Source organism: Hemitrygon akajei, chromosome 1, assembly GCF_048418815.1.
Source record: "Hemitrygon akajei chromosome 1, sHemAka1.3, whole genome shotgun sequence".
Lineage (NCBI taxonomy): Eukaryota > Metazoa > Chordata > Chondrichthyes > Myliobatiformes > Dasyatidae > Hemitrygon > Hemitrygon akajei.
This window is the reverse complement of record NC_133124.1, coordinates 123215488-124292188: the sequence shown is the minus strand read 5'-3', so window position 1 is coordinate 124292188 and position 1076701 is coordinate 123215488. Positions and strand designations below refer to the sequence as shown.

The following is a 1076701-nucleotide window of genomic DNA, read 5'->3' as shown; positions in this document are numbered from 1 at the left end:
AACAAGTTCCCCCTAAACCTTTCCACTTTCACCCTAAAGCCATGTCCTCTCGTATTTATCTCTACTAATCTAAGTGGAAAGAGCCTACTCGCATTTACTTTGTCTATACCCCTCATAATTTTGTAAACCTCTATCAAATCCCCCCCTCATTCTTCTATCCTCCAAGGAATAAAGTCCCAACCTGTTCAATCTTTCCCTGTAACTCAACTCCTGAAGACCCGGCAACATCCTAGTAAATCTTCTCTGCACTCTTTCAATCTTACTGATACCCGTCCTATAGTTAGATGACCAGAACTGCACACGATACTCCAAATTTGGCCTCACCAATGTCCTATACAACCTCACTATAACATCCCAACTCCTATACTCAATACTTTGATTTACGGATGCCATGGACAAGAGAAGTTCAGAATGTGGACTTGGAACATAGACTAGAGACACTCAGAACACGAATTTGGAATGTGGACTTGAGAAACTCGGAACTAGACTAGAAACACATGAAACGTAGACTCAGGACCTGGACTTGAGAAACTCAGAACATAGCCTAGAGACACGCAGAATGTAGACTTGGAACATGGACTTGAGAATAGATGACATTATCACCCAAAGCCGACCAATGTCAAAATGCCGCTGTTAAACTTCTACTGGGTCAATTACTTGGTAGTGGCCTTCTGTCTCGATGTATGCTGATGTGATGCGCTGTGAAGTTTCACTGCTAATGTAATGGTTTCTCTGTAGCAGCAATGTTTGGATTATGACCCGAGGTTACAGGGCTTTGGAATGTATGCTAGCCAATGAGAGGCATGTTGTTCTTTGTTGTGGACCTGGGAGCAGGGATTTTATGGTCTTTTGTCGGGGAGAGATAGGAGAGAAGATGCTAATGGAGAGAGTTGGTAGACCACCAGATGGAGTGGACTTGGAGCAAGGGTCCGAAGGTCGGCTATGCTCGGAGGAGGTTGACGGAAAACAAATGGACGTATCCATGAGCACCACCGTTGCACATTGGACTGTTTCATGAGAATGGGCCCTTCTCTTTTTTTTTTGTTTCTTTACTAACCAGATAGTCAAATTAAGCATTATAAAGCTCAATCGTTTAATTGCATATTGTGTCCTGTTTGTTATTTTGTGGTACTGATTTGTAACAGGGGAACACATCACGCGGAATCTACCCAAACAAGATTTCTTAAATTTGGCTGGGCTGGGGGCTGTTTCTCCCTAGGATAAGCTGCTAGCCGAACCGAGGGTTGCTATTGTGGGGGAATCATTTGGGATTGATTTCATTGGGCTGTGTGATTACTCTGAGCATTGAACCAGTGGGGCTGATATTTGTACTCTGGATGAATTGTTAATTCGCCTGTTAAGTACTGTTACAGTTGCGATTGCAGGGCAAAGGTTTGACAAAATGGCGAGTGCAGCTGTCGTTTTACTGCAGACTAGCGCTGATGAAGCAGTGGTGGAGTGGGCCGAATCACAAGTCAAGTTTCCCATAGCTGTGGCGGAGATTTCAAAGGCGGAGTTCTATCGTTTCTGAGGAGAGAGGTGAAGGAGTGTTTGGATTTGGAATGTCTAATTAGTCCCCATTCTCCTGTGAACAGTGAGAATTCTGAGTTAGTATCCGCCCTTACTTCTCTGGCGAATAAATGGAAAAATGCCCAGGTTCAAAGGCCCTGCTATGGTAGGCTCTGCCTATTCTCTGGAATAATGCCCATCCCTGAAGGGGAAGAGGAGTGTGAGACTTGGGCGGAGCAGACCTCTCAGTTGTTAGATGACTGGCAGTGCCCTGATGACGTAGAGCGACAGAGATTGGTGGAGAGTTTGAGTGGGCGGGCTGCTGACATTGTGAGAGTCATCAGGTTATGGTATCCCGTAGCGACAGCTGTCAATTACATGCGAGCACTGGACAATGCTTTTGGCCAGACAGGAAGTCCAATGGAACTCATGGTGGCGTTTCAGAAAATGTGTCAGGAGAAGGGGGAGAAGCTTTCTGCTTTTATTTTTTGGCTAGAGAGGCAGCTAAATTGCTTGCGGTGCACAGGGTTCATTCAGGAAGCTGAGGTGGATCAGTTAGGAGTGCACCAGATCACCAAGGGCGCTCAGTCCCAGGACCTGATTGCTTCGGATATCCGACAGTCTCGTAAGACGTGTCCCCTCCTTCTTTTGTTGAGCTGATTAGTGAGGTATGAGAAGAGGAGAACGTGTCGGTGGCGCGGGAGGCCTCTGCCAGCAGGGTACAGGCCTCGGTAGTGGTACCCTGCGGTGAAGTGACCACAGACAGCCTACCCCGGGGAGCGGTAGAGGAGATTGCAGCAGAATTGAGAATGGAGATACGTCGGCTGTTATCAGCAGGTCCTGCGACGACACTGGTGCCAAGCTGTATCGGCCTTTGCCCTTCCCTTGGACAAGATCGGTGGCATGGAGAGGGGAGACTTGCAGCATGGGCAACTGCCGGTCTCCCAGACAACCCTGCCCAGGCCCGCGCCCTGGAGAGGATACCCCAGCAGACTTTCCAGGTACAGATCCATGGTCTTGTGAGACTAACGGATGCCACCGCCACTATCAGCAGGTGTGACCCCCCCAGCTGATGGGGGGCAGATTCCCCAAGGGGACGATCAATGCGGAGGGCTGCTGGCAGCAGGTGTCATGCCAGAAGGAGAGTGAGTCCTTGGGCACCTCAACAGAGAGAGTCGTTGGGAAAACCTAGAGGAGGCCCAGTGAGGAAACAGCCTGATATCTCTGGGGGAACATGTTCCCAGCAATGTACCAAGGAACCCCTGAAAGCAAAAAACTCTATTCCTGAAGACTTAGTGGGACCACGCTCCAGTCTGTCACTATGAATAGAAGGTATTTATGCTAAGGCCATTCTCGACACCGGGTTGCAGGTCACGTTGTTTTACAACCAGTATCTGAAGCATTTACCATTGACCCTATTCGTCCTAGGCCCCCGAGGACTGAGTCGATGTAGTAGTAGTACCATTGACCCTATTCCTCCTAGGCCCCCGAGGACTGAGTCGATGTAGTAGTAGTACCATTGACCCTATTCGTCCTAGGCCCCCGAGGACTGAGTCGATGTAGTAGTAGTACCATTGACCCTATTCCTCCTAGGCCCCCGAGGACTGAGTCGATGTAGTAGTAGTACCATTGACCCTATTCCTCCTAGGCCCCCGAGGACTGAGTCGATGTAGTAGTAGTACCATTGACCCTATTCAGGGCACTGGAGATCTGGGGACTTAGTGCTAGTGATTATCCATATGACGGTTATTTGTCAGTAAAGTTGGAGTTCTCGGAGGCCGATGTGGGAGTGTCTGAGGTCCTTGATACATTAGTGCTGGTTTGTCCGGACCCCGTTGAGAAGGGCAGTGTTTCAATTATGGTGGGGACCAACACCCCTCTTGTGAGGAGGCTCTTGGGGGCCTGCAAAGAGAAGGCTGGTGAGAATTTTTTGGGAATATTGTCCAAACACCCGGTGTTTCGAGCCACTTTTGAGGAAGTGCGTGGCAGCATTGGGCCAGATACCAAATTTAGACGAGGAACTGTGTGGTTCACCCAGTCGAAGCCAATGGTGGTACAGCCTGAGGAAGTAGCAAGAGTGATGGGGACTCCCAAATTTCCCGGAGTTCCTGAGGACGAAGCCCTCTTAGTGGATGCTCTGGAAGACCATGAGGGGGAGTCGGGATTTCCTTCTGAGGCCCGATTTGCAGAAGCCCTCGGCTATACAGGCGAGCAGGATGGCAGTGATTGTTAAGAACACTACAAAGAGGGAGGTCACCTTCAAGCGGGGGTGCCCCTGGTGCATCTGTTCCCAACGACGGTAATGTCTAGTATCCCTGTGAGACACGCTGGGAAGAAGCTTGGAAAAAGGGGGAAAGTTGATGGCTGAGTCATTCAACTTTGTGGTCTGTCCAGTTCCTGCGGATTGGAAGAGGAGGCTGGTAGAGAAGATGTTGAAGCTGGAAGGGGTCTTTTCCTTTGACGAGTTTGATGTGGGTTGTTCCAAGAGCACTCGTCACACTATCCGGGTGACTGAGGACACCCCGTTTAGAGAGAGGTTGTGGCGACTGGACCCTGCAGAGGTGAAAGACATTTGGCAGCATTTGTGTAAGTTGAAGGAAGCTGGAATCATTACTGAGTCCCGAAGCCCTTATGCACCCACAACAGTAGTGGTCCGAAAGAAGAATGGGAAGGTATAGATGTGTGTGGACTATAGGACTCTGAACAGGCGCACCATCCCTGACCAGTATACGGTTCGGAGGATTGAAGATGTATTGGTTTGCCTGAGTGGTGTGAAGTGGTTTGGTGTGCTGGACTTGGAGGAGTGACTGAGACCAACAAAGAGAAGATGGCCTTTATATGTACCCTGGGATTTTTCCAGTTTGAGAGGATGCCCCAGGGCATATCAGGAGCCCCTGCAACCTTCCAGTGGGTCATGGAGAAGACGGTGAGGGATATGAACTTGCCTGAGGTATTGGTGTGTCTGGATGACCTCACAGTGTTTGGATCCACCTTGGAAGAACCTGAAGCGAGGCCACTGAAGGTGCTGGGCTGCCTGAAAGCTGAAGGGTTAAAATTTTCCCTGGACAAGTGCCAGTTCTGCCAAACGTCTGTTAGCTATGTTGGGCACATAGTCTCATGGCATGGAGTAGCCAATAATCCGGCTAAGATAGAGGCGGTGACCACTTGGCCGAGACCCCAGACTGTGAGCGCTTGTTCCTCGGGTTCTGTGGTTACTATCAGAGGTTCGTGAAAGGCTATGTGAAAGTGAGTCACCCGTTGAATCGGCTCCTGCGCGGTTACCCTCCTTTGGGGAAGAAAGGGAGGGGGACAAAAGGACAGGAGGGTGGAGAGTATCTTAACCCGTCAGAGCCCTTTGGACCGAAGTGGGATGCAAACTGTGAGGAGGCCTTTCAGTCCCTGAAGGAGCTGCTGACCCAGGCACCGGTGCTGGCTTTTGCGGACCCCTGATTGCCGTATGTACTGCACACGGATGCCAGCTGAGAGGGTTGAGGGGGCATCCTGTATCAGGATCAGGGCTTTGGGTTGAGGTCCGTGGCACTTGTCAGCCAGAGTGTGTCACCCTCCAAGAGAAACTATCCCATGCACAAGTTGGAATTTCTGGCATTGAAATGGATGGTGGTGGATAAGCTGAGTGGCTACCTCTATGGGGCCAAGCTTGAGGTGGGGACAGACAACAACCCCCTAACTTATATCCTGACCTTGGGGAAACTGGATGCCACAGGCCATCGGCGGTTGGCAGCGTTGTCTGCCTATGATTTCAGCCTGAAGTACCGGCCAGGGAGCCAGAACATTGATGCTGATGCTTTGTCCCAACAGGCGCAGAAGGGACTGGACAGGGATGAGGGGTGGGAGAGTGTTCCTTCCCCGGGGTGAAGGCCACGTGTCAGTTTGCCATCACCGTGAATGCAGAGGGAAAGGAGGGACAGGATTGAGCGGTGGATCAATTGGGGGCTTCTGATAATGCCATTCCTCCAGGACCAAAGTGCACACAGGATAGCACAAATGGTTACAATTTCAGGAAAACATACAGTCACAAAGGAAAAAAAACACGTAGCCCAAGTCCCTGAGTGGCATGACTCTAGATTGATGGTAAGCTGTCCTGGTCCATCTTGCATCTTCCACTCAGCGAACACCAGGGGCAGCACCGAGCAAGCACTGGAGAGCAGCACCGACAGGAGAGCCAGCCCCAACCTGGTATGGATTCCAGCATGCCCATAGAGGCTTGTTCTCTAACATGCACATCCTTTGACACGAAACATTTCGACCTGAGAAAAAGAAACCAACTATCTACTCTTCTCTATGCCACTCGTAAATTTACATACTTTACAGGGTTTCTTCTTGGCCTCCACTGCTCCAGTAAAAACAAAACTAGTTTGTCCAAGCTCTCTTTATACCAAAAATAAAAACACAAAATGCTGGCAGAACTCAGCAGGCCAGACAGCATCTATGGGAGGAGGTAGTGACGACGTTTCAGGCCGAAACCCGAAAGTTTTGCCAGCATTTTGTGTTTTTATTTATTTCCAGCATCTGCAGATTTACTCGTGCTGCTCTCTTTATACCACATGCCCTCTTATCCAGGTAGCATTCTAGAGAATCTCCTGCATCCTCTCCAAGCCTTCACACACACACCCTATAATAGGGTGACCGGAAATTAATCCAGAACTCCAGATGTGGCCTATCCAGGGTTTTATAAAGCTGCAGCATAACTAGCCAAAACGAGAGTTGCACTGGGAATGTCGGAACTCAAGTGCAGAGGAAAGACAGACTTCAATGTAGAGTAAATGACCACAGTTTATTCCTAAGGATTCTAGCATCAGTGGCTTGGCTGAATGACCCCACAAGGCGTAACATTCTCAAAACTAGGACTTTGTGGTTAGTGCTAATTGGGCGTCTGCTTAAATAATACAAGCAACATGGAGTCCCCAAGCCAATCAAAATAAACTTAACAAATTTAAACAGAAAGCACCAGGAGACCGCATTACAAAGAAAAACACAAAGAAATCAAAACCATTATTGACTCATTAAACAACAATTAAGCAATTCAGGTGCTCTAAAGAAACCTCATGCTATGTCCACACTAGACTGGATAAATCCATAACCGAAGCTTTTTCTCTTCGTTTTGACCCTCCATCCACACAAACAGCATTCTCCTCCCCTGAAAATGGAGCTTTTCTAAAATGCTCTCTAGAGTGTGTAAATTTGAAAACGCCGATTGGGCAGAGTAGTGAGGACGGGGTAACCGGAGATTTCTAGAAATGCTGTCATGACGTGCCAGAACAGATTGTGGCAGCAGCACGGCATTTCATTGTTTTCTTGAATGTAATCCTCACACAGCCTAACAATTTCAGAACAGACGGCAACAAGACTGAAGCCGGAAGAGTTAGAAATGTACTCACCAAATACTTTGACCCATAACTTACTGAATAAATAAGTATACTCACTTTGCTCTGTTTTCTGTCCTTGCTTGTATGAAGGTGATTTACCTATTTATGCAAGTCCTTCTCTGACAATAGATGTGTACAGGTGTCCCCATTTTTCAAATGTTCACTTTATGACAACTCGCTGTTACGAAAGACCTACATTAGTACCTGTTTTCGCTAACCAATGAAGATTTTTGCTTTTACGAAAAAAAGACGCCCACTTTATATGTGTGCTTACCCCGAGAAAGACTACAATGACTGTGAAACCTTGTGCGGGCAGTTGTTTGCGCATGCGTGTACGTGTGTACGTATGCATGTACATGCTGATTTTTTTCTCCAAATCGATTTTGGCTCGCTGTCTTCCCAATTTTGATAAGTGAATCTACACCATACATACAATATTTCTACTGTACATATAGGGTGTATATTTATCATATCATTCCTGCTTTTACTATATGTTAGTGTTATTTTAGGTTTTATGTGCTATTTGGTATGATTTGGTAGGTTATTTTTTGGGTCTGGGAATGCTTAAAAATTTTTCCCATATAAATTAATGGTAATTACTTCTTCGCTGTATGACATTTCAGTTTACAAATGGTTTCATAGGAACACTCTACCTTCAGGTTGCGGGGGAAACCTGTAACAGCCTGTAATAGCATTGTATGTAAATACAAGATAACACTGATGCAGACATGTTTTATACATTTAACAAGGGGCTTTATTAATGCAACCGAGTTAATCAGTTTTTCAATGTTTGTCATCAGCCGGGTCATACTGTCCGTGAACTCCCTGTCGGTTGCCTCCATACGCTCCAGTATTTGTTTCTTTTTAGTTTTAAGGCCTTCTGCGCAAGAGCCAACAGCTGTCTGTTGTTTGACAATTTCCTTTTAAGTTTTTCTAGTCTGTAACTGCACAAACGCACACTTTCACAGCGAGATTCGACACCAAACATGTTGCTTGTTTTCTGTAGATGTGTCCTGCACATGCCCAACAGGAGGAGATTCACCCAACTACCCGTTTTAATGTGGACGGAGGTATTTTCAAAAACGCTAGGTGTGGACGCCTATCATTTTTAGGCAAAACCAGCGTTTTCAAAATTATCCGGTCTAGTGTGGACGTAGCCTCAGAGCCCAACACTCTCTAGCTCCCTGCACAGGCCTGAAGAGCTCATTAAAGGTGCAGTTCTACACTGCCATCATGGAGAGCATCCTCACATCAGACATTACTGTCTGGTTTGGTGCAGCGTCCTCCCACAACATACGAAAAATACAGCAAACTGTCAAGTCAGCAGTATAGATCATTTGCTGCAGTCTACCATCGCTGCAGGAGTTGTACATGTCCAGGAACAAAAAGCAGTCAGGAAAAGTCATTGCAGACAATATCCGCCCTGCAAACTACCTTTTCCAAAAGTGTAAGAAAGAATATTTGCATTTCAAAAGCCACAGATGTGAACATATGCTTCCTGCATGAATTTACCCAAATTTGTCCAAATTATACTGTATATTGTAAGCACATTGGACCCCTAATGAAATTGCTTGAAGTCTTTTGTGAAACTGTAATCAAAAGAAAAAAACTCCCTTTGGTAACTATCATCCTAAGCAAAATTGTGGCCTTTTGTAGAACTAAGGAAAGTGAAGAGGACTAATGGGAAGAAAGATAATCTTTGCAGTAAAATATAAAAATTGCTATAGCTCCCATGTCTCACACACAAAATGCTGGAGGAACTCAGCAAGCCGGGCAGCAGCAATGGAAAAGAGCACAGAGGACGTTTCAGGCCGAGACCCCTCAGCAGGACCAGAGAAAAAAAGGTGAACAGTTTTAGAAGGTGGGGAAAGGGGAGAGGGAAACACAAGGTGATAGGTGAAACCACGAGGGGGAGGGGTAAAGCAAAGAGCCGGCAAGTTCAAAGAGATACAGGGCTGGAGAAGGGGGAAATCTAACAGGAGAGGACAGAAGGCCATGGAAAAAATAAAAGGGGATGGACAATGGTGCGGTGTGGGGGGGGGGGGTGAAGGGGGGAATTACCAGAAGTTTGAGAACTCAGTGTTCATGCCATCATATCGGAGGCTACCCAGACAGAATATAAGGTGTTGTTCCTTCAACCTGAATGCAGCTTCATCACAACATGGACTGACATATCAGAATGGGAATGGGAAGCGGAACCCAAAAGGATGGACATTTCCCATTCTGCTTCCTGTTCCCATTCCAATATGTTGGTCCATGGCCTCCTCTGCTGTTACAATGAGGCTGCATTCAGTTGGAGGACCAAGAAGTATTGCATTTTTATTCGCTGAGGCTTTGATTTCAAGTGCCAGGAAGTTATGTTGCAGCTTTATGGAACTCTGGATAGGCCACATCTGGTGTTCTGGATTAATTTCTGGTCACCCCATTATAGGATGTGTGTGAAGCTTGGAAAGGGTGCAGGAGATTCTCTAGAATGCTGCCTGGATAAGAGGGCATGTGGTATAAAGAGAGCTTGGACAAACTAGTTTTGTTTTTACTGGAGCAGTAGAGGCCAAGAAGAAACCCTGTAGGAGTATGTAAATTTATGAGAGACATAGAGAAGAGTAGATAGTTGGTTTCTTTTTCTCAGGTCGAAATGTTTCGTGCTGCTCTCCAGTGCTTGCTCAGTGCTGCCCCTGGTGTTCGCTGAGTGGAAGAGCAAGATGGACCAGGACAGCTTACCATCAATCTAGAGTCATGCCACTCAGGGACTTGGGCTACGTGTTTTTTTTCCTTTGTGACTGTATGTTTTCCTGAAATTGTAACCATTTGTGCTATCCTGTGTGCACTTTGGTCCTGGAGGAGCACTGTTTCCTTTGACTATATTCATATATGGTTGAATGATAATAAAACTTGATTGTGAACTTCAACTTGAACTTTGCCTTTGTTACTGAATTCCTGAATGTAGCATGTGTAGTTATTTATTATGTGTCAATGTAAACATTCTATTTATAAGTTTCTCTTTTCATTCTGCTTCTGAGATAACTCATGTTTCTTTTATAATGCTCAATGCTCTCATCTATCTTTTCTCAATCTAATCTGCAAATCTTGAATATCTCCAACCGTCTTTCCCTATCTCCAACAACCCATAATGCCTTGCACATCCTTTTCTGACTATATATCAGCTCATTCTAATTATCCTTGAATTACAAATGGCAGGAGATACCACAGGGAAATGTTCATTGCTTTGAAATAGAAAAACAGTTCTGACATAATGGGAAGAGGTATGTTAAACACAGCAAAACAGATTATTTAGCCTGCATCATGAACTCTTGCTGGGACAGTAATAAATGGCTAAAACTTAAAGCTGCAGATAATGAGCAAAGGAGGTGGAAAGGGAAGCAAACTGAGCAGGAATCCTGTACCATTTAATTTGCAGTCTGTCAGGCACAACCGTTGTGCTCTACCAACCCTACAACCATCAGGGACCATCGGGCTCCTGAGCCAGTGTGGATAATTTCAGTCACCACTACTCTGAACTGATTCTGCAACTTCGGACCCCACTTTCAGGGACTCTTTACAACTTTTTTTATTTACGCAGTCTGTCTTCTGCACGCTGGTTGTTTGTCAGTCTTTGTTCATGTATAGTTTCTCATAAGTTCTATTGCATTTCTTTCTGTCCCTGTAAGTACCTGCAAGAAAATGAATATTAAGGTAGTAAATTGTAACATTTACGTACTTAGATAATAAATTTACTTTGAATTTTGAACTACTGAGAATAGAATGCTCATAAGTTTAAACTTACAATACGCAATTGTGGTTATGATGGGGAAAAAATTGGACGTTCACAAAAAAATGTAACTGGTCTCAAAAACAGGATAGAGAATGCCCATTTGCATCCCTCTTTTGCTTTTGAACTTTAACTTCCTTGGTGTTATCATTTCCAAGAATCTGGCCTGGGTCTAGTATGTAACTGCCATTACGAAGAAGGTACAGCAGCATCTCCAATTCCTTAGAAGTTTGCGAAGGTTCAGCATGTCATCTAAAACTTTGAGAAACTACTATAGATGTACGGTGGAGAGTGTTCTGACTGGTTACATCACAGCCTGGTACAGAAACACCAATGCCTAAGATTAAGAAAAGCTTACAGAAAATAGTGGATATGGCCCACTCCTTCATGGATATAGCCTTCCCCACCATTGAGCACATCTATATGAAGTGCTGTCGCATGAAAGCGGCATCCATCATTAAGGACCCCCACCATCCAGGCCATGCTCTCTTCTTACTAATACTATTAGGCAGGAGGTGCAGGAGCCTTGGGTCTCACACCACCAGGTTTAGGAACAGTTATTACATCCTCAACCATATGACTCTTGAAACAGAAGGGATAACTTCATTCAAATATCACTCTCCCCAACACTGAACAAGTTCCGCAACCTATAGACATACTTTCATGGATTCTATTAACTCATGTTCTCACTATTTATTGCTATTTATTTATACTTACTATTATTTTTGTATTTGCGCAGTTTGTCTTTTGCACATTGCTTGTCTTCATTGTATATGTTTTTTCAGTGACTCTATTGTATTTAATTGTGTTTACTGTGAATGCCCACAAGAAAATGAATCTCAGGGTAGTGTATATGGTCACATGCTTATATAATAAATTTACTTTGAACTTTGAAGAACAATTCAATGATTTTTTTATGGATTACTTAATATATGTCAAAAAGAAAAACATTTTTATGCCAGGACTGTAATTAATATGATGACTAAGCTTACTATAAAAGAGATGCGTATTTTTAAATTGTACTTCCCCTGATTATTTCTTTTTACCTTTTAAGAAAAAATTAAGGATCCAATTTAGCAATATTTTTATAATGCGTTTAATGCTTTAACAAGGCTTTCTTTGGATACAAGTGAATATAATGGAAAGGCGTGCCAAACAGACGTCCTTGTTTTGGACAGTGTTTCAGTATATTTAATGTTTCTTGTTGAATCCTCAAAACTATCTTTCAAAAGATAATCTGATTTGAAGAACCAACCTTTTACATAGATGAAAGGGCCCAATACCAGCTGATATGGTTGCAGGTAAAAAAAACTGACACAACATGGACTAGAATCTCTTTCGTTCAATTACCAAGAATATTCAGAATAGGGAGAGAAGCCTTTTGGCCAAACAAAATAGTTCCTCCTTCAGAGATCAATCCACACCTATCCATCATAACTGAGAACTGAATCCAAAATATTAATTTAGCAATGTGCATTGTGTTCTTGTGAAATTTCTTTAAAACTTTTAAATTAGGAGCCGTAATGTGAGACTCCTGATGGATAAGCTTTTGGTGTCTTGCTTTTTGTAATGCATATCGATGTATTGTGCAGATGACATAAGAAAATGCCCAGATGGTTGACTGTGAAGTGAGAAACTTTGGACCACAAACAATGTATACTTGGTCTGGTCAAAATTAGGCAGAAAAATGGCATATGACATTTAATCCAAAAATAATTTGGTTCTGGGACTTGAAGACCTGAGTTATAAGAAAAGGATGAATAGTTTTGTAAAGATTAGGGCTTTATACCCTGGAGTGTAAGAGAATGAGGGAAGATTTCATAGAAGTATTGTTAGGGGAAATGGAAGCAGGCTCTTTTCATTGAGGTTGGGTGAGACTAGAACTAGAGGTCATAAGTTAAGGTGAAAGGTGAAATATTTAAGGGGGACCTGAGGGGGTACATCTTCATTTTGAGGCTGGTATGAGTGTGTAGTGAGCTGCCAGCAGAAGTGGTAGATGTGGGATCGATTTCACATGTAAGAGAAGTTTGGATAGGTACATAGATGGGTGGTGTATGGTAAATTGGACTAGTCAGGACAATATTTCAGCATGGACTAGATGGGCCAAAGGGCCTATTTCTGTACTGTAGTGCTCTTTGATTCTATTGTAAACAACTTATTTATCAATTTATTTTTCATATTTTACTCTATTTAGATTTAGAAAATTATATACAAAGAAGATCTGTAGAGAAAAAAGGCACAGTTACTTAATAATGAGTCATCATTATTACTTATGCCATTTCCAAGCAGTACAAACAAGCATTAATGTTTCTTGTTTATAGCTGGAAACTTGTTTGTGATATTCTTAGTCAGCCAATCAAATGCTGGCTGTAATAATGAAAATTGTTCAGGTTACCAAGCCAGAAATTGCCACTTTCACCTAAATAAATGATGAATATCACTGAAAAATGTTAGTGTTATTTTTGTGTGGCTGAGGTTGAATTTATTATTTAAAGTTTACAGCATCATGAAGATGCCTTTTGATACTGAGCCACTGTATATTTCAATAGTTAATGACCAAGCATCCATCATTAAGGACCCCCACCATCCAGGCCATGCTTCTTTCTTACCACTTCTTTCCTCTGCTGAAGAAATGGTCAGCCAAATTTTTGTCAATGAATCCTTAAAAAAAACCTTTAAATGCAAACTCTTCAAAGTTCACACTAAATTCATTATCGAAGTACATAAGCTTAATGTTATCATATACTATTTTGAGATTGATTTTCTTGCAGACATTTACAAGGAAATTATTTATTTATTTAATATTTAGCCCCTTCTGGGCTATCGAGCTGTGCCCCCTCCCAGCAACCCACCAATTTAACCCTAGCCTAATCACAAATTACAATAACCAATTAACCTACTAACTGGAATGTCTTTGGAAAGCAGAGCACCTAGAGGAAACCCATATGCATATGGGATGAATGTACCAACATTCTTACAGAGGACACTGGAATTGAACTTTGAACACTGATGCCCGAAGTTGTTTATATTGTTGTGCTAACCACTACACTACCATGGATGCCCTAGAATCACACTAGAATTCATGAAAAACTGTATGTAAACATCTGACAAGGCATCCAATGTGAAAAAGAAGACAAATTGTACAAATAAAAAATAATATTGAGAACATGAGTTGTAAAGAGTCCTTGAAAGTGAATCTGTAGGTCGTAGAATTCAATCAGAGCTATGGTGATTATAGTTATCCACGCCGGTTCAGGAACCTGATGACTGTAAGGCAATAACTGTTCCTGAACCTGGTACACTGGGACCTAAAGCTTCTGTAGCTCCCGTCCAATGGTAGTAGTGAGAGCTGAGCATGGCCTGGATAATGGGGCTCCTTGATGATGGATACTGCTTTTCCGTGACAGCAGTCAGAATCTTACCGGCATACTGTAAGCCCTGAAACTTGTTGTCCACGTAAATGCGCTCATTTGCAGAAAGGGTTTAGCTTGAGATGGACTGGGCTTTATCTTTCACTTTCTGTAGTCTTTATTTGTCCCTGGGCATTGGTGTTTCCATACCAGATTGTGATGCAACCAGTTGGGATACACTCCACTATAAAGGTTTGGTGACATGCCAAATCTACACAAATTTCTAAGATTGTAGAGGTACAAAAGAAATTAAAATTATTGACCTTCTCCTCCTCTGATCCCCAATGAGGACTCACTTGTGGACCTCCAGTTTCCTCTAGCTGTTGTCAATAATCAGCTCTTTGGTCTTACTGACATTGAATGAGAGGTTGTTGCTGTGGCACCATTCAACCAGATTTTCAGTCTCCCTTCTACGTATCAATTTATCACCACCTTTAACTTAGTCAACAACAGTGGTGTCATCAGCAAACTTAAATATGGCATTGAAGCTGCAAGACCTGTTCTCACAGTCATAGGAACATAGTGAGTAAGGCAGGGGCTAAGCACAAAGCTTTGTGAGTGTGGAGGAGATGTTGTTGCAAATCTGTAACGAATAGGGTCTACAAGTGAGGAAATGGAGGATCCAGTTGCACAGGGAGGTATTGAGGCCCAGGTCTTGCGACATGGTGATGAGTTTCCAGGGGATGATGGTGTTCAATGCTGAGCTGTAGTCAATGAAGAGCACCCGGATGTATGCATCTTCACTGTCCAGATGTTCCAGAGCTGAGTGGAGGGCCAATGAAATGGCATCTGATGTTGAGTTGTTGTGATGATAGGCAAATTGGAGTGGATCCAAGTCACTCCTCAGACAGGAGTTGATAGGCTTCATGACCAACCCCTCGATGCACTTCACCACAGTGGATGCAAGTGCTACTGGACAGTAGTCATTGAGACTGGTTACCACGTTCCTCTTGGGCACTGGTATGACTGAAGACTGCTTGAAGCAGCCTACTTCAGCAGGAAGCTGAAGGTGTCCATTAACACTCCAGCCAGTACGGCCTTCGGTGTTCAGTCAGGTACACTACCTGGGCCAGATTCACACTCCTGAGGGAGTCTGTCACATTGGCCACAAAGACCAAGATCACAGAGTGGCCTGGGGCTGTAAGAGTTTGTGAAGGACAGTCACGTTTTGTCAGTCAAAGCAAGTATAAACGGCATTGAATTCATCTGGGAGCAAAACCTTGTTACTTATGTTGCTTGGTTTTACTTTGCAGTACATGATGGCAGTCAAGCCCTTCTGCAGTTGTTGAGCATCCTTTTGTGATTCACGACTGGTCTGGAATTGCTACTTTGCATGTGATATGGCTTTCCAGAGACCACACCTGGACCGCTTATACTTTCTTGTAACACTATTCCTGGATACCCTCAACAGATTTTGTATCTCCGGGTTTATCCAGGGTTTCTGGTTTGGGAAGGCTCTAAATGACTTTGTGGGGACACACTTGTCCATGAGTGTCTTTATAAAGTCCATGACAATAGTGGCCTATTCACTCAGGTGTTCTGAGCCTATGAGCATGGCCCAGTCCACTGACTTGAAGCAATCCCATTGCCACTTGTCTGTCTGCTGTGAGCACCTCGTTGATGTCTTTACTTCAGCTGCCTTTTTCTTTAGTCTCTACCTTTGTTCAGATAAGAAGAGGACAGCCAGATGGCCAAATTTTCCAAAATGCAGCCGAGGAATGGAAAGGAAGGCATGCCTGATGGTAGTGCAGTAATGATTGATCCTCCGGTACTGTAGGTAATGTGCTGAAGGTTGTTAGGCAGATATTTCTTCAAGCTAATCTGATTGAAGTCTCCATCGAGGATGTGAAAGGTATCAGGGAGACCATTTCTTGTTTGTTAAACATGGCACTCAATGCATCAAATACTAGCTTGACCTCTGCCTTTGGCGGTCTGTAAACTGCAGTAATGATCATGGTGGAGACCTCACTCGGTAAGTAGAGTGGTCTGTACTTAATCATTGGATTGTTCCAGGTCAGGAGGACAAGAGTGAGACAAAACCACTATGTCTGAGCACCACGGTGAGTTTATCATGAAACAGATGTCATTGCATCTGCCCTTTCTTGATGCTGCCATCCAGTCTGTCCAGGGGATTCAGTGCTCTTTGGGGTGAAGTGCAGTGTCCGTAGTGTGGAGAGGGGTGAGCCATGTCTCAATGAAACAGTGAATGCAGCAGTTCCTCATTTCCCTATGATACAGCAATACCACCACCGAGGACACCTCCAAAAGACAATACCTCAAAAAACTGACATCCATCATTAAGGTCTCCCACCACCCGGGACATGTCCTCTCCTCATTACTGCCATCAGAGAGCAGGTACAGGAGCCTAAAGACACACAGTCTACATTTTAGGAACAGCTTCTTCCCCTCTGCTATCAGATTTATGAACAGACAATCAGTCAATTGATGAACACTACTTCATTATTTTCTCTTTCTGCACTGCTTATTTAATTTAATTTTTAATCTACATTTCTTATCGTAATTTACACTATTTTAGGTATATATCTGTGATAATAAATCTGATTCTGTTGTCTTCTAAAAGAACAGAGTTGGCTCTGGTTTTCCCAAGGTTAAGTAGCTTATTGATACCAATTGTTGCCACTTCCACAAGTGTAGCGGTTTAGAATTTGCACATGACTATTGCCCTGGACAAGATTGAATTGATTTTTCAACATCTTCAGGACTTGTGTGGGTTTTCTCCATGTAGAACAGCTGAAGTGAAAGATTTGATACTTACTTGTAATCTTAGGCAGTAGATCAATGGCATTACTCCCAGTGATTTAACATTATAAAACCCCTTGTCTGCTAGAACAACTACGAACATCACTGACGTACTTACATCCCTTCCATTCAGAAGTGGACGGAGCTGGTATTGTCCTGTAGTATGAAAGACATTTTTTCATCCTTGCTTAGTAAGCATTCAAATGATGCGGCAAGGATTGGAAAATGTCTTTGGGCAGACCCTCCCTTTTCTGGGGAAATGTCCAGGCAGAGGTAGCAACTCCTTGAGAATCAGTAGATCTGCTTCTCTGATTTTTCTGCTCCTATTCCCCATGAACCAAATCAGATCGATTGTCAGAACATGGCAAGTTAGTGCACATGTGGCCCATTGATTGCGCAGTGAATCGATTGGGTCTCCTACACACAAAAGGTACTCTCTCTTTTTGCGTGGAGTTTCCAGTGCAGATAGTACTAGTCTCGGTGGACCCAGTTTATGGCTCCCACGTTGTAAGCTGCCCAGTATCTGCCATTACTAACATATATCAGTAAAAATGTGTAATTGTACTGCTCCATTGTCGTTCTTGCTCTGTGCAACATTAAGCACCAGTCATGATTGAAATGAGTTACAGAATGGTTAGAACATAATGAATTGACACTTCAGATTATCAATGGAATTGCCACTAGATATAAATCAAAATCAAGGGGAGTGGACATGGTGAAATTCTCAATTGAGGATGCTGAGAACAAAGCCCAATGCTGTTTTGTAATGAGAACCAAGCTCGCACGGTGAGCAGTTGTGACAGGTTGATGGAGAATGAGCCAGGCGTATGACATTAAAAAACATACAGGGCCTGCATTTGTATAGCAGCCTTCACATTCCTTTCAAACCTACCAAAGTATTTTACAGCTAATTAAGTGCACCTGATGTGTCATTTCTGTTGTATTTAAGGTAACACAGTACCAGTTCAGATTCAAATTCAGTTTCAGATTTATTTATTAAATGTACATTGAAACATAAAGTGAAACGAGTCATTTGCATAACAGCACATACTAGGGGCAGCCCAAAAGTGTTGCCACGCATTCTGGCGCCAGCATAGCACACCCACAATGTTCAGCAAAACAACAGCAGCAGCAGAACAAGCCCCTTTCCCAACCTTCCCACCACCTACTCACACACCCAGACAGGACACCTCTGGGCCTCCAGCCCTTGTCAGACTCACAGACATTAGCCTCCCCCGGATGCTGATCATAGGTCTGACCACTGATCCTGATGGTTCGGGCCCTCATAGCGCATGCAGTTTTCAACCTTCAGCCCTGCCTTCCGAACTTCACCAGGTTTGACTTCTTCTTCTAGACTTGCATGGATGTCTGATCCCAGTGACTACCATCCGTATGGACATCCAACCTGGGACTGTTCTCTGACCTGAGGATTCACTGATCTCCTCAGCACCTGCCAACCATCTTTATGAACCTAGTATTTTGTGCACAAGAAGCACTCACAAAATGTAAGGCGATTATGACCAGATAATTCAGATCACCATCCTAAAGCATTAACTCAATTTCTACTTCCATAGGTGCTGCTTGATTTCCTGAGTTTTTCCAGAATTTTCTGTTATTATATCATGAGCTACAGGTGTTCTAACTTCCTTTCTGTTTCAGTAACAAGCTAAGATTAGGGACAAAAATATTCAAAATACCTGAACCGCTCAGCCTATCAAGCTGCCCCCTTCATCAAGATGGCATGAGCTATGGTCTTCGTTGAGACAGTGGCTCAGACTTTTTAAATTTGTAGGGATGGTTTTGGGGAGTTTGGGGTCAGGTTAGGGTTAGGATGTGCAGGAGTTAGAGGTCAGGTTTCCACTCCATGTTTGAAGTCCACTGACATCGATGGTTGACGAAGGACATCTGCAGACTAGGGTCCTGCTCCATGCTCGAAGACCAGCGACATGGACATTTGATGAAGGGTATTTGTTGATGTCGGGCTGACCCAGGTCGGTGGGTCCTGGGGTTTGAGCTCGGAGTTCAGAGACCCATCACTGGTCAGTTTGAAGATTGGAGCCGGTAGGTCGGTCAGACATCAGGAAAGTAGTGGACAGTCCATCACAGGAAAATCCCTCCTCATCATTGAGAAGATCTACAAGGAGTGCTACCATCATCCATCATCAAGGATCCCCACGATCCGGGCCACACTCTCCTCACTGCTGATGGTCGGGAGGAGGTATTCTTGGTAATATGCACTTTGTACATGTACATTGACTTGGTCTTGCCCTGCACTTTCTTCATAACTGTAATCCTTGATTCTGCATTGTTTTTGTTTTACCTTGTACTATATAGATGCTACGCAAGATGAGTTTTTTTGCTGTACCTCAGTATAACCAGTTTACCAATACAGATCATCCACTTTGTGATGAAGTTGTCCCTCAGGTTCCCTTTAAATCTTCTCCTTCTCACTTTAAACCTGTACCTTTCGATTTTCAATTCCCTTTCCCTGGAAAAAAGACGCTGTGTATTCACTTTATCTCCGACCTTATGATTTTATACTGTTATGAACCCCATAACTGGGTCACTTACCAGCAAAGATATTGAGGTCCGTTGAAGTCCGATGGTACTATTTTTAAATGTTTTTATTTTATAAAGGGGCACAAAAGTAAGGTTAATACAAACATTCAGATAATATACGTCGTCAGTGCTCAATCTAAAGCGCGGGTATAGTAATAATCAACAATAAGAAGTAGCTCTATTGTTTGTCTAGGGGTAAAAATATTGTCCGATGGAAATATCAAAGTCTCTGGAGTTCATGCAGGCTTTTAGCCTTTTGGGGACCGCTGGGTTTCACGTGTTGGAGAGAGAGAGATTTTTGGGTGAGAAAAATAAACTTGCCAGCCTTTTGGACTCAAATCGTTGAATCGGGAACGTGGGTTCGCCGTTGTCAGTTTGAAGTCCTTTTTGGTGTTATCAGCCACTCGTTCCCCAGGCTAGGGGAAACGAACCACACGTGGCTTCCGAATAGCTTCCCGTCATCACGGGAGCGATGAGCGATGGTGTCTCCTTCTGGTGCGTCGCTGGGGTACTGCCTCCTGCAGTCCCCTTTTTATCCTGACTTGCAGAGTTGTAGATGTCAATCAAGGTAGGGTGATACAATCCCCACCCCACATTGCCCGAGGGTGTCCATGTAGCCCTGATAGCTGGCACGTAGTATAGAGTTGCAATCCACAAGGGTGTCTTCAAGAAACAATGGTCAAAATCCATTGCATTGTCTCTCTGAGGATTCTCTCTCATTTCCTGGGTCCAAGACCTGAATTAATAGCGATCTTGCGATTCTCAGGAAGGAGGGGGCTGGTATCATAACAATACACATTGGTAAGATCACCCCTCAGTATTCTATGCTGTAAGGAATGAAGACCCCCAAATCCTGACAGCATCCTCATCAGTTAGAGTCATAGAGCACAGATACAGACCTTTTGGTCCAGTTCATGCCAAACTTTTATTGTTCTGCCTAGTTCCATTGACACACACTGGACCATAGCCCTCAATACCCCTCTTATCCAAATTTCTCCTAAATGTTGAAATAAAACAAACATCCACCACATCTGCTGGCAGCTCATTCCACACTCACACCACTCTCTTGAGCGAAAAATTTCCTCCATCATGCTCCCCTTAAACATTTCATCTTTCACCCTTAACTGTGACCTCTAGTTCTAGTCTCACCAGACCACAGTGGAAAAAGCCTGCTTGCATTCACCCTATCCATAATCTTCATTATTCTGTATACAATATCTTCTACACTTAATGCTGTCTTTCCTGTAATAAGGCAACCAAAACTGAAGACGATACTTCAAACATGGCCTCATTGGTGTCTTCTACAACTTCAACATAACGTCCAAAATCCCATACTCACTACCCTGACCAATGAAGGGCAGCATGTCAAACACCTTCAACATCACTCTGTCCACATGTGATGTCAGTTCAATGTGGCCTGACACAGCGCTGGCAATATATCAACCTTGGCAATGTCACAGAGTAACACAGGACAGAACCAACCCAATTACTTCAACCCAACTGGTCCATGCTCAAAGTGTATTGCTTTCTGCAGTGCAATATGAGCTCTATTTCCATCCTTGATGGCTTACCTACCTGCTTTGCATCTGTAGAACAGTCAGAATGCCATTGAATTTCTTGGTTGAGCTTTGTTCCTTTACAAACTTGGAGAGTATATTGACTGGTTGCATCGCAGCCTGGTATGGAAACACTGATGTTCTCGAATGGAAAATCCTATAAAAAGTAGTGGATCTGGTCCAGTCCATCACTGGGAAAGCCCTCCACACCACTGAGCACATCTACGTGGAGCGTTGTCACAGGATATCCCATCCATCACCAGAGAACTCCACCACCCAGGACATGCTCCTTTCTCTCTGCTGCTGTCAGGAAGAAGGTGCAGGAGCGTCAGGACTGACACTACCAGGTTCAGGAACAGCTATTACCCCTCTTGAATGAAAGCAGATAACTTCACTCACCTTCACTTGCCTCATCACTGAACTGTTTCCACTTCCTATGGACTCACTTTCAAGGACTCTTCATCTCATGTTCTTGAGATTTATTGCTTGCTTGTTTATTATTACTATATCTTTTTTGTATTTGCACTGCTTGTTGTCTTTTACACACTGGTTGAATACCCAAGTTGGTGTGTGATATCTATCCTACAAAGTTAATTAACATTAGCTCCATAGCTGTGAGCCAAAATGTGACTATTTTGTCATAGACAAGAGAAAGCCTGCAGATGCTGGAAATCTGAGCAAAACGCTGGAGGGACTCAGGAGGCCAGGCAGCATCCATGGAAAAGAGAACAGTGGACATTTCTACCCCTGTCCACTGCTGACCCCTCAATAAGGACGGGTGTGTCCTCAACTTCCTCTTAAAACTTCATGCTTCACCTCTCCAGAAGAATCTTTGTGCAACACCTCTTTAGTTTGGGAAGCTCATACCTGGGCTTTTAAAATCTCTCCATATCAGCTGCTTACGGACCTCTTGTATAATTTGGCTTCTGTTTGTGTTACATTTGTATGTCATTTTGTCAGGGTGCCTTGCTTGAGCAATATTGCCAGGAGGTGGCGCTCTTGCACTGGGAATCAAGGGTAAAATCTGCTGTTGAAAAATTCAAGTTGCATCTGTGTCATACCAAACTCTTTCTGTAGAAGCAATCTGACATGTACCACCCTGATGTTTAAGGTTCCACAGTACTGTAATGACAAGCAGCAATGTAAACATAAACGTTCTGTGCAACCAGTTAGCCAGCATTTGGATCTTTAAGTCCATACGGTAGCACAGTGGTTGGCAGTTAGTAACAATATTACTGTGCCAGTGACTGGAGTTCAATTCCTGCCACAGTCTATAAGGAGTTTATACGTTCTCCTCCAGGTGCTCCGGTTTCTTTCTACATTCCAAAGATGTACGGGTTAGTAGGTTAAATGATCAAATGGGTGTAATTGGGCAGCGCAGGCTCAATAAAACATTGTATCTCTCAATAAAAATTGAATGAGTTTTATAAAGTTATTACAGTGAAGACTTCAAGGTTCCCAGTTTAAAGTACAATCATTATCAAAGTACATACGTGTCACAATATACTGCCCTGAGATTTGTTTTCTTGCAGGCATTTACAGGAAAATGAAGAAATAAAATAGAATTGATGAAAAACCACAAATGACTGACGAGCAACCAATGTGTAAAAGAAGACAAATTGTACAAAAATATTTTTAAAAAGTTAATAAATGCTATTGAGTTGTGGAGTCCTTGAAAGTAAGTCTATAGGTTGTGGAATCAGCGTTGAGGTGAAAGAAGTTATCCTCACTGGTTCAGGAGCTTGATGGTTGTAGGATAATAAATAACTGTTCCTGAACCTGGTGGTGTGGGGCCTAAGGCTCTTCTACCTTCTGCTCGATGGTAGTAATGAGAAGAGAGCTTGGCTCATTGATGGTAGATGGTGCTTTCTTGTGGCAACACTCCTTGTAAATGTGGTGAATAGTGGGAAGGGCTTTGCCTGTGATGGACTGGGCTGTGTCCACCACTTTATTTGGACTTTTCCTTTCCATACCAGGCTGTGATGCAACCTGTTAGATCGCTAACGCAAGAGGCGGAGGAGAAAGATAGCAACTAGAAAAAAGAGAAGCTTAAGAAAATCACAAAAATGATTTAAGTAGTGAGAAAAAAATATGGCCTCTCAGAAGGCATTTAGAACTTTGTTTAACATGTTGCATAAATCTATAAATACTTTCAAAATAAATCATTAAAGAGTATGGGAAACAATGAAAAAGACTGGTTTAAACAATGTGAATGATGTGGAGGATCTGTAAGGTAAATCTGCACGTTCCTTTACTATAACATTCTGTGAACAGCATAGGACAGAGGGACAGTGACCAGCTGGTAAAATTTCTGCCTTGTAGTGGCAGGTTCTCACAGTCAATCCTAATCTTGGGCGCTGTTCATGTACAGAGTTTGCCGTGTTCACCCTGTACTTACTTACTTAAGCTTATCACCCCTACTGTGGTCGACAGTAGCTCACCAGAGACTTCTGTCCTGGACCAGTCTCCCCAGGTGTAGCCCATCTTTGAAGATCCTTCCTCTCCCAGGGACGAGTTCATTGGAGTTTCGGTTAGTGTTTCTGTAGCTCTGGGTTTTTAACCGGGATTGGGTTGTCAATCTCATGTCCAGCTGGGTTTGGGACTGTCCATGGCAGAGTAACGTTCTCCCTGTGACCACTTTGAATTCTTCTGTTGCTCTGGTTTCCTCCCACGTCCCAAAGAAGTGGAGACGGGAGGTTACTTGGCTACAGTAAATTGCCCCTAATGTGTAGCTATGTGGTGGAATTAGAAGGAAGTTGCTGGGGAAGTGGGGAGAATAAAAAAAATGAATTAATGTACGATTAGCGTAAATGGATGGTTGGTGCACAAGATTCAACATTATTTCTCCCTGTGCATTGAAACCTGCAGTGATATATGTCATTTGCTTTAAAAACCAACACACCCGTGGGTGTTCCGGGGGCAGCCCCCAAGTGTCACCACATATCCTGGCACTAATCTAGCGAGCCTACAATGCTCAGCAGAACACAACAACAGCAAAGCAAGCTCCGTTCCTCCTTTCCACCCACGTCCATACACAGTCCTCTAACCACAAGATGGTATTGTTTGATCTCCAGCCTGCAGCAGACTCGAATGTGGACGCAGGCACAGAGACACTGGATCTTTAACTACCCAAGCGGGCTTGCAGACTTTCACAGACCTGGGGCTCTGGCCAATGGGCCTCAACTTCCAGACTTCCATTTCAATCTTTGGCACCAAGTTTCTGTGGTGCATCTGGCTCTGGTTCTACCATTATTTTGGAGGGGGGGGCACAGTAATGATGCAATTAGTGCAGATGCCTCCCAGCTCCAATCCTGGCTTCTGGTGGAGTCCACGAGGAGTTGGTTCATTATCACTGTGACCATATGTTTCAGGTTTCTTCTGATTGATTGGATGTCTGTTGTATCCAATGATGACAGGAAGCCTGTGCGTGAGCTTTTAAGGCGGAAAAGTCGGTGCACTGGGGAAGTTTCCCTCTCTCAACCTTGGACGTCTGGTTCACTGGTTCTGGCATTTGCCACATCTGGGGTCTTCCTTGGCTGCGGTGGATGCCCATGATTTCTTCTGTGCCTTGTCATGTATTTCACTCTCCATGAAACGTTGCAGAACCGCCTTCCTTTTCTTTTGTAACTTATTTTTTTAAATTGAAGTTCATCATCAAACAAACCAGAACCGCCTTCCTGATCTCACTGTTGAACTCGTCTGCCCAGACCACCAGAGCTGACCTTGGACGCTAGGACAGGCATGTCCCAATCTCACTGTGGTATGAGGCCCACCTGGTTTAGCCCGCCGTGTACTGTGGTGCAGCAGCTGTCGCGTGCCAACCGCTACAAGTACGAGCTGAGTGTCTGATAGGAACTGAAGGTGAGTGACTGATTCAGAGTGCCCCTTCACCCTCCCTGGACACCGATACACCTCTGTAAGCCCTAGATTTCTACACCCCTTCTACACTCCAAATACATACAATCCTTGGGTTAATTGACTTTTGTAAATTGTGTAGGTGGGTGGTAAGAGAATTAGTGGTGTAGTGATGGAACGAGTGAGAGAACGAGTTTTAGGGGTTTGGGTGGGCAGATTGGTTAATGGGATTGCTGTAATCAAAATCAAGTTATTATCACTGTCTTATATGACATGAAATTCATTTTATAGCAGCAGCAGAGTACTAAGATGTAAAATTACTATGTTACAAAATAAAGGGAGAAAATAAAGGAAGGTAGTGTTCATACCGTTGAGAAATCCGATGGCTGAGGGGAAGAAGCTGTTTCTGAATGGCTGAATGTATCTCTTCAGACTTCTGTACCCTCTCTCTCATGGTAGTAACAAGTCAAGGGCATGTCCTGCTTGGTGAGATTTGAGGATTGGGCTAGGTAGCATCTGTCTGCAATATATAGAAAATAATAAATGAGAAAATTTGTTCAAAGTTAATTTATTATCAAAGTACATATATTTTATGTTATACAACATTGAGATTTATTGTCTTGTGGACCTACTCAATAAATTCACAATAGATTAATAACCATAACAGGATCAATGAAATAGCCCACCGATCTGAGCATTCAACCAGTGTGCAAAATACAACAAACTGTGCAAATAGAAAAAGAAATAATTAATAACAATAAATTAATAAGCAATAGGTATTGAGAACATGGAATGAAGAGCCGTTGAGTGGGAATATTTCAGTGATGGGCCAAGTGGAGCTGAGTGAAGTTATCCCTTTTAGTTCGAGAGCTTGATGGTTGAGGGGTAATAACTGTTCCTGAACCTGGTGGTGAGAGTCCTGAGGCTCCTGTACCTTCTTCCGAATGGCAGCAGTGAGAAGAGAGCATGACCTGGGTGGTGAGGTCCTTGATGATGGAAGCTGCTTTCCTCCGATAACGTTCCATGTACTTTGTAGATGTGCTCAATGGTGGGGAGGATTTTACCTGTCTTGGGGCTGGGCCATCTCCACTACTGTTTGTAGGATTTTCCATTCAAGAACATTGGTGTTTCCACACCAGGCTGTTATGCAGCCAGTCAACATACTCTCTATCACAGACCTATAGACATTTGCCAAATTTTTGCAATTTCCTGAGGAAGTAGAAGCTCTGCCATGCTTTCTTCATAATTGCAGTTAGGTGCTGGGTCCAGGACAGATCCTCCGAGATTATAACACTGAGGAATTTACAGTTGCTGATCCTCTCCACCCCTGATCTTCTGTTGAGGACTGGCTCATGGACCTTTGTTTTCTTCCTCCTGAATCAGCTCCTTGATCTTGCTGATGTTGAATAAGAGGTTGTTATTGAGGCACCACAGCCAGAATTTCAATATCCCTCCTAAATACTGATTCACCACCACCTTTGATTCAGCCTACAACAGTGGTGTTGTCAGCAACATTAATATGGCTTTGGAGCTGCGTTTAGCCGCACAGTCATAATTAATTGTAAAGCGAGTAGAGCACACAGACCTACGCTGATGGAACTTGTAGAGGAGTTGTTGCCAATCCAAACTGACTGGGGTCTGCAAGTGAGAAAATTGAGGATCCAGTTGCACAAGGAGATGTCGAGGCCAAGGCCTTGAAGCTTATTGATTAGTTTTGAGGGGATGATGGTAGTACTGACTGCGAGCTGTAGTTGATAAAGAGCATCCTGATGTCTGCATCTTTGCTGTCCAGATGTTCCAGTGTTGAGTGAAGAGCCAGGGAGATGGCATCTGCTGAGGGCCTGTTGCTCTGGTAGGCAAATTGATTAGTAAAATTAGTAAAATGAATAGTATCTCCTTGTAGAAAGACATCAGCCTGAGTTGATGTCAGGTTGGATAGTTCTCATCTGCTGCTTTCTGCTCGGCTTATCTCCGACTTCTATTATATTTGGCCTTATGCACTACCACACGGCCCCAGCACTGGCGTCCTGACATGTTCTGAGCCAATGGTGGCTGGACAGGAACTACTAAACTGCTCATTTAAATGAGGCTGTTAATCCTGTAAATACCTGTAAGGCAATCCAGGTGAGTGATTTACTTGCTTTTAAGGCTTTATATTTTATTGATGATAAAGTCATAGAGCACTACAGCACAGAAGCAGGCCCTTTGGCCCATCTAGTCCATACCAAACTACTATACTACCTAGTCCCATTGACCTACACTTAGATCCTTCCTGTTGACCGTTTATCAATGGAACTAGGTTAGGAAACTCACTATGCAACTTTTAATTAATTGAAGCTCACACTTTATTGTCTCTGCATGAACAACAACGTTGACCCCGGGCCAACAACTTAGAACATGAATTCTACTGTTCCCTCTGTACCAATACTCATTTGGACCACTTTCCAGTTTATAACACTGAAATAGGGATCTCCGTTGGCCGGGCGATCAATCCTTTCTGCTCCCAGCACCTAGCGTGGGGTTCTTCCTCATGATGGTGATTCTCCGGAGTTATCCTGACAGCGCGATTGAAGTGTCCACTTTTATATTCATTCCATATCAATTCACATGTAGCGATCCAGTGTCACCGGATAGATATCACTTGATTGACCCTTAATACTTTCTTATTGGCTCTGGTTCAGTGCTGCATCCAACATTGTTCCATGGTTCTGTCCCCCCAGCCTTGTGTCTTTGTTCCATTCAGTTGCTCTGATTAGATTATCCCAGAGCAAGAAGCAGTTCAGAGTCCACACAATGGTGGGGGGGGGGGGGGGTGGGGTGGTAGGGGTGAAAGTTCAAGGACAGCCTCACAAAATGTGCATCTCCATATCCTTCAAGCACATGGCAAGGACAAAGGGAATTGGTTAGTCTGCTTCCACTGTCCCTGACCCATTCAAATTTGATGTTTTAAATCCTTCGTGGACAACATCTCCTCCCTGTTGATCCACAGAAAATCCTGGGGTCACACTGCTGTGTCTAAGTGAATGTAGCTGATGCACCATCAATAACTCACTCTGAGACGTAAAAGCGAGGTATCGGCTTTTATTGACTGGAAGAAGGAACGAGCAGTGAGTGACCACCATACTACATCCTGGAGACTGAGAGGCTGGGCTCAGACCTCCATCACCTTTATACAGGGGTCTGTGGGAGGAGCCACAGGAGCAGTCATCAGGGGGCGTGTCCAGACAGGTATATGTAGTTCACCACAGTAGCACAAAGGGAACACCAGTATTCATGACTACATTAAATAATACTGATAAAGATAGGAACCATAGATAAAACAATATCAAACACTGGCATATTTAAAAATATTGTCAGTACAAAAGCATAAAGAAACCTGATTAAAAAATGTACCTTATTTCTTACCATATATCAAGGTGTTTAACAGCAATCAATAATACTTAAGCACAACATCACGGTATGAAGACAAACAAAACCACCAAAACGAGATTTAGAATGACACGGAGCACACAAACACTTAAGTCATTAAAGTTGCCCTAAAAAGACACTGGGGAAAATACATTGGATAATCATTAGAATGAAGAGCAAAACAATATTAACATGTGAAGTAATACACATTCAAGGATATTTAAACCCCATTTCAGACTTCACTCCAGAAGGGTGGATTCTTCAAAACATCACTAGCCCAACCCACATGATCTCCAATAGTCCTGGATAATTCATCCCGTTGTCTAATAATAGCTTCATTATGGTTAATAACTCTATCCCACTCTGCTGTAAAGTAAAAGATAGGTGAAAGACAGTAGGTACATATCTAAGTTAGCCCTCAGCAATATCATTGATATGATTATCTCCAGTTAGATAGGTGGTTTTGCAAAAGGTTTGGATAATACTTGTTTAGTCAAAACAAAGTCCCTCAAAACATTAAAAGCCATAAATCACAACTTAAAGATCCCTTCCTGTAAGGTATGCTTGGAGTAGCAAGGTAATAAATACATCTACCAAGCAAATTTTAAGAATATCCTGTTATTGACAGGTAAAATAGAGAATAATCATAAGAAACAAACCCACTATCTGTTAACCCACTCTTAATTAAATCCTCTGGACCAGAGTTTCTCAACCAGTATCCCTAGGGTTCCACGAGAGGTCACTAGGGGTTCCATGAGAGATCGTGATTTAATAAAAACATCATACTTTGAACAACACACACCAAATGCTGGTGGAACGCAGCAGGCCAGGTAGCATCTATAGGGAGAAGCACTGTCGACGTTTCGGCCCGAGACCCTTCGTCAGGACTATATTTTGAACTTCGCGTGATGTTGGCGGTTGCATTGACAGAGCAGGGACTGAGCAGCCCCATTAGCAATCTCGTTAGAGGTCTCTGAGCCCAGAATGGCAGTGCGCAGTAGGACCACATTTACTTGGCAGGACAGCATCAATGGAAAGGAGTAAACAGTCAATGTTTTGAGCCGAAACCCTTCATTGGGACCGGAAAAGAAGAGACGGAATAAGAAGGTGGGGGGAGAGGAAGGGGTAGAAGCTGGCAGGTAATAGGTGAGACCAGGTGAGGGGGAAGATAGATGGGTGGGGGAGGGGAGATGAAGTGAGAAGCTGTGAGGGGATCGGTGGAAGAGGTAAAGGTCTGATGAAGAAGTAATCTGATGGGAGAAGAGGCTGAACCATGGGAGAAAGAGAAGGAAAAGGGGCAACAAGAGGAGGTGATAGGCAGGTGATGAGAAGAGAAGGGGTTAGAGGAGTTAGAGTGAGGAATGGAAAAAGAGAGGATGAGGAATGAGGAGTTCCGGAAGTTAGAGAAATAGATGTTCACGCTGTCAGGTTGGAGACTACCCAGATAGAATGTGAGATGTTACCCCTCCAACCTGAGAATAGTCGCATCGTGGCAGACCATTGACTGATATGTTGGAATGGGAATGGGTGGCCACCAGGAAAACCTGGGTTTTGGGGCAAATAGAGCAAAGGTGCTCAACGAAGTGGTCGCACAGTCTCCATCTGGTCTTCTTTACCGTCCATAGATGCTGCCCAACCTGCTGGCTGCCATAGCTCTACGTCCATCACAACAGAACTCTCTTTGACAATATCCATGGCTCCTTACTCTCTTAAACTCCACTTCCTGCCACATCTTTCCCCCAATGGAATTCCCTTCTAACTATGTTCTGAAATTCCCAGAAGTGGCATCTTTGTTCACATCGAGCAGGAGGCATGAGGGGCAGTTCATCAGCATGTGCCCGAAGCTCGGACTCTCATCATTTCTCCCTCTTAATCGTTGTTCCTTTTCACGCCTTGTGGCACATTGGGTGGCATTTTTTGCCTTCCTTAGCATTTGTCTGATTTTTACGAGGTCAAGTTGCTAGCTTGAAGACCTCTTAATTACTGCACGATAAAGGGAACCATCTTTACGTTATAACCTGTGGCTCTCTTGGAAATTTCCCTATGAAAAGGTCTGAGGCGAACAACGTAGGTGCTGTGATGAAGTTTCTTCTTGGCTGGAGTGTCTAGAACTAGGAGTGACAGTTTCAAAATAGAGGAGTTGGTCTTTCATGATCAAAATGAGAAGAATTTTCTTCGGCCAGAGAGTAAAGACACTTTGAAATTCTCTTCCCCGCCATAGTTGATAAATAAGCAAAAAATAAATAACATAGGTGTCTTTATTGTTCAGATGCTCCAGAGATGAGAGAAGAGCCAGGGAGATGGCATTTACCATAGATCTGTTTCAGGGGAAGGAGAATACAGCGGGTCAAGTTTGTCTGGGAGGCTGAAGTTGATATGTGGCATGTCGTAGCTTGATCACTAGAATCATGTATGATATTCTCCTAAGGAATTAATTGACTAATGGAGAGTGCCTGTGCGTGACTTTGTTTAATGTGGGGTGGCTGATGCACAGACAGCATGGTCCTTGACGAATTGGGGTCAGGGTCCAGTGGCGTGAAATGCAAGATAACTGGAGACCCTTCTCTGGTCCAGCCTTCTTCCGCCTTCATTGTGATGTGTCATCATCTTCTGCCAGTCCCACGGTGGAGGTCTTGGTTGGATTGTGCTTTGTGTGGAACCTCCTCTTTGACACGACCGTCATGGGTGACCCTACCGGGAACTATTTTCCAGACGGCATTGCTCTTGAGATCTCGGGACCTCACAAGGCTCTTTACCACAACGAGGAGATGATCCTTGGAGAAGTGTGTGCCATGACCAGCCTCTCAAACACTTCATAATAGTGGATGGGTGGCGAGGTGGAGGTACGTCTCTATCAAAGGAGGTGTAAGGTGCTTCTTCCCACTGCTATCCTGCAGGTCACCCTCGGGCAAGGTGTAGTCTGTTTAACCCTACGATCAGGGTCCCGTGAAGCCATGGGAACAGGTGGTGGATGGTTGTATGAGCAGCTGGTGCATATCACAAGTTCTGATCATGCAATCATTAATGCCAAGCCAGACAATCTCTGAAGAGTATTGATAATGTTTGGTGTCACCCGTCTTGTAAAGGCACTGCCCAGAAGGAAGAAATCGCAAACCACTTTTGTAGAAAAGTTTGCCAAGAACAATCATAGTCACGGAAAGACCATGATGACCCATGTCATACGACACGGCGCATAACAAATGAACAATTAGCGGATGACAAGGCCACTGGGTGGTCGTCACTTAAGCACGTTACTTTATTGGTCTTAGGTACCGCCATTAGGTGAGAGTTGCAGCCTGAAGCAGGGAGGGGTTAAAAATGTCTGCAACTACCCTTCTAGCTAATCTGCACAGAATGAAAGGAAAAGTCCAGAGACACCACCCAAGTCAGATGTTTATCCTGGGTTCAGCCTCTGGAAGATTTACCTTGCGTCTGCGATGGTAACTGCGGGTTAAGGTGCATCAGAGACTCCAGGTTGGGTGGTGACATTCCAAATCAAATCAGCGAGGATTGTGCTGGGCTGCCCACAAATGCTGCCACGCTTCCAGTGCCAACATTGCATGTTGACAACTCACTAACCCTAACCCCTCCATCTTTGGAATTTGGGAAGAAATTGGAGCAGCCAGAGGAAACCCATTTGGTCATGGGGAGAATGAACAAACTCCTTATAGACAGCAGCAGGAATCAAACCCTGATCTTACTGAAATAGCGTTACACTAGCCACTTCACTACAGTGACGTACCTAATCCAAGAAAAACTGCATAAATATTCACAGCAAAGGCAGACTGTTTAATGTTGGAAAGGACTGTCTGCATAGTTTATTTTTAACCAAAACTGCAGCTTTATCTTTGGGCTTATTGGGGAATATGCAGAACGCTGGCAGTTCAATGTTTTCGTGCAACACCTTCATTGGATTGATGGCCAGCAATATCCATCCATGCTTTACCGTTTTTGGCAGATGCAGAACAATTACACAGAATATTGCCACATTAAGTAGAAGTTAACAATAAACCACATACCTGTGGCTTCTTTATAAGACTAATTTGCAATTTAAGCATTAGTCTCAGATTGTCAACAAATCACGACGGCAAATGCGCACAGTTTGACTCAAGATTCAAGTTTATTTATCACATGTACATTGAAACATACGTGAAGTGTGTTGTTTACATTAACAACCTTAAGTGCTCTTTGTGAGGACCAAACCACTCTCTCGTCACCCTAGCGAAATGCTGATGGAGCTAAATGGTGACTCCTTTGCTTGCATCTTCAGAAACAGCTCTATTTCTATCTTTGATATCCTTTTTTTACTTTTCAAGGTTCTTTTGAAGACCCTGACCTGGAGTTACACTCTGACTTTGGTTCTCTGTGGGAACAGGAGCTGCTGTCAGTCTTTGGTTTAGAGATAAAGCATTAGCTTTATTTGTTACAGATACATTGAAAGATAGAGTGAAATGTGTCTTTTGGGTCAAATCAAATCAGCAAGGATTGTGCTGGGCAGCCCACAAATGTGGCTACCCTTCTGGTGCCGACGTAGCATGTCCACAACTCCCCAATCTAACTGTACATCTTTGGAACGTGGGAGGGCCCCATGAGTTCACAGGAAGAACATACTAACTTCTTACAGACAGTGGAGGGAATCAAACCCTGATCTTACAGCTGGCACGCTATGAAGCATTGGTGCCAACTGCTACACTACTGCGATGCCCTAGGGTGACTAAAATGAATGAATAAATCTTGATTGGCTGAACAATGTGTGTCTTTAGATGACACAGGTTCAAGGGTGCAGACTGGTTACACCATCATCTGGTGTGGAGTGGCCACTGCACAGGATCGGAAAAAGTTTCACAGGGTTGTAGGCTCAGCCAGTTCCATCATGGGCACACAACTCCACTGCATCGAGGCCATCTTCAAAGGGTAATGCCTCAGAAAGTGGCATCCATCACTAAGGACCTCCATCACTCATTGCTACCATCAGAGAAGAAGTACAGGAACCTGAAGACACACGCTGAACATTTCAGGAACAGCTTCTTCCCCTCCGCTATCATTTCTGAATGGGCAATGAACCAACCCATGAACACTACCCCGTACATGGTGAGACCTGACATAGACTGGGAGGCCGTCTCGCTGAACGCCTACGCTCTGTCCACCAGAGAAAGCAGGATCTCCCAGTGGCCACACATTTTAATTCCACGTCCCATTCCCATTCTGATATGTCTATCCATGGCCTCCTCTACTGTCAAGATGAAGCCACATTCAGGTTGGAGGAACAATACCTTATATACCGGCTGGGTAGCCTCCAACCTGATGGCATGAATATTGACTTCTCTAACTTCAGTTAATGCCCCTCCTCCCCTTCTTACCCCATCCCTGACATATTCAGTTGTTTGATTTTTTTTCTCTCTCTCTGCCCATCACTCTGCCTGTTCTCCATCTCCCTCTGGTGCTCCCCTCCACCTTTCTTTCTCCCGAGGCCTCCTGTCCCATGATCCTTTCCCTTCTCCAGCTCTGTATCCCTTTTGCCAATCACCTTTCCAGCTCTTAGCTTCACCACACCCCCTCCGGTCTTCTCCTATCATTTCGCATTTTCCCCTCCCCCTCCTACTTTGAAATCTCTTACTATCTTTCCTTTCAGTTAGTCCTGACCAAGGGTCTCAGCCCGAAACGTTGACAGTGCTTCTCCTTATAGATGCTGCCTGGCCTGCTGTGTTCCACCAGCATTTTGTGTGCGTTGTTGTTTGAATTTCCGGCATCTGCAGATTTCCTCATGTTTGCTTTTTTAAAAACACTACCCCACGCTCTTTTTTTTGCGAAAAGTAATGCAAAATCTCAGTGAAGTGTGCGACCAATGAACCAGAGCTCTTTGGTGGGCTATAATCATGGCATGGAAACAAGGAAGGTGTGAAAACAATTGAGAAGCGGACCTAGAAGATCCAGTCTCTCTCTTGGCAATATATCACAGCATTGCGGACGGATGTGGAAGTTACACAGTTCTCTCATGTCTTCAGGAACCCCAGAACGGCACAGTGAATTAGTTGCTGATCTCGTGGTACACAGTTAGCTTCTGTGATTGCTGTTACCAAATGTACAGCTGATAGTAACGGAAATGATGAAGCGCCTAAAGGTAACGACTGGGCCAAGACAGCAGCAGTAGATTGTTCTGGGTGAAATGGTAGCGTAACACTATTACAGTACCAGTGATCTGGCTTTAATTCCCATCACTATCTGTAAGGAGTTTGTACGTTCTCCCCGTGACTGTGTGGGTTTCCTCTGGGTGCTCTGGTTTCCTCATGCAGTCCAAAGACGTACGTGTTAGTATGTTAATTGGTCACGTGCGTGTAATTGGGCAGCCTGGGCCGGTACAGGGCCTGTTTCCGACTGTATCCCTAAATAAGTAAATGTTCAGGCTGCCGAACCCTTCCCAAATTCTGTAGGTGAACTTGTACAGTTAAAGTGTGATGCACCAGAGGCCAAAAAGACTTTATGGACTGAAACACTGTGAGCAATGGTCTCAAGGTGTCTGGCATCAGCTTCATGGCTGCCTCATCACACCTTCTGCCCTCTATCCTTGCCCACAGGGTACACGATTTGAACATGTAGGAAAAGGGGTGTGGGGTGATTGAGTATAATCGAGGACATGTAGTATGCGCCAGGATTCCCAAACATAGTTGAAGGTTCAAAGAAAATTTATTATCAAAGTATGTATATGTCACCGTATACTACCCTGAGATTCCTTTTCTTTTGGGCATTCACGGTACAACAAAGAGATCAATAGAATGATAGATAACCAAAGACTCCCTCTCTCGCACACCCACCTCCTCCAGAGTTGCTGTATGACCTGCTGAGTAGCTCCTCGTCAGAAGATGAGGTGGGAGCACTGGGTTACAATCTGAAAGAGAGATATACTGTATGTTATCCATCAGCAAATAAGTACCATTTATCTGCATTAGTGCAACAGAACCATAGTTGAAGTTAAAGTCTATTCACTCTGCTGACCCACGACTGTGCTGCAACACACAGCTCGAACCATATCATCAAGTTCGCCAATGACACGACCGTGGTGGGTCTCATCAGCAAGAACAACGAGTCAGCTTACAGAGAGGAGGTGCAGCAGCTAACAGACTGGTGCAGAGCCAACAACCTGTCCCTGAATGTGAACAAAGCAAAAGAGATGGTTGTTGACTTCAGGAGGGCACGGAGCGACCACTCCCCGCTGAACATCGACGGCTCCTCGGTAGAGATCGTAAAGGGCACCAGATTTCTTGGTGTTCACCTGACAGAAAATCTCACCTGGTCCCTCAACACCAGCTCCATAGCAAAGAAAGCCCAGCAGTGTCTCTACTTTCTGTGAAGGCTGAGGAAAGTCCATCTCCTTCCCCCATCCTCATCACATTCTGCAGGGGTTGTATTGAGAGCATCCTGAGCAGCTGCATCACTGCCTGGTTCGGAAATTGCACCATCTCTGATCGCAGGACCCTGCAGCGGATAGTGAGGTCAGCTGAGAAGATCATCGGGGTCTCTCTTCCCGCCATCACAGACATGTACACTACACGCTGCATCCGCAAAGGAAACAGCATTATGAAGGACCCCATGCACCCCCATACAAACTCTTCTCCCTCCTGCCGTCTGGGAAAAGGCTCCGAAGCATTCGGGCTCTCACGACCAGACTATATAACAGTTTCTTCCCCCAAGCTATCAGACTCCTCAATACCTGAAGCCTGGACTGACACCTTGCCCTACTGTCCTGTTTATTATTTATTGTAATGCCTGCACTGTTCTGTGCACTTTATGCAGTCCTGTGTAGGTCTGTAGTCTAGTGTAGTTGTTGTGTGTTTTTTTTTCTCTGTGTTGTTTTTACAGTCTAGTTTTCGTACTGTGTCATGTAACACCATGGTCCTGAAAAATGTTGTCTCATTTTTACTATGCACTGTACCGGCAGTTATGGTCGAAATGACAATAAAAGTGACTTGACTTGACTGTCCTGAGCCTTATAGGCTCATCAGGCCAGTGCTTATGCCGGTTTCCGTGGCATGAAGCGACTGAGAGTACGAGACATTCCCCCCCCCCCCCCCCCCGGATAGGACGCAGGTCTATCGCGAGGTTAACCCCAGCATTTTGCCGGTACCCATTTTCAGCTGGGAGGACTGGAGCAGTGTGTGGTTAAGTGCCTTGCTCATGGACGCAACAGGTGGCCTAGGCTGGGGCTCGAACTCACGACCTTCAGATCGCTAGTCCAATGCCTTAACCACTTGGCCACGTGCTACGCAACAGAACTTTACCACCACCCTTATTGGCCCTTATGGACAAAGGAAAAAGAAGGAGTGTATCAGCCAGCGGGAAGTACAACCCTGACTGAGAGTAGTGTGTGTAGGTTTAATAATTCCCAGGTCACTGCGCTACCCTGATCTTTGGGTAGGGCGAGCTGGGTGTGTGGCTTGGAGGCATATCCAGGTTGCCTAGAGAGTCAAACAATGGTTGTTACTTGCCCTATGTGATACCACCCACAGTTGATCTCTCTACATCCAGACATCAAAGGGTCTTTATAGAGACAGCGTCTTTCTGCATAATAGTGGCCGGATTCTGGAAGCCTCATTCCAGAGGAGATCAACGTAGCCTCAGCAATGGAAAAGTTAGCTAATGAGACAGCTCAGACGACAAGCCAGCCCTTTAAGGATATTACAGCTGAGATAGTAGCAATTCATACCATGGCATTCAAGAATCAGCTGGTGTTAGATTTCTTGTTGGCCAAGGGAAGTGTACCTGTGCTGTTCTTTGTCGGAGTTGTACTTATATTCCTGAAGTGTCTGAAAGCATCCTTGAACTGGTCACCCATATCCAGAAAGAGGTGACGAGGTTGAGAAGATTGGACAGGAATTACATAGATGTCCTCCTTCTCCTGAGGGTCTTTAGGCTGGCTTCATTCCTTGCTAGGAAGCTGGGCATTGTTCATCATGCAGAGGCCATTGTGGGCCCTGTTTATTCTGCTTGCGATACTTGTCTTGGTTTTATGCTTCAGATCTCTCTGCAGAGCAACAAAGTAACCCCTGATGGTGTCACCACAGACATCTTGTGCTATTGAACCGTAGTGTAACCCTAGTGCTGTTCCTTACAGGACAAAAGCAGCAAGTGTGGAAACTGCAGAATGGCAAGTAATGTGTGGCTGTACAGCACAACGTCCTTGGAAAAGTAAATTCCCACGAGGACATTGTGAAATACCAAGGAAGTGACTGGACACATTGTTTGGTCATACCACTATCCTTATACACATGGAAAATAAAGCATGATTGAAAAATATCAGACTCTAGTTGATTTTCAAAGTTTTAAAAAGTTAAATAATATGATCCATCTACCTTATACACACAGTGGTCACTTTATTAGTTACTTTCTGTACCGAGTAAAGCGGCCTCTGTTCGAGGTCTTCTGCTGCTGCAGCCAATCCACTTCAAGGTTTGATGTGTTGTGTGTTCAGAGATGCTCTCTGCACACCACTGTTGTAACGCCTGGTTATTTGAGTTACTGTTGCCTTCCTGTCAGTTTGAACCAGTCTGATCATTCTCCTCTGACCTCTCTCATCAAAAAGGTGCTTTCGCCCACAGAACTGCTGCTCGCTGGATGTTTTTCTTTGTTTTTCACACTGTTTTTTGTAAACTCCGGAGACTGTTGTGCGTGAAAATGCCAGGAGATTAGCATTTCTGAAATACCCAAACCACCCTGTCTGGCACAATTATTCCATGGTCAGAGCCACATAGATCCATTTGGATGTTTGTTCTGAACAACAACTGAACCTCTTGACCGTGTCTGCATGTTTTTATGCACTGAGTTGCTGCCATAGGATTGGCTGATTAGATATTTGTATGAGCTACTTTATTAGAGGTGTACCTAATAAAGTGGCCACTGAGTGTCGATATTCTGTTTGCGTGAAGGGTGGATTATACAATTCTAGCTTGTATTCTGATTAAAATACACCACACAGCCAACCACCTAAATTTTGGCCCATTTGTCTCCATTTGTCACTTTTATTCACATGGCTGACGCCACACAAACCATTTCTGTGGCCAAATGGTCTCGCCCATTTTTTATTAATTACTTCATGAATCGGCCATTGTGAGCTGGGAAAAATATAAAAGGCGTTTGCATTAGGATTCCGGCACAGATTTCAAACAGCTTGTTTATAAAATGTAATTCATGGATTATCCACGGTTACAAACTAAGTTTAGCAGCTCCAGCATGTTTCAACATTTAATGATTTTGTAGTATTTCAGATAACTGTTGCTTGGAGTGGAGGGCATGTATTTTAAGGAAAGATTGAACAAACTTGGGTTATTTATTCTGGAGCGGTAGAAGCTGAAGGGAGACCAGATGGAAGTTTTTAAGATTATGAGAGGATTAGAGCAGAGTCATAGAGAAGTTCAGCACAGAAACTTCGCTATGAAAAAAGCCTTTCAGCCCATCTAGTCCATGCCAAAACTATTGAAACTGCCTACTCCCAATGACCTGCACCAGGACCATGCTGCTCCATATCCCTACTATCCAAACTTCTCTACCAGCCACCAGATAGCTGGGATCTTTCTCCCAGGGTCAAAATGGCTAATACTGGAGGGTATGCATTTAGGGTGATGTGGGAAATGTTCAAGGGGAATGTGTGGGACAAGTTTTATGGAGAGGCAGATGCCTGGAATGTGCTTCCATATGTGATTGTAGAGGCAAATATGACAGAGATATTTTAAAGCTTATTAGACACTGAATATCAGATTGAGATTCGATGAATATGGAAACATACAGTGAAATGCATCATTTGCATTAACAGCCAAAGCACTGGGGGCAGTCCACAAGTGTCAGCACACACTTTTGACCCAATATTGCATTGCCCACAATGCTCGGCAGAACAACACACACACACACACACACACACACACACACACACACACACACACACACACACACACACACACACACACACACACACACACACACACACACACACACACACACACACACACACACACACACACACACACACATCCAACCTCCAGAACAGGCCTCTAGACCTGAAGCCTCTATTGAGAAATATACCTGATATAATCATTATATATACCTGAACTATAATCACTATGTATTAGCTATTTACTATACTATGTAATCACTTCTAGGTACCGAATATTAATATGTATTATTTTACTAGGCACATTTTGTTATGTGTTGTTTTCACTAGATACTTTGTACTCTCTCAGCTGCATATTATGGTACTTACAGTACACCTGCTTGTTTTGCAGCACCATTAGCTGCGATGTATCCCATGTATTACACTCAGCCTTTGTTTAGTACGAGATAACGGTGGCGGACAGGATGCTGCGAGCAGGAATGTAATGTGAGGGAGGTTGTCTGAAAAACATAATCTTGGCCACGAATAAGGCCCCAATGCGAACGGGTGAAAAACAATGGTGACGTACCGCGGGCTAGGCAAGAGCGATTAATTAATTCATATATAGATGATATGCAATTAAAACTTGATTGGGTATGCTGATGAAACCGAAATGTAACTGAGATAAGAAATTACTATAAAGAATGCTGTACACCGGAGCTCGGGGGGCTTTCGGTGACAAGTTCATTGATTGCCTCAGCCTTTGTTTGCAAATAAAGGTTTAATTTTCTTGAAGAATTGTCTGTGTCTCCAAGTCATTTCAAGTAACCACGACACCTCCAGCCTTTGACTATCAGGCTTCAACATCTGGATTTCAGATTGACTTTTGGGCTCCGATCTCAGTATCATCCCCCAGACTAGCCGATGTTGGGACTCTCAACTCCGGGCTTGCCGACAGACCAGCCCTCATGCCTCTTGCTCATTCAGATATCCGATCCCAGGACCAACCGGGGACAGCACAGCAACCACAGATGTCTTTCATCACCCTTCATGTCACTGATATTCATATGCATAGAATGGAGGGATATGGATATTGAATGGAATTAGTTAGGTATTTAATTACTTGTTTAATTAGTTCAGCACAACATCGTGGGCCTAACGGCCTGTCCTATTGTGGTGAACTACATATACCTGTCTGGACACGCCCCCTGCTGACTGCTCCTGTGGCTCCTCCCACAGACCCCTGTATAAAGGTGATGGGGGTCTGAGCCTGGCCTCTCAGTCTCCAGGATGTAGTATGGTGGTGACTCACTGCTCGTTCATTCTTCCAGTCAATAAAAGCCGATACCTCGCTTTTACGTCTCAGAGTGAGTTATTGATGGTGCATCAATTTTATTGACTGGAAGTTTTAAAACATGGAAACCGTTTTACGCCCAGAAAGATTGGATTTGGACCCCCAAGACCCTGAAGCAGCTCTTGCCTTTGAACTCTGGCTTGCATGCTTCCAATCATACTTGGAGAAGGTTCGTGCAACTGACCCCGCTGTTATGCACCGAATTCTCCTCTCAAAGATCACCCCAAAAGTTTACTCATTTATCAGGGACCTGTCGACCTACGAAGGGGCACTGGACGCCCTCAAAAGACAGTACCTGCGGCCGGTGAACACCGTCTACGCAAGACATCGCTTAGCTACGCGATGACAGCAGCTTGCGGAGTTTCCATTTCGTTAAAGCCTGGAACCTGCCGTACTCCCTGGAGGACATCAGGACGATGACCAGGGACTGCCAAATCTGCGCTGAGTGCAAACCGCACTTCTACCGTCCTGAAACGGCGCAACTTGTCAAGGCCACCCGCCCTTTTGAGCGACTGAGTGTTGACTTTAAGGGCCCCCTTCCCTCCACTGACCGCAATGTCTATTTTCTCAATATTATCGACGAGTACTCGCGGTTCCCCTTTGCCATTCCCTGCCCCGACACTACTACCACGTCGGTCATAAAAGCCCTGCGCCAGCTCTTCACTCTGTTCGGATATCCCTGCTATATCCACAGTGATAGAGGGTCCTCCTTTATGAGTGATGAGCTGCACCAGTACCTGCTAGCTAGGGGCATTGCTACTAGTCGGACCACGAGTTATAATCCCCGGGGAAATGGACAGGTGGAGAGGGGGAATGCCACAGTGTGGAAGGCCACACTTTTAGCCCTTAAGTCAAAAGGGTTGCCGGTCTCTCGATGGCAGGAGGTCCTCCCTGAGGCACTCCACTCTATCCGCTCCCTGTTATGTACGTCCACCAATGCCACCCCTCACGAGCGCCTATTCTCTTTTCCCAGGAAGTCTGTCACTGGGACCACCCTACCAGTTTGGCTGACGTCCCCAGGGCCAGTGCTGCTCCGGAAACATGTGAGGAGTAATAAATACTCCCTGCTGGTCGAGAGGGTTCACCTTCTACATGCGAACCCCCAGTATGCCTACGTGGTCTTACCTGATGGGCGAGAGGACACGGTCTCCGTCCGCGACCTGGTGCCCGCAGGAGCAGCAGACCACTACCCTGAACACTCCATGGTAACTATGAACCCTGTACCCAAGGTGACACTGCGCACACCAAGCCCTACACAGACTCCTCACGACACTCCTATACCGGGCATCTCGTACACGCATATACCAGGCGCCTTGCACACGCGTGAGGGATCACTGACGCCTAGTGGGCTGACACCTCCAGTCAGGCCGGAACCAGCACAACCTCGGTCTCCGGTGCAAGCACCACCGGCACCTGTGCAATCACCACCGGTGCTACGTAGATCGCAGCAACAGATTCGACCACCTGATAAACTTAACCTGTAAATATACTTGTAAGAAACTTCGCCACATGGGGACTCTTTTTAAAACAAAGGGGGGGTGAATGTGGTGAACTACATATACCTGTCTGGACACGCCCCCTGCTGACTGCTCCTGTGGCTCCTCCCACAGACCCCGGTATAAAGGTGATGGAGGTCTGAGCCCGGCCTCTCAGTCTCCAGGATGTAGTATGGTGGTCACTCACTGCTTGTTCCTTCTTCCAGTCAATAAAAGCCGATACCTCGCTTTTACGTCTCAGAGTGAGTTATTGATGGTGCATCACCTATGCAGTATTTTTCTGTAAATTCTACAGAAAATGTTTGTTCATGGTCTAATGCTGCTGTAGCCCACTGATTTCAAGGTTTGATGTGTTGTCCATTTAGAGATGCTCTTCTGCACATCAGTCTTGTAATGTGTGCTTATTTGTGTTACTGTCAGCTTGAACCAGCCTAGCCATTCTCTTCTGACCTCTCTCATTTACAAAGCATTTTTGCCCACAGAACTGCTGCTCTCTGGATGATTTTTGTTTATCGCACCATTCTCTGTAAACTCTGGAGACTGCTAGTAAATTTTATTTATTGAGCTTTTAGCATTGTGAAATAATCAAGTCCCATCTCTGTGACCAACTTCTGTACTAATAGGTAATTAGATGGCAAGCGGGACACAGCAACTGCTCATTTCAACAGTGATTTTACATGGATTAGACAGAATGTCTCATGAGGACAGTTTGAGCGAGCTAGGGCTCTTTGAAGCGAAGGAAGATGAGAGCTGACTTAACAGATGTCTATAAGATGATAGAGCCATAGATCGAGTGGGCAGCCAGAGACTTTTTCCCAGAGTGGAAATAGCTAATACAAGGGGCATAATATTAAGGTGATTGGAAGAAACTATAGGGGAGAGGGGTTGTCTGAGGTTTATGCAGAGAATGACAGATGTATGGATCACGCTGCCAGAGATGCTGGTAGAGGCAGAGACATGGGGCACTTAAGAAACTCTTCGGCACATGGATGAAAGAAAAATAAAGGGCTATGTAGGAGGGAAGGGTTAGATTGATCTTGGGGTAGGTATTAAAACTGATTATGATGCTGCAAGAAATAAATATTTTCTTCACTCAAGAAGGTTGTGGACTATTGGAACTCTACAGTAGGGGGCAGTGGATACTAGGCCATCAATTCAATTCAGGACTATAGAGTTCAATAAATGTTCAAACACCAAGGTAGCATATACTACTACATGGGAAGTTGAAGGTCTGTTGTAATCACTTTGATTGGCAGAGTAGTCATTTAGCCTACTCCTGTTCTTGGACTCTTACCTTCTTCATCTCTATCAACATCCTCTTGCGTTTATTTACCACCACTCTGGCCCATCTCTTTGAAAACAAATGTAAATTAAGCTGACATACTGTACCTCCTTGATTCAAGTGCATCCATGTCTTTCATGGTTCTCCACATGCTCTTTCTGCTCGTGCCCAAAACTATTAGCACATCTTTCTCACTTCACATAATGCATCCTTTTGCATCATTATTTCTTCTGCTTTGCACGTAGTTGGTTGTGTCTAATCGGTCTTATAGAGCTTTTCAAGGAGATTTCGAGGAAACTTGATGAAGGAAAGGCAGTGGATGTTGCCCACATGGACAGCAAAGACTTTGAGAAGGACCCACATGGGAAGTTGGTCACAAATGTTCAGTCACCTGGCATTCAAGGTGAAGTAATAAATTGGATTAGACATTGGCTTTGTGGAAAAAGTCAGAGAGAGGTAGCAGATGAGCGCCTCTCTGACTGGAGGCCTGTGACTAGTGGACTGCCGCAGCGATCAGTACTGGGTCCATTGTTGTTTTTCATCTATATCAATGATCTGGATGATAATGTGGTAAAATGGATTGGCAAACTTGAGGTGTCCCCAACGTTGGGAGCATAGTTGACAGCAAAGAAGGCCATCAAAGCTTGCAGTGGGATCTGGACCAGCTGGAAAAATGGGCTGAGAAATGGCAGATGGAGTTTAATGAAGACAAGTGCGAGGACTTGTACTTTGGTAGGACCAACCAGGGTAAGTCTTACACAGTGAACAAAGCGATCATTCTGTTGTGGTTTTTTGTTCCTGGTTACACTAGTTTGCATCTGGTAATACCACATTCAAGGATCAGTTGTTTTTAAACAAAAGCAGCAGAATAATACCTCCTTAGATCAAGGATCAAGGATCGACTTTATCAGCCATATACATTTACTGTATATCTTTCAGGAAGCTTGCATGACATGCAACAAAAAACAGCTTTTAGCAATTATAAAGGCTTTAAAAATTATGTAAACATGAAGTTAGGGGAGTATGGATGGATATGGAATAAAATGTGCATAAATACATAAATATCAGCATAAATTTACAATGTAAACAGCATTATAAAATGTGGTTTAAAGTGTTTACAGTACAGTGACTGATGTAATAGATAGAGGGGGGGTTAACTAGAATGGTTGATCAGATTAACTGCCTGGGGGGAAGAAACTTTTAAGGTGGCATGAAGTTTTTGTTTTAATAGCCCTATAGCACTTTCCAGAAGGGAGTGTTTGGAAAAGGCAGTTTGCAGAGTGGGTTGTAATTGATTCGAGTGGAGAACCCTTCATTGTCTCCAGGAGTTTGAGGACAGCTAGAATCAAGTATACTTTCAAATATAATAGTGATTCAGTCACACAGTAATGCTATATTGTGGATTTCAGATCATGTTGCACTTACAGGGATGGGTTGAGAACACCCAGCTGGGCTAAGGTCCAGGTATAATCAAAATCTCCATTTGATTAATGAATGTCTGCAAACATTGCCAATTTCTCTCTGCTATGATAAGGTGTATTCATAAGACCTATCCCTCTCAGAGAAATGGTATCCTTTTTGCATTGGTAGTTACTTATAAAAAGCATGAGAACTGCTATTAATGTTCAGGAACTCTTATTATCCTTCAACCATCAGGCTCCTGAATCAATGTGGATAACTTCACTCACCTCAGCACACTGTACACAACCCATGGACTCACTTTCCCAAAGACTCCACAACTCATTTTCTCAGTATTAATTAATTCATTATTCAATCTTATATTTATTTATCTATTTATGTATTTATTTTGTCTCAATTTGTCTCATTTTGGACATTAGTTGCTTGTAAGTCTTTGTGTGTGATTTTTCACTGATTCTATTGTGCTTCTTTGTTCTATTGTGAATGCCTGAAAGAAAATTAATCTAAAGGTAGTATATAGTGACATTTATGTGCGTTCTTTGAAAATAAATTTACTTTGAAATTTGAACTTTGAACTTTAATATCATTTTGTAATTAGCATTTCAAATTCATAAACTATAGCTCTGTTTGTGAGCCCCTTGAGGTAGCAGACTGAGAATAAGCTTTTATAATTTTTAAAATTATGTTTCATTTGCTCTAGAGTTTTACTCAATCTTCAGTGGGTAGACTGAACATTTACAGACTACTAATATGGGAGAAACAATAACTCCTCGATATTTCAATGGTGGAAAATTTATCTCTTGCATACTTTCACCAGCTCTCTCAGCTTACTGAAAACCATCTCACAATATTAATGACACCTGGAGATCTTGCCTTTTGTGGCGGTCAGAGTGAAGGTGTTCCACAAAGTGGTCCCCCAATCTGTGTCGGGTCTTACTGATGTAGAGGCAGCCGCACTGGGAGCACTGGACACAATCAATTCTTGGAAAAGGAGGACATCTTAGTGGGACCGATGTGGATTGGGGAACTGTTTCATCAAACACCGTCACTCTGTTTGCTGCATAAGGCAAGATCTCCCAGTGGCTACTTATTTCAACTGGACTTCCTATTCTCGTTCTAACATGAATGACGCATTGAGGCCACTCCCAGGTTGGAGGAGCAACACCTCATATTCCATCTGTGTAGCCTCCAGCCTGATGGCATGGACATCTAATTTCCAACTTCTTTATGAGAGAAGCAAAATACATCCAGTGAGTGGCAGCTCTGTGGGTGAAAATACCTTGTTAATTAGAGAGATCAGAGGAGAATGACCAGACTGGTTCAATCTGACAGGAAGGTGACAGTAACTCCGATAACCACGTGTGGCAACAGTGGTTTGCAGAAGAGCAGCTCTGAATGGATAACACGTTGAACTTTGAAGTTGATGGGCTACAGCAGCAGAAGACGTACCTCATAAAGTGTCCTCGGAGTATATAATACATCCTCAAGGATATGACCAGCATTCATCCTTGCATCTTCCCAAACCAGTGACACTTTCTTTGCTTGGTAAGAAATAGAATGTTTGCCTTCTCTGCTTTTGAGATGAATATTGTGTTGGAAAGTATTTGTTTCCATGAGCTGCGAAGATTCCATCATGAAATACTGAGGTTACACCATGAAGATTGAAGGTGAGGTTGTTGATTCCTGATTTTATTTTGTAGTTAGAAGGCCAATAGGATCCCGGGATGTTAGTGAGAGGAAAATGAAAGCCTTCATCATCGATAAATATTGATTAACACCTCTGTTGAGTCATGGCTCAGATTTAGTTTTCTTTAATTAATTGTTTTTTAGGTTCGTAAGGATGTTTTGGGGATAGAGAAGGAAGTGGGGAGTCAGGTTAGGGTTTAGGAACAGGGATGTGGACGAATTAGAGGCCAGACTGGAGTCTAAGTTTCTGCTCCATCTTTGAAGGCCAGCAAAGTGGAGATAGGATATCTAAGGATGCATGGCAAATGTCAGACTGGCAGAGCGCGGATGAGGGATGCCCCTCTGCCCCAAGGTCAACGTGCGGACAGGAGGAGTTCCAACAACCTCCTGGGTTCGCCAATCAGTGAGTTTGAAGCTGGAAGCTGGGCATTGTGGATATGTTATGTTGCTGCCGGAATGCATGGCCACACTTGCGGGCTGCCCCCAGCACCTCCTCAGGTGCGTTGGTTGTTGATGCAAACAACACATCCCATTGTTCTGATGCACATGCAATAAATAAACTTGAATCTTGAACTTTGAAAATGCAGTCGATAATAGAAACGAGTGCTAACGATGTCTTGTTAAACAGTGATCCCTCCTTATGAGATGTCAGTTCTGAGAGATGAAGGGAAAGAGAAATCAGCTTTATTCGCCAGCTGTACATTGAAACATTCAGCGTTGTCGAGTCAAATCATATCAGCGAGGATTTGCTGAGGGCAGCCTGCAAGTGTGGCCATGATTCTGGTGCCAACAAAGCCTGCCCACAACTCCCTAACCCTGACCCGTACAACCTCAGAATGTGGGAGGAAACTGGAGCAACCGGAGGGAACTCGTGGTCATGGGGAGAGCACGCAAACTCCTTACAGGTCACAGCAGGAATTGAACCCTGATCAGTGATTGCTGGTGCTGTAAACCATTACACTACGGTGCCGTCACTGGATGTAACGCTGTGGAGCTGTGGATCCCAACTTCAGAAGTTAAGCACACTCTCAGTTTGGGACCCTTATGGCAGATCTTGTCTTTCTATATTCAGTCTTCTTATTAAGTCACCTACAAATTCGATTTAGTTTGATTTATCACATGTAAATTGAAACACACAGTGAAGTGTGATGTTTGTGCTTACAACAAGCACACCTGAAGGTGTGCTGGGGGCAGCCCACAAGTGTCACCACACATTACACCGCCAACACAGCAGCCCAGAATGCTCGGCAGAACAAAACAGAACACAACAAAACAACAGATTCAGTGACAAAGCAACAACAGCAAAACAAGCCCCATTCCTCCCTCCATCCAACCACCTATGTACACACACCACACTCTAATCCCAGGATAGGCCATCATCTTCAATTTCTAGCCTCCAGTGCACAGGTGGATTTGCAGACACTGGGCCTTCAACTTCCCCAGTGGATTTGCAGAGGTTTGCAGACTTGGTCTCTGGCCACTGCGACATGATTGCCGGACTTCAGGTTTTGATCTGGACTTCTGATCGATCGTTGTGTTTTGATCTTTGGTATTGACCCAGTACTCTCCAATGGCAATGAATGAGGAGCCTTGATGAGGACCCGAAATCTAAGCCTCCACCTCCGGACTTACCAATGACTGCACACCGAACACGAGGCCTCGAGCTCCAGTCTTGCGAGTCACACAACCAGGAGGTCACTGGCCCTCGTTCCCCCTGCTTTCCTGGAAGTTCAATCCTAGAAGGTGCCAACAACTCCAGTTCCCGACTTTGCTGACCTGCGGGCCTAACATCTGATCGCATCCACGTCTCTGACCTTCAAATGATGCACACAAAATGCTGTAGGAACTTAGCAGGTCAGGCAGAATTATGGAGAGGAATAAAGAACTGACGTTTCAGGCCGAGACTATTCATCCTGAAATATCAACTCTTTGTTCTCTTCATGGATGCTGCCTGATCTGCGGAGTTCCTCCAGCATTTTGTGTGTTACTCTGGATTTCTGTTATCTGCAGATTCTCTTGTGTTTACAATTTGCTGACCTTCGAACACAGTGTGGAAGCTTAGACTCTAGTCTGTCCTTTATTTCCCTCACATCTCTATCCTAACCTGACTCACCAAAATCTGAAAATGGTGCATCTGTCACCTCACTTTGGAATGATGCCAGCAAAAACACTTGAAGGGTTCCATCTATGATAATTGCTAGAGCAATCAGAGATGACTTAGACATTAATTATAATGCAACCACATAAAGAGATACTAGAGGAAAGAACCTGAATTGTATTAATATTCTTGCTAGAGTCACCTGGGTGTGGTACAGGTAGCAGTAACCTGAGTCAGCTCTGTCTACAGCAGTTAGCATCAGAACTTCGCAGCCTGGCAGCCTCTCCCAAGGAAACACAAACAAAATGCTGGAGGAACTCAGCAAGTCCGGCAGCATCTATGGAAGTGAATAAACTGTTGACATTTTGAGCCAAGTCCTTTCTTTAGGTCTGAAATAGGAGGGGAAAGATGCCAGAATAAAAAGGTGGGAGGAGGGGAAGTGTGTGGGAAAGGTCAAGGGCTGGAGAAGAAGGAATCTGATAGGAGAGGAGAGTGGACCATTGGAGAAAGGGAAAGAGGAGGACACCCAGAGGGAGGTGACAGGCAGGTGAGAAGAGGTAAAAAGCCAGAGTGGAGAAGAGGGGAGGAGGAAGGAGAAATCGATGCTCATGCCATCAGGTTGGAGGCTGCCCAGGTGGAACATAAGGTGTGGCTCCTCCACCCTGAAGGTGGCTTCATCTTGGTACAAGGGGGGCCCGTGGTCCAACATGTCAGAACAGGAATGGGAATCAGAATTAAAATATTTGCCCACCGGCAGGTTCCACTTTTGGCAGACGTAGGGGTGGTGCTCGACGAAGTGGTCCCTCAATTTACAACTGGTCTCACCAATGTTTGAAAAAGTGTCTTTAGTAGGCGGGCCACCAAATTATACCATTTGAGCTCAAGACTAACAATGTTGGAAAAAATAATAGTGACCATGGTAATTGAAAATGCTACTTTATGTACCACTTACCAAGTATTGTGGGTCACATGTTTCCCTCTGCTTCACTAAGAATTGCTGTAATTTATCTGCAAATAAATTAAACTGGAAATCCATGTGTTCTTTTTTCCTCATCCTCATTGCCTACAATTGCTTCACTGGGAAGTTGATGGGTTTTGGAGTGCTAGGCCTGATGTTCGGGATCTTCAGGGTTGGTGCTGAGCATTGAGGCCCAGGGGTCGAATCAGAAGACCGGAGTGGAAGCTCATTGTCTGGAGTCCTGGTACTGTGAACCTCTGTGTGTCCCCTGGGGTGGTCGAAGGCCTAATGTCTGCATTCCTGAGCCATATCTGAGTCTGGTGGATGACGAAGGTGACCTGTCTTTAGGTTAGAGGACTGTGGGTAGGAGGGAGGAAGGGGACCTGTTTTGCTGTTGGTTGTGTTACTGTTTTGTTGAGCCTTGTGGGCAGGCTATGTTGGCACTGGAACGTGTGGTGACACTTGTGGGTGTATTGGTCGCTCACGCAAACAATGCATTTCACTGTATGTTTCAATATACACATGATAAGTAAACCTGAATCTTGATCAGAATCAGGTTTATTATCACCAGCACGTGACGTGAAATTTGTTAACTTAGCAGCAGCAGTTCAATGAAATACATAATCTATCAGAGAGAAAAAAATAATGATAATAAATAAAATAAAACATAATAATAAATAAACAAGTAAATCAATTACGTATATTGAATAGATTTTTTAAAATGTGCGAAAACAGAAATATTGTATATTAAAAAACATGAGGTAGTGTCCAAAGCTTCAATGTCCATTTAGGAATCGGATGGCAGAGGGGAAGAAGCTGTTCCTGAATCACTGAGTGTGTGCCTTCAGGCTTCTGTACCTCCTACCTGATTGTAACAGTGAGAAAAGGGCATGCCCTGGGTGCTGGAGATCCTTAATAATGGACACTGCCTTTCTGAGACGCTGCCCCTTGAAGATGTGCTGGGTACTTTGTAGGCTAGTATCCAAGATGGAGCTGACTGGATTTAGAATCTTCTGCAGCTTCTTTTGGTCCCGTGCAGTAGCCCCTCCATACCAGACAGTGATGCAGCCTGTCAGAATGCTCTCCATGGTACAACTATAGAAGTTTTTGAATTGTGTTACAGTACTGTTTGCATCAGTGGAGACACAAAAAGGCTGCAGATACTGGAATCTGGAGCAAAAAACAATCGCTGGAAGAACTGAACAGGCCGAGTAGCATCTCTGGGGGAAAGGACATTGTTGATGTTTTGTGTTGGAACCCATTGCGTTGAGTTCTGAATGCAAGGCTTTGGCATAAATTATTAAATATTTCTTAGATGTTGAGTTCCTCCAGCAGATTACTTGCTGCTACCTGTATTGGATTTTTTTTGCCATCGTATTGGGCCTGACTGCATAGTAGCCTTTCTATCTCTTGGTCTTGGTTTAAGATTTAACCAGGGATTTGAACATGCACTATAGGTGTATAGTGGAGAGTATATTGACTGGTTGCATCACAGCCTGGTATAGAAACATCAATGCCCTTGAATGGAAAATCTTACAGAAAGTAGTGGATACAGTCCAGACCATCACAGTAAAACCGTTCCCACCACTGAATTACATCTACACGGAGAGTTGTCATAGGAAAGCAGCATCCGCCATCAGGGACTCCCACCACCAGGCCGAGCTCTCTTCTCACTGCTGCCATCAGGAAGAAGGTAGAGGAGCCTCAGGACTCGCACCACCAGGTTCAGGAACATCTATTACCCCTCAACCATCAGGCTCTCGAACCAAAGGGGATAACTTCACTCAACTTCTCTTGCCCCATCACTGAAATATTCCCACAACCCATGGACTCTCTTTCAAGAACTCTGCATCTCAGGTTCTCAATATTCATTGCTTATTCATTAACATCTGGTGTTGAAATGGTTGTGATGTGGCTAGTGTAGTGGGTGGTGCTTGTCACTCTCACTTCCAGCTTCTACAGCTGGACAGCAGTCTCGTGAAAAGGAGAGCTGAACGTGTGAGTCTCTCCCTGCTTCTGCAACAGCAAGCTTCGTGTAGTGCCTCCTCGCTGGCGACACACAGAAACTGAACTCCTTACAGAGGACGGGGACGAATTCTGACCCCTGCACACGTAGCACTCAGATCCAGCACACTGCCCTGGTGCTCGTGAACCAGGGCCCCAGCTATGGGTAAATAGTTCCACTGCCTTGTGGGCAGCCTCGGGAAAGACAAAGGCTATGGGAATAAACCCAGACAGCAAATCCAGAGTGGAGCCCCTAAGGTGGCTGGACGTCACTGAACGTCCTTCCGGCAGCTCCTGCAGCCAAGCTGGTGCCAAATGTACTGTTTCATCAGCTTTCCTTTGGACCACACTGGTGAGGCTGGGTGGTAGATCTTGATGACTGGGCATCTCAGGATCTCCATACCTTCTGCCCGGGCTTGTGATGATGACCATCATCACCCATTGTCTTTCAAGACAGATGGTTGCCTCCAACACATTATTGTCACCTTTTTCTTCTGTATTTGTTGTCTTTTGCACGTGGTTGAACGCCTGACTTGGTGTGGTCCTTCATTGATTCTATTATGCATTTATTAGGTACGCCCACAATAAAATGAGTGTCAGGGTTGAATTTGATGACATATGTGTACTTTGATAATAAACTTATTTTGAACTTTGATGTTTTCTGAGTTGAAATTTCAATACAATGAGGTACAATGTCAAAAATGCTGTTTCCCAGATGAGGTGTGGTCTTGTCTAGTCTCTGATGGGTGAGAAAAGAGTAAGTTGAAGAAGAGAAGAGTTCACTGGTGCCCTGACCAATACTTGCACTCCAATTAGCATCACTAAAGCTGATTGTGGGCATGCTATGTTGAAACCAGAATGTGTGACAATACTTTCAGGCTGCTCCCCAGGCCCAGTTAGTTCTTAATGCAAACTACGCTTTCCGCTGTATGTTTCAATGAACACGTGTTCAGCTAAAATACATTAAGCCTTTCATGTCAGTAATCAACCGAAAAGTCCATTATGTTGATTCTTGGGAGATCAACATGTGAAGAGTTATTGAGCCAATAGAAGAAGTGGTTTTACCAAAGGATGTAAGATACTGCAAGGCATTGACATGGAAGAGGCCAAGAGAATGTCTCATCTGTTGTAGATCTCTAGAACTGTGGGATGTAGTTTCAAAAATAAGGAATTTTGTATTTAAGACCAACATATAGAGGAATTTCTTCTCTGAGGGGTGGTGAATTTTTGGAATTCTCCTTTCCATGGAGTTGTGAAGACAGTCATTGGATATATTCAAATTGGAGACTGGTTGTCATTTGAACGTTTCAGTGCTGTACAGGCTGAAGGGGGTGAGTGACTGACTCTTAACCCTGTTATGATCTCATATTTCATACATATCTTCAGTGGCTATTTTATTAGGTACCTTGTACATGCGCTTGTTAAAGTAAATATCTAATCAGCCAATCATGTGGCAGCAACTCAATGCATAAAACCATGCAGACATGGTCAAGAGGTTCAGTTGTTGTTCAGATCATACACGAGAATGTTGAAGAAATGTGATCTGAGTGACTTTGACCATGGAATGATTGTTGGTGCCTGATGGAGTGTTTTGAGTATCTCAGAAACTGCTGATCTCCTGGGATTTTCACACACAGCAGTCCCCAGAGTTTACAGAGAATGGTGCGAGAAACAAATAAACATCCAGTGAGTTGCAGTTCTGTGGACAAAAATGACTTGTTAATGAGAGAGGTCAGAGGAGAATGGCCAGACTAGTTCGAGCTGACAGGAAGGCAACAGTAACTCAAATAACCACAGTGGCGTGCAGAACACACAACACATCAGACTTCGAAATGGATTGGCTACAGCAGCAGAAGACCACAAACATACAGAAATACGCTCAGTGGCCACTTTATTAGGGGCTTCCTGGAACTAATAAAGTGGCCACAGAGTGTAGTTCCAAAATAAGGAATTTTGTATTTACCGTAGGTAGATAAATACAGAGACTCTGAATCTGAATCAGTATTGATATTACTGACGTATGTCATGACATTTGTTATTTTGTGGCAGCAGTACATAAAAATATTATAAGTTTCAATAAGAAATATATGCTAAAAATTAAATGAAATAAGTGGCGCAAAACAGGAGCGAAACTCGTGGGAGAGGGTCTACAGGTTGGTTCATTTGTCTGTTAAGAAATCTGATGGTGAAGAAACTGCTCCTAAAACTGAGTCTGTGTCTTCGGGCTCTTGTACCTCCTTCCTGATGGTAGGAATAAGAAACAAGCAAGTCCCAGGTGATGGGGGTCCTTAATGACAAATGCCGCCTTTTTGAGGCATTGCCTTTTGAAGATGTCCTGACAGGAGATGATAAGGTGACAAAGGGACTCTTGGCAAGAGGAACTCTTCCAGCTAGAGCAGGGCATATGAAAGCACAGTAGGACAGTGACTGTGTCAGTGTAGGCAGGAGGCGTGGAGTGTAAGTGTAAAATGGCGGCCCATGGGGGGGGAGGGGGGGGTGAAGAGTATGCAATGTGTTGTCACTAGCAAGGTTGCGGGACTAACCCAGCAGACTAACCTGGCTATTGTGAATAGTAAAAGGAAAGCTAAGCCATAGTAAAAGCAGGCAGCAACGTCTACCCAAAACTTGTTGGTCTGGCAGCATATCAAGATGCCCATGGAGGAAATCTTCCCACTGGCACATTCCAGGCTTCAGGAGTACGTACTGAGAGATGCATTGAAGCTTGGTGAAGCTAGTGCAAGGGCTCAGCAGGCAAGGACCACAGTATAGGGTTCTTCAGCCACTGGACAATGAGGTCCGGGCTGGGTGAGGAAGCCCCTTGATCATTGTAGTAGTGTATCACCCCAGGGGGCTACGTGAGTGACAACAGCCCTATTGGTGTGTAGGAATGGAATAGAACAGCACTGACTATGAATGTGAGAATGAAAATGTATTGCACAGTTTATTCTTGTAAATATTCTTTATCATGAATAAAGTCTATTTTGATATATAAAAAACGGGTAGCAACAGCAAGCAAGTGTGAGTTACGTGAAGTCGGGGAACTTGATGTTGAGTCTGCACGGCTGTAGTGTGCCCAGAGGGAAGGTGATGTGTTCCTCAGACCTGCTCTGAGCCTTGGAACAGTGCAGGAGGGCACAGACAGGAGATCAGAGTGGCAGTCGGGTGGTGAGTTAAAGAGACATTTTTCGGGTTACGCCGCATTTGAGCAATTTTCTTTCATTCCTGTTATTCACTATCAGTTTCACAAATCCTAATGTTTCTGAAAAGTATCAGATTCTACACTAAGTCACAGTTATAAAGCACTACAGCACAGAAACAGGCCTTTTAGCCTATCCAGTCTGTGTCAAGCCATTAATCTGCCTAGTCCCATCGACCTGCAGCTGGACCATAGCCCATTCATGTGCCTTTCCAAATACTTCCAGGGTGCCTAGGCGCGACTCAAATAGCAGCAGTAATCTCAATGGATACTTCCAGCCTGATACAGCTAAAAAGCACAACTGCTTTCAAGGTCAGTACAGTCAACAAAGATGCCTTAATGTGTTTAAATGAAATATCGCTGCTTAAAACTGGCGGAAACAACACCGATTGTGGTCGTAAGTGCCCACGGAGGACTTCCCAGAGGAAGCTTGGGTATAGATTAGGATTACAAGTGCGTTTAAGGAAACAGGGTTTTAAACTTTCAATACTGACTATCTTGCTGGTGAACATGCAGTCTCTGATGAATAAAATGGATAATCTCAGAGCCAGGGTGCTGAATCAGAGGGATATTAGGACTGCCTGTGTCCTTTGTTTCATGGAATCCTGGTTAACCTCTTCTGTATCGGATGCAGCGATCCAGATTGACGGGTTTAGTATACACCGTCAGGATAGATCTATAGAGTCACTCAAAGACAGAGGTGGGGGAGTATGCCTCGTGATCAGCTTTTCTTGGTGCACAGATATATCCATGCTGTCCTAATTCTGCTCACCAGACCTGCAATATTTAGCATTAAAGTGCCATCCTTTTTACCTGCCACGGGAGTTCTCTGGGGTCATTTTGGTACCAGTTTACATTCCACCTCAGGCCAATGTCAAGCAGTTTTTAGATGATCTCAGTAATGGGATCAACATGCACAACACAGCGCACCCTAACGCCTTCACCATCGTTTTGGAAGAGTTTAACCAGGGCAGTCTGAAAAAAATCACTAAGCAACTACCATCAACAGATCACTTGCAATACCAGAGGAAACAACACACTGTATAATTGCTACACCACCATCAAGACTGCCTACTGTGCTATTCCATGCCCTCATTTTGGGAAGTCTGATCACCTAGCTGTATTTCTACTCTCTGAGTATAGGCAGAGACTGAAGACTGCAGCACCAGCAGTCAGGAACAAGAAGGTATGGACAAGGGAAGCACAGGAGTGCCTACAGCACTGTTTTGAATTGGTGGACTGGACTGTATTCAGGGATTCATCTCCGAACCTAGATGAGTATGCTGTAGTTGTTACTGACTTCATTAAAACCTGTGTGGATGAGTGTCTGCCCACAAAGATTTACTGTACATTCCCAAACCAAAAGCTGTGGATGAACCAGGAGGTATGTCTTCTGCTGAAGGCTAGATCTGTGGCATTCACGTCTGGCAACCCAGGCCTGTACCAGAAAACCAATGATTTGCAGAGGGCTTTTTCAAGGGCAAAGAGACAATTTTGAATGAGGTTGGAGGCGATATCAGATGCACAACAACTCTGGCAGGGACTGCAAAACATTACTTTCTACAAAGCGAAACCCATTAGCATGAATGGCAGTGATGCTTCACTACCAGATGAACTCAACACCTTCTCTGCACACTTTCAAAGGGAGAACACAACTAAGGCTGTGAAGATCCCTGCTGCGCCTGATGACCCTGTGATCTCTGTCTCAGAGGCCGATGTTAGACTGTCTTTAAAGAGAGTGAACCCTCGCAAGGCAGAAGGTCCCGATGAAGTACCTAGTAAGACTCTGAAAACCTGTGCCAACCATCTAGCAGGAGTATTCAAGGACATTTTCAACCTCTCACTGCTATGGGCAGAAGTTCTCATTTGCTTCAAAAAGGCAACAATTATACCAGTGCCTAAGAAGAATAATGTGAGCTGCCTTAATGACTATCGCCCAGTAGCACTCACATCGACAGTGATGAAATGCTTTGAGAGGTTGGTCATGACTAGACTGAACTCCTTCCTCAGCAAGGACCTGGACCCATTGCAATTTGCCTATTGCCACAATAGGTCAATAGCAGACACAATCTCAATGGCTCTTCACAGGGCTTTAGACCACCTGGACAACACAAACACCTACGTCAGGATGCTGTTCATCGACTATAGCTCAGCATTTAATACCATCATTCCCACAACCCTGATTGATAAGTTGCAGAACCTGGGCCTCTGTACCTCCCTCTGCAATTGGATCTTTGACTTCCTAACCAGAAGACCACAATCTGTGTGGATTGGTGATAACATATCCTCCTCACTGACAATCAACACTGCCGTACCTCAGGGGTGTGTGCTTAGCCCACTGCTCTACTCCCTATATACACATGACTGTGTGGCTAAGCATAGCTCAAATACCATCTATAAATTTGCTGATGATGCAACCACTGTTGATAAAATTTCAGGTGGAGATGAGAGGGTGTACAGGAGTGAGATATGCCAATTAGTGGAGTGGTGTTGCAGCAACAATCTGGCACTCAACGTAAGTAAGACAAAAGAGCTGATTGTGGACTTCAGGAAGGGTAAGACAAAGGAATACATACCAATCCTCATAGAGGGATCAGAAGTAGAGAGAGTGAGCAGATTCAAGTTCCTGGGTGACAAGATCTCTAAGGATCTAACCTGGTCCCAACATATCAATGTAATTATAAAGAAGGGAAGACAGCGGCTATACTTTATTAGGAGTTTGAAGAGATTTGGCATGTCAACAAATACACTCAAAAACTTCTATAGTTGTACCGTGGAGAGCATTCTGACAGGCTGCATCACTGTCTGGTATGGAGGGGCTACTGCACAGGAGTGAAAGAAGCTGCAGAAGGTTGTAAATCTAGTCAGCTCCATCTTGGGCACCAGCCTACAAAGCACCCAAGACATCTTTAGGGAGCGGTGTCTCAGAAAGGTAGCATCCATTATCAAGGACCTCCAGCACCCAGGGCATGTCCTTTTCTCACTGTTACCATCAGGTAGGAGGTACAGAAGCCTGAAGGCACACACTCAGTGATTCAGGAACAGCTTCTTCCCCTCCGCCATCCGATTCCTAAATGGACATTGAATCTTTGGACACTACCTCTTTTTTTAATGTACAGTATTTCTGTTTTTGCACTTTATAAAAATCTATTCAATATACGTAATTGATTTACTTGTTTATTTTTTATTATTATTATTATGTTTTGTTTTATTTATTATTTTTTTTTCTGTCTGCTAGATTATGCGTTGCATTGAACTGCTGCTGCTAAGTTAACAGATTTCACATCACATGCCGGTGATGATAAACCTGATTCTGATTCTAAATGTTGATATCAAACCCGTATCCCCCATTTGTGCTAACAGCTTGTTCCACACACTCAGCACCCTCGGATTGAAGAAGTCAGAATCAGGTTTATTATCACCAACATGTGATGTGAAACCTGTTAACTTAGCAGCAGCAGTTCCATGCGATAGATAATATAGAAGAAAAAATAATAATTATTATTATAAATAAATAAGTGAATCAATTACAGTATACGTATATTGGATAGTCCCCCCTCTTGTTCCCCCTAAAAATTTCACCTTTCACCCTTAACCCATGACTTCCAGTTGTAGTCTCACCCAACCTATACCCTCATAATTTTGTATACCTCTATCAAATCTCCACTCAATCTTCTAAATTCTAGAGAATAAAGTCCTAACCTATTCAACCATTCCCTCAAGGCCCTCAAGTCCCAGCAACATCCTTGTAAATTTTCTCCGCACTCTTTCAATCTTGTTTATATGTTTACTGCAGGTAGTTGCCCAAAACTGCACACAATGCTTCATATTAGGCCTCAGCAATGCCTCATACAATTTCAATATAACATCCCAACTCCTGCACTCATACATTGATTTATGAAGAGCAATGTGGCAAAAGCTTTCTTTACAATCCTAAGAAACTGCTTAAAATGATCAACATGTCTGTAAAATGTTCGTCTGAAACTAAGTGGTAGTCGGCACTTGCGTGGAAGAAACTAATAAAGAAAGTTTGAAGGTCAAAGTTCAAAGTAATTTTATTATCAAAGTACATATATGTCACCATATACTAACTTGAGATTCATTTTCTTGTAGAACAAAGAAATACAATAGAATCAATGAAAAACTACAGATTGAGAAGCAACCAATATGCAAAACAACAGAAACTGTGCATTACAATAAAACAAATGATAATAAAAAATAAACAATACTGAGATCTGATCTTTATCTTAATTGAGCTTTATTTGTCACATGTACATCGAACCATACAGTGAAATGCGTCAAATCAAATCAGCGAGGATTGTGACACTGCAGCCCACAGGTGTAGCCACCATTCTGGCACCGACGCAGCAATGCCACAGCTCACTAGCTCTAACTGTACGTCTTTGGAATGTGGAAGGAGATTGGAGCACCCAGGGGAAACCCACACAGTCGCAGGGAGAACATACAAGCTTCTAACAGACAGCTGTGGGAATTGTACCTCAATCCAGCAGTTAGTGTTGCTAGCCTTCCATAACGTAAAAGATTCTATTTAATTACAAAATCCTGTGAATTTTGAAGCAGAGAGAAATACTCGATTAGATTTGGAAGCATTGAATTAGCTTGTGAACCAAGCCAGTGTACATGCTTAAACACCACTTATCTGTAAATTGTACAAAGCCACCGGGCAAATCACATTACAATCTTGAATGAGTCTACTTCATTTTAAAAGTCTGAGAACATTGAACAGTAAAGGGCAGGCTTTTCATCCCATAATGCATGCTGACCTTTTAACTTACTCAAAGATCAATTTTAATGCTTCCCTCTCATGTAGTTCCCTGTGGAATGCCACTGCTCTCCAACCTCCAGGCAGGATGCATTCCATCTTTTACCACCCTCTGCCTTCCGTGGGCAACCCAATTCTGAATTCAGACAGCTAAGTTTCCCTTGCCTCTCTGACCTTCAGGAGATCTTTCCCTGAGTTGGAGGACAGTCTGTGCAGGTGGGTGGGTACAAGGAAGGAAAGAAACTTGTTTTGCGGTTGTTGTATTGGTGCTAGTTGTGTTCTATATTGTTTTGTCAAGCAATGTGTTTCTTCTTTGTATACATGTATATCTTTGTATATACGTGCCTAAGGCTTTTGCATCGTACTCTATGTATATAAGTAAATAATGCAAAAAAGGGAGCAAAAATTATGAGGTAACGTTCATGGGTTCGTTATCCATTCTGAAATCTGACGGTGGAGGGGAGGGGAAAAAAATGTTCCTAAGACATTGAATGTGCATCTTCAGGCTCCTTTACTTCCTCAGGGGTCCTATCACCTCCCCGCTCTCTCCATTTTCTGCAGGAATCACTTGCTCCGTGGTTCCTACACCTCCTCCCTCACCTCCATTCAGGGTCCCAAACAGTCCTACCAGGAAAGGCAACATTTCACCTGTGAATCTTCGGGAGGCATCTACTGTGACGCAGCTTCCCCTACACTGGTGAGACCCATTGTAAATTGAGAGACCGCTTGATTGAGCACATCTGCTCCGTCCACCAAAAGCAGAATTTCCATACCCATTCCCATTCTGACATGTTGGTCCATGGCCTCCTCTTTTGCCACAATGAGGCCACTCCCGGGGTGCTGGAGCAACACCCTATATTCTGTCCAGGTAGCCTCCAACCTGATGGCATGAATATCAACTGTCCTTCTGGTAAAAAAAATTCCCACCCCCTGCCCTCATCTTCTGTTCCCCTCTCAGGCCTCCTACCTCTTCCCACCTGCCTGTCACCTCCCCCTGGGTTCCCTCCTCCTTCCCTTTCTCCTTTGGTCCACTCTCCTCTCTTATTGTTGTTCTTGCTCTCCAGCCCTTTACTTTTCCTATCCACCTAGCTTCATCTACCACCTTTGATCTATCCTCCTTCCCCTCCCTCCAACTTCCCCCTTAACTTCCAGTCCTGGTGATGGGTCTGGACCCTGAAACGTCAACTGTTAATTCATTTTCATAGATGCTACCTGACCTGCTGAGGATAGATCTTCAGAGATGTTGATGCCCAGGACCAGAATAAGAATCAACAGATTCTTATACTTCTTAATCAGAAGTTTTGACCCTCTTTGATAGTGCCTGAACCTCAGCCCTCAAATGTCTCATGACCCTTAGGAAAAATACATAGATGTTATTGCTCAAGCATTACACCTGTATTAGGTACACCTGTACACCTGCTTGTGATAGGGGAAGGGAGAGGGAGGGAATTACCGGAAGTTGGAGAATTTGATGTTCATACCAAGGGGCTGGAGACTACCCAGACGGTATACGAGGTGTTGCTCCTCCAACCTGAGTTTGGCCTCATCATGGCAGTAGAGGAGGCCATGTGTGGACATATCTGAATGGGAATGTGAAGCAGAGTTGAAGTGAGTGGTAACCGGGAGATCCTGTCCGTTGTGGTGGACGGAGCAGAGGTGCTCGACGAAGCGGTCCCCCAATCTGCGTCAGGTCTCGCCGATGTAGAGTAGGCCACACCGGGAGCACCGAATGCAATAAATGACCCCAACAGACTCACAAGTGAAGTGTTGCCTCACCTGGAAGGACTGTTTGGGGCCCTGAATGGTGGTAAGAGGGGAGGTGTAGGGACAGGTGTAGCACTAATGCTTGCAGGGATAAGTGCCAGGTGGGAGATCTGTGGGGAGGGATGTGTGGAGCAGGCAGTCACGGAGGGAACAATCCTTGCGGAAAGTGGAGAGGGGTAGAGAGGGAAAGATGTGCTTAGTGGTGGGGTCCTGTTGAAGGTGGCGGAAGTTGCGAAGGATAATATGCTGGATCCGGTGGCCGGTGGAGTGGTAGGTGAGGACAAGGGGAACGCAGTCCCTGTTGTGGTGACGGGAGGATGGGGTGAGGGCCAATGTGCGGGAAATGGAGGAGATGGGGGTGAGGGCATCATTGATGACGGCAGAAGGGAGACCACAATTCTTAAAGAAAGAGGACATTTGAGATATCCTGGAATGGAAAGACTCATCCTGGGAGCAGATGCGGCAGAGACGGAGGAACTGGGAATAGGGAATAGCATTTTTACATTTGGCAGGATGGGAAGAGGTATAGTCGAGGTAGTTATGAGAGTCCGTCGGTTTATAGAAGAAGTCATTGGACAGTCTGTCTCCAGAGATGGAAACGGCGAGGTTGAGAAAGGGGAGAGAAGTGTCTGAGACTGACCAAGTGAATTTGAGGCTGGGTGAAAGTTAGAGGCAAAGTCAATGAAATTGACGAGCTCAGCATGGGTGCAGGAAGCAGCACCAATGTAGTCGTCAATGTAGTGAAGGAAAAGTTGGGGAGCAGTACCAGTATAGATTTGGAGCATAGACTGTTCCACATAACCAGGTGCTTCATGTCTTTCTGTCAATGCAGTTAATGTTATCAGACAAGATAATTCAAGATATGAATTTAGGTGGCCTTCACAATGTAAAAAAATGTTTTAATAGAACAATGCCAGTACTTGATGCAGCAAGGTGTTGTGCAATATGACCCATATGCATATTGGTATCCAGTGCACTTTCAAAGACCCAAGACAAGCTATTGTGAAAGTTAAAAGTGCCATCCACGTGGTTTACACAAAATCAGATAAAAGGACCTTCCCCCCCCCCCCCCCCCCCCCCCCACCTTCGGGAGATATAAAAGTGATCTGAATACAACCAAAACCAGCTTTCTGGTCCTTAGTCACAACTGTCATTTAATGATATATTGACTCAAGACAAATCTTTCTCTTGACTGGTTTTCATCACATTGTTAGTAGTTGTAAAAAGAAGCATTTTTTATTTTCTGAGATACCACGTAATACTGGCATCGATGTGTAACTGTGCACTCCTTTTTAGAAGGTACCTTTTGTTGTCTTTGAACAGACACTTTGAATAGTGCCCCATGCAAATTTGCCTCAAGGCAGCAAAAAGTACAGCCACCTGTATGTAAAATGTGGAAAACTACGAGAAGCATTTTGTTTGAGAACTCTTTACTGCATCTAGTCCTTATACAACTTCCAGCAATCCTATTGAATGAAAATTGTGAATGAAGAAAATAATCTATATTGCTTTTATCACATGACTTTAACATATTTTTTTCTCATCAAATTAGAATTTTTAAAACCATCTCCATACATATTTAGATTAACACACATAAAATGCTGGAGGAACTCAGCAGGGCAGGCAGCATCTATGGAATCGTTTCAGACTGAGATCCTTCATCAGATATCTCTGGGGTTCTGTTATGTTATGTATCCATACATATTTATATCTTGAAATATTTTTAACATTTTGAACCATGAAAAACAGCATTAATTTGGGAAGAAATAAGATTTTGCTCTTAATTCCTCCACCCTTTAGTATTCCTGCCTACAGAGATTTGTTTTGGGGCCGCTGACTGCAAGAATCACTGCACGTCTCTTCCCTCTGTGACTGCATGGGGCTGCAGTTTCCTCCCACATTCCAGAGACGTACGGGTTAGGGCTGGTAAGTTGTGGGCATGCTATGCTGGTGCTGGAAGCTTGACGACACTTGCCATAAGACCATAAGACAAGGGAGCAGAATTAGGCCATCTGGCCCATCAAGTCTGCTCCACCATTCAATCATGGCTGATCCTTTTTTTAAAGTCTCCTCCTCAACCCCAGTTCCTGGCCTTCTCCCCGTAACTTTTGATGCCATGTCCAATCAAGAACCTATCTATCTCTGCCTTAAATACACCCAACAACCTGGCCTCCACAGCTGCATGTGGCAAAAAAAACCACAAATCCACCACCCTGTGGCTATAGTCACCATCCTCACGGGTTCTCCCCAGCACATCCTTGGACTGTGTTGCTCATTAATGCAAATGATGCATTTCACTCCATGTTTCAGTGTACGTGTAATAATCAGATACGTTATTCTCTGTAACCTACCGTACTTCAACTTGCCACTATTGGAGGTTTATAGTTGTCGGGGTTGATCTAAACCCAAACTAGTTGAATATTGATTTTACTGTGATCAGCTCATGTTAAACACTGGGACAAGCTCTGTGTTCTGGTTCGTGTTGTGGAGTGGTCACTATTGGATACAAAGGAAAGTGGAGAAGTTTAAAGTATCGGCAGTCTCTAATTACAAAAAAACTTCCGGCCTCTAATGACTTGCAGATTCCATGCGAAACTGCCAATCCAATTGCTGAGCATTGCTTTAACTATCCCTCTTTTCTGGTGATTAATGTTTTCTGGGTATTGCACTCAAGTAAGAAAAGCTGGTTGTAAGTGTTTGGATTAATAATTCCCAGCACTGCTGAGTTTATAATCTTGGCAAATGCATGATGGGGCTTTGTCATTGTCTTCTAGTTTGAAAGCACGTTTGAAAAGTTTGAAAGCATCTAATGCCAGATTGCGTTGGAATTTGCTCTGTTGGAAAATGTAACTAACACGTAAACACAAGAAGTTCTGCTAGAAATCTTGAGCAACGTGCATGAAGTGCTGAAGCAGAAGGATAAGAGATAAAGGGTCACAAAAAAAAGTACAAAATGCAAGTGTGTAAAGGGAGTATGGTTTTGAAAATATAGGCACTAGGCAACTGAGCAAAACAAAATAAATAAACACGAGAAATTCTGCAGATGCTGGAAATCCAGAGCAACACACATAAAATGCTGAAGTCCAAGTCCTTCTGCAGGGCTCCTGCTTCCTCACCAATATCTACCCCTCATCCATCACAGTATCATCTGCAACCTTGGCCACAATGCCATCAATTCTGTAATCCAAATCATTGAAATATAATGTGAAAAGAAGCGGTCTCAACATCGACCCCTGCAGCACACCATTAGTCACCAGCAGCCAACCAGAAAAGGCCCCCTGCCAGTCAGCCAATCTTCTATCCACGTTAGTATCTTTCCTTAATACTACAGAATCTTATCTTGTTAAGCAGCCTCATGTGCGGCACCTTGTCAAAGGCCTTCTAAAAATCCAAGTAAACAACATCCACTGATTCTCCTTTCTCTATTCTGTCAGTTATTTCCATTGAGAATCTCAACAGATTTGTCAGGCGAGATTTCCCCTTAAGGAAACCATGCTGACTTTGTCCTATTTTATCATGTGTTTCCAAGTAACCAGAAAGCTCATCCTTAATAATGGAGTCCAACATCTTCCCAACCATTGAAGTCAGGTTAACAGTCTTATAATTTCCTGTCTTTTGCCTCCCTCTCTTCTTAACAAGTGGAGTGACATTTGCGATTTCCCAGTCCTCCAGAACCATTCTAGAATCTAGTGATTCTTGAAAGATCACTACTAATGCCTCCACAATCTCCTCAGCTACCTCTTTCAAAACCCTAGGGTATAGTCCATCTGGTCCAAAAAGTTCTTTCCACAGGAAGTTAATCTGATCACTCATTTTATTTATCCCAACCAATCCCCTCTATCTGTTACCTCAGGCACTTCATTGCACTGTAAAAACTCTTTTAAAACAATTTTTATTACAGTGTTTACACTGTAAATACAGGCTGGTGTTTATGTATTTATGTAGTTTTATTCCCTATCTGTACTTTAACCTCAAACTTTATTTTTATATAATTCTTCATTATACTGTATATTATCGACTTTGTTAGCTTTTTTTTTTTAAAAATGACATGATTATTTTTTGGATAATTCTTTATTCTTTATTATTGTTGAATGTTGTTTCTATTGCATGTCTCACCCAGAACACACCACAGCAAATTCCTAATATATGTAAATGTACTGTATATGGTGAATAAAGTTGATTCTTAATCCTAGAAAGTTGATCCTTTTTATAGCTTATTGTTTTAAGAACACATCAGCCATTCTCAACGGGGGCCATATGGCCCCCTTGGGGGCCCTGGCACATTTGAAGGGGGCCACTGACTGAAAACTGTGAGAAGGGGAGCTCCAAGTGAAGACGATCGCAGAGGCACTGAAGGACGACGACCTTTCTGTTTATGTGAAACATCTCAAGCAGATACACAAGGATATGCAAGAAAGATTTAATGACCTGTTAAACCTCGGTATCCTGGATTGGATTTTGAATCCATTTGAAGTACAACCCACCCAAGTTGAGGCAGAAATTCAAGAGAGTTTGTTTGATCTTCAGAGTGATATAACTGCACGTCGTCAGTGCAATCAGTTTCAAAAAGATTTTTGTATCAAGTGTGACATGCCGAATAAATTTACTACACTGTGGGAAAAAGCCTGAAGAATTTTTATTGCCTTTCCCTCAACATATTTGGTTGAGAGCAGATTCTGAAAGGCAGGTTCCTTGATAAAGACCCCGAACAGAATTGATATCACAACAAGACGTGACCTCCGACCGTCATTGTCTAATTTGGAGCCCGATACCATGAAACTTGCAGAAAAGCACCAAGCTCAAGAATCGCATTAGGCCTGATAGATGTTTTTTTCATAGTCTTTTTTTAAAAATTTTTCCAGTACGTCAGAATGTTCAAGTTTTCTTGGTGTTCAATAATAGATGATTTCCTGCCTGTCTGTTCGTGTTGTATCCCTGTTTGAAAGGGGGGCCCTGGAACCTGAGAAGAGCTCCTAATGGGGCTGTGACCAAAAAATGGTTGAGAATCACTGGAGCACATGATAACATTGCTAACATCTTTGAATATTTGGTATGGACATTAAAACCACAACTGCCTTACTTTCCTTTAATGAGTCAGATGTAAGGGAACGGGGAGGGTTATAATGTGATGAGCACATAATCCAGTCCAAGAACACCCTGCAATTCTTGCAGCTGTCACTGGGGTATCTGATTGACCCACTGATTGGTCATGGGGAGAACGTACAAACTTCTTACAGACAGCAGCAGGAATTGAACCCGGGTCACTAACACTGTAACAGTGTTACACTACCTGCTACACCTCCATGTCATATTTAAACCTGACTACCAGAGTGCAGATGGGAACCTGAAATAAAATTAATTGCAGCTGCACAGGGGTTGAGAATCTACAAGGGGTGCAACCACAAGAAAGTAGCATCCATCATCAAGGACACCCACCATCCAGGACGTGTCCACTTCTCGCTGTTACCATCAGGCACGTTCCACACCACTGGGTTCAGGAACAGTTAAAACCCTACATGCACCCGAACCAGTGTGGATAATGTTATGTTTTGTAACTGTAAAACATAAAAATTAATCCAAATAAAACACAGAGCCGGGAATAAGGTGTCTAACTTCACGTTTGCTTTAAATGAGGTGCATGCATTTGGCGTGGTGGTGGATGACGTATGCCATTCACATATTTCGTACATATAACCGTAATTAATTATTTAAGTAAAACAAGAATGCTTAATCAAATTGTATATTTACCATATTGCTCAAATAATAATGAAAATTAAATACAAAACACTCCTCCCTGCTGAGTTATAAATGCCAATTCAAATAGACAATGCATCTTAGCTATATACACAGTATACTATAAAATATAACTACTATAGAGACATCCACAGCATATTAAATCTTAAACTGACCCATTCAGGTTTAAAGATTTAATCGCTGTGGAGGTTTTATTATTCTTGTGAGATCTTTCCCAACAAGTGGGATCTTTCTGCTTGGCGGGTGAGACTTGCGGCTGTGAAACAATCTCGGGTCCTGGGGCCTCCTCCGTGGTGGTTGTAGCAGTTAACTCTGGGACTGTAGGAAGTGGTTCTGACAGCTCTGAATACCTTCCTTCTGGACATGTGTGAGTACAGAGTCTGATGCCACCATTTTCTTTCCCTTTGGAAAGACATCTCACTGCTTTGTCCATTGTCATTTCTTCCTGATCTATAGTAATGAGTTCAAGGGGCGGAGCACAGCAGCCAAGTTTGGCTGAAACCAGTCATAATAAATGACAAATCCTTAAAAAAAACTGCATTTGTGACACATCTTTTTATTTTTTCTCTTCCCTGTGCAAACCATTAGTTTTGCCTGCCTGACATGCCTTTTGTATGTGTCCTACTTCATTGCATTGTCTGCAAGTTTTTCCTTTAAATCTGCATTGGTCTGGTGTATGTGAACCCCTGCCACAATGGTAACACAATTTGTTCTGCCAGGCCAATTTCTGTTTTGGACGTTGCAATTTTGATCACGCTCACTTTCATTCCTGACTGCAACTGAATTGTATCTCTGTCTGCTGTTTCCATTGATACAGCTACTTCAACTGCTCTTTTAAATGTAAGTTGAGCTTCAGTTAAGAGCCATTTGGAATGCTTTCTTGTAAGATACTACAAATTGAACAATATTTCAGTACATTATTGAGCCCACCACTGAACTGATGTTGCTCAGACTATTTCCTTAATTCAGCCATGGACTCCCCTTCCTTTTGATTCTGCTAATGAAACTTAAAGTGGTTTAAACTTAAACTTAAACTTAAAGCAATCAACAGTGGTTTCAGTTCAAAATATTCCTGCATTACTTTCAAAATATCAGCAAAGGTCATTTTGGTTTGTTTGGTTGGAGCTGTCAAACTTCTAAGCAGACTGTATACCTTTAAGCCCAGTGTATTCAGCAAAACTGGCATTCACTTCTCAGTAGCTATTCCATTTACTTTAAAATACTTCTCAAAATGCTCAGTACACAAAATCCAGTTATTTCTTATGCAATCAAATGCATCTATCTTTCTGATTTAACCAGCCATTTCTGCTTTTTTAAATTCATGATTATTACTCATTATTACCCAGTACTCATTGTTTATGAACCTGTGAACTTGTCCATTTTCAGCCTTTCTTTTTTAACTCGAAAGTGTCTTCCCTTCAGAAAAACATGTGCTGTGATTTTTTTTTTAACTTAAAAGTCTTGCTGCACTTTTTTTTAACAGGAACATCTTGCTGTGCTTCAAAAGGTAGGTGGTCATCTTGGAGTCATTTAAAACTTTCTTGTTGTCACTGTTATGTTTCATAACTCCAAAACATAAAACATAAAAACTAATCGAAATATAAATGTGGAGCCAGGAATAGCATGTCTAATGTCAATTTTGCTTTAAGTGAGGTGTGCATATATGATGTGGTTGTACAATGATGTATACATTTGCCATGTCACTATGCTATACATTTACTGTAAGCCATTCATGTACCTCGTGCCTATAGCCATAATGAATTATTTAAACAAACAATATATTTACAATATTACTAAAACATTTACTGAAATATTAAATACACCATGGATAACTTCACTTACCTCAACACTGAACTGATTCCAAAACCTATGGACTCACTTTCACGTACTCTTTAACTCATCTTCTCAGTATGTCAGTATTTACACGGTTTGTCTTCTTTTGAACATTGGTTGGATGTCAGTCTTTGTTCTTGTGTAGTTTTTCATCAATTTTATTGTATTTCTTTCTTTTCTTGTGAATGCCAGCAAGAAAATGAATCTCAATGTAATACATGGTGACATATGTGCACTTTGATAATAAATTTACTTTAAAATTTAAGCAGTGTAACAGAGTCTCCCCAACACATACCTCAGGTAATACCTCCGGTGGGCTAGGGAGAACAGAAGTACAGTGCCTATAGACTTTGCGGAAGCCCTTTGTCTCCTCCCATTCAATCAGGATTTAATCTTCTGTCTTCCTTCCATTGCTGCCTTCCTCTAACACAGGCACCCCTGCACTCAAGATCATGGTTGATCCAATTAACCTCAATTCCTTATTTCCATCTACCCTTGATAACCTTTCATTGTCTTACATTCCAGGTATCTACAGAACATTGCCTTAAGATCCAAAGTCTCTGTTTCCATCATCCTGTGCAGAAGAGAGTTCCAGAGGCTCATTGTCACCTGTGAGAAAAGAACTATCTCAGTTCCAACTTGTCTGGAAAACCCTTTATTTTTATGTAAAGAACCTAGTTTGTGTTAGAGATATCACAAGGTATTCCAGCAATGAGCCCATACTGTCCAATTACATTCATATGACCAATGAACCTACTAACTTGTACATCTTTGGAATGTGGGAGGGAACTGGAGCACACAGAGGAAACTCGCGCGGTCACAGGGAGAACATACAGACTCCTTACAGACAACGGTGGGAGTTGAACCCCGATCATAGATTTCTATTTGGCAGTAACCGCTACACTACCATGCCACTCTTGTAGTATTTAATGAGTTGTTTTCATTTGACAGCTCCTTACAGACAGCAGCAGAATTGAACCTGGTTGCTGGTGCCATAGTGGCAATACACTAACCGTTACATTACCATGCATTCTTTCAACACCCATCCTATCAAAGGCCCCTCAGGATCAAGTCTCCTCTCACTTCGGTGAACTCCAGAGAGTATAAATCTTCACACGAGAGTACAAAAGGCTGCAGAGGATTGTAAACTCAGCTTGCTCCATCATGAGCACAACCCCCCTCACCATCGAGGACTGCTTCATGGGGTAGTGTCTCAATAAGGGAGCATCAATCAATAAGGTTCCCAGCATCTGAAACTTGCCCTCTTATTATTATTACCATCAGTGAGGAGGTATGGGAGACCGATGACCCACACTCAATGTTTTTGGAATAGTATTAGGAATTTACTGTGTTGTGTTTGCCTAACATGCAACAAAACCAACAACATTCAACAATTACAAAGAATAAAGAATTATATAAAAAATAAAGTTTAAGGTTCAGATCACAAGACATAGGAACAGAATCAGGCCATCCTTCTCCCTCGCTTCTCTCTATTGCTTTTCTTGGTAGTAGTTAGACATTATCCAGAGGCATACAAGTGTATCAGAGCTACGGTGCAGGGATAGCAATCAGACATGATAGAGCCCGGCGTCTGCGTCAGAGTCACGGTGCAGCAGTATAAACAGTGAACTCCAGCTCATAGCTCTCCCACAAACTGCAAAATCAATTGAAATTTCCCACAGAGCGATCCTCCTAGTCTGAGCACTGTTGGGCAAAAATCTCCATGAAGCAACGCGCCAGCCCATCCTAAACATTTGGGCAGTATTCATCCTAACATAACAGTGCATTTCCTGCTGCCTAACACAACATCGCTGATTCAACCACTTGACCAAGGCGTGATCCACATTCAGGGCATTTTTTTTTACGGTGAACTATCACTCAGATGCTGCAAGCAACAGACAATTTTGAAAATCCCGGGAGGTTACCAATGGTGAGGGATTGGTGGAAGTCGGAACACTTGGCATAAATGACGATGGACATGGACCCAAGTTTAGAACGGAGTCAGCATTTCAGTCATTCCCTGCCGTCAACCCTTCTTCCCTACAAGCAAATTTATGCTGAAAAACAAAATGCTGCCAAGCAAACAACCCTCACCACTTTCTTCAAACTGGAGTCATCTCCTGCTGCCAGCAGTTCTAAGAGTGCTGTGAGTCTTCCTTCATCCCTTGCTGTGCTTGATATGATCCTGACACCACAACCATCCACCTTATCCATGTAAAGCTGCCCGACACCACAACAACCACTCATCTCCCGGAGCGAACACACCTGCCACTGTTGGTGAGTACTGTACACCCTAGTATGTTAACTTTCTATGATTTATTACATTGAATATTACCTTAAATTGATGAAATTTAATACAAATGTTGCCTTGTGGTACTGCTTTTGTGTCGTATTGGTATGAAAACGTAAATAAATTACAGATAAAACATATTTAGGAAGCCCTCTGGAACACATCCCTATTTTCTCCATTTAAATAATTATTCACATTATGCGTCGACTGCGAGGAACGTATCCCCCGCATATAATGAGGACAGGATGTATATGACCAATTAACCTACAAACCTGTACGTCTTTGAAATGTGGAAAGAAACCAGAGTTCCTGGAGGAAACCCACGTTGTTGAGGGGAAAACGTACACACTCCTCACAGACAGTGGTGGGAATTGAATCCCTATTTTACAGTCGGCTCTGTACAGTATGACACTAACCGCTAAGCTATTGTCCCACTTCCAACCACTACGCTACCATGGGGAGTTGTTGGCAGGAGGCCAAGTGACAGTGACCCCTGAGGAGACCAGAGTTCGAAGCTGGGTGTTCAATGTCCTGTCGTTGGTGAATCCAGAGTTCGAGGATTGGTGTTCAGGGTCTTCATCCAATGTCAGTTGTCATCATCAGCGAGTCCTGAGGTCAATACTCAAGACTGAAGTCTGGTTGTCAAAGCCTGATGGCTGGAGCCCTGGATCTGCGAGTCCACTGGGAAAGTCAAAGGCCTAAGGCACATCTGTCAATAATCAAACCAATAGTTATCAGCTCCTCCCATCGTATGGGTGACGTGACATCGATGATCAAGGGTCAACTTTATAGATTTACATTAGGAATCTGCTGTTAGTGCAACAAGCATCAACGTTCAACAATTATAAAGAATAAGAATTAAACAAAAAATAAAGGTAGGCATTAAAATACGGAGATGTAATAAATATCAGCATGTATTTACAACGTAAACAGCATTATAAAAAGTGGTTTAAAGTGTTAACAAGGAGTGTTATAATAATAACATGGTAATAAAGAGGTAGTAGAAAGGGTGGGGAGATTTGCGAGAAAGGATGATCAGATTAACTGCATGGAGAAAACAGCTTTTAAGATGGTGTGAAGTTTTTTTTGTTTTAATAGCCCTATAGCGCTTTCCAGAAGGGAGCTTTTGGAAAAGGCAGTTTGCAGGGTGGGTAGTGTCCACAATGACTTTTCCTGCCCACTTTATCCTGGACACATACAAGTCCTGCGGTGATGGTAGACTGTAGGCAATGACCCTTTCTGTTCTCACAGTTCACTGTAGCTTTTGTAATTGTGTGAGAAGGCTGCACCAAACCAGACGGTAATGGCCGATGTGAGGATGCTCTCTGTAATGGCGGTGTAGAACTGCACCAGTATGCTCTGGGGATACCAACTATCACAAGAAGTATGTCCTCTGCTGAGCCCTTTTGTTACTGAAGGAGATATGGTTCTCCCACATGAGGTCCTGTGAAATAAAGATGCCCAGGAGTCTGAACGGTGCTGACTGGAGAGATGTTGATGATGAGTGGGTGGGAAGGAGACACATTTCATTGACATAGTCTAACAGATCAAGGTGCTGTCATTAGGGTGGAGTTAGCATTTTCTACCTCTTCCTGCTCTGGCATTCAAATTGAAATGGAGAGTCAGCTTGTCTTCGTTTGAGAAGGAGTCATAAGATTCTAATAGAGTTCCTCTTTGGCCACATCCATTGCTTCCAGAATCTGATCATATGTCGTGAAGACCATGGTGTGCTGGTTCTTTAATGGAATGAGTCAAAGAACCACTCCGGTTTATTTATCCTATGGGGAAATCACTAAGTGACCAGGCCAGTTCATCCTAATGCAGAATTCAACCCAAGGAAGATGGTATTAGGCTGTAAGACTATGTGACATCGGAGCAGAATTAGGCCTTACAGCTCATCAAGTCTGCTCTGCCAATTGATCATGGCTGATTTATTATCCTTCTCAACACCATTCTTCTGCCTCCTGTCTGTAACATTTGATGTCCTTACTAAACAAGAACCTATCAGCTTCTGCGTTAAATATACCCAATGAATTGGCCTTCACAGCCGTCTGTGGCAATGAATTCCATAAATTCACCACCTTCTGGCAAAAGAATTGCCACCGTATCTCTGATCTAAAGGGATGTCCTTGTATTCCGAGGCAGTGTCCTCAGGTACTAGACTCTCTCATTATAGGAAACTCCATGTCGCTCTATCTAAGCCTTTCAATATTCGATGAGATCCCCCTTCAGTTGTTCTTCTACCAATCTGCCTTACCAAGAAAGAATAACCTGCCACCTTGTTCAGAGATCTGACCATCACCCACCCACCACATCTCATTTTAGGCAGCATCGTCAATGTCAAATACTGATGGATGAAAATACTGCTGGAAAATTCAGACCTGCTGGAGTTTGGACTAAATATAAGATAAGTATTTTAAAATCTGAAGATAAAAAAAGTCAAGTTGCAGTTTCAGAAAGAGAACTAGTGTGCTTGATGCTGATGAAAAATCTGATAATGATGAGAGTGACGGAGGACTGAGTAGCCTTGAGATTTACAATGGGAAAACTAACAATTGACAAGCAACATGCCATTCACCAGAAGTGACCGGCAAATTAATTAAAATGGAATTGGACACTAGCTCGGCTGTTACAATCATTCTGAGTTTAAATGGCATTTCAAAGGTACTGAACTGAAGCCTGCAGCTGTCCAACTAAGAACAGGTACTGGAGGAATAAAATTTCCTGTGGGAATAATATTTGTAATGCTGAAATTCAACAAGCAACAAACCACATTGGCCTTGTATGTGGTAGAACAGGAGGGCCAGCATTGTGGGGGTATGATTGGCTGAGACAACTACATCTTGATTGGAGATCCCTCCACCATTTGCATGCTATATCCCCTGCAAGAGGGTCAACTGAAAGCAAATTAAGAAAAGTACTGGATGGTGTCACAGCAGTGTTCAAGGATGGCAATGAAAAACTCAAACATATCAAGGGTAAAATAGTGTTAAATAAAAATGCCACATCCAAGATTTGCATCATTTGTCTGCTTCCTTACTCCATCTATGATAAAGTAACCAGTGAGCTAGATCACGTGGAAGCTGAAGGAATTCTTTCCAAAGTTGAGCAGAGCTCGTGGGCAATGTCAATGGTCTCAGTAACCAAGAAGAATAGGTCATTCAGGGTCTGGGGTGATTTTAAGGTCACCATTAACCCAGTACTGTAAGTAGATCAATGCCTTCTGCCCAGGATAGAGGAAATCTTTGCAAATGTTTCTGGGGAAAAAAAGCACTTCAGCAAAGTGGACTTGGCTGAGGCCCATCTACAGATGGCAATGGAAGAAGAGTCCCAAGTGTTTCTCACCACAAACACTCACAAAGGACTTTATCGCTATAATAGGCTTACTTTTGGGGTAGCATTTGCACCTGTCTCTGGCAGAAAGCTATTGACCAGGTACTGTAAGACTGTCCAGCAACTCAGTGTTATCTGGATAACATCATTGTTATTGGCAAGGACGACAAGGAGTATATGCAAAATCTCAAGACAGTGTTAAAAAGATTAGAAGATTATAAACTCAGAGCATGATGCAACAAGTGTGAATTCTTTAAACCAAGCATCACTTAGCGTGGTCACACCATCGTCACACAAGGATTACACAAGTGTGCTGAGAAAATCCAAGCAGTGGTGAATGTCCCAAGGCCAAAGGACAAGTCACAGTTGTGGTCCTTTTTAAGATTTGTGAATTACTATAACAGGTTCCTGCTAAACCTGGCCACTGTGCTCTACCTCTTGAACTTATTACTACAGAGCGGGAAGAAATGGCAATGGGCAAAGCAGTGTAAGGTGGCTTTCAAGAAGGTAAAGGAAATGGTGATGTCAGACATTGTACTCACAGATTCTGATCCACATAATCCAGTGAAGTTTGCCATGTGCTGTTCAGGATGCTAACATGTCCAGAAGAAAAGTATCCAGAGCTGTCAGAACCACTTCCTGCAGGCCCAGAGTCGCTTCTACAACCACCATGAAGAGGCCCCAGAACCTGAGATTGTTTCACAGCTGCAAGTCTCATCTTCTAAGCAGAGTGATCCCCTTTGTCAGGAAAGACATTACTGCACAATAATAAATCTTTAGTGAATGGGACAATTTAAAATTTACTATGTTGTGGATGTCTGTATAATAGTAGTATTATACAGTGTACTGTGGATATAGTTGAGATGCATTCTATATTGAGTTGGAGTTTAGAGCTAAGCAAGGAAAAGTGTTGTATATTTAACATTTCAGTAATACTTGAGTAATATTTATATTGTTTGATTAAACCTTCTTGTTTGTTTAAATAATTAATTATGGGTTATATATAAAAATAAGTGAATTGGATATGTCATGATGCTACCATGTGATACATGTGTGTCTCTTTAAAATAAAGAACAAACTAAGACCTGTTCTCCTGGGCTCCCATCTTTTTTCTTACAATTAGTTTTTATGCTTTGGAGTTACAAAACATAACAAATGCACGAAGTGAAGAAAACAGATTATAATCCAAACGTCTCATCTGGTATAATTCCACCTTCCCAATCTTGTTTCAGAGTCTGAAAATTCCTCATAAATCCCTGGTGGTTGTTGGGTAATAACTGATCCTGAGCCTTGTGGTGCAGGACCTGAGTCTCCTGCACCTCCTGTCCAATGTTAGTAGTGAAAAGAGAGCATGGCCAGGATTGTGGGAGTCCTTAATGATGGATACTGCTTTCTTGGGGTAGCATTCCTTGTAAACGTGTGCAATGGTGGGAAGGCTTTGCCTGTGATGGACTAGGCTGCATTCACCTCTTTCCGTAGACTTATCCTTTCCTTGGCGTAGGTGTTTCCATACCAGGCCCTGATGCAATCAGTTAGGATACTTTCCACTGTGCATCTATAGAAGTTTGTCAAAGTTTTGGGTGACATGCCAAATGCAAGGAGGAACCAATTTTAACCAGACAATAAGCTTGATATTCCAGGCTGATAGCAGTTTGCAAGAAGGTCTTCTCCTCCTTCCTCTTAAATAGGACCTCTATGTATTCCTGATGCATGGACCTGAGGTACTCAACACCATCTCAGGCGTATCTGCTCTCTTACACACTCATGTGGGATCAGGTGCAGAACCTCTTGCTCTCTGCTTCCCTCTTGAGTAAGGACAGAAAGTGAAAGAAACCGTCGATATTATGTGATGTCAAGGTGTGGATGAAGACCTAAAAGAAGAAAAAGGCATTTGGCAACTATAGAGAAATGAAAACAAGGTAGTCCCTTCAGGACTATAGGAATTACAAAATATAATTGGCTCACAAAATTAAAGGCAATCTCAAAGCACATAACATGGTTAAGGAGAGAACATAGAAACTGCTGATAGACAGGAATTGAACCCTGATCTTATACTGGCACTGTAAAGCATTATGCCAACTGCTACACAACTGTACACAGATAGAGATATTAGATATCAGGGTAGATGAAAATTATTATATTTATATTTACCACTCAATGGGGTTTTCTTGAGTCAAACATGTTACTGATATTGTAAAAGCAAACTATTCAAAAAGAGACGGTGAGGCCTGTAACTTCTGAGGAGTCATGTGGTGAAGCAAATTGTTGGGCTGACCAGCAGAGGGAGAGGGAAGGCGCGGACAGTTTTACCATCCGGGCTTCATTAAGGTTATTATTTAATCAGGCTGAATTGGCGAACTACCTAAAGAGGAAGAATGTAACCAAAGCCTGCAGGTAAAGTTAGATGGGTTGCGCCAGTTCTAGTAAGATTATCTGCAGATTAATAGCATAGAATTTTCCAAAAACTTATAGATGATTGGGACTCAACACATTGTTAAGTTTAATGCACAAAGCACAAAAGTGAAATCAAATACATTTGTTTATCTTTTGCAGTGGAGAAAAAAGGATAAAGTTGAACTGTTAATCTAGTCAAGGAAGTTGGATAGCAATGGAATTTTTTTTTGTGCAAGTGTGATAACCAAGCGGTCTGCCAAATTTGTTGTGTATATTTTAGGTTTCACTAAGTCATATTCAGTTGTAAACACAAGAGACTCTGCAGTTGCTGGAAACACACACAAAATGCATCTGAACAGGGGTTCCCAACCTGGGGTTCACGGACCCCTTGCCTAATGGTATTGGTCCATGGCATGGAAAAGGTTGGTCCAAAGAGAGGAATAAACAGTCAACATTTTGGGCAGATACCCTTCATCAGGATTGGAAAGGAAGAGGGAAGAAGCCAGAATAAGTCGGGAGGAGATGAAGGATACAAGCTGACAGGTGATAGGTGAAAACCTGTGAGGGGGAAGGTAGGTGGTTTGGAAAGTGGGGGACTGAAGTGAGAAGCTGGGGGGCAGGTGATAGCTGGAAAAGGACTGAAGAAGGAATCTGATAAGAGAGGAGAGTTGACCATGGGAGAAAGGGGAGGAGGAGGGGTGCCAGAGGGAGGTAAAAGGCAGGTGAGGGGAAGAGGAAGGGTAAGAGGGGACCCAGAATAGGAAACAGCAAAAGAAAGAAGGGGAGAAATTGCCTGAAATTGAGAAATCAATATTTATGCCATCAGGTTGGAGGCTACCCAGAAAGGAATGTCAGATATTGCTCTTCCAACCTCATCGTGGCAGTAGAAGAGGCCATGGACTGACATGTCAGAATGGAAATGGGTGAGTGGATTTTATATTGAGCTATCACTCTTTGGCACTTTGAGAGTCAAATAACATCTATCAGTGCTCCAGTGAAGCACATTGAATGCAATTAAGAAGAAGACACGCCACTGGCTACAGTTTGAGGAGAATTGAGACATCACCAAAGACTAACAAATTTCTGCAGATGCACAGCAGAGAGAATTTTAACTGGTTGGATCACCGAGTGGTATGGAGGGACCACTGCAGAGGGTTACAAATTCAGCCGGCTCCATCATGGGCACTAGCGTCCCCAGAATCGATGACATCTCAATGGCAATGTAGGGATGACTTGCAGCGGACTGAAAAGCTTGAGCATGTAGATGTTAAGGAAGAGGATGTTTTTGCTTTTGGAAAGCATCAAGTTGGATAAGTCACCGGGACCAGACAGGATGTACCCCAGGCCATTATGGGAAGTGAGGGAGGAGATTGCTGAGCTTCTGGCGATGATCTTTGCATCATCAATGGGGACAGGAGAGGTTCTGGAGGATTGGAAGGTTGTGGATGTTGTTCCCTTATTCAAGAGAGGGAGTAGAGATAGCCCAGGAAATCATAGACCAGTGAGTCTTACTTCAGTGGTTGGTGTTGATGGAGAAGATCCTGAGAGGCAGGATTTATGAACATCTGGAGAGGCATAATATGATTAGGAATAGTCAGCATGGCTTTGTCAAAGGCAGGTCATGCTTTACAAGCCTGACTGAATTTTCTGAGGATGTGACTAAACATATTGATGAAGGTAGAGCTGTAGATGTAGTGTATATGGGATTTCAGTAAGGCATTTGACAAGGTACCCCATGCAAGGCTTACTGAGAAAGTAAGGAGGCATGAGATCCAAGGGGACAGTGCTTTGTGGATCCAGAACTGGCTTGCCCACAGAAGGCAAAGAGTGGTTGTAGATGGGTCATATTCTGCATGGAAGTTGATGATCAATGGTGTGCCTCAGGGATCAGTTCTGGGACCCCTACTCTTTGTGATTTTTATAAATGACCTGGATGAGGAAGTGGAGGGATGGGTTGGTTAATTTGCTGATGATACAAAGGTTGGGGGTGTTGTGGATTGTGTGGAGGGCTGTCAGAGGTTACAGCGGGACATTGATAGGATGCAAGACTGGGCTGAGAAATGGCAGATGGAGTTCAACCCAGCTAAGTGTGAGGTGGTTCATTTTGGTAGGTCAACTATAATGGCAGAATATAGTATTAATGGTAAGACTCTTGGCAGTGTGGAGGATCAGAGGGATCTTGGGGTCCGAGTCCATAAGATACTCAAATCTGCTGCGCAGGTTGACTCTGTGGTTAAGAAGGCATATGGTGCATTGGCGTTCATCAATTGTGGGATTGAGTTTAAGAGCCAAGAGGTAATGTTGCAGCTATGTAGGACCCTGGTCAGACCCCACTTGGAATACTGTGCTCAGTTCTGGTTGCCTCACTACAGGAAGGATGTGGAAGACATAGAAAGGGTGCAGAGGAGACTTACAAGGATGTTGCCTGGATTGGGGAGCATGCCCTATGAGAATAGGTTGAGTGAACTCGGCCTTTTCTCTTGGAGTAACGGAGGATGAGAGGTGACCTGATAGAGGTGTACAAGATGATGAGAGGCATTGAGTGTGTGGATAGTCAGAGGCTTTTTCCCAGGGCTGAAATGGCTAGCGTTAGAGGGCATAGTTTTCAGGTGCTTGGAAGTAGGTACAGAGGAGATGTCAGGGGTAAGTTTTTTACGTGGAGAGTGGTGAGTGCATGGAATGGGCTGCTGGTGGCGGTGGTGAAGGTGGAAATCATAGGGTCTTTTAAGAGACTCCTGGACAGGTACATGGAGCTTAGAAAAATAGAGGGCTATGAGTAAGCCTAGGTAATTGCAAAGGTAAGGACATGTTCAGCACAGCTTTGTGGACCGAAGTGCCTGTATTGTGCTGTAGGTTTTCTATGGTTCTATGTTTCTGTCTTCAAAAGGCGATGCCTCAAAAAGGCAGCATCCGTCACTAAGGATCCTCATCACCTAAGACTTGATTTCTTCTCAATACGACCTTCAAAGGTGAGCTACAGGATCCTGAACACACACACTCAACAGTTTAGGGGCGGTATCTTGCCCTCCTCCATTAGATTTCTAAAAAGGCAATGAACTAACCCATGAACACTTCCTCCTTATTTTTGCTCTCCTTTTGCAATACTTATTCAATGTAATTTTATATATATATTTCTTATTGTAATTTATAGTTTTTAATGTATTGCACTGTACTGCTGCCACAAAACAACAAATTTCATGACCTATGTCAGTGATAATAAACCTGATTCCAGATTACTACTTGAAAGATGCAATATAAATAAAAGTTGTTTATTTCAATTTAAATTGCTTAATTATATTTACAGACGAACAGTATCAGGTGCTAAAGAAAAATTACTGGGAGTGTTTGAGGTTTCATGCTTTATTGAGAATAAGTGGAAATGAACTTGTGCCCTGGCAAAGGAGGAAAGAGCAGCGACGAGGGTCTTGTGTTCTGGGGACGTCACAAGCAGTATGGTTGGTAGCAGCTACAAAGCACAAATGATGTTCATAAGTTGTGAAAAAATGATACGATAGAATGGATTGGCATGAATTTTTCCACCTATCCTTTCCCAGCTTCACACTTCATCCACCCTTCCCCAACCACCCGCCCAAAATAGTTGTTCCCAATTAACTCTCCCTCGTTTCTGCCTAAAGCTCTCACAACTTGCCCTGCTCCAGTTTAATACCCTCCCACAAGGTCCATGCTTAACCTTATCTTTTGCTACCGTATTTTAAATCTTAAAGAGTTGTGGTCATTATTCCCCAAGTGCTGACCCACTGAAATGTCGATCACCTGGCCAGGCTCATTACCCAATACCAGTTCCAGTACAGCCTCTTATCTTGTTGGACGATCTACATATTGATTTAAGAAACCCTCCTAGATGCACCTAACAAATTCTGCCCCATCTAGTCTGCTTCCACTATGAAAATCTAAGTTTATATTGGGGAAGTTGAAATCCACCATGACAACTTTCCTTAATCTGCCTGTGTATCTGTTCCTGGTGGTGGCTATTGGGGGGGGGGGGGGTGGTCTGTAGTACAGTCCCATCAGAGTGATATTGTCCATGATTAGTAGTGCAACTCCCTCTTTCCAGTCCTTTGCCTCCCTCTTTATCTTTTCTAAAACATCAAAACCCTGGGACATTAAACAACCATTCCTGTCCTTCTCTCAACCAAGTCTCTAATGACCACATGACCACAACATCATAATTCCATATATTGATCCATGTTCTAACTTCATCACCCTTACTCATAATACTCCAAGCATTAACATACACACACTTCAAACTCTCCAGCCTATCCTATCTATTACTTTGCTCCTGCCTGTTTTTACTGGCCCTGACATCTAACCTCCTCTTTCTCCCTCCACTTTCTGGCCTGGTGCTCTGATTCCCACCCCACTGCCAAACTAGTTTAAACCCTCCTGAGTAACACAAGTGAAACTCCCAGCCAGTTTATTGGTTCCCCTCCAGTTCAGGTGCGACTTATCCCTCTTGTACAGGTCACCTCTTCCGCAGAAGAGGTTCCAATGATCTAAGAACATGAACCCCTGTCTGTTGTACTAGTTCCTCGGCCACTCATTCATTTGTAGAATCATCCTATTACTACCCTGCCCAGCACGTGGCACCAGGAGTAATCCAGAGATCACTACCTTGGAGGTTCTGTTCTTCAGCCTCTTCCCAAACTCCCTATACTCACTGCACAGGACCTCTTCCCCCTCTCTACCGATGTCATTGGTGCCAATGTGCACCACAAGCTGCGGACACTCACCCTCCCCTCGAGGATATTTTGCAGCCACTCCGAGACAACCCGGACCCTAGCACCTGAGAGGAAACACACCACCCTGGCATCTCTTTCTCAGCCACATAATCTCCTGTCCATCCCTCTAATTACAACTCTGCCTGACTTTATCCTTCCCTGCTCAGCATCAGAGCTGGCTACAGTGCCATTGGCCTAGCAGCTGCTGCTGTGCTGATAGGCCAGTCCCCCCCGCATATCCAGCAGGGTGTAATTGTTGCTGAGGGGAATGACCACAGGGGAACCCTTCGCTTACCTCTCAGAATCACTCGAATCATTCTCGCTGTGGGCATTCAGTTTCACTCCATGATTCTCACTATATTCACATCTGCATGTACATAATAACTAGGAATATCCCTTTTCTCTGAACACTTTGTCCAAATGTTACATATATGAGGGGTGATTGATAAGTTCGTGGCCTAAGGTAGGCGTCAATTTTAGAAAACCTAGCACATTTATTTTTCAACATAGTGCCCTCCTACATTTACACACTTAGTCCAGCGGTCGTGGAGCATATGGATCTTGGACCTCCAGAAAGTGTCCACAGCAAAGGTGATTGATAAGTTTGTGGCCTAAGGTAGAAGGCGATGAGTTATTAACTTCAAACTTTCTGCATTTTCATTCAGAGTTGAACTGCATGTGCATGTAATGAGAGCTATATAACTCATCTCCACGAACTTATCAATCGCCCCCTGCTGTGGACACTTTCTGGAAGTCCAAGATCCGTATGCTCCATGACCGCTGGACTAAGTGTGTAAATGTAGGAGGGGACTATGTTGAAAAATAAATGTGCTAGGTTTTCTAAAATTGACTCCTTCTACCTTAGGCTACAAACTTATCGATCACCCGTTGTAAAATTGGTGTGTAGTTAAGGCAGGAAGCTGGGCCAACCAGTTCTAAACTGGAACATTGAAATCAATTTTTAATTTTCAAATTATTCTGGCCTTCACAAACATAATTTATATTTTAAATCTATATAAACTGTGCCTTTGTAATTATTCGTTGGATGGGAGATTTAAAACAAAGAACGCCTACTTATTGAATAATTTACCTCTTGGTCAGATTTGACTGCATTATTTTCTGACTAGAGCAAGAATTAACATTGTATGCTGATGAAGAGTTGCCATGGTAACCACATGTTTTCAGGTGGATGGTGTACTTTCCAAACAGATCTTCATTTGTCGAGAGCATCTACGGAGGCCAAAGGTGGAGTGAGGCCCTCAGCACCTTGTTATGGTGGGACGATGAGAACAGTGGTTCTCAACATGGGCCATACGGACCCCAGGGGGCCGCAGTGGATTTCGTAGGGGCCACAAGTTAAAAACAAGAAACTGGGGGCCAAGGAGATCCTGAATGGGCCATGATAAATTTACAGTTTAGCTGAAATATTACTAAAATATATAAATAAACATGAATATATGTAATTCTGTATATGTAATTCTTAATATATGTAATTGGAACCCTGAATGGGAAATGAACAGGAAAATATACTAGATGATTCAAACGTGGCAACAAAACAGCTTCGATTGCGTGTGTGTGTCTGTTGAGGGGGGGCTGAAGTGTGCGGCACGTCAGTTATTACCCCTGCTCCTGCTTGACTGCACAGGGTGGCCTGCTCCACATCTACCCAAAATCACAAACAGCAGATTGGGCAGAAGATATAACGGCTCATGCAACTGACGGTACTGCTTCAGTGGCAGAAAGATACAGAGGATTGATTGCGCATTTTAAAAATCCTGTGCCTGATGTTTCTTGCATAAACCGTGTCATCCACTGTCAACATTTGGTTGCTAAATGTGGGTGGGGGCCTCAGAGGTAAATGAAAGTCTGAAGTTGGCCAGGAGCAGAGAAAGGTTGGGAACCACTGGACTAGGACAAGGAGTTCTAACTCTGCAAGCATATTGTTTGCACATCCATAGAAAAATATTTGAAATTTCCATTAGGGTTTAGGTAGATAGGAGTCTTTTAATATTAGGACATATTAATCCTCAACTTACATTCTGGTGTATTCCACAGAAAGTGCAAATGTAATTATACACTCAGTAGGTACTTTAGTAGGTACTGCCCAAAGAGGCCATGTTCATGGTCTTCTACTTCTGTAGCCCGTCCACTTCAGGATCTCACGTGCTGTGCATTTAGAGATGTTCTTCTGCACGCCACTGTTGTTAATGCATGGTTATTTGAGTTATTGTTGCCTTCCTGTCAGCTTGAACCAGTCTGGCCATTCTCCTCTGACCTCTCTCATTAACAAGGCATTTTCACCCACAGAACTGCCACTCACTGGATGTTTTAACTTTGTTATTTGCACCATTCTCTGTAAACTCTAGAAACTGTGGTGGGTGAAAATCCCAGGTGATCAGCAGTTTCTGAGATACTCAATACCTCCTTGTGCAGTTGGATCAGTGACTTCCAAACTTGCAGAGCCCAGTCGGTTCGGATTGGCAACAACATCTCCTCCACAATCTCCATCAGCACAGGCGTACCACAGGCTGTGTGCCTAAGCCCCCTGTTCTACTCGCTTTATACTTATGACTGTGAAGCTAAGCACAGCTCCAATGCCATATTAAGTTTGTTGACAACGCCATTGTCATTGGCCAAATCAGAGGTGGTGATACATCAGCACATAGGAGGAAGACTGAAAATCTGGCTGAGTGGTGCCACAACAACAAGCAGCTGATTATTGACTTCAGGAGGAGGAAACCAGAGGTCCACGAGCCAGGCCTCATTGAGGGACCAGAGGTGAGGAGTATTAGCAACGTTAAATTCCTCTGTGTTATCATTTCATAGGATCTGTCTTGCACATAAATACAATTTTGAAGAAAACACGGCAACACATCTAACACTTTAGGAGATTGTGAAGATTCACTATGACATCTGAAACTTTGACAAACCCTCTATAGATGTGTGGTGCAGAGTATACTGACAGGTTGCATCATGGCCTGATATGGAAACATCAATGCTCTTGAATGGAAAATCCTCCAAAAAGTAGTGGATACAGTCCAGGCCATCACAGGTAAAGCCTTGCCCCACTGTTGGCCTCCTGGAGCATTGTTGCAGCAAAAGCAGCATTTATCCATCATCAGGAACCTCCCCCACCCAAGTCATGCTCTCCCCTTGCTGCTGTCATCAGGAGCAAGTACAGGAGCCACAGGATCCACCTGACCAGGTTCAGAAACAGTTATTACCCCTCAGCCATCAGGCTCTTGAACCAGAGAAGATAACTTCACTCAACTTCACTTGACACAGTGTGGACATGGTGGAAGGTTACAAATACCTGGGGATATGAATTGACAATAAACTGGACTGGTCAAAGAACACTGAGGCTGTCTACAAGAAGGGTCAGAGCGTCTCTATTTCCTGAGGAGACTGAGGTCCTTTAACATCTGCCGGATGATGCTGAGGATGTTCTACGAGTCTATGGTGGCCAGTGCTATCATGTTTGCTGTTGTGTGCTGGGGCAGCAGGCTGAGGGTAGCAGACACCAACAGAATCAACAAACTCATTCGTAAAGCCAGTGATGTTGTGGGGGTGGAACTGGACTCTCTGATGGTGGTGTCTGAAAAAAGGATGCTGTCCAAGTTGCATGCCATCTTGGACAATGACTCCCATTCCCTCCATAACGTACTGGTTAGGCACAGGAGTACATTCAGCCAGAGACTCATTTCACCGAGATGTAACACTGAGCGTCATAGGAAGTCATTCCTACCTGTGGCCATCAAACTTTACAACTCCTCCCTCAGATTGTCAGACACCCTGAGCCAATAGGCTGGTCCTGGACTTATTTCCACTTGGCATGATTAACATTATTTAATTATTTATGGTTTTATATTGCTATTTTTCTTCACTATTCTTGGTTGGTGCGGCTGTAACGAAACCCAATTTCCCTCGGGATCAATAAAGTATGTCTGTCTGTCTGACCCATCACTGAACTGTTCCTAAAACCTATGGACTCACTTTGAAGGACTGATCATCTTATGTTCTCAATATTCATTGCTTATTTATTGATTTTTTTTTGGTCTCTTTTGTATTTGCAGTTTGTTGCCTTGCACAATGGTTGTTTGTCTGTCTTGTTGGGTATGATCTTTCATTGAATCTATTGTGTTTCTATCTCCAAGAGGACCACAGTCGTATCATATGGTTTGGAGGCCTGAGCGCCTCAGTGACCCGGAGAAGAATGTTAGCTGGAATCAAGGCCTTGTGATTTGGCTCTTGGTAGGTTCACCTGTGCCAAATGGGTAAAAGGGTAGAGGACAGAATAAGAGTGGTTCACTGGTCCTCCGGGTTTGGGGGTTCAGTTCAGGGCTACCAACCCTGACTGTCAAAAAAAACTGTTACAGAAACAGCAATGAAGAATCCTTCTATATCCGTGTGCAACTGAAATGGAGGGCCTTCACTGCTGCCCTAAATGCAGCTGCATAACAGGTAATAATTATTGTGTTTCTTGGATTTACTCTGAATGCCTGCAAGAAAATGAATCTCAGGGTTGTATATGGTGATATATATCTATTTTGAGAATAAATTTACTTTGAGCTTTGAACCCTGTTTGGCAACAACATGGTCAAACTCACTTAGATCACATTTCTTCCTCACTCTGATGTTTAGTTTGAACAAAAACTGAACCTCTTGACCATGTCTGCATAATTCTATGCATTGAGCTGCTGACAGGTGATTGGCTGATTAGATATTTGCATTAATGAGCATGTACCTAATAATGTGCCCCTTATTAGTACATGTAGTTCTCATTGTTAATCAGGGACAGTATCACAGCTGCAGAAAGGGAGGCTATTGTGCATGTTGTGGGTGGAAGTCAGAAACAGGAAGGAAGCAATCATTCTAATGGGAGTATTCTATAGACTCCCTCATAGCCTCTAAGATGCTGAGGAGTGGATAAGTAAGCAGCTTTTGGAGAGTTACAAAAATAATAGGGTTGTTATCATAAATGACTTCAACTTCCAAAATATTGATTGGAACCTCCTTAGTGCAAAAAGTTTAGGTGGGGCAGAGTTTGGTAGCTGTGTCCAGGTAGGATTCCTACTACAATATCCGGACAGGCCAACCAGAGGAGAGGCCATACAGGATCTAGTATTAGACAATTGACCTAGTCAAGTGACAGACCTCTAATGGGTGAGCATTTTGGAGATAGTGACCACAACTCTTGACCTGGAGCAACTGGACAATAAAGACACTTACGTCAGACTATTGTTTATTGACTACAGTTCTGCCTTCAATGGTATAATTCCAAACAAAGTCATCACCAAACACTGGGCTCTGGGAGTTAGTGAGTCTCTCTGCATTGGATCCATGATTCCTGACCAATAGGCAGCAATCAGTAATGATACTAAGCAACATGCCTCCACCACGATTATTCTAAACAATGGTACTCCACAAGGTTTCATCCTCATTCTCCTACTTTGCTCTCTGTACATACGTGGCTGTGTGGCCATATTCTGCTCTAACTCCATCTACAAAATTGCATCTCAATGGTTCATATCTCAAATAACGATGGTAAGGAGCACAGGAAGGAGATAGGGAGCTTAGTGACATGGTGCCTGACAATAACTTTTCCCTCAGTATCATCGAAGCAATAGAGCTGGTCATTGACTTCAGAAAGGGTGGGGAGGTAGTATACACATTCCAGCCAATATCAACAGTGTTGAGGATGAGAACTTTAGGTTTTTCAGAAATAGCCTGTCTTGGTCCAACCACGTTGATACCACAGCCAAGAAAACTCCCTAACATCTCTACTTTCCGAAGGTGCTAAAAAAAAATTCGACATGTCCCCGTTGACTCTTACCAATTTTTATCAATGCACCATAGAAAGCATTTTGTCTGGATGCAGAACAGTTTGGCATGGCAACTGCTCTGAACGAGAGTGCAAGAAAGTCGTGAACATGCCTCAGCATGCCACGGAAACCATCCTCTCCTCTATAGACTCTGTCCGTACCTCTTGTTGCCTGTGATGGTTTCCCTCTAGACTGTGTCTAGATTTCAACTGCATCTTTGCAGTGTCTTTTCTTTTGCTAATATTGTGAGTTCTTCTTAGGACACAAAATGCTGAGAAACTCAGCAGATAAGGCAGCATATTCAAAGGCCCCACCTACTGAGAGCATTTTCTCTTCTCCCCTCTCCCACTGGGCAGGAGGTACAAAAGCCTGAAATCACATAGCACCAGGCACAAGATCAGCTTCCCACTGTCAGCAGGCACTTGAACAAATCTTTTGCATGATAAAATAGCCGCTTGGCCTCACAATGTACCTCGTAATCATCTTGCACTTTGTCACTCAGCTGCACTACACTTTTTTGGTAGTTTCCACACTTCTGTATTGTTACTGTTTTACCCTATTCTGGCTGGATGCAAAGTGTAATGATTTGATCTGTATGTACAGAATGCAAGACAAACTTTTCACTGTATCTTCATGGCAATATTTTATCAATATCAATACATTGGCATAGCCATGGACACGGATAGGGCCAGAGGATATGGGAAAGTACTTAAAGAAGGTCAGCTTTATTTGTCACTTGTGTTGTTTTGCATCAGATAAAATCAGTGGGGATTGTGCTGGGCAGCCCACAAGTGTCACCACAATGTCTGTACCAACATAGCACGCCCACAACTGATTAACCCTATCGCTGGAATGTGGGAGGAAACCCACTTGGTCAGGTGGAAAGCCTACAGACTCCTTACAGACAGCAGCAGAAATGAAACCCTGACCTTACAGCTGCTGATGTAAAGCAATGCACTAACGCTCCACTATCACGCCATTGGGAGAGGGCAAATTGCAATTAGTCAGGAATGTACGTGTGTAAGCCAATAAGACATAGGAACAGAATTAAGCCATTTGGCCCCTTGAGTCTGCTCTACCATTCAATCAGGGCTGATTTATTATCTCTCTCAATCCCATTCCCCTGCCTTCTTCCTCTAACCTTTGACCCCCTGACTAATCAAGGATCTATCAATCTCTGCTTTAATTGTACACAATGACTTGGCCTCCACAGCCCCTGTGGCAATGAATTTCACAGATTCACCACATCCTCCACATCTCTGTTCTAAAAAGGACGTCCTTCTATTCTGAGCAGTGCTACTCTATCTAGACCTGTCAGTATTCGATGAGGTTCCTCTCATTGGGAACGGATGTTCTCAGGGAAATGCTAGCAGAAATGTAGGGGTTGTTTAGGGCCACTCGCATGGGGTTCTGGATAATTTAGTCCCACTGAGACAGGGACAGTTTGGTAGAGTAAAGGAACTGAGGTTGACAAAAAGGTGGAGCATTTAGTCAAGGGGAAGGAAGTATATTGAAGATTTAGGAAGCGAAAGTCAGGCAGGGCTCTTGCGAATTATAAATTAGCCAGAAAGGAGCTTAAGAAGGGATTTTGGAGAGATAGAAGGGGATGTGCAAAGCCCTTGATAAGTTGGTGTTCTACATGTATGTGAAGATCAGAAGAGTGACTAGAGGATAGGACTGCTCATGAATAAAGGGGGAAACATGTGCCTAGAGGTGGAGGAGGTAGAAGTTCTGAATTAATATTTTGCTTTAGTGATCACCGGTCAGAGGAACTTTGACAAATGTGAGCTCAGTGTAGAACAGGCTGCTGTGTTGGAGCATCTTGAGAGAGGTAATGTTGAAGCTTCTGAAAAACATTAGGATAGGTAAGTGCCTGGGACTGAACGGGATATACAGGAATTGACAGAAAAGATTGCAGGACATTGACAATGATCTCTTTGTTCTCCCCAGCCACAGTGGTACTTGAGGATTAGATGACAGCAAATGGTGTTCAAGAAACATCACTAGGGAAAAGCCTGGTAATTATAGACCATTTTATGTCAGTGGTGTGCAAGCTATTGGAGAGGGTTCTTCAGTACATGATCTACGATCATTTAGAGAAACGTAGTCTGATTAGGGATAGTCAGCATGGCTGTTTTATTTTCCCTTTGAACTCTTCTTCCACCTCCTCCCCATAACATTTAATTTCTTTCTAATCAAGAAATTATTAACCTCTGCCTTAATATGCCCAATGACTGTGGCAATGACTTCCTCAGATTCATCACCTCTGGTTAAAGAGTTTTCTGCCTTTAGAACAGAGCTTTGAGAAGCGGGTTGTGCCTCATGAGCCTGAGTTTTTGGAACAGGTGACAAAACAAATTGGAGATTAATGGTTCTATCTGCCTTGCAGAATTGCTTGTTAATGCAGACCTCTAGGACAATTGATCACAGCTCCCATGGAGCCATAGAAATTAACCTCGAGGGTTTGGTGTTATAAAGCAATGGTGAGGATGAGAGGAGGAGCCCTAGTGTTTGGGGTTCTCACTTGTTGACATCAGCAAGTCCTGGGGTTGATGCCAAGGATTGTGGCCCAAAGGTCAACTGGAAGTATTCAAAAGCCTGGGTCTGTCTGTGAGCCACTGGGGAAGACAATGCCCAACGTCTGCAAATCCATGAGTCCACTGGATGTCTAAGATGAACTTCCCTGGGGTTGGAGAACTGCGAATGTAGGTGGGAGGGAGGAACTGGGCTTGTTTTGCTGTTGTTGTTTCATTGCTTGTGGTGTTCTGCTGAGCATGATGGGTATGCTGTTTTGGTGCCAGAATGTGGGGCAACACTTGCAGGCTGTCCTTATCAGATTGTTAGGTTGTGTTGGTTGCTAGCACAAAAGATGCATTTCATTGTATGTTTCATGTGAGAAAGCTGATGTGATCTGGGGTTGTTGAGGTTTGCAGTTTGACAAGCACAAGTCTGGCTCTTCATAACGATGCGTTTTGCCTTATAATCATGGTCATTCTAAACTTTAAAACCACAAGAGAATCTGCAGATGCTGGAGATCTTGAGCATCATATGCAAAATGCTGGAGGAACTCAGCAAGCCAGGCAGCATTTACGGAGGGGAATAAACAGCCTACGTTTCAGGCTGTTGGCTGTTTATTCCCCTGCGTAGATGTTACCTGACTTGTTGAGTTCCTCTAGCAATTTGCGAGTGTTTCTGAATTTCAGAGTGGTCAGAATTGGAGGTGGGACTGCCCACTTAGATCACAGTAGTCTGTTCTACAACAAACACAACCAATTTACTCAGCAAATATAATTTAAAGACTAAAGTAAACCAACTGCAGCAAACACTTAATTGGTTTGTCTGTAACCAGGAAACAAAACAAAATAATGTTAATCAGACTCCGCCATTGGACTTGGGAAACACCAGCTTTCACCGAAAGAGGCATTCATCATCAAGGTTCTCACCATCTAGGACATGCTCTCTTCTCGCTGCTGCCATCTTGAAGGATGTTGAGAGCCTTAGGTCCCACACCACCAAGTTCAGGAACAGTTATTACCCTTCAACCATCAGGCCCCTGAACCGACATGGAAAACTTCACTCCAAACTGATTCTGTAATCTATGACTCACTTTCAAGGACTCTACAATTCATGGTCTCAATATTATTCATTATTTATTAGTATTAATAGTTTTTCTTCGTATTTGCACAGTTTGTCTTCGTTTTCACATTGGTTGTGTGTTGATTTTTCATTGAATCTGAGTATTTCTTTGTTCTGTGATGGCCTACAGGAAAATGAATCTCAGGATAGTATGTGGTGAAATATACGGACTTTGATCATCAGTCTACTTTGAACCTTGAACTTTGAACTCTGAAAATAATCAGTCCACAGCAGACTCCAGGTTCCCATCTTGTTCCAAACTAAAATCTAACTAGTGAAAAGCCTCTCAGATGTTGGTAGGTATCTCCGTTTTAAGACTTTTTTTCCCAATCTGCCACAGCCGCTTACAGAAAGAACTACAACTACTATTCTTTACAGATTTTGAAAGCCAAGGCTAGTTAATATTTAGTGTTAAAATGGAATTTTAATGAACTTATTTCAAAAGCTCCTTGTTAGAGGCTTGAATATTCATTGAAGCTCTAATCCAATTTTGCCTTTTTTCCTTATGACTGTAATTGACACTACACAATGGCATTTCATACCTAAACAAATCAATTTTTTAATTTGCTTTGATCAGTCTGTCTATTTATTATTTATTTGCTTCTGTATGAGATGCTGATGACTTCAGGCACCTCGTTTTATTTGACTTCAGAGTGTGAATATAATTCCCTCAATTGCTTGTTGTCTACATCCAGCATTGCTTTAATTTTAACATCAGCTTTGCTGAAGTAGCTCATAGTTATACAGTCTCTGCCTTGCTTTTTGTAAATTAATAATTATTCTTTTTCTTGGTCCAATACTTTGTGATGTTTTGTTTCTTATCATGCAGTGGGTTCCCTCTACTGATTGCTGCTGCGTAGATTTCAACTGCATCAATGCAGCGTCTTTTTTTAAAAAAATTTTGGTAATATTGTGAGTTTTTTTTAGGATACAAATTACTGGAGGTACTCAGCAGATCAGACAGCATCTATGGAGAGGAATTCTCCAAGAGGACTACAACTATGTTGTAGGGTTTGGAGCCTCAATGACCCGGAGAGCTATGTTCGCAGGAGTCAGGGCCTTGTGATTTGGTTCTTGGTAGGATCACCTATGCCAAACAGGTCAAAGGGTAAAGGCAAAACTAAGAGTGGTCCGTTGGTCCTCCAGGTTCGGGCGGTTCACCTCAGGGCTACCAACCCCGACTAGTCAAAAAGCAATTGTTACGGAAACAACAATGAAGAATCCTTCTGTGCAGACAGAGATGGAGGACCTTCATTGGTGCTGTAGATGCCAGTGGTGTAACAGGCAGTAAGTAAGAATTGAGAGGAATGAACAGATGATGATTGCTGGATTTCCAACATCTGCAGAACCTCTTTTGTTTATAGTTCTTTCAAGGAAGGCCCTAAGGATCAATGATGACAAGATTAAAGTTTAGTTATCGTGTGTACATCAAAACATATAGTGAAATGCATCACTTGTGTTAACAATGAACACACTCGATGGTGTGCTGAGAGGCAGCTCACAAGTGTCACCTCTCATTCTGGCACCAACATAGCATGCCCACATTTCTCAGCAGAACAACACAGAACACAACAAAACAGAATGCATAAGCAACAATAAAACAATAGCAAAACAAGCCCCGCTCCTTCCTCCCACCCACAGTACACATACACAGTCTTCTAGCCCAAGACAGGCTGTCTTCTTTGGCCTCTAGCCTCCATCGGCTTGGATTTGCAAGCATTGGAACTTCGACCACTCCAGCAGTGTCTCAGAGATTGGTAGATTGAGAGCTCCAGCCAAAGGCCTTCAACTTCCGATTTGACCCTTGGGCCTCGGTGCCTGGCATCAACCACAGGAACCGCCAATCACTGAACAGGCCTCAAACTCTGGACTCACCAATGACGTGGCCCCAAACACTGGGCCTCAAACTCCAGTATCACCGATTCGCAACCAAGTGATTCCATCGGATCTTGTTTCTCCTGCCCGCATGGAACTCTGACAATTCCCTGACCCTGTTGGAGCCACTAGCCTTTGGCCATGTAGTTTTGTGACAAATGAGGCCAAAATGAGAACTTCCATTGATGGAATTCAAAGTGGCTGATGGAATGAGCGGACACACAGGCAGTTTGTGAAGTGCTACATTCATTCAGCCACTTACTCGGGGTCTTCTGTGGTTTTCAAAATGCATGGCCTTGAGGTACTCGGGACCATCTTGAAAATTACTTCTCCACTTTGAGTGGTCGCGTACCAGAGGGGCCCTGGAATCAGTAGCAGATATTACGTTCCCTCAAAGGAGCTTTGAACACATCCTTGAACATTTTTCTGTTTTGCAATCACCTACAGTGGAGCTCGGAACAGAGTGTTGGGTTTGCAAATGACATTGCCCAAGTGTAACTCAGTGCTGAAGATACCAGCTCAGGAAAACATGCATAATTGTCCCAAAGCTTTCCTCAGTCTTTCCCATCATAATGTTGCCCCTCACTTTCAACAAGGGTAGTAGAGGTAGGTAAAATGGTTGCGTACAGATAGAGCAGATAGCAGGAAATTTTGTTCTGCATCAAAGGTCAAAGTAGTGGATGTAGGTTTAGCATAAGGGGGAAGAGATATAGAGGCAACTTAACTGCAGGGGGAGTGAAATATTGGAATATTTTTAAGACAGAGGTTGATAGATTCTTGATAAACAAGAAGCTGAAAGGTTATTGTGGCCTTTACTCCCAGAGTACCTGGAATACACTACCCAAGTCACCAACAGCATTTCAGAAGTGTCTGGATGAGCACAAAGGACCATAGACCGAGTGCTGGGAGATGGGATTAAGACAGGTGAGCATGACTGGTCAGCACGTACGCGAGGCAGCGCAGTAGTGAGGCGGTTCACGTGGCAGATCAGTGCCAGCTCTGGGTTCAGTTCCTGCCAGCCTCTGTAAGGGGTTTGCACGTTCTCCCCTTTTCCCTCAGGTGCTCCGGTTTCTGACCACATTTAGAAGCCACACAGCATAATTCTCTATGATTTCAAAATCAGATTATTATCACAAGCATATGTTGTGAAGTTTGTTTCATTCAGAATTTGGTTAAAGTTCCAAACCTTGAATGTGACCAATTGACCTTAACTGGGATTATAAATATACCAAATAAACTTTGATATCTTCCGTGCTTAAGTGACATGATGAGAGTTACTAATAATTCTCACATGAATAATAGCATCGTTGTTATCCCTGATTATGTAACCAGAGCTCCAGGCCTCAGACAATGTTCTCAGAGTAGAAAGGCAGATGAAATTGATGTATAAATTAAATTACTATCATTCTACTTTTGTAATATTGCATCTGAATCCAGCTGGAGGGTGGAGGCTGAGGAAGATGGACCGTCTTGGGATCAGAGGACTGTGTATTTGTGTGGGTGGGAGGGGGGAATGGGGCTTGTTTTACTGCTGTTGCTCGTGTTGTTCTGCTGAGCATTGTGGTCAAGCGATGGTGGGGCCAGAATGTGGGCTCACACTTGCGGGCTGCCCCCAGCACACCCTCGGGTGTGTTGGTTGTTAACCCAAGTGACGCATTGCACTGTATGTTTCAATGTACCGTGTGATAAATAGACTTGAATCTTGAATCTTAATATTTAATTATAATAATTGTTGAACTAATACTTAGAGCAATCAGGGTAATGCAGAATGAAAACAGGCCCAACATGCTCATGCCAGCCATGATGCTCATCAAGCTTATTCTATTCATCTACACTTGGCCTATGTCCCTTCTAATCCCCTCCTGTCAATGTACTTCTCCAAATGCCTTTTCACTGTTGTTGTGCCTGCCTCAACTTGGAGTATAGGACTATGCTGATTACTGCCCAAATTAACCACAAACTACATTTATAGGACATCCAAGCACTAGTAATAGACAGAATAATAGTTCAGCATGGACTAGATAGGCTGAAATGTCTGTCTCTGTTGTAGTGCTCTACGACTCTAATAGATATAACTTTTTGACATCTTGACCTGTAACCTAGAAACCAATGCTACTTTTATCCAATACGATGGAGGTGTAAGAAACAGTAGATGCTGTAAATTAAGGCAGAAAATAAATAACTTTTGGAGAACCTCAGTAGGTTGAGCAGTTTTTCCAGGGGAAAAAAGAAACAGGGTCTTAACCTGAAACATCAACTTTCACTGAGTCTGCCTGACCCATTGAGTTCTGGCAACAATGGACTGAGTGCTGGGAGATGAGATTAAGACAGGTGAGCGTGACTGGTCAACACGAACGCGAGGCAGCGCAGTAGTGAGGCGGTTCATGTGGCAGCTCATTTAATCCAATGCAACAATGTCATTAACTTTTCTATAAATTTTACTGCATTACACGACTTTGCACTACGCTGGACTATTTTCATCCTAATTGTGTTGTTTATTTTAAAATTTGTGTATAATTTGTGTTTTGTTTGTGAACATTGTGGATGGAGTGCCACATACCTGTGATGCTGTTGCAAGCAAGTTTTTCATTCCCCTTGTATGTACATGTACTTGTGTATACGACTTTAAACCCTGCTACTACTTAGCGCTGGTGTTATACACTTTCCATGCTTTTAAAGCTTATTGTATAACAAGACTGGAGCCAGTGTGGATTGAAATTCCCTTTCCTAAGCACAGACATCTTCTCTGGTGAGTTCTGTGAAATGCTTCTCACTTACACCTTTTTTAAGCAGAATTTTAATTACTATTCTTGTTCGATTTAGGAAAACAGCTTACAGTTGCAAACTAAAAATAAATATCAGAAAATGGCAGCATCTGTGAAGCTGATGGCCTTTCAGCAGACAGTTTCATTAAGTTACACTGAAAATCTCCTTTTCAAAGCACGGCGTTGGCACAACACTTTACAGCACCCGCTGTAGGACTGGGTTCGAGTCCCGTTGCTGCCTGTAAGTAAATAAATAAATTTGTGTGTCTCCCCATCACCGTGTGGGTTTCCTCCGGGTGCTCGTGTTTCCTCCCACATTCCAAAGACAGACAGATTAGGGTTAGTAGGTGCCAGAAGCACGGCGACACTTTGATTTGGTGGAAAACAACACTTCTCACTCCATCTGTACTAATGAAGTGACCAGTGAGCGTACTTCTGTATGTTTGTGGTCTTCTGCTGCTGTAGCCATTCTACTTCAAGGTTTGATGTTTTGTGCATTCAGAGATGCTCTTCTACACATCACTTTTAACACGTGGTTATTTGAGTTACCGTCACCTTTCTGGCAGCCTGAATCAATCTGGCCATTCTCCTCTGACCTCTCTCATTAACAAAGCACTTTCACCCACAAAACTGCCGTTCACTGGATTTTTTCTGTTTGTTTGATTTTTGTACCATTCTCTGTAAGCTCTAGAGCAGAGGTTCTCAACCTTTCGGATGCCATGGACTCTTCCCATTAACTGAGAGGTACTGGACCCCGTGTTGGGAGTCACTGCTCTCCAGACTGTTGTGCCTGAGAATCAGAACCACCCCGTCTGGTACCAACAATCATTTCACAGTCAAAGTTAATTAGATCACATTCCTTCCCATCTGGTCTGAACAACAACTGAGGCTACGTCCACACTAGACCAGATAATTTTGAAAAAGCCAGTTTCACTTAAAAACAATAGGCGTCCACACTATGCGTTTTAAAAAATATCTCTGTCTTCATTAAAATGGATATTTCGGCGAATCTCCTCCTACTGCACATGTGCAGGAAACATCTACCGAAAACAAGTGACATGTTTGGTGTCAAATCTCACCATGAAAGTGCGCGTTTGTGCAGTTACAGACTAGAGAAACTTAAACGATGGACAGCTGTTGGCTCTCGCGCAGGAGGGCTTAAAACTAATAAAAACAAATATGGGAGCGTATGGAGGCAACCGAGAGGGAGTTCACGGACAGTATGACCCGGCTGACAACGAACATTGAAAAACTGACTAACTCTGTTGCATTAATAAAGCCCGTTATTAAATGTATAAAACATGTCTGCATCAGTATTATCTTGTATTTCCACACGATGTTACATTAGGCTGTTACACAACTATTGTCAGAGAAGTACTTGCATAAATAGATAAACCACCTTCACACGAGCAAGGACAGAAAACAGGGCAAAGTGAGTATACTTATTTATTCAGTAAGTTATGGTTCAAAGTATTTGGTGAGTACATTTCTAACTCTTCTGGCTTCAGTCTTGTTGCCGTCTGTTCTGAAATTGTTAGGTTGCATTCAAGAATACAATGAAATGGCGCGCTGCCGTCACCATCAGTTCCGACACGTCATGACAGTGTTTTTAGATTTCCCCGGTTACCCTGTCCACACTACTCCGGCCAATCCGGCCTTTTCAAAATTACACACCCTGGAGAGCGTTTCTGAAAAGCTCTGGTTTTGGGGGATGAAAACGCTGTTTTAGTATGGACGGAGGGTAAAAACGAAGAGAAAAAGCTTCGGTTACGGATTTATCCGGTGTAGTGTGGATGTAGCCTGAACCTCTTGACCATGTCTGCATGCTTTTATGCATTGAGTTACTGCCACCTGATTGGCTGATTAGGTATTTGCATTAGTGAGCAGGTGTGCCTAATAAAGTGGCCACCGAGTGTATGATTCAATGTACATATGACAAATAAAGCTCATCTCCAAGAAATGACAGGTCCAAAGCAGACAAATCTAATTATCACGCATAACACACTGGACGAACTCAGCAGGTCGGGCAGCATCCGTGGAAACGAACAGTCAACGTTTCGGGCCGAGACCCTTCGTCAGCATCTGCGGAGTATTTTGTGTTCCAGGAATGCTGCCCAACCTGCTGAGTTCCTCCAGCGTGTTGTGCGTGTTGCTTTGATCCCAGCATCTGCAGAGTATTTTGAGTTTATGAAGTCTAATCTCCACTTTTGGCAACAGAATCCAAGACCCCACTGAGTTTGAACGTTCTCTCCTCTCTCTCCTCCCATTGGGCAGAAGAAACAAAATCCTGAAAGTACTTACGCTAAGGCTCAAGGTTAGTTTATATCCCACTGTTGCAAGGATATTGAATAATCCTGTCATCTTCGCACTGTTGCTGTAAAAGAACAAAATTCACATCACAAGACGGTGATAACGTCTCATTTCTGATATCCTTAGAATAATGAGTTAGACTCTTGACTCCACAATCTGGTTCTTTTTGGCCTGTACTGCAGTTTCTCTGTAACTGTTACACTCCATTTTGCCTTCTACCTTGGATTACCTCAATGCACTGATGTGATGGAGTGATCTGTAAGGGTGGCATGCCGAGCTTTTCACCATACCTTGCTACATGTGACAATAATAAACCAATTTATCAGTTTCTCAAAGAAGTTAACATTGGCTGATTTTACTACATGCATGCACACCTCTGCTCATGAAGTCTAGTTCAGATGATCTGGAACATTCTAAACATAAGCTGTATCTGTCACATGTACATTGAAACATACGGTGAAATATGTCGCTTGCATCAAATCAAATCAGCGAAGATTGTGCTGGGGCAGCTCACAAGTGTCACCACAACTTACTGACCCTAACCTTAACCGTATGCCTTTGGAATGTGGGAGGACCCCAGTGGAAACTCACACGGTCACGGGGAGAATGTACAAACTCCTTACAGGTAGCGGCAGGAATTGAACCCCGATCGGTGACACAAGTGACTCATTTCACTGTATGTTTCAATGTACATGCCACAAATAAAGCTTATCTTTATAATGTTCCAGATCGTCTGAACTAAACTTCATGAGCATGTGGTAAGAAAATCAGCCCAGGTCAGTGTCTCTGGTGAGCTTCGGTGGTCGCTGCTACTGTAAAATGATTCACTGACCGCTACCCTACCGCGCCGCCCCACTAACACCGTTCCTCTGCACAAATGTTGCTTTACTTGTTGAGTGTTTTCCACTGTTATCACATATTTCCAGCATCTCAATGTTTCACTTCGGTTTAAATTCACAGTAACCTGTTCAAAGCTGAACCACAGTCTGCACATCCTTAATGCAAGACTTTCATTTCTTCACCAGCCTGTGTAGTTTCATGTCACAGACAAAACATTGCAGAAAGTAACAATCTTCTCCTTTCACAGTAACACACCAATAATTATTCTCTTCTGTGTCTGAACCATCTGTACCCCTATCTTTTATTTCTCTTTAATTGCCTTTTCCCTTTTCTTTTCATAGTCTACTGTGATGATTCAGTGATAACAACTTGGCTTTATATCACCATTAAACATCGTAAAACCTCTCAAAGCACTTCAGAGGAACATAATCAAACATAATTTGACCCTGAGTCACATAAAGAGATGTTACAAGGTCCAGTCCTGTGGCACCAGTTCCTGATGCTTCACTCATTTTTCAAGATGAAGATGTTGATGATCCTGACAACCCCACACTTGCAGACATGTAACTTTGCTTGAAGGTTTATTAAACATCTCACTTTAGAAGTGAAAGTGCTCAACTTCTCTGTATAAGTTAATTCCTGTAAACTTACTTGTACCCTTTATTTTATCTGTGCCTGTACGGTATATCACTCCATTAAAATTTCACTTGCTACTCACTTAATATTTCTGTTTCATTATTATCTAACTTGTACTGATATACATGATATTTTAAAGGTACGATGAGACGGTTAGCTATTGCTTAATGTGATCCTTCTGTAATTCGGCATTTTCACTAATCCGGCACTGCTCAGGTCCCAATGGTGCTGGATTATCGCAGGTCGACCTGTAATAAGATTAGAAGTAGGTTCAGGATCAGATTTGTTATCACTGATTTATGTCATCAAATTTGTGGCTTTGCAGCAGTAGTACAGTGCAAGACATAAAATGTTCTATAAATTAAAGGGGAACAAATGTAGTGAGGTGGTGTTCATGGATCTTTCATACATCTGATGGCAGAGGGGTAGAAGCTGTTCCTAAAATGTTCAGCGTGCGTCTTCAGACTCCTGTACCTCCTCCCTGATGGTAGCAATGAGAAGAGGGTATGTCTTGGATGGAGGGGGTCCTTAATGATGCGTATTGTTAAGTTAGTTAATTGAGTTGGGCCATGGATAGTATGGGTTAGGATAAGTTTAAATGTATGGATGTTGGGAAAATTATACCATAGATAAAATAATATGAGAAATAGAACGATGGGGGGTATCTGTTTGTCCAAGCTAATTAAAGGACTTAATAAAATAGATGGCCATAAACTGTGTCCTCCTGTGGGGAATCTGGAACAAGAGGATTAACCTTAAAACTAGTACTCATTAAATAAATCAATTAATGAGATTGATGCATTTTATTAGATGAAGAGGTTAAATACAGGGATTCCCACTCAAAATTCTGGAGGAACTCAGCCGGTCAGTCAGCACCTATTATGTACTTGGACCCTTAGCTCCCAGTGGAGCCTAAACCATCGATGTCCTCCGGCCTCCATTGTCCTCTGAAGTTGATGGCATGCTGGAGTTCATCAATGTTTCTGTAATCCATTGCGTCCACTGTACAGGGGATTGGCCTATACACCAGAGCCCTGTTGGCCATCTTTACCCATTCCACCTCTCACTACAGGGCCGTAGGGTTGAGAGCAGTGAGCATTTATGGGGTGGGGGGAATTAACAGTCGGCCTTCTTCGGGACCTTTAAAGAAAAAAGTTAAAAGTTGCTTACAGTTGAAGACCCAACTGAGTGTGGCTGACACTAAAGTAATAGATGGTGTTTGATCTAATTGAACAGGTGAACTCTGGTTTTGTTCACACATAATGTTGGATAGGAATGAATATATACATATCTGGAGTCATAGAGCATTACAGCACAGAAAAAGGCACTTCAGACCACCAAATCTGTGCTGAATTGTTATTATTACTGCACCTGGTCCATAGACTCCATACCCCTCACAGTCGCCTACTTAGCCAAACCTCCCTTAACTGCTGAAATCGAACCACTTCCCCTGGCAGCCGGCTCTGCTGCAGCACTTTCAGAAAGGGGAGATAAACTGGGTGGGAAAAGTTGGAGAATAAAGGAAGCTTAGCACATGCCTTTCCCTTGCCATGACCCTACACCTCAGCAAGTCTCCGTTGCACAATGAGCACGTATAAAGTTCAGTCTGAAAGCCTTTTGTTGTTATGTGCCTCAGTCGGCCCACTTTCTGTAAGCCACTCGTATCACCTTACAAAAGTAGAAGAAATGCGATAGTTTATTATAGGCACACACTGCAGAGTATCCAGGAAGCTGCTAACACCCTGGTAAAACTATAAAAAAATCCCCACTACCACCACTTAAGTCGGCAGCTTTTTATCCCATCAAAGGGTACCACTTTGCCCTGTGCTTGCAGTGTATGTGGCTTTCTCTACACAGTGCACGATTAGTGCCTTTTACACCCGCTGACGGTTTAGATAACAAGATTCTGATTTGGTGTTCCTATACAGACATCGCTCCTGATGAAGGGTTTCGGCCCTAAACGTCGTCACTACCTCCTCCCATAGATGCTGTCTGGCCTGCTGAGTTCTGCCAGCATTTTGTGTTTTTAAATAAAGAACTCAGCTGTTTAGAGAGCACCTACGGAGAGGAATAGGCAGTTGTTGTTTCAGGCCAAGATCTTTCATCGGGACCTTAAAATTAGCACTCATTAAAGAAAACTATTGATGAGATTGATGTATTTTTGTCGGGTAAAGTTGCTTACAATTGAGGCCCCAGGTGAGTGTGGCTGACATTAATAGATGGTGTGTGATCTAACTGAATGGACTCAAGGGAATGGATGGGAATCTAGCTTTGTTCACACGTAGTAATGGTAAGTTCTCTGAGGGTCATCACCTTACTGTGGAGGAGCAGCTAGTGAGTTCCTGAGATCCCTACAGCAATGCCATCACCTAGCTCACCCATGGCAGTAAGGGGGGGAGGGGGGGTGTTCAAGACAATAGACGATCCCTTATGAGAACATCAGACTCGACTCAAGTGATTGTACTGTACTATAAAGGCAAGTTGGGAAATAGTGAACATGTACCTGGTGCCCAAACGCCAACTGCATACTCCTCTCTATAGATGCTGCCTGACCTACTGAGTTCCTCCAGTATTTTCTGTTTGTTGCTTTGGATTTCCAGCATCTACAGAAGCTCTTTTGTGTTTAGGAAATAGTGAGTGCTGCTGTTTTACATTAAACATGCCTGCATCATTCTGGTTTCATGGAGGACGCCTGGAGGTCGAGCCTGTCCCCTGCTCCTCCACAGTGGAAATCACCCAGGCTATGTTTGTTTGCTTAGGAATCCAAGACAGAAAAGGTTTGACAGGCCACAGTGCACAAGTACCTGTTACCCGGGGACCTTCCCCATTATGATACTGTCTGACCCACACTGCAGCTCCAGGCTTGAATGACCAAAGTGGCTGCGATTGTGCACCTGACCACAGGCTCTCTTGAAGCTGCGACAACATTGCATCCACTGTGTGTGAGATTTTTTTTCCCAAAAGCGCTTCAGCTGGTGACTTCCCCAGAGCAACACACACAAAATGCTGGTGGAACGCTGCAGGCCGGGCAGCATCTATAGGGAGAATGGGAATGGGACGTGGAATTAAAATGTGTGGCCACTGGGAGATCCTTTCTCTGGCAGGCAGAGCGTAGGTGTTCAGCGAAACGGTCTCCCAGTCTGCGTCGGGTCTCACCAATATATAAAAGGCCACACCGGGAGCACCGGACGCAGTATACCACACCAGCCGACTCACAGGTGAAGTGTCGCCTCACCTGGAAGGACTGTCTGGGGCCCTGAATGGTGGTGAGGGAGGAAGTGTAAGGGCAGGTGTAGCACTTGTTCCGTTTACAAGGATAAGTGCCAGGAGGGAGATCGGTGGGAAGGGATGGGGGAGACGAGTGGACAAGGGAGTCGTGTAGGGAGTGATCCCTGTGAAAAGCAGAAAGAGGGAGGGAGGAAAAGATGTCTGCCAGAGAAAGCAGGATCTCCCAGTGGCCACACATTTTAATTCCACGTCCCATTCCCATTCTGATATGTCTATCCATGGCCTCCTATCATGTCACGATGAAGCCACACTCAGGTTGGAGGCTACCCAGCCGGTATATAAGCTGTTGTTCCTCCAACCTGATGGCATGAACATTGACTTCTCTAACGTCCGTTAATGCCCCTCCTCCCCTTCTTACCCCATCCCTGATTTATTTTGGGTTTTTCCCCCCTTCCTTTTTTCTCTCTCTCTCTGCCCATCACTCTGCCTGTTCTCCATCTCTCTCTGGTGCTCCCCTCCCCCTTTCTTTCTCCCTAGGCCTCCCGTCTCATGATCCTCTCCCTTCTCCAGCTCTGTATCCCTTTCGCCAATCACCTTTCCGGCTCTCAGCTTCACTCCGCCCCCTCCGGTCTTCTCCTATCATTTCACATTTTCCCCTCCCCCTCCTACTTTCAAATCTCTTACTATCTTTCCTTCCAGTTAGTCCTGACAAAGGGTCTCGGCCAGAAACGTCGACAGTGCTTCTCCCTGTAGATGCTGCCTGGCCTGCTGCGTTCCACCAGCATTTTGTGTGTGTTGCTTGAATTTCCAGCATCTGCAGATTTCCTCATGTTTACTTCCCCAGAGGCCTGGATGCAATGTAATTCAATATGTCAGCAGAAATGTGTTAAGCGTCACGGCAGATGCTCCTTCCTTCCCCTCTTGATTTCAGAAGCAACCATTTGAAGGCATCCACAAACCTCACCGCTTGGCTATTAGACTGTGGAGGATGTGGGGGAGAGCGGATGTGGACAATTCCACTGTTCTGGCAGAAGGCAGCAAACCGCTGTGAACTGAATTGAGTGCTGTTGTCAGAAACAAGCGTTTGCAGAATTATAAATCAGCTAAAGATCTACAGCAGCTGTTGAATGGTAGCCTCTGTCATTGTTGAATTCATAGATAATACTTCTGGCCATTTGGAATAGGCACCAAACAGGACAAGGCAGGTATCACACACAAAACGCTGGTGGAACGCAGCAGGCCAGGCAGCATCTATAGGAAGAAGCACAGTCAACGTATCAGGCCGAGAGCCTTCGTCAGGACTGACTGAAAGAAAAGATAGTAAGAGATTTGAAAGTAGGAGGGGGAGGGCAAAATCTGTACACACATTGTTTGGCCCGATGAAGTCAATAGGTTCTTGACTCCAAGATCCAGTAGCCTGAGACCTTGGTTGTAGACTGTCTACTTGAATTCTTTGCTGGCATGGAGCATTGAGCACATGACTTGCATACAGGTGTGATATCTTCGTCTATGCCCAGCCAGTACACAAAGTTTCTTGCCAGAACTTTCATTCAGTTGACGTTTGTGAGTCGAAGTGCTTGTGGAACTGCTCTGTCTCCAAACATTAGGCAGGCATCCACAGCTGAGAGCGATATGTATGACGTGGTAAAAGGGTATAAGTTTCCTCAACTTTGACTGGCCATCCGTCATTGGAGCTGTGCATAGCTACACTGTCGTAAGTGTAAAGTGGAGCGGGGGGCAAAGCACACAGCCTTGTGGCGCACCTGACGGAGATGTTGTTGCCAGTCCAAAATGACCGGGATCTGCAAAGGATTCAACTGTACAAGGAGGTATTGAGGCGAAGGTCTCGAAGTTTATTGATTAGTTTTGAAGGGATGATGCTATTGAATACTGAGCTGTAGTCAATGAAGAGCATCTTGATGTTTGCATCTTTGCAGTCTAAATGATCCAGGATTGAATGAAGAGCCAATAAGATGACAAAGGTTAGGTATTGAAAATGCTAGGGTTGGCAAGATGGGCAGGGCGATAATGGAATTATGGAACAAGACATTAGGATACCAATGAGAAAGGATCTCAGCTCTGAAAATCAGGATGAAGAATCAGTTTGAGTCGAGAAAATAAAGTAACAAGGGGGAGAAAATCTGGTGTGAACGCTCTGTTGGCCTTCAACCAACTGGATAGAGAATCAACATAAAAGCAATCCCCATTCTGAATGTTGGTCCATGGCCTCTCTCAGGTTGGAGGAGCAGCACCTCATATTCCATCTGTGTCACCTCCAATAGCATAAACTTCAATTTCTTCAGTATCGGGTAATTTCTGCCCCACCTTTCTCTCGCTTTCCATTTTCCATTCTCTCTCCCTTCTTACTCCTTATCTTCTCCTCACCTGCACATCACCTTCCTTTGGTGATCCACCTCATTCTCTTATTCCCATGGTTCACTCTCCTCTTCTTTCAGATTCATTCCTCTTCAGCCCTTTACCTTTACCACCTATCACCTCCCTGCTTTGCATTTCATCCTCACTCCCTCACCCACCTACCTTCCCCCTCACCTGGTTTCACCCATCATCTGAATGTTTGTACTCCTTCCCCTGCCCTCACCATCTTATTCTGACTTCTGACCATAAGACTTAGAAGCAGAATTAGGCCATTTGGTTCACAGAGTCTGCTCTGCCATTCCGTCGTGGCTGATTTATTATCCCTCTTAACCCCTTTCTCATGCCCTCTCCCATAACCTTCCTTTCCAGTCCTGATGAAGGATCTTGGCCTGAAATAGTGACTGCTTATTCCCCTCTATAGATGCTGCTGATCTGCTGAGTTCCTCTAGCATTGTGTGTGAATGTGTTACTCAGAAATAATGGGGGGGGGAGGGGGGTTTGTAACTCAGGAACGTGATTATCACAGCAGCCTTTAATATTCATGTAGCCCGGCAAATTGAATTGACAACGGTAGTCTTAAGGACAAGTATTTGGGACATTTTCCTGAAACAGTGCATCTTGGACCTAACTGAGGAGCAGGCTATTTTAGTTATGGTTATGTGTAATGAAATAGGATTAACTAGTAACCACGTTAGTAACAGTTTCACACACACAGGCATTCTCTGGGTTGAATTCTCCACTTTCCTATGCTTATGGATTGTTTGTCCCACTCCAGCAGGGAGGAGGCTATACAGACCACACTAGGACCACCAGACTCAGTAACATTCGCTTCCCCCAAGCCATCAGACTGATGAACACCTCCACTCATTAACCCACCCCACCATCCCCACCACCACCTCTTCTACGTCCCCTAGCGTCTCTTTAAGTCAAGTCAAGTCAAGTCAAGTCAAGCCAAGTCAACTTTTATTGTCATTTCGACCATAACTGCTGGTACAGTGCATAGTAAAAATGAGACAACGTTTTTCAGGACCATGGTGTTACATGACACAGTACGAAAAACTAGACCAAACTACATACATACAATCAGACTACATCTATATCAGTTACTCGTACATGTGTGTTATAGGATAGCTTTTATATTTATACTTGCTGTGTTTTTATTTTTGCTTTTTCATCATTTTTTTATGCTGCATCAGATCAGGAATAACAATAATTTCGCTCTCCTTTTCACTCGTGCACCAAAGAATGACAATAAGCTATCTTGATCTTCACCTTCCTGCAGCAGTGGTGCCCCCAGATGACCCTACAGCACTGCACCTCCAAACTGACCTGGGGTCACAACACCAGCAAACTAACCTAGGAGAATGATGCCAGTGCAGTTGGTGCCACAGTCTGTAGCTCTTGTCTATAATCATCTGTTGTCCGTCATATTGGGCGACAGAAGTCAGATTTGTGCAGTTCTTCTATTGTACATCAGATGATATCAACCGCATGAAGCAACCTTAAAGGGAGACTTTGCTGACATCAGGAGACCCTGATCAGATGGCTTCATCATTAATTAGAGTGTTCAAGCATGTTTCAACATTGTCCCTCATCTCCCCTTGCTGTTTCAGATCACCCCATCAGACCCTGGGGAATTATTCATATTTCAGCCCACAGAAACACCTAATATTTTATTTTTCTATTTAATGTTCTAGAATTTTAATGTTCTTCTCTTTGAATTTTCCAGCTACGATGACCGGCATTTTGGTGAATGCAGATGAAAAGATTTCATTTAAGGCCTCACCTCCACCCTGTGGTTCCACTCACACATTGCTCCTTTCATCTCCAATGGACCCTACTCTGTCCCCAATAGACTTACTTTGATTGATTGAATGATTGCTTGATTGACTGGTTGTCTGCCATTTCTGACAATGTCCGTGAATCCTGTGCAGGAGAGATTTTAAAGTGGAAAAGCCACTTTAAAAACTGGGGCAGTTCCACTCTCTTGACCCCAGAGGCCGGAGTCCATTGGTATGAATAGTCGTCACAACCGGGATCTTCTACCGCTGCAGTGTTTGACCGTGACATTTATGTCTCATCAAGCCCTGTGATCTCCATGGAAGTGTTGTAGCTTCCTGACTGTTGAACCTTACTGTCTATCTCATCTGCCCAGGCTCATGTTCGGTCAGACATGGCCCTCTCTCACCAGAGTACCAGGCCCGCTGGCTACCCTCACCTGGTTTAGTCCACCTGTTGAAATTGGTGTACTGGGGTGTGGCTGCTGTCACATGCGAACAGCTATTTGGAGTCACAGGTGAGAGCTGAGTGTCCGTTGGAGACCAAATGTTAGTGAGCTGCCCCAAAATGGACACAGCAAGCACCTTCACCAGAGATGCAAACCCTCCATGGATTCCCCATGCACCCCTGGCTATAAAAATACCCACTGTGGAAGCATATTACAAGTATCCGTTTACGTTTTGAGATCATTCAAGTGTTTAAGGTGCTCAGCTATCAGCTTGAAAATTTGTACTCAGTTATCAACATCCTACTATTCAATGGCTAGTCCGGTGGTCAACACTGAAGTTTGAAGCCCAACGGTCGATCAGCAGTCTGGAAGCTGAAGCTCGATGGCTGAAGCCTATAGACTGGAGGCTGGAGGTCTCTTCTGGAGCTGGAGGACTGTCCATGCGTGTGGGTGGGTGGGAGAGTGGTGAGACAAGTTTTCCTGTTGTTTTGTTGCTTGTATGTTCTGTTTAGTTGTCTACTCTGTAGTTCTGCAGGGCATTGTGGGTAAGCTATGCTGCCGCCAGAACGTGTGACAACACTTATGAGCTTCTCTCAGCATATCCTCAGCTTTACTGGTTGTTAATGCAAATTATGCATTTCACTGTATGTTTCAATGTGCATGTGATAAATAAATCATGATCAGGAGAATTTAATGCTGTCAGGATCTGTCTATTATCTCTTTTACGAGGATTCATTTTAGTTCGATGGAAGTTAATACTTCTACAATATGCACTCAATAGCCACTTTATTAGGTACACCAGTACTTCTGCTCATCAATGCAAATATCTAAATATCTAATCAGCCAATCATGCGGCAGCAACTGAATGCATAAAAGTGTGCAGACATGGTCAAGAGGTTCAGCTGTTTTTCAGACCAAACATTAGAATAGGGAAGAAATGTGATCTAAGTGACTTTGACCGTGGAATAGTTGTTGGTGCCAGATGGGGTGGTTTGAGTATTTCAGGAACTGCGACCTCCTGGGATTTTCATACACAACAGTCTCTAGAGTTTAACAGAGACTGGTGCAAAAAACCAAGAAACATCCAGCGAGTGGTAGTTCTGTGGGTGAAGACGCCTCGTTAATGAGAGAGGTCAGAGGAGAATGGGCAGACTGGTTCAAGTTGACAAGAAGGCAACAGTAACTCAAATAACCACGTGTTACAACAATGGTGTGCAGAGAGCATCTCTGAACACACAATACATCGAACACATTGAAGTGGATGGGGTAGCAGCAGAAGTTCACGAACTTACTCTTAAGTCGACACTTCATTAGGTACAGGAGGTACCTGATAAAGCAGCAACTGTGTATGGTTGAGCTCCAGAGTTGTCTAAATCCAAGCCTCTAGAGGTGTTTGCCAATAATCTTATAAGGGAATCTAAATGAGAGAATAAGTACCGTAGATTTTGCACTACAGAGCGCACCTGATTAAAAGCCGCTGGCTCTAATTTTAGAAAGAAAATCAATTTTGTACTTGTACAAGCCGCACCGGATTTTAGGCCGCACCGGATTTTCGGCCGCAGGTGTCCCACGTTGTAATATGAGATATTTACACAGAAAGATATTACACGTGAGGATTTTTAAACTTTTAATTAAATCCATATGGTAACATAAACAAATACATATTGCAAATGCTTTTTTTCGAACCGTGCCTGTAACGCGGCTACTTTTAAATATACGTTGCGTATACTTTTTTACTGAACAACATTCCAATATCTCCTAACGACTGGTAAAAAATATATATACTGCAGCCTACCAGGAAAAGTTATTGATCGCCTTTAACTTAAAAGCAGCGTTCGCTCAGATCTAATGCCGCTCGCGTAATGCGCTCGCCCCCTCCTTCCCGTTTATCGCAAACCGGTATTTCCCACAAGACGTGGCGAAACCGGGTGTGACGTCATAGCATCCCGCGATGTAGTACAGAAAACAAATATAGTTAAAACACTTCTAACTTTAACTAGAAATTACTAACAAATGAATTACTAAGCGAAAATATTATAAACTAAATAACTGCCATAAAGGCAGCACAATGCTTTTCTTCAAGTGTTTTCCATGTTGATGAGGGTGAGTACAAATGACTGATTTACAATAATTTAATTGTGAAAGTGCGCTTGATTTATCGTACAATTTCATTGGACCTCTGTGAACTACTCATCAATTTTATTGGTCTACTGTTATGAGGCAAAATGTTTTTGGCGGCATGAAAAAAAATCATGCATTAGCCACACCGTAGTAAAGGTCGCAGTGTTCAAAGCTGTTCAAAATGTGGGAAAAAAGTAGCGGCTTATAATCCAACATCTACGGTAACTAATTATTAAAAAGGCAGAAATCTAATTGTCCCAGTATGTCTGGAGGGGTGAGGAACAGCAGTAGCCATTGCAGTTGTTGTGAGGGGTTTAGAAAGACTATAAAGATTAGCTGAGTAGCTGGTAAAGGGATGAGTGAACCGTGACAATTTTACTGCAAGTACATAGTAAATGATTGCACTGAAAAGAACATAGTGAAAAGGGGGGTGAGGCAGGGATTTTCATTAGACTAACCTGCTGGGAAAGAAGAAGGAAGATTATTGAGTTGAGGAATGAGACAATTTGACTGAGGCTTAAGTTATCACCTGTTTATTGAAGCAAAGACTGAAATATCACTTAAAGCTGAAAAGGTATCTAGAACATAGAACTGAACGTTATAGCACACAGCCTTCGGACAATCATTTTGTGTCAGCCTTTTAACCTACTCTAACATCAATCTAACCCTTCCCTCCTACATAGCCCTCAGGTTTTCTTTCATCCATGTGTCCAAGAGTGTCTTAAATGCCCCTAATGTATTTGCCTTTACCACCACCTCGACAGGGTATTTCATGCACTCGCCATTCTCTGTGTAAATAACTTGCCTCTGACATAACCTCAAACTCTCCTCCAATCACCTTAAAATTATGTCCCCTCGTATTAGCTATGTATTTCTGCCCTGGGAAAAAATCTCTGACTATCCACTCATTCTGTGCCTCTTACCGTCTTGCACACCTCTATCACATTACCCAGAGCCATCAAACATTCCTCATACATTAACCCTTTCATTCCTAGGATCATTCCCGTGAGCCTCCTCTGAGACCTCTCCAATGCCAGCTCATCCTTTCTTACAGAAAGGGCCCAAAGTGACAAAGTGTACTTGCTGTAAAATTGTCACGGTTCACTCATCCCTTTACCAGCTACTCAGCTAATCTTTATAGTCTTTCTAAACCCCTCACAGCAACTGCTGTTGCTACTGCTGTTCCTCACCCCTCCAGACATACTGGGACAATTAGATTTCTGCCTTTTTAATAATTAGTTACTTATTCTCTCATTTAGATTCCCTTATAAGATTATTGGCAAACACCTCTAGAGGCTTGGATTTAGATAACTCTGGAGCTCAACCATACACAGTTGCTGCTTTATCAGGCCCCCATAGTGATGAAATGTTTTGAACGGTTTGTCAAGCCTCATATCACAGCCAGCCTCCCCTCATCGCTGGATCCTCTACAGTTTGCTTATTGTCCAAATCGCTCTACGGAGGATGCAATATCCACCACACTGCACACAGTTCTCTCTCACTTGGACAACAAAGACACTTATGCCAGAATCCTGTACATTGATTTCAGTTCAGCGTTCAATATCATCATCCCGCAGAGACTAGTGGGGAAACTGTCGCTGCTTGGCCTTAACACTGCCATGTGTCACTGGATTCTGGATTTCTTGACAGAGAGACCACAGTCAGTCCGTGTTGGCAGGAGCATCTCTGACTCCATCACACCAAGCACTGGATCCCCACAAGGCTGTGTGCTTAGCCCATTGCTGTTTACACTGCTAATACATGACTGTGCAGCCAGATTCAAGGAGAACCTGATCATTAAATTTGCTGATGATACCACAGTGGTGGGGCTCATCAGCAAAAATGATGAAACAATGTACAGGGAGGAGGTTAAACACCTAGAGAGCTGGTGCAGTGACAACAACTTGATGCTTAATGTCACCAAAACCAAGGAGATGATCGTCGATTTCAGACGGTCTCAGCCTGAGCACACACCCCTCAGTAACAGCGGCTCCACAGTGGAGAGAGTGGAAAACATCAAGTTCCTTGGGGTGCAGATCTCAGACAATCTCACCTCGTCCAGGAACACCACTGGGATTGTGAAACAGGCCCAGCAGAGATTGCACTTTCTGAGGAAGCTTAAACAAGCATCACTCCCCACTAACATCTTAACTACATTCTACAGAGGCGTGGTTGAGAGTGTGCTGACCTTTTGCATCACAACCTGGTACTCCAGCTGCAGTGCTGCCAACAAAAAAGCCTTGCAGAGGGTGGTTAGGGGAGCAGAGAAGGTTATTGGGGTCTCCCTACCTTCTGTTCAAGACCTCTTTCAGAGTCGATGCCTCCAGAAGACATGGTACATCATTAAAGACCCCTCACACCCTCTCCATGAACTGTTTGTTCTTCTGCCATCAGGTAAACGTTACAGGAGCATCAAAACTAAAACCACAAGGCTACTAAACAGCTTCCTCTCACAGGCAGTCAGACTGCTAAATAGCTGCTCTACCTGACTCTGCTTTGGACACTTTTAACTTGCACTGGGCACTTAGAACTTGTTTTTGACTGACATGTGGCTGTTTTGTTTTACTATTTATTGTTATGTTTATTATTTAATGTTGCGTTTGTTATGTTATGATTGCACTGCCCCTGGGGAACGCTGTCTCATTCTGCCCTGCAGAGCTGATGTACGGTTAGAATGACAATAAAGTTTTTGAATCTTTTTGAATCTTTTTTTTTGAATCAAAGCTGCTCACAATATCCAAGGTCTCTGGCTATCAACTTGATCTATGCCACTTATCATCTTGTACCTTCTATCAAGTCATCTCCCATCCTCCTTTGCTCCAAAGAGGAAAGTCCTGGCTTGCTCAAACTATCCTCCAGTCCAGGCTGCATCCTGTTAAATCTCCTCTGCACTCTCTCTAAAGCTTCCATATCCTTCCTATAATGAGTCAAACACAACTGAACACAATATTCCAGGTGCGGTCTAACCAGGGCTTTCTCGAGCTGCAACATTACCTCGTGGGTCTTGACCTCAACCCCCCAACAGATGAAGGCCAACACACTATTCACCTTCATAAAGGATCTTGAAAAGATTTAAGGATGCAGAGTTAAAGGATGGTTATACAAAAGCAACTTCGCAACCCAAGAAATAATCTACTTCCATTAGCTGAAGAAAGTTTTTTCATATTTAGTTAGACCCCAGGAAATGGTTTAGGTATGTTAATGCTGAGGTGAAGTTTAAGGTAACGTACCCTGTAAGAAGTAGGATCATAGGACAGTGTAGAAACTGGCCCTTTGGCCCACTTTGTCAATGCTGGCCCAGTACCAGTAGTAGGGAAGATTCTGGAAATAACTCAGAGGAAGAGGATTAATGATCGTTTGGAAGGGCAAGGACCAGAGAGAGCAAACGTCACCTTGTCCAGGGATAATACTGTCTTAACAATTTCATCAAATTCTTTGAAGTGGTTGGAAGTATTAAGTTCATGTCAAAGTCAATATATTATCGAAGTACATATATGTCACCATATACTACCCTGAGATTCATTTTCTTGTAGGCATTTACAGGAAAATAAATAAATACAATAAAATTTATGAAAAAACTATACATAAACAAAGACTGACAACCAATGTGCAAAAGAAGACCAATCATACAAATAATAAAAAATGTAAGTAAGTAATACTGAGAACATGAGTTGTAGATTCTTTGAAAGTGAGTCTGTAGGTTGTGGAGTCGGTTCAGAGTTGAGGTGAGTGAAGTTATCCACGCTGGTCCAGGAGCCTAATGGTTGCAGTGTAATAACTGTCCCTGAACCTGGTGGTGCGGGACGTAAGGTGCCTGTACCTCCTTCCCAATAATGACAGCATGTACCAACAGGCTCAAAGACGGCTTCTATCTTGCTGTTATAAGATGAATCAATGGTCCTCTAGTACAGGAAGATGGACTCTCGAGCTCACAATTCACCTTGCACATTGCACCTTAATGTCTGTAGCGGTAATACTTGATTCTTCATTCTGCTGTTGCACTGGTGTAATGAAATAATCGATACGGTCGGAAAGCAAAACAATGTTTTTCACTGTACCTCAGCACTGTACAATTCAATATTCTATGATTCAATAATGATAATCCCACTTTCCTGCAATAATTCTATACCCTTCTATGCTCATTCAAGTAGCTGTCCAATTATTACTGCTCTGGCCTCCATCACCTCTGACACTAACTCTACTCCTTTTGGTGCAGACATTCTCAGCTTGGTTTAGAATTTCCCATTTAAATTCTGCTTCCCATTCTCACACTGACATGTCTGTCCCAGCCTCCTCTACTGCCACGATGAGTTCGATGCAGGTAGGGAGAGCAATACCTACTCATCAATCTGGGTAGTTTCCAATCTAATGGCATAAATTTCTGGTAATTTCTCCCCCTTCCCCTTCCCCCCTTTTTTTCAGTCTCCATTCTGGTTCCCCTCTTACCCCTTCACTTCTCCTCGCTTGCCCATCACCTCCCTCTGGTGCTCCTCCTGCCTTCCTTACTCCCATGATCCACTCTCCTCTCCTATCAGACTCCTTCTTCTTCTTCAGCCCTTTACATTTTTCACCTGTCACCTTCCAGCTTCTCACTTCATCCCTTCCCCCACTCAACCACCCATATCCACCTCACCTGGTCTCACTTATCACCTGCCAGCTTGTACTCCTTCCCCTCCACCCCACCTTCATAATCTGCCTTCTTCCTCCTTCCTTTCCAGTTCTGATGAAAGCCTGAAATATTGACTGTTCATTTCCCTCCATAGATGCTGCCTGACCTGCAGAGTTCCTCCAGGTCTTGGCACGTTTGGCTCAAGATTTCCACCATCTGCAGAATCTCTTGAGTCTCTGAAATAGCTGTACATTACTAATGTTCTTCATATGCAAACACAATTTGCCTCAGGAATTTAACTGCAAACAAAGGTTAAAGTTATCCCATGGACTGTATTAATAGATATTGCAGATCACCACCACATTCCTTTGTCACCAAAAATAACGAGCAAAATTCATCACAGCCTACTGGTTCTCTGCCTAGGTGTTACGACTGATCAATATGGACCCACTGATTATGAAATGGCTCTTCCTGACCAATCCAGGCATAACGTTATAAAGAGTGAGCAGAAGATGGATATTAGCTTCTGGAATAGCACATAAATTTAGAATCTAATTCTAAACAAGTTTTACTTGCTGGCTGAAGATAAAGATTAGCTTTATTTGTCATATGGACGTCGAAACATACACTCATACATAGCACAATAAAGTGGCAACAACTTAAGGCTGATTTATACTTGTGCGTCGCATCGACGCCGTAGGTATCGCGTACCCTACGCCGTACCTATGCCGTACCCTGCACCGTAGGGTGACGTGCACCTCTCCAGAGAAGTTACTCACGCGTCACAATAGACAATAGACAGTAGGTGCAGGAGTAGGCCATTCAGCCCTTCTAGCCAGCACCACCATTCACTGTGATCATGGCTGATCATACACAATCAGTACCCCGTTCCTGCCCTCTCCCCATATCCCATGACCCCGCTATCTATAAGAGCTCTAGCTAACTCTCTCTAGAAAGCATCCGGAGACTTGGCCTCCACTGCCTTCTGGGGCAGAGCATTCCACATATCCACCACTCTCTGGGTGAAAAAGATTTTCCGCATCTCTGTTCTAAATGGCCTACCCCTTATTCTTAAACTGTAGCCTCTAGTTCTGGACTCACCCATCAGCGGGAACATGCTTCCTGCGTCCAGCGTGTCCAATCCCTTAATAATCTTATATGTTTCAATCAGATCCCCTCTCATCCTTCTAAATTCCAGTGTATACAAGCCCAGTTGCTCCAATCTTTCAACATATGACAGTCCCGCCATTCCGGGAATTAACCTTGTGAACCTACGCTGCACTCCCTCAATAGCAAGAATGTCCTTCCTCAAATTTGGAGACCAAAACTGCACACAATACTCCAGGTGGGGTCTCACCAGGGCCCTGTACAGCTCCAGAAGGACCTCTTTACTCCTATACTCAATTCCTCTTGTTATAAAGGCCAGCATGCCATTAGCTTTCTTCACTGCCTGCTGTACCTGCATGCTTGCTTTCATTGACTGATGTACAAGAACACCTAGATCTCGTTGTACTTCCCCTTTTCCTAACTTGACTCCATTTAGATAGTAATCTGCCTTCCTGTTCTTGCCACCAAAGTGGATAACCTCACATTTATCCACATTAAACTGCATCTGCCATACATTAGCCCACTCACCCAACCTGTCCAAGTCACCCTGCATTCTCATAACATCCTCCTGACATTTCACACTGCCACCCAGCTTTGTGTCATCAGCAAATTTGCTAATGTTACTTTTAATCCCTTCATCTAAATCATTAATGTATATTGTAAACAGCTGCGGTCCCAGCACCGAACCTTGCGGTACCCCACTGGTCACAGCCTGCCATTCCGAAAGGGACCTGTTAATCGCTACTCTTTGTTTCCTGGCGACGCAGACCACAACAACTGTGATTGGTCCACTTGGTAGCATCGCATTTCCTCCTACACATTTGCTTCTTCTCCACTATGTCTGTAGGCTGTGCGTACACCGATACGAAATAGATGAACCAAGTCATCAAATCTACCTGCCGACGTGCGAAAATGTTTGAAATGCGTTTCCTCGTCCATGTCTCTCACAAAGAAACTCAACACAGTGGCAAAGAAACCCACTGACAACTAGTGTTTTGGCGCACACCAGTGCATGCTCGCTACGGTGTAGAGTGACGCAGAAGTGAAAATCAGGGTTACGGCGTAGGCTGCGGCGTAGCCCGTACGCACAAGTATAAATCGGCCAGTGTATGGTGAAACGTGTCATGGACGTCAAATCACATCGGTGAGGATTATGCTGGGGGAGCACTCTTCCAGCATTAACATAGCATGCCCACATCTTTGGGAGGAAACTGGAGCACCTGGAGGAAACACGCACGGTCACGGGGAGAATGTAGAAACTACTTGCAGGCAGTTGCAGGAGTCAAACACAGATTGATGACAGCTGGTGCTGTAGATCATTGCACTATCCACTACGCTGCTGTACCACCCTGACTAGTAAATCATACCATACCGGTCTGACTCGTGAGTTCGCAGATGACATGAAAGTTGGCAGAGTTGTGGATAACAGGGGAAATTGTCAAAGGAGACTGCAGGATATCAGGTGGAATTTTAACCAGAGAAATGGTGGATAGAGTTTAATCCAGACAGTATGGTTTTGCATTTCTGAGCGGCCACATGCAAGAAGGAAGAATACAATAAAAGGCAAGACCCTCGCGCACACTGACGGACAAAGGATCTTATAGAGCACTAGAGCATGGAAGCCTTGCTCGTCATGCTAACCAAGATGCCCATCTGAGCTAGTCCTATTTGCCTGCATTTGGCCCGAATGCCCCTAAACCTTCCCTATCTGTGCACCTTCTTGGATTTGGATCTTGAGGCACAAGTCCACAGCTCCTTGAAAACAGCAAACACAGTGGATAGGGTGGTAAAGATGGTGTATGGCAGGGGTTCCCAACCTGGGCTCCATGGACCCCTTGCTTGATGTATTGGTCCATGGCATAAAAAAGATCGGGAACCCCTGGTGTACAGCAGGCTTGCTGTCATCAGTCAGGGTGAGTATAAAGGTTGTTGTATAAAAGAGACGTGTGGCTATGCTGCTATCAGAATCAGATTTAATATCACTGGCATACGTTGTGAAATTTGTTGCCATTGTGCCAGCAGTACATTACAATACATAATAATTGAGAGAAAAGCCGTGAATTACAGTATGTACATATAATTATATATATATTGTATAATATATATGTAATTTTATATTATATATAATAGTTAAATTAAATAAGTAGTGCAAAAATAAAAATTATTAAAAAGTAGTGAGGTGGTGTTTATGGGTTTAACATCCATTCAGAAATCAGATGTCAGAGGGAGAAGAAGCTGCTCCTGTACCTCCTCCTTGACGGTAGCAATGAGAAGAGGACATGTCCTGGGTGACGGGGTCTATAAGGATGGATGCCACCTTTTCGAGACATCGCTCCTTGAAGATGTCCTTGATGCTACAGAGCCTAGTGCCCATGATGGAGCTGATTAAGTTTGCAATAGTCTGGAGCTTATTTCGATCCTGTGCGGTAGCACTCCCACCCCCGCCCCCATACCAGATGCTGATGCAGCCAGGTCGAATACAGGTTACATACTGATGGTTTTATACAGCTGCATCCAATACATTTGGCATCCTGTTTAGCACAGACTGAAGGGCCTGTTCCTGTGCTGTACTTTCCTATCTTTCATATGTAAGAGAGAAATCTTTTCTAAGCATTGTTCTGCTAATTCCTTTAGATAAAAAATGTTTGAAATATTTCATTGATTAAATCAAACTCAGTCATAGTCCATTTCTAAACCCTATACAAGAACAGGAAGGCCTGTACATAATTTATCATGGTGCGATGATGTGGATGAAGTAATTATCCCTAACAAATCAGGGTGCTAACAAAGTACTTGAAATAAAAACAAAAGAAAATTTTGGAAACACTCAGCAAGTCAGACAGCATCTATAGAAAGAGTGAAAAATGTGAATGTTCGATCTAAAACATTTACACTGCTTCTCTTTCCATAGATGCTGCCTGACCTGCTGTGTGTTTCCATAACTTCCTTTCTTATTTCACACTTACATGGTAGCAAACTGGTTGTGCAGTCACCGATCGGGGTTCGATTCCCGCCGCAGTCTGTAAGGAGTTTGTACTTTCTCTCCATGACTATGTGGATTTCCTCCTGGTGCTCTGGTTTCCTCCCACATTCCAAAGACGCATGTGTTGGCATCCAACCTTGCTGCCAGAAGTGTGGCAGCACTTGCAGGCTGCCCAATACAATCCTTGATGATTTGATTTGACGCAGACAATGTACTCCACTGTATGTTTCAATGTACGTTGGACAAATAAACCTAATCTCTTTAACAACACGCACAAAATGCTGGAGCAACTCAACAGGTCAACCAGCATCTATGGAAATGAATAAACAGTTGGCGTTTCAGGCCGAGACCCTTCTTCAGGACTGAGGTTGATGTCTTTAATCTGTTAATGCACAGAAAGCTCCTGGAAGACAACTTTAAAAAAAGATTTAATTTTACGATAGAAACAATTCATTGAAATTTTTTTTTAATTCAGTTTTTGACACATTTTTATTACCAACAGAAAAGAAAGTAATAGAAATTCACAGTATTAAAGTAATTCTACTTCTTCAGTAAACACAAAATACTCTGCAGATTCCGGTGCTCCTGGTGCGGCCTCCTCTACATTGGCAAGACCCAACGCAGATTGGGGGACCACTTCGTCGAGCACCTCTGCTCCATCTGCCACAACAGACAGGATCTCCTGGTTGCTACCCACTTCAACTCTGCTTCATATTCCCATTCGGATATGTCCATACATGGCCTCCTCTACTGCCATGATGAGGCCAAACTCAGGTTGGAGGAACAACACCTCATATACCGTCTGGGTAGTCTCCAGCCCCTTGGTATGAACATCGAAACAACTTCCTGTAATTCCCTCCCCCTTCCTTCCCCCATCCGACTTTCACTCTGCCTCCTCCTCCAGCTGCCCATCACCTCCCTCATGATTCCACCTCCTTCTACTACCCATAGTGCTTTCCCCTTACATTCCTTCTTCACCTTTCCTGCCTATCCCCCCCCCCCCCCGCTTCCCCTCCCACCGCTTGATCTTTCCCCTTACTGATTTTTCACCTGGCACCTACCAGCCTTCTCCTTCCCACCCTCCCCCCACCTTCTTTATAGGACCCCTGCCCCCTCCCTCTTCAGTCCTGACGAAGGGTCTTGCCCCAAAACATTGACTGTATGTTTCCATGGATGCTGCCCGACCTGCTGAGTTCCTCCAGCATGTTGTGCGTGTCTACTTCTTCAGTGTTTTTCATCAATATTGCACTGAAGACCAGATTGCTGTGCATGGACTGTAATTCGCATCAAGATTCGTCAACGATTTTCAGCAATACAATAGTGTTCTCTTCAGTTATTATTCTTCCTTTCTTATAGCCAATCCTTTATGCTAGGACCAGAGTATATCATGTTAGGAACCCCTGAGGTGTGTTGCATGCGGGCATACAATCAACTCGCTCTCTTTATTTTTTGAGTAAGTATCTAGATACTCACGTGATGTTGCTGCAAATATGGAACAAGAGTATTTCTGTCTTCATTATTTTTAAAAACTGTAAATTATCATAAGTGTTTATATATATATATATATATATATATATATACACACACACATATATATACATATATATCAAAGTTAAATTAAATAAGTAGTGAGTTCCTCACTCTCAGCACGTTCTTTATAAAGGAATTTTAAATAGGTTCTTAATACGATATGTTAGTAACTAATTTCTAAGTTCATTTCCTTCCACCCCTGCAACTGATTCAGATTCATAGAACTCTGAACACAGAACAGTCCCTCTGGCCCACGATGTGTGCTGTCCTTTTAATCTACTCTGACATCAATTTAACACTTCCCTCTTACATAGCCCTCTATTTTTCTGTGTTCCAGATTCAATTTCGGGTTCAGATTTATTTATTACGTGTACGTTGAGACGTACAGTGACTTGCATTGTTTGCGTTGGCAGCCAACACACCCAACGATCTGCCGGGAGCAGCCCACAAGTGCTGACACATATTCCAGTGACACCATAGCATTGTCCACAACGATCACCAGGGCAGTAACAACAGCAACGCAACCAAAACAAGCCCCTTTCACACCCTCCCACTCACACAAACAGACAGGCTTCCAACCCCCAGGACAAGCCGCCTCCAGGCCTCAAGTACTTGGTCCCAGACTCTCAGACATTGGGCCTCCAACCAGACTTTTCTGATGTCTGGGCATCGACCCCAGGGCTCACTGATCACAGGATTGGGCTTTGGCTCTTAACTTCTGAACTCCAAACCTGGTGACCTGGGGAGTCACCGACCATCATGACTCCTACCCATATGGACCTCCGACCTGGAACTCACCAACCTGGGGAATGCTGGTCCCTTAACTTCTGCCGATCTGACCTCGGGGATTGCTGCTGCTGCCCTTTGAGCTGACCCGGACTCTGCTGAAAACAGACCACTGCCAAGATTTTCCATTTACTGCCCCTGATCTATAACTCCACCTTATCCCTGTCCTTAAACCCTAACGTGAACCCTAACTCCCTGTGCTCTCCCCAAAATCATCCCTACAAACCTAAAAAAAAACTAAATACGTGCCTTGATATTGATGGCGAACGCAGCTTGGCCATGTCTATCAAGTAGCCTTTGATTTTACATTAAGGAGTAACTTAGAATAACTAGTTAACCTACCCACACATCTCTTGGGTAAAAACTACAGGACCTAGACGAAGCATGATTTCTGAGGTGGTGCACTCCTACCATTTACTCTGGGTTTCCTAATGTGACTTCCCGTGCTCCCTGACCTTGACTGGGATTTCCTATGTCATGCCCATTGCCGGCCTTGCAATCTGTATTATTAGCTTCATTTCTAACGTACAATCATCTTTTGCGTCAGATCAGGTCAGCGAGGACCGTGCTGACGGCAAGAGTCGCCACTCTTTCTGCACCAGCGTAGCGTGCCGATAGCTCACCGACCCTGACGTCGCTTTGGAGTGTGGGAGGAAATAGAAGCACCCAGAGGAAACCCACGTGGTCAGAGGAAGAACGTACAAACTCCTATGGATAGTGGTGTGAATCGAACCCTGTGTTATAGCTGGGGCTGTAAAGCGATTGTGCTAACCACTGCGCTACTGTGCCACCTGCATATCTACTGCATTGGTCTTTAAGTTATAAAGTCATTGAGTCGTAGAGGCATAAAGGACAGTAAAGTTCAAGTTTATTGTCATTTGCCTGTACATATATACAACCAAATGAAACAATGTTCTTCTAGACCACAGTGCACCCAGTGTGAATATATCACATGCAGCACATCAAACAAAATATTACCACAAATAAGCTAATAAACTATAATTCAAAATGCAGGTGAAGTGTGCAACATAGGTAAAGAGTAAACAGCTCACTGTCTTAGTGCATGATCTCAGTGGTGGCAGGGTATTCATTAGTCTCACAGCCTCTGTTACACCATCCTAGTCCTGATACTTTTGTTCCTTCTTCCCGAAGGTAACAGGTCAACGAGATTGAGGGACTGATGGTGGGGATTCTCAACAATGCTTCGGTCCCTTTGTATAGAACGTTCCCGGTAAATGTCACAATTAGGGGCAGGGAGACCCTCTCAACGGTTTTTACTATCTTCTGTAGGGTCTTGTCTTGCAGCTTTGGTACGACACAGTGATGCAGCCAGACAGGACACTCTGGAGGCAGATCCTGTAGAAAGTTGTTAGAATGGGGTGGGGAGCCTTGCACACCTCCACCTCCTCAGAGCGTGTAGGTGCTGCTGTACCTTCTTGACTGATGAGGAGGTGCTGTGGGTCCAGTTTAGATCGTCCATTACGTGCACATCATGGAACTTTGTGCTCTTCACTCTTTCCACGGCACAACCATTGATGTGCGATGGACAATGGTCAAGCTGCACCTTTCTGAAATCTCCAATCATCACTTGTCTTATCCACAGTGAGACCCATGTTGTTGTTCTCAACCCATTTGACAAGCCTCTCCACCTGCTCTCCGTGTGCTGACTCACCATTGTTGCTGATGAGGCCAACCACTGTTGTATCATCGGGGAAGTTGAAGCGGTTTGAGCTGGATCTGGCAGTGAGTCAGCAACATGAACAGTAGAGAGCTGAGTACACAGCCCTGGGGGCACCAGTGCTCAGCGTGATGCAACTTGAGATGTTGCAGCTAACTTGGACTGACTGCATCTTTCCGTCAAGATGTCCAAGATGCAGTTGCAGAGAGGGGCTGAGTCCCAACTGAGCCTCTGAAGGATGTTCGTGTCAAACGTCAAGCTGAAGTCGATGAACAACATCTTGGCATATGACACATTGTTTTCTAGGTGTGACAAGACAGAGTGGAGGGCCGAGGCTGTTATATCATTTTGAACAGTAGGTGAACTGGAAAGGGTCTAACGTAGCTGGAAGGTGACATTTTATACAATCCATTATACAGGCTGCTCAAAGCTCTTCATGATTGTTGAGGTTAGCGCCAGTAGACAGTAATCATTTAGACCTGCTACCATCACTCTCTTGGGCACTGGAATGATGGTGGCTGGCTTGAAGTCCGTAGGGACAGTGGACCAATATTAAGGATGTCCATTAAGACCTCTGTCAGCTGGGCCACACAATCCATCAGCACTCAATCAGGTATGGTGTCTGGCCCCACAGCCTTGCATGGGTTTACTCTGATTAGGATCCTTTATAGCCAGACTGTGAGTACTCCTGCTTTGCCTTCCTGATGCCATGTAAGAACATGGCTCTTGTTAAACTTAGAGTCTTCTTATACCCCGATCTGAAGACGTCCCCAAGCCGTGTGCAAACCTCTGCAGTCAGCCATGGTTTCTGGTTTGCCCTAGCAGTGTAGAGTTTAATCATGGTAACATCCCCAATGAATTTCCCTGTGGAGCCAGTCACGTATCTCACATATTCATCAATGTTGACATAATGTTCATGGGTAATTGTCTCCCTGAATATGCTTCAGTCTGTGCTTTTGAAACAGTCCTGCGGCACTGAGGTGTCACCTTCAGGCCAGGTCCTGATCTCCCTGTTTTGACTTGTTTAACCAGTGGTCTGTATGCAGGGATTAGCTAAATGGATAAAGTGAGGGTGGCGAGGGGATGGGAGGGATAGGGCATCCTGGTAGGCTCCATGAACGTTGGGGTGGACCAGGTCTAATATACCCTCTCCTCTGGTAGAACTTTGGAAGGAGCGTTTTAGAGTCGGCATGATTGAAGTCACCAGCAACAATATCGCGGCGAGTGGCTTTGAGGTTGCAAATTGCCCCATAAGCTCCTGCAGCACTTCCTCGGCACTAGCGCTGGGGGGGATATGGTAGTGACCTCCCTCTGTATGTGAAAGGGCTTGCACTTCATTACTAAAACCTCCATCTGTGGTGAGCAGTGTGCCTTTGCTACCAAAGCATTCACACACCAGTTCTTATTGACGTAGACACGAAGACTTCCAGAGTTTGCAGCATGTCTGTCTGCCCAAAAGCAGATTAGGCCGTCTCGCTGGTTGGCCAAGTCTGGAGTGGTGTCCTGAAGCCATGTTCCTGTCAGGACGAGTGTGCAGCAGTCCCTCATCTCTCTCTGGTTTAAACGTAGATGCAGGTAATCCGGTTTATTTTCTAGCGATCGGACGTCAACGAGCAGAGTCATCGGGGCCTGCAGGGATCCACTTTACTTCTCGCTCGAATGCCAGCCCATTTACCGCGTTTCTGCATCCTTGTGCACGGCTCCTGACGCACGCTTCCCCAGGTTGTTGCAGTGGGCTGCAGCACAGCGTGAGGACCTGCTCCACGTGTTGGGCTGGACCAATGCAGCACCTCCATTACCCGGCCTGCTAGTGAGGTAGATGCACAGATCTTAGTGCTCTTTCTGATCGGCAGTGCTTCTCGATTACAGAAAAGATGAACAGGACAAGAAATGTCACCATTGACTGGAGCCAAAGAGGCCCTGCAACCGTACATGTCACTATCAAAGACCCTTCAGCCCATCAAATCCACACTATCCACATACACCCATTTACACTAATCCTACATTAATCTACTTTTTATTCTCCCCTAACTCTGTCACCCACACTGTGAGCATTTAACCTACCTATCAACTCCTGTTCTCGTCTACCACCCTATGAGTCTCTACAGCCAATATTTGGTATATCATTCTCTGCATCTTCTGCCATTTGCAACACAGGATCACCCCCACCGTTCCCTCCCCAAAGCTCTCGGCTTTCTACAGGGATCACTCTCTCCACAACCCCCTCGTCCGCTCATCTCTCCCCACCAATCCCCATTCAGCTGCTTACCCCTCAACCATGCCAAAGATAAAGATGATAGATTAGCTTTATTTGTCACATGAACATCAAAACATTGAAACATACCGTGAAATGTGTTATCTGCATCAAAACAAATCAGCGAGGATTGTGCTGGGTGGCCCACAGGTGTTGCCAGCTTCTGACAACAACATAGCGTGCCCACAGCTCACTAACCCTAACCTGTACGTCTTTAGAATGTTGGGGGGGGGGGGGGGGGGAATCAGAGCACCCAGAGGAGAATGTACAAGCTCCCGACAGATGGTGGTGGGAAATGAACTCCTATTACAGTGGGATTGGGGTTCAATTCCTGCCCCGTCTGTAAGGAGCTTGTTCATTCTCCTTGTAAGTATTTGTCAGTTCCTTCAGTTGAACTCTGTCTTTTTGTGTGTTTCCCCCTAGCTGTCAGTCTGTGGTTTTGTATTGCCGTGTGCTCCTGTCCCCGCTCCTGCTCTACTCCGGCCCCTGTATCACTGAGTACTCCGTCTCTCATTATTACCTGTATTGCTGCCACCTGTGTCTCACTGTGTTCCACTTATCATCTGCCATTTCAGTCCTGTGTTTTCACTTGTTTGTTGCCAGATTGTGCCAGTGAATTTTCCTGAACCTTTCCAGCCTTCGTATCTGTACTCTGTCTGTCTGAATATCAACTCCGCCTGAGTCTGGTTTTTGGATTTCTCTGGATGTTTTCATCTCTGCCTAAACTTTGACACTGACTTTGTTTGCACCTTGGGATTTGTTACTTAATTAAATCACTGTGTGCACAGTACTGGGTCTGCGATTGGATCTCTGCTCCAGCACCCCTCACAGTGTTACACCTTCCCCTACACCAACATTCAGAGTCCTAAGCCCCCTTTCTGATAAGGCAGGACTTCACATACGAGTTCATTGCATCTGGTGAGGTCTCTTCATTGGTGAGACCCGATACAGACTGAGGGCTCACGTTGTTAAGCACCTTCTCTCTCTCTCACCCAGCACCTCCCAGTGGCCACCCATTTTAATTCCATTTCCCATTCCCACACTGTCTATCCATGGCTTACTCTACTTACACAACGAGGCTAGACACAGATTAGAGGAGTAACACCACATCTTCTGTCCTGGTAGTAAGAGCATTAAAGGATGTCCCTTCAGAGCAGAGATGAGGAGATTGGCTATGAAGCCCAAGTCATTGGGTGTATTTAAAGCAGACGTTAAGAAGGCCTTGATTAGTAAGAATGTCAAAGGTTAATCAAAGGTTACTGGAAGAAGACAGGAGAATGGGGTTGAGAGAGAAAATAAATCAGCCATGATGGAATGAAGGAGAAGACTTGACGGGCCAAATGGCCTAATTCATCACATACACCTTCCTCCTCTTTCTCCCATGTTCTGCCATCCTCTCCTATCAGAATCCTTCTCCTTCAGTCCTTTGTCTCTTCCATCCATCACCTCCCAGCTTCCCAAATCATTCCCATTTCCACCCCCCACACCGTCCAACCCCCATCACCAGCCAGCTCATGCTCCTCCCCCTCCCCCCTCCCCACTCCCTTTTTATGCGGCTTCTGCTCTCTTCCTTTCTCAACCTGATGAAGGGTCTCGGCCTGAAATGCTGGCTGTTCATTCCTCTCCATAGATGCTGCCTGGCCTGCTGAGTTCCTCCAGTGTTTTTTGTGTGTGTGTGTGTGTGTGTGTGTGTGTGTGTGTGTGTGTGTGTGTGTGTGTGTGTGTGTGTGTGTGTGTGTGTGTGTGTGTGTGTGTGTGTGTGTGTGTGTGTGTGTGTGTGTGTGTCACTCCAGATCTCCAACATCTGCACAATCTGCTGTGTCTCTGACCGGCCGGCATGCTTTGGAGGTGTGAGGAACTCCAGGAGAACATGCAAACTCCATGATATACAATATACTACAGAGAATGCAATACCATTTATTAGATAGGAAACTTGCCATTAAGCCTGTACACTGACATTTTCTTTGTAGTACCCTCTATCTCTAGATGCTGTAAAACCGTACATTCCTTCTAAAAAGTTGTTGCTGAAAACAAATTTTACGTTATCTATTTGAACCAAAAATAAATTCCGGTGAAAAGGGAAATAAAGAAGTGTTCTGCCCAGAAACCTGATCAGAAGATTAAGAGAAAAATCAGGCAATTAACCTTTAACCACTGGTTGGGGAAGAAGCAGACACTGACTGCCCACTTATATGATTTTTGTTAGCTCTTTCCCAGTTGTGCTCATAGCTCATTTTTCATTTTGTGCATTGGAGCTTCCTCAAGAAGCATTCAATATGCTGAATATTTGCATGCAATCTGGTTTAGCTTCAGTAGTGAGTCTGACTGTTATGCAAAGCAGCCAATTTACAGCACACCTTATTTAGTAACTGAGACAGTGATCCAAACAAGTTTTTTTTATTGGAAAGCACAACCAAATAATTTAAGGACATATTCTTTACCAGCACAGCCTTTTAAACTAACCTTCATATCTTGGAAGATTTCCACTCGAGAGTTCATATGTAATTTTATGAAGAAGTTCAAAGTTCAAAATAAATTTATTAACAAAGTCCATACATACATGTCCCCGGAATACACCCTGAGGTTCATTTTCTTGCAGTAGAACAAAGAAATACAATAGAATGCATGAAGAGCTTTACACAAAACATGCATTTACGTAATACATATTACGAGCATTCACCTTGTTAAATCACTCTAGAGTTTAAAATTAAATTCTACCAATTCTTAATTCAGCCAATTCGTATTTACCCTGCAGCCATTCTTGTGCCTTGAACAGTAAATTGATTCTCTGGAATGCTGTGTGTGCATACTTCCCTAAAATGCACAGATTTCACCTGCAAACAGGTAAACCAGATCCCTCTGAGACTGGGCCACAAACACTCACATTCCTCTAAGACAAATGATTAGCCTGTAATTGTTACCTGTCAAACAAGAAACAAAAGGGCTAGATTTCCTGAACCAAGACCCAGTCGCACAGATTTTCCCATAGGAACTTTTAAAAGTTTATACCTTTATAAATGGAGGTAACCACTTATGCTAAAATCTTACCGTTAACATCTGTACGCTGTTAAATAAATAAGGAACTCCAGGTGAACAGCACTTGGTGTGCCCTGACCTCCATATACAGATGAAATGAACAACATTACACAAAGTTGTGCTAACTTTATAACTGAAGCTCATTCGGATAAAGTAGTGGACACAGCCCAGTGCATCACAGGAAAAGCCCTTCCCACCGTTGAGCATATCTACAAGGAGCGCTGCTACAAGGGAGAAGCTTCCATCATCAAGGGCGCCCATCATGTAGGCCATGCTCTCTTCTCACTATTACCATGGGGCAGGAGATACAGGAGCCTGAGGTCCCACACCACTAGGTTCAGGAGCGTTATTGTTATTACCTTCCGGTCATCAGGGCCCTGAACCAGCATGGATAACCTCGCTCAATAGTTCAATAGTTCCATTTAACATCCGAGAAATGTATACAATATACAACCTGAAATTCTTGTTCTTCACAGACACCCACGAAAAGAGAAAAGTGCCCCAAAGAACGAGTGACAATAAAAATGTTAGGACCCAAAAGCCCCTGACTCCCCCCTCCCATGCACAAGCAGCAGCAAGGCATCAACCCTCCCCCACCTGCTTCAGCAAAAAGAAAGCCTCAGCTCCCTCCACCCACCAAGCCCCCAGGAAAGGACATGACCTGCAGCAGAACAAAAACTAATCGTTCACCCGACATACCACAGTCTCTCTCTCTCCCCAGTAAAGGGACAGAGAGGTGTGCCCCTTTTTCACAGTGAGAGGGGGGAACAGAACAAAGCAACTCATTGCTTTGCAATGATAAAGTCTGCTGTGTTGCTTTTTTGCCCCAAGTTCTGTGACTCTAGAATCAGTAACAAACTCTCCCCCACCAACGAGAGAGAGAGAGAGAGAGAGGAGAGAGAGAGAGAGAGAGAGAGAGAGAGAGAGAGAGAGAGAGAGAGAGAGAGAGAGAGAGAGAGAGAGAGAGAGAGAGAGAGAGAGAGTGCAATTCGCCTAATACGGAGCTGCTAACTGCTCCCAATGTTCCATTTTCTCCTGTGACGTAACATTCGGAGGCACCAGCATAGAGTCAGCTCATCCACAGGGCCGCGAAGCCTCGGAACCCCGAAGGTGCGGTCGTCTCCTAGGCTGCGTCCTTTGAATATCCAAAAGCAGCTAGTCGTTAGCCCCCAGGAGTGGGTACAGCCACTGTAAGGGACCAAAGCCTGAGGTCTCTGACAGAACCCCATCCACCCTGAAAAGGAAAAAGAGAGACATTACAGCTGTTTCTGCAGTTGAGCTCGAAGAAGTCGCTGTTCAGCACCATCATAGCTCTGCCCCTCACTCACCTCAACACTGAGCAGTTTCCACAACCAATGACTCACTTTCAAGGACTCGACAGCTCATGTACTCACTATTACTTATTTACTGTTTATTTATTATTATTATTTTGTATTTGCATTTTTTGGTCTTTTGCATATTGCTTCTTTGTCAATCTTTGTGAGTAATTCTTCATTGATTCCATTGAATGTCTTTGTTCTACTGTAAATGCCTGCAAGAAAATGAATCTCAGGGTAGTATATGTATTTTGATAATAAATTTACTTTGAACTTTGAAGAAATTGTGTGCAGTTCTCGTCTTCTTTCCATTACATGATAACAGGAAACTCACTGGAATCAAGGGTCTGGCTGTATCAATGCTGCTGATTCTGATCACAAAGATTCACAAGGGCTGATTCAGGAATGTTTAGTCAGGACACAATTTTTCTTAGTTGTGGTTCCATCTGCCAGAAATCACTTAGCAATTAGTGAACACTGTGCTGTGGGTTAAATTAACCATTACTGACCCAACGAGAAGTATAAAGGGAATATTTAGGATGACAATTTTTATTCCATTCTTGAAAGGAATAGTCGATTATTGTGCAAGTATGCTGTTCCAAGTTAAAGGCCATTAACTTGAAAACATTACTATAAGCATACTAAGAAATATATAAAACAAACTAAGAGAACAAAATAGTGAGGTGGTGTTCACGGACTGCTTGGAGATCTGATGGTGGAGGGGAAGTAGCTGTTGCTAAGAGGTTAGGTGTGTGTCTTCAGTCTCCTGTTCCCCCCCTCCCCCCAATGGTAGTAATGAGGGCACTTCCTTGGTGAAGTGGGTCCTTAAATAACGGAAGCTGCCTTTCTGAGGCATCACCTTACAAAGATGTCCCCGATGGTGGGGAGGCTAGTGCTGGCTGTGTCTGTAACCCTCTGTGGCCCTTTATCATTCCCATCCTTCCTCCTCTCTGCAACTTAAAGAATATCCAATTTCTACTTCTGATGAAATTCTTCCTTCTCCACTGATGCTGCCTGACCTGTGAATTATTACCAGAATTTCCTATTTTTAAGTTTTGTCTGTCTTTGTTTATTTGTACTTTTTCATATATTCGATCATATTTGTTTTTCCTGTAACTGCCTGCAAGAAAATGAATCTAAAAGTAGTATATGCAGACATATTTGTGGTCTACTTCTGTAGCCCATCCACTTCAAGGTTCAATGTGCTGTGCATTTAGAGATGTTCTTCTGCACATCACTGCTGTATTGATTGGTTATTTGAGTTACTGTCGCCTCCCTGTCAACTTGAATCTGTCTGACCATTCTCCCTGACCTCTCTCATTTTCAAGTCCCTTTCAACACAGAACTGCCGCATATAGGATGTTTTTTTGTTTCTCGTACCATTCTCTGTAATCTCTAGAGACCACTGTGCATGGAAATCCCAGGAGATCAGTGGTTTCAGAGATACTCAATTTACCCCATCTGGCACCAACAATCATTTCACTGACAACGTAGATCACAAAGTAACAAATCTCACGACGCACACACAAAATGCTGGAGGAAGTTGAGAAGTCAGGCAGTACCTATGGAGAGGAATAAACAATCGATATTTCTGGGGACTCCTGATAAGAGTCTCGGACCAAAACATCATGCCTGATTGGGTGAGTACCTTCAGCATTTTGTGTGCATTGTGTGGATTTCGAGCAGCTGCAGAATCTCTTGTGTCTAAAGTGTCAGAGTTCAAACTTCAAAGTAAGTTTATTATGAAATTGTATAAACACCACCAAATACGATCCTGGGATCCTTTTCCTTGCAGGCATTCACAGTAAAGCAACAAAGTAGAATCAATGAAAAACTACACAAAAGCAAAGACTGACAAACTCTGCAAAAACAAAAAACACATAATAAGAATACTAAATAAGTGCATACTGTAAATAAAACTGAGGACACGAGTTGTAGAGTCCTTGAAAGTGAGTCTATCGGTTATGTTCAGTCATCAGTTCAGTGTTGAGGTGAGCGAAAATGTTCGTGCTGGTTGAGGGTAATAACTGTTCCTGAACCTGGTGGTATCTCCGAAGGCTGCTGCAGTGAGAAGAGAGCCCGGGTGGTGAAGGGCATTAATGATAGATGCTGCTTTCTTGTGTCAGCACACTTCATATAAGTGCTCAAAGTTGCGGAAGGTTTTTCCTGAGCCGTATCCACTGCTTCTCATAGGCGTTTCTGTTTGGGGGCATCGGTCTTCCTAAAGCAGGCCGTGGTGCAACCAGTCAGGATACTCTGCACCTACAGCAGCTTGTCAAAGTTTCAGCTGACATACCCAGCAAACGCCTGAGAAAGTAGAGGCATTGCTGTGCTTTCTTTGAAATGACGTTTACCTGCTGATCCCAGGACAGGTGCTCTGATAGGATAGCACCCAGGAATTTAAAATTACTGACCCTCTTCACCTCTGATCCCCTAATGAACACTGGCTCAAGGACCACCAATTTCTTCCTCCTGTAGTCTATAATCGGCTCTTTGGCTTTGCTGACATTGAGTGAGAGGTTGTTATACATCAGTAAACTCCCCATGTATATGAAGGATGTAAGTAATAAAGTCAATTCAGTGATAATAAACCTGATTCTGATTCTCATTCACTGAGGCACAAAGTACTAAGTAAGTGACACGTTCTGATAGTTTTCTGATGATTAGTGGCAGACTAAGTGGGTGGTACTTAACTGGGTTTGATTTGTCCTGCCTTTTGTGAACAGATCATATCTGGACAAACTTCTTTCTATAAGACATTGCAGTTAAAATTGTGCTTTGGCATTTTGTTCCAAGACCCAGACCAGCTTTGCTGGTTTCGCATCATGGGCTTTGCCAGTGCAGTGGTATTCCTATCTGAACTGTTTTAAAGATAGATACAGATTAGCTTTAATTGTCACATGAACAGTGAAACACGCAGTGAACTGAGTCATTTGCCTCAAATCAAATCAGCGAAGATGGTGCCACGCTCCCGGCACCAACATAGCACACCCACAACTTTTTAATGTAGTTGCTGGCTAAGGTACTTGAACACAGTTAACAGCTGGAAGAAAATAAACCGCAGAGATCTTGTACCCTGTCAACATCGACTGTTCTTTCTCCTCCATAGATGCTACCTGACTTGCTGAGTTTCTCCAGTATTTTCTGTGCATTACTCTGAATTTCCAAGATCTTCAGAATCCCTAGTGGTGGGAATTCTGAAGGACTGTTTCTGTGATGTGTGGTTCAGTCTGGCGCGTGTTTTTAAATGTGCATTCTGCAAATTCAAATCCTGCATGTTGGAGACAACAATGGTAATCTCATAGCTGAAAGTCAAATGGCATTAGAGCTTGTCAGTTCATCGAAGAGATACACTTTCAAAAGGCATTTAGTCTGTACATATTTACCCTCTCAACGACACCACAGAAGTCTTGGAATATTGAGGAAAGCTGCTGTTATTGTACCTAACGGCTATGTACAACATCAGAACATAGGAATGCACTGGATCAAAAAGAAACACTGTGGTTTGTGACGCTGATTCCAGTGTTGACAAAATATTGTATCCAATGATAGTATCAGTTATCAGTCCTTACTCCAGATGTTTATTGAATTTTCTCTTAATTTTACTGAAGTTATTAGCTGCCCTTGTCTCCCATGACAGTGTAAGCCAAAGTTGAATTTATTGTCATATGTACAGGTGGGATGGAAGCTTATTTTGCTGCAACCCCATGGGCATGTAGCAACCAGTATGCACTCATTCAGAGAGACACCCAATCAAGGAGATTGTTACAAGGAGGTCCAGGAATGACAAGCTTACATTGGAGTTGAAAGGGGATTGGAGATGGGTAATCCTGCATGGTAGAGGGTCAACGGTTGATGTTCAAAGAGAGTTGTGAAGTGGATAGAATTGTGGAAGGTTTTTTACCATGATCGTTAACAAGGTGGGTCCCGAAAGGAATGCTGTGTGCCCAGAGTTCAGGAGGGGGTAGCATTCTGAGAAAGATGGTCTCATGGAGGAGATGGGAGAGGGTGTAGCTTGCAAAGTTAGTGTCTAAGATCCATCTCAACTGTTCTTGGAAGTTGGCAGTCAGCTGCTTTCTTGATCCGCTGTGGTCCTCATGGTGAAGGTGCTGCTGAAAATTAATCTCATGGCTGTATTTGGTGACATATATGTACTTCAATAATAAAACTTACTTTGAGCTATGAGCTTTGGATGGGAAGCTCTGTGACTTTAACACCAGCCGTGATAAGGAAAGAGCATTGTACTTCCTCGTTGGTCTTGTCTATGCTTTAAAGAGGAACTGTCGGGTGGTAATGACCCTGATCCTGTGTGCCTGCTGCCCTTTTCCTTCTCAGTAACTGAAGTATGTATTTTGATGCCTTAGTCTCACCGATGATGGGACCCGGAACACTAGGTCTCGAACTCCGGTCTCATCCCCTTCAATGCCAAGGCAATTTAAGTGCTTATCTAGACACTTAAATCCCATCAGCAATTCTACTTCCACCACCCTCTCCTGTACTGCATTTCAGATACTCAGCATTCTCTGGGCAAGAAAGGATCATCTCAGATTCCCTCAAAACCTGTTGTCACTTACCCTAACTCTATGTCTTCTGGTTTTGACAATGGGAAAAGTTTCCTGCAGTCTACACTACCCCTTAAAGTTTCATATGCCTCATCAATGTTCCCTCTTTACAGGCCCTGAACCCATTGGATCAATGACCAAAAATGTGTTGATCCACTCTAAATAAAACACTAACACATCTCCATTGCTAGTCCGACCAGGAGCTGACATTTCTAAGTTTTGCACATTAGAACTCATTGGTGGAGCTGGCTTTCAACATCCCTGGATGCTTTCATAACTTGGGTAGCACAATTGTGTAAGAATTAGCGTAACACTGTCACAGCACCAATGACCAGGGTTCAGTTCCGCTGCTGCCTTTAAGGAGTTTGTACTTTCTTCCCATGACCATGTGGGTTTCCTCTGGGTCCTCCAGATTCTTCCCAGAGTCTAAAGATGTACGGGTTGGTAGGTTAATTGGTCACATGGGTGTAATTGGGTACTGCCGGCTCATTAGGCCAGAAGAGCCTGCTACAGCAATGTGACTCTTATTATTTAAAAACTAAATATTAATTAACCTTCTCCCCTCCAGGGAAAACAAATCCAGCCTCTCCGTATAAATACTCCATCTCAGGCAGCATATCTGGGAAGTACTTCCAAATTGGCCAAGTGACATTCTTTAGAAGGTCAGGAAGTTAACTCTGGATACCGAGGTGACAGGAATATGAGTCATAGTTCAAGATACAACTCATGTTCTCAGTATAATTTATTTATATGTACTTTTTCATTATTATTTGCACTTTTTATATTTGCCAGGTTTGTCTTCTTTTGCACATTAGTTGTTTGTCAGTCTTTGTGTGTAAATTTTTGTTGATTCGGTTTTTCTTTGTTCTGCTGTGAATGCCTGCAAGAAAATGGATCTCAGGGTAGTACTTTGACAGTAGATTTACCTGGAACTTTGAACTCTGAACTGTGTTTGTGTGGTCCAGTGAAAGCTCTACCTGTGACAACATCTGGTGGTTGCAATGTCCATTACATAACAGAGTGAGGATCAGAGCCCCTGTTGATAGAGAAGATTCTTGAGTTATATTCATTTAACAAAATGACATGATGGAGGTATACAAGATGATAAGAGGCATGGATCAAGTAGATAGCCAGAGACTTTTTCAGAGAGTGGAAATGGCTAGGGGACAAGCTGATTGGTGGAAAGTATTGGGGGGGGGGGTGTCAGCGGTAAGTTTTTTTTTTACATAGAGATTATTGAGTGCTTTGTACACGCTGCCAGGGGTGGTGATGGAGGCAGAAACTTTGGGGGCATTTAAGAAACTCTTAGATAGGCACATAGATGATTGAAAAATGGAGGGTGATGTAGGAGAGAACTGTTAGATTATTCTTAGAGTAGGCTAAAATGTCGGCACAATACCTTGAGCCAAAGGGGCTGTACTGTGCTGTTATGTTCTCTGTTCTAACACACACTTGCTACTTATTAGTCCGCAGTTGAATGTAATTTTGCTACATGTTTTGGGCCCCTTATCTAAGAAAGAATATTCTGGTGTTGGAGAAGGTCCAGAGGAGGTTCACGAGAATGATTCGGGAATGAAAGAGTTAATGTACGAGTAGTGCTTGATGGCTCTGAACCTGTACTCACTGGAGTTTAGAAGAATGAGGGGGATCTCAAATATTGAAAAGCCTAGAGTAGATGTGGAGAGGAGCAAAGGGCACTGCCTCAGAATAGAAGGATGTTCCTTTTGAACAGGGATGAGGAAGAATTGCTTTAGCCAGAGGGAGGGGGTGAATTTGTGGAATTCATCGCCACAGATGGCAATGGAGGCTAAGCCACTGGGTATATTTAAAGCAGTGGTGGATAGGTTCTTGATAAGTAAGGACGTCAAAGGTTATGGGGAGAAGCCAGGAGAATGGGATTGAGAGGGATGGAATGGCAAGGCAGACTTGATGGGCCAAATGGCCTAATTCTGCTGCTGTATCTTATGGTCTTAAGTTTGCAATATTTTGCAGTTAGTAGTTGTTAAACCAGCTCATCCAGCTGAGAGATATAAAACAGAGTTATACAACTCCGTGTGCCAACACAAAGGAACCTGCAGGCAGTTCATTCATGTAAAGATCTACTATCGTCTGCTTTTTTTTAAACATTCACTCCATTAAGACCATCACCCTCGCTGGGGCACAGGCCACTAACAGTAGCTCACCAGATTCCCCTGTCCTGGGCCATTCTTTTGAGTTGTCCCCAGGTGTAGTCCATCTTCTTGCTGTTTCCTTCCTCTGGCAGGGTTGACAACGGTCTTTGGAGCTTCTGTAGCTCTGGTGTTTTAGGGGATATGGTTACCAGCCCCACTCTGAACCCTCCTCCTTTTGCAACGGAGCAGTGATAGAGACAAATTTGTAAACTGAACAAAAGTAATCGCAGTTAAAGGGACAATTGCCCATTTATTGACATAACACTACTTAGCAGTGGAATATATATATAAAATGCACCCTTTAATAATTCCTCCAATACAGTGTCATATCTATATTAACATAAACATTCCTAGAATTAATCTCCTTCCCATTGATTCATGGTTTATACATAGAACATTACAGCTCAGTACAGGCTCTTTGGACCACAATACTGTTGTGAACTTTTAACATCTCTAACATCAATCTAACCCTTCCCTCCCAAGTAGCCCTTATTTTTCTATCATCCTTGTGCCTAAGTTTCTTAAATGCCCCTAATGTATCTGTCTCTTCTATCACCACTGTCAGAATGTTCCACACACCCACCACTGTGTTAAAAACTTACCTCTGATGTCCCCCTTGGACTTTCCTCCAAACACCTTAAAAACATGCCCCCTTGCATTCGCCATTTCCACTCTAAGAAAAAAAATCTCCATTCAGACAAGGCAGGCCAGGGGATCCCTGAGTCCCAGGCAGGGTGGGCCAGAGGATCCCTCAGGGCAGACCGCATGGATCCCAGGCAGGGCCATCTCCTAGGTGGAATCACAGAGGCCTGGGCAAGGCACATACACCTGGGCAGGTGCAGGGCTCAACCCATCAGAAATGAGGGGAGGAAAGGGTAGGAGTCCTCAGGGCAGACCACATGAATCCCGGGCAGGGCCGTCTCCCAGGTGGAAACACAGAGGCCTGGGCAAGGCACGGACACCTGGGCAGGTGCAGGGCACAACCCTTAGGGAGCAATGGGTAGGAAGGGGCAGACCCCCACTGGGCAGCAGCAGTCCAGCCAAATCTACCCAATGGAGGCAAGGGGTCAGAAGGAAGCCAGGTCCAGGGTGAGCAGCAGGACTACCATGATACACCAGTAAATTGGGAAAGGCAACCAACTGCATGGCAGCACAGGCAAGGCAAATAAGGCAGAACAGCAGGACCAGCACACATGAGAAAAGCAGGGGAACAAGACCAACCAGACAGAACAGATACAGAGCAAGCCAGCAATCAGAGCAGAACAGGATTCCAAGCAGGACAGCATCCAGGGTGGAATTGGATCCAGAGCAGGCAAAACAGATACAGACAAAATTCAGAGCAAGACAACCCCACAACTAGGCTCAGTCCCCAAGCCCCTTATAAACACCTGCCCCCTAATAGGCAACAGGTGTACCTCCTTAAGCCAAGATGATCCAATGGCTCCATGTGACAGGAGGGCTGGCTGCAAGGCCCAGAGTCCGGAGTCCGCGGACCGGAGCAAGGCCCGGAAGGCGCGCTCCGGACCGGACCCCAACAGGCTGTCTCAGTACATGTTGTAACTTTCTGCCTAGTGGGATGTGAGAAAACATTCGAGAGGGCTGGGCGGGATCAGTTCTTGGAATGATAGTAGCCTGGTTTGCGGTCTTGTAGCAGGAGCTGCGGAGAGGGGCACGAGGGAAGATGCCCGCTGAACACTGTTTGAAGGAGCCACCTCGTTGTAAGAAGTGCTTTGTGCAGGTGAATGGTTCAAAGGAGGAAGTGCCAATACTGTTGAGTTAACCAGTTCATTCGGGATCATCTTTGAGGGAAGTTCGAACTGTGACTGGTGTCTTTCATGCAGAATGTGGGTTCTGTGCGTTGGTACAACAATACACTTGACTAATGTTGGGCTTGAAATTCTGCCCTGTGTTCGTTTGGAAGAGAGACAACCAACATCGGAATATAGCAAAACGTGGCTTTATTGGCAGAATCGCAACTGGCACAGCGAGGAGACAAGACCCCCGCTGGAGAAGGCGCGTTCCGACCTCCCCTTACAATCTGCTCTTATTTATATCCCTTTTCCCCCCAGCACAACCCCCCGCTACATATTAGGTAATATCGGGCACTTGTGTCCATCTTATTGGCCCGCAGCCATATGCTCACGAGTTACCTGTTTCTTTTGTTTACTGTATCGCGTGACACTAATAGTATCGGTGTAGCGGGGTCCCCAGTTTCGCTCCCCCTCGCTCGCATTCCAGCTTCCTAACATGATGTGCGTTACGTGAGCCACTCCTGACCTGTAATGGCGGTCCCGAATTAACCCCAACACGAATTAACCCCGACACGAATTAACCCCAATACTAATTAACCCCAACACTACTTCAGGAATGAGCTCCAACATTTATGTGCACATTGGACTGGTTTAATTTTAATGGGCCCTTTTATTTTTCTGTTCTTTTTCTGTAACTCTTAGTTAAAGTTAAAAATTTGGTAACTACACTTCCTTTGTAATTTTATGCCGGTGATTTTTTTTTGGCAAACAATAACCTTGCATGGGGCAGTATTTACACAGCATTCACTACACTTCACATCCCTCTCCAGAACATTCCAATTTTTCTGTTTGATTGAACCCAAATTATGCCAACCCTAGACATGTGGTTGCTTATGACAGGTGGCCTTCTCACCTGGACGTGTTCCCCAAGGTCCCTCCATTCCTCCACACTGCTAGGAATGGCAACAAAGGAACTTTTAACCCTTCCATTGTTGACTTCCGCCAATACGTTATTTAGACCATAAGATACTAGAACAGAATTAGGCCATTTGGCCCATCGAGCCTGCTCTGCCATTTCACCATTGCTGATCTATTTTCCCTTTCAGCCCCAATCTCCTGCTTTCTCCCCTTGTACATCTGTGCCCTGAACAATCAAGAATCGATCATCCTCTGCCTTAAATATACATATAGACTTGGCTTCCACAGCTGCCTGTGGCAAAGAATTCCCCAGATTCACCACTCTCTATCTAAAGAAATTCCTCCTCACTTCTATTCTAAAAGGATGCCCCTCTATACTGAGGCTGTGTCCTCTGGTCTTAGACTCTCCCATCATAGGAAACATCCTCTCCACATCTGCTCTCTCAAGGCCTTTCATCATTCGGTAGGTTTTAATGAAGTCACCCCTCATTCTTCTGAATTCCAGTGAGTACAGGCCCACAGCCATCAAATGCTCTCCGTATGACAAGCCTTTCAATCCTGGAATCATTTTTGTGAATCTCCTTTGAATCCTCTCTAATGTCAGCACATCCTTTCCTAGATAAGGGGCACAAAACTGCTCACAATACTCTAAATGAGACATCACAATTGCCTTATACAGCCTCAACATTATACCCTTGCTTTTATATTCTAGTTCTCTTGAAATGAATGCTAACATCACATTTACCTCCCTCACCGCTGACTTAACCTGCAAATTAACCTTTAGGGAATCCTGCACAAGGACTCTTAAGTCCCTTTGCACCTCAGATTTTTGAATTTTCTCTCTATTTAGAAAATAGTCTACCCTTTTATTTCTTCTATCAAAGTGCATGACCATACACTTCCTGACACTGTATTCCATCTGCCACTGCTTTGACCATTCTGCTAATCTATCTCTTCCTCAAAACTATCTGCCCCTCCACCTATCTTTGTATCGTCTGCAAACTTGGCCACAAAGCTATCAATTCAGTTATCCAAGTCATTGACAATAAACGTAAAAAGAATTGGTCCCAACACAGACCCCTGTGGAAAACAATTAGTCACCAGCAGCCAAACAGAAAAGGCTCCCTTTATTCCCACTCTTTGCCTTCTGCCAATCAGCCACTGCTTTATCCATGCGATAATCTTTCTTGTCATACCATGGGCTCTTGGTAAGCAGCCTCATGTGTGGTACCTTGTCAAAGGGGCCTTCTGAAAATACAAGTACACAACATCCGCAGATTCTCTTTTGTCTATTCTGCTTGTTATTTCTTCAAAGAATTCCAACAGACTTTTTAGGGAAGATTTTCCCTTAAGGAAACCATGCTGACTACAGCCTATTTTATCATGTGCCTCCAAGTAGTCCAAAACCATATCTTAAAAAATCAACTCCAACATCTTCCCAACTGCTGAGGTCAGACTAACTGGCCTATAATTTCCTTTCTTCTGCCTTCTTGAAGAGTGGAGTAACATTTGCAATTTTCCATTCCTCTAGAACCATGCCAGAATCAATTGATTCATGAAAGATCATTACTAATGGCTCCACAATCTCTTCAGTTACCTCCTTCAGTACCCTGGTGTGTACACCATCTGGTCCAGGTGAATTATCTACCTTCTTTCCTTTCATTTCCCAAGAACCTTCTCCTTAGTAATGACACTTTCATACACTTCTGCCTCCTGACGCTCTTGAACTTCCAGGATATTGCTAGTCTCTTCCACAGTGAAGATTTATGCAAAATACTTATTCAGTTTGTCTGCCATTTCCTTGTCCCCCATTACTATCTCTCCAGCATCATTTTCCAGTGGTGTGATATACACTTTCACCTCTCTTTTACACTTTATGTATCTGAAGAAACTTCAGGTATCCTCTTTTAATATTATTGGCTATCTTACCTTCGTAATGCATCTTTTCCTTCTTAATGACTTTTGTTATTGTTGCTATTGTTGCTCTGCTATCATCCCTGCCAGTGTTCTTTTCCAATCAATTTTGGCCAGCTCCTCTCTCCTGCCTCTGTAATTCCCTTTATTCTGCTGTAATACTGACAGATCTGACTTTAGCTTCTCCTTCTCAAATTGCAGGGTGAATTCTTACATGTTATGATCACTTTCCACTAAGGGCTCCTTTACCTTAAGCTCTCTAATCAATTCTGGTTCATTTCACAACACCCAATCCAGAATAGCTGATCCCCTAGTCACTCAACCATTGCTGCTCTAAAACCCATCTCATAGGCATTCTAGTATTTACCCCTCTTGGAATCTATCACCTACCAGATTTTCCCAATCTACCTGCATATTGAAATCCCCCATGACCATTGTAACATTGCCCTTTGGGCATGCATTTTCTATCTCCTGTTGTAATTTGTAGACCACAGCCTCACTACTGTTTGGTGATCCGTATACAAATCTTTTTATCCTTGAAGTTCCTACCCACAATGACTCAACACCTTCCAACTCTACTGTATGTCACCTCTTCCTCATGATTTGATTTCACTTTTCACCAACAGAGCCATATCTCCCCCTCTGCCTTTCTGTCTGTCCTTTCAACACAATGTGTATCCTTAGATGTTAAGCTCCTAGCTGAAATCTTCTTTCATCCACAGTTGAATAATGCCCACAATGTTATACATGCCGATCTGTAACTGTGCTATGAGTTCATCTACCTTATTCCGTATACTGTGCACATTCAAATATTCAGTCCTGTATTCACCCTTTTTGATTTTGCCTGCCTTTTACATTGAAACTCATCCTGCTGACTGCAATTTTGCCCTGTTATCAGCTTGCTAGCAGTCTCACTAAGCATTGCCTCTGTTTGTAAACCAACAACCACACCCTCAGCACTATCACTCCGGTTCCCATCCCCCTGCTAAGTTAGTTTAAACCCTCCCGTATACTGTAACTGATTTACCTATTTATTTACTCTTTTATTTTATTTTGTTTTTTCTTCTTCTGTTGTGTATTTCATTGAACTGCTGCTGCTAAGTTAACAAATTTCACATCACATGCCGGTGATAATAAACCTGATTCAGATTCTGAACAGCCCTAGCAAACCTGCCCAGAAGGATATTGGACCCCCTTGGATTCAGGTGTAACCTGGCCATTTTGTACAGGTCATACCTTCCCCAAAAGACATCCCAATGATCCATAAATCTGAACCCCTGCCCCCATACCAGTTCCTCAGTCTCAAACTCACCTGTCAAATCAGCTTTGTTAACTCTCACTGGCGTGTGACATGGACAGCAATCCAGAGATTACTACCCTGGAGGTCTTGTTTTCCAGCTTCCTACCTAGCTCCCTAAAATCTCTCTTTAGGACCTCCTCACCTTATCTGCCCATGCCTTTGGTTCCAATATGTACCAAGACTTCTGGCTGGTCACCCTCGCTCTTGAGAATGCCATGGACCTGATCTGAGACAACCCTGACCCTGGCACCTGGGAGCAACATATCTTCCGCGTGTCTCGATCGCGGCCACAGAATCTCATCTCTGTTCCTCTGACTATGGAATCGCCCATCACCACTGCAGTGCTCTTTACCTCTCTCCTGAGCTACAGCACCAGACTCAGTCATTCCATTCTACCGCCCCCCTCGTTTAGGTCATCGCCCTCAACAGTATCGAAAGTGGTTTACTTATTATTGAGGGGAACGGCCACTGGGGTTCTCTGCACTGGCTGTGCATTTCCCTTCCTTCTCCTGACAGGTGCCCAGTTACCTGTCTCCTGCAATGCAGGGGTGTCTACCTCCCTGTAGCTCCTACCTATCACCTCCTCATTCTCCCATATGAGCCGAAGGTCAACAAGCTTATGGACAATGATTTTGATTTTAGCTTTGAGTGCACCACTAGGAGGGATTAGAAGGACATCTTCAAGAGGAGGTGCTTCAAGAAGGTGACATTCATTATTAAGGACCCTCCCTATTTGGGGCACGCCCTCTTCTCATTGTCAGGGAGGAGGTACAGGAGCCTGAAGACACACATTCAGTAATTTTGGAACAGCTCCATCCCTCCACCATCAGACTTCAGAATGGTCTATGAACACTATCTCACTATTCCTCTTTTTCTTGCACTTTTTACTCATTTTGTAGCTCAGAGTTATTTTTGACTTTGCATTGCACTGCTGCCGCAAAACAGCAGATTTTACGTTAATGTTAGACAGATGATAAATGTGATTCTGATTTTCATTTAATCCGTATCTGTACTTCTAATTTTATTTTCATATAATTCTTTATTTTGTATGAAACCCCCGGTTTCTTTGGCTCCGGAAGACACACTCAGGTCCCGCCAAACTTGGGAGATTGCGCGTTGTTGTTTTTTGTTGCACATAGCGCCAACATACCGCAGCAAACTCTTAATACATATAACGTACACTGTGTATTCCTATACGTTCATGGTCTACTATGGCTGTGGTCCATCCACTTCGAGGTTCAAAGTGTTGTGCATTCAGAGATGCTCATCTGCAAACCATTGTTGTAACGTGTGGTTATTTGAGTTTCTGTCACCTTCCAGTCAGCTTGAACAAGTCTGGCCATTCTCCTTTGTCCTCTCCCTTTAACAAGCCATATTTGTCCACAGAACTGCCGCTCTTTTGCTTTTTGCATCTTGCATCATCCGCTGTAAACCCTGGATACTGTTGTGTGTGAAAATCCCAGGAGATCAGCGGTTTCTGAGATACTCAAATCACCGCGTCTGGCATCAACAATCATTCACGGTCAAAGTCACTTAGATCACATTTCTTCCCCATTCTGATGCTTGGTCTGAACCACAGCTGAACCTCTTGACCAGTTGATTCTTTCCTTATTTCTTTCTGATTCAGAAAATGCAGGAAATACTCAACGGGTCAGGCAGCACCTGTGTGAACAGAAGTAAAATCAACATTTCCGTTCAGAGACCCCGCTAAAATATTGTTTGGCCTGCTGGAAATATGTCAAAGCCTAGCTAGCAGCAATGTAGTGCACAGACAAGAAGCATAATGTGGTTCTAAATGCCATACTAACTCATTTCAAAGTTCAAAGTAAATTTATTATCGAAGTACATATATGTCACTATATATTACTAAGATTCATTTTCTTGCAGACATTAACAGTAGAAAAAAGAAACACAATAGAATCTATTTAAAAAACTACTCACAAAGCCTGGTAAACAACCAATTTGCAAAAAAAAAATGAAGTGTACAAATATAAAAGTAAGCAATAAGTAAATAAATAAATAAATAATACTGAGATTTTGGTCTCATACTATCAGATATTGATTCAACCCAATCTTCTCCCACCTCTCTGCTCCTGAAAACTAAATTTTTAGTGATGAAGGCTTCTGGACCTGAGCCATAACTGTTTCTCTTTCCACAGATACTGCCTGTTGAGTGTTTCCAGCATTTTCACTTTTTGTTTCAGATTTCCAGCATCTGCAACATTGATTGATTTTCAACAATGTTTTCAAAAATGAAATCTTTACATTTCACTTCTTCTGCCTGTAGACGTGATTAATAATCAGAGGTCCTAAGGTGGATCCGCAACTTTTGAGTTTAAGGGGAGCATGAGCACTCATTTATTTCTGATTCACTGAACAAATACATATACAGTGTATTCCAGATAATTGAGGCAGCTGCTTATTTGGGACAACTCTTAAAGAAATAAACTAATTGAGGAAATAGATGGGACTCTGTTCATTTATTCGGAACACTATGCCAATTAATTGGGTCTGTTGCAGAACTGTTTCCATCTAGCATCAGTCCGGTGCATCTGTGTGGCCATTTGACAGTAACCATGCTGATGCACCATCAATAACTCACTCTGAGACGTAAGAAGCGAGATATCGGCTTTTATTGACTGGAAGAATGAACAACACTACATCCTGGAGAAATGAGGCCGGACCCAGGCCTCAATCGCCTTTATACAGGGGTCTGTGGGAGGAGCCACAGGAGCAGTCCAGACAGGTATATGTAGTTCACCACACATGCTTAAAAGTGAAAAGTTTTTAAATAGCCTCAGTTGTGTGTCTCTATGTTCAAAAAGCAGTGATTTTTGTCACGGGTAGTCGGCAAGAAATAAGCAGTAAGGCAATTTGGAATTGTTCTGCTCACTGCGGTTTCAAGCTTTCAGGCTTGGATACGCCAGAAACAGCCAGGAGTGAAAATGAAATGATTTCACTACTTCAAGTTGAGAATTATGAAGAATTTGAAGGTATCCACAATCATTTTGAATCTTACAATGAAAATGAAAATTTGGAGGCTGGACTTGTTGAAAGCCCATTATCTGTACAAGCTGTCTGCGTTGATTTTGTTCATTTACTGTCAAACAAAAGAACACGGCAACAAACAAGAGTTTTATCGCACTGTAGTAGTATGGATACAGTTCCAATTTGTTCTATATTTCATTTAAAGTACTTAATTTGTTACTCAGTTAAATGGTAGATTGTGTTTTTATACCTTTTTAATTATTTCCATGAAACTTCGACTAAATGGGCAGCCACTTACTCGGGCCAAAATGTACTGGTCATGTGTCATGTGGGAGGAAGCAGGAGCACCTGGTGGGTTCATTGTCCGTTCAGAAATCTGATGGTGGAGGGGAAGAACTTGTTCCTAAAATATTGAGTGTGTGTCTTTGGGTTCCTGGACCTCCTCTTTGATGGTAGCTCTCCCCTCATTTTTGGGTGAGATTAGAGCCCGAGGTGGCAGGTTTAGGGTTAAAGGTGAGATATTTAAGGAGAACTTGAGGGGGAATTTCTTCACTCAGAGGGTGGTGCAAGTGTGGAACAAGCTGCTGGCAGAAGTGGTCACTCATAACCTTTAAGATGAGTTTGGATAGATACATGGATGGGAGGGGTTTGGAGAGATGTTGTCTGGGTGTATGCAGATAGGTCTAGGCAGAAGATTAGGTCAGTATGGACTATTTGGACTGAATGGCCTGCTTCTTTGCTGTAGTACTCTGACTCTATGGCTCTTTAGCTGGTGTTGTGACCAAAAGCTAATGCCTACAACTGAGCAAACACGAGGAAAACTGCAGATGCTGGAAGTTCAAACAACAACACACACAAAATGCTGGTGGAACACAGCAGGCCAGGCAGCATCTATAAGGAGAAGCACTGTTGACGTTTCAGGCTGAGACCCTTCGTCAGGTCTAACTGAAAGGAGAGATACTAAGAGATTTGAAAGTAGTGTGGGGAGGGGGAAATGCGAAATGATAGGAGAAGACCGGAGGGGGTGGGATGAAGCTAAGAGCTGGAAAGGTGATTGGCGAAAGGGATACAGAGCTGGAGAAGGGAAAGGATCATACGACGGGAGGCCTAGGGAGAAAGAAAGGGAGGGGGGAGCACCAGAGGGAGATGGAGAACAGGCAGAGTGATGGGCAGAGAGAGAGAAAATAAACAAACAACTAAATATGTCAGGGATGGGGTAAGAAGGGGAGGAGGGGCATTAACGGAAGTTAGAGAAGTCAATGTTCATGCTATCAGGTTGGAGGCTATCCAGCCGGTATATAAGGTGTTGTTCCTCCAACCTGAGTGTGGCTTCATCTTGACAGTCGAGGAGGCCATGGATAGTCATATCAGAATGGGAATGGGACGAGCGTAGGTGTTCAGTGAAACAGTCTCCCAGTCTGTGTCGGGTCTCACCAATATATAAAAGGCCACACCGGGAGCACCGGACGCAGTATACCACACCAGCCGACTCACAGGTGAAGAGTCGCCTCACCTGGAAGGACTGTCTGGGGCCCTAAAAGCAGAAAGAGGGGGGGAGGGAAAGATGTCACATATTTCTCTCCCCCCCCCCTTCTGCTTTCCGCAGGGATCGCTCCCTACACGACTCCCTTGTCCACTTGTCTCCCCCATCCCTTCCCACCGATCTCCCTCCTGGCACTTATCCTTGTAAACGGAACAAGTGCTACACCTGCCCTTACACTTCCTCCCTCACCACCATTCAGGGCCCAGGACAGTCCTTCCAGGTGAGGTGACACTTCACCTGTGAGTCGGCTGGTGTGGTATACTGTGTCCGGTGCTCCCGGTGTGGCCTTTTATATATTGGTGAGACCCGACGCAGACTGGGAGACCGTTTCGCTGAGCACCTACGCTCGGTCCGCCAGAAAAAGCAGGATCTCCCAGTGGCCACACATTTTAATTCCACGTCCCATTCCCATTCTGATATGTCTATCCATGACCTCCTCTATTGTCAAAATGAATCCAAACTCAGGTTGGAGGAACAACACCTTATATACCGGCTGGGTAGCCTCAAACCTGATGGCATGAACATTGACTTCTCTAACTTCTGTTAATGCCCCTCCTCCCTTTCTTACCCCATCCCTGACATATTTAGTTGTTTGCCTGTTCTCCATCTCCCTCTGGTGCTTCCCCCCCTCCTTTCTTTCTCCTGAGGCCTCCTGTCCCATGATCCTTTCCCTTCTCCAGCTCGGTATCACTTTCGTCAATCACCTTTCCAGCTCTTAGCTTCATCCCACCCCCTCCGGTCTTCTCCTATCATTTCGCATTTGCCCCTCCCCCCACTACTTGCAAATCTCTTAGTATCTCTCCTTTCAGTTAGTCCTGACGAAGGGTCTCGGCCTGAAACGTCGAGCCTATAACTGAAACAGTGCAGCTCAGGTTACTTTAGTTACTGTCCTCTTCTTGTCAGCTTGAACCAACCAGGCCATGCTCTTCTTACTTCTCTCATTAACAAGGCATTTTTGTTGACAGAAATCCCACTCACTGGACGTTTTTCTTTTTCACACCATTCTCTGTAAACTCCAGAGACTGTTGTGGGTGGAAATCCCCGGAGATCAGCAGTTTCTGAGATACTCAAACCACCCCATCTGGCACCAACATTCATTCCACGGTCAAAGTCACTTCGATCACTTTCTTCACCATTCTGATGTTTGTTCTGAGCAACAACTGAACCTCTTGACCATGTCTGCATGCTCTCATGCACTGAGTACCTGCCACATGATTAGATATTTGCATTAATGAGCAGGTGTACACTGAGTGGGCACTGAGCATACGTACATCAAACTTTTGAATTTGTATGTACGAGTGTTCATAAGTTAACCTCAGGCAGCCTGTACATTCATGTTTGACAAGATTAGCACTGTATGTCTGATTCGAGCAGTCAATTTCATTCATTATCTATACAATATATTCAGGCATTGGCTTCCCGGGCTCTCTGAAATTCTAGTTCCTACAAAGACAAAGGACACCCAGAAAACAGGGGCTGTCACAGCCCTGTGTGGCCCTTGGCTCTCACAGACAACACAGGAACATTCCTGTTTCCACTGAGCCATATGGGTACAAGTGATCTCCCAATCAGGATCAGGCAGATGCTGTGAAACATGTCAGGAATTTGCAGAAAAGCATTTAGGCGCAAGTCCATACAAAATACCGACATTGTTACTGAGCTGAGGAAAGACACTGTTTATCCCTAAGGAAAGCTATTGCAAAACTGGTAACTGCAGCCTTTACTCTCCGTGATGGTAATTAGGACCGTTTCGAACAACTGTGCAACGTTTAACCACTATGACTACCTAAATAAAGATGAAGTGCTCTCAATTTAAATCCATTCACTCTAATTACAGACTCCCTGCCCTGAGAGGAACACTGTGACCCTTCAACTTATCTACGCCCCTCTTGATTTTAAGATTACAAATGCGAGCAAGTCTGCTGTTGCTGGAAATCCAGAGCAACACACACACAAAATGCTGGAGGAACTCAGCAGGTCAGGCTGCATCTATAGAAAAAAAATATATATATAGTCGACATTTTGGGCCAAGATTCTTCTTCAGGACCTATAAGGAAGAGGAAAGATCCCAGAATAAAAAGGTGGGGGGAGGGGACAAAGGTAGCTGGAAGGTTATAGATGAAGCCAGGTGGGTGGGAAAGGCCAAGGGCTGGAGAAGAAAGAATCTGACAGGAGAGGAGGGTGGATAATCGGATTACCATTCAATCTCCTTTGCTCCAGGAAAAATGGTCCCAGACTTTTCAGTCTCTCCTTATAACTCAAGGACTACTTTATTCATCATCTACATGTACGTGTATTAGGAATTTGCTGGGGTGTGTTGGTCAGGGTGTGACATTCAACAGAAAGCAACAGCATTCAACAATTATAAAGAATAAAGAATTATAACACGTCCAAGTGTTGCAAACTGATCCCTCTAACACATATATGTCAAACTCAAGGCCCGCGGGCCAAATTCGGCCCGCGGTGGAATTATCTTTGGCCCGTGAGATATTATCTAATTACTATTAAAGCTGGCCCCAGTAATCGAAGCGCCTATGGCGTATGATATGGTTAATGCTGAGTTTATTCAGGTACCAGGTTTTCAGGGTTTTTAGTGTTTATTCGGCAGTCTTGCTCGGCAGTCCTCTTCATAAGAAACGGAAATTGTAAAGTGAAACACTTTGTAGTTATAGCAGAGACTGAGACACATGAGAGCAGGCTGAAAAAATGGAGGCAACGAAAGCTGCGTTCGCACGCGTCCGACTGATCCGGCCCACATGAAGCTGCATTTTGCTCAATCCAGCCCGTGACCTAAAATGAGTTTGACACCCCTGCTCTAACAGGAGGCGGATCAAATGGCCTGCAGCGAACGTGACTTCACTGTGGAAGCAGTTTGATGAAGATGTAAACCAAATTCTGGAGGCAACGGCGAAGGGAGAGGTCAATAGGAAGTTCAAAGCCATGACAACAATCATTGTCAGCGTCGCAACTGAACGATTCGGAGAAGAGGAGAAGAAAGGCTCCAGAACACCTTACTTGAAGAACCAAAGAGCGTTGAGGATCCACAGTATCAGGCAGGAGATGAAAGTGCTATAGTCCCAGTACAAGAAGGCAGGAGAAGAGGAGCGTATTGGCTTGGACCAGTTGATATGCACGCGACGAAAGAAGATCAGGGTCCTCCACCGGGCAGAGTGACATCAGAGGCGGCGGCGTGAAAGGGCCTGAAAACGTGCTGCCTTTATCACCAACCCCTTCAAGTTCACCGAGGAGTTGCTAGGGCAGAAGCGCAGTGGGAAACTGGCCTCTTCGCAGGAAGACACAGACCAACATCTGAAGAATCTTTACAGTGATCCTGAAAGAGAGCTGGAGTTGGGAGAGTGCAACATCCTGGTAGGCTCCCCTGAACCAGATGTGCAGTTCAACATCTCAGAGCTGCAGCTAAAGGAAGACAGAGAGGTTGTCCTCAAAGCAAGGACAAGCTCGGCTCCTGGACCAAGCAGCACCTCATACAAAGTGTACAAGAACTGCCCCAAACTCCTGCTGCGTCTGTGGAAGATCCTGCGAGTCTTCTGGAGAAAGGGGAAGATCCCAGAACAGTGAAGAGCGGCTGAAGGGGTATGGATCCCGAAGGAGGAAAATGCCACCCAGATAGACCAGTTCCACATCATCTCCCTTCTGTGTGTCGAGGCAAAGATCTTCTTCAGTGCCATTTCCAATCGGCTGCGCACCTAGCTAGCAGAGAACACCTATATCGATACATCAGTCCAGAAGGGTGGTATTTCAGGGACGCTGGGCTGTCTGGTGCACATCGGTGTGGTGACACAGCTCATAAGGGAGGCCAGACAGAACAAGGGCAACCTGTCAGTGTTCTGGCTCGACCTGGCAAATGCATATGGCTCCATTCCGCACAAGCTGGTGCAGCTCACACTGACCAAACATCACGTCCCAGCAGAATCAGAGACCTTATCGCTGATTATTACAGCAACTTCAGGGTGAGGGTCTCTTCAGGAGCAATTACATCAAGCTGGCACAAGGTGGAGATTGGCATCATCACAGGGTGCACTAACTCAGTGACACTGTTCTCCCCAGCCATGAACATGCTCACCAAGTCTGCTGAACCAGAGTGCAGAGGGCCCAGAGTGAATTCCGCTCAACGGCAACCACCCATCAGGGCATTCATGGATGACCCCACAGTCACCCCAGAATCAGTCCCAGTGGATCTGCCGGTGGATTCTGCAGGGGCTCGAAAAGCTGGTGGAGTGGGTCTGGATGCGTTTCAAACCAGCCAAATCAAGATCTGTAGTGCTGAGGAAATGGAAGGTGGAGAACAAGTTCCGGTTCAGCATCGCAGGCACAGCCATCCCAACCATCACAGAAAAACCAGTCAAGAGCTTAGGTAAGGTTTTCGACAGCTTTCTGAGGGTCACAACATCCATTCAGGTAACCTGCACTAAGTTGGATGGCTGGCTGAAATCTGTGGACAAGTCTGGCCTACCTGGGAAGTTTAAAGCCTGGGTGTATCAGCATGGCATTCTTCCCAGAATCCTGTGGCCCCTCCTCGTCTATGCAGTTCCGATCTCGACAGTTGAAACCTTAGAGAGAAGGGTCAGTAAGCACCTCAGGAGATGACTGGGGCTGCCAAGGAGCCTGAGCAGCATCGCACTCTGTGGACACCACAACAATCTGCAACTGCCCTTCAAACCCCTGGAGGAGGAATTCAAGGTAACAAGAGCCAGTGAAGTGGTACAGTACAGGGACTCAAGTGATCCGAAGGTGGCTAGAGCAGGGATCCAAGAGAGGACTGACAGGAAGTGGAGGGCAGAGGAAGCACAGGAGGCTGGTGGGAGTGGTCACACGAGGCCGAGCTGGGCTAGGATCCTTTCCAACCCCCCAAGTGGACACCATCAGAGGGAAGGAAAGGTGCCGCCTAGTTCAGGAGGAGGTGAGAGCAGCAGTGGAGGAGACAAGAGACCGCAGGGTGGTGGGAATGGAGCTTAGACAAAATGGGAGAATGCGGTTGAGAGGAAAGTGATCTAGGCTGAGCTTTAGAAAGCCGAGCCTCACTGCATCCAATTTCTCATCCAGGCAGTGTACAATCCAGGCCCATCAAACCTGCACACATGGGGCAAGGCAGAGTCATCTGCGTGCCCACTGTGTTCCAAGCGAGGAACCCTGGAGCACATCCTCAGTGGCTGCACAAGGGCACTAGGTGAGGGACGGTACCGATGGAGCCATGATCAGGTCCTGAAGACCATCGCTGAAGCCATCAGCACAGGAGTGGAGTGGGCGAAGCAGTCCCGACCCTCCAAGCAGACCATTGCCTTTGTCAGAGCTGGGGAGCAGCCAATACCCACCAAAAGAACATCTGCAGGTATCCTGACCTCTGCAAGGGACTGGCAGCTGTTGGTGGACCTCGAACGGCAGCTGAAGTTTCCCAACCATATCGTAGCTACCACCCTGCGACCAGACATTGTCCTTGTGTCTGACTCTACCAAGCAAGTGGTGCTGCTGGAGCTGACACTCCCATGGGAAGATCGCTTGGAAGAGGCCTTTGAAAGGAAGCTCTCTAAGTAAGCAGGACTGGTCAACAAACTGCCAGCAGGCTGGATGGAGAGCGAGGTGTCTCCCAGTGGAGGTTGGATGTAGGGGATTCACAGCCCGTTCTTTAGCCAGAGCCTTCAGCAATTTGGGCATCGAGAGAGAGAGGAAGAGGAGAGCCATCCGTAGTACCACCAATGTGGCAGGGAGACCCTCAAGATGGCTGTGGCTCGAAAAAGGGGAGCCATGGAGTCATAAGTAGCTAGCCATCTGGACACAAGCTGGGGTCTGATCAGCCCTAGCTGGGTCACCTGGAGGAGGGTGTATGATGTTGAAAGACCCGAAACACCCGATGATTCCAGGAACATCACTGAAGATGTGTCCAGAGGCATCAGTAGATATAAAAGATAAAGTTAGAAGTTAAAGTACAGAGATGGAATAAAATATACATAAATATTTACATACCAACATGTATTTACTATGTAAGCATATTAAAAAAAAGTGTTTTAAACTGTTTATTTACAGTGCTGAGCAGTGACAATGTTAATAGATAGAGGGGGATGGGGGTTAACTGGAATGGTTGATCAGATGAATTGCATGGGGAAGTAACTTTTAAGATAGCATAAAGTTTTTGATTTAATCTCTGTAGTTTTTGTATATATTGAGAGAGGATGCTGCACCATACCAGACAGCAATGCCTCTAGCCCTCTAGTCCTACAACATCCTTGTAAATCTTTCCTGTATCCCTTCTGTAGTATCCTTCCAAAGCCTTCCACCATATTCCAGGTGTAGTCTTACCAACATCCTATACAGTTGTTCCGAGACACACCAACATGAAGCATCTGATGCAGGCAAGCACACTGTATGTGCTTTTTATGTCCTTAAAAAGATTGTAAACTCAGCCAGCTCCATCTTGGGAAATAGCCTCCCCACCATCAAGGACATCTTCAAAAGGTGATGTGTCAAGAAGGCAGCATCCCTCGCCCAGGACATGCCCTTGTCTCATTGCTACCATTAGAGAGGAGGTACAGGAGCCTGAAGACACACACTCAACTTTTCAAGAACAGCTTCTTCTCCTCCACCATCATATTTCTGAATAGACAATGAAACCATGAGCCCTACGTCTCTTATGTATCTTATTGTACAGGCAGTCCCCGGGTTACGAACGTCCGACTTACGGACAACTCATACTTACGAATGGACTGCATAAAACCTATTATATTAAACATTTGAGTTAAATACAATAGTTCAAAATAACAAACGCACGCACTACTTTGTGACGCTCATGAAAACATTGCGCGGGTTCAGCGGTTCGTCGGCTCAAGGAAGGAGAACACTGTCCGCCATTTTAAGTCGGATCATGTTGCCGTTAATACTGTGTTGAGTGTATAACTTTGTATTTGGCTTAAATTTTTCTCTTATTTACCCTTGTAACCATGCCTCCAAAGCGTAAATCCGATGCAAGTGCTGGTGATGCATCAGAGAAAAGGAAAACAATCACAATTGAAAATAAAGTGGAAATAATAAAGCGATCGGAAAGAAGTGAAATGCCATCGGTCATTGGAAAAGTGTTAGGCTACAGTCGGTCAACGATCGGAACAATTTTAAAGGATAAAGTGATGATAGAATTTGAGGAAGAAGACTGGGACCTAAAAACTCCAGAACCGAAAAAGTTTTTGACAAAAGAGTTAGCTGAAGCCTTTCGTCTCATTGAAGCAGGGATGGCAAAGTTAGAGGAGCAAGATCCTAATACAGAGAGGTTCACCAATGTTTACCGTACAGTTACCGAGGGCCTCAGCTGCTACAAGGCCATTTATGACGAGAAAAAGAAAAGCTCTGCATAGAAAGGTAACATATATACTACAAAGTTTGTATATACTAAGACAAACATTTGACTAACTGATGCTTAATAGGAACCGTATGTACCTGTTCTGACTTACCTACAAATTCAACTTAAAGGCAGACTTAGGAACAGATCTCGTTTGTAACCCGGGGACTGCCTGTAATTTCTAGTAAGGTGTATTTTATGTACTGCACTTTACGTACTGCTGCCAGAGAACAACAAATGTCACGAGATATGTCAGTGGTAATAAACCTGATTCTGATTCTGATCCAGATTTGGAGATTACAAAGATAAAGGTTAGCTTTATCTGTCACACGTACATCGAAACGTACAGTGAAATGCATCGTTTGCGTCAAATCAAATCAATGAGGATTGTGCTGGGCAGTCTGCTCGTGTCGCCATGCTTCTGATGCCAATATAACATAGCAACTTACTAAGCCTAACCATATACCTTTGGTCTGCAGAGGGAACTGGAGCACCCTGAGGAAACCTCACTGGGAGAACATACAAACACCTTACAGTCTGTGGCTGAAACTGAACCCCCATTTTACAGCTGGTGCTTTAAAAATTGCACCAAGTGCTATGCTATCACGCCGCATGGGATCTCATATTCCAGACTAATCCACCATGTGGGACCTTGTCAAAGGCCTTGCTGAAGTCCAGGTTGTCAATCCTCTTGGTCACTTCTTAAATAAATCTCTGTCAAATGCATGCGACATAACTTCCCGCACACACAAAGCCCTGCGGCCTATCCATAATCAGTCCTTGTCTTTCCAAGTGCTGATTGAAACTTTGTTTCCAGATCTCTTTCAGCAACTTCCACACCATTGATGCTAGGCTCACCAGCCTGCACTTCCCTGGCTTCTCTTTGCAACCTCCGCAACTTGCCCCAAATTCTATTGCTCACTTACGCCCCAGAGGCAACTTACAACAGTCGATCCACCTACCAACCTGCACAGCATTGAGATATGAAAGGCAGTCAGAGCACCCAGAGGAAAACATACCGTCACAGGGAGAACGTGCAAACTCCCCGCAGACAGTAAACAAAATCAAAGATAAAGGTTAACTTTATTTGTCATACGTACATTGAAATATACAGTGAAATTTATCATTTGCATCAAATCAGATCAGCGAGGATTGTGCTGGGGGCAGTCCACAAGTATTGCCATGTTTTCAACGTCAACATGGCTCGCCCACAACTCAACCTGACCCTATGTGTTTGGACTGTGGGAGGAAACTGGAGCACCCAGAGGAAACCACATGATCTTGGGGAGAACGTACAAACTCCTTACAGGCAGCAGCAGGAATTGAACCCCGACTGGTGAAAGTTGGCTCTGTAAAGCGATTGTGCTTACCGCTACACTACCACGTGACTAAAAGGTGGCAGAAAGATGACTAAAACTGAAGTCAGCTCTCTGGATTACGTGGGTGATGGATGAGATGAAATCATCAGATCTTCCAGCTTGTGGTTGACTACAAGTACGCGTGTGGATAATAGTACAGGGTTTATCTACGAAGCAGATTCTGGAATAAGCTGAGCGAGAGCCTAAAAAAAACATAAACTACTTAAAGCTGTCTTCTACATTATCTCCACACAGTTTTAATAATTAATACTGTCAAAGTCCAAGTAATTTTTTATCAAAGGATATATATAAGTCATCATATACTACCTTGAGATTCATTTTCTTTCAGGCATTTACAGGAACATAAAGAAACACAATAGAATTTGTGGAAAACTATACATAAACAAAGACTGACAAACAACCATTGTGCAAATAAGAATATCTATATAAAGAAATAATATCAAGAAAATGAGTTGTAGAGTCCTTGAAAGGGAGTCTGTAGGTTGTGAAATCAGTTCAGAGTTGATGTGAGTGAAGTTATCCATGGTGGTTTGGGGACCTAATAGTGTAATAATTGTTCTATACCTGGTGGTGTGGGACCTAAGGCTCCTGTAACTCCTGCCCAATGGTAGTAGTGAGGAGAGACAATGGCGTAGATTTTGGGGGTCCTTTATAGTGCTGTGCTGTGAGGATTACATTCCTTGACTTCTCTAGTGCCTTTAACACCATCCAGCCCAAGATCTTAAGGCACAAACTAATGGAGATGGGAGTAGACTCTCACATGGTGGATTGGATAGTGGACTACTTGACAGATAGACCTCAGTATGTGCGGTTGGGAGACTGTAGGTCTGACACGGTGGTCAGCAGCACAGGGGCGCCGCAGGGAACCGTACTCTCTCCGGTCCTGTTCACCCTGTACACATCAGACTTCCAATATAACTCGGAGTCCTGCCATGTGCAGAAGTTCGCTGATGACACGGCCATAGTGGGGTGTGTCAGGAATGGACAGGAGGAGGAGTATACGAAACTGATACAGGACTTTGTGATATGGTGCAACTCAAACTACCTGCGTCTCAATATCACCAAGACCAAGGAGATGGTGGTGGACTTTAGGAGATCTAGGCCTCATATGGAGCCAGTGATCATTAATGGAGAATGTGTGGAGCAGGTTAAGACCTACAAGTATCTGGGAGTAAAGTTAGACGAGAAGCTAGACTGGACTGCCAACACAGATGCCTTGTGCAGGAAGGCACAGAGTCGACTGTACTTCCTAAGAAGGTTGGAGTCATTCAATGTCTGTAGTGAGATGCTGAAGATGTTCTATAGGTCAGTTGTGGAGAGCGCCCTCTTTTTTGTGGTGGCGTGTTGGGGAGGAAGCATTAAGAAGAGGGACGCCTCACGTCTTAATAAGCTGGTAAGGAAGGCGGGCTCTGTCATGGGCAAAGTACTGGAGAGTTTAACATCGGTAGCTGAGCGAAGGGCGCTGAGTAGGTTACGGTCAATTATGGATAACTCTGAACATCCTCTACATAGCACCATCCAGAGACAGAGAAGCAGTTTCAGCGACAGGTTACTATCGATGCAATGCTCCTCAGACAGGATGAAGAGGTCAATACTCCCCAATGCCATTAGGCTTTACAATTCTACCGCCAGGACTTAAGAACTTTTTAAAAGCTATTATTAATGCTTTTTGAGATAGTGATTTAGATGCATATCATATTTTTTACTGAGTTAAGTATTGTATGTAATTAGTTTTGCTACAACAAGTGTATGGGACATTGGAAAAAAGTTGAATTTCTCCATGGGGATGAATAAAGTATCTATCTATCTATCTATCTATCTAGATGGATGCTGCTTTCTTCTGGTGGTGATCCTTGATGGGGAGGGATTTGCCTGTGATGGACTGGAATATATCCATCACCTCCTGTAGACTTTTCCATTCCTGGGCATTGGTGTTTCTATACCAGGCCATGATGCAACCAGTTAGTACATTCTCCACTGTGCTTCTTTCAAAGTTGCTCAAAGTTTTAGGTGACATGCTGAATCTGCGCGAATTTCTAAGTGAGTAGAGGCATTGTCGTACCTACCTTCTAATGGCACCCACATGCTGGTCCCAGGATAGATCCTCTGACCAAGGAATTTAAAGTTACTGACCCCTCCACCTATGATCTCCTAATGTGGACTGGTTTATGGATCTCGGGCTTCTTTTCCTGTAGTCAATAATCAGCTCATTGTTTTTTGCTGACACTAAACTTCTCTCCTTCTGAAATTAATTACAGATTGCAGAGACTTTTTTTTGACCACAAAGACAACATTAACTGAATTATTAGGTCAGAGACAAGTGCTGGATGATGAGATTGATAGTTATCATCTATTTATTGGACACATTGCCAGAGGCACGCACAAATCACTAGCCCAACTTGGAAACTCTGGCAAATCTGAACAGGGGCCTCAGAACACGTCGCATTAATTTAGATGAGTTGTCATTTCTTGTTGGGTATTTGCTGCTGCAAAAGAAAACTTAGTTTCAAGCCAATTAATCTGAAAGATTGTTTGTGATTGATGTCTAGACTTGAAACACCTGCATAATATTCATTTGCCTCCCAGTGACTAAATGGCTCCTGATTCAATTTCATTATCACTCAAAGAAGAGCTCAAATTAAAAAAGGTAGGCAATTTAAGAAATCTCATCCTAGAAAGAAGAAATATTTACTTGTGAAATCCAATATCATTCACCTGGAGTTGAGGCTCCAGCTGAAATCTGCTGGAAAGGCCTTTGAAAATCTGTAACTGTCATTGATAATAATCACCAGCTCTTTACAGATCTTCAGTGGAATGGTGGTCTTCACCATGCAAACTCTTCTAATTTTCTATTTTAAAAATTATTAAAGCTCATGTATACAGTTCTCTGCAAAGGTCTTAATCACACATGTATAGCTCTAATTTTATGCACTGCTGCAAAAATAAATACTAATTTCATGACATATGTGGGTGATGATCAACCTGATCCTGATATTGGTCTCTATTGTGGACTGAGCGTGGGAAGAGGGGCAGGGAAGATGAGAATCATGGTTAGGAAAAGAGGAAGGGAGAGGGGAGGGAGTGGGAACCACCAGAGCGACATTCTGTAATAATCAATTGATCAATAAACCAATAGTTTGGAATCTGTTGTCTATTATCAAATGACCTTGCCTGGAGTCTCAGGGTTTGGTGTGTTTGCACTCGTGCCACTACCCCCCATGTCCCTGGCACTCTTTCTCTGACACCAGTCCCACCCCGGCCTATGACACTCTGCCCTCACCATTCCCCACATCCTTTGCTCCCACCAGATTTACAAACTCACTCTCCAATCCATGTTGACAGTCCAGCAATATATATGTGCTTAGGACTTTTACACAGCACATGATGATGTCCTCTGCTGGTCCTGTGAGAAAAGATATTCTGAGGTTTAATGTGGTTGAATTAATAACCTACAACATACATAGAAGATTCAAAGTACATTTATTATCAAAGAGTTTATAAATTATACAATCTCGAGATTTGTTTGCTTACAGTTAGCCACAAAGCAAGAAACCAGAAAGAACCCAATTAAAGAAAATAAATAGATAAAAGGCCAACACCCGATGCGCACGAGGAAGAAAAGAAACACAGATCATGCAAACAATTGAAGCGAACAACAACATTTTAAAGCAAATTGAATCATCAGATCCGAACCCCGGAGTAGGCCCAAAGCCTAGCTTATCAGTTTATCATGTCAGCAGACACAGAGCGCGGCAGCTGTGGCAATCCTCATAGCCTCAGTGCCATGGAGAGAGGAGTGACCATTGTGGAGAGTGAGTGAAACCGTTTTAACCTCCTCCATAATCAATCTAACCCTTCACTCCTACATAGCCCTCCATTCTTCTATCATCCATGTGCCTATCTAAGAGGCTCTTAAGTGTTCCTGATGTATCTGCCTCTCCCACCATCCCTGGCAGGATGTTCCCTGCACTCACCACTCTCCATGTAAAAAACATGCCTATGTTCTATGTTCTAAATGATGTCCATTGGCTATAATACCAACCTCAGCAGCACTACAGCACTGCTACAAGCACCAGCAACCCAGATTTAATTCCCAGCACTATCTGTAGGTAGTGTACGTTCTCCCTGGGTTTCCTCTGGATGCTTCCGTTTCCAGCCACTTTTCAAAGATGTATGGGTTAGAATTAGTAAGTTGTGGGCCAGTTATGTTGGTGCTGGAAGTGCGTCAACACTTGTGGGCTGCCCCCAGCAGATCCTCAGACTGTGCTGGTCATTGACGCAAACAATACATTTCTCCGTATATTTCGATGTTCATATAAGAAATAAGGCTCATCTTTAATCCTTTAAACTACAGAAAATAAAAAATGTAAATTGACTGCAGAAAGAAATTCTGAAGGATGTAAACTACGAGATTACGTATGGGATTGTAAGTTTTATTAAAATGAGCACACAGGATACTAAAAGGAAAAAGTGAATGTAAAATAATACTAGTTATGAGGTAGGCGTAGCAATGAAGTTATTTCCTCCAGATCTTCGCAAGTGAAGAACTAGCCATTGTTATCATCACCATCAGTTAGGCGCAGGTAGTAATTAAATGGTCACATTTTAAATGATTCCTATTGGAAAGAATTACTAAGCCAGGAGAGAATAAGGATTTCCTGTAAAATGATACCAGGACCAAAGCATGTTAGTTATTGGATGAATCCAAAGGTCTCTGTTTTCTTAATGTAACTGAAGAAGCATATAGAACGTAGGCACCACTGTAGCGTAGCAGTTAGCATGATGCTATTGCAGTTCAGAGTTCAGAGTTCATTTTCCGGTATCCTCTGTAAGAAAATTTCTATGTTCTTCCCATGTGTGCATAGGCTCCCTCCGGGAGTTCCAGTTTCCTGCTACAGTCCAAAGACGTACTGGTTAGTAGGTTAATTGGTCATTCTAAATTGTCCTAGGCTAGGGTTAAATGGGTGGGTAGCACGGTTTGGTGGGCCGGGAGGACCTGTTCTGCACTGGTACTAGGGTATTTGCGTCCTGGACATTTGCATCCCGGTCATTTGCGTCCCACTGTATGTAACTATTACTGGGTAACAAACCCCGTGTTATATATGCTAAGCCTCTTATCTCAGCTCAAAAAGCAACCGTCTAATCAATGAGGGTAATTGTAGGCAGATGAGGGGTGCCTCGTTTGCGACTGAGCTACTTATAAACAAACCCCCACATATTTCCTGTTACAATTTGGCTTTAAATTCACTTTTTTTCAGAAACTAAGCTATGTCACTGTTCTTGAAATCAAGCAAAGGTGGAAACATACTTGTTGATGATGGAAATTATATCTATCACTATCATAAGAAAAATGCTGCGGGCACGAAAACTTACTGGAGATGTGTGGTACGATCCTGCAAATCAAGAGTTCATACCGAGAGCGATGTAATAACAAAACGAATTAATGAGCATTACCATGGTTCTTCTGTTGCTGCAATTAGAGCAAAAAAATCAATTTTAGAGTTGAAAGAAACTGTGATATCCTCACAAGAACCAACAAGACATCTCATTGGAACAACTTTGTCAAAACATGATGAATTTTCAATGGCAGAAATGCCCTCTGTCTCAGCCATGGGGAGAAATGTTCATCATTGGAGATAGAAAGCACAAAATGCTCCATCTATACCAAACCAAAGATGTAGTTATGTAATACCAGATATCTGATATGAGATATACATATATTGGGACACGAATGTCCCGGACGCCAAAAAAACAGACACAAATGTCTGGGACGCAAAAAAAAAAGGATGCAAATGTCCAGGGATGCCAATGACCAGGGGATGCATTTGACCAGGACACAGTTGTCCTGTCACCGTCAGTACTAGGGTATTTGCGTCCTGGACGATTGTGTCCCGTTCATTAGCGTCCCTTGTCCTGTCACCATTCCGCACTATATACTTAAATACAATAAAGCAACATTTAACATAACATTACAGTAGAATACAGGCTTCTCAGACCATGATGTTGTTTTTAACCTCCTCTAAAATCAATCTAACCCTTCCCTCCCTCCATTTTTTCGATTGTTACATGCCCAAGAGTTTCTTAGATGTCGCTAATGTATCAGACTCTACCACCACCCTGATAAGGCATTCCATACATCCACTACCTCCTGTGTAAAAAAGTTACCTCTGACATTCATCCACTACTCTCCTCCAATACCATTAGAATTAGGCCCCCTTGTATCAGCAATTTCCACCCTTAGAATGTGCGTCAAATCAACTCAGTCAGGATTTGATATTGCCAGGGGCAGATGTTGATATTGCCAACATCACATGCCCATAACTCACAAACCCTGAACCATATGTCATTGGAATCTGGGAGGACACTGGAGGTCCCGGAGGAGACCCATGTGGTTATGGGGAGAACATACAGGCAGCAGAGGGAAATAAATCCAGGTCAGTAATTACTGGCATTATTAATCAATGCAATAACCGCTATGCCACAATACCACTTTTTATAAGTAGAGTTTATAGAGGTTCAAGTTTCAAATGTCTTGATGATCAAACTAGACTAAATATTTAATATGACTCAGAATGCACAGGCAGTATGCAGCCACCTCTTTGTCATGGGTACATAAAAATAAAGAGAATTAGGTTAGTTTTGAATGGAGGGTGGGCAATGTTGGTGCTTGTGTCTCCTTTCATGAAGGGATGGAGTAGGGCAAATTGTTGGTGTGAAAGGACAGTCCTATCATGTGAAACCAATGAAGTCTGGAAGAATGAGAGGTAACCTTATTGAAATATACACTCAGAAGCCACTTTGTTGTGTACTTTCTGTACCTAATAACCAGTCTGGTCATTCTCTTCTGACTTCTCTCATTAACGAGGTGTTTTCACCCACAGAACTGCTGCTCACTGGATATATTTTTGTTTTTTGCATTATTCTCTGTAAACTCCAGAGGCTGCTGTGTGTGAAAATCCCAGGTAATAAGCATTTTCTGGGATACCATACTCAAAACAACCCATCTGACACCAACAAGTAATCCATGTTACTTAGATCATACTTCTTTCCCATTCTGATGTTTGGTCTGACCGTGGATTAACATCCCCTTGCTTGTCCTCTAATGCCGCTTTGGGAATTCATAACCACATGAGATTCTGCAGATAATGGAAATCCAGAGCAATACACACACAAAATGCTGGAGGAACTCAGTAGGTCAGGCAGCATCTATGGAAAAGAATAAACCGTCAACATTTTGGGCCAAGACCCTTCATCAGGTCTTGATACCCTGATAAAGGGCTTCAGCCCAAATTGCTGACTGTTTGTTCCTTTCCATGGGTGCTGCCTGACCTGCTGGGTTCCACCAGCATTTGTGTGTGTTGCGAACCCATGCTTCTTGGAGACCGGTCAGATGAGTGCAAGTCAATGATCAGATTGTTAGGAGTAGTCTCTAACTGTTCCAGATTCTGTTCTGTGCACATGGTGAACCTGTTTTGAAACTTATGGAGAAAGCCAAAATGCTTGCTCTTCCAGAGAGGCGCAAGTAGCTACAGATACTGGAATCTGGAGCATGAAACGAAACGCTAGAGGAATTCAGCAGTTTAGGCAGCATCTGTGGAACAACCTCGCGCTCAAAGTCAGCAAAACCAAAGAGCTGATCATTAAATACAGGAGGAAGAAGCTGGATGACTATGAACCAGTCTTCACTGGGGAGGGGGGAGGATCGGAGATGAAAAGGGCTAGCAACTTTAAATTCCTTTGCATTATCATATCGGAGGTTATGTCCGGGGACCAGCATGTAAGTGCCATCACGAAAAGGCCAATGGTGCCTCCACTGTCTTGGGAGTTTCTGTAGGTTCAGCGTGCCATCAAAAAAACTTTGACAAAGACGTATAGGGTCACAGTGGAACGTATCCGAGCTGGTTGCATCACAGCCTGGTATGGAAACACTAACGCTCTGGAATGAAGAAGTCTACAGAAAGTGATGGATACATCCCAGTCCATCACAGACAAAGATCCCCCCCCCCCCCCCACCATTACCACACTTACATGGAGTGCTGCCATGAAATTAGAAGTTTTAAAGTCAATTTATTATCAAAGTATATATATGTTACCATATACAGCCTCCAGATTCATTTTCTTGAGGACATACTCAGTAAATCCATAGAATAATAACCATAATAGAATCAGTGAAGACCTCACTAACTTAGGCATTCAACCGGTGTCTGTCTGTCTGTCTGCCAGTTACGCCACTGGTGTTTAGGGCAGCTGTTGAAGATCCTCCATCTCGGCAGGGTTTAGGGCTTCCTTCATCGTGTCAGTAGCTTCCTTATTTCAACCAGTTGCAAACGACAAAAAAGCAGCATCCTTCATCAAGGACCCCCACCATCCAGGCCATGCTCTCTTCTTGCTACTACCATCAGGCAGGAGGTGCAGGAGCCTTAGGTCCCACACCACCAGGTTCAGGGACAGTTATTACCCTACTACCATCAGGCTCCTGAACCAAGGTGGATAATTTCACTCACCTCAACGCTGAACTGACTCCAGAACCCACAGAGTCACTTTCAAGCACTCTACTATCTAATATCATATAAAGTATCTATCTATCTATCTACAACGCATGTTCTCAGTATTATTTATATTTTTTATTTGTACAATTTGTCTTCCTCTGTACATTGGTTGTTTGTCAGTTTTTGCTTATCTATAGTTTCTCATAAATTATATTGTACTTCTTTATTTTTCTGTAAATGCCAGCAAGGTCATATATAATAACATATGTGCACTTTGATAGTAAATGTATTTTGACTTTGGGAAATGGGCCGAGGTGAGACGCTTCACCTCGGCAGACGTCTCCATCTTGTTGAGCTTTTTCACTTCTCCCACTCTTTCATATTGTTATTCAAAGACTGTCACCTGAGTAGTTGTGGGGAGGCAAACTAGGGTTGGGGACAGAGGTGCTCAGTATCTTCAGGAGCCGTACGTGCCTGTACATTCTGATTGTTTAACATACCTCTCCAAAAGCAATCATATTACTGCATCCAGAACACCCTATTTAAAGCCATCACAGCAGTTTTACTTATCAATAACTGGACTTACCTGGGGTAAAAGGCAGATCCATGTCATAAAAAATGCAGAAGTCAACCTTTAACTACAACACCTGGCTTTTGAAGAGCCACCTGCAACGGTTCACATTTATTACATCAGCAGCGCAAGCTGCGATTGTCACCGACAGCAAAGTCGTCATATAAACATGCCCGAGTTCAGGGTTTGTAAATGGGAAGTCGGGAAGGACAGTGGGGTTTAAGCTGATTTTTTTTAGTAAGTAGTGAATGCACAGTTATAATTTTCTTAACATGTTGCATGGCAGGGGACAGAGTCAGAGTACAAGACCATCCCTTTGGAAGAGAGAGGAGGAGGAATTTCTTTAGCCAGAGGGTGGTGAATCTGTGGAATTTATTGTCACAGATGGCTGTGGAGCCCAGATGTTTGGGGTACATTTAAAGTGGAGATTGACAGGTTTTTGATTAGCAAGGGCCTCAAAGGTTAGGGGATTAAGGCAGGAGAATCAGGTTGAGAGCAAAAATAAAGTTCAACTTCAAGTTTATTGACATTCAATGGAATACACGTATACCGCCAAACAAAACAATGTTCCTCCAGGTGCACAACATATTGCAAATAACTCACACACAACACATAAAGTAACATTACCTCAAATAAGGTAACAAATAATAAAATATATTCCGGAAGATTGACATTCAGCATAAGGTGCATTTACAGGTTAAAAAGTAAGCAGTTTAATGCTACTGGCAATTTTAACTGATGAGACTGGGTGGTGACAGGGAGCTCAGTAGTCTCACAGCCTGGGGGAAGAAGCCGTTTCCCATCCTAACAGTCCTTGCATTGAAGCTACGGTACCTCCTGCCCGATGGTAGGGGTTCAAAGAGATTGTGGGATGGATGGGAGGGATCCAGGACAACGCCAAGGTCCCTAAGTATGCAGTGCTTCTGATAAACATCCTGGACGGGTGGAAGAGAGACCCTGATTCAATCAGTCTTGATTAAATGACAGAACAGACCTGATGGGCCAAATGGCCTAAATCAGCTCCTATGGTCTTATTGTCTTATTACGTACATCACTTGTCTCTTCAGAATAATGTTATCATTATTACAAGATAGTATTCGGTATTTACGTAACATTAACTCTTGCAGACCACTTCTGGTTTCTCCGTACACAATGTTTATATTACACACAGAACAGAGTTCAGACACGCCTGATGTTTCAGAACTGGAGACGTCAGCATTTTTGTGCAACGTGCGAAACTATGAACTGGATAGGCTTCTCCTCCTTTGACTCACGCTTCTGTGATGCAAAGTGCCAGTGCTAATTCACAGGGCGGGTGGAGAACTCATCATAATCGCAGGGCTGCTGGGTTTGCGCTAACTATCGTGGTGCAGCCAAGTGCAATGTTGAACACAGGTCATCAAACTCCTTCACAGTCAAAGGAAATTGCAGAAGGGGATGTGACAAAGAGGCCACACCCAAATTGTTCACCTCTTTCACTTTGGGAGTTGGTAAACACGACCAGAAAGAACTCACTGAAAGATTCTATTTCACCACTGGCAGTGAAATTCCAATATTAGCAAAAAAATGCAGCAATAATTGTTTCAATAAAGCTTACTTTGGAAAGTTAGTTAATCCCTATATATGATGTATTTATAAAATACACTCTGTCCACTTTATGAGGTACACCTATACCTCTGCTTGTTAATGTAAATATCTAACCAGCCAATCGTGTGGCAGCAACTGAAGGCATAAAAGCACACAGACATGGTCAAGAGATTCTGTTGTTCAGAATGGGGAAGAACAGTGATCTAAATGACTATGATTGTGGAATGATAGTTGGTGTTAGTTGGGGTGGTTTGACCATCTCAGGAACTGCTGATCTCCTGGGGATTTTCATACTCAGAATTTACAGAGAATGGTGCAAAAAAAAACAAAAAATAAAAAATCCCATGAGCGGCATTTCCATGGGCAAAAATGACTTGATGATGAGAGAGATCAGAGGAGAAAGGCCAGACTGGTTCAAACAGACGGGAAGGTGACAGTAACATAAATAACCACACATTATAACAGTGGTTTTCAGAAGAGCATCTCTGAGTGCACATCACGTTGACCCCTGAGGTGGAGGGTCACAGCAGCAGAAAACCACAATAGCCACTTTATTAGGTACCAGAAGTATCTAATAAAGTAGCCACTGAGGGTGAATTAGCTGCTCGAATTTTTATGGCGATACCAAGGTTCCGGATTCGCTTCATTTTCCAGATAGAAATGGAAGAACTTCCTACAAAATCTGATCTCTTTGTCTATCCAAAACAATTCTCTTTTACTTCCCCCAGATCAGCAGGCCTACTAACGGCTAATTCCAACTACCCAGTAGATCCCAGACTTCACTTGTTAACTTCAGGAAACCACAATTGCTGGGACATCCATAACCAGTTCCTGCACCCACATTTTCAGATTTCCATTATATTTGCTTCTTCCAGTAAGCCTCTGTCTCTGATCTCTTTAATATTTATAAATGTTGCATTCATTTGGTTTTCCCACTATATTCTATTTTCTTTAGAATGACACTATTCCATTACTACAAATGAACCAGCAGAATCCATGACTCAAATTAGTTATCTGGTTCAAAAATATAAATTTTTATGTTTATATTTTTTTGATATGAACCATTTAAAATCTTCCCAATAATGCTCATACCTTCGCTATAGTTCTGAAGACAGAACACCCTAAATTCGTAACATTGCAGTGTAGAAAACTGAGGCAATATTGCTGTCTCAAACAGATATATGACGAAAATATGTTTTGAGGTGGTTCATTCAATAAATTTTAAGGCTGATGTTTGATCTTAACTATCTTCAACGGAGGCTGAGATGAGATATGACAGCTTGGAATCTTTCTATTTCTATATCAGAATGGGAATGGGTGGTGACAGAGGAGGCCATGGATTGATATGTCAGAATGGGAATGGGTTGCGTTGATCCATGGCTTCTCCACTGCCATGATGAAGCTACTCTCAGCTTCGAGGGGCAACACCTCATATTCTGTCTGGGTAGTCTCCAAACTGACGGCATGAACATCAATTTCTCTAACTTCCCTCTCCCTTCTCTCTTTTTCTATTCCCCAGTCTGGCTCCCATCTTACCACTTCTCTTCTCCTCACCTGCCTATCACCTCCCTCTGGTGCCCCTCTCCTCCCTTTCTCCCATGGCCCGCTCTCCTCTCCTATTAGATTCCTTCTTCTTCTGCCCATTACTTTTTCCACTTAACTCCTCCCTGTTTCTCACTTCAGCCTTCCCCCCCATCTAGCTTTATCTATCACCTGCCGGTTTGTATTCCTACCCCACCATTCCCCCCCCCACTTTTATTCTGGCTTCTTACCCCTTCCTTTCTGGTCCTGATGAAGGTCCTCGGCCCAAAACGTTGACAGTTTATTCCTCTCCATAGATACTACCTGACCTGCTGAGTTCCTCCAGCATTTTGTGTGTGTAGCTCCAGAGTCATTCAGAAATAAATATGAAAACAGGCCCTTCGGCCCAACATTGACATACCTATCTAAGCTACTTCCACTTGCCTGCATTTTCTCCTTATCCTAGTGATCCTTCCTTTTCCATGTACCTGGTATAGGTGTCTTTTAAATGTTACTGTACTTGCCTGGACCACTTCCTCTGGCAGCTCTTCCACATACCTACTACCCTCTGCATGAAGGAACTCCCCCTTTTAAATCTTTTCCTGCTCACCCTTAAACCTGCGCTCTCTAGTCTTCCATGTCTTTTTCCTGATGAGGAAAAAATAACTATGTGCATTCACCTTATCTATGTCCCCCATGATTTAATATGCAGCTGTGATATCACTCCTCAGTTCTGTACACTCCAACCGCTGAGCCAAAATCCAGCATCATTCAGTCTGCTCCTTACACCCTCCCTCCACCACCAGTACACTAATAGCAGGATGTACCTTCTACTAAATGCACTATGCAGACTCAATAAAACTACTGTGATAGAGTCTGCCAAGCACAAGGACAGGCGTATGGGAACAACACCATTCTCTTCCGCTCCTTCTCCAAGTCACACACCATCTAAATATATCCATTATCTTTACCCAGCTAGTAAAGTTCATAATATATCAAAGTACATATATGTTACTATATACTACCTTGAGTTTCACTTTCTTGCAGGCATTAACAGGTAATTTTTTTAAAAATATGAAGAACTATATATAAATAAAGATTGATAAACAACCAATGTGCAAAAGAAGACAAATTGTGCATATAAAAAAGTTATAGAGTACAAGAAAGTGAGTCTGGAGGTTGTGGAATCAGTTCAGAGTTGAGGTGAGTGAAGTTTTCCATGTTGGTTCAGGAGCCTGATGGTTGAAGAGTAATAACTGTTTCTGTGCCTGTTGACATGAGATCTAAGGCCTCTGTAGCTCCTGCCCAGTGGTAGCAGTGAGAAGGAAGCATGGTGAGGCTCCTTGATGGATAAATTGAGTCACTAGTTTGTTGGTGCAACAGAGTCTCACCAATTAACTTCACTCATCCCAACACTGAACTGATGAACAACCCCTGGACTCACTTTCAAGGACTCTACAACTCATGTTCTCAGACTTACTTATTTAATTATGTATTATTTGTTTCACTTTCATATTTACACAGTTTATCTTATTTTGCGCATTGGTTGCTTGTCAATCTTTGGCGTTTTTCACTGATTCTGTTGCATTTGTCTGTTCTACTGTGAATGCCTGTAAGAAAAGGAACCTCAGGGTAGTATATGGTGACATACACGTACTTTGATAATAAACTTACTTTGGACTTTGAACAGTTGAGCTACATGCACTGAACCTACTGCTGTCTGTAGCAATGGATTCCATAGATTTGTCACCCTCTGGTGTTGAACTTTGAACTCAATTATCTCCAAAGTTAGCGTCCCCAAAAGGACTGATTCCTGAATGACACACAATCCCAATGGATCGATGTAACTTTATCCCAAATAGCCTGCTTCCTTTGTGAGCCGAACATAGCTGCCAGGGTATTTAGCTTAAGAAGTACTCTCGGGTGAAACCTGACCAAACTTCACATTTCATGAGGATTGTTTTGTTGCGAGGGACTTGGGTAAGTTTGTTCTCTAAGCTAGGCACACTGAACGATCACAAACCTTCTAGCTGATGCTGATTTATGTGCACTCCTTCTGAAATAAGCAGCTGTACTCAGTGTTCACAATGTGGGCTTTCCAGGGTAGAAAACCCCTGAGGCTTTCCTCAGACAAACAAATCTCCTCAACGGTACGGTGGCGTAGTGGTTAGCGTAACACTTTACAGCGCTGCCTCTGAAATTGGGGTTCGATTCCCACCACCGTCTGTAAGAGGTTTGTGTATTCTTCCCGTGACCATGTGGATTTCCTCCAGGTGCTCCAGTTTCCTCCCACAGTCCAAAAATGTATGTAAGTTGTGAGCATGTTGTGTTGGAGGCAGAAATGTGGTAACACATGCACAATCTTCACCAATTTGATTTGACACAAACAACACATTTCACTGTATGTTTCAGTGTATATGCAACAAATAAATCTCATTTTTATCTCATAACCTTTATCCTTAATTTACAACTCTGCTCTAAATGGTTAACTTTATCGTGAGATTATGACCACCCAGTAGACTGCTAGTCTACAAGCATTTATCTGTTAAGCCTTTTGAAAATGTTTTTATTTCTCTGAGATCACCTCATCCTTCACGAGCTCATGCAATATAAATGCATTAGAGACCAGTTTGCCTCAGAGGGCAGCCCTCTTATCTCAGCAATCAACTCTTGTGGACCAATGTGTGACATGCTGACGTTCGGCTGAGGAAGTCAGTGTTCTGGTGCCTAGTGCTTTTAGTCTTCATTTGATGGTTTACCAGGGTGTCCGAGCCCATTAGTTGATTCTTTTTCTATGTACTGACCAGATTTCTGGAAAACTCCTCACCATATATGGAGGAAGAGGAAGATTGGAATGGAGATGGAAGTACAATGAAGAATTAACTGGAAGGGCTGACTTTGCGGCTTATATCACAAGAAAAATAATTTAAAAGAACATTAATATAATATAAAAACTTGGTGGAAAACTTTACAACCAGCAACTGTTTGATATGGTGTGTGTGTGTGTGTGTGTGTGTGTGTGTGTGTGTGTGTGTGTGTGTGTGTGTGTGTGTGTGTGTGTGTGTGTGTGTGTGTGTGTGTGTGTGTGTGTGTGTGTGTGTGTGTGTGTGGGAACTATTTATTCATCTCCATAGGTGCTGCTTGACCTGCAGAATGCCTCCAGCATTTTGTGTGAATTGCTCTGTTTTCCAGTATCTGCAGAATTTCTTGTGTTTGCATCTTATGTCAATGACCTTTCACTATATTTATATCTTGTTATTTTACTTTATCCCTGTGTTAATTTTAAATGTGATTAAGATTAGCTTTGTTTGTCACATGTACATTAAAACATACAGTGAAATGTCTCATTTGCACCAAATCAGATCAGTGATGATTGTGCTGAGCAGCCCTTAAGTGTCACCACGCTCTGGCACCGTCACAGCATGCCCGCATTAACTCCTGGTTCTATAAGGTATTTTAAAGAAATTTTTAAATTGCATTTTAATTTCTTAAATCTCTCTGAATTTTTTTTTTAATTAACTGTGGTTACCATTCTTTCACCCTTCAAATTTCCCATTTCTTTCTGCCCATTACTCACACATCAACACCCCAATCCCCTCCCCCACCTGCCCACCATCCCTTCCTTATACAGTTCCATTAATCAGTCCCAAATCAGGGTCATGACCTGAAACACTGGCCCTCCCTTTGCCTCCATTAGTTTGATTTTTGCTCCGGATTCCAGCATCTGCGGTCAATTGCGTCTCCCCTTCTCACCTGGTCTGTTGCATTCAGATGTGACCTCTTCTCTGGAGAAGCCGAGTGTAGACTAGGTGATCATTTTGGGGGGCACCAGTGCCCTGCCGATAATGGCCATCTCAAGTTTCTGGTTGGATGGCATTTTTGCACCTTTCCCCACTCTCCCATTGATCATTACTACGAAGAGGCTGAACATAAAGTGGTAGCGCAACATCTTATATTCCACTTGGAAAGTTTACAATCCAAAGGGAGGAGCAGGAGTTTTCCCATTTCAGGTAATCCACCCACTGTTCTTCTCCCACACACACTCACGAATCAACCTCGTTTTCTTCTTCCTTTGTTCACCCATCCTATTCTCTTTGGGCCCCTTATCTAAGAAAAGATGCATTGACATTGGAGAAGACCAGAGGAGGTTTGCAAGAATGAATCCAAGAATGGAAGGGTTATTGTATGAGGAGTCCCTGTCCTCTACTCACTGGAGTTTAGAAGAAGGAGGGGAAACACAGTGAAACCTATTAAATATTGAAAAGTTTAGAATAGAGTTTACATGTAGACTATAAGGATATCCCTTTAGAATAAAGATGACGAGGAAGTTCTTTAGTCAGAGGATGATGAATCTTTGGAATTCATTACTGCATTCGGGTGTGAGGCCAACTCATAGGGTATGTTTAAAGCAGAGATTAATAGGTTCTTGATTAGTAGTGGTTTCAGAGGTTATGGAGAGAAGGCTAGAGAATGGAGTTGAGAGGGATAATAAGTCAGCCATGATGGAATGCTGGAACAGACTCGATGGGCAGAATGGCCTAATTCTGCTCCTATGTCTTATGGTCTTTCCCTATCACTTGGCACAATAGTGTAGAGTTTAGTGTAATGCTATACGGTGCCAGCTGTAAGACTGGGGTTGAATTCCACCACTGTAAGGAGGCTGTACGTTCTTTCCATTATCACGTGGGTTTCCTCTACGTGTTGCAGTTTCTTCCCACGATCCAAAGGGTTAGTAAGTTGTGGGCATGCTACATTGGCACTGAAAACAGCATGACACTTGTGGGCTGCCCCAGCACAACTTTGGACTGTGTTGGTTGTTGATGCAAATAACACACTTCACTGTGTGCTTTGATGTTTCGATGTACATGTTACAAGAAAAGCTAATTTTTATATCTCACTCCTGGGTTCCATCTGCCCACCTTCACGCCCCATTTTGAGTTTGTTGTCACATGCACAAATACAGTGAGTCATACTGAAGATACAACGAAAAGTCTGCTTGCAGCAGCATCAAGGGGACATGAATTCAGGCAACACACAGATGTAATTTATATGTAAAATGAAACAAGACAGTGAAGAAGAAGAGCTGGCAAAGCACAATCAGAGTCAGATTTAATATCATTGGCATATGTTGTGAAATTTGTTGCAAGACAGTGATACCAAAAAGCATTTTTTTTTTCATACAGCATGGAATAGGCCCTTCTGGCCCTTTGAACTGCACTGCCTAGCGATCTTTTGATTTAACCCAAGCCTAATCACAGGACAACTTACAATGGCCAAGTAACCTACCAACCAATGCGTGTTTGTATTGTGGGAGGAAACCAGAGAACCCAGAGGAAACCCACGCTGTCATGGGGAAAACATATAAAATCCTTACAGGCAGCAGTGGGAATTGAACCTGGGTCGCCTGTACTGAGTAGCGTTGCGCTAACTAGTACTCCATCCATTTCCTCCTGTAAGTTACCCTCCATTCCATCCTTAGTTCAATCTGCTCATCATCCCCTCCCCATCACCTAACAGTTTCTTCATACTCCTATATCCTAGCTATCATTCCCTTAAACACCCCACCCCACAGTCCTGAGGGTGAAACCTAGGTAGCCAGGGCTGTGAGGCAGCAACTTTATTAACTGCCTTGCCAAGCTGCTGTGCCCAACTTTATTTACATGTTCTAACGTCGAACTGGCTTTGTTAACCATTCTGTGGGTGTGTTGCCTTTAAGGCATTTGTTTAGTTTATTATATTTTCGCTTTAGTAATTCGTTTGTTATCGTTTTCTAGTTAAAGTTAAGGTTGTTTAAAGTAAATTCGTTGTCTGTGATATATCGCGGCATGCGATGACGTCACACCCGGTTTCGCCGCATCTTGTGGGAAAAAACCGGTTTGGAGAAACGGGAAGGAGGGGGCTTATATGTGCAGGATCAGCGCGAGACAAGTTTTCTTTCTACGCACTAGAAACATTAGAGAAGCAATGCCATAAGTTCATGAGATAATCGATATGTTGAATTAAAAATGTTAACGCTGATTCTGTTAAAAGTAATGACGGTTGATAAAGTTTATGTTTTTTGTTATTTAAAGAACCACGGATAGTCTGTGTTGAAGTGTATTTAAAGCCAGTCGATGGCGTAGGTAGATTCTGACTGTATGTTGCACTTTAATGTAAATGTGATGTCAAGAAGGAAACAAATACTGTATATATTTTGTATTGTTTTATCAACAGTTTTCACCATATGTTAATGTGGAAGAGTGAACAGTAAACGGTTAATCTTACTGGGACCGCCTCATTGACTGGTTTATGCTTGGTGTTTACTTCAGAGTTCTTTTACACCTGTGCGAGAACACTACAGTGGGCCCAGAGTGGATAGCATCAGTTGTCCATCAGCTGCGAGTGTTTGTGTTCAGAAACAGTGATTTTTGTAACTGATGTTTGACGAGACATAAGCAGTAAGACTACTCAGAACCATTTTGCTCACTGTGGTTTCAAGCATTCAGGTTTAATTGTCATTCGGCCATACACAAATACCTATAAATACAGCCAAACAAAACAGTGATGCTCCTGGAGCCAAGGTACAGGAGACAGGACCAACACTCAAATACAGCACAAGGGACATGTAGCAGATATAAGATAGCAGTTATCATACAGTTACTCAGAAAAATAGCAAATCTTCCAGTCAAGATGATGCCAGCGCACAATGCTCCCTCGGTTGACACCTTCCAGATAGATCACAAAAATGTCACTTTTACTTCTTTTACATCTATTTTTCACTTTAAATCTGTTTCTAGGATTGTTAGAGACAACGATTTACAGTTTGGAGATTATTCGAATGATCTGTCACTTTACTCTCTCCGAGAAGATTCTGGGAAGCAAGCGCGTACCCAGACAGCCTGGAAGCAAAGAAACTTTGGGACAGGCGCGAGCCAATGTTCGACCCCATTTTGCGGATTAAAGCATCGAGGAAAATTGAGAATGTGGAAGCCGAGCAAGTTTCAGCACCGACTGCCTGCCTTTTGATCGCTGCCAGAGACGGAGTCTGTGATCAGCCTATCACTGTGCGGCTTGCTGTTGCATGCGGGCAGGCCTCTCTGCCCCGTGTGATGTCCCTCCCTTTCAGTGAATGTAGGTGAGATGGTCAAATAGTATTGTAGTTCTGCGTTTGTGAATTGGACTATTGTGTCTATGGACTGTGGACTTTTTCACAGTTTTTATATTCCATGTGTTTTTCTCGCCTGCTCCTTTTCTGTTTTTTTTGTGTGAGGGGAGGCTGTTTGGGACTTGGTTTACTGTTAGTGCTTTTGTGCAGAAGAAGGGTTGTTTTTTGTGGGTTGATGTTCCTGTTCCTGTTTTGTGGGGCAGAAGTGGGGGTGGTTTGATGGTTGATGATCGGGATGCCATTTGGGGGTAGGGGGGTGGGGGTTGATGTTTCTCCCTGAATGATTTTCATGTTCTTTCTTTGTTTCGTGACTATCTGGAGAAGACAAATTTCAGAGATGTATACAGATACGTGCTTTGATAATAAATGAACCTTTGATATTCCAAGTCCTTGGATGTTACTAGCAAGAACAAGCCCACAGCAGTCTGCAGACAAGTACAATCCAGCTTGTCTTCCACCGAGCAGCCGCTGGACAGCAGTACCGACGCCAGCATGGACACCATGCCATGCCATCTTGAGCGTCAACTCTCCTGAGCGACACGGCAGCACGAGACCCAGTCTGCCCTACAACCGAGGCCATGCAGCACCCCCCCACCCCCGCTGATAAAAACCAATGAACCGGATTCTACATTACCAATGTCCACCAGAGTCTTGTGATTACAAGTCTTGTCAAATGACCAAGACAATCACTCGCTATTAGACTGCACACCACCACCGACTCCCTTGTCACCTCTCTCTGGCCTGCACCAGCTCCAGCTCCTGCAACAATGAGCAACTTGCTGATGGGAGTAGAGCTGCAGTACTTGAATCTCTTATTGTCTGTAGTGTCTTGCAATTGTAGAAATGACATTTCAAACAGACAGTAACACCCTTTGGTTGGCCCCGTAATGGCCACTGCGTCCAACCTTGCCACCATCTTACCTGCATCAGGCTTGGAGATCCCGGAGATGGCCAGAAGTGAAAATTAAATGATTGCACTACTTCAATAAGTTAGGAACTATGAAAAATTTGAAGGTATTGCCAATCATATTAAATGTTATAATGAAAGTGAAGATTTGAAGGATGCAAATGCTGAACGCATTGTATGAAGGAAGTCAATTATCTGCACTGATTCTGCTCATTTAGTCAATCTAAAGACATGGCTGTGTACACTGGATGAACAACTTTAGATAATTGGGCCAAATGTACTGGTCCTGATGTCCCCTAATTAACCAGAATCCACCGCACTATATATAACAGAGGCACAGAAAGAGTGTAAAAGGAAGGAATAACAAGGTAGTGGTCTTGAGTTCATGGGCCATTTGGAAATTTGATGGTGGGGGAGAAGAAACTGTTTTAAAATTGTTGAGTGAGGGTCTTCAGGCTCCTGTACCTCCAATGGTAGTAATAAGAAGAGGGCATTTTCTAGACGGCGAGGGTCCTTCGTGATGGATGCTGTCTTCTTCAATGACAATCTCTTGAAGTCGGTCTCAAAAGCAGGAAGGTTGTGCCCGTGAAGGAGGTGACTGAGTCTACAACCCTCAGCAGACTCTTGCGATCCTGTGCTTTGGAGCCTCCATACCAGATGATGATACAACCATTGCCTTTACACCATAAGGCCATAAGATATAGGAGCAGAATTAGGCCATTTGGCCCATCAACTCTACTCCACTATTTCATCATGGCTGATCCATTTTTCCTCTCAGCCCCAACCTCCTGACTTCTCCCCATATCCCTTCATGCCCTGACCAATCAAGAACCTACCATCTTCTGCCTTAAATATACGTAAACCTTCCAACAGAATGTGTGCACCTAACGTTTACCATTCTCTGTCTTATCACACTACAAATGCAAGCTGACCTGTGTGTACCTCCTGCATTAAAACATGTTCCTTCTCCAAAGATTGCCGCCCTGTCCTGATGGAGAGGCTTGTAAGTTCCTGAGATCCCGAGAGCCTTGTGGTTTTGATTCCTGATTGGTCTCCCATGGTGATAAGGTCAAGGGGGAGATTTGAGTCAAGAAGTGATCCAACCAACACCTCGACAGTGTTTCTGGTTCCTAATCACTCCTTGTTTTATTGCTGTTTTGTGCGATTTTGATTGGGATGGCTGCAGATAATGGTGCTAGATTGAACTAGAACTGAGCTGAAACTGAATATGCCCGGGCTCTTACGATGACTTTTGTGTTTTATATTCTGTGTTTTTTTTTAGCTGACCTTTTTTTTGCTTTTGCCCGAGGTGGTGGGGGGTGGGGTGTTAAGTTTCCTTTGAATGGGTTCCATGGTTTCCTTTGCCTTGTGACTGTCTGTGGGAAAAGTAGGCATGCATACTTTGATAATAAAAGTACTTTTAACAGTGGAGCCGGTAACCGGGAAGATGATGACACAGCACAACGGCAGTGAAGGTGCAGGAAGGCTGCAGCAGCGAGGGGTCCCCAGTCATCTTTCATTTCATACCACCGCACCCTGACCCTGATCTGTCAAGCTGCCCCAGCATCAGCCTCCCACATTCAGCAAAGTCACGCCCAGGCGTCCTCCATCAAGAAGAGTAACCCCTTGGGAGAACAGTGTAATCCACTCAAGTAACCACACTATACTAACACGTTTCCATCATCTGTGGATTTTCCTCCTTCCCTGTGACTGCCCCTTCATGAAAGGGGATTTCACATTCAGGATTGTTTGTTGTCCACGAGCATAAAGGAGAACAAAATGATCCTTACTCCAGATCCAATGAAGCGCAAAAACACGTTAAGCGTAAAAATATAATAACAAGCAAAAACACAATAAATATACTACTGTATATAAATATAGAAATACTTAAATATAAATATCAAAGCAATACTATAAACAGAATGTACATGACATAGGCATTCTATGTACATGAAGTGACACTAGGTGATGTGTATGTAGTGCTGGGATGAGTTAATGGGTGACGGTGTTGCGCAGCCTAACGGATTGGGGGAAGTAATTGTTTTTGAGTCTATTGATCCTGGTGGATGCTGTTTAGCCTCTCCCCTGTTGGGAGTGGGACAAGTAGTCCATGAGTAGGGTTGGTGGGATCCATAACACCTTAAGGCATAAGAGCAGAATTAGGCCATTCAGCCCATCAAGTCTGCTCCACCATTCAATCATGGGCTGATTCATTATCCCTCTCAATCCCATGCTCCTGTCTTCTGCCTGTAATCTCTGATGCCCTTGCTAATTAAGAACCTATTAGTCTCCACTTTAAATATAACTAATGACCTGGCTTCCACAGCTATCTGTGACAATGTAATCCACAAATTCACTCCTTTCTGGCTAAAGAAATTCCTCCTCATCTCTGTTCTAAGTGAGCATCCCTCTATTTTGAGGCTGTGCCCTCTGTAGGAAACATCCTCTCCACATCCACTCTATCCAGGCCTTTAAATATTCTTAGATTTCAATGAGATCCCCCCTCATTCTTCGAAACTCCAGCAAGTACAGACTCAGAGCCATCAAATGCTCCTTACATATTAACTCTTTTATTCCCAGGATTATTCTCATGAAACTCCTCTGGACACTCCCCAATGCCCGCACATCCTTTCTTAGATAAAGGACCCAAAACTGGTCACGTTACCCCAAATGCAGTCTGACCAATGCCTTATAAATCCTCAGTATAAAATCCTTGCTTTTATATTCTAGTCCACTTAAAAATGAATGCTAACATTGCATTTGCTTTCCTTACCACTGACTCAACCTACAAGTTAACCTTTAGGGAATCCTACACAAAAACTCCCAAGTCCCTTTGCACATCTGATTACTGAATTTTCTCCACATTTAGAAAATAGTCTACATCTTTATTCCTTCTACCAAAGTGCATAACCCCATTCTTCCCTACGCTACATTCCATCTGCTACTTCTTTGCCCATTCGCCTAATCTGTCTAAATCCTTCTACAGATGCCTTGCTCCTTCAGCACTACCTGCCCCTTCACCTATCTTCATATTGTCTGCAAATTTGGCCACAAAGTTTGGATGGCATGGCAACGTAGCAGTTAGCATAACACCGTTACAGCGCCAGCGACTTGGGTTCTATTCCCGCTGATGCCTGTAAGGAGTTTATTCATTCTCCCCATGACCGTATGGGTTTTCTCCAGAGGTTCTAGCTCCTCCCAAATCCCAAAGATGGACAAGTTAGTAGATTAATTGGTCAATGGGTCTAATTGGCCTCATTGGGCCATAAGAGCCTGTTATCTTGTTGTATTTCTAAAAAAAATGCCATCAATTCTGTCAACCAAATCTACATGAAATATATGACATATAATGTGCAAAGAAGCAGTCCCAACAGCAAGGCCTTTGGAACACCGCTAGTCACCAGCAGCCAATACCCCCTTTATTCCCACTCTTTGCCTCATGTCTGTCAATCAATCTTCTATCCATGCTAGTATCTTTCTTGTAATACCACGGTCTCTTTGTTGCTTAGCACCCATATGTGCAGAACCTTGTCAAAGGCCTTCTGAAAATCCAGGTAAAATCCTTCATAGTATTGCTTCTTGATATTTTGTCCAATTACTTCAAATTAAAGTGTGGTTTCCAGTTTAGAATCAGTGTGGGCTTGGAAGTGTTGCGATGTGTTTTCTCGGAACCCTGTACTTGCATGAAAACCTTACCAGTAAGCACTAGCAGGTTATTCAACTTTGACTAAGTATTGACAAAAGGTTTAAAGTAAATAAACTCAGCAGTTATTGAGCTGCCCACAATCGTATCGTACTTGAGGAAAGTAAAAGAAAGAAAGTAAAAGTTCAAATGAATCTTTGTGAAAAGGGCAATTTTAAGACTTAACACACACTAAATACTGAAGGATCCCAGCAGGTCAGGCAACGTCTGTGGAGAGGAATAAAGAGCATTCAGATCAATAAACATTTCTAGCATCCGCAGAATCTCTCGTGTTTATGTATTTATAACCTCATTCTATTTCACAATAGTCCAAGTACTTCAACTGCTGATTTATCTAGAGGCATTTTCAATTCCCATCCTGGCAACTGAGAAATTTAAATTCAAGTAACTAAATTAAAGACATGTAGAAGTGTTTTAGCAGTAATAACCAAGTAACTACTTGATTGTTTCAAAAACCCTTCAGACTCACCCCAACTCTGAACTGATTCCACAACCTATAGACTCACATTCAAGGACTCTTTCAATAACTCATGTTCTCAGTATTATATGTACATAGTGGCTGCTTTTAAGGTGCCAGAAAACCCACCTATGCTCCTGTCAGTAGAAATGGTTCCGCATATATGGATATAGATAGATGTTTGTTATTTGCACAATTTATCTTCACTTGCACATTGGTATGTATAGTGGATTTGGGTTAATTGGGACACATCGGGACCATTACATTTTGGCCCAATTAAGTAACTGCCCCAATAAGCCAACGTTTCATGGAAATAGCTAAAAAGGTATAACAAAAAAGAAAATAAGTAACAAATTATATATTTAAATCAAGTACAGAACAAATTAAAACACTACCAATATTACTACAGTACTATTAATCTGTATATACTTATTGATGGAGGAATTTATCCACGTCATGTTCTTTTGACTGTAAATGAACAAAATCAGCACAGACATCTCTTGCAGATAACAGACTGCCTTCAAACAATGCTGCCGAAGATTGCATCCTCCAAATCCTTATTTTCATTGTAACATTCAAGATGATTGTCGATGCCTTCAAATCCTTCATAGTTCCTAACTTGTTGAAGTAGTGAAATTGTTTCATTCTACTCCCAGCTGCTTCTGACATCTTCAAAACCTCAATGCTTTAAACTGCAGTGTGCAAAACAGTTCTGAATTGTCTTACTGCTTATTTCTCATCAACTATCAGCTGGTGGTTGAACTATAGATTTTGTACAACAATTCAAATTAAACTGCAGAAGAAAGAGATGGCACGCTCAAACCTGGTTGTCACACTGTCATCAGGAAATTTGTGTTTACACAGAGGGTGATCAGTTCTGGTTACCAAGTTTCTTGAGGAATGTAGATGTAACAGAGGGTGCAGAGGCAACTTAGCGTGATGGGTCCCGGGTTGAATGATTTCAGTTCCAAAGTTAGTCCAGAGAAGCTGAAATAGAGTAAAGAGGTTAAAAGGAGATTAGATCTGAATTAGAAGCAGAATCAGGTTTATTATCAACAAAGAAGAGAACAACAGGATCCCACCACTGTTCACATAACTTCCGCCTTCTCCAATGGGATTCCACCACCAACTCATCTTTCCCTCCCCTGCACTTTCCGCTTTCCACAGGGATTGCTCCCTATGCGACCCCCTTGTCTGTTCGTCTCTTCCCACAGATCTCCCTCCTGGTGCTTATCCTTGCAAATGGAACAAGTGCTACACCTCCTCCCTCACTACCATTCAGGACCCCAAACAGTCCTTCCTGGTGAGGTGACACTTCACTTGTGAGTCTATCAGAGTCGGCTACTGTATCCAGTGCTCCTGGATCCAGAGGCCTGCTGTATAGCACTGAGACCCGACGTAGGTTGGGAGTCCACCTAGCTGAGCACCTATGCTCCACCAGAAAAAGTGGGATCTCCCAATGGCCACACATTTCAATTCTACTGCCCATTCCTATTCTAACGTGTCAGTCCATGGCCTTCTCTGCTGCTGCGATGAATCCACACTCAGGTTGTAGAAGTAACATCTTATATTCCATCTGGGTAGCCTTCAACCTAATGGAATGAACAACGATTTTTTGAACTTCTGATAATTCTCCCCCACTCCCTTCACCATCTCTCTGTCTCACCTTACCTGCCCATCACCTCCCTCTGGTGCTCCTCCCCCTTCCCTTTCTTCCATGGCCTTCTGTCCTCTCCTATCACATTTCCCCTTCTCCAGCCCCTTATCTCTTTCACTGTCTTCCCAGCTCTTTATTTCACCCGCTCCTCCCGGTTTCACATATTACCTTCTACCTTGCATTTCTTCCTCCCCTCCCCCCACCTTCTTATTGTAACTTCTCATCTCTTCTTTCCAGTCCTGAAGAAGGTTCTTGGCCCAAAACGTCAACTGTTTACTCTTTTTCATAGATGCTGCCTGGCCTGCTGAGTTCCTCCAGCATTTTGTGTGTGTTGCTTATTATCAACAACACCAGAGATTTTGCGGATGCTAGAAATCCAGAGTAACACGTACAAAATACTGGAGGAATACAGTTGACATTTCATGTGGAGACCCTTCATCATGAGTCCTGATGAAGTGTCTTGACCTGAAACGTTGAATATCTGTTCATTTCATTAGACGCTGCCTGACCTGCTGAGTTCCTCCGGCATTTTGCGTGTGTTACACAGATTTATTATCACTGACATACTACAGGATCTCATGAAATGGATTGCTTTGCGGCAGCACTACAGTGCAATACATTAAAACATTACTGTAAGTATAATAAGAAATGTTTATAAAATAAATAGGTAGTGAAAAAGAGATCAAAATAGTGAGGTAGTGTCCATGGGTTCGTGTACTGGTTAAAAATCTGATGGTGGAGCAGGAAAAAAAATGTTTCTAAAACATTGAGTGTGTGTCTTTAGGCTCCTCTACCTCCTCTGTGATGGGAGTAATGGGAAGAGGACATGTTTTACGTGATGAGGATCCTTAATGATGGACACCACTTTCTTGAAGCATTGCCTTTTTAAAGATGTCCTCAGTGGTGGGGAGGCTTGTGTCTGTGAAGAGACTATGGCCGTCTGCAGCTGGTTCTAATCGTGTGCATTGGCACCTCCACACCAGACAGTGATGCAACTAGTCAAAAGGAGGTGAGAACAGGATGATTTTAGATAAAGTGATAGATTTCTTTTTAATAGATGGCCTGCAGTCCAGGGCTGAAGCCTAATAGTATGAATATTGAATTTTAACCACAAGAATGTCTGCAGATGCAGGAAATCCAAAGCATGTGTGTTGCTTTGAATATTGAATTTTCAGGTTTCAGATAACCTTCACCTTCTGTTTTCTGTTCTCTCTGCTTCTGAACCACCCAGCCTTGGTCCTGTTGAGTGTCTGGACACTGATGACACAACCCTTTTCCCCTCCCAGCATCCAGAAGATAGGGAACTTGGTGACGGCAGTGCCATTAAACATCAAAGGGAGATGGCTGATGTGAATATGCCCTCCATGAAAACATATTAGGTACACCTGTACACCTGCTCGTTAATGTAAATACCTGTTCAGTTAATCATGTGGCAGCAAGATAATGTGTAAAGGTATGCAGATATGGTTAAGTGTTCAGACCAAAAAGGGAAGAAATGGATCTAAGTGGCTTTGACTGTAAATGATTGTTGGTGCCAGATGGGGTGGTTTGAGTATCTCAGAAACTGCTGATCTCCTGGGATTTTCACGCATAGCAGTCTCCAGAGTTTACAGAGTATGGTTTTAGTTTCCCACACCATTCAGTGAGTTGCAATTCTGTGGGCGAAAATGTCTTGTTTAATGAGAGATGTCAGATTAGAATTGCCAGACTTGATTCAAGTTGACAGGAGGGCGAGAATAACTCAAATAACCATGCGTTACAACAGTGGTGTGCAGAAGAGCGTCTCTGAAAACACAGCATGTTGAACCTGGAACCTGCACCAGCAGAGTATCACAAGCATACACTCAGTGGTCAGGTTACACAAAGTACCTAATAAAGAGGCACTGAAAGGACATGGCTTGGCATTTGTTCAGTGCAAAGATTTTTTAAACCTGTCAACTTGTATGTCCAAGTCGTGTAGCGTGTGGTCCTGGATGGTTGTGATGGGCATAGAACAGGTACAATCATTGGTAAACATCACCACACCTGATCCTAAGCAACGTGAAGCATCCTTCAGGAGGGTGAACCCATGAGAAGCATCTGGCCCAGATGGGACACCTGGCCAAGTACTAAAGACCTGTGCTGATCAACTGGCTGTAGTGTTCATTTAAATTTGTAACCTCTCACTTCAGCAGTCTGAGGTATCCACCTGCTTCAAGCAGGCTTCAACTATATCGGTGTCAAAGAAGAACAAGGTAACCTGCCTCAATGCACTTACATCCACTGTGATGAAGTGCTTTAAGAGGTTGGTGGTGAAACATATAAATTCTTGCCTGAGAAATGACTTGAATCTATTCCAATTTGCCTACTGTCACAACAGGTTAAGAGTAAAGCCATTTCATTGGTTCTTCACTCAACCCTGAAATATTTGGGCAGTGAGGACGTATACAATAGGACGCTTTTCATTGACTATAGCTTGGCATACAGTGCTATCACCCCTCAGAACTAATCATTAAGCTTCAAGAGCGTGGCCTCACTACCTTCTTGTGCAACTGAATCCTCGATTTCCTCACTTGAAGACCCCAGATTGGCAACAACATCTCCTCCACAATCTCCATCAGCACAGGTGCACCACAAGGCTGTGTGCTTGGACCCTGCTCTACTCACTTTATAATGACTGCAAGGCTAAGTACAGCTCCAATGCCATGTTTAAGTTTGCTGATGTCACCACTGTATGTTGGCCAAATCAAAGGTGGTGTCAAATCAGCATATAGAAGCGAGATTGAAAACCTGGCTGCCGAGTGCCACAACAACATCTCACGCAATGCCAGCTAGACTAAAGAGTTGATCATTGACTTCAGGAGGAGAAAACTAGAGGTCGATGAGCCAGTCCTCATCAGGGGTTCAAAGGTGGAAAGGGTCAGCTACTTTAAGTTCCTTGGCATTATCATTTCAGAGGATCTGTCCTGGGCCCAACACGGAAGTGCAATTACGAAGAAAGCATGGCAGTACCACTACTTCCTTACAAATTTGTGAAGATTCAGCATGATACCTAAAACTTTGACAAACTTCTATAGATGTTGGTGGAGAGTATATTGACTGGTTGCATCACAACCTGGTATGGAAACACCGATGCCCTTGTCTGGAAAATCCTACAAAATGTAGTGGATATGGCCCAGTCTATCACAGCTAAAGACCTCCCCATCATTGAGCACTCTACATGGAACACTGTCACAGGAAGCATCAGGGACACACCACCTCGGTCATGCTCTCTTCTCATTGCTGCCGTCAAGAAGAAAGTACAGGAAACTCAGGACCCAGGACCCACAACACCATGCTTAGGAACAGTTATTACCTCTCAACTATCAGGCCCTTGAGCCAGAGGGGTAACTACACTCAACTTCACTGAACTATTCCCGCAACCTATGGACTAACTTTTAAGGGCTCTTCATCTCATGTTCTTGATATGTATTGCTTAGTTATTATATTTTTTTCTCTTTTGGAATTCCATAGTTTGTTGTATTTTGTATATTGGTTTTTTTGTTCATCCTGTTGGATACAGTGTCTCATTGATTCTATTGTGTTTCTTGGATTTACTCCATATGCCCACAAGAAGATGACTCTCAGGATTGTATAGGGGGACATATATGTATTTTGATAATAAATTTACTTAGTACTTTGTAATTTCTCCCCTTCCCCTTTCTCTCTTTGCTCCATTCCCCATTCTGGCCCTCTCTTGCCCTTGCTCTTCTCCTCTCCTGCCCATCCTCTCCCTCTGTTACCCTTCCAGCTTCCCTTTCTCCCTTGGGGTTAATTTTAAATTGTCTCTCTTATGGATTAATGGGCAGGTTCCTACCTCACACCGTCCAGATACTCCCCCAAGTGAGTCTGGAATCGAAATTGTCCTGACATTGGTTTTAGCAACACTCTGATTGAGAATCACTTCTATTATCACTGATATAGGTTGTGAAATCCATTGTTTTGCAGCAGTAGTACACTGCAATATGTAAAATACATGATATAACAAATTAAATCATTATCATTATGTGCCATGTGAAGAAATTAAATAACTAGTGCAAAAAGAGAGAAATAATGAGGTAGTGTCTGTGGACTGTTCAGCAATCTGATGAAGGAAGGGAAGAAGCTGTTTCTAAAACATTGAGTGTGTGTCTTCAGGCTCTGTCTCCTCCCCGATGTTAGCAACGAGAAGAGGAAATATCCTGAGTGGTGGAGGTCCTTAATAATAGATTCTGCCTTCTGGAGGCACTATCTTTTGAAGATATCCTCGATGGTGGGGAGGCTGGTGCCCATGGTGCAGCTGAACCTCAGCTTGCTTCTGCATGATGGACCTAATTTTACTTCATCGACTTAAAGTTAGAAGCTCAAAAGTTAGCATAGTCAAATCTGATGCACGGTGATCATGGAAATGATGGGGCAGCATGGAAATAAGAGAATGGATAAACAGAAAGGTGACCTTGCCGAGCAGTGACGGATGAAATTCAATTCACTCTCTACCTTAATGTAAAGCCCTGAATAAGGGAATACGAGCAGCAAAATATGGAGCTATGCAGCGTGTTAAACTGAGGATGAAGAAAGACAGCAAGGTTTTAGTACACTTTAGCTAGACTGACAAGGTCTAACTAAGGGCTGTACGGCAATCCAGACAGTTAATGGAGCGTAGTCTGAGTACACGTCAAAGGACGGAGTGATTGATCTGTGCTCTGCTTTGATCAGGCGCACCTTGAGTGCTGTGTCCGATCCTGGTTGCCGGACAACAAAGGGGCCATTTTAGCTCCAGACACAGACTAAGAGATTGACCCCTTGTCCCAGGGATCTAAATTATGAGAGGAAATTATGCAAAGGATAAACCTGGAACGTTTTCAAAAATCAGGAATGTTTTAAAATCCTGCTAAAGGATACGGCAGCAAAAGGGAATTAAGGAAGATTTTCTCCCTGTCAAGATCCAGGGTCCATTTACAATGTTTTTTATATATAGGGAGAGTGATTAAATTCTGACCTCAGACTACTAGACCCGGAATTCAAAGTCCCATGACTGGCGAGTCCTGGGGTCAACAGCGGAAGTCAAAGCCCGAAGGTCGAAGCCCCCAGGTTGACATGTCCTGAAGGTGGAGGCCCAACACTTGCGAGTCTTTGACTGCAAATTCAGGCACAATGTCTGCTGGTCTGAGAGTTGAGGGCGAAGGACTCTGGAGATAGCCTGGCCTGAGAAGTGGGTGTGAGTGGAAAGGAAGGCTATTTTGCTGTAGTTTTGTTTTGTTGCCATTGTTGTGTTATTGTTATTACTTGTCTTGTTCGGCTGAATGTGGTGGGCACACAATGTTGGTTCCAGAAGATTATGTCAGTTGTCGATGCAAACAGTGCATTCATTCCACTGTATGATTCAATGTATACATGATAAATAAATGAATCTGATTCGATAAATTTCATGGCTCTACAAGTATTTTTGAAGAAATTAATTGAGCTCACTCATAAGAATTTTGAGATCTGAAACTTTAGGACAATTAACAGATGATTGGTGGCAGGTTCCGTTTTCATACAAGAAGTTCCCTTACATTCATTGGTGAGCCAACAGTTCAAAGGTTCAAAGATACAATTTAAAGTCAGAGAGATGTATACAATATACATCCTGAAATGCTTTTTCTTCACAACCATCCATGAAAACAGAGGAGTGCCCCAAAGAATGAATGACAGTTAAATGTTAGAACCCCAAAGTCCTCCCCCAGCTTCCCCCTCCCTCCTGCGCATAAGCGGCCGCAAGCAACAATCCCCCCTCCCCCACCGGCAAAAATAAAGTGCACCCGCTACCAGCACTCAAGCATGAGCAAAGCAATAACAAAGACACAGACTTGCAGTTACCCCAAAGACTACATTGTTCACCCGATAAGCTAATGCTGTATTAATATGACGCCTGCTTCTTTGATGGCCTCCATGGGACTGAGGACAATTTGCTGCTACTCCAGTTCTCTGGATTCTGAGGTGGCTTAAGAGGCCAGTGGAGGACAGTCAGACGTGATTATAGATGGCACAGGAACTGCTTGCTGGGACAGGTGAGTGGGTCACTTCGGGAAAGAGGTATACATTCCCTTTGTTGTCTTTGGTGGTCGTATTCAAGTGCATCCAATGTATGGACTCAAGGGGTCCTTCTCCATTCTGAATGGTCACGAGCCAAAGATTCCCAGGAGCCAGTGGGAAAGAAAGGGTTAATGTGGAAGGGGCATTTAATGGGCTTTGGTATAGTACTGTCTGGAGTTTAGAAGAATGAGGGAGGATCTCATTGAAACCTATCGAATATTAAAAGGCCTGGATAGAGTGGACACGGAGAGGATATTTTCCATGGGGGTGCGGTGTCTATGACCAGAGGGCACAATCTCAGAATGGAAGGACATCCCTTTAAAGGAGCTATGAGGAGGAATCTTTTTAGCCAGAGGGAAGTGAATCTGTGGAATGTATTGTCACAGAGCAAGTCACTGGGTGTATTTAAAGCAGAGGCTGAGAGGTTCTTGATTAGTCAGGATGTCAAAGATTACAGGGAGAAGGCAGGAGAATGGAATTGAGAGGGATAATAAATCGGCCATGATGGAATGCCGGAGCAGACTCGATAGAGTAAATGGTCTAATTCTGCTCCTATGTTTTATGGTCTTATGGTTATTACATTATTTCAAGGAGGCTTTAAGAACTTCTGTGGGTCTTTTAGAACACAGATTATAGAACAGTACAGCACAGGCGAGCCTCCACCCCACTACACTGTGCAACCTTTTAACTTACTCCAAGATCAGTCTAACCCTTCTTTCACACATAACCCTCAAAAGAATGCTGCATCATCGAGAGCATTCTAAATGGCTGCATCACCATCTGGTATGGAGGCACCAACGTACAGGATCGGAAAAAGCTGCTGAGGGTTGTAAACTCAGCCAGCTCCATCATGGGTTCGAGCCTCCTCAACATCAAGGACATCTTCCAAAGAAGGTGGCATCCATCATTGAGGACCTCCATCACCAAGGACATGCCCTCTTCTCATTGCTACCATCAGGGAGGAGGTACAGGAACCTGAAGGCACACACTCAACTTTTTAGGAACAGCATTTCACCCTCTGCCATCAGATTTCTGAATGGTCCACGAACCCATAAATGCTACCTCACTTTGCCCTCTTCTTGCCTACTTACTTACTTTTTTATATTTCTTATTGTAACTTAGCAATTTTTAGTATTACATTGTAGTTATTTATTTAGTGATACTGTATGGAGTAGGCCCTCTGGCCCTTCACACCACACCACCCCAACAACCTCCAATACACTTGATTAACCCTAACCAAATCACAGGACATTTTACAATAACCAGCTAACCTGCCCGGTCCGTCTTTGGACTGTGGGAGGAAACCAGAGGACCCGGGGAAAACCCATGCGTATCGCAGGGCGGATGTACAGAGGCTGCTTACAGAACGGCACCGGAATTAAACTCCAAACCCCGGAATGCCCCGAGCTGTAATAGCATTGCACTCACTACTATCCCACCATGACACCCAAATCAAATACTGCTGCTGCATAAGAAATCAATGATAAAAAACCTGATCTGAAGTTTCTGTCATCCTTGTGCTGTTTAAGAGTCTCTTAAACACTACAGCACTTCAGCCCACGATGCTATGCCAACCTTTTAACCAACTCTATGATGAATCTAACTTCTCCTTCCTATATACCTCTCCATTTTTCTATCACCCTTGTGCCTATCTGAGGGTTTCTTAAATGCCCCTAATGTATCTGCCTCCACCACCACTTACCACTCTTTATGTTAAAAAAAACTACCTCTGACAATCCCTCTACTCTTTCTTCCAGTCACACTAAATGTATGCCCTCTTGCTTTGGCCATTGTCACCCTGGGGAATAAAAGACACTTGATAACATCTTGCCAGAATGGAGTTTCAAACTCCTTTTTCAAACTTTGCAACTCTGGTCAAGGGCACATGAAGAAAGTGACCTGCCCGTTAGCCTGGGCTAGGACATGAACATTGATTTGGTTATGTTGTCAGGGAAGTTGAAGAACTTAACAGAAACAACATATCAACAGGGCAAATGCAAGGAAGCCTCTTCCACTGAGGTTGTGTGAGACTAGGACTAGAGGTCATAGGTTAAGAGTGAAAAGTGAAATACTTAAGGGGAAGCTCCTTCACCCAGAGGTTGGTGAGAGTGGCAAAGAAGCTGCCAGTGGAAGTGATGGATGTGGGTTCGATTTCAACACTTAAGAGAAGTTTGGAGAGGTACCTGGATGGGAGGGGTATGGAGGGCTACAGTTTGGGTGCAGGTCAATGAGGTTAGGCAGATTAGTAGTTCGGCATGAACTGAATGTGCTGAAGGGGCTGATTCTGAGCGGTAGCGTTCTAGTGTTGGCGACACACATTGCCTTGTGGAGCTGTAGGTGTTACATGGGGGGGGGGGCAAGGGTGCCCAAGGAGGACCCAAAAGCAGGACACAACCACGTTTTTCTAAGGTTCAATAAAATAGAGTTTATTACTCTTTACAAGGAGAGCCGTGACACAAGGATAGAACAGGGAAATCAAGGAGGGCAAAGAGGAAATGGGAATAGGCGTAATGAACGAGGGCTCAGGCCCGGGACTAGGCTGGGACTCAGGGTCTGGGGGGCCAGGACTTGGAGATCGGGGATCAGAGTCAGGACTCGGAACACAGACCTTGGACTTGGAGACTTGGAACGCCGCAGCCAGGACTTGGACACTTGGAACTTGGATCACCACTGCCAGCACTTGGTACTTCGGACTTGGAACAGCAGGGCCAGGACTTGATACTCAAACACAGTACATGAAACACCGAGCCAGAACTATGCCTTAAGACACCAGGCATGGAGCCGGGACTCCTCTTCTTCAAGGGACAGACTTAAACACAGGACATGAAACACCGAGCCAGGACTCCACTTTCAGACACCAGGCATGGAGCCAGGATTCTTTAACACAGGGTCAGGACCGTTCTAGGGTACAGGGCCGGGACCCCTCTTTAGACAGGACATGGATACGGATACCACACAACGACAGTCCATTCGAGTAGCGGCAAATGGCCTGCCTACTGAACTGGATACAAGATGACAAGACAACGGACGGTACTATCACTGGACCCAAGTTTGTTCCAAGCTGTGGGAGCTCTTAACTCACCCCTGTTGGGTTAACCTTTCCCGGACCCACTCTGTCAAGGGAAGGCAAATTGCTGGCACTTGCTACGGGAGGAGTCTTGGCTTGCTCCAGCAAGAAACTTAGTTGGCTCCGGCTAGATGACTTTCGCTCGCGGTAGCTACGGTGACTTCGCTAATGCTCCATAACACTCTCGCACCCAACAGCTGAAGCCAGGGGCTTATAAGCTGCCGGTTCAGTTGAGAGTAGATTGCCTTAATCACCAAGCTCGAGGGACACGGGAAACAGAGAATTAAAATGGAACAAGGAGTCAACGGTCCAGATCATAACACAACCTAGATAAATTTAAAGGGAACCTGATCCAGACCATGACAGTAGGTTGTCCATATGGGAAGGTAGAGATCAGTATTCCCTATGGGGCCACGACTGTTCTGATCTTAAAACACCATTTTCATCAATCAGCCAAGTCTGCAGTAGTTCTGTAAAGGAATTGATGAATTTCATCATTGTTGTGTATCTTCACTTAGCGATGACTCTTCAGATATTGGAAACTGTCCACGTTTTCTAGGTCCAGCCACAAATCTTATTGTCAGATGGTGGTTTGTACCATCTACAGTGGATCTTTATTTTGTGGACATTCGATGCGAGGCTGACCTGGATCTTTCCAGTAGTTCACTAACTCTGTCCGAGATCAGTTTACCCATGTTGTTAACTCTCGGTGGAGTGGGGTCTTGGGTATTAAGTAATGTAGTATTAGGGTAATCGCTGAGTCAAGTATGATGTTCTCCTAAGGCAGGTGTTCCCAACCTGGGGTCCACAGACCCCCTGCGTAATGGTGTTGGTTTCTGCCGTAGAAAAAGTTTGAAACCTCTGTCCTAAGGGGTTGTCTATTGGTAGGGTTTTGAGTTGACTGTAGAGACTTCATCCGGGATGTTACAATGAATTCCCGTAACGGAGAATGCCTGTGCATTACTTTGTTTAACATGGGAGGCTACAGGAAGGGCAGCCACCACGTGGTCCTTGGCAGATCAGGGTCAGGGTCAGTTGGCATGGAACTAGGGAGCCTTCACCACTGCAACCTTCCTCCACCTTCACTGCCAAGTGATGTGTTATCATCTTCCGCCAGCTCTGCAGTGGGGGTCTTGGTTGGTTTTCTTCTTGTCTGGAACCTCCCTTTTGACCTTACCACCATGGGTGACCCTGCTGGGAGTTAGGCGTCAGGTGACTAAACTCCAGATGGCTTTGCTCTCAGGATCTCACGAGCCTCTTGGCCACGATAAAGTGGCAACTCTTGGAGAATAGCTGATGACAACGGAGCCAGCCAATTAATGCAATATATACATACACATCATTTGCGTACTGCAGTTCAACTGCTGAGATTGGGTTGCCCAAAGTGGAGGCAACATAAATTGGACAGGTACATTGGTCCAATGATTTAATTATTGGACGGCAATACTTTAATCCAATAATTTAATTATTGTGTGGCATGGTAGCAATGCGGTTAGTGCAATGATTTACAGTGCCAGTGACCTGGGTTCAATTCCTACTGCTAACAGTAAGATGTTTGTACATTCTGCCCTGGGCATGCCAGCTTCCTCACACATTCCAAAGATGTAAGGGTTAGGGTTGTGGACGTGCTCCGTTGGTGCTGGAAGCATAGTGACACTTGCAGGCTCCCCCCAGCACATCCTCGGACCGTGTTGGTCGTTGACGCCAAGAAACTTTGGAGCTTACGTGGTAGTCCTGATGAAGGGTCTTTGAAGGGCCGATGTTCATGCCATCAGGTTGGACCAGATAGAATATGAAGTGTCCTCATATCTCATATCACCCTCTCTCACTATGGGACAAATAAATTTAATCTTATCTATTCCATAAGGAAGCATATTAGAGGTAAGGTGAAGCACTACGGAAAAGAAAAAGTTTGAAAAAGGCTTTGGTACAATGATTCAGTCTTTCTTGATTGGTTAGCCATGATTGGCTCTACTTTGAACCCTTAGGTTAGCAGTACAGCTTGCATGTCTTTGTGACGTTAACATGAGATGATGTGAAATGAACATTAGATGGAGATGAATGTTTATGGGCAGCTGAAATTGAGGAGGGTAAATGACCATTTCCTTCCATTCCACAGTGAAAGACTTAGTGAAATCGAAAAAAGGTCTGTAATTAGCGGTGGTCCCTGGAATTGACATTTAGTGACGATCATGTCCGCTTCATCTCTACGGGATAGACTCCACACTATGACTCAAGAAGCAGATCTTTGATTACTGGAAGGTGGCTTCTCAGTGGAAGATTGTGGTGGGGGTGGGGGGGGGGGTAGATCATTCACTCTGACCATAATCAAATCTGTCTACTTTCCTTTGGTTGGTATATCTCTCTTTCCATATGAGAAAAACTAGGTTTTGGGTCTGTGATAAAAATTTCAGTCAGGATCTATTTGCTCCCAAATACTTGTTTTTTTTTACAGTTGCGATATGGCCTTTCCACTAATTTTAGGTCAGAGTGGTGACAATTCTAGGCTGAATAGGTTGTTGGGGTCAAGCACAGTGATATCAAGGGTCAAGGACAGAGTCATGGTTGAGAAGATCTTCAAAGTGTGCCTTCTAGTGAACACTGATCCTCTCTGAATCCTTGATAAATTCACTCATCTTGGTGGAGTGGGTATTTAGGTTGCTGAAAACATTTTAATCTCATAGTTGTGAGTGAGTTACTGGGCCTTCTTCTTCTTCAATAATGCCAGTGTTTTACCCAGGATTCTTGTAGAGAGGGAGAGAGGGAGGGAGAGAGGGAGAGAGGGAGGGAGGAAGGGAGAGAGAGGGAAAGAGGGAGAGAGAGGGAGGGAGGGAGAGAGAGGGAGGGAGGGAGAGAGAGGGAGAGAGGGAGAGAGGGAGAGAGGGAAAGAGGGAGAGAGAGGGAGAGAGGGAGAGAGAGAAAGAAAAAATGTTAATATCCATATTAAAGCACAGGGACTCGAGGTTATAGGCTAAGGGTGAAAGCTGGTGTTTAAGGGGAACCTGAGGGGGAACGTCTTCACACAGAGGGCAGTGACAGTGTGAAATGAGCTGCAATATTTGGGTCGGTACCTGGATGGGAGAGGTGTGGAGGGCTGTGGTCCAGGTGAAGGTCGATGGGACTAGGCAGAATAACTGGATGGTCTGAAGGATCTGTTTCTGTACTGTGGTGTTCTATGACTCTATGATTCACCCTGTAGAGTTAATAAAGACTTCAATTAAACTTCTGGTTTAAGACGGCGCTACCGAAGACATGCGACAGCTTATTTGTGATTCAAGAGCAAAGAAATTTGATTTAAAGCATTATTAACAACACTTTTTTGAAGTAAATTGTGGTAAACTATCTCCACAAACAATGAAGAGGTGAGGGAGGGCAAAGGAACTGGAGAGATGTGCCCTGCTGGTGTGCTGCAAAACTGACGCACTTGGAGTTGGAGCCGTGCTGGTTGGAGTGGATGATTCAGAGGGGAGAAGACGGGATGGAGGAGTCCAACTTCACAAGGGATGAGGGTGGATTGTTCTAAGCGCTGAGCCGATTTGGTAAGGTCAAGAATGGCTTCTTCGGCAGTAAAATCCCGGTCTAAAGTGAATCGCTGGGTGGTGTGTTCTAGGCCCGGAGCAATCTGCCGTGGTGAGGCCAGGGTCCTAATGCGAAGTACAGTACGCTGTTTGGACAATCTAAACGTCGACTCAGCTAGACTGGAAAAGCAGGGTGTCGAGTGTCAGGCGAGGTTGGATCGTACTAAGTGTTGAGCCGATTTATAGAGGTTGAGAACGGCTTCTCTGCAGCAAAATCCAGGCCCAGAGTAATTCACCATGGTGGGGCCCGGTTCCTAGTGGGAGGTTCAGACAATTTAAAAACCTGCCCAGATGGTCTGGGGGCTCCTCTCTCCACGACGCTAAGGCTGTGAGCCAACCCCCGGCTGCTGTGCTTCGTCTCTGCGAGCTATGCAGCATCTTGCCCCGCTAATATAATGAACTAAGTACCAAGGCTTTGGGCCTACTGCCCTGAGCTGCTCAGGGGATTTGGATCCAAGAACGCAGTTTGGTTCAGAATGCTACTGTTGTTCCTAGCTTCTGTTGTTTACATGATTTGTTTTTTTCTCTCTTTCTCAGTGGGCACTGGGGGCTGGTCTTATTTTTTAAAATTTGGTTCTTTTGGGTTTCTTGCTTTGCAACTGCCTGTCAGCAAACAAATCTCAAGGTTGTATACACTTATACATTTTTGAATAAATGCACTTTGAATCTTTGAATTACCTGTTGCAGAAAGACTATTAAATGGTTCCCTAGTATGATAAAATGGATTTTTGACCTCACAATCTACCTTTTTATGACCTTGCATTTTATTGTTTACCTGCACTGCACTTTCTCTGCAGGTGTTACACTTTATTCTGCATTTGTGGCGACCCAATTACTAGCACACTCGAACCGGCGGACAATTAGCCAGAGCCAGAGACAAAGGTAGATAGCCTCAAGGAGTTTCAGTTACTTGCCTCTCGAAGTATCGAGTGGGGGAGACAGGCTTTAAAGCAAGACTGTGTTTTTGAAATAAAGAGATTCTGTGGCTGCTGTTTATCGACTCTGTGTCGTAATTTCAACGCTGCGCATAGCAGCCCACCACATTGGTGACCCCGACGGTCCAAACGTTTTTTTGGACCGGAGATGGCAGACGCTACGTTTGTTAACGCGGTTTCCTTGCAGCTGCCAAGCTTCTGGACGCTACAACCTCACCTATGGTTTCAGCAAGCAGAAGCCCAATTCCATGTTCGGCAAGTAACCTCAGAGGACACCCGTTACTACTACGTGGTGAGCTCCCTCGACCAGGACACAGCGGCCCAGGTCGCGGAGTTCGTACAGTCTCCCCCGGTGGACGGCAAGTACACGGAATTCAAAGCCCTGCTCATAGCGACTTTCGGGCTCTCCCGCCGTGAGCGAGCTGCCCGTTTACTGCACCTGGATGGCTTGGGAGACAGGCCTCCATCAGCTTTAATGAATGAGATGTTGTCTCTGGACGACGGACACACACCCTGCCTCATGTTTGAGCAGACATTCCTGGAGCAGCTGCCCGAGGACATACGCCTGCTGCTGTCCGACGCGGATTTCAGCGACCCCCGGAAGGTGGCAGCCCGGGCGGACTTGCTGTGGAACGCCAAGAAGGAGAGTGGGACGTCCGTCGCACAGATCACCCGGCCACGCTCCCAGCAGCAAACCAGTCCAGGCCCGGCCGCAGAGCCCGCTAAACCCAGAGGCCGGGGTGTGGAGCCCAACGAGCAATGGTGTTTCTACCACCAGCGGTGGGGCGCAGAAGCCCGCCGTTGTCGCCCGCCCTGCCAGTTCCCGGGAAACGCCAGGGCCAGCCGTCGCTGATGGCCACGGCGGCTGGCCATCGGGATAGCCTCCTGTATGTCTGGGACAAACAGTCGGGACGCCGGTTTTTGGTCGACACCGGTGCCGAGATCAGCGTTTTACCTCCGACGAGTTACGACACCCACATCAGGGCGCCGAGTCCCCCCCTACGGGCCGCGAACGGCAGCACCATAAGGACTTATGGCACCCGTCCGGTGCAGCTACGGCTCGACTCCAGCAAGTTTACATGGGACTTCACACTGGCCGCCGTAGCCCAACCGCTTCTGGGTGCGGATTTCTTGCGGGCTCACAGCCTACTGGTCGACCTGCCCAGGAAGAGACTGGTTCACGCCGAGACCTTTCAGACATTCCCCCTGGGTGCAGCCCGGTTGCCAGCCCCTCACCTCGGTTCCATCACGCTGTCCGACAACGACTTCACCAGGGTCCTGGCGGATTTCCCATCGGTTCTGGCACCACAGTTCACGGCAGCCATGCCCCGACACGGGGTACAGCACCACATCCTGACCCAGGGACCACCCCTCCATGCCCGCGCTCGGCGGCTTCCCCCGGACAAGCTCCGACTGGCGAAGGAGGAGTTCAAGAGGATGGAGGAACTGGGGATCATCCGGCGGTCCGACAGCCCATGGGCCTCCCCCCTGCACATGGTGCCCAAAGCATCAGGGGGCTGGAGACCATGCGGTGACTACCGCAGGCTGAACGAGGCTACAACACCGGACCGCTACCCGGTGCCGCACATTCAGGACTTTGCAGCAAACCTGCACGGCGCGCGGATCTTCTCCAAGGTAGACCTCGTCCGAGGATACCATCAAATCCCGATGCATCCTGACGACGTCCCCAAAACGGCTCTCATCACCCCCTTCGGCCTTTTTGAATTCCTCCGCATGCCGTTCGGCCTGAAGAATGCCGCACAGACGTTCCAGCGGTTAATGGACACGGTGGGACGCGACCTGGACTTCGCATTCATCTATTTGGACGACATCCTCATAGCCAGCAGCAGTCGTCAGGAGCATCTGTCCCACCTCCGACAACTCTTTGCCCGGCTGAGTGACTACGGTCTAACGGTCAACCTGGCCAAATGCCAGTTCGGGCTCGACACCATCGACTTCCTGGGCCACAGGATTACCACAGACGGGGCAACCCCTCTGCCCGCTAAGGTAGATGTGGTCCGCCATTTCCCCCGACCCACCACGGTCAAAGGCCTCCAGGAATTCGTAGGTATGGTCAATTTCTACCACCACTTCCTCCCTTCAGCTGCCCGGATCATGCGCCCCCTGTTCGCCTTGCTGTCCGGTCCGGGCAAGGACATTACCTGGGACGAGGTGTCCGCCGCCGCTTTCATTCAAACGAAGGATGCCTTGGCGAACGCCACGATGCTAGTGCACCCCAGAATGGACGTCCCTACCGCCCTCACGGTGGACGCATCTAACACGGCAGTCGGTGGGGTACTGGAGCAGCTCATCGCGGGCCGCTGGCAACCTCTGGCGTTTTTCAGCAGACACCTGCGGCCACCCGAGCTCAAATACAGTGCTTTCGACTGGGAGCTGTTGGCGCTATACCTGGCAATCCGGCATTTCAGGTACTTCTTAGAAGGTAGGCCATTCACCGCGTTCACGGACCACAAGCCGCTTACCTTTACATTCACAAAGGTGTCCGATCCCTGGTCGTCCCGCCAGCAGCGCCATCTGTCCTACATCTCTGAATACACGACGGACGTACGGCACGTCTCGGGTAAGGACAATGTCGTGGCGGATGCGCTCTCTCGCCCTAACATTCACGCCCTTTCCCAAGGGGTAGACTTTGAGGCGCTGGCTGAGGCACAGTTGGCAGATGAGGAGATCCCGTGTTACAGGACCGCAGTCTCCGGTTTACAGTTCCAGGACCTCCCCGTAGGCCCAGGTGAGAGGACCCTACTCTGTGACGTCGCCACTGGCCAGCCCCGTCCCGTCGTCCCACCACCTTGGCGGCGACGTGTTTTCGACTCCATTCATAACTTGGCGTACCCCTCCATCCGCACTACCGTCCAGATGGTCTCCAGCAGGTTCGTTTGGCACGGACTCCGCAAGCAGGTCAGTGAATGGGCCAAAACGTGCATGCACTGCCAGACAGCCAAGGTGCAGCGACACACCAAGGCCCCGCCGCAGCAGTTCCACCCCACCCACCGGCGTTTCGACCACATTCATGTGGATATCGTGGGCCCCCTGCCAGTGTCGCGCGGGGCGCGGCACCTCCTCACTATCGTGGACCGGTTCACCAGATGGCCAGAGGCGGTCCCACTCACCGACACCACCTCCGAATCTTGCGCCCAGGCGCTGATCACCACCTGGGTTTCCCGCTTTGGTGTCCCGGCCCACATTACCTCCGACAGAGGCGCCCAGTTCACCTCCAGCCTCTGGTCAGCGATGGCCAACCTGTTAGGGACTCAGCTGCACCACACCACTGCCTACCACCCGCAGTCGAACGGACTGGTGGAGCGTTTCCACCGCCACCTGAAGTCGGCTCTCATGGCGCGCCTGCGAGGAGCTAACTGGGCGGACGAGCTTCCCTGGGTCCTACTCGGCGTCCGCACGGCGCCCAAAGACGATCTGCACGCTTCGTCGGCCGAGTTGGTGTACGGCGCACCCCTGGTCATTCCCGGGGAGTTCATACCAGCCCCAAGGGGGCGAGAGGAAGAACCCGCAGCGGTCCTGGACAGACTACGCGAGAGACTCGGTGCCCTGGCCCCCATACCCACTTTGCAGCATGGGCAGCACCCGACCTGCGTACCCAAAGAGCTGCAGAACTGTAAGTTTGTGTTTGTACGAAGGGGCGGACATCGGCCACCGCTGCAACGGCCCTACGAGGGGCTGTTTAGGGTGATCAGAAACAACGGGTCCACATTCGTGCTGGACGTTGGGGGGAGAGAGGAGGTTTTCATGGTGGACCGACTCAAACCGGCCCATGTGGACCTGGCGCAACCGGTCGAGTTTCCGGCACCGCGGCGCAGAGGCCGACCTCCCATACAGGGCCCGGCCCAGACTGTGGACATTGGGGGGTGTACCGCCGGTTCTGGGGGGGGGTTATGTGGCGACCCAATTACTAGCACACTCGAACCGGCGGACAATTAGCCAGAGCCAGAGACAAAGGTAGATAGCCTCAAGGAGTTTCAGTTACTTGCCTCTCGAAGTATCGAGTGGGGGAGACAGGCTTTAAAGCAAGACTGTGTTTTTGAAATAAAGAGATTCTGTGGCTGCAGTTTATCGACTCCGTGTTGTAATTTCAGCGCTGCGCGTAGCAGCCCGCCACACATTGTTAATTTTTTTTAACCTTGCTGTACCTCAGTGCTCTGTGTAATGATTTGATGTACATGAAGAGCATGAAAAACAAGCTTTTCACTGTATCTCGATACATGTGACGACAATAAACCGATTCCAATTCCACATGCCCATTGTATATTCTTGCAATGAACTAATATATTAAACTCATCAGTGACAGAATCCGAACCCTGGACACTTCAAAATGAAGCCAAGGAGGAATTCTGTTCCATCTTTGTCCACAGTTCAGAGACAAACTGATCCTTCTGGGTAATACATGCAAGATGCAGACCCCAGTCAGTTTGGGTTGGTAACGTCTCCTCCACAATCTCCATCAGCACAGATGCACCACAAGGCTGTGTGCGTAGCCCCCTGCTCTACTCACTTTATACTCATGATTGTGAGGCTAAGTAAGCTCCAACACTATTTTTAAGTTTGTTGGCAACACCTCTATTGCAGTTTGAATCAAACACAGTGATGGATTGGCATGTAGGAGGGAGATTGGGAGGTTGAATGGTGCCACAACAACAACTCAACGGCAGCAAAACCAAATAGATGATTATTGGCTACAGGAGGAGGAAACTGGAGCCAGCTCTCTCTCGTTAGGGGATAGGAGGTGGAGAGGGTCAGTGACTTTAAATTTCATAGAACCTATGACAAAACTCTTGGTTTCTCAGAGAATGATCAGGACCCCTGGGAGCTAATTAGCTGTTAATGGAAGACATTATTGATTTGGAAGCTTCACCATGCCTCAGGGTAAAAACAGCTCCATAGGCAGCTAAATAATGTGGAACAGATAATTCTGCTTAACATGACAATGAATAAGGAAATAAAATTCTAAAAAGATCTTCATTATACTGTATAAGATTTACTCCGTTGTGTGCTTTTGTTAGCATTTGTAAAGATATTTTAATAGTATGTTCCTTGATGATAGTACCAATTAGAATAATTATCAGCCCATTCCAATGATTGTTCTGAGTCACAGAAGTGCCTGTGTTTCTGTGTGGGGCGTGGACTGTCATTGAGTGAACTGTGACATAACCTGCACTCTGACTTTATCACCTACAGGTCCTTTTACTGTGAGACTTAATCAATGATGCCAGAATTCAATGGAAATTTATTATCAAAGTACATATATGTCACCTTAGATACACCTTCTTGCAGGAATTCACAGTAAATACAAAGAAACAAAATGTAAAAAACTGCACACAGTAAAGACAGAAAATCAGCTAAAGTGCAAGGAGACAATAAATTTGCAAATACAAAACAGAAAATAATAATTATAATAAATCGATAAGTAGTAAATAATATTGTAAACTTGAGTTGTAGAGTCTTTTAAAGTAAGTCCCTAAGTTATGGACTCAGGTCGGAGTTGAGCTGAATGAGGTTATCCACATAATTTGGAAGGCAGGGCTTAGTCAAGATGGCGCTAGACAGCGACTCCTTTGCTTTGATCTTCGGAAACAGCTCTATTTCCATCTTTAATATCTCTATTTTTCCCTTTCAGGGTTCTTATGAATACCCTGAACTGGAGTTACACGCTGATTTTGGTTCTTTGCAGGAATGGGACCCGCTCCCGAGGTGTCATGACTGGCTGTTATCAGATATGCCAAGGGCTCAGCCTAAGATTTCGGTTTGCCTTTGGAGGCCTATAGGATCTCAGGGCTCTGGAGACAGGTGGATCGAAGGTCGGTGTCCCGGACTGGTGTGTCGCAGGGAGCTGTAAGATATTTGGCTGTGTGCCCAGAGACTTGAGATCTTTGGAAACAGAGCTTGGAAAAAGAGACGCAACAGACTTTTAACATCGTAAACGAGCGAGTTGTTTGTTATGTCTCCCCTCTCGCTGTGAAACAGAGACACCTCCTTCTCCCTTATTAGGGAGAGAGGGAGCCTGTGGTATGTTGAATACCGGGTAAACGTAGTCATTGGAGCACTGCAAGTCTGTGTCCTTGCTGTTGCTTTTGCTGCACCCTCGAGGGCTCGGTGGCGGGTGCTGATGCTGTTTCTTGCCGGTGGAGGGAGCTTACACGTGGGATGGAGGGGAGCTTTTGGGGGGGGGACTTTGGGGTTCTAACGTTTAACTACCATTCATTCTTTGGGGCATTCCTCTGGTTTCGTGGATGGTTGCGAAGAAAAAGCATTTCATGATGTATATACTGTATATATTTCTCTGACATTATATATACCTTTGAAACCTCTGGTTCAGGAGCCTGATAATTCAAGGGTAATAACCATTCCTGAACCTTGTGATGTGGGTCCTAAGGCTCCTGCACCTCCTTCCTGATGGCAGCAGTGAGAAGAGAGCATGGGAGGTGGGGCTTCTTTGGAGCAAGGTTCACTTTTCTTGTTAAATCAAAATAAACTTTATTCATAATTTAAACAATTAAGAATAAACCGTGCAACGCCTTTTCATTTTCTCCACCATTCCAAAGACTTACAGGTCAATGGGTTAATTGATCACATGGGTGTAAATGGGCGGTGTGGGCTCATTGGGCCGGAGGGGCCTGTTAACATGCTGTATCTCTGAATAAAATAATTAAATCGATAGATAACGGAGGCATGAAGGGCAGATGTAACCAGATGGGGGAGGGGATGGGTAGAAAGAACCCAGGTGGATGGGTGCATGGATGATGGCTGATCAAAATCAGAAAGGTGGGCCAAGGGAGAAAAGCTGGGTGGACTGGTTGGAATGGGAAAGTAATGTGGAAGAGGGTGTTACCCTAAGTAGAAAAGTTTAATATTCATTCTGTTGAGATGTAGGGAGTCAAGAACCCCCACCATCCAGGCCCCGCTCTCTTTTTGCTCCTACCATCGGGCAGAGTTACAGTAGCCCTAGGTCCCACACCAACAGGTTCAGGAACAGTTACTACCCTTCAGCCACCAGGCTCCTGAATCAGCATGAGAACTCATTTCACAACCTACAAGCTCACTTTCAAGGACTCTACAAATCACATTCTTAGGATTATTTTGTTTGCACTATTTGTCTTCTTTTGCACATTGGTTGTTTACCAGTCTTTGTTTATGTATAGTTCTTCATGAATTCTACGTATTTCTTTAATTTTTTAAATGCCTGCAAGGAAATGAATCTTGGCATAGTGTGTTCACTCAAGTCAAGAGTGATGTTCTCCAAAGGTATTGTCGATTGCTGAATCCTCAGGTGGCTATAGAGGCTGATGCAGGATCCACATAACCGAGACGTTAGGGTAGATTTCCTTAATACAGGATGCTTGTGCGTGACTTGGTTTACCGTGGGGTGGATGATACATGGGGCACCCGCCACATGATCAAGTCAGGATCCAGTGGCATGGAGTGCAAGACAACTGGGGACCCTTCACTGCTGTGGCCTTCCTCCGCCCTCACTGCCGTTGTGATGTGTCATCATCTTCCGCCAGCTCCACCGCTGAGGCCTTGATTGGATCGCTCTTTGTCTGGAACCTCACCACCATGGTGATCCCACCAAGAGCTAAACTCCAGACGGCATTGCTCTCATAATCTCAGGTGCTCACAGGAATCTCCACCATGATAAGGTGATGATCCTCAGTGAAGGACCTCAGGGTAATATACTGTGTGGTAACACATATGTACCTTGATAACAAACCTACTTTGACTTTGAAATATGGGGCACTGTTCTTTTAGTTTGCCTTTGGCCTCACCATGTCTGTGCAGGAATGGGAGAGCCATTAAAGCGATGAGTGCTGAAAGATAAAGAGAGAGCTCAAATGCTCTGCCAAATGGGCACCTCGTCTTCACTTGGATCTTGCTGACATGGAGGAGGCCATGTTGAGTGCACTTAGTGCAGAAGATGAGATGGATGAGGTGCTTGGGAATCTCTGCCTCATCTGAAATAACGGTTTACATCCCATGATGGTGATGACAGCAGACCGGTGGGGACAATGTTGCACCTACAATGGTTGTGGGGGAAGAGTACTCGAAGAGAGTGATCACCACAGAAAGCAGAAACATGGAGAGGAGTGTATAGTTGTTGTTCTTGTAGTTTAATTTGCCTATGTTTGCTTCTATTTTTAATATTATCACCTTTATATATGTAATTGTTCAATGAATTTTTCAGTAATTACAGTTGCTTCTGTACTTCCTTCTGGAAATTTCTTAAGTTTCAGTAGCAGTTGTCATGCTGCTTGAATCTGGCTATTTTATGTTAATTGTCATCACTGGAAATTTTTTAAAATCTCTGGTCCAAGTATGAGACGGACACAACTGTTTGATTCCTTGGTCTTTCTTTGTTCGTTCTTTGGTTTTGAAACAGTTACTGAAATTGATAGCAGTAAGTTTCATCACGTCTGGATTGCAGAAGCATCAGGATCCGACTGAGGGGAAGAATGGGAAAGATATGATTTGGTTGTGGGATCCTATAATGGCAAGGATTGATATGCTGGATGCAGAGGTTAGTGGTATGAAAGGCAAGGCCTTCTATCTCCTATTGAAGGGTCTTGACAGAAAATGTTAACTGTTTAATCCCCCTCCATGTCTGCCTGGCCTGCTGAGTTCATCCAGCACTTTGTGAATGTTGCTGAAGACTTTCAGCATCTGCAAAATCTCTTGTGCTTAAGCCCTTCTCTGTTCCATCTGAAGGGATGGGGTGGAGGATGGTGGGTGAGAGCAAATGTCCTGGAAGTGGTAGAAAGCAGGTGGAGGGGAAACCATGTTTTATGCAAAATAACACATCTGACGATCACTGAAATGGAAAGCCTGGAATGAAATTTGGGAATAGATGTGGACAAGTCAGAAAATGAGAAGATGGTAAGGGAGGCAAATGCAATGCTAGCATTCACTACAAGAGGACCAGAACATAAGAGCAAAAATATGATGCTGAGGCTTTATAAGGCATTGGTCAGCCTGTACTTGGAGTATTGTGAGCAGTTTTAGGCCTCTAACCTAAAAAACAGATGAGCTGGCATTGGAGGAGGTCCAGAGGAGTTTCACAAGAATGATCCAGGGAATGAAATTATTAACATATGAGGAGTTTGACTGTTCTGTGTCTGTACTGTTTAGAGTTTAGAATGACATGGGATCTCATTGAAATACTGGAAGGCCTAGATAGGGTGGATGTAGGGAGGATATTTCCTAAAGTGGGTGAGTTTAGGATCAGAGGGCACAGCCTCAGAATAGGACACCCTTTTAGAACAGAGATGAGAAAGAATTTCTTTAGCCACAGGGTGGTGAATCTGTGGAATTTATTGCCATGGACGGCTTTGGAGGCAAAGTCATTGAGTGTATTTAAAGCAGAGATTGATAGGTTCTTGGTTAATCAATGTATCAAAGGTTACAGAGAGAAGGCAGGAGAATGGGATTGAGAGGGATAATAAATCATCCATGATGGAACGGTGGAGCAAACTCAATGGGCCATGTGGCCTAATTCTGCTCCTATGTCTAATGATCTTAAAATGAAAGTGATATCGTCCTTACAAAGACACGGTGGGAGTTGGTGTGCTCACAGAAGGCACAGGTGGATAACTTGTCCCCTGAGATTGAAACGGTAAGATCCAGAAAACTGACAGAAGTGTCAGAAATGGCCCAACCGAGTTTGAAGGCATGGTGGAGGTCACAGCAAGGATGATAAAATTGATGGGTTGCACATCAGAGGGTAGCACCAATGTAGCCATGGAATCTGTGGAGGAAGAGCTGTGGAGGGTGTCAGGGCAGAACTAGAACTGTTCCAAGCCGCTAACAACAAGGACATTTGTAGCCGGAACCAATGCAAAGTTTAGAGTTCATAGTTCAAAACAAGCTTATTTTCAAAGTACTTGTATGTCATAATATACTCCCCTGAGATTCAATTTCTTGCAGGCATTTACAGGAAAATAAAGAAACACTAACAGAATTTATTAAAAACTATATATAACAAAGACTGACAAATAGCCAATTTGCAAAAGTAGATGAACTACAAATACCAAAGAAACAAATAATAATATTAACAATAATTATAAATAATAGATAAGTAGGAAAAGTAAATAAATAAATAAAATTGAAAACTTGAGTTGTAGATTCCTTGAACAGGAGTCCATAGGTTGTGTTCAGTGATCAGTTCAGTGCTGAGGTGAGTGAAGTTATCCTCGTTGGTTTAGAAATTTGCTGGTTGTAGGGTAAGTGCTCACAGCTACACCTTTGTAGAAAATGGGAGGAGTTGCAAGAGACATTATTGAAGGTAAGAACAAATCCTGCCGGGGTTCGTGGAGGAGAATTGTTTGGTTCTTTATTCCAGAAAGAAGCAGAGACCCGAAGATCCTCCTGGTGGGAGGTGGCCACAGCAAAGACGAAAGACAATTAGAGCCAGGAAATTGGAAGTTGACAAATGGTGGAAGGTAATGATAACATTGAACACTAGAGCACAGTACAGGCCCTTGGGCCCACAGTGTTGTGCTGACCTTTTAACCTACTGTAAGATCAATCTAACTCTTCCCTCCTACACAGCCCTCCATTTGTCTATCATCCACGTGCCTATCTAAGAGTTTATGAAATACCCCCAATGTATCCGCCTCTACCATCACCCTTGGAAGTGCATTCCATGCACTCACCACTCTCCATGTAAAAAAAAATACCTCTGACATTCCCCCTTGTACTTTCTCCCAGTCACCTTAATATTATGCCCCCTTGTATTATCTATTTCTGCCCTGGGGAAAAAAGTCTCTGGCTGTCCACTTGATCCATGTCTCTTATCAGTTTGTACACCTCTATCAAACCACCTCTCATCCTTGTTCGTTCCTGAGCTCACTCAACCTATCCTCACAAGATATGCTCTCCAAACCTGGCAGAATCCAGGCAAACCTCCTCTCACCTTTTCTAAAGCTTCCCCGTCCTTCCTATAATGAGATGACCGGAATTAATACTTCCTGCATTTGCCTTCTCATTGTCTGTGTGAAGGTGCTGCTCTTTTTTGCAAAATTCAGACACAAGAAAGCATCCCGGAAGTCGGGGGAAAGGGAATGAACAACAGCAGGCACGACGGAGTTGAGGTACCAAGAGATAGCTTCCGTAGGGAAAGAACAGGCAGAAATAACGGATCTACGAGGACAGTCTTGTTTGTGGAACTTATGTAAAAAAGTAGAAACGTGAAGCGTGGGACTGATTGGAGGCCATGAAGGGAAGATCTGCTGGAACCTAACCCGCTGTGGATTCCTGACAAGTGTTAATGATTGGAGCAAATCACATTTAATCTAATTATGGAATTTCATTTTAAACATCTGTGTAGCTATTCTCACTTGCTGACCACATAAGGCACCTTAGGTTCCACACCACCAGGTTCAACCATCAAGCTCCTGGACCAGTGTGGATAACTTCACAACACTGAACACAACCTCCTACCACCAAACACATCTCCAATGGGATTCTACCATCAAACATATCTTGACGTCTGCTTTCTGCAGGGATCACTCACTCTGTGATTCCCTTGTCCCCACTAATCTCCCTCCCGGTGCTTCACCCTGCAAACAACCTAAATGTTACACCTGCCCATTCACCTCCTGCCTCACCTCCATTCCCCTCCTGCCTCACCTCCATTCCAGGCCCCAAACCATCCTTCCAAGTGAGGCAACACCTCACTTGTGAATATGCCAGGGTCATCTATTGCATCTGGTGTTCCAGAAGCGTCCTCCTCGACATTGGTGGGACCTGTCATAAATTGGGGTCTGCTCCATGGGCACCTTCGCTCCATTCGCCAAAAGCAGAACTTCCCAATGGCTGAATATTATAATTCCCATTCCCGTTCCAAAATGTAAGTCTATGTTCTCCACTTCTGGCACTAAACCATTGTCAGGGTGGAGGAGCAAGACCTTATACTCCATCTGGGTAGCCTGCAACCTGATGGGATGAATATTAATTTCCCTGCCACACCCCTCTACGTCTATCTGCCACTCTTACCCCTTCTCACCTGCCTATCATTTTCCCCTGGGTCCCCTCCTCCTTGCCTTTCTCCTGCAGTTCTCTCTCCTCTTCCAACATTCCTTCATCTCCAGTCCTTTTCCCTTCCCATCCACCTGGCTTCACCTATCACCTTCTAGCTAGTCCTCCTTCTTCTCCTACCTTTGCATTTTGGCATCTACCTCCTCCCTTCCCAGTCCTGAAAAAGGGTCTTGGCCCAAAACATCGGCTGTTTATTCCTCTCCATAGATGCTGCCTGACCTGCTGAACTCTTGCAGCATTTTGTGTGTCACGTCCTCAGTATTATTTATTTATTACTATTTGTTTCTCTTTTGTATTTGCACAGTTTGTCTTCTTTTGCACATTGGTTATTGTCCGTCATAATGCATAGTTTTTCATTGAGTCTATTGTATTTCCTTCTATCTACTGTGAATGCCTGCAAGAAAATGAATCTCGGGGTAGTATATGGTGACCTATACATACTTTGATAATAAATGTACTTTAAACATGAGCGTGTTTGCGATTTCAGTGCCAATTTAATGAAAATATATCCCCCAAATAACACGTTAGATTAATTTCAACTATAAATCACAAATTTTCCTGAGGTTTCAGTAAAGTGAATGTAAATGTGCTATTGTCTGACACTTGTGTATGGTTTAAATTTCTATTGTTGATCACTGGACCTAACTGGCTCTGAAACAGGAAACTCGTGTCAAATATAACAGCATATTTACATAACATATATTAAATAGAGTAAATAGATCAAAATACTCCACATAATAGAACAAAGAATTAGGAACAGGTGTGGTCGAGTACCTTTTTTTAAAACTAGAGTCTTTGAGAATGGAAGGATTTGGAAAGCAGTTAAGAGATTCATGGGATATATGTATATTCCTTTTGTACAGTAAACTTTCGTAGCTGATCTTTTGGAAAGCTACATTACTGAAATATTTGAGTAACACACACAAAATGCTGGAGGAATTCAGCAGTTCAGGTAGCATCTATGGAGAGGAATAAACAGTCGATATTTTGGGCCGAGACTCTTCAACAAGACCAGAAAGGAGGAGGAGGAGTACAAGCTGGCAAGTGATTGGTGAAACTAGCTGAGGGGGAAAGTGGGTGGGTGGGGGAGACGGGATAAAGTGAGAAGCTGAGAGGTGATAGGGCTGAAGGAGAAGGGATCTCACAGGAGAGGAGAGTGGACCATGGGAGCAAGGGAAAGAGGATAGGCAAGTGAGGAGAAGGGATAAGTAGGAAGATAGAATGGGGAATGGAGAGGGAGAAAAGTGGGAAGGGGGAGAAATTTCTAGAAGTTAGAAATATCAGTGTTCATGCTGCCAGGTTGAGGCCACACCGACGGAATGAGGTGTGTTTCTCCAACCTAAGGGTGGTCTCAAAAAGGCCACGGACCGACATGTAGGATTGGAAATAGGAAATAGAATTCAAGCAGGTGGCCAGGAGAATCATAAACACACATTTGTTTGTGGCTTACTGGAATATTGTGTTGATACATGTGAATGGCTTTGCCCATGTTAACAGACATTAGTGTTTTCAATATGGTAAAGACAGTAAGTATCTTTTAAGTCTTCTATCTATTTTGCATTTATTTGACTATGGATAACGGAACTACATATTTTATTGGTAGATTTATAATCAAGCTACAGAGAATATGAACTGTTCTTGCTTGTATTTCCATATTTCTTTAGTTACCGCCCTGCTCTTAAGAACAAGTTCAACGTAATGCAAACTATATGAAAACATCAGCACACCTGTTCAATCTACTATATACACTCATGGGCCATTTTATTCAGTACACCTGCTCATTAATGCAAATATCTAATCAGCCAACAATGTGGCAGCCATTCAATAAGTAAAAACATGCAGACGTGGTCAAGAGGTTCAGTTGTTGTTCAGACCAAATATCAGAATGTGGAAGAAATGCGATCTAAGTGACTTAGAATGTGGAATGGTTGTTGACGCCAGACAAGGCGGTTTGAGTACCTCAGAAATCTCCTGGGATTTTCACATTCAAACAGTCTCTAGAGTTTACAGAGAATGGTGTGAGAACAAAAGGAATCTAGTGAGCAGCAGTTCTGTGGGCGAAAATACCTTGTTAATGAGAGAGGTCAGAGGAGAATTGGGCAACAGTAACTCAAATAACCATGCATTGCAACAGTGGTGTGATGAAAAGCATTTCTGAATGCAAACCACGTCCAACTTTGAAATGGATGAGCTGCAGCAACAGAAGACCATGAACATACACTCAGTGGCCACTTTATTAGGTAAACGAGTTGGCCACTGAATATATATGACCTCGTAAAATGATATGCGGGATCAGTGACTGGCTACATAGGGAAGCTTCATTGAGAACATTAGCATGATTAAACACTACACTGCCAGGGCAAACCGGAAACCATGGCTGACTGTAGAGGTCCGTGCACTACTTAGCGATTGGGATGCTGTCTCCAGGTCGGGTATAGGACAACTCTAAGTTTAGCAAGAACTGCTCCCTCCTGTGCCACCTGGATGGCAAAGTGTGAGTATGCACAGGAAATCTACGGGCACCTCTGTGACACTCCGGCGACACGCGGCATTTGTATACAAACTGTAACCAATTACAAGTCCACGCTGTGCGTCAACGACAGTGACACTTCCCTTCCTTTTAGGCTGAATGCTATTGACGATTTGACCAATTGAATGATGTGATATCGAGGACAGCCCCCTCTCTTCCAGAGGGACAGACACCCTGACTGGCCTCAGGTGCAGGGCCGGACGACATAGCTGTTCAAGTGCAGACTGTGCAGTCCAGCTTACAGAGGTCTCAGTTGACATCTTTAATATCTCTCTGAAACAGTCCACTGTCCCTGCAGGCTTCAAGGTAGCGACCATCATTTTGGTGCACAAGAGAGCAATGATAATTAGCCGAAATGATTACCACCCAGTAGCACTGACTTCAACAATCATGAAGTACTTTGAGCAGCAAGTAACGGATCATATAAAATCCCACCTTCCAGCTACATTGGACCCTTTCCAGTTCACAAACTGCTCAAACCTGTCCACTGATGATGCCATAGCCCTGGCCCTCCGCTCTGTCCTGTCCCACCTAGAAAAGAAAGCCTCATTCACCAGGATGTTGTTCATTGACATAAGACCATAAGACATAGGAGCAGAATTAGGCCATTTGGCCCATTGATCCAGTTTTCCTCTCAGCCCCAATCTCTTGCCTTCTCCTCAAATCCCTTCATGACCTGACCAGTCAAGAATCTGTCAACTTCTGCCTTAAATATACATAAAGACTTTGCCTCAAGAGCTGCCCAGAGCAAAGAATTCCACAGTTTCACCACTCTCTAGCGGGAGGGTAAACTGTCTTTGTTGGAACCAAACAGCTCTCACTGCAGCTGGATCATGGAGTTCTTGACGGAAAGACTCCAGTCAGAGTTGGCAGCAACATTTCAAGCTCCATCACGCTGAGCCCTGGTGCCCACAGGGGCTGTGTGCTCGACTCACTGCTGTTTGGGTTGCTGACTCACGACTGCACTGTCAGATCCAGCTCAAACCGCATCATCAAGTTCGTTGATGATACAACAATGGTTGGCCTCAGCGGCAACAATGATGACTCGGCATACAGAGAGGAGGTCGAGGCTTGCTATGTGAGAACAGCAATCTGAGTTTCAATGTGGAAAAGGCAAGAGATGATTGTGGATTTCAGAAAGGTGCAGTTTGACCTCTGTCCATTGCACATCAATGGCTCTGCCACGGAGAGAGCGAAGAGCACAAAGTTCCATGCTGTGCACATAATGGACGATCTAACCTGGACCCACAACACCTCCTCATTAGTCAAACATGAGGAAACCTGCAGATGCTGGAAATTCAAGCAACACACACAAAATGCTGGTGGAACGCAGCAGGTCAGGCAGCATCTATGCTGCTCCATACGTATTGTGAGCGCACTTGGTCCATGGAATGTTGTTTCATTTGATTGCATATCTGTACAGTCAGATGACAATAAACTTGAACTTGATTGGTTGCTTTGGTGTTACAAAACAAATAATGGTCAATCTTTGCTGAATTCAAGGTGTTCCATTGCTTGTAACAAATATTAGTTGTTTTCTGCTTTTCCACCTCTGAGAAAGTGTGACCTGGGAAAAAAAAAAAGAGGAAATGCTATAGTCATCCAGATGGAACAACTTCTGAGAGGAACTGACAAGTTAACATTTTAGGTACAATCTCTCAGAAAAGCAGAACAAGTAGATGTTCTTCCTTTCAGATAAACAAGTCACACCCTCAGCATCGGTGCGTTCATGTTCATGCCCAGATTCATATTTAATTATCACATGTACATTGAAACATACGGTGAAAAGCGTTGCTTGCATTAACAACCAACACAACCTAAAGATGTGCTGGGGACAACCCGCAATTGTTGTCACATGTTCCAGTGCCAACGTAGCGTGCCTACCACGCTTGACAGAACAACACAGAACACAACAAAATAAAACTTACAAAATGACAATGCAACCAAAGCAAAACAAGTCCCGTTCTCCCTCCTACCACCCATGTAAAAACATGGTCCTCTAACCCCAGGCCAGGTCATCTTAGGCCACCAGCCTTCAGTGGATTCATGGGTTTGCAGACATTGACTTCCGCAGCAGAGTCGCAAAATCAAGGTTCCAGCCATTGGTTCTCAGCTCCTGGATCTCTGATTGACCTTCAGGCTTAGATCTAGGGTGCCAACGAATGAGGACCTGAGCATTGGACCTTGTACACCGGTCTTGCCCACCTGCGTACCTAGGAGGTCACCAGCCCTCATTCTTTTCCTCCTGCCTGCATAAACTCTGAACACGCTAATGACTTGGTGATCTGGGTGGGGGAGGCACCAGACCTCATCCTCGCTGGCCAGCTGGCTCGACATTGGACCATGGGTGTCCTTTGTCACATGTCCATGTCGCTGGCCTTCCAACACATATCAGTGGCTTATACTCCAGCCGGCCCTAACTGCTACTTACTACTCTATTAATTACACTTTTTCTGAAAAAAGATCACTGTAATCAATAGCCTGTAACTTATCTTTTGGCCGCCTGCATCACCTAGCATTTTAGCGGTGAGAACTGAAGTCTCAAAGGTTCAGGACAGTTGCAACGTGGTGTGTATGGGGCCTGGGCCTGAGAGTGAGGAACAAGTCAATGTATGGCTGTTGCTGGAGAGGACTTGGAGCCTATTCAAGGCAGCAGATCTGAGACGAGGCGGAGTCGAGTTGGTAGGGCACAGGTCCAAGAACTAGGAACAAGCCAATGTTTGACGATTTAAGTGCCAGGCCAGATTGGAAAGGTCAGGTGAGGGCCAAATCGAGGCAGTGGGGCCCGGGCCCAAGAGCATATCAAAGCAACAGGGCCCTGGTCTGAGAGCGATAAAATGACCTGATGTTCGGCTGATTTAAGCACCAGGCCAGATTGAAAAGGTCAGGGTGTCACGGCTGGAGGTGAGGGATGGGCCAGTGTTCAGCTCACTGCTTAGTGAGGTTTACTCGTCTCTGCACTGAACTGAGGCTGTGGCCTGTATCCAACAGGCTCCTGGACCAGATGCAAAGTTGACTGGCTTCATGGCTCTGAACTCTGTTTCGTTAACTTTAGTTCTGAGTGCTATTTGCTTGCTTTGTATTGTTTGGACGATTTGGGTTTTTTTTTTGCACATTAGGAGTTTGGCAGTCTTCTTTTTTAATGGGTTCCATTTGGTTTCTTTGTTTTGCAGCTGCCTGTAGGGAGACAAATCTCCGGCTGTATACCTATAATAAATGGAATTTGAACTCTGAACTTTGAGTTCCCCAACATTCCTATCCATAAACCCTAACCTGACCCCTAACTCCCCTCTCTGTCCTCAAAACATTTCTACTAATCTAAGAAAACTAAAAAAAAACAATGTTTCAATATGCTGGATATTTATTGTGGATTTCTACTATCTGTAGATATACTTAGACAATTATTTATAAATAATTGTCCAAAATCTATGTTGCAGAATCCTACTTTCCCTAGGCATATTCCAAATATTCCGATGGAATCTGTGCTTTTATTATCTTGATATCAGATTTTCCGATGATCACTTGCTGCTCTCTGTTCTCAAGGCAAGTTCCATCACACTGACTCCACAGAGCCCTGGCACAGGATTAACATTACAGAAGTCATCAGAAATTCTAAATTCTTGATGAGTCTGATACTTGATCCTCACTCCCCCAGTGATTTCCCCCAGCTCATGTATATGTCACTGTATACTATCCTGAGATTCATTTTCTTGCAGGCATCCGCTGTAGAAAAAAAAGGTGATGCAATAGGATCAATGAAAAGCTACACACAGAGACTGATAAAATAACCAACGTGCAAAAGACAAGCTGAGCAAATACAAAAAACCCCACAAATAATAGAAAAATAAGTGAGTTGTGGTGAGTAAAGTTATTCACACTGGTTCAGGATTCTAATGGTTGAAGGATGATAACTGTTTCTGAACCCGGCGGTAAGCTGTCCCAAACACATCCTCTCTCCCTCTCTTTCCTCCCAACAAAAATATTACAAATCCTGCCACTTTGTGGAATCTGTCTTTGCCCTCTTTGCGGGGCATAGTCCATGATCAAGAATGGTTTCTTCAGTAAGATGCAGTATAATGGGACCTCAGGCTATTTTCCATATTCAAGAATCGACAATGCATGCCGACAGCTTATACAACAGCACAGAGTATCCTAACTGGTTGCACAGTGATCTGGTCTGGAAACACCAAAATGTAGGGGATACAGCCCAGTCCATCACAGGGAAAACGGAGCACATCTACAAGAAAGCAGAAGCCATCATCAAGGACCGCACCATACAGACCATGCTCTCTCTATTCTCACTACTACCATCAGTCAGGAGGTATGGGAGCCTTAGGTCCCACACCACCAGGACCAGGAAGTTCTCACCCTACAACCACCAGGCTCCAGAACCAACGTGCACAACCTCACTCACCCCAACACTGAACACGCACTTCCAGGTCACTTCCTGACCTGAAGACAAGGTCAATTATTTCCTTTGCGGCACGGTAGAGTAGCGTTCAGTGTAAAACTACCACTGCCTCAGTGACCTGAGATCAATTTCCGATTGTCCCCATGACCGTGTGGATTTCCCCCAGGTGCTCCTGTTCCACAGACATACAGTTATGGTTAGGAAGTTGTGGCCATGCTACGTTGCTGCAGGAAGCCTGGTGACACATGAAGGTTGCCCCCAGCAGATCCTCGGACTGTGTTGGCTGTTGACGCAAATGGCATGTCTCACTGGATGTTTTGATGTACACGTGACAAATAAAGCTAATCTTTCGTTTTTTTCTCTGCATATTTAGATCTACAGTTGGACAAGTTTGTCATGTTTTGCACAGTGAACATGCCTGTATCTACCCACAGCTCTAATCCTGACCTAGGTATACCTGTATGTATGAATCAACAATCATCACATCCTGATTTAAATTTAATTTTTATATTTGCAGCTAATTTTACAATGAATTTGTAGAAAATGAAGTAATAAAATTCAATAGATAACCAGTCCCACATCTCAAGTCTCCCGGCAGCATCTCCACTAGTTTGTGTCAGAATGGTGAACAACAGGTAGCATTACTGGGAGTAATTGCTAACAGTAATCTAATCAAGTCATATTATAAAACACCAAAGCAAACTACAGTGGTTTATAACTTGTCATTTGATTCCTGAGATTAGATTACTCCCTTGAAACTACTCCAGACTGTTGTTTTCTGAAAGTATGTGCTACAAACTTCACGGAATAGTTTTGTTCACTTTTGTTTCCATTCCAGCGCCAACAACAGGTGTCAGAGCAGATGCTGATTGTCAGTGTATCTCAGGCTATTGACATATGGACTGAATAGTTAGGACTGCAATACTTCTAAACAAGAATTATTCTGAATGAAGGCTCCATAACTTTCCTATACGAAGATGGTCACATTTCCCTTCTACGTCGACTGTTGAGATCATCCGTTTCCTCCGTCAGTCAATACTTTCTTTCAAGAATCTGTTTGATTTTATTGCTTAAGAAACATTACTTTCACTCTCCACCGCTTGACTGCACCTTAATTTTATAGTTCATTCAGCTGTCCTCGGCCAATTTCCTTTATTTCACAGCTCCCCTCCGTCTTCCGGACGCGCATGAAGCGCAGGGTTCGCATCTGCCCGCGTTTCCCCTCCCTACGGTAGTTCCGCGCACTCGCTCAGGTGCAGTACCTGTGGCTCTCATTCTCTGTGTGTGTGTGTGTGTGAGAGAGAGAGAGTTAGATAGGCGGATCAACACACCTTTCGTCCACTCACTTACCTGCTTTCGACGGCGTGTGCCGCCCACTGGAACCTGTAAGCGCCCAGTTCGCAAAAACGCAACTCCCTCACCCTCCTGCGAGCGCCTCATCCAGTTGAAACCTGCATTTTCACACACACCTTAAAAAAAATCACTTTATTTCCCTTGGTTAACCCCCCCCCCCCCCCCAGTCTTTACTACTGTTCCCGCCTACTCACAGTCTGACCATTGTACACCTGAGGGCTGGGATGGTGGTGGGGGGGGGGGTGGTAGTGCTGATTTTTATCTCCCTCCCTGCCGTGCGGTCCCGCAAATCTCATGCAAGTCCAGGTAAATCGAGGGGCTGTCCTTAACGCACCGGTTCTGCAGAGAGCGCAAAAGAGGAATTACCTGTAGTCCGGGTTCTGTAGTTAGACCACACCGCACCGACTTGAAAGTCCAGTTCGGCAAGAAGAGAAGCCAGGATAAAGCTGAAGAGAAATATGTCACAGGAGACGGACAAGTAAGTGAACCTACTGGTTCTGACGGTCTTTATCCACTGCTCTATCTTTTAATGGTCTCTTTCTCTCTCTCCCCCACCCCCAACTCGACAAACCGGTGCCTTTATCCACATATCTCAGCCTGCCTACTTTTGCAAACCATAATTGTTCTTTATTAGTACAGATTTCTCTCTTTTTTTAAAGTTATTAGTGGGAACTATATGCTGGTGTGGAATTCTGTGTTTTTGGCACCACGACAACATAGCTCTTTAATCGGCCATTTTCTGAAAAGTTCCCGGGGGGGGGGCTTCAACTTCCAAAAACAAGTGAACTTTGTTTTGGATTGAAGACACCTCCCTTCCCCCCCGCCCTGCTGTTGGAGGTGGTCTGTGATCTAGCGCTGGGCTGGCCGGGGCCCCGGTGCGTTCGGATCTCACCTTCCTCAGGCGGGTCTGTCGCACCTAAAATCCCCCTCACTCGGCGCACACACGGGCCAGACCCACGGGCGACCAGTCGCACCCCCGCTGTCCGCTGCGATTGAAAGCCCGCCCGATTGGGCATATGTGGGCGGTTAGGGTGGGTGAGGGAGGAAATGGGGAACAGACATTTATTCTCTCATTCTCCTCCTCCCCTCTTCCTCCAATGTAAATTCTGGCAGCTTAACTCACTTAAGCATGAGAAGCAAAGGGCAACTCCTGTGGAAATAATCAAAAGCTCCCTATTTTTTTTCTAAATACGCAACTCCCACACACCACCTCAGACAAAAGAAAACCCTCTTCACGGTCCCTGGCGTCTTTCGACCTGACGGGACAATTACTATCCACCACAACCAGATCCTTCGGTGCTCAACATCAACATTCACGAAGAATTTACTGCAGACGCACCATCGATGGTTGACAATACCCACACTGTTTATTTCATTACTGTTTAGAAGAACACATTTTGGATTTCCACTTTAAAAAAAACTGGGCAAAATCCTTTTATGATTCCCAGCTCCTTAAAGCCACCAGTGGGTGGACAAACTTGTAAGAATCTGGCTGGAAGGCTTGTTCTTCTGAAGTGAAGCCCCGCTTCGGTCAAAACGCCGGCAGGAGCACTTCTTGTCACGTTTGAAGAGTTGTTTCTTCCTCTTGCAGAGACATTTGTTTTGGAGGGGGAGAGTGGGTGGTGCTTTTGTGAGTTATTATTTTGATTTGTTATCCACTTTTTAAAACCAATGATCGTAGAATCTACTTTGCGAGTTTGAAGGAGCGACAACAATTGCACCAATAATGGAGGATATGGATAAGAAAACAATCCCGTGTAAGGTTGACCGTTTTGACGCATCACCGCAACAATGTAGCAATATCTGGAAATGTAGCAGACTGCATTGGAAGTAGCCCTGATTAAAAGTCTGCTCTCCACAGAAGCTGTCTGACTTGATGACTATTTTCACCTCTCATTTTTTTAATGCCTCAGAAGTTGCATAATTTTAACAAGAATCCATAAAGTACTACTAATGCAGAAAATATTCAAGTTAAAAAAAATTACAATGGTGGATATGTTCAGCAGCCACCTCTGAAGTGAGAAATGGATTTAATTTTTCAGGAGAAGATTTGGAATGGATATTAAGATTCCTGAGAAGTATGTCCAAAACTTTATATTTGTTATTTGTTTTAGCGATGGTGAAAATAGAGATCCCAAATCCCCAAAAGAATTTGCTGATTATAAAATGACATAAACCTGAAACAAAAGCTCCCACCACAGATGCTGCCAAATCTTTGAGTATTTCCAGCATGACTTGTTTTTATAACACTGAATCAATTACAGATCAGACCTAAAGAATCGAGATTGAAACCTGTCAGATATCAAAAGGCCTAGATAGAGTGGACATGGAGATGGTTCCTTTAGCTGGGGAGTCCAGGACCAGGGGGCACAGCTTCAGAATAGAAGGGCAGCCCTCCTTTAGAACAGAGGTGAGGAGGAATATCTCTAGGGTGATGAATCTATGGAATTCATTGCAACAGATGGCTGTGGAGGCCAAGTCATTGCGTATATTTAAAGTGGTGGCTGATAGCTTCATGATTAGTAAGGGCATAAAAGGGATTGGGAGAAGGGGAATGGGGCTGAGAGGTATAATAAATCAGCCTTGACAGAATGGTGGAGAAGATTTGATGGGCAGAATGGCCTAATTCTACTCCTTTGTCTTATGGTTTCAAAGTCAGCACGTCTAACAATGGTTATATGGTTATATTCTAGTATGGTCTATAAATAATCACTTAACCTTTCTTTATAAAGAAATAATAATAATTACAAATATATTTTATCACTAAATAAAGGGACACCATGGGCCAGAAGGCAGATTAAAATTGGGAGGGGGGGAATCAATAAATTGGACCTTATTTAGATAGTCACTTAAACAAAGAGCATTTATGCAGGTCAGTAAGGTAGCTCTTATGAGCCTTAATGTCCATTCCAAACTTTTGACCAAAAGCATAATTGAAGCAATTGGATTGAAGTAGGATTTCCAATGCTTGTTTGCTGGGAATCCCTCCCTATAATTTTCTCCAATTACTGTAAAATTATGTCCCCTCATTGCTGTCCTGGGAAAGTATCTAACCATTCAATGTATGCCTCTTATCATCTTGTACACTTCTATCAAGTCACTTTTTATCCTCCTTTGATCCAAAGAGGAAAGTCCAAACTTGCTCAATCTAGCCTCATATGACATGCTGACAAAATCCAGGCAACATCCTGGTAAGTCTCATCTGCACCCTCTCTAAAGCTTCCGCATCTCTTCCATAATGAGGTGATTAGAACTGAACACAATATTCCAAGTGTGATCTAATCAGGGTTTTACAGAGTTGCATCATTACCTCGTGACTCTTGGACTCAGTCCTTCAACTAATGAAGGCCAAAGCACCTTACCAACTTTATCTACTTCTGCAGTAACTTTGAGGGAACTATGGATGTGATGGGGTTGGTACTTATGGGAGGGGATCAGTTGTGATAGACAGAGGATTTTCTTGATTGAATTATTGCAGTCATCTGTAACGTCGGCACAAAATTGAAAAGGGTGATGAATACAGGACTGAAAGTGTAATATTTTAATGCACACAGTATATGGAATAAGGTAGATGATCTTGTAGTTAGAGATTGACAGGTATGACATTGAGGCATGACTTAAAGAAGAAATTGGGAGTTTAACATCCAAGGATACACATTGCATAAAAAGGATAGGCAGGTAGCCAAACCAGTTGGGATGGATCAGTTGGTTTAAAAAAAATGAAATCAAATCCTTAGAAAGAAGTGACAAAGGATCAGCAGATGTAGAATTCTTGGGTTAGAGTTAAGAAATTGCAAGGGTAAAAAGATCCTGATGAGAGTTGTATACAGGGCCCTAAACAGTAGCCAGGATGTGGGATATAAATTTCAATGGGAGGTAGAAAGGGCATGTATAAAGGGCAATGTTACGATAGTCATAGGGGTTTTCAATCGTCAGGTAGGTTGGTAAAATCAGGTTGGTACTGGATCCCAAGAGAGGGAATTTGTAGAATGCCAATGAGATGGCTTTTTAGAGCAGCTTGTGGTGGAGCCCACTAAGGGAAAGGCAGTTCTGGATTAGGTGTTGTGCAAAGAACTAGATTTGATTATGGAGTTTAAGGTGAAGGAACCCTTAGGAGGTAGTGAACTTAATATGATACAATTCATCCTGCAGTTTGAGAGGGAGAAGATAAAGTCAGATGTATCAGTATTACAGTAGCATGAGAGAGGAGATGTCCAAAGCTGATTGGAAGTAGACACTAACAAGGATGATGGTAGATCAGCAATGGCTGGAGTTTCTGGGGGCAATTCAGAAGGCGCAGGATAGATACATCCCAAATATGAAGGAGTACTCCAAAAGGGAGAATGAGGCAATTGTGGGTGATAAGGAAGGTCAAAGATAGCATAAAAGCAAAGGAGTGGGCATATAAAATAGCAACATTTAGTGGGGAGATAGAGGATTGGGAAGCTTTTAAAAACCAACAGAAGGCAAGCAAAAAAACCATAAGAAGAGAAAAGATGAAATATGAAGGTAAGCTAGCCAATATATCAAAGAACATATGAAAAGTTTTTTTTAGATATATAAAGAGTAAAACAGAGATGAGAGTATATTGGACTGCTGGAAAATTGGACTACATGGGAGAGGTAGTAATGGGGGACAAAGAAATGGCAGATGAACTGAATATATATTTTGTGTCATTCTTCACTGTAGAAGACACTATCAGTATGCCAGAAGTTCAGGACTAATGGGGTAGAAGTGAGTATAGTTGCAATTAGTAAGGAGAAGATGCATGGGAAGCTGAAAGGTCTGAAGATGGATAAGTTTCCTGGACCAGATAGACTACACCTCAGGGTTCTGAAAGAGGTGGCTGAAGAGATTGTCAAGGGATTAGTGATGATCTTTCAAGAATCACTGGCTTCTGCAATAGTTGTGGAGGACTAGAAAATTGCAAGTGTCATTCCATTCTTTAAGAAGGGAGGTAGGCATAAGAAAGGAAATTATAGGCCAGTTAGCCTGACTTCAGTGGTTGGGAAGATGTTTGAGTCCATTATAAAGGATGAGGTTTTGGGGTATTTAGAGGCACATGATAAAATAGGCCAAGGTCAGCATGGTTTCCTTAAGGGGAAATCTTGTCTGACAAAACAGTTGGAATTCTTTGAGGAAATAACAGGCCGGACAGACAAAGGATAGTCAGTGGATGCACTGTACTCGTATTTTCAGAAGACCTTGACACGGTGTCACGCATGAGGCTGCTTAACAAGATAAGAACCCATGGTATTACAGGAAAGATGTTCTATGACCCAGAAATGGTCATCATCATCCATGAATGAAACTGAATTTTTCCTGTTGCCACCATTGTCCTTCCCCACATGGTCACTAGCCCAAATCCTCAGCTCCAATTAGTCTATATCTCAGTCCTCTATGAATAGGTTGCTTATCCAGAGTAGACAAAGATTATCAGTATTGAAATAGCAGATAATATACACAACAGTGGCCACTTCATTACATGCACCTGTACACCTTGTTAATGCAAATATCTAATTGGACTATCACACAGCAGCAACTCAATGCATTAATGTATGCAGATATAGTCAAAAGGTTTAGACCAAACATCAGAATGGGGAAGAAATGTGATATGCGTGACTTTGACCATGGAATAATTGTTGGTACCAGGTGCGGTGGTTTGAGTACTTCAGAAACTACTGATCTCCTGGGGTTTTCATGCAGAATGGTGCAAAAAACAAAAGCGTCCAGTGAGTGGCAGATCTGTGGGCAAAAATGCCGTGTTAAGGAGAGGGGTCGGAGGAGAATAGGCAGACTGGTTCAAGCTGACAGAAAAGCACCAGTAACACAAGCAACCACACATTGCCTCAGTGGTGTGCAGAAGAAAATCTCTGAATACACAGCACCTCAAACCTTAAAGTGCCGCAGGAGAAGACCACACCGGGTTCCACTCCTCTATCAAATAAAGTGACCGCCGAGTGTACGTTCAGAAGGGGAAGTTTGTGAATGATTATCCCTTTCCTTTTCAGAAGTAGATAATGGAAAATCCTAGAGATTGGAAAGAAAACTACTGCAATCGCTGGAAATCAGGAAAAAAGATAGGATACTCAGTTGCTCAGACAGCATCCTTGGGGAAGAGAGATAATGTTTTAGGTCTATCAAAGAACTGCAATTGTATTTATTATTTTTAATAGCAAGGTTGAATCCATTTGTACATACATTTCCAAAAATAATTTCATTTGATACATCAGCTCAAGGGCAGCAAGGTAGCGTAGTGGCTAGTGGAACACTATTGGAGTGTGAGCAACCTAGGTTCAATTCCTGCTGCCGCCTGTAAGGAGCTTGTATATTCTCCTCAGAGTTTCCTCCCATATTCCAAAGACGTACAGGTCAGTAGCTTAACTGCTCACATGGGTGTAATTGGGCGGCATAGGTTCATTGGGCTGTAAGCACCTGTTACTGTGATGTATCTCTAAATAAAAAGTAAAGACCACAGGTGATTCAGGGTTAAACTTGATCACTGATAGAAAATGAAGAAGTTCTGTTTGGCTGAAGAGGAATGGAAGACTTTAATTAATTCATTTAGAAATTCAATGAAAACAGGTCAAATTCTCAGATAAGTTGGGAGGGTCAATTATATCAAGGAAAGTAGTTCAGAACTACTGAATCAAAACTGGGAGAGGAGTGGTGAATGAATTTAATATAGTTAATTGTAACATACTGTATATGGGCACTTAATAATGATGTGTTAACATCTATGTATTAAGAGAATTAGGAACTTTAGTTGTCTGAGTATAGAAAATGCTCAGTTAGAGAGGAGTGCCAGTCAACAAAGCTTAAAAAAGTAACTTGATCTCTCTAACCAGAAGAGTTGAATACTTTATCATCTCTGAAGCAAATATGTCTTGAATGCAGTGTTTAAATTTGGTTCTAAAGACACAAAGTGTAGAAGGGCCACAAGGCCTGACCAATGAATAAAAAGGAAAACGTTGTCAGTAAATGTTACCATATACTACCCTATGGTTCATTTTCTCACGGGCATTCATTGTAGATATAGTAGAATCAATGAAAAGCGTACAAAGATGAACAAACAACCAGAGTGCAACAGACAACAAATTGTGCAAATGCAAAAAGAAAAAAAAAGAATAATAGTAATAAATAAGTAATATTGAGAACATGAGTTGTAGAGTCCTTGAAAGTAAGTCTGTAAGTTGTGGAATCAGTTCAGAGTTGAGATGAGTGAAATTATCCTGATGGTTGAAGAGTTGGGGAAACTCGTAGATGTGTATTTGATATTTCAATGATATTTGAGTAATATTATAAATATATTAAACACAAAAAGTACGCTGCAGATGCTGTGGTCAGAGCAACACGTACAAACATGCTGGAGGAACTCAGCAGGTGGGGCAGCATCCGTGGAAACGAGCAGTCAACGTTTCGGGCATGAAAACATTATAAATATATTGTTTGATTAAGCATTCTTTGTTTAAGTAATTCATTACAGGTTATATGTAATAGTACATGAATGGCATACATCATCATGCCACCATGTCATACGAGTGCACCTCACTTAAGGTAAAAATGAAACTAGACACATTATTCCTGGCTCTGTGTTTCTGCTTTTAATTAGCTTTTACATTTTGGAGTTAAAAACATAACAGCAGTGTAATGATGGAAGGATGTAAAGGGAGATCCTTGAGTTGATTTAATGGATGCAATCAGAGAAACTATAAATTTGCAGGGTTGGCTTATCCATTTGATTTTAAATTTCAATAAATGGAATGAAATATTGCTCTATTCTAGTACAAAAATAAAGTTGTCATTGACTTTAGGAGATCATGATAGTTTCATTGTGGATTACATTCTGAATTCAATATTGTAACTGAAATCCTTGGATTTGTTTACAAAACATTTGAGAGCTATAATGAACTTTGAGTGATTTCTCAATAGTTGAATTATGATTTTTTTTTATTATTGACCATCCTTATCATAATCATACTATGAAACAATATTCTTTGGTTGAGATCAGGACTTTAGCCAAATGTTCTTCGATCTCCAGGAGTCCTTTTCTGTTTGTAACAGAATGGCAACTGAGACATTTTTTCTACTTCCTGTCCAAGAGCTTTATTGAAGTATGTTCCCATGGGTGTTAGCTGCATGGAGTTAAGCCCTAGTCCGTAGAACTGAATCCGGCTAAGTTTGTCAGTCTGCTAGGGCCCTCTATTAAATAGCTAGTTTAAAGGTTTAGCACAAAACTAAACTGTACAGACCCAGAATGTGACCTGTGCCAATGTAGATGATCTCAATTGGAGTCTGGTCAAGGTGTTGCATCAAACTTCCATAAGTTAATGTGGAATTTGGCCTCAGATGCTTCTTATCTAATGATAGGGGAGTGCGTAGGAATTTAAATTAGATACTTTTGAAGAGGAATGTTAAATCTCTCTGCATGCACTTTGCACATTTATAATGTGGTCAGAGACTGTGGCAGGGTGGAATTGTATGCCCCAGGAGGATGGAAAAGGGGCTTGTTTTGCTGTCGTTGTTTTGTTTAAACATTTAAGTTTGCTGAGATCACCACTGTCGTCAGCCAAATCAAAGGTGGCGACAAATCAGCATATAGGAGGAAGACTGTGAGTTTGGCTGAATGGTGCCACAACAACTTAGCACTCAATGTTAGCAAAACCAAAAAGCAGGAGGAAACCAGAAATGCAAGATCCAGTCCTCATCAGGGGATCAGAGGTGGAGAGAGTTAGAAACATTAAAATCCTCAGTGTGGTGGAGAGTATACTGTCTGGTTGTATCATAGCCTGGTATGGAACAAAGAAGCCTGCAAAAAAAGTAGTGGATACGGCCCAGTCCATCTCAGGTAAAACCCTTCCTACCACTGAATCCCTTTGTAAGGAGTGCTGTTGCAAGAAAATAGCATGTAACATTATGGACTGCCACCATCCAGGCCATGCTCTCTTCTCATTGCTGCCATCAGGAAGGAGGTACTGGAGCTTCAAGTCCAACACCACCAGGTTCAGGAACAGTTAGTTCCCCTCAACCATCAGGTTCCTGAACCCAGAGGGAATAACTTCACTCGCTCCAAGAATGAGAACTGTTGAATCTATGGACTCACTTTCAAGGACTATACACAACGTGTGTATGTTCTCCATATTTATTGCTCATTTAATGTATTTTTCTTTTCTTTTTGTATTTGCACACTTTTGTATATTAATTGTTTGTCTCTGTCGTCTGTTGTTTTTCATTGATTCTATTGTATTTCTTTTTATTTACTTAAGAATGCCCACAAGAAAATGAATCTCAGGGTAGGGTATGGTGACATAATTGTACATTGTTAATGAATTTACTTTCAACTTTGAACTTTTGTTGTTAATACAACCAACAGAGTTCACTGTATGTACATGTGATAAATAAATGAATCTGAATCTTTGGCTCCACTCACTACTACCTGTGTATGCATCAACCTAGTCAATTCTAGAAAATGCAAGCATTGTTTGATGCTGACATTTGTCTTGATTGTTTTGTTCTGTGTGGGCATAACAACTACTGATGAGTTAAACTTTCAGGGAGTATTGTAGAGTGCTGCGATTTTAAAAACTGTATTTCAAGTCAAGTCAAATCGCTTTTATTGTCATTTCAACCATAACTGCTGGTACAGTACACAGCAAAAACGAAACAACGTTCCTCCAGGAAGGACTATGGCGTTATACGAAACAACACAAAATTACACTACACTACCTGAAACAACTCAAAACTACATTAGACTTCAGACATACACAGGACTACATAAGTGAACAAAACAGTGCAAGACAGTACAATAATTAATAAACAAGACAATAGGCACAGTAAAGGGCAAATTACAATATAATAATGATGTAAATGTAAACAATGTTTTAGCAGGAATTGAGAAAGAAATGAGCAAAAATTGCGAAGGGAGTGGAGTGGTGTTCCGGGGGGGGGGGGGGGAGGGGGCGGAATGTGGTTTTGTGTGTGTGTGTGTGAGAGTCAGTCAGTCAGTCAGTCACAGTCTAGACTATGGGAATTGAGGAGTCTAATGGCTTGGGGGAAGAAACTGTTACACGGTCTGGTCGTAACAGCCCGAATGCTTCGGTACCTTTTGCCTGATGGCAGGAGGGAGAAGAGTAATGATGTAAAACCTTTTGGAAATAAGGAAATGGTATAGGTGTAAATTGTGCAAAAATTATTGATTTCAAGATATGTTATTGGCGTCCAGCTGCAGAGTTTGGTATTTATATATGATCTAGGTACACTCAGTGGGCACTTTATTTGGTTCACTTGTACACCTACTCGTTAATGCAAATATCTAATCAGCCAATCATGTGGCAGTAACTCAGTGCATGAAAGCATGTAGACAAGGTCAAGAGGTTCAGTTGTTGTTTAGACCAAACAGCAGAATGGGGAAGAAATGTGATCTAAATGACTCTGACCATGGAATGATTGTTGGTGCTGGATGGGATGGCTTGAGTATCTCAGAAACTGCTGATCTCCTTGGATTTTCACACAAAATAGTCTCTAAGGTTTACAGAGACTGGGTGCATAACTCAAACGACCAGTGAGCAGCAGTTCTGTGGGTGAACTTGTTAATGAGAGAGTTGAGGAGATTGGCCAGACTGGTTCAAGTTGACAGGAAGGCAACAGTAACTCAAATAACCACACGTTACAACAGTGGTGTGCAGAAAAACATCTCCGAATGCATAACACTTCAAACCTTGAAGTGAATGGATTACAACAGCAGAAGACTACAAACATTATACTAAGTGAGTGTGTAAATAAATGAGCAAATAGTGATAAATTGGGTGACGGGGTGGAGATAAATGTCTCTACCAAAGGAGGTGCGAGGTGGCCCTTCCTTCTGCCAGTCTGCCAGTCACCCTTGGGCAAGGTATAGCACCTGCTTAGCCCCCCCTCAACCCCCCTCCAATCAGGGTCATGTGAAGCCATGGCTGCAGGTGGTTTGTGGTCGTGTGAGCAATTGGTGCATAACACTAGTCCTGGTTATGTGACCATGGATGCCAGGCAGACCATCTCTGAAGATATTGATAATGGCTGAGGTCACCTGTCTTGTAAAGACCCTGCTCAGAAGATGACAAAGGCAAACCACTTCTGTAGAAAAACTTGCCAAGAACAATCATAGTCACGGAAAGACATGATTGCCTGCATCATATGACACGGCACATAACGAACAAATGAGTAAATATGAGTATATGACTATACATTTACTTTGCACTTTGACATTTCCTCATGCCAGCATCGTTGAGGTGAAGATTTGATAGGTTATTTCCCACTGTAACCTGGGAGATACTTATTTGTAGAAGCTCAGCTACTGTCTTCCATTAAGACTAGTTGTGTCTATTGTTCTCATGTGACTTACAGAAGCAGTGGTTGAAGAAGTGTATGATCAAAGTGCCTACAGTACATTTCACCATGTATTACCCTGAGATTCATTTTCTTGCGGGCATTCAAAGTAGAGCAGAGGAATACAATAGAATTATTGAAAATCTACACACAAAGACTGACAAACAAGCAATGGGTAAAAGGAGACAAACTGTGCACATACAAAAAATAAATGAATAATACTGACTCTACATTGTAGAGTCCTTGGGTTGTGGAATCAGTTCAGAGCTAAGGAGAGTGAAGTTGTCCCTGCTGGTTCAGGAGCCAGATGGCTGATGGTTAGTAACTGTAAAGACAGGTAGGTAGCTTTAAAAGGTCTTCTACATTTTTTTTTACTTTAAAACTACTGTTTAAAAAAATGGAAAATGGGAGAGAAAATGACTGATTCAAAAATTACTTCATTTAGATAAAACTTTTAGATAGTTGTGGCCTGTTTCATTTAAAGTAATGGTTTTCACTTTATGGGATGAATCTGAGCATTTGTTGTGAGCACCATAATGTAGTGATTAGTGTAATGCTTTACAATGCCAGCTGTAAGAAATTAACTCCTTACTGTACGTTCTCCCCATAACCACATCGGTTTCCTCCAGGTGCTCCAATTCCCTCTTGCATTCCTAAGACGTTTGAGTTGGAGCTAATAAGTTGTGGGCCTGCTATGTTGTGTGGTGACACCGAACTGCCTCTAGCACATTCTTGGACTGTGTTGATCATTGACGCAAAAAATGCATTTCGCTGTAGGTTTCAAGGAATACATGACAAGTAAAACTAATCTAATCAAATCTGAACTGAAGTGAAATTAAGTTTGTGAAACTTGTAATTACTGTGACGATCCCCACTTGTGTTGTTTGCCTATTGCTGTGTGTGTGTATGTGTCTGGAAGAGAAATATCAGAATAGGTTTAGCCATATAGTGTGCATCTTCCTTGTCTTTTGTTGATTGGATTCAATTTGAGTTAATTTCAGTTAACAACCAACATACCTAAGAATATGTTGGGGGCATCCCTGCCCCTAAACCCTAATCTGACCTCTAGCTCCCCAAACCCCTGTCCTAAACCCTCACCTGATCCCTAACTTCCATCTCCGCCCCCAAAACCATCCCCACAAACTTTTAAAATAAACAAGTCTAAGCCACGATATCAATGGAGATTGCAGCTCAGTGCTATCGTGAAGGATGAACAATGATGAGGAATATATTGCAACCCTTTGCCGCTCAGGAGGTTGATTCTTTTGTCTAAAAGAAATTCAGGAGAGAAACTTACCCTTGATGAGCTGTCCCAAGATCCACTGTTAGGTGACATAGTGTGTGCAGCAGATACTAATGCCACAGATATCCAATTTCCAAGCTTCATCCTGATCTCTAGTCCCTTTTGCATGGAGCTTGCCCATTCTCCCTGTACCTGTGTAGCTTTCTTCCAGTTGTTCTTGTTTCTTCCTATGAGTAGACCGGTGAATTGACTTTGCTATATCACCTGTGATGTGGTGTGTGATAAGGAAATTGGTGTAGGCAGTAACAATGGAACTGTGCCAGTGTGAGTTAACTTCTTCAGAGAGTGGTGGTGAAGGTTGAAACCTTGTACCACAAAAACAACAGAAATTGAGTTTTTTGGTAGGTTCTGGATCCAACAATCTGGCAGTGCAAGGAGAGGGCAAGGCAACTGGAAAGGAACCTGTACTGAGTCAATGGTTTGCAATAAAATAACAACAATCCCATGCAGGGTCATTGAACCTGGAATTCCACATTATCAGAGTACTGAGTACAGGAGTTGGGATGCTATGTTGAGGTTGTATGAAATGTTGGTGCGTGATGTTATGTTGAAGTTGTATGAGATGGCGATACCAAATTTGGAATGTTGATGCAGTTCTGGTCACCTACCTACTGGAACGATATCAATAAAATTGAAAGAGTGCAGAGAAAATTTACAAGGGTGCTGTCAGGACTAGAGGACCTGAGTTATCGGGAAAAGTTGCATCGGTTAGGATTTTATTCCCTGGAGCGTAGGATGATGAGGGGAGATTTGATAGAGGCATAAACAATTATGAGTGGTGTAGATGGGTTAACACTGACAAGCTTATTTTCCACTGAGGCTGTTTTAGACTAGAACTAGAGATCATAAGTTAAGATTGAAAAGTGAAATATTTAAGGGGAACTGAGGGGTGAAACTACTTCACAGAGGGTGTTGAGAGTGGGAAATGGTGGATGCGGGTTCAATTTCAACATTTACGAGAAGTTTGGATAACTACGTGAATGGGAGGGATGTGGAAGGCTATGGTTTGGGTGCAGGTTGATGGAACTAGGCAAAATAATAGTCCGGCATGGACAAGATGGGCCGAAGGGTCTGTTTCTGTGCTGTAATGCACTATGACTCCAGTATTTCAAATCCTCTCTTGAAAATCCATGTGTAATATATCTGCTTCAATGTTTTCCAATTCAAGGATCACATTTTGGCTTTTGCTCTATCTTGAACCTGGCTCATCATTCATACCTTTGTCCAAAGCCATAGGCTCTAACTTTGGTCAAAATTCACTGAATATCTCTGCTATGAGATGTTGTCTCTTCGAGGCATCTCCTTTTGAAGATGTGTTTGATGCTGGGAGGCTGCTGTATGATGGAGCTGGTTGAGTTTACGACCCTCTGCAGCCATTTTTGATCCCAAACAGGAGAAAATCTGCAGATGCTGGAAATCCAAGCAACACGCATAATGCTGAAGGAACTCAGTAGGCCTGGGAGAGGCGGAAGGGAAAAGTAAAGAGCTGGGAAGTCAATTCTGATAGGAGAGGACAGAAGGCCATGGGAGAAAGGGAAGGTGGTGGAGCACCAGAGGGAGGTGACGGGCAGGTAAGGAGATAAGGTGAGAGAGGGAAATGGGGAATTAAGAATGGTGAAGGTGCAGGGGAATGGGGCTTTACCGGAAGTTCAAGAAATCAGGTTGGAGGCTACCCAGACAGAATTTAATGCGCTGCTCCTCCAACGTGAGTGTGGCCTCATTGCGGCAGTAGAGGAGGCCATGGACTGGCGTGTCAGAATGTGAATGGGAAATAGAATTGAATTGGGTGGCCACCGGGAGATCCTGCTTTTTCTGACAGGCAAAGCATAGGTACTCAGCAAAGTGGTCTCCAAATCTACGCCGGGTCTCACCGATATTCGGGAGGCCACCGGATACAGTTGATGACCCCTGTAGTCTCACCTGAAGAGTTGCTTCACCTGGAAGGACTGTTTGGGGCCCTGAATGGTAGTGAGGGAGGAGGTGTGGGGGCAGGTGTAGCAATTGTTCAGCTCCATCCTCCAGAAAAAGCAGTATCTCCTAGTGGCCACCCACTTTAATTCTACTCCCCATTCCCATCCACTACTGCTGCAATGAGGCCACTGTTGGGTTGGAGGTGCAATACCTTGTATTCCGTCTGGATAGGCTTCAAACAGGCCTCAATTGTACCGATGCTTAAGAATAATATGGTAACCTGCCTCAATATCTATTGTCCAGTTGCACTTGAACCTACTGTGATGAAGTGCTTAGAGATGTTAGTGATGAAAAATATCAACTACTGCCTGAAGAGGATTTGAATCCACTCCAATTTGCCTTCTGTCACAATAGATAAACAGCAGATGCCATTTCATTGGCTCTTCACTCAACCCAGGATAGTGAAGATGTATATAATAGGATGCTTTTCATTGACTAAGGCTCAGCATTCAATACAATTATCCCCTCAAAATTAATCAATAAGCTTCAAGACCTTGGCCTCAATACCTGCTTGAGCAATTGGATCCTCGATTTCCTCACTTACAGACCCCAGTCAGTTCAGATTGGCAAAAACGTCCTCTCCACAACCACCATCAGCACAGGCACACCTCAAGACTGTGTGCTTAGCCCCCTGCTCTACTCGCTTTATACTTAGGCTAAGCACAGCTCCAGGGCCACGTTCAAGTTTGCTGAAGACACCACGAATCAGTATTAAAGGCCTGGGTGGCAAAACAACATCTTCTCACTCAATGTCAGCAAGATGAAGGAGATGATTATTAACTTCAGGAAGAGGAAACTAGAGGTCTATGAGCCAGTCCTCATCGGGAAATCAGAGGTAGAGAGAGAGAGGGTCAGCAGCTTTAAATTCCTCAGTGTTATCTTTCCTGAGGATCGTCCTAGGTCCAGTAGATAAGTGCCATTACAAAGAAAGCACGGCAGTGCCTCTACTTCCTTAAAAGTTTTGAAAGATATGGCATGACAACTAAAACTTTGACAAACTTCTGTAGATGTGTGATGGAGAGTATATTGGCTTCGTATGGCAACAATAATGCCCTTTAACGGAGAAGCCTACTAAATGTAGTGGATACAGCCTGTTCCATCACGGATAAAGTGCTCCCCATCGTTGAGCACATCTACACAGAGTGCTGTTGCAGGAAAGCAGCATCCATCATCAAGGACCCCAACATCCGGGCTATGCTCTCTTCTCACTGCTGCCATGAGGAAGGAGGTACAGGAGGTACAGAAGCCTCATAAACCACACCACCAGGTTCAGGAACAGTTATTACCCCTCAACCATTAGGCTCTTGAACTAGAGAAGATAACTTCACTCACCCCATCACTGAACTGTTCCCACAACCTTTGGACTCACTTTCAAGAACTCTTAATCTCATGTTCTCGATATTCAATTTTTTTTAGTATTTGCACATCTGTTGTCTTTTGCACGTTGGTTGTTTGTCCATCCTGTTGGGTGCTGTCTTCCATTGATTCTGTTGTGTTGTATTTGCTGTGCATGCAGAGGGTGAGAACCATTCTCCAGAATTGCCAGGATTTTCCATAGGGTCCTTTGTTCTACCACAGCCTCCAGTGTGTCCAGTTTGACTCCTATAACAGAGACAGCCTTTCTAATCAGTTTATTGAGCCTGTTTTCATCACCCCTCTTGGTGTCATAGCCCCAGCACACCACCACATAGAAGAATAAGAAACTGGGGGTGGGGGTGGGGAAGCTGGCATGTGATAGCTGCAACCAGGTGAGGGGGAAGGTAGTTGGGTTGGCGGGTGGTGGGGGGAGGTGAAGTGATAGGGAATTAATGTGTATAAATAAACACCATCATATATTTGCAATGTAAACTGGATTACAAAAAGTAGTTTAATGTGTTTACAGTGCAGTGCAGAGATGGGGCTAATAGATAGAGGGGGTGGCGGTCTGACTAGAATAGTTGATCTGATTAGCTGCCTGGGGGAAGAAGCTTTTAAGATGACATGAAGATTTTGTTTTAATAGCCCGATTGTGCTTTCCAGAAGGGAGCTTTTGGAAAAGGCAGTTTGCTGGCTGGGTCGTGTCTGCAATGATTCTTCCTCTAGCAGATAAGTACCTTAGATAGCTACACTCATTTACCTGGACGTTGTGTTTATAGGACTGCTTTTATATTTATATTGTTTTATTTTCATTGTGTACTTTTCTGCTGCATTGGATCAGGAGTAACAATTATATTTGTTCTTTTGACTCGCATACTGAAGAATGGCAGTGAACAATCTTGAATCTCTAGCTGTTTTTGTCTCAGGTTGTAATATTTTTTGTCATTAACATTTTGGGATGCTGTAGAATCACCAGGGACAAAAGCCTTTGACTAGGTAGGAAGTTCAGGAAGGCCTAGTATGGTAGGAGTGCTTCTTTTAACCTACCTTTTATTAGTTATATACATGTTTCTATAGTTGTCGATTACTCTACCACCTCCATTCTCAGGTTCCTGGGCTGGGAATAATTTGGAAGTAACCGTCAGAGTTTCTGAAGTAACTCAGTGGGTGAAGCACTTTTTGTGATGCAAAAAGATGTAAGCTGATGTTTCATGTCAGGACTGTCCGTCTGGACAGTATTTAATTTGTTGTTCCGGATTTTAGAATCTGCAGTCCGTTTTGTCGTAAGGGTTACGATGACCATTCATGGTCTGGAACTGGAAGGCTCATCAATGTGATTGCCAGCTATCCTTTCTTCCAGACTGCAACCCTGCACCCAGCTCCCCCTCACTCCCAGGCTCCCAACAACCCTCTACAAGTAGTTTGGCAGTATTCACTGTCTAAATACAGAACTACATTGATGGAAGATGACTGCTTGGGAGCATCATATCAGTGCCTTTTTGAGGAAGGGTGGAAGAGTATTTTCCATTTAACAGTGGTCTTTCATGGTTGTTTGAGTGCAAATAAAATACAAAAATATAGATACTGAAAATCTAAAACACAAACAGATAATTCTAGAAATGCGCACAGGTCAGGCAAAATGCCTGTTAAACTAACTTCTGCTCAATAAACCTTGACTTTGCTCACTTCCTCTGGATCATTTGAAAGGTCCATAACAAGCAGGATTTCCTGGCGGTCAGCCATTTTAATTCCCCTTCCCATTCCGACATGTCGGTTTGTGGTCGCCTTTACTGCCATAATGAGGCCATTCTGAGGTTGGAGGAGTAACACCTCATATTCTGCCTGGATAGCCTCCAACCTGACAACATGAATTTTGATTTCACTAACTTCCCCACCCCCTCTCCTTTTCCATTCCCCATCCTGGGTCTCATTTTACCCCTTCCCTTCTCCTCTTCTGCCCATCAACTTCCTCTGGTATCCCTCCTTCCTCCTTATCCCCCATGGTTCACTATCCTTCTCCTATCCGAGTCCTCCTCCTTCAGCCCTTTACCACTTCCACCTATCACCTCACAGCTTCTCACTTCATCCACCTTCCCCCTCACTTGGTTTCACCTACCACCTGCCAGCCTGTACCCCTTCCCCCCGACCACCCAATCTTCTTATTCTGGCTTCTCCCCCCCCTTCATTTCCAGTTCTGATGAAGGATTTCAGCCCAAAACGTTGACTGTTTATTCCCCTCCATCGACGCTGTTGAGCTCCTCCAGCATTTCGTGCGTGTGTGTGTGTGTGTGTGTGTGTGTTAATTTGGGAGGTAATGTTTGATTCCGATGATCCATATATTTTCCCTGGCTGATTTTAAAGTAATCCCCAGGCATGGGCCATGGCAGCTTCTGTTTAATTATTGTGATTTTATCTCTGTGTGTCACAGTGCCTCCCTCTCACAGCAGAAATACAAGCTGCCATTTTATAGACTGGAAACTCCCACTAACAGCAGTGTGATAAGGACCATTTTATTAGCAGTAGGTATGCTAATGCAGAGATAAATGTTAGCTCAGACTCCAGAGAATACTTTCCTGTACTTTTCTATTGTTCCATGGGATACTCAACAGCTCTCCCATCCTACCTACGATTGAGCGCTGGCAAAAGAAAGCAGCACCCATCATAATGGACCCTCAGCTTCCAGGCCATGCTGACATCTGACTTTATCTTCTCCCTCTCAAACTGCAGGCCGAATTCTATCATATTATGATCACTGCCTCCTAAGGGTTCCCTTACGTTAAGCTCCCTAATCAAATCTGATTCTTTACACAAGCACCTGTCCAAAACTTCCTTTCCCTTAATGGGCTCAACTACAAGCTGCACTAAAAAGCCATCTCGTAGGCTTCATACAAACTCCCTCTCTTGGGATCCAGCACCAACCTGATTTTCCAAATCTACCTGCATGTTGAAATCCCTCGTCGCTATGGTAACATTGCCCTTTTTACTTCTGCCTTTTCCATCTCCTGTTGTAATTTGTATCCCATACCCTGACTACTGCTCGATGTCCTCTCTATAACACTCATATGATTTCTTTTTTTTTACCAACTGAGTCACCCCAACCCCTCTGCCTACCTGCCTGTCCTTTCGATGCAATGTGTCTCCTTGTCAGGCTTCCAGTTATGATCTTCTTTCAGCCACGACTCAGTGATGCCCACAATGTCACACCTGCCAATCTCTAACTATACTACAAGATCACCTACCTTATTTCATATACTGGGTGCATGCAAATATAACATCTCCAGTCTTGTATTCATCACCCTTTTTGATTTTGCTCCCATGTTACACTTCAACTCAACTCTCTGCCCGCAGTTTTGTCCTATCATCTGCCTGTTCTTCCTCACAGTCTCACTACACACTGCATCTAGTTGTATACCAACAGCCCAGCCCTATCACTTTGGTTTCTATCCCCTTGTCAAATTAGTTTAAGCCTTCCCCAGCAGCTCTAACAACCCTGCCCGCAAGGATATAGGACCCCTCAGGTTCAGGTAGAACTCATCCTTTTTGTACAGGTCTAGGCTTCTTCAGAAGAGATCCCAATGATGCAGAATTCTGAAACCCTGCCCCCCCCCCCCCGCACCAATTCTTCAGCCACACATTCGCCTGCCAAATCATCCTATTCCTACGCTCACTGGTGCGTGGCACAGGCAGCAATCCAGAGATTACTACCCTTTCAGCTTTCTAAGTCGCTGTATTCTCTCTTCAGGACCTCCTTCCTTTTGCTACCTATGTCGTTGGTACTAGTATTTACCAAGACTTCTGGGCTGCTCATCCTCCCCCCGAGAAAGTGGGGAACATCTCTGACATCTCGGCATCTCTGACCCTGGCATCTGGGAGGCAAAATACCATCTGGGTTTCTGTTCCATGTCCACAGAATCTTCTGTCTGCTCTTCTGACTACGGAATCCCCAATTTCTACTGCAGTCTTCTTCTCCCCCCTTCCCTTCGGAAGCACAGAGCCAGACTCAGTGCCAGAGATCTGCTCGCTGCAGTTTCTCCCCAGTTCATTGTGCCCCCCAAAAGTATCCAGAGCAGTATATTTACTGTTGAGGGGAACAGCCGCAGGAGTATTCTGCACTGGCAGCCCATTTCCTTTCCCTCTTCTGACAGTCTCTCAGATATCTGTCTCCTGCAACTTAGTGGTGACTACCTCCCTATACTTCCTATCTATCACCTCCTCACTCTCCTGTAAGAGCCAAAGGTCATCGAGCTGCAGCTCCAGTTCCTTAATATGGTCCCTGAGTGCACTTTGTGCAAATGCAGTTATCAGGGAGACTGAAGGTCTTCCAGAGTTCCCACATCTCAGGCAAAGGACATCCTACTAACTCTGGACTCATTCTCAGTGCACTAGCTATGTTTTAAATGGCAAAGAAAGAGGGGAAAAAAAACTTACTAGAAACTTACTTAGAACCGCCACCTGTGCTTGCTCAAGCCTGTTTTCACCAAAACCCCGCACTCTAACACTGGGCTGCTCCAATAATGGCTGCTCTGCTCGCACCTCCCTCCTTTTAATTGGCTCAAATAAAATACACTCCCAGCGTGACTTGCCTTGCGCAGTTCATTGTTTTTTTTGTATATTGGTTGTTTGGCAATCTTTGGAGTCTTTCATCAAATCCGTTCTGTATTTAAAAAAAATAACTGATCAAGGTGGCACTGGTGAACAATTCCTCGGGTGGGATCTTTCAGCTAGCAAATCCTGCTGATTATTTCACTTTTTCTATGCCTTCTGCTTGTTCTTTTTGTCTTGTTTGTGTTGCAAGAATTGTTGGAGTAGGCAATAAACTGAGAAATGTCTGAGGAATGTAAAGTCATGCGGGACTTAAACTTGCACATAGATTGAGTGAATCAAGTTGGTTGAGGCAGACTTGAGGAGAACTTCATAGAATGCATCCATGATGGCTTGAACAGCGTGTTACTGAACCTACAAGGGAATATGCTATCTTGGATCTGTCCTGTGCAATGAGGCGGGTAAAATTAGCGATCTTGTCATTAGGGATCCTCTTGGAAAGAGTGAACTTGGAAAAGTTTGATCCAGAACTATTACAGTCAGCCCTCCTTATCCGCGGAGGATTGGTTCCAGGACCCCCCGCAGATACCAAAATTCGTGGATGTTCAAGTCCCTTATTTAACATGTATCAGTGCAGTGGGCTTTAGGACCCAGTGGAACCCCGGACTTTATTTAACTTGTCTCCGTGCGGTGGACATTAGGACCTGGTGGTGTAGTTCTGAATCTGCTGTGTTTCTGTTCACAAAAATAATCACGATCGTGATTGAAAATAAGGTGGAAGTAATAAAGCGATCGGAAAGAGGTGAAACGCCATTGGTCATTGGAAAAACGTTAGGCTACAGTCGGTCAATGATCGGAACAATTTTAATGGAGAATGTGAAAGGCCCTTCCCTGATGAAAGCTACAATTATTACTAAGCAACGCAGTGGTTTAACTATTGAAATACGTATGTTTCTTAAGTGTTTTATATGCACAGAAAGGTAAAATATATAATATATACTAAGAAAAATGTTTGACTAACTGACGCTAAGTAATACTGGATGTACCTGTTCTGACTTCAAATCTGACTTAAAGACAGACTCAGGAACGGAACTCATTCATAACCCGGGGACTGCCTGTACTTTTAAGTCATTTCTAGATTACTTATAATACCTAATAGAATGTAAATGCTATGTAAATAGTTGTTATGCTGTATTGTTTAGGGAATAATGACAAGAAAAAATAGTCTGTACATGCTCAAGCAACGAGTGCTGGAGCGAGAATTTCCGGGTTTTCCCGATCCGCGGTTGGTTGAATCTGCGTATACGGAATCCGCGGATAAGGAGGGCCAACTGTATGCCTAAACAAGGAAGACTACAACGGGATGAGGGAGGAGTTGGATAGGGTAGACTGGGAACACCGGCTATATGGTGGGATGGTTGAGGAACAGTGGAAGAGTTTCAAAGAGATTTTTCATGGTACTCAACAAAAGTATATTCCAGTTAAAAGCCAGGACAATGAGGGTGGGGAGAGCCAACCTTGGAACATGAAGGAAATAAAGAAAGGCATCAAACTAAAAGCTCATGTACAAAGTCACCAAAAGTGAAAAACTGAAAGATTGGGAAAACGTTAAAAAGCAACAAAGAACCACTAAGACAGCAATAAAGTAAAGGAAAATAGGTTATGAAAATAAAATAGCACAAAATATAAAAACAGATGGTAAAAGTTTTTTATAATTATATAAAGCTGAAAAGAGTGGCTAAAGTGAACATAGGTCCCTTGGACAACGAGAAGGGGGAATTGATATTGGGTAATGAGGAAATGGCTGAGGCTTTGAATGACTATTTTGTGTCAGACTTCATGGTGGAGAACACATCTAACACTCTAAAGAGAGATTTTATGGATGTGATGGGAGCTGAGGACCTCAATACAATAGCCATCACTAAAGAGGTAGTACTTAGCAAACTTGTGGGCCTAAAGATAGACAAGTCATATGGTCCTGATAGAATGCATCCCAGGGTATTGAAAGAAATGGCAGAGGTTCTAGTAGAGGCTTTGGAGACAATTTACCAAAATTTTCTGGACTCTGGACAGGTCCTGGCAGATTGAAAGAAGGCAAGTGTCATGCCACTGTTCAAAAAAGGATGTAGGCAAAAAGCATGTAGCTATAGGCTAGTTAGTTCAACAGCTGTAATTGGGAAAATGTTTGAAGCTATCATTAAAGAAGAAGTAGCAAGACTTCTGGAAAAAAATGGATCCATCAGGCAGACACAGCATGGATTCAGCAAAGGCAGGTCCTGTTTGACAAACTTACTGGAGTTCTTTGAGGATATAACAAGCACAGTGGATAGAGGGGAACAGATGGACATCGGTTACTTGGATTTCTAGAGGACATTCAATGAACTGCCACACAAAGATTTATCCATAAGATAAGGATGCATAGAGTTGGGGGTGTGATGTATTAGGTGAATGAATGAGGATAGGTTAACTATTACAAAGCAGAGAGTTGGGATACATGGGTGTTACTCTGGTTGGCAGTCAGTGGTGAACAGTGTGCTGCAGGGGTCGGTGCTGGGCCCACATCTGTTCACGATATACATTAGCAATCTGGATGAGCGGACCGAGTGTAGTGTATCTAAGTTTGCTGATGATACTAAATTGAGTGGAAAAGCAAATTGTGCACAAGATACAGAGAGTCTGCAGAGAGATATAGTTAGATTAAGTGGGTGGGGCAGGGTGCTGGCAAATGGAGTACAATGTAGGTAAATGCAAGGTTATCCACTTTGGAAGGGAAAATGGAAGATCAGATTATTATTTAAATGGTAAAAGATGGCAGCATGCTGCTGTGCAGAGGGATGGGGGTACTTGTGCATGAATCACAAAAGGTTGGTTTGCAGGTGCAGCAGACTATCAAGAAGGCAAATGGAATGTTGGCCTTCATTGCTAGAGGGATTGAATTCAAGTGCAGGGAGGTCATGCTGCAACTATACAGGGTACTGGTGAGGTCGCACCTGGAGTACAGTGTGCTGTTCTGGTCTCCATACTTGAGAACGGATATACTGGCTTTGGAAGCAGTGCAGAGGAGGTTCACCAGATTGATTCCAGCAATGAGGGTTTTAGACTCTGAGGAGAGACTGAGTCGCCTAGGACCGTACTCGCTGGAATTCAGAAGAATGAGAGGAGATCTTATAGAAACATATAAAATTATGAAAGGGGTAGATAAGATAGAGGAGGGAAAGTTGTTTCCACTGGTAGGTGAAACTAGAGCTAGGAGCGTTGCCTCAAGATTCGGGGGAGTAAATTTAGGATGGAGATGAAGAGGAACTGCTTTTCCCAAAGAGTGGTGGATCTGTGGGATTTTCTGTCCAAAGAAGCAGTGACATTTCACAGCAGAAAAAGAAGATAGATTTATCTCTACAATGAGTAGAAGTTAAATAATGTGTGTTGCAATGTTGACTTGTCCATTTTACTTAAGGAAATGGTGAACTTCAGATAGATGTTCTGCATTCTGCTAAGTCGAGAAGAACACCAGGCAATGAAATACATTTCAATGTTATGGATAGAATATCTAATTGTACAGGTGAAGATGAGTCCATGATATTGAATGGCGGAGCAGGCTCGACGGGCCAGGTGGCCTACTCCTGCTCTTATTTCTTATGTTCTTGTTTTTGAATCTCAATCGAAGGATCCAGCGCTGTGCTGTGTCTGGAGAGCTACCTTGTGGAGATCAGGGACGGGTGTTGAAAAGGTCCAAAAACACAGAGTCGAGGCGCGGGGACTCCATCTTGAAACATCGAGGTGAATGCGGAGATGGTCAGCGATGGCTCCCAACGGACAGTCAGTAGCTGGACCGGCAGTGTTTGGACCCGGGCCAGTAGTCACTCTTTGCAGAAGGACTGAGTTCGTGCAGCTGCTCTCCTTGTATACAGACGAAGACGTTTCTCATATTCTGAGAGTTATGTCATTAATGGACTGTATATTGGTTTCCTTCAGTTTTTCGGTGTTTTCTTGTGGACAATTGTTGGGTGATCTGTTAATTTTTTGTGTGTGAGGTTGGGGTGAGGGGTTTGATGCTACTGTCGCTATTCTTTTCTGTGAGTGAGGGGGGGTCGGGGATCGTTATGTGTAGGCAGGGTGTTGATTGTTATTGTGGCTGTTTTTTGCTGCAGACGAGGGGGGTGATTTGGGGGTCTACAAGTTTTGTTTCTTTTCATTTTCATGCCGGTTGGGAGGGAGCTGATAACTTTTCTTTCATCGATGTCTATGGTCTTTCTGTATTTAATGGCTATTTGGAGAGGGCAAATGCCAGAGTTGTATTATACGTGCATACTTTGACAATAAAGTCAACCTTTGAACCTTTTATTTCTCTGTTCTACTTTGAATGACTTCAAATTATTATCAATGTACATGCGTATATGTCACCATATACCCTCCTGAGATTAGTATATGGTGACGTATATGTACCTTGATAATACATTTTCTTTGAACTTTGAACATGAGGGGCAGAACACAGTGGCCAGTTAATCTACCAACCAGCAGGCTTCTAGGATTTGATAGAAAACCATGACACCCAGAGGAACTTCTTGCAGTTGCAGAAAGAATACCTGTGTGGAGTTTGCACAACACCCAAGCTGGGTCTTTGACACTTTGAGGCAGTGGCTCTACTGGCTGCATCTCTGTGCCACCCAAACTTGAATGAAGTTCATTTCTGGTTCATTTTCAGACTTATTTATCACACGTACGTACATTGAGGTGTACAGTGAAAGGCATTGTTTTGCGTAAGCAACCAACACGGCCTAAGCAAGTGTTCCCACACATTCCAGCACTAACCTAGCACTATTGCCCATCGTGCTCGGCAGTACCACACTGAGGTGCAAGAAATGTCAACTTGCACACCTTTAGTCCTCTCAAACAGCAAATTACCTGTTCTATTAATGTTAATTTGGAGAGATGTAGTGACTGGATGCTGTAGGTAACGCTACTCATGTTCAAACATGTGTCGTGGAGCTCTCCTGGGAGACCAAAGTTTGCTTCGTTTGAATGCCTCTGGCTGGAGGAAGGCTGCATCCTACATCTAAAAGATTGCCCCCTGATAATGCAGCACTGCTTCATTTATTAAACTAGGTTTATGTTTTGTGAGCACATTAGGTTGGAAGGGAACAGTCAACAAATGGCTCTGAAGGTGCATATTAGGTTTATACTTTGGGTACATTGTTGGTACTTACTTTTAAGTAAAGCTCCAATAAAAATTCAGGGTCACATTCAATGAACGCAGTTTAGTCCTGACATAATTACACAAATAAATTAAAGTCAATTCAATTCAATATACATATATATTAAATAGTTAAATTAAAAATAGTGCAAAAGCAGAAAAAAAAGTGAGGTACTGTTCATGGGTTCAATGTCCATTTAGATGACAGAGGGGAAGAAGTCTAGCCATATGAACATTGCCCTCACTCTGTTGAATACAGAAATTCTTTTTTATATCTACTAAACAATGCCATTCAAGCTATGACCTTAATCAAAATGCATTGGAGGCTAGAGTCAAAAAGGTTACTTCAATGCCCCAGCACTTCCCTCAATCTTTTCCACTGTATTACTGCACATAACCTCCAGTGATCTTCCTTCTGTCACGGTGCTAACCTTTAAGATCAATGTAAAGCTGTTCAGCCAGTCACTTCCACAGTGAGACCAATGGTATTGAGAGGGGAAGTGTTTTTAATCAAAGTAATGATATTATTAAGTAACTGGCATCCAAGAGTATGCCAGTTTCAGTGAATTAAGCTGAACTTACGCTCAGTGGCCACCTTATTAGATATACTGTACCTGTACACCTCGTTAATGCAAATATCTAACCAGCCAAACATGTGGCAGCAACTCAATGCATAAAAGCATACAGACATTATCAAGAGATTTAGTTGTTCAGACCAAACATCAGAAATGAGAAGAAATATGACCTAAGTGTCTTTGACAGTAGAATGACTGTTGGTGCCAGACAGGGTGGTTTGAGTATCTCAGAAACTGCTGATCTCCTGGAATTTTCATGCACAGCCGTCTCTAGGGTTTATAGAGAATGGTGCGAGAAACAAAAAAAAATCCAGTGAGTGGCAGATCTGTGGCTGAAAACGTCTTGTTAATGGGAGAGGTGAGAAGCGAATGGCTTTACTGGTTCAAGGTGACAATAAATCAAATAACCACGTGTTACAACAGTGGTGCGCAGAAGTTCATCTCTGAATGTGCAGCAGAAGACAACACTGGGTTTCATTCCTGTACCTAATGAAGTGGCCATTGAGTGTATTTGACCAGTGTTTAATTTTGATATATTGTACAACAGATGATTTTACTTAATCTTATTTCTATAGCTTGCAATCGAGCATAATCTTATTAATTAGTGATGATGGATCTGAAACTACCAAGCTACAAGTATCTAACTCTTTCACGGAGTGGTCCTGTCGGAGACTTCATATCTTTAAAAAAAAAGTTCTAGGTTTGCACACACATTTCCAGGCTTCAGTCATTTTGAGAAATGATCGCAATTGTATTTATCTGGGTAGTTTGGCTCTTCATTTTGGAGTCATAAGTTTCCCCTGAAGAACTTTGATGAACTTGTGGATTTTTATGGCACCCAGGCAGCTTCCATGGTAACCTTTCTTCTTTTGATGCCAGCCTCTAAGTTACCAAGTTTATTGAATTTAGTTTCACACCTTTCTCTGATTGACCATTGATCCTGGTCTATTATTATGACCACTGCTCTGTCATTTTCCTTCTGATATCTGCTCAAGTCAGCACCAAACAGTAACCAGACTGATTCTCTTCCTTTGGCAGCAGCAAGCGCCTGGTGGTAGTCCTACAGAATGACTCAAACTTCCATCCCAGACGTGCCTATACCAGTGAAGACGAGGCCTGGAAGTCATATCTTGAAAACCCTTTGACAGCTGCCACAAAAGCGATGATGAGCATTAATGGTGATGAAGATAGTGCGGCTGCCTTAGGATTGCTTTATGACTACTACAAGGTTTGCCAGCTTCATACTAGACGGTGTTCTCCATCCAGTCTGCTCTTCTGAACCCAAGCAGCTGATATTGTTATATTTGGATTTTGTTGTATCTTTTAGGTCCCCAGGGAAAAAAGACTGATGCCACTTGGTAAAGTAGCTGATACACAAGATGATCAAGAGAAAAGGTACATTTGTTACTTTAGTAGTCTTTTAGTAAAATGCTAAACACGAGATTGCACAGATGCTGGAAATCCAGAGTGGCACACACAAAATGCACCTGGCCATCATCTCCCTCTGGCACCCCTCCTCCTCCTTTTCCTCCCATGGTCTTCTCTCCTATCAGATTCCTTCTTCAGTGTTTTACCTGTTGCATCTATCACCTCCCACCTTCTTACTTCATTTCCCCCCCTTCTCCCTTACCAGGTTTCACCTCCCACCTGTCAGCTTATTCTATTTCCGCTCCCCCCACTTTCTTATTGAGCTCCCTTCCACCTTCCTGTCCAGTCCTAATGAAGGGTCTCAGCCTCAAATCACCGACCGTTAATTCCTCTCCGTCGCTGCTGCCTGACCTGCCGAGTTCCTCCAGCACTTGGTGTGTGTTGTTTTGCTAAATGGTGACTGTGTGTATAGGGTGGATGACTAAAGTAGTTGTATTAGTGGAAGCTGTGGTGCTTACCATTATTGAAAGGGCTGATTTACCAGGTATGTAATTCCTACAAAGTTATCAGAATCTGTGCAAGAAAGGTTCCTTGCCCTCTGCCAAGAATTTAGCTTGGTCTCACCAGTGGATATGCTTCTGTTTTTGCCCCATGATCCTCTTCATCAAACAACAGCAATCTGTGGAACAGAAAAAGGCCACTTTTGAACTCTTTGGGAAGAGTTGTCCTTTAAACCCACCTGCCTACATTTTTATTTGGTAACCATGGAAGTAAATATATTCATGCAATAAAGATTACAGCAAGGGTTCTGGATGATCTCACATTTATGGAGTGTAGAAAATTGGACAACGGCCAACATTAGAGTTTGAATAGAGCATAACTTAGGAAAATTCAGTCAAAGCTGAGGGACAAGACAGATATAGAATGATGCAGTGTTTTAAATACATAATACTGTGAAATGAGATAGCAAGGTCATATCAGCACAGAAGCCAGTCCTTGGGCCCAACAGGTCCATGCTGACCATCATCTGATTTACCAGCATTTGGTCCATACATGGTGTTTCAATGGTCCATAGTTGGTGAATCAGTGTCGTGATCTTTCTTAAATGTTGTGAGGTTACCTGTTTTCATCACCTTCTTGGGCAGTGCAGTCCAAAATCACCCTCAAGGTGAAAAAAAAATTATCTTGTTCTTATGGGAAATGGCTAATGTAATGTCCAAATGATTAATGTACTGTAGATATGTTGTCAGGAGTCAGCACTTTCAGTCAACACTGAATGTTTTTAGCTTTCCTAGGACTGAAAAAAGAAATTTTCAATTGATTTGAGCTGAAATTGTTACCGGCAACAGTACTAGTAGTAGCCATAATAAGTGTGGGTAATGTAAAATAAAATGATTTCTGTAATTGATGTGTCATTTTTCAGACACATTGCTGGAAGAATTAACACAACTGCTCAGGTGATCAGATCTCCAGCATCTGCAGTTATTGTTTTTTTTCTTAACTGCTAACTATTTTTCGTTTAGATGAAGTGATTATATTCACTTTCTTCTAAGGTCCCTTTCCCCAGTGTCTCTGTGTGACACTGAACTGTTCAACTACAGAACCTGATGGAGGGGGTGGCAAGTGAGAAAGACATACGTTATGTTGTCCATCATTGCAAGGGGAATAAAGTGCAAGAGCAGAGATGTCTGAAATAAGAACAAAATGCTGGAAGTACTTAGCCAGCTAGCATCCCTGGGGAATAAAAAACAGTTAACATTTCAGTTAAAAGACTATTCATCGGATCCTGAACAGTGAAGGTGTGTTATTCTTTTAAGGAGGGCCTTGATGAGATTACACTTGGAGTGTTGTGTACAGTTGTTGTTTTCTCACCTAAAAAGGATGGACAGTAGGTCTGCAGCAGAGAGTCACCACATCAGTTACTGGTGTGTAGAATATTACAGCTCGGTATAGGCTCTCAGTCCACTTTGTTGTGCCAATCTATTATGTGTGGGAAATGGAGGAGATGCGGCTAAGGGCTGCATCAATGGTGGTTTGCCATCTTGTTGTGTAATTATCAGGGTGCTTGCTAAAATGTGTCAAACTCTTAGTGTTTTAATGGCTTTGAGCAAATGAAGCATCAGCATTAAGGCAAGGTAGGGAATTGCAGCAGCTGTTGTGTTTAGAGAATTCAATAAGCTCATTCACACCTGGATCTATAGGACGCTGAGACAGCAGTGCACAGATTAAGAGCTGATTGGGGCGTACTGTAGTTGTTTTGCGTTACAACATTACTGGAGTATTACTTTGTTGGAACTGACATTTAAAGTTGGGTGTCTGACAAAGCAATTTTTCATCTGAGTTGAAAAATTCAACTCAAAATTTGAGTTAATTTGAAAAATTTGAGTTAAAGCATTTGATGCTTTAAAGTTGGGAGTGGAATTCTGGGATGAAATATATGTGTACTGAGATTTGGGGTGGCAATCCTACTGATGGTCTAACAGAATTCTGAAGTTGTAGACTTGCATGATATTTCGTGCTTAAACACAAGAGATTCTGCAGATACTGGAAATCCAGAGTAACACACACAAAATGCTGGAGGAACTCTGCAGGTCAGGCAGCATCTACGGAAGGGAATAACCAGTCAATGTTTTGGTCTGAGACCTTTCATCAGGACTCCTGCATAATCTGCCTGAGAGAATATGTTGAGGAAGTATGCTTGCATCTGAGAGACACAAGGGACTGTAGATGCTGGAATCAGGAGCTACAAACAATCTGCTGGAGGAACAATATGGGTTAACAGCATCTGTGGGTCTGGGGAAGAAATAGTCAATGGTTCAGATTGAAACCCTGAATCAGGACCTCAAGCAAATTGTTTGAACCTTGCATCTAATCAAGGAGGCTAAACTGTTTACAATAGGTCCCAAAAAATGGGCCGTGAGTAAAGATTTTTTTTTAAAGATTAGCTTTAATTGCCACATGTATATCAAAACATACAGTGAAATGTGTTGTTTGCATCAAACCAAATCAGTGAGGATTATACTGGGTAGCCTGCGAGTGTCACCGTGCTTCCAGCACCAACATAGCATACTTGTAGCTCAGTAATCTTGACCGTGCCTCTTTGGAATGTGGGAGGAACCCGGATCCGGCACCCAGAGGAAATCCACATGATGATAGGAAGAACGTGCAAACTGCAGGCAGCAGTGGGATTCAAACCCCATCAGTGACCACTGTGTAATAAATACTGTTACATTACCGGCTATGATAAAAACACATTCTTGATTATCTGAGCACACCTGTCGGAACTGGTTTTGTTCAAGTTCAAGTTTATCGTCATTCAGCCATACACATTTATACAGCTAAATGAAACAATATTCCTTTGGGACCAAGGTGCAAAACACAGTATATATAATATTATATATTATACATCATATATATATATATAATAAATATATAATAATATACACATAAAATAATATTAATATAATAATATTAACAGATAATTTAAAAAAAATCTGTAGATATACAAGTTGGCATAAAGTTGTTTATACATTTAACATACAGTTGAATATGTAACAGTATCATGCTGCTGGAGCTGTCATATATAGTGTGCACTGGATGGTAACAGGGTGTTCAGAAGCTGTTAACCAGCCTAGCAGTCCGTGTTCTTACACTGTGGTATCCGCTGCCTGACAGTAGGAGGGTAAAGAGATTGTGGGATGGATGGGAGGGGTCTGTAAACACAGTGCTTCTGGTATGTGTCCTGGATTGGGGGGGAGGGAGAGGGAGAGAGATCCCGATGATTCCCTCAACAGCCCTCACAATCCATTGCAGCATCTTGCAGTCAGGTGCCTTGCAGCTCCCACATCAGACAGTGATGCTGCTGGTCAGGACACTCTCGCACCCGGTGCTCCGGTAGAGTCTGGTTAGAATGGGGACGGGGAGGCTCACTCTCCTCGATCTCCTTAGAAAGTGGAGATGCTGCTGTGCTTTCTTCACTAATGAGAAAGTGTTGAAGGACCAGATGAGATCATTGGTGATGTTCACCCTGAGAAACTAGGTGCTCCTGATTCTCGCCATGGAGGAGCCATTGATGTGCAGTAGGGTGTAATCAGCTTGCACCTTCCTGAAGTCCACAATATCTCTTCCGTCTTGTCCACATTAAGACTCAAGTTGTGTTGTGTTCGCTCCACAACACAAACTGGTGTTACCTGCGTGTATTGTCGCAGTGCAAAAGTTGCTGGAGAATTCGCTGACGAAGTGGAGACTTGACTTTTTAAAGCGCCATTTAGCAAGCAAATCGAATATGGATGGTGTGCGAATGCTCCGGCAAGAAAATCCTTCATTACCCGCTGCGGGCCTGCTACGTGTGTGCTTGTGAAAGTGCAGATGAATGAGAGTGAAAATGACCCAACCCAGAGGAGATCAAAGTTCTTATTGACCATGTTAAAATAAATATCTCTATGTATAAAATTCAGAGCACACAGGTTGTTGTCACCGGGCAAAAAATGGTGCAGCACAAGATTTTTGTGCACGCTGGTCATTAGAACTTAGAGGGAACATTGGAAGTAACTGTATTTGAGTCCGGTGGTCCTGGTATGGTTGTGGTATAATGTCCTCCCTGATGGCTCATGCTGTGTCACCCCGAGGAGAAATGATGCTGGTTATTACCGGGACAACTGTTGTGGAGTCCTGTACCCTGCGGTGGCTCTGAAGATATCAAAGACAATGATATCCCTGGAGCTATTCCTTTTTCTTGCATCTTGCAGGATCCACACTGTCTGATTTATAAGCCAAACTTGTAACATAGTCTCACCTTTGTCCACTTTTCATTTCTGATATTCAAGAGCTTTTTTTTAAATCAAGATAGTGCCATTATGCAGTCTCTGTCAAGATCGTGGCTCAGATTTAGTTTTCTTAAGTTCGTAGGGACGATTTTGGGAACAGAAAGAGGAGTTAGGGGGTCAGATTAGCATTTAAGGACGGGGCTGTGGAGGAGTTAGAGGTCATATTAAGGGTTAGCAACGGGGATGTTGAGGAGTTGGAGGTCAGGTCTTCACTCTGCATTCCACATTCGAAGTCCAGCGATGTAAACAGGTGACGAAGGACATCCGTGGACGTCAGGCTGTCCCAGTCAGTGTGTCCCGGGATCAGGATTCCATGCGAGCAGGTGACGCAAGGGACTGGAGTTTTTGAGGCATCAGCTAGTCCAGGTAATGGTTAGCACATTCGGAATCCTGCCAGAAACCATCTTCTCCAGGTATTCATAGGGATCCAGTACCAACTTGACAATACTTAGCTGGAGGTTTGGAGTGCAGATCCAAGAAGCCAACTATAAAGCAGCATCAGTTGGGTTATACCAAAGACATGGCTGTGGGCGCAGTATCGTGTGTGCCAGACTGCTGAACTCACTCCTACACAAAGGATTGGAGGGTGTTGCAACAATCTTGAAACCTTTCATCCAGCAGATATATAGCACAAGGTTGGCACGGTAGCACAGTGGTCAGCAAAACGCTTTTACAATGCCAGCGACCCGGGTTCCATTCCGCTGGTGTCCGTAAGGGATTTGTATGTTTCCCCTGTGACCGTCTGGCTTTCCTAGTTACTTAGGAAACTAATTGAATTCCTATTATTAAGTATTATGGTTAACCTCAGTTTCAGTTTCAGGTCATTATGTCTACAAATTCAGATTCAACCCCAAAAATGCATATGCAGCTTAACTCCTTTCATGACAAATCTCCAAAATCACAACTTTTAAACAAAGTAAATCTCATTCAGTAACTTATCAAAATCTTCGCAAAATAATCAGTTCTTCCAGAAAATCAAATTCAGATCCTTCGAATGAGAAATAAGATTATACATCCAACCATATTAGATTCTCTATATCTTGAAACATTTCGTTCCCACACTGGTTCTTCGATCTTGAGTGGTTCACCATCTTGTTTCCTGGTTCGTTGGGATGATGTAGTGGGTCAACCATGGAAAATCAATTCACAATACTTACACAAAAAAAAACCTGACCTGTATGCCACAGGATTACAAGCTGTAAGTTTGTCGACGCATTCTATTTTCTATTTCAAAATAACTCAGTATTACATTGTCATTTCCAGACATGCCTCAGTTTCAACACTACTGAACGTAGTTCGCACTCAAATTATACACTTGGAGTAATAAAAGTGTTTTAACTCACCAAATCCCTTGGTATGATTTAACAGAATTAATTCCCAATTACACGGTAGGGATCTTGGATACTACTCTCTGCCGATATCGTCTCACTATAGCTGGTGTTCTTTGTAGCCATAGCTTCAATAAATCTTATTGTTTCTCATCCAGGGGTTTCACCCTGAGGATTTCAAGTAAGTAGGGTAGAAATACTAACTACTAATTCTAATTTTAACAGATTTTACCTTTAGTTAGTTTCTACGGTTTTTGCCATGTTTCTGTCACTTGTCCACGACTCATCAGCCATGCTCATTCTCGCATCACTTTTTTTCCAAGTTCTCTTTTTTTTCTCCAGTAAACCTTGTTTTCACCCCTCCACAGGAGGAGCTTTCTAACCTTACGTCTTTGGGTTTAATTAATTACAAGTGGCTTCTATGGAGAGGAACAAACAGTTGATGTTTTAAGCTATGAAGGATCTCGGCCTGAAACATCAACTGTTTTATTGCCCTCCATAGATGTTGCCTGACCTGCTGAGCTCCTCCTACATTTTGTGAATAAGTACATTTATAGGAGAGGTATGGAGGACTATGGTTCAAGTGTGGGTCGATGGAATTAGGCAGAATAACAGTTAAGCACAGACTAGATGGGCCAAAGAGCATATTTCTGTGCTGTACTGCTTTATGATTCTATGATAGCTTTTAGACTCTTAAAGAATGGAGGATGGCAGTTCTAATGTAGAACTATTTGCCTATAGTGGAGATGAGGACTTCTCTCTCATGTCTGAGGTTCTGAAGAGAACAGAAGACCAGCATAAAGCTTGATGCTTGCTTGACTAAGCAAGATTAAATGTTCAAAGTTAGTTATCACTTGTCCATCAAAACATATGGTGAAATGCGGCATTCGTGTTAGCAACCAATACAAATGAGTGTGTTCTGGGGGCAGCCTGTAGGTGATGCCACACATTCTGGTGCCAACATAGCATGCCCACAATGCCCAGCAGAACAACAAAACAGAATACAGGAAAATTTTCACTCGGTTGTGCTTTTTGTCTGCCTTGCACACTCTCTCTATGTGACCTTGTCTGTGACACTTCCTGCAGACTTTTTTTTTGAACAAACAGTCATTTGCATCATGGGAGGATTTGCCACATCGATGACATCTTTGGCTTTTTGCACCATTCAGGGACATTTTGTGCATTTCACATTCTAACCTTTTCTGTAGTTCCACTGCATCCAATGGTCAATGCCTGTTCTAAGGTTAGGTCTCTTTTAGACAGTAGGCTCTTTTAAGTGCTTTGACAACCATGGCTAACATAAGTCATAAGAGAAGATTGAAACAGTGCTGCAGGCACCCAAACCAAAAAATGTGTCACAACTTAGGTCATGCTTGGGCCTTGTAAACAATAACCACTGGTTTCTCCCAAATAATGCTATGGTGCTGCATCCATTGAACACACTGTTACAGTCAGGAGAAAAGTAGGAATTGTCAGAAAGATGTGGAAAAAGTATTCAAGGAGAAAAAGAGACTATAACATCAGATGAACTGCTCACCCATTATGACCCATCTCTGCCCATCAGACTGGCATGCGATGTGTCCCCTTAAGGCATTGGAGCTGTTTTGTCACACATTGTGGAAGATGGATCTGAATGCCTGATTGCGATTTCTTCAAGATCACTGACGAGCACAGAATGCAACTGTGCACAGATTGACCGAGAGGCCCTTAGTCTAGTATGGGGAATAAAGTAGTTCCACCACTACCTCTACGGACAGAAGTTTACGCTAGTGACAGATCACCAGCCCCTAGGACTTTCAATCCTAGGAAGGGCATTCCAGTGATGACTGCCACCCAGTTACAATGTTGGGCATTTTTCCCAGGAGCCCACTCTTATGACATGGAGTTCAAGGGCACCAAACAACACAGCAATGCTGACGTCTTTCTCTATTAGCAATTGAAGGAGAAAAGTCTTCATACTGTGACCCAACAGAAGTGTTCCACTCCTGGTAGACCTGTAGCTGGTAACAAACTCTGAAATACAAAGGGAAACCAGGAGTGACTCAACATGGTTAAAAGTCTGTGAAATCACCAAGCAAGAATGGCCAGCTCATGGTAACCCTATGTCTCTGGAGTTCTGACAGGACAAGACCAACTGTCCGTATGTCAAAGAACGTTAATGTGTGGCTCTCATGTTGTTGTGGTTCCCTTTAAACGGCTCACCAGAGTGTTAGAAAATCTGCATGAAGAACACCTGGGTACAGTCAAGATGAAGCATCTGCCCAGAACTACATGTGGTGGCTGGCAGTAGATAAGCAGATTGAAAACTTGGCCAAAAGCTGTTCGGGATGCCAAAAAAGTTCAAAATACTACACCAGTGGGAGTGGCTGTCGTCACCATGGCAAAGAGTACATATTGAGTTTGCTGGGCCATTCATGGACTCCATGTTTCTGATTGCTGTGGATGCCCTTACGAAGTGGCCAGAAGTTATACCAATGAAGTCAACCTCCTCAGCAAAGACTGTCTCCACTCTGAGGACTATCTTCACCAGAAGTGGCTAACCTGAGCTTCCTTTTTGTGTATCGGAACCCTGTCCATGCAACAACAAATCAAACACCTGCAATGCCTTTCATGAACAGGAATCTGATATCTCACATAGTCCTCCTGAAACTAGATCTATGGAGGGAAGTGCAGAATAAACAGTTCAACCAGTTGCCAAGTAAAGCAGGAAGAAGATTTGAGATTGGACAGGAGGTTGGAGCGCATGATTACTGAGAAGACAAGTGGACATCCAGTAGGATAGCAACAAGAACTGGACCACTGATGTACACAGTGGATGTTGGAGATCAGACACATATGGGCCAGATACCGGATGCTCAACTGAAGAACACATCTGAGTCAACTGCATCCAACAAGACGGACACGTTATAGTCTCTGGACTTACCTCTCTGTGATGATGTCACTGACAGCAACGTGACACTGGAAACCGTGAAAGTTGTCTTGGACAAGATACCTGCCAAGCCTGATGCCACTCCACAGATCCAGAGCTGCTATCCTGAAAGAAACAGAGTGCCACCCAAAAGACTGGACCTTTAGAACCGTGAAGTTAGTTATGGACTGTGACAGCATGTTTATTTGGAATATGAAAGGGAAATTTAATGTTTTCCACATATACCGTTTTATGTTGCATTCATCTAAAGGGAGAGGAAGTGAATCTATTTCTTTTAGAGCAATGACCCCCCTTTAGCACTACATATTGATCTGTTGTCTATGGCATGTGCATTTTCTCCCACAGTCCAAAGACGTACCGGTTAGTAGGTTAATGGGCCATTGTAAATTGTCCTGTGATTAGGCCACTGTTAAATAGGTGGGTTGCTGAATGGTGCGGCTCATCGGGCTGGAAGGGCCTGCCCCACACTGTATCTCTAAAATAAATGAGAGTGAGAGGAGAAAGATTTTGAAGTGGAATGATGGGCAGGTTTGTCACACAGAAGGCGGTGGGTGGGTATATGGAATGAGCTGCCAGTGGAAGTCATAATCATACCTGCCTTTATGATGTTTAAAGATATTTGGATAGGTAACGTATAGGGGAAGTGTAAAGGATTATGAGCCAAATGCTAACTTAGATGGGCTTTTTGGATGGCATGGACAATCAGAATTAGAATCGGGTTTGATATCACCCGCATATGTCATGAAATTTGTTGTTTTTGTGGCAGCAGTACATTGCAATACATAATCAATTCTGTGAATTACAGTAAAAATAAGTAATAGTTAAATTAAATAAATAGTGCAAAACGGGTAGTGAGGTAGTGTTCGTGAGTTCAATGTCCATTCAGAAATCTGATGGTAGAGGGGAAGAAGCTGTTGCGGAATCACTGAATGTGTGCCTTCAGGCTCCTGTACTTCTTTCCTGATGGTAGCAATGAGAAGAGGTCACATCCTGGGTGATGGGGATCCTTAATGATGGATGCTGCCTTTTTGAGGCATCGCTCCTTGAAAATGTTCTGGATGCCGGAGAGGCTAGTGCCCATGTTGGAGCTGACTGAGTTCACAACTTTCTGCAGCTTATTTCGATCCTGTACGGTAGCCCCCCACACCAGACAGTAATACAGCCAGTTAGAATGCTTTCCACAGTATATATGTAGAAACTTGCATGTGTCTTTGGTGACATACCAAATCTTCTCAAATTCCTAATGAAATATCGCTGCCGTCGTGCCTGCTTTGTAACAGCATCAATATGTTGGGCCCAGGATAGATCCTCAGAAGTGTTGACACCCAGGAACTTGAAATTGCTCACCCTTTCCACTTCGGATCTCTCTGTGAGGACTAGTGTGTGTTCCCTTGTCTTACCCTTTCTGAAGTCCACAATCAGCTCTTTGGTCTTACTGAGGATGAGTGCAAGGTTGTTGCTGTGACACCACTCAACTCGTTGATATATCTCAGTCCTGTGTGCCTCCTCATCACCATATCATTGGGCCAGAGGGTCCGTTTCAGTGCTCTCTAACTCTATGCCATTGGAGAGGCTCTCTCTGAAGCTGAATCTGTATTCGGTATATGACATTAACCAAGAGAACTGCAGAAAATGCTCTGCTATTATAGATTAAACATTAGGTTACTTTCATTTGTCACATATATATCGAAACATACAATGAAATGTGTTGTTTGCATGAAATCAAATCAGTGAGGATTATGCTGGGCAGCCCACAAGTGTCAACACCCTTCCAGTGCCAACATAGCACGCCCACAACTCACTAACTTTAAGCATAAATTTTTGGGATGTGGGAGCAAACTGGAGCACCCAGAGGAAAGCCAGGCAGTCACAGGGAGAATTTACAGACTCCTTACAGACAGCAGCGGGAATTGAACCCCGATCGTTGATCACCGAATGGTGCTGAAAAACGACACGTTAACCATTACAAGAACTGATAGAGGTGTACAACAGTATGAGAGATGGTGGGGGTCCTTGATAATCTTTGTTTGATTTCATTGTGGCAATATGGTGGCACTGGCGTTTGGCTAATATTTTCTCTTGATAAGACGACATCAGGCCATGATTAAATGTAGCTGTTCTTTGTTGAGTAAGTTGGCTGACAGTAGTCAAAATGAAATTAGAAGAGATATGTAAAGGACCAGATCGTTAAAGGTACCATTGAGTGTAGCGTAACACCACAAAGGCTGGGAGCGTTCATTTTGATTACATGTCAGCTCTGATGTCATCTGGAACACTCCATGGACACTAATTTTAGGCTCTGTGTAGTTTCTTATTTTTTAACTTGTTGGCAATGGCAAAAACACTTTGAATTCCTAGGGTAACACACAAAATGCTGGAGGAACTCAGCAGGTCAGGCAGCAATAATGAAAGGGAATAAACCGTCAGCGTTGCAGGCTGAGACCCATCATCAGAACTGGAAAGGAAGGGGGAAGTGGCAGAAAAAGGTGTGTGGGGGGGGGGGGGGGGAGGAGTTCAAGGTGGCAGGTCATAGGTGAGACCAGATGAGGGGAAGGTGGATAGGAGGGAGAGGGGATGAAGTGAGAAGCTAAGAGGTGGGAGGAGTAAAGAATAAGAAACTGATAGGAGAGGAGAGTGGACCATGAGAGAAAGGGAAGGAGAAGTGGCACCAGAGGGAGGTGATAGGCAAGTGAGGAGAAGAGAAGGGGTAAGAGGAGAGCCAAAATAGGGAATTGAAAAAGGGAGAAGGGGAGGTAGGAGAAATTACCAGACGTTAGAGAAATTGATGTTCATGCATCAGGTTGGAGGCTACTCAGGCCATAAGTTACTAAGGATAGCCACTTGTGCAAAATACTACCAGTGAGCCCAGCATCCATCAAGGCATATCCAGTTAAGAGGCAACGCTGCTTTTGTTGAATTTTCTTTTTTCACACTGTATTTCATAACTGTGTTCATTCCTTGATGATGTTTAGTTTTGTCTGTTTCTCCTTGAATACCAATGTAATAAGCCATATTCATTTACTGTTCAATGGTTAAGATGGAAAGGGTGTCACTGCCAACCCTGTTTCTGACGGTGATCAATCACTTAGAAAGTCTTGTAGCAGGGGAACGCTGGAAAGGGGAACAATTTTTTAATGATTTTTGTATTGCTTCAAGATTGCCCAGAGCTACCATTTCAGCTAAGATGGTAGAGGATCTGAGACTGGGAAATTTCACAGCTACTGAGTAGATAAACTTACTGTACATAATCAGCAAGAGGAGGGGAATAACTCATTCATCTTAGAATAGTCTCTGTTTGGGGCAAAATTTGTCTTTACATGTTAGCATTAAACCTATGAGAAATGATCACTTCCACACAATTAGTTCCATTGATTTTGACGAGTGCATCCCATTGACAAACATAGAATATTACAACACAGTACAAGCCCTTTGGCCCACAATGTTGTGCTAGCCTGTTAATCCACTCTAAGATCAATCCAACCCCTCCTGTCTACAGTGACCTCTATTTTTCTATCATCCATGTGCCACAGGCAATCATACCGTGAAATGTGTTGTTTGTGCTAACAATCCACACAGTCCAAGGATTGTGTTAGGAGCTGCCTGCAAGTGTTGTCGTACTTCCAGCACCAACATAGCATGCCCACAACTCGCTAACCCTAACCCATGCGGCACTGGAACGTGGGAGGAAACCGGAGCACCCAGTGGAAACCTATGCAGATACAGGGAGAATGTACAAGCTCCTTACAGACAGTGGTTGGAATTGAACCCCAATCTTACAGCTGGTGCTGTAACGTGATTGTGCTAACCTAGTTGGGTCTAAGGAGTATGGCAAAAGTGAAAGAAATCACTGAGTTCAACTGCTTTTTATCATCACCACCACATTTTAATCAAGTAATTATAATTGAACATGGCCGTACACCGCCTCGTCACCATCTGAGATTCTATCAACTGATGTCACTTGCTAATTTATAGAAGACATTTGAGCTCTGCTTAGTCACACTGTCATACAAGTCATATGAACTCCGCTCTATATTCCTGATTCCTTGACTCCTGATGAAGGATCTTAGCCTGAAATGTCAACTGTTTATTCCCCTCCATAGATGCTGCCTGACCTGCTAAATTCCTTCAGCATTTTATATCCGTTGCTCTGGATTTCCTGCATCTGCAGAATCTCTTATGTTTTAGTGGTAATTGAAAGTAATTTACTTTGGATTAATTTTGGGAGTACGCTTTCTGATAGCTTGCTTTTGTCTCTCTCTTGTCTTATTAGAAATTGCCTCACGTCATCTGATAATCAGAGCAACCTGGAGGTTCAAGATAATCGGGTGCAGGTTCTGAAGTCCCTCCCAGTGAATCTGTCCTTGCACCCAGAACACGTGGACGTTTCAAAGAGGGAGAGTTATGGTGCGAGTCTGGCCGAGAACATGCCCGTGTCAGTGGCAGGAGTAGCTGTGGTCAGTATCAAGACAGAGGGTTATCCAACCAGCTACTCAGGGGCATCGAACCCCAACGTGCACTACAGCAGAGCTGAGAGTGACGAACAGAGAGGGGTGATTTTTGAACAGAGCCTCAGCGGTAACCAATATGAAGTGCTCACCGTTACGCACACCAACTACCTCAAGGATGACCAGCGAAGCACACCTGACAGCAGCTACAGCGAATCTTGCAAGGAAGGAACTGCTGAAGTGAGTTCTAATTTATTTATTTTTATTTAGAGATACAGGACCTTCCGGCCCAACGAGTCTGCAATACCGAATTACGCCAAGTCAGAATCAGATTCAGATGTATCGTCACAGACATACGGCATGAAATTTATTGTTTTGCAGCAGCAGTACAGGGCAATACATTATAATATGCTGTAACTTATGAGAAATATATATTGTATCATATATACTTTATATAAGTCACAGAATATTTTATGTATTTACACTCAGTGGCCACTCCATTTCGTACACCTCTACACCTGCTCGTTAATGCAAATATCTAATCAGCCAATCACGTGGCAGCAACTCATTGCATAAAAGCATGCAGACACGGTCAAGAGGTCCAGTTGTTGTTCAGACCAAACATCAGAATGGGGAAGAAATGTGATCTAAGTGGCTGACTGTGGAATAACTGTTGGGTGGTTTCAGTATCTCGGAAACTGCTGAACTCCTGGGATCTTCATGCACAATAGTCTCGAGTTTACAGAGAATGGTGTGAAAAACATAAAATATCCAGTTGAGCCGCAGTTCTGTGGGCAAAAAAGGCCGCCTTAATGAGAGAAGTTAGAGGGAAATGGCCAGACTGGTTCAAACTGACAGGAAAGTGGCAGCAACTCAAATAACCACGCCCTACAACTGAAGAGCATCCCCGAACACACAACACTTCGAGCCTTGAAGAGGATGGGTTACAGCAGCAGAAGATCACACCAGGTTCCACTCCTGTACCTAATAAAATGGCCACTGAGTTTACTGCAAGCAATTTCTTACAGCAGCAATACAGTGCCATATATGGAATATATTATAAATTATAAGAAAAATATCTACTGTATATATAAACTACATAGTACAGTTTGAGTACCCCTTATCCAAAATGCTTAAAACTAGAAATATTTCAGATTTCAGGTTTTTTCAGATTTTGGAATATATAATGAGATAGGTTGGGATCCCCATCATTTCTGACCCTGAATTTATATACCACCAGTAAGCAGTCTTTGTCTTCCACTTGTTCATCACACATACAGTGTGTACTGATGCAGCCGTTCAGCATGTTAGATTTTCACCAGCGACCGTCTTGGCAACCTCATCAATGAAATCCTTTGCTGCTTCATGTTCAGTAGGTGCTTTATCACCACAAGTCTTTAAAAATTGAATGCTCTGCCTTTTTAAAAATTTCTGCAACCAGCTTGCTGAATAGTCACAATTACCTTCAATTTTCAGTTCATAGAACCATAGAACATTACAGCACAGAATCAGGCCTTTTGGCCCTTCTTGGCTGTGCCGAACGATTTTTCTGCCTAGTCCCACTGACCTGCACCCGGCCCATATCCCTCCACACATCTCTCATCCATGTACCTGTCCAAGTTTTTCTTAAGTGTTAAAAGTGAGCCTGCATTCACCACTTCATCTGGCAGCTCATTCCACACTCCCACCACACTCTGTGTGTGAAGAAGCCCCCCCCCCCCAATGTTCCCTTTAAACTTTTCCCATCGTGATATACCTTTGTTTGTTTCGTGATTGGCATACCTTTAAGTGGCACATGTTCACCTGCTGTAGCTGAATCCACTCTTTCAATACAGGGTGGAGATCTTCATTTCTCGCTTCATGCAGCGTCACTTGTCAGAACTAACAGTCTGTGGCGCACAGAGACCTGCACGTTGCCTGGCAACCTTCCCAGTGCCTTTTAGAATTTTCCATTTGTGACATCACATCAGCGCACAAAAAAAATGTTAGATTTCGGAGGTTTCGATAAGGGGTACTCAATCGGTATATAAAAATTAAAAGTATTATTTTTGTGATCACTCAAGTCGAGTATGATTTTCTCCCAAGTCGTTGGTTGTCTATTGCTGGGTCCTCGGGTGGCTGTAGAGGCCGACCTGGGATCCACATCTTCTGTTGTAGTGTAGACAGGAGTAAATGGTGGCTATGGTTAGTGGTGGGCCTTTTGGTTGTTCAGTCTCTCCTTTTGCAGCTGCCACTTGTTCTCTGCTCACAGCGTGGGTCGCTCTCAGGTGGCACAGCTAGCTCCATCTTGAACAGATTTCCTCCGGGTGTATCTATTGACCAGGGTCAGTGGGGCAAAAGGAGAGCAAAATATCCAGGTGGTGTTGATGGACTGTTCAGACATCTGATGGCAGAGGACATGAAGATGTTCCTAAAACGTTGAGTGTTTGCCATGTGACCAATTAACCTACTGATCTGTAAGTCTTTGGAATGTAGGAGGAATTCAGAGGAAACCCGTATGGCAATGGAGAGAACATACAAACTCCTTACAGACAATGGCAATGTTTGAACCCGGATCGCTGCTGTAATAGTGTTACGCTAACTGCTATACTATTGTGCCACCACTGTAATACGCTTGTCTATTTTATATGTCTATCATGAAGATGTATGTTGTTGCAAATTATTTTTGGGTGGAAGAACAAATGTGTAGTTGATAGAGGCCATTCCTTTATCTTTGGTGAAGATAAATATTACAACTCAACATTGCAAACACTTTCAAACTCCCGTTTCAACATCATTAAACAAGTTGATTGATATGGGGTCTCCATGATTTATAATTTTCATGATTAATATTGATAGTTTTTTGGCTAAAGAGCTCAAATGATATGACTGAATGTTGAAATAGGAGTTTTCAGTTCTCTCTCTTAAGCCCTCTGAGTGAAGAAGTTCCACATAAATATTTCATGTTTTATCCTTAACCCATGACCTCTAGTTCTTGTCTCAAAGAGCCTGTTTGCATTCGCCCTATCAAAATTTCGTATACCTCTATTAAATTCTACACTCTAACCTAGTAAATCTGGCCCTACACTCAAGTCCATTAGCCGTGATTGAATGGCAAAGCAGACTCGATGGGTCGAATGGTCTTATTCCGCTCCAATGTCTTACGGTTGTGGTCTAAGCCAGGAAAGTTTTTGTCAGAAGGCCAGCTTCTGAATCAATTGAACAGTATATGGAATATAACTGTTTAGGTGAGGCAACACTTCACCTGTGAGTCTGTCAGGGTTGTCTAATGTATCTGGTACTCCTGCTGCAGCATGCTCTACCTGAACAAAACCCTATGCAGATTGGGTCCACTTCATTGAGCACCTTGGCTCCGTCTGCTACAAAAGGCTGACTCTACTAGTGGTCACTCATTTCAATACGACTTTACCTTTCCATTGCCACATATTATCACGATGAGGCCACTCTCTGATTGGAGGAGCAACACCTCTTATTATGTCCGGTTAGCCTCCAAGCTGAAGGCGTAAACATCAAATTCTCAAACTTCAACCCCCCCCCCCCCTCTCTTTTCCCCATTCTGGCTCCCCTCTTACCCCTTCTCTTCTCCCCACTTACCCCTCTCCTTCCGTTTTTCCAATGGTCCACTCTCTTCTCTTATCAGATCCCTTATTCTTCACCTTTTTACCTTTTCCACCTATCACCCATCTTCTTACTTTATTGCCCTCTTCCCCCCTTACCTGGTCTCACCTATCACCTGCCAGCTTGTACTTTTTCCCCTTCCCTCACCACCTTATTTTGGCTTCTTCCCCTTTCCTCTCCTGGTCTGACGAAGGATTTTGGCCCATTCCTCTGTATAGATGCTGCCTGAAGCTGCTGAGATCCCCCAGCGTTCTGTCTGTGTCCCCAAGTGTTCATTCTCCTAATGTCTGCCCATTATACAATCCCTTGGTCAATTGGACATTTACTGATTTAATGATTGCATTTCAAGTACTCATCAGTATTAATATTGAATAGGCCATTGGGTTTACTCTCAATTCTATGCTTGTTTGAAGTTTTGGCTCTGTGAACTGGGTAATTGTACAATGATTTTTGGAATTGTCCTTCACGTTCCCAGCAAGGAGACTTCCTGAGTAATGTGAATTATTACAAGCCCAGATGAAGACAACGAGCAAATGTTAATCTATAAAGAAAGCTGTTCATAGCTGTGTGGACATGTAAACATTTAGTTGTGTGCACCAGGTGATTCTGATTATTTGTAAGCTGAAGCTTTCCCTCTGTTTATCCACTCCCTGAAAAGCAGCCAGAGTCCGTAGGTTTGGAGGGCACATCTAGGAGGAACAGCTGAATCAGAATGGAAACTGTCCATGTTGGGGACAAATGGTTGCTGGCCCCTGTTTGTATAGGAGTATGCACTTAGCAGATTCATGGCCTCTTTGATACAAAGTGATTCTCAGTATAGTGTGTGAGAAAGACTTGTAACAGTTGACTGGGAAATCAAACTGAACTGGGAGGCTTGAAATTTGTCTAACAAAATGGAGCAATATGGTTAAAAATTGGTGTAGCCCAGGAGTTTTGTGTGCTTGTTGGGGTTCTTAAAGCCCTTCAAGAGATTTGACGCAAAGGAATCTTTGTTTGCTGGCATTCAATTCTCCTGAAAACTATGCCTTAATTCAGCCCATTTTGTCCATGCCAACCTGGTCAACTGCCTAGTCCCATTTATCTGCACCCAAACCATAGCCCTCCATAACTCTCTTAAAACCTGTACCAATCCAAACTTCTCAAGTGTCACAATCAAACCCACGTGCATCACTTACACTGGCAACTTGTTCCATTCTCTCATCACCTCTGAGTCAAAAAGTTCCCGCATATGTTTCCCTAAAACATTTCATCTTTCACCCTTGGCCCAAGACCTCGAGTTCCAGTCTCATCCAACCTCAGTTGAAAGAGTCTGCTTGTATTTTCTGCTAAACATACCTGTCACAATCTTGCATACCTCTATCAAATCTCCCCTCATTCTTCCACGGTCTAGGGATTAAAACCCTAACCTATTCAATCCTTTCATATAACTCAAGTCCTAAAGTCCTAGCAACATCCTTCTAAGTTTCCTGTGCACTCTTTCAATCTTATTTATATCTTTCCTGTAGGTAGGTGATCAAAACTGCACACAGTACTCCAAATTAGGCCTTACCAGCGTCTTGTACAACTTCAACATAATTGACTCATAATAACTCCTGTACTCAGAACTTGATTTATGAAAGTACTGTGCCAATGTGCCAAAAACTTTCTTTACTACCTGTGATGCCCCATTCAAGGAATTATGGTTCTGTATTCTCTGATACCCTCTATTCTATTGCACTCGTTAGTGCCCTAGCACTCACTGTGCAAGTACTACTCAGGTTTGTCTTCCCAAAGTGCAACACCTCACAGTTGTCTGCATTAAATTCCATCTACCATTTTTAGCCTATTTTTCCAACTGTTCTGGATCCTGCTGCAAGCTTTGATAGCCTTCCTCACTATCCACTATGCCCCCAATCTTGGTGTTGCCCACAAATTTGCTGATCCATTATCATCCAGATCATTGATCCAGTGGACCCAGCACTGATCCCTGCAGCACATGAATAGTCACAGGCTCCAGTCAGAGAGGCAACCATCTACTACCACTGACTGGCTTCCTCCACAAAGCTGATGTCCAATCCAATTCATTAATTTTGTCCATCACTATCCTTTTGCTCCGTAGAACTCCTTAGGATTCTCCTCTCCTTGTTTTCTAGAGCAACCTCTATCATCCTTTTAGCTCTCCTGATTTCCTCCTAAGGTGGTCTCTTGAATTTTTTAAAAACATTCCTCAAGTACCTCATTTGCTCCTTCCTGCCTGTACCTGCTATGCATCTCCTTCTTCTTAACTAGGGCCTCAATATCTCTTGAAAACCAAGGTGCCCTAGACCTGTTATCCTTGCCTTTTATTCTGACAGGAACATACAAGCTCTGTACTGTCAAAATTTCACTTCCAAAGGCCTCCCCCTTACCAAGTATACCTTTGCCAGAAAACAACCTGTCCCAATCCACACTTGCCAGATCCTTTCTGACACCATCAAAAGTGGTCTTTTTCCAATTTAGAATCTCAACCTGAGGACCAGGCCTATTCTTTGCCATAATTATCTTGAAACTATTGAGTGAGGGAAAGGGGTACAATCTGGAAGGTGAAGCCAGGTTAGGGGGAGGAAGGTGGGTGGGTGGGAGAAGGGGATGAAGGGAGAAACTGAAAGGTGATAGGTGGAGAAGGTAAAGGGCTGAAGAAGAAGAAATCAAATAGGCGAGGAGAGTGGACCATGGGAGAAAGGGAAGGAGGAGAGGCAGGTGAGGAGAAGGTAAGGACTCCTGATGAAGGGTCTTGACCCGTAATGTTGACTGTTTACACACTGTAGGTGCTGCTTTCCCTGCTGAGTTCCCATGTACAGGGGTTCCCAACCTGGGGCCCATGGATCTCTTGCTTAAATGTGTTGGTCCATGGCATAAAAAAAAGTTGGGCCCACTGCTCTACACAAACTTATGTCTCACTCCCTAACAGATCTAATGTAGGGAAAGGTATGGTCATACACTTTGGTAGAAGAAATAAAGGCAGAGACTGTTTTCTAAATGGGGAGAAATTCAGAAATCAGAGGTGCAAAGGAACTTGGGAGTCTTCATGCAAAATTCCCTAAAAATTAACTAGTGGGTTGAGTCGTTGGTAAGGAAGGCAAATGCAATGTTAGCATTCATTTCAAGAGGACTGTAAAAGCAAGGATGCAGCGCTGAGGCTTTATAAGGCATTAGTCAGACCACACTGGGAGTCTTGTGAGTAGTTTTGGACCCCTTATCTAAAAAAATGATGTGCAAGGATTGGAGAGGGTCCAGAAGAGGTTTGTGGGATTGATCCAGAAATGAAAGGGTTAATGTATGTGAAGTGTTTGATGGCTCACTGGAGTTTAGAAGAATGGGGGGGGGGGGATCTCATTGAACTCTTTCTAATATTGAAAGACCAAGATGTAGTTGATGTGGAGGAGATGTTGACTGTAGTAAGTGAGTGTAGGACCAGAGGGTAAAGCCTTAGAATGCAAGGACACCCCTTTAGAACAGGGATATGGAAAAATTTCTTTAGCTGGAGGGAGATGAATCTGTGGAATTCGTTGCCACAGCTGGATGTGAAGGCCAAGTCATTGGGTATATTTAAAGCGATGCTTGATAGTTTCTTGATTAGTAAGCAGGTCAATGGTTATGGAGAGAATGCAGGAGAATGGGTTTGAGAGGGAAAATAAATCAGCCATGATGGAATGGTGGAGCAGACTCAATGGGCCAAATGGCCTAATTCTGCTCCTATGCTCCACGGTCTAATGGTTTATGGCCTTTTTATAAGGACATTTATAGACCTATCTGCCCTTGGAAAAGAGCTTCTATTTTTTGCAGTCACTGATTTAACATGCACACAGTGCATCTTGTATTAAAGTTTAATCAGGAATCCAGGAAGCCAGAAGCCCAGCAGTGTTGATAGTTTCCAAAGCCACACAAAGTGCTGGATTAACTCAGCAGGTCTGGCAGCATCTATGGAGAGGAATAAATAACCAACATTTTGGCCTGGACCTTCCATCAGGAATGGAAAGGAAGAGGGAAGAAGCCAGAATCAGGTGTGGGGGGGGGGAGGGGGGGGAAGGAAAGTAATGCAAGCTAGAAGGTGATAGGTGAAGCCAGGTTAGGGGGAGGGTGGGTGGGTGAGGGAAGGGAATGAAGCAAGAAACTGGAAGGTGATAGGTGGGAAGATAAAGGGCTGAAGAAGAAGGAATCAAATAGGTGAGGAGAGTGGATCATGGGAGAAAGGGGAGGGACAGGTGAAGAGAAGGGAATGATCTTTGATGAAGGGTCTCGGCCTGAAATGTCAACTGTTTACTTAGATGCTGCTTGACCAGCGTTTTGTGTGCATTGCTCTGGATTACCAGCATCTGCAGAATCTCTTGTGTTCAAGTCTGTGACAGTCTTCAGCCAGTTTAGATCCAGAATTCTCACCTGCTAGTCACCAGGTGACAGCTGAAATGTAAACTCAGCTGTAGTTTGCTCGTGGGTTGTTTTAAGAGATCAGTGCAAAGGACTATTATTAAGTGAATTTACTTTAGAACACTGAGTAATTTTCCACTAGTGTACTAATTTGCTATCATTTTAGACATTTAGATAAATAAAGATGTATCTTACTCTATGCTTTAGCACATTTATAATCTGAAAAACCCTGTAAATTATAAAGTTTTATAATTGTAAAACACTTCTATATAACTATGGCATTTAATATTATATTATACATTGGATTTAAAGATGTGCATTCTTGCACTCTCCTCCTGAGGCTGGGCCTGGTAGATGTATATTGGGGCTCAGCATGTGAGTGTGAACTCTGGACAGCCTTCGGCATGTGGAAAGGGGTGTAGGAAAGAGCAGCTGCATTTGAATTAGGATTAGGGTTTGATTGTTGGTGGAGCAGGCTTCAACCCAAGGACTTGGATAGTGTTTCACTTATTTGCAAGGTGCCCCAAGTCAGAGGCATGTTGGATTAAGACCATTTTGTCCAGTATAGGTGAATCAAAGACAATGTGGATCAAAAGGAATGTTGCATAGGGGACGACATGATCTTCTGTATTTCCTCACATGGGAACTGCTTTTTGCAGTCGGTAAAATCCTGTCTTCCCCAGAACATACCCAGAATCATAATTAGATTTATTATCACTGACATATGTTGTGTAATGGATTGTTTTGTAGCAGCAGAACAGTCAATACATAATAATAAAAAGCTACAAATTACAATAAGAAATATATATAAAAAATTAAATTAAATAAGTAGAGCAAAAAGAGAAAAAGTACTGAGGTAGTGTATATATGCTTATTGTCCATTCAGAAATCTGAAGGTGGACTGTGTGTCTTTGGGCTCCTATACCTTCTCCCAATGGTAGCATTGAGAAGAGGGCATGTCCTGGGTGGTAGGGATTGTAAATGGTGGATGCATACTTTCTGAGGTGTTGCTCTTTGAAGGGGTCCTCAATGTAGGAGAGGCTAGTATCCATGATGGACCTGGCAGTGTTTTCAACTTCCTGCAGTTTTTTCTTCGATCCTGTGCAGTGGCCCCTCCACACCAGACAGTAATTCAACCAGTTAGAATGCTCTCCATAGTCCAACTGTAGAAATTTGTGAGAGACTTTGGTGACATACCAAATCTCCTCAAACTCCTAATGAAATATAGCCACTGTCATGTCTTCTTTGTAATTGCATAAATATGTTGGGCTCAGAATAGATCTTCAGAGATGTTGACACCCAGGAGCTTGAATCTTTGTACTGCTGATCCCTCGATGACTGCAAACTGGCGCAGTTCTACACTATCATAGAGAGATATTACTGTCCAGTTTGGTGCAGCATCCTCTCATAATGTATAAAAACTACAGCAAAATGTCAGGTCATTGTCTGCAGTCTGCCATCCCTGCAGGAATTATATGTGTCCAGACCAAAGAAGCAGGCAGGAAAAATCATTGCAGATGCTTCCCACCTTGCAAGCTGCCTTTTCCAAAAGCTCCCTACTAGAAAACGCTGTAGAGCTATTAAAACAAAAACTTCATGCCACGTTAAAAGTTTCTTTCCTCCGGCAGTTAATCTGATCAACCATTCTATTGAGCGCTCCCCCACCCCATCTATTACCTCTGTTACTACACTGTAAACAGTGTACACTGTACTTTTTATGATACTGTTTGCATTGTAACTACATGCTGTTATTTATGCATTAGTGCACATTTAATTCCACATCCTTTAGCCTCTAATTTTAAATAATTCTTTATAGTTTGTGGGTGTTTTTGTTGCATGTCATCACAGCAAATTCCTGATATATGTAAGTGCATATGGCAATTAAAACTGATCCTTGATAATGCCTCACACCATCAACGGTCTGTCAAGTTCCAGACTTGATATGATCGGACTTGGAAATGGCCGTGAATACAGTTTGGCTTCTGGGTAAGTCAGTGTTCATTCAGTTGGTGCTGAGGAAGCCAGTACGGTACAGTCCAATCTCAGTGCGTGCAGCCTGTCCCCGGGTTCTGACTGACTGGGTCATCAGCTGCTGTTGATGGGATTCATGAAGAAAAGCAGAAAGTCACTTTGGCGTAGAAACTCCCTCACACACCAATGTTAAATGGTGTCCTGCAGCTGAAAACCAGTTCAACATGCATTAGAGCAATCGGTTTTAGGTGTTTTTGAGCACAGCTGAAAATTTGACTCACAGCTCCTGGTCATTATAACAGAACACTACGGCACAGTAGAGGCCCTTCAGCCCACGGTGTGGTACTGACCTTTTAAACTACTCTAAGATCAATCTAACCCTTCTCTCCTCTATAGCTCTCCTTTTTTCTTTCATCTTTGTGCCTATCTAAGAGTTTCTTAAATGTATCTGCCTCTACCACCACCCCTGGCAGAGCATTCCACACACCCACTACTGTTTGTGTAACAAAAAAAGCTTATTTCTGACACAGCTCCTATACTTCCCTCCAATCACCTTAAAATTATGCCCTGTGAAGAAGTCTCTGCCTGTTCGGGTGATCTGTGCCTCTTATCATCTTGTACACCTCGATCAAGTCACACCTCATCCTCCTCCTCTCCAAAGAGCAAAGCACTGGCTCACTCACCCTATCGTCACTCTCCTGGCAAGAACCTCTCCCAGATGACGCAGTCGGCTCAATAGCATGTAGGGAGGCACCATGGCATAGTGGTTAGTGCAATCACGTTACATCTCCGCTGATCAACGATCTGGGTTTTGTTTCCTGCCGCTGCCCGTAAGGAGTTTGCACATCCTCCTTGTGTCTGTGTGGGTTACTTCCAGGTGCTTCGATTTCCTCCCACATTGCACAGGGTAAGGATTAGCGAGTTGTGGGCAAGCTATGTTGGTACTGGAAGGGTGGTGATACTTATGGGCTGCCTCGGACTGTGTTGGTCGTTGACACAAAATGGCACATTGCATTATATATTTCAATGTATATGTGACATGTAAAGCTAGGCTGCTCTAGACTGTGATGCAATGGTCAAAATTCATCTCCCACTTGTTTTTCAACTTCAATGAAATGCCATAAAAATGAACTTGTAGACCATCTAGATGTTGCAGGTACCATTCCGCTTAAGCTGTGCAGTCTAAAGAACTAACACGCGAACGACATCCTTCGCCGTCACTCAGTGCAGTCACTTCCTGCGAACTCAGACACCGGCTCTATCACATCTTCCCGTTCCCACTTCATTGCTTCATTCAGGAGTTCATCCGAAGTCCATAATGACAAGAGTGCACATCCACTTTTTCTCGTCAGCATTGATGAAGCAGGCACGGGTATTTAAGAATCATTGAGCAATACAGGCCCTTTGGCCCACCCAGTTCATGCTGTTCACTTTGCCTACCCAACTCGTCCATCTCTCTTGCTGGGCTATCCAAAATGCGGGCACTTATTGAGTGGGGCATTGCTTCTTTCCGAGATCTCCCTGCTGTCCTCAAGTTCTGACGGTATTCTTGGAGTTTGTAGATATCCGTACTTGCCTTTGGGATCACGGTCTGGCCTGATTCCCCGGAGAGGACACACCCACTTGGCTCCTGACTGAGCTGGCTGCCACTGTTTTAGGTGCTTCCTTTCTTGTTTATATTGTGTGATTAAATTTGAGCTTTCCATCAAACTCATGGATTACTTTTACTTGTGAAGTATTCATGAATATTAGAGGATTTATCACCAAAACTTCTGACTGAGAGCAATGATGCTGGCTGGAAAATGTGCATCTCCAGGAGATATAGATGTAAACACTCAGGCACTCTAGTATGCTGGAGATGCCGAGGCTTCCATACTTCTCTCCCGCAAATCTGCCTTCCAAATGTCCACCGTCTTATAGTTAAGATAGACAAGTTGGTGCTGCTCATCAGGACGAACAAGGATGATGCCCATATTCTGCTGTTTGTTTTGTTGAAACGTGGCTTAACTCAGACATACCAACTTTGTTCAAATGCCAGGATACCACCTAGTTCGAGTGGATTGTAAAAGAGCACTATAGGGCAAGTCATGTTCATAAATAACAGATGGTGCAAGGATATGTCCATCATTCCTTCCTTTTCCTCTGCTAACCTAGAGGCTCTTTTCATTCACTCTAAACCACTCTACCTACCCAAGGAATTTCACTCTGTTATCCTGGCTGTTATTTACAATCCCCCTCGTGCAAACATTCAATCTACACAACAGCTATTGGCTACTAACATTTATAACTTTGAAAATTAATTTCCCAATACTGTCATTTTCATTATGGAGGATTTCAACCATTGTAACAGGAAACATGATCTGCCCAAATACCACCAGATGATTCGCTGCCCCACTCATGAGGACGGAACTTTGGACCACTGCTATACCGCCATTCAAATTCTGCCATTTCCCCCGGGCAACCCTGACCATGCCGTGACCATACCTGTTCCCGGCCATAAACGAAAATTGGAGAGGACCACCAGACGGCATGGGACTCCTGAGTCTGCTGGAAGGCTGAGAGTCTGCTGAGGCGCCACAGATTGGAAGGCTGGTGTAGCAGTATAGATGAATGTGCTGACACTGTAACATCCTACATACCCTTCCGTAGAGGTGTATGTCTTTGTTGTGAGGTATAACAACAACAAACCATAGTTCACCAAGGAGTTGAGGACTCTCAGGTCTGCAAGGGATTATGCCTACAGATCTGGAAACGGAGTAGTATGTGTAGCTCTGCAAGATACCAGCTCAATAAAGCTCTGAAAGTAGCGATAAACACTTACAAGGATGGGCTAGGGAGACACTTCAGACTGCCCAGCAATTGTTGGAGTTCCCTGCAGAGTATTATGAACTTTGAACTAAAGTGCTCCCAAGTCTCTCCCCTCCCCTGTCTTGGCCAATCAGCTCAATTAATTTTATTGCTGGTTTGATAAGGACAATCAATATCCATCTCACTTCCTCTAACCCTGATATGCTGAACCCACCCCTTTCCTTTCACAATCACTGCAGTGTTACCATCCCCCTTTATCCCCGCCCCATTTACCTTCTTCAGCCTCCTCCTCCCTCCATCCCACCCTAAACTTTCTATGAAGCAAGAAGACATTTGCAAACTATTTGGAAAACAGAACGTTAGGAAAGCTGCAGGCCCTGCTGGTTCTACCTAGTTCTCTGTGTGGATCAGCTAGCCAAGGTAGACGCGATCCACCACTTTGCCCAGCCCAACGCGGTCAAAGGCCTGCAGGAGTTTGTTGGTATGGTGAACTTCTACCACCGTTTCCTCCCCTCAGCAGCCCGTATCATGCGCCCTTTGTACACCCTGATGTCGGGTAAAGGCAAGGACATTACTTGGGACGAGGAGGCTGCGGCCGCTTTCGTTAAAGCCAAGGAAGCCTCGGCAGATGCCGCGATGCTGGTGCACCCCAGAACGGACGTTCCGACCGCCCTCATGGTGGGCGCATCCGACACAGCAGTCGGTGGGGTGCTGGAGCAGCTCATCGAGGGGCGCTGGCAACCCCTGGCATTCTTCAGCAAGCACCTACGACCACCCAAACTCAAGTACAGTGCTTTCGACCGGGAGCTGTTGGCACTGTATCTGGCAATCCGGCATTTCAGGTACTTCTTAGAAGGCAGGTCGTTCACCGCGTTCACGGACCACAAACCGTTGACCTTCGCGTTCGCAAAGGTGTCCGATCCCTGGTCGGCTAGCCAGCAGCAACATCTGTCCTACATCTCCGAGTACACAACGGACATCCAGCATGTCTCGGGAAAGGACAACGTCATGGCGGACGCACTCTCCAGACCAGCTGCCCAGGCCCTGTCCCTGGGGGTGGACTATGCAGCACTAGCAGAGGCGCAGCAGGCAGACGACGAGATGCCCAGCTACAGGACCGCAGTCTCGGGTTTTCAGCTGCAGGACTTTCTCGTAGGCCCAGGTGAGAGGACCCTCCTGTGCGACGTGGCTACCGGCCAACCTCACCCCATCGTCCCGGCAGCCTGGAGGCGGCGAGTTTTCAACTCCATACACAGTATGTGGGGAGATTTGTGCACACAATGGAGCAGGCTGAGTTTACAATCCTCTGCAGCTTTTTTCTGACCCTCTGCACCCCTCCATATCAGATCTCTGTGTTTAGACTGGAAATATGAAAACTCTCTCCTCTGGTAGGAGATCTGTTTTTTTTTCTCCCTGTCTCCACCTACCCCTAAAGCCACTGACTCATTCTGGGCTACAGTATGTCATCATCTCTGAAAGCCAAGACGGCGCGTTTCAGCCGACTACTATGTGATGCAAGGCACGCCCTATCTCACTCCCATTTACGTCACATCCTGCACTCATTCAAGTTCTGCAGCAAGAGCACCAGATAGTGTTTGAACTTGGTGCTGTGGCTGATTTAGTTATCTTCTTTTGGTTCAGAATCTGAGCTAATTGCTCACTCTTTTTATATGTAGTTATAGAGAGATAAGCGTAAGGATAGGCCTGTCATCATGATCTGATTTCCCAGTTTAAAAAAAAGTGGGAACTATTCTCTGAGTAATTGGTGTAATCGTGCATTTTGAAAGCTAGTACAGCTCATCAAGAAGAGTAGGCTTGTGGCCGGAAAGAGCGATTCACTGCTTAGGCAATCAGTGAAAAAAAATTACAATATACACTCGGTGCCCATTTTATTAGGTAGAGGAGGTTCCTAATAAATGGGCCACTGAATGTATTTCTGTATGTTCGTAATCTTCTGCCGCTGTGGCCCGTCCTCTTCAAGGTGCGATCTGTTGCGCTTTCGGAGATGGTGTAACACGTGGTTATTTGAGTTACTGTCACTTTCCTGTCAGCTTGAACTAGTCTGACCATTCTCCTCTGACCTCTCTCATTAACAAGGCATTTTCGCCCACAGAACTGCAGTTTATTCGATGTTTTTTGCACCATGTAAACTCTACAGACTATTAAGAGATCAGCAGTTTCTGAGATACTCAACCTCCCCGTCTGGCACCAGTAATCATTCCACAGTCAAAATTACATAGATCTCATTTCTTCCCCATTCTGATATTTGGTCTGAATAACAACTGAATCTCTTGACCATGACTGCATGCTTTTATGCATTGAGCTGCTGCCACATGATTGGCTGATTTGACACTTGCATTAACAAGCAGGTGTGCAGATGTACCTAATAGAATGGCCACTGAGTGTAATGAAGGGTTTCTCCACAGTGACGCTGCACATCATCTGATGTTTGTGGTATTTGGGGGGGTGAATTATGTTAAAAAGGAGGGGAGGGTGGTTTGTGAGAGAGCTATCACAGTTGAAGATATTTGCCAGATGGGTTTGAGTTTCCCTTGAAAGCATGCTCACAAAGTCAGGAATCACTACTGGACAAAAGCATTTTGTTTTAAAGCAGTCTACCTTGAGATATTAACTAATCTCACCATTCTTACTTCTGCTGCAAAGAGCATTGTGTGTTTCTGACTTCCCGAGCGTAACTAAAGCTTTGTACTTCCTAAGTCTGCTTGCTTTACCCTCAGCAAAGTCTGATTCGACTGGACTGTTAGGAAAGGATGAAAGCTGTGTCTAGCTAATTGTGGAGCAGGAGTAAGAAATGTCACAAGAAGGAGATCGATTTTAAATAATTTGATCAGTTTTCTTGTTGGGCAGTTTGAAACTTTTAATTCAACTAATTGTATTGAAATGCCTTTTTCTCCCACCTACATCATGTAACTTTCCCTCTGATTGGAATTTTTGTCTGATCTTAGAGTTCCTTCCTGCTAGGTTGTTGACAGCCAAACCTGAATCTAACCTCAATGCATGAATGTACAATGTGTTAGATACTCCATAGTAAGAGTAAGAGTTTGCATTATATTACTGTGGCCAGATATACCTCTCGTTCAAACTAGATAGATAGATAGATAGATAGATACTTTATTCATCCCCAAGGGGAAATTCAATGTTCCTCCAGTATGATATCACATAAGCACAAGACAGACCAAGACTAACTGACCAAAAAAACCACATAATTATAACATACAGTTACAACAGTGCAAAGCAATACCATAATTTGATAAGAGCAGACCATGGGCACGGTAAAAAAAAAGTCTCAAAGTCCCAGATAGCCCATCATCTCACGCAGATGGCAGAAGGAAGAAACCTCCAACGTGGCAAAACTTCCCGATGCAGCCTCTGGAAGCACCCGAGCACAGCCCAACTGTGAGTCCGTCCGAAAACTTCCGACAACTTCGTGCCTCCGACCAGCCCTCCGACACCGAGCACCGAGCACCATCTCTGCCGAGTGCTTCAACCCCGGCTCCGGCCACCAAGCAACAGGCAAAGCCGAGGATTCGGGGCCTTCCTCTCTGGAGATCTCTCCGATCGCTCAGTAGCAGCGTCAGCAGCACAGGCATGTCAGAAGTTTCGCCAGATGTTCCTCCGTGCTTCACACATCCGTCTCAATCAAATCAGGATTGTGCACGGCCCCTACTTACAGATAACGGATATTCCTTACTGGAGTGGCCGCTGCGCCCTGCGTCGTCGCGCCGCCATCTTGATGTTGATGACATCAAACTAGATGACATCTGTTAACTGGGCACAGACCAGTGGCCAACATGTGGACTTTGAACTGTGTGCCACTTGGTGCCCTGCTCATTCTCCATTTGAGGCAGAGATTTTAAAGATTTAAAGATTAGCTTTATTTGCCCCATGTACAGCAAACCGTACAGTGAAATGTGTTGTTTTGTGTCGACGACCAACATGGTTTGCTGATATGCTGGGGGCAGCCCCCAAGTGTCGCCACACTTCCGGCGCCATCATAGCTTGCCCACCATAGGCCAGGAGTAGAAATTAGGCCATTCCATCATGGCTGATTTATTGCCCCTCTCAACACCATTTTCCTGCCTTATCCCCATAACCTTTGATGGCCTGTCTAATCAAGAACAGATTAACCCTGCTAATGAAATTCCTCCTCATACCTGTTCTAAAAGGACGACTGTGTATGTCTATCCACGGCCTCCTCTGCTGTTGTGATGGGGCCACACTCAGGTTGTTGGAGCAACACCTTATATTCTGTCTGGGTAGCCTCCAACCTGATGGCACAAACATCGATTTCTCAAACTTCCAGTAATGCCTCCCTCCCCCCCCCCCCCACCATCCCCCATCCCCTTTTCCCTCTCTCACCCGGTCTCCTTATCTGCCCATTGCCTCCCTCTGCTGCTCTCCCCCCTTTTTTCTTTCTTCCATGGCCTGCTGTCCTCTCCTATTATTCTCCCTTCACCAGCCCTGTATCTCCTTCACAAATCAACTTCCCAGCTCTTTACTTCACACCTCCCCCTTCCGGTTTCACCTGTCACCTTGTGTTTGTGTTTCTCCCTCCCCTCCCCCCACCTTTTTACTCTACTCATCTTCTTTTCCTTTGGCCTGAAACATTGACCGTACCGTTTACCATAGACGGCCTGTTGAGTTCCCCCAGCATTTTGTGTGGGTTGCTTAGATTTCCAGCACCTAAAAATATTCTCTTATCTATGTATTCTGAGGCTGTGCACGCTGATCCTAGACTCCTCCAATATAGGAAGAATCCTCTCTACACCCACTCTATCTAGGCCTTTCAATACTCGATAGGCTTCACTAACAGCTCATTATAATGTGGGAGGGAAACCAGAACACCTGGAGGAGAAACACAGGGAGACTGTCTAAACTCCTTATAGAGAGTGGCAGGAATCAAAACCTGAGTGGCAATTGCTGCCGCTGTTAAGCGATTGTGCTAACCACTACGATACCGTGCCGCTCTGTATTTCGATAAAATTTAGGAAAAAATATTCCAAAAAAAAAACAAGTGATAAATTGTACCTCTTGTGTTACCCTGTGGCTGCATTTGCCACTTCTGAGTGTTTAATGTTGTTTACACAGTTGTGTTGTTTGTAGCTGAAGCATTTGTCTACCTCCAGATGTTTGCATTGATAGAGGGAGAAAATGCTGAACTCTCTTCAGTTCAATGCTGGATTCAACTGAAGGAAAGGACATTCCAAAATCAATATTTTTGGTGCAATTGGGAATTGTAATTAATGCATCCTAAATTGAATTGATTAGATCACAACTCAAACTTTAACGCAACCATAAAGTAAAACCTTTTGTGAGTCAGTGTACGAATCAGTCTAATAAAATGCCATTACACTGTAACTTTTCTTCCATTTACAATGTGTTCCTATGATATATTTAATAATCCAGACCTACTGCACTTTTATTGGTGTAGCTGAGTATGTGCTTATCAACAAAAAAAGCGGATTTTCAGTTCTCCACCTGTGAAATATTTGATTTCAAAATCACTGAATAACATTACACATTCAGTATGGTTTTTCATAGTTTCACAAGTACACTCAAGTTAAATTTTTGGATAAGTTGATTAGTTGGGCGGGGTGCTAACATAGTGGTTAGCGCAATCATTTTACAGCACCAGTGATTACCAGTTGAATTTAGATTCCTGCTGCTGTCTGGAGGAAGTTTCTACATTTTTTTCTCCATGTGCTCTGGTTTCCTCCTACATTCCATGGATATACTGTTAGAGTTAGTCAGTTCTGGGCACGCTATGTTGGCGCCAGATGTGTGACAACACTTGCGGGTTGCCCCCGGCACAATCCTGGGACTGCGTTGGTCATTGGCACAAAATGACGCATATTATTATTTTGTGTCAATATTATTTTGTGAATGTATGTGCAGTCTGTTTCACACCTTTTGCTAATTGCAAAGTTTTGAGACAAACTCTGGGCCTTTTACCCTGCCAAACATATCTTGATAACATCTTGTTCCATTTATTGAATTGATTTTGATTAATCTCTATTGGTAGGGTCTGAAAGAGACATAACAGTCTGGGCAGAATATTCATTTTAATAGACACAATCCTTGAACTGAGACTGAAAAAAGGAATCAGGTTCCATCTTTCCATATCTTCCTTAATTTTTTTATATAAAGGCTGATAATTACATTCTGATAATTTTGCCAAATCTTTTGGCATAATGATGCCCAAATATTTGAAAGACTCTGTGTGCCATGCCCAGGGATATCTACTTTCAATTTCTCTTGGTGGACTATAGTAATATGAAAGTAATTGGGTTTTATCTATGTTGATCATGTATCCTGATAATTAACCATATTGTTCAAAGGATTGCATCAATTTAGGTAAAGAATATGTTGGTTGCCCTAGATAGATCAAAATGTCATCCGCATAACAAGCCAGTTTATGCTCTGTCCCTTTAATAGTAATTCCCCTGATATCTTAAATTTTGTCTGATGTATTGAGCTAATGGTTCCAGATATAACGCGAAGAGTAGCGGTGACCATGCACAACCCTGTCTCGTGCCTTTCCTGTCCTGATGAAGGATCTTCAATGTAGACACACAGCAAGAAAAGAATGTGGTTCATTAGAAGGTGCCCTTCCTCCTTCCCTTTCTCCCATGGCCTACTCTCCTCTCCTATTAGATTTCTTCATCAGCCCTTTACCTCTTCCGCCTATCACCTCCCAGCTTATCACTTCTTCCCCCCTCCCCCAAATGCTTACCTTTCAACACCGCTGCCCACCTCTCTTCACCTCTCTTCACATCTGGCTTGTACTCCTTCCCCTCCCTCCACCTTCTTACATTGGCTTCTTCTCCCTTCCCTTCCAGTCCTGATGAGTAGCCTCAGCCCGCAATGTCGACACTTCATTCCTCTCCGTGGATGCTGTCCGACCTGTTGAGTTACTCCAGTGTGTGTTGCTCAGGATTTCCAGCGCCTGCAGACTCTCATGTGTCTCTGGTTCAGCCAGTGATTCCTGCTGCATTTCCTTCGCATTTGCCGGCTCTCTGGTTCCCCCACACCCTCTGCATTCACCTGGTCCACCAGAATATTTATCACGGTACTGTTCAACATCAAAAAAGTGAATTAATAGTCTGTCTGGAAGATCTTCCAGTTCAGCCTGTTTTTAATATTTTGCTTTATTGGAATTGAATTGACTTTATTACTTACATCATTCACATACATGAGGAGTAAAAATCTTTACGTTACGTCACCGTCAAATGTGCAATTTATAGTAATTTATAATAAATAATATGTACAACAGGACAGTCAATATAGCATAGAAATACAACTGTTTCAGCATGAATTAATCAGTCTGATGGCCTGGTGGAAGAAGCTGTCCTGGAGCCTGTTGGTCCTGGCTTTTATGCTGCGGTACCATTTCCCGGATGGTAGCAGCTGGAACAGTTTGTGGTTGGAGTGACACGGGTCTCCAATGATCTTTCAGGCCCTTTTTACACATCTGTCTTTGTAAATGTCCTGAACAGTGGGAAGTTCACATCTACAGATACACTGGGCTGTCTGCACCACTCTCTGCAGAGTCCTGCGATTAAGGGTGGTACAGCTCCCATAACAGGCAGTGATGCAGTCAGTCAGGATGCTCTCAATTGTGCCCCTGTAGAAATTTCTCAGGATATGGGGACCTCATACCAAACTTTTTCAACCGTCTGAGGTAAAAGAGGCGCTGTTGTGCTTTTTTCACCACACAGCTGGTATGTACTGACCACGTGAGTTCCTCGATGATGTTTATGCCAAGGTACTTAAAGCTGTTCACCCTTTCAACCCCAGATCCATTGATGTCAATAGGGGCTAGCCCTTCTCCATTCCTCCTGTAGTCTACAACCTGCTCCTTCATTTTTGCAACACTGAGGGAGAGGTTGTTTTCTTGACACCACTGTGTCAAGGTGATGACTTCTTCTCTGTAGGCAGCTTCATTGTTATTTGAGATTAGGCCAATCAGTGTAGTGTTGTCAGCAAATTTATTTAGCAGATTGGAGCTGTGGGTGATGACACAGTCATGGGTATACAGAGAGTAAAGGAATGTTACTGAAAGACATTAGCAATTCTTTACATTCTCAGTGGCTTCTACAATATGGTTGGCACGTTTAAAAGAAGCTAATAGTCACCTCAAATTACTAGAGGGTAGGTTAGGCGTGAAAGGTGAAATATTTGAGAGAAACCTGAGGGAACAACTTCACTCAGAGGGTGGTGCAGATGTGGAAAGAACTGTCAGTGAAAGAGGTGGACAGGGGTTCGATATGAACATTTAAGAGAAGTTTGGATAAGTTGGTCTCCCCCCACACTGTGGATGGGATGACATCTCTCTCTCTCCCTGCAGGTGAGAGAAAGAGAGTCTGTTGGGTGAACAATGGTTTTTGTTGGACTGCAGATCATGGTCCTCCTTTGGGGGCTTTGCTGTGCTTGCTCAGTAGGTGGTGGGCGCTGATGCATCCTGCTGGAGCAAGTGGGGGGAGTGGGGCTTGGGGGTTCTAACGCTTTTCTGTCATTCATTCTTTGAGGGTTTTCTTCTGTTTTGTGGATGTCTGTGAAGAGTAAGAATTTCAGGTTGTATACTGTATATTAAATGGCACCATTGAAGCACATGGGTGGGAGGGGTATGGAGGGCTATGGTTCAGATGGAACTAGGCACAATATAGTTTGACATGGACTAGATGGGCCACGGAGCCTGTTTCTGTGCTGTAGTAATCTGTGACTCTAGGACTGATGCTGTGTTGTTTGTGTCTACATGGTTTACAACCATTTCAGGCCAGCACATCACTGACAAGAAGTTCTGGGTCTCCACATTAACTGCACCCCTTTGGGTGGCATAAACTCTTGTCAGTTTTTTTAATGGCTTTACGGGTTAACATCGATTGTCTTTTTTTTTCTGTTATTACAGCTACAATTTCAGGTTGTTATCATTTCAACTGATTACAATAATATTTGTTATTGTATTATCTATGTTTAGCAATTCCATTGATATATTTACTTTCATTATCTTTGAGCGAGAGCTGATGCTTGCTGAAAATTGGCTTCAGTACTGCAGCTTTTATTGTAGTGATGCAATATACAAATGTGAAAAACTCATTAACGTAAAGTCAAGTTAAATTTATTATCTGTTACGTACCCCATAACTGGGTCACTTACCAGCAAAGATAGAGAGGTCCGCTGAAGTCTGATGGTACTATTTTTCACAGTATTTATTGGTAAAAATACACAAAAATAATATCAATGCAAACATACAGATAATATACGTTGTCAATACTAACTCTAAAGGTGCGGGTATAATTATAATCAATAAGAAATAAGCTATATCGCTGTCTAGGGGATAAGGTATTGTCCGATGGAAATATAAAAAGTCATTCAGTTCATGCAGGCTGCAGCCTTTGGTTGGAGTCAAGAGAGGGATTTTTGAAACTTGCCAGCTTTTCCTTTTTATGATGTCGATCCTTCAAAATTTCGGTGGTGTCCACTCCTTTAGCTAAGCTGTTCTTCCGTGGTACGGCCGTCGATCCCAGGCAAGGGAAAGGACGCACGCGGGCCCCACCGGCTGTCACTCTTAAACGCTGTCACGGGATTTCTAGCGTTTCCCCTGCTGCGTCTAAAGGGGTTGTTCCCCAGACCCTCTTTTATCCTTACTCACGGGGTCTCAGATGTCAATCAGGTTGGGATGATGCAATCCCTCAACCAGACCACTCTGGTCGTCCCCTGAGGGCTTCAATGAATAATACAGTACTCAATACACAATTCCGTCTCCAAGAGACAATGGCCGTTATCCGTGGCTTTGTATCGCTGAGGGGCCAGGACACATTCCGAAAACCTTGAGGATTCTCTCTCATTTCCTGGGTCCCAGACCCAGATTAATAGCGATCTTGCGATTCTCAAGAAGAAGGGGGCTACTTTGTACCCTTCGGCCCCTCAGAGTTGTGGCACATTCATAACATATCAAAGTACGTATGTGCAACCGTGTTCTACCTTGACGTTCATTTTCTTGCAGACATAAACAGGAAAATAAAGAAATACAATAGAATTTATGAAAAAAAACATAAAAACGGACTGACAAACAGCCAATGTGCAAAAGAAGACAAACTGGGCAATTAGAAAATAAATAATACCGAGTGCGTGAGTTTCAGCATCCTTAAACGTGAGACTATAGGTTGTGGAATCAGGTCAGAGTTGTGAGTGAAGTTATCCACACTGGTTCAGGAGCCAGGTTCTTGAAGGTTAATAACTGTTCCTGAACGTAGTGATGGGACACCTGAGCCTGATGGTAGTATGAGAAGAGAGCATGGTCTGAATAAGGGGTGTCCTTGATGATGGATGCTGCTTTCTCGTGACAGTGCTCCTTGTAAATGTTTTCAGTGGTGTGGAGGGCTGTTCCTGTGATCGACTGGCCATATCCACCACTTTCTGTAGTTCTGCATCATTGCCATTGATACTATTTTGTTGGTTTGACTAAATGTCCATTGAATTTATTCTTTCACCAATTGTCTCTGTACATTAACTTAACATTTGTGCCTCTTGACAATGTTCATCAAATGGACACAGTAATATATTGAGTTTGCATCATATTAGATCTGTTACTGTATTTACACCGCTGGTCTGCAAGAGGCAACAAGATTTGAAGAATTATTGTGTGATTATAATTACTAACCACACTTGTTTGACTTAATGATAGAAGTAGCTGCAGAAACTCCCCAGTAAGTCACCACTATGCAAAGAAAGCTCTTTCAGCATGTGGTTTTGTGAAAGAAAAAGACAAAACGGTGGAGTTCTCACCACCATCCTGCTGTTGTGGAACTACTGAACACAATACAAACAACTATGACGCATGGGGAAATCACCATTTATAGAAACTGAAAAATATACAAAGTTCTTGTGCGCAGGGTCAGATTTAGAATCCAAACCTCTTCCGAGGGAAATTCAAAAGTTCATTTTTGCTTAAAGTGATGGAGCACTACAGCACAGAAGCAGGCCCTTTGTCCTTAGTCCATTCCAATCTGTTATTTCATAGTTCCGTTGACCTGCACTTGGACCAAATCCCTCCATACCCCTCCCATCCATGTACTAATCCAAAATACTCTTAAATATTGAAACTGAACCTGCGCTCAATTCGTTTGGAAGTTCGATCCACACTCATTCCACCCTCTGAGTGAAGAAGCTGCCCTCAGCTTCCTCTTAAGTATTTCACCTTTCATCCTTACCAATGATTTCTAGTTGTGGCCTCACCCAACCTCGGAAGAAAACCTGCTTACATTTACCCCATTGTGTGGCGCGTGGCCAAGTGGTTAAGGCATTGGATTAGTGACCTGAAGGTCGTGAGTTCAAGCCCCGGTCGAGGCAGCGTGTTGTGTCTTTGAGCAAAGGCACTTAACCACACATTGCTCCAGTCCACCCAGCTGAAAATGGGTACCGGCAAAATACTGGGGGTTAACCTCGTGATAGACTGGCGTCCTATCCGGTGGTGGGGGGGGGGGGGGTGGGTGTCTAGTACTCTCAGCTGCTTTACGCCACGGAAACCGGTATAAGCACCCGTCTGATGAGCCTATAAGGTTCAGGACAGACTTTAACCTTCAACCTTTAATTTACCCCATCAGTACCCCTCTTAATTTGTATACCTCTATCAAGTTCTCCTCATTCTCCTACACTACATACTCCTAACCTGTTGAACCTTTCCCCGTAACTCAGGTCCTTAAGTCCGAACAACATCCTTGTAAAATTTCTCTGAACTCTGTCAGACTTTTTGATATCTTTCCTGTTGGTAGGTGACCAGAACTGAACACAATGCTCCAAATTTGGCCTCCCAACGCTTATATAAATCTTAAAATAACATCCCAAATTAGCACTCTGATTATGAAAGCCAACGTGGCAAAAGCTCTCTTTATGACCCTATCTACCTGAGACACCACTTTCAAGGAATTATGGATCTGTATTCCCAGATCCCTTTGTTCTACTGCACTCCTCAGTGCCGTAGAGCTAACCATGTAAGTCCTACCCTAGTGTGTTCTCCTGAAGTACAACACCTCACAATTGTCTGCATTAAATTCTATGTTCCATTTTTCAGTCCATTTCTCCAGCTGGTCCAGACAGAAACATAGAAAACCTACCCCACAATACAGGCCCTTCAGCCCACAAAGCTGTGCCAAACATGTACTTACTTTAGCTATTACCTGGGGTTACCCATAGCCCTCTATAGCTCCATGTACCTATCCAGGAGTCTCTTAAAAGACCCTGTCGTATCTGCCTCCACCACCGTAGCTGGCAGCCCATTCCACGCACTCCCCACTCTCTGTATAAAAAAAAACTTACCCCTGACATCTCCTCTGTACCTGCTTCCAAGCACCTTAAAACTGTGCCCTCATGTGTTAGTCATAACACGATCCTGCTGCAAGCTTTGATAGCCTTCCTCACTATCTAGAATTTTAGAATTTTTTGAGGATGTAACTATGAAAATGGACAGGGGAGAGCCAGTGGATGTAGTGTACCTGGACTTCCAGAAAGCTTTTGATAAAGTCCCACATAGGAAATTAGTGGACAAAATTAGGGCACATGGTATTGGGGGCAGAGTACTGACATGGATTGAAAATTGGCTGGCTGACAGGAAACAAAGAGTAGTGATTAATGGGTCCCTTTCAGAATGGCAGTCTGTGACCAGTGGGGTACCGCAAGGTTCGGTGCTGGGACTGCAGCTGTTTACAATATACATTAATGATTTAGATGAAGGGATTAAAAGTAACATTAGCAAATTTGCTGATGACACAAAGCTGGGTGGCAGTGTGAAATGTCAGGAGGATGTTATGAGAATGCAGGGTGACTTGGACAGGTTGGGTGAGTGGGCAAATGTATGGCAGATGCAGTTTAATGTGGATAAATGTGAGGTTATCCACTTTGGTGGCAAGAACAGGAAGGCAGATTACTATCTAAATGGAGTCAAGTTAGGAAAAGGGGAAGTACAATGAGATCTAGGTGTTCTTGTACATCAGTCAATGAAAGCAAGCATGCAGGTACAGCAGGCAGTAAAGAAAGCTAATGGCATGCTGGCCTTTATAACAAGAGGAATTGAGTATAGGAGTAAAGAGGTCCTTCTGCAGCTGTACAGGGCCCTGGTGAGACCCCACCTGGAGTATTGTGTGCAGTTTTGGTCTCCAAATTTGAGGAAGGACATTCTTGCTATTGAGGGAGTGCAGCATAGGTTCACAGGGTTAATTCCCGGAATGGCGGGACAGTCATATGTTGAAAGATTGGAGCGACTGGGCTTGTATACACTGGAATTTAGAAGGATGAGAGGGTATCTGATTGAAGCATATAAGATTATTAAGGGATTGGACACACTGGACGCAGGAAGCATGTTCCCGCTGATGGGTGAATCCAGAACTAGAGGCCACAGTTTAAGAATAAGGGGTAGGCCATTTAGAACAGAGATGCGGAAAAACTTTTTCACCCGGAGAGTGGTGGATATGTGGAATGCTCTGCCCCAGAAGGCAGTGGAGGCCAAGTCTCTGGATGCATTCAAGAGAGAGTTAGAAAGAGCTCGCAGATAGTGGGGTCAAGGGATATGGGGAGAGGGCAGGAACGGGGTACTGATTGTGTATGATCAGCCATGATCACAGTGAATGGTGGTGCTGGCTAGAAGGGCCAAATGGCCTACTCCTGCACCTACTGTCTATTGTCTATCTATTATGCCCCCAGTCTTGGTGTCATCCAAAAATTTGTCATCTACAATTATCATCCAGATCTTTGATATAGGTGACAAACAACAGACCCTGAGGCACACCACTAGTCACATACCTTCAGTCAGAGAGACAACCATCTACTACCACTCTCTGGCTTCTCCCACTAAGCCAAAGTTGAATCCTGTTTACTCCCTCATCCTGTATACCAGACCAACCTCCTATGAGGGATTTTGTCAAAGGCCTTGCTAATATCCATGTGGACATGTCCACTGCCTTTTCTTCATCAGCTTTCCTGGTAACTATCTCAAAAGACTCTATAGGATTGGCTAGATGTGACCTACTACACACAAAGCATGCTGATTATCCCTAATCAGGCCCTGTCTATCCAAATGCTTATACATCCTGTCCTCTTGAATATCTTCCAATAATTTACCCACTATTGACGTTAGGATCACCAGTTTATTTTTAAACCTTTTCTTGAAAAGCGAAACATTAGCTTTCCACCAATCCTCCACCACCTCACCCATAGTTACAGAAATGTTTTAAATTCCTCTGCCAGAGCACCTACAATTCCTGCACTAATCTCTCCATAAGGTCCAAGGGGGCTCCTTCTCAGGCCTTGGAGACTTGTTCACCCTTATTTGCCAGAAGACAACAAACACTTCCATGACCTCACTACCGTTTGGTTTAACTGGAAACTGCAACTTTTGGTTGGGTTTAAAGACATAGATACTGGTCTCTTTGTTGCTCCACCTGCAGCTCCACATGTCAGAGCAGCTTAAGCATCAGTTTTAAGATGGAGGTTCAATTCCCCATAAGGAGCTTTTACGCTCGCCCTGTAACAGTGTGGATTTCCTCTGGGTGGTCCAGTTTCCAAAGATGTAGAGTTAGGGTTAGTGAGCTGTGGGTGTGTGTATGAGTTCCAAACCAGGGTGACACTTGTGGGCTGCCGAACATAATCCCTACTGACTTGATGTGATGCAAGTGACGTATTGTATTTTACTGTATGTTTTGACGTACAAGTGACAAATAAAGCTAATTGTTTAGCAACACACAAAGTACTGGAGGAGCTCAGCAGGTTAGGATAGAAAGGAACAAACAGGTGATGCTTCAGGGCGGGACCCTTCATCAGAAAGGTCCTGAAGGGTCTCGCCTGAAACGTCAACTGTTTATTCCACTCCATAGATGCCGAGTTCCTTCAGTATTTTGCGTGTCTTACACTGGATTTCCAGCATCTGCGGAATCTCTTGTGATTATAATCTTATCTCCTCACTCTGCTCTCTCTTTGTCTCATCGCTGTCCCATTCACTGCTTCACTTTTTTTCTCCATTTGCTCACCTCCTTGTCTTTCCCTCACTGTCCCACTGATCACATATCCCTTCCACCATTTGTATTAGTGTTTTACAGTGAAACACTTGCACCTGATAGTACTGCTCCTGTATTCAGAAGACCTATGCCCATCAGTTCCTATGCCTAAGTATTGAATTGGATATGGACCTGGGTTGAAGTGGGTAGATATGTTCCCAGGGCATTTGATCCTCAGCAACACACACGAAATGCTGAGGGGAGTCAGCAGGTCAATCAGCATCTATGGAAGAGAAAAACACTCAACGTTTCAGGCTGAGACCCTTCATCGGGACACAGATGTCATCATGTGCTTGCTCCCTGGCTGCAGGGCCCATTGTCCCTGGCAATCGATGTCCAGGGACCCCAACGGGGATTGGTGGGGGTGGTGGTGTGTTGAGTCCTAGTTAGAGTGTTCAGCTGGTCCAAGCCTCCTTGTACTTAAACATCAAATGATTTCTGAAGACTGTTGGCAAAGTCACAGAGGAGCAGTAGTGTGTTAAACAGCAGATGGTAGAGAAGGAGGGGGCTATGAGGAATGGTGAGGGCAGCAAGGAGGGGCTGTGCGAACTAATCCATCCTGGCTTTCAGTTATTAGATAAAAATTCTAAGCTACTGGTCTTTTTCTCAGTTCGCATAACACTATTACAGTGCCAGCTTCAATTCCCGTTGCTGTCTGTCAGAAGTGTGTGTATTCTCTCCACGAGCGTGTAGGTTTCCTCCCAACACTCCAAAGAATTATGGGTTAGTAGGCTAATTGATCACATGGGTGTAATCGGGCAGCACAAGATCATTGGGCCAGAAGGGTCTGTCGCTGTGCTGAATCACTAAATAAAATAAAAGACAGACAGTGCAGCTAGAGATGGAGGGAATCTTCTGTATAAGGTGCAGATTTGAGTAGTGTGTCAAAACTGGACCATTTGTTCGCGTGTTGGGGGTAAAGGTTGGGAAAACATTTCAGAACGCAAACCCCATGATTGTCTGAAAAAGGAAGAGTGGTCAGAGGTTCTATCACTTTGCAATTGGAAATTAGGGAGAGAAAGAAGGCTGAATAATTAAACACTCAGATTACAAGAAATGTGTGGCAGTGAAATCTCAGTCATCTTTTAAGTTCAGTTGATAAGACTTGCGTAACAGAAATGGGAAAAATAGCCCTCAAACTTTTCAGAATGTGCTTTTACTTTGATCTACTTTATATCATCATGAAATTCGTTGCTGAGTTCTAATGCATGTCTTTTTAATCCCTGATTTAACTGCAGAAATACCGCAGCCCTTCATTAGGAGAAGAGGAATTCATCTACGAACAGACAGGAGGGTAAGGCACTTGAAACCCTTGGGGAAGGTGAGGTGGGTGGGGGTGGGGGATTGAGGGAAGAAATGTTAACACACACAAAATGCTTGAGGACTCAACAGGTCAGGCAGCATCCATGGAGATGAATAAAGAGTCAACTTTTCAGGTTGAGACCCTTTTTCAGGAGTGGATTTCCAGCCTCTACAGACTATCTTGTATTTATGAATTCTAGCACTCTGTTATGGGAAAAATTCAGATGCCATAGTTACACAGAGAGTGCCTTGGATCCTGTTCATCCACTTTTTTGTCCCAGAGCTTTACAGTGGTCACTTTATGGATTCCTCCTGAACCTAATAAAGTGCACACTGAGTGTACAGTGTGTTCGAGGTCTTCTGCTGCTGTAACCCATCCACTTCAAGGTTCTACGTGTTGTGTGTTCAGAGATGCTCTTCTGCACACCACTGTTATACCACGTGGTTATTTGAGTTACTATCACCTTCCTGTCAGCTTGAACCAGTCTGGCCATTCTCCTCTGACCTCGCTCATTAACAGGACATTTTCACCCACAGAACTACCACACACTGGATATGTTTTTTGCTTTTCGCACTATTCGCTCTAAATTCTAGACACTGTTGTGCATGAAAATCCCACAAGATCAGCAGTTTCTGAGATACTCAAACGGCGACGGCTGGCACCAACAATCATCCCACACTCACACCAGTGCCCAAAAAGAGCAGGGTGAGCTGCCTCAGCCACTATCACCCAGTGGCACCCACATTTTCTGTGAAGAAGTGCTTTGAGAGATTGGTCATGGCCAGAATCATCTCCTGCCTAAGCAAGGACCAGGACCCGCTGCAATTTGCCGACTGCCACAACAGGTCTATGGCGGATGCAATCTCACTGGCTCCCACTCAGCCTTGGATCGCCTGGACAGTAGGAATACTTACATCAGGCTGCTGTTTACTGACCACAGCTCAGCATTCAACACAGTCATACTCTCAGTTCTGATCAAAAAGCTCCAAAACCTGGACCTCTACCTCCCTCTGCAACTGGATCCTTGACTTCCTCAGCGGGAGACCACATTCAGTGCGATTTGGAAACAGCATCTCCTCCTCGCTGCCAATCAACACAGGCATACCCCAAAGGATGTGTGCTTAGTGCACTGCTCTACTCTCTCTACATCCACAGCTGTGTGGCTAGGTACAACTCAAATACCATCTATAAATTTGCCAGTGTCACAACTATTGTTGGCAGAATTTCAGATGGTGATGAGGAAACATATAGGAGTGGGATATCAGCTGATCGAATGGTGTCGCAACAACAATCTTGCACTCGATGTCATTAAGACCAAGGAATTGGTTGTTGACTTCAGGATGATGAAGTTAGGGAGCACACACCAGTCCTCATCGAGGGGTCAGCGTGAGCAGTTTCTAGTTCCTGGGTGTCAGCATCTCTGAAGGTCTATCCTGAGCCCAGCATTTTGATGTAATTACAAAGAAGGCACAACAGTGGCTATATTTCATTAGGAATTTGAGGAGACTTGGTATGTCATCAAAGACTCTTGCAAATTTCTACAGATGTACCATGGAGAATATTCTAACTGACTATATCACCATCTAGTATAGAGAGGCCACTGCAGCAGATCAGAAAAAGCTGCAGAAAGTTGTAAATTCAGCCAGCTCCATCTTATGCACTAGCCTCCCCAGCATCAAGGACAGCTTCAAAAGACGATGGCACAAAAAGGTGGCATCCATCATTAAGGACCCCCACCTCCCAGGACATGCCCTCATCTCATTGCTTCCATCAAGGAAGAGGTATAGGAGCCTGAAGACACACACTCAACGTTTCAGGAACAGCTTCTTTCCTTCTGCTGTTATATTTCTGAATGGACAATGAACCCACGAGCACTACCTCACTATATATTTTTCTGCTCTTTTTGCTCTACTGATTTAATTAAAATTTTTTATATATACTTATTGTAATTTATAGGTTTTTAAATATTATCATTATGTATTACAATAAACTGCTGCTGCTAGCAACAATTTTCACGACTATGCTAATGATACCAAACCCAATCTCACAGGTATGTTACAAGTCATTGGATACATTTAAAGGGAGGTTGACAAGATCTTGATTAATAAAGGCACCGAAGGCTATCAGAGTGGACTCGACAGGTCAGGCAGCACCTATGGAAAGGAGTAATGAGTCAATGTTTATGGCTGAGGCCCTGCATTAGGACATTCTGTCGTCAGCAAGGAGTTAACTCTTGTCTCCCTGTACCCGTACCTTAGTGAGTTCTGCACTCACCACAGCGCCAGGCTCTTCTTCCGTCCTCTTTGTCTCCAAGCCAAGTTCTTTGGTGAGGATTCCCCACCCCTAACTGATGACCCCCTCTCCCATCTCCAACCCTTTTCCTCCTCTTGGACACCCCATTCTGGATCTTTTCATCTCTAATAGAAGAAGAGACATAAACTGTCTCAACTTCACTCCTCTTTCCTGGTCGAACCTTACCCCCTCTGTCCACCACTCTCTCTGCACCAATCCCTTCCTCAACAAACCCACAGTCAAAGGGCAAGCACAAACCACCTTGATGAAGCCAGGCAGCAAGTCTTAGACATCTCTCTTTTACCCCCATCAAGAGGACCCCACTCAGAACCATCAGCTATTGTCTCTCACACCTTCACTAACCTCATCAATTCTGAAGATCTCCCATCCACTGCCAAAATAAGGTCCTGATGAAGGGTCTCAGCCCGAAACGTTATTGTTTATTCCTTTCCATAGACACTTCCCGACCTGTTGAGCTCCTCCAGCATTTTGTGTGTGTTGCTCTGGATTTCCAGCATTGGCATAATCTCTTGTTTGAAAGGTTACAGGGAGGAGAATGGGGTTGAGAGGGGTAATAAATCAGCCACAGTCAAATGAGTGGCAAGGCAATCTCGATGAGCTGAATCACACAAATCTGCTCCTCCTCTGCCTTATGGTCTCGGTTTTACCTTTCTATTTCCTACACATACTCTCCACGTAGAATTGATGCTGTCGTGGTGAGGAGCTCTGAATAATGTAGCTGGCAGACAAATTGAGGAACTTAATCAGTTTTGTAAGAAATAAAAAGCAAAAGACTGCAAAATGCAGATTTAAAAAAAAATGCCGAATAACCTAGTAGCACAGCTGAGTTCCAAAAGCCCTTTGTCAGTGGGATTCTGCAGAAGCTCAAGCATCTGGAAGGTCAAATGACTCAAGTGGCTGGGTATCTGTGGGAGTCCCTTTTCTCTTCTCATCCTATTGCTTGATTCCAGTTCCAAGAGCAAATAAGAGGATGTCCTTTCTAATACTCTTGACTCTTGTAGGGTAAACATGGCTGTTACTGGTTGGGACATTAGTCTTGCATCGCCTTAGCCACCTGGCTGTAATTATGTACTTCACCAATTGTAATATATAGGTTAAATTTTATTATGTCACAAACTAGTTTGTTAACAGTTGTGATTTTAACTTAAATTGGGAGAAATCAAAGGTGTGCCTTTGTAATTCTGTATAGGAACTACACTACAAACTCTGACAATAATAAATAAATAATACTGAGTCCATGAGTTGTAGAGTCCTTGAAAGTGAGTCTATAGGAAGTGTTCAGTAATCAGTTCAGTGTTGTGGTGAATGAAGTTATCACTATTTCAGAGGGCTGATGGTTGAAGCGTAATAACTGTTCATGAACCTGGTGCGATGGAAGGTATGGTGAAGTGGTTAATGGGTGGAGGTATTGATCAGCCTGATGGCTCGCGGGAAGTAACTGCTTTTGTGTCTGGTGGTCCTGGCTAGGATCGTCCATAGTCTCTTCTCTGATAGGAGTGAAGAGACTCATGCTGTAACACCAAGAAGAAGATGGTGTTAGTTATTACTGGAACAGCTGTTGTGGAGGTTGTTGTGATTGCTGAACACTACCTATAGATTGATTTTCAATGACTATTATTATTTGTTTATTTTGTATCTGTACAGTATACATTTTGCATATTGGCTGCTTATCAGTCTTCATGTGTAGTTTTTCATTGTCTTAATTGTATTTCTTTGTTCTACTGTGAATTCCGGCAAGAAAATGAATCTCAGGGTTGTATATGATGACATATATGTGTTTTGATAATAAATTTACTTTGAACAATAACTTTAAGGATTGAATAAAAATTAAATGTGACATGTAATGAATCTACTTGCTGAGATAGTCTCTTGCTATGCCCTGTATCTGTTTTCTTGGACTGCTTATGGATGCATCATTAATTCTTTTGCTCTAGAGATTCATTCCATTACATGTTGGAAGCAACAAAGTCCTTGCGTCAGAAGCAAGGGGAGGGGCCGATGACGTACTTGAATAAAGGGCAGTTTTACGCCATAACCCTCAGGGAGACTGGAGCCAACAAGTGCCTTCGCCATCCAATCAGCAAAGTTAGGGTAAGCTGTTGTGTTTCCCTTCAACTTAAGTAGGCATTCAGAAAGTTTATACAAAATGGCTGGGACTTTTTAAGTAAAAATAACAGTGTATTTATAAAGAAGTTGTGATTATGTCCAAAGGAGATTGCTTTGGTGTTTTCACATTATAGATATAGAATTGGATTCCTATCTAATTGATAAGCTCTATGGAAATACTTCTAAAGCTTCAACTTTCTGTGTGGTTGGAGATCGTTTGGTGTTGGAGCAACTTTACAGTTTTTGGGTTGAGTGGCTATGGCTATGATAAAATTACCCAAACCCATATCTTGTGCATCTCTATCAAGGCACTTCTCATTCTCCTTTGCTCCAAGCAAAAAAGTCTGAGCTTGCTCAACCTATCCTCATAAGACATGATCTCTAATCCAGGCAGCATCTTATTAAATCTCCTCAGCACCCTCTTTAAAGCTTCAACATCCTTCCTATTTAATGTGGTAACTTGAACCGAAAACAATGTGGTCTATCCAGGGCTTTATTGAGCTGCAACATTACCTCGCGCCTCTTGAATTCAATCCCCCAGATAACAAAGGCCACACACCATAAGCTTTCTTAACACCCCTCGTCAACTTGCATGGCAACTTCGAGGGATCCATGGACGTGGACCCCAAGATGCCTCTATTCCTCCACACTGCTAAGAATCTTGTCATTAACCCTATATTCTGCCTTCAAATGCAACATTCCGATGTGTATCACTGCACAAGTTCCACGTGAAACTTCATCTGCCACTCCCCAGCCCTGCTCTGCATCCTGTCAATGTCCCAATGTAACCTTCTACACTGTCAACAACTCCACCTGCCTACATACAGAAAATATTTAAAAGGCTGCAATTTTGTTTTTGCTGTAGGATTAGAACTAGAAGCAATGAATACTTTGAACATTGATCAACAGCGTAAAGGAAATAAATGCTGATATGAAGTTGTATAATTCATCTTTAATTGTCCCATGATAATTTTTACTTTTTTTTGCTGGGCTGCGTCTACTAAGAGTAAGAGACTGTGGCTGGCTACAGAGTAACATTGATATCAATGTAGAAGTATAAAACATGCTCATATGCTAATCTTCAAATGACAATGTGAGCCAGATAAAGGTTCAAAACTTTTGAACTTATTTGGAAAATATAATCTTAACGAATCTGGATAATCCATTTCCCAGAGTGTAATAATGGTGGTGTTCAGTGAAGACAAGAACCGCGACGAGCAACTGAAATACTGGAAATATTGGCATTCTCGACAGCATACCGCCAAACAGAGGGTTCTTGATATCGGTAAGTGACTGTGTAAATGCAACTTCTCTGAAATGAGCTGCAATGAGAAATCAAGAATTTCCAATGGCAATGGCATTGATTTGGGGCAGCACAGCAGCTAGTGTAATGCTTTTGCAGTGCCAGAAACCCAGGTTCAATTCCCTCCACTACCTGTAGAGAGTTTGTATATTCTCCCCGTGACCACGTGGGCTTCCCCTGAGTTGCCTGGTTTCCTCCGGCACTCCAAAGACGTAAGGGTTGGGAGGTTAATTGGTCACATGGGTGTAATAGGGTGACACAGACTCATTAAGCTGGAAGGGCCTGTTACTGCGCTGTATCTCTAAGTGAATAAATAATTGCTATAAAAACAACATTAATTATTATAAATGTGTATTTTTCACTAGCTGGATCGACTAGAGGTTTATGCTGTTTTGTATAGAGTTTTAGGGTTTTATGTCTTGATATTTTTTGGGTTCTCATCCACCTTGGGCTGTTGCTCTGTGAACCAGAACAGTGTCACATGCCTGTACTTGAGAAAAGCTCAAGTGACGGCTTGGATTGTCAGCATCAAATCCAATTCGCCACTTCACAGAAATGATCAGTGGATTGAAATGAGTAGTAAAACTGTTCCCAGCTCCTGGCTGAATTTCTTCTCGAATCTCAAAAGCAATAGGCTGAGTGAGTTGCGGCTTTTCTCTCTGGAGCGAAGGAGGACGAGCGGTGACTTGATAGAGGTGTGCAAGATGATGGATACTCAGAGACTTTTTCCCAGGACAGAAATGGTTAATATGAGGGGGTATAATTTTCAAGGTGTTTGGACCAGAGTCTGGGGGGAATGTCAGATAAGCGCACAGAGAGTGGTGAGTGTGTGGAACGTCAACAGGAGTGGTAGAAGAGGCAGATTCATTAGGGCATTTAAGAAACTCTTAGATAGGCAGATGGATATTAGAGAAATAGAGTGCTATGTAGGAGAGAAAAGTTAGATTGATCTTAGAGCAGGTTCAAAGGTTGACATCATGGGCCAAAGGGCCTATATTGATTAAGGTCAAAATAAATTTATTATTGAAGTATGTACATATTACTATATATTACCCTGAGACTTATTTTCTTGCAGCATTTACAGAAAAATGAAGAAATGCAATAGAATTTATGAAAAACGTTATACATAAACAAAGATTGACAAACAACCAATGTGCAAAAGAAGATAAATTGTGCAAATAAAAAATAAATAATACCAAGAATGTGAGTTTTAGTGTTCTTGAACATGAGACTGTAGGTTGTGGAATCAATTCAGAGTGGTGGTGAATGAAGTTATCCACGCTGGTTCACGAGCTTGATGGTCGAAGGGTAGTAACCGTTCCTGAACCTGGTGGTGTGGAATCTAAGGCCGCAGTACTTCTTGCCTAGTGGTAGTAGTGAGAAGAGAGAAAGGCTTGGATGGTGGGGGGTGTCCTTGATGGGTGTTGCTTTCTTTTGACAGCAGTCCATGTAAATAAGCTGAATGGTGAGGAAAGCTTGTCTATGATGGAATGGGCTGTATCCACCACTTTCTGTAGACTCTTTTGTCACTGACCATGGTGTTTATGTACCAAGCTATTATGCAACCAATTATGATACTCTCCAGTATGCATCTCTAGAGGTTCGTCAAAGTTTCAGGTGACATTCTGAATCTACACAGATTTCTAAGAAAGTAGAAGTTTTGTTAGGAACTAATGCACAGTTTTGTAGTACTGTAATAGATTTGGTAGTGTTCTAATTTGTTCTGTAGTTTTTAAATACATCATTTATTACTCAGTTCATCGGTAGTTTGTCTTTTTTATACCTTTTTAACTATTTCCATGAAATTTTGGCTCATTGGGACAGCCAATTAATCGTGTCATAATGTACCAGTCCCAATGCATTCCAATTAACTGGAATCCTGTGTGTATGTGACAGAACAGGTTGGCAATGCTGTTTCTCCCGCTAACCTTGCCCCCTTTGCCTGGTTAGTCACTCCTCCTTCTTCTATCCCTGATCTAATTTCCCCAGTGGTTCACACATTTTGCCCTCCGGTTCTGCAGTTCTTGGGAGTTCACCGTTTACACACCCTGGCAATAAAACAATCGCCAGCTTGGTTAATCAAAACAATCCCTTCAGTTAACGTGCTCTGCTAGTTTATAGCTCATAAAAATAAGGATTCTAGACACAGGCATTCCAGTTTCATTTATTTTCACTCTCACCATTACATCAGTTTGTAGACAGAAGAACAGCTCCAAAGGACCCGAGGGACAGTTTGGGCATCCTAAAATAATGCCTGGGTTAGTGGGAGCAGGCACACTGCATCCTACACAAGCAACACCACCAGTGGGGTAGCATTATTCTTTTATATACATCTGAGTATGTGGAGACTGATCCATGGGTCTAACTAAGGTATTTGTTGTGGAATAAAACTGTAGGACATTAGAATCACTATTTAAATGTTCCATTTTTGCATCTGAAATAGTTATTGTGGTCTGATCATGTGATTTCCCATCTCTCTCTCTCTCTCTCTCTCTCTCACTCTCACACACACACACGCGCGCACACACACACACTCACTCACTCACTCACTCCCTCCTTCTAGACCAGGCACAGCCAGATGTAAATCGTCAGTCTGGCTTTCCTAGAGAGGTGTGGAGGTTGGATTTGACAGTTGGTGAATGGTTATATTGGAAAGCTAATGACAAAGTGTACGTTTGTTTTAATTTGTTTATTTGTAAATACTGTTCTTCTTCACAGCATTTGGCAGCTTTTGCATTTTTTTTCCACCTGGCACTAAATTAAACTCCTTTGCACTAATGTACTGTTGTAGCTTACCATCTGTATTATTTTCAACTGGTGACCTTTGTCAGGCATATTCCCCACACCTGATTGATAGCGAGGGGTGTGTGTGTGTATACATACATATATTCTTGTTGACTTCAATACATAAGTATCAAAGTGCCTTTTTCTAGGCTATACTGCTATATGTCTATATTTCTTCAGGGTTCAGCTGCTGTGGAGACAATTGTTTGGATAATGGGGTTGGATGGATACATTTTTTGTCAACAGCTGTTTTAAAATAATTGTCAAAGATTTGGGTTCCCATTACTGTACTCCTTTGATAATAAAAGTTCTTCCTCTGAATGTTGAAATAACTGTAGCGCTGGCCTGCAAGGTGCGATGTGTGCTACTGCAAGGGACCAGGGAAGCATCGCTTTCAGTTTACTGAGTCACGGAATGCTGTGTTCCAACATGTTGGAGTTTGAGCTTCACCATTTTCCACAGTACTGTATCAGATCACAGCAAAAATTTCTCTTTTTTTTTTGTAGTTAGTCCTGCTATGTGTCACCTTACAGTGTAGTAACCAAATGGAGGAAAGCCCATTTACTGCATTGCCTTGATCTTCTCATCCAAGAATTCAGTCAAACCTGATCGTTCACTCTGCATTTTATTTCTTTTGTTCATTCACCAATATTTCTCTATTACTTTTTCGTAAAGATTTCTTTATATTTTTAACCCTTTGTTTTTCAATAAATTGGAATGCTCAAGGACAACGGTCTTTTAAAAAATAATACAAAGAAATACCACATTTATCTTTAGATCAGTTTTTTGGTGAACTTTGACACATATGCAATAGTAAATCCATCTCTCCTACAATTTCAATTGGTGCTGATGCAGCGTCTCGAAATCAGGGATCATTTTTGTCCATATTTACCTTTTTGTAAAATCCACCCTTTTAGGTTCCCTGAGGACACACAAATCTACAGCACATTACAGGCCCTTCAGCCCACAGTGCCGTTCCAACCATGTAACCTACTGTAGAAACTGTCTAGAATTACCCTACAGCATAGCAAGCTATTTTTCTAAGCTCCACGTTCCTATCTAAGAGTCTCTTAAAAGACCTATTGTATCAGCCTCCACCATCATTGCCGACAGTGCATTCCACGCACCCACCACTCTCTGTGTGAAAAACTTACCCCTGACATCCCCCTTGTACCTACTTCTAAGCACCGTAAACCTGTGCCCCCTCATATTAGCCATTTCAGTCTTGGGAAAAAGCCTCTGACTATCCACACGATCAATGCCTCACATCATCTTATACACATCTATCAGGTCACCTCTCATCCTCCGTCACTCCAAGGAGAAAAGGCTGAGTTCACTCAACCTATTCTCATAAGGCATGCTCTCCAATCCAGGCAACATCCTTGTAAATCTCCTCCACAATCTTTCTATAGTACCCACATCCTGTAGTGAGGTGACCGGAACTGAACACGGTACTTCAAGTGGGGTCTGACCAAGAAATCCCCAGTTATTTTTCTCTGGGAGGTTCAATGGTGAATTTATTCATAGAACAGGGAGTTCCTCATGTTTTATAGTCTTGGAAAGAGCTATAGGGTGGCTCAGTGATGCAGCCAGTGGCATACATTCCGTCCTCACCTTTACTTACACATTCTTCCTGTGACCATGTGGGTTTCCTTCATTCATCCAGTACCTTCCCACATCCCAAAGATGTGCGGGTTGGTCAGTTAATTGGCACTGCAAATAGTCCCTAGTGTGCAAGTGAGTGGTAGAATCTTGGGAAAGGGGTTGTGGAGAGTGGTAATAAGATCTTGGGGAGAATAAAATGGGTTTAGTGTAAATGGGAGTGTGATTATTGTGGCCAGGAAGGCCTGTGCTGTATCACTCCATGTTTGTGCTGAATGACAGCACTCATGCATATTGTGGTTTTGAAAACTGAAGGTTTTTCTCAATATGTCGAACAATATATTTTTGTATGAATTTGACAAATTAATATCAGAGTAATAATTGTTATTTAAAGATTTGCACAGTAACAGGCCCTTCCAGCCCAACAAGCCCACGCCACCCAAGTACACTCATGAGACCAAGTAATCTACCATCCCGTGCATCTTTGGCATGTGGGAGCACACAAAGGACAGCCACGGGGAGAACATTCAAACTCCTTACGGATAGTGGCAGGAATTGAGCCCGGCTCACTGGCGCTGTAAAAGTGTTACGCTAACCACTATGCTGCTGTGTCACCCACAGTTCACAAAATCCATGTCCCCACCTACCCCTGATCAGCATCACATTAGTTTTAATTGCCTGCGAAAGATTTAGTGCCCTTTGACATTTGCATTTTAGTAGTTTTCTGTTTTGTAACTATCTTACTTGTTTTAAAGATTTAGTAGCATGAATCAGAGAAGTTTGGAGAGATTTTATCTCTAATGTTTTTTTCCCCATCTTTAGAGACATTTCAACATGAGCTCTTGTATAACGCAGAGATTATTTTGGATTAGATCTGGTTTTGGTGCCCTTTGCATTTGTCCCTGCCACTGACACGACTTGCACTGGATTAAATGTGAAGCTCATGACACTGCATCCCAAAAAGGAGAATATAGAAAGAAAGTTTGAAGTTGTTTGGGTGGGTGGTGGATAATGCTAAAAGGAACACTTTGTGTGGAACCCCATTCTGCTAAAACAGCATCTCCAGATTTTATTTTTAAGGGTTGGCTGTGTCTCTACATGTTGTAGATAAATACTTAACAGCAAGTTTCAACAAGTTATTGTCATTAGGAGATACCTTGGTCTGCTGTGGGTTCAACAATCAAAAATATTTGTACGTACATGTCATAAACATAAGGTTCTGCAGATGCTGGAAATACAGATTAACGCACACAAAATGTTGGAGGAATTCAGCAGGTCAGGCAGCATCTATGGAGGGAAATAAACAGTCTACATTTTGGGCTGAGATCTTTCATCAGGTCTGGAAATGAAGGGGGCAGAAGTCATAATGAGAAGGTTGGGGAGAAGGGGAAGAGTAAAAGGTGATAGGTGAAACCAGTTAAGGGTGGAGGGGGGCGATGAGGTAAGAAGTTGGTTGGTGATAGGTGGAAGAGGTAAAGGGCTGGAGAAGAAGGAATCTGATAGGAAAGGAGAGTAGACCATGGGAGAAAGGGAGGGAAGAGAGACACCAGAGGGAAGTGATGGGTAGTTGCAGGATATTTGAGGCCATTGAAGCTATCAACCTCTGCTTTAAATATACTCAATGACTTGGCCTTCACATCTGTGACTCCTCAATACCCGAAGCCTGGACTGACACCTTGCCCTACTGTCCTGTTTATTATTTATTGTAATACCTGCACTGTTTTTGTGCACGTTATGCAGTCCAGTGTAGGTCTGTAGTCTAGTGTAGCTTTCTCTGTGTTTTTTTTATTACGTAGTTCAGTCTAGTTTCTTGTACTGTGTTATGTAAACCATGGTCCTGAAAAACGTTGTCTCATTTTTACTATGCAATGTACCAGCAGTTATGGTCAAAATGACAATAAAAGTTGACTTGACTTGACTTGTCTGGCAATGAATTCCACAGATTTAGCTCCTTCTGGCTAAAGAAATTTCTCCTAATCCGTGTTCTAGATGGATGTCTCTCTGGCCCTAGACTCATTCACTAGAGGAAACATCTTCATATCCACTCCATCTAGGTCTTTCAATACTTGATAGGCTTCAATGAGATTCCCCGCACCCCCATCCCCATTCTCCTAAAGTATAGGCCCAGAGCCATCAAACTCTCCTCGCACATTAACCCTTTCATTCCCAGAATCATTCTCTTGTGTCTCATCTGGACCCTTTCCAATGTCAGCACATCTTTTCTTAGATAAGGTGCCCAAAACTGCTCACAATATTCCAGACCAATACCTTATAAAGCCTCAGTGTTACATCCTTGCTTTTATATTCTAGTCCTTAGAAATGAATGCTAACATTGCATTTGCCTTCCTGACCACCAAATGACTAAAACTGTAAGTTAATATTTAGGGAAAACTGCATAAGTACTCCCAAGTCCCTGTATACCTCTGATTTTTAAAAATTTCTCCCTATTTAGGAAACCTCCTTCCTTCTACCAAATGCATGACCATACACTTTGTTACACTGTATTCCATCTGCCTCTTATTTGTCCATTCTCCTAATCTGTCAGAGTCCTCTGCAGACTCACTGCTTCCTCAACACTACCTGCCCCTCCATCTACCTTCATATCATCTGCAAACATGGCCACAAAGCCATCAATACTGTCATCCAAATCATTGATATCTAATGTGAAAAGAAGCAGTCCCAATACCAACCCCTGTGGAACACCATTAGTTACCAGCGGTCAACCAGAAAAGACCCCCTTTATTCCTATTCTGTGCCTCCTGCCAGTCAGCCAATTTTCTATCCATGGTAGTATCTTTCCTTTAAAGCAGTCTGATGTGGAGCTTCTTGTCAAAGGCCTTCTGAAAATTGAAGTAGGCAACATCCACTGACTATCCTTTGTCTATCCTGCCTGTTACTTCCTCAAAGAATTCCAACAGATCCGTAAGGTGCAAGAATTCCCCTTAAGGAAACCATGCTGGCTTTGGCCTACTTAATCATGCATCTCCAAGTACCCTGGAATCTCATTGTTAATAGTGGACTCCAACATCATCCCAACCATTGAGGTCAGGCTAACTGGCCTATAATTTCCTTTCTTCTGCCTCCCTCCCTTCTTAAAGAGTGGAGTGATATTTGCAATTTTCCAGTCCTCCGGAACCATTCCAGAATCTAGTGATTCTTGAAAGATCATTACTAGTGCCTCCACAATTACCTCAGCGACCCCTTTCAGAACCCTGGGGTGTAGTCCATCTCATCCAGGTGGCTTGTCTATCTTCAGATCTTCCAGCTTCCCAAGCACTTTGTTCTTAGTAATAGCAACTACACTTACTTCTATCCCCTGATGCACTTGAACTTCTGGCATACTGCTAGTGTCTTCCACACTGAAGACTGATGCAAAATACTGACTAAGTTTGTCCACCATTTCTTTGTCTCACTGTAATACTTCTCCAGCATCTTTTTCCAGCGGTCTGATATCTACTCTAGCCTCTCTTTATGTATCTGAAAAAACCGTTGGTATCCACTTTTATATAATGGGCTAGCTTACCTTCATATTTCATCTTTTCTTTCAGAAAGCTTTTTTTTTGGTTGCCTTCTTTTGGTTGTTAAAAGCTCCCCAATCCTCTAACTTCCCACCATTTTTAAAATATTATGTACCCTCACTTTTGCTTTTATGCTGTCTTGGACTTTCCATGTCACCCACAGTGGCCTTACCCTCCCTTTAGAATACTTCTTCATCCTTGGGATGTATCTATCCTGTGCCTTCCGAATTGCCCCTAGAAACTCCAACCATTGCTGTTCTGCCGTCACCTCTCGAAGATGTCTCTGTTTCTCCACACTGCCTGTATTTTGCCTTCAAATTAACTTTCCAAAGTGATTCACTTCAATATTTTCTCAGCAGATTCACTTCTAAAGCAACTGCTGGCTTCTTCTCCAACTGCGATCCACCACTGTCATTTCTCCCACCCCTGTACGCCTCACTCAACCAGTGCAGACTTCTGTTTTGTAGGGATAGTGTAGCATAGCGGTTTGCGCAGAACTTTACAATGCATGAGCCTGGAGATCAGGGTTCGATTCCTGCCGCTGTCTGTACGGAGTTTTTATGTTTTCCCCATTGTGCCGTGGGTTTCCTCTGGGTGCTCTGGTTTCTTCCCACATTCCAAAGACGTACAGGTTAGGGTTAGTAAGTTGTGGGCAGGCTGTGTTGGCACAGAAAGCTTGCTGGAAGAACTCACAGGTCAGGCAGCATCCACGGAAACGAATAAAGAGCTGGTGTTTCAGGCCGAGATCCTTCAACACATCCTCGCTGATTTGATTTGATGCAAATGCCACATTTCACTTTATGTTTTGATGTTTCAGTGTACATGTGACAAATAAATGTACTAGTAGTGACAGCTTATTTTAACTCATAATGTCAGGGACCCCCTGACATGTTCAGCAAATCAATGGAGTGAATTTTCACTTAGAGCTGGCCGGTTACTCGAATGATCTAAATGAGGTAGAAGCAGGAAGCTGGTGTACAGTCTGGGTGGGAATGAATCATCCTGGGTCAAAACTACAGTTCTATTTTTGTACCCATTTCAAGAACTCCTAGGCCAAGTGGAGACTCTTAATGCAATTAATAAAAATTCTTGTCAGATCACTACTTCTCCACAGACAAGTGGGGCATTTTCAAACATCACACAAAAATTGCTGGAGGAACTCAGCAGGCCAGGCAGCATCTATGGAGAAAAGTATAGTCGACATTTCAGCCTGAAACATTGACTACTTTTTCCTCCAGCATTTTGTGTGTGTTGCTCTTTTCCATAGATGCTGCCTGGCCTGCTGAGTTCCTCCAGCATTTTGTGTGTGTTGCTCTTTTCCATAGATGCTGCCTGGCTTGCTGAGTTCCTCCAGCATTTTGTGTGTGTTGCTCTTTTCCATAGATGCTGCCTGGCCTGCTGAGTTCCTCCAGCATTTTGTGTGTGTTGCTCTTTTCCATGCTGCCTGGCTGACTGTACATCTGCAGATTTTCTCATTTGTTGATGGGGTGTTCTCTAAGAACAGGGAAAAACTATTGGTGACAGTCTGAGGGGTGATGAGAAAGAAAAAGATTGAATTTTAGTTTAAGGCTACATCCACACTACGCCGGATAAATCCGTAACCAAAGCTTTTTCTCTTCGTTTTTACCCTCCGTCCACATTAAAACGGCGTTTTCGCTCCCCCGAAAACGGAGATTTTCAGAAACACTTTCCAAGGTGGGTTATTTTTGAAAACACTGCTCAGGCAGATCAGTGTGGACAGTGTAACTGGAGACTTTTGAAAACGCTTTCAGACGGCAGTGCGCTATTTTATTGTTTTCTTGAACGCAACCTAACAATTTCAGAACAGACGGCAAAGAGACTGAAGCCAGAAGAGTTAGAAATGTACTCACCAAATACTTTGACCCATAACTTACTGAATAAATAAGTATACTGCACTCACTTTGCCATGTTTTCTGTCCTTGCTTGTATGAAGGTGGTTTACCTATTTATGCAAGTACTTCTCTGACAATAGATGTGTAACAGCCTAATGTAACATTGTATGGAAATACAAGATAGTAGTGTCGCAGACATGTTTTACACATTTAACAAGGTGCTTTATTAATGCAACAGAGTTGGTCAGTTTTTCAATGTTCGTTGTCAGCCGGGTCATACTGTCCGTGAACTCCCTGTCGGTTGCCTCCGTACGCTTCAGTATTTGTTTTTTTAAAAGTTTTAAGTTCTCCTGCGCGAGAGCCAACAGCTGTACATCCTTCTAAGATTTTCTAGTCTGTAACTACACAAACGCGCACTTTCACGACGAGATTCGACACCAAACATGTCGCTTGTTTTCGGTAGATGTGTCCTGCGCATGCGCAGGAGGAGGAGATTCACCAAAATCTCCGTTTCAGTGTGGATAGAGATATTTTTAAAAACGCATAGTGTGGACGCCTATCGTTCTTACTCGAAACCGGCGTTTTCAAAATTATCCGGTCTAGTGTGGATGTAGCCTGAGTCTTGCCACAAAGTGTCCTTTTATATTGAGCCTGCTCTTTTTTTTTGGATCAGTCTGAGGTTATCTGAAAGGGCTTAAAGTGCACTTAATTTGTTTACCAGTCTGTCCCTTTTATTATTCAGGAACCCTATTCAGTCCCGGTGATCAGAACTGTGCCAACTGTTTAACAGCCAATTAATTATATCTTTCTTTATTTACACAGCCACTAGCCAATCCATCATGTCCTTGCAGCTAGAGTCTCTGAGCCTTTCATTGGTTATATGCTTCCAAATGGTCATTGTGAAGCACAGTCAGATGCCGCTAATGCTTGATTAATGTTTATTCAGTACTCTTTTCGCTGAACCAGTTTTAATTAGTTAAAACAGATAAATATTTAATCCACACATCAAATCCCGATGAGCAGAAGTGCAGATTCTTATTATGTAAAATTTCTCAGTGAATATATAAACATCACGGACATACATTTCATAAAATTAGGATATTGTCCTTAATGAATTAGTTTTGGGAGAGAGAGGCCAACTTCACTCACCGCAACTCTGAAATGATTCCACAACCTATGGACTCACTTTTAAGGACTCTACAAATTATGTTATCAGTACTTCCTAAAATTTATTTTGCACAGTGTGTCTTGTGCACATTTGTTGTTTGTCAGTCTTTGTGTGTAGTTTTTCATTGATTCTATTGTATTTCTTTGTTCTACTATGAATGCCTGCAAGAAAATGAACCTCAGAGTAGTGTATGGTGACATATACAGACTGATAATCGATTTACTTTGACTCTGAGTGTTTGGTGTCAGAATAAGGTGACACCAATTAAGATTGAGATGAGAAAGAAGAGCTTCTCTCAGAGGATAATGAGTGGCACACCTTTCCACAGGTTGCTTATGCATATTTAAGGAAATGGATTGCAGGAAATGTCTGCAAGTAAATGAATCAAGGTAGTTTATGGTGATGTATATATACTTTGATAATAAAACACTTTGACTTTGACATTCAGGTGTTCACGGAGCACAGATAGCACAGAGGATGAGTTAAATGAACTAAAACACTATTCAATAGTGCTTTCCCTTGTGAGATGTTTGATTAGGATCCCACCCCTCTAGCAAGACCTTTGTGTTCCCAGGTTACTTCTTAAACATCATTAATACCCCGGATGAAAAACAATACATATTGGAGGTCTAAAAGTGTAAAAAAACACAAAACTGCTGGACGTAGACAGTAGATCGGACAGTGTGTATGGAATGATGAGGAAAGACTAAAAGCTTAGCTTCATTTGCCACCTGTACATCAAAGCATACAGTCATCTATGTCGTTTGCGTCGAGTTAAATCAGTGAGGATGGTGCTGGGCAGCCTGCAAGGGACACCATTCTTCCAGCGCCAACATAGCATGCCCACAATTTACTAACCCTAATCAGTATGTCTTCAGAATGCGTGAGGAAATCGGAACAGCCGGAGGAAGTCCTTTGTGATCATGGGTAGAACATGCAAACTCCAGACAGACAGCAGCTGGAATCGAGCCCTGATCTTGCTGTAAAGTGATGCGTTAACCACTGTGAATCATATTTAAACATTTTGGGTTTGATGAAGAGTCTTTGACAAAGAACATTAGCCCCCTTTCTCTTCCCACAGACATTACTTGTCCTGCTGACTGTTGCCAGCACTTTCTATTTACCAATATCGTAGAAGTCTGCAGAGCCTGTTGCCTTAGCTATCAGAATGCCAATTCAGACAGGCCTCGCTCTTTCCCATAGAACACTACAGCACGGAAACAGGACCTTCAGCCCATCTAATCCATGCCAAATTGTTATTCTGCATAGTCCATCAACCCGCACCTGGAACAAAGCTCTTCACATCCATCCTATACTCATCTAAACTTCTCTTAAATGCTGAAATTAAACTCGCAGTCACCACTTCTGCTGGCAGCTCGCTCCACACTCTCACCACCCTCTTGAGTGAAGAAGTTCCCCTTCAGGTTCCCATTAAGCATTTCACCTTTCACCTTTAACCTATCACCGCTAGTTCTAGCCTCACCCAACCTCAGTTGAAAAAGCCTGCTTGCTTTTACCCTACTTAGACCCCTCATAATTTTGCATATCTCTATCAAATCTTCTCTTTTCTCCTATGCTTCTGCAAATAAAAGCCCTAACCTATTCAACCTTTCCCTATAACTCAGGTCCTCAAGTTCTGGCAACATCTTTGTAAAATCGCTTCCATTTTTTAAGACTGGGCCTTTCCTGGTGCAGTTTCCAAACTTCTAGCTGCAGGTTTGTTCCCCTGCACTGACTGAGGACCAGGAGCTTTCCAGTGAAGTTTTTTTTTTCTGCTCCAAATATTCTAGAAAATGTAATCCCAGGCTGCGGGAGCCTGACCTGCTCCACCAAGTTGTTGCAAATTGGCATCAGCGGGTTTGTGCTTGACTGCATTATCTATAGTGTGAGACTGCAAACACTAAGAGGCTGAGCATGCAGACTGTCCTGCCTTTCCAGTACTCTTCACTGGAAGGGATAACATCTAATTACTAACTTGCAGCTCATCAGAGTCTTTTGATCAAAGTCAAAGTAAGTTTATTATAAAGTACGTATACACTCAGTTCCTCAAGTCCCGGAAATGTCCTTGTAAACTTTCTGTACATTTTTTAAATCTTATTGATAACTTTCCTGTAGGTAGGTGTGCAGAACTGCATACAATACCCCAAATATGGCCTCACCAATGTCTTATGGAAGTTCAACATTACATCCCAACTCCTATACTAAATATCCTGATGAATGAAGGCTAGAATTGTTTCGTACAGAAGTAAAATCATTTTCACTCCATATATTAGCTTGAGGCCCATGCCACAAGATAATTTTTTGTAAAGGTGATGACGAGTCTTAAGGTTTCCAGTTATATGCCAACCACTAAGAATTCTAAGTTGTTCTAAAATGTCAAGAGTTAACTCCACTGAGATGATGGTGGGCAGCATAGTAGTGTAGCAATTGTCAAACTTTACAACACCGACAACCCAGGTTCAATTCCCATCACTGTCTGTAAGGAGTTTCTATGTTCTCCCCATGACCATATGGATTTCCTCTGGGTGCTCCGGGTTCCTCCCACATCCCAAGGACATACCAGTTAGTGGGTAAATTGGTCACATGGGTGCAGTTGAGGAGTGTGGGCTCGTTGGTCAGGAAGGACCTATTATTGTGCCAAAATGAAATTCATACAACAATACAGTAAAAATATGAACCAGGGCATTACACTAATAAATAAAACCAAAAACTAATAAATAAAGTTATTTTACCCTAGAGAACTGCCGCTTACTGGATTTTATTTTGTTTCTCGCACCATTCTCTGTAAATTCTAGAGACTGTTGTGCATGAAAATCCCAGGAGATCAGCAGTTTCTGAGCTACTCAAACCACCCTGTCTGGCACCAACAATCATTCCCTGGTCAATTTCTTCCTTAGATCACATTTCTTCCCCATTCTGATGTTTGGTGGGAACAACTGAACCTCTTGACCATGTCTGCATGCTTCTATGCATTGACATGCTGCCACATGATTGGCTGATCAGATATTTGGATTAATGAGCAGGTGCACCTAACGAAGTGGTCACTGAGTGTATACATATTATAAGGAAGGTTGAATAGGTTGGGACTTTAAGAGCATAGAGGAATGAGAGAAGATTTGATAGCGGTGTGCAGAATTATGATGGGTATAGATATTGTGTTTACTGTATCTATTCTCATGGCATTTTCCATGAGCCTAGAACTAAAGGTCATAGTTTAAGGGTGAAAGATGAAATTTTTAAGGGGAACCTGAGGGGGTCCTTCTTCCCTCAGGGGGTGGTGCAAGATGTGGTGGATATGATTTCAATTGCAACAAGTTTGGCTAAGTACACGTATAGGAGGTATATGGATGGCTATGGTCCTCTAAGACTAGGCAGAATAACAGTTCAGCACAGTCAAGATGGGCCAAAGGGGCTGTTCTTGTGCTGTAGTGCAACATGACTTTGTCTACTTTGGAGTCTGGTTATCTGGGACACACCAGGACCAGTAAATTTTGGTTCAATTAACTGGCTGCTCCAATTAGCCAAAATTTCATGGAAATATTTCAAAAGGTATAAAAATGACAAACTACTATTTTGAGTAGAAAATTATGTACTTAAATTAAATAAAACCAAATTTGAACACTACCAGTACTACTGCAGTACTATAAAATCGTGTATTAGTTCAACAGAGGAGTTGATGCCGTGCACAAGCGCTGTGTTCCTTTGATTGACTGTAAATGAGCAAAATCAGCACAGACACCTAGTGCAGATAATGGACTGCCTTCATACAATGCTTCTGATGATTTCCTCCTCCCAATTTCCATTTTCATTGTAAATTTCAAGATGGTTATCAATACCTTCAAATCTTTCGTAGTTCCTAACTTGTTGAAGTAGTGAAATCATTTCATTTTCACTCCCGGCTGTTTCTGGCATCTTCAAGCCTGAAAGCTTCATACCACAGTGAGCAGAACAGTTCTGAATTGTCTTGCCGCTTATTTCTCATCAACTAGCAGCAACAAAATTAATTACTTTTTGAACACAAGCACACGCAAGTGATGCTGTTTAAAAACTATAAGCACGGTGTAGTGTCTAATGGTCATACAAGTGCTTGTGACTGGCATTAGTTAGAAACTGTCTGGCCATAGCCTCCTGTCCCAATTAACCAGCATAATGTCCCAAATAAAAGAAGGGAATCCCACCTATTTTCTTGAGTAATTTTCTTCTATAAGAATTGTTCCCAAATAGGTGGCGGCCCTGATTAACCAATGGCCAGGAACATTTATTACCCCTATAACCATCAGATTTCTGAACCAGCGTGGATAAATCCACTGGCCTCAACACAACTGATTTCACAATCTATGGACTCATTTTCAATGACTCAATAACTCACATTGTCAGTAATATTCATTTATCATTATTATCTGTTTCTTTGTATTTGCAGTTTGTCTTCTTTTGCATACTGGTTGTTTGTTAGACTTTGTAGTTTTCCATTGATTCTGTGGTATTTCTTTGTTCTACTGTGAATGCCTGCAAGAAAATACATCTCAGGGTAGTATATGGTGACATACAGACTTTGAAAATAAGTTACTTTGAACTTTCTCTGGTTTTCGCTTATCTGTTTTGCTAGTGGCATGTTCAAAATCTCATGGGGTGGGAGGTACAGGAGCCTTAGGTCCCACGCCACCAGGTTACAGCCCTTAGGCTCCTGACCCGGCGTGGGAAACTTCATTCGCCTCAACTCTGAAATGATTCTTCAAACCTACACTTTCAAGAACTTTTTACAGCTCAGGTTTTCAGTATTTTAAAACATTTATTTACACAGTAAGTCTTCTTTTGTACATTGGTTATTGTTCGATCTTTGTTCATGTTGTGAAGTTTTTCGTAAATTCTGTTTAAATTTTTCTGTAAATGCCTGCAAGAAAATGAACCTCAAGGAAGTATATGATAACGTACAGCATACTTTGTTAATAAATTTTACTTTAACCTTGTTACTTTCAAGAGCTCACCATTTCTTATTCTCCCCGGCACTCGAATGGGATTGCTTTCAGAGTCCGAGGACCTGTTTGCTTTGAATCTTGTTTTCTGTTCAGAACATCTGCCTAATTTGCATTGAATTAATAATTTTGCACAGACAATTACTGTTTTAAGGAAATGTTATTCACAACTTTCTCTGTTAGTAATTGGAGTTTGTAAATCATAAAATTTATGGCCTTGGCATTACTATTGCAATCCTCTATAGTCATTCCTGCCACCCTAAGTCTGTTCTCAGTCTTTTTCTGGTTCAGATTTACTACTCTCAGTCTCATGTATCGACTTCTCATGTTTCACAATATCGTCCTGATTTGTGGAAACCTCATAGAAACCTCCATGACCTTCACCCACATTTGGTGATCTGCTGCTCTATAGATTTGGGATTCCTACAAGGGTTAAGACTTTCCTTTCTAGATTAAAAGCTACCTCTCCAGCTAAGCTTCTGGTCATCATAGAATCTACCTTTTCAGTTTTCAAGTCTTTTAACCATTTCCTTACTATATAAATTACACAGATAATTTCTTAGACAAAAACACAAACTGATGTAGGATTTCAACCTGGAATGTCGGTTTATATTCCTTCCATAGTTGCTGCCTGAGTTCCTCCAGCATTTTACATTTGTTGCTCTGGATTTCCAGCATCTGCAGAATCTCTTGTGTTGCTGACAATTTCTTAGTATTAGCTTGCATCTACATATTGTCATGGATTCAGCCTATTGTCAACACAGAATAATTTATCTTTTTAGAGTATCAATAAGAATGTGTTTTATTTATTTTCTCCACTCCTGTAACTCCTGAAGGCATTGACTCCTTCCTGGGTATGTATTCCCCAATGCTTTATCCCAGTGGCGATGGATAGCCAGCAGGTGATAGATAGCAGGTAACAACCAAAATGAACCAATGTTAACTTCAGAATCAGGTTTATTGTGAGTGATGTAAGTCGTGAAAATTGATGTTTTGTGGCAGCAGTGCAAGGCAGACATAACTAAATAGCATAAGTTACAATAAAAAATAAATAGCGTAAAAGAGGAATAGAGAGGCAAGGTTCATTAGTTCATGGACTGTTCAGAAATCTGATGGCAGAGGGGAAGAAACTGCTCGTTAAGTATTGAGAGTGTGTCGTCAGGCTCCTGTACCTCCTCCCTGGTAGCAGCAATGAGTAGAGGGCATACTGCGGATGGTGAATACCACCTTCTTGAGGTACCGCCTATTGAAGTTGTTCTCAATGGTGGGGAAGCTTGTGCCCGTGGTGGAACTAAATGAGCCCACAACCATCTGAAGCCTCTAATGATACAGTCCATTGGTGGCTTCATACCAGACAGTGATTCAATGGGTCAGAATATTCCCCACAATACATCTGCAGAAGTTTGCTAGAATCTTCAGTGATGTACCAAGTCTCCTCAAACGTCTAATGAAGTACAGCCACTGGTGTGCCTTTGTTGTGTTTGCATCGATATGTTGGTTCCAGGATAGATCCTCTGAGATGTTGTTGCCCAGGAACTTGAAAGTGCTCACCCTTTCCACGGCTGCCCCTCAACTGAGGATAGGTGCATGTTTTCCAAACCTCCCCTTTCTGAAGTCCACAGTCAATTGTTGGATCTTGCTGATGTTGAGCGCTAGGTTGTTGTTGCGGCACCACTCAACCAGCCAATGTGCTTTGCTCTAATAGGCCTCCTCACCACCTCTTGATTCTGCCAACTACATCGGCAAATTTATACATGGCACTTGAGCTGTGGTTAGTCACACAGTCTTGAACGCATGAAGAGTAGAGCAGTGGGCTAAACGTGTATCGTTGAGGGGTCTGTACCTCAGTATTGTCTTCATGCCAACATGCTCTCAGTCACATAGTTCAGCCTCTGAGCAGGAGGGGCTGTGAAGAAAGCAGACTGGAGATGGGGGCTGGATGCTGGGTCATATCTAGGTAGGTAGTTTGTTTTCCACCCAAAACAAACAGGTGGCTTCAGATAAGCTTTATTTACCATGCACTGATTAAACACTAAAGAAAATGTACTCAGGAAGTTGTAGTCCATGGGAATTAGTAAGTAGCTTTGCCTTTTTCCAGGGTTAATGGAACCAGGTTCAGGAACAGTTATTACCCTGCAACTTCCTGAACCTGTGTGGATAACTTCACTCCACTTCAATGATGAATTGACTCCACAACCTATGGACTCAGTTTCAAGGACTCGACACTCATGTTCTCAGTATTTTTTATTTCTTGTTGTTTACGATGTGCACAATTTATCTTCCTTTGCACATTGTTTTTGTCAGTCTTTGTTTATGTATTGCTTTTAATAAGTTCTCTTGTATTTCTTTATTTTGCTATAAATGCCTGCCAGAAAATGCATCTCAAGATGACATGTAGTGACATATGCATACTTTGATGAATTTACTTTAAATGTTGACCTTTTCCTGGCCTAAAGTCAGCTGAAATTCTGTTATTCAGGGACAGGTTGTTTTGTTTGATCATTCAACCACTGCTAATTTGGTTCTGAATACTGCTGGAGGTTTCCATTTTTCTTATTTTAAATTGATTTTATGGTTACGCCTTCCTGATTGTATTTAGTCAGGTATTTTTGTAACTAGTTGACTTCAATTTTTGTTCAGTAGGTCTAGCTGTACAATATATCAGAGATTGGGTGTACATTACACTATCTTTTGTTTTCAGAATACAATTTTATTATGGGATGAGCAGAGCCATTTGGTTTAGGCATGAATAGGTATTCAACTTGTAACTCATTGCTTTAATTATTACTGATCCTTTAAAATCCATTACAGCTGGTGATCAGTAGCTGGCATCTAGAGTCATGGGACACTACAGCACAGAATCAAGCCCTTAAGCCAATCTAGTCCATGACAAACTATTATTTTGCCTAGCCCCGTCATAGCCCTCCATACCCGTCCCATCATGTAACTATCCAATCTTCTCTTAAATGTTGATATCAAACTACAGCACTTCTGCTGGCAGCTCATTTTACACGCACACCACCCTCTGAGTAAAGAAGTTCCTCCTCGGGCTCCCCTTAAATATTTAACCTTTCACCCTTAACCTATAAGCTCTAGCTCTTGTCTCACCCAACCTCAGTGGAAAAAAAGTCTGCTTGCATTTACCCTATCTACACCCCTCATAACTTTGCATCAAGTCTATCAGATCTCCCCTTATTCTCTTATGCTCCAGGGAATGAAGTCCTAACCTTCTCAATCTTTCCATATAATTTGGGCCCTCAAGATCTGACAACACCCTTGTAAATTTTTCTCTGTACTCTTTCGATTTTATTGGTACCTTCCCTGTAGTAGGTGACCAGAACTGCATCAATATTCCAGATTAAGCCTCACCAATGCAACACCCCAAATCCTATGCTCAATGCACTGACTAATGAAGGCCAATCTAGAACTGTTTCTTACAGAAATAAAGTCATATTCGCTACATACAAGGGGTGATTGATAAGTTTGTGGCCTAAGGTAGAAGGAGTCAATTTTAGAAAACCTAGCATATTTATTTTTCAACATAGCCCCCTCCTACATTTACACTCTTAGTCCAGCGGTCGTGGAGCATACGGATCTTGGACCTCCAGGAAGTGTCCACAGCAGGGATGATTGATAAGTTCGTGGACTAAGGTAGAAGGAGATGAGTTATTAACTTCAAACTTTCTGCATAATCACTCAAAGAGTTGACCTGCATGTGCATGTAAAGAGAGCTGGGTAACTCATCTCCTTCTACCTTAGTCCACGAACTTATCAATCACCTTTCGTATATTAGCTGATGCCTACGTTACTAGATGTTTTGTGTAAAGCAGATGACGTCATAATGTTTGCAGTTATATGGCCAATCACTTAGAGTTTTAAAGTGCCAGCAGCATTAATGCCACTGAGATTATGATGTGTGGCCTGTTAACGTAGTGGTTAGCATATTGCTTTACAGCACCAGTAACCTGGGTTCAATTACTGCCATTGTCTGTAATGAGTTTGTACATTCTCCCCATGACCATGTGTGTTTCCTCTGGGTGGTCTGGTTTCCTCCCACATTCATAGAAGTGCAGGTTACTAGGTTAATTGGTCATGTGGGCATCGCAGGTTCATTGGGCTGGAAGGGCCTGTTATTGTGCAACACTCATGGACCACTTTATCAGGTACACCCATACATTAATGCAAATATCTAATCAGCCAATCATGTGACAGCAGCTCAATGCATAAAAGCATGCAGACATGGTCAAGAGGTTCAGTTGTTGTTCAGACCAAACATCAGAGTGAAAAAGGAATATGATCTAAGTGACTTTGACCAGGGAATGATTATTGGTGCCAAATTGGTTGAAGTATCTCAGAAACTGTTAATTTCCTGGAATTTTCATGCACAACAGTCTCTAGAGTTTACAGGAAATGGTGTGAAAAACAAAGCAACATCCAGTGAGCGGCAGTTCTGTGTGTTGTGCATTCTCTTCATTAACAAAGCCTTGTTAATGAGGAGAATCCACAACACATAGAACCCTCTGCTACAGGAGCAAAAGACCATGAACGTAGACTCAATGGCCACTTTTTAGATACAGGAGGTAGCTAATAAAGTGGCCACTGAGTGTATATCTCTAGAAAGATTTCCAATTATTCCAGTGTGGTTTTGCAAGACAATATTAAAGGAATATTTAAGACAATATGTAAGGATAAACAATATGTAAGGAATAAAGTGTGTGCTTTTCAGCTAATGTTTCATTCAGCTCTGCATTACCAAGCAGCGATGAGGGGCTGCTGAAGTAGACCACAATATAACATCATTTTAGTAGTGTACCTCAGTGAGAAGCTCAGAGGTGCAACGTGCATTTCTTGACTTTTCAAGGCAGTGTAGGGAGCTGCCATTGACAGTGACAGTTTAAACAAACATATCAGGTCAAAGTAAAACTTTTATCTTGCTTTTGAAAAAGCACAAGGGTATTCCTGCATTGTCCTTGAAAGATTACCCTGTTGCTGTTTGTGAAAGTTTATAGCAGCAGCGAGTTGTAAGACTTAAACACATCATTAACGGTGAGTCTGGGTATGTCGGAAGATGTGAAAGTTGCTCTGCAGTTAGACATTTATCTTCAGTTTGGCTTGTAGGGTTGTTCACTGAGCCTATGGGTTAGGTCGCAAATGTTTCATCAACGGTCACTGTTGGGTCCTGGAGAGGACAAATGTAATATACCAAATCCAATATGGAGACTGCTCCAAACACTATGTTGGACACACGGGAAGAAAACTATCCATGAGACTACATAAACATCAGCTTAGCCATAAGAAGGCATGATCCTCTGTCACTCATCTCAGTACATGAAGACCAAGAAGGGCACAAGTTCATAGTGGAAACACAAAACTCCTGGCCGAAGAACAAAAGAAGAAATAAAGAGGATTCTTAGAAGCTTGGTTCTCAATGAAAGACTCTATTAGCAAGCATATTGACATGGATGCAATTTACAAACCTATGTTTCTGTGGAGTGAGCTGCGGACACCCGAGGAACCAACGCTCACAACAACCAAAATGGGCCCGACGAAGATCACTCAGCTGGGACCCAGTAGAGACTAGAGGCCAGCGTGACAGTCAACCAATCAGAACGACAAGTCAGACCAATACAAACGCGGGCACTTTGCAGAAACAGCATTCAACTACGTACAGGTAATGTCACCTCGACTGGTGATGAAATGCTTGTGACCTGATCTCCAGTCTCAGTGAACAACCCCACAAACAAGCAGCCAACACGAGCTACCAATCTTCTCTTTCATTTCATTTATCACCAGCTTCTAGAATCCAAAGTATTTTGCTCCTGGAGCATATGAGAAGCAGAACCAGCAGTAGGCCATTAAACCTCTTGGACCTGTTCGGAATCAGAGTCTGACATTCTGTATGTTGTGAAATTTTTGTTTACATACTGTATATACAGATATACATAGGCACTTGGTTAAGCAGCCTCTTATTTGGGACATTTCTTAAAGAACAAAAACTAATCAAGGAAAGAGCCGGGATTCCCTTTGTTTATTTGGGACATTCTGCCACTTAATTGCGACAGGACACTGTTGCCGAACATTTTCCAACTAGCATCAGTCATGGTTGTCAGACACTAAACTGCTTACAGCAAATAGTTTTTAAATTGTGTCAGTAGCATGTGTTTCTCTTCAAAAAGCAGTGATTTTTGTCACTGTTAGTTGGCAAGAAATAAGCAGCAAGACTGTTCTGCTCACTGCAGTTTCAAGTGTTCAGGCTGCGCTACCATATCTCTCTGATAGTCTAGGCTTCAGTAGAATGCTACTTGCTACTATAACGCCAAGGTACATTAGTCACAGAGATAGATGCAGCATGTTCAATGTTGGGTTTCCAAAATGAGTTGGGCTCAGGATTTAAGTCAGCACAGCAATAGCAGGTCATAGTTTACAAACATTAAACATGGACAATATAAATTGTCAATGAACAGTATTAAGGTGGCAAGAGTGAAGATAGGGGATGTTTGGTGTATTCATGTTGACAGTATCTTTCCATTATATAAGGGGCATCACAGTAGCCCTTATTACACCTATTACAGTGCCGGTGACCCAGGTTAAATTCCTGCTACTGTCTATAGGGAGTTTGTACGTTCTCCCCGTGACCACGTGGGTTTCCTCCCACATCCCAAAGACGTAGGGGTTAGTAGGTCAATTGGTCATGTGGGTGTAATTGGGCAGCACAGACTTGTTAGGCCAGCTGTATCTCTAAATAAAAATGAGAACGGGCAAGTTAGTGCATAAGAAGCATTTGGCCCTCAGAATAATACAGAGATGTTTTTAAAGTAGTGAGTAGCAAGGAGAAAGTTTTTTCAAGAAATTGCTTAAGTGGGATACAGTGACAAAGGTTAACATTACAAATTAGTACAGATTCAAGAATTTCTGAAGCCTCTGATCAACGCATACAATGTACTTTTGGATTGAAGTGGGGGGGGGGGGGGAGATGATCTAGCTCCTGTGATTTTGTAATGCATGTTGAGTTCAGTTTTGCGGCTCTGTGGGTTTACATGATGTTAAATAAACAGTGCTACTGTCGAAATGTATGATCTAATGACGGTGCAGAGGAAGTGTCATTAAAAAGTAACAAATCATTGTCTTGAGTTACTTGCACAATAAATTGGGATATTGCCAGGTAATCTGTAACATTTAGAATCAAAGTTCAAAGTAAATTTAGTATCAAAATGCCTATGTCACCGTTTACTACCTTGAGATTTATATTCTTGCAGACATTTACAGGAAAACAAAAAAATACAACACAATAGAATTTATGAAAAACTAGTGAGTCTGAAGAATGTAGAGTCAGTTGAAGTGAGTGAAGTTATCCATGCTGGTTCAGAAGCCTGATGGTTGAGGGGTAATAACTGTTCCTGAGCCTGGTGCTGTGGGACCTAAGGCTCCTGCACCTCCTTCCTGATGGCAACTGTGTGAAAGAGCAAGGCCTGGATGATGGGGGTCCTTGACGTTGGATGCTGTTTCCATGTGGCTGTGCTTCTTGTATAAGTGCTCAGTGATGGGAAGAGCTTTAATCAAGAATACTTTGTTCTTTAAAACCTGCTCCCTGCTCATCAATTTAACTATTCTGCAGTTTATTCTCAACTACTTAACTTTGTAACTTCTCTTCCTTTCTCTGCTAAGAATGTTGAATCTTCAATGTGATTAAGCAGTCACACATTGTCCGATGGTATTTTCTCAAATAACACATGACCAGAGACCAAGATTGCCAGCACGTGAACACAGAAAATACCAGAGGAATTCAGCAGGTCAGGCGGCATCAATGGAGTGGTGTAAACCTGCTGAGTTCCTCTAGCATTTTGTGTGTGTTACACTGGATGTCCTGCATCTATCTGCACAATCTCTTGTTTGCCATTCAGTTTCTTTTCTCCCCTTCGAACAGGTTAGATTCCAGAGTTTGGTATATTTATTTATTCATCCTGAATGATGAAATAAATTTTCCTACAGAATCACTTTTAAAATTCCCCTCCCCTCCATGAAAGTAACTATTTTCATCATTCTTTGGGATGTGGCATTGCTAATGAGGAAAATATCTATTGTCCGACTCTCAATTGAAACGGTGTTGGTGAGCTCCCCTCTTTAACAAGGGTGATCCCCACTGTACTGTTGGCCCAGGGAGTTCCAAGGTTTAGACCCAACAATGAAAAGAAAACCACAATATTTATTCAGCTGCTGTAGAAATGATCAGCAACTTCAAGCTCCTTGCTGAGTTCCTCCAGCAAGTTGTGTGTGTTGCTCAAGATTTCCAGCATCTTCAGAATCTCTTCTGTTTATAATAATCAGCACTTCTCTTTTGTTTTGTGTCACTGCAAAAATTCACGCTATATTCCTGATGTTGTTTCAGCACCCGAACCAACGTGATCAGATTATTCCCCATGTAATACTGCTTTAGGGGTTATGTGGAGTATCTTAGGCCACATTATCCCCGGGAGCCCGGACAGTGGGCAATTCTGGAAAAGGAATTCTTTCTTTAAATTAGCTTTAAACACGAGCTTTACTTGTAGCATGTATTTCGAAACATACAGTGAAATGCATCGATTTGCTTCAAATTAAATAAATGAAGATAGTGCTGGGCAGCTGAAGAACTGGGAGACCAGTGAGGTGTGTAAGCTTACTCACCTACACTCAGTATTAGGTATTATTAGGTACATTTGTACACCTGCTTGTTAATGCAGCTATCTAATCAGCCAATCATGTGGCAGCAACTCAATGTGTAAAGGCATGCAGACGTGGTCGAGAGGTTTGGTTGTTGTTCAGACCAAACATCAGAATGGGGAGGAAATGCGATCTAAATGACTTTGACCAGGAATGATTGTTGGAGTGGGTTGAGTATCTCAGAAACTGCTGATTTCCTGTGATTTTCATGCAGGGCAATCTCTAGAATTTACAGAGAATCGTGTCAAAAACAAACCAAAAAAAAAAATCTACAGAGTGGCAGTTCTGTGGGCAAAATACCTTGTTAATGAGAGAGGTCAGAGGAGAATGCCCAGACTGGTTCAAGCTGACAGGAAGTTCAACAATAACTCAAATAACCAAGTGTTATAACAGTGGTGTGCAGAAGAGCATTTCTGCATGCACAACACATCGAACATTGAGGTGAACGGGCTACAGCAGCAGACGGCATCTAAAATATACCCAGTGACCACTCTATTAGAGACAAGAAGTACCTAATAAAGTGGCCTCTGAGTACAGCTTAAACAGTTTCTCACCTGGCCCTACCATCTACCTGTACTCCAGCTGGGAATGGGTTGGAAATGAGGCATCGCACTGCAGGGAACGAGATAGAGAAAGGTGTTTTGGCAACATACATCTTGCCTGACACCCATCCACACAAAGATCAGCTCTGTTCTGAACCTTTTGGGTCATATCAGTGCTTCTGTACCATCATGAAACAAACATAAGCCAAAAATGGCCACACAAGTTAACTTTGACGTTCCTACAGAATGGCTATGAGGCAAAAGAGATCAATCGGGCCCTTCAGAGGCCAGATGGAAAAACCACTGCCTGTCTTCCCTATATTTCCACAGTTTCTGGGAGGCTCACCCAGGATCCTGAAGAAATACTGGATTTTTACCATCCACAAACTCATAAGAAAGCTCAAATCCCAGCTTATGCGAGTCAAAAGTGACCTGGGACTGAAGACGGCTGGCGTTTACAAGATTTTCTATGAATGCGGAGCAGCATATATCAGCCAAATGGAGTGCACAGTGGAAACCCGCATCAAGGAATGCAGGAGGTGTATCCATTTGGGTTACCCGGAGAAATCAGCCGTGGTAGAACATCGCAGTTGCAATGGCCAATGGATTGACTTCAACTGAACAGAACTACCACGCCGCTCAAATGGCTTTTGGGACTGCCTGTTGAAGGAAGTCGTTGAAATAAGACTAGAGAATAACAATTTTAACAAAGATGATGGTCTCACTCTAACTAAGAGCTGGAATTCGATTATAAAGAAGGTGGGACAGTGGAAACTTGATTGGATGAGGACTAACCAATCAGGAGGGACGGACGATGGGTGGATATATAGCACTGGACTAGACATACCCAGGCATCATCCCTGAGGAAGATGGCAGAGTTTGTCATAGGCATGTCAGTTAAAATTGACACCTGTACCCGGCTGGAGGCCCGAGAAGAGTTCATTCTTCAAATATAAGCTGTTGGAATGTCAATACATAAACGAGACTTTGGGTGCAGACTCTCTGTTGGGGGGTGGGAGGGATGCAAAAATCTGGGGCAAGGATTGGAACAGGCAGCTCATTTGGATGGTGGAAAAGAGGATGTCATCATGATTTGCAGAGGACAGGATAGAAATGCCATAGGGAGAGCTGGAGATGGGTTTGGAATTGGTGGGAGGGTGGCAGTGAATAGCCAGATTAAGAGTCAGAATCAGGTTTAACACATTTAACGTATGTCGTGGCAGTTATTGTTTTGCAGCACAGTGCAATATGTAAAAATACCGTAAATTACAATAAAGAATGTGTAGATAGATAGATAGATAGATAGATAGATAGATACTTTATTCATCCCCATGGGGAAATTCAACTTTTTTCCAATGTCCCATACACTTGTTGTAGCAAAACTAATTACATACAATACTTAACTCAGTAAAAAATATGATATGCATCTAAATCACCATCTCAAAAAGCATTAATAATAGCTTTAAAAAGTTCTTAAGTCCTGGCGGTAGAATTGTAAAGCCTAATGGCATTGGGGAGTATTGACCTCTTCATCCTGTCTGAGGAGCATTGCATCGATAGTAACCTGGCGCTGAAACTGCTTCTCTGTCTCTGGATGGTGCTATGTAGAGGATGTTCAGAGTTATCCATAATTGACCGTAGCCTACTCAGCACCCTTCGCTCAGCTACCGATGTTAAACTCTCCAGTACTTTGCCCACGACAGAGCCCGCCTTCCTTACCAGCTTATTAAGACGTGAGGCGTCCCTCTTCTTAATGCTTCCTCCCCAACACGCCACCACAAAGAAGAGGGCGCTCTCCACAACTGACCTATAGAACATCTTCAGCATCTCACTACAGACATTGAATGACGCCAACCTTCTTAGGAAGTACATTCGACTCTGTGCCTTCCTGCACAAGGCATCTGTGTTGGCAGTCCAGTCTAGCTTCTCGTCTAACTGTACTCCCAGATACTTGTAGGTCTTAACCTGCTCCACACATTCTCCATTAATGATCACTGGCTCCATATGAGGCCTAGATCTCCTAAAGTCCACCACCATCTCCTTGGTCTTGGTGATATTGAGATGCAGGTAGTTTGAGTTGCACCATATCACAAAGTCCTGTATCAGTTTCCTATACTCCTCCTCCTGTCCATTCCTGACACACCCCACTATGGCCGTGTCATCAGCGAACTTCTGCACATGGCAGGACTCTGAGTTATATTGGAAGTCTGATGTGTACAGGGTGAACAGGACCGGAGAGAGTACGGTTCCCTGCGGCGCCCCTGTGCTGCTGACCACCGTGTCAGACCTACAGTCTCCCAACCGCACATACTGAGGTCTATCTGTCAAGTAGTCCACTATCCAATCCACCATGTGAGAGTCTACTCCCATCTCCGTTAGTTTGTGCCTTAAGATCTTGGGCTGGATGGTGTTAAAGGCACTAGAGAAGTCAAGGAATGTAATCCTCACAGCACAACTGACCCCCTCTAAGTGAGAGAGTGATTTGTGCAGCAAATACGTGATAGCATCCTCCACTCCCACCTTCTCCTTATATGCAAACTGAAGAGGATCCTGGGCGTGCCTGGTTTGTGGCCTCAGATTCTGTATTATCAGCCGCTCCATGGTCTTCATCATGTGCGATGTCAAGGCAACAGGTCTGAAGTCATTCAACTCCTTTGGTTGTGGTTTCTTCGGTACCGGGACAATACAGGATGTTTTCCACTGTCTGGGTACTCTTCTCTGCTCCAGGCTCATGTTGAAGATGCGCTGTAGTGGTTCTCCCAGCTCAGTCGCACAGGCCCTCAGAAATCGTGGGGAAACTCCATCCGGTCCAGCCGCCTTGCTGGTACAGATCTTCCTCAGTTGACCTTCCACCTGTATTAAAAATTAAATTAATAAGCAGTGCAAAAACAGTGCGGTAGTGTTCACAGGTTGGTTCATTGTCTGTTCAGAATCTAATGGCGGTGAAGAAGTTGTTCCTAAAACGTTAAGTGTGTGTCTTAAGCTGAGAGTGAGAGGGCCCTAGGATATACTCTCAGTGGCCACTTTATTAGATACAGGAGTGGAACCTGGTGTGATCTTCTGCTGCTGTAGTCTAACCACTTCATGGTTCGATGCATTGTGCCATCAGCAATGCTCTTCTGCACACCACTGTTCTAACATGTGGTTACTTGAATTACTGTCACCTTCCTGTCAACTTGTACGAGTTTAGCCATTTTCCTCTGACCTCTCTCATTAACTATGTATTTTTTTGCCCACAGAACTGCTGCTCATTGGGTGTTTTCTCCATTCTTTGCCTCATTCTCTGTAAACTCTAGAGACTATTGTGTGTGTTAAAGTTTCTGAGATGCATAAAACACCCAATGCAGCACCAACAATCATTCCACGGTCAAAGACGTTTAGATCACATTTCTTCCCCATTCTGGTGTTTGATCTGAACAACAACTTGACCTCTTGACCATGTCTGCATGCTTTTATGCTCTGAGTTGCTGCCACATGATTGGCTGATTAGATATTTGCATTAATAAGCAGGTGTACCTGATAAAGTGGACACTGGGTGTAGATGGTTATATATAAACACAAACAAAGCAAGGATCCTTGTCCAGGTTTCCTCCCATCCATTCCACAATTTATTTGACCCCATCACTACAGTCAGACAGGAGGTACTGTTGCATTAGGACAAGGATTGTTAGGGCGGGAAACAGCTTCTTACCTCTCACTATGAGTCTACTGAGCTCTCTGCCACCGCCTAGGTCTCATCACTTACAAATCACCAGTAACATTATGCTGTTTACTTTTTAACTTGTGTCATAAATGCACCTTCTGCCTATGGTCAATCTTCTGAAATATATTTTATTATTTGTTAATTAATTAGTGGTAATATTACTTTATGTGTTGTGTGTGAGTTATATGTACTGTGTTGTGCGCCTTGGTCTGAACTAACATTGTTTCTTTTGGCAGTGTACATTTATGTGGTAGAGTGAAATTGAAGTTTAGGGAAGTTAAACTGCATGAAAATTAGCAATTCTACACTCGAAACCGACACTGTTTCCTTGTACCCAGTCCAGGTGGTGACTCTTTATCTATGAGCTGAACTGATCCTGCTGGCTTTTCACACCACATTGCTCTTTGTCTCTTTCTATCTCCACCATATTAGCTGATTACAAAGAGAGCTTCAACACCATTGGAAACATAGAAGAAATTGCCTACAATGCCATCTCTTTCACCTGGGACGTGAACGAGGAAGCTAAGGTGAGGAATTTCTTTTTACCAACGTAATGAATGGAGGATTGGATGCCTATCTCCTAGCAACTGCCAGTTCTACAAACCAGATTCCTTCTCCTTCAGTCCTTTACTTTTTCCACCTATCACCTCCTAGCATCTCTCCTCATCCCCTTCCCACCTGCTTGCTTTCCCCTCACCTGGCTTCACCCGTCACCTGCCAGCTTGTGTTCCTTTCACTCCCCTCATCTTTTTATTCAGGCTTGTACCCTGTTCCTTCCCAGTATTCATGAAGGGTCTCAAACCGAAATGTCGACTATTTATTCCTCTCCATAGATGCTGCCTGACCCACTGATTTTCTGCGACATTTTGTATACATTACTCTGGATTTCCAGCATCTGCAAAATTCATGTTTTTTTTCCCTACAAGCCATGTGTGTTACTTCTCCTTATTGACTCAACCCATGTCTTCACCTAGAACCAGTAATTAAATGTAATTATTTTTAAATTTAAAGATACAGCACGGTAACAGGCCCTTTCCAGCCCAACAAGCCCAATTACCCCCATGTGACCAATTAACCCACTAACCTGTACATCTTTGGAATGTGAGAGGAAACCAGAGCACCCAGAGGAAACCCACATGGTCACGGAGAGAACGTGCAAATTCCTTACAGACAGTGGCAGGAATTGAACCCAGGTTGCTGACACTGTAATAGCAGTACACTAACCACCATGCTACCATGCCACCCCTAAAAGGCATACAGAAGCAATTAATTGGTTATTAATCTAGCAACAAGACCCCAAATAAGAATACAAAATCCCTCTGAATGGGTACTTCCTTGGGCTGCCAAAGCTCTGCCTGAGAAATACTGTGTCTATGGACAAATTGTGCTTCAGTAGCATAATGGCAGTGCCTTGGGAGCTATTTGGAAGAAACTGTTGATGCAACTGGATAGGATTGTACAAGTATTTTGACCTACTTTGTGTATTTTGCCAGTATTAGCACGTTGCGATCCCTTTAGAATGTAACTGTAAGCTATCATTGAAGCAGTCAGCTGTAACATGTTCATTCATAAACGGGAAGGCAGTCTGAAACAAATAAAAGTTGAAGGAGAGGCTTGGGAAGGGACCTCCTTATCCTTATTCTTCTTTCAGTTTTAATTTTTGGCAAAAGACAGATAAGGTGTATTGGGAATGTGATTCCATGAAGAGAGTTAGAAGACTATGTATCAGAGAGAAAATAATCACAACCTGGGGTGTTGGCATTACAATATGTCTCTGCTGCTGCTGCCAGAAATATTTTTAAATGACATAACATGCTTTGGTCAGAATAGGCAATATTTTGTTTACAGCTGACACATAACATTTTAATGCTTAGGATTCAAAGTTCAAAGTAAATCTTATTATCAAAGTACATGTATATCATCATATACAACCCTTAGATTCGTTTTTCTGTGGACATACTCAGCAAATCTATAGAATAGTAACTAAAACAAGATCAAGGAAAGATCAACCAGAGTGCAGAAAACAACAGACTGTGCAAATATAAATGAACAGCAATAAATAATGAGAACATGAGATAAAGAGTCCTTAAAGTGAGATCTTTGGTTGTAGGAACATCTCAATGATGGGGTAAGTGAGTGTAGACTGATGGTTGAGGGGTAGTAACTGTTTTTGAACCTGGTGGTGCGAGTTCTGAGACTCTTATACTTTCTACCTGATGGCAACAGTGAGAAGAGAGCATGGCCTGGGTGGTGGGGATCTCTGATGATGGGTCCTGCTTTCCTATGACAGTATTTCATGTAGATATGCTCAATGGTTGGGAGGGCTTTACCCGTGATGTACTGGGATGAATCCACTACCTTTTGTAGGATTGTCTAGTTGGTGTTTCCATACCAGTCAATATGCTCGCCACTACACATCTATAGAAGTTTGTCAAAGTTTTAGACACTGACTCCTAAGGAAGTTTGTGTAGATAATTAGATAGTCTTAGAACATTACAGCACAGAAACAGGCCCTACAGCCCATCTAGTCTATGCCGAACTGTTATTTTGCCTAGTCCCATCAACCCACACCTGGACTATATAGCCCTCCATACCCTTCCCATCTATGTATATACTTATCCAAACCTCTGTAAAATGAGGCAATACAACCCATGTCCACCATTTCCACTGGCTGCTCACTCCACACTCACACCACCCTCTGAGTGAAAAACTTTCACCTCAGGTTCTCTTTAAGCATTTCACTTTTCACTCTTAATCTATGATCTCTAGTTCTAGTCTCACTCAACCTCAGTGGAAAAAGTTCTGCTTGCATTTACCCTTTCTATGCCCCTCATAATTTTGTATACCTCTGTCAAATCTCCCCTCATTCTCCTATTCTCCAGGAATAAAACCCAAACCTATTGAATGTTTCCCTGTAACTCAGGTCCTCAAGTCCCAGTAACATTCTTGTAAATTTTCTCTGTACAGTTTCAGTCTTGTTGATATCTGTAGGCAGGTGAATAGAAATGCACACAGTGCTCCAAATTAGGCCTGATCAAAATCTTATTCAACTTCAATGTAACAATCCAACCCAGTACTCTGATTTATAAAAGCTAATAAGCCAAAAGCTCTTTTTACCTGTGACACCACTTTCAAGGAATTAAGCATCTGTATTCCCAGATCCCTGTGTTATACCACACTCCGCAGTGCCCTGCTGTTCACTGTGTCAGTCCTGCCTTGGTTTGTCCTCCCAAAGTGCACACAGGTCTGTATTAAATTACATCTCAGCCCATTTTTCCAACTGTTCCAGATCCCACTGCAAGCTTCGGTAGCCTTCCTCACTGTCTATTATTCCCCCAATCTTGGTGTCATTTGCAAATTTGCTGATCTAGTTTACCACATTATCATCCAGATCATTGAAATAAATGACAAATAACCCACCGCCAATCCCTGCAGCACGCCTGCAGTCAGAGAGGCAACCATCTGCTACCACTCTCTGGCTTCTCCCAGAGTTAAATGCAGTTTACTACCTCATCCTGAATGCCAAGCAACTGAAACTTCTTGATCAGCCTTCCATGCAGCACTTTGTCAAAAGACCTGCTAAAATGTATGCTAAACATATGTTATTAAGCCTGCTTTTTGTTGCCATGTTCAGTGAACATTCGGACTTTTTGAGGTAGAGTATTGAGTGATCTGGATTACTTTGACCCCTTCCTCATGTACATGAATGCCTAGCCCGTACAAAACATAAATGCAGTCTGTATTTCCATAAAGAGCTAAGATCTGTAGAATCTGCTGGAGCCATGAAAGGAGAGCGTGATTATCTGGATTAGTGGGTTAAATCCTCCAGACTCTGCAGTAGGTCAGGATTTGAAGCTGAATTGGCTTGTAAAATCTCTAAAAGCCCTCAAGTGGCCATGTCCCACTTTGCAGTCATCCAGAGTTGTTGCCTTACTCGAAGAGTTCCCTATTGTCAAGAGCTGTTCTCTTGTGTTTTCTATTCTCGGTTCTCTTCCATTTAGCTCATTAAGGGAAGGGATTGTGTTTTTATAGCGTTGGATAAATGCCATTGACTTAGCATTCCCCTAGTAAATGGATAGGTAGTGGTCTCTCTCTGTTCATATTTAACTTTAGAAAGAAGCAAAAGTAGGTTGCAGCACAACTCCTGAATTTGGAAAACACAGTATATCTGTTCAAAATATGACAAAAAAATTATTTAAACATTTCTATCCAGTCCTTGACATAAGCTTAACTTTTAATCCTTTGCTCTATCTCTGCATACACTTGTTGTCTGCTTGACTGAGACCTACAATTAAATTTGCTATGACATTTCATGTTGCTAGGATACAGTCATAGTTGAACTGGCATGAAAGGTTACTGCAGGAAGAAACTTTGTCAGGTACATACAGTATTATTAGCAAATCTGGCTCTTTCAATCAGCCCTTTCAAATATAATAGTTTCTGACACAGGATGCTATTGCTCAGGCCTGCCAGAAACTGCAGGGATGACTTGCACACTTTAGTTTAGAAAAAGATGGTAGCTACAAAGAGTGTACTTTAGCTGGGGCAGTGCAGTGACCAAGTGACATTGTGACACATCAAAGATGGTTGAATGCTCAAGTCGTGGTCTTTCTTCATGGTTACTAGGATGAGTAACTGACCAGGAGATTGAGTTAATGATGTCCCCCTGCTGAAGGTATACCAAGTGTAGGCAGGATAGTTAAGGCAGTAGAATGCTCCTCCTGTGAGATGTGGGATTGGAGGATACCTAGCGGCCTCCCTGGTGACTACATCTGCAGGAAGTGCACACAACTTCGGCTCCTGATTGACAAGGTCAAGGAACTAGAGATAGAGCTGGATGTGCCTCAGGACCACCTGGGCAGTGAAAACCTCAAAGATGAGACTTTTACTAAGGTGGTCACACCCAGACTGCAGGCTTCAGATAGTAGATGAGTGACCACCAGGAGAAGTAAGGAGAATAAGCAGTTAGAGTAGAGTTCCCCTGTGTCCATTCACCTCAGCAACAAGTATGGCCCTTTGGATACTGCTGGGGGGGAATAACCTGTCAGGTCACAGCTGTAGCAGCACCAAGGCCAGTAGCAGGGAAGGGTAAATTCAGGTAGAGTGATAGTGATAGGTGAGTTGATAGTGAGAGAGAAGGGCAGGAGATTCGGCGGCTGTGAAAGAGATGCCAGGATGGTGTGTTGCCTCCCAGGTGCTAGAGTCAAGGATATCTCAAGAGTGGTTGCAGAGTATTCTCAAGGGGGAAGGTGAGCAGCCAGAGGACATGGTGCACATTGGCACCAATGACATAGGTAGAAAGGGGGAAGAGCTCTTGCACATGAGTTTAGGGAGTTGGGAAAAAGGTTGAAGAGCAGGTCCTCCAAGGTGGAAATCTCTGGATTATTCCCAGTGCCACATGGTAGTCAGGGCAGGAGTACGATGATAGTACAGATGAATGAGAGGCGAGGAACTGTATATAAAAATATATATAATTAAATTATAGTGCAAAAAGAGGAAAAAAAAGTATAGAATGAGGTTGTGTTCAAGGATTCATTGTCCATTCGTAAATCTGATGGCAGAGGGGAAGAAGCTGTTCCTGAAACAATGAATGTGTGTCTTCAGGCTCCTCTTTGATGGCAGCAATGAGAGGAGGACATGTCCTGAGTGATGGGGGTCTTAAGTAGCGGATGGTGCCTTTTTGAGGCATTGCCTTTTGCAAGTGTCCTGAATGCTGGGTAAGCTTGTACCCATGACGGAGATGTCTGAGATTACAACCTTTTGCAACTTTTCCTGAGATCCAATGCAATGGTCCCTCCATACCAGATGGTGATGTAACTAGTTAGAATGTTCTCCATGGTACCGCTGTAGAAATTTACGAGCGTCATTACTAATATACCAAGTCTCCTCAAACTCCTAATGAAGTATAGCCACCGTCGTGCCTTTTTGTAATCGCATCAATATGTTGGGCCCAGGTTAGATCGTCAGGGATGTTGACACCCAGGAACTTCTAACTGCTCACCCTTTCCACTGCTGATCCCTCGATAAGGATTAGTGTGTGTTCCCTCGACTTCCCCTTCCTGAAGTCCACAATCAATTCCTTGGTCTTACTGAAGATGAGTGCAAGGTTGAGTTTGCGATACCACTCAACCAGCTGATCCTGTATGTCTCCTCGTCACCATCTGAAATTCTTCAACCATAGTTGTGTCATCGGTAAATTTATAGATGGTGTTTGAGCTGTGCCTAGCCAAACAGTCATTTGTTTAGAAAGAGTAGAGCCCTGGGCTAAGCATACATCCTTGAGGTGCGCCAAAGTTGATTGTCAGGGAGGAGGTGTTATTTCCGACCTGCACTGACTGTGGTCTCCCAATGGTGGAACTAAAACATAGGAAGGTGCAATCACTCTGGGATTACACTACAGACACCCCCCTCACCCCACCCAATAGCCACCAGGACACTGAGGAACAGATATGCAGGCAGATTAAGGAAAGGTGTAAAAGCAATAGGGTTGTTGACATGGGAGACTTGAACTTTCCTGATACAAATTGGGACCTTCTGAGTGTAAGAGGTTTAGATGGGGCAGAATTTGTCAGGTGCATCCAATATGTACTAAGTCCAGCAAGAGGAGATGTTGTACTGGATTTGTTGTAATGAGCCTGACCAGGTGACCAATGATTCAGTGGGTGTACAGTTCACATCACCTTAAGTTTAAGATGAGGATAAGTATGGGTCTTGTGAGAGAGTATTAATTTGGAGCAGGGCAAATTAAGAGAGCATTAGGCAAGAACTAGGGAGAGTCAAGTAGGATTAGAGGGAACCCCAAGGCATTCTATGCATACATCAAGAGCAAGGGAGAGAGTAGGACCATTCAAGGCTAAAGAGGAGGACACTTGCTTGGGTGCAGAGGATGTGGGTGAGGTCCTTAGTGAGTGCTTTACATCAGTATTTACCAAAGAAAAGGATGCGGAGGACAGGGAGAGTAATGCTGAGGGTATTGATATGCTGGGATATTTTGAGGTAAAGGAGGAAGTATTTTTAGGTCTCTTAAATAGCATTAAGGGGGATAAGTTCCCAGGCCCTGATGGGATATATCCCAGGTTATTGAGAGGGGCAAGAAAAGAGATTGTTGGGGGCTTGATCAATATCTTTGTGTCCTTTCTAGCCACAGGCTGGTGAGTAGCTAATGTTGTTCCATTGTTCAAGAAGGGAACCAGGGATAATCCTGGAAAATATTGACTGCTAAGTCTCATATCAGTGCTAGGTAAGATACTGGAGAGATTTCTTAGTGATAGGATTTATGAGCATTTGGAAAACCATGGCCTAATTAGGGAGAGCCAGCTTGGCTTTATGCAGGGCAAGTCGTGTCTTACTAACTTGATTGAGTTTTTTGATAAGGTGATGAGAGTGATTGATGAAGGATGTTGAAGATGTCTACATGGATTTTAGTAAGGTGTCTGACAGGATCTGTCATGAGAGGCTCATCTAGAAGATTAAGATGTATTGGGTCCATGGGGAATTGGCCACGGCTTGCCCACAGACAGAGGGTGGTGGTGGAGGGGACTTAGTCTAGCTGGAAGTCTATGATAAGTGGTGTTCCACGAGATCTGTACTGAGACCTCTGCAGTTTGTGGTGTATATAAATGACTTGGATGGAAATATATATAAGTGGATTAGTAAATTTGCAAATGGTATGAAAATTGGTGGTGTTGTGGATAGCACAGAAGACTGGCAAAGAATACAGTGGGATTTAGATTGGTTGCAGATATGCGTGGAGAAATGGATGATAGAGTTTATGGACAAGACCCTTACCAGTGTTGTTGAGCAGATGGATCTTGGGTCCCTGTTTATAGCTCCCTGAAAGTGGCGACATGGGTTGATAGGGTGGTTAAGAAGGCACATGGCATGTTTGGCTATATTAGTCGAGTTCAAAAATCAGGAAGTTATCTTGCAGCTTTATAAAACTCTGGTTCTTCCGCATCTGGAGTATTGCATACATTTCTGGTCGCTCCATTATAGGAAGGATGTTGAGGATTTGGAAAGCATGCATAAGAGGTTTACCAGGATGCTGCCTGAACTAGAGGGCATGTGCTGGAACCAGAGGCTGGACAAACTTGAGTTGGTTGCTCTGGAGAGGCAGAGGCTGAGGGGAGATCTGATGGAGGTTTATAAGATTATGAGAGGCATAGATAGGGTAGACAGACAGTATCTTTTCCAGGGGTTGAAATGTCTAATACCAGAGGGCATGTATTTAAGGTGAAAGGGGATAATTTCAAAGGAAATATGAGGGGCCAGGTTTTTTACACAGAGTTGTGGGTGCCTGGAATGAATTGCCTGGGGTGTGGTAGAGGCAGAAACAATAGAGACTTTTCAGAGATTTACATAGGCACATGAATGTGTGGAAACTGGAAGGATATGGATGTGTAGGCAGAAGAGATTGATTTAGTTAATTACTTGATTACTAATTTAATTGGTTTAGCAAAACATTGTAGGGCAAGGGGCCTGTTCCTGTGCTGTTCTATGTTCAATGAAGATGATGAAAGATGATCAGGTCTTAGTCTGGAAAGAATTCTTGGCTTCAGATTAGTTTTATGAACCTAAGTTTCATGCAAGGTTATATAGAGCCTTGACATTTGAATTCTTCCCCTATCTGAATTGTTTTCCTGTTGGCTGAGAACATCCTTTCTACAATTAAGATTCCATACAGCAAGAGATGTACTTTATTCAGACTGCAGGTCAATGGGACTAGGCAGAATAATAGCTTGGCATGGACTAGACTGGCTGAAGGGTCTGTTTCTGTGCTGTAATGCTCTGTGACTCCAAGGAGCGTGTGCAATAAAACCAGTGATATCTGTGAATATTGTGGTATTTTACTGTACTTCTGATACATGTAACAATTATTTTGGGTATGTTTCTCTTGTATAACACAAAGTACCCACCTTTCATGCAAGCAAACTGAATAGAATGTTGCATTCAATTTGATTTAATCTTGATAAAATGTTCAATTCCTGTTTTCACATTTCATTGACAAATAGTTTAAGGATGATTGTTTGGATCGCAAAAAGGCTAAAACGAGGAAATTAGAAATTACTGAAACGGATGATATTAATCATGAGGGATTTAAATTCACGTGGACAAATCAACAGCGTATTCCTGGCATGTATAAAAGATGGATCTAGATCAGTATTTTGAGGATTCCACTTGAGAGCAGGCTAAGTTAGACTTCCTTCTTATTCTGGCTTCTTTTCCCTTCTTTCCCAGTCCTAATGAAGGATATTGGCCCGAAACATCGACTCTTTACTCCTTATTTTTCCTTAGATGCTGCCTCACCTGCTGAATTCCTCCAGCATTTTGTGTGTGTTATTTAGATTTAGTACTGTATTTTAAGGAAGAGTTAATTAATAACTACAAGAGTTTCTGCAGATGCTGGAAATCCAGAGTAGCACACCAAAATGCTGGAGGAACTAAGCAGGTCAGGCTGCATCAATGGAAAGGAATAAACAGTCGACATTTCAGCCGAGACACCTCATCAGGATTAAGTCCCAATGAAGGGTCTTGGCCTGAAACCTTAACTGTTAACCACAGATGCTGCCTGGCGTGCTGAGTTCCTCCAGAGTTAATTAATAAACATTGTGAAAGGGCCCCTTGGACAAAGTGACCATAATGTTGAATTTTACATTAATTTTGAGAACATGCTTCAATCTGAAATGAGGGTTTTCAGTCTACAGAAAAGAAACAATGAAGCAATATAGGGCAGGTTGGCTGATTTTCAGCAAACATAGTCTCCTTCAAGGCACAAAAATGTGACAGGAAAAGTGATGCAACCATGGATTATGGGAGAAAATAAAGAGACCTGAAAAGCTGACTGGAAAAACAGCAGGCCTGATCATTGGGAGTGTTATAAAATTCAACAAAAGTTGATCATGAATTAAATTTAAGCAGACTTGTAAAGCTGCCAGGAAAAACCTGTGTGGCTTGAAAATTGGGAGTGTTCTAGAATTCAACAATGTTTGGTCATGAATTAAATTGAGAGTCTTATAATTCTGCCAGGAAAGAAGAAACAAGAGGCCTGGAATTAGGGGTGTTCAAGAATTCAGCAAAGGTTGAGCAGGAAATAGAGTACGAGAGTAAACAAGAGAGACACATAAAAAGTGCCTCTATCAGAATGTAAAAAGCTAAGATTAGAAAGACAATCCTTTACAGGCAAGAGAATTTATAAAGGGGAATAAGGAAGTGGCAAAGGAATTAATGACATTGCATTTTTCTACATGGAAAACATCAGGTCCAAAAAAATGAGGAAATAAAATAAATAATATTAGTAAATAAATACTTGTTTGGTTGCCAGATGGAATATGATGTAGGGAAGTGTATGGTCATTCATTTCGGTAGAAAGAGTAAAGGGTTAAGCTATTTTCTAAATAGGGAGCAAATACAGAAATCAGAGGTACAAAAGGACTTCGGAGTCCTGAAGCTGGATTCCTTAAAGGTTAACTTGCAGCTTGAAACATAGAAACATAGAAAATAGGTGCAGGAGGAGGCCATTCGGCCCTTCGAGCCTGCACCGCCATTCAGTATGATCATGGCTGATCATCCAACTCAGAACCCTATACCTGCTTTCTCTCCATAACCCCCTGATCCCTTTAGCCACAAGGGCCATATCTAACTTCCTCTTAAATATAGCCAATGAACCGGACACAACTGTTTCCTGTGGCAGAGAATTCCACAGATTCACCACTCTCTCTGTGAAGAAGTTTTTCCTCATCTCGGTCCTAAAAGGCTTCCCCTTTATCCTTAAACTGTGACCCCTCGTTCTGGACTTCCCCAACATCGGAAGCAATCGTCCTGCATCTAGCCTGTCCAATCCCTTTAGAATTTTATACGTTTCAATAAGATCCCCCCTCAATCTTCTAAATTCCAGTGAGTATAAGCCTAGTCAATCCAGTCTTTCTTCATATGAAAGTCCTGCCATCCCAGGAATCAATCTGGTGAACCTTCTCTGTACTCCCTCTATGGCAAGAATGTCTTTCCTCAGATTAGGGGACCAAAACTGCACACAATATTCTAGGTGCGGTCTCACCAAGGCCTTGTACAACTGCAGTAGAACCTCCCTGCTCCTGTACTCAAATCCTTTTGCTATGAATGCCAACATACCATTTGCCTTTTTCACCACCTGCTGTACCTGCATGCCCACCTTCAATGACTGGTGTACAATGACACCCAGGTCTCGTTGCATCTCCCCTTTTCCTAATCGGCCACCGTTCAGATAATAATCTGTTTTCCTGTTCTTGCAACCAAAGTGGATAACCTCACACTTATCCACATTAAATTGCATCTGCCATGAATTTGCCCACTCACCTAACCTATCCAAGTCACCCTGCATTCTCTTAGCATCCTCCTCACAGCTAACACCACCGCCCAGCTTCGTGTCATCCGCAAACTTGGAGATGCTGCATTTAATTCCCTCTTCTAAATCATTAATATATATTGTAAACAACTGGGGTCCTAGCACTGAGCATTGCGGTACCCCATTAGTCACTGCCTGCCATTCTGAAAAGGTCCCGTTTACTCCCACTCTTTGCTTCCTGTCTGCCAACCAATTCTCTATCCACATCAATACCATACCCCCAATACCATGTGCTTTAAATTTGCACACTAATCTCCTGTGTGGGACCTTGTCAAAAGCCTTTTGAAAATCTAAATATACCACATCCACTGGCTCTCCCCTATCTACTCTACTAGTTACAACTTCAAAAAATTCTATAAGATTCGTCAGACATGATTTTCCTTTGAGTTGGTGGAAAGAAAGGCAAATGCAATGTTAACATTCATTTTGAGAGGACTAGAGTATAAAAACAAGAATGTAATGCTGAGGTTTTATAAGGCATTGGTCAAGCCGCACTTGGAGTATTATGAGCGGTTTTGGGTCCCTTATCTAAGAAAGGATGTGCCTGTACTCTCAGGAGTTTAGAAGAATGACGGAGGATCTCGTTGAATCCTATCGAATATCGAAAGGCCTGGATAGAGTGGACATTAAGAGGATATTTCCAATAGTTGGGGGAGACGTTGACCAGAGAGCACAGCCTTGGAATAGAAGGAAGACCCTCCCTCCCTCCATCCACACCCCCCGCCCCTTCTTCTGGCCTTTCAAGCCATGCCATTTAACTCTAGCTTAACCATGCGAGAATTACAATGACCAATTAACTTAATAACCAGTAAATTGTGGAGTATGGGAAGAAGCCCAGGTATTCCATGGGGAGGACATACAGATTTCTTACAGATGACGTCAAAATTGAACTCCAAACTCCAATCTCTTGAGCTATAAATAGCACTGCACTATCCACTACTCTACCACAGAGCCTTTAGAACAGAGGTGAGGAGGAATTTCTTTCACCAGAGAGTGGAGAATCTGTGAAATTCATTGCCACAGATGGGAGTAGAAGCCAAGTCATTGGGTGTATTTAAAGCAGAGGTTGATCGGTTCTTGATTAGTAAGGGCATCAAAGGTTATAGAGAGAAGGCAAGTTGAGAGGGATAATACGTCAGCCATAATTGAATGGCGGAACAGACAAAACAGAGATAGATGTAGTAAAATGTGAGGCTATGCACTTCCATAGAGGAGAGAGGGTTTTTTTTTAAACACAGGGATTTGGCCATGTTTTTAAAAAATCACTAACCTAAGAGATGAACAATCAGGCTTTTACAAGAGTAGATCATTAACTGATCAAATAGCCACACTATGCATCATAGTCGAGCAGTCACTTGAGTGGAATTCTCAGTACGTCAACTTTGTTGATTATGAAAAAGCGTTCGACAGTGTAGACAGAAAGACCCCATGGCACTGCAGAGTACCTGGGAAGATGGCCGGACTGAACAAAAATTCATATGAGGGAATGTAATTAACCATGGCATACAGCTGACCAGCAGCTTTCATGTGAAGGCCAGAGTCGGATAAAGGCGCCCGATGTTCCCTTTCCTGTTCATTCTGGCCACACACTGGATCATGAAAATATCTACATCACAGAAAAGGAATGGGATCCAGTGGACCCAATAGAAACAACTGTATGAGCTGGACTTCGTTCTTCTATCCTATACTCACGAACAGATGAGAGAGAAAAAAAGAACAGAGCTGGCAACCAAAATTGGCCGTAACATCCACAAAGGGAAAACTAAAGTTCTCAAGGTCAACTCCACCTGCGTCGAGCCAGTCACTCTCGATGAAAGTCCAGCTGAGGAGGTAGAAGCCTTCACCTACCTGGTCATCGACAGACAGGGCAACACCAAGCAGATGACAAGGCAAGAATCAGCAAAGCTAGGGCAGCCTTTATCCAGCTCAAGAACGTCTGGTGCTTCAAGGAGCTATCACAGTGCACCAAGATCAGGCTTTTCCACTCCGGCTTCAAGTCAGTTCTTCTGTATGGGGCAGAGTCTTGGACGACAGCAAAGACTATCATCAGGAAAGTTCAGACCTTTATTAATTGCTATCTGAGGAAAATCCTCCAGATCTACTGCCCAGACACCAATCTATAGCAGAGAACACAACATAACTATTCAGCCCCCCCTTTAAAATGACACACAAATTCATCACTGGCACAGTCAATTGGTTTTAGAAGTCACATAATTAGTTTAATGGAAATCTGTTTTTTGAGACCTGTGTACAGTCAAGGTGTTTCAATTGATTGTAGTAAAATACACCTGTATCTGCAAGGTCTGACTGCTGATGAGTCAATATCCTGGCAATATCCATGAAGACAAAAAGAACACTCCAAGCAACTCCACAAAGAGGTTATGAAAAGCACAAGTCAGGAGATGGATACAAGGAAATTTCCAAGTCACTGAATATCGCTTGGAGTGCAGTTAAGTCAATCATCAAGAAATGGAAAGAATATGGCACAGCTGTAAATCTGCCTAGAGCAGGCCATCCTCAAAAACTGAATGACCGTGTGAGAAGGGGACTAGTGAGGGAGGCCACCAAGAGACCTGTGACAACTCTGGAGGAGTTACAAGCTTCAGTGGCTGAGATGTAAAGACTGTGCATACAGCAACTGTTGCCTAGGTGATTCACCAGTCGCAGCTTTATAGGAGAGTGGCAAAGAGAAAGCCACTGTTGAGAAAAAAGTTCACATGAAATCTCAGCTAAAGTTTGCCAGAAGGCATGTGAGAGATTCTGAAGTCAGCTGGAAGAAGCTTCTATAGTCTGATGAAACCAAAATTGAGCTTTTTGGCTGTCAGACTTAACACTATGTTTGGCATAAGCCAAACACTGTACATGATCAAAAACACACCATCCCCACTGTGAAGCATGACGGTGACTGCATCATGCTGTGGGGATGCTTCACTGCAGCAGGTGCTGGAAGGCTTGTGAAGGTAGGGTGTAAAATGAATGCAGCAAAGTTCAGGGAAATCCTGGAGGAAAACCTGATGCAGTCTGCAAAAGAACTGCAACTTGGGAGACGATTTGTTTTCCAGCAAGACAATGACCCCAAGCATAAAGCCAAAGCTACACAGGAATGGCTTAAAAACAACAAAGTTAATGTCCTGAAATGGCCAAGTCAGTGTCCAGACCTCAATCCAATTGAGAATTTGAGGCTGGACTTGAAAAGGGCTGTTCACTCACAATCCCCATGCAATCTGACAGAGCTCGAGCAGTTTTGTAAAGAAGAATGGGGAAAAATTGCATTGCCCAGATGTGCAAAGCTGATAGAGACCTGTGCACACAGACTCTAGGCTATAATTGCTGTCAGAGGTGCTTCTACTAAATACTGACTTGAAGGGGGTGAATACTTATGATGCTATATTTATATATATGTGTATGTACATGTATGTATGTGTGTACATGTATATACACATACACACCCACTATACCATGTGCCCATGATGGATCTGACTGAGTTTGCAACTTTCTACAGCTCTTGCCAATCCTCTGCAATGGCCCCTCCATGCCAGATGATGATGCAACCAGTTAGAACATTCTCCACGGTATATCTGTAGGAATTTGCAAAAGTCTTTTGGTGACCTACCAAGTCTCCCCAAACTCCTAATGAAATATATTTGCTTTAGCCTTCTTTGTAATTGCATCAATATGTTGGGCCCAGGATACAGTAGATCTTCAAAGTTTTGAGTATTCCAAAAATGAAGAAATACTCAAATGGTAAAATAGTACGATCGTGGCTGACAAGGGAAGTCAAACCTAATGTAAAAACAATGGAGAGGGCATACGATAAAGCAAAAATAGTGGGAATGTAGAGGATTGGGAAGATTTTAAAACCTACAGAGAGCAACTAAAAGAATCACTAGAAGGGAAAAGATGAAATATGAAAGCAAACTAGCAAACAATATCAAAGTGGATGAGAGTGGATATAGGACTGCTAGAAAATGAGGCAGGAGAAATAATAATGGTGGACAAGGAAATGTCAGATGACTAAATGAGTGTTTTGCATCAGTCTTCAATGTGGAAGACTGTAGCAGTGTGCCAGATGTTGAAGGGTGCGAGGGAAGAGAAGTGAGTGCAGTTACTATTACAAGGGAGAAGGTGCTCAAAAACTTTGAAAGATCTAGGGGTACGTAAGTCACCGGACCAGATGAACTGCACCCTGAAAGAGGGAGTGGTAGAGAATGAGGCAGCATTAGCAATAATCTTTCAAAAATCATTAGACTCTGGCATGGTACCAAAGGACTGGAAAATTGCAACTGTCACTCCACTCTTTAAGAAAGGAGGAAGGCAGAAGAAAGGAAATTATAGACCAGTTAGCCTAACCTCAGTGGTTAGGGAAATGTTGGAGTCAATTGTTAAGGATGTGGTTATGGAGTACTTGGTGACACAGGACAAGATAGGGCATCAGCATGGTTTCCTTAAAGGAGAATCTTGCTTGACAAACCTGTTGAAATTCTTTGAGGAGATTACAACTATGATAGATAAAGGGGATGCAGTGGATGTTGTATATTTGGATTTTCAGAAGGCCTTTGATAAGGTGCCACTCGTGAGGCTGCTTACCAAGTAAAGAACCCATGGTATTACAGGAAATTTACTAACATGGTTAGAGCATTGGCTGATTGGTAGGAGGCAGCAAATGAGAATAAAAGGATCCTTGTCTGGTTGGCTGCCAGTGACTAGTGGTTTTTCACAGGGGTCGGTGTTGGAACCGCTTCTTTTTATGCTGTTTATCAGTGATTTAGATGAAGGAATAGATGGCTTTGTTGCCAAGTTTGCAGATGATACGAAGATTGGTGGAGGGGCAGGTAGTATTGAGGAAACATGTAGGCTCAAGAAGGACTTAGGCAGATTAGGACAATGGCAAATGAAATACAATGTTGGAAAATGCATGCTCATGCACTTTGATAGTAGAAATAAATGTACAAATTATTTTCTAAACAGGGAGAAAATCCGAAAGTCTGAGATGCAAAGGGACTTGTGAGTCCTTGTGCAGAACACCCCAAAGGTTAACTTGCAGGTTGAATCTATGGTAAGGAAGGCAAATGCAATGTTAGATTCATTTCAAGAGGTCTAGAGTAAAAGAGCAAGGATGTGATGCTGAGGCTTTATAAGGCACTGGTCAGGCCTCACCTTGACTATTGTGAACAGTTTTGGGCTCCTCATCTAAGAAACAATGTGCTGGCACTGGAGAGAGTCCAAAGGTGGTTCACAAGGATGATTCTGGGAATGAAAGGGTCATCATATAAGGAACGTTTGATGGCTCTGGGTTTGTACTCGCTGGAATTCAGAAGGATGAAGGGGGATCTCATTGAAACCTTTTGAATGTTGAAAGGCCTAGATGTAGTAGATGTGGAAAGAATGCTTCCCATGGTGGGGGAGTCTAGGACAAGAAGGCACAACCTGAGGAAAGGAGGATGTCCATTTAAAACAGAGGTGTGGAGAAATTTCTTTAGCCAGAGGGAGGTGAATTTGTGAAATTTATTACCACAGGCAGCTGTGGAGGCCAGGTTGTAGGGTATATTTAAGACAGAGATTGATAGGTTCTTGATTGGACGCAGCATCAAAAGTTATGGGGAGAAGGCCGGGGAGTAGGGTATAGGAGGGGATAAAAAGATCAGCCATGATTGAATGACGGAGCAGACTCGATGGGCCAAATTCTGCTCCTATGTTCTTTCGTTAACACCCAGGAACCTGACACTGCTCACACTTTCCACTGCTAATCCCTCAATGAAGCCTGATATGCGTTTCCTCAAATTCCCCTTCCTGAAATCCACAATCAATTCCTTAGACTTACCGACGTTGAATGCAAGGTTGTTGTTTCAACACCACTCAACCAATCTTACCCCTGTGTGTCTCCTTGACACTATATGAAATTCTGCCACTGGCATATTTATCAATGGTGTTGGAACTGGGCTAAGCACATATCCTTGAGGTGCACCAGTGTTGATTGTTAGCGAGGAAGAGATGTTATTCCCGATCCACACTGAGTGTGGTCTCTCAATGAGGAAATCAAGGATCCAGTTGCAGAGGGAGGTACAGTGGCCCAGATTTTGGAACTTATTGATTAGTACTGGGGGTATGATGGTGTTGAATGCTGAGCTGTAATCAATAAACAGCTTTTTATTTTGAAGGGTGAGAAATTGGGAACGATTCAATAGGATCAGAGTGTCTTCATATATAAATCACTGAAAACAAAATAAGGTGCAGCAAGAAATTGGGAAGGTAAATGGTATGTTGACCTTTCGAGCTGGAGGATTAAATACAAAAATAAAGCTGATTGTCTGTAATTATATACGGCTTTAGTGAGATTACACCTGGAGCATTGTCTGCAGTTTTGGTCTCTTTTCCAAAGGAAGGTTATGCTTGCTTTTAAGGAGTGCAGTACAAGCTCATCAGCTTGTTGTCTGGGATGGTGGAACCAGCGGCTTGTGGGACAAGACTGAGAAGCCTTGGCCTTGATTCTTGAGAAGTTGGAAGGATTGAACCAGCAAAGCAGCTTGGACAAAGGCTGGTGGCGCCTCACACCCCGAGTCAGTGAGTTGTTCTAGAATCAGAGTTCTGCGCGGGCAAGAGAAACAAGGTGTGATAACCTCCTGGCTTCAAGGATCAGTGAGATCAAAGTTTGAGGTGTTTGGTGATTGGCGCTTCCTGGGGTTGATGCCAAGGATCGAGGCCTGAGGGTCAAGTTGGAAGTCTGGAAGTTGTGTCCTGTTGGCTAGAGCACCAGGGGTACGAATCTCTGCAAATCCACCGGAGGCTGGAGTGTGAAGAAGTCAAGCCTGTCTTGGGGTTAGAGGACTGTGTACGTATGGGGGGGGGGGGGGGGGGTGGAAGGTGCTGATTCTGATTTTGATTCTTATCCAGGCAGACATTGGTGGAAAAAGGCACTTTGTATACTGACCTTCATCATTTAGGATATTGACTATTGGAGTTGGGACATTATGTTTAAGTTGTTGGTGAAGTTGCACTTTGAGTATTGTGAATAGCTTTGGTCACCCTGTTACAGGAGAGATGTGGTTAAACTGGAAAGAGTGCCAGGACTAAAGGGCTTGAGTTATAGGGAGAGATTGACCAGGCTGGGTCTTTATTCCTTGGAATGTAGGAGAATGAGGAAAGACTTATGGAAATGTTGAAAATTATGAGGCACAAAGGTAAGGTGGATAGTAATAGTCTTTTCCTCGGAGTAGAGGAGATGGAAACAAGGAGGCGTAGATTTAGGGGTGAAGGGAAGGATTTAAAGGGTCCTTTTCCCTGCAGAGGGTGGTGAGTATATGGAACGAGCTGCCAGAAAACGTTACTGAAAATTATAGGATTCAGAAATAGAGAGGTAAAAGAGGGCATGAGATCTTTGAGCAGATTTCTCACGGGCCTGTCTGACATGTTCCCACTCCTCTCACCTTTTCATCAGATCAGTGGATTGAAAATGCTGAAGATGGTCAGCAGGGCAGGGAGAAGGAGAAAGAGTTACTGGACTAGGTGATGCTTAGTCTCCCTCGCAGCCCGTACACGGCCCAAGTACCAATCCCATAATCACACTTGTTTATTACAGGGTCAGTAAAGGTCCCCTAGCCACCCCCATAACCCTCCTGTAAGGTAGAATAGACCGGGGCTGCAAAACCTTCAGCCCCAGCCTCCACACACTGGCCTGATAGCCTTTGACAACAACATGCTATTGGTTCTGCGCGCCTCATTATAGGAATGATGTGGAAGCTTTAGAGAGGGTGCAGAGGAGATTTCCCAGGATGCTGCCTGGTTTAGAAGGCATGTCTTATCAGGATCATTTGAGTGAGCTAGGGTTTTTCTCTCTGGAGCAAAGGAGAATGAGGTGACTTGATAGAAGTGTACAAGATGATAAGCTGCAGAGATTGAGTAGATAGCCAGAGACGGAAATGGTTTAATACAAGGGACATAATTTGAAGGTGATTGGAGGAAAGTATAGGGGATCTTAACGGTAATTTTTTTTCTTGCTTCACATGGGAAAATTCAATTCTCACTATATCAACAATATCTTTTTACATTATCATTTACTAGAGATGAAAGTCAAACACAACATCAGGTTTTGCCAGGTGCAATAACAGCTCTTTGCGATGTGTAAGATATACAGGTGATCTTAGTTCCACAACATTAAAACTCAGTGATAAGCTTCGCCCAATATCTGGCCACATCCTGCAAAAGTACACTGACAAGACACAGCTATTTCCCATTCAATAAAACAAGGTCATAAAATAACATCACAGTCAGTTGGCAAACACACAGGACTCCACTATTAAAACCAAACAGGACTGGCTTGGTTGGAGAAAACATAATGTTCTCTTTGTATTCCGCGTGTTCAAATGCTTTCATACAGGGGTCCTGGCAATTAAGCCACAGAACGATAGGACATTACAGGCCCTTTGGTCTGCAATATTGTGCTCCCCTTTTAACCTACTCTAAGATCAATCTAACCTTTTCTTCCTACATAGCCCCTCCATTTTTTATCATCCATGTGCCTGTTCAAGATTCTCTTAAGTGTCCCAAATGTTTCTGCCTCTACCATTACCCCTGGCAGTGCATTAAATGCACCTACCGCTCTGTTTATTCAAAAAACTACCTCTGACTTTACACCCCTATACTTACCAACAATCACCTTAATATTATGCCCTCTCATATTAGCCATTTCAGCCCTGAGAAATAATCCCTGGCTATCCACTCGATCTATGCCTGTTATCATCTTATTTATACATCTTTATTAAGTCACCTCTCATCCTCCTCTCCAAAGTGAAAAGCCCTAGCTCAATCAACATCCTGGTAAATCTCCTCTACCTTCTCTCTAAAGCTTCTAGGTCATTCCTTTAATGGGACGACCAGAACACAACACTCCAAGTGTGATCTAACCAGAGTTTTACAGAGCTGCAACTTTACTTCATGGTTCCTGAACTTAATTCCCTCGACTAATGAAAGCCATCACACCAATGCCTTCCTAACCATCCTATCAACGCGTGCGGCAACTTTGAGTGATCTATGGACGTGGTCCCCAAGATGTCTCTCATCCTCCACACTGCTAACACTCCCACCATTAACACTGTATTCTGCCTTCAAGTTGACCTTCCAAAGTGAATCACCACCGTTTTCTGGGGTGCTTACATTCACATTTTCCTGCATCGTTCTACTCTCTACCATTGGGTTTACTCACAAAGTAAAGGCTAAAATTAGATTTTTTATATTTCATAGCATAACAAAATATTGTTTTTAACCTTTTTTTTGGCTAAAATAGTTGAGAAGCCTCCTATTGCAAGCAGTCACAGGATGCCTTTTGTTCCTTAACAAGGAGATATGGAATTTAAAGCTTAAATCTGATCAGAGGAGATATCAGAAAACACTTTGTTGTACAAAAAAATTTAGAAATTTGTGTAAATTTTCTCAAAAAGCTAATGTCTCGGGGTGGGGGAGTGTTCAGTTGATAGATCCAAAACTATGATTTTTTTAAAGCTATGGATTATTAAGAGTATAGAGCAGGGGTTCCCAACCTTTTTGTTATGCAAGTAACTGAGTGAGGGGTCTGTGGACCCCAGACTGGGGACCCCTGGTATAGATTAAAGGTAGGTAGATCTCTTTAAGATGCAAGCAACTTACTTAAATGGTAAGCTGGGCTCAGTCATGGGCATGCTATTTCTTTTATGTCATCAAAGGGGAGAAATATCTATTATTCATTTAAATAAAAAGTTTGCACCTGCTACCATGAAAATGAACCTCAATGTTGTATATGGTGTCATACTGAATCTGTACTTTGATAATAAATTTACCTTGAACTTATAAAGTTATGAGTGTCCACCTGAACTGGAACTCACCCAATCTCCAAGTGAGATTGAGCATTGAACACTCTGCCCTCTGACCCCACATCACTGACCCTGTCTGCTGGAGTGAGTGGATGAATTCCCTGTGAAGGCTAATGTTCTGACTATGAGCGACATTCAAGCTCAATTGCAAAAGCTGCTCAGGAAAAGCCTGGCGGTTGCCAATTTCTTGCCAGCTAGTGATGAGAGCTTTTGCCTTGGTGGCCGCTTTATAAGGTACACCTGTACACCTGCCCATTAATATAAATATCTAACCAGCCAATCATATGGCAGCAACTCAGTGCATAAAAGCACACAGACATGGTCAAGGGGTTCAGTTGTCATTCATTCCAAGCATCAGAATGGGGAAGAAATGTGGTGTAAGTGACTTTGACTGTGGAATAATTGTTGGTGCCAGAGTATCTCAGGAACTTATCTCATGCACATCAGTCTCTAGAGTTTACAGAGACAGGGCAACAAAGAAAAATAATATCCAGCGAGCAGTAGTTCTGTGGGCAAAAATGCCTTGTAAATGAGAGAGGTCACAGGAGAATGGCTAGACTGGTCAAGCTAATGGGAAGGTGAAGTAACACAAATAATCACACATTACAACAGTGGCGTGCAGAAGTGCATCTCTGAACACACAACATGTCGAATCTCAGAGAGGGTGGGCTGTAGTAGCAGAAGGGTTCCACTCCTGTACCTAATAAAGTGGATACTGAGAGAAATCACCTTTAGTGAAACAGGAAAATGAGAGCCCCAGAGGGAGGTGGCAGAAAGAAATGCCTTTCCTTGTGACATTATGGTGACACTTTGGCTCACAGCTGTACTGAATCCTCATCATGGAACATAAAATCTCACGGTACTATTTACTAAACAAGCAACGATCATTTTGTGCTTCTGATTTCTAATCTGTGGCGAGTGGTGTTCATTTCCTAGGATGCTGTTGCATACATTGATGTTACTGTTTTGTCAACATTTACCCTTCGCTGATGATTAATGTTCACAGTTTTAATTCCTCCCCTAGATATTCATCACCGTGAACTGTCTGAGCACGGATTTCTCCTCACAGAAGGGGGTGAAAGGACTTCCCCTCATGATACAGATCGACACCTACAGTTACAACAATCGTAGCAACAAACCCATTCATCGTGCCTATTGCCAGATCAAAGTCTTCTGTGACAAGGTGTGGTGAACAATGCGTGTTGGAAGGAGCAGGGATTACTTTTGTGTTTCTTCAACTTCTCAAGTTTCCAAAGCTTTGTTTGTGAACAACATGTTTATTATCTTTTAAGATATTTTTTTGCCAATATATCACATCATTTATTTGACATTTCTAACAATGAGCTCAATACCAACAAGAGGACTGAATGTCTACATAAAGCAGATGAGTCAAGATCTCCGCGTAGTGGCAGAAACCCTCCTGCTTGCAGCAGCACTCCCAGGCTAATGCCTGGATAGCGAGAGAGTAAAGCAGTGTTGAACCAAATCCCAAAACCCAGCTCTAGAAGTGGTCATAAGGCCATAAGACATAGAAGCAGAGTTAAGCCATTTGGCCAACTGATCCCCCTTTTCATCATGACTGGTCCAACTTTCCTCTCAGCACCAATCTCCCACCTCCTCCCTGTATCAGTCCATGCCCTGACCAGTAAAGAATCTATCAACCTCTGCTCTAAATATACATACAGACTTGGCCTCTACAGCTGCCTGTGGCAAAGAATTCCCCAGATTCACCACTCTCTATCTAAAGAAATTCCTCCTCATCTCCATTCTAAAAGGACACCCCTCTATTCTGAGGCCATGTCCTCTGGTCTTAGACTCTCCCATCACAGGAAACAGCCTCTCCACACCCACTCTATCAAGGCCTTTCACCATTGGATAGGTTTCAATGAGGTCACCACTCATTCTTCTCAATTCTAGTGAGTACAGATCCAGAGCTATCAAATGCTGTTCACATGACAAGCTGTTCAATCCTGGAATCATTTTCATGAACCTCCTTTGAATCCTTTCCAGTTTCAGCATATCCTTTCTAAGATAATGGGCCCAAAACTGCTCACAATACTCCAAGTGAGGACTCAAAAGTGTTTTCTAAAGTCTCAACATTACATCCCTGCTTTTATATTGTTGTCATCTTGAAATAATTGATCACATTGCATTTGCCTTCCTCACCACAGACTCACCTGCAAATTAACCTATAGGAAATCCTGCACAATGACTCCCAAGTCCTTTTGTGCCTCAAATTTTTGTATTTTCTCTCTGTTTAGAAAATAGTCAACTCTTTAATTTCTTCTACGAAAGTGCATGACTGTACATTTCCCAACACAGTATTCCATCTGCTATTTCTTTGCCCATTCTCCTAATCTTCTATAGCCTCCCTACTTCCTCAGAACAGCCTGCCCCTACACCTATCTTCATATCATCTGCAAATCTTGCAACAAAACCATCAGTTCCATTAACCAAATCATTGTCATATAATGTAAAAAGTATCGGTCCCAACACAGACCCGTATGGAACAACACTAGTCACTGGCAGCCAACCAGAAAAGACTCCGTTTATTCCACTCTTTGCCTCTTGCCAATCAGCCACTGCTTTATCCATGCTAGAATCTTCCCTGTAAGACTGTGGGCCTGGGGCTTGTTAAGCAGCCTCAAGTGTAGCACCTTGTCAAAGGCCTTCTGAAAATTCATGTACACAACATCAACTGATCCTTCCCTGTCTCAGATTTGTCAGGCAAGAATTTCCCTTGAGGAAACCATGCTGACAACCACCTATTTTATCATGAGCTTCCAAGTACCGAGACCTCATCCTTAATAATCGACTCCAATATCTTCCTGAGGTCAGACTATTTGACCTATAGTTTCTTTTCTTCTGCCCCTCTCCCTTCTTGAAGAGTGAAGTGACATTTGCAAGTTTCCAGTCTTCTGGAACCATTTTAGAATCTATTACTAATGCCTTCATGATCACTTTAGCCACCTCTTTCAGAACTCTGGGGTGTACACCATCTGGTCCAGGTGACTTATCTATCTTCAGACCTTCTAGTAATGGTAACTTCACACATTTCATGACCCCTGACACCTGGAACAGCTATCTTACCGCTAGTGCCTTGCACAGATGCAAAATAAGTAAAGACTGATGTAAAATTCTTATTCAGTTTGTCTGTCATTTCCTTGTCCCTCATTACTACTTCCCCAGCATTGCTTTCCAGTGGTCCAATATGCATTCTCGCCTCTCTTTTACACTTTATGTAATCGAAGAAACTTTTGATATTCTCATTAATATTACTGGCTAGCTAATTTTCACATTCAACCTTTACCTTCTTAATGACTTTTTAGTTACCTTTTGATGGGTTTAGTTGGTTTATAAAAGCTTCCCAATCCTCTAACTTCCCACTAATTTTGCTCTATTATATGCCCTCTCTTTGGTTTTTATGTTGACTTTGATATCTCTTGTTAGCCATGATTGTGTCATCTTTCCTTTTGAATACTTCTTCCTCTTTGGGATGTATGAATCGTGTGCCTTCTAAGTTGCTTCCAGAAATTCCAACCATTGATGCTCTGCCATCAACCCTGCCAGTGTTCTTATCCAATCAATTCTGGCCAACTCCTTTCTCATACATCGCTTTATTTCACTGTAATACTGTACATCCAACTTTAACTCCTCCTTCTCAAATTTCAGGGTGAACTCGATCATATTATGACCACTTTCCTCTAAGGGTTCTTTTACCCTTAAGCTCTCCACTCAATTCTGGTTTATTGCACAACATCCGATCCAGAATAGTCCTGCCCATTCACCCTCAAATGGCAATTCTCACTTCAGTGTTGCTTTCTATAGAAATAGCAGCCTTCCGTTAGCTTTGCCTTTCAAAGGTGCAAAGGGACTTGGGAGTCCCTCTGCGGGATTCCCTGAAGGTTAACTTGCAGGTGGTAAGGAAGGCAGGTGTATTTTAGCATCCATTTTGAGAGGACCAGAAGGTAAGAGCAAGGATATGATGCAGAGGCTTTATAAGGCTTTGGTCGTTCTGCACTTGGGGTATTGTGAACAGATTTAGGCCCCTTATCTAAGAAAGGATGTGCTAGCATCGGAGAGGGTCCAGAGGAGGTTCACGTGAATGATCCCGGTATGAGAAGTGCTTCTGAGCCAGTCTCCCATTTACGATAAAACAATGTGTCGGCTCCACCTATTGTTATTTTTCAGAATTACACAAGCCAAAGTGCCCAATTCTCCTGTGTTAGTTGATGTCCTAAATTTTCCTCATTTCCATACTATAAGTTCTTTACAATGTGTGTTGACTAAGAAGACTCTTCCAGAAATCCGTGACAGCTAATGGACATTATTTTTAGGCTCGGCAATATCATGAGCGTTATTATCTGAGTCTATTTTGTGTCTATCTTACTTGCATATGACTTCTGCTGATGTTTAACACTGAGGTGGGTTTTTGGCTCAGTTAGTATAGAAATATCCTAAGTACCTTCTTAAAGATGAACTTGGTACATCAAAACACGCAGTGAAATGCATCATTTGCATCAAATCAAAACAAATCAGTGCGGATGTGCTGGGGACAGCCCGCCATGTTATCATGTTTCTGGCACCAAAATAGCATGTCCACAACTCCTTAACCCTAACCCTTACGTCTTTGCAATGTGGGAGGAAACCACTGCACCCGGAGGAAACCCACATGTCAACAAGGAGAAGGTACAAACTCCTTACAGCAGTGGGAATCAAACTCTGAACCTACAGCTAGCACTATAAAGCGATGTGCTAATCGTCGTGCTGTTTTTCTGTCCATTAAGTCCAAAATCAGCCATGATTTTGGTGAGCTGTCAATGCAGGGGTGGGGAGTTGGGGAGGGTGGAGGGAGGGATGGTGAAGAGAGAGGGTTGCAGGAAAGAGTGTTGCTTAGGAATACAGTTTCAGCAGCCAGCCAAGCTTGAGAAGTATTTTCCAGTCTTCCTTCATTGATGACATGAGAAACCACTCTGAGGTTGAAGTTGAAAGTCATGTCTAGTGCTGTCAAGATTTCTTTAGGAATCGGCAGTCGCCGGAAGATTACATTCTTCCATGTCGAGCAGCAGTGCGATCACTCTATTCGAGTTTGATTTTCTCCTAAGGGGTTAACTCTTGGTGGGTCTTCAGCTGGCTGTAGAGGCCGATCCAGGATTCACATGTTCTGCCAGACTTCACAATGCTCGCCCCTTTGCCAATTGCTGATCATCACTAGACTTAATCCGGAATGTTAGAGTGGATTTCCCTCAACGGTGCACGACTTTGTTTAACATGGGGAGTCTGATGCACAGGCAGCCACCCACAGTCCTTGACAGGCCGGGGTCTGGATTCAGCGGAATGGAGTGCAAATGAACTGGGCTGCAGCCTTGCTTCATCTTCACAGCCATTGTGACCTGTCGTCATCTTCTGCCATTGAGATCTTGGTGGAATCACTCTTTGCCTGGAACCCCACCCTCGTCCTCGCTGCCATAAATGACCCTACCAGGAGCTAGGTGCCAGATGGCTAAACTCCAGACAGCATCACTCTTGAGATCTCAGAGCTCACAAGCCTCTCCGTCACGACAAGGTGACAATTCTCGGAGAAGGGTCATCCACCTCTACATTTAGGTAGACAGTGTCCATGGTCAGTTTGGGGAGCAGCCCATCTGCCCCTGGAAGGAGGCAGTAGAGGAGGGCTCTGGTGATGTCTTCCCTCGGACTGACAGTGGAAAGATCTCTCTGTAGATTCCATAATTATATTTAGCTGAAGGTGGCCTTGATCATGGACACCTCTTGAGTGTCCCTCAGCATTTTCCCCTCTTCCCAAATGAGGGATAGGCCTGTGAATTTGCTGCTGCCATTTTTTGGAATTTGAACGGGGATAGAGTCTGCACCCAAGGCATTGTGTGCGTATTGTCATTTTGACGGCTTATGTTTGTTTCATGATGACACACAAGCATTGATATGAACCGGAACGTTCAGAACAGAGCTGATCTTTGTGTGGATGAGTGTCAGATAAGATGTATATTGCCAAAACACTTTTCTCTATCTCGCTCCCTGCAGTGCGATGCCTCATTTCCAACCCATTCCCAGCTGGAGTACAGGTAGTTGGTAGGGCCAGGTGAGAAGCTGTTTGACATACACCCAGTGACCACTTTATTGGGTACATATATAGCCTAAGCTATTTGCATAGTACAGTAGTAATTTTATGAATTGCATTGTACTGCTGCCGCAAAAAAAAAATCACGATATTCGTACAAGGTTGAAAGAGTGCAGGGAAAACTTACAATGTTGTTGCTGGGTCTGGAAGGCCCGAGTTATAAGGAAAGATTGAAAAGGTTAGGACTGCGTTCCTTAGAATGTGGAAGGTTGAGAGGAGATTTGATAGAGGTATACAAAATGACGAGGGGTATAGACAGGGTAAATGCAAATAGGCTTTTTCCACCGTGGGACTAAAACCAGAGGTCATGGGTTAAGGGTGAGAAGTTTGAGAGGAACATGAAGGAAAACTTCTTCACTCAGAGGGCTGTGAGTGTGGAACGAGCTGCCAGTGCAAGTGGTTCATGCAAGCTCGATTTCAATGTTTGAGAGAAGTTTGGATGTGCACATGTCTGTTAGGGATATAGAGGGCTCTGGTCCCTGTGCAGGTCGATGGGATTAGGCAGTTTAAATGGTTTCAGCATGGACTAGATGGGCCGAAGGACCTGTTTCTGTACTGTACTTCTCTATGACTCTATATGAGAGTGATGATAAAGCTGATTCTGATATCTGCCTCTGTTGTGAGTTGAAAGTGGGAAGGGGGCAGGGAGAGTGGAATCGTGGTTGGGGAAAAGGGGAAGGGAGTGGAAAGCACCAGAGAGAAATTCTGTAACGATCAATAAACAAATGAACTTACCTGCTGTTTCAAGGCTGAATGTGTCTGCACCCATGCCACCCCCAAGCCCTGGCATTCTTTCTCTGCCATCTGTCCCACACCCCTCCTGCGGCATTCCACCCTCTCCATTCCCACCATCGCCAGATTTACAAACTCACTGCTCGATTCACATTGACAAATACAGTACTGTGCAAACATCTTAGGCACCAAAGCTACATATATGTGCCTAATACTTTTGCACAGTCCTGTACCTCCTGTACCTAATTAAGTGACCACTGACTGTATAGTTGTCATCTTCTGTGGCCGTAGCCCGTCCACTTCAAGATTCGAAGTGGTGTGCGTTCAGAGATGCTCTTCAGAGATGATGTTACACATGGTTATTTCAGTTACTGTCACTTCCTGTCAGCTTGAACCAATATGGCTGTTCTCCTCTGACCTCTCTCATTAAAAAGAGAGGTTTTCACCAATGGATGTTTTTTTTTTGCTTTTCGCACCATTTTCTGTTAAACTCTGAGACTGTTGTACATGAAAATCCCACTTTTTGAGATACTCAAACCACCCCATCTGGCACCAACAATCATCCCATCGTCCCAATCGCTTAGATCACATTTCTTCCCCTTTCTGAAGTTTGGTCTGAAAAACAACTGAACCTCTTGACCATGTCTGCATGTTTTTATGCACTGAGCAGCTGCCATGTGATTGGCTGATTAGATATTTGCATTAATAAGCAGGTATACAGGTGTACCTGATAAAGTGCCACTGACAGTATCTCACCTCTGCTCCAGGTACAAAATCGGTCTACAGTATGCAAACAATGTCTGCTCATATATACAGTGCATTTGGAAGCCAAGATCTAGGTCATTACTGAGTTGTTCTCTGGAATATACATCCCTGCTTTCTTCTTAATATATGCAAAGCAAAGATCCTCTACTGACCTTCCTCCACCATACAACACTGCCAACAAAATTACAGCAACCCTTTGTTTCATTAGTTGATTTGGTATGTCACGAAAGCTGTACAGGTGTATAGTGGAGAGCATTCTGACTGGTTCCATCACCATCTGGCATGGAGGGGCCACTGCGCAGGATCAGACAATGCTGCAGAGCGTTGTAGACTCTGTCAGCCCTACCGTGACACCAGCGCCTCCAGCGATGCCCCAAGAGGACAGCATCCATCATCAAGGATCCCCACCACCCATGACATGTCCTCTTCTCATTACTGTCATCAGAGAGGAGGTACAGAGACATGAAGACATCCATTCATTGTTGCAGGAACAGCTTCTTCCCCTCTGCCATTCTATTTCCAAAAGGTCAATGAACCCATAAAGACTACTTCACTATTTTTGCTCTTTTTGTACTGCATATTTAATAATTTTAATAGTTACGACTTACACTGTAATGCAGCCACATTGCAACGTATTTCACGACCTCTGTCAGTGATAATAAATCTGATTCCGATTTAGATTTTCATTCTCATTCTATCTTCAGCCAATTCCGTCTCAGGCTGCACAGCACATTCTTTCCCTGGCAGAAGTTACTGAACAAAAGCTAGAATGGCAGCTTTTATGGTTTTCCTTTACAGTTTTTACTCCACAGGTGATCAAATCCGTTCACAACTTTTCACTGTGGGAGTCATAGTAAATGTCCTTGGGTTGATTTGTCCACTGTCACACCATCACACCACAGTTCAAAGTACAAAATAAATTTACTATCGAAGTACATATCAGCCTTGAGATTTTATTTTGTTGAAGGTATTTACAGGAAAACAGAAATGCAATAAAATTTATGAGAAACTACATGCAAAGATTGACAAAGAACCAATGTGCAAGAGAAAACAGACTGAGCAAATAAATAAATAAACAAATAATGCTGAGAACTCAAGTTGTAGAATCCCTGAAAGTGAACCTATAGGTTGAGGTGAGTGAAGTTATCCGCACTGGTTCAGGAGCCTGATGGTTGAGGTGAGTGAAGTTATCCACACTGGTTCAGGAGCCTGATGGTTGAGGTGAGTGAAGTTATCCACACTGGTTCAGGAGCCTGATAGTTGAGGTGAGTGAAGTTATCCACACTGGTTCAGGAGCCTGATGGTTGAGGTGACTGAAGTTATCCACACTGGTTCAGGAGCCTGATGGTTGAGGTGAATGAAGTTATCCACACTGGTTCAGGAGCCTGATGGTTGAGGTGAGTGAAGTTATCCACACTGGTTCAGGAGCCTGATGGTTGAGGTGACTGAAGTTATCCACACTGGTTCAGGAGCCTGATGGTTGAGGTGAGTGAAGTTATCCACACTGGTTCAGGAGCCTGATAGTTGAGGTGAGTGAAGTTATCCACACTGGTTCAGGAGCCTGATGGTTGAGGTGAGTGAAGTTATCCACACTGGTTCAGGAGCCTGATGGTTGAGGTGAGTGAAGTTACCCACACTGGTTCAGGAGCCTGATGGTTGAGGTGAGTGAAGTTATCCACACTGGTTCAGGAGCCTGATGGTTGAGGTGAGTGAAGTTACCCACACTGGTTCAGGAGCCTGATGGTTGAGGTGAGTGAAGTTATCCACACTGGTTCAGGAGCCTGATAGTTGAGAGGTAATAACTGCTCCTGAACTTGGTAGTGTGGTAAGGACCTGTACCTCCTGCCCGATGACAGCAGTGAGTCTGGGTGGTGGGGGTCCTCGATGATGGATGCTGCTTTCTTGTGGCAGCACTCTTTGTAGATGTGCTCAATGGTGAGGAGGTCTATGTGCCCCTTAATCCCTTGCCACTTTCTGTTTTCCCTGCACTCTCGTACTTCAGATGACCAGTTATTGACAGAACTACATGAACTTTCATTGATTTCCATGTAGAATGCACTTGTAAATCTGATAGTATGACTGCTGTAACCTAGGATATCATTTTTATTTTTATTCCTGTTCTTATCCAAAGGGAGCTGAGAGGAAAATCCGGGATGAAGAACGGAAACAGAACCGAAAGAAAGGAAAAGGTTCAGGGGCTTCAAATCAAGTAAATCCCAGTAAGCAGTCTCAGAAAACTCACAATTGTATGAAGTATTGATTTGAAAGGGAAGTGCTTTCTCCTGAGTGGACTTGCTGTCAGATACTAAATAATGCATATCTTCCCTGGTCTTCAGGTTCAGAAACCAAACTGAGCACTGCAGCCATGCAGAAGCGAAGTGACGCGACTTTCTTCAAAACCGTGACCGACCTAGATGCTCAGCCAGTCCTCTTTATTCCGGATATCCACTTTGGGAACCTCCAGAGGAGCGGACAGGTACAAACGCTGCTCCTGCCACGTCCCAGCAAGAACCCTTCAGTCAGTAGGGCAACATTAATATTTACACCTTGGCTTTGCAGGCTTTCCCTTGTCTGCTTGGGGTGTAGATGACTGGCTTGTAATGTAGAACAGATTTACGAAGATTAGCTTTGTAGTTAGCTTTCTATGATTAGATTTAAAGATCATCTTTGTTTGTCACATGCACATCAAAGCAGTGAAATGTGTCGTGGTGCCTTAACGACAGGCACTGTCTGGGCTGCAACCCACAAGTGTGGCCAAGCTTCTGGTACCTACATAGCTGCCCACGTCTCGCTAACTCTTTAGAACACGGAAGGAAACCGGAGCACCCAGGGGAAGCAGCTGCGGGTCACGGGGAGAACGTACAAACTGCTTACATGCAGCCGCGGCAATAGAATCCCGATCAGTGATCACTGGCGCTATAAATCGATCGCGCTAACAGTTACACTACTGCGCCATGACAGTGAATAGATTAGTTTATTGTCTGATACACCAGGGTGCAAAGAATTATTTACATGAAGCTGTCAGAGTAAACAGTGCACGTGGTACATCAAGGTCAAAGTAAGTTTAAATACAGGGATGAGCACGAAACAGCAAAACGGTACAACGATTGTGTGCAGTCTGAAATGGTGCAAAATGAAATGCTCAAGTGACAATAACAGGAAACTGTGAGAGTTCTAGTTAAGTGTATGAGGAAGTGGCAGTACCCCGCGAGGGGAGTGTGAAACGTTAATGGTTCAGTAGTGACAAAGGAGTCAATTCAGCCCATCGAGTTTATGCCAGCTTCCCATTCAGCTCTTACAATCTCCTAGCTTGTAAGTCACGTCCCTTATTTATATTTCCTTAAAAAAAAGGTAAGGAATACCTCTTATTTCTTTAACACAGGAGATTCTGCAAATGCTGGAAATTCAGAGCAACACATATAAAATGCTGAAAGAACTCAGCAGGTCAGGCAGCATCAATGAAGGGGAATAAACCGTCAACACTTCAGGCCGAGGCCCTTCATCGGGTCTGGAAAGGAAGGGGGACGAAGCCAGAATAAGAAGGTGGAAGAGGTGAATTGCTGAAGAAGAGAACTGATAGGAGAGAAGAGTGAACCATGTGAGAGGGAAAGATGAGGGGCATCAGAGGGGGGTAATAGGCAGGTGAGGAGAAGGGGTAAGAGGGAAGCCAGGATGGGGAATGGAAAAGGAGAGAAGGGGAAGGGAGAGAATTGCTGGAAGATAGAGAAAGCTTATTTCCTTGCAGTCGAGCAGCTTCTCTCTTACTACGTGCCTATCAGTTGTTTTGCCAGTTACTCACACTAGTTGCCAATTAATCTTCCAACTTGGGATGTGGGAGGAAACCATTGCATCTCGGAAACCCAAATATTCATGGGAAGAACGTGCACACTCCACACAGACAACACCTGAGGTCGGGATTAAACCTGTTCGTAAAGCTGTAAGACATCAGCACTGCCTACTGTGCCAGGGTATCAAAGCTTGAGTTAGGTGTTCAGCATGAGCTGGATGGGACGAAGGGCCATTTTGTGTGCTGTAATGCTCTATGATTAGTTCTCCAGAAATTGTGCAGGTACTGTAAATCCAGAGGACACGCACACACAATGCTGGAGGCGCTCAGCAGGTGAGGCAGCATCGATGCAAAGAATAAACAACCGATGTTTCGGGCTGAGACCCATCATCAAGACTCATGAATCATGTTGAAGGGTCTCGGCTGAAACACCAACTGTTCATCCCCCTCTATAGATGCTAAGTGACCTGCAGAGACCCTTCAGCATTCTGTGTGTGTTGTTCCAGGTGAGAGAACAGTTTGCAGAAATGATCCCCTCAAGTAGATCATAATCACAGACAAAGACAGAATTAGAAGTAATGAATGCTGAGGTTTCAAAACTGGTTTGAATTTTTTGGGTCTTCCTGTACCTTTCCCTATCTGAGCTGTTGTCAGTGGTACATATGGCACGGTAGCATGGCGGTTAACCCAACGCTTTACAGCACCAGCTGTAAGACTGGGGTTCAATTCCTCCAGCTGTCTGTAAAGAATTTGTATGTTCTCCCAGTGATTGCATGGGTTTCTTCCGGGTGTTCCAGTTGCCTCGCACTTTCCAAAGACGTACGGTTAGGGTTTACGGATTGTGGGCATGCTATGTTGGTGCCCAGCACAGTCCTCACTGATTCGATTTGACGCAGATGACACATTTCACAGTACATTTCAATGATTTGATGTTAGAAAGCTAATCTTGCATGTGACAAATACAAATGATCTTTAATTCATCTCCATGATTTAAAATGCGAAAGCCACAAATGTGTTTATTTAGACAAAAATGTACAAACATTCCTCGTAATTGACTGTGATCAATATCTGACAACTTGCTGTTTGGTTTTATAGATGTATAGTGTCAGCACAGACGACATGGAGAGGGAAGGGTAAGAATTCTATTTGTTTTTCTTCATTATGTTTTTTGGTCTGGGAGGAGGGTGACAGTGCTGAACGGCTGTATGTTCTTGGCTGGATTATTGCAATGGGGCTGACTGTTGCATCTTCAGGGTTCAAGGGCCAAGATATCTTAGCAGTGTGGAGGAACAGGGATATTGGTGTCTGCATCCACAGATCTCACAAACTAAGTTGATCGGGTTGTTAAGAACTCATTTGGTGTATTGGCCTTCATTAGTTGGAGTATTGAGTTCGAGACCCATGAGGTGGGTCTTTGAGATGCAGCTCTATAAACCCTGGCTGGACCACATGAGATATTATGTTCAGTTTTGGTTTCCTCATTATAGGAATGATGTGGAAGCTTTAGAGAGGGTGCACAAGAGATGAGCCAGGATGCTGCCTGGATCCTTAAGTAGACCTTAAGGTCCATCAAGTAGGCCTTATAACCTACTCTAAGATCCATCTAACCCTGCCTTACTACATATCCCTCCATTTTTCTATCGTCCACGAGCCTTTCTAAGAGTTTCTTAAATATTCCTAATGTATCGACCTCTCCCTCACCATGTGTTCCATGCATCCACCTCTCTGTGTAGAAAATGCTTACCTCTGATACAGTGTTCCCTCTAATTTGTAATGACCAGTGTGTGCAAAAATCTTGTGTTGTGAAATTTTTTGCCCAGTGACGACAACATGTGCACTCTGAATTTTATATATAGAGGCATTCATTTTAAAGCTAGCAAAACAATGTCAATGAGAACTTTGATGTCCTCTGGGTTTAATCGCTTTTGCTCTTGTTCATCTGCACTCTCATAAAACGTACGTAGCAGCCCTGTAGTGGGTAATGAAGGATTTTCTTGCTGGACCTTTTTCACACCATCCATATGCAATTTGCTTGCTAAATGATGCTTTAAAAAGGTAAGTTTCCAAATATCACTCCACTTCTTCACACTTACAAATTCTCCAGCAACTTTTGCATCGTGACAATACACGCAGGTAACACCAGTTTCTGTATTGTACATAAATATTTCTCATAGCTGCACATTCCTGACCTCATGAGCTTTTGGTGTAGGAGTTTCTGTTGTTTTATTAAGTCATTCCGTTTTAAATGAATTAGCAGTTCTTTTGCGCTTCACGCCCTTTGCTTCTTTGGAATTCAACACAGTGAATCAATAATTTCTTCAATAAAAACAGTATAAATAAGCCGGTTCTAAAATCTGCAGACAAACCATCACAAACTCCACATTGTCAACACCGTCGACAACAGAAACTGGAATAGGAAATGCGATTGTGTACAATTGTGAAATATACTTAACAAGCCGGCAAGTTAAAGGGTGACAACCTTTTGTACACAGTGCACTTGTAGCATATGCACACACCTTAGAAGGAACATTGCTCTGATATTCCTATTATACTTTCCTCCAATAACCTTAAACTTATGCCCCCTTTTATTAGCTATTTCCACACTGGGAAAAACTGTCTGGCTATCCCCTCACTATGTTATTATCTTGGCCATTTCTATCACACCTCTCACACTCCTCCATCATCAACATTATGTGCCGTGTTGTATGATGTGGGCAATCATGGTTTTAGGCCATGGTTGTCCTTGGCAAATTTCTTCTACAGAACTGGTTTGCCATTGTCATCTTCTGGACAGTGTCAGTACAAGATGGGTGGCCCCACCCATTATCAACACTCTTCATGAGATTATCTGCCTGACATAAGTGGTCACATAACCAGGGCTTGTGGTATGCACCAGCTGCTCATACGACCATCTACCACATGCTCCCATGGCTTCACGTAACCCTGATCGAGGGTTAAGCAGATGCTACACCTTGCCTGCAGAGGCAAGGAGCCCCTTACACCTCCTGTGGTAGAGACATATCTCCACTCTGCCACTCAGCATCCTCCTTCACTCTAAAGAAAAAGGCCCTTGCTCGCTCAACCTATCTTCATAAGACATGCTCTCTAATTCAGGCAGAATCATAGAAAGTCTCCTCTGCACCCTCTATAAAGTTCCCATATCCTTCTTATAATGAAGCAGCCACTCTGTGCAAGACACAATGATCTGTAATGCAGACTTGATGGGCCAAATTGGCCTAATTCTGCTCCTATATCTTATGGTCTTAAAAATAGAAATAAAGGTTCCCTTTTTGGCTTGAGGTTCTAACTAAGTTTCTTCTGCACAGTGTCCTTGTGAAAAGGATGCTCCGGTCACTAGAAGACGAATACCCCCCAACAGCCACCAAACAGATTAAAGAGGAAGTGCATAAAAAAGGTAATTTCCTAATCTCCTGCAGTGTCCTCTTTGATATTTAACCAATTGTGTTCTGTGGACCTTGAGTTAGAGGCTCCTTCTGTCATTGGCAGAGATGTCAATACAATCTTGTGGCACCCTGAACTGAATATTTATTTATTTATTTATTTATTTATTTATTGTTTATTTATAGTATATTTAAATATTACACAGTATTGCTGCTGCAAAACATAAAGTTTGATGATATATATCAGTGATAATGAATCTGAATATGTGTCTGAACTGTACTTGGAAGTAAGTTGGCAAAATGCAATGGATCCTTCTACAGACACAATCTACATCAACTGAATTCAGACTAACTTCTATTGAGTTTTATTCGTGACTACTTGAGAAATAGAAACTTTTAATTAAACTTTTGTTGGGATTTCCCATCATTCACAGCAGCCCTTGAATACCAGTAACATCACCAGTTGGCAAGAGCCTTGGAACATAGAACAGTAGAGCACAGGAGCAGACCCTTCAGCCCACAATGTTGTGCCACACCAGCTGAAAAGCAAATGAAAAACCCCCAAACACTAACCTACCTCCATTTCTCTTATGACCATCCACCAAACATCTTTTAAAAGCCTCTAATGTATTTGCCTCTACACCATACCAGGCATCTACCACTCTCTGAGTGAAAAAACTTACCCCTCACATCCCCTTTGAACCTACCCCCTCTCACCTTCAATGCATGCCCTCAGGTATTAGACATTTCAACCCTGGGAAATAGATATTCCCTGTCTACTCTATCTATGCCTCTCATAATCTTAGAAACCTCCATCAGATCTCCCCTCAGCCTTTGCCACTCCAGAGAAAACAAACCAAGTTTATCCAGCCTCTCACGACAGTACATGTTACATGCTCTCTAAACCAGGCAATGTCCTGGTAAGCCTCTTCTGCAGGTTCTCCAAAGCCTCAACATCCTTCCTATAGTGGGGCAACCAGAACTGTACGCAATACTCCAGATGTGGCCCACCAGAGTTTTATAAAGTTGCAACATAACCTGTTGATTTTTGAACTCAAAGCCTCGACTCATAAAAGCAAGCATTCCATAAGCTTCTTAGCCACCTTATCAACCTGTGTAGTCAGTATCAAGGAGCTATGAACCGGGACCCAAAGATCTCTCTGCTCAGCAACACTGTTAAGGATCTACCTTAACAAAGTGCAACACGTCCCATTTATCTGGGTTAAACTCCATCTGCCATTTCTCTGCCCATATCTGCAGCTGATCTATATCACGCTGTATTCTTTGCCAGTCTGCTACACTATCCACAACTACAGGTAGTCCCCGAGTTACGAACGTCTGACTTACGGACGATTCGTACTTACGAACCGAGGAAGGAGAATGTCGTCCGCCATTTTAAGTCAGATTGCAACGCCATCCGCCATTTTAAGTCATTGCAGTTGACACTGTATTGAATGTTTAACTTTGTAGTTGGCTTAAATTCTTCTTAGTAAGGTTCACCCTGACTCTGCCCTCCCCACCCCCCGTTCCGGCCGGGCTCGAGAACGGAGGTTTCCGAGTTCAATCTAGGGACTCCTGTACCATCCGTGCCAGGTTGATGTCGAGCTCGCAACTCGACCTCGTTAAAAAAAAAACACTGTCACCTCCAGTTTAAATTCCCATGTGGAATATTGTGGAAGATCAAATACCCAAACCCAGCACAGCCCCCACTTGTCCCATTTAACCTGTCTCAGAGCGGTGGTCCTTAGGACCCAGCAGACCTTGGGAGCCGGTGGAGCTCGGGGTCCGCCGCCCACAGAGTTTCTATTCCATTGACTGGAAGCGATCACGATTCAAAATAAAGTGGAAATATTAAAGCGTTTGGAAAGAGGTGAAACGCCATCGGTCATTGACAAAGCGTTAGGCCACAGTCAGTCAACGATCGGAACAATTTTAAAGGATAACGGATAAAGTGAGAATAATGGAGCATGTGAAAGGCCCTGCCCCGATGAAAGCTACAATTATTACTAAGCAACGCAGTGGTTTAATTATTGGAATACATACGTTTCTTAAGTGTTTTATATGCATAGAAAGGTAAAATATATACTATATACTAAGACAAACATTTGACTAACTGATGCTAAATAATACCTAATGTACTTGTTCTGACTTACGTACAAATCCGACTTAGGAACGGAACTTATACGTAATCCAGGGACTGCCTGTTCATCAATCGTGGTATCATTCGCAAACTCACTAACCCACCCACCTACATTTTCATCCAGGTCATTCACATACATCACAAACTGCAGAAGTCCCAGCACAGGTCCCTTTGGAATACTGTACCTCAAATTACAGACCTCCAGCTCAAATAAGTCCCTTCAACCATTACTGTCTGTCTTCACAAACAAAAGAAAATCTGCAGATGCTGGAAATCTAAGGAACACACACAAACTGCTGGAGGAACTCAGCAGGCCAGGCAGCATCTATGAAAAAGAGTAAAACAGCTGACGTTTCAGGCCAAAACCCTTCATCAGGACTGGAGAAAAATGAGGAGTCAGAGTAAGAAGGTGGAGGAAGGGGAGGAAGAAATACAAGCTAGTAGGTGATAGGTGAAACTGAGAGGAGGAGGGGTGCAGTAAAGAGCTGGGAAGTCGACTGGTGAAAGGTAAAAGGGAGAATCTGATAGGAGAGGACAGAAGGCCATGGAAGAAATGGAAGGAGGAGGAGCACCAGAGGGAGGTGATGGGCAGGTACGGAGACAAGGTGAGATATGGAAATGTGAATGGGAAATGGTGAAGGGGAGGGGCATTACTGAAAGTTTAAGGAATTGATGTTCATGCCATCAGGTCGGAGGCCACCCAGGTGGTCCTGATGAAGGATCTTGGCCCAAAACATCGACTGCTTACTCTTTTCCATAGATGCTGCCTGGACTGCTGAGTTCCTCCAGCATTTTGTCTGTGTTACCCTCTGTCTTCTATGCGCAAGCCAGTTCCAAATCCAAACAGCCAATTAGCTGCGAATCCCATGCTGTATCTCTAAATAATTGTTTTTTTAAATCTTCAAATCACCCATCTCACATACCATGCTCAAAAGACCATTGAGATCATAGCAGCTAATTATGGATGCAGGATCCTTTTAGAATTATATCTTGTGAAGACAATTTTAAGAATTAAGCTTCATTCCAAGCTGCAAATAATTGGTGGGTGTGCTTGCAGTCTCTTGTTTTTTTTAAACTTGTTACTAAATTCAAAATGTTTGATCACGAAACTTGGGCTCCAATATGCCAGTGAGAATTGGTCAATTTATGGTAAGCCTCATCGGACTGAGAGAACACCGTCTTCTTTAGGAAACAATTTAAAACCTTGAATAGGAAGATCATTATCATTTGGAAAGTTGATTATACACAAGCTTGTATATGTTATCCTGGATTCCCACAGCTGCAGGATCTCCTGAGTTTATAAAGTAACTAAGCCCATATTAATTTTGTTTTAGAATGCCGTGCATTGTTCCCTCTAGTTGTATGACAGGTCCTGACTAAATTGAGATTAAGCAGTCACTGAAATGATATTTTACAAATTTGAGAGCTTTTTTTTATTTGCCATCATAATAGATTTGCAGTTACAGCAGCTGTGTCATGCTGTTTAAACCCATTCTTCTCTTCAGCATTAAGTGATGAGTACACACCCGGGAACTGTTGATAGGTGGGTGCTTACCTAGCTGGCCTCCCCTGTGGGGCATGATTTCATAACATTACCTCTGTTATTAATCAAAACAGTGATGGAATCAAGCCCAGCAGCAGTTGTGTGATGTGTGTGTTTTTTTTTCCTCTGTGACATTGTGGTAAATCTATAAATATATTCTCATCGTTGAAATGTTTGTTCCTCTAGTCCTGCTGTACGTACGGAAAGAGTCTGATGAAGTGTTTGATGCATTAATGTTGAAGTCTCCAACCATCAAAGGGCTGATGGATGCAGTGAGTGTGACTATACGTTATTGTAATTTTGAAGCTTGAGAGGTACTCAAGTTTTAAGCACAGGGTAGGTAGTAAGCCAAGCAACAAGTAGTCTTATGCCAGCATAAGTTACACCATCCTCACAAGGAGAACCAACATGAAAGAAAACACGTATGTGGCTCCCTCCAGTGGTGGGAGGGATTATAATCAGACTTTACTGGTCTGAGGCCACTCCATGTCCACCTGACTATTTATTCTCCATATGCTTTCATTTGAGCAGTGCTTCAGTTACAAAGGCTGTGAACAATGCCAAAATTAATCACCCATAAAGTGAAAAAGACACAAGGTAGCACTATAGTCACCAATTAACTGGACTCCGAAAGCTCATACTTGTTCCTGAGTCACACTCACGTCCTCGTTTCCAACTATCACCAGCCACAATTCCTCCTCGCGTCTTCCTGGTGTGATCCTTCCTGGATGTTGGGCAGGAAGGAGTTCAGGAACTTTCATCTAAGTGAGCCTCTGCTGCCAAGGAAACAATTGGCTGCAGTGTTTGCTTAGGGTTTAAGCATTTCTTTCCTGTCTTTCTATTACCCCTGCTTACCACCCACTTCCCTCCAAACCCCTATTTGAAACTAACTCCAGTGTATATATAAAACTCCCGTCAGAAGGCTGCAGTCTATATATCCATTTATCTGCTCCTGAACTGACAAAGGGTCTGGAGAAATGAATGGAGGTGAAAGATGGCTATATGTTAAACATTGTCCAATAGAATGACTGCACATGAGTTTCCATTTTAATCCTGTTCAATCCTTGAGAGTTCCTTGGCATTTCTCAATCTCAGCTCTGATCAAGATTCACAGTAAATCAAAAATGGAAATATAAATGTGAGTTAGGGAAGCATATCAGTGCAGGGGAATTTCTATTCTTTGTTCTTTTGAAAGTACTATCTTGGAGCCCTTTAACTTACGAACTCAAAGAACTGATTGTACAAGAATGCGAATTCTACCTTTTCTCTCTTTATGCCAACAGTTATCTGACAAGTATGGCTTTCCAGCAGAAAAAATTGGAAAAATTTACAAGAAAAGCAAAAAAGGGTAAGGAACAAGTTGGCAAACTGGAGGAATCTTGCAGGGTTTTGGTGATTTGCAACTATTTAGATGCAGGCATTTTCTTAACTAATCACCTTGCTGGTCCACCACAATAATTTACTGGTTTGAGGAACTGGTATTTTTCATTGTGTGCGTTGTCAGTCTGTGTTAAAACAGTGTTGGGAAAGAATGGTCTACTGTGACAGAAACTGCAAAAATTTGGTGTCAACATCTGCAGCCCTCTCATCCTGCTCAACATTGTGGAACATAGTGTTCAGTTTTGGTTGTCTCATTATAGAAAGGATAGGGAAGCTTTAGAGAGGATGCAGAGGAGATTTACAAGGATGCTGCCTCGATAGGTGAGCATGCATTATGAGGTTGACTGAGCTAAGGCTTTTCTCTCTGGAAAGAAGAAGGATGAGAAGAGACTTGGATAGAGGTGCACAAGATGATGTGAAGCATGGATTGAGTGGATAGCTAGAGACTTTTACTCTGGGAGGAAATGGCTAATATGAGAGAGCGTAATTTTAAGGTGATTGGAGGGAATTATGAGGGAGATGTCAGAGGTAGGTTTTTTTTACACCAAGAGTGTTGGATGCATGAAGTGAGCTGCCAGCGGTGGTGGTAGAGGCAGATGCATTAGAGGCATTTAAGAGCCCCTTAGGCAAATGGATGACAGAAAAATGGAGGACTATGTTGGAGGGAAGGGTTAGATTGATCTTAGAACAGGTTGAAAGGTCAGTACCACATCGTGGGCCAGAGGGTCTGTATTGCACAACAACGTTCTATGTTGTATTAACCATGATTAATTGACACCTATATTAGGAACATTGCAATGGAATTTAGTTAAAACATGGGTGTGGCAAAAAAGTTGTGTACTGTCCTTCAGGCGAAGGTGCCACAAAAATATTGAAAGGTCTAGATCAGGAATTCCCATCCTGGGGTCCAGGGACTCCTTGCTTAATGATATTGGTCCCTGGCATACAAAAGGTTGGGAGGCCCTGGTCTACAAAGAGTGAATCTAGGATCAGAAGGCATAGCCTCAGAATACAAGGACGTCCTTTTACAGCAGAGATGAGGAGAAAATTCTTTAGCTTAGTGAATCTGTGGAATTCATTGCCACAAATGGCTTGGAGGCCAAGTCACTGGCTATATTTAAAATGGAGTATGATAGATTCTTGGGGTGTCAAAGGTTACTGGGGTCGAGAGGGATAATTAATCAGCTATGATCAAATGATGGAGCATGCTCAGTGGGTCAAGTGACCTCTTTCTACTTCTATATCCTAACATCTAATACTCTTTAAACAAAATGGGTAATACCATGGGCATAATTTTAAGGTAATTGGAGGAAAGAGTTCGGGGGTTGTCAGAGGCAGGTTTTGTGGTGGGGGTGTGGAACTCCTTGGCACGGGTGGTGGTAGAGACAGATACACTAGAGGCATTTAAGAAACTCTTAAATGAGCACATGGATGATAAAAATGGAGGGTCATGTGGGAGGGAAGGGTTAGATTGATCTCAGAGTCAGTTAAAAGCTCAACATAACATCGTTGGCTGAAGGCCCTGTACTCTGCTGTATTTTCTATGTTCTATTGTGGAAGACTCTAACTGATCATGAGGTAAGAATGTTCTAAGGATGATCCCTTTTCCTTTCTTAAACTAGAATTTTGGTAAACATGGATGACAACATCATAGAACACTACTCCAACGAAGATACCTTCATTCTCAATATTGAAAGTCTGGGTGAGAGCTTCAAGATCACTCTGACTGAAATTTAACAAGGGCTTTGAACAATATGTACTTCGCAGGGTTGGATCGGAGTTTGGCCAGCGTGCTGGTATCAGCCTGACTGCTGAATACCTGTTAATGACAATCGAGAAAGGGCTTCGCTCTCGTAAAGTGAACAAACTGTGTACAGTTAACAGAAATCAATGAAGCTGAACTGCTGTGTCTCTTTACTCCATAATTTTCCAATATTACATCTTTAGATACTGTTGTATTAATCATTCCAGCAACTTCAGAATGAACACTATGATGATGTTCTGGGAGGACAAGATTTTAGCTATAGGCGATTGAATTGGTAAGGGCATTGGATGCAGTCATGCCCGGTAACCATGGATAGCTCCATGGTATTTGCCATCAGTTTTGTCCTGTTCCAATGATCTGTTCCAATCACATACAGGATTTTCCGTAGTGGATGCATTCATCGATACCTCAGAGAACAAGCTTGTGAATGGGAAAGTAAATGTCACTCCAGTCGCTTCATCATTTGGAAAGCAACGTGTTTTATTAATTATGAGAGCTTCTACATCATCTGATTGCTTGTTAGTCAAATACATATGCAATTAAGATTGATAGACCTAATGCTCCCACAGGTTATACAGACTATCTGTGTCTGTCTATGTAGCAAGGGAGCCAATATCACCCTTAGTAGAATTTGACACTAATTGAAATAGAGAATAGCGTATATAATTGTAAAAACAATGTCTATAATGTGCAATATTAAATTTTACATAAGGCATGTTTACTGCCATTATGCTTTCTTTGGGTTGAGGGTTTTTGCGGTAGTGTGTATTTTTATTTTTTAATATAAAATCTGTCTCCTTTTGTCTATAAAGTTAGAAAGGCATCTCGAGATTTTACAAAGTGACTGTATAAACTGCAATCCAGGCTATTTAAAGGACTCGGGAAACTTGAACGTTTTTACACATTGAGTTAAAACTGTATACAAGGTAATATTTTTGGAAATGGGAGTTGGGATCTTTTCAGACTTTAAAAAGACAGTTGTATTTTATTTTTTGTACAATTTTTTAAGAGCAAAATAAACATCAGCGAACATGGACTTCTGTTGTACTTTTTAAGGATGTGGTACCAGGCCTGACCTGCCCTCCAGTTCCACACTGGAATTCAAGCGCTGGCTGTTAGTGGGCGGCATGGTAGCACCAGCTGTAAACCACACAGTGAAATGCATCATTTGTGTTAACAACCAACGATGTGCTGGGGCAGCCCATAGTGTTGCCACACATTCCAGCGCCAACATACAGCAGTATCCCCACAATTGATAAATGGATTGTGACTGGAAAAAACTGACAGGGCATGGCAATACACAAAAAAAAACACAACAAAGAGGTCTTCCTCTTTCCTTTCTAGCCCTGAAGAAAGGTCTTGGCCCGAAATGCCGACTTTCCATAGATGGTACCTGACCTGCTGAGTACCTCCACCATCTTGTGTGTGTGGTTTCTCTAGATTTCCAGCATCTGCAGAATCTCTTGCATATCCTGTAAGTCACCATATACGGCCCTGAGATTCTTTCTTTGTGGGCATTCTCAGTGGAACAAAGAAATATAATAGAACCAATGAAAAATTATACATAAGCTAAGATTGACAAACAACCAACATGTGCAAAAAAAAACAAACTGCAAATACAAAAAAACACAAATATAGATTCATAATTGTTCAATATCAATTCCAGTACACAAGTGTAAAGGAGAATGAAATAATTGTTACTCTGGATCTGCTGTAGCACAAAAAAAAAACACATAAGAAAAAGAATACAATAATATAAAATATATTATCTTCAGAATCTAATCTGCAGATTAGTTTATACACATTGATTGTAGGTGATGCTTGGCACAGGAATGTCTGTACGTAAGGTGACGCACAGGAAATGATAAAGTGGTGGTTGGTTAGTGGGTGGAGATGACGATCAGCCCCACTGCATGGGGAAAGTAACTGTTTTTGAGTCTGGTGGTCCTGGCATCGATCCTGTGCAGCCTCCTCCCTGATTGGAGTGGGACAACTGGCCTGTGAGCAGGGTGGGTGGGGTATCATTGGCCTTTTTCTGGCACCTTTCTGTATATATATCCTTGATATTATAATAGAAATAATGAATACATAATAAATGGATAATACTGAGAACATGAGTTCAAAGTAAATTTATTATCATAGTACATTTTTGACCAGAAAGAACTGCAGTCTACAAATCAGTGAATTCGAATGAATCGGGGACAGTGGAAGCAGACAAACCAATTGCCTTTGTTCTTGCTGTGAGTTTGGAGGACTGTGAAGCTGTTTTGCATACTGCATTTTGAGAACAGGTTTTGCTTGACTAAATCAGTGTTTTAAAGTAGAGGCAATGATGCTCCAGAAAATCTGCTGGACTAGAGATCATTCCAAACAAGAAGTTTTTGGTATGATAGAACTCGCAGGTTTGTGAATGATGGGGTCTGTGTCTGCTCTAAATTGATGTGAGCTGGTTACTGGTTTGGTAAGTGATTTAGAGCAAGGAGCCATAACTTATCGGTTGTGACTTGTGGAAGAGGGCAATAAATGGATGCTGGCTTGGACTAGAGCCATTAAGAAGGTGATATAGGCCACTGAGATGACCCACAGCCAATGAAAAGCAGAGACACCTCTCCAGAGACCAATTATTGCGGATGTGAAGGTTGGAGCGGGACCACAAGGAACACATGGCCAGTGTTGACTCCTTTTCCAGGTATCACCTTTTCTATTCTTTGACTGTTCATGGAGGGTCAGGAAAACATTAGTAGGTGTGCACACAGGTATTAGGTTGTGTTAATTCTTGTGAACTGAGCCAATGAAAGTACTTGTTGATAAATACAGATTCTCTTCGTGTCTCTCCAATCATTACTACTAAGGGGTAATAACATATGCCACCATACACAACCCTGAGATTCATTATCTTGTGGGCATACTCAATAAATCCATAATTCAATATTCATAATAGAACCAATGAAAATCAGCACCAACAGGGCTGACAACCACTAAACAAAAAATAATAAATGCAAAAATCCTAAAAGAAAGAAGAAAAAATAATATTAATAAAATAAATAAGCAAAAATGTCGAGACCTTGAGATGAAGAGTCCTTGAAAGTGAGTCCATCAGTTGTGGGAACAGTCCAATGATGGGACAAGTGAAGTTGAGTGAAGTTATCCCTTCTGGTTCAAGAGTCTGGTGGATGAAGGGTAATAACTTGTTCCTGAACCTGGTGGTATGAGTCCTAAGGTTCCTATACCACCTTTCTGATGGCAGCAGCAAGAAGAGAGCATGATCTGAGTGGTGGTGGACCCTCTTGTTGGATGATGCTCTCCTGCAACAACACTCCATATACTGTAGTTCGGCTCAATGGCAGGGAGAGCTTTACCCACGATGGGGTGCACCAAATCCACTACTTTTTTTTTGTAGGGTTTTCTGTTCAGGGCATTGATGTTTCAGTGATGCAGCCAATCAATATACTCTCCACCATATATCTATAGAAGTTTTTCAAAGTTTTATATATTTTGCCAAATCTTTGCAAACTTCTAAGGAAGTAGACTCACTGCCTTGCTTTCTTTGCAATTGCAGTTACATGCTGGGCCCAGGACATGAAATGATAACACCAAGGAAATTAATGTTGCTGACCCTCTCCACTTCTGATCCTCTGATGAAAACGGGCTCACGGACCTCTGGTTTCCTTCTCCTGAAGTGAATAATCAACTCCTTGGTCTTGCTGACACTGAGTAAGAGGCTGTTGTTGTGGCACCACTCAGCCAGATTTTCACTGCCCGTCCTGTGCTGACTCATCACCACCTTTAATTTGGCTTACGACAGCAAGCTTGAATATAGGATTGGAGCTGTACTTAACCTCACAGTCATAAGTATAAAGCGAGTAGGGTAGGGTCCAAGCACACGTCCTGTTGTGCACCATTTCTAGGTGAGGAAACCGAGAATCCAATTGCACAAGGAGGTATAGAGGCCAAGGTCTTGCAACTTGAGTCCATAGGTTGTGAAATGCAGTGATGAGGTGAGTGAAGTTACTCACACTGGTTCAGGAGCCTAATGTTTGAAGTGTGATTATTGTTCCTGATGCTGTTGCTGTGGGATCAAAAGCTCCTGCACCTCCTTCCTGATAGCAGGAGCGAGAAGAGAGCATGGTCTATTTTCTCTCTCCTCTCGTCGTTCTTTATTTTAACCTCTACCTCTTTCCATCATCTCATTCCTCCCTTTGCCCTTCCTGTACCCCTTCTCCTTTCCTGTCTCCTGGCTTTCAATTAACTATTTTGTTTGCTGTTTCTTCCACATGAAGCATATATCTTTTGTTTCCTTCCTCTCAGACTGCTTTACTGAAGTTGTCTAAATATTGCCTCTCACTACAGACTTTTAATGGCATGTTCATTTTTAATATGAGGTATTACAAAGCACCAACACATCCAACTGGTTTGGATATTTCAGTGAACTGGAATCAGAATCAGGTTTATTATCACTGATGTATGTTGTGAAAGTTGTTGCCTTTGCAGTATGGTACAATCCCTTAAAATATGGTGGATTCTGGTTAACTGGGCCATTAGTTAATCGAGGGAGCTGCTTTTTGGGGCAACTCTTAAAGAACAAAAGCTAATCAAGAAAATAGCCAGGATTCCATTTGTTTATTTAGGACATTATCTATGCTGCTAATTGGAACAGGAAACTGTTGCCGAAGTTTCTAACTAGTATCAGTGGCATGCACACTACACTGTGCTTAGAGAGAACAGTTTTTAAACTGCATCAGTTGCGTGTGTTTGTATTCAAAAAGCAGTGATTTTTGTCACTGATAGTTGGTGAGAAATAAGCAGTGAGACAATTCAGAACTGTTTTGCTCACTGTGTTTTCAAGCATACAGGCTTGGAGGTGCAAGAAACAGCCGGCAGTCGAAATGAAATGATTTTACTACTTCAACAAGTTAGGACCTATGAAGAATTTGAAGTTATCGACAATCATCTTGAATGTTACAATGAAAATGAAGATTTGGAGGATGCATTCATCAAAAGCATTGTATGAAGTCTGTTCATTATCTGCACTAGGTACTTGCGCCGATTTTGTTAATTTACAATCAATCAAAAGAACACAGCAGCATACACTGGATGAATGCCTCTATCAATAACTACAGTATTAGCATGTAATACAGTTTTATAATACTGTAGAAGTATTAGTGTGCTAATACACAATTTATTACTCAGTTGTCTTTTTTATACCTTCTTAACTATTTCCATAAAACTTCAGTTAAATGTGACATAATGCACTGGTCCTGATGTATCCCAATTAACTGGAATCCACTGTGTACTGTAAATTACAGTAAGAAATACACTCAGTGGCCACTTTATTAGATACACCTATACACCTGTCCCTTAAAGCAAACATTTAATCAGCCAATCATGCGGCAACAATTCAATTTATAAAAGCATGCAGACGTGGTTGAGAGGTTCAGTTGTTGTTCAGACCAAACATCAGAATGGGGAAGAAATGTGATCTAAGTGACTTTTACTGTGGAGTGATTGTTTGAGATGGGATGGTTTGAGTATCTCAGAAACCGCTGATCTCGAGGTTTCATGCACAACAGTCTCCAGAGTTTACCGAAAACGCTGTGAGAAATGAAAAACGTCCAGTGAGTGGCATTCACTGTAAATTTGAAACCGTTGTGTGTGGAAAATCCCAGGACATCAGCAGTTTCTGAGATATTCATTTTTCTGTGGGTTAACTTGTTAATGAGAGAGGTCAGAGGAGAGTGGCCAGAGTGGTTCAAGCTGACAGGAAGGCAACAGTAACTTAAATAATGAAAATATGGATAAGCGAGGTTTATAAGTTCGCAGATGATACATAGGTAGATGGTATAAGGAATAGTATAGAAGGTTACAGTGGGATATAAATCAATATATAGATGGGGAAATGGAAGATGGGATTCAATCTGGCCAACCAAGTATGAAATATTGCACATTCTGAGATCAAATGTAAAGAGGCAGTACAGTGCACAGTTAATGGCATGACATTAATAGAGTTGATTTACAGAGGGATCTTGACCTTCTTGAAAGTGACTGCAAAGGTTGATATGGCGGAAGGAAGGCGTATTGCATCATGCGTTTAAGGATGGAAAAGGTGTATGGGGCAAGTTTACTTCTTGTTTACACAGAGTGGTGGGGGCCTGGAATGTGTTGCTGGGGCAGCAGAGGGACCAAATTAAAACATAGATCCAAAAAGTCAACAAGCTTGCTGCCTGAGCCACATGCAAACTGGCACAGGGTCAATAAGGTTAGAGAGTTACACACACAAAATGCTGGAGGAACTCCGCAGGCCAGGCAGCTATGGAAAAGAGTACAGTCGGTGTTTTGGGCTCAAGGATTCATGTGGGAGAAGTGGGTTTGAATTTGTGGGATATTGGTGCCAGAATTGAGGAAGGAGAGGGAGCTGTTCTAATGGGAAAAGTATGGATATTGAAAAATGATGAGAGGGCAGGAGAGGTCACTGAATTCCCCAGAATAAAATACTAGCTTTTAACCTACCCTAAGATCAATCTAACCCTGTCTCAGTTTGGAAAAAATTAGAACTTTTGAACCCCGATTTGACTTTGAGAGAAGATGGGGTTCTTTTGCTAAATATTACCATTTAATTTGAATTATACTATATGGTTTCCTTCCAATTTTATTACTTAAAAAAACATGAATTGGCAGTTGATGACTCTTTTTCTTTATATATTTAGACGATGGTTAAACGTATTCCTTCCGGGGGTTGAGTCCCAATGATTTTTTTCCTTTTTTTTTGTAGTTAGTTTTTTTTTGGTTAGATGGGGTTCATTTTTTTCCTTCTTTTTCCTATATTAAAAAAATCCATTTTTATATATTATGATCAGCTTTTTTTTCTTCAGCTCTATTAATTGTATACATAATTATTTGTTGAAGTTTTGTATAATTCTATAGCTGTAGATTATGTACCAATAAAAAGATTTAAAAAATGAAAATGAAAACAATCTAACCCTTCCGTCCCACACAGACCTCCATTTGTCTATCATCCTATCTGAGCCTCTTAAATGCCCCTAGTGTATCTGCCTCTCCCACCACTGCTGACATGCACCCAGCACTCTGTGTAAACAATCTTACATCTGGCATCTCTCCTACACTTTCCTCCAACCCCTTTAAAATTATGCTCTCTTGTGGTAGCCATTTCTACCCTGGGAGAATGTACTTGGCTACTCACTCGATCTGTACCTCATACCATGGTGTACACCTATATCAAGTCACCCCTCACCCTTCTTCTATCCAAAGAGAAAAGCGCGAGCTCACTCAACCTATCTTCATAAGACATCCTCTCTAATCCGGGCAGCAACCTGATGAATCTCCTCTGTACCCTTTCTAAAGCCTCAATGTCCTTTCTATAATGAGGTCACCAATCCATTTATGGCTGCTTTGTTTATTTATTTAGCGATACAGCAGTGTATTCCCTTCGGGGCCTTTGAGCCACACCACCCCATCAACCTCCAACTGCCTTGATTAACTCTAACTTAATCACGGGACAAGTTACAATGAGCAATTAACCTACCTGGTACGTCTGTAGACTGTGGCAGGAAACTGGAGCACTTGGGAGAAACTCACACATTCCACTGGAAGGATGTACAGAGACTTCTTACGGACAGTGCTGGAATTGAACTCCAATCTCACCCCAGCTAACCGCTATGCTACTATGGGACCCTCTTAACCCTGTTCTCCTGCCTTCTCTTGCAACCTTTGATGCCCTTACTAGTCAAGAACTCTGCTTTAAGTACACTCAATGACTTGGACTCCACAGCCATCTGTGGCAATGAATTCCATAGATTCACCACCCTCAGGCTAAGGAAATTCTTTCCTTAGAATTACTGAAAGGGACATCCTTGTATTCTGAGGCTGTGCCTTCTGGTTCTAGACTCCCCCACTATAGGAAACAACCTCTCCACATCCACTCCATCTGAGTATTTCAATATTGAATAAGTTTCAATGAGATTCCACCTCCTCCACCCCCCACCCCCATTCTTCTAAACTTCAGTGAGTACAGGCCCAGAGCCATCAGACACTGCTTGTATGTGAACCTTTTTATTCCTGGGGTCAACCTCATGAACCTCCTCTGGACCCTCTCCATTGCCAGTGCATCATTTCTTAGATAAGGGGCCCAAAACTGCTCACCATATCAGGGATAAGCCTGGTACATAGAAAAGTATTGGTTCTTCATTTTTTTCAGTGAATGATCTGGCACCTTGCACTTGCTTTAGCCAAGCCACACACACAAAATGCTGGACGAACTCAGCAGGTCAGGCAGCGTCAATGGAAAAGAGTACGCAGTCGACATTTTGGATCGAGACCCTTTATCACGACTCTCTATCCACATATCTCAGTTTAACAAAGAATCACACCATATGCCATTAAATGTATTTTCTTCTCCAACATTTTAATCAAATAAAACATTTTTTTTCTTTTACAAATGCTTATTTTGTGAAGAGGTTTTTCTTTCAACAGTTTTCACAACATCAAAAAGTAGAATGCTTAACTGCGAAATGCACAAAAAATTAAATTAAAATGCATTAAAAAACAATAATCACAGTTTAAACACACTGGACACCATGAAGTATTACTAGTACCTATCTGCTAAAAATTATGGACTTAGTTATCACAAACTAAGCTGCCCTCCTTACAACATCCACGAGGGAACAATCAGATTTAAGTGGCAGAAGCATGCAACATACAGAGAATGACAACCAACCATGAACTGGAGTCCATATGTCTATTTGTAGAGGCAAAAAAACATTACAAAGGAAGAGAAGGCTCAGTTGCTAAACATGCTAATATTGGAAAAATAATCTTTGTGGCCTGTTAAACTTAAGACATTTCCAATTCTAAACTCGTTTCTCCTAAAACCATTTATTTGGCTTCAGACAATAAAGGGTTAAATGAGTGCTCCTATCAGTGTGTTTCTTCCTACCAGTGCACAGGAATAATTTTGTTGAATGTTTTTACCATGATATTACCTGGGTACACAGTGCAAATTGGATTAGTATCAATGTGAAAATTTCATTTCCTGAATTGACTGAGCCAATGAAACGTAAAGTTGAAATTCAAAGCTGGTTTAATTGAGCCAACTGAGAAACCAGTTTTTGAAGCAAGGCCAGGTTTCCAAATGGAAGCAAGTGGACCAACTAATGTGGGCACATCGGTCAGCACAGACGAATTGGGCTGAAGGATCTGTTTCCATGTTGTCTTCTTCTATGACCTGCACAAAGTTTTTTTAAATCTTAAATATGATCACTCAGAACTTCTTTTAGTTTGATTGCCACAAGCCTATTTACCAAATGGAAGAATTGTTATTAACAGGATCGTTAAGTTTGATTACTCAGAGTAGCATGCATAAAATGCAGGAGGAACTCAACAGGTAAGGCAGCGTCTATGGAGAGGAATAAACAGTCAACACGTGTGTGTGTTTCTCTAGTTCTGCAATTTTTTTTCCTTCTTTCACACTTCACTCATGCCTTTAATTGGAGATCTCCACAGACCTCAGGTCTAAAAGCAAAAAAAACCTAAGCTGCCAGAGGTACTCAGTGGGTCAGGCAGCATCTGTGCAGGCAAAGCGATAGTCAACGTTTCAGGTCAGCACCTTCTTGCATCATGATTCCAGCCCAGCCTTACTCCACCATTACCAGCTATATCCTCAGCTGACTGTTCCTCTCCATAGGTGCTGCCTGACCTCCTGAGTTCTGTCAGCATTTTGTGTGTGTTACTCTAGGTTTCCAGCATCTGCATTTATAGTGTGATTCCTCATTTTGTGTTTGCTTCTCTTGTTATGGTCTTGAGATTCATTTTAAGGAACCATGGTCTTCTAAACAAACAGCAAGTGGAATTTGTTCTCAGCCAGCCCTTAAAGAAAGTCCACTGGAATGAGGTCCGTCACTACAAGTACAGTAGTTTAAAAACAGTTAGAGTTGTTTCTGTAATGTCAGTATGATGTGCCTTTTAAAAAGAAGGCCATTCGGTAAATAGACTCAGTGTAACAGGAAAAGAATACAAGCAATATTAAAAGCATGAACACTAGTTGGAACATAGAACAGTACATGCCCTTTAAGACATTTTAACCTACTCTAAGCTCAATCTAATTCCCCACTCCTACATATCCTTACATTTTTCTATCATCCATGTGCCCGTCTAAGAATTTCTTAAATATCCCTAATGTATCCCTCTGCCATCACCATAAACTCACCACTCTCTGTGTTCAAAACGAAACTTACTTATGACATCCCCTACACCTTCAAAAAACCTTAAAATTATGCCCTGATATTAGCCATTTCCACCCTGGAAAAAAGTCTCTGCCTATCCTCTCACTCTACGTGTCTTCCTTTTTTTTTTAGCATTTTTGCAAGTTTTGTTGTATTGGGGTCATGGTGGCAACATGTGGTAAATTCCCGGTAATGACAGCTTGACAAGGGGAAAATATGATCATGAGAAATTGCATCCTTTTATCTACTGCAAGGAAGCTACTCTTAGACTAGCACATGGATAAAAGAACAACAGACAGCTACGTGGTAGGGAAGGGTTAGATTGATCTTCGAGGAAGTTAAAAGGTTGGCACACTATCTGGGCCAAAGGGCCTGTTTCCATGCTGTATTGTTCTATGACTCCCTAAGAATGGGTGGTAGAAAAGGATATTGTTCAGTGAGTAGAAATGATCCAAGAACTGAAACAACCTGCCATACAGACATGGATGCAGAAAGATCTACGAGTAAAACTAATTGAACGTTGTTGGGTATCTGAATAGGAGTTGCTTCTTAGTTACTAAAGTCATCCACGGTGAAAGTATATTGACATTTTTTTCAAAGCATGTATTTTAACATCTTCTTGTGCACACACACACACACACACACACACACACACACACACACACACACACACACACACACACACACACACACACACACACACACACACACACACACACACACACACACACACACACACACGATAATCATTCGGTTCAGAGAACATAATTAGCTCATTCAAACAAGCTTAAAAACATTAATACATTAATCCTATCTGGTTCACTTCATTGGAGAGATTTCAAAGCTAATTTTGATTTGGCCAAAATTTGAATCCAATATCTTAATTTGAAATGTCGCCAAAGTGATAATGAATTCAGCTTTAAATAATCTACTGTATTATTTTAGCTATGGTGGATAAAGGCTAAGTAAATAGCCTCATGTAATTGCCTGAAATGAGGTAGATTAGTGAAAGCAGTGGAAGCTGAAGATCTGAAATAAAAACAAAAATCTTCAAACACGTTCTGACTTGAACACCATTTTGTGTATAACATGTTTAAAATTATTTAAAATATCACATTTGGAAGAGTTGAGGACACTGACATATTCCCACAAAAACTAATCTCTAACCTTAATTTCAAATTCAGTTTCTTAAAATGTTTGATTGTATCATATAACAGAAGGAAGAGCTTTGATAAGTAACAAGTGGAGAGTAGAGTCATAGAGTGCAGATGTAGGCCTTTCAGCCCATCTAGTCCATGCCAAACTGTTATTCTGCTTAGTCCCATCAATCTGCACCTGGACCATATCCCTCCAAAACCCTCCTATCCATGTACTTATCCAAACTTCTCCTAAATGTTGCAATCAAACCTGAATGCTGGCATTCCACACTCACACAGTCATCTGAGTTAAGTAGATTCCTTTCAGGTTCTCCTTAAATATTTCACCTTTCACCCTTAACCTATGACCTTTAGTTCTAGTCTCACCCAACTCAATTGAAAAAGCCCGCTTGCTTTTACCCTATCTACATACCTCTTAACTTTGTATACCTCTATCAATCTCCCCTCATTCTCCTATGCCCCAGGGAATAAAGTTCTAAATTACTCAACCTTTCCCTGGAACTCTGATCCTCAAATCTGTACTCCTTCGATCTTATTGATGTATTTCCTGCGGATACTAGGTGACCAGAACTGCACACAATACTCCGAATTAAACCTCAGCAACATCTTCTACATTACATCCCAATACTTTATGATGACCAATGTGCTAAAAGCTCTCTCTTCAACCTTATCTACCTGTGATACAAGGAATTATAGATAGTTAAAGATTTCTTCAGAAAGTTGCATTTTCCATCGCTGCTTGGATGATTAAAAGCATAAAGAGCAACATGGGGAATAAAAGCCCGAACCCAGTCAAAATACAGCGGGCTGGGACGATCATCTGCCCTTTTGTCAATAGATCACAAGTTGGAACCATCAAACTATTTCCTCCTTACTACCTCCCACAGGGATTTCAAAAGGAACTTATTCAAGGTCAGTTAGAATTGGCCATTAAAGAGTTAAGTTGAACGGTAAAATGAACTCACCGTAGAACAAAAACAAAACAGAACAAGAAGAATGAATAAATGGGTTGATAGGATTAAATGAAGATTGCCAAGGGGAGACTTGGATGGAAATTAAACAGCAGTTTCTGTGCAAATGAAGTTCCAGGGCAAAATGCTTCAGAACTAGGTCGGCATGCGGCCTCAGTGATGCAATAACTACTGCAGCAGCAACAACGATCTCTAGTGTGCGTTTTTTAGATTAACTTGCTTTATTTGTCACATACATCGAAACATACAGTGAAGCGTGACAAATCAGATCAGTTAGGGTGCATCCAGCAAGTATCGCCAAGCTTCAGGCAAAAACATAGCATACCTACAACTCACTAATCCTAAACGGTGCGTCTTTGGAATGTGGAAGGAAACCAGGAGGAAATTAACACATTATCGGGGAGAACGTACAAACTCTTTACAGTGGCGGATATCGAACTCTGTAAACCAATTGCACTAACCGCTACGCCATTGTGCTGTTCTGTTTAGTTTATAATTAGACCTCATGATTAAAAAATTGTTTATTTAGTCCGCATGAGATGGTAAGAATGATCTGGATGAAGGGTCTCGGTCCGAAATGTTGACTGTACTCCTTTCCATAGACGCTGCCTGGCCTGCTGAGTTCTTCCAGCATTTTGTGTGTGTTGCTCGGATTTCCAGCATCTGCAGCGAGATTTTCTCTTGCTTATGATAAGAATTATTTTTTGTTTTAATTTTACATCTAACTTTCTTTCCCATCACGTGGCAGAAGGGGAAAATTAAAGCATTTTCAAGCTTTGCAGCTAAGCTTGTTCATTTCATGGAATGACGTTCAGGTATCGTACACTGATCCACAGTACAAGTCACGTCTCTGTGTGTTCCAATTGCTGCATTGACTCATCTTGGCAACCCCAGCAAGGACTGAGAACACACAGCACCAAAGATGCATTTCCTGCCCACTGTACCTTTTGTGGTGTCAAGTGAAAGGTGTCCGCTTAGATACAGCATTCCCCCCCCCCCCCCACTGCTTGATGGGAGAGAAAGTTAAAGATAAAATTTTAAAAAACCATTCTTATGGTCTCATGATAATTAAATAATTAGTCCCCTCCCTTCTATTCCCCACTCTCCATTCTTTTTGCTTCTTCTCACCTGCATATCACTTTCCCTTCAGTCTCCTCCTCCCTCCCTTTCTCCCATGGTCCACTCTCCTCTCCTATCAGATTCTTTCCTCTCCAGCCCTTTACACTTCCCACCCACCTGGCTTCACCTATCACCTTCCAGTTAGCCTCTTTCCTCTCCCTTCACCTTTTTATTCTGGCATCTTCCCCCCCTCCCCTTTCCTTCCCAATCCTAAAGAAGAGACTTGGCCCGAAATGTCAGCAGTTTATTCTCTGCCATGGGTGCTAGCTGACCTGCTGAGCAGTTTGTCTATGTTGCTCTGGATTTCCAGCAGCTGCAGACTTCCTCATGTTTGCACTTAGTTCCATTGGGGTGGCGTGTTCGTGGTTATCATAATGCACCTGCGCCCCAGGTTCAATGTCACCGCTGGCTGTAAGGAGTTTGTACGTTACCTCTGTGACCGTGTGGGTTTCCTCCCACATTCCAAAATGACATATACAGATTAGTAGGTTAACTGGCCACGTGGCTGTAAACAGTTCGTGCAGGCTCATTGGGCTGGATGGGTCTCTAAGTAAATAAAATAAAGATCAAATATATATCCTGTTAAGAATATATATTCCAGGCTGGCAGAAATTCAATATATCAAAGATACTGGTCAGTGAATGAATCAGTAGGACCTGAGTGGTAGATGACATTCTGTGAAGGAAGCACAAATTAAGCATCATAACTGGATATTGGTGCAGTTATGCAGGAAAGCATAAGAAGAATGGTTGTCTTTTTTTGAAAGAGCTGAAATTTATAGATGCTGCCAGGAAGCTAAGGATACCTAATACTATTTTTATCATGAAAACAGTGAAGCAGTAATCAATATCAGAATTAAATGCAAGGATAATTTGGGGTCATTCAGAGCAGCCAACATTAGAAAATCAGTTAAGTACTGTAATCTGGAAGAAGCAACATTTTTTTTTGCACATTTTTACCACAAGTTCTTGCATTCTTGTTAAGGTAGAAATCTGTTCTTTTTCAGACTTCAAATGTTAGAGAATTAAACAGATCTATGACTCAAGAGGCCACTGATCTGGGCCAGATGGAAAATGGCTACCCTTCCTAATTCCACCTTTCAGCATTTCAACAAGTTCACTTCCAAGTACTTTTGATGTGTGATGTAGATTTCTGTCTCTACCACCTCACCTAGGTGGAAACAAATTTTTATCTTCACTCCTCCAACCCTTCTATCAATTATTTAAAACCTATGGCATTTAGTTTTTGACTTTTCAAGTGAAAAAGTTCCAACTATTTACTATATTTAAATCTCTCAATGTTACATTTAATTAAGTCTCTCTTTGATGTCCTCTTATACAAGGGAAGTAATCCCAACCAATCTATTTAACCATAGTCAAATGTTTTCACTCCTAGCAACATCCTTATATGGGTGTGTAGTGGTCAGTATAATGTTATTACAGCGCCAGGTTCTGTTCCTGCCGCCGTTTGTACATTCTCCCCGTGACTGAATGGGTTTCCTCCAGTTCCCCCCACATCTCCAAGCCGTGGGATAACAGGTTAATTGGTCATATGAGTGTGATTGGTCAGTATGGGCTTATTAGGCCAGAAGGGCCTGTTATCATGCTATTTCCTTAAATAAAATTTTAAAAAATTAAAACACTCTGCTCTGTGCACCTTTCAAACTGTCATCTAGCTAGCACTGTATACATTTCTAGCAAAACCTATCTGTTCTTACGTTCTACACTAAGTTAATAAAGAAAAGCAGCCTATTTTCCTTTATAACACGTCAAGCTGGTTTGTTATCAGTACAGATGGACTCCAAAGTTCTTATGTTGCACCAGTATCTTCCCAGTTGTGCATTTCCCTGCCTTGTTGCACCTTCCCAAACATACTGCTGCACATTTTTCTGCATTAAATTCCATTCGCCACTTTCCTGCAGAACATGTTTTTCCAGCTTAAATCTTTCCACCTCCTGTCGACTACTCAGCCTATTTTTCTATCACCGTTCAGCACAAACTAGATGTCACTGTGCTCTAAGACTCTATATAATGGCTACTCATCACAGCTGGAATGGATCTTAAAGGATCAACAGCATAATGCACATCTTGCAATCCACATTACCAACTCTTCCAATACACTTAAAACTTGAGCATTACTGCTATTTGATGAAGGAGATAGTGAGCAGAAAAAATGTTAAAGTTTCCACTTTAGATATTATGTGAAGTTCTTCTCTATTGACATCATTTAAATTGTTCCCCCGTCCCATTAATGCGTATCTCAATCCCCACTCTGCTGACCCCAAAAAAAAATCTGCTTCCAATGAGGGTCCCATTAGAGTGGAGAGGTACTGTCGGTCCTCTCTTAGCAGGGAGCTCAGTAACCAGGGGAAAAGCTTATATAACAATTTGTAGAGATGAATGAGGAGAATGATCATAGGATGGTAGAGGCAGAAAGATCCTTAATCCAAAAGGCAGGAACTGATGTGGTGTTACAGAGGCTTGCCTCATATCTCCAGGGATCCTGACCTTAAACATGCTTGTGAAGTTTCTACAGTCTCCCCATGACCACGTGGGTTTCCCCAAGTGTGCTAGTTTCCTCTGACATCCCAAACACTTGCAGGTTGGAGGGCCAACCGGTAACCAGGAATTGTCCCTGGTGGTAGGAAAATCACGGGAAGTTGATAGACATGTGAGAGAAAACAGGTTACAGGGAAGTAAGTGGGAGAATGGGATTGATCAGAGTTGGCTGCGATCAAATGGTCTCCTTCGATGAGAGAATTGGGGAAGAAGGTGGGAGTGGCACGTGGCAGAGGTGACAGAAGCTCTCAGATAAGCATATGGATATGCAGCTATTACCAGGGTAGATCAGTGCCACAAACTGATTTTCGTTTGCTGCAGATAAATGATTCTTGAGAAACAGTGAGTAGACTGGCAATTAAACTTTTATACACATTGTGAACTGCTTAATTTCATCTGGCAAATGAGTCAGAAGATACAATAATAAAGATTTCTATAGAACGAAGATACACTTGTGATTATTTTACTACAATTTAAATTGTTATAATAAGGCCTGTAGACCTGCAAGTGCTCCAGAAAGTGTACTTTAAAAAAAAAATCAACATGCACTTCTTGTACACTCGTGTTGCTATTATCAATTCTTATGTCTATAATTGCAATGGACCCTGGATACATATGCTTGTCTCATTACAATTAGGCATCCCACAAATGGCAATGCTGTAGTGTCTCAGTTTTGATACGCTTAGCTCTTCAGTACGTACTGGTACTCTTATGCTCCAACTATTGTAACTCTACTTCCAAATTTGACTCACTTTGTTAATTATTTAAACTATAAATTACAAGGTAATTTAATAAGAGGACAGAATTTTCAAATGAATTGCTCCTAAGTGCCCTGTCCAATTATCTCTTGTTCCTTTCATCTGAAGTCATTCTCAACTCCCGGGCCATCATTTGCAATAAGTTGATGGGAAAAAAGGACACCAAGATATGTAAACCGTGGCTGCCACCGGCCCTGTTTCTTGTCTCTGCCAAAGTTGAAGATTTTGTTTCAAAGGCAGTGAATCTCTGACAACCTTGTGCGAGAGTGCTATAAAATAGGACGAGAAGCAACTCTGCTCGTTTTCCTTTATATCTCCTAAACTAAATATTTGTCAGCCTATGACTTTGCAACTTGTTTTGCAGAAGGCAATTCCAACACTAATTCATGGGGACTCCCATAATCAACTTTACACTCTATAGGAATCGAATCTCATATTTACGGTAGATCAGCTCTCAATTTTAACCACATTGGGTTTAACTAACACCAATATACAGAGAATATCAGCATCATTCATTTTCAAAGGGTACAAACATCCACCTGACTGACTTAACGCTTGTTTTCACATCATTGATAACTTTTCCATATAAAGAAAGAGAGATCACTGACTGATTGGTGAACATATATCCCCCACATACATAAATATTGGTTCTTGTTAAACTCTGCAACCAAGAGGCACAAGGCCTTCATGAACAGAAATAAAATTAAAGCCTTTTTCTATTTCCAATTTTAAAAAGAATCTTAAGGTTTTTTGATTAATATAGATATAAGTATAGTAACAATGCCTTCACACAGCCAAAAACGCTGTGTAATATATCTTCAGACAGCATTTAAATAAACAGCCAGTTACAAATTGAGAATTATAAAAAAAAACAAATAGGCTGAACAATATCAGATGCGGCCATGAAGATGTGACTGAGTCGCCAATGACACAATGGCAGGAAGCAGAAACACAGCCACACCCACTGTCGTTTTCTTCACTCTTGGATTAATATTGACCTGCAGTACTAGGATCACACTGAAGGAGGCGGACGATGGAAGGATCACTTTTTGCACCTCGGATGAACTCTTCAAGGGATAGCTTTCCTACAATAAAACAAAAAAAAATCTAAACATGAGCATTCTAAATCTGATCAAATGGACTAGAGGAGTGAGGATTATGGAAGAAAATCTGCAGATGCTGCAAATCCAATCAACAGACACAAAATGCTGGAGGGACTCAGCAGGCCGGGCAGCATCTGTGGAAAAGAGCACACACTGGAGAAAAAAAGATGAGAAGTCAGAGTAAGAAGGTGTGAGAAGGGGGAGGAAGAAATACAAGGTAGTGGGTGTTAGGTGAATCTGGGAGAGGGGGAAGGGGTGAAGTAAAGAGCTGGAAACTCGATTGGTGATAGAGATAAAGGTCTGGAGAAGGGGGAATCTGATAGAAGAGGACAGAAGGCCAGGGAAGAAAGAAAAGGGGAAGGAGCACCAGAGGGAGGTGATGGGCAGGTAAGGAGGTAAGGTGAGAGAGGGAACTGAGAATGGGGAATGGTGAAGTGGGGGGCATCGCTGGAAGTTGGAGAAATTGATGTTCATGCCATCAGGTTGGAGGGTAGTGTTGACGGTGGAGGAAGGGAAGCCCCTTTCTTTGAAGAAAGAGGACCTCTCCTTAGTTCTGGAATGAAAAGCCTCATCCTGAGAGCAAAAGGAATATTCCATGATTTGAAGAAATTGAAATGCTATCTGTGTTATTAGACGTTTGAAAAATGATGAACATAAAAAGATGCCTTAAAAGGCACATTACACACTGCTCCTTCAGGGTGAGGGTGAGGGTGACCCTGCCAGCTTTGCATGCAAATACCTATGAGCAAAACACCGACAGACAGGAGACCTGAGATCCTGTGCACAATACATCAGACCTTGAGCAGTTCTGTACATTGTGAGGGAAAACAATCTGATTAATGAGGAATCTGGGAGAAGCGGCTAAAAATATTAAGGGAGGGTACAGAATGGATGAAGGAATGAAGGGGATGAGGTGAAAATACGAGTCATTCAGACAAGGATAGTGTTAGCCGCAGGCTATTAGTGATCAGTTCAGAGAAGGGGTGGGAAGCAGAGTTTGGGGAAGGGAGTGGAAAATAAAGAGTTTAAATGAACACTAAGAAAACCTCTAAAATAAAGACTTCCCTGAAAGACTATGAAAACCTAAATCTCTGGTATCTTGCTCCTAGGCTCAAAAGAATTTATGTTCTGGTAAGTGATGTCAAAGTGTCTACCATACATTGAATGTCACTGTGTAAGCCAAGCCACGCTTTTAGTAGAGCATGACTTTTGCACTAAATACATTATGAAAGCCTTAGATCAACTAATAATATTTTATATATAGATTCTGAATCATCCCAGGCAGGCTTTTGTTGCAGAGAAAAGATAAATTTTGTAAATTTACAGGCAAGTATATTATTTAAAATTGCTGAATCAAAGATACCTTAGATCAGCGTTGATTGTTTAAAATAATTGTCTTGCAGAGTGGGTCACAGTAACAATCTAAATCATTACCAAGGTGAATGGATAGTTTGTGCAATCATCCCTCTTAAGGAAGGGGAAAACAAATGGAACAACCTGGCCAAACTGGGAATTGCACCAGAATGCTTAAAGGAGATGTAGCCGTGTGCTACACGCAGCGCTGAAATAACGACACGTAGTCGATGAGCTGCAGTTGCAAAAGAGATTTATTCGAACTTCGCGGCCTCGCTTTAAAGCCTTCCTGATCCCGCCCTCCCCGGGCGGGAATGCTGTAGTGGGCACGTATTCACAGTCCCGTCCCATGCGCGGGCTTTTCCCCTTGCTGGCGAAGCAGACTTGGCGCCCTATTTGGGACCGGCCTCAATGCCGGCACGCGCCAATTTGTGAGCCAGTTCGAGTGCGCAGGGAAGTGGGTCGCCACATAACCCCCCCCCCCCCAGAACTGGCGATACACCCCCCAATGTCCACAGTCTGGGTCGGACTCTGTTTGGGAGGTCTGCCTCTGCGCCGCGGTGCCGGAATCTCGATCGGCTGCGCCAAGTCCACATGGGCCGGTTTGAGTCGGTCCACCGTGAAAACCTCCTCTCTCCCCCCAATGTCCAGCACGAATGTGGACCCGTTGTTTCTGATCACCGTAAACAGCCCCTCGTAGGGCCGTTGCAGCGGTGCCCGATGTCCGCCCCGTCGTACAAAAACGAACTTACAGTTTTGCAGGTCTTTGGGTACGCAGGTCGGGTTCTGCCCATGCTGCGAAGTGGGTATGGGGGCCAGGTAACCGAGCCTCTCGTATAGTCTGCCCAGGACTGCTGCGGGTTCTTCCTCTTGCCCCCTTGGGGCTGGTATGAACTCCCCGGGGACGACCAGGGGTGCGCCGTACACCAACTCGGCCGACGAGGCGTGCAGATTGTCTTTGGGCGCCGTGCGGATGCCGAGTAGGACCCAGGGAAGGTCGTCCACCCAGTTAGCTCCTCGCAGGCGGGCCATGAGAGCCGACTTTAGGTGACGGTGGAAACGCTCCATCAGGCCGTTCGACTGTGGGTGGTAGGCAGTGGTGTGGTGCAGCTGTGTCCCCAAAAGGCTGGCCATAGCTGACCACAGGCTGGAGGTGAACTGGGCGCCTCTGTCGGAGGTAATGTGGGCCGGTACACCAAAGCGAGATACCCAGGTGGCGATCAGTGCCCGGGCGCAAGATTCGGAGGTGGTGTCGGTGAGCGGGATCGCCTCTGGCCATCTGGTGAACCGGTCCACGATAGTCAGGAGGTGCCGCGCTCCACGCGACACTGGCAGGGGGCCCACAATATCCACATGAATGTGGTCGAAACGCCGGTGGGTGGGGTGGAACTGCTACGGCAGAGCTTTGGTGTGCCGCTGCACCTTGGCCGTCTGGCAGTGCATGCACGTTCTGGCCCATTCACTGACCTGCTTGCGGAGTCCGTGCCAAACTAACCTGCTGGAGACCATCCAGACGGTTGTCCTGATGGAGGGGTGCGCTAAGTTGCGAATGGAGTTGAAAACGTGCCGCCACCAAGGTGCCGGGACGACGGGACGGGGCTGGCCGGTGGCGACGTCACAGAGTAGGGTCCTCTCACCTGGGCCTACGGGGAGGTCCTGGAGCTGCAAACCGGAGACTGCAGTTCTGTAACTTGGGATCTCCTCGTCTGCCTGCTGCGCCTCCGCCAAAGCTTCATTGTCTATCCCCTGGGACAGGGCTTGAATGGTAGGGCGAGAGAGAGCGTCTGCAACAACATTGTCCTTTCCCGAGACATGCCGGACATCCGTCGTGTATTCAGAGATGTCGCTGCTGGCGGGACGACCAGGGATCGGACACCTTTGTGAATGTAAAGGTAAGCGGCTTGTGGTCCGTGAACGCGGTGAAGGGCCTACCTTCCAAGAAGTACCTGAAATGCCGGATTGCCAGGTATAGCCCCAACAGTTCCCGGTCGAAAGCACTGTATTTGAGCTCGGGCGGTCGCAGGTGTTTGCTGAAAAACGCCAGGGGTTGCCAGTGACCCTTGATGAGTTGCTCCAGTACCCCACTGACTGCTGTGTTAGATGCATCCACTGTGAGGGTGGTAGGGACGTCCATTCTGTGGTGCACTAGCATCGCGGCGTTTGCCAAGGCTTCTTTCGTTTTAATGAAAGCGGCGGTGGACTCCTCGTCCCAAGTAATGTCCTTGCCCGGACCCGACATCAGGGCGAACAGGGGGCGCATGATTCGGGCAGCTGAAGGGAGGAAGTGGTGGTAGAAATTTACCATACCCACGAATTCCTGAAGGCCTTTGATTGTGGTGGGTCGGGGGAAATGGCGGACTGCGTCTACCTTAGCGGGCAGAGGGGTTGCCCCGTCTGTAGTGATCCTGTGGCCCAGGAAGTCGATGGTGTTGAGCCTGAACTGGCATTTGGCCGGGTTGATTGTCAGGCCATATTCACTCAGTTGGGCGTAGAGTTGATGGAGGTGGGACAGATGCTCCTGACGACTGCTGCTGGCTATGAGGATGTTGTCCAAATAGATGAATGCGAAGTCCAGGTCGCATCCCACTGCGTCCATTAACCGCTGAAACATCTGTGCGGCATTCCTCAGGCCGAATGGCATGCGGAGGAACTCGAAAAGGCCGAAAGGGGTGATGAGTGCCGTTTTGGGGACGTCGTCCGGATGCATCGGGATTTGATGGTATCCCCGGACGAGGTCCACGGAGAAGATCCGTGCGCCGTGCAGGTTTGCTGCTAAGTCCTGAATGTGCGGCACAGGGTAGCGGTCTGGTGTTGTAGCCTCGTTCAGCCTGCGGTAGTCGCTGCATGGTCTCCAGCCCCCTGATGCTTTGGGCACCATGTGCAGGGGGGAGGCCCATGGGCTGTCGGACCACCGTATGATCCCCAATTCCTCCATCCTCTTGAACTCCTCCTTCGCCAGTCGGAGCTCGTCCGGGGGGAAGCCTTTGAGCACGGGCGTGGAGGGGTGGTCCCTGTGTCGGGATGTGGTGCTGTACTCCGTGTCGGGGCATGGCTGCCATGAACTGCAGTGCCAGAACCGATGGGAAATCCGCCAGGACTCTGGTGAAGTCGGTGTCGGACAGCGTGATGGAGTCTAGGTGTGGGGCTGGCAACTGGGCTGCACCCAGGGAGAACGTTTGAAAGGTCTCGGTGTGGACCAGTCTCTTCCTTGGCAGGTCGACCAGTAGGCTGTGAGCCCGCAAAAAATCCGCGCCCAGGAGTGGTTGGGCTACGGCGGCCAGTGTGAAGTCCCACGTGAACTGGCTGGAGCCGAACTGTAGCTGCACCGTACGGGTGCCGTAGGTCCTTACTGTGCTGCCGTTCGCGGCCCTCAGGGTGGGACCCGGTGCCCTGTTGCGGGTGTCGTAACTCATCAGAGGTAAGACGCTGATCTCGGCTCCAGTGTTGACCAAAAAGCAGCATCCCGACCGCTTGTCCCACACATACAGGAGGCTATCCCGATGGCCAGCCGCTGTAGCCATCAGCGGCGGCTGGCCCTGGCGTTTCCCGGGAACTTGCAGGGCGGGCTACAGTGGCGGGCTTCTGCGCCCCACCGCTGGTGGTAGAAGCACCATTGTTCGTTGGTCTCCTCACTCCTACCTCTGGGGTTAGCGGGCTCTGCAGCTGGGCCTGGTCTGATTTGCTGCTGGGAGCGTGGCCTGGTGATCTGTGCGACGGACGCCCCACTCTCTTTCTTGGCTTTCCACAGCAAGTCCGCTCGGGCCGCCACCTTCCGGGGTCGCTGAAATCCGCGTTGGACAGCAGCAGGTATATGTCCTCGGGCAGCTGCTCCAGGAATGCCTGCTCAAACACGAGGCAGGGCTTGTGTCCTCCGGCCAGAGCATCTCGTTCATCAAAGCCGACGGTGGCCTGTCTCCCAAACCATCCAGGTGCAGTAAGCGGACAGCTCGCTCGCGCCGTGAGAGTCCGAAAGTCCTTATGAGCAGGGCTTTGAATTCTGTGTATTTGCCTTCCGCTGGGGGCGACTCTATGAACTCCTCAACCTGGGCCGGTGTTTCCTGGTCGAGGGAGCTCACCACGTAGTAGTAACGTGTGGCATCCAAGGTTATCTGCCGAATGTGGAATTGGGCTTCTGCTTGCTGGAACCATAGGTGAGGTCGCAGCGTCCAGAAGCTTGGCAGTTTTAACGAAACTGCATGAACAGATGCAGCATCGTTCATCTTCAGCTCAAATATGGTTTGGGCCGTCGGGGTCACCAATTGTAGCGGTGTGCTACACACAGCGCTGAAATAACGACACGTAGTCGATGAGCTACAGTTGCAAAAGAGATTTATTTGAACTTCGCGGCCTTGCTTTAAAGCCTTCCTGATCCCGCCCTCCCCGGGTGGGAATGCTGTAGGGGGCACGTATTCACAGTCCTGTCCCGCACGCGGGCTTTTCCCCTTGCTGGTGAAGCAGACTTAGCGCCCTTTTTGGGACTGGCCTCAATGCCGGCGCGCGCCGATTTGTGAGCCGGTTCGAGTGCGCTGGGAAGTGGGTCGCCACAGAGATATATTTTGGTGCTGAGATACATCATCAGTGACGTAATCTGGGGTCATTGGGTGTTTTGGGTCGTTCAAGATCAGACACCGTCACCCAGCCAACCCGGCCAAGATTGATCAGACCCTGTCTTGTGTCCCAGCAGCATTGATCCATGGGTCACATCTCTTGATCTATAGCCATCTGGAGGCTCCCTCGGCAGCCTTGTGTTGGTCCTGATGGCTCTTCTCTTTGCAGCCCCCGTAATGCCAAGGAGAGAGTAGGTTCTGTACGGTGAGCAGCCAGCAAAACCTCTACACCCCTGGCTTGCATCATGCCCCCCACCTGTCTCTGGCACTGCTCTACCAGCTCCTGGTATTTGGCTTTCTTCCATTCAAATTCAAACCAGTCTTCCCCAGGAACTGTCAGTTCTACCATTTGCAACTTAGTTTTTAAAACAAGGAAGAGAAAAAGAAAGGCTGAAACAAGAGTTGGGAACATGTTCAAGTTATATTAAACCTATGTTCAGCTCTCTGGTGTCTAATTCTGGAACCATAGTTTTGGAAGAATGTGATGCTTCTTTAAAGTAATGAAGTAATCATTAGAATGATTCCAGAGATAAAATATTGCAGTGAAATGGAAGTGAAGCGAACAGAGAAGAAAACACACAAAACACTTTCAGAAGAAAATTGGAGAACTCTCCTTAGATTTTCTCCATTCTGATTGTTTCTTCAGTTAGTAAGTTCCTTGAAAGAGTACAATGGAAGACTATATAGAAATATTTAACTTTCCCCCAGGACTGTCTAGCCTGCCATTCCTCAAAGATCTGTAAATGAAAACAGTTACAGTACTTAGTCTGCCACGGTAAGAGTTTTGCAGCACTGCCCTCTACAGAAACTGGAGGGAATAAGAAAATGATTTGGGTATTGGCTTATGCAGGAAGTATCAATGGGTAATCTACCTGCAATAAATGTCACAGAATGAGTCAGAGTCATCTGATAAAATTGGGATAAAAAGCATATATTTAACATGACATTCTTTCTACTCAGAGCAATATAAAAGGCCTTCACAGCACAGAAAGTTTTAATCTGTAATTTTAAGTTATCCATATGGAATTTAACTTCAACAAATTTGGAGTGATGCATTTTGGGAAGGAAGGCTCAGTTAATGTCAGGGCTGTGGGGAGTGTTGTAAAACAGACAGACCCCAGGGGTACAAGTTCACAGTACCACTGAAAGTGTCGACACAGGTAGACGGGGTGTGAAGGCAGGTTATGTCAAAATTAAAATGTGAGCTAACAATAAAATACAGAACAACTTGATCAATACCTATGAAAGAAAAAACTCAGTTAACACTGTATACTTACTGCTCTTGAACTGAACATGTTGGTAACAAAGCTGCCATTCAACATACGTTGCACTTTACTTAAATACAACTATCCTTCCAAGAAGCTTTTCATAAAATACTATTATAAGGTATAAACACCATGAGGAAAACAAGACCAGAGACAATGTGATATAGTTGTCAACTAGCAGTGCTTCTATTCAAATGCAGAATATAGCTGTATTACCCTCTATTAGTTACAATCTCCAGTATAAAGTTACAGTATTAAATATTCTGAAAGTTGGAACCTATACATTTTTGATTCAGTACTTGAGTGAATATTATAAATTGGCCATTACATGAAGTCAGTAAGGATGGAGGTGCTTAGCACTCAAAGGAATTTATTGACTCACCATCACGGTTGGTGTCCATCTGTCTGAAAATCTTTTCTGTCCTTTTCTCGGGTGTAGACTCATCCTCTGGCATCCTCATCACTGAAGAGACCATTTTATAGATTGCCTATATAAAAGGAAAGGTGTATCAAGTGGTTCTGCATCAAAATAACAAGTAGAGTTTTGAATACAGTCTTGATTTTTGTAAACTTAGGTTAAGGAAGCAAAAATTGGTCAAATACTTTTCTTTTTTTCCTCCCGAGGCTCACAAAACAATATAATCAATCTTCTACTACATATATGTCAAACTCAAGGCCCGCGGGCCAAATCCGGCCCGCGGTGGAATTATCTTTGGCCCGCGAGATAATATCTAATTACTATTAAAGCTGGCCCCAGTAATCGAAGAGCCTATGGCGTATGATATGGCTAATGCTGAGTTTATTCAGGTACTAGGTTTTCAGGGTTTTTAGTGTTTATTCGGCAGTCTTGCTCGGCAGTCTTCTTCATAAGAAACGGAATTTGTAAAGTGAAACACTTTGTAGTTATAGCAGAGACTGAGACACATGAGAGCAGGCTGAAAAAACGGAGGCAACGAAAGCTGCGTTCGCACGCGTCCGACTGATCTGGCCCGCATGAAGCTGCATTTTGCTCAATCCGGCCCGTGACCTAAAATGAGTTTGACACCCTTGTTCTACTACAATGTTATAGTTGTCTTAGACAGATGCAGTTCACAAGTCTTTAAATCATCTTACGTTCTTTTATTCTATTATAACAAAATCTACAGCTACCATAAACACACAATGAATTCTCATACGAATACACTACACTATCTCCAAGCTTGAAACACTCTAAGGCAAAGATCATTTATGAGTTACCAAGTTTACGGACAAACTGTCAATTGGCAGAGTAGCGGAAATAATTAAATATAATCTTCAACCCAGGCAGCTTCTGTAAAAAGGAGAGGTCCAGTTATACCATAAGACCATAAGACATAGGAACAGAATTAGGTCATTCAGCCTATCAAGCCTGCTCTACCATGGCTGATTTATCATCCCTCTCAACCACATTCTCTTGCCTTCTTCCTGTAACCTTCAACCCTGACGAATCAAGTACCTAACAGCTTTAAAAATGCCTAATAACGTAGCTCCACAGCCAAACATCGCAATGAATTCCACAGACTCATCCCCTCTGGATAAAGAAATTCATTCTCATCTCTGTTCTAAGTGTGTGTGTGCGTGTGCGCGCGCCCTTAACTCCTGGCAGAGCGACGTCATGACAAGCTTTTGCACTGATCTTTTTGGTGATTGCTCATCGTATGGCGTGTCTTGGGCATCTGAAACCTGGGGATCCCATCCCTCTCCATATTTTTTTTACGAGGTCGAGTTGCTAGCTTGACACTCAACCCAGCACGGATGGAGAGTGTGCAAGGGAGCTGGCCGGATTCAAACTCGGGACCTCTTGCCCCAAGGTCCAGCACTGATGCCACTATGCCACCAGCCAGTTCTAAATGGACGTCCCTCTATGGCTTCTGGACCTAGACTCACTCACTATAGAAAAAATCCTCTCCACATTCACTCTATCTAAGCCTTTCAAGATTCAGTAGATTTCAATGAGATATTCCCTCATTTTTCTAAACTCCAGCGAGTACAGGCACAAAGCCATCAAATGCTCCTCATATGCTAACCCTTTAGTTCCCAAAATCAATCTTCTCTAGACACTCACCAATGCCAGCACATTTTTTCTTAGATAAGGGGCCCAAAGTTGCTCACAATACTCCAAGTGCAGTCTGACCAATGCCTTATAAAGCCCAGCATCATATCCTTCCTCTTATATTCTAGTCCCCTCAAAACAAATGCTAACATTGCATTGGCCTTCTTCCCACCAACTCAATCTGCAATTTAACCTATAGGGAATCCTGCATGAAGACTCCCAAAACCCTTTGCACCTCTGGTTTTTGAATTTTCTCCCTGTTTTGAAAATAGTTTACACCATTATTCCTCCTACCAAAGTGAATGACCATACCCTTCCCTATACTACATTGAATGCATCTGCCAGTTCAGACGCCCTGCTTCCTCAATATTGCCTGCCCTTCCACTTATCTTTGTAGTGTCCGCAAACTTGGCCAGAAAGCCATCAAATCTGTCATCCAAATCATTGATATATAATGTGAAAAGCAGCGGCCCCAATTCCACCCTTGCAGAAAACCACAAAGTCAAAAGTAGCCAACCAGAACAGACCCCCTTTATTCCCACTTTTTGTCTCCTGCCAGTCAGCCTATTTTCTACCCATGTTATTCCAGCATTCTAATATCCACTCTCGCCCCTCTTTTACTCTTAATTCTGAATATCTGAAAAAACGCTTGGTATCCTCCTTTATATTATTAGTTAGCTTACTTTCATATTTCACCTTTTCTCTCCTTATGGCTTTTTTAGTTGCCTTCTATTGATCTTTGAATAATTTTCCACTAATTTTTGCTATATTATATGACCTCCCTTTTGTTCTTATGCTGCCTTTGACTTTCCTTGTCAACCACAGTTGCCTCATCCTCGCTTTAGAAAACTTTATCATCTCTGGGATACATCATCTTCCAAATTACCCCCAGAAACTCCAGCCAGCTCCTCTCTCATGCCCCTGTAATTCCCTTTATTCCACTGTAATATTAATATATCTGACTTTACTTTCGGCCTCTCAGACTGTAGGTGAATTCTATTATATTATGATCATTGCCTCCTATTTCTTTACTTTAAGCTCCTTAATCAAATCTGGTTCATTACACAACACCAATCCAAAGTTGCCTTTCCCCTAGTGGGCTCAACCACAAGCTGCTCTAAAAAGCCATCTTGTAGGCATTCTACAAACTCTCTCTCCTGGGATACAACACCAGCCTAGTTTTCCCAATCTACCTGCATATTATTATCCTCCATCACTATTGTTACATTGTCCTTATTTCATGGCTTTTCTATTCCCATTGTAATTTGTAGCCCATATCCTGGCTACTGTTCAGAGGCCTTAATATAACCCTCATCAGGGTCACTTTATCCTTGCAGTTTCTTAACTCTAAACACAAGAATTCTACATCTTCTGATCTTATGTACCTCTTTCTAAGGATTTGATTTCACTTTTTACCAACAAAGCTACCACGCCTTGTCTGGCTATCTGCCTGTCCTTTCAATACAAGGAGTATCCTTGGATGTTAAGCTCCCAACTAAGATCTTCTTTCAGTCATGACGCAGTGATGCTCTCAACGTTATAATGGACACAATGTCTTGTCCATTCTGGGGCAGCTCACTCATCTTTGGTCTCCACCAGACACTCAGCGCTCACCTCTGGTAGCTGTTTGCATGCAAAAACGGCAAATCCCGATACACCACTTCGACAGGCAGGCCAAACAGGTGAGGGTAGCCGCTGGACCTCATATCCCAGTGAGACAGGGACACGCCTGTCCTAGCATGCAAAGTCAGCTCCAGTGGTCTGGGCAGATAAGATCAACAGTGAGATCCAACAGCTGGAGCAGTGGTTCTGCAATGCTTCACGGAGAGTGAAGGGCATGAGAAGGCACAGAAGGAATCATGGTCATCCACTGTAACCCAAGGAAGACACCAGTTGTGATGACTATTTGTACCACTAGGCCAGGGGTCGGCAACCTTTACCACTGAAAGAGCCATTTGGACCCGTTTCCCACAGAAAAGAAAACACTGGGAGCCACAGAACCCGTTTGACATTTAAAATGAAATAACACTGCATACAATGTTTTTTTTTGCCTTTATGCTATGTATAAACAAACTATAATGTGTTGCATTTATGAAATCGATGAACTCCTGCAGAGAAAATGAAATTACATTTCTGCATGCAACAAAAACATTTTGAACTCCGAATAAAAGACATTGGGTTGAAGGTTACTTTTAAGTAAAATACTCAATGTCTATTTGAGTCCTTCTTGTATTTATGAAAAATGCCGAACTTAAATTGTCCGCCAGCAGCAAACCAAAAATAACGTCAGCCAGCTGTCAACCTGAAAAATAAAAGGACTATTTCACTGAACAATGAAAAAATATGAATATACGTAAAATAATAGGCAATTAAAATATTTATCATACTTGGTTAATGGGATTTCTGCTCCTGGACCTCAGCGCACAGCGTCTGCACATCAGGGCTGTATGACGTCACCTTCATCTTTACACAGGATCACAAGCTGTCATCTGTGAGGCGTGCACGATGTTTGTTTTTAATAAAGTTCATGTTGGAGAACACCTGCTCACATACATATGTGGATCCAAAAATCGACAGGACTCCAAGCGCATACTTTTTAATGTTTACATAAATGTCGGGGATAGCATTCCATGTTTCGAACACAAGTTTGTCCGGTTTGGGGAGGTTTTCAATATCACTCCATTTGTGATTCTGAGCAAGAACGGCCTTCTGACGGGCAACATCTTCAAGGTCTGCTGTCAAGCGTCTAAACTTGGACACCCATATGCCTTTGTCGGCTATGTCGGCCAGTTCCATCTCAAGATCAGGTTGACTCACACCTGCCAATGCAGTCGTATTCAGTAGGGATGGATCGATGCTTAGGGGAGTGACCGGGAAGGATAATGTGTTTTTTTTTCCTCTCTGAACTCACAGAAGCATTTCCCAAACGATGTTTGCATTGCGATGATTGCAGAATGTAAATACTCCGAATTTATCATGTCGTGAGCTTGTTTGAACTCTCTCAAATTGGGGAAGTGAGACAATGTGCCTTTCTGTAAATCTCTGGCAAGCACTGTCAACTTGCGCTCGAATGCCAAAACATCCTCCAACATGTGCAGGGCTGTGCGTCCTTTCCCCTGAAGAGCTGTGTTCAGGTGCGCTGTCATGTCTACCATGAAGTGTAGCTTTTCCAGCCACTCTGGCTGTTCCAGCTCAGGAAAGCTTAGCTCTTTGCTGCCCAGGAAAGTTTTCACTTCTTCCAGACACACGACAAAGCGTTTCAGCACCTCCCCTCTGGACAGCCACCGGACTTTGTTGTGCAGCAGGAGATCAGAATATGCGCTTTCCAGCTCGTCCAGTAACAAACGGAATTGATGGTGATTTAAACTTTTTGCCATTATTTTATTGACAATCTGAATGACAACATCCATTACTTCTGTGCATTCCGGAGGAAATGTTTGAGCGCACAGTGCCTCTTGGGGCAAGATGCAGTGAAAAGTCAGCAGCTTTCTGTCCAGCGACTTCTGCAGTAAAGCCACAAAACCCTTGTGCGCTCCTGTCATACTTGGTGCCCCATCAGTAGCTACTGACACCAGGTGGGTGGTCTTTATTCCTTTGGCTCTTAAACAATTCAAGACAGCCTCACAGATGTCCTCCCCCCGTGTTTGGCCTTTTAGAGGTATCAACTCAATCATTTCTTCCTGTGGCCCGGCAGAGTTTACATACCGGCAGAACAACGCTATTTGTTCAATATCACCTTTGTCTTTAGACTCGTCACAGGCAATCGAGTAGGCCACAGCTGAACTGATGTCTTTAATTTGCTGTCTTGTGATGTCTTCTGCCATTTTTATGGTTCTGTCTTTGACAGTCTTTGCAGAGAGGGGCATATCCCTGATTTTCTGCACAATTTCACTCTTGTTTTTAAAGTCCGTGAATAGATGTTCTGAAATCTTAATGAAAGATTCTTTTATATATTCACCATCTGTAAACTACTTCCCGTGCCTGAATATTTCCTGAGCGGCAACAAAACTAGCATATGTAGTTGATTTTCCAGACTTCATCCACTTCTTGAAATGATTTTTGCTCAGACCAACCTTCCGCATCAGTTCCGAAACGGCTTTTTTTCTCTCATCTCCATCCGGATATTTTTGAGCAAAGGCTGCGTGTTTATTCTGGAAATGTCTTGCGACATTTGACTTTTTGTTGTTTGCTAGTTTCTCATTGCATATTAAGCATACCGGTAAACCAGTCTCGTCCGCAGTGAAAGCAAATGAATCTGCCCATGTATCATTAAACGTTCTGTTTTCTTCAGTCACTTTTCTTTTTTTAGAATTCTCCATAGTCAGCCTACCTTGGATCGAAAAATTAAAGAAATCGCGCACTGGCGGGTGTCAGGCATTGGCAGTGGTGACGTATATTAATAGCGACAAAAAACACGTTTTATTTAGATTGTACAAGATCACCATAATCTTCAAATTTAGAATTACATTTCAAAAACTAACATAAAATACATTTTAATTAAATACTCATTATTTATTTTCCAAAGCCACAGGGAGCCGCAGCACAGAGATGAAAGAGCCACATGCAGCTCCGGAGCCGCGGGTTGCCGACCCCTGCACTAGACCCTGACTTCTGAGATCGAGAGAGTAAAACTGCCACAGAGCAGAAGCTTTTCCATTTTAATAGCTCTCCCGCACAGGATTTGAAACCATCATTCTTCGATACAACAGACAACCAACCATCCAGGTTCAAATGATAAACCTGAAATCTGGCTTGATGGCTTCTGGTCAAGGTGCCACCGGTGAACCTCGATTCCTTCCAGATTGTCAATCTTTTCGATTATTTCACTTTCTCTACATCTTCTGCTTGTTCTTTTTATCTTGATTGTGTTTTGGAAAGTGTTGGAGCTTGTGACATGCCATTTGGAATTCGATCGAATGATCTATCGTTCTGCCGTCCCTGGAGAGGACCAAGAGCATGAGTTGCCCCATGGAGAAGACCAGAGACGACAAACAGGGCCAATTCAAAACGTTAAGGAAAATCATTGCATCGAGGCAAATGCAGAGGAGATCGGTGCTGACTCTCCACGGAGGCCATGGGATCGATGGCGGTCGGTAGCTGGGTTGGCGTTGTTCAGACCAGGCATGGCGGTCGCTCTTCATGGAAGGACTGAGATGGTGCAGCCGCTCTCCTCGATGTTGAACTGAGGATGTCTTTGAAATTCTGAGATTATTGATTATTAGACATTGGTCTCCTTCAGTTTTTTGTGTTTTCTTTCTTGTTGCCAATTGGCGAGTGGGCGATATGTTACCTTTTGTGCGAGGGAGGGGTTGGGGATTTGGTGTCTGACGTTCTTGCTGGTTTTTTCTGTATGGGTAATCTGTTAGCTTTTGTGTGTGAGAGAGGGGGTTGGGGTTTAATGCTATTGTCGCTGTTTTTTTTTGCAGGGGAGGGCGATGGAGGTTTGGGGTTTGGTGTTCTAGCTGCCATTTCTGAAAGGGTGATCTTTTGGGTTATTGTGTGGAGGGGGGTGGGGTGGTTGAGGTTAGCAAGCTTTGTTTCTTTTTCTTTTCCCTGCAGGGAGGGGGGTATTAGTGTCCTTTTTCTTTCAACAACCCCTATACCTCCGTGGTTTTTCTGTTTTTCATGGTTACCTGGAGAAGAGGAATATTAGTGTTGTATTGCAGATCCATACTTTACCAATAAAATGAACCTTTGAATTTCAGATTTTTCTTGTAAATACATGCTGGCATTTTTGTATTAATGCACACTTTATTCCATATCTGTACATTAACCTCCATCTGCCTTTGTTTTTAATGTAATTCTTTATTCTTTATGATTGTTGAATGTTGTTTTCTGTCTGTTGTCATGCCAACACACCACAGCAAATACCTAATACGTTTAAATGTGTATGGCAAGTAAAGTTAATCCTAGGATCATTAAGCTACTTACACTTGATGATTCATAGCACAAAATGGATTCTGGGTATATTTAATCATCTTAACATTGAAATTCTGTGTACTGTATATGTGTTAATGAATTAATTGTAGTCATTGATGTATGGAGATTGGAGGTTGCCAGTAAACAAGTAGATTTAGTCAAGGTCGGCATCATATTTCCACTGGGTTGCACATAGCGTACCATTTAATTTAACTAAGGAAATAAAACATTTTCCCCTACACCGTCATTAAGTTTTCTTCTTCAATCAACACTTTACCATTTTTAAGGGAAAATCTGAAAGTAATTATGCATTATTACTTTCCTCATCAACTATGCAAAACTGTCAAGTGAAGATGGTATAACTTTGGCCAAAATCACTAAAGTGATTTCTTCAAATTGTTTATAGGCAGCAATTTTCATATAAACATTTTTATGTGTTTTCCTTTGAAGGCATTACAAACTGAAAGAAAAGACATGAGAAAGTCTGCAGATGCTGGAAATCTAAAGCAACACACACAAAGTACTGGAAGAACTTAGCAGGTCAAGGCAGCATCCATGGAAATGAATAAACAGTTGATGTTTCAGACCGAGACACTTCTTCAGGACTGAGAAGGAATGGGGAAGATGCCAAAATAAAAAGGTGGGAAGAAAGGATGGAGGATAGCTGGAAGGTGATAGGTGAAGCCAGGTGGGTTGGAAAGATAAAGGGCTGGAGAGGAAGGAATCTGATAGGGGAGGAGAGTGGACCATAGGAAAAAGGGAAGGGGGGGGGGGAATCCAGGGGGAAGTGATCAGCAGGTGAGGTAAACGCCTAAAGTAGGGAATAGAGGAAAAGGGTTTTTATTTTCCAGAAGAAGAAACCAATATTCATGCCCTCAGGTGAAGGCTACCCAGACAGAATATAAGGTGTTGTTCCTCCACCCTGAGGACGACCCATCTTGGCACAAGAGAAAGGCCATGGACTGACATGTCGGAACGGGAATGGGAATGGGAATGGGAATGGGAATGGGAATGGGAATTAAAATGTTTGGCCCCCGGAAGTTCCGCTTTTGGCAGATGGTGCGGAGGTGCTCAGGGAAACATACTATCATCCTTGATATTATCTGTCTCTCAATGTGCTCATGCAGATTTTAAGTTCCAGGTCCTCAAGAATTTGGCTGGTAACTTTGGACCCAGGAAGGGAGAGGAAATAGTGATCACGATACAGGAGTTAAGGGTGGCCTAATGATGGCAGTTTCAAAAAGATAAATTTGCCAAGTTAAGAAATCCATTTACAATATCAGCGTCAGAATCAAGTTTATAATCACTGACGTATATTGTGAAATATGTTATTTTGCAGCAGCATTGCAGTGCAACACATGAAATAAGCTATAAATTACAAGAAATATACACTCAGTAGCCTCTTTAATAGGTACACCTGTACACCTCATTAATGCAAATATCTAATCAGCCAATCATATAGCAGCAACTTAATACATAAAAGTAAGCAGACATGGTCAAAAGGTTCAGCTGTTGTTCAGACCAAACATCAGAATGGGGAAGAAATGTGATCTAAGTGACTTTGTGGAATGATCGTTGGTGCCAGATGGCGTAGTTTGAGTATATCAGAAATTGCTGATCACCTGGGATTTTCACAAACAACAGTGTTTAGAGAGAAAAAAAACAAAAAAAAACATCCAGCGAGCAGCAGTTCTGCTGGCATAAACGCCCCGTTAATGAGAGAGGTCAGAGGAGAATGGACAGACTGGTTCAAGCTGACAGGAAGGAACAGTAACTCAAATAACCATGTGTTACAACAGCATTGTGTAGAAGAGCATCTCTGAACACATAACACATCAAAGAACCTAACAAAGTGGCCCACCAAGTCCATATTTTTAAAAAAAACTAAATTAGGAGTGCAAAAAGGGAACAAAATTAGTAAGGTAGTCTTCACAGACGGTTCAGAGATCTGTTGGCAGAGGAGAAGAAGCTGTTCCTGAAACATTGAGTGTATGTCTCCTGTATGTCCTTCCTGATGGTAGTATTGGGAATGAACTTTGGCAACTGAGGAGATCAAGATTATCGCCACAGCTGTCATACTATAAAGAAGAACAGCAAGGAAACAGATGCATCCCAAGCAATGGCTTCTTTGGGAAAGAGTTGTTTATCTGAATCTCTACTTTGTGACAGCCAGTAGAGACTAAATGTACTGCAGGGAAATGTGAATCGGTGGCAGTGACAATAGTATGATAACTATGATAACCAATGATAAATATTTATTGATATAACACATCAGAAAACAAAGTAGAAGTATCAGGCCATCCTAAATCCTATACTTTCACACTTTGCTCATAGTCTTTACCCTGAATTTGGATAGACATCTGGTAAGAACGTGGCAACACACACAAAATGCTGGAGAAAATCAGCAGTTCAGGCACGAATATATAGTCAACATTTTGGGCCAGGACCCTCCTTCAGGACTACGTGTGTCTATGTTGCTTTGGATATCCAGCGTCTGCAGACTTTCTCGTGTTTATAGTAAGAACATAGATCCTTTTCAAATATACAAACCACTTCAGAACAGTATGCTGGTGAAATTTCTGCCTTGCTGTTATCGTCTCTGAGTAAACTAATAAATCAAGTGATAGTTTTAACTGTCTTCAGACAATTTATCCAAGACATTTATTACTTTATCTGAAGTACCCTTGGTAAAAGTTTGGCCATTATATTAAATAGACTTCTACTTGTAAAAAGATAGGCTTGGCATATTGCAAGACTCAAATTAAATGAGGAAAATAGATTACTTGCACAACTCTGTATCATTCATTAGAATCAGTATAGGGGATCTTTTCAATTAATTAAATATTAAACTAAAACTTGCAGCTAACAAAGGAGTTAACAAGAGATGAACTTTGTCATATGTGCATCGAAACATATCGTGAAATGCATAACTTGCATCAAATCAAATCAGTGAGGATTGTGGTGGGCAGCCCCCCCGTGTCACCAGGCTGCCAGCACCGACATAGCATGCCCACAACTCACTGTACGTCTTTGGGATGTGGGCGGAAACTGGAGCACCCAGAAGAAACCCACACAGTCACAGGGGGAGCATCCAAACTCCTTACAGACAGCAATGGAAAATGAACCCTGATCTCACAGCCGGTGCTGTGAAGTGCTCTGCTAACTGCCAAGTGCTTTATGTGGACACAAACTTAAATGATCTTTTCCTCACAGCTTGGGTTTGGAGAAAAGGAGGTCAAAACAGCAGTGAGTTGGAATATCAATCTGGAACATTGGAACGCCAGGACTAGTAGTTCACACAAATGGCTTGGACTGGGAGCATTTGGGAAAGCCAGGACACAGAAAGGCAAACGGGAAGAAAAAAATCATTATTTGCCCCAGTTAAATGATATCAGAAAAATATAAATGAAAACACTAAGTATTGATCCTTCATTGCTCTGCTGGGGAAATAGAATTTTAAAAAGCAGCACCATCTTGAATATGTTACACAGTGAACATGATCAAATAACATCTGAGTTTATCACTGACAAAGCTTTAAGGAGCAACTGGATATCGTTTTGTTATTGTCACGTGTATCAGTGAAAAACTTGTCTTCCATACTGTATATACAGGTCAAATCATTACAGCATTCAGCTAGAATAAGGTAAAACAATCACAATGCAGAATAAAGTGAAAAAGCTACTGAAAAAGTGCAGTGCAGATAAATGATAAAGTGCAAGATCACGAGTTAGATTGTGAAGCCAAGAGTCCATCTTATTGCGCAAGGGGAATGTTGAAGAGTCTGATGGCAACGGGATCGTAGCTGTCTTCTAGCCCAACAATACGTGCTTTCAGGCTTTTGTACCTTCTGCCTGATGGGAGAAGGGAGAAAAGAGCATGTCCTGGGGAGTGGAGGCTTTGATTATGCTGGACGTTTTAAGATTCAAAGGACATTTATTATCAAAGTATGCATGCAGTGTACAGCCCCAAGATTTGTCTTCCCACAGACAGCCATGAAACAAAAAAAGTATGAAACCTACACAAAGAAAGATATCAAACCCCCATTGCGCAAAAACAGCAAATTGTGCAAACGGTAAAGAAGAGTGAGAAACGCAGAATATAAAACTCCAAACCACACAGTTATCAAAAGAGGCAGCGAGAAATATAGAGAGAGTCCACAGAGGGGAGGCCAATTGCTGTGATGTACTGTGCTGTGGCCACAACATTCTGTAAGATCTTGAGGTCATGAGTAGAGCAGTTGCCATCCAGACCGAATACTTTCTATGGTGCACCAGTAAAAAGTGGTAATAGTCAATTGGGATATACTTCACAGGGGTGGTATCAACTGCAAACTTGTAGATGGAGTGAGAACAAAATCTGACCACACAGTCACGAGAGTACAGGGAGTAGTCCGGGGGCTGAGGATACAACGCTGTGTAGCACCAGAGTTTAGAATAAGCATGGCGGAAGTGTGGCTGCTTATCCCTACGGATTGTGGTCAGAAAGTCAGGGATCAAGTTGCAGATGGGTGCATTAACTCACGGTTCGGAGTTTATTGATACGTTTTAGTTACGTTTCAGATACGAATTATAGTTAATAAGCAACAGTCTGGCATATGTGCCTTTACTGTCCAAATGCTCCAGAGGTGAGCTTAGGGCCAGGGAAATGGCATCTGCCGCAGACCTGTTTTGGCAGTAGGTGGATTGCAGTGGGTCGAGGTTGTCTGGAAAGCAGGAATTGATGCGTTGCACGACCAGTCTCTCAAAGCACTCCGTGGTGGCAGATGCTAGACTCATTGGGCAGTACTCATTAAGGCACATTAAGTTGTTTTTCTTCGGTACTGGGATGATAGTGATCTTCTTAAATCAGGAGGGAACTGCAGCCTAGAGCAGAGACAGGGTTAAAAACTCACCGATACAACATGAGGCAATGAGGAATTGGCATTCCCTAGATTGCAATCTTCTGAGGCTGTAATTTCCAGTTTGGGAAGCCTGAAGAGAAGCCACAGCTTGATGATAAGAGGCATAGATTGAGTGGACAGCCAAAGTCTTTTCCCAGGGTGGAAATGACTAATGGAAGGGGACATAATTTTAATGTGACTGCAGGAAAGGATGGGGGTATGTCACGGGTAAGCTCTTTACAGAGTGGTGGGTGCATGTAATGCCTTTCCAGAGGTGGTGAAAGAGGCAAATACATTAGGGAGATAGATAGGCACATGGATGATAGAAAAATGGAAAGCTATGTAGGAGGGAAGGATTAGATTGAGTTTAGAGTAACTTAAAAGGTTGGCACAACATTATGGGCCGAAGGGCTTGTACTGTGCAGTATGTTCTATGTCACCTCCAATACAAATAAAATTCACAATGCAGGTTTTCTGGGCATCTCATGCCCAATACTGCTGTTTGATAATTAATAAAGGAAATGAAACCAGACAGTAAAAGTCTTCAGTGTGAGTGTCTTGTGTTTTGGTACAATAATCTATGTTAATAACAGTTGAGATAATCTCTCAGTCAGATGAACAGGACTGATCCAAATGCATCACTATGATATGCACAGTTAAATGACAATTTTGGAAAATGCTTCATCACATATAAAGCATGAATAAATCACGCCTTGTCATCTACCTCACTATCACCTCTTCCCCAGTGAAGTTAACGCAAATAATGGAAACATTCTCAATGTTAGTAAGACCAAAGAACTGATTGTGGACTTCAGAAGGGGTAAGACGAGGTTACACAAACCAATCTTCATAGGATCAGAAGTGGAAAGAGTGAGCAATCTCAAGTTCCTGGGTGTCAACATCTATAAGGATCTATCTTGGACCGAACATATTGATGCAGCTAAAAAGAAGGCACAGCAGTGGCAATATTTCATTAGCAGTTCAAACAGCATCCAGGACACCTTCAAGCAGCGATACCTCAGAAAGGCAGCGAACATCATTAAGGACCCCCATCACCAAGAACATGCCCTCTTCTCATTACCACAATCAGGGAGGAGGTACAGGAACTTGAAAGCACACTCTCAATGATTAAGGACCAGCTACTTCCCCTCCACCATCAGATTTCTGAATGGTCGTTGAACTCATGAACATTACCTCACAACTTTTTTTTGCATTACTTACTTAATTTAACTATTATATATATATACATACACATACAGTGGCATTCAAAAGTTTGGGCACCCCTTGTCAAAATTTCTGTTACTGTGAATAGTTAAATGAGTAGAAGATTAACTGATCTCCGAAAGTCATGAAGTTAAAGATGAAACATTCTTTTCAACATTTTTAGCAAGATTAGTGTATTATTTTTGTTTTGTACAATTTTAGAGTAAAAAAAGGAAAGGAGCACCATGCAAAAGTTTGGGCACCCCGAGAGATTTGAGCTCTCAGATAACTTTTAACAAGGTCTCAGACCTTTATTAGCTTGTTAGGGCTATGGTTTGTTCACAGTCATCATTAGGAAAGGCTAGGTCATGCAAATTTCAAAGCTTTATAAATACCTCAAACCTTGTCCCAACAATCAGCAGCCATGGGCTCCTCTAAGCAGCTGCCTAGCACTCTGAAAATTAAAATAAATGATACCCACAAAAAAGGAGAAGGCTATAAGAAGATAGCAAAGCGTTTTCAGGTAGCCGTTTCCTCAGTTCATAATGTAATTAAGAAATGGCAGTTAACAGGAATGGTGGGGGTCAAGTTGAGGTCTGGAAGACCAAGAAAACTTTCTGAGACAACTGCTCATAGGATTGCTAGAAAGGCAAATCAAAACACCCGTTTGACTGCAAAAGACCTTCAGGAAGATTTGGTGGACTCTGAAGTGGTGGTGCACTGTTCCACTGTGCAGCGACACCTGCACAAATATGACCTTCATGGAAGAGTTATCAGAAGAAAACCTTTCCTGCATCCTCACCACAAAATTCAACGTCAGAAGTTTGAAAAGGAACATCTAAACAAGCCTGATGCATTTTGGAAACATGTCCTGTGGACTGATGAAGTTAAAATAGAACTTCTTGGCCACAATGAGCAAAGGTATGTTTGGAGAAAAAAGGGTGCAGAATTTCATGAAAAGAACACCTCTCCAACTGTTAAGCATGGGGAACATTTCACTGGTAGAGGGAAGAATTAATTCAATTAACTACCAGCAAATTCTGGAAGCAAACATCACACCGTCTGTAAAAAAAGCTGAAGATGAAAAGAGGATGGCTTCTACAACAGGATAATGATCCTAAACACACCTCAAAATCCACAATGGACAACCTCAAGAGGCACAAGCTGAAGGTTTTGCCATGGCCATCACAGTCCCCCGACTTAAACATCATCAAAAATCTGTGGACAGACCTCAAAAGAGCAGTGCATGCAAGACGGCCCAAGAATCTCTCAGATCTAGAAGCCTTTTGCAAGGAAGAATGGGCGAAAATTCCCCAAACAAGAATTGAAAGACTCTTAGCTGGCTACAAAAAGCATTTACAAGCTGTGATACTTGCCAAAGGGGGTGTTACTAAGTACTGACCATGCAGGGTGCCCAAACCTTTGCTTCAGGCCCTTTTCCTTTTTTGTTATTTTGCAACTGTAAAAGATGGAAATAAAAAAGTAATCTTAAAATATTAAAGAAATGTGTCATCATTAACTTTCTGCCTTTTGGAAATCAGGTCATCTTTTACTCGCTTAGCTATTCACAGTAACAGAAATTTTGACCAGGGGTGCCCAAACTTTTGCATGCCACTGTATACACAGTTTTTATTATTATGTATTGCAATCTACTGCTGCTGCTTTAACAACAAATTTCATGACATATGCCAGTGATATTAAACTTGATTCTCATCCTAATTTTGATCTCCTTCAAGCTCACCAGCACTTTGGTTTGGATACATATGTTTGTGTTAATTTCCAAAAAAATAACCACCATCAGCATAAGGAATGCTACAATTCAAGTGATGTAGCCTTGTCAGCATTCAAATTGAGTCAGAACTCAAATTGCAAACAAAATTATAAATAAAGTCTTTCCCAAGTTAATGGTCAAGGTCCCACCACAATCAAGTAAACAACTCAAGTTGAAGTGATCTGTCGACAAAAGTCTAAATTGCTAGTAATATCATCAGGATTTCTCACCCAGTAACCTTAGTCATTTACACGAACTGCTGAGGAAATAGTTTGCAAACTACATTAGCAAGTCCCTGGAGAGATGCATGGTAACGGGACTGGATTGCATTAGAAGAGACAATGAGCCTGAAGCCTCCTGCAAGAATCTGCAAAAAGTGAAATTTCATCTCTTCCTTTTATCTTCAGAGTAGTCTTGATCATTTATTTTAACCAGTAAAGGGTTACTAAAGCGAAAGAAGGAAGAGCAGAATTAGGTCATTCAGTCCATCAAGTCTCCTCCATCATTCGAGTATGGCTGATTTATTTTCTCGCTCAACCCCATTCCCTGCGCCCTTACTAGTCAAGGGCTGAAATGGCTAACACGAGAAGGCAGTCTTAAGGTGCTTGGAAGAAGGTGCAGAGGAGAGGTCAGGGGTAAGTTTTTTTTTTAAATGCAGAGAGTGGTGAGTGCGTGGAATGGACTGCCAGCAATGGTGGTGGAGGCGGATACGATAGGGTGTTTTAAGAGACTCCTGGATAAGTACGTGGAGCTCAGAAAAATAGATGGCTGTGGGTAACCCTAAGTAATTTCTAAAGTAAGTACATGTTCGGCACAGCATTGTGAGCTGAAGGGCCTGATTTGTGCTGTAGGTTTTCTATGTTTCTATCCTATCAATTTCTGCTTTAAATATACACAATGTCTTGGCCTCGGCAGCCATATGAGGCAATGAATTTCAGAAAGTTATTACCAGCTGGTTCAAGAAATTCCTCCTCACCTCTGTATGAAATAGATGTCCTTATATTCTGAGGCTAAGCCTTCTGGTCCTGGACTTCCCCACTATTGAAAACATCCTCTCTCTAGCCCTGTCAATATATAACCATATAACAATTACAGCACGTAAACAGGCCATCTCGGCCCTTCTAGTCCATGCCGACGCTTACTCTCACCTAGTCCCACTGACCCGCACTCAGCCCATAACCCTCCATTCCTTTCCTGTCCATATACCTATCCAATTTTACTTTAAATGACAATACCGAACCTGCCTCTACCACTTCTGCTGGAAGCTCCTTCCACACAGCTACCATTCTCTGAGTAAAGAAATTCCCCCTCGTGTTACCCTTAAACTTTTGCCCCCTAACTCTCAAATCATGTTCTCTTGTTTGAATCTCCCTTACCCTCAATGGAAAAAGCCTATCCACGTTAACTCTATCTATCCCCCTCATTATTTTAAATACCTCTATCAAGTCCCCCCTCAACCTTCTACGCTCCAAAGAATAAAGACCTAACTTGTTCAACCTTTCCCTGTAACTTAGGTGCTGAAACCCAGGTAACATTCTAGTAAATCTTCTCTGTACTCTCTCTATTTTGTTGATATCTTTCCTATAATTCGGTGACCAGAACTGTATACAATACTCCAAATTCGGCCTTACCAATGCCTTGTACAATTTTAACATTACATCCCAACTCCTATATTCAATGTTCTGATTTATAAAGGCCAGCATACCAAAAGCTTTCTTCACCACCCTATCCACATGAGATTCCACCTTCAGGAAACTATGCACCATTATTCCTAGATCACTCTGTTCTACTGCATTCTTCAATGCCCTACCATTTATCATGTATGTCCTATTTGGATTATTCCTACCAAAATGTAGCACCTCACACTTATCAACATTAAACTCCATCTGCCATCGTTCAGCCCACTCTTCTAACTGGCCTAAATCTCTCTGAAAGCTTTGAAAACCTACTTCATTATCCACAACGCCACCTATCTTAGTATCACCTGCATACTTACTAATCCAATTTACCACCCCATCATCCAGATCATTAATGTATATGACAAACAACATTGGACCCAATACAGATCCCTGAGGCACACCACTAGTCACCGGCCTCCAACCTGACAAACAGTTATCCACCACTACTCTCTGGCATCTCCCATCCAGGTATTGTTGAATCCATTTTACTACTTCAATATTAATACCTAACCATTGAACCTTCCTAACTAACCTTCCGAGCGGAACCTTGCGAAAGGCCTTACTGAAGTCCATATAGACAACATCCACTGCTTTACCCTCGTCAACTTTCCTCGTAACCTCTTCAAAAAATTCAATAAGATTTGTCAATCATGACCTTCCATGCACAAATCCATGCTGACTATTCCTAATCAGACCCTGTCTATCTATCCAGATAATTATATATACCATATCTAAGAATAATTTCCATTAATTTACCCACCACTGACGTCAAACTGACAGGCCTATAATTGCTAGGTTTACTCTTCGAACCCTTTTTAAATAATGGAACCACATGAGCAATACGCCAATCCTCCAGCACCATCCCCGTTTCTAATGACTTTTGAAATATTTCTGTCAGAGCCCCTGCTATTTCTACATCAACTTCCCTCAAGGTCCTAGGGAATATCCTGTCAGGACCCGGAGATTTATCCACTTTTATATTCCTTAAAAGCATCAGTACTTCCTCCTCTTTAATTGTCATAGCTTCCATAACCTCCCTACTTGTTTCCCTTACCTTACACAATTCAATAGGTTCAATATTCAATAGGTTTTAAAGATATTCTGCACCATTCTTTTAAACTCCAGTGAGTACAGGCCCAGAGTCATCAAATGCTCCTCACATGTTAACCTTTTCATTCTCAGGATAATTCTCACGAACCTCCTCTGGACCCTAACCAATGCCAGCAAGTGGCAGGGCGCCAAGGTGGCATAGCAGTGAGCGTGACAGTTTTACAGCTTGCGGTGTTCCAGAGTTTGGAGTCTGTAAGGAGTTTATGTGTTCTCCCCTGAACCGTGTGGGTTTCCTCCGGGTAATCTAATTTCTTCCCAAAATCGTATTGGTTAGTAGGTTAACCTACTGGATGACCTACCAGGAACAAGTTGCAGTGGTCCTGTCTCTGGCACTGAGGTTGGACCCTCGACTAGGAAGGGGAGGAGGGAAGAGAAGACAGCGGTATTGATAGGGGATTCTATAGTCAGGGGGGCGGATAGGAGATTTTGTGGGGAAGATCAGGAGTCTCAGATGGTATGTTGCTTCCCTGGTGCCAGGGTCCGAGACATCTCAGATCGGGTGCAGGTTATTCTCGAGAGGGAGGGCAAGAATCCAGATGTTGTGGTCCATGTAGGGACCAATGACGTGGGTAGGATGAGTGAGGGGGTCCTGCATAGGGAGTTCAGGGAGTTAGGTGTGAAGCTGAAGAGCAGGACCTCCAGGGTAACAATCTCAGGATTGCTACCTGTGCCACGTGCGAGTGAGGCAAGGAACAGAAAGATTATAAAGATTAATACGTGGCTGAGAGGATGGTGCAGGAGGGAGGGCTTCAGGTTTGTAGATAATTAGGCTTTGTTCCAGGGAAGGTGGGATCTGTTCCAAAGGGATGGATTACACCTGAACTGGAGCGGTACTAACATTCTTGCAGGGAAGTTTGCTAGTGCTTCTTGGGGGGGGGGGGGGGGTTTAAACTAAATTTGCAGGGGGCGGGGATCCAGAATGTGAGAGAGGATAGCGAGAGGAAAAATAAAGGACAGGTGGGGACTACACGGTTCCGGAATATTAAGTGTGTAGTAGAGAAAGGTGAGGCGGAACAAGTGATAAGGGGGACACATGTACAGAGGGATGGTCTGACGGAACATGGAGTTAAATGTGTTGAAAGAATAAGTAAATTTAGGAAGGACAACAAAATTCTTGGGACGTATAGCCCGATGGGAGTTCGGGGAACTGGGTTAAGCACAATAGGCAGCGATTCAAACAGAGAGAGGAGAAATGGGCTAAAAATTCTATATCTGAATGCAAGAAGTGTCAGAAATAAGGCGAATGAGCTTGAAGCCCAGGTGCGAATGGGTAACTATGATGTTGTTGGGATAATGGAGACATGGCTGCAGGGAGATCAGACCTGGGAAATGAATGTACAAGGGTATACGTGCTATCGTAGAGACAGAAATGTGGGCAGAGGGAGTGGGGTGGCCCTGTTGGTGAGGAATGAGATTCAGTCCTTTGCAAGGGGGGGGGACATAGGGTCAGGAGAAGTAGAGTCTGTGTGGATAGAACTGAGTAACAGTAAGGGCAAAAGGACCCAAATGGGTGTTGTCTACAGGCCACCAAACAGTAGCATGGATATTGGGTGCAAGTTGAATAGGGAGTTAACATTGGCATGTCGCAGTAGTTATGGGGGATTTCAACATGCAGGTGAACTGGGAGAATCAGGTTGGTGTTGGACCACAGGATAGGGAGTTTGTAGAGTGCCTACAGGATGCATTCTTGGAACAGCTTGTACGAGAGCCGACCAGGGACAAGACTATTCTGGATTTAGTGTTATGTAATGAACAGGATTTGATAAGCGATCTTGCAGTAAAGGAGCCATTAGGAGGTAGTGATCATAATATGATAAGTTTTTACCTGCAATTTGAGAAGGATAAGGGCAGCTCAGAGGTGTCAGTGTTGCAGTTGAACAGGGGAAACTATGGAGCCATGAGGGAGGAGCTGGCCAAAGTTGACTGGACGGATAGCCTAGCAGAAAAGACAGTGGAACAGCAATGGCAGGTATTCTTGGGAATAATGCACAAGGTGCAAAATCAGTTCATCCCCCAGAGGAGGAAGGATTCAAAGGGGGGAAAGGGGCCACAGTGGTTGACAAAGAAAGTCAGAGATTGCATAGCATTAAAAAAAAGGAAGTATGACAGAGCTAAGGTGAGTGGGAGGACAGATGATTGGGGAAGTTTTTAAGGAACAACAGAACTTAACTAAAAAGGCAATACGGGGAGAAAAAATGAGGTACGAACGCAAGCTAGCCAGGAATATAAAGGAGGATAGCAAAAGCTTTTTTAGGTATGTGAAGAGAAAGAGGATAGTTAAGAACAATGTTGGGCCCTTGAAGAATGAATTGGGTGAAATTGTTATGGGAAACAGAGAAATGGCAGAAGAATTTAATGAGTACTTTAGATCTGTTTTCACTAAGGAAGACACAAGCAATCTCCCAGATGTATGGATGGGCCAAGGACATAGGGTAACAGAGGAAATGAAACAGATTGACATTAGGAAGGAAACGGTGATGAGTAGACTGATGGGACTGAAGGCTGACAAATCCCCAGGTCCAGATGGTCTGCATCCTAGGGTACTAAAGGAGGTGGCCCTGGAAATTGCGGATGCATTGGTAATCATTTTCCAATGTTCCTTAGATTCAGGATCAGTTCCTGAGGATTGGAGAATGGCTAATGTTATCCCACTTTTTAAGAAAGGAGGGAGGGAGAAAACAGAGAACTATCGACCTGTCAGCCTGACATCGGTGGTGGGGAAGATGCTAGAGTCCATTATTAAGGATGAAATAGTGGCATATCTAGATAGCAGTGATAGGATTGGGCCAAGCCAGCATGGATTTACCAAGGGTAAATCATGCTTGACTAATCCGTTGGAGTTTTTCGAGGATGTAACCAGGAAGTTAGACGGGGGAGATCCAGTGGATGTAGTGTACCTCGATTTTCAGGAGGCATTTGATAAGGTCCCACATAGGAGATTGGTGGGTAAAATCAAAGCTCAGAGCATCGGGGGCAAGACATTGACATGGAAAGAAAACTGGTTGGCAGATAGAAAGCAAAGGGTAGCGGTGAATGGGTGTTTCTTGGAATGGCAGGTGGTGACTAGTGGGGTGCCACAGGGCTCGGTATTGGGACCACAGCTGTTTACAATTTACGTCAACGATTTAGATGAAGGCATTGAGAATAACATCAGCAAATTTGCTGATGATACGAAGCTGGGTGGCAGTGTGACATGTGATGAGGATGTTAGGAGAATTCAGGGTGACTTGGATATGCTGGGTGAGTGGGCAGATACTTGGCAGATGATGTTTAATGTGAATAAGTGTGAGGTTATCCACTTTGGGAGTAAGAACAGGAAGGCAGATTATTATCTGAATGGTGTAGAGTTAGGTAAGGGAGAAATACAAAGAGATCTAGGAGTCCTTGTTCATCAGTCACTGAAGGTGAATGAGCAAGTGCAGCAGGCAGTGAAGAAGGCTAATGGAATGTTGGCCTTTATTACAAAGGGAATTGAGTACAAGAGCAAGGAAATCCTCTTGCATTTGTACAGAGCCCTGGTGAGACCACACCTGGAGTATTGTGTACAGTTTTGGTCTCCAGGGTTAAGGAAGGACATCCTGGCTGTAGAGGAAGTGCAGCGTAGATTCACGAGGTTAATTCCTGGGATGTCTGGACTGTCTTACGCAGAGAGGTTAGAGAGACTGGGCTTGTACACGCTGGAATTAAGGAGATGCAGAGGGGATCTGATTGCAACATATAAGATTATTAAGGGATTGGACAAGATAGAGGCAGGAAATATGTTCCAGATGCTGGGAGAGTCCAGTACCAGAGGGCATGGTTTGAGAATAAGGGGTAGGTCATTTAGGACAGAGTTAAGGAAAAACTTCTTCTCCCAGAGAGTTGTGGGGGTCTGGAATGCACTGCCTCGGAAAGTAGTGGAGGCCAATTCTCTGGATGCTTTCAAGAAGGGCTAGATAGGTATCTCATGGATAGGGGAATCAAGGGATATGGGGACAAGGCAGGAACCGGGTATTGATAGTAGATGATCAGCCATGATCTCAAAATGGCGGTGCAGGCTCGAAGGGCCGAATGGTCTACTTCTGCACCTATTGTCTATTGTCTATTGTTAACTGGTCATTGCAAATTGTCCTGTGACTTAGCCAGTGGGTTACTGGATAGTGCAGCTCATTAGGCTGGAAGGGCCTGATTTATATCTCTAAATAAATAAAAATAAATATAAAAATCCTTTCCTAGTGGTGTCATTAATGGGTTGCAGAAACCATGGAGAATGAAAAGGCAATTGTGCTCCTCAGATGCACCATGTCAGAAATCAGTAGAATTATAGATACAATAGATATGTAGTATAGGAAAGTAGTAGTAAAGTAAAGACCTTATCGACTGGTAGAGCAGGCAGAAGTGGCCACGTAGTCTACTCATGCCTCTCACAAACAAGAGAAAATCTGCAGATGCTGGAAATCCAAGCAACACACACAAAATGCTGGAGGAACTCAGCAGGCCAGGCAGCATCTATGGAAAAAAGTACAGTACCTGCCAAAGTGTCACGGTCCAAAACGTGAACTGTAATTCTTGGGGAAAAGGTTCAGGATACATCTAGCTTACAAGAGTGTTTGGGAAAATGATTTAATTTGGATATAACTACAGAAAGAGCTGAATAATATAAGCAATTATACCACCCTTGCAACATGGTAAATTCAGGAATAGAAAAAGGGAGAAATCAACCAATTTAATACCCCTCTTCCATCACCACTGTAGCTATCATGGGCTCCAAGACAAAGTCCTTTGTGTATTGCCTGTCTTGAATGCAATGGAATTACTAACTTCTTCCGAGATGAACCATGGCGACCTGTCGCAGGCTGTTTACAGAACTTCTAAATATACTTCTTCTGAATTACTCTCAATGCAATCTAAGCTTGCAAATTCCCTTTAAGCAATGTGCTTTTGAACCATCTTAATGAACTAGCGAATTCACAATCTTCTGAAGGACTTGTTGGATTATCAATCAAGAATGCAGGTATGGCACCTTTAAGTGGTACATCACCATGGCTGGAAGAGAGGGAGAATGGTAGGACTCCAAGGCAGACTGAAGTGCAGAAGAACGAGACTTCCACTTCCCATTGTCTTGCTAGCAAATTTACAGTTGCTGGAGAACAAGATTTGAGGACCTAGGGGCAAGATTTCTGTATGAGAAATGAGAAATTGCTGTGTTCTGTGTTTCATGGAGACATGGCTCACATCAGACATGCTGGATACACCAGTCAGACCCCAGGCTTCTTGATACACAGGATGGACCAGATTGCTGATTCAGAGAAGGCAAAAGGTGAGAGTTTTCCATGATAAACTCTTCGTGGTGCTTGAATGCAGTGGTCTTGTTGCACTCTTGTTCCCCGGCCTGGAACATCTCATCATTAAGTACCAACCATTCTACTTACCAAAAGAGTTCTCCGTGATCCTGACCGCAATTTACATACTGTCAAAGGCCGATGTTAACCAGGCACTCGTGATGTTGGATGTTGCCATCAGCAAATAAGAAACAGCCCACTCTGATAAATTTCAAATCATAGTCGGGGGCTTCAATCAGGCATGTTTGAAGAAATCTCTGCCCAATTATCATGAACATATAACTTACAACACCAGTGGCCCCAACATACACAACTATTGCTATACAACTGTTCCATGTCTAGACCGTATTTCGGTAAATAGAATCACTTGACAACAAAGAGGTGGTCGTGGGAGCAGAGGAGTGGCTACAGGATTGCTTTGAGTCAATGGAATGGGGCATGTTCAAGGACTCAAGAGGATCTGAGCAAATACACTACGTTTGTCACGGAATTTATAGAAACAGTCATAGATGAATGCGTCCCCACAAAATCATTCAGAGCTTTCCCAAAGCAGAAGTACTGGATGAAACATGAGATCCACAGTCTGCTGAGGGCCAGATCAGTGGCATTCAGGAACGGCAAAGCAAGAAAGATATAAGAAGTCCAGGTAAGAGCTCCAGAAAGCCATCTCACGTGTGAAGCTTGAATCACTGAAGGATACTCAATAGCTGTGGCAGGGCTTGAATGCTATTAGTTCTTACAAAGAGGAACCAAGCAAAAAACGTGACAATGAGGCTTTGCTCCCAGATGAACTCAGTGCCTTCTATGCTCACTTTGACCTTCAAAACATGGAGAAATCTTCATGAATTTTCACAGCCCCTGATGATCTTGTGACTTAAGACTCTGAGGCTAATGTGAGAGCATCCTTCAGAGGGTGAACCCAGGGGAAGCATCCATCCCAGATGGGGTATCTGGCCGAGTACTAAAGATCTGTGCTGATCAACAGGCTGGGTGTTCACCAACATCTTTAACCTCTCATTTCGGCAGTCTAAGGTACCCACTTGTTTCAAGCAGGCTTAATTATACTGGTGCGTAAGAAAGACGTGGTAACTGCCTCAATCATCCAGTAGCACTTACATTCACAGTGATGAAGTGCTTTGAGAGGTTGGTGATGAAACATATCAATTCCTCCCTGAGAGTGACTTGGATCCACTCCAATTTGCCTACCAGCACAGCAAGTCCGTACAGAAGCCTCAGGACCTACACCACTAGGTTCAGGAACAGGTATTACCCCTCAGCCATCAGGCTCTTGAACCAGAGGAGGTAACTTCACTCAACTTCATCTGCCCCACCACTCAACAGTTCCCACAACCTATGGACTCACTTTCAAGGACTCTACATCATAAGTTCTCAATATTTGTTTGTTTTACTTTTGTACTTTGGCTGTTTCTCTCCCATGCACATTGTTTGTTTGCCCCGTTGGGTGCGGTCTTCCATTGTGCTTCTTGGATTTACTTTGTGTGCCCACAAGAAACTGAATCTCAGGCTTGTATATGATATATATGTATTTTCAAAATAAATTTACTTTGAACTTTAATGGGACTCAGAAACATCTGACAATTTTTGAAATTATTGCCTTCTGTAATAATGCTCTCCTCCAGCCAAGACTATTTAACTTCACGTTCCCATGGCATTTATGATAAAAATATCACAATAATTATTTTATTGAAAACTATACAGCGAAAGAAGTGACAAAGCCTAAAGACTGAGGATATATTTGTGTTTGTGATGTCTCTGCAAAGACTTACCCCATCAAGGGCAAATGAATTATAAGTGAGATAGATTCTTAGCAAATCCTGTAACTTGGCAATAACATGCACCTTTCAATAACACTGGACAACAAACTTTTTTGGAAGTGTTGCTTTCTTGGAATTTTCTTTTGTTTATGAAGCAAACACAAGCACTTGAAGCTAAACGCAAATATATAATCAGACTGCTTGTATCACATAGGAAATTGGAGAAACAAGAAATTAACTTTTATTGAATATAATGCATTTCATTGCATAATGTGCTGATGCGTTACAATAGTTCAATTTAGCTAAAAATGGTTTGTTGATGATTATCATTTGTTTTCTGTCTGAGTGTTCTTGCTAAAGTGTCCAACAGTAATCAGTCAGCATTGATGGTTGCCCTGATATCGTCTCTCCATGACCACAACGCCCTGGTGAAACCTTTCACCATGTTCGTCACTGACAGCACCATGATTTGCAGGGAAGAAATCTTAATGGGAAAATGAATCTTTAATGACAAGTTGCACTTCAGGGATTTGAAAGCTCAAAGCTTGTTGTCAACCAGCTGCATGTAGTTTGGTGCTCTGTAGGTGCAAAGAAAATTTTCAACAACATCCTTGAATGCCTCCCATGCGATTTTCTCCAATCCCAGTAGAAGTTCTTCAAACTGCCTGTCATTAATGACCTGATTGATTTGTGGACCGACAAAAATGCCTCCCCTTCATCTTCGCATCAGTTATTCTGACTTGAATTATACATTAAAGTAACAAATAGGTGATTTTTAAAAAATGGTGCGTGATAGGGAAATTTCATGGTGACTTTAATGATCAGCAGCCCAAAATCCGTAAGATGTACCAAAAGTATTCAGGAAGTAAAATCTTTGGCATCCAGTGTGCTTCAACTCAGACCCAGTGAGGCTATAGATTCACAAATTCTAAACACAACTCACGATGAGAATATAAGAAAAAGCCAAGGAGTACCAGATTATCAAAACGTTTTAAGGTTATGCTACAACAGAGAATAAATTGCAATAATTGAGGGTACCTGAACAATTTCCAGCATTTCTGACTTGCTGATATATCCATTTCCATCTAGATCATACATACTGAACGCCCACTTTAGCTTCTGCTCCAGTTTGCCTCTCGATGTGACACTTAGCGCAATGATAAACTCCCGGAAGTCTATTGTTCCATCTCCATTGGCATCAAAGGTACGAAAAACATGCTCAGCAAATTTGGAAGCATCCCCATAGGGAAAGAAGTTCCCATAAATTTTCTTGAATTCATCCATTGATAAGTTCCCGCTAGGGCAATCCCTGAGGAAACCTTTATACCACTCCTGAATTTCGTGCTCCGTGAAGTCTGTGCTGTCCAGCAAATCCTGCATCACCTCAGGCCGTAGTTTGCTATTCTGCTTCCCCATCTTGAATTTAAAGGCCTCAAGCTGCAGAACAATTGCAAAAAGACATTGATTGGAACCACGTTACAGTGAATACAAGTCAACATGCTTGAATTAACAACATCATTTCAAAATATCAAACACATCAAAATTGTGCAGGACTTAGCAACAGAAAACTCGGTACGTATAATTGGAGATAACTCCAAATCCTGGTCAGAATCCATATTCAGAAGCTTATCTAAGAGCTTTCCATGTGTTACCATCATGATTACTATCACCTCAGAAAGGAGGGCTTTCTGGATATGAAATAGATCCTGAATCAATAAGGCTTTGTTGGTCAGACCACATTTGGAGTATTTTGGGCAGTGTTAGGCACATTATCTAAGAAAGGATGTGCTGATAATGGAGAGGCTCCAGAGGAAGTTCACAAGAACAGAGAGGATGTTTCCTATAGTTGGGGAGATTAGGAGCAGGGGCAGGGCTTCAGAATACAAATATGTCTCTTTAGAACAGAAATGAAGGGGAAGTTCTTTAGATAGTGGGTATTGATCTGTGGAATTTATTGCCACAGATGGAGTGTGGGCCAAGTCTTTGGGTATATTTAAAGAGGCAGTTAGTAGGTACTTCAATTAGTAAGGACATCAAAGGTTACAGGCAGAAGGCACAAGAATGGGATTGAGAGGGATAGTAAATCAGACATGATTGAAAGGTGGAGCTGACTCGATGGGCTGAATGGCCTAACTCTGCTCCCATGTCTTATGATCTTAATGAGAAATAAGTTGCCTTTCATTCTACGCTCAGTGGCCACTTTATTACGTACACCTGCACACCAGCTCATTAATGCAAATATCTAATCAGCCAATCATGTGGCAACAACTCCGTGCATAAAAGCATGTAGACACGATCAAGATGTTTAATTGTTTTTCAGACCAAATATCAGAATGGGGAAGAAATATGACCTAAGTGACTTTGACTGTGAAATGATTGTTGGTGCCAGATGGGGTGGTTTGAGTATCTTAGAAACTGCTGATCTCCTGGGATTTTCATGTACAACAGTCTCTAGAGTTTACAGAGAATGGTGCGAGAAACAAAAACATTCAGTGAGCAGCAGTTCTGTGGGCGAGAGTGCCTTGTTATTGAGAGAGGTCAGAGGAGAATGGCCAGACTGGTTCAAGCTGACAGGAAGGTGACAGTAACTCAAATAACCACACGTTATAACTGTGGTGAGAGAAGCATCTCTGAATACACAACATGTTGAACCTTGAAATGGATGGGCTACGGCAGCAGAAGACCACACCAGCTTCTACTCCTGTACCTAGTCAAGTGGCCACTGAGTGTATGTGCAGCACAAAACTGTTCTGAGAAAGGTCAGAGTGAAATCAAGTAAATATAATAGTGTATTTATAACAAAAAATAGAAAAAGTAAAACTTTTACTTCTGTTTAATGAGATATACTTACTAATAAATATGATTAACTATTTCAAGAATCCTGATGTCTGATGAATGATGGCTAACAGGAGAGGGCACAGCTGTAAGGTGCTTAGAGGTAGGTACAGAGGGTGGTGAGTGTGTGGAATGGGCTGCCAGTGACTATGGTGGAGGCAGATACAATAGGATCTTTTAAGAGACTCCTGGACAAGGTACATGGAGCTTAAAAAAATAGAGGGTTATGGGTAACCCTAGGTAATTTCTAAAGTAAGTAAGTATTTGGCACAGCATTGTGGGCCGAAGGGCCTGTATGGCGATAAAGGTTTTCTATATTTCTATGAATGCTGCAGAAACACTTATTACCAATCATCAATCTGCATGTTCTGATTTATGAATTTTCTCTACAATAATTTCTGACCCTTGAGTTACGCACTTTTGAGTTATAAAAGTATTTCTCACCATAAATTAATAGTGCACCATATTTGATGCATCAGAATAATAAACAAAAATAGCCACAAAGTGTTTTGTCAAGTTTTTTTCAATTGATGAAATGTTTTGCTTAAAATTCCCTTTTGTGAATCAACAAGTTACAATGGAGGTTCTTGGAATACAGCACTTGCTATTAATCTGTTACAATTCCCACCACTTCCATCATCCTGCTTCAACCTCCTCTAATCCGGCAAACAAATGTCATTGAATCTTTGTGTGCATGCTGTCCACCAAGCTCCAACTTTACAATAATCCTAAACTAACCTCATTTATTTCTCCCCACATTCCCATCAAATGCCCCCAGATCTAGCACTCACCCACACTAGGAACAAACACCAATCACATCTTTACCTCCCCCCCCCCCCGCCTCCACTTTCCACAAGGATCACTCTCTCTGTGATTCCCTTGTCCAGTCGCCCCTCCCCATTGATCTCCCTCCTAGAAGTTATCCCTGCCAGTGGAATTTCTACACCTACGCATTCACCTCCTTCCTCACCAGCATTCAGGGCCCCAGACAGTCCTTCCAGATGAGGCAACCCTTCACCTGCAAGTCTACTGTATCCAGTACTCCTGATGTGGCCTCCTCTACTCTGCTTTGAAGAGCATCTTAGCTCTGTCCGCAGGAAGCAGGATTTCTCAATTTTAGTTCTAATCCAGATACCCATTCTGACATGTCAGTCTATGGGCTCCTCTACTGCCACAATGAGGCCACTCTCAGGTTGGAGGAGCAACACCTCATATTCTCTCTGAGTAGCCTCCAACCTGAACATCCATCATTTCTCCCCTCTCCCACTTCTCTCCATTTCAATTCCCCAATCTGGCTGCCCTCTCATCCCTCTTCTCATCATCTCCCCCTCGTGTCCCTCCACCTTCTCTTTCTCCCATGGTCCATACTTCTCTCCCATCAAATTCCTTCTTCTTCAGCCATCTATCTTTTCCCCCCATCACCTCGCAGCTTCTCACTTCATCCCCCCCTCTTCTCTACCTTCCCCCACATCTGGCTTCACCTATCACCTTCTAGCTTGTACTCCTTCCCTTCCTCCCACCTTCTTATTCCGGCTTCTTCTCCCTTCCTCATGAAGAGGCTCGGCTCTATGTATTGACTTTTTATTCCTTGTCTGACCTGCTGAGTTCCTCCAGCACTTTGTGTGTGTTACTGGGACCAATCTGCATATTCCTGTAATGGGGAAGGCATCCCATGTGGTCACAGGGAAAATATGCCATTTTGTTGAGTTTTGAGGAAAACACAGACAAAGGTTCAGGAATACTGTGTGCCATTGACCTAACACCACTTCATCAACCCATCCGCCCTCATCTCAGCAGTACAGAAATCAATCCAGTGATTCCCTGTTGCACTCTCTTTATTATGAACATATCCTTCCTAGGCGGGGAGACCAGACCTGTAGTGGGCTCACCATGAAGCAACATGTATAGGCAACAGGGAGCAAATAAGGTAAGTGAGGAGTATAAAAAGAGGGAAAAAAAGTACTTAAGTAAGAAATCAGGAGGGCTAAAAGAAGACATGAGGTAGCTTTGGCAGTCAAGGTGAAGGATAATCCAAAGAGCTCCCTCAGGTATATTAAGAGCAAAAGGATAGTAAGGGATAAAATTGGTCCTTTTGAAGATCAGAGCGGTCGGCTATGCACATAACCAAAAGAAATCGGGGAGATCTTAAATGTTTTTTTTGTGTCTGAATTTACTAAGGAAACTGGCATAGATAGAGTCAATGGAAATAAGGCAAACAATTAGTGAGGTCATGGAACCTATACATATTGAAGAAGAGGAGGTGCTTGCTATCTTGAGGCAAATCAGAGTAGTTAAATCCCCCAGGACCTGACAGGGTATTCCCTCAGACCTTGAAGGAGACTAGTGTTGAAATTGCAGGGGCCCTGGCAGATATATTTAAAATGTCGGTATGTATGGGTGGGGCGCCAGAGGATTTGAGGATAGCTCATGTTGTTCCGTTGTTTAAAAAAGGCTCTAAAAGTAATCCAGGAAATTATAGGCCGGTAAGTTTGACGTCAGTAGTGGGTAAATTATTGGAAGGAGTACTAAGAGATAGGATCTACAAGTATTTAGATAGACAGGGACTTATTAGGGAGAGTCAACAAGGCTTTGTGCGTGGTAGGTCATGTTTAACAAATCTATTAGAGGTTTTCAAGGAGGTTACAAGGAAAGTGGATGAAGGGAAGACAGTGGATGTTGTCTACATGGACTTCAGTAAGGCCTTTGACAAGGTTTCGCATGGGAGGTTAGTTAGGAAGATTCAGTTGCTAGCTATACATGGTGAGGTAGTAAACTGGATTAGACATTGGCTCAATGGGAGAAGCCAGAGAGTGGTAGTGGAGGATTGTTTCTCTGAGTGGAGGCCTGTGACTAGTGGTGTGCCACAGGGATCAGTGCTGGGTCCATTGTTATTTGTCATCTATATCAATGATCTGGATGATAATGTGGTAAATTGGATCAGCAAATTTGCTGATGACACAAAGATTGGAGGTGTAGTGAACAGTGAGGAAGGTTTTCAAAGTTTGCAGAGGGACCTGGACCAGCTGGAAAAATGGGCTAAAAATGGTAGGTGGAGTTTAACACAGACAAGTGTGAGGTATTGCACTTTGGAAGGACAAACCAAGATAGAACATACAGGGTAAATGGTAGGACACTGAGGAGTGCAGTAGAACAGAGGGATCTGGGAGTACAGATACATATTTCCCTAAAAGTGGCGTCACAGGTAGATAGGGTAGTAAAGAGAGCTTTTGGTACATTGGCCTTTATAAATCAAAGTATTGAGTATGAGAGTTGGAATGTAATGGTGAGGTTGTATAAGGCATTGGTGAGGCCATATTTGGAGTATTGTGTGCAGTTTTGGTCACCAAGTTACAGGAAGGATATTAATAAGGTTGAAAGAGTGCAGAGAAGGTTACAAGGATGTTGCCAGGACTTGAGAAACTGAGTTACAGAGAACGGTTGAATAGGTTAGGACTTTGTTCCCTGGAGTGTAGAAGAATGAGGGGAGACTTGATAGAGGTATATAAAATTATGATGGGTATAGATAGAGTGAATGCAAGCAGGCTTTTTCCACTGAGGCTAGGGGAGAAAAAAACCAGAGGACATGGGTTAAAGGTGAAGGGGGAAAAGTTTAAAGGGAACATTGTGGGGGGGGGGGGGCTTCTTCACACAGAGAGTGGTGGGAGTGTGGAATGAGATGCCAGATGAAGTGGTGAATACAGGCTCACTTTTAACATTTAAGAAAAACTTGGGACAGGTATATGGATGAGAGGTGTATGGAGGGATATGGGCCAGGTGAAGGTCAGTGGGACTAAGCAGAAAAATGGTTCGGCACAGCGTTTCTGTGCTGTAATGTTCTATGGTTCTATGAAGGCTTCTTCACTCTTGTACTCAAAATGCTCTTGCAATCAAAGTCAACGAAACACCATTTATCCTCCTGAACTATTCTCTGATTCTGCATCAATATTTGGATTCAAGCCTAATTTGGAGTATTGTGATCACCTGTCTACAGGAAAGATATTGAGAAGATTAAAGGAGTAATGAGAAAATATACAAGGACTTGAGGACTCGAGAACCTGAATGGAGGGTTATGGGCTGAGTGTGGGTCGGTGGGACTAGGTGAGAGTAAGCATTCGGCACGGACTAGAAGGGCCGAGATGGCCTGTTTCCGTGCTGTAATTGTTATATGAAGTTGGTTGCTCTTCTGTCATTGAAGAAAGGGAGAAGAGAGAATTCAGGGAGTTGGGTAGGAAGCTGAAAAGCAGGACCTCCAGGGTAGCAATCTCAGGATTGCTGCCTGTGCCATGTGCTAACAAATGCAAGAATAGCATGATCATGCATTTTAATGCATGGTTGAGAGACTGTTGTAGGGGATGGGGCTTCGGGTTCCTGGATCATTGGTGCCTCTTCTGGGGGAGGTACGATCTGTACAAAAAGGACGGGTTACACCTGAACCCAAAGGGTCCAGTATTCTAGCAGACAGGTTTAATAGAGCTGTTCAAGAGGGTTTAAACTAATTTGGCAAGGGGGTGGGATCCAGAGTGATAGGGCTAAGGAAGGGGTAAACAGAAATAAATCAAAGATAGTGTGCAACAGAGATGATACAAAGGACAGGCAGGAGGTGAGGCATAATCACAGCCAGTGGCATGAGTTACAGGGCAGCAGAGGTGTGGTGTAGTTAAAACAGAAAGCAACAAATACTGGACTGAAAGTGTTGTATTTGAATGCACGCAGCATGAAAAATAAAATGGACGATCTTGAAATTCAGCTACAGATTGGCAAGTATGACGTTGTGGCCATCTCTGAAACATGGCTAAAGGGTTCAAAGATATACGGTGTATTGGAAAGACAGGTTAGTAGGTAGTGTGGCCCTGTGTATAAGAAATAATATCAAATCATTAGAAAGGGATGACAGGATCGGGAGATGTAGAGTCTCTCTGAGTTGAGTTAAGAAATGACAAGGGTAAAAGGACCCTAATGACAGTTGTATACAGGCCTCCAAACAGCATCCGGGATGTGGATTACAAATTACAGCAGGAGAAAGAGAAGGCAATGTCATGATAATCATTGGGGATTTTAACATGAAAGTGGATTGGGAAAACCAGACTAGAACCGGACCTCAAGAAAGAGAATTTGTAGAATTCTAAGGGATGGCTTTTTAGACCAGTTTGTTGTTGAGCCCGCTAGGGGATCGGCTGTGCTGGATTGGGTGTTGTGCAATGATCTGGAGGTGATAAGAGAGTTTAAGGTTAAGGAACCCTTAGGGAACAGTGATCTCAATATGATCAAGTTCACTTTGAAATTTGAGAAGGACAAACTAAATTACAATGTGTCAGTATTTCAGTGGAATAAAGGAAATTACAATAGCGTGAGAGGGGAACTGGCCAAGGTTGACTGGAAAGAGACTCTAGCAGGAAGGACAGCAGAGCAGCAATGGCTGGAGATTCTGCAAAAAATGAGGAAAGTGCTAGACAGAAATATTCCAAATAAGAAGAAATTTTTGAATGGAAGAAAGAGACAAGTGGCCAACAAGTGAAGTCAGAGCCAAAGTAAAAGCAAAAGAGAGGGCATACAAAGAAGCCAAAGCTTATGGGAAGATAGAGGATTGGGAAGCTTTTAAAAACTTGCAGAAGAAACTAAGGAAGGAAAGATGAATTATGAAAGGAAGCTGGAGATTAATATCAAAGAAGATACTAAAAGTTTTTTAAAGTATATAAAGGGTAAAAGAGAGTTGAGGGTTGATAGAGGACCAATAGAAAATGATGCTGGAGATATTGTAATGAGAGATGCAGAGATGGCAGAGGAACAGAATGTATATTTTGCATCAGTCTTCACAGTGGATGACATCTGCAGTATACTGGACATTCAAGAATGTCAGGGAAGTGAAATATGTGCAGTGAAAATTGCAACTGAGAAGGTGCTCAGGAAGCTTAACAGTCTGAGGGTGGATAAATCTCCTGGACCTGACAGAATGCACCCTTGGGTTCTGAAGGAAGTAGCTGGAGAGATTGCGGAGGCATTAACAATGATCTTTCAAGAATCGATAGATTCTGGCAGTGTACCAGATGACTGGAAAATTGCAAATGTTACTCCGCTATTTAAGAAAGGTGGGAGGCAGCAGAAAGTAAACTATAGACTTGTTAGCCTGGTATCAGTGGTTGGGAAGTTGTTGGAATTGATTGTTAGGGATGAGATTACGGAGTACCTGGAGGCACATGACAAGATAGACCAAAGCCAGCATGGTATCCTGAAAGGAAAATCCTGCCTGACTAACTTACTATAATTTTTTGAGGAAATTACAAGTAGGGTAGACAAAGGAGATCTAGTAGATGTGGTGTACTTGGAATTTCAGAAAACCTTTGACAAGGGGCCTCACATTAGGCTGCTTTCTACGATGTATATCAATGATTTGGACTATGGGATTAATGGATTTGCGGCTAAATTTGCCAATGATACAAAGACAGATGGAGGAGCGGGTAGTGTTGAGGAAACAAAGAGACTTAGATAGTTTAGGGGAATGGGCAAAGAAGTGGCAAATGAAATACAATGTTGGAAAGTGTATGGTCATGCACTTTGGTGGAAGAAATTAACAGGCAGACTATTATTTAGATGGGGAGAGAATCAAAATGCAGAGATGCAAAGAGACTTGGGAGTCCTTGTACAGGATACCCTAAAGGTTAATCTCCAGGTTGAGTCGGTGGTGAAGAAGGCAAATGTGATGTTGGCATTCATTTCTAGAGGTATACAATATAAGAGCAGGGATGTGATGTTGAGGCTCTATAAGGCACTCGTGAGACCATACTTGGGAGTATTGTGTGCAGATTTTGGCTCCTTATTTTAGAAAGGATATACTGATATTGCAGAGGGTTCAGAGAAGATTCATGCGAATGATTCCAGGAATGAAAGGGTTACTGTATGAGGAGCATCTAGCAGCTCTTGGGCTGTATTCCCTGCAGTTTAGGAGAATAAGGGGGGATCTCATAGAAACATTCCGAATGTTAAAAGGACTGAACAGATGAGATATGGCAACGTTATTTCCCATGGTAGGGGAGTCCAGGACAAGAGGGCATGACTTCAGGATTGAAGGACGTCCATTTAGAACAGATATGCAGAGAAATTACCTTAGTCAGAGGGTGGTAAATCTATGGAATTTGTTGCCACGAGTGGCTGTGGAGGCCAAGTCATTGGGTGTATTTAAGGCAGAGATAGATAGGTTCTTGATTAGCCAGGGTATCAAAGGGTATTGGGAGAAGGCAGGGGTGTGGGAATAACTGGAAGAATTGGATGTGGAAGACTAGAAGAACTGACTGAATAGCGAAACAGTCTCGATGGGCTGAATGGCCTACTTCTGCTCCTATATCTTATGGTCTTTGATTTTAAAAATCATATTACGTGGTTGTTATTTCTTGTGAGAAGTTAACCATGAGAACATAAGACATAGGAACAGAAACAGGCCATTCAACCCATCGAGTCTACTCCACCATTCCATCATAGCTGATTTGTTCTCTCTCTCAACCCCATTCTCCTGCCTTCCCCCATAACCTTTGAGGTCCTTATTAATCAAGAACATATCACATTCCACATAAAATATACCCAATCACGGGCTCCTCAGCTGTCTATGGCAATGAATTCCACAGATTCACCACCCTCTGGCTGAAGAAATTCCTTCTCATTTCTGTTCTAATGGGACATTCTTTATTCTGAGGTTGTGCCCTCTGATCCTAGACTCCCTCCATATAGGAAACATCCTCTCCATATCTACTCAATCTAGGCCTTTCAATATTTGATAAGTTTTAATGAGCTAACCCCTCATGCTTCTAAACTCCAGCGAGTACAGGCCCTGAGACATTAAATGCTCCTCATTTTGATTACTAGGATCATTCTCGTGAACTTCCTCTGGACCCTCTCCAGTGCCAGAACATCCTTTCTTAGATATGGGGCCTAAAACTGCTCACAATACCCCAAATGTAGTCTGACCAAAGCCTTATAAAGTCTCAGCATTACATCCTTGCTTTTAGATTCTGGGCCTTTCAAAATGAATGCTAACATTGAATTTACCTTCCTTACTACTGAGTCAACATGCAAGATAGAACATAGAACAATACAGCACAGTACAGGCCCTTTAGCCCACAATGTTGTGCTGACCCTTAAACCCTGCCTCCCATATAACCCCCCCCCCACCTTAAATTCCTCCATATACTTGTCTAGTAGTCTCTTAAATTTCACTAGTGTATCTGCCTCCACCACTGACTCAGGCAGTGCATTCCACACACCAACCACTCTCTGAGTGAAAAACCTTCCTCTAATATCCCCCTTGAACTTCCCAACCCTTACCTTAAAGCCAGGTCCTCTTGTATTGAGCAGTAGTGCCCTGGGGAAGAGGCGTTGGCTGTCCACTCTATCTATTCCTCTTAATATCTTGTATACCTCTATCATGTCTCCTCTCATCCTCCTCCTCTCCAGAGAGTAAAGCCCTAGCTCCCTTAATCTCTGATCATTAAGCATACTCTCTAAACCAGGCAGCATCCTGGTAAATCTCCTCTGTACCCTTTCCAATGCTTCCACATCCTTCCTATAGTGAGGCGACCGGAAATGGACACAGTACCCCAAGTGTGGACTAACCGGAGTTTTATAGAGCTGCATCATTACCCCGTGACTCTTAAACTCTATCTCTCGACTTATGAAAGCTAACACTCCATAAGCTTTCTTAACTATCCTATCTACCTGTGAGGCAACTTTCAGGGATCTGTGGACATGTATCTTCAGATCCCTCTGCGCCACCACACTCCCAAGTATCCTGCCATTTACTTTGTACTCTGCCTTGGAGTTTGTCCTTCCAAAGTGTACCACCTCACACTTCTCTGGGTTGAACTCCATCTGCCACTTCTCAGCCCACTTCTGCATCCTATCAATGTCTCTCTGCAATCTTCGACAATCCTCAACACTATCTACAACACCACCAACCTTTGTGTCGTCTGCAAACTTGCCAACCCACACTTCCACCCCCACATCCAGGTCGTTAATAAAGATCACGAAAAGTAGGGGTCCCAGAACCGATCCTTGTGGGACACCACTAGTCACAACTCTCCAATCCAAATGTACTCCCTCCACCACGACCCTCTGCCTTCTGCAGGCAAGCCAATTCTGAATCCACCTGGCCAAACTTCCCTGGATCCCATGCCTTCTGCCTTTCTGAATAAGCCTACCGTGTGGAACCTTGTCAAATGCCTTACTAAAATCCATGTAGATCACATCCACTGCACTACCCTCATCTATATGCCTGGTCACCTCCTCAAAGAACTCTATCAGACTTGTTAGACACAATCTGCCCTTCACAAAGCCATGCTGACTGTCCCTGATCAGACCATGATTCTCTAAATGCCCACAGGTCCTATCTCTAAGAATCTTTTCCAAGAGCTTTCCCACCACAGACATAAGGCTCACTGGTCTATAATTACCCAGACTATCCCTACTACCTTTTTTGAACAAGGGGACAACATTCGCCTCCCTCCAGTCCTCCGGTACCATTCCTGTGGACAACGAGGATATAAAGATCCTAGTCAGAGGCTCAGCAATCTTTTCCCTCACCTCATGGAGCAGCCTGGGGAATATTCCGTCAGGCCCCGGGGACTTATCCTTCCTAATGTATTTTAACAACTCCAACACCTCTTCTCCCTTAATATCAACATGCTCCAGAACATCAACCTCACTCATATTGTCCTCACCGTCATCAAGTTCCCTCTCATTGGTGAATACAGAAGAGAAGTATTCATTGAGGACCTCACTCACTTCCACAGTCTCCAGGCACATCTGCCCACTTTTATCTCTAATCGGTCCTACCTTCACTCCTGTCAACCTTCTGTTCTTCACATAATTGAAGAATACCTTGGGGTTTTCCTTTACCCTACTTGCCAAGGCCTTCTCATGTCCCCTTCTTGCTCTCCTCAGCCCCTTCTTAAGCTCCTTTCTTGCTACCCTATATTCCTCAATAGACCCATCTGATCCTTGCTTCCAAAACCTCACGTATGCTGCCTTCTTCCATCTGACTAGATTCTCCACCTCACTTGTCACCCATGGTTCCTTCACCCTACCATTCTTTATCTTCCTCACCAGGACAAATTTATCCCTAACATCCTGTAAGAGATCCCTAAACATCAACCACATGTCCATAGTACAATTCCCTGCAAAAACATCATCCCAATTCACACCCGCAAGTTCTAGCCTTATAGCCTCATAATTTGCCCTTCCCCAATTAAAAATTTTCCTGTCCTCTCTGATTCTATCCTTTTCCATGATAATGCTAAAGGCCAGGGAGCGGTGGTCACTGTCCCCCAGATGCTCACCCACTGACAGATCTGTGACCTGACCCGGTTCGTTATCTAATACTAGATCTAGTGTGGCATTCGCCCTAGTCGGCCTGTCAACATATTGTGACAGGAATCCGTCCTGGACACACTTAACAAATTCTGCCCTGTCTAAACCATTGGAACTAATCAGTTGCCAATCAATATCAGGGAAGTTAAAGTCACCCATGATAACAACCTTGTTATTTTTGCACCTTTCCAAAATCTGCCTCCCAATATGCTCCTCGGTATCTCTGCTGCTACCAGGGGGCCTATAGAATACCCCCAGTAGAGTAACTGCTCCCTTCCTGTTTCTGACTTCTACCCATACTGACTCAAAAGAGGATCCTGCTAAATTACCCACCCTTTCTGTAGCTGTAATAGTATCCCTGACCAGTAATGCCACCCCTCCTCCCCTCTTCTCCCCTGCGGGAACAGTGGAAGTGTACTGCAGTGAGAGAAGATCCGAGTGCACACTTTACAGAACATATTTGTAACTTGATTTAACCTGAAGGGTTTACTGAATGTTTAGCATCTGTCTTAAATAGTTAACTTATTTACTGGTAGTGAGCGTCTTGTGTCCCCACTCACCGAACCCATGAACCTAATTTTACACAATTGGCACTGCGAGCAGGGTTCGGTGATTGAACATAAGTGTTAGGAGCGCTGAGTCCCAGGGTGGACTGACGACTGTGCAGATTGGGGAGTCTCCCCAGCCTACAGGCAGGCTACAGTGCACCAGTAGACTGGTCAGGCCAGATGAACACCCACCGGTGAAAATGGGACAGCACATCGTGTCTGTGCTTAATGAGGTAGGGTTCCCTGACAGGAAGGGGAGCCAGGGAGGTGCTTTCTGGCTGCAGGGGTATTGGCATCAGTACATCCCCTCCTGCTGTGCCTCCAGTACTAAGTCTCCCAGAAACAGACCACCTTCCAATGGGGTCCTGAGCAGAAGGCAGACTTTGAAATTGCCACGTCTAACAATTCAACCCACAGAGAGGACTGTGCTCAGCGGTCTTCTATTTTCAAGAAGAAGTGGTACATTGCAGACAGGGACGAGAAGGGTCCCAAAAGGGTGAGCTGCCTCCATGAGCAGGTTATGTCTCTCCCTGGTAACGACCACTACACTCCGATGAAGTTCCCACCGTCAATTCCTCATCCATTAGAGTGGGGTAAACCCTAAAGCGCCCTGACTGCTGAGTAGAAACAGCAAGTCTGGTTTACTGATGGCTCCAGCTATTGGTGGAGTGGTAGGGACTGCTGGAAGACAGCTGCTCTCCACCCTGTGTCAGGGAGGGGGCATCCCAGAAGAGTGAGGGGGATCTAGCCAATTGGCTGAGCTGGTGGCCCCTCCAGGAGGCAACGAGGCCGTGAGAATCTACACTAATTCCTGGGCAATGACTAATGGCATGGCAGTGTAAACACCTCATTGGCTTGGGCAGAACTGAGACATGCACAGGCAGCCCCTCTGGGAGTATTCCTATTGGGAACGCACCTGAAAGGATGTGCATCAACGTCCAATCACAGTCTACCATGAGATGTGATGCACCATCAATAACTCTCTCTGAGACGTGAAGACGAGATATCGGCTTTTATTGACTGGAAGAAAGAACAAGCAGTAGTTGACCACCATACTACATCCTGGAGACTGAGGGCCGGGCTCAGACCTCAATCGCCTTTATACCGGGGTCTGTGGGAGGAGCCACAGGAGCAGTCAGCAGGGGGCGTGTCCAGACAGGTATATGTAGTTCACCACATTATGTCCACAGCACTCAGGACCCTGAGGCCATACATTATGCTGCTGTCGATCGAGCTCCACAGATTATGATGGCCGCTGTGTTTTCCAAGGAGAAGAACACTTGCCTCATGGTATGGGCACACCAGCAGAGGAGGCATCTATAGGAGAGTAAGCGGCAAGGAAATGGGCAAAAGCCCTAGGGGTGGTGTTGACCTTTTGATGAGGCCAGGGCAGCAGTTGCGAGCTGCCCTACCTGTCGGCAGGTTAAGCTCGGGGGTAGTCAGAGGGTCCCCACGGGGACCGGTCAGGTATGGCAAGTCAATATGTTGGGCCTCTGCCATCACAGAACAAGAAACGACATGTGCTCACAATGGTGGACACATATTCCAATGTCCTACTGGTGGTGCTGTGCAGCTATGCTGACCAGGAAAGCACACTAAAAGGCTTGCAGCACTTGTCATCCATGTATGGGATCCCCTGGGAGATCCAACCGGACAACGGCTCACGTTTTGCAGGAGCCAAAATCCAGGGGTGGGATGCGGAATCCGGCATTTTGTGGATGTTCCACATCCCATACTACCTACAGGGGCAGGGCTGATCGAGTGTATGAACAGGCTGTTGAAACAGCAGATTAAGTTGTGACCCCAATCCGCTCCTTTCAGGGGTGGCTATGTGTGCTGTAGCAGGCAGTGGACGACCAGCGCGACAAAACACACAAAATGCTGGAGGAATTCAGCAATTCAGGCAGCATTTATGGAGATGGAAAATTGGGTGGTGATGCACTTCCTCCCAGATTTGTTCCCAATAGCAGTACTCCCAGTCGAATGTTTATTCAGTCGAACATTCTTCCTGCTTCTTGTTCTGACTTCTCATCTTTCTTTTCTAGTCCTGATGAAGAGTCTCAGCCTGAAATACCAACTGTTTGTTCATTTCCATAGATGCTGCCTGGCCTGCTGAATTCCTCCAGCATTTTGTGTGTTTTGCCTTGAATTTCCAGCATCTGCAGATTTTTCTCATGTTTGTGACAACCAGTGAGCCCAGGAGGCTCCCCTCTTGCACTTGGCAGTGTCGGAGTGGAATTGGAGGAGGAACTGGGGATGGTTTGGGTACAACACTCACAGGGGCTACCAGGGCAAGGGGAGGTTATGGCGCATGGATCAGGGAATACGCGATGTGTGATTTTACCGGAGGAATAGGAGATGATCTGTCTAAATACCCAGCGACTAACCAGGTGGGAGTGAGTTTGTGTCTCCCTCCATTACAGAATGGAAAAGTGGTGGAAGCTGACGGCAGCGGTGATGTGTTGATCGGTGCGAGATCCTACAAAACATTCCCACGGATGACGTATGAATACGCAAACCACACCAAAGCTTTGGACTGCTGGATCTGCATGAGGGCGCCAACCCACGCTGTAGAAGGGGTGCCTCGCAACCCGATCCCCTTTACCACAGAAGAACAGCTCAGTTCCTCCGGTTTTGCGTTCTGTTTTTGGGGAAAGCCGAGAGCGAACAGTTGATTCTAAGGCAGTGGCCTTAAAGAACTGGAGTCACAGAAACTTCCCTGTTTTTGATTTGTCTAATCCCAAGGTCCCAACTCTGAGGGTAATCCCTCTGCCAAGAGAGAAGTGGAAGGAGTGTTGGTGATGAGCACGGGTCCAATCATTCAGTAGAGCACAGTGAGTTCGAGCAGGAGCAGTATCCTGGGTAACAGTGAAGATAGGTGCTCCCTGGATGCTGAATAGTTCCTACTGGATATGCAGCTCCCAGGCTCCACACAGCTGCTGCAATCCGGGCTACGTGGTACTATACATCTATCACCTTAATAGCCTGGACGAGCACCCTGCCCATGACGGTCAGCACGATAAGAGACAGAAAGGTTCTGGATGATAGCTTGGACCTTGTGATGGAGGCACTGCCCAACGAGACGGCCGCAGCGCTCAAGCAAACAGAGGATGCTCCGACCAGAGTGTCAGCTGAGATGGTGACCTCTCAAAATCAGAAGACCTTGGACCATCTGCGCGCAGAGAAAGGTGGCATCTGTGCTACGATTGATCAAGAGCGCTGCACCTACATCCCCGATGAGTCTGGGAACGTCACTCACCCGGCTGATCGTATCCCGTAATCAGTAAATGAGATCAGAAAAGCAGGGAGCCCTGGGCGTGGGGTGGTGGAGCTGATGACCTTTTGAGCTGTTGGGAGGTTGGTGGGCTACTGCAAAACACTGGGTAGCAACTAGAAGGTTAATAATTCTAGGTATCATCGTGTTACATTTTGTGTGTAGTATAGCGGGGCGTCCCTAGGCTTTTACTCGCCTGCAGGCCGAGTATCACGGCCTTGCATCTCTCGAGGGGTGAAATGTTGCGGTAACTATTAATCTTATCTGTTCACGGAAAGCCGCTCCCCCATGCTAGCTTGGGATTGGTCCGTTTAAGGAGCATTGCAGCCCTTCAACTGGCTGCTAGTTGGTGCCACGATGCCGGCTGATGATGTCACAGTGCAGCTGGAGTATGAATCTAGCATGGTGGAAGCACCAGGGCTCTGGAATGGTGGAAGTGTGCTGCAGCAAGAGAGGGCCAGAACGCAGACCAGCCAAGCATTTGTAATTGGGTGTAACTCGAAGGGTTTACTGAATATCTAGTTAAGTTTTTTACTGTAGTGTCTTTTGTCCACACACTGAGCCTGCAAACCTGATTTCACACAAAAAATGCTGCTCAACTGTAGACACATTGGGGTGAAATGTCAAAGTGCACTGCACACAAATTATGTAATGGTAAATACTAGTCAGCTTAGTGGCTTGTCATCATGTAATGAAAACAAAGGTGAAGGAAATTGTAATCATGAGCTCTCACATACCACGGTGAAAGCACCAGTTGATTAACAGAAGGCAATACTCTCAGTTTAAATTTCACTTCTGAACAATTGCTGGTGGCATTAAAACAAATGTGTTGCTTCTTATATTTTTGGCAGGAGACAAGGATGCTAGAACGACAGCAAAGGAATATGGGGAGATTTTATAACAAGGAGCTCTGCAGATCATAGTTTTTACTGAGCTCTCATTTTTCACACAACTGGCCTAACATCAGGATGGGCAACCATGCAAGGATTCAGATTACTTCTTGAATAGACAGAGCATCAATGGTTATAGGGAGAAGGCAGGAGAATGGGGTTGAGAGACAAAATAAAATGTAGCGGTTAGCACAACCCGTTACAGTACCAGCAACCTGGATTCAATTCCCTCACATTTGTCTGGATTGGAGTTCAGCTGCCATTTTTCACCAAATCACTGGATGAGCTTTATTTATCACACGTACATCGAAAGATACAGCGAAATGCATAACAAGCTAAAGATGTTGTAATGCCCTGCCGGAGGTGGTGCAGAGGCAAGTACATAAAAAACCATAGCGTAGCGATTAGCGTGATGCTATTACAGCTCGGGGTGTCAGAGCCTGTAAGGAGTTTGCACGTTCTCTCCGGGACTGAGTGGGTTTGCTCCGGTTTCCTCCCACGATCCATAGATGTACCGGTTGGTAGGTTAATTGGTCATTGTAAATTGTCCCGTGATTGGGCTAGGGTTAAATCGGGGATTGTGGACCAGCACGACTCAAAGGGCCGGGAGGGGGCCTACTCTGTGCTGTATCGCAATAAATAACATACAATCAGCCATTATGGAATGGTGGGCCAGACATGATGGATTGGATGGCCTAATTCTGCTCCTCCGTGCTATAGGCAAAGTAAAACAACAAATCGGTGTTCTTTACTGATTGCTGGGGTAACAGTTCAGCAGTGTAGATTCAGAAAGCCATAATAAAGTCAAGCTACTCGTCTACAACTCATTTCACACTGACTGTCACTAGACCCCTCACTTGGGCTTACACCTCCAGGTGAGAAAATTAGTTACCACATTTCTTCTCTGACTGATGTTACCAGAGGTGTTAATTCACTTCAAATCCACCAACCGCTTTTAAAATATAATGCAACCATTTCCCATACAAATGCATTATTACAATGTACAGCACATTTTTTCCCCCAGAAAGGTTACTTGTCTTAACAGTATATTTTTGTATGTGAAATGTTTTCAGAACCTGCTGTACGATTAAGGAAATTAATGATTTCTAATTAATCTAAAGCCTCACATCATATTAAACAGTTGGCTACTTAAGATTCAGTTAGCATGGCAACACATTTGTACTACTTTAAAATATATTCTTGAAACATGTATAAATATGTTCTTGGCTCAATAGGCAAGAATGCCACTTGGAAAGTTGGATCCAATGCAATATCTAGGTGTTCTGACCTTAAGCAATAAAACACACTGAACGTAGTATTTCACTGTCTAATCTCCCTTTGTGTTGCATATCCAGCACCACTTGTTCCTTGCTGACATTTATAATATTTATAAGCCGTTCCATTTTAAACAGTGCAACAGCCTTTCACACTGAAATATTTAGGTTTTAAATGCCAATCATAACAGTTAGCAGGACACAGTTTCCAACTTTGATTCCATTTTCCATCCAAGTTTGTGGAATAAACCTTAGCTTGCAAGTCATCAGGACTTGTAGATACATCACTTTTCAGTTCTACTAATTTATCCAATACTAAGTTTTCACTAACTTTTTTTTGGAGTTCCACAATCACATGAGACCTGTAGCCTCCTATAAAGATCCTGACCCAGACAGACTCCACCCGTATAGGCGAAGCAAGATTCATCCCCACTTCCCCATCTCTCTCACACACACACACACACACACACACACACACACACACACTCTCTCTCTCTCTCCCTCACTCAGTGGCCACTTTATTAGGTACAGCTGCTCATCATGCAAGTATCTAATCAGCCAATCATATGGCAGCAACTCAATGTATAAAAGCATGCAGACATGGTCAAGAGGTTCAGTTGTTCAGACCAAATATCAGAATGGGGAAGAAAGGTGATCTAAGTGACTTTGAACATGAATGATTGTTGGTGCTAAATGAGGTGGTTTGAGTATCTCAGAAACTGCTGATAGATTGGGATTTTCACACACAACAGTCTCTAGAGTTTATGGATAATGGTATAAAAAACCCAAAAAAAAACACCCAGTGAGTGGCAGTTCTGTGAGTGAAATGCCTTGTTAATGAGAGGAGAACGGCCAAGCTGGTTCAAGCTGACAGGAAGGTGACAGTAACTCAAATAACCACACGTTACAACAGTGGTGTGCAGAAGCCCATTTCTGAATGCACAACACTTCAAACCTTGAAGTGGCTGGGCTACTGCAGCACAAGACTTAGGAGGCAGTGATCATAATATGATTGAATTCATACTGCAATTTGAGAGGGAGAAGCATAAGTCACATGTATCAGTATCATAATAGAATAAAGGGAATTAGAGGCATGAGAGAGGAGCTTGCACAGGGGATTGGAGAAGGATAGTGGCGGGGATGACAGCAGAGCAGAGATGGCTGAAGTTTCTGGGAATAGTTCACAAGGGACAGGACAGATATGTCCCATAGAAGTAGTTCTCAAATGGCAGAAATAGGCAACAGTGGCTGACAAGGGAAGTTAAGGACTGCATAAAAGCCAAGGAAAGGGCATATAATATAGCAAAACTGGAGTGGGAAGTTGGATGATTGGGAAGCTTTTAAAATCCAACAAAAGGCAACTGAAAATAATTTTAAAAAGAAAAGATGAAATATGAGGGCAAACTAGCCAATAATATAAAGCAGGATACAAACATTTTTTTCTGTTATATAAAGAGTAAAAGGGAGATGAGAGTTGATATTGGACCACTGGAAAATAATGCTAATGAGGTAGTAATGGGGAACAAAGAAACGTCAGATAAACTTAATGAGCACTTTACATCAGTCTTCAATGTGGAAGACACCAGCACTGTCAGGGAGCAGGAGTGACTGACATTGCTATTACAAAGGAAAAAGTGCTGGGCAAACTCAAAGGTCTTAACGTGGATAAGTCACCTCAGCCAGATGGACTACATCCCAGAGTCCCGAGAGAGGTTGCTAAAGAGATACCGGATGTATTGGTTATGATCTTTCAAGAATCACTTGATTCTGGCATGATTCCTGGAGGACTTGGAAATTGCAAATGTCACTCCACTCTTTAAGAAGGGAGGAAAGCAAAAGAAAGGAAATTATAGGCCAGTTAGCCTAATCTCAGTGGCTGGGAAAGTGTTGGGGTCTATTAGTAAGGATGAAATTTCTGGGTACTTGGAGACTAATGATAAAATAAGTCAAAGTCAACATGGTTTCGTAAAGGAAAATCTTGCCTGACAAATCTGTTAGAGTTCTTTGAGGATATAACAAGCAGGGCGGACAAAGGGGTAGCAGTGGATGTCATTTACTTTGAATTTCAGAAGGCATTTGATAAGGTGCCACACACGAGTCTGCTTAACAAGAGAAAATCCTATGGTGTTACAGGAAAGATACTGGCAGGGATAGAGGAATGGCTGACAGGCAGGAGGCAGCAAGTGGGAATAAAGGGGGCCTTTTCTGGTTGGCTGCAAGTGACTAGTGATGTTCCTCAGGGGTCAGTATTGAGACCACTACTTTTCATAATGTTTGTCAATGATTTAAATAATGGAATTGATGGCTTTGTGGCAAAGTTTGTGGGTGATACGAAGATTGATAGAGGGGTTGCTGGTGCTGAGGAAGCAATGCGATTGAAGCAGGATTTAGACAAATTGGAAGAATGGGCAAAAATACGGCGGATGGAGTACAGTGTTGGGAAATATATGATAATACATTTTGGTAAAAGGAATAGTAGTGCAGACGGTTTCTAAATGGGGAGGAAATTCAAACATCAGAGGTGCAGAGTCCTTGTACAAGACTCTCAGAAGATTAATTTACAGGTTGAGTCTGTGGTAAAGGAGGCAAATGCAATATTGGCATTTATTACAAGGTGAATAGAATATCAAAACAAGGAGACAATGCTGAGGCTTTATAAGACACTGGTCAGTTCTCACTTGGATACTGTTATATCGCAGAAAGGATATGTTATCATTGGAGAGAGTATAGAGGAGGTTCACGAGAATGATTCTGGGAATGAAGGGGTTAACATATAAGGCGTGTTTGGCAGCTTTGGGCCTGTGGGGGGGGGGGGGTTCTCATTGAAACCTACCGTATATTGAAAGGACTAGATAGGGTGGATGTGGAGAGGATATTTCCTAAGGTGGGGGTATCCAGAACTAGAGGGCACATCCTTGAAATTGAGGGGCAACCTTTTAGAACAGGGGTAAGGAGGAATTTTCTTAGCCAGAGAGTGGTGAATCTGTGGAATACCCTGCCACAGACTGTGGTGGAGGCCAAGTCCGTGGGTATATTTAAAGCGGAAGTTGATAGTTTCCTGATCGCTCAGGGCGTCAAAGGATATGGTGAGAATGCAGGCATACAGGGTCGAGAGGAATCCGGGATCAGCCATGATGGAATGGCGGAGCAGGCGGAGTGACCTAATTCTGCTCCTATGTCTTATGGTCTAAAACCACACCAGATTCCACTCCTATATCTCATAAAGTGCTCACTGAGTGTATACTTCTATGTAGCTTCCTATTTATGAAGACAGACACAAATTCTTCCTTTAATTTTTCTGCCAGTTCCATATTTTCCAAAATAATTCCCCTGTTTCAATCTGTCTGGAACCTGCATTAATTTGAGGTCATCTTTTCCTTGTTACATATCTATAGAAGCTCAGTGGTGTCTCGCTTTGCTGCCAGGGTGAGGGGAGACAACAGCTTCCGTTGAAGACGGAGCCAGCGAACGACGTGACCAACGATGACATCCTTCAGACATTTCACAAAACTACTACTTCTTCCTTCAGATATGATTTTACTACTAAGCTGTGTGTGATTTACATTTTGGTGGCGTGCTGTTGGGCTGATTTAGCAGTCTGGCACTTTGCTTTCTCTGAGGGAGTTTGGTGAGGTTCAGGGAGGAGTGCACAGCCTCAAGGCCAAGAAACCTGAAGAGCCCATGATTGACTCCATTTCTTGCCAATTAAAGCACCGAGCAGGATTGAAATCGAGGATGAGCACGGAAGGCGAGCAGGTGGTCAGCACCATCTGCCTGTTTGTACTGGTTTCTCTCGCTCCCTCTTGCTCACTGCTGCCAGAGGAAGGTGCCTGCGTTTAACCAGTCTCTCTCTCTCTCTTGCCTGCTACTGCCAGAGGATCGTGCCGGAGTATTGTGTCCTGAGCGAGGTTTAATCGACACAGTTTGTGGATTGGATTCTATAGTTCATGTTATGATGTGCTTCTAATTTCTCGTTTCTCCTTTTTTGTTGTGATTTTGATTGGGGCAGACTAGCTCTGTGGCCTACGGTCAATGAAAAATTGAACTGAAATGAACTAAACTGAACAGTTCAACCTGAATATTTCAAGGACTCCATGGTTTGATGCTTTATGTTCTGTGTGTTTTTCACTCGTTTATTTGCTGTTTGCCTGACTTGTCCTTTTTGCTCATCGTGTGTTCGATGTTTCCTTTGAACGGGCTCCATGGTGTTTTGAGGCTGTCTGTGAGAATAATCCTCTCAGGGTTGTATACTGCATACATAGCAAATGTACTTTGAATCTTTGAACAGGAGATGATGGGAAAGATCTGCGGATCTGGGTGCTCTATCAACACCAAGTGATGCCCCCGGAAAGGCCTGCAATCTCCGTGCCAGCCCTGAGGAATGAGTTGTACACTGCATCACCCTCAACACCAGCCCTGCAAGCAGCCATTGAACAATTCCTTGGTGTTGCACCCCACACCACGCCCTATGGAAATGATTTCATTGTTGCAAGAACACCAGTGGAGGGCTGTGTCCTCAATGATCCATGCAGCAGATTCAGACTGCAATTTATTTATCAAAGTACATCGAAACATACAGTGAAATGCATCATTTCCACTGACAACCTAAGGGTGTGTCGGGAGCAGCCCACAAGCATCACTTCACATTCCAGCGCCAACATAGTGTGCCCATCATGCTCGGCAGAACAACTCAGAACACAACAAGCACGAAGGCAAAGCAAGCCCCCTTCCTCCCTCCCACTCACAAGTACAGTCCCCCAATCTCAGGGCTTGGGCCTCCGTCTTTCTGCGAACTCGTGAAATCACCCACAACTGGGTCTTCGGTTTCTCCGGTGTACACACAGAGTTTGCAGACTTGACATCTGGACTTCCAATTGACCTTTGAGCCCGATCTTTGGTATGGACACAGATCTCGCTGATGACAACGAACGAAGGACTCGAACTCTGGATTTGCCATTGGTGAGAGTAGCACCACAGCAGCTCGAATGGCTGTGGTTTATCTGGCAGGGTACCAGCTTGATGTACATATTTAATGCTACAATAACCCTTACTGTCAATTCAATTGGAGCTCTTGTTCTCTAAAATTAACCTGGAGCACTAAGCACATGAAAATATTCTGGGTTATTGCTACAATTGAGAACTGATTTTAAGCCGATTTCTCTCTAGGTCAAACATCCATTTTCAATAGTAAGCCATGTCACATCACTAGATGTAGACTTGCCATAGTTCAAAGTTCAAAGTAAATTTATTATCGAAGTACTTATATGCCACCATTAATCACCCTTGGATTAATTTTCTTGCAGGCATTCACAGAGAAGTACAATAAAGTTAATGGAATAATCTCCTGAACCCGGCGGTGTGGACTCAAGATTCCTGCACTTGGAGTAGTGAGAACAGAGGTAGATGGGTCAAACGTAGGTAGATGGGATGGGCTCGGAGTACTGGGGTTAAACACTGGTCGGTATCGTATTCCTCTCTCGGAGCACTGGAGTTAAACACTGGTCCGTATCGTATTCCACTCTCGGAGCACTGGGGTTAAACACTGGTCCGTATTCCCCTCTCGGAGCACTGGGGTTAAACACTGGTCCGTATTCCACTCTCGGAGTACTGGGGTTAAACACTGGTCCGTATCGTATTCCGCTCTCGGAGCACTGGGGTTAAACACTGGTCCGTATCATATTCTGCTCTCGGAGTACTGGGGTTAAACACTGGTCCGTATTCCACTCTCGGAGTACTGGAGTTAAACACTGGTCCGTATTCCATTCTCGGAGTACTGGGGTTAAACACTGGTCCGTATCGTATTCCGTTCTCGGAGTACTGGGGTTAAACACTGGTCCGTATTCCACTCTCGGAGTACTGGAGTTAAACACTGGTCCGTATTCCATTCTCGGAGTACTGGGGTTAAACACTGGTCCGTATCGTATTCCGTTCTCGGAGCACTGGGGTTAAACACTGGTCCGTATTCCGTTCTCGGAACACTGGGGTTAAACACCGGTCCATATTCCACTATCGGAGTACTGGGGTTAAACACTGGTCCGTATTCCGTTCTCGGAGCACTGGGGTTAAACACTGGTCCGTATTCCGTTCTCGGAGCACTGGGGTTAAACACTGGTCTGTACCGTATTCCGCTCTCAGAGCACTGGAGTTAAACACTGGTCCGTATTCCGCTCTCGGAGTACTGGGGTTAAACACTGGTCCATATTCCACTCTCAGAGTACTGGGGTTAAACACTCTTTCTGTATTCCACTCTCAGAGTACTGGGGTTAAACACTGGTCCATACCGTATTCCGCTCTTGGAGTACTGGGGTTAAACACTGGTCTGTATTCCACTCTTGGAGTACTGGGGTTAAACACTGGTCCGTATCGTATTCTGTTCTCGGAGTACTGGGGTTAAACACTGGTCCATATTCCACTCTCGGAGTACTGGGGTTAAACACTCTTTCCATATTCCACTCTTGGAGTACTGGAGTTAAACACTGGTCCGTATCATATTCTGCTCTCGGAGTACTGGGGTTAAACACTGGTCCGTATTCCTCTCTCGGAGCACTGGGGTTAAACACTGGTCCGTATTCCACTCTCGGAGCACTGGGGTTAAACACTGGTCTGTACCGTATTCCGCTCTCAGAGCACTGGGGTTAAACACTGGTCCGTATTCCGCTCTCGGAGTACTGGGGTTAAACACTGGTCCATATTCCACTCTCAGAGTACTGGGGTTAAACACTCTTTCCGTATTCCACTCTCAGAGTACTGGGGTTAAACACTGGTCTGTATTCCACTCTTGGAGTACTGGGGTTAAACACTGGTCCGTATCGTATTCCGTTCTCGGAGTACTGGGGTTAAACACTGGTCCATATTCCACTCTCGGAGTACTGGGGTTAAACACTCTTTCCATATTCCACTCTTGGAGTACTGGAGTTAAACACTGGTCCGTATCATATTCTGCTCTCGGAGTACTGGGGTTAAACACTGGTCCGTATTCCACTCTCGGAGTACTGGAGTTAAACACTGGTCCGTATTCCATTCTCGGAGTACTGGGGTTAAACACTGGTCCGTATCGTATTCCATTCTCGGAGCACTGGGGTTAAACACTGGTCCATATTCCGTTCTCGGAGCTCTGGGGTTAAACACCGGTCCATATTCCACTATCGGAGTACTGGGGTTAAACACTGGTCCGTATTCCGTTCTCGGAGCACTGGGGTTAAACACTGGTCCATATTCCGTTCTCGGAGCACTGGGGTTAAACACTGGTCTGTACCGTATTCCGCTCTCAGAGCACTGGAGTTAAACACTGGTCCGTATTCCGCTCTCAGAGCACTGGGGTTAAACACTGGTCCATATTCCACTCTCAGAGTACTGGGGTTAAACACTCTTTCCGTATTCCACTCTCAGAGTACTGGGGTTAAACACTGGTCCATACCGTATTCCGCTCTTGGAGTACTGGGGTTAAACACTGGTCTGTATTCCACTCTTGGAGTACTGGGGTTAAACACTGGTCCGAATCATATTCCGTTCTCGGAGTACTGGGGTTAAACACTGGTCCATATTCCACTCTCGGAGTACTGGGGTTAAACACTCTTTCCATATTCCACTCTTGGAGTACTGGGGTTAAACACTGGTCCCTATCGCATTCCGCTCTCGGACTACTGGGGTTAAACACTGGTCCGTATCGTATTACGCTCTCAGAGTACTGGGGTTAAACACTGGTCCGTATTCCACTCTTGGAGTACTGGGGTTAAACACTGGTCCGTATCGTCTTCCATTCTCAGAGTACTGGGGTTAAACACTCTTTCCATATTCCACTCTTGGAGTACTGGGGTTAAACACTGGTCCGTATCGCATTCCGCTCTCGGAGTACTGGGGTTAAACACTGGTCCGTACCATATTCCGCTCTCGGAGTACTGGGGTTAAACACTGGTCCGTATTCCGCTCTCGGAGTACTGGGGTTAAACACTGGTCCGTATTCCGCTCTCGGAGTACTGGGGTTAAACACTGGTCCGTATTCCGCTCTCGGAGTACTGGGGTTAAACACTGGTCCGTATTCCGCTCTCGGAGTACTGGGGTTAAACACTGGTCCGTATCGTATTACGCTCTCGGGCCTTGATGGCCGACTTCAAGGTGCCATACCTGCTTTCCTGACACTCAAGTTCGCCGAATCCTTCAGAGGACTCTAAGATCGTCAGTTCATTTAGATGTTTAAAAAGTATGCTTCTTAAAGGGAACTTCTACACTGCAGATTGCATCGATTGTAGTTCAGAAGAAGTATATCTGGTAAAATATTCAGTAGTTTTGTGAGGTGCCCGCAAACAGTCACTGTATATCGCTAGTGCCATTTTGTTGCACTAGCTACAATACTTGACTGACCGCTCTACAATACTTCAGGATGTGACTTTCTCCTGGAACAAAGTATCCAGTTTACTTTGACATATAGATAGGCAAGTAGATGATAGAAAAATGGAGGGCCGTGTGAGAGGGAAGGATTAGATTGACCTTTGAGCTGTTTAAAAACTGGCACAACATCGTAGGCCGAAAAGCTAGTAGTGTGCTGTAACATTCTATGTTCAATCTACTTCCAAACTGACTCCTGCCCAGCAACTCTAAAAGAAAACTTAAATATCCGACACATATTGTAGAACGCGTGGGGTGGCAGGTGGAGGGGAGGAGCATACAAGGAGTTTAGTGCAAACACGTCCCCAGTAAACGGATGGGCCACCAAATAGACACCTTCCAGGATGATGTAGAGCACTGAGAACATGATGAGACAAAATAAAGCTTATGTCTGACATCAGGGCTTGCAAATCCTGGAAGTGTCTGGAACTTTCCTCAAAATTCAAAGTAAATTTATTATCAAAGTACGTGTACTACCCTGAGATTCATTTCCTTGCAGGGATATACAGGAAAATACAGAAATAGAATAGAATTTATGAAAAGCTATCCATAAACAAAGCAGCTAATGTGCACAAGAAGACAAATTGTGCAAACCAAAAATAAATAAGTAATATCGAGAACTCCGTTTCCTCTGCTCCAAGGAATACCAATCCCAGACCATGTCGTCTTCCTCAGTAACTCAGGTGTTCCCATGCTGTCAATATCTTCACAAATTCTCTCTGCATAGCCTCCACTGCAATCACATTTTTCCTGTAATGTAGTGCTCAAAACTGTCCAGGTCCTCCCCATGTTACAGCAGGGTTCTTGTTGACTGCCCTCCATTTTTCTATCATCCATGTGCCCATTTAAGAATTTCTTAAATGCCCCTGGTGTATCTGCCTCTGCCACCACTCCTGGTGCACATTCCATGCACTCACAACTCTGTGTAAAAAAAAAAATGAAGCCCCTATACTTCCCTCCAATCACCGTATAATTATGCCTCCTCATATTTGCCATTTCCACCCTGGGAAAAATTCTCTGGCTATCCACTCGATCTATGCCGCTTATCACCTTTCACACCTCTGCCAAGACACCACTCATCCTTATAGCTTCCACCTTCTGCCACCTTTTTATACTGTTTGGAAACTTATTTTCTCAATCATCCTACATGTAAGTCTAAATCATTAATACAGGCTACAAAAGGCAAGGGACGGTGTAGACCCACACAGGTTCCAAATTGCTGCTTTCCTAATTTCCCTACACTTTGATTTATAGTGAAGATTAATAAAACAACCGGAATTTTTGAGAGAGTAAATAGCAAGTACATAGCTGGATGGGTGGAAACAAGGGAACTCACATTCAAAGTAACTGATGGAAGGATTCAAGTAGTAATGAAGATTCCACCCTTCCCTTCCTCCCCTCCCAACACCTTAAAATTATGCCCCCACATATTAGTTAGTTTCATGCTGGAAAAAAGTCTCTGGCTATCCACTCACTCTCTGCAACCTATCATCTTGTACATCTCTATCCAGTCACCTCTCATCCTCCTTCACTCCAAAATAGAAAAGATCTGGAAAGCTTCCTGAGTAATGAAGTAAAAATAATAGAATCTGTGCCTGCAGGATCTCCTGACCTCGTGCTGATGTCGGGATTAAAGTGGGAAACACTTTTTCAATGTGGACTGATATGACGGGGCAAAATGGCCTCCTTCTGAACTGTTTATTTTTAAGGACTTCCTTAGAACTCAAGAAACTCTCATTGTCAGTCTTGTATATATTCGACTGGAGCAACTACTGACAAAATCCAAATGTATTCATCATCCTCCAAATGGAGAACTGTTTAATTTCTTTTTGAAATCGACACTCATTGGTCACTTTATCAGGTACTTCTGCTTGTTAATGCAAATATCTAATCAGTCAATCATGTGACAGCAACTCCATGCATAAAAGCATGCAGACATGGTCAAGAGGTTCAGTTGTTGCTCAGACCGAACATCAGAATGGGGAAGAAATGTGATCTAAGTGACTCTGACCATGGAAAATTGTTGGTGCCAGATGGAGTGGTTTGAGTATCTTAGAAACTGCTGATCTCCTGGGATTTTAACACATAACAGTCCCTAGAGTTTACAAAGAATGGTGCAAAACATAAAAAGTATTTGGTGAGCGGCAGTTCTGTGAGCAAAAATGCCTTGTTACTGAGAGAGGTCAGAGGAGAATGGCCACGCTGGTTCAAGCTGACAGGAAGGTGACAGTAATTCAAACAGCCTCGCATTGCGACAGTGGTGTGCAGAGGAGCATCTCTGAATGCACAACACATCAAACCTTGAGGTGGATGGGCTACAGCAGCAGAAGACCACTCTGAGTTCCACTCCTGTACCTAATGAAGGGGCCACTGAGTGTATGTCTCCCTCCCCCTCCCCATAATGACATTAAAACTATTGACTACACAGGCAAAAAACCTCCTAGTATCCACCCTATAAAGATTTCAAAGAATTTTACATTTCAGTAAGGGCTCCAGTCATTCCCTTAATTCCAAACAATACAAGCCCATTCTCCCAAATCTTTCCTCAGAAGACAATATTTGTATTCTTAAAATGAAATTAAGTGAACATTTGTTGCAACTCTAACACTAATGTATATTTCCAGAGCCCGAGGGATCAAAACTGAACTCAGCATCCCAGATACACTGTCTCACCAAAGCAGCAAACTTCAAATGCAGTTGACACTCATTCAGATTTTGCTGACTACACTGTCACTAATTAAACCAAGCCACTGGCAGAAATGGGATGCCATTTGGTGCCAAGCAAACTTCCACTGGCATACAACCCAATGTCTTGTGGTTGGTGGTGGAAGCATAGCGTTTATTTCTGACCATTAAGAAAAGTGCCAATGAACGTCCATGGAAATGTCTATCCATTGGCAGGCAAATGTCCGTTCAAAAGGATCTCAGGAACCCAGTGGACACACTGTCATCAAGTTAGCGAAACAGTGAATCTGTTTTAAAAGTAGCAACTAGGCAGGAAAGAAAACAGTGTCTCGGAAAGCAAAGATAAAAACCGGAACACAAAGACCACTAAGAAAGACGAGCTCCATTTGTCACATATACATAGAAACGGACAGTAAACTGTGTCACTTGCGTTCACAACCACAGTCCGAATGCGCTGGGGGCAGCCTGCAAGTGCTGCCATGTTTCCACGCCGACATAGCATGCCCTCAACTTACTAACCACAACTGGTAGTCAGTCTTTTGGAATACTTGAAGAAATTGGAGTTTCCGGAGGAAACCCATGTGGTCAAGGGGAGAACATACTTACAGACAGCAGCAGTAATCGAACCCCAATTTTCCAATTGCCAATGCTGTAAAGTGAGATGCTACCATGACAAAAAATATTGTAATAAAATATTTTAAAGAAAGATTTATAAAGAAATGTCAATACACAAGTGGAAGAATATGGGAATTTTAGAATCAAAGATGCTACTGCGCAATAGCTATAGATTAGCACACCTAATCCATACTATGACTATATGCAATTAAGAATGAATATGTGACTGTGGACTCACGTTCAAGGACCCAAAATTCATGTTGTTAGTGTTATTTATTTATTTATTTGTTCATCCATCCATTTATTTATCTATCTATTTATTTATCTATTTTTGAGTTTGCAGAGTTTGCCTTCTTTTACACATGCTTGTTTGTCCATCTTTGTGTTGTAGTTTATCATTGATTTTATTGTATTTCTTTGTTTTATTGTGAATGCTTGCAAGAAAATGAATCACTAAGTAGTATATAGTGACATATACATACTTCAAAAACAAATCTACTTTGACTGAACCCCTTTGACTTTGAATCACACAGATGAGCCCGTAAAATATTTCCAGAATGCTTCATCATAACCTTGGTCCAAAAATACTTAAACTTTTCTTTAAATGACTGGTTTCTGATGATTATGCCAGAGCTAGCACATCCTATGAAGAGCTGAGGATCAGTGATAACATTGAAGGTACATGCACACATTGCTGGAAGCATCAGCTGCACAATGCCATTATGGTTGTCACAAATCATTGTGGACCTCTGTTTATCTGCTGCTGAAACATTTACCCATGCCCTTGCCACTTACAGCTTCAGAAAATCCACTTATCCAGAACTCCATACAAATAGTTCCTAGGCTGTACATTTATATATTTTACAGGAGATGGTCATGTGTAGGGAGTTCCATGATTTAGCTAGTGTCCTCTGTACAACAGGCATTCACAATATACAGCTTATGGTCCACAGCCAGTACAGAATGCAGATCGTTCTGGCATGTACCGGGGTCTCCTACACAATTGCAAGAACCAAGTAGATAGCTTGGCTCATTTACTAGTGGGGGGGGGGGGGGGTTATCATTGCTCAATTGAGGCAAGCAATTTGGTTTCAGTTAGGTAAACTCTAGAACTAATTCAATGCCTCTTGGTTGCCCTGACTCTTCGAATAAGCAACATCATGATGACAAGTCCAAAACAGGTGGAGAATTTACATGTACAATGTCAGGAAGACAGAAATTTTTCAAAATAAAATTCATTCTGCAGCAAGAACTGAACTTGCAAAGGTAATGGCTGTTCCTTTATGGCTAAACTTAACCAGAGTAAAACAAGCTAAAACCAACATTAAGATCAAGGGAACTTGTAAACTTTATACTCTTTGATACACCACTTTCTGTAAGAACCTTAGTGGAAAGTAGCAGGAAATACAGGGGGGGGGGGGGATGTCAGAGCTAAGTTTCTTTTATACACACTAAGTGGTGGGTACTTGGAATGCTTTGCCAGATGTGGTGGTAGAGACAGATACATTAAGGGCATTTGAGAAACTCTTAGATAGGCACATGAATGATAGAAAAATGGAGAGCTATGAGGAAGGGAAAGGTTAGATTGAACTTAGAAAACAGTAAAAGTTTGGCTCAATATCATGGGCTAAATGGGCCTGTGCTGTGCTGTAATGTTCGAAGCTGGCTCGTGATGAATGCAAGTCCCATTACATTGCACCCTCAGAATGAGCAGTGTCCTTTGACGAAAGCACAACCCACATGACAGATGATGGCCCTGTGAAAAAGAATAATTAGAAGTCTCCAGGCAAGAAGACTGTTATTACACACTTTAATTCATTCTTCACGCGATGGTGACTTCAAGCGCTGGTGCTGTATGCAATGTGGCTAGATAATTTCAAATTCTGACACTTGCCCTCCACCCATCAGTCTCTGGTGGCCTTACATCCAGAAACCTTTACATTTCAGATGTCCTCCTCTGCTTAGGGAGCCAGCCGTGATTCTGCTTTTCTCTGCAGCTTTGTGCACTCTTCATGAAGAAGGGTTACAGGAGATCAACCGGTCACGTCTACGACAAAGGATGTTTGTTGATAATGAGGGATAGATGTGGTGAATAATTGGTCAAATTTCAGTGGTGGCTGGACTAATGAAATGTAATCAAATACATCAATGCGAATGAATCCTACAGAGCGAGTTAGTACGTACGGTGATATGTGAGAGTAGGGTTAAGAAAGCAAATTGCTGGTGTTGAAGTGATACACATATCACAATCAACTACTTTTGACAATGAGTTCAGGTGCCTGGGATCATTTTCTGTGGCTATATATTGCAGCCTTTACTGGCAGGCTTCTGCAGGTCAGCTAGGAAGACCACGATCTCTGCAGATCTTTGAGGTCTCCATCATGACCATCTGTCAAACAGTCAAAACAAGGAGACAGCCTTCATTCACCTCCAATTCCTCTATTCTAGTTACAGTGCAGCCAACTCAAGGATGCATCAATAGAGCATTGTGAAACAAAGAAACTACACTTGTGCCATATAAGGTGGTATTAGACCAAAGAAGGTATTAACCAACACCCCCCCCCTATTTTTTAACGTTCTTATAACTTTCATAATGCAAGCAATTGATTATTTTTAAAAATTTTGACATGTGGATATCTGAGTAACACACACAAAATGCTGGTGGATCTCAGCATCTATGGAGAGGAACAAATGGTTGATGTCTCAGCCCGGAATGTCAACTGCTTATTCCCCTCCATAGATGCTGCCTGACCTGCTGAGTTCGTCCAGCATTGGGTGTGTGTGTTACCTTGGATTTCCAGCATCTGCAGAATCTCTTGTGTTTATGTGGATATCCGATCTAGACCGAGAATATTGGGGTTACACAAAGTCATTGCACCAGTATTACATCCATGTACTCCGGTTGAACATGAAACCCAGAACTAATCTGAAGATGCCATGGTTCAATTTTAAAGTCAGAGGAAGAAGTGTTCAGAAGCTCAAGTGTTTCCCTTGCACAGGTCCCTCTAGCCCCTCCTCAACGTGCACTCAAGCAGCCGAAACCACAGGCTTCACACAAACTTGGCAGGATCAGATAATGAAAAGAATTTCCACGGATCAAGGCAGTTAAATGAAAGAAGGAACATGCAGCATTTTTACTGTAAAACTCTGGTTCATTTTTTTTTACTGTTATGCTGTTCTGTATTTGATTTTTGTGCTGTTCTCTGCAAGCTGCTTGTTTGGGTTACTGCTGAAGATAAGAGATAGGAGAATTGTGAGCCATCCAAGTAGGATGGCTGGATTAAGGGGAGGTTTCTCTGGTGAGGGACACTAAGGCTGGGCTTGGGGCTTTTGTTAAGGAGATGAAGAGAGAAGACACCAGAGAGAAGAGGTTGTAGGATTTGACCTGGAGTGGGGCCGTGATTCGATGAAGCCCGGGGTGAGATCGAAGGAGGATTGGTGAAGGGGAAACCGTGAGCTCCAACTTGTGCACATTAGATTGTTTCATTAAAATCGGCCCTTTTCTTTTTCTGTTCTTTCTTTACTAACCCTTTAGTCAAATTAAGAATTATAAAACTAAAGCTTTTAATTGTATACAGTGTACTGTCTGTTACTTTGTGGCATTACTGTATTTGTAACAGGGTAATGAATCACATGGCATCCACACAAACGGGGGGTTCGGGTGGGCTCCTGCCTCAATCTCACACGTTTAGCGAAGCCGGAGATTGTCTTCACTAGACTTACGCAGCCGATGGAACCAGAGTTTCATTACCTTTTGTAAATAAACTACGCTACACAATCACCAATTTCCCTACCTGTATCTTGTTAACAGTTCCAATTTCAGCAAGGGATTCATTTGATATTAGCCTTAACATTAACCAGACCATTAAGCAAGAGCACTTGCATTTAACAAGCAGAACATCTGGAGTCCACTGGAATCCTTGCCCAGATTGAACTCTGTCCTGATGACATTGTGTCCTATTTGTAAGTAACTGCTGTGCACACTAAATATTAACTGGCTTAGTTGGCTGAACAATCTCTTAATGAATTACCAATGAATGACTGAAATCATTACCAAAATAATCTGATGGAAAGAGGGACAAGGGAGAAGTGTGATAAAATAGAGAAAATAAAGAATAAAGCAGATGACAGTGAAGGAAAGCAGGAAATTTGTTCAAAAGAATGAAGGGAGCATAACTGCGGAGCAGATGACGCGAAAGGATGGTTCAGTGGAAAAGAGGAAACACAAGATAGGACCAAGAGCATGTGGGGTAAACAGAAGGGACGGCAGTAGAAGAGGAAAAGATAACTGAAACTTCAGAATGCTTTCCATTTCTCTCTGCTTCCTGCCACTAAGGAAATTTTAGGTCCAATTCTCCGTGCTGGACTTGTTAAAATGCCTTGCTATAATGACTAAACAAGGAAAAAAATGCCTGAAGGAGAAAGAAGGCAACATTTCCAGTGATTAGATAAAACAACAAGTATTGGGGAAAAGAAACAGATTTATTTTCAAAGCACCAATTGCTAACTAAAAATGAACTCACTGTCTCCTCAGCATCCTAAGAAAGATCGCCTGAATAGCGAATACAATATTCTGAGGGTGCTCCAGCTGGTTTCACTTTATATCATGGTGTGATACTGTAATTCAGTACTTGAGCACGTTATCCATGATTTCAGAGCAGGGCACGATTGAGGAAACAGCACATTATGGGGTAATCGTTTGCATCTAACAATAGCCCAGTTTATCTGTTGAGCTGTAAATGCACATTCCCAAGATTATCCCAAAACAAACAATTTTTCGACTTTTGATGAACACAAAGTGCAAAGCAAAGATCTTGTTGATTAACTGTTTTGATTGTGGAACCTTGTCCATAACCGCATTTCAGAAGTCATCAGGCTAGAAATTACATTATAAACTTTAATAACATTAAAATAGCATGATGGAGTCGCCTAAGGAGTAGATGAAAATCATGAAGATTCCAAAGTTCACAAAACATCAGTGTCAGGTTTCCCAGTGTAACATTGCACTAAAACTCACATTACCATTTAAAAAAAATTATGCATTTTTGATTTTTTGGATGTTACTGAAAAGATAAATATTTATTAGCCATTCCTCAGAAAAAATTTGTGAAGATAATGAAGCACCATGAAGGTATTAGCACAATTATTGTTGGCAAAATTTCAGATGGCGACGAGGAGGCGTACAGGGGTGAGACAGATCAGCGGGTTGTGTGGTGTCGCTACAACAGCCTTGCACTCAATGTTAGTAAGACCAAGGAACTGACTCACCCAACATTTTAGGAACAGCTTCTTCCTCTCTGCCATCAAATTTCTGAATGGATAATGAACCCACTAATGCACTATTTTGTTTCCTGCACACTTTTTGCACTACTTATTTAATTTAACTATATATATATATATATTTATTTTTTATAGTAATTTATAGCTTTTTTCACTATTATGCATTGCAATGTACTGCAGCCACAAAACAATAAATTTTATGACATATGCCAGCAATATTAAACATAATTCTGATTCAGTGTTATTGGGGAAGGAATTACAGAATTTAAATCCCGACAAAAAAAGGGAATGACCATGTATTTCTGAGTGAGGAATTGTGCGTAGTGATGTTTCCATGCTCACTCTGTGCTTATTCTTCTTGATGGAAATGAGAGCAGGATGTTTGCCAGAAGGACTTGGTGAGATTGACTGGGCCAGAGTGATGTTGATGTACCTGAATTTCATGCAGAGATCAATGTCAGTTGCCTGCATTGTTTAATTTCTTCCATTCTAATGAAGCCCTTTGATACAACATGACAGAGGGCATTTAAGATTAGCTTTGTCACGAGTACGTCAAAACATACAGTGAAGTGTGTCATTTGCATCAAAGACCAGCACAGTCTGAGTGCGTGCTGGGGGCAGCCCACAAGTGTTGCCATGCTTCCGGCACCAACACAGCATGCCCACAACTTACTGACACTAACTGTACAGGTTTGGAATGTGGCAGCACCCGGACGAGACCCACATGGTCACGGGGAGAACATACAAACTCCTCCTAGGTAGCAGTGGGAATTGAACCCTGATCAGTTTTCGTGGTGCTGTAAAATGTTGTGTTAAGCATCATGATACGCTGCCACTCCACTTACCCACAGTAACGATCAACTTTACTGCGAGTCTGCAGAAACACAAATAGACCAGGTGGAGAGGGCAGACATTCCTGACATTAGTAAACCGGATATGAGTTTTACAGAATTTGGTCAATAATCTTGCAGCTGTCATTACCCAATCTGGTCTGAAATTTGGAATTTACTACTGCTGTAGAAGCTGTGGAAGACACAATTCTGCTCAGTTCTGTCAAAGGGTCTCCAAGATGAAACGTTAACTGTTTCTGTTACCCGACCTGCTGTTTTTTCCAGCCTTTTCTCTTTTGTTTCATATTTCCAGCACCCACTGTTCTTTTTTAAATTTGAACTTGCATCTCTGGATTGTTAGTACAGGTTCCTATTTTACTATGCAACACACAAAATGTTGGAGGAACTTAGCAGGTCAGGCAGCATCCATGGAGGCAAATAAACAGTTGATGTTTTGGGCCAAGATCTTTCCTCTCCACAGATGCATCCTGACTTGCTGAGTTCCTCCAGCATTGTGTGTTGTTCTGGATTTCCGGTACTGTAGAACCTCTTGTGGCTGGAAATTTACTGCAGCACCAATGCCATACGACTGTTCACAGAACCGCATTCACAGTTCACACACTTCAAGAGCTGCAGGGACGAGCATGTGCCTTTGAGAACATGCCGAGTCTTTCCAAACCAGAAGCCCCAGAAGAATTAGGGGCAGCATGGTAGCATAGCAGTTCGCATACTGCTTTACAGCACCAGCGACCCAGGTTCAATTCCTGCCATTGCCTGTAAGGAGACTGTAAATTCTCCCCTTAACCAGTTTTCTCCACATCTTAAAGATGTAGGTTAAGTGGTCAAGTTTGTAATTGGGCGGCACAGGCTCATTGGGCTTGCTGTATCTCTAAGTAAAATAAACAAACAAATAACCAGGAGATTCGCAGGGCACAGCCATTGTGAGTGAAATGTTAGAGACAGAATCAGGTGCACAACAGCTGTGGCAGGGTTTGCATGCCATTACTTCCTACAGGACATAACTTGACTCCCCAAAGAGCTCAATGTCTTTAATGCACACCTTAAAAGGGAAAATAACACTATGCCCGTGCAAATCCCCACAGTATCTGGAGATCCTGTGATCTTTGGCTTGGAGGCTAATGTCTGAATGCCCTTCAAGAGGGATGAATGTCAGGCCCTGATGGTGTACCTGGCAGGTATTCAAAATCCGTGCTGACCAACTCATTAGAGTGTTGAAGGTATGATCATCCATGAAACGATCCTTCTGAATTGTATTTACGTTAATTTAAACCAGATTATCTCAAAATGCCATCATCATTAGGCACTCCCAGAATACATTTATCTTCTCAATGGAGCACCAGGCGGGCACACCTGCAGTGCTCGTCAATGACTTTTTGTTCAACCTTTTGTAATGACTACCATTCTCTTTTCTTTTTCAATCTTTTTATTAAGTTTTTCACAAGTAAATACATAATAATCATAGTAGTATAAAGGGAGTGGGATTACATTGTTGGTGATTAACATAGGGGGAGAAAAAGCTATAAATAGCACCAATATAATTGACCTCCCAAACCCTTGATACCCAAAATAAAAAAAATGGAAAAAAAAACCCAAATTGAAATTAAAAAACAACCTAAAATAAACCAAACTAAGACAAAACTAAACAAAGCTGGGCTATTCAATTATATCAAATAAAATCTTTAATGTTGTTAACTCCGCTCCTCTACTCAAGCCAATGAATAAAATAAAGGAATCAGAAAACGTCAGATTGCATTCTATGAAAGTATTGAATAAAAGGCCTCCAAGTTCCTTCAAATTTAACCGAGGGGTCAAATGTACCACTTCTAATTTTTTCTAAATTTAAACAAGATATGGTTTGGGAGAACCATTGAGATGTGGTTGGAGGATTAATCTCTTTCCAGTTCAATAGAATAGATCTTCTAGCCATTAAGGTAGCAGATGCAATCATCCGCTGAGCTGGAGTGGGCAAATCAATCACTGGTAAGCCAAAAATTGCAGTAATTGGATGAAGTCATAAATCCATATGTAAAATTGTAGAGAATATATCAAAAATATCTTCCCAAAACTTTTCCAAAAGAGGGCAAGACCAAAACATATGAGTCAAAGAGGCTACCTCAGAATGACATCTATCACAGATCGGATTTACAGACCATTCTCAGCTCCTGAAAACTGGAAGAAACCATCCCAGTTACAGGGCTATGTAAATGCTGGCTGGCAGCCGCAAGAACATCCAATGAAACATCTTTGCGTGCCAACATAGCTCAGAGATACACCAGGAACCTCACTATTAAAGTCTCAGCTGCTTACTGGATGTTAAAACAATTTTTCAAAGGCATCTGTATTAAAATGAAGTAAACAACTTCTACACCACAAACAAGCGAAAATCTGCAGATGCTGGAAATCTGAGCAACACACACAAAATGCTGGAGGAACTCAGCAGGCCAGGCAGCATCTAGGAAAAGTGTACCTGAAACATTGGCTGTACGCTTTTCCACAGATGCTGCCTGGCTTGCTGAGTTCCTCCAGCATTTTGTGTGTGTTGCACAGAGTGAGGATCTCACAGCTTGCACTCTCTGATGTTTGAGGTCCTTTGTTTCAGCAGATTTGAGTAATAGAAGAGATTCAGGTGGTTTAGAAGTGCCTTCTGGTGTTTCACTACCTTTAGGATGTAGGTTGTTGATAATCATAAACTCAAGAGATTCTGCAGATGCTGGAAATCCTGAGGAACACACACGAAGTGCTGGTGTGTGACCTGCTGGTTTCCTCCAGCACTTTGTGGTTGTTGGTAATAGATGTGTTTGATGACTCTGGGTTTGTACTTACTGGAGTTTATTAGACTGAGGGGGAACCTCATTGAAACCTATTGAATATTGAAAGGGCTAGATAGAGTAGATGTGAAGAGGACGTTTCCTATAGTGGGGGAGTCAGAATACGAGAACATCCATTCCAATGCTGTCTGTAAGGAGTTTGTACGCCCTCCCTGTGAATGCTCGGGTTTCCTCCGGGTGCTCCAGTTTCCTCCCACATTCCAAAGGCACACCAGTTAATTGGTCATTGTAAATTGTCCTGCGATTAGGCTAGGGTTAAATAGGTGTGTTGCTGGGCAACCCAGTTCATTGGAGCTGAAAGACCTGTTCCACACTATACCTCTAAGTGAATAAGGTAGGCACACAGATGATAGAAAAATGGAGGCAGTATAGGTAGGAAAGGTTAGATCGATCTTAGAGTAGGTTAAAAAGTTCAGCCTAACGATGTGGGCCGAAGGACCTGTACTGTGCTGTAGTGTTCTATACTCAATGGTCACTTTATTAGGTACAGGACTGGAACCTGGTGTACTGCAGCCCATCCACTTCAAGGCTTGACATGTTGTGCATTCAGAGATGCTCTTCTGCACAAACCTGTTGTACAGAAGGTTATTTGAGTTACTGTTGCCTCCAGTAAGATTGTATCAGTCTGGCCATTCAACCTCTCCCATTAACAAGGCATGTTCAACCACAGAACTGTTGCTCACTGGATGTTTTGTTTGTCTGATTGGAGAGGACAGCAGGCCATGGAAGAAAGCAAAGAGGAGAGGAGCACCAGAGGAGGGCAATAGTCAGGCAAAAAGATAAGGTGAGAGAGTGAAAAGGGGTTTGGGGAATGGTGAAGGAGGGGCATTATCAGAAGTTAGAGAAATCGATGTTCATGCTATCAAGTTGGAGGCTACCCAGACGGAAAATAAGGTGTTGTCCTCCAACCTAATATGGCCTCATCGCAACAGTAGAGGGGGCCATGGATTGATACATTGGAATGGGAATGGGAAGTGGAATTAAAATGGGTGGCCACTGGGAGATCCAGCTTCTTCTGGCAAACAGAGCGTAGGTGTTCGGCGAAGCAGTCTCCCAATCTGCTTCAGGTCTCACAGATATAAAGGAGGCCACACTGGGAGCACCAAACACAGTAAGTGACCCCAGCAGACTCACAGGTGAACTGTCGTCTCACCTGGAAGAACTGTTTAGGGCCCTGAATGGTAGTGAGGGAGGTGGTGTAGAGGCAGTTGTAGCATTTGTTCCACTTGCAAGGGTAAGTGCCAGGAGGGAGATCAGTGGGGAGGGATGAATGGACAAGGGAGTACAGAGGGTATGATCCCTGCAGAAAGCAGAAACTGGGAGGTGTGGGAGGGAAAGATATGCTTGGGGGTGGATCCCCTTGGAAATGCACCACATCTTTTACCCATTATTGCTAACAGTGACATCCATCTTTACTCCCTCCTGCAGCTATTTGGAAATTGTTTTTCTGATTATAAATAGCACCGTACCAAAGAAGTTTAACAATGTTAAAATACACAAAAAACTTGATTTACATGAACAGGAATGCAAGCCTCAGGCAAGTGTTTTATGTGCAATTCTATTAGCAGCCTGAGGGTTTTATAATCTCGCTGATAACCAATGTCACAATTTGCATATTTATGTGCATCTTGACTTCTTCATTATGGGAGCGTTATGGGCTCAACCTATCTGGCTGTATAGCGAAAATATTGTAAAAACCTCCAACACAAAGGTATAAAGAAACCAAAGGCATGGAATAAAAGTGGGGACTTGATACAAATCACATCAATGTATTAGACTGTTGTAAAATCTAATATTTAGTAATTTTAGTAATAAGATTTAGCCATTTTGTTTACTTACCTTCTCTGACAATACCGCTTGTACTGATAAAAATGTTCTGAGAATCACAATTAATATACGTATTCACACAAAGAAATGTGCCCCTGCTCTCATAATGTTAACTGAAAGCCACCTGGAAGAAAGCTTTGGTCAGGAGCTGAACTAATTCTGTGCAATGCTGCACTACGTCAGTTTTAGCATGCCTTATCATTTTGATCTTTCACACAGAGAAATCTTGTTAAGGAAGCAAAATGTTTTTAGCAGCTGCATTTTATTCACTGAGTATTTCTTTTGGAAAAATACTCCACAATAAAATCAACAAAATTGATTCTTAGGATACCAGCTCATTTTAATTCCTTGTGTCTTAAGTCTTTGTGTAATAAACAAGGGAAGCATATAACCTGTGATGGATTCTGACAGGTTCCAGTCTGAAATTCCAATTGATCTGATTACTCCTGAAAAGCTTCACTCCCACCATTCAACCAGCTTGCGGTGTTCCGATGCTAACAGCATCTTCGCACTGACTCAATGTTTCATGACACAGACATTTTAAAAATCATCTTTGCTTAAAAGCCAAGCACCAGTTCAAGTCTGCAACACAAAATGGTCTGTACAGGTCAATGAAGGTTGGGAACAAAAACGTGTCCCAAATGTGAAAGCAGGAGCCGAAGGCTTGAGCTGTCTGCTGACCCAAGTACATCCTCAGCCCCAGATTCAAAGTTCAGAGTAAATTTATCATCAAACACGTATAAATCACCAACACACACAAAATGCTGGTGGAACACAGCAGGCCAGGCAGCATCTATAAGGAGAAGCACTGTCGACGTTTCAGGCCGAGACCCTTCGTCAGGACTAACCGAAGGGAAAGATACTAACTATATACTATCCCAAGATTCATTTTCTTGCAGGCATACAACAGAATCAATGAAGAAATACAAAGACTGAGGAAAAAAAACAATGTACAAAAGACAAACCATGCAAATACAAAAAAAACAATGAATAAATAATTCTGAGAACATGAGTTGTAGAGTCCTTAGGTTGGGGAATCAGTTCAGTGTGGAGGTGAGTGAAGTTATCCATGCAACCAGCTGATCCCACACTTGCCCCTTGACCAGATTTGACTATACCAATTATGCCAGTGGACCTGTGGTTCTGCTACATACACCAAAAAGTGTGTGCAGCCTTCACGGTGCCCACATTGTCCAAATTTAATGCAAACTGTTTTCTAGGCCGCTATCCTGGAATTTAACTCAGTGCTATCGGTCAATGCCACAACACAACAAGCAATACAGATTTCACTTTGGTTAGAAAACATCAGTAAGAAGATGAAAGCCACTGTACAATTGTAAGTTCCCTTTCCTCACTCCTGACTGACAATTCATATCTCCTTAATCAGAATCAGGTTTGATATCACCAGCATACGTCGTGAAATCTGTTGTTTTTTTGCAGCAGCACATAATAACAACAACTGTGAACTGTAGTAAACATATATATTAGTTAAATTAAATAATGAGTGCAAAAAGGTAGTGAGGTAGTTTTCACGGGTTCAATGTCCATTCAGAAATCAGATGGCTGAGGGGAAGAAGCTGTTTCTGAAATGTTCACTGTGTGCCTTCAGGCTTTTGCACATCCTCCATGATGGTATCAATGAGAAGAGGGCATGTCCTGGGTGATGGGGGTTCTCAATGACGGACGCCGGCTTTTCTGAGGTATCGCTCCTTGAGGATGTCTTGGATGCTACGGAGGCTAGTGCCCATGAAGGAGCTGACTGAGTTCACAACATTTTGATCCTGTGCAGTAGCCCTCCCCTCCACACAGACGGTGATGCAGTTAGAATGCTCTCCATGGCGTATCTGTAAAGATCTGCTAGGGACTTTGGTGACTACCAAATCTCCTCAAACTCCTAATGAAATATAGCTGCTGTTCTGCCTGGTTTGTAGTTGCATCGATTGAATAAAATATAAGTTGTAAATTTGCACTACAATCTTATCTCTAAGCTGTAGTCATTCACATCCTATCAAAAGGGAGCCACACTTTTTGGAGCAAGCATAAAAATCTTTGAAGCTTACCAGATGCCGACTTGTAAAGCAACAAAGTGGTACAATTACCAGCTGGAACAATCAGCTCGACATGGAAGAACTTTTCAAGATGACAGATAGCAAATTTATAGTATAAATGTTTATCCACTCAGCTCTCAAAATGTCTCTCTCCTCAAAGAGTTTAAATATTACTTCTGAAGAATGGACTGGAGTGCTAGGTGTGAACAGAAGACTTGTTGTGTTGCTATGATATACACTTAAATTGACCTGACTTCTGGAGGACTTGTTTGAGCACACAAAGGAACATAGAACATACACTCAGCGGCCACTTTATTAGGTACATCCTACACCTGTTCGTTAATCAAAATATCATGTGGCAGCAACTCAATGCATAAAAACATGCAGACACGGTCAAGAGGTTCAGATGTTGTTCAGACCAAACATCGGAATGGGGAAAAACTGTGATTGAAGTGACTTTAACTGTGGAATGATTGTTGGTGCCAGAAGGGGTGGTTTGAAATCCTAGGAGGTCAGCAAAAACTTCTGATCTCCCAGGGTTTTCACGCACGTCAGTCTCTAGAGTTTACAAAGAATGGCGTGGAAAACAAAACATCCAGTGAGCAACAGTTCTGTGGTTGAACATGCCTTGTTAATGGGAGAGGTCGAATGGCCAGACTGATACAATCTTACTGGAGGCAACAGTAACTCAAATAACCTTCTGTACAACAGGTTTGTGCAGAAGAGCATCTCTGAATGCACAACATGTCAAGCCTTGAAGTGGATGGGCTGCAGTACACCAGGTTCCAGTCCTGTACCTAATAAAGTGGCCATTGAGTATAGAACACTACAGCACAGTACAGGTCCTTCGGCCCACATCGTTAGGCTGACTTTTTTAACCTACTCTAAGATCGATCTAACCTTTCCTACCTATACTGCCTCCATTTTTCTATCATCTGTGTGCCTACCTTATTCATTTAGAGATATAGTGTGGAACAGGTCTTTCAGCTCCAATGAACCGGGTTGCCCAGCAACACACCTATTTAACCCTAGCCTAATCGCAGGACAATTTACAATGACCAATTAACTGGTGTGCCTTTGGAATGTGGGAGGAAACTGGAGCACCCGAAGGAAACCCGAGCATTCACAGTACAAACTCCTTACAGACAGCATTGGAATGGATGTTCTCGTATTCTGACTCCCCCACTATAGGAAACGTCCTCTTCGCATCTACTCTATCTAGCCCTTTCAATATTCAATAGGTTTCAATGAGGTTCCCCCTCAGTCTAATAAACACCAGTAAGTACAAACCCAGAGTCATCAAACACATCTATTATCAACAACCACAAAGTGCTGGAGGAAACCAGCAGGTCACACACCAGCACTTCGTGTGTGTTCCTCAGGATTTCCAGCATCTGCAGATTTTCTCCTGTTTGTGATTGGATAGCCTCAGTGGCCACTTTATGAAGTAAAAGTGTACCTAATAAACTGGCCACTGTATATGTTGATGGTCTTCTGCTGCTGCAGCCCATCCATTCAAGGTTCAACATGTTGTGTGTTCAGAGATCTCCTCTACTCTCCACTCTTGTAAAGCGTCATTACTTCAGTTGCTGTCGCACTCTGTCAGCCTGGACCAGACTAGCCATTCTCCTCTGAACTCTCTCATTAATAGGACACTTTTTGCCCACAGAACTGCTGCTCACTTGATGTTGTTGTTTTTTGCACCATTCTCTGTAAACCCTAGAGACCATTGTGCGTGGAAAATCTCAGGATTGGGGAGCATGCCTTATGAGAATAGGTTGAGTGAACTCGGCCTTTTCTCCTTGGAGCGAAGGAAGATGAGAGGTGACCTGATAGAGGTGTACAAGATGATGGGAGGCATTGATTGTGTGGATAGTCAGAGGCTTTTTCCCAGGGCTGAAATGGTTGCCACAAGAGGACACAGGTTTAAGGTGCTGGGGAGTAGGTACAGAGGAAACGTCAGGGGTAATTTTTTTACTCAAGAGAGTGGTCAGTGTATGGAATGGGCTGCTGGCAACGGTGGTGGAGGCGGATACGATAGGGTCTATTAAGAGGCTTTTGGATAGGTACATGGAGCTTAGTAAAATAGAGGGCTATAGGTAAGCCTAGTAATTTCTAAGGGAGGGACGTGTTCGGCACAACTTTGTGGCCGAAGGGCCTGTATTGTGCTGTAGGTTTTCTATGTTTCTATGAGGTCAGCATTTTCCTCTGGTTCAGAACTCTGATGGCTGAGGGGCAATAACTGTACAGGAACTTGAAAGCATGAGTCCTGAGGCTCCTGTGCCTTCTTCCTGATGCCAGCAACATGAAGAGAGTGTGGAGGTGGCGGGGATCCCTGATGATGGATGCTGCATTCTTGCAACAACACTCCATGTAGAAGTGATCAATAGTGGGGAGGCCTTTACCCATGATGGACTGGGCCATATCCACTACTATTTGTCAGATTTTTAAAGATTTGTAAATTTTCTCTGAACTCCATCAATCTTATTGATACATTTCCTGTACATAGATGACCAGGACACTTTGAAATTCAACAGGTTTCAAAAGCTCCCAGTCATGTCACATTCCAGGGGGAATGCTTTCTAATGTACTATGCATTGCATATATAATCAGCATCTTAACCTGCTTCCTCTGATTCAATAATCTTCTTTATTTCTCACCATACAGCTATTAAGTCACGAGGATGTACAAAATCCTTCTTGATCAAATCCTGATCTTACAGCTGCCACTGTAACCCGTGGCACTAACTGCTACACCACCGTTATGCCCAAATAAAGAGGATGTCTGTGGAAATAATTCTGTACAGAGGAACCTTAGAGTAAAATATTCTGTCAAACACTCTCTCTCTCCTATCAATACAAGCCATCTAAGAAACACTGTAAAATGCAGTATTAATCACACAAAAGGAGCTTTACACAAGACCTTGCATTTTTATTTAATTGTCTTTTAACAGTCTGACTATTAGGGTGACTCAAAGTTCACTAAGCACATCCTGAAAAAATGCTGTGATTACTACAGTGATTGCATTATTAATACATATCTGAAATAAATTTGGGTATTTCTCCAAGATTTTTCCCTATGAAATTCCTTCCTGCTGTAAACAGCTTGTTAAAATGATCATCCACTAACAGATACCATTTTGGGAAGTACAGCTGAAACGCTAACAAAAACCTTAAAAATTGAACTTTCCAGTAAAACTATTTGGCTTAAGTCTTTGGTTACAAACTTTTATTTTAAAACATCAAATATATTTGATATATAATTATGCCAGGTGTTCCAAAGTATAAACTTAAAAACACTAAAGTCAAATAATGTTTAGTCATCCAAAATAAAATGAGATACTTAACTTTGCAAATAGCTAAATATTATATTGGCCCAGTGTTATATTGGCATGGATTTGCCAATTAGTTTACACCAAGTCTCGAATAAGGAGTTTTGGCTTCCAAAGAATACAGTGAAATGTATTGTTTTAATCAAATCAAATCAGTGAGGATTGTGCTGGGCAGCCCACAACTGTCACCACGTTTCTGCCACCAGTGTAGCATTCCCACAACTCACTAACTCTCACTGAATGTCTTTTTGGAATGTGAGAGGAAACCGGAGCACCCAGAGGAAACCCACATGGTCATGGGGAGAATATACAAACTCTCTGCAGGCAGTGGTGGAAATCGATCAGAAGTCTGGACTGTCAAAACTTACATTTGTTTTAAGATGTGCACTGAAATTACTTGGAGCTCTAGCAGCATTTATACAAACCATCTACTGTTTAATGGGAAATTGAGTAATAATCATTAAGCTCTTCTAGCAGCCTTGGTTTTCTGATTGGGTAGGAACGACCTGCAGGACAAGACTTCCACCCATTCCACAAATACCTCCCACTTAACTGCAGTATAGTAGGAACTGGAAAGAGGAATGCGTGCATTCTATTGAGAAGTAAAGCTGTAAGAACTTGGGGAAAGACTGAGAGTTTGAAAGTCATCCTGCAGTTAGAAGCTAAAATCAGATGCATCCGTATTACAGTGGAGTAAAGGAAATCACAGAGATATGAGAGAGGCCAAAGTTGATGGGAAGGGAACATTAGCAGGGATGACAGCTGAAAAGCAGTGGCTGGAGTTTCTAGGAGCAATTCAGAAGGTGCAGAACAGATACATCCCGAAGATGAAGAAGTATTCTAAAGGGAGGATGAGGCAACCGTGTCTGACAAGGGAAGTCAAAGACAGCATAAAAGCAAAAGAGATGGGAATATAGAGCAAAAATAAGTGGGAACTTAGTGGATTGGGTGGTTAATAAAAACCAACAGAAGGCAACTAAAAGAGCCATAAGAAGAGAAAAGATGAAATATGAAGGCAAACTAGCCAATAATATAAATGAAGATACCAAAAGTCAAAGAGAGGCAAGAGTGGATGTTGGGACTGCTGAAAAAATGGGGAAAAAAGAAATAACACGAGGAAATCTGCAGATGCTGGAAATTCAAACAACAACACACACAAAATGCTGGTGGAACACAGCAGGCCAGGCAGCATCTATAAGGAGAAGCACTGTCGATGTTCCAGGCCAAGACCCTTCGTCAGGACTAACCGAAAGGAAAGATAGTAAGAGATTTGAAAGTAGTGGGGGGAGGGGGAAATGCGAAATGATAGGAGAAGACCAGAGGGGGTGGGATGAAGCTAAGAGCTGGAAAGGTGATTGGCGAAAGTGATACAGAGCTGGAGAAGGACCTCCCGTCCCATGATCCCTTCCCTGGAAACAGCATTATTAAGGACCCCATGCACCCGTCATACAATCTCTTCTCCCTCCTGCCGTCTGGGAAAAGGCTCTGAAGCATTCGGGCTCTCACGACCAGACTATATAACAGTTTCTTCCCTCAAGCTATCAGACTCCTCAATACCCGAAGCCTGGACTGACACCTTGCCCTACTGTCCTGTTTATTATTTATTATAATGCTGGTACTGTTTTTGTGCACTTTATGCAGTCCAGTGTAGGTCTGTAGTCTAGTATAGCTTTCTCTGTGTTTTTTTAATTACGTAGTTCAGTCTAGTTTTGTACTGTGTCATGTAAACCATGGTCCTGAAAAACGTTGTCTCATTTTTACTATGCACTGTACCAGCAGTTATGGTCGAAATGACAATAAAAGTTGACTTGACTTGACTTTCAGTTAGTCCTGACAAAGGGTCTCGGCCCAAAATGTCGACAGTGCTTCTCCTTATAGATGCTGCCTGGCCTGCTGTGTTCCACCAGCATTTTGTGTGTGTTGGTTGAACAAAGAAATGGCAAGCAAGCTCAATAAATACTTTGTGTCAGTTTTCATTGTGAAGACATGAGCTGCATGCCAGAAATTCCAGAGTATTAGGGACAGAAGTAAGTGTAGTTGACTACACCCCAAGGTTCTAAAAGAGGTGACTGAAGGGATTCTGAAGAGATTAGTAGAGATCTTTCAAGAATCATTAGTTTCTGGAATGGTTCCAGAGTACCGGAAAATTGCAAATGTCACAGAATTCTTTAAGAAGGGAGGGAAGCAGAAGGAAGGAAATAATAGCACAGTTAGGCAGAATTCAGTGGCTGGGAAAATGTTGGAGTTTATTATGAAGGATGAAGTTTCAGGGTTCTTAGAGCCACATGATTAAATGGCCCAATGTCAGCATGGTTTTCTCAAGAGGAAATCTTGCCTGACTAATCTGTTGGAATTCTTTGAGGAAATAACAAGCAGGATAGACAAAGGAGAGTCAGTGGATGTTGTGTACTTGCATTTTCTGAAAACCTTTGACAAGGGGTCACACATGAGGCTGCTTAACAATCTAAAAGTCCATGGTATTACAGGAAATATACCAGCATGGATAGATTAGCTGACTGAAGGGAGGCAAAGAGCAGAAATAAACTGTTCTGGTTGGCTGCCGGTGTTCTGTAGGGATTGGTATTGGGACTGATACTTTTCACTTTACATGTGAAATCCCAATTTCCCTGGGCTGTGTATGTCCAGGGAATACACACTCTGGTCCTGCCAAATCTGTGAGATTGGGACAGCTCTCCCACCCCAAACACCAGTTTGTGTAATTTGCTACCCTGTTACAACTCAGTGCCAAGAAACAGCAGACAGCACACTGCATACGATTAAAGGGATTATATTTATGAATGTTACTTAACAAAAGGGTTAGTAAAGAAAAGAAGGAAAAAAACAAAAAGGGCCCATTATAATTAAACAGTCAAATGTGCACAAGTTGGAGCTCAACTCTTCCAAAAGTCATATTCACTGATCCTCAGTAGACTCTGCTTGTTCCAACAAATCACAGTCCCCACCAGGTCAAACCCTGCGATCGATTCTCTCCAGTGTCTTCTCTCTTTATCTCCCGCTGAACCAAAACCCCGCCTCACACTCGTGTCTGGCAGATGATGTCATCCCCTGATTGGATGATTCACATTCCAAAGCACCCGTTATATCTAACCATAACCCAAACATTGCTTCCACAGAATGACCATAGGGTGTTACATATGTAAATGATTTGGATGATGGAACCGATGGCTTTGTGCCCAAGTCTGCAGATGATACAAAGATAGGTAGAGGGGCTGGTAGTGTTGAGGAAGCAGAAAGTCTGCAGAAAGACTTAGACAGATTGGGGGAATGAGCAAAGACGTGGCAGATGGAATTTAGTGTAGGGAAGTGTAAGGTCACGCACTTTGGTAGAAGGAATAAAGGCGCAGACTATTTTCTAAACATTGAGAAAATTCAAAAACCAGAGACAGAAAGGAACGTGGGAGTCCTTGTGCAGGATGCCCTAAAGGTTAACTTGCAGATGGACTCAGTGGTGTGGAAGGGAAAGGCAATGTTAACATTTATTTCAAGAGGATATAAAAGATATTCAAGTGAATATAAAAGCAAGGATGTAAAACTGAGGCTTTATAAGGCATTGGTCAGACCACATGGAGTATTGTGAGCAGTTTTGAGCTCCTTATCTAAGAAGAGATGTGCTGGCATTGGAGAGGGTCCAGAGGAGGTTCATGAGGATGAAACGGCTATCATGTGAGGCATGTTTTATGGGTCTAGAGTTTAGAAGAATGAGGGGGGGATCTCATGGAATCATATTGAATATTGAAAGGCCTAGATAGAGTAGATGTGGAGAGAATGCTTCCTGTAATGAGGGAGTACAGGGCCAGAGGGCACAGCCTCAGACCAAAACAGAGATGAGGAGGATTTTCTTTAGCCATGAAGTATTGAATCTGTGGAATTCATTGCCACAGGCGGCTGTGAAGGCCAAGTCATTTGGAAAATTTAAAGTGGATACTGGCAGTTTCATGATTAGTCAGGGTGTCAAAGGTAACAGGGAGAAGGTAGGAGGATAGGCATGAGAGAGATAACAAATCAGCCATGATGGAATGGAATGGCAGACTCAATGAGCTAAATGGCAAAATTCTGCTCCTCTGTCTCATGGTCATATGAGGTTGCTGCAGTGAGAGGAATTGGTTGCAACTGAGATGTCTAAGAAATAGTTTCTTGAGTTTGCTACTAAGTTGTCTTCATTATGTCATCTGTACATCGATTTAACTGAAATTACCAACCAGATGAAAAGTCTACGTTTTAAATAGGTGGCACCAAGATTCCAGGAGATAATGAGCACTGCAAGCTTCACGTACTATTAACATGACAACAACAGAATTACAGAAGCTAAACAGGTTTCCCTCTCTTGGTTTTAGTTAAAGACAAGCCAGATGAAGGAATGAGGATAACAGGAATGGCTGGGGATCATACCAATTCATAGAGTGTAAAAAACGGGAAAATCACTAAGGATCAACTTTATTTGCCATATACATTTACATCTACAATAGATTCCCATTAATTAGGCCATCTGTTAATTGGGGAAGCCGCTTCTTTGGGCCAATAAGCCACTTAAAGAACACAATCAAATCAAGAAAAAAGCCGGGCTTCCCTTCATTTATTTGGGACACAGTGCTGCTAAACTGGGACAGGAGACTATGGCTGATCCACCTATAACTAGCGCCAGTTGCATGCACTTGTATGACTGTTAGATGCTACACCGTGCTTAGAGCAGTTTTTAAAATAGCATCAGTCATGTGTGTTTCTGTTCAAAAAGCAATGATATTTGCCACTGATAGTTGGCAAGTAATAAGCAGTAGGATAATTCAGATCTCTTTTGCGCAGTGCAGTTTCAAACCTTGAGGCCTAGAGCTGCCAGAAATGGCCGGGAGTGAAAATGAAATAATTTCACTACTTCAACAAGTTAGGAACTACAAAGAATTTGAAGGCATTGACAATCATCTTGAATGTTGCAATGAAAAGGAAGATTTGGAGAATGCATTAATCAAAAGCATTGTACAAAGGCAGTCTATTATCTGCTCTAGATGTCTGTGCTGATTTTGTTCCTTTATAGTCAACCAAAAGAACACGGTAGCATACACTGGATAAATTCCTCTGTTAATAACTACTAGGAACTAATACACAGTTTTATAGTACAACAGTGGTATTAGCAGTGTTCTAATTCGTTCAGTATTTCATTAAAATATTTCTTACTCAGTTAAATGGTAGTTTGTCTTTTTTACAACTTTTGAGCTATTTCCATGAAACATCTGCTAATTAGGGCAGCTGCTTAATTGGGCCAAAATGTTCTGGTCATAAGGTGTCCCAATGAACCAGAATCCACTGTATTAGGAATCTGCTGTGTAAAATGAGGGAATGATAAATAAAAATTATGTATATTGATCTTCAGATACAAGACTCAAGATTGTTTAATGTCATTTCCTGTACACAAGTGTAAAGGAGAATGAAATTCTTACTCTGGATCAGACACAGCACAAAAAACCCCACAGGAGATAAAGAAAGCAAAAATAAAAAAACACAATGAACATAACTGACAGACAGACATACTTCATTGATCCCGAGGGAAATTGGGTTTCGTTACAGCAGCACCAACCAAGAATAGTGAAGAAATATAGCAATATAAAACCATAAATAAATATAATAATAAACCATAAATATTGGCTCAGGGTGTCTGACACTCCGAGGGAGGAGTTGTAAAGTTTGATGGCCACAGGCAGGAATGACTTCCTATGACACTCAGTGTTACATCTCAGTGGAATGAGTCTCTGGCTGAATGTCCTCCTGTGCCTAACCAGTACATTATGGAGTGGATAGGAGTCACTGTCCAAGATGGCATGCAACTTGGACAGCATCGTCTTTTCAGACATCACCGTCAGAGTGTCCAGTTCCACCCCCACAACATCACTGGCCTTACGAATGAGTTTGTGGATTCTGTTGGTGTCTGCTACCCTCAGCCTGCTGCCCCAGCACACAACATCAAACATGATAGCACTGGCCACCACAGACTCATAGAACGTCCTCAGCATCGTCCAGCAGATGTTAAAGGACCTCAGTCTCCTCAGGAAATAGAGACTGCAGAAGATAGCTTACAGCTTACAGAAGATAGCTTAGATTGACTGAGTGTCCAGAAAGTGATGCTAGGCTGTACATAAGGTGAGAAACAGGAAATAATAAAGTGGTGCAGTTAGTGGCTGGGGGTGTTGATCAGTCTTACTGCTTGGGGAAACTAATTGTTTTTGAGTCTGGTGGTCCTGGTGTGGGTGCTGTGCAGCCTCCTCCCTGATGGGAGTGGGACAAAAATACAATGGGCAAAGTGGGTGGAATCGTTCATGATGTTACTGCCCTTTTCCACCAACCTTTCTGTATGTATGTCCTTCATGGTAGTTGACTGGTGCCAGTGATGCGTTGGGCATTTCTGACCACCCATTGTAGATCCTTCCTATCTACCTCAGTGCAGTTTCCATACCAGACAGTGGTGTAACCTATCAGGATACTCTCTACTGCGTCTCTGTAGAATGCCATGAGTATGGATGTGCAAAGTCCAGCTCTCTTCAGCCTCTTCTGAAAGTAGAGGCATTGGTGAGCTTTCTTTGACTGTGTAGGATGTGTTCAGGGACCATGAGAGGTTGTATTTGCTGTGCAGTCCCAGAAGTTTGAAACTGCTTGTAGTTTCCACTGCTGTGCCACCAAAATAAAGGGGGCTGTGAGTAATCAGAACTCTCCCGAAGCTGATAACCTTTGACTTTAATGGCACAGAACTGCTCTGTTGCACCAATGACTGCCCGGTGAAGGAAATCATTGAAATAAAATACAAGGAAAATAATTTTATCAAGACAAAGGTGTCGCTCTAAGTAAGAACTGGAATTCGATTGAAAATAACCAGAAACCTGATTGGATGAGGACTAACCAATCAAGAGGGGTATAAACACCACCAGACTAGACGTACCCAGGCATCACCTCTGGTCCAGATGGCACAGTCTGTCATCGAAATGTCAGTTAAAATTGATACCTGTGCCCGGCTGGAAGCCCAAGAAGAGTTTATTTGTAACCTTTGTCTTGTTGACATTAAGGAAGAGTTTATTTGAAATCTGGCCTCAAGTTATTTCACCTCCTCTCTGAGGACTATCTCACCCACACAGGTTTGACGATGTGATTGCTTGGGTGCTTGGCTGTGCAGTCATGTGTGAGCAGAGTGTACAGCAGTGGGCTCAGCACACAGCCCTGGGGGCACCTGTGCCGAGGATGATAGGGAGGGAGAAGAGGTTGTACATCATGACTATCTGAGGTCTGTTCATTAGGAAGCCTAACACACATTGCACAGTGATAGATTTAGACTGAGGAGCAGGAGTTTGCTTACCAGGGACAATGATTTTGAATGCAGAACTGAAATCCAGAACCAGCATTCTGACATTAAGTGTCCTTGTTTTCTGGTAGGCAGCAAGACAAAGACCTACTCCCATTAAACATGTTGGCCTGTGGCCTTCTCTACAGGCATGGTGAGGCCACCCTTAAGTTGGAGGCACAGCACCTCATATTCCCCCTGGGAAGCCACCAACCTGATGGCATGAACATCAATTCCTCCAACTTCGGTAACTTTGCTTTCCTCCCCCTTCTCTCTTACCATTCCCCATTCTGGTCCTCTCTTATTCCTTCTCTTCACCTGCCTATCACCTCTCTCTAGTGCCCCTCCTTCCCCTTCTCTCATGGTCCACTCTCCTCTCCCATCAGATTCTTCCTTGTTTCACCCTTTACCTCTTCCCCCTAACAACTCCCAGCTTCTCACTTCATCATCCCCCCCCTTCTCCACCCACCTACCTACCCCCTCACCTGGTCTCACTTGTCACTTACTTGTGTACTCCTTCCCCTCTGCCCACCCTCTTATTCTGGCTTTTTTCCTCTTCCTTTCCAGACCTGATGAAGAGCCCCAGCGGAAATGATGGTTTATTCCTCTCTAAAAATGCCACCTGACATGCTGAATTACTTCAGCATTTTGCGTGTGTTACTCCGGATTTCCAGCAGCTACAGAACCTCGTGTGTTTAAGAGTAGGATTGGGACTGCAAAATATAAGAGATGACCAAACAATAGACAGGAAAAGAGAAATCTATAAGGATAAAAGGTTGAACTAGAGACAACAAACTGAGGAAAAAAATCTTGAAAAACAAAAAAAAGTTCACTTGATAAGGCAGTTCACTTGAGGTTAAACTTGTTTGGAATGAATATAGTTGGGGTAAAGTGGGGTAATATAACAAGATAAACATCAACAGTCTGAACCACCAAAGCAACACACACAAAATGCTGGTAGAACTCAGAATGAACCAACAAATCTGGATCACATGTACTCAATGGACCTGGAGAAGACATTGCAAATAAATGTGTGCCTTAACAAAAAATCCAAAGAAGAAAGGAGGTGCCAGAGGATGTACAAAAAGGCAGATGTTCCAATCCTGATATCTGGAGATGAGTCACCTATCTTCAGCAATATGACAGACATTAGATTCTGCGACCCAGATAGAAGGGGCATTAAAAATACTATTTAAGAATCAGTTTGGATTCTGAAACGCTTTGATCCAAATAAATTTTTTTGCCAGGTACAGAAAAAAAAGTAGATAAGGTTAATGCATAGTGCCTTGGATCTATATTCATCATGTATTGCATTGTACAACAGCCGCAGCATTAACAAATTTCACAACATATGCCAGTGATATTAAACCTGATTCTGATTTTTGATTCAGAATAGGTCTTTCATAAAGTTCAAAGTAAAGTTATTAGCAATGTATGTAAATGTCACCAAATACTACCGTGAGATTCATTTTCTTGCAAGCATTCATAATAGATGCAATAAAGCAGAGTAGACTTATAATAAATGCTTCAGCATGTATTTTATTTGAATAAGCAACTAATCTTATTTTTGCTAACTGACTGACAAGTTGGCTGAACATAGGCAGTAAGGACAGTACTTTCTTATATCAAGGCAGAAAATTCCATTTCAGATCATTATTTGGAACCTTGTCATTCATAATTTACATTAATGATTTTGATCCAGGGATATGTAATTTGTAAATGATATCAGACTGAGAGAGTAGAGCTAGTAGCCCAGAGGAAGAAGACACTAAGATATATTAGAAAGTTCCAATACTGAGTGGTTAAGTGACAGGTGTTTATAATAGCCTATGGCTTAAACAAATTAAAAAGAAACAGACACAGGAATGGAAAAGCAAAGTAGGAATATATCTAAAGTAATCATTAATACCACCATCACTTGGCAACTTAAATCTTATTAGATTCTAAACAACTTAAAATCTAATAACTTGGAGATTTATTTTTAGTGTACTAAATTCAAATTTAATAAACGTTTACAAATTTGATCATGTAAGTCTGCCCATAAAGGACGTAAGACTATGCAAATGCTCTTTATGTGGACGATACCAGAATAATAGATTGTAATTATAAAGATTCAACCTATTGGGAGAGGCTTGAAGCAAACTAACAGTTTTAAGGAGTTATAATGGTGTAAGACAATGTCATGGGTGATAGATGACATATACTGTATTGTTCATAATAGAACTTGTTCTACATAATTCACAAACACTGTTACCGAGTTTGTGTGTTTTTTTTTGGGACAGTGTCCAATGTAATAACATCAATGTAAGCTGACTGTTTTTAGTTTTTTTTGTTGGTAATAGAAGTAAAGGGCAGTGGCTTTTGTTAGACACATAAAACAACTCTCACGTTTTAGTCACCAAATCCTTGTTACCCTGTACCCGCACTAAATTCCCCATGGTGACTCTGTGTAGCACATGTACTACCACATGTGAATTCACTTGTCTGCTGGGCAAACTCCCAAACCTCACCAAGCCCACGTTTTCCACTGCAGTCACAAAGCATGGGGTCGAGCACCACATTTCCACAACTGGCTTGCTGGTCCACACCCGTGTGTGTAGACTGGACTCAGAAAAGCTGGCCAGTGCGACGGCTGAGTTCGATAACATGGAAATGCTTGGCATTGTACACGGATCGAACAGCCTTCGGGCTTGCCCACTCCACGTGGTCCCTAAGCCTGATGGTGGGTGCCGGACATGTGGTGATTACTGCCACCTTAAAGAGGCCACTACCTCCAATTGTTATCTGCTGCCAAACGTTCAAGACTTTTCACATGTTTAGCTAGAAAGATACAAGTGCCTGTGTGTACTGAGGTCGTTCTCAAAACTGCTGTTTCAACCCTGTTTGGCCTATTTGAGTTTCTGTGCATGCTATTTGAGCTAAGAAATGCAGCCAGACTTTCCGATGACTAATGGACGTTGTGTTAAAAGATTTAGATTTTCTTTTTATTTATCTGGATGACATACTTACCGCCAGCACATCCAAACCTAAACACTTTTCACATCTCTGCACACTTTACAAGCACTTAAACCAACATGGGCTGATTATTAACCCCGCTAAATACCAGTTCGGGTCGTCTACTATTGACTTCTCTGCCACCACATCTCCGCAGAAGGTACAGCCATCAGAAGTTGTTGTTATCATGGACTTTCCACCGCCCCATGATACCAAAGCACAGCAAGGGTTTTGAGGTACGGCAAATTTCTATCATTGATTCATACCGGGAGCTGCCGAATTTATACTCCCCTTGTATACTGCCCTCAAAGACAGAGCCCCTAATCAGCTGCTTGAGTGGTCAGCAGACAAGATCAGAGCATTTCATGACTCCACAGCTCCACTAACTTTGAGAGTATGTTGAGCGATCTTGGGGTCTATGTGTGCATTGCCCTGCAGGTTGATAGAGTTAAGGTGGTGTATGGTGTGTTGGTCTTCATTAGTTGGGGTATTGAATTCAAGAGCTGTGAGGTAATGTTGCAGTTCTAATGGTTATACCACAATTGGAATATTGGGTTTGGTTCTGGTCACCTCATTGTAGGAAGGATCTGGAAGCTTTAGAGAGTACAGGATGCCGCCTGGATTCAACGCATGTCTTATGAGGATAGGTTGAGCAAGCTAGGTCTTTTCTCTTTGGAGCGAAGGAGGATATGGGGTGACTTAATAGAAGTGTACAAGATGGTAAGAGTCATAGATCAAGTGCTAGCCATTTTCCCAGGGCAGAAATGGCTAATACAAGGGTGCATAACTTTAAGGTGTACAAAGAAAGTATAGGGAATGCCAAAGTAAGTCTTTAAAAATTATTTACTTATTTTTCACAGAGAGGGGTAATGGTAGAGGCAGATACAGGGACATTTAAGGAACTCTTACATTGGCACCTGGATGATAGAAAAATGGAGGGCTATGTAGGAGAGAAGGGTTAGATTGATTTTAGAGCAGGTTAAAAGGTCGGCAAAACATTATGGGCTGAAGGGCCTGTACTGGGCTGTATCATTCTATGTTCTATGTTTATGTCATCTGAAAACCTACTAATCAGCTGCATTTTCATCAAGATCTTGCAGAACACCACTGGTCACAGACCTCCAGAGAAATACCCTTCACCACTACCCATTGACTTCTAAGCAAATTTTTGTATCCAACTTCCCAAATCAACCATGTGTAATTTAATCTTAAAAGAACAGACAAATACAATGAAAGAACAAGATATATGCGATGGAGTGGGAAGGAATTCAAATGGGGTATAAACAATTGGTGGGTTAATCATAAAGATGATTTGGGAAACCACTGATAGTTATAAGACCATAAGATATAGGAGCAGAATTAGGCCATTTAGCCCATCGAGTCTGCTCCACCATTTCATCATGGCTGATCAAATTTTCCTCTCAGTCCCAGTCTCCTGCCTTCTCTCCATATCCCTTCATTCCCTTCAGGAACCTATCAATCTCTGCCTTAAATATACATATAGACTTAGCCTCGTAGCTGCCCGTGGCAACGAATTTCAGATTCATCACTCTCTGGCTACAGAAATTCTGCTCTAAAAGGACACCCTTCTATTCCGAGGCTGTATCCTCTGGTCTTAGACTCTCCCATCATAGGAAACAGCCTTTCCACATCCACTCTATCAAGGCCTTTCACCATTCAATAGGTTTCAATGAGATCACCCCTCATTCTTCTGAATTCCAGTGAATACAGGCCCAGAGCCATCAAACACTCTTCATATGACAAGCCGTTCAATCCTGGAATCATTTTCGAGAACCTCCCTGAACCCTCTCCAGTTTCAGCACATGTGATTATTCACTGGACACTTTCTTTTTGCATCTACCAGCAAGTCTTGGAATGTGTTTCGGTGTGCAGTAAAATTCCCAGCACTGCCTCAAAATCTGATTCCTTTCCATCCGGGAACAATATAGATATCCTATTTCTTAACATCAGAATCAGAATCAGGTTTAATATCAGCGGCATATGTCGTGAAATCTGTTGTCTTTGCAGCAGCAGTACAATGCAATAAATAATAATAGAAAAAAAAACTGAATTGCGGTATGTTTGTATATCAAATATTTAAATAAGTAGTGCAAAAATAGAAATAAAAATGAAGTGAGGTAGCATTCATGGGTACATAGCCTTTCCTGAAACTTTGCTGAATGTGATCTTCATTTTTATGCTATTTTATGGTTCTTTGTAGGAAAAATTATTTCAAAGTAAATAACTGTAAAAAAAAGTCCTTTGGTTAAACATAATCCAGAGCTATATAAATGTAAATTACCTCTTCTTAGTTTGGGCTATTGAATCACAGCTGAATTGTGACCACTTTAAACAATTTTAAGCAGTAATTTAACAAATATCATCTCATTAGCCTGAACAATTTAAAATCTGGATTTGAGAAGCATCAATCACCAATACATTTAGATATTTACATCCAAACATCAAGTTGAACAAAACGCTTTCTTACTTGTGTACGGTTTAACAGCAGACAAAAGCAAGCACCGCTTTGATCTTTGATTACTTTTGGCTAGAATTCATCCTGTTGCAGGACTGACCGGTTGTCTAGAGACCAACCGCCCCTTTCTTGATACAAATAATGGCTCACCTTTTGGCCTTTTCAAAAGAAAATCTTCCACTATGGCAGAGTTTGTAAAGTTTTTTTTCAAAAAGCATCACAGTATAGGCTAGTAACCAACATGCTACTTCCAATAAATCCTGGAATCGATACACACCGATTTTATAAGATTGCTGATGCTTTTCCCTCTTCCTGACATCAGTTCCAGACTTTTAAATTATTTACCAAACTACAATGATCAATGAAATTGTCCCATAAAGCACCCAGTGATTCATTTGCTTTTCAAGAAGAAATCATTAGTAGCCTCTAAAGAGAAATCTCCATGCACCAGCAAACAAAATGTGGCTTTTATCTGATGTGCTTTCATCATACAAGCACTCAGCTATGCTGGACGTGAATCAATGTCTTAGCAGAACCCTTTGATTAAATATTAAAAAGGGACAATGCTTAAACACCAATTCAAACCTCTCACTGGTTCTCTTTGATAGGAATTGTGTTATAAAAAGGATTATTTTATCTTTCCCACACTCACTACATCTTACTCTCTCAATGCATCAGTAACCTTGCAAACACTGCAGCATGCTTTCCTGATAGACAGGCTATTGTACAGAAATCACAGAGAGAACTCATTGAAAAACAACTATAACCTTCACTGTTTGCACCCATGCACGTGAATACTATTCAGCTAAAGCAGAACATTTTTAAATTACAACACATATATTAATCATTTTTGCACTTGAAAGCCAAGAAGAGTCTTAATACAATTTAGTTTCTTGATGGTAACATTCAGTTAGAAATCTTTAAACAAATAAACCATAAAAATATATGAAATTATAATAAAAAAAGAATAAGAATGCATGCACGTCCATTAATGTCTGTTTTCCTAATTGCATATGATGTACAATGAAGATTTAATGCAACATGTATTTTTCAAAAGCAAATGTAACAGTATTTACCCCACAGAGTAACATTATTCTGTAATATTGCACTGAATTTAATTTCAAGCATTTGAATCGGCACACTCAGTACTGCAGGTAACTTTATAAAAATGGCTTTAACACATAAATTCATATTTTTTGCTTGAATAGCATCCAACTACATGGAGTCTCCTGTGTTGTTATCCACTGTTCACCCCAAAATCATCAGGTCTCTGTTCATACTATCGTCATGACTGATTTCACAAACTATGAAAGAAACCTAGCTTCTTGCTCGGTACAAGTTACAAACTTCTCCGCTCTCGCCATGAAAGGCAATTACTCCATAATTAGGAGTTAAGATACAAAGGAAGGGTCACTTCTAGACCCAAGACCATAATAGACTGAGTTACCTGATCCAAGGACGGTCAGGGATTATTTTAACAGTCCATAGTCACTGGCGGTTCCAAAGCACCTCATCCAACAACAAAGTTGTCTCTCTGCTGTGAACTTGGGCCGTACACACCCAGCTGACTGGTTCCTGTTCTCCCCCGTATCAAAAGGAGGTCATGTGGGCGATGAGCTCTGGTGTTTCTCTGGCAACTGGCAAGCTGATTTCCATAGGATCCTCCTGTCACTCCCGGGGTCTGACTAGTCCCAGTGGGGCAACTCAACCCTGCTCACCCTGGCTCTCTCTGATCACCGCACAGCATGCCAGTGCCATTCCTCTATACGTCAAAGGTTCCGGGCTCCAAAAGTTACGGAAACAAGGCAGGAGAATAGGGTTGAAAGGGTTAATAAATTAGCCATGATGGAACGGCAGAGCAGATACAATGGGCAGAATGGCCTTGTTCTGCTTCTGTATCTTATATAGCTTTCTAGGCCCTGACGGCAAATCTGAATATTGAAAGGCCTGCACAGAGTGGATTTGGAGAGAATGTTTCCAATAAACACAAGAGATTTTACAGATACTGGAAATCCAGCACAACACACACAACAAAATGGGTGAGTGACACACACCAAATGCTGGAGGAACTCAGTAGGTCAGGCAACACCTATGGAGGAGAATAAACAGCCAACATTTTGGCCCACCACCTTCATCAGGTCCTGATGAAGGGTCTCAGCCTGAAACATCATTCCCCTTTATGAGTTCCTCTAGCGTTTTGAGGATGTTTCCAATAGTGAGGGAATCCAGCACCAGAGGGCACTGTTTCAGAATACAAGGACATGCTATTAAAACAGAGATGAAAAGGAATTTCTTCAGCCAGAGGCTCTTCTTCCAAAATAACTGAAAAAGGTGCATTCGATTCTTTATTATGAAACCATCCAAGATGAGCAATCTTTTAGCAATAAAAAACTCACAAAACTAAATTAGCGATACAATGTTCAAATTAGTGAAGCAACAAACTTAGCGGCTGAACTAACATATTCAAGTAAAGTTAGCAAGTATGTTGGTATTCCAATAGTGGCCCAATTAGCAGTCCAAATTAGCATAACTAAGTGGTTGAACTAAATTAGCATTCCAATTAATGCAATTAATTGATAATAAATTAATTCATCGGTGATTAATTAACATTGACTCTTTATCTCTCTGCATAGATGCTGCTTGACCTGTGTGTGTTACTCTGGATTTCCAGCATCTGCAGCATCTCATTCTTTCACCAGAATTTCTTTAGCCACAGGGAGTGAATCTGCAGAATTCACTGCCACAGATGACTGTGGAGGCCAAGCTATTGGGTATATTTAAAGTGTTGGTTGATATGTTCCTGATTAGTAAGGACATCAAAGGTTATGGGGAGAAGGCAGGAGAATGGGGTTGTGAGAAAATAAGTCAGCCATGATGGAATGGCAGAGCAGACCCAATGGGCTGAATGGCCTATTCTGAACTATATCTTATGGTTTGATGGAGTGGTGAAGAAGCTCGGAGCTATTCAGCAGATTAGTAGTCAACTGATAAACTAAAGTTATTTTGCAGATGATGGAAGTCCAGAGTAACACACACAAAATGCAGGAGGAACTCAGCAAGTCAGGCAGCATCTGCAAAATGAAAGCAGCAGTTATGAGGCAGTCAGACAGTCACAGGAATATGCTAAAAAGGAGATAGATATTTTGGCATCATGTTCAGTGCGAACATTGTGGGCCAAAGGCACTTTTTCTATGCTTTTCTGTCCAATGTTCTATTTCTAGTTCCATATTCAACTCTACATTCATGAGTTGACCTAATTTAAATATGAAAGAATTGAAGTTGATTCTCAACCCCACCGTCATTCCTTACCTCCAAACCCATTCCACTGTCGCCCCATGAACCCATTTCCACAGTGTTCCAGCACACCCCAATGCCTCATTGTCGCTCCATCAATCCTCCCTGCTGCCACGCCTCTTCTGCAACCCAACTCTCACCTGTGACATCATCACTCATCCCCTACCATCACTTCCCTAGAACTGAAGAAGGGTCTCGGCCCAAAACGTTAGTTATCTGTTCATTTCCATAGATGCTGCCCGACCTGCTGAGTCCCTTCAACACTTTGTGGTGCGTGTTGCTTTGGAGTTCCTGCATCTGCAGACCTTCTCGCGTTTATCACCACTCTAAACCCCAGTGTCCACACTCCACCCTCTCCAGCTCACTATCTCTTCATGTTACCCCCTCACCCTTGAAATCCAGCTCTCTGCCCTCTCATCCCCATCTCATCAGCACCCCCGGGTCTGTCAGCAATCTACTGTAATACCATCACTTCACCACTACCTCTCCACCAACCACATCTCTCCAAAACCCCATTCCTACTACATTTATAACCAGAGGTATTTCATCTTTCACAGACTGTTCTTCCCAGGGTAGAAACGTTGAATGCTAAAGGACAAGCATTTACTGTGAGGGGGAGAGGAAGTTTAATAGAGATGTATAGTGCAATATTTTTTACACAGTGAGTGGCGAGTGCATGGAATGAGCTTTCGTGGATAATTGTGGAAACAGATACCATAGCAACGTTTAAGAGGTGTCAGATGTGCAGTGAATCAAGAAACAAGGATTAATTTTATCTGACATGTACTTAGGAATTTGCTGGCGTGTGTTGGCATATGCAACAAAACATGACTTTCAACAATTATAAAGAATAAAGAATTATATAAAAGTAAAGTTACAAGTATAGATATGGAATAAAACATGCAAAAATCCATAAATACCAGCATGTATTTACAATGTAAACAGCATTATAATAAGTGGTTTAAAATGCTTATAGTGCAATGCAATGACTGAGGTAATAGATAGAGGGGGTTGGAGGGGTCATTAGAGTGGTTGATCAGATTTACTGCCTGGGGAAAAAACTTTAAAATGGTGTGAAATTTTTGTTTTAATAGCTCCACAATGCTTTCCAGAAGGATGCTTTGGTAAAGGCAGTTTGCTGGTGGGCAGTTTCCACCATTATTTTTCTTGCTCATTTCTTTATCCTGGACACATACAAATCCCGCGGTGATGGTAGACTGCAGACAGTGACCCCTTCTGTTGTTCTCACTGTTTACTGTAGTTCTCCTATACTGTGAGAGGATGCTACACCAGACCAGACAGTAATGTCTGATGTGAGGATGCTCTTTTTGATGACAGTGTGGAACTGCACCAGTGTGTTCTGGGGAAGACAGAATTTTACCATCTGCTGCAAGAAGTACATCCTCTGCCAAGCCTTTTTGTTAATGAAGGAGATGTGGTTCTCCCAGATAATTCTCCTGAAATGGCAGGATATGGACCATGTACAGGCTGAAAAGGGATTCAATTTAATTTGGCATCGCATTTGGTGCAGACATCATGGGCCGAAGTGCTTTACTGTTTCTATTTCTAGTTACATATTCAACTCCATATTTATTAGTTTACCTAATTCAAATATGAAAGAATCATGGTGCCTGTTGGTGCCAATTGTTGTAAGAAATTGAAACATGCTCTCTTAATTACATCAGGCATTAATAACCACAGCATACAGAGCTGAAAAGAAATGTATTATCTTCTGTAAGTATCTAATTAGAATATGATTGATATGCTCTTGTCTAGCAAAGATTTATGTAGATCAGGATACTGTGCTGAGATGCAGACTACAAGCGATCTTCTATAATCTCCACAAATTAATATTGATAAGGGTAAAGGGAGTATGTAACAGAGTCATTTCTTAAAGCAAATGAAACATTCTTCACTTTCCATGTCAGAAAAAGGGCTTTAATGCTGAAATATGGTATTATACTTCATTTTGATAGAATAATGGATTGCATGTTGGTGTACAATAGTAATTGTACATCATTGTCTGAACTATTTCACTTAAGATAGTGGTCTACATAGTTTGAAAATGTTTGGATCAGTAAATCATCTTTTTTCTCCTGGCACATTGCAAGAAATAAAGACATTTGGCATCCTTTTACATATCGGTAATTCTAATCCATGTGTGGGAAAAATCTATGAATCTCTAAATTCCACTATGAACAGAATGCTTAATTTATTCTTTTAAAATGAAAAGTAATTGAAGTTGCTCAGCAGTTTAGGCTAGGTGGTTCGTATAGCTTTTATTTATAAAATGCTTTTTCATTTGCAATTTCAAATCACATTGTTCCTTTCTGCACCTTGTGGCATATTGGGCAGTAACCTCGCCATTTCTTTAATATCTTTGTCTGTTTTTTACAAGGCCGAGTTGCTAGACCAACGCTCACCCCAGCATGGAAGGAAAGCGTGTAAGGAGCCGGCCAGGTTCGAACCCAGGACCAATCACCTTGAAGTCTGGTATGGATGCCATTACACCACCGGCCAGCAATTTCAAATCAGTACTTCAGTTAAACAGACGTACTGATGTGCAAGGTTTTAGGAATTCATATTTTCTAAACAAATACATCTCTGGCGATTTTCAGAAGGCATTATTTACATAAGAAACAATTATCCTGCTAAATGTGATAATGTGATACAGACAATGTACTGATTTCAAGACTCATTTAAAGATTCAATGCATGTCTATCTACTATTCACGTACAATCAGTGGCCACTTTATTAGATATCACCAGTAACTGATAAAGGGGCCACTAAGTGTACATATGCTCATGGCCCTCTGCTGCTGAAGCCCATCCACTTCAAGGTTCGACGTGCTGTGCATTTGGAGATGCTTTCCTGCATACCACTGTAGTAACTCATTAACTGAGTTACTATTGCTTTCCTGTCAGCTTGAACCAGTCTGGCCTCTGACCTGTCATTAGAAAGCGGTTTTGCCCACAGAACTGACACTCACTGGATGTTTCTGTTTTGGTTTTTTTTGCATCATTTTCTATAAACTCTAGACACTAACGTGTGTAAAATCCAGGAGACTAGCAGTTTCTGGGATACCCAAACCACCCTGCCTAGCACCAACAATCATTCCACAGTCAAAGTCACTTAGATCACATTTCTTCCCCATTCTGATGTTTGGTCTGAACAACAACCAAATCTCTTGACCATGTCTGAATGCTTTTATGCACTGAGTTGCTACCATATGATTGGCTGATTAGATATTTACATTAACAAGTAGGTTTTTTTTCAATACTGTATAGCTTGTAATAAACATTGTTATACACAGTTCTTCGTAGTATTTCAAACTCAGCTATCCGTTTTCTTGGGAATATTTGCAGTGCCCTCTCCTGGAAGTGTTGGCTCAACTTTCTTGCCATTTCCTTCTTTCCTGTTTCATTCCCCCAATTTCACTCTCAGTCTTACCTTAGATGCCCTCATTTCATATATATTCGTAGAGGCTCCCGCTCTGCCTTTTGATATTACTTGCAAGCTTTGTCTCGCAATCAACTTTCTCCTCTTAAATAATATTTTAGTCCCTCACTGGTGTCTCCTGAAAAATTCCAGACTTCAGCTCTATGACTAGCTTTTGCTGTTTTATATATTCTAGTTTTAGGTTAGACTTGCTGCACAAGTTGACAGGGTTGTTAAGAAAGTACATGTTGCGTTAGTCTTCATTAATCAGGGAATTGAGTTCAAGAGCCGTGAAATCCATAAAATCCTAGTTAGACAACACTTGGAATACTGCGTTCAGTTCTGGTCACCTCATTATATAGGAAGGGCATCGAAGCTCTAGAAAGGGTGCAGAGGAGATTTATCAGATTGCTACCGGATTAGAAGATTTTGTGAAGATCAGTTGAGCGAGCTCGGATTTTCTTGCTGGAGTGAAGGAGGATGAGAAATGACTTGATAGAAAATGATAAGAGGCATAGATTGAGTGGATAGCCATGGACTTTTCCCAGGGCTAATGTGGTAATACAAGGGAGCATAATTTTAAGGTGACAGGAGAAAAGTATAGGAGGGACGTCAGAGGTAAGTTTTTTTTTACATAGAGAGTAGTGGGTGCATGAAATACCCTATCAGGGGTGTGGTAGAGGCAGGTACATCAAGGGCATTTAAGGAACTTTAGATAGGCACGTGGAAAATGGAAGGGTGTGTAGGAGGAAAGAGTTAGATTGCAGACAAGGTCATTACGTTCAGTTGCTGTTCAGACCAAACATCAGAGTGCGGAAAAAATGTGATCTAAGTGACCTTGACTGTGGACTTATTGTTGGTGCCAGTCAGGGTGGTTTGAGTATCTCAGAAACTGTTAATCTCCTGTGATTTTCATATACAACAGTCTCTAGAGTTTACAGAGAATGGTGAGTAAACCAAAAAAAAAACATCCAATGAGCAACAGTTCTGTGGGCAAAAATGCCTTGTTAATGAGAGAGGTCAGAGGAGAATGGCCAGGCTGGTTCAAGCTGACAGGAAGGCAACAGTAACTCAAATAACCACACTTACAACAGTGGTGTACAGAAGAGCATCTCCAAACACAAGACTCGTTGAACCTTGAAGTGGATGGGCTACAGGAGCAGAAGAGACCATAAACACACACTTAGTTAATGTATTGTATATTCACAGTTATTTTTAACTGCATCTGCTGCTCACACTGACCACTCAACACCTAACAACTGGTCAGAGTGGTGGAATGAACAACACGGGAAATAACAAGTACTCTATGAGCAGACAGCAGAGTAAGGGATCGCGGGGACAGGCAATGTACCATTTTAAAGAAAAAGAACATAGAAAAGGAGAAAGAAAGCCAGAATTTATCTCATGAATACTTTTTTACGTCGAGAGTGAGATGTTTCTGAAATAAGCTGCCAGATGTACTGAAGAAGATTAGCTTTATATATCACATATATTTCAAAATATACAGTGAAATGCGTCATTTGCATTAAGTAAATCAGCATGAGTCAGCACGGTTCTGGTGCCAACATAGCACAGCATGTCCACAACTCACTAACCCTATCTTTGGAAACCCGAGCGCCCAGGGAAAACCCATGCATTTACAAGGAGAACCTATAAATTCCTTAAAGACAGTGGCGGGATTGGAGACCCATTCTCGTAGCTGGCACTGTAAAGCACTGTGCTAACCACTATGCTACCATACCAACATTTTTTTAGGGTTGAAGGAGGTACAGTAACAACTTTGATGAAACGTTGAACAGGTACAGTACATAGGCAGAAAAGGTTTAGAAGCCAAACACAAGAAGATGGGAAGAGCTTTGTGGGCATCTTGATCAGCATGGACCAGCTGGACAGAAGGGCCTTTTGCTTTGCTCTCTGACTCTACAGCTATCTCTTCAGAGATGTCTTCTGTAAGTTTGCTGATGGACCAAATTTGGGTGACAAACTGAATGTAAAGGGCTCTATCTTAAATAATGACAAGACCAAGCACAGGAAGGAGATAGAGAGCTTGGTGACATGGTGTCATGATAACACCTTTCTCTCAGTGGTCAGTGACTTCAGGAATGGGAGTGGGGAGTGGTACACATGTCCCTGTCTATATCAGTGGTACTGAGGATGAGAGGATTGAGAGTTTCAAGTTCCTAGGGTGAACATTATCAATAGTCTGGCCTTGTCCAACCACATTTTTGTTTTGAAGAATACATCTCATTGGGTGTTTGGTGGTCTTTCACATCAGACACCCTCACCCAGGCGACCCAGCTGTGGTTGATCAAGCCACGACTTGTGATCAGGCAGCATGCGCTGCAGATCCTCCTGGACTTTCTCTCTTCATCCAGAGCCATTTTGAGGCTTTCTCTGCTGCCTCAGTATTGTTGATGATGGCTCTCTCCCTCCTCGTACCAGGAATGTCCGATGCGCTGACTCTGTGAAGAGACTTTCCAAGGAAGCCTCGGCAGGCACTTTGCCGCCCATCCCTCATAGATGCCACAGCCAAGAACATTCACCAATACCTCTACTTCCTCAGGAGGCTCAAAAAAATACAGCCTGTCCCTGCCCACCCGTACCGATTTTTATTGAGGCGCCGTAGAAAGCATCCTATCTAGATGCAATATGACTTGGCATGGTAACTGCTCTGCCCATGACAGCAAGAACCCCCAGAGAGTTGGGGACACTTCATGGAAACCTGCCTCTCCTCCATGAACTCTGTTTACCCCTCTCGCTACATCAGTAAAGCAGGCAGCATAACGAAAGACCCCTCTCCCGTGCGCAGGAGATATAAAAGCCTGAAAGCACGTACCACCAGCCCCCATGTCAGCTTCTACCCCACTGTTGTAAGACTACTGAAGGGTTCCCGAAATGATGAAATAGACTCTTGGCCTCACAATCTACCTTCCTGTCTACCTAACTGCACTTTCTCCACACTGTTACACTTCATTCTGCATTCTGTTATTGTTTTACCTTGTACGACCTCAATGCGCTGTGTAATGAATTGATCTGTACAAAGAGTATACAAGACAAGCTCTTTGTTGTTCCTCAGTTCATGTAATGATAATAAACTAGTTGCAAATGGGATCTTGCGGGAAGGTACTAAATTGGGGGAGTGCAAATTACCACAGGATATGACAGGAGCTAAGGGGCATTAATTGGGAGCTGCTGCTGTCAGGCACGTCCGTATCAGACCTGTGGGATTTGTTTAAAGTCAAGCTTGGAGTCAGAGCGAGTGGCTGAGATATTTAAAGAGTACTTGGAATCAATATTTACCAAGAAGGAGGACCTAGAACACAGAGCATAGAATATAGAACAGTCCATCAAAGGAACAGGCTCTTCGGCCCACAATGTTGTGCTGAACCAATTATGTTAATAAACAAATGGCCAACTAAACTTCTGCCTGCACAATGTCTATACTGTATCCTTCCATGTCCTTCTCATTCATGTGCCTATCTAAATGTCTCTTAAAAAGTCTCTAATGTTTCTGGCTCTGCCACCAGCCCAGGCACCCACCAGTCTCTGTTTAAAAAACTTGCCTCTCACATCTCCTTTGGGTTTACCCCCCTCATACCTTAAATGCATTATTAGACATTTCAACCCTGGGAAAAATATACTGTCTATCTACCCTATATCTATGCCTATCATAATCTTATAAACCTTTATCTGATCTCCCCTCAGCCTCTGCCACTCCAGAGAAAACAACCCAGGTTAGTCCAACCTCTCATTATAATGTACTCCCTCTAATCCAGGCAGCATCTTGGTCATCCTCTAGGAGGAAGTGGAAGCTTAGTGGAGCAAGCTAATGTGCTGGGATATTTTGAAATTAAGTAGGAAGTAGTACTGGGTCTTCTGAAAATCCAAGTCTCCAAGACCAAATGGCATTTATCCCAGAATATTGAAAGAAACAAGTGAGGAATTTGCTGGGAATTTGACAAAGATCATTGTATCCTGACTAGCAAAGGTTTGGAGAGTGGCAAATGTTGTGCCTTTGTTCAGGAAAGAAAATAGGGATAATCGAGGTAATTATCGAGCCGTGGGCCTGATGTTAAAGCAGGGAATCCAATGGACACTGAGGACACCTGTATATATTTGGAAAGGCATGGCTTGCTTAGGGACAGTCAATGTGGCTTTGTGCAAAGTAGGCCATGCCTTACAAATTTGATTGAGTTTTTTTGAGGCTAAGGCAGTAAACATTATCTACATGGAACTTAGTAAGGCATTTAATAAGGTTCCTCATAATAAGATGATTCAGAAGATAAAGATGCATTGGATCCAGGATGAATTGCAAGTTTGGATTCAGAACTGTCTTGCCCCTAGAAGCCAGGGAGTAAGGGTGGAATTTCAGCTGGAGGTCCGTGACCAGTGATGTTTTGCGAGGATTGATGCTGGGGTCTCTGTTGTTGGTGATATACATTGGGAGGTCAAGTGTAAGGAGAAAGTATACAGTTAATGGTAGAGCCCTTAATAACACTGAGTTACAGAGGGATCAAAGTACATTTATTATCAAAGTATGTATACAGAATACAACTCTGAAATTCATCCTTCCACAGACAAAGAAACACCATGGAACCCGTTCGAGAAAATATCAAACATCCAAATGGGCGAAACAAAGAACAAATTGCGCAAATGTCAAAGAGCGAGTGAACAACACATAGTATATCAAACATCAAACCTGTAGTGTTCAGTCTAGCGCTGTGCCATTAGCCAAGGCAGGCCCTAGGGCCATTCTTCGCTGAGGTGCCCCAGTCCGCATCAATTGCCCCGATCAAACCGCTCAAAAACAGCAAAAAAAAAAGAAAAACTGTAATCCAGAAACACATGCAACATGAACCTCAAAGTCACCCAAAAGGAGTGCTTAGCCTTGCTGATCAATCCTGGCAACACAGAACCCGAGGATCTTGGGGTCCAAGTCTATAGTTCACTGAAGGTGGCGACAGAAGTGAATAAGGTAGTAAAGCTGGTGTAAGGCATGCTTGCCTTCATCAGTGAGGGGGTTGAATATAGGAATCAGTAAGTGATGCTGCAGCCGTATAAAACATCGAACAGACCACACTTGGAGACCTGTGTGCATTTCTGGTCACCCATTACAGGAAGGGTGTGGGGACTGCGGAGAGAGTCCATTGGAGGTTTACCAGAATGCTGTCTGGATTATATGGCATGGGCTATCAGTAAAGGTTGAACAAACTTGGGTTGTTCTCCCTAGAGCATCGGAAGCTAAGGGGCAGACCTGATAGTGGCTTCTAAAATTATGAACAAAATAGACAGAGAAGGCAGTCAGAATCTTCTCTCCAGAGAAAAAAAATGTCAAGCGCCAGAGGACATGCTTTTAAGGTGAGGGGTGTAAGTTTAAAGGTAACAAAAGGGGCTTTTTTTTAAACATAGAGAGTGACGGGTGCTTGGAACAGGATATTGGGGAAGTAGTGGAATTAGCCAATCTGTTGGAGTTAAAGAGGCTTTTAGATAAGCAGAAGAATATGACAGGAGTGGAGGAATATGATGACACCTAGGAAGAGGACATTTAGAAGAAACTGGCTTCAAGATCAGTGCAACATCCTGGGCTGAATGGCCCGTCCAGTGCTGTACTGTCCTATGTCCTATATACTACATTCATGCAGTGCCTCTTACCTTTTCTGCTAGCTATATCTTTAAAAATGATTACTCCTTCATAAAAATGTGTATATACATTAAAGTTAGAACTGGTAACATTATCAAAATTAGCCATATCTATAATATCAATAATTTTTCTGGCTTTGCTTGTTCCCCTATCTGATGGATCTTATTAACATGGTGAGCTTGCTGACGATATCCCTCTTGTTACTTTTATACCTACCCCCTGACCATAAAAGCCTATCCTCTGGTGTTTCTACTCTGACATTTCTACTTTGGAGAGAAGATTCTGACTGTCTACCCTAGCTATTTTGCCACAATGTTAAAACCTCTATCAGGGTCTACTCTTAGCCCTTGAGGCTCTACGGAGGACAACCCAAATTTGTTCAACCTTTCCTTATAGATCATACTCTCTAATCCAGGCAACATCCTAGTAAACCTCTTCTGCACCCTCACAATTCCTGAGACCCTTACACTTGGCTTCAATTTTCCTGGCCAGAGAAGGGAAGAATCCCTTGGAGTTCCATCCCATTAGACTGGCAACCAATGATTACTTTTAAAATTACAGTACGGGATCAGGATTGGGCACAGCTTAATTTCCCCTCATCTATACACACCAAACATTCTGTTTCTTCTCATCACACATAAACACTTTGCATAAATACTCAGGAAGATAGCTGATACAATTGAATTGCACTCCAGTATTGGTTGCCTCAGGAAAGATGAGTGAAAAAATGGAAAGAGGGAGAGGGAAAATCCCTTTATTTTATGAAAAAAAATCATTGCATAGTCCTGTCACGTGCAATTAAGAAAAGCATTATACACTGGCATATGTTAAATGTTGCTAGGTAACTGCTTGTAGATCAGGCTCAAAGTCAATATATGGTCCATTGAATGTAATCTAGAAGAAAACCAGGAAATGATAAGGTAAATTCCATAAACATTAGACATGCACCGTTGAAATCAATCATTGAAAAATTTAAATTTAAAAATGAAATATAGGAACAGGCAAGATAATAGTATTTCATTTGTTTTTGACACCTGAAAGTGCGCGTGTTTCTTTGTGTTTGATATTGATATATTAGCATTAAAACCTTCAAAGCCATATTTATTAACTATATATTGTATGTGATTATAAACTGGATATTAAACTCACTGGTTAGACGGAAATGTACAGCTCGTCCTTGACAGTAACCGAGTGGCTCGACTTCAGGCTGCAGTGAACTGATAACCTATCCGGAAAAAAGTGTACATTAGTAGACGATTAATACAATTACCAGAAGCATGTAGATACTTGCATAAATTACATGGAGTGACGCGGTACATAAAAACACAGAAGATTATTATAATTGCCTTTGGAAGCATCAAAGGACTATAAAATTGAATGCTTTATGTGCGAGAGGCCTATGGTTTAACAACCATGGATCAGATTTTGCCATAACAGGTCATCCAGTAACGTTTACCTTCCAATAGACTTGACGATCTGTTTCTAGTCTCCATAAACCTATGTTTAAAAATTGCTTTAAATAAGACCATAAGACATAGGAGCAGAATTAGGCCATTTGGCCCATCGAGTCTGTTCCACCATTTGATCATGGCTGATTTATTATTCCTCTCAACGCCATTCTCCCTGCCTTCTCCTCATAACCTTTGATGCGTTTACTAATCAAGAATCTGTCACACTCCATCATAATGTAACTTGATAACTCACAGTGATGGACACTAGGTACTGGAAATCAAGTAACAATGTCAGTCAAAGATGTCATGGAGACATACAGCACAGAAACAGGCCCCTTGGCCCACAGTGTTCATGCTGTTCATCAAGCACCCAGTTTACACTAATCCTAAACTAACCATTTATTCTCCCCACATTCTTATCAAATGCCCCCAGATTCTAACACTCACCACATTAGGAATAATTTACATTAGCCAGCTAACCCACCACCATGCACATCCTTGGAATGTGGGAGGAGGCCCATGTACTTAAATGGAGAACACGCCATTGCGCTAAGATTTGAGGAAAATATGGAAAAGGCTTCAGTAATACTAGAGACTCTGCAGATGCTGGAAATCCAGAGCAACACACAAAAAATGCTGGAGGAACTCAGCAGGTCAGGCAACATCTATGGAGAGGAATAAAGAGTCAAAGTTTTGGGGTGAGAGACTTCATCAAGACCAATGGTTCAAGAATACTATACACCAAAGCCCACTTCGTCAACCTATCCACCCCCATCTCAAAAGAACAGGAATTAATTCAGTGTTGGATTGGGGTGTAGAACTGCATTTTTCTTGTAGTTTAACTTTCCTATGCTTGCTTATATTTTTATATAATCATGTACAGTATATACATAAGATTGTTCAGTGATTTTGCCAGTAATTGCAATACAGTTGCTTCCGTATTTTTCTATAAACTTCTTAGCTCTCAGTAGCAGGTGTCAAGTTACTTGAATTTGGCTATTTTATAAGTTATTTATTATCACTGGAATTTGTTTCAACTCTAGCCTGAGTACGAGATGACTATGATGGGGGCATTTTCTTGTCATGTGGAAGGAAGCCAATGTTGCAGCACAGCTGGGCATGTGCCAGAGGAGTTTGGCCCTGCAAATCCCATGTTTCTAATATTGTGTGACCGTTCCGAAATTTCTGTTACTTACAGGGGGAAGTAACTGCTGAAAAGCTCCACCTCAAAGTTAAGTGACGTACAGGGAAAAAACAACAGATTGAATAGAGAGGAAAATTAAAAGTCTGAAATTTCTGACACACAAAAGGTCCTGGAAATCTTGAGCAGCATGCACAAAATGCTGGAAGAACTCGGCAGATCAAGCAGCATTAATGGAGGGAAAAGAACATTTTGGGCTGAGATCCTTCATCAGGGCTGGAAAGAAAGAGGGCAGAAGCTAGAATGAAAAGGTATGGGGAGGAGGAGGACAAGCTGACATAAAGAATGAACCAAGTGAAGGGATGGGTAGGTAGGTGGGGGAGGAGAGATCGGAAAAGCGGGGAGGTGACAGGTGGAGGAGGTAAAGGGCTGAAGGAGGAGGAATCTGACAGGAGCGGGTGGTAGACCATGAACTAAAGATAAGGAAGTGGGGTACCAGAGGGAGGGGATGGGGAAGAGAGGACCACCAGAATCGGGGAGGGAACTGAGGGAAGTGGTTATTGGAAGTTAGAGAAACAGACATTCATGATGTCAGGCCTAATCATGGAGAGTTAGGAAGATATGGATTGACATGTCGGTATGGGAATGGGAAGTGGAACTGAATCGGGGACACCATATATTCCTTCTTGGTAGTCTCTAACCTGATGGCATAAACATTAGCCACTCACTCCTCTCTGTTTCCCCCCCCCCCTTGGTTTTCCTTATTCTGGTGGCCTTTTCTTCCCCTCCATGACCTGCTCATCCCTTCCCTCTGGTGCCCCACATTCTTTCCTTTACATTATGGTCTACTGTGCTCCCCTATCCGATTCCTTCTTTGTCTGCTCTTTCCTTCTTCCACCTATTACCTCCCACATCATTCCTTTCCATCCCCCCATCTCCCACCCATCTACCTTCCCCCTCACCTGCACTCACCTGTTCCCTCCCCCTACCTTTTTGTTTTGGCTTCTGCCCCTCTCCCAGTCCTCGGCCTGAACGATGACTCTTCATTCAGTGCTGCTGGACCTGCTGAGCTCCAGCATTTTGTGTCTATAACTTCTTTTGGTTAGTTTTCAAAGCCGAGGTAAAGAGATAGATCGTTAGTTTTACCACATTATGAAAAGCATCCTTGCATTGCTGCCATGTAACAAGTTTCACAACATATGCTGGTGATATTAAACCAGATTGTGATCCTTCATGTAAAATTAATTGGTAAATCTCGTGAGCTCTTAAAGGGAATGGACTATGAGCAAGATAGCATTTTCATGAAGCAACTCCAGATATTTAATCACTTGGCATTGCAAGTTAATGCATTGTTTATCCATAAATAATAAAGAATATCAGTAGCCTTGCTGTTGTATTGACAACAAATTCTGGCCCATTATCTTATCATTGTCTCGATTTGTGAGAACTACTGGAAACATAGAACTTTATTTTATGATGCTTTTCAAGATTCCTGGAAGCTTTGACAGTAATAAGACTGTAATACATAGGAGCCCATCCAGTCTTCTCCACCATTCTAACACGGCTGATTTATTATCCCTCTCAACCCCGTTCCTTGTTCAGACTATTCTACACATGGACTCAGACCCAGTGACCTGTAACCTACGTCAAAATTGCCCTTGTGAGTCACTCAGTTCAACACATTCCGCAATGGCAATCACATCCTATGAAAAAAAGGTTGTATACTTCGAAGACATTCAGAGCCGCCATCCTCTGAACATCTTTTTCAAAATGAAGAAAAACATTGAATATTTATTGCTTATTCAAGAAATTGGTGCTTTTAGAGGTAAAGAAGAGTGACACGCCCCTCCACCCCAATGAGCCCATACCACCCAATTACACCCATGTGACAAATTAATCTACTAACACGTATATCCTTGGAATGTGGCAGGAAACCGAAGCAACCGGAGGAAACTCACACATTGATGGGCAGAATGTACAAACTTCTTACAGGCAGCAACGGGAATCGAACCCTGGTCGCTGGCACTGCACTGCATCAACCATTCACTGCAAGGGGGATGGGACCCGGAGCGATAGAGCAGTGAAAGAAGTGCATGGAGTAAAGCCAGATCTAACATATAGAGAGGCTTTGAGGATAGAGCAGCAGAATAAAGGGTATAAAGGTAGTAAGGTAGAAGGGCTAAAGTGCGTGTACTTCAATGCAAGAAACATCAGGAACAAAGGTGATGAACTGAGAGCTTGGATACATACATGGAATTATGATGTAGTGGCCATTACGGAGACTTGGCTGGCACCAGGGCAGGAATGGATTCTCAATATTCCTGGATTTCAGTGCTTTAAAAGGGATTGGGGGGGGGGGAATGGGGAGGAGGGGTGGCATTACTGGTCAGAGATACTATTACAGCTGCAGAAAGGGTGGGTAATGTAGCAGGATCCTCTTTTGAGTCAGTATGGGTGGAAGTCAGGAACAGGAAGGGAGCAGTTACTCTACTGGGGGTATTCTATAGGCGCCCTGGTAGCAGCAGAGATACCGAGGAGTAGATTGGGAGGCAGATTTTGGAAAGGTGCAAAAATAACAGGGTTGTTATCATGGGTAACTTTAACTTCCCTAATATTGATTTGCACTTGATTAGTTCCAAGGGTTTAGATGGGGCAGTGTTTGTTAAGTGTGTCCAGGATGGATTCCTGTCAAAGTATATTGATAGGCCGACTAGGGGGAATGCCATACTAGATCTAGTATGAGGTAACGAACCGGGTCAGGTCACAGATCTGTCTGTGGGTGAGCATCTGGGGGACAGTGATCACCGCTCCCTGGCCTTTAGCATTATCATGGAAAAGGATAGAATCAGAGAGGACAGGAAAATTTTTAATTGGGGACGGGCAAATTATGAGGCTATAAGGCTAGAACTTGCGGGTGTGAACTGGGATGATGTTTTTGCAGGGAAATGTACTCTGGACATGTGGTCGATGTTTAGGGATCTCTTGCAGGATGTTAGGGATAAATTTGTCCCAGTGAGGAAGATAAAGAATGGTAGGGTGAAGGAACCATGGGTGACAAGTGAGGTGGAGAATCTAGTCAGGTGGAAAAAGGCAACATACATGAGGTTTAGGAAGCAAGGATCAGATGGGTCTATTGAGGAATAAAGGGTAGCAAGAAAGAAGCTTAAGAAGGGGCTGAGAAGAGCAAGAAGGGGGCACGAGAAGGCCTTGGCGAGTAGGGTAAAGGAAAACTCCAAGGCAATCTTCAATTATGTGAAGAACAGAAGGTTGACAGGAGTGAAGGTAGGACCGATTAGAGATAAACGTGGGAAGATGTGCCTGGAGGCTGTGGAAGTGAGCGAGGTCCTCAATGAATACTTCTCTTCTGTATTCACCACTGAGAGGGAACTTGATGACGGTGAGGACAATATGAGTGAGGTTGATGTTCTGGAGCATGTTGATATTAAGGGAGAGGAGATGCTGGAGTTGTTAAAATACATTAGGATGGATAAGTCCCCGGGGCCTGACGGAATATTCCCCAGGCTGCTCCACGAGGCAAGGGAAGAGATTGCTGAGCCTCTGGCTAGGATCTTTATGTCCTCATTGTCCACGGGAATGGTGGGAGGGAGGCGAATGTTGTCCCCTTGTTCAAAAAAGGTAGTAGGGATTGTCCAGGTAATTATAGACCAGTGAGCCTCACGTCTGTGGTGGGAAAGCTGTTGGAAAAGATTCTTAGAGATAGGATATATGGGCATTTAGAGAATCATGGTCTGATCAGGGACAGTCAGCATGGCTTTGTGAAGGGCAGATCATGTCTAACAAGCCTGATAGAATTCTTTGAGGAGGTGACGAGGCATATAGATGAGGGTACTGCAGTGGATGTGATCTACATGGATTTTAGTAAGGCATTTGACAAGGTTCCACATGGTAGGCTTATTCAGAAAGTCAGAAGGCATGGGATCCAGGTAAGTTTTGGTCAGGTGGATTCAGAATTGGCTTGCCTGCAGAAGGCAGAGGGTCGTGGTGGAGGGAGTACATTCGGATTGGAGGGTTGTGACTAGTGGTATCCAACAAAGATCTGTTCTGGGACCTCTACTTTTTGTGATTTTTATTAACGACCTGGATGAGGGGGTAGAAGGGTGGGTTGGCAAGTTTGCAGACGACACAAAGGTTGGTGGTGTTGTAGATAGTGTTGAGGATTGTCGAAGATTGCAGAGAGACATTGATAGAGTGCAGAAGTGGGCTGAGAAGTGGCAGATGGAGTTCAACCCGGAGAAGTGTGAGGTGGTACACTTTGGAAGGACAAACTCCAAGGCAGAGTACTGTTGGGACATAAGGGCGTGTTACACTGCTGTATCTCGAAATAGATTAAAATAAATAAATTGGGAATAGGATTTACACTGTCAGAAGGTGATGGATAATTCCCTGCATTACCAGCCAGGTCCTGAACAGGAATTCCTCAGCATGGAGATGAAAATTGGGAAAATATGTATTTTCAGATCTTGTTAGTGCCAAGGTGTAAAGATATAACTAAAGAAAGCTGAGGGAGATTCATTTGAGGTGGATAGTTTGCTCCAGCTGTGCAATCAGTTTCTTTGATTACATTATATGATAAACATTGACTGAGCAAGTGGTTATCAATTTTGAACCGCAGGGAGATAAGACATTCCTAAATGCATTGTGAGCATGCTGTGTTGGTGCTGGAATGCTTGGTGACATTCACGGGCTGCCCCCAGCACATCTTTAGGTTGTGTTGGATGTTGTTTTTGTTGTATGACGTATCAACACACCACAGCAAACTCCTAACATATGCATATTTATATAGTTGATCCTTGATCCCATCCGCCTCACTTGTGAGGCTCCTTGCGTTAAAGCCTTCTTATGCCTCCCCCCTTGTCGCTGTTCTTCACACTGGACCTGCCTGCTCTATCACCCCGAAGCATGGGTTGTATCTGAACTGGAAGGGACAAATATCATTGCAGGGGTATTTGCCAGTGCTGCTCAGAAGGGTTTAGGGGCCTTTGAGGCTGGGGGGGGGGGGGGGACTGACCTAGAATGACAGCACAACACAATGGGAGGGCTTGCTCAAGACCCAGCGATGCAGAACAGAGGATTATCATGGAGGCCCGTGCGCATATGGGGGGGTGGGAAGGGGTTTTTCTCCTGTTGTTCCTGCTTTGTTTTCTGCTGTGTTGTGTTGAACTCTGTGGCATGCTATACTAGCACCAGAATATGTGGCGGAACTCGTGGGCATCCTTAGGTTGTTTTGGTTGTTAACACAAATAATGCATTTCACTGTACGTTTCGATGCACATGTGATAAATAACCTGAAATGTTGAAAAGAAAGGAACATTGTGGCGTCCACCGTTAGATCCCATTTGTGTCTAGAAAATGGAGTTCATCTAATCTTGCTTCATTAAAGTGGGTGAACTTTGGAAAAATGAAGAAGTTCGAGAAAACCCTGTTAAAAAATGGAGGATTTTTAAAAAATCTTAAGATAGCTCTCGTTGAATGTTCTTAGTAGCCACAATACAGCACCATAAAAGGTTGCCGAGACATGCAGAAGAATGAGAGGCGGAAGGGAAGGAAGGCGGTGGTGGGGGGCAGGAGAGGCACTTCACTAACCTGTGTGGTGGTGGGTCTATATGTGACAGTCTGGTCCAGTGGGTCCCCACGCCATGAAGAGTCCCAAACCATGTAAGATGTAGGCTCATCAAGGAACCGATGATTACAACATCTTGCATTGAGGTCCATAATATAGTTATAAGCAGCTGTGAGTCACAACTTTAGCGTATAATTTCTGTCAGTAAATGTAAAATGGCTATTGCACACCAGATGGTGTCAATTGAATATGCATTTGATGCTGAGCAAATGTCAGATGCACAAGAGTGAATCATGCCCAGAAGTGATTTTTTTTTAAACGCACATACAGGAAATGTGAAATAAAAACAGAAAATGTTGGAAACACTCAGCAGGTCAGGTAGCACCTATGGAGAGAGAAACAGGGTTACTGTTCCAAACCCTTGTTCAACATTTTCTGTTTTTATACCTGTACCATGATGCAGAAGACGACAAGAACTTTGTAAATGCTTAGAAAATGGCAGCAACTTAATGCATAAAAGCATGCAGACATGGTCAAGAGGTTCTGTTGTTGATCAGCCCAAACACCAGAATGTGATTTAAGGAACTCTGACCATGGAATGATTGTTTGTGCCATTCAGTGGGGATTCAGTATATCAGAAACTGCTAATCTGGGATTTTCATGCACAGCAGTCTCTAGAATTTACAGAGAATGGTGCAAAAAAAAAAACCACATCCATCGAGCAGTAGTTCTGTGGGTAAAAACGCCTTGTTAATGAGAGAGGTCAGAGGAGAATGGTCAGACTGGTGACAGTAGTTCAAATAACTACGCGTTACAACAGGGATGTGCAGAAGATCATCTCTGAATGCACAACACATCAAACTTTGAAGTGGATGGGCTATAGCAACAGAAGACTATAAACATATACACGAGGAAATCTGCAGATGCTGGAAATTCAAGCAACACATACAAAATGCTGGTGGAACACAGCAGGCCAGGCAGCATCTATAGGAAGAAGTACAGTTGACATTTCGGGTCGAGACCCTTCGTCAGGACTAACTGAAAGGAAAGAAAGTAAGAGATTTCAAAGTAGGAGGGGAAGGGGGAAATCTGAAATGATAGGAGAAGACCGGAGGGGGTGGGGTGAAGCTAAGAGTTGGAAAGTTGATTGGCAAAAGGGATACAGAGCTGGAGAAGGGAAAGGATCATGGGACGGAGACCTAGGGAGGAAGAAAAGGGGAGGGGAGCACCAGAGGGAGATGGAGAGCAGGCAAGGAGTGATTGTGAGAGGGGCAAAGAGAGAAAAAAGGGGGGGGGGGAATAAATAAATAAATAAATAAGGGATGGGGTAAGAAGGGGAGAAGGGGCATTAACGGAAGTTAGAGAAATCAATGTTCATGCCATCAGGTTGGAGGCTACCCAGACAGAATATAAGGTATTGTTCCTCCAACCTGAGTGTGGCTTCATCTTGACAATAGAGGAGGCCATGGATAGACATTTCAGAATGGGAATGAGACGTGGAATTAAAATGTGTGGCCACTGGGAGATCCTGCTTTTTCTGGCGGACAGAGCGTAGGTGTTCAGCGAAACGGTCTCCTAGTCTGCGTCCCCTCCCCCTCCTCCTATCATTTTGGATTTCCCCCTCCTACTTTCAAATCTCTTACTATCTTTTCATTCAGTTAGTCCTGACAAAAGGTCTCGGCCCAAAACGCCGACTGTATATCTTCCTATAGATGTTGCCTGGCCTGCTGCGTTCCACCAACATTTTGTGTGTGTCACTATAAACATATGCTCAGTGGCCAGCTTTATAGGTACAGGAGATACCTAATAAAGTAGCCACTATGTGTATTTGCCATGCTGTGCAAACCCTTAAAGTAGTGTCAACTGTTTGGAACACAGCAGGTTACAAATGATATATTGGCACTTGGGAAGACTGAAACATTTATCAGAAAGGTATAAAATAAAACAAAAATGCTGTAAACATCAGTGGTGATGCACTATCAGTGGAAAGAAAAGTTGTTGGAAAACAATACATTTCATGACATATGTCAATGGTAATAAACTTGATTCTAGTTCTGATAGTTCTTTCAGCTCCGGGCCCTTTGTCAGAACTGACCCTTTGATCTTTCAACTTGGTCATAAAAAGGTTAATAATTTTATTTCTAAACTCTCTTGGGAGGTTAAGGAGGTTCAGCTCATCACCAAACACTACAACAGATTTCTACAGATGTACTGTTGAAAGTACCCGGACTGGTTCGGAACAGCAACTCGAATGCACAGGAATGCAAGAAGCTTCAGAGAGTCGTTTATTCATCCCACCCCACCACTGGTAGTACCTTTACCTAGGGCTACCTCAATGAGGCAACATCCATCATCAAAGGTCCCTACCATCAGCACCATGTCGCCTTCTTACAGCTACCACTGAGCAGGAGGCAAAGAAGCCTGAAGTCCCACAGTGCCAGGTTCAAGAACAGCTACTTCCCTTAAACCAACTGGAAGCATCCTAATCACTAGAGTACAGCTACGCTGTGGCCACTTTCATTACTTTGCACTAAGATGGACTTAGTCTTTTTCGTTTTAAAAGCATTCTTTCTTCTAAAATTGTGAAATTTTGCCCTTGTGAATGCTGATCTATGCCACTATGTGATCTGGTGCAAATTAAATTTTCATTGCAAATGGTGCATATGTGTACTCACGCACATGACAGTAAACTCGACTTTTACTGTGTCAGGTATCATTTTGATTAAAAATGTAAAAAGCAGCATCTGTAATTCTTATTTTTTACCAGGATGATAAGGTTTTAAACAAGAAACAGATTACACAAATCTTTTCATTCCCTGAAATTTCAATGGCTAAGGAGTGATTTTTATTGAAGTTTCCAAGGTATCCCGGCTAATGTTGGTAGTTCTTCTTTCCCTACATAAACCATGCTTGAATTTCAGCACTTAGGGAGAGGTACTTGTGATGTGTAACCTATTAGTAAACATTAAGCATGAGTAATTCCAGCATCCTGCAGGCCAGTTCAAAATAATCCATTAATTCACATCACATTTATGTCTCTTAAAGGAGGAGTGAGCACTGAATGAAACCACACGCAGAGTTCATTCAGTAGCAGCGGAGAATGTGCACCCCAGAGAGGGCAATTGCTAGATCGATACTGGCACTGATGCTGAATTAGTGAACTCCTGGGGAATGGTCCCGGTTGTTACAACAATCGCAGATTTACAAAGAAGAGCTTTTAAAAACATTCTGGTCAGCGACTGCCAGCAGGCTGGATGGAGTCTCCCAGTGGAGGGTGGTTGTAGGGGATTCACAGCCCGTTCTTTAGCCAGAGCCTTCAGCAATTTGGGCACCGAGGGAGAGAGGAAGAGGAGAGCCATCCACAGTACCACCGATGCGGCAGGGAGACCCTCAAGATGGCTGTGGCTCAAGAGAGGGGAGCCACGGAGTCATAAGTAGCTAGCCATCTGGACACAAGCTGGGGTCTGATCAGCCCTGGCTGGGTCACCTAGAGGAAGGAATATGATGTTGAAAGACCTGAAACACCCGATGATTCCAGGAACATCACTGAAGATGTGTCCAGAGGCATCAGTAGGTGTATGTTCACAGTGGACATACTTAATTATTTAAATTTAGTTTCCCATATTTTTTGGTGGGATTTGAACTCATGTCTGAGGAGCAACAATCCAGAATTCGGGTTGCTGGAAATTAACTACCACACTGCTCATATCCCGGCTATACATAAAAAGGCAATAAAAAATAAAGTGCTTTCACAAACAGAAACTGATTTTAGGCAAACGGGCGTTTTGAAATCTAAGAATTAAAGATTGTTAACTAAGAGAATGCATGAAGTTATGGAGTTAGATATATGGAGGTTAATGGAGTTAGATTGTAGATCAGCCATTGTGTGTGGAATGGTGGAGCAGACTTAAGCAGTAAACAGTATTCTCCTCTTCCAATTTCCTATATTCATGGGACAAAATCTTACACTTGGCTCAGAGACCAAATTGTCCAAATGTGAACTAATCAAAAGACAATGCTGTTAACAGGACCGATTGTAAAAATGCCTCACCAATAATCAAAACCTCCCAGAGGACCACAACCTTGCTGTAGGGTTTGGAGGCTTGCGTGTCCCAATGACTTGGAGTGCTACACTGACCTGAGTCGGGGCTTTATGCTTTGGCTCTTGGCAAGGTCATCCATGCCAAACAGGTCAAAGGGTAGAGGCCAGACTAAGGTTCTTCAGGTTCGAGGGTTCAGCTCAAGGCTAACACCCCTGACTGGTAAAACAAAACTGTAATGGAAACAGTTATGAAGAATCCTTCTACATCTGAGGGCGACGGCATTCCCTGAGTCACCACTCAGGACTTGCATGGTTGACAGTAGTGGGAGGAAGGAAGGAAGCCCTGAATAACGCTAGTGTCGGAGGAACTTCTTTGCTGCGCTAAATGCCAGTGGTGTAAAGGGTAGTAAGCAATAATCGGAAAAAGCTACAAGTGGAACCATCAAATCAGACTATATGCAGTCACACCATTTCTTCAGGTTGTAATGTGGCTTTTCAAAGCTCTCTTACAACTAACTGTTTGCATATTATAATGTGAAAAAGAGCTGTGCTTATAGACCGTTAAGGTAAAGGTCCCATTCAATTTATCAAGCTTCTTATAAGTTAGTGCGACCACTATCAAGATGGCACTGAGCTTCAACTTTCATTGATTTGGAGCTCAAATGTAGTTGTTTAATTTTAATTGTTCTTAAGGTTCATAAGTATGGTTTTGGGGACAGAGACACAGGTTAGGGTTTAGGGACAGGAATGTGGGGGATTTAGAGGTTACGCCAGAGTTCCATGTTCAAAGACCAGCGACACAGACATGGGGCAACGTGGGTTGAATGTTGGGCGTCGGACCAGCAGAGAGTGGATGAGAGTCCTTCCCTCCCCAACACCCCCCACCAGGTAAGTGAGTTGTCAGTGGGTTCTAGTGTTGGAGTTCTGTGTGGGCAGGAGAAATGAGTTCCGATGACCCCCTGGCTTTGTGAATCAGTGACACTGGAGTTTGAGGCCTCATGTTCGGAGTCCCGTCATTATTGAATCCAGAGTTCTAGGCCTAATGTTCAGTGATCGGCGTGTCCTGGATTCGATGACAAGGCTCAAATCTGAAGTCCGGAAGTCAAGGCCCAGTAGCCAGAGCCGACTCTGCAAATCTCCGTGAGTCCACTAGGGAGGTCAAAGCCTGCTGTCTGCAAGCCCAAGTCCGCCAGAGGCTGGAAACTCGAGGCCTGTCTTGGGAATTAAAGGACTGTGTATGTGCGTGGATGAGAGGAAGGAATGGGGCTTGTTTTTACTGATGTTATTTTGTTGCTTGTTCTGTTTGGTGTTGTTCTGCTGAGCAATGTGGGCATGCTATGTTGGCACCAGAATGTGTGGCAACACTCACGGGCTGCCCCCAGCGCACCCTCGGATGTGATGGTTGTTAACGCAAATGACACATTTCACTGTACTCGTTACAAATAAACTTGTATCTTGAATTGCTTTATAAATTTTATTGTTGTATTTTGTTGTGAGAGTTTGGAAAGATGTTTTTAAATGTGCCTTAGAAAGGAAATTATTTAGTTGATTCAGTTTGCTCCTGAAAAGTTCCTCAAACTTTGGTAGATTAATAATGTCCTTGCACATACCCAGGTACAGCTGCACTCACGGTAGTTGCCTGCCAATAGCTGTAATCTACAGTGCCTGCTGATGTTGGAATAACATTTGCTGGAAAGTTTCCTCAGCATTCAATATTGTTCCAAAGCAGATTCTGCAGAAAGTTACGATATAGAATCCTCAAGCTGTTGCTCACCACACACACACACACACACACACACACACACACACACACACACACACACACACACACACACACACACACACACACACACACACACACACACACACACACACACACACACACACACACACACACAGTTCTCAAAGCAAGTGAAACTTGGAAAAGCTGGCTTCAATGGGGCAGCCTTTATGGTAAACACGAGGAGAGCAGTGAGGGGGAGGCATCAACCATCCCACCACAGTCACTATTGTTACTTGTCATCTCAGTTCACTGCATGTGACCTTAAAGTGTCACCAGTGACACTCACTGCCCTGATTTCCATGAAAATGAAGCTTGCCCCTGGTCTAGTTTTCCCGCTTTCTCTGCCCTGAAATATTGTTCCATCTCACCGTGACAATCAGCATTAATTTGACACTGCTGAGTAGAAGCTCCAACACGCATCATTTTTTATCATTATTCCCACTTCCACAGTAGGAAATTACCAGCACTTGGCCAGGGCACTCTGAACAGCCACACCTTAGTGCTTCAGTTGTAAAACCTGATGAAGTGCCATTGTGACATGAACATTTATTGCAGTAACACATACAAAATGCTGGGAGAAAGCAGCGTTTCAGGCAGTATCTACGGGAAGGAATAAACAGTCAACGTTTCAGACAGTGACCCTTTATCAGGACTGGTAAGGGAGGGGAAGAAGCCAGAATAGGAGGGTTGGGGGCGCAGGTGATGGGTGAAGCCAAGTGAGGGGGAAGGTGGGTGGGTTGGAGAGGGTGGCGTGAAGTGAGAAGTTGGGAGGTAATAGGCGGAAGACATGAAGGCTTGAAAAAAGAAGGAATCTTAAAGGAGAGTGAACCATGGGGAAAAGGGAAGGAGAAGGGGCACCAGGACCAACACCACAACTCAGCAATGCATACAAAATGCTGGAGTAAGTCAGCTCACTAAAATTCATCTATACCACTGTATGCATTTGGAAATGGCCAAGGAACTCGGCAGTTTTCAGTTTCTGCAGACAAGAAGTTCCGTGACGTTGAAGGTTTTAGTGCTTTCCCTTCATTCTATTACACAAGCAAGAATGAACAGAAGCAAAGGAAGGCTACAGATTCCACAGGCACACTGTCCAGACTGGTTGCTATGGTGATAATCTACATCTAGCTACCAGGCATGTCTGAAGAGTTGTGCAGCTAATAGTTTAGTAAGGAGAGTGTCATCTGACTGAGGAAAACTTGTGAAAAATATAGACTTACAGCTGTTAGGTTGTAAAATAATTCCTCTATCTTCTTCTGCACTTGCAAAACTTATGCCACATTTCGGTCTATGCACAGCAGTGTTGATTAATGTTTTAATCATTCCCCTTGTCCTTACCTACCACCCTAGGAGCCTCTGTATCCATCATATCACTCTCTGCAACTGCCACCATATTCAACTAAACACATCTTTCCATCCCTCCACTCCCCACCTTCCACCTTCACAGGGATCACTCTTTTCATGATTCCCTTGCCCACTCATCACTCCCCACTGATCTCCCTCCTGGCACCTATCCCTGTAAATAGGATAAGAACTGCACCTGCCCTTTCACCTCCTCCCTCATGACCGTTCAGGACCCCGAACAGTTCTTCCCGGTGAGGCACCACTTCACCTCCAAGTCTGTCAGGGTTATCTACTATATCTGGTGCTCCCACTGTGATGCACCATCAATAACTCACTCTGAGACGTAAGAAGCGAGATATCGGCTTTTATTGACTGGAAGAATGAACAAAACTACATCCTGGAGAATGAGGCCGGGCATCAGGCCTCAATCGCCTTTATACAGGGGTCTGTGGGAGGAGCCACAGGAGCAGTCCAGACAGGTATATGTAGTCCACCACACACTGCGGCCTCCTCTACACTGGGGAGACCTGACAAGGATCAGGGGACGGCTTCGTCGAGTATCTTCACTCTGTCTGCCACAGCAGAAAGGATTTCCCGGTGGCCAACCACTTTAATTCCACTCTTATTCCCATTCCAACATGTTGGTCCATGGCCTCCTCTACTGCAGCGATGAAGCCACTGTCAGGTTGAAGAAGCAACACCTCATATTCCGTCAGGGTAGCCTCAAACCTGATAGCATGAACAGTGAATTTTCTAACTTCCAGTAATTTCTCCCCCCTCTGCCCTCTCTCTTTTTCAATCCACATTCTGGATCCCCTCCCCCTTCTGTTCTCTTCTCCTCACCAGCCCACCGCCTTTCTCAGATGATGCAGGGTTATAATCAGTGTTCCCTTCTTCAGTCAAGGGTAAACTTGTGCATCTGTCATCATCTAGAAAATTATGAAGCATATTGTATATCTATAACTTAACAGATAAAAATACTTCATTGCGTGGGGCTCAGCTAAGCACAAACTGGCAGGCTGCTCATCTATAACTTTAGTTCAACACCTGTAAAGTTTTTCCTGAGATTGTGGATAAACCCACACCCTTCTTTCTAATACACTTGCTGACAGGTGGTGATGCTCTGTATGCCACCAGATGAGAACACACAGAAACCTACCACGGTATCTGGTGGATAGTCCAAGTATCTACAAGGATATCGAGCACATCTATAAGAGGCACTGCCGCAAGAAAACAGCATCCATCATCAAAGACCTCGGCCATCTAAGCCATGTTCTCTTTTCGCTGCTGCTATTGTAAAGGAGGTACAGGAGCCTAGGACACACACCAAAAGGTTCAGGAACAGTTTTACCCTACAATCATCAGGCATCTGAACTAACATGGATAACTTCACTCACCTCAACTCTGAACTGATTTCACAACTTACAGACTCACTTTCAAAGACTCTAAAGCCCATGTTCTCAGTGTAAATTATTTACTTATTGAGTTATTATTATTGTTTTTTTGTATCTGCACAGTTTATCTTATTTTGTGCAATGGTTATTTCTCAGTTTTTAGGTGTAGCTTTAGAACAATATAGATGCCTAGCTAGAATAACATGGGCAACATCTTGGTGAAGGAGCAGCTATTGCAGGCACATGGTTAGAAGGATCTGGGTACAATCCTCACATCGGGTGTGGACTTTGCAATGTTTCCCTGCTTTCTTCCAACATCCCAAAGATATTCTAGTAGATTACTATAAATTACCCACTAGTGTAGAATCAAAGAGGAGTTAATGAGCACTCAAGAGACAAATTGTACGGATATGAAACAGTTAACATATGGGACCACTTGATGGTGAGATTACATGAATAACCACATGGGATAAGTACACGAATGGAAGGGATGTGGCAGACGATGGTCCAGGTGTGGCTCAATGGCAGGGGTGTGACAGACTATGGTCCAGGTGTGAGTCGATGGGAGGGGTGTGACAGACTACGGTCCAGGAGTGGGTCCATGGGAGGGGTGTGACAGACTATGGTCCAGGTGTGGGTCGATGGGAGGGGTATGTCAGGCTACGGTCCAGGTGTGGCTCGATGGCAGGGGTATAACAGACTATGGTCCAGGAGTGGGTCCATGGGAGGGGTGTGACAGACTATGGTCCAGGTGTGGCTCGATGGCAGGGGTATGACAGACTATGGTCCAGGAGTGGGTCCATGGGAGGGGTGTGACAGACTATGGTCCAGGTGTGGGTCGATGGGAGGGGTATGACAGACTATGGTCCAGGTGTGGCTCGATGGGAGGGGTGTGACAGACTACGGTCCAGGTGTGGGTCGATGGGACTGAGCAGAACAATAGTTCAGCAGAAACTAGAAGGGCTGATTGCCTGTTTCTGTACTGTACTGCTGTGTTATTTTATGAATGATGCAGGAGTGAAAGGTTTAACATATGAGAGCATTTGATAGCTCTGGCCTTGTAGTTGCAGGAGTTTAGAAGAATGAGCGTGGTGCTATCTAATTGAAACCTACTGAATACTGAAAGGCCTAGATAGAGTAGATGTAGAGAGGTTATTTCCAATAGTGGGTGAATCTAGGACCAGAGGGCACAGCCTCAGCACATTAAGGCATCTCTTTAGAACAAAGATAAGGAGGAATTTCTTTAGCCAGAGGGTTGTAAATCTGTGGAACTCCTTGCCACAGACAGCTGTGGAGGCAAGTCATTGGGTGTATTTAAAGTGGAGGTTGATAGGTTCTTGATTAGTCCGGGCATCTAAGGTGTAGTGGAGAAGTCAGAAGAATGGGGTTGAGAGAGGTAATAAATCATCCATGAATGAATGTCAGAGCAAACTCGATAGGCCCAATAGCCTAATTCTGCTTTTACTGTATGTCCTGTGGTTAAAAACAATAACTCTGCTGGGAGCTGGCACGGACTTGATTAGCTGATAACCTCCTTTTGTGTCATAACATATTAAGGTGATGGATAGGATTTACTAACATGTAGCTGCACCTGTATCTGTGTTTGTTCTGCAATTGTGTTCCTTTAAATTCTAGCTTCTTGACCTGATCTGTCACGTGAATTATGGCTGTTTTCCCAGATCCCTCTGTTCTACCATACTCTTCAGTGCTCTACCATTCACCATGTAAGTCCTACCCTGGTTGCCCCTCCCAAAGTGCAACACATCACACTTGTCTGCATTAAACTCCATCCGCCATTTCTCAGCCCATTTTTGCAGCTAGGCCAGACATGTATTGTCTTCTGACATGTATTGTGGTCGTTGTCACTCACAATTTGTTCGAGTAAACCATTTCTGGCAAAGATAGTCCTCAGAGCAGAGACAGTCTTTGCTGACATGGTTGACTTCATCGGTATAACTTCCAGCCACTTCGAATCAGCATCCACAGCAATCAGAACCACGGAGTCCATGAATGGCCCAGCAAAGTCAATATGTAATCTTTGTCATGGTGACGACGACCACTCCCACAGGTGTAACGGTGCCTGTTAGGGTGCACTTCAGATTTTTGGCATCCCCAAATTTTTCTGGCCAAGTCTTCAATCTGTTGATCTATTCCCAGCCACCACACATCGCTCCAGGTGAGACTCTTCATCTTGACTGTAGCCAGGTGTCCTTCATCCGAATTTTCTAACACTCCAGCGCACAGTTTCAATAGGTCCATTTAATTTCAGAGAAATGTATACAACATACATCCTAAAATTCTTCTTCTTCACAAACATCCATGAAAATAGAGCAGTGCCCCAAAGAATGAATGACAGGTAACTGTTAGAACGCGCCCCCTCACTAGCAAACAAAAGCATTGGTGCCCCCCACCGAGCACTCAAGCGTGCAGCAAAGCATCAATAAAGACACAGACTTGCAGTAGAGGAGTCCCTGTTTCATAGCGAGAGGGGAGACAGACAGTCATACCTTATTGATCCCAAAGGAAATTGGGTTTTGTTACAGTCGCACCAACCAAGAATAGTGTAGAAATATAGCAATATAAAACCACAAATAATTAAATAATAATAAGTAAATTATGCCAAGTGGAAATTAGTCCAGGATCAGCCTATTGGCTCAGGGTGTCTGACACTCTGAGGGAGGAGTTGTAAAGTTTGATGGCCACAGGCAGGAATGACTTCCTACGACACTCAGTGTTGCATCTCGGTGGAATGAGTCTCTGGCTGAATGTACTCCTATGCCTAACCAGTACATTATGGAGTGGATGGGAGACATTGTCCAAGATGTCACTTATTCACTTTCCATAATAAGCAGTAGGTCAGCCCGCTGCAGCTCCAGATCCCTAACACGTCCCTGTAGCTCCTGTCTATCACCTCTTCAGTTTCCCTAATAAGCGGAAGGTCAGCACGCTGCAGCTCCAGATCCCTAACTCGTCCCTGTAGCTCCTGTCTATCACCTCAGACACACACACACACACCACACACACACACACCACACCACACACACACACCACACCACACCACACACACACACACACACACACACAGACACACACACACCATACCACACCACACATACACCACACACACAAACACACAGACAGCATCCTCTTTTCAGACACCACCGTCAGAGAGTCCAGTTCCACCCCCACAACATCACTGGCCTTACGAATGAGTTTGTGGATTCTGTTGGTGTCTGCTACCCTCAGCCTGCTGCCCCAGCACACAACAGCAAACATGATAGCACTGGCCACCACAGACTCGTAGAACATCCTCAGCATCTTTCGGCAGATGTTAAAGGACCTCAATCTCCTCAGGAAATAGAGATGGCTCTGACCCTTCTTGTAGACAGCCTCAGTATTCTTTGACCAGTCCAGTTTATTGTCAATTCATATCCCCAGATATCTGTAATCCTCCACCATGTCCACACTGACCCCTTGGATGGAAACAGGGATCACCGGTGCCTTAGCCCTCTTCAGGTCCACCACCAGCTCCTTTGTCTTTTTCACTTTAAGCTGCAGATAATTCTGCTCACACCATGTGACAAAGTTTCCCACCGTAGCCCTGTACTTAGCCTCATCTCCCTTGCTGATGCATCCAACTACGGCAGACTCATCAGAAAACTTCTGAAGATGGCAAGACTCTGTGCAGTAGTTGAAGTCCGAGGTGTAGATGGTGAAGAGAAAGGGAGACAGGTCAGTCCCCTGTGGAGCCCCAGTGCTGCTGACCACTCTGTCTGACACAGTGTTGCAAGCGCACGTACTGTGGTCTGCCAGTCAGGTAGAGGCAGACATAGAGGCAACCACGACACAAGAGCCATACTTCAGCATTCTTTGACGTACCAACAGTGGGTCTCGTCTCACTCAGAACTCTGGAAACATAGGATTACAATGAGCTGGTGATACTTGTGTGGTGATGTCACAGACTTATGACAAAGTCGGGTCATTCCTTGTATTCTTTTGTATTTCGGAATTTGTTACCGGCAACTGGTCCACCAATGCAGTGTGGAACACTTCTGCTGGGTCGCAGTATGAAGACTTTTCTTCTTCAGTTGCCAACAGTGGAAGATGTGACAAGCCATCAAAATTGCTGTGTTGTTTGGTACCGTTGAACTCTATGTCATAAGAGTGGGCTCCTAGGAATAGAAACTGGGTAGCAGTCATCACTGGGAATTCCCTTCCTGGGATTGAAAATGGACACAAGGGGGTGTTGATCTGTCCGTTGGGATAGTGCTGGAACTTTTTTATTCCCCACACTCGGCTAAGGCCCTCTCGGTCAATCTGTGCACAATTGCATTCTGCGCTCGTCAGTGATCTTGAAGCAAAGGCAACTGGATGTTTAGATCCATCTTTCATAATGTGTGACAAAATGGCTCCAATGCACTAAGGGAATGCATCACACATCAGTCTGATGGGCAGGGATGGGTCATAATGGGTGAGCAGTTCATCTGATGTTGTTCACTGTATTCAATGTTTGGGAAAAACCGGTGGTAGTAGTTTACAAGGCCCAAGTATGACCTGAGTTGTGACCCATTTTCCAGTTTGGGTGCCTGTAGTACTACTTCAGTCTTCTCTTGTGACTTGTGTAGGTCATGCTTGTCAATGGCATGTCCACAATAAGAGATTTCATTCTCAAAAAACTCACACTTCTCTCTCTTTGTGCAGACCATACTAACTCAGCCTGGTGAGCACTTTACCAACGTTCTGGAGGTGCTCGTCATCATTTTTGTCAGTCATGATGATGTCATCAAGGTAACATTGTGTTCCTGGGATATCCTGGAGCACTTGGTCCATTGCCCTTTGCCAAACTGCTGGAGCTGATGTGATGCCAAAGACAAGATGATTATACTGGAACAGTCCCTTGTGAGTGTTGATTGTGAGGAACTTCCTGCTTGACTCCTCAGTCTCCATTTGCAGATCGGCTTGTGACAAGTCAATCTTTGAAAATCTCTCTACCTGCCAAAGATGCAAAAATGTCTTCTATTCGTGGCAGGGATTACTGCACAGTACACGACACTGGATTGATGCTCACCTTCAAATCCCCACATATGCAAGTAACTCTGGCCTTTCCTTTCTTGACCACTGGGACAATGGGCATGGCCCAATCGCTCCACTCAGCCTTGGAGAGAATTCCAGATGCCTGCAAGCTCTGCAGTTCAGCATCCCCTTTAGGACGTAATGCTAAAGGCACTGGACGTGCTTTATGGAATCTTGGTGTTGCTGTTCATCCAGTTCAATTCTGGTCTTCATGCCTTTGAGTTTACCAATCCCCTTCTCAAACACCTTCCCATTAGCATTAAACAGCTGTGCAAGTCTCTGGTTAGTGCCTGTTGATGCCACACTGGGAGCTTTAATTGAGTGCCAGTCTAGTTAGATTTTTCTCAACCATTCATATCCAAAAAGCTGTTGTGGGGTCATTGCCCTAAAATAAATAGATCCATACATTACACCCGCTGCAGCCCATCTTACTCTCCACTATGCTCCTAGTCTTGGTATATGCTGATCCAAATTAATCTGATATCATCTGAAGATTCAGTCCCAACCTGGAAAAGTTGTTTCATCAAGCTTCTTGTAATGAACTTAAGATCTCTCTGAATCTGTGGCTCTGGACAATGAGTGCATGTCACCAAAATTAAGTGGGGGCAGACATCAGGAAATCCCCCGAAGAATCATCTGGACAGCTTCTTTGACCTTCACCATCCAACAGATAAGTAAATTTCCAAATAATGCATGAAATTGAAACACCCATCTTGACTGGTAGGCACAAGAGATTCTGTAGATGCTGGAAATCCAGAGCAACACACACAAAAATGCTGGAGAAACTCAGCAGGTCAGGCAGCATCTATGGAGAGGAATAAACATTCGACGTTTCAGACTGAGACCCTTCATCAGGACTTCATCCTAACCTACTCAACCTTTCCCTATAACTTAGGTCCTCAAGTCCTGCTAATTATCTCTCAACACTTTCAATCTTATTGATATCATTCCTGTAGATAGGTAAATATACACACACTGGCCACTTTCTTAGGTACTGGAGGGGAAACCAATGTGGTCTCCTGCTGCTGTAACCCATCCACTTCAAGAGTCAATGTGTTGTACATTCAGAGATGCTCTTCTGTACAGCATTGTTGTCATGTGAGGTTATTTGAGCCACTGTCATCTTCCTGTCAGCTTGAACCTATCAGGCCATTCCTCTGACCGCTCTCATTAATAAGAAATTTTAGCTCACAGAACTGCTGCTCACTGGATGTTTCACATTTTGCCTGACATTTTCTGTAAACTCTAGAGACTGTTGGGTGAGAAAATCCCAGGAGATCAGCAGTTTATGAGATACTCAAACCACCCCTTCTGGTACCAACAATTATTGCACAGTCAAAGTCACTCAGATCACATTTCTTCCTCATTCTGATGTTTGGTCTGAAGAACAACTGAATCTCCTGACCATGTCTGCATGCTTTTATGCATTGAGTTGCTGCCACATGATTGGCTGATTAGATAATTGCATTGACAAGCCAGTGTACAGGTGTACCTATAAAGTGGCCAATGTGTCTACATATGGCTCATTACCATTATTTGAAGTTGGATTAGGAGTGACCACACTTCAGACGTATTGACTGTACTTTGGTAAATAAGATTTCAAAAGTATCAATGTAAAAGCATGTTGCTTTCCTTAACCACTCACATGACTACACCTGATTTTGTTTCTTAGAATTCATAGAAAGCAGCAGGTTAAAAACCCAATTAGGAAACAATTCCTTATTCAGTTAACTTAACAAACAGAAACAGATAGTTATTGCTCAGGAAATAATGATATAAGCCTGCAGACATGCCTGAATCATAGAGAGGAAATTGAAACGTGACTTTCATCCTGGTCAGAAAATCTTTTTAGGTATCAGTACCAAATCGGAAAGTTGTTATTGAATACAGAAAGACAGCATTCATTACAAGTAATTTATTTTGCAGGACTCCAGCAGCACAACTAAAGATGTATTAACACAGATTGCTATCTGTGTATTAACTGTGGGTTAGTAAAAAAGGGATTTGCATTTAAAATGTGTCTTTCCTAACTTTCAATGAAGTGCCTCAGAGGTTTAGTCGCTGGTGTGGTGTAGGAAACTTAAAGCATTGAACAATACAACACAGTACATGCCCTTCGGCCCACAATGTTGTGCCGAACTTTCAATCCAACCCTTCCTTTCCGCGTGGCCCACCACTTTTCTGTATCCATGCGCCTATCTAAGAGTTCCTTAAATGCCCCTGATTTATCTGTTCCTATTTGTCACTCCAAAAGGAAAAGGCCCAGCTTGCTCAGCCTGTCTTCATCAGACATGCCCACTAGTCCAGGCAACATACTGGTAAATCTCTTCTGCAGCATCTCCCTAAAGTTTAAATAGCTGATATAAGACCATATGTAGGAGGAGAATTCATCCATTCCACCCATTGAGTCTGCTTAGATAATCTGCTTTTAATATCTTGGGGACGGGGGATGGTAGAGGTAAATACTATCTTTGAAATAGGATCTATTAAGTCTATTATGTATTGAGACCCTAGGTTTAATATCATTATCAAAATAAGCTCCCTTTGGCAGTGCAGTAGAGCACCTTTGCAGATGTTAAGTGTGAGCATTGATTTCTGTGTAAAAAGCAAAAGCCCATAGCCACATAGCAAATGTGATTCATTTGGTCGCAATGAGAAAGGGGGCATTTCCTGTATGGTGAGGGTCTTTAATGACGGACATTGCCTTTCTGAGGCATCGCCTCTAAAAGATGCTCTCGATGGAGAGGAGACGAGTGCTAAGCTTATAACCCCCTGCAGCTCTTTCCAATCCTATGTATTGATCGCTCTTTATCAGATGGTGATGTGACCAGTCAGAATGTTCTCCACAGTACATCTGTAGAGATTTGCTAGAGTCTTTGGTGAGATACTAAATCTCAAACTCCTCACGGGCAAGGTTATTTTTACTGACTTGTAAACCCCTGGTCTTTTAGATGCATATCTCATTCTGTGGTTTTGTACAAGGGAAGTGGGTTGAACATACTCCATAGTTCCAGAGAACAGCCTAGCATTTACTATCACATGATTCTTCAAAGTACAGCCTTCACAGAGTATTTGGCTTTAATGAACACAGGAGATTCTGCAGGTGCTGGAAATCTGAAGCAGCACAAACAAAATGCTGGAGGAACTCAGCAGGTCAGGCAGCATCTATATAGAGGAATAAAAAGTCGACATTTTGGGCAAAGACCCATCATCAGGACTGGAAATAAAAGGAGAAGAAGCCAGAATAAGAAGGCCAGCCAGGGGTGGAGGTGGGGGTGGGGGGGGGGGGGTGGTCACAGGAGTAAAAGCTCTACTTTAGCTTTAATGCTGAACTTTGAAGATCACCATTAGTGAAGTAACAGAGATTCCAGGTGCCTGGTTGGCGTAGAAGAGCATCTTGCTCAAAGGAGGTTGTTTCAGAATGCAAACGGGGTACTTGTCATTAACAGTGCAAAGAGATTGGCGTGAAGAACTTGGAAAAAATAGTTCACCTCAGACTGAGGAATTGAGATTGTTATGGAGTCTAGGCCACCATTGTTCTACCAGCTTGGAGGGTGTTGGATCCTGATACTTTTGTGATCCAAGTGTTCCTTGGAAGTCAAGAATGAGGCATAAAACTTGTTGCTTACAATAATTTCATTAAATGTTACACGAACAAGAGTGCAGAGCCAAGAGAACCAAGAAAAAGAGCAAAGAAAAAGGGTTGTGGATGTGGTCTCATGCCGAAGACCAGAGATAACCAAAATAACCATTCACCTATAAAACAGCCAATTCAAGTAGCATGATACCTGCAATTGAAAACTACAAAGCTTCCAGATAAATACAAATATCATACCTGCTGGAAAATTCACTGAACAATTACATGTACATTGGTAACTACTGCATATAAAATAAAAGCAAGCATAGGAAAGTTAAACTTAAAAAAAACAATTCTACACCCCAAACCAACAGGGGCCTGATGGCCTACACCTGCTCCTCTCCTCCTGTATACTTGTGTATACAAGATGACATTAACAACCTATGTTTTGATTCATCACATATTGCGCCTGTTTCAAAATTCTGGTTCTAGCTCACTTAATTTTTACTATCGTCTATCAGTCAACACACACAAAATGCTTGATCAACTCAGCAGGTTAGGCATATCCCTGCAGCATGGGAGAATAAGGTGAGTTTTGATAGGGGTATACAAAATTATAAGGGGTATAGATAGCGTAAGTGCAAGCAGGTTATTTCCACTCAGGTTGCGCGAGACAAGAACTAGAAATCAAAGGTTAAGGATGAAAGGTGAATATTTAAAGGGGACCTGTGGGGGAATATCTTCACTGAGAGGGTGGAACGAGCTGTCCGGGGAAGTAGTGGGTGTGGGTTCGATTGCAACTTTTAAGAGAAGTTTGGATAAGTACATGGATGGGAGAGGTATGGAGGGCCATGGTCCAGGTCCAGGTGGATGAAACTAAACAGAGTAACAGCTTGGCATGGACTAGATGGTCAAAGGGCCATGGTGCTCTATATTTCTGATGGACGACAGGTTTTGATGTTGAGGGGTGTTGTGAGGCAGTGTAGAAGGACAATTAAAGCCATAAATGTAATTGGAACTGCAGTAGCATCACTTGTCAGTGATCCTGTGATCCTGCTGTATCACTGTCCGCAAAGCATCTGATCGCAAGACCCTGCAGCGGATTGCGAGGACTGCTGAGAGAGTCTCCAACCCCATTCAGGACACATACCAGAAGCGCTGTGTTTGCAGAACCCTCAGCATTGTGAAGCACCCCTTCCATCCATCACACAATCTCTTTAACCTCCTGCCATCAGGCACAGGGTACCGCAGTATAAGAACAAGGTCTGTCAGGCTGGCTAACGGCTTTTTACCTCAGACTGTGAGACTTCTGAACACCCTGCTACCACCCTGTAGACACTATTTATGACAGTGCCAGTAGCATTATACTGTTATATATTTAACTATATGTCATATATACACCATGTTAACTTGTACATTTACAGATTTTTAAAAAATTTTCTGCTAATATTATTATGTCAATATTATTTTATGTTCTGCATGTGATATATGTACTGTGTTTTGCACCTTAGCCCCAGAGGAATGTTGTTTTGTTTAGCTGCATACTCATGTATGGCTGAATGACAATAAACCTGAACTTGAACAAATCTATTTTCCATTTCAAAACTGCTTCTCCCATTAACCCAAGGGCCACACAGGGTTAAATGGGAAAACTGATTGAACCAATCTGCACTCAACTACTTCTTGACAAAACATTATAAAAATATATTTCCTAATATGTCAAAGCCAATGTGCAGGCAACAGAAATTCAGTGACATTCACACAAAACCTGAATGCATTAAAATATGAAAAGCAAATTGCTTGTGCATACTTAGTGTGTTGAACTGCTGTCATATGTTGCAAATACTCTTTCGCAAACATTAACAGACATGCAAAATAAATATAAAAATAATACATTTCTGATGCAAAAATATATTTTTTTAATTTATTGGGTGTTGTCTCAGCAACATCTCAGTTCTGGAGGCTCTGTAAAAACACGATTAAACCAATAACTTGGTTTGGAGCCTAACGTTAAGGTGATTGGAGGAAACTATAGTTGGGATGTGGATGTCAAAGGTAAGTTTTCAACACATTGAGTGGTTTTGTGTGGAACACCCTACCAGATATATTTGCTTCAAGTAGGTTACCAACTACCTCTTGAGTAGTGTCATGTTTCACAGTGTTGCTCCTCTCTAGAGAGATATGGCTGCCAAAAGGGTGATGGTAGAGCCAGATACATTAGGGACATTTAAGAAACTCTTACATAGGCACATGGATGGTAGAGAACTGGAGGCTATGTAGGAGTGAAGGGTGAGATTGATCTGAGGATAGATTAAAAGGTTAGCACAGACACATTAGGATATTTTAAAAACTCTTAGATAGGCACATGGATGGTAGAAAAATGGAGAGCCAGTTTAAGATGGTGCTGGTGAATCTCAGTGACTTCTGGCTGGTGGCCGATGAAACAAGGAAGACAACTAAATACCTTGTTAATCACTACTTTTCTGGTAAACGATTAGTGCAAACAATAGCCTGTCACTTATCTTTGGACTTGGAGGCAATTTGATGTTGTAGAACCAAGGCTAGGCAGTGGGCTTGTCCCTGACAGCGTGGAAGACCCAAAGTTAGGCATCGGGCCAAATTGGAATGGTCGGGTACGGGCCGAATTGAGGAGGCGGGGTCTGAGGCCCAGAGCGCATCGAAGCAACTGAACCTGTTGTTTGGACAATGATTTAAGCACTGGGCAGAGATTGAAAAGGTCAGGGTGTCGGGGTTCGAGACAAGGGACGGGCAGGTTCAGCTCACAGCTCCGCTCTGCACTGAACTAAGGGTCTGGGGATGGACTCATTTTGTGAACTTCAGTCCAGAACTCCACTTGCTTGCATTTATTGTTAGCATGTCTTGTTTTTCTTATTTGCCAATTGGGTGTTTGATAGTCTTTTTTTAAAGGGCTCTATTCAATTTTTTTTCATGACTGCCCATTAGGAGACAAATCCCTAGATTGTATAATGTATACATACGTCGATAATAAATGTACTTTGAACTTTGAGCTATGTAGGAGGGTAGGGTTAGATTGATTTTAAAGTAGATTAAAAGGTTAGCACAACATCATGAACCACTGTGCAGTTCTATATTCTTAACAACATAATTACAAACACAGGAACACCCACTAGGGTGCCACGGTAGTGTGGTGGTTAACGTAACACTATTACGACATGAGCAACCCAGGTTCAATTCCTGCCACTGTCTATAAGGAGTTTGTACGTTCAGTGTGCTGCCTGCATTTATATCAATGCCTCCATTTTGCCTGGCGAGGTTGAAAGCAGTGGGGAGGAGAATCAATGTCATTTGCTGCCAGCACTAAACACTACAGACCACTGCCTACCAGTTGTATTCATCTCTGCACACTTGGTTTCACTGAAGTGAGCAGAACCAATACATTGCCACACATTTGATATTTGTGATCAAAGACTAATTTCCGCCCAGTCTACTCTCACACTTAACTCAAATATTGATTAGACTTAAGGGCAGAAATAAGCACATTCATACTTTAAAAATTTAGTTCAATATGGACCTTGCAGCCATATTATATTTAGTTATTTTTTACGTACAGCCCACAAGCCTGCGTTGCCCAATTACACCCATGTGACCAATTAACCTACTACCCAAATGTCTTTGGAATGAGAGAAGGAACTGGAGCACCCGGAGTATACCCACACGGTCAAGGGGAGAATGTACAAACTCCTTAGAGACAGCGGTGGGAAATTGAACCCTGATCTACTGATCGCTGGTGCTGTAGTAGTGTTTGCTACATTACCGTTCAAGAATAGTAAGGCCTACTCTTGCTCTTACTTCTTATGTTTGTTTCTTAACTTCCTTTGAACTAAGAAGCTTGACAGACCATTCTCTGAATATAGGAGCCAACAACACTGCTTCAATTGTTTATCCTCTTTGTAGAGTTGTCAACCAATATCAATTTTAACCATGTGGAGTGGATGTATCAAGTAGTGTTTCAAATCTAGGACCACAGAGGACAGCTCAGAAAAGAAAGAATGGCCCTTTAGAACAGAGATGAGGAAGAATTTCTTTAGCCAGAGGATGGTAAGCCTGTGGAATTCATTGCCACAGACAACTGCGGAGGCCAGTTCATATTGAAAGCTGAGGGCGATAGGTTCTTAATTAGTTAGGGCATCAAAAGTATGGGAGAAAGCAGGAGAATGGGGTTGACAGTGATAGTAATGATGGAATGGTGAATCAGACTCAATGGGCCAAATGGCTTAATTTTGCTCCTATGTTATATGGTCTCATCGTTTCCTATTATTCAACTGTTTCCCATACCATTTCCTGCAAAGACTCTACTTCAATATTTCAAATCTCCCCATTTCCAATTCACCTATTCTGATGTTGCCTCCAGTGCCTCCAATTTCACCTTGTTTTTTCCATCAAGGACTTTCCACCCCATAACTGGTAGGATCCTCAACACTATCTGCCATTTCTCAAATACGGTCACCCTTCTTTCCAATGTCCATCATCAAGAGCCACAAGGAACTTCCCAATGTTCTCACTCGTCATCCCATAAACATATACATTTCCACCCAATGAAACCAATTATCCACCATCATTCCTGCCACCACGATGATACCATGTCTTGCACTTCCTTCCCATTTCAGCTTGGAAGATGCTCTTTTATCTGCAACACTCTCTTCCCAACAACCTGGCCCCAATAACAGCTTGCTACAACAGCCTATAGTCCAAGTGCAGGGGATGTAATATCCTTCAATTCCCATTGCCCAGACTCTCAGCTCTCAACTAATGCACAACATTCACCACACAGCTAATCAGCAACAAGATTTCCTCCCCACATCACAACTGAGTTTTGAAGTAATGGCCAATCAGCTGATTGGAAAGTATACAAAGACCAAGCATTCGGAGGACACACCGCAATCAACAACGCACTGACGATGTCTCCTCGCATGGTGATGAAACACTTGCAAGTAAATTGCCAAGATTGGAGAACAACTCAACCCAACCATCAACAACCCCAGCTACACATTTTCCAAATTATTTCCAACAGTGAATTGGATTCACTGGAGTAACACATGCAAAGCAACGGGATGAAATCAGCAGGTCAGGAAGCACTGATGGAGGAGAATGAAGAGTCAACATTTCAGGTCAGGACCCTTCATCATCAAAGTTCTATCTCCCTCAACAGATGCTGACTGACACAATGGGTTTCTTCAGCTCCTTTGAGTGTTGTTCTAGATATCCACCACGTGCAGTCTCTTGTGTCTCCAATTGCATTCTTTGAGACCACTTGATGTTTTGGTGACATAAACACATGAGGTTCTGCAGATGCAGGAAATCCAGAGCAGCACACACAAAGTGCTGGAGGAGCTCAGCAGGTTAGCAGCCATCTGTGGCGAGGAATAAACATTCGACGTTTCAGGCCGAAACCTTTCATCATGATTTGTGATGAAGGGTTGTACTGCCTGAATACTTCATCAGGAGTCCTGATGAAGGGTCTCAGTCCAGAAACATCTCCATAGATGCTGCCTGACCTAGTGAATCCCTCTATCATTTTGTGTGAAGTTTTGGTGCTCACTTTGCAAAACAAAAATGTCTACCAACATGGCTCTGAGCTGGTAGCAGCTTTTTTTTCTCACTAAGCTCCCTGCCCCTCGGCCTCTCACTGACTTCCAAATGCCAAGCACTATGGGATGTTGGAACTCCATGACAACACAGAAAATGCTTGGAATTTTCATCCGCTCTGACAACCTGTGCAACAAAGAAACAGAAGCCAGCCCTAAAGCAAAAAGAGAAAAAACACCAAAAAAAACTCAACAAGTTGGCAGCATCCGTGGAAAGAGAAACATATATGTCCTGACTTGATTATTTCCAGCATTTTCTGTTTTTGTTTCAGATTTCCAGCATCTGCATTTTTTTGGCTTCTAGGACTGAAAGAGGTGCAATCAAACTTGTAACACTGCCACTGTGTGAAAGTGGGAACAGTTTTATGACTTATCCAGGCTGTGTTCGCTTCCTGCTGCTACCAGCAGGGAAGCAGGTACAGGAACTTTTGGTCCCATAACACCATGTTCAGGAACAGTATTTACCCCTCCACTATTAGGCTTCTGAACCTTCACTCACTCCACACTGAACCTATTCCACAAACTACAGACTCACTTTCAAGGACTCTACAACTCACATTCTCGGTATTTTTTTTTTGTATTTACACAATTTGTCTTCTTTTGCACATTGGTTGTTAATCTTTCTGTGTAGTTTTTCATTAATTCTATTGTATTTCTTTGTTGCTGTAAATGTATGCAAAAAATAATTCTCAGAGTACTATATAGAGACACATACATATTTTGTACATGTCAGGATTAAACCAAAGTTAAATTTGAACTTTGACTTAAATCTGGTGAACTTAGTGTCATACTGGCTTATGAAAAGTGTCTAATAGCTCCCATTGCTACCCCACCACTACTACATCCACATCAGCCACTCCTCTCCACTGCCCCTCAGCACCTTTTATCTCCCCTTGCTCTGTCAGTTTACGCTTACACTCCACATCTACACAGACACAGCCACTGTCCACTGTGTTTCACAGCCCTGCTGTTACCTAGAAGAGTTCCTCTTGCAAAGAATCTCTTTGTCACTTTATCATCCCTGTCAGAGTCATCTTATGTACAGAGACTCCTGCATCTAGAGTCACTTTACATACATGCAATCTGTCTATATATACACCCAGAGGCCACTTCAGTAGGTGTCGCCTGTACAGTGGTCGCTGAGTGTATCTTCATGGTCTTCTGTTTCCCACCCACTTCAAGGTTTAACCTGTTGGGCATTCAGAGAGATGTTCTTCTGCACACCACTGTTACAGGTTTTCTAAAGGGAAAATCTTGCCTGATAATTTTTTTGTAATTCTTTGAGGAAATAACAGGCCGGATAGACAAAGGAGAGTCAATGGATGTTGTTTATTTGGATTTCCAGAAGGTCTTTAACAAGGTGCCGCACATGAGGCTACTTAACAAGCTCCGAACCCATGGTATTACAGAAAAGATACTAACATGGATAGATTAGCTGATTGGCAAGAGGCAGAGAGTGGAAATAAAGGGAGCCTTTCCTGCCTGGCTACCAGTGACCAACAGTATGCTGCAGAGATCGATGTTAGGATTGCTTCTTTTCACGTTATATGTCAGTAACTTGGATGAAGGAATTGATGGCTTTGTGGCTGTGCTTGCAGGTGATATGAAGGTAGGTGGAGGGGCAGGTAGTGTTGAGGAAGTAGGGTGCCTGCAGAAGGACTGAGACAGATTGGGGGAATGGGCAATGAAGTGTCAGATGAATATAGTGTGGGAAAGTGCATCGTCATGCAATTTGGCAGAAGGAATAAAGGCATGAACTATTTTATAAATGGGGAAAACATTCAAAAATCAGAGATGCAAAGGGACTAAGAGAGTCCTCATGTAGGATTCCCTAAAGGTTAACTTGCGGGTTAAGTTGGTGATCAGGAAGGCAAATGCAATGCTAGCATTCATTTCAAAAAGACTAGAACACAAAAGCAAGCATGTAATGTCAAGTCTCTATAAGGCATTGGTCAGAACACACTTGGAATATTGTGATCAGTTTGGGCCCCTTATCGAAGAAAAGATGTACTGGCGTTGGAGATGATCCAGAAAAGGTTCACGAAAATTATCCCAGGAATGAAAGAGTTCAAATATGAGGAGTGTTCAATGTCTCTGGGCCTGTGCTCGCTGGAGTTTAGAAGAATGGGGGGGGGGGGGGGGGGAATGGAGCCTGATTCCTTTTTTTAGTCTCAGTTCAAGGATTGAGTCTATTAAAATGAATATACTGCCCAGACTGTTATATCTCTTTCAGACCCTACCAATAAAGATTAATCAATGAATGGAACAAGATGTTATTGAGGTATATTTGGCAAGGTAAAAGGCCTAGAGTTTGTCTCAAAACTTTGCAATTAGCAAAGGAAAAGGAGGGATGGAGCCTACCTTCTCTTAGAGATTATTATTTTGCAGCATAGTTGAGAGCTGTGATATGTTGGTGCAACCCATCATATGACGCACAATGGAAAAACATTGAGGAGCGGGTACTTCCCATCCCCATACAAGCGTTTTGGCTGATAACGACCTGCAAAGGTACATAAATACTATTGATAACCCATGGGTGAAATTGACTCTTAAAATATGGAAAACTACTATAAAAGAATATAATCTAGAGGAAGATATTGCAATTCTTAAATGGTGTACATATGACTCAGATTTTACACCGAATAAATTGGATGCTAGATTTAAGGACTGGACAGCTAAAGGAATAACAGTTCTTTGCAACATAATGAAAGAAGGAACACTGTTCAGTTTTGAAATGCTTAAAAAGAAACACTTATGAGAAAAACAAGATTTTTATCGGTATTTACAAATGCGACAATATGTTAATAGGACGCTTAAAAATGTAGCCAAGGCAAGTACATGCTTGATAGAGCTATTTAGAAAAGCATGTAATTCAGATAATGGTAGTATAATCATTTCAAGCATGTATAAGGATTTGTCAAATCTTAAAACACATTCGACTTCATACATTAAAACAAAATGGGAGAAGGAAGGAGGGATAATTATATCTGAGGAAGAATGGACAACAATATGGAGATATCAATGGAAGTGTACCAGTTCACAGAAGTGGAGGGAGTTCAGATGGAAAAACTTGATAAGATATTTTATTACACCCTCTCAGAAATCCCATTATGCTAGTAACCTCCCTGTTTGCTGGAGAAATTGTGGAAATCAAAATGCAAATCATTAACATATTTTTTGAGACTGCCCCGTTATCAAAGACTATTGGACGGGGATACACAATGCCCTACAAGACATTTTTAAATGTGAAATACCCTTAGAGAGTAAGACCATATATTTTGGGTATATACCTCAAGAATGGTTGAAAAGAGATAACTATTTAATGAATATACTGTTGGTGGCTGGTAAAAAGACTCTTACTAGGAAATGGTAATCACAGGAGAGCCCAACTTTAAATGCATGGATGGAAATTACAATGGACATTTACAAAATGGAGAAGCTAACAGCATCTGTTAATCATAAGCTGGAACAATTTGATTCATACTGGGAAAAATGGTTTAATTTCATAATGCCTCATAGGCCTGATTTTATTCTCACAAATCAATGAATATGTTGTAAAAAAAATCACTCCCTACTTGTACATAGTTTTTTCCTTTTGCTTATTTTTTCTTTCCACTCTTTTCTATAAGTGTATACCTCAGATAAATACTATGTGCAGATTTGTGACATATATGATTATATGATATATATGTACAATATCTGAAAAACATCTTATGGAAATGTTTGATAATGAAGTTCAATAAAAAATAAATTACAAAAAAAAAGAATGGGGGTGGATCTTATAGAAATTTATCAAATATTGAAGGTAGATGTGGAGAGGATGTTTCCTATTATGGGAGTCTAGGACAAGAGGGCATAGCATCAGAATTGAGGGATGTCCATTTAGAACAGAGATGAAGAAAATTTTCTTTAGCTAGAGGGTAGTGAATCCCTAGAATTCATTGCCACAGGCAGCTGTGCAGGCCAAGTCATTTAAGGTAGAGGTTGACAGGCTCTTCATTAGTCAGGGCATCAAAGGTTACTGGCAGAAGGCAGGAGAATAGGGTTCAGAGGGATAATAATTCAGGCATAATGGAATGGCAGAGACTCAATGGGCCAAATGGCCTAATTCTGCTCCAATTTCTTATGGATTTATGATCTAAAGAGATTGTGAGATGGATGGGAAGACTCCTGGATAATGCTGAGGGCACTGCGAACATAGTGCTTCTGGTATATATCTTGGATGTGGGGCGGGGGGGGGGGGGGGGGGGGGGAGAGAGAGAGACCACGATGATTCTCTCAGCAGTCCTCACAATCTGCTGCAAGATCTTACAGTTCATTGTGTTTCATAGGATTACTTTTATATTTTTATATATCTACACAGTATTGTGGTTTTTGTGTTTTAATTGTGTTCTCTAATGCTTTTTGTGTTGCAGCAGATCAGGAATAACAATCATTTTGTTTTCCTTTACACTCAAATACTGAAGAATGACAATAAACAATCTTGAATCTTGAATCTCCAAATCCACTTTCCCGCCTATCATATGCGAAAATAATTAATCAATGTAACACTTCAAGGCTGGATTTATAGATGTTTTAAAGCTATCAGACCATGTATTTCTGGATTAATAGGATAGCCAGGACCACCAGAAAATTTTGGTTTGCTGTATTAAGCCAACTCACAAGGCAATTGGGCTGTTGCTCTCTGAAGGTTTACGACCCTCCAACCATTAGGCTCTGTACCAACATGTATAACTTCACTCACCTCAACACCGAACTGATTCTACAACCTACAGACTCACTTCCAAGAATTCTACAAATCATGTTCTTAGTATTAGTTATTTACTATTTTTTTAAGTTGCGTAGTTGGTCTTCTTTTGCATGTTGGTTGTTTCGTCAGTCTTTGCTTGTATGTTGGTTTTCGATGATTGGGTTGTATTTCTTTGGCCTACTATAAATGCTCACAAGAAGATCAGTCTCAGGGTAGTATATGATGACATATACCTTCGTGATCACTTTATAAGGTACATCTGCACACCTGCTCATTAATGCAAATATCTAATCAGCCAATCATGTAGCAGCAACTCAATGCATAAAAGCATGCAGACATGGTCAAGAGGTTCAGTAGAAATGTGATATCAGAATGTGGAAGAAATGTGATCTAAGTGACTTTGATTGTAGAATGATTGTTGGTGCCAGATGGGGTGGTTTGAGTATTTCAGAAAAGCATCTAGAGAGCAGCAGTTATGTGGGCAGAAGTGTCTTGTTAATAAGAGATATCAGAGGAGAACAGCCAGACTGGTTCAACCTGACCAGAAGGCAACAGTAACTCAAATAACTACACGTTACAAGTGGTGTGCAGAAGAGAATCTCTGAATACACAACACATCAAACGTTGAAATGGGTGGGCTATAGCAGCAGAAGACCAGGAACATACACTCAGTGATCAACTTATTAGGTAAAGGAGGTACCTTGATAATAAATTTACTTTGAAACTTTGGTTTGTGTTCTGTGCCAATAATCTCTTGAGCAACTTCCGTAAACATTAAAGTCTAGGAGGTTCATGCTTTGTGTGAGGCTCACAGTGCAGCAACAGAGATTGGCATGCTATGTCTCATGACCCTTGAGACATCTATTTTAGTCATATGGATGAGGCTGCTAATCTACTTACTCCATAGGAAGTAACATTCAGGTCAAGCTCAGTCAACCAGCACATGTTGATGGGAACCACGCTCACTTGAACAGCATTTGTATACTTTGGGAAAGAGCAAGAAGCCACAACTTCAGTACTGCGCAACAAAACAAAGAGCAGAGGCAGGAGAAGCTGAGCAAGGCAAGAGCTACAACCCAAAGTGAAAAGACAACCAACAAAGGTGACATAAGAGTAATAGAGCAGGAGTGGAAACAACGAAAAGGAAAAGGCCTCCCCACACTGAGCACATGTTCAAGGAGCGCTGCCATAAGAGAGCAGCCTCCAACATCAAGGACACCCACCATCCAGACCATGCTCTCTTCTCATTACTACCCTCGGGTAGTAGGTACAGGAGCCTTAGGCCCTACAACACCAGGTTCAAGACCAGTCGTTGCCCTACAACCATCAAGCTGCTAAACCAGCATGGATAACATCACTCACCTCATCACTGAACTGATTCCACAACCTATGCACTCACTTTTACGGACTCTACACATCATGTTCTCAGTATTATTTATTTATTTGTTTGTTTATTATTTGTTTTTTTTTGTAATTACACAGTTTGTCTTCTTTTGCACATTGCTGGTAGTTGTTCACTGATTCTATTGTATTTCTTTGTTCTACTGTGAATGCCTGGAAGAAAATGAATCTCAGAGTAGTTTATAATAACATATATGTACTTTGATAATACAGTGAACAGTGAAAGGTAAAAAAAAGAGGGGTAATATTAGCTTAGTGCTTCCACTGTTAAGATTTAAACTAAAAATGTTGCATGCATTTCTAGTTTAGGTGTTTCTTCCTCCAAATTGCAACTTTAATCTCTAGTCATTAATGTTGCACTTTCAAGGCCTCCTTTGACCTCATGGAAATTAGAACACAGAACATTACAGCACAGTAAAGGCCCTTTGGCCCACAATGCTGTGCTGACCTTTTAAGCTACTCTAAGATCAATCTAACCCTTCCTTCCTACATAGCCCTCCACTTTTCTCTCATCCATGTGTCTATCCAAGAGTTTCCTAAATGTCCATAATGTACTTGCATCTACAACCAACCCTGGCAGCACACCCTGTGCTAAAAAAAAACTTTCCTCTGACATACCCCCTTACACTTTCCTGCAATCACCCTAAAATTATGTCCCCTTGTGAAACCGCTTTTTACTGGGCACCTCTGGAGATGCAGCTCGTTAGCCCCTTGCTAACAGCCACTGGATTCCGCTGTGAGGAAACCACCTCTCTCAGTCTCCGTACATCTAGGGTGTGTACAACTTTGGTCCCGTCAAACCTGTGAGGTTGGGATGTATCGCCCAGCCAAACCCAGGTTTGTGTGAATGCTGTGTGATTCACTGCTCAAAATCCATCTCAAACAAGTGGGTCCTCCCTTGGAGTATTGGTCCTTCTCTTTGAATCCATTCATCTGCACAAAGCACTTTATGCAACAAGGACAGCAACCTGAGCCATCCTCCCTCCTATTCTTTTCCCAGTTCCAGCCAAAAAGACTTCAACCCACACCAGTGTCACTCACAAAAACCTCTCCGTCCAGGATTCTCTAGAACCTTTTTGTCCCAATTGTCCCAATTCCACCATCCTTATTGGCTGACACCACATTCCTAAGTCAAAAAACAAAGTCCCTTATCTCAGCTCAAACCTCAACAGGCTGCTCTTACAGAAATGCTAAAATGAAATACCTGCAGCATAGTAGTAAAACTCTTAGCCAGGGTGTTACACTTGTATTAGCCAAATCTGCCCGAAGAAAAAGTCTCTGCCTATCCATTCAATCTATGCCTCGTATCTTGTACATCCCTATCAAGTCACCTCTCATCCTTCACTCCAAAGAGAAAAGCACTGGCTCGTTCAACCTATCTTTATAAGACATGCCCTCTAGTCCAGGAGATTCACTAGCCAACTTGTAAATCTCCTCTGCATCTTCTATGGAGCTTACACATCCTTCTTATAATGAGGTGACCAAAACTGAACTCAATATTCCAAGAGTGGTCTACCATGGTTTTATAGAGCTGCAGCATTACCTTGAGGCTCAAACTCAATCCCCCAATTAATGAAGGCCAGCACACCATATTCCTTCTTAACAATCCTATCAAATTGTGCAGCAACTTGAGAGATGTATGGATATGGACCCCAAGACCTTCTGTCCTTCCACAGCTAAGAATCCTGTCTTTAATCCTATATTCTGCCTTTAAACTTGACACAGAAAAGTGTTACACTTTTCTGCGTTGAACTCCATGTGCCACTTTTCAACCCAGTAGTGCATCCTATCAATGCCCGTGGAAAACCCAACAACTTTAGACACCATCCACAACACCACCAACCTTCAAGTTATCTGTGTACTTAACATACACTTCCACTTGCTCCTCTGACCTCTCTCATTAACAAGGCATGTTTGCCCACGGAACCAACTGCCACTCAATGAGTGTTTTGGTTCTGTAAACTCTAGAGACTGTTGCACATGAAAATCCCAAGAGATCAGCAGTTTCTGAGATATCCTCCCTGTGTGGCCAAATCCCCATTCTGATATTTGGTCTGAATAACAATTGTACCTCTTGACCATGTCTGTGTGCTTTTATGCATTATGTTGCTGACCCATGACTAACTGATTAGACATTTACATTAATGAGTAGGTGTACACGTGAACCCAATAAAGTGGCCACTGAGTTTATATTTTGCCAAAGACAGCATTACAATGGGCTATGTTTTAAACCATACATTACATCAAACCACCTGCCTCTTTAACTCTGCCCTGGGAGTCCTTCAGAGCAGGAGGTTCCCAACCTGGGGTCCATGGATCGCTCAGTTAATGGCAGGGGTCCATGACATAAAAAAGGTTGGGAAACCCTGCTTTAGAATAACATATTCTCCCACAAGCATTAGAGAGGAACTGAAGAGATAACTTACTATTCACTGGGTGACAAGATCAGCAAGTCACTTCCTAAAGGGGAAAATGGAGGCTGAAACCCTCATTACACTTAAAATGTATTTGAATATGCAGACATCTACATGACTACAGAACTGAGATATGGAATTAACCCGAATAACTTCTTACATATATGTTTCAATGATTGCTTGATTCAAAGGGATATTCTCATAGACAACAGGTCCGTCCATCCATACCAACCAGGTCCTCCTCTATCTATTCCCATTTATTCCATTTGGTCATTTTAATCCCTTTAGGTCTTAGACCTCCATTGCCAAGTCAAACAAGGCTATAAAACTGACAAGTACTGACAAATGGGATTAGACACTAGATGAAAGAAAAATGCAGGGCTACATAGGAGGGAAGGGTTAGATTGATCTTAGAGCAGGTTAAAAGGGTAGCAGAACATCGTGGGGTAAAGAGTCTGTACTGCTCTTCCCTCCTTGAGGTTATTTGAGTTATTGCTGCCTTCCTGTAAGCTTGAACCAGTCTGGCCATTCTCCGTTGGTCTCTCTCATTAAACAAGATGTTTTTACCCACAGAACTGCTGCTCACCAAATGTTTTTGTTTGTCGCACCATTCTCTGTATATTCTAGAGACTGTTGTGTGTGAAAGTCCTAGGAGATACTCAAATCACCCCATCTAGCACCAACAATCATTCCACGGTCAAAGTCACTTAGATCACATTTCTTCTCCATTCTGATGTTTGGTCTGAATAAGCAACTGAACCTCTTGACCATGTCTGCATGCTTTTTATACATTGAGTTGCTGCCATGATTGGCTGATTAGATATTTGCATTAACAAGTGGGTGTACAGATGTATCTAGCAAAGTGGCCATTGCATGTATGTGTAATACTATTTAAGAAAGCAATTTTGCATTTAATAGACTAGCTGGGGCCACTAGAAAACCATGACAACATTGTTACTAAGCTATCTGACATGGAGACACAGGCTGTTGCCGTCTGTTCCTCACAGCTGCTCCTAAATGATGATGAGTCACAGCTGCTGAACATGTGATCAACCCCTAGTGCAGACCGAGGCAGTGTCCGCGCAGGACACCCAGCAATGCTTCACTCCCCTACGGCCGACTGTCCTCTGCAGGGAGCTGAGTATGAAAATAGGCCCTTCGGCCCATCTAGTCCATGCTGTAGTCTCATCAACCTGCACCCAGAACATAACCCTCTATTCCCCTCCCATCCACGTAATTATCCAATTTTCTCTTGAATCTTGAAATTATACCTACATCCACTATTTCCGTTGGCAGCTTTTCCCACACTCGGACTACCCTCTGAGTGAAAAAGTTCACCTTCACGTTCCCCTTAAACATTTCACCCTTAACCCATGATCACTCATTCTAGTTCCACCCAACCTCAGTGGTAAAAGCATTCTTATATTTACCCTATCAATTCCCCTCATAATTTAAAAAAATTTCTATCAAATCTCCTCTCATTCTCCTATGCTCCAGGGAATAAATTCAACCGTTCTCTAAACCGAGGTCCTCAAATCCTGACTGGGAACTCATAGACGTCCACAGCTAATTTTGCTGCACTTCTTCCCATTCTGCTTCCTGTAAGAACACCATTCCCAAAGAATCATAGTCATCCGGCAAGGAAACTGGCCCTCCGGACCACCAGGTATCTGCTAACCATCAAGCACCATGTTGTGCTAATCCCATACCAATCCAATTTTATTCTCTCCACTTTCCGATCAATCCAGCCCCTCACACCAGATTCCCCCACCACACGGGGGAGGGGGAAAACCACTCCTCGCCCCTCACCTCCACATGAGGGGGTACGACCACTCCTTCCCCTCATCTCCACACGTGGGGGATGGGTATAATCACTCCTCCCACTCACCTCCACACAGGGGATGGGGTACATCCACTCCTCCCCCTCACCTCCAAAACTTTGGCTCTTTGTTCCTCTCCACAGATGTTTCCTGACCTGCTGGGTCCTCCAGTATTCTGTGTGTGTTACTCTGGATTTCCAGCATCTGCAGAGTCTCATGTTTAGAGTTCCCCTGGTCCTCACATTTCACCCCATCAGCCTCCACATTCAACATTACATTTCCTGTAATCTTAATGCAATGTCATCAGCTGATCTAATAGCACCCCCCCCCCCCCCTTTCAGCACTCTGAAGGGATCGTTTTATTCAGAATGTCCGTTTTGGCGGGGGTTGAAGGAAAACTGTGGACAACCCAGAGGGGTACAAGTTTCAACAAGTCTTTCCCATCACTCTGACAAATGATTTCTCCTCGGTGCCAATCGTCCAGCTGTCAGTGTCAGCTTTCCTTTAAACCCATGGGTGGACAGTACATCAAACCTCTAATCCTTGGAAGCTTCCCAGCAGTTTGATATTGGCAGGCAAGCTCTCCAAGGCATTTCCCAGGAGGCGCCAGATTCCATCTGTTACTAAGCTATTGGGAAGATACAATGAATTCCAGTTTGATGTTGACACAACAGATATCTTATTACTTATGAAGGACGCTGTGGGGAAGCACCGGACACTGCCTGAAGCAGCCTGTTTGATTTTCTGGTTATTGAAACTGAAGACATTCCAGTCCTCAAAGGTTTAACAGAGGAAAACTACACTCAGTGACCACGTTATTAGGTACACAAGTGGAACCGGGTGTGATCCTTCCCTGCTGTAGCCCATCCACTTCGAGGTTCGACATTCAATGATGTTCTTCCGCATTCTCTGCAAACTCTAGAGACTGTTGTGTGTGAAAATCCCAAGAGATCAGCAGTTTATGAAATACTCAAGCCACCCCATCTGAAACCAACAATCATTCCACGCCAAAATCATTTCGATCACACTTCTTCCTCATTCTGATGTTTGGTCTGAACTGCAACTGAACCTCTTGACCGTGTCTGCATGCTTTTTTGCATTGAATTGCTGCCATGTGATTGGCTAGTTAGTTATTTGCATTAATGAGATGTACCTAATGAAATGGCCAGTGAGTATATTTTCGCCAACTACACATCGGTCTACCCAGACAATCTGCAGGAGGCTGATATTGAAGGCCACATTCATAAAAGGCTCCACTCTACATTCATTACTTCAATAGCAGGATTCTACTGCAAGTTATTCCAGGAATTTATTAATCTCCACAAAATAATTTTGTTACACTACAGGCAACCTTTATGATACAAAGGTTAAAGTCCTAGAAAATGGTCTGTATAGCAATTTCTCGTCACACAAAGCCAGATCATCTGCACATATGTCAAGAAACACATGTTGAAAAAAAACTTATTTTGTGTTTATTCATTTACTCTTTCTCTGCACAAATCTTGTAACTGGGTATATTTATTCTGTATCCCAGATATTTTTCGTAGTGATTTGTGAATTTCATAAGACTGAATGTCCACTACCTGAACTGCTGTAATGAGGCAGTTTTTTTCATCTGTATTTTTAATCTTCCACACCCAGATCAGCTAGAGTAGCCTCATGTTATGGAACATTAGATCCCTACATTTTATGAAATAAAATTAATGCTATCTGGAAGAGATTATGTAATTATTACTTATCAGTAAAATATTAAAATATGCAAATGTTAGTGCATAACACGCTCCTGAAAAAGTATTTATATCTGAGTCACACACACACAAAATACTGGAGGAACTCAGTTACTCCATGCATACTTCCCTTCACACTAAACATTTTGTTGTGAAGGACATTTCATCAGTTGTGCATCCATGACCACAAGGAACATCACACCACCCCACCCAACCTTCACTAGTTGACTAAGCTCTTCCTTTATTTGAATGATGTTAGGAGAGACACTTTAAAATTAAAAGTTGGTAAGCACTTGAAAACAACATCCTTTTTTTTAAACACAAAGGATTCTGCAAAGGCTGGAAATGCAGAGTAACACTCACAAAATGCTGGGGGAGCCCAGCAGGTCAGGCAGCTGAGGAGGAATAAACACTTGATGTTTCAGGCTGAGACCATTCATCAGGACTGGAAAGGAAGGGGGAAGAGGTGGGCGAGGGGAAGGAGTACAAGTTGGCAAGAGAAAGGTGAAGCCAGGTGAGGGGGTAGGTGGATGGGCTGGAGGAGGGGGAATGAAACCAGGTTTCATTCTCCCCTCAAATTTGCATTTGAGCTTGACTCCTGACCTCAGATTTTCACTGTTACTTTCATAATGCAAGTTAGTTGTAAATAATAAATAGTTCCTTGTGGAATGCTGAACACCCTGTATTAACTTAATAAAAATGCCAGAATTTCAATATTGACAGGCTCCATTTCAATAATGAAACCGTTTATGGCCACAACAGAACAGTTGATAAAAGGCAGTTAGATATGTGCAGTCCGGACTGTGAATGAGGACGAGAGGGGGCGACTGCTTTAGGTTTTGACTGGCTCCTTGCCTAAATAACTGGAGACTGTGGTTAGGACAGAGGATGGGTATTGCCAAATACCATTTCTCAGATGATTTCTAACTTACCAACTGAATATTTTGAAAATTATTTTCATCCAAAAATAGGCTATTTTTAAAACAGATAAACAATTAATATAAACATATGACTTGACCTGAAGAGGACCGTAAACATCTGCTTTGAAATTTGTAAATTATTGGACGAATTCACTGAATCTTCACTGTCATTGGATCTAAATCCTGGAACCCCTTCACCTAATAGCTTTGAGATTGAATCTTCACTGAAAAATGCCATCGTTCATGAAGCTGCTTAAAAACGTCTTCTTGTGCATGTAGATGCACAGTGGAGAGTATCCTTGGCTGTTTGAATCACACCCTGGTATGAAACCACCAATGGCAGGAACAAAATGCCTACCAAAATAGTGGATATAGCCCAGTCCATCACAGGAAAAGCCTGACCCACCTTTGAGCACTGCCACAAGAAAGTAGCATCCATCAAGGACCCACCATCCAAGTGATTCTTTCTTCTCACTGCTGCCATCAGGAAGGAGGTATGGGAGCCTTAGATCACACACCACCAGGTTCAGGAACAGTTATTACCTTTCATCAACCAGGCTCCAGAACCAGTGCAGACAACTTCATCCACCTCCAACTCTAAACTGATTCCACAATCTACGGACTCGCTTTCAAAGACTCTACAACGTGTGTTCTCTGTGTTACTTATTTAATTATTATTTTTACTAGCATAGTTTGTCTTCTTTCGCACATTGGTTGGTTGACGGTCTATGGGTAGCTTTTCATTGATGATATCATATTTCTTTGTTCCACTGTGAACGCCTTCAAGAAAATGAATCTCAGGGTTGTATATGGTGACATGTATGTACTTTGATAATAAATTTACTTTGAACTGCTTTAGTAATCAGTAATACATGTTGACCATACCAGAGAACTAGGAGGGGTTGACAATATATTTTTGGGAAATATTAAAGACAGCAATATAATATTAGGAATCAGACTCTGTGCTAATAATCCTCTGGATTTAATGAAACCAGTTCAACCAGTTAGATGAGACAAAGAGCCCAACTATCTCCATTCCCTGGGTCCCATTGTGACTACTTTAAGCACCACTATATTTATCCTGATGTTTCCAATATTTGCATCCTCAGGTCTTCACTGCCATCAGATGTAGTTGCCAATTAATTGGACTCTGAAAACCTGCATTCATTCCTCAATCAAACTTTATTTACTTATGTACAAGGACAGCATCATGGCCCTTGTTTCCAAATTGTTGGAAAGTTTTAACAAAGGTATGTTACTTTTATACAGAATTGACTAGTCAGATTGACCAATTGGTAACTTTGCGGATGTTCAGATATCTTATTTTGCCTAATCAATTGTTAATCACTTTATGATAATAGCGGTACTAATAGCCAACAGAATTTACATGTTAAAGGCCAATAAAACTTCAGAATTAGTAAAGTAACTGATCAATAGTAAGTGTCCTTCATTTGCATCCTTTTCTTGTCTTCGAGTGCTCTAGTTCATACACTATCTTTGCCTGGATAATAACTTAACCCTTCCCTTGCTGCAACTTCCACACAGACTATTGCCAATATCCCTGGACTAAGAGCAGCAACACTCCATAAAATGACTCTACTCCAAGAGATAGTTGGTAACCTACTCGAAGAAAATATATCTGGACAAATCTCGGGGAATGTCGAGCCAGCATTCAGTAGTGAGATCGAACACCTGGCTGAGCATTGCCACAACAAGAATCCCCCGCTGACTGGGAGTGAAACTAAAGAGCTGATCATTGCCTTCAGGAATGGAAGTAAGGCCGGACATGCACCTGTGCACATCAGTGGGTTGGCGATACCAGCTTTAATTTCCCGGGCATTAACATATCCGATGACCTGTCCTGGACCTTACACATCGGCACAATCACAAGGGAGGCACACCAGTATTCTTACCTTCTTAGAATGAGGAGGAGGTTTGGCATGTCACCAAATATTCTAACAAAATTCTACAGATGTACTGCTGAAAGTGTCCTGGCTGGTTGCGTCATGTCTGGTAAGGGAATTTGAATGCACAGGAACCTATGATACTGCAGCGAGCAGTGGATTCTGCCCAATCAATACACCACGGGCACATCCCTCCACACCATCCATAGTATCTACAGTAGACGCTGCCTCAAGAACACAACGTTCATCATCAAAGATCCCAAAAACCCAGACCATGCCATTCTCCCACAGCTACCATCAAGGAAGGAGCTACAAAAGCCTAAAGTCCCACATCACCAGGTTCAGGAACAGCTTCTTCCCTTCAACCATTTGGTTCTTGAATCAACCTGCACAACCCTAATCACTACCCATATAGCACTGATCACTTTACACTGCAATGCACTTGATTTGTTTGTTTTAATAGTGTTCTTTTATGTTTAACTTTTCATAATTTTGTTGTTAGTTATATTTTTCTTGTGATTGTTGTGTATCAGATGCTATGTGCTGCAAGTAAATTTTTCACTGGCACCTGCACATACATGTACTTGTGCATATGATAACAAACCCAGCTTTGATTTTGATCTCTCCTTGACTTTAATGTGTGGATTTGTTCTCCTATTTGACTGAACTATCTGGATCAGTCAAAGGTGACACAGGCCTGACATCTGAGGGTAAGCTACCGCTTTGTAAATGAATGGGAGCCTCTGTGTAAACCAACACGGCTTTGAGTATTTTTTTAAAAAAAGCTGGGTCAACAGACCAAAATTTGATTTACAAGTCTGGCACAGAAGTGTTTTATAGTCACAAATACAGAGAATCTGGCTTTCAATCAAAAGCACTTAGGAGAAGAAATTCAGCTTAGGTAAATATTAAATGGAATGTGAAGTCCTATTCTATATCAGTCATAATTCCCAGGCTCATATCCTTTTTGGCTGAGTTACTGTTTTCGTGGAAGTTGAAACACTGGCAGTAAGCAAGTGTTAAAACATGTACAGTTGCCTTAACAGTGTTTGTAAGGGCCCTCTGCATAGCTATGCGACAGATATTAAAGGTATCCAATCGAATGTGAGGAATAATGAGCCGAACAGCGGCACTTCAGGTTCATGAGCTCAAAGATTTAACAAAATCTAATTAGGGAAATTTGCTCTACCATCTTCATCTAGCCTCAAAGTCCTTGTTTTTTTAAATCAATTTTAATTGCCATATACTTCTACATGCATTAGGAATTTGCTGTTGTGTGTAGGCAATGCAACAAAAAAATTCAACAATTATAGAAAATAAGTAATTATATAAGAATAAAGTTAGTGCAACACTATCACAACTCACAGCATCAGAGTTCGGAATTCAATTCCGATGCCATCAGCAAGAAGTTTGTACATCCTTCCGTGAACACGTGCTTTCCTCCGCTCCCACACGCATTCCAAAGACGTACCTGTTAACGGGCTAATTGGTCATTGTAAATTGTTCAGTGGTTATGCTAGGGTTAAATAGGTGGGTTGCTGAGCAGTACAGCTCGTTGGGCTGGAGCAGCCTGGTCCACGCTGTATCTGTCTATCAATCAATAAGTAAAGATAAATAGATAGTTTTATGGAATAAAATGTGCATAAATACATAAATACCAACATTTATTTAAAACATAAACAGCATTATAAAAAGTGGTTTAAAGTGTTTGCAATGCAGTGATTGAGGTAATAGATAGAGGGTGGGTGGGGGCTAATAGAATGGTAGATCTGATTAATTCCTGGGGGAGAAAACTATCATGATGGTGTGAAGTTTTTGTTTTAATAACCCTATAGTGCTTTCTAGAAGGAAGCTTTTGTCAAGAGGATCTTGATATTAAGGGAACTGATAAAGAATCTGGAAGAATTCAAGAGAAGGAAGGCAGAATCAGTCGAGATTTAGTTGGGAGAAGTGCACAGACACAATAGCTCATCCTCGCGCAAGGCCACTGAGAAGATTTTAAAAAACGAGGAGTTTCTTTCAGTGAGAGATTCAATTGGGAGAAGCATGCAGGCTCAGTAGCTCATCATTGCGTAAGGCCGCTAAGGAGGTTCCAGGATAAAAAGGAGACACTGCCTGGCGAAGCAGTCATCAACGGAGCATGAGTCAGAGTAGTTGGGCTTTGGTTCATCAGGGCTTCGGCAAGGACGGGCCTAGGCGAGGAAAGGAGGTAAGTTACTTTCATATCTCTATTTTTCCTCTAACAAGAATAATAGGTATGACTGCAGGCCAGTTTTCTGCTCTAGGTGTCAGATGTGGGATTTCCAGACTTCCAGTCTCCCTGACGACCACATCTGTGCCAGGCACATCAAGCTGTTGCTCCTTAGAGACCAAGTTAGGAGAAGTTACTAACATGGTTAGAGCATTGGCCGATTGGTAGGAGGCAGCGAGTGGGAATAAAAGGAGCCTTTTCTGAGTGGCTGCCAGTGACTAATAGTGTTCCCCAGGGGATGGTGTTGGGGCCACTTCTTTTGATGCTGCATATAATGATTTATATGATGGAATAGATGGCTTTGTTGCCAAGTTTGCAGATGATACAAAGATTGGTGGAGGGGCAGGTAGTGTTGAGGAAACAGGAAGGCTGCAGAAGGACTTAGACAGATTAGGAGAATGGGCAAGAAAGTAGCAAATGAAAAACGATGTTGGAAAATAAGGGTCATGCACTTTGGTAGTAAAAATAAATGTGCGGACTGTTTTCTAAACGGGGAGAATATCCAGGAATCTGAGATGCAGAGGGACTTGGGAGTCCTTGTGCAGAATACCATGAAGGTTAACTTGCAGGTTGGGTCGGTGGTGAGGAAGGCAAATGCCATGTTAGCATTCATTTCAAGACGTCTGGAGTACAAGAGCAAGGATGTGATGCTGAGGCTTTATAAGGTACTGGTGAGGCCTCACCTTGACTATTGTGAACAGTTTTGGGCCCCTCATCTTAGAAAAGATGCGCTGGCATTGGAGAGGGTCCAGAGGAGGTTCACAAGGATGATTCCAGGAATGAAAGGGTTATTATATGAGGAACATTGGATGGTTCTGGGTCTGTACTCGTTGGAATTCAGAAGGATGAGGGGAATCTCAATGAAACCTTTCGAGTTTTGAAAGGCCTAGACAGAGTAGATGTGGAAAGGATGTTTTCCATTGTGGGAGAATCTAGGACAAGAGGGCACAGCTTCAGGATAGAGGGGTGCCCTTTCAAAACAGAGATGCAGAGGAATTTCTTTAGCCAAAGGGTGATGAATTTGTGGAATTTGTTGCCACATGCAGCTGTGGAGGCCAGATCATTATGTGTATTTAAGGCAGAGATTGATAGGTTCTTGATTGGACATGGCATCAAAGGTTACAGGGTGAAGGCCAGGAACTGAGGCTGAGGAGGAGATAGGAAAAAGGATCAGCCATGATTGAATGAGGCAGACTCAATGTGCCAGATGGCCTAATTCTGCTCCTATGTCTTATGGTCTTAAATTGAGAAGCAGCTCAATGACCTTCAGCTTTTTAGGGAAAGTGAGGAGGTGATTGATAGGAGCTACAGACAGGTTGCCACACTGGGGCCTCAGGAGTCAGTTAAGTCGGTGTGTGTCAGGAGAGGGAAGGGAGAGTGTCAGGTAGTGGAGAGCACCCCTGTGGCCAATCCCCCTTAACAATAAGTTCTCCATTTTGAGTACTTGGGGGGAGGGACCTACCTGGGGGAAGCAACAGTGGCTGTGCCTTTGGCACTGAGTCTGGCCCTGTGGCTCAGAAGGGTAGGGAATGGAAGAGGACGGCAGCAGTAATAGAGAACTCTATAATTAGAGGGACAGATAGGTAATTCTGTGGGCACAAAAAAGAAACACAGATGGCAGTTTGCCTCCAAGATGCCAGGGTTCGTGATGTTTCTGAAATGTGTCCTTAATATCCTGAAATGAGCAGCCAAAGATCGTGATACATACTGGTGTCAATGACATAGGTAGAAAAAGGTAGGAGGTCCTAAAAGCAGAATACAGGGAGTTAGGAAGGATGCTGAGAAGCCCTGTCCAGTCAAGAACCTATCAATCTCCGGGTGACTTATGTACCTTTAAGTCTTTCAGCTTTTTGAGCACCTTCTCTCTTGTAAAAGTAACTGCACCCACTTCTCTTCCTTCACACACCAGAACATCAGGCATACTGCTTGTGTTTTCCACAGTGAAGACTGACACAAAATAGTTATTTAGTTCATCAGCCATCTCCTTGTCCCCCATTATTATTTCTGCTGCCTCATTTTCTAGTGGTCCTATATGCACTCTCATTTCTCTTTTAACATACTTGAAAAAACTTTTACTATCCACTTTGATATTGCTTCTGATTTGCTTTCATATTTCATCTTTTCCCTTCTAATGATTTTATTAGTTGTTCTCTGTAGGTTTTTAAAAACCTCCCAATCCTCCATTTTCCCACTAATGTTTGCTTTGTTGTATACTCTTTCTTTTGCTTTTACGATAGCTTTGACTTCCCTTGTCAGCCACGGTTGTACCATTTTACCATTTGAGTATTTCTTCATTTTTGGAATACACACGTCCTACACCTTCCTCATTTTTCCCAGAAACGCACGTCATTGCTGCTCTGCTGACATCCCTGCCAGCAGCTCCTTCCAATTTACTTTGCCAACTCCTCTCTCACACCACTGTAATTTCCCTTACTCCACTGAAATACTGCTACATCAGACTTTACTTTCTCCCTATCAAATTTCAAGTTGAACTTAACCATATTGTGATCACTGGTTCCTAAGGGTTTCTTTTACCTTAAGCTCCCTAATAGCCCTTGGTTCATTACATAACACCCAATCCAGTATAGCTGACCCCCTAGTAGGCTCAATGACAAACTCTCAACAGCTATCTCTTAGGCATTCAACAAATTCATTCACTTGAGATCCACTACCAACCTGATTTTCCCAATCAACCTGCATGTTAAAATCTCCCATGAATACCATAATATTGCCTTTTGACTCGCCTTTTCTATTTCCTGTTGTAACCTGTGGTTCACCTCCTTCTACATTACTCTAGATACTCTAGATTTCCAGAACCTGCACAGTTACTCTAGATTTACTCTAGATTTCCAGCACCTGCAGAATATCTTTTGTTTATTATCACTTCTCTTTATTTCTCTGCTCCCCCCCCATTCTCTTATTTCATTTACTTTCACATTTTGGTCCATGATCCCTTCACTGGGACTGGAAAGGAAGAGCTCAGAAGCCATAATAAAGTGGAGCGAGGGAAAGGAGTACAAGCAGGCAGACGATAAGTGAAACCATGTTAGGAGGAACGTGGTTGGTTGGGAGAGGGGGGATGAAGCTGATATGTGATAGGTGGAAAAGGCAAAGGGCTGGAGATGAAGGAATCTAATAGGAGAAGACAGTGGATCATAGAAAAGACAAAAGGAGGTGGGGAGCGAAAGGGAGATGATGGGCAGGGGAGGAGAAGTGAAGGGGGATGAGGGAAGTGATTACCAGATCCAGACATTAGAGAAATTTATGTTCATGTCATCTGGTTGAAGGTCACCCAGACGGAATATGAGGTGTCGCTCCTCCAGCCTGAGTTTGGCCACATCATGGCAGCAGAGGGGGCCATGGTCAGACATGTTAGTATTGGGATGGGACGTCAAACTGAAATGGGTGGCCACTAGGAGATCCTAGCTGTTACGGCAGACGTAACAGAGGAGATCAACAAAGTGGTCCATCAAGCTGCGTCAGGTATCACCGATGTATAGGAGGCCGCACTGGAGTCCAATAGCTTGGGAGCCCAATGATCAGAGTCAGATCCTGAGGGCATATATGCAGTAGCATAAAACATTCAATAACTTCACGTGTATGGATAAAGTCAGTGAGTCACAGTTAATTGTACACCAAAGCAACTGCTAGCTTCAGTACCTTCTCAATGAACCACATTTTCATTAGCTACTAATCCCTAATTTGCATCAATCAAGCCTCAGATATGGAATTCATAAGCATCACTTCCCCTCACACACTTAGTTCTTCATAACCACATCTTAAGCCATATGCATTTTTTTCCAAGATGGTGCCAAGCTATGGTCACTGTTGAGGTTGCAGCTCAGATTCAATGGATTTTAGTTGTTTTTTGTTAGGGTTGTAGGGATGATTTAGGGGACAGAGAGGGCATTTAGGGTGTCAGGATAGGGATTAGGGAGAGGGATGTGGGGGGAACTGTACATCAGGCTGTAGTCTAAGCTCTCACCCTGTGTCCGAAGGCCAGTTACACAGATATGGGACATCCATCGTCAATTGACAGGTCGACAGAGCAGCATGGATGAGAACCGGTGGCAACCCACACCCCCACCCCAGGGTCAGTGAGTTGTAAGCAGGTTCCAGAGTTTAAGTTCTATGCAGGCAGGAGGAATGAGGTCTGATGACCCTCTGGGTACGTGACTCAGTGACACCGGAGTTCAACTCCTAGTATTCGAGATTCCGTCGTCAGTGAGTCCGAAGTTCAAGGCCTAGTGTTTGGTAATCGGCAGGTCCTGGGGTCAATGCTGAGGATCAAGGCCCAACAGCTGACCTGGAAGTCGAGGCCTGTTAACTGGATCCTGAGTCTGTGAGTCTCTGTGAGTCAATGCCCTAATGTTATGAGTCCAAGTCCACTGGAGTCCTACTGTTGGGGTAGGTTGTGAGGGTGGGTGGGAGGAACGGGGGCTTGTTTTGCTGCTTGTTGTGTTCTGTTTGGTTGTTTCCTGTGTTGTTCTACCGAGCATTGTGGACATGCTATGTTGGCACTGGAATTTGTGGCGACACGCTTCAGTGTGTTGGTTGCTAATGGGAGCAGCACATTTCATTGCGTGTTTCCATGTACATGTTGAAAAACAAATTCAAGTCTTGAATGAGCTGTTCACCATTTGCTCAAACTCTCCTCCCTTTTGCAAGCAGAATCAACTAGTGCGGCAGGAGTACCTCTTTAATTCCATGGAGAAGAGGGCATCATTGTAACAGCCATAGCTAAGGATATGACCCGTGGTGGATCATGGTTACTTGTACATAATCCTCCTTCCACTGTTCTACCGACCCACATACTTTTGATTCATGAACATATATGTTGTAAACCACAAATACTATCAGGGCAACTTTCCTCTGCACAAAGCCACCCCAAGTATGGGCCTCTTGCCTTGCCTTCCAGACTACAAAATAAGCCTGATGAATTTGTACAATGAAATGTGGGCCTTGAGAACATGGAACATCCAACATTACAGGCCCTTCGGCCCACAATGTTGTGCCAACTTTTAACCTACTCAAAGATCAATCCAACCCTTCCCCCCTACATAGCTCTCTATATATTTTTTATCATCCATGTGCCTATCTAAGAGTTTCTTAAATGTCACTAATGTGTCTGCCTCTACCACCACCTCTGGAAGCACATACCATGCACCTACCGCTCTCTGCGTGAAAAGCTTACCTCTGACATCTTACCTACACTTTCCTCCAACCACCTAAAGAATACTCCACCTTCGCATTAGCCATAAGAAGCATACCAGAAACCTGCTGTCACAGTGGAGTCCAGAAACAACTTGGCAAAGGAGGATCACAACATTTTCAAAGCAGAAGTAAATGATTCAGATTCAGATTCAGATTCGAGAAAACGTACAATGAAATGGGTTATTTGTGTTAACAGCCAACACACCTAGGGATGTGCTGGGGGCAGCCCATCAGAGTTGCCACATATTCCGGTGTCAATATTGCAAAAGCCCACAATGCTCAGCTGTACAACATCAAACAGAACAAACAACAAAACAGCAAGAGCAACTCAAGCCCCTTCCCTCCCTCCCACCCACCTCACACACAGAAAGTCTTCCATCTCCAGGGCCTCCAGTTGCCATCACGCAATAACTTCCGGGCCTCCGATCAATCCCCGGACTAGTCAAAGACAGGACCCCAGACGTTCACCACCAATTTCCCAAGGGTAATTAAGAAAAAGGCAGCAATTGTGATCTCCCTCTCTCACCTATCCACACACAAGAACAGTCCCGAGACGGATCACCGGCTCTCCAGGTTTCAGCAATATTTGTAGATACAAACATGCTGGTCACTGGCCTGATGACGATTTTTCATTCCCCCATTGCCTTCAAGCAGTAGGGATCTCTTGATTCTACCATAGTCCTACAGTGGTCAGTGGGTCCACCAACTCTAGGTGAGTGGTAGAATCTGCAGCTGTCAATGAGAATGTGTGGAGAATTTAAAGACTGCAACGCATGCAGGCTTAGCGTAAATGAGTGGTTGATGGGTGGCACAGTACGGCAGCATAATGGTTCACGTAACACTATTATAACACGAGCTGTAAGATCGGGGGTTCGATTCCTGCCACTATCTATAAGCAGTTTGTACATTCTCCCCATGGGTTTCTACTGGGTACAGTACTCCAGTTTCCTCGCCCATTCCAAAGTCATATGGGTTAGGGTTAGTAAGTTGTGGACATTCTACCTTGGAGCCAGAAGGAGGGTCACACTTGCGGGCTGGCCTCAATTGGTTTTGTTGCATGGCCTGGGTGGTGGGGGTCCTTGACGATGGATGCAGCTTTCTTGGGGCAGCACTCCTGTAGATGTGCTCAGTGCCAGGAAGGGTTTTGCCTGTAATGCACTGGGCTGTATCCACCTCTCCAGCTTATACCATGCGGTTTCTCCACACTGTTTCATGTATTATTCTAGGATCATATGATTTACCCTTGTGAACGCAAGTGATCCACATATTTGTGGCTTCGACGCCTGAGTTATCCGCCAAGTATTCAGCAGGTGACCCAGTCGATATCTGTTGACTTTTAGTGGTTTCTCACACACAAGCCAAACTGATGACTGCAGACAGGACACTGCTCAGTGTTCTTCACATGGAATCCCAAGTAGTCACAGCACCTGGCCATACCCTTAATGCAATGTGCCATGATTAATGCCACACTGAGTCAAGGAAATTTCAAACACAAGAGACTCTGCAGAGGCAGCTTCCTCTACACTGGTGAGATTCGTCATAAATTGCAATGCCTGCTTTGTCAAACACCTCCACTCCATCCACCACAAGCGGAACTTCCCAGAGGCCAAACAACTTAATTCCAACTTCCGTTCCTGTTCCCTTTGTGCCAAGATGAGGCCTCCCTCAAGGTGGAGGAGCAACACCTTATTTTCTGTCTGGATAACCTCTAAACTGATGGCATGAATATCGATTTCTCCTTCCAATAAAACAATCCGCCCCCCCCTCCCCCATTCCCCACTCTGACATTTTACCTCTTCTCACTTGCCTATTACTTCCCCCTGGGTCCCTTCTTCCTTCCCTTTTCCTATAGTCCACTCTCCTCAGCTATCAGATTATTCTTCTCTAGCCCTTGACCTTTCCCACCCATCCAGCTTCACCTATCACCTTCCAGCTAGCCTTCTTCCCCTCACCCCACTTCCTTATTCTGGCATCTTCCCCCTTCTTTCTCAGCCCTGATGAAGGGCCTCCTCCCAAAACATTGACTGTTCATTCATTTCCATAGGTGTTGCCTGACCTGCTGAGTTCCTCCAACATTACTCTGGATTTCCAGCATCTACAGAACCTCTCATGTTTAAGATTCTGCAGATGTTGGAAATCCAGAGAGGAATACACAGCCAACAGTATTGGCCGAAAGTCAGGACTAAGTGCTATCATGTTGTCGTGACTCCACCTCCTCCTCAATGTGGCATTTCAGCATCTGAGACAGAGGTCAATAGTTAATAACATACTGAAACATTACTGCAGGCAGATGGGAATGTTAATCACAAGAGATTCTGCAGATGCTGGAAATCCAGGGCAACACAAACAAAATACTGGAGGAACTCGGCAGAGCAGAGAGCATCTATGGAGAGCAATAAACAGTTGATGTTTCGGGCCTACACCCTTCATTTGGGCTCAGAATAAACATTCAACGTTTCAGGCCAAGACCCTTCATCAGGATAAAGCATCTCAGCCCAAACTGTCAACTGTTTAATTCCGCTCTGCCTAATACTGCTTGACCTGCTGAGTTCCTCCAGCATTTTGAGTGTGTGTTACTCAAGGAGATCTCTACTGTTCTGTAGCAAGAGAGACTGAAACGTTGCCAGTTCTCCTTGCTGTAGCTTCTCTAATGCAACTTTGCAAATGTCTCCTGTCTGAAGAAAGGCTGATACAGATAGATTCATCATAGTCACTGTCCCTGGCCACTGTGGCCACAACAAGCAGTAAATTTCAATCAGCCCATGCTTGCTGAATGTAATCACCACTGGTTTTTGTTGAACTTCATATGGCAACGCTACTGGAACACTATAGTCTGATGATACTTCCTAATATAGAGAGTCCTGCTCTCCTTCCTACCCCCCTCCATCCTGACAGCAGGTTCAATGGCCTTTAATCGTTTCTGGTAGACCTTCAGATTGTAAGTTATCAGAACAGAATTAGGTTATTCGGCTCGAGTCTGCTCTGCCTTCCAGCATGAATGATTTATTATCCCTCTCAACACCATTCTCCTGCCTTCTCCCTGTAACCTTTGACACCCTTACTAATCAAAAACCTATCAACCTCCACTTTAAATATACTCAATGACTTGGTCTCTACAGCCATCTGTGGCAATGAATTCCACAGACTCATCGCTTTCTGGCTAAAGAAATTCCTCCTCATCTCTGTTCTAAAGGAATGTCTTACTATTCTGAGGCTGTGCCACTGGTCCTAGACTTCCCCCACCACTGGAAACATCTTCTGCATGTCCATTCTATCTATGTCTTTACATTATTCGATAGGTTACAATGAGATTCCCCTCATTCTTCTAAGCTCAAGCGAGTACAGGCCCAGATCCACCAAATGCTCCCTATGTGCTCCTTTTCATCTTGAGAACCTTCTCTGGACCCTCTCCAATGTCAACTCATCCTTTCTTAGATAAGGGGCCAAAACAGCTCACAATATTCCAAATGTGGTTTGACCAATGGCTTATAAAAAGCCTCAGCAACACACCCTGTTCATCTCTGAGATGAATGCCTGCTGATATGCTCACGAGCTTTGAAGAAAGGAAATGCATCCTTCAGCATTTATCATATTGCTTGCTGCAGGCCGTAGTGATATCCAGAAAGCTTGAAATCCTTTCAAGCAATGACCATAAATATGAGCAGCCAACCTGTGAGATGATGATAAACCCTTTCAATGTTGCTGTCGGGGCAAACACTGGCTGCTATCACTCCAGATTTGTTGCCGTTAATTCCAGCTTTATATGGTTCCAGAAGCAGACATTATATTAGTTGAATGTAAACAGTGGATGTCAGTTTAGAGGCACATCACAGCTGAACACGAATGCCTGTCATTTGTGCAAGTTTACACTCTGTGGCTTCTTCATGAGGTATACCTGTACACCTACTCGTTAATGCAAATAACTCATCAGCCAATCATGTGGTAGCAACGCAATTCATAAAAGCATGCCGACATGGTCAAAAGGTTCAAACGTTGTCAGACCAAATGTCGGAATGAGCAAAATATGTCATCTAAGTGACTTTGACCGTGGAAAGATTGTTGGTCCAGACTGGGTGGTTTGAGTATCTCAGAATCTGCTGATCTCCTGGGATTTTCACACACAATAATCTCTAGAGTTTACAGAGACTGGTGCTAACAACTAAAAAAAACTCAATGAGCGGCCGTTTTGTGGATGAAAATGTCTTATTAATGAGAGGTCAGAGGAGAATAGCCATATTGGTTCAAGCCGACAGGAAGATGACAGCAACTTAAGTAACTACACATTACGACAGTGGTGCGCAGAAGGGAATCTTTGAACACAAAACATGTCGAACCTTGAGGTGGATGGACTGCAGCAGAAGGAAACCATGAACATACACTCAGTGGCCACTTTATTAGTTACAAGAAATGCTTTGTTAATAACGGTCAGAGGAGAATGGTCAGTCTGGTTCAGAGTGACAGGAGGGTGACAGTAACTCAAATAATCATGCGTTACAATAGTGGTGTGCAGAGGACCATCTCTGAACACACCAGTCAAACCTTGAAATGGATGGACTTCAGCAGCAGAAGACTACAAATATACACGAGATACTTAACAAAGTGGTCTCTGAGTGTATGTTCCGATGGGCAAGAGCAGGTATTGCTGTTGTTTCGTCTCTCAATCCTAAAAGCCCTGAGGGTAATTATGAAGTAACCATGCTACCTCAGGAAACTGCCCTTTATTTAAAGAGGCGATATAGGAATAGATTAGCTTTGGCTCATCTGGTTGCATCAGAAAAGATTAGCTTTATTTGTCACGTGTACATCAAAACATACAGTGAAATATGTCATTTGGATTGTGGGAGGAGACAGGAGTACCCAAGTAAACCCATGTGGCCATGGAAAGAATATTCAAACTCTTTATAGGCAACGGCATGAACTGAACCCCAATCTTACAGCAGGCAGCTGGAAAGCATTTGCTAACCACTAAACTACCACACCCTAAAGCTAGGAACAAACCGGTAACATGGGGTGATGTTCCTGTACTTGGGGCAGCGTCATTTTTCAGATCATAATTGAATTTAAAAAAGGCTTAGCCTGTCTTCTCAATAATTGATCCCACCGCAATATTAATGAACAAGGTGTACAAGGCGATAAGACACATATATAGAGTGAACAGGCAGAGATGTTATCCAGGGTGCAAACAGTTAATCCAAGTGGCAAAATTTTAAGGTGATTGGAGAAAACGACCAAATGGTAAATGGTAAATGGTTGATGGTAGTAGAGGCAGACACATTAGGAACATTTAAGAAACTCTTAGAATGGCATATGGATGATTGAAAAATGAAGGGCTGTGTAGGAGGGAAGGATTAGATTTCTCTTAAAGTAGGTTAAAAGGTTGGTACAGCATTGTGGGCCCACGGCCTGTACTGTGTTGTGTTCCATGTTCTAATTCAAAGCATGGTCTAACCATAGTTATCGGGTCACTATTTAAAAAAATTGATTTTCACTTCCCCTTAGTAGACCATTTAGATGCTTCAAGACTACTCTATCATTTAATTAAATTATGGCAAATGCATACCCCAACGAGGCCTTCTTTGGTATTTATACCAAACCTTAACTGACTGGTTCAGGCAGTGACTGATTGCATCAGAACCTGGTTTGGAAACATCAATGCCCTACAATGGAAAAGCCAACAAAAAGTTCTGGATACTTAATCACAGTTGATCGCAGGAAAAGCCCCTATCCACCTCTGAGCATTTCTACAAGGACTGTTGCCACAAGAAAGCAGCATCCGTCATCAAGGACCCCATTATCTAGACAATGCTCTCCTCTTGTGGCTGTCACTTTGAAGTAGGTACAGCAGCCTTTGGTCCCACACCACCAGGCTCAGGAATAGTTATTACCCTTCAACAATGGTTCCTGTTCCAACATAGATAACTTCACTCATCTCAACCAATGCTTACTTTCAAGGACTCTACAATACATATTCTCAGCATTAATTGATTGGTTGATTGATTGATTGATTGATTATTTATTATTATTATTATTATTATTATTATTATTATTATTCTTGTTTTGTATCTGCACAGGTTGTCTTTTGCACATTAGTTGCTTGTCAGTTTGTGTTTGTGTCTAGTTTTTTTCTATTGTATGTCTTTGTTCTACTCTGAATGCCTGCAAGATGAATCTCAGGGTAATATACGGTGAGATATGTACTTCGATATAAATTTACTTTGAATTTGGAACGTTAAAGACCATTTACGATCTCAGCATGGTTTTTGTCATATCAAGGTCACAGGGAACATATAAAATGTATTTTATGTCAATAATCCTTTAAAGCATCAACACATGCTTTGTGATATGATTGTTATGGCATAAAGAACTTATTAAAACAAATTGGAAAAACTCGCCAATTTCTTACTAATGTGGGTTTGCCCTTGAGAATCAAAATAAACACAACTGCTAAAAGGTATGCATTAAGTCCAAGCAGCCAAACCTCTGTAGCTCCTGTCCAATGGACGAGACCAGCATTTAAACTGTGGAGGACTGAGTGCAATTTGGATCTGGAGGTGCCCACAGACAAAAGGCTCCTAGGACAACTGTCTCAGTTCTGACATCAGGATAAAAAGTAGAGAGAATGATGGGGGGTGGTGGAGAGAGAAGGCAATGTCCAATTGCTTCCTGGCAGAAGATTTGTTCTAAACAAGTATCCTTTTATTCTGAGGCTGATTTCCCCCATTATAGGAAGTACCCTCTCCACATCCACTCTATCTGGGCCTTTCAAAATTCTGTAGGTTTCATTAAGATCTCCCCTCATTCTTCTAAACTCCAGTAAGTACAGATCCAGAGCTTCACACACATTAATCCTTTCATTCCCAGGATCATACTCTTGAATTTCCTCTGGACCCCCTCCAATGCCACTACATCCCTTCTTAAATAAGGGGTCCAAAACTACTCACAATACTCCAAATGTAGTCTATCCCACTGTGTCCCAAGCATTCATTCATAGGTATGGAAAGGGTTTGTAAATTCAGCAAAGCCAGGTGTAGTATGTCAGAGTGAAAGGTAGGTGAAGAACAGAAAAACAGGACTAAGTGGGTCAGTTTCACACTGGCAAACGATTACCCAGTGGGTGCCACTGCGGTCTGTACTGGGTTCTTAACTAATCACTACTTGGATGGGAAGTTTAAATTCAACATTCAAAATAAATTTATTATCAAAGTATGTGACATATACTACCTTGCGACTGAAGCAGCCATTCACAGTAAGACAAAGAAATGCAGTAGAATCGGTGAAAAACTACACATGCTGTCTTACAAACAATGTGCAAAAGAAGACAAATTGTGCAAACAAAAATGAGTAAATTGGTAAATTATTAATACTGAGAACATGAGTTGTAGAGTCCTTGAAAGTGAATCTGTAGGTTGTAGAATCAGCTCAGGGTTGTGGTTAAGTGAAGTTATCCACATTGGTTTGGGAGCCTGATGGTTGAAGGAGCAATTATTACTCTTCATCAGCTCCTGAACCCGATGGTGGGGACCATCACTAGATTTACTCAGGATAAAACCCAGAAGCCACTAATGTCCAGGAAGATGGCAGGTAGAGTATAATTGCGAAGCAGAATAGAGCAGAATAGAAACCAGGTTTCCTTTTACCTGTGACAAGAAACTAGAAAAACAAAGAGACCTTGGTCTATAAGTTGTTGAAATACAAGAAGTTACCATATTGTAAATGAAGAAATACGTATGCATGGCACGTCTTCTTTGCAAAATCATCAGAGACAATGGGAGGAATAAATGCAGAGAAGCTGTCACCTCCAACTAGAGAGTCAAGAAATTGAGGTCCCGTCTCAGATTCAAATTCTTTTTTTTTTTGTAATTTATTTTTTTATTGAAGTTCATCAAACAAACATTTCCATAAGATGTATTTCAGACATTGTACATATATATCATATAATCATATATATCACAAAATCTCCACAAGTATTTATCTGGGGTATATACTTATAGAAAAGAGTGGAAAGAAAATACAAGCAAAAGGAAAGAACTGTGTACAAGTAGGGAGTGCTCTTTTTTTTTTTTACAACAGATTCATTGATTTGTGAGAATAAAATCAGGCCTATGAGGGATTATGTAGTTAAACCATTTTTCCCAGTATGAATCAAATTGTTCCAGCTTATGGTTAACAGATGCTGTTATCTTCTCCATTTTGTAAATATCCATTGTAATTTCCATCCATGTATTTAAAGTTGGGCTCTCCTGTGGTAACCATTTCCTAGTAAGAGTCTTTTTACCAGCCACCAACAGTATATTCATTAAATATTTATCTCTTTTCAACCATTCTTGAGGTATATATCCAAAATATATGGTCTTACTCTCTAAGAGTATTACACATTAAAGATGTCTTGTAGGGCATTGTGTATCCCCCTCCAATAGTTTTTGATAACAGGGCAGTCCCAAAACATATGATAATGATTTGCATTTTGATTTCCACAATTTCTCCAGCAAACAGGGAGGTTACCATCATAATGGGATTTCTGAGAGGGTGTAATAAAATATCTTATCAGGTTTTTCTATCCAAACTCCCTCCATTTCTGTGAATCGGTACACTTCCATTGATATCTCCACATTGTTGTCCATTCTTCCTCAGATATAATTATCCCTCCTTCCTTCTCCCATTTTGTTTTAATGTATGAAGTCGAATGTGTTTTAAGATTTGACAACCCCTTATACATGCTTGAAATGATTCTACTTCCATTATCTGAATTATATGCTTTTCTAAAGAGCTCTATCAAGCATGTATTTACCTTGGTTACATTTTAAGCGTCTTATTAACATATTGTCACATCTGTAAATACCGATAAAAATCTTGTTTTTCTAATAAGTGTTTCTTTTTAAGCATTTCAAAACTGAACAGTGTTCCTTCTTTCATTATGTTGCAAAGAACTGTTATTCCTTTAGCTGTCCAGTCCTTAAATCTAGCATCCAATTTATTTGGTGTAAAATCAGAGTCATATGCACACCATTTAAGAATTGCAATATCTCCCTCTAGTTTATATTCTTTTGTAGTAGTTTTCCATATTTTAAGAGTCAATTTCACCCATGGGTTATCAATAGTATTTATGTACCTTTGCAGGTTGTTATCAGCCAAAATTGCTTGTATGAGGATGGGAAGTACCCGCTCCTCAATGTTTTTCCATTGAGCGTCATATGATGGGTTGCAACAACATATCACAGCTCTCAACTGTGCTGCAAAATAATAATCTCTAAGAGAAGGCAAGCCCCATCCCCCCCTTTTCCTTTGCTAATTGCAAAGTTTTGAGATGAACTCTAGGCCTTTTACCCTGCCAAATATACCTTGATAGCATCTTGTTCCATTCATTGAATTGATTTTGATTAATCTCTATTGGTAGGGTCTGAAAGAGATATAACAGTCTGGGCAGTATATTCATTTTAATAGACTCAATCCTTGAACTGAGACTGAAAAAAGGGATCAGGCTCCATCTTGCCACATCTTCCTTAATTTTTTTATATAAAGGCTGATAATTACATTCTGATAATTTTGTCAAATCTTTTGGCATAATGATGCCCAAATATTTGAAAGACTCTGTGTGCCATGCCCAGGGGTATTGACTTTCAATTTCTCTTGGTGGGCTAAGGTAATATGAAAGTAATTGGGTTTTATCTACGTTGATCTTGTATCCTGATAATTGACCATATTGTTCAAAGGATTGCATCAATTTAGGTAAAGAGTATGTTGGTTGCCCTAGATAGATCAAAATGTCATCCGCATAACAAGCCAATTTATGCTCTGTCCCTTTAATAGTAATTCCCCTGATATCTTCATTTTGTCTGATGTATTGAGCTAATGGTTCCAGGTATAACGCAAAGAGTAGTGGTGATCATGCACAACCCTGTCTCGTACTCCTTTCTAGGATAAGACTATTTGATAAATGTCCATTGATTTTAATCCTAGCAGTAGGATTGTCATATAGTGTCTGTACAGTTTTAATAATTGTGTCTTGGAAACTAAATCTATGCAAAACTCTGTAAAGAAAATTCCGATTAACCGAATCAAATGCTTTTTCAGTGTCCACTATTGCTTCGATTTTATTTTTTTGTATATGATCCATAATGTGAAGTGTCCTTCGTATATTGTCTTGAGTCTGGCGTTGTCGTATAAAACCTGTCTGATCATTACGTATCAGTATGGGTAGAAACTCCTCTAATCGTTTGGCCATGATGGAGGTAAATAACCTATCATCTACATTAAGAACGGATATTGGTCTAAATGACCCGTATTCCATTTTATCCTAGCCTTCTTTCGGTATAGCTGAGATTATCGCTTCCTTCCAACTGGGTGGCATTTGTGCCTTTTTAGAGCCCAGTTCAGTGTGGGGAGTAAAACAGGAATTAACTCATTTTTAAATTCTTTGTACCACTCTGCCATATACCCATCTGATCCTGGTGACTTGCTTAATTTAAGCCTACTAATTGCAGCTTTTAATTCAACTTCAGTTATGTCAGCAGTCATTCTTCTATTTTGTTCTTCGCTTAAAGTGGGTAACTCTAGAGAATTCAAGAAGGTGTCAATTTGGGTTATGCTTCCCCCTGGAACTTTGGAATATAGAGTTTTGTAAAACACTTCAAAAGCTCCTTGAATTTCACTTAGCTTACTTTTTATCATTTTCGTTCTTGGGTCCCTAATTTTATGAATTGTATTTTCTGCTATCTTTTTTTTCAGTTTCCATGCCAGTATTTTCATAGATTTCGATCCACTTTCATAATGTTTGTTTCAGAAACATTAAGTTTTTCCTGATTTCTTGCATAGCCAAATTATTTATTTCATTCCTAATTCTTTTAATTTCCCCTAATGTATCCTGTGCCAAATTCAATTTGTGTTTTTTCTCTAGTTCCTTCAGCCTATTTTGTAATTCCTCTAATGTTTTATTCCTTATTTTTTTCTTATATGAAGATATCACTATAATTTTCCCTCTTAAGACCACCTTCAGAGTATCCCATAAAATGGGAGGTGAAACCTCTCCATTATCATTAAATTCTAAGTAGAGACCAATTTCTTTTTTAATTTGTTCCTTAAAGTACGGATCATTGAGTAGACTTGAATTTAGTTTCCAAATAGTATTCTTTGGTTGTAGGTCAAAATCAACAGATAAATATATAGGTGCATGGTCACTTACATCTATTGTCCCAATTCCTCAGGTGTTTATTTTGTCTTTGTCTTTTCCAAATGTTATGAAATAGTCTATTCTTGTATATACAGAATGTGGAACAGAATAATGAGTGTAATCCCTTTTGTCAGGGAAAAGGTCCCTCCATATATCAATTAAACCAACATCCTCAAAAAGTGTATTAACTTTCTTATGTAAAGATTTTGTTTCATAGGTTTTTCTATTGGAAGAGTCTAAGTTTGGTTGTAATTGTAAATTTAAGTCTCCCCCACATATCAGGAGACCTTCTGTTTCCGTTACCATAATATCAGTAATTTTCTGAAAGAAACCAATATCACTTCCCGGGGATGCGTATATATTCAATAGAGTAACTGAATTGCCATCTATATTCCCCCTTACCAGAATATATCTGCCTTCTTTATCTCCCATTTCGAATATTTTTTCAAAATTTAGCTTACTTGAGATAAGAATAGCAACTCCTCTCCTATGCCCTGATTTTTATGAGGAGAAAAACAGATTAGTGAAGCCCATTCTCTTTAGTTTTTTATGCTCATTATCACTTAAATGAGTTTCCTGTAAATATACTACATGGGCTTGTTCTTTTTTCATTTTGGATAAAATTCTCTTACGTTTGATTGGATTTAATAGCCCATTTACATTAAAAGAAATGAATTTTACCTTGTCCTTAGTCATCTGTATTTATCTGTCAATGTATCATTGAAATTAGAATAAAACTTAATCGATCTACTCCCTGAACAAATAAGAACCAAGAAACTCAAATAATAACAAAAATGGCAATGAACGTGTGATTCCAAGGCTGAGGTCTCTAGTAAATGACCCTGCGTTGAGCTAGAGGAAATGTCTAGCTGTGGGGGATAACCCCTCCTTCTTGTGAGTATATATATGTGCACACACACACACACATATACACACACATTACACACATACACATATTTGCACACACACACACACATATATATATTCTCATTTTGGTGGGGAAAAAGGAATAAGTGAGTGAATAAAGAATAACAACTAAGTAATATAAAATCCACATTATAATAAATATTTCTCGAGATAGGTATATCACCGTGTACTTTTGCTTCTGTTTAGCTTCTCAACATTTTTAAAGTTAGCCAAACCTTATGGCTCTTCTGAAAGGGGTGAGGACTGTCTCTGGGAAACTCCCGGTCACTTCCTGATATGTTTCTCTTGGCTTCCTCCCGTCTCCTGCCTTCTCGTTTCTCGCACTATTTCCCAAGCCGAGCGGGACAATTCATCAGCCAGGCTTTCTTTCGTTTTGGTCATGCTGACGGACAACCCTCTGGCCTTCATGTCTGTAGTCACCTCTTCCACTGTCTGGTACAACTGCGTCCCGTTGTCATAAAACACTCGAAGTTTAGCAGGGTACGGAGTTTGAAATCTAATCTTATTTTGCTTTAATACTCGCTTTACTTCAAAGTATTCTTTGCCTTTCTGGAGAACCGCGGGGGGGGGGGGGGTAATCTTGGTCAAAATATATTAATTTATCCTCTAAAAACACTCTCTTCTTACCCCAGGCCCTTCGTAAAATCTCCGCCTTGGTGCTGTATGGAAGGAATTTAATTATAATTGAGCGTGGCTTTCTATTCCGGGTAGGTTTCGGAACGAACGCACGGTGTGCTCTTTTGACTTCCAGCTCCATAGCTGGGGGAAGATCCAGCGCGTCCCACAGTAACTTTCCAACAAACTCTGTCATAGACGGGCCCTCCACTCCTTCGGGAACGTTGCAGATTCTGATATTTTTCCGCAGTGATCTTCCCCCCAGGTCAAGCAGTTTACCTTCTTGGTGATGCATTATTTTTATTGTCTTGTTCAGTATCCGCTCCACGTTTTGAACGCGATCTTCCACCTTCTCAATGCGAGTATCTGCCACCGCTATTTTTTGATTAACACTGGCGAGCTCTGCCTTAATATCACGGAGCTGCTGCTTTATATCTTTCTGGACCTCCATTATTTCTTTCAGGATTTCAAAGACATTCGCCGCTTCGACTGAACGAGGGCCGGCGCCCGCCTCGCTCGCACGCGGTCGGGTTGGAGAGCCACTCGCTGCACTCCCCTCGGATGCAGGCTCTGCAGTGTCGCTTTTTTAATTTCCATTTCTTCTCCCCATTCTTGCCCCTCTTTTTAGTTCAAATATTTTTCGAAAAATGTTATATTTGACGGGTTAATGGGGCTTAATACGTGTTTTTCCGGAGGAGCTAGTGACTTAAGCTGCCATTCTCGACGATGATGTCACCGGATGATTCAAATTCATTTTAACACAATACATTGAAACTTATAGCATTTACGTTAACAACCAACGCAACCTAACATTGTGATGGGGGCAGCCTGCAAGTGTCGTCACATATTCCGGCGCTATCATAGTATACCCACAATGGAATTAGTAGCCAACAGTGTGCTTAGGAACAGCCCCTTAGGAGAACATCATACGTGACTTGAGTGATCGCACAGCTACCACCATTATTACTGTACTGTGGTGTTCTATGGATCACTGACTCCAGTGGAGGCGCAGGCTTCTAAAGGTACGGAGACCAAACCTGCGCACTGCAAAGGCTACGTAAGTTTACGTTCCCTTTGATCACAAAGTGGATTTCTCTGAATGTGCTCACTTATTCCACCCTTTGTCTACACAGGACATCCAGGCAGCAATAATCATTTCATCGCACTTCCTCCACCAACAAGTCTCAACCACTCCATTTATACAGACTGTCAAATAAAAGTACTACAGTCGACAAATTTCCAATGACCAAAAGAATATGATTTATTACGTTATAAAATTTAGTTTTAAGTGTTTGTAATGCTGAACATAAATTATACAAGCATATTTCTAAAACATCGTTAAAGAACCAATTTTACACAAAGACTGACTTTTATATCCAATGAAGTCAGCGATAATAAGAAATTTAGATAAGGTGTAAAATAGGCTGAAAATCCTGGCTTCCTCTGTAAGGAGCCTCTGTACTTCGTCCCCATGCAATTTGTGGGCTTCCTCTGGGTCCACTGGTTTTGTCCCACAGTCCAAAGATGGACCAGGAAGGTTAACTGGTCATGTGAATTGTCCTGTGGTTAGGTTAGGGTTAAAATCGGGTTGTCAGGGAAGTGTGACTCAAAGGGCCAAAGGGGCCTATTCCACGTTGTACCCCTAAATTTGAAAATATAAAATTTGCTAATAGGTCTTTTGCTCTTCAGTGAAGGCCAGTCTGAGTCTCAATGTCTGAGAGGACTCGGATCTGGGAGAAAGTTCTCCTGATAAAATAGCAGCAAAGCAACATAATATTCTTGGAGGGATTCTTAGATAAGCACATGGATGAAAGAAAAATGGAAGGCTATGCAGGAGATAAGCATTATATTGATCACGGCAACACACACACAAAAACGCTGGAGGAACTCAGCAGGACAGGCAGCATCTATGGAAAAGGAGACCTGCTCAAGGATTTTGGCCCAAAACGTCAGCTGTTTACTCTTTTCCATAGATGCTGACTGGCCTGCTGAGTTCCTCCAGTGTTCTTTGTGTGTGTTGCTTGGATTTCCAGCATGTGCAGATTTTCTCATATTGATCCTGGAATTGGTTAAAAGGTCAGCACAACATCGTGAGCCAGGGAGGCCTGTACCGTGCTGTACTGTTCTATGTTCTAAAACAAACTAAACATCTGTGCATTGCTTCTAAAGTCTCCATTAATACTAAGGCTGGTTCTGAGCACCTTGGTGGTTTTGAACCCCTGGTGAATATACTTTTTTTTTAAACCGATTGCAATGCAAGATTAATCTGCACCTACTGTTTCCTGCAGATTCATAGAAACATAGAAAATCTGCAGCATAATACAGGCCCTTCGGCCCACAAAGTTGTGCCGAACAAGTCCCTATCTTAGAAATTACTAGGCTTACCCACAGCCCTCTATTTTACTAAGCTCCATGTACCTATCCAAAAGTCTCTTAAAAGACCCTCCACACGATCCACAACATCTCCAACCTTTGTGTCATCAACAAACTTCCTAACCCATCCCTCCACTTCCACATCCAGGTCATTTATAAAAATCATGAAGAGTAAGGGTCCCAGAACAGATCCCTGAGGCACACCACTGGTCATCAACCTCCATGCAGAATATGACCCGTCTACAACCACCCTTTGCCTTTTGTGGGCAATTCGGTCCCAGTGACTTATCCAACTTGATGCTTTCCAAAAGCTCCAGCACATCCACTTTCTTAATATCTACATGCTCAAGCTAATTCAATGCCAATTTTCGATTTCCACTCACTTACTTGAAGACTGCACATATGCAGTCTTTTTTTTTTGGTTCTGCACCTAAGCCAGGCCTCAGGTTTTGTACAACATAAGGTGACTAAAGGTCAAAGTAAATTATTACCTAGATATGTATATGTCACCATATACTACCCTGAGACTCATTTTCTTGCAGGCATATACAGGAAAATAAGGTAATGCAATAGAATTTAAGATAAACTATAACTATAAACAAAGACCAATAACCAATGCACAAAGATGACAAACTGAGCAAATAAAAAATGATATTGAAAACAATAATTGAGAACTGAGAAAAATAATAATGAAATGGGAAGGACGGCAGAGGTAAGTTCTTCATACAGAGTGGTGGGTGTGCGAAGTGCTCTGCTAGGGGTGGTGTTAGAGGCAGATGCATTAGGAGTATTTAAGAAACTCTTGGATAGGCAGAAGATTGAAAGAAAAATGAAGGGCTATGTAGGTGGGAAGGGTTATATTGATATTAGAGTAGGTTAAAAGATCAGCACAACTTCATGTGAAGTTTAGTGCTCTATTTTCTCATGGCAGAAGCAATGATAGTCTGATAAAATGACACAGTGCATTTGAAACTGGCTTAACCCAAAGCAAAGCACTGTGTTAAGTGTGGCACTGTCCAAGCAGAAATGGGCCCTCCAGGGCCATTGAGACAACACTGGCAGTATCAGCGGCACTAAGGGTGTGCACAACAGTGACTTAGCTAATATTGCTATTATATGATTACATTTACACAAATTGGAATTACTGTGTTTATTTTGTGTTGATCCACCTTCACCCTCTGGGCAGCAGCTGCTGTGATGATCAGCAACAATGGGAAAGGTGAGCGAGTGCAAGTGAACAGGAACTTTGCCTCAGCCTCACTGGCCTCGCAACTGGATGTGCTGTTCACTGCATACGTGTTAATGTTCTCCCCAAAGTAGTATCTGGCTGGACTCACAGCCAAGGGTACAGCAGATCAACGATCAAATATTTGCCATACACCCTATATTTACATGTATTAGGAATTTGTTGTGGTGTGTTGGTCAGGGTGCAACATGCAATTAAAAACAACATTCATCAATTCAAAGTACATATATGTCACCATATACAATCCTGAGATTCATTTTCTTGCATCATTGTTGTTCCTTATGGCACATCTAGCAGATATCTTGCCGTATCTTTAGCATTTTGTCTGTTTCTAATGAGGCCGAGTTGCTAGCTCAACGCTCAACCCAGAACGGATGGAAAGAGCAAGGAGCTAGTCAGATTTGAACCTGGGACCATTTGTCTCGAGGTCCGGTTCGGACACTACTACACCATCAGCTGGCATACTCAATAAATCCAATAACCATAAAAGAACCAATGAAACGTTGCACCAACAGGGTGGACAACCAGTGTGCAAAAGACAGCAAACTGCACAAATACAAAAAGGAGTAATAATAATAAATAAATAAGCAATAAATATCAAGAACATGAGAAGAAGAGTCCTTGAAAGTGAGTCTATAGGTTGTGGGAATGGTTCAGTGATTTTATCCCCTCTGGTTCAAGAGCCTGATGGTTGAGGGGTAACAACTGTTCCTGAACATGATGGTGTAAGTCCTGAGGCTCCTGTACCTTCTTCCCAGTGGCAGCAGTGAGAAGAGAGCACGAACACAAGAAAATCTGCAGATGCTGGAAATCCAAAGCAACACATGCTGGAGGAACTCAGCAGGTCAAGCAGCATCTATGGAAAAAAGTACACAGTCAATGTTTAGTCTAAAAGAGACCATGATCTGGGTGCTGGGGGTCCTTAATGATGTATGTTGCTTTCCTGCAGCAATGCTCCATGTAGATGTGTTCAAAGCTAGGGAGGGCTTTGCCCATGATTGCTTGGGCTGTATCCACTACTTTTTGTCAGATTTTCTGTTCAAAGGCCCTGGTGTTTCCATACCAGGCTGTGATGCAACCAGTCAATATACTATACACCACACATCTACAGAAGCTTGTCAAAGTTTTAGATGTCATGCCAGATCTTTGCAGATCTCTGAGTATTACACTGTGTAAGCAGTTATAAAGAACAAGGAATTATATAAAATATAACGTTAGACATCAAAGTATAGATGTGGAATAAAATGCTCACAAATACATAAATATCACCACATGCTTACAATGTAAACAGCATTATAAAATAGTTTGAAAGTGTTTACACTGCATTGCAGTGACTGAGGTAATAGATAGAGGGGGTGAGGGTGCTAAAGTGAATGGCTGATCAGATTAACTGCCTGGGGGAAGAAGCTTTTAAGATGGTGTGAAGATATTGTTTTAATAGCCCTATAGCACTTTCCAGAAGGGAACTTTTGGAAAAGGAAGTTTGCTGACTGGATAAGTATCCACAGTAATTTTTCCTACCCACTTCTTTTTCCTGGACACGTACTGTACAAATCCTGCAGTGACGGTAGACCACAGTTAATGACCATCTCTGCTGACCTGACAGTTCCCTGTAGTTTCCATATATTGTGGGAGGGTGCTGCACCCAACCAGACAGTAATGTCTGATGTGATGATTCACTCTATGATGACAGTGTAGAATTGCACTAATATATTTTGGGGAAGATGGAAATTTACCAACTACCACAAGAAGTACCTCCTCTGCCGAATCTTTTTGTTAATGAAGGAGATACGATTCACCCACATGAGATCCTGCAAGAGAATAATGCCCAGGAACTTGAACGTTGAAATGGTGCTAACTACAGAGTTGTTAATGAAGAGAGTGGGTGCAGAGGAGTCTCAATTCTCCTGAAGTCAATTTGCATTTCCACTGTTTTGAGGGCATCCAAAATTGCAAGTGGATAGGTTGTTCATTGATATCATGGGTCAACTGCATACAGGTTAATATTCTCCACACAATAATATCCGGCAGGACTCACAACAGCAATAGTCAAGGGCACAACGGATGTCAACTTGGAGCTAATTCAGCACTTTTGTGGTCCAAAACATGGATTACAATTGAAGAATTTTGTAGCCACTGTGTGTCTACTGTGCCTGTGTCATACTCCAGACAGCACAGTTCATAATTTATTTTCAACAGTTCAATAGTTCCATTTGAAATGTATATAATATACATCCTGAAATCTTGTTTTTTATTATGAATGCAAACAGATCTCCACCATTATCTAATATAGGGCTCCTCCATATAAACAAAAAGGATTAATTATGTAAAATACTAAAATCTGAAAAGCGTGAGCATCAAAATTCAAGTCACTAAGATTTTCAAGTTTCAAGTTTGGAGACAGTGAGGGGAGTCAGTGGTCAGGCTAGGGATGCGGAGGGAATTAGAGGTCAGGCCGGAGTCTATGCCTCCACTCCGTATTCGAAGGCCAGCGCCGCGCACATGGGACATCTATGGCCAGAGACTGAGTCTGCAAACCTCTGCAAGCCCACTGGGGAAGTTAAGGCTCAGTGTCTGCAATTCTAAGCCCAAGTCCACTGGAGGCTGAAGACGTTCTGTCCTAGGTTTAGAGGACCGTGAATGTGCGTGGATGGGAGGGAGGAACGGGACTTGTTTTGCTGTTGTTGTTTTGTTGCTTGTTGTGTTACTGTTTTGTTGTTTTCTGTGTTGTTCTGCTGAGCATTGTGAGCATGCTAGTTGGTGCTGGAATATATGTTAACACTTGCGGGCTGCCTTCAGTACACCCTCGAGTGTGTTAGTTGTTAACACAAACGATGCATTTCACTGTATGGTTCCATGTACACGTGACAAATAGATTTGAATCTTGAGTCTTATGGTATCAAGGAATAAGCCCATCAAACAGCACATGGCACCAATGCTTAATACCCCGAGGCACAACTGGAAACTCAAGAGCACATACTATGGAAACACAAGAGAAGGCAACTGCTGGAATCTGGAGCAACACTCAAAACACTGGAGGGACTCAGTGGGTCAGGCAGCATCTATTGTGGGAAATGGACAGTTGCCATTTCAGATCATCTGAGTTCCTCCAGCGATTTGAGTTTTGCCCATGTATTACCCATTTGCTTTTGGCAGGTTCAGGAAATGACAATATTGGTGAGAAACAGCAAAGAAACCAAATCATGATTATTTCTGCATAACTCCAATGACGGTTGTAGACTCCGCCACACTGGGAGTCATAACATCATAGAGCACAGAAACCAGCCCTTCAGCTCAACTGGTCAACAGGCTGATCAAGATACCCAGTTAAGCTAGTCTTATTTGTCCATGTTTGGTCCCTACCCCTCTAAACCTTTTCTAACCACGTACTTCTCCAAGTACCTTATAAATAGTGTTAATTAAATGCCTCAGCCACTTCCTCTGGCACTTCATTCCATATACTAGAACATAAAACATTACTGCACAGTACAGGCCCTTGGCCCACAATGTTGTTCTGACCTTTTAACTACTCTAAAATCAATCTACATAGCCCTCTATTTTTCTATTATCCATGTGCCTATCTAAGAATTTCTTAAATGCCCCTTATGTATCTGCCTCTACCATCAACATGCACCTACCACTCACTGTATAAAAAATATATATCCCCACTATACTTTCCTTCAATAACCTTAATATTATAGCTCCTTGCATTAGCCATTTTCACCCTGGGAAAAAGTCTCTGGTAGTCAGCTCAATCTATACATCTCATCATTTTGTACACCTCTATCAAGACTTCTCTCATCCTCCTTCGCTGCACAGAGAAAAGCCTTAGCTCGCTCATCCTATGCTCACAAGACATGATCTCCAATCCAGAAAAATCCTGCCAAATCTTCTCTGCACCCTCTCTAAAGGTTCCACATTCTTCCTATGATGAGGAAAACAAAACTGAATACAATATTCCAAGTAGTGCTGCCAAAGGGTCTCAGCCCAATACGTCGACTGCACTTTCTTCCATAGACACTGCCTGGCCTGCTGAGCTCCTCCAGCATTTTCTGTGTTGTTACAATATTCCATGTGGTTTCACCAGAGGTTTATCAAGCTGCAACATTACCTGGTGAAAGTATTGACCAAACTCAGGGTAAACAAGTTACACCTTTAATCTCTCCTCTCTCACATTAAATCTATGCCTTCTACAAAGTACATTTATTATCAAAGTATGTATAGAGTAGGCAACCTCGATTTTCATCTTTTTGCTGTCAGCCACTCCACACACAATTAAAGAAAAACCCCACACAGGGCCATCAAACACCCAATGTGTGAAAAAAAGTACAAGTCATGCAAACAATAAAAAGTAAACAAATAACATTAACCACAGAGTTCCAGGAAGTGTGTCCACAGCCGCTGAGGCAAATGAAGTCGGTCCAGGATCCTGATGTTCGCAGGCCACGGCCAGAGTCAGTTCAGTGCTGAAACACCTTCTTCAAATTGTGCAAATAGTTTAAAAAGAAGCAAAAACAACAATGAACCAACAACAAACAAGAACCAAAGCACAACGAACATGAACTGGAGCATCCCCTAAAAGTGAGTCCACAACTGCGGAGTGCGTTTAGCGCTGAGGCGAGTGGAGTCTGGCCAGAGCTCAGTGGCTGCAGGGATAGCAGCCACTCCCAATCCTGGCAGCATGGTTCCTGTACACTGGCAGCAGCAAGAAGAGTCCGGTCAAATGCAGGCAGACGGTGCTGAACACCTGGTCATTTTCCACTCACCCCCTGATGATTTTAATCTTGCTCGATGCTTTAATCGGCACGGAGTAATGGAAGATTAGAAATCGACACAGCGTACACCCCCCAGTGATGGCCATAGTTGCAGACTCCACACCGAATCCCCCAGGAGATTGGAGAAGCACCAGATTGCTTAGTCAGCTCAAAAATACATCATTAGAAGGGAAATTACAGACTGCAAGTGATCACAGTTCAGAAGAAGTATATTTGGAAGAAGAGTATCTGGTAGTTTTTGAGCTGTCTGCAGGATGTCACTGTTGATTGCTGGTGTCATCTTGCCAGAGTCTTAGCGGAATCTAGTTGTTGATTCTCCAACCCTGAAAGAAAGATGGGTAAATCGGGCCCACTTATGTCCCTCATGATTTTATGCATCCCTATAAGATCACTCTTCATTCTCTTCCACTCCAATGAATAAAATCCCAAAATGTACAACCTCTCCCCGAAACTCTGTTCCTCCAGGCCCAGCAACCTCCAAATACCTTCCAGCTGAATGGCACCTTCCTTATTTAAATATTAAAGATGAGCTTTATTTGTAACATGCACAATAAAACATAGAGTGAAATGTGTCATTTTCATTAAATCAAATCAAGGGGGATTGCGCTGGGTAGTCCACAAGTATCCCACGCTTCCATCACCAACTTACCACGCCCACAACTTATTAACCCTAATTCATACGTGTTTGGAATAAGGAGGGGAACCAGAACATCTGGAAGAAACGCACGAGGAGAGCGTACAGACAGTGGTGGGAACTGAACCCAGATCAGTGACTGCTGGCACTATAAATCTATTGCGCTAAGCAAGATACTACCATGTTGCCTCGTTTCTTGCCAGAAATCCTCATGCCTCCAACAAACCTTACCTTGGACTCTTAAGAGATCTATATTTTTCCTGCCTACTGCCACAGTCACTGTTCCCTCTAAGCTGTGCGGGTACATGGCCGCGCAGTAGCTGAAATGCTTCTGCACACATAGCCTTTGTTGTCGCACAGCTGGAATTTTCTTCTATATAACGCTATCATAAAGCACCACACAGTTTTCAGGCCATGTATTTCCTGCTCAGAACAATGGCTGGTATAAAAAAAAGTAGAAGGAATGTTGGCCATAATGATCACCGCCCATGGACTTTCCATTGAGAATGAGGTGTTCAGAAGCAAGTGCGATTGCTGTCGTAGGAGGCTCAAGCCTATTGCAGATTACAAGAAACTTAGCTCTTAGATAACTAAAACTCTTAAAACACTCATATATGCTGATTTCCAATGGACCATAGGACCATAAGACATTGGAGCAGAATTAAGCCATTTGGCTCATCAAGTCTGCTGTGCCATTCCATTCTGACTGATTTATGATACCTTTCAACCCCATTCCACTGCTTTCTCCCTGTAACCTTTAACGCCCTTGTTAATCAAGAACCTATTGACCTCCGCTTTAAATATGCCCAATGACAAAAACTGACAACCAACCAATGTGCAAAAGAAGACACTCTATGCAAACAAGTAAATAAATAAATAGTGATCAATCAATAAATTAGTCATTCAGTAAATCAATAACTCAATCATACTGAGAACATGAGCTGTAGAGTCCTTAAAAATGAGTCCAGAGGTTGTGGAACCAGTTCGGTTAGTTCAGGAGCCTGATGGCTGGATGGTAACAATGGTTCCTGAACATGGCTGTAAGGCTCCTGTATCTCCTTCCTAATTATCTTGAGTGTGCATCTTTTGTTGAGATTGGCAATGACTCGGCTGTGCATCCGGTCAGAACCATGAGCCAGATTTTCCAGCAAATTTTATAAATTCACTGCTTTTAATTTTTAGTCCCTTCCTAATTCTCACTACTAGTTGACTCTTTGCTACAACGCTTCAGAACATAATGTCACCTTCCATTAATATATGCTGACAATTTCTCTTTCTCTCTCTCTCTCTCTCTCTCTCTCTCTCTCTCTCTCTCTCTCTCTCTCTCTCTCCCTCCCTCCCTCCCTCCCTCACTCTCTCTCTCTCTCTCACTTCAGTTTCACACTGCCTGTCCAGCAACATAACAGATAAAGAGAATTTCCTCCAGGTCAGGAGACAAGGGATCCAGGAATCTTATTTTTTATTCAAGAAAGGGAGTAAGGATAACCTTGGGAATTATAGACCAGTGAGTCTTACTTAAGTGGTGAGCTAGTTATTGAAGAAGTTTCTTAGAGAGAGGATATGTGAGCATTTGGAGAAACAGTGTAACAGATAGTCAGCATGGTTTGACTGTTAGGGGCCTGACTGAATTCTTTGAGGATATGGCAGAGCAGTGGATGTGGTGTATATGTATTTTAGTAAGGCATTTGATAAGGTAGACTCATTTAAGATTGTTTAACCTCATTTCCAGTTCACAAGTGTAAAGAAGAACAAAATAATTGTTACTGTGGATCAGATGCAGCACAGAAAGAGACATAGTAAGACAAAGAACACAATAAATCTAAAAAACACACACAAAAAGCTGGAACTCAGTAGGTCAGGCAGCATCCATGGAAGTGAACAAGCAACATTTGGAGCCAAGATCCTTCTTCAGGACGGGAAAGGAAGGGGAAAGATGCTAGAATAAAAAGGTGGGGAGAGAAGAACAACCAATCCTCCTCTAGTGCCACGATGAGGCCATCCTTAGGGTGGAGGAACAAAACCTTATACTCTGTCTAGGTAGCCTCCAACTTGATGGCATGAATATCGATTTCCCCTCCCAGTAATATAAAAATTCCCACCCTATCCCCTCTTCTTCTATTCGCCATTCTGGCCTCTTACCTCTTCTCACTTGTCTATCACTTCCCCTGGGTCCCCTCCTCCTTCCCTTTCTCCTATGGTCCACTCTCCTCTCCCGTCAGATTTCTTCATCTCCAGTCTTTACCTTTCTCAACCACCTGGGTTCACCAATCACCCTCCAGCTAGCCTCCTTCCCCTACCTCTCCTTTTTATTCTGGCATCTTCCCCCCTCATTTCCAGTCCTGAAGAAGGGTCTTGGCCCAAAACACTGACTGTTTATTCATTTCCATAGATGCTGCCTAACCTGCTGAATTCCTCCAGCACTTTGTGTGTGCTGCTCTGGATTTCCAGCATCTGCAGAATTTCTTGTGTTTATAAATTTAAATAACATAAGATAGCTTATGTACATAGATTGATTATACGTCTCTAAAATGATGCTAGGCATAGGCGTATCTGTATAGAAGGTGATTCAGACAAGAAATGATGACGTACTCGTGACATGAAAGTCAGCAGACATGGGACCCAGGGATATCTGGTTGTGTGGATATAGAATTGGCTTGCCCATAGAAGGCAGAGGATGATAGCAGATGGAGTAAATGCTGTCTGGAGGTCAGTGACCAGTGGTGTTCTGCACGGTTCTGTTCAGGGACCCCCTGCTCTTTGAAACTTCTGTAAATGACTTGGATAAGGAAGTGGAAAGGTGGGTTAGTAAGTTTGCAGATGACATGAAGGTTGATGGTGTTTTGGATAGTGTATAAAGTTGTCATGGGTTACAATGGGACATTGACTGGGCTGAGAAGTGGCAGATGGTGTACAACCAGAAAAGTGTCAGGTGATTCACTTTGGAAGGTCCAACTTAAAGGCAGAATATAGGGTTAATGGCAGGATTCTTAGCAGTGTGGAGGAACAGGGGGATCTTGGTGTCCACGTCCATAGATCCGTCAAAGTTGCAGTGCTAATTGATAAGGCTTTTAAGAAGATGTATGGTGTGTTGGCCTTCGATCATCAAAGGACTGAGTGCTAGAGCCACAAGGTAATGTTACAGCTCTATAAAACTGGTGACCACACTTAGAATTTTGTGTTCCGTTCTGGTTGTCTCAGCAAAAAGGATGGACACACTTTAAAGAGTGTGCAGAGAATTACCAGGATGATTAGGGTGCATGGTATGATAGCGGTTAGCGTGACACTATTACTGCCTGTGGCATCCTGGAATTTGTAGTATTGTGTGCACTCCTCATCGCCTATCTGCAGGAAATATATCACTAAGATTGACAGGGGACAGAGAAAATTTACCAGGCTGTTGCCAGGACTTATGGCCCCGAGTTATAGGGAAAGGGAGATTAGGAGAATGAGAGACTTGATAGAGGCATACAAAATTATGCCCGGGGTGTAGATAGGGTAAACACAAGCATGCTTTATCCACTGAGATCGGGTGAAACAACAACCAGCGATCGTGGGTTTATGGTGAAACGTGAACTGTCCAAGGGGATCCTGAGAAGGACCTTCTTCACTCAGAAGGTGGAGAGTGTGTGGAACAAGCTGCCGGCAGAAGTGGTAGGTGAGTGTTTGATTGCAACATTTAAGAGACGTGTGGATAAGTACATGGATAGGTGTGGTGCGGAGGGATATGGTTCGGGCGTGGATCAATGGGACTAGGCAGACAATCGTTCAGCATGGACTAGATGAACCGAGAGCTTGTTTCTGTACTGTCGTGCTCTGACTCGATGACTCTCTTGCCTCATAATTTGAAACAAAATACATGAATTATCTTGTACTCGGTGGTACTTGACCACATGGTCTAGAGGTCTCCAATGCTTTTACACACAGTCTTCTGTGATGCATTCAACACAAGCAGACACCATTTCATCACCAAACATTCAAAGCAGGGGTTCCCAACCTGAGGTCCACAGATCCCTTGCCTAACGGTATTGGTCCATAGCATAAAAAAACAGTTGGGAACCCCTGATTCAAAGGAACCAGATCAACAAACCAGGTAACAAGCGCAGAAACGGAAAAAATGAACACTAAATTTATTAAAGTTTTTTAAGGGCTTCTGCAACCAAGAGATAAGTCATTCATTCAAATTTCAAAGTAAATTTATTATCAAAATGTGATTATGTCACCATTTACTACCCCGAGATTCATTTTCTTGCAGGCATTCACAGTAGAACAAAGGAATACAATAGAATCAGTGGAAAAACCACACATGAAGACTGACAAGTGACCAGTGTGCAAAAGAAGCCAAAACTATGAAAAAGGAAATAAATAAATCAATAGGTAGATAAATAAAGAAATAATACTGAGCCCCTGAGTTAGTCATAGAGTTATAGAAAAGTACAGCACAGAAACAGGCCTTTCAGCCCATCTAGTATGTGCTGAACTATTTAAATTACTTACTCTTATCAACCTGCACCAGGACTATAGCGCTCCACGCCTCTACCATCTACATACCTATCCAAAATTCTCTTAAACATTGAAATCGAGCTCCCATGCACCACTTGTGCTGGCAGCTCGTTCCACACTCTCACTACCCTCTGAATGAAGATGATTCCCTTAAACTTTACATCTTTCACCCTTAACCTGTGACCTCTGGTTGTAGTCCTACCCTACCTCAGTGGAAAAAGCCTGCTTGCATCTACCCTATCTATACCCCTCATAATTTTGTATACCTCTGTCAAATTTCCCCTCAATCTTCTATGTTCCAAGGAATAAAGTCCTAAACTATTCAACCTTTCCTTATAACTCAGGTCTTCCAGACCCAGCAGTTATGAGTTCTTTTGATATAAAATGGGGACTTCCACTGGAAACCGGAAACCTTACAGTCTGCTGAAGTAATTTATTTCTCACATTAAGTTGTCTCTACATCCGAAGTGATCCCAATACATTTGACTCCAGCTACCTGTTCAAAAGTGGCTGGACTGTTAATTATATCACAGCCCTTAAATTCACCATTGCACCTGGTCATTGACAAACAGCAGCTAAACAATACTGGATTTGTTTGTCTGTTTTCGAAATTTAAAGATCAGAGATTAATCCAGTTCCGTAGTTTACCTGCTGAATTACAGCATACCAAGGACAATAATAGCACTCGCCAAGGGTGTTCACACACAGTGTGGGTATTTTGGAGAGTTGCCAAGGGCAGATTTACCGCAGTGTTCTCTAAAATGAAACTTCAGTCCAATTAACTTTGACTTCACCACAATGTACATTGAGTATAGAACACAGCACAAAATGCCTGCTCCACCATCTCTGCATTACAACTGTTTTATGACACAAAGTGAGAACCCAAACAGTGATAAGACAAGACACACTTTTCATAATTATAGAGAGCAAACATTATGGTCCTAATATTCTGCTGGTGAGGACCTACTTATTGTTCCATCAGCCCTCTCCCACTGTATAAACTTAAAAATAATATTGGGTGTATTGAAAGTAACACACACATGCTGCAGGTACTCAGCAGGTCAAGCAGCATCTTTGGAGGAGAATAAACAGTCAACATTTCAGGCTGAGACCCTTCATCAGGACTGGAAAGGAAGGGGCAAGAAGCCAGAATAAGAAGGTGGGAGGAGGAGAAGGAGGACAAATGGCCAGGTGATAGGTGAAACAAGGTAAGGGGGAAGATAGGTGGGTGGGAGAGGGAGATAAGGTGAGAACTGAGAAAGGTAAAGGGCTGCAGAAGAAATCTGATAGTAGAGGAGAGTGGACCATGGGAGTAAGGGAAAGAGGGGCAAACCAGGTTGGAACGATATGCAGATGAGAAGAGAAGGGGTAAGAGGGAAGCCAGAATGGGAAAAGGAAATAAAGAGAATGAGGAAGGGGAGAAATTACCAGAAGTTCTGTTAGCATACTTAACCATTTATCAAACCTTTCTTTGTACATAGAATATTACAGTTCCCTTGGCCCACAATTTTCACAGACAACAGATTTTGCAGGGAACGGTGTAAGAAGCAAAAGTCATCCAGTGAGCAGCAGTTCTGTGGGTGAAAATACCTTGTTAATGAGAGAGGTCAGACTGGTTCAAACTGACAGGAAGACAACTGTAACTCAAATAATCACGAGGAGGGAAGAGCACAGTACAGGTTCTTCAGCCACGATTTTGTGCCACCCCCTTTTAACCTACTCCAAGATCAATCTAATCCTTCCCTCCTGTATAACAGCCCATTTTTCATTTATCCATCTGCTTATCTAAGAGTTTCTTAAATGCCCCTTATGTTCTGCCTCTACCACCACTCCTGGCAGAGTGTTCCACATACCCACCACTCTATGTATAAGAAACTTCCTTCCAACATCCCCCCTATACTTTCTTCCAATCACCTTAAAATTAAGCCCCCTTGCATCAGCCATTTCTGCTTTAGGAAAAAGTCTGTGGCTGTGCACTCAATCTATGCCTCTTATCATCGTGTAAACGCTATCGAGTCACCTCTCACCTTCCCCCCCTTCACTCCAAAGAGCAGAGGCCTAACTCACTCAACCTATCCGCATAAAACATGATCTCTAATCCGTCCGAGAGATCAGACATAAGCCGATTTCCTTCACAAAGATGAAACTGATGGGTCTTTATGGTTGTTCTTCTGCCGAGCTATGTTGGCGCTGAAATGTGTGGCAACACCTGCGAGCTGCCCGCCAGCACACCTTCAGGTGTTTTGGTTGTTAATGCAAAAAATGTTTTTCACTGTATGTGTCGATATACATGTGATAAATAAACTCGAATCTGGGCTCTTGATGATTTGGTGCTTTCCCAAGCATTGAAACCAGTCTTGGTTTAATTCCAGACTTACTTCATTAATGTTTATTTTAAATTTGCTATGAAAGGATTTGGATTCATTTCTTTAGATTATGATCTCTGTGATACGATCATTGTTCTATGATAAATAGGTCAAGGTATCAGAGAAAAGAACTTGGGACAATTCTCTGCAGCATCCGGGCATGAATTTTTTTCCTTCTATGTTTTGATCCATCTAAACCAAACTGTCAACTTTTGTTTTTCTTTTATTAATCTTTAAGTCAATGGATTTTTACCTTTCAAAGTCAAAGTACAATTAATTATCAAAGTACGCATATACCCTTAGATTCACTTTCTTGTAGGAAAAAGAGAAATACAACCGAATTCATGAGAAACTATACAAAAACAAATACTGATAAGCAACCAATGTGCAAAAGAAGACAAATTGCACAAACAGAAACAATATTGAGAACATGAGTTGTAGAGTCTAAATTCAGATCCATTAGCTTATTGCCCCAACCTCAGAGATCCCAGAAGACAGCTACTAAGCTGCATAATAATTCTTTTGTGTAAAGGGAGAAAACGTTATCTGCATCTTAAATAATCTTCCTGAATCAGATCATTTACCTCATCAAACTCACAAATTAATATCTTTGGTACTATTTTTATGGACGTTTAATGTTTATTACATGATTAATTTTTCAATAACACAATTGGAAATTATTACCTTTTTCTGCCATCTTTCGACCAAGGTTAAAGAAAATCACTGGAGCAGTTTGAGTGTAAGTTCTAACTACACCATCAGGGCAACAATCAAAGCACCTCGCAAGGAAAACATAGCTTATCCCACATAATTCTGTTTTCATTAAACACAGACTTGTCTGTGGATCAGTGTCAGCTGCAGATTTGGGAACGTTATGCGGAAACGAGTCAGAGAGAAGCTGATTATAAAACAAATGTTTAACACTTTGTCCGACAGAAAAAAGTTAGGCACAGCAACAAGGGACTAGAAGTATTGCTCAAGATCCATGACTGTGTGGGACAAATAGAAGTTACTCCTGAAATCTATGTGAATCTTTGGTTTATTGCACATTGCACTTTGGCTGTTTTTTTAAATTTAAGCAAGTATCTGTTTCATAATTGACTCTGTACATAGAACACAGAACACTACAGCACGGTACAAGCTCTTCGGCCCACAATGTTGTGCAGACACTTCAACCAACTCTAAGATCAATCTAACCCTTCCTTCATACATAGCCCTCCTATCATCCATGTGCCTATCTAAGAGTTTCCTAAGTGCCCCTAATATATCTGCTTCTACCACTACCACTATCATGGCAGGGTGCTCCACACACTCACCACTCTTGGAGTAAAGAGCTTACTTCTGCCATCTCCCCTATCCTCATTAGATATCCAAGATTCAGGAATGTTTATGAGTGTAAAGGAGATTTATGATTGTTTATGTTTATGACTGTTACTCTGGACCCAATGCAACAGAAGAAACATCACAATAAACATAAAGAACACAATAAATGTCAATATGAAAGCAACCCTATAAAACACAGTGTCCATGCTCTCCAGTTCAGGCAGCATCCTGGTAAATCTCTGTACCCACTCTAAAGCTTTCACATCCTTCTTAGAATAAGATGACCAGAACTGAACACAATATTCCAACTGTGGTCTAACCAAGGTACAGGAGCCTTAGGCCCCACACAACCAGGTTCAGAAACAGCTATTGCCTTTATAAAGAAAGCAGGGCAGCATCTTTACTTTCTCAGAAGATCGCAAAGGTTCGGCATGTCATCTAAAACACTGACGTATTTCTGGATATGTCAATATGTGGCGGAGAGTATATTGGCTGGTTGCATCACGAAATGGGATGGAAACATCAATACCCTTGAATGGAAAATCCTACAATAGAGCCCAGTCCATCGTGGGTAAAACCCTTCCCACCATTAAGCACTTCTACATGGAGTGCTGTCGCAGGAAAGCAGTATTGATCATCAAGGATCCCCACCATCCAGGGCATGCTCTCATCTTGCTGCTGCCATCATAAGAAGGTACAGACGCCTCAGGACCCACATCACCAGGTTCAGGAACAATTATTATCCCTCAATCATCAGGCTCCCGAACCAAAGGGGATAACTTCACTTGCCCCTTGATGAACTGTTCCCAGCACCTATAGACTCACTTTAAAGGACTCTTCATCTCACATTCTTGATATTTTTTGCTTATTTGTGTATTTATTTATTATTATTATGCAGCCTCAAGGCACCAATGTATTTTTATCTGTATTAAGTTACCAATTTAAATTTCTAAACACTGTAATTACACTCAAATAGCCTAAGAACACATTAGAAAAAGCCTTTTGATTCTACGTATCTACATCTAGAGGCTACTTTACTAGGTAACTTGTACAGTGGCTTGTTAATTCATGCTTCTAATCAACCAATCATGTGGCAGCAACACAATGTACAAAAGCAAGCAGACATGATGAAGAGGTTCAATTGTTGTTCAGATCAAATATCAGAATGGGGAAGCAATGTGATCTAAGTGACTTTGACCATGAAATAATTGTTGGTGCCAGATTTGGTGGTTTGAGTATCTCAAAAATTGCTGATCTCCTGGGAATCTCACACACAGGCAGTGGGAATTGAGCACCTATAGGTAATCACTACTGCAGAAAACTTCTTGCGTGAACTACTACCATGCTATTGCCTTTGATGCATACTTTGCGATTGACAGCAAAGTTTGAAAATGCTGAAATCGCTACTCAAATAGAAAGTTCAAGAAAACACTGGTCAGGTTGACGGAGAGAAAAGGCAAATTTTGGTATTTGAGAGGACCCATCATCAGAATGTGGTGGGTTGTTCAATTCTCTGCTTTGCCCTGAATCTGCCAAGTAAATGGATATTGATGATACATTCAAGAGAAGCATTTTGACCTGGACACTATACATACTTATTGACTCTTATTCAGATTGAGTGGTTTTCTACATCATCCAGAGGGCAGTCTGGATCACAGTTTAAGTCTTGCTGGGTTCTGATGCTTTTGTGATCCAAACATTCTTCAGAAGTCAAATACGAGGTATAAAACTTATTGCTTACAATAATTTTATTAAATGTTACAAGAGGAAAGAAGAACAAGAAAAAGTGTTGAGAAAACAACGAGAAGACTAAAAAGTAGTCATGGTCCACTCTTACTCAGAAAAAAGATAACAAAATTCCATTGATAACAATTAACCAATAAAACAGCCAGATTCAAAGCATGACACCTGCTCTTGAAAACTAAGACGTTTTTAGAAAAATACAGGAAGAGCTGTACCTTAATTACTGGAAAATTCACTGAACAATTACATGTACATAGATGATTATATAAAAACACAACAAACAAGTGTAGGTAAGTTAAACTACAAAAGCATTTTACACTGCAATCCAACAGGTTTCGTAAGAAAGATAGGACTTCCAACAGTATAGTGACACAACCAGATTCCTTACATTCACTTCTGTTGCATAAAACTTAGCAAGAGAAATACGGCTGTAGAATATTACCCTTATATTCAAGATGCTGCCACTAAGTATAAACATAGTCTTGCAAGCACAAGCCAATGAATTAGGATTTAAATTGTAGTTTTTCCTACCTGGATTTATCTTTACTTATTTCTTCTTCAGAGCTGGAGTCTGGGAATTCTCTTCACTCTAGGAGACAGAAAGAGCAATTCTTTGATGAGGCTGAATTTGGAGTATAGTGTGCCTGCAGGAAAGATAAGCTTAAATGAATACAGAGAATATTTACATATTTAGTCCAACTGGAGTTCAATTCCCACTGTCTGTAAGGAGCTTGTATGTTCTCTCTATGAACATTTGTGTTTCCTCTGGGTTCTCTGGTTTCCTCCGACATCCCAAAAACACAGGGTTCTGGTTAGTGAGTTGTGGGCATGCAATGTTATCCCCCAAAACGTGACGACACTTGTGGACGGTCCAACACAATCCTCACTGATTTGATTTGATGCAAAACGTCGCATTTCACTGAATGTTTCAATGTACATAGGATAAATAAAGCTAATCTTAAAAAGATCTTAACCTCTGTGAAGAGATTGCCTGTTCTCCCAATGACTCACAAGTTTCCTTCCACACCTGAAAGACATGTAGTTTGGCAGGCTGTGTAAATTACCCACTAGTGTGTAGCTGAGTGATCAAATATCTGGCTGACGAAGAGAATGCTATTCTCCATACAATGAGATTAACATAGGTTTAATATAAATAGAGACAGCCTGAAAATGTCAGGCCCCACCACTGAGTTTATCTACAAAGATAGCTGGCACAAGAAAGCAGCATCAATCATCAGGGACCCCCACCATCAACGCCATGCTTTCTTCTTGCTGCTCTCATTGGGAAGGAAGTACAGGAGCTTTAGTCCCACACCAGCAGGTTCAGGAACAGTTGTTACTCTTCAACCATCAGGTTCCTCAACCAGCGTGGATAACTTCACTCACCTCAACTCTGAACTGATTTTTGAGCCTATTAACTCACTTTCAAGAACTCTTTAACTCATGCTCTCGGTATCAGTTTTTTAAATTTATTTATTTGCAAAGTTTGTTTTCGTTTGCACATTGGTTGTTTGTCAGACTTTGAGTGTAGTTTTTCATTGGTTCTATTGTACCTCTCTGTTCTACTGCGAATGCCTGCAAGAAAATGAATCGCAGGATAGTATATGGTGACATATACTTACATACTTTAATAATAAATTCATTTTGAACATTTCTGATGATGTTGCAAGACCAGCAGCAGGAGATGCTACATTACAAAACTGCTGGATGTGGGGGCAAACATGAGCTACAAGGATTCAAGTTCAGCAAAGTTTGGACGTTGCCAACTACAGTCCCCATTGAGGTCATGGCTCAGACTTTATTTTTTGTTGTTTCTAGGTTCATAGGGATAGTTTTGGGACCAGAGAGAGGAGCCAGATTAGGGTTTAGCAACAGAGATGTGTAGGAGTTTGAGGTCAGGCCAGAGGCTAAGCCTCTACACATTCAAAGCCCAACAATACAGATGTGAGGCATCCATGGTGGGATATTGGGCCAGAAGGTCAGTGTGAATGAGGACTGGTGGTCTCCACCCCCTACCCCCACGATCAATAACTTATCAATGGGTTCCGGAATTGGAGTTCTGTACAGGCAGGAGGAATGAGGGCCAGTGCCCCCCAGGGTACTCAAATTAGTAAGACCAGAGTTCAAGGCCTAGTGTTCAGGTCCCATCATCCTGCGTTTGAGGCCTGGAGTTTGGGGTCCTGATCCAAGGTTCTCAATTGTCAGCTAGTCCAGGGGTCAAAACTAAAGATCAAAGCCTGAATGTCAATTGGAAGTAAGGATGTTGAAGCCCGATCCCAGAGCCAGAGTCTGCAAATCTCTGTGAGTTCACTGGGGAAGTTGAAAACTGAATGTCTGCAAGTTCAAGTCCACTAAGGCTGAAGGTCGAAGGTGGCTTCTCCTGGGCTGGGATTGGAAGATAACTGTGTGTGTGTGTGGGTGGGAGAAATTGGGGCTTGTTTTGCTGCTATGATTTTGTTCCTTGTTGTGTTCTGTGTTGTTCTGCCAAGCACTGTGGGCATGCTATTTTGGCGCCAGAATGTGTGGCGATACTTGCAGGCTGCCCCCACGTGCATCCTTGAGTATGTTGGTTGCTAATGCAAGCCGCACATTTTACACTATGTTTCCACGTACACGTGATTAGCAACTGAATTGTGAATCCTGAATCTTGAGCTGCTCACTGGCCAATGCACAAGGTGTATCACAGAGAGAAATTTTAAACATACTGTACAAGCAGACAAATTCAGGCTGCACTAATATCAGGGAGTTCACCTCTGAATGATTTTATTCAATCTTGCAGGTTAGTGGACAAAATATTTCAACTGTCCACTCATAAAATGTGAACAAAATGCAGGATATGCTGTAACACAGTGTCTATTACTTTCATGAATTTAATATTTCAATAATATTTGAGTAATATTGTAAATGTATTGCTCAATTCAGCATTCTTGTTCGTTTAAATAATTTATAATGGGTTATACATAAAAATAAGGGAATGATATATGCGCAAACCTCGCTTGAAGTAAAAACTAAGTTAGACTCGCATTCTGGACTCGCTGTCTTTTCCTTCCAATTAGTTTTATCTTTTGGAGTTACAGAACATAACAGTGGCAACGAGGAAGTATTAAATGAACCCGGAGACAACTACCCACCAGTTGAAGCACAGCGAGACATTTGAGTTTAAAGAAAAGCACAGTGAGAAATAGTCAAGTAAACAAAAAGCACAGCATGTGCTTCTTTTGAAGGACAGACATGGTTGGGTTCAGACAAAATGGACAAATTCATGAGTTTATAAACAGTGAGTACCAGGTGATAATAATCATAAGTATAAAAAAGAAGAAATGGCTAGTTACATCAGAAAGATTGATGCATTCGATTGCACAAGTGATAACTTGTTATTAAACATTAAGCAAACTGAGCACAATTTTGAAGCAAATCAAATAGTCAATGAGAAGTGTGTGCCAATTTTGCTGAGTACATTGGATTTAAAGACATACAGTTTGACTGCTTCAACCAAACCAGTAGAAATGAGCTTTGCTGATATCATGAAAGTAATGCAGGAACATTTAGAACCAAAACCATTGTTAACTGTAAAACACATTAAATTTCATAAGTCGAATCAAAAGGCAGGGGAATCCATTTCAGCATACGTGCCTGAATTGAAGAAGTTGTCTGGGCATCGTCAGTTCAGTGATGGGCTTAATAATGCACTGAAGAGACCTGTTAGTTTGTAGAATCTTACAAGAAAGCATTCAAAATTATCTCCTAACTAAAGCACAACTTACACTTAAAAAAGCAGTTGAAATTGCTGTATCAATGGAAACAGCAGACAGAAACTCAGTTGAATTGCAGTCAAGAATGAAAGTGAGCGTGAACAAAACTGCAATGCTCAAAACAGAAATTGGCCTGGCCAAACAAATTATGTTACAATTGTGGCAGGCACTCACATACACTATACCAATGCAGATTTAAAGGTGACACTTGCAGCAAAGTATGACACATAAAAAGATCATCGGACACAAAAATAAATGGAATGCTCAGGGAAGGGCTAAAGATAAAAAGTCAAGTTGCAGTTTCAAAAAGAGCACTAATCTGCATGCCATTGATGAAAAGTCTGATAATGATAAGAGTGATGCAGGACTGAGTAGCCTTGAGAGTTTCAATGTGAAAACTAACCAGAGACAAAAGCATTATGACTTACACCAGAAGTGAATGACAAATTAATTAAATGGAATTGGACATAAGCTCGGTTGTTTCAGTCATTCCACAAAATGAATTTGAACAGAATTTCAAAGATACTAAGTTGAAGCCTGCAAATATCCAACTAAGAACTTATGTTGAAGATAACTCCTGTGGGAATGACATTTGTAACACTGGAATACAACAACCAACAAGCTTCATTGGGCTTGTATGTGGTAAAAACAGGAGGGCCAGCATTGGGGGGTGGGGGGCATGATTAACTGAGACTTGGTTGGAGATCCATCCCCCATTTGCATGCCATATCCTCTACAAAAGAGTCAATGGAAAACAAATTAAGGAAGGTACTAGATGATGTCACAGCAGTATTCAAGGATGGCATTGGAAAACTCAAACATATCAAGGGTAAAACAGTGTTAAATGAAAATTCCACACTCCCATCTGGTTCCTTATAAAATCCATGATAAAGTAGCCAGTGAGTTAGAGTGCATGGAGGATGAAGGAGTTCTTTCCAAGGTTGAGTGGAGCCCATGGGCAATGCCAGCGGTCCCAGTAGCCAAGAAGAATGGGTCTATCCGGATCTGGAGTGATTTTAAGGTCAACATCAACCCAGTACTGAAGGTAGATCAATACCTTCTGCCCAGGATAGGGGATATCTCTGCAAACCTTTCGAGAGGAAAACACTTCAGGAAAGTGGACTTCGCTGAGGCCTACCAATGGATGGAAATGGAAGAAGACTCCAAGAAGAGTTGAAAAAAAAGGACCATAAGTGCTCACAAAAGGTTTTATTGCTACAATAGGTTTATTTCTGGAGTAGTATCTACACCTGCACTCTGGCAGAAAGCTATTTACCAAGCACAGTATTACCTGGATGACATCATTGTTGCTGGTAAGGATGTCAAGGAACTTCTCCAAAATCTCAAGACAGTGTTAAAAAAGATTAGAAGATTATGGGCTCAGAGCACAACACAACAAAAGTGAATTCCTTAAACCAGTTACTGTGATCAAGATATTGACGCACAAGTGTGCTGAGAACATTCAAGCAATGGTGGATGTTCCAAAGCCAAAGAGCACCTCACAGTTGCATCCGCTTCAGCATTTGTCGATCTACTATGACAGATTCCTGTCAAACCTGACCACTGTGCTCCACCCCTTGAACTCAGTACTACAGATTGGGAAGAAATGGCATTGGACAAGTCAATGTGAGGTGGCTTTCCGAAAGTGGTGGTGGTGTTAAGCACTGTACTCACACATCATGATCCGCACCGTCTAGTGAAGCTTGCTATGCACTGATTGAGATGCCAACACGTTCAGAAGGAAGGTTTCCTGAGCTGTCAGAGTCACTTCCTGCAGTCCCAGAGACAACTCCTACAACCACCACCAAGGAGACCCCAACCTGAGATTGTTTCACAGCCACAAGTCTCTCCTGCCAAGCAGAGTGACCCCCCCCCCCCCCACTAGTCAGGAAAGATGTTATCCCACCAGAGTAAGAAATCCTCCACAGCGAATAAAACTACAGGCCTGTATGGGACAAGTTATATCAGCATGGGATGCTCATCTGGGAATCAGAGGGGTGGAGCAGAAGGGGGAACTTTGTGGAAGTGGTGGATGGTGGGTTCCATTTCAACATTAAACAGAAGCTTGGATAAGTACATGGATGGGTGGAGTATGAAAGGGTTATGATCCAGGTACGAGTCGATTGGACGAAGCAACATGATAGTTTGGCAAGGATTAAATGGGCCAAAGGGCCTGTTTCTGTGCTGTTGTGTCTGAATCTAAGTACGGAATCTGGGACCTCATCTATCTTCTCCAATACTTAATGGATTTATCACTTCAGGTCTCATCGACTCTGGGCAGAAGTGCAAGGAAGACACAGTTCTCCAGTCACAACCACTTTAAGGTTTTCCAATATGTCAGCAAAGCCCCCTAGACACCCCAGTCATTCTCTTTTCTCCCCTCTGCCATCAATAGGAGATACAAAAGGCTGAGAGAATGAACTACCAGACTCAAGGACAGTTTCTATACCACTCTTATCAGAGTCTTAAACAAACCTGTCATATGAGAAAAGATGAACTCTTGAACTCCCAAGAAACACACACAAAAAATGCTGGAGGGCTCAACAGGCCAGGCAGCATCAATGGAAAAGAGTATATGTAGTCAGTGTTTCAGACGGAGTTTTTTCAGCAGGACTGGAGAAAAAAAGATATAAAAGGTGGGGGAGAGGAGAGAGAAACACAAGGTGATAGGTGAAACCTGGAGGGGGAAGGATGAAGTAAAGAGCTGGGAAGGTGATTGGTGAAAGAGACAGAAGGCCCTGGAAGAAAGAAAAGGGGGGAGGAACACCAGAGGGCAGTGATGGATGGGCAAGGAGATACGGTGAGAGAAAGGAAAGGGGATGGGAAATGGTGGAGGAGAGGGGGCAGGGGTGGGAAGCATTACTGGAAGTTTGAGAAATCAATGTTCATGTCATCAGGTTGAAGGCTACCCAAACGGAATACAAGGTGTTGTTCCTCCAGCCCAAGTGTGGCCTCATCACAACAGTGGAGGAGGCCATGGATAGATATAGCAGAATGGAAATGGGAAGTGGAATTAAAATGGGTGGCCACTGGGAGATTCCGCTTCCTCTGGCGGACGGAACGTAGGTGCTCATTGAAGCATTGATTGATTGATTGATTTACTTATTTATTTAGATAGATATATAAATATACAGTACAGAACAGGCCCCTCTGGCGCTTTGTGCCACGCCACCAGCAACTCCCGATTGAACCCTAGCCTATCCACAGGATAATTGACAAAGATCAATTAACCTAGGTTTTTGGACTCTGGGAGGAACCCAGAGCACCCAGAAGAAACGCACACTGTCACAAAGAGAACATACAAACTCCTTACTGACAGCAGCAGGAATTGAACCTGGCTTGCAGGTACTGTAAAGTGTTGTGCTAATCACTTCGCCACCATGCCCTAGAGGGAGAAACAGTTAATACTTTATCATTAAGAGAGTTTGTCTTTCTCTCTACAGACACTGGCTGTCTGCTGGGCATTTCTAGCATTCTCCATTTGGTTTCTGGTTTCACAAGTTTGATCTGAATTTCACTGCTGAAACATGAAAGGACTATTTAGGGCCTGAATGGTAGTGAGGGAGGAGGTTAGAGGCACATGTAGCACTTGTTCCATTTGCAAGGGTAAGCGCCAGGAGGGAAATCAGTGGGGAGGGACAAATGGACAAGGGAGTCGTGTAGGGAGCAATCTCTGCGGAAAGCAGAAAGTGGGGGTGGGGGGAGAGAAAGATGGGATAGCGGCGGGATCCCATTAGAGATGGCAGGGGTTCCATAGAATTATGTGCTGGATGCGGAGGTTGGTGGGGTGGTAGGTGAGGATGAGATGAACCCTATCCTTGGTAGGGTGGTGAGAGGATGGGGTACGAGCAGACATGCGTGAAATGGAAGAGATGCGGTTGAGGGTAGTGTTCATGGTGGAGGAAGGGAAGCCCCTTTCTTTGAAAAAGGAGGACATCTTCTTTGTTCTAGAATGAAAAGCTGAGAGCAGATGTGGCAGAGACGGAGCAATTGAGAGAAGGGGGTGGGAAGAGGTATAGTTCAGGTAACTTTGAGAGTCCATGGGTTTATAATAGACATCAGTGGATAAGCTATCTCGAAAGATAGAGACCGTGAGATTGAGAAAGGGGAAGGAGGTCGGAAATGGACCAGGTAAATTTGAGGGCAAAGTGGATGAAGTTGACAAGTTCAGCAAGGCTGCAGGAAGCAGCAGCAATGCAGCCATCGATGTAGCGTAGGAAAAGTGCGGGGCGGTCACCAGTGTAGGCTTGGAACATAGACTGTTCACGTAGCCGACAAACAAGACAGGCACAGCTGAGACCCATGTGAGTGCCCATGGCTACACCTTTTGTTTGAAGGAAGTGGGGAGGAGCCAAAGGAGAAATTATTTAGAATGAGGACAAGTCCCTCTAGGCAGAGGAGAGTGGTGGTGGTGGGAAACCGGTTAGGTCTGGTGTCCAGAAAGAAACTGAGAGTTCTGAGGCCTTCCCGATGGGCATGGAATTCCCATTCTAACTTATGGTTGCTAATTTCTCAATCTCTCTGTAACTATAACACAATATTCTGTGTTCTGTTTAATTTTTATTACCTCAATGTACATACTATATGTATGGCATTATCTATCTGGATGGCATGTGGTACAAAAGCTTTAACTATATCTCAGCACATGTGACAACAGTAAACCAAAACCAATAAATATTGAAAATAACTGGCAGGTTGGATGGATTCAAGGACTGAACGATTCATGTTCTCAGTATTTTCTATCTATCTATTTATTGATTTGTTCTTTTATCTATCTACCTATTTCTCTATGTGTGCAATTAGTCCTCTTTTACACATTGGCTGTTTGTCAGTCTTTGTTTATGTATAGTTTTCATAAATTCCATTGTATTTCTTTAATTTCCTATAAATGCCCGCAAGGAAGTGAATCTCATGGTGACATATACAAACTTTGATAATAAATTTACCTTAACTTTGACTTTGAATGATCGCCCCCCCCCCCCCCCCCGGTAGAAGGACTGAGAGGAACCAAAAATTCAAACAGCAGCAGTGAAAACGAAATCCAGAACCGATTTCTTCATACAAATAGTTTTGGAGTGTGGAATGCACTGGAGCCGCAGGCCAAAGATGCAGAGTTGTCTGAAGAACTTAAAAAAGGTACGGACTCTGCTGAGAATTAAGGGTTTTAAGAGAATCTGAAGTGTGAGTGAGAATCTGGGATTAAACCGATAGAGGAACTCAGGAGGTCAGGCAGCAGCTGCTGTGAACGCCTGCAAGAAAATGAATCTCAAGGCAGTATACGGCTAGCTTATACATACTTTGATAATAAATGTACTTTCAACTTTGAACTTTGAACATTTTGTGTGTGAAGTCTCTGAATTTCCAGCATTTGCAGAGTCTCATGTTCATATAGATAGCGTACCCTCCTTGATGAAGTGACAGTAGACGATGTGTCAAACGGTCCTACCCTCTTGCTAAGCTCCTAGAGGCTAATGCAATGCAGATGTTACTGTTTTCATAAAGGCTAAATAGTGGCTTCTGTGCCAATGAATTCATTGGAAAGAATTACCCTCCATCCCCCGTATTCTGTCATCTGTTATTTTTCTGCTGCTGTGATGCAGCTGTTGCTAATTCCGAAGACCGCACTCAAATGGAACACTGCTACTGATCTGTAAAGTCATTGGAAGTTTCCGTACAGCCATGTCATCTTAACTCTTCACAACCCTGTGTATGGACTTGTCAGGGAGGATAGAAGCAATGGCCATATACTGTATGCATAAACAGACACATTCAAATAGCGCATTTTGTTTTACTGTCATAGCCGTGGAGGGGGTGATAGTAGGGATAAGCTCCAACTACCTATTAAATGCTCCCAATGGCTTGCACCTCAAATAGGCTCTGAGAACCAAGCCCAGCTCCTGGCCTTCACGTGTAGCTTAACTACTAAGCCTGGCAGAACCACTTCTACTGACAGGAGAAGGGGCAAAGCGGGGTTATTGGCACCCGTCGCTTTGGGCAGATGGGGCTCATCACCCATGGCTGGCAGCACATCTAGGAGAAGGAAATTTCTGATCTCAAACCTCTGCTGCCTTGTGGCTATACCCACTCATGGCGAAGGCTTCGTGAGCAAACCTGAGGAAAAACCCAGAGCTGGAGTCTCTCAGGCAGTCCTACAGCTGACTCACAACTCCTGCAATGCCACTGCTCCAAACTGTACCGGTCACTGCCATTCCTTTGAATCCCTCAGCTGCGTGGACAGGGGACCTTACTGGGTGGGCAACAGCTTCCCTCCACATCGTATTGCACTGGCTTGCACATTGACGTAGACAACTAAGACACAACATTTATGGTCGATCCCAATCAATGGAGGGCCTCCATATGTTGATTGTGTTTATTTGTTTTTTTTTAAATTGTGTTTTTTATGCTGCATCAACAATCATTTTGTTCTCCTTTCTACTTCTCAGAGGATCACAGATCCCCAGCGCAACGCCATCTGGCGCTTGGCTGCTGGTAGAGTGACCCATGGAGGTAAGATCAAAAGGAAGGTTCCAGACAAAGAGCGATCCACCCAAGACCTCAACAGTGGAGCTGGCAGAAGATGATGACATGTCACAACGAGACGGTGGAGGGAACTGCAGCAGTGAAGGGTCCCAAGTCATCTTCCATACCATGCCATTGGACCCTGACCCAATCTGTCATGGACCGTGTGGTGGCTGTGCATGCATCAGTCTCCCCACATTTAATAAAGTCACACACAGGCGTTCTCCATTAAAGGAATAGCCCCGTTGGAGAATATCAAACTACAGTCCTATACCGGAGAATAACAATAAACAATCATGAGTCTTGACTCTCGAATCAAAATGCTAACTTGTTTGTTCCTTAATTGCTGCTTACTCACTGTGCATACAAGTCATGAATTAAAAGTGTTCTTAATTACTCACACAAAATGCATTTACAGTTAATCACTCTAAGCTAGCGAGCAGGGAGCAGTAACACTGCAGATGAGGCGAATACTCCAGAGGTCACTGACACAGCGTTTAAATACAATTTTGGCAAAGTTTGTTTCTATTTAGGCCATAAGACATTCACAGTTTCAGGGCATCAGAGTTCAATCCCAGCATCCTCTGTAAGGATTCGGTACATTCTCCCCATGACCGCGGGCTCCGGCTTCCTCCCACAGTCCAAAAATGTACTAATTAGTAGGTTAATTGGTCAGTGTAAGTTGTCCCGTGATAAGGCTAGCGTTAAATCAGGTGTGGCTGGTGGTACAGCTCAAAGGGCCAGAAAGGCTATATCTCTAAATAAAACAATTTTTTTAACAAGACCAGAAGACATAGGAACATTAGGCCATTCAGCCCATCAAATCTGCACTGCCATCATGGCTGACTTATCCTCCTTCTCAACCCCATTCTCCTGCCTGCTCCCTGTAACCTTTAAGCAAGAACCTACCAACCTCCGCTTTAAATATACCTAATGACTTGGCCTCCAGGGCCACCTGTGGAAATGAATTCCACAGATGCAGCACCTGCTGGCTAAAGAAATACCTCAGCACCACTGTCCTAAAGGAACATCCTTGTATTTTAAGGCTGTGCCTTCTGGTCCTACCCTCTCCATGTTCACTCTATCTAAGCCTTTCAATATTCAATAGGTTTCAATGAGATCCTCTCCTATTCTACTAAACTCCAGTCAGTACAGGGCCATGGCCTTCAAATGCTCCTCATACCTCAACCTTTCAATCCTAGGCTCATTCTTGTGAACTTCTCCTGGACCTTTCACTTAGTATATCCTTCTCTTCAAATATTTTTAATAAGGACTTAATATTCATCTTTCTATTAAAAACAAGGCTGCCTGCAGCTGATCAGCCTCATTCAAGCAAAGTCTTCATGGTAATTAGTATGCCTTAGCCTAATGCTCTGTGCACTGTTTTCTGGAGAGGATGACTATTAAACGAACAAAGGAGCTTCATTTAACTCCTCTTGATGGATGAATACATCGGACATTATTATCTTTCTTGGAAGTGCTTACTTAAAAATTAATAATTCCCTCATCAATATCACCTTCTGCAAAAGTGCTTGTAATGACAGAAATACTTTGATTCTCAAGGGTAGCCTGATAGCATAGCAGTTATCACAAATGCTTTACAATGCTAACTGCATGATCGGGGTTCAGTTCCCTGCGCTGTCTCTCCGTGAGCATGTGGGTTTCCTCCAGGTGATCCAGTTTCCTCCCATTTTCCAAAGCTGTGTGGTTAGGGTTAGTGAGCTGTGGGCCTGCTATGAAGCATGGTGGCACTTGCAGGCTGCCTAGCACAATCCCCGCTGATTTGATTTGACACAAACAATGCATTTCACTGTATGTTTCGATGTACCTGTGACAAATAAAGCTAACCTTTAACCTTTAATCTTTATGCTCTCTAGTTTTGGACTCTCCAATCTGGGGAAAAAGACTTCGGCTATTCATCTTATGTTGATAAAATGAACTTTTGCAAATAACCTCTTTTGAGTTCTCTGGCTTTTTTTTAAATTGTTCATGGATGTGAATTCTGCTGGCCCAAAACATGGACAGTTTATTTTCCTCCTGTACGCTGCTGAGTTCCTCCAGAACTTCGTGGATGTTGATGAAATTAATGCCAGGTCGGTTTGACACAAAGCAACTCGTTTCACTGGATGTTTCAACGTACGTGACAAATAGAGCTAATTCTTCTCTTCAGAGAACTTGCGGAAAGGGACATCATTGGTTAATAAAGTTTAAACATTATGTTTTGGTAAGGGACATAAGGAGATTCGGCCCTACTTGTTAAAATAGAATTTTAATGAGGTTAAAGTGTAATGATACCTGGGAGTATAAATACACACATTACTAAAACTAATAAAGAGGGATAATGATATCTTCAAAAATCAATTCATAAGAGTTTATTTTTAGAGGGATATAATTAAAAATTTGGATGTTATGCTAATTTTTATGAATCCTTCTTCAGGTCACATTTTGGAGTAGTTAATGCAGTCAGTTAATTTAGGGGCATAGAGGCACTGAAAAGGCCTTCTAATGCAGGACACCACAATGATTCCAGTAATCTGCAAGAAATGAACAGACTGGGAGAGAGAAAAGATAACCTACAAGGCTATTTCAAAGTTACTGAAGGTTTTAACAGCAAGAACAAAGGTAACGCAGAGAAAAGCGAAACTAAGGGTCTTCAACATACATTCAGCGGCCACTTCATTAGGTACCTCCTGTACCTAATAAAGTGGCCACTGGGTGTATATTCGCGGTCTTCTGCTACTAAAGCCCCTTCACTTCAAGGTTCTATGTGTTGTGCTTTCAGAGATGCTCTTCTGCACAGCACTGTTAAAATGCGTGGTTATTTGAGTTACTGTTGCCTTCCTGTCACCTTGAACCAGTCTGACCATTCTGCTCTGACTTCTCTCATTAACAAGGTATTTTCACCCACGAACTACCACTCACTGGATTTTTGGTTTTTTGCCTTTTGCACCATTCTCTGTAAACTCTAGAGACCGTTGTGTGTGAAAACCCCAGGAGATCAGCAGTTTCTGAGATACTCAAACCACCCTGTCTGGCACCAACAATTATTCCACAGTCAAAGTCACTTAGATCACATTTCTTCCCTCATTTTGATGTTTGGTCTGAACAACAACTGAAACTCTTGACCGTGCCTACATTGTGTTGCTGCAACGTCATTGAGAGATTAGATATTTGCTTTAACAAGCAGGTGTACCTGACAGAGTGGCCACTGAGTGTACAGTCAATGGCGGTACTTCATGCAGTTAGCTCCTGTTTCAACCTTGCTTTATTTGTGACCAAGTAGCAGTAAGGATCTGTGTGTCCTCAGACATAAGGCTGTCTATGCCTATAGCTACGCAGTTTAACATTTGCAGAACGTTTTGAACCCCTCCATTTGAGGAAAGCCTACACTACAGGGAGACTCTGTGCCTACCTGTCCCTGTGGATGAAGTCTCCTCGACTTAACTAGTTTGGGGTCAGGACAGGGATGTGAAGGAGTTAGAGGTCAGGCCTCTGCTCCACACTCCACTTTTGAATAAATGCCAGTAGTATTCACATCCCATGAACAATTAAAAAAAAGCCAGAATAATCAAAATGGTTGATTGCAAAAGTTAATTTTATCAACATAAGATGAATAGCCAGTCTTTACCCCTGGTTGGAGAGTCCAAAACTAGAGGGCATACAGATTAAAAATTAGCTTTATTTGTCACGTGTACTTTGAAACATACAGTGAAAAACATCACTTACATCAAATCAAACCCATGAGGATTGTGCTGAGCAACTTGCAGGTGTCGCCACATTTCCAGTGCCAACATAGCAAGTCCGCAGGTTACTAATCCTAACCCATCATCTTTGGAATGTGGGAGTAAACCAGACCACCAGGAGGAAACTCACGCGGTCATACTCCTCAGAGGCAGCAGCAGGATTCGAAGCCCAGTCTTACAGCTGGTGCCGAAAAACATTACTCGAACAGCTATGCTACACTGCATACCGTACTGCAAAGGTTTAAAGTGAGAGGGGAGAAATTTAAAAGAAACTTGGGGGGAAACTTGTTCACACAGATGATGTGTATTCTGTATGAAACGAGCTGCCAGAGGAAGTGGTAGAGGTGGGTACAATTACATTTAAAAGGCACAGACACAGACGCAAGTGAGGACCACAAAGGTAGGGTCAAGGGAGGTGGAAGAGTGCTTAAAGGACTGTTTTGAATTGGTGGACTGGACAACATTCAGGATTCAACTTCAAATCTGAATGAGTATGCCACCGTTGTCACCAACTTCATAAAGACCCACATAGATGAGCGTGGGACTTTGAGAACATATGGGACATACCCAAACCAAAAGCCGTGGATGAACCAGCAGATTCGTAGTCTATTGAGTGCTAGCTCTGTGGCATTCATTTCCAGTGATCAAGAACTATACAAGAAGTTCAGGTACAACCTACAGAAGGCTATTTTAAGAGTGAAAAAAAAAAACAGTTTTAATTGAAGTCAGAGACAGAATTAGATGCACATCAGCTCTGGCAGGTCATTACTTCCTACAAGGCAAAACCTAACATGACGAATGGCTGTGATGTTTCACTCCCAGACGAGCGCCACACCTTTTATGTTCGCCTTGAAAGGGAGAATAAAACTACATCTATGTAAATCCTTGCAGAATCTGGCAACCCTGTGATCTCTGACTCATAGGCTGACATCAGAGTATCTTTCAAAAGGGTGAACCCTTGCACGGTGTCAAGCCATAATTGTGTACCCAATGGGTACTGAAAACCCATGCCAACCAACCAGCAAGAGAGTCCAAGGACATCTTCAATCTCTCACTGCTTCAAAAGGGCAGCAATCATACCCCTGCCCAAGAAGAGCAGGGTGAGCTGCCTCAACCATTATTATCCAGTTGCACTGACATTACTGTGATGAAATGCTTTGAGAGGTTGGTCATGGCTAGAATCAACTCTGGCCTAAGCAAGGACCTGGACCTGCTGCAATTAGCCTACAATCACAACAAGTATACAGCAGATGCAATCTCACTGGCTCTCCAGTCAGCCTTGGACCAACTGGACGACAGCAATATCTACATCAGGTTGCTGCTTCCTGATTACAGCCCAGTGTTCTACATCATCATACCTTCAGTCCTAGTCAACGGATGTGAGAAGGCCTCTGCAGAGAGTCAATCCCCATAAGGCGGCCAGGCAACATCCCAGGCCAAGTACTCAGGGATTGTGCACACCAGCTCACTGATACCCTCACGGATATCTTCACTCATCCAGGCTGCTGACCCCACGTTTCAAATCATCCACCATCATCCCTGCACCAAAGAACTAAATGACACTGAAGCCAATTATCATGAAGTGCTTTGAATGGCTGGTAATGGCACATATCAAAATCTCCGTCCCCACCACACTTGGCACGCACCAATATGCTTACCAACAGAACTGCTCTACAACTCAACATGCATTTGGCCCTGACACACCTAGAAAACAAAGACACTTATGTCAGAATGCTGCTTCTGGATTTCAGTTCGGCATTCAAAATCATTGTCCCACAGACCCTGGCGAACAAACTTCTACTCCTCGGTCTAACTACACCACTGTGAAGCTGGGTATGGACTTCCTAACCTACTAACTTCAGATAGTCAGGATACACAACTGTTCCTCCCTCACCATTATCCTCAACACAGTGACCCTACCTCTGGAGGCTGTGTACGAAGCCCATTGTTGTACAACGCTGCTCACACATGAGTAACCACATTGTCAAATTCACCAGTGATGTGACAGTGGTGGGGCTCATCACCAACAACAACAAGATGGCCAACAGAGAGGAGGTGGAAGAGCTTAAGGCCTAATGTCAGAGAAATAGCCTCTTCCTCAATGTCAATGGACAAAGGAGATGGTTATCGACTTTAGAAGAACTTGCACCATAGGCTCCTCATCTATGAAATAACAGGCATAGAGTTATGGAGCTATAAAGCAGAGAGACAGGCCCTTTGGTCCAACTAAAATATGCCAACCAAGTTGTCCAACTGAACTAGTCCCAGCTGCTTGAGTTTGGCCCATATCCCTCTACGCCTTTGACTTTCAGCAGAGAACTTAATTACCATTTCTAATACAAAGAGTGAGATTCCTTAACTTTGACAGAGAAATGGAGTCAAACTACAATATTTTATGGGAATTAAGTCCTTCTGCAGTTCACAGCAGTTTTATAGCTCACAGAGGTACATGACTTTTTCCCCAGTGACGTTGACATGCCATGAACTCGGTTATACTTTATACAGAAAATCTTAGTCTGAAAAGATGTTTCAAATAGATCTAGACAAATACGTTGAGTTCAACGGAAATGAACATGCAGAGGCACACACAATTAGCAGTCAACATACTTGTAAGTATGCAGCACAGAGAGCCAAGTGGAATCTCTTCCCTGTTATCTTCTGACTCTAACATTTTCAAAGTACAAAGTTCAAACAAAACTTAATATCAAAGTGCGCATATGTCATCTTGCGGGTTGTCAAACAAAGAAAAACAATGGTACTAATACAAAATTACACACAAAGACTGACAAATAAACGATGTTCAAAAGAAGACTAATGGTGCAATACAACAAAAACATAATAAATACATAGGTAGTCGATTAATTAATGAATTAATTAGTACTGAGAGCATGGTTTGTAGAGTCTTTGAAAGTCAATCCGTTAGCTATGGAATCAGTTCAATACTGAGGTGAGTAAAGTTATCCACGCAGGCTCAGGAGTCTGATAGTTGTAGGATAGTCATTGTTCCTGAACCCAATGGTGTGAGACTCAAGGTTCCTGTACCACCCTCCTAATGGCAGCAGCAAGAAAAGAGCAGGGGCTACATGTGATAGATTTTTAGATGCAGGAAAGCAGAGGTAAGCACATTTTTTAAGAGGGGACACAAATACAGTGTCTCGGGTATTATTTTCAGTATTTATAAGGTTGTTAGGTCCTGCACCTTGAGACGTTTCTCACACAGGGGAATACCCTGCAAATACTCCCCCAAAGGCATCTCTTTTCCTTGCAGGAAGACATGGGCTAGTGAGTAAGGGTCCTGGCCTCTCCAGCACTGGACCCAAATGAGCACGTTTCTTACCTCGTTCAGAGTGAGCTCTCCAACCCTTGTCAGCATAGCGAAGCCATACAATCTGATGAAAGCACCAAACTGTATGCAAATATTGTCATACAAAACTACGGCTCAGGTACACATCTCTTGTGAAAGCAACAACAAACAAATCTTTGCTCTAGATGTTGTGAAGGTTTTCAAAATTATAGTTCTTTTGAACTTTTTATCAGCCCAGCACTATGAGGGGAATACGTCATTCCAAAATAAATACATTATTTTCAATTTCAGAGATGACCGATTCAGCATGGTAACTAGCTCTTATTGCCCCCAATGAGCCGACGTCACACAATGAAAGTCATGTGACCTACTAACCCATACGTCTTTTGGAATGTGGGAGGAAACTGGAGTACACAGAGGAAACCCATACAGTTACTGGGAGAACGAACAGACTCGTTACAGACAGTGGCGGAATTGAGCCCTGGTCACTAATGTTGTAAAGCATTATGCTAACTGCTGCGGTACCACGCCACCCCCAGAAGATTTGTTTTATTTGTTACACGTACATTGCAACATACAATGAAATGCGTCATTTCGCATCAACAACCAACACCGTCCAAGGACACGCTGGGGGTAGGCTGCAAATGTCAACGTGCTCCCGGCACCAACATAGCACACCCACAATTTACTCATCCTCGCCCATATGTCTTTGGAATGTGGGAGGAAACCTGAGTACCCAGAGGAAACCCACACAGTAATGGGAGAACGTAGAAACTCCCTGCAGACAGCAGCGGAAATGAAACCCTGACGCTGTAATGTGTTACGCTAACCGCCACACTACCTTGCCAGTCTGCAACAAATAGAAAGCCAAACTGGCAAATATAACCATTTTTAAGCACAAAATTTGTCTTCTCAAAACTATGTGCTGTAACTGTAAATATTAAACATACCAGCAAGATAATAGTGGCAACACAACATAAACAAAAGACAAGAGATCCGTCTTGTTTAGAACAAGATGATACTCCCTACTGGCACTGTGCATTATCTGATTGGATCACTTCACCCTAGCAACCTGCAGTCTGATTGGACCACTTCACTCAAACAACCCACAGTCTGACCAGATCACTCCACAGCAACCCATGTCCAGCTCAGATGGAACACACACATTATTTGAACTATCAATGAATCATAGCTCTGTAAACAGAGCGAGTTGAATTAGTCCTCCCTAATATCCTTAGTTAAATGTAAGGGAACTGCAGCTAGAGCCGCTCCTCTCCCATTACCCTGTATATTTTTGTTTTATGAAGTTGCCCGCTCAAGTTAGGGGGTCTACTTTCTTTAAAGATATTCAGTCTCCAGGCACAAGAAAGGGACAGCTGCCTCTCAGTTAGTTGCATTGCCGTCTTCCATAAGACATATAGGATCAGAATTAGGCCATTCAGCCCATCAGGTCTGCTCCACCATTCCATCCTAGCTAATTTATTATCCCTCACAATCCCATTCTCCTGATCTCAAGGGACTTCCTGCTATTCTGAGGCTGTGTGCTCTGGTCCAAGACTTCCTCACTATAGGAAACATCCACTCCATCTTTCAGTATTCGATAGGTTTCAGAGTTTTAAAAAAGTTCAAAATCCAAAGTAAAATTTATTATCAGAGTACATACACGTCACCATATACAACCCTGAGATTCTTCTTCTGCGGGCATACTTAGCAAATCTATCGAAGGGAAATGGTAAACAGGATCAATGGACGACAAACTGTACAAATGCAGATATAAATAAATAGCAATAAGTAACGAGCATTAACAGAGTCCTTAAATGAGTGTAGTTATCCCCTTCATTGAGGTTTCAATGGGATCCCCCTCATCCTTCTAAACTCCAGAGAGTACAGGCCCAGAGCCATCCAACTCACCCCATACATTAACCCTTTCATTCCCAGAATCTTTCGCATGAACCTCCACTAGACCATCTCCAATAGCAACACACCCTTTCTCAGATAAAGCCCATCCTCCCAACCTCACTTACACCCTTCACTCGTTGAAACTTTTAGCCCTCTAATTAGCTGATACATTCAGACAAATTGTGAAATGCTGTTGTTCTAAATGCAAAGGCACCATCACAGGCTGCTGTCACTTCAAGCATTTGCATAAACTAACTGTATCAGGGGGAAGTCTCGGGATGAGTTTACAACAGCAACCATTCTGAATGGACCGAAAGCAGGGGAAGTGGGTGATTCTTTCAATCATTCCGTCAGGACAGTGCGGCATTCTCGGCAGATTGCTAAAATGTGGATGCCCCACCTGCGGAGGAGTTCCATCACTGTGACCACAAGCCATTCTGCAAACAGTAATACACAGGCAACGAAAATCCCCAAGCACTTCACTACAAAGTTATCAAACAACATTTGACAGTGCGCCCCACTGGAAGATACGGGCAGGTGATTAAAACATGGTCAAGTTGTAAAGAGAGCTACCGGAGATAGAGAGCAGCAGTTTTGTTCGGGGAGGAAGCGCTCACTGCCTAAGCAGCTGAAGGCACAGTTTCTGTATTATTTTGTTTTTGTTGAAAGAGCTATCTTCTCATTGCTACCATCAACGATGTGGTACAGAAGCCTGAAGACACACACTCAACGTTTCAGGAACAGCTTCTTCCCCTCCACCATCAAATTTCTGAATGGACATTGAACCCATGAACACAACCTCAGTAATTTCCCCCTCTCTTTTTGCTCTACTTCTTTAGTTTATTTTTTAATATACGGTATACTTCACATCGTAATTTATAGTTTTCATTATGATGTCTTGCACTGTACTGCTGCTGCAAAACAACAAATGTCATGACACGTGCCAGTAACATTGAGCCTGATTCTCATTCAGTTAGTCCCACTCTCTTGTCCTTTCCCCATAGTTGCAATGTTCTCCTTTTAAGTGTAGAGTTTATTCAATTCCCTTTTGATAGTTACTACCAATTTGCTTCTCTCCAAGCAATGCAACTGACATCACAATTCATTCCATTAAAAAAAAACAATTTCCTGCCCTTCCCCCGCCACTGACTTTCCCATCATTTATTACCGACAACTACAGCATGGATTTGAGACTCAGAACAAGAATGAGCAGAAATACACACACTGACGCTGATGGAAGAGCCCACTACTGTTTGAATGATGTGCTAAGACCATAAGACTCTAAGATCATAAGGCATACGAGTGCAATTAGGCCATTTGGCCAATCGAATCTGCTCTGCCATTCTATCATGGCTGAGCTAATATCCCTTTCAACTCCATTCTCCTACCTTCTCCCCGTAACCCTTGATACCCTCACTAATCAAGAACCTCTCATACCCCAGGCCGTGTCTGTGCTCAGCTGAACGTAAAAGCACTATTTGCCCTGTTCGGAAGATCAGTGAGTGGTTGGTCCCCTGATGCCTTGGCCAATAATTGCCTCTTGTTTAATACTACAGGGAAAAAATACAATACCTTCTTATTGTCATATTGATGTTTGTGGGATCTTGTTCTGCTCACATTACCTCCACAAGAACAACTATATTTCAGAAGTATTCCACTAGCTCTTAAGTGATTTGGGATGTCCTGCAAAGAACACTTCAGCATTTAAGAGAATTTGGATATAAGTAGACAGATGGAGGAAAGTATAGAGAGCTATGGTCCCGGTGCGGGTCAATGGAACTAGGCAATATATTAGTTCAGCATGGACTGGATAGGCCAAAGGTCCTGTTTCTGTGGTTTAGTGCTCTATATCTCCAGGGAATGAAGGAGAGAGAGAAAGTAGGGAGGGAGAAGGGAATAAAAGGAAAATTTAAGGATGAAAAGTAAAATATTTAAGAGGAACATGAAAATGGAACTTCTTCACTCAGAGGCGGTGGGAGTGTGTTACAAGCTACCAGCAGAAGTAGTAGGTGCAGGTTCAATCTCAACAGTTAGGAGAAGTTAAGATAAGTACATGTATGGGAAGGAATGGAGGGCTATGGACCATGAGTGGGTTGAGGGGCCTAGGTAGAATAATAGTTTGGTATGGACTAGATGGGCTGAAGGGCCTGTTTCTGTGCTGTAGTGTTCCATAACTCTTTGAATAAGTTCAATGCTATATAACTGGAAAACTACCTCATAAGAGAAACGTGAATGCTTACAAAGCCCATATATGGACTAATCAAGCAATCATCTTCCACACAGTTCTCTGTTGAATCCGGTTTAGATGGGAATCTGATTTGAACCGCACACTTCCTACAGGTGGAGAGATGCTAGAGTGATCAATTCCAAATTGGGCTGAGCTGAGTATGTAGCACTTTTTGTTTTGACAGCTACTTAATGCAATTTCTTTTTAATGGTAATCTTGGCTAAGGTTACAATGGATAACATGACACAGATATAACAATGATAAATTTGATATTCAGTGGACTTAAAATAACCTTCCTGAAGAGAAAGAAACAGGAGTTTAAAAAAAAGTATATATATAGGACTTAAAACGCTTCAGTCCAGCGCCCCTGGGATCTGACTGGTGCTAACCACAATAAAACCAGACAACAGATTGTCCCCAATCAACATCCTCTGAACAGAAGAACTGTTCTTTTTAAGTAAAGACACTCTCCAGGTCATGTAAGGGGTCCAAGGTCTGTTCATAACCAGAAATGTGTTGACTGAGATTGCGAAGGTTACCTTGGTAGGCAAATTAGTACAGACATTTGCTAATTTAAGATCTTAGCCAGATTTGTACAGTGGAATTAAAACATGCCAAACCACAGGAGTTCTGCAGTTCAAACCACTCCTCAGCCCAGCTCTGAATCCTGACAATGTCCCACAGTAACCCCTCACCAGCCTTCATGCCATTCCAACGTCCCGACTCCTGCATTCAGCACCGACTGATGAAGGCCAGAGTGACAAAAGCCTTCGTCACTTCCCTGACTGCTGGAAGCACCATCTTGCTCCACCCAATCCCTGTCTTCATCTCACAAAGTTGTGCAGTACCACTCCTCACCAGTTCTAGTTTGAAGATTAGCATCTTTAAGTTGACATGAACACTCTACAACTGTTGTGCCTTTTGATGAGACGTTGCAAAACCTTAATGATAGGGTGTATCAGGTGCTGAGTGCTCATACCAGTCACCCACTAATCCTGGGGCATTACCACCTATTCTCATTAGAATCTAGGCTGATGGAGTGATTGAGGACTAGCTACTGGAAGAGGGAGAGGGGAAGAAAAGTCCTCAGCAACAAATCATTCCCTACAATATTAATCTTTTGTCTCTTGGCAGTCACCAAGTACCCTGCTAGATTTTCACCACTGGCTCCTTAAGTTCTTAGGTCACAGTTGATAAATATTTATTGCTGTAAAATTTATTGGAAATTACTCAGGAGTAGTAAAGATTTGTTTCTCACGTGTTATATCGAAACTTGCAGTGAAATATGTTGTTTGCATCAAATCAAAGCAGTGAGGATTGTATGAGGGGCAGCCCACAAGTCTCACCACACTTCAGCACCAACGTAGCATGCCCACAGCTCAAAACCCTAATCTGTACACCTTTGGAATGCAGGAGTAGCTGGAGGAAACTCACTCAGACATGAGGAGAACGCTCAAACAGTGGTAGGAATAAACCCCCGATCTTACAGCTGGCACCGTAACAGCATTACTCTCACTGCTATGCCACCGTACCGCCTCATCAGGTACGCTTCTCTGATAAAAGACAAAACTGCCAACAGTTAGGCTTGCTAAGATCATTAAAACCGTTACGTACATGTTCATTCAGTCCTTTTTTCCCTCTTATCAGGAGAAGTAGTGCAGGTTTACCATATGTAAATACCAGTTCATTACACTAAGCTTAAGCCTATATAATATTCAATCTTTATTAGTAGCCACATTTATTAGAAATGCAAGTGTAATCTTACAACTCAGCACAGATTATTCTGGATGTTTCATTTCCAAATTTGTTCCAACCACAGACCATAAGAGCAAAAAACATAGGAGCAGAATTAGGCCATTCGGCCCATCGAGTCTGCTCTGCCGTTCCATCATGGTTGATTTATTTTCCCCCTCAATCCCATTCTCCTGCCTTCTCCCCATAACCTTGGACACCCTAGTTAATCACAAACCTATCAACCTCCACTTTAAATATAACCAGTGACAAGGCTTCCTCAGCCATCTGTGGAAATGAATTCCACAGAATCACTATGATCTGGCTAAAGAAACTCCTCCCCATCTCTGTTCTAGAGGGATAGTTGCTCTCTGCTCCTAGATTACCCCACTACAGGAAGCAGTCTCTCCATATCCACTCTATTTAAGCCTTTCTAAGTTACCTATCAGCACAATAAATGATTAAATTACCCCCAATATATAAACCTACAAACCACGTGTTGCATTTTCTTTATAAAAGTTAGCATAGTGGCAAAGTAAAACTGGAACTAAAACAAACCAGTTGCCACCAGCCTGCAACCACTATGGATTTGTTATGCTTGCATGACGTGCCTCCAGCTCCAACGATTGCTCCAAAAGATGAATCCTTTATTAGCAATTAGCCAACATACAATCTTGCAGCGATGAACTTAATCGTGCCCAAGTGTAAGATAAACAATATTCAGTGATATTCAGTGTTATCTCAGCAGGCAGCAAAAGATACAACTTACGCCAGTCCTAAGCTACAAAATGCCACGCAATAAGCAAGACTCCCTCCTGACATTTATCCTTGCAAGTGGAACAAGAGCTACACCTGCCCCTACACCACCACCTGCACTACTCTTCAGGGCCCCAAACAGTCCTTCCAGGTGAGGCAACACCACTTGTGAGACTGTTGGGGTCACACTGTATCCGGTGCTCCTGGTGTGGCCTCCTGTATATTGGTGAGATCTGACGTAGAATGGGAGGCCGCTTCGCCGAGCACCTACACTCCATCTGCCAGAAAAATTGGGACCTCCCAGTGGCCACTCATTTTAATTCCACTCCCCATTCCTATTCCAACACGTCCATCCATGGCCTCTTTTACTGCTGCAATGAGGCCACACTCAGGTTGGAGGAGCAACACCTTATATTCCATCTGGCTAGCCTCCAACCTGATGGCATGAACATCGATTTCTTAAACTTCCGGTAATGGCCCCCCCTTCACCATTTCTCATTCCCATTTCCCTCTCTCACCTTATCTCCTTACCTTCCCATCACCTCCCTCTGGTGCTCCTGTCCCTTCCCTTTCTTCCATGGCCTTCTGTCCTCTCCTATCAGATTCCCCTTCTCCAGCCCTCTATCTCTTTCACCAATGAATTTCCCAGGTCTTTATTTCCCTTCTCCCAGTTTCACCTATTGCCTATGAATGTACTTTGTCCTTCTTCCTCCCCTTGCCCCACCTTCTTGCTCTGAATCTTCATCTTTTTATCTCCAGTCCTGATGAAGGGTCTCAGCTAGAAATGTTAACTGTACTCTTCTCCATACGTGCTGCCTGGCCTGCTGAGTTCCTCCAGCATTTTGTGTCTGTTGCTTGGATTTCCAGCATCTGCAGGTTTTCTTTTGTTAGTGATTAAAATACATAATTTATTCCCTTTCCTTTTACCATGCCCCCATTCATGTGGCTAGTTACCATAATAAGCATAATACACCCCGCAGTGCAGAATACAAAACAGATAGAGAATAGATAATATGCTACGGAGACACAGGAGACATGAAATTGCAACATTTACACAAATGTCCTCTTTTGGTAAGCAGTCCATACTGGATTGTGATCTTCTCCTGACAAACCAGGTTGTTCCTCTTGACTGCATTCAGGATAATCTGTCCGGAAATGCTGCTGCCAAAACTCATCCCGGAGCAAAGCTGAAATCCCACTAACTGTCTCTTTACAATGGTCCATTAACGCTGTTCTGCTTGCTGAGGGTCCAATGCCTTATAGGCACATTCACCCCTATCAACAGCTCAATATCTGAATTACTTTCCAACCAATGAATTATGCTTCAGGTGAGAATGATCCCTTCGTTGTCAGGCATACGTTCCTACGTATAGATGATAGATAGTTCACAATAGTTCTCACTAGCTAAGCCAGTCACTTCCAATCCTGAAATGGCGTAGCTACACGAGCTTCTCTTGACCCCTTGTGTGTAAGAGAACACCTACTCTTTTTCCTGTCAAGCTGAGCTTGCTCATGAGGCTCTCTGTGCAGAACACCGTGGTACTTCCTTGATCTAGGAAAGCGTAAGTAACTACTGTCTTGTTACTGTTCCTAGACTTCACCTGACTTGAATTATAGGAAGTTTACAGTCATGATCACCAGCTCCATAAGGCTATTAGACACCAGGGTGGTACTCAATCCTGTATTTGTCTCATTCATGGCTTGTTTCAAATCTGCATCCTTTTTTTCCAGTTCTGGGCTCAGTTTCAGCTTCAGTTTGAACAGTCGCCACAGTAGTGGCAAAGCTGCTTCTTTGAGCTTAAGAACAAATTTGTGATCCAGTTTTGTTCACACCTTACTTACTGCTGGCGAAGTAGTATTGTCCTTCTTCCCAAACACTGGATGTATAGCAATCTTTACTTGTCTTTCATTAAAATCAACAATATCAGTGAAACTGATAATTGTGCCTTTCTTGCAGCTCACAGACTTCCAATCTCTATTTTTTTCAAGATTTATTGGGCAATCTATTTATGACAATCCTCATATTAGCAGCCACGTCCAACTCAGCATGTCCTGCATGTGTTCCATGGGATTGCAACAGCCTCTAAGAAAAAGCCTGTAGTCTTGAAGAGCTTTCATGTCTCCTGATTTCTTCTGTGGCCAAGAAAGAGCCTTTTCCATGTAGGCCACAGCAATTTTGTGCTCATCACCAAAATGATCTTGGATATGGATTGTCATAACTATTTCAGAATATTAATGCATTTTAAAATAATTACTGTTATTTTATACTTTATATTTTCACATTTCAGCTTTTTCACAAAGTCTAGTTGTTATGTTAAACACAAAGTACACTGCAGATGCTGTGGTCAAATCAAGATGTACAAAAAAGCTGGATGAACTCAGCAGGTCGGGCAGCATCCGTTGAAAGAAGCAGTCAACGTCTCAAGTCGAGACCCTTCGTCTGACCCTTCATCAGAAGGAGGGGGCAGGGGCCCTATAAAGAAGGTGGGGGGAGGGTGGAAAACCAATCAAAGGAAAGATCAAGGGGTGGGGGAGGGGAAGCAGGGAGGGGATAGGCAGGAGAGGTGAAAAAGGAATCTCAGGGGAAAGCACTATGGGTTGTAGAAGAAGGCAGAGTCATGAGAGGTGATAGGCAGCTAGAAGAGGAGACAGAGTAGAGGTGGGATGGGGGAAGGGAGAGGGAGGGAATTACCGGAAGTTGGAGAATTCGATATTCATGCCAAGGGGCTGGAGACTACCCAGACGGTATATGAGATGTTGTTCCTCCAACCGAAGTTTCGCCTCATCGTGGCAGTAGAGGAGGCCATGTATGGACATATCCGAATGGGAATGTGAAGGAGAGTTGAAGTGAGTGGCAACCGGGAGATCCTGTCTGTTGTGGCGAACGGAGCGTAGGTGCTCGACGAAGCGGTCCCCCAATCTGCGTCGGGTCTCGCTGATGTAGAGGAGGCCGCACCGGATGCAATAGATTACCCCAACAGACTCACAAGTGAAGTGTTGCCTCACCTGGAAGGACTGTTTGGGGCCCTGAATGGTGGTAAGAGAGGAGGTGTAGGGACAGGTGTAGCACTTACGCTCGCAGGGATAAGTGCCAGGTGGGAGTTCTGTGGGGAGGGACGTGTGGACCAGGCAGTCGCAGAGGGAACGATCCCTGCAAAAAGCAGAGAGGGGTAGAGAGGGAAAGATGTGCTTAGTGGTGGGGTCCTGTTGAAGGTGGCGGAAGTTGCAGAGGATAAATCATAAATGATAAATGATCTTGGAGTAAAACTTAGGCCTTTAGATATCCTTACTCCAAGCCTGCCTGCTGGCAACTTTTGTAAAGCTAAGGCAACTTCCAGTAAACTGCTTGAGAAAACAGAGACAGTGACTATAATTATCAGCCCTGCCTTCAATGTGTTCTTGAAAGACTTTATAAATAAATTATACTGCAATAGATCACCATTGCAGATTTGAATCTCTCTTTTAGGCAGAGATGCAATGCCTTGTTCTTGTATCACTATGCTTGCTATTTCCTTCCACGTCCTTATGGCCTCCAGTGCAGCACTTAGACCTTTGTTATCTGAGATACATGTGTCATCATACCATAAATCAATGTTCTCAGAAGCACCTTGTGCTATTGGGTATGGCATAGGTTCAGGTGTAGGCTCATGGGCATTTGTTCCGCAGTTGTATCACACTGACATTGAGTATGTTGGATTTTCTCTGTTCCATGTCAAATAGGAACCCTCAACATAGAACTGCTTGGCTGGAGCATGTTCAGCACTCACAGCACTTGAAGCTCTTAGCATTTTAAATCTGGCCATCTTGGCTGCAATTCCTTCCTGCAACTTAAGCTGCTCCATCTTCCTCCAAAGTTGCTCTTCCATCTGTTACGGGTTTCTCCGAAGCGGCTCTGCCTCTTCTTCTAAGGCCTGTTTATCCCTCAATATTTGTTGTCTTGCGTATAACTCAGCTAAATCAATCTTCTTTCTAATGCGTGCCGATGAGGTATCAGGTGCACGGGTCACTCTGCTAGTGGCTGCAGAATGTGCTGCATGCATGTTAAACAAGCTGTCTTCAGCCTGAACCTCAACCTGTAACTCATCACCTTTATACACAGTCACATCCTCTTCTCTGACTTTCTAAATACTTGCATTTCCTCCAACTAACTGGCCTTCTACACTGTATGTTGTTTAATTTCTCTCTTAGTCTTGGCTTCAAGGTCACTGCTTCCAGCTGGACTCATGTTGTTTTCCAAGTGCGGAAACACAACAAAACAACGGCAAATTCATTTCAGCTTTTCAGCAATGGAAGCAATGTAACTGATCAAACTCTTCAGACAAACACCACAAAAGCAGCTTTTCAGTCCAACCTAGTTGGGCACAGCTGACCATTCAAACCCCAAACCTAAACACACAGCACAAATCAACAGAAGGTCACTACTTGCCACAAGCTGCTCCAGGAAGCAGTGTTCCTAATTGCTCAAACATGTCCAATTGCTGAGTGCTTGTTTGGTATGATTATCAAAAACTTTTGCTGACAGAATGTAGTGGCAAAACTAAACCAAAACCAAAATAGTTGCTGCCAGCCTGCAACCGCTACACAATTGCTATATCTGCATGATGCGCCCCCGGCTCCAACGAAATGATTGATCCAAGAGTTATTCGATCCTTTCTTAGCAATTAGCAAACATACAATCTTGAAGCGATGAAACTTAAACATCACCAAGTGTAAGATAAAAAATATTCAGCGATACTAAGCGTCAACTCAACAGTCAGCAAAAGATACGACCTCTGCCAGTTTCAAGCTACAAACTGCCATGAAATAAGCAAGAACACATAACTTATTCCCTTTGCCTTTACTACGCTCTCCCCCACTCATGTGATTAGTTACCATAAACCCAAAGCAGATTGAGAACAGATACATGGCTCCTACAGTTACTTTCTCAGTATTTAATGAGTGCACTAACTCTCAAAGAATTCACAATAAGCATGTAATGCTAAGCATTCATATTTAGCATCAGAGTAATTTTTTAAGTAATAGATGTCTATTTTGTTTTATAAACATAAGAGTTCTGCTGCTGCTGCTGCTGCTAGAAATCCAGAACACACACAAAATGCTGGAGGAACTCAACTGGTCAGGCAGCATCTATGGAGAGGAATAAAGAGTCGACATTCCAGCCTGACTGTTTATTCCCCTCCGTAGATGGTAAATTCATTCTGCAATGGTTTGTGAAGAAACTAAATGCATCGCATACACTGTTTCATTTGGTCAAAAGCACTTTATAAAACTGCTTCATGCTGTAGATCATCAGAAATGATGGGTAGGATGCAATTTAACTTCCACCTGCTGATAAGAGAAAAGCATGTTTATAAAACACATCCTCTCAAGACATCCCTAGACATTTCAATGAAGAGTTTCTACAGTCGGTTCACTGTTGTAAGCTCATGTCTTAATAATTTGCTTCTTAGAAAAGTTAATTAAGATCAAGATTGCTGACTCTCCTTCTTCAGTACACAAGTGTAAACGAGAACAAAATGGTCATTACTCTAGATCCAATGCAGCATAAAAAATACAATAAGATAAAGAAGACAATAAAAGCACAATATAAATAGAAGTAATCCTATAAAGCACAATTTACAGGTAACCATTATTTACAGAGACTGATTGAATGTGCATTAAGTGAGGCTAGGTGATGTGTATGTACTGTTGATGGGGGTTATGGATGGTGGATTAAAGAGTGGAGGTGTTGATCAGCCTGACAGCTTGTGGGTCTGAGTCTAGTATTCCTAGCCTGGATTCTGTGTAACCTCTTCCCTGATGGGTGTATGAGTAGGTGGGTGGGACTTTTCATGATATTGCTGGCATTCTTCCACCACCTTTCTGTACATATGTCGTAAACAAACTGTTATCCATTATGGACAATCAGGTACATCCTCTCCATGACCTACTGAATAAGCAGCGGAGCAACCTTTCCAACAGGCTCATTCAGCCCCGCTATCACACGGATCATCACAGAAAATCTTTCCTACCAAATGCAATAAGCATATAGAACAGTTCATCTCTGTACGACAGGAGAACACACATCACAGTTACAATAGTTTCTGTTTTATTATTTCCTACATTATTATCGCACGGTATTGCACATTAGTAAATTATTATTGTGTAATTATTAGTTATTAGTACTATATTATTATTGCTAAGTGCATTTTTAAATGTTGCTGCTGTAATGAAATAATTTCCCACTCAGGATCAATGTAGTACATTGTTATTATTATCATTAGGGGTAGGCTGGTGCTGGTGATGCATTGGGCAGTTTCAACTACCCATGGAGGAACCCTCCTGCCTGCCACAGGTGCAGCTTCCATACCACACAGCGATGCAGCATGTTAGGATGCTCTCAACTACTCACCTGTAGAAAGGATCGACATTAGCCACGAAACCAGGCTTTACGCACTTGCTCTCCATGACCATTTGTGGTGGAATTATTTATGTCCACTTGAGAGAACAGGTCTGATGCCAGGTTATCATTTTTATCTAAATTTCCTGCAGTGCAGCACATCTTCAATAGTGTGCTAGCATGCCAGGCTAGATTTTTGTTCTTGAGAAGCTGAAGAGGGACACGGACCCACAGCATAACTGAGAGGCAAGTGCTACAGCTGTCGAAGGAGTACAGCGCGCAGTAGTGCCAAAATGTCAAAGTCCGAAGGACAAAAAGAAAAATATGGCCATGCTGGGATTCAGGCATAAGTTAATACAAATTTGTTTGATACAGTTCTGCCTTCTTTCCCCTTCCTTTCCAGTCCAAATGAAGGGTCTTGGCCCATAGCGTTGACTCTCCTTTCCATAGATACTGCCTGACCCATTGAGTTCCTTCAGCATTTTGTGTGTGTTGCTCCCGATTTCTGACATCTGCATATACTCTTGTTTTTCAAAAAAAAACTTAACCACTATTATTTAAAAACCACTCTGATATTAAATATGAATGCTTAGCATTACATGATTACTTCATCTGGTCCTTGAGAAAGTTAAGAGTATTTGTTAAATATGGGGACAGCAACTTCTATGTAGAAGTTACAATACATGCTCTGTGTTTAAAATTAACAGGAAGTGCAGCTCAACACATCACTACCTGCATCAATTCCAAAAGGAAATGATCAGATTGTATTTGGAGTAGAATGTATAACATTGGCATTGTTATCTCAAATGAAAGATGCACTTGACATGGAAAGCAAACAGGAAGTGACTATGTGATTGATTCCTGGGTGTCCTACATAGAGAGAAGGAAGGGCTTCTATTTCCTGCTATTAAAAAATGAGTGGTGAATTAATTGGAACATATATATAAAAACATCTACATTCAGTGGCCACAGGAGTGGAACCTGGTGTGATATTCTCTTGCTGTGGCCCATCCACCTCAAGGTTGGCCATGATGTCTGTTCAGTGACGCCCTTCTGCACAACACTCTTGCAACACGTGGTTACTTGAGTTCCTGTTGCCTTCCTGTCAGCTTGAACCAGCCCAGCCATTTTCCACTGACCTCTCTCATTAACAAGGCATTTTCACTAACAGAGCTGCTGCTCACTGGATGTTTCTTGTTAGTCAATTTTTGTTTTCTGTTTTTGTTTGTCTCTGTAAATTCTAGGTGAACATCCCTGGAGATCAGTAGTGTCTGAAAAACACAAACCACCCTGTCTGGCACCAATAATCATTCCATGGTTAAAGTCACTTAAATCTCATTTCTTCCCCATTCTGGTGTTTGGTCTGAACATTAACCATGTCTGCATGCTTTTATGCATTTGGTTGATGCCACATGGTTGGCTGGTTTTACTAATGCACAGGTGTACCTAATAAAGTGGCCACTGAGTGTAGAGGTCTTCAGTAAATACTAAGAGAAGGCTTCATCTGATTGGCATGTCAGAAAGTAGGGAGTGAGGTGGGCTGGACAAATCTCCATACACTTTCCCAAAACAGCAGCTACTAAAGGACGATAGACCCAGCCATGTTTATTGAGAACACAAGAGATTCTGCAGATGTGGAAATCCAGAACAACACATGCAAAATGCTGGAAGAATTCAGCAGGTCAGGCAGCACCTATGGAGGGGAATAAACAGTCAATCCTTTGGGCAGAGACCATTCATCAGCATGTATATTGTGTACAGTTTCAACACAGCTCGCTCCCAACTTCAGGAATTCCATTGGCAATCAGGAATTCTCCCCAGGAAAAGAGAAATTTCCACCTATTCTAATACACCAGCCAGCCATCAGCAACCTGACCCACTTGTGAAAGAGCAGGCACAGATTTGAAGGCGGCACCGTGAGGGAAGACGGGGCTGGGAATGGGTCCCAAAGAGAAAGAAACAAAGAAACAACTAGGAAACTGACAGCTCCCACGACCACTTAGGTGTCCACTTAAACAAAACCTTTCAACAGCACAGGACATCTCAAATTGCTTTAGACAGAAAGCCATCCATTTTTAAGACCATAAGACATAGGAGGAGAACTAGGCCATTCAGCCTGTCGAGTCTGCTCCACCATTCCATTATGGCTGATTTATTACCCCTCTCAAACCCATTCACCTGCCTTTTTCCCATAACCTTTGATACCCTTACTAAACAAGAAGTTAACAAACTCTCTATAAGAATACCCAGTTATTTGGCCTTCACAGCTGTCTGAGGCAATGAATTCCACAGATTCTCCACCCTCTGGCTAACGACCAGATAGTGTGGCACAGTGCTGAGGAGACAAATACCATTGTGGGTAGCACGAGGCAGTTACCAAACCACTGCCTCGTAGCCCCAGCGACCCGAGCCCTATCCTGATCTCGTGCTTTGTGTCCGCAGAGCCCCCACGCCCAAACTCAGTGTGAGTTTTCCTCCAGCTGGTCTGGTCCCCAACCCCCCAGCAGGGTCAGTGAATTGCTGCTAGCGTACCGACCAGTGGGGTAATCTGTCCATCAAAACAGACAGTGAAATGTGCCACACTCCAAGCATTGTGCTGGGGGCAGCCCACAATTAATGTCTTACTTCCAGCATCAACAGAGCACTTCCACAACTTACCAACCCTAACCCGTATGTCTTTGGCATACGGGAGGAAGCCCACACGGTCATGGTGATTGGAGGAAAGTACAGGAGCGGTGTCCAAGGCAAGTTGTTTTTTGTTTTTCTTTACAGAGAGAGCAGTGGGTGCTGGGTCATACTGCCAACAGTGGAGGTACTGACACATTAACATGTTTAAGAGACCCTTAGATTGGCACACGGATGATAGAAAAATGGAGGGCAATCGGAAGGGACGGTCGCTGGCACTGCAAAGCTCTACACTGCTGTGCTGCCCTCCCTGATGGGAATGTGGACAGAATAAGATGGGTTTGAGTAGGATTAAGGTTAGTGGGCTGTCGATGGTCAGTATGGACTCAGTGGGCCGAAGGGCCTGCTACAGTGCCGCAGCTCTGCCTTCAAACCAGCCAGAACTCTGAAGTCAACACGAACCTCAGTGTAAAGGCAGTGCTAGACACTGGGGTGTCCACTGCTCAAGTTCCAAGGCCTTGAACTTACAGCCTTTGGACAAAATATTCTAGACACACACCATAGCTAACACGATCAAAGATAATAACGATATGAGAGGATGTTCAAAGTTCAAAGTAAATTTATGATCAAAGTACATATATCATCATATACTACCCAGAGATTCATTTTCCTGCAGGCATTCACAGTAAAACAAAGAAATACAGTAGAGTAAGACCATAAGACATAGGAGCAGAAGTAGGCCATTTGGCCCATTGAGTCTGCTCCACCATTCAGTCATGGGCTGATCCAATTCGTCCAGTCATTCCTACTCCCCTGCTTTCACCCAAAACGCTTTGATGCCCTGGCTAATCAAGAACCTATCTATCTCTGATTTAAATTCACCCAAGGACTTGGCCTCCACAGCTGCTCATGGCAACAAATTCCACAGATTTACCACCCTCTGACTAAAGTAATTTCTCTGCATCTTTGTTCTAAATTGATGTCCTTCAATCCTGGAGTTATGCCCTCTTGTCCTAGACTCCCCTACCATGGGAAATAACTTTGCCATATCTAATCTGTTCAGGCCTTTTAACACTTGGAATGTTCCTATGAGATACCCCATCATTCTCCTGAACTCCAGGGAATACAGCCCAAGAGCTATCAGACATTCCTCCTACAGTAACCCTTTCATTCCTGGAATCATTCCTGTGAACCTTCTCTGAACCCTCTCTGATATCAGTATATCCTTTCTAAAATAAGGAGCCCAAAACTGCATACAATATTCCGAGTGTGGTTTCACGAGTGCCTTAAAGAGCCTCAACATCACATCCCTGCCTTTATATTCTATACCTCTAGAAATGAATGCCAACATTGCATTCACCTTCTTCACCACCAACTCAACCTAGAGGGTATCCTGCACAAGGACTCCCAAGTCCCTTTGCATCTCTGCATTTTGAATTCTCTCCCCATCCAAATAATAGTCTGCCTGCTTATTTCTTCCACCAAAGTCCATGACCATACACTTCCCAACATTGTATTTCATTTGCCACTTCTTTGTGCAATCCCCTAAACTATCTAAGTCTCTCTGCAGGCTCTCTGTTTCCTCAATAGTACCTGCTCCTCCACATATCTTCGTATCGCCAGCAAATTTAGCCACAAATCCATTAATTCCATGGTCCACATCATTGACGTTCATTGTAAAAAGCAGCGGTCCCAACACCGATCCCTGTGGAACTCCACTGGTAACCGGCAGCCAGCTAGAATAGGATCCCTTTATTCTCACTCTCTGTTTTCTGCCGATCAGCCAATGCTCCACTCAGGCTAGTAACTTCCCTGTAATTCCATGGGTTCTTAACTTGCTAAGCATCCTTATGTGCGGCACCTTGTCAAAGGCCTTCTGAAAATCCAAGTACACCACATCTCCTGCATCTCCTTTGTCTACCCTGCTTGTAATTTCCTCAAAAAAATTGCAGTAGGCTAGTCAGACAGGATTTTCCTTTCAGGATACCATGCTGACTTTGGCCTATCTTGTCATGTGCCTCCAGGTATTCCATAATCTCATCCCCAACAATCATTCCAACAACTTCCCAACCACTGATGTCAGGCTAACAGGTCTATAGTTTCCTTTCTGCTGCCTCCCACCCTTCTTAAACAGCAGAGTAACATTTGCAATGCTCCAGTCATCCAGTACACTGCCAGAATCTATCGATTCTTGAAAGATTATTGTTAATGCTTCCTCAATCTCTCCAGCTATTTCCTTCAGAACCCAAGGGTGCATTCCATCAGATTCAGGAGATTTATCCATCCTCAGACCATTAAGCTTCCTGAGCACCTTCTCAGTTGTAATTTTCACTGCACATACTTCACTTCCCTGACACTCTTGAATGTCTGGCATAAAACAAATGTCTTCCACTGTGAGGACTGATGCAAAATACACATTAAGTTCCTCTGCCATCTCTGCATCTTTCATTACAATATCTCCAGCTTCCGGAATCAATGAGAACTTCACACAAAGACTAATGGGCATCCAATGTGGCAATGAATTCCACAGATTCACCACCTCTGGCTAAAGAAATTCCTCCTCATCTCTGTTCTAAAGGGACATCCTTCTATACTGAAGCTGTGCCCTCTGGTCCTAAACTCACCCACCACAGGAAACATCCTCTCCATATCGACTCTATCTAGGTCTTTCAATATTCAATAGGTTTCAATGAGATATCTCCCCCTCCCATTTTTCTAAATTTCCAGAGAGTACAGGCCCAGAGCCACCAAATGCTCCTCACATGTTAACATTTTCATTCTTCTGGATCCTTCCAACTCAGGTACATCCTTTCTTAGATGAAGGGCCCAAAACTGCTTACTATATTCCAATTACGGTCTGACCAATGCCTTATAAATCCTCAGTATTACACTCTTCTTTTATGTTCTAATCCTCTCAAAATGAATACTAACATTGCATCTGCCTTCCTTTCCAACTCAACCTGCAAGTTAGCTGGCGTGAGGACTCCCAAGTCCTTTTACACCTCAGATTTCTGAGTTTGCTCCTCTTTTCGAAAACAGTCTACGCTTTTTTTCCTTCCACCAAAGTACATGACCATACACGTCCCTACACAGTGTTCTATCTGCCACTTCTTTGCCCATTCTCCTAGTCCTTCTGCAGGCTCCCTGCTTCCTCGACACTACTTGCCCCCTCCACCTACCTTTGTATCGTCGGCTATTTTGGCCACAAAGCCATTAATTCCAGCATTCAAACCATTGACACATATGACTCACTGCCTCTTTTAAAATAGTAATTTTCCTTTTATCATGAAAGAATAAAAGTCTGAAGTCCTGAGAAGCAACAATCCATTTAATGAGAGATGACACTAACACCCCATCAAAAAACTGCAACAACATTTCAGACTTTTAATCTGGGCACAGTTCCATTAGCAAAGATTAAATTCCGATTCCTTAACCTAATTAGAGTGAAACAGCAGTCGGTGCCTACAGCAACATTGTCAATTAAATGAAGTAAACACTGACAGGTCAAAATAATGCAAATTCCAGCAATTCCTCGTACTTGAGGATTAAAATCTCAGTGGCACTGTGGTGTGTAGCTCTGAGGTAATGAAACACAGTCTTTACGATCAATGCACACAAAATGCAGGAGGATCTCAGCAGGTCAGGCAGCATCCTTGCAGGGGAATAAGCCGTCAACGTTATGGGGCAAGACCTTTCATCAGGACTGGAAAGGAAGGGGGAAGAAGCCAGAATAAGAAGGTGGGGGAGGAAGAGGAAGGGGTACAAGCTGGCAGGTGGTAGGTAACAGGTGAAGCCAGGTGAGGGGGAAGGTGGGTGGCTGAAGTGAGACATTGGGAGGTGATAGGTGGAAAAGGGAAAGGGCAGATGAAGAAAGCTGATAGGAGAGGAAGGAGGAGAAGCACCAGGGAGCGGTGATATAGACAGGTGAGGAGAAGCTCCTCCAACCTGTCTTTAAGACAACGTGTTTAACTGAGTCATGGGATCAAGGAGTTCAGAATCCAACTTCTATCAACTTGAGAAAGATTGGGCGGTGGCATTGAACCACCATGTTCTGATCCTTACATCATCTTGGTGCAATCATTCAGCACAGATGAGTGTGAACCGTACTGCTAGGGGTTGAGAGTCACATATGTCGAACCAGGTAAAGAAGAGAAATAAGAGCGGCTTCTATTTCCAACAGAGAGGTTTATGTTCCTTTTTGTCCCCAATTGCTTCTGAGTATTAGTTCTTCTCTTCACAAAGATTTGGTGGCAGAATTTGGTGGTCTACACTAAACTGCTGTGTGGCTTTCTCCCTGACACCACAAACCAAGCTTTTCATCAAACTTCCAGCAAAACGTTCTGCTACTTTGGTATTTTGGGAGCGGCATGGTAGTGCAGCGGTTAACACATTACAGTACTGGCTGTAAGATCAGGGGTTCAATGTCTGTGTTCTCCCTGTGACCGCGTGGGTTTCCTCCAGATGCTCCAGTTTCCTCCCACATCCCAAAGGCATGTGGAGTGGGTTAGTGAGCTCTGGGCATGCTATATGGATGTTGGAAGCATGGCAACACTTGTGGGAGATAGGCGAGGCCAGATGAGGAAGAAGGTTAGGTGGGCATGGGGGGCAGGGGAGTGAGAAGCTGGGAGGTGATAGGTGGAAATGGTAGAGTGCTGAAGAAGGAATCTGACTGGAGGGAAGAGTAGACCAATGGGAGAAAGGGCTGGAGGAGGAGTACCAGAGGAAGGTGTTGGGTAGGTGAAGAGAAAACAAGGTGTGAGAGCGGAGCCAGAATGGGGGATGAGGGAAAAAAGGGAAGTGTGAGGGGGGAGAAATTACTGGCAGTTAGAGAAATTGATGTTTACACCATCAAGTCAGAGGCTATCCAGGCGGAATGAGGTTTTGCTCCTCAAACTAAGAGTGGTCTCATCACGACGTGGACTGACGTGTCAGAATGGGAATGGGTAGTGGAGTTAAAATGGTTGGCCGCCGGAAAATCCTGCCCTGACTGGCATCTCCTCCATTTCCTGGACATCTATTCTCACCGCCATAATAGGGGTGGATGCAACTCCTCAAGCCTCCGCATCCAACATATCATTCTATATAACCTCTTCAGCCAGACCCTATCACCAAACATTCCTTCCCCTCCCCACCTCTCTCTGCTTTCTGCCACAGAGATCGGACTCTCTGTGACTCCCTTGTCCTTTCATTCTTCCCCACTCATCTTCCTCCTGGCACTTAACCCTGCAAGGAGCACAAGTACACCAGTGGTTGGGGTCATCTACTACAGGTGCCCCCTCCCTTTGCAAAGGTAGAGCATTCCTATGAAACCTTTCTTAAGCCAAAATGGCGTAAAGTGAAGAGCCATTAATTTACATGGGAAAAATTTACATAAAAGCAAAAATCTTCTTTGTAATGCGAAAACAGGTTTCTAATGTAGGCCTTTTGTAAAAGCAAACATTCGTAAAGCGGGGGACGCCTGTATACCCAGTACTCCTGCTGAAGCTTCCCTTACGTAGGTGAGACCCAATGCACACTGGAGGACCACTTTGTGGAGCACTTTCTCTCTGTTCTCATCAGGCAGGTTTCCCAGTGGACAACCATTTTATTTCCACTGCCCATACCCACTCTGACATGTCAGCCTATGGCCTCCTTTACTGCAATGATGAGGACTCTCTCAGATTAGAGGAGCAACACCTCGTATTCCATCTGGGTAGCCTTCAACTTGATAGCATGAACATCAATTTCTCTAACTTCCTATAATTTCTCCTCCCTTCCTCTTGTCTTTTTCCATTACCCATTCTGGGTCTCCTCTTAGCCTTTCTCTGCTCCTCACCTACCCATCGACTCCTCCATTTTCTCCCATGGTCTACTCCCCTCTCCTATCAGATTTTTTCTTCTTCAGCCCTTTATCTTTCCCTCCAATCACCTCCCAGCTTCTCACTTCATTCCCGTCCCCCACCCACCTTCCCCCTCACCTGGTCTAACTATCACCTGTCAGCCTGTACTCCTCCCCTCCTCCACCTTCTTAGTCTGGTTCCTTCCACCTTCCTTTCCAGTCCTGACGAAGGACATTGGCTCAAAATCTCAACTATTCCACTCCATAGATTCTGCCTGACCTGTTGAGTTCCTCCAGCATTTTGTGTGTGTTATCAAAGATGTACAGCGATAGTTAGTGAGCAATGGGCATGCTATGTCGGAGCACAATCCTTGCTGGTTTGATTTAATGCAAACGATACACTTCGCTGTAAATTTTGATGCTCATGTGATCAATAAAACTAACCTGATGCAGGCTTCAGCAAATTCACAGACCCCTATAATATGCCTGAGGCACTTTGTGTTATCCCAGTTAAAATCACAAGAGTCAAGATTCAAGATTGTTTCCTGTCATTCTTCAGTGCACAAGTGAAAGGAGAGTGAAATGATTGTTAGTCCAGATCCGATACATCATAAAATAATACAAAATAAGCATAAAGATCACAATTTTAAAAAAACAATGTGACCTGAGAGGGCTTGTGGTTTTACAGCAGGTGTATTTATACATTGGAGCAAATCCATCACTTCAATGAATCTGCTTTAATAAATAGGACAATGGAGTGTTTCCTGGAGCACTGTGCTCTGTCCCGGAACCTGGTGAGTATCTGTTCTGTTTATGCTTCTGTTGAACTTCTGTCCTGGCCTGCTGTTAAAGCTCTAAGGGCCACAAGAGGTTGATAGGCAAGATCCTCTCGTGGGCTGTTTACTGGGGCCGGAAACATCGCAAGCTGCTACTCCACTGCCTGAACAGGGATGATAGAAAAATGGAGGACTATGTAGGAACAAAGCATTACATTGATCTTAGAGTACGTTAACAGGTTGGCACAACATAACAGGCTGAAGGGTCTGTACAGTGCTCCCATGTCCTAAAGTACGTGGGGCTGTTAGCATGAAGGCACAATGCTGTTGTCTTCATAAGCTGCAGGATCTTTTCATCCCAGCAGACAGGGATAAAACTGGCCAAAAAGTACAGCCTGGAATAAAGGTCTACTCTAGTTTGAAGACTAAAGCCTGGACCAAAGTTACAGCTGTCCCCAGCCTTGCTGAATCCTTATAAATGTTGTCTTACCAGTCTACTTCCTTAAACATAACAAAACTCAAACATGATATTCATCTGATTGCAAGTCTGGAGTTCAAGGCCTAGTGTTCAGTGATTGGCAGGTTCGGGGGTCGATACTGATGATCGAGGCCCAAGAGTCAAATCAGAAGTCTGTAAATCAAGGCTCGTTGGCCAACGTGCAAATCTGCAAACCTCTGCGAGTTCAGTGGAGTGGTCGAAGGATGTCTGGGTGTCTGAGTCCGCTGGAAGCCAGTCCTGGGGTTAGAGGGCTGTGTGTGTGGGGGGGAGAACAGGGCTCATTTTGCTGGGGTAGTTTTGTTGCTTGTTGTGCTCTGTGTTGTTCTCCTGAGCATTGTTGACGCGCTATGCTGGCGCTGGAACGTGAGGTAACACTTACCGGCTGCTCTCAGTACACCCCTCAGAGCGTTGGTTGCTAACACTAATGACCTATTTAACTGCATACTTGTTTCAATGTACACGTGATAAAAAGAAACCTGAATCTTGAATTTTGAGAACAGAACATTGATTATCGATCAACAAGTTGTCACGGACTTTATTAAAACAGTTGTAGGTGGCAAAATCATTCAGAGTCTTCCCCATCCAGAAGCCCTGGATGAACCATGGGATCCACAATCTGCTGAGGGCCAGATCAGAGGCTTTCAAGTCTGGCGACCTAGAAACTTACAAGAAGTTCAGGTACAATCTCCAGTAAGCCATCTGACAGGCAAAGTGGCAATTCCAGACTAAACTTAAATCAGTGAAGGAAACTTGACAGTTGTGGCAGAGCTTTAATACTATCACCTCTTATGAAGTAAAATTAAATTACATAGGTGACAACAGGACCCCTTCCAGATGAGCTCAATGCCTTCTGTGCTCACTTTGACCAACAAAATAGGGAGGGGCCATCACAAACTCCTACAGCCCCTTGATAATCCTGTGACTTCTGTCTCTGAGCCCAATGTGCGAGCAGCCTTCAGGAGGGTGAACCCTTGAAAAGCCACCGGCCCAGCTGGGACACCTGGCCAAGTATTAAAAACCTGGGCTCAGCAACTGGCCACCGATATCTTTAACCTCTCGCTTCAGCAGTCTTCAGGCTTCAGTTATACCAGTGCCTAAGAAGAAATTGGTAACCTGCCTCAATAACTATCATCCAGAAGCACCTACATCCACAGTGATGAAGTGTTTTGAGACGTTGGTGATAAAACTTATCAACTCCTGCCTGAGAAGCGACTGGGATCTGTTCCAATATGCCTACCAGAGCAATAGGTCCACAGCAGATACCATTTCATTGGTTCTGCACTCAACCCTGGAATAGCTGGACATCAAAGATGCATTCATCAGGATGCTCTTTTTCCAACCACACCTCCGCATTCAATGCCATCATCCCATCAAGACTAATCAAGAAGATTCAAGACCTTGGCCTCAATACCTCCTTGTGCAATTGGATCCTCGACTTACACACTTGTAGACCCCAGTGAGTTTGGATTGGCAACAACACCTCCTCCATGATCTCCATCAGCACAAGTGCACCACAAGACTGTGTGCTTAGCCCCCTGGTCTACTTGCTTTATATTTATGACTGTGTGGCTAAGCACAGCTCCATTTCAATATTCAAGTTTGCTGACGACACCATTGTCATTGGCTAAATCAAAGGTGGTGATGAATCAACATGTAGGAGGGAGACTGAAAATCTGGCTGAGTGGTGTCACAACAGCAACTTCTCACTCAATGTCAGCAAGACCAAAAAGCAGATTATCCACTTCAGGAGAGGGAATAAAAAGGTCCATGAGCCAGTACACCTTGGAGGATCAGAGATGGAGATGGTCAGCAACTTTAAATTGATATTATTTCGGGGGACAAGTCCTGGGCCCAGCACGCAAGTGCAATTATGAAGAAAGCATTACAGCGCCTCTACTTCCCTAGGTGTTTGTGAAGATTTGGCATGACATCTAAAACTTTGACAAACTTCTATAGGTGTGTGGCTGAGAGTAGATTAACTGGCTGCACCACAGCCTAGTATGGAAACACCAACGCCGTTGAATGGAAAATCCTCCAAAAAGTAGTGGATACAGCCCAGTCCATCATGGGTAAAGCCCTCCCCACCATTCATCACATCTACACAAAACACTGTCACAGGAAAGAAACATCCAGCATCAAAGGTCCCCACCACCCAGGACGAGCTTTCTTCTCCCTTCCGCCAGCAGGAGGGAGGTGCAGGAGCCTCAGGACTCACACCACCAGGTTCAGGAACAGTTATTACCCCTCAAACATCAGGTTCTTGAACCAAAGGGGATTGATTGCTTAACTCAACTTCACTTCCCCCAACACTGAAATGTTCTCACAACCTATAGACTCACTTTTAAGGACTCTGCATCTCATGTTCTCTGTATTTATTACTTATTTATTTATTATTATTTATTTCTTTTTGTCTCTGTTGTCTTTTGCACACTGGTTGAACACCCAAGTTGGTGCGGCCTTTCATTGATTATATTAAGGTTATTATTCAATTATGGATTTATTGAGTATGCCTAAAAGAAAATGAATCTCAGGGTTGTATATCTTGACATATATGTACTTCGATAATAAATTTACTTTGAACTTGGAATTGCACCAAGAACTCATCCTGACCTAGGCAAAGACCTAAACCACATTGGCGCAGCTAAGTGTGACCCAAGCCCAGAACGTACACTCAGCCCATCCTGGCTCCAACATATGTAATCAGTGCCTGTTACGTTGGGGCAGTGTAACCAAGCACTAGCCTGGAATACCCCAGGTGCAACAAGCCAGCTGGGTCAGGACTTTGACGGGCAGGTCAGGGTGGAAAATCCCTACTCTCTTCTCACTGCTGCCATCAGGAAGGAGGTCCCACATCACCGGGTTCAGGAACAGTTATCAGGCTCCTGAACCAGCGTGGACAACTTCACTCACTTCAACTCTGAACTGATTCCACAACCAACAGGGACTCACTTTCAAGGTCTTTACATCTCATGTTCTCAATTTTAGTTTTTATTTATTTATTTAATTGTGTTGTGGGGTTTTTTTTTTCTTTTTTGTACTTACACAATTTGTTGGCTGGTCTGTTTATCAGTCTTCGTGTGCAGTTTTTCATTGAATCTATTGTGTTTATTTGTATTTACTGTAAATGCCCACAAGAAAATGAATCTCAGGTGACATATAACAGATTATCTTTGAACTTTGAAGCAGCAGAAAACTGCTGTGCTGCTATGATATATTTCCTGCTGGACTCTAAAGGGACGTGACTATTCAGGAGAGGACAGGACCTGTCTTGACCAAGACAAGCTGAGACCCAGATGGAAAAAATGAGCAGTATTCTTCCAAGATCTCGGGCAGAGTCTCTAATGGAAACAGAGAGGTGAAGGAGAAGGAGGAGATAGTGGATTAGGAACTAGTGATGGTGCTAGTGAGCAGACATTGGACAATCTATAAAACCTATTTGTACTCTGGGGAATGGTTTAGTGATTGCAGCTTCTCTGATGTCATGGTGGAGAGGATTGTGAGTTCCTGACATCCCGATAGCAAAGCCGTCTGGGGTTTAGCCATCTGGCACTTAGCTCCTGATAGGGTCACCCCTGGCAAAGGTCAAATTTCAAAGTTCAAGGTACAGTTATTATCAAAGTAAGTATACTACATACAGCCTTGAGACTTGTCTTCTTGCAGGCAGCCACAAATCAAAGAAACACAATAGAACCCACTAAAATAACCCACATAACAAAGACCATTAAACACCCAATGTGTGGGGACGTCACGTGATGACGTAGGATCGAGACGCTGGAACCCAGCTCTCCCGTAAAAAGTTAATAAATTAATGTCTAAATGAAGAAAAGTTAGTAAATACTTTCTAAAAATTACTTATAAACTACTCCGGATTGTGTCAAGCTATGCCTCAAGGAAGGAAGATGAAGAAAACTAATACCGGGAAGACTACGCAAGTTGGAACGAGAACAAGGCCCATGTCTACCGAAGAACTGCGGTCTCAGGTACATTATACCACCGGCGATACGGAACAGGAGACTGCGGCAACATTGGCCATTCCTAAAGGAAAAGGCCATCGTGAACTGCGCAAACGCGAAGGATGGAGCATGCGCAAACGGGAGCAACAAGAACTACAAAGCCCAGCTACCACTGCAACTGAAAGTGATAGCGAATTGGAGGGAGAGTCAGATCTTCCGGAAAGATCAGTTGAAGAGGGAATTAAAAGTCCTTCTAGAAATATAGAAAAGACTTTGAGGCAAATAATGCGTAAATTAGACATATTAAAAGTAATTAAAAATAATCAAAAAATACTCGAAAAAAAAAATGACCAATATGGAGATTATGCTTGATAAAATGACAAAGAGACAGGAAAAAATGGAAAAAAGAATTACAGACTTGGAAACTACAACGGAGGACATGGTTGAAAGAATGGACAAAATGGAAAAGGAAAATACTGCTTGGACATCAGAAAGAAAACAATTTATGGAAAAAATTGATAAGCTTGAAAATTTCAGTAGACGAAATAATATTAAAATTGTTGGACTTAAAGAAGATATAGAAGGAGAAGATCCAATAAATTTTTTTCAAAAATGGATCCCTGAAAAATTGGAAATGGAAAGAGAAACTCCAATTGAGATCGAAAGGGCTCATAGATCCTTAAGGTTAAGACCTCGAGCTGATCAAAATCCACAATCAATTTTGATAAAATGCTTACGATACCAAGACAAAGAAAAGATCCTGAAGGCCGCTGCCCAAAGTGCCAAAAATAGAAACGGGCCACTGATGATAGCAGGGAAACCAGTTCTTTTTTATCCTGATATAAGTTACAACCTGTTGAAGAGAAAGAAGGAATTTAACCCAGCAAAAAAAGCCTTATGGGAAAAGGGTTATAAATTTACAATGCGTCATCCAGCAACACTGATAATTTTTTTGGAGGAGGGAAAAAAATTTTTTTCTGACTATCGAAAAGCGTTGGAGTTTGTACAAGAACTTCCATCTATTCGCTAATTACACATAGAGGCTTCCAAACGTAATGGATTAAAGATGAAGATAGACCCAACGAACAGAAGTGATGGACATTTATGGATATTATAGAAGAGAAAAGCAAAATTTTAGAAATACTAAATGAGAATAGTATTTTTTTTTTCTCTTCTTATACATATACTTTTTTATGTTGCGGGGGGGCTGGGGAGCTTTGGATCGGTTACTGCGGGATTCACGTGTGTAATCATGGCGGTTGCCATGACCCGTACAGCAGAGGGGGGTAATGTTGTGTTTTTTTTCCACAACATTAGTAGGGGGGTATTTTGTTTTTTTCTTTATATTTTAATTTTCTTCTATCTTTTTGCCTGGATGATTGGTGGGGACACACATAGCAACATGGAGATTTTTATAAAGATTTCCCAGGATACCATGAAAGTTGAAGGATTAGGTATTATTATAGATTGGAGTAATATAATAAAAAAATAAAGACTTATATACTAAAGTTATTACGTACTCCATGGAGCATGTGGGGATCTTCCAATATCCAGGCATTCCTTTTTTTTTCTTTCTTATTTTTTTAATAGGGATGTTAGGGGGGAGGGGTTAAGGGGAGGGGGGCTGGGTAACACTTTTTTTTTCATACACATTTATTCTGTAACTATTTGAAAACAATAAAAAAAAGTTTTTAAAAAAACACCCAATGTGTGAAAAAGAACAAATCATGCAAAAAATAAAGAGGTAAACACATAACACACAAAATATGAACTGCAGTGTCCCAGGAAGTGAAACAGTTCAGCACTGCAGATGAACCAGGAGCCCAATAGCTGCAGGCCATAGCCACAGGACCAGTTCAGCACTGCAGACGGACCAGGAGCCCAATAGCTGCAGGCCATAGCCACAGGACCAGTTCAGCACTGCAGATGAACCAGGAGCCCAATAGCTGCAGGCCATAGCCACAGGACCAGTTCAGCACTGCAGACGGACCAGGAGCCCAATGGCTGCAGGCCACAGCCACAGGACCAGTTCAGCACTGCAGACGGACCAGGAGCCCAATGGCTGCAGGCCACAGCCACAGGACCAGTTCAGCACTGCAGACGGACCAGGAGCCCAATGGCTGCAGGCCATAGCCACAGGACCAGTTCAGCACTGCAGATGGACCAGGAGCCCAATAGCTGCAGGCCGCAGCCACAGGACCAGTTCGGTATTGCAGACAGACCAGGAGCCCAATGGCTGCAGGCCGCAGCCACAGGACCAGTTCAGCACTGCAGACGGACCAGGAGCCCAATGGTTGCAGGCCACAGCCACAGGACCAGTTCAGTATTGCAGACAGACCAGGAGCCCAATGGCTGCAGGCCGCAGCCACAGGACCAGTTCAGTATTGCAGACGGACCAGGAGCCCAATGGCTGCAGGCCACAGCTGCAGAGTCAGTTCAGCTCTAATGCAAGTAAACTCTCTCAGAGTTGTGATCTGAACACCAATTAGGCCTTCACCCTCCGCCTCAACACCTCGATCTTTTTAATCTGGCTTGGTGCTTAAATCAGCTAAACATCGGTTCAGCTTTTGCTCTTGGGCCCAGGTCCCACTGCTGTGATCCAGCCTGAAGTTTCAACCCGGCCCCAAGTCTGCTCCAGCAATAGCTTTTTTGGCTGTACCTGCATTCCCTAGAGTCAGGTTTGCTGAATCCTTCAGGACACCACAAAAAAACAAGTTGTAAAGACAGTTCAAAAGCACAGCTCCCACAGGGAAATTACAGGCTGCGAATTGCAGAGGTCATAGCCCACGTATAATTAGTAGAATAGTTGGTAGTTGCTGGCTGCTGCAAAATGTACCATGGCTTGCAACATCATCTTGTCGAGGGAGAGGTTCCTGACAAAGAGTGATCCAAACAAGAGCTCATCGGTGGGGCTGAAGGAAGATGATGACACATCACAACGGCAGTGACGGGTTCCCTGACATCTCGCATTCTACACCACTCAACACTAATCCCAATCTGTCAAGGAGTGTGTCACGGCTGTCCGTGGATCCGCATCCCCACGTTAGAGAAAGTCACGCACAGGAGTTCTCCATTAAGAGGATCCACTCTAACATCCGAGTTATGTGGATCCTGGATCGGCCTCCATAGCCACCTGAAGATCCACCATAGACAACCCCTCAGGAGACTCGAGCGACTGGACAGTATCACCTTCCTTGCAGTCTTGCAGCAGTAATGCAAGCCACGGTACCAATTATTAATGTCCAGCAGCCTCTTGTGATCAGAAGAAAGACATGATTACAACCACGTGCACTGCTTTTTGCACCCGGAGAAGCCTCCACGACTAAGAGCTCCGCCAAAATTAGTGGCACGCTTAGTCGCAGCACCGGCCTTTCTGCGTCCAACAAGAGGTGCAAGTATTTGTTCTGTACATCCTTCTTATGATTGTAAGACACTGTTGGACATTAACAATACAAAATACTGTAATTAGTGAGGCTGGTTCGTTAATGAGACCGACAGCAACCTGTCAATCTACAGGCCATGCCATTCAGGGACTTGTGCTGGTATTATTCTGTGACCATATGTTCTGGATGGTAAATATATGAACTGTGTGTGACTACTGTATATTAACGTTGTTTTGCACCTTGGCCCCAGAGGAACAACGTTCCATTTAGCTGAATACAAATGTATGGTTGAATAACAATAAACTTGAACTTCAACTTGAACTTGAGGAGTGGACAGTCCTTTAAGCAATGTCATGCAGAATCTATTAACTAACCCTTTAATTTATTATTGAATGGGACTCCCACTATGTCCTGGCTACCCACTGTGCTTACAACTATCACCATACTTCTAAACTGATAATTAAGGGAGTCCACAGGCCATCTCAGATGTGTGAACAATGTGAGAGATGTGTAAGCAACACACACACAATACTGGAGGAACTCAGCAGGCCAGGCAGCATCTATGGAAAAGAGTAGCCAACGTTTTGAGTCCTGATGAAGGGTCTCGTCCTGAAACGTTGACTGTACTCTTTTCCATAGATGCTGCCTGCCCTGCTGAGTTCCTCCAGCATTTTGGGTGTTGCTTGCAGTTCCAGCATCTGCAGTTTTCTCTTATTTGTGAGATATGTAAATACATTATAGAACATAGAACAGTGCAGCATAAGAATGGTCATTTTGAACCACAATGTCTGCACCAATCGCAATGCCGAATTATACCAAATCTCTTCCGGCTGCACATTACCCACACCCCTCCACTCCCTGCATACTCACATCTATCTAACAACCTCTTAAACACCCCCATCATAATTTTGTTTAGAGCTACTGAACAGTAAGAAGCCCTTCCGGCCCACGAGCCTGCGTCATCCAATTACAGCGATGTGACCAATTATCCCTACCAACCATGGTAGGGATAAGAGTTAGCGTGACTCTATTACAGCTCAGGGCATTCCAGAGTTCAGAGTTCAATTCCAGCATTGTCTGTACGGAGTTTGTACATTCTCGCCGCAACCCCCTGCATTTCCTCCCACAGTCCAAAGACAAAAGACGTACAGGTGTCCCCCGCTTTACGAAAGTTCGCTTCACACCACTTCGCTTTTACAAAAGACCTACATTAGTACCTGTTTTCGCTAACCAAGAGAAATCTAAAGAGGATTTTTGGCTTTTACGAAAAAAGGCAAAAAGCGAAAATAGCATTCAGCGTTTGTTTTGCAGCGAGCCATTACTGTATAGACGCAGCGTGCACCCCGAGCAGCGCCATCAAGCCCCTTCCCCGGGAACTACAGGCAGCATCTCAGCATCAAGCCGCTGAGCATCTGTGCTTTATCTCGATTTAGAAACATATCTGTTAGCATCTGTGCTTTATCTCGAATTATTTTGTGCATTCGTTAGCAAGATATGTCCTAAGGTATCAGAAAAGCCTAGGAGAGCTTAAGGGTGTTACGCTTAGTGTAAAACTGGACGTAATTAAGCATTTCGATCGTGGTGAATGAAATAAAGACATCTGTACGTCATTCCTAAGCAACAGATATAACTTTGGAAAATCCTTTCCCAGCAGATTCCTGTCCCAAAGACGCCGCGCCTCATTCCCTTCTGCCTGTAGCGCCTATCTCTGTGAAGTAAGGTCTGAGAAACGGCGGCACGGCCCGCTTTAAAACTGTGCTTACCCCGAGAAAGACTACCATGACCGTGAAGCCTTGCGCAGGCAGGTGTGTGCGCATGCGTGTACGTGCCAATTTGTTTTCTACAAAATGGTTTTAGGGTAAATCTTCCCGATTCTGGTAAGTGAAACTACACTGTACATACATTATTTCTACTTTATATAGGCTATGTATTTATCATATCATTCCTGCTTTTACTATATGTTAGCGTTATTTTAGGGCTTATGTGCTATTTGGTATGATTTGGTAGGTTAGAACTCCCATCATGACTTCTCACTACCACCATCAGCAAGGTGGCTGAGGTTCAGTTTCTACCATACCAGAGTTATTACTGTACAACCAAAGGGCTCCTGAACGAGTGTGGGTAACTTCACTCAACTCAACACTGAACTGATTCCACAATTTACCAACTGACTCACTTTCAAGGGCTCTACAACTCATGTTCTCAGCATTATTAATTAATTTGTTTGTTTGTTTGTTTGCCTATTATTTTATTCATAGAGTTTGTGTGTGGTATTGATTCTACTGTAATTCTCTGTTCTACTGTGAGTGGCTGTAAACAAATGAATTTCAAGGTAGTGAATGGTGACATACTCTACATAATTCAATAATAAATTTTCTTCCAACTGTGAACAAAAGTTTCTTCTCCTTCCTCTGGATAAATGAGCATCCCTACTAAGATAGATCAGTCCTATTGATGTAATTCTCAGAGGCCATATACTGTGAGCAGCTGGGTTTTATTCAAGTTTAGTGCAAGCAACTACAGATCTCTCACAACTCTCCACACTCCTTGAATCTTTCACAATTCTCCAAATTCCTCAGATCTCTCACAATTCTCCAAATTCCTCAGATCCCTCACAACTCTCCAAACCCCTCAGATCCCTCACAACTCTCCAAACCCCTCAGATCTCTCACAATTCTCCAAACCCCTCAGATCTCTCACAATTCTCCAAACTCCTCAGATCCCTCACAATTCTCCAAACCCCTCAGATCCCTCACAACTCTCCAAACCCCTCAGATCTCTCACAACTCTCCAAACCCCTCAGATCCGTCACAATTCTCCAAACCCTTCAGATCTCTCACAACTCTCCAAACCCTTCAGATCCCTCACAATTCTCCAAACCCCTCAGATCCCTCACAATTCACCAAACCCCTCAGATCCCTCACAACTCTCCAAACCCCTCAGATCCCTCACAACTCTCCAAACCCCTCAGATCCCTCACAACTCTCCAAACCCCTCAGATCTCTCACAACTCTCCAAACCCCTCAGATCTCTCATAATTCTCCAAGCCCCTAGATCCCTCACAATTCTCCAAACCCTCAGATCTCTCACAACTCTCCAAACCACTCAAATCCCTCACTACTCTCCAAACCCTTCAGATCCCTCACAATTCTCCAAACCCCTCAGATCTCTCACAACTCTCCAAACCCCTCAGATCCCTCACAACTCTCCAAAACCCTCAGATCCCTCACAATTCTCCAAACCTCTCAGATCCCTCACAACTCTCCAAACCCTTCAGATCCCTCACAATTCTCCAAACCCCTCAGATTCCTCACAATTCTCCAAACCCCTCAGATCCCTCACAATTCTCCAAACCCCTCAGATCCCTCACAATTCTCCAAACCCCTAGATCCCTCACAATTCTCCAAACCCCTCAGATCCCTCACAACTCTCCAAACCCCTCAGATCCCTCACAACTCTCCAAACCCCTCAGATCCCTCACAATTCTCCAAACTCCTCAGATCCCTCACAATTCTCCAAACCCCTCAGATCCCTCACAACTCTCCAAACCCTCAGATCTCTCACAATTCTCCAAACTCCTCAGATCCCTCACAATTCTCCAAACCCCTCAGATCCCTCTCAACTCTCCAAACCCCTCAGATCTCTCACAACTCTCCAAACCCATAAGATCCCTCACAACTCTCCAAACCCCTCAGATCTCTCACAATTCTCCAAACCCCTCAGATCCCTCACAACTCTCCAAACCCCTCAGATCCCTCACAATTCTCCAAACCCCTCAGATCCCTCACAATTCTCCAAACCCTCAGATCTCTCACAACTCTCCAAACCCCTCAAATCCCTCACTACTCTCCAAACCCTTCAGATCCCTCACAATTCTCCAAACCCCTCAGATCTCTCACAACTCTCCAAACCCCTCAGATCCCTCACAACTCTCCAAAACCCTCAGATCCCTCACAATTCTCCAAACCCCTCAGATCCCTCACAATTCTCCAAACCCTAAGAACCCTCACAACTCTCCAAACCCCTCAGATCCCTCACAATTCTCCAAACCCCTCAGATCCCTCACAATTCTCCAAACCCCTCAGATCCCTCACAATTCTCCAAACCCCTAGATCCCTCACAATTCTCCAAACTCCTCAGATCCCTCACAACTCTCCAAACCCCTCAGATCCCTCACAATTCTCCAAACCCCTCAGATCTCTCACAATTCTCCAAGCCCCTCAGATCCCTCACAACTCTCCAAACCCCTCAGATCCCTCACAATTCTCCAAACCCCTCAGATCCCTCACAACTCTCCAAACCCTTCAGATCCCTCACAATTCTCCAATCCCCTCAGATCTCTCACAACTCTCCAAACCCCTCAGATCCCTCACAATTCTCCAATCCCCTCAGATCTCTCACAACTCTCCAAACCCCTCAGATCCCTCACAATGCTCCAAACCCCAAAAGTCTCGCACATCTCCAAACCCTGAGATCTTTCATATCTCCAAACCCCTGTGATCTCCCACAATCTCTGCACCCCTTCCTCTGCTGCTTCAAGAATTCATATTTGTTTCAGTTCTATTACAGGTTTTTTAGCATGGAATCTTGTCAAAGCATTTCTACAGTGTGACAAACTGTCATAAGGGATGAAATACAAAATTCATTTATTAAAGTCTATCTTTCTGACTGTTTCTGATTGAATTCTTGTTTTCAAGCAGCAATTTTTTTTCATCTTTTCGTCAAAGCATACCATAGAACATTACAGAAGAGCACAGGTTCTTCGGCCAATCTGCTCTAAGATCAATCTAAACCTTCCCTCCTACATATTTCTCCATTTTTCTCTTATCCATGTGCCTTTCTAAGAGTTTCTTAAATGTCCCTGTTGTATCTGCCTCTACCACCTCCCCTGGCAATGCTATGCACCCACTACTCTCTGTGTAACATCTTACCTCTCGCATCCTCCCAATCACCTAAAAATTATTGCCCCTCATATTAGCTATTTGCACTCTTGGAAAAAGCCTCTGGATGTCCACTCAATCTATTATTATATTGTACTCCTCTATCAGGTTACCTCTCATCCTCCTTCGTTCCAAAGCTGAATCATCTGTCCTCACAAGGCATCCTGGTAAATCTCTGCACCTTTTCTAAAGTTTCTACATCTTTCCTATAGCGCGTAAGATTTCATTATTCTTGATGTTATGAACCAACTGGCCTTCAGTTTGTCATCTCTAAAGGTATTGGAGTGAACATAAATTCATCTGGTTCATAAGTCTGCATTTTCCAATTCCCCATTTTGAATTTCAGCCTGTGGTACACTTAGCTTTAAACTCTGGCCATAATATTTTTTTATCCACAACTCTGCTTTGTCTGCTTTATTCCACACTCATTATGTAGTTGCTGTTCCTCAGGCATGTACATTCTCCAAGGTTTATCAAATTCTGTAAGTTTCAAATCTGCATCTAAAGGGGTCACACCTGCCACTCAAACATTTACCTCCACAGGACTCAAACACTCACTCACCTCTGGTTCTCAAATGAGCTTAAAACTCAGTTCAGTGACTGTAACTGGAATTTGCTTTGTAGTTTTCTCCATAAGACCTGAAGATATTGGAGCAGAATTAGGTTAATCGGCCCATCGAATCTGCCCTGCCATTTATTATACTTCTCAATCCCTTTCTCCCGCCTTCCCCCGCTTCGCTTTAGTGTGCTTACTAATCAAGAACTATTAACCTCCACTTTAAATACATCCAATGACACGGCTTCCACAACCGTCTGTGGCAATGAATTCCATAGATTCACCACCCCCTGGGTAAAAAAAAATTCCTGCTCATCTCAGTTCTAAAAAGGCGTCCTTGAATTCTGAGGCTGTGCCCTATGGTCCTAGATTGGAAACATCCTCTCCATATTCACTCTATCTAAGCCTTTCAATATTTGATAGGTTTCAATGAAGTTGGAAAGGATGATCAAAGTTTTCTCAATTAGGCACACAGATGAGAGAAAAATGGAGCACTCTGTGGGGGGCGGGGGGGGGCGTAGATTGATCTTACAGTAAGTTAAAAAAGGTTGGCACGACATCCAGGGCCAAAAGGACCTGTACTCTGCTACTGTGTTCTAAGTGCTAAGTAACCTATGAGTAGCGGGGGAAAGCATCGATGAATAGGTACAACAAACCCCACAGGTTTGGTACAACATTGTGATCCACTGGATCTGTACTGTGCTGTAGTATTCTATGTTGAAGTTCAATATTGTTTCAACACAGAAAGAATTGCTGGAATTCCTTTTGATTTCTATTCATTTAAACTTTCAAGACTGCCCAGGTTTAAGGGTGCAAGAACAAACGATTCATCAATGAGAGCATGGCACCAAAAGGTTTAAAAATAAAAAAAATAAAATGCATAAATCTAATAACTCAGCCAGCTATAATTTCATTGTTCAAATGGTAGCAGAGTTACACTGTTAAAAGAAAAACTGAATGATATAAATAATTTCTGATATCACTGGAGCGCATATATTAATAAACTCTGAGTAACACCCATGCAAATACTCTTCCGATTTATGAATGCCCGATAAAAAAGCTGAACAGCTTTGAACAACTAAACCTGCTGTGCCTGTTTAGAACCAGCAAGCTGATTTTGAAGTGAAGTCTGTATTGTAAAACAGATAAAAACAGCAACTAATTTTTGTCTACAACAAGACCTTACAACGTTAGTGGACAGTTTATTTACATTTTGCACAAACTGATATGGACACCAAAGGAAATTTTTCTTCTTCTTTGAAGATTGTCATGAAACCTCTTAAGGCCATTTAAACCTTCCCTCTTACATATTGGATCATGTCTCATCTAATAAACTGGATGGAGCTCTTGTACTCGACTGAAGTATCATCTTAGATTATGACCCTTATTCGGGACAGACTATTTGCATGTATAAAAAGTCATTAGTGAAATCTGATAAAATTGTGAAAGGGCTCCATTTTATTAGACATAGCCATGTTAGACTGTGAAAGGTAGTCATATATGCCTTCAACTGAGAACAAATGGAAAAGCAGACAGCACACACATCGAAACATGACCAAGTTTTCAGAATGAAAATTAAGACAAAAAAATGTTGGGAATACTGGGCAGGATAGGCAGCATCAGTGCAAAGAGAAAGAAAGTGAAAGTTTCTGATCAAAGACCCTTTGTCAGAACTGCTGAAAGTCTTCAACCCACAATACAACCCGCAATATCAACACACACTCAGCGGCCACCTTATCAGCTACACCTGTACACCTGCTCATTAATGCACATATCTAATCAGCCAATCACGTGCAGCAACTCAATGGATAAAAGCATGCAGACCCATATGGACAAGAGGTCCGGTTGTTGTCCAGACTAAAAGTCAGAATGGAGAACCTTATGATCTAAGTGACTTGGACCGAGGAATGATTATCGGTGACAGAGGGGCTGACTTGGGTATCTCAGAAGCTGCTGATATCCTGCGATTTCCATGCACAACTGTTCCTAGAATTTATAAAGAATGGTGCAAAAAACATCCAGTGAGCAGCAGTTCTGTGGGTGAGAATGCCTTGTTAATGAGAGAGCTGAGAGGGGAATGGCCAGAATGGTTCAAGCTGACAGGAAAGGAACAGTAACTCAAATAACCACATGTTACAACAGTGGTGTGTAGAACACCGTCTCTGAATGCATAACATGTCAAACCATGAAGTGGTTGGGCAACAGCAGCAGAAGACCAAACCCTCAGTGACCACTGTATTAAGTACCTCCTGTACCCAATAAAGTGGCCACTGAGTGTATATCTTCAAATACGACCATACAAGTATTCTCAGCATTTTCTGTCTTTATTTCAGATTCCCAGCAACTGTAGTTCCTTTAAGTTTTAGAGCAAACATCTAATAAAATACAATGTGCATAAATACGTAAATACCAACATGCATTTACAATATAAACAACATTATAAAAAATAGTTTAAAGTGAAGTGCAGTAATTGAGGTAATAGATAAGAGGGTGTGTGGCGGGGTTAACTAGAATAGTTCAGATTAACTGCCTGGGGGCAAAACTTTAAAAGATGGTGTGAAGTTTTTGTTTTACTAGCCCTACAGTGCTTTCTAATGTTGAAAATATCATATAGAGATAGGGTAACTAATGAGACAGTACTCCAACGTGCCCATACAAAAAGATCTTTAATGAGAACATTAAATGAGAGGAAACTTAATTTCCTGAGCCATGCCATCAGAAAGGGAGAAACAGAATGCCTAACATTACAAGGCCGTATGCCTGGGAAACGTGGAAGAGGAAGGCAAAGAAGAAAATATATGGACACTGTGAAAGAACAAATCTAAATGTGCGAGATGTCATTGACGCTGAGCGGGATCGTTTGATGTGGAGAGCCATGATCGCCCAAGCGTGTAACATGCAAGGCACATGAAAAAGAAGACAGTGCTTTCCAGAAGGGAGTTTTTGTAAAAGGCAGTTTGATGGGTAGGTAGTGACTGCAATGATTTTTCCTGCAGAAGGGTCTCAGCATCTGCAGACTTTCTCATGTTTACGATTTTTGCTGCTCTCTTTGTCCTGGACACATACAACTCCTGCGGTGATGGTAGACTGCAGACAGTGACATTTTCTGTTGACCTGACAGTTCACTGTAGTTTTTGTACATTGTGAGAGGACAGTAACGTCTGATGTGAGGATGCTCTCAATGATGGCAGTGTAGAATTGCACCAGTATTTTCTGGGGAAGATAGAATTTTACCTTCTGCTGCAAGAACTACATTCTCTGCTGAACCTGGAAATCTACCTGCAAAAGAAAGCCACTGGCACTGGTGTTAACTACCCGGACAAGAAATAAACAGCTCAAATTAAAGGCTCAATGCTGTGGAAAAATAAGACAGGTACTAAGGAATTATTATTGCAAAGAAAGTACTTGGAATAACTCTGACAGAACCAATGTTTGATCTCATTTCTTTTTATCTCCTCTCATTCTATCTACAATTTAATTGCATACTTTTTCTACTAATCCTAAAAAAATTAATTGTGAACTTCAGGAAGGTGAAGTCAAAGGAACACACACCAGACATCATTGAGAGGACCACAGTGGAAAGAGTGAGCAGCATCAAGTTCCTGGGTTTCAACATCTCTGAAGATCCATCCTGGGCCCAACACATTGATGCAATTATGAAGAAGGCACATGAACAGCTATATTTCATTGGGAGTTTGAGAAGATTTGGTATGTCACCAAAGACTCTAACTCGTTTCTATAGATCTAAGGTGGAGTGCGTTCTAACTGGTTACATCAGTAACACAAGAAATTCTGCAGATACTGCAAATCCAAAGCCACACACACAAAATGCTGGAGGAACTCAGCAGGTCAGGCAGCATCTATGGAAATGAACAAACAGTTAACATTTCTTCAGGTTGCATCACCGCCTGGTATGGAGGGTCCACTGCACAGGATCAGAGAAAGCTGTAGACTCAGCCAGCTGCATCATGGGACTGGCCTCCACAGCATCAAGGTCATCTCCAAATGGTGATGCCTCAGGAAGGGTGCATCCATCATTAAGGACTCCCATCACCCAAGACATGCTCTCTTAATACTACCATCAGAAAGGAGGTACAAGAGCTGAAAATGCACATTCAATCTTTTAGGAACAGGTTCTTCCCCCTCCCATCAGATTTCCAAACGGTCAATGAACCCATGAACACTACCTCACTATTTTTGTTCTCTTTTTTATGCTACTTATTTAATTTAATCTTTAATATGTTTCTTATTGTAATTTATATTAATTTTTAATGTTTGCACTGTACTGCTCCCACAAAACAACAATTTTCACAACATATGTCAGAGATATCAAACCTGACTCTGGTTCTTATTCCATTGACCTGACTTGGTGAACGCACCCTCCAGTCATGCGTCAGAATTTCTGAGTGCTTTGCAGACTGACACATCGCTGTAGTGTCAGTGTTGTGGTCTTTCAGGGCAGATACTAATCTAACCGAGAGCTGGAATTGATCCCAATGAGGCAACTCATTCAAGAGAATATAAATATGTAAGATGTAGACAGGGTAGGCAATCATAACCTTCCTCCCAGGGTATAAATGCCAAATACCAGAGGGTCTAGCTTTAACGTGCGTTGGATCCTGATGCTTTTGCAATCCCAAGGTTCTTTGAAAGTCAAGAATAAGACCGTAAGACATAGGAGAAGAATTAGGCCATTTGGCCCATCAAGTCTGCTCTGCCATTCCATCATGGGTGATTTATTATCCCTATCAACCCCATTCCCCTGCCTTCTCACCATAATTTTTCACACCCTTACTACTCAAGAATCCATCAACCTCCTCTTTAAATATACCCAATTACTTAGCCTCCACAGCTCCATAGCTTCACCACCCCCTGGCTAAAGAAATTCCTCCTCATCTCTGTTCTAAAGAGGCATCCTTGTATTTGAAGGCTGTGCTGTCTGGTCCTAGACTCCCCCACTACAGGAAACATCTTCTCCACATCAGCTCTATACCTTACAATTCTACACCCCAATCTGACAAGTGGAAGGGGGAAAATACAAAGTTTTAGTTTTAAACACAGAGTGGTAAGCAAACAGCATCCATCATCACCCAAGCCATGCTCTCTTCTCGCTGCTCCCATCGGGAAGGAAGTACAGGAGCCTTGCGTCCCACATCACCAGGTTCAGGAACAGTCATTATCCTTCAACCATCAGACTCCCGAACCAGCATAGATAACTTCACTCACCTCAACTCTGAACCAATTCCATAACCCATGGACTATACATCTCATGTTCTCAGCAACAGTAACTTACTTCTTTTTTTGTATTTGCACAATTTGTCCTCTTTTGCACATTGATTGTTTGTCAGTCTTTGCTTCTGCGGTGATTTTCATTGATTCTATTGTATTTCTCCACTCTGCTGTGAATGCCGACAAAAATGAATCTCAGGCTCGTATATGGTGACATATATGTTCTTTGATAATAAATTTACTTTGAACTCTGGTAGGTAACTAGAACGCACCGCCAGTGCTGGTGGAGGAAACAAGTATGTTAATGGCACTTAAAGGGGCTTCTAGAAAGGCATGTGAATGTGTAGGGAATGGAGGAACACACAGAAAATACTGGAGGAACTCAGCAGGCCAGGCAGCATCGAGGAAAAGAGTACAGTCAACGTTTTGGACCAAAATCCTTTGGAAGGACTGAAGGGTTTTGGCCTGAAACGTCAACTGTTTACTCTTTTCCATAAATGCTGCCTGGCCTGCTGAGTTCCGCCAGCAATTTGTGTGTGTTGCTCGGATTTCCACCATCTGCAGATTTTTTCTTGTTTGTGAGGGAATAGAGTGATATGGATCATATGCAGGGGGGAAAAAAGTTAGTTCAGTTTGGGGTCATGTTTGGCCAAGGCATTATAGGCTCCAAGGTCAGCAATGTGGACAAGGGACAAGGGACATCCAGAGTCTAGGCCTCCACTTCGCGCTCGAAGACGTCAGGATAGCAAGTGCTGTGGATAAGGCCACGCCAGCAAGTCCCCTCAGGATGGCGGGCACCGGATTGGATGCCCGTGTGAGCTGGAAGCACGAGGGCCGGTGGTAGATGCATGAATCAGCAAGTTTTGAGTTTGAGATCTGGAGATCGGGGTCAGCTTCATTGCACTTGCTGTCAGTGACTCTTAACTGTAATTACTCAAATAACTGTTAATGATTACACCCTAAAAGTAATCTAATAGTACTATAGTAGTCCTGTGTATACCATGTATATTAAAGATACAATTCTTCTTTATAGTACATTGAACTTTAGAACAATCTAACCCTTCCTTCTACAGACCCTCCATTTTCCTATCATCCATGTGCTTATCTCAGAGCATCTTAAATACCCTAATACACCTGCCTCTATCACCACCCAGAAAGGGCATTCCACACACGTACCACTATCTGTGTTAAAACTTACCTCCATACTTTCCTCCAATCACCTTAATATTATACCTCCCTTCCCTTCCTCCCCCCCCACTGTGTTAGCCGTTTCCACCCTGTAAAGAAAGTCTGTGGCCATTCCCTTGATCCATGCCTCTTATCTTCTTGTACACCTCTCATCCTACTTCACCTTAAAAAGCCCTAGCTTGCTCAACCTGTCTTCATAAGACATGCTGTCTTAAGATGCCAGAAGTCCATACAGTAATGAAGATGCTGGATTTTTTTAAGAACAATTTGTATGGTGAACATTTTATGAGATGCACCTGCTTGTTAATGCAAATATCTAATCATCTAAGGTGACTGCAACTCAATGCATAAAAGCATGCAGACATGGTCAAGAGGTTCAGTTGCTGCTCAGACCAAACGTCAGAATGAGGAAGAGATGTGATCTAAGTGACTTTGACTGTGGAATGATGTTGGTGCCAGATGGGGTGGTTTGAGTATCTCAGAAACAGCTGAGCTCCCGGTACTTACACGCACAGCCGTCTCTGCAGTTTGAATTGAGCGATATGAGAAACAGTGAGCGGCAGTTCTCTGTGTGAAAACACCTTATTAATCAGAAGGGTCAGGGGAGAATGGCCAGACTGCTTCAAGCTGACAGGAAAGTGTCAGTAACTCAAATAACCACGTTACGACAGTGGTGTGCAGAAGAGCATCTCTGAACGCACAACATGTTGAATCTTGTAATGGATGGGCTCCAGCTGCAATAGACCACAAACATACACAGTCGTCACTTTATTAGGTACAGGACACATCTAATAAAGTAGCCTTTGAGTGTCCAGTACTGTACAAAAGTCTTAAGTATCCTAGCTATATATATGTGCCTAAACATTTTGCAAAGTACTGTATATTGAAGCAATGTTGTACAGGTTGCATGGTGGATATAAATGAACGTTTGTAAGACATGTTCCCAATTGAGCTAATAGGCTTACTTCTGGGAGATAATAGCCAGTGAACTAATTTTCCCACCCTATTGAATTGGAATTGGCATATGACTATCTAATTGGATAAGAGCCTCCAGGCACTTAAAAGCAATATAATGTAGTTATGTCACTTTGATCCCAAATCAGTTTAGTTTGGTTTCAGAAGACAAATAAAGATTAATGGAAAGGCAAGTTTATGCCAAGTTCCTGATTTACCATCTGACATCACTCCCAGCCTTAACCCCGCCCACTTGCTGAACCTCTGAACAACAGTGCCGGTTACCCGGAAGTTCGACAAACAAACTGGGTTCTGGCCACTTTCTGAAAGTTCAGTTCCAAGATCCAGCATCAAGTAAGCAGCTCCCCCAAGTCAAGTGAAACACGCCTGGGATTTAAAGTCAAAGTCAAACAGATGTCGACGAATTTCTTTAGCCAGAGGGTGATGAATCTGTGAACTTCATTGCCACTGCTGGCTGTGGAGGCCAAGTTATTGGGTATATTTAAAGGTTGATAGGTTCTTGATTAATAAAGGGTGTCAAAAGTTATGGAGAGAAGCCAGGAGAATGGGATTGAGAGGGATAATAAATCATCCATGATAGAATGGTGGAGCAGACTCAATGGGCTGAATGGCCTAATTCTGCTCCTATATCTTATGGTCAAAGTAAATTTATTATCAAAGTACATATATGTCACCATATATAACCATGAAATTGATTTTATTTTATTTCGAGATACAGCACAGTATTAGGCCCATCTTTCCCAACGAGGCCGCACTGCCCAATTACACCCCTGTGACCAACCCCACACGGTCACGGGAGAACGTACAAACTCTTTACAGGCGACAGCACAAAATGAAGCCGGGCTGTTGACACTGTAATAACCGCCAGAACAGAACTGATGAAAAACTACACATAAACACAGACTGACAAACAACCAACGTGCAAAAGAAGACAAACCGAGCAAGTAAAAATTAAATAAACAATATTGAGAACATGGACTGTTGAATGCACGGAAGTGAATCTGAGGGCTGTGGAATAGTTCAGTCGCAGCAGAGTTTTCTGAGAAGTTTCCAGCTACAACAGCTGGTTCTTAACTAGCCACAGGAAAGATTCAACCCAGTTTTCTGACTCCAGGGTGACCAGACAGCTTATTTTGGGAATCTGGGAGCTTCTTCCTGTGTACTGATTCTGCACAGCAACAAGAGGGAATTCTTTTCAGTTACACAGTCTCTCCCTATCTGTTTCAATGCACACACAGCACTGTGCCCTCTGATCACAATCAGGTTTAATAACACTCACATACCTTGTGAAAATCATTTTGCAGCGGCAGTTACAGAGTAATACATTTAAAAAACTGTGAAATATATTATGAATTGGGTATATTTATAGCAGAGATTGATATATTCTTGTTTAGTAAGGGTCTTGAAGGTTATGGGGAGAAGGTAGGAAAATGGGATTCAGAGGGATAATAAATCAGCCATGTCCGTGCTGTAACTGTTATATGGATTGTTGCAGCAACTCAATGGGCCAAATGGTCTAATTCCTTTCCTGCCTTATGATCTTATGGTCTAAATTACAATAAGAAATACATATTTAAAAAATTAAAATAGTGCAAAAATACTGGAGTAGTGTTCATGGGTTTAATGAGTGTTCTGAAATCTGATGGTGGAGGCGAAGAAGTTGTTCCGTAAAATGGTGAATGTGTGTCTTGAGGCTCCTGCAGCTCCTACCTGATGGTTGTAATGAGAAGAGAACATGGTTATCTACAGTATCAATAGTGTTGTAGGATGTGCTTCTGATCATTAAAATATAAATGAGTCCAGCTGGAGGAAGTTTTAAAAAAAGCACAAAAATGTTGATGTGGCCTCAGCTGCAGATACACTGCCAGCAGCACCAAGTGGAAGTTTGAGCGACTCTCTTCAACGCTGTCTCCCGGCCACCTCCCGCAACGACGTTGTGCCAGAGGTGCACCGCAGCTACTCGGCCAGAACCGGTTGTGAAGATAGACTTACCGAGTTCTCGGCACATACCTGTGAGATTTTGCAGCTTTCAACATTTTTTGTGGCGGTGGAGGCAAGTACAATGGAAGCATTCAAGAGGCCCTTAGGTAGGCATTCTGGAGGCTCCTGCATGGGCATGTGAATGTGCAGGGAATGGACGGATGTGAGCAGAAGGGATTAGTTATGTTGGGCATCTGAATACTGATTCAATGAGTACGGCACAGCATTATGGGCCCAAAGGCCTGATCCTGGACTGTACCATTCTAACATTCCATGTTCCATAGTCCAACAGTGAAGGCAAAACAGGGAATCAGGAAAGTCCACCTACTAATTTCCAAATATAATTCCTACAATTTGTTGGATCCAAGTGAGGATCTGGATAACCTACCAACCAGCATCTATTCCCACCACCCTCCCAAACCAGTCCATTCCATGGGCAAAGCTGAAATACAGCCCATTCACAAAGACATTCATTATATTTTGTAGTAACCTGTTCAAACAGAAATAATAATCCAAATATCCAAAATAACATTATCTGTCCATTTTCTTTAAAATGACTCAATAATTTTTTTTTAAAAAAGCTAGATCCTCAGCCAAAGAACTCCAACTAATGCATGGTATTTTTAAAGAACATTTCTTCCAATGTTATTTCTGGCAAGTGCATAGCCGGCGAAGTATCTCACCACATTATCCTTCTGCCTGTGTTGCATACTTTTCCTTTGGCAGTCTACTGGGATTTGTGCTGTGCGTTTTGTGAATGAAACACATTAAAGTTATCTTTTCAGCTGGGCCTCACTTATTCCAAATGTTTGGACTCTCTCCTACTTGCGCCTTTCCAGTGCCTAACTATTACCAGGATATGCACATCCTATTCTTTAGACTTTTTCCCAGGATGAAAATAGCTAATTCAAGAGGGCATCATATTGAGGTGATTGGAGGAGAGAATGGGGGTGGGGGGGGGGGGAAATGTCAGAGGTACATTTTGCACAGACAGAGTTGTGGGGGCCTGGAACGACCTGCCAGAATGGTGGATGAGGCAGATACACCAGGGGCATTTAAGAAGTTCTTAGATAAGCACATAGATGATAGAAAAATGAGAGTTATGTAGGAGGGAGGGGTTAAATTATTCTTAGGTTAAAAAGTCGGCATAACATTGTGGGCTGCAGGGCCTGTACTGTGCTGTAATGTTCTAAGTTCTATATTCTAACCTCTTTTACCTAATTACGCCAATTTGGTTACACAGGGCCCACTGGTTTAGAATGCCAGCTTTCGTCTATCACTTCTGATTCCAGTTAATTCCCTGTCTTGTAAAGGGTTAAGTTAGGGGTAGAAGGCATGAGGAAATGGGCAGAGGCCCAAGGACTGGCACTGACACGTGACAAAGTCAAAACAATGGCAGTCCCACATGCCAGCACGTGAAACCAAGGGGATGGCCAGTGTCCCTTGGGGACGAATCTGGCTAGGTATGGGGGTTGCAGACCAGATTTAGCATGCAGACAAGTTGAAATCCAGAGCTGCACGTTAAGGAGGGTCCCCTGATGTCCCAACATTTGGCAGTGTTTGACCCAACCCCTCCCCCCAAAAGTAGAGGAGGTGGTATTCAAAGGAGAATCGTGGAAGTTAGGGGTACAATAACCAACCTGGCCGCCGGAGAGAGGGGAGATTGTGGCACGGGGACTGGGCAGTACCTGGTGGGTGGTGCTTCTGGCAGAACAGAGAACATCGTGTCTGAACACCCAATGACTGACTACAGGGAGTGATGATGTGCTTCCCACTTTGCAGAAATGACCATGACATTTCGGCTGCTCCTTGCCACAGTGGCGACAGTGATCTCAACTAATACCTTTTTCAGAATGTCATCTGAACGTTTTGAAGTGTCGGGTGTGTTCCTGGATTCTGATGCACTCAGGCAAGGGAGCACTAATCCTCGTCCCTCTGAATAACACCGAATACCGTCCATGGAATGAATCCCTCATGAACTTGTCACCCATGTCTGGTGATGGGACTGTAAAAGGGGCTCCATTTAAGGGATGGTATGTGCTGGCATATGATCAGAAAAAGACCAAAGTATCAATGTTGAATGTAATACCGTGATCCAGGAATAATTACCATTGTCGTTTTGATGGGCGGGTTCCCATAACTCATACACCTCTATGCACCTTAATGGCACTATATAGGTTTGTTTCCCACGTTGAAAAGCATATACTCAGCGTGTGGCTCTTGGGCCTACCCTTGGCTCCCTACAGACTGGTCGGGCCGCTGCTACCAGGGGTATGTTGTGCCGTATGTGTATCACATTGATAATCTTGCCGATACTCAACCCACAAGTCAAAACATCAGAATGGGGTATCACAGAGGCCCATTGGTTCCAGATGATGCTTTTCCCAAATGGTACTGACCAGTTATCAAGGGAGGTCATCCTGATGGCGTCAGCCAGGACAGAAAACATTGCTTTATATCCTGGCAGAGAAAGGAGATGCTTTTACCATAAGAGACCAGGAGTGATGCACATACATCCTTGATGAGTCAGAGAATATAACAGATTTGGCTGACCATGTCCAACGGTCAGTAGATTTGTAATAATGGGGTATCAGTTCCATAACTATTATACCCCAGGAGGGAGTTGGAGGTCCTTTGGAGCGCCAGGAGACTGATGGGCCACTCTAGTGCACAAGGGTGTTACTGTAGCCATTTTGCTTTTATGATCAGTAATATGGCAGGGTGTCCACTGGGGTTTGTACTAAAGCCTGTGAGCCGGATGTAATGAGGTTGTGATACTTGAGGAGTGGAATATATTTTAATGGGATAATCTTCGTGCTTGTCAAATCGCTCACCACCACTGTGGCCATAAACGTAACAGAACTTTGATTATTACTATTGGAATGCAACCAGGGCAATGTAATATTCCTGTTGGAATGCCCATAGGGACATGGTGGGACTTGTGAAAGCACTGCGAATCCATAGAATGGGAGTGTGCCGTAGTGAGAGGGGTCCGCGTACATGTAGCTAAGTATTTTAATGCTTCCTGTGTTCTGTCCTAATAAATGGAGTTTTGTCGTTCTAAGTAGATAACTGGAGTTTGTGTCTTTCTGACTATCCAAACACTTTCCGTTGTAACGACACCCCCCCCCCCCACACTTTTCCATCATTATCCCTCTCTCATTTGTTCCCTTTTGTGGACCCAAAATCAGAAGCATATGTCATAAAATGTGTTGTTTTTTGGCAGTAGTATATTAAATGCACTATAAATTACAGTAAAAATATATATTTTTACTTTTTCTTTAGCAATACAGCACAGTAATAGGCTCTTCTGACCCAGTGAGCCCTCACTGCTGAATCACACCCACGTAACCAATTAAGCCTGGGAATGTGGGAGGAAACCAGAGCACCCGGAGGTCATGGGGAGAACATGCCAACTCCTTACAGACAATGAACTGGCTACTGGTGCTGTAATAATGTCACCAAACTGTGCCACTCTGATTTGAAAGACACATTGGTGTCAGCTTCTTCACACACAGGGTGCTGAATGTTTGGTACGAGCTGCAACATTTAGGAGCCTTCTAGATAGATGCACAGACAGGGAAGGTTTAGTAGGCCTTGGGCCAAACATGGGCAGACAGAACTAGCTCGCTGGGCAACACCGCTGGCGTAGACTGCATGAACTGAGGAGCCTGTTTCTATCCTGTGTGACTCTATGACCAGGACATGTGCCCATTATGGTTTTGGTCTTTGGCTGCTGTGACAGGACTGAACTGGTGCAAGGACCAGGGATGGAGAAAGAAGCTTTTGTTCCCAGGTTAGCTTTACTTGTCACAGGTACATCAAAACGTACAGTGACATGCGTTGTTTGCGTCAAATCAAATCAGTGAGGACTGTGCTGGGGCAGAACATGAGTGTTACCATGCAACTGCCACCAAGGTAACATGCCCATAACTCACTAACACGAACTCATACGTCTTTGGACTGTAGTAGGAAGTTGAAGCACCCAGAGAAAACCCATATGCTCACAGGGTTACAAACTCCTTACAGGCAGCGGCAGGAATTGAACTCCAATCTGAAGCCTGGCTCTGTAATAGAGTTACACCAATATCTACACTACTACGCCACTCCAGTGGTAAATGCAGAAGATATCCACAGTTCATCCTCTCCAAGGATGAGGGTCTTGGGTGAACTTCCTGGAAACACAGAGCTGTCCACCTGGAAATGTTTCTCCTTGTAGTCCCAAACCACCTCCACATTGAAGGAATGCAAACCATTCCTTTATGCTTTCACAAAGAAGGCAGGACAGCGCCTCAACTTACAAGTTTGCAGAGATTCGGCATGTCACCCACAAAAGTGGTGCGAGACTGGAACAACCTGCCAGAAGTGTTAGATGCGGGTTTCATCAGCATTTGAGAGGTTTGGATAAGTACGTGGATGGGAGTGGTATGGAGGGCGATGGTGCAGGTTTTGATGGGACTAAGCAGAATAACAGCATGCACTAGATGGGCTGAAGGGCCATAGTTCATTTTCTCTTTCTCTCTCTCTCTCTCTCTCTCTCTCTACATATATATAGAAAGTGACTTAGTAAGACTGTTTCAACATCTCAGTGGCCAGTTTCCCATTTCCCAATTGCCTGATGCTCAGCACAGTGACAGTGCAGCAGATAAAGGGTGAAATCGAGTCCCCAGGCTGCCGTTGCCGTTCTCGTGGAACTGAGTCACTGCAGCAGCAGGTGCTGGCAGCAATGTAGCAGACGATGTGACTTTCATTAAAAAGATGTGTAACATTTCCAATTCAATTTACAAATTGAATTCCGAAGGGTTACAATATGACGGCAATTAGTTTCCAATTTGTAAACCTATTTAAACTGCTGAATGGGGAGGTGAGCAGAATTTGTCTGAAAATGTAAGGTCTCAGATCTCTGTGCCCTGAGGACAAGTGGTATAGAAATTCTGTTGTCAGCCTCGACAACATTAAACATGGAGCAGAGATGGGAGGCTTCAACAGGAAATGCCCTTGCCTATATTTGACCTAAAAAGCATAAGGAACAAAATTAGGCCATTCAGACCATCATGTCTGCTCTGCCATTCCAACATGGCTGATTCATTATCCTCTCAACGCCATTTTCCTGAACTGTTCCCGAACATGTACATCAGTACGTAAAGGGTAAAGCGTTGCTCGCATTAAGTCAAATTAAATCAGCGAGGATTGTGCTCGGGGCAGGCTGCCAGTGCTTTCAGCACTAACAGAGCATGCCCACAGCTGAGTAACCCTAACCTGGGCATATCTGGAATGTAGGAGGAAACCGGAGCACCTGGAGGAGACCCACACGGTCATGGGGACAAACCTTACAGACAGAGGTGATCACTTTGGAATGTGGTAAAGCGACTGTGCTAATCACTACGTTACAATGCCGCTGTTGGTGCAATGCCTGCCCTTTCACCTCTGCCCTTTCCACCATACAGGGTCCCGGAGTAGCGAGGCCCTTATTCACTTAGCACCTCCAATCTAGCGCACTGCTTTCTTGCGCACAGCGCAGTCTCTCCTACACCGGCAAAAACAGATGCTGGTTGGGTGATCACTCTGCAGAGAACCAGCCACGAGTATCCAGTTACCTGCCACCATAAATATCCATCCCGTAAGAGCAGAATTAGGCCATTCAGACCATGGCTGATGTATTATCCCTGTCCTGTCTTCTCCCCAGTACCTTCGACACCCTTACTAATTAAGAATCCATTTTAAATATACCATATTCTCCACAGCCATCTGTAGTAGTGAACTCCACAAATTCACCACCCTCTGGCGAAAGACGTTCCTCCTCATCTCTGTTCTAAAGGGACATCCTTATATTCTGAGGCTGTGCCCTCTGGTCCTAGACACATCCACTATTGGAAACATCTTCTCAGCACCCCTGTCACATGCTGACCCATCAGCACCATGCACACAATGCCCAAAGCAAGTTTCAGTGCAGTCAGCAGTCCACCCTGCTGGACTCGATATCTAACTCAACAGCTTCAAGTAACTCACTTTTGGTTTGTATCCGTTTTGCTGTAAGTTATCCATGGGTATGATTAACACAGTTGTTCTCTCTATCAGTAGTGCTTTAACTGCTGGATATTTACTATGCTCTAACCGACATTATATAGCTTTTACAAGTTCCTTTTCTAGTTGTCTCTTTCTTTAAATTCCTTCAGTTACTTCACAGACCTTCCAGCTTATCCTGACACCATCCTTGTCCTCACCCAATGGCAGATATTCCCTTTGTCCTATCCATCCCTCCTCTTCTCCGCTACAACTCAAAACTAAATTCTTTTCTCTCTTTTATGGTTCTAATGAAGAGTTCAACCTGAAACATTACTTCTATTTCTCTTCCCAGGTTCCTTAAGGTTGTTATAGCCAGGGGTGGTAATGGGGACAAGCTCCCACTACCTATTAAATGCCCCAATGACGCGTGCCTCAATTAGCCTCTGACAACCAAGTCCAGCTCCTGGCTTTCATGTGTGACTTAGTTTCTACTGACAGGAGAAGAGGCAAAAGTGGGTTACAGGCGCCTTAAAACCGGTCGCTTTGGGCAGATGGGGCTCATCAGCCACGGCTGGCAGCTCACCTATGAGAGGGAAAACTCTGATCTCAAACCTCCGCTGCCTTGAGGCTGTACCCACTCATGGGGGGAGCTTCGGGAGTAAACCGCGAGGTAAAGCAGTCCTACATTGAGTTCAATGCTGACTGGCATCTCCTGCGAGGCTTCTGGTACCAAATTGTGTCGGTTTCTGCCATTTACTTGGGTTTGTCAGATGCGTGGAGAGGGGAAGCTTACTACATGGGCAACAGCTTGCTCTCCATATCGCACTGCCCAGGATTGCATATCTAGACAGCTAGGACACAAAATCCGTGGTCAATTCTGACTGACAGAGGTCTCAAACATTTCATGTCCTACAGACCACTGCCTGATCTGCTGTGTGTTTCCAGCAATATTTTGTCTTTATTTCATATTTCCAGCATCCAGTTAGGAAAACTCTGGATTGAAAATTTGAAGAGGAACCTAGATAAATGAAAATGTGGAGAGCCACATAATAATAATTTATTATGAAAATTAAAATTTGATGCATCACCCATCACCATGACAAATCCTCTTCACATTACTACAATCAAAGAGGAGGTACAGGAGCCTGAAGAAACACACACTCAACGTTGTAGGAATAGCTTCTTCCCCTCCACCATCGGATTTCTGAACGGACAATGAACCCATGAACACTATTTTGTTCTCTTTCAGCAGTATTTATTTAACTTTTTATATACGTTCATTATTGTAACTTAAGGTATTTTGTATGCATTGCACTGTACTGCTGCTGCAAAACACAAATTTTTGTGACACCTATCTATGATAATAAACCCGACTGATGCTGACCTGCCACTGGGGGCTAGTCACCTTCACAGGACAAACTCTCAGCATATTTAGATCGACGGGTCTATAAAACATTTTTTCTTTATCCATTTAAACTCTTCCCACGCTTTTTCCTTCTCCCTATCCCTCACAACATCCACTATTTGAGCAGATCCAGTTTTGTTATAGTTACCTGGCTGGAACCAATCATAGAAACGGGTGCATTTCAAAAGGGTTGGTGTAACAGTCTTTCTAAAACGATTAGGCATAAACTTCAATTTGTAGCTGAAAGCCAAGGTCGCAAGATAGCCAGAAGTTGGAAGCAAGGATGCAAAATCCATCTTTAAATATGATTCACAACTTATTTAGCCCAAAGGTACCTGCAGGCCTCACCAGGCAAGTGCACCAGCGCATCTTTTTCCTCAAGGGTCTAAGGAAATTCAACATGTCCCCTTTGACCCGCACCAATTTTTATCGATGCACCAGAGTAATCATCCTTTCAGGATGTATCACTCTCGGTATGGTAACTGCTCTGCCCAAGACCACAAGAAACTGCAGAGAGTTGTAGACACAGGTCAGCACAACAGGAACCAGCCACCTGTCTATAGGCTGTCTCAGTGAAACAGCTAGCATAGACAAACTCCCCACCCAGCCCACACATTCTCTCTTCTCCCCTCTCCCATTGGGCAGGAGATACCAAAGCCTAAAAGCACACAGCACCAGGGTGGCGGGCAGCTTCTACGTCACTACTCTGAGACTAGTATGATAAAATGTACTCTGGGCCTCAGAGTCTACACTATAATGATCCTACGCCTCATTGTTCACCTGCACTGCATTCTCTTTGCAGCTGTTTATTCTGTAATGTTTCACCTTATTCTACCTCAAGGTGTAATGATTCGATCTGTATGAACAATATACAAGACAAGAGTTTCACCGTATCTCGGTACGTGTGACAATAATAAACCAATTCCATAAACAAAGGCCATTCCTCCCCCCCCCCCCCCCCCGGATAGTCTCTAGTCCCCTACCTCCTATCGGGCAGTAGATATAAATGCCTGACAGCACATGGTAAACTCTTTGCTCTTTGAAAAGACAAGAATGGATCACTTGTATGATAGGCAACACACACAAAATGCTGGAGGACTCAGCAGACCAGCTGGCGTCTATAAAAATGAATAGAAAGCCGACACTTCTTCCAAAACCCTTCAGTACTTTCGGGCCTTGGCTCAAAACATCGACGATGTATTCATTTCCATAGACGTTGCTTCAACTGGTGTGTGTGTGTGTGTGTGTGTGTGTGTGTGTGTGTGTGTGTGTGTGTGTGTGTGTGTGTGTGTGTGTGTGTGTGTGTGTGTGTGTGTGTGTGTGTGTGTGTGTGTGTGTGTGTGTGTGTGTGTGTGTGTGTGTGTGTGTGTGTGTGTGTGTGTGTGTGTGTGTGTTGCTTTTCCAACCTCTGCAGACTTCCTTGTGTTTATGACTTGTGTGATAAGATAGAGTCTTGACCTCACAATATACCTCATCATAGCCTTGCACTGAACTCTGCATTCTGCATTCTGTTGTAGCTTCTTTCTTGACACTGCCTCAATGCACTGATGTGATGAAATGATCTGTATGAATGGCATGCTAAACAAAGTGGTCACTGAAGCCTCAGTAGTGCGATCACTCAAGTGGAGTACGATGTTTTCCTAAGGGGTTGTCTGTTGGCGGGTCCTCAGGTGGTTATAGAGGCTGATCTGGGATCCACATATTTTGTGCAGCGTGGGCAAGAGGAGGCAGTGGCTGTGGTTGATGGTTGTGTCCTTGGGTTGTTCAGGTTCTCCTTTCGCAGATGCCACTTGTTCTCTGTTGCATAGCGGAGGCACTTCTCGTGTGGCACAGCTCCCTGGAACAAATTTCCTCCAGGTGTATCTATTGAGTGCAATGTTTTCCTAGTTTTTTGATGTAATGTTGAATCACTTCAAGCTGATTCTGATATTATCTTCGAAGAGTTTTGTTTGCCCACCAGGGGCTCGCTGACCTTTCTTTAATTGGGAATAAAGGATCTGTTTGGGGAGATGTGAGGTAGGCATCCGGGTGACATGACCTATCCATCGGAGTTCGTCTTGCTTTATCGTGGTGGAGAGGCTGTTCGTGTTGGCCTCCTCCAGGACGCTGATGTTAGTGCATCTGTTCTTCAGCTCATCCTCAAAATCTTTTTGTAAGGATCTTTGGTGGTATCGTTCCAGGTCTTTCAGGTGGCTGCTGTTCATTCTACTCCTGTACAGGTGACGATAATAAACTGATCACCAGCACTGAGAAACATGGAAACAACTCAGCAGAGGGTTTTTCTGTATAGGTTTTATACTTGCCGCAGCAAGTTAAAAAGATCAAACACTTTGTGTGGGCAAGATTATGTTTCATTCATTATTGCATTGCATTTTGTTTTTATGTTAACCACGCAGTCAAGTCTGTTAAAACAACTCTACTGTCCCACTGTAGGGTAACTGGCTATGCTGTCCCTGCCGATCCCACAACCTGAGAGTCGAATACTCGGCTTTAGCTTTACAGACAGAGCAAGTTAGAGAGCAGCCAGTCACACAGAGTGAACACAGATCTATATTCTCGAAGACGGAAACAACAACCTACCATGAACTACTGGCTCACTACCACCTACCTCAGTATCCAATTTCACCCATTTTCTATAGTCCTATGGAGGGTCTTTCCTAACTTAGAAACACATATGGAAGAACAGGTCATTATAAAAACAATCTCCCTATTGTTAACTACAAACCAGGAAATAAATATGCTATTTACAGTGAGTGGGATGAAACGCTATACTGGATGTTTATTTTCCTCTCTTGTAAAATATTGACAATGACTGGGAGAAGGTTTAAATCCATTAAAAAGGAAAGCAACTGATGGAAATTATGGTCCATGACCTAGAAGAGGTAAGGGGGAATGAAGAGAGATACTCTGATCAAGCTTCAGTGCAAGATCTACCAGATTGAAGATCCACCAGATCTAACGGAGTGCAAGATCCACTAGATCCAGAGTGAAAGATCCACCAGATCTAACAGAGCGTAAGATCTAGCAGGTCTCAAGCAGGAAGGGAGTTTGGATAGTATACATAGAGCAATACAGTGAGGTCACTTGCAATCTCTAGTACATCCCATTAGCAATTACTGAGGGACCCTACAAAGCCTTTGAAAGGAATAAAAACTTATTTATTATACTGCGGTTGATACAAGTCTATCAATCTGTTCCGCAGACTGCAGGAAATTAGATTCTTGTGGCAACACAGAGAGAAATCTCTCCATAAGGAATGAAGGCTGCACAGTTGGAATTAAAATGGAGATCAATTGATTTAGTGTTCACTCTCCATGGTGCTGTAATAATCCACTTTAAGCTGTTCAGGATGTTATTATGTCTAACTGCAGCCATGAAAACCCCCATGGCCAACAATGTTACTTCCTGAAATTTCGACGCACAGTCCACAACACCCAGAGTTGCTGATCAAGACTCTATTTGGTAAGTGTAATACAAGTATTAGATGATGCACGTGTCTCATGAGGATTGGTTGAATGAACATGGGCTTTTCTTTTTGGAACAATGGAGGAGAGATGATTTGGTAGAGGTGGACAAGATGATTGATCAAGTAGGTAGCCAGAGATATTTTCCCCCAGGGCAAAACTGGCTAATATGAGGGGGTAAAATTTTAAGGTGATTGGAGGAAAGTATGATGGGATGTCAGAGGTTTTTTTTAAACACAGTGTGGTGAGTGACATTCAGTAAACTCTAAGATAGGCACATGGATGATAGAAAAATGAATGGCTATGTGGGAGGGAGGGGTTTGATTGATCTCAGAGTAGATTATAAGGCTGGCACAGTACCATGGGCTAAAGGGCCTGTATGGTGCTGTAATGTTCTATGTTCTTTGGAAATACATAAGAGGAAAAGCTCTGCAGATGGATGAATTCCAAACCACACGTTGACTAGTGAATGATAAAGCACTGTGCTTTCTTGTTTCTGGTACACACACCACTGTTGGAATAAATAGATTATATTTCCAAATGGCTTAAATACAAAGTACAAAGTAAATTTATTGTCAAAGTACGTGCACTGTATGTCACCACATACAGCCTGAGATTCATTTTCCTGTGGCCATTCACAGTAAATACAATACAATCAATGAAAGACTGCACACAGAGAAAGATGGACACACAACAAATGTCACATAAAGCCACAGACAAGAACCACATAGCAGACATTTTTGGTAAATGATTGCTAGAGAAGATTCTTCTTCAGTTTTACTGGTCATACTGGGAGCAATGAAACAGAATTCAATCCATAACAGAAGTTAGATTTGCTTCCTGAATTTTACAGGCATAGGCACCTAGAAAAATTGCAGTTTTATATTTGACAATTTTTCCCTCAGAAGCTGAAATATGCAGATGCTTTTGAGAAAGAGCACACTGCCAACAAAATTTACAGCCCTGTACATTATCTTAGTAGATCTTACAAAACTAGAAAAGTTGGAAATACAGCCGCAGAATAACAAGTTACACTGTGGTGCCTGCATCATCACATAGCCAGAACTCCAGATTTGATCTTTATCTTGAGTGTTGACTGTGTGGAGTTTACGTGTTCTCTCACTAACCGGATTAGTTTCCTCCAAGTATTCCCACGTCTCATGGGTGTGCAAATTGGCAGATTAACTAGCTGCTGTAAGGTGCCCCTGTTTTGTAAGTGAGTGGTAGAATCCGGGAAGAGAGCCAATGAGAATTTTTTTAAATTGTAATTGAAGACCGAAGTTGGTGAGCTTGCAAGTTGAGGCCTGATGGTCGAGGCTCCTTGGGCGGGGTCTGGAAGTCGGAGGCCCAACGTTTGCAAGTCCGGGCCAGGGACTGGAGGTTGGCAGCCCGGTGGGTGGCCTGTCCTGGGATTGGAGGCCTTTCTGTGTGTGAATGTGGGTGGGTGGTGGGAATGAGAAAAGGGGCTCCCTTTGCTGTTGCTATTGTTGCTGCTTGTGTTGTTCTGCTGAACTCTGTAGTTGTGCTGTGTTGGCACCGGAATTTATGGCAACACTTGCAGGCTGCTCCCAGCACATCTTTAGGTTGTATTGGTTGTTAACGCCCACGATGCATTTCACTGCATGCTTCGATGTACCGCTTGTACATATAATAGATAAGTGCATCAGAATCTGAGTTAATGTAGCATTAACATAAATGGTTGGCTGACAGTCAGCCTGGCCTCAATGGGCTGAAGGGCCTGTTTCTGTGCTGAATCTATGACCCTATGAGGTAGAGACATGGGTATTTAAAGGAACCTGTCAATGTACTGTACATTCAACTGTAATTTCTTTCCTCTTAATTAATTTTTTTTTTTCAGTCCCTTGCTTTCAGCTCTTTTTTTTTGGTAGTAGGCATTATTATCTTCTGTTTTCAAGTGTATTTACAGTTTTGGGGGTTTGAATGTTCTGATTTATATTTTCTACATTTTGTTTTGGTTGGTCTGGAGTTTTTTGTTGTGGGGCTTGGGGAGGACACTAACTTTACATGACTTCAATTTGGGTGCTTTCTCAATTATTTTATTTTGTATTATATTACTATTGTATGTTTATCTTGCACTGTACTAATTTTCTACTTTGTTTTGGGGTTTTTTTTATTTGTAGTGTTGTAGAAAATGCATTAAAAAAATCAATAAAAAAACAAAACTGTAATTTCATCATGCTGCTCAGATACAAGGGAAAGATAGATAAAATAATAACCTATTCTTCAAAATGGCACATGGCCAAGTGGTTAAGGCGTTGGACTAGCACTCTGAAGGTCGTGAGTTCGAGCCTGAACCGAGGCAATGTGTTGTATCCTTGAGCAAGGCACTTAACCACACACTGCTCCAGTCCACCCAGCTTAAAATGGGTACCAGCAAAATGCTGGGGTTAACCTCGCAATAGACTGGCATCCTATTCGGGGGGGGGGGGGGGGGAAACGTCTCGTACTCTCAGTTGCTTCATGCCACGGAAACCGGCATAAGCATTGGCCTGATGAGCCTATAAGGCTCGGGACAGACTTTAACTTTAACTATACTTCAAAGGTGTAAATCTCTCCATTGAATGGCATGGAGAAGGAAGCTATTGTCGGATTTGTTAAATGCGTTGTTTGTATCAAGTCAAATCGGCGAGGATTGTGCTGGGCAGCCCGCAAGCGTCGCCCCACTTCCAGCACCAACGCGTAGTTCCTCCAGCATTTTGTGTGTGTCGCATGCAATTGCTCAGTGCGTTTTCCAGTAATTATGGTACAGTTGATTCATGCATTTTTCCAGACGTTTCTTAGTTCATCTACAGCAGCTTTCACACCACTTGAGTCTCAACATTTTATAGGTTAATTTTTATCACTGTTTTTGAAAAGATAGAACACCACAGCACAGTACAGGCCTTTTGGCCCACGACGTTATGTCAACCTTTCAGCCTAATCCAGTTCAATGTAAATTTATTATTCCAAATACAGTACATATCGCCACCATATACAATCCTGAGATTTGTTTTCTTGTAAATCCACAGTACACAGTAAATCCAAGAAACGTAATAAAATCAATGAAAGACCACACTAACTGGGTGTTCAACCAGTGTGTAAGAGACAACAAACTGTGCAAATACAAAAGAAAAAAAAACAATAAATATCAAGAACATGAGATGAAGAGTCCTTGAAATTGAGTCCATAGGATGGGGGGGGGGGGGGGGAGTGAAGTTGAGTATTATCCCCTTTGGTTCAAGAGCCTGATGCTTGAGGGGTAGTAACTGATCCTGAACCCAGTTGTGTGGGTCCTGAGGCTCCTGTACCTTCTTGATAGCAGTAGTGAGAAGAGAGCATGGCCTGGGTGGTGGGTGTCCCTGCTGATGAATGCTACATTCCTGCAATGGCACTCCTTGCAGATGTACTCAATGGTAGGGAGAACTTTACCTGTGATAGATTGGATTGTATCCACTACACTTTGTAGGATTTTCCATTCAAGGGCGTTGGTGTTTCCACACCAGACTGTGATGCAACCTGTCATTATACTCTCCATCACCCATTTACAGATGTTTGACAGAGTTTTAGGTGTCATACTGAATCGTCGCAAACTTCTAAGGAAGTAAAGGCACTGCCGTGCTTTCTTCATAATGGCACTCACATAATGTGCCCAGGACAAGTCCTCTGAAATAATAACCCCAAGGAATTTAAAGTTGGTGACTCTCTCCACCCTTGACCTCCTCATGGACCTCCTGTTTCCTCCTCCTGAAGCCAATAATCAGCTCCTTGGTCTTGCTGACATTGAGTGAGAGGCAACACGAGTGAATCTGCAGATGCTGGAAATAAATAAAAACACAAAATGCTGGCAGAACTCAGCAGGCCAGACAGCATCTATGGGAGGAGGTAGTGACGACGTTTCGGGTTTTGGCCCGAAACAAAAAATTACAAATTACAACAACACCGGGATCCAACACTGCTTTTGGTGCGAAACAATCATCTTTCACACTTGTATGCAATTCTCTGCTAGTTCAGACAACAGGTTATTAGTAGGTAATAACACAGATGATCAGAGGCCTACACATTTCTCTTCTATATCTGCTGTCAAGTGCCATACCTTGGGGTCCAGTTCCTGGGTATCATCATCTCAGAAGATTGATCCTATGCCCAACATATTGGTGCAATCACAAAGAAGACATCCCAGTGACTATACTTCATTAGGAGTTTGAGGAGATTTGGTATGTCACCAAAGACACTCACAAATTTCTACAGAGCACTCTAACTGATTACATCACCATCTGGTATGGAGGGAGCACTACACAGGATCAGAAAGAGCTGCAGGGGATTGTAAACTCAGCTGGTTCCATCACAGGCACTAGCCTCCCCAGCATCGAGGTCATCCTCAAACAACAATATCTCTATCACTAAGAACCATCAGCAACATGCCTTCTTCTCATTGCTACCATCAGGGAGGAGGTACAGGAGCCTGAAGACACACACTCAAATGTTTCAGGAACAGCTTCTTCCCCTCAGCCATCAGATTTCTGAATGGACAATGAACCCATAACACTACCTCACTATTTTTTGCTCTCTTTTTGCACTACCTATTAATCTCGTTTTATATATTTCTTATAATATATAGTATATTTTATGTAATGCACTGCGCCTCTGCCACAAGACAACAAATTTCACGACATATGCCAATGCTAATAAATCTGATTCTGTCTGCCTACTTGAATTCAACTTGATGAACTACATCTGGAGAGTATCCAGAGGTCAAATCCTTATGTGAACTCTATCTTCCTTTGTCATCTCCCACAGGAATCTGCAGCTTACTCCTAAATGCCACGTGCTCTGTGAGATCGAGCAGCAACTGAAAAAGCTCCTGTTTAAAGTGCCCTCTTCTTTTGCTCCAATCGCAAGGGTTTTACTCACTAACACAAGGCAACCACAGGATGTTTTCTATAATGGGGGAATCTAGGACCAGAGGACGCAGTCTTAGCATACAAGGATGTCCCTTTAGAACAGAGATGAGAAGGAATTTCTTTAACAAGGGTGGTGTATCTGTGGAATTAATTCCCACAGATGGCTTCCTAATCAAGAACCTATCAAACTCTGCTTTAAATATACCCAATGACGTGGCCTCCACAGTCCTCTGCGGCAAAGATTTCTACAGATTCAGCACCCTTTGGCTAAAACAATTCCTCCTCATCTCTATTCTATCCTTCTACTCTGAGGCTGTGTCTTCTGGTCCCAGACTCACCCACAATAGGAAACACCCTCTCGACATCCACTCTATCTAGGTCTTTCAATATTCAATCGGTTTCAATGAGATCCCACTCCTCATTCTTTTAAGCTCCAGCGAGCAGAAGCCGAGTTACATCAAGTACTCCTTATACGTTAACCCTTTCATTCCTGGGATCACTCTCATGAACCTCCTCTAGTCCGTCTCCAAAATGAGGAATAGCGAACTAAGATACTTAACACTTCAAACCTAGCAGAAACAGCTGGAGAGCACACGCAAAAAAAGGTCCAGAAGGCATTTTTCTTAAGAAATTGTAATGGTTTGCCTTCGATTTTTCAAGATTCAAGATTAAATAGTTTGTTGTAATTTCCAGTACACAAGTGTAAAGAAGAATGGAATAATTGTTGCGATGGATCGGATGCAGCACAAAAATAAACACAGTAAGAAGAACACAATAATAAAACAAACACAATAAAAATAAATACATAAGATAGTTTATATACAGAGATTAATTGTAAGTCCAAGGAAGTGACGCTAGGCACAGGAATGTCTGTACATAAAGTGACTTTGACAAGAAATGATAAAGTAATGATTACAGAGAAAATGAGTGACACACCATCTTTTCTGCTTTCGGGAGTTGTATGACTCAGACAAATGTAAGAATGCAATCACATACATATTATTTCATCATGATATGACAATATCATATTTTTCATTCGCACATTTTGTCTACTTTTGCACATTGTTACTGGCACTTGATAATGTCATTTTCTATTGCATTTCTTTATTTTCTTGTAAATAGAATAGACTGGGATATAGCAAGTATGTAATACTGAGGCTTTTTAAGGCATTGGTCAGACTACGCTTGGAGAATTGTGAGAAGTATAGCACCCCTTATTTAAAAACTGATGTGCTGGTATTGGAGAGGGTCCAGAGGAGGTCTATGAGAATGATTACGGGAATGAAAGGGTTAAAATAGGAAGAACATCTGATGGCTCTGGATCTGTACTCGCTGGAATTTAGAAGAAAGAGGGGAAGTCTCAATGAAACTTACTGAGTGTTGAAAGGCCTAAGTAGAAGACCTCCCTTTTGCCACAATGAGGCCTCAGGATGGAGCAGCAACACCTCATATTCCAACTAGGTAGCCTCCAACGTGATGGCATGACATTCGATTTCTCCTTCTGGTAAGTTTTTTTCCTCCCTCTTCCTTCTTCTTCTATTCCCCACTCTTGCCTCTTACCTCTTCTCCTCAGCTACCTATCATCTCCTGGTGCCATTCCTTCTTCCCTTTCTCCCATGGTCCACTCTCCTCTTCTCCAGCCCTTTACTTTTCCCATCCACCTGGCTTCACCTCACACATTCCAGATGGTCCTACTTCCCCTCCCCCCCCACCTTTTTATTCTGACATCTTCCCCCTTCCTTTCCAGTCCTGAAGAAGGGTCTCAGCCTGAAACATTGACTGTTTATTCATTTCCACAGATGCTGCCTGACCAGCTGAGTTCCTCCAGCATTTTGTTTGTGTTACTCTGGTCAGGGGTTCCCAACCTTTTTTATGTCATGAACCAATATCACTAATCAAGGCCTCCATGAACCCTAGGTTCGGAATCCCTGCTCTAGGTAGGGCGGACTTGGAGAGGAAGTTTCCTATCGTAGGGGAACCTAGGGCAGAGGACATAGTCTCAGAATATACAGACACTCATTTAGAACAGAGATGCGGAGGAATTTCTTCAGTCGGAGGGTGGTGAATCTGTGTAATTCATTGTTACAGACAGCCGTGGAGGCCAAGACATTGGGTATATTTAATGTGGAAGTTGATTAGTAAGGGTGTCAAAGGTTACGGGGAGAAGCAGCAGAGAGAGCTTGAAAGGGATAATAAATCAACCAGGATGAAGTAGTGGAGAAGCTTGATGGGCTGAATGGCCTGATTCTACTCCTATGTCTTATGATCAAACTGTCTGCAAGAAAATGAATCTCAAGGTAGTATACAGTAACATATATTTACGTACTTTCATAAATTTGACATTGACTTTCGCTTTGGCATTCCCAATATGCCTTACAGTGGCCGGAATTTGAGAGGAAACTGGTGGGGGAAGGCACTTATCCCAGGATGCCCAGCTTAACCTACTCTTGCAGACACTGTATTTTATATATTTCCCTCTCCACCAGCTTCCAAGCGCATTAGATCGTCATCAGTAATTATGTGACCGTCAAGTGATGCCTCTGTCGGGATCTTTGCCCTCCTGTTTATCCTCAGGATTCCAAAGAGACTCTTCGCTTCCCAAGACCCTGGTTCACCATTATGCATGCTCCTTCCCACAATCCTCTCAAGCCCTTTGCCTCTTCCTTTCCCACCACCGAGGAAGACACTCTTCCAGAGGAACCAATAATTCTCTTGTTTCTTTCCCAATTTCTCCAAGGTATTCGATGCTCCTAACGTCACCTCCACAACACTGGAGTCGAGTCTATTGTATGTTACACAAGGGTGTTGTGGGGACTTGAGGACCTGAGTTTTAGGGAAAGGTTGAATAGATTCGGACTTTATTCCCTGGAGCACAGGAGAATGAGAGGAGATTTGATAGAGGTATAAAAAATTATCAGGGGTACAGAGAGGGTAAATGCAAACAGCTTCTCTTCCTCACTGAGGCTGGATGAGACTAGAACTAGAGGTCATAGGTTAATGATGAAAGATGGAATATTTAAGGGGGGTGCTTCTTCACTCAGAAGGTGGTGTGAGTGTGGAACAAATTGGTGGATGGGAGTTCAACTGCAACACGTAAGAGAAGCTTGAATAAGTGCAATAATGATCCAGGTGTGGGTCAATGGGACAAGGCAGGTTACAGTTCAGCATGGACTAGATGGGCTGAAGGATGTTTTTTCCACTTTATGATTCTATATGCATGCACAGGCACAATGATAAGGCTACTTACAGCAGGATCACAGGCTCCCAGCATTACATAAGCAGCATTCACAAGAAAAACATAAATTATACACAGCTTTTACAAGAAAGAACACAATTAGAACAAAAAAAAAATTCATTTCAATGTAAAGAGATCAAAGTGATCTTAGTGTAGATAAATAGCAGTGATGAGAGTTTTACCAGCCGGATGGTTGAAGGGAAGTCACTGGTGGTGTGGGGCTTCAGGCTTCTGTACACCCTGCCCGACAGTAGCTGTGAGAAGATGGCCTGGTGCAGGTGGTGGGGATCTTTGATGATGATGTTGCCCTCTTGACACAGTGCCTCCTTTAAGGTGATCTGAAGAAAATAAGGAGGGTATGTGGAACATGTTGCCGTGGTGATGGTAGAGGCAGACATATTAGGGACATTCAAGAGGTTCTTAGACAGGCACGTGGATGATAAAAGAAAACGGAGGAAAACGGTGTCCTGCCGAAGGGTTTCGGCCCAAAACATCGACTGTACTCTTCTCCATAGGTGCTGCCTGGCCTGCTGAGTTCCTCCAGCATTTTGTGTGTGTTGCTCAGATTTCCAGCATCTGCAGATTTTCTCGTCGGCTATGTAGGAGGGAAACATTAGTCTGATCTTGGAGAAGGTTATAAGGTCGGCATAACATCATGGGCCGAAGGGCCTGTACTGTTATATTTTATATTCTACTTTCTCTGCTGCCAGTGGTGGGGAGGGATGTGTCCATGATATATCGGGCAGGATCCGCCACTGTCGGGAGCTTCCTGTGCATTTGAACTGCCTTACCAGACCATGATGCAATCAGTCAGCGCGCTTTCAAAAGTACACCTGTTAGAAGTTTGTTAGCTTGTCTACCGACAAGCTTCATCTTCTCAACCTCCTGCAAAAGTAATGACACTGGCACGCTTTCCTCTGGCTGGCAGCACAGTAGCGTAACTCTCTACAGCGCCAGCTGTAGGGTCAGAGTTTGACTCCCTCTACAGTCCGTAAGCAGCTTGTACGCTCGCCCCACGACTGGAAGGATCTCCTCCAGGTGCTCCGTCCCTCCCACATTCCAAAGACGTACGGGTTGGGGTTAATGTGCTGTCGGCGTGCAGCGCCTGTGCACTGCACCCAGCGCAATCCTCGCTGATTTGATTTGACGCCAATGAGCTCTTTCACTGTATGTTTCGATGTACACGTGACAAATAAGGCTCATCTTCTTCAGTTCCTCTGGCAGTTCATTTCAGAAACATCCCACCCTCGATACATAAAAAGTAATTTTTCATCTTTGATTGGCAGGTAGGCGGAGAGGAGCCCACAGCCCAATCAGCCAGGATCTTACTGAGTGGTGGAGAAGGCTCTATGGGCCCAGCAGACTAAACACGAATTTCGGAGGTGAGATGACAGATGGCAAGTCAAAGCAGCCCTTCACCAAGTATAGCATCGAGGGGTCCAGGGAAAGCTGAAGTCAATGTGTGTGTAGCGGGAAAACCTCTAGTGGTTAAAGTCACACCTTACACAAAGAATAACAGCTGTTGTTATTGGAAGTCAAAGATCCCAATCCCCAAACATTACTGCAAAAGGTCCATGGGGCAGCATCCTGGCCTATCCATTTCCAGACAGAGCAGCAATGAAATTCCTTCCATTGTTACATAAGATGCGAGGGTGTTCACTGGTTCCATTCACAAGCCCTTGGCAAATATTGCAGCCATTGCCTCACTGGCCAGGGGTCAACCACACAACCAAACAGAGACAACATTCATGCACAGGCTGATAAAACACCGCAACCTTTGCACCAGGGAAGTACAGGTCGGTGAGCATATCCAACAAGAAGGAGTCTAACCATCTTACAAGATGATAAGAGGCATACATCGAGAGGACAGCCAGTGACTTTTTTGCCAGAGTAGAAATATTTAGGGGCCATAACTTTAAGGTGATTGGAGCGAAGTATAGGGAGGGACGTCAGAGGTAAGTTTGTTTTTTATTAAACACAGAGAGTGGTGAGTGCGTGGAACACCTGGTGGGAGAGCCAGATACACAGGGACATTTCATAAACTCCTAGATAGACCAGGGATGACAGAAAAGTTGAGGGCTCTGTAGGAGGGAAGGATCTTAGAGTAGGTTAAAAGGTCGGCATAGGGCTAGCACTGTGCTGTACTGTTCTACTTTCTGTGTTCAACCCAACACATTCAATGGTTTTACCATCACTGAGTCACCAGTCGTTCTGGGCAGCTTTATTGAGCAGAAACTCCACCCTTCAGATAAATGTAAGTGAACGGTCCTAAGGCCAGGTATCTTGTGGCAAATGACTGGTCTCCTAACATCCTAAAGTCTTCCCACCAACTGCAAGTCACAAGTCAGTGCTGTGATGGAATACTGCCCACTTACCCAAAATGAGTGCAGTTCCAACAACCCCCAAAAAGTCTGACAACTTCCAAGACTAGATAACTGGTTCTCTGCTCACCACCCCGACTAGTCCCCCCCACCCCCGCACTGCCTAGCTGTAGTGTGCACCATCTACAGCATGGACAGTGGCTGTTCACCTAATCCACTCTCAAACTCCAGCAGAAAGGACAACGGCAACAGGGGGACGGGAACACCGCCATCGTAGTTTCCCCTCAAGATGCCGTGCATTTTGTCTTTCAGATTCAGCTTCAGATTTATTTATCACGTGTATATCGAAACAGGGGGAAATGCATCATTTGCAATAACAACCCAGCACGACCCAAGGATGAGCTGGGGGCAGCCCACAAGTATCGCCCCGCATTCCGGCGCCAACACAACATGCTCGCCATAACACAACAACACAGTAACACAATGAGCAGCAGACAACCAGAGCAAAGCAAGAGCCATTGTGCCCTCCCACTTACTCACCCGTTCACATACACACTCCTCCAACTCCTGGACAGGCCGTCCTGGGCCTCCAGCATCCACTGGACTTAGACTTGCAGACATTCGGCCTTCGACTTCCCCGGTAGACTCACAGGGATACTCAGACGCAGGGCTCCGGCCACTGGCGCTCAACTTCTGGACTTCCATTCGACCTCCAGGCTGCGATCTTCAGTATCGACCCAGGACTCGCCAACGATGACAAATGGTGGCCCCTGTTGCGGACCAAGCATTAGGACAAGCTGATGAAGGGACAGCAGCACCAGGCCTCAAACTCCGGTCTCGCGTACCTGGGGGCATCACCGGCCCTCTTGGCCTTACGGGACTCTGGTCCTGGAACCCGCCGGCAATTCACTGAACTGGGAAGAGGCCTCCAGCCCTCGCCCTCACTGATTTGCTGGCCCAACATTCGACCACAGATGTCCTTCATCCTCGTCACTGAGTTTCGAATGCAGAGCAGATGACTAGACTCTGGCCAGACCTCGAACTCCCCTCTCTTTCCCCAAACCTATCCTTACAAACTTAAAAAGGAACAGAAACAAGCAACCAACTCTGAGCCGTAACCTGGACAGAGCCTGCAGCTCGGCGCCATCTTGGCCAGAAGCAGGTCTTGGTAATACAGTACCTCAGCAGACATTCATCGTAATGGAAACCCTGTCCAGCAGTACTGTGGGAACACGCCGAGCAGAAGGGCTGCCGCAGTTCAAGAAACAACTCATCGTCAGGGCAACTAGGGAAGGGCAATAAATGTTTTTTTTTAAATTATTGCCAGAGATGTCCTGATCTCCAAAACAAATGAGCTTTTTTAGAAGAATGGCACCAAAATCAGCCACTGCAACCCTGTATCAATGGGCTGTGATTTGGAGCTGCAGTTGGCGTAATGGCGTAATGCTATTACAGCTCCTGTGACCTGGGTCCAATTCCCGCCACCGTCTGTGAGGAGTTTGTACCGTATGTTCTCCCAGTTAACTGCACGGATTTCCTCCAGGCGCTCCGGCTTCCTCCCACGTTCCAAAGACGTACAAGATAACTGGTCACGTGGGTGCAACCCGTGCTGGGGCGCTAAATAAAAATAAATAAATAAATGATCCGCAATTGGCGGGTGGAGTTAAAAATAACAAAGGGAATTTATATGGTGGTAAGAAAAGCAATTTCTTTGAGGCTTTGGGGACATAAGTCACAGTAGGTCCTTTTGTGGTGTCTGGCCGTCCGGTGGTGCTACGAGTTCTGGGGTCTGCCTGCCAGTGAGGGGTTACGGAGGGGTGGGGCACTCATCCAAATATCAGCACCCAATTCATAACTCTCTCCTTCCAAGTGCACTCGGGTTCCTCTTCGACCCAACTGGAGGCGAGTAGCTCCGATATCCTAAACACCCTCAAGTGAGGAGAGGGAATTCTCACTTGGTCTCCCTCTATGGGACCAGCCTACTTTTCGTTATGAGTAAATTGAACTGACCAGAGACTGGCTTCTGTGGGAATCTGAAGACCGATACACAACTAACCACAGTGAGTACATACAGTATTTATTAGCTACAGCCATAAATAAATGACTATAAATGACCACTAATGACCCTAGCAGATTTCTTTAGTGAGTTACATTCAAAACAAAGAAGCAGCATGTAACAAAAACAATGGTCTTGGTCTCTGAAACCTTCGCGACTCATCCTCTGGATGACTTTAAAAGAATGGGCCTTTCCTCCAACTCCCCCACATCACCGCCCATAAACCTGAGCCTGATCCCCAACTACTCTGTTCCCAGAAACATCCCTACAAACCTAAACTTCAACTAAACCAGAGAGAGAGCAGGCCATTTGTCCAGTTGACTGCATGTCTTCAGTTCCCTGTAACCTCTTCTGTTTCCCACAGCTATCAATTCCAACCTGCTTCTCCTGCATGAGAGGCATTTAACAACGGCGGCTTAGCCAGTCTTTGGGATGTGGGAGGAAACCCACCCGGTCACAGGGACAATTGCAAACTCCACGCAGGCAGTGTTGGAGATGAAGATTGAACACGGATTGCTGGGACTATCTGATGTACCACACTCCTTGAAATGACTTCACACTAGAATAGTGAACATCAGAATAAAGGCTTGGAAGGAAATGGCATTTATAGTACTTCATCCCACTCCTATCAGGGGAAGAAGCAATGCAGCATCAACCCGAGGACCACCAGACTCAAAAGCAGATACTTCCCCAAGCCGTCAGGCTGATCAACACCCACAAACCCACCCACCACTACATTCACACAGTGTCCCCTTACTTACAATCAGTCTATGTGTGTAACAGTCACTTGTACATTGTGTTTTATTGGATTGCTTTAAGTTTATTGTGCTTTGCTTTTTATTGCGTTCTTTATGCTGCATCAGGTCCAGAGTAACAATCATATTGTTCTCCTTTGCACTCATGAATGACAACAAACCACCTTGAATCTTCATTCTATCTCTAAGTACAACATTTTGTTTATAACACATTCTTCTTTCATCCACTTTTAAGGTAAAGTATTCTTCAGATCTACAAGTTATACACGTGCTGCAAGACTACTTTCAGCTCCTTGTTAACTGTTGCATGGTTCGTTGGTGCTGTATGTCTCCTAAGAGCCATATGCTGAAGTTTTCAGCCATTGTTGAATTAATTAAGTGCACATGCACATATGACAGAAATATTCTGGAAAATGTCCCCCCGCAGCAACTTCATCTTGCAAAATTTATAATCCAGCAGCTTCAGGCAATGCACTTTAATGCTGGAATATTTATTTAACTTGGGCAGTGAGTCCTAAAATAGAGGAGAGCCATCTATTAATAGAAATCAAATCCTTTATTTAATAGCCTCAATCCATAAACAGTCACAGCTGTCCCATTTTAAACTGTGTGGTGTTTCATAGCTCAGAGCAGCTTAAATAACAAATATTATGTGCTCTGCCAGCCTCGCACTTTAATAGGCAGAGAGGTATGGGTACTCTCCACAAATAACACTTGCATTCATATTGTTGAGAGGAAATTGAAAGGGAAATACTCAACCTTCAAAAGAAGTAACTAAACCATAGAATGAGTCAGATAAAATGTTGATCCAAGATCAGGAGTAAGAAACAATAAGACCACAAGAGATAGGAGCAGAATTGCACCATTTGGCCCATTGAGTCTGCTCCCCCATTCCATCATGGCTGATTTATTATCCCTCTCAACTCCATTCTTCTGCCTTCTTCCTGTAATCTTTTGAATACTCAAGAACCTATCAAACTCTGCTTTAATTGTACACAATGACTTGGCCTCCACAGCCGCCTGTGGCAATGAATTCCACAGATTCACCACTCTCCGGTGAAAGAAACTCCTCCTCACCTCTGATCTAAAGGAATGTCCTCCTATTCTGAGACTGTGTCCTCTGGTTCTAGACTCTCCCACTATTGGAAATAGCATCTCAGACCGCCTACTTGGACTGCTTTCTCTGGACTGTCAGAGGCTGAGAGACAAGTATTATGAGAGGCAGAGATGGATAAGATAATGGGGGGCATTTCTTTCCAGGGTGGAAATATCAAATACTGGAGGAGACAGGTTGAAGACGAGAGGAGAACAGAGACTGACGAGGCACAACCTCTCATGGTCCCAGAACGCATCCTCGGAGTCAAGAGAGCTCACCAATGCCTCTGCTCTCTGAGGAGACAGAAGTGGGCTGGTCACCAATAGTCACAACCCTCGACAGATGCAGGGTGAAGAGCACCCTAACATCGCAGCAGGGTAGGAAACTGCGCTGAGGGGCTTCAGGAGGACTCTACAAGTTGTTAAAACTGCCCAGTGCATCACCAGCAACAGCTTACCTGCCATCAAGGATATATATACACACACAGAAAGGTGCCGGGAAGAGGCCAGTTATATTGCGAAGGATCCCACGCACCCTGCGCTGTTTGTCTCTCTCCCATCAGGGAAGAGGCTACATAGCACCCACACCAGGGCCACCAGACTCAAAAAACAGTCGCTTCCCCCCAGCCGTCAGGCTGATCAACACCTCCACCAGTATGAACACATAGCCTAGCGTCACTTTAACTAGCCTATCGGACCACTGGGCTTGGACCTCTGAGGCCAAGTGATTGGAACTGCCCCAGTGTAACAGCATTTCCTCTTTAAAAAACTCTCCTGCACAGGCCTCATGTCAATCTTGCACATCTTTCTTAGTAGGATTACTTTTACATTTGCATTGATTGCGTTCTTTTGCTTGTTTTTATTGCATTCTTTCTGCTTACTGGGTGTTTTTATGCTGCATCAGACCCCAAGTAACAATCATTTCACTCTCCCTTACACTCGTGTACCGAAGAATGACAATAAACTATCTGGAATCTCTTGACCTCACAAGCGACCTTGTCGTGGTCCTTGCAACCTAATGCCTACCCGCACTACATTTTCTCCAGAACTGTCGATGTAACACTATGTTCCGCATTCTATTATTGCCTTTCCCTTGTACTACTTTGATGTACTTGTGTTATAAAATTATCTGTAAGGATGCCTCGCCAATCTTAATTTTTCACTCTATCTTGATGCACGTTCAATATTAACAAACCAGAGCAATTCCAGAGGAGAGATGGAAGTAGATATGATAACAATGTTTATGAGGCATTTAGACTCGCACTTGAACAGGCAGGGACTGGAGGAATATAGACCATGTGCAGGCAGATGTCAAGGATCAACGTTATTCACCATCTACAGTTTCATGAACTGGGAATTTGCTGTGGTGTGTTGACATGACATGCAACAAAAAATATTCAATGCTTATAAAGTAAAAGAATTATATAAAAATAAGTTAGAGGTTAAAAGTACGGCTATGGAATAAAATATGCATAAATACATAAATACTACCATGTATTTACAATGTAAACAACATTACAAAAAGTGGTTTAATGTGTTTACAATGACTGAGGGAATAGATGGGGAGGGGAGGGGCCCGAAATATTATAGCTGATCAGATTAACTGCCTAGGGAAAGAAACTTGTAAGTTTTTTTGTTTAATAGTCCTATAGCACCATCCAGAAGGGAACTTTTAGAAAAGACAGGGTGAGTAGTGAATGATTTTCCCAGCCTGTCCTGGGCACATGCAACTCCTGCGGTGATGGTAGACTGCAGACAATGTCCTTTTCTGCTGACCTGACAGTTCACTGGCGTTTTAGTATAATATGAGAGGACGCCGCACCAGACCAGACAGTAACGGCTGATGTGAGGATGCTCTCTATGATCGCAGTGTAGAATTGCACCAGTATGTTCTGGGGAAGATGAGATGTTACCCACTGCCACAAGAAGTGTGCAGTTTAAAGGAACACCCTGGTTAGCACAAAATCGTGGGACTAACAGCCCTGTTCCTGTGTTAGTGTGTTCTATGCTCTACTGTGCATATACATGGCCTTCTCTATTATTGACGTTAACACACTCCATGGAGACCTCCAGTAAGATGGCGACACTTATACATGCAGCGGCCTCTCGGAGGCCAACCAAAGGTACTTTTTTCTTTGTTCATTGTGTTTTTATACATTGAAAATTATTCTTGACTCCAATAACTACATGCACAGCAGGCCTACTGCATCAGTGAGCTGCTCTTTGTTCAGAGTAGCCGGCCCAGGTGTCTTAAGAGGCAGCTGGTGGCTCAGAGAAGGTGAGTTGGGCCAAAGGACTTTGGCCAGGTCGTTGGGCTGCAGAAGTCAGATTGGATAAGCTGGGTGTAGACCATGCTGCTGCCCACTGCGCTGGGGCAGCAGAGTTGGTGGCTTCAAGTTGGCATGAAGGCAGGGTGTAGTGAAACTGTGAGTGATTGTCTTGGATGTTTCTTGTGCGATCACAACACCCTGTTAGACATTGATTGCCTCAGGCCTGCCTCAATGGATACAGCCAAATGAGATAGCGTGGCTCTGGGGCCAAGGTGTAAAAACATACACGCGTATTCAAAATAACAAGAAAGGGTAAAAAAGACAGGCAGCGAGGCAGCAACGTCGCCTCGGTTATAGCAAGGACTAGGCCTCAAGCCACAGGCTTGCGTTGTAGCCTAGCATCCGGGCCCAGGTGGGAGTAGCCTCTCCCATGAGTGCTGCCCTCCAGTGTTGGATCAGTGGAATTACAGGCTGGACTGCCAGGATCCATCAATTTGTGCAACTCGTCGCTCAGGGTCTTGGACTAAAAATGTGTTTTCTTACGTGGCTATGTTCTTTTATTTCCCTTTCTCATTTTTTTGGATATGCATGTATGTTTTTACACATTGGCCCCAGAGGAATGCAGTCTCGTTCGTCTGTATCCATGTATGGCTTTAATAACAATTAAACTTGATTTGATTTGAGACACACTCCCATGAACTCTACAACTGAAGTATTATTTGTTTTTTATTTGCACAATTTGGCTTCTTTTGCACATTGGTTGTTTGTTAGTCAAGCAGTGAAACAATTACGAATAGCAAACCAAAAGAGACAAACGTTAGACTCCGAAATTTGAGTAGAAACAGCTGGGAAACACAGGCTAAAATGCCCAAGTTTTACTTTGTCAGAAATTATAATGAGCTGTCTTTGATTTTTATACAGAAAATTAGTGACTGCTTTCCGCTTTTGGAGTTGTATTCATCCAGACAAATGTAAGAATTCTATCACATTCATTAACAGTCAAAATGTAATTGGCAACTGGTTGTATTGAATGTAATTTGTTGGTGTTGCAATAAAAATTAGTGACAAAAAAAAGAATTCTATCACATTCATATTATTTTATCATAATATTATCTTATTTTATTGTTTTATTTGCAGTTTGTCTTTTGCACAATGGTCGTTAACAGTCTTGTTTATGTATAGTTCTTCATAACTTCTACTGAGTTTCTTTATTTTCCTGTAAATGACTGCAAGAAAATGAATATGAATACGTACTTTAATAATAAACTTCCTTTGACTATAACTGAGAACTGCTTGAAAATGTCATTTTTCCTTGGTTGCAAATGACACTGTAGGGTTTATGAACCTACTACGGTTTAAAGGCACTTCGGTCACCCCAAAGCATTGTGCATGCTGAGATTTTCCTCCTCACTCTCCCTGAACATCGATATTCTTGCAGCTCCTTCCCCTCGCCAAACATCAGACTGCTATCCCACCACTCGCCTCTGCAGCCGCTGGCTCCACTGCACGACGTGACCTCTTGGGAAACCAGAACGCCGTGTTTAAAAATATTCTGTGCCCTTCATCTTCAGAAGCACAGAAGACCCTGCTGTGCAAGTACCAAACATCTGCGCTCCTCCGGGAGCTCACTTCTATTCAATTAACATTATGCAAACAGGGCTGGGAAATCCAGAGTTCCAGGCTTAGTGTTCAGTGATTGGAGTGTCTCCGGGGTTGATACCGGGGATCAAAGCCAGAGGGTCACATTGGAAGTCCAGAAGTCGAGGCCCACTGGCCAGAGTCCCAGGTCTGCAAATAACTGCGAGGCCACTGCATTAGCCGAGGCCCAGTGTCTGCGAGCCTGGGGCCGAATCCAAATCCACTAGCGGCTGGAGGCCAGAGGACAGCCTGTCCTGGGGTTAGAGGACTGTGTATGTGCGTAACTGGGAGGGAGGAACAGGACTGGCTTTGCTGTTGTAGTCTTGTTGTTTGCTGTGCTCTGTGTTATCCTGCTAAGCACGGTAGTTATGCCAATGCTGGCCTCGGAATGTGTGATGACATTTGGGAGCAGGGGCAGGAGGAGGGGCACCACAGGGAGGTGAGAAGAGGTACAAGGAGAGCCGGGCTGGGGAAAGAAACAAAGGGAGGTGGTGGGTGGGGGTTAGATAAGAAGCCACCTCCTTCCATTGTCATCTCTTATCAGATTCTTTCTTCTTTAGACCTTTACCTGCTCCACCTATCTCCTCCCAGCTTCTCACCATCCCCTGTCCCCCACCCACCTACCTTCCCCCTCACCTGGTTTCATCTATCGCCTGCCAGCTTCCACTCCTTATCCTCCCCCTTCTTCTGGCTTCTTCCGCCTTCCTTTCCAGTCCTGAGGAAGGGTCTCGGCCCGAACCTTCGTCTGTTTATTCCCCTCCGTAGATGCTACCTGACCTGCTGAGTTCCTCCAGCATTTTGTGTGTGTCGCCCTTGATTTGCGGCACCTGCAGAATCGCTTGCGTGTCCATCACCATATCTCTGCTCGCTATCTTAATGACAGAAGCATCCTGGCAGCATCCTAATCTGGTGCATCACGGTTTGGAACAGCAATCGTTCCACTTGGGACCACGAGGAGCCGCAGAGCTTTGCGGACACAGCTCGGCACATCGTGGAAAAGAGCCTCCCCTCCACGGGCTCCAGCTGCACATCCTGCTGCCTCGTTAAAGCAGCTAACGTAAACAAAGATCCCCACGCCCCATTCGCTATTCCCCACCTTCCATCAGAATAAGATACAAAAGTCTGAAAACATATACCACCACGCTCCGGAACAGCTTCTATCCCACTGTTGTAATCCTCGTGGAAGTTACGATGGATCCTCGATCTCACAACCCACCTCATCACAGCCTTTCACCTTACTGTATGACCGCACCGAACTTCCTCCGAAGCAGCGGTGGGTCTGCCTCCTGTTATTGCCTTCCCTGGTACTGCCTCGCCGCAGAGGTGTGATGAAAGTATCTGTTTGGATGCCATTCAAAGTTTTTCACTCTATATCAGTACATGCAACAATAGCGACTGGCAAAGTCCAAGCCAAAGGCAATAGCAACAGAAACACCCCACACCCTGGCAACTCCAGTCTAATAGTTATACGTTCAGAGAAAGGGTAGGAAAATGTATTCACAGTAAGACTCCAATAATCAGAACTTTGATAGTTTAATCTTCTGGATTCCTATCCCCACACATCTTTAATTCAATTTGTCAAGGAACACAGAAAGTTGGGCAACAATTAGCTTCAAGTCAGTACTGGGAGCATCATCTGGTCACAGACTGTACACTAGACTGCAGGGCCAATAAAACGCTTTGCAAGTGTAGATTTTTACTCTGCTATGGACGGTCCCAAGCACGGGTGCAACAGCAGGAGGGTTGGACACGAGGCTAGCAAACCCATCATGTAAAATCCCAGAGCTGCAGAAATGCCAACAGAAGCTCCAAAGATCTCATCCCTGGGAGAGGAAGGATCTTCGATGGGCTGCACCTTGGAAGACTGAAAGACTGGCCCAGTACAGAGGACTCTGGTGAGCTACTGTCAGTGGCCTATGCTTCATTAGAGGTGATTGGCTTAAGAAGTGTTGATTTTTTTAGAAGCATACAGCAGTCCTTTGTGTAATGCAAGGAATGCAATAGTCAATTTGCATACAAGAAGTTTCCACAAACATTACAGTGATAATAAACAGATAGCCTGATTTTAGTGACGCTGAAATAGGATTTGCTCTCTGGAGGGAAGGATGATGAGAGATGACTTGATAAAGGAGTACAAGATGATAAGAGACATAGATCAAGTAGACAGCCAGTGACTTTTTCCCAGGGTGGAAATAGCAAATACGAGGGACATAATTTTAAGGTGGTTGGATGGAAGTATAGGAGGCCTAGTTATTGGCTGTATTTAAAGAGGAGTTTGATTGGTTCTTGATTAATAAGGGTGTCGGAAGTTACAGGGAGAAGACAGGAGAACAGGATTGAGACGGATGATAAATCAGCCATGATGGAATGGCAGAGAAGACTCGATGGACCAAATGGCCTCATAATGGTCCTATGTCTTAGGGGTTTTGTGCTCTGGAATGGGATCTGAACTCAGTATCTTCTCCCTCAAGAAGCAGACCTGCTAATTAAAGTGCTCCTGAAGCCCGTGGGAAACTAAGATAATATATTTTATCTTTCAGTTTTGCAGATCTGGACATTGCAATTTTTCTTCAAACTTAACAGAACTGCTCAAGCTCTGTCAGATTGCATGGGGATCGTGAGTGAACAATTATATTCAAGTCCAGCCACAAATTCTCAAATGGATTGAGGTTTGGAGTCTGACTTGGCCACACCAGGACATTAAATTTGTCATTTTTGAGCCATTCCTGTATGCTATGGCTTTATACTTGGGGTTATTCTCTTGCTGGAAAACAAATCTTCTCCCAAGTCACAATTCTCTTACAGACTATATCAGGTTTTCCTCCAGAATTTCCCTGTATCTTGCCTCATTCATTTTACTCCCTACCTTCTCAAGCCTTCCAGGGCCTGCTGCAGTGAAGCATCCCCTCAGCATGATGCAGCCACCACCATGCTTCATGGTAGGGATGGTGTGTTTTTGATGATATGCTGTGTTTGACCTATGCCAAACATATTGTTTAGTCTGATGGCCAAAAGGCTCAATTTTGGTTTCATCAGACCATAGAACCTTCTTCCAGCTGACTTCAGAGTCTCCCTTCATGCCTTCAGGCAAACTCTAGCCAAAAACTCTAGTTTTTTTTAAAACAGTGGTTTTCCCTTTGCCACTCTCCCATAGAGCCGTGGCTGGTGAAGCACCCGGGCAACAGTGCAGTCTCTCCATCTCAGCTACTGAAGCTTGTAACTCCTCCAGCGCTGTCATAGGTCTCTTGGTGGCCTCCCTCACTAGTCCCCTTCTTGCACGGTCACTCAGTCTTTGAGGATGTTCTGCTCCAGGCAGTTCTACAGCTGTGCCATATTCTTTCCATTTCTTGATGATTGACTTAACTGTATTCCAAGGGATATTCAGCGACTGGGAAATTTTCTTGTATCCATCTTCTGACTCGTGCTTTTCAATAACCTTTTTGTGGAGTTGCTTGGAGTGTTCTTTTGTCTTCATGGTGTAGTTTTTGCCAGGATACTGACTCACCAGCAGTTGGACCCTCCCGATACAGGTGTATTTTTACTACAATCTATTGAAACACCTTCACTGCACACAGGTGATCTCCATTTAACTAATTATGTGTTTTCTAAAACCAATTGGCTACACCAGTGATGATCTGGCATGTCATATTAAAGGGAGTGAGTACTTACCCAAACTATTATTTTGTGTTCTATATCTGTAATTAATTTCAAATCAATAAGTATACTTAATGTCAGAGTAATGTACAAAAATATACATCCTGAAATTCTTTTAGATCACTTTGTAGAGATCTGTTTTCACTTTGACACGGAAGGGTCTTTTTCTGTTGATCACTGTCAAAAAAGCCAAATGGCCCTCCCCTTCCACTTTTTCATCTTTATAGACAGTGAGAGGTAGACAGAGTAAGTGTCTGCACAGTGCCAGACAAGCGTACTAATTTGCAAATTCCCTACATTTTCAAAAATAGCCCATTAGGATAACATTGTGCATATAATACCACGATAATTAAAAGCTAGTGAAGCTTAAAGTTTAAGAGATACAGCTAGATAATATAATTGCTTCGAAGACCAGCGGAGTGGACGAGTGACGAAGGAATCTGCAGTCCACACCTCTGCTCCAGCACTTGAAGGCCATTGGCTAGGAGTCCGTGTGAGGAGGAGGCACGAGGAGGTGTGAGGGCCCCTCAGTCTGCAAGCCTGGATTTGGAGTCTGGAGTTTAGGGACCTGAAATCAGCTAGTCCACGGGAATACCAAAGATTGGAGACCGAAGGTCGATCAATAGTCCAGAAATTGAACCTTGATGGCTGAAGCCTGGAGGTCTGTCCTGCTGATGGAGGATTGCCTGTGTATGTGGGTGGGTGGGAGGGAGGAATGGGGCTCGTTTCATTGCTGTTGTTTAGTTACTTGTTCTATTTTGTTTTCTGGGTTGCGCTGCCGAGCACTGTGGGCAGGCGCCGTTGGCCGACACTTGCAGACGTCCTTGTTTTGTTGCTCGTTAACGCAAATGATACATTTCTCTTTATGATTTGATGTATGCGTGATAAATAAATCTGAATCTGAATCTCTGCAAGGAGAAAAAATCCAAAGAGCCAACTCCAGGCCTCAGAAAAGATCATTCTACAAGACCAAGTGTCTATTTCTCCCATTGGTGCACCATTGTCCCCGTGCCGAAGAAGTCTTCAGTGTCCTGCCTAAATGACTACCGTCCCGTTGCACTTACATCCATCATCATGAAGTGTTTCGAGAGGCTCGTCATGAGGCATATCAAGACCCTGCTGCCCCCCTCACTGGACCCCCAGCAGTTTGCGTACCGTCCCAACCCGCTCAACAGATGACACCATTGCCATCACCCTCCACCTGGCCCTAACCCACCTGGACAAAAAGGACACGTACGTTCGAATGCTGTTCATAGACTTCAGTTCAGCATTCAACTCAATCATTCCTCAGCACCTGACTGGAAAGCTGAGCCTACTGGGCCTGAACACCTCCCTCTGCAACTGGATCCTAGACTTCCTGACTGGGAGATCTCAGTCAGTCCGGATTGGAAGCAGCATCTCCAACACCATCACACTGAGCACGGGGGCTCCCCAGGTCTGTGTGCTCAGTCCACTGCTGTTCACTCTGCTGACCCACGACTGTGCTGCAACACACAGCTCGAACCACATCATCAAGTTCGCCAATGACACGACCGTGGTGGGTCTCATCAGCAAGAATGACGAGTCAGCTTACAGAGAGGAGGTGCAGCAGCTAACAGACTGGTGCAGAGCCAACAACCTGTCTCTGAATGTGAACAAAACAAAAGAGATGGTTGTTGACTTCGGGAGGGCACAGAGCGACCACTCCCTGCTGAACATCGACGGCTCCTTGGTAGAGATCGTAAAGAGCACCAAATTTCTTGGTGTTCACCTGGCAGAGAATCTCACCTGGTCCCTCAACACCAGCTCCATAGCAAAGAAAGCCCAGCAGCGTCTCTACTTTTTGCGAAAAAGTACACAGATAGGAGGGCTAACAACAATATCTTCATGGGAAAGAGCAGACAATAAGCATAAAATCCATGGTTATCACTGGATAATGACAACTGCTGATAGCAAACTGGCACTGACAGGGCCCTGCTCACAGGATGTGAGGTCACTTCCCAGAATTGTCTGTGGTACACACAAACCTGCGCATCACCTGGGAACCTTCCCGACACCTTCTGGAATTTTCTATTTCTGACACCATGTCAGCACTCAAAAAGACGTTGGATTTTGGAGGTTTTCAGATTTGGGATTTTCAGATAAGGTGCACAAATACACAACACTCTGGGCTGCAGCCCTACCTACTGCGGCTAATCCACTTGTTCAGCGGCAGGGTAATTCTCTGGAGCTTCCTCACAGGAAACCTCAGTAGCCAAGCCTTCTTTCTAGTTATTTGTATGATTATCATGCCTGCAGAACTGCTAAACAAAATGCTAATTGCTTCCACAGGAACCCTCTCTGCTCCCTGTTGGCAGAAGACCAGAATGTCAGAGCCATTAATTGGAACTGCTAACTATAGGTCTTCATTGAAGTCAGAGCTACTTCTTCATGCAAAAAGAGTTGAGGAACTTGGAGGTGGGAAAAGATATTTTCAATGGAGATATGAGGGGAGAGTCTTTTATGCACAGAGTGGACTGTACTTCTTGTGGTCTGTGCTGCCAAAGACATTGGCAGGGATGAATAGAAGAGATTCAGACTATTTACTAGTCACGTGGAGGCCCCACCACTGTCCAGAAGGAGTCTGGATGTTCTCCCCATCACCACGTGGGTTTTTTCCCAGTGCTCCATTATGCTCCTACGTCCCAAAGATGTATGGTTAGGATTAGTGAGTTGTGGACATGTTACATTGGTGTCGGAAGCATGGCGACAATTGCGGGCTGCCCCAACACGATCATCTCGCACGTGTCTGCCTGCAACCCCCTCCACCTACCACCCCACCAGGGACAGGGTTCCTCTTGTCCTCACCCACCACCCCACCAGGGACAGGGTTCCTCTTGTCCTCACCCACCACCCCACCAGGGACAGGGTTCCTCTTGTCCTCACCTACCACCCCATCAGGGACAGGGTTCCTCTTGTCCTCACCTACCACCCCACCAGGGACAGGGTTCCTCTTGTCCTCACCCACCACCCCACCAGGGACAGGGTTCCTCTTGTCCTCACCCACCACCCCACCAGGGACAGGGTTCCTCTTGTCCTCACCCACCACCCCACCAGGGACAGGGTTCCTCTTGTCCTCACCTACCACCCCACCAGGGACAGGGTTCCTCTTGTCCTCACCTACCACCCCACCAGGGACAGGGTTCCTCTTGTCCTCACCTACCACCCCACCAGGGACAGGGTTCCTCTTGTCCTCACCCACCACCCCACCAGGGACAGGGTTCCTCGTCCTCACCTACCACCCCACCAGGGACAGGGTTCCTCTTGTCCTCACCCACCACCCCACCAGGGACAGGGTTCCTCTTGTACTCACCCACCACCCCACCAGGGACAGGGTTCCTCTTGTCCTCACCCACCACCCCACCAGGGACAGGGTTCCTCTTGTCCTCACCTACCACCCCACCAGGGACAGGGTTCCTCTTGTCCTCACCTACCACCCCACCAGGGACAGGGTTCCTCTTGTCCTCACCCACCACCCCACCAGGGACAGGGTTCCTCTTGTCCTCACCTACCACCCCACCAGGGACAGGGTTCCTCTTGTCCTCACCCACCACCCCACCAGGGACAGGGTTCCTCGTCCTCACCTACCACCCCACCAGGGACAGGGTTCCTCTTGTCCTCACCCACCACCCCACCAGGGACAGGGTTCCTCTTGTACTCACCCACCACCCCACCAGGGACAGGGTTCCTCTTGTCCTCACCTACCACCCCATCAGGGACAGGGTTCCTCTTGTCCTCACCCACCACCCCACCAGGGACAGGGTTCCTCTTGTCCTCACCTACCACCCCACCAGGGACAGGGTTCCTCTTGTCCTCACCCACCACCCCACCAGGGACAGGGTTCCTCTTGTCCTCACCCACCACCCCATCAGGGACAGGGTTCCTCTTGTCCTCACCCACCACCCCATCAGGGACAGGGTTCCTCTTGTCCTCACCCACCACCCCACCAGGGACAGGGTTCCTCTTGTCCTCACCTACCACCCCACCAGCCGCCGCATCCAGCACGTAATTTTCCGTAACTTCCACCATCTCCAATGGGATCCCACCACCAAGCACATCCTTCCCTCCCACCCTCATTCTGCTTTCCAGAGGGATCACTTCCTACACGACTCCCTTGTCTATTCATCCCACCCGACCGATCTCCCTCCTGGCACTTACCCTTGCAAGTGGAACAAGTGCCACACCTACCCCTACACCTCCTCCCTCATTACCATTCAGGGCCCCAAACAGTCTTGCAGGTGGGGTGACACTTCACCTGTGAGTCTGCTGGAGTCATCTACTGTATCTGGTGCTCCCAGAGTGGCCTCCTGTATATCAGTGAGACTCGACACAAATTGGGAGACCACTTCTTCGAGCACCTACACTCCATCTGCCAGAAAAAGCAGGATCTCCCAGTGGCCACCCATTTTAATTCCACTCCCCATTCCAACATGTCAGTCCATGGGTCGCAATGAGGCCATACTCAGACTGGAGGAACAACACCTTATATTCTGTTTGGGTAGCTCCAACCTGATGGCATGAACATCTTTTTCTTGAACTTCTGGTAATGCTCCCCCCTACTTCACCATTCTCCATTCCCATTTCTGTCTCTCACCTTACCTCCTTACCTGCCCATCACCTCCCTCTGGTGCTCCTCCCCCTTTTCAAAATGAGATTTCAAAATGCAGAGATGCAAAGGGACTTGGGAGTCCTTGTGCAGGATACCCTAAAGGTTAACCTGCTGGTTGAGTCAGTTGTGAAGAAGGCAAATGCAATGTTGGCATTCATTTCTAGAGATATAGAAAGTAAGAGCAGGGATGTATATTGAGGCTCTATAAGGTACTCGTGAGACCGCACTTGGGAGTATTGTATGCAGTTTTGTGCTCCTTACTTTAGAAAGGAAATACAGTACTGACATTGGAGAAGGTTCAGAGAAGATTCACAAGAATGATTCTAGGAATGAAAGGGTTACCATATGAGGAACATCTAGCAGCTCTTGGGCTGTATTCCCTGGAGATCAGGAGAATGAGGGGGGGTCTCATAGAAACATTTCAAACGTTAAAAAGCCTGAACAGATTAGATATGGAAAAGTTATTTCCAATGGTAGGGGAGTCTAGGACAAGGGGGCACAACTTCAGGATTGAAGGACATTCATTTAGAACTGAGATGCAGAGAAATTACTTTAGATAGATAGATAGATAGATAGATACTTTATTCATCCCCATGGGGAAATTCAACTTTTTTCCAATGTCCCATACACTTGTTGTAGCAAAACTAATTACATACAATACTTAACTCAGTAAAAAATATGATATGCATCTAAATCACTATCTCAAAAAGCATTAATAATAGCTTTTAAAAAGTTCTTAAGTCCTGGCGGTAGAATTGTAAAGCCTAATGGCATTGGGGAGTATTGACCTCTTCATCCTGTCTGAGGAGCATTGCATCGATAGTAACCTGTCGCTGAAACTGCTTCTCTGTCTCTGGATGGTGCTATGTAGAGGATGTTCAGAGTTTTCCATAATTGACCGTAGCCTACTCAGCGCCCTTCGCTCAGCTACCGATGTTAAACTCTCCAGTACTTTGCCCACGACAGAGCCCGCCTTCCTTACCAGCTTATTAAGACGTGAGGCGTCCCTCTTCTTAATGCTTCCTCCCCAACACGCCACCACAAAGAAGAGGGCGCTCTCCACAACTGACCTATAGAACATCTTCAGCATCTCACTACAGACATTGAATGACGCCAACCTTTAGTCAGAGGGTGTTAAATCTGTGGAATTTGTTGCCATGAATGGCTGTGAAGGCCAAGTCATTGGGTGTATTTAAGGTAGAGATAGATAAGTTCTTGATTAGCCAGGGCATCAAAGGGTATGGGGTGAAAGCAGTGGAGTAGGAATGACTGGATGAAGTGGATCAGCCCATGATTGAATGGCGGAGCAGACTCGATGGGCCGAATGGCCTACTTCTGCTCCTAAATCTTATAGCCTCATGGTCTTTCTTTCTTCCATGGTCTTCTGTCCTCTCCTATCAGCTTACCCCTTGCCAGCCCTGTATCTCTTTCACCAATCAACTTTCCAGCTCTTTACTTCACCCCTCCCTCCCCCCCCCCCCAGTTTCACCTATCACCTTGTGTTTCTCTCTCCCCTCCCCCCACCTTTTAAATCTACTCCTCGTCTTTTACTTCCCCCAATCCTGCTGAAGGGTCTCGGCCTGAAACGTCAACTGTATTTTTTTTCCCATAGATGCTGCCTGGACTGCTGCATTCCTCCAGCATTTTGTGTGTGTTGCTCTTACATTCCTCACTGATTTGATCTGACATGAACAACACATCTCACGGTACGTCTCGATGAATATGTGACAAATAAAGCTAATTTAATCTAATCTTTCCAGTGAGTGCATTGCATTTCAATCGGGCATAGAAATGGGGCCCTGGTGAGCCTGTTGCTGCACCACTGGAATTTCTGATCGATTGGATAATGGACTCTCAGAGCTCCTTTTTATAAAATGCAGCACAACTACAGTCATAAATTGTTCAAAAGAAACAAATTTTAACAAAATGCCATGGTTACACAATTCTCAACATGTTCTCTGGCAGCAAATATGCTTCTGTCATGGAACTGGTGTTCAACAGTTACTCAAAGTTGTAAACACGAGAAATACTGCTAATGCTGGAAATACAGAGCAACTCAACCGGAGAGTAACAAACAACCACCACTGCAGATCGACACCCTCCATCAGGACTGGAAAGGAAGGGCGAAGAAGCCAGTAAAAGGTGAGGGAAGGGGAAGGAGTACAAGGTGGCAGGTGAGGAGGAAGGCGAGTGGGTTGGGGAGGAGGGGATGAAGTAAGAAACTGGGATGTGAAAGGTGAAAGAGGTAAACAGCTGAAGGAGGACCTATCGGAGGAGATGGTGAAGGCATGGCAGGGATTAGAGCTGGGATCAGTGGGGGTAAGCTTCCATTAGTAATGTCGTGTTCACGCTCAAAATAAAGTTCATATTTTGGATAAGGGGTACTCAACCTGTATTCAACAATAACAGTAAAGTGCAAAGTTATTAGACATATATATGTAGCTAGGGTGACTAAGACTTAGGCACCCCGTTTATACATGTGTGCCTAAAAATCTGTACAGTACTGTATTTGTCAACGTGGAGTGGAGCGCTGCGGGAGGAGTGTGGGACAGGTGGCGTAGAAGGAGTGCTGGGGCAGGGGTTGTTGGGGGGGAAGGTGCAGATGCAGCACACCCAGCTCTGAGACGCCAGGTGAGGACACCTGATTCCAAACAATTGGTTTACTGATCATTACAGAATGTCCCTCAGGTGTTTCCCACTCCCTCCCCTTTCCCTTCCTCTTTCCTCAACAATGATTCCCCTCTCCCTGTCCCCTTCCCATTCTCGGCTCACAATAGAGGCCCATATCAGAATCAGGTTTATCATCACTCACATATGTCATGAATTTTGCTTTTTTCTGTGGCAGCAGTACAGTGCAAAACATAAAATTACTACAGTACCGTGCAAAAGTCTTTGGGACCACAGATATATATATCACACACCTCAGATTTTTGCACAGTACTATATAAAGATTTAAGAATTATGTAAAAATATAATTTGTGTTAAAGTTGCATGTTTAATGCATAGCTTTAATAAGTTAAAATATATTGTGAGATCAACTCATTAAAAGGTGGTTAAATTATTCATGCAAGTCATTAGTAGTCAATTTGTTATTTCTGCATTAAAATGGGAATTGAAAACAAAGCAGCGGAGTTCTCCATGGTAAATGAGTCTGAGTAATTTCCAACAGGCAGAAGATACTAAAACCTCTGGAACAGTTTCTATCCCACTGTTAACAGACTTTTGAATGCATCATCTCTTTTTAAGGATTTAGGTAGAAAAGACATTAATGAGAATCTTTTGAAAGTAAGTTTTCTCACCATAGACATCTCCAGCTGCTCTATCAACGTCCCTTTTAACTTCGGAGTTTCCCTCTGAACGTAGCAAAGTAGAACACTGGCCCTTCAGCCCATGACATTGCGCTGAACTAATTAGGCTTAATGACACCTAATCTCTTCTGCTTGCACATGCTCCATGTTCCTCCATTCTCTGCATATGAGCCCTGATGAAGGGTCTCAGCTCAAAACATCAGCTGTATTCCTTTCCTGACCTACTGAGTTCTTCAAGCATTTTGTATGTGCTACTCTGGATTTTCAGCATCTGCTATCCACCCTGCCCATAGCTCTCATAATATCTTCTGCCACATCTCCCATCAGCCCTCACAGTTCCAGATAAAACACACCTAGTCTGTCCAGCCTCTCCATATAGCATATGCCACACCAGGCATCCTGTCTTCTCCACTCTCCCTTCCGGCAGAAGATACCACCAGGCTCAAGAACAGCTTCTATGAGCTCACGGGAGGGACATACACACCTCTTCCAGGCAGCGTCAGAAATGAATTCCGAACTCTGACGCCCCGGTCTTTAAAGGCACCATGCTGACCAGTACACTACCACGGTACCCCATTGTTATTGCTTTACCTTGTTCTAGCCCAATGCACTGTGTAGCAATTAGATCTGAATAAACAATAAGCAATATCAGCCTTTCACTTTATCTCGGTACATGTAACAATAATAAACCAATATTATCGTTCTCGGTTCCAGGCAGCATGGCTGGTCAGCCTCTTCTACGTCCGCTCCAAACCTTCCATATCCTTCCTATACCTGCGGTGGCCAGAATGGAACGCAGCACAGCAGAGTGGCCAAACCAAAGCTGCAACATATCTTCCTGTATCTTGAACTCAGTGCCTCGACTGATAAAGACAAGCACGTCATATGCCTTGCTTGGCGTCATATCAATTCTTCTACACTCTCTCTAAAGCCTCAACATCCTTCCTGTAAAGGGGCAACCAGAAATGAATGCAATACTCAAAGATGCAGCTTAACTAGAGCTTTATAAAGCTGTAACATAACTTCCCAACTCTTGAACTCAGTTCCTCAACTAATAAAGGCAAGCATGCCATATGCCTTGAATACCAGCCCATCAACCTGTCTGGCCATTTTCAGGGTGCTATGGACTCAGTCCCCAAGATCTCTCTACATCCATTTCGATTTTAGTTTCACTGAAACCATCCGAATCAAAATCAGAGTCAAATTTATTATCACTGACGTAGGTCATGAAATTTGTTCTGAGCAGCAGTACAGTGCCAAACATAACATACGATAAATTACGAGGGGTGATTGATAAGTTTGTAGCCTAAGGTAGGAGTCAATTTTAGAAAACCTAGCACATTTTTTTTTCAACATAGCCCCCTCCTACATGTACACACTTAGTCCAGTGGTCGTGGAGCATACAGATCACTTCTTTGTAGAAGTGGTCCACAGCAGGGGTGATTGATAAGTTTGTGGCCTAAGGTAGAAGGAGATGAGCTATTAACTTCAAGCTTTCTGCATAATCACTCAAGGAGTTGAACTGCACATGCATATAATGAGAGTGTCTTGGACCTCCAAGTGGACCATAGCAGGGGTGATTGATAGGTTCGTGGCCTAAGGTAGAAGGAGATGAGTTATACAGCTCTCATTACATGCATGTGCAGATCAACTCTGAGTGATTATGCAGAAAGTTTGATGTTAATAACTCCTCTCCTTCTACCTCAGGCCATGAACTTATCAAGCACCCCTGCTGTGGACACTTCTGGAGATCCAAGACGCCGACTTCTACAAAGAAGGGATCCATATGCTCCACAACTGCTGGACTATGTGTAAATGTAGGAAAAATAAACGTGCTAAGTTTTCTAAAATTGACTCCTTCGACCTTAGGCCATGAACTTATCAATCACCCCTTGTACAATTTCATATATATATATATATAATTAATTAAGTAGTGCAAATCAAGTGCAAAAATAGTGAGGTAGTGTTCATGGGTTCATTGCGCATTCAGAAATCTGATGGCAGAGTGGAAGAGGCTGTTCCTCTATCATTGAGAGTGAATCTTCAGGTTCCTGAGTCTCCTCCCTGACATAATGATTCAAGGACATACCCTGGTATGGTGCTACCATTTTAAGACATCGCTTTTTCAAGGTGAACTCATTGATGAGAAGGCAAGTGCCCATGATGGAGCTGCCTGAGTTTACAACCCTCTGCAGTTTTTTCCGAGCATTGTCCCCTCCATACCAGACGATGATGCAACCAATCTGCATGGTATCCATGGCACATCTGCAGAAATCTGGTGACAAACCAGATCTCCTCAAACTCCTCATGAATATAGCTGCTGGTAAACATTTGCTTTAGGTTTTCTTACTCACATGGAAAAGTGGAAATGGAAAAGTTCTTCCACTTTTTCACCCCCTCCCCCTTAGTTACTGAGAAAAGTTGGTGCTGTTGAAATAGTGTTTTGTAGTTTGCTATTTTACTCCAGTTATGTCAAGTAAGGGATCTTGGGATATTGACTCTTCTCAATGGCATCAATATGTTGGGCCCAGGACAGATCTGAACCATCCGAAAACAAAGCGCACAGTGCAAGAATAGGACATCCACGCCTACGCCAATTAGATCCAAGCATCACAGCGCTGGAAATCCAATCTACTAACCATTCCACCCCTGTATCCACCCCTCACACCTGCCCTACATCAATGGCACCATCAGTAACATCCCTACATCAAGGAGATCATCACTGCCCAGAGGTTCAACAACTTCCACAAATGAGGATAGGTTGAGTGAGCGAGGGCATTTTCTCTTTGGAGAGGAGGATGATGAACGTGAGTTCATAGAGGTATACAAGATGAAAAGAGGGATGGATCAGGTGGATAACCAGAGACTCCCCCACCCCCCCAAGAGAAAGATGATGAAAACCAGGGGCATAACTTTAAGGTGATTGGAGGATAGAATAAGCGGGATATCAGAGTTGAATTTTTCACGGAAAGTGGTGGGTGTATGGAACACCCTCCCAGGGTGGCAGTACAGACAAATGCATTAGGGGCACTTAAGAAACTCTTAAACACCCCTCCATTTTTCTATTATCCAAGTACCTATTGCGGGAGGGAAGAGTTAGATTAATCTTGCAGTAGGTTAAAAGGGTAGCACAATACCATGGGTTGAAGGGTCTGTACTGTGCTGTACAATTCTTTAAATGCATATGAGAAAAGAGGTCACCTCTCAGTCTCCAAGTCTCTTCACTGTTTACATGGCTCAGTTCACAGACTATACGACGTGAGCAGGGGTAGGTGCAGAAACAGGAATGTTGTCATCATCAAAAAACAGCAGCAAACTCCAGCGTACTCAGCAGGAACCCATTCACTCCACCATGTGTCCATTACTTCCCCAGAGCCCACTGGGGAAGTCGAAAGCCCAAAGTCTGCGAGTCCACAAATTCGTTGGAGGTGGAAGCCAAAGAAAACGGCCTGTCCTGCGGGCGGTTAGAGGACAGTGCGTGTGCGTTGGGGGGGGGGGGGGGGGGCGGTAGGGCTTGTTTGTTGCTTGGTATGTCTGTTTCGTTGAGTTGTGTTGTTCTCCTGATCATGGCGAGCATGCTGTGCAGGCTCTGGGATGTCTGGAGACATTTGCGAGCTGCCCCCAGCACATCCTTAGGTTAGACCACAGAGCATAAGACCGAGGAGCAGAATCAGGCCATTCAGCCCATCGAGTCTGCTCTGCCATTCTCTCATGGCTTACGGTATTTATTATCCCTCTCTACCCCATTCTCCTGGCTTCTCCCCGTAACCTTTGATGCCCTTACCAGTCAAGAACCAATAAACCTCAGCTTTTCAAATATCCACAATGACTCGGCCTCCACAGCTGTCTATGGAAATGACTCACCGCCCTCTGACTAAAGGAATTCCTCCTCATCTCTGTTCTAAAGGGACATCCTCGTATTCTGAGACCGTGCCCTCTGGTCGTAGACCCACCCCCTCCCCACTACAATAAATATCACCTCCACGTCCACTCTGTTGAGTGGGTTGTTAATACATTTCACTGTACGTTTTGACGGACATGTGATAAATAAATCTAAGTTGCAATCTAAAAGATGTTGTTCTGCAAGTCACACACAGATGCTCAGGCCTGCAACCCTGGACACCTGACATAACTCGAGTAACACAGCAACGTGCACTGCACAGCTTCAACTTTTCAGAGCATTGGGAGGGGGGTGGCAAGCTGTAAAAAAAAGGAAGAAATGTGGGTCTACCAGTAGCAACGTCGTGTGTGTAGGAAAACCCAAAGAAAATGACTACCAAGGCCACCATCCCAAACTGAGTACAGTAAAACTCCATAGTCTCCACCGACCACGTATGATGGAAGAGATCCACTTCTACAGATACCCATGAGTCAGACGATTCACAACATTCACATGATACGGTAACCATGCTACCACAGTGTTGTCACTGACGCCATCAATCACAGAAGACTGATAAGGAAGAACAATTACTAAAAGATACACACACTGATACAGGAAACTGATACAGGACTTTGTGATATGGTGCAACTCAAACTACCTGCGTCTCAATATCACCAAGACCAAGGAGATGGTGGTGGACTTTAGGAGATCTAGGCCTCATATAGAGCCAGTGGTCATTAATGGAGAATGTGTGGAGCAGGTTAAGACCTACAAGTATCTGGGAGTACAGTTAGACGAGAAGCTAGACTGGACTGCCAACACAGATGCCTTGTGCAGGAAGGCACAGAGTCGACTGTACTTCCTTAAAAGGTTGGCGTCATTCAATGTCTGTAGTGAGATGCTGAAGATGTTCTATAGGTCAGTTGTGGAGAGCGCCCTCTTCTTTGTGGTGGCATGTTGGGGAGGAAGCATTAAGAAGAGGGACGCCTCACGTCTTAATAAGCTGGTAAGGAAGGCGGGCTCTGTCGTGGGCAAAGTACTGGAGAGTTTAACATCGGTAGCTGAGCGAAGGGCGCTGAGTAGGCTACGGTCAATTATGGATAACTCTGAACATCCTCTACATAGCACCATCCAGAGACAGAGAAGCAGTTTCAGCGACAGATTACTATCGATGCAATGCTCCTCAGACAGGATGAAGAGGTCAATACTCCCCAATGCCATTAGGCTTTACAATTCTACCGCCAGGACTTAAGAACTTTTTAAAAGCTATTATTAATGCTTTTTGAGATAGTGATTTAGATGCATATCATATTTTTTACTGAGTTAAGTATTGTATGTAATTAGTTTTGCTACAACAAGTGTATGGGACATTGGAAAAAAGTTGAATTTCCCCATGGGGATGAATAAAGTATCTATCTATCTATCTATCTACACACAAAACACTGAAGGAACTCAGGACTTGTTGAGTCCTAAAGAAGAAGGGTCTCGGCCCAAAACGTCGACTGCACTCTTCCATCGATGCTGCCTGGCCTGCTGAGATTCTCCAGCACTTTCTGTCTCATTGAGTGGACACTAGTTCTACCATTCAAGGAACAAATGTACGAAAGTACTTTCAAATTAATAATGTGATGGGAGCTCTTTCGTACGTACGGATGCATGAAAATCAGGCATTCATAGTCCGAAGAAGGCCTGTATTTTTTTTATTAAACAAAATATACTTTATTCAAAAATAAAATTATATACAATAAACTATTCAATGACTTTCAATCCTTTACAACTGTTTCCATTGCTGAAGAAGGCCTGTATTTGAAAATCCCACTAGTTCAAATGACCTGCTCACTGGGTAGTATTTCTCTTTAGGGACACCTGGTTTTGTTCCTGGTGCTCCCTTTAAAGTCACTGAGATTGCCTTTCTGAAACTCTGAAACACAACAAGGCCCCTTTCCAGAACACTGAAACACACCAGGGCACCCTTTCTGAAAGCCTAAAACCTGGTCCCCATTCCCTGCGCTCTATTAAACAGGAAATACACCAGGGCCCCATTTTTTCTGCTTCAACATAACTAACCCTGCTCCATTTCTCTCAAGACTCACTTGAAGTCTCTATTTTCCATGCTCCCTTAAACTTACCAGGTTCACTGGAAAATGATTATATTTCTGAGTAATGTTTTAAAAAACGCTCTGGAGTATTAATGTGAAAAATGACCAAGTCCAGAAAGTCTGTCAGTCAGACAACACCAAATGCTTCGCTAATGGAGTTTAATGGGTTTGTGGGCTAACCAATTCCAGACTATAAAGATAATTCCCTGCATTTCCTGATCCCTATTCCTCCCTCACATTATCTGCATTCTCATGACTAGGCAACAGTTCCTGGCATATTTGCTTCTTTCCTTCCAAAAATCTAAAATTACTGGAATGATACTGACTGTCTTTGTGGGAGGCACCAGAGAAAGGAAGCAGATGGTTGCCTCTCTGACTGGAAGCCTATGACTAGTGTTTGCTACAGGGAGCGATGCTGAGCCCATCGTTATCAATGGTCTGGATGATAACGTGGTAAACTGGATCAGTAAGTTTGCAGATTGCACTGAGCTTTGGCTTGTAGTGAACAGTGAGAAAGGCGGTCACAGCTTGCAGCAGGCTCTGGACCAGCTGGAAAATGGGCTAAAAAACAATGGTAGATGGAATTCGACTAAGACAAGTGTGAAGTGTTGCATTTTGGGGGAACAAACTAGGGGCGATCCTACACAGTGAACAGTAGAAATTGAGGGAATACAGATACACATGGTGTCTCAGTAGATAGGGTCATAAGGAGAACTCATGGCATATTAGCTTTCATAAATCAGGGTACGGAATACAGGACTTGGGATGTTATTGAGGTTGAGTAAGATGTTGTTGAAGCCTCATTTGGAGCAATGGGTGCCTTTCCAATCGCCTACCTATAGTAAAGCTATCGATTAGATTGAAAGGGTACAGAGAAAATTCACAACCATGTTGCCGGGACTTTAGAACCCGAGTTGTAGGGAAGGGTTGAATATATTAGGACTTTATTTCATGGAGTATGGGAGAATGAGGGGAGATTTGACAGAGCTATACGTGAGGGGTAAAGAAAGGGCAAGTGCAAGCAGGCTTTTTCCACTGACGTAGGGTGAGACTAGAACTAGAGGTCATAGGTTGAGAGTGAAAGGTGACATGTTTAAGGGCAACACAAGGGGGGGAGCTTCTTCACTCAGAGGGTGGTGAGAATCTGGAATGAGCTGCCAGTGGAAGTGGTGCAAAATTAACAGAAGCTTGGGCAAGTACGTGGCTGGGATGGGGTATAAGACCATAAGACATAGCTGCAGAATTAACTCTGCTATTCTACCATGGCTGATTTGTTATCCCTCTCAATCCCATTCTCACGCCCCCTTCCCCACAACCTTACTAATCGAGAAGCTATCAACCTCTGCTTCAAATGACTTGGCCTCCACACAGCCTTTGGCAATAAATTTCACAGATTCACCATTCCCTGCTGAAAGAAATTCCTCTTCATCTCTGCTCTCAAGGGTATTCTGAGGCTGTGCCCTCTGGTCCTAGACTCTCCCATGATAGGAAACATCCTCTCCACATCCACTCTACCTAGGCCTTTCAATATTCAATAGGTTTCAATGAGATCCCCACTCGTTCATTTGAAGCCCAGTGAGTTCTGATGAAGGGTCTCGGCCTGAAACATTGACTTTTTGTTCCTCTCCATAGATACTGCCTGTTCTGCAGAGTTCCTCAAACATTTTGTAAGTGTAAATTGGGATTTCCAGCATCTGCAGAATCTCTTGTATTTAGAAATGGCACTTCCCTTTCTAGAGCTGAATGCACATGCTAAATCACTAACCTCGTTAACAAACATAGATGATGTGTGACATCTAATTATTTTAACCAAATCTATGTGAACGTAACATACTCCATGCATTTTATTGCACATGTGCATAAAAGCAGAGGAAACTGCTTTACAAATGCTGCCAATATCATGGGTTAATGGAACCAGTTTAAATACTGAGCTAGTTTCTTCAGCTCTCAAATCCAATAACTTCACTCGGTCTAAGATCTTATTCACTTGCCTGAGGGATGAGATTTGCTATCTACCATTCAATTCACAGTTCTTTGGCCAAGTTAATTTATTTTGATGTGACATTTGGTGCTGACGTTTCAGCTCTTCGGCCGACCAATATTGAGTTTTTTTTGAACGGGGGGTGTGGGGGTACTTTAACCAGGAAGTGTATTATTCCAGCACAAACAAGAGAAAATCTGCAGCTGCTGGAAATCCGAGCAACACACACAAATTGCTGGAGGAACCAAGCAGGCCAGGCAGCGTCTAGGAAAAGAGTACAGTCAACGTTTCTGGCTTGAGTTCCTCCAGCATTTTGTGTGTGCTGCAGTGTATTACCGTAGATTCCGGACTACAGAGCGCACCTGATTAAAAGCTGCTGGCTCTAATTTTAGAAATAAAATCAATTTTTTAATTGTAAAGGCCGCACCGGATTTTAGGCCGCACCGGATTTTCGGCCGCAGGTGTCCCACGTTGTAATATGAGATATTTACACAGAAAGATATTACACGTGAGGATTTTTTTAACTTTTAATTAAATCCATATGGTAACAAAAACAAATACATATTGCAAATGCTTTTTTTCGAACCGTGCCCGTACGCGGCTACTTTTAAATATACGTTGCGTATACTTCTTTACTGAACAACATTCCAATATCTCCTAACGACTGGTAAAAAATATATATATTGCAGCCTACCAGGAAAAGTTATTGATCACCTTTAACTTAAAAGCAGCGTTCGCTCAGATCCAAAGCCGCTCGCGTAATGCGCTCCCTCCCTCCGTCCCGTTTCATCGCAAACCGGCATTTTCCCACAAGACACCGCGAAACCGGGTGTGACGTCATAGCATCCCGCGATGTAGTACAGAAAACAAATATAGTTAAAACTCTTCTAACTTTAACTAGAAAATGAATTACTAAGCGAAAATATTATAAACTAAGTAACTGCCATAAGGCAGCACAATGCTTCGAGTGTTTTCCATGTTGATGAGGGTGAGTACAAATGACTGATTTACAATAATTTAATTGTGAAAGTGCGCTTGATTTATCGTACAATTTCATTGGACCTCTGAACTACTCATCAATTTTATTGGTCTACTGTTATGAGGCAAAATGTTTACGAGGCAGCATGAAAAAAAACCATGTATTAGCCGTTCTGGATTATAGGCCGCAAAGTTCAAAGCTGTTCAAAATGTGGGAAAAAAGTAGCGGCTTATAATCCGGAATCTACGGTAATCAAATTACTTTGCTGTCATCAACATCTCAGCAATGAATGGGTGCAACTGAATGAGACAGCCAGGTAGTAATTTAATAACCAAATGGTCTTCCTATCCACGGTGTATAAAGCAATGATAAAAGTGCTGGAAATCCAGAGTAACACACACAAAATGCCGGAGGAAGTCAGCAGGTCAGGCAGCATCTATGAAGAGGAATAAACCGTCGATGTTTTGGGCTGAGACCCTTCACCAAGGCTGGAAAGGCAGGAGGAAGAAACCTGAATGAGAAGATGGAGGGAAGGGAAGGAATACAAGCTGGAAGGTCATAGGTGAGACCTGATGAGGGGGAAGGCAGGTTCTCAACAACCCAAAACTATGCACTCAGAAAAACAAATTATTTAAAGTCATTACATTTCCAACCTGATTTTCCACTCAACGTAACAATTAAGATTCGCTGATTTATTACTGCTACATCGAAATTCAGTGAAATGCATTGTTTGCGTTGACAACCAACACACCCAAGGATGTCCTGGGACCAGTCCACAAGTGTCGCCACAGAACATACCCAGCAACAAAGAAACGGAGGCGAAACAGCCCTATTCCTCCCCGTTCAGTCCCTTATTTACTTATTTTACTCGGAAATACAGCACAGTAACCGGCCCTTCCGGCCCAACGTCACCCGATTACACCCACGTGACCAATTAGTCTACTAACCCATACGTCTTGGAATGTGGGAAGAAATCAGGGCACTTTGAGAATGTACAAAATTCTTACATACAGCGGCAGGTCACTAACACTGTAAAACCGCTACACTACTGTTCCCCCTCTACAGCTATCGATGTGCTGTGGTAATTTAACCCCCAATATCTGGGTAGCAAGCAGGATCCAAAAATGTGGAATCCTTAATGTTCAGTCTGATACACAGTTGGCCTCAGGACTGCATCTTTGATGAGCAAAAATAATAAATTACTCCTCAAACCGTTACATTGTGGGAGGAATTCATTCAGCCCCATGAGCCTACACTGGCTCCTGGTAGAGCAATCCGCCAGTCCCAATCCTTGCAGCTCCCCCAGTGCTTGCAAATTATTCCTTAGTTTCTGAAATACCTGACTTATCCTGTTTTTTCCACCTCGACTGGTAAGAAGTCTGAGTCATTATTGTCTGTGTAAATCTGGTACTTTTTTCCTCTTACATCTCTCTTACATATTTGGCAATTTTAAATCTGTTTCCCGTTGGTCTCTGAATCATCAGCTGATAGTATGTACGTGTCATTATATACTACCTTGAGACTCTTGGAGGCATTTACAGGAAAAACAACAGAATTTATGCAGAACTGTACATGAACAAAAATGGCAAACAATTAATCTGCAAAGGAAGACAAATTGTGCAAATAAATAATTACTGAAAACGCAAGTTGTAGAGACCGTGAAAGTGAGTCCAGAGGTTTGGAATCAGATCAGAGTTGAAGTAAGTGAACGCTGGTTCAGGAGCTTGAAGTTATCTGAAGCAATCATGATCTTGTTCATTTTCATCAAATCTCTTCTTGACCAGTTTTGTTCTGGGGTCAAAGCCAAAGTCAAAAGTCGAGTTTATTGTCATAGGCACAAATGTACGTTTATACACAGGTTCAATGAGAACCTTACTTGCAGCAGCTTCACGGGCACCTAGCAATACGAGACTCACAAGACAGGAGGCACAACATTCACAAGAAAAACATAAATTAAAATCAAGGTTGAGAATTGAAATGAAGATGGGACCGGAGAGAGGCGACGTGTTGCCGGCAGCTGAAAGGAATACAGTTCCAAGATCTGACAATGACTCCAACATCCACAGAAAGTGGTGGACACTCCCCTGAGCACATTTACAAGGAGTGCTGCCGTAAGAAAGCAGTGTCCATCACTCAGGAACCCCACCATCCAGGCCATGCTATCATTGAGCAGGAGGTCCAAAAGCCTTAGATCCCACACCCCATAGTTCAGGGACTCTTACTACCCTACAACCACCACGCTCTGAACCGACGTGGATAACTTTACTCGCCTCAGCTCTGAACTGATTCCACAATATGCAAACTCACTTTCAAGGACTCCACATGTTCTCATTATTATTTACTTTTTAAATATTTGCACAATTTGTCTTCCTTTGCACATTGGTTGTTTGTCAAACATTGTTTATGTATGGTTTCTCATAAATCCTATTGTATTTGTCTAGTTTCCTATAAATACCTGCAAGAAAATGAATCCAGTATAAGGTGACGTAGATTCAGTTTGCACTTTATTAGGTCCCTCATGTATCCAATAAAGAGACCACTGAGTTCATGGTCCTCTGCTGCTGTAGCCCATCCACTTCAAGATTTAACGTATTGTGCATCAGTTGAGGGTCTGAGTTCAAGAGCCACAAAGTAACATTGCAAGTCAATAAGTCCTTGGCTAGACCACAATTGGACTATTGCATTCAGTTCTGATCGCCTCATTATAGGAAGGACGTGGAAGTTTTGGAGAGGGTGCAGAGGAGATTTACTGCCTGAACTAAAGGCTGAGAGAGTTAGGGCTTTACTATCTGGAATGTACAAGATAAGATGCATAGACCAAATGCACAGCCACAGACTTTTCCTGGGGGGCGGAAATGGCTAATATGAAGGGGGGTAGTTTTAAGGTGATTTGAGGGAAGTATAGTGGGGGATGTCAGAGGCAGGTTGTTTTTTTTTAAACAGAGCATGGTGAAGGCGTGGAATGCCCTGCCGGGAGAGTGGCAGAGGCTGCTAGTTGTGGTGGCAGAAGCAGATGCATTAGGAACATTTAAGGAACTCTTAGATAGGTAGTACATGGATAATAAAAAAAAAATGGAGGTTCTGTAGGGAGGATAGAGTTAAATCTCCTTGAGTAGGTTAAAAGGTTGGCACAACATCGTGGGCTGAAGGGCCTGTACTGTGCTACGTTCTATAACATGTTCCAAGTTATTTTACTGCCAACTGGGAGATTTAGTAATTAGTGCAGCTATAATTTAATGTTGCAGTACTGATCATGAATGAATACAGTATTCAGTCGGAGACAGCATTGCAAATTACCAATGAGCTTACACACTGTGAATTAAGGAACAATCATAATGTTTGGGATTTGTTAAACGGTAGAGTGAAAGCTTTGCTTTGTGTATCTGTAATTGGCAAAAAGTGAAGAAATGGTTTAAAGTAACCGCTATAGTATCAGAATTATTATCACTGGCATATGTCAATAAATTTGTTGTTTTGTGACAGCCGTATATTGCCATACATAATCATAAAAACAAAATGACAGTAAGTATATATAAAATACTACATTAAATAAGTAGTGCAGAATGAAGGGAAAAGAGATGGAGGTAGAACAAGTAATTCAAATTCAGCAAATCTACAAAATTCAAAGTAAATTATCAAAGTACATACACGTCGTCATAGACAACCCTGAGATTAGTTTTCTTGCAGGCATTCACAGTAGATACAAAAAACACAACAGAATCAATGAAAGACCATGCCTAACAGAACGGACAAACACCCGATGTTCAAAAGACAACAGAGCAAACACAAATGAGAAAAAAAATGAAATAATAATTATTATAATAATAATAATAAAAAAGCTATAAGTATTGAGAACATGAAATGAAGAGTCCTTGAAAGTGAGTTCATAGGTTGTGAAATCAGTTCAGAGTTGAAATCCCCTCTGGTTCAAGAGCCTGATGCTTGAGGGGTAATAACTGCTCCTGAACCTGGTGGTGTGGGTCCTGAGGTGCTTGGACCTTCCTCCTGATGGCAGCAGTGAGAAGAGAGCATGGCCTGGATAGTGGGGGTCCCTCCTGATGGATCCCGTTTTCCCGCGACAGCGCTCCATATAGATGTGCTTAGTGGTGGGGAGGGCATTGGTGTTTCCATACCAGTCCATGATGCAACCAGTGCTCTCTGCTACACATCTACAGAAGCTTGTCAAAGTTTTAGACGTCACGTCAAATCCCCGCAAACTCCTAAGGAAGTAGAGGTGCTGCTGTGCTTTCTTCATAATTGCCCTTACACACTGTGCCCAGGACAGGTCCTCCGAAATAATAACACTGAGGAGTTTAAAGTTGCTGACCCTCTCTACCTCTGATCTTCCGATCAGAACTGGCTCATGGATCTCTGGTTTCCTCCTTCTGAAGTCAATAATCAGCTCCTTGGTCTTGCTGACATTGAGTCAGAAGTTGTTGAAGTACCACTCAGCCACATTTTCAATCTCTCTCCCATATGCTGATTGTTCTCCACCTTTGACTCAGCCGACGACAGTGGTGTCGTCAGCAAACTGAAATACTACATTGGAACTTAACATACAGTGAAATGAGTTGTCAGCGTTAACAACGAGCACACCCAACAGTGTGCTGGGGCAGCCCACAAGTGTCACCACATATGCTGGCACTAACATAGCATGCCCACAAAGTTGGGCAGAATAACACAGAACACAAGCAGCAACAAAACGACAACAGCAAAACGAGCTGCTTCCTCCCACACAGACGGACAGACCTCCAAGTGGAGAACACTGAGCAGGAACTTGAATATTGATGGAACGCTTCAGGGAAAATTCAAAAACCATGTGCACCCCTAACACAAGCAGCATACTTTAAAACTTGTTAGTTCAAGGTTCTCTTTATTTTAACAATATTTTTACTTGCTGTCCAATTGTGACAATTTTGGTATATACTGGTCTAATTTTCAGAAGACCCCAAGGTATTGAGGTAACACCCACAAAACGCTGAAAGAACTCAGCAAGTCAGTCAGCGTTTATGGAAAGGAATCAACAGTCGACAGTTCAGACTGAAACCCTTCATCGGGACCGGAGAGAAAGGGGGCAGGAGCCAGAATAAGACAGCAAGGGAGGGGGGAAAGAGCACAAGCTGGCAGGCGATAGGTGAGGCCAAATGAGGGAGCAGGTGGGTGGGGACAGGGAATGAAGGAAGAAGCTGGAGGTGATAGGTGGAAAAGATAAGGGGCCGAAGAAGGAATCTTACAGGAGAGGAGAGTGGACCATCGGAGATAAAGAGGGAAGAGGGGCACCAGAGAGAGGTGATGGGTGGATGAGAAGAGAAAGGGCAGAGGGGAGCCAGAAAGAGGAATGGAAAATCAGAGAAGGTGGAGTGGGGAGAAATTACTGGAAGTTAGAGAAATCAATGTTCATTCCGTCAGGTGGGTAGCTGCCCTGACAGAGTACGAGGTGCTGCTCCTCCAACGTGACCTGTTGAGTTCCTCCAGCATACTGTGTGTATTGTTCTGGATTTCCAGCGTCTGCAGAATTTCTTGTATTTATGAGGCAATAAGCAATTGCTTTTCTTTAAATGGACCACTTGTACAATGGATGGTATATGTAAGGAGATCAATGTATTTTTAACACTTGTTTGTACAAAAAGCGAGAATAACCAGCCAATAACTGCCAGTCTCCTGGTACCATCTCCTCTTTGTAGCAAGTCATCGAGTCAGAATGATACAGCACAGAAACTGGTCCTTTGGCTACCTACTTCATGCTGAACTATTACTCTGCCTAGTCCCATCGACCTGCACCATAGCCCTCCATACCCCTCCTATACAGCTACGTATTCAAACTTCTCTTAAATGATAAAAATCAAACCCGCAACTTCCACTGGCAGCTCATTTCAAAATCTAACCACCCTCAGAGCAAAGAAGTTCCACCCTCATGACCCCTTATAATATTTCACCTATCACACTTAACCTGTGACCTCCAGTTCCAGTCTCACGCACCTCAATGGAAAAAGTCTGCTGGCATTTACCCAACCTATACCCCTCATCATGTTGTATACAATTAAGCAGGCGTGTTTTTAACTAACGTTCTGTGCCAACTGCTGGCTGGCGTCTGTTCGCACCTGTCCTCAGCATGCCCTATACAACCTTGAATCATTACACTTGTCCGACTGAACAGGAAGCATTTGAGTATTTCAATTATTATTTAATCCCATAAGACAATTGCTGGGAAATGTTATTTTAACCACTGAATGCAACACTGACCAATTTTTGTTACTAAGCGTGTCCTCTCCCAGACAGTGACAAGTTTCTTCACCTCCACCATAGAGCCCACAACTCATTACAACCCAACGCAGGTTCCCCTTGATCGAGCCAAATAGTCCATAGAGCGCGAGTTTGTAATCCGGCGGGAACACAGGATGTTTGGGAATGGTGAGGGTGGAGCACATTGGGAGGGGTGTGGGACTGATGGCAAAGAAGGAGTGCCGGGGGGGTGGGGGGGGATGGTGCAAGTGCAGACACATCCAGCCCTGAGACACCAGGCAAAATCATTCGATTCCAAACAATTGGTTTATAGATCATTACAGAACGTCCCTCTGGTGCTTCCCGCTCTCTCCTCTCCCCCTTCTCCTTTTTCCCAACTACGTTTCCTCTCTCCCTTCCCCCTTCCCACTCTCCGTCCACAATAAAGACCCATATCAGAATCTGATTTATCATCACTCACACGTCATGAAATTGTGGGGGGTTCTTTTGCGGCAGCAGTACAGTGTAACACATAGTATTACTACAGTACTGTGCTAAAGTCTTAGGCACCCTAGCTGTAGACATGTGCCCAAGACTTTTACACAGTACCATTTGTCACCCAAGACAAAGAGTTGTGGATAGCAACTGGTACAAGAGATCAGAATTTATTCCAATAGCTCCCAAAAGCCTTTGCAAGAAGCAGTCATTTACACAAATTGTCACTGCATTGTTCCACTGTGACCAGTAAAGTCTCCTGAAACCACTTGAAGATAGGGTGACTGAGCTCGGGCTTTTCTCTCTGGAGAGGAGGAGGATCTGAGGTGGCTTGATAGAGCTTTACAAGATGATAACAGGCATGGGTCATGTGGGCAACAAAAGACCTTTTTCCGAAGGTAGAAATGGTTATCTTCCGTGGGGGGCATAATTTTAAAGAAGGAGGTATAGGGGTAAGTGGGTGGTGGGTGTGTGGAGCACCCTGCCAGGGATAGTGATGGAGGTGGATACATTAGGGCCATTCAATGGACTCATAAATAAGCATGTCGATGACAGAAAAATGAAGGGCTATATGAGAGGGATGGGTTAGATTGATCTTCGAGTAGGTCACATCATGGACCAAGGGGTCTGCACTATGCTGTAAGGTTCTATGTTCAAAAACATTATTACTTCCAAGTCTCTAATTTCAGCTTGTACCCGCTGGTATTTGAAACTTCCATCTTATAAAATAATTTTCACGCAACAGCTGCATTCATTCCCTGCATAATTCTGAAGATAACCGAAACGTCACACGTCTCCAACTTCAGAATTCCGTGGGGGCAACAGGTGGAATGGGCAAATTAACACCAAACACGGCTGTAGAGATTTCCTCACTCCCACCCCTCCCCCTCCCATCTCCGCCACCGCATCAAGAGCTCTCACAATCACAGTTACAATGGCACATCAGTAGAACGGTCTCAGGATCTCATGGCCTCCTGTAAATGTTAGAATATTAAGACCAAGGAATGGGGCTTGTTTGCTTTGTTGCGTGTTCTGTTTTTTGTTCTGGGTACGCCGGCATATGCAACCACACTTGTGGGCTGCCCCAGCACATCCTTGAGTTACGTTGGTCGTTAAAGCAAACAGCACATTTCACTGTATGTTTCGATGTACATGTGATAAATAAATCTTATTCTCAAACTGGTCTTTCCAGGACAAAACTTCCCCATTTCTGCCACTGGGGAAACGTCCCTTAAACTTCAGCCACTGTTTTGCAACATCATTTAATTCATTTCATTAATTCCATCACTTGCAGGTTTTATAGTATTTGAATCACTCCAGCCTAGTTAATATTTACTGAAAAATGAAACATAACACAAGTTCTGACAAAGTGTCTTGGCCTGAAACGTTGATTGTTTATTCCTCTCCACAGATGCTGCCTGACCTGCTGAGTTTCTCCAGCAGTTTAGACCATAAGACGTAAGAGCAGAATTAGGCCATTCAGCCCATCAAATCTGTCCATCGGCTTGCCAGTCCATCGTGACTGATTTATTTTCCCTCTCAACCCCATTCTCCTGCATTAAACTTACTCCAAACTACCTGCCACTCCACCTATATTTGTATCACCCACAAACTTAGCCACCATCAAACTCATGGACCCATACATGTAAAGAGCCTGTCCCAACACCAACCTCTGCAGAATACCGCTAATTACTACTAAAGCCCCCCCCCCTTTATTCCCCCTGTGTTTGTTGCTCTAGATTTCCAGCATCTGCAGAACCTCTTGTGTAGCACATGCTGTGACCAGGGTATCTTTAAAATCTCAACAGTACTTCAGCAGTCAACAGGGACAGCACAGAAGAGTGAACTCCATCCATTTAAACATCAGTTCAATAAATGCAAGCGTGGCTATGTTCCAGAGGCAGATTTGTTTATGGGATGCTACAGCAAGAAAGTCAAGCTGACAGGACAGACCAACGAATCGTCCTAATTGCCCATGCTCAAGTAGTCATAGAGCACAAGGGCACAGAAACAGGCCGTTCAACACATCTAACCACCACCGAACGATTGTTCTACCTGGTTCAACCAACACTCAGATCACAGCCCTCCACAACCCCGCCCCCCCCCATCTATGCACTTACCCAAACTTGTCTTAAATGCTGAAATCAAGCCATTCTGCTGGCAGCTCACTCCACTCTCACAACCCTTTGAGCGAAGAAATTCCCTTAAACATTTCACTTTTCACCCTTAACCCATGACCCCTAGTTCTAGTCTCACCCAATCTCAGTGGAAAAAGCCTGTTTTGCATTATTTATCCTAAGTATACTTTTTATAAGCCTCTATCAAATCTTCCCTTATTCTCCTACGTTCCAGGGAACAAAGTCCTAATCTATTCCAACTTTCCCTATAACTCAGGACCTCAAGTCCCTGCAGCATCTGTGTAAATTATCTAAATTATAAGGCCGTTCATCCCATTGTGTCTCTGCCAGCTCCTGGAAAGAAATGACCAGTTCAGTCCCATGAATACACATGCAGGTAATGCTGGGCAGTTTAAAACAGACGTGGTCCGCTCTTCGTGTACCAGTATGGCTGCATGTGCTCAATTCCAATATTAGATGGGGTGGCAGGTTGTGAGTGAGTGTGCATCCTCCCCATTTTGGCACAATGTGTGTAATCATTGGGAGTCCACTGTTCTGAGGGGAGAAACTTTGATCAACATTCCTTGGTGTTTAGAAGAATGGAGGTGATCTAATCAAAATGGACAAGATCCTGAAGGGGCATGGTTATGTTCTCACTGCTGAGGGAATTTCAAGATCAAGATTCAGAGACAGTCATTGAAAACTGAGAGACAGAACACAGCACAGTACAGCTCTCCAGCCCACCGCCTTAGGCCAACCCATTTAACTACTTCAAGATCAGTGTAACCCACATAACCCTGCATTGTTCTTTCACCTCTGTGCCTACCACCATCCATGACAGGGTGATCCACAGACCCACCGTCCTCTCTATAAAAAAACTGCCTCTAACAAACCCCCCCCTACCTTCCTCCCAACATCTTGAGGTTATGCCCCCTGATATTAGCCACAAGCTTCTCGCAGAGGGTGGGGAAGCCTCAGGAGTTCCCTACACCAGGTGACTGTGGTGTCCCGATCACTGGGGTGATCAAAGAGGAAGCTGACACATTGTCACAAGATTGAGGAATTGAGGTTGATGGAGAACTGAGGTGGCAAGGCTCTGGGGCCAAGTGGCCATGACAATACAGAATACCTGGGCAGGCTTGAGGGGCCGAATAGTCTTGTGTTTTTATGTAAAAGCATGTGATTTGTTTGTATCCCCTAATAGTCTCCACATCATTTCAGTTATGACCACAGGCTATTTCTACACCATGACGGCAGGTACGAGCAAACATCAGGGATGGAGCATTGTGTGTCATATTCAATACTATTACCCTCACACTCTTCCTTCCTCAGACTCCTTCCCTCTCCCGTAGGCCAGGCAAGCTAATCGTTATGCAACATTCACACGATCAGGAATCAGCTATCTCAAACTGTGTGAAATATGCAACACGTGCTTTCTCACACCATGAAAGCAACTAGCCCTCAGTGAATTCTGCGCCAGAATGGTGAGTTCTCCCGATCAATGCACAACAGGCGAGCTCGCAACACGCAATCGGCAGCCGAAGGAGAGGAGACAGGTTAACAATTCTACTGGGAGCCTTCATTAGTGCAATGTGGCCTGTGCTTTCGCAGACTACCACCAAACCTTTAAACACGGAATTAGCAGGAGATTGCTTGCACTAGCAGCCCCGGAACAGTCGCCCGGGCGTCCTTTACCGAACACTTCCCGCACGCTGTGTACTCCCAGTATTCGCATCGATTTAGATATCTAACGTGAAACTTCCCAGTTCAGCTCACGCCGGCTCGCACCGAGACTGAGAGAAAAAAATCACATTGCTTTGTGCGCGACGGGCAGTGATAGGTAATGAACTTAAAACAACGCAGGAACGGATTCACTCTGTGTGTCACAGGGACGGCGATACCCCGGCCCAAGGGTGTGGGGGTGCGTGGGGCATTTTCGCGGCTGCTGTTACACAAAAGTAGCGTTTAAGACCCGCCAGCCGAATTATAAATTAACAGGCTGGGTACTGGGGCGAAATCAGTTGCACACGGGAGCACGTCCAACGTTAGACCGATGCACGAAAGCTTGGACATAATCGTTGAATGCACGACCGCCCATTCCACAGCGCTGTGACCCCGAACACTCCGCTGCCGCAGCCTGGTAAATATCAAGAGGGCGGGAGACGGAGAAACACGCCCCGGAATTTGCAAACAAACCCCTCCACCCTCAAGATACGGGGCAGCGGGCTGCACGAACGTCCAGGGCTTCCCCGGCAACTCCAAGGGCAGGAACTCGGCGCACGCCGGCTGGCAGCGGTTTCAACCCCCGGTGACCGATTTCACAGCCGCCGCTGAAAACGAGCAGATGTGAACTGGAGAGCTGACAGGCATCGCCAGCCTCGGAACCCCCGAGAGCCGATTCTGTTGTTACTGGTGTAGAATGGAGGAGGTGGGGGCGGGGGGTGGGGGGTAAAAGGCTCCGTTGCAAACCCCAGCCCGTTCTGTGAAGTCGCTCCACACGTTTCGCGGGGTTTGCAACACCTTCTTCTGCTGTACTCCCTGGACTTTCTACACACACCCAGCCGGTGCGCTTAGCACGGAGAGAGGGGGAGAGCGTCGCGTCCATCCCCTCGCCTTGCTCAGTGTTCCAGCCTGAAGCCGTGACTTACCCGTGCCGCTGGATGCAGTTCGCTCTCCTCTCTGAAACCCGTCTCCCCCAGACCGGCTCCTCTCTTCCTCTACTTTCCCCACAGTGCATCCAGTTCAGTGGAAACAGCGAGGAGACTGCCTGACGTCACCCCGAAGCTGCATGTGTGGCCAATGGGGGAGTCACTGGAGACGTTTGAGGAAAATATTTTAGCGCAGAGAAGTCTAAAAGCATTAGCGCCGTGTCACCGCTCCCAGCGGTTCATTAACCCGGACACCGACCAAACGCGACAGGAACACTTAGAAACCAGGCGGCTTCTAGTGCTTAAAGTGTAAGATTGAGGCCAGTTCTAGCGGGTGGGTGGGTGGGTGGGTGGGTGGGCGCGGAGACAATGATTTAGAGGGTCGAGCAGCATCTGTAGCGGAGCAAAATAATTGTCAACATTTTCCCGCCCGCTGCTTGACCCGTTGAGTTGCTTCAGGTTCTGGCATTGGCAGTCCTTAAGGCATAGGGGCAGAATTTGGCTGTTTAGCCCATCAAGCCTGCCCCGCCATTCATTCATGGCTAATTTATTTTACCTCTCAACCCTATTCTCCGGCCTTCTTCCCGTAACCCTTGACGACTTTACGAATCAAGAACCTATCAACACCGAATTTAAATATATCCAATGACTTGGCCTCAGTAGCCATCGGTGGCAATGAATGCTACAGATTCATCACCCTCGAGCTAAAGAAATTCCTGCTCATCTCTGTTCTTTTCTGAGGTTGTGTCCTGGACTCTCCCACATGTTTTTACACAGATATCTAAGAGTCTCTTGTAATATATAAAATCGGAGGACCATGGGGGAGGGAAGGGTTAGATTGATCTTGGAGTATATTAAAGGGCGGGCACAACATCGAGGTGTACTGTTCTTGTCACGGTGTGCGCTGACAGGCGACTGAACCCCATGTAGAGACAGAAGCTAGAGCTTATTCATAGGAGTTCCAACTGAACATTGTTGGCTTGACCGAGTGACATCACAAGATGAATCACTCTCGAAACACAAGGATCCCATAATAAATGCTAATCGGGAGTCCGCTTTAAATAATCACAGTACATGCCTGTCAAAATAAACTTGACAAGATTAAACAGAAAACACAAAAGTTTAACGACTCAACGTAGATAAAGCATCAATTAACTGATGCAGGTACACAGGCCCACAATAGTCCAAAGTTCTGTGTTCTATTGAAAACATCCTCTCCATGTCCACTCTATCTAGTCCTTTCAATATTCCGTAGATTTCAATGAGAATCCTCACCCTATTCTTCTAAACTCCAGCCCAGAGTCATCAAATGCTCCTCATATATTAATCCTTTCATTCCTGGGATCATTCTTATAAACCTCCTATGCGCCCTCTCCAATGCCAACACCTCCTTTCTTCGATATGAGGTCCAAAACTGCCCACAATACTCCAAATGTGGCTTTATAAAGCCTCAGCATTACATCCTTGTTTTTATATTCTAGTCCTCTCAAAATGAATGTTAACATTGCATTTGCCTTCCTTACTACCGACTCACCTGCAAGTTAACCTTTAGGATTAACCACTTGGATTCCCAAGTCCCTTTGCACCTCAATTTCAAAAATATTCTCTACCTGTATTGCTTTTACCAAAGTGCATGACTGTGCACTGCCCTGCAATGTATTTCATCTGCTACTTCTTTGCCCATTCTCCTAATCTGTTCAAATCTTTCTGCAGACTCTCTGCTTCCTCAGCACGACCTGCCCCTCCACCTATCTTTGTATCGTCTGCAAACTTGCCCACAAAGCCATTGATTCCGTCATCCAGATCATTCACATATAATGTGAAAAGTAACAGACCCAGAACCAACCCCTGCACAAAGCCACTAGTCACCAGCAGCCAACCAGTAAAGGTCCCCTTTATCTCCACTCTTTGCCTCCCGCCAGTCAACCAAACTTCTATCTTTCCTATAACACCATGGACTCATATTTAGCAGCCTCATCTATGGCATTTGTGTGTCTCTGGGGTGGGTTTGGTGGGTGGTGGTGGGGGGGGGGGGAGAGCTGGCACTCAATGCAAGAGCCTTGGGGAGCAAACTTGCCTGAGTCCTTTTCTTCTCCCCCTAAGTTGCACAAGTGGGATTAAACATGGAAGAATGTGCTTTGTGGGGCTTTAAGGAAACCTTTCTCATTGCATCGGTGAGGTTTCCCAAAACTCACACTCGTTCCACCAGAGAGAGTCTTTCGCCCGAATAATGAAGAGTTATAGAGGAATGCAGCACAAAACGTGGGTCCTTTGGCCCAATTTGTCCGTACTGAACAAGATGCCCATTGAAGCTAGTCTCTTGTTCCCTTGTTTCACGCAAATCCCTCTGGCTGTTCCCGATCCATTGCCAGAATGTGGGTCAACGGGGCTGTGAGCTGGCAGCTCTGTTAGTTGTACCACTTAGCAAATCCTCTCTCCCAGGCGCATAAAGTGTGCGGAAGTGTGTACAGATGCGACAGTTGTGATAAACCTGGCCCTGGTGAGCTGCTCAGCACTATCCTCACTCAGCTGATTTGACTCAAATGATGTATAGGCTGGGGTTATTAAGTTGTGGACCATGAAGCACGATAAAATTGGCAAGCAGCCCCACAGTACGATTTGATTGACGCAAACCATGCATTTCATTGTATGATTGATGTAACTGTGCCAAACAAAACTAATCTTTATATCTTTATCTACGCTCAGTCACCACTAGTAGCTACTGAGTGTATGTTTGTGGTCTTCTGCTGCTGTAGCCCATCCAGTTAAAAGTCCAATTTTTTTGTGCGTTCACTGTTATAATGCATGGTTATTTGAGTTACTGTTGCCTTCCTGTCAGCTTGAACCGGTCTGGCCATTCTCCTCTGACCTCTCTCATTAACAAGGCATTTTCAGCCACAGAACTGCCACTCACTGGATGATTTCTTTTTCTCGTACCATTCTCTGTAAGCTCTAGATTGTTGTGCTTGAAAATCCTAGGAGATCAGTAGTTAATAAGACACTCAAACCACCCTGTCTGGCACCTACAATCATTCCAGGGTCAAAATCACTTAGATCGCATTTCTTCCCCAATCTGATGTTTGGTCTGAACAACAACTGAACCTCTTGACCATGTCTGCATGCTTTTCTGCATTGAGTTGCTGCCACGTGATTGGCCGATTAGATATTTGCATTAATAAGCAGGTGAACGTAGTACCTATTAAAGTGGCCCACTGAGCATAAGTATTTTTTTTACTTGAAGAAGATGTTATTAGCAACAACATCCTATATCACATTTAAACTGCCCTAAAAAAGACTATGGGCATGATTAATTGACAAATAGTTTACACTGATGTCACAATAACTCATCCTCAATTAGGCCATTCTTAAATTGGATTATTCCCAGGCATCTGCAATTAAAACCATAATTTTTATCATTGGTACCAGGACATCCAGCTATTGATGTTAATAACAAGTCAAAACAGAACTAATGCACTGGTTGGTAATACTTCCATGATCTTAATATAGGAGCCATGTATCTGTTCTCTATTTGCTTTTTATTCCGTGCTGCGTGATTTATTATGTTCATTATGGTAACTAGTCCCATTAGTGGGGTTGTGGTAAAAGCGAAGGGAATAAGTTACGTATTCTTGCTTTCTTCATGGCAGTTTGTAGCTTCGGCCCAGCAGAGGCTGTATCTTTGCTGACCACATATCATTACTGAGATAACATTTAACGTTGTTTCAAGACCGAATGTTTGCTAATTACCAATAAATGATTGAATACAGCTCTTTGGATCAATCATTTCATTGGAGCCGAGGGTGCGTCATGCAACCATAACAACCCAGTGGGAATCATGGGCTAGTGGCAATTGATTTGCCACTGCACCTAGTATCATGGTTAAAGCATGGCTTGTATTTGCTCGAATCAATCTTCAAGGGTCATCTTTATTTGCCATATACATTTATATATATTAGAACATGGAACATAGAAATCTACAGCACTTTACAGACCCTTCAGCCCACAATGTTTGCCGACCATGTAACCTACTCTAGAAACTGCCTAGAATTTCCCTAGCGCATAGCCCTCTATTTTTCTAAGCTCCATGTGCCTATCTAAGAGTCTCTTAAAAGACCCTGTTGTATCTGCTGGCAGTGTATTCGACACACCCACCACTCTGTGCGTGAAAAACTTACCTCTGACATCCCCTTTGCACCCACTTCCAAGCACCTTAAGACTATGCCCGCTCATGTTAGCCATTTTAGCCCTGGGAAAATGCCTCTGGCTATCCACCCGATCAATGCCTCTCCCCACTTTATGCACCTCTATCAGGTCACCTCTCATCCTCCACCACTCCAAGGAGAAAAGGCCAAGTTCACTCAACCTATTCTCATAAGGCACATTCTACAATTTAGGCAACATCCTTGTAAATCTCCTCTGCACTCTCTCTATAGTATCCACATCCTTCCTGTAGTGAGGTGATCAGAGCTGAACACAGTACTCCAAGTGGGGTCTGACCAAGCTTGTATAGCTGTAACCTTACCTCACGGCTCTTGAACTCAATCCCACGGTTGATGAATGCCAACACATCATACACTTTCTTATCAACACTGTCAACCTAAGCCTCAGCTATGAATGTCCTGTGGACATGGACCCCAAGATCTCTCTGATCCGCCACACTGCCAGGAGTCTTACCATTAATATTATATTCTGTCTTCAAATTTGGCCTACTGAAATGAACCACTTCACACTTATCTGGGTTGAACTCCATCTGCCACTTCTCAGCCCAGTTCTGTATCCTATCGATGTCCCACTGTGACCTCTGACAACCCTCCAGACTATCCATAACACCCCCAACCTTTGTGTCATGAGCAAACTTACTAACCCACCCTTCTACGTCTTCATCCAGGTCATTTATAAAAATCACAAAGACGAGGGGGTCCCAGAACAGATGCCTGTGGAACACCACTAGTCACAATCCTCCTTGCAGAATACGAACCACATTCAACCACCCTTTGCCTTCTGTGGGCAAGCCAATTCCAGATCCACAAAGCGAGATCTCCTTGGACCCCATGCCTCCTTACTTTCCGAATGAGCCTTGCAAGAGGGACCTTATCGAATGCCTTACTGAAATCAGTATACACTACATCCACTGCTTTACCTTTATCAGTGTGTTTTATTATATCCTTAAAAGATTCAGTCAGGTTTGTAAGGCTTGACCTGCCCTTGACAAAGCCATGCTGACAATCCCTAATCAGATTATGTCTCTCTTAATGTTTGTTAATCCTGCCTCTCAGGATCTTCTCCAACAACTTGCCCACCACTGAAGTAAGAGTCACTGGTCTATAATTTCCTGGGTTATCTCCACTCCCTTTCTTGAACAAGGGAACAACATATACAACCCTCCAATCCTCTGGTACTTCTCCTGTCCCTATTAATGATGCAAAGATCATTGCCAGAGGCTCAGCAAACCCCTCCCTTACTTCTCAGAGTATCCTGAGGTATATCTCGTCCAGTCCCAGCAATTTATCTAACTTAAAGCCTTTCAAAAGCTCCAGCACATCCTCTTTCTCAATGTCTATATGCCTAAGCATTTCAGTCCACTGTAAGTCATCCCCACAATTGCCAAGGCCCTTTTCCCTGGTGAACACTGAAGCAAAGTATTGATTAAGTACCTCCACTACCTTCTCCGACTCCATGCACATGTTTCCACTATCGCTCCTGATCGGTCCTATTCTCACACATCTCATCCTTTTGCTCTTCACATACTTGTAGACTGCCTTGGGGTTTTCCTTAATCCTGCTCACCAACCCTTCTCATGGCCCCTTCCAGCTCTCCTAATTTCATTCTTGTGCTCCTTCCTGGCATCCTTGTAATTTTCTCGACCTCTGACAGTACCTAGTTTCTCAAACCTTTCATAACCTTTTCCTTTCTTCTTAATTAGATTTTCTATGTCCTTTGTACACCATGGTTCTTGTACCCTACTATCCTTTCCCTGCCTCAATAGAACAACAACTGAACCTCTTGACCATGACTGCATGACATCTCTGTACTGGCCACAACATCATAGTTCCACGTATTGATCCATACTCTAAGCTCATCCGCCTTGTTTATGATACGCCTTGTATTAAAATAGACACACCTCAAACCATGTGACTGAGTGCATCTTTGCCCTATCACCTGCGTATCCTTCCTCACAAACTCCCTACAATCTGTCTCTACTTGCGCGCCAACCATCCCATTCTCTGCGTCTTCACTCTGGTTCCCACCCCCTGTAAATCTAGTTTAAACCCTCCCCAATAGCCACCCCGCTTCTCCCTTTCGTGCTTTTATTTAATTTGCAGTGCTCTGGTTGGGCCTCTGGAATGTCCGAATGCCCACAAAGCTCTCCTCTCATACCAGCTTCGCCAGCCTGCGAGTAACCTCATCACTGTGTTCTGCCCCTGCCGCTGATTGGGCCTCTGGAATGGAGGAAGTTGCTGTGGTGTGTTGGCGTGACATGCAACAAAAAACAACAATATTCAACAATATAAAGAATAAAGTACTATATAAAATAAAGTCTGAGGTTAAAGTACATGCGACCCCTTCACCAGGCTCATATAGAAACTTAGCTCATTAACTGGGCCTGCTAACAGCCATGTGACTCAGCAGAGAGAAGGTCACCTTGGACAATATACATCTAGAGTCAGTATGATTTGGGTCCAACCAAACTGGAAAGTTGTGATGTTTCAATTAACAGAACCCGAATTTGAGCAAATGCTGTGTAAATACTGCCCATACACAATTATCAGTCGGCAAGAAATAACAGATCATACACCACATACAACTATAAAGAAAGTGTATTTACTATTTTCAGCTTTATCAAACAGCTATGAAATGGAAAGTGAAGAGGAAAATTATAAAAATGAAAGTGCTCATTATTATCAAACCAGTCTAAATGTGTACATAGTTGGAGCTTGTGTTGTCAAAAAGTTGGGTATGACCATTACTCGGGGTGATGAATTCACATCACCAAACTCCGATAGAACTTCCCAGCTTGGACTCCGTCTCACGAAGCACTCCTTGCAATTGCATTGGATTGACTCCTACGGCCGTCTCTCCTGATTTCCTCTTCTCCACATCTCCCACCAAAAGACCACAAAGCCCACCAGTGTCCATCACAAATCTTTCTCCACCCAGCTCTCTTTAGAACCTTCTGCCAATTCCACCATCCTGATTGGCTGACATAACATTCCTAACTTGAACGTCATGGTCCTTTGTCTTTAGCTGAAACCGAAACGTTCTACCAGCAGGACACACTGCTTTACAGAACACTACTAAATGAAAATACTCTACAGCATTAGCAGTACAAATCTTAACCAGGGCATTTAATACAGATGTTGGATAAGATCCAAATAACTATATAAATACCAGCTTTAAGGATTTATAATGTAAACCGCATTATAAAAGTAGTTTAAAGTATTTACAACACGGTGTAGTGATGGGGGTAATAGATAGAGGGAGGCGGGATTAACTAGAATGGTTAATCAGATTAACTGCCTGGGGAAGAAACTGTTAAAATGACTCCTAGTTTTTGTTTTAATAGCCCTAAAGCACTATCCAGAAGGGAGCTTTTGGAAAAGGCAGTTTGCAGTGTGGGTAGTGTCCACAATTACCTTTTTCCTGCCCATTTTTTTGTCCTGGACACAGACAAGTCCTGCAGTGATGGTAGACTGTAGGCAATGATCTTTTCTGCTGACCTGACAGTTCACTGTTATTCGTTTGTACATTGTGGGAGGGTGCTGCACCAAACCAGACAGTAATGAGGATCCTCTCTATGATGGCAGTGTGGAATTGACCAGCGCATTCTGGCGAAGATGCAATTTTACCAACTGCTGTGAGAAATACATCCAGTGCTGAGCCTTTGTGGAGATACGGTTCTCCCTCATGAGGCCCTGTGAATTTGTTTATTTTCAGGAAATTTATTATTTTCAGGCTCAGCAATGTTGGAGCAGTGCTAACTGTTGATGAGGTGAGGTGACACATTTCCCCTGAAGTCAATACACATCTCCACAGCATTCATCTCCAAGCTATTGTGATTGTACTGGACACTAGCTTTCTACACCACTTGAATTAGTAATACGTCAACAGCTTCAAATGTGTTGGTCGCCTATTGCATCTCTATGACTTTCCTGCAGAAGGCCTGTGACATTAACTAGGGTTAACTTATGCCAAGTCCGTGTTGTGTGAGGGCACTAGCTGGTTCACCTCCACTCAAAGCCCCAGGACCTTCTAGGTGAGGCAACACTTCACAGGTGGGTCTGTCGGAGTCATCTTCTGTGTCGGGTGCTGCTGGTACAGCCTCTTCTACATCGGTGAGACCTGACATAGACCAGGGGACTGTTTTGTCAAGTACCTCTGCTCTATCTGCCACAAAAGGCAGGATTTCCCAGTAACCATCCATTTTAATTCTATTTCCAAAATGCCAGTCCATGGCCACCTCTATGGTCACAATGAGGTTAACCTCACACCTGGTATTCCACCTGGGTGGCCTCCAATCTGACAAAGTGGACATTGATTTCCCTTACATCTGGTAATTTCTCCCTCTCTCCCTTCTCTCTTTTGCCTTCTCCATTTTGGCTCCTTCTTACCACTTCTCCTCTCCTCACCTACCTATCACCTCCCTCTGGAGCCCCTCCTCCTTCCCTTTCTCCCGTGGTACTCCCTCCTCTCCCTCAGATTCTTTCTTCTTCAGCCCTTGACCTTTTCCATCTGTTGCCTCCCAGTTTCTCATTTCATTCTCCCCCCACCCACCCACCTTCCCCCTCACCTGATTCAATTCTCACTAATCAACTTGTACTCCTTCCTCTTCCACCCCCCCCCCCCACCCCCACCTTTTTATTCTGGCTTCTTTTCCAGCCCTAATGAAGGGTCTCAACCCGAACTGTCAACTATACTGTTTATTTCCCTCCATAGATGATGCCTGACCCGCTGAGTTCCTCCAGCATTTTGTATGTGTTGGACTAGCAGATCCAACTATGGTGCCTTCTTGTGTCCAGTAGCAGCCATTGCCTAAATTCAGGCAAAAAAATGATCACTTGGGAGTTGCAAAGAAGGGCTACAGGCACTAGTAGAACTATGTACAACAACAGATTTCTTTTTTAATGCATTTATTCTTAAGGGTGGGGTTGAACATTTTGGAAAGGGGCCAGCAGGAATTTATTGGAAAGGTTGTAGAGATGACAGATTAGGTATGTGTCAACTCCTTCCAATAGCTGACAGTTGAATAACTTTAAGGTAGAGTAATAGAGTTATAGAATAGTACAGCACCGAAACAGGTCTTATCAACCCAGACCTGAACCATAGCCCACCATATCCCTTCATCCATGTACTTACCGAAACTTCTCTTAAATGTGTTGAAATCGAACCCACATTCACCCCTACTGCTGTCAGCTCATTCCACAGTCTCATCGCCTCCTGAGTGAGGAAACTCCCTCTCATGTTCCCCTTAAAGATTTCACCTCTCATTCTTAACCCATGAAACTCTGTTTCTAGTCTCACCCAACCTTAGCGGGAAAAGCTTACCCTATCTGTGAGACTCTCCATTGATCATGAACGTTGTGTCCTAGCTGTATGCGCAAGCCAGGGCAGTCTGATGTGGAGAGCGAGCTGTTGCCCGTGCAGCAGGCTCCCCTCTCCAGGTAACTGATGAATCCAAAGGAATGGCAGAGATAGTCGGGCACCAGCGGCATCACGAGAGTTGCTAGTCAGCGTTGAACTTAACACAGGACTGCCTTAGGGACTCTAGCTCCAGATTTTTCACTCAGGGTTTACTCCCTTCCCCATGAGTGGGTATGACCGCAAGGTAGTGGAGGTTTAAGATCAAAGTTTTCCTTCTCCTAGATGAGATGCCAACCACAGCTGATGAGTCCCAACTGCCCGAAGAGACTGGTTTTAAGGCACCAGTAACCCACCTTTGTCTCTTCTCCCATCAGAAGAAACAGTTCCACCGAGCTTAGTAGCCAAGCCACACGTGAAGGCCAGGAGCTGGACATGGTTGTCAGAGGCTATTGGGAGAATTTAACAGATTGTGGGAACTTATCCCCATTACCATCCCCTTCCCGCCTCCCCCAGCCAACTATGACAGCTTTAAGGAACCTTATCTATACCATTCATAATTTGATATACGTACCTCTATCAAATCACCCCTTATTTTCCATTGCTCCAGGGAATAATGTCCTAATGTAATCAATTTTTCCTCAAGTCCCAGCAACATCCTTGTAAACTTTCTCTGTACTCTTCCAGTCTTATTGATATCTTTCCTGTACGCAGGTGACCAGATCTGCAAACAATACTCCAAATTAGGCCTCTCCAACAGCGTATACAATTTCAACATAACACCCCTACACCTATACTCAATACTTCAATTTATGAGATGTCACATAGAGACTTAAAGATATTGTCAAGGGACGCACAAAGAACACCAAGAAAAGGTTTTGTTCAATGACACAAATGGTTGTGTTTTAGAACATACTGTCTCACTGGAGGTGGGATGAGGGAGCAATTGTTAGGATGATGTTTGAGGGTAGGGTATGAGGGATGAAGAACACATTATGGCCTTTGAAAGTCAATTAAATGAATGCTTCGATGAGAAAATATCGCAGAGGTAAAGGGAAGCAACATTAGGAATAGGGCCAAGTGATTGATATGTGATAGCCATAGAGCACTGCAGCACAGAAACAGGCCTTTGGCCCATCTTGCCCATCCCAGATTGTTATTCACCCTGGTCCCATAGCCTTCCATACCCCCACCCATCCATGTACTCATCTTAAATGTTGAAGTTTAACCCACATTCACCACTTGTGCTGGCAAATTGTTCCACACTCCCACCACCCTCTGAGTGAAGAAGTTCCCCCCTCATGTTCCCCTTAAACATTTCACCTTTCACCCTTAAACCAGAAAGAGGCTTGTAGCCACCAGGGTACCATATGGCTTCCTTCTGTGCAATAAACTCTGAAATCTCCAAGTTCACCGGTAAAGTAGACAAACCGTTTTTGCCATCCCCTCCCAGACTAATATTGAGGCTCTGATCACACTTAACCCTCTCCAAAGGGTGGGCCATACCATTTTATACACTAGACACCAGATTCCTGAAGCGGGCTCTCTCCTCCGAGCTCTGTCACAGTAAGAGATTTCCAGGAGGACAGAGAAAATGCTTTGGGGGAATTCCCAAAGCTCCATTGAAAGACAGCACAGTTGGGGTAACACAATTACAGCGCCAGCAACCCAGGTTCAATTCCCGCTGCCAATTGAAAGGAGTTTGCATATTTCACTCGTGACCTCATGAGTTTCCTCCAAGTGTTCCAGCTCCCTCCCACATTCCAAAGGTGTATGAGTTAGTAGGTTAATTGTAGCTGGTTAACATACCAGTTACTACAGAACCTCCTGGCCCAACAAGCCCTCGTTATATGGGAGATCCTGCTACTGTGCCGTTTTTTTTAAAGTAACATCGTTACCAAATCAACTGACCGACGACCACTCAAGCAGGTGGGCAAGCATCCTGGGAACAGGCTTTGAGACTCCCTGACAGAGCACGAAAATACAACTGCCGATGCTATGGATCAAAGAATACGTACACAACGCTGGAAGAACTCAGCAGGCCAGGCAGCATCCATGAGAAAAGAGTAGCCAACGTTTCGGGCCGAGACCCTTCATCAGGTGACAGAGCACGTGTTTGCAATGGAAGGGACTACAAACATCCAGTCAAGCTCTTCCCAGTCCACCTGTGGCCCCACCAACCTCTTCAAAACCCACAGGTCGATGTGAAATCTAGTCATCCTCTACTCCAAGGGACAACCAATGAAGAGACACCCATAATTATGTAGGGCAATTTCTGAAGAGGCCTGATTACTTGGAGGGAAAAGAAATATTCATATTGGTTCATTATTGTCATGTGAAAAGCTTTGTTTTGCATCCAGGTAGATTATAACCATGTCTAAGTACATCAAAGTAGTACAAAGAAAAATAAAATGTAATGTACACTCAGTGGCCACTTTATTAGGTACATTTGCTTGTTATCTAATCAGCTGATCATTTGCCAACAACTCAATGCATAAAAGCATGCAGATTTAGTCAAGAGGTTCAGTTGTTGTCCATACCAATCATCAGGATGGTGAAGAATTGTGATCTAAGTGGTTTTGACGGTGGAATGATTGTTGGTGCCAGGTTTGAGTACCTCAAAAACTGCTGATCTTCTGAAATTTTCATGCACAACAGTCTCTAGAGTTTACAGAGAATGGTGCAAAAAAGTCCAAAAAAAATTTCAGTGAGCAGCAGTCCTGTGGGTGAAAACATCTTGTTAATGAATGAAGTCAGAGGTGAATGGCAAGACTGGTTCAAGTTGGCAGGACAGTAACTATACTTTAAAACTGTGGTGATCAGAAGAGCATCTCTACACACACAAAAAGTTGAACCTTGAAGTATAAGACTATAAGACCATAAGACATAAGAGCAGAATTAGGACATCTGGCCCATCGAGTCTGCTCCACCATTCAATCATGGCTGATCCTTTTTTACTCCTGCTCAACCCCAGTTTCTGGCCTTCTCCCCATAACCTTCGATGCCATGTTCCTTAAACTCTTCCTTAAACACAACCAACGACCTGTCCTCCACAGCTGCATATGGCAACAAATTCCACACATTCACCATCCTGTAGCTAAAGACATTTCTCCACATCTGTTTTGAATAGATGCCCCTCTACCCTGAGGCTGTGCCCTCTTGTCCTAGACTCTCCCGCCATGGGAAACATCCTTTCCACATCTACTCTGTCTAGGCCTTTCAACATTCGAAAGGTTTCAATGAGATTTCACCCCCCCCCCCTTCATCCTTCTGAATTCCAGCGAGTACAGACCCAGAGCCATCAAATGTTCCTCGTATGATAACCCTTTCATTCCTGTAATTATCCTTGTGAACCTCCTCTGGACCCTCTCCAATGCCAGCACATCTTTTCTAAGATGAGAGATCCAAAATTGTTCACAATACTCAAGGTGAGGCCTCACCAGTACCTTATAAAGCCTCAGCGTCACATCTTTGCTCTTGTATTCTAGACCTCTTGAAATGAATGCTAACATGGCATTTGCCTTCCTCACCACCAACTCGACCTACAAGCTAATCTTCAGGGTGTTCTGCACAAGGACTCCCAAGACCCTCTGCATCTCAGAATCCTGGATTTTCTCCCCATTTAGAAGATAGTCTACACATTTATTTCTACAACCAAAGTGCATGACCATGCATTTTCCAACATTGTATTTCATTTGCCACTTTCTTGCCTATTCTCCCAATCTGTCTGTAAAGGAGGGTTTCTTCTTCTTTGTTACTGTGTATGTTAATCAAAATGGCTTCTTTGTTTTTTTTAAAAGTAGGAATGCTTCTTTGTTGCGAGAGAGTGCTGGAAGCTTGTTTGGGTTAAAATTTACTGATAACGAGAATTGTATTCCTTTATAAACCAATTGGGATTAATGTTGTTCTTTCTTCTGAGTCCGTAAGCTATTGTTGGTGGGCTTTTGGGGGGATCGGCGCGAGGGGGTGAGAGAGAGAGGACGCGATGCTGTAAACTGGGTGAGGAACGGACCCCAAGCGGGGGTCCAAGGTCAGGAGGTACCCCAAGGAGAGGAGATGAGGACGGACGTGCTTGGTTGGCCACTCTGGGTGGTCCTGAGCTGTGAGTCGAGGAGTTTGGAGGGGATCGAAGGCTGGCCAGAAGACTTCAGTAATTGAGCTCCAATGGTTGTGCACGAAGTGGTTTGGACTTTGATAAGTTTGGTGCCTTTTCTTTATTTTCTTTTCCTTCGTGTATACTGTATTGTTATTCTTTACTTAGTTATAGTAATCTTTATAAACTGTAATCATTTAATCACATATGGTGTCCTGTTTGTTCTTTGGCGAGGTGGGGACATCACACAGCATCCACACCAGCTGATTACCCAGTTTGGCGGGGCCGAAGGCTGCTCCCCCTAGACTAGAACGAGCTGAGCGAGCCTGAGGTGACCCAGTGGGTTACATGTCTAAGTCCTTCTGCAGCCTTCCTGTTTCCTCAACATTACCTGCCCCTGCACTAATCTTCGTGTCATCTGCAAACTTGGCAACAAAGCCATCTATTCCATCATCTAAATCATTGATATACAGCATAAAGAGAAGTGGTCCCAACGTCAACCCCCGTGGAACACCACTAATCACTGGCAGCCAACCAGAAAAGAATTCTTTTATTCCCACTCACTGCCTCCTAACAATCAGCCAATGCTCCAACCATGTTAGTAACTTTCCTGTAATATCATGGGCTTCTAACTTGGTAAGCAGCCTCATGTGTGGCACCTAGCCAAAGGCCTTCTGAAAGTCCAAATATACAACATCCACTACATTCCCTTTATCTATCCTACTTGTAATCTCCTCAAAGAATTCCAACAGGTTTGTCAGGCAGGATTTTCCCTGAAAGAAACCATGCTGACTTTGTACTATCTTGTCCTGTGTCACCAAGTACTCCATCACCTCATCCTTAATAATTGACTCTAACATCTTCCCAACCACTGAGGTCAGGCTAACTGGCCTTTAACTTCCTTTCTTCTACCTTCCTCCTTTCTTAAAGAGAGGAGTGACGTTTGCAGTTTTCCAGTCCTCTGGCACCATGGCAGAGTTCAATGATTTCTGAAAGGTCATTTCTAATGCCACCACAATCTCAAACGCTACCTCTTTCAGAACCCTAGGGTGCAGTTCCTCTGGTCTGGGTGACTTACGTACCTTTAGATCTTTCAGCTTTTTGAGCACCTTCCCTTGTCAGCCATGGTTGGACTATTTTACCATTTGAGTATTTCTTCATTTTTGGAATACATGTGTCCTGCACCTTCCTCATTTTTCCCAGAAACGCACGATTTGCTGCTCTGCTGACATCCCTGCCAGCAGCTCCTTCCAAATTACTTTGGCCAACTCCTCTCTCATACTGCTGTCATTTCCCTTACTCCACTGAAATACTGCTACATCAGACTTCATATTCTCCCTATCAAATTTCAAGTTGAACTCAATCATATTGTGATCACTGGTTCCTAAGGGTTCTTTTACCTTAATTTCCTCCGGTTCATTACATAACACCCAATCCAGCGTAGCTGATCCCCTTGTAGGCTCAATGACAAATTGCTTAAAAAAGCTATCCCTTAGGTATTCAACAAACTCACTCTCTCGAGATCCATTACCAACCTGATTTTCCCAATCAGCCTGCATGTTAAAATCTCCCATGCCTACCATAACATTGCCCTTTTGACTCGCCTTTTCTATTTCCTGTTGTAACCTGTGGTCCACCTCCCAGCCACTGTTGGGAGGCCTGTATATAACTGCCATCAATGTCCTTTTACCCTTGCAGTTTCTTAACTCAACCCACAAGGATTCAACATCTTCCGATCTTATCTCACATCTTTCTACTGATTTGATGCCATTCTTTATCAATAGAGCCACACCACCCCCTCTGCCTACCTTCCTATCCCTCAGATACAATGTGTAACCTTGGACATTCAGCTCCCAACTACAACCATCCTTCAGCCACAATTCATGATGGCCACAACATTATACCTGGCAGTCCGTAATATTGCAACAAGATCATCCACCTTATTTTTCCTACTACGCACATTTAGATACCACACCTTGAGTATCATACTTGCTATCCTTTCTGATTCTGCATCCCTAATGATTTGACACTCAGCCTGTTGGCTGCAACTAAGTCCCATCACCTGCCTGCCCTTCCTGACAGTCTGACCTCATGCTATCTTTACTTAATTACCATCCGTCCAAACCTGAGTCCCTTCACTCCGGTTCCCACTCCCCTGCCAAATTAAACTCTCCCCAACAGCTCCAACAAGCCTGCCTGTGAGAATAGTGGTCCCCCCTTGGGTTCAGTAGATGAGCTACAACAGCAGAAGACCATGATCATACAGTGGCCACTTTATTAGGAAGTGGAGGTACCTAATATAGTGGGCACTGAGTTCAGTGTTGTAGCTGCAGAGAAAGTGCAGAGCAGCTGAGCAATTAAGTCCAAGGGCCCTAATGAGGTAGTCTGGGAGATCAAGAGCTCAGCTGAAGGATTGTTCAAGTGCCCGATAACAACAGGAGAGAAGCTGCCCTTGAGTCTGTTGGTTTGTGCTTTCAAGCCACCTTCTGCCGGCTGGGGACGGGCGAAAAGAGAATGATCACCTACACTTCCAGCTGCCTTGGGAAAGCAGCCACCGTAATCGAGGACCTGGCTCCAGGTATATTTTAGAATTTCTGCACATATGTACTTATCTATGAAGTTTGCGCAATTTTAAAATATCAAAATAAAATTTATTCATAATAAAAAATAATTTACAAGAATTACATTCATAGTCAATGTGTTAAGTTGCGTTCTATTACTTAAAACCAATACCACTGTTGCCACTCATGATGTCCTCTGCACTACTACAATAACTGAGGGGCTTCCACACCCCACCCGGCCCCTCCCTCTCCAGTGGAGGAAGAACCCGACCCTGTGGCCCTTCTCCACCAACTCCCTGCAGTGGCTGTACCAAAATTCAGTGCCTCCCTCAGCCTGGAATGAGAAACAGATTTTATTTTAACAAAATAAACTTTATTCGTGATTTTAAAATATTTACAAGAATAAACTATGCAACGCATTTTCATTTGTTACATTTATAGTCAATGCTTTCAGTACTGTTCTATTACATTCCTACACATCAATAGCACTGCTGCTACTCATGTGACCCCCCCTCCCCACCGAGGTGGTACACCACGACAATGACTGAGGGGCTACCTCACCCAACCCGGCCCCATTGCATATTTCACTCTGGCATTCTTCTTAAACATCAAAATTAGTTTGGGTTCAAATGTCAGTTTTGGCAGTTCTTTTGTTTTTTTTTGCTAATTCCTATAATTCTGCCCGTGTACTGGCAGGTTCCTTCCTTTGGAGTTGTAATGGTTCAGTGGATTCTTGCTTCCACTTAGAGGGGGGCAAACCTCATTCTGCGGGAGCTGAATTTCTCAGTTGTAACACTTGGGTCTGAACCATCTTTTCCTTGCTGGTTGTTAAAGATGGTGCAATACGCCTCACAGTACTTTTTACATCCAGTCTTTCAAGTTGTAACCAGCTTTCTTTTGTGTCATTATGCTCCCTGTTACGTGCGCAGATCAGGAATGATAAGGGAGTAGAGCGATAAAACGCTTCCACTGAACCACGTTAGTAATGGTACACGCAGGACAACTTACAATGTGGAAGCTGGAACCGGGTCAGCCGAGGCAAGAAGCCCGACCCAGAAGAGAGATCCCTCCGCACGTGGGTAGCCCGGTTGCACCGGCCGGCATGCTGTCAAGTGGCCACCCGCACGCTCGCCACACTCTGGCAATTGATCTGATGTGGTCCATCTGCGAACAAGCTGATATGGTACACTCCCTCGATAGCTTGCTTCCTAAAGCAGAGTATCAACAAATAATTGACATTGATTAGGACGGCACTATAGTGTAGGGGTTAGCATGATGCTGTTACAAGGCCACTGCTCTCTCTGAGGAGTTTGTACATTGCCCCTGTGACTGCGTGGGTTTCCTCCCCCTTTCTAAAGACGTATGGGTTTGTAGGTTAATTGGTCACATGGGTGTAATTGGGGCAGAAAGGCTCGACACTGTGCTGTATCTCTAAAATAAAAAGAACAAGAGAATGTGCAGTCTTTTTCTTTCATTGGGAGAGAATTAACTGTTAAACTGACTGATTTTTAACATTTAGTTTTCTTCAGTGTAACCTAAATACTTAATGACCTGCCCACCCATGAACCAGATCTTCCATGGAACATGTTGCTCATTATAAGTGTATTTCTTACGTTATTTGTCTAAAATGTCCAGATTTCTGATGTTATCAGGAGGAATATCACATAGTGTTATCTGTGACAAATCGTTCCAAGAGCCAAATTAGATAAACATGACATTAAATTCAACTTTGATATTTAGGATGTGTCTGTATTTCAGATACACACAGTGCTAGAGCAAGAAGGCATCCTGAAGCTCAGTGGGAGAATGAGGGGCAAATGACTTAATAGTAACCCATTAGCAATGAATTTAATACAACATACAAATTCTGCACAACTTCATGCAAAAATGTCAACAATACAGTATTTACTTCACAAAGATTTCTGTTACTTTTGGCTAGTTTCATTTTCCACATTGACAGCAGGGCTGTGGAAAATTACGTATGGTTCTTTCAAAATTCAAAGTTCTAAGTAAGTTTAATACAAAAGTACGTATATGTCACCATATATTACCCTGAGATTTACTCAGTTCCAGGCATTCACAGTAGAGCAGAGAAATAAAATAGAATCAATGAAAAATCACACACAAAGACTGACAAACAAGCAATGTGCAAAAGAACACAAATTGCAAATACAATAATTCAGTAAGTAATACCGAGAACATGAGGTGTAGAGTCTTTGAAAGTGAGTCTGTAGGTTGTAGAATCAGTTCAGAGCTGAGTGAGGCTATCCATGCTGTGGGACCTTGCACTACACATTGACAAAAGTTGTTATTTGAATATTTGAGTTATGTCTATGAAAATGAGCAGCAGTTCAAAACGAGGAAATTTGATTCGTAATTCTCTAGTGGAAAATGGGTGTGACTGGCAAAGTCGTAACCTAGTCATCATTCGTAAGTGGTTGGGGCTGGGGAGAAGCTCGCTTGGTCCATATGGTGAATATATACCCACGATGAGATTTGACCTGGTGACAGTGACAATGAAGAGATGACAATGGATTCCTAGGTCAAGATGGTCAAAGCTCAAAGTTCAAGGTAAATTTGTTATCGAAGTACATATATGTCACCATACACTATCCTGAGAGTAATTTTCTTGCAGCCATTCAGAATAGAACAAAGAAATCCAATAGAATCAATGAAAAGCAACACACAAAGACTGACAACCAACCAAAGGGCAATATGCTCCGAATGGCAGTAGCGAGAAGAGAACGTGGCTCTCTGACTGGTGGGAGTCATTGATGACGGATGCTGCTCTCTAATGGCTATGCTCCTTGTAGATGTGCTCTTTTGGTAAAGTGGCAAGTGGTGGCATTTCCGTTCGCCTGTAGTCTTTGTATTCAAAGCCTTAAACGGTACGGGCGTGGGAGGTGCTGTCGAAGAAGCCTCACAAATTGCTGCATTGTGCTTTGTAGATGGCACACAAAGTAATCACCAGAGGGTGAGTTCTCCGGATGCTTGATGGCACGCCAAGCAAGTGATTTGCTTTGTCCTAGGTGGCATCGAATTTCCTAGATACTATTGCATCTGCATCCAGCCAGGCAGGTGGGGAGTATTCCATCTGATCCCTGAACTGTGCCTTCCAGGTGGTGGAAAGGCTTTGGGTGTCAAGAGAAATCCTCACCCAAGGATTCCCAGTCTTTTGCTCTTGTAGCCCCACAACTGACAGAGCTGGTCGGTTACTTCCCTTATTCACGGAGATCCCTGCAGCATGTTGTTTAGGAGCAGACCTGATGAAGGGTCTCGGCCTGAAGCTTCAACCGCTTATTCCCCTCCATTGATGGTGCCTGACCTGCTGAGTTCCTCCAGCAATTTATATGATTTGCTGAACCTCTCGTGTTTATGATGGTAACTCCGCTGAAATTACAGAATAGATCATCAGACTCTCTTTTGTTAGAGATGGTTTTCACGTGACACTTTTGTGACATTGTCTACTCGACAATATTGTTTAGGTCTTGCTACTTGAGAGCATGCTCGACTTCATTTACTGAGGAGTTCTGGGAGTAGTTCAGCCAATGAATAGTTTTAATAAGGGCAATTCTACTCAAGCATATGGTCTGAGCAAATTTCAAATTTAGAAATATTATAAAAACTAAGTGATGGAAGAGAAGGATATGTGATGTTGCAGACAGGCAAATGAAAGAAAATTAAAGCAGCAGAGGAGACAAGCAAAATAATTGAGCTCCGTGCCAGTACCGTATAAGGACAAGGACACTCAGCTTTCTAGATGTAAACAGGGTTTAAGCATCTCAGCTTTAACCAGTCATAATTGAAATTATATCTCCAACAAGCTAAATGAAATGATTCATACTTTACATTATAAAACTCTGTGTGGGCAATATTTCCTGCCTTGCTATTGTTTTATCTCAATGTACTGTGTAATGATTTGCTCCATGTGAACAGTATACTGGACAAGCTTTTCACTGTATGTGACAAGAATAGGGCGGCACTGTACTGTAGTGGCTGGTGTAACGCTGTTACTGAAAGATCAGGGTTCTATTGCAGCCACTCTCTGTGAGGAGTTTGTATGTTCTCCCTGTGACCATGTGGGCTGCCTCCTGGTGATCTATTTCCACCCCCCCCCAACATTCCTAAGACATGTGGTTGGGGTCAGTGAGTTGTGGGCATGCTATGCTGGCTCTGGAAGCGTGGTAATACTTGCGGCCTGCCCCCAGCACAAACTTGGTCAATTTAAGTTGACTTAAAAGATCACGTTTCACTGTATGTTTCCATGTACATGTAACAAATAAAGCTCTTTAACCCTAATGCAATACCAGTAACAACTACTTTTGTTGTACAGAGGCTATGGACCAATCACGCCTCACAGTCGATATTTAATAGCATCTGCTATTTTCTGGCATATGAAATGGATTTTTACAAGAAAAATTATCCAAAAAAGCACAGATTAAAAATGATGTCAGAGGTGGATGTTTTTTTACACAGCGAGTGGTTGGTACATGGAATGTACTTCCAGGGTGGTGGTAGAGCACCCTGCTGAAACTACGTGGCTATAGAAAGCTACATAAATGGATGGTTCAGTAGGGGGTAAGGGTTAGATTGATCTTAGAGTAGGTTAAAAGGTCAGAATAATATTGAGGGCCGAGGGTCTCCACTATGCTGTAGTGTTCTATAAACTATGTTTTATAGGCTATATAAAACACAGGAGATTCTGCAGGTGCTGGAGATCCAGAGTAACACACTCTACATGCCGAAGCAACTCAACAGTTCAAGCAGCATCTATGGAGAAGAATAAACAGCTGAAGATTCAGGCCGAGGTCCTGCATCAAGGCCGGAAGATGGGGGGGAGGGGAAGGAGAGCGAGCTGGCAGGTGAACGGTGAAGCCAGGTGAGGAAGGGTTAGAATTCAGTGAGAAGCTGAGAGGCGATAGGTGGATATAGTCAAGGGCTGAAGAAGAAAGAATCTGATAGGAGGTGATAGTGGGCCATGGGAGAAAGGGAAGGTGGGAGGGCACCAGAGGTGAGGAGAAGAGAAGGGTAAGAGGGGAGTCAGAGTGGGGAATGGAAAAAGAGAGAAAGGGGAGGGCAAGATTATGGATGTTGGCGAAACTGGTGTTCATGCCCTCAGGTTGGAGGCTACCCAGACAGAATATGATGTGTTACACCTCCATCCTGAGGGCGACCCCATTTCTTTTCCAGTCCTACTGTCTTGGCCAAAAATGTCGATCGTTTATTCCTCTCTTTCGATGCTACCTGACCTGCGGAGATCCCCCAGCATTTTGTGTGTATTACTTAATAAGCTGCGTTCACCATTCCCAAATTGATCACCTACTATCAGGTCTGTCACTTGGCCTGGCTCATTTCCCAAAACCATTTCCCATATACATTTGAATTAATTACTAAATTAATTTAAATTAACTCAATTAATTCTGAAATGTAAATTAGTTGAATCTTGCTCACTCCCATGCAGCTGTTACTCCCCACAGAATGGCAATAAGCCTGTACTGAAAGCCAAACTTGGTCCCGGTTCAGTCAGGATGCAGATGCACGACAGAGGCATGGGTCTCTCGCCAAGTCCAGGACTTCCACATTCGTGTGAGTGGCCTCAGAAAGAAAAGAAAAGCCTAGCCCTCTCTTCACAAGACTGTAGGAATAACAAATACAGAGCAACATACACAAAACGCTGGAGGAACTCTACAGGTCAGGCAAATCTCAGCAATCTCCTTTACCTTTTCCACCTATCACCTCCCCCCCCCAACTTCTTACTTCATCCCCCTCTCCCACCCACCCACCTCCCCCCTCATCTGGTCTCACTTATCACCTGCCAGCTTATACTCCTTCCCCTCCCCTACCTCCTCCCCCTTCCTTTCCAGCCTCGGTGAAGGGTGTCGGCCCGAAACATTGACTGTCTATTCCTCTCCATAGATGCTGCCCGACCTGCTGAGTTTCTCCAGCATTTTGTGTGTGTTACTCTGAATTTGTAGCATCTGCAGAATCTCTTGTGTATAACAAATACATATGGGGTCAGCCTGTTTCAATATCATGAATAACCAGTGGAGACAAGCAGGAACAAATGCTGTTCATTCTAATTATAGGAACCTAATGTTGACAGTGTTAATGCAATGACTGTTATGTTAGGTATACTGAGTCAGAGCATTTGATCTTGTATTTTTAATTTTATTCTCCACGCTTCTGTGCAAACATTCTGACAAATACTGCAGTGACTCATAGTTACTCAAAGTTCCAGAAATATGGTTTTCAAAATTAATTTTCAAGCAGAGTTTGAGGGTAATGGTGAATTCGAAGGTAAAGCCATCCCAACTTTGTAAACAGAATCAGGTTTATTATCACTGGAATACATCGTGAAATCTGTTGTTTTTTGGTGGGAGTTTAGGGTAATACATCAAATACACTAAAAATTATCATAAGAAACATATAGATATATATATTTCACACTCTTTTTGTATGTTTTGTATATAAATATATATATAATAAATAAACAGTGCAAAAAGAGAGCAGAGATAGTGAGTTATTGTTCATGGATTCACTGTCCGTTCAGAAGTCTGACAGCAGAGGGGAAGAAGCTGTTCCTAAAATGTTGAGTGCGCGTTCTCAGACTCCTGTACCTCCCGCCTGATGGTAGTAATGAGAAGAGGGCATGTTCCAGATGGTGAGGGTCCTTGTTGATGGATGGAGGCTCTGCCTCACTGCTGGGGAAGACTGGTGCCCATGATGGAGCCGGCTAAGCTTACGACCTCCTGCAGATCTTTCTGATCCTGTCCTTTGGCTCCTCCGTACCAGATGGTGATGCAAACCTGTCAGAATGCTCTCCACGGTACTCCTGTAGAAATTTGCTAGAGTGCTTGTTGACATACTAAATCTCCTCAAATTCCTAGTGAGATACAGCCACTGGCGTTCCTCCTTCGTAACTGCATCAATACATTGGGCCCAATAGATCCTCGCTCTATTCAGGGACTATTTTCATTGGAATGGCAGTTCCAGTAATGGAGAAGTGGTTTGCCCTCTGTAATTATTCAAACTTGAGAAGGAGCAATGGGAACGTATTAATCACCTTGAGTCAGTGTGTAGGGTGCTCACAAAAGCTGTGTGTAAATGACAAATGAAGCTACACCACCTCTCAAATACCCAGCAGGCACCTCCTGTCCCACCTGTGAAAGTGATGACATGTCCCACATCAGAATCTGCTGAACCAGAGTGGAAGCAAGTCACACCTGAGGGACTGCCTCAGAAGATTGAAAACCAAATTCCTGAGCAAGTTATTATATATACTCAGTGGCCATTTTGTTAGGTAAAGGAGGCACTGTACCTAACAGGCGTATTATATATCACTGCGTCTCAATATCACCAAGACCAAGGAGATGGTGGTGGACTTTAGGAGATCTAGGCCTCATATGGAGCCAGTGATCATTAATGGAGAATGTGTGGAGCAGGTTAAGACCTACAAGTATCTGGGAGTACAGTTAGACGAGAAGCTAGACTGGACTGCCAACACAGATGCCTTGTGCAGGAAGGCACAGAGTCGACTGTACTTCCTAAGAAGGTTGGTGTCATTCAATGTCTGTAGTGAGATGCTGAAGATGTTCTATAGGTCAGTTGTGGAGAGCGCCCTCTTCTTTGTGGTGGCGTGTTGGGGAGGAAGCATTAAGAAGAGGGACGCCTCACGTCTTAATAAGCTGGTAAGGAAGGCGGGCTCTGTCGTGGGCAAAGTACTGGAGGGTTTAACATCGGTAGCTGAGCGAAGGGCGCTGAGTAGGCTACGGTCAATTATGGATAACTCTGAACATCCTCTACATAGCACCATCCAGAGACAGAGAAGCAGTTTCAGCGACAGGTTACTATCGATGCAATGCTCCTCAGACAGGATGAAGAGGTCAATACTCCCCAATGCCATTAGGCTTTACAATTCTACCGCCAGGACTTAAGAACTTTTTAAAAGCTATTATTAATGCTTTTTGAGATAGTGATTTAGATGCATATCATATTTTTTACTGAGTTAAGTATTGTATGTAATTAGTTTTGCTACAACAAGTGTATGGGACATTGGAAAAAAGTTGAATTTCCCCATGGGGATGAATAAAGTATCTATCTATCTATCTATCTATCTATTTCATAAAGCGGCCTCTGAGTGTAGTTGTCACACCTCAAACTGGCCACCAGAGGGAGGCAAAGATGACAAGACCAACCCTTCCCTGCTCACCTGCCTATTAGACTAATCATTAGTTCATCTGTGCCTTGTTTGTAGTCCTATATAAGTTGATTATTCTGTCTTTCTTTGCTTAATCTTGGAATAATCTTTTGTAAGTGAAGCCTTGTTTTTGTTTGTAGGAATCTTGGGTCTCTACATTTTTAATATTTTGACTTTGCCTGTTAGTTTGTTTTGGACCCTTTTCCTTTACCTTACCTGCTAAGGAATTGAGAAGAGCCTTTTGGATTTTTTCCCCTCTAACTTTGTGTGACTTTTCTCTGTAACTGGGTTCGCCACTGTTCAGTGGGAGGGAAAATAAGACAGAAGAAAGGTTCCTAGTCAGCTGTGACAGTGGTTCACAGAGTTTGGATCTGGAGAATTGGGAGAAGATAGACCAAGTAGTGTCAGTAGTTGATTAAATGTCTGTGATAAACTCATTGTCATACTTGCTGTAACTTGTCTGTGCATCTTTAAATAGTGAAATATCCTCCAGGTGATTTGCATTGAATCAGTACAAAATCTGCAACAAATGCATTTAGGTTAGGTAATGGTTTATGACAGTAGTGGCTAAACATTCAGTCATACCAAGGGCAGGAATACAGAGAACAGACCACACTACAGGATGAGGAAATAAGAGGCTGGTGAGCCAATCTTCATTCGGGGATTGGAAGTGGTGTGGATTAGTAATTTTAAATGTGTTATAATTTTAGAAGATCTGTCCTGGGACCAGCATGTAAGTGTCATGACAAAGGACACTTGGCAGTGTCTCTGCTTGGAAGTTTGTGCAGGTTTGGGATGTAATCTAAAACTTTGACAAACTTTTATATGGTAGTTGCAGGGTGGAGAGTATCTGAGCTGATTATATCATGGTGTTGTACGGAAACACCAATGCCCAAAAAAACCCAGAAAAGTCTACAGAAAGTGATGGATCCAGCCCAGTTCATCACAGGAAAAGCCCTCCCCACCATTGAGAACATTGACAAGGAGCGCTGCACAAGGTTGTGCTCTTTTCTCACTGCTGCCATCAGAAAGATGTATGAACCTTGGGTCCCACTACACCAGGTTCAAACCCTTCAAACATCAGGCTCCTGAACCAGCATGGATAACTTCCCTCACCTCAACACTGAAATGATGACTGAGCACAATCTATGGATTCACATTCAAGAACTTTATAACTCATGTTCTCTGTCTCATTTATTTATGTTATTCTTTGTGTTTGCACGGTTCGTCTTCTACATTGATTGTTTATCAGTCTTTGTGTGTAGTGTTTCATTCATTTTATTGTATTTTTCAACTGCAAATGCCTACAAGAAATTAAATCACAAGGCAGTATATGGTGATGTAATAAATTTACATTGAAATTTTAACTTTGAATGTTGATCTTCAATCAGTCGGTTGAAAAGTTCTAGTCAAACAATATGTTTCTGACAGTCTATGCAACTGTTTGGAAAGATCTGATTAGAATGTCCACACATTCAGTTCATCTACTATATCAGTCCAACCAAAGGATCACTAGCATGGTGTCCTGTCTCATTTCATTTCACTAATTAAAATAAGAAAACTTTAATTTAGGCTTTATCTGTAAATCTCCCGTGTTTTAAGATGCTTATGAGTAAGGATAAAATTGGATCTTGTGGGACCAAATTGAGACAGGGCATATTACAATGGGATAAAATGGGAGCTTAAGGGCATTAATTTGGAGAAGCTACTTTGGAAAAGTCCACATATGATATGTGGAGATGTTTAAAGACCAGCTGATCAGAGTTCAGGCATGTTCCAGAGAAGGATGGCAAGCTAAGAGAATGTTGGAAAAAGATTTGGTCAGGAAGGAAAAGGAAACATGTAAGGTTTAGGAGGCCAAAGTCAGACTGGGTCAATATGGAATATAAAGATAGCAGGAAAGCAGGTGATTAGGAAGGCTGAAAGAAGCCATGAAGTGTCTGTGACAAGCAGGGTCAAGGAATTATATACCTGTATTAGGAGAAAGCTGATAACTAAGGGTAAGTCCATTCAAGGATAGAGTAGGGAAGTTGTGTTTGGAGTCAAAGCAAGCAGCTGAGGTAAAAGTGCTTTGTGTTGGTAGTTACCAAGGAGAAAGGCTTGGAGGATAGTGAAAGCCGAACGAGGCATGGTAATGCACTGGGGCATTTTGAGATTAAGGAGGAGGTAGTGCTGGGGCTTCTGAAAAACATTAAGGTGGATAAGTCTCCAGGGCTTGATGACACATATCCCAGAATATTGAAAGGAGCAAGTGAGGAGATTACTGGGGCTTTTCAAAGCTCTTTGAGTCCCAACTTAGCAATAGGCGAGGTCCTTGAGGGCTGGAGAGTAACAAATGTTGTGCCCTTGTTTGAGAAAGGAATTTAGGTCAGTGAACCTCATATCCTGGGTATGGAAGCTGTTGGAGTGGATACATTTAGAATAGCGTGGCCTGCGTAGAGATCGTCAGCATGGCCATGTGCAGGGCAGGTCATGCCTCACGAGTTTGATCTAGGAGACAAAGGAGCTGGATGAGGGTAAGTCAGTGGACGTTATCTACATGAATATTAGTAAGGCGTTTGATAAGGCCCCTCATTGTAGGTTGGTTCGGAATCAGGTATATGGTTCAAATTTGTTGTTTGGCAGCAGCAGTACAGTTGTCACACATAAAAATTACTATAAATTAAAAGAAGAATATATTAAAACAAATAAATAGTGCAAAAAGAGAGTAAAATAGCAAGGTGGAGTTCATGGAATGTTCATACATCTAACGATGGAGGGTTGGAAGCTGTCCCTAAAACATTGAGTTTGTGTCTTTCGGCTCCTTTACCTCCTCCCCGACGGAAGTATGGGATTCAGGGTGAATTGCAAATTTGGATTCAGAACTGGCTTGCCCAGAGAAGACAGGGTGTAGGGTGGAAGGTTGTTATTCTGGTTGGGGGTCTGTGACCAGTGGTGTTCCACAGAGATCTGTACTGAGACCTCTGCTGTCTGTGATATATATATGACCTGGATGAAAATGTAGATGGGTGGGTTTGTAAGTCTGCAGATGAAATAAGGATTGGTGGTGCTGTGGATAGCATAAGAAGACTGGCAAAGTACAGAGCAAGATGCAGATACGGGCAGAGAAATGGCAGATGGAGTTTAACCCAGCCAAATCTGAAGTGGTGTACCTTGGTAGGTCAAAAGTAAAGAGACAGTACAATGTTAATGGCAACACCCTTACCTGTGCTGATGGGCAGATTTAGGGTCTAAGCCCATAGCTCTCTGAAAGGGGCTACACAGGCTGATAGGCTGGTAAAGAAGGCATATGGCCTGCTTGCTTTTATTAGTCTGAGGAACTGAGTTAAGAGTTGGCAAGCTCCCTTGCAACTTAATGAAACTCTACTTGGGTTGCATCTGGTGCATTGAATCCAGTTCTGGCTCCCCCATTGTAGGAAATATGTGGAGGCTTTGGAGAGGGTGCAGAAGAGGTTTACCATGATGCTGTCTTGATTAGAGGGCACACACTATTCGAAGAGGTTGGACAGACTTGAGTTATTTTCTCTGGAGGGATGGAGGCTGAAAGGAGAGCTGGTAGAAGTTTGTAAGATTAGGAGGAACATAGAAAGTGTAGACTTCTAATTCCTTTTTCCCGTGGTTGGAATGTCTAATACCAGAGAGTTGGAGGGGTAAGTTCCGAAGACGATGTTTTTGCACAGAGTGGAGGGTGTCTGGAACGCGGTGCCTGGTGAAGGCGTTCCAGGAGCTCTTAGACAAGGACATGGATGTGAGGACAACAGATGAATATGGGCCTTGTGTTGGCTGAAGAGATTAGTTTAGTGGGGCACGACATTGTGTGGCTGAATGGTTTGTTCCTGTTCCTGTTTTATGTTTAATACTCAAATTCTCTATCCATCAGGGAGCAGAATGCCATCTGAAGCACAGACCCTCTGTTTTATGTGTGTGTGTGTAAGAACAAAAAAAAATTGAGAGAATAGCTTGGATTCCCTTCATTTATTTGGGACACAATGCTGCTTAATTGGGGCAGAAGACTGTTACCGAGCAGTTTCTAACTAGCATCATGTATGTGACCAATAGACACGACACTGTGCTTAGGCAGAACAGTTATAAATAGTGTCAGTTGTGTTCAAAAGGCAGTGATTTTTGTTCATTGACATGTAATCGGTGAGAAATAAGCAGTACGACAATTCCGAAACTGGTTTGCTCACTGCAGTTTCAAATATTTAGGCTTGAAGGTGCAAGAAACCGTCATGAATGAAAATAAAACAACTTCACCACTTCAACAATTTTGGAAGCATGAAGAGTTTGAAGGTACCGACAATCATCCTGAATGTTACAATAGCAACGAAGACTTGAAAGATGCAAATGTTGAAAGCACTGTATGAAGGTAGTCCATTATCTGTGCTGGGAGTCTGCACTCATTTTGTTCATTTACAGTCAATCAAAGAACAGGGCAGTGTATACTGGATTAATTCCTCTGTCAATAAGTATTAGGAACTAATCCACAGTTTTGTAGACCTGTCGTGGCATTGGTAGTGTTCTAATTTGTTCTCTATTTCATTTAAATACATAATTTATTACTCAATTAAACGGTAGTTTGTCTTTTTTATACCTTTTTAACTAGTTCCATGAAACTTCGGTTAATTGGGGTCTCAAAAGGTACTGGTCCAGATGTGTCCTAATTAACCAACCCCTGCAGAACACCACTAGTCACTAGCAGCCAACCAGAAAAGCCCTCTTTATTCCCACTCTTTGGCTTCTACCAGTCAGTGAATTTTCTGTCCGTGCTAGTACAGTATCCTCCTAATAATATCGTGGGCTTCGATCTTGTTTAGCAGCCTCATGCGCAGCACCGTCAGGTTCAGAAGCAGTTATTGCCCTACAACTGGTAGTAGTAGTCAATAATTGGAGTTGAGTATGAGGTTCTCCTGGGGGGCTGACTATTAGTGGGTCCTCGGGTGGCTGTAGGGGCCGATCCAGGGATCCACGTCTTCTGGTGCAGTGTGAGTGGTAACCAGTGTGAGTGGTGACCAGTGTGAGTGGTGACCAGAGTGAGTGGTGACCAGTGTGAGTGGTGCCCAGAGTGAGTGGTGCCCAGAGTGAGTGGTGCCCAGTGTGAGTGGTAACCAGAGTGAGTGGTGATCAGAGTGAGTGGTGACCAGAGTGAGTGGTGACCAGAGTGAGTGGTGCCCAGAGTGAGTGGTGACCAGTGTGAGTGGTGACCAGAGTGAGTGGTGACCAGAGTGAGTGGTGACCCGTGTGAGTGGTGACCAGAGTGAGTGGTGACCAGTGTGAGTGGTGACCCGTGTGAGTGGTGACCAGTGTGAGTGGTGCCCAGTGTGAGTGGTGCCCAGTGTGAGTGATGACCAGAGTGAGTGGTGAACAGTGTGAGTGGTGACCAGAGTGAGTGGTGACCCGTGTGAGTGGTGACCAGTGTGAGTGGTGACCCGTGTGAGTGGTGACCAGAGAGAGTGGTGAACAGTGTGAGTGGTGACCAGAGTGAGTGGTGACCAGTGTGAGTGGTGACCAGTGTGAGTGATGACCAGTGTGAGTGGTGACCAGAGTGAGTGGTGAACAGTGTGAGTGGTGACCAGAGTGAGTGGTGACCAGAGTGAGTGGTGACCAGTGTGAGTGGTGACCAGAGTGAGTGGTGACCAGAGTGAGTGGTGACCCGTGTGAGTGGTGACCAGAGTGAGTGGTGACCAGTGTGAGTGGTGACCAGAGTGAGTGGTGACCAGAGTGAGTGGTGCCCAGTGTGAGTGGTGCCCAGTGTGAGTGGTGCCCAGTGTGAGTGGTAACCAGAGTGAGTGGTGATCAGAGTGAGTGGTGATCAGAGTGAGTGGTGACCAGAGTGAGTGGTGACCAGTGTGAGTGGTGACCAGAGTGAGTGGTGACCCGTGTGAGTGGTGACCAGAGTGAGTGGTGACCCGTGTGAGTGGTGACCCGTGTGAGTGGTGACCAGTGTGAGTGATGACCAGAGTGAGTGGTGACCAGAGTGAGTGGTGACCAGTGTGAGTGGTGACCAGAGTGAGTGGTGAACAGTGTGAGTGGTGACCAGAGTGAGTGGTGACCAGTGTGAGTGGTGACCCGTGTGAGTGGTGACCAGAGTGAGTGGTGAACAGTGTGAGTGGTGACCAGTGTGAGTGGTGACCAGAGTGAGTGGTGACCAGTGTGTGTGGTGACCAGTGTGAGTGGTGACCAGTGTGAGTGGTGACCAGAGTGAGTGGTGACCAGTGTGTGTGGTGACCAGTGTGAGTGGTGACCAGAGTGAGTGGTGACCAGTGTGTGTGGTGACCAGAGTGAGTGGTGACCAGAGTGAGTGGTGATCAGAGTGAGTGGTGATCAGAGTGAGTGGTGACCAGTGTGAGTGGTGACCAGAGTGAGTGGTGATCAGAGTGAGTGGTGAACAGTGTGAGTGGTGACCAGAGTGAGTGGTGACCAGAGTGAGTGGTGACCAGTGTGAGTGGTGACCCGTGTGAGTGGTGACCCGTGTGAGTGATGACCAGAGTGAGTGGTGACCAGTGTGAGTGATGACCAGAGTGAGTGGTGACCAGTGTGAGTGGTGGCCAGTGTGAGTGATGACCAGAGTGAGTGGTGACCAGAGTGAGTGGTGACCAGTGTGAGTGGTGACCAGAGTGAGTGGTGAACAGTGTGAGTGGTGACCAGTGTGAGTGGTGACCAGAGTGAGTGGTGACCAGAGTGAGTGGTGACCAGTGTGAGTGGTGACCCGTGTGAGTGATGACCAGAGTGAGTGGTGACCAGAGTGAGTGGTGACCAGTGTGAGTGGTGACCCGTGTGAGTGATGACCAGAGTGAGTGGTGACCAGTGTGAGTGGTGACCAGTGTGAGTGGTGACCAGAGTGAGTGGTGACCAGTGTGAGTGGTGACCAGTGTGAGTGGTGACCAGAGTGAGTGGTGACCAGAGTGAGTGGTGACCAGTGTGAGTGGTGACCAGAGTGAGTGGTGACCAGAGTGAGTGGTGACCAGTGTGAGTGATGACCAGTGTGAGTGGTGACCAGAGTGAGTGGTGACCAGTGTGAGTGGTGACCAGAGTGAGTGGTGACCAGAGTGAGTGGTGACCAGTGTGAGTGATGACCAGAGTGAGTGGTGACCAGAGTGAGTGGTGACCAGTGTGAGTGGTGACCAGAGTGAGTGGTGACCAGTGTGAGTGGTGACCAGAGTGAGTGATGACCAGAGAGAGTGGTGACTGCAGTTGGGACTTGCGGCTGTTCGCAGCACCTTCACGGTTGTATATCGGTTGCTGGTCAGTCTCTGTGTGCAGTTTCTCATTGGTTTTTATTGTATTTCTCTGTTCCACTCCTGCAATAAAACGAACCTCAATGTAGTACATGCTAAGATATACGGACTTTGATAATAAATTTACTTTGAGCTTTTGAATAACGAAGGGTTGGAATGTCTGTGTACCCCCACTCTCCTGTTGCAAACCTGAAGAACACAGGCAGTCCGAAGTTACAGCTCGGAGGTGCTTTCCTCCTGCCTGCCGACAGTTTTCACTCATTCTTTTTAGAACTGGAAACTATGCAGACTAGGGGATTAGTGTCAAATGTTCTTTATCCTACAACACACGCAAAATGTTGGTGGAACACAGCAGGCCAGGCAGCAGCTATAAGGAGAAGCACTGTCGACATTTCCAGCATCTGCAGATTTCCTCATGTTTGGTCTTTATCCTGACTGGTGTGATTCCAGTGCCCAGGAATGGAGGAGTCTGCAGAAGGTGGTGGATACAGCCCCAGTCCCTCACAGACAGACAGCTCCCTGCCTTTGAGCACACTTACAAAGAGAGTGGAGCCACAAGAAAGCAGCTTCCAGGCCGGGATCAGGCAGGAGGTACAGGAGCCTTGGGTCCCACGTCACTGGGTTCAGAAGCAGTCATTACCCTAAAGCCATCTGGCTCCTGAACCAGTGGGATAACTTCACTCACCTCAATGCTGCAATGACCTCACAACCTACAGACTCACTTTCAAGGATTATCTGCTGTACCTATCTAACTGCCTATTTATTTATTTATCAATCTATCTATTTACTTATTTATTTTCATTTACACATTGGTAGTTCGTCAGTCTCTATGTAAAGTTTTCATAAAACCTATTGTATTGCTTTATTTTCCTGTAAACGTCTGCAAGAAAACAAATCTGAATGTGTCACGTACATTATAATCACTTTAATAATAAATATACTTTGACCTCAACACTGGTAACAATGCTGCCTCCCCAGGATCACCACAATTATTTTGCCGTAAAGATTACCTGAGGGGAAATATCAGTACATCCCAGCAACGGCTTAATTCAACACCGTTTACATACAGTCTATAGCAACTACCTGCATTTATACAACACCTTTAAGAGGGGACAGCATTACGGGGCTGTAACCTCCATATCAAATTTCAAATCACTCCATAGAAACTCATAAGGGCATAAACTACTTTCTAAACAGGGAGCAAATTCAGAACCAAAGGTACAAAGGGATTTGGGAGTCCTAGTGCAGGATTCCCAACAGGTTAACTTGCAGATTATGGCGATGATTTGCCCAAGGAAGGCCAATGCAAGGTTAGCATTCATTTCAAGAGGACTAGAGTACAAGAGCCAGGATGGAATACCGAGGCTTTGGCCAGTCTGCTCCAGGAATATCTAAGGAAGGATATGCTGGCATTGGAGTCATCCTAGAGAACGATCCCAGGAATGATCAGATTAATGTATGAAGACAGTTTGATGGCTCTGGGCCTGTACTCATTGGAGGTTAGAAGATTGAAGGAGGATCTCATTGAAACCTATTGAACATTGAAAGGCTGAGCTAAAGTGGACGTGGATGGGAAGTATCCAGTAGTGGGAGAGTCTTGGACCAAAGGGCATAACTTCAGAATACAAGGACATCCTTTCAGAACAGAGGTAAGGAGGAATTTCTTTAGCCAGAGGGTGGTGAATCTGTGGAATTCATTGCTACAGATGGCTGTGGAGGCCAAGTCATTCAGTCTATATAACAAAAACAATTACAGCACGGAAACAGGCCATCTCGGCCCTTCTAGTCCGTGCCGAACACTTACTCTCACCTAGTCCCACCGACCTGCACTCAGCCCATAACCCTCCATTCCTTTCCTGTCCATATACCTATCCAATTTTTTTTTAAATGACAAAATCGAACCTGCTTCTACCACTTCTACTGGAAGCTCATTCCACACGGCTACCACTCTCTGAGTAAAGAAATTCCTCCTCGTGTTACCCCTCAGCTTTTGCCCCTTAACTCTCAACTCATGTCCTCTTGTTTGAATCTCCCCTACTCTCAATGGAAAAAGCCTATCCACGTCAACTCTATCTATCCCCCTCATTATTTTAAATACCTCTATCAAGTCCCCCCTCAACCTTCTACACTCCAAAGAATAAAGACCTAACTTGTTCAACCTTTCTCTGTAACTTAGGTGCTGAAACCCAGGTAACATTCTAGTAAATCTCCTCTGTACCCTCTCTATTTTGTTGACATCTTTCCTATAATTCGGTGACCAGAACTGTACACAATACTCCAAATTTGGCCTCACCAATGCCCTTGTACAATTTTAACATTACATCCCAACTCATATATTCAATGTTCTGATTTATAAAGGCCAGCATACCAAAAGCTTTCTTCACCACCCTATCCACATGAGATTCCACCTTCAGGGAACTATGCATCATTATTCCTAGATCACTCTGTTCTACTGCATTCCTCAATGCCCTACCATTTACCATGTATGTCCTATTTTGATTAGTCCTACCAGAATGTAGCACCTCATACTTTTCAGCATTAAACTCCATCTGCCATCACTCAGCCCACTCTTCAAACTGGCCTAAATCACTCTGCAAGCTTTGAAAACCTACTTCATTATCCACAACACCACCTATCTTAGTATCATCTGCATACTTACTAATCCAATTTACCACCCTATCATTCAGATCATTAATGTATATGATAAACAACATTGGACCCAATACAGATCCCTGAGGCACACCACTAGTCACCGGCCTCCAACCTGACAAACAGTTATCCACCACTACTCTCTGGCATCTCCCATCCAGCCATTGTTGAATCCATTTTACTACTTCAATATTAATACCTAACGATTGAACCTTCCTAACTAACCTTCCCTGTGGAACCTTGTCAAAGGCCTTACTGAAGTCCATATAGACAACATCCACTGCTTTATCCTTGTCAACTTTCCTCATAACCTCTTCAAAAAATTCAATAAGATTTGTCAAATATGACCTTCCACGCACAAATCCATGTTGACTGTTCCTAATCAGACCCTGTCTATCCAAATAATTATATATACCATCTCTAGGAATACTTTCCATTAATTTACCCACCACTGACGTCAAACTTACAGGCCGATAATTGCTAGGTTTACTCTTAGAACCCTTTTTAAACAATGGAACCATATGAGCAATACTCCAATCCTCCAGCACCATCCCCGTTTCTAATGATATTTGAATTATTTCTGTCAGAGCCCCTGCTATTTCTACAATAACTTCCCTCAAGGTCCTAGGGAATATCCTGTCAGGATCTGGAGACTTATCCACTTTTATATTCTTTAAAAGTGCCAGTACTTCCTCTTCTTTAATCATCATAGTTTCCATAACTTCTCTACTTGTTTCCCTTACCTTACACAATTCAATATCCTTCTCCTTAGTGAATACCGAAGAAAAGAAATTGTTCAAAATCTCCCCCATCTCTTTTGGCTCCACACATAGTTGTCCACTCTGATTCTCTAAAGGACCAATTTTATCCCTCACTATCCTTTTGCTATTAATATAACTGTAGAAACCCTTTGGATTTATTTTCACCTTACTTGCCAAAGCAACCTCATATCTTCTTTTAGCTTTTCTAATTTCTTTCTTAAGATTCTTTTTACATTCTTTATATTCCTTGAGCACCTCATTTACTCCATGCTGCCTATATTTATTGTAGATCTCCCTCTTTTTCCGAACCAAATTTCCAATATCCTTTGAAAACCATGGCTCTCTCAAACTTTTAACCTTTCCTTTCAAGCTAACAGGAACATAAAGATTCTGTACCCTCAAAATTTCACCTTTAAATGACCTCCATTTCTGTATTACATCCTTCCCATAAAACAAATTGTCCCAATTCACTCCTTCTAAATCCTTTCGCATCTCCTCAAAGTTAACCTTTCTCCAATCAAAAATCTCTACCCTGGGTCCAGTCTTATCCTTCTCCATAATTATATTGAAACTAATGGCATTGTGATCACTGGACCTGAAGTGCTCCCCAACACATACCTCTGTCACCTGACCTATCTCATTCCCTAACAGGAGAACCAGCACTGCCCCTTCTCTAGTTGGTACCTCTACGTATTGTGCAAAAAACTATCCTGCACACATTTTACAAACTCCAAACCATCCAGCCCTTTTACAGAATGGGCTTCCCAGTCTATGTGTGGAAAAGTAAAATCCCTCATAATCACAACCTTGTGCTTACTACAAATATCTGCTATCTCCCTACAAATTTGCTCCTCCAATTCTCGCTTCCCATTAGGTGGTCTATAACGCATGACAATAAGTGTTACTACACCTTTCCCATTCCTCAATTCCATCCAAATAGTCTCCCTAGACGAGTCCTCTAATCTATCCTGCCAAAGCACCGCTGTAATATTTTCTCTGACAAGCAATGCAATACCTCCCCCTCTTGCCCTTCCAATTCTATTTCACCTGAAGCAACGAAATCCAGGAATATTTAGTTGCCAATCACACCCCTCCGGCAACCATGTTTCACTAATAGCTACAACATCATAATTCAAGGTATCAATCCATGCTCTAAGCTCATCCACCTTTCTTACAATGCTCTTGGCATTAAAATAGATGCATTTAAGAAACTCTCCACCTCTTCCTCTCTGTTTATCCCTAACGGTGCAAACAACTTTATTATCTTTTTCTTCCTTCTGCCCTACATCTTTGGTCTGTGTGCTCCCCTTCTCTATCACCTGCCTATTCTCCCTCACACACTGTCTACTAGCTTTCTCTATTTGTGAACTAACCTCCTCTCTCCTAGTCTCTTCAATTTGATTTCCACCCCCCCCCCCAACCATTCTAGTTTAAGGTCTCCCTAGTAGCCTTCGCAAATCTCCCAGCCAGGATATTGGTCCCCCTAGGATTCAAGTGCAACCCGTCCTTTTCGTACAGGTCACACCTGCCCAAAAAGAGGTCCCAATGATCCAGAAACATGAATCGCTGCCCCCTGCTCCAATCCCTCAGTCACGCATTTATCCTCCACCTCATTCCATTCCTACTCTCACTGTCGCGTGAGTAATCTCCCCTATATAAAGGGGAGATTCATATATTCTTGATTAATAAGGGTGTCGAAGATTACAGGGAGAAGTCAGGGGAATGTGGTTGAGCGAGATAATAAATCAAACATGATTGAATAGTGGCGCAGACTTGATGGGCTGAATGGCCTAATTCTGCTCCTATATTGCATGGTCTCATGGTCACCCAGGCACTTTTCATGAGGCTTAACCTAGCCTTGTTAACATAGCAGTGGTAGAATGAACACGTCAATTATGTAGGGACAATTGCCCCCACCATTTTACCACCGTGTAGGTTTAAAACGAAACCTAATGCCCAGAAAATATAATACTCAGCATCAGACACATTGTGTGTCAGGAGCCACTTTCACACAGCTCCCACCTTGCTCAAAGTAAATTTATCATCAAAGCATGTATTTGATGTCATATACAAACCTGAGACTCATTTTCTTGTGGGCATACTCAATAAGTCCACAATGGAATGGTAACCATAACAGAATCAATGAAGGTGTTCAAATAGAGTGTGCAAAAGACACAAACTATGAAAATACAAACAGAAAGAAATAATAATAATAATAAATACATGACCAATAAATATTGAGAGCATGAGAAGGAGAGCTGTGGAAACATTTCAATAATGAAGTGAAGTTGAGTGAAGTTACCCCCTTTGGTTCAAGAGCCTGATGGTTGAGGGGTAATAATTATTCATGAACCTGATGGTGGTGAGTCCTGAGTCAGAAGAGAGCATTTCCTGCGTGGTGGGGGTTCCCGATGATGAATACTGCTTTGCTGCGAAATCATCTCGTGTAGAAGTGCTCAGTGGTGAGGAGGGCTTCACACATGATGGACTGGGCCGTATCCACTACGTTTTGTAGGACTTACCATTCAAGGACATTGGTGGTTCCATACCAGGCTGTGTTCAATATATTCTCCACTACACATCTATAGTTTGGCAAAGGTTTAGATGTCCTGTCAAATCATCACAAGCTCCTAAGGAAGTAGAAACTCTGCTGTGCTTTCTTTGTAATTGCAGTTAGGTGTTGGGCCCAGGACGGGTCCTCCAAAATTACAGCCCTGCGGAATTTCGAGTTGCTGACCCTCTCCACCTCTTACCCTCCAATGAGGACTGGCTCACGGACCTCTGGTTTCCTTCTCCTGAACTCAATAATCAGCTCCTTGGTCTTGCTGATATTGCGTAAGAAGTTGTTGTTATGGTACCACTCAGCCAGATTTTCATTCTCCCTCCAAAATGCTAATTCGTCACCACCTTTGATTGGCCCTACAACAATGGTCTTGTCAGCACACTTGAATACGGCATTGGAGCTGTGCTTAGCCACATAGCCGTAAGTGTGAAGCGACTAGAGCAGGGGACAGCACACAGCCTTGTGGTGCACCTGTGCCGATGGAGATTGTGGAGGAGATGTTGCTAATCCGAACTGAGTGGGGTCTGCAAGTGAGCAAATCGAGGATCCAATTGCACAAGGAGATACTGAGACCAAGGTCTTGGAGCTTACTGATTTGTTTTCAGGCGATGATGGTATTGAGTGCTGAGCTGTAGGTAAAGAGCATCCTGGAGTATACATCTTTGCTGTGAAGATCGCTGTTGCCCCCGGTGACCCTGTGATCTCTGTCTCGGAGGCTGATGTTAGGCTGTCTTTCAGGAGGATGAACCCTCGCAGGGCGGCAGGCCCTGATGAAGTACCCGATAAGGCTCTGGAAACTTCTGCCAGACAACTGGCGGGTGTACTCAAGGACGTTTTCACTCTCTCACTGCTACAGTCAGAAGTTCCCACTTGTTTCAAAAGGGCAACAATTATACCAGTGCCCAAGAAGTGTTATTTGAGCTGCCTTAATGACTATCGTCCAGTAGCACTCACATCGACTGTGATGAAATGCTTTGAGAGGCTGGTCATGGCCAAAATCTTCTCCTGCCTCAGCAAGCACCTGGACCCATTGCAATTTGCCTATTGCAATCTCAGTGGCTCTTCACACGCCCTTAGGTCACCTAAACAATACAAACACCTATATCAGGATCAGCGTTTAACACCATCATTCCCACAATCCTGATCGATAAGCGATGGAACCTGGGCCTTGATACCTCCCTCTGCAGTTGGAACCTGGACTTCCTAACCAGGAGATCATGATCCGCGAGATATACCAGCTAGTGGAGTGGTGCTGCAGCAACAACCTTGCACTCAATGTCAGTAAGACCAAAGAGTTGATTGTGGACAGCAGAAAGGGCAGGACAAGGGAATATAAGCCAATCCTCACAGAGAGCTCGGAAGTGGAGAGATGAAGAAATTTCAAATTTCTAGGTGTCAATATCTCTGAGAATCTAACCTGGTCCCACATACCAATGCAGCTATAAAGAAGGCAAAACAGTGGCTATATTTCATTAGGAGTTTGAGAAGATTTGGTTTGTCACCTAAGACACTCAAAAACTTCTACAGGTATATTGTGGAGAGCATTCTGGCAGGCTGCATCACTGTCTGGTATGGAGGGGCTACTGCACAGAACAGAGAGAAGCTGCAGAAGATTGCAAAATTAGTCAGCACTAGCCTCCGTAGTATCCAAGACATCTTCAAGGAGCGGTGTCTCAGAAAGTCAGCATCCATTATTAAGGACCTCCAGCATCCAGGGCTTGACCTTTTCTCACTGTTACCATCAGGTAGGAGGTACAGAAGCCTGAAGGCACACACTCAGTGATTCAGGAACAGCTTCTTCCCCTCTGCCATCCGATTCCTAAATGGACATTGAACCCGTGAACACTATTATTTCTGTTTCCACACTACTCCTAATCCATTTAATATGCATATATACCTACTGTAATTGATTACTTATTTAATTATTTTCCTATATTATCTTGTATTGTGTTGTACCACTGCCGCGAAGATAACAAATTTCATGAATGCGCTGGTGATAATAAACCTGATTCTGATTCCGCACGGATGTTCCAGGGTTGATTGAAGTGCCAGTGAAAGGATCCAAGTTGCTTCTTAGGCAGGAGTTCATCATCAAATCGCGGTGGATGTAAGTGCTGCTGGTCGATGGAGGCAGGTTATAACATTCTTCCTGGCACCAGTATAATCGAAGCCTGCTTGAAACAGGGTGGTCCCTCAGACCGCTGAAGCAAGATCTCAATGAACACCCCAGCCAGCTGATCAGCGCAGGTGTTTAGCACTTGGCCAGATACCCCATCTGTGCCAGATGATTTTCATGGGTTCACCCACCTGAAAGCTGCTGGCACGTTGGCATCAGAGACTGAAATCACAGGATCACAGCGGGCGATGGGAGCGTTTTGACAGTCGAAGTGGGCATTGAGCATCTCTGGAAGCAAAGCCCTGTTGTCGCCTATATTATCTGATTTAACTTAATAAGAGGTGATAGCATTCAAGCCCTGCCACAACTGTCGGGCATCCTTAGTTGATTCAAGTTTAGCCCGAAGTTGACACTTCACCCGTGACACACACAAAATGCTGGTGGAACGCGGCAGGCCAGGCAGCATCTATAGAGAGAAGCGCTGTTGACGTTTCGGGTCGAGACCCTTCGTCAGGACTAACTGAAAGGAAAGGTAGTAAGAGATTTGAAAGTAGGAGGGGGAGGGGAAAGTGAAAAATGATAGGAGAAGACCGGAGGGGGTGGGATGAAGCTGAGAGCTGGAAAGGTGATTTGCAAAAGGGATACAGAACTGGAGAAGGGAAAGGATCATGGGACGGGAGGCCTAGGGAGAAAGAAAGGGGGAGGGGAGCACCAGAGGGAGATGGAGAACAGGCAGTGTGATGGGCAGAGAGAGAGAAAAAAAAGGAGGGGGAAAATCTAAATATATCAGGGATGGGGTAAGAAGGGGAGGAGGGTCATTAACAGAAGTTAGAGAAGTCAATGTTCATGCCATCAGGTTGGAGGCTACCCAGCCGGTATATAAGATGTTGTTCCTCCAACCTGAGTGTGGCTTCATCTTGACAGTAGAGGAGGCCATGGATAGACATATCAGAATGGGAATGGGACGTGGAATTAAAATGTGTGGCCACTGGGAGATCCTGCTTTCTCTGGCGGACCGAGCGTAGGTGTTCAGCGAAATGGTCTCCCAGTCAGCGTCGGGTCTCACCAATATATAAAAGGCCACACCGGGAGCACTGGACGCAGTATACCACACCAGCCGACTCACAGGTGAAGTGTCGCCTCACCTGGTAGGACTGTCTGGGGCCCTGAATGGTGGTGAGGGAGGAAGTGTAAGGGCAGGTGTAGCACTTGTTCCGTTTACAAGGATAAGTGCCAGGAGGGAGATCGGTGGGAAGGGATGGGGGGGGGGGGGGGGCGGAGCGATCCCTGCGGAAAGCAGAAAAGGGGGGAGGGAAAGATGTGCTTGATAATGGGATCCCGTTGGAGGTTACAGAAAATACGGAGAATTACACGTTGGACCCGGAGGTTGGTGGGGAGGTAGATGAGGACAAAAGGAACTCTATCCCGAGTGGGGTGGTGGGCGGATGGGGTGAGGGCAGATGTGCGGGAAATGGGAGAGATGCATTTGAGAGCAGAATTGATGGTGGACGAAGGGAAGCCCCTTTGTTTAAAAAAGGAAGACATCTCCTTCGTCCTGGAATGAAAAGCCTCATCCTGAGAGCAGATGTGGTGGAGGCGGAGGAATTGTGAGAAGGGGATAGGCTTTTTGCAAGAGACAGGGTGGGAAGAGGAATAGTCCAGGTAGCTGTGAGAGTCTGTAGGCTTATAGTAGATATCAGTAGATAAGCCGTCTCCAGAGATGGAGACAGAAAGATCAAGAAAGGGGAGGGAGGTGTCGGAAATGGACCAGGTAAATTTGAGGGCAGGGTGAAAGTTGGAGGCAAAGTTAATGAAGTCGACGAGCTCAGCATGTGTGCAGGAGGCAGCACCAATGCAGTCATCGATGTAGCAAAGGAAAAGAGGGGAACGGATACCCTTATAGACTTGGAACATGGACTGTTCCACAAAGCCAGCAAAAAGGCAGGCATAACTGGGACCCATGCGGGTGCCCATGGCTACAACCTTGGTTAGGAGGAAGTGGGAGGAGCCAAAGGAGAAATTATTGAGAGTAAGAACTAATTCCGCTAGAAGGAGGAGAGTGGTGGTAGAGGGGAATTGGTTAGGTCTGGAATCCAAAAAAAAGCGAAGAGCTCCCGGTGGGGGATGGAGGTATATAGGGACTGGACGTCCATGGTGAAAATAAGGCAGTGGGGGCCAGGGAACTTAATATCATTGAAAAAATTCAAAGCATGAGAAGTGTCACGAATGTAGGTGGGAAGGGATTGAACAAGGGGGGATAAAAGTGTCAAGGTATGAGAAATGAGTTCGGTGGGGCAGGAGCAAGCTGAGACAATGGGTCTACCTGGACAGGCAGGTTTGTGGATCTTGGGTAGGAGGTAGAAACGGGAAGTGCAGGGTGTGGGAACTATGAGGTTGGTGGCAGTGGATGGGAGATCCCCAGAGCTGATAAGGTTGGTGATGGTATAGGAGACAAATGGCCTGGTGCTCCTTAGTGGGGTCATGATGAAGGGGTAAATAAGAGGAGGTATCAGAGAGTTGTCGTTGTGCCTCAGCCAGGTAGAGGTCAGTACGCCAGACTACAACAACTCCCCCCTTATCAGCAGGTTTTATAGTGAGGTTGGGGATTGGTGCGGAGGGAGCGGAGAGCAGAGCGTTCGGAAGGAGTGAGGTTGGAATTGGAACAGGGTGTGGTGAAGTCAAGACGGTTGATGTCCCGTCGGCAATTAGCAATAAAGAGATCCAGAGGAGGTAGAAGACCAGAGCGGGGTGTCCATGAAGAGGAGGAGGGTTGAAGACGGGAGAAGGGGTCATCGGTGGGTGTAGGAGAGTCCTTGCCAAAGAAATAAGCTCGGAGACGGAGCCGGCGGAAGATGAGTTCAGCGTCATGGCGTACATGGAACTCGCTGAGGTGTGGGCGAAGGGGGACAAAGTTGAGGCCCTTACTGAGGACAGAGCGCTCTGCCTCAGAGAGTTGAATGTTGGAGGGGACGGTAAAGACCCGGCACGGATGAGAGATGGGATCAGAGGGGGGAGGGAGGCTGGTAGTGTCAGTGGAGAGGGAAGGGTTGGGCTGAGAGGAAGGTGGAACCTCTGAGGGCCCAGGAGCTGACGATGGGATCTGAGGGAGAGGGGATGGCGGAGTGGTGGTGGGGGAAGGGGAGATGGGAGTCACAATCGCAGCATGTGAAGACCCGGCCTGGAGTTCAAGGCTGGAGTCGCAGTCAGTGGTTGCGCAATCACTTTGAAGCTGTCCATGGCCATTGGAACACGTGGTGATGGCGCTGGAGTCCGGGTTTTGAATATGCCCTGGGTTGCTGGGGCAGCCGAGATCAACGGCCGGGGCAAATCCATGGCCATTGGAACACGTGGTGATGGCGCTGGAGTCCGGGTTTTGAATATGCCCTGGGTTGCTGGGGCAGCCGAGATCAACGGCCGGGGCAAATCCATGGCCATTGGAACACGTGGTGATGGCGCTGGAGTCCGGGTTTTGAATATGCCCTGGGTTGCTGGGGCAGCCGAGATCAACGGCCGGGGCAAATCCATGGCCATTGGAACACGTGGTGATGGCGCTGGAGTCCGGGTTTTGAATATGCCCTGGGTTGCTGGGGCAGCCGAGATCAACGGCCGGGGCAAATCCATGGCCATTGGAACACGTGGTGATGGCGCTGGAGTCCGGGTTTTCAATATGCCCTGGGTTGCTGGGGCAGCCGAGATCAACGGCCGGGGCAAATCCATGGCCATTGGAACACGTGGTGATGGCGCTGGAGTCCGGGTTTTCAATATGCCCTGGGTTGCTGGGGCAGCCAAGATCAATGGCAAGGCCCGGGGCTGCGATACGAAGTCATGACGAAGGGTCTTGGCCTGAAACGTCAACAGCACTTCTCCCTTTAGATGTTGCCTGGCCTGCTGCGTTCCACCAGCATTTTGTGTGTTGTTGCTTGAATTTCCAGCATCTGCAGATTTCCTTGTGTTTACTTCACCCGTGAGATGGCTTTCCAGAGATATTACCTGGATCTCTTGTAACTTCCTTGGTCACCAGCACTGAATGAATCTGATCTGGCCCTCAGCACAACGCAGATCTCATGGTTCACCTAGTTGGAGAAAATTCTGACTGATTTTGTGGGCACGCACTCGTTTTAATAACCATGGTGTGTTCAATCGTGCTTATTGCCAGACTGCCACCAGGTGGCGGTACAGGTCAACAAGTAATGGAAACTCGGCCAACTGTTATAAAAGCCCTCAAAACCTCCTTCACATCTCTGATTGTAGATAGGGGTATAGCATCTTGTGAATAAAACATACGAGAGTCATTTTATGTCCTTGACAAAAGCCACAGCCTTTTACTTTAATAACAAGCAAGCCAAAAGCATTCGCTTCACACTGATGTCATTACGTCACACACCAACTCTTAAAAGTGAACACAACAAATCATTGATGGTGTTTGTGAATTATTTAGAACAGTTTCTGTTATCAAGCAGTAGTAAATTAAGGCAACTGTGTTGTCTGGAAAACGTTTCACTACTCATCCGAGAGGCTTCTTCAGTTCTAATCCACGGTGAGTAGTTTTCCGGTTGATAAACTCTGAGTTGTTTAAAGGTATAGCAATCACATGAAGGTGTTTAATGAGAGGGTCATTAGTCTCATCTTTGCATGAATGGAGGTGTGAACTGCTGTGGAGACGATGGGGTAGAGATGTTGGGACTGCATTGTAAGTAACTGATTGGTGTGTCGTCTATTGGCGAGACGAAACAACCACTTCACAAACGGTCGGCCCAGCATCGGAGGGCTAACACCTCTGGTCAAGTCTGGGCTGTATATCTACACCTAAACAAGGGACACTCCTTTGATGATAACAATGTGCACATTTTGGACAGGGAGGGCAAGTGGTTTGAAAGAGGGTTAAAGAAGCCATCTTTGTCAAACTGGAAAACCCATCCCTGAACAGAGGGGGTGGGGTACAACACCACCTATCAGCTACTTACAATGCAGGACACTACATATAGGACACTCAAAGCTGCTACGCAGGTTGACTCTGTAGTTAAGAAGGCATACAGTGCATTGGCCTTCATCAATCATGGGACCGAATTTAAGAGCCGAGAGGTAATGTTGCAGCTATATAGGAACCTGGTCAGACCCCACTTGGAGTACTGTGCTCAGTTCTGGTTGCCTCACTACAGGAAGGATGTAGAAACCATAGAAAGGGTGCAGAGGAGATTTACAAGGATGTTGCCTGGATTGGGGAGCATGCCTTACGAGAATAGGTTGAGTGAACTCAGCCTTTTCTCCTTGGAGCGATGGAGGATGAGAGGTGACCTGATAGAGGTGGACAAGATAATAAGAGGCATTGATTATGTGGATAGTCAGAGCCTTTTCGCCAGGGCTGAAATGACTAGCACGAGAGGGCATAGCTTTAAGGTGCTTAGAAGTAGGTACAGAGGAGATGTTGGGTAAGTTTTTTACTCAGAGAGTGGTGAGTGTGTGGAATGGGCTGCCGGTGGTGGAAGCAGAAATGATAGGGTCTTTTAAGAGACTCCTGGATGGCTACATGGAGCTTAGAAAAATAGAGGGCTATGGGTAGTTCTAAGGTAAGAACATTTTCTTCACAGCTTTGTGGGCCAAAGGGCCTGTATTGTGCTGTAGGCTTTCTATATTTCTGTTTCTATAACATCAACTGTTTATTCTTCTCCATAGCTGCTGCCTGACCTGTGAAGTTCTGTCTCAACTCCTCTCCACTCCAACTCTCAGACATGATGCAGGTTTAATTCCTTTCTGCCCACAGGGATGCTGCCTGACCCACTCAGTCCCTCCAGTATCTGCAGTCTATCGCTGTCTCCAGATGTTTGATAGTGGCCACTTTATTAAGTACCTCTTGTACATATGAAGTAACCACTGAATGTATTTTCATGGTCTACTGCTGACAAAGTCCATGGTTTGACGTGTTGTGCATTCAGAGACGCCCTGCTGCAAACCGCTGTTGCAACGCATCGTTATTTCAGTTACTGTCGCCTTCCTGGTCAGTTTGAACCAGTCTGGCCGTTTTCCACTGACCTCCTGAAACAGGACGTTTCTTGCCCAAAGAACTGCCGCTCACTGGATGTATTCTTTTCTTGCACTACTCTCTGTAAACTCTAGAGACTGTGGTGTGTGAAAATCCCAGGAGATCAGCAGTTGCTGAGTTACTCAAACCACCCCATCTGGCACCAATAATCATTCCACAATCAATTAGATCCTATTTCTTCCCCATTCTGACGTTTGGTCTGAACAACAACTGAACCTCTTGACCATGTCTGTGTGCTTTTAATTGCTGCCACATGATTGGTTGATTAGATGTCTGCATTAACGAGCAGGTGTACAGGTGTACCTAATAAAGTGGCCGCTGAGTGTATCAGACAGACTTCGGCTGAACTTGTTCGTGGAACCGTTGAATTAATCCTACACCAACTGGACCTGTTACGCACAACTTTAAGGACTGATGTTTTATAAACAATTAATATATGCATCCACCCGGTCTGCCCTCTGCTGTCATAAAAAAATAGGAGCAGAATTAGGCAATTTGGCCATTGTATCTGCTCCACCATTCCATCATGGCTGATTTATTATCCCTCTTAACACCGTTCTCCTGCCTTCTGCCAGTAACCTTTGATGCCCTTACTAATCTAAAACCTGTCAACCTCTGCTTTAGATATACCAAATAACTCAGCCTCCACAGCCAGCTATGGCAATGAATTCCACGGCTTTACTACCCTCTGGCAAAAGAAACTCACCCTCAATCTCTGTTCTAATTCCTTGTATTCTGAGACAGTGCCCTCGACTTCTCCGCTATAGGAAACATCCCCTCCACGTCCACTCTATCTGGATCAGTGGTTCCCAACCTCTTTTTGGCCATGCCCCACCTAATCACCTCTAAAATCCTGATGCCCCCTGTGGTGATATATAATTCTTATTATTCAAAAAGTGAACTCCTATTCACCTGGAGGAAGCCTAAAAGACCATTAACTTGGTTTAAACAAGCTTCCAAAGAACATGGCATTCATGAAAGAGAAAAATAAAAGAACCAAAGGACTGTTAAAGTTCTGAGGAAGAAATTACTAAGAAATTGTAAAAAAAAGAACATTAAGTGATATTAAAATAATAATAATAAATAAATAAAACAATGCCGATTCGTTTCTACAGCATACAAAGACAGATACACCGTTTAAAAGAGATGACGCAATGTACACACCTTCACACCACCAAGAACCGAAAGCTACTGCAAAAAGCAGCATTGGCGCGACCTCGTACGAGTTTCTTACGCGTTTGGACTTGTTCATTCGTTCCTTCCTACATCAGTCAATTCATTAATTTAATTATGAAAGCCATTTGATGGTTGTAATGATGGTGATACACTATATATACAGTACATACGCAATTACACATGTACATACACACAAGTATTTTTATGTATGCATACTGTATATACACATATGTATTAACTCACACACACTCATACTCACACAGACTTACTAGAAAAAATTCACTGTTAATAACTCATTCTCGAATTGCCCCCCTTAAAAATCAAATTACCCCCCTGTGGGGCGTACGCCCCACGTTGGGAACCACTGATCTAGACCTTTCAATACAGACAGACAGACAGACAGACATACTTTATTGATCCCGAGGGAAATTGGGTTTTGTTACAGTTGCACCAACCAAGAATAGAGTAGAAATATAGCAAAATAAAACCAGAAATAATTAAATGATATTAAGTAAATTATGCCAAGTGGAAATAAGTCCAGGACCAGCCTATTGGCTCAGGGTGTCTGACACTCCGAGGGAGGAGTTGTAAAGTTTGATGGCCACAGGCAGGAATGACTTCCTATGCCGCTCAGTGTTACATCTCGGTGGAATGAGTCTCTGGCTGAATGTACTCCTGTGCCTAACCAGTACATTATGGAGTGGATGGGAGTCATTGTCCAAGATGACATGCAACTTGGACAGCATCCTCTTTTCAGACACCACCGTCAGAGAGTCCAGTTCCACCCCCACAACATCACTGGCCTTACGAATGAGTTTGTTGATTCTGTTGGTGTCTGCTACCCTCAGCCTGCTGCCCCAGCACACAACAGCAAACATGATAGCACTGGCCACCACAGACCAATATTCAATAGGTTACAATGTGATCCCTCCCTCGTTCTTCTAAATTCCAGTGAGTGCTGTCCCAGAACAATCAAATCCTCACATATTAACCCTTTCATTCCCAGGACAAATTTTGTGAACCTCCTCTGGACCCTTTCCAATGCTAGCACATCCTTTCTTAAACATGGGGGCCCAGGACCACTCATAATACTTGAAAGGATGTCCCCAAGTTAGTGAGACTTCTGAACACCCCGTTACCATCAAGTACACGTTATTTAAGCGAGCTCCAGCAGCATTATACTGTTGTGTGTTTAACTATATGTCACATATGCACTTTATGTCAACTTGCACATCTACGGGATATTTTTAATCTGTTAATATTATTGCGTTATATACACAATACTATGTTTTGCACCTTGGTTCCTAAGGAGTGTTGTTTCATTTAGCTGTATGCATGTTGAATGACAATTAAACTTGAACTCAGAGAATGTGTTGTTCCTTTTCCACAGTAAAAGTGAGGAAGTTGATTCCTGTTGTGTGGACCTCTGACTGTAGCTTGGTATGAAAGAGGTATTTCCAAATGCTACTTCATAACACGTCCCTTTCCAGGGCCTTCAAGTTGTTTGTCTATCTCTGCAGATATATACTTTACCTTTATAATTCTTAAGTGTCAGATATTATCTTTATCAGCTCAAATATTACCTTCATCGTGTCCAGCCATCTCCTGCATCCATGCAGAGGAATAAATAATTAACCTTTCGGCCCACACCCTTCCTTAGACCCTGATGGAGGTTCTCAGCCTGAAACGTTGGTTCATTATTCTTCTCCACAGATGCCACCTGACTGCTGAGTTACTTCAGCATCTGCTCTGGATTTCCAGCATCTGCAGAAGCTCTTGTGTTTATAGTTATCTCCTGCATCCTCTCCCTGATCTCTCATCACAATAAATTCCCATTGCCTTACAAACACAACACTGCATTTACAGCCACGCATAATTTCCCCAGAATTGCCTTGTAATGCACTAGATCAGGGGTGTCAAACTCATTTTAGGTCACGGGCCGGATTGAGCAAAATGCAGCTTCATGCGGGCCGGATCAGTCGGACGCGTGCGAACGCAGCTTTCGTTGCCTCTGTTTTTTCAGCCTGCTCTCATGTGTCTCAGTCTCTGCTATAACTACAAAGTGTTTCACTTTACAAATTCCATTTCTTATGAAGAAGACTGCCGAGCAAGACTGCCGAATAAACACTAAAAACCCTGAAAACCTGGTACCTGAATAAACTCAGCATTAGCCATATCATACGCCATAGGCGCTTCGATTACTGGGGCCAGCTTCAATAGTAATTAGATATTATCTCGTGGGCCAAAGATAATTCCACCGCGGACCGGATTTGGCCCGCGGGCCTTGAGTTTGACATATATGCACTAGATGGACATGCATCATCTTGGGACTCTTCAGTGGAATCTTCACTGGAAACTTCACGCGATCAAGAAGCTTGGTGGCCTCTCAACTGGCAGAACCTGTGGCTTATAAGTAGCTCATACCAATGCAGGATCTAGACCACTTGATACAAATAGCTGACTGTCATCCCTTGATCCTTCAGTGAAATGGGTGAGCTTGTTTCAACTTCCTGGGAGTCCACATACTGATGCAATTACAAAGAAGGCATGACGATGGCGATACTTCATTAGGTGTTGAGGAGATCTGGAATGTCACCAAAGACTCTAGCAAGTTTGTACAGATGTACCACGCAGGGCATTCTAACTGATCGCATCACCATCTGGTATGGAGAGACCGCTGCACAGGATCAGAAAACTCTGCAGAGGGTTGTTAACTCAGCCAGCTCCATCATTAGCTTCCTCACCATTGAGGACATCTTCAAAAGGCAGCACCCATCATCCAGGGCATGCCCTCTTCTCATTTCTACCATCAGGGAGGGAGTACAGGAGCCCAAAGACAGATAGACAGACACACACACACACACACACAATGCTTTAAGAACAGCCTCTTCCCCTCTATCTTCAGATTTCTGAATGGTCAATGAACTCATGAACACTAACTCATAATTTTTGTTCCTTCTTTTGCACTATTTACTATCTATATATATAGATACAGATAGATATCCTATTTTAACTTATAGTATATTTTATGTATAGCACTGTACTGCTGCCACAAAAACCACATTTCAAAGCTTATATCAGTGAAAATGAACCTGATTGTGATTCTGACTGTTGAGAACCACTGAACTCTTTGGGAGAGTGCAAACACCCAGGACTGTTCGGACAAGTACCAGTCCTATTACACACAGGTACACATGTGTGCAAGAAGTGTAATTGGACATACTACTTTCTGGTTCTTAATTGATTTCCTGTCTTGGAACTAAGTGAAAAATTACTGAAGATACTGGAATGCCCAGTGGGTTAAGTAGCAACTGTGGACAGGGAAATGGAATCAGGAATGCATTTTGAAGGTCAGATGAAAGGTCTTCTACCTGAAATGTCAGCTGTTGTTCTTTCAGCAAATGCTGTCTGAGCTGCAATTTTTGTCCTCAGAAAGAGAGTCATAGAATACTAAAGCACAGAAACAGACCCTTTGGCCCATCTAGTCTGTGCTGAATTATTAAACTTCCTGGTCCCACCTACCTCCACCTGTACCATGGCCCTCCATCCATGTACTTATTCGAACCTGCACCCACCACTTCAGCTGGTATCTCATTCCACACTCTCAGCAGCTCCTGGGTGAAGAAGCTCCCCCTCAGGTTTGAGCCATAGAGTACTACAGCACAGAAACAGGCCCTTCAGCCCATTTAGTCTATACTGAACAATTAATCTGCCTAGTCCCATTAATGGGCACCCAGACCATAGCCCTAGGTTCCTCTTAAATGTTTCACCTTTCACCCTTAACCCATGACCTCCAGCTCTAGTCTCACCCATTCTGAGTGGAAAAAAGTCTGCTTGCATTTATCCCATCTCTCCCCCTATCAAATCTCCCTTCATTCTCCTGCGTTCTATGGAAAGTCACCTTAATGCTGTTGCATTAAGTGACAATTTTAGGAAGGATGGTGGCAAAACGACAGATTTTATGATCAAGCGATAGAGAATCTAAGCTGAAACAGCAACAGCAATGATAGAATTTCAAATCAAGCAATCTTGTGAGTGAATCTTTCTACCTTCCCTGTCAAGAATGAAGCCTTATTCTTCTTCATAACTCTTTGCCCTATGGGGTTTATAGTCACACTCCACCATTTCATACGGTACTATTGGGACAGGTGAAAGAGAAGTGTTACGTATCCCGTAACTGGATCACTTACCAGCAAAGATAGAGAGGTCCGCTGAAGTCTGATGGTACCATTTTCAAACGTTTTTATTTATAAAGGGGCACAAAAGTAAGGTTAATACAAACATTCAGATAACATACGTTGTCAATATTCAATCTAAAGCGCAGGTATAGTAATAATCAATCAGAAATAAGCTCTATCGTTGTCTAGGGGATTATATATTGTCCATTTGGAAATATAAAAGTCATTCAGAAGTCTGCAGGCTTCAGCCTTTTGGGAACCGCTGGGTTTCCCGTGTTGGAGAGAGAGAGAGAGATTGGTGAGAAAAGGAACACTTGCCTGGGTCCTTACGAAGCAAAGCCGTCGAATCAGGGGAGCAGGCTTCCCTGTTGTTAGTTAAAAGCGGTTTTCCGTGATTCCAGCCACAGACTCCTGATTCGGAATCTAACGCACGTGGCTTCCTTCAAAATGGCTTCCCGCTACGACGGGATCGCTATCGTGTCTCCTTGGTGCGTCTGAAGGGGTCGTCCCCCCCCAGACCCTCCTTTATACTTCCTCCCGGGATCGCAGGTGTCAATCTCTCTCTCAACCAGCCCACTTTGCCCGAGGGCTTTACACGTGGTCTTCATGAGACAATAGTCAAGGTCGCCTTATTCTGCATCCCGGTGGAACGCGGTATTCAGCACGTCTCTCTCTTCTCTTGGGTCATTGACCCCCCCCCCCCCCACTTCACTAGGGCTCTTGTGATTCTCACAAAGGAGGGGGCTGGTATCATAACAAAAGCGACCTGCATTCAATTCCGCCACTGTCTGTAAGGAGCTTGTACGTTCTCCCTGTACCGTGTGGGATTTCTCTGGGTGCTCTAGTCTCCCACCACATTCCAAAGTTGCATGGTTTAGTAGGTTAAATGTTTGCTCATAATTGGCAATCCTGTCATTCTTGATAGAAAATCTGTGCAATATGCTGACTTTAAAAGATTGTTCAGGTGATCCCATGACATGACAGGGCAGACTCGGGAGTCCAAATATAGGTGATACTATTTTTAGAACTGTTCAGCGTTAGCTGTAGGCTGTGCTATTTATCATAAAGGAGAGTGGAAACTGCTTATTCACTCCAAAAATCTGCTTAGGCTACAAGCTGACTATATTATTTTCAATAATAAATTAAGGTTTAGAGAACCAAGGCTGTTAAACTGAGTACTTACAGACCAATTGTGATCTTAGCACTTGGCAGGAAAGGCTTGAGGCTTACTCATCCTGTAGACATTGGCATTGTGCCTCCCGTTCCAGGGCCATGGGTTCGATACCAACCTTGGGTGCTGTCTGTGTGGAGTTTTATGTGTTATTCCTGTGATACTGTAGTTTCCATCAGTTACTCTGGCTCCCTCTCAATATCCCAAAGACATGGCTAATTGGTTACTGCAAATTACCTCTTAGCATAGGTAAGTGGTAAAAGAATGCATCAGGACTCAGAGTGGAGAGGGAAGGTAACAAGCGTAAAATGAGGGGGAGTGATGAGACATGTACCACACCATCCAAAAGAGGTCATACCAACCTACAAGATCCATCAGTGCGCAACTGCAACACCAACTTCAAATTGTGCTTCACGGGGTAGCCTGGCTCTTTGAAGTAACAGTGAAAGTATTAGGAAAGTTATCACTGTACCTGCATTTCCTCCTTCATTCCAGTACATACAGGTTAATTGGCCACTGTACATCCCCCCCCCCCCCCAACAGAATCCTGGATAGGAGAGTTCATGAGAACGTGGCAGGTATTAAAAGAGGATTCATGTGGGGTTAGTGTAAAAGGGTGGTGGATAATCAAACCAGGCCCTATGCTGTATGTGGCTCATCCATCCCCTCCTCCTGTAGCTCATTCAGATGGAACTGTACTTCTCTAATCTACTACTCCTCATGGCAGCAGGTTCCATGTTCTCATGATTCTTTGGATGAAATAATTTCTTCTGAGTTGCTCAATGATTTCTCTTTCATAAATATGCCTTTGCATATTTATTTACATTACTTATCAATACTGTGCAGAATAGACCCTTTGTTCAACAACCTTAACCTAATCAGGGGACAATTTACAATGACCAATTAAACTAGTAACCTGTACATCTTTGGACTCTGGGAGAAAACTGGTACACCCGGAGAAAACACATGCATTCCAAGGGGAGGACGTACGGACTCCTTACAGAGGATGCAGGGATTGATCTCCAAACTCTGCTGCCCCGAGATGTAATAGTGTTGCACTAACCGGTGCAGTACTGTGGCATCCATCTGCCCTCAAATATATGCAGCCACTCCATCAAAACCTTTTAAACTCAAAAGAAATTTTAGATCATAACTCAGTCTCTTCCCACGAGAGATCTAGTCTCTTCAACCCTTCTTGATTTATAGCTTCTTTCTAGGTTCATCCCTTGTTTTGAACCCTCCCCCATGCATCCATTTATGACAAGCAGACCAGTATGAAACATTTAAGACTAAGGTTCAAGATTTAAAGTAACTTGCCATTTTCTCCCAATTTTATCCAGTGGATATAAACCCTGCAACTTAGTTTGCTTTTTCCATAAAATAAAAGGCAGTTAGTAATATATTTGTTTTTTGCCTCATTAACTTAGGCTGATGCTTTCTAACAAACACCCATTTTATTCTATTAAAATATATTGGTTCATGTTTGCATTGAATTTCATTTGCCTATGCTACTTATTTACATCCTCCTGTAATTCGCTGGTATTCTTACAATTGATGCTACTTCTCTAATATCACCAACAGCCTACCTCATTACCTCAAGCCGAAATGCTGATATTGTCAAACTATACAACTGCATTTATTTACATAATCCCAATCATTGATATAAATTTTAATGGCAGTCTCAACACTAATTTTTGTAGAACATTCTACTCCCATTCTTCTATTACATAAAGCTACACCTTACTCCCAGTGAAGCCAACCTACTATTTATTCCATTGCTTACATGCTTCACTTAGTGTGGGATTTCCTCATTGAATGCCTCTGGAAAAACCAAATTTGACCAGAACTGTAACACACTCATGTTTGATACCACTTCAGGGATTTAACAAGTTTGTACAAGCAAATTTTTTCCCTTTTAAAAGCTATGTCGAGATTAAAAGTGGTGACAAATCGGAATATTTTGGAGGGAGATTGAAAATCTGGTTGACTGGTGCCTCAACAACCTCTTACTCAATGTCAGCAAGACCAAGGAGCCAATCATTGAATTCAGGAGGGAGCTGGAGGTCCATAAGCCAGTCCTCATTGGGGGAAATCAGCTTCTTCAAATTCCTCAGTGTTACCATTTCAGAGAACCTGTTCTGGGCCTAGCACGTAAGTGCAATTATGAAGAAAGCACCTCTTCTTTCACTTGCCCCATCACCAAAATGTTTCCGCAACCTAGATGGACTCACTTTCAATGACTCTTCATCTCATGTTCTCAATATATATTGATTATTATTTCTTTGTGTATTTGCAGTTTTTGCACACTGGTTGTCCACCCTACTGGTGCAGTCTTTCATTTATTCTACTAAGGTTTTTGGATTTATTATCCTCGCAAGAAAATGAATCTCAGCGATGTATATGGTGACAAAGATGTACTTTTAAATTTGAGATTTCATTATCACACTTTTCAACTACTGACAAAGTTCTCTCCATCCAATCGAAAATGAAGAACACAAAGAGATTCTGCAAATGCTGTAAATCCAAAGGACACAGCAGGTCAGACAGCATGTATGGAGAGGAATAAACAGTCGACATTTCGAACTAGGACTCTTCATGATTGAAAATGAGCTGCAGAGAGAGAGGGAGGGCAATTCTTCAGCTGGACTAGAGGAATTGCAATAGTGTTAAGATATATTAAGTCACAAAACATGCCATGAATTTGGATCAATACTTTCATATACAGACACTTGGCACTGCTTTGAACATATTTAGATTGGAGCTCAGCATTGGACATCAGGCTGTTCACTTACAGCCTGATGTGGATAACTGATGCCTCAGTTATCGCAATCAAGTGCATTACATACAGTTCTGGTTGCCCCATTATAGGAAGAATGTCAGGGCTTTGGAGAAGGTGCAAAAGAGGTTTACCAGGATGTTGCGAGGATTAGAGGCATGTTCTATAATGAGGTTGGAGAAACTTGGGTTGTTTTCTCTGGAGCAGCAGAGGGGAGATCTGATAGAGGTTTATAAGATTATGAGAGGCATAGAAGGACACACAATATCTTTTTCTCTGGGTTGAAATGTCTAATACCAGAGGGCATGCATTTAAGGTGAAAGGGAGCAATGTCAAAGGAGACGAGGGACAATTTTATTGTTTGTTTTTGTTTTAAACACTTGAGTGGTGGGTTGGCTGGTATGCATTGCCTTGGCTCATTAAAACATTAGAGACTTCTACAAGACACATGAATGCAAGTAAAATGGGAGGATATGGACAGTGTGTAGGCAAACAAGATTAGTTTAGTTAGCCATTTGATTACTAATTTAATTGGTTTGGTACAAGACTGTGGTCCGAAGGGCTTGTTCCTGTGCTGTACTGTTCTACAAGAGCCTATTTTCAACATGTTCTCAAGGTCAAGCTAAACAGAGTACAGCAAGCTGTTTCAAGAAGCTTAAGGTGCCATAAATATGTTCGCAGGTGCATATTTTGATGAACCTTTAATAGATGAAGGGATTATTCTGTAAAACCAGAAATGCAAAAGAACTGTTTTAACAAACTCAAAGCAACATAGTGCAATGGTGTACAAACTGAATCAAGATGGTGCTACATTTTTCTATTATATAATAAGAACTGAGTATTTACAATTTAAAGTATTGGGTTCATACATAGATTACAAAAGTTCTCATACCTTAAGTATTGTCCGTTGCATACAACCAACAAAGCATTACAGGTCAATACTAAGTATAAGTTATTACAAAAGAAGGGGAAAATGTTGTGATTCTAATGTGCATATGAAAGAGGCGACAGGAGTGTGCGAACTGCAGCAAGTAAGTGAATGCAAATTTCCTTTATTTTTATATAAAAATGCACTTTTCTACATGTGCACTGATTGGCCAACTCTTTGGTACAGTACACAAATTTCATATCTGAAACCTCAATAAACCATTTGTTAAACTTAGTGATTACCCAAACCAATGATTTTGTTTTTAAAGTAGCTTGGGCAAATAGAAGCATTCTGTGCAACCTGCACAAAAGGCTCAATTTTACATTTTGTGACTGAACGGTGCTGTCAATACCAAAACTAAACATCATTATAAATTATCTTGAGTGCGTACCAGTTTAAATCAGTTTAACCATGTCTTGGCAAAAGAACAAAGAATATTTCACCTCTTACGGCAATATTAAAATGAACAAATCATAATTTAAAATTTATCCAATGATGAGTGGATGAGGCAAAGAAAAGGGCTTTTCCCATCAGGTTTAATAGCCACACACAAAATGTAAAGCATTCTTTTTTATTTTGGAATTCCCCTACCTCCTTTTATACAAGAACCTTTGATCAAACTTTCCACAAAGGCAGCAGTGAAATTTCAGAAACATTTTCAGTTCTCCTAGGCCTAATGACCATAAATCACAGTGTAATAATACATGATCTGCTGTCATCTTTGGCTGGGGTTAGGCTAACGGGTCACTGGATAGCCAAAAGCCTAGGTTAGAGTCAAAGCCGCTAAGCCTGTGGTTTGGACTTTCAGCTACAAGCCAAATTCAGGAATGTTCACCACCACAGAACCTCCAGGTGTGTGACAGCAATAACTTCCATAAATTTTATTGACAAATGAAAAATTAATCTACAAAACTTGGACCTAGTTATATTATTACACACAGTACACACATTTTATTATACTCTACACAAAACCAAAGTTCTTGGTCTTAATGGCTAGTAACAGTTTTTGTTTGAGAATTTGCTTGGAGGAATAAAGTGGGACGTATAGACGTGAGATGCAGGTGTTTGCAGTCGGAAGATGTTGATCATCAGGTGGTCTAATAGTGATCGATGGCATTGGTTGGAAACCTTCCTCACTGGCAGGTAATGATGGGCTTGATGTCCAGAAATAAACCTGAGGTCCAGAAAGAAAACATCATCATCAGCAAACTGTTTTCATTATTTCCTTCTGGCCCCATGCTCTCACCCAAGTACTTAGCAATGACCATCTGTAACAGAAGCACTGTGACCACCTACCCATCAGTAAAACTGACCGTAAAAATTAAGTAGGGAAGCCACATAAACACTAGCTGCATGAGCAGGCTGTTTATCAGTCACCTCAAAGCCACCACATCATCTATAAATGTTAGATGTTAAACAAATATTAGCATTCATTTTGAGAGCACTAGAATATAGAAGCAAGAATGCAATGCTGAGGCTTTACAAGGCATTGGTCAGCCTGCATTTGGAAGTACTGTGAGCAGTTTTGGGCTCCTTACCCAAGGAAAGGTGTGCGCATTGAAGAGGATCCAGAGGAGGATCACAAGAATGATCCTGGGAATGAAAGGGTTAACATGAGTGTTTGATGGCTCTGGGGCTGTGCTCACTGAAGTTCAGAGGAATGAGGAGGGGATCTCATTGAAAACTATGAAATACTGACAGGCCTAGACTGAGTGGTTATGGAGAGGATGTTTCCTATAGTGGGGGATTCTAGGATCAGACAGCACAGCCTCTTAGAACAGAGATAATAGAAGGACATCCATTTAGAACAAAGATAAACAAAAACTTCCTTAGCAACAGGGTGGTGAATTTGTGGAATTCATTGCCACAGACAGCTGTGCAAGCCAGTTCACTGGGTATATTTAATATGCAAATTGATGTTCTTGATTATTCATGGTGTCAGAGGTTATAGGGAGAAGGAAGAAGAACAGGTTTGAGAAAATAATAAATCAGCCATGATGGAATTGTAGAGCAAATTTGATGGGCAAATTCAGCTCATTGAATGGCCTAATTCAGCTAATAAAAGGCATTTTAGGTGTGAAACGGAATACTTCCCACTTGCATGCATCCTGCAGCTCCAAAAACACCCAGCTCAATGCCATCACAAGAAATCCTTCGATTAGTTCCCAACCCCCACAAACATTGACTTCCTCTACCATTAGTACAGAAGGATTATAAAGTGTATACTTACAAAATGGAATTAGTTACTGGACAATATTTTGTGACAGCATCCCAAAACTCATGATCTCAACCACCAGAGTCAAGAGGTGTGGCACTTGCAGGCTCCCTACATAGTTGTACACCCTCTTCATTTAGAAATATATTGCTGTTCTTTCATCACCAACAGGTTCAAATACAAGAGCACTATATCCAACACTGCTGTGTGAATAGCTTCACCCAAGTTTTGCAACAATTCCAGACTGCAGTTCACCATTGCCTTCCGAAGGGCACTAAATACTGGGTACAACATCTATATCCCATAAACAATTACATTTTACCAAGATCAGATTTTATTTATCAATTTACAATGACCAATTAACTTAACAGTTACAGCTTTGGACTGTGGAGGAAACCCGTGCACTCACTGGAAGGAATATACAAACATCCTACAGGTATCATCGGAATTGAACTCCAAACTCCGAAACCCTGAGCTGTAATAGTGTTGTGCTAATTGCTACTGTACCACAGCACTCCAGATGGAGAAATTAAATATTTTGGTGAAGTCTAATTTCAAAGCTCAGTAAAATTCACTTCAGTCTTACCAGATCCTGTCTTTCTGTCATGCTCATCTTCTCCACAATGGACCAGAACCACCGCTTGAATTGTAATAACTTTTCAGCATTTTCCCCTGAAACAAAATGTTAAGTTGTTACATCTACATGCTTGGACAAGCCCAGAAATGTCAATCTCATCAAATCTGCCTACAGGTGCCTTGATGAAAATGTGGATCTTTATTTACACAAGGATGTAATTTGCTAAGTCCTTAGTGCAGGGGAAAAATAGATTTTAGCTACTGAAGGATGCAAATGGAGTTAAAACTGTTGAAGCATTTTGATATTAACTACCTGGCAACTATCAACAGTTCTGTGTGTCTATTTAGACTGACTACTGCCAAAGCAATGAAGCAAAACAATTTAACATTTAAACTGGGTCTTCACCATCTCCTCCAACCCTCTCCTCTTTGAGACAGAATGTTCTGTCCTCAGTATGGGCTTTTCCTTTATCCCCATGTCCACTGTGATGTTGAGCTCTTCTTCTGCCGCCTCCATCTCCATGCCTACTTCTTTGGCAAGGGCTCTCCACCCCACATTGATGACCCCTTCTTCCATCTTCAGCCCTCCTCCTCTTCCTGGACTTGTCTTCTGCCTGCTCTTGATTTTTTCATTGCCAGCTGCCGACTTTCCAACCCCAACTTCACTCCTTCTGAACGCTCTGCTCTCCACTCTCTCAGCACTAATCCTAATCTCACCATCAAACCCACAGATAAAGGCTGGGGGGGGGGGGGGGTGGGTGCTGTAGTAGCAGACTGACCTCTACATTGCTGAGGCCCAGCAACAACTGTCAGACACCTCCTCTTACCCCTTGATCAGGATCTACTAAGGAGAACTAGGTCACTATCTCCCACCCCATCACCAACCTTATTATCCCTGGGGATCTTCCATCCACAGCCACCAACCTCAGTTCCCTCACCCCGCACCTCCTGTTTCTACCTCCTACCCAAGATCCACAAACTTGCCTGTCCATGTAGACCCATTGTTTCTGCTTGTTCCTGGCCCACTGAACTCATATCTGCATACCTCAACTCAGTTTTATCCCCCCGGTTCAGTCCCTTCCTACCTACATCTATGATACTTCACACGTTCCTGATCTTTTGAATGATTTCAAGTTCCCTGGCTCTGATCATCCTATTTTCACCATGGATGTCCAGTCCCTATACACCTACATCCCCCACCAGGAAGCCCTCAAGGCGCTCTGTTTCTTTCTGGCCAACAGACCCAACCAGTTCTACACCACCATTCTTCTCCATCTGGTGCAACTTGTCTTCACTCTCAATAATTTCTCCTTTGGCTCCTCCCACTTCCTTCACACAAAAGGTGTAAGCCATAGGTAATCACATGGGTCTCAACTATGCTTGCCTTTTTGTTGACTACGTGGAATAGCCCATGTCCCAAGCCTACACTGGTATCACTCCCCAACTTTTCCTACACTACATCAATGACTGCATAGTACCGCTTCCTGCACCCATGCGGAGTTAGTCGACTTCATCAACTTTGCCTCCAACTTCCACCCTGCCCTCAGATTTACCTGGTCCATTTCAGACACCTCCCTCCTCTTTCTCAATCTCACTGTTTCTATCTCTTATCAGCTTATCTACTGGTGTCCATTATAAACCCACTGATTCTCACAACTACCTGAACTATACCTCTTCCCACCCTATTACTTGTAAAAATGCCACCCCCTTCTCTAATTCCTTCATCTCTGCCACACCTGCTCTCGGGATGAGGCATTTCATTTCAGAATGTAGATACCCTCCTTCTTCACCATCAATGCTGCCCTCAACCACATCTCTTCCATTTCACACACGTCTGCCCTCACACCATCTCCCTACCACCCCACCGTGGATAGGGTTCCTCTTGTCCTCACCTACCACCCCACCAGCCTCCATGTCCAACACATAATTCTCCATGGCTTCTGCCATCTCCAATGGGATCTCATGACCAAGCACATCCTTCCCTCACTCCTACTTTCTGCTTTCCACATAGATTGCTCCCCACACGACTCCCTTGTCCATTTGTCCCTCTGCACTGATCTCCCTCTTGGCACTTACCCTTGCAAGTGGAACAAGTGCTACACTTGCCCCCACACCTCCTCCCTCACTACCATTCAGGGCCCCAAACAGTCCTTCCAGTTGAAGCAACACTTCATCTGAGAGTCTGTTGGGGTCATCTACTGTATCTGGTGCCCCTGGTGAGGCCTCCTGTCTATCGGTGAGACCTGACATAGAAAAAGTGGGATTTCTCAGTGGCCACCCATTTTAATTCCCATCCTGACATCTCAATCCATAGCCTCCTGTACCATCGCAATGAGGCCACACTCAGGTTGTTGGAGCAACACCTTATATTCCGTCTGGGTAGCCTCCAACGTGATGGCATGAACATCAATTTCTCAAACTTCCGGTAATGACCACCCCCACCCTCTCACCATTCCCCAGTCCCTCTCTCTCACCTTATCTCCATACCTGCCCACCACCTCCCTCTAGTGCTCCTCCTCCTTTTCTTTCTTCCATGGCTTTCTGTCCTCTCCTATCAGATTCCCCCTTCTCCAGCCCTGTATCTTTTTCACCAATGAACTTCCCAGTTCTTTACTTCACCCCTCCCCCTCCAGGTTTTACCTTGTGTTTCTTCACCCTGCAACAACCCCCCCCCCCCCCACCACTTTCTAACTCTGACTCCTCATCTTTTCTCCAGTCCTGATGAACAGTCTTGGCCCAAAATGCCAACTATACTCTTTTCCATAGATGGTGTCTGCGTGTGTGTTCTGCAGAGTTTCTCTTGTCTGTGATTAAACCATACAGTCCCATTTAAAAATCACCTACCCAGCATCTGAAATGACGATTTAAAATCCATAGAATTTCACAGAATTAAGACTGCATTGCATAAATCCAGAAAATACATGAGAAATTTTACGCATCCGTGTTTTATATTAATTCCACGCACTAGACACAAATTCAATATGCTAAAGCTTCATATTAATAAATTCCAACAACCCCAAAGTAATCAGTTGTTTCATACCAGACTCATCATTGAAAGATGTGTAACTAATTAGCATCTGGACATTCACTTCTCCGCAGCCATTGACCAGGAGCCTAAAATCTTCTGCTGTTAGATCTTCAAGTGAATTTTTAGGAAGAACATCCAGTAATCCTTTCCGCATAGCCTATAAATTGCCAAATACCAATATTAATAGCAGTGTGTTATATCCAGGAAAATGCAAAAATGAATACTAAAACATACAAATTTTAATGTTTTAAAACTACTTAGAAAACAACCCCATGGGAAGGATGTAATTGCACTTGAGAGGAAGGTTGCCTGGACTGAAGGATTTTAGTTATGGGGAAGAACTGGATAGACCCGACTTCTCTTTCCTGGAGTAGTGAATCATGAGGGATGACCTGATAGAAGTACACAAGTTCATGAGAGTGTAGATAGGGTAGATAGTCAATACTGAAGAAGGGTCTTAGTCCAGAAATTTGGCTGCTTATCAACAGGTGAGAAGTAGCAAATTTAAAGGGTAAGTTTTATTTAAATAGAGTGCCTGATAGCTGGAATATGCTACTAGGTGGTGGTCGTCGTCTCAGATACAATGACCATGTTTAAGAGGCATTACACACTTAATTGGCAAGCTATAGAAGGATATAGGCAAATAGGGTCAGTGTAGATAGGCAAAAAGTTTGCATTCAACATTGTGGGTCAAAAGGCCAATTTCTTATCTGTACAACTATGACTCTAAACGTGTGCTTGCTGCGTTGTTCGTTTGAAGCGTTCTCACCTAACACTGATAATCAAAAACAGTCTTCTGGATATTTGTTTGGGAGTACACAAGTGTTTGTGCTCACAGGCTGCTTAACTGGTCATGCTGGATTGTCAAATGAGACAGGTTGTATGAATATTCAAAAATAGTCAAAGATCTATTACACTAAAAAAGAGAAGCTGGTAGGCAAAGATGAGGCCTCTATTTTGGAGCTGTGGCTTGATGGCTAAGATTCTGTTAATTGTTCTGAACATTACCAGACAACAAGCCAGCGACTTCCACCCATTGATAGTCAACACAACTTCAAAACTTAACTAGTATCTTAGGTGGAAATTCATGCTGAGATTCACCAGCATTTAAGGTAGGGAACTGTTCTGGATCATGTGCCAGGTTAAAGTTAGCACAGGTGATGAGGCTAATGGTTTCAATGGTGATACTAGAGTTGTGGGGAAGAAAAGTGGAATTTTTAATTATTTGTGATTTGTTTAATCTCCTAACTTGTGTACAAGATGGTAAGAGGCACAGATCGAGTGGGTGCAAATGGCTAATATGAGGGGGCATAATTTTAAGGTGAATGGAGGGAAGTATAGGTACAGAGAGAGCAGTGGAACGTATTGCCAGGGGTGGCGATAAAGGCAGATACATTAGGCCATTTGAGAAACTCCTAGAAAGGAACATGGATGACAGAGAAGTGGAGGCCTATGTATGAGGGAAAGGTTAGATTGAACTTAAAGCAGGTTACAATGCTACATCAAGATCATGTATCAAAGAGCCTATATTGCGCTGTACTGTTATAGGTTCTAACATAAAGCTTTTTAGAGTTAAGTTGAATTATTTAAAAATGAGTTTTGACAGCTTATAAAACCAGACTGGGTCTTTGTTAGCTTTTAAAACTGTCAGGGAGTTTTGGAAGTAACACTTCTTTACAACAGTATTCAGAATCCCATCACCACTCAGGGCCTTGTTGCTAGGCTTTTGGGTGCACTGAGCCACAACATTCACCTGCTTGATTTGGTGATTATGGATGAGAGGTGATGCTGGGTTTGCAAATAAACCTGGGTTAATGAATATAAATTCTATTTTGAATGTCAGTGTTGAGGAAAAGTTGAAATGGAGAGAAAAGGAAAAAAATCAGAAAAGGTCAATATTAATAAACAAAGCATCAGTCTGACAAGGTTACCTAAAGTCAAACAACAAATCTCAATAAACAAAGTAATAACAATTTGTAAAAATTTCTTCCAGAAGCCAATTAAAGATGTAACAACACAACTGCAAATAGAAAAATGCATTAAAAACAGTGGTATTTTTCAGGTGAAGTGAGATAGTATAAAGTTATTGTGAATAGTGCAGAAACACACTTAACTATGGTCACAGAAGAAAACTTTCACCGGATTCAATGCAAGCTTTAAATAATCTAGAACAAGCAACTGTCTGAAGCCAAGTACTGAAATTAGGGTAAAATGTAGTGAAAATTGTGAGGCAAGGTACATAAAAAGCAATTAAGCAAAAAAATGAGTCATGCCAGGCTTGGGAGAATCCAGCAATTGCTGCCAAGACTACAGGCAGCCACTGGTTTCATCCAGCAGAGATTTCACAGAAATCTTTAAGCACTTTTTAAACACTACATGGACCTCCACTGTACATCTGTAAAAAGAAAGGTCCTATGTTTAAGTTGCATTGCTTTGTGCCTGAACTATATTTAATAAAGATGGTGGGAACACGCTGTAATACTGCTCCCACCCTCCATTACTTTTATTGCTTAATGGGTGAAGGATGTGTGCAAGCTTAAGAAAGAGAGATTAAATAGCTTTGTGGCAGGTACATCAAAACATACTGTGAAATGCACCGCTTGCATCAAACTAGAAAGGATTATGCTGGAGGTAGCCGGAAAGTGTCGGCACACTTCCATCACCAACATAGTATGCCTGCAACTCATTAGCCCTAACTGTACATCATTGAATGTGGCATTTGAGCACTCGGAATAAACCCACATCGTCGTGGTGGGAGCATACAAACTCCTTACACAAAGTGGCAGGAATCAAGCCCCAATCTTAATTTCCTTAAGTGTTTTCCAGCCAAAACCACTCAAATTCTAGATGTCACCATCAAGGGGTGGGGGGGAGATGGGAAACAAGGAGAAACAACATTTCTGTCTCAGATAAAGAACAAATAAAAATGTTGCCAATACCCATATTTATTTGAGACTATTTTGGACAAAGTATCAACAGTCCTATTTCCTAGGACGGAACAAAAAAATTGTCAATTTATTGAGCAGGCAAAGACAAGGGGAACCATTAGCAGGTGGATAAAAAGATGCTTGAATTTCAAGGGATGAAGGTCCACAAAAAATTGAAGATGCGGCTGCTTATTTCTCTCAAATACATTTGAAGGCAGATGGAGTTAATTGTGACTAGTTTCATAGAAATACAAAAATAGTGATCAAAATATTGATAGAAAATGTTATTCTAGTAATATGCAAACTTTGAACTTTAATTCAAAGATAATAATTAAGTTCAATCATAAATGATTGAAAGGGCAACATTTAAGAAAAAGCAAAATGGTAAATTGACCAAGGAGAAGCCAGAATCAAGTGCTTTACACATTTAAAATAGAGGAAAATAGTTCTCAAAAAGCCAAGCCAGGCATTAAGTTCCAACAAAAAACAAGGCAAACTGCCATTATAGAAGCTATAAGACAGAAACTACTTGCGCTAGTAATAGATTTTTTTTAAAGAGTCAAGAATGCTACATAATGATTATAGTTTGATGGCCAGAGTCAAGTAGATTCTCAGGGTGCAGTAAGTTTTGATTGTCTTCTTTGCAAGTCCAAGAGAAAACTATGATTTAGCAATGGGGTACTATACAGCTGACACCGACACCAAAGATGCCAAAATGATAACAGTTATCACCCTGGTAACAGGACTTCAATAAAACTGAACTGCAAGCTCCAAAATCAGCTGCAAGGTTCTGAAAGTGAGCAGAGTTGGAGAGTGCTGAACTCATATTTGACAAATCATGCTCTTTTAGCATGGCATTTACGTGGCTGGTCCAGACAAGTTTAGCATCATCACTGCATGGATGTTAATGGAAGATTACACAATAGTACAAGTCATTGACAAAGAGCAACACATACAAAATTCAGGAGGTCAAGCAGCATCCATGGAAGGAAGTAAACAATTGACATTTTGGGCCGAGACCCTTCATCCGGGCTCATTTATTGTTTGGCATTTGAGGCATAAATGTTGCTTCTAGTAACAGCCCACGTATAAATGACTTGCAGCATCTTGTACATAATAGACAAGAAATATTTTATTATTTGATTTTAATGGAGAATCATTGGCTTGGTATCAAAATTAAAAGATCATTTACAAACAGAGATCTGGGTCAATTCAAACCTTTAAAACAATGGAATTTTCCATTCAGTCAAGTGTATAGACCATGAGTTTGCTGGACTTCAGTTCAGAAAAAAAATCCAAATTTGATGTCAGGGAGTGTTTAAAATAACTATAGATCTGAAGAATATGCTACTGTTACTACATCATAGAAACAACGTGGGTTCAGCTGGTCCAGCCACGTTCATGTCACAGCTGATGAAGCTCACCAACAACTACTTCCTCGAGAGGCAAAAGCAATTAAGCATGTCCCCGTCAACCGTAACCAATCATTAATCAATGCACCATAGAAAGCACTGTCTGGATGCATAACAGCTTAGTAATGCAGCTTCAATGGAGCTCTTGCATAATAAAACAGAGTCTTGGCCTCCCAATCTCCTTTAATACAATATTGCACTTTGTTTACCTGCATGTACTTTTTCGGCAGCTTTTACACTTCATTCAACATTGTTATTGCTTTATCTTATTCTAGTTCAGTGCACTCTGTAAAGATTTGATCTGACTGTAGGTTACATGGGTCAGACAGACAGACAGACAGGCATACTTTATTGATCCTGAGGGAAATTGGGTTTCGTTACAGTCGCACCAACCAAGAATAGTGTAGAAATATAAAACCATAAGTAATTAAATAATAATAAGTTAATCATGCCAAGTGGAAATAAATCCAGGACCAGCCTATTGGCTCAGGGTGTCTGACACTCCGAGGGAGGAGTTGTAAAGTTTGATGGCCACCAGCAGGAATGATTTCCTGTGACGCTCAGTGTTGCATCTCGGTGGAATGAGTCTCTGGCTGAATGTACTCCTGTGCCTAGCCAGTACATTATGGAGTGGATGGGAGTCATTGTCCAAGATGGCATGCAACTTGGACAGCATCCTCTTTTCAGACACCACCGTCAGAGAATCCAGTTCCACCCCCACAACATCACTGGCCTTACGAATGAGTTTGTTGATTCTGTTGGTGTCTGCTACCCTAAGCCTGCTGCCCCAGCACACAACACATGTCGGCATAACATGGTGGGCCGAAGGGCCAGTAACACACTGTAATTTCTATGTTTTATAAACAGTATGCAAGACTAGCTTTTCATTTTGGTGCATAGGACAATTATAAACCAATACCATCAATCTAGCTTCCAGGAACTTATTACATGGTCTCAAAGACTGGGAATTTTCAGAAGTGCTTGTCACTTACACTGGATTGCAATTGTTCTCTTTCTGGTTTTTCACAGGTTGACAGGGTGTCTAGCTTGTGGGGGGAGGGCAAACAAACTTGGAATACAATGTATGAGTGCATGGCCCTGGCTTGATGATTTGCCTTCCTTTTTCCTACTCACACCTTTAGTCCTTTTGCACAGCATAAAACTACAATTAACTTTAAAAAAAAACGGATTTGTTACTTTACCTGTTCAAGACAATCTACTACAGTGATGCTTGCTACACTGTATTTTTAGGTATCAGAATACATTTCTCAAATTTACATTCTGAGCAGGGTTCTGCTTTTTCTCCAGCAGATTCAGTACTGGACGAGGCAGAAGAAACACTTACTGCTGCTCTTTGGTATTCTCTTTTGCCCTTTATCCGAAATCCCAAAACCTTTTTGTGCACTGACATGACATCACAAATGGTAAATTCCATGAGGGATTAGGATTGTTCCTAAGCAACGCACAAATCTCTGCGTACCACAGACAGTTCTCTTACAGAAGTGATCTCACACGTGTAATGAAGTTAATGAAAGATAGAAAAGCACCGCATAAAGTGAAAAATGAAGATCGCAATCATGTACCGAAAGAGTGGATTCATCAGCGAAGTGAACATATGCCACTTTACAGTATGCTGATCATGAAACAAGCAAAGATTTATCAAGACAAACTGAAAACGAGCAGGCTGGTTGCAGAAATGTAAAAGGCATGCATTAAATTTTTGAAGATTTGTGGTGATAAAGCACCTGCTGATCACGAAACAGCAGAGAAATTCATAGATGAGTTTGCCAAGATTGTCACCGATGAAAACCTAAAATGCTGAACAGCAAGATGCACCAGTACATATGTGTGATGAACAAGTGCAGGACAAAGTTTGCTTACCAGTAGCTCATAAATTTAGAGTTGTGAATGATGGCGATGTCAAACAGCCACTGACTGTCCATCTGGGTGGCTACGGTGGTGATTGCTATTAGAAGTATTATATAAAACTACCTTCAGGATATTGGATATGTATAAGCTGTATATGTAATGTAAATGTATTTTTTCCTGTTTAGAATTGGGTGTCATCCACAAGGGAGCTCATTAAACAGATGCAAATATTCCAAAATCCAAAAAATACCATAATCCAAAACACTTCTGGCCCCAAGCAGGGGTGTTCAATCTATATTTGGTTTCAGTCAGTCATCTCAGTGAGGTTAAGCTTTAGATACTGCATGGCTCTTCTGTCAAATGCTATTATCCTTACTACAGAACCTTCAAACCCTTTTATAATCTTTGGAACATCCCACTGTAGAGTGAACCTCAAGAACTGATAAAGCACATTCTCAGCACCATATTAAGTGTTTCCACAGCACTAGCAGATTCACAGTTTACTGCAGTTTTAATGAATTTCTTCATAAGTGACCTTTCCAGTGAAAACAAGACATTTGCATCAGAAATAGAGACTTACATGAAGAGGCTGCTCAGCAACCACCAGCATTCGGTATTCCGCATATTTCCTAACATATTCGTAAACATTCAGAGGAGTGACTGGAATATTGGCTCCACCAGGAACAAGTTCAACCTGCAACCAACAAAAATTTCAGATTTTTACATCATCATACATGATATACAGTGGAAAATAAGGAATGAATTTTACAGTACTGTATCTACAGAGGCAGTGGATCAGAATATTTCTACTGAACAAAGCAGAAAATACCAACTTGACTTTGATCTCGAGGTGCTTTTAAGCACAAATTTTCATGAATAAGCCTTTGTGAATGATCAGGTCTAGTCAGGCATTCGATATGTACATAATACAAGCTTAAATAATTAAGCTTGCTCTCTTTATATTAAAGGAACTTGAATTCCACATACCAATGAAGAAAGCTTCCAATCGGAAAGGAGATATAAGTATGTAGTAATCGGAGAACACTTCATGCAAAACAGTACTCAATATTTGACATACAGACTGTATAATTTCACTCCATTTTAGAGGATGCGTGGAATTCAACTGCAGCCAGTTGGGACAAGTACAGAACTTTGGCTTCAGTAAGATACTAAAAGGAAAGCTCTGAATACTTCACACACATGGCTAGATTGTGTACTGGCTGAAAAGCTTAGAAGTTAATGTTTCATTTAGCTGCATCCATGTGTAAAACTGAATGATAATAACACTTCAAGTTGATCTATGCTGCGGGGAGAAACACTTTTCCATTTGAGGAAGTAGACTTACTTTCCAGTAAATGAGGCAAAAGTGAGGAATTATGAGACACTGGATAACTATATTCCAACACTATCAGTAACCTCACGCTTCTTATTACATCATACTACCAAGGGATATCATGGATATGAGGGAAAGCCTAGATAATTTCCAGATATATGTACAGATAGTTGCCAACCTGGTTAAAAACTGCAACACGGGATACAATGCACGCTAAACAGGAAAGATAGACAAGTAATCCCACAATCAGATCCCTCTGCATTCCTGCTTCACCAAGTTGTGGAAATCAGCATACAAACAAAATTACTGGCTAAAAAAAATGCCATGAGTATATTTATTTTCAGCAACAATAGGGTGCAGCATGCAAATGGCTTGGAACCACGTTCAGCCTGAGCTGTTGAGCAGATGGTCCACCCTGGCTTCTTTTGGCAATTCCTGTCAGCTTCATCAATCCACTAGTGACAGCAGTGAAGAGAGCTGAGACTATGGGATCAGATACATTCTTGCAGCAAGATTGAAGAAATGAACTGAAACAAGCTGCAACTCCATTCTAACTGTTCCACTGGCATCTACCCACAAAATGAAAAATGATAAGTGAAAAATCATTATTAGCAAGATAACCCCAAAATGGCAATATACCTCTCATTTTATTCCATCAGCAGCCAATTAATCAGCAAGACCATCAAGCAACACTTACTCATCTTTAATTTGAGTTTTATCAGGACTACTTAGCTCTAGATCTTATTGGAGCTGTGGTCCATAAGCAGATTAGTGCTAAAAAACCAAAAAGGGGAGGTAAAAGCAACTGGCCTTGGCTTTACACGAGGAAATCTGCAGATGCTGGAAATCTAAACAACACACACACAATGCTGGTGGAACACAGCAGGCCAGGCAGCATCTATAGGGCGATGCTGCCTGGCCTGCTGTGTTCCACCAGCATTGTGTGTGTGTTGTTGTTTGGCCTTGGCTTCAGACAGCATTTGCCTGAGCATATCACTAAGGATATCCAAAGATTTTAAAGATGAGCTTTACTTGTCACATGAATATTGAAACACAGATATTCAATATTCACGAATATTGAAATGCATCACCTGCATCAATGACTAACATATTCAGAGGATGTACTGAGGGCAACCTGCAAAAGTCACCACAATTCCGGGGCAAACACAGCAAGTCTACAACTCACTATCCCTAATCTGTATTTCTTCAGAATGTGGGAAGAAACTGAAGTAGCTGAAGAAAACCCAGGTGGTCACGAAGAGAACAAATTCAATATAGACAACAGCGGGAACTAAAGCTTGATCCCAGGCACTGTGAAATGTTACACAAATAGTTACATTAGCGCACCACCTTATCTGGGGAAACTGAAGTCAAAAAGCATCAAGAAAATTAACTAGGAATTACATCTTGCATACAGATGACTGTAGTTGTTGGAGGGGTAACAATTCCAGAACTGGGCTACTGCTTCAAACGTTTCTCAAGAGACTTATTTCCCAACCATCTTCAGCAGCTTTAATCAGGATTTTCAATTAAGTGAGATGTGGGCGACAAGATACAACATTATTTTCTAATCACAACTGCTCTCAGAAAATGAAGCACTCAGTACTTGCATACTCCAGGATATTAACGCTATTTGGGCATGGCTGATGTGAAAGCATCAGTGCTGTTTGTTCCCTGTGCTGAACCCATCACAGAAGGTTATCACCCTACCAGTGGCACTTAGTAGCAAAACATAATCTACTCTTTCATCCACAATCTGGGATCAAACTGATCTGAAGCCAGTCACACACACACACAGCAACCACAAAAGCAGATCAGTAACTGAGCACGTTGAAGGCAGTAATTTATCTGATACCCTACTGTATTTCCACAATCTGCATGGATTGTCAGGAGATTGATGAGATACCCTTGTTTGACCAAATGCAGCTTCAATACTCAAAAGACTTGCCACTATCCAGTTCAAACACCCATCCATGCCCTTAACCATTCACTCCCTCCACTACAACCTGCAAAGACATTTACTAGTCCTGACGAAGGGTCTCGGCCCAAAACGTCCACAGTGCTTCTCCTTATAGGTGCTGCCTGGGCTGCTCTGTTCCACCAGCATTTTGTGTGTGTTGTGTGAAGACATTTATTTGTCTAGGTTGCTCCAATAAGCTCACTCTGAGCCTCTATCGCCCAGGAAGACAAGTGCATACAAGACCATAACTACATGTCATATCACATCACACCACTCAACACTGTGGAATTCCCTAACTATCAAAACATCAGGAATGATGCATTTGAGATGGATGCTAATCATTACTCTCCAAGACAATTAAGGACAGTAAATGCTGGCCATTCCCGTGTGTCACCCAGATCCTTAGTTATGGATTCAAGACAGTATGGATAAGGTGCAGATTGCTCTGATCCTATTGCATGGCAGAGCAGAATGGAAGAGCTGAATGATATACTCTACTTTTCAAGATCCCTACACATTATACATGTCTTCAGAACTGCCTTCCTGGCCAACTCTATATATAATCATGTACTTATAATGTGTATTTTGTTTGCCAGTCTTTGCTCATGTATTGTTTTATGGCATTGTATTTCTTAATTTTCTGGTGAATGCCTGCAAGGAACTGAAACTCAAGGTAGTACAATGGATTCCAGCTAACTCGGTCACATTGAGACCAGCCCATTTAGGTCCAATTAAATAGCTGCCCCAAATAGCCAGTTTCATAGAAATAGTTAAAAGGCATAGAAAAGCCAAACTATCATTAACTGAGTACCAAACTATTTATTTAAATGAAATATAGAATAAAGTAGAACACTACCAATATTATTACAGTACTATAAAACTGTATTAGTTCCTAATAGTTATCCACAGAGGAATTCATCTAGTGTATACTGCCATGTTCTTGCTTGACTAAAATGAACAAAATCAGCACAAACATCTCGTGCAGATAATGGAAAGCCTTCATATAATACTTTTGACAATTGTATCTTTCAAATCTTCATTTTCATTGTAACTTTCAAAATTTATCAATCAACTCTTTCAAATTCTTTATAGTTCCTAACATGTTGAAGTAGTGAGATCATTTCATTTTCACTCCTCAACTCCAGGCCTCAATGCTTGAAATTTGCAGTGAGCAAAAATATGATTCAGAATTCTCTTATTGCTTGTATCTCACCAATTACGTTTCAGTGACAAAAAACACTGCTTTTTGAATAGAAGCACATGCAACTGACACTATTTAAAAACTATTTGCTCTAAGTATGGTGCAGTGTCAAATGATCACACAAGTGCACACGACTGATGCTAATTAGAAACTGTTGGGCATCAGTTTCATTTCCCTATGAAGTGCCTTATTGTCCAAAATAAACAACTGTCTCAATTAACGAATGGACAAATTAATACATTGTGTATGGTGACATATGAATTTTGATAATAAATTTTACTTCGATTTGATTTTAGGATCTCAATAAAACAATACCGATTCTTTAGTTCTATGATATCTGTAGCAAGTTGCTCCAGTACCTATAGGTATCAACAAGTTGGAATCTATTTTGTAATTTTTGCCACACTTTATGAAGATACTAACCCTACACACAATATCCCAATAACCTGTACAACTTCAAACTATTAACTTTTGTTGCATCTCTACATATATAAAGTTGTATCCATTAATTTACCGTGAACATTTTCCATTGAAAGACTTTCTGTAATATTTGACAGATGAATTTAATTGTTATGTTATTAAAAGTTTCATCTGCAAAGAGCAGGATTTCCCTGTGGCCAACTATTTAAACTCATATTCCCATTCTGACATGTCTGTCCATGGCCTCCCTTTTTTGCCATGAAAAGGCCATTCTTAGGCTGGAGGAGCGACAACTCGTATTCTGAACAGGTAGCCTTCAACCTCATGGCACGAACACTGACTTCTCCAACTTCCATCAATTTTACTCCCTTCCTTCCCACCCCTATTTCAAGTTTGCACTCTGGCCTCTTTTATCTTCTCATCTGCCGATCTCTTACTTCCCTTTCTCCCATGGTCCACTCTCCTCTCCTATCAGATTCCTTCTTCTCTAGCCCTTTACATTTACTATCTATCACTTCCCAGCTTCTTACTTCACCCCCATTCCCCCACCCATCTGGCTTCACCTATAGCTTTACCTCCTTCCCCTCCCCTGCACTTTCTTATCCTGCAACCTTCCCCCTTCCATTCCAGTGCTGATGTGCCTTGGCCAGAAACACCAACTATTTATTCGTTCCCATAGATACTGCCTGACATGCTGAGCTCCTCCAACATTTTGTGCGTGCTATTAAAAGTAAAACAGAATTATTATTTCTGTTAAGGCTTTTAAAGTGATGCATATTATGCATGTCATATTCATTCATTAATATAAATATAATTACAATTGAGCTTTCACACAAAAAGTAACATACCTGTCCTCCGCCTTCTTCTTTACAAAGATCAATAGCAAAAGCAAGATCCATTGCTGCAAACACTGCATATGCATCCTGACTCTGAGAAGCGAGGATCAGTTGCCGTAAACTTTCATACATCACATGATCAAAGAAAGCAAAGTCATGCCAATTCACCTGGAAAGGATTGATAATCATTACTTTTAATGAGTCCAAGTACCAATTATACAATATGTACATAAAGCTATATTCATTAACATACTTACTTTCCTTCCTAGCAGAACTTTAATAACATGTCTATTTAGTGTTATAGGGCATAGTTCATTTTGTAGTAAGCAAAGACCCAATATCCTGAAATGAATGCAAAGGGATAGTTATTTAATTTTCTGTATGAGCTAGGAAAAGTGAATAGTGCATAGCCAAATAAGTTTACAATTCAATTCACCTGCCAATATTACGGAAACAATTGAGACGTGCTTCTGTGTTTTTGCCAGGCCTTGGTGAGTAGAATCCTCGCTTCCCAGGTTGATAGAATAATGGTGCATTATCATCACCATCATCTGGCTCATCCAATTCCATGTCCACCACACTCCGACTGGAACCATGTCGTTTTCTAGTGTCCTGCTACAAATTTAAAAGACAACAATTTTTAAGAACATTGCAGCAATGTAATTTATTTGTGGACTCTTCAATCTCTGCTCTTCCATTTTCCTCTGCCAAACTGGAACTTTGAAACTGAATAGACCATGACATTCGCAATTCAAACTTCAGTCTAGTAATACAAAGTGAAACTCAAACTTCAACTCGCAACTGCTGGCTTCCGTAATAAAATGTTTAAAGTTCCTTAAAAGTGAAGAATTACAATGCAAAAAACCTGACAAAAGCAGAACCATGAGCATGGAGGTCATATTAAAAAAGTTGTAGTAATACTAATACCAGTAACAGTAGTAGTGTGATTACTCAAGTTGATTTTGTTCTCCTCCTAAAGGGCTATCTTTTGGTGAATTGAACGTATATTAACATAGCTAGTTAATTTGACTTGTAACACATCTTTACAAAGAACTCTTAAATTGCATATCCTACAGGCTGAAACAAATACAAAGACTTATTCAAAGAAATAAGATCTCACTACCTGAGATTTATCTGACGAATCAAGTAATCCCAAGTCCAATATACTATCAGCACCATTTTCCCTGTAAAATAAATATAATATTTAAGTTTGCATTATAGATTTAGAAGTTTAATGAAAAAAAACTGTAGAAAATGTTGGCAATACTCTTCAAGTCTGACTGCATTTGTAGAGATGTTGCATAACTTGTGCATATAGTCACTGATCTGAAATGCTCTTTTCACACTCCACCATGCTTACCGAATGGCTGAAGACTTTTTTTTTTACTTCAGGCTCTAAAGCTTTAGGTTCAAGGAGGATAATGTACTTTACCTTCCATGTGCAATTATTAGTTCCATGGCCTCGTCAACTCTTGCTCTTAATGAGTCTTCACTAGCTAGAAGCAGCAGGAGCTGTGCAGGCGATAATTCTAGCAACATTCCAGTAATTTTACTTGCAAATGCCTGAAATACAAAGTTTTAATTTAGGCATTACAATTTTATTAGAAACTACTTAAACACATCACAGAAAAATTGCATGCATGATGACCAGAAGAGATTATTTTTCAGACTTACTGGCTGCATTGCTTGAACTCTGGGATAGAGCCGCTCTCCAAGAGCTTGCCGGTGGGCTGGTAGTGGATCTGGATCATCACTAGGATTTCCTTCTGATGCTGGCCGGAAAGGTCTGGTATCTATCGAAAGCTGCCTTCTGGATTCCCTACAACAATTAAGAATACCGACTTTAATAATCACTGATTGTATTACATCAGAACAACTAGCTGTAGGAGGATTCGTGCAAGCTTATTTCTTCACTACATCAATAATATTAATTGGATCAGATTCTATTAATGCATTTGTGAAAGTGAAGGATTTTCAACTAGCACTAATCATATGGCCAAATCTGTTGAAATTCCCAGGTCAGGTCACTTACTTCGATACTGATATTGGTTTCTATTGTCATGTGCACCAAGATACAATAAAATGCTTGTTTTACATAGCATTCATAAAAATCAAGTCATAACAGTGTATTGAGACAGAACAAGGTAAAATAACACTGCAGAATGAAGTATAAAAACTACAAAGAAAATGCAGTGCAGGTAAACAAAGTGAAGGTCATAAGACAGACTGTGAGGTCTAATCATGCAAATTAGTTTGTTCAACAGTCTAATTACACTGGAATAGAAGTTGTCCTTGAACCTGATGATACTGGTTTTTGTAACTTCTGTCCAATGGGAGAGGAAAGAGGAGAGGATGTTTGGAGTGGGTGGGGTCTTTGCTTATGCTGGCCGCTCTATTGAGACATCAAGTATAAAGGGTCGATAGCAGGGATTCCAGTTTCTGTGATGTGCTGAGCTGGATAGTTTCTGGCAGTCATGTGCAGAGCAGTTGCCATACCAACCCATAATGCACACAGATAGAATGCTTTCGATGGTGAATTAATAAAAACTGGTAAGAGTGAACAGAGACTTGACAAATTTCTTTAGCCTCCAGAGGAAGCTTCCTCATGAAGTATATATTTTAAAAAGATGTGGCAACTTGTCTTCTATCTTCTGCATTTTGAAACAATGCATAGTAATACTAAATTAAAAGCTAAATAATTCTTTTCAACATATCCTTTAGGATCTGATATTCGTTATCTCATGGAGCCAATAAAAATATTTAAAATTTATTTAATCCTGACCTCAGAACATTGCTGACAGTAATCTAGATTGTACTCCACCAATGTAAGCACAGAAAGACCTGTAATATGACTAATCAAGTAAGATGAACGGGTAGAACCTTCGATGTAATAGAATTTGACATCGCTAGCATTTCATTTGCTGAGGTACTGCTGGCTAGTGTAATAGGCAAACACGACCAAAGAAGGATGGCTATTTTATTTTTAATAGTACAATATAAAAGCAAATTAACTGTTTAGGAAGTGCCATTACAAGCTCTAAGCCCTATTGTGTTGTGAATGGAAGTCTATTTATTTACTTAGAGATGCTGCTTGGTAATAGGCTCTTTTGGCCCAAAAAGCCTCCCACAGCACAATTAAACCCATGTGACCAATTAACCCAACTTGTACGTCTTTGAAACTGGAACACCTAGTGGAAACCCACGAGGTCACAGGGAAAACATAGAAAATCAATACAGACGGAGACAGGATGTTTATCACCTGAAATCTCTTGAAAGCTCAATATTTTCTACTTTCAAACTCCCTGCGTATAGGGACATCATCTTAGGAATTTGTTTGGGGAGGAAACAATCCTTAATATGATGTTGAAATAAATAATGGTGCAGATTCTGCACTTTCAGTGACATTGATACTGTCAATGTTTGTTGTCATTCTGTGAAACAGACTGCAGCTTCATGAGTAGTTCAAGCCTAGAAATCTGCAGCGTGTTGTCAGTGATCACCAGTTACCTCACAGACTCTGCTGTTTAATGGTTTTTCCAGCATTAAAGAAATGCTTTGTTCAGTTATCTACAGACTAAAGCTACGTCCATACTAGACCGGATAATTTTGAAAACACCAGTTTCACATAAAAACAAAAAGGCATCCACACTATGCGTTTTTAAAAATATCTCTGTCCACATTGAAACAGAGATTTTGGCGAATCTCCTCCTCCTGCGCATGCACAGGACACATCTACCGAAAACAAGCGACATGCTTGGCGTCGAATCTCGTCGTAAAAGTGCGTGTTTGTGTAGTTACAGACTAGAAAAACTTAAAACGACGGACAGCTGTTGGCTTTCGCGCAGGAGAACTTAAAAGTAAAAAAAAACAAATACTGGAGCGTACGGAGGCAACCGTCAGGGAGTTCACGGACAGATTGACCCGGCTGACGATGAACATTGAAAAACTGACTAACTCTGTTGCATTAATAAAGCACCTTGTTAAATGTGTAAAACATGCCTGCATCAGTATTATCTTGTATTTCTATACAATGTTACATTAGGCTGTTACATATCTATTGTCAGAGAATTACTTGCCTAAATAGGTAAACCACCTTCACACGAGCAAGGACAGAAAACAGGGCAAAGTGAGTATATTTATTTATTCAGTAAATTATGGGTCAAAGTATTTGGTGAGTACATTTCTAACTCTTCTGGCGTCAGTTTCGTTACCGTCTGTTCTGAAATTGTTAGGTTGCGTTCAAGAAAACAATGAACTAGCGCGCTGCCGCCTGACAGCGTTTTCAGAAGTCTCCCATTACCCCTTCCACACTGATCCGGCCAATCTGGCGTTTTCAAAAATACGCACTTTGGAGAGCGTTTCTGAAAAGCTCCGGTTTTGGGGGACGAAAACATTGTTTTAGTGTGGATGAACGGTAAAAACGAAGAGAAAAAGCTTCAATTATGGATTTATCTGGTGTAGTGTGGACGTAGCCTAAGCCCTCTAATCAGCACAACTTAACAAGGTACAAAAGAGTTTTTGAATATAAAAATGTTACTGCTTAGCAACAAACACAAAACACTGGAGGAACTCAACAGGTCAGGCAGCATCTCTGGAAGGGAATAAACAAGCAATGTTTTGGGCAGATACCCTGCATCAGAACTGGAAAGGAAGAAGGAGCCAGAATAAGGTGGGGATAGGTGAAACCAGGTGAGGGGAAAAGGAGGTGGGTGGGTGAAGTGAGAAGCTGAGAAATGATAGGTGGAAGAGGTAAAGGTTTGAAGAAGGATGAATATGATAGGAGAGGAGAGTGGACTAAAGGAGAAAGGGAAAGAAGAGGGGCTTCAGATAGGTGATAGGCAGGCAAGGACAAGGGGTTAGTGGGAGCCTGAATGGGTAATGGAAAAAGGTGGGAGTGGGGTGTGGGGAAGAGACAAGAGAAATTTTTGGTATTTCTGGTCTTATAATGTTGCTTGACAAATGATCCAAAACCCTGATGCACTAATCATTCCAGGATTTAAATAAAAGGTCTTCAGTTACTATGTTTGATCACAATTCGACTTGTCTCAGTGACTAAGCTAGAATATCTACAAAAAAAATGCACCAATCAATCTGTAATCAAAAATAATGTTGTTCAATTTCTGAATCTAGTCAAGACTTTCAAACATTGTAGGGACCATTTTTGAATTATTTTCAAAACCTTTGATTTGCTCTTAAATTACAGATGTTGGCTAATAACATATTTCACTATATAATAAGGAATTTTTTTCTCTTTTTCTTTCTTTACCAAACAGCTTCGGTCTTGGTAGTGGGATTAGATTCTATTTTTTGCACAACAAAATTATCACATTTCAATATTAAGATTTAATTTACATAAATGTAGGGTAATGAGATTCCAAGTGTGATTCAAATATAATGTATTTGTTAATATTTAATCAATTTTTACTTATAATATATCTTATTGTACTTTGTACTCTTCTATGTAGAAAATTAATAAAAAATATTGAAAGTAAAGAAAAATAATAAGGCTGAAGGACAAATAGGAAACAGACAGGAAAGATGCTCTGACTGAGCTGGTTCAGCCCAAGCCAAAATAATTGGAACGAGATTTAACTGTATGGACATAGAGGAGTTATATTGTTAGCATACATTCAGTGGCCACTTTGTTAAGTAGCCCATTCTGATGTTTGGTCTGAACAACAAATGAACTGCGTAACTGTATCTACGTACTTTTATGCATTGAGCTGCTGCCACATTAGTGGCTGATTAGACAGATGCCTTACTGAGGTGTATAGGTGTACCTAATAACGTGGCTACTGAGTGTAGAATGACACCTTTTCAGTTTATTGTAAACATTTTTGAACAACGGATATTTTCTTGAAACATTGAACTTGATTCGAATTCCATTAGTTTATAAAATTCGACAGGGTTGGACTATATTCTTCTGTACAATCTCTCTTCTTCAAAAGTGGGACCAAATGTAAACTCCTCCCAAACACAAAATGCAATGGTATTTTAATAGTTTAACTGAATAAAAACTAGTCTTTAATTAGTTGATATCATACTGAAGCTTTCGAAAGCCAAGGGTAAACATGAAGAAGTTCACTTACCGATCTCTATCTCGACGTGAACCTGCTCTCATTCCACCACTTCTCCTCATTTCTCGCTCTCTCTCTCTTTCCCGCTCCCTCTCTCGGTTCCTCAGGCGCTGCATTAGACCTAAACCATAAACAACTACTTATTGTTGTAACTTCTATAGTAAATGTTATTAGTTTTGTTAACAACCAGTACCATTGATTAGTTACAACACAAAAATGAAAATTTTCAGGTTTCAAATTTTCTTGCAGTAAATATCTATAAATATTAATATATTTATCAATTAACAAAATATATTTTTAATTCAGAAATAATCATTTAAAAGATCAGCTCTCTATCTACATACTACCAGGAAATTATGATCTAAGATTGCCAATCATCAATACTGTCCCTTCTTATAGATATGAAGGACAAAATACACAAGAAGGCACAACGGTAGAGTAGTAATTAATGTGTCACTATTACAGCTCATGGTATCAGTTTGGAGTTCAATTCCATCTCCACTATAAGAAAGTTTAAAGTCCTTCCCGTGAAGCACATGGGTTTCCCATGGGTGCTTCATTTTCCACCCACAGTTCAAAGACATACTGGTTAGTAGGTTAATTGATCATTGTAAATTGTCCTGTGATTAAGCCAAGGTTAAATCAGTGAGATGCTGGGCAGCACAGCTTGGTGGTCAGAAAGGGCTTGTTCCGCACACTGTGTCTCAAAAGTAAATAAAATTTTAAAACAATGAAAATAACCTTCATCTGAAACTGACATCGTAGGAATAAATTTCTACCCAACATCCTGATGTTTTGCAAACCATTACGATTATATAAAACAAAGAAAACTTGTTTTCAGTGATTTAATCACATGCTCTTTAAAAAACTGACAAAGTATTTACTTTCTATATAATATTCTGATGGTTTTGTAATCTGCTCCTTTGACATAATAATTTGAATCTCTAAGATGAGAAATTAAATTTGAATAATTATGTACTTACAGTAAAGGTTCAATGAATTTTCAGACTATTACAGGTATCTATATACTCGTGAAAGTCCACATCATTTCAGATGCAGGATTAGTTTGTTACAATCTAACAGATCCTGTTACAGTCAGATCTTTTTTAATCTTGTTAAATGAAATGATTTAGCACCAGAACACACAAAAACCATTTATATTTGTGAAATATTTAAAAATCACATACTAGTTTGCAATCCCTTGCTAGCATTCTGTATGCAATCCAGATTTGGTAATTTTTCACTGGACAGAAATGCTTGTGCAATTGCAGTGTAAAAACTTCGAGCCACTCCACTACCCTCTCCTGGCTCATCTTTGAAAGTGACCTTCACCCTGTGCACTGTCACTGGAGTTGTGGTGCATCTGCGGCCAAAGTGATTGTTCAGTTGCCTCATTGTTTGTTGAATCAAGAGGTCACGATCGCGATCAACCTGAAATATCACACATTAAAATTATCTTTTTTCCCCACTGTTAATTTAAAGTACCCAAACCACTTAACTATTTACAACATTGAAATAAATACTGAGGGGAAGAAATTATACAGGAAATGATGAGGCACAGATGAAAACTTGAAGCACTGATTCACTGTTTCTCAATTTGAGATACCTACCAATATTTCAGTATAAACTTAAAGGCTTCAAGATCTAACGATAAAACTTGAATAATCCAGGAAACTCAAATTTAATCTCCCAAATTTAAACTGCACTGTTCAAGTTGAAACATGAGCGTTACTGACTAGATACTTTGCTGGAGAATGTGCATTTGGAAATGGGGTTTGACATTTATTGCTCAGAGACACTCACGTACAAAGTTACATTATTCAAGAAATAATCTTCTATATTACTTCCCAAGATTTAAAAGAGAACAAAGGGATGCCAGTGATCATGAAATCAAGCCACTTTTTACCTCAAGCGTTAGATCTCTGGATTGAGCATTTCTTAGTTTCTCCATTTCTCTCCGGAATTTTGACTCTTTCACTTCAAACCCACCAAGTTCAGTCAAGATCTATTGAAGAAATTCACACATTTAGTTTAAGTGCTATATGAATAATTCTGAAAACAATAACTTTAGAAGTTTAACATCAGTGTCATGATGCTGTATTTTACCTACCGAACCAGGTTCAGCTCCAACATCTTCCATAAATACTCTGCCAAAGAGCTCCAAAGACAATCGCCAACGCCCTAATAACATGTCATGAGAAATCACCATTCCCATGAAACTACATTGCGGCCTGAGATTAGATTAAAAATATGAAGAAATTATGAATTTCTAGAAGCATGAACTAATGTTAATTAAGAATATGACAGTTTTCTTTTAACATTGTTTTGAACAATTTGAAATACAGCTGCACAACAGCAAAAACTGCAAAGAACAGTTACCTGAATGATGTAAGTGGTGGTCCTTCACTTTCAGTAAGCCCAATCTCAGCCAGTAAGCTACTTTTTAGTTGTGCTGCAAGGTCTTGAGCAGATGGTCCTATTCGTGAGTTTTCAGATTCATCTTCTGGTAACACTTGCTCATCAGCTGTCTTCCTCTGTCGATTCTGCATACTCATAACATTCTTGAGGTTTGAAGAGTAAGACATTTTTGTGGGAAGCACCTGAAATGGACCACAATACTGATGTAAACTGGCAATGCTAAGACTTTAAAAAAGTTTCACTTGTAGGACGTGATCTGCACAGCCAGCCCTGAGTTTGCAGGAGGGCAATAAACAAGACATACGGTTGCAAGAAAAAGTTTGCAAACCCTTTACAATTACCTGTTTTTCTGCATTAATTACTCAAAATGTGGACTGATCGTCATCTAAATAGACAGATCCAATCTGCCTAAAGTAATAAAGCACAAACAATTTTACTTTTTATGACTTTATCAAACATGTATAATCATTCACAGTCCAGGCTAGAAAAAGTGTGTGAACCCTTGTATTTATAACTGATAGAACCTCCTTGAACAGTAACTCCCACCAAACATTTCCTGAGCTGCTGATCAGACTTGCACAACAGAAAGGAGGAAGTTTAGAACATTCTTCCATACTGAACTCTTTCAGTTCATCAATATTTCTGGGATACCTTGCACGAACAGTCCTCTTCAGGTCCATGGCACAGCATCTCAATTGGGTTAAAGTCTGGTCTCTGACTTGGCAATTCCAAAAGATGAATTTTCCTCTTTTTAAACCATTCTGTTGTTGATTTATTCTTGTGTTTCGGATCACTGCCTTGTTGCATCATCCAAGTTCTCTTAAGCTTCAGGTGACAGACCACTTACCTGACATTCTCCTGTAAAATATCTTGATACAATTTTGAATTCACTGTTCCCTCAATGTTTGCAAGCTGCCCAGGCCGAGACAGCAAAGCAACCCCAAGCCATGATGCTCCTTCCACCATGCTTCACAGTTGGGGTGAGGTTTTGGTGTTGGTGTGTGGTGTCCTTTCTCCTCCAAACATAGCAATCTGTATTTCTACCAAGAAGTTCAATTTTTGTCTCAGCTGTCCACAGAACATTGTCCCAGAAGCACTGTGGCACATCCAGGTGGTCTTTTGCAAACTTGCAGACGTGCAGCAATGCCTTTTCTTGGAGAGCAGTCATTTGCTCTGTCGTGTCCTTCCATGAACACTATTTGTACTCAGTATTTTTCTTACAGTGGACACATGAACAGAGATTTTAGTACATTCCAGAGATTTCTGCAGGTCTTTTGCCGTTTCCTTTGGATTCTTTTTCACCTCCTTCAGCAGTGTGATCTTGGGCAGGAGAATAGTAATGGTACTGAGTTTCCTCCACTTGTACACAATTTCTTACTGTGGACTGATGAACACTCAGGTCTTCAGAAATGCATTTATAGCCTTTTCCAGCAGCATACATCTCTATAATTCTTCTTCTAAGATCCTCTGGAGGGTGTTTTGATCGAGGCATGGCACAGATCTTTCTTGAGAAGAGCAGGCTCTGTCAGTAACCAGACTCGGTCCTTTTTATAGGGCAGCGCACCTCTACAACCCACACCTCCAATCTCATCTCATTGATTGGAACATCTGTCTAAAAAGCTTTTGTAGAAGGCATTAACCCAGGGGTTCACATACTTTTTTTGAATGTAGACTGCCATTGCTTAAATGGTATTTACAAGTGGTAGTACAATCATTTGTGTGTTATAAGCTTAGGCAGATTGTATTTGTCTATTATTGTGACAGAAAAACAGACAACATTTTATAAGTATTTAATGCAGAAAACCAGGTAATTGCAAAGGGTTCACAAACTTTTTCGTCAAACTCTACTTCCACGAACAGTAGTTGAATGGAGAATAAGAAACAGGTCATTGATTCATATTAAAGGAAAACTGCTCCTCCTTAAGATGGGTTTCATTCAAGTTAGAGCATACATACATACATAGTGGCCACTTCATTGGGTGCTGTATAACTGACACCTGCTTATTAATGCAAATATCTAATCAGTCAATTATGTGGCATCAACTCAATATACACGAGAGCATGCAGACATGGTCAAGAAATTCAGTTGTCGTTCAGACCAACCAGCAGAATGGGGAGAAAATGTGATCTATGTGACTTTCACCATGGAACGATTGTTGGTGCCAGATGGGGTGGTTTGAGTATCTCAAAAAACTGATCTCCTGGAATTTTCACTCACAATGGTCTCTAGAGTTTAGAGAATGGTGCAAAAAACAAAACATAAACATCTAGTGAGCAGCAGTTCTGTGGGCGAAAGTGCCTTGTTTCAAGAGGTCAGTGGAAAATGACCAGACAAGCTGACAGGAAGGTGACAGTAACACAAATAACTACTTGTTAACAGCAGTGGTGTGCAGAAGAGCTCTGAACACAGAACATGTCGAACCTTGAAGTGGCTGGGCTACATCAGAAGACCACGCTGGGTTCCACTCCTGTAATTAAAGCAATTACTGAGTGTATATTTAACCAGCAGAGATATTTTAGAAACTGTAGGTACTTTGACAAAATATTGTCTGGATTCCTGGCTGAGAAACAAAGGAAGTAAACTGACTAGGTCATACTTTGAGTTCAGTTTTCTATGCCTGTAAAAAAATGTGAAGAAACACAGGAGACAGTTCAGAAACAGGGTGTGTTCTGAAGGCATACTTGAGAGGCTCTTACAGAAGGCTAACAAACTTGCTGTGCTGGAGGGACTTTGTGGCCGTTACTACCTTCACATGTACAATAGGAGAATTTATTCTAAACTAGAAGTAGTGAATGAAATGACATCAACAGTTAGCACTGAAACAAGTAATGAGAACCTCACAATTCAAGTCAATCACCATTGCTGTCAGGTTATAGAATTCACAAAGTTCAAGGAGTAACTCCCTTACTGAGGAAATACATTGTCCCTGAAATGATGGCAACTGATTGACCCATTTGATCTGGAGGGTCAACCTTTGCCTAACCCATTGGTAACCCTTGTTATACATCTAAAACAATTGAAAAATGCTGAAATCAACCTAGCTCCTTCAAACACTGAGGAGATCAAAGAGCATCTGTGTAAAGAGGAACAGAATTTAATGTTTCATGTCTGACAAAGGATCTTTGAATTGAAGTGTTAACTCTGTTCTACTTTCCACTGATACCCCCTGAAATGCCTGGTATTTCCAGCATTTTCTGCAATAGAAACTCGAACATGCAGTGATTTCTGATAAATGCCTTGCAGGAGACCACTTAATGGATTGTACGTTTACAACAAAAAGGGAGCACTCCAGCCAGTATTAGCAACTGACTGACTCAGATCTATGTTTAATGTCAGGTTTGTAGAATAGAGTTCTATTCCACAAATCTCATAGAAAAAGCCAACTTGTGGTAAATGAACAAGTAAAAATTTGAGTGAAAGCAAATTCATACAGGAATAGAAAACTGTACAACATAAGGCACATGAAGTTCAAATATTATGAAAGTGTTTACTATGATAAACAAATGTACATGGGTTAATTTAATTTTCTGCATTTTGCAAAGCTGAGGCTTCATAAGGCACTGGTCAGACTGCATTTGGAGTACTGTAAACAGTTTTGGGTGTTAAGAAAGGATGCGCTGGAATCAGAGGAGGTCCGGGAGTTCATTTACCAGATTGAACCCGGAAATAAAAGGGTTAATGTATTAGGAGTATTTGATGGCACTGGAGTTTATCAAAGTGGTGTGGGGGAAATATTGTTGAACCATAGCAAACATTGAAAAGCCAAAATATAGTGGGCATATAGATGTTTCCAATAGTTGGAAAATCTAGGACCAGATGGCAGAGATTCAGAATAGGAAAATGTCCCTTGAGAACAGAGAGGAGGAAGAATGTATATAGCCAAAACGTGATGAATCTGTGGAATTTACTGCCAGACAGCTGTGGAGATCAAGTCATTGGGTACATTTAATGTGGAGGTTGATAGATTCATAATTACTGAGGACATCAAAGGTTACAGGAAGAAGGCAAGAGAATGGAATTGAGATGGAAAATAAATCAGCATGATGGAATGATGTACAGACTCAATGGGCTGAATGGCCTAATTCTGCTCCTAATGTCTTATAGTCTTACTTTCCTTTTAAAACTTCTCCACAATAGGTCTACTTTGCAACCCTTGACATTTTCAGCTTAAAAATAAAGCTTTTAAACTTAATTTTAATTGAATGCAATGGATTGTGGTTGACTGGGCCATATTAGGACAGCAGTTATTTGAGACAACACTAACAAAAACAATTGTGAAAATTACCAGGATTCTTTTCTCTTATTTGGGATACTATGCTGCTTAATTGGGACAGGAGACCATTGCCAGACAGGTTCTAAATAGCATCAGTTGTGCGCTCCATTAGACACAACACCATGCTTACAGCAAACAGTTTTAAATAGCTTCAGTTGTATATGTATGTGTTCAAAAAGCAGTGATTTTTGTTAGAGATGGTTGGCGAGAAATATCCAGGAGGACAATTCCAAACTGTTTTTTTCACTATGGTTTCGTGCATTCAGATTTGGAAATGCCAAAAACAGCTGGGAGTAAAAATTAAACAATTTCACTACTTCAAGTTAGAAACTGAAGAATTAGAAGATATCAACAATCTTGAATGTTACAATGAAAATGAAGATGTGGAGGATGCATTCATCAATAGCATGGAATGAAGGTAGTCCATTACCTACACTAGGTGCCTGTGATCATTTTACCCAATTGTGTACATTGGATAAATTCACCCATCAATAGTAATTAGGAACTAATACAGTTTTATAGTACTGCAGCACTAATGATAGTGTTCTAATTTGTTCTGTATTTAAACACATTCGTTTTTACTCAGTCTTTTAAAAAAAAAATACCTTGTTAATTAAACTAGTGAAATATGTCATTTGCATCAAATTTAGTAAGTGAGAATTGTGCTAAGCAGCCCACAAATGTTGCCACGCATCCAGCACCAACACAGCATGCCCGCAACTCACTAATCCTAACCCATACATCTTTGAAATTTGGGAGAAAACCAGAACATCTGGAGAAACAACACATTGTCATGGAGAGAACATATAAACTCCTTACAGACAGTGGCATGAATCGAACCCCGATCTTACACTGCACTGTAAAGCATTGTGCTAACTGCAACACTACCATGCCACCTCATGTGGATATTTCTGAAATGTTATGTTTACTTTCACATCTCCAGCATCTGCATATATTACATGAAAAGAAGTGTCAAAATGAGAGAAGACTATATACAGAGTAATCATTGCTTGTATATTTGGTTTAGCCTTACCTCCAAGCAGTTTCTGTCCACAGTTACTTCAGTTATACCTTTTCCAAGGCCAGAACAGGATGAATATAGACCTTGACTTGGGCGACCAAATAAATCTTCTTTTCTGGCATTGGGCTATAAGGAGAAAAGAAAGAATTAAATAAGGCTCTGGAGTAACAAATTATTTTGGCAAACATTGTTCACACTAACACAATTTACATAATTACCAACATCAATGTAAAATCACTACTACTGTAGGAAACTTGAAGGTGTCTGAAATGACCAGTGCTATTGTTTACCTGTAACAGGTGAGGTTGGTCTGCCAAAGGAATTGCTTCAGCGAGAGAAACTTCAAATGGATTTGGTGGAATGCAACCAAGGAAGGTCATAGAATCAGAACGGCGAAAGAATGGATGGTTTTGCCCCGCCTCTGTGGACAGTGTTTCATCATCTTTATCATGGAGACCTGAACCTGAAAGAAAAAAAATCATGCCGAGGTGACTGCTTCTGTGAAGGCTCCCAGACTAACATCCCAAATATCGAGACTGTAATTATACTCAGCTATGCTGTAACACACTTGTATGTTCCCCCCCCTCAGCTGCATGGGGTTTCCCTCTAAGTGCTCTGGTTTCCTCCCACATTCCAAAGCTGTACGTATTAGTAGGTTAATTGGTCACAAGAGTGTAATTGAGTGGCACAGGTTCGTTAGATCATAAGGGCCTGTAATTGCACTCTATCTCTAAATAAGTAATGCTGGGCAGGCCATATAACATCATTCCAGGCTCTCTCATAGGAAGAGATTTCCAGGTGGACAGATGAAAACATTCAAAAGGTTGCTCAAAGCCTCTTGAAAACAACACAACATTTCTTCTGACTCTATTGGTAATCTCTAGCTGATGACTATTCAGAGGAGTTCAAGATGGTGAAGGAAGTGTTGGAAGCACAGATATATGGGACCATACCTGGGAGCACAGATATGCCTCACATTCTACCTACCTGCTTACCCCATCAGTCGTTACATGGCCTACTGTGGAAGTGCCATGAACCTGAAGCTCCTTCACTAACCTCATTAGCCCAAGAGGTCACAAACCAGAGTGGAAACAAGTCATTCCCTACACCAGCGGATCCCAACCTGGGTTCTATGGACCCCTCAGTTAATGGCAGGGGCCATGTCATACCAAAGCTTGGGAACCCCTGCCCGACACCAAAGGTCTTCCCAAGCAGCAGCAGTATCTGTGTGCAGTTTAAGCCAGTAATGATGTACAAATGAAATGGATCCTTTCAGACAGATTCCTAAGTTGTCAGGTCTGTAACGTAGCATGAATATTAAATGAGCAATTCTTGTGGGTGTTGGTCTTGGGATGGAACATTCCTCACATATATCCATGTGCCCTTCAAAACTGTACAAAACAGTTTCTGATACATTTATGAACTTGCAATTTTGGACAGAACAAGTTGGGGAAAAAATTGAAAATCCACCTGTAGATGCTCACGTCTAGTAAGTTAACCCCATTTCCTGCCTACTCCCCATAACCCACAACATGCTTACGAAACGAAGAACCCATCAACCTCTGCTATAATGACTTGGCTTCCACGGTGTCTGAGGCAATGAATTCCACAGATGCACCACCCTCAGCCAAAAGAAACTGTTCCTCATCATCACATATAGAGATTCACCCAGACCTATAAATTAGGTGTTATGAATACATAAGTGATTTGTCCAACACCTGAAGAAACTAAGGCCTCAAATTATCTTTAAATTATGCAGATATGCATCACAGGTCACTCATTAGTTCAGATAATTAATTTCAAGCTACTTATTTCACTGAAGTGTGAGCAGCAACAGAAATAAAAGGTGATCAGTAGGGATGGATGACATGATAGTCACAAGCAGAAGTTCTGATGAGCGAGGAGATACACAACTGATCCCCCAATCACCACATCAATAATCCCAAAGCATTTAAGTGGATATCTATAAGAGTTTCTTGATGCATATTTTTCTATCACTCAAGTGGTGAGCCATCTTTGAAACTGGACTTCAAACCACCTATTGTGCCTTTAAGTTACTTCCAATTTCTATAGTTCTTATTTACCCCATATTGCACCTAAAATATGCAAAAATAATACCAGCCACTATGGAAAAATTGTCTAGTACAACATAATATAGAAGTCCATCACTAATTAGATTAGATGGAAAGAAAGATTAAATGAACAGACAAGAAGTTGGCAGAGTACAATGCGTGAAAAAGTGATGTTATCCATGATGGAAAAGTAAAAAACTATTTAAATAGAGTGAGACCACAAATGGTAGAAGGAGATTTGGAAGTTCCAGTACATGAAACATGGGTGGCTGGTGTGCAAATACAACAAAAAATTAAAAAGTGTAATGTAACATTCACTTTCATTACAAGGGTCACGAAGCATAAAAGTAGGTTCTTTCCACGATGCTGGTGAGATCATACCTGGAGTATTCTTACAATTTCGACCTCCATATTTAAGGAATAAAGTGCTTACACTGGATGCAGTGCAGCAATGAGTCATTAGTTTAATGATTAGGATGTAGGGGTTGACATATGAAGAAAGGCTAAGCCTACATGCATTGGTGTATAAAAGGTGATCTGGCTGAAACGAAATTTTGAACATGGAGACAAAAAATCATTTCATCCACTGGGAGATTCTAGAACTAGGGGACAGTTTCAAAATAGGGGTTTCCTACTCCAGATGGCAATGATGAACAATTTCTTCTTCTGGGATTTGGGAATCTTTGGAAGTTCCTGGAAAGCTGTAGGGATATAGCAGAGAGTGGCAGAAATTTCAGGCTAGAGGGGCTGATTCATGCCCCTATTTCTGATACATTGAAGTTATATCGATGAGACTTCCGGTGGCTGTAATGGAGTAGGTTGCAGTAGCTACGTACTCCGAAATTATTTGCTTACTTTGCTGTTTAAACCTATCTCGGTGAGAGCACCATGAGTAGAAAGCCGTCAAAAAGAGAGACTAGTTTAGAGACTTTGACTGAAATGATTCAACAAATGTCAGAGAAACTCGAAAAATTGGATAAACTGGATGACTTGGAATCCAAGTTTGATTTGTTACAGAATTCCTTCGACCTGGTTAAGTCTGAACTGAAAACGCTTAATCGGAAACTTGGAAGTATACAGCAGACTGTGAATGACCACGAAATTCGTATTAAGCTACATGAAGAATCTCTGCCGGTGTTGCAGAAGGATATCGAAGGTTTCTAGAAAATTTCTAAGGAACAACTTAAAAAATATGATGCGTTACTGAAGAAACTTACAGATTTGGAGACCAGGAACCAAAGGTGCAATATCAGAATTCTTGGGCTCCCTGAAAAACTGGAGAGTAATCAACCTATCGATTTTTGTGCTCAAATGTTGAAAGATTTATTCCCTGATATACTATCGGAACTACCAAAATTTGAGCACTTTCACCGAGTTACCCTGCCTAATTGGGAACCTGCCAAACCTCACCCTATTATCATTCGCTTTTATGACTATCAGATTAAAGAACAGATCCTTCGTGAATCAAGGAAGAAACGTATATTACAATTTCGTGATCAACAGTTTCGGATCGTTCAAGATTATCCACCGGAAGTTCTAAGAGGTTTAAAGTTTAAAGTTCTAAACAGGCTTTTAAAGAGGTCATGTCTGATCTTTTTAAGCTTGGCTGTCGCCTTTCTCTCAGAGATCCGTGTAAACTCAAGGTTACTACTTCTGATAATAAGGTTTCTTGGTTTACGAAGCCTGAAGAAGCTAAGAAACTTTTACAAAGTCTCCATCCTTAAATTCAACTTTGAGTTGTTTTATGTTAAATGTTTTAATTTCACATGTTCAATCAAGTAATTGGTGTTTTGTTGATAACAAGGTTTCTTGGTTTTACGAAGTCTTAATCATTTGTTTGATTAAGTAACTGGCGCCTTGTTATCTTTCAAACTATGCAAAACATGCAGGCAGACTGCATCCATTTTCTCTTTTGCTGTTTTTCGCAGCTCTTTTTAAACAATACGTTATATCCTCTCAGTGTTAGGTAGGAAGCTATCTAAACGGCTGCCCTTTTTTAATTATCTTCTATTTCTTTCTTTACTCTTTTTTTGCTCCCGCGAGTATATGTTGTTTTACTTATTGATTTTCCACATTTGATTTTCCTTATCTGTCTTTTCCTTTTTTACCAAGACTAATACTTATATTTTCCCATGGTTTTTTTAATCGTAATTAGCAAACTTATTTACTTTGATTTTTTTTGTGTATGAATATATATATATATATATATATATATATATATATATATTTACAATTGTTTATTCAGCACAGCTATACATATATATTTTCTGGAGCCACCGGAGTTTTGGGTTGGGAACGTTAGAATTAGTCTTCAGCCTCCCTTGGCTGATTTCTCTCTTTGGGGGGAGGGAGGGGGGAAATGGGTTCTTCTATAAAGCTGATTGGACGTTTTTACTGTTTTACTTATTCGCTATCTGCATGTCTGTGATTACCTTTTATACATTATTAACGGATACTTGATGGATTCTTTTATTAATATACTCAGTTTTAATATGAAAGGTCTAAATAACCCTGTTAAACGAAATAAGATTTTCTCTTATATCCGGAAACTTAAAACTCATATAATCTTTCTCCAAGAAACCTATATTCGTAAAGATGATATTTCATGTTCTTTCAAAGGATGGAAGGGTATACATTTTCACTCACCCTCTCAATCTAGATCGAGAGGCGCCTCTATCCTGTTTGATCAGAATGTATCCTTTATTCAACATAATGTAATTTCTGATACAAATGGGCACTTTGTTATTGTTTCAGGTAGTCTTGGGAATAAACTAATCGTATTTGCGAATGCATAAGTTCCAAATACAGATGACTCCTTGTTCTTTTCTCTTTTCTGCCTGATTTGAATCGATATTCCTTAGTAATGGGTGGAGATTTTAATTTTTGGCTTGACCCTATATTAGACCGCTCTTCAAGTAAAACTCCTATCACTAATAAATCAGTCCTACTTTTTAAATCTTTTTTATCTCAATGTGGTATTCTTGACGTGTGGCGTTTTTTACACCCCCAAGAAAAGGAATATTCATATTTCTCTCAGGTTCATCATATGTACTCTCGGATTGATTATTTTTTTTATAGATAGAAACTTGCTTCCACTGGTACGATCCTGTGATTATAAGGAGATTGCTTTGTCTGATCACGCACCTGTGCTTCTGGCTTTAAGACTACCTGTTTACTCTGTACTAAATAGAAGTTGGCATTTTAACTTATCATTGTCATCTGATAAAAATTTTCTAAAGTTTTTGGAAAAAGCATATTACTTTTTTCTTTAAAGAAAATTTTAAAGGAGATACTGCTGGTAATATAGTCTGGGATACTTTTAAAGCATATATTTGTGGAGAAATTATCTCTTACTCTACCCATATATAGAAAAAAGCTGACAAAGAAAGGTCTGACCTAGCAGTGATATTAAAAGATCTTGATCGAAAGTATGCCCTATCTCCAGATCCAAGTATATATAAGTGTATTGAAATCCAATCCAAGTATAATCTTCTGCTGACTTACCCAAATGAATGACAACTGTTGAGAGATAAAACTCAATTTTACATTCACGAGGATAGAACTGGTAGTTTATTAGCCAATCACTTAAAATCTTTTAGTTAATCGTCAAATCACAGAAATTTTTAAAGATAATGGAACTAAGACATCTGACCATTCTGAAATTAACAACGTATTTAAAGACTTTTACCTTAAGTTGTATCAGTCTGACTCTTCTTCAGATGATACCTATATGAATGCTGTTTTCAGTAATATCAACATTCCTACATTGTCTGCTGACAGTCTAACACAGATAGATCAGCCTATTTCCAATGAAGAAGTGGCTGAGGCTATACGTGCTTTACATTCTGGTAAGACCCCAGGACCTGATGGCTTTCCTGGGGAGTTTTATAAAACTTTCACTATGTTACTTACACCTTATTTATCCTCTGTTTTATCAGAGTCCTTTAAATCAGGTAAACTCCCTCAATCTTTTTATGAAGCTCTTATTTCTCTTATTCTTAAAAAAAATAAAAATCCAGCTGAATGTTCTTCATACAGACCGATTTCTTTATTAAATGTTGATGCAAAAATTTTATCCAAAATCTTAGCTCGAAGACTTGAAAATATTCTACCATCTATTATATCACATGACCAGACAGGATTTATTAAAAATCGTTACTTACATTTTAATATACATCAGTTATTGAATGTGATATATTCACCATCCAAAAAAAAATCAAAGTATTATCCTTAGATGCAGAAAAAGCCTTTGATAGGATTGAGTGGAATTATCTTTTTAAGACCTTAGAAAAGTTTAATTTTGGCCTCAATTTTATTCGTTGGGTTAAATTAATCTACTTGTCTCCTACCACTCAGGTTATTACTAACTCCCAAATTTCTAAGCCCTTTAAATTACAGCGGGGAACTAGACAAGGATGTCCTCTTAGTCCTTTACTTTTTGCTTTAGCTATAGAACCCTTAGCAATAGCACTTCGAGAATCTAAGGACATTTCTGGTATACTAAGGGAAGGTATGTCTCATAAAATTTCATTATACGCTGATGATATTTTACTTTTTATCTCTAACACTGAAACTTCTTTACCTTTGGTTCTTTCTTTAATCTCCCAGTTTAGTTCTTTTTCAGGATATAAGCTGAACCTACATAAAAGTGAGTTATTTCCTTTAAATGACCTAATATCATCAAATGCCAAATTTCCGTTCAAAGTTGTTACAAGTCAATTTACATATCTAGGTGTAACAATGACTAAAAACGTCAAGAATTTATTCAAAGAAAACTTAAACCCTTTATTGAATTATGTGAAAAAGATGCTTTCTAAATGGTCCCCTCTTTCTTTATCCCTAATTGGCCAAATTAATTTGATTAAAATGAAGATTCTTCCTAAATTTTTATATCTTTTTCAGGCCTTAACTATTTTTATTCCTAAGACGTACTCTGATTCTTTAGATTCAATTTTAACCTCTTATATTTGGAATAATAAACAAGCTCGTTTAAGTAAAGTTTACTTACAAAGAAATAAAGAGATGGGTGGACTAGCCCTACCCAATTTTAGGTTTTACTATTGGGCTGCCAATATAAGGAATATTACTTTCTGGTCCTATTATATTTATCGTAAAGATTGCCCATCATGGGTCTCCTTAGAAGTTAATTCTGTAAAAAATTCCTCTATTGTCTCTCTTCTTGGATCATACTCTTCTTTTTCAGCAAATAAAACAACAGATAACATAATTGTTAAGCAAACTTTAAGGATCTGGTCTCAACTTAGAAAATTTTTTGGTTTAGCGAATTTTTCATTATCATCTCCCATTCTCCTTAATTATTTTTTTATCCCTTCCATGACTGATAAAGTCTTTAGAGATTGGGATGAATTAGGTATTAAGTGTTTTTGGGACCTGTTTATCTCAGGATCTCTTACTTCATTTGACCAATTGTCAAATAAATTTGCACTCCCAAAATCACATTTTTACAGATATCTTCAAATTAGAGATTTTCTACATTTCCAATTACCGTAGATTCCGGATTTTAAGCCGCTACTTTTTTCCCACATTTTGAACAGCTTTGAACTTTGCGGCCTTTAATCCGGAACGGCTAATACATGGTTTTTTTCATGCCGCCTCGTAAACATTTTGCCTCATAACAGTAGACCAATAAAATTGATGAGTAGTTCACAGAGGTCCAATGAAATTGTACGATAAATCAAGCGCACTTTCACAATTAAATTATTGTAAATCAGTCATTTGTACTCACCCTCATCAACATGGAAAACACTCGAAGCATTGTGCTGCCTTTATGGCAGTTATTTAGTTTATAATATTTTCGCTTAGTAATTCATTTTCTAGTTAAAGTTAGAAGAGTTTTAACTATATTTGTTTTCTGTACTACATCGCGGGATGCTATGACGTCACACCCGGTTTCGCGGTGTCTTGTGGGAAAATGCCGGTTTGCGATGAAACGGGACGGAGGGAGGGAGCGCATTACGCGAGCGGCTTTGGATCTGAGCGAACGCTGCTTTTAAGTTAAAGGTGATCAATAACTTTTCCTGGTAGGCTGCAATATATATATTTTTTACCAGTCGTTAGGAGATATTGGAATGTTGTTCAGTAAAGAAGTATACGCAACGTATATTTAAAAGTAGCCGCGTTACGGGCACGGTTCGAAAAAAAGCATTTGCAATATGTATTTGTTTTTGTTACCATATGGATTTAATTAAAAGTTAAAAAATCCTCACGTGTAATATCTTTCTGTGTAAATATCTCATATTACAACGTGGGACACCTGCGGCCGAAAATCCGGTGCGGCCTAAAATCCGGTGCGGCCTTTACAATTAAAAAATTGATTTTATTTCTAAAATTAGAGCCAGCGGCTTTTAATCAGGTGCGCTCTGTAGTCCGGAATCTACGGTAGCTATTTTCCTATAGGTCCTGATAAAAATTTACTGGACCATCTTTTAAATTTAAAACCTTTTGTTAATGGTTCTATTACCAGTATCTAACTTGTTGATTGATTCTAGACAAGACTTTTTAGATAAAATAAAAAAAGCTTGGGAGGATGACCCAAATTGTCAGATTTCTGATGATAGATGGAATAAAATTCTTAAACGGGTTAATAAATCATCTTTCTGTGCTCGTCATTCTCTTCTACAATTTAAAGTGGTTCATAGAGCTTACATTTCTCCAGTTCTTACCCAAATGTTTCTCCACTTTGTAATAAATGCAACTCTGCTGATGCCTCTTTAATTCATATGTTTTGGTTTTGCCCTACAATTGAAAAGTTTTGGCGGGAAGTATTCCATACCTTTTCACAACTTTTTAGGGTCCAATTTGACCCAAATCCCCTTACTGCCTTGTTTGGTATTATTGCAAATGAAGATATAACTTTAAATACTCCTAACCTACAGGTTTTAGTTTTCACCTCTCTTTTAGCAAGAAGAGCAATCTTGCTTAAATGGAAGGAGTCTACTCCTCCTACACATCTTCAATGGCTACGTGATATTATGTCGTATTTAAATTTAGAAAAGATCCGCTGCTCAGTCTTAAATTCGAAACAATCTTTTTATGATATTTGGGGACCTTTCCTAAATTACTTTTCCAATTTATAAAGTTTAACAGTGCACAGACTTTTATGTATATTTTTATCTTCTCTTCTTAAGTGAATGTTTTTTTTCTAATTATCCATTGTCATCCATCAGCTTTTTTCTTTGGTAGTTGGTAGGGGGTTGACTTTTTTATATATATATATATATATTAAAAAATTCTTTTATGATGTATGACCTATCTTTAAATTTTTGATTACAGAGTGGTATACCTTTATGTGTTATGCTATAACATTTTGATCAATTTTATTACAATATATGAATGTACACAAGTTATGTTGAGATGTATCTATGTGTTGCGCTCTGTAAATCTTTTTTTCTGAATAAAAAAAATATTGTAAAAAGAAGAAAGTTACATCAAATCAGTTTCAGCTGTGAAGAAGCAATAAAATCCAATTGTGACTGTAACTCAATACACAATGCAAACCAGCCTCCCTCTCCATTGACTCCATCTACACCATCTAAAATAAAAAGAATAGCCTTGATATTCTGTAAGCCATTTCTACATACAAATATACTTACTTTGATTGGTATCGTCTTCATTTTCATGTTCTGAATCTTCATTGTCAAGACCCAATTCCAACAACTCTCGAGTCCTGCAACAATAGCATTAGATCCAAATATAAAACTTTCTTAGCTTGAAAGTAAAAGTTACTCAAAGTAACTCAAGGACAGAAACTATTTTTCAAATTACTACAATGGACCACTTTTAGTTTTGAAAAACATTTTACCTCTGAAACCAAATCAGGTTTTACATTGCAATACCCTCTTCACTGTGCAGCCCACTCTAAAAAAAATGCTGCCATTGGAAAAGTTTCAGTGTTTCAGCTTGCATTTATTTATTCAGATGCAGCATGGTATAGGCCCTTCGAGACATGCTGCCTAGCAACCGCTGATTTAACCCTATCCTAATCACGGGACAATTTACAATGACCAATTAAACCTACAACCAGTACATCTTTGGACTGTGGGAAGAAACTGGAGCATCTGGAGGAAACCGATGCCTTCCACAGGAAGGACATACAAACTGCTTACAGAGAGCAATGGGAATTGAACCCAGGTAGCTGCTACTGTAAAACATTGTGCTAACCATTACACTATCATGCCCCCCGAGTTTAGGAACATCCAAATACTGATGTACTCTGGAAATATTTGAGCAAGACAATACGGGAAATATTTGCCAGTTTTTTGATTGTTTTGGATTCAGCATCATCTAAATTCTCTACAATTCAGTTTTAGTTTCGAACATTATTCATTCTAAAGTGGTGCTATTTTGTTCCTAGACAGAGCAACAAGCATATATGCCCTATCAATGAGAGCATTTGCAGCTGCAAAGACAAGTTCGACAGATCAAAAACAAAGATGCCAGTCCTATTTCTCCATCTTGGAGTTATTGCAAATTTAGCAGTATTGCTCATTAGGCTGCAAGGATCCCACCAACCTTAAGAAATTATTAATTATAATGAAACAAAAACTCTTATAAATCATATAATATCCACTCTAATAAGAGTCAACTGGCCCATAACACAATACTTTACTCTGAAAGATACCATTCAGCCCTTTTAACTCTATACTGCCTTTCGGTAGAGCTTAACAAAAGCTGCAGTCCAGGAGCTCAGCATCTAAACTAACTTCACATTGTTTGAAGTAAGGTATAACCATGGTTGCTCGTGCTATAACGACTTTAAAATAAGACCAGGATTCCATCTATTTCCACAAAGATCTCTTGGTAGTAGTCAACAGCAGATTGATTTGGACATTCTGCCTAAAGCAATTTTATTTACTGTGCTGCTTACAAACTAACCACTGTTGCTCACATTATTCACAGATCATTAAATACTTAGAAGAAATGATAAGCTTTAAGTAAATGCTCCTTAACTGTAATTAAAGGTAGTACCCTTTGATTTTCCAGCAATGAATTCTCATTTTAGAACATTTCAAATACAAAATTGTCACAAAGTCCAATAATCAAACTTTAAAGTGGGATGAAGCATATGGTCAAAGCAAGAGGACACAGCTGAATGAGCATAAAATTCAAATATGCAATTCAAATCTAATGCAAAAAATCCCCAAGGAAAATTAAATAATATAATAAAGTAGGACATAACCAGCATTGAGACTCAATGTGAGGAAATGGCTGTTGAAAGGCCAATTAAACCCTCATGTATGGTTTTTCAGCCTCTGCTACCAGCTCAAAGCCCTTCTATGCCAGTACCAGAGGGGTTCTGTTGAAGATTCTCAACAGCATTACTGTCAAATCCAGATTGTGTCAACATCCAATAGTTGTATTTGAGATTTGAGCCTCAAAAAGGAGCAGGCCAGAAGAGACTGGCTCCTCTGTCATGAGTCACGTAGTCTGATCCCTTAATGCCTTTCCTTTTACAAAGCTAGGTCAGGAGTGCAATGGAAATCTTGCCTGGGTAGGTAAATTCCCCAAGAATATCTATAGCTCATTGTTACGCTGTATACTATGGACAGTGAGGTTCTCACTGGATTTCAAATACACTGTTTTCAACATTGGTGCATTCTAGTTACAATGCACACATTCCACAGGAATCTTTGCGAAATTCTTCATCAGCTTCCATCTACATTAACAAACTTATCTCTGGGGAGGTAAATTCATTGGATACATTTAAAGAGAACTTGATTAGTAAGGCGTCAAAGGTTATGGGCAGGAAGCAGGAGAATGGGATTGAGAGAGATAATAAATCAAACATGATGGTATGGCAGAACAGACTCAATGAACCTAATGGCCTAGTTCTATCTTATCTCCAAACTCTACCAACACTTGCCTTCCTGATATGTACTTTTCTTTAATCACTGAAAGGTCACGTTCTTGTAATATCCTAATTACACCATCATTCAGGTACAGAGAGCAAAAGATTGACAGAAGAGCCAATTAAGATTTTTATTCATAAAAGTAGTTCGGTTTTCAGAATCAGTCTTCTTAAAATTTGAACACAAGTACCGTTTTCGATCTAGTTGTGGTGTATCCAGTGTTGTCTGTTGATTCATTGCTTTAATCCAATAAATAAGTGCTTGGAAGACGTATGCTACGTGCTTTAGTGAACAAACATCCAGTACTGGCAGGACATCAGAATGTTCATCATTGTGCGAACGCATCAGAGAAAGAGCATAGTTAAGAAAATCACCACGAGCAGACATCATTCCTTGACGGGCATTCAACAAGGTGGCACGCCTGGACAGGGGTCAAAATATTGAAAAGAACAGTATATTAAAATTTAATATTCATCCTTCTTTTGAATTAATTCAGCCTACACCAAAACAAATACTGAAACTGCCTTCAAACCCAAATTGGGGTATGATTTAGTTCTTTTTATCAAGGCTTCTAATAAGACTAAGATTTTCATACAATGCTTTCCTCAAAACCATTACATTGATACATGCATAATGTCAGTATGTTCTCAAAGACCACTGATGGCTATTTCAGAAAAATAGATACTTCCTAACATAAATCATCTGGGGGGAAAACTTTTGTATGCTATTAACCAATTTCAATTTGAAATCAAGAAACAAACTTCGAAAAAGTATTTATATACAATTACATGCCTGACAGAAATTTTGTCAAAAGTCCTTCTAAAATGGTAGCACCTATGATAACATTTTTCAATGACTATAAACAGATAATTTATAAGGCTTAAATCAATAGTATTATGATAAACAATAAGTGTTCTTTGACCTAATAATGCTTTGCCTTCAACAACCAAATAACATGCTATGCCGCAGTAAATCATTTTGGTAAGTCAACAGATCATGATAGGTAATACAGGTAAACAACTAACAGACCATAATAGGTAAACACCTCCAGTATGATGATTCTCAACACTGGTGCCCTACAGAGTCCTGAGCACAGCTACTTCACTGTCTATATACTCATGACTGCATGACCAGATTCCGCCTCATCTACAAGTTTGCAGATGATAGATCATAGTGGGCTGTATCTCAGAGTGTAGTAACTTGATAGCATGGCAAAAACCTTTCCCGTAATGTCAGCAAAATAAAAAAGGTGGTAATAAACTTCAGAAATATGAGTGGGGATGGGGTTGGGGGGGGGGGGGGGAGAGGATGCATATGCTCCTGCTTACATCAGATGTGCTGAGGTTGAGAGGGTTGAGAGCTTCAAGTTCCTAGGGGGTAAACATCACCGATACCCTGCTCTGTCCAACCATGGTGATGCCATGGCCAAGAAAGCACACCAGTGCCTCTACTTCAAGAGGTTAATAAAATTTGCATACTCCTTTTGACCCCAATTGTTATCAGTTTACCAGAGAAAGCATTCTACGTGGATGCCTCACGGCTTGTTATGTCAACTGCTCAGTACGTAAAACTAAGAAACTGCAGAGAGTGACAGACACAGCTTAGCATATCATGGAAACCAGCCACCCCTCCATGAACTGCCTACAATTCATATTTGCAGCCTTGGTCAAGCAACTAGCATAATTAAATACCCTGTCTACTCTGAACATTCTCTCTCCCCTCCCTCAACACCCCCACCCCCCAATAGATAGAAGTTACAAAAGCCTGAAAGCATGCAGCACGAGACTCAAGGACAGCTTCTATCACACTGTTATAGGATTGTTGAAGGGTTCCCTAGTATGAAAGGATGGACTCTTGACCTTACAATTTACCTTATCGTCTGCCAGCATTGCATTTCCACTGCAACATTTTTTTTCCGAACTCATATTGATTTACACCATACTCTTTCAATGCACTGCTGTAATGAATTGATCACTATGTGTACAGATGAACAGTACACAAGACAAGCTTTTCACTGTACCTTGATACATGTGACAATAATTATAACAGCAAATGACACATATTTGGGGTGGGGGAAGTAGTGTGGGGTCAAAAAAAAAAGGTGATTAAGGAAAGAGGACAGGACAGTAAAATTACGACTGATGTTCGTCCCAATGACAAAGTTCATAAAAATTCCATTGTAAAATGATGGACAGGCTGAAATTAATTCAGGAAACTATGTTCATGACTGAAAAAATGCATGGAAACTGTCCAAAGGGCAAGATTAACCTGCTATGAACACACGTACTAAAAGTTCAGAAAAACACTGGCTTCGGAGTATTTTTGTTAGGCAAGACAGCATTTTTCCATTTTAAATTTAGTGGCATCATGCTACCATTACATCAAGAGAATCTATATAATGATAACTCACCTTCTTCCCTCTAAAGTTCTCAGACTGGCTTCTTCACGTGCTGTTAATCTTTCTCTCCTGGCAGAATTTTGTGAAGCATGCAAAGGATGACTTGGGTGACCTGGATCTCCAGCTGAAGATAATGCTGAACCATACCGCAACTGAGCCTCAGTGGAATCCATGATACTGACCATCCAGTTCCACGTGGGCATAAGCTTTTCCTCGACATAATTCTGTAGAAATGATTAAGACTTTAAATAGTAGAGAGGATGAACATTCATCTGCTTAAACACAAGAACGTCATTTAATTAGGACAAGGTGGGGAGGAGGAAAAAGTAGAAAAAGGATTATTTCAGAGATCCTTAACAGTTTTGCAAGATCATGCTATGTAGACATGTTTATTCTATCAGCACCTGCACAGACAAGACTCCTCAATTGCTAATTCAATGAAGAAACTGGAGGTCAGGGAGTAGTCTACTTGTATAGATGTGACAAACAATATTCAATGAAAAATTAGTTTCACCATTGCAAATTAAAGTCAAATCTTATATATAATGAAATTACCACTATTAGGAATTAAGCACTCAGGTTACAACCCAATGGAAAATTAAGGTCTTTAATACTAAAGTAACTTGTGCAATCTGTTCTGTAGGCTGGATTAAACAGCCCTTTTCAAAATTTATATGATAATAGGGAGAAAAATAACTTAAGCATTTAATGCAATGAAGAACTTTAGGCATAATTCATCAAGTGGTTTATACTGTCACCAGGTTTTCCTCCTTGGCCCTCAAAAATATGTTCAACACAGCAATGAACTGAATTCACACAACTTCCATTATCCTAAGGCACTCCCAAAAGCTTTCATACTTTAAATAAAGTACTTTTAAATTGCTCACTCTTGTAACGTGGACATTAAGGAGCTAATCCACACAGAGAAAGATCACACAAACTGCAGTGCCACTGAATCTGGACCATATCAACTACTTTTTCAATGATACCTTAAAAATACTGAGTACTACATTGGATATAATCTGTTTGCTTCTTTGCCTCTCAGAATAAACCAACAGAACTTTTGTATTCATTTAGAGTCACAGAACAGTACAGCACAGGAGGACCACCTTGGGCCTATCTAGTCTGTGCTGAGCTGTTAGTCTGCCTACTTCCATCAACCTGCCTTCCATACCCTTCCCATCCATGTACCTATCCAAATTTCCCTTAAATATTGAAATCGAACCCGCATGCACCATTTCCATTGTCAGCTTGTTCCACACTCTCACCACCTTGAGTGAAGTTCCTCCTCATGTCCCCTATTCACCCTTAACCCATGAACTCTAGTTCTAGTCTCATCCAATCTCAATGGAAAAGCCTGTTTGCATTTACCCTATCTATACCCCTCATAAAGTTCTAACTTATTCACATGACAGAACAGATGAGTTTGACAACCAAAGGATGACAAATTCCACATTGCAGCACTCCCTCCTTATTCAGTAATGGTCAAAAGTGGCAGACTAGCCTAAGCTCATGTCCTCAACACCTCCACTATTCTCTCACTTACTGTAAGATACCGCTTAAAACAGACTTCTTTGTTCAAAATTTTGATCATTTTCTGTAGTATTTTACAGGGGCACATGTTTTAGTCTCCATTAATGTTGCTCTGCATGCATTAGCTGACAATGCCTAATGCTGCTGCTACCAAGGAGAAGCATTTAAAATCAAGCCTGAAAGCAATTTCTTTGTGCCAAAAGTGTAGATAGTAACATGATGGAACCAAGACTCTCGTGTAACGACACATTAGAAGACAGGCATTAGAGGACCATGAATCTGTTATTCTGAAGGAAAATACTTTTTAAAAGTCAAATGCCAAGGAGGGAATTGGGATTCAGAAGAAGAAAAAAAGTGTTCTCCTTTGGCAGAGATACGAAGGGGACTACATAGGCTGGAGGGGTATGGAGTGCTACAGACCAGGTGTGGTTTGATGGGACTAGGCAGAATAACAGTTCAACCTGGACTGGATAGGCTGAAGGGTCAGTTTCTGTGCTGCACTGCCATATGACTCGATTGAAAATTGTTCTCTCCACATTTAATTTCCAGCCATCAGTGTATAAAATGCAGCAAGTTTTGAAACAGAACTAAAGTTGAGATATTAAACATAAATTAGAGAAGGAAAGGTCCAATGAACAAAGACAAAAGCCTAATATAGCAGATGCAAGAATGGTTCAGAGAAATACAATTTTCTTCTCCACTGGCAAATAAAACACATTAGGAAAAGTGACAACAATTATTAAGGTAAAAAGGACGACATATATACTTGTTACCACTTATTAAAACTTGACAAACCTGCAAGTTAATGGCATCCTGGTACGTTATTTTCAAGGCAGCTGGAATCTGGGAGTACACCAAGTGGTTATACTTTGGAATTAAGCCCATGAGATCCGAGATCTGCCGTATTACGATACTATAGGCTCGTGCTAGGCTGCTTGCTGATGTGAGGTAGCTACTAGAATTACTTGCTTCCAGGGCTGCAGCAGCTGCAGCTGCACTGGTGCTGATTGTAGCGCTGCGTCGCAAGGTAGAAGGGTCAATGTAAATTAAACCTGCTGAGCCACCTGGAAAAGATGCATTAGATAAAACCATAACAATTCAGTTCTACTTAAATCAACTCAAACAACAAGTAGCAAATAAAGAACATATTCTCAGAGCCAAGCACAAGAAATTCTGCAGATGCTGGAAATCCAGCACAAAATGATGAAGCAACTGAGCAGGTCAGGCAGCATCTATGGCGAGGAATAAACTGTCAATTTTTTGGCCAAGACCTTTTATCAGGACTCATGAAGGGTCTTGGCCTGTAAGGTTGACTGTTTATTTCCTCTCCATAGATACTTACAGTCCTAAAGCCTATCATACATGATTTAAATAATTAGAACAGATTACACTAAAACAGCTTCCAGTTATAAATTTGAAATGGGTTAAAAGATCAATTAAGTTACATCTTAAAATTGGTTTAATTCCTAAATTTCCTTTGCTAGTTTTAGAGTCTGGAGTAATTCAGAAGTCCTTATTTTATTGCCTTGCTTAATTTTATAGATGCCTGTCCATTAGAACTTACCTGCAGGAGTGCTATTACTAGATGGAGCTGTACTGTTAGACCGTTGGTTCTGAGTGCTGCGCACTGCCCACTGCATGGAACGTGGTGCCTGAGCTGCACTGTTTGCATGGGAGCTGCTGGTGGTTCTCTCCAAAGGCTCATCTTGTAAAAACGTATCCTGTTCCTCATCATCGCTCTGACTGCTGCTGCTGTCAGAATCACTGGAGTCATTGGATTGAGAATCATCTTCCGAGAAAAATGCTGGAACGCTGCTGGCACCTGGTAGTTAACATTTATGGTTATTCAGATCGGAACAGGCAAGTGTTCAAATTAATTGGACTGTTGTATTTAAACTGCAAAGCTAATTTATAACATTTATACAAAAAAGTACTTTCCAGTCTGAAGTAATGATTTAGAAATTACTGTTAACTACAAAGACTGAAGAAAACTACACTTCAGAGCTTCTGGTGATACATTTGTAATTAAATTTTATTTTGCACAAGTGATTGCCATAGAGCTACCTGAATACAACTAATAAGTCACTCATTAAGGTTGAAACACACTTCCTATAAAAAAAGAAAAAAATTTGTGAACTCTTTACAATTACCTGGTTTTCTGCATGAGTTACTCAAAATGTGGTATGATCTTCACCTTATAGACAAACACAATCTGCCTAAACTAATAAGACAAACAATTGCACTTTTCATGTCTTTACTGAACTTATCATTTAATTATTTGCAGTCCAGGCTGGAAAAAGTGTGTGAACCTTCTTTAACAGCATAACCTCCACCAAAAGTTTCTTGTAGGTGCTGATCAGACTTGCATGAAGGCAAGGGGGAACTTTAGATCATTCCTCCATACAAAACTGTTTCAGTTCATTAGTATTTCTGGAATACCTTGCAAGAACAACTCACTTTAGGTCATGCCACAGCATCTCAATTGGGATAAGATCTGGACTCTGACTTGACCATTCCACAAACACAAATTTTCTTCTTTTTAAACCATTCTGTTGTTGATTTACTCTTGTGCTTCAAATCACTGTCATGTTGCATTATCCAACTTCTGTTAAGCTTCAGGTGACAGACTACTACCCTGACATTCTCTTATAAAATACCGTGACAAAATTTTGAATTCATTGTTCCCTCAATGACTGCAATCTGTCCAAGCGCTGAGGCAGCAAAGCAGCTCCAAACTATGATGCTCCCTCCACCATGCTTCATAGTTGGTGTACGGTGCCCTTTTACCTCCAAACACAGCAGTATGCATTTGTCTCATCTGTTCACAGAACACTGTCCCAGAAGTGTTGTGGAGGTATCCAGGTGGTAATTTGCAAACTTGAGATGCACAGCAAAGTTTTTTTTTGAGAGCTCTGGTTTCCTCCGTGGTGTCCTTCCATGAACACCATTTGTGTTTAGTGTTTTTTTAATATATGGTGGACACACGAACAGACCTTAGCAGGTTCTAGAGATTTCTGCACATCTTTTGCTGTTACCTTTGGGTGCTTTTTCACCTCCTTCAGCATTAGTGTTATCTTTGCAGGATGCGCACTGCTTGGGAGGGTAGCAACGATACTGATTTTCCTCCATTTCCTGGACAAATTCTCTTATTGTGGACTGGTGAACAGTCAGGTCTTTAGAAATGCTTTTGTAGTCTTTTCCAGCTTCATGTATCTCTACAATTCTTCTTCTAAGGTGCTCTGAAAGTTGTTTTGATCAAGGCATGGTGCACATAAACTGATCTCTTGAGAAGAGCAGACTGACAATAACCCGACTTAGTGCGTCTTTTTTTTAATATAGGCAGGACACCTCTACAACCCACACCTACAATCTCATCTTATTGATTGGAACATTTGTCTCCAAATAGCTTTTGTAGAAGGCATTACCCCAGATGTTCACATTTGTATTTGCACCTAAACTGTGATTGTTTAAATGGACTACTCAGTATTGACAAGTACTGAAGTACTGTTTGTGTTATAAGTTTAGGCAGATTTTGTCTGCCTATTACTGAGACTTAGATGAAGATCAGACCACATTTTATGAGTAATTAATGCAGAAAACCAGATAATTGCAAAGGATTCACAAACATTTTCTTGCAACTGTAAATGCAGTAAACACGTAAATACCAAATGGCATCATTTCCCTTTAGCCTACTTATTACATCCCTCAAACTGTCAGGCTAATCAACACCTCTATTCATTAACCCATCCCCCCTCCATAAACTCAACATACACATTACCTAACATCACATTACGTATATATAATCAGTCTCTCAATAAAACGGTTACTTAACCACTGTGTTTTATAGGATTGCATTTATATTTATTGTGCTTTATTTTTGTTTCTTTATTGTGTTCTTATATTTGTTGTGCTTTCTATACTTCATTAGATCCGGAGTAACAGTCATTAACTCACCTGCTTCGGACCCCGCTGTAGCTGCAGTGACAACACTTCTGCGCCCACTGGCATTATCCTGGTTGCTATGGTTACTCTCACTATCACTTTCAGTCTCCGCTGCTGCTAACAGATCAAGCTCCATATCACTCCCTAAATAAATCAATGAAGATAGAAGACATGAATGAAACATGACACAAATAAGGCCGATCACAAGCATTTTCATTGTACCATCAATGCAGCAGAAAAAGATGAAAGACTTGACACAGCCAAATAAAGTGTTAAAGCAACCGAAGAGGTAGGTCTTGAAAGAGAGTAGTTACAAAGATTTGTTTCTGCTTTTTTTAAAAAAAGCATTTTAATATGCATTAGATCTTCAGGGCAGGGCTAATTTACAACTCAGTTTTGACTACAGGCATTTCTTTGCAGTCTGTTTCTTCACCCCCCCCCCCCCCAAAGGTGAAATGGTTTTAGTCTGGAATTCCAGAAAATTTGGCTCTGAAGGCATAGGAGGCTTTAAGAGTGTGCAGTACAAGCAGAATAAAAGTGTAAGTACCAGACCACAGAACTAGAAAGGAACAACAGTATGGAGAGATTATAAGAAGTCAAGCAATTTGTAACTGCAGTCTAGTTTAATTAAACAAGCAAATTCAGAAACAATGTACAAACAGTTTAAGTGTAACAGTCTGCACAATAACTTTAAATGCCAGCAATCATTGACTAGGGTTCAATAAGGTATAAGAACCCTTAGGAGGCAGTGAGCACAATATGACTGAGTTCAACTGGAAATTTGATAGGAGAAAATAAAGTTTGAGATAGCAGTATTTCAGTGCAGGAAATTACAGTGGTATGTGAAAGGAGTTGGCCAAAGTAAATTAGAAGGAGATGCTGGCAAGGATGACAGCAGAGCAGCAATGATGGGAGATTCTGAGAAAAATGAGGATGAGGCTGGATAGACAACACCCTCTCTTCAGTGGGAAGACGATTTGGAAGCTGCAGAGACCAACTAAAAGAATCATTAAGAGGGAAAAGATGAAATATGAAATCAATCTAGAAAACAACAGTTAAGTGGATAGTAAAAGCTTTTTCAAGTATGTAAAAAATAAAAGATATGACAGTGGATATAGGACCACTAGAAAATGAGGCCGGAGAAATAACTGGGGACAAGAGATGAAAGGTAAATTAAGTGACACCAGCAGTGTGCTAGATGTTGAATGGTGTGAGGGAAGAGAAGTGAGTGCAGTTACCATTACAAGGGAGCAGACACTCAAAAAGCTTAAAAGAGCTAAGGGTACATAAGTCACCTGCACCAGATGAACTGCACCCCAGGGTTCTGAAAGAGGTAGCAATAGAGATTGTGGAGGCATTAGTAATGATCTTTCAAAAATCACTGGACTCTGGCATGGTACCAGAGGACTGAAAAATTGCAAACGTCACTCCACTCTAAGAAAGGAGGAAGCAGAAGGGAAATTATAGACCAGTTAGCCTGACCTCAGTGGTTGGAAAGATGATGGAGTCAATTGTTAAGGATGAGATTATGGAGTACTTGGTGATATAGGACAATATAGGACAAAGTCAGCATGGTTGTCTTAAGGGAAAATCATGACTGACGAACCTGTTGTAATTCTTTGAGGAGATTACATGTAGGATAAACAAAAGAGGATGCAGTGGATGTTGTATATTTAGACTTTCAGAAGGCCTCTGACAAGGTGCCACACATGAGGCTGCTTACCAAGTTAAGAGCCCATAGTATTACAGGAAAGTCACTAACATGGTTAGAGCATTGGGTGATTAGTAGGAGGTAGAGAGTGGGAATAAAAGGACCCTTTTCTGGTTTTCTAGGGGTAATCCTCAGAGGACGGTGTCGGGACCACTGATTTTTATGCTGTATATCAATGATTTAGATGATGGACTAGATGGTTTTGTTGTCAAGTTTACAGATGATATGGTGATTAGTGGAGGGGCAGTTGATGTTGAGGGTACAGGTAGGACGCAGAAGGACAGACAGATTAGGAGAATCTAGAAAGCGGCAAATGACATACAATGTTGGAAAATAAATGTCATGTATTTTGGTAGGTAGTAGAAATAAATGTGTGCACTATTTTTTAAATAGGGAGGAAATCCAAAAAACTGTAATGCAAAGGGACTTGGAAGTCCTTGTGCAGAGCACTGTAAAGGTTAACTTGCAGGTTGTATTGGTGGTGCAGACGACAAATGCAATGTTAGCATTCATTTCAAGAGGTCTGGAGTACAAGAGCAGGGATGTGATGCTGAGGTTCTATGGAAATGAATAAACAGTTGACATTTTGGGGCTGATTAAGGGTCTTGGCCCAAAACCAACTGTTTCAAAGAATCAAGATTCAAATTACATTTATAGAATGTTCAAATTATAAAACCTTGACATTTGTCTGCGTACTGGCAGCCACAAATCAAGAAACCTAAAAGAACCCAATTAAAAATAAAGACCAATACCCAACGCACAGAGAAAGGGAAAAAGCACAAATCATGCAAACAACAGAAGCAAGCAACAGCATTCCGAACCAAATTGAGTGCTTGGATCCGAATCCCTGGGGTTGATTCTTTTCCCCAGATGCTGTCCAGATACAGTTCCAGTTTTGCTGGAAATGGGCCGCCTCAGTGATAGCATGGAGACTCGGCTCAGAAGTTATTTTGGTGTCAAATCGGTCAAGTTTCAGACAAAAGGGAGAGTAATAAAGCGTGAAGGTAAAACGAGCAAACGCGATTGTTTTAATCTTCCCTGCACCTGGGCGTATGAAGTTTCTGCACATTCAGTATTAGACTTTAGATGGCTTGATAAATTGGCGACAATTGACTGATTATGAGAAATTATGGCCAGGTAAAGCTATTGCCTTCAGCATTCAATGGAGTCTGCCATCACATTTCCTTTAACCATGTTGCTGATTGACAAGTACAAATCCTTCTGGAAGGAGGCAGTATACAAGTATGGGCTGAGAATCCATTATTGGTAACTGGCTGAAAATGGTATGGACAAGAATGAGCAAATACTCCCACTTAGATGGCAGTGGAAAGTTGAAGCTGACAGGGCAAATAAATGATTAAAAGGTATTAAAGGCTGAATAAAAAATCTTTGTTAAATCACATCAAGTACACCAATGCCATTTTACTTTAAGTAGGAATTGCTGGGTTATATGCTGTATTGTGAGCCCTTATTAGTTACTCCTCAAAACAACTACAAATGCCTTCAGGGACTTATAGTTTTAAGTTAATATATATATACAAGTATTATTAAACATAAATGATATACCATACCATCATCATCGTGTTCATCATGGTGCCCCTCGGCCTCAGTATTTTCTTCACCCTGTTCCTCATGCTCATCATGATGATCATCTTCCCCAGCTACGCCCTCAACCACTTCAACCTTGAACACAGTTATAATGGACATTCTGATCATTACATTATTATCTAACAATAATTTTTTGAAGTGCACTTAATAGAGTAGAAATCATCATCATTATTTATAAGCAAATATGTTTCGAACACCTCCCCAAATGGTCAATGCCTGGGACTTCTTTTGTTTAAATATAGCCAATACTAAGGAGAGCAAAGAATCTGTCAACTGAGAAGATGCTTAGTGCTGGCCAACACAAAACCATCCATCACACTTGCCTAACTGAACAATCAGCTGCTGAAAATTAAGCTGCTTTAATAACCAAATTAGGAACAGTTATCAATCTTCGGAAGAATTTCTGATCATTCACATACTTGTACACTTCAGCTTTTGTGTGCTTAACAGCAAAGTGTACAAGTATTACCGTACTTGATTTCCATGGACTTTATCTTCTTGAATACAGAATTAAACTGTGTGTATTTACTAAATACACATGGTTAGTAAACGTTATTGATGCATATTTTACTAACCAGGCTTGAGGCCTGGTGCAAGGCAAATAACCTCAATGTCAGCAAGACAAAGAAGATGGTTACTGATTTCATGAGAACTCTCACACACCCCTCTATACATCAGCACCAATGCAGTGGAAACTGCAAATAGTTGCAATCTCCTGGGAGTGTACATCCCACACAATCCCTCATGGCCACAGAACACATCTTAACACAATTAAGAAAGCTCACCAATGCCTCTACTTTCTGGGGAAACTGAAGAAAATTAAACTATGCACATGAATACCCATGACCTTGTATACATACACAGTAGAGTACATCCTAATGCTGTGCATCACTGCATAGTACGGAATTGCAATGTGGCAGACAAGAAGGCTCTACAACAGGCTCTAAACTGTCCAAAGTATCACCGGCATCAGCCTACCTGCCAGAGGACGCATGTACAGAAAGATGCTAGAAAAGTGCCAGAAACATCACGAAGGACTCTACCCCTCCCTGCTCATTGACTGTTTGCCCCACTAGCATCAGGGAGGAGGTAACATGGTTTCTTGCCAGGACAATGACAAAAATAATTACTATCCCCCAAGCATTAAGGCTGATCAACACTTCGACCCAGTAACCTACCCCACCACAGCTCCTACCACCACTACTTTATCATTTCCTGTCATTCACCTTACGTAGACACTTTTGAGGCTAACATCACTTTATGGACATACAATCAATGTATACAAGCTATCTTACATTATTACAATATCAATATTACAATACATTACAATATCTTACAATATTTATTTTTTAATTAATATGTTCTTTATCTTTGTGGTTTTTGTTGGTGCTGCATCAGATCTGGAGTAACAATTATTTCATTCTCCTTGTGGACTAGAAATGACATTAAGCAATCTTGCATATTAAAATTCAACTATATTGAGTATATACACATTTTTTATTAAAATTAGTAAACATACTGTATTTTAAATAGTTCCAAGATGTTAAACTGAAGGATAATAAAAATGTAAAATATCTATCTCGATGCTCATGGTCAATAAAGTCATCAAATACCATGAACTAAAGGGCTAAATTTAGTAGCCAGTTACAGTTTAAACAATTTAAGCTGACAATAATTCCAAAAATAATTAGAGATAAGGTAAGGGAAAAATAATCTACATAATCTATCTGGGTCTTGTAAGATATTTCAATAATTCTATAACACTTCCTTTTCTATCAGTTTGTACTTCACACTAAGATCTTTTCCCTTTTTAATTATACTTTCAAGAATAAACTTCTGAAAACATTTGGAAAGCATTTAAATACTTTTTTTTATAATGCAATATTTTCTCTATTCTCAGCAAAAATAACCTTTAACATTCCTAACTTCTTTCCCTCTGCATCCTTTTAAAATGGTAACTCATTAGAATTACCAACTAAACAGATTGTTTTTAGTTCCGAATGAATTAAAAATTACTTGAACAACTGGAAACATGACGACAAAATATTTTATTCCATATATGCTCTGCAAATCTAAGATATGTGTGTAAATAGAGCTGGACCAGGAATCTTTTATTGAAGAATATGACAATTATTACATATTGTTTAAATACATTTAACAAAAACAACTTAAATAACAAAGGGTCAAATTTGAAAGTCTGTGGTGAGAGTAACAGTTGTTGCTGGACCAGGTTCCTTTGTACAGATGTTGCCCAACTCAACTATTTTCAATGATTTATTTGTATTTCATGCTCCTAGCATCTGCAGTTTCAAAACTCAAACTGTGCTGTGTTTGTGAGACATCTGAACAAATGAGCTTAAACTATACAAATAAAATTTACAAAGTTCAAAATTCAAAGTAAATTTATTATCAAAGTACATATATGTCAGCACATACAATGCTGAGACTCATTTTCTTGCAGGCATTCACAGTAGATACAAGAAACAATAGAATCAATGAAAGACCAAACTCAATAGGACGGACAAGCAACCAAAGTGCAACAGACAAACTATGCAAATAAATATGATACATATGAAGAGACCTTGAAAGTGAGTTCATAAGTTGTGGGAACAGTGCAGTGATGGGATGAATGACGCTATACCCTCTGGTTCAAAAGCCTGATGGTTGAAGGATAATAACTGTTCATGAACCTGGTAGTGAGAGTCCTGAGGCTCCTGTACCTTCTTCCTAAAGGCAGCAGTGAGAAGAGAACATGGCCTGGATGATGAGGGTCCTTGATGATGGATACTGCTTTCCTGCAACAGTGCTCTGTGTAGATATGCTCAATGGTGGGAACAGCTTTACCTGTGATGGAATGAACTGTACCAACTACTCCTTGTAGGCATTTCTGTTCAAGGGTATTGGTGTTTTCACACCAGATGTGATGCAACCAATGTGCTCTCCACCACTTATCTACAGAGGTTTGTTAAAGTTTTAAATGATGTATTCACAAACTTCTAAGAAAGTAGAGGTGCGGCTGTGCTTACTTTGTAATGGCATGTAAGTGCTGGGCCCAGGACAGATCCTCTGAAATGGTAACACTGAGGAATTTAAAGTTGATGAAACTCTCCACTTTTGATTCCCCAGTGAGACTGGCTCATGGACCTCCGATTTCCTCTTCTGAAAGTCAATTATCAGCTCCTTGGTCTTACTAACAGCAAGTGAGAAGTTGTTGTGGTACCACTCAGGCAGATTTTCAATCTCCTTCCTATACGCTGATTCGTCACAATCTTTGATTCGGCTGATGACAGTTTTGTCATCAGCAAACTTAAATATGGCACAATCTACAACACCCAACAGTTTCAGCGAGTAAAAATCGGTAACATTACCTCTTCGACATCTGCTGTGACAATATCATCTTGCTCTTCATCCCTTCCTCGAACAGGTTGTGACTGACTGATGCGTCTCTGTTGAGGATTTCGAATGATGTACGAAGACTGTGACTGGCTGGAGCTGCAAAAGATGATGAATTACAAAAACAATTCTACGACTAAAATCACTTTGCTGAAAATTAGGGGCAGATTTAAACAAAATGACAGATGTAAAGTTACCTGTTGGATTGATCCGAGGATTGCCTTGGAGGAAGTGGCTCTACAGAGAAGAGTTCTTCACTACCTTGCATAGCATCCAGACTTGTGCTTGCCAACGTAAAAGGAGCTGTTGGGCGTGCAATTCCCATTCTGACAGGAACAATGAGGGATTCTGCCACATTACAGAGCTCCTCTACGGCATAGGGTAGAAGTGCCTGGAATACCCGCTTGCACTTTCCAATTGGTTGAGGTACGAAATTGCTACAAAAATAGGAAACATCTGTAGAAACTGCGAAGATTAGGTAGCATAAACTCTTCAGTAAACCTGGGTACAAGAATAACTCAACCAGGACTAACCCAACACTCCTATATTGTCCTTAAATTCCTAGAAGTCTATATGATTTTACTCAGCAATCTAACACTACAATCACAGCTACAAGAACAAATTTCTGCATTAGTGAAAAAGAGAATGGTCATATTATTTATTTTATCTATTCAAAATTGTTAGCTCAAATTATCAAGCCATTACTAAATGATACTGTTAAGTGAAGTGAAATAGACCATTTTAGTTCACATCTTTATATGCCAATTCTGAAATACAATTTTAATGATCTCAAAGTTCTAAAATGTTTGAGTGAATCAAGTACAATAAAAAATTCACAATTTCTTCAATTGCTGAAAAGGTTGACACTATTTTAGTATATAAACAGTTTCTTACTTTTTTTTCTTTGATGAAGCCATTTCCACACTAAGTATGACAAATACTCTTGCTACTGAGCGCAGAAATCTCATGGTAACGGTGATAGCTTCTTCTCGACGCCCTGGAGTATATTTATTCTGTAGCTCCTTCACCAGTGTTCCAAGTAGAGTATCCAAAAGCTTCAAAATATATATATTTTTTTTTAAAAGGTTAAAGTCGTTTACTAATTCTGTTGATATTTTGATACACGCTTGAAAGCACCATGAAGGAAAAGAAACACATATCCATCTACCACAAAGTGACATATAGTAGTATTTAATAAGGCAAAACTGCAATGTCTCCATATGTAAAAGTTGAAGACACCATATGCACTTTCACTCGGAAACAAAATGTAGCAAAGTTAACTGAGCCAATCCTGAATGAAGGCTATTGCAATGCTGCTCAAAGATTAACCAGCTATCACTTGTCACGTGATAGTGGACGTGGAAATCATGTTTCTATAGTGTGGGCATCCAGGACCAGAAGGCATAGTCTCAGAATATAATGACATTCACTTAGAACAGTAGAAAAATTTCTTAATCAGAGGGTGGCGAAACTGTGGAATTAATTCTTACAGACAGCTGAGACCATGTCATTTGGGTATATTTAAAGCAGAAGTTGATAGGTCCTTGATTAATAACTGTTTCAAAGGTTACAGAGAGAAGGCAAGAGCATGACACTGAGAGGGATAATAAACCAGCAGGACAGATAGGACAGATGGACCAAATGGCCTATTTCTACTCCTATTCTTATGGTGATGAGCAAAAGTATTTAGAAATACTTACCAGGATGTCAGCTGTACACTTTACAATGAGACAGTGAGTGAAGCAGTCCAACCGGATAGTGCCACTTTGTTGAGAAAGGTATACCTGTTCTTCTGGCAGTAGATGAGCTATCCGACTGCTGGCACTCAGCCTAAAACAAAGAAAAAAAGAGAATGGTGCTCTTTCTTTTCACAAAGTACATTGCATGAAAACAGAAACTTGCATCTACTTACGGATCCTTGCTTTCTTGTGATCCAAACATTATCATAGATTTCAATGCATTCCAGTCCTGAAGGACACGCTCCAAAGCTAGCTGAGCAAATCGAGGCGGCTCCAAGTCATGATCAGGCATATCAGAATCTGTGAAAGAAACAAAGAAAAATAGCAGGTAATGCTGATATAGAAATGTGAACAAATATAAGCAAAAAATTACCATATTTTAAATTACCTATTTTTTTCCACTAAAGCATTTTTAACAGAAAATAACAATTTACAGTTTCATAATTCTATCATGTGTTCATCCAAGAACATTTTAGTATGGAAAAGACATGACCACAGATTAAAATACAGGGGACCAACAACCTGCAAGAAACACAACTGCAGGAGATGAGTGATCCCAAATAAGATGACTTCCAACTTCCACTAGGATCACCACACACAAAATGTTGGAAGAACTCAGCAAGTCAGGCAGCATCTATGGAGGGGGAAAGCAGTTGATGTCTTGGGCTGAGAATCCACTCAGATTTTGTTTTTAAACTAGTTTGTTGCAAATATCAGTATCTCATGCTTAGCACAGAAATGGCACTAAGATTTTGCTTTTAAAACACACCTCCTAGCACATTAGTAACAAATGCCTTTATCATGTGCTTAGTTCAGGCAGAAGTTTTATCCATCCTTTATGCTTTGCAATATTTAACATTTAAAACAAAAACCCTTAAAGAACTTGGAAATTAGCAAAATCTAGTGCTAGTGCAATGGTTCTCAACCTTTTTCTTCTCGTGGCCCACTTCACTTTCACTTATCTCTGTGGCCCCCACCTTCAACAGGTTATAGGTATTATGTTATTATACGTGTAAATTCTACGCAACAAAGACATAACACCTATGACCTGTTAAAACATAAATATTGACTATATTAGAATAATTAATACAGTTGACAAAAATACTTCAGCATCTCAGATTATGGAAGGTAGGGGCCATAGAGATAGGTGAAAGTCAAGTGGGCCACGAGAAGAAAAAGGTTGAGAACCATTGCACTAGCACTAGATTTTGCAGTGGTAGACATCACACATTCTCACCTTTACAGATTTAGCCGTTTCTGGCAGATGACCCCCCCCCCCACACTCATGTCACACTAAGTATTGTAACACACGGGCCAGTGGAAGGCAAACAGAACCATCTTCCTGCTGCATACCCACTGACTGGCTTTGCTGCAGACAGCACCACCCAATTGTATTACATAGATGGAGAAGGATTATTTATTTTGTATGTCATTTGATTATTTCTTGCTAAATATACTAGCACTAGACTCTGAAGTGACAATATCTCCCAAATGAGAATAAGGAATTTAAATTTTGCTTAGTTTGATAGTCACAGAATAGTTTACAAATTCTTAAAGAGTTTTAGTGCTTAAACTGTTGAATATTGCAAAGCATAATAAGATGTAAAAATTTCTGCCAGTTCAGTGCTTGTCATTGTTGACTTCTAGACCAGTGTAATATAGCACAGATGTCAGGAACATGCTGGAAATCAAATGATGGCACATTCAGTTTTCTATTTCACCATGAGACTGACTCAGCAATGAGTTTAGTCATTCGAGCCAAATGGCTCGATCCCTTTCTCTAGACTCTCAGCTTTACGCAAGTCACTTCTGACGCGTAATCCCAAAGATCTGACAGGGTTACTGACTTGGATTGAAAAGACAAGTGCAGATAACTGTCCCCACCCCAGAAAAACTTTTATTGATGTATTTATTCACACTGATGGATAGCCTGAAAATGCTGGCTAGAGGCAGTGTGCACATGACATCAGAACTGAATGCACTTCTCCAACCACTATAGCTTTATTCACTAGTTTCCATCTAACAGTTAAATTAAGGTGATCTTTTCTCCCCACCCTAACCCCAAAAATTGTTTTAATGAAACGATGGCAGTTACTAAAATAACTAGATTCACTAATTTCTTTAAACTGATATTAATTACTCTAGTTTGGGGGAGAGATTTGAAAACTATGAAAATGCCTGGTTGCTGCAAACCTCAAGATGCTGGGTTTCATACAGCCACAAAGGGTGCAACTTCAAAGTGTGGGCCAGATGTGATGTGCTCAGGCCCAATGTTTGTAATTTCAAAACAAATGTAGACTTTTTAAAATACCCTGGGTCACTGCTCTCAGAGAACTCCACTTCACAGGACTGCTGTGGCAGCAACCCCTAGAATTCAATGTGATCTCTGAGGCAGCAAACAATTAGTGCAGCTGCGGGAATAATGTGGGGGTGGACAAGGCCAAGTGAGTGACATAGGCTGAATCAATCATTACGCTCACTCATACTCAGTCACATTAAGTCTTACATTGGCTGCTGCCTTATAATGTTTTAAAATCCCTTCTATTTTCTTCTGACAATCTATGTAAACTAATCCCTTTGTGTCAAAATGACATCTAGAATATAAGCACAAAACAAATGTTTTAAAAATTCTCAAAATGTACATTACATTTTAATTGACGAACTTTTAATACAACCCGGATAATTTTACACACACTACAACCAGCTCTCAAAGTGCAATGGATGTCTCACAATTCTGCCCTTTAATCCTAAAAGCATTCTTCAAAAGTTATACTGACCTTCAACATTTGCAGTCTTCCGGTTTCTATCCTCTCTTATTCGTGGTGGACGATACTGACAATGCTCGACAGTTTGCCTAGCAACAGTCTGCACTAAAAACAACAGCAGATGTTCACCCCTGTAAAGATTTTAACACTGATGAAATTTTGAATTGAGAAAGGAATTTGTATGACAAGTAGCAGAAATATTTCAGTGCACCAAGACAAAAACTGGCTACAAAGTAACAGTGATGCACTTTACAAGATCAGGTTAAAAACAAACGATTCTGCAAATGCTGGAAATCCTGAACAGCACACACAAAGTGCCTTTTGTATGTGTTGCCCAGGATTAAAAAGTCAGTTTTGCTTTCTATTTTTGCATTCCTTTTACAGTCTTAAATTTAAGGATTTATAGATTCCTATATTATGAAAAATTATACATTTAAAGGAAGATAGTGCAATCACTCCAAAACTTTGACAATCTTTGTGTTTAACATAACTATGTTGTGAGATTTGATACTCCTTGTCGGTTTCTAGTAATTTTGTGTTCTTCATTCCAGAATCAAGCACATTTTAAAATATTGAGGCTGCACTAGAATGTTGATAGTTAGAGCTTACACCAGTGATATTAGAGGTCAGCAACTATTTCAGCAGGTCATAAACTTGGTTTTCTTATCATAATTAGAAACAGTAAGTTCCAAAGGATGCTGTCGCTATTTCCCCAAGCCAAACAAAAGAAAGCCTGACCGCGCTATCTTTTTTGATTCCTATGCTGAGCCCGATACTATTGTTCTCAGAGGAAACAGAAATAAAAATTCATGTGGAACCTTGAGGGAGGATATTCTTGCTGTAAGAATTAGCTTCTAGCAAGTCAGTTGCTACTACTGGACTCTATTCGGAACTTCACAACACTGGATGAAACTTCAGAATAAACACCAACCTCTGCACAAGTTCATATACATTTTTCCCCTAAAGCAAGTGTGATTAATTTAGAAAAGTTAATGCTGAGACCTTATTTTAGCTGACCACAGAAAAGCAAAACAGAGTATGCAGGAAATAGCAGGATTAATAGGGAGACCCTTTACCATAAATAGAAAAGTAAAAAAAAGAGCAAACTTGCAGAATATGGAAGAACAGAGGAAAGGCCTGTGATAACACAGCTTTACTCAGAGATAAAACATGGTAATGGACCGATTTCAGCTCAACAAGCCTGTGCTGCCCAATTACACCCGTGTGACCCATTAACCTACTAACCCATTCATCTTTGGAATGTGGGAGGAAACCCACACAGTCACAGGAAGAACATACATACTCCTTTACAGAAAGTAAGGACTGCAACCAGGGACTAAACATTGGTTGCAGTTGCTGTAAACCATTATACTAATTACTACTCTACCATACCACTATACCTCTGTTGTCAAAATTATTTTTAAAACTACCAGGTGAAACAGAAAACACAAAAAACTTCAATATAAATAAAATGAAGTGATTCTCCTAAAAAATCTGAGAGCTTAAAAATAACCAGATTGAAGATGAGGCACTGTCCTACAAGCCTATGTTTGGCATTGTAAATGGCCAATGACACAGACCAATCGAGTAGAACAAAGAATTAAAATGACAGACAGCTGGAAGTTCATCATCATCTTTGTCGAACACCTCCACTCAATAAACAAAGGGATCAAGAGATCACATTAGGGAGAGCTGTATATAATACATTAAATTGGAGGAAGTTCAAGAACCATCTGCTTTTCCTGGAAAGATTGTTTCGTTCATTAACAACGGAAAGAAGCAAAGGCTAGATGTTACATAGTAAAATGCTGTGAGTAGGGGGGCAGTTGGTTGTAAAAGAAGAGCAAATTGTGAGGGAACAGTCCCTTCAGAATGCTGGTTGACTGCTGAGTGAATCCCTTTAGAAACTGCAGAAGTTCTATCGAATGGATTAGAAGGCAGGTGCAAAAGGAGTTCTATCAATGTTCTAGCTCGGAGGAGGGGGACTGAGAACAGAAGTGGGAAAACTAATAACATGGCTGGGAGCCTTGCAAACTATGGTACAAGAAAAAACATTGTTCAAGGTAAGGGGAAAATATGTTAATGCCACTGGTGTGAAAAGCAAATCTTCAGAGCAGCTGTGAAAGGTGGAGAAAACCCAAGAATGGAATGGTGTGGGAGGTGGTGCGGTCGAGAAAAAGCTCTGGGAGTCAGGGAACTTACAATAGATATTGGTATCTAATTTTTGTTCAGAGAGAGAAAGATGTCAGGAGGAAAGTCAGGTGTAGAATAAAAGAGAGTAGGTAGAAACTGACAAAGATAATGAAACTGTTGAACTCAACACAAATGCAATAAACTGACATAATTTTCACCAGCTCCAATGGGATTCCATACCAGACACCATCCCCTCAGCATTCAGAAGGTACTGTTCCCTTGCCGATACTCTGATTTACTCTTCTATCTCTATTTCAATTCACCTTCTTACAGCATTACCCCATGCAACCAAGGGATATAATACCCATCTTTCCTACTTTGATTTCCATCATCCAAGGACCCAAACAATCTTTCCAGATGAAGGATCAATTCCCTTGCAACACACATAAAACACTAGAGGAACTCAGCAGGTCAGACAACATCTATGGAGAGGAATAAAAAGTTGATGTTTTGGGTCAAGACATTTCAACAGGACTGAAAGGGAAGGGGGAAGAAGCCAGAATAAGGTAAGGGGAAGGGAAGGAGTACAAGCTAGCAGATGACAAGTGAAGCCTGGTGAGGGTGAAGGTAGGTGGGTTGGGGAGGGAGAATGAAGCGAGAGCCATGGAGGGGATAGACAGGAAAGGTAACGGGCTGAAGGAGGAATCTGATGGGAGAAAGGGAAGAAGGAAGAGCATCATAGGGAGGTGATAAGCAGATGAAAAGAAGGGGTAAGAGGAGAGCCAGAATGAGGAATGGATAAGGAGAGAGGAGAAGGGAGAGAAGTTACCAGAAATTTAATTTCCTTGAACTTCTTTTAACTTAGCAAACATTTAAAGTATTCGTGACATGATCTTCTCCTGTTGCGATGCAAAACAGAATGGGTGATGGTTTTGTGGAACTTCTTCATTCTGATTGCTGGCACAATCCTGTCACTTCAATTCTCTGCCCACTCCCATCCTGACCAGTCTTCAGCATTTTGCCTTATTCCAACAAGGCCCAAAGGTGGGAGGAACAGTATCTCACTGTCATTTGGACATTTTAGCATACATGAACCTTGATTCCCTTTTTAATTTTCTCACTTCCCCCACAGATATCATCATACTGTTTCTGTTTGCTTCAATTTTGTCTCAAACTGCAAGTTTTTAAATTATCTTCACAAATTTATCTATACATTTTCATAAACATTCCCTGTGCCTCCACCCTTTCCTTTCTCTGCAACTTAACTTACATTCTCCCCTCCCCATCCCACTTCTGATAAGGACTTAACACGTAAGGTTGGATCTAGCTCTCTCCTCTGATGTTGGTTGACTTCTGAGTGATTCTATAGTTTTCTGTTTTATATAAGAACTTTACAGCACAGGACCTTTGGCCCATGATGTTGTGCCAACCCTGGAACCTACCCTTATGATCAATCTACATAGGTTTCCAAGATCCTCCTACAAAGGACTTTTTTTTTTTTTTACGATTCATGTGCCTATCCAAGAGTTCCTTAAATACCATAGAACCATAAAACATCACACCACAGCATAACCCCTTCAGCCTAATGTTGGACTGACTTCCCTATTAGATTTTCAGCATTCACATTCTTCACCCCTATTATGTTTTGTGAAAACACAATTCATACTTCAGATAGTTCCAAGTTTTGCAAACATAAATCTTAATTATGAAAATGATTAAGCTTCACAAGCTGGCTGTTATAAAAAGTTATCAGCATATAGTAAATCTTCATATCTTGTCATAAATGGAACTGCCACGTGCAGTTGCTTTTTGCAGAACTGTCATTCTAGATACTTGCCTGCTATTTGGCAAAGTTACAAGATTGGTGGTAGTAAGGAGCCTATACAGCAAATCAAGACGTGCAGACTTCTGTCCTGCAATCAGTGTTTTACACTTGCACTTTTCCCAGCAATCACAATATGCAGTAGGGGAAGTCCTTTTCAACCTGAAAGAGTTGAGCATAAAACGAATCATTTTATGTGTCAAGAGACTAAGTCTTAGAAAAGTGCATAACTAACACTGCACCCAATTAGCAAGAAAGTTGGCTGGTTAGAACTATTGATACAATAGCCGAAGACCAAATTAAAAGTGGGAATGGCAACTAAACATACTGTGTCATTGGATAATAGAGCCACGTCTAAATTCTTTGTCATTGTTAGATGTTACCTTGTTCACATTAGAGACAAACTTAACAGGTGTACTGAAAAGTGCTTTCATATCCCCCATACAAATGATCTAGTTACTCACTTGCAGTCATGCCCTTTGTGACATACTCTTGCACATTCTGTACAGCAACAGAGAGATTCCAACAATCCACAAGTTCGACATTCAAAAATATCCTGCACAAAATATAATCGCAAAACCTTAGTGCATTCAAGTTATAAGGAGTGATAATCATTCAATGTCTGTAGTGAGATGCTGAAGATGTTCTATAGGTCAGTTGTGGAGAGCGCCCTCTTCTTTGTGGTGGCGTGTTGGGGAGGAAGCATTAAGAAGAGGGACGCCTCACGTCTTAATAAGCTGGTAAGGAAGGCGGGCTCTGTCGTGGGCAAAGTACTGGAGAGTTTAACATTGGTAGCTGAGCGGCACCATCCAGAGACAGAGAAGCAGTTTCAGCGACAGGTTACTATCGATACAATGCTCCTCAGACAGGATGAAGAGGTCAATACTCCCCAATGCCATTAGGCTTTACAATTCTACCGCCAGGACTTAAGAACTTTTTAAAAGCTATTATTAATGCTTTTTGAGATAGTGATTTAGATGCATATCATATTTTTTGCTGAGTTAAGTATTGTATGTAATTAGTTTTGCTACAACAAGTGTATGGGACATTGGAAAAAAAGTTGAATTTCCCCATGGGGATGAATAAAGTATCTATCTATCTATCTATCTATGGACCAATGCTATATTTAAAAAAAAATCAAATTCATGGCACAGAACAAACACTATATACTAAAACAGCACACTGAAGTTATTAATTTTTATAAATAGAAACTATAAAGATAAAGATTAGCTTTATTTGTCACATGTACATCAAACCATACAGTGAAATGCCTGCAAGGATTGAATTGGGGCAGCCCACAATGGTTGACTGCGCCTTAACCCACGTGTCTTTGGAATACAAGAGGAAATCAAAGCACCTGGAGGAAAACCCATGCGGTCACAGGGAGAATGTATAAACTCCTTATAGAGAGTGGCAGGGAAAGAACCACAACCATTGGCTGGTGCTGTATAGCAATTCCACTAGCCACTACACTATTTTGCTGCCCCTAACTAACATTAGTTTGTTAATTAACTAAGTAACACTTTAGTTAGTTAACTAAACTAACTTTAAGGCTGTAAAAATCTGATTGATTAAATACAGAGATTCAAGTAGTAATAGAGCAGGGACTTTTTAAGACAAGCAGTATATGTAACTTTATATTGCAAGGGAGATGAACTAAAAGCAAGTATTTCTGTGAATGTTGCTGTAGGATTTTCTACTTGTTAAATGCATGTCAACTTCAAAACAGTCACCTTTTCTCCTTTTTCCAGAGTATAAATCCTGCAACTTTCTGTTAAATACAGCACTCTGGGGAAAACTCAGCCACCTGCCAAGGAAAACTAGGATGAACAGTTTGTGGCCTTCCCAGTAATGCTCATAAAACCCAAATTTTAAAAAAAGTTTTGGATTTCGAACCTTAGTTTAAGCCTCTACACTCATTGAAGAATACACCATTCTGAAAGAGGCACAATGCATTTCTTTAAACTGATTCCTGTGAAAGGGACGGGGTAAAGGGAAAGGGGGGATGGGGTTATCATTTGAAGAGAAACTTGCTAACTTGCTTATTTTTACTGGAGTTTAGAACAGAGATGATTACACTGAAATACAAAACATCCCAAAAAAGTATTGATGGCAAAGTTCTTTCCTCTAGCTAGCGAGCCAGGAAATAGAACCATCATACATTCAGCATTGAAATAAAATGTTTATAAATCTCAAGAATTCTACATATCAGAGGGCTGGAGATTCTAAGAGTTTGAGCACATTCTGATTAACTAATGTCTGGACACCAATGGAGTTGATTTTTTTTTAAAAGTGAAATTAAAGTACAGCATCAGCTATGATCATTTGGCCCTTCATGGCTGCTCTGCTATTTGTTGAAATTATGGCTAATCTTTTATCTTCAATCACTTTCCTGCCTTTCCCCATATGCCTTGACTCTGCTCCTACTCAAATGTACTGATCTCTATCTAGAACACATCAGTAATGGAATCTCCCATCCCTCTTGGATGAAAGACAGCATATACAACCCTTGAGGAAGAGAATTTATTTGTTTCTACTTTTTTTCCTGTTCAAATTGTTGACCTCTATTTTGAGATAATAACCTTAGTTTCTAGACATCAGCTAGGGGAAATAAGTATTAACTGTGCAGCAGTCCAAAGCTTACTTTGGATATTTTTAGCATTCCAACATCAATGTGCATTTCTTAGAAAGACTGTCACAGGAGAATAGATCAGGAAAAACTGATACCATACCAAGAGGATGAATTGGGGTAGGTAGAAAGGGGCATTAATGCTTGGTCAAATATGCTGACCAAATCTTAAAGAAGCACTGAAAAATATCTGGCGAGAGAATTCCAGAGGTGAGGACATAAAAGACAAAGATTAAAATAGGGAGATATACAAAAGACCACAGTCTGATGATCAGACTTCTGGGGGTGGGGGGGGGGGGGGGGGGTGGGGCTATAGATCCAAAAGAAATCTTCATGCAGTGACTATAAAATAAAGTTTGCCAGTGGGAGGAAGATCAATTAAGAGCGAGCCTTCACAATTAAGAAAGTGCAAAAAAGTCCGTGAGCATCTGAGTTTAACAAATTATCTCCAAGAGCATCAATTAGGCATGTAAAGAAACAAGGTAATAAAGTAGAAATGGACAGCTTGGTTGTGAGCAGTACAACTAAATGTACATAGTATATAGTATTTTGTTGACTAACAGCTTAAGATTCTGGAAACTTTTATTTTAATTTGTTACATTGATATAAACTGGATTTCTCTTAATAAAAAGTACCTGGTTAATGTGCTCTGCTCCAGTCCAGGTAAAACTGCAAGTATCATTGCAGCACAGAACATATAATGGGGAGTCATCTGGATTTGTACCTGGTGGACAAATCATGCTCATAAATATATCCTCCTCCTTTTCGCCAGAGACATCACCTGAGGGTGAAAAATTATAGAATCAATTCATTGGGAGCATTCAGACATCAAAAGTTATAACCTGGAGATACACTCAGTGGCCATTTTATTAGGGACCCTTTGTACCTAAAAAAAAATGGCCGAGCGTATGTCATGGCATTCTGTTGTATAGTCCATTTGTTGCAAGATTCAATGTGTTGTGCATTCAGAGATGTTATTCTGCACACCATAGTTGTAAATTGTGGTTATTTGAGTTGCTATCATCTTCCTGTCAACTTAAACCAGTCTGGTCTTTCTCCACTGACCTCTCTCATTAGCAAGGTGTTTTCATCCACAGAACTGCCACTCACAGGATGATTTTTTTTTTCCTCCTACCATTCTTAATGAACTCTAGAGACTGCTGTATGTGAAAATCCCAGGAGATCAGCAGTTTCTGAGAGACTCAACCATTCCCTCTGGCATCAACAGTCAGTCTGTGGTCAATCATTTAGATCACATTTCTTCCCCATTCTAATGTTTGGCTTGAATTACAAATGAACCTCTTGACCGTGTCTGCATGCTTTTATGCACTGCATTGCTTCCACTTGATTGGCTGATTAGATATTTGCATTAACGAGGTGTACATAATAAAATGGCCGCTAATAATAGATGCAAAATAAGGCACATTGAAAAGTTGAAACCCAAATCCAGAACATATTAAATAGAAGAATGGTTTAACTTGTCACCTTGACAGCCAACTAAATACAGTATCAGAACTATCTGATAAAAACCGTAATAACCATTTTATTCTGAATTATCACATGGGCAAGCAGATATCATGTACCTAGATTTCTGATGCCTTTCAACTAGCTACAGTAAAACAAATAATCTCCTTAAAATAAGATAGCCAAAAAACTTAACTGATGGGCTGCAAGAAAATTAAGAAGAGTACTCATGACTAATGATCCCCCCAGTTGACATCTGGACACTCCAATCATTTTACCTTTTATAGAGGGTCTTCAAAATGATTGTGATGGCATTCTTGTTAGTTGGGCAGAGAGTAGTTTAGCATATTTACATAGCTGGGGGGCAAGTTAAATCATCTGAAAGCTCACAGGTTTCATAAGTTAAATTGTCTGAAACCTCATAGGCTCCTAGGTTAAAAAAAGCTTAGTAATTTTCACTATTCTGTCAGCTAGAATTCTTTTGTCTCTGGTTTGACATTTCTAGCTTTTTTTGGTTTCAGAATCACTTATCATGCACTTGGAAAATCAGACTCTCTGAAAAGCTAATAGAAAGCTCCATACAAACAGGATTCTCGTGGTTCAACAGTAGCTATTCAACATTTATCCACCAGGCTATCTGAACAGCTTAATTTCCAGGATACTAGGAAATCATTTAGCTGCTGCAACTTTGCCATGAAAATGTTTCAAAGCTTTTGTCCATAAAATCAGAAATGGGGGGTGGGGGGGGGGGAAGGGGAGGTCTGCATTACAAGCCTCAAATTTAACACCAATTCATAATTCAAGTAATCTTTGGAAAGGCTTCCTATCCAGAAAAGTCCAACATCAAGGATAATTTTAGCCTCAATGGGAATACTGACCCTGCTGAGTTCCTCCATCATATTGTGTAGGTTACTATGGATTTCCAGCATCTGTAGAATCTCTTGTTTAGGAATATCGTTATTTTTGTTCACTCTGGGGATTCAAGCCATGTTCTAGAAAATACTTTACAACCACGTGGGAATTAAGCCTTTACCACATGGGAAAAGACTGCAATCCACTGTCATAACTTGACAACAAATTCAATTACCATTTCATTATTGATAGAGTTATAGAGAGATAGAGCATGGAATTCTAGATATTCTCCTCAAATGATAGTTACCTTTGGCTATTTTCTGAGCTGTTTCCAGAATAGTAATTGCAGCTGGATAAGCTCTCCCACCGACAGCAAGCATAAAAGGTGTCATTCCTCTAGCATCCCTGAAAATGCACAAGATAAACAATAAAGCAGATTTTGACTTACAATTGAAAATACATTTAAAATACAACTCATTAGCATCATATCCTATTAGAAACCAATAATGTCATTTATCTAGCACTGCCATGACTAAGGAACTATGGCTCATGATTGCTTCTTGAACTGTCCCTGGATTATTAATTTTTTTAATGGGAGTACAAAAATCTATAGTAGATTCTACAGAATGAAATGAACAAAATATATAAGCAGTCATTGCAAAACTGTAGGCAATTCCTCACAAAATTTAGTGGATTAATTTACAAGCTGCAGTGGGTTGCAAACTCAGCCAGCTCCATCACAGGTACTAGCCTCCCCAGCATCGAGAACATATTCAAAAGGTGATGCCTCAAAAGGGTGACGTCCATCATTAAGAACTCCCAACTCCCAGGATCTGCTCTTTTATTGCTACCAGAGAGGAGATAGAGTGTCTATAAAAAGTATTCACTGCCCTTGGAAATTTTCAAGTCTTATTGTCCTACAACATTGAATCACAGTGGATTTAATTAGGCTTTTTTTTGACACTTATCAATACAAAAAGACTCTTTCATGTCAAAGTGAAAAGATCTCTACAAAGTGATCTAAATTAATTACAAATATAAAACACCAAATAATTGACTGGATAAGTATTCACCCCTTTCAAGTCAATATAAATGCACCTTTGACAGCAATTCAGCCTTGAATCTATGTGGATAGGTATCTATCAGCTTTGCACATCTGGACACTGCAATTTTTCCCTATTCTTCTTTACAAAACTGCTCAAGTTCTGTCAGATAGCATAGGGATCATGTGTGAACTGTCCTTTTCAAGTCTGGTCACAAATTCTCAATCGAATTGAGGTCTGGACTCTGACTTGGCCACTCCAGGACATTAACTTGTGTTTAAACCATTCCTATGTAGCTTTGTCTTTAATGCTTGGGGTAATTTGTCTTGCTGGAAAAGAAATCTTCTCCCAAGTCACAGTTCTCTTGCAGACTGCATCAGGTTTTTCTCCAGGATTCCCCTGTATTTTGCTGCATTCAATTTACCCTCTACCTTCACAAGCCTTCTAGTGCCTGCTGCAATGAAGCATGATGCAGCCACCACCATGCTTCATGGTAGAGTTGGTGTGTTTTGGATGTGTTGTGCAACATAGCATTTAGTCTGATGGCCAAAAGGCTCAATTTTGATTTCATCAGACCATAGAATCCTCTTCCAGCTGACTTTAGAGTTTTTCACTTGCCTTCTGGCAAACTCTAGCCGAGATTTCATGTGAGTTTTTTTCTAAACAGTGGCATTTTCTTTGCCGCTCTCCCATAAAGATGTGATTGGTGAAGCACCAGGGCAGCAGTTATATGTGCAGCCTCTCCCATCTCAGCCACGGAGACTTGTAATTCCTCCAAAGTTGTCATAGGTCTCTTGGTGGCCTCCCTCATTCGTCCCCTCCTTGCACAGTCACTTAGTTTTTGAGGGCAGCCTGCTCTATGCAGATTTACAGCTGTGCCATATTCTTTCCATGTCTTAATGATTGAGCTAAATGTACTCCAAGGGATAGTTAGTGACTTGGAAATCTTCTTGTATCCACCTCACTACTTGTGCTTTTCAATAACCTTTTCGCAGAGTTGCTTAGAGTGTTCTTTTGTCTTCATGGTGTAGTTTTTGCCAGGATACTGACTCACCAGCAGTTGGACCTTACAGATACAATTGTATTTTTACCACAAGCCATTGAAACACCTTGACTCCGCACAGATCTCAAAAAGCAATTCTCCATTTTACTAATTATATGACTTCTAAAACCAATTGGCTGTATCAGTGTTGATTTGGTGTGTCATATTAGAGGGGTTTGAATGCTCACGTAATCAATTGTTTTATGTTTCATATTTGTAATTAATTTAGATCACTTTGTAAGATCTGTTTTCAAGTTTGACATGAAAGAGTTGAAGGGTTTTGGCCCGAAACGTCGACTGTACTTTTTTCCATAGATGCTGCCTGGCCTGCTGAGTTCCTCCAGCATTTTGTGTGTGCTGCTCAGATTTCCAGCATTTGCAGATTTTCTCTTGTTTGACAGTCTTTTTCTATTGATCAGTGTCAAAAAAACCAAATTAAATCCACTGTGATTCAATGTTATAAAACAATAAAACATGAAAACTTCCAGAGGAGTGAATACTTTTTAGAGGCACTGTACATAAGTCTGAAGACACACACACTAAAGTTTTAGGAGCAGCTTCTCCCCTTTACCATCAGATTTCTGAACAAAAACTTAACCCATGAACACTAACTCAATTTTTTTCTTTCTTTTTGCGCTAATTATTTAATTTATATTTCTTATTGTAATTTATTTTTTATGTACTGCACTGCTGCTGCAAAACATATTTCATGACATATGTCAGTGATATTAAACTTGATTCTGATACATATCACCCAAACCTATTTACCATGCACATTTAAAAATTGGCTTGTGACTTGCCCATTCTCCTGTACCATATACTGCAACTAGGTAACATCACCATCTTATCAATGCCGTAACAAATCCAATGTTTCAGAAGCATCCATGTTTCTTTCTAGTTGATGTAGATCCACGAGAAGAATTAGAATCAGATTATTATCACCAGTATGTGACGTGAAATTTGTTAACTTAGCAGTTCAATGCAATACATAATACAGATGGAAAAAAAAAGTAAATCAATTACAGTATATATATTGAATAGATTAAAAATTGTGCAAAAATAGAAATAATATATTAAAAAGGTGAGGTAGTGTTCACAGGTTCAATGCCCATTTAGGAATTGGATGGCAGAGGGGAAGAAGCTGATCCTGAAACACTGAGTGTGTGGCTTCAGACTTCTGCACCTCTTACCTGATGGTAACAGTGAGAAAAGTGCAAGCCCTGGGTGCTGGGGGTTGTTAATAATGGATGCTGCCTTTCTGAGACACCGCTCCCTGAATATGTCCTGAGTACTTTGTAGGCTAGTACCCAAGATGGAGCCGACTAAATTTACAACCCTCTGCAGCTTCTTTTAGTCCTTTGCAGTAGCTGTTCCCCTACCACCCCCCCCCCCCCCCATACCAGACAGTGATGCAGCCTGTCAGAATGGTCTCCACGGTACATTTACAGAAGTGTTTGCGTATATCTGTTGACATACCAAATCTCTTCAAACTCCTAATACAGTATAGTCACTGTCCTGCCTTCTTTATAACTGCATTGATATGTTTGGACCAGGTTAGCTCCAGAGAGCTTGACACTTAGGAGCTGTAATGACTATATTCCTATATAAATCTGTTGCAAAATCTGTTTCCGTAATGCACCTCACTTACTTGGCTGAAAGCAACTCTCGAAGATAAGGTCGCAATACCACACTTTCACAAAGTAATTTTAAGATTAGATGAGCATTAGCTTTTCTGTCCTTTAACTCCACAACAGGTGGTTCAGCTGAAGGACCTGCGAAACAAACATTTTAAGCAGATTTTAAAATGTGCTTTTACAAATTTTTCTATACGATATGATGATTAATGCACTATATATATGACTTTAAAATTAACCAACAGTAAATTTGGGGCTAGCAAATGGAATAAAGATCTATCCACATTTCAGTAATGCTGATAAATGGAATAAATAAATAGTTATGTATATTCTATAGATGTGGCAACTCCAGGATTACTCATTTGGCTATTGCCATTAAGATTTTAAAAATAGTTCTGGTAATAAAGTTGTAAGTCCAGAAGAACTTACTAACATTATTTCCAAACTGCAGCTGGGAGCCCGCTAACCAAATTCAACAGGGTTCTTGTTCACCAGGCACTAAACATGAGATCACGACAAAAACTATAAATGAGTACAGAATCTACACTACAGAGATAAGCTATTGATCCACTTTTTTTCCTGCACGTTATGATTACAAATTACCTTAAAAAAAAACTATAGAAACTCTAAACCATTTCCCAACAAGAGGGTGGGGTGCAGGACAGATGGAAGTGGGGCTCTTGACTGATTGCACTGCCATGGTAAATTAAGATACCTCACTGTATTGTTAAAAACACATCAGTAGTCCCAAATTAATTTAACAGATAGTAAAATATTTTGTTTAATACATGTAAATTCAACCTTTAATTTGAGGAAGTAGTCAGTGCATTGCTTAATCTGATTTTTAGCTTCTATATTCAAAAGAAGTTCTGCTTTTCTTAAATAAACCAAACTCCATCCCTATAAAGAAACAATTCAAATGTTAGCCCATTATTTTATTTGTAAATTTGATAAGGTACAGCTTACAGGTAACTGACAAAGTTAAGACTTTGTCACTCTGAATTAATGACAAGTGGGTGATGCTCTTAACTACCATGGTATGTCAAGGTGCCTCATTACATGCAACTGAGTACAGTTTCAGACTGCATCACATGCCATAATCATTTTACCCTGCCTTCTTGAGTGATAGCAGAAAAGCTAATATTAGCTTAAGACTCATGTATTCTTGAATCAGAACTGAGGTAAATGACACTAGTCAGCCTGTTGAAATACTGCCAGCACTTAGTTGAGCAATATTGTTAACCACAGTCTTCAGCTCTTTCTTTACTATGGCCCTCAATATTACTTTGACTTGCATGCCAACTGAATTCCTACTTTCAAGCTCCTGAATGATTCAGTTTTTGCCACTTCAACAGACAGTGGCTTGAAGTCCCCACTGGTGACTAAAAAAAAGTGACTGAAATATTTCAACCAGGCCTCTACATAGCCTCTACATCTTAAATCGGCAATATCCATAAGACAAAAATCATAATGCCAAGAGTAACTATATTAAGCCTGGAGTTAAAAAGTTCAAAATTCAAAAAGCTCGAAGTAAATTATCAAAGAACATAAATGTCACCATAAATACAGTACAGCTCTGACATTAATTTTCTTGCAGGCATTCAGAGTAAATACAAACAATAGAATCAATGAATAAAGGCCCACAAGATGTATGAACAACCAATGTGCAAAAGACAACAAACTGTGCAAATACAAAAAGTAGTTTAAAAAAACATAATAATAATAATAATAAACAAGCAACATTAGGCTCTCAGGAGTATTCAAGTGACAAATAGTCTTGTGTTTACTCTAATTTAAATGATGCACAGATTTGATCTGTCTCACTTGTTCACTTTCAAGTATGTTTAGTATACACACATATTACACACATTAAAATACATTATGAGAATGATAAATTATAAAATAATTTCCAAAGGACATTGGAACAAGAAATTTCAAGTCCATTATAATATAAAGCAAATTTGCCACAAACACTAAGTTCTTCACACCCTGTTGCTCCATTGTTAACCTAAATTATTATTTTTTTATATATACTTTTTTAATATATACACACAGTTATCACTTACATGACTAGCATCATTAGCCCATTCCTTCTACACCTTGAATGGATGTTGCTAACCCACAGCTTTGAATGATGCTGCACACAATGATTTGCTAATACTGCTAAACAGCTTGTGGGTTCCTAACATGGTCTTGGATTTTTATTATGCATGAGATGTCAAAATCTGAAATCTTCACCTGATATGGTAGACGTACTTGGTCCCTGTCCAGTGCCAGATGCTGCTGTGGTAAGAGATCCAACAGCGGGGGCCAGGATAAAATCAATGTCACCATCTTTCAATAAACAGAACAGCATATTCATCAACAAATTACTTACAAAATACTTTCATGATTAAAAAATAAGAATGCTTTTATTCCCTTTTCTGCACTTTAGAGAAATTATTTTATTGGGCAGTAATATTTAATTGCTTAATATTGTATAACTTGGCAAAAATTTTAGGTTTCTGTAGACTGATCTTTTCTTCAGTTTAGTATATTCCGATCATTCCGCTGAATACTACACATTTACAATGTACAAGTTCCAAAGCATAGTACTAATAATGGTAAAAGATATTTCCAAAAACAGAAAGGAATCTAATTCTTCAATTAAAGTGCAGAAAATATCAGTAAGCTAAATCAAGTATCTACAAATTACAAAAAATTGTAATGAGCACTCATTAGAAAATAGAAATTCACACCAAAAACAATTTCTATTAAAAAGCTACAAGCTTTTAAGCACACTGTATACTATTGTTAAAAGCAGTGTTATGGTTAATAAAGATACATTGTATAGACCTGAAAAAGAGTGATGAATGCTACCCAAAATAGCTTGAATAGTACCAGACGAGCATCTTGATTGCTTAAAGTGAAAACTTATAAAATAATGCCAAACTTATAGGTAATTGCAAGGGCTATGATAAAGATTACTTTTATTTGTCACATATACATTGAAACATACAGTGAAAAGTGTCATTTGCTTCTTTGACCAACACAGAGGCAGTGCTGGGTCTGCCTACAAGTGTCATCACATTTCTGGTGCCAACATAGCTTGCCCAAAACGCACAAACCCTAACCAATAGGTCTTTAATCCAACAATATCATTCAAATCTATAATGGTATTTTATTTAAAGATAGTGTGGAATTGGCCCTTCTGTCCATTCAAGCTGCATTGCACAGCAACGGTCAACAACCCCGATTTAACCCTATTCTACTTGAAGAAGCTCTTAAACAATCGTTTCCTGACACCACCTCCTCAAGGACAATTAGGAACAAGCAATAAATGTTGGATACAGATCCCAATGATGGGGGGGGGGGGGGGGCAGGGATTTGGAGGAGTTTAAAAATTCTGAATATAAAAGCAATTAAGATATTTTAAAGGATGTCAGTCATAATTTTTTAAGCAGCATTCACCTCACAGTCAGAGATTTAAGGGTTTAGACATGCTTAAAAAATCCAAGATCATTGATGCAGCCCAAGTGAAGAAACGCTGCACCAACAGATAAAACACCATTTGTTCTCAGTTGGACATAAAAGCTCCCCTGCCACTATCCCAAGTGTCTTGACTTATTATGATACCTCATTTAACAATGCCATAAACAAGCTAGCCAGACATTATGTACTAATGATGTAGTTTTGCATATTGCAGAGCTTGTAGGATCAGACTGCATTGTCTAAAATTATATTGGAAAAATGCAGTAGGTAATTTGAAGTCTGACGCTCTCCTGGCTCCAGTGAATACTGGCGATCATGAACACCCTGCTGAACTGTCCAAAAGACCATAAAACCCCAGTATTCTCACCAAGACAGTTTATACTGTAATGACTGAACATTCAAAACAGACTACTTGCACTGTTAAAAATGGCAACAGCCATAAGCTCTATCATCATATGCAAACTTCCACTAGAAACTGAGAAAGCGGTTACTGGAGCTTTAAATTTTCCCTTGGGGTAAATGAGTCAGCTTTAATTCATCAGTTCTTAAAGACTGAATGCCTTTGCTGATTGGAACCATGGGAAGTCTTGTATGGTCACATTCTGTTGCGACTCCATCAGCAAGTTTGCGGATTATACCACTGTATCTCAAATAATGAGTCGGAGTACAGGGACGAGATAAGGGAGCTTAGTAACATGATGTCATGATGTTTCCCTCAATGTTAGCAAAACAAAAGAGTTAGTCATAGAAGGGGGCGGGGGAGGGCAGTGCACATGCTTTGGTCTACAACAATAGATTGAGAGCTTCAAGTTCCTAGGAACATCAATAAAATATCCAGCTATGAAGATGCCATGGCCAAGAAAGCTCCCCAATTCTCTACTTCTCTTGGCTCAAGAACAATGGCATGTCCCTATCAACCCTTACCAATTTTAAATCAATCTATCACAGAAAACATTCTATCTGGATGCATAATGGATTGTTACGGCAACTGCGCTACTCATGACCGCAGGAACACAACTCAGCACATCACGGAAAACAACCAAGAACTCAGTCTAGATTTCTCAGTGTCTCACTAAAGCAAACCGCATCATCAAAACCTACATCCATACTGGATGTTCTCTCTCTTGCACTCTTCAAATGGACAAAGATACAAATGCATGAAGGCATGTACCACCAGACTCAAGGATAGCTTTGACCCTCAGATATGAGTATTAGATATTGCCCTGGTATGATAAGATGGACTTTTGACCTCACCATGTACTTTGCAATGATTTTGCACTTTACCGTTTACTTGCACTGCACTTTCTCTGCAGCTACTACATTCTATTTTGCAATGTTACTATTGTTATTGTTTTACCATTTTCCACTTCAACGCATAGTGTAATGATTTGATCAGTATGAACACTATGCAAGACAAGCTACAGAGTTTTCATCGTATCTCAGTACATGTAATAAATCAATTCCAATTCAAAAGCTCAATTATTCCAAGTGCAAAAATTTGCTCTAGCAGTTTAAAAAGCTGACATGTTACTTTTGCTGAAAAGGAAGTATCTTTTAAAATCAAATGTTCCTTGGAAATCGGACTTGATTGCACCTCAAGTTCTAAGAACAATGGTTGATGCGTTAGAGGCTTTGCCTTACAATTACAGTCAATGTGATCTTGGCTTTCTCTGGCAATGATGAGCAGAGGGAAGTGTGTGGATAAATAAACAATACTGAAGAACACTTTTTGAAGCTTGGCCAAGTATTTCAAATTATGCAATGTAAACAATTTCTCTTTGCAGTACATCCTATCTTGCATGGTACTGACACTGTGATAGGGATTTCTTGATGGAAAAATCCTTGAATTATATATTTTTATTCTCCAGAGCTACAACTTGATGTGGAGAAATGTTACTCATTATAAAATCCTAGCAGTTTAACAGTAAGCACACTAGAAGACTCCAGCAACAAAAAAAATCCACACTGAGCAAAAATTACACTTCCAGTCCAAGAATACTAGAGCTTAATAGCTCATTAGATCCAAAGAAAAACAGCAAATAGGATCTAAAACCTGCTCAGTGGCAGGAAACACTAGATGGGAATTTTTGACAGTAAGGCTGCCTTCTCTTGGGTTTCATAGAGCTCTGTACAGGGTCCCTTACTTTTGTTATTCATATACTGACTAGTTTGGAGCTCAATAAAGTGGTGTGTCAGGGCAAGTAGCTAAAGTTGCCAGTGAGGAAAGCTTTAGAATGCCTGTATCTAGCCTAGATACAGGCTAGTTTGGTTAGGCAGAAAAGCAAAGGGGTCATAGACTGTCAGTAATATGAATTAAGGGAGAATGGGAAAAATATTTACACAAAGTGTGTGGTAGGAGCTAGAAACTTCATATTTTGTCCGGGTGATCTTCAACCTGAAGGCATGAACAATAATTTTTCTAATTTCTGGTAATTTCTCCCCCCCCCCCCCCCCCACCCACTTCTCTCTTTTCCCTTTCCAATTCTGGCTCCATTCTTACTCCTTCCTTTCATCTCACCTGTATATCACCTCCCCAGCCCCTGCATGATCCTTCCCTTTCTCCCATGGGCCACTCTCCTCTCAGATGCCGCCTTCTTCACACTTCACACGACTTATACCTATCATCTCCCAGCTTTTCACTTCAGTCCCTCCCCCGCCACTGCAACTCATTTGTCCCCCCCACTTGGTTTCACCTATAATCTGCCAGATTGTACTCCTTCCCCTCCCCCACATCTTCTGCCCTCTTACTTTCCCATCTGAATTCAAGGTCTTGGTCCGAAATGTCAACTATTTATTCCTCTCCACAGATGCTGCCTGACTTGCCAAGTTACTGCAGCATTTTGTAGCATGGAACTACGGTTTGAAAGGGTGGCAGGCAGAAACTTCCATCAAATTTAAAACAGGCTCATATGTACAGCTCAAGGTCCAAGTCATGACCTGAGTGCTGGAAGGGAGGGATAGGTCTAGACAGACATTTTGCAACTGCAACGTCACAGAATATCATAATAACTGAAATGGAAATTAGACTGCTACTTTAAAAGGAACTTATAGGAAAATGAGAAATATGCAGAGGAGCAGGATAAACTGAACAGCTTTTTCATCATATCAGCACAGATCCAATGCTCCAGAAAATCTCCTCCTGTATGTCGAGTTCTATTTTAACACAGCTTGCAGGCTGTACTGAGCTTGCCAAAATCAGTAACTGCAGCAATGCAGCTGAAACATTTGAACCTCTCCTTCTCCCTGCAAAGACACTGTGTGACCTGCTGAGCATTTCCTGTTTTTAGTTCAGACTAAATAAAAATTAGACCAAAGACCAATAGTTGCTGACAATTCTGTCTAAAGATGGGTAATGTAAGAAGTAAACAATGATTAAAAGAACTTCATTTATGTAAAAAGTAGCACCCTTAGCTATTAAAGAAAAACTACTGGAGAAATTAAAAAGCTAACAAATGCCAAGGATTCATTGGCTCATCTTAGCATTTTAAAAATTCTAAAACAGTCCTTGTGGCTTGGAGGGTATTGAATACAATTCTGCTTTCCAAGAAGGCTTGAGGAAGCATACAAAATTTTAGGCTGATTAGTCTGTTGTGAATTGGTAGGAAATAATTTTAATCTATTAAGGATATAGTACTCTCAGTTTTAAGAAAAATCACATTTAGGAAATATGACTATTACTTAGAACACAAAGGGAAAACTAGCAGCTGGAGCGTATCAAAAGGCATTCTTTAACGTAATGCCGACATGGCTATTAACAAGGCTTCAATCCCATACATCAGGTCAAGATGAGAACTAGTTAACTGAACAAAAACAGTAAAAATGTTTTCAAATTATGACCTGTATTGTCAGTTTGCTACAAAACTGAATGCTTGAAGTTCAGCAAAATACAATGTAAGCTGACAACTCAGATGAGGTACTAAATTCAACCAGTCCTTTCAAAAGGTCAAGTTCTCTTTCTCACTTCAATTTTTAGTGTTATTAACAGCATATTGCAGAGAATATGCTGCATGCTCTGGAAAATAAAAGACAAAGCACAGTGAAAGTAATACACAAAAATCCAGCTGATCATATTTTTTGGGCTTAATCCATTTTCAAATGCTGTCACTTTAAAAGACCTTTGCTGGAAGTGCTGCACCAAGTAAACATCCCATCAAAAACAAAGCAATGTTTTCTTATTATAGCTCAATTGAAGAGTTTGATATGGAAAAAACTGATACAATGAAAACCAAAGAACAAAGGTAACAACCAAACGAGTGAAAAATTGGTAAAACAAAAATGGACCTACTGAAACACAAGGAGTGAAATTTTTAGCATCCAGGTCTGGTATAAAAATAATCACATCTGATCAGAAAATTAACTTGACATAAACCGCTCAAATGGAACACTACTAGGACTGACAGCTAACAATCGTATTTAAGGAATTTGAGTACTAAATTACGGTTGATAGGACAGCTCTGCAGCTAGATATGGTATTAAAGTCCCCTCAGCCTTCTGAGGTGCACATAAAAATTAAGGTATTGTTTGAAGAACAGTCTGTGATATCCCAGTCAACATGACTGGGTACACACTCAATTCATTCCATAACTGGAGGAGTGCAAATTGGCTGCGGCATTTTCTAAATAAAACATCTTAGAGTCTTAAAAGCACTTTGGGACAGATCATGGAAAGTAATGGGCAGGATCATGCCCATTGCTAGCTAATGGTTCTGAAAAGAACCAATGGCATGTTCCAGACTTTTGTACCTGCATGTAAAGGTTAGCTTTATTTGTAACATGTACATTGAAACATACAGTCAATGAAACACAGTGCATGGGGAGATAAGATTCAAAAACACTTGAATTCTCTCCATTCTGCTGGACCTACTACTGAATTCAGAACAATGCACAACTGAGCTGAAGAATCAAGCTAACTTCACATCTGGCTCCTTAGCATCTCAGCAAGCATAGGTGGTGCATCTAACACTGCCATTCACCTGAATGAAGTCATTGACCTTGAATTTATTAACAACTGAAGCTTTAAAAAAAAACTGGTATTTAATTGAATTTATTGCTTCAAATGTAAAGCTTTTCCTCCTTCAATTGATTATTTGGAAACAATGAAAAGGCATCTCACAACTTGTGTTGTCAGATGGCCAGAAAGTCCATTGCAGTACTGTTTCCACCACATATGGCCTAGCTGCCATTCACAATTCTACCTTGTTGGATGACCATAGAAACAACATTAGTGTGTTGGGAACTGTATAGCATGTGGGCTGAGTCCAGTTCAATGCATCCAGATTTTTCTCCTCAATTTGTCTCCAAGAGAACATAGTTAAAATGCCAGTATACAAAAGGATAATGTCAATAAATTTTTTAGCATTTGTACAATGAATGAGCTGGCACTAAAGAGGAATATTTCGCCTTCTTAACATGATCAAATGCTCTTTTTGTATGAAGGAAACCTACTCTGTCCATCAACTGCAAAGAATGCTGTTTATAAGTACATATCAATATTGGATGAAACTTCCACGTTATTACAGCAAACAGTAAACCACATGCAGGTAAGATCACACCAACTTATATAGCTTGAATGAGAATCTGATATTTAACAAATTATTTTCTCATACATCTGGAAAATCTAACCTGGATCAATTGCAGGTGGATCTGGTGCCCAGCTAAGTGGTGCAATAGGAGGAGAGACTGGATCCTGATGGTCACTGGATGAAGCACCAGACTCATGGCGTCCTAAGCCAGCAGCTCGTAGTGAACGTCGCATCATCTCACGTAATCTTAAACTTGGAGAAATTAATTTAAAATACATTATTTTTAGAGAACCTGTGTGTGGGGGAAGAGGAAAGGGAAAGCTGAGAAGGAGAAACTACATTTCTTTAGTGAGTTGCTATGATTGTTAGAGGCATCTGACATCAAGTCACCTGGGTTTGCCAACAACACACACAAAATGCTGGTGGAACACAGCAGGCCAGGCAGCATCTATAAGGAGAAGCACTGTCGATGTTTCGGGCCGAGACCCTTCGGCCCGAAACGACGACAGTGCTTCTCCTTATAGATGCTGCCTGGCCTGCTGTGTTCCACCAGTATTTTGTGTGTGTTGTTTGAATATCCAGCATCTGCAGATTTCCTTGAGTTTACCAACTGTGGACCAAATGACTACCTTTCACTTCAATTCAGCTAGGTATTTATTAATTTGCTAACCAGATCTTCATAGCTTCAGATATCAACATGCTGACAAAAATGCCTTCTCCAATTTTCTGGAAATTGACATAAATATCCTATTCATTTTAATCACTAAAAATTCAATTAGAATATTTACTATTTAATAGCTAACTCTTCAATTACACCACTCCTGAGCTGAATGGGAACCATTTGCCAAAATTCTTCACCCTGTTCTCCCATGTCAAATGCGTGCAGTTCGAACCCCACCTTATAACGAGGAAATTAGGTGTTACATTTAGATAACTGGCACAAAATTAACATCCAAAAGAATTGTTTATACCTACCTACGACTGCTAGATGGTCCACTTCTGTTACCACTATTATTACTGGACACCACCGATATTGCATTTGCGATGGCCTCAACTGCTGACAATCTCTCTGCAAAGGTGTTTCTCTCAGAGCGCTCTGCTTCTGTGGCACAGAGGCATTTGGTCTCAAAAAACAATGATACCAGAAGGAATACAAATTCAAACTTCAAAGAATCCCACAGAAAATCTGATGCAAGTTTCTTAAAACCTACTTGATGTGGCTCTTATTTCATTCAAAATACAAAGGATTCCGATTAATTGGGAAACATCGGAAGCAGTACATTTTAGCTCAAGTAAGCAACTTCCCCAATTAGCCAGTTTGATGGAAGTAGTTAAAATCATAAAGACAAACTACCATTTAACAAATTATATATTTAAATGAAATACAGAATTAGAACACTACCAATACCATTACAGTACTATAAAATTGTGCATTATATTCTAATAGTTATCAAACGAGGAATTCATCCAATGTACGCTGCCATGTTCTTCTGATTGACTGTAAATGAATGAAAGCAGCACAAACAATGGGCTGCCTACAGACAATTCTTTCAATGATTGCATCCTCCAAATCTTCAGTTTTAATATAACATTCAAGATGATTGTCAATATCTTCAAATTTTTCATCTTTCCGAACTTGAAGTAGTGAAGTAGTTTAATTTTTACTTCTCGTCTTACTGCTTATTTCTTGTCAACTATCGGTGACAAAAATCACTGCTTTTCAACACAAACACATGCAACTAAGACTATTTAAAAACTCTTTGCAAAAAGCACAGTGCACGTTTAACATCCACTCAAGTGCCCGTGACTGACACTAGTTAGAAACTGTTCAGCAAGTCTCCTGTCCCAATTAAACAACACTGTGTCACAACTAAACCAAGGGAATCCCAGCTATTTTCTCAGTTTTTGTTCATTAAGAGTGGTCCCAAATGAGCAGCTGCCCAGTTAACTGATAGTCCAATTAAATGCAATTCACTGTGAAATTTCTTTTAATAAATTTTTCAAAAAAAAACAATTCTTTACACCCACCCTAAACTTCCTCCGATTAAAAAATAGATATTTTTTCCCCAGAGATTTTGTCCTGCACTATAATCAGCTCCTTTGGTAAATCAGTAGAGCATTTTAGACACACTTTTTGGATTCTTGAATAGTTTAAAATTTTCACTTCACTCAAATTAAACATAATCAAAGACACCAGTGACATTCGCCCACTTTGCATCAGGCAGAAGATACAAAAGCCTGAAAGCACAAGGCTCAATGACAGCTTCGGGCTAAAACTCTTGAATGGAACTCCTGTAAAATGGGATGGCCTCTACCTCACAATCCACATCATCATGGTCTTGCATCTTATTAGCCACGTACAATGTACTTTCTCTGTAACTACAACACTTTACATTTTATCACTGTTTTCCCCTTATTCTACCTCAATGTACTGAGGTAATAAAATTTTCTGTATTTTGGGCATGCCAAATAAAGTTTCTCACTGTACCTCAACACATATGACAATAACAAACCAATTTATCAAAACCATGAAATTTAAGATTTGCTAGAAAACACATTTCAAAATAAAAGCTTTTGGAATACTCTCTCAAGCCAAGTCTAGCAAACTGATATAAGACTCTGTACTGGTCAAGGAAAATAACTAAATTTGAGCAAGACAAAGTCCAGGAGAACTTCAAAAGTTACAGCATCTCATGAGCTGCTACTTTATTACAACACTCTGGAAAATGTTTCAATAAAATCGCAACTGCAGTATATGGATCCCGTTTCCTGCTTGATATACTATTCTAGCTTCACCAAATCAAAATACATGCAGACTGCAAATGTTTATTGTAGCTTCACATTTTGTTACTGTTTATCTGATGGATATCTTGACATGATTTAAAATGAATGTATGTACATTTCAAGTTCTGAACATTTTAACAACTTTAATCTAACTACTATATATGATCCACTTCAGGGCATTCTTATCTTGAGTTAAAGAGTAGCCTTTCAAGGATCAAAGTTGCCAGGTGGTGAAGCTCATTGGGCTAGAAGGGCCTGTTCCGCTCTATATCTTTAAACAAACAGATAAAATAAAATGGGATTTAGGTGAGCAACTCCATTGTGGACAGTCCCAAGCCTGGCTATGATCGTAGGAGGGTGGATAAGCATGAGGCCAGCAACCTCATCCTATAAAAACCCAGAGCTACAGAAATGTAAACAGAAGCTTCAAAGACCTTATTTCTGGAAGAGGAAGGGTCTTCGACTGTAAGACATATGAAGTCACATGGTGAAAGCGGAAGCTACAGGGCCAATCAAACTTCGGTCCAGGGCAAAGAACTCTTGCAAGTTACTGTCAGTAGGGGTGATGGGCTTAAGAACTTTGGTGAATATTTTGGATGGCACAGATAAATTGGGACAGAGGACTCATTTCCAAGATGTATTACCCTATGACTCCAAAGCTATTCGTTATTTACTTTTACTTCGTCCCCAAGTGACCACTAAAGTAGATGGACAGTTATTCTAGTCCCTTTTTGTTTCCTTGTTTTTGGCCAGTTACTATCATTTTAGTTTGGGATTCTCTTTCATTAATCTGCCCCTCTTTGCTTCTGTCTCACTGACTTACACTTTTGCTTTATCTTCCCTTCCCTTTTCCACCAGCAGTCCCCACTCATCCCATATCCTCATTACCAACCCAAACTTCTGCAACTTCTTTAAAACTGATTTCTAGCTAGGTCACTGACCTACAAAACCCACCCTCTTCCTCCACAGATGCTGACGAGTCTGCAAAATATTCACAGCATTTCGTTGTTTCCTTTTAATAACTGATGATTTTAGCCAACATTATCAATAAATGAAGACACAACTGTTGTACCTTCAGAAACAGTATGGTTATGAACTGAATACCCAAGTCCAAGTTACAAACTCCTTCAAGAGCAGAAAGGTAACAGAAAATTAAAAATTCTTCCTAACATACACACATCATAGATGAGCCTTTGAAAGATAATTTGATTTGTAGAAAACATGTGAAATGCTTATTAGCATATGAAAGAATATCTAGAATTAAACAGGCTTTGTGTAAAAGTCACAAATAAAACATCTTCGCTCCAACTTGGTTTTATTGACAGTATTCCAGGCCAAGGGGATAAAGTACATTTTTCAGGCTTTTACTTCGGAAAATCTGCAAAAGTTGTATCCAAGAAAATGTTGCCCTCAGTGGAGTATGAAGTTATCTTATTTCAAATAGAAACATTTGTTCAGAATGGACAAAATTATTTCAATCTGTGTGGACTGAACCAAATTAGGTCAGTTTTGCAATATCAGTCTCCATCTTAAGTTTCTTTGAAATCGTAATTCTAACAAACTAAACAACTTATTTACAGTAATGTTTTATTGGTTTACAGAAAATACGTTTCCAACTTATGCAACCTGTATTGTAAGTAGTAAAATGATAATGATTGATTCTTAGTGACACTGCTTTCATTCATAGCATTTGTGATCCCATCTTACAGCAATATGGGTGTGTTTATGCCAAGAGAAACCCTTTCTGAATGGACCACAATAAGAACAAAGCTTCAACTGCAGAATTATATTCTATTATTAATTCTATCTATAATTATAACTTACCAGAAGGCATTACCAGACTAATTTTCCAAGTAATGTCACAAAACACCACAAGTGCATCAGCCACACTCAGTTGTTCTTATTCTTTCCCCCAGTGAAAGGGAAACAAAAACAAGAGCATAATTTAAGGTGAGGGGAAAGATTTAAAAGGGACTTGAGAGGCACTTACTTAAAGCAAAGGATGGGTGAGTATATGGAATGAGCCGCCACAGAAAGTTGTTGAGACAAGTACACTTAAAAGGCATTTGGATAACATATGCACAGGAAAGTTTGGAGGGATATGGGCAAAAGTAGCCATTTGTATAGATTACTCATTGCTTTCACTTCATCTTAAGTGATGACAACAGTACACTCCAGTCTTGTTCTTCTTAAATAAAGAAACAGTCCATCCAAAAACATTTCAAATCATAGTCAGGGACTTCAACCAGGTTTGTCTGAAGAAAGCTCTGCTCAATTACAATTACCATCCGCATCCAGAGGTCCCAACATGGTAGACTACTTTTATACTAAGATAAGGAATGCTTATCATTCCATGTTCAGACATTTTGGTAAATTGGATCACCTGGTTGTCTTTCTCCTACCTGCATTGAGGTAGAGGCTAAAGTCTAAAGCTCAGAAAAGAGAACAAAATAGAACACCAAAGGGAGGTTGGGGAGCTGCTACAGGATCTCTTCGAGTCAGTGGACTAGCCACGTTCAAGAACTCATTTGTGGACCTGAATGAATGCACCATGGTTGTCACAGACTTTATTACCGTAGATTCCGGATTATAAGCCGCTACTTTTTTCCCACATTTTGAACAGCTTTGAACTCTGCGGCCTATAATCCAGAGCAGCTAATACATGGTTTTTTTTCATGCCGCCTCGTAAACATTTTGCCTCGTAACAGTAGACCAATAAAATTGATGAGTAGTTCACAGAGGTCCAATGAAATTGTACGATAAATCAAGCGCACTTTCACAATTAAATTATTGTAAATCAGTCATTTGTACTCACCCTCATCAACATGGAAAATACTCGAAGAAAAGCAAGACCCGAGCGCGTCAGACCCGATTAGACCCGATCGCGTTACGCAAGCGCGTCAGACCCGATTAGACCCGATCGCGTCACGCAAGCGCGTCAGACCCGAGCGCATCAGACCCGATTAGACCCGATCGCGTTACGCAAGCGCGTCAGACCCGATTAGACCCGATCGCGTTACGCAAGCGCGTCAGACCCGATCGCGTTACGCAAGCGCGTCAGACCCGATTAGACCCGATCGCGTTACGCAAGTGCGTCAGACCCGAGCAAAAACGCTGCTTTTAAGTTAAAGTCGATCAATAACTTTTCCTGGTAGGCTGCAGTATATATATTTTTACCAGTTGCTAGGAGATATTGGAATGTTGTTCGTGCTGTTCAGTAAAAAAGTATATGCAACGTAATTTGTGTTACCGATACGTATGTATATTTAAAAGTAGCGGTGCGGCCTAAAATCCGGTGCGGCCTTTACAATTAAAAAATTGATTTTATTTCTAAAATTAGAGCCTGCGGCTTTTAATCAGGTGCGCTCTGTAGTCCGGAATCTACGGTAAAACAGCTGTTAACAAGTCTGTCCCCACAAAATTATTCAGTCTTCCCCAACCAGAAGCCCTGGATGAACCATGATATCCACAATCTGACGAGGGCCAGATCAGAGGTATTCAAGTCTGGTGACCAAGAAAGTTACAAGAGATCCAGATATGACCTCCAGAAAGCCATCTCACAGGTGAGGTAGCATTTCCAGACTAAACTTGAATCAACAAAGTATGCTCACCAGTTGTGCAAGGCTTAAATACCATCACCTCTTATAAAGTAAGATCAAGCAAAATAGGTGACAACATGAATTTGCTTCCAGATGAGCTCAATGCCTTCTATACTTGTTTTGACTGTCAAAAGATGGAAGAACCATCACAAACTCCCAGAGCCCCCAATGATTTCAGTCTCTGATGCTGTATGCAAGCATCCTTCTGGAGAGCGAACCCATGAAAAGCATCCAGCCCAGACAGGGTACCTGGCCAAGAAAAACCTATGCTGTACAACTAGCTGGAGTGTTCACTGAGATCTTTAATTTTTCACTTCAGCAGTCTGAGGTACCTGCCTGTTTCAAGCAGGTTTCAATTATACCCATGCCTAAAAAGAACGTAATAAGCTGCCTCAATCATTATAATCCAGTAGCACTGACATCAAGAGTGATGAAACATATCAACTCCTGATTCAAGAGTGACTTGGATCATCTCCAATTTGCCTACCAGAGCAAGAGATCCACATCAGTTGCCATCTCACTGGCTCTTTACTCAACCCTGGAACATCTGGACAGCAAAGAGGTATACATCAGGATGCTCAACATTCAATAATATCTCATCAAAACAAATCAATGAGGTCCAAGATCTCGGCCTCAATACCTCCTTGTGCAATTGGATCCTCCATTTCCTCACTTGCAGACCCCAGTCAGTTCAGATTGGCAACATCTCCTCCACAATCTCCATCAGCACAGGTGCACTACAAGGCTGTGTACTTAGCACCCTGCTCTACTCGCTTTACACCTATGACTGTGGCTAAGCACAGTTCCAATTCCATATTCAAGTTTACTGAAGATACCACTGACATAGACCGAATCAAAGGTGGTGACAAATCAGCATACAAATTGAAAATCTGGCTGAGTTGTATCATAACACTCAATGTCAACAAGAACAAGGAGCTGACTTTTGACTTCAGGTGAAAGAAACCAGAGGTCCATGAGCCAGTCCTCATCAGAGGTGGAGAGGGTCAGCAACTTTAGGTTCCTTGGTGTTATTATTTAGAGGACCAGCCCTGGGTCCAACACGCAAGTGCAATTACAAAGAAAGCTTGGCAGCGCCTAAACTTCCAAAGGAGTTTGAAAAGATTTGTGGTGGGGAGTATATTAACACTACATCACAGTGAGGTATGGAGATGCCAATGCCCTCGAATGGAAAATCCTACAAAAAGTAGTGGATACAGCCCGGTGCATCGTGGGTAAAGCACTCCCCACCATTGAGCACATCTACACGAAGTGCTGTCACAGGAAAACAGCATCCATCAGGGAGCTGTACCACCCAGGACACGTCATCCACTCACTGCTGCCATCAGGAAGGTGATACAGGAGCCTCAGGGCTCACACCACCAGGTTTAGGAACAGTCATTACCCCTCAACCATCAGGCTCTTGAAACAAAACTGATAACTTCACTCAAATTATCTGGCCCTATCATCTCATGTTCTCGATATTTATTGCTTAATTATTTATTATTATTTCTTTATTTTTGCATTTGCACAATTTTTTCACTTTTGCACACTGGTTGAATGCCCAGGTTGCCTTTCATTGATTCTATTATGATTATTATTCTATTATGGATTTATTGAGTATGCCCACGGGAAAATGAATCTCAGGGTTGTACATGGTGACATACATGTACTTTGCTAATGAATTTATGTTGAACTTTGACATTACCTACTAGCATGCAAAAACTAAATATGATTGTTCCCTGTGAACTGTAAACCCTTGACAGTGCAACAATAAAAAGTCCCAGTGCAGGACTGAAAGCATAATACTGCCACAAAATTCATGCACATCGAAATGAGTGTAAAATAATACTTATTTTTCAGGAACAGACTGTTAGCTCCAAGCCCAAGTGCATAGCATATCACATTCTTGCACCAAGACCCATCTCGGAGAATGAAAACGAGAGAAAGAAAGCTGAAAAATATTTTCATCTTGACAAATGGGCAATAAACATTGATTTGCAACCTCCACTTAGAAAACAGATTATATTGTTCCAATTTATCAACAATAAAACTTCTCAGAGGAGCTTTCTGTAAAATTCCTAATTACTTACGCATCCAAAAACGGTGACATGAAACCTATCCCCACCACATGAACAATCTGTCATCAAACAAACACCTTAATATTTAAGCAACACACACAAAATGCTGGAGGAACTCAGCAGGCCAGGAAGCATCTATGGAAAAAAGTAGTCGCCGTTTCAGGCTGAAACCTTTCTGCAGGGCCTGCTGAGTTCCTCCAGCATTTTGTGTGTGTTGCTCGGATTTCCAGCATCTGCAGACTTTCTCTTGTTTGTGACCTTAATGTCTTAACACAGCTATATTAACAAATGTTTATAATCCTCAACTTTATGTTCATTAAAATCAGCCTGCAAATAACAGAAAAAAAATCTTTTCTCACCTTCTTCCTCTTTGGTTTCCTTATTGCTTGTGGGGAAACAGACAGATACACAAGCATGCAAGACATTACGATTCCCATCACACCGATTGCTTAGAAATGTATTTAGGGCTTGTGGTGTTTGTTCCAACAGGACAGCCTGTTCAAGGTTCATCAAGTACTGCCTGGAGGCATCATAATCACATCTCAGTATATGCTGCATTAATGCTTGCTTCTGCAGAAGACAAAATAAAAGCAGTGACTAATTACTGTACATAGGGAAGTCCTACCTAGAGCATGCAGAATGGTTTAAGCACACCTCCACACAGGCACTACTATAATTCTCATTACTGTTTAACTGCGGATCAGAGTACAAAACTATCAGCAAACTCTACAGTCAAAAAAAATAAAAGTAACCGAATTAAGTAATCAAAATATCAGTTAATTCTCAAAAGCTTATCCATCCTACAATCATCAGTCAGTTACATTTGGAACAAAACCATTTCTTTGAGAATGGCATAATTTTCTGCTGAAAGGCAGTATCCCTCCTCCATAATCAGGGCCCAGGACAAAGCAAACATCCCCCAGCTGACTGCACTAACAACAGCTTTAACAGGCTCATCAGCTAAGTTGTCAGAGTAATACAGTATGGAAGCAAGACCTTAACATGGAACTGTAAAGGCCTTTCAAACTACAATGTTGTGCTGACCTTTTCACCTGCTCCAATATCATTCAAACCCTTCCTTTCCAAATAGCCCCTCATTTTACCTTTCATCCATGTGCCTAAGAATCTCTTAAATGTCCCTAATATACTTGCCTCTACCACTATCCCAGCAACAACAATGGGGATAAAAAAAACCTGCATCTGACATCCTCTATATACTTTCCTGCAATCACTTTAAAATTATGCCCTAAAAAGGCACTAGTGGTCCACTCCATCCGTGCCTATTTTCAGGATCAAGTTATCTTTCATCCTCCTTCACTCCAAACAGAAAAGCCTTAGCTCGCTCAACTATTCCTCATAAGATATGCTCTCTAATCTAGTCAGCATCCTGGAGCATCCTGGTAAATCTCCTCAGCACCCTCTCCAAAGCTTCTAAATTCTCCCTACAATGAGCAACCAGAAGTGAGCACAATACTCCATGCATGTTCTAACCAGTTTTATAGAGCTCCACCATAACATCGCAAATCTTGAACTCAATCCTCCAGCGAATGAAGGCAAACAAGCCAAATGCGTTCTTAACCACCTTCATCAACTTGTGTGGCAACTTTGAAGGATCTATGGATGTTGACCACAAGAACCCTCTGTTCCTCAACACTGCTAAGAATCCTGCCATCAATTCTGTATTCTGCTTTGAAGTTCAACTTTCCAAAGTGTATCATTTCATCCTTTTCCATATTGATCTCTGGTGGTCACCACTTAGACCACCTCTGCATCCCATCAATGCCCCGTTGTAATCTACAACAACCTTCTACACTGTCCAAAACACCAATTCTCTTGTCATCTGCAAACTTACTCACCCATCTCTCCATTTCCTCACCCAAGTAATCTATAAAAATCATAAAGAGCAGACATCCCAGAACAGATCCCTGCAAAGCACCACTGGTCACCAACCTCCAGACAGAATACACTCCATCTACTACCACTGCCTGCCTTTTGTGCGAGATAATTCTGAATCCATGCAACTAAGTTTCCCTGGATCCCATGCCTCCCGACTTCCTGACTGAGCCTACCATGGGCAATCTTGTCAAACACCTTACTAAAATCCTTATATTAAATCCTTATCCTTAAATCCATATCTATTGCTCTACCTTCAATTTCCTCAAAGAATTCAATCAAGCTCAAGAAGCATGAACTGCACCTCAAAGCCATGCTGATTATACCTAATCAGACGATGTTTCTCCAAAAACTCATAGGTCCTCTCTGAGAATCCTCTCCAATAGTTTGCCCACCTCTGCTGCAAGGCTCAATAGTCTATCATTCCAAGGATTCCAAGGATAATTCCAAGGATTATCCTTTTTTGAACAAAGGAATAGCATTTACCATCTTCCAACTGTCTGGTACTACTCCTGTGGCCGGCAAGGATGCAAAGATCATCACCAAAGGCAAGCAATCTTTTCCCACACTTTCCATTGTAACATGGGGTATATCGCATCTGGGCTTGGGGAATTATCTATTCTAATGTTTTTCAAAAGTTCCAGTACATCCTCTTTGTTAACATGGACATATACCAGCATATTAGCCTGTTCTACAATGTCCTCACATTTGTGAACATCCTCTCACTGGTGAATACTGAAGCAAAGTATTCATTCACACCTACCTCCTCCAACTCCAGGCACATTTCCTCTTTTATCCCTGATTGGTCCTATCCACACTCTAGTCAAAGATTCAAAGGTTCACATTCCTGTGGAATACCTTGGAGTTTCCGTAATCCTCTCATGCCCCTCCCAGCTGTCCCAAGTCCCCTTTTAAGCTGCTTCCTGGCTACCTCATAACTTTCAAGAGGCCTATCTGATCCTTGCTTCTTAAACTGTAAATGTGCTTTTCTTGTCATCCATGGTACCTTCACACTACCATCCTTTATCTGCCTCAAAGAGGCAAACCTATTCAAAACCCCATGCAAGTGCTCCCTAAACAATCATCACTTTTCCATGCCATCTACTCCTGTCCCTGTCCAAGGTTATGGTGAAGGTCAGAGAATTGTGGTCACCCACCAAGAGATCAGTCACCTGACCAGGTTTATTGCCTTGTACTGAATCCAGTATAGCTTCTCGTCTAGTCAGTCTATCCAGATTTTATGTCAGGCAATCCTTCCTGGACATACCTAACAAATTTCACCCTATCCAAGCTTTTTGCACTAAGGAAGTGTCAATCAATATTAGTGAAGTTAAAGTCACTCATGTCAACAATCCTTGTTAGTTTTACACCTTTCCAAAGTCTGCCTCCTGATTTGATCCTTATCATCTCTGTTGCTCTTGGGAGTGGGGGGGGGGGGGGGGGAAATGGAAGAGAGTATCTGTAGAAAAGAGTGAATGCCTCTCCTGTTTCTGACTTCTACCCACACTGAAACAGTGGACAACGCCCTCTCTTTCTGCAGCTGTGGTACTCTGATTAGCAATACCATTCCCTCCAGCTCTTTTACCTCCCTCCCTGTCCCCTTTCAACTACTTAAACCCCAAAACATGTAGTAGCTATTCCTGCTGTTGTGGCAGCCAAGTCACCAACATCATAGTTCCATGTATTGACCCATTCTTTAAGTTCATTACTCTTGTTCCTGATACTTATCACATCAGACACATTCCAATGTATCCAACTGTCTGCATTTACGCCCTATTCACGGCCTATCCTTCCTCACAGCCTCTCTACACATTGTATCCATCTTTACACCATCTGCTCCGTATTCTGTCCTATAATCAGGATCCCATGTCATTGCCAACCAAGTTTAACCCCTCCCTAATAGCTCTAACAAACCTGCCCACAATATATTTGTCCCCTTCAAGTTTATGTGTAACATATCTCTTTTGTGCAGGTCACACTTTCTCCAGAAGAGAGCCAATGATCCACAGATCAAAAACCTTACCCTGATGCACCATTTCTCCAGCTACACATTCACCTACAATATCACCCTATTCCTACCCTCACTGGTGTGTGGCACAGACTGCCATCCAGAGATTACTAGTGTAGACATCCTGATTTTTAGAACCTACCTAGCTCCCTATATTTGTTTTTCAGGACCTCGTCCCTCTTCCTACTTATGTCAATGACACCAATGTGTACCACAACTTCAGGCTGCTCACCTTGACCCTGACATCTGATCAGCAACGTACCATCCAAGAATTCTATTCAAGGTTCTTTCTCAAAGCAGACTTACATTGCACTGTTCAGTCAAGGATGCAAATGAAAATGAAATGAATATATCAAGGTTCATAAACCGTTCACAAACTAGAGCCACAGCCCTCAAAATTACAAATTTAAAAAGGTATTGCGAACAGATTCCCACTAATTGTTGCATATCACTTTCATTCTACAAAAAAGTCAAATCTACTATGCTCCAGCCAGCTCTGCTCCTTATCAAGCGTTCCAACATTTTTGATCCTTCAATGTAATTAATCAAACTACTTAAATAAAATACCACATGATTCAATTACCAAAGTGCACCTACACGGCCTGGTCCAAGTATCCCACTTCCCAAAGTTTGCTTTTCAATCAAAAGCAATATGATATATTATATTTAATCATATTTAATATATTAATATTATATTTAATCATATTGCCCAACATTTGCTTTACTGATTGGAGTGTTAAGTAGAGTCAATAGGAATGAACCTCAAACTCCAATAAATTAAACTTAATAAACCTACCTCTACTGTCATTACAATAACAGCTGCTTTCTTTTTAATTGATGAATTTGCAGGAAGATTTGTTAAAGAATGAATACCCATTCCAAGACTAGTAATCGGTGGAAGATCTAACCAGTCAGGATCACGGATTCCACCCATACAGTCTTTAGCCATTGGGTAGATAGTGCCATTTCCGTCCCTGAGGATGATAGGAGATTCCTAGAAATAACAATATAAGCAATGAGAAACATGCACTCGAGTAAGGTAAACTTGAGTGCACATCTTTGCACATTTTTCCAGAATTGGTAAGTTTACAGGTGATTCGGGTCATGTGAATACCCTTATTCAGAATATAAATAACTACATTAAACAATCAAAATTTATAGTAAAGGGCTTGCAACTTGCATCATTTAGCTGTCTAACCTTAAGTAATAATTGCAAGAACACAAGCAAACACACAATTTAAATTCCATTCAACTTAATCTTAAAGCAGAATTCAATTCAGCTTTAATACATACAAATATTAGGCAGTTAATAAAATAATTTAGTTTCATTAACTGCCAAAATAGGTGCAATATCCATGAACTTTGCCAAAATCACATCTTTGCTTAAAGCACAGTGTAGTGGTTAGCACAACAGTTTTATAGCTCAGGGCGCTGGAGCTCAGAGTGCAATTCCGACATCATCTGTGTGTACTCCCCCATGCAACTGATAAGTTTTTTCCAGGTCCTCCGATTTCCTCCCATAATCCAGTTAGTAGGTATTGGTCACTGTAAGTTATCCTGTGATTAGGCTAGGGTTAAATTGGGGATTGCTGGGCAGTGAAACTCGAAGGGCCAGAGGTGCCTATTCTGCATTGCATCTCTAAATAAATAATCATATCAACATCTCATAATTCAGCCATTAACCAGCATTAGTCTCAATTCTAGAAAATCGAAAGTGAATTTAAGTATTACTTTAACTATTTGAAAAATTAGTTTTAACTTCACCTCTTACACACTTGGGATGCTAATGAATGTACATGAGGAAATCAATTACTGTGAGATACCTTCAAAATGCGTTCTTAAATCAAGGTTATAAACCATAAAAAAAACCCAAGTCCACATATTTATTATCAAAGTATGCGTATGTCACCATATACTACCTGAAGATTTAGCAGGCATTTACAGGAAAATAAAGAAAAATAGAATTTATGAAAAACTATATATAAACAAAGATTGATAAACAACCAATGTGCAAAAGGTGACAAATTGTGCAAATAGAAAAATAAATACTGAGAACATGAGTTGGAGAGTCTTTAAAAGTGACTCTGTAGGTTGTGGAATATGTTCAGAGTTGAGGTGAGTGAAGTTATCTAGGCTGGTTGAGGAGCTTGATGGTTGTAGGGTACTACCTGAACCCAAGACTCTTGTACCTTTGCCCAATGGTAGTACAGCCGACCTTCACTAATCCGATTACCTGTAATCCGGTTCCTTCGATAATCCAGCACTGATTTCAAATTTCCACGCAACTGTAATTTCAAATTTCCTGGGCCACCGTTCAATCTGCTGCGCATTGTTTTGGTTGCACTAGATCTGTTCATGTGTTGGCGCGCTCTTGTAAGCACAGACAGGCGATTCCTGCTTGTTGTGATAGTGGCTCAAAGAAACAGATGTGTGTAAGAAAAACAATGAAAGACGGAAGTAGTTTGGAACTAGATAAAGTGCTGATAACGTGGTTTAATCATCGTGTAAGTGAAGGTGTTGAACTATCTGGAGATATGGTGAAGGAACAAGCAAAAGTGTTTCACGAAGAACTAGGACTAGATTATGAGTGTGACTATAGTGAAGGCTGGCTTCATCGGTTCAAGCAGCATCATGGCTTACAGTTTGGTGCAGTGTGTGGTGAAAAACATTCAGCAGACAAGGAAGCAGCAGCAGAGCTTGTTGACGAGTTTGCCAAGTTAGTCTCTGATGAAAAATTAAGCCCTGAACAGGTGTACAATGTTGTACCAGTTTCAGCAGCAGTTCCTGATGCTACTCATTTTTCAAGATGAAGATGTTGATAATCCTGACAACCCCACACTTGCAGACATGTAACTTTGCCTGAAGGTATATTAAATGTCTCACTTTAGAAGCGGAAGTGCTCAACTTCTCTGTATAAGTTAATTCCTGTAAACTTACTTGTACCCTTTATTTTATCTGTAACTGTACAATATTACTTTATTAAAATTTTACTTGCTACTCGTTTAATATTTCTATTTCATTATTATCTAACTTGTACTGATATACATGATATTTTAAAGGTATGATGAGGCGGTTAGCTATTGCTTAATGTGATCTTTCTGTAATTCAGCATTTTCACTAATCAGGCACTCCTGAGGTCTCAATGGTGCTGGATTAGTGAAGGTCGACCTGTGAAGGGAACATAGCCTAAATGGCAAGGGTGCTTGATGATGGTTTCTTGTGGCAATGTTTCTTGTAAATATGCTCAATGGACTTGGCTGTATGGACTTGACTTTTCCTTTCCTGGGCATTAGTGTTTCCATACTAGGTTGTGATGCATTCAGGATTCTCTCCACTGTGCATCTATAGAAGTTTGTCAAAGCTATTGATGACATGCCAAATGAAGCAGTGTACTGTACGTGTACATGACAGGTTGAATTTGTATGGCAACCATAATGAAAATACTACTCCCTTTAAAACTTGGCAAATATTAACACCGAGGGAAAAGAAACAGGAAGGCACATCATCAAGGATTTGCTCACAAGGCTTAAGCTTAAAAAGCATCTTAAAAGGAAGAAACAGAGATATTCAGCCAGGGAGCCTGTAATCGAGATAGTTTAAAGCACACGTGCCAGTGAGGGAAAGGAAGAGGGAAGTTCACTAAGTGACATTGTGAGCAGAGGAAATGACATAGGAAGGGACATGAATTACTGCAATGTTAATGGAGCTGGAAGCTTGCCAACACAAGGATCATGGCTATACACAACTTGGTTCAGAAAAGAACATGGACAAAGATTTGGATGTTACAAATGGCATCCAGCTGTAGTGGGAAGCTAAGAAAATCTCCATGAGAATTTAAGCAGCAGACAAATACAAAAATAGCTGGAGAAGGCCGATATTAGAGCTGTTAAAAAGATACCAAACTGCTTTTGCAATGCAGACATGAAGGCATTGAGCAAAATATTGCTCATGAGAAATACAAAGTTAGTTGAATCATAGTGATCATAGTCTAACCCAGCCTTGCACAGTGGCTAAGAAGATAAAATTATTGGCAAGGGAACAAAAAAGCATCCACGTCAAATATAATGACTTGGAATTTCCCAACATTTATAGGTGGTTGTTGGCTAACAGACTCTGTGGGCTGAAGAAGCCTGGTTTTGTGTTTTCTCTCTCTATGACTCCAGAATTTAATGGGAAGTATATTTCATTCAGGAATAATTGAGGAGGAGCTTAGGAGGAGACAACAGCACTTAACTGTGACTCCTTTGCTTGCATCTTCAGAGACAGCTCTATTTCCATCTTTAATATCTATTTTTCCCTTTCAGAGTTCTTTTGAAGACTCTGACCTGGGAAGACATCTGACATGCTGACTTCAGTTCTTTCTGGGAATGGGACCTGCTCTTGGGGGTTCACGACGGGCTGTTATTTGATATGCCAAGGATGCAGCCTAAGAGATTCGCTTGCTTTCAGAGTTCCGGGATGTCTTGGCTCTGGAGATGGGCAAACCGAAGGTGGCGTCTCTGTCGGAATCCGGGGTGTTGTGGGAGACTGAAGATGTTTGGCTGTGTGCCCTGCAACCCGAGTTCTTTGGGCAGAGAACTCAGAAGAGACGATGCAACAAAATCAGCGAGTTGTTTGTTATGTCTCCCCTCTCACTGTGAAACGGAGACACCTCTTTATCCCTTTTTAGGGAGAGAGAGCGCCTGTGGCATGTCGAATACGAGTAGTCTGTGACGTACTGCAAGTCTGTATCTTTACTGATGCTTTGCTGCACACGAGTGCTCGGTGAAGGGTGCTGATGCTTATTTTTGCTGGTGGGAGGCATCATTGCTTGGCTGTTGCTTTAGCATGGTAGGGGGAGCTGGGAGGGGGTTTGGGGTTCTAAACATTTAACTGTCATTCATTCTTTGGGGGCACTCCTCTGTTTTCGTGGATGGTGGCACAGAAAAAGCATTTTAAGATGTATATTGTATTCATTTCTCTGACATTAAATGTACCTCTGAAACCTTGAAATAGTCAATATGGGAGCAATTGCTATGGGGGCACTGATATACTGAAGCAGGCAAGTAAAAGAATGAAACATTACCATATAAATAACCAAAGATGGAAGCCTCAGGTCTTGAAGTTTCAAGTTAATCTTACACCAAATATAGTCAAAATTCTATTCATATTTCCAACCTTCACATGTAAAATAATACATCACAACACTACACTATGAAAACTGGGATCATGTAAATGTTAAGGCAAAATTTTCAAATGGAGGGCCTTCAAAATCAACATTATGTAACCAACCGGAAACCTGGATATGATTCTGATTACAAAATTCTCACAAATATTACACATTTTAATCCAAGGGTTGTCATTACACAATTAGTATTAAGATACTACTTAAATATTATTAAATAATTAGTAAAAGGCTTCACCTAGTGCATATTAAGTTGAACATAAGGACACATTGAACTCCACTTGACCTGGCTATGTGTCTATTCCAGTTCAGTTTTGCCCATATTTTAAAAAAATCTTCAAACTGTATACAAGCCAATTATTCTGCACTGACCAGGGGTTAAAATGTAAAAGGAACATTTTAAAAGGGCTAGAAAAAGATTAACATCCCTCATGCTCAATTATTCTGGTTTGACCAACATGATTTAACACACCTCCCCCATTGACATGAAAAGGAAAAAAGGAACAAAACTAAGTTCTTGGGGGGGGGGGGGAAGGGGTTATGGGAAGAGAAAATTAACTCCTTATTACAACCTATCTTGTATATACTGCCCTGTGTCATAACAAAACTTCAAGGATATCATGTCCCCCATGAAGGATATGTTTTCTTTCATTGCAAATTAGAGGACAAACTTTGATTTGCCAAGTTTGAGTAAATTAGGTTGTTTAGTTCTCAAAAAAAACTTTAAGACTGTATTACAAAGAGAAATTAATGGACAATGACTAGCAGGGTTATGGAAAATATATTCTAATGTCAATAAACATAGAGTTAGCAAAATCAGTTTTTATGGGACTCAACAGTTTATGAACATAGGGTAACTATCCCAGACAAAGCCTGTGCACAAGACTAATACCCCAGGGGAGTCTGTGTGTGGGGGACCAGGAAAACATTGTAATTAAGAAATACAATGCAACTTGTCACCTGAGGTACTGTAGAATTATTTGATTATCTGTGCCAACTGCATCTCATTTGTTACTGCTGATTGGAGATTTGGCACGGAGGTGCCTGCTGCATCTATTTTACCCCTAATAAATGATTTTATGATAAGATACTTGTGGAAGTAACTGTTCCTCAGCCACTTACATCATATGTGGATAAGAAAGGCATCGAAATCCACTCTCAACATCTGGCTCTACTGACACCAGTCACATCCATTGACTTAGATCATATTGATAATAGATTAAAATCCAAGGAGAGACAATTACCTGTCCAGCTGTGTAAATTTCTACATTGCGTTCATTCTGGCCAAGGAAAGCAACACTGCTCGTAGGGAAATTATGCTCCTGCTCAGCTTTACCCGTTGCTAGATCAAAGATGCAATAACGCACCCAGCTCCCGGTCTTCAGCACAGTATGAACGCCTAGTGGCCAAAGATTTAATAAAATACATGTGTGATTAAGCAAATCACATTGTGCGATTTTAATCATAACTAGATCAATAACCAGGTCTATTACTGGAGGTTCAGGTTTACTCAATAAGCTTTGCTTTCATTTTCATCAGTTTTATTAAGGGGTCAGCATTTCTGAGGAAATGTTCAAATAACCTATCAAAAATTATGCTGTTTCAAATTTGGCATCACTAAATAGAGTATGCTTTTTTACTTTAGAGAGGAAGAAATGAGAAGTATTTTCAATTCCTGTAACTTTGGTTGGAAAACAGATTCATCTTTTTGAGTAAAGGCTCAAGTTTGATGGCACTGTGATGGAAAAATATTGACCTTCCAAGCTTTCCACTTATAAAGCCAAATCACAATACTTCTCAAGACCTGTAGTTTGATTTTCTTTACCAATAATTTGCTATAAAGTTTGTGGGAACAAAGAAACTCCAAATTTAAACAAACACAAAGAGTTCAGAAATAAATTGACCATAGAGAATAAAGGCTTACCTGATAGGGTAAACCTACAAACTCTCAAAGTAGTAATTACAACAGTAAATATATCTTAAAAACAACTAACGAAAAACATTCAGGTTAAGCAACAATAATCACACTAACCAAGAAAAATCAAAGCTTCTATAGAGAGAAAATCTTATAAAAGGACTGAACACTACCCACAAAAGTACAAGAGAGGGAATTTCAAAAAAAAAAAAATGCCCAGCGTAAAGCCAGGGTAAAAACAAAAAAAAGTAAACGAGAAAACATGGAACTTAATGGGCTGGAATATACCCAATCCAGTTGGTAATTCAGTACAGAGCCGGTGATAACATCCTCTTCTCAGATTAGGTTATTTGACTCCTATGTGCTTGTTTAAATATACTTAGAGACAAATTGGAAGCTAGGCCCTTGCACATCCCACTTCCCACTCTGGCTCTACATATACCACAAATATACTGACCTGTGGGGCTAGATGCAGGTTGCAAAGAGGCCCTCAATTTGACAAGTAACAGAACGCAGTCACTAGCCAAGTGAAAGGTACAGAGGTTCGCTTATCTTTCTTTACCTAATTTCCATTACTAGGGTAGCACAATAGCATGGCAATTAGCACAATTGCTTTACAGCACCAGCAATTTCTGATCAGGGTTCCATTCCAACCACTGTCTGTAAGGAGTTTGCATGTTCTCCCCGTGACAGTATGGGCTTCCTCTGGGTGCTCCAATTTTCTCCCACATTTCAAAGACATATAGTTGGGGTTAGGGTTGGTGAGTTATAGTCATGCTATGTTGGCATTCGAAAGCATGGTGACACCTGTGGGCTGACCCCATCCATACTGATTTAATGCAAATGCATTTCACTGTGCACAAGTGAAATACACAGAAATACGCAGATGTGACAAATAAAGCTAATCCTCATCTTTCTTCCAGTAGTTAAAGGTAAGCTTTATTTCACATTCTTTAAATCAGATGACTGGTTTTAAAAGTTTCCGATACAAGCAAACTTTCAAAAAGCAAGAGAACGGGTTCAAAATTTGCTTTGTGAGCCATTACCACAGAATTCAGCAAAGGCGAGTACTTTTACTTTGTAGACAAGCCTTGGCATCAATCGGTACTACTTGCTCCTGAGAAAAAGCATCATTAAGGATTGGGGTCAGCTTAATCCACAGACTACTTCAACCTTGTGTTTAAAAAAAGAGCTATTCTCTCTAATGACCGTATTTTCCAGCAAGGATTGGTAAGCATTGTTAGGAAACCTTGATTACTTTTCCTCAGGAAGGTAATTTTAAGATTCTAGTTGTTGGAAGCACAAAGAGGGAATCAATGCAGTCTGAACAACTGATCAGTAAATAATCAATAAACTCTAGTTTATTTATACACATAAAGAACTAAGTAGTACTGCTACAAAATAATGATTTTGCTTTATAGCATTAGGATAAAGATAATATATTTAAAAATATTTTCTATGCATTTTCGTATCTAGCCCTTTAGGTGATCCTGCCAACCACTTTGATCCTCAAAAGATTAATTCAATTTCTGTAGAAGTCAATATAGAGGGATTGACCAATAAATCTACATAAAACACTCAAAATCACTTATACATTTTTTAAAATTAAGTTTATTTTCATTTCATTATTGTCCCACTTTTGCATGGTTTAAGTTATTTTGTGTCGTATTACCATTTTCTAAAACGAACTTTGAAAGACTGTGTTTACTGTCTGACAACACATACAGCTGTTAGTGTTGGAATCCAGGTGATAAAACCCAAAAAGTATTAGATTTCACTCCCATTAATTTCCCCAATATTTTTCTAAGCAATAATACCAATTTCTTTCACATTCTTTCCAGGTGGTTTACCTCCATGCTATTCTTTTTGCAAATCCACTGAAACATTTACAGCCTGTTTTATAGGCACTCATCAGATTACACTAAGATACTTCAGCTCCTTGCTAATGCCATGATACTTGCCTTTGCTGAATTCTGACATTTCCTCTAATCTTTAGACTGTTAATTTTGGCAATACTATTAGCCTTTACACATTGGGACTAACACACTTAACTTCTCTTTTACACCATTGCAGGACCACTCTTTCTGCTGGAGTTTTGTTTTTAAAGGATATCTATTTTTGTAAGTTATGTACTCATTTTTAGATACTACCATTACTCATCTATTAATATAACTTATCTTGTAATATTTCCAATGAAGCAAAGCCAACACATCTCATAACTTATCAATTTTCTTTGTTTAAAGTAAGACCCTAGTTTAAGTCTGAACCATATCACTTCCAACCATTATGAACACTGATCCCTAAAGATTCACATCTTAAATGAAGCACTGTGCAAATAGAATGTCCTTGAGTCGAGTCTTCCTAAATCAGCTGATGAAAATATCTCAGTAACTCAAGACATTCAGCTTCCACGGCAATTACTACTTTTCATGCATAGCTTGTGAAGATTAAAGTCTGTTATGATTACCCTATGACCTTGTTGGATTTGTGAGCAACCCGACCGTCTTTAAAAGACCTGATTATGGCTAGAAGTGAAAGCTCAGTTATATTATATTATCACCTTGTTTCAATAAAAATCTGCAAATGTTCTTTAGTGGTCTTATAATAAATATATAGAGTACAGCATCTGAACTCACCCTTTGAATCCACATTCACTGCAAGGATCTCAGCTTTGTCTGGAATAGTAAGCTTTTTAGGTGTGCGTTGGAAACAGTCTGGAATCTTTGGTGTTCCACCCGTTTTCACCACCTGAAGCAAGACAGAGAAGCACCAAAATATAAATTATAATCAGCATTTCAAATAGGAGTAACTCAACAAAAAGCTTTCAGTTATAGTAAACACTTAAGTAAAATGTTTCACGTCAATAATTTACAACCCTTCTGAATACTACAACTACACCAAGTCCACTTAGAAAATTTGTGACAGAGTGTTCACTACTTTCAACACAAGGAGTCCAAAGAAACTGAACATTACCAACATAAAACAAATGATTGCGGAGATAGAGCATGGTGCACAAATGGAGTTCGCACTTCAAGACAGGTGTGTAGATGATACTGAAAATGAGAAAGACAGAAGATGGCAACAGAACAATACTGTTTAGATATTAGAGAAAGGAAACAGTAGTTGGAAACTATTCCATGTTAAATTGGTTGAAGGAGAGACAAACTGGGAAGAGAAATGATGGGACAACAAAGAATGGATTGTGTCATTTATCCTTAGTGGAAGGCACCTGTCCTCCTCCTGTGCAATAATGGAGGATGACTGAATAGCTTGAAACTGTACACTAAAATGACCAAGGAGAAATCTAGATCTTTCAACCAATAAACTTACCCAGAGGTAACAAAAACTAGAAGATGCCAGCTCAAATCCGCCATGTGGTCTGATCACTTAAATGCGCAAGGTTCCAACTAGGTAATTTCAGTCTGGCAGTTTATATAATCACACCACAATATCCATAAAATAAACTATAACTAGATCACTGACAAAGGGGACAACAGTGCAGGGAAAACTTACAAAAGAATTCAGAAAAGATGGGCCATTATCAAGGTCCTTCAGGGAATTAAAAAACCTAAAACTTAAAATGGTAAACTGCATTGTGTAAAGCCTAGGGCGTGGAACTCCACTCTCTGACCACCCCCCCCCCCCCCCACCCCCCACAGTCTTTAGCATGAGACATCAGGCTCAAAAGCAAATGTAAACCACCATTTGTACATTAAAGACAGAAAAGCTAGTCTAAACCGTCTATTATGAAGGCTTGAAGGGAAGCTTGAAAGAATTAGATGCACAAATTCAGCACTTATAAAATTCTTAAAGAAAACTTTGCAAAACTGGAAATGTGAACACATTTCAAAAGGATGGGTGAAAATGGGGAGAAAAGCTAGGAAATTACTTCAGCTAGTTAGTTTATTTGAGGAATATTGTGGGAATACAAAGAAAGATACAATTAGTAAAACACTTGGCAAAACAGGAACTCATTAAGGCCATTAGGTATGCATTTCTAGAAGAGACTATAGCTGAAATAGAATATTCTTTGAAAGAAAAAGGGAACATACGGTCAGACAGAAAGAAGAGCCTGGCAGACAAAAGGCAAAGTGCATATGAAAATTCTTTGAACTGCAAGGATCAATTCACAGAGATCCACAGCAAAACTCTCATGTTAAAGCTACTTCAATTATCCATTTGCAACACAACAACCTGCAGTTCATAACTGAAGGGAATATTATTTTATGATACTCAGTGAAAGCTTCATGAATAATCATGAGGTTAATGATAAATTGCAGGCAGAATTATACAAGTTAACAAGTAGATAATGCAGTGGGGACAGGGTTCTGAGGGATAGAAAGTTTTCAGCAGAAACCCACTTTAAAGGCCTATGGAAAAAAGCCTTCAAAAGAGAAAATTTTGCTTCAAGATGCCAGTTCATTAAGGTGTGACAGCAGGAACAATGTAAGACATAAAAGGCCAATGAAATACATTGTTCTCCATGTTAAACACCTTGGACCTTAGCTTTGCACACCACCTGAAAGCAAAGGAATGATTATAGTGTATTTCTCAGGAACAGGAGGCTGTGGTTGTACAGGGGTGGGGGGAGGGGGTTATTGAAAGGCTGCAATCACTACAGATGACAGATAGGGTCTTAAAGGAACAATAAAGATAAATTTCTTGCTTACAGTGAAGTAGTAACATGGTATTGTTAAAAGCAACAGGAAAGGATTCTGTGCAAAGGATTATACAAATTTGCACTTCTCAGTAAGGGGCCATACAGGTTTATCTAACGTTGCATAAGATATACTGTTAAAAAAAAGAATGTGAATAGTATTAGACTGGGTGACTTGTGTAGATTAAAATCAGTATAGAATTAATTGCCAGATGGCCTATTTCTATGTTGTCACTTTTAAAGATCAGAATAGGATACATCATTTACCAGTGTAAATGGTTTAAAATTTCAGAGACCAGTGAAACTACCAGTTATCAATATACACCCACCACTCAAACTTTATAGTTAAAGAACTGATCAGTTCCAGCTGCAGGATGCAAAAAAACCAGTGGTATAAGAAGACAGCAGTACAAATGAAATTATAAAAACTCACAGAAGTCAAAGAATAAAGCACCTGCAAGACCCAAAAATGGCGCAAAGCATTCTGACATTTACTACGCTTAAGTGGAAACTGGCATGTCTGCAAGCAAAAAGTGAATCAGTTCAGAGCGTAATCATATTCTACGTTGCTTAACATGGGCCACAAAAGTACATTTTCTCCCCTACTTCAATGTGACCCTCCTACATTGCAGACTGCAATATCCTCAAAGTGGTAACAAAAGCCCAGTAAGACTGGCACCAATTGTGCTACTTTCTACTTGCATGGTACTTGTAGCTTCAAGTGACCAAATAGATGGTGCACTTCTACATCTCGTTCTGTGCTAACTCAGGTCCTTTTGCCAGATTGATGCAATGAACCCTAATATGATAGAAGGGTGTGGTCTGCTGACTAAAATCATCCTAGCATGCCTTCTTTCAAGTACAACAGAAAGTATGACATACTGTGATTAGACTACTTCTAAAGCATTGATCTAGTATTACAGACAGGCAAGTATCAACATGTCAAAGAAACTAATGGGTCGGGTATTCCAGTTTCTTATGGAAAAAGGAGCCACCACATGCACTAATTATCTGCCAAAGCAAGGTCTAGTCACCTCTGTCTGCAGATTCAGGTGTGAGGGTACTGCTGGGTGGGCACAGAATACCTCACGTGCAGTCTGACCTGGTTGGCAGCCTTCCGCTGGTCCTCGTTTTCCAAACACGTTAGATAAGGAGGATTCCCATTGGAGAACCCATTGGTACCAATAATAGTGCTGGGAGTAAAACAAAAACACTCTAATTGTCACAAAGGCTCAAGATTTTCTAAGTGCTAGCAATAATTGCTAGGAAAGTAAAACCAAACCTGGTGTGGTGATGACTTTAAATTTGTTGAACACCTTTTTATGTTACTGCTAAATACAGCTCAGTCAGTGCTCAACAAACCTTGATGCCCAATTAGTACAAGGACTTCAACCTGGTGCTAATGACCAGTTGAATTACATGAAAAATCCACTTGGCAGATTTAGAACCAAAATCATATGCCACGCTAAGTGAATGAAAACCTGAATTGTGGTTATCCACCCCCTTTCTTCTACCACAAGGCTCAGTTAAAATCAGGCACATGCCCCAACTAATTTGACCTAATACTTTGGATTCAGTTTTGAGAAATGATTTACAAGCTTAAATTTTGATCCAAAAATGCAACAGACAGACAGGTTTTAAATTTATCATCTGATTTAATATCAGAAAGTAATTTATCATTTAATGAGGAAAGAGACATGGCTTAGAAGTCACACATTCAAAATGCTGGAGGAACCTGCTGAGTTCCTCCAGTGTTTCGTGTGCGTTGCTTTGGGTTTCCAGCATCTGCAGAATGTTTTGTTGTTATGGCTTAAAAGTTGCAAGTTTTCTTTCAAATAGAATTGATAAAGCTATGCAATGCACTGTTACACTTACCATTGGAATAAACCGAGACATAAAACTGTTTATACCAATTTTATTCAAATAAACCAAGCAGAAATGAGTTTGAGATTACAAAATTAATAAACATTTGCTATCTTCCACTATATAATGCAAGATGATTTTTTTTATTTCTAAAGGTGCAAGCTCCTCATCAGGTATACAACTGGCATAGTTTCAAACCAAAATAGGCCATGCAGATGAGAAGTCCGTTGATGACAAACAACTGCAAATATGGTGAACAACAACTTTAATAGCACAAGCACTTTATGATAATGGGCTTGAAGAGGGTAAGGAGCAAAGAAAGACACAAAGAACAGGTGGAAGTCTCAATCTATTTCTAAAGAAAAGTCAACTTATTTGGTTGTGTGAGGTCTCAGCCCTAACAATCTTCACAAGAATCACCGCCACAATGACATCCACCCCCACGATCCCTCTGCCAAAAAAAAGAGCCCAGTGTTTATTTAAGACCAACTAATTTTAATTGGACTTAATTGTTGATGACTGAATTTAGAAAATTCTAATTGGAAGTCATCACACCGAGCTTTAAAAACCATAGTTGCTGTTTAATGTTTGAAGTTGAGCCAATTTCAAATAACCCTCACCTATCTTTGTACAATAATAATTCTACAATAATTCTACAATTCAACTAATTCAACATAAACTTAATTATTTTTAAAAAATATCTAAAAATGCTTACTTGCAGTTCATCAATTCGAAGCAGCCTACAGTCTTGCAGCAGAGAAGTTGGATCAGCATCTGCACTAGCACAGCTCTGATTACTGACATTGCTAGAAGTTCCAGGGAATTTCACAGCAACATAAGCACCATCCACTTTCAATACCTTGAAAATCAAGTGAATTTTACAGACAAACATTGCATAATAAAATTCAACTTAAGAAGCAAAAACCTTTATTATTCACATAAGTTAACAACAGTGTAATCCAAGTGCAAAACTCCCAATCATTGCCATTAATGTTGTTCTATTTAAAGACTAAGTAAATGCAAATATAGCAAGTTACCCTATCTGCTTGACTTGCCATAGAAAACTAGGATTAGTGATATTTTCTGATATATACTGTGCAAAACAAGCCCTCTGGTCAGAATAGGAATAATTCCAAATATGAATCCCATTCCTGTACCATCAATTTCTAAAAGGCACTTTTCCAGACAGTCCATAATCTCTCTCATCAAGTTTCCCTGTTATTCCTACCCATCATCTTGCTATATTATTTTCAATCACTTATGGTCTGAAATTGGAACTAAAAGGGTAGATCGAAAAACCTAAGAAATCTAGAGCAAGATCTGGCCCACATAAAAAAGTCAAAAATCTCAACTGAAATATTTCCAGAAAATTTTAATTACTCTAATACAGCAAGATGACATTGGACATAAAACTACAGCACTTTGCAAGTAATAACATTAAAATGTTAGATTCTTCAGTTTCATAATCCTTACATGGCTTAAAAATTATAATACCTCTATTTTTCTTTTTATAAAACTGGCCTTGCTTCCAAGATAGTTTACTGCAGTATATTAACTTATCTTTGTGAAGCAAGGGGCGCTATGGGGAAATCTCAAGAACTGCTCTCATTCTTGATGGCAGGAAATGCCCATTTCTACTGATCGAAAGACATTTCTTAAATTAGAAGTAATGCATAAGCCATGAGTATAAATACCATAACAGTGAAATTAGCTCTCCTATCACAAGAATTGTTTAGATGGCAATACACCAATGCACATTTCTATGCAAAAGCAAATAAAAAAAAGTCTTTCATCAAAAAAAAATTCTGCTTTTTTTTTTTTAAAAGTTATACATTTGAAGAAATTTTCCTTAACCAGAATTCATTTCACTGAATTCACTAGTTTGTATATACATAACACCAAATATACTTTAGTTGCATACCTTCCCCACTGGCACATTTTTAACATCTTCAACAAATACCACTTCTCTAAGTGGCCACTGCTCCTCATTCACTTTTTCCTCTTCTTTGGGAGCTGGAGTAGAACGCCTGCGCTCTGAATTAGAAAAACAGGTAAGCCAGAATCCAAACAGAACCAAATGGAATTAAATTAATTAGAATTAATCTTACTTAGTTTCTTTAGTATTAACAGTAACACACATGACAGTATGAGACAGTATAAGCGTATGAAAATCTGGTTGAACGGTACCATAACCACCACTCAACGTCAGCACAACCAAGGAACTGATCAGTGATTACAGGAGGAAACCAGAGGTCCATGAGCCAGTCCTCATTAGGGGACAGAAGGTGAAGCGGGTCAGAGCTTTAAATTCCTTGGTGCTATCATTTCAAAGGATCTCTCTTGGGACCAGCATGTTAATACCACTACAAAGGAGCACCTCTATCTTCCTAGAGGTTTCCACAGATTCGGCATGTCATCTAAAACTCTGACAAACTTCAATGGATATACAGTGAAGAGTATCCTGTTTGGTTGCATCGTGGTCTAGCATGAAAATACCAATGCCCAGGAAAAGAAAACCTACAAATAGTAGTAGATACAACCAAGTCCACCACAGGAAAAGCCCTCCCCACCATTGAACATATTTACAAGAAGTGCTGCCACAAAAAAACAGCATCCATCAAGGATGCCCCTCTATTTAGGCCACACTCTCATCTCGCTAAAACCATTGGCTTTTGGTCCAACACCAATAATTTTTGGAAAGTTATTACCCTTCAGCTATCAGTCTCCTGTACTAGTGTGGGGAAGCTCTCTAACCTCAACACTGAATTGATTCCACAACCAATGGCCTCACTTTCAAAGACACTATAATTCATGTTCTCAAAGTTATTTAATAATTTTTTTTAAAAATTGCAGTTTGTCTTCTTCTACACATTGATTGTTTGTTGGGCTTTGTGTGTAGTTTTTCCACTGATTCCATTAGATGCTTTGTATCTACTGCGAATGCCTACAAGATAATAAATCTTTGACTCTGAGAATCAAACTAAAGAGCACAGGAAAACATCTGGCTCATTACACTAGTGGCAACTCTTTGAAATACCAGTCCAGTTAATCCTGTGTTGCTCATCTTAACAACTTCAAAATGAAGACTACAAAATCTCAGAATACTTACTATAAGGCAGTGATGCACTACTAGCAATAGAGGATGCATCACTGCAAGTGGAAGCAGGTGACGGTGGCGGCCCCATTTCAGTCTTCACTGGCTCTTGTTTGCTTTCTGTCCTATACCAGAAAAATGGCAGCATTTCAGGGAACAAAAGTGCAGAATATTTCACCTTAGAATTATACCAAAAGGCAGAGTTGCTCTGGACATTGTAAATCAGCCAATACAGGAAATTTGCTGAGAAAATGATTTAAAATGTTTATTTCCTGTTTTGTTTCTCAAAGAATTCTACCTAAAAGCTCAGCATAAAAAAAGCTATTCAGCCAGATGTTTCTCTGGTTTCATATAGGTCCTATCCAGATAGATCCACTGCATGGCACCAACCAATATTCCTCACCAAAAATCCGGCAATACTGTTTCATCTGCAGTCCAACACCCAGCTATTATAGGTTATAATAGAATGGATCAATTGGAATCAATTGGAATGCAATCCAAACCCAAACCAATTGCAGCATACAGGTTTCTTCTTCTGTTACTTTTGAAAATGACTATTAAATGTCCTGTTCTTTGACCCTGTTGCCAATGGGACTAGTTTTCAGAGATATCCTTTTTGTGATCCCCTCAATAACCTCTTCTATTCTAAGGAGAGTAACCCCCTCCTTCCTCCAGTCCATCTACATTAAGTCTTTCATCTCCAGAATTATTTAGTTGGTTAAAAGCCTCTATCCTTTGCACTTCACATTTTTCTAGCACAGAACTAAACAAAAGTACCCCAGTTCAAGCCAAACCTATATTTGCAGGCTCACTGCAATTTTCTTGTTCTTGTATTTTAACCTGTATACAGAGCTCAGAATATAGGAGGTTTTATAGCCATTTTCTTAATCTGTCCTGTACTTGCAATAAACCTTGCTTATATACACCCAGTTTGGTTTATGACTCATTTTTAGAATTGAGCTCGCTGTATTGCTGCTTTGCATTCCCCTACCAAATATAAAATGTTGCATTTCTCACCATTCAAAATTGTCTGTCATCACTCTGCCCATTCCACCAGCTTGTTTCTATTTCCCAGAAGTTTATAACTTGTTCTGTACTACAAACTGCCAAGATGCATGTCAACTGCAAATCTGGAAATTGTCTTCAGTATGCGCAAGTGATTAACATCTTAATCAGAGCCTGTGGAACTCAACTGTATAATTCCCCTCGTCAAAATTCAACTCCACTTGACTACTGTTTCCTGCGACTTAGCTAATTTCCTTTACTACAAATCCACTATTACAGGGCTTTTCAAGCTTATTATGTGCACTTAAACATTTGAAAGTTCATATATCACATGATTTATCTTTAACAAATACATGCTAGTGTCCTTTTTTCAATGCACACTTCAAAGTAAATGCTAATTCAGTCACTAATTATTCTTAGAATGTACCCAAATATAGAGGTTAAACTGCCTGGTTTTAAGTTAAGAATTACCACCTTTTTAAACATATTTATAATGCTAGAACATTATTCTTGCTTCTCACTGAAGGAATAACAGAAGTTACTGTTTACTTCAGATCATGAAATTGTTAAGAATAAATTTTCAGCCAATTTATACAATGCATAACGATTGGTCAATTTGTATTAAGTGGTTCATAAAGATGGAGGATACATATTAAGCTACTATATTCAGTCAATGTGAGACATTAAATACAAGGTGTGGGATTACATCAATGACTTACTTATTTTCAGTACTTTTGGTCAATTTTTCTAAGTTTTTCAAGCTCTCTGGTGACCGGAGCTGGAATCGACAGCTGTCATTCATGTTCCAAACAGATTCCATTAGTACACCAACTTTTGGAATGCCAGCACTAATGGAAAAAGCTACTGCTCCAGCGTGGTAAAGTGGATTATTTCTCAAACATACCTAATGGAATAAATTTACATATTTTTCATTAGGCATCCAATTTTGATCCATTAGTTGTATCATCAAAGAGCACAAGATACAATAATGGACCCAATTTAACAATGGTCTTTAAAATTATTCCCTTTATTTGAACTCGCACAAAAGCACAAGGCAAGTTTACTTGGTTGAAAGGTCTGTTTTCTTTTCCCTGAAATAAAACTACTTCAGTTCGTACTTCTATAAAAAATAATAATGGAAGCTCACTTTGCAGTATTGTAGGTTACTAAGGAAACAAGCATTCAAAAGGTGCAAAGATTTTCCTAACCTGTGTTCCAACTGTTATGTTTGGCATTGAGGAAATGCCTGCATTGGATTTTGGCTTTTTGTTTTTGGCTCTGGCCTTCTCAAGCATCTTTTTTCGCTGACTGAAAGGAATTACTCCCCTGAAGAGAAAGTCAAATGCAGTTAAAAAGCATTACTGAACTTGAAAATATATTTAAAAACTGCAGCTAATGTACAAATATAAATCACCGAGATAAAACTGAACAGTAAGAGTGTGGTTCCAACGCATAAACTTAACCTAAACTTCAGATCTGCAAGCTTAAAACTAAATAGAAAGTAACCTGAAATAAATAATGAGCTTTCCAGGATTACCTTGCATGCTATTTACCTTTGATGAATTTGAGTATATCTGGAATTAGTTAACTGGATAACACACACAAAATGCTGGAGGAACTCAGCAGGCCAGGCAGCATCTATGGAAAAGAGTACAGTTGATGTTTCAGGCTGAGACCCTACAGCAGGGTCTCTGCCTGAAATGTCAACAGTACTCTTTCCCATAGATGCTGCCTGGCCTGCTGAGTTCATCCAGCATTTTATGGGTGTGTTGCTTGGATTTCCAGCATCAGCAGTTTTTCTCTTGTTTGCGATTAGTTAATTGGGTAACTCATTTGAATCAACAAGCAAAGAACTTCAGCAAAGCCATTAGCACACTGTTTATTTTCATTGCAAATAAACAATTAATGAAATTGGGGCAAAGGATAGTTCTGGAGGAAGTAGTGTGAGCACCAAAGACAACTCTTGAGATACACAGATACTCTTAAGCTTGAGAAGCCAGGACTGAAGGTTAAACGAGCTAGATGAGAAGAGGTTGTTTAAGTGACCTAGTTGAGTGAGAAATGTTTCAGAGAGAAGGCACAGATAAGAGCAGTAAACACAAAATACTCTGCCGATGCTGGGGTCAAAGCAACACGCACAACACGCTGGAGGAACTCAGCGGGTCGGGCAGCATCTATGGAAACGAACAGTCAACTTTTCGGGACCAGACCCTTCATCAGGACAGATAAGAGCAGATAAGCTTTTTTTTTGTTGTCTTTAAGTCCCTTGTCCTTAATTCAGTGCAAGCAGGATGCCAGTTAGGGCGGTGGAGTGCTCCTCTGCAAATCTAGGATATCAGGGTGCCGAACAGTCTCACTAATGACTACATCTGTGGGAGGTGTATATGATTTTGGCTCCTGACTGACAAGGTCAAGGAAGTGGAGCTGGTGCTGGATGTACTCAGGACCACTGGGAGGCTGAAACCCTCATAGTTGAGTCTTTTACTGAGGTGGTCATACCCAAAGTGCAGGCTTCAGATAATAAATGGGTGACCACCAGTAAAAGTAAGGGCAGTAAGCAGCCAGTGTGGCCATTCCCCTCAGCAACATGTATTCCCCTTTGGATGCTGCTGGAAGTGAAAGAGCTATCAGTGCACAGCAACAGCAGCTAAGCAGGGAAGAGTAAATTCAGACGGAGTGATAGAAGTCTCAATAGTTAAGGGGACGGACAGGAGATTCTGCGTCCATGACAGAGAAGCCAGGATGGTGCATTGGCTCCCAGGTGCTTGGGTTCAGGATGCCTCAAGAGTAGCTGTAGAATATTCTCAAGGAGGAGGGCGAGCAGCCAGAAATCGTGGTGCACATTGGCACCAATGACATCGGTAGAGGGGGAGAAGAGGTCCTGTGCAGTGAGTACAGGGAGTTCGGGAAGAAGCTAAAGAGCAGAACCTCCAAGGTAGTAATAGGATGATAGTACAAATGAATGAGTGGCCGAGGAACTAGTACAATGGGCAGGGGTTCATGTTCTTAGATCAATGGAAAAACTCTTCTGCAGCAGAGGTGACCTGTTAAAGAGGGATAAGTAGTACCTGAACTGGAGGGGAACCAATAAACTGGCTGGGAGTTTCACTTGTATTACTCAGGAGGGTTTAAACTAATTTGGCAGGAGGGTGGGAATCAAGAGCACCAGGCCAGAAAGTGGAGGGAGGGAGAGGAAGTTAGATGTCAGGGCCAGTAAAAACCGGCAGGAGCAAAGTAATATACAGGATAGGACAGAGTTTGAAGTGTATGTATTTTAATGCTAGCAGTATTATAGGTAAAGGTGATGAATTTAGAGCATGGATCAATATGGAACTATAGCTATTACAAAAGCAATTGAGAGAGACAGGAATGGGTAAAAGACGAGTTGAGAGGAGTTGCACTACTAATCAGGAGCAATATCACAGCTGCACTCAAAGGGGACATAATGGAGATTCGTCCACTGAGTCAACATGGGTAGAACTGAAAAATAAGAAGGCTGCTTCACTCTGATGAGATTGTACTACAAATACCACCCCAATAACCATCAGGACATTGAGGAACAGGTATGCAGATAGATTAGGAAATGGTGTAAAAACTATAGGGCTGTTGTCATAGGGGATTTCAGCTTCACTGATATAAGTTTGAGACCCAAGTAAAAGGTTTAGATGGGGCAGAATTTGTTAGGTACAGGAGGGTTTTGTAATTCAATACATAGATAGTCCAACAAGAGGAGGGGATGTACTAGACCTGATGTTGGGTAATAAGCCTGGTTTAAAGACCTGCAGAGTACAGGACAGGCATGTTCCAATCAGAAGGATGGACAAGAATGGCAAGCTAAGAGATCTTTGGATGTTGAGAGGTACAAATTTAAGTCAACCAAAAAAAAAGGGAAAATAAGTAAAGCTTAGGAAGCTATAATTCTTGATCCTTAATCCTCTAGAATCTAATAATCCTAGAGCCCTTGAGGATTATAAAGAAGCCAGAAAAGAACAAGGGATTTAGGAAAGCCAGGAGGGGCCATGAAAAACCTTTGACAAGTATGATTAAAGAGAATCCCAAAACATTCTCTACTTATATCAAAAGCAAGAAGATAACTAGGGAGAGGGTAGGGCCACTCAAGGATGAAGATGGGGGAGCATTAGCTTGAAAGCAGAGAATATGGGTGAGGTCCTTAATGAGTACTTTACGTCAGTATTTATCAAAGGGAAGGACATAGAAGATAGGGAGATCAGTGCCAAGTGTATTAATATGCTATGGCATTTCAAAGTAGAGGAGGTTATGTTGGGTTTCAAAGAGCATCAAGATGGATAGGTTCCCAGGGTCTGATGGGACATACCCCAGGTTATTGAGAGGGGCAAGAGAAGAGATTGCTGGGGACTTGACTAATAGCTTTGTGTTCTCTCTTGCCACAGGTGAGGGCTGGCAAGTAGCTAATATTATTCCATTATTCAAGAAGGGAACAAAGGATAAATCCTGGAAACCATGGACTGGTGAGTTTCACATCAATGGTAGGGAAATTACTGGAGAGAATTAAGGGTAGGATTTAAGAGCATTTAGAGAACCATGGCCTAACTAGGGAGAGTGAGCATGGCTCTGTGTGGGGCAAGTCAATCTTATTAACTGGATTTAGTTTATTGACAAGTGTGATTGAAGAAGGTAGAGATGTGGATGTTGTTTGCACGGATTTTAATAAAGCGATTGACAAGGTCCCTCATGGGAAGCTCATCAAGAGGATTAAGATGCACAGTATCCATGGTGAATTAGCTGTATGGATTCAGAACTGGCTTGTCCATAGAAAACAGAGGGTAGTGGTCAAAAGGACTCATTTGAGCTGGAGGTCTGGAATTAGTGGTGTTCCGCAGGGGCATGTGCTGGGAGCTCTGCTGTTGTGATGTATATAAATGACCTAGATGAAAATGTAGATGGGAGGGTTAGCAAGTTTGCAGATAATACCAAGATTAGTGTTATGGATAGTGTAGAATACTGGCAAAGAATGGAAGTAGGATTTAGATCAGTTGCAGATATGGGCAGAGAAATGGCAGATTGAGTTTAACCCAGTCAAACGTGAAGGGTTGCACCTTGGCAGGTCAAATGTAAAGAGACGGTATACTGCTAAGGTCAAGGTATCTTTGAGCCCAAGTTCATAGCTCCCTGAAAGTGGCTACATAGTTTGATAGGGTGGTTAAGGTGGCATATGTTATGCTTGTCTTTATCAGCCAAGACACTGAGTTCATAAGTCAGGGAGTTATGTTGCAGCTTTATAAAACAGTTTTATTTAGCGACACAACATGAGGCAGGCCCTTCCAGCTCTTCGCCCCAGCAACCCAAAAACCCTAATTAACCCAAACCTCATTACAGGGCAACTTATAATCACCAATTAACCTACCTCATACACCTTTGATTTGTTGGAGGAAACCAGAGCATCCTGGGAAAGCCTAAGCATTCCACAGGGAGGACATACAGAGATTGCTTACAGAACAGCGCTAGAATTGAACTCCGAACTCCAGAATGCCGAGCTATGATAGTGCCATGCTAACTGCTACACTACCATGTTACCCCATTATAGGAAGGATGCCGAGGCTTTGATGAGGGTGCAGAAGAGATTTACCAGGATGTGGCCAGGATTAAAGGTCATGTGCTAAATAACTAGAGGTTGGACAAACTTGTGTTGTTTTCTCTGGAGCAGTGAATGTTGAGGGGAGATCTGATAGATGTTTATAAGATTATGAGAGGCATGGATAGAGAACAAAGATAGCATCTTTTTCCAGGATTGAAGTTTCTTATACCAGAGGGCATGCATTAAGGCAAGTTTGGGTGGGGGGTTGGGGGAGAGATAATTTCAAACATGGGGAAAGATTTATTCAAACACAGAGAGGTGGGTGCCTGGAATGCACTGCATTGAGAGGTGGCAGAGGCAGATACATTAAAGACTTTTAAGAGATGTTTAGATAATCACATGAATACGAAGAAAATGGAAGAATGTGGATACTTGTAGGCAGAGGACATTAGTTAGGTTGCCCATTTGATTACTAATTGGATCGGCATAATACTGTAGGCCAAAGGGCCTGTTCCTGTGCTGCACTGAAATAGGTCATTTCAACTAATTGGAAGATTTATAAACACAATAGTCTTTTTGCAATGTTATTTATCTAAACTTCAAAAATATAGACACAGAAAATGTTAGTCCTTGGAAAGAGTAGAATATTCAGTTCAGATGCAAGAGATGCATAATAGAGAACCCCTGTGTAAAAAAACATTGTGAATCACTTTAGGATCAAGTTTCCCTTTGTCAGCATGAGTAAATAATCAGCCAAGACTCTATATTAGAAGTGTTTTGCATAAAAGAGTTAATGATTGTTGAAAGGGCACATTCCCCAATATTGACCAATTATAAAAGAACAACTCTCTGCTAGAAGATGTTTTCAGATAAAGGTGTTCAGATAATCAGAAACCTCAGCCTACTGGCAAGCTCGCTGATATGTGTCATTGGTTCAAAAAAATCCTCAAACAATATTTCTATGAATGTATTTTAATTGATTAAAAAGTTTGCTGTGGGAGGATTGAAATAACTGTTCAAATGTAAATGACCAACCAACAGTAGAGAATTTGTCTCACTGGGAAGTCTTGCCAAAAAGGTGGGAAATATTATTTAACAGATAAATTCAGCAGAGGTTGGGATACAAATCATAATAGGCAATGGGAGACTCTCGGACTTTTTATGAAATGTATTTCAATTCTTACAGCTGTGACTAAAAGAGAAAAATGGTCCTACTGGTTTTGTCAATTTAAACAGCAGTTAGATGGGGTTCTGCAAGTTTACTGCATTATGGTCTGTTTGGACTCCTGGAGACCACCAAATCTGGAAAGAAAACCTCCCCAAAGGAACAGATCAGATTTTTTTTGAGCAAAATGAGCAAAAAAGATCTTTCTTGGCTGATTAGATGAAGGCAGGTACAACTTCACAGAGTAGCAATTAGGTTTCAAACAACTATTTTCTAAAAAAAATAAATAACATGCTGCATTGAGTTTTTCCCCGCAGACCATGCAGTTACAAATACTCCTTCATTAGAAAGAAAAAGACAAACAGTTTTGATCAATTTTGTTGGACATTTTACAGGTGAAGACTAATTTATCCAGTGTCAACTTCTACAATGCAAAACCTTTTTTACATGAATGACAAATGAACAATTTGGCACACAAACAGCCATTAGGATGCTGGATAATCCATCTGCATATCTGTAAATTGACAAGGAACACTTGGAACAGTCCTGCCGGGAAAGCTGGAGAGTGGAATCACCAGCTGTTCTCCACTACCATCTCTAAAAAGTCTGGTATGTTTTTCTACCTTACAATAGTAACTATATAACAATCTTTTTTTTTGGTTGCGAGGCACTTTGAAAGTCCTGATGCAGTGGAAAGTATTTCACTAATTTCCTTCAGTGAGCAAATGAACAGAGACATGATCATTAAAGGGTGGCTTGTGAGGAATGGTAAGAGTTCAAGAGCAAGAAATCTCAAACCGATATTGACGGAAATGAGCTGGAAAATTAGAATTCCGTCACAATTTGTATCACCCTTAGTGAGATTTCACCACCTTCACCACCCTTTCACTTTCAGCATTTTGAAGGGACTGCTCCCTAATCAATTCCCTGGTCTGCTTTTCCATCAACCACTCCTCAAAGCATTTTCCATTGCAACTGCTGGAGATGCAACATCCGTCCTTTTACCTTTCCCCTTCCCACCACGCAAGTATATAAACAGTCCTTCTAGGTGTAGTACCAATTCCTGTGATCTCCTCCACATTAGATAAACCAAGCACAGATTTATGTGCCCGTCTTGCAGAGTACCTGCATTCAGTCCGCAGTGTTGACCTTGAACTTCTTGTTGCCTGCCACTTCAATTCTCCATCCCAGTCCCACTCTGATCTCTCTGTATGTGGCCTCCTGCAATGTTATAATGAGGCCCAATGTAAGCTTGAGGAACAGCACCTCGTGTTCTGTCTGGGCAAGTTACAACCTTTCAGACTCAGCATTGAATTCAACAACTTCAGGCAACTGGTGTGCTCTGCATCAGAACTGACCAGAGCACCGATAGTATTGGCACAGTTTTTCCTCTCCGTTAGCACAGCATGCTGGGCATGTCCTACAGTTCTGCATTTCGCAAATGTGCTTTCCACTCTTTAATAGCCATCAATTTTAGCAATTTTGTTCCTTTGTTCAGATCCTTTAAATGTCCCCATTGATTGGATAATCTCATCTATGAGATAGACTTATAGGAATCCTGGCTTCACACTACTAGAAATATATTAAGTTTGTTCTGTCAATTTCTGACATTGACTCTACAATTTGACTTAAAATATTAACTAATTTTCTTTCAAAAGATGCTGTCTGATCTGCTGACTGTTTGCAGTTCTTTTTTTAATATATTAACTTGGGATATTTCTCTCAAAAGCCAAGTTTAAAATAGAGAGCAACCATCTTTTCCATACAGAATGGCAAACTTTCAGATATGGAAGTCAAAAATCAGAGAGATAAATTAAATGGTAAAACAAATTGGGAAAATTGCAGAACAGATTTATGCCAAAAGATCCTTCTAATCTTCTATTCTCTTGAAGCTCATGCTGACTGCAGACTGAAGATTAACATGTATTCATCTTAATTTAAACTTGTGCTTTAGAAATGTACCCAGCAACCACAGAAATGGAGCAAAATATTTTATTTGGATCTACAGCCTCATTCAAGGTATTTTAATGTAGACTGCAATATTGATATTCCAATGATTTGGAACAGTTCATTTCTGATCAGGGTGTTTCCATACACACATCCATACCTTTGTTGACCAGGCAAGATACTAGCACAGTATATAGACTGTAAACAAATAAACTTAATTCCCAGAATTTGGCTCAAAACGCTTAAGATTCACATTTCATGATGTGAATATATCAGGATACATATTCTTACCACAATTTCAATATTTCACAGATAATTGAAACTAATGTTGAATTAGAAGTATCAACCAGTACAATCTGCATCAGTACTCCATACAATGGAGCTTACAATTTTCTCAACACCAAAACAAACCCTTCCTATTCATGCTTCACCAGTTCCATACATAGATGAGAATGACTTTCTTAATCAGAATAAAATGAAATATGCTCAGCAGTTACTTAATATTACATAATTTTGGAACTAAGTATTTTCTGGCCAAATTTGATGTTTAATAATGTCTCTTCTGTCATTACGAAAATAATGAATTTATGAACAAAAACTCATTCCATTAAATCTAATGGGTAAAGCATTAATCAAATTGAAAAAGTGTATTATTAACAGGTCTACAGTCATTAGTGAAAACAAGGAAACAAAGGGGAAAATTAAACCACTTTTTCTAAATTTAGAATTTGCAATCATTTAGAAGCTAGGGAAAAAAAGTAGATGTACAAAGAGTTCTGGTAAAGAGCAAAAAAAAACTATTCTAACCACGGGAGTTAACAGATGGTTTTACTAAAAGCTCTGGAAAAATGGACATACATAATGGCACAAAATTGGAACTGCAAGACTAGTCATGTATGATGGAATAGTACTCAAATTTGCTGAAAGGTAAAATGTTGAGCTTAACCAATTATGAAAATGTACAAAAATTACTCCTGTACCAGTGTTTCAGGAAGATCAATAAATGTTTCATTTAAACTACTTTCCCCCAAATGCTTTGGGCTATCACTTAAGCAGAATTCAGTGTCACAATGAAAAAGCCAGTTCACTAATGGTTAATATACTGTCAATATATAAATATTTATAAATGCATTCAACACTTACCACCAAAAGAGGCCATTTTCTAGCTGGACACATGTATATAGGGCACAACAATACAAAGATACAATCTTTTCTCCTTGCAGCTCAGGAAAAATCTGGGCACTGTGCTCCAGTTTAGAAGCTACTGAACATAATGTTTCATCAACCCAAGTGGCAACCTAAGGACAAAAGGTGAAGGATAAACTACAATCACAGATCAACAAATATTCAATTCCCTACAAACACAAGAGATTCTACAGATACTGGAAATCCAGAAGTAACAAGATGCTGTCGGAACTCAGCAAGATAGGCAGCATCTATGAAGGGAAAAAATATGTCACTCAGAAATCCTGATGATTGGTCCTAATGAAGCATTGCAGCCCAAAATGTCGACTGTTTATATTCCCTTCCACAGATACTGCTTTGACCCAGGTTCCTCCAGCATCTTGTGTGTTATTCAGTTCCTCAGCTCCGAGTTAAAGAACCATACAATAACACAAGTTATATATTGCTAAGTATCAGAGCACAATTCATACGAATGGTCAACCCCTCATCCTAAACTTGTGACTTCTAATTCTAGACAACCCAATCAAGGAAAACATCACTTCAGAACTCCCCTTATCAAAGCCCATATAAATTTTTAAGTGACCACCCCTCATATCCCGATGAGTTCAAGAGATATACTCCCTCCTTTACAAGTATATCCTTCCTTTTGCAGATACAGTAAATCAGATCTGCAGAGAGCCTGCCAGATGTGGTTTCATAATTGACACTACACCTGTTAAACTCAACTTCACATTTCATTTTGCTTTCATAACTGCTCACTGAAGTTGCATGTTAATTTTTAGTGATTTGTGTACAACAGCAGCTAGATTTCTTTTAAACACTATTTCTCAATCTCAAGGTTGTATATGTATACATTTAATAAATTTATTTTGACTTTCACCCACTATTAAAAAATATATAGTCGGCCCTCCTTATCCACAGGGGATTGGTTCCAGGACCCCATCTCGGATACCAAAAAAAAACAGATGCTCAAGTCAGTAGATTTTAGGACCCAGCTGAGCTCCGGAGCTTATTTAACCTGTCTCAGTGCAGTGGACTTTAGGACCTAGTGGAGCTCGAGACCCGCTGCTCGCAGTGTTTCTGTTCCAGAAAACGATCACGATTGAAAATAAAGTGGAAATAATAAAGCAATCAGAAAGAGGTGAAATGCCATTGGTCATTGGAAAAGCTTTAGGCTACAGTTGGTCAACGATCAGAACAATTTTAAAGGACAAAGTGAGAAAGGCCCTGCCCCGATGAAAGCTACAATTATTACTAAGTAACGCAGTGGTTTAATTATTGAAATACTTTTCAAGTGTTTTATATACATAGAAAGCTAAAATATATACTATATACTAAGACAAACATTTGACTAACTGACGCTAAATATCAGATGTACCTGTTCCGACTTAGCGAACTTCGGGTTTTTTTTTGATTCCCAATCCGCGGTAACCTATGCACATCCTCCTGTATACTTTAAATCATTTCTAGATTACTTATAATACCTAATACAATGTAAATGCTATGTAAATAGTTGTTATACTGTATTGTTTAGGGGAAAAAAAGTCTGTACATGCTTAAATAACAAGTGCTGGACAGAGAACTTCCCGGTTTTCCTGATCCGCGGTTGGTTGAATCTGCGCATGTGGAACCTGCGGATAAGGAGGGCCAACTATACTCCCATGTCTATTCACTTAATCCGTCTATACTAATCTCCTTGAAATCTCTCTGCATGCTTCTCATATCTCACCACCTTGTAGCAACAGAGAATAAGGGTCTATTCCATAATCTTTAAAAACTTTCATGCAGTCTAGTTAAATTTGACATTAATAGTTGACACTATTCAAATATAACCTGTACAATCATCTCACTTGAAGCAGATCTGATTAGTCAGCACATCATGCTGTGAGAGGAAGTGGTGGATGAGAGTTTAATTTCAACATTTAAAATGTTTGGATATCTACATGAATGGAAGAGATATGGAGGGCTATGGTCCAGGTGTAGGTCGATGGGATTATGCAGAATGACAATTCACCATAGACTGGATGGACCAAAGCGCCTGTTACTGTTCTGTAGTGCTCTATGACTCTAATTCTTATAAAAGTAAAACCCACACTGCAGCACCTTAATCCAAAGCTTTGCTGATATACTGCAAAGAATAAATAGGCACAAGTAAAGAATTTTGGGCAAGGCAAGTAAAAGAGGTAGCTCAGTACAAAACTTTTCAATTATACTTACTTTGCTATTCTCTGTAGTGACTGTGGCTCTAATGCTATTGGCAGCCAGAAGGACAATTTTTTCATTTGTTAAACTTAACTGTGTAGTCCGAGGATGGTGCACTGAAGGATTCTTTGGGAATGAAGATTTAACAATTCAGTTAACATGAACATTGATATTCAATTAGCTAAGTATGAAAGTTAAGGCAAAAACTAATTTTAATTTCATACCTGTGTATTTCTATATGGTTCAGATTCATTCCATTTCCACTGATATAATTCACCTTTACTGCTTACAGCCACAAGTTCAGAATACAAGGCTCCAATAGCTACAAATTTAGTACCATCCTAGGGAAGAAAGTTCAGTCATTTATATCAGCTCCTCTATTTTTATTGAAAAAGTTACATAATCTGATCCAACTGACAATCATACTTTATTCTGTACTTAAAGGATTAATTCTGATCCACACAAAGACAGTGTGGATGAAGAATTTCACCAGTAAAATATTTAAGCCTTTTGTAGCCAACAATTTTAATGTGACAGGTTTAACAAAACCAATCCAGTTTCATATGCCCTTCATCAGTCCTTCTGAGACTCAAGTTGAATCAGAGTTGTAGCAAAAAGGTGGTACTTGGCTTTTTCTACTTCTCAAACTCTTGTATAGTTCCAAAAACATTAAATCATTAAATCTCCCATTCCTAATGACCGATAGTTGTTGTTTCATTAAAATATGACATGAAGGACTTTGTTCATTCATTCATATTTAACTAATTTTCACACAACAGTGATCACAACTTTACCTTTCTGGTACTTGGAGCCAAATTAATATAAAATATTTATAAGAAAAACCATTTAAGTTTTAGCCAGTGATTTCAGCTGCATAGTACAATTCAGATACAATTACAAAGTAATTTTAAGTAAGTTCTGAGTTCCACCAAAAAAAACGTTTACCGCTTCAAGTTTTCATTAATTGCATGGTTGTTAAAAGCAATGTATAGAGAGAGATTATTTAAACTAGAAATTAAATGCCCATCAATTAAGTTCCATTCATGCATGTTCAATTTCCCTTGACTAAACAATGGCAGTGTCTTAATTTTTGTCAAATGGCCAGCTTTGTTATAACCTAGCAAACACAAAACATTAGAATAATGCTGTTTAATAAAAAAAACTTAAGTTTAGTTCCATTCAGGGGTCAATGTTGTAGCAATTATTACTCTTATGGCCAGAATACTGTTTATAAAAGCAATAACTGTTAAATGAACCAGAATGTCACCACTAAAATTCAGTACTTCAATTTAATTAACCAATGCAAAATTACTCACCCGATCAGGCCACCACTGCAATTCCTCTCCCAAGGAGACAGGGCTTTGGATGGGAAGACTTTTCTTATCCAAGTTCGATTCACCTTCACGGCTTGTGGAGCCTCTTTCATTATCAAATGAGGAACCATCAAGCCACCTCCTTTCACGTAAACGTAAAACTGATTCACGTTCACGCAACAGATCGGAGTCTCTCTCTAAGGGAAGAAGGAGAACTGGTATGCAATAGGGTCACACCAGTGGAATAAAAATAAGCCAATCTCTAGGAAAACCCTCCACAGAACAATAGCAGTGTTACACACAAGACCTGTGGATAACAACTCTGCACCAAGCCAAATCACACATGCCAAAAGTGACAAATAAAAATAAAAAGATTGATTCCTAATGTCATATCTTGGATTATTCATATAGTTTTTAAAAAATGAACCAAGGTAAACAATTCCCAGGGGATAAAAGTCTTACCTACCCCAGTCAACTCCACTCAGGTAACCACAGTGAACAGGGACACAAAATTGGAAAAGCAGCCCTAAAGACCAGTCAGGCAACACAGTAATGTAGAATCAAAACTGCCAAAAATTAAGAGGCAATGGAGTTGTCACATGCAGAAGGAAGTTCCTTTGGGACTCCTCAAAATTAACTTCTGACATTATAAAATCCCACAATATTTTGTTAAACATGGGAATGAAAACTAAATATCTACTAATTATCACCTACCACAATCCTTCAACTGATCGATCTGTATTTTTCCATGATGATCACCACTTAAAAAATGCACTCTTGGGCAGGGGCTCCTTAAAGGTCCATCACCAAGAGTAGTTTTATAGGATAGCCGCTGATTAGCTCCAGAAGGACTTAGCTGTACCTATTTGAACCTGTTTGACTTGGTACTCACCAATCTACCTGTTAGTGTCAACACTGGACATGATCATGTCCTTGCAGAAACCAAGTCCTGCCTTCACAATGAACACAACCATCATGACGTATGGTACTATCCCTGCAGATCTGCCCTGGTGTAAACTAAATGGAACATCGGTTACCAGATAATTGGTCATTTCTGTCTAGAATACCTGCCTGACACTAACTCTTTTAGCATAGTAGATTTAGGACAGCACTTGGAGTTCCAAATTAGGCACCTGTGAAACACAGTGGGGCTACAAGTACAGTTTATTCCATCACAATATCTACCATATTAATTCGTACTATAATTACTATAAAACCAAGGCTTGATATAGATTTAAGAAATGTACAAGAGCATGCCAGTTGTAGCATTTGCCACACTTATTCTGATGAGGTTATAATTAAGGACAAGAACAATTAGATCAAACCTATAATCTTGACTCATCTAGTCCCCTTGGTCCTGAAGAATTAAAGTAAAATAACATAGTGGTGCTAAAATCATTCCCATCCTCAATGATGGCAGAGTCCACCATACAGGTGCAAAAGAGAAGGCTGAATTATTTGCAACCACCTTTGACCAGAAGAGTCAGATCAGCGTTCTGCCAATTCAATTTACTCCAAAAATTAGCTTAGCATTCTGAAGGAGGCAAAGACAAGTGACCTTGTAAACATTTACAGATGCAACTTGAAGACTTGCATTCCAGAAATGGTGGTCTATAGACAAGCTTTCTCATTACAGCCTAGAGATGCCTTGTCCATAAATAGCTGGATGAAACTAATTTCCTAGTTGGCTCAATATGACAGAGTAACATGATGAACTTATCAAAGATGCTACAACTGGCAGGTGAATATATCTGGGTCTAGAATCCTGCTCTGAGGAACTCCTGCAGTGGTTCTGAGGTGCTCATCTCATGATATCTGCAACTACCTTGCTTTGTGCCATACACAAATTCAGCCACAGGCGAGTTTTCTATTTCATCCTCACTGATTTTATCTTAACCACAGCCTTGATGTCATACTCAGTCCAATGTTGCCTTGATATTATAGGCCCGTATCCCCTTAACTCTTCAATTCATGTCCAGACCAAGCCCATCACGAGGTCTGAAGACAAAGTAATCTTGGTGAAAACCAAATTGGGCATTGGTGAGTATGTGCTGCATGTATGTACATACATTGGGTATTGTATGGTTGACAATACCTTCAATCACTTTGCTGATGACCAAGACTAGATATACACAACAGTAATTAAACAGAATAGATCCATCTTACTTTTATGACTTTTCCATATTCCCAGTATAGCTGCAACTTTTACTGGGCCTGTTTGGCCAAGGTCTCACTCAGTTCTGGAGTGCAAGACTTCTGTATTGCAACAGGGATGCTATACTGTACCCAGTGTATTCAGCTGTTTCTGGACATCATAGAGACAACTGAATTGGCTGGATATTGGCTTCTGTTGTCCTGGGGATCTCAGAAGCATATGAAGATGGATTAGCTATTCAGCATTTCTGGCTAAGCATGAATGCAAATGCTTCAGTCTTTTCTTAGCACTTGCGGCACTGAGAACAGATCTTCTTGCAACCTCCTTTAATACCCTGAAAGTTATTGCTGCACCTCCCCTGATTATTTTGAGTAAAGAAAACAGTCTCCAAGTTTAGAAACTGCTCCAAACTTAGTACACTAGACAAAATGCCAAATGTACATTTTAAATTGAAATGTCATATGGCCAAAGGGTATTTATTACCTTTTGATCCTGACACTGTGCATATAATAATACAAACTCAGTAAACTTCTTGATTTATATCTTCCCATTTCTTAGTTTATGTTACTGCACTAATGGATAAATAGCTTAAGTGAAATAAGTATGCAATTATCCACATTTAAAGTTCCATATAATTGTAAACCAAGTCCTGGATATTCATAGGTTATAAAGGACAAGGACTGCCTGCAGTTAACAAAAAAAACCACCACCAAGGCTCTCTTTGTATCCATTGCACCCCCAAAATAAACAAATATGCCCAATGTTCTAAAAATATTAAAAATGTATTCATAAACATTACAATGTTAAAATACCTAAAGGAAAATTATATTAACAACCAGCTACTTTGATTGAATGCACTAACAGTCATTGATCAGTTTTGAAATTATAAGGTTTAGATATGTACACAGTTAGGATTCTAACAGAGGAGTCACTTCATACAAGTGATGTGGAAACCAATTACCTTACTTATACAGAGAAATGATTAGTTACTTGATGTGTATGTATACACAGACACATCTGTTCAAAATTAAACCTAAAATGCGGCCAAGGGCCATGAATACACATATCTGTGCACTGAAATCAAAGAATAATGGGGACTATATGCACAGCAATTTGAGTATAAAACCTTAAAAGCCTTTCATTCAGTACCTTACAATAACATTGGAACATTTCATTCTTAAAACTACAATATTTTAGCATTAATTATACACACTAGCGTTCCAAATATTGTTTCTCTTTATAAAAGAATGACCCAACTTCAGTACAAATCTATCAATTTGCAATAAATTTTAAGCAAAAACTAAGCTTACTGATCATTTTAATGAAAACTATTTTTGAACAATCAGATGTAGTTTAGTACACTTGACATTTAACTTTAAAACAACAAAGTTTTTTTTTAAATGTAGTTTGCATTCTTTGCCCTCCTGTCTACTATCCACTGTAAGACAAAACAAAAGCACTTTGTCCTTTTATAAAATGGTCAAATGCTCACTTTTCAAAAGATATTGGAGACTAATTACAGTAAACAAATATCTTGATTATCAAGATGAACCAAACTTGTGGAACTCTACATTTCAGAGAAACATTACAGGCAAGTAGCAAATTCAGATTTATGAAATGAATGGGGATGCTGCGGCATGGTGGTGCTGACAGAGAGGAGTGGTAACAATCTAGATAAAATTTACCAATTTCACATCCCACCTCAAAATAAGAGGTTCTTAATGTGACTATTCACACCTTTGAGGAAATTGCAATATTTAGGTGGGCAGAATATATTTTTAAATGTCACAACTGTTTGGGATAATTGAATGAACATCATTTTCTTATTCTTCACTGTTCATCTGGAAAAAAGTTACTTTTGAAAGCCTAAAAGATAAACCCAAATATTTAAAAAATCAAAAGCACAACAAAGAAAGCACTGTACTTGGTCATGCAGTTGTGCCTTAAAAGATGCTGTTTAAAAAAACCAACAAACCAACATGGACGCATCCTGAAATTGAACCTTTCAATCATACTCCATTCAGGGAGGAGGCTGCATAGCATCCACACCAGGACCACCAGACTGAAAAACAGTTACTTTCCCCAAGCAGGAAGGCTGATCAACACCTCCATCCGCTAACACACCCTCCACCACTACTTTAACATTTCAAGTCAATCACCTTATAATACTGACACTCCTGTACCTAGTGTCACTTAATGGACATACAATCAAAGTGTACAAGCTATTTTTAGTATTTATATTTATTGGGTTTTTTTGTGTTCTTTATCTTAATTATGATTTTTTTTGTGCTGCATTGGATCCAGAGTAACAATGATTTCTTTCTCCTTTACACACTTGTGTACTGGAAATGCAATACTCAAATTGAGATAAGTAATGCTCTAGTTTCACTGTCCAGAGCTTGCTGACATAGGGAGATTTAAGAACTTGTTTTCTAGTGTTCTTGTTCTTGCTACTGGTGATTAGGAGAAAACACCTCGAAAAAGGCACAATGCTTGTAAAATTATCTTGGCTTCAAAATACCTCTTGATGAGCCTAGTCTGGGTAGAGAAGAGCGACGGAAGGAAGGATAACCAAAATAGCTGATATCTTCAGAAAACATAGCATCAGCATCTATGATGACACTCGGATGAGCAGAATGGATATCTGCATCCAGCAATGACATGAGATCCTCTGAGAAGGGAACACAGCACTGTTAATAGTACAAAACAAGGTGCTTAAGTATGTGACATATGTTAGCTATATTATTCCAATTATGATTAGTATATTTTACCCCCCCAAACACAAAACAAGATCTGATTATCATGAATAGAGTACAAACATAAGCATTCTCCACAGTACAATGCTTAATAAAATATATGTATATTATCTTTTATAGATGAAAGTAAATATTTCCTGCTTTAAAATACTGTTGTTACTGTAGAATCAGTTCTTCAATTGAGAAGTGAAAGCTGAAAGACCATTTTACATAAAGAACTACAGAAAGTGGATTCAAGTAGCATGTTTGATCAGATTAAATACATATCAAAATCTTTCAGAAATGGAATTGGAAGATAGGTAGTAGCGAGGCAAATCTGATTTAAGCTGTCTGAACAGCAATCTAAAACAGATCAGAGTGAAAAGACAGGGAGGATAAGACTTAATATGAAGCCTCAGGCTCTCTTATTTACACACGGCCTACAAAAATTAGGCACAGTGTGACAGAAGATTTTTGAATTACAATTTCACAAAATTGAAGGACTGTTAACTATACAAGAAAGCAAAACACATCTGAATCTGAAATCACAGTATCAAGCTCACAAACCTCCAGGCAAATATGATTCACTTGCTGTATCATCACCATCATCTCCGTCTTCATCATCGCGGCTAAGTAGGTTATTTACAGCAAGGTTAACATCCAAATTAGTCCTCTGTAGTTCCCGGATAATAACACTTCTAGATTTGCCTTGTAATACAACCTGTGCCTGTGTGTAAGAGAAAGAACTAAACTGGGGCGGAATGAAAATTTTGTTTAATTTAGAAACCTAAGACATTAATTTCTAGAATAAAGTTAAAACTCAAACATCATTTCAATTAACTATGAAACCTCTTATTATCTATTCCTGAGGTATAGTCAAGTAAGCTTGCAAATAAAACATAGGTAGAATACTACTAACACTATTGGGATGGCTGGCTTTGTTTATGAAGTATTGCCCTTTGAACTCTGTAGGACTGCCTTAGGGACTCCAGCTTTAGATTTTTCCTTGGGGCTTACTCCTGAAACCTTCCCCATAAGCAGGTATAGCCACAAGGCAGTGGAGGTTTGAGATCAGAGTACAGAGAACATTTACAAGGATGTTGCTAGGACTTAAAGGACCTGACCTGGGTTACAAAGAAAAGCTGAGTAAGTTAGGACTTTATTCCATGGCAAATAGGAGAATGAAGGGAGATTTGGTAGACATATGCACAATTATGAGAGGTATAGATAGGGTTAAAGCAGGCAGGCATTTCCCACAGAGGTTGGGTGAATATAGAACAAAGGTCATAGGTTAAGGGTGAAAAGTGAGATATTTGAGGGGAACCCGAGGGGGAACTTCTTCAGAAGGTGGTGCTGGAAGAAGCGATAGATGTGGGTTCTATTTCAAAATTTATTTATTTAGAGATATAATGCAGAACTGCACCACCCAGCAACCCACCTATTTAACCGAAGCTCAATCACAGGACAATTTACAATGACTACCCTACTAACCAGTTCATCTTTGGACTGTGAGAGGAAACATACACATTCACGGGAAGGACGTTCAAACTTCTTGCGTAGGGTGCTAGAATTAAACTCCGACGCCCCAAGCTGTAATAGCATTGTACTAACCACTATGCTACCAAACATACAAGAAGTCTGGATAAGCACCTGGATGGGACGGGTGTGGGTAATAGGACTTGGCAGATAAACAGTGATAGAACATCGGTGGTAGGGAAGCTACTGAGCGATAGGAATTTGCGCACACTGAAACAACTTGGCTTGGTTAGGAACAGTCAGCAAGGCTTTGTGGGGTCACGCCGTGCCTCACAAACGAGGTTTTTTTAAGGTGGCGACAAAGGAGCTTGATGAGGGCAGGACATGAATGTTATCTATATGGACTTTTGCAAGGGAGGTTGATTCAAAAGATAAAGATGCATATAGGATTCAGGGTAAATTGCACGCTTGAATTCAGAACAGGTTTTCCCATAGAAGACAGTAGGATTGGAAGGCTATTATTCTGGCTGGAGGTCCATGACCTGTGCTGTTTTGCAAGAATCAGTGCTGGGAGCTCTGTTTGCAATACAAAGTAATGATCTGGATGAAAATGTAGATGAGTAGATAACATCTAGATTGGCGAAGTCATGGACAATGTAAAGACTAACAAATAATACAGCAGATCAGATAGGTTACAGATACGGGCAGAGAACTGGCAGATGTTTCTTAATCCAGGCAAGTGTGAGGTGATGCACTTTGGGGGGGGGGGGGGAGACAAGGATCAATGAAAGGAGAAAATATGTAGTTAATGACAAATCCCTTAACAGTATTGTAGTACAAGATGTCAGGTCCTGGCCCATAGCTCACTGGGAGTGGCTACACAAATCAATAACGTGGTAAAGGCAGTATATGGCATGCTTGGCCTCATTGGAGGCATGTTGAGTCATACTGCAGCCACATTAAAATTCAGGCACACCATAGTTGGAATGTTGTGTGCAGTTCCAGTTGCCCTATTAGAGGTAGGATGTACGGACTCTGGCTTAAGGTGGCACTGCTGTAGGTGAGCGACAACTTACTGGTTAACAAATACAACTAAATACTTCACTAGTAACATTATTCTGTGAAAAAATTACGGTAAATGATGAAGAGGTGAGCGAAACCAAAGCTGAGCTGAGGATCGAAATGTGCTGGTGCAAGGCGAAGTCAGGGCGAGGTTGAGGTATATTCAAGGCAAAGTCCAGACAATCAGAGCAGAGCAAAAACAGATTTGTGGCCCATCCAGCTAAACCAAGAGCGAGGTTTGATTGATCTAAGTGCTAGGTCAATTTGGAAAGGTTGAGCACGGGCCAAAATGTGGTGGCGGATCCAAGTCCAGAGTATTGATGTGACAGGGCCCGGGTCCTAATGAGAAGAATCATGTTTGGATGATTTAAATGGAGGACCAGATGGATTGAAAAGGCAGACTGTCAGGACCAGAGGTGAGGGTTGAGTCGGTTCTGCTCACTGCTCCATGACTTTCACTCCACTCCTCGCTGCACTGAGACTGCAGCGTGGCTTACTCTGGGCTCCATGACATTTACTCCGCTATGTGCCGAACTGAGGCTGAGGTCTGCTCCAGGCTCCGTGTCTTAGGACTCACTTTCATTCTAAATGCTATTTGCTTACTTTTATTGTTTGAACGGTTTATTTTTTCCTCTCTCTGAACATTGGTTTTTGGCTGTTTTTTAAAAATGGATTCTTTTGGGTTTCTTGTTTTATGGCTGCCTATAAGGAGACAAATATCGAGGTTCTATAATGTACACATACTTTGAAACTGAAGAGGGTTTACTAAGAAGCTGCCTGGATTTGAAGGAATGAGCTATAACATTGGATAAACTTGGGTTGGATAAACTCTCTAGAGTGCTCAAGGCTGAATTGAAACCTGAGACAATTTTAATATTACATGAGGCATAAAAAGTGCAAACACGGCCTTTTCCACAGTGGAGAAATGTGAAACACCAGAGGACATGCTTTTAAGGTGGGGAGGGGGGAGCAATTAGTTTAAAGAGAATGTGAGGGGCAAGTTGGGAGGGATTCATATTATGCATAGGATATTTAGAATAAATTAGCATCAAAATCTGCACAATGTTGTGGGTCAAATGGCTGTCCAGTGTTCTACTGTTTTATATTCATTCTATAACTGGGCTAATTTTTTTTTTACAAGGGGATTGCAACCTTTAAGTAATATCAAATCTAAAATTGTTCTGTACAGTTATCAATTCCAAAAATAAAAGGTAACTAAAATTGTACATGCAATTTCAAGGCTAAATGAAAAATTATTTGACATGGTATTACCTCTGAACTAATGTTTGTTAACCATTTCATTCAATGAATAAGCTTCATTACAAGTAATAAACAACACTTTAACTCTTTGAAGTACATTTAATATCAAAGTATGTATACAGTACACAACTTGTGTTTCACCTACTTGAAGGCAGCCCAAAACAAAGCCATTTAAAGAAAACATCAAACTCCCAATGTGCAAAATAAAAAACAAATTGCACAAATAGCAAAAAGCAAGCAAATAACACAGAATATTAAACATCAAATCACAGAATCCTGTAAACAGTCTCAGGGTGTTCAGCTTCGCACTGTGTTATTTGTTGAATGAAGGCCACAGAGCCAGTCTACGCCAAAGCGCTCCGATTAAATCATGCAAAACAGCAAAACAAGTAATCAGAAACCCATGTAACATGAACCACAGAGTCCTGTTCACAGCTACGAGCACTGCCGATCAAACCTTGCAGCATGGGACCCAGGACGCCTGCATATTCCGTAGGTAGCAGTGAGTGAGAGGTAAATGGACAGGAAGACCGATCAAACACGGTCAGACTGCACCAAACATGTACTCTTATCCTCATTGATTTCAATCTTGCTCAACACTTAGTTGGCGAGATCAGCAAGCTGTAATGGAGGTGATCATGAGTTTGCACTCTGCACACTTTGCTCTCAACCTTAAACTCCCCCAAAAACAGTGAAGGTGCCAGATCGTTCAGTCGGCCCAAAAACACATTATCAAACTGCAAGTTACAGCTTCCAATTACATGCAGTTTAGTAGCAGAAGTGCATTTAAAAGAAGCTGCTGCTCCGTGAACTGCCTGCAGGATGTCCTGTTGGTCGCATTGGCTTCTGGTACCATCTTGCAGTGTACACTTGCATTTTGCTTATGTCAATTCTATCATCTGGCATTTAATGCTCAGCTAATACTTAAAAGTTCCAACTCTTCATTATCCTGACCCAACTTTGTTCATTGAATTTCAGGCTTTGTTCTACAAAATCTTTAAACTGAGCTGTCTCTAGGGAAGATGTTGGAAACACTTCCACAGACCTTATTGTTCCAATGAAGTGATAATCCATTTTTATTCCTCCTTTACAATTGTATCATACAAGTAGTTTGCTGCTCTTCTGTAATGGAAATAGTTTCTTTTACGCTACCTGAGAGATCAGTTCCTCTGGGATGACTGATGCTGGTATGACTGGCTGTGGCTGACTTCCCAGTAGTCCAGATCCTCGATCGCGACCAGTACGTATCACTCTAGTCTGCCTCCGCGAGTCCCTTGTCCCTGTGGATGATCTTCCTGAGGCCCCACCACTCACTCCAGAACTCCAACGACTCCTGAATGCGCAATTCATGAAGTGTGTATTAGTTAAAACTAGTCTAAAAGCCATTGGAAAGGGATGAAAACAAAGGCTCAAAGAAACCTGTATGCATCATGAGAGATTATAACATACAAACCACCTTCATTAAATAAAAACTCCAGGAACATTTTTTATATTTAAATGTTTTATTCTGAAATAAAAATAATAGCAAAAAGCAGAGGTTAAAATAATGCATTCCAGAACAGCCAACCATAGCTTGTAACAAGTGCAAGTGAATTGCAAGTACAAAATTCACAAACATGCATTAATGGGAATTTGGCACAGTGCTATTATTTAATGGGTTATCAGCTAATGCTTGTCATTAAACATCCATTTCTTAAATTCCAATTTATGGAATAAAAGATCAGTAGCAGTTCTTGCTTACATAATTTGAATATTTATTAGCAATTTGTTTACTTGCCTAAATATCTGAATTGTTTCCAGCCAGGATAAACAGAACATCCATTGTAAATACTCAAAATAGCAAACAGCAGAGTCCTTCAGAGAGGGAAGCCTTAGTTTTAATGAAGTACCAAGCCACCCTTGGTAAATATTCCAAAAGGTACATTGGTTAGTCTTCAACAGTTTCATCTTTACACTGAAAAACTTTGAATTGCCGTATAAAGTTCTTCAGTGCACAGGCAAATTCCCATGGCAATGGAAGATTGCACAATGTAACTGTTGTTACAACTTGTAATCACCTGTCAGATGCTATTCCAATTGCATTTCTAATGCTTCCTAGCTTGATTCTGTTTATAAACATATGCTAATGAAGCTATTTTCAGAATCTCAGCTTTTTTTGGACAATTTTGACAGTTCAAATATTAATTCTAGTAATTAATTGACAAGTATGCTTATTATAGCATTATGACATCAAATTCTATTTCACTGACCATTTACAACAGTTCATAGTTTGAATTATTAGTGGAGGTAGTACAAACACTTCATCAACTGGACATGAACAGAATAAAGCATTTCTCACTCTGCAAATGCTTAAGGTAAGTGGCGATGTTAGAAAAGCCGTCACTAAGATTACGATTCACAAGTTCAAAAGAATGTTTCTGCATGTAATATTTCATTATCACTGGGTCCAACTTAATTGTTAACATAGTATTGGTAAAAGTAGGCAAGTGGCATTTAACAGCAGAAAGCCCATAAAGGAAACCAAGCAACCCATTTTAGCAGGAATAATGAGTCAGATTCCCAAATGCATCATGGCATGCGCTATGAATAACAGCTAAACTTTACATCCAGCAGTTTCAAAACAAGTTTTAACCACCCTAGCAATGTGTATTTCTTTGGCACGTGGGCTGATTTGAGGGTCATGATGACCTAGAACCCTGCCAAAACTTACCCAAGGGGGTTGTCTGCCAGTCTGCCCAGAGTATCAGAACCAGACAGAAACCATGGGGAATCACTACTCCTGCCTGGCCTGGAAGTCCTTCCTGTGCCTGAACCACTGCTCAACTTTGAACTGGAAACAAAGATGGGAGATGGGTTACAACACAGGTATCCCAAGCCTCGCAGCTTTCTGTAACTGGTGATTGACCAGACAGTGCAACACCCTTGGGCAAATTTTAGCTTTCAATATTTGTTCAGTTACTGCCAAGATTTTTTTAAAAACATATATTCATAGTTTTGAGCATGGCTACAATTTGCTTATGATACTGATTTTTATAAATCTGAATTCATATTAGATATCTTAAAATTTCACCAATTTTTAAAATAGCTTTCTGATTTAAAAACCCTGAAAATGTGGTACAAACAATTTTCATGAATCCACACAGAGCCAAGCCAACCCAAACTAGTACCAAATTAAGATACAATAATGTTATCACTTTACAGCCATGTGTCAGGAAAAACAACTTTATATAAATAGCAAAGGATTGCTAGGCATCGACTAAATCACAACCAAACCACAGTAAACCAATGGGTGGTCAATTATTCAGAAATAATTATACATCTAATTTTCCTCGACAAATTGTTATCTTTAAATGAAGATTCAAAACAAGTTCAATTATTTTGTAGAAAATAAAACCTGCATGTGTTAAAAGGCTTTCATTCCTATACTCATGCATGTCAAATTGGAACGTCAACAAAATGACAGAATTAAATATGTACACATTTAAAAAGTATGCAACTGCGCATGAAGTGAGAGAGGAAAAAAGATGAGCAGACATAAATACTTACCCATCACTAGTATCCGATTTTCCCAGCTCCAATCTGTCTGGTTGAACAGCAAAGCTAATTCTACAGATACGTCCATCCTAATGAGAAGGGTTTTTGGTTTGGAAGGAAGGGTAAATAAAAGAGAAAAGATTCCAGTATGAAATACCATTCTATATCATTCAAAATGCAAACAACTTCTATAATAGCTCAAAATGATTTAGTTTGCAGCTACACACTAACAAATCCCAGAAGTGAATTTTGAAAATCATTAGTGATATCAGGACAGTCACTTAACCAGCTTCAATGCATATATTGGCAGGGGAGCATGTCAAAATTGCCAGATTTTAATAAGCCTACCTTCCCAAATACCCTACACTAACCCTTTTTGTTAGCACCAACTCTTCTACGCCCTATTAAGCTTGGTGTGTCTCTTTACCACCATGCTAACAACTTCCCTTAACTTATTCTCTCAGCTACTACTGTCCTTATACATGCAACAAGACAGAGTGCCTCAAATTAATTCTGTTTTGCAGATCTTTGTTATCAATAATCTCAAAGTATTTACTGTTCATTTCACACTTACAATGGATTCCATCAATGGTCCAAGATTGTACTACACCTGTTCAGTAATGATATTACAATGAAAGATTATTTTAATATCTTGACCCTGAGACAAGGCATTTGGAGCTTATTTTTGGTATTTTAGACAGGTCTGACAAGAGCAGAGGAATCTGTGTGGTCAAAGTATGTGCAAATCCCACACAAAACTCAAGGTCAGGACAAGGTCAATGTGCTGAAACAGCAGCTCTAATCGCTGTCAGTGTGCTGCTCTAAAGTTTGCAGTAGAGTGAAAAGACATACATCTTTATCAATGTGCAGCTTGGTAGGTTAAATGGCCACTGCAAAATAAAACCTGGTGTATTGGCAAGTGGTAGAACCTGGGGTGAGTTAGTGGAAATGTGGGGAGAATCAACTGGGATCAATACAAAAGAGTACTTGATCAGCATAGACTCTGATCAACTAACCATTTACACAATGCTGTAAGCATGTGAAATTGGAATCATTACACAATACAGTACACTGTGACAGCCGTAGAGATAAACAAAAATATCTACAGATGCTGGAAATTCAAAGCAACACATAAAACGCTGGAGCAACTGTGCAGGTCAGACAGCATCAATGGACAAGAGTAAACAATCGACGTTTTGGACTCAGAACCTTCATCTTGATGAAAGGTCTCGGCCCAAACCATCGACTGTTTAGTCATACACACAGTAGTCCACAATGACAAACACACCCTAAACCTGACATCTTCCTCAGTGTACAAAAACCTTAACTTTGTGATCTGCATCTTCATGACATCAGCCAGCTCTGCCACGACTCCATTTATCCTGAAATTTCTTCCTAGCTGCCCCACTACCATAACCCTGAAACTTCACCCTTCTCTGATTTACCTCCTACCTGCCCTTGTACTCTCCAAACTTATGCAAGTCCAGCTCCTCTTTCATTAACTCACTTCATATTGTGATCTTTTTCAACTTTATCTAATTCAATTTATCAGAATCAGGTTTATTATCACCAGCATGTGATGTGAAATTTGTTAACTTAGCAGCAGTAGTTCAATGCAATACATAATCTAGCAGAGAGAAAAAACAATAATAATAAATGAAATAAGCAAGTAAATCAATTATGTATATTGGATTTATTTTTTAAAACGTGCAAAAACAGAAATACTGTATATTAAAAAAAAGTGAAGTAGTGTCCAAAGATTCAATGTCCATTCAGGAATCAGATGGCAATGGGGCTCAGTGTGTGCCTTCAAGCTTCTGTACCTTCTACCTGATGGTAACAGTGAGAAAAGGGCATGCCCTGGGTGCTGGAGGTCCTTAATAATGGACACTGCCTTTCTGAGACACTGCTCCCTAAAGATGTTCCAGGTACTTTGTAGGCTAGTGCCCAATATAGAGCTGACTAGATTTACAACCATCTGCAGCTTCTTTCGGTCCTATGCAGTAGCCCCTCCATACCAGACAGTGACGCAGCCTGTCAGAATGCTCTCCATGGTATCAACTGTAGAAGTTTTTGAGTGTATTTGTTGACATGCCAAATCTCTTCAAACTCCTAATAAAGTATAGCCACTGTCTTGCCTTCTTTATAACTACATGGATATGTTGAGACCAGGTTAGATCCCCAGAGATCTTGACACCCAGGAACTTGAAGCTGCTCACTCTCTCCACTTCTGATCCCTCTGAGGATTGGCACATGTTCCTTCCTGAAGTCCACAATCAGCTCCTTCATCTTACTGATGTTGAGTGTCAGGTTGTTGTTGCTGCAGCACCACTCCAGTAGTTGGCATATCTCACTCCTGTACGCCCTCTCATCTCCATCTGAGATTCTACCAACAATGGCTGTATCATCAGCAAATTTATAGATGGTATTTGAGCTATGCTTAGCCACACAGTCGTGTGTATAGAGAGTAGTGCAGAGGGCTAAGCTCATACCCGAGGTGCACCAGTGTTGATCATCAGCGAGGAGGAGATATTATCACCAATCTGCACAGATTGTGGTCTTCCGGTTAGGAAGTAGAGGATCCAATTGCAGAAGGAGGTACAGAGGCCCAGGTTCTGCAACTTCTCAATCAGGGTTGTGGGAATGGTGGTATTAAATGCTAAGCTATAGTCAATGAATAGCATCCTGACATAGGTGTTTGTGTTGTCCAGGTGGTCTAAAGCCATGTGGTGAGCCATTGAGATTGTGTCTGCCATTGACCTATTGTGGCAATAGGCAAATTGCAATGGGTCCAGGTCCTTGCTGAGGCAGGAATTCAGTCTAGTCATAACCAGTCTCTCAAAGCATTTCATCACTGTCGATGTGAGTGCTACCGAGCAATAGTCATTAAGGCAGCTCACATCATTCTTCTTAAGCACTGGTATAATTGTTGCCCTTTTTGAAGCAAGTGGGAACTTCCGCCCGTAGCAGTGAGAGGTTGAAAATGTCCTTGAATACTCCTGCTAGATGGTTGGCACAGGTTTTCAGAGTCTTATCAGGTACTCCATCGGGACCTTCCGCTTTGGGAGGGTTCACTCTCTTTAAAGACAGTCTAACATCAGCCTCTGAGATGGAGATCACAGGGTCATCAGGCGCAGCAGGGATCTTCACAGCTGTAGATGTGTTCTCCCTTTCAAAACGTGCATAGAAGGTGTTAAGTTCATCTGGTACTGAAGCATCGCTGCCATTCATGCTAATGGGTTTCACTTTGTAGGAAGTAATGTCTTGCAGACCCTGTCAGAGATGCCGTGCATCCAATGTCCCCTCCAACCTTGTTTGAAATTGTCTTTTCACCCTTGAAATAGCCCTCCGCAAATCATACCTGGTTTTCTGGTACAGGCCTGTGCTGCCAGACGTGAATGCCACAGATCTAGCCTTCAGCAGATGACATACTCCTGGTTCATCCATGGCTTTTGGTTTGGGAATGTACAGTAAGTCTTTGTGGGCAAACACTCATCCACACAGGTTTTAATGAAGTCGGTAACAACTGCAGCATACTCATCTAGGTTCGGAGATGAATCCCTGAATACAGTCCAGTCCACCAATTCAAAACAGTGCTGTAGGCACTCACGTGCTTCCCTTGTCCATACCTTCTTGGTCCTCACTGCTGGTGCTGCAGTCTTCAGTCTCTGCCTATACTCAGAGAGTAGAAATACAGCTAGGTGATCAGACTTCCCAAAGTGAGGGCATGGAATAGCACAGTAGGCAGTCTTGATGGTGGTGTAGCAATTATACAGTGTGTTGTTTCCTCTGGTATTGCAAGTGATCTGTTGATGGTAGTTGCTTAGTGATTTTTTTCAGACTGCCCTGGTTAAAATCTTCCAAAACGATGGTGAAGGCGTTAGGGTACGCTGTTTTGTGCATGTTGATCCCATTACTGAGATCATCTAAAAACTGCTTGACATTGGCCTGAGGTGGAATGTAAACTGGTACCAAAATGACCCCAGAGAACTCCCGTGGCAGGTAAAAAGGATGGCACTTTAATGCTAAATATTGCAGGTCTGGTGAGCAGAATTAGGACAGCATGGATATATCTGTGCACCAAGAAAAGCTGATCACGAGGCATACTCCCCCACCTCTGTCTTTGAGTGACTCTATAGATCTATCCTGACGGTGTATAGTAAACCCGTCAATCTGGATCGCTGCATCCGATACAGAAGAGGTTAACCAGGATTCCATGAAACAAAGGACACAGGCAGTCCTAATATCCCTCTGATTCAGCACCCTGGCTCTGAGATTATCCATTTTATTCATCAGAGACTGCATGTTCACCAGCAAGATAGTCAGTATTGAAAGTTTAAAACCCTGTTTCCTTAAACACACTTGTAATCCTAATCTATACCCAAGCTTCCTCTGGGGTGTCCTCTGTGGGCACTTACGACCACAATCGGTGTTGTTTCCGCCAGTTTTAAGCAGCGATAGTTCATTTAAACACATTAAGACATCTTTGTTGACTGTACTGACCTTGAAAGCAGTTGTGATTTTTAGCTGTATCAGGCTGAAACAGGAATATTTAGTCGTATCCAATGAGAGTACTGCTGCTACTCAAGTCACGCCTAGGTGCCCCAGAAGATTTCCCGATATAATTTATGGTTCTTTCCTCTTGGGTGTTATATTTAACTCTGCCATTGTTATCAGTTCCCTCACAAGTTAACCAATACACATCTCCTCAATGCTGAGGCTTCCAGCTTATTTCTTTAGCTCAAGCCAAGCTACATTTCATTCACCATCTCAATCCCAACAACCTGATGGCCTCCTCTGTTGCAATGACAAACTGGATCTCAAAGACAACAAAATATTCATCAAGCTGTCCACAGACTGCATCACTGTCAAATCAGATCTATGCCCATCTGGGCACAATAACATTCCATTGATTCATTTTTACATACCCAGAATATAGTCAGAACTATCTGAAACAATTCGCTTCTATCCCAAGGGTCTATACTTGCCACCACACAGCAAAGCACAGAAAATTTCTTGGCAACTTCTCACCTTCAAGCAATCAATATATTATTAGATTGTTTGTGCAATCTTCAAGACTAGATAAGCAAATTTCCTAGAAGTATCAGCAAGCTCAAACTCATCAACTTTTCAGACTGCCATAAACTTAGGTTTTTTTTAGCCACTAACTAAATCCTGATAGCTGAAACTTAACAGAAATGCCCTTGACTTTGACATCTTGCTTCATTATGAGATGGCCTTGGATGCCTAGAAACATTCACTTAGTTCCACCATTTAATATTGCCTCCTCCATTTCCTTTGCTTGTAAACTGCTAACATTATAATTCATGCCTTTGCTACCAAAACTTTTGACAATTCAAACATAACCAACGGTCTCTTTATTCCACCTTCAAACTCCAGAAAAACCGAAATTCTTGTTTCATCTAAATTCACTGAATCCCCATCCATCTGTACCATGCTCTCCTGATTTCTCTGATGCTGAAGCTTGCTTGGTCACATTCCTGTGATTTAGAATATATTACTATGTCAACAATGCTGTTGAATCAACTGTTGTAAACATTTAATCTATCATACTTCAATCCTCAAGTACAATATCAAGTTGCAATTTTTTCTGCATGTGCAAGCAGGCACATGAACCCAAACTCTAAAATAGTAAAACTTGAAACGAACCCTTAAAATGCAGTATTCTAAAGATAATAGCAACAGGTGTGTTTGTTATAGGAATATTTAAACAAGGAAGCAACAATCTATACTCTATACCAAATCTTAAAATTTATAAGATCCTCACTTCCTTCACAATCCTGAAGGGTCTCAGCACAAAACATGAACTATCTATTCATTTCCATAAATGCTGCCAGATCTGCTGAGTTCCTCCAAGATTTTGTGTTGCTTTGGATTTCCAACCTGCTCGTATTTATGATTTATAAGACCAACTAGACACAAGAAATCTTTCCACAAACAGGAGTGAATTGTCTGGGTTATGAGAGCTGATTGCTTAAAAGAGATGATCAATTTAGAAATCAGAGAATGTTTCCTGTCATCACAAACATTTCATCTCCCCTTCCCCCACAAGGAATAGAAAGGAAATCTGTCCAAACTCATGTCACAACTACTGCACTGAATAATTGTGTAGACAATCCTCACTGATTTATTTGATGCAAACATCGCATTTCACTGTATATTTCAATGTTAATGTGACAAATAAAGCTAATCTAATCTTTAAAAATCCACTGCTGCACTCAGATGTTTCTATAACCTTACTAGCTGTCCAAATGAGGCAAATTCCAAATGAAAAGAGGAAGTCCTGTGCACAGTTCTAAGAAATCACTGAAAAACATGTTTTTAAAAAAATGAGATTCTTGATTGACTAACACATAAAATGCATTGGCATATCAATTACAAATTACTATACAAATTATTTGAATCTTTTCAGGATTATCTCCTTATTTCTTATAATAAAGTTGCAACTTAATGAAACTCTATAGAAGTTCCAAAATTACCTTACAATAAATGGAACAGCTGGCTTTATTAATGGCTAATCATGAAAATCAACAGTTGAGTTAACTTCAATTCAATGACTGAACAAGACTTTCCACCCACATCATCTCCAAAAACCAGTCACACTCAAATGTCTTGATCAAAAATTATCAAAATTCAGAACTTTGGAAGAATGTTAACAATACCTCCACTATTTCAATAGCCATCTCTTACATGTTCTTCCAAAATTCTGGGAAGGCAGCAACTGTAACTCCATTATTTAAAAAAGAGAGGGACAGAAAGAAAATTGACAAAACAAGCCTAACAGTAGTTTCAGGGCTGATTCTAAAGTATATTATAAGGTCTGTGGTATCAAAAAGATTAGACTAAATCAGCATGGATTTATGAAAATGATAATCAGACCAAGAAGTTTTTGAGGATGCGACTTTTGGTACAGATAACAGAAAACAAGTCAATGCAGTTAATTTGCTGAGTCTTTAAGGACAGACAAGCATCTAGATATATAAGGCATTAAGCAATATAGGAAGAAAGTGAGAACATAGAAGATTCTATGGAGTAATGACATATGCTTCTATGGCACACTCCTGATTCTATTTTCTACATTTTTAGAAGTTACAAAATCAAGAGGACAAAGTATTATGTACTCTTTAAGAACTCAAAACACCACCTCATAAAGGCAACTTTACCATAATAGATAACTTGTTCTACCACTGAAGTGAACTGAAAATTACAAATCATGTTGAAGGTAATTCACAATTTTATGCCCATTCACACTACACATCACTCAACTGAATGTCTTTACATTAAATGTCAATGAAAGACTTCAGACATTTCAACCAGTATTTTTTACTGGAGCATTCCCAAAATTACAAGCAACTTCTTTCTGGTGCAAATGCTCGCTCAATAGTTTAAGTGTGACAGACAAAACATGCTGTACAAATTTTTCTTCTAATTATGAGTAATAGTAGCAGAGTAGCAATGAACTGATGCATCCACACAAAAATTTAACAGCCAGTTTGAAAGAAAACTCCACAAGAGAAAAGACATTAAAAGAAGCTTGCACTCACGTAATAATCTTCTATTTTGAACATTAAATAAAACCCAAACGATTTAAATCTATTCACTACAAAGCAATATGTTGGAAATCAATTCACAACAGTTATCACGGTCACTAAATCCTGCAATGACTAGAATACAAAGGGGCAAAATTCAATATTTAGTCCACCATTCAGTTCTTTTTCCTTCATCCTCATTCTCCCCATAACCCTTAACCCCTTTGCCAAACAAGAATCTATTCATCTCCACCTTAAATACACCGAACAACTTGCATATGAATTCCTCAGATGGACTATCCACTAGATGAAAAAAAATCCTTTATCTTAGTTCTAAAGGGATATCCCTTTATTCTGAAGCTGTTCCCTTGATTCCTAGACTCTCCTACTAATGAAAATATCTTCTCCATCTCCACTCTATCCAGACCTTTCAGCAATGTATGCCTTTACTGAAGTTTCAATTAACAATAGAGCAAAATTCATCTCTGAAACAAACTTGTCAAATGGTCCATAATTAGCAATATCACCAAAGCCGAAGAATCTCTCTCTAGTTCACTAATTTCAGCCAAATGGTAGGAACAATCTGTAGTTCCAACAGACAGAGAAAAAAAACCTACTATCCAAATGACCACTTATGGAAGCTAGAGAATTCTAGAAGTGGAAGATGGATTTGAAAGCTTTCTTTCTGCCTGCAGCCAAGCATGCCATGAGGATGTACTGGTTCACATTAATAACCCTTGAACAAGACACCTAGTGAAATCCTATAGGCCTATAATACAGCCACATGTATTGCCTTCAGAAGCCACAGAAGTTTTTAAAACACGTGATAATTTAGTTAGTTTTCAAAGATTTAAATAGTAGCACTATGATTCTTTTGTATTTTTTCCATATTAAAAATATCAACTTAATTTTATACCCATCTGCTAAAATCAGTTTAGACACCTCAATTATTAAAGCAAGTAGTGCTATATGATAGCATGATAAATATATCTTGCATTAAAAAACTTACTTTTAAGACAAATTTAACGTGCCACAATGCCTCTTAAAAGCAAAATATTGACAAGGATCCAGTCACTACACTAATTGCCCTTAATATTATGTGGTTAAGTACTCATCTCAAATATTTTGAAATTTGTTAATTTTTCATTCTTTACACTTCTAAATAGATCAAAGCAAAAGATTGTTTTGACCCTATTTCAGGTACTTCATTCCATTCTCAGCCTGACACATTTTTGGACCCATACCTAAAAGTATATATTTCATTTTTCACCCTCAAATGACATGTTTAAATTTCTTCAACCAAGTCTTATTACTCCAAATATCAGGGCACCATAACTCCTAGGATTCCATTCAGTATCCAATTCAACATCAACTCAATATATATGCCTTGACTATACCAATCAGCTCATGGACGAGGCTCTCCACTTGGCTTTGGACCGCCTACACTACAGCAATACATAGGTCACGATGCTATGTATCGATTACAGCTTGGAGTTCAATCCCCTCACTATAGTAAACATCGGGTTTCAAAACCTGGGCCTCTGTACCTACACCCCCCCTTCTGCAATTGGGTCCATGAATTCCTCATCAGACCATATTGTGGATCTCCCTGCTGACAATCAACATAGGCACAACACATGAACGTGTGGCTACAGTGAGGCTCAGTTCAAACACCATCTATAAATTCACCATTAGCACCAATGTTGTTAGATGAATCTCAGAAGGTGACAAGGAGGCACAAAGGAACGAAGCAGATCAGCTGGTGGAGTGATTTCACAACAACCACCTTGCACTCAATATTAGCAAGACCAGGGAAATTATTGTGGACTTCAGGAAGGAGAAGTCAGGAGTGCACACATTGGCGCTCACTGAGGTGTCAGTGGTTGAAAGGATAAGCAGCTTTAAGCATCATCAACATCTCAGAAAATGCTGCCACAAAACAAGAAATTTCATGACTTGTCAGTAATAATAAAGCTGATTCTGATTAGAACATAGGCCTCCTGGCCCCAAGATTCAACTCTGCATCTAATATTACCTCAGTTCCTCATTCCCATCTTAGTAACCCACATAAAAGTGCTACCAATAGTAAAGCTATCCTAATTATAATACTGTGGCAACCCACTTTCTGCGCAGGCGAACCGGCTCACAAATAGCCAGCGTGCGGGGAGAGACTTTGGTAATGTACCTCTGATGTCATTTCCGCCTGGAGAGGGCGGGCGCTAGGGATTAAATGCCAGCGCCGCGAAGTTTGAATAAACTAGTCTCGAAACGACTTGCCGACTGCATGTCGTTATTTCAGCGCTGTGTGTAGCACATCGCTACAATACAATAAATTATTTATTTTATTTAAACAAGGGACTATTCAGGGACATTATTTACATAGAGAATTTTGCATTACAAATGGAAAGAAATGTTTATCCTTTGATATCATCCAACCTATTTCATATGCAGCACTCTTTTATAATCCTTTTAGGATAGCTTGAAGGTGCAAAGCCCATTATAAACAAAACTCATATCAAGGCACTAGTTGAGATTGCTTTGCCTTGCCTCTGTAAGAGAGAGAGTTAGATAGAGCTCTTATAGATAGCGGGGTCAAGGGATATGGGGAGGGCAGGAACGGGGTACTGATTGTGTATGATCAGCCATGATCACAGTGAATGGTGGTGCTGGCTAGAAGGGCCGAATGGCCTACTGCACCTACTGTCTATTGTCTATTGTAATGGAGAAATTATTAGCACCAATTATTTGCTGGGTGCTGCCTCGGTTATATTTAAGAAAAAGGACCTTTTTGGCTTAACAGTTAAACATGCAAGTGTTAAGACAAAAAAAAGCTATTTTTGAGCTGGACTACTTTTTAAGAACATTACATTTTTAAAGGAGAGCAAAAATTGACATGTTAAAACACAAGAATTTATCATGAAAATAGCATTTCCAACATTCTCAAATGCTTCTCTTTAAGCTTTCTACTCAATTAAACTGCTTTTTTCCCCTATAGACATGAGCATTCATTCCTCCACCTTTTCAAACCAATGTGCAAAGCAAATTGGGTCTGAACCAAATGTACCGAAAATCAAACAACCTGCTTAAACATACATCTTTGGTAATATGGTCTGTCCTCCCCTTGAGATAAACACTGCAAATTTCCCATTCTCATTTGGTGTTTTAAATGTTATGCCAAATTTCAGTTCTTCAAATGAATTTTAACCATAATGAACCCTGCAGCCAACCTTTGTCAGCCAACTCCACTTTGTTCCAACTGTCGACAGATATTCCCCCACCACCCCCCAAAACACTTCTTCCAAATCTGAGCTTAACAGAACATTTAGAATAGGTTAGGAAGTGGAGATTAATTTTAAAAGATAGCCAAAAATAAGTTAAGGACGTTCCTACTACGTTTGTAAAGCCTCTGAAGTGCTAGAGCCTTCCATAACAGAATGTCAGCTGATTTCATTCTAAAATTCTTCTATCATTCCATTTATTTTTTTTTGCAGTTGATCATATGCAATTATCTATTTTTTTTGGCAATTCCTTTCATTCAAGCTAAACTCCCAACCTAAAATGAACTTCCCACTATTCAGGACATTTCCAGTGACAGGTGAGTAAAATGGGCCTGAAGGATCATTGGGGACCCGAGTCATCCCAACCACAAACTGTTCCAGCTGCCACCATCCAGGAAACGGTACCGCAGCATTAAAGCCAGGGCCAACAGCTCGAGGACAGTTTCTTCCACCAGGCCGTCAGAATTATTACATCACGTTGACATAATTGTATTTCTAAGACTGTACTGTTGTATCTTACTGCACATACTATTTATTACAAATTACTATAATTTGTACATTGCACATTCAGAGACATAACAAAGATTTTTACCCCTCACGTATGTGAAAGATGTAAGAAATAAAGTCAATTTAATTAAATTCAATTCACAAATAGTCAACTAGAATTGAAGGGGGGGAAATCACGGTCTTCCCAGTTTGTCCCCAAACTGCCATTGTAAAGAGATTGGACACAAAAAATTGCTGGAACTACTTAGATGCTCAGATAATATCTGTGAATAGAGAAAGTTGTCCATTTACAGCGTTACTGCCAGATGAAGGGAGGGTCTGTGCATTGTATCAATAAGTCTGGCTACACTGTATGGAGGAGAGGTGAAACAAGCTGCAAGGAGAACACAGGTATAGCATAATGTGAAGAAATGTGGAATTAACAATTTTGATCAGAAAAATAGAAACAACAATGCTTAAATACAGAAAGACTTCAGAATACTGCTTTAGAGAGAATCTAAGTGATCATGGAGATCCCCTCTATAAAGATGACACTTCAAGGGTATAAGCATAAGCAGTTCAGAAGTTCACAAGATTTATTCCCATGATAAAGGGATAGACATGCACTCAACAGACTTTACAATGGCACCTAATGCTACTGAAACACGAAACTCTGAAGAGTCTTAAAGTTCATGCTCAGAGGAATTTAAAATCTGGTGGGGCAGTTGGAATGGTTAGGTAGGTAAAGTGTTCAGAAATAAGGAGTCGCCCATTTAATCTGGGGATAAGAAATTTCTCTGGAATTCTCTCCACCAGAGCTATGAAGACTGAATCACTAAATATATGTAAGCTAGAATGGCTAGAATTCTAATCAATTGTAAGGTCAATAGATATAAAGAATATGCAAAAAAAAAAGTGAAGCCAAGATGAAAAAAATATAATTATCTAACTAAATGATAGTGTGTTCAAGGAACTATATATAGCCTATTTTGATTTTAAAGTCAATAACCTCTATGCAATAAATATCAAGAATATGAGTTGAGTTCTTGAAGCTCCATAGGTTGTGTGTTCAGTGATAGGGCAAGTGAAGTTGAGTGACATTATCCTTACTGGTACAGGAGCCTGATGGTTAAGGAAGCCTGAGGTTCAGGAAATGACTGTTCCTGAACTGGTGATTCAAGTCCTGAGGCTCCTATACCTTCTTCCTGATGGCAGTAGTTGGGATCCATGATGATGGATGCTGCTTTCCTGTGACAATACTCCATATAGATGTGCTCAACAGTGGACTGGGCTGTATCCACTACTTTATATAGGATTTCCATTCAAGGGCATCGGTGTTTCCATACAGGCTGCGATGCAGCCAGTTAATATACTTGCCACCACAGATCTATAGAAGTTTGTCAAAGTTTTAGATGTCATGCCAAGTCTCCACAAACTCCTAAGCAGAGGTGCTCCTGTCAGTCCTTCAAGGAAATAGAGATTTCAGACTCACAGCCTGAAACTGAAGAAATTTTAAACTAAAACAAGCATTTTTTCCTCAGTTGCATCTTGAAGCAAGAACAGACAAGAAAAAATTATTTTGAGGTGGAAGACAGAAGGAACCAAATGAGATGTAGGTGTGGCATGGAGGAAGAATGACTGGAAGATAAAACTAATGGTACATTGGTAATAGGATAAATAAAGAATCTGTTAAATTCAATGATAGAACTGGATGAAATCTTTCCTGTTCCAATGAAAGTCGAGAAGCAGCATATCAGTTTTTTTTTGAAACAAGACACAGAGGCTAACAGAAGTAAAATGGAATGTGTTCTGCAAAGCTGTTACTCAAGCTGCATCTAGTCTTCCCGATGGGGAATGAATCTAAATCAGCAACATATAGTAAACTGATGGAAATATCCCTGTTCCATATGTCTGGATTAGCAGGTCAGTCAGGAATTAGCCCTTTAGAAATGTTGCTAAGTTGCTAGTGATGCATTGGCCAGAGCACTTGATGGAGCTGCCGGAGGTGCCAGAAATCTCAATTAATCTGTCTAATGTGAAGGCTGTTGAAGTGAAAGTTGAAAATACGGGTATCTTCAACAGGTTGCAAAGGAAAGAGAAAGGGACAAAAGTAGACATGAGGAAAAGTGGAAAATGATTTGTTCTCTAGCATTTTGGTCTATTCGTTGGTCACTCAAAAACACCCATCCCATTCCCAATTAAAGATCCTTGTTGCTACACTCAAATTCATCAACCCACCCACCACATATTGTTGCAATAAAGCAAACCTCAAATTTTCATCTTGACATTTTAGTATTCCAAATTCAAATGAGTTGAAATTCAGTTATTAATTCTTTTATTTACATTCACATTTTGCTCCTTTACATTTACTATCACAAATCAACTTTCCAGTTTAAACTTTTTGTTTTTAACTTGTTAAAGACCTTTCCTTTCCATCTCTAAAGAATGTGCACACTTCTCTACACTGTTAGAACCTTCTACAGCTCTTTTCCTAGTTTTTGTAAATGCAGAAGCTATAATTCTCTTCCCCAAATCCTTCTTGCCTTTTTCATAATGCCTTTTAAGCATCTTGCAAGATATTATTTTGGGTAAATCATCAACTGTTGTAACAAAAGCACCAATTTTGGTAAGGTACTAAACAGATTACTGCAAAAATAGTCAAGACACCAACAGCAGTATATTAGGAATGCCTAGCCTACAGAATAGGACTAAGTTGGGATAACTTCACCATTTTCAGGTTGACAAGTTACATCCAATGTGGAGCACAAACACCAGTGCTATAGTTGAACTATTTACATTTTTTACTAATTTAGATGAAAGGATTGAAGTTTGCTATAGCTAAAGTCACTGACAATAAAAATAGATGGGAAAAAGTTGTCAGGAGAATGCAGTGGATCAACAAAAAGAATAGAGACTCCACAAAAAGTACCTGGACAGCATACATGTTTCTCCATTGGGTGAATCCAGAACTACAGAGCACAGATACAAAGTAAGAGGTCACCAATTTAAGACAACCAAAGAGGAATTTCTTCAGAGGTCATAAATTTTTTAGAATAGTCTATCTCAGAGTCATGGAAGCAGAAAATTGACATACATGCATGCGAAAGATAGATCTTTTAATTAGAAGGTCGTTATGGGCATCAAGACGAAATGTCCTATTGAATAAGAGCATTCTTAAGGAACCACAGAATCCTAAACTTGACCAAATACAAGAAATTCCAATAATACACTTAGATTAAGAGAATTTGAGGCTGTATTCAGGATAACATGGCATTTATATACATTTCCACCTTAATTTCTACTGTCATTACAAATTTCCAATGATTATAACTTCAAGAACATGGTGTTATTTTCAGACTTATTTTAAAGTACAAAGCTCCTCAGCAATGTCTAATACACACATTATCACTTATTTAATCATTTAATATACATTCATAATAAATATACACTACCTCCAGAAGAAATGCTGCATGGTTTGGTCCAACCACACACTGCTTAATTGTAGCCTGTTCCAAAACATTCAGAGGTGGGTGACTGGAAAAAAAATTATGAGGTTACTCAACATTTAAAATATAAAGTACTTAAAAGTATAATTAAAGAAGAAAATGCTGAAAATATCTAGTCAAGGAGCAACCTTTGCCAAAAGACAGTTGTACATAAGCTAATGACTTAAACAGCACTTCACATTTTATCTATGACCACTTCCTCTCTATTCTTCCGTGGCAAATTGGAGACAGACTCCCAAGCCCTCAATGTTACCTACAACAAGTAAGCACTCAAAGATGCATTTTATTTTGGCTCCCATTTTGGCATTGTTGCGCAAAATGAATCTAAGTAGTCACCTGCTAAATGCATAAACAAACCAATGTTGTACTTCTTCATACAGAATTCCAAACTCTTCCAGTATTTATGAATTTTCAGGCTAAACTGTCAAATGACAACTATCTCAACTAATTTGGATTTGAACAGAGCATATCCACAGGAAAACAAAGTTCAATGGAGCAGTATCACTTGAGGTTGTACAGCAACACTAATGCAACTTATACAGTAACATGTCATTATGTGGCTTTCAAAGCTCACATTAATCAAAGCACATTAGAATGTGCAAGAATATCATGTTAATTAAGGCTTTGTCAGCACCGTCTTTCCCAACAAAATCAAAATATTTAAATAGATAAGTATTTAAAATTGCCAGCTGGACCAGCCTCTTATGAGTTAATCAATGATTTTCAGATTTTACAACTGCCTGTTATGGCAATTCTGCTTTTCTAATGTAACAAAAAATATTAAAAATATCTCTGCATAATTAAGCTGCAAACTACTAGTATATTTCTCTCCTCAACCTATAAGTTTAGTAACTATCTGTCAAAACTGTCAATATTACTTAACATTAACCATTTCAATATCAAATCTATGCACTATTGAGATGTTACTAGCTTAAATATTTAAGGAAATACAATTGAGATGAGAGTGTATAATTTTCAAAACATTACCTAATTCAACATTCAATTGCCACTATATAAAATCAATGACAAACATAAAAAGATACAAGGATATAAAAAGATAAATTTGGATAATCACTGTTAAAATACAGATTTCCAGCTCAAAAAGGGAAGTTTCATTTTTCTTTTAAAAAAGTTCAAAATTAAGACTTGGACTGACATTATGCCAGCCAAAGTAGTGCTTTAAGTGCAGTCATTGCTGGAACGCAAGAAATATGGCCTATCCCACCAATTCCTTAACAAAAACAGAAACAATGATAAGAGTCCAAATTAAGGTCACAGGTTGATGCAAGTAGACAATTTAAATGCTTTTGGCATGGACTCGATGAGCCAAAGGGCCTGTTTCTGTGCTGTATTTTTCTATGACTCTACGGGCATTTCTAATGGTCAGAGGCCTAAATATAACAGCCAGGAAAGATTATTCCACTCCTTATCAAATCATGTTGTGCTTTTTTAATCCCTCTTAAGAGCTGGTAAGTTAACATGAAATTCAATGAATAGTAATCAATGAGCAACACTCTTGTTTTACATTGGAATTGAAACTAGACATAACCTGACAGGAAAGAACCATGGAATTGACTAAAACGCTATATTTAAACCAATCTTTTTATCATTGTTCAGCAAATAGCATTCTTCAAAGTAAACTGAGCTCTATTCTTTAATTTTATAATATCCTTGTTAAACCCATAAGATCACTTACTGACACTAGCACCAAAATACAAGCTATGGTTCCAGCAGCCTAAGCAAAAATGGGAGGGAAAAAGAACTATGCTAGCTAAAACTAGATTTTGAAATGTTCCCTATGAGATCAACCACAAATTACCAGTAAAGGTAGATCTAATAAAGGGAGTGTTCTGCATATGATGTTTTTCTTTTATTAAAACGGCAGTTGACACTACACGTCTCAAAGAGATTTACATGGTATCGCAAATCTAATAGCATTACTTGCCATACTAAACAAAAAATGAGAAAATGTAAAAACATAGCAAGTTGTATCTTCAAATGCTACTCTTGGACTTGATGAAATAAACTGGTACTTCAACTTGACACCCCCAGCAAAATCTAGACAATATGAAGTATCCAGTCAGAACAAAGCCCTATTGTCTCATTTAATAAACAGGCCCTCCTGATTCCTGCTTTCATATTAGTTTTGCACAGTTCTACTCACAAATGTTGGCCCATATATCTAATGTACAGGCTTTCAAACTTGGACCAGCCAATATCTTTGTAAAGTGAGACATAATCACTCCCATAAATCTGTTTATAGTGGGTAATGAATAAATATTTGAACCATGTTTTAGAACCAAAAAATATTATGCTGCAACTGTGCACAAAAAAACATCATGAACCTTTTAATTTTGGGCAAAAGATATTTTAGGGAGCGTGCTTTTACATCTACTAGCATATTTGACTTGCAAAACCAAAGGTTGCACTAGAAATTGCAACACATCCAAATATAACCCCTTCACAATTTTTTGCTCTCCTCAACCCACCTTCAATTTAATGGATGGATTAATGAATGGATTTCCTGTGATATTACATGTAATGTAGTGTATGTTAGAACTGAACAGCTCCTTTCAGTGAACAATACTGTTTTTCTGAATGCCAGCCATATGACATTTTGACAAAAAAAACTTTCATTGGAGCTATAACGCAGAAGGAGAATTTGAGACATTGCACATCGAATTTTGTATTGTCTCTATTGTCATCAAAACTAATATAAAACATGTAACTCACTAAACTAAGTCTAAATCACCTGAAATGATGGAGGATACCAGTATTGGTCCAAGATGAAAGTATTGTCCCAGAGATCTGTACAATTAAGCTACATCCAACTTAACTAAAAACCTTTTAAAGTAATTTGGATTCTACATAATCCAGATAGCTCTCATTAAACAGGGAACAAGTAGAGTCAGTACGGTAGTTTCATATTTGAAAGTCTTCGTAAATACCACTGGGAGCTTAATTTTCACACATCCAAGCCATGCTAGTTATTTGCATTAATTTAATGTTATTTTTCCAACAGCTTTAATATAAAAATTTCCAAAGTTCCTCTTTGTTACGCAGTTGCTGGAGATGAAGGATACCTCGCTTGTACTAAGATTTAGCAGGTTGTTAAATGGCTAATGAAGCCAATGTGGGAAATGCAGATATTTCCACAAAGGGCAAATGTATGATGAGACAGACAACTGGGCAGTTTGAATAAGTGCACACCTTACACAGTGCTTCTTGTGTGCTCCCAAGATTCTCAGTACCATCCCAAATTCTCCTCCACGTTAAGCTGTCATGAGCCAGAGATTCCAATGAGTTTGTGGGAATATCACATTTCTTCAAAGTACTTCATTGAATCTTTCAATCCCTCAAAAAAAAATGCTTTCCATATAGCCAAAAAAATGTCAAAAAGATTGAACAATATGCTAAGTTAATAACCATCTTAGGACAGAGGAAAATGGAGAGATTCATGAACCCCAAAGTAAACAGCTGAAAGCGCTGGAGAGGTAATCAGTATTGGCATTTGAGGAATAAAATTCTTCTAAAAGGTATTGGAAGATGTAAGAGACAGAGAAAGAACATGGAGAGACCCGAACACTAACAAGATTTAAAATCAAACTGCAGTGGACCACAATTAGATTCAAGTCAGCATGAACAGGAAAGAAAATAGATGTGCTTTGGGCAGGTAGGCCGTAGACAAGCTGAAAGTTATGAAGTGTCTAACATAGGTGGTCATAAAATAGAGAGCCCTGAAGCAGCAAAGACAGGAATTAGAAATGATTTGCAGCAGAATTTAAAATAGAGAACTTTAATTAGGTCAAAGAACATGCCTTTGACAGGTAAAATATGGCTAGAACTTTGTCAACAGGATGTTGAGGATGCAAGTTGTTGACAGCCCATGGCTATGTGAATGGAAGGATATTGAAACCCATTAAAGCAGAAAATGATAGACTCAATATTTCAGGAATAGCTATGGTAACAGACACTTCAGATAAAGTCAGCTGAATCTGCCAAATTCAATAGAGTTCAAAGGGATTCAATGTGCCCAGACAGAAGATGAGGTACTGCTCAAGCTTACGTTGGACACTGTTATAATACTGCACAAAGCACAGATGGATCAGAATGCAGGTGTAGAGAAGAATTAAAATTTCAAACTGTGTGCTGCAAGCTGCTTCTGAAATGAACACAGGTGGCTACACAATCTACAAATGGTATAGAAAACAAAGACATCAGCTTTGGCTATCCCAGTGTTTGATTATAACCTGAGGCTACTTAGCCCATCAATTTCATGTCAGCTCTCAGCAGAGTAATCACATCAATCCAATTCTCTTTCTGCCTTCAAACCTACAACTTATTCTTTCTCACATTCTTTTAGGCTATATACAGTTGGCCCTCTGTATCTGCGGATTCAACCAACCGCAGATCGGGATCGAAAAAAATGGAATTTCTCTCTTTCTTCTCATTCCCTAAACAATAGTGTAACAACTATTTACATAGTATTTCCATTGTATTAGGTATTATAAGTACTGTAATCTAGAGATGATTAAAAGTATTACTCATTGTTTGAGCATTGTTCGCCTTGCGTTTGTACGCTACTTGTGTGGTGAGCAAAAGGAAGGAGTTTAAGGCTAGTAAGGGATGGCTAGCTATGTAAAGTGCTACAGCCTAAAGAACTTAAAGATCACGGGAGAATCGGCATCAGTTGATGCTGAGGCAGCATCAGCATTCCCAGAAGAGCTACGATGGCTGCGTCTGTACCGAACATGTACACTTTTTATTCTTGTCATTATCCTCTAAACAACAGTATAACAACTATTTACATGGCATTTACATTGTATTAGGTATTATAAGCATTCTAGAGATGATTTAAAGTACACAGGAAGATGTGCGTAGGTTATATGCAAATACTATGCCATTTTATATATGGGGTTTGAGCATCCGCAGAATTTGGTATCCGCGGGGGATCCCGGAACCAATCCCCCACAAATCCGGAGTGCTGACAGTACTACTTCCATAAACCGAGTTAACAATAACCAATTAATCCACTAGTGTGTCTTTGAGGTGGAGGTAATTGAAGTTAAAGAAAGAAAATGCAGCTTGCACCTGGATAGCACCAGGCTGCTCTCTGGAGTTATGGGACAGAAACACGAACTATAACTCCACCATGGACGATCCCAAGCCCGGGTGCAAAAGGAGGATTGGGCATTGTGCCAGCAACCCCATCTCACAAAAGCTAAGAGCTACAGAAACACCAACAGAAGCTCCAAAGACCTCATTGCTGAGAGAGATCTTTGCCTCAAAGATGAATGCAGAAGCCACAGGGCTGATCAACCTTCTGCCCAGGACAGAAGGCTCTGGCAAGCTACAGTTAGCAGCCCATGGCCCAGTAGGGATGATGGGCTTCAGAAGAACTAACTACATAACATCTGTTTAAATTACCTACCATTTGAATCAATTCAAAATGAACAACCTGACTCAGTATTTTGAGAGGAAGGTCTAGTCATCACTTTAAAATTACATTACCAAGGGTTAGAGAAAAATGTGATGGTGCAACTGAGACAATGTTTACATCTGAACGATAGCAAGCCGGAGTATCAAGATGAACTTCTGGAAGGGGATATTGTGATTAATTCTATCACAAGCTTTAGAAAGGCCAAAGTACAACATAGAATGATATATGATCATAAATGCAATTTATGACGACCCAAGTTCATTTTCATGCCAGAGCAGTTAAAAAAAAAAAGCCTGATTGGAAAGAAGCAGTTCTTATATTGAGGGAAAAGATGGGCATTGATTAGAGCTGATTTCAAGATGCAAATCTATGGTGGATCTTTTAAATCTAAAGGGGATTGAGCTATTTTTTCAAAAGATAGATAGTATTTGAGGAAATAAATGTTATAGCCTCATTTTTTTTTCCAATTGTTTCATCTCCCTCCTCATTATTTATAAATAAACATTTTTAGTTTTGGATATTAAAAGCAGATAGTTTTACAATGCAAACACGAGGAAATCTGCAGATGCTGGAAATTCAAGCAACACACACAAAATGCTGGTGGAACACAGCAGGCCAGGCAGCAACTATAGGGAGCAGCACTGTCGACATTTTGGGCCGAGGCCCTTCGTCAATACTAACTGAAAGGAAAGATAATATGAGATTTGAAAGTAGGAGGGGAAGGGGAAAATGCGAAATGATAGAAGACCAGAGGGGGTGGGGTGAAGCTGAAACCGGAAAGATGACTGGCAAAAGGGATACAGAGCTGGAGATATGGAGCGATACTGGGGGGGGGGGGGGGGGGGGGGAAGAGAGAGAGAGAGAGAGAATATTTAGTTTTTCCCCCCTCCTTTTTTCTCTTTCTGCCCATCACTCTGCAACACTCAGGTTGGAGGAACAACACCTTATATACCAGCTGGGTAGCCTCCAACCTGATGGCATGAACATTGACTTCTCTAACTTCCTTTAATGCCCCTTCCTCCCCTTCTTACCACATCCCTGATTCATTTATTTTTCTCCCTTCCCCTTTTTGTTCTCTCTCTGCCCATCACTCTGCCTGTTTTCCATCTCCCTCTGGTGCTCCCCTCCTCCTTTCTTTCTCCCTCGGCCTCCCGTCCCATGATCTTTTCCCTTCTCCAGCTTTGTATCCCTTTTGCCAATCAACTTTCCAGCTCTTAGCTTCACCCCACCTCCTCCAGTCTTCTCCTATCATTTCACATTTTCCCTTCCCCCCCCCCACCCCACTTTCAAATCTCTTACTATTTTTCCTTTCAGTTAGTCCTGACGAAGGGTCTCGGCCCGAAATGTCCACAGTGCTTCTCCCAATAGATGCTGCCTGGCCTGCTGCATTCCACCAGCATTTTGTGCGTGTAGTTTTACAATCTTCGAAATACATTACTGTTAACCTATATACTTCATATGTGTGCTGTCCTAATTATAACTTAGGATCTACCACCCATACAGAATGCTGGCTTTACAGAAATCAATGTGGCTATTTACTGCCAGTCATTAGGAAACCAATAAACTACAATTTATTCCCAGTCTGGCAAACAAAATTAATGGTGCTCAAATTTATCTATCAGTATCTCAAAGGAACTGAAATTCTATAGATCTTGCAAATAAAAATAGATCTTTTTTTCTTTGATGAATTACTTCAACTTGTCACCTTCCCTCCCATACTTTGGGCCAAAATTCATTTCTTTTTGCTTTGTATAAAGTGATCTAGGAAAATTCACTAAGTTAAAACCAGGGGCCAACTTGACTCAACACAAACTCCATCCTGCAGCTTAGGCTCTGCTCTGCGCGGGCCTCTACATCAATGGCTGCCTTTCTATCTGTAGTTTAGCTCCTCACTAACCAAACTTTTAGCAGAAGATATATTTGCACTACATACAACTGACTTATAAATTGATGTAACCTCTGTATGTGCTCAAATTTAGCAATTAATATGGGCTGATTCCAATCTGTTGTGTTACTAATACATTTCTGATGGAAAAACATGACCTGGCAATACATTTAATTGTCAAACTTTAAATAAGATTCTCAGGGTATATGCAGGTAACATACAAAATTTAGAAATGAGAAACTAATACTAACACAAATTAAACTAAAAATCCCATTTTAAGAATTTATTACTGGATTTCCAAACTTTGCCAAAATTAGGTTAAACATGCATGGCAACTGATACCATCCCCATTACAATTTGTTAGTGACACCACTGGATTCAACTGCAGCCCAAGTTGCTGCGCTTTTAAGTTAGCATTGTTTAAATAATGAACCACCGCATCTTCACAGGATTAAAATAAAGGAACAAATGCTCAAACTTACTATGCTATCTTTCCATCCACTTAACTTACAGACTGCTCTAGTCACTTACTATAAGAATATTACCTAACGTATGTTATGGTCACATGTACGTGCTTGTGACATCCCAAACTATTTTACACCTTTAAATTATGAGATCAAATTGCACTGTCATTAAGGCAAAAGTTCCACAAATACTAAATGAATTGAACGTTTAAACACTTCTATTGATGATCGTGCTGAGGCAGGAATATTGGACCAGGAGTAATTCTCTCAATGTCATGGAAAGTTTTGTATCTGTCTGAACTGATTTCGTGATACTACCAGCAATAAGCTAACCAAGTTGGAGTTCAGGTCCAATGGCTGCTTTTTTTGAATCAATAATCCTGAAACTTCAAGCAAGACAAACTAACCACAGATAAACTACCAAGTAAAACCAAGTTAGAAATAATATGGGGAAAATATTAAACCATGTCAATGGAAAAGGTGACTCTGCAGAGAAAACAATTGTAGGATTCTGCCGTTTCCATGGCTAACTTGGCTGTAGTTACATATCAATACAATTTTAATTCAATGGCAGTATCTTTAGATGACAGCCATTGAAGACACATCTAACATTTAATGGAAACCATTCAAATCAACTTGATATAGAAATATCTGCTCCTTTGAAATCCTCTAGTGGATTCATCATTCAGAGTAATTAAACAAATAACTGCAAAACTCAATCCAGGGCCACAAATGTTAAATATACAAAACTTTAAAGTATCAACAAATAGAAATAAACCCAGAAATGGTGATGTTTAGAGTATCAATGCTCTATTCCCATATACACTAGATAACTGTGAACAACAGATCTCTACATGTGAAACAAAGAGCAAAACATTCTTTACTACTCCAAATTCCAACATTTAGTGTCACAATAAATTAATTCATTAGTTTTACATTTAAAACAATTTTCTATCTCCTACAGAATAGTAAAAATAAAATTTAGGCATATTTAATTTTTACAATATTAATCAAGTACTTACTTACTTTTGGTCAAACTAAAAACAAGCCATAAAGTAAATTATTTAAAATTTTAAGTGTCAAGTATGGTGGTAAAATAAAAATGGAAGTTAAATATTCACAATACCTGCTAAGATTGAATTTGTTGAGTTTTTCCGATACTTCTCGTAATCTGCAAAGAAACAAGTAGTCTAGTTGAAGCAATGCAATAATAATATTTCAGTTATTTAATGGTTTTCCAGCATCCTCTATACGTTCTGTCTTTCAGCTTCAATGTTATCTCCAATAACACATAATATAGTTACATCCACTTACGTTAAAATCATGGAAATTTTTAAACACTGCACAAAGATGCTAAATACAAACTTTTCTTCAAACATTACTTTGCTACTATGCTAACAATGCTTAAAAAATTATTTTCAAATTTTATTTCAAATTTGAATTCTAGACAGGTTCACTGTAATACTTTTTTAAAAACACACCTAATATTGGAATCAGAATGGTTATATTAAGCACCAATGCTTCAATGTCTTTGATCAACTTGGTGCTATAGTATGGCATATATTAACCTCAAGATAAACTTTGCAATCCACCTTGGTAGTGGCCATGACAATAGCTCCAGTGTACGCTCACAATATAGTGAAGCAATCTGTACATTTGAATATTTAGATTTCATCTTACACTTTTCCTTTATCAAATTAGAGGCTAGTCCATGTATAACATGACATTGCTAAAATATCCCTGTTAAAAATAATTGTGGCAGTGCAACTTTACAAATTCTGTTTTTATTTAAAAACCAAAGTTGAACATCTTGCTGCTTCACAAATCTGTGCCTACCTTGCCATTAACTGCAAGCTTCATGCCCAATCTAATTTTGTCCTGTCCATAGTAATGAAAATGTCCAAATTCATAAATGCTATCCTCTCCAACTGTGCACAAGGAGCCTTTTCCTTTCTTCCATCCTCTTCTGTCAACAGCTGCAGACAACTACAATGACAACATCCTCTACATTCCAGCTTAGTACAACTAGTTCTCTACCCATTATAATCACCCATCATTCCTAGAAACTCTCAGGCTGAATAGACTGATTGCAATCAACCAGCATATTTGATCTTGAACAAAACATCAAAGTCAGGAGTCCTTTTATAAAAGAATATCTATTTTCATATTTTCAGGGGACAACAATGTGTAGTCACTATTACTAAGGAGAAAGTTCTTGGGAAGCTGGAAGGTATGACGGTAGATAAGTTACCTGGACCAAATGGAGAAACTACACTCCAGGGTTCTAGAAGAAGTAGCTGAAAAGATTCTGGAGGCATAAGCAGTGTCACTGGATTCTGGAATGGTTGTGGAGGACTGGAAATTTGCAAATATCACTCCACTATTTAAGAAGGGAGGGCAGCAAAAGACAGGAAATTATAGGCCAGTTAGCCTGACTTCAGTGGTTGGGAAGATGTTGGAGTCAATTATTAACGACTGAGTGAGAAATAAGATAGATTAGCTGGTTGTGTGGTATTGTAACACAATCTTGCACTGAACATCAGTGAGACTGAGGAAATAATTGTGGCCAGTGGGTGAGCAGTTTCAAGTTCTTCAGAATCCACATCTTTGAAGATCTATCCTGATCCCAACATATTGATGCAATTACAGATGGCATAACAGAGGCTAAATTGCATGAGTTTGAGGAGACTTGGTATGTCACCAAAGACACTAGCAAATTTCTACAGATGAACCATAGAGACCATTCTAACTGGTTGCATCATTGTATGGCATGGAGGGGCCACTGCACAGGATTGAAAAAAACCGCAAAAAGTTGGACATCTCAAAAGGTAATGCTTCAAAAGGACAGCATCCATCATTAAGGTCTCCCATCACAAAGGACATGCCTTTCTTCTCACTGCCTCCATCAGGGAGAAAGTGTGCCTGAAATCACATACTCAACACTTTAGACACAGTACATCTACTCTGTCATCACATTGCTGAATGGATAATGAACCCATGAACACTAACTCACTTTTTTTTTTGCTTTGCTCTTTCTGCACTATTTTTATTACTTTTTTTAAAAAAACTATTTCTTATTGCAACGTACTCATCGTTCATTTGTGACCCCAACTATTATCAATATACTTCAGAGATTACCTAGCATCAGCGGTCGCATAACCAAGACGTGTGATAATCACTGTACACCTGCTCTCATGGCTTCACATGCTATACCATGCCCAAGGGTGACCTGTAGGCTAGCAGAGGGAAGGAGCACCTTGCACCTCCTTTAGTAGAAACACATCTCTAACTTGCCACCCTGCAATGCACTGCTAAAGCAAGACAGCAAATTTCACAATATATGCCGGAGATGTTAAACCCAATTCTGATGATGTGGTTTTGGGGTACTTGGAGGCACATGATAAAATAGGCAGAAGTCAGTATGTTTTCCTCAAGGAGAAATATTGCCTGAAAAATCTATTGGAATTGAGGAAATTGTAGGGAGAACAGACAAGTCAGTGGATATTGTTTTCTTGGATTTGCAAAATGCCTTTGACAATAGTACAGCACAGTACTGGTTCTTCCGCCCACAATGTTGTGCCGACCCTTAAACCCTGCCTCCCATATAACCTCCCCAACTTAAATTCCTCCATATACCTGTCTAGTAGTCTCTTAAATTTCACTAGTGTATCTGACTCCACCACTGACTCAGGCAGTGCATTCCACACACCAACCACTCTGAGTGAAAAACCTTCCTCTAATATCCCCCTTGAACTTCCCACCCCTTACCTTAAAGCCATGTCCTCTTGTATTGAGCAGTGGTGCCCTGGGGAAGAGGCACTGGCTGTCCACTATCCATTTCTCTTAATACCTTATATACCTCTATCATGTCTCCTCTCATCCTCCTCCTCTCCATTGAGTAAAGCCCTAGCTCCCTTAATCTCTGATCATAATCCATACTCTCTAAACCAGGCAGCATCCTGGTAAATCTCCTCTGTACCCTTTCCAATGCTTCCACATCCTTCCACATCCTTCCTATACTGAGGCAACCAGAACTGGACACAGCACTCCAAGTGTAGCCTAACCAGATTTTTATAGAGCTGCATCATTACCTTGCGACTCTTAAACTCTATCCCTCAACTTATGAAAGCTAATACCCCATAAGCTTTCTTAGCTACCTTATCTATCTGTGAGGCAACTTTCAGGGATCTGTGGACATGTACCCCCAGATCCCTCTGCTCCTCCACACTACCAAATATCCTGCTACTTACTTTGTATACTGCCTCGGAGTGTGTCCTTCCAAAGTGTACCACCTCACACGTCCGGGTTGAACTCCATCTGCCACTTCTCAGCCCACTTCTGCATCCTATCAATGTCTCTCTGAAATCTTCGACAATCCTCTATCCAGAACACCACCAACCTTTGTGTCATCTGCAAACTTGCCACCCTCGCACCCCACATCCAGGCCGTTAATAAAAATCACAAAAAGCAGAGGTCCCAGAACCACTAATTGTGGGACACCACTAATCACAACCACGACCCTCTGCTTTCTGCAGGCAAGCCAATTCTGAATCCACCTGGCCGAACTTCCCTGGATCCCATGCCTTCTGACTTTCTGAATAAGCCTACTGTGTGGAACCTTGTCAAATGCCTTACTAAAATCTATGTAGATCACATCCACTACACTACCCTCATCTATATGCCTGGTCACCTCCTCAAAGAACTCTATCAGGCTTGTTAGACACGATCTGCCCTTCACAAAGACTGTCCCTGATCAGACCATGATTCTCTAAATGTCCATAGATCCTATCTCTAAGAATCTTTTCCAACAGCTTTCCCACCACAGACGTAAGGTTCACTGGTCTATAATTACCTGGACTATACCTTTTTGAACAAGGGGACAACATTCACCTCCCTCCAATCCTCCGGTACCATTCCCGTGGACAACAAAAACATGAAGATCCTAGCCAGAGGCTCAGCAACCTCTTCCCTCGCCTCGTGGAGCAGCCTGGGGAATATTCCGTCAGGCCCCGGGGACTTATCCGTCCTAATGTATTTTAACAACTCCAACACCTCCTCTCCCTTGTTGTCAAATGTTACAGGGATAAGGCAGGAAAAAGGGAAATCAAATCAACCACGATTGAATGACACAGCAGACTCAGACCAAATGGCCTAATTTTGATCTTCTGTTTTTTAGTTTTATGCTCTATTATCACATTTGGCTTTGCCATTTCCAATTGATTACTCTCTGCTCTAATGACACTGTCTTAAATTTCCACAAATTGTTCAATATTTGGTCACCCATATCATTACTTGCATTAAATCCCACTCACGTTAGCTACTCCCATTCATGGTTTCAACTGTTCAAAACTTCTCCAGTATTCATCTCTCCAGCTTTGGCATCATGCATTCCACACTACCTTGCATCACCAATACTAGGTGCAGCTTCACCTGCTTAAGCCATGAATTCTGGAATTCCCTCCCTAAATGTCTTCATTTAGAACCCAATCTTTGTCAACTGTTAGCCTATTTTCTCCGATAAAGTGTATTAAAGTATTTCAATTAAAAATTAGTTTTGAATACAAGTTACTATATTCCATGTGGAAAACCATCATACCAAAACTGTTGCAAAAAAAAGGTTAATTGGAAAAAGGCTTCAGTATTAAATCTCAAACAGCAATCATCCTTGAACAAAGAGCGAATTATTGTTGGTAAAAGAAAATTTAATATCAACTGCTCAATGTAAATCATAAACATGGGACTGAAAAGTTAACTACTGCGCAATTTTAAATCTTCCTTCAGCTTAATATCAAGACCAGTATACTCCACAAAGCTAGTACAGTCGGCCCTACTTATCCGCGAATTCCGCATGCGTGAATTCAACCAACCGCGGATCGTGAAAACCCAGAAGTGCTCTTCCAGCACTCGTTGTTCGAGCACGTACAAACTTCTTTTTCTTGTCATTATTCCCTAAACAATGCAATGTAACAACTATTTTACTTAGCATTTACATTGTATTACGTATTATAAGTAATTTGGAGATGATTTACAGTATACGGGAGGATGTGCGTGGGGTATCGTGGATCGGGATCTAAAAAAATCGGAAGTTCTCTTACTAAGTAAGTCGGAACAGGTACATCCGGTATTATTTAGTGTCAGTTAGTCAAACATTTGTCTTCTTATATAGTATATATTTTACCTTTCTATGCACATAAAACACTTAAGAATGTATGTTTCAGCGCCAGGCTCGGGAAGTTCCCGAGTTCTATCCAGTGACAGATCGCTTCCAAGCGCTCTCTCCATCTGTGCCTGGTTGATGTGGAGGATCAAAAACCCGAAACCAAATAATTAAGCCACTGCGTTGCTTAGTAATAATTGTAGCTTTCATCGGGGCAGAGCCTCTGTCACTTTATCCTTTAAAATTGTTCCGATCGTTGACCGACGTAGCCTAATGCTTTTCCAATGACCAATGGTGTTTCACCTCTTTCCGATCAGTTTATTATTTCCACTTTATTTTCAATAGTTATCGTGATTACTTTCGTGAACAGAAACACTGTGGATTCTCTGCCACTAGGTCCTAATGTCCACCGCACTGACACAGGTTAAATAAGGTCTGGGGTTCCGCTGGTTCCTAAGGTCCACCGCATTGAGGCAGGTTGAGTAGGGGACCTGAGCATCCGCGAATTTTGGTATCCGCAAGGGGTCCCGGAACCAATCCCTTGTGGATAAGGAGGGCCGACTGTAATTATGTAACCTGCATATTCCACTTTTAATTCCTTTCAACAAGGCTTGCAAGCAGACCAGACTTGTAGAAATGACAGAAAATCAAAGAACACCAATTCACTTCAAAACAGAAGATCAATACAAATTATACCCCCCCCAAACAATTCTCTTGAATTTCTTCTTGCAACCTGTGTGTACCAATTATAAAATGACTACAGTGGTTTATAACTCAGCTTAAGATAAAGTCAAGTCTCACTCATGGAGGTCAGAAAAAACAATCTTTCAAAATTCCTGTGATGAAGCTTTCAAAGTTCAAAGCAAATTTATTATCAAAGTGCATATATGACATCATAACCCTGAGATTCATTTTCTTGCAAGCATACACAGAAAAAATACAGTAGAATTAATGAAACACTACACACGAAGTTCAACAAACAACCACAGTGCAAAAGAAACTACAAATACAAAAATAACAATAATAAGTAAATAAATAATAGAGAGAACATGACTCTTTGAATTTCAGCCCATAGGTTGTGGAATCAGTTCAGATGAGGTGAGTGAAGTTATCCATGCTGGTTCAGAAGTCTGATAGCTGAGGGGTAATAACTGATCCTGAACCTGGTGGTGTGGGAACCCAAGGCTCCTGTACTCCTGCCTGACGGCAGCTAAAAAGAGCATGGCCTGGATATGGGGTCATTGATGATGGATGCTACTTTCTTGTGGCAGTGCTCCTTGTAGATGTGCTCAATGGTAGGGAGATCTTTTCCTGTGATAGACTGGGCTATATCCAATACTTTTTTAGCTGCTCACACTCTAGCGGTAATAATTTTTGTTTTCATTTGGATACAGTGTGGAACAGGCCCTTCTGGCCAAATGAGCCATGCTGTTCAGCAACCTAACTATTTCACACTAGCCAATTACAGGACAATTTACAATGACCAATGAACCTATCAACTGGTATGTCTTTGGACTGTGGGAGGAAACCAGAGGACCCAAAGGAAACCCACATGGTCATGGGGAGAACGTAAAACTCCTTACAGAATATGCCAGAATTAAACTCCAATTAGATTTATAATTAGTTAAATTTAGCAGACCTCTCTAGATATGATTCTAAATAAAATCAAGCACCAGGTTTTGCACAAATGCACATAATCCATCAAAAACTTCACTGAACTACAACCTTGATTTCAATGTCAACACGTTATGAAACTTAAAACTCAATTACAACGGGTATTGGCAAGTCTGGTGCTCATAATGGAAAGACATTTCAGACCTTTTAAATTGTCAATCATTTCCAAAGACACCGTGCTGATGATATTTTCAAAGGTTTTACACTCAATTTAAAAGGTCTGAAAGATTAAAAAATCAAACTCAATTTGTCCCAAATTCTATTATTTCAAAATACAGGCCAGTAACCACTGACAATCATTTAATTCACTGTGCCACAGTCTTGATTTATCAACTAATACAATTAGGCGTAACTTCATTCTTTGCCTCTTAAGTACATTAGAATTTTTCAAGGGGCAGAATCAAAGCCTTAGCTTTTTCTCCCTTTTGAGGCAGTAGTATTGTTTTCTTTGATAAGTAACAAATTACTTAAAATCACAAACACTTGAATGTTATCCATGTTACATACTTTCATGTGAATTATATAATCAAGCTGCACCAAGCACATTTTTTGCTGAATCAAGAGAAAATACAGATAATTTGCACAGTGAACTGCATTTGGTGTGTTGAATGATTGGTAGAATCAGGTTGGAGTTGAAAACCTGGGAGGAGAAAATGAAAAACAAACTGGATTAATCTAAGATTAGTGTAAATAGATGGATGATGGTTGCCACAAACTCAGTGGACAAATGACATACTGTATGCCTGAGAATCAAAACCAGTGTATAAACCAGTAGACCATAGATACATTATTTTCCTCCAATAAAATGAATATAACCAGTGGCCATAGATTATGCAAATAAAGTAACTGGCAAGACAATTTACAAATTATTATCCTCCAAAGTTGCATTAATTTACTCAAAGGAGAAAAACCAAGTACAATTTTCATAATTGCATAAAGGGGTTTACAGAGATTTTGAGTAACGTGGTTACTGTAGTATTCTTCACCAGATAATATAATTTTATAGCAAAAAAATCCTAATTGTAATTTACAAATTTAATCAATACAAAATTGGCTGTTTCCCCTGGAGATTAGTCAACTAACTGGCCAAGATTCTACTCATCCGTCAATATCCCATCATTTCACTGTGAAAGTGACAGCAAATTCTGCAGCCAATACTCTCACAGAAATTCAAATCTACAAGTTCTTGTTAGTGATTCCCTGCTCTTCAACTGCCTGTTGTCTTTGGCAGCCAGCTTCAAAATAATCTTCAGGATTAAGTGACCTAAAAGAACTATTAGTATTCATCTTCTACTCCCACCATAAAAATACTGAAAATACTCAGAGTTACGTGAAGCATAAATAGGTTTAGTGGCAGACTAACCATGATGACTGCTTCATCACTTGTCTCATTACATAAAAACTAAATGTTGATCATTCCAAGCACAATTTAAAATCCAATTTTGATCAAATTCCACCTTCTTAAAAATGTCAATGTTCTATGAAGAGTTAAAATTTATACCTTAAACTTCCCATTTTGCTGTACTGAAAATCTTTGCAACAAGTTAGCACTTGAGGCAACCCTGCTGCTCAATCAGAGCTTCATACAATTGACATCTGAAGTGATTAATATCAGAAAATGGCTGGAAGTCCACAGAGATCACTTGATCTTTGCAGACCTTCAAATTTCAAGATCATTTGTTGTTTCAAAGTGCAAAGGTAGGGTCATAGAAATAATGAACTGCATGCAAACTGAAATTTCAAGTGGATGATCATTTCATAAACTTGAGTTGTTAACAAATTTCCCCAACACTGAAGAGAGAGTAAAACCCTGAATATGCTGATGAAACCTGTTTTCCTACAGCAACTTCAGAGGTAACATTTCAATAAATCTGCAAAATTGGCATTCACAAGGAATTTGTTACTGTATAACCACGCAAGAAACAAATGCATGATCTACTTTTGTATTAAAGTTGTGCAAAATACACTTTAACTAAAACTTCCACTATATCCAACTTTACTGTATTCAGAAAGCTCCTTGAAATACTAAATTCGGAAATAATTAAGCAAATCAAATAAATGGTTAAGTGAAGTCCCACACTCATTTGTACTGTCAGAAAATACTGGCTGTAAACATGTGAAGTCTTTTCCTCTGGGAGAAGAGGGCTCACAGAGCTAACACAATACAGCAGTTACTGAGCAGTATTAAAGAATGTGAACCACAGAATACCACAGCAAACATGTTGTGCTAGAAGTAACATCATAACTTGAATATAATTTGTATCTAATATCTGCCAAGTTTCCGCAAGTATCCTGTTCCAACAGCAGTTTGTTTTCTTTTTGCGCTAATATCTAGTACAGCATATGCATTCAGACAATATGGAGCACAAATCTACTGATGCATGGTATGCAGGATTAAGTATAAAAATTCATATGCCTTATTAAATTAATTGTTATATGCACAACCGTCACCTTCTTGCAAAGGAATCATTGTACCATGGCTTGAACATGATTTGTTTTTGAATTCTAATCACCACCATCACTCAATTCTACTGTTCTGCTGACTGTATCCCCCAATGGTGTCTTTGGGATATAACTGCCAAGTAACAGCAAGCTAGCAATGCAGTGAGGGGAAGAGATCGTAGTCATACATTACAATACAGGCCCTTTGGCCCAACTCATATTCTGACCAAGCTATCTACTTGAGTCAGTTCACTTGCTTGCCTTTGGCTCATTTTCCTCTTAACCACTCCTACCCATGTACCTATCTGATTGTGTAGCTGCCTCTATAGCTTCCTCCAGCAGCTTGCTTTATTTACCCACCACTTGCCGTGTAGAAAAATTTGCCCCTCAGGTCACTTTCCCCTCACACTTTAAATCTATGCTGTTTAGTTTGAGATTCCCCTACCCTAGGAAAAAGATTATGACCTCATCTATGCCCTTCTGGATTTTATATACCTTTATCAAGCAACCCCTCAGATTCCAGTCAAAAAGAATACCAGTCTATCAAACATTCTCTTACAACTCAAGCTCTCCAGTGCCATTTACAGCCTCATGAGTCTTTTCTGCACTATTTCCAGCTTAATGACATGCCTATTGCTGGGCAACCAGAACTGCACACAATACTCCAAGTGTGGTCTCACCAACAACTTGTACTTGAGAGAAATAACAGTAACCCATGCAGTTCAGACAGGCTTGGAGCAAGAACAGCTACAGAATAGCTTTACCATGTTGCAGTTGAGGGTGAAATCAAATTCTAAGATGAAGCAGAAAGAACACAGAAAATCAGCTTTACTCTGTTATAGAAACATGCATACTTCAGCTACAGAGTGTAAACCATTCAAAAACATTTCAAAAACTAGAGTGAAGTATGAAAAAGTCTATTAATATTCTGCTTAATTCACTATTTGCACATCAAGCATACAGATACAGCCATGTTTAATATAAATTTAGCCCATTTTATTCAATTGAATTAAAGCATATTTTATAACATCAAATATAGCACATTTAACAAATCAGGCAATATCATTTTACCACATCAATAATATTAGCTTCTTCAGAACGTGACCTTGGTTGATCACAGTGTGTATTCCATTCGAGGCAAATTTAATTATAAAATGGTACCACAATGTAGTCAGTGTTTCTTTTTTCACCTAACTTAACAGATAGGAATTGAGGACATTCTCTTACATGTATGACAGAAAATCAGAACTCATGTAACAATTCAGAAGAAATGTCCAAACCAGATCAAACTAAACGATATATTTTCATTTATTTTAAATAGTAAACAAATTGAAACACCAGAAATTCAAGTTTTTCCAATTATTTAACCTTGAAGGACATGATTAACATTTTTACTTTCATATTAGGTTTATGGAAACACAATTGTTCAGTAATAGAATTAACTTGTTTTACAGCAAGGATACATATACTTTCCACCAAATTTATTTCTCTGCTCAAATAATTAACTACCTAACATAATGAATTTTGTTTCAAAGAGTACAAATTCAAATGGGTAAAAAATTCTTAGCCTCAGTAACCAAATTATTTTTATAGCCACTTTGACGGAAAGAAAGAGCAAGAAAACAAAGATCTCTGGAGGAATGTTCTGCATTTTGACAGCAATAGTTTGCTATTTTTAAAAAAATCCTGACACACTCTGCAATGGCGAATAGCAACTCTGAGCAGGAAAATAATTCATAGAAGACCAATTGTATGCTCAGACAGTCATATATTCTGATTTACAAGGTGTCAAATCATTTAAAAACACAACTTGGGAACAAACTCCACCCACTCTGAAAGAGGAGAGCAAAATATACCCAAGTGCAAGAACTGTCAATTCATTTAGAGATTGAACAAAAGTCCATGAGAACTACAAATATAGATTGGAGGTTTTGTAAGTAGGAGACTAGCTGCAAATATATATGGCATAGAATATGAAATCTTGTATTTCCGCAGCAACAAGGACATAGGATAAATATTACAATACAATCATTGGAATTGCAAATAACGGTGAGCAATGAGTGCATTGAAGTATTGCAAACCATCATTTGACAAAATGCAAGAAAGGTTTCAGATGAAGCTGTAAATAATGCTTCAAATAAGTAGTCCTGAGAGTGGAATGCATGGAGAGTCTGAGATTTAATTGTGAATTATCATTAGAACAGAGAAAAGCTATCCGCTAGTACACAACCAAGGCACAAGCAATGCAGTACAGTTCTTGCTGTTCAAGCCTCATACCAGACTGAGCAGGTGCAAGGGTAATGGCAACACTGAGCATTGTCAAAGATATTGCATGCTTTTAAAGAGAGGTTTCGTAAGATTCTGCCTCTTGGCTTTGTTTCTCAGTTTGTGCTGAACCCGAAAGTAATCTGGGCTGTACCTTCCAAATATCCGGACCTGACTTGCACTACCTTACTTTCCCATTTTCTATTTTCTAATTATGATTTATAATTTAAATGTTTTATTATATTTACTTCAATTTGTATTTCAGGGAGCGCGAAGCGCAGAATCAAATTTCACTGTGATGATTGCCTACTCTAGTATCAATTGTTTGGTGACAATAAAGTACAAGTACAAATAAGCATGAGTACTCAAGATGCCACCACTACAGTACTTTTCTATGTTCCCTTCCATGTGTATAATACACATCCAACATAACTGAAGTAATTTGCTTCTCTTCCTGTTTGATTTCCTGACCATTTTGCTGCCAAAATTGATCAGTTTAAGATTTAATTTGATTTAACTAATTTGTCAAATTTTCCCCAAAGTGTAATGAGGCTCTGCTGTAACATACCAGAATCCGATATTATGTCCTTTATTGAAGTGCATGACCAAAAGATAATATACCACTCATTAGACCTCATTCTCAATCCAGCAAAACTGCATGTTAAATCTGTTGCTATCACTACCATTCCTCCAATCAAAATGGCAATAATGTTTATTTTTTCCCCCATTCTATCTCCGAAACAATCTCTTCAGAACACAGTAGTTCTTCCATTCTTTACTAAATTGTTTTATTCACGTGACAGCAAGAACCAGTTAATTAAATAATACCATTATGCAGAAATTAAACACGAAAACCTTGAAGCACTTACCTCCCCCCCAAAAAAAAACTAGGGACCGTGGTCTAATGATTTTTCTTTTGACACTAAACATGCATGGCAAAAGTAAGTTACAAGAATGCACGATAAGAATAACTCAATATGGTTTCATCTTCAAACTTGCCCTATTTTAGATTCTGAATATAGCTGAATAGCAGTAGAAGGCACATATATGTAAACACAGCTGATTAAATGGTCTGTTTTCAAAATATATATTACAAACCACGTTTTACTTCAAAATCTAGGTAACTGCGTACCCAATTGGTTTAGGCTATTAATCTCGCATTTTAATCCAAATAATACTTTCAATATAGTCACCGAACTGCCATCTGACGTATTAAAATTCATTGTGAACATTCTACAGAACTAACGCAAATACCCATAATTTAGGGCATTTTGATCCATGTGTGCATTACAAGTTTACCTATCGTAGACAAGACATGAAATCACAAACTGATTTATAGCTATGGGGATGAAACATACGGCAGCATTAGCAGAACAACTTAAATAGAATCAAATTTAAAGTAAAATGGTATTCCTTCAACACTGTCGAGATGTCACACATCAGAAGAATTTACAGACTAATTGAATAAATGTTCTCAGTGGTCAATATGGAGAACATTCACAGCTCAACAACCCAACCAAGTCAGGACGAGAAACAATCGTTCTACAAATGACGCATCGACTGACACAAATCCGCTCTTTAGTCACCCTGAAATAAACTGATACTCTCGCTCGTTCACCCTCAGTCAAATACTGCACAAACATGTGCTTCATGCGTCATGTCTCAATAAAATAAATTACCATTAAAGTAAGGGCTCTTCCCCACACGCACCTAGCCCAATCCAACCCCAGGCCGTGATCGCGATGAGAACAAGAGACAGACACAAAGCACTGTGCCCCAGTCCTTTGCTGCAGAATAGAAACCAGAGTAATCATCCCCCACCTTCCGATGTCTCTCCATCCGCTCATCACCCACCTTTGAAGCCGCTTTGTCTCGATAACTTTTTGGCCCAGCTACCCACCAGGCCCAGCGAACCTCGGCGCAAACCAGAACCGTTCCTTTGTGAACCTCCTCCCCCCACCCCCACCCCTTCTCCCGAGCCTGAGTGCGCACTGCTCACCTGTCGTTGAGCTGATCCTCGGTGCCCGGTAGGGGATGCACCACGAAGTGAATGGACGTCATCGTCGGCTGGAAGGGGAGAGTAACCGGCCGAACCCGCGCGGCGCTAGCCTAGACTAGGGGGAAAACAGACCGAAGCAGGGGCCCGGGGAGCGTAAACAAATAGATAAAACAATCCTGAATGAAGTTAATTCCTTTGAATGTTTTTGAAGCTCCCCAAACGCTTGTGACCAGACGGCTTATTCTTTTTTTGGACACCCGCCGCTTCAGCAAGCAGTCGCCGCCATCTTACTGTTGATGAGCCCTCACAATAAAAGCCGCCTCGCTATTGGTTGCGCTCACTCGGCTAGCTGCTGCATCTAACAAGCTACGCCATTGGTCACCGCTGAAGGCGAGAGAAAGAGAAGACAAAAAAAAGATTGGGTGCAGTTCAGATGACGCGTCACTGGTCATGTGACTGCGGGTCAGCCGGCGGCCATTGTTAGGGGCGGACACGTGACAGAAGGAGGGCCTTAAATATCAACCTCAACGCTCCCTGCTGCCGTACGCGACTTATTGATCTGTCAAAAATTAATTTGTTAAAATCATTCACTTATTACCAAGTGAATGTTAAAAAGAGCAATTTTAAAAATATTTCAGAAGTATATAATTATTTTTTGATATCCTTGATAGAAATCAAAATCATATTGTGTGTGGTTTGGCATCAGAAAGGTGATAGAGACAGTTTACCAAAACGGACATTCGGGGTGTTCCCATATTGGAAGTACTGCCCTGTAATGAAGTCTATGTCTGCAGCATTCAAATCAGGTGATACTGACCTTTACAAGAAATCAAGGTAGGTCCTCCAGAAAGCTATCCGAGATGCCAAGTGTTAACACCAGTCCAGAGTTGAGTCCCAGACCAACCATCAGTTGTAGTGTGACTTATGCGCTCTAGCAGACTACAAAGCAAAGTTGGACAGCACATCACTTCTCAATGAGCTCAGTGCACTTGCTGCATGGTCTTGAACAGAAGGAAATAAATATGTCATCACCCACCCTAACAGACTCCAGTGCACCTGAGCATATAGTCACCCCTGTGGGTGTAAAATTGGTCTTCCAGAAGGAAAACTCGCCCAGATGGTGTCCCTGCTGGTGCCTAGCCACACATGTATGAGTGTAGAGAGAGTAGAGCAGTGCATCTTTGAGGTGCACTTGTGTTGATTATCAGCGAAGAGATGTTATTACCAATATGCACTGACTGGTCTCCCAGTAAGGAAGTTGAGAATCCAGTTGCAGAAGGATGTTTTAGAGGACAAATTTTCAAGCTTGTTGATGAATAATGAGGGAATCGTGGTGTTGACGACTGAGCTATAATCAATAAGAGTGGCCTGACATATATTTTGCTGTTGTCTAGGTGCTCCAAAGATGGGTGGAGTCAGTGAGATTGTTTCTGCTGTAGACCTATTTTGCAGGTATTGAAGCAAATTACAGCAGATCCAGGTCCATGTGTTGGTGGGAGTTAATTCTAGTCATTATTCTAGCCAACCTGAAAAAGCACTTCATCGCAGTAGATGTGAATGCCACCCCTGATAGTCATTGATGCAGTTCATCCTGTTCTTCGTGGGCACCGGTATGATTGATTCCGTTTTAAAGCTAGTGAATGCAACAGTGAGTGGTCGAAAATGCCCATGAACATTCTAGCCAGTTGGTCTGCACAGATTTTCAGTATCTGATAAGATACACGGTCAGGGCCTGACACCAGCAAGTGTTCATTGCTTATCCAAGTCATATATTTACTTTAGGCTTCTCTTTGAAAAAATTACCTCATTAGTTCTAATCTTCCTGTTCTAATCCCATACATATGCAGTTTCTTTGCCTCCTTATGTAAAAATCCAATAATTTGCAATTTTATCAAGTATTCATACAACATAGAACATTGTAAGTCAGTACAGTCTCTTTGGCCCACTCTTTAAGCTACTCTAAGATAAATATAACTCTTGCCTCCAACATTGTTCTCCATTTTTTTTATCATCCATGTACCTAATATATCTGCCTCTACCACCAATCCTGGCAGAGCCTTCCACGCGTTCACCACTCTGTTTGTAAAACAAACATATCTCTGGCTCCCCACCCCCCCCCCCCCCATAGAGTACTTCCTTCAAATCACTGTAAAATTATTCTCCCTCATACTAAACATTTCTACATTGGGAAAATGACTCTGACTATGTAGAGTCATTGTAGAGTCATCTACATCTTCAATGTAGAAGATTGAGGGAAGATTTGATCGAGGTATAGGTATAAAATTATGAGGGATGTAGATAGGGTAAATGCAAGCAGGCTTTTTCCACTGAGTTTGGGTGGGACTACAACTAGAGATCATGGCTTAAGGTTAAAGGGTGAAAAGTTTGAGAACAGAAGGGGGAACTTCTTCACTCAGAGGGTCGTGAGTGTGTAGTGACCTACCAGCACAAGTGGTGTATGTGAGCTTGATTTCAACATTTAAGAGAAGTTTGGATGGGTACGTGGATGGTAAGGGTGTGGATGGCTATAATGCCGGTGAAGGTCGATGGGGGTAGGCAGTTTAAATAGTTTGGCATGAACTAGATGGGCCAAAGAGCCTGTGTCTGTGTGTTGTATTTTTCTAGGACTCTATCCACTCGATCTATGACTCTCACCGTCTTGTATCAAGTCGCCTCTCAGCCTCCTTAGCTCCAAAGATAAGGTTGCTCAACCTGTCCTCATAAGACAGTTTTAAAAAATATACTTGGAGCCCTACTGCTGTGAATAGAGTATTCTATCAGCTCCAAGTCAAGGCCGAGTTTGTTGTCATATGCAGGAGCACATGTATACATGGATGCAATGAAAAACTTACCTGCAGCACCTAAGGAGGCTCATGCAAAGCATCTGAATCCGTTTCATAGAAGTTTTGTTGAAAGTTTGATACCCGAAGACATCATTAGGTGCTCAAAATGTCTGTGAAAAGAACATGTAAGAAAGAACAATCACAAAATTCTGGAGGAACTCAGCAGAACAGGTAGCATCTATGGAGGGGAATAAGCGGTCAATATTTTGGACTGAGAGTCATCAGAACTAGAAAGGAAGGGAGAAGAAACCAGAATAAGAAGGTGGGGGATGGGAAGGAGTACAAACTGGTAAGTAATAGGTGAAACTAGGTTAGGGAAAGGTAGGTGGGAAGGCTTATGAAGTGAGAAGCTGGGAGGTGATAGGGAGAAAAGATAAAGGGCTGAAGAAGAACGAATCTGACAGGAGAGGACAGTGGACCATGGGAGAATGGGAAGGGAGAGGGGGTACCAGATGTACAGTAGGTGGTGGGTAAGAAGAAAGCCAGAATAGGGAATGGAAAAAGTGAGGAGGATGAGGGACAGAAATAACAGAAGTTAGAGAAATTAATGTTCATGCCATCAGCTTGTAGGATACACCAGAGGAATAGAGGTGTTGCTCCTCCAATCTGAAACTGACCTCATTGTTGCAGTAGAGGAGTCCATGGACTAGCATGTTGAAATGGGAATGGGAAGTGGAATTGAAATGAGTAGCCACCAGGAAAACTCAACTTTTGGGGCAGATGGGTGCTTGTCAAAGTGGTCCTCCAATCAGTAGACAGCAGCAATGAAGGACTGCAGTTATGAACACTGGAGGTTTAGGAAAGGAATTCTCAAATCTTGGGACATAGGAGGCAGCTGCCGTGGTGGAATAGGAAAAATCAGGATGTCCCGAAGAATAAATTTTAAGCAACTCAATTGTGTAGATGCTTGAGGGATTGAAGAAATTTATAATGATGTGTGCCTTGGGGGAGGGGTGACATGAAGAATTCAGGTAGATTAGTGACATCTATAGGCATCCCTTAGTCTCGTGAGACCATGGATTTGTGCCTTGGAAGGTTTCCAGGGCACAGGCCTGGGCAGGGAGTGACATCTATTTCAGCGGTAAATAGCATATTAAAGTAGAGGCAATGTATTTTTGGAAATGTGTCAACATGTGAGAAATAGCATGGAAATAGAACTAAAAACGCTTTTCCTAAGAACCATCATAGCATTTCCCTCTTTTGTACTATATCATTCTAGGGTTCTATGAGTTGCAGGCTGCATATTAAGCGATCAGTAATATGGAAACCAAAAGATATTGTTCAATTGATGTGAGGATGAAATGCAGATGGATATTGAGTGTCCTCAGCATCAAACTGACATGAAGGAACTGGAATATAAATAACAAAACCTGTGAATACTGTTATTTTCTATTCAAACAGTAGTAATTCATATTTACAATTTATGGAGCAGCAAAGTAGCACAATGCCTTACAGTACAGATGACCCGGCTTCAGTTCCCATCCACAGTCCAAAGACGTACCAGTTAGTTGGTAAATTGTAAAATTGTCCCATGATTAGGCTTGGATTAAATCAAGGGATTGCTAGGTGGCGTGGCTCAAACAGCCAGAAGAGCCTATTCCACACTATGTCTCAATAAACAAATAAATATTTATCAAACACTAAAACCATAGGAGCAGAATTAGGCCATTTAGTCCATCAAATCTGCTCTACCATTCAACCATGGCTGATCTATTTTACTTCTCAACCCCATTTTCTTGCCTTCTGCCTGCAACTTTTGATGCTCTTACTAATCAGGAACCTCTCAACTTCTGCTTTAAATCTGCCCTATGACTTGGCTTCCACAGCTGTCTCCAGCAATGAATTCCACAGATTCACCACTCTCTAGCTAAAGAAACTCCTCCTCATCTCTGTTCTAAAGAGACATCTTTGTATCCTGAGGCTGTGCCCTCTGATCCCAGACTCCCCCACTATTGGAAACATCCTTAAGCCTTTCAATAGTCAATAGAATTCTATGAGATCTCCCCTCAGTTTTCTAAATTCCAATGAGTACAGGCCCAAAACCAACAATGCTCATCATATGTTAATCATTTCACTCCCAGGATCATTCTTGTAAAGCTCTGTACTCTCTCCAATGCCTGTTCATCCTTTATTACAGTAGATATTGAGCCCAAAATAATACTCCAAATATGGTCCAGACAATGCCTCATAAAGCCTCAGCATTACATCCTCGCATTTATGTTCCAGACCTCTCAAAATGAATGCTAACATTGCATTTACCTTCCTTACCACCAACCTTTCCTGCAAATTAACCTTAAGGGAATCCTGCACTATGACTCCCAAGTTGCTTTGAACTTAAGAACTTATGAAAAAGGAACAGGAGTAGGCCATCTGACTCGTCGAGCCTGCTCGGCCATTCAACAAGATCAAGGCTGATCTTGCCATGGACTCACCTCCACCTAACTGCCTTTTCCCCATAACCCCTAATTCTCCTACTATGCAAAAATCTAACCAACCTTGTCTAAAATATATTTACTAAGGTAGCCTCCACTGCTTCATTGGGCAGAAAATTCCACAAGTTCACCACTCTCTGGGTAAAGCTTCTCCCCTAAATCTTCCTAAATCTTCTCCCCCGAACCATGAGGCTCCTCTGATTTCTGAAGAACTAGAAAATAGTCTACATCTTTATTCCTTCTACCAACAAGTATGACCATGTTCTTCCATATTCTGTATTCTATCTTCCATTTCTGTGACCATTCTGCTAATCTGTCCAAGTCCTTCTGCATACGCCCTGCTTCCTCAGCACTACCTGTTTTTGTCTAATTGGCAGACTTGGCCAAAAGCCATTAATACAGAAATATGTACTCAAAAGCTTCGAAGCTTCATTATGAGGCAACATTGAATACTGGGCCACACCAAGAGAGTAGTGAGAGATTGGCCAGTTGAGAGATTCAGCATGAGAACATTGAAACCATTAACCCAAGAGGTTAATTTAGAAGAAATGAATGATAGTATCAGGAGCTATTCAGCAAAGGCAGAGTCAAAAAATAAAACATTAAGAAAATGCTTATAAGGTCCTTATAAACCAATGTGATGAACAGCATGGTTCAGTTAATGCTATGTGCTCTTTTGTATTTGATCGTTAAACCTCTGGAGTACTAGTTTGCTACTATGAAGTCTATCTCTTTTTTTCATGATTTTAAACATTGCCATGATATCACTTCCTTTCCCAAGTGCCATCGAGCTATGATCTCCATTGAGGCTGCTGCTCAAATTTAGTCAGTTTTTAGGTTTTTGTTATGTTTGTGGGGATGGTCATGGGCACTAGCCTCCCCAGCATCGAAGACATCTTCAAATGGCGATACGTCATTAAGACAGCATCCATCATTAAGAAATCCTGTCACCCAGGACGTGCTCTCTTCTGATTGCTGCCATCGGGGAGGAGGTACAGGGGCCTGAAGAAACACACATAACGTTTTAGAAATAGACTTTCCCCTCCTCCGCCATCAGATTTCTGAACAGGCGGTGAATTCGTGTACCATGCACAAAATGCTGGAGGAACTCAGCAGGCCAGGCAGCATCTATGGGAAAATAACCACAGTCGATGTTTCCGGCTGAAACCCAGCATTGTGTGTGTGTGTTCCTTGGATTTCCAGCAACTGCAGATTTTCTCTTGTTTGGGAATCCATGTATACTATCTCACCATTTTTTTTAGCTTTCTTTCTGCACTAGTTACTTAATTTGAATTTTTATTATTATTTTTATTGTAATTTATAGTTTTTAAAATTATATATTCCCCTGTACTGCTAATGCAGAACAACAAATTTCAAGGCATATGGCAATGATATTAAACCTGATTCTGACTTTGGTAGAGAGGGGAATTAGAGGTTGGGCTTGGGTTTAGGGGCAGGGATGAGGGGGAAATTACAGGACAGGCCCCAAATCTGTGAATCTGCGTGAGTCTGTTAGAGAAGTTCGGGCCCAGTTACTCTGATCCGCTGGAGGCTGGAGACCAAAGATGGCCTCTCCTGTGGGATTAGAAGACAGTTTATGTGTTGGGGGGTGGGAGAAGAATGGGGCTGGTTTTGCTGTGTTGCTTTGTCACTTGGTGTGTGATGTCCTGTCATTGTTCTGTGTTGTTCTGCCAAGCATTGTGGGCATGCTATGCTGGTGCCAAGGTATGTGCCAGCACTTGTGGGTTCCCCCCAGCACACCATTGGGATGGTCAATGAGGAGGGGATGTTTTTACCGTTCCTCAGTGATTGAGGTCTGCCAATGAGGACGTAGAGTATCCACTTGCTGAAGGAGGTACATGCCTCCAGGCCCTGAAGCTTGATGATGAGTTTAGATGGGATGATTGTGTTGAACTCTGAGCTGCAGTTGATGAACAGCAGATGAACGTACAAGTTCCTGTTGTCCAGATGGTCCAAAGGAGAGTTAGGAGTCAGAGAAATTGCATCTGCTGTTTACCTGTAGGCTAATTGGAGCAGATCCAGGCCATCTCTACAGCAAAAGTGGATTTGTGCCACCAAGTCAATAAATGTTCCATCAAATCTATGCAACCTCTAGCAAAGCACTCCCTTCCACCATAGCCCTGCAAATTACTTTTGCTTAGATGCTTAACCAATCCTCTTTTAGAGGTCACAATTGATTGTATTTTCATGACACTTACAAACTGTGCATTCTAGTCCCAGTTATTCTGAAAAATAATGTTATTCCTTATAATTAATTTTCCATGGAATCTGTGAACTGTTGTCCATGAACTCTTTTAATGAGAACATCTTCTTTCCACATACCCTGTTTGAACCAGTCATGATCTTATGCACCTTGATCAAATCTTCTTTGCTCAGAGGATTACAACTTAGCTTCTCCATTTGCCTGTCTTACAGCTACAATTCCTAAACCAGGGAAGCATATCGCCTCTGTTGTGGTTTAGTTCGGAATGATTTTTGTTCATGTTTCTGCATTGATGCTTATATAAACATGTCAATACTGTGCAGATCAAAAACAATTTATAAAGCACTTTTTAAATCTTCGTTCATCACTTGTAACAATTTTCTTTTTTTTTCTAGATTACGCATCCTTAAAAAAGTTCCTAAAATTTTCCTCATTGAAACATAAGTTATCAGGCTTGTAAATACTCACTTTATTTCTGTTTATCTTTTATAAAGTGGGTATTCTATTTGTCACAAATCCAGATTCAACACAGCCTTTAAGTATAACATCTAATTCCCTTCAATTTACTTCAGGATCTTTCAGGCTCCTAGGAAAGATTCCACACAGCCCAGCCTTGGAGATGAACCAGTTTATTGGATGATATCATTCATCTCACTCTGCTGCTTTCTAGTTCACCTCTTCTCAAAAATCTTTATCATTAGGAGACACCACTGCAAAATGGCAATTTAATAGTTGTTGCCATTTTTTTCTTTGCCGATGCTCTGCAATCTGAAATTCACAGATTATAGAAGGTAACTGCACAATACAGGACCTTCAGCCCACAATGTGGTGCCAATCTTTTAACCTACTCCAAGATCTAACATGAGAGGGCATAGTTTTAAGGTGCTTGGAAGTAGGTACTGAGGAAATGTCAGGGTTAAGTTTTTTTATGCAGAGAGTGGCAAGTGTGTAGAATAGGCTAATGGCGACGGTGGTGGAGACGGATACGATAGGATCTTTTAAGAGACTCCTGGATAAGTACATAATAGCTTAGAAAAATAGAGGGCAATGGGTAACCCTAGGTAATTTCTAAAGTAAGTACATGTTCAGCACAACATTGTGGGCTGAAGGGCCTGTATTGTGCTGTAGGTTTTCTGAGTTCTATGTTCTATCAATTTAATTCTTCCCTCCTATGTAGCCCTCCATTTTTCTTTCATTCATGTGCCATTCTAAGAGTTCCTTCAATACCTTAATGTATCTGCCTGTACCAAAACACTTACAATATTTTTCACTCATATTTCTTTAGTTTTCCATATCAAACTCTTAAGCTTTTTTCCCGTTGATTCATATATGTTTTGGGGTTATTGTTTATTGTGACTTTTCTGAGTGTATTATGTAATCCTTTCCATGCTGGCTTCACACTCAAGCCTCATTCTTTTAAGAAACGTCTCCTGTACTGAATTCATCTGTAAAATGAATTAAACCACCAAATGCTGCAATATAAGCAATGGATTGGCTAGTGTTTGAGAGGACAGATTATAATGACATGCCGAAAGATGCTTTATTCTGTTCATGTGTTGCCAAGTTCAAAATTCAGAAAGTATTTTGAATTGTTGATCAGTAGTAATATATTCCAGCAAACATGACCACAAATACATTTCCTGTAAAAGCCTGCAAGAAAATTGATCTCTAGGTAGTATATGGTGACATACTTTGATAATAAATTTACCTTGAACTTTGATTTAAATTGCTTTCTCATTAACAATTCGAGGGTTCATTTAACGTTATTTAATGGTGTTAATCATCTAAGTTTTGTTCAAAATGTCATTAGAAACATAGAAAACATACAGCACAATACAGGCCCTTCGGCCCACAAAGCTGTGCTGAACAGATTCCTACCTTAGAACTACCTAGGTTTTACCCATAGCCCTCTATTTTTCTAAGCTCCATGTACCCATCCAGGAGTCTCTTAAAAGACCCTATTGTTTCCGTCTCCACCACCCCATTCCACGCACTCACCACTCTCTGCGTAAAAAAACTTACCCCTGACATCTCCTCTGTACCTCCTTCCAAGCACCTTGAAACTATGCCCTCAGGCTTCGATTTTTTTTTGTATAATAAAATTATCACATTTCAATATTACGATTTAATTTAATTTACATGAATATAGGGTAATGAGATTCCAAGTGTGACTCAAATATAATGTATTTGATAATATTTTATCTTTTTTTTTACTTATAATATATATCTTCTTGTACTCTGTATTCTTCTATATAGAAATTAATTAAAATATTGAAAGAGAAAACTATGCCCTCTTGTGCTAGCCATTTCAGCCCTGGGGAAAAGCCTCTGACTATCCACACACTCAATGCCTCTCATTATCTCGTACACCTCTATCAGGTCACCTCTCATCCTCCGTCGCTCCAAGGAGAAAAGGCTGAGTTCTCTCAACCCATTCTCATAAGGCGTGCTCCCCAATCTAGGCAACATCCTTGTAAATCTCCTCTGCACCCTTCCTATGGTTTCCACCTCCTTCCTGTAGTGAGGCAACCAGAATTGAGCACAGTACTCCAAGTGGGGTCTGACCAGTGTCCTATATAGCTGCAACGTTACCTCTCGGCTTTTAAACTCAATCCCACGATTGATGAAGGCCAATGCACCATATGCCTTCTTAACCACAGAGTCAACCTGCGTAGCAGCTGAGTGTCCTATGGACTTGGACCCCAAGATTCATCTGATCCTCCACACTGCCCAGACTTACCATTAATGCTATATTCTGCCATCATATTTGACCTACCAAAATTTTATCTGAGTTGAACTCCATCTGTCATTGTTTTAAAATCAAGCTTCTTTTAATCATTTCCATTTTCCTTTAAGTTCTTTATAGATATTTTTATGTTTCTATGTCAAAGATACTCAGAAAGATTTCAATTTTTTGACAGCTGTCAAAATCTTCCGAACCTCCCTCTCTTCCATCTCATAACCCAATGTCACTCCATTCTTTGGCCTGAGTCAGAAGAAAGATTAAAATTCCATAACTGGCTGAGTAGCAATCACAGGTGCTTCAGTAAAATCCAAGCCTCTCATACTATCTCTTCCAGTGATCTCCCAAAATTACACGGGAAGTTACATAAAGTAATTACAATGTTTTTACTGCTGATTAGAATCATCCCCTCAGGACTGTGTACTGAATAAATTATTTTACAATGTAAAGAGAATCAAAGGTCCAATTTATCTTCAGATGGTAGATTTAAAGAATTGGCCAGCAATCAAATAAAACTTAAATCACCCTATTTACTGAAGTTCTTTTGGTTACTGGCCAGCTCTACATTTGTTAGGTATTTTACCTGTTATACAAGAAAGATCAAATAAATATGTGGGATTAACCTTAAAATCAGAAACATCCCGAGACTTGTCATAGGGATTTTGATGGTCCTGGACCTGTACTCACTAGAATAAATGAGTACATGCCCAGAGTAAATTAGAAGAATGAGTGGAGATCTCATTGAAACCTCACTTTCAGCATTCTTCAACTCTGAACAACTAACTATAAAAGATTCTACAACTCAAAGTTCTCAGTATTATTTACTTACGCTTTTATTTATTATTTTTTTATTTGCACGGTTTGTCTTATTTTGCACAATGGTTGTTTGTCCGTCTTTGTGTGTATTTTCTCATTGATTCTATTATATTTCTTTGTTCTGCTCTGAATGCCTGCAAGAAAATGAATCTTAATGAAATTGTTAAGTATATGTACTTTGATAATAAACTTACTTTGAACTTTCTAACCAGTCAAGTATTAAAGAGCCTATATAGAATGGACATGGAGAGGATGTTTTCTAGAGTGGGGGAGTCTAGGAGCAGAAGGCATATTCTCAGAATACAAGAACATCCCTTTGGAACAAAGATGAGGAGAAATTCCTTTAGCTGGAGGGTACTGAATCTGAGGAATTCATTGCCACAGAACGTTGTGGAGTACAAGTCATTGAGTATATTTAAAGCAGAGGTTGATAGATTAATGATTAGTAAGACTGTCAAAAGTTATGGGGAGACGGCAGAAGAATGGGTTGAGAGGAATAATAAATCAGCCATGATTGAACAGGCAGAGCAGACTCAATGGCTGAATGGCCTAATTCTGCTCCTTAGTCGTTATGGTTTTATGATTGAAACTCTGCGTACAGCCTGTTAGTAAACCTACCAGTATGATTAAAAGTCTTACATCCGATCTGCATCTGGAGAGCAATGCACTTCTGCACTGAAATATCGTTTTGGATCAATTAGCCATTCTCTCACGTGGTGAGCAGTGTTTACTCAGTCACTAGGATACATAAGCTCATCACAACTCACTGGAGTTCAGTGAATTATCAAACAAAACTCACTTCCATTAAATGAGCTATTAATTAACAGCCAGAAAAATGTAAATGATTTTTATTTATTATTAACATAAAATTGTCCATGCACTGTTGGAAAGCAAGCCAGTTAAAATTGGAAATAAAAAATGCACTCGCCTAAAACTGAAATAAAAACAGAAAATGGGAGAAACATTCAAAGTCGAAGTAACTTTATAATCAGAGTAGTACTCTGGGATTAATTTTCTTGCAGGCATTTACAGGAAAATAAAGAAATATAAAAGAATTTATGAAAAGACTGACAAACAAACAATTTGCAAAAGACGACAAATAGTGTAAATAAAAAAACGAGTAAATAATACCAAGAACGTGAGTTGTAGAGTCCTTGAAAAGTGAGTCTGTAGGTTGGGGAATCAGTTCAGTGCTGAGCGAGTGAAGATATCCATGCTGGTTCAGGAGTCTGATGGTTGAAAGGTGATACTTATTCCCGATCCTGGTGGTGTGGGACCTAAGGCTCCTGTACCTCCTCCCAGGTGGTAGTAGTGAGAAAAGAGCATGGTCTGGACGCTGCCTTCTTGTGGCAGCGCTCCTTGTAGGTGTAGTCAATGGTGGGGAGTGCTTCGCCTGTGACGGACTGGGCTATATCCTACACTCTTTGCAAACCACTCAGTAGTTCGGACATACGTGGAAAGATAAGTTCTAACATGTAACTAGTAAGGTAGCTACTGAGGGTATGTTTGTGGTCTGCTGCTGCTGTAGCCCAACCACTTCAAGGTTAAATGTGTTGTGCATTCAGAGATACACTTCTGCACACCACTGTTGTAACACGTAGTTATTTGAGTTATATCATCTTCCTGTCAATGACCCAATCTGCCATTCTCATTAGAAGGCCTCTAGATCTCACTGTTGATCTCATCCATCCAGTCCACTGCAGCAGACTTCATATGCTAGGACAGGAATGTCCCTATCTCACTGGGGTAAGAGGCTCACTAGCTACACTCACCTGTTGAAGTGTTGTGACCGTTGTCGCATGCAAACAGCTACTTGGAGCCATAGCTGATAGCTGAGTGTCTAGTGGGGACAAAAGCTGAATGAGCTGCCACAGTATGGACACAACATGCCCTTTCTCCAGAGATGCTACCCCTCCCTGGGCACCCCATAAACCTACCCCCCTTGATACACCCCAAGATATGCACTCACAAAAGTTCCACTTTATTTTTATTTATTCAATCACAGGACATAGACATTACTGGCAAAGCTAGTCTTTATTGTCCAGCCTAATTGTCCCCAATCAAGAGACAGACACACTGTATGTTCTGGAGTCACAGTGGCCAGATCAAGTTAGAATGGCTGATTTCTCTTTCCTGAAGGACATGAGTAAACCAATTATTTTCTTTATGACTATACAATAATTTTAGGATTAAGGTTATTGAGGCTAGAATTGTTTAAATAAAAAGAAAATCTAAGTTTACTCAATTATTCAAAATCAAATCCCCCAGCATGGTATTCAAACATATGTCTCTCATTTAAGTCTCCAGAACCCCAAGCTCTAGCCCAGCAACCATTGGGCCCACTCGCTTACTTTGGGAAAATGAATGCTAATACCGAACATAAACCAGCCTGATATCAAAAATCATAATGATTACACTGGACAGCAAAGATTTTGGTTCCTGAATACTTTTGGGCATATCTTATGGATTTGTGGCTGCTGATCTTGAAAATCACCCTGAGATTTCCCTATCACACACCACCTTTTTTGTATTTGCCTCTATTTGTTATTTCAATTCATAATTCAAGTCAGAATAACTCATGCCAAGTTTAAGGGAGGCGTTTTTGTTGGTCCACTAATCAAACAGGTCATCAGTGACAGGCAATTTGAAGAACTTCTAGTAGGAACAGAGAAATTCACATGGAAGGCATTGAAAATTCCCTTGGCAACTACAGAGCACTGGACTACATGCAGCTGGTTGATAACATGCTTCAAGCATGCAAAAGCTTTAAGTACAACATGTTACTAAAGATCAATTTTCTGCATTCCCATTTAGGCTTCTTCCCTGCAAATCTTGGCACTGTCAGCAATGAGAGGTTTTTACAAGGAGATTGCGGTCACGGAGAAAGGGCATCAGGGTAAATGGAATCCAACAATGCTGCTGATTATTGTTGCATACTGAAACAAGAAGCCTCAGACACTGAGTACAAATGAAAATCATCAACAACACATTTTTATCTTAGTTGAACTATTGCAAAGTGTCAGCACTGTTATATAATTAAAGGCATTATATTCAATAAAAGTTAATTTCTTGTTTCTCCAAATTCCTATGTGATGCAAATAGTCTGAAATCATATTTGTGTTCAGGTCTATCATAAACAAAACACATTTCTGAGTAAGCTACACTTTCAAAAAAAATTGTTGTCCAGTGTTACCTTTTCCTTGTGATCTGAATGCAGTTCTTAATAAAGTATGAAAAAATTAATCTACAACGATTTTTAAAAATTATGATAGATAATTTAACCACTCTACTACTGTCACAATTGTAAAACAAACTCTTTCTGAACAATTTCCATGGTATCTTCTAATTGTTCAGGTTCTTCCATTATGAAGAAAAGCCTAAACGACTTTGGGAAAAGCAGTAAGTTATTTCCTAAATATTTAATTGCATTTGTTAAATGTGTACGTACTTTATTTCTTCATTTCCTTGTTCATTTAGGGTTGGTGAGTTGAGGGCATGCTATAGTAACATCATAAGCATGGCGACACTTACGGGCTGCCACCAACACAATCCTTGTTAATTTGACTCAATGGACACATTTCACTGTCTATTTTGATGTTTCAATGTATATGTGACAAATTAAGCTCTCTTTACTCTCTCTAATTGAATGGGCAAAATCATGACAAATAAATGCAGAAAAATTGGAAATTGTCTGTTTTGAGAGAAAGAAGTTGAAATAGAGGGTACCTTTTAAGTGGGGTGAAATGAAAAGGTGTTGGTGCACAATGGAACCTATGTGTGTGTATATACAGGGACATCAAGACACTCAGAAGACAAATGGTATGTTGGTTTATATTGCAAAAAGAATTGAGTACAAATGTAAAAACATTTGTAACCTTCTGGTTCTGTAGGCTGCGTAAGTCTAGGGAAGACAATCTCTGGCCTCGCCAAATGTGGGAGGTTGAAGAGTGAGCACCCCAAATCCCTCCGTTTGTGTGGATACTGCATAATTCGTTACCCTGTTACAAATAAATACCACAAAACAACAGACAGTATACCACATACAATTAAAAGATTTAGCTTTATAATTCCGAATTTGACTAAAGGCTTAGTAAAGAAAAAGCAAGAAAAGGGCTGTTTTTAATGAAACAGTCTAATGTACACAAGTTGGAACTCACAGTTTCCCTTTTGCCGATCCTCCTTCAATCTCCCCCTGGGCTTCATCAAATCACAGCCTCACTCTGGATCAACTCCTCTGACTTCTTCTCTCCAGCGTCTTCTCTCTTCTCCCCTCTCAAAGGCCCAAACCCAACCTTAGTGTCCCTCACCAGAGAAACCTCCCCTGAATACGTTCATCCCAATTGGATGGCACACAATTCTCCTATTTCAACAGCAACCCAAACAAGCAGCTTACACAGTGAACAGAAAAAATATGAACCATGTGAACCAGGGCATTACACATCTTACTGCAGTTAGATAGAAACCCAATAACACCACCCCTATAATATTTTTTGCAGGCCGGTCTCCATACCTAACACTTGTGATAGAGGAAGTGCAATGAATTTCACCAGACTGATTGTTGGGAAAGGAAATTTAGACCATAAAACATACAGTAGGAGCAAAATTAAGTTATTCAGCCCATCAAGTCTGCTCCAGCATTCCTGGCTTATTTATTATCCCTCTCAAGCCCATTCTCCTGCCTTCTCCCTGGAACCTTTGACACCCTTAATACTCAAGAACCAATCAACCTCCAATTTAAATATAGGTTTTCCCCACTATCCAAAAGTAGAGCATTCCTATGAAACCTTTCATAAGCTGAAATGGCATAAAGTGAAGAAGCAATTACCATTAATTTATATGGGAAAAATTTTTGAGCGTTCCCAGACCCAAAAAATAACTTACCAAATCATACAAAATAGCACATAAAACCTAAAATAACACTAACATATAGTAAAAGCAGGAATAATATGATAAATACACAGCCTATATAAAGTAGAAATGTATGTATAGTGTAGTTTCATTTACCAGAATCGGGAAGATTTACCCAAAACCAATTTGTAGAAAAAATTGGCACGTACACGCATGCGCACACACCTGCCCGCGCAAGGCTTCACAGTCATGGTAATCTTTCTCGGGGTAAACACAAGTTTAAATCAGGCACCTTTTATCGTAAAAGCAAAAATCCTCTTCGGATTTCTTTTGATTAGCAAAAACAGGTACTAATGCAAGTCTTTCGTAAAAGCGTAGTGGCATAAAGCAGGGGACACCTGTATAACTTTTAAGAATTGTCCTTTGAGAAATGATTAATCTAATACTCAGAGGCATGAGAGGTGACCTAATGAAACAGGCAATACTTCTAAAACAGAGCAAAAGGAAGGATAACATCTCTCTAAGCTGTTGGGCTTTGAAGTAGAGATCATAAACTCAAGATAAGGGGTGAGCCATTCAGGGCATCTTAAGAAAAGAAACTGTTTCTCTTGGAGCGCAAGGAATAGTTCTCTATGGAGCATAAGATTTCTCTAACCAAGAGGGCAATCGGCAGTCATTCAAAGAACGTATTCAGAAGTGAGACTGATGGATTTCAGAATATTCAGGAATATCTAGGGATGTGGGGTGTTTATGCAGAAAAGGTACACATTGGTGAAAGATAAGCCATGATCTTATTGGACTGGGGAGAATGCAAAGGATCCAAATAGCTTCTTTTTGCATCCGTTTCTTAAGAAGGGAACAAACCTGCTTAGCAAAGAATCTTTGTTCTTATTTTGTGTAATTCTATGCCTGAATGTTGGACATGCTACTTAAGTGACCAGTCTGATAACAATTTATATGGCATTACTGTCATACAAAATCTGAACAGATTATTGTCAGTAAAATGAGTCAGCTTCACTAAGAAAGATTAAAAAACAATTGATTACTTTGCATGAAAACACAAAATGCTGGCAGAACTCAGCAGGCCAGACTGCATCTATGGGAAGAGGTAGTGACGACGTTTTGGGCCGAAACCCTTCATCAGGAGGTAGTGATGACATTTCAGGTCGAAACCCTTCATCAGGAGGGTTTGCTGATGAAGGGTTTTGGCCCGAAACGTTGTCACTACCTCTTCCCATAGATGCAGTCTGGCCTGCTGAGTTCGGCCAGCATTTTGTGTTTTTATTTATTTCCAGCATCTGCAGATTCACTCGTGTTGCCTTTGATTACTTTGCATATTATTTTGTTTCATTTCAGTTGAAAAAGAACATGGATCTCTAAATCTGTTTTCTTTTTAATCTGGGTTGGGACAGCAATAGTCCTTTTTGCAGACTACATGCGTTCTCCATTATTTTGCAGTTAGTGGTCCAACTATGTTGTTTTTTTTTAAACTTAGAAGTTTACTTCTGAACCCCATGTTTAGGAATCAGATTCACTCCCCATAAAACACAGGAGATTATGCCAACACTGGAAATCCAGAGTACATGTCAGGCAGCATCTATGGAAAGGAATAAAGAGTTGGTGTTTTGGGCTGGACCCCATCTTGGCCGCACTGCCCAGAAACCCACTATTTAACTACAGGACAATTTACAATGAACAATTACCCTACTAACTGGTCCATCTTTGGACAGTGGGAGGAAATCAGAGCACCTGGAAGAAACTCAAGCACTCATGGGGTGAATGTACAAACTCCTTACAGATGGCACTGGAATTGAACTCCAAAATCTAGAACACTCTGAGCTGTAATAGCTTTGTGCTAACTGCTAGCCTATCATGGTATTGGTGTTCAATCTTATTTGGCTGAACACCCTTATCCCTCTAAGAAGCTGCAGCCAACCCAAGGCTATCACAGACCTGTTATTCTTCAGTCTCTTTATGGACCAGAAGAGTAAACAGTGAGGCACTTTAGAGCCATTGGACAGAAAAAGACTACGGATTCTAAATAACATCTCTTCCTCGCTGACAATCAACACAAGTGCACCTCAAGGCTATATGCTTTGCCCTCTGCTCTACTGTCTCTACACCAATGACTGTGTAGCTAGGTACAGCAGAAATGCCATCTATAAGCTTGTCAATAACACTGTTGTTGTCAGCACAATCACAGATGTTGATGATCAGCTGGTTGAGTGGTGTTGCAACAATAACTCATGCCAGCAAGACCAAGGATTGATGGTGGACTTCAGGAAGGAGAAGTTGAGAGAACACACATCCAATCTCATGAAGGGGCCAGCAATGGAAAGGTGAGTAATTTCAAGTTCCCTATACTAAATAAGAAATTTGAGGAAATTTGGTTTCAAACCAAAGTCTCCAGCAAATTTCTACAGATGTACTGTGGAGAACATTCTGATAGGTTACATCAGCATGTGGTATGGGGGGGGGGGGGCACAAAGCACATGATGGGGAAAAAGCTGAAGAGCGTTGTAAACTCAACCAGCTCCATCATGGACACTAGCCTCCTCAGCATAGAGGACATCTTCAAAAGGTAATGCCACAACTACTATAGAGACAGCCACAGCATAGTAAATTTTAAATTGCTCCATTCAGGCCTAAAGATTTAATCACTGTGGAGGATTTCTTACTCTCGTGGGATAACATTTTTCCTGACAAGAGAGGTCCCTCTGCTTGGCAGGTTAGACATGTGGATGTGAAAACAATCTCAGGTTCTGGGACTTCGGAGTTCTGGGACAGGTTCTCGATCATGTTCTTACTCTCTATCTCTTCTCTTTTTCAACTTCCTTCTTTTTCTCGTCTTCATTTTTCTTCTCCTAACCTCTTGTGAGTATCTGAGTGTGCTAATTTCTCAAGAAATTCAGTCTCGTTTATCCTCTTTCATTTCCATAGCACTTTTGTCATCCTCTTTTATTTTCCTTTTTCATCTTTCTAGGATGTGCATTTTGATCTTGGAAAGGTGCATTTAGTTTACTGGAGTATTCTCTAATTAATCCTTCTATTGTTCCCTTTACAATCTGATCTCCCCTCTTGGTTTCTTTATCCATAGCATCATCTGATGAATCCTCTGTCTTCATATCTCCATTGACTCCTTTCCTTTTGGCCTTCCATCCATCCTTCTGGGTTTGGTCTTTGCATCTACTTTTACAAGAAACTTTTTTGTCTCCTAGTTCATGTAATAACCTTAATGCATGCAGAATAGATTCTGGTTCTTTATTCTCACAAAATCTGAGTGCTTGCAACTTTTCCTGAATTACCTTGAACTCTCTTCCAGCTTAAAACCAAGCCATATTACGCAAATAACTGCCTGAATGATATATCAGAAGCTTTATTGGATATGTTGCCGACAAAATCTGTTATGGCCGAATCACTGCTTTAATCACTTTCACGATTCCTCTGAGCAGCATGGTCCTTCCTTGGTCCAGTATGCTTTCCAACCAGAGGCAGGCACCCACAAATGTTTGCCCTCTGTTGGGCAATGATCCACGGTGTACAACATTGAGAAAATTTCCTAATCTGCTTTCAGTTAACTCCGTTGCAGGGGATATGGCATGCAAATTGGGTGTGGATGTCCAACCAAGTTGTTGTAGCCTCAGTCAAGTATGCCCCCACAATGCTGGACCTTTTGTTTTTACCACATAGAATCTCAATGTGGCGTGTTGGTTGTTGTTTTTCACTGTTATGTATGTTGTTCCCACAGGAATTATCTTGTCCCCAGTGTAAGTTCTTAGTTGGATATCTGCAGGCTTCAGTTCAGTATCTTTGAAATGCTGTTCAATTCATTTTATGGAATTAAGCAGCTGAACCAGGATTCAATTCTATTTTAGTTAATTTGCAGTTCACTTATGGTGTAATCTATATACTTAGTTTTCACTTTGCAAATCCCAAGACTGCTCAGTCCTGTGTCACATTCATCATTATCAGAGCTTCCATCAAAAACATGCAAAATAGTGCTCTTTTTGAAACTGGAACTTGAAATTTTATCCTTTTTCTCTTCCCTATGCAGCCCATTTATTTTTGTCTTCCTGACATGCTCTTTATATCTGTCTTACTTTGTTGCATTTTCTGCAAGTTTTGCCTTTAAATCTGCATTGGTCTTTTGTATGCCACAACAGTAACACAATTTGTTCAGACAGGCTGGTTTCTGTTTAGATGCTGCAATTTTGTTCACACTCATTTTCATTACTGACTGCAACTCAATTATGTCTGTCTGCTATTTTCATTGATACAGCTATTTCTACTGCTCTTTAAATGTAAGTTGTGCTTCAGATAAGAGCCATTTTTGAATGTTTTCTTGTAAGATTCTACAAACTAGGCCCATTGCCTAAATGACAATTCTCAGGTAATCTCTTCAATTCAGTCACATACACTGAAATGGACTTCCCTTCCTTTTGATTTCACTTATGAAAAGTATATAGCATTCTGCAATCAACAATGGTTTTGATTCTAAACGTTCCCATATTACTTTCATGATATCAGCAAAACTCATTTCAGCTGGTTTAGTTGGAGCAGTTAAATTCCTAAGCAAACTTGCCCTTAAACTCAATGCAATCAGCAAAATGCCACTCACTTTTCATTAGCTATTTCATTTGCTTTAAAATAGTGCTAAATTAGATCAGTATATATTAACCAGTTATCCATTGAATAATCAAACATGTCAATCTTTCTGAAGCAGCCAGCAATTTCTGCTTATTTTAACTATCAATATCACCTGGTACTCACTGTTCATGAACATGAATTCTTCCATTTTCTGCCTTTAAAAAAAAACCAACTTGATTATCTTTGTTTTTGCAAAGAAAATGTGCTGCTCTGAAAAAAATACTATGCTGTGCTTTTTATTTTAACTTCGCCATTTCTTGTGTTTTTTCCCCCCAACTTAAACATCTCGCTGTGCTGCAACTGGTAGGTAGTTGTCTCGGGCTTGTTTTAAAAAATGCATTGCCATCACTGTTGTGTTTTGTACTCCAAAACACAAAACGAATTGAAAGGAAAACGGGGAGCCGAGAGATGCAATTCTTTGTTTTTACTTTGAAAGAGCTGAGCATGTATGACATGGTACTGCCATGACAGATGCAATTCACTTATTTTTACATACAACTCATAATGAATTGTTTAAATAAACAAGAATGCTTAATCGAACAATATATTTGTAATATTGTTCAATTACTGCTGAAATATTAACTACACAACATGTTGTATGTTTCAATGTACATGTGACAAATAAAGCTCATCTTTTTCTTTTAAAATGTTCTTCAGGTCAGGCAGCACCTATGAAAAGAAATGAACAGTCAACATTTCAAGCAAGACCGCTCATCAGAGTCAGATTTCTAGCATCTGCTGTCTTTTATGTCTCTAATCATAACTTGGAGAGCTGTCATAATGCAGGTTCAAAATCTTTATTGTCTTATGGATACTATACACATCCCTCAAGCTGTGTCTCATATAACTTCATACAAAATCTCAACAAGTTATTGTCTGTAAAATGAGTTAGTCTCAAACAAGAATAATTAAAAAACAATTGATTACTGGTACTTAGCATATTATTCTGTTTCATTTCAGTTGTTGAAAAACCATGAATACAGTACCTGAATCTATTTTCTTTTTAATCTGGGTTGCGGTAGCAATGGTCTTAACAGATTACATAAATGTTATGATTAGCTGGTCCATTATTTTCCACGTAGGATTTGCAATATTATGTAATCTAAATCAGTATAACTTGTTCTTAGAGTAATTAGTTCTGAACAGGAAGAAAGCAATGAAGTGCAAAATACTAAGATCCTTGTAGTTACCCCCAAGGGAATGATTAAATTAACACAGTCCAATGAGTCTAAATTATTCAGTCAAGTCTTATTATTGCAACATGAGCATACAAAGAAGAATTCACTAATTGTATTCCAAATATAGTATTAGCAGCTTTGTAAATGTGCTATAAATAAAATTGTCTCTTGTCACATTTGAAACATACACTTAATGGAAACTTTAGGTACCTCCTCTACCTAATAAAGTGGCCACTGAGTGTATGTTCATGGTCTTCTGTTGCTGTAGTCCATCCACTTCAAGGTTCGACTTGTCGCGAGTTCAGAGGTGCTCTTACACATCACTGTTATAACGTGGTTATTTGAGTTATTGTCACCTTCCGGTCAGCTTGACCCAGTCTGGCCATCAACTTCTGACCACTCCATCAGTAAGGCATTTTTGCCCACTGAACGACTGCTCACTAGGTGTTTTTGGTTTCTCACGCCGTTCTCTGCAAACTCCAGAGACTGTTGTGCATGAAAATCCCAGGAGAAAAGCAATTTCTGAAATACTCAAACCACTCCATCTGGCACCAACAATCATTGAACAGTCAAAGTCACTTAGATCACATTTCTTCCCCATTCTGATGTTTGGTCTGAACAACAACCAAACCTCTTGACTGTGTCTGCATGCTTTTATACCGAGTTGCTGTCACATGATTAACTGATTAGAAAATTGCATTAATGAACGGGTATACCAGTGCACCTGGTAAAAAGTGGCCACTGTGTATTAAAATAATTGTAAGTTATCTTTCCTTTATGTTTTAAGGTGAAGATATGAAGTAACCAGACTTGATGAAACATAATTATCTAAAAAAGGTTTGAAATTTGATCACTTACACACATTGCAGTTGAATAATGCTGTGAAATTGAGTGCAAAACGCATCACCACTTCCCAATGCATTTTGTATGCAGTGTGATTTTGAGTTGCACATAAGTGTGATCAACCTGTTCATAAGTGATGCTGGACAGGCAGCAAGGATGTCAAGTGGACAACAACTCTTATTTGATGCCATTTCTGCAATACAGAAGCCAGAATATGTGATTACAAATGGACCATGGACAGGAAAGCAAGCAAACTCATAACAATCAGTCATTCCGTTGCAACCTGGAATGATTGTGGTGCAGCCCCCCCCCCCCCACCACCAAATGTAGCTCCGTTTCACAATGCATTTTTAATGCACGTTATAGCCTGAAAGAAACTTTACTTTTCAATTGAGCATTTCTTGTATTTTTCTTCCTCAAGCTCATCAGTTCTACTGGGGCACAGGTCACCAACAGCAGCTCGCCAGAGTCCTCTGTCCTGGGCCAGTCTTTCAAGTTGTCCCCACATGTAGTCCATCTTCAAAGGCCCTTCGTCTCCCAGAGACGAGGTCTTCGGAGTTTCTGTTGGTGTATCTGTAGCTCTGGGGATTTCCCTCCTATCCATGTAGTTATCCAAACTTTTCTTAAATGTTGAAATCAAACCTGCATCCACCAGCTCCACTGGCAGCTCGTTATACACCATCATCACCCTTTGAGTGAAGAGGTTCCCCCATGCTCCTGTTCATTTCACCTTTCGCCGTGACCTCTAGTTCCAGTCCTACCCGATCTCAGTGGAAAGCTGCAGTGGTTCAGAAGGTAGTTCACCAGCTTCTTCTTGAGGGTGCCTGTGAATGGGCAGTAAAATCCTAGCCTCGTCAGTGATGCCAGGATCCCAAAAGTGAATAAAATATACAGGGGAAAAACAGACACACACGCAGGTAACCCAGAACACATTACTTTCCCTTGTGGACCAATGGCTTTCAGAACAATAACTTGCAGGGCTGAAGTATTCCAATTTTAAGAAGCAAAAGAATTTCAAGTTCAAGTTTAGTGTAATTCAACCATATGCATATATACAACTAAACAAAGCATTGTTTCTCAGAGGCCAAGGTACAAGCCACCGTACATTTTGTGACACAGCATATACAGTTATGATCCAGCACATATGGTCAAAAATTAACATTAGCACATCTATGAGTGACAAAGCCTGAAGACTGACATAAAGTGCAAGGTGCATGTTTATGTAAGACAGTATAATGTTACTGGGACTATTCGAATAAAACGAACAGAAGTAGAAATATGGGAAACAGCAGCAATAAAAGATGAAAAGTGACCAGCGCAGGATGAGAATACGGAGTGAGTTGGGGAGGAGGCAGCGGAGGTGCAACAGGGCATTCAGATTGGGTGTACATGTGTGCTGGAGGGCATCTCCAAGAATGGGCATCTTTTATTTTAAACTCATCGTCAAGAAGGACATCTGAAAGTGTGAACACAGAAGTGGATTTTCTGTGCTCTGCTCAAGCACAGGGAAAAGAAAGGGCACTGATCTCTAAAAAAATAATGATATGAAGCACAAGTTCCCTAAAATGGAGGGGAGCCAAGAAGCACTTCCTCAATGAGTACTGAAAAGGTCCTTTATGAATGAAAAGCCAATTGATGTGAAAAGCACTTAAACAGAAAATCCTTAACAGAATTGTTGTTTCCTCAAATTGAAATAATGGATGAGAATATAAAAGCAAGGATGTAATCCATTGGTCAGACCACATTTGGAATATGATGGGCAGCTCGGAGCCCCTCATCTAAGGAATGATGTGTGGGCATTGGAGAGGGTACAGAGGAGGCTCATGAGAATGATCCCAGGAGTGAAAGGGTTGATGTGCGAGGAGCATGTGATGGCTCTGGGCCTGTACATACTGGAGTTTAGAAGAATGAGGGGAGCATCTTATTGAAACCTATCAAATATCGAAAGGCTTAGGCTGAGTGGATATGGAGACAATGTTTCCTATAGATGGGAAGTCTAGGATCGGAGGGCACAGCCTCAGAATACAAAAATGTCCTTTCAGAACAGAGATAAGAAGGAATTTCTATAGCCAGAAGGTGGTGAATTCATTGCCACAGATGCTGTGAAGGCCAAGCCATTGGCTAAATTTAAAGTGGAGATTGATAGGTTCTTGATTAATAAGGGTGTCAGAAACTAATGGGGGAAGGCAGGAGACTGAGATTGAGAGGGATATCAGCCATGAAGGAATGGTGGAGCACACTTGATGGGCCAAATTACATAATTCTACTCCTATGTTGTATGGAGTTAGTGCAAGAGATTCTGCAGATGCTAGAAATCCAGAGTAAAACACAAAATGCTGGAGGAATGACTTGTGAACTCTTCTAGCATTTTGTGTATTTGTCATACAGTGGGCATTGGGAATGGACCCAAATGCAAGACACAGACACTGAAGGACTAGGTGTATCAAGAAAGCAAGGGAAGTGGAGAAGAAACGACACTGGACAAGACACAGGCCCTGGACGAGACTAGCAGACAGGGCATGGGCTAGGACTAGAGTAGGAAAGTGGGACCTGGACAAGGAACTAGGAATCTGGACAAGGACTCCAAGCCAGAGTCTGGACAGGGACCCGGAACCTGGGTCTTGACTCAGGCCCAGACTCCAGATCCAGGCAAGGACTGGACATGGGGGCAGGATGCAGGACTCCAGGGCTGGATGAGGACATGAAGCTCAGATTTGATCTTGATTGAGGTAGAGCAGGAACACAGAGCCCAGGTCAAGAGAGAGCAAAGCAGAAGCAGGGAGAGGCATAGCTGAACACAGACACTAGCCCTGGACAGGACCAGGGCTGGATACAGACTGGAACCTCCTCAGAGCCTTGCACATGGACTGGAACCTCCTCAGAGCCTTGCACATGGACTGGAACCTCCTCAGAGCCTTGCACATGGACTGGAACCTCCTCAGAGCCTTGCACATGGACTGGAACCTCCTCAGAGCCTTGCACATGGACTGGAACCTCCTCAGAGCCTTGCACATGGACTGGAACCTCCTCAGAGCCTTGCACATGGACTGGAACCTCCTCAGAGCCTTGCACATGGACTGGAACCTCCTCAGAGCCTTGCACATGGACTGGAACCTCCTCAGAGCCTTGCACATGGACTGGAACCTCCTCAGAGCCTTGCACATGGTCTGGAACCTCCTCAGAGCCTTGCACATGGTCTGGAACCTCCTCAGAGCCTTGCACATGGTCTGGAACCTCCTCAGAGCCTTGCACATGGTCTGGAACCTCCTCAGAGCCTTGCACATGGTCTGGAACCTCCTCAGAGCCTTGCACATGGTCTGGAACCTCCTCAGAGCCTTGCACATGGTCTGGAACCTCCTCAGAGCCTTGCACATGGTCTGGAACCTCCTCAGAGCCTTGCACATGGTCTGGAACCTCCTCAGAGCCTTGCACATGGTCTGGAACCTCAGAGCCTTGCACATGGTCTGGAACCTCCTCAGAGCCTTGCACATGGTCTGGAACCTCCTCAGAGCCTTGGACTGGAGCATAGGACCAGGACCCCTCCTTGGGGGCAGGACATAGGGCCAGGACTCATACACAGACACTAAACACAGGGACACAAAGAGACAGTTCCAAGCTCAACAATATATAGTTCCTTCTGTTAGCATGGCAAGGCTCCAGTCTCACTCCAGCAGCTGAACTTGATGGCAATACCAGTAAGGACACAGGCATGGGTTTCAGGCCAGGCTTCAGAGGGAAGGAAGGGAACAGTCCAGCCTCAGGGTAACAACAAGGACAGCCTGACTTACCCAACAGAGGCAAGGACAGGAAGGGACAGATCCCACCATAGGGTAACAGCAAGAACAGCCTGACTTACCCCACAGAGTCAAGGATAGGATACCAACAAGGCAAACCAGCAACCATACTTGAACCCAGGGCCACTTATATTCCAGCCCCAATATGAGAATCATTAAGCCTGTGATTAAGCCCGACTGAAACAAGGGACAGCCGGAAGACCCGGAGTCTGGAGTCCATGGACCGGACCGTGAACCAGTATGTGGACTTCACAGACCGGACCATGTTGTACCCTTAAATGGAACTAATGGTAAGTTGTGTCAGAGGTGCTGATTCAACTGGAATTGTAATTCCAATGCTGACATTGTCATCTGTCAGTGTGGAGTTTGCATGTTGTCTCTGTGACTGCAGGGGTTTCTTCTGAATTCCACCCATATTCCAAAGATGTGGAGGTTGGTAGGTTAATTATCCACTATAGATTGCCCCTAGTGTGTAGGTAATGGTAGAATCTGAAGGAAGTGGATGAGAATCTGGGGACAATAAAAACAATGAGTTTAATGTAGCATTGGTGTCAATGGGTAGTTGAAGGTCAACAAGGACTCAATGGGCTGAAGGGCCTGTTTCTGTGTTGCCTCACAAGCCTGATTGAATTCTTTGAAGATGTAACAAAACCCATTGATAAAGGTAGAGCAGTGGATGGGGTGTATCTGGAATTCAGTGGGACGTTTGATAAGAATCATTCAGGAAGTCAGGAGGCAAGGCTCCAGGGAAACATGGTTGTGTGGGTTCAGAATTGGATTGCCCACGGAAGGCAGAGGATGGTTGTAGATGGAGTGTATTTGGTCTGGAGAACAGTGACCAGCGGTGTTCCATGGGGATCAGTTCTGGAACCCCTGCTCTATGTGATATTTCTAAATGATTTGGAAGAGTGGGTTACTAAGTTTGCAAATGACATGAAGGTTGGAGGAGTTGTGGACTGTGTAGAAGGTTGTAGTAGGTTGCAACAAAACATTGGCAGAATTCAGAGCTGGGCTGAAAAATTGCAGGCAGAGTTCAACCCGGAAAAGTGTGAAGTGATTCACTTTGGAAAGTTGAATTTAAGACAGAATACAAGCTTAATGGCAGGATTCTTAGCAGTTTGGAGGAACAGAGGGATCTTGGGATTCCTGTCCATTGATCTCTCATGCCACTCAAGTTAATAGGGTTGTTAAGAAGGTGTATGGTGTGTAGGCCATCATTAGTTAGGTTCAAGAACCATGCCATAATGCTATTACTTTATAAAACCTTTGTTTGTCCAAACTTGAACTATTGTATTCAGTTCTGGTTGTCTCATTATGGAAAGGATGTGGATTCTTTAGGGATGGTGAAGTGGGGATTTATCAGAATGCTGCCTGGATTAGAGGGCCTATCTTATGAGTACAGGTTGAGTGAGCTAGGTTTTTTCTCTTTGGAGTGAAGGAGGATGAGATGTGACTTGATAGAAGTGTACAAGATGATAAGAGGCATAGATTGAGAGGATAGCCAGAGACCTTTTCTTAGGGTGAAAGTTGCTAAAATGAGGGGTCATCATTTTAAGGTGCTTGGAGGAAAATGTATGGGGGATATTTGAGTGCATGCAACAGAATGGCAGGGGTGGTGGTAGAGGCAAATATATTAGGGGCACTTAAGAAACTCTTAGAAAGATACATGGATGATTGAAAAATGGAGGTCTATGTAGGAGGAAAGGGTTAAGTTGATCTTAGAGTAGGTTAGAATATTGGCACAACAAAGGCCTTTACTGTGTTGTAATGTTCTATGTATGACTCTCCGCCTCTTCTTAGGCCTTCTGTGAAGAACCATTTGCAAACTATATCACATCCTACTCTACCAATTGTCTAGGTCATGCAGAATGCCTATTCAGCCTCCCCCCAGTGTTACAAACCATTCCCCATCCAACATGTTTCCCAGGGCTCTTCGCACAGAGGTTAATCTCTCGTTAATTGAGCTCCAATGCAACATACTGCAGTGCAGAGATAGTTTCTCTCAGACAATTTGAAGACCGGAGCCAGTGTCCATCATTTGGACTTGAGGTTAGGAACAGTGGTCATAATAATTTTATGACTAATATTGGAACTTTGAGGTACTTTAACATAGATGGCAGTGAGAATTCGATACCTGTACATCTATGAATGTGAATATAATTCAGAGAGGGTGATGAAATATTTCAACTCCCGCTTGAGAAGCAACTTGGATCTGCTCCAATTTGCCTACCATAACAACAGGTCCACAGCAGATGCCAGCTCATTGGCTCTTCACTCAACTCTGAAACATCTGGACAGCAAAGATACATACATAAGGATGTTCTTTATTGACCACAGCTCAGCATTCAATACCATCATCCCCTCAAAACTAATCAATAAGCTCCAAGACCTTGGCATCAATTGGATCCTTGATTTCCTCACTTGTAGAGCTCAGTCAGTTAGGACTGGCAACAAAATCTCCTTCACGATTTCTGTCAGCACAGAATGTACAGGAAAGATATTGATAAGATTGAAAGAGCACAGAGAAAATTTACAAGGATGTTGTCGGGACTTGAAAACCTGGGTTATAGGGAAAGGTTGAACAGCTTAGGACTTTATTCCCTAGACTGTAGGAGAATGAGGGGAGATTTAATAGAGGTGTAGAAAATTATGAGGGGTTTCGATATGGTAGATGTAAAGCAGGCTTTTTCCACTGAGGTTGGGTGATACTTGAAGTAGAGGTCATGGTTTAAGGGTGAAAACAGAAGTGTTTAAGGGGAACATGAGGAGCAATGTATTCACTCAGAGGGTGGTGAGAGTGTGGAATGAGCTGCCAGCGGAAGTCGAGGATGTGGGTTCAATTTCAATATTTAAGGGAAATTTAGATTGGTACAAGGATGGGACGGGTATGGGCGGCCATGGTCCAGGTGCCAGTTGATGGTTCAGCATGGACTAGATGGGCCAAAGGGCCTGTCTTTGTACTGTAGTGCTCTATGACTTTGTGACTTCTATAAAACAGCAGCAAGCCCAAGGCCAGATTAAACACTAGCCTCTGCAAAATGCCTGGATAACAATAAACAGACTGTGCCACAAGGAATAAGTGTGAGTTGGGGAGCTTATCTACAAAATTTCTGGCAGATTTGCCTACTAACCATTCTCATATGACCACGAGTTTCCTCGCGGTGCTCCCGCTTCCTCCCACATTACGAGGACGTACAGGTATGTTAGGGATAGTAAGTCGGGACATGCTATGTTGTTGTTGGAAGTGTGGCGATACTGGCAGGCGAACCCCAGCACATCCTCGGACTGTGTTGATTGTTAACACAAACAATGCCTTTCACTCCAGGCTCAAGATTGACATGCTTTTCTGAAAGGGACGACATGTAGCTTACAGCTGAAGTTAGAAATGTGATGAGAGATGGAAGGCCTCAACTTATAAGTTTATTTAACTTTATGTAACTGTATCCTGTCCCTCATCCCCGAACTCCTGCCTTTTCATTTCTAGAACCATCCTTGAAAGATCTACAGTGATAAGTCATCAACCACTCAGAGAGAAGACTTGGGATGCATCATCAAAAACCGTATAGTGAGGTCTATGTCTCTCAGTTAGTTTTCTTTCATGTGTGCTGTCAGTTCTTGTGCAGACTCTTGACAGTGCCTGCCTATTAACAATGAAACCTGCCTTTTATGTACCCTGTCTTGCACAGCAACATAAATTTTGCAGTTACAAAAAAAACTCCTAGCAAATAAAATCTGGGACATAAAGATTTACCACCGGGCATGGCGTAACTGGGCCATCTCACAGCTAAACAGGACAATCTTTAAATTAGGTAAGGGTGAAGAGGGGGACCAAGCTCCAGGAAGTATCGAAGAATCACTGACTAATAATATTACCAAAACAAGAATAAAACAACAAAAAGAGGACATTCAAAATTTGTGAGTGTTTCTGTCTGTTGCCAGTTTTTCTGCTGTCTTCTGGAAGGTGACCCTCCATTGCAATAATCTGCAGCGGCTTATTCAACCACATTAAGATATTAATATGTGTGCCACAGTAGAGGAGTGGTTAGCACGACGCTATTACAGCTAGGGGCGTTGGACTGCATTTCCGATGCAGTCTGTAAGATCTTTATACATCTTTCCTGTGAGCAGGTGTGTGTCCTCCCTCATTCCAGTTAGTAGGCTAATTGGCCATTGTAAATTGTCTTGTGATTAGGCTAGGGTTCACTAGGTGGGTTGCTGGGTGGTATGGCTTGTTGGCCAAAGAACTTGTTCCTCACTACTTCTCTAAATAACAAAAAAAATTAGTTTTATATACCACTGGGTCCAGGAACAGTTATTAAACTTCAACCATCAGGTTCCTGATCCAGGGTGGATAACTTCACTCACCTCATCGCTGAACTGATTTCACAACCTGCGGACTCACTTTCAATGACTGAACAACTCATGCTCTCAGTTATATATCTATTTGCATTTGCAGTCTGTCTTCTCTATGCGCATTGGTTGCTTTTATTGATTCTGTTGTATTTCTTTGTTCTACTGTGAATGCCCGTAAAAAAAAAAGAATCTCAGGGTAGTATGTGGTGAAATATACATACTTTGATATTAAATTTACTTTGAACTTTGATATTGCTATCATCTTCCACAGAAGGTTTGTAGAAAAACCTTTTATTTAATCACAGTATTTCAAAGCAAAATTGACCAACGTGAGTTTAATGAAGTATGGAAATGATAGGTGCTCAAGATTCAAGTTTCTTTATCATGTGTACATCAAAGCAGACAGTACAATGTGTCATTTACATTAATAACCAACATATCTTCAACTGCTTCTTCAGTGACCTTTCAGAAGGCCAAAAGGAGATGTTCACTCATGATTGCACAGTCTTCAGCTCTAGTCAGAGTTCCTGAGCACTTGAAGCCCCCGTACCTGCACACAGCAAGATCTGGACAACATTCAGACATGCGCTTAGAGTGGCAAGTGAGATTCCTGCTGCCAAAGTGAGAGGCAATGAACATAGAACACGGAAGAGTACGGCACAGGACCAGGACCAGGCTCTCTGGCTCACTGTGTGCTGAACACAATGTCAAGTTAAACCGTGTGAGAGGGTGGGAAAGAGGCTTGCTTTCCTGTTACTGTTGTTGATGATGCTCGGGTTGCTCTGCTGAACATGGTGCCATGCTGTGTTGGCGCCAGAATGTGTGACAACACTTGCGGGCTGCCCCCAGCACATCTGTTAATGCAAACGGTGCACTTCGCTGTGTGTTTGGGTGCATGTGTGATAACTAAACAAATCTGGATCTGATGCTCCCATTACGCCCAGGATTGGTATGCCCAACCGCCTCTCAAAACGGCCATTCTGTTATCCAACGAAATTACCTGGCAGACATAGCAAAAGCAGATGACAGAGGTGCTCAGTTTCCTTAAAAACGGCAATGTCCCCGCTGATCCTTGGGATTTGTCAGTCCATGACTGCTCAGAGTGAAGGAGAAGGATTCTGGGGCATTATTGAGAACCTTGAGCCATTAGTGTACACCCACAAGCTCTGTGTGACACTTCATCGATTATCCACCCACCCACCCATCAAGTACAGAGCCTCTCCACTCTAAGGAAGAGGCTGTGGTCCCCACATTGGCCCCCATCGGGCACCCGCAAATCCTCAGAAAAAGAAGAAGAGGGCAAGGTGCTCCCGAGCATCAGTTGCTAGTTGACATTCTCCATGGACTAAAACATCTGAGCCAAGCAAAATACAGGCAACAACCATCTCCATGACAGAGCCCCTGAAATGACTCAGCCCAGCTCAACAGCTCCCCCACTCTTTGTAGCTACTTTATCAGGTACCTCCTTGTATCTAATGAAGTGGCCACTGAGTGTATGTTTGTGGTCTTTTGCTGCTATAGCCCATCTAGTTCAAGGTTCAACATGTGTGTTCAGAGGTGCTCTTCTGTCTGCCTCTGTGGTAATGCCTGGTTATTTCAGTTCCTGTTGCCTCCTAGCTTGGACCAGTATGGCCATTCCCCCCTGACCTCTCACTAACAAGGCGTTTTCACCCACTGAACAGCCACTCACCGGATGTCTCTTGTTTCTCGCGTTCTCTGTAAACTCCAGAGACTGCTGTGCGTCCCAGAGATCAGCAGTTTCTAAGATTGTGAAAACCACCCTGTCTGGCACCAACAATCATTCCAGGGTCAAAGTCACTTACGTCACATTTCTTCTCCATTCTGATGCTTGGTCTGAACAACAAATGAACCTCTTGGCCGTGCCCGAGTGCTTTTATGCATGGAGCTGCTGCCTCATGATTGGCTGATTAGACATTTGCGTAAATGACCAGGTGTTCCTAATAAAGTGGCCACTGAGTGTAGTTTTCAGCATTAAGGCAGCAAGTGTTATTGACAGTGCTGCCCAATTAATTTGACTGGGACTGGGACTGGGACTGGGACTGGGACTGGGACAGAGACAGACAGGCTGGTCTGCAATCAGACCAAATTAGTATCTGCAATTACAGTACAGGCAAAAGTCGCATCGCTGACATTGAATTAAAAAGGACATACTAACAGATGAGTTAAATTGTACAGCAGTAAAAGGTTATACATTCGAATTACATGCATTCAGGGGATACTCCGGAATGGAGAAACGTCTGTGGCCACTTGAGCATCAGTACTGAAGGAAAATGGAGATCTCTTACTGCAGACAATGCAGCAAACACAGAAATCTGCTGTCTGCAAAATTACAGGACAAGATCTACTCCACCAGATTTTTCGAAAGTACACATACAGAGTTAAGAATCACAAACTAGTGTAAATTTCAATAAATATCACAGGCGATGGTGTTGAAAAGCAAATGCAAAATCATAATTATTCATACACTCTTTCAATTGAGGCATGAACTAGTTTATTTTAACTGGGTTCATGTGTCTTTTAAACATTTGCTGATTAATATTGCCGACATAACCTCCATTTTAAATGTGTTAAGTTGGCAATTTGTCATGTGAGTTGACACCTAACAATTTTCTACTTAATTAACAATCTGTACCATTCTTAAGTTCCACTGGGAACCAGCATGCAGTTTATATGTTGGCACAGATAATCATAAAATACAGAAACTTGTAAAATGACTCAGTCGAGAATGACTTAGATCCCATGCATGTGAAAAACGGTAAAATTAAAAATGTTTCTTTAGTTTAAATGTGACTTTCGAAATTGAAATGCTGCCATTATTACATTGAAAAATGGAATCATAATTTCAGATTACCCTGATTTGTATTGATTGAGGGAAGTGCTGCTTTGGAGGTTTGAGCTCCTGGAATTGTGACCGCATTGTGAAATACAAACCCCATTTCCAGAAAAGTTGGGATATTTTCCAAAATGCAATAAAAACAATAATCTGTGATATGTTAATTCATGTGAACCTTTATTTAACTGACAAAAGTACAAAGAAAAGATTTTCAATAGTTTTACTGACCAACTTAATTGTATTTTGTAAATATACACAAATTTAGAATTTGATGGCTGCAACACACTCAACAAAAGTTGGGACAGAGGCATGTTTACCATTGTGTTACATCACCTTTCCTTTTAATAACATTTTTTAATCGTTTTGGAACTGAGGATACTAATTGTAGTAGATTTGCAACTGGAAATTTTGTCCATTCTTGCTTGATATAAGACTTCAGCTACTCAACAGTCCGTGGTCTCCGTTGTCTGATTCTCCTCTTCATGATGTGCCATACATTTTCAATAGGAGATAGATCTGGACTGGCAGCAGGCCAGTCAAGCACACGCACTCTGTGTCTACAAAGCCACGCTGTTGTAGCCCGCGCAGAATGTGGTCTGGCATTATCCTGTTGAAATAAGCATGGACGTCCCGGGAAGAGACGTCACCTTGATGGCAACATATATCTCTCTAAAATCCTAATATATGCCTCAGAGTCAATGGTACCTTCACATACATGCAACTCACCCATGCCGTGGGCACTGATGCATCCCCATACCATCACAGATGCTGGCTTTTGCACCTTTCGCTGATAACAATCAGGACGGTCGTTTTCATCTTTGGCACGGAGAACTTGACGCCCATTTTTTTCCAAAAACTAGCTGAAATGTGGACTCATCTGACCACAGCACACTGTTCCACAGTCTTTCGGTGCATCTGAGATGAGCTCGGGCCCAGAGAACTCGCCGGCGTTTCTGCATAGAGTTGATATATGGCTTCCTCCTTGCGTAATACAGTTTCAAGTTGCATTTCTGGATGCAGTGACGGACTGTGTTAAGTGACAATGGTTTTCTGAAGTACTCCCGAGCCCAGGTGGCTATAATTGTCACAGTAGCATGACGGTTGCTTAGGCAGTGCCACCTGAGGGCTCGAAGATCACGCGCATTCAACAGTGTTTTCCGACCTTGCCCTTTACGCACTGAGATGTCTCTGAACTCTCTGAATCTTTTCACAATATTATGTACTGTAGATGTTAAAAGACCTAAATTCTCTGCAATCTTGCATTGGGAAATGTTCCTTTTGAACTGACTAACAATTCTCTCACAAATTTTGGCACAAAGGGGTTAGCCACGACCCATCCTTGCTTGCAAAGACTGAGCCTTTGATGGATGCTACTTTTATACCCAGTCATGATACCTCACCTGCTACCAATTAGCCTGTTTAATGTGGAGTCTTCCAAACCGGTGTTACTTGAATATTCTGCGCACTTTTCAATCTTATTTTAACTCTGTCCCAACTTTTGTTGAGTGTGTTGCAGCTATCAAATTCTAAATTTGTGTATATTTACAAAATACAATTAAGTTGGTCAGTAAAACTATTGAGAATCTTTTCTTTGTACTTTTGTCAGTTAAATAAAGGTTCACGTGAATTAACATATCACAGATTTTTGTTTTTATTGCATTTTGGAAAATATCCCAACTTTTCTGGAAACGGGGTTTGTATATAAAAGGACTGCATCTGACCAAAGTGCAGCTTCGCAACTCTCAACTGCATTGCACTGCTGAGGAGAACACGTGTGTATGAGTCGTACTGATCAATGCAATGACTCTGAATAAGTTCTCTCAACAGTGGTAGCAGAATTAGGCCATTCAGCCCATTGAGTCTGCTCCGTCATTTCGGCATGGTTGATGTATTATCCCTCTCCACCCCATTCTTCTGCCTTCTCCCCATAACCTTTGGTGCACTTACTAATCAAGGACTAAACAACCTTGGCTTTAAATATACTCAGATGACTTGGCCTCCGGCTCAAGAAATTCCTCCTCATCTCTGTTCTAAAGGGACTTCCTTGATCTCTGAGGCTGTGCACGTCCACTCTATCCAGGCCTTTCAAAATTCATTAAGCTTCAATGAGATTCTGTGCACCCCCCCCCCCCCACCACTTTAATAAACTCCAATGAGTACAAGCCCAGAACCATCAAGCAATTCTCATGTATTAATCCTTTTATTCACGGTATCATTCCAGTGAACCTCCTCTGGATCCTCTCCAACGCTAGCTCATCCCTTCTTAGATAAGGGGCCCAAAACTGTCAAAGTCAAAGTAAAGTTTATTATCAAAGTACTTATATGTTGTTATATAATACCTTGAGATTCGCTTTCTGCAGGTATTCACAGGAAAATAAAGAAATGCAATAGAATTTATGAAGAACGATACTTTAAACAAAGACTGACAAAAACAATGAAGGTGCAAAATGCAAACTGTGCAAATAAAAATACAAACTCCAAGTTTATTGTCATTCGACCATACACATGTACACTCCCAAATGAAACAACACTCCTCTGGACCAAGTTGCACAATACAGTACTTATAATGCCACGCACAACATATAAAATAATATTACCACAAATAACAAATAATAAAGTGCATTTATGATGCAAGTTAAAAAGTAAACAGCATAACTCTACTGGTGCTTCATTCGTGGTGAGTCTGGGTGGTGACAGGGGGTTCGGTAGTCTAAAGGCCTGGGACAATATTCCCCTTGTCCTAATGCCATTGTACCTCTGGCCTGATGGTGGGCCGGGGGGGGCGTGGTCAAGGAGATTGTTGGATAGATGGGAGCAACCATTGACAATGCTAAGGTCCCTGTGTATGCAAGCGTTCAAGATCTTGGATGGGTGGAAGAGAGACATGGATATTATTATTTTAAAAATTATCCTGAGCTGTGAAGATCATCGGGGTCTCTCTTCCCGCCATCACGGACATTTACACTACATGCTGCATCCGCAAAGCAGACAGCATTATGAAGGACCCCACGCACCCCTCATACAAACTCTTCTCCCTCTTGCCATCTGGGAAAAGGCACCAAAGCATTCGGGCTCTCATGACCAGACTACGTAACAGTTTCTTCCCCCAAGCTATCAGACTCCTCAATACCCAGAACCTGGACTGACACCTTGCCCTATTGTCCTGTTTATTATTTATTGTAATGCCTGCACTGTTCTGTGCACTTTATGCAGTCCTGGGTAGGTCTGTAGTCTAGTGTAGCTTTCTCTGTGTTGTTTTTTACGTAGTTCAGTCTAGTTTTTGTACTGTGTCATGTAACACCATGGTCCTGAAAAACATTGTTTCATTTTTACTATGTACTGTACATAGCAGTTATGGTTGAAATGACAATAAAAGTGACTTGACTTGACGTGAGAACATGAATTGTAAAGAGTCCATAAGACCATAAGACATAGGAGCAGAATTAGGCCACTCGTCCCATCGTGTGAGACTCACTATTCCAACATAGCTGATTTATTATCCCTCTCAACCCCATTCTCTTGCCTTCTCCCCATAACCTTTGATACCCTGACTAATCAAGAACCTATCAACCTCCACTTTAAATATACCCAATGACTTGGCCTCCTCAATCATCTGTGGCAATGAATTCTGCAGATTCACCACCCTCTGGCTAAAGAAATTCTTCCTAATTTCTGTTCTAAATGGACGTCCGTGTCCTCTGGTCCTAGATTCAACCACTAGAGGAAATAGTCTCTCCAAATCCACTCTATCTAGGTCTTTCAATATTCAATAGGTTTCAATGAGATCCTGCCTCATTCTTCCACACTCCAGTGAGTATAGGCCCAGAGCCAACAAATACACCTCATGCATTAACCCTTTTATTCCTGGAATCATTCACATGGACCTATTCTGGATCCTCTTCAATGCCAACACATCTTTTAATAGATAAGGGGCCCAAAACTGCTCATAACACTCCAAGTGTAGGACTGACCAATATCTTATGAAGCCTCAGCATCATATTCTTGCTCTTACGTTTTAGTCCTCTTGAAATGAATGCTAACATTGCATTTGAGTTCCGTACCACTGACTCAACTTGCAAGTTAACCTTTAGGAAATCCTGCACAAGGATTCCCAAGTCCCTTTGCACCTCCAATTTTTGAATTTTCTCCCCAATTAGAAAATAGTCTACACCTTTATACTTTCTACCAAAGTGTACACTTCCTCAACATTACCTACTCTTCCACCTATCTTTGTATCATCTGCAAACTTGGCTTCAAAGTCAACAATTCCATCATTGAAATATAGTGTGAGAAGTAGCACTCCCAATACTGACCTAGACAGGACCTCACTTGTCCCCAGCCAATCTGCTAGTCATGCTAGAATATTTCCTGTAATACCAAGAGCCCTTATCTTGCTAAGCAGCCTCATGTGCTGCACCTTGTCAAAGGCCTTCTGAAAATCCAAGTACACCACCTCTATTGACTCTCCTTTGTCTAATCTGCCTGTTATTTCCTCAAAGAATTCCAACAGATTTGTCAGGTAAGATTTCCCCTTAAGGAAGCCATGCTGAATTTGGCCTACTTCATCATGCACCTCCAATCCTTAATGATGGACACCAACATCTTCCCAAGAGGCTGACTGGCCTATAATTTTCTTTTTTCTAGCTCCCACCCTTCTTGAAGATTGGAGTTATATTTGCAATTTCCCAGTCTTCTGGAACCATTCCAGAATCTAGTGATTCTTGAAAGATCAATACCAATGCATCCACAATCTCTTCAACTGCCTCTTTCAGAAACCTGGGGTGTAGACCATCTGGTCCAGGTGACTTATCTACTTTCAGACCTTTTTCCTTAGAAATAGCAACTACTGTAGCGATGTGCTACACACAGCGCTGAAATAACGACTCGCAGTCGGTAAGTCGTTTCGAGACTAGTTTATTCAAACTTCACGGCGCTGGCATTTAATCCCTAGCGCCCGCCCTCTCCGGGCGGAAATGACATCAGAGGTGCATTACCAAAGTCTCCTGCCCCCCGTGCTGGCTATTTGTGAGCCGGTTCACCTGCGCAGAAAGTGGGTTGCCACATAACCCCTCCCCAGAACTGGCGATACACCCCCCAATGTCCACAGTCTGGATCAGCCCCTGTTTGGGAGGTCTGCCTCTGCGCCGCAGTGCCTGAACCTCGATTGGCTGCGCCAAGTCCACATGGGCTGGTTTGAGTCGGTCCACCGTGAAAACCTCCTCTTCCCCCCAATGTCTAGAACGTACGTGGACCTGTTGTTGTTGATCACCTCATACGGCCACTGTAGCGGTGCCTGGTGTCTGCCCCTTCTTACAAACACAAACTTACAGTTCTGCAGGTCTTTGGGTACATGGGTCGGGGTCCGTCCGTGCTGTGAAGTCGGTATGAGGGCCAGGTTGCCGAGCCTCTCGCGTAGTCTGTCCAGGACTGCTGCGGGTTCTTCCTCTTGCCCCCTTAGGGCTGGTATGAACTCTCCCGGGACGGCCAGGGGCGTGCTGTACACCAACTCGGCTGACAAGGCGTGCAGATCCTCTTTGGGCGCTGTACGAATTCTAAGCAGGACCCAGGGAAGCTCGTCCACCCAGTTAGGTCCTCTCAGGTGGGCCATGAGAGCTGACTTCAAGTGACGGTGGAAGCATTCCACTAGTCCGTTTGACTGTGGTTGGTAGGCAGTAGTGTGGTGTAGCTGCGTTCCCAACAGGCTGGCCACAGCCGACCACAGGCTGGAGGTGAACTGGATGCCTCTGTCAGAGGTAATGTGGGCCAGTACCCCGAAGCATGCTACCCAGGTTGCGATCAGTGCTCGGGCGCAGGAATCTGCAGATGTGTTGGTGAGTGGGACCGCCTCTGGCCACCTCGTGAACCGGTCTACCATAGTTAGGAGGTACTGTGCTCCTCGGGACACGGGTAGGGTGCCCACGATATCCACATGAATGTGGTCGAACCTCCGGCGGGAGGGTTCGAACTGCTGTGGCGGGGCTTTAGTGTGCCGCTGCACCTTGGCTGTTTGGCACCGCGCGCACGTTCTGGCCCATTCACTGACCTGCTTGCGAAGTCCGTGCCACGCAAACTTGCTGGAGACCAGCCGGACGGTTGTCCTGATAGATGGGTGCGCCAAACCGTGTATGGAGTCGAAAACTCGCCGCCTCCAGGCTGCCGGGGACGATGGGGCAAGGTTGGCCGGTAGCCACGTTGCACAGGAGGGTCCTCTCACCTGGGCCTACGAGAAAGTCCTGTAGCTGCAAACCCGAGACTGCGGTCCTGTAGCTGAGCATCTCATCGTCTGCCTGCTGCGCCTCTGCCAGTGCTGCATAGTCCACCCCCAGGGACAGGGCCTGGACAGCTGGTCTGGAGGGTGCGTCCGCCACAACGTTGTCCTTTCCCGAGACATGCTGGATGTCCGTCGTGTACTCAGAGATGTAGGACAGATGTCACTGCTGGCGAGCCAACCAGGGATTGGACACCTTCGTGAACGCAAAAGTCAACAGTTTGTGGTCCGTGAACGCGGTGAACGGCCTGCCTTCTAAGAAGTACCTGAAATGCTGGGTTGCCAGATACAGTGCCAACAGCTCCCGGTCAAAAGCACTGTACTTGAGTTCGGGTGGTCATAGGTGCTTGCTGAAGAACGCCAGGGGTTGCCAGCGCCCCTCGATGAGCTGCTCCAGCACCCCACCGACTGCTGTGTTGGATGCGCCCACCGTGAGGGCGGTCGAAACGTCCGTTCTGGGGTGCACCAGCATCGCGGCATCTGCCGAGGCTTCCTTGGCTTTAATGAAAGCGGCCGCGGCCTCCTCGTCCCAAGTAATGTTCTTGCCTTTACCCGACATCAGAGTGTACAAAGGGTGCATGATACGGGCTGCTGAGGGGAGGAAATGGTGGTAGGAGTTCACCATACCAACAAACTCCTGTAGGCCTTTGACCGTGTTGGGCCGGGCAAAGTGGCGGATCGCGTCTACCTTGGCGGGCAGAGGTGTTGCCCCATCTTTGGTAATCCTGTGGCCCAGGAAGTCGACGGTATCGAGACCGAACTGGCATTTGGCTGGGTTGATTGTAAGGCCGAAATCACTCAGGCGGGAGTAGAGCTGGCGGAGGTGGAATAAATGCTCCTGACGACTACTGCTGGCTATAAGGATGTCGTCCAAATAGATGAACGCAAAGTCCAGGTCACGTCCCACCACATCTGTTAGCCTCTGGAACGTCTGTGCGGCATTCTTCAGGGCCGAACGGCATTCGGAGGAACTCGAACAGGCCGAACGGGGTGATAAATGCCGTTTTGGGGATGTCTTCAGGGTGCACCGGGATTTGGTAGTATCCCCGGACGAGGTCTACTTTGGAAAATATTCTTGCCCCGTGCAGGTTTGCTGCAAAGTCCTGTATGTGCGGCACGGGGTAGCGGTCTGGAGTTGTAACCTCGTTCAGTCTGCGGTAGTCGCCGCCTGGTCTCCAACTCCCAGCTGCTTTGGGCACCGTGTACAGGGGGGAGGCCCATGGGCTATCGGACCTCCGTACGATCCCCAATTCCTCCATCCTCTTGAACTCCTCCTTCGTCAGGTGGAGCTTTTCCAGGGGGAGCCTTCGTGCGCGGGCGTGGAGGAGTGGTCCCTTGGTCAGGATGTGGTGCTGAACCCCGTGTCTGAGCATGGCTGCCATGAACTACGGTGCCAGAATCGATGGAAAGTCCACCAGGATTCTAGTGAATTTGTTGTCCGACAGCGTGATGGAGTCCAGGTGTGGGGCCGGCAACTTGGCTTCACCCAGGGAGAACGTCTGGAAAGTCTCGGCATGTACCAGTCTTTTCCCTTGCAAGTCGACCAGCAGGCTGTGAGCTCGCAAGAAGTCCGCCCCCAGGAGTGGTTGGGCCACGGCGGCCAGTGTGAAGTCCCACGTGAACCGGCTGGCGCCGAAATGCAGCTGCACTGTGCGGGTGCTGTAGGTCTGTATCGTGCTGCCGTTTGCGGCCCTCAGGGTAGGTCCTGGCTCCCTGTTGCGGGTGTCGTACCCCGTCGGGGGCAAGACGCTGATTTCTGCTCCGGTGTCGACCAAGAAGCGGCGTCCCGACTGTTTGTCCCAGACATACAAGAGGCTGTCCTGGTGGCCAGCCATCATAGTCATTAGTACCAGCTGGCCCTGGCCCTGGCCCTTGCAGGGCGGGGTGACAATGGCGGGCTTTTGTGCCCCACCGCTGGTGGTAGAAACACCACCGTTCACTGGCCTCCTCACTCCTGCCTCTGTGTTGTGTGCGCCCCACTGCCGGGCCTGGTCTGGTCTGCTGTTGGGCGCGTGGCCTGGTAATCTGACCGACGGATGCCACGCTCTCCCTCTTGGCTTTCCACAGCACGTCTGCCCGGGCCACCACCTTCCGGGGGTCGCTGAAATCTGCGTCAGCCAGCAGCAGATGTGTGTCCCTGGGCAGTTGCTCTAGGAACGCTTGCTCGAACATGAGGCAGGGCTTGTGTCCACCAGCCAGGGCCAGCATCTTGTTCATCAATGCTGATGGCAGTCTGTCTCCCAAACCGTCCAGGTGAAGCAGGCGGGCACCCCGCTCACGCCACGAGAGGCCAAAGGTCCCAATGAGCAGCGCTTTGAATGCTTCATACTTGCCTTCTTCCGGGGGCGACTGTATGAAATCCGCAACCTGGGCGGCCGTCTCCTGGTCAAGGGCGCTCACTACATGGTAGTAACGCATGGAATCAGAAGATATCTGCCGAATCTGGAACTGGGCTTCTGCTTGGCTAAACCACACGCGTGGGTCGCAGCGTCCAGAAAGTCGGCAGTTTTAGCGAAACTGCGTGAACAGATGAAGAGTCGGTCATCTTCGGTCCAAATCACGTTTGGACCGTTGGGGTCACCAATGTAGCGATGTGCTACACACAGCGCTGAAATAACGACACCAGTCGGTAAGTCATTTCGAGACAAGTTTATTCAAACTTCGCGGTGCTGGCATTTAATCCCTAGCGCCCGCCCTCTCCGGGCGGAAATGACGTCAGAGGTGCATTACCAAAGTCTCCCCCCGCGCGCTGGCTATTTGTGAGCCAGTTCGCCTGCGCAGAAAGTGGGTCGCCACACTACACTCATTTCTGTGCCCTGATACTCTCAAAATCTCTGACATGCTGCTAACCATCTTCCACAGTGAAGACCGACACAAAATGCCTATTATGTTTGTCTGCCATTTCTTTGTGCCCCATTACTACCTCTCCAGTGTCATTTTTGCAACGGTCCAACATCTACTGTCACCTCTCTGTTACTCTTTTTATATCTGAATAAAGTTTTTGTATCTTCTTTTATATTATTATTTAGCTTACCTTCATATTTCATCTTTTTGCTCCTTATGGCTTTTTTAGTTGTCTTCTGTTGGTTTTTAAAAGCTTCTCAACTCTCTACACTTCCCCACTAATTTTTGTTAAATTAGATGCCCTCTCTTACAAACATATATGAAGACCATTGCACTAAGTACACTCAACATTTTACGTTACATCTGCAAATATTTTACACCCCTTGCTATTCCACTTGTGTTTCAGAATCAGAACCAAGTTCATTATCAATGATAATATGTTGTGAAATATGTTGCTACTTTAGGGCAATGGTATGTTGCAATGTGTAAAATCTACTATAAAGTACAAAAAGGAATATATATTAAAATTAAGAAAGTGCAAAAATAATGAGGTGGTGTTCATGGGTTCATTGTCCGTTTAGAAATCTGAAGGGAGAGAGGAAGAAAATTGCTCCTAAAAAGTTGAGCGGGTTTCTTCAAGCTCCTGACCGTCTCTCTGGTGGTTGTAATGAGGAGAGGGCATGTCCCACGTGGTGGAGGTCTCTAATGATGGATGTTGCCTTTTTACTATGACCCTTTGTGTAAACAGAAATTCTATTATAAATCCTAAGAGAATCTTTCTTCACCTTGCAACTGTGTGCCTCCCAATACTTCACTCACACTTACATTTAAAGCAATATTATACGTCAATATTTTCTTGTACCCTTAGCAATCAATCTATTACCATACAATTCAGATCTATATACTGCATCACATTTACATTGAAACATACAATGAAATGTATGTAAGTCATTCCTGCCTGTGGCCACCAAACTTTACAACTCCTCCCTCGGAGTGTCAGACACCCTGAGCCAATAGGCTGGTCCGGGACTTATTCCACTTGGCATGATTAACTTGTTATTATTTAATTATTTATTGTTTTATATTGCTATATTTCTTCACTATTCTTGGTTGGTGCGGCTGTAACGAAACCCATTTCCCTGGGGATCAATAAAGTATGTCTGTCTGTCTGTCTGTGTTGTTTGTGGTAATAAACCAATACACCTAATGATGTTCTGGGGGCCTCTCTAAAGTTATCTGAGTATTTACTCAAAGCCCATATTCTAGACACTGATTCCACCCTCTACACATCTCCAGAAACTGAATATTCCTCTTGTTTCTTCCCCAGTACTGGATGTGGTTGTCAAGGCCAAACCAAAAATTTGGCCATTCTCTTCTTGGACAAATTCCGCTGAGATCTGACAACGTAAGGTGGATGAAAATAACACGTGATAGATCGCATCTTGGTCTCTATAAAGAGAGAAGAGCAAACTCTCATTTGATGCGGTTTGCACCAGTAAGGTTAATAGATTCTCCTGATTTTCAGGTGGAGCTCAACTTCTGTGGAGAGCGTCAAAGCTTCTCACTAGTGCCCTCTAGAGGGCCAGCAGTTTAAGAGGCTGTAAACTCAAAGAGTTTCTACAGATGCTGGAAATCTAGAGCAAAACAACCAAAATGCTGGAAGAACTCAGCAGGTCAGGCAGCATCCAAGGGAATAAACAATCGATATTTTGGGCTGGGAACTTAACAGTAGAGTTAGGGTAGTTTTTAAAGCAATTAACAACAGCAATGTAAATGTCAAGTCTAGGTCAAAGTAAATTTATTATCAAAGTACGTATATGTTACCATATACTACCTTAATATTCATTTTCTTCAAGTCAAGTCAAGTCAATTTTTATTGTAATTTCGACCATAACTGCTGGTACAATACATAGTAAAAATGAGATGTTTTTCAGGACCATGGTGTTACATGACACAGTACAAAAACTAGGCTGAACTACGTAAAAAACAACACAGAAAAAAATCTACACTAGACTACAGACCTACCCAGGACTGCATAAAGTGCACAAAACAGAACAGGATTTACAGGAAAGTAAAGAAATACAACAGCATTTATGAAAAAAAACTAAACATAAACAAAGACTGACAAGCAACCAATGTTGCAAAAGAAGACAACATACAAATAAAAACATAAATAGCTAGACTGATAAATAAATACCTGAGAACATGAATTCTGGTGTGCCCCATCGAGAAGGAGGTACAGGAGCCTTAGATCTGATATCACCAGGTTCAGGAACAGGTATTACCCTTCAACCATCAAGCTCCTGGAAAACTTCACTCACCTCAACTCTGAAATAATTTACTACCCAAAGACTCTCCTTCAAGGACTCGACAACTCATGTCCTCAGCTCATTTATTTTATTTGCACAGTCTGTGTTCTTTTGCACATCGGTTGTTTGTCGGTCATGGTGTGTAGTTTTTCATTGATTCTGTTGAATTTCTTTGTTTTACTGTGAATACCTGCAAGAAAATGAATCTTTGGGTAGCATATGGTATAACAAATTTACTTTAAACTTTGAGTCCTTGAAGGGTGTTGGCCCAAAACTTTGACTGTTTATTCTTCTCCATAGATGCTGCCTGACCTGCTGAGTTCCTCCAGCACTTTATGTGTATTGGGTCTTGAGCTGGTGTAAGTGTATGGAAAACATAAAAAAGCAGGGTAGTTTTATTGGAATCCCACTATGAATAAAATTTCCCAGTCCTTTACATTGCGAGAGCTAAATTGGTTGATGGAACTTAGTAAAAATAAGCAGAAATCTTACCCCTTGGCATGGCATTGTAATCAGATTTATTATATTGAGAAAATAAACAATTTTTTCATATTCCTTTATACTTCTTGTGCCTAACAGCATTGTATTGAATTGGCATTTTTCCCCATCTAAAATCACATTGTTATTGTATCGAAGTACAATGTACAATTACCCATCTCTTGGGATCAAAAACCTTGAAATCCACTGGACTCTGGACTGGAGACTGGAGGACTGGAGAGAGAGAGAGGAGAGAGAGAGAGAGAGAGAGAGAGAGAGAGAGAGAGAGAGAGAGAGAGAGAGAGAGAGAGAGGAGAGGAGAGAGAGAGTGAGAGAGAGAGAGAGGAGAGAGAGAGAGAGAGAGAGAGAGAGAGTGTGTGTGTGGTGTGTGTGTGTGTGTGTGTGTGTGTGTGTGTGTGTGTGTGTGTGTACACGTGGGGGGAGAGTGAAGGAGATCAAAGGGCCTTGTTCTCTTGTTGTTATTTTGTTCCCTGTGCTCTGTGTTGTTCCGGCGAGCATTGTCGGCATGTTACATTGGCACCGGAATGAGTGGCGACACTTGTGGGCTTTTCCCAGCACATCCTTACATTGTTATTGGAAGCATCAGAGATTCAGCAGATCCACATCAAAATGCTCAGGAACTCGCAGCATCTACAGGGACAAATATAAACAGTTGACATTTTTGGGCTGAAACTCTTCGTCAGGACTGGAAAGGAAGGGGGAAGTTGAGGGGGGTGGGGAAGGAATACAGGCTGGCAGGCCACAGGTGAAGTATGTGGGTGGGGGGGGAGAGAGGATAAAGTTCAGCTTCACCATCTTCAAAGGAAAACTACCCCCCAAACACATCTTTATAGATGCTGTAACCGCCACAGAGCTCTGATCTCAACATCATCAGGGCTGTCTGGGATTACCTGGAGAGACAGAAGTGAGTGAGACAGCCAAAGTCTGCAGAGGAACTGTGGCATGTTCTCCAAGATGCTTGGAACATCCTACCAGCTGATTTTCTTATAAAACTACATGAAGGTGTACCTAAGAGAATTGATGCAGTTTTAAAGACAAAGGGTGGTCACACCAAAGTTTGATTGATTTAATTTTTTACTGTTTACTGCTCTCTATAGTACTTTTCTTTTAATATTTAGAAATGTTTCATTTCTTTATTTTTGAAAGCATCTTCACTTTACTGAATTTCTTTACGTGCTTAAGACTTTTGCACAGTACTGTACCTCCTCCCCGCCCCCTTTGCTTTCCGCAAGGATCACACTCGTTGATTCCCTCGTCCACTTGTCCCTCTCCACTAATCTCCCTCTTGCCACTTATCCCTGTAAGAGAAAGAAGTGCTACACCTGCCCAACCACCTCCTCCCTCACCTCCATTCAGGTCCTTCCAGGTGAAGCAACATTTTACCTGCCGGCCTGTTGGGGTTGTTTACTGTATTTGGTTTTCCAGATGTGGCTTCCTCTACATCGGAGAGACCCGCCGTAAATTAGAGGGCTGCTTTGCCGAGCGCCTTCACTCCATCCGCAACGAGTAGGATTTGGAGGAGTAACACCTCGTATTCCATCTGGGTAGCCTCCAACCTGATGGCTCAGACTTCAATTTCTCTAGCTTTTGGTAATTTTGCTCCCTCACCCTTCCATTCCCCACTCCGGCCTCTGACCTCTTCTCCTCACCTGCCTATCACCTCCCCTTGGCGCCCCTCCTCCTGCCCTTTCTTCCACGGTCCACTCTGCTCCCCCATCAGATTCCTTGTTCAGGTCTTTTCCTCTTCCACCTGTCACCTCCCAGCTTCTCACTTCCTCCCCCCTCCCCCCACATTCCAGCTTCGTCCCTCTTCCTTTCCAGTCCCAATGAAGTGTCTCAGCCCAAAACGTTGTTTATTCTGTAGATTCTGCCTGATCTACTGCATTCCTCCAGCATTTTGACTGAGGCTGTGTTGGCTATTAACGCAAACACCACATTTCACTGTATGTCTTGATGTTCATGCAGACAGACAGACATACTTTATTGATCCCAAGGGAAATTGTGGGTTTCATTACAGCCACACCAAGAATAGTGAAGAATGTGATAAATAAATCTGATTCTGAACACTCCTTTTCAAGGATTTGTCTACTTAGCACTGTATGAGCTCGCTGACTAGCCATTCAAATACTTGTGGCACACTGAACCACACAGGGAGGTTGTTTTTCTCTGAGTGTACTGGAAAAGTTCAGTGACAAAGCTGGCAAGGCTGGGATGACTCTGCTGCAGAGTGTCGTTATACCCTGGTGAGACAGGGTCTGTCTTCTGCTAAGTTAATGGCTCTGAGGGAGGTGTGTGTGGCTGGAATGCGTGAGGGACTGAAAAGAAGTCTCTAATTAACAGTTTGCTCTCAGCTGATCCAGGGAGCTGAACGAGCAACAAAAACTTGGAGTGTGCATTAGACACTGTCAAAGTCTAAGTAAGTTTATTTTCCAAGTATGTATATGTCACCATGTACGGCCTTGAGATTCATTTTCTTGCGGGCATTTACAGGAAAAGAAAGAAATGCAATAAAATTTATGAAAAAGCAATAATGTGTAAACAATCAACGTGCAAAAGAAAACAAAATGTGCAAATAAAAAATAAATAATTCTGGGAACGAGTTGTAGAGTCCTTGAAAGTGAGTCTCTAGGTTGTAGAATAATTTCCGAGGTGAGGTGAGTGAAGTTATCCATGGTGGTTCGGAAGCCTGATGGTTGAGGGGTAACAACTGTTCCTGATCCTGGTTGTGTGGGACCTGAGGCACCTCTATCTCCTTTCTAATGATAGCAGTGAGAGGAGAGCATGGCCTAGATGGCAAGAGTCCTTGTTGATGGATGCTGCTTTCTTGTGGCAGCACTCCATGATTGGTCTCTCTTTGTGCTCAGTAGACCTATCAGTTTTCTCTGTGGGCGGGCTTTACAGTCAACCTCACTCTCTCTTTCATTGCCCATCAGTTCAGTTTAGTGTCCTGCAGCGCCATGGCAGTGTGTTCCAAAAAAAGAAAATATAAAATGTACTTCACCCCAGACTACACTAAAGTGTACCCCTGCCTAATAGGCGTCAAAAACAATGACAGTGTTGCTCGCTGAATTCACAAAACACTTGTGAATCTGATGTCTTGCAAAATTAACAAATTCATTGACACAGACTGCTATGAGGTTGAGACCTCTGGCAAAATGCTCAAATCTTCCAAGCAAGCCACATCACAGTACAAGGAAAGTTTGTATGGAAAAGGGTGCAGTCAACGTTTTAGGCGGAGACCCTTCATCAGCACTGATGAAGGACTTCAGCCCAAAACATCGACATCGACTGTACTCTTTTCCATAGATGCTGCTCGGCTGCTTGGCCTGCTGAGGTGTGTGTGTGTGTGTGTGTGTGTGTGTGTGTGTGTGTGTGTGTGTGTGTGTGTGTGTGTGTGTGTGTGTGTGTGTGTGTGTGTGTGTGTGTGTGTGTGTGTGTGAGTGAGTGTGTGTGTGTGTGTGTGTGTGTGTGTGTGTGTGTGAGAGAGTGTGTATGTGTGTGTGTGAGAGAGTGTGTATGTGTGTGTGTGTGTGTGTGTGTGTGTGTGTGTGTTGGATTTCCAGCACCTGCAGATTCTCTCTTGTTTGTGTTAGGACACTCTCCAGTTTGTGCACCTATAGAAGTCTGTCAAAGTTTCAGATGGCATGCCGAATCTCTCCAAACTTTGAAGTAGGCGTGCCTGCTTGTGGTGGAACTTACATGCTGGTCTCAGAACAGATCCTCTGATATGGTAACACAAAGGAATTTAAAGTTACTGACCCTTTCACCTCCGACCCCTAATGAGGACCAGCTCGTGGTCCCCAGTTTGTTCCCCCTGTATTCGATAATCCGTTCTTTGGTTTTGCTAGTGTTGAGTGAGAGGTTGTTGTTGTGGTACTATTGAACGATTCAACTGTCTCAACAGATGGAAAATGATGGGAGGGGCCTGGTGGATAAATGCCTTGTTTATACCCCGCCACCCCCCCCCCCCCCCGGATGCATTGAAGAGCTCTGACAGATGAACATCCTCAGCAACACACACAAAATGCTGGAGGAACTCAGCAGGTCAGGCAACATCTACGGAGGGGAATAAACTGTCAACGTTTCAGACTGGGAGCCTTCACCAGGACTGGAAAGGAAGGGGGAGGAAGCCAGAATAAGAAGGTGGGGGGGGAGGAGAGGGGGAATAGATGCTGGCAGGGATTAGGTGAGACCAGGTGAGGGGGAAGGTGGTGGGTAGGGGAGAGGGAGATGACGTACGAAAACTGAGAGTGATAGTTGTAAGAGGTAAAGATTATAGTTCCTGTTCTGTGCCTGTCACTATAATTCTTTTATATGACAACAATTGTGCAGAAGTATCATAGAAGAGAATGATAGAGATCGACACAAAACAGGAACTGTAATAGGTTCCTGTCAAACTTGGCTACTATGCTCCACCCTTTGAACTCATTACTGCAGATCGGGAAGAAATAGCCGCGGACAAAGCAGTGTGAGGAGGCTTTCAAAGAGTGAAAGGAAGTGGTGACGTCAGGCACTGTATTGACGCATTATGATCTACATCAGCTGCTGAAGCTTGCCTGTGATGCCACGCCTTGTGGTGTAGGTGCAGTCATGTTACGTGCCATGAGTGTTGGAAGAGAATGCTCCATAACCTTTACATCAGGGTCCCTTACTGTCACAGAGAAAAATAACGCACAGATTGACAGGAAGGCCTTGAGTCTGGTTTGGGGTGTAAAACGTGCCTGATTCTGTATGGGAGAGAGTTTACAGAATCAGATTACAAGTACTGGTTGAAACAGTACCTATCAATGCAGCTGCAAAGAATGTGCCACAGCACCTATATTTCATTGGGAATTTGAGCAGATTTGGTATGTCACCCAAGACACTCGGAAATATCTATGTATTTATCGTGGAGAGCTTTCCAACTGATTGCATCCCCGTCTGGTGTGGGGAGGAACTACTGCACAGGGTCAAAAGAAGTTGCTGAAAGTTGTGAACTCAGTCAGCTTCTTCATGGGCACCAGCCACCATTAGCAACCAGGACATCTCTAAGGAGCGAGGCCTCAGAAAAGGTGGCGTCCATCACCCAGGACATGGCCTCTTCCAATTGCTGCCAACAGGGAGGAGGTGCAGAAGTCTAAGCTCCACATGGCGATGACTCAGGAACAGCTTCGGCCCCTCTGCCGCCTGATATCTGATTTCTGAATGGACACGCAACTCATGAACTTTCTACACTATTTCATTCAGCTATTTTATATACTGTATATATGTGCCACAGCTCCGATTTTTTATTATTTTGTATTGCATAATAATAATATGCTAAAACAACAAATTTCATGACCTGTGGCAGTAATGTTAAACCTGATTCTGTAGGGTCGTCAGCAAGGTGTACCGCTAACCCCAGCAGCAGCGTGAGCACAGAGATGGGCTCCATTTCTTGGAGGACACAATTATAAGATTGAATTCAAGAGGCCAACTAATCATGGAAGTGCCGATGGATTGGCCCGTTTACCCCTGGAAATGGAAGCACTGGAAAAATTTACTGAAAAAGACACTCCTCTTGATGTATTCTCCCTAATGCAAGTTGAAAGTCTCCCTATTACAGCAGAGGTGGTCCAAAGGGAAACTAGAAAAGACCCCACACTGTCTCAGATCTGCATGGCCACCCAACATGGCTGGAATGTGCAGCAGAAATTCTAGTTCCTCCATCATTACCATCGCTGTGATGAACTTACCTTTGACAGGGGTTACCTTATGTGGGGATTGGGAGTTGCTGTACCATCCAAGCTGAGAGCTAAAGTGTTGGAGGAGCTACATGCTGGTCATCTAGGCGTAGTCAAAGTGAAAACATTGCCTCAAAGCTTTGTCTGCTGGCCTGGGATAGATCAGCAGATCGAGCAGCTGGCCAGACACTATACAGATGCCAACACATCCAGAAGGAGCCTCTCAGTCCCTGAGATTGTCCTGCGTTGCCCTGGCAGAGGATTCCTCTGGCTTTCACCAGACTATTCATGGGCACAAATTTCTTGGTAGCAGTGGATGCAACTATGAAGTGGCCAGAAGTAATCCCAATGGTCTCCATTACATCCTCACACACTGTTGATGTATTGAGAAGTCTCTTTTCAAGGACTGGTGTTCCAAACCACCTAGCCTGTGACAATGGACCACAGTTCGAGGGGGAACAGTTTCAATCATTCCTAGCGGAACAAGACATAACTGCACCCTACTGCCCAGCTACAAATCGCAGCTTGGCGGAAAGGCCCATCCAGAGTCTGAAAAACGCACTGCGAGCAATTCCAGTGGAACACTCTGCACCGACTCAGAAGCTCACCAATCCCTCCCTGCGTACAACACACTCCACAACCAGCACCCCCCCAGCTGGGCCGTTCCTGCGTCAGCCCTCGCCTTCAGGCTTGGATCTCCTCGAGCCCAATCTCAGGATGCAGGACAAACAGCTGAGACGAATTGAGGTTCAACGTTTCACTCCTGGACAAGCGAGGGGCTATAGAGAGGGTCAAAGGGGGGTAGATGGAAGGATTAGGGACGGAACTGACAGTGTCAGTGTAGTGTGTTCCACTGACATTGCTCAAGCAAGCGTTCTTTAAACTCTGGACAAAACTTTGCGCCAGGCTGGGTGGTTTGGTGCAGATGTAGTATGTCTCATTCTATTCAATTTCAGGGGTGATTGAAACTGTTCACCCACAAACTGCGGTCCATTGTCACTGACTAAGTGTTCTGGAACACCAGTCCTCTTGAAGAGGTTTCTCACTCTCCTACACAGTGGCGATTGCATCTGATGTCAGCCGGAGACGACACATCGATCAGCTGAGGAGAGCAGAGTCAACTGTTAGAGAAGAAAGGTGGCTACCGCTGTCAGAACCACTCGCTGCGGTCTCAGAGTGGGCTCCCACAACACCACAGAGGAGGCCCAGAACCTGAGACTGCTTCACACGCACACGTCTCACCTGCCAAGCAGAGTGAAGGACGTTATCTCACAGGAGTAAGAAATCCTCCACAGTGATTAAATCTTTAGGCCTGACTGGAGCAATTTGAAATTTACTATGATGTGGATGCCTGTATGTATACGATAGTTGTATTACGTAGTAAACTATGTATATAGTTGAGATGCATTTTATGAGAGGAGTGTTATGTATTTAATATTTCAAAGAATTGAGTAATCTTTTATCTATATATGTATATAAATTATTTGATTAAACATTCTTGTTCATTTAAACAATTCGTTATGGGTTATATGTATAAATATTTGAACTGCATATGTCTTCACGCTACCACAGGATATGTGCGCACTTAATGGTAAACTTGAAGCCATACCCACATTTCGTACTCCCGTGTCTTCATTTGAATTAGTTTAATGCTTTGAAGTTATAAAACGTAACAAGGGCCTTGGCCTGAAACACCAGCCGTTTATTCCCCTCCATACCTGCTGAGTTCCTCCAGTATTTTGTGTGAGTTGCTTTGTAGTGTGTTGGTTCAAAGACATAACTCTTACATCCCTCCAGTTTGATGCCAGAGCATCTAAAACAGACCATTGCCCTCTCTGCAGAGTCTGACTGGCCGAGATTTCCCTACTGTTTTGAAAGGGACAAAGGAGCATCATACAATTCACAATGAGACAGGGAATTCCCCCTGTGGCATTTAGTTACCTTTGTTCTCAAGTGGTTTTAAATGCCTAAAAAAAATACCTCATTGTTGGACGTGCAGGGGAATTTGGGGAACTGCATCCTGGGTGAACTGGAAAAGCAGTTGTGTGCCTTCTGAACCAATCAGAAAGGACAATGCAGACATGAACCAGACTTCAAAGAAGGCATGTCACACTGGGTAAATTAAAGGGGAGAGTCAAATAATGAAGGAAAATAAGCTGAGGTGGCATGGAGTGTCATGGTTAACGTAATGGGCTTTCAGCACCGGCGACATGGGTTCAATTCCTGCCACTGTTTGTAAGGAGTTTGTGCATTCTGCCCTCGACCACATGGGATTCGTCTGGAGCTCCGGTTTCCTTCCACATTCCAAAGACGTACGGGTTAGAAGGTTAATTGGTCTCGTGGGTCTAACCGGCTGGCAAGGGCTCATTGGGCTGGAAGGGCTCCTGTTAACATGCTGTAGCTATATATATAAAAATAAATAAATACAGTAGAAATTTGAAAAAGAAATTAATATGTTTTAAGTGGCCAGTAATCTCACAGGCTGATGGGAGGGTGCAGAGACAGGCCCTTGAGAAGGCACACTTTTAGTAAGTTTTCAGAGCTGTTTGCAGCTTTGTGCATGTGGTGAACTACATATATCTGTCTGGACACACCCCCTGCTGACTGCTCCTGTGGCTCCTCCCACAGACCCCGGTATAAAGGTGATGGAGGCCTGAGCCCGGCCTCTCAGTCTCCAGGATGTAGTATGGTGGTCACTCACTGCTCGTTCCTTCTTCCAGTCAATAAAAGCCGATACCTCGCCTTTACGTCTCAGAGTGAGTTATTGATTGTGCATCAGTGCAATTGTCAGAGCAGTGGACTTAGCACGTGAAACGAGCAATCTGAAGCTCCAGTGGCAGGGTGCCTCCTGGAATCAGATCAGAAACTGCACTCTCAGAACTCGGCTAAATTAATAACTGCTCCTGTGCTGAATCAGAATCAACATCAGGTTTATCATCACTAGCATATGTCGTGAAATTTGCTACTCTGTGACTGCAATACATTAAAAATATACTATAATTTATAATAAGAAATGTACATGAAAAATAAGTGTTTCAAAAAAAGAACAAGAATTGCGAGGGTAGTGTTCGTGGGTTCACTGTTTGCTGGGAAATCTGATGGCTGAGGAGAGGAAACTGCTCCTAAAACTTTGAGTGTGTGTCTTCAGGCTCCTGGCCTACTCTCTAACGATGTCACCCCACTGAACAACTAAATACCAGTGATGGTCACCCATACTGTGATCCGCACCCACCCACCCCTTCACCTAGTGTCAGTAATTGAATTGAATGATCTCAACCCATTGCTCATCTAGCATTGGTAATAGATCAGCACCGAGCAATCCCATTCCGCTGCATATCTAATATCAGTGATGGTTCCTGAACACCAGGTGATCCCATGCCATTGCACAGCCCTGACAGCGTTACCGAGCAGGAGCTCTTCACCGATGCCTGGCATGCGTTTTGTCACCCCAGAGCAGTGTTCCCGTTGTGGACCAAAGAGCTGAATTTCTGAGATGAAGTAAGAGCGATTACCCTTGACATCAAGCGTTCAGATTCAGATTTATTGATCAGATGTAAACTAAGACAGACAGTGAAATGTGTCATTTCTGTTCACAGGCAACAGAACTCAAGGATGTGCTGGGAGTAGCCCACGCATTCTGGCACCAACATAGCGTGCCCGCAATGCTCAGCAGAGCAACACAGAACACAACAAGCAACAAAATAAGACCCTTTCCTCTCTCCCACCACAAACACGACAGCGCTCCACCTCCAGGACGGGCCTCTAGGGCTGTGACATCCAGACTTCAGGCACCCATGTCTGGTATCAACTCCCTGGACCAGTCAATGACAGAACCCTGTGGCACAAACTGACTCACCAGCCCTTGTGCTTCTTCGTGCCTCCTGCTTGCAAGGACGCACACCGACCTGGGAAAGCCTGACAACCATGGATGTCCTTCATCCCCATGTCTACCTGTTGAGTTCCTCCAGTACTTTGTCAACGATGCTAATATCAGTCCGTTGGATTGCGGTCTAAATTGTTTGATTTTGTAGTTTAACTTTCTTTATGCTTGTTTACATGCTTGTATAATTACCTGCTTACCTGTAAATGTTTAGTGGATTTTCAGAAACTTGTAGTATAACTGGTTATGTACTTTGTTTTTCTGACTGTAAGCATGAGATGTCATGGTAATGTAAATTAAGACTGTACTTGTTGTCCATCAGGCTGTTTTTATTCAAGACTGAAGATTCAGGATTGTTTAGGGTCATTGCCAGTACACGAATACAAAGGAGAATGAAATAATGGTTACTCTGGATCAGATGTAGCAAAAAGAAATACAAGAGAAAGAACACAATAATAAAAAGGTACAATAAATATAAGTACATAAGATAGCTTACATACACTGACACTAGGTACAGGAATGTCTTTACATGAGATGACTCTGACAGGAAATAATGAACTCATGGCGGTGGGGTGGGTTAGTATGTAGAGCTGTTGATCAGCCTTACTGCATGGGGAAAGTAACTATCTGGTGGTCCTGGTGTGGACGCTTATCAGAGAAGATTCCCTTCAACTGTCCAGGAGAAAGGAGCACAAGGCAGGTTATTTGTTACAGAGAGATGGTTACAGCTGCCATGATACACTGTTATTTCTTTGTTACGAACATCTAATAAAATTCCTGATTCAGAGAGTTGCAATCTACTCCTGACTTCCATGAGTGTCACTAGCAAATTTCCTTTTTACGTTATAAGTCAATGATTTAGTAGATAAAATTGATTGCTTTGTTGCAGAGTTTGCAGATGATACGAAGATAGGTGGAGGGGCAGGTAGTTTTGAGGAAGTAGAGAGGCTACAGAAGTATTTAGATTAGGAGACTAGGCAAATGCACTTTGGTAGAAGAAATTAAAGGGTTGCCCATTTTCTAAATGGAGAGAAAATACAAAAAACTGAGGCACAAAGAAAGGGACTTGGGAGTTCTCGTGCAGGATTGTGTTGTATCTCAATGCATGGAGTATAAGAAATAAAATGGATGATCTTGTTGCACTATTACAGATTGTCAGGTACGATGTTGCGGCCATCACTGAATCGTGGCTGAAGGATGGTTGTAGTTGGGAGCTGAATGTCCAAGGTTACATGTTGTATCCGAGGGATAGGAAGGTAGGCAGAGGGGGTGGTGTGGCTCTACTGGTAAGGATTGGCATCAAATCAGTAGAAAGATGTGACACAGGACCGAAAGATGTTGAATCCTTGTGGGTTGAGTTAGGAAACTGCAAGGGTAAACGGACCCTGATGGCAGTTATATACAGGCCTCCCAACAGTGGCTGGGATATGGACCACAGATTACAACAGGAAATAGAAAAGGTGTATCAAAGGGGCAATGTTATGATAGTCGTGGGAGATTTTAACAAGCAGGTCAATTAGGAAACTCAGGTTGGTAATGGATCTCGAGAGTGAGTTTGTTGAATGCCTATGAGATGGTTGTTTAGAGCAGTTTGTTGTTGAGCCTACTAGGGAATCAGCTATACTGGATTGGGTGTTATGTAATGAACCGGAGGTGAATAGGGAGCTTAAGGTAAAAGACCCTATAGAAACCAGTGATCACAATATGATTGAGCTTAACTTGAAATTTGATAGGAAGAAATAAAAGACTGATGTAGCAGTGTTTCAGTGGAGTAAGGGAAATGACAGCAGTATGAGAGAGGAGTTGGCAAAGTAATTTGGAAGGAGCTGCTGGCAGGGATGTCAGCAGAGCAGCAATGACGTGCGTTTCTGGGAAAAATGAGGAAGATGTAAGACATGTGTATTCCAAAAATGAAGAAATACTCAAATGGCAAAATAGTCCAACCGTGGCTGACAAGGGAAGTCAAAGCTAATGTAAAAACAAAAGAGAGGGCACACAACAGAACAAAAATTAGTGGGGAGACAGGATTGGGAAGTTTTTAAAAGCCTAAACAACTAAAGGTATCATTAGAAGGGAAAAGATGGAATATGAAAGCAAGCTAGCAAATAATATCAAAGTGAATAGTAAAAGCTCTTCCAAGTATGTAAAAAAATAAAAAGAGATGAGAGTGGATATAGGACTGCTAGAAAATGAGGCAGGAGAAATAATAACGGGGACAAGGAGATGGAAGATGAACTAAATGAGTATTTTGCATCAGTCTTCACTGTGGAAGACACTAGCAGTATGCCAGATGTTGTGGTGTGTGAAGGAAGAATAGTGGGTGCAGTTACTATTATAAGGGAGAAGATGCTCAAAAAACGGAAAGACCTAAAGGTACATAAGTCACCCAGACAAGATGAACTGCACCCTAAGGTTCTGAAAGAGGTAGCATTATAGAGATTGTGGTGGCATTAGCAATGATCTTTCAAAAATCATTGGACTCTGGCATGGTGCCAGAGGACTGGAAAATTGCAAATGTCACTCCACTCTTTAAGAAAGGAGGAAGGCAGAGGAAAGGAAATTATAGAGCAGTTAGCCTGACCTCAATGGTTGGGGAAATGTTGGAGTCAATTGTTAAGGATGAGTTTATGGAGTACTTGGTGACACAGGACAAGATAGGACATCAGCATGGTTTCCTTAAAGAAGAATCTTGCTTGACGAACCTGTTGGAATTCTTTGAGGAGATTACAACTAGGATAGATAAAGGGGATATAGTGGATGTTGTATATTTGGATTTTCAGAAGGCCTTTGATAAGGTGCCACTCATGAGGCTGCCTACCAAGTTAAGAGCTCATGGTATTACAGGAAAGTTATTAACATGGTTAGAGCATTGGCTGATTGATAGGAGGCAGCGAGTGGGAATAGAAGGAGACTTTCCTGAGTGGCTGCCAGTGACTAGTGGTGTTCCCCAGGGGACGGTGTTGGGACCACTTCTTTTGATGCTGCATATAATGATTTATATGATGGAATAGATGCAGATGATACAAAGACTGGTGGAGGGGCAGGTAGTGTTGAAGAAACAGATAGGATGCAGAAGGACTTAGACAGATTAGGAGAATAGGCAAGAAGGTGCCAAATGAAATATGCACTTTGATAGTAGAAATAAATGTGCAGACTATTTTCTAAATGAGGACAAAAGCCAAAAATCTGAGATGTAAATGGACTTGGGAGTCCTTGCTCAGAACACCCTAAAAGTTAACTTGCAGGTTGAGTCAGTGGTGAGGAAGGCAAATGCCATGTTAGCATTCATTTCAAGAGGTCTAGAATACAAGAGCAAGGATGTGATGCTGAGGCTTTATAAGGTACTGGTGAGGCCTCACCTTGAGTACTGTGAACAGTTTTGGACTCCTTATCTAAGAAAAGATGTGCTGGCACTGGAGAGGGTCCAGAGGAGGTTCACAAGGATGATTCCAGGAATGAAAGGGTTATCATACAAGGAATATTTGATGCCTCTGGGTATGTACTTGCTGGAATTTAAAAGAATGAAGGGGGGATCTCATTGAAACCTTTCAAATGTTGAAAGGTCTAGACAGAGTAGATGTGGAAAAGATGTTTCCCATTGTGGGGGAGTGTAGGACAAGAAGGCACAGCCTCAGTACAGAGGGGCATCCATTCAAAACAGATGTGGAGAAATTTCTTTAGCCACAGGGTGGTGAATTAGTGGAATTTTTTGCCACATGCAGCTGTGGAGACCAGGTCATGGGTGTATGTAAGGCAGAGATTGATTGGTTTTTGATTGGACATGGCATCAAAGGTTATGAGGAGAAGGCCAGGAAATTGGGTTGAGGAGGAGTAAAAAAAGATCAGCCATTATTGAATGGCGGAGCAGACTCAATGGGCCAAATGGCCTACTTCTGCTCCTATGTCTTATTGTCTTATGATTCCCTAAAGATTTATTTGCAGGTTGAGTCTGTGGTGAGGAAGGCAAATACAACGTTGACACTTATTTCAAGAGGACTAGAATATAAAAGCAAGGATGTAATGTTGAGACTTTATAAAGCACTGGTGAGGCCTCACTTGGAGTATTGTGAGCAGTTTTGGGTCTCTTATCTCAGAAAGGATGTGCTGAAACTGGAGAGGGTTCAAAGGAAGTTCATGAAAATGATTCCAGATTTGAACAGCTTGTCATTTGAAGAACATTTGATGCTGTGTTACCTGGTACAGATATGGCCCAAGTGCAGAGTGAGAGACACTGAAGTAGGTCGATAGTTCACAGACTTTAATGCGAACAATGTTAAAGGGAAAATAAACAATAAACGCTAGGCCAAATAGGGCCATTAACTAAAACTCTCAAATGGGAAACAATGCCAACACTGTGGCTGGAAAGAAAATCTAAACATTCAACAAATACCACTAGTTTTCAGCATCAGTTGTCTCGAAAGTCCAATTTCTCAGGCAAGGCCAAAAGCAGGCAGCAAAGTGTTGCTGTGCTCTATCTAAGTCTCGACAAGCACTATGACAAGTATGGAGTTAAATACTATCACGATTAAATAACAATTAGCTGACACATGCAAATTCACAAGTGCAATTGCCGTATCTACTGTGCTGCTGAATTTGTGGTTGTGACACTCTGGGCCTGTATTCACTAGAATTCAGAAGAATGAGTAGTGACTTTATTGAAACCTATCGAATGGTAAACATAGAAAAATACAGCACAGTACAGGCCCTTCGGCCCACAATGTTGTGCCGACCCTTAAACCCTGCCTCTCATATAACCCTCCACCTTAAATTCCTCCATATACCTGTCTAGTAGTCTCTTAAACTTCACTAGTGTATCTGCCTCCACCACTGACTCAGGCAGTGCATTCCACGCACCAACCACTCTCTGAGTAAAAAACCTTCCTCTAATATCCCCCTTGAACTTTCCTCCCCTTACCTTAAAGCCATGTCTTCTTGTATTGAGCAGTGGTGCCCTGGGGAAGAGGTGCTGGCTGTCCACTCTATCTATTCCTCTTAATATCCTGTATACCTCTATCATGTCTTCTCTCATCCTCCTTCTCTCCAGAGAGTAAAGCCCTAACTCCCTTAATCTCTGATCATAATCCATACTCTCTAAACCAGGCAGCATCCTGGTAAATCTCGTCCGTACCCTTTCCAATGCTTCCACATCCTTCCTACACTGAGGCAACCAGAACTGAACACAGTACTCCAAATGTGGCCTAACTAGAGTTTTATAGAACTGCATCATTACCCCGCGACTCTTAAACTCTATCCCTCGACTTATGAAAGCTAACACTCCATAAGCTTTCTTAACTACCCTATCTACCTGTGAGGCAACTTTCAGGGATCTGTGGACACGTACCCCCAGATCCCTCTGCTCCTCCACACTACCAAGTATCCCAAGTATCCAGAGTACTTTGCACTCTGCCTTGGAGTTTGCCCTTCCAAAGTGTACCACCTCACACTTCTCTGGGTTGAACTCCATCTGCCACTTCTCAGCCCACTTCTGCGTCCTATCAATGTCTCTCTGCAATCTTTGACAATCCTCAACACTATCCACAACACCACCAACCTTTGTGTCGTCTGCAAATTTGCCAAGCCACCCTTCTACCCCCACATCCAGGTCGTTAACAAAAATCACAAAAAGTAGGGGTCCCAGAACCGATCCTTGTGGGACACCACTAGTCACAACCCTCCAATCCAAATGTACTCCCTCCACCGCGACCCTCTGCTTTCTGCAGGCAAGTCAATTCTGTATCCACCTGGCCAAACTTCCCAGGATCCCATGCCTTCTGACTTTCTGAATAAGCCTACTGTGTGGTACCTTGTCAAATGCCTTACTAAAATCCATATAGATCACATCCACTGCACTACCCGCATCTATATGCCTGGTCACCTCCTCAAAGAACTCTAACAGGCTTGTTAGACACGATCTGCCCTTCACAAAGCCATGCTGACTATCCCTGATCAGACCATGATTCTCTAAATGCCCATAGATCCTATCTCTAAGAATCTTTTCCAACTGCTTTCCCACCACAGACATAAGGCTCACTGGTCTATAATTACCCGGACTATCCCTACTACCTTTTTTGAACAAGGGGACAACATTCACCTCCCTCCAATCCTCCAGTACCATTAATGTGGACAACAAGGACATAAAGATCCCTGCCAGAGGTTCAGCAATCTCTTCCGTCGCCTCGTGGAGCAGCCTGGGGAATATTCCGTCAGGCCCCGTGGACTTATCTGTCCTAATGTATTTTAACAACTTCAACACCTCCTCTCCCTTAATATCAACATGCTCCAAAACATCAACTTCACTCATATTGTCCTCACTGTCATCAAGATCCCCCTTGAAAGGGAAAGGCCTTGATAGAGTGGACGTGGAAAGGATATTTCCTATGGTGGGAGAGTCTAAGACCAGAGGCCACAGCCTCAGTTTAGAGGGGTGACCACTTAGAGCAGAGATGAGGAGAAATTTCTTTAGCAAGAGATTGGTGAATCTGTGGAATTAGTTGTCACAGGCAGCTGAGAAGGTCAAGTCTGTATTTATGTTTAAGGCAGAGGTTGATAGAGTCTTGACTAGTTAGGCCATAAAGGATACCGGAAGAAAGCAGGAGACTGGGGCTGAGAGGAAAATGGATCAGCCATGATGAAATGGTGGAGCAGACTCCATGAGCCAAATAGCCTAATTCTGCTCCTATATCTTGTGGTCTTATGTACAATAGAGAGCATCATCGGTATGAAGGGGCCACTGCGCAGGATAGGAAAAAGCTGCAGAGGGTTGTAAACTCAGCCGGCTTCATTGTGGGCACCAGCCTTCCACCAGCAAGGGCATCTTCAAAATGCGATGCCTCAGTAAGCTGGCATCCATTGTTGAGGATTTCCACCACCCAGGACCATGCTCTTCTTGTTGCTACCATGAGGGAGGGGGCAGAAGGCACACTCTCAACATTTTAAGAACAGCTTCTTCCCCTCTTCCATCAGTTTTCTGAACAGTCCATGAACCCATCAACACTACCTCACTACTTTTTTCTCTATTTTGCACCAGTTATTTGCTTTTTGTATATTATGCAGCAGAATATATTTTATGTATTGCACTGTACTGCTGCTGCAGAGCGACACATTTCACAGCAAGTATCTGCGGTAATGAAGCCTGATTCTGATTTGTGATTGTCCCTAGTGAGTCCATTCGCAAAATTGTCCCATCGGGGAATTCTCATGCACCCACCTGCTGCCCTGGTGCATTGATTTTCACTCTGATAAACCGATCTGCACAATCGGCACCATCTGGGTGCATCGCTTCTTGATGCTGCAACTGTTCTGGTCAAGACTGCAAGAAACTGCAGAGAGTTGTGGACACAACACAGTCCATCATGAAAACTAACTTTGCACTGCTTGGGGAAAGCAGCCAATATAATCAAAGCCCCTCCTACCCTAGACATTTTCTCTTCTCCCCCGCCCCCCCACCACCTTTCCATCAGGCAGAAGATACAGAAGCTTGAAAACATGTGTCACCAGGCTCAAGGACAGCTATTCCACTGCAATAAGACTATTGAACAAACCCTTATACAGGAGAGCTACTGCACAGGATCGAAGTAAGCTGCAGAGAGTTGTAAAATTAGTCAGCTCCATCATGGGTACGAGCCTCCATAGTATCCAGGTCATCTTCTAGAAGCAGTGCCTCAGAATAGGACCTCCACCACGTTTTCTCATTGCTATCATCAGGAAGGAGGTACAGAAGCCTGAAGGCACACACTCAGTGATTCAGGAACAGCTTCTTCCCCTCTGCCATCCGATTCCTAAATGGACATTGAACGCATGAGAACTACCTCACTACATCTTTCATTTCCTATTTTTCTCCACTACTTATTTAATGTAACTATTTTATAGATACTTACTGTAATTCAGTTTTCTGTTCTATTATCATGTATTGCATTGTACAGCTGCCATAAAGTTAACATATTTCACAACATATGCCGGTGATATTAAACCTGATTCTGATACGATTCAGATCAAAATTTGACCTCACATCTACTGTTAGATTAGGTGCACAATTGTTATGTTTATTGTAATTCAACTTTCTTATGCTTGCTTATGTTTTTATATAATCAGATGTAATTGTTTAATGAATTGTTCCAGGAATGCCTTAGTTATCAGTAACACAGGACCAAGCCACTGGAATCTGGCTGTGTTATAGGTTAGTTGTTATCACTCCAATTTCGTTATTTCTAGTCTGAGTATTACACGATCATGACTGCTTTTTTCCTTTATATTTTCTTTGTTTTCTGAACTCCTCCTTCTTGTTCATTCTTTGTTCTTGTAATGCTTAATAAAATAGCTGTAGGCAGTAAATTTTGTGCCTCATTCTTGATTTCCAAAGAATCTTTGAATCACAAAAGCACCGGGATTCAACATGGCCCATGCACCTTATTGTCTGCCTGCACTACACCCAATAATGCAAATATCTAATTGGTCAATAATGTGGCAGCAACTCAAATTTATAAAAGCATGCAGACATGGTCAGAGGTTCAGTTGTTATTCAGACCAAACATCAGAATGGGGAAGAAATGTGATCTAAGTAGAATGATTGCTGGTATCAGACAGGGTGGTTTGAGTATCTCAGAAAATGCTGATCTCCTGGGATTTTCAAGTCAGCTAGTAAACTCTAGCCTCTAGTAAAAACTCTAGTAAAAGTCTTTAGTAAAAAAAAAAATCTGGTAAGCAGCAGTTTTGTGGGCAAAATGTCTTGTTAATGAGAGGTGTTACGGATTCAGCAACAATAAATATATGTGAGGCAGGGGTTTTTATAACAAATAAAACATTTATTAAACACTGAAAAACAAACCCCCAAAAAGTAAACAAACCACTAACGTAACCGGAAATCAGCTGCTGTGCGGCAGCTTAAACAGTTCTTAAAGGAGTAAAGCGAAAACAGTTCTTAAAGCGATGTTGCAAAAAGTTTTTCAAAGTAGTACTGCAAAAGTTCAAAATGCTTACAGTCCATTAAAGGAGAGACTTTTTAGATGATTTAAATTCTCTTTCATGTCGTGTTGTTGTGGTTCCCAGTCGAACTATACTTTTCCCGGAGAATTTACGAAGATGAAAATGAAATGGCTGAAAGGCACTGACCTTTCCTTTACAAAACTGTACCCAATCCTTTCTGCTATATTTCGCAGGGATTTACACGGGGACAGCCAACGAATTCCTTCCAAATGAGGATCAAACAAGGTCGAACCTGTTTCACCGTCGAAATCGACTTTCCCCGATCTTTTAACTCCTGAACTCCGATCTTCACTCTCCACTGATTTTTAACTGGCAGTATTAGAAAGAAACTGCCGGCAATGACCTTTTAAACTTTAGGCATTAAATAAAACTCCATCTTTCAACCAAACTGCATCATAATATTGGACCACGCAGTGGCATGGAGTCAAAATGGCAAATCCAGCCACGAACTGCTCCTCCTCACAGGGAGGGGTCCTCCTTTTATACCGTTAAAAAAAAACCCGTCACATGACCTCTACTGGTGGGAAAATGATGTCACTCCACTATCACAAGACCACTACCTTAAGTCCAGTATAACTTCAACACCACTGTCACAGGTACGTAACAGAGGGATCAGACTAGAATAGCCAGACGTTCAAGCTGACAGGAAGGTGACAGTAACTGAAGTGACCACACATTACAGCAGTGGAGTGCAGAGGAGCATCTTGCAATGCAAACATCGAACCTTGAAGTGGATGGGCTACTGCAGGAGAAGACCACGAACATACCCTCATTGGCCACTTTATTAGATACGGGAGATACCTAATAAAGTGGCCCCTGAATGTATATTCTGCATTCTGATGTTGTTCCCTTTGTGCTACCTTGATGTACTCGTGCTTTGAAATGTTACGTATGGATGACATGCAAAACCAAAAGGTTTTCACCATATCTTGGTAAGTGACAATAATAAAGCAATATGAAATCGCACTTTTCCCTGTAGCTCTTTGACCTCATGGTTACCAGCAGCCCAGTAATGTCTCAGTAAAAGAGATCGTAGGATATTGGCCTGAACATCAAACCCGGCAAAGCTGAAGGTAAAAGCCCAAAGAAGTTGTCCCGAGGGCTGGGTTACCAGGGATGGAGGTCTTTGCGAATCCAGTACTTGAGGCCCAAAAGACTGGCAAGTCCTGGGGTGGTCCAAAGTTGAAGGCTGAAAATCCAGGGGACTAGGATTGGCGGCCCAGAGTCCTGGGATTGGGAGACGTGTCTGAGTGTGGGTGGAAGTGATGGGAAAAGGGCTTGTTTGGCTGTTATCTTTCTTTCTGTTGCTGCTGCTGCTTGTGTTAGTCTGTGGAACATTGTGGGCATGCTGGAATGCGTGGTGATACTTGTGGGCTGCCTACAGTACATTGTTAGGTGTGCTGGCTGTCAATGCAAAAGGTGCATTTTACTGTTTGTTTCGACTTATACTGTACATGACAAATAAATTAGAATTTGATTCTACAGCCAAATTACTTTATCTTATCTAGACATTAGTATGGGTAACTTGTCCAGCAGCTAGAGAGCGATGGCTGAGGACAAAAAGGCATTATAATCCTCACCCGGGTTGGGGAGGATCGTTGGGCACACAGGTGCCTCGGTGCAGACAGCAGGGATGTATTCTGCCTTCACAGCAACACTTTTGGCAGGTCCCATGGGTGTATACTCAACGAATGCAACCTCCCCTAATCATACTCCTCCGCATCTGGAGAGGCATCAGTCAGCATCATCATCAATTAGGGCACTTGGTTCTGCAGGATTGGCAACATCTGACCATGTGGATTTCCTCCGATGTACAGTTAGGGTTAGTAAGTTGTGGGCGTGCTCTGTTAGTATCGAAACTGTGGCGACCATTGCTGGCACAATCCTCGCTGATTTGATTTGACACAAATGATGCATTTCATTGTATGTTTCAATGCACAAATGACAAATAAGGATAATCTTTATCTTTATAACAAGGCTCTCACTTGTGTCCTGTTCCTTGTGAATTGGATCACTTGGACACTAAGGGGCTAGATCCTGTGTAACTTCATGGGTGTATGGTTGTCTGATAATTTCAGTATATCCCACATCTCTCTACAACCAGTGCAGCACTCTTTGAAGTGTTGCTATCTTGTAATATTAGAAAACAATTCAGGAAACACCAAACTGCTACAAACAATAGCAACATCAGCCATGATGGAATAGCAGAGCAGACTTGATGTGCCAAATGACCTAATTCTGTTCATGTGTCTTATGTTTGCAAACAGAAGAACAACTTCATTCGAGGGAGCAAATGAGCTGGACACCAAAACGAGCACAAAAAAAGTTAAGTGACCAAGTAGATTATTAAACAATAGTTTGTGATAACAATATGAAATAAATAAGTAGCAACACAAGTAATTACAAAACATGTAAATGTATACAGTGATATGTAAGTCAAAAACTCATATTGTAAGAAATGACATGTTTCCATCTTTGCTGAGAAAAAGAACAATTAATTTCCTTTTTGTTATATTTGCAAATCTGGCAAAAATTTAATCACAAAAATAGCTAGTTTAAGTATTCCCCCATGACAGTTTTTAAATCAGCATTTGGACAATTGTCTTCGTCCCCTCTGGCCAGAACTTCATAAGGCAAAGGTAAATAGTTGGGGGAGGAAATTTGGTACGGGCATTGTGATCTGCTTTAGTTGCCTGTTGATGTTGAGTCCCAACATTCAGCTCCAGAACATTTCGTTGTGCTAATGTAATCCCACCTACGACACAAATAGAAATGTCTACCCCAACATCTTGGCAAAAGCAAGTATGGGGTAAATGTGTATATTTGCATAATTTATTGACTTTTGCACACTGGTTGTTCGTCCATCTTTGTGTACGATTTTTCATTGATTCTATTGTGTTTCTATGTATTTACTGTGAATCCCCGTAACAAAACGAATCTCCAGATAGTATATGGTGACATATACATTCTTTGATAATAAATTTACTGTGAACTTCAAAGAGTGTGCTTCCTTGCCATCTCAGACAGCGCCCGAAATCCCCTACTGTTTTCCCCAGTTACCCTTTCCATTCACTAGATATGAATGCAGGAAGATCCTGATCCTTCACTTCTCCTTCCCTCCTTTCACCGCTGAGAAGTGACACACTGTGTACAGCCGCCACCTGATACTTCAGACCACAGCTCACATTGACTTTGGTGCTGGACAGCATACTCGCCAGCAGTCTGCCGCTTCTGGGGCCAGAGATGGTGAACAACTAACTCACTTCTCTCACAGTTAGAAGTCACCTTACTCGCCGCCTTCCCAAAGTGTGCACTGTGCACATAAGAACTGCATTTAACCAGTCATTTTTCAGAAGGTAGCATATTCCCTCCATACAAATTTCATGTATTTCTGTAATCTCTCAGTTCAGCATGCTATGCTCTGCTTACATCTAAGCATAAACATTTACAAGATACATACATAATACATAAAAACTTGCATTCACTCAGTTCCATCGTTTTCAGCAGAACTGAACGACTGTTCCCATTAGGTGATGTTTGCACTGGTTAATGTGAATATGACTGCTGGAGTCACAAGGGCTAAAGAGCCGACACTGGGGAGATGGAGTCGTTCAGCTTCTTCACTTCCACCTGCCAGTTGCTTAGCTTCTTAGCAGAGAGGTGGCGGCGAGCATGCTTGGTCAAGTGATCGCTCCGCATGAACCGCCGCTCGCACATGGGACACACAAACTTCTTTTCTCCCGTGTGGGTCCTGCGATGTCGAGACAGCTCGTCGGAGCGTGCAAATTTCCTGTCACAGTCTTCCCAATTGCAGCTGAACGGTTTCTCACCTGTAACGGGATTCACGGTGCGATTTACAATACATCTCTGGCAGATCATGTTGAATCACAAAGTCAGTCTTACCCTCAAACTAAAAAAAACTTAAACATTTCAATTTAATTTGCTGCAATCCACAATTGTCACTTAATTAGGTTGGAAAATTCAGATACTGTAGCTTAATTCAAGATTCAAGATAGTTTTCTTTCACTCTTCAGTACACGCACATTAAAAAGAACAAAATGATTGTTACTCCGAATCCAATCCAGCTATTAAATAAAACACAATAAAGAACACAATAAGTGTAAATACATAGGATTAACTTACACAGTACACGTATACATTTATGTACAAAAAGTGACACTAAGTACAGGAGTATCTGTACATAAGATTTTCTTGACAGGAAGTGATAAAGTAGTGGAGATTTGGGATGATGGAGTGGGTTAATGGGTGGAGGTGTTGATCAGTCTGATGGCTTGGGGGAAGTCATTGGTTTTGAGCCTGGTGGTCCTGGTGTAGATGTTGCATAGCGGGACAAACAAAATTTCTCATCCTTTATAGGAAAATTAATACAAATATGGTAAATAAAGTTAAGATGAGGACTGAAGAAAGACAATGGGACAAAGAGACTGTCTTTATGGTCTAAGGTAGGCGGAGAGAAAGATAGTATGAGGAAGCAGGGAGTCTGCAGAAGGACGTGGACAGATTAGGAGAAAGGGCAAAGAGGTTGCAGTTGGAATGCAGTGTACAGAAGTTGATGGTCATGAACTTTGATAGAAGGAATAAAGGCAAAGTCTATTTTCTGAACAGGGAGAAAATTCCGAAATCAGAGTTGGAAAGGGACTTGGGAGCCCTTGTGTAGGATTCCCTAAAGGTTAACTTACAGGTTGAGTTTGTACTAAGGAAAGCAAATGGAATGTAGCATTCATTTCGAAAGGACTAGAATATAAAGGCAAGGACACAATGCTGATGCTTTATAAGGTACTGGTCAGACCAGACTTGGAGTATTGTGAGCATCTGCGAGTCACTCTCTCTAAGAAATGTGCTGGCATTGGAGAGGGTTCAGAAGAAGTTCACAAGAATGATCTCGGGAATAAAAGGGTTAACGTAAGAGGAGCGTTGATGGCTCTGGATATGTACTCATTAGAATTTTGAAAAATGAGGGGAGGGGAGCTTATTGAAACCTATCGAATATTGAAAGGCCTAGATAGAGTGGATGCGAAGAGGATGATTTCTGTTGTGGGGGAGTGTAGGACGAGAGGGCACAGTCTCAGAATTGAAGATTGCCCCTTTAGAACAGAGACTAGGAGGAAGTTCCTTAGCCAGAGTGCAGTAAATCTGTGGAATTCATTGCCACAGATGGTTGTGGAGACTAAGGCATTGGGTATATTTAAAATGGAGGTTGATAGGTTAGAGGGCAAAGGCAGGAGAATGAGTTTGAGAGAATTATTAAATCAGCCATAATGGAATGGCGGAACAAACTTACAGGCTGAATGCTCTAATTATGTTCCTGTCTTATAGTCTTAACCTGCACTCCACTGCAAAAACAAAAAGGCACTACTGCCCAGGCCTTAGTCAGAGGTAGTTGGCTGCCTGGCACTGGGTCAGTAAAGATACGACAATTGAGTCACTGGACTCAATTCAATTCTACCTCCTAGTGAGAGTGCACTTCCCATACCTGTGTGAGTTCTCATGTGGGCCTTCAGATGGGAGCTTTTGAAGTAGGTTTTCCCACAGCCTGGGTGGTGACAGATGTGGCTGCGATGTCGAGACACATCAATCTGGGCTTCTTCCTTCTGGACAAGTGGCAGGATCCCAGGGGCAGGGGCAATGGGTGACAGTCGGGTGCCATTGAGGCTGGTGACCCCCGGCTTCACTTGCTTGACCGCGGGCTGTGGCATGACAAACATCAGGGCTGCCTTCGAAACTGGAGCTCCCATGAAGACAAGGGGAGGAGGGATCATGGCCGGGTGCTTGCCTGGAGTGTTGGGCATTACAGCAGTCATAATGGGGCTGCCTGCAGCCACAGGTACGACTTGGCAGATGATGGGCAATGGAGGGACACTGGAAGAGGCTGGAGGAGACACCAGCACCGAATTTTGCCGAATCTCAGTGTTGCTAGGAGGATGCGTCCTTGAAAGGAGAGCTTGTCCTGTAACTACTGTGGAATTAGTTACTGGAGCCAAGTTTTGGTTTTGATCTTCGTTTGGTCCTTCATTGCTTTCATTTACTGGGTGGACAGACGAACTCAGTTCCTGCGATACACAGTTTCTCTTTTCAGTGCCATCGCTTTCCATCACCTCCCCTTCAGTTCTACCCACGGCTGCTGTTGGCAGCCCCGCGGATTCCTGAACCATCCTAACCGGACAGGAACCATCTGTACAGGGCAAGACATCAGCAGTGTGGCGAATCACGCTCGTTGCCTGGGATCGCTGGCCTGTGGCTACCTTGGCTGGATGCGGACTCCTTACGTATGCTGCATCGACGGGCACCAGCTCTGGCGCTGCCGCAGCCCTGGTCGTTTCTCTGGATAACGGAACTCCTCCTTTAGGTAGAGCGGAAGGGGTCGGAATTGTAGGGTGGGCCATTTGAGATGCCTCAAACATTGGAGGACTATACGGTGGGGTTAAACACTAGAAACGAAGAAAACAAAAGTGAGAGTCCATCCATTCCCAAAGTACACTCAGTGGTCACTTTATTAGGTACACCTGCTCATTAATGCAAACACTGAATCAGCCAATCATGCGGCAGCAACTCAGTGTATAAAAGCATGCAGACATGGTCAAGAGATTCAGTTGTTTTTCAGACCAAACATCAGAATGAGGAAGAAATGCAATCTAAGTGACTTTGACTATGGAATGAATGCTGGTGCCAGACAGGGTGGTTTGAGTATCTCAGAAACTGCTGATCTGCTGGAATTTTAACACATAACAGTCTCTAGAGTTTACAGAGACTGAAAAAAAAACAAACAAACAAAAAAAATTCAGCCAGCAGTTTTGTGGATGAAAATGCCTTGTTAATGAAAGATGTCAAGAGGAGAATGGCCAGATTGGCTCAAGGTGACAGCAACTCAAATAACCAACTGTTACAACCATGGTGTGCAGTAGACCAGGAACTTCCACTCACAGGCCACTTTCTTAGGTACAGCAGGTACCTAATAAGTGGCTACTGGGTGTACATCTTATCTCACACACAGATTGAATATAAAAATACAGAATAGGGCAGCACTGAGGATTCTGTGTTCAATGATGCAGACATGCAGATGAGATGTTAACATGAGCCATTCACATGGTAAGTGAAAATTCCGGAGACTATTCTTCAACAAGCTGAGTCCTTACTTTCTGACTAAAATGTTGCAAGCTACTCTTGGTTATTCATCTTGCTGTGGTGGATCTTTTGAGCAATTAATTGTGCGTGAAGCACTCGGGACTTTCTTATGATGCAATGCTCTCTTCTTGCTACTGTCATCATGAAGGAGGTACAGGAGCCAAAGGTCCCTCACCACCAGGTTCAGGGACAGTTATTACCCTTCAACCATCAGGCTCCTGAACCACCTCAACTCTGAACTGATTCACAATCTATGGACTCACTTTGAAGAACTGTACAAACTGATGCTCGCAGTATGCATGTATACATTTAAATTTGCATGCTTTGTCTTCTTTTGCACACTGGTTGTTGTCAGTGTTTGTATGTGTGTGGTTTTTCATCGATTCTATTATATTACTTTCTTCTACTATGAATGCCTGCAAGATAATGAATTGCAGGGTAGCTTATGGGAACATAAATGTATGTGAATAATAAATACAGTTTGAGCTTTCTTTATTTTCCTGTGAATGCCTGCAAAAAAATTAACTTCAAGGTAGTATATGGTGAGATATATGTATTTGTTAACAAATTTATTTTGAACTTTGTAAAGTATGTTGAAAAGTGAATCCCTCCGTCTCTGCTCAGATTATTTCCTCTCCTTTCCATCAGTGTCCACACGTTGAATGCTACGAAACTACAGGAGCAAGAAGTCTTGGACCTGATGACTCAGCACATCCCACATTTACCTAATGCACCACTGCAAAGCCAGTCTTCATTAGGTTTTATCTATCATTCTTAATAGACTTAACTGCTACAAAAGTTACTTACAAGAAGGGGCAACGTGTGGAGGTCTTTAGAGCTGGATGATAAACTATCCTCGGATTCTTCAGATACATCGGAGGCAGGTGTTAGTGGTCTCAGATCAGTGTACCTTCTGCCGTCTGACTTCCAGCTGCAACTCATTGACACGAGTGCTTCAACAGCCTCAATGTCCCCTTGTTCCGTTCGGCTGCCCCAGTAACACCTACTGTCTCTGCGTGTTCCGAAGCCCATCTCCATCCTTTCTTCCTGTTAAAGAGAAAACTCACACTGAGTCCTGTTTTAACTGCAGGTGTAGATTAGCGGTTCCCTCCTTCTCCAAAAATTTAACAAGATTAGCTTCATTTGTCACATGTACCTCGAAGCATATAGTGGAATGTATCGCTGGCATCAATGACTAGCACATGCGCAGGGATTGTGCTGGGCGGTGCGCAAGTTCCACCATGCTTCAGGCGGCAACATAGTACGCCCATAACTTACCAACTCTAATGTTTCTGGAATGTGGGAGGAAACCAGAGAACCTGGGTGAAACCCATGCACTTACAGGGAGGATATACAAATTCCTAACAGACAGCAGGGGGATGGGGGGGGGGATTTCACCCCAGTAAAGCTGTTAGCTAACCGCTGTGCTGCTGTGCCACCTTTCCCCCCCAGTAAATCAATGCTGGAGATGTCACTCTTCTGAAACTTGTTGGTCTGCCTGCAAGTCAAGATGGCTGTTGAGGAACGCTGCCGACTGGCACATTCAAGGCTGCAAGAACATTTGCTGAAGGACGCGCTGAAGCTTGTTACAGCCACTGCAAGGGCTCAGTGGAGAAGGACTGTAGTACAGGGTTCTTCTGCTACTGGAGACAGAGCGGCTGGGATGGGTGAGGACGCCCCTCAGTTATTGTAGTAGTGTACCACTCCGGGGGGGGGGGGGGGGGTCTACACATTCTGGCATCAACATAGAACACCCACACTGTTCGGCAAAGCAACAATAACCTTGAAATTAACAGAATTATGATCACTAGATCCTAAGTGTTCCCCTTCACACATTTCTGTCACCTGCCCCGTCTCATTCCCTAAAAGGGACATCTAATATCACGCTCTCTCTTCATTTATTAAGGAAACTTTCTTGAACACAAACTCTATCCCATCTAGCCCTGTTACAGTATGGAATCTTAATCAATATGTGGAAAGATAAAATCACTTACTATCACAATCTTACTTTTCTTGTAACTATTTGATATCTCTCCACAAATTTGCTCCTTTAAATCCTGCTATTAGGAGGTGTATCCAGAGATACCGGCTACGTGACAGACGCACTGCCACCTGGCTGGTCGGAGGACACACCACACGCCAATCAACATTTGGTCCCTCCCAACTAATCAATGCACACCTAAATTATTGGTCACCTTAATTGGATTATCTCGCCCAGCCCCATGCTATAAGAGGTGAGACATGTGCCTGGCTCGCTCTTTCTTACAGACCACCTCATTGAAGGTAAGTGTATTGATTTATGTTTGGGAAGGTTTATCGTTTGTCCTGGTAAGCGAGCCGCAGCTATCCAAAGTCAAGGGGGATAGCTGTCGTAGTGCTTTTCCCTTGTTCTTTGTATGTGTAACTGTACCCATACCGCTTTCTGTGTATTGTACAGCCGACCTGAAATTCCCCACACGTGTTAACCCTAAGCGTTTTTTGTTAGAATATTGTAGTTGCTTGTGTTGACCCGACTTCCCCTTGTAAATAAATTCCTTATTATTAAAACTGTGTGTCCAGGCCTCTACTGTTGAGACTCAAAGAACCAGTTATTTTCCATCACAACAGGAGGTCATTAGTATATTCCATTAATGTAGTCGCCTTTCTTATTCCTCAGTTCAACCCATATAGCCTCAGTAGACAAGTTCCTTAGTCTGTCCTGACTGAGCACTTTTCCTGGCTGCTAATGCCACCCCTTCCCCTTTAATACCTCTCCCTCTATCATGTCTAAAACAACAGAAACTCTGGAACCTTCAGCTGCCAATCCTGCCCCTCCTGCAACCAAGTCTCACCAAAGGCTACAATACAATTCCACACTCTGATCCATGCTCTAAGTTCATCTGCCATGTCCACAACATTTCTTGTATTGAAACAGATGCAACTCGGGAGTATTAGTCCCACTATGCTCAACCTTCAGGCTCTTGTCTTTGTATGCAAGGTTAACAACACCTTTCCCCACAACCACTCCACTTATCTGCCTTGGCACTCTGGTTCCCATCCCACTACACCTCCAGTTTCAACCCCCTGTGTAGCACTCACAAACCTCCCTCTGAGGATATTGGTCTCGCTCCAGTTCAGGTGCAATCGGTCCCATTTGTACAGGTCCCAATGATCCAAAATACTGAAGGCCTCCCTTCTGCACCAACTCCTTAGCTACATGTTAAACTATTAGCTTCCTATTTCTGGCCTCACTAGTATGTGGCACAGGTAGCAATCCTGAGTAAGTCCTTTTACTTAGCACCTAACTCCCTGAACTCACTTTGCAGGACCTTGTCACCCTTCCAACCATGTCACTGGTTCAGATGTAGTTGCTCATCATTCCTCTAAAGAAAGTTGTAGACTCAGTCCAAGATGACACTGGCATGTGGGAGGAACGTACCATCCAGGAACCTTGTTCTCGTCCACAGAACCTTCTGCCAGTTTCACTCACTGATAAACCTCCTATCATGACAGCTAAACTCTTCTATCCCCTTCCCTTCTGAGGAACAGAGCAGGACTCAGTTCCAGAGACATTACTACTATGACCTTTGCTAGGAATAAAGCATAATTGCATAGTGACAGGTTTACATAGCCATCATACACTCAGTAGCCACTTATTAGCTACACCTGCTTGTTAATGCAAATACCTAATCATGTGGGAGCAACTTAATGCTTTTTTGCAGACATGGTCAAGAGGTTCAGTTCTTGTTTAACCAAACATCAGTGGGGAAGAAATGTGATCGAAGTGATTGTTGGTGGCAGACGGGGTGGTTTGATTATCTCAGAAACTTGTCATCTCCTGGGGTTTTCACGCACAACAGCCTCTAGTTTACAGAGAATGGTGCAAAAGAACAAAAAAAAATCAGTTCTGTGGGTGAAAATGTCTTGTTAATGAGAGAGGTCAGAGGCGAATGGCCAGACTGCTTCAAACTGACAGGAAGGTGACAGTAACTCAAATAACCACATGTAACAACAATGGTGTGCAGAAGAGCATCTCTGAACACACACGTTGAACCTTAAAGTGGGTGGGCTACACCAGAAGACCATAAACATACACTCAGCGCCCACATTATTGGGTACAGGTGGTACCTAATAAAGTGGCCACAGCATGTATTATAATTATGGACATGGGAATTCATAGTGTGATTTAAAAAAACAAGCTTGTATTAAGAAGAGTGTGTAATTCTAACATGTTAATAATGAAAAAAAAGTATTCCAAACAATGAAAAAATTGACACAGTTTAAAAAAAACTTGTTACCCATAATTCTGTTTCACAATTTCAAAATGATGAGACAGCCCTCCCTTTTCTATACTTAGAATCCTCAGGGCCAGTTGGAAGCCAGTGAGCAGTACTCAGAGCATAAATCACACGTGCCTCAATAGACCCTGACTAATTCATAAATGAGGTTGCACATAGAATTGCTCTGTGTAATGTTCAAGTTAGGCTTAGTGTGATTCATACTTCAGGGAAAGTTACTGTTTGACTGTATATGAAGTTAAAGGGAACTTCTGTACTCTTATCCCTCCTCTTCTCCTCACCTCTAGTGCCCCTCCTCCTTTCCTTTCTTCCTTGGGCCACTCCCCTCCCTATCAGTTTCCTCTTTAGCCCTTTACCTTTTCCACCTGTCACCACCCTGCTTCTCCAAGTCCCCTCCCCACCCATTTACTTTCCCCCTCATCTGGCTTCACTAATCACCTGCCAACTTTATTCCTCCTCTCCCCCCACCATCTTATTTGGGCTTCTTCCCCCTTCCTTTCCAGTCCTGATAACCAGTCTTGGCCAAAAAAGTCAACTGTTCATTCCTCTTCATAGATGCTGCCTGACCTGAGTTCCTCTGGCATATTGTATGTGTTGGTCTGGATTTCCAGCATCTGCAGAATCTCGTGCAAGCAGTCATATCTTTCCTGTCTTGTGCTCATCAGTACTTTCCACTTACTCAGTGCAGTACACGTTTTGGTCTGCTCGAAAACTGCTGATTCTCCAGCGTAATGAAGTGTCCGACAATAAACGCTGCAGGCTGGCACATTCCAAGGTGCAGAGGAGATGCATGGAGTCTGGGTACAGTCTCCACAAAGGCTTTGAGGGGAAGGGCCACAGTGTAGGGTCCACTTGCTAATGGACAGTGAGTAACTGGGTCCCATGTAACAACCTTCAAACACTTTAGGGGTCAAACAGGAAGACTAAGACATAGAGCAGAATTAAGCCATTTGGCCCATCGAATCTGCTTCACCATTCTATCATGGCTGATTTATTATCCCTCCCAACCCCATTTTGCTGCCTTTTCCCTGTAACCTATGACCTCAGTCAGTCCGGATCGGGAGCAGCATCTCCAACACCATCACACTGAGCACGGGGGTCCCCCAGGGCTGTGTGCTCAGTCCACTGCTGTTCACTCTGCTGACCCACGACTGTGCTGCAACACACAGCTCGAACCACATCATCAAGTTCGCTGATGACACGACTGTGGTGGGTCTCATCAGCCAGAACGATGAGTCAGCTTACAGAGAGGAGGTGCAGCAGCTAATGGACTGGTACAGAGCCAACAACCTGTCTCTGAATGTGAACAAAACAAAAGAGATGGTTGTTGACTTCAGGAGGGCATGGAGTGACCACTCCCCGCTGAACATCGACGGCTCCTTGGTAGAGATCGTAAAGAGCACCAAATTTCTTGGTGTTCACCTGACGGAGAATCTCACCTGGTCCCTCAACACCAGCTCCATAGCAAAGAAAGCCCAGCAGCGTCTCTACTTTTTGCGAAGGCTGAGGAAAGTCCATCTCCCACCCCCCCCCCCCATCCTTATCACATTCTACAGGGGTTGTATTGAGAGCATCCTGAGCAGCTGCATCACTGCCTGGTTTGGAAATTGCACCATCTCGGATCGCAAGACCCTGCAGCGGGTAGTGAGGTCAGCTGAGAAGATCATCGGGGTCTCTCTTCCTGTCATCACGGACATTTACACTACATGCTGCATCCGCAAAGGAAATAGCATTATGAAGAACCCCATGAACCCCTCATACAATCTCTTCTCCCTCCTGCCTTCTGGGAAAAAGGCTCTGAAGCATTCGGGCTCTCACAACCAGACTATGTAACAGTTTCTTCCCCCAAGCTATCAGACTCCTCAATACCCGAAGCCTGGACTGACACCTTGCCCTACTGTCCTGTTTATTATTTATTGTAATGCCTGCACTGTTTTTGTGCACTTTATGCAGTCCTGTGTAGGTCTGTAGTCTAGTGTAGCTTTCTGTTTTTTTCCCCATTACGTCGTTCAGTCTAGTTTTTGTACTGTGTCATGTAACACCATGGTCCTGAAAAACGTTGTCTCATTTTTACTATGCACTGTACCAGCAGTTATGGTCGAAATGACAATAGAAGTTGACTTGACTTGACTCTAGTCCTAGACTGCCCTACTATGAAGAACATCTCTCCATCTCTAGGTCTTTCAAAAGGATTTGACGAAATACCCCCTCGTTCTTCCAAACTCCAGCGAGTACAGGCCCAGAGCCTGAATATCCCCGTTCATTAACCCTTTCGTTCCCAGACTAATTCTCCCCTGGCCCTTCATTAATGCTAGCACTTCGTTTCCTAGAGGAGGGGCCCAAAACTGCTCCAAGTGCGTTGTTTAGGAAATAAGAGAATTTGTTGGTTTGGTAGTATAAAGATGTGTACTGATTTTATTGCATGATCTATATTTTAGGAATAAAATATTAAGGGCACTGACAACACATTATTCGACCTCGTCTACGGACCCGCATCTGTACCATAGTCATCCATACCCCTCCCATTCATGTACATAATAGCGTCATAGAGCACATTACAATAAAAATCTAAAGAAAATGCTTTTTGTCAACTCCGCCGGCTGTTTTTAAGGGTCGGTGATCATGTGGTCCGCACCTAATTTCCTCTCATTTACTGTGTCTTTTCCCACCTCGCCCAATACACGCCCTCTTCCTCTCCCTTATCCCCACAAACATTTCGCATTCTTCAGTATTTTAAGAGTCCTAGCAGCAAAATGTCTTTGCAGCGCTATAGTACGAAGTCAGTCATTTCGCTTTTACATCGATTGCAGAGGGAGGGGATAAGGAATGCAGACGACCACGCAGACAGTGTCTCCGGCACTCGCCACCTCGAACAGACTTGCCGAGGCGAGGCGAGGCGAGGCGATGCGAGGTGAGGTGAGGGCGGCCCCCAGCGGGAGCGGCGCAGGCTCGTGCGCGAACTTGAACCAGTCACCGAGGCAACCTTTCACCCACTTTCCAGACAAGCCTCGACACAGCCTTTCCCCTCCCCCGAGCCAGCACAGGCGGCGGCGGCGTCACTCGCAGCAGTGTTCCCAGAGAAAACCCGGCACGGGACAGGGCAAAAAAACAACTATTTCACCAAAATTACATGAAAACAAACTTCCCCTCGTCGACATGTAATTACGCCCGAACCTAGCAACCGCGTCCGATTTGAAGCGACCGCCGGTTTATTCCCAATGAGACTGGGTGGGGGGGGAGAAGGAAAGATGAAATCACCAAGCAGCTTTATTTTTAAAACGAACATTGCTGTTCAGAGGCTTGCGTTAGCACTGCTGTTCCGTTAGAATGAAACACTTACCCAGTGCCTCGCCACACGTACGCAGAATGGACTTGGTGAAATTCTATCTGATTCAGCCCCCCACCAGCCTGTCCCCGGGCTCATCACTAAAGGGATCAGCTGAGAAGGGTATAGGAAGAAGGGGTACTCACAAGCTTTCCCAAATCTGGGCTTTCGGCGACGAAACTCGTGAACCGGACGCGACCGCGCTCACAAAAGCGGCGCCGCACCGACACACGGAGCCACTTTGGCAGCTGTTGACACCGGGCGGTCAGGCTCCGCCCCCCGCCCCGCGCTCCATTCAGGTGGAGCGCGCGCGGGGGCGGGGCCGCGGGCCCCGAGCGCCAGCCAATCAGGCACAAAGGTGTGCGGCGCGGCGGCCAATGGCAGGGCGCGGGCTGCGTGATCAGCGGCTGGTGGCTGGCATGACCGGGAGCTGGAGACGGCGTTGCTGCGCGGTTTCCCGGGCGGTGAGCGTGGGGCTGAGGGTGGCTCCTGGAAACTCCTGAGTCACAAACTCGCGCTTGGAGCACATTGCGTGACTCATCAGTCACGATTCATCACGGAAACAAACAAGCAGCCGAAGACGTGCAGGGAATCAGAACTTTATGATTTTATTTATTCAATTGTACGTGATGGTGAGATCTGGCTCGGGAGAAAAGGAAAGCGCAAAGATTGTCGCGAAATTACATTGCACACCTATAAGATAGGACACGAAGTTTATTTTGCGGTGCTACATGACTAAAATCAATTGGACTCCTCTTGACATTCGGCCAGCTGTGCGCACCTTTGAACCAGTCACCAAAGACGTGCTGCACGTCCATTAGCAGGGCGTTGGCTACCCGGTCCCTAACTGATGGCTGGCCCCCAAATCGCAAGAGTAATAACATTCTCAATTTTTGAAGATGTGATTTGCAAAGAGCCAAAAAAAAATGAAATGAAATCACAAAGAAGAGAAAATCTGCAGATGCTGGAAATCCAAGCAACGCACACAAAATGCTGGAGGAACTCGGCAAACGAAGTGCAGTTGCGCTTCAGAAACGGAAGAGGTGCTTGATGATCTTGTTGCCCGGACTCTCGAAAGGTCGACTGGCCATTCCTCTCCACAGACGCTGCTTGGCCTGCTGTGCTCCCCCAGCGTTTTGTGTGTGTTGACTAATCTTAGTTCTTTGAGGATGGATTGGCAGGTTGCATGCTAGATTTGACGATGTGGTCGAGTGGTACCATAAACAACAAACCCTCACTCAATGTCAGCAAAACCAAAGAGCAGGTTATCGACTATAGGAAGAAGAAACTTGGAGGTCCATGATCCATTCCTCATTGGGGGGGGGGGAGTTGGAGAAGGAGGGAACTTTAAATTCCTTGGCCTTATATCAGTATTTCTGTCCTGAAACCAGTACATAAGTGTCATCACGAGAAAAAAAAAGGCACCAGAACACCACTATTGTCTTAGAAGTTTGTGCAGATTTAGCATGTCATCTAAAACTGTGACAGACTTCTATAGATAGATAGATAGATAGATACTTTATTCATCCCCATGGGGAAATTCAACTTTTTTTCCAATGTCCCATACACTTGTTGTAGCAAAAATAATTACATACAATACTTAACTCAGTAAAAAATATGATATGCATCTAAATCACTATCTCAAAAAGCATTAATAATAGCTTTTAAAAAGTTCTTAAGTCCTGGCGGTAGAATTGTAAAGCCTAATGGCATTGGGGAGTATTGACCTCTTCATCCTGTCTGAGGAGCATTGCATCGATAGTAACCTGTCGCTGAAACTGCTTCTCTGTCTCTGGATGGTGCTATGTAGAGGATGTTCAGAGTTATCCATAATTGACCGTAGCCTACTCAGCGCCCTTCGCTCAGCTACCGATGTTAAACCCTCCAGTACTTTGCCCACGACAGAGCCCGCCTTCCTTACCAGCTTATTAAGACGTGAGGCGTCCCTTTTCTTAATGCTTCCTCCCCAACACGCCACCACAAAGAAGAGGGCGCTCTCCACAACTGACCTATAGAACATCTTCAGCATCTCACTACAGACATTGAATGACGCCAACCTTCTTAGGAAGTACAGTCGACTCTGTGCCTTCCTGCACAAGGCATCTGTGTTGGCAGTCCAGTCTAGCTTCTCATCTAACTTGTAGATTTGACTTGTAGATTTGACTCCCAGATACTTGTAGGTCTTAACCTGCTCCACACATTCTCCATTAATGATCACTGGCTCCATATGAGGCCTAGATCTCCTAAAGTCCACCACCATCTCCTTGGTCTTGGTGATATTGAGATGCAGGTAGTTTGAGTTGCACCATATCACAAAGTCCTGTATCAGTTTCCTATACTCCTCCTCCTGTCCATTCCTGACACACCCCACTATGGCCGTGTCATCAGCGAACTTCTGCACATGGCAGGACTCCGAGTTATATTGGAAATCTGATGTGTACAGGGTGAACAGGACCGGAGAGAGTACGGTTCCCTGCGGCACCCCTGTGCTGCTGACCACCGTGTCAGACCTACAGTCTCCCAACAGACTTGCAGAGTTGGGAGTTGACTGGTTGCACACAGCCTGGTATGGAAACACCAATTCTAGGAACACCTACAAAAACTGTTGGACACAGCCCAGTCCACCATAGGCAATGCCCTCCCCATCACTGAGCACATCTGCAGGGAATGCTGCCACAGGAAGCCAGGGCCCCCACCATCCAGGCCATGCTCTCTTGTTGCTGTTGCCATTAGAAAGGAGGTACAGGAGCCTTAGGTCCCACACCCACCAGGTTCAGGAACAGTTATTACCCTTCAGCCATCAGGCTCCTGAACCAGAGTGGATAAATTCACTCACCTCAACTGTGAACTGATTACACAATCTACAGAAACGAGAAAAACTTCAAATGCAAGCAACACACACAAAATGCTGGAGGAACTCAGCAGGCCAGGCAGCATCTATGGAAAAAAGTACAGTCAAGGTTTCAGGCCATATATGCTGCTTGGCCTGCTGAGTTCCTCCAGCATTTTGTGTGTATTCCACCACCTGCAGACTCACTTTCAAGGACTCTGCATCTCACGTTCTCTGTATTATTTATTTGTTTTTATTTCCTCAGTTTGTCTTCTTTTGCACATTGGTTGTTTATCAGTCTTTGTGTGGAATTTTTCATTGTTTCCACTGTATTTTTCTGTTCAACTCTGAATACCTAGCAAGAAAATGAAGCTTAGGGTAGTATATGGTGAAATGCAGTAAATGTTCTTTGATAATAATTTTATTTTGAACTTTGAACTTTTCTTTGAGGATGGATTGACAAGCTGCATGCAGTCAGGAACTTCCTCCTGTTGGGAGTCTGCTACATCAGGGGCACAGCCTATGCATGGGGGCAAACTATGTCGGATTGAGATGAGGAGAAGTGTCTTCACTTGGAAGACATTGAACCTTTTGAATACTCCACCCTGATTAGATGCAGAATTCAGTAATTTTGTCAATTTAAAAGAAATATTGATATAGAAACATAGAAAACCTACAGCACAATACAGGCCCTTTGGCCCACAATGTTGTGCTGAACATGTCCCTACCTTAGAAATTACCTAGGGTTACCCATAGCCCTCTATTTTTTTTTTAAGCTCCATGTACCTATCCAAAAGTCTCTTAAAATACCCTATCCTATCCTATCCACCTCCACCACCATTGCTGGCAGCCCATTCCATGCACTCAACACTCTCTGCGTAAAAAAAACTTAACCCTGACATCTCCTCTGTACCTACTCCCCAGCACCTTAAACCTGTGCCTTCTTGTGGCAGTCATTTCAGCCCTGGGAAAAAGCCCCTGACTATCCACACGATCAATGCCTCTCATTATCTTGTACACCTCTATCAGGTCACCTCTCAGCCTCCATCGTTCCAAGGAAAAAAGGCCAAGTTCACTCAACCTATTCTGATAAGGCATGCTCCCCAATCCAGGCAACAACCTTGTAAATCTCCTCTGCACCCTTTCTATGGCTTCCACATCCTTCCTGTAGAGATGCGACCGGAACTGAACACAGTACTCCAAGTGGGGTCTGACCAGGGTCCTATATAGCTGCAAATATATCCGCAAACATTGAAGTATTTCTGAAAATTAAGGGAATCGAGTGATGTTGGGAAAGTGAGGAGGCCAACGTGGATTTGATGAATGGTGAAGCAGGCTCAAAGGACCATGAAGCATATTTGGTTTCTATTTCTTATGTTTTTCTCCTTCACAACCTTCAGCAAATTAATCGAATGTGATTTTCCTTTGATGAGAAATCACTTTGATGTCAACTCTGCTCATTCATATTATTATTTTCCAAGTGTCTTGGATATCATATCATCGATGGTTTCCATTATTTTGGCAGACACCAATGTCAAGTGGCTTCAAGTGATTAAGCCAATGTTTCCCCATTTCCTGTCTCTTCTTTCGGAATAGTGCATCCCTGGGATCAGCAGGAACTTTTCCAGAAACTATAGAGCATCTTGATAGCCACCTCCGTGGAATGCAGGTCCTTCACTGGGTCTGATCATATATGAATCTCTAACCCAATGGCTCCTGCTCATATATGAATCTCTAACCCAATGGCTCCTGCTCATATATGAATCTCTAACCCAATGGTTCCTGCTCTTCACACCCCTATGCATAAGCCTGGAAATACATACTGCAGTGGTTACATAAAACATAGAACACTGCACCACAGTATAGGGCTTTTGGCCTACGATACTGTGCCAAGCTTGTAACCTACTCAAAGATCAGTCTCACCCTTCCCTCCATTTTTCTGTCATCCATTGTGTATCTAAGGGTTTCGTAAATGTTTTTAATTTATCTGCCTCTACTATCATCCCGGCAGCACATTCCACACACCCACCACTATCCGTAAAAAATAAAAAAGCCTACCCCTGATATCCCTCCCCATACCTTCCTTCAATCACCTTAAAATGTTGCCCCCTCATGTTAGCCATTTCCACCTTCGGATAAAATCTCAGGCTCTCCACTTGGTCTATGCCATTTATCATCTTGTCCATCTCTATTGAATGTCATTATGCTTTGCTCAAAAGAGAAAAGCCCTAGCTCACTCAGCCTATCCTCATCAGACACGCTCTCCAATCCATAATTCCCAGATTCCGGTAATCCAGGTAGATTCCTCTGAACCCTCTCGAAAGGTTACACCTCCTTCCAACCAGAAATAAACACAATATTCCAAGTGTGGTCCATCCGGGGTCTTATAGACCTGCAACATTACTTTGTGGCTCTTGAACTCAATCTCTTGAAGGCCAACACACCATACTTAACAACCTGAAAACTTTGAGGGATCTATGGACAAGAACCCCAAGATCCCTCTGTTTCTCCACACTGCTAAGGATCCTGCCAATCCTGCCCCTCTATTCTGCCTTCAAATTTAACTTTCCAAAGGCAATGTAATGGCCTTCATCTGTAAGTCTGCATGCACTGCTATCTACCCCCTTACGTATAAAAGCTGCTCACTATCTCCCTGCATCAACACTTTGCTATCTCTCCACCTTCCTTTAGTTACATCTCTTTTATCTCCCTAGCTGAATGAACTGCCCTCTCCTCATTGGCTACATACACTGCCTTCTATTGCCTTGCCTATATTTAATACTATGGCCCTAGCTCTGTGCACTGTGCTCTTTTTACACCTCCCCCATACTGCTGCTTATTCTGCTCTCTATCCATGAGAACTTGAACTTCTGGTAATGCCCTTCCTTTCCTTCACATTCTCCATTTCCATTTTCCTCTCTGTCCTTACCTGCCCATCTCTTCCCTCTGGTGCTCTCCCCTTCTCTTTCTTCCGTGGCCTTCTGTCCTCTCCTCAGACTCCCCTTTCTCCAACCCTTTATCTTTTTTCACCAGTCAACTTCCCAGCTCCCTCCCCCTCCCAGTTTCACCAATCACTTTGTATTTCTTCCTCCCTCCCCCTCCCACCTTCTTGCTCCGACTTATCATCTTTGCTCTCCAGTCCTGATGAAGGATCTCAGCCTGAAATGTTGACTGTTTACTCTTTTCCACTGTTGCTGCCTAGCCTGCTGAGTTCCTCCAGCATTTTGTGTGTGTTACTGAGAATCTCAGAAACTGCTGATCTCCTGGGATTTAATGCACAACAATCTCTAGATCAGTGACTTCCAAATCACCCCCTTGGTTCCCAGACCACATCCCCTGTTCCCCTTTCTCTTTCCAGCCATGACATAAAATCTATAAAGAATCCTGATTTACTATGCACAGTGGAAGAAAATAGGAACCGCAAATTTAAAATAGTGGCAAGTAATTATTCAAATTATTCAAATCTGTTTGAAACTACAAATACAATTACTTATTTTAATTACAGTAAAAACAGTTTTAGAGCGCACATTAGTAACCTAACCCTTCACTACTTCTTTGCTTTTTCACCTTTCAATGAGACGGATGGGCTTGGTGCAGTGATATCAGCTTCTTGACGTCAGGGCGATTATTACTCAGAAGGAGTTTCAGATCCCCATGTTCAGTCTGTTTCATTGCTTTGAAAAAGTTGGGTGACTGCACTGAAACCACACTCCACTGAATATGATGTTGGATAGGCAACAAAGAATGTCTTGAGCTTTTTCCACAGTGCCGGAGAGGCCTCAGGGGTTTCTTTCTGCAACCAAAAGTCTTGATATGACTTTTGAACCTCAGCCTCAGCTGAAAAGTCATTTCATAGCAAGATCAGTTCTTCCTCCATCCTTCCTGTTAGTTCCTCATTACAAGTGTTCAGGAATGGATTTACTATCCAATCTGGAATTTGGATCAAGAGAAGATTCTGAAACCTCTCTGACATGTATTTATGCGGCTCACCCAGGTGGGCAGAGTATACCAAAAGATCATCACCTGGTATTCTTCCTTTCTCTTCCAAATCAGAGATGCTCAGAAATTGGAATATGTCGCGACAGCCAATATTGCACTTAAAGAAAGCTAACTTGATCAGAAAAGTGGAGATGACTTATTTGACATTGATAAGATTCATATGATTTCCTTGAAATTGATTTAGTTAAACTTAGTAAATAATTCTGACAAATAAGCAATGCCATGCCTAAAATTCATGAGTTGATTACTGAATGTTCAAGTTTTCAAAGAATTTTATCAGCTTCAAAAAGCCTCTCAGGCAATTTTCTTTTGAGAGCCATCTGACTTCTGTATGCAACAGCAAATGTTCATCATTCTCAATAAAAATCTCTTGAAATAGTCAAGAATTGAGAGCAAAAGACTTGATCTTAGTTACTGCTGTTATAACAATATTTAATGATTTCTGATCACTAGGGTTTTTTTCACAAGATGTTGTCAGTGAATTATCCAATGAATGATAAATATATTAGGTGCAGCCCGGATAGTTTCATTGCCTCACTTGAAAACACTTTTTTGACACAACAGACACACTTGCTGCTGTTGGTTGCTTGGTGCTGGTATAAAATCCGTATTTCCCAGATACTCCACACTATACTGTCTACGCTACTTAATCGTTTGGTTTGCTTCTGCCATTTTTGTTATGGATTAACAACCACAATCCATCGTCTATTACTTAAGTCCAACCTCAGGCACTGCATTCAATAAAGGGGAGAGTCATGACGTCATCATAGCTCAGGCAAAACCTGAAGGTACAGAAAGTGGGGCAGTTTTATTTCAGTTCAGCTGTGGGCAAGGAAAATGTGGTCAAGACCATTCAAAAGGGCAAATGCTGAAATTTACCTCACTGAATGGCATACTCTTATTTACAGGAATTGTGTCACTGTGTGATTAGAGTATGTGAATTGTACTATCTAAAACTGTACTACAGCAGTAAATGGCAATAACTGGGGGGCTGGCTCTTCAGTCCAGAGTTCTGATGATACGCAAAATACAGAAGAGTCGCATTGCTTTTCAACAACTATAATGTGCTTCGAACAAAGTCTAAGAGAACGGTGGGTTAGCAAGAGATAAGGTGATTACGTGATGATTGTATTGAATTATGAGATACTGAGGATCAAGTGCTTATAATAAGTAATTCATTTCTTAAATTAAGTCTGCAATCCCTCAGCTTCCACCTCTTACTAGGAAACACCTCCCCGAACCGCCCTCTTTATCTTTATCGCTCTCTTAGAAACTCCACTCTCCTGGTGGGGGGGGGGGGCAATATTGCCCACTTTGGGAACCACTATAGATTTAAAGAGATTGGTTCAAAAACAAAAAAAAATCTAGTGAGCACTGTTCTGTGGGCAAAAACAGCCTGTTAACGAGGGGCCTCAGAGGAGAATGGCCAGAATAGCTCAAGCTGATGGTAACCCAAATAACCACGTTACAATAGTGGTGTGCAGGAGAGCATCTCTAAATGCACAACACATTGAACCTTGAAGTGGATGGATTACAGCAGCAGGAGACCTAATAAAGTGACCACTGAGTGTATGTACTGCTGGGTGTCAATATAGCATTCTATCCAATGGGCCGAATGGATGGCTCTGTGCCCTTTATCAGTTGCTCTCTCTTCCACTGGCTGCACATTCTACTCGGTATTACCATTCACACCACACAATTGCCAGAAGAGTGACAATAACTAGCAAGAACAAATCCCCGCTCATTGATTGACTTGGTCATCCGTTGTGTCCATCCATGACAGGAAATCTGCGTGGGAGAGTTTTAAAGTGGAAAAGCCACTGCACTGGGGCAGTTCCACTCTCTCAACCTCAGAGGTCCAGGTCCAGAAGTCTGAGTAGTCGGACTGGGGCTTTTCTTGCTTGCAGTGAATGACTCAGACTTCTGTGCCTGGCCGTGCCCCTCGCTTCCAACGAAACATTGCAGAACCTCCTTCCCGCCTGTTTGATCTCTGTATTATTATTATCCACCCATGCCAAAGCTGACTTCCTATGCTAGGACAGGCATGTCCCTGTTTCACCGGGATATGAGGCCTGCTGGCTATCCTCAACTAGTTTAGCCCGCCCATCAATGCAGTGCACCGGGGTGTAGCTACTGTCACATGCAAACAGCCACGGAGCCACAAGTGAGAGCTGGGACTAAAGATGAATGAGCTGCCTCAATAGATGCAACAATCCCCTTCACCAAAGATACTGCCCCTCCCTGGTCACCATATACTCTCCTCCATGCTGTTACCATCACTGAATCCTAGGAGTGATTATTGAGCAGATACTGAAGTGCAGTAGTCAGGTGTATACAGGTTACTATAACAGCAGATCAGATGCTATTGTATACATTGATTCTATTGTATTTCTTTGTTCTACTATGAATGCCTGGAAGAAAATACGTCTCAGGGTAGTATATAGTGGCATATGTGCACAGTGGCCTGTTCGTGGTCTTCTGCTGCTGTAGGTTGTCCACTTCAAGGTTCGACAAACTGTGTATTCAAAGATGATCTTCTGCACATCCCTGTTGTAACAAGTGATTATTTGAGTTACTGTCAGCTTGAACTTGTCTGGCCAATCTCCTCAACTCTCTCATTAACAAGGCATTTTTGCCCACAGAACTGCCACTTGCTGGATGCTGTTTGTATTTCGCACCACTGTCTGTAAACTCAAGAGCTGGGGTTCCAACCATTTTTATACAATGGACTAATATCATTACCTAAGAGGTCTGTGGACCCCGTGTTGGAAACTCCTGCTCTAGAGACTGTTGTGTTTGAAAATCCCAGGAGATCAGCAGTTTCTGAAATACTGCTAGCACCAACGATCACATTTCTTCCCCATTCTGAAGTTTGGTCTGGACAACAACTGAACCACTTGACCATGTCTGCATACTTTTATGCATTGAGTTGCTGTCATATGATTGCATTTATAAGCAGGTGTAGATGTGTACCTAAAAAAAAAAGTGGCCACTGAACGCACATACTTTGATAATAAATTTAATTTTAAGTTTGAACTTTTGCATTTTGAGAAATCCTGTGGTAACTCATTATCTAACTCCCCAAAGCCTATTTACCATCTACAAGACTCAAGTCCAGAGCGTGATGGAATATTTTCCACTTGCCTGGATGAGTGTAGCTTCAACTACACTCAAGATGATGAACAGGGTAGTCCATTTGATGGGCATCCCATCTGCAACCATTCAACCACTCCTGACTGCTCCAAGTTCAGTTTCTGCTCAATGATCATCCCTAGGATTCAGTCATGGTAATACCATTGAGGAGTGTATAGGCTGTACAGGTAGGGGTAGCACCTCTGGTGAAGGGGCTTGTCATGTCCATTCTGGGGCAGATCACTTCCCTTTGATCTCCATGGACACTCAGCACATGTAGCAGCTTTTGTACCATCTGCAGAGTGTGCAGCAGCGACTAACCAAGACTCGCTGGACAGTACTTTCCAAACAACTTCTACCAGCTGGAAGGACAAGGGGAGCAGATGCATGGGGAACACCACCAGCTGGAAGTTGCCCTCCAAGCCATGCGCCATCCCAACTTGGAAATAGATGACTGTTCCTTCACATTCACTGAATCCAAATCCTGGATCTCTCATCAACAGCATGCTGGGTTTACTCACACCTTATGAATTGCGAAGGTTCATGAAGGCAGTTTCTCAATGGCAACTAAGGATGGGCAATTAAATGCCATCTTAGCTTGCAATGCCCACATTCCTTGAATGAATATCTTTTTTAAAAACTTGCATGTCCTGCTGTTGATCTCATTGGCTACAGGCACTGAGCTTTGGGGAAGACTTGGAACAATCGTTTCAATCTCACTGAGGCCCACTCCCACAACTCTTTCTCCAGGAAATTGGTGAGCTGTCAATGCTGCCTCCTGCTCTTGTGCAGAATTGCAAAATTTCCATTTTTCACCAAAGACTCACCTTCACAAAATCCATCTCTGACACTTCCTCTCCCTTGCTGGATCACTCCACCTGCATCTCAAAGCACAGACTGGCTACAAGAAAATAGACACCCCCAACCATCTTGAGTATACTTCTTGGATGCTGCCTGGACCAGAAAGCATGTCTTATGAGGATAGGCTGAGTGAGCTGGGGCTTTTCTCTTTGGAGCAAAGGAGAATGAGAAGCAACTTGATAGAGGTGAGCAAAATGATAAGAGCCTGTGGAGCGGACAGTCAGAGAGATTTTTCTAGGGTGGGATGGCTAGTACAAGGGGCATAATTTCAAGGTGATTCGCGAAAAGTATAAGAGGAATGTCAGAGTTAAGGTTTTTTTTTGCAAGTAAGTGGCAAGGGCATGGAATGCAGTGACGGGGTGGTGGTAGAGGCAGAGACACTGGAGCACTTAAGGAACTCTTACATAGGCACATGGATGATAGAAAATGGAGGGTTATGTAGAAGAGAACAGTTAGATTGATCATAGAGTAGGTTAAAGAGTCAGCACAACATCGTGGGCCAAAGGGCCTGTAGAGTGCCGTAATGTTCTATGTTCCCACCATGCTTCCTGTAAGAAGTACATTCTATTCCCTCAGTTCCTGTCTCTGTCACCTTAACTCCGATTATGTGATTTTCCACACAAGTACTTCTGAAATGTTTAGTTGTCCCTGAACTGAGGTTTCCACTTTACCATAGTGGACAAAGCCTTTTACAGCATCTTCACCCTGTCTCCTACTGGAAAGAGCAAGGAGGGAGCTTGTTCTCAACTTCCACTCACCAGCTGTCAGTGGATCATCCTTTGCAATTTCTGCCAGCCTCATCAAGGTTTCAGAATCAGACACATATTCCTACCCTTCCAGTTTTTCAAGGGGGTCACTTAACCTGTGACTCCATGGTCCACTCTTCCACCAACCACTCAGTTAGAGAACTTTCTCAAACAATTACAGGTGCAAAACCTAAGCTTTTACTCTTCCCTTCCACTGACCCAAACATTCCTTCCAGAACATAAAACATTACAGCACAGTGCAGACTCTCTGGCTCATGTTTTAACCTACTCTAAGATCAACTTAACCCTTTCATCCTACGTAGCCCTGTTTTGCTATCATCCCTGTACTTACCTAAGAGTTACTTAAATGTCCCTAATGTACTTGCCTCTACCACCACCCCTGGCAGGGTGTTCCCACTATTCTCTGTATAAAGAACATACCTTTAACATCCCCCCGCCCAACCTTCCTCCAAGTACGCCCCCTCACATTAGCTCTTTCTGCCCTGGGAAAATGTCTCTGGCTATCCACCCAAATTGCTCCTCGTATCATCTTGTACATCTCTATCAAGTCACCTCTCACCTCCTTCGCTCCAAAGAGAAAAACCCCTAAGCTCACTCAGCCTATCCTGATAAGACATGCTCTCTAATCCAGGCAGCATCCTGGGAAATCTGCTTTGCAGCTTCTCTAAAGTTTCCACATCTTTCCTACAATGAGGCAACCAGAACTGAACACAAAATGCTAAGAGTAGTCTGACAAGGATTTTATAGAGCTGCAACATTTTCTTGAAGGTCTTGACTTCAATCCCCCTATAATGAAGGCTAGCACACCACATGCTTCAATGTTTCTGCACTTATTTTAGTCTAGTGTACTGCATTCACAAGGTGGTTTCCTCTACATTGGAGAAACCAAGAAAAGAGTGGCTGACTGCTTTTGTGGAGCATCCGTGTTCAGTCCACAGAGCCACCTAAAGCCACCCACTATCATTCCTTCTGTGGACTCTGCTGTGAGGTTCATTGCCAGCTTTAAGAACACCACCTCTTCTTCCATCTGGGCACTTCTTCAACTTTAGTTAAGTTTTCACTTTCTTCCTGTTTGTGTCAGTACTGACATTTTGGCTCAGTTTTTCTATTTTTAAAATTATGTTCTTTGTACTCTCTGCTGCCCTGTGGGCATGTCATACAACTACCCAAAGAAGCTTGGTCTGATTTTAACTTCCCCCAAACAGCCACATTAGGTCATTTGATTTCACTTTGTCAGAGACATTTTCGTTGTTTCACCACCCCTTTTCCCACCTTCTTAGACTAAATTGCTTCTCTCTTAATCAGTTCTGACAAAAAGTTCTTGGACCTGAAACATTGAACCTTGAAGTGGATGGGCTATAGCGGCAGAAGACTATGAACATACACTCAGTGTATTTCCTATTACATGCACTGATTTCACATTCCCTGAATGGCCTAATTCTGCTGCTATGTCTTATATCCTGCTCTATCCCACTGGCTGCACCATCAAGGATTAGCAAACACAATTGTGAGACCCATACAGTCCAAAATGTGGCCACTTTATTAGATACCTCTTGTACGTAACTACAGCGGCTAGTGAGTGCATGTTTGTGTTCTTCCGCTGCTGTACCCCTTCCCCTTCAAGGTTTGACGTGTTGTGCATTCAGTGATGCTCTTTTGCACTCCACTGTTGTAACACGTTTTTTTTTGTGTTACTGTTGTCTTCCTGTCAGCTTGAACATGTCTGGACATTCTCCTCTGACCTCTAAAGACATTTTTGCCCACAGAACTACCACTCACTGGATTTTTTTTGCACTATTCTCTGTAAGCTGATGACTGATATTTGAGTTAACAAGCAGGCATACAAGTGACCACTGAGTGTAAGTAGGATTTCACAGGTGAGCATTAACATCTCTGAAGGTCTATCCTGCACCCAACATACAGTATTGATGCAATTACAAAGGAGGCAGGCCAGTGTCTATATTTCATTAGGAGTTTGAGGAGATTTGGTATGTCACCAAAGCATATAGAATGCTCTGGTTAAGCTTTATATTGCTATGCTGTAGGTATTTCAACAGTTTTCTGCAAAAGCAGTGTGCACTGCTGGTAGTATGTTTTGGTTTTAGCTAGAGATAAGAGCCCTGCTGTTCCGCTTAGGAATGTGTGTCAGCTAATCAGGATGCTGGTAGCGGGAGAAAGCTCCAGAGAGTTTTGGTGACAGAGTGTGGTTCACAGCTCTTTTGGTGGGAGCTGGGAGGATGGCTGAGAATGCTGTGGGAAGGAGCATCTCCTTTGCACGAGGTACTCTGTGCAAATGAATGCTCCCAAGGAGGAAGGGCCAATACTCCGGAGAGAGAGCCCATTTGTTTGAGCAAAGCTTGGAATGTGGTTTGTGCTTTTATGCAAGCTCCAAGATGAACTTTATATGCACATTTGGACTGGTTTAACTGTAATGGGCACCTTTCTTTTCCTACTAACTGCTCTATATGAAGCTGAAATTTAAAAATATACTTTAGTTTTATGTGGTGTATGATCTATAATTTCTTGCTGATTGACAAATGTGTATGGGCAGTTTTTACACTGCATTCACTCAAATTGAGTTTTCTTTAATCAGAATATCACAACGTTCCTGTTTGGTTGAACCCCATTATCATACCAACCTGATGGACGTTACTTATGAAAGGTGGCCTTCCCGTCACTGAGTTCCATGGCTGTTAGCGAGCTTGGTGAGGGGGTTACACATATTTCTACTGCTGGTATCACTGTCTGGTATGGAGGAGGGGCCACTGCACAGGATCGGACAAACTGCAGTGGGTTATAGACTCAGCCAGTTCCACCATAGGCACAAGCCTCACCACCATTGAGACAATCTTCAAAAGGCAATATCTCAAAAAAAAAAATCAGCATCCACCATTAAGAACCCTCACCACCAAGCACAATCTCTTCTCATTGCTACCATCAAGGAGGTACAACAGCCTAAAGATACAGTCAATGATTTAGGAACAGCAGCTTCCCCTCTGCCATCACATTTCTGAATAGTCCATGAACTTTTTTACTAAGTGAGGGTTCAGTGTCTGGCATGTGCCTACTGGAATAGTAGTGGAAGCACAAACAAGAGAAAAATCTGCAGATGCTGGAAATTGAAGCAACACACACAAAATGCTGGAGGAACTCAGCAGGCCAGGCAGCATCTATGGAAAAGAGTAAGGAATTTACATTTGGTGCTGAGATCCTTCATCAGGACTGGAGGAAATAAAAAAAAAGCAATAGTAGTGGAGTCAGTTTAATTGTACCATTCATAAAGAGTATCTGTGCGGCTTTGGGGAAAGGACTTGAAAAGCTCAATCAGCCAGCCTCTTTCCACATCATATTCATTGAAGTTCTGTGAAGCAGACCTCACAATGTTCATACATCATCACAAAGAGATATGCAGTTGTCTGTAGGGAGTTTGTACAAGTTGCCTGTAATCTTGTGGGTTTCCTCTGGTTTCTTCTCACATTCCAAGTATATTAATCGGTCACATCGGTGTGATTGGGCGGCACAGGCTCATTAGTCCAGAAGGACCTGTTACCATGCTGTATCTCCAAAACAAATAAACCACGGCTGTTTAGTCTGCTTGTTGAAAAGCCAATAGGTGCAGACAGTGGCAATCAGACGATACTCTAACTATGGTACAGGACACTAAGCCATTCCCATCAAGGCAGAGGAAGTCATGTTATTGATTCCAGAAAACTTATTCTAAATCAGGAAGTACAGTATTTCTTCTTTCCAAGTGGAATCACCATTGCCAACCATTTATATTACCTCAATGAGGCAGAAGCATATGACTCATTATTTTCTGATTATAAATATTGGTAAAAGATGGGTATAGATATCTCGCATGTAGAAGTCTAGAATTCCTAGCATATCAAGGCTTGGATTTTTGGTGTGGAAAATGTTAATATTTCATATACAGTCAACTCAATGTGAACATGGGTAGCAAATAATATTAAAATAGCTACACAATTGTGGCTTTTAAAAACAGCTCTAAAAATATTCAGAAGAAGTAGTCAAAACCTACTGCCGACCCTCTGCCATCAGATTTCTGAATGGCAGATGAACCAACCCATAACTACTACCTCACTATTTTCTTTCTCTCTTGTACTAAATTAAAAAAATATATATTTATTTCCTATTGTAACTTAAAGTACATTGTGTATTGCACTTTTCTGCTGCCATGAAACAACAAATTTCACAACATATGGCTGTGATATTAAACCTGATTCTTCTCTGCTGGTAAGCACTGAAGTGATATGATGTTATGATGTGATAAAACATTTTATCAATGCAAGTGCTCTGAAGAGAAACATGTCAGTCAGCTTGGATTCTTGTCTACTATTTGTAGTTTTATATTCATCCACTTTCAATAACAGAAGGAAAGAAAACTTGAGAAACTCACCTTTACCAGTAGAAAAGAAAATGTAGGGCCCTTTTGTAATTGTGTAGCGTTTTGTATAGCAATATTTTAATCAGCAGATTTGCACTGTAATTCAAGTTTTTTCATCTTTAATAATCTTTTGTTTATTTCAGGGTTTGATTAACCAAAACCCTGAGGTGAACAAAAATGAAATATAAATTTTATTGGAAGTCAGTAACAGGGACAATAGATCATATAAAGTTTGCTGCAATTTTACATTTATTAAACTACAGAATGAAGCACATATTTTACACATTCTAAACATTTTACACATCAAATCGCTCTGGTTATTCTGTTAAATGGGCAAATGAAAACCTCAAGACATCTATGACAAGAATATCTGTATAAAAATTGTGAATATGTAAACTGTTTAAGCAGTGATAGGATTCCATCTCTTCCAAGTCATCCATTTTGTTGCATATTTTATTGTTGGTTTGTGGGGGAAGGGAGGGAGGGAGAAAGTAAAAAGTTACATCAACTCACAGGCTTTGTTTCAGATGGTTAAATGCTAATTTCATTTTCTCGCATGACCACTGGTAGTTATTCTAGCCAATTTCTGCCTGGTCCCGATTAACTACATCAAGTGTTCAAGTTAAATTTTAAACAAAAACATTAAGAAAGCAAGATTGTTCCACTGGTTTCCTTCCGTGTTGGAAAGTCAACCAGACATGCGACTGAACAGAATGGCAATTCTGTAACTTAAGCACTGATGCCAGACAAACCGGTAGCCGGAAAGCCACTTTCCCGGCTCAGCTGGAAACAAGAAGGCACACATGAAGAGTTCTTCACTGATGTTTCCAGTGTTAAACCAACTTCCTGCATCCAACACCTGGGACAAAAGAAAATCAAAGATAAAGGATTAAAATAAAACAACCATCTGCCTAAGTTCAGCAGTGGTCATCACCACGGTTTCCCCCACTCCCATCAGGAAAGTTGCTATGCAGCATCCACACCAGAACCACTGGACTCAAGTTACTTCACCCAAATCATCAAGCACATCAACATCTCCACCCATTAACTCACACCGGTATGACTACCTCCTCATCAGTCACTCCTCTCTGAAGCCCCGTAACACCCTTCATCTCCCCATGCATTGCCACTTCACACCTCACTGTCCTGCTGCTACCAAGAGCTACCTAGTGTTACTTCAAGCACACACAACCAGTCTATTTATACAAGCTAACCTTGTGTAGATATACATTGTGTTTTATAGGATTGCTTTTAGATTTCTATTTATTGCCTTGTTTTTAAAATGGTGTTCTTTATGTTTATTGTGTTTTTTTTGTGTTGCATCAGATCTGGAGTAACAATCATTTTGTTCTCCTTTACACTCGTGTATTGAAAATTGACAATAAACAAACCTGAATCTTGAATAAATGCAGTGATTTATATAACAATTGTGTAGTACTGGTCTGATCTTGCGTGACTGGTTGCTGCACTCTGAGAAAAATCTAATTGCATAGTACTACATTAGGTGCTAGTGGGCCTTCAGAAACTCTAGTATCGAAAGGAGGCAGTGAACAGATTGCACACTTCAGAAGAAACGTTTTGTTTATAGGACAGAGAAAACGGAAATATGAACAAAATATTTACTTGAGTAAGGACAATTCAAAATTCACCACTGTTAGGTTACTGCAAGTTAATACATTTAATAAGTCTAGCTTTGGGCTACTCACCAATCACTTACTGACATCACACAGTAAACGGGCAGTTTCTGGAACTCGTTAAAGGCAGATTGCTTCAATGTGTATGCTCCCATGTTTTCAAAGATGACCCAATCACCTACACTTAATTCAGGTAGGAGACAGTGCTCTACAACCTGATCAAGCCCATCACAGGATGGTCCCCACAGGCTACTGGCAAATACAGGCTCTCCTGAATTAAGTTTCTGATGGGGAAAAATAAATCAGAATGAATTTTCAGCTATATTGGATTATCCCATATTCATCCAGAAAACCAAACAGTGCTCCAAGTACATAATTAATACCAAGAGTGAATGAAAAGATATTCTTATGTATAACTGAGGCAGCACTAAATTAGTAGCTACCTTCATTATTTTCACTCCCAATGCAAGACAACTCAGAAGCTTTACATTCCTCTGCTATCAGTTCTTTGATAACAACTGGCTCGTCACATACAAGTGTTTGATGGCACTGGGCCTGTACTCACTGAAGTTTAAGAATGAGGGGGTTAACTCATGGAAACATGTCAAATGTTGAAAGGCCTAGACAGAGCGGACATGGAGAGGAGACCTCAGAAGAGAAAGATACCCCTCTAGAACAGAGAGGGGGACGAATTTCTTTAGCCAGGTGGTAAATCTGTTGAATTCAATACTACAGTGGCAGTGGAGGCCAAGTCATTGGGTATATTTAAAGCACAAGTTCTTGATTAGTAAGAATATCAAACGTTACAGGGAGAAGGGCAGGAGAATGGAGTTGAGGGGGATAATAAATCAGCCACGATGGAATGGCAGAGCAAACTTGATTGGTCAAATGGCCTAATTCAGTTCCTACATCTTTACTGTCTTACCGGTTCAGAAAGATATTCTATTTAGAGATACAGCATGGTAACAGTCTGTGCCACCCAATTATAACCATGTGACCTACTAATCCGTATGCCTTTGGAATGTGCGAGGAAACTGCAACAATGAAGGAAACCCACACGGCCATGGGGAGCATTACAAACTCCTTACAGTCAGTGGCAGGAAGTGAACAGTGGTCATTGGCGCTGTAAAGTGACTGCATTAAGCACTACGCTTACTGTATTAATACTGAGCAAAACTGCATTCACGTTTAATATGCATGTAGTACTGAGCTTCATACTTTCACATGCTCTCTACAAAATTGTTAACCCACCTTGTGAAGAATTGGAATGGCATTCACAGTTCCATACAAGCTATTTGCAAAACAGCCATAAACACCGTCACTTATGTAATACATGAAGAATGGCTCATCGTTCAGAGAAGGAACTAAGACAGAAAGAAATCTTTATTGATACTCAGTCAACTTTTTGTTAATTCTCATTTAGTATAATTAAATGGTCACTGTAGACTGATGATCAGGACATATGTACACAATTCTTCGAATGAAGTCAAATTCAATCCAGACCAAGAGGATGAATATATAACAATTCAGTGAATTTATAAATAATATGGTTTCAAAGGAAAGGTTAGAGAAAAATTTTGGGACTTATTGAAGGAGAACTGTCACAATGATATACAAACATATGGATTAAAAATGTTAACTTTAAGCCTTACTTCAAAGATACACAATCAGGAAAGCTAAAGAAATGAGGCTAAATCTCTATCATGACAAATATCAGAAACAGTCTTTTGGTAGGGCAAGCGATACAAATCATTTAAGATAAATAAATGGCATTTAAGAAATTGTAAGGTTGCATGGAAAGATGAGCTTCATTAGCTAATTCCCTCCCCCTCCCCGTATCTGTAGTAATATAAATTTTAGAGTTTCCAATAGGTTCAGTCTAATCCATTGAGAATTTAAAAATCCACAGGATAAATGTGAATTCTCTTTTCGAGAAACTTGAACATACAGAGAGATGGGTGGTGGTGAGGAAGAGAACTGGGAATGAACTATTGAATACAGGGAACTTATTTTGTATACAGGTGTCCCCCACTTTACAAAAGTTTGTTTTACGCCACTTCGCTTTTACGAAAGACCTACATTAGTACCGGTTTTTGCTAACTGAAAGAAATCCGAAGAGGATTTTCACTTTTGCAAAAAAGGCGCCCACTTTAAACTTGTGTTTACCCCAAGAAAGACAACCATAACCGCAAAGCCTTGCGCGGGCAGGTGTGTGCGCATGCGTGTATGTGCCAATTTTTGGTATGATTTGGTAGGTTATTTTTTTGGTCTGGGAATGCTCAAAAATTTTTCCCATATAAATTAATGGTAATTGCTTCTTCGCTTTACGCCATTTCGGCTTACGAAAGGTTTCACAGGAACGCTCTGCTTTCAGATAGTGGGGAATACCTGTATTATTGGTGAAAAAAATAGCATTCTATTCAAAAACTGACAGCATGAACATCGATTTTTCCAACTTCTGGTAATTTCTCCTTCCTCCTTTTCTCCATTCCCCATTCTGACTCCCCTCTTAACCTTTCTCTTCTCATCTGTCCATCAGCTCCGTCTAGTGCCTCCTTCCTTCCCTTCCCCCAAGGTTGGCCACCAGATTCCTTCTCTTTCAGCCCTTTACCTCGTCCACCTATAACTTCCCAACTTTTCACCATGCCCCTGCTCCCCCACCCATCCACCTTCCCCCTCACCTGGCTTCACTTATCAGCTTCCAGCTTGCACACATTCCTCTCCCCTGACCTTATTGTGGTTCCTTTCCCTTTCCTTTCCAGTCCTGAAGGATCTCAGCCTGAAACATTGACTCTTTATTCCTTCCCATTGATGCTGTCTGGCCTGCCGAGTTCCTTCAGCATTTTGTGTGTGTTGTTCTATTCAAAAACTAATGCTACACACAATCTTTCGCATGGGCTGATAAAAGCTATTTCCAGTATATCAATGCAAAAAGCACTTGTCATTAAAACATACAAAGATAATAATTTAACATGAAAGTCAATTATTGGGATGGTATTACAAATATCCTATATCTTACGAGTGAATTGCATACATGGAGCAAACAGCATATTAATAATGACACAGTAGAAACCCACAGGATTACCTTCAGACTGATTCTGTAAGTCTCTTGCAATAGTCTTCTTGGCTACTATGTTAACTGCTAGTGTGAATGCAGAATTCACATAGTAGCTACCAGGTTCAGCAATAATTTTAATATCACTTTCAGGAGGGAAGTAAATCTCAAGGAGTGGATTTATGGCATCAAAAACCTAGAATTGGAGAATAGTAAGTAATGAAAACTCAGTCACTTCCACTGTGTCTAGACTCAGACATATGATCTATATATGCATATGTATTTATGTTTATTGTGTTTTTTTTGTACTGCATCGGATCCAGAGTAATAATTATTTTGTTTTCCTTTACTGGAAATGATGTTAAACAATCTTGAATCTTGTTATATTAATTCTTAGGTTTACTAGATAATGCTCTACGAATCAATCATTAAAGGACAAACTACTACTGATATACAAAATCTTTACAATTTATTTTATAGACAAGGTTTGTGCAATACGCAAACTAAGATAAGACAAATCTCTTCCAAAATTTTATGTAGTTTATTACATTATACATAGTCTATGGGAAACATTAGGTAAACTTCCAAAATATTTGGAGAGGTGATATGTAGTGGAGTAAATTTATCAGGCTTTTGCAAGTGAGGCTTCCAAACAGCCATTATCACGCACACAAGAACAGTTTTGAAGTTTTCCTACACTTGCCAATTGTTCACAAGCAAAGATATTGAGCTTGGAGAAATTGCTATTTTATATAAAAAAATATATACAGGACAATTTTTATCCTGAATTTGGAATAAGTTAAAACAACAGATCTTCACACCTTTTCAAGCTGTAATTCACCATCCGTTCCAGAAAATCCACCTCCAATGTCAAGCAGACTCATATCAAAACCAAATTCTTTCTATAACAGAAAACATGAGGAATCACTGAAAGTTGTATTCAATTATGTTTTAAAACAAAAATCTTGATTTGTAAACTGCACTTCCTTTAAAATGATATAAATATAAAAGATAAAACTATGAACACATTACCTCAAGGGTACAAGCTTTTTTTAAACAAAATATAAACTGAAAAGCATGGTTAAGTTGGGTTACTGGGCTGTTAATTATAACAACAGCCACAGATAGCAATGATTTTCAACCTGACCCTTCAGAGTGCAGAGGCAGAAATTTCAAGATGTCACACTGCACAATCTTTGCTGTATTTCTCATTTCTATCAAATGCATCCAATTTCAATATATACCTTGAAATGACAGTAGATATGTAAGCCATCAATTTATAATTATTAAAATTTGGTAAACCATTAGCAATGTTTTGAATAGCACCCTCTTTTGGATTAATTTGAACAGTGGCCAATCAGAGATTGGGAGCGACAGAAGAGATGAAACACGTCAGCGAGTGTACATATTAAAGCAGTGCTTTATGGGAGTTTCAGCGTTTGAACAATGGCCAACCAGAGATCGGGATTCATTAACAAGGGTAAATAAAAGTGAGGTGGGGCAAGCAGAGCGGCCTTTGTTGGAGTGGATAGTGTTAGAGAGGGGATATGAATCTTCAGCTCTTTGAGACTTCAGCAAGAAGATTGAGTGAGAGATGGCAAAAAGTTGTAGGTAGATTTTTTTCCAGTTTATTTATTGTTTCCTTCTTTATAATTGCACAGATGGAGCAGCAGTGATGCCAAACATGATGTGGGAAGGCAGCGAGATCTGCAGTGCTCCGATGACTACAACTGCAAGTGCATCCAGCTGCAGCTTCTAACAATTCGTGTTAAGGAGTTGGACCTGCAACTGGATGAACTCTGGGGTGGCAGACAGGACACAGAGGTAGTTACACCTAAGGTGCAGGACAGAGGAAACTGGGTGACAGTCATGAGGATGAAAGGGGTTAAACAGCCAGTGTAGAGTACCCCTGTGGCCATCCCCTCTAACAGCAGGTATACCACTTTGGATACTTTTGGGGGTGGGGATGACCTAGCAGAGGGAAGTTACAGTGCCCAGGTCTTTAACACCAAGTCTGGCTCTGGCTCGGGGGAATAGAGGCAAGAAGAGTCAAATTGTGCTGGTAGGGGATTTGTTATTTTGATGAACATAAAGGAGGTTCTGTGGACGAGAATGAGATTCCTGGATAGTATCTTACCTCCTGGTGCCAGGGTCTAGGACATCTCTGATCGAGTCCTCAGCATACTTAAGTGGAAGGGTGAGCAGTCAGAGGTTGTAGTCCATAAAGGTACCAATGACATAGGTAGGAAGAGGGATGAGGTACAGCAAAGTGAATTCATGAAGTTAGGTGCTAAATTAAAAGATAGCATCTCTAGGGTTGAGATCTCAGGATTGCAACCCATGCCAAATGCTGTGAGGCCAGAAATAAGAAGCGCATTCAGTTTAACTGTCAGTAAGGAGTTGGTGTAGGAGGGAGGGCTTCAGATTTTTGGATTATTGATCCCTTCTAGGAAAAGTGGGACCTTTTCAGAAGAGATTGCTTACACCAAAACTGAAGGGGATCTAATGTCCTAAAGGGAAGGTTTGCTAGTGCTGCAGACGGGTTTAAATGAGAGTTACAGGGGAATGGAAACCAGAATGCTAGAACAGATAGTGGACAGGTTGTGAAGACAGATGTTGTTAAGTCTTCATAAAAAGTCAGGAATCAAAAGGCTGAGCATGGTGGAACTAATGTTCTGAGCTGCATATATTTCAATGCAAAAAGTACCGTTGGAAAGGCAGATAAGCTCAGAGCATGGATCAACGTATGGAATTATGATATTGTAGCCATTAGTGAGACTTGGTTGCAGGAAGGGCAGGACTGGCAGCTCGGTGTTCCAGGGTTGTTGTTTTAGATGTGACAGAGTGGGAGGGATTAAAGGGGAGGGAAGCATTACTGGTCAGGGAAAATGTCATGACAGTGCTCAGTCAGGATAGACCGGAGAGCTCATCTAGTAAGGATTTATGGGTGGAACTGAGGAACAAGAAGGGTAGGACCACGTTAATGGGGCTTTAAAATATTCTTAGCGATTGGTGAGGTAACAGAGAATGGAGAAAAGCTAATGTTGTTCCGCTGTTTAAGAAAGGCTCTAATAGGTTCAAGGTTTATTTTATTGTCAAAGTATACATGTACAACTCTGACACCTTGTCTCCTCAAGATAGCCATGAAATACACATGAAAAAGTAAAAGAAACAAAACTCAGACATCTGAATCCCCCATCCTGTCACTGCATAAAAAGAACAGCAACAATAACAATCCCAGACCCCCTCCCCAGAAAAACCAGGAAAATTATAGGCCAGTGAGCCTGACACCAGTAGTGGGGAAGTTTTTGTAAGGTATTCATAAGGGACCAGATAAATGAAGATTTGGATAGGCAGGGACTGATTAGGGAGAGTCAGCATGGCATTGTGTGTGGTAGGTCATGTCTAACCAATCTTATAAAGTTTTTTAAGAAAGTTACCAGGAAAGTTGATGAAAGTAAGGCAGTGGATGTTGTCTACATGGACTTCAGCAAGGCATTTGACAAGGTCCTGCTTGGGATGTTTGTCGAGAAGGTTCAGTCACTTGGCATTCAAGATGAGGTAGTAAATTGGATTAGATACTGGCTTTGCAAGAGAAGCTAGAGAGTGGTTGTTGATGGATGCCTTTCTGACTGGAGGCCTGTGGCTAGTGGAATGCTGCAGGGATTGGTGCAAGGTCTGTTGTTGTTTATTATCAACCATCTGGATGATAATGTGGTTAACTGGATCAGCAGATTTGCAGATGACACCAAGACTGGGGGTGTAGTAGACAGCAAGGTAGACTATCAAAGCTTGCAATAAGATCTGGACACCAGCTGGAAAAATTGACAGAAAAATGGCAGATGGAATTTAATGCAGTCAGATGTGATGAGTGAAGAAGAGGAAAGGGATCTGGGAATACAGGTTCATAGTTAATTGAAAACCGCATCTCAGGGAGACAGGGTCGTAGAGAAAGCTTTTGGCACATTAGTCTTTATAGATCAAAGTATTGAGTACAGGAGGTTTTATGTTATGTCGAAGTTGTACAAGATGTTGGTAAGGCCTAATTTGAAGTATTGTGTGCATTTTTGGTCACTTACCTACAGGAAAGATTTAAAAAAGAATGAAATAGTACAAAAAAAAGCGTACAAGGCTGGGACTGGAGGACCTGAATTATAAGGAAAGATTGAAGAGGTTAGAGCTTTATTCCCTGGAACATAGAACATTGAGCGGAGATTTGATAGAAGTATACAACATTATGAGAGGTATAGATAGGGTATAGTGGCAAGCTTTTTCCACTGAGGTTGGTGAGGTTACAACTAGAGGTCAGGGATTAAGGATAAGAGGTGAAATGCTTAAAGGAAAACGAGGGAAAGCTTCTTCACTCAGAGGGTGGTGAGAGTGTGAAATGAGCTGCCAACGCAAGTGGTGGATGTGATTTTGATTTCGATGCTTAAGAGAATTTTGGATAGGTACATGGATGGGAGGGGTAAGGAGGGCTAAGGTCCAGGTACAGGTCGATGGGACTAGGCAGTTTAAATGGTTAGGCATGGACTAGATGGGTCAATTGCCTGTTTATATGCTGCTGTTCTATGATTCTAACTCTGCACAGTAAAAACATCACACTTCAGACTGTATCTTGTTAATATAAGATGGTAAAGAATCCACAAATTAACATGATACTTACACCCATATCAAAGATACAACGAGCATCAGATAAAGCGTGCAGGTAAGTCTCTATATTGCTTTTTGGATTTGAAACATGAAATCTGTTGAAAATAATAAATATATATAATATTCTGGATTCACTGGCACTTAGTACCGGTCATTTACTCATCTTACAAGCCTCTCTTTAATCAGATTTAACAATGAATAACTTAGATGTTTCTAATTTTTTAAGCCCACATGTAACATTTTTAAAACATTAAGTTTCTAAAGTAGCCTGAATTGATCTGGCCTTAATTTAGAGATTTTTGTCCTACCCATTCCTCTCCCATCTCCTGAAACTGAAAACTTGTTTTCACTTTCTTGGTAATGACAGAGTTTTTAACCTGAAACTGTTCATTATGCTTTCCATAGATGTTGCCAGATCTGAGTATTTCCCGCATTCTGTTTGTATTTTGTTATTTAACTTATTAACTTTAAATCATTGTGATTTAATTATATAGCATAGGAATTAAAGTTATCTAAATTCAACTGCCTTGTCTATCAGAGCTGCGTATGAAAATAAAACAAAATATTGAACGCTTAAATGGCCAGAAGAAATGGTAACATTTTGTATTTAAGAGTTTTGTCTAATAAAATAAAGGATTAAAGTTGTCACATTTATACCATTGTTAGTAATAAAAAAACCTAAAAATTTCACCAAAGCATTTACATAGATATAAATGATGCTACGAAGCCAAAGCCGCTTTTGGAGCATCACCAGATATTAAGCACATACAGTGGCCACTTTATTAGACAGCTCATGCACCTAATATAGTGGCCATTGAGTGCGCTCAACATATTGCAAATTCTGAGATGCTATTCTGCACAGAACCGCCATTCACTGGATGAAGGGTCGCAGTCCAAAATGTCATTGTTTATTCATTTCCAGAGATGCTGCCTGACCTGCTAAGTTTCTCCAGCATTTTAATGTCTCTTGCTCACTGGATGTTTTTGTTTTTCAGCATCATTTTTTGTAAACTATAGAGACTTGTGTGTGAAAATCCCAGATCACCCAAACTGCTATTGATTACTAATTTAACTGGTTCGGCAAAATTGTGGGCCAACTGGCCGTTCCTGGGCTGTACTGTTCTCTGTTTACCCTGTCTAGCACTTATTCCATGGTTAAAGTCACTTAAATCACATTTTTTCCCCATTTTGGTGTTTGGTCTGAACAACAACTGAACCTCTTGACCACGTCTGCATGCTTTTATGCACTTGGCTGAGTAATGAAGCATCAACATTTATATTCCAGCTAAAGCATGTACTACAACACAAAACACAGACTTAATTAGAAAATGCATAAGCTAAAAGGTCGTGTTTAAATTATTCAATGGTGATAGGGTAACAGAGTAGATAAACAACAAAATAAAAACAAGGACACCTCCATTGCCACCGCAGTAGCTCTCCTACATGGATGCAACAGTTTCTGTGCAAGTTTCAGACTGTGTTGTCAAGGTGAAAAATACAAGCATTCCTGATCCTGCGTTAACATCCCAAAATCTGAATCCCAACTCTAGATGCTACTGGCCCACATCCCAACTACTGATATTGTACTACTGGCTAGCATATGAGATCCACGTTAGAAAGGATAACAATGACTATGAAGTTCTTTATTGTAATTTTATAACTCAAACTGCATGGCGTAAATACAATTACATTTTTTTTTATGTTGACCAAAATATATTGTTCAAAATATTTCTATTTTGAACTACAGTGGTTATATCCCATTTTACCAAAATCAGAGTGTTTTTGATTACACATTTAATTAAGATGACTTATCTCAGTGACAATCCCTCAGCATACACGGAGTGAATGAATAAACTATGGGGCTTCCCATAATCATGCACAACTGTTCGGTATTTTCCCGTCTCTGTTATATTAATTTCTCTAAACTCATTTTCCTGAATGCATGCTCCAATTTTTGTTATGGCAAGGATGATCAGATTAAAATGGGAGGGAAATAATGTATTTTTAAAAAATATTGTCAATACAAAGACAAAATTTCACTTAGAAGATGAGTGACTACTTAAAATTAAAAACTACAATATAAAGCATAATAGTCAATTAACCTGTAGACTGGAATGCATGGTGAACACGTGCTTTTGCCAACCTACAAACTTGGAATGTTCAAGTTCATGTGATTGGAAAAGTAATTTACAATCCCACAGAAGTCATCCAGGAGCATAGAACATATTCTAGAATACTACAGCACAGAACAGGTCCTTTTGCCCATGATGTTGTGCTGACCTTTTAACCCACTCCAAGATCAATTGAACCCTTGCTTTGTACTACTACTAAGCCCCCCATTTTTCTGTCTTCCATGTGCCTACCTTAGAGTTTCTTAAATCATCACCCCTGGCAGTGTGTCTGACACACTCACCATTCTGCCTACTTCTGATACCCACCCCCCCCATACTTTCCTCCAATCTTAAAGTTATGCCCCTAGTATTATCTATTTCTGCCCTGGCAAAAAAAGTCTCTGGCTATCCACTTGATCTATGCCTCTTATCATCTTGTCCACCTCTATCAAGTTGCCTCTCATTCTCCTTTGCTCTAAAAAGAAAAGCCCGAACTTGCTCAACCCATCTTCATAAAACATGCTGTCTAATCCAAGTAGCAACCTGGTAAATCTTCCCTGCACCTGCTCTAAAGCTTCTACATCCCTCCTGTAATGAGGCGACCAGAATGGATTATTCTAAGTATAATCTAAACAGGGTTTTAAAGTGCTGTGACAATGACTTGTGGCTCTTGAATTCAATCCTGACTAATGAAGACCAACACACGATATGCCTTCTTAACAGCCTTATCAACCAGTGTGGCAAATTTAAGGGATCCATGGACGAGGACCCCAAGATCCCTCTGTTCCTCCTCACTGCTAATTATGCCATTGACACTATATTTCAAGAAATTGTGGAAATGCTGATGGAAGCTGGAAGCCAGAAAGATCTCACAGGTATTTTAAAATATGCAGTGAAAAGCTATCCAATTTTTCCTTCTGTGCAACCAGAATTCCCACACAGATTTAAATACCAAGAAATTTGCTGCGCATTTTATGTTCCGCGTGGAAAAACAATTTTTATGTCATGGGCGAGAAGCACAGATCAGAATATCTGTATAAATCAGGAATGTGCTATACATTTAACAGATCATTGTTTGATTTTAAATAAGCAAGCATAGCACATGGCTCAGTTTCATGACGTCTTACCAGAATTTTGTAGTATTTGTTACTTGTGCATGGACCAAGAACAACAACGCAGTAGAAATGATTGAACGTTTTTACTGAGTCATTAGTAATATCATACACTGGCCAACTTAGTGTGGAAGCAATCAACTGAGCCCACCAAGATGAAAGCATGCGACTTTGAAAGCCCACGCACAAAAGAGAAAGCTCTGCACATAGGAGGCCCCATCGATTCACTGCACAATCAATCGGCTGCATGCACAATCGATCCAATACAGTTCATTATTAGATTTTTAATTCTGCTCACCTTACACCAACCACCTGAATCCCTAGTTCTTTGGCAGATTCCAAAAGGTGCCTGCAATCCTTCAATGTAGCTCCAAACTTCATACCCATCTCATTTTCTTCATTTGAAACTGCAGTTGCAATGTCTACCAAGAGCCTAAGAGAAGAGGAAGATGATTGGGGCACAGTTGGTTTATATCATCATATTTGTAGCTTGAAGACTTTCAGAAGTATGATGAAGATTATGTTGGCAGAAGCTCCCACTTCCAAGCTCCGAATGTGAACCTAAATGAAAACAAATCCTGCGCAGGAGAGAAAACTGATGATTAGGGTCTCGGCATGTAGCTACATGTAAAGGACAGGGAGGAGAATAAATATGTAGCAAGCCAAGACTGAATGATTCATCAAGAGTTGACTGGATACTGTAACAAAAGACAATAAGAACAATAGTGCACTTAATTGATTAGCTGACTTAAGTTTACCAATTAACAAAAAGTTGTTAGTTATTCTATTACTGATCTAACAACTCAGTACAACTCACTCAGCACTAAATTATTATACAATATCTTGACTAAGGTGGCAATATAAGGGATCATTAGTATCTTGAAATATGAGCATGAGGTGAAATATTCCATTCCAATCAAAACTCCTGATTGAAGGTATGAACGTGTAGAATGGGCAAGGAAAACAAGCCGCTGTGTTGTGCAGGCTTGACATAAGTAATGAACATCAACTTTGATGCTAAATGCCTTCTGGTATCTTGTCTTGGAACTTCACCTTTGGTTTGGGCGGGGGAATGAGAGGTGGAGCATGCCCCTTCATAATTTCAGCTACTCTGTTTATTACTCTGAATGTTATTGTGAAAGCGTGACAGATCCTTTCTCATCAGATTGTAATGTTATAAAACTTTCTAGGCTAAAAGTACAATTCCTGGTAGCATATGGAGTATAGCAGAACAATCTATTATCCAGTTCTGAAACACATCTACTACATATCATCTACAGAAGTGTCAAGGACATCTAGGGAAACAGGTAAATTTTATGGTGCAGCATTTCTTAAAGCTATTTTGAAGTCAAAGTCCAATCAATTTACTTTCATGACACATATTTAACTTTTACTTAATTTTCATAGGGATGAACATAATAATACAGTTAGCACGTGTCTTCTGCTCTCCTAGTTTCATATTCAGAAGGCTGCTGTCACCTTTAGGAAACATGCAACTTGGCAGTGAGTGACTTCAGAGAGAAACAGTAGAGTAGCAGATTGGCAAGTACTGCACGAGGACATTCAGTTCCTGAATTGTGGCACTGACAACATTTCTACTGTTTGTGACTACCAAATACATAAACTCATCACGTGACCTGGGACACTCTTGGGTGGAGTGGCATCTAAACAAATTGCCTTGCATCTATTCAAGCCTTTTTAGTGACAATTATTGCCAAACTTTCTGACAAGTAATGTCTAAATAAATTGGCCCCTTGGGTAAAATAGTGATATATTTTCCAAACATAATGCAGAGGGTTCAGTTTTTAAAATGTATAAATCAAGACAAGATAATGTGTCTTTTACCAAGAAATACAATGCTCTGCAAGACCTGAAATTATCTTATTCAGCAGGACCCAAAGAGGTTTTGGATGTATATATTTATTGCAAAATATCAATGTTTATACGTAAAACATTAACATAAAAGGAAAAGTATCTAAAAAAAAGATGTTATTTGGTAAATGTTGAGGGTCTTGGGTGTATAAAGCATTATCTGGTAATGCTCAAGGAGGTGGGGTGGGGGAGGCACGTCAGGAGAGAGGGGAGGCTGCCTGGGGTGATGGTAGAGGCAAATACATTTGGAACTTTTAATAGATGCTTAGACAGACACATGAATCTGAGGAAAATGGAGGGGTATAGACTGTGTAGGCAGAAGTTTAGTTAGCCATTTGACTGTGGGCCAAAGGGCCTGTTCATATGCTGTATTCTATTTGTGCTTGTACTTAAATCAGATGGATATTTTAAGGAATTTATGACCCAGTTTTAATTTAAGGTGACACAGGTTAATTCCTAAACTAGCAACTCCCTGAACAATCAACATTATAAATATATTAAAGATTTTACAATGATATATATTGCTTAATAGCAGTACAAGGAGGAAAAAAAATTCTTGTTTCTGTTACAGAACATGCTAATGAGTATTTTAGCTAGCATTATACACTTACTTAGCACTGGGATGGTTACGTGCAATTTTCAGAAGTTCAGCCTCGTTATCACAACTCATGATATTTATTCCCTTTCTGGCTGCATACTTAATCTGGGAGACCTGCTTGCATGGATTTATATAGATGATATTGTCAGGTGTTACGCCCAAGTTTTGCACAAGTGTTATTTCATTCTGTGTGAGAAAATACACAAGATCTGAGTAAAGTATCTGTGCTCGTTTAATTTAAAGAACATTTCAGAACTACGAAATAAAAATGAGAGAATGCAAACTCAAACTATAGCAACAGTCACCTTGTTTGCACAGGCAAAACCTGTTCCAAGAGCTGCCAGGACTTCAATTACAGATTGACTGCTGTTACACTTGACAGAGTAAAATGGTTTCACGTGCGTCATCACGTTCTGCCATCGAATGTTTTTCTTCATAACATTCCCAAGATCAGCAACAAAAAAGGCATTCCTTTCAGTTTGCTAAAATTGATTATAAAAATATTAGTTTCAAATGGACTCTGAAAATATGGTTTCAGTTATCTTTTTAGCAGCAACAGTTATAGAAAATAAGATTCTCTAAACCTTGATTACTTCATCTTCTGCAGAAACTTGACCATAAACAAGATTATCACAACCAAATTTGATCGGCTTTTATAACCAACCTGAATCCTATCTGGCAATCCTCTTAAAATGAAGGTGTAAATGTCAAATTCTAGTAAAATCCTTTTTAAATTGTCTACTGGGACCATTCACAGTTACCAACATTAATGAAAAATAAAGGGGGGGAGGGTTATGTAAAGACTTCTAACTTGGATACCTTTTACTTGGTTAGCCAGTTATTTTTTTGTGTGCAGAGTGTTTAAATCAGACAGAGACCAGTTTGTCTAAATTATATTGTTCCCAATTTTCAATCTGCCAAAAATGACCAAGAACTGCATCTCTATAGAATTACTTTTCTTTCACAAGAGAAAATGAAAGCAAAAATAATAAACATTAATATAAAAGGAAAAGCATCTAAAAAAAGCAAAAATAATTTAGCATATTTACATTAAATAGAAACGTCTGGATTTTGAGTCAAAGACAGGCCATTTGAGTTATGGAAATTCTATCTTACACCATTTTACAACTATGACCCAAAGCTTTGAGACATGGAATAAAGTCTGCTCTTCTCAAAATATGCATGAGTGATATTTTGCTCATGCATATATGGCTGCAATTCACGTTCCGACAGTTTCCTAAGAAAATATTCTCCACTCCTGAGGGTGTTTCTACCATTTTACATGCAAACAATTTCTCAGAAAAGCTGTTGTGGAACAAATCAGAATGCATCAAATAAGTATGACATTTTGGTGTCTTACAAAATTTACAGACTTTTAAGCTGTCACAAACGATATATTAAAAACTCCAACATAGAAACAAATGGGTTTAAATAATTCTTTTAGCATGTATTTTCCCTAATCAAATTACTTTTTTTTAAGAATGGAACTGCAAAGGGCACCTATATATTAGTGTGGCATCCGTTAGTTTCGTGAGACCATGGATCTGTGCCCTCTCCAGGCCACAGGCCTGGGCAAGGTTGTATGGAAGACCGGCAGTTGCCCATGCAGTGAGTCTCCCCTCTCCTCTATATATTTAGTAAAGTCACAGATACTGTACCATATTATTGAGGGGGGGGGGGGGGGGGAGAGAGGGAGAGGGGATCACATTCCCAGAGAAAAATTCATGCCACAATTTTCAGAACTGTTCATTTCTTTTCCCTTTGAATCCCATGTTATGTGGATATGAATTCCTACAGAATGTTATGGTTTTCATTTTAAGCCATTTTATCGGTGATGAGCAAGTGACCCAATTCTTTTATTCAACAGCCAAGTTCAACATTCTACACAAGACGAGGATTGTCAAACAGTAACAACAGATTTTGCAAAAAATTTAGTTTTAGTCACTCAATGCTATGGAGGAAAGAGATTTGGATATAGATAATTAAATAATTTTTATTTATTTATTGAGATATAGTACAGAATAGGCCCTTCTGAACTTTCAAGCCACGCCACCCAGCAATCACCCAATTTAGTCCTAGTCTAATCATGGGACAATTTACAATGACTAATTAACCAACTAAATAGTACGTCTTTGGACTGTGGGAGGAAACCAGAGCATCTGGAGAAAATCCACACAGTCACGGGGAGAACATACAAATTCCTTACAGACAGAGGCGAGATTGAACCTGGGTTGCATGTACTGTAAAGCATTGTGCTAACTACTATGCCATGTCACCATGTTGACTGGGTCAAAGTACCCAATGTATTATCAAAGTACACGTTACTATATCCTACTTTGAGATTCATTTTCTTGTAGGCATTTACAGGAAAGTAAAGAAATCAGACATCCCACCTCTCCCGGAAGTTTCCCGCATACTGATAGCCGCTCCCTGATGCCCGCAAATTACATATAATATCCCGAAAATTGATTTTTTTGAGAGCGAGAGAGAAAGAGAGGGAGCGAGAGAGCGAGAGACAGCACCATGACAGAGCATTCCAAAAAAATATAAAATGTACTTCACCCCAGACTACACTAAGGTATACCCCTGCCTAATAGGGGTCAAAAATAATGACAGTGTTGCTCGCTGCACTGTTTGCAACAGTGACTTTTCTATTGCCCATGGTGGGTTAAAATGTAAGACATGTTGAGGTGAGTTTAACAGGTGTCATTTGTTCATTAGCATAGCTAATGTTATTTAAACTATCCAGCTAGCTGCTAAGGAGCTACTCTATTGCAGACATCCCACCTCTCCTGGGAGTCTACCGCAAACTGATGGTGCTATCTCTCTGAAATGAGTTTTTGCAGGGTGGGATGTCTGAGAAATACAATAGAATTTATTAAAACTATATGCAAGCGAAGACTGACAAGCAACCAATGTGCAAAAGAAGACACAAAGTACAATAAAGAATATTGAGAACATAAGTTATAGAGTCCTTGAAAGAGTGTCTATAGGATGCGGAATCAGTTTACTGTTGTGGTGAGTGAAGTTATCCACAATGGTCCCGAGCAAGTCACGCCTTCTCCAGTCTATGGGCATATGAGAGTACAGCACTGCCACACATTTTATCTGCAAGACTCATGAATTAGGAAAGGATCTAGAAAGTAGAGATATTTCAGGAAAGGGTATAGGGCTTACAGGAGAAAGCTGGTGTAGGTGTTTGGGGGAAGGGGGTTAATAGGTTAAAACATGGTGACTCAGTGGAAACGGTGCGAAGACCAATGGATTAAAGAGCTTTCCATGTCTACCATGGCTCCCTACAATGCAGAATATCAGGGAAAATTCCTCGCTGATAAAGAGCTCAACAGCAATGCATTCAAATGTCTGTACATAGGATGTGACAAAGTGACTTGACTGTAACGGCCGATCCAATTGACATTGCAACATCACATCCAAATTAATACCACATTGTACTGACTAAAATTGACAAAATTTGTTGTTTCACATTTTGTATTTTTCTCCCCCAGCATGAATTCTGTAAGAACAAATTGCACCAAAATGCTTAAAATAAACCAAAGTTGAGTTCATAATCATCTATTCCCCTCTAATCTACATCACCACAAACCTGTTTATAATGCTGTGTTCACACTCTTTGCTGGAGTGACAGAGAATAATTTCTAAAACCTTATAGTCCCAGATTCAAATATTCATCCAACTTCTCCAGCCAATAAATCGAAGAAAGTATTCCATTTTCTGTAGCTTTCCTCCATTTTCTTTCCTCAGTGATTACCTTATTAACCCTTTTGAACCCTGAAACAGAAGTCTTGCTAGTTCACCTTACCTAATCCACAAAGATTATTCTTTAAAAATAAAATCATTTTCACATTTCCTTTGACTTCCACAACTCTGTGAAATATATAAGTCTCTCCTCATAGCTATAGTTCCTCTGATATGGATCAAATATTATTTGCAAAATCTCTGAACTGGTCCTTGCTTAGACAGGAATTAATACCAGCCACGACCAACCTCACAAAGCACTTCCTCAGTACATATGACTGCTACAGGTGATACCCATTAAGGTAGCTCGCTGTATTCTTCTTGGGCACTGGTATGATTGATGCTCTTCTGAAGCAGGTAGGAACCTTCAACCGCAGCACTGAGAGACTGAAGACTTCTGTGAACACTACAGTAAGTTTTTCTTGAAACCTAAAATGTCTACGTTCAATCGATACTAGCACAAGTCAGAATATGCCAAATTTAAAAAAAATACATTTAAGGACAGAGGCTAAGATTAACAAATGGCAAAAAACGATATAACCACAGCTGGTGACCAATTTAATCCACCTCTCTTGTCCTCTGGGGTATTTGTTGAGGCTTTAAGTCACAGTCCCTCTTACTCTTCCCTCACTGTCATCCATGTTATTTGTAGCCCTAGCTCTCATGACTCCAACACAATTAACATTTATCTGCAGGCTCTGATGTTCTTATGCTGACTGCAACATTTAAACAGTTAGCTCGGAACTCATGAAACTCACTCCAGGCCAAGCAACCCAAATATTCTAACAAGGTTTCATTCATGTTTAAGTTACATTTAGAGCTTCTTTACGGTGCACAGTAAACCACACAACTATTAATTTTATATCTAATTAAAACCTCCAAATTAACCCAGAATAAAGTGGAGCACATTGCTCATGCTGTGTGTAATCCATCTGCCCAATTCACCAGTGCCTCCCATGCAAAACTATAGATAGTATTAAGTTAACTCTGGCGATACTTTTCCAAAAATCTTCTGGGGTGGTCCATCTAGAATTGAGATGAGTGACTTTTAAATTCAATGTAGGTCACTATATAGAACTCAGAGATTCATTTTAAGTGATTTTGTTAACACTCTATTCTTCATCAATAAACACATACTAAAATCAATAATTTGTGAAGGCTGTTAATTCACTGTTACTATCTGTAGGTGTTCATTTGTGTCGTATGGAAGACAGCAATGAATGATACTGAAAATTACCAGCTCTCAAACCAGGATATCCAGAATAGTGAAATACTCTGCAAACTCTAGCACAGAATTCCAAGAGACTAGTTCCACAATAATGTTAAGATTAACATTGAATAGCCTATCAGCCAATCATTGCTAATGACACTGTAGTCAGTGTATCATAAAAAAGTGTTACAGTACTAATTTGGCATTTTACAGTGCAAGTCATCATTCAATGTATCATACCTGTATCTTTCCAACAGCAATACTGCTTTCATTATCTTGGATTTTGTCTACCTTTAACGAGCGGTTCTGGATTTAACAGTCACTCTTCACCTCACTCCCAATTTCCAGGATCCACTCTGCTGCTAGACTCCCCTTTCTCTGAGACTAAAGAGCCCAAGTTTAAACTAAGGAAAGCTAGCTAGAAAAACATGACCCTATTCAGTTTTAGGGGTTAACAAAAATATGAAAGGGAAAATCTATGCAACCAGTTCACGTGTTTTATCTCAATTTCTAGTACTTTAATACACTTTAGATTTTTAAAAAGTCAGTTTCTCTTTATTTATTATGGTTTTTTGTATTTGCAGTTTTCCTTTTGCACATTGTTTGTCTCGTCTTTGTGTAGTTTTTCATAAATTCTATTGCATTTCTTTGTTTTTTCTGAATGCCCACAAGAAAATTAATCTCAGGCTAGCACAGTGTCATACAAACTTCAATAAATTTACTTTGAACTTTGACTCGAGTGCGACTGTTACTGGATAGTTTAAACATTGTAGCAGCTAACAGACCAAAGTGAGAGGTGTTTTTGAAGGTCAATGTTTTAGTACAGAGGATTAGTTCAGCAGGCTCTCTGTGTCTATAGCATGCTGGTTTAAGTGGGAGGCCAGCACATGTGCCAAGTTTATGCAACTGGCTGGAACATGATGATTCATTTTCCTAAATTCTTGTCCTCTGTCACATATCTATCCATTGATGGAAATAACTTCGTAGGAAATAGAGAACCTTGAACCTTAAAAAGTTCACTTTAAAACACAGCAATTTTTAAGCCCCCATTGTTTCCTCTGCACGAGCTTCATCAGTATCTATAAGCTGGCATCTCCTTTTGAATCTTAAGGGTGATTTGTTGCTTTTGTTGCTATTGACAGTGTTTTTTTCTGCGGGGGAGGAAGTGAGAAATTCTGGGGTCTGCAAGTTTTGTTTCTTTTCGTGTGTATTTCACGGCTATCTAGTAAAGACAAATATCAGTTGTATTGTAAATGCATACTTTGATAATAAAATGAACCTTTGAAAAATCTATTTACCCATTAAGATAATCAAAGAGATTCTCAGTTTCTCATGCACCATAGTTATGAAAGGCTATATTGGCCATGGAGGGTGTGCAATGCAGATTTACCAGAATATTTATATTTCAAAGGTTAAAGTACCAGAAAAAATTATTTAAACAATGGCTGAAGTTTTGAAATTTAGGGGGTTAAGGAATGATAAACCCTTTTGAGGAGAACCACAAGGTCAGAGAGGAACACAGCATAGAACTAAGGCTACACATACAACAAGCAGGAGGAACTCAGTAGGTCGGGCAGCATCCGTGGAAACAGGGTTAAACATTCCACAGATGCTGCCCGACCTGCTGAGTTCCTCCAGCTTGTTGTACGTGCTGCTTTGACCACAGCACCTGCAGTGTACTTTGTGTTTATAGAACAAAGGCTTTGATCCGCTCAGTTTGTGCCAATCAGCAAGCACCCATTCACATTATCCCAACACTAATCTAGACTATTTCCTATATGGGTAGCAAAATCAAAATCAGAGGTGCAAAGGGACTTAAGAATCCTAGTGCAAGATCTCCTATATCATATATGTCAAACTCAAGGCCCGCGGGCCAAATCCGGCCCGTGGTGGAATTATCTTTGGCCTGCGAGATAATATCTACCGTAGATTCCAGATTTTAAGCCGCTACTTTTTTCCCACATTTTGAACAGCTTTGAACTCTGCGGCCTTTAATACGGAGCGGCTAATACATGATTTTTTTCATGCCGCCAAAAACATTTTGCCTCGTAACAGTAGACCAATAAAATTGATGAGTAGTTCACAGAGGTCCAATGAAATTGTACGATAAATCAAGCGCACTTTCACAATTAAATTATTGTAAATCAGTCATTTGTACTCACCCTCATCAACATGGAAAACACTCGAAGAAAAGCATTGTGCTGCCTTTATGGCAGTTATTTAGTTTATAATATTTTCGCTTAGTAATTCATTTTCTAGTTAAAGTTAGAAGAGTTTTAACTATATTTGTTTTCTGTACTACATCCCGGGATGCTATGACGTCACACCCGGTTTCGCCGCGTCTTGTGGGAAAAATGCCAGTTTGCGATAAACGGGACGGCGGGGGGGAGCAGCTTTACGCGAGCGGCTTTGGATCTGAGCGAACGCTGCTTTTAAGTTAAAGGCGATCAATAACTTTTCCTGGTAGGCTGCAGTATATATATTTTTTACCAGTCGTTAGGAGATATTGAAATGTTGTTCAGTAAAAAAGTATACGCAACGTATATTTAAAAGTAGCCGCGTTACAGGCACGGTTCGAAAAAAAGCATTTGCAATATGTATTTGTTTACGTTACCATATGGATTTAATTAAAAGTTAAAAAATCCTCACGTGTAATATCTTTCTGTGTAAATATCTCATATTACAACGTGGGACACCTGCGGCCGAAAATCCGGTGCGGCCTGTACAAGTAAAAAATTGATTTTCTTTCTAAAATTAGAGCCAGCGGCTTTTAATCAGGTGCGTTCTGTAGTCCGGAATCTACGGTAATTACTATTAAAGCTGGCCCCAGTAATCGAAGCGCCTATGGCGTATGATATGGCTAATGCTGAGTTTATTCAGGTACCAGGTTTTCAGGATTTTTAGTGTTTATTCTGCAGTCTTGCTCGGCAGTTTTCTTCATAAGAAACGGAATTTGTAAAGTGAAACACTTTGTCGTTATAGCAGAGACTGAGACACATGAGAGCAGGCTGAAAAAACGGAGGCAACGAAAGCTGCGTTCGCATGCATCCGACTGATCCGGCCCACATGAAGCTGCATTTTGCTCAATCCGGCCCGTGACCTAAAATGAGTTTGACACCCCTGCCCTATATGTTAACTTGCAGGTTAAGACAGCAGTAAGGAAGATAAATGCAATGTTATCATTTATTTTGAGAGGACTAGAAGATAAAAGCATGGATGTTATGCTGAGGCTTTATAAGGCTATATTTGGAGTTCTGAGAGCAGTTTTTGGGCCTCTTATCTGAGAAAAAATAGGCTGCATTGGAGAGAGTCTAAAAGAGGTTTATGAGAATGACCTGGGCATGACAGGGTTAAGATATCAGGAACGTTTAATGGTTCTGGGCCTGTACTATTGGGGTTTAAAAGAATGGAGGGGGGGGGGGGAGAGGGAAGAATCTTATTGAAACCTAACAAATATTGAAAGGCCTACATAGAGTGGATATTGAGAGAATGTTTCTTATGGTCTAATTCTTGCCTAGATTCTATTACTAATCTTCATACTGCAACCAATCAATGTATCTCCCAATCAACCCTCCCAATCCAAGCATCTTTGAAAAGTTGTAGAAAACCAGCACATGGAGGAAAAAGCCTCAGGAAGAGCATGCAAACTGCAGAGAGCACCCAAGGTCAGATGAAGCCAAGTGACTGGAGCTGTGAAGCAGCAACTCTACCAACCATGCCACTGTGTTAAAATTAAAACCAATAAATAATTAACTTGTTTTGTTGTGGGGGAGGAAGAATGGCATGAAATGTGCCTTAAGACTCTATGATTCAGATTTGACCCCAAGCTGTCTATGTGGAGTTTGCACATTGACCATGTTTCCACCATGTGTTGCAATTTCCTCCCACACCACAAAAGCCTAGGTTAACTGGGTACTGTAAATTACCTGTTAGTGTAAATAAGTGGCAAATTAATCAAGTAAGTATTTATAGGCAAGTGAGATTAAATATATTGCAGATGTAGAGAAATAAGCATTATTGGAGTTCACTGTTGAGCTGAGATGAACCCAATGGATTTAATAGCCTCTTTATGTGGAAAAGTTGCCATGGTCTGCTAACCTCTCCCATTTGTTGTCGAGATAATTCAAACTCCTGCACTAAATCTTACAAATGTCTGTATAATGTTGTCCGCAGGTCCTGTCAACCTGCACCCCTGATCTCATTGACCCTCAACATCCTGGAGATGACCTTCAAGATTTGTGGAAATAAAACCTCTGGTGACATGCTACGGCCTCCGCACAAATGCCCCAATGGTAATCAAAACTGTTGCTTAACATTTGTCTTCTGCAAAAGCCTATGTTGTCTTTTTTTAAAAACAGTTTTTGAGTTTCTCGAGTATTAGCATATAGCTTGAAAACCCCAACATAAAGTTCACAATGGAAAGCTGTAAGTAGTTGAAAGCCACATATGACTTAGATGACATTGATCCACAAAATCCAAGGCTACCTTCTAAGTTCAAGAAAGAACATAGAGAGAATAAGCTCTTTGCTGTATTTTCAGTACTCCAGTTAAGCAATTAATCACACTTACAAAGCTAAATATGGCTGGTTCATTTTTAAAAACGTATTACAAATTTAAAGCTGAAGGAAATGTGTCTAAGTAATTTGTATTAACTGGCTAGCATTTGATATTGTTTGGTAAGTCTGAAACTCAAATCACAAAAGATGCAGTCAAACAGAAACAGGTTATTAATTTCAAACTTGTAGTACAATTCAACAAGATCTTGGGCAATTTATAACCTAACTCTACCCACCTGTTCATTAATCCAGCAATTAACAATATCAGATTTAAAATTAAGTTGGTATATATAACTTCAAAGGATTATCCCACATTTCCATCACTGTTCATGTGAACAAATGTTTTCTGACTACTCTGTTCAATAGCTTAAATTTGGTTTTAACTTTGGCTTCCCACAAATGGACAGTTCTTTCCATCTTACCTGACAATTGCTTCAAAATCTCAAGAACCTTAGTCAAATGATTACTTAAATCACAATAATCCAAAAGATACAAGTTTCATTTTTATAAGCAATCGTCAGTTGAACCCCATCAGTATAATATTCTGATCAACCTATATTACCTGTCAAGGCCAATTTCGTTTCAGAAGCGTAGTGCGAGAACTGTGCACAGAATTTCATGTTCAAAGTAAGCTTATTATCAAACATATATACTATACTACCGTGATCCATTTTGCAGTAGGCATTTACAGTAGAAGTACAATAGAATCAATTAAAAACTACACACACTTTTCATTCAGCCAACATCAGCGGTGCTATCAGCAAACTGAAATATTGCATTGGAGGTATTAAATATGACACATTGCATGTGACATCCAACCAGAGCTTTGTGGTTATAACAAAACTAACAACTTTCCAGTCATAAGATGGATGTTCCATTAGCCTCCTGATTTTTTAAAATGTATCTATTTACCACATCTTCATGATCTGTTGTAGCTTTTCATCATAAAATGCACATGTCTATTTTGGCACAAAAATGAGTTAACTTGCTCTGAAATCCATCACCCACAGATCACTCTAATCTCTTCATGTTTTCATGCTGTTCTATTGCTACTTGTTACATTCCCTTTTTTCTGTGCCATCACTGGATTTGAATACAAGGTGCTCCATGACTGCGCTATCCAAGTAAATAAAAACACAACTGATAGCAAAAGCACAGAGGGGATCTCACCGATCAGTTATCAATATAACCTTTTGAGAGTCACCCAGATAGGACCTTGTTATTCAGATTCAGGATGATCTTGGCCAGTAGTATTTTCTTTCTGAACATGGACATGGTAAAATGTAAAGGCAGTGAACAATGCTCAACAAAATCAGGCCTGATGAAACCACATTCGTAACTTTCCAATCCCAATTAAAAGGGGATTTGATGATTATGGTGAATACATGTTCAATTTTGACACCTACTTCCTTTCCACTGACATGCTTATGTTTACCTTCTTATTCACCAATTCCTCTTAATATACGTACTTTCCTTTACCATGAAGATTGACGATGAGAAATCAAGAGGCCTGCCATTTCAGTTTCTTGATTTTCACTGTTAATGTGTCACTCATACTACTCTTGACACCTTTGACATCTGTAGCAAATTTCTTGTGCTTAAATTTTGCATTTTTTGAAAATATGGCCTTCTATAGCTGTTCCTGGATTTACACTATTCTTTGTCTTTTTAAACGGTGCATCATCTCTATTGACAACATTAAATAGATCTTTTACCTTTAGAGGTGATAGTCTGGTTCTATACCAAGATTTAAAAAAATCTCCCATTGTTCATCTGCAGGTTTATCTCATAACAACACTAACTGGCTTGCTATCATCAATAGCTATAACCTGGCAAATGAAACATCAAAACCTAGAAACTTAAGTTTCCTCTTTTCAAGCTGAAACAAATTTAATCACAGCCATACAAGTGAGCATTGTTCCAAGTCACCTTGATCATAGTTTGCTACACATTATAAGTATTCACCTGAATCCACTGATAGTACTTTTATCACATGGCTTGAGTGTTGTGGGTGCCACCTCATGAGAGATAATGTAAAATTTATAATCTGTAACAGTTAAATGACCTGCCTAGCTTAAAACATTAAACTATTATGCCTTTCAAACTACTCCATTTAATCCTGGTAATATACTTTATCTTTCTATTCATTTCTCATTTATGTACTTATCTAATTTCCCTTAAATGTACCCTTGCTCTTTGCTTTAAATTCCATACTTAAAATACACTCCTACAGAAGTACACTCCTACCTTCGTCAATAAATACATTCAAACCAGAAGTTTGGAAGCTGTCTATACTCAGTCACTCACAGATTAGATTCAGAATTATTTATTACATGTATATCGAAACATACAGTGAATTGCATCATTTGCATTTACAATCGACACACCCAAGGATGTACTGGGGGACAGCTCAGAGCTATTACTGTATATATTCTCTACATAATACAACACAGCATTGCATAACATTGGCAATACATCGAAAAAAATTATTTTTGCATTAAACTTACAACGGATTTACACAAATGGGGAAATTAGAGACAAGGCAAGCTTTTCGCTACATACAAAAAGAATGTTCACAATCTTACCTACATTGTGCTTGATAACTGTATAAAACCTTTGAAGATGCAAGTATTACATCCGTTAGAGTAAAAGCGCTCTTTAGGAATAATGTGATAAAGACTCTCCATTGAGATAGATGTGTGTGATACAACAGAGCAAGGAACAGGTTTTCCAAACCAGTAAATTGATTTGCATCATCACACCTCAGTAATTAGAGGCTACAGACTTACACTAACGGGGTAATTACAGAGATGAGGCATGCTTTTCTCTACGTCAAAAAGACTGATCGAAAATACACTTGTGAAAAGGTAGTAGGAACATAGATATTACTGTATTAGGGGATTGAACAGATATTCAAAGAACAACCTTTGCAGCAACATGAAGCAAGGAGCAGGATTGTGAGACCACAGGCTAGTTCTACTCTTCTGTACAGTACCAATCCATATATTTAACTGCATTACAATATTCTTACCTCAAGCATATGATCACGAATATGGTTGTCAATTACATCATTAAGTGTGGTTTTTTCTTCCAGAAGGTCAAAGGGGTAGCTTTCTTCAAGTTCAACAAATCCTTTCATTTTGGGGTGATCCACAAAGCCAACACTCCTAAACCAAACACCAAGTGAAGGTCCTCACCGAGCCTTCAATATCGGGGTTTTTAAAATATGCAACAAACTGTAAAAGTAAACCAGATCTTAGATTACTAAGGATTTTATGCCTTCTCTTAAACAAATGGAAACTGAATCAAAACAAAACATATCTAAATACCTAAAAGGTATTAGCTATCCAACACATTTCCTGTAACATTTGCCCCATTATACTTCAAATGTTCAAAATATGTTTACTCATTAACCATGAGCCGCAACAAATGGGCTACTTCCACCTGTATATTTGTTTAGATTCAAAAAGATATACAGAGTTTATTGCATGTTATTCAATGGTATTATTTTCTATGCAATGAATATTCATGTTTACACCATGTGCCAGGGTAAAGAATGTGGACAAAACAATACAGTCTCTCAATCAGCATATTTGCAAATATCAAGAGATGAATTCATCAAAAATATGTTATTGACAGAAGCACACATTTTCCTTACCACTTGTAAAAGCAACTGAAAATACAGGCAATATTTTTTAATGTGACTTTTCAGAGACAACAAGCAATATTTTTCATGCATACTAACATTTCAGGTCTGACTGCAGATGGTGAAAATATATATTTATGACAAGCTTTGGCAGATGTAAATTGTGATTTTGTTAATTAAATAGCTTACATTTGTCTATTATGCTTCCCAGGGGAGTTCAACAAATTATTAAATGCCTTCGGTGATTCACTGAATGGTTTCTATTTTTAAGGTTAAGCTTTAAAAATATTATAGTTGGAAAACAAAATGAAAACACTTTAGATTGAATAAAAACAGAAAAAGACTGGGAATGTACCAGTCAAGCAACATTGGTGGAAAAGGAGAGCTAATGTTGCACAAATTGAAATGTTAATTTTGCCACTCAATTCAAACAACATCACAATGTCCCCATCTTTTTGGTCTTGCTCTTTGTTTCTCACCAACTTTGTCCATTTCAAATATTCTATTTGCAGAACAATGACATATTCTGAATTTATTGATAGGTGGGGAGAGAACAGAAATCAGAATCATGGACAATGTCTGTCACAGCAAGTGGCCATTTATTCCATTCTGTCTTAGCTGGTAAACAACCACATCCCACCTTCTATAACCTAAAAGAAGAAAGCATCCTACATGCCATATATTGGCCAGTCCTATTACCTTATAATAGGGCAATTAGACTGGGACTGAAGATTCATCCATTCCTTCAGACCACTTGATATTCACCCATTTATTGTATATCCATGTACCTTGTTGAACTTCAGCTAATGTATTCGAGTAAAACACAAAATTCTTTTGAAGAACTTAGTAAATTAGACAGCATTTATGGAGGGAAATAAACAGTTAATGTTCTGGGCCAAGACCCTTCATCAGGACTCATCAAGTCCTGAAGAACTGTCTCAGCCCAAAACATCAACTGTTTATTTCCCTCCATAGATGCTGCCTGACCTGCTGCGCTTCTCCAGAATTGTGTGTTACTCAAATTTCCCGCACCTGCAGAATCTCTTGCATTTAGCAAATGTATTACCTCAGAATTCCTAGAATTCTCAGTCTTAAATTCCTAATGACATTTTTCTGTCCAACTATCTATTTACTATCTTCTCTTCCATCAATCCATAGCTTTCCTTAATGTTAGTTTTTAATGTCATCTGTACATTTAACTCTAATTCATTTCTAAGTATTACAAAAACCTAGTGTTCAGTACTGAGCCCCATGAAAACCCACAGATAAGTATTGCAATCACTAACACCCAGCAACCTTTGCTTCCTGCCACTGAACTTTATTTGGATTTAATTTGCCATTATCCCTTGGATCAAATGGACCTTTACTTTTCTGACCAGCCTATTATGTAGGGCCTTGCCAAAGGTCTTGTTAAAGTCCCTATGGTCTAAATCAAAAGCATTTCATTCCTCAAAACAGAAAGCAGCTGAAACACTCAGCATCTCACACATCAGCTACAGTGTGCAGAGGTAACATCTGAGGTGGAAGAACCGCCCTCATTGATCCTCCGTAAAATCTTCACACAGGAGCTGGTGTAGTGTTCTACGCTCTATCTAAGAAATCAGTACTGATTGTCCTTGAATGACTTGTGCATTTCTTATTGAAGGTTTATTGTATCCTACAATTTTTCCTATCTTGTGTCTTTAAGCAACAGAATAGTTAGCAGTTGTCCTTTTTTCTGGCACCACAGTAGACAAGGATTGGAAGATTGTAGTTAAGAGGCTCCACAAATTTCACCACAGCAGTTTCCAAAAGTCACCACATCCCTTAAACCCTTCTCTTAATTTATTGAACCTACCCTATATGTCACACATGCTTCCTCGACTTCAAGACTGGCATCATCCCCCTTTTCTGTGAAGATAATCAGAATATTAGCAACCTCAGCCATACCATTGATCTCCACACACTATTTATGGTTCTGAATATGCCCTGTTTTCATAGTCAACTCACTCTTTAGGATTAATTTTGAATTACCTGTTCTTACTTGATATTATTTCTCATACTTTCCTCCTTCCCCCATTAATTTCACTCCCAGGTTTCTGCACTTCTAGGTTTTCTATTGGTTCCTCTCAGTGACCAACACAGGATTTTTTTTGCCATAACTCACTCTCTATGCACTTCACCATCTGAAAGGAGTCTAGAGCAGGGGATAGGAGGTACTCTTGATTCGACAGTCCCACCTTACTCCTTTGTGAGAATGTGCTTATACTGCTAAGAGGAAAAATACTAACTACAACATACAAGATATGTTATACCTACTGGTTCAACTGTGCAAGGGTTCAACTCACCAAATTCCACAATCCTGTTCACTTCAAATTTTAAGGCACTTTATCACCAAGAATATAGATGAAGTGTCACAGTCCAAAACATCGATTGTTTTTCCCTTCCATAGATGCTGCCTGATCTGATGAGTTCATCCAGTATTGTGATGTACTCTGAATTTTCAGGATCTGCAGAATTTCTTTTATTATATCATTTAGCCTAGTTTTTTTTCCAAATTTATCCATGGCTTTGCTAAGTGCCATTACTGGAATCTCTGTAGCTCCCACGTTGTCCATTCATACTTCAAAACCATGACTAACCAGTTCACCCCCCCCCATTTGCCAAGCCACTTAAGAATGCTCCACCCAGCTTCTTCTATAAGGACTGAATGTGCTGCTTCTAAAAGCTCCAACATTATCTTGTACTGCCACATTTATCCTCTAATGTCATCAAATACAGGGTCTACTGCACACTTCTCATCCTAATACAACATTGTCAGGCATTTCCTTCTATTGTGATGTGCAGAATGAGAATTTGATGTTTTGTGTATTATATTAAAAAAATTTAAAATTCTCACCTCTTGCTGCTGAGTGTGGCTGTGCACTAATGGAATGTGACAAAATGTAAATTTGCACTTTTGCTTGTTCAATTTTGGTTTTGAACTGTTAAGTTGTTAAAACAAGGCAAGGACAATGCAACATCTAGACCACAAGTGCTTACTTACAAAAACTGTCTTCATAGTAACTTAGTTCTCTATTAATGTAGCAATTTTGACTTATGTTACAAAGAATATTCCCCACCTAAAATATTACCTTGTCACAGCACACAATCTCTCGCAGGCACCATCACTGAGCAACTTACTGTGAGAATTTGACTCTTGCTTCAAAGATCAATTGAAAGAGATTTGGTGGTAACAGGAAGCTCACTACGTAAACTGAATTATGAAATACAAGACTAACTTATTCAACAAAACCTCATTTGCTTTCAATTTGACCAAGTGTTCTACAGAATACAGTATTAGGACTGTTATCAGCAGACAGAGCAGTAATTTATTACAACATTGCCACTTGCATGGTTGATTTGCAGTTCACAAAGTTCCACAACTCATGATTTTATTCACTTATGATTTATTATGCAAGACAACCTTTTCTAGTCAATCAATATGGTCAATGCAAAAATAAGTCATTTTTATTCAACTCTAACAAGACTTACATGGACAAGTTGGGAGATGGAATACCACCACTATCAGCTGGGGTCCCAAGGAGGCTCGGCGTTAAAGTCAAACTGTTCTCTGTAGAGCGCTACTCCCAGACCTTCTGGATAACTGTTATACACCCGATCAGAAATTCTGCCCTGTAACAAGCAATTATATAATATTAACACAAGCAGACAAACATAATGCAATTGGTTCAAAACACCCTCCGACTATTCAAATTAGTAGCCCAATTACAGACTTTAGAAAGATATCAATAAGATCAAAAGAGTGCAGAGAAAATTTACAAGGAGGTTGCCAGGACTTGAGGACCTGAGTTATAGGGAAAGGTCTATAATTGGAAAATACATGCAAAATTACTTGTGGTAACCATACCTCCACAATATTGGAATGAATGACATCAAAAACATACAAGACTATTGAGGGAAAACATTTACTATGTTCTGCCATCTGTAAAGACAAATGTATGTACATGGAACTTCTGAATTTAATATTACAAGAGCTTATTCTTATGTAAGGGTCATGTATTTGTAACTTAAGCACAGCCTGAACACAGATGATCTGGATGAATTAAGGCACTTACAAATTTGCAGATTCAAGGGTTTGTACCTTAGGACAGAAGAATCCTGGTACCACACACCCCTCAAACAACAATCCTCATCCACCCTGTCAAGTCTTGCTGCAATATCATGACTCATTTTTCTAGACCAGAGGTTCACAACTTGTGGTCCATGGACCCTTCAGTTAATGGCAGTGGGTGGGGTGGGGGGGGGAGGTTCCAAGGCATAAAAAAAAGTTGAGAACCCAAGACTGATGTACAGGTCAGTCTGCTTCATCTCTCTTCCTACAGCAGTATTGCCATCCCGTTTTACAACTTGTATACCATTGCCATGTTCTTATTCAGTTATTTGTGTCAGTACGGTTGGCACTGACATAAACTGCAAACAGCTGTCGTCCCAGCAATGCCCCATTGCTATACACTCTGCTCACACATGACTATTTGGCCAAACACCCGAGCAATCACATCATCAAGATCACCAGTGACACAACAATGGTAGGATCATCACCAACAATGATAAGATGGCCGAAGGTGAAGGAGTGGAAGAACTTGAGGGCTGGCACCAGGCAAATAACCTCTTCCTTTAATGTCAACAAGACAAAGGAGATGGTTTTTGACTTCAGGAGAACTCGCACTACTCCCTTTACATTGGTGGTATAGCAGTGGAAACTGTAAGCAGTTTCAAACTTCTGGGAGTGTACCACGCACAACCTAGCGTTGTCCCAGAACACATCCCAGTCAAGATAGTTCACCAACATCTCTACTGTTTGAGGAGGCTGAAGAGAGCTGCACTTTGCACATCCATACTCTCGTCATTCTACAGATATGCAGTAGAGTATCCTGGCAAGCTGCAACACTGTTTGTTATGGAAGCTGCACTGCAGTAGACAGGAAGGCTCTACAATGGGTAGTCAAAATTGGCCAGTGCATCATTCAGACCAGTATCCCAGCCATCAAGGACATATGTACAGAAAGGTGCCGGAAAAGGGCCAATAACATCATGAAGGATCCCACCCACCTGGCTCATGGACTCTGTCCACGTCCATCAAGGAGGAGGCTACGTAGCATCCACGCCAGGACCACCAGACTTTAAAAACAGTTACTTTCCCCAAAGCAGTAGGACTGATCAATATTTCCATCCACTAACTCCACCACTACCTTATTTTTTTTCCTGTCGGTCACTTTGTGTACAGCCGAGCATCACTTTATGGACATATAATTACATAAGCTATCTTTATGTATTTTATTTATTGTATTTTTAAAAAAATTAATAAGTTATTTTGTGTTTTTTGGACTGCATTGGATCCAGAATAACAATTACTTAACTCTCCTTTATACCTGCGTGCAAGAAATTACATTAAACAAAAAAATCTTCTGCCCTACCTATTTCATTGCTCCATCTCAACCAGCTCAAGATTTTCCAAGCTAATTAAGCTATTTCCTCTCCATTGCCTATCAACCTTACTTTGTAATGAACAGAACCCAAGCCTTTTGCTATAACGCCACTGACTTTGAGGTAAACACCTTCAATTGACATCGATCGTGACCATGCTAAAGGGTGATGGATGATCTGAAAGTGCTGATACTTTCAAGACCGGTTGAGGCTGGTTCCAACTTTCCATTAACAAGCCAACTTGAATGTGGCTAATTAGAATGGAGCAAGTACAGACACTGTGGTAGCAAAAATAAATTCATAAGGAGTTGTAACAAATCAGCATGAAAGGTGGAGATTCTCATAACACAAGTGCAAATGTGGATATGAGAAGTGCCCTCATGTCCATTCATCTGAAGGGATGCTCAAACTGTTCCATGCTTTAAGACATCACCATCCCAAAAAACATTTTTTCTTACCTTTTTTAAAGACTTTTGTAGAATCAAGGGTTCTAAAGACCTATACCAAGGCTCCTTTTCCAGTGGTGCAGTATTCCAACATAAACCCCTGGTGACTGTGCTGCTGTTTAATGGTGAAGCAGACTTGATGGGCTGAATAGGCAAATTCCGCTCCCATGTTTTATGGTACTACATGCAGTAAGGAATGCCATTTCAGAGTCAAATGCCAATGACAGTTTGCGAGAACTAGAATGTCAAGATAGCCAACTGGTGCATCAGTGCATCTTGGGAGGACATAATCCACATAATGGTGAATGCTAGATGGAAGATCCATGATCAGAATATATGCATGACTTCTGTGGGTTTACAAACCTCAAGAAACCTTTAAAGGATGGTAAGTCTGGATTTGAAATAGGATGGCACGACAGAGTTGCTGGAATCTCATGCCAAAGAGTTTAACAAATTAACATCTGTTAAACTCATAGCAATGATCACAACAGAAATAGGCTGCCAACATAACACCAGCATCAAAACAGCTCACTATGAAAAGGCTTTTGAAAGACTATTGAGAGCCAGTTTAAAGGGAACAACCCCTTAGGATTCAATGTCACTGTATGATACAAAACACAGATGAATGTGAGTTGTTTAGATTCCCAGGATGTTCCTTACACTTCATATGTTACCCATGGAAAGTTATCTGAAGAACCCTCATCATCAACACAGCAAATTCCATTCAGCCAAGATTCCTCAACGATACCTTTTCAACACCACTAATGCTCTGTCTCTCACATCCTGCTCTGTCATCTCAACATACCTTGAAAAAACACTAAATTACTGATATTTTAATTTAAAGTGTAAGAATTATTTAAAGTGCTATTTGATTCTTTTATTTACATGCTTACATTGTTTAGGCCAAAATTCTTAAGCTGTGGTACACAACCAGAGGAAAAAACTTGACTTATAAAATTTATCCTAATGGGATGCATTCCTGGAAATTATGTCCCTTGTAAATCGAGGAATTACTGTAACCTAGACTACAAATTTGAGGGGGATACATGAGGAAATGAAGGTATATGTCAATGAACAAGCCAGAACAACATACTGTAGCCTGGAAACTGCAAGGGAGGTATGGATTTGTAAATAGAGACAATGAATCAAAAAGACAAGGAAGCCAAGCTACATTTTTGTAAGTTATTGGATGGGCCTTGGAACATTATGCATAATTCTTGGAACCACATTTACAATGAGATGACATGGAGGAGGTTTGACTGAAAGATAGCAGGAATGAAGTACTAGACAATATAGCTATTGCTCTTTGGGCAAAGGAAATCTTATTACCAACATTCAAACTAATGGTGCAAAATAATTCCTTCTGGGATTTGTGCTAGGACAGAGGCAGATTTAAAATCCTGCAAAGACTAGGGAAACACTTTTTAAAATCTGGAACATAACAGTTTACTAAAATGAGTTTCATCATCACAGGCAGAGGAATACCATTACTGACAAGTCAGAATCAGGTTTAATATCAATGGCAAATGTGAAATGTGTTAACTAAGCAGCAGCAGTACACTGCAATACATGATGGTTGTTTGAAAGAACAGTACCATTATCATGGAAAAAGATGAGATTATGAACAGATGGACTGAGTATATTCAGGAATTGTTTGAAGATGATCGAGGTGAAAAACCAGAAATTAAGAAGAACATTGAAGGTCCAAGTATTTTAAAATCCGAAGTTCATAATGTAATAAATAAGATGAAGAAAGGAAAGGTAACAGGTCCTGATGAATTAGTAATAGAGCAAATTATCACCCTTGAAGATTATGGTATTACCAGAAGAGATGAAAAAGTCAGTATTTATCACTCTTCCTAAGAAACCTGGAGCAATAGAATGTGAATTACATAAGACCGTAAGTTTAATGAGTAATATCACCAAGATACTTTTAAGAATTTTGATGACAAGAGCTAAAAGTAAGATACAAGCTGAAATAAGTAAAGAACAACGAGCTATCCAAGTGCAGAAAGATTTGTTTGTTTTATCGACTATACAAATGGATTTGATAAAGTGAAGCACAATAAGTTATTTGAAATATTACAGGAAACTCTAGATCTGGATTCGGAAGACCTCCCCCTAATCAGAAATCTGTACTGGGAACAAACTGCCACTGTAAGATGGAGAAGTGAGGAAGTTTACGAAAGTCAAGAGAGGCATTAGGCAAGGGTGTGTTTTCTCCCCTGATTTGTTTAATGTGTAGAGTGAAACAATGTTACAAAAAATAAGAGACATCTTGGGAATCAAAGTTGGTGGTGAAAACATCAATAATTTCAGATATGCGGATTTCACTGTGTTAATTGCAAGTATGGAGGAAGAACTACAAATTGATATAGTTGTTGAAGAAAGTGCAAAAATGGGTCTATCCATCAATTTCAAAAAGACAATGTATGGTGACATCCAAAAAGGAGAATCCTATCTGCAGGCTGAGAATAAACGGGGAAGATATAAAACAAGTACAGAACTTTTGCTACTTAGGAAGCTGGGTGACATCAGATGGCAGGTGCGACATGGACATCAATAGAAAAATAGGGATACCTTTACGAGAATGAAGAGTATACTGACCAACACTAAACTAGGCATGACAACCCGCCTCAGAGCACTGAAATGTTATGTTTATCCAGTTAAGTTATATGGCTCAGAATGTTGGACAATATCTAGTAACATGAGGAAACCAATTGAAGCAGCAGAGATATGGTTTTTGAGGAGGATGCAAAGAATATCATGGACGAAACGAATACCTAACAAGGATGTCATGAAGAGAGCAAGCATGAAAAGAGAAATAACGTATGAGATCATGAAAAGGCAACGTAACTTCATTGCACATGTGATTAGGAAAGAGGAGTTAGAATGCACGGTAATTATGGGAAAGATTGAAGGGAAGAAAGCAAAAGGAAGGCAAAGACAAATGATGATGGTGACAGCAGCCAGAGAACTGGAAAAGAATACCAATGAATTGATCCACTTGACCCGAAACAGGAGTGTGGGGGCCATGGCAGTCAAAGCTCAAACTGGGCATGGCACCTGACGATGACAACTGTGCAAATTACATCGACAAAGCCAGATCTGAAAGGGGTCATTTTCCACATGAACAAATTTTCTGGAGATAATATAGAAAGGGAAATTATTAGTTGAATCAATGGCAGAGTCTACAGGACCAGCAATAGGAAAAGTGGATTGCACAGGAATGAAATTGATAAGATTAGACTCCAGCAAGAACACTGGACAGCCAAGTTGAAATGAAGGTTTGTGAGGGATGTCTGAGAGTCCACAGGGGCCTCAAAGGGTTCTTTCAATCAAGCAGCCAGTGGACACGCACAAGAAATAGCAGGGAAGTTGAACTTCAGTGATGGATCAAAATGTGTACAAAATTGACACTGAGAAGTGCAGACTATTTTTGCTTAGGTAAAAGATTAGCATCACCTTTTTTTAAACTAGCATAAAAGATGCCAACTGAATGCAATAGTTAAGATGCACAATTGATAGTTATTTGCACAACCTTTCAACAGTCCATCACCTTGTATTGCAGTGCAGAATTCATGGTTGACTATAATCACCACACAAAACGTTACTGAGTAATCAATAAGAAAGGTGGGAGAAATCAACTCCTGAAATAATTCCCATTCTTATCCAAGTACCAGTTGTAGTGATCTTGATAGTTTTGGCAAAGATACTAAATGACATTTGCGTACCATTAAGATTCACATAGCATGGAAACCAGTTCATTGTGGACCATTAAGCACCAATTTTCTCAAATCCCCTACATTCTCATCAAGTTCCTCCTGACTATCAATCATCTACACATTGGGGACAACGAACAATCTCCGATTAACCTGCCAACCCACACCTGTTTGGTATATGAGAGGAAATCCACATTGTCACAGGGTGAACGTATAAAGTCCACTGGGGAAAGGACTGGAACTGTGAGAAAACAACTCCACTAGCTGTGCCACCATGCTGACCAACTGCAAAGTGTACAAAGCCATATTAAGATACTTAATTATAGCACTGTCATTTGACATTAATGAGAATTAGACTACTGTCAGAATAGTTGCATTTAACACTAAGCTAGTTTTTGAAAAGGTTTATTGTAAGTTACAAAGAATCTCTTTTGAAGTTTATTTTACAATTTTGTTCCATTTATATTTCCAGTTGTGAAGGACACACAAAATAATCTGAGATGACACAATAAATACAGTTATTAAATCTATATAGAACAAAATACACTCCAATTTTCAGGATTCTTTGAACCATATCACACTCGAACCAGTGAGAATTGGAGTTTCTATTACCTGACAGGAAGTTAAGTGTACTTTAAACTGCTAATTACATTTTGTGTCTTTCTGATGCAACACACCCAATTTGCTTCAGTGTAATGTCTAAATGACAAGTCTCAAGGTCAGGTTAGCTGCTGTCTACCTGAGCTATTAATCCAGCTACAGAACAGATATTTGTAACACGGCTCATCCACTGACTTCTTCCTTATTTTGTCAGATGCATTTGTAACAAGTTTCCAGGTTACTTACAACAGCAACTCCAAGTCCATCCCGTCCAAAATCATATTCAAACATTTGCTTGCACAGGGACAGAAGTAGACTATTTAGCTTCATCTGAATTCAATAAAATCATGACTATCTATGATCTGCTGCCCACACCCTTTAATACTTTGGGGTAACAACAAAAAAAAACAATCTTCAGATTTAAAAATGAAAATTAAGATTTAAGAAAGTGATGGGTATAGCCTAGTCCAACACAGGCACTTCCCCACATCTATAACGAGTGCTGCCACAAGAAAGCAGCACCCATCATCAAGGCCAAGCTCTGTTCTCGCTACTACTATCAGGCAGGAGGTACAGGAGCCTTGGATCGCACATCACCAGGTTCCGGAACAGTCATTACCTGACCACCATCAGGCTCCTGAACTTGCGTGGAAAACTTCACTCAGAACAATTAACTAATTCTATAACCTACAGACTCACTTTCAAGGGCTCTGCAACTCAAGTTCTCAGTATTATTTATTTATTTTAAAATTGCACAATTTGTCTTCTTTTGCACTGATGCACCATCAATAACTCACGCCGAGACTTAGGAAGTGAGATATCGGCTTTTATTGACTGAAGAACACTACATCCTGGGGAAATGAGGGAGAGCAGCAGGCCACAGTCGCCTTTATACAGGGGTCTGTGGGAGGAGCCACAGGGGTAGTCAGCAGGGTCTTGGGAGGAGCCACAGGAGCAGTCAGACAGGTATATCTAGTTCACCACATTCACCCCTCCTTTGTTTAAAAAAAAATTCCCAAGTATATTTACAGGTTAAGTCGATCAGGTGGTCGAATCGTTCGCTGCGATCTACGGAGCTCCGGCTGCAATTGCACAGGAGCCGGAGGTGATGACGGCACAGGTGCCGGAGGTGGTGTGTGCTCCGAAGGCGGAGAGTGGGTTAATTCTGTCCCAACAGGAGGTGTCAGGGATCCCTCGCGTGTGAGCGAGGGCCCTGGAACAGACGCATACGGAGTCTGTGTGGGGCACGGTGCGCGCGGAGTCACTTCGGGTACAGGGTGCAAAGTTACCGTGGAGCGCTCGGGGTAGTGGTCTGCTGCTCCGGCGGGCGCCAGGTCGCGGACAGAGACCGTGTCCTCCCGCCCATCAGGCAAGACCACGTAGGCATACTGGGGATTAGCATGCAGGAGGTGAACCTTCTCGACCAGTGGTGAGTACTTATTACTCCTCGCATGTTTACGCAGCAGCACTGGCCCCGGGGACGTCAGCCAAACTGGCAGGGTGGTCCCAGTGACAGACTTCCTGGGAAAAGAGAATAAGCGTTCGTGAGGGGTGGCATTAGTGGACGTACACAACAGGGAGCGGATAGAGTGGAGTGCCTCAGGGAGGACCTCCTGCCATCGGGAGACCGGCAACCCTTGTGACTTAAGGGCTAAAAGTATGGCCTTCCACACCGTGGCATTCTCCCTCTCCACCTGGCCATTCCCCCGGGGATTATAACTCGTGGTGCGACTAGTAGCTATGCCCCTAGCAAGCAGGAACCGGCGCAACTCGTCACTCATAAAGGAGGACCCTCTATCACTGTGGACATAGCAGGGATATCCGAACAGTGTGAAGAGCTGGCGCAGGACTTTTATGACCGACGTGGTAGTAGTGTCGGGGCAGGGAACGGCAAAGGGGAATCGCGAGTACTCGTCAATAATACTGAGAAAGTAGACATTGCGGTCGGTGGAGGGAAGGGGGCTCTTAAAGTCAATACTCAGTCGCTCAAAAGGGCGGGTGGCCTTGACAAGCTGCGCAGTGTCAGGACGGTAGAAGTGCGGTTTGCACTCAGCGCAGATCTGGCAGTCCCTGGTCATCGTCCTGATGTCCTCCAGGGAGTACGGCAGGTTCCGGGCTTTAATGAAGTGATAAAACCGGGTGACCCCCGGGTGGCAAAGTTGGGCATGAAGGGCATACAGCTGGTCGAGCTGGGCACTAGCACACGGTCCCCGGGATAGGGCATCAGACGGTTCATTGAGCCTGCCAGGCCGGTACAGGATATCGTAAGTATAGGTGGAGAGTTCTATTCTCCATCGCAAAATTTTATCATTTTTGATTTTGCCCCGCTGTTGGCTGCTGAACATGAACGCAACCGAGCGCTGGTCGGTCAGCAAGGTGAACCTTCTGCCGGCGAGATAGTGCCTCCAGTGCCGAATAGCTTCCACTATGGCTTGGGCTTCTTTCTCCACCGTGGAGTGCCGAAGTTCAGAGCCTTGAAGGGTACGGGAAAAAAACGCCACTGGCCTGCCTTCCTGATTGAGGGTAGCAGCCAGCGCGACGTCAGAGGCGTCACTCTCTACTTGGAAGGGAATGGTCTCGTCTACCGCATGCATCGTTGCTTTGGCAATGTCCCCTTTAATGCAGCTGAAGGCCGCGCGGGCCTCGGCAGAGAGGGGAAAGGTGGTAGACTTGACCAGGGGGCGGGCCTTGTCTGCGTAATGGGGAACCCATTGGGCGTAATAGGAAAAAAAACCCAGGCACCGCCGGAGGGCCTTGAGAGTAGTGGGAAGAGGGAGTTCTAACAGGGGGCGCATACGGTCGGGGTCAGGGCCAATGACCCCGTTCTCCACGACATACCCAAGGATAGCGAGTCGTGTGGTTCTGAACACACACTTGTCCTTGTTATAAGTCAGGTTCAAAGCATCGGCCACCTGGAAAAAACGTTGGAGGTTGGCGTCATGGTCCGACCAGTCGCGACCACAGATGGTGATGTTATCTAGATAGGGAAATGTGGCCGTCAGTTTGTACTGGTCCACCATCCGGTCCATCTCCCTCTGGAAGACCGAGACCCCATTTGTGACACCAAACGGGACGCGCAGAAAGTGATAAAGCCTGCCACCCGCCTCGAAGGCGGTGTAGGGGCGGTCCTCTGGGCGGATGGGGAGCTGGTGATAAGCGGATTTCAGATCAATTGTCGAGTACACCTTGTACTGAGCTATCTGGTTGACCATATCCGCGATGCGGGGTAGGGGGTACGCGTCAAGCTGCGTGAATCTATTGATGGTCTGGCTGTAGTCCACAACCATCCTATTTTTCTGCCCAGTCCGAACAACGACCACCTGGGACCGCCATGGGCTTGTGCTTGGCTCAATGATCCCCTCCCTGAGCAGCCGCTGCACCTCTGAATGAATAAAGGCCCTGTCCCCCGCATTGTACCTCCTACTTTTAGTTGCCACAGGTTTACAGTCGGGGGTCAGGTTGGTGAACAGCGATGGGGGAGGGATCTTGAGGGTGGAGAGGTTGCAAATAGTGTCAGCAGCACAGCTATCGACATGGTGCTGGGCGGGATGTGGGGTTCGGGGTGTATGTGCGTGTGGTAACGGAGTATATGGTGAAGTCCCACCAAACTGAGGATTCCTGACAGTGAGTGGCGGGTGGGGCCCGTCATATGCCATAGTCACACTTTCGAGATGGCTCTGGAAGTCCAGCCCCAATAGCACAGGTGCGCACAGTCGAGGCATGACCAGGAACGCAAAGTTCCGATATTCTGTGCCCTGCACCACCAATGTCGCTACACAACCCCCCCGGATGTCTGTGGAATGCGACCCTGAAGCCAAGGTGATCTTCCGACGGACCGGCCGTGTCACGAGTCCGCAGCGTTTCACTGTGGCCGGGTCAATAAAACTCTCAGTGCTGCCCGTGTCAAACAGGCAGCTAGTCCTGTGCCCCTCCACCAGGATGTCCATCATCGACCTTGCGAGCTGGTGCGGAGCGCTTTGATCGAGGGTCACGGAAGCCAGCGTAGAACGGGGCGTGTTGGGGGCGGGGCCTGGTGACGCCAGCAAAGATGGCCGCTCACATCCGGGCATGCAAGATGGCGAGTCGGGGGCGGGGCCTGGTGACGTCGGCAAAGATGGTTGTCCACATCCGGTCATGCAAAATGGCGGCCACCAGGTCTCAGACGCGGCGCTGCTCGACCCCGGGCGCGGTTTAGATTTACAGACCTTGGCGAAATGGCCCTTCTTCCCACAGCTGGAACACGTCACTTCGCGCGCCGGACAGCTTACCCGGGCATGTTTCCGAAGCCCACAGAAGTAACAGAGTTTCGTACCTGGCGAATTCGTGGGGTTTGAGATACCGCGACTGGCAGCGGCGTTGGCGAATTCGCTCGGAACCGGGGAATGGCTCGGTTGGACTTCTTCGGCGTACAGTTGCGCAGCCTCTATCGAATCGGCCGTCTCTATCGCGGAGCGTAAGGTAAGATCAGCTTTTTCCAGCAGCCGCTGGCGGATACACACTGACCGAACCCCAGTCACAAAAGCGTCTCGGACCAAGAGTTCCTTATGCTGTTCCGCTGTGAGCGCTTTGCAGTCACAGTCCCGCGCTAGGGTCAGTAACTCGCGGAAAAATTCAGCAGTCGACTCCGTAGGCCGCTGTTTTCGCGTTGCCAAGCGGTGCCGTGCATAAACAGGATTTACTGGCCGCAGGTACTGTCTTTGGAGGGCGGCAAGCGCCTCCTCGTAGGTGGATATGTCCCTGATGAATGAATAAACTTTTGGGGCGACCCTCGAGAAGAGAAGTTTGTGCCGAACAGCCGAGTCGGTGGCACGAACCTCCTCTAAGTACGATTGGAAGCACACCAGCCAGTGTTCAAAGGCAAGAGCTGCTCCAGGGTCTCGGGGGTCCAAGTCTAGGCGTTCTGGGCGTAAAGCGGTTTCCATGTTGTAACTTTCAGTCAATAAAATTGATGCACCATCAATAACTCACGCCGAGACTTAGGAAGTGAGATATCGGCTTTTATTGACTGAAGAACACTACATCCTGGGGAAATGAGGGAGAGCAGCAGGCCACAGTCGCCTTTATACAGGGGTCTGTGGGAGGAGCCACAGGGGTAGTCAGCAGGGTCTTGGGAGGAGCCACAGGAGCAGTCAGACAGGTATATCTAGTTCACCACATGCACGATGGTTGTTTGTCAGTCTTTATATATTGTCTTTCATAAATTCCACTATATTTATTTATTTTCCTGTAAATACCAGCAAGAAAATAAACCTCAAGGTGGCATACAGTGGCATATACAGTGCCTTGAAAAAGTATTCAGCTCCAACTCACATAAATAAGTATTACCACCAGGGATTTCAATTAATTTAACTGAGATCAATTAACCCTAATGCACTGATGCGCAGTTTTAAATTTACGCCACACGTACCAGTAAATAAAAACATATCCTTTCCTATAAAGACTTCGCAAAGCATCATTTAGAAGATACTGTAAAGATGCAACTGGAGATGAAGTTGGCTCCACAATCTCCAAGGCTTGTACAAAAATGGTAGAGTGGCAGGAAGAAGCTCTTGCCCATCACTTTGCCCAGCAGTTTAAAGAAGCTCTTTGCCAAGTATCACTTAGAAGATATTGTACAGATGTGGAAGAAAGTCTTGTGGTCAGATGAGAATAAAGTGAATTTTTTTGGCTTCAAAACCAAGTGGCACATGTGGCAAAAATCTAATATTGCACATCAGCCGGGTAACACTTTCCCTATTGTAAAATGTGACTGAGGTAGCCTCATGCTCTGGAGATGCCTTGCAGCAGCAAGGACTGGATATCTGATCAGGATTGATGGGAAGATGAATGTTGCTACATACAGTGAGATCTTGGATAAAAATCTGCTAGCATCTGCCAGAAAGCTTAAACTGGGGAGGAAATTTGCCTTTCAGCAGGACAACAACCCAAAGCACACTTACAGAGTAACCTTGAAGTAAATTCAAACTTAGAAAATTGATGTCCTTGAGTGCTTCAGTCAAAGTCCTGACCTTAATCTGATTCAACATCTCTGGCAAGATCTCAAGGTGACTGTCCACCGTCACTTCCCAGCTAACCTGGCAGAGGTTGAGCAATTTTGCAAGGAGGAATGGGCAAATCATGCTCCATCCTGTTGTACAAAGCTAATAGAGACTTATCCAAAAAGTCTACTGGCTATAGTAGCTGTGAGAGGTGGGTGGTTCAACTACATCAAATCAAGTTTATTGTCATTTAACTATATACATAAGCACGTAGATAATATATAGAACCACATATATATAAAACCAGATGTTTCTTTGAACCAGGGTGTAAAGCACAGTAGCACACATAACACATGATAACTTATGAAGGTAAAGATAAAATCTACAGATGAATCACACATAAACAACAAACTAAAGTGTATAAATTTCAAATACTGGAAGGTACAGAACAGATTAACCAGTGGCACTTTGAAGACAATGAGGCCAGGAGTTCAGAAGCCTGGGGGAAAAGACTGTTTCTCATCCTGACCATTCTTGCCTTTATGCATCATAGTCTCCCGCCTGATGGTAGAAAGTCAAAGAGAACGCTGGATGGATGGACAGGTGGGATCCTTAATAATACTATAGCCCTGTGTATGCAGCGCTCCTGATAAATGCCCCCGATGGATGGTAGGGAGACTCCTATGATTATCTCAGCTGTTCTCACAGTCCTTTGTAGGGACTTCTGGTTCAGTGCTCGACTACTCCCATACCAGATGGGAATGCAACTTGTTTGGATACTCTCAATCGTGCTCCTGTAAAACGCAGTTAAGATGGGGAGTGGGAGCCTCGCTTGTCTTCCTGTTCAGGAGGTGATATTATGAGGTCATCCATGATGCAAAATCCCCGGAACTTGGTTCACTTAACTCTCTCTTTGGAGGAGCCATGCATTTGGAGAGGGGGATGGTTTGTCTGCACCTTCCTGAAATCCACAATGATTTCCTTTGTCTTCTCAACATCCAGGCTTGGGTTGTTCTTCTCACACCAATCCACCAGCCACTCCACTTCCTCTCTATACTCCATCTCATCAACATTCTTGATAAGGCCAACCATGGTTGTGTCATTCACAAACTTGACAACACGGTTTGAGCTGGATCCTGCGACAGTCATGCGTTAGCCAATGTTATATTTTACTTAGCATTTGCATTATATTAGGTATAATCTAGAGATGACAATTCTCCCATATACTTCAAAAATTCATTGGGAATTGTCACAGGATCTCCCATTCCCATTTGTCAATCCATGGCCTCCTCTATTGTCGAGATGAAGCCACACTTAGATTGGAGGAACACCACCTTATATTCTGCGTGGGTAGCCTCCAACCTGATGGCATGAACACTGATTCCTCTAACTTCCGTTAATGCCCCTCCTCCTCTTCTTACCCCATCCCTATCTATTTATTATTTTATTTTTTATTTTTCCTTTTTTCCTCTCTCTCTTTCCCTCTCACAATAACTCCCTGCCTGTTCTCCATCTTCCCCTGGTGCTCCCCCCCCCTTTCTTTCTTCCAAGGCCTTCCGTCCTATGATACTCCCCCTTCTCCAGCACTGTATCCCTTTTGCCAATCAACTTTCCAGCTCTTAGCTTCATCCGTCCCCCTCCTGTCTTCTCCTTTCAGGTCTCCCCCTCCTGCTCCCACTTTCAAATCTCTTACTATTTCTTATTTCCGTTAGTCTTGATGAAGGGTCTCGACCCGAAACGTCGACTGTACTTCTTCCGAAAGATGCTGCCTGACCTGCTGTGTTCCACCAGCATTTTGTGTGTTGCTTGAATTTCCAGCCTCTGTAGATTTCCTCGTGTTTACTTGTAGACCAAACCAGTTTTGTCAAAAACCACCTCCCCTTTTTTTAAACATACGCTGTCTTTTAAATATCTTATAATCACCTTCAGTTGGGATTCCTGAATGTGTTATCTCCTTGGACGCAGAGAAAGCGTTTGACCGTGTGGAATGGAATTACCTCTTTGCTGTTTTAAAAAAATTTGATTTTGGACCAAGTTTCATCACGTGCATTAAACTGTTATATTCGTGTGCCACTGCCTCTGTTTTGACCGACTCTCAGCAATCCCAACCTTTCAATCTCAAAATGTGGAACCCGCCAAGGGTGCCCCATAAGCCCCTTACTTTTCGATCTGGCCATAGAGCCACTGGTGACTGTATTCCGCAGTTATGCGGATCTGACGGGGATTTGGAGGGAGGGAGTTGAGCACAAAGTCTCCCTTTATGTTGACAATTTATATCAAACTTTTTATATCAAACCTGATTACCACCTTACCCCCCATATTCTCACTCCTTAACAAATCTAGCCTGTTTTCAAGATATAAACTTAATTTACACAAGAGCGAACTTTTTCCAATAAATGGAGAAGCACAAGTGTCCGAATTCCACAACCTCCCTTTTAAGGTAGTGAATAACCAATTTACTTACCTTGGAGTCAAAAGTAACAAGGAATTATAAGCGTCTTTTTGGAGTAAATTTCACTAATTTGTTAAATCATACTAAACAGAGCCTAGCATTGTGGTCACCCCTGTCCATGTCCCTGATGGGCCGAATTAATGTTGTCAAAACGAACATCGTTCTTAAATTCTTATACCTTTTTCAATCCATACCAATTCTTAGGGCTTGCAGGACTGTACTTCCTACAAAGTGAAACCCAGCAGCATGAATGGCAGTGATGCTTCACCACAGAAGAGCCACACCTTTTATGCCTGCTTTGAAATGGAGAATATAACTACAGATGTGAAGAGCCACGCTGTACCCGGTGACTCTGTGATATGGCCTGGAGGCCAATGTCAGGCTGTCTTTCAGGAGGACGAACACTCGCAAGGCAGCAGGCACTGATGGAGTACCTGGTAAGGCTCTGAAAACTTGTGCCAACCAACTCGCAGGTGTACTCGAGGACATTCACAAACTCTCATTGCTCTAGTAGTTCCCACCTGCTTAAAAGAGCAATAATTACACCAGTGCCCAAAGAAGTGTGATTTAAGTTGCCTTGAAGACTTTCATCATGTAGCATTCACATCTACAGTGCTGAAATAGTTTGAGAGATTGGTCATGGCCAGAATCAACTCCTGCCTCAGCAAGCACCTGGACCCACTGTAATTCACCTATCGCTACAGTAGGTCAACAGCAGACGCAATCTCAATGACTCTTCACACAGCCTTAGACCACGTGGACAATACAAGCACCCATGTCAGGATGCTGTTGACTATAGCTCAGCAATAACACCACCAATTCCTACAGTCCTGATTAGTAACTATGGAATCTGGGCCTCTATATCTCCCTCTGCAACTTGATTCTTGACTTCCTAAGTGGAAGGCCACAATTTGTGCAGATTGGTAATATCTCTTCCTCGCTGACGTTCAACATTGGCGCACCTCAGGGATGTGCGCTTAGCCCACTGCTCCTCTCTCTATACCCATGTCTGTATTGCCACACATAGCATCAAGCGCTTTAAAGATCCTTTTAAAGACAACTGGTTTGCATCATTTCAACAACTGTCTGCAAAGTTTAACTTACCCAACACTCAAAGAAGACTTTAGGAATGAAAATTGGTATGGATTGAAAAAGGTATAAGAATTTAGGAAAGATGTTCATCACTGTCCGGTACAGTATGGGGCTACTTCACAGGATCAAAAGAAGCTACAAAAAGTTGTAAAATTAGTCAGCTCCATCTTGGGTACTAGCCTCCACAGTATCCAAGACACCTTCAAAGAGCAGTGCCTCTGAAAGGCAGCCTCCATTATGAAGGACCTCCATCACCCAGAACATGCCCCCTTCTCACTGTTACCATCAGGAAGGAGGTACTGGAGCCTGAAGGCACACACTCAACGATTCGGAAGCAGCTTCTTCCCATATGCCACATGATTCCTAAATGGACATTGAACCCATGAACACCACCTCACTTTTATTATTGTGTTTTTCACTATTTTAACTATTGAATCTACATATATATACTTATTGTAATTGATCGACTCATTTTATTTATTCTATAGTATCACGTATGGCATTGTACTGCTGCTGCCAAGTTAACAAATTTCATGACGTATGCCAGTCATATTAAACCCAAGACTACGGAAGGAATGTACAAACACAGAGGACGCCAGAATTGAACAGTGAAGTCCCAAGCTGTAATCGCATCTTGCTAACCATTATGTTCCTCAGCTCCCTTCAGTATTTTAAAAAATATGAATGCATTCTGTAACTTAGAAGCTTCTCCAATTTTAACTTTTAGAGTTTTGGCTTCATTCTGATAAATCTTACATCTCACTCCAAGAATACTTTCCTTTTAAGGTCTTCTGTCCAAATATGCCCAAAATATTCAAGGTTAGGTTTGGAACTTTGTACAGAGCTTGCAATTCGTTCTTCTTAATGGGGGCCAGCACTGCACTAATCTACTTCAACAAACACAAACCTTTAAGTGCCTAGCTGCTTGACCAAAGCTTGTCATGAACGGACCTTGTGTTTGGTTTGGATAAATCTTGAAATATGAATGTTAAATCCTTGGACTCAAGTCAATTTAATGTAGCTCTTTATAAGTAAATTTTAAATATTATCTTTTGATTCATTACATCACTGTGTGGCAGCAGTGTATACAGTAAACAAGGTAAGGGGTTTTGTGAACTTGAGCTGGGAGGCAGCCTGGATGTGGGCAGCAAATCAGCAGCCAATGTAAATGCCTTCAGTAAAGTCAAGAAAAAGCTGTAAGGCAAACAGAACCTCAAACTGAAGCATCAGTCCTTTGCTCAGTAGTGACTGTAGTCCTGGCTATCTAACCTGATCCCAACATGACCCAATGATCTAAAAAAACTACCCCTCCTGGTTGGGTCAGATTTCAATTTTATTCCCTGACAAATCTCAGCCACAAAACTTATGGGCTAAGGCTGCATACTCGTCAGTCTTTTAGATCACTATATACTCTGTATTTTCACCATTTAGGAAATAGGTGATTGTTTCTTTAACCGTCCAAAGTAGATTATCTCATATTTTGCCCATTAAAATTCATTTGTTAAATCTATTAATATCTAACGTTTCCATATATACAGCTTACATTTGTCTTGCTGTCATTGGAAAATCTTACACGGGTGGGGCTAACTATCCCATTATTCGGGTAATATAAGACAAATAATTGCAGGCAGCATTGGCAATATCCTGCCAGTTTGAGTATTTGTCGATTATCCACTCTAATTTCCTACCGAGGGGCATATATATTCTGCTCTGACTTATCAATGCAACAGTAACAAAATTGAAATGACGCTTTTCCTTTCGAGTTCATTTTCTTTTCGGCTCAACTGTCACCCGTTGATTTAACATCCCGTTAATGAGTAAATAGAAAAGGCCAACTTTCCTGGAGGGGTACTATGCTGTAATTACGCAGGGAAGCGATGTGGTAAACTGCAAAGTTTTATACTTCTGCATCTTAAAACTGAAAAATGAAAATACATGGCTACTCGAGACATTAACGTAAGCTCTGCGGGAGTTGACTCGCTGACAATACTCAGAAATATTGCTTTGCTAGCCAGACACTGCACTGCCCTGTATGCCCTGCTCCGTTCCGCCTGGCCTGACTCTTCATTACCACACGCACAGCCGGCATTATTGTCCACTGGTAACAATGGTATCAATCTGGCTCGTGCCGGTCCCAACCGGAACACTTTCACCACTATTAATTCAAACTAAGAATAACAGGCGCACACTTTCCACTCATATTGCACCGGCGCCTTTTCAAAGCCAGAAACGGATGGGCGGAGAGAAATTCAAAAACATGCAATTATGTTGTTCCAATGTCCTAACACAAAACAAACTCTTTATCTAAACTATCCCTGTTTATATTGATTCCAATTAAGATTTCAAAATATTAATGAAATGGTGGTAGCATTTCAATATAGATGATGATATTGGAAGCTTAAAAAGTTGATGGATGGTTGTGGAAATTATCTGTTCGCCTTTCCCTCCGCAAAAAAATCTGGCTACAATCACTGGAAAATTTCTTATCGTCAAAACAAACAATCGGAGAGGGAAACGCCACCATTTAAAAACATTACAGCACGCCTCAAAGTTTCCATCGTTCCCGTTATGTCGGAACCATGGTTGCAAAGGTCTTTGTATTTTTTCCCCCCTCTCAGAAGAGGTAGTTTTGTACGAGTGGATGGAGAGCTCTGGAGAGGTCCCAGGCACCGAGGAGCTCGGAATACTGTCTCCTTCACAGGAGCAAGTGCTGCGGCAGACTCGCCCCACACAAGGGGAGGCGGGCGGGCAGCCATCACTGCATTACTCCGTCTTTGTAACGCAGATGACCCTTTTTCGGTTCGGTTATTAAAGAAATATGGGCCCCTTATATTTGAAAGGACGTGCTGGCATTGGGGACGGTTACAAGAATCCCGAGAATGAAAGGGTTAGGGCATTTGATGGCTTGGGTCTGTACTCCCTGGAGTCCGGAAGAATGGAGGGGGAAGAAGGTGTCATTGAATCCTATCGAATATTGAAAGGCCTGGAGTGAATTTGGAGAGGCTGTTTCCCATAGCAGGGGAGTCTACAGAGGGCACAGCCTCAGAATACAAGGACGTGTGGATCGCTACAGACGTCCCTTTAGAACAGAGATGAGGGTGATTTTTTAGACGCTTTAGATGGAATTAGTTGTCACAGAGGGTTATGGGGTTGAGAGGGATAATAAATCACCCATGATTAACTGGTAGAGCAGACTCAATGGGGCGAATGGCCTAATTCTGCTCCGGTATCTAATGTTAATACCGGGGATGGTGGCGAGACCCTTTGCACAATCGAGCAACGAAATGGAGGCCAGCATAATTTCTCATCTAATTCACTGACACATTTCAGGAAGGTACTGCTCGTCGCCCAAACGTATGCAAATCTGGCGGCATGGTCGGGATGTTTCGATTTTAACGCAACGCTTTATTTTCAAAAATATAAATTCCGTTTCCAAACGCCGCCAGCGGGGAACGCCGGCCGCCCACGTCACGGCCCACACTGACGTAATGCCGATTGACAGCCCCGGTCAGCGAGTCAGCAACAACGGGAGGCGGGAATGCCGCAATGGACTCTGGGATTTCCAGTCTCGCCTTCAATGTAGGGGCACCCGAGGCCGAGCAGCTGTCTGCCGACTCGTAGACTCCCTCCACCCGCAACACCCGCGCCCGGCCCCGAAACCCACGGACGACCCACCGCAACACTATCAGCCCCTCACAACATACACAAATGTCCACCCGCTCATCGGCACGAAAATGTTTGTCACACCGACCCCATTCAAACACAGTCGGTTCACACACAAGATTTTCAGAAACATGGCATCCCCTCCTTCACGAAACGTATTTCCAACACACACCCGATAGTACTTACGCGAAATAACGGCCCAAAAGATTTGGTAAAGCGTCTTCTCTTTTTAGGCGGAATTTTTAAAAAGTAATTGGGGGACGCACAAGAGAAAGATGACGATCACCCTTTGCCATAAAAATCTCGCCCCGGCCGATTAGGAAAAAGCGACGCATACAACCCAACAGCGGCGGTGGACAGCGTGTAAAAGGAACAGCCTCCCGCCCAGCGCGGCCTTTTAAAGCCTCGGTCCGAGGACCCGGATGCTGATGCCACCCCGCCCCCCTCCCTCCTGGTTACCACAACAACCACCCGCCTGTCCATGCCGGGCAGTGGGCAGCGGCTGGTCAGCCTGGCCCGGGGAAGGGCCGCTGCTGACAGCAGCATCTATAAATACATCGGTCTGCTTCAGATAGGGCTTCGGTGCCACGGTACGTTCACAACGGGACGCGACGGTGCGGATTGACCTGCTCAGTTCCTCCAGCATTTCAAAGTTCAAAGTAGATTTATTACCAAAGTGCGTTTATCTCGCCCTGAGATTCTTTCATTTCTATGTGCCACTCTGTAGTTCTTTTATATAAATAGAAATAAGTTTTTTAAAACTAATAAACAGGCGACGTTTCGGGGTCAAGATTTTTCATCCGGACTGATGAAGGGTTTTAGCTCGAAACGTCAGCTGTTTATTAAATGCTGCCTGAATTCCTCCAGCAGATTGCGTTTGTTGCTCTGGGTTTCCAGCAATTACGGTAGTGTACCACCGCAGAAGGCCACATGAGTGGCAACAGTGCTATTATTGTGGAGTAATGTAGTAAAACAGTATTGAAAGTTTTGACTGTGAATGTATGGAATGAAAAGACATTGAACGGTTAATTCTTGTAATTTTTAAACATGAATAAAAATTTTTTTGATTTAAAAAAAAATAGACTGGCGGATACAGGTTGAACTGAGTTCCTCCGGCATTTCAAAGTTCGAAGTAAATATATTATTAAAGTACATTTATGCCACTTCACTTATTCAGTTGTTTATTCCGCTCCATAGATGCTGCCTGACCTGCTGACCTTCCTCCAGCATTTTGTGTGTTGTTCTGAGTTTATAGCATCTGCAGAATCTCTTGTGGTTTGGATTTCCTGCATCCATGCCTGTGGGTAGAAGTTGGCATTCAAGTGTGAAATTGGCTTCCTTGAGGAATAAGAATAAAACTTATTGCTTTTGAGCATGTGTTGGAATTGATTTATCTGGAGTAATGCATCCAAAATGCTGGAGGAACTTGGAAGGTCAGGCAGTATCTATAGAGAGGATAAAGAGTTGACATTTGGGCCAAGATCCTTCACCAGGACTGGAAAGGAAGGGGAAAATTTGAGATTCTGCAGAGTAATATAGGATACACACAAACTACTGGAGGAACTCAACAGATCAGGCAAAAACCTTCCCCTTTCCATTCCTGATGAAGGGTCTCGGCCTAAAGCATCAGCTCTTTATTCCTCTCCATAGATGCTGCCTGACCTGCTGAGTTCCTCAAGCACGTTGTGTGTGTTGCTCTGGATTTCCAGCATCTGCAGAATCTCTCGTGTTTAAAATGTGCCTTAAAATGTACATACTTGAGTTGCACTAATTAGCTTGGTGTGTTTTCAAGATTCAAGATTGTTTATTGTCATTCATGAGTATACAAGTACAATGGAGAACAAAATGATTGTTACTCTGGATCTTATGCAGCATGTAAAAAGGGCAACAACTGTAAATACCTAAGAATAACCTCTGTACATAGGCTGATTGTATGTACATAAAGTGATGCTAGGTACAGGAGTATTTGTATACAGGTTGACTGAGAGGAAATGATAAAGTAGTGGTGACGGGGCGGGTTAATGGGATTTCTACGTTCTCCCCAGATTATACACGTCAGACTTATGTACAAGCTTATATGCAGGGATGAGTGTTTGGGAGACTGGTGGGGTGGACCTGCTGGATGTTATTGATGATCTTCTACTATGTATGAACTCTGTTCACAGTGCAGTTCCAACTTGTGAACTGCTTGGATTATGAATGGCAACAGAGTTGTGTCATGACCTGGGGAGGACCTGTACCTGCACCACCCGGGTGAAATGCAGGGACTAATGTCAACAACAATATGTGGTCTTTCTGACTTCACAGAGGGATCAAGATCAACTTTATTTGCCATATACATTTACTGACATGAGGAATTTACTGCCGTGTTTTGGTCAGGCCGTGACATGCAGCAAAAGAAAAACTTTGAACAATTCGTGATCAGTGGAGTCGCATATGATGCACTCCTAAGCGGTTGTTATAGTGGGTTCCCTTGATTTAGAACACTTGTTGCGAGCCTTTGTTTGACGTGGGGAGCCTGATGCACAGGCACCACCACAGAGTCCTTGACAGATTGGGGTCAGGATCCAGTAGCATAGAATGCTAGACAACTGGATGCATTTCGCTACTGCTGTCTTCCTCCAGCTTCACTGCCGTTGCGATGTTGAGGTCTTGGTTGGATCACCCTTTGATCTTACTGCCATGGGTGACCCAACCAGGAACTAAATGGCAGATTGCTAAACTCCAGAACAGCATCGCTTTCAAGATCACAGGAACTTATCAGCCCCTCCAAGGTGATGATCCTCAGAGAAGACAATTTTATATAACTCTTCATTCTTTAAAACATAAAGCTGAATGTTAAAAGACGGATATGAAATAAAATGTGCATAAATACCTGCATCTATTTACATATAAAGAGCATTATAAAAGTAGTTTAAAGTGTTCACAGAGCAGTACCGGGAGTAACAAGTAGAACAGGGGTTCCCAACCTGGGGTGCGAGATGGAATTTCAGGGGGTTTGACAAAGAGTGGCTTGTGTCCTTGAGTCACGAGTCATCACTCAGCCAGCCGCCAGTGTGCCTTGAGAAGTGGTAGTAATATTTGTCCCAAGCACAAACTGCCCAAGCTGCCCAAGTCGAGAGACGTAAACTCACTCCAGTCTCCTGCTGCCTGAGTTAGCATTGAGGATTCTCATCAGTGTTACCTGGGAAGTTACACCTCAGAGTTGAGGAGTCTCATCAATGTTACCTGGGAGTTACACCTCAGAGTTGAGTCTCATCAATGTTAGCTAGAAGGTTACATCTCAGAGTTAAAAATCATCTCATTATGCCAAAATCTTTATACATCCCGAATCAACCATCGAACAACGACATCACGTTAAAACCAAACCCGCAGACAGTAAGTAAATTATTCAATTATAAAATTTTAAAGAGCCGCATTTTGATGAAAAACTG

General features: G+C 42.4%; 5 protein-coding genes and 1 pseudogene across 24 annotated transcripts; 2 read left to right on the top strand and 4 right to left on the bottom strand.

The window, feature by feature from the left end:
• Positions 1–148676: 148676 nt before the first annotated feature.
• LOC140714761 (uncharacterized) lies at positions 148677–214384 on the top strand (annotated as a pseudogene).
• A 335-nt stretch (positions 214385–214719) lies between these two features.
• On the top strand, positions 214720–363326 carry LOC140730624 (grainyhead-like protein 2 homolog). Of its 3 annotated transcripts, none has more exons than XM_073051349.1 (16): positions 214720–214980; positions 241846–242032; positions 242132–242199; positions 255526–255940; positions 284790–284845; positions 289102–289258; positions 290447–290558; positions 319849–319943; positions 341663–341821; positions 350406–350493; positions 350611–350750; positions 353157–353194; positions 355388–355476; positions 359332–359417; positions 360429–360493; positions 362148–363326. In XM_073051349.1, the coding sequence occupies exons 1-16, from the start codon at positions 214961–214963 to the stop codon at positions 362260–362262; spliced, it is 1890 nt and encodes a 629-aa protein (XP_072907450.1). In that variant the 5' UTR covers positions 214720–214960; the 3' UTR covers positions 362263–363326. The 3 variants fall into 3 exon arrangements, with proteins under 3 accessions (XP_072907450.1, XP_072907442.1, XP_072907456.1); XM_073051341.1 differs by having other exon boundaries at positions 241843–242032; XM_073051355.1 differs by lacking the exons at positions 241846–242032; positions 242132–242199.
• A 7364-nt stretch (positions 363327–370690) lies between these two features.
• Positions 370691–693975, bottom strand: LOC140730596 (neurocalcin-delta). 7 transcript variants are annotated; one of them, XM_073051282.1, is made up of 7 exons: positions 693822–693975; positions 651859–652014; positions 570965–571077; positions 486500–486575; positions 414183–414581; positions 387799–387904; positions 370691–380173 (listed from the first exon to the last, which is right to left on the bottom strand). In XM_073051282.1, exons 5-7 carry the CDS (start codon positions 414558–414560, stop codon positions 380076–380078), a joined length of 582 nt encoding a protein of 193 aa, XP_072907383.1. In that variant the 5' UTR covers positions 414561–414581; positions 486500–486575; positions 570965–571077; positions 651859–652014; positions 693822–693975; the 3' UTR covers positions 370691–380075. The 7 variants fall into 7 exon arrangements, with proteins under 7 accessions (XP_072907383.1, XP_072907391.1, XP_072907374.1 ...); XM_073051290.1 differs by having other exon boundaries at positions 570965–571022; XM_073051273.1 differs by lacking the exon at positions 651859–652014 and having other exon boundaries at positions 693822–693964.
• A 55626-nt stretch (positions 693976–749601) lies between these two features.
• Positions 749602–927154, bottom strand: ubr5 (ubiquitin protein ligase E3 component n-recognin 5). Of its 10 annotated transcripts, none has more exons than XM_073051156.1 (61): positions 926850–927154; positions 913439–913483; positions 904470–904551; positions 889716–889792; positions 888880–888999; positions 887322–887502; positions 882939–883098; positions 882158–882307; positions 877485–877696; positions 876393–876509; positions 876184–876294; positions 873925–874079; positions 871960–872055; positions 865321–865438; positions 864832–865016; positions 863123–863232; positions 861935–862047; positions 860729–860872; positions 859185–859343; positions 856130–856241; positions 852823–852977; positions 847211–847408; positions 842873–843083; positions 835028–835154; positions 834153–834304; positions 827299–827394; positions 825075–825198; positions 821649–821746; positions 819661–819806; positions 816861–816952; positions 816412–816558; positions 812454–812572; positions 809850–809976; positions 809638–809767; positions 808832–808992; positions 808135–808374; positions 807913–808036; positions 804508–804619; positions 801238–801369; positions 798848–799105; positions 798079–798347; positions 795763–795974; positions 793543–793773; positions 791097–791170; positions 781702–781874; positions 781424–781537; positions 776078–776298; positions 775809–775929; positions 775605–775703; positions 774886–775129; positions 773711–773834; positions 769296–769440; positions 769054–769184; positions 768745–768805; positions 768058–768236; positions 767879–767963; positions 767634–767789; positions 762452–762565; positions 755676–755820; positions 752646–752731; positions 749602–751018 (listed from the first exon to the last, which is right to left on the bottom strand). In XM_073051156.1, exons 1-61 carry the CDS (start codon positions 926909–926911, stop codon positions 750806–750808), a joined length of 8655 nt encoding a protein of 2884 aa, XP_072907257.1. In that variant the 5' UTR covers positions 926912–927154; the 3' UTR covers positions 749602–750805. The 10 variants fall into 10 exon arrangements, with proteins under 10 accessions (XP_072907257.1, XP_072907266.1, XP_072907276.1 ...); XM_073051165.1 differs by having other exon boundaries at positions 773711–773819; XM_073051175.1 differs by having other exon boundaries at positions 877485–877678.
• Positions 927155–990705: 63551 nt separating this feature from the next.
• LOC140730579 (Krueppel-like factor 10) lies at positions 990706–1005944 on the bottom strand. The gene is made up of 4 exons (XM_073051250.1): positions 1005799–1005944; positions 998858–999097; positions 996402–997356; positions 990706–994737 (listed from the first exon to the last, which is right to left on the bottom strand). Exons 2-4 carry the CDS (start codon positions 999086–999088, stop codon positions 994487–994489), a joined length of 1437 nt encoding a protein of 478 aa, XP_072907351.1. The 5' UTR covers positions 999089–999097; positions 1005799–1005944; the 3' UTR covers positions 990706–994486.
• A 15928-nt stretch (positions 1005945–1021872) lies between these two features.
• On the bottom strand, positions 1021873–1073646 carry LOC140730535 (antizyme inhibitor 1-like). 3 transcript variants are annotated; one of them, XM_073051123.1, is made up of 13 exons: positions 1073454–1073646; positions 1053363–1053503; positions 1051687–1051739; positions 1049235–1049439; positions 1036987–1037163; positions 1036695–1036867; positions 1034510–1034644; positions 1031002–1031083; positions 1027157–1027237; positions 1026366–1026531; positions 1024532–1024644; positions 1023353–1023564; positions 1021873–1022505 (listed from the first exon to the last, which is right to left on the bottom strand). In XM_073051123.1, exons 4-13 carry the CDS (start codon positions 1049340–1049342, stop codon positions 1022376–1022378), a joined length of 1377 nt encoding a protein of 458 aa, XP_072907224.1. In that variant the 5' UTR covers positions 1049343–1049439; positions 1051687–1051739; positions 1053363–1053503; positions 1073454–1073646; the 3' UTR covers positions 1021873–1022375. The 3 variants fall into 3 exon arrangements, with proteins under 3 accessions (XP_072907224.1, XP_072907245.1, XP_072907234.1); XM_073051144.1 differs by lacking the exon at positions 1036987–1037163; XM_073051133.1 differs by lacking the exon at positions 1051687–1051739.
• Positions 1073647–1076701: the final 3055 nt, after the last annotated feature.

Coding starts and splice junctions, on each gene's coding strand:
- LOC140730624 (XM_073051341.1), top strand. CDS start 214,961: ATGTCACAGGAGACGGACAA. Junction 350,494..350,610: donor TTCAAATCAAGTAAATCCCA/GTAAGCAGTCTC, acceptor CCTGGTCTTCAG/GTTCAGAAACCAAACTGAGC. Junction 360,494..362,147: donor TACAAGAAAAGCAAAAAAGG/GTAAGGAACAAG, acceptor TTCTTAAACTAG/AATTTTGGTAAACATGGATG.
- LOC140730579 (XM_073051250.1), bottom strand. CDS start 999,088: ATGGAGATGGGCTTCGGAACACGCAGAGACAGTAGGTGTTACTGGGGC. Junction 997,357..998,857: donor TCCACACGTTGCCCCTTCTT/GTAAGTAACTTT, acceptor CTTCGTTTCTAG/TGTTTAACCCCACCGTATAG. Junction 994,738..996,401: donor CCACATGAGAACTCACACAG/GTATGGGAAGTG, acceptor ATCCCGTTACAG/GTGAGAAACCGTTCAGCTGC.
- LOC140730596 (XM_073051282.1), bottom strand. CDS start 414,560: ATGGGGAAGCAGAATAGCAAACTACGGCCTGAGGTGATGCAGGATTTG. Junction 387,905..414,182: donor AAATGCTGGAAATTGTTCAG/GTACCCTCAATT, acceptor CCTTTTATATAG/GCAATCTATAAAATGGTCTC. Junction 380,174..387,798: donor GATGGACACCAACCGTGATG/GTGAGTCAATAA, acceptor GTTTTATTGTAG/GAAAGCTATCCCTTGAAGAG.
- ubr5 (XM_073051156.1), bottom strand. CDS start 926,911: ATGACGTCCATTCACTTCGTGGTGCATCCCCTACCGGGCACCGAGGAT. Junction 819,807..821,648: donor AGCTCAGAAAATAGCCAAAG/GTAACTATCATT, acceptor TTTCACCCTCAG/GTGATGTCTCTGGCGAAAAG. Junction 767,790..767,878: donor AAGTTCTGCTAGGAAGGAAA/GTAAGTATGTTA, acceptor AATCCTTTCCAG/GTGAATTGGCATGACTTTGC.
- LOC140730535 (XM_073051123.1), bottom strand. CDS start 1,049,342: ATGAAAGGATTTGTTGAACTTGAAGAAAGCTACCCCTTTGACCTTCTG. Junction 1,036,868..1,036,986: donor GTTTTGCCTGTGCAAACAAG/GTGACTGTTGCT, acceptor TTTCTCACACAG/AATGAAATAACACTTGTGCA. Junction 1,024,645..1,026,365: donor CTTACAGAATCAGTCTGAAG/GTAATCCTGTGG, acceptor TTTCTGTCTTAG/TTCCTTCTCTGAACGATGAG.